Genomic DNA, 1139824 nt, shown 5'->3' on the forward strand with positions numbered 1-1139824 from the left:
GCTGGGTGACCGTGGGTAAGTCATTTAACTTCCTCTAGACCGTAAGCTTTCGTTGTGGGCGGGGAATGTGACTACCATTCTGTTCTATTGTACTCTCCCCAGGGCTCAGTACAGTGCTCCGCACACTGTGAGCGATGGCTAAATATGATTAACTGACTAAATTCTCTGTGCTCAATTTCCTCATCTGGAAAATGGGTATTAAATACCTTAGACCGGTAGCCCCATGGAAGATGGGGCCTGTGTCTGATCTGATTGCATTTCTTTATAGAAGCGATTAGCACAATGATGGACACATAATAAACGCTTAATGAACACCACAATTATTTTTACATTTCCCGTTCTAGGATTTTTTCCCAAATTTCAGAGAGCCCTCTGAGTGTTTCAGGGCATACCCCTTTGCAATCCCATCCTTTTTGAGAGATCTTTAAGATGTAGCATGGTCTGAAGGAGAGCATGGGCCTGAGAGTTAAAGGACCTGGGTCACGGTCCCCGCTTTCCCACTTGCCCGCTGTGAGACCTTGGACAAGTCACTTGATTTCTCCGTGCCTCAGTTTCCTTATCTGTAAAATGGGGACGCAACATAGTTTCTCTTTCCCACCTAGACCGCGAGCCCCTCATAGGGACGGGACTGTGTATGACCTGATTATCTTTTACCTAGCTCAGTGCTAGGCGCAGAGCACTTAAATACCACAATTATCATGATTTTGATTATTACGATGCCTGTTTACAAGAGTAGAGGTTCAGTCCGGCCTGAAGGCAGGGGAGCAGCATGGCTTGGGGGACAGAACACAGGCCCGGGAGTCAGAGGACCTGGGTTCTAATTCCTTCTCGGCAACATGCCTGCCTTGTCACCTTGGGAAAACCACTTCCTGATGTCTCAGTCGCCTCATCTGTAGAACGGAGAGTCAACAACTGTTCTCCTTCCTTTTTAGATTTTGGCTGTCTAGGGGATTCTCTGACCTGATCGTCTTGCATCTTCCCCAGAGCTTCGAACAGTCCTTGACACCTAGTAAGGGCTTAACAAATATCACAATTATTATTAGGTCTACAGAGTATGTATCATTCATTCAGTCATATTTATCAAGCTCTTACTGTGTGCAGAGCACTGTACTAAGCGCTTGAGAGAATACGATACCTCAATAAAGGGGCACTTTCCCTGCCCACAACGAGCTTACGGTCTAGAGATGAGCTTACGTCGTGGTCCTCTGATTGTATGTGGATGCCGTGCCAGCTGCATATAAAGAAACTCAACTTCCAAGATGAGCTGGTCTTGACTCGCAGAGGAAACTCTGCCCATCAGCCACCACTCCCTACAAGTGCCAGAAGAAGCACTTGTCTCATCTTATGTCGTTGAATCGTCTCCGACCCTTAGCGACTCCTCGGACACATCTCTCCCAGAACGCCCCACTCTCCATCGGCAATCATTCCGGTAGTGGATCCCTAGAATTTTCTCGGTAAAAATCCGGAAGTGGTTTACCACCGCCTTCTTCCGCGCAGTTAACTTGAGCCTCCGCCCTCGACTCTCTCCCTTGCTGCTGCTGCCCAGCACAGGGGAGTTTTGACTTGTGGCAGATTGCCCTCCACTCGCTAACCACTGGCCAAGCTAGGAATGAAATGGACAGGCCTCTGCTTGGCTCTCCCTGCCACAGCCGAGACTGGGAGAGGACTGGAAACTCTCCAGGTGCGATCCCGAGAAGGGAGAAGACACGCTAGTAGTAATTAATTTGCCTCTGACATAACCCTTTTACGAACACGTCGCAGAGTCCGTGAAGTTTTCTTCCACGGTGCTTAACAAATATCACAATTATTATTATTATTGTTAGGTGCACAGAGTCTTTACAAGCCCAGATAGTCTGCAATCCCTGTCTTTTTGGGGGGTTTTTCCTCCTTTCTTCTGAACCTAAAGGCTCAGTTCCATTCTCTGGCCTGGACTGTGTTAATTGTGCCCTGAACGTGTGTCCGTAACAAATCCCCCAGGCAGCCAATCTTCCAGATGTGTCTCCAGTCACCTTGTCTGGTCTCCAAGGTTAGCTCTCCCGTCCCCTCTTCATTCTACCTCCTGCAGAAGGGACCCAGGGCCAGATTTCATGGGAATCGTTCAGTTGCCCTCTATGGGCTCATTTCATCTTCCCTGCAAGATGATTCTTTCCAGCAGACTTGGGGCAGTGCAGTCTGTTTTATCGAGCTGCAAAACATTTGGGTGTTGCTTCATATTGGTGCGTGCTGCTTTACTGAAGGAGGCTGAGAAAGGAGCTCTCTCTTGGCTGCCTTTTTCAGTTCTGTGGGAGATTATTATCTGAACTAGTCACAATGGTAAACCTTAATTGGATTTATTTCCCCTCTACTAATAGTGATAGCAGTAATAGCCTTTATTGTTCATCTACTACTACTATTCATAATAATAATTATGGTATCTGTTAAGTGCTTACTGTGTGCCAGGCCCTCTACTAAGAGCTGGGGTGGATACAAGCAAATCAGGTTGGACATAGTCCCCGTCCCACATGGGGTTCACAGTCTTAATCCCTGATTTACAGATGAGGTAACTAAAGCATAGAGATGTTAAGCGATTTACCCAAGGTCACACAGCGGCCAAGTAGAAGAGCCGGGGCAGTGGGGGGAGGGCCTCCTTGCTCCCAGACCCGTGCTATATCCCCTAGGCCATGCTGCTTCTCCTGCTGCGTCTACTGTATGCGATGCCCGGAACTATCAATCAATTGTATTTATTGAGCACTTACTGAGTGCAGAGTACTGTACTAAGCGGTTGAACTAGGTGCTTGGGAAGTACAAAACAGGGAAGGGACACATTCCCTGTCCACAAGGAGCTTGCAGTCTAATGTAGGGGGAGACCGGCAGCAAAATATTTGAGAAGAGAGGAATTAATACACATTATTGAATGTTCATTTGAACGGCCGTGTATATAAGTGCTCTCCCCAAGTGCTTAGTACAGTGCTCTGCAGACAGTAAGTGCTCAATAAATACTATTGATTGATAAGTCCTGAGGATGAGTATAATTAAGTTCATAAGTGCTAGAGATAAATGATTAGTTTACTTTTTTAAAAAAATTATATTTGTTAAGCACTTACTATGTGCCAGACACTGTACACTGGGATCGATACAAGATAATCAGGTTGGACATAGTCCATGTGCCACACGGGGCTCACAGTCTTAATGCCCATTTCAGATGAGGAATCTGAGGCACAGAGAAGTGAAGTGATTTACCCAAGGTCACACAGCAGACAGGAGGAGAAGCTGGGATTAGAAGCCAGGTCCTCTGACTCCCAGACTGGTGCTCTTAGACAAAACTGCTTCTAATGGGAAGCCCCCATGGGGAATGGGGGAGAAAGTAGGGAGAATGAGCAAGGGTCTGATTGGAGTGGCGCTTGATCACCTGGCGATCCTCTTTCCTTCCAACCGTGAGGCCTTCCCTGTAGCAATATAATCTGAAAATAAGCAAAAAATGGGGGTGCCTTTCATTTTTATTGGATTCTTCTTTACTTTCTTATCCTCTTTTCTCCTTGGAGATAAATGTGATCGAAGTTTCCCATCGGAGCTGCTTGCCAAACAGATGGCTTCCGTCCCGGGGAAAACCTCGAGAAACTCCAGGGTTGCCGTGAGTTGAGAACGAAAGTCTCAAACTTAGGTGGGCAAAGCACTTTGGAGGCATCTTTCTTCTATTCCCAAGGGAAATAAGAAAGGGGGTCCTGGGAGAAATGCAAGGCTTTTACATTTCACCCCTGAAATTCACTGTAAGCATTTCCAGTTTTTGATTGATCTTGAGGAGATCATTGTAGGATCCCATCAGTTGGGAAACCTCATCGTACGGCAGAATTTACTGATTGATTTACAGGGATTTCTATGATCCCTTTCTTTTAAAAAGCCTTGGCGCTCAGCCTAAGAAAGCAAGGAACGTCTTGGAGAGTTTGAGCTTGGCTAGTTTCCTGCCAAATTCCTTTGAATAAGCCCCCCAATTTTTCATGATGCTTGGTAGCCCTGCTCACTACATTTGACCCAACTGTCTAAGACCTGGAAATTATTGTGCTTATGATAGTGTCAGACACCCAACAGGTAATGTGAAAAAGAAGAATTATGGTATTTGTAAAGCGCTTACCGTGTACCAAGCACTCATCTAAGCGCTGGGGTAGATACAAGGTAATCAGGTTGTCCCACGTGGGCCTCACAGCCATAATCCCCATTTTACAGCTGAGATAACTGAAGCCCGGAGAAGTGAATGCGACTTGCCTAAGGTCACACTGTGGACAAGTGGAGGAGCGGAATTAGAACCCGGGCCCTTCTGACTCTCAGGTCTGTGCTCTCTCCACTAGGCCGTGCTGCTTCTTCTGTTGATGACTTAGCTCCCCAATGAGCATGGACTCCGTGAGCTGTGGAGAGATATGTTTATTTCCTTTTAATGTTGTTCTGAGCTCAATTCACCCAGCCACACGCTAGTAAATAAATAAGGAAGCCGAACCTTGGGCCGAGGGGTGGAAATAGCGAGTTTTCCTTTTGTATTGCTGAGTAATAGCTCACAACTCTGTAGCTCACTAGGACGAGAGATGTGTGGCTGAAAAATATAAAAAAAAAAAGCCTAGCTATACACAGAGTGACGACTTTATCTTCCAGTGCCTTTCCACATTCCCCATTACAGGTCACGAGTTCTTAGAAGCTGCGTCCCAATCCAGGGAAGTGTAATCTACGTAATTGAATCGCTACGGAGGGGCATGTTTAAAGAGACCCCGATCCTATTCCAGATCAAATCTCTGTAGACTGATGTCCAGGAGCTAAGGGCTGGGGTTGGAGGAGATTATTGCACAGATATCATTCAAATTTTCCATCTCAGAGCCTGGCAGCAAAACACAAAAGGAAGAGAGAGAGCAAAGCTGTTCAGTCAAAGGAGAGAAAATACAACAACAACAATGATAATGATGTCTGTTAAGCAGTTACTATGTGTCAAGCACCGCTCTAAGCGGTAGATAGAAGGTCACCAGGATGGACACCATTTCTATCCCACATGGGGCTCACAGTCTTAATCCCCATTTTACAGATGAGGTAACTGAGGCCCGGAGAAATTAAGTGATTTGTCAAAGTTCACACAGCAGGTCTCTTTGGGTGTTCTACAGCTTGGGGATTTTACACCAAGAGGGCAGTTGAATCTTTCCCCTGACAATCCTCTCCCGACTGCCCCGAACGATGATGACGATGGTATTTGTTAAGGGACAGGGAATGTGTCCAACCTGATTATCTTGTATCTACCCCAGCGTTTAGTAGAGTGGCTGCCACATAGTAAGCGCTTAACGAAAACCATTAGAAAAAAGAAATTGACAGGAAATAGCCACGGCTGCAGCTGAGAACAGGTCTCCACTTGGCCTCACCTATTGAAGCAGCACGGGCTAGTGGAAAGAGCAGAGGCCTGGGAGTCAGAGAACTTGAGTTCTAATTCCAGCTCTGCCACTTGCCTGCTGTGTGATCTTGGGCGAGTCCTTTAACTTCTCTGTGCCTCAGTTCCCTCATCAGCAAAACGGGGATTTTGCAAACTGTTCTCCCTCCTCCTTAGATTGTGAGCCCTATCTGGGACCTGATGATCTGGTATCTACCCCTGTGCTAAGTACTCTGCTTGGCACATAGTTCTCTTCTTCAGATGCCATTGAGTCTTTTCAGACCCACAGCGACATCCTCTTCAGAACATCCCATCTTCTGTCATAAAGTCATTCCGCTAAGTGTATCCATAGAGTTTTCTTGGTAAAGATGCGAAAGTGGTTTACCATTACCTTCTTCCGCGCGGTAAAAACCTGAGTCTCTGCCGTTGTCTTTGATAGTGTGTTTCTATCACTCCATCATCCGCCTTTGACTCTTTCCCGGGCTGCCGCTGCCCAGCACAGGTGAATCGGCTCTGTCGGACGCTTCGGCTTAGACCTCGCCATTATAGGTTGCCCTAAATGGCGCGGCTCTAAGCTTCATCGGCATACGCAAACTCTCCTGCCACGATATGCCGTCGATTCATAGGAGAGTGGCACAGAGTTAGCGCTTAACAGATACCACGATTATTATTACCACAGTTATTAATTTCTCCAGCGTGACCCAGCAGGAGCTAGGACCACCGGGGGGAGAAGAGGATCAGGATCTGAGGGAACGGAGGCAAAACGGGGAAGCACTGGTTGGATTTTTGTGCATTTGGACTCGAGATGCAGCTTCCCCTCATTATTTTGAAGTCAAGACTTCTGGCACTCTTCCTCCCAAGACAGCAGTGCTGACGAACAGAGACTCACAATGCTTAATAATCCCATCCCTGAGAGAAGGGTCAGAGAGAGATGGACGCCTCGCTGGGAAAGAGGAGACATCAAGGGGGAGTAATAGGAGTCTTCACGGTTCTGAAAAAGGATCAATAAAGTCGACTGGGAGAGAAATTGTTCAAACGGATGAGGGACAGAGTCTGGAGAGAACGGAGGAGAGGACAAATAGGGCAATAGTTCCCAGGGGGAGAATAAAGAGCTGGAGGGAATACCTAGGAGTCATGGAGTCTGAGAAGGCTGACGGGTCTTTTAGAGAAGAGAGCAAGAGATGTGTTGTCGGTCCAAGGCCGGAGAGGGGTAGGGGGAGGCTCGGTGGGGTGAATTTAGGCCCAGATAAAGTGAGGATCTGGTCTCTCTGAAGGGAAACGGCTTGGCCTAGCGGAGGGAGCACGGGCCAGGGATTCAGAGGACCTGGGTTCCAATCCCGGCTCTGTCTCTTCTCTGCTGTGTGAGTGTGGGCGAGTCACTTTCACTTCTCTGGACCTCATTTACCCCATGTGTAAAATGGAGGGTTAGACTGTGAGTCCTATGTGGGGCGGGGACTGTGTCCCACCTGATTAGCTTGTATCTACACCTGCGTTTGGTACAGTGCCCGGCATGGAGTAAACACTTAACAAGTACCATAAAAAAAGGAATTAGGGGCTTCTTGAAGATATGGGATTCTGAATCAGGGCCAGATTATCTCCACCTAGCAGGCAAAATCCTGAGGCCCCAGGCTTTTAGTTGCAGAGCTTTCCCTCTCTAAACTGTAAACTTCTTGTGGGCCGGGCAGATAACTGTTGTATTACACTCTCCCAACTGCTGAGAACAGTGACTGAACACAGTATGTGTTCAATAAATGCTAATGATTGATTATTATATGATACTCTCCCAAGCATCTAGTACAGTAAGTGCTCAATAAATATGATTAATCAAATGATTGATTTCTGGGGATCAGGCATTTGGAACTTGATGAAATCTTGTGTGACCTCACAAGTAAGTGAGGCTGAAAATGGAAAGTTCATTTAGTGCATCTTATGCCAAAGGCAATCAGGCAAATCATTCGCTCCAGAGACTTTCCAGACAATAATAACAATTATTGTGCTACTTGTTAAGCACTTTCTATGTGCCAGGGACTGTATCAAGTGGATGAGGTAGATGCCAGTTAATCAGATTGGACCCAGTTCATGTCCCACAGCAGTCTTAATCCCCATTTTACAGATGAGGTGATGGAAGCCCAGAGAAGTGAAGTGACTTGCCCAAGGTCACACAGCAGACAAGTGGCAGAGCTGGAATTAGAACCCAGGTCCTTCTGACTCCCAGGCCCGGGCTCTATCCACTAGGCCGAGCACGTCCTGAGCGTGGAGTTTGTGGAAGAGAACAGTTCAGTAGAGTAGGTAGATACAATCCCTGCTTTCAAGGATCTTGGTGACTGCCAGGAGGGCTGGGAGCTTCCAGACTTCTTCCAAGCGTTTAGTACAGTGCTCGGCACATAGTAAGGGCTCAGCAAACACCACTGATTGATTCTTTCCATTGGTCCAGATCCACCTCGCCCCTGGCCCAGAGTTGGGGGACTCAGGCTCCAGGGGAGTGGGGGCCGGGAGACGCCTAGGTCCTTCCGTTCCAGACCCGGCCCCACGCCCTCATTGTTGGACATTAGGAGGAAGATTACGGACTGTCTGCTGTTGTTACCCGAAAGCTATCTTTAAGGAAGATGGATTTCTGATTGAAATCCGGTCAATTGCTCCAGAGTTGCATCCGACTCTGCGTGAGCGCATTTCTGGCGAAATTGCCCAGGTGGGAAGCGGGAAGGATCACCCCCCAGCCTCTCTCTCTCACTTCTCCTCTGCCTCCTCGCCCCTTGCCACCCTATCCTCCGGAGGGAAATGTGCAATTCATGCATTTGCTAATAATAATAACTGTGGTACTAGTTAAGTGCTTACTATGCACCAAGCACTGTTCTAAGCACTGGGGTAGATACAGGTTATTCAGTTTGGACACAGTCCCTGTCTCAAATGAGGCTCACACTCTAATCCCCATCTTACAGATAAGGTAACTGAGGCCCAGAGAAATGAAGTGAAGTCACACAGCAGATGAGTGGCGGAGCCAGGATTAGAACCCAGGTCCTTCTGACTCCCAGGCCCATGCTCTATCTACTAAGCCTTGCTTGTTCTCAGCTTGGATGGAACTCTGTGGACCTAAGTCTTGTGTCCCTCTCTCTCTCCCTCCCCTCCCACCCAAGGGATTCCCTTGCTGAGATGGAATGTGGGCAAGAAGGGAGAAGGGTGGGGGGGAGGGAGAAGGAGAAAGGGAACGTTTGAGTTGTCTGGAAAATCAGGACAAGATCCCAGAGAGGATATTTCCCAAGCCCCCCGCTTCCGGGCAGAAAGGCAGCTAAGGGAGGCCAAGTACTCAGAGGTTTCCCTTCAGCCCCCTCTCAACAGCCCAGGGAAATGTCTGCTTGGTTTGCTCTGACAGATATAGTTTAGTTCTCATTACTTGGCAATTGCACTTGGTAATATACACCGGCAAACGGGAGTTTGATAGGATTGTCAGTTGAAAAAGCCTCTGTGGCCAGACTCGTCCGTTCTCCGGGCTAGATGGGCAGCCTTGGAGTGTGGCCGGGGCTGGGGAGGAAACGGAAGGAGTCTGGCGGCCTGGTCCCCCTCCCCCGCCTTCATGGCTCAGTGAGGGAGTTCAGACAATCAGTCGGTAGTATTTACTGACCGTCTTCTATGTGCGGAGCCATCGGATCAATCGAACTGTGGTATTTGCTGAGCACTTACTACATTTGGTCCTGTCCTAACCGCTTGGGGGAGAACAATACAATAGAGTTGGTAGGCACGATTCCTGCCCTCAAGGAGTTTAGAGTCTAGGCGGTGAAGGAAGACAGAATATAAAGACAAATAGGAAGGAAAAAGAAGGGAAAAATGGTTTCAGGGATGACTAAATGCTTAAAGAGTAGAGGGCGTAAATCCCTTTATACAGAAGAGCTAGATTGTGAGTTGTGGGTCCCTTTATACAGAAGAGCTAGATTGTGAGTTGTGGGTTCATAGAGTGCAAAGATGATGCAGAACAAAACCTCTGAGGCGGTAGTTGGAAAGGTATGACTTGCGGGGGGGGGGGGGATAGGGAAGACTGCCTGGAGGAGGAAGATTTCAGAAGGGCTTTGAAAATCGAGAGAGCTGTGGTCTGGCAGATTTTAAAAGGGAGTACTCTGAAGGAAGAGGAGCGTGAGGAAGGGGTTAGAAGTGGAAGAGTCAAGAGTGAGGCCCAGTGAGACGGTGAGCTTGAAGGGAACGCAGAGTGTGAGCTGGGGTATAATGTGAGAAGGGAGCGGATAAGAGGGAGAAAGCTGAAGAGAGAAAGTAGATTAGAAGGAAAGCTGAGGAATAGGGAGTCTCTCCTTGATGCAGAGCGGGGGCTCAGCCACTGGAGGTTTTTGAGAAGTGGGGAAACTTGGCCAGGATGACATTTTTGAAAAATGACTGGAGAGGGGAGAGGTCAGAAGCTTGATTTCTCTGCTAAAGGTGTGTGTGTGTGCTTGTGAATTTGTGGTATAGGCGCAAGGCGCAATGTCTAATAAATGAAAATCGTGACCTTTAGTTGGTGCACCCCTTAAGGGACAGAGACTGTACCCGATCTGATGATCTTAGCCCACAGTGCCTAGCATGTAAAAAGCGCTTCCCATAACTATCTGCTGTTTTCTTACCATTCTCCAGAAACTGACAAAAAGATTTGTCTTTCCCTCCCCATTTAGATCAGGTCTACCCCAGTAAATTATCCAGATAATTCAGGGCAAAATCCAGGTAATTCAGAAGAATCTGAGGGGCAGATTGAAGATTACTAGTTCAAAAAGAAAGGACCCTGGACAATGCAGCCCTGCCGCTGTGACTGTGGGTGTAATTGGTCCCAGACTGGGACTGTGGGGGACAGGGAGGGAAAGCAGAAGCTTTTATCGTCTCGTAAAGAGTAAATATTTATTTATGTATTTAGTCCATCACTCAGGCAACAAGTCTTTATTGAGCACTCACAGCATGCACAGCACAGTGCTATTATTTATTATTTATTGCATTTATTTGCTTAATTTATTTGGGTGCCTGGCTCTTGCAATTGAGTTTTCTTCGCTTGCGCTACGGGTCTTTATATGAAAGCCTATAGCAGGAGTTTCCAAAGTTCTGGGTGGAGAGCCTCAAATTATTTTTTTATGTTCCTCCCCACCCCCATGCCATATAAATGTGCTCTGTTAAATCAAGTCTTTTTTCAGGGGGCAAATTTTGAATAGATATTGGTATTGATTCAAATTTATTTCAATTAAACTTGGAAACAAATAGAAATTTCAGATGGTGGACATACGTTTTCAAAACAAATTTTATAGCGAAGGATCATATCAAGAAACTATTTTTAAAAAGAGCAATCACAAGGAAAGTCAATATATAGACCCGAACTTAATCTTTTTTTCTAACGTATCTTACTTTGTAGAAAACAGGGGATTGGGAGATTTAGTCATCTTGTAACCGAACACATATCTCTTCTGCTTTTTGTGAGTCTTTCCTTCTTTCGTCAGGGAAGCTACTTGGGGAAAAACCCCTATTAGAGTGTAAGCTTTCTGTGGGCTATCATATCTACCAATTCTCATTGTATTGTCCTCTCCCAAGCACTCAGCACAGGGCTGTGCACACAGTAAGCGCTCAATAAATACCATTGATTGATGGATGGATGGATTTAGCCCTTTCCAAGCCTATTTTAATTGTTAGTTTTTCACTTCCTAACTAGCTCTAAGGCTCCCTTCCTGAACTAGAACTAGTGTGGTCACTGTTGTCATCAGGAAACAGGGGTTTTGACCTTTAAAGCTTCTTTCAATTCGTGGTGTCTATGACGCTCACTGTTTTTCTGGCCTCTAAATTCGCCGGTGAACATTAAAGATCAATCGGAATCAATCAGAAGCAGCATGGCCTAGTGGATAGAGCAAGGGCCTGGGTGTCAGAAGGACCTGGGTCCCAATCCCAGCTCCACCACTCATCCGCTGTGTGACTTTGGACAAGTCACTCCACTTCTCTGGGCCTCAGTTACCTCATCTGTAAAATGAGGATTAAGACGGTGAGCCCCGTGTGGAACAGGGTCTGTGCCCAACCCAATTTAATTGTGTCCAGCCCAGTGCTTAGTACAGCGCCTGGTACATAGTAAGCACTTAACAAACCCCACAGTTATTATCAATCAGCCCTCTGGATCTGAACAGATTACTCGAATGCCGGACAGATGGCGGTCCCAGGAGGTGATGGAGAACTCCCATCGGTGGCTTCACCTTACATGTTCTCAGAGCCGGATCCTCTGGCTGCCTGTCCCCCTCTCTCTGCCCCCTGAGGTGAGCCTCACCACAAGGGGTATCTAGCAAGGGAAGAGGAATCCTGGCTGTCAGGGAACCAGGGGTCTACCCCTGCCTAGTCTGGGGTCGGGGGGAGACTAATAATAACGTTGGTATTTGTTAAGCGCTCTTATGTGCAGATCACTGTTCTAAGCGCTGGGGTAGATACACGGTAATCAGGTTGTCTCACGTGAGGCTCACAGTTAATCCCCATTTTACAGATGAGGTAACGGAGGCACAGAGAAGTTAAGTGACTTCCCCATAGTCACACAGCTGACAAGTGGCAGAGTCGGGATTCGAACCCATGACCTCTGACTCCCAAGCCCAGGCTCTTTCCACTGAGCCAAGAAACTCGGAGCGGCGGGCCCCGACTCCCATCAGAAGCGGGATTCACCAAACTGTAGGACCCCACGCTAGGGAAGGGATTACTGCCACACTTCCAGAGTGTTTCTGGGAAATCCAGTCATGCCCATCTGCCTAAATCTGCAGTTTCTTATCCGAACATCATAATTATGGTACTTAAGCCCTTACTTTGCGTCAAGCACTGTACCAGGCAATGGGGTAGATGCAAGTTAATCGGGTTGGACACAGTCCCTGCCCCACATGGGGCTCACACTCTTTAATACCCATTTTGCAGAGGAGGTAACTGAGGCCGCGAAAAGTTACGTGACTCGCTCAGGATCACACAGCAGACATATGGAGGGTCGGGGATTAGAATCCAGGTCCTTCTGACTCCCGGGCCTTTGCTCTATCCACTAGGCCAAACCAGGGGGTCGTTCCCCGCCAAGGGCAGCACCTCACTGCTTCTGGCAGCGGCCGATCCGTTCATAGTTAGAGTTCTGCTCTCTGCCGGATTCGATCCACCCCTCCATCCATCTTCCCAAACCAGGCGGCCCGCCTCCCCGAAAGGGGCCAGATTTAGCACGCAGTTCCCTCCAATCAGCCAAAGACAGCGTGGCCAGCACGTTGCTTGGATCCTAAACAGCCCTCTCTATCCCCTGGAATCGAAACGTCTCTTCATCTCTTTGTTCTCTGGACAGCAGGCACAGCCTGTAGCATTCCGGCTTTATCACCGGCCGCAGATCATCGAGCTGGTTAGCGCTTCTCCCTTGCCCATTTTTTGCCCGGCCCCGCAGAGGAGTCCTGGGCCCTATTCCGGTTTCTCGGTTGCTCTTCGCAATAAGCTTTCTTTATTTTTTAATAGTTGTAAATCAGGCTTCTGATCCTGTGGTCCCTTTTCCATCTTCGGCTCTAATGCTTTATTATTCAGATTAATTTCGCGGCCATATGTTATGCAGATGATTAGGGTCCTCGGCGGCCCTCTTACTTCAGAGTGGAGTTGTCTCCGCGGAGGGGAAGGAAGGGGACTCCTGGGTTCTCGCCACCGCCTACTGCCGCTTTCTCTGGAACAGGGGGTCAAGGCCCATCTCTTCTCGGGGGCTTCTTGGACCCCCGCGACCTGGAGTGAGGGTCCCGCTGGGGCTTCGCTAGCCCGAATCCTGAAATTGATTACAACGGTCGGGCAGAAAGCGGAGGTCTGGAGCGTTTTACCAGTGGTTCTGTTAGCCTCCGGAGGAAGTCGGCAAGTGTTAAACTTCTCTTTCGAGTTGCTGTGGAATCATAATGCTTTGTGATGCCTTTCTTCTGGGCTCCAAGCACGCCGGGCGAAGTACTGTTATTATGTTTCCTCACTATCCGCCCGACACGGATGCTATAGTGGGCAATTAAATACATCATTCGACGAAACGTCTTCATTCCCACCCCGAGACATAATCACATTCATTTTCCCCATTTTTACACCCGGGAAGGTTTATAGGCCCATCCAATCTAAATAACACAGTCAATTAAGCGACAGCATTGGGCCATATCTCCGGTCAGAGTGCAGGCCGAGAGAGGTAAATGGAGATCAGACTAGAGCTGTTCACCCACGGATCGAGGCGCTCCGAAACCGTCCCTCCGAAGGAAGATGATTTGGGATCTTTTTTTTTACCTTAATGCTATTTGTTAAGCATTTTTTCCCGGTATTTGTTAAGCGCTTACTATGTGCCCGGTGCTGTACTAAGCGCTGGGGTAGATACAAGCTAATCAGACCGGTCACGGTTCATGGCCCACGAGGGGTTCGCTGTCTTAATCCCCATTTTACAGATGAGGTAACTGTGGTACAGAGAAGCGAAGTGACTTGTCCGAGGTCACACAACAGACGAGCGGCCGAGTCGGGATTAGAACCCAGGTCCTTCTGACTTCCAGGCCCGTGTTCTTTCCACTAGGCCGTGCTGCTTCTCCCTGACTTCTCCACCTCTGGGAACCTGGGGCCTCAGACTCATCCCTAAGCCAGGGGCCTTTATCCTGATTCTCTTTTAGCCTTCCTATTCAGTCGGTTCCTAATTCTGCTATTCTTTCTCTAGTGCATGTCCCTTCTCAATAATAATAGTAATAATAATAATAATTGTGAGGGTTTACTATGTGACAGGCACTGTTTCAAGCGCTGGGGTAGATGCATGTTAATCAGTAACTTCGGCGTGGGCAGGGAATGTGTCTACCAACTCTGTTGTACTGTACTCTCCCAAGCGCTTAGAACACTGCTTGGTGCAGAGTAAGTGCTCAATTCATTCAGTGGTATTTATGGAGGGCTTACTCTGTGCAGACCACTTTTCCAAGAGCTTGGGAGAATACAACAATAAGCAGACACGTTCCCAGCCCACAACGAGCTTACAGTCTAGAGGGAGAGACAGACATGATTAGAAATAAATTACGGATCTGTACATAAGTGCTGTAGGGCTGGGAGGGCTGGGAATGAATTAAGGGAAGAAGTCAGGGTGACGCAGAAGGGAGTGGGAGAATAAGAAAGGAGGGATTAGTCAGGGAAGGCCTCTTGGAGGAGATGGGCCTTCAATGAGGCTTTGAACGGGGCTGAGTGGGGGAGACTCATCATCTGTCGATTATGAGGTCATAATCGGGTGGAGGAGAGGCAGATGAGTGAGTGGATCTGTGCCTCTACGCAGCTGCTGTAAACTCTTCCTCTAGACTATAAGCTCATTGTGGGCAGGGACTGTGTCCATTATAGCAGCGTGGCTCAGTGGAAAGAGCACGGGCTTTGGAGTCAGGGCTCATGAGTTCGAATCCCAGCTCTGCCACTTGTCGGCTGTGTGACTGTGGGCAAGTCACTTAACTTCTCTGTGCCTCAGTTCCCTCATCTGTAAAATGGGGATTAAGACTGTGAGCCCCACGTGGGACAACCTGATTCCCCTATGTCTACCCCAGCGCTTAGAACAGTGCTCGGCACATAGTAAGCGCTTAACGAATACCAACATTATTGTTATTATTATTATATTACTATATCGCGCTTTCCCAAGAGCTTAGTACAGCGGTCTGCACACAGTAAGCACTCAGAAAATACCGTTGACTGACTGCAAAAAACCCGTCCGTTTAATGGGTTTAATGGTCTGTGTTTGGGGGCCAGGGAGGGGGGTGTCGGAGATGACCGGGTCATCCAGAGATGAGATGACAGCTTCCCCTCCCCGGCGCTCCTTCTTGAGTGGGCACCCTCAGGACAGGAAACAATTTAACTCCCTGGGCCATCGCGTGGCTGTAATTCACACGAGTGACACGTAAGGGCGATCTCTTCACACGGGACACGGCGGTTTATCAGCCGTGTCCGCAGCTGTGTCTCGGCCCTGCTGTTTCCCTGAAATGTCCTTTCTCGGGAGACGAGGCGCTGGGGCAGCCGGTGATACATTTCTCCTCATTAAAATGGCGACTCCCCTTTCGGTGATGAGTCTGGGGAGTAAAACATTTTAGCAACCCATTTACTTTTCATTTGCTCCTGCTTGCTCCTTGGCAGGTGAAAGTCTCTCTATTTAGTGCCCAGAGTAACTCCTTCTTTGCCTTTTACCTCCCTTATTTATATCTTTCACGGTCCAAGTCGGAGATCCAGAAGGAGATCGGAACCCACGGTGTGGACTTTGATGGTAATAATAACCGTGGCATTCGTTAAGCGCTGGCCAAAGCACTGGGGTAGATACAAGAACATCAGGTCCCGCATGGTGTTCACTAAGTTGGAGGGAAAACAGGGTGAGGGAACCGAGGCTCGGAGAAGTTAAATGACTTATCCAAGGTCACACGGTAAGCAAGTGGCAGAGCTGGGATTAGAACCCAGGTCCTCTGACTCCTAGGCCCGTGCTCTTTCCACTAGGCCACGTTGATTCGATAAACTGTGCCTTCTTCTAGACTGTAAGTTCATTATGGGCAGGGAACGTATCTGCTGATCCTGTTGTATTCTCCCAAGCGCTCAGTACAGTGCTCTGCATTCAATAAAGATCACCGATCGATTGATTCTTCAAGAGCAGACTTCTATGCTGGTGGTCGGAGAGGTTTGGTCTCGCTCTGAGCCCCGGGAGACAGGCTGCCTGGCCGGAACTTCCCTTTTTGAATGTGCTCCCCTCTCTTCCCCCCACCCCCCAGACTCCTACACTGAACTACACTGTAGAAGTCACACACATGCTTGAGGTTTTCAGCTTTTGGGAGAGCAAATGTGTCCGCTGAGAAAGGATAATGTTCCACCCAGAGATCCCTGTACGCACTACTGTCGGGATGAAATCCAAACGAAAGCTGGTGAAAGTCTCTTGAATGATAATGATCTTGCTGGAACTTATTTTGAGGAAATTCTTGGCGCCGCTCATGGTGGCCGGAGCTAGAGGATAGCCTGCTCCTAGAACTGTCAGATCACATGTCAGGGAGCTGGGCAGTCTGCCCCGTCCCCCCCGGAACTTTTCCCCACCTTGATGTCTTGCCCTTTTCCTGATGGTTTCCACCCTAGCTCAACTCCATGGAAAGCTTCCTTTTTTTTTTTTGGTATGGTATTTATTAAGCCGTTACTATCTGCCAGGCACTGTACCAAGTGCTGGGGTTGATATACGCTAATCAGGTTGGAAATAGTCCATGACGCACATGGAACTCACAGTATTCATCCCTATTTAGAGATGAGGTAACTGAGGCCCAGGGAAGGGAAGTGATTTGCCTAAGGTCACACAACAGACAAGTGGCAGAGCAGGAATTAGAACCCAGGTCCTCTGACTCCCAGGCCCTTGCTCTTTCCACTTGGTCATGCTACTTCTCACCTGTCTCCTACCTCTCCTCCTCCTTCTCTTTCTTCTCCACTTCCTCCTAGTCCTCTTCCTCCTCCTGTCTCCTCTCTTTACTCCTGTTCCTCCTCCTCCTCCTCCCCCTACCTCTCTTCCTTTCCTTCCTACTCCTCTTCCATCTTCTCTTTTCTATCTCATTTTCTTCTCCGCCTCATCACCCTCCCTGTGATGCTTTAAAGACTGGGAAATGAAATATGTACCTCGAATGGCTCCAGGAGGCCTCTGCCCCATGCATCCCCCTTTCGCTCTGTGCCGAGCCTGTGGCTCTGAGCATCTCAGGGTCCCTAAGTAGTCCAGGAGCCTCCTTTAATCACACTTTCCAGGAAAACATCTGCATTCAGGGGCCTCACCTGCTCTCCGGGCCTCACACCAGCTAATCTGACATTGTTTCTACTTGACTGGCTTCCCAAATCTTCTAATTTTTCATAATATCCCAGGGACATTTTTCTCTTTCGCATTTTCCAGCCAGATTCTGGCCCCAGGACTCCCGTGTCAATCTCTCTGTCTTGCCTCTCCTGAGCCTTTTGGCTTTCCGACACAGTTACTTTCCTCTCCCCCTCCCTCATTCAATCCTGAATCCCTCTCTCTCCCTTCCTCTGGATTTCTCTCTCTCTCTGCCTTCCTCCGGATCTCATTCTCTTTCTCTCCTCCCACCAAGTCTGCCACAAGACCTGAGTAGGCCCAGATTTCCATTACCATCTTTAATGGAATCGCAGTAATTGGAGATAGATAAGAGACCTTTCTGGTCATCTCACCCTCCTCCTTTGGTCTCCTGCCCGAATGTCCCAGATCTGGAAATTCTCCAGGGCTTAGCGCCATGCCGTTGACACCAATCTTCCTGGAAGAGGGGCAATCTCGGGGACGATCTCAGTTGAGCTCATCAGAGCTGCAGACTTGCTTACCCTTCATGAACTCTTGCCAGATCCTCTGAACCATCCTGGGCTCTCGGCCCGGGGCCTGACCCAGTCCGTCAGCTAAGAGCAGCAGGGCCGGAGAAAATGAGCTTGGGGCCGGGCTTCCCAAGATTTAATTAACTCATTCATTCAGTGGTATTTGTTAAGTCCTTACTATGTGCGGAGCACTGTACTAAGCACTTGGGAAAAAACAAGACAACAATAAACTGACAATCCCTGGTCACATTGAGCTCACAGTCTGGGGGCGGAGGGGAGACAGACATGAATACAAATAAAATAACTGATATATACATTTTTTTCATGGTCTTTATTAAGCACTTATTATATGCCGGGCATTGCACACTAAGTTCTGGGGTAGATTCAAGTTAATCAGGGTCTTAAAAGAACAGCTCATCACCACTCTACCCCTTTCTTACCACCGCCTCTGCCCCCCCGCCCGATCCTTCCCACCCCTTTTTATTTCCAGTTTCCACTCTTCACCCCACTCTTGCCCACTCCCTGTCTCAATTAATCCACCATCGAAGGTATTTACTGAGCGTTACTGTGTGCAGAGCACTGTGCAAAGCTCTGGGATAGATGAGCTTCAGCTTCATCTGTATAATGGGGAGAGAGAACGTGAGCCCCACGTGGTACAGGAAATGTGTCCAACTCAATTTGCTCATATCCACCCCAGTGCTTAGTACAGTGCCTGGCACATAGTAAACGTTCACAATCAAATATCACAATTATTATTTTTTATTATTAAATCATGTAGGCAGATCCCCATCTCCATCCTACTGAAGTTGGTTTGGCTTTGGATGGAGTTGCCTAATCCCATGTGGGTTTACAGCTCAGACGTCCACAACTCTTCTCGTAAACTCCCTCCGCTCCAACCCCTCTAGGCCAGGAGGGCTCGGGCTCCACTCTTCCCCACTGCCAGAGTGGGCCAGGCTACCAGCAGCCCCTCTGGACCCTCCCCAAAATAGTCCTCTATCTCTAGGGAAGGGGATGTGATATCTTCTTTTGGGCATTTCCTCCATCTCCTCAGTCCCCGGCCCAGACAGTTGTGGAATACAGCACTCAGGGTTGGGGGAGGGAGGAAAAGCCAGTGTGTGAAAGAGAGAGAGAGAGAGAAATAAATGAGAGAGTGAGAGAATGTGTGTGTGTGCTACATTTGCTCGTGCTTTGCAAGCATACGGCCTAAACAGGAAACGGAGGTGATGGGAGGGAGGAGGAGAGAAACTCAAAAACTGCGATCCTACGCTTGTGTGCGTGAAATTGCGCTGCATAAATACCCAGCTGCCTCCTTTCTCTCACCCAGACCAAAAAAAAAAAAAATTAATCCCCACCAGGAAAAGGCAGTGTTGGAGATGAGAAAGAGAGAGGTAACATGGTCTAGTGAAAAGGAGAGGGGCCTGTGGGGTGGTCAGAGGACCTGTGTTTTAATCCCGGCTCCACAATTTACCTGCTTTGTGATCTTGAGCGAGTTACTTAAATTCTCCGGCCCTTCATTTCCTCATCTGTAAAATGGAGGTTAAAAACCTGTTGTCCCTCTCCCTTAGACTGTGAGCTCCATGTGGGACAGGGACTGTGTCCGACCTGATTATCTTGTATCTACCTCAGCACCTTAGTAGAGTGTTTGGCACACAGTAAGTGTTTAACGAATACCACAATTCACATTATTATTCCTGAGTCATCTCAGGCAGGACCCAGAGACCTCTTCATTATGCAAAGATAACACACAGGTCCCAACTTTTGAAGAAGTCATCACGGCAGTTTAGAGCCATGAAACATGCCAAAGTGCCCAGAGATCTACAGGCTTGAAGAGACCTAGGGTGGCCAGCGGTCCAGTTTTAGAGTGGACGGTCGATTTGGCAGCTTGCCTGTCATCTGTCTTTTCAAACATGGATGCCTTTATGCTCGGTATTATTATTTTCAGCACCCAGCCGTCCTCCCCTCAGCTCTGGCTGCCGAGTTCCGCGACTCGGACACAGCACCGGTGTCCACAGGGACCTAGTAATCATTAATAATCCTGGTTTTTTTTTGAAGTGCTTACTGTATGCCAACCACCGTCCTAAGCACGGGGGTAGAAGCAAGATAATCAGGTTGGGCACACATGGGACTCACAGTCTTAATTCCCATTTTACAAATGAGGTAACTGAGGCACAGAAAAGTGAAGTGATTTGCCCAAGGTCACACAGCAGAAATGTGGTGGAGCCCAGATTAGAACCCACAAACTCTGACTTCCAGGTTCGGGTTCTTTCCACCAGGCCACGTTGCTTCTGAGAAGGCAACACAAAGGCCTCTGGAGAGAGTGGGTGAGACCCCTCTGAAGAAACATTCTAGGTGTGGGCTGATTTCTGGAAAACAGCAGGCCTGATGCCTTTTCACTTTGCGATGTGCCCAGCATGAAGAAGGCAACATCACCCACATCCATGTGACAACTATACTCGAGGACCATCTAGTGTGGGGGGGGGTCACCCTGCTTAACACCTCAGCCTTTCCTCAGGATGGAACATGGAGGAGAGGCCTCATAATCTTAAATAATAACAATACTACAATCATTATTATTATTAAGCACTTACTACATGCCAGGCTGTATACTAAAAAAAACCTCTGCCATCCCCCGGTCTATAAGGTTGTAATAAAAATAATAATAATCACGTTATTTGTTAAGCATTTACTATCAGACGCTGTACTCAGCATTGGGGTGGATACAGGCAAATTGGATTGGACACAGTCCCTACCCTACACTGGGCTCCCAGTCTCAATCCTCATTTTACAGGGGAGGGAACCGAGGTCCAGTGAAGTGACTTGCCCAGGGTCACCCAACAGACAAGGGGCAAACGGGATTAGAACCCAGAACTTTCTTACTCCCAGGCCTGTGCCCCACCCATTACGCCATGCTGCTCCTTGTTGGCAGGGGCCGTGTCTAGTCTGTCAATTGTATTTATTGAGTGCTTACTATGTGCAGAGCATTGTACTAAGCACTTGTGAGGGTTCAATATACTAATAATAATTATGGTACTTGTTAAGCGCTTACTATGTGCCAAGCGCTGTTCTAAACTAGGGGGAAGACATAAATTGATCAGGTTGGACACGATAAGCAGACACATTAACTGCCAATCTACCCACTCTGTTGTAACGAACTCTCCCGAGCGCTTAGCTAAGTGCTCTGCGCACAGTGAGCGTTCAATAAATGCTACTGATGGATTGATTGAGCCCTGTCTTCTAGAGGAAAGGTGATAGTTCGGACGGAGGCAACCGTCGATCATTCGCATTTATTGAGCCCTTACTGTGTGCAGAGCACTGTACTAAGCGCTTAGGAGAGTACAATATAACAGACTGTAGACATGTTCCCTGCCCACAAGGCATTTCATTACTTTCTATTTCTGGCAAGATCCTAGCCAGTGTCCTCCTGGACTGGCTATTGAAGAATGTCATTGACAAAGCACTTGCAGAATCACAGTGTAGCTTCATACCTCAGAGGGGCTCAGGAGACAGAATGTTTGCAGCGTGTCAGATGCGGAAGAGTGGGAAACATCACCAAGACTCAATACACTCCCACAGACCCAGAGAAAGCCTTGGATTCCTCTGCTAAAAAGGATAATATCTGACAGACAAGCACTCTCCCCAGCTTCGAAACTTCATTAAAAATCACATCTCCTTCAAGAGGCCTTCTCTAAACCCTCATTTCCTCCTCTCCCACATCTGTGTCACCTTCACACTTGAGTTTGCTCCCTTTTTTCACCCTCAGCCCCACAGCATTTATATACATGGTCGTGGGTTCTGATCCAGACTCTGCCACTTGTCAGCTGTTTGGCAAGTCACTTAACTTCTCTGTGCCTCGGTTCCCTTCTCTGTAAAATGGGATTATGACTGTGAGCCCCACGTGGGACAACGTGATTACCTTGTATCTCCCCCCAGCGCTGTGCTTGGCACATAGTAAGCACTTAACAAATACCATCATTATTATTATAATATCTGGAAGGTGTTTATTTGTATTAATGTCACAAACACACCCCACCTTCTAGACTGGACTGTAAAAACTGGAGTCCGGGATCAGAACCCAGGTACTTCTGACTCCCAGGCCCGTGCTCTATGCTCCAGACCACTCTGCTTCTCCCTCCTATTAGGCTGTGAACCCAATGTGGGACAGGACCTGTGTCTGATCTGCTTATATGGTCTCTTCCCCAGGACTTAGCCCAGTGCTTGGCACCTAGTAAGTGTTTAACAAATACAATTATCGTACGATATGGCAATCCCCTCTATTCAAGCAGCTGCTTTGAAATGAACTGAAATTGGGAAACCGAGAGCAAGGGGAGAAGAGGAAACATTTTAAGGATGGAGGCAAAATAAAGCCTCACATGATGTCGGCATCTCAGCTGAAAACTGGGAGTCAATTGTAGCAGATAAAACAGCAGGGCACACTCCGATCCGGAAAGGAACTGCACTTGGAAAGAACCAAGAGGCGAAGAGGAGGCAAATAGAAAAAAAAAAATCCCGAGTCCTGCAAAAAACAAAGAACTGTGTTCCTGTGAGTCCTTCTCTCTCACACACAAACACACATATGTGAGCTTTACTATTAGAAACGTCTATTAGTGTGGAGAATTATTTTTATTTTATAGCATTTGTTAAGTGCTTATGACGTGCCAGGAACTGTACTAAGTGCTGGGGTAGATAGAAGGTAATCAGGTTGGTTACAGCCCCTGTCCCTCTTGGGGCTCAAAGTCTCAATTCCCATTTTGCAGATGAGGTAACAGGCCCAGAGAAGTGAAGTGACTTTCCCAAGGTCACACAGTCCCTCTGACTTCCAGGCCTGGACTCTTTCTACTGGGCTTTTGGTATTTATTCCATTGTGCTTGTCTTAATCACTCTTTTTCTGCTTTTATAAATAAATACCATATATATATATATATATATCAGTGATTTTAAGTGTACTTGTCTTCCCTGAGACATTTTAAGCCCCTGGGACAGATGGGTCCATTTGATATGACTTGATTTCTGTAGCTCCTTTCCAGGGCTTGACGCAGGGTTCTGCCCCAGGAGTGGCTCAATAACTCCTATTGTAGCTGTTGCTGATAAGGTCAAGCATTTCTAAATGTGTCTTTTAAGTGTCTTATGGGATTGGGGTGAGGGTTGGGGGCTAAGTCTGGGGTTCTAAGGGACAGGAGTCGGGGGACTAGGGCAAGGGTCTGGGCTGGGGGCTAAGTTAGGAACAAGGGGCTGGTGGAGGGGGCAGGCATGGGAGGCTGCGTTAGGAGTCGGTGGCTGGAATACATTAATGTCCATCTCCCCTTCTAGACCGCAAGCTTGCTGTGGGTGGGGAATTTGTCCGTTCAGTGTTACACTGTATTCTCCCATGTGCTTAGTACAGTGCTCTGCACACTGTAAGCACTCAGTAAATACGATTAGATGAATACATGAACAAAAAGGGGAGGAGCCAAGGCTGGAGCAAGGGATGGGGATGGTTGATGAGTAGGGTAGGAGCGGAGGAGCTGGGGCAGGAAGTAGGGGGCCAGGGCGGGAGCTATCGTCCGTCACTGGTCTTTGGGTGGCCAGATGCGGCCTTCTCTCACCTCCCCTGCCCTTGCCTCTCCCTTCCCCTGGCACTGGGCAGGAAAGGCCGCAATCTAGGTACAGATAAGACCTAGGCCCCAACTCAGGGCTGGGAGGCGGTACGGAGGGGCGCCCGGCTCTCGGGCTTGTGACGGAGAGGAGTTGAAAGGGGTCTAGGTTTTGAAAGCCAAGTTGGCCCCCAAAGCAGCTCTTCCCAGCACACTTTTCAGGGAGAGGGATTGATTTTATTTTATGTTTTATTCCCTTCAGGAAGTCATCGATGCGAGATATGGTAATCCCACCCACGTGAAAAGACAGTTGGCGGCGACGCCATTTCACAGGAGCCAAGGAGCACGGGAGCCAACAGACCCCTGCCTCTTCCAGCCCCCCATCCCCACTACACACCCCATGGTAAGCACCGCCGTGTACCCATGGCATGTACAAATGCACACCCGTTTATGACTGCACACGTGGGTCACCCACACACGTGTCAGGAACCAGTCCCTGTGGGCAGGGAGTGTGTCTATTATATTGCACTCTCCCAAATGCTTAGTACAGTGCTTGGCACACAGTAAGTGATCAATAAATGTAACTAAATGAAAGAGTGAATGAGTCCCACAGCTGTACACACATGCACTGTGTTGGGGCAGCCAATTTCAAACCACACAAGCGTCCCGTGCATGCCAACCAGGTGGGTGTGTTTGTGTGTGTACATCTGTGCTTGCTTCTAAGCACCTGATCCCCTCCTCACCAGTATGCCCGGGATGTCTCCAGCCTCGGCAAACAGCAGCAACAGACTTTGCTCAAGAGTTCGGGGAAATGAAAGGGAGAAGGAGGATTGAGGGTGGGGTGGATCCAGATGGAGAGGAAAGGAAACCGAGCTATCTGTGCTCCTCCAGCTGCCGGCACCCACCTCTCCCAACCGCTCAGTTCAGGGTTCCGCACACAGTAAGCGCTGAATCGATACCATTGATTGAGTGAGCGAGGAAAGGAGCTCTGTCCAAACGGGGGTGTTTGCTAAGTGGGCATTATACGCCAAGCCCTGTAGTAGAGATGGAGGGGGATGCCAGAGTCATTCGTATTTATTGTATTTGCATTGTGTGCAGAGCGCTGTACTCAGGGCTTGGGAAAGTACATTATAACCTCAACAGTGACATTCCTTGCTCACGGGTTAATCAGAGCAGATCTACCTGGCTCCCTGTTTAGGTAGAAAGGGGAGTAAGTTAAGTTCCCATTTTGCAGAGGGGTAGACCAAAGCCCAGAGAGATTCAGTGACTTGCCTAAGGCCACCCAGCAGACAAGAAGATGAAAAGCGGCATGGCCTAATGGATAGAGCACGGGCCTGGAAGTCAGAAAGACCTGGCTTTTAATCCTGGCTTCTCTATTGATTCATTCATTCAGTCGTATTTATTGAGCACTTACTGTGTTCAAAGCACGGTACTCAACGTTTGGGGGAGTACAATACAACAGTAAACAGACACATTCCCTACCCACAAGCTCTATGGCCTCGGGCAAGTCATTTCCCTTTGCTGTGCCTCAGTTACCTCCTCTGTAAAATGGGGATTAAGACTGTGAGCCTTATGTGGGACGTGGACTATTTCCATACTGATTAGCTTGTATCTACCCCACTGCTTGCCCCAGTGCCTGGTACATAATGAGCATTTAACAAACACAATGACAATAATAATAACGACGATGATAAAGTGTCAGAGGCAAGATTGGAAACTGAGTCCTAAAACTGCCAGGCACTAGGTAACACTGCTTCTCAGTGAATGCTTCTCTCGCAACATTCCTCCCAGGTCACTCAAGGGTTAAAAACCACTTAACGTTGGTGCATAATAAAAGTAAATGTAAGGGGAAGAATAACCTAAGGATTTAATAATCTGCAAACGAAATTATCACCATTTTTTTTCCTAGCCAGTTGAATTTTCAGTGATTAAGAAAATACAATTTCCTGTAATTAAATCTTAACAAGAAATGTTATTAAAAACACTCTGTCCCAGCTCCTGTAATAATTGCATGCTCCCCAAGAACAGTAAACAGAATTAGACTCTGCAAAGTACACGCTAATCCGTGTGTCATTTTGATCAAATTTGGACTAATAACTTCTCTTCTTATTCCGAGAAGAACAGGGAGGGAAGCTGGGCCTGGCGTGCATGTGCGTGTGTGTGAATGTATGTGGGTGTGTATATGGGTGTGTGATGGGGGAGGGTGGTCGGGGGTGGGGGGCGTGACGACCATTTCAGGTTGGCAGGAGGGCAGAGCTGTTGAATTGAGGTTAGATGTCGAAGAGAACTTCCCGACTGATTAATGGAGCGAACCCTCCGAGTCTGTGAGCGGGCCAGAGGCAACCACGCGTCCTCTGCCTCTAGCCTGGAATGACCTCCCTCCTTAAATTCGGCATTGACTCCCCGCCCCTTCAGAGCACATCTCCCTCGAAGTGGCCTTCCCTTACTAAGCCCCCCTTTTCTCCCACTCCCTTCTGCATCACCCTGACTTGCTCCCTTTGATCCCCCCCCTTCCACCAACCCCATAGCACTTGGGTACTTACCTGTAATTGATTTATATTCTCTATCTCCCCCTGCTCTAGATTGTAAACTCACTGTGGGCAGGGAAGTGTCTGCTTACAGTTGTATTCTCTCCCAAGGGCTTAATTACGGTGCTCTGCACACAGTAAGCGCTGGATAAATATAATTGAATGAATGAATAACCGGAGGAGCAAATAATCATAAACATAACCTAACTAGGCTGGTGAGGTGACTTTCCCGAGGCAACACAGCAGGCAAGTGGCAGAGCTGGGATTAAAGCCCAGGTCCTCCGACTCGCAGCTTCCGTTCTTTCTACTAGGTTATCCTACTTCTCACCTTTAACGCCCCACCTCCCCGGCCTCCTTCAAAGCCATCCTTAAAGCTTGCCTCCTCCAGGAAGCTTTCCCTGTTAGCCTCACTAATCCCCGGAACGGATGCTTCTAGTTCAGAAAGATTACGTGTTGGGAGCCTGGAGGGTGAGGAGGGACAGCTTGCTTTTCCAAAATGATCGGAGCAGTGATGGGGGCAAGAGGGAAAGTGGGGAAACCCCTCCTGTTCAGCCTTGCTCATCTCAGTGAGAAACAGTGTGGCCTAGTGGATAGAGCAAGGGCCTGGAAGTCAGGAGGACCTGGGTTCTAATCCCCTCGCTGCAGCTGTGTGACCTTGGGCAATACTTTCACTTTTCTGTGCCTCAGTTGCCTCATCAAATGGGGATTAAGGCTGTGAGCCCTCTGTGGGACGTGGACTGCGTTTTACCTGAACTGGTAATCAACCCCAGGGCTTAGTACAGTGCCTGGCACATAGTAAGCGCTGAAACAAATACCATTAAAAAAAGCCCTCCCCCTCTCTGGCCAGATCACACCCTGGACTCAAGGCTCTGATGGCCACTGTTCAGTCCTTCTGGCTTGGCTCAGCCACAGACTCGGGCAGTGGGAAGGGGATGGGCTGGGGGGCAGGAGGGAGGGATTTGGGAGGAGAAGGGGGGGGTCTGTTTTCGGCGAGCCAGCCACCAGGCAAGATGGTGCCGGGGCGGTGCGCGGGCGGTGGGGGCTGAGAGGAGTTGGAAACGGAGGGGCCAGGGGAGGAGCATCTGGCTTCCTCCCCTCCCAGAGGCTGGGACCAGGCGCCAGGCTTGGTGGGGAATTGTAACCATGGCAGCAGTCCTTTCTGCATCTCAGAGTGGCTTGGGGACCTTGTTTTTCAATCCCTGCTTTATTTTTCCATGTGGTTCTTGGGGTGGAGGAGGGGACACGCTCACCCGCGTCCGCTTCTGGAATTAATTTTTGTGCATCTCCCCCAAATTAAATCCAAGATGGACCTCTAGCCTGTCAGCGCCTTGAGGGCAGGGATCGTTTCTACCAACTCTACTGTGTTGTCTGCTCGGGAGTCAGAAGGACTGGGTTCTAATCCTGGTTCTGCCACTTGTCTTCTGGGTGACCTTGGCTGAGTCACTTCATTTCTTTGGGCCTCCGTTCCCTTATCTGTAAAAGGGGGATTAAGACTGCGAGCCCCATCTGGGTCAGGGACTGTGTCCAACCTGATTTTCTTATATCCACCCCAGAGCTTAGGACAGCACCTGGCACGTAGTAAGCGCTTAACGAATACCGCAACAATTATGATTGTTCTCTCCCAAGAGCTTAAGTGCCGTGCACTCAGGGAGCACTCAATAAATACCACTGATGGATTGAGTTGAGGGGGGAGTGGGGATCTTTAGAACTTTGGCCATATCCTTGTCACTCCTAGAACTTAGAAGTTTATCCTAGGTCCATGAGGAACCCTGGTCTTGTAGGAAGCAGGAATAAACAAGAAAATATTTCCAAGCTCTCAGCAACCTTCCTGCCCCCACCCACGTGCTCAGCCAGAACAGGGGAAAGGGAGAGGTGTGAGCTCGGAGACGCTTGCTGGGAGTTAATCGAAACAGTTTAAGACAAGGAGCTACGATCCCTCATCAGCGTCCGAGGTCGGGGGAGGTGGGCGGCCCACTAGCCGCCTCCTGTTTGTTCGGACATGAGACGGTGGGAAGCGATATGGTTCTAAATGAGTTTCTCGACCATTTTCTCCATTGAGAATTCCCTCCTTTCCCACTGCGGGGGCCTTCCCATCTCCCACGGCTCCCACCAGGAAGGGGAGAGAAAGTGAAGCTCTCTGGTCCAGACAGCCCTCCCATTTTTTAAAATACAACTAGAGACCCACCGGGATTGGTATGGGTGTGTGTGTGTTTCAGCAATTTGCCCTAATTAGCAGTAATGATAAAGTATCATGGTATCTAAGCACTTACTATGTGCAAGACCCTGTATTAAGGGTTGGGGTAGATCCAAGATCATCAGATTGAACCCAGTCCCTGCCCCACAAGGAGCTCACAGTCTAAGGGGGAGAGGAAACAGGTATTTCATCCTCAGTTTAAAAATGAGAAGATGGAGGCACAGAGAAGTTAAGGGACTTGCCCAAGGTCCCAAGATGGGATTTAGAACCCAGGTCCTCTGACTCCCAGGACTCTTTCCATTAGGCCACACGGCTTCTAACCGTATGTTCTCTGCCTGGTTGTTCTGTGGGGGCTGGGTGGAGGGAAGAGAGAGAGAGAGAAATGTGTGTGTATTCTTTCCTCTTTTGGACTCTGAATCTCTCGTTGGCCAAGACGAGAAGGACCAGATTTTCATTTTGAGGGCGGGGATTTTGAGGAGGGAGGTGATAAGAATTGGAAAGGGTCAAGCTTCAAAGTGCCATCAGGCCAGAAGGCTGTCATTGTGGATGACTCGGCCCTGATTAGAAGCTCTCAGGTCTTGTGGGATGATGTGCTAGGGCTGTAGTGATGGTGGGTGGGGGACAATCACCCCCAAGGGGTGGACACTTAAGGCCAGGGCTGAGTCTCCTGCATCTGCCCCTCCTTGCTCTGACGGAATTGGACCAAGGGACCAGGCCCCGGGCTATGGATGGCAGGCTCTCCCAAAGGCTCTCTGCTCCTCTTGGGGAGATCGGAAATCACAAACACACACCCAAGAGGCTCACTTTGGTCCATCGAGACCCTAACCCTGAGGGTTTCCAGGCAAGGCTGAAAGGTCCCCCCGATGGTGGCTTTCTTTCCCATTGACTCTTTGAAGCCCATCCCCTCCCATTCCTCAAACTCCCTGCCTCCTTTTCACCTCCATGTCAACACCCTTCTTTGGGCCCAGGGCCCTTTACCACTTCTCTAGACTAAGCCTGCTTTGCACACAGTAAGTGCTCAATAAATACGATTGAATGAATGAAAGGTAACATCTCCCTCACCCCACCCAAGGTCTATCCCTGCTGATGCCCAGACCCTAATCCTGGCAGTGCCGAGCAACTCGCTCGGCTTTCCCCAGACTTAAGGATGGGTAACAGCCGAAACAATAAATAAGGAGATGATTTCACAATAAGCTTTTTTTTTTTTTGCTTTTATCACCTCCCAGCATGAAATAAGCTCTTCAACAATTAATTGACAAAGATGAACTGGAAGGGGGGTTGGCCACAGACAGAGCAGAAAAAATAATGGGAAAAGGAATTGCCCGGTAAGGAAGAGAGAAATGGGAAGACGGGATTTGAGCCCAGTGGCTCCATGGCAGTGGCTTAGATTTACACCGCTAATTCATTATTAATTGAGGAGCTAAATTGGATCTGATGAGAAGAAGAAATCAACCCTTAGACATCACTGAGCAAAGCAGCAGGGAGGGAGTGTGTGTGTGTCTGTGTGTGTGGAGGGATTAGGGAGGCATGGTAGGGAACTAGAAGAAATTTTTCTTCCAGTGGAAGAGAAAGGAGAAGTAAAAGATGAGGCCCAGTGAAATGATCACACATAATAGGCACTAACCAACACCACAATTGTTATTCTTCTCTTCCTTAGGGTTTGGGTGCTTTCCATAAAGTTTGCTGATTCACCCATCCCTCTTCCCACAAGCCTCATTCAATCCATGTTATTTATTAAAAATTTACTGTTGGGAAGCAGCATGGGGTAGTGGATTGCACACGGGCTCAGGAGTCAGAAGATAATGGGTTCTAATCCCGGCTCCACCACCTTTCTGCTGGGTAGCCTTGAGCAAGTTACTTTACTTCTCTATGCCTCAGTTCCCTCATCTGTAAAATGGGAATTGAGAATGTGAGCCCCACATGGGACAGGGACTCTGTCCAACCCATTTTGCTTGTATCCACTCCCCTGCTTAGTACAGTGCCTGACACATAGTAAGCACTTAAATAGCACAATTATTATTATTATTATCACTACTGGATGCAGAGTACTATTCTAAGCGCTCAGAAGAGTACAATGCAACAGACTCACTCTGGGAAAGGAAGCCAAGGCCACTGTTAGGGAGAAGCTTAAGGTTCTTTCCCTTTTAGCACAGCAGGTGGGACATTCTTCCTTGGCTTTGCAAAAAGAGGGAAAGGAGAGCTGAGATGGCAGGGGGCGAGGAGGAGGGAAGAGTCAGGGAGGAGGATGGGGAGAAGTAGGAGGGAAGAGGAGGAGGGGGGTTCTTACCAGCCCTGGCAACATGACTCCCTTCTGGCCCCAAGGGATTCTGGTCTGGCATCTCGCCACACACTGGTGGTAACAGCAGCTTTATGCCTCTAATTGTGCCTTTCTGCGGGGGCTTTCTCACTGATTTAATTTCTGCTAATTGATTTATTAGTGATCTGGGGTGGAGAAACAAGCAGCTGAGAAAGATCTAGGAACAGGCTGCTCTTTAGGTGCAGTGGGAATGGAGGGGGTGAGGGATGACCGGACCCAGTCGGTTGGGTCCTATCCTCCTGCGGTGATCCCCTTCCCCCTCCTCCACACACACACACACACACACCAAGGACTGAGGTGATGGGGGCTGGAGTAGAGGGATATACCTGGGGGCTTCTGAGCCTTGGGACTGGGTCTGGGTCTTTGACCTGTTCTGCCCACACCTAACCCCACTCCCCAGCTTTGTGGGCACCCTGGGATCAGTTGATCACCATCGATGGTATTTCTTGAGTGCTTACCATGGGCAGAGCACTGTACCGAGCGCTTAGGACAGTACGATATAACGGAGCCAGTCGACTCTGCCCATGATAAGTTTACAATCTTCTCTCTGATCCCCGTCACCTTCCCCTTAGCAGAGTGGGGAGTGGGAGAGCCCTACCTGGGGTCTTCCCAAGCTGGGCCAGCACAGCTAGACATAGAAAGGACTCAAGGAGTCTGGGTCGGTGCCTTGGACTTAAGGAGGATGGACCTGGGTTCTAATCCTGGCTCTACCACTTCACTTCTCTGGGGCTCAGTTACCTCTTCTGTATAATGTGAGCCCCATGTGAGTCGGGAACCGAGTCCAGTCTGATTAGCTTGTATGTATCTCAGTGCTTGACATATAGTAAGCGCTTAACAAATACCATTAAAAAATGCTGAAAAACAAATCCCATTAAAAAAGGTGGCTTAAGATTAGAACCAACATCTTTCTGACTCTCAGGCTCGTGCTCTAACCACTAGGCCGTAGTCCACTGCCTCATCCAGCCAGGGGTGCTTGGGAAACCTCTAAATTGACTCTTCCGTTCTAAAGATCGGGTTCCGCCAGGAAAATCCGGGAGATGAGAGTGTTGATGAAATTGCTTCAAGTGAATTGGCTTGGCGTTCACTTCCTCCAGAGAGCTCCGCAGCGAAGCCCTGGATAAGGAGGCCAGGAAATGGGTCCTGATAAGGGCCCATTTGTTAGCGAGGAAGGGACATTATCAGCAACATCCTCCATCTTACTCAACAATGGAGCAGGTGTGTGCGTGTGTGCACATCTGTGTACAGAAGTGTCTGGTGGTATGGGTACTTCTGCTTGTCTCAGCCCCTTTCCAGTGGGAAAAGCAGGGTGTCTTAGTGGTTAGAGCTCGGGCCTGGGAGTCAGAAGGACCTGGATGCTAATTCCAGCTCCTCCAATTTCTCTGCTGTGTGACCTTGGGCAAATCACTTCTTTTCTCTGGGCCTCGGTTCCCTCAGCTGTAAACCTGTGAGCCCCTTGTGGGACGGGGTTATGTCTAACCTGATTAACGGTGCTTGGCACGTAGTAAGCGCTTAACAAGTACCATAGTTATTACTATCCCTCAGAGGGCTCACATTTTAAACTGGGGAGATATAAAGAAATCAGATCCCCATAGGGGCTCACACTTCGCTCCTCTAGTGCTAACCTTCTCACTCTGCTTCTTTCTCACCTGTCTCATCTCTGACTCCTAGCACTTTCTCTAGCCTGGAACGCCCTCCCTCTTCTAATCCGATAGACAATTACTCTCCCCCATTCAAAGCTTTAATGAAAGCACATCTCCTCCAAGAGGCCTTCTCAGATTAAGCCCCACTTTTCCTCACCTCTCGCTCCCTTCTGAGTCACCCTGACCTGCTCCCTTTCCTCTTCCCCTCTCCCAGGCCCACAGCACTTATGTACATATCTGTCATTTTATTTATTTGTATTGATCTCTGCCTCCCCCACTCTAGACTGTGAGCCCGTTGTGGGCAGGGAACGTGACTGTTTATTGTTGTATGGTACTCTCCCAAGCGCTTAGTACAGTACTCTAAACTCGATAAGCACTCAATAAATACAGTTGAATGAATAGTAGAAGGAGAACAGGATCAGACTTGGAAAATCAGGCCTTGATATAAAGGGTTGGGGGTGGAGTCCCGCTCAATACATACTTATCGATTAACCCAGGATGACTGACTGCCCCCTCACACTCCATTTCCCTCCAGCCCCGATGTCTGCCTCTGTAATTACGTGGCCGGGCCTCTTCTTCCGCCCGCGCCCCTTGAGCTTTATGTCTGCTCCTCTGACTGTGATTCCGGCTCTGTCCTGCCATTCCCACCTGCCCGTCAGAGACCAGGGGTCCCTGGCTCCAGCCCCCAGCTAGCCCCCTCTCACCCCTGCCCGCTGTGCCCAGGACAGGGCTTTCCGCACACTGCACAGATCTGTGGCTGGCTGGGGGGTTGGGCAGGTTGGCGGGTGGTGAGGAGTTCGGAAAGCCGAACCGTGCCGTTTCCAAGCTCCAGGTAGTTATCGCTAATGTTCTCCGTGGGGCTTGGAGTCGGCTTGGAGTTTGGATGGACGATGGAGACAACACCGGGGCCTGATTGTTCGGGGGGAGGCCATGCCAGGAGCAGAGGCTGGGGGAGGGGGAAGCAGTCAGTATGCTGGGGGAAGGGAGAACCGGTGAAAAACCAGCGACTTAAAAATAATAATGATTGTGGTATTTCATTCATTCAAATTTACTGAGCGCTTACTGTGTGCAGAGCACCAAACTAAGCGCTTGGGAAAGTACAGTACATCACTAAACAGACACATTCCCTGACCACAACAAACTTAGCGTCTAGCGTGGGGAGACATGCATCAATACAAATAAATTACATATATGTAGGTAAGTCGTAAGTGCTGTGGGGCTGGGAAGGGAGAAGAGCAAAGGGAGGATTTATTAAGCACTTACTATTTGCCAGTCACTTACTAAGTGCTGGGGTAGTCGCAAGGTAATTTGGTTGGACACAGTTCTTGTCCCACTGGGGCTCACAGTCTCAATCCTCATTTTATAGATGAGATAACTGAGGCTCAGAGAAGTCAAGCAGCTTGTTCAAGGTCACACACGGAGTTGGAATTAAAACACAGGTCCTTCTGACTCCCAGGCCCGTGCTCTTTCCACTAGGCTACTCAGTCAGAGGTGGTACAAAAGTTCCCTACCCATGAAGAGCTTACAGTCTAGAGAGGGAGTGGATGGAGGAGATTGAGATAATAATGATAATAATAATGATGGTATTTGTTAAGCACTTACTATGTGCCAAACACCGTTCCAAGCGCTGGGGTAGATACAAGGTAATCAGGGTGTCCCATGTGGGGCTCACTGTCTTAATCCCCATTTTACAGATGAGGTAACGGAGACACAGAGAAGTTAAGTGACCTGTCCAAAGTCACACAGCTGATAAGTGTCAGAGCCGGGATTAGAACCCACGAGCTGGAGGACAAGCGAGTGGGGAGGGGGTGGTCTTCCCCCAGCCCCCAGGGGTTGACAGGGAAAACAGTTCGTTGTTGGGAAGATCTCCCCAGAAGCCCGATCTGGGCTCCATCGCTCCTGCCCTTGAGAGGAGCATGAGGAGAAAGTGAGCCAAGAAAGAAATGAGACTCAGCCAGACACACAACACAAAAGACACACAGGCTTATAACACACACACACACACACACTCACCCACCCTAAGCAACTACAAAGGTGACAGACAAAGGCATCATAGGGACCCAGCTGAAGCCAAATGTCAGGCAGCTTCGGGAAGCTGAACCGGTCCAGATGGTCTTTCACTGTGTCATCCAGCCCAGAGGCTCAGGTCTGGCTTGCCTGGCTGGCTCCGTGTCACAACAGAGACACTAACCACATTTCAAGGGTTGGGGTTATGCTCCCTCCCCCCTGCAGAAAGGCCTATCTCCATCTTCCAGGCAAGCAAGGCCAAAGGAGAAAAGATCCCCGGGTCTCGGAGTCAAGAGACCGGGTGCTAATCCCATCTCGGCCATTTAAATCAATCAGTCGTCTTTAGGGAGCGCTTACTGCTTGCAAGAGCACTGTCCTAGCGCTTGGGAGAGTACAGTATAGTGGGGTTGGTAGACACATTCCCTGCTCAGACGGTTGTCGGTCAGTCAGTCAGTCAACTGTACTTCTTGAGTGCTTACTGTGTGAAGAGCACCTGTCCTAAGCACTTGGGGGAGTACGATAGAATAATATAACATTTCCTGACCAAAATGAGCTTAAAACCTAGAAGGGGAGACAGACATAAATAAATTACAGATATGTACATAAGTGCTCTGGGGTTTGGAGGGGGGTTCATTTCCTCTTCATCCAAACTGCTACCATGTACCATGTACCATATAGGGTCCCAGGAGAAAACCTACAAGTAGGAAGTTTCAATCAAGACAATCTCCTCTGTCTCACCGCTGTCCTCTTACCCGCGTCCTGCCTCTGGCCTGGAACGCCCTCCCTCCTCATATCCAACAGACAATGACTGTCCCCCACTTCAAAGCCTTAGTGAGGGCACATCTCCTCCAAGAAGCCTTCCCTGACTAAGCCCTCCTTTCCTCTTCTCCCTCTTCCTTCTGCGTCACCCTGACTTGCTCCCTTCATTCAACTCCCCCTCCCAGCCTGACAGCACTGTCATTTATCTGTCATTTATGTATTTATTTAATGCCTAATGTCTCCTCCTCTAGACTATAAGGTCATTGTGGTCAGGGAATGTGTCTATTATATTGTACTCTCCCAAGTGCGTAATACAGTCTTCTGTACACAAGGGCTCAATAAATAGGATGGAATGAGTCAATGAATGAATGACTGACTAATGAGACTCGTTTTTCCCATTGCAATCGTCGCCTCTACCTTCTGCTGCCGGGGGTGGTGGGGGGTGGTGTGAGCCCCCCATGATGGAGCAGGAGAGCTAATTGGGGGGTGGTCTCTCAATGGTCCCTCCCCACCCACTTCACCTCCTCAAGCCCCAGTGCCACCCAGGGCAGAGCTGCCAGTGAGGTTGGTGCTTTCCCTGCGGTAAAACCAGGATGAGGACAGCAAAGCACCCCCAAACCAAGACTTTCAGTCACCCGGACCAGCCTGACCTGGAAGAACGGAGGCTGGCACCCGAGTCAGGGGTGGCTGGAGCTAGACTGGGCTATTTCTGAGCATTTTGACCTTAAAAAAGAATAACATGCAAATTAGATGCAAATCACCCTCTTTTATTATTTAGTCAAGAGCTCGGACGGCAATGGGATATTTTAGCCAAGAGCGCTAAGGTCTCCAACTTTATGGGAGGGAGAAGGGGGGCTGAGGGAGGAAAACGACTCTCTTGCCATCACTGGGGGGAGTCCATTGGCGGGGCCCGATGTTGGCTCCCGTCCGGCTGGAGATGTGGGGGTGGGTGGGCTGTGAGCAGACACAGAGGGGTGTAGGCCGTGGGCTGGGGGAAAAAAGCACTGAACAGACTGGCAGGTGGGAGGGATTATTATTGTCATTAGCAGTGTTGCTGGCAGAGATTTAGAGAGGAATCATTTCTCAATCAGGAGCTTTATTAGTTGACTTGGGTAGAACCTGGGGGAATCAGGCTGGGGTGGTGTTGGAGGGGGAAGCCGGGACCCCAGACCCTTCGGAAAAGACATCGACCACCCCGCCTACCCTCTCTCCCCATCCCCCCAACTTACCAGCTCCCAGGAGGCCCCCTTTTCAGCCGGGCCCATCTGCCCCTCCACATGGCGACTGACATGGGGGAACGCGGGGAGGGAGATAGTGAGGAGGAGCGTCAATTAAAACAGAGTCTCTCCCACAGTAATGGAACAGTAATTGAGTTAAATTGAAATGTAATTGGAAAGAGCCAATTGCAGAGAACAGGCTGAGGGAGTAGAGTTGGAAATGAATCAGGACAGTGGGGTTGGGACCCGGGGTGCTGGATTCTCTTGTCCCGGCTGGCTGCCCCTGAGGATTCTGGCAGTCCCCCGGGGTCCCACCCTACAACCTCCTTCCAATCCCCATTTCCTTCCCATTCCACGATCTTCAGCATTCATTCATTCATTCATTCAATAGTATTTATTGAGCGCTTACTATGTGCAGAGCACTGTCCTAAGCGCTTGGAATGTACAATTCGGCAACAGATAGAGACAATCCCTGCCCAGTCCCTCTAAAGGTCATCCCTCTGCCTCCAAACAACTTTCTCACGATCTATAATTCCACCATCCTACCTGTCCCAGAAGCTCACGGTCCCTGGACTCTTCTCTCCATCTTTAAGGTCTCACGTTGAGAATAATAATAAGAATTATGCTGTTTGTCAAGTGCTTACTTGGTGTCGGGCACTGTTTTAAGCTCTGGGAAGCAGCATGGCGTAGTGGCTAGGGCACGGGCCTGGGAGTCAGAAGGTCAAGGATTCTGGCTCCATCACATGTCTGCTGTGTGACCTTGGGCAGGTCACTTCACTTCTCAGGGCCTCGGTTCCCTCAGCTGTAAAATGGGGATGGAAACTATGAGCCCCACATGAGACGGGGATTGTGTCCAACCCGACTGGCTTGTAACCACCCTAGCACTTAGTACAGAGCTTGGCACATAGTAAGTGCTTAATAAATACCACCATTATTACTTTCAACCCACAGCCACGTCCGGCTGATTCTACTTGGATCCTCCCCTTACTCCCCACCCAAACTGCTACTATTCTGGCACAGACTCGGCTCCCATTACAACTAGACTGCATGGCTCCTGGTGGCCCTCTGCGTCAAACTAAATCTCACAGTCTGCTTTGTGGCTCCCTACTAGTTTGGCCCATCTCACCCGTCTGTTCTCCTCACCAGTCTCTCTGGTCCCATCTTGACTCTCCAGCCTCCAGCTCCTCGCTCCAGCGGCTCCCCCTGAAAACCCACTTGGCCTCTCCTGAAAACCCACCTCCTCCAACACGTCTTCCCTGATTTATTCCCAGCAACCTCCATCTCTGATTCCTTGTACTTTTCCAAGCTTTCAGTGCAGTGCTCTGTACATGGTACGCGCTCAATAAGTACCATGGATTGATCCCATGTCACAACAACCCGTCTGCCATCTCTAGTACTTTCGTACCTACGCCTATTCATTCCCAATCTATTCAATAGTACATTCAATTATTTGACTCTGCCACTCGTCTGCTGGGTAACCTGGGACAAATCACTTCACTTCTCTGTGCCTCAGTCCCTGTCCCACATAGGGCTCCCAGCCTTAATCCCCATTTCACAGTTGAGGGAACTGAGACAATGTGACTTGCCCAAGGTCACAGAGCAGACAAGCGGCGGAGCCGGCATTAGAACTCTTTCTCGCTCTTGGCTCCCCTGGCTACACTCAACCTCCTGTCTGACTGTGGCGGGTTTTCCTGACCGTTGGCTCGGACGGTGGTCTGGGCCGGGGGCCAGTTGGCTGTCCCCCGTCCCCTGGGAATCGATGGGGAGTTGGCCAGCAAAGCTTCTGGAAACCTGGATTATGGGGATTGGCTGGGAGAGCAGGACCCAGCATCAGTGGCTGAGGAAAGTGATAATGTTTCACTGATCCGAGCTGGGGCAGTTTTATGACAAGAGGTGCCTGAACTGGATGTAGGAGGGGAAATAGAAAAATAAGGGTAATTGGCATGTTTATGGATGATCTGCATATTTCTTTACTGCCAATCGACACAGAAGCAGGGCTCTCCTGAGAAGCAGAGCTCTCCTGATTCTGGGGTATTTGGAGTGAGACAAGGGAGCTGGAGATGCTAGAAAATATCATTAACAGCAGTATTCACTGAGTGCTTACTTTGTAAAGAGCACTGTCCTAAGCAGTTCGGAGAATAATAATAAAGATCACGGTACTTGGTAAGCACTTACTATGGGCCAAGCACTGTTCTAAGAACTGAGGTAGATCCAGATTTACAATACAACAGAGTTGGCAGATCAGTTCCCTGCCCAAAGTGAGCTTACAGTCTGGAAGAGACAATAACAGCAATAATAATAATAATAATTGTGGTATTTGTTCACTGCTCACTATGTGCCAAGCACTGGGCTAAGCTCTGGGGTAGGATTCAATCTAATCAGACCAGACACTCCTTCCTTCATCAATCCCCTCTATCCTTTTCTTCCCCTCCTCTAGACCGTAAGCTCATTCAGGCAGGGAATGTGTCTGTCTATTGTTTTATCGTATTCACCCAAGCAGTTAGTATAGTGCTTTACACACAGTAAGTACTCAATAAATAGGATTGAATGAATGAATGAATCCTGCCTCTTTTTGCCCCTCTCCTCCTTTCGCCCTGTCTCTCCATCTCCCTCGCCTGATTTGGTGGAAGACCAGTGCCCCCTCCTCACCCTGTAGATCCAGCAGCACCCCCTCCCACCTCCCATGCCCTGCAGAAAATCTTCCATCGTGGTGAGAGGTGGAGCCTGGGCAGAGACAGGGACCTGTTTGGGGTTTCTGATAAACACACTGGTGCAGGCAGCGTGAAATGAAGAAATATCGCTCCTGGTAAATATTTATTTTATATCAGAAATTAGCATACCAAATGTAATTAAAAACAACTTTATGTGTGGTTTCTCTCCCCCCACCCCACACCCCACACCCCTCTAGTCTGTCAAACGGCATCTCAGAATAACTAGTCATAAAGAATGTGTCCTAATTAGCAAGCATCTCAGCCGACTGTCGCCGTTTGATAATTACACTGGAATGAGGTTCTGAAATTGGCATTTTTTTTTCCGGTGGCATAAACTACTGGAGCTTGATTTAAGGTTCCCCCCACAGCCACTTCCTCTTTAGTTTGGTCCGAGCGTGTGGCAGGTGGTGTCACCTGCTGAGCTGGGCCAGAACACCTGGACCACACCATATCTAGGGGCCGATAGGAGAAGTTGGTCGGTCAGTCAGCAGGCCCCTGTACCACTCACAGCCCACATGGGGCTCACATTCTTAATCCCCATTTTACAGATGAAGTAACTGAGGCACAGAAAAGTGAAGAGACTCGCCTTAGGTCACACAGCAGACAAGTGGTGGACCGGGGATTAGAAGTCAGGTCCTTCCAGCTCTCAGGCCTGTGCTCTATCCACTAGGGCCATGTGGCTTCTCTAGTAGGGAGACACGTTACCTGCCCACAGGGAGCTTAAAGTCAAGGGGGAGGCAGACATTAAAATAAATTACAGATATGTACCTACGTAAGTGCTGTGGGGCTGAGGGCGGGATAAATAAAGGGTGCAGATCCAAGTGGAAAGGTGACAAAATAGGGAGTGGGAGAAGAGGAAATGAGGGCTTAGTCAAGGAAGACCTCTTGGAGGAGATGTGATTTTTAATAAAGTTTTGAGGGTGGAGAGAGAGATCGTCTGTCAGATATGAAAGGGGGAGGGAGTTCCAGGCCAAGGGCAGGACCATAAGGCAGGGACGTGTTTACTAATTCTACTGAACTCTCCCAAGTGTTGAGTACAGTCCCCTGCGCACAGAAGGTGCCTAGTACCTATTTCCCTATCCTTTAAAAGCAGCAGCACCAACAGGAGCAGGAGCATTTATTGACATCTACTGTAAAGAGAGCGCTATAGTAGGCATTTAAGAAGTAGAAGTAAAACTAACGAACTGTGGTATTTGTTAAGCGCTTACTATGAACCAAGTCATAGCAGCGTGGCTCCGAGCCTGGGCTTCGGAGTCAGAGGTCATGGGTTCGAATCCTGGCTCTGCCACTTGTCAGCTGTGGGACTGTGGGCAAGTCACTTCACTTCTCTGTGTCTCAGTTCCCTCATCTGTAAAAATGGGGATTAAGAGCCCCACGTGGAACAGGGACTGTGTCCAACCCAATTTTCTCATATCAACCCCAGTCCTTAGTACTGTGCTTCGCACATAGTAAGAGGTTATCAGATATCACGATTATTATTAATAGAATTTATGAGGTGCTTACTGTGTGCCAAGCACTGTACTAGCCCAGGGAGAAAATACACAGGTAGGAATTAAACACCGTCCCTGTCCCTTGTGGGGCTCACAGTCTAAGAGTATTGTACTAGGAAGAATGGGGAGAGGGGGAGAAGGAGGAAGAAGAGAAGGAGGAGGAGGAGGAAGAACCTCCGGCTTCCTGTCTGATTGTCTGTTGTTTGGCTCCATTCTCAGGAAGGCTGAGGGGAAAATTGCTCCCAGTAATTGGCTCTTCTCTCTAACGAGCCCGTGGTAATGATAATGAAGCCGTGTATTCAGAGTGCCTAGCCATCAGGGTGGGGGCTCCCCTGCCAGCTGCAGAGAAGACCACCCTTGCCAGACCTGCGTCAGAGGGCATGTGGGGAGAGCCTCGCGATGCCCACCCACTCTTTCTCTCAGTCACCTCCCAGGAGCCCCCAGGCAGGTTGGAGAGTCTTGGCCTCAGAAGACTCACCAGTGACTCACCTCGGTCTTCTCTCTTCAGCTCTGCCCCTGCTGCCTCTTCCCACGCTTTCTCTCTTGCTCCTTTCAGCCTCTACTCCAAGCCAGCTTGCCTCCTAGGCTCTCACCTGGGCCTCCTTTCCACCTCAGAGGCTTTCAGTGGATCACGGATCTGGGAGTCGGAGAACTGCGTTCTAATCCCGGTTCCTCCACTTGCCTGCCGGGTAACCATGGGCAAGCCATTTCACTTCTCTGGGCCTCAGTTCCCTCATCTGTAAAATGAGGATTTATACTGTGAGCCCCCTGTGGGACAGGGACTGTGCCCATCCTGAGTATGTTGTATCTACCCTAGCGCTTAGTATTGTGCCTGAAACATAGTAAGTGCTTAACAAATGTCATTAAAAAAAAACAATCAGCTGTGAGCCCTGTGTGGGAGAAGGATCTAGTCCAATCTGATTATTTTGTACCTGCCTTGGCACTTAGTACAGTATTTTACATATAGTAAGCATGTAGTGCTTGGATTGGAGCCCTTCAGGCAGTTGGTATTCATTCATTCATTCATTCATTCATTCATTCATTCATTCATTTACTGAGCGCTTACTTGCTCTACCCTCAGGCCTACAGCACCGTTCATGTTGTTTATCATTATGGGCAGGGAATGTGTCTGTTAATTTTGTTGCAATGTACTCTCCCAAGCGCTTAATATAGTGCTCTGTCCATAGTAAGCTCAGTAAATACCAGTGATGACTGATTGTTTAAAAGGGTGGTTTGAGTGCTTATGTATGTGTAGAACATGTAACAGATGGCAAACAGTTCTCTGCCCACAAGGACCTTACCGTCTACAGGGAAAGACAAGAATTAAAATAAATTATGGTTAAGCACATAAGTACTGTGGAGCTGAAGGAGACATTGAGGGCAGGAGAGAATTGAGAGAGGGTACGGGTAGAGTTTCAGCTTGTGAGGATTGGAAAGAGCAAGTTGGGAGTAGCAACCAATCAAATCAATCAAATATATTTATTGGGCACTTACGCTGTGCAGAGCACTGTACTAAGCACTTGGGAGAGTACAATATACCAGATGGGTAGACAAGTTCCCCATCCACAATGAGCTTGCAGCCCAGAGGGGGATACAGACATTAAAAAAAATAAAGAAATTACAGTTTATGTACATAAGTGCCTTGGGGTTGAGGGTGGAGGTGAATAAAGGGAGCAAATCCAAATGCGAGTGATGCAGAAGGGAGTGGGAGCAGAGGAAATCAGGGCTTAGTCGGGGAAGACTTCTTGGAGGAGATGGAATTTTAATAAGACCTTTAAGGCGGGGAGGATGATTGTCAGACCAGAAGGTAAAAAGCAGGCAAAGAGAGCCAGTTCATGAAATGGAGAAAGCTTAGATCCTGAATGAAGCCAATGGTCAGAGGATTCAGGGGGCTCACAATCAATCAGTCAATAATATTTATTGAGCACTTATTGTTATTATTAAGTGCTGTAGAGTCATTTCCGATTCATAGCGACTCCATGGATATACTTTCTCCAGAACGTCCTGTCCTCTGCCATAATGTGCCATAATCCGCAACCTTCCTAACAGTTCTTCCCTTATTGTCGTTATGGTATCTATCCATCTAGCTGCCGGTCTGCTTCTTCCACGTTTTCCCTGGACTTTTCTTAGCATTAGTGTCTTCTCCAGAGAATTAGTCTTCCTGATTATGTGTCCAAAATATGCTAATCTACGTCGAGTCATTTGGCCTTCCAAAGACCACTTTGGCTTAATTTGCTCTAAAATCCATTTGTTTGTCTTTCGGGCAGTCCATGGTATTTGCAAAAGGCTTCTCCAACACCACGTTTCAAAAGAATCGATGTTCTTTCTATCCTGTTTTTTCACCGTCCAGCTTTCAGATCCATACATTGTCACTGGAACCACCATAGAGTTGATGATTTGTATTTTTGTGGCAATAGTTAAATTGAGCACTTAGAGTGAGCCAAACACTGTACTGGATGCTTGGGGGAGAACAATACTATAGAGTTGGTAGACAAGATCCCTACCTTCAAGGAGCTTACAATCTCCCTGAGAGGAACAGGAACTGGGTCTGACCTGATTTTCTTGTCTCTACCCTGGAGCTTAGCATAGTGCTTAGCACATAGAGATCTTAACGGATACTGCCATTACTTTTGTAATATGCTAGTATATTACCATACAATAATATTAATATAATAATAATAATGATAATCAGAAGTCACAGTAAGCACAGTCAAATGAGAACACCCTGGCCTAGCAGATAGAGCACAGGTCAGGAATTCAGAAGGTCATGGGTTCTAATCCTAGCTCGGCCACTTCTCTGCTGCGTGACTTTGGGCAAATCACTTCACTTCCCCTGTGCCTCAGTTTCCTCTGTAAAATGGGGATTGAGACTGTGAACCCCACATGGGACAGGGACTGTGTCCAACTTGATTTACTTGTACCCACCCCAGCACTTTATACAGTGCCGGGCACATAGTAAGCATTTAAGAAATACCATCATTATTTTTAACACCACCTTGATCATGGCATGAGGGCTTCTGATTTTAGCCTCCCTCTGCCTCTCTGTCTGGGTCTTAGGTCCGATCTTGGAACAGCTACAGGAGGCAAGAAGCAGCTAAATGGGGATTCCCATCCTTCCAGCCAGGGGTTTTAAAATTGAAATGGAACCTAATTATCCCATAAGAATTCAGAGGGAGAGGGGTGAGCCTTGATTTGCATACTCTACTATCTTCATCATGTCACCTGCTTTGTTCGTAATTACCCTGACTCCCTTAGCGTAATTGCTGAGCTCTGGTTGCTCTCTAAATCTCTGTCAAGTCTCCTCGATAGATGGATTCTTCTCAGCTCCTGCACCTGGCAGCAGTCCTCTGGGGCCTGGGGTAGGGGGGTCAGGGGGCAAGGGAGGAGGACAATTAGCTGTCGGTCAGAAGACCCTCCCTCTCCATTTCTCTTGGTTCTATCTACTTGCAGGTTGGCGGGGAGTTTACGGAGGCAGGGGCAGAGACGTGGTTAACACCGAGGGGTGAATAATACAAGAGAAACAATGTGGCCTAGTGGAAATATGTCTGTTTGTTATTATACTGTTCTCTCCCGAGAACGTAGTAATAATAATGATAATTAATGATTATGGCATTTGTAAAGTGCTTACTATGTGCCAGGCACTGTACTAAGTGCTGGGGTGGATACAAGCAAATCCGTTTGGACACAATCCCTGCCTCACGTGGGCTCACAGTCTCAATCTCCATTTTACAGATGAGGTGACTGAGGCACAGAGAAGTGAAGGGACTTGCCCAAATTCACACGCAAGACAAGTGGCAAATCCAGGATTAGAACCCATGACCTTCTGACCCCCAGGCCCTGGCTCTATTTACTACACCACTGTAATCAGCCCAGCGCATAGTACAGTGTCTGTGAAGTGGTAAGCACTTAACAAATACCACAATTATTATTATTAGTAGTAGTAGTTCAGTGCCTGGCATATTGTAAACACTTAGCAAAAACAATTTAAGAAACAAAACCAAAAAATGGACAGTCTGGATCTGGAGGAAAGCCCAGTTCAGCTACTCTCAAAGCCTCTTCAGGTCAGAGAGGGTTTGTGTTAATCAGGAAATGGAATAGAAAATTCCTTCTTTCTCTACAGGGGGAGAGGAGAGGCAGGGAGCCTCAGCCTGAAATGTCTCTCTGATTCTTTGCTTTGTGTGTGCGTCAGTCAATCGTATTTATTGAGCACTTACTGTGTGCAGAGCACTGTACTAAGCACTTCGGAGAGTACAGTATACCAATAAGCAGACACATTCCCTGCCCACAACGAGCTTTCAGTCTACAGAATTAATAGAAATAAATAAAATTACAGGTATGTACATAAGTGCTGTGGGGCTAAGAGGGGGGTCGAATAAAGGGAGCAAGTCAGGGCAATGGAGAAGGGTGTGGGAGAAGAGGAAGGGACGGCTTAGTCAGGGAAGGCCCCTTGGAAGAGATGTGCCTTCAGTAAGACTTCGAAGGAGGCAGTGGGGAGAGTCATTTGAGGGATTTGAGGAGGGAGGGTGTTCGTTTTTCAGGGCAGCGACAGGACGTGGGCAAGAGGTCGGCAGCGAGATAGACAAGGTACAGTGAGAAGGTTGGTGTTAGAAGAGTGAAATGTGTGGGCCGGGTTGTAGTAGGAGAGTAAGAGTGTGTTTGTTTATGTGTGTGTGTGTGTTTGTGAGACCATTCTCCCTGCTCCCCCTTCCCTCCTCCTCTCCCTCTTTCCCCCCGACCAGATTCCCAGCCTGGGCATCCGGAAGGGGCTATGCGGCCCCAGTGGAGCACGGTAGGTTTGCTCTGCTGGCTGGGTTTCTCGCTGCACGACCCGCAGCTCCCAGGTTGGCAGTGCCAGGAGGGGTTTGCCTCTCCCTGCACTCCTCCCGGTCCGGACTTCATTTCGGTTGCTGCTGACACTTGGCTCGCTCCGTGGAGAGCTCCAGCTCCTTGGCAAGGAAACTGCCTGCCGGTGATTCTTCGGCAGGCTTCTGTGCTTTCCTCAGATACCTTTCTCTTCTCTTCTGTCCCCCTGTCTCCTCTGTCTTCCCTGCCTGCTCTCTGTCCCCTGTTTCATCGGCCCCCATCACCCCGAAACCCCCTATCCTCTGCCTCCTCTGTTTCCCCACTTGCCACGTCATCTTGCCTCCTCTGCTTCTTGTCTCCTCAGCCTCTTCTGCCTCCTCTGTCCTTCATCACCCCAGTCATCCCGTCTTCTCTACCTCCTATGCCTCCCCTGTCCCCCCACCCCTGTCACCCCGCCTCATCTGATGCCTCCGTCTCCTCAGTCCTCCCATTATCCGACTCCTCTGCCTCCATCTTCTCAGTCTCCTCTACTACACAGACTCCTCATTATCCTCGTCTCTTCAGCCTCCTCCGCTTTTCCATTTCCCTTGTCTCTTCTGCCAGTCTCCTCTGTGTTCTCTGCATACTGGGCCTTCTTCAGCCTCCTCTCTCTCTTCTGCTTCTCGGCCTCCTCTTTCCCCCTTCTCCCTCTCTGTCCTCTTCACACTCCTTTAAGTTTTCAAGGCTCTGCTAGAACCTGACAGATGTCTGAGCCTCTCAAGCCATAGACTTGCTCGAGGGCTGGGGGGATCTCTGGCTTTCTCCTAGCTCCTCCTCTCATCTGCCTCCCCCTTGCCAGATGGGGACAGTTAGTCGATCAGGCTGAACCTCGGCTGACTGTCTTTCCAACCAGGCAACCTCTGCCCGTTCCCTCTGGAAAACTCAAGAAACTCAAAAGTCATGGCAGCCTTCTGACCGATCCAAGACCCTGAGCGCCGGGCCGCCCAGGCAAGGGAATGGGAAAGAATAATGAGGTGGGAATTAAACACAGTCCCTATAGCTGGGACAGAGGCATAATAATCACAGGAAGAGCCTCAGTTGGATCCAGGGGGTCCCAGGGAGCCTTCACAGGGCTGGACACAAGACTTAGTGGTGGGAGTGGGAGAAGGTTTGAGCTGCTGTGTACAGGGTGGGTGGAGACAAGTGGGGAGGGGAGGAAAAAGCTGACAGCTCACCAAGCCTGGAAGACCTGGTAAGCCTGGAAAGCCTGGAAGAGAAAATTATTCCCAAACTTTCTTGGGAAGCAGGGAGGCCTCCTGGAAAGAGCTCAAGACCAGAAAGTGGGGAACCAGGATTAATCGATCAATCAATGGTATTTACTGAGCACTTATTGTATGAAGAACCCTGTACAAAGTGCTTGTACTTGCCTGTTTCCTCCTCTGTATAAACTCGCAATGAGCAGGGACCGTGTCTTGCTAATTCGGTTGTATTTTACTCTCCCAAGTGCTTGGTACAGTGCTCAATAAATACCAATGACTGATTGGGAGAGAACAACACAACGAGTTTGCAGGCAAGAGGAGGAGTTTACAGACCAGAGGGCTCTAATCCTGGCTCGGCCACCTGGCCTAGTAGAAAAAGTACAGGCCTGGGACTCAGAGGCCCTGGGTTCTAATCCTGACTCTTCCACTTGCCAGATGTATGTGACCTTGGGTTAGTAACAACTTCTTTGTGCCTCAGTTTTCTCGACATAAAATGGGGCTTGAATACCTGTTCTCCCTACTACTTAAACTGTGAGTCTCATGACTCCCATAAGAAGCAGCATGGCCTTGTGGATAGAGCACAGGCCTGGGAATCAGAAGGTCCTGGGCTTTAATCCTGACTCTGCCACTTGTCTGCTGCGGGACCATGGGCAAGTGACTTCACTTCTCTGAGCCTCAGTTCCCTCATATGTAATATGGGGATTAGGACTGTGAGCCCCATGTGGGACAAGGACTGTGTCCAACCTGATTCGCTTGTATCTACCCCAGCACTTAGAACAGGGCTTGACACATAGTAAGTGCTTAACAAATATCGTTATTATCATTATTATTATCATGCTGTGACAGGTACTCTGTCCAACCTCGTTAACTGGTATGTACCCCAGATTTTAGAACAGTGCTTGACACATAATAGGTTCTTAACAAATATAACAATAACAATAATAAAATCCTAAGAACTGTGTCTGACCTGATTCTCTTGTCTTTTACCCCAGCCCTTGTTACAGTGCTTGGCACACTGTTAAGACTTAACAAACACCACAACTACTAAGTGATTCGTGCTGGGCTGGAGCCTCCTGGCCTGGGCCTGGGACTGTGCCCTCTGAAGGGGGCCGGTCCCGCCTGAGGCTGCCCACAAATCTTTCCACCAACTCCCCGCAAACCTCCCCGCTGACCCCTGTTCCTTCAGCCACTGGCATTCTGGCAGTCTGCAGCCTGTGCCAGCAGGCACATTAGTTTGTCTCATTAATTGTCTCATTAGTAAAGTGGCTAATTGTGATGTATTTGGTCATTCATTGTTGCTGGCAGGGACCAGTGCAGGGGGCGGGGGAAGGGAGGGAGGAGGACGGGCTGGGGCCTCAGAGGAAAGCTGCTGGGAGAGAGAGGTGGGGTGCAGGATTGGGGCAGGGGAGGACTGCTGTATTGCCTACCAAAATTTCCCCTGTCCCTCCATATCTCAGCCATAAACTTGCTCCCTTTACTCCCCACCCCACAGCACTTATGTACATAGCTGTGATTTTACACTTGTCTGCTGGGTGACCTTGGGCAGGTCACTTTGCTTCTCTGGGCCTCTGTTACCTCATCTGTAAAATGGGGAATTGAGTCTGGGAGTCCCATGTGGGACAGGGAGTGTGTCCAACCCCATTTGCTTGTATCCATTCCAGCGCTCCGTACAGTGCCTGACACACAGTAAGTGCTTAACAAATACCACAATTATTATTACTATTTATATTAATACCTGCCTCCCCCTCTAAACTGTAAGCTCAATGTACGCAGGGAGTGTATCTGTTTATTGTTGTATCGTACTCTCCCAAGCACTTAGTACATTGCTGTGCACACAGTAAGTGCTCAATAAATCCAACTGACTGACTGGTGTCCTGGAAACAGAGGCAGGGATGGGGGAAATGACCAGACCATTCCCATGCTTCCTCTCTCCATGAAGTCCCAGGGGTCAGGGGAGCTGGGCCTGGAACAACAGAATTGGGGCGCTGCAGAGCTGGGTACAGCCGGCCTAGACTGGGAAGTGTGGGTTTCGGCCCTGCTCATCTCCATCACTCAGGCAGGGAGAGCGGGACGCATGGTGGGCAGAGGCCAGGGCCTGGGGACTGTCCCTCGACCAGGCCCACCTGGGGCTCTGAAGGAGAGGGGTTGTGTCCAGTGTTTGGGAAGAACTTAGCCTGCTTGGGGAAGGAGGGAGGACAAGAATCCCCTCAGAGTCTGAGTCCTGCTCCTTTTGGCCCTAACCTTGACCCTGGCCTTAGCCCTAGCCTTGACCCTGACCCTGGCCTTAGCCTTAACCATGGCCTTGGCCCTGGCAGGGAAGAATTACTGTGGCTTAGTCTGATATTGCTGGTAGCCTGTCTTTCCCAGAGGCTACAGGGACCACTCTTCAATGCCTTGAGATTCCCTCTCCTCCTTCTCCTTCTCTTTCTCCTCCTTCTCATCCTCCTCCTCATCCTCCTCCTCAGTTTTCTTTTCCATCTTCTCCTCCCTCCTCCCTGCTGGCTGAACTGGCCACCAAGCTGGGGAATTCAGTGCATTCGTTTTCTGTACTTAAAGTTTAATAACCACAAACCCTAATTAAAAGTACCTCCGAGGGACAAATGCTTCCATAATGAGGGGAGGCGGCTGGTGGTCTGGCCCAGGGCCCAGTGGAAGGAGGACAGCTGATGGGGGCGGGGAGAGGGAGGGGCCATCGTTGGCATCCTGGCCGGGGCTGAGACCCACCATGAGTGAGGACGGGGTATGCTGGAATGGAGGACCGAGGAATGCTGGAAGGACAGGGAGACGTGCCGGCTGGCCAGCGGCGGGAGGATGGGATCGGTGGCCATTCAGGAGTCTCCACCCACAGTCACTGGGCTTTTGTGATGAGGAGGGTTCCCCTCTGAGCTCCGTATCTTGGACAGGGAGGGGAGTTGGCCACGGTTAATCCTGGTCATCGTAGAAGAGGAAATCCTCAGGCCCGAGGGAAGGGGCTGAGGAAGCAGGTCTGCAGGGCCCCTTCTTGGGAGAGGCCCCTGCCCCCAACCTGGGCAGGGGAGCCAGATGAAGAATCAGTGTGGCCTAGTGGAAAGAGCATGATCCTGGGAATCGGAGGACCTGGGTTTTAATCCCAGCTCTGCCACCTGTCTGCTGTGTGACTTGGGGCAAATCACTTCACTTCTAGCACTTAGAACAGTGCTTGGAACATAGTAAGCACTTAACAAGTACCATAATCATTATTATTCTCCGGAGCTCATTTTCCAATACCTGTTCTCCTTCCCTCTTAGACTGTGAGCCACGTGAGGGACAGGAACTGGGTCTTTCTTAATTGTATTGTACTTTCTCCACTGCTTAGTACAGTGCTTAGCACATAAGAAATGCCCAACAAATAGAGCTATTATTATTATGCTCCTTTGTGTGTTGTCTGGTGCCTCATCCCCTTGGACTTCGTGTCATCTTGTCTATTCTTATCCTGTCCTGTTTCCCCAGGCTCTTGAGGGCAGAGAGATTGTGTCTTTTGCTCGGATCCACCCTAGCGCTTCGTACAGTGCCTGGCACATGTTGGGGGTTTAACAAATACCATAATTAATTATGATGGTGATTATTATCCGTCTTCATTTGTACTGAAGTCTGTCTCTCCCTCTCTAGACCGTGAGCTCACTGTGGGCAGGGAATGTCACTGTTACTGCATCTTACTTTCCCAAGTGCTTAGCACAGTGGTCTGCACACAGTAAGCCCTCAAAAATACAATTGAAAGAGTGAAAGGAGTCTGCAGTCAAGAGCTCAGGATAGGCAGGGGCCGGTGTGATGAGCTCAGAGATGTCGGGGTGTGGGAATGAGGTGCGATGCTACCCGAGAGGCCGATGGAGCCCAGAGAAATGGGCAGTTGCCTTGTTCCGAGTAATAAGATTAATAACTGCGGCAATTGGGAGAAGCTGGAGGACGTGGGCGAGACAGACGCCTCAACACCGCCATGGCCTGCCCTCTTCCCTCCTGTCCACTCACAGCTGGCATCACTGACCCCTCCGACCCACCCACACTCCTTCCGCCCCAGTGTAGCAGCCCCCCGGTCCGTCCACCGGCCCGGAGGACAGACGGCCAGACTCGGGGCTTATGGGAACACTGTAGCTTTTATTGGGACAAGGCAAACCGCGCTTTGCGACCAGAGTTACACTGACGGGGAGGGGAAGGACAGGGATGGAGGGGTGAGGGTTGGGAGATGGGGGAGAGGGACGGAGGGAGGGGACAGAAAGGCAGACAGGAACGTCAAGGGAATTGGGTGGGGAAAGCAGGGAGGAGATAGAAACTCCTAGAGGATGGGGATCGTGTCTACTAACTCTATGGCACTCTCCCAAGCGCCCAGTACAGTGTTCTGCCCGCAGTGGGCACTTAATAAATACTGTTGGTTGATAGATGAAGAGAGGGAAGACTGGGTCAGGGAGACAGACAAGAAGGGGGAGGAAAATGGACAGGGTGGGACTGGGAAAGAGGAATGGGGTGGAGGAAGAGGAAACGAGGATAGCCGCAAGAGAGGGGCAGGAGGGTGGAGAGAATGGAATGGGGACACAGGAACGTCAGGACAGGGGGCCTGGAATCTTAAAAAATGAACAAAAAAAAAAGCCCCAAAGGGGATCGGTCCCTTTGTGTTTGTGCTTTGCCTGGAGAGGGTTCTGGGCCACATTCACACAGTCGAGTTTTTGGGGGGTTGGAGGAGGGAGGCGGGGGGCTGGTTGAAGGGTGGGGTCCTGGAGTTGGGGGAGGGATGACCAGTGCTGCTCTGGAGGGCAATGAGGGAACTCCTGACTGGAGCGGTGGCTGGAGCAGAGGGGTTTGAGGGGGAGTCTCCAGCAGTGTCCCACCCCACTGCTAACCCACTAACTAGTCTCTAACCCACTGCTGTTCTTCTCAATTCCTAGCTCCAACTCACATCATCCTTTCTTCTTTTCCAGACACTTCCTTCCCAAGCTCTAGCTTCACCCATCTCCTTCTCCTGACATGATATAGGGGAGGGGACGAGCTTTCGGAGCAGTTCCGTTCTTCTTCCCTGCTCCCGTTCCTGCCCGCCCCCCCGGGCAGGGGTGAGGCTCCCTTCCTGAGGTCTGCTGGGATGCTACAGTCTGAGGCCCTAAGGCCCAGCTGCCTCAGGCCAGAGCGTTCTCGTCCCCGAAGGCCAATTCACGGACCGTCTCCTCCTCCCTGCCTCGGCCAGCTCCGGCTGCTCTGTCCTCGGACTGGGCCTTCAGGCCCTGGCTCCAACTGTTCCCCCCCATCAACCCCTGGCCCTCCCTGGTGTGGTTGCCTGAACTCAGAAGTCTCGGGTCCAGGAGGATGGATTCTGCCAGCACCCCGGCCCGGGGAGCCACGGCAGAAAGTGACATGGGGGAACTGGCTGCCCCGTGGAGGTGGGCAGGGCTTGAGGGCCAGAGCCAAGGGGCCTATAAGGAGAGGGGAGAGCGAGAAGTGGGTTGCTGGAAATCTTTGGGCCTTCCAGAGTCCTGGGGCTGAGGCTGAGCTGAGCAGAGGGGAGGGGTAGGCCCCTGAGGCCGGTGGGGGGATCCTCAGACACCCCACTTTAAGGCCATGTAAAGCCCAGCTCTGCCCGCCCTGAGTAGGGAGAACTTGTTTGGCTTCAACCTATTGAGTGGTGCTCCCCAGGACTTCTGTCACCTTGGCCAAGGTGGGGCATCCGGGGACCCCCCTTGAGGTGGCAGGCCTCGGACCAGGAGCTAGGAGGGTGTCCCGGGCATGGGGGACTGGAACAGCTCCTCCAGGACTCTCCAGGGTTCTCCCAGTTCCTCCGACCTCTCCTCCCCACCAACCCCGGGGAGCCTCGGATGGGGGAGGTGGGGGAGGGCAGGAGTTGTGGGGCATGCTTCATCAGGACCCCAGCGCTTCCCTTCTCTTGGGCACGATGTATACCCTGACAGGGAGTTATACCCCTACATACACACTCTCCCACACACAAGCAAAAACACCCACCCGCACATGCACACACACATTCGTAGAACACACGTGATCACGGGCAGAGATACACACACATGCTGACCTGTGCCTACCCACTTCAGGTGCACATTCAGAGACATACACAAATATGCGCGTACACACTGAAACACAGGACAGCTAAGACAGCAATCTGCGAGGCTCCAGTGATCCCCAGTGTGGAGGTATAGCCCCGCACTCACACAGACATGTAGATGCATACATGCGTGCCCATACATGCAGGTATCTTCCCTGTGCAATGCCATGCATTCAAATACGTGTATGTAGGTAAGTGTCCCTTCCCACTATGCCCAGTCACACACAGCACTCTCGGGACAGGCTGGGGGCCTTTTAGGTTGACCATTTGTCCTGGGTAACAGTCAACGTAAATTGTCACCCAAGTGAGCAGTGCTGCCCAGAATGGCCAGGGAATGAACAGGGTGAGGGCAGTGCCCATCAGAATGGCCAAGGTATGGGCAGTGCTCCTTGCAAGGGCCAGATTGCAAACAGTACTCCCTTGAATGGCCAGGGTGTGAGCAGTGTTCCCTGGAATAGCCAGGGTGTGGGCAGTACTCGCTGAAATAATCAGGGGGCCCAGAAAAAGGATCCCAACTATTTTCACGGTCCTGATGTGTCAGTCATGCTCCGGGATGAAGGTTCACCCAAGGGCAGCAGCGTCTTCGAACTGAAAAATCACCACCACCCAAACCACCATGAGCACCAAAATCATCACCACCGCCTCCAACCACCACCACCACCCCTATTGCTCCTGCTCCTCCTGCTAAAGCCCTGGGAATTGGCAGACGACTGCAGGGAAAACCCATCCCGTTCCAGTCCCAAGTTGAGCTCAAGTTCATTTGGAATAGTCATGTCCTGAAACCCTGGTCACAATCCTCACTTTCTCCAAACAAATTTTATGGACTCTCTCTCTCTTTCACACACACACCCAGCACCCAACACCCACTCCCCTCTGCCCTCCCACAGTGCCGGAGAGCTTCCATCCCCGGCTCATCTGCCCTGTCACCAACAATGTCTCCCAGCCGTCTTCCACCCTCTCCCCGCCAGACCCAACTGGTCAAGTTTCTCTCTTTCTCCCTTGGGTCTAGTTCCTGCAGTCCCAGCTCTGCCCTGCCTGGAGGGAGGGACGTCAACAGGGCCGAGTTGGGGTCCCAAGGCTGGGATGATTTGGGAGGTTGTGGATGGAATGACTTTGGCCGGGGTGTGGGCAGGAGTTGGGGGGAGGCAAAGCTTTCACCACCTGCAGGAGACAGCTGCCTCCGTCTTTCAGGGGCAGGGGAGAAGCAGCGTGGCCTAGTGGAACCACACGGGCCTGGGAATCAGAAGACCTGGGTTCTTATCCTGGCTCTGCCACTTGCCTGCTGTGTGACCTCGGGTAAGTCCCTTAACTTCTCTGTGCCTTAGTTTCCTCATCCGTAAAATGGGGTCTCAATACCTGTTCTCTCTCCTACTTAGGCTGTGAGCCCCACGGAGGAGAACTGCACCCGATCTGATGATCTTGCATCTACCTCAAGACCTGGCAATAGTAAACGCTTAACAAACACCACAGTCATTATTACTACTATTATTAGGAAGGGGTGGGGAGAGGAGTCCCTCTCGGAGGGCCTAGGGTCTGTGAATTGGTCAGGGGTTGGGTTTGGAGTAAGCCCGACACTTCTCTTTTCTGTGGGGGGTACATCTCACCGGCTCTCAATCATCCAGGGGCTAAGACAGTTGTGTATTTTCTTCCTTCTCCTTCCTCTCGCTTCCCTTTTCCAGACCATTTACTCGCTTAGCAACCCCTTGGAGGTGTGGGAGTTGAGGGGGAGAGAGAAGGAGAAACACAGACCTCCCGTCCCCATTAGCCCTTAGGAGCAGCGCTGGGAGAGGGCAGAGAGGAAGGGAGATGGGTGTACAGGCTCCGGGGGGTTGGGATTATCCAGGAATTCCAGTAGCCAGGGTCCCTCAACCCCGTGACGGGGAGATTGGGCGGAAGCAGCCAGGCTAACGAATGCAGTCTTCCGCCTTCCCTCCCCCGCCCCACCTCTCTGTGGGGAGGCCCCTTCCGCTGGGCACCCTGAAACTCGGCACACGCAAGGACGAGGATGGGGAGGGGGCTTCTTGGCAGAGGCTGGAGTGGGGCCATCTCTCCTGATGGGCCCCTAGGTCTGCTTGCGGGCCTCGGGCGGGAGAGGTGGGGCGGGCAGTCCGGTTGGGGGCCAATTCATGGGGGGACGATGACCCGGAGGCCCCCCCCCGACCACTGAATCCAGTCCCTCTGAGGTCTCTGCTTCTGCAGCCGTGGCCCGCGGGAGGCGGGAAGAACCGTGGCAGTGGGGCCGGGCCGGCCTCTCCACGGGAAAGAAGGTGCTGGCAGTTCGGATAGAAACTTGTGCTTTAATAGACGGTTGTGTGTGTGTGTGTGTGTGTGTGTGTGTGTGTTTGTGTGTGCGTGCGTGTGTGTATGCATGTGCATGTATGTGAGACAACGTCTCCGGCCAGCCGCTGATCCTGCAAGGCCTGACCACCTTCTTCTTCCTCCTTGTCGTCGTCCTCCTCTTCGGTCCGGCCACCAGTGGGCCCCTTCCCCGGCCACCCCGAGCTCCGGCCACCCCGCCCCCGCCCCTGGCCGGCCGCCCGGGCCCGCGGGCCTCGGCTCAGTCTTTGGTACGATGCGGACACTTTGGTGTGCCAGGCGGCGGCGGGGGGGCGGGAGCCGGGACGGGCGGCGGCGGCGGTCATCTCAGCAACGAGCAGAGGACGACGGCCAGCAGGCTGCCCAACCGGGGACCGGGTGGGCAGGACCCGGCCCTGCTGGGCGAGACCACCCCTGTGGGGAGCAGAGACTGGACGCTGGCCCCGGCCTCCTCTGGGCCACGGCCGGGGGCCACCAGGGAGGATGGACAGTCCCACTCCCTGCCTGCCCCTTCCCCCGAGGCCCCTCACTCTCCCTGATCCAGCTACCTGAAGTGGAACTGCAAGGAGGGAGTCCCCTGGGCAGGGGAATTGTTTATTGTTATATTGACCTCTGCCAAGTGTTTAGTTCAGTGCTCTGCACACAGAAAGAACTCACTAAATAGGATTGAATGAATGAACCCTGAATCCACCCCAGCCCCAAGGTCCTCGGCCAGCTAGGTGGAGGATAGCAGATCTGGGCGGAGTGGGACAGACACCAATCACCCCTGGGGTCTAGGCCTCGGTTTACCCACCCTTATACACCCTCTCTCCATCGGCCTTCTGGTTAGGCACGGTCACCCTTCCCGGAATCCGGGGCTGGGGCCAACGCTCTCCTCAGGCCCCACAGACACACACACACCCACACCCAGCTGGGGGCGACTGTGGGGAGCGGGAGGCTCTGATCTGGTCATCAAACCCGTACTCCCTTCCCCAGACACCGCCTCCCTCTCTCCCATCACCCACCCCCACGGGGAGGCTCACCCCCTCTTCCCCTGCCCTATCCTGCCCCGTACCTTTGTTTGGGTCAATCTGCTTCCTGGGACAGTCGCCCTTCTTCAGGGTGACGTCGTCAATGGCGATATCTCCCAGGTACCCGGAGCCGCGCACCCCCTCAAAGATAATCTGGGGTGAGGGAGAGAGTGGGGGTTGGGAGTGTGTGTTGGGGAGGGAGGGCAGCAGGATAGCCAGCCTTGAATCTGACTCTGGTATCATCCTGGCCCTAGTGCTTGGCCCACGATCCCTCTAGACTGTAAGTTCATTATGGGCAGGAAATGTGTCTGTTTATTGTCATACTGTACTCTCCCAAGCGCTCAGTACAGTGCTCTGCACACAGTAAGCGCTCGATAAATACGACTGAATGAATGAATTCATAGGCGCTTAATTAAGTGCCATCGTTAAAACTGAGGACCCACTCAGACGTTCCCTTCTTCCCTTCCCCCAGTGGTCTTAAATAAATCCTATATAATAATCATTTTGGTATTTGTTAAGCGCTCACTAGGTGCCATGCTCTGTATTAAGCGCTGAATGATCCCTCCCAACCACCAAGCCTCCCGTTTCAGAGAGACTCACAGAATTGCATCCTCCCAACCCTCCCAAGGAACCAAGCCCCCCTCATAGAGGAGCCCCCACCCCAATGCTCCACCCCTGGGCCTGAGCCTTCTGGTAGCCGGCCAGCCAGCCCTGAGCTCGGGCAGGGAGCAGAGGCTCCCTGGGTGCGTGTGAAAGGAGTCTGGCACCTTGTGGGCACAGAATGTGTCTGTTTATTGTTCTACCGTACTCTCCCAAGCACTCAGTACAGCGCTCGGCACCCGATAAGCACTCAATAAACTGCTCGGCACCCGATAAGCACTCAATAAATACGACTGACCGACCGTGCGCGTCCGCCAGTCTACTGCTGGGAACCCTGCCTTTGGGGCCCAAGTGTTTCTGAGTAATGGAGCCCAGGTTGCCACCATCCCAGAGATGCTGAAGAGCTAGGAGCGAGTCCCGTTCTCCCAGCCACGCCTGGGCCGCCCATCCTAGACCGGCTCCGATTCCACGGGGCCTCGGCTCACCTGGAAGGGGCCATTGGGGCTGATGGACACGTGGGCCTGCTGCCAGGAGTTGCCCTTGTTTCCGCTGAGCGACCAGGCGTGGGTCTCCAAGGGGCCCTTGTTCCGCGAACGGACCAGCAGGTTGAGCGAGCCTGGAAGCGTTGGGGGTGGGAGATGGCGGCTCGGGCTGGCGGGGTCCCAAGCTCTGCTCCTCTTCCCCTCCAGGTTCCTGGTTCCTACCCACCTGCCCCCACGGTCATCGCTGCCCCTCCCTTTCCGGTGGTCTCAGATCCCACCCCACCCTCACAGGGACTTGGACTCCGGTCCCGGGGGGGGGGTCTCAGCTTTGGCTCCTTTCCTTCCATCTAGTATCTCTGGCACCTACTACCCTTTCCATTGTCTCTGCTCCCAAAGCCAGTAATCCTTATCCCTCTTCTCCCAGGGTCCCTACCTCGCTCTCCCCACTCCCGGGCCTTTCCACCTTCAGGACTCCCTAGTTCTCCCTCTGCCCCTCTGTCCCCAGTGACCCTAATGTCTCTCTCTCCCCAGCAGCCCCCTCTGTTTGCAGAACCCCCTCTGCCTCTCTCCTCAGTGCCCTCTCCCTAATTCCCCTTCTGCCCCTCTGTCCTCAGTGCCTTCTGTCTCTCTTCCCAGTGTCCCCTCTGCCCCAGCACTCCCTCCGCCCATCTGTCCTTTGTCTCTCAGCATCCTGGGCCCCTGGCAGTACTGGCACCAGGCAGCTTGGGAGGTTGGGGCAGTGGCTGCCTGGGCTAGCAAGCATCTCTCTGGCAGCTCCTCTCTCACTCTCGGGAGCCACGGGCTCAGGCCCAGGCCCCGAGGGCAGGTAGGTCTGAAAGGCTGCTCCCGCTCTCCAACCGTGAGGAGAGGCTGCAGGGCTGGGGCAGCTGCCACAGCACGAGGCTGGCATTTGCCCGGCACTGCCCACAGACAGAGGGGCAGCAACCGGGCTGACAGATAGAGGCCTCTCGGGGCACTTGCGAAATGTTACTTGTCTGGACCAGGAAGGCAGCCGGTCCCAGAGGGAGGCGGGCAAAGGCACCCTTGAGGCTGGCACAGAGGGGTCTGGGGCTGCTGGACTAAGATCCGGTGGGGAGGGGCAGACCCAGCTGGAGGGTGGCAAGAGGGAAGGGAGAGCCGATGGGAGGGCGTTTCCCAGATGCTGGCACGGCCGGGCGTGAGCTTGGGTGAGCTCCCCTCACCCGTCCTCTCACCCGCCGGACCCCGGAACCAGGTAATAACAGCTTTGAAAAATGATTTCTTCAAGATGCTTCAGAGAACACTATCTCCCGGCAACAACTGCCGACTGGGAAAGGAAGGAGAGGAAGGAAGGAAGGGAGGGGAAGTTGAAGACTGTGAGCTCGTTTCGGGCAGGGAACGTGTCGCCAATTCTGTCGCACTGTACTCTCCCGAGCGCTCAGTGCAGCACTCCGAATGAAGTAAGCACTCAGTAAATACCGTCGATCGATCGATTAGCTAAGGCCAGTGGAGTCAGTCACTGGTATTTATTGAGCACTTACTGTGTGCAGAGCACCGCACTAAGCGCTGGGAGAGTAAAATATAACAATGCAACAGACATAGTCCCTGCCCACAAGGAGCTTAGAGTCTAGAGGGGAAGACAGACGTGAATATAAATAAATAAAATACAGATATGTACAAGGGATAAATAAAGGGAGCAAGTCAGGGTGATGCAGAGGGAGTGGGAGAAGGGGAAAGGAGGGATTGGTCAGGGAAGGAGGCCTGGGGAAGCCGAGGACTGGCCGAGACATGTCATCTTGGCTTGGAGTAGGGATGGAAGTGGGAAAGAGAATGACAGGGGTGGGAGAAGGGGGAGGGAGAGGGGGAGGGAGAGGGTCAGAGAGGATTAACGGGTAGGGAGTAAGAGAACATTCTGTTGTCATCCAGGACCAGGGCCCAGCCCCCCAGAGGAAGAACTAAGCTGGCCTTGCTGGCCGTATTTATTTTTTTTTAATGGTTCGTCTTAGGAGCTTACTAGTTCTAAGCACTGAGGTAGATACACGATAATCAGATTAGACACAGTCTCTGTCCCACATGGGGTTCACAGTCTTATGTAGGAGTGGGAACAGGTATTGAATCCCCATTTGGCAGTTGAAACTAAGGCCTGAGAAGTGAAGAGACTTGCCCAAAGTCACACAAGGCTGAGTCCGATTTGCTTGTATTCCCCCCTGCGCTTAGTACAGTTCCTGGCACCCAGGTCCTCTGGCTCCCAAGTCTGAGCTTTACCCATGATGTTCTTCCAGCCCTTCCGCCCTCGGAGAGACAGAGGCAGGTGGAAATGAGCCGGGGGTCCGACTGGGGGGTCCCACCGGCCCGGGGGCTCAACGGGGTCCCCGGTTGAAGCCGGCGGGTGCTTGGAGCCCCTCCATCCCCTGGGCCTTCTGCTCTGCCCCCCACGCTGCATCACCCCGACTTGTTGCCCCTAGGAGGCCCGCTCCCACTGCCCTGGCCCCAACTCACCAATGTGCTTGCCGTACATGTGGTAGAAGAAGGAGACGCAGTAGAATCTGGCGCTCACGTTGTAGACGGGGCTGACCAGGCGGGCCCGGTCTCCCAGCTCCCGTGGCCGTGAGGCCTCGATGAACATATAGTAGCCTGGGAGGGAGGTATGGCTCAGCCCGCTCTCCCCGCACCGTCCAGCCCCCCGCCGCCACCCCCCAGCGGCCCTCACCTTCCGGGGTGCCGCTGATATCCGTGGGGGGCCCCGTGTTGGGGGAGCGTTTGGGGTTCTGGGTCAGAGCGTTCTGCCGCGTCCAGTCGAAGTTGTCCCCCCGGTCCTGGGTGTAGCCGCAGATCTTGTCGTCCTCGAAGTGACAGGTGTTGTCTGGCGGGGCGAGCGTCGCGGGGGCGGGGAATCAGCACCCGGGCCTCCCCCCGACTCCCGTCGGCTCACGCCAACGCTCGGGCAGCCCTGCCCGGAGCCTGGAACCCTGGGCCCATGCCTGAGAGAAATCAGGCAGCGGGCCAGAGGGAAATCAGGCAGCGGGCCTGAGGAAACCCACTCGGCTCCGCCTCCCCCTCCTCTCCCATGGGTGACAGGTGTCCGGGGGGGGGGGGGGGTCCGAGGTGCAGACCGGCGGGCTGACGTGGGGAGGGGCTCTGGGGAACGAGGAGGAGCCCCTGGGGCGCCCACAGGAAGGCGGCTTCACCAGAGCGGCGGGGTCATCGGCTCCATCCTCCTGCCTCCGGCCGAGAAGGCCGAGATGCTCTGAAGCTGCCCCCTTGGCTCTGAGCGGAGAAGTTCCAGTAGGCCGAGGGGTGATGCGGGAAGATGCCTCCGCACGGATGGCACTCGGAGAGGGAAGGGTGGCACCGGCAGAGTCCGGTGGGTGGCAACATCAGGGACGGATGGGCGGACGGGCGGGAGTGGGCGAAGGGTCAGGGGAGGAGGGGGTCTGCGCCAGGGCCCCCGGCCCGTCGGGAGCTAGGGAGAAAGCCTCACCTGACAGGTTCGGAGAGTTGATTGCTGACAAAGGAAATGGAAATCCAGGGTCAGAGGTGGCCGTGCAGGAGGGAGGGGGACGAGGCTGGGGGAGGGGGATCAGGGAAGAGGCCATCCCCTGGGTAGCTCCGATGACCCTTTTAGAACCAAGTGGACCCCGCGGGGCCCGTAAGAGGGAGAGCGGGGGTGCCGGGAGCAGAGTCAGGGTTGGGGGGTTTCTCTGCATTTGCATGCAAAGTGAACGTCATGCAGATGAGATGCAACTAGTGCACAGATTAACAGCCAAGAGGTCCCTGAGGCTTTCCGGGCAGCTCCAGGGAGAGGCCTCCCCGGAGAGGACCCCGGAATCCCAGCAGGCTGAGCCGGGGTGGGAACGACCAGACCCTGGGAAAGAGGGGACCGGGCTCTGGGAGCACGGGCCCGTTGGGGTAAGCGCTTCCCCGGGACGCCCCCCTCTGCCCGCCCACCCGCCCCCTCGCGGGCCGGTCCACCTACGCTCCAGGTAGCGGATGATGCGGGCGGCCCCGTCCCCGGCCCCGAAGCTGGTGATGGGGGTGAGCCGCACTTCGTAGCTGTGGGGCACCTTGAGGCCGGCCAGCACGTACTCCAGCAGCAGCCCCTTCTCCACCCGCCGCACCGGGATGGGCCGCGTCACCGTGCTCCGCAGGTTCAGCTGCCGGCACACGGGGCCCCCCCCGTCCCCGTGACCCCTCAAACCCCAGCAACGGGACAGAGTCACCCCCCCCCCCCACCACCACCACCATGACCTCAATGGTCCCCTTTGGGCCTTCTCTTCCCCCACCCGCCCGGACCTCACCCCCACCCTGGAGTGTCCAGATGTCAGTGATCCTGCCCTCTCGGTTGCCATTTTCCAGCGACTGCGGCAGCTCCTCCACAGCATCCCACTTCGCCCCACGCCCAAAGCCTACCGCCGGCTCTTCCCCTTGCTGTAGTCCCACCCTCCCGGCACCCCCAGGAAGCCCCCAGGGTTCATTTCTTTGGCCACCTTCCTGGGTTGCTGCCAGCAGAGCCCCTTCTGTCCCGTCTCCAACCCCCGTACCCTAGGCCCCGTTTGGGGGCCTGACTGGAAACCACGAAAGGCCGACCGATCCTCGGCCGACCAGTTCCTCCCTCCTGTTTCTGCCCGGTGGATTCCAGGCCCGCCCCCCCCGTACACAGGCCTGGGGCTTGGGGGAGGGGAGTTGGGGCCCGGATCCCGCCCCACCGGGGTCCGTACCTGCCTGACGTCCAGCCGGTAGCTCAAGATGGGGTCCACGGCATCGGGCTCCTTCTGCGTCCACTGCAGCACGTACGAGTAGTTTTTGGAGAGCTTTTGGCTACGGGTGGGGTTGGGGGTGTCGTAGTAAAACTCCGGACTGTAGGCTTTAGCTAAGAGGGCGGGGGGAGGAGGCGAGGGGCCGGGAGGGGATGGGGGAGACAGAGAGGTGGGAGAGGTGGGGGCCATGGGAAAGGAAGAAAGAGAGGGGAGGAAGGGAGACAGAGGGGGAGAGGGGGAGCGAGTCGTGGGAGGGAGGAGGGAAGCGGGGAGGCGGGAGATGTCACAGGGGGCTCTGGGGCTGACTGATGGGTAACCTCTGGCCCCGGCCCCTCAGCCCCTCCACGGCGCCCAGGTCGGGGACCCAGGTGTCCTGAAGAGGGGATGGCAAGGGGGGAAGCTGCCCGTGAAATGTGGGTTTTCCTCACCCGTGGGTGGGGGGCACTAAGAGGGGGAAGGAGAGGAAGAAGGGTGGAGGAGGGGGTGGGCCCAGATGTCAGCCAGTCAGCAACGCCCAGGACCAGTCCCACCCTGGGCCCTCCCTGGGCCCCCGGGGGGAAAGATGTAACAGGCCCCCACCCAGGATGGCCGACTGGGGTCGGGGTTAGGGGGTGGAAGAGGGCTGGGGGTCCGGGAGATGGCCTGGCCAATCCCAAAAGGCCCAGGCTGCCCGAGGGCCTGAGCCGGCCAGGAGGGTCTCCAAGCTGAACGGGGTCAACGGGACACAGTGACACGGAGAGGGGAAAGAAAGAGAAAGAGAGGAGCAAGGGCACTGAGGGAAAAGGAGCAGGGATAAGAGCACTGTGGGGAGTGGAGCAGGAGCACTGCGGGGAGAGGAGCGGGAGCACTGCGGGGAGAGGGGTAGGGGCAGGATCACTCTGGGGAGAGGAGCAGGGGCTGAGGGCACTGGGGGAAGAGGGGTAGGGACGGAGGAATTGTGGGGAGAGGAGGACAGGCAGGAGCACTATGGAGAGAGGAGCAGGAGCACTGTGGAGAGAGGAGCAGGAGCACTATAGAGAGAGGAAGAGGGGCTGGGGGCAGTGGGAAGTAGGGGCCAGGAGCCCTGGGAAAAGAGGAGCAGTTTGGGTGGGAGGCAGGGAGCACGGGGCACTGACGGGGAGGAGCAAAGCCTGGGGGATTTCTGTGCATTCTGACAGGGGACGTGGACATCGCATGTAAATCTAGACGGTGAGCTCGTTTTGGGCCGGGAAGGTGTCTGTCTGTTGTTACGCCGTGCTCTCCCGAGCGCTTAGTACAGTGCTCTGCACACCGCAGACGCTCCATAGACGCGACTGAATGAAATGGGGATGTAGATCGAGGGGGCGCAGGCCTGGTTGTGGCACTGCGGCCCTGCCCGGAGGAGGGTGGGGATGGGGAGGAAGAGCGGGGGGAGGAAGGGTCGGAGGGGGGCCCTGGACGGGGGGCGCTCACCGGAGACCTGGAAGAGGCAGGCGGCCATGCCCACGTCGTTGGAGATGCTGCACTCGTAGCTGCCGCTGCTGTCGCGGGTGACGGCGTCCAGCCTGAGCTCGGAGAAGTCCTGGGCCTCGGGTGGAGGCCGGGCCAGCAGCCTCCCGTTGAAGCGCCATACGGCGGAGGCCAGGCGCAGGGGGCTGCCCTGGAGCAGGGAGCAGCGCAGCGCCACGGGCCGGCCCAGGCCCTGCCGCACGTCCTGGGAGCTCGGCTCCACCACCGGGGGGACTGGGGGGCCAGACACACGGCTGTCGGGAGGGGGACCGGCTGGCACCGAGGACCCCTGGGCTGGTCCCCCCACCCAGCGCCCCCCCGGACCCTCCCCCCCCCCCGGCCCGCACCTGTGTGCTCCGTCATTCGTTCCAACGTATCTATTGAGCGCTTACTGAGTGCCGAGCCCTGGGCTGAGCGCTTGGCAGAGAACAATAGAACAATATCGCAGACACGGCTCCGCCGCTCAGCTCCCGTGTGACCTTGGGCCAATCGATCGTATTTACCGACTGCTTACTGGGTGCAGAGCACTGGAGCGGCATTTGGCAGAGTAGGACGTAACGACCTAGACACATTCCCTGCCCATGTTGAGCCTACAGTCTAGAGGGGGAGAAATCAGTCAATTTGCTTGTCTGCCTCAGTTTCCTCAGCCGCAAAATGGGGATTCAATATCTGTTCTCCCTCCTACTTAGACCGTGAGCCCCTTGGGGAGTGGGCACAAGATCCGACCTAACTTGTATTTATCCCGGTGCTTAGAACGGTTCATGACACACGGCAAGCTACTATTAGATACTATTTAGAAAAGGAAAAAAAACTCTACAAAAAGGGAGAAGCAGCATGGCCTAGCTGAGAAGCAGCCCGGCCTAGGGGAAAGAGCACGGGGCCGGGAGTCAGAGGACCTGGGTTTTCGTCCCAGCTCTGCCTGATGTGTGACCTTGGGTAAGTCATTTTTTATTTTTCTATGCCGCGGTTCTCCTTTTCTTCCTCCTTACTTGGACTGTGAGCCCCATGTGGGACGGGGACTGTGTCCGACCTAATTAACTTGTATCTTTCCCAGCACTTCGAATAGAGTTTGACATAAGCGCTTAACAGATAGTATAAAAACAAAGAAAGGGTGTCAGCGCCTGCACACCTATCCCCCAGAGCCGAGCAACCAATCACAAATGTCTACTAAGCACCTACTCCGGGACTTGCACTGTGCTAAGTGCTTGGAAGACTGCAGTAGGAGGGGAAGGAGGAGGAAGGATCGGGAAAAGGAGGGCGAAGGGGGTAAGAGGAGGAGGGTGGGCGAAGAGGAGGGGATAAGGGGGGAGGGGAGGAGGAGGGTGAAAGAGAGGTGAAAGAGGAGGGAGGAGGAAGAAGAGGAAGTGAAGAAGGGGTGAAGGAGGAGGAGAAGGGGGAAGAAGAGAGGACGAAGGAGGAAAAGGAAGGGATGGAGGAGAGGGAGGAGGAGGCTGAAGGAGAGTGAAGGATGAAGGAGAAGGAGGAAGACGAGAAGGGTGAAGGAGGAAGAAGAAGGAGGAAAAGGAGGGGGTGAAGGAGGAGGAGGAGGAGGGAGAAGAGGAAGGTGAAGGAAGAGGAGGAGAAGGGAAGAGGCGGGAAGCTCCGAGGACTCACACTGCACATTGAGCTGGACCTGGGCTTCTCGAGGCCGGATGTTGAAGCCGTTGTAGCGAGCGGTCTGGCATCGGTAGGTGCCGCTCATGTCTCTGCTGACGCTGTCCAGCCGCAGCTTCCCGTCGGGGGTCTCCACCACGGCGGCCCCGGAGGGCAGGGCGGCCTCCTTGTCGGTTCGAGACCACAGCACCGGCGGCCGGGGCTTGCCCCTCACCTCGCACTGGAGCTCCGCCCGAGAACCCTCGCGCACCGTCACCACCGCCAGGCCCTTGGGCACGCTGATGGTCGGGGGCACTGTGGGCACACAGAGGCGAGGAGCCCCACCCCGGTCTGCTCTCCACGTCGGCCCTCGGCCCGGACTGCCTTGTCCACCACATCCCCCTGCCTTGTCCACCACACGCTCTACCTTCCCCAACCGAGCCTCGGCCACCGCACACCTTAACGCCAAGACCGCCGCCGCGTGCCAACGCAAGGCCGAGGCCTGCCGCACCCTCCCGGCCTCGATCGCCGCACATGGCACACCCCCCCAGCGTCCAGCACTGGACTGGCCAACTCCCCGGCCAGGCCCACCTGTCTCGGAGGAGATGTTGACCTCCACGCTGAGGTCGGGCACGGGCGCGCCTTGGAAGGAGGCCACGCACAGATAGGTGCCATAGTCACTGAAGCGCAGGTCGATGATCTCGAGGCTGCTGGTGACGGGCGGCAGCTCGGGGTCATTGCGGGTGACCAGCAGACGGTCCGTCACCCGGGCCGCCTTCCCGTTCTTGAACCACTGGTAGGACACCCGCTCCTGGGGCACCGCGTCCACGTGGCACGACAGCTTCAAGTCCTGGCCCAGCTGGATGCTCTCGCTCTCCTTGATCACGTCCGGGGTGATCTGGAAGGTGGCGTTCCTCAGGGCTGTGGAGACGGGCACCGGAGATCAGAGGGTTCGGGCCTGGGCGCCGACTCCCGGGCTCCACCCTGGGATCCCACTCTGGGAAGGTGACGCCCCTTCCCGGCTCTCCCTCAGTGGCCTAACTCAGGGTCCGGCATCACGTCTGGAGGTCCTAGGCCAAGTCTTCCACCTCTTTCTACATACGGAGCGGACTTGAGTCGTCGGCGTATAGAGAACGCCGCTCATTCGGAGATAGTTGCTCTCTCGGGGTCGGGGAGAAGAGAGGGACGGATTATTGCGGGGGTGCTGAGTAATAATAATCATCATGGTACTCGTTAAACGCTTACTGGGTGCCAAGCACGGTCCTAAGCGCTGGGGTAGATAGAATTTAATCGGGTTGGACACGGTTCCTCTCCCACGTGGGGCTCGCGGTCTTAACCCCCATCTTATAGATGAGAGAATCGAGGCACAGGAGAAGTGAAGTGACTTGCTCAAGGTCACCCGGCGGATAAATGGCAAAGCCAGGATTGGTGACCTTGGGCAAGTCATGTCGCTTCTCTGTACCTCAGTTCCCTCACCTGCAATTCCCTGTTCTCCTTCCTACACAGACTGTGGACCCCATGTTGGACTCGATGATCTCGTCTCTCTCCCAGCGCTCTGTAGATGGTCTGACACATAGTAAGCGCTTAACAAACACCACAGTCATTAGTAGGACGAACCCATAAAGCGAGGCTCCCCATAAGGCCGGGGGAACGTGGCATCCTTGGGGTTAGAGACAGCCAGACCTGGCCCAGGGCAGGGCTGACCAGCCCCTCCTCCCTGCGTCCTGACCCACGCCCCAGGCGGGGCCCCCGGACACGTACATCGCACCAGCAGGTTGACGGTCTTCTTGGCGGGGTTGCCCACGTTGTTGATGGCGGTGCAGTTGTAGTAGCCGGAGTCTCCGGGCCGCGCCCCGGGGATGCTCAGCGTCCCGCCCTGGTGCAGGATGCTGGGAGGCATTGGGCCCGGGGCGTGGGACCAGATCAGCTGGGGCACGGGGTCGCCCGCCGTCAGAGAGCAGACGATCGTCACGTTGTCCCCGGGGTTGACCACCAGGGTCTCGTTCACTGACAGCTTCAGGGCGGGCGGCGCTGTGGGAGGGGACGGGACGGAAGGGCCCGGAGTTCAGCGGGTTGTGGGGGGGGGGCGAGGAATGGGGGAAAAGCCACTTCCCTGAGGCACGGCACTGGGGCCAGGTGGCAGGGAGCACTGTGGGACCAGAGGAATCGGAGCTGGGAGCATTATGGGGAGAGGAGTAGAGGCATAGAGTACGGTGGTGAGGAGAGCAAGGGTAAAGAGCACTGAGGGGAGGAGCAGCGGTAGGGAACAGTGTGAGGAGAGGAGCAGAAGAAAGCACTGAAGAAAGAGCAGAAAGGGTACTGGGGGAGAAAAGCAGGACCAGGGAGCACTGTGGGGAGAAGAGCAAGGGCCCTAGGGTACTGAGGGGAGGATTCTTTCTGAGGAGAGGACAGCGGGATGGGGAGAAAGACAAGGGTCCCGAACCCTGAGGGAGGGCAGGGACTGAGGCAGATGTCCGAGCAGTTCCACTTTAAAGAAGCCTATAAATCTGATGTGAAATAACACACCCCACTGTGCTGGAAGATTTGGAGCCTCAGCTCTGCACCGTTTGGGAGCCATCTGCTGCTTTCTCCAGCCTGTCGGGGCTGGGATCTCCCCCTGCTCCTAGAGCTAGGGTCTCCCACTCCCCCAGGGCAAGGGTCTCCTGCTGTTCCCAGAGCTGAGGGCCCCTTGGCTCGGGAGAGCCTCTGATTTCCCAGGTCCTCCTCCCTAGCTCCCCTCTAGGCCTCATTCAGTCCCCTGCGGTTTGCCTGGACCCCAACTCCCAGCCGCCCTACTTCGGCGAGTCCTTCTAACTCAGGAGGCTGCTGCCTCTCTTCCTTCCTTTTTCCCTCCCTCTCCTGCCTTAGTCCTCCCTCCCCCGGACCCCTCAGTCCTGTCCCATCCCTCAGATTCACCCCCATTCCCTCAGCCCGACGCCTGTTCCTTCACTCCTGACAACCCCCACTTGCCCTCCTGATCCCTCAGCCCCACCTCCAGGCCCTCAGATCCACGCATAATTCCTCGGCCGCATCCCAACCTTCAGTGCTGCTCCCACACTGATCCCTCAATCCCACCCTCAAACCCTCAGATCCACCCCAATTCCCTCAGTCCCACCCCTGATCCTTTGATGCCGCCCCCCGCGTCCCTCAACCCCAACTCTAATCCCTCTGGCCCAAACCCCGATCCTTCAATTTTTGCCCCCACCTGATCCCTCGGCCCCTTCCTCCATCATCCCTCAGATCCATCCCCAATTCCTCAGTTCAACCTGTCCCCCCCGTGATCCTTCAATCCTGCTCCCCCCGTCCCCCTTCCCCGCCCCTGGATCCACCAGGCCCCCCCCTCAGCCCTAACCCCCTCGACGCACCGGTGGTGTTGGTGAGGCGGAAGGTGCTGGCGCGGTCGGGGATGCCGCAGACCTTGCGCACAGACACCTGGCAGGTGTAGCTGGCGTAGTCCTGGGGCCGCAGGTTCTTCAGCTTCAGCACCTTGGTCTCCCCCTGGGAGGGCACAGGCGGGGTCGGTTGACGGGACGTGGCCGGGGCCGAAGGGAGGGCAGCCGGACCCCGCCAGGGACCCAAGCCTGGGCGGAGGCTCGGAGGGGTAGGGAGGAGGTGGGGGGTCCCCGGTGGGAGTCCCCTGCCCGAAGCCTGGACCCCTGGCTGCTCCTGGTTGCCAGCCCCTGCCCTGGTAGGGGCTCTGTTAACCCAGGGAGGTTAAAGAACCCGGGACCTCCTGCCAAGCCCATGGAATCCTGCTGAGATCAGCCCACTGCCCTCTCTCTCTCCCCCCGGCATCAACTCTCTCCTCGGCACGCTGTCTCCTAGCCCAGGCCCTTCCACTCTGGCCTGGCTCGTCTCCTTCAATCCCCGCTCTCCCCGGCCCACCTCCAGTGGAAAGAACACGGGCTTGGGAGTCAGAGGTTCACGGGTTCGAATCCCAGCTCTGCCACTTGTCAGCCGTGTGACTGTGGGCAGGTCACTTAACTTCTCTGTGCCTCACTTTCCTCATCTTTAAAATGGGGATTAAATTTTAGAAGAGCAAGGGCCGTAGGGTACTGAGGGGAGGATTCTTTCTGAGGAGAGGACAACCTGAGTGAGCCTCACGCAGGACAACCTGATGACCCTGTATCTCCCCCAGCACTTACAACGGTACTCTGCACGTAGTAAGCACTTAACAAATACCAACATTATTATTATTACCGCCAGTCCTGGGCCCACGCTGGACCACCTCCCCGGAAAAGCCTCCCGGCTCCAGCCCACCCTTCTCTTCCCTTCTCCAGAGCAAAGCCCTCGCCTCCAAGAAGCTTACCCTGCTTCATCCCAGCCACTCTCCAACCAACCAGCATACGCTGTGTCCTACCGCTCCCCCACAGCTCACTCCTGTCCTTCCTAGGGACATTGGTTGTGCAGGCATGGGTGTGTATATGCATGTGTGTATGTGTACATGTGAGCGTGCATGTGTGGATGTTCCCTGGACGGGGCCCCCCGTTTGGCCTGTAACTGGGCTTCCCGGTTCCGGTCCCGGTCTGTCTCTGCGACGGCGGTGCCGGGGCCTCACCTGGGTGTAGAGGGGCTCGTAGATGTCGACGCCGTTATCCTGGCTGTGGGAGAGGGTCTCGGCCCCCCGTTTCCAGATGAAGCGAGCTGGGGGGTTGGAGTTGACGGTGCAGCGGAGGAAGACCGTCTTCTCCTGGTAGAAGCTGCCCCGCACATCGCTCACCGTCTGGTGCACCGTCAGCACCGGCTCGTCCAGGTCTGCAAGGCATCCGGGAGCTGGCGCCGGGCACCTCTATGGGCAACTCCAAGGGCACCTCCAGGGGCACCCGGGGAGTCTTGGGCCGGCTGGGACCCCTCCCCAAATGGGCTTTCCCCAGAATCACAGAGGCTTCCTCAGCCCCGGCGGAGAGAGAGGCTTCCTGGCTGGAGGCAGGGGGCTGAACTGGTTGACCTCTTGAGGATGTTGCAGCCTCCGGGCCTTGCCAAGTTTCCTGCCCCTCATCCCGTTGCCCCTCTTCCCAAGCCTGGATTCCCCACTTTCCCCGGGAGCTCCCCCGTAGGAGGGGGAGTTATCAAGTCCATAGACAGAGTAGCTGTGAGTCCAGTTAGCCCCTGACCGTCCCAGCCACCTCCCAAGCTCCTCTGGCCGCCCAGGCTCCCTGACCCCGGCGGGACTCTGCAGAGCTTTGAGGGCTCTTCCCTAGGGAAAAGAGGGCAACATCCGGGGGTCAGTACCCTGCGGGTGAACCTCAGCCCCCAACCCAGTGTCATGTAGGAATGCCCACCTACCCAGTGTAGCTCCATCCCGTCTACCTTGCCGCTGACCTCTCGCTCACGCCCTGCCTCTGGCTTGGAACGCCCTCTCTCCTCATATCTGACAGAAAATTACCTTCTTCACTTTCAAAGTCTTATGGAAGGCACATCTCCTCCAAGAGGCCTTTCCTGACTATGCCCTCGTCTCCTCTTCTCCCATTCCTTTCTGTATCACCCTGATTTGCTCCCTTTATTCCCCCCCACCTCAGCCCCACAGCACTTATGTACATATCCACTATTTCTTTATATTAATGTCTGTCTGCCCCTCTAGACCAAAAGCTTGTTATAGGCAGGGAATTTATCTGTTATATCGTCCTCTCTCAAGTGCTTAGTACAGTGCTCTGCACACAGTAAGCACTCAATAAATACGATTGATTGACTGATCGAATTCCCCCACTGACACCGGGGTGATCCCAGAGAGGAGATGGATGGTGGGAAATGGCTGACCACAGTGCCAGACCCTTCCAGGCACTGGACCAATATGCTGGGGGAGTGTGGCCTAGTGGAAAGAGCACAGGCCTGGAAGTCAGAGAACCTTGGTCCTAATCCCTGCTCTACCACTCCTCTGTTGAGTGACCTTGGGCAAATCACTTCACTGGGCCTCAGTTACCTTATCCGTAAAATGGGGATGAAGATGGGGAGCCGTATGTGGGACAGGGGCTGTGTCCAACCTGATTATCTTGTATCTACGCCAGTGCTTAGTACAGTTTCTGACACATAGTAAGTGTTTAACGAATAACACAATTATTATTATTACCAACAGGGTGAGATTAACCCAGGGATGGGGAAGCGTCTGCAGAGTCCCGGTGGGTCGGGGGGGCACGACAGAGGAGGGGGGTGCCCAGGGAGGCCACCATGACTTACACTGCACATCTACTCGGATGGACTTGATGGCGGGGACCCCGACCCCGTTCTCGGCTTTGCAGTAGTAACGGCCGCCCTGGGTGCGGGCCACGCGCTCGATGCGCAGGGTCTCGTTGAACACCGACGTCTCCTGGAACTTGTCCGAAGCACTGCCCGCTGTCTTGGTCCACCGCACCTGGGGGAGGGAGCGGGCAGGGCAGGGCCGGGGACAGGGCAAGGGCCGCAGAGGAACAGGCCCGGCGGGGCGGAGTCCACGGTCGACTGGGGCGGGATGGGAGCACCGGGGCAAGAGGGAAAAAGGAGGGAAGATCGGGGCCTAGTGGATAGAGCACGGGCCTGAGAGTCAGAAGGACCTGGGTTCTAATCCTAGCTCCGCCACTTGTCTGCTGTGTGGCCTTGAGCTAGTCACTTCACTTCTCTGGGCCTCAGTTACTTCCTCTGTAAAATGGAGAATAAGACTGTGAGCCCCATGTGGGACGGGCACTGTGCCCAACTTGATTATTTTGTATCTACCCCAGCACTTAGTACAGTGCCTGGAACGTAGTAAGCGCTTAACAAATACCATTAAAAATGGGACAGGGAAGGGAGCCGGCTGAGAATGAGCCCATGGGCAGGGAGAGCCCTGCGGGAGCTATTGGACATGGGTTCAGTTTGCAGTTGAAGGTCTACAAAAGACCTTCCTACCGTTATCACTGAGGGAGGGAGGCGAGCCTGCAGCGGGAGGGATTTAGATGTGATGTGGATGGCGCTGAATCAGTCAATCGATCAATAGCTCAGGCTGTAAGCTCGTTGTGGGCAGGGAATGTGTCTGTTTTATTGTCATATTGTACTTTTCCAAGGGCTAAGTCCAGTGCTCTGCATAAAGTAAGCGCTCAATAAATACGACGGAATGATCAGTTTGTAGTTGAAGGTCTCTGAAAGACCTTCATTACCGTTATCACTGAGGGCGGGAGGTGAGCCTGAAGCAGGAGGGATTTAGATGTGATGTGGATGGTGCTGAATCAGTCGATCCATCGATGATATTTATTGACTGCACTGACTAAGCTCATAGTACGACAGGGAATGTGTTTTCCAACTCTGTTGCACTTTACTCTCCCAAGTGCTTAGTACAGTAAGAGCTCAATAAATACCATTGAACTAGCACTGAACTAAGTGCTTGGGAGAGCCCCACACAACACATCAGAGTACTACCCCTGGCACTTGGCTGGTCCTCCCTCCCACCTCTCTCCTCAAGTCTCCCCCAGGGGCTATCCTGATAGATTGTCTCTTAGCATATAAGCTCAAGTGCCTTGTCGGTTGTAATTCTCCAAGAGCTCAGTACAGGACACCGCACTCTGTAAGTACTCAATAAATACTATTCTGTTTGCCACATTTCCTGTCCCCTGATGCCAACTTTGCCCAGCGCTGGCTGGTCCAGGCTCAGTTTCTGGAACCAGAACCCTCAGCCCTGGCAGGGAACTTGTCTACTAACTCTGTTATACTCTCCCAACCGCTTAGTACAGCGCTCTGCACACAGTAAGCGCTCAATAAATACTGGAAAGGAGTTGCAGAGGTCTTCCTGTCTTGTCCATCATTGCCTACCATCTTCCCCTAATGGAGCTCTGCCTCTCCTCTTCCTGAAATAATAATAATAGCGGTATTTGGTAAGTGCTGTGCTAAGTACTGGGGTAAATACAAGATAGGTCATGCACAAGCCCTGTCCCACAGTCTAAAGATGAGGGAGGAGAAATACTGAAGTCCCATTTTACATAAGAGAAAACTGAGGCCCAAAGGGGTTGAGTGACTTGCCCAAGATCCCACATTAGGTTTATGGCTGAGCTGGTATTAGAACCCAGGTCCTCTGATTCCCAGACCCGTGATCTTTTCTCTAGGCCACACCATGCTTCTTGTCTTCACAATTTTCCTCACCTCTAACTTGAATCCTTCCTGCTGCAGATTAAGTCCATTCTACTTTGTTCTTTTCCCCCTCCGTCCCAAAGGACACAGCTCCAGGGACTGACTTATTTTGATAGGCCCTTGCTCTTTTCCAAGTTGAGCAATACCTGCTTCTTAGACCCTTCTTTTCAGACCTCATTTCCCAAACTTTCTAGACCGGCCTAGTGGAAAGAGCATGGTTCCAGAAGTCAGAATCCTGGCTCTGCCTGCTGGATGACCTTGGGCAAGCCACTAAGCCTCTCTGGGCCCAAGACACCTAAGCTGTAAAATCAATCATTTAAAAAAATCAATTTATTGAGTGCTTACTGAGTACAGAGCACTGACCTAAGCTCTTGGGACAGTCAAGGCAGTAGATGTTATTCCTGCCCACAAGGAGCTTATAGGCTAAGGGTAAAATGGGAATGAAACATCTACTCTCCCTATCTCTTAAACCGTGAGACCAAAGGCTGTCTTGCCTAATTGATAATTACAGTATTTGTTCAGCACTTACTATGTGCCAAGCTCTGGACTGAACTCGGGTTTAGAGAGAAGAAAATCAGGACTCACATGGGACTTAGAGTCTAAGTAGGAGGGGGAACGGGTTATTGAAAATGGGTTATTGAATTCCCATTTGTTTTAAGAGTATTTGTTAAGCACTTACTATGTGCCAGACACTGTACTAATTCCTGGGGTAGATACAAGCTAATTATTATTATTATTATTGTTGTATTTGTTAAGCGCTTACTATGTGCCAACCACTGTTCTAAGTGGTGGGGTAGATACAAGGTAATCAGGTTGTCCCCCGTGGGGCTCCCAATCTTAATCTTCATTTTACAGATGTGGTAACAGAGGCCCAGAGAAGTTAAGTGGCTTGCCCAAGTCACACAGCAGACAAGTGAAGGAACCGGGATTAGAACCCACTTCCTCTGACTCCCAAACCCGGGCTTTTTCCTCTAAGCCACGCTGCTTCTCACCTGATTCACTTGTATCCACTCCAGTGCTCAGCACCTAGTAGGGACTTAATAAATGTCACTCTGGGAGATTTGGTTTAGTCCCATTCAAGAAGCAGGTAAAAAAAATCCATCCCAATCCTGAAGGCCTTCTTTGTGGGCAGAAATGTCAGACCAGAGTGGAAAACTAAAACAGCACTTCAATCGGTGGTATTAATTGAGCGCTTACTGTGGGTAGAGCACTGTACTAAATACTTGAGGGGACTATACAATAGAATTGGTAGACATGACCCCTACCCCCTGGGACCTTACAATCTTACAACACGCACAGGAATATTGCGAATTTTTACCCCAAAACAACCCTGGTCCAACAAGGAGACTCCCACACAGTTATTCAAAGCAAACTGGTGATGTTAATCTCGAGGTGCATGCCCATCTTGGGTGAGGGTTGTGGGGTTGACAGGGGTGGTCAGAAGCAGATATCTGGGAGTTCCCGGGAGGAGTTGCCGGGGCCATACCTGGGGCCGGGGGTGTCCCGTGACCAGGCACTGAAGGACCAGGGTGTCCCCCTCGCGGATGGTGTAGACACGCTCGCTGATGTTGTCCTCTTTGACCACACACGCCTGGCCGGCGTGGACAATCTGGGCCTGGGCCGGAGCTTGGGGGAGAGGCGGGAGAGAGAGAGCATGTCAGAGCAGGGGCAGCCGGTCTGGAGCCTACATCCCAACTCTCTGGGGAACGTGGTCACTCTCTATCCATTAGGCTACCATCCTGATCCTCGGCGCGACACGAGGCTCCTGGCTGCGTTTGCTCCGGCCACCCCTCCGAGGTCCCGGCTTCCAGAAGGGACGGAGGGAAGTCCACCCAGCCTTAGGTCCGGGCCCAGGCTGGCCTGAGGGGGTCCAGGAGGAGAAAGGAGAGGCAGGAGCTGGACCCGGCTGAGGTCTTGAGTCCGCTCTGCTTGCCTCTCGGGTTGACCGACTTCGCTGAGTATAAGGCTTAGTGCCCAGGCTGCTCCAGCAACTCTCCACAGATGATTAGTCAGCTTCCTCCCAATTCCCACTGACTCCAGATTCAGAGTGTCAGGGGCCTGTGGGCAGGGCCGGTGATGGACAGGCCTTGACCTCTTCCCTTCACCCCCTCCCCACTCCCTTTGGGGAGCCCGGAAGTGCTCTGAGGCCATACACGAGGCATAGCCAAGTAATTAGTACAGAGCTTTGCATAAAATAAGCATTCGATAAATACAAAATACTCAAATACAAATGAATGAATGAATATCTGCCCAGTGAAGCCTGTAGGTCTAGAAATCTCAGAAGTCCCCAGAGACAAGAGGGCTGCTCACTGAGGATTGCATGTGTGCATAGGCACAAACACACACATACACACAAATATTGGAAGTTTTATGACAGCATAGAAGGAACTGCAAGAGGTGGGAAAGGAATGGGGCTGAGATGAGAGCAATCGGGTGTGAGGCAACGCAGGAAAGTCCCAGAGAAGGAGTGAGGCAGAGGTGGAAGTGAGGATGGACAGATGGACAGGGAGTCCATGGCATGGAAGGGGCAGAGCTAAAGCAGATCAGTGACCAAACCAATCCTCCCCCATTCACCACCACCATCACCCTACTTCCCCTCCCTGGGACTCCAGGCTGTCTGCTCCAACTACCCCTGCATCACCTGCTCTCTGAGCACAGTCTGGTGGGACTTGAGGGGAGTTGGGGGAATCTGGAAGTCAAAACAGCAACCCCAACATGCCCAGGAAAGAGAGTGTAGAGAATGCAAGTAAGACGCAGCATGGTCTAGTGGATAGAGCATGGGCCTGGGAGTCAGAAGGACCTGGCTTCATTCACTCAGTCATATTTATTGAGTGCTTACTGTGTGCAGAGCACTGAACTAAGCACTTGAAAAGTACAGTTCAACAACAAAGACAGCCCCTACCCACACAGTAGTGGGGAGACAGACAACAATACAAGTAAACAGGCATCAATAACATCAGTATAAGTAAATAGAATTAGAGATATACATACACATCAGAACAAGTAAACAGGCATTAATATAAATAGAATTATAGATATGTATATATATATATATATACATATATACACAAGTGCTGTGGGATGGGCAAGAATAGAGCAAAGGGGGTGAGTTGGGGCACTGGGGAGGGGAGGGGGATCTGAGGAGAAGGGGGGTTTAGTTTGGGAGACTGATCCTGACTGCCACTTGTCTTTGTGGGACCATGGGCAAGTCACTTCACTTCTCTGTGCCTCAGCTCCCTCATCTGTAAAATGGTGATTAAGATTGTGAGCCTCATGTGAGACATGGACTGTGTCCAACATGATTAAATTGTATCTATGCCAGGGCTTAGTACAATACCTAGCACCAAGGAAGCGGTTAACAAATACATTTAAGAAAAAACAAACCTCCGGCCCAAACTCTTGTGTCTCCTGGACACCTTCATTCATTCAGAGGGTCACTCTTCTCCCTCTGATGCCTATTCTCAAATCAATCAAATACTACTGATTGATTGATTGCTTGCTTGCTGTCCCTTTTCAGCAGAGCTTAAGGGTTCCCCCATTCTACATTCCTCACCTCACTTTGTGCTGGCAGGACCTAGAAAACTGAGAAGCCCAATTCCTGGTTTGATTTCCCCCTCTGCCCCCACCCCAGGGTGGTAATCTGGCTCTTCTCTATCTCCATTTAGGCCCTCCCCTCCTCCTTTTATACCTCCAACCTATTCATCTGCTGGGCACTCCCTTGCAATCAATCAGTCAATCGATCAATTAAATAATCAACTTCTTCCCCTCTTTCAAAACCTCCCTAAAAAGCCATTTCCCCCAAATGCAGTTGCTAACTTCTCCACCTTGCTAGGCCTGCCATCCCATTAGCCAGGAATGTATTGTCTTCTTTCTTTATTCCCTGCTTTCTAGTGTTTCTATCTTCTCACCATTAATTCTGGTACAGCACATTATTTCACTTGTTTCAGGTGTGAGACAACTTCTAGATGGTCAGCTCACAGAGACAGGAACCAAGTTCATTTCTTCTGGAGAGAAACCTCCTCTCTACCTAGGCTCATCTCCTCAGGGAAGATGGATTTGCAATCGGTTAGTCCTTAGTCTCTAGCTTTGCAAATCACCCCAGAGGCTTAAGTGATCAGCTGATGCCCTGAAGCAAAACTATTTCGCTAACATCAATCCATCTTATTTATTAAACACTTACTGTGGGCAGAGCACTGTTCTATACGCTTGGGAGAGTACAGTATAACAACAGAACAGACACATTCCCTGCCCAAAATGAGCTTGTGTGCTCATGTGCCCACAACATCATTAGTACCTGAACCCTAACAAGGACCTGTATCACTGATGAGAAATCAATCAATCATATTAATTGAGGGCTTACTCAGTGAAGAACACTGTAATAAGTACTCGGGAGAATACAATATAACAGAGTTGGTAAACATATTCCCTGCTCATAAGTTCATTATTATTGCTGCCTTTATTCATCCTCCCACCCAGTTCCACAGCACTTATGTCCATATCTGTCATTTATTTATTTATATTGATGTCTATCTCTCCCTCTAGGTTGTAAGCTCACTGTGGGCAGGGAATGTACCTGCTTATTGGTGTATTGTACTCTCCCAAGCGCTTAGTATGGTGTGCAGAGCACAGTAAGTGCCTAATAAATGCTATTGAATGAATGAATGAATATAGTCTAGAGGGAGAAAAATTCCATAAAGTTCTAGAGAGGCACTGATCCCAAAAGCCGACAAGCTCAGTACTCTCCCAGGAACTTAGTACAATGCCCTGCACGCGGTAAGTGCTCAATAAATATGATTGATTGATTGAGTGAAGCAGGGACTTATCAAGACCTAGTGGATAGAACCCATGCCTGGGTGTCAGAAGGACCTGGGTTCTTATCCCGGCTCTGCCGATTGCTTGCTGTGTGACCTTGGGTGAGTTACTTCCCTTCTCGGTGCCTCAGTTTCCTCAACGGTAAAATGGGAATTAAATACCTGTCCTCTCTCCTTCTTAGACTGTGAGCCCCATGTGGGTCAGGGACAATGCCTAACCTGATTAACATCTACCTACCCCAGCACTTAGAACAGTGTTTGATCCATAGGAAACACTTCAATACTATAAAAAAAGGGCATGTGAATGATTTGGAATTGCTTTAAATACTATAAAAAAAGGCATGTGAATGACTTGGAATTGCTTTAAGGTATAGCACAGTACTGTGGTCTGACAATAAGTCTGAAGAAAATAGTAGTCGCATATCAGCTAACACCTGAGAAACTCTCCACACAACTCAGTATTTACCCTTTGTTGCTCTCTGCGGAAGAGACGATAAAGCTCCCTGTGGGAAGGGATCATGTCTACCAACTCTGTTGTATTCTCCCAAGCACCTTGGACAATGCTCGGCACCCAGTAAGCACTCATTAAATACGATCGACTGATGGATTTTCAGCCACATTCATTTGCACATGTAGACCTCACCATTGGCGAGTCAATTAACTTCTCTGTGTCTCAGTTTCCTCATCTGCAAAATAGGAATTCAATATCTGTTCTCCCTCCTTCTTCCACTGTGGGCCCTACGTGGGACCTGATTATCTTGTATCTACCCCAGTGCTCGGCACATAGAAGTGCTTAACAAATACCATAATTATTATCGTTATTCTCTCTCTCTCTCTCCTTCTCTCTCCTCCTTTCTTTCTCTCCTCCCGCTCTCTCAGGTTGCAGGCTCAGGTTGGGGATGATATTCTGTGAGGAAGCGAAAGGGACATGAGGAAAAAGGCATTCTCCCTGGGGCTGTGTGTGGGGATTGCTTTCCTTACCCACTTTGCCTCTCACAGCCTAGTGGGGAAGAGCAGAGGCCCGGGAGTCAGGACACCTGGGTTCTAATGCCGACTTGCCTGCTGAGTCACCTCGGACAAGTCACTTTACTTCTCTGGGCCTCAGTTTTCTCACCTGTAAAATCAATCTGGTACAATGTACTTATCTGCAATTTATTTATATCAAGGTCTGTTTCGCCTTCTAGACTGTAAACTCCTTGTAGGCAGGGGATGTGTCTGTTTAGTGTTATATTGTACTCTCCCAAGTGCTTAGTACAGTGCTCTGCACACAGTAAGCACTCTGGAAATAGGATTGTCTGACTGACTGACAAAAATGGGGATTAAATTCCTGTTCTCTCTCTCTCTCTCTCAGACTGTGATCCTCATGGGGGACAAGGACTGTGTTTTACCAGATTATTTTGTATCTACTACAGGGATTGACACATAGTAAGCACATAAAGACTACCCTAATTATTATTCAGCCTCAATAAACACTCAGGCAGGATGGAAACCAAAATCTTGGAAGAACCACAGACTGGAAATTCATGACTAATTGGGAGTTGGCTTTTAAGCCCTTCCCAGAGGTGAAAGAAAAGCCTGGGGCCTCCAAAATCTTCCCCTCACCCCCAAACACTCAGCCCAGCACCCCCAAGAGCAGAGCTGTCCTCCCTCAGGAGTCTAGGTCTAACCAACTCCTTATTTCCTCCAAAGCTACCTCCCCTCTGCTCCTGGATGCTCTTTATGTTTATTGATCCTTTTATGCATGTAATGTAAATGGACATTTAATAATTCAGTCTGCTTAACAGTGCTCAAATATTCACAGGCTTTGCTCGTTGTGGGCAGGGAATGTGTCTGTTATATTGTTATATTTTACTCTCCCACGAGCTTAGTACAGTGCTCTGCACACAGTAAGCACTCGTTAAATACGATTGATTGATTGGCTCTTTCCACTAGACCACGCTGCTTTTTCCTATTCAGGATACGGCAGGGCTCCGGTTTAGAAGGTGAGGACCTTCACTCTCTTTCTTTGCCTTCTAAATGCTCAAAAGGCTCTCTGCTGCCTCCATGGCCTCTCCCCTACTCCCCCACCAAGGCCCCAGGTAGGGTGCGAGGGCAGGAAGGAATTGGGGAAAGCGGCGGGGAAGACATCGTCAGTGGTGCAGAGGCAGGAAACTCACCCAGATGACCCAGCCTGGCCCTTTGCCCCGTCCCCGGATCAGAGTCTAACGTTCCTTGCTGGGCAACAGACAACGTCTGGGGAGGGGTCCTGACCCTGAACCTCTTGGAACCGATATGGGGACAAGCAAGGCTTTCCTCTAAACTTGCTGAAAACACTTACAAGAATTTGGCCTTTAAGGGATGAAGATGAAAACCCACTAATGGTGGAGGTGGCTGGGCCTAGGCCAGAAGCCAGGGCATAAGGGTAGCGGGGGTGACCAGAAGAAGACAAAATGCATTCCCTCTTGCTCTTATCCAACCTCCTTAACGAGCCTGGGAAGCAGCATGGCCTAGCGGAAAGAGCATGGGCCTGGGAGTCAGAGGACCTGAGTTCTAATCCCGGCTCCGCCACTTGCCTGCTGGGTGACCTTGGGCAGGTCACTTCACTTCTCTGGGCCTGTTACCTCATCTGGAAAATGGGGGTGAAGCCTGGGAGTTCCAAGTGGGTCAGGGACCTTGTCCAACCTGATTAGCTTGTATCTACCCCGGCACTTAGTACAGTGGTCGGCACATAGTAAGTATTTAACCAAAACTATTAAAACAAAAAGGTTTCATGTCACCTCCAAGGCTTTCCCTTGCAGGCAGTGTCTAGCTTCGATGGATGCCAGGCTAGATTCCCGCTCCCTCGTTCTGCCCTTCCTGCCCGTCTCCATCTTCTTTGCCCCGTTCTGCCCTTCCTGCCCCGTTCTCTGCCCTCTCTGCCCCATTCCACCCTCCCTACCCTACCCCCTCCCTTCATGACCTGCTCCACCCTCCCTGCCCCGCTCAGCCCCTGCTCCAGGAGGGCTCTTGGCTTGACTGGTTTAAAACCCCATAAACCTCGCCTGTGCTCCCGGAATTACAACTCTCCCCGGGCACCTCCGCTGCATTTGGAAGCACGGGCGGAGGTGGGGATAAACTCTGAGGTTTAAAAATTGAACGGTGTGGAGATTTAAGACCCTTGGCTCTACTCTCCCCTCCCTTTCTCATGGTGCGGTGGTCCCAGGCAGCCCCCCTCCCAGCAGTAAGCAGCGACTGCCGCGGGCTAGGCTCCAGTCTCTTTGTGACTTGGAGAAGGGCAACTGAGTCACTGGGAGATGAGCTGCCCCCCCAGCTACCCCTTCCCCTTTGTCCCCTCCCCACATCCAGACAGCTCTCCAGGTTATCCATTTCAAAAGCTGTGACACTCAGGACACTTTTTTCATTTGTTTGGCAAGTTTGAGCGTAATTCTCCCTCCATCGTTCTCCCCAAAGGGAAGCCAGCCCAGAACCTCCTAGAATCCTTCACTCTAATGACCCAGGTACCATCTTTGGGCCTACCGGGAGCCCAGCGACAGCCACGCCTATAAGGACATACCACAGGATGGAAGGGGGTGGGAGGCAGTGACAGCTATTTCCCTTGCTGAAGCCTTACAAAGTGTTCTGAGTCACTGCAGCTTTCTGCTCCAGGATCTGCCAGGGCCTAGTCGAGAGGAGAACACTCTGAGGGAATTCTCTCGGAGGCAGGAAAGAGGAAACTATTGCCTCCATGCCGGTGAGAACGCTGAGGACGGGGCAAGAGAACGAGTATCGCCTGCAGCATGAGGGATTTAAGTTAGTCATAAAAAGAACGGTAATGGAGGTCGGGGGGAGGCTACGGGTTTTGATGAGGAGGGGAAAAAGCTGCCCTGTCCCGAGGAAGGAGAAGGGCCAGGCTGGTCCCTGGGGGATTGCTTTGATCAATGAAAGGGTAATCTGGAGCTCTGCCTAGTGGCTACAGGACACACTGCCAACTGAACAGGGGTGAAGGACAGAAAAAAAAAATGACGGCACTTGTCAAGGGCTTATTATATGCCAAGCATTGTTCTAAGCGCTGGGGAGGATACAAGACGATCAGGGTGTCCCACGTGGGGCTCACAGTCTTAATCCCCATTTTACAGATGAGGTAACTGAGGCACAGAGAAGTTAAGTGACCTGCCTAAAGTCACACAGCTGACAAGTGGCGGATCCGGGATTTGAACCCATGGCCTCTGACTCCCAAGCCCAGGCTCTTTCCACTGAGCCACTCAGAAAGTAGAAAGGAGGGTGTCAATCAATCAGTAGTAATAATAATAACAATAGTACTAAGGGTATTTGCAAGCGTTTACTATGTGCCAAGCGCTGGGGTAAATGCAAGTTAATCAGAATGGACAAAGTCCCTGTCCCACATGGGGCTCACACTCCTGATCTCCATTTTTCAGATGAGGTAAGTGAGAAGTGAAGTGACTTGCGCAAGGTCACCCAGCAGACACGGGGTGGATCTGAGTTTAGAACTCAGGCTCGTGCTCTATCCATTAAGCTACGCTGCTTCTTGTATTTATTGAGCTCTTCCTGTGTGCAGAGCACTGTGCTAAGCGCTTGGGTGAGTACAGTGAGTGAATGAATGAACGCAATATAACAGAGTGAGTAGACACATTCCCTGCCCACAACGAGCTTACAGTCTAGAGGGGGATCTGTAGGGGACGGGGAGAGGTCGTGCGGAAGAGGTGACTGACAACCCTAGCCAACGGCTCCAGGATCCTCAGGGTTGTTCCGAAACAACCCCCAAGTGTGGACTCTCATCCCCACATCCGTCCCTTTTCCCTGCTCCTGTCCCGACCGCTCCCCCCGCCCCCTCCCTGCCTGGGCAGCAGCAGAACCAGAGGGGGGGCCTGGGGCCGGCGGCGGGTGGCAGGGTGCCTGGCCCAGCCCTCCCCCACTGCCCTCTCGGCATAAATCGGAGAACAAGTCTGAGGGAAAGCTCTGCTCGGTCTGAACAAATTGCTCTGGACTCCCCCCGTCTGAGGTCAGGGCCCCCAGTGGGAAATATTTTCACTCGCTGACTGCTAATAGACTCCGGGAGGAGCAGCCGGATCGATGGCAGAATGAGAAAATTAGCCAAAAGCAGAAACCCGGCTTCATCCCGCCTTGGCATTCGTGCCAGGGAGGGGCCCGGTCTCCTCCTCCCCCACTCCCCGTACCCTTTTTGCTCTCCCTCCTCCCCCACCTCTGGGCCTCTCTTGATGCATCCCCTACCCCTGAGGCTCTCCAGCACTGCCCTTCCCTCCCCTGCCCTCCCCTCAACTCCTTCACCCCGGGTCACCCTAGCCCAGAGATCCAGAAAGCAGCGTGGCCTAGTGAATAGAGCATGAGACCGGGAGTCAGAAGGACCTGGGTTCTAATCCTGACCTCGCCACTCCTCTGCTGTGCGACCTTGGCCAAGTCGCTTCGTTTCTCCTTACCTCGGTTCCCTCATCTGTAAAATGGGCACTGAGCCCGTGAGCCCCACGTGGGACAGGAACTGTGTTCAACCCGATTATCTTGTATCCACCCCAGTGCTTAGGACAAGGCCTGGAGCAGAGTAAGAGCTTAACAAATACTACGAAAAGAATCATCAGACTCACCAAGGCAGCCAGGGCACCCTGGATGACGGGTTTGCCACCCGCTGACGAGGGAGGGGAAGAGGGGCTGAGGTAGGTAGGGGGGGAGGGTCCTGAAGAGACGGTGTTAGTCAACACTCTGGCCGGCATGGAATTAGAGTAGAGGGAGCTGGGCCGGGCCCAAGGGGTTCCTGGAAGACCGAGGTGGTCAGGGGAGCGAGGGAGGCAGCTCCCTCGGTGGTCCTCTCATTCAGAGAGCCTCCATGGGGACCGAAAAGGCAGCGTGGCCTAGTGGGAAGGTCTGACTCCTAGATCGGGGCACCTGGGTTCAAGTCCCAGCTCTGTCACAGGCCTGCTGGATGCCCTTAGGCAATCACTTAACTTCTCTGCCTCAGTCTCCTCGCCTATCAAATGGGGACAAGATACCTGCTCTCCCCCTATCTTAGACCGTGAGCTCCCTGTGGGACAGGGCGGTGCATCATCTGATTATCTCGTTTCTGTTCCAGTGCTTAACACAATGCTTGGCCGAGAGTAAGGACTAAATAAATTCCATTATGATTAGCAGTAAAGCAGTAGCTCGGAAACCGGGCGATGCGACCCAAGGCTTTGGCCTGAGCCATGGGCCCATGTGGACAAACACGGGAGGACCAGCAAAGGTCCTCACACACACACACAAGCAGCAGCATGGCCTAGTGGCTTGAGCCTGAGGCTGGGAGTCAGAAGGACATGGGTTCTAATCCCACCTCCGCCACTTGTCTGCTGTGTGACCTGAGGCAAGTCACTTCCCTGCTCTGGGCCTCAGTTACCTCATCTCTAAAATGGGGATTAAGACTGGGAGCCCTATGGGGGCCACGGGCTGTGAACAACCTTTCATTCATTCAATAGTATTTATTGAGCGCTTACTATGTGCAGAGCACTGTACTAAGCGCTTGGAATGAACAAGTCGGCAACAGATAGAGACGGTCCCTGCCGTTTGACGGGCTTACGGTCTAATCGGGGGAGACGGACAGACGAGAACAATGGCGATAAATAGAGTCAAGAGTATCTGTCCCAGTGCTTAGTACAATGCCTGGCACACAGTAAGTGCTTAACAAATACCATTACAAAAAAACATGTAAATGCCCAGGTCCATGCCTTTGCACACACTGAAAGAGGCACACATATTCACAGAAGAAGCACACATCCAGAACACGAATCCTCACATATGAAAGGGGCAGATACTCCAACTCTCAGTGGAGACCTGATGCTGAGGATTTGGCATCCAAGAGGCCCCCTCGGTCTCTAGAGGACGGTACTTCAGAGACAGGGCCTGGTCACCCCAGAGACAGGAAGGAGAAGCCTTTGAAGGCCCCCATTAGCACTTCCAGTGGGGGCAGGGGAGGCGTTCAGTGGGAGGTTAGCTATAGAGGGACGGATGGGCAGCCTGACGCATCTCCTGACACTTCTGGCCTGGGAAGAGCGCAACCCTCTATGTGACCCTGGACAAGTCATTGCACTTCTCTGTGCTTCAGGGACCTCATCTGGAAAATGGAGATTGAGACTATAAACCCCACGTGGGAGAGAGGACTGTGTCCAACTCGATTTGCTTATATCCCTCCCAGCACTTAATACAGTGCCTGGCACATAGCAAGCACTTAACAAACACCATCATTGAGAAGTGACCAGAAATCGCTATCCCGAAAGAATGGCATCTTTACGGACGGGGATCCTGCTGTACGGACCCCATCTGTCCTCCCAGGTCGGCAGACGGACTTTTCTTTCTCCCCGGCATCTCCCTCCTCCGACCCTCGCTTGGGTTGCTCCAACAGCTCCCACGCAGGCCCGGGGAATTTAATTGGTTTCTATTGATCCTCCCGAGCCACTAACAAGCAGCAAAAGCCACCCCTCCCCGCGTAGTCTGGAGAGAGACGGGGCAAGGAAGGACGGACCCAGATGGGCCCGGCTCCCCCACGTCGGGGCTGGGAGAAAGGCCGAGAGCACTCGGGGAAGCAGAAGGAAGGGTCACCAGATGGACGGGAAACCCCAGAACCGACAGAGAAGGACTGTATCGGCAGCAGAGCATCCCAAATCCCGCTTCTCCTCAGCCTCTCTCCTGATGGCAAGAACAGGAGCTCCTGAAAGGGTCAGGTCACTGTAAGCTCCTTGAAGGCAGGGTACGTGCCTGCCGAATCTTGTATTATCCTCTCTCCCCAGCGCTTAGTACAGTCCTCCACATATAAGCACTCAATAGATACCACTGATGATAGCAGACTTGCAGATCTGGCAGCAACACCTGTGATGCAGAGTAGAGAGAGCCAGGGAAAAGAGGGTTTAATCGGAGAAGGCCTCTTGGGGGAGATGTGACCTTAATAATGCTTTGAAGGTGGGGAGCGTGGTGGTCTGGCGAATATGGAAGGGGAGGGAGTTCCAGGATTCGGAGGGATGTGGGAAAGGGATCGGCAGTGAGATAGACGATATCGGGGCCCAGCGGGTTAGCTGGCACTAGGGAAACAAAGTGGATGAACTGGGTTGTCTGCATATGGAGGCTCCTCCGGTCTTCTGATCTTCCTGGTCTCTCTTCCACAACCCCTCTCCCGTTCTGTCCCGTCTTTTCTAGAGAAGCAGCAGGGGCCTAGGTGGAAAGAGCGTGGGCCCAAGAGTCACGGGACCCGGGTTCTAATCCCAGCTCCGCCAATGGCCCAACCCTATGGTGCTGTTCTCTCCCCAGAGTTTAGAACCCTGTGGTGCTGTTCTCTCCCCAGTGCTTAGAGCGGTGCTCTACACACAGTAAGTGCTCAATAAACAGCACTAATCGATTGACCGCCCGCTGTGTGATCTGGGGCAAATCACTCAGCTTCTCCAGTCTTCAGTTTCTTCATCTGTAAAATGGGGATTCAATTCCTGTTCTCCTTCCTTCTTAGACTGGGAGTCCCAGGTGGGACAGGAACTTCAACTAATAAGCTAATTACCTTGTGTCTAACACGACGCTAAGTACAATGCTTGGTACATAGTCAAGGCAGAACTAATGCAATTATTATTATGAGGAGGTAGAGGGCAGAAATGCACACGGTATCCTAGGGGTGGGGTCACCACAGTTTTTTAATAGCAGCAAAATGATGTTGATGATCTCCTCCTTGATGATAGCCAGCATTCAATCATTCCATCGGTGGTATTTACTGAGCTCTTACTGCATGCAGAGCGCCGGACTAAGGTCTTGGGAGAGTACAATAAAAGAGAGCTGGTGGTGGACACGTTCCCTGCCCACAATGAGCAATGTCCACAGTCCAGAGGGAGCAGGCCTTATACCATGGAAAGGCCATTGTCTCTCATCCCCAGGAGGACCGCTCTTCGCCGGGGGCAGGGGTAGAGGGGTGGGTTGGAGGAAGCGAAGGGGTTGGGGAGGTGGAAGGAGGTGGGTGGTTCGCAACTCATCTCTCCTGGGACGGACTCCACCCCTCCAGTGTAGCCGAGGAGGTCAGGCAGAACCAATCAGGAATTTTTCCCACCTACCCCACTTTAAAGAAAGGTCCCAGGAGCCGGGAGCACTAGAGGGAAGAAGTAGCTGGGGGCGGGTATTTCTATTCACTTTAACATTAGCACATTATCATGCAAATGAGAGGCAAAATAACATGCAGATGAGCCCGTTTATTTTTAAGCCAACGATTCCGGCACTTTCTCTCTGCGCGTTCCGGTCCCTAATTCCCCAGGGACTCATCTGGGTTTGTTCGAATCGGGTCTCCTCGTTCCCAGCTGGACCCAGGTGAGGGTCAGTGAGAACCAGGCCGGAGAACAGCTTCTCTGGGCAGCTAGAGTCCGGCTAGAGCAGTTGAGGTCGGGGCTCCCCGGCGGCTGAGCCAAACCCTCCCACCGACCTCTCCAAAAATCCAGCCCGGAGGTGGTGTCGGCAAAGTCGGAAAACGACCAGAAAACCGGGATGGCTTTCTTCAGGGGACACGGACAATTTATCCAGCTTTCCGATTTAGCCAGAGAAGCGGGAGTCATGTAGCATGGGGTCTGGAGGATAGAAATTTAGGATGAGGAGAGAATAGCACCCCACTTCTCCCCACCACATACTCATCCTCATCTGGCCAACTCAATCCAACCCTCAAGAACAATGTGGAAGGTAATGCCCCAGAGGACAGAAAGTTAGTCAGCTGCAATCACTGAGCACTTAGTGTGTGCAGAACACTGTACTAAGAGGTTGGGAGAGTACAATATAACAGTATAACAGACATAATCCCTGTCCACAACAAGTTTAGAGTCTAAAGGGAGAGACCGACATTAATATAAATATAAATAAGGGAGACAGCTCTTCTAAACAGAACGGTAGTATTCGTTAAACAGAGATTATGTGCCAAACACTGTGCTAAGCCCTGGAAGAGATGCAAGATAGATCAGGCGCAGTCCCCGTCTCACATGGGGCTCGCAGCTTAAGTGGGAGGGAGGAAAGGCATTTAATCCACATTTTGCGTGACTTGTCCAAGATCATCCAGCAGGCATATGGCAGGACTGGGGTCTCCTGACTCCCAGGCCTAAGAACTGACAGAACTAATGCTCGTTCTATCGCCGAAGCTCCCTAGCAGAGAGCAGGTGAAAAAATAAGAGTCGCGCTGAATCGACATAAACGACAGAGTGTGCGCCGCTCCCCGGGATCATCGTCATCATCAACGGTATCTATCGAGCGCTTGCTGCATCTCCCACCTGCATCGGTCTCTCATTTCCTGGGCTAGCGGGGCTGTTTCCCCTCCCCAGTCCCGGCAACCTCATGTCCCCTCAGTCTCCACCAGGCCTCTGTTCTTCCCCCATTCTCCGCTCCTGCCCTGTCTGCTGGCACCACCCCACCACTTTCCTGCTGCTTCCAGCCTCCCCGTTAGGCAGGATTCAGGACCCTCTCTGAGCACTCAGTGCTCTGGGAGCATTAAACGCTCTGACCTGAGCAACAATGGAAAAAAGCCAAAGGGACAGGGGTCATGAGTCCCGGAGAGATGACAGATGGGAGGATGAGGCGGGCGGGTGATGACACTCTAATCAACCATCCATCAGTGGCATTTATTTAACACTTCCTTTGGGCAGAGCACAGCACTAAGCGCTGGGGAGAGTACAGTACAACTGAGTGGGTAGCCACGTTCCCTGTCCACAAGAAGCTTGCAGTCTAGAGGGGAGACAGACAATAAAATGAACTACAGATATGGACCTAAGTACCATGGGGCCGAGAGTGGGGTGAAAATCAAGGACTTAGAGCCTTTCACAACCTGGTAACTACATCCAAGACAGGGTGGGGTTTGAGGCAGAGGACGGGAATTCGAGAAGAACCAAGATTAAACTGCAGCAGCAGATCAGGTTAACCCTGGGCCTGGAGAGGCTGTGAGGCCCGCGCAGGGGTGACTGAGGGAGGCGGAGGCTTCTCCATCCCTTAGGATCTTTCCCCATGGACACTGTCCGGCTCTAATGGGGGCAGGCCTGGGAGTCCCCCGGGCCACGTATACGAGTGGCTCGCTCATCTCTGACACTCTGGCAGCTGAGCTGGGGGGCGGGGGGTCTTTGGGCCTTCAGGCTAGGGAGCAGTCCCATCCCGGACTGCTCTCTGTGGGGCTAAAAGTTGTCTTCCCCATCACCCACGGTGACCCCAGCCCTACCCAAGGAGTCAGCGTGGCTACCCGGCTCCCGGGTGGGGAGGAAGGAGGGACGCCTCCTCCACCCTCCTTCCCCTGGGACTTCCAGGGGTCACAGGAAGATCTGGAGCCCCTTCCCCAGCCCGAGCTGGTCCTGGGATCTTTTCCAGGAGCGTCGGGGTCATGGGAGGGTCTGGAGCCCCCCCCCTCCTTGGATCCTCCCGCCCCCTGCCCCCCGGGTCCGGGCTGGTCCTGGGGTCTCTGCTTAGTGGAAAGAGCCCGGGTTTAGGAATCAGAGAATGAGGGTTCTAATCCCGACTCCGTCACTTGTCTGCTGTGTGACTTTGGGTAAACCACTTAACTCCTCTGTGCCTCAGTTACCTCCTCTGTAAAATGGGGATGAAGACTGTGAGACCCACGTGGGACAACCTGATTATCTTGTATCTTCTCCAGCGCTTAGAACAGCGCTTGGCACTTGGTAAACCCTTAACAGATACCATTATTCTTCTTATTAGGATTATTTCTCGGGTCCTCCTGGACCATGGGAGAATCTGGAGCCCCTTCCCGGAGGGGCCCGCAGCCCCCCGCCCAACCCCCTGGTCCGGGCCGGTCGTGGGGTCTTCGCTTAGTAGAAAGAGCCCGGGCTTGGGAGTCAGAGGACGTGGGTTCTAATCCCGACTCCGCCACTTGTCTTCTGCGTGACCTTGGGTGTACCACTTAACTCCTCTGTGCCTGTTACCTCATCTGTAAAATGGGGATGAGGACTGTGAGCCTCGCGTGGGACAACCCGATGACCTTGTACCGTCTCCAGCGCTTAGAACAGCGCTTGGCACATAGTAAGCCCTTAACAGATGCCGTTATTCTTACGATGAGGACGATTCCCCGGGTCCTCCCGGATGACGGGAGGGTGTGGAGCCCCTTTCCCCGGTGGGCCCGCAGCCCCCCGCCCATCGTCCCCGGTCCGGGGGAAGGGGGAGGCGATTTGGTGGCCAAGGCCTCCCTCTGCTGGCCACAGCCGAAGCGGCGAGGGTCCGGACCCAGGGGTCCGAGGGTCGCCCACGACCCTGCTGCGGGGCCCGGGCCTGGGGCCAGGGGTCGGACCAGCCCAGAGAGGCCGCGGTTCCCGCCCAAGTCCCCCAGCGGGGCCGGTCAGGGGCTGGGCATCTCCACAGCCGGGCGGAGATCGGGCTGGGGGCTTCCCCGGAGCGACCCTCCGGCCCGTCCTCCCGACCCTTCTCCCCCGCTATCCATTCCCCGCATCGCTCCACTTGGGATGAAGGAAGTCTCGGCCCCGCAAACCGGAGGCGTCGGGACTTGAACCCAGGAGTCCGGGCCTTCCCCCCCAGGAGGCGTGGGCACCCAAGGGGACCTCAAAGCGCGCAGAGAGTGGATTTTGCTCGCCCGCTTCTCGGCTCCAAGTTCCCCGGGGAGGGGAAATTGTGGGTTCCCCCGCCCCCCCGCCCCATCCCCGACGCAGGTGATGGAGTAGGCCCGAGCACTGCGAGATAGGCCGGGGACCGGCCGACCCCCGGGAGGACCCCTCACCCCGCCCCCCACTCATTTAGGACGGCTTTCCCTGCCCACCGGCCCCCTCCCCAAACCCGGACACCTCGATAGTCCCACCAGCCATGTTGCTCTTGTCAAAATTATTCAACATCTGTCTTCGCGTTCCCTCCAAAATTAGCATAGGATAGTAGTTTCTGATGACACCTTTGGTGAAATATTTTGACTTCCACCAGTAAGTTGCAAACAACCTGTCATAAGGATAATGTCAATTTCCACCCCTGCATATTAAACAATCCGGGCTTTTGTTTTGTCTCGTCTTCGCCAGGCAGTTCCGCCCCCTCGGCCTCGGGGAAAGGAGGGGAGATGGGCAGGCGGGGGGTCGCGACCCCTGGGTCTTCCCGGCCGGGCTGGGAGGGAGCAAAGGAAGGAGGGGGCGCTTAGGACAGCCCCCCCCCCCCCACACACCCCCGGGGTCTTTTGGACGCCAGGCTGGGCGTCCCCTCTTCGTGCCAGGGCCCGAGGGCAGGCGGAGGTAGGCCTGAAGGTCTCCAAGGGGTAGGTGGGCATGGTTGATGGGCCCTGCTTCGTAGGCGCACATTCATTCATTCAATCGTATTGGTTGAGGGCTTACTGGGTGCAGAGCACTGAACTAAGCGCTTGGGACAGACAGGGGCCTGCTCTTGGGACAGTCTCACCCGATGGGGAGAAATTATTGGGGATCTGTGAAACGCTTACTGTGTACCAAGCATTGTTCTAAAGGCTGGGTGGATGCAAGATAATCAGGGCCGACACAGTCCCCGTCCCACATGGGGCTCACCGTCTTCATCCCCATTTTACAGATGAGGGAACTGAGGCGCAGAGAAGTTGAGGGACTTGTCCAAAGTCACGAAGAGGAAAAGTAGATCGTCTGACTTTTGGGCTCGGGTTCTACTCTACCCACTAAGCCACGATGCTTCTCTCGGTTCTGTCACTGGGCTGGGGGGAGGGGTCTCCTACCAGGTCTCCCTGGTGGGGGTGGCTCCTCAAGGCAGGAGGGGGGGGGATTCAGAGAGAGGGGGGCAGCGACCCTCTGACGGCCTGGTGAGGCTGCAGGGTCTCCCTGGGGGCGCCTGCCTAATACTATTAATATTTGTGAAGCGCTTACTATGTGCCAGGTACCGTACTAAGCGTTGGGGAGGATACGAGCAAATGGGGTTGGACACGGTCCCTGTCTCACGTCTCCCTCGCCCACTCCCACCAAGTCCAGCGGTCGCACGTCTTTCTCACAGGACCCTCCCCATCCCGGCCACCTTGGACGACCAGTTCTGCGGCCCAGACTTTATTTTCTCCTTCCCACCGGAATCTCCCGAGGTCGGGGCTTCTCTGGCTCACCCCGAGGTGGGAAAAACGTTGGTGAGTAAATAAGGGGTCTTCCCGACCGCCCCCCGATGCGGACCCCGGCTCTCCGGCCCAGAGTTCCGGTTAAGGCGCTTTGAGCTCCTCTCCACTTGTCTGCTGTGTGACCTTGGCCAAGTCACCTCACTTCTCTGGGCCTCGGTTCCCTCACCTGGAAACTGGGGCTCGAGGCCGTGAGTCCCACGTGGGACAGGGATTGTGTCCAACCCCATTTGTTTTTATCCATCCCAGCGTTTAGTACTGGTGCCTGGCACGTAGTAAACGCTTAACGAATACCATCATCATCATTATTAATAATAATACATCCTCCTGAAGGTGTTGTGGGTGGATGGGGAGGGAGAGGGGTTTCGGGGCCGGAATCGCATTCAAGCCCGGGATCTGGGGGTGGGGACTGGAGGGGATCGACCCCTCCCCCGTGCGTTCCGCAGAGCCCTGTCCAGGGAAGGGGGACCCAGGACCGGCCGGGGGACGAATCAGATTACTAATCATGGTATTTGCTAAGCGCTTACTATGTGCCAAGCCCATGTCTAAGCGCTGGGGGGGGGGGGAGATACAAGGTCATCAGGTCGCCCCACGTGGGGCTCACGGTCTTCACCCCCATTTTCCAGATGAGGTCACCGAGGCCCAGAGCAGGGGAGTGACTTGCCTCAAGTCACCCACCAGACAGGTGGCGGGATCGGAACCCACGTCCTCCGACTCCCCAGCCCGGGCTCTTGTCACCAAAGTCACGCGAAGCCCGAGGGGTTGGGGGGAGGAGAGGGTCTCCTTTCCCGCGCTCACCATACGAACAACGCTCCGTCTCCCCCGCAGCCCCGGCAGGGCCGGACGCCCACCCGCACCGCCCAGGCACCGTCGCATCATCCAAATCATCATCGTGGCATTCGTGAAGCGCCAAGCGCTGTCCTAAGTGCTGGGGCTAGATACGAGCTCATCGCCTTGTCCCACGTGGGGCTCGCAGCCTTCCTCCCCATTCCCCAGGTGAGGAAACCGAGGCCCGGGGAACTTGAGCCCCGTGTAATCGTTTTAATCAACGGAGTTGCTTTTAATTCATTCCACAATTGGTGCTGAATCCTACTTTCCAAGCTTTTGGTCCGGGGCCCCGCACAGAGTAAGCGCTCAATAAATAGGACTGGATGAGGGAACGAATGAATGGAGCGGCTTGCCCAAGGTCACGCACCAGAAGGTGGGGGGGCGGAGGTGGCATTAGAACCCACGTTGGCTGCCTCCCAAAGCCCGGGCTCTCGCCAACGAGCCACCCTGGCCACCCGGGAATGTGGTCGGGGATTCCCCCCCCGGACACACACCACACACACCACACACACACACACAAAGTCACCCCCTCCCCACCCACCCCCAACCCGGGTGGGCCACAGCAGAAGGACTCAGGCGGGTTTTCGGGCGATGGGCAGGGAGAGGGGAGTGGGGGAGACGACCCTCCTGCCCCTGTGGTGGACGACAAAGTGTGTGCGTGCGTGGACTGAGAACCGGTGTGTGTGTGTGTGTGTGTGTGTGGCGGGGGGCGAGGGCTGTGTGGGGAAGGAGGGCTGAAGGGTGGGGGGGTGGGGAGGGGGCGTCCGTCCATGGGCCCGTGTGCCCAGGGGGTGCAGGAGTGCGGGTGCCAAGGAAGAGCCGGAGCCCAGAGGGGCGAGGATGGGGTTTAGGGGTTAGTGGTGCATTTGAGTGGTCCGCTGTGTGTGTTTGTGTGTGTGTTTTGGGTGGGGGCCTCTGGCAGGGAGGCTGGTCCCCGCCGGGCACCGCTTCCTTCGCTTTTCGGGGTGCCCCGCGTCCCCGGGAAGGGGGTCCCTAAGCCCCCAGACACGGGGAAACCCAGGAGGGAAAAAAAAACACCCAAATTAGGAATTGCCCCGCAAGCCAGCCTTCTGCCTAAACCCAGCTACTAACCGGAGCGTTACAGCGGAGAGTGGGGAGGACTGGGTGGGCGAGAGTAGGTGGGCAGCGGGGAGACCGACTCTCTTCGACCTGGGGAGGCTGCCCCCCCGTGTCCCCGTGCCCCCCGTACCCCCCGTGCCACCGGGCGCGCTCCAAGGGCTTGGCAGCCCGGGGCCTCTCCGTCTGGATCCGGATGGAGGGGCGGGGGGCGAGGGGGCATCGGGAGCGAGGGGGCATCGGCCGGACGACCCGGGTCCCCCGGCAGGGCCGGGGGAGGGGGCAACGGCCCCGGCCGGCCCCCGGGGGCCCCGGAGATGCCCCTCCGGGCCGCCCACCGCCCCCTCGGCCGCCTGGCTCCCTGCGCCTTGGGCGCGCCCGGCCCCCCGCTTTGGGTGGCAAACTTTCCCGCGATGCCAGCCCCGGGGTGGGGGTCGGTGGGGGTGGGTGGGTCCGCGGGCGGGGGGCTTGGACCTTACCGTAGACTCCTTGGCCCCGTCCGTGCCCCGGCAGCAGTGCCAGGAGCAGAAGGCAGGTCACCTCCATCTTCAGGCTCGGGGCTTCATGCCCAAGGCGGTGGCGCAGCCGGAGGGGCGGCCGGGTGGCATCCAGGATGGGGGGGAGCGGATGGGGGGGGTCCTCGGGTCCCGCCGCTGCTCTCCGGGGGTCTCGGGGAGGGGGGTGGGTCCCGGCAAAGGCCCCTCCAGGAGCGCCGGGGGGTGGGGGCCACGGTCCTGCCCGGGCACGGGGTGGCGGGCGGAGAAAGGACCGGACGTCCCTTGGCACCGCAAGCCCGGGGGTCTCGGGGGCGTCGCTGGCTCCGGAAGGGGGTCTTCCAGAAGCTGAGGACCGGGGGCGGACGATGGGTGGCCCCCCTCCCCGAGGGGGACCCTGCCCCCGAAATGGGGAGGGGGTCCCTCCGGCCCTCAAAGAGCTGATCCGAGCCGGGCCTCCGCCTCGCACCCCCGGCGGGAGGGCATCCACGCCTCGGGGACAAAGTGGGGCGCGGCCGGCACGGGCACAGACCCCCTCCTCGGGCCCGGGGGCGCCCCCAGCCCGCTCAGACCCCCCTCTCCTGGAGGGGTTTGGATGGGGCGGGGGGGGCCCGGTGGGACCCCCCACCCCCGGCTCTCCAAACGCAACGTTCCCCGCAGCCGGAGGGAAAGTTGGAGACGCCTCTCCCGCCAAAAATAGAGGGGGAGGGGGCGGGGGGCCAACCCCCAAAGCCCCTCAGAGAAGTTGAGGATGGAAAAAACAACCGGATGCAAATCAGAGGGGACCCCCCCCCAGCCCCCTCCCCTAATTCCAGATGGACGCCAAGGCCGGGCGCCCTGCGCGCCTGGGTCCGCCGCCTTCTCCTCTTCTCCGGGCTCCTGCTCTCTCTCCGGGGGCGGCCCCTTCCTCCAAAAGTCGCCCGGTCCCCCGGGTCGCTAGCCACCGCCGGGGGAGGGGTCCCGGGGGGCGCTGCCCCTGCCGGCTTTGGGCGAGGAGCCCCGCGCCGCCCCGCGAGGCTTCAAGATGCTTGAAGATTTCCTCCCGCAACTTCAGCCTCGGCGCCCCTGCCTTTTTTTTTTCCTGGAGCTTTTCATTTTTTCCCCTCCCTCTCCCTTCTCCCTCTCTCCCTCTCTGTGTCGCTGGCTCGCCCCTTTGATTCCCCTCCAGTTAAAGGAAAAGGGGAAAAAAAAAAAGCAGGGAGCCAATTAAAAGGCGTCGAGCTCGCTCGGAGCCCGGCCTCCTGTCCAATTTCCTGGCGTCTCCCAGGACCAATTAGAAAAAAACACAAAACAGGGTCGGGGGAGCTGCTCAGCTTTTTCCCTTTTCTTTTTTCTTTCGCTTTCCTCCTCTTCTTCCTTTTTCTCCTTCCTCCTTTTCTCCCTTGGTCTTTTTTGCCTTCTTCTCGCCCTGTTCGGTCTCTGGTCCTGCCCGCTCTGGGCTCGGGGGGGGGTAGGAGGTGGGGGTGGGGAATGTCAGAAAACCATCAGGTAACCACCCGTCCATCCATCCATCCATCCATCCCTCCATCCGTCCATCCATCCCTCCATCCCTCCATCCGTCCATCCATCCATCCATCCATCCATCCATCCATCCATCCATCCATCCGTCCGTCCGTCCGTCCGTCCGTCCATTTGTCCATCTCTCCATCCCTCCCTCCTCGGGACAGAGGGGGAAAAGTGTGTCAGCTCCGGGCATGCGGGGGCCTTCCTATGTACTAAACGCTTATACACTCCTATTTTTTAAACAGTATTTGTTCAGCTCTTACTATATACTAAACGCTTATATACTCATGTTTTGTTTAAACAGGATTTGTTAAGCTCTTACTATGCACTAAACGCTTAAATGCTCCTATTTTTTAAACAGTACTTGTTCAGCTCTTACTACGTATTAAACGCTTATATGCTCCTTTTTTAAAAAAAGCAGTTTGCTCAGTGGAAAGAGCCCGGGCTTAGGAGTCAGAGGTCGTGGATTCTAATTCCAGCTCCGCCACCTGTCAGCTGTGTGACTTTGGGCCAGTCACTTGACTTCTTGGTGCCTCAGTTACCTCATCTTTAAAATGGGGATTAAGACTGTGAGCCCCCAAGTGGAACAACCTGATTACCCTGTATCTACCCCAGCGCTTAAAACAGTGCTCGGCACATAGTAAGCGCTTAACAAATACCAACATTATTATTATTATTGTTAAAACAGTAAGCGTTAAGTTCTTACTATGTACTAAACACTGGGGTAGATAATGATGGCATTTGTTAAGCGATTATTATGTGCCATGCACTGCTAGTTGGGTCGGACACAGTCACTGTCCCACGTGGGGCTCACGGTTTTTATCCCCTTTTTACAGGTGAGGCAAGTGAGGCCCAGAGAAGTGAAGTGACTTGCCCAAGGTCACACAGCAGATAATACGCCTATCCCGTCATCGACCCCTGGCCAACGTCCAACCGCTGTCCTGGAATGCCCTCCCTCCTCGCTTCCCCCAAACTAACTCTCTTCCCCTCTTCAAAGCTCTATTGAGAGCTCACCTCCTCCAACAGGCCTTCCCAGACTGAGCCCCCCTTTCCCTCTGCTCCCCCTCCCATCCACCTTCTGCTCTTCCCCCTTCCCCTCCCCTCAGCGCTGTGCTCATTTGTATATATTATTTGCTACCCTATTTATTTTGTTAATGAGGTGTACATCCCCTTGATTCTATTTATCTTGATGATGTTGTCTTGTTTTTGTTTTGTTCTGTTTCGCTTTGCTGTCCGTCTCCCCCGATTTAGACTGTGAGCCCGGCACTGGGCAGGGATTGTCTCTAACTGTTGCCGAATTGTCCATTCCAAGCGCTTAGTACAGTGCTCTGCACATAGTAAGCGCTCAATAAATACTATTGAATGAATGAATAATAATAATGGTACTTGTTAAGCAGTTACTACGTGCCAGGCACTGTACTGGGGTGGATACAAGCTAATCAGGCTGGACACAGTCACTTTCCCACATGGGGCTCACAGTCTTTATCCCCTTTTTACAAATGAGGTAAGTGAGGCACAGAGAAGTGAAATGACTTGTCCAGGATCACACAGTTATTGCTATTAACATATAATTATATATTATTATATTACATAATTACATTAATTATGGTACTTGTTAAGCACTTACTATGTCCCAAGCACTGTTCTAAGCACTGGGGTAGTTACAGTTCTAAGCACTGGGGTGGTTACAAGTTAATCAGGTTAGACCTAGTCGCCGTCCCCCCCAAGGGGCTCGCAGACCTAGTCGCTGTCCCCCAAGGGGCTCGCAGACTGAATCCCCATTTTACGGATGAGATAACTGAGGCCAGAGAAGTGAAGTGACTTACTCAAGGTCACACAGCAGACAAGTGGCAGAGCGGGAATTAGAATCCAGGTCTTTCTGATTTCCAGTCCAACCTGCTTCTCGTGGTGTTTATTGTTTTTCTTTTCTCCTCTGCATTTCTTAATTCCAGTCGGGGCCGTGCCACTCCCGAGGGCAGAACCTGGGGGGGTGAGTTTGGGGGTCGCCGCCCTCAACCACGGTGGATGTTTGCTATATCTGGTCAGTGGGCATCGCCCCACCCACCCTGCTGCCCACGGGTTTGCCTTCGTCTCCACACCTCCTACCTCATTTCTCCCTCCTTATCCCGCAGTGCGGCCCTGGCTGCCCACCACCCCAAGCCCCTCGCCGATGCAGCCTGAGGGAGGCAGGCCTCTCCGCGCTCTGCCCACGCCACTGCCCCCCACCAAGGGGCAGGGTCTGGGGAAGGGTACCTGGCTCCAACCCTGGAATATCCCGGCCCTGGATCCTCCTCAGTCCTGGGAAAACTTCCCCAGACCCACATCCCGCCTCATCCTTTCTCAGAGCCAAAGGTCACCCCCTCTATCCCTGCAATCCCCACCCAGCGGCCAGAGGAGGGGGGGGGGCATGCCCTACTTTTCAGTTTTGCCCCCCCCTTTTTACTTCTATTTCTTTTTTTAATGGTGGTATTTGTTAAACACTTACTATGTGCCAGGCACTGTACTAAGCGCTGGGGTAGATACAAACTGATCAGGTGGGGCACAGTCCCTGTCCCCATGGGGCTCACAGTTTTAATTTTCCAGATGAGGTAATGGAGGCATAGAGAGGTTAAGCGACTTGCCCAAGGTCACACAGCAGACAAGTAGCAGATTTAGAATTAGAACCCAGATCCTTCTGACTCCTAGGCTCTATCTATTTATATTAGTCCCCAATCCCCACACTCCCACCCCACCTTCTCTCACACACACAAAAACACACACACACACACACACACATACATATATACACCTTTCCTTATCAGTTTAATCTCTCTCACTCCACCTGGACCTGTTATTTATGTCTGCAGGAGGACAGAGCTTTTATTAGGGTCGTTTCTAGGGTCGCTGACAACAGGGCCTTCTCTGGCAGCTGCCTAACAAACAAAGAGATTAACACCCTTTCCTCTTTCCTGCCCACTGGACTGGCTTCCTCCTCTTGGGTCCCTGGCACGACCGGAGCAGTGCTGATGGCCGCCCTAAACTGGGCATTGTGGCCTCCCGGAAATGCCCCTGGCATCTCTCCAGGGGTCCATTTAGGGGAGGGGATTCCTCAAAGCCCAGATCTTTCTCTTTGCTTTTCCAACCCCTGACCAGAGGCCTTCCCTGACCAAGCCCTCCTTTCTTCTCCTCCCACTCTCTTCTGCCTCACCCTTGCACTTGGATTTGCAGCCTATAATACTGATGTTGATGGTATCTGTTAAGCCCTTACTATGTGACAGACTACTAAGCGCCGGGGTGGAAAAAAGCCTATTGATTGTTTTATTGTACTCTCCCAAGGGCTTAGTACAGTGCTCTGCATACCGTAAGTGCTCAGTAAGTACGATTCAATCGAAAGGAATGAATGGGTTGGAGCCGATCCCATCTGGCCCACACTCGTAATACCCATTTAACAAATGAGGCAACCGAGGCCTAGGGAAGTGAAGTGACTCACCTGAGGTCACACAGCAGACAGGCAGCAGAGCTGGGACTAGAACCCAGGTCCTTCTGCCTTCCAGGCCTGGGCTCTAGCCACTAAGTCACGCAGCTCCTCCTTGTTACTGAGCCATCTGGGGGGTCCTCGTCTTTTCACCTTCCCTTCAGCCTCCCATCCTCTCCTCCCCTTCTACCCTGTGTCTACTGTTTCCTTTGCTCCAGGCTCAGCACACTCCCCAGCTGTGGACGCTCTCAGCTGGTCTGGAAATCCCCAGGCAGCAGCCGCTCCGCTCTGCCACATCTCCTCCCCGCCGCGTTCTTTGATGCCGGCAGCCTGTGGCACTGCCCGGGGCCCAGACGGATGAGAATGAATCCCCCCAGAAAGGAAGACAGCAGCACCCACCCCTATCCAATGTAGACCTGCCCCCACCCCCCCGAAAATCATCCGGGGCCACTTCTGCCTCTGAGGCCGGGCTCTCCCTGCTCATCCGATCTCCATGAATGAGATGTTTAAGAAGCCAGCCTTTATCCGGAGTTTTTTCATCATCAAAAAGCACCTCCCTTTGGAATCAAAATACGAGACAGATAGGGGGAAGGCTGGAGGCTGGGTGTTGTGAGATGGGGTGATATAGGGAAGGGAAGAGGCAGAAGCACAGAGATATTCCAGGGACAACCAGAGTACATGGGGAAATTGTATTTGAAAATGATACAGTGGCAGGTATTGATTCACTGCCAGAGCTAGTCACTTTTCTGGACGGCTGGGAAGGAGTGGGAATGGGGGAGAGTTATGACCTGCTGAAAGACTGCTTTATTAATTCAGACTCTAACAAATAGCCAATTAATGGATCCGGCTGCTAATTAGTAAGCAGCGATTCCTATTATAAATTGTGTAGACAAAGAGAACAGCGATAACATATGCCCAGGACTGGTGACCTCAGTGTTTGACCGTGACCAGCTTCTGCCCCAGAGAAAAGTGGGGTCCGGCACCCTCAAAATCCAGCTCTGGCCTATCCCCTCCCTGCCAGAGGGAACACTTGAGGCTCTTCTCCCCGATGAGTGGAGAGGATCCTGATTTCACAGCCCTCTTCCTCTTCAGTCCGACTTTATCTCGAACCTCCAGGGATTCAGGCTGGGGGGAGATCAGACCACACTGGGGATCGATTCATTCCACTGACTGGGGCCTTCATCAGGACGGTTCACACCCGTAGAGATACACGGCTGCCTGGAGTGCTTTATCTCACCTTCCGGGCTGGTGGGGTGAATCGGGGAAAGCTTCCTGAAGGAGGTGGGCCTGAACCTGGAAATAATAATAATAATACTTACAGTATTTGTTAAGAACTTGCTATATGCCAAGCACTGTTCTAAGCGCTGGGGTAGATATGCGTGAATCAGGTTGGACACAGTCCCTGTCCTACAGGTGGCTCACACTCTTAATCCCCATTTTACAGTTACAGTACACTGAGGCCTTGCCGAGGGTCACAGAGCAGACAAGTGGCAGAGCTGGGACTAGAAGCCAGGTCCTTTTGAATCCCAGGGCCATGCTCTATCCACTAAGCCACACTGCTTCTATAAGGGTATAGCTTTCGAAAGGTAAAGGAGAAAAAGGTGGAGGCGGTCGGGAGTTAGGAAACTGGTGAAAGGGAAAGGGAGGTCCTGTATGTCTCCTAGAAGGGAGGAAAGGCAGCCAAGAGAGAGCATGTAATTTTTCTGGATGTTTATTTTCCAAGGCTATTTTTTTTTTAACTTTTTGGTAAATCTGTTAGAATCTAAACCATTCTGACTTCTGGCCAAACCTGCAAACTGTTTTCATTTTCTTTCCATGTGAATATGTCTTACAAAAAGCACCATGAGACCAGTTCGGGTACCAGAATAACCCATGCTGCTAGCTCAATTTTGGCTCACTAGAAGTTTGGCCAGCCGGCCTAATTTGCATTAGCTCCACCTTCAACATTCCAAGAGGAAGGAACCCGGGCCTGGGAGTCAGAAGACCTGGGTTCTAATCCCAGCTTTGCCAATTACAAGCCATGTGACCTTGGGCAAGTCACTTAACTTCTCTGTGTCTCCGTTGAAGTGGGGATTCAATACCTACCTGTTCTCCCTCCCACTTAAGGCTGTGAGCCCCACCCGGGATGGTGCCTGTGTCCGACCTAATTGACTTGTATCTAACCCAGTGCTTAGAACAGCGCTTGACACATAGTAAGCGCTTGACAAGTACCATAAAACAAACGAATAAACAAGAACTGGACCGGACTTCCTCTGGAGAGCTTCCTTGTCACTGCCCTGTTGGAAGACACCATTTTAGAGTGCAAGATCTTGACATCCTCCTCGCCAACCACCTCTGATGCCCACCCATTCCCTTCTTCCCCACAGTTTTCCCAAGCTCAGAGAATCTGAGGGTCTCCTGTTGATTTGGGTCACCATGCTCTGAGAAGGGTGTGAAATCAATCGATCATTCATATTGATTGAGCGCTTACTGAGTACAGAGCACTGTACTAAGCCCTTGGGAGAGTACAATACAACAATAAACAGACATACACCCTGCCCACGACAAACCCAGCTCCCAGGTAAATCCCACTTAGTTCCACTCACTCCTATCAGGGACCACAGACTTTTCTCTTTCAGCAAGGCGGATGTGGAGAGGAGAACGAACCAGGCCCAAATTTCATCATTACCATTCTCCTCCCTCACTCCTTCTCTCTGAGAGAGGGAAGAGGTGGAAGTATTGCTGTACTGGGTGTGAGGGCAGCTTCTAGAAGCTTCTCCGGCCTGTGGCTCTCCTGGCACCACAATGATTTTGGAAGAACCGTCTCCAGCAGGGAGCAGGTTGCTCAGAGCGGGCTCAGGACAGTCTAAAATTAGCGCCCAGGGAAGGCTTGTGATCCGTCCCCAGTCAGCTCCCGCTCTCGGAGATGGCTCTCGAGAACACAGGATGGAAATGGCCAAACACTTGTAAGGACACAAGCAGCAGAGAGATACTAGTGGATGGGAGCACGGGCTTGGGAATCAGGACCTGGATTCTAATCCCATCTCCATCTCTAGTGGGCTGTGTGAGTGTGGGCAAGTCACTACACTACTCTGGGTCTCAGTTACCTCATCTATAAAATGAATTATAGTAGTGGTAGAGTAGCCTAGGATACAGTAGCAGTAATTAGTGGCAGGAATTCTAGTAGTGGAATAATAATGATGGTATTTGTTAAGCGCTTACTAAGTGCCAAGCACTGTTCTAAGCGCTAGAGTAGATACAAGATCATCAGGTTGTCCCACGTGGGGCTCACAATCTTCATCCCCACTGGACAGATGAGGTAACCGATGCACCGAGAAGTGACTTGTCCAAAGTCACACAGCTGAGAAGTGGCGGAGGCAGGATTATAACCCACTACCTCTGACTCCCAAGCCCGGGCTCTTTCCACCAAGCCACGCTCCTAGTATTGGTACGGTGGCAGGAGTTATGGAAGTAGAATAGTGGCCTAGAGTATGGTAGTACTATCGTGGATGGTAATAGTGGTAGAGTGAGGTGAATTATATAGTGGTATAGTGGTCTACCATATAGTTGTGGTATAATGGCATGGTACAGGAGTGAAAGAGAGCAAAGGTGGAAACAGCAGCACAGCAGCAGCTGGGAGGAAGCCATGGTCACGATGCAGCCTTGCCCCCTGTTAATGGGTACCATACTCTATTGGCCTTTATTTTTATGATCACAATGTTGGTATTTAAGCACTTACTACATGTCAAGCACCGTTCTAAGCACTGGAGTAGATACAAGCTAATTAGGTTGAACATCTTCCCCATTATGGGGCTCACGGTCTTAATCCCCATTTTACAGATGAGGTAACTGAGGCAAAGAGGAATTCAGTGACCGGGCGCTTCAGGTGCCCATTGGCCTTTCCAGGAGTCTGACTTCCATCCCACCCACTGCAGTCTCGGTCAGAATCCTCTTTCCCACTCGCCCCGCGCCCGTCCCTGCCACACATGAGCTGGGCGGGCCACGGTGGGGAGACAGGTGCCTCGAGCACCGAGAGGCAATTTGGGAACCGTGGGTATTTTGTCTGTTTACTTGAAAGCACAAGAATTTGTCACTTGTGTGGGTAATTTGCTTCTAATTACGAGCTTACAATCTGCAGATAGGAAAATCAGAGCCAACGTGCGGTTCTAGAGGAAGAGGAAAATTACCCCAAGTACTGTATAATTATACACTTAGTGATCCCGATGCTCCCAGCCTCTCACTCTCCCACATTGGCCCGGGCACCGGCTCCGTGACCAGTTTGCCCACACATGTCCGTGGGGGCAGGAAGGAGGGAGGGGGCAGACGCAGTTGGACTCAGCAAGGCAGAGTTGGGTGCTTCCAGAAGTGGGCTAGGGAGCCAGGAATCAGTCAATCACTCAGTGGTATTTATTGAGCTCTTACTAGGTGCCGAGCACTGTACTAAGCGCTTGGGAGAGTACGATGTAACAGAATTAGCAGCTGCATTCCCTGTCCATGCAGGAAAATCATGGCCAGGGAGGTGGGGTTGTGGGTTGGGGTGGAACTGCTGGCCTCTAAGCTCTTTATGGGTAGGGACTGCATCTACCGACTCTGTTATTTTGTACTGTTCTGAGCTCTTAGTACAGTTTTCTGCACACAGAAGCTGCTAAATAAATACAATTGGTTAATGGAACCCGGAAATACAGAGCACAGATTCCTTAGGCTCCAAAGATCATATTGTTCATCCCTCTGCCTCCAAACAGGACTGCACCTAACGCAGCCTGGAAGGGTGAAGTGCTGCTTTTAATAATAATAATAATAATAATGATATTAATGATAATAATAGTAATAATGATGACATTTATTAAGTGCTTACTATGTGCCAAACATTGTTCTAAGCACCGGGAGAGACACAAGGTTATTGGGTTGTCCTACATGGGCCTCACAGTCTTCATCCCCATTTTACAGATGAGGTAATTAGAGAAGTTAAGTGACTTGCCCAAAGTCACCCAGCTGACAAGTGGTGGAGATGGGATTAGAACCCATGACCCCTGACTCCCAAGCCTGGGCTCTTTCCTCTAAGGCACACTGCTGCAGGAGAGAGTTGTGGGAGGGAAATTCCCCATCTTCCCTTGGTCATCACTCTCTTTTATAAAAACTAGAATTTGTAAAGTGCATTTCTATGTGCCAAGCCCTGTACTAAGTGCTGGGTTAGATACAAGATACCAGGTCAAATAGTCTCTGTCCCACATGGGGCTCACAGGTATTGTATTCTGTGAGGGGACTTGTCCAAGATCACACACAGCCGGCAAGTGGCAGAACGGGGAATAGAACCCAGGTCCTCTCACTCTCAGACTTGTGAACTCTCCACTGGGTCACAGTGTGTCTTCCAAAGCCTCACCCCTGTCACTGTCAGGATGCTCTAACCTCAGTCTTTCCTGCTCTAGCCTCACCCTCTTTCCTCTTGTTCTCCACTGGCATGCCTTAAGAACTCACAAGGTGACAAAGCACTGTACTAAATGCTGGGGTAGGGTCAAAGGCACATCAGATCAGACCCAGGCCCTTATCTTATCCCCATTTTACAGATGAGGAAATTGAAAGCACCGAGTGGTTAAGTTACTTTCCCAAGGTCAGTCAGTAGTATTTATTGCCTGCTTATTCTGTGCAGAGCACTGTACTAAGCACTTGGGAGAGTTCAATAGATTTAATAGATATGGCCCTTGCCCTCAAGAAGCTGACAATCTCTCAGAAGTCACATAACAGATCAGTGACTGAACTGGAGCTTGTTTTGATGTCTGTCTCCCCCCTTCTAGACTGTGAGCCTGTTGTGGGCAGGGATTGTCTCTATTTGTAGCTGAATTGCACTTTTCAAGCACTTAGTACAGTGCTCTGCACGCAGTAAGCGCTGTATAAATACGATTGAATGAATGAAAGAATGGAGCTAGAGCCCTGGCCTTTTATTCTCAATCAATCAACCAGTCAGTCAATGATATTTTATCCAGTGCTTACTGTGTGCAGATCATCCAACTAAGCATTTGGGACAATACAGTACAATAGACTGTGAGCTCGTTGTGAGCAGGAATGTGTCCGTTGGTTGTTATACTGTACTTTCCCAAGGGCTTAGTACAGTGCTTTGCACAAAGTAAGCGCTCAATATATATGATTGAATGAATGAATGGAGTTGGTCGACATGTTCCCTGCCCACAATCAATCAATCAGTGGTATTTATTGAGTCCTTACTATGTGCAGAGATTCTCTATCTGTTACCGATTTGTACAGTCCAAGCGCTTAGTACAGTGCTCTGCACATAGTAAGCGCTCAATAAATACTATTGAATAAATGAATGAATGCACAGCACTGTACTCTGTGCTTGGAAGAGTACAGTACAGCGGGATTAGCGGACACGTTCCCTGTCCATAATGAATTTACAGTCCGGAGGGGGAGGCTGACACTGATATGAATAAATAATCTATAAAATTGTATTCAAAGATACATACATAAGTGCTGTAGGATTGGTGTGAATATCAGATGTTCAGAGGTCACAGATTCAAGTATATTGATGACAAAGAAGGGAGAGCAAGCCCGGGAAAAGAGGGCTTAAATGGGGAAGGCCTCTTGGAGGAATTAAGGACCTAAGGGTCTAGAGGGGGGTAGCTCTTTCCACTAGGCCACCCCGCTACCTAAGACCTAAGGCTCTTTCTTTGGCCCCAGAACTCTCTTTGGACAGTTTTGGAGACTGAGAGAGTAAGTCAGATTACCTACGCCCCATCCTTGATTTCTCTGCCTTGGAGGAAGACAGGGAATGAGGCAGCAGACAATTTTCCACATAACCAGAGGGAAGCCAGGAAATTCCCCTTCTGGGCCAGCTTCCTCTGCCGTATCAGGGCCTGACAGAGCGCTGAGATAAACACCTAGTGGCACCCATACCAGTCTCTCACCCATTGCTCCTCCCTCCTGCATGTGTCTGGAGGCTCCTGATCTCAATCAATCAATCAGTCAATCATATTTATTGAGGGCTTAGTGTGTGCAGAGCCACTGTACTAAACACTTGGGAGAGTACAACAGAACAGAGTTTGTAGACACGTTCCTTGCCCACAACAAGTTTACAGTCTAGAGGGGGAGGCAGACATTAATAGAAATAAATAAATTATGGTTATGGTCATAAGTGCTGTGGGGCCGAGGGAGGGGTGAATAAAGGGAGCAAATCCAAGTGTGAGGGTGATGCAGAAGGAAGGGTGTGGGAGAAGAGTCACTATTATTTTTTATTATATTTATAACAAGATTATTATTAATAAGAGGAAGTGAGGGCTTAGTCAGGGAAGGCCTTTTGAAGGAGTAGTGCCTTCGATAAGTTCTTGAAGGTCTATGGCAGGGGGTCAACTCAGGAGCTGAAACACAAAGGATTTTGATTAGACCTAAGGAAGAACTAGGGTGCAGTGAGGAGGGGGTACAGATCACCAGGGTGTAACGGGTCTGTATCCCCTAAACACTTTGATGCTCACCTCACCTCAGCCCCTCACCACTTAAACTTTGTGGCTTTCCCCATCTGTCTTTTAATTTAATGTCTGAATGGCAAGGGGCAGGAGCACTGAGGGGAGAGGGACACATTTTGGGAGCGCATTGTGGAGCAGCAGGTGTTGAAAACATTGAGGGGAAAAAAGCAAGGACTGAGGACTCTGGGGATGAGAGTCTTTAGTGGATTTTGAGGACGATGAGCAATGATCTGGTGCTTAGAACAGTGCCCTGCACATAGCTAGTGCTCAATAAATACCACTGTTTGGTTGATGTAAATTAATGTGCGTGCCTCAAGAGTCCATCCTTTGGAAGGTCAAGCATGTGTGTTTTGTCAAAAGCCACATCTAGGGTACCACCACCATCTCCAGCCCGCCTGCCTGACACCCAGGGCTCTGACACTTCTTTGAGCCTCGGACTTCTCTCCTTGACCTTTTCCTTCTAATGAGAAAGCCCCATGATCCTCTTGCGCCCTAGGGGTGAGCTACCTCTCTGGCCAAACCTTTTCCCTTTCCCCTCACTTCCCCCTTCTGTTTGGTTTTATTTGTTCCCTAAATCATTTATGAATCACCATAAAAGTATTGGCTATACTATACTATATAACCCCCCCCCCCCGCCACCTCCCCCACCCCTGGCAGAAAATATTATTTAACTTAAAGGTGACAGTGATGTAATTTAGTCTTTGTCCTCCATTATTGATGAATTTTACCATGAAATATTCAGGATCCTGCTGGGTTCTGTCTCTTAGAGCTGGGCCAGTGATCATGTCACATCTTATTTGAGCCTCTGGTGAAGAGGGATTTATCAGGGAGCGTCACCGCCCCCAGCCCAGCCCCTCCTCACCAGTCCCCCTCGGCTTCCCCCCTCCCCCGGAGTCCCTTTCTCCAAACTGACTCCATTTCCTCAGCTCTTCTCGCTCTTGTCAGTGCCGCGGTGACACTGATGGAATGTCCACCGTCTAGGCTCTGGGAAAGCTAGGGACTCCCGCCCCTGTGGACATCTGGGGAGATTAAATGGCCGGGCCCTGCTTTGGGGATGACCTGACCCAGTTCCTGTCCAGCGTAGGATCCCCCTCCTTCTCACGCCAGTCACACACGCACACACACACACACACACACACACACACACACACACACACATACAAACACCCCTCCCTCTCGGGGTGCCCTCCTCTGACAGCTTACAGTGAAAGGGAGACAGATTGAAGAAATTTATTCAAAGTTAAAAAAGAGCAGTTAGCTGAATTCCTTTGAAGTCCAACTGTCTGTCCTTTGTCTCCCCCTACCCCACCGCACGCACTCCTTCTCCTCCTTCCATTGGTCCCGGCCTCTCCCTCTTCCTTCTCTGTCGACCTGGCACTTGGATTTGCACCCTTTATTCCCCCCCCCCCCAGCCCCTCCGTAATTTATTTTAATGTCTGTCTCCCCCTCTAGACTGCAGGCTCCTTGTGGGCGGAGAACGTGTCCACCAACTCTGCTATATTGTATTCTCCCAAATGCTTAGTACAGTGCTCTGCATAAAGTAAGTCTCAGTAAATATGATTGATTGATTGAATGGCCTTTCTTCCCTCTCTGACTTCAATATTAATAGAGGTATGTGCCAAGTATTATGCTAAGCACTGGGGCAGATGCCACATAAGCTAATGGGACACGATAACTGACCCACATGAAGTTTCCAGTCTAAGGGGGAAGTAGAATAGGTATGAAATTCCCATTTTAGAGGTGAGGAAACTGAGGCACAGAGAAATGAAATCACTCATCCAAGGTTACCCATCGGGCTAGTGGGAAAGCCATGATAAGAATCCGGTGTCCTGACTCCCGGGCCGGTGATTTTTCCACTACAACCTGTTGCTTTTTTTTTTACTACTATTACTACTGGAGATGATGATATTAGGAGGACTCTGAATGGCCATTTCACAAAGGAAAATTAGTCATCTCTGTTGTTCATCACTGTGGAGGGCAGAAAGGGAGCAATGGCTGCAGCAAGGGGGATTGCGGATGGATTCAAGAAAGATTCAAGAAATCCAACAGTGGTGGGAGACACTGAGGCAGGTAGCTGAGGGAGATGGTGAAGTTTCTTTCTGTTGGGCGCACCTAAATTATTGGCACTTGGGCAGGGGGATGGACAATATAACCTGGCTGACTCCTCCCTGATGGAAAGGCCCAGGATTTGAACTGGTGATCATGGATTGCATCAGGAAGGCGGGGGTGGACATTTGTTGGGGAGGGTTGAAGGTTATTGAGAGGCAAGACCAGACCCTCAAGGACCTCGAGATGAAGGTTCAGGTGCCCTGCCCCCCCGACCCCTAATAATAATAATAACTGTGGTATTTGTTAAGTGCTTACTATGTGCCATGCACTGTACTAAAGGTCACAGTGGGCAGGGAATGTGTATATTGTACTCTCCCAAGTGCCTACCTACACAGTGCTCTGCACACAGTAAACACTCAGTAAATACGATTGCCTGACTGACTAAGCACTGGGGTAGATAGGAGCAAATCGGTTTGGACACAGACCCTGTCCCACATGGGGCTCACAATCTTAATTCTCATTTTACAGATGAGGTAACTGAGGCACAGAGAAGTGAAGTGACTTGCCTGAGGTCACACGGCAGACAAGTGGCCAAGCTAGAATTGGAACCCAGGTCCTTCTGACTCCCAGACCCGTGCTCTATCCACTAGGCCATGCCGCTTCAGCTTCTATACCGAACTACAGATGAGGGAAAGGAGAGAGAATAGCAGAATTGGGAGAGAATCTTGGGTCCCCCTAGGTCCGCCGGCCCCAGGCCATTGCCCCCGGCCAAGCTGGTTTAGCCGTCAGCCCGTAGGTGAGGAGACGAGGCTCATTTCATTCCATCCGCCAGTGCCGGCGAGTAAATATTTCATATTCCCATTGAATATTTTGGGATGATTATGAATTCTTGATGTGATGAGAGCCTTGGTATGTATGAGATTCAGCCGGCAGCTAAAAGGGGAGGGAAGGGGAGGGAAGGCAAAGGCATCCAGGGACAGGAAATCAGGATCAGTTATATCACGTGCCGGGTAGCAGGAGCGGCCAGCTCGGACCACTCCAGCCCCAGGGGGACACCCCTCCTGCTCCCGCCACGTTTCTTACACACTCCACACACTCCACACTCGCTCCACATGCTCTCTGCCTGGACAGGTGAACTGGGTGAGTTTTCCCCAATGAGCTCAATGAGCTCAATGAGTTCCTCATTCATTCATTCAATAGTATTTATTGAACGCTTACTATATGCAGAGCACAGTCTTCCCCCCTGCCCTGGGGTAAAGTTTCTCCCCAGCCTGGTGAGCTTAGTGAGGTCTTCCCCAAAACATGATGAGCTGCATGAGGTCTCCCGCTGGCTTGATGAACTCTCCCCCGAAACCAGTGAGCTAAGCGAGGTCTCCCCGGGGCCGGGCACCTTAGCACACGATTGTGTGTTTATTTGTAATTCATTTTGTTCACTTGCACTAATCATTTTCAGCTCTTCTCTCACTCCAACTATTGGTTATCTGGGAGTTGGTATCTATTTTCTGCCTTTAATATCCTCTGTTTCATATCTGACAGTCCACTACTCTCTCCATCTTCTAAGCCCTTCCTAAAATCACATTGTCTCCAAGAGACCTTCTTTGACTGACTTCTCTCTTCCCCATTTTATTCTCCCTCCCCTCTGTATCCTTTATTTCTCTCGGAGCTGTATGCTTTAAACACTTTGATACTCACCCAACCTCCAACCCCACAGCATTATGTACACATCCTTACACTCTGCTGCCTCTCCTAGCTGTAATTTAATGTCCGTCTACCCGGCTCGACTGCCTTGTGGGTAGGGATCACGTCTATTACACTGTACTCCCCCAGGTGCTTAGTATAGTGCTTGGTACACATTAAATGCTCAATAAATTCCTTCAATTGACGGACTGATACCTTGCAATGGGGTGGAAAAGGCAGGAGAGGGACATAGAAGGGAGAGGTGAGGGTGAGAAGGGAGGACTGTGGATGGCGGAGGTGAGAGTTGGCTAGAGGTGACTATACGGCTGGAAGTGGCTGCATGGCTCTGGCCATCTCCTGCCAGACAGTCCTATGATGCGCCCGTAAGCCTCCCGGCAGTAGCTTCCTCCACTCCAGAGGGGTCTCATTCCAAGTTCTGGTACCAGGCCCCCAGAAGGAGAATGACCCTGCTGCTCAAATCCTTGTCCACCACCCTGCCCCACACCTACCTTCTCCTCTCCCTTCCCCTCCTTTTCTATCCCCTCCCCTCTGGATCTGGTCCTCCCTTCCCGGCCTCCCGCCACCTCCCCGGCCTGCCTGCCCCTGCCGCCCTGCTCTTCCCCCGGAAGGCCTGAGAGGAGGAGGGTCGGGGGAGGTAAACCCCATCTGCTGGAAGGATTGAGACTGAAGCTCCCCGCTGGGGGGGCCCGAGCAGGAGCCGGGGCCGGGGTCGTGTGACCATCTGTTCCCTGGCCACGAGAGTGTGGATGAGCCCCAAGCTGAGCATTTTCCCTTCTCTCTGCCAAGTACAGCTGGGCAGACTCAATGCCTGATGCCCGGGCACTGGGAGGTGAAGGGGGAATAGTCCCTAAATCCTCTCAGAGGACAAGGCTTCAGCCTGGTGGCATCTCCTGACATTCTTAGGGGGAGCCTGCCAGCATGGAGTCTCTCTCTAGCCTGGGGCACCTCTGAGAGAGTCTCCCATTCTCCCGGGCATGGCCTCAGTGCCTCGTGCCTATCCTCGGAATCCTGTCCCACCAGCTAAGGATGTGCCAGCCTCCCCTGGGCCCTGCCAAGACCGGCAACTTGTGGAGCCCAAAATAGACGGTCTAATTATTTTAAATTCACCCCACTGCCGCCCCCAGGAGGTGCTGATACCCAGCCTGCTTCTAGAAACTGATCCAGTGTCAGTCCTCTTCTGCTGCTTCATAATAATTATAATAATTGTAGTATTTGTTAAGTGCTTACTATGTGCCAGCTACTGTATGAAGCACTGGAGTGGAGGCAAAAAGATGGGGTTAACGGTTTTAATCCCAGTTTTCCAGATTGAGGTAACTGAGGCACAGAGAAGTGAAGTGACTTGCCCAAGGTCCAACAACAGACAAGTGGCAGACCCGGGTTTAGAACCCAGGTCCTCCTGACTCCCAGGCCCATGCTCTAGCCACTAGATCACGTGTCCTGTAGTCCATGACCACTAGAAGCAGAGATAAAGGAACAAAGTCACCAGCTTTTCCCAATTCCCATTTCTCCCAATTGGAGAAGCAGTGTAGCCTAATGGATAGAGCATGGGCCCGGGAGTCAGAGGACCTGTGTTCTAATCCTGACTCTGCCAATTGCTTGTTGTGTGATCTAGGGTGATTCACTTAACTTCTCTGCTTCAGTTCTCCAGTTCTTCCTCCTACTTAGACTGTGGCCCACGTGGGACAAGCCTGTATCTTTCCTGATTAACTCGTATCTACCCCAGAGCTTAGAACACTGCTTGGCACATACCAACTACCATGATTATTAATGCCATAATTATAGCTGTGCCAGACAGGGGACAAATAACCACCCTGGGTAGAGTTGATTTCCTTCTTGGCTACTGAAGCAGGCAGGGAAGGTGCCCAGCCCCAGGTGGACAGGCATAAGGAGGGAATCTCTGTGGAACACGCATCTGGGGGCTCAGGTGGAAGGTCTGAGGGAAGAGGGCCAGGATTTAGGGTGAGTGGCAGAGCCGGGGGTGACAGAGTTAGAGAGGATGGGACGGGGTAGGTCACCGGGGGAGGGAGAACTGACTTCTTAAGAGACGGCATGGGAAGGACAGCAGAAAAAGATCTGGGGGTCAAAGTGGACCACAAGCTTCCACGAGAGAGCAATAGAAAGCTCCGTGATGGGGGGAACGGGTGGATAGGCCAGTCCTCTTTCCAAGTCGGCATCGGCCTCCCCACTGCCCCAGGACCTAAAAATACTTGCTCACCTTCCCCAGGGTCTGTGCTATTTGACCAACTTTTCCTCATCTTCCCTGTTTGGAGGAGCGGAGTACAGAGCTGATTGCAGTCATTAGTTAATCAGTAACAGGCATAATTTCCCCCCTGATTAATGCGGGAATAATCACCCAAAAGGCAGGCAGTGGGGTTATCAGAGTCACTTTGAAAACAGTTTAGGAGCGATCAAGTCCCGCCTTTACTCCAGGTTAAAATTAGACAGGTCAGGTAAACCCCCTCTGCCGGTCCCTTCCTCCAGTCTCACCCCACTCTGGCCACCCCAAGAAGCTCCGAGTTCAGGTCTCAGTCTGGAGAGATTTCTCGATCTGCACCTGGACTGGAAATAGAAACTGGGCCGGGCTGGCCCAAGTGGACAACCAGTTTAGCGAAAAGAGTCCGGGCCTGCAAGTCAGAGGACCTGGTTTCTAATCCCGGCTCTGCTGTCTACTTGCTGTGAGACCTTGGGCAAGTCACTTCGCTTCTCTGAGCCTCAGTTTCCTCAACTGTGAAATGGGGATTCAATACCTATTTTCCCTTCTTCTTTGATCTTAAGCCCCACGGGTCTGACCTGATTAACTTGTATATATCCAGCTCTTAGAGCAGTGCTTGACACATAGTAAGCACTTAACAGATCCCTAAGAGGCAGAGGACCTCTAGGTGAAGTAGCGTATCTAGTGGAACCAGTAGGCCTGGGAGTCAGAAGGACCTGGGTTCTAATCTCAGCTCCACCACTTGTCTACTGTGAAACCATGGGCAAGTCAATTAGCTTCTCTGTGCCTCATTTACCTCATCTGGAAAATGGGGATTAAGACTGTGAGCTCCATGTAGGACAGGGACTGTGTCTAACCCAATTTATTTATCTGCACCTCAACGCTTAATACAGTGTCTGGCACACAGTAAGCGCTTAACAAATACCACAGTTAGTTTCATTATTAATTGCGTTTCTGAATTTGTCTTGTCCCCGGTCACCCCAGCCTTGGGAGAGGACAATACAACAGAGTTGGTAGACACGTTTCCTGCCTTCAAGGAGCTTACAATCTACAGGGACTCAGAAGGGAGGCCCTTGAGGGGGCAAAAATTTGGGGGTTGGGGAAGAGAGGAGAAGGGTGAGGGAGGAGAGGACAGCACTGACTCCCGCCCAAGTTCCCAAACATTTCCAGTTCATTCACATCCTACCTCTTGTTTCCAGCTTTTCCGGCTGTGCCGGAGGGCACGAAGAGAAAGGTAGCCTCTTACCCGCTCCCTTCCTGCCCCTTCCCCCAGGTCCTGGCTTGGTGGAAAGAACACTCTGGCCTCTGGGTCCACCCTGACTGTGGAACCTCCTCTTTTCCATCACGTCAAGAAACCGCAGCACCAGAGAACCATATCCGACAACCGTATCCTTACCCCATACCCATGATCCTCTCTGCCTTCTGACAGGCCTAGCCGCGGATGCCCCTCGTGTTCAGCGTTTTATTTCTGTCTGGATGGCCCGATGCAGCGGGGCCCCTTTTTGTTTATTCTGGGCCGTGAGCAGTGCTCCCTTTAATGAAGACAATGAAGAATTTGAAATAATAAGGAGGAAAACACACACACACTTACCCCTCCAGCCTGCAGTTGCCATGACGACCAGCCAAGGCCCTTGTGTTTTCGACGCTGCCGCGGATCCCATCTGCCTCCTCTCTCGTCGATGAATAAACCAGCAGTTCTGTGTTTTCGGGAGCCGGGCCAAGGAGAGGAGCCAGGGGAAGCTGCTGCCGGGTCATGATCAGGACAGAGTCAGTCGCCACTTTCACTCGGACTTCCGTGACTCTCCCTTCTCCTCCTCCATCCTCCTCACACTGACCTCCGCCATGTTTCTCGTCACTGGAATGAGTGGGCCTGGGAGTCAGAAGGACCTGGGTACTAATTCTGGTTTCGCTGCTTGTCGGCTGTGTGACCCTGGGCACGTCGCTTCACTTCTTCTGTGTCTCAGTTCCCTCACCTGTAAAATGGGGATTAAGAGTGGGAGCCCACGTGGGATGGGGATTGTGTCCAATATGATTAGCTGGATTCTACCTCAGTGCTCAGTACAGTGCTGGCACATAGTAAACACTTAACAAAAACCTTAAAAAAAACTAATTGCCAGCCGGGAGGGCTCCACATTTGGTGGTGGCCGGCCCACCCTGGGAATCATTCTCCATGGGGTGTAACCTTGGGCAAGTCACTTCATTTCTTTGGTCCTCAGTTACCTCATCTGTCAAATGGGGATTAAGACTGTGAGCCTCATGTGGGACAGGGACTGTGTTTAACCTGAGTCACTTGTATCTACCCCAGCACTTAGAACAGCGCTTGGCACACAGTAAGCGCTTACCAAGTACCATAATAATAATTATTATAACTGGGGATGGAGGAGGCTAGACCATGAAGCAGCAAGGCATAGTGGATAGAGCACGGGCCTGGGAGTCAGAAGGTCATGGGTTCTAATCCTGGCTCCGCCACCTGTCTGCTGTGGTCTTGCATGTCCTCGTATCCACTTCAGCCCTTAGTACAGTCCCTGGCAGATAGTAAGCGCTTAACAAATACCACAATTATTATTATGAAGTAGCCAGGGCCCCGGGGATGGGCAGACCACACGGTTTATCACCGGTAGTCCGGAGGAATGAGCCTGCAGAGGATCTGGACAGAGACTTATGGTTTACAGTGGAATATCCATCTCCCTGCCTTTGTTTTCAATGGTTATTTATTACTTTTGTCCCTCTCCAGTAGCAGGGCCATCGGTTACGGGAGATGTATGAGGAAGGCAATAAACTCGGAAGGCCAGGCAGAGCGGATACAGAGAGCCGTGGATTCTGTCGCTTTCTCCAGGGGAATGAAGATACCCCTTGTTGTGGAGGGGAGAGGGGAGGGAATGGCAGCAGCATCCGGGGAACCAGATTCCTAAAAGCAGGGAAAAGAAAAGAAGTTCTCGAGTGGGAAAGTGCCCCGCATTTGGAGAATACATGAGGGAGGGAGACGAGGGAGCAAGGTGGAGAATTTCCCCTCCTGTCTTCACTAAGGAGACAGAATGAAATCAATCTCTAGACTGTAAGTTCATTGCGGGCAGGGAACGTTGTTTTGCAGAGTTGTATCTTTGTACTAAACGATTGGGCGAGCATTCATTCATTCATTCAATTGTATTTACTGAGCATTTACTGTGTACAGAGCACTGTACTCAGCGCTTGGGAGAATACAATATAACAATAAACAGACACAATGAGCTTACAGTCTAGAGAACAATATAACAGACAGATAGAGTTTACAGTCTAGAGCCTACAATCTACAGTTTTCATCTGTATTCTGTATCATTTAGAATCTCCTCATCATCTTTGTTGAATTTAACTTATTCTTTTCTTCCCAAAACCCTATTGTCCTTCTGGTTGTTCTAGTCTTCTCAGCTGGTTGCAAATATTTCCAGCAGCATGGTCTAGTGGAAAGAGCATGGGCCTGGGAGTCAGGAGATCTGAGTTCTAATCTGCCGCTTGCCTGCTCTGTGGCCTTGGGCACGTCAATTATCTTCTCTGTGCCTGAGTTCTCCCATCTGTCAAATGGAGATGAAATACCTCTTGGACTATGAGCCCCATGTGAAACAGGGATTGGGTCCGACTTGATTATCTTGTATTTTACCTCCATGCTTAGTACATGTTTGGCACATAGAAAGCATTTCAATCAATCGATCAATTGTATTTATTGAGTGCTTACTGCGTGCAGGGCACTGTATCAAGCGTTTGGGAGAGTACGGCACAACGATAGACACATTCCCTGCTCACAACAAGCTTACAGTCTAGAGGGGCAGACAGACATTAACATATATAGGTAAATTATGGATATTTACATAAGTCCTGTGGGGCTTGGAGAGAGTTCATGGTGAATAAAGGGAGCAAGTCAGGGAGACGCAGGAGGGAATGGGAAAAGAAGAAATGAGGGCTTAGTCAGGGAAGGCCTTTTGGAGGAGATGTGCCATCAATAAGGCTTTGAAGGTGGGGAGAATAATTGTCTGTCAGTTATGAAGAGGGAGGGTGTTCCAGGCCAGAGGCAGGATGTCGGCAAGAGGTTGGCGGCGAGACAGAAGAGATGGAGGTACAGTGAGTTGGTTGGCATTAGAGGAGCCAAGTGTGCGTGCTAGGTTGTAGTAGAAGAGTAGAGAGAGCTGAGGTAGGAGTATGGTGATCAAATGCCTTAAAGCCAATGGTGAGGAGTTTCTGGTTGATGTGGACTTGGTTGGACAACCCTTGGAGGTTCTTGAGGAGTAGGAAAACATGGACTGTACATTTTTGTAGAAAATAATTATTATTAATGTTCCTTTAGCTCTGCTCCCTCTCTATTTAACCTCAAATCATCCTGGCACCACTTCCTGCTTTGTCCTCCTTGCATTTTTCACTGAATAACCTAATTTATCATCCTTTAATTTTAGCAACTAGGAGGCTGCTTGTCAAAAGCCCAGATTTTCTTCTTCTTCTCATCCTGTCTCTATGAAGTGTTTGACGGGTTTCGTTCCATATTTGTTGGACATCCAGTTCAGTCTCTCCTCTAAAATCATAACCCCAGCAGACAAGGAGAAGTTTGTGACAAGGTCCAATACAATCCTTTCCTGCACTTCTTGTTTTTACTAATAGTCTCTTACTTATTTTGGTCCCACTGGTCTGAAAAACATTCGACAGAAAGTATCTTGTGCTAGAAATGACACCTGGGAAGTCATAATCCAAAGCAAATGTTATTGACTTCAGTGCAATTTGATCTGACAGGCCTTTAAATAATATTCCATAACTTGCAAAAACAGTCCCAGTGGGAAGGGCTATGTTTGATGTCATTCATGTGCTCGTCAGGATTGCAAACACCAAAAATTTTTCTGGTCCAACATTGGTCTTCACTTATACTACTTTTGCTATTCTTTACATATTTCAGTTAACTGTAGATTTGTGGCCAGTATAAAACATCTCTAATGCTTCTTTTAAATATCCAAGTGACCCTCAGGTAGGTAATAGGCAACACTCTCTATTTTTCCCTCTCTATTTTAATGGTACTTGCTAAGCACTTACAATGTGTCAGGCACTGTATTAAGTGCTGGATTAGATACAAGCTAATTAAATTGGACCCAATCCATGTCCCACATGGGGCTCTATTTTACAGATCCCCATTTTACAGATGAAGTAACTGAGGCTAAAGAAGTGAAGTGATTTACCCAAGATCATGCAACAGACAAGTGTAAGCCCTGTGTGGGCAGGGGTTGTCTCTCTTTATTGCTGAATTGTTCTTTCCAAGCTCTCAGTTCAGTGGTCTGTACATAGTAAGTGCTCAATAAATATTATTGAATGAATGAATGAAATGGTGGATTCAAGATTAGAACCCAGGTCCTTCTGACTCCCAGGCCCAAGATCTATCTACTAGGATATGCTGTTCTCCTGTTACCTTTGAAAAGCACCAAACTTTATATTTAATCCAGGACTGAATTGCCAATAAGGAACAGAACATTTGTGACACATCCCAAATGCATGATTAGAATTTCATTCATCACTTTTTTCAGGATTTTAGAGTCTTTTCAGATTTTGCCTATCGTAGAAATTTGTCTTATGAATATATTTATATTTACTTGTGTGATATTCCAATAAGATTCCATATTTTTTCATCACATGTTCTAGAAAGTGGATCTGCAATAAGTGCTTTCCCTAGAGCAAAATGTGACTTTGTAGCATTTAACTCTAGTTTAAAAAAGCTTATTGTACAATACAAATAGTTTTCAAAACCTGTTACACCAACCTAGAGAACAGGACAGTGTGAAGAGCTTGTCTTCTAGACTGTAACCTCATTATGGGCAAGGAATGTGTCTATTTATTGTTATAATGTACTATCCCCAGGGCTTAGTCCAGTGTTCCACACACAGTAAGGGCTCAGTAAATGCAACTGAATGAAAGGAGCAGAGAGACTGTAAACCCCATGTGGAACAAGGACGGGGTCCTATCTGATAACCAAGAATAATCATAATCACAATCCTAATCCTAATAATCATAGTTCTTGTTAAGCTCCTACTTTGTGCCAAATGCTGGAGTTGATACAAGATCATTAGTCAAGCATGAGGGAGAATGGATATCTTATCCCCATTTTAGAGATGGGGAAACTGAGGCCCAGAGACGGCCACCCTGCAGGCAAGGGGTGGAAATAGGATTAGAACCCAGGTCTCCTGACTCCCAGCCCTATGCTGTTTCCACTCAGACCTGCTAGGCAAGTGCTTGATAAATGCCACAATTATTATTATCTACTGGAGTACCAGAAAGTTCAACCCATTAACCACCTCTCGCTTCCCTTTCTCCCAGCCCGGGCCTCTGGAGGCTGATTTGGTTGGGGCTACCAACACCCCCATCACTGGAGTGGTGAAAGAGGGAAGTCAGAAGGACCTGAGTTCTAACCCCGACTCTGCACTTGCCTGCTGAGTGACCTTGGGTGAGTCACTTCACTTCTCTATGTCCCAGTTCCCTCATCTGTAAAATGGGGATTAAAATTGTGACCCCCAGGTGGGATAGGGACTGCGTCCAACCCGATTTGCTTGTATTCACCCCAGCGCTCAGTATAGTGCCTGGCACATAGCAAGCACTTAACAATTACCACAATTCTTATGTACATATCTGCAAGTTACATATTATAAATTATGTATTTATATTAATGTCTGTCTTCCCCTCTGGACTGTAAGTTCATTGTGGGCAGGGAGCATGCCTACAAATTTTGTTGTTTGTACTCTCCCAAGTGCTTAGTACAGTGTTCTGCACTAGGTAGGTGTTCAATACATGCAACTGATTGATTGAAAGATGGGGAGATCACCTCAGGCCTTTGCCCTTCCAAGGACCTAGCATCTACAAGAAAGAACAGATTTATCTATTTATCGAGCACACACTGTGGCGCAGAGCACTGTACTAAGCGCTTGGGAGAGTACAAATAGAATTGGTAGACACCTTCCTTGCTTCCTCCATGCCTAAAATCAGCTGCAGACAAAATGATCTCTCATAACACATCAATCAATAGGATTTATTGAGCACCTACCTGCACAGAACACTGTTTTAAGCACTTGGGAGAGAACAGTGGAGTTAGCAGACAATCCCTGCCTTCTAGGAGTTCACAATCTATTCAATACGCTAGAATCTGAACAGTGCTTTGCACATAGTAAGCGTTTAACAAATACCATCATTATTATAATCTAAAACAAGCCAAACTTTTTCTCCTTATTATCACTACTAAGTGTTCCTATTCTGTGCATCTGTTTATTATTCCTCACATTTCTAGTTTGCTCAATTTCTCTAAATTTTCCCTCTAAAACCAATTGATTATTCCCTTCAGAACACATTACTGGAATGAAATCTTTCTTGAGCTCAATTTTATAACCAGCCCACAAACCTTCAAATATCTCTTGATAGCTATCTTCTACTTCTATCCAAGCTTCTTGGGGTGTTGAGCACTATTTTAATTAATCTAGGCACTAAATATGCTTGTAATTTCCAAATTACTATGGGATTCTCCTTAACCACAATAAACTGTACAGTTTCCTTCTTATTTTTAAATTGTACTGTTTCATTATAGGAACTCCTGGTTGGAATATCATTTCCAGTGTAAGAGCTGAAAAATACTGCTATGATTTAATTTTTATCTTGTTTTCAATCTGTTCTGGCTTGTATTTACTTGGGCACCCATGTCTAGCAAAAAAGAAATTCAACTTCAGTTTCATTTAGCATTAGTTTTTACTCTAATCTGGACTGTTTCCATTCATTTTGATATTTCCTATCAATATCCCTGTCGTTATAAAGCCATGGTTGTCTTCTTTCTTTTCCACTATAAATTGTTCAAGAGGTCTGCTCTATTATTAATCTTTTACCCATATTGTTTCTCTTCCCTTCTCCCCCTTTTTATTTTTGAACTGTGAGCCCGCCGAGAAAGAGGGACTAGCTGTGTGTGCTAATTTCCTACTGTGTATTCTTTCCCAGTGCGTAGTACAGTGTTCTGCACATGGCAAGCGCTTAATAAATGCCATTGCTATTTTGTTTCTTGTATTTTTTTAATATAAAATCTGTCTTTTAAACAGTTTTCCAAATAGAGGCCATCTTTGCAGCTGATGACTCTTCTCTCCCAGTCTTAATACTTAAAACTCACCTCCTCCAAGAGGCCTTCCCAGACTGAGCTCCTCTTCTCCCTCTACTCCCTCTACCACCCCCCCTTCACCTCTCTGCAGCTTAACCCTCTTTTCCCCCCATTTCCCTCTGCTCCTCCTCCTCTCCCTTCCCATCCCCTCAGCACTGTACTCGTCTGCTCAACTGTATATATCTTCGTTACCCTATTTATTTTGTTAATGAAATGTACATCGCCTCGATTCTATTTAGTCGCCATTGTTTTTACGAGATGTTCTTCCCCTCGACTCTATTTATCGCCATTGTTCTCGTCTGTCCGTCTCCCCCGATTAGACTGTAAGCCCGTCAAATGGCAGGGACTGTCTCTATCTGTTGCCGACTTGTTCATTCCAAGCGCTTAGTACAGTGCTCTGCACATGGTAAGTGCTCAATAAATACGATTGATTGACTTTTATCATTTAATGTTATTTCTATTCTCACAGGTGGGATTGCCAGGGGTTTTTTTTTAAATTGTGTCATCTAGTGACTGAATTACTAGGATGACATTGGATGTCTCATACACTCCCACTGATTTACATACAAAAAATTGAGTAGTGTAAGCTCCTTATGGGCAAGGGAACATGATGGGCAGAAACGCAGTTTGGCTTAATGGATGAAGCACAGGCCTGGGAGTCAGAAGGACCTGGGTTCTAATTCTGGATCCACCACTGGTCTGCTGTGTGACCTAGAGCAAGTCTCTTAAATTCTCTGTGCCTCAGTTACCTCAACTGTAAAATGGGGAATAAGACTGTGAGCCCCCTGTGGGACAGGGCCTGTGTCCAATCTGATTAGCTGATATCTGGGGTCAGTGCTTAGTATAGTTCCTGGCACAAAGTAATTGCTTAGCAAATACCATTAAAACAAACATTGATATAAATAAATTAAATTACAGATATGTACATAAGTGCTTCATAGACATGTCCCCTGCCCACAGTGAGTTTACAGCCTAGAAGGGAGGCAGAATTAATATAAATAAATTACTGATGTGTACGCAAGTGAAGTGGGGCTCAAGTAATTATTATTATTATTATAGCACTTTGTGTCAGGCACTGTACAAAGAACTGGGATAGATATGGACCTTGTCAGACTGTAACTTACTAAAACCTTCCAGTTACGCTTATCCGACCTGTACTACTTATTACCACACAGGGCTAACCTCAAAATAAAAACAAGCAGCTGAGGAATGTTCAGGGCTTAGCTGGGCCAGGACAAATTCTAAGAAACATAACAAAAATAGAAAATAGTGTGGTTGCCTCCCCCTGCCATTCCTGACATAAGGTCCTGCTTTATCACCTCATTGCAGCCCCAACTAGGCCACTCCTGGGCAGTTCTTGAGTAGTCCTTGGGTACTTGTTTCCACCAGCTCTAACAGGGTGGTTTCTGGCTCTTGGGTCAAGGAAGGCAGGCCTGTCCATTTTTTAAAAATGGTATTTGTTAAGCACAACAATGCATGACACACAGTAAGCGCTTAACAGATACAGCGTGGCTCAGTGGAAAGAGCACGGGCTTGGGAGTCACACGTCATGGGTTCTAATCCCGGTTCTGCCGCTTGTCAGCTGTGTGACTTTGGGCAAGTCACTTCATTTCTCTGTGCCTCAGTTACCTCATCTGTAAAATGGGGATGAAGACTGTGAGGCCCACGTGGGACAACCTGATCATCTTGTAGCTCTCCCAGCGCTTAGAACAGTGCTTTGCACATCGTAAGCGCTTAACAAATGCCATCATTATTATTATTATAAATACCATAATTATTATGTGCCAGGCACTTTTCTAAGCGCTAGAGCAGATTCATTCAATTGTTTTTATTGAGCGCTTACTGTGTGCAGAGCACTGTACTAAGCGCTTAGAAAGTACAATTCAGCAACCCGCCTCCTCTGCATCCTGCCACTCTTCATTTGGGCCACAGAAATGATCCCGGGGGCTTGGAGGGCTGACAGGAGCAGAGATATTCCCCAGATATTCCCTCCTCTCCCCTCATCCCACTCAACCCGGGATTTTTTGGTCGGAGAAGGAGAGGAGAGGGAGGAGGACATGGGGAGGGGCACTGGGAATGGAAAAATGAGGGAGTGGGGGAAGAAAGAGGGGTGAGAGGGAGAAAAAGAGGTAAAAAAGAGGAGAGAGAAGGGGGAAGGAGGAGGAAAGGGAAGGATGGAGGGAAGGAGGAAGGCACAATATTCATCTTTTCTACCATATTGTCTCCTCCTCCTCTCCTCTTCTTCCCCCTTCTCCCCTACTAGACTATCAACTGTATGTCCTCTCCCAATAAGTGCTCAATAAATACCAACTGCTCTCCTTTTTCACAGAAGACTGGAAGAAAGGAAACCGATTTAGGCTTCAATCAGGAGGAGGAATCTAAGTGAACTTAGGGAAGGATTTGGACGGTGAGAAGCTCGAGGCTCCAATAGAACTGGCTCCAATAGAGATGGTTGAATTTCCTCTTACGGAGCTCTGAAAAACCAGGAAAAAGTCCTGTGTATTGGGGTCTCTGAGGCCCCATCTCACAGGCAAGAGCATGGTCAAGGTACCTGCCACACTAAGCGTTTTGGGATTTTCTGATCTCCTAATTCTGAACCTATTCTGGGAGCTGAGATTGAGCAGATGGGGCTTTACACCACCTTTCTATCAAAGCTGCTTTTGGAGTCATAAATGGGTGAGAAAGAATGCATTTGTTGTATATGTAATTGGTAGTAACTGATGGTAATTTCTAGTAATTAAACACTAATGAATTAATTCAGTGAGTAATGTATTTATTTATGGTATTCCTGGTTGTTCCCTTATAAATATTTTTGTTACTTTTAAAAATAATTAAAATCCTCCATCTCACTTCCAGCTTTTCTTGAGTGTCATTCTTCACTCAAATTAGTGTGGGAAGGTGCTGTTCGATTTGGGATTGGGATTTAGGAATTAGCTAGCAACCTCTGTTCACCTCATTCCCTATGTTTTGGTGTTTTTTTAAAATTGGTATTTGTTAAGTGCTTACTACATGCCTATACTGTACAAGGTGCTGGGGTAGATACAAGCTAATCAGGTTGGACACAGTCCCTATTCCACATGGGGCTCCCGCTCTTAATCCCCATTTTATGGATGAAATAATAGGCCCTGAGGATTGAAGTGACTTGCCCAAAGACACACAGCAGACAGATGGATGAGCTGGGACTAGAACCCAGATTGTTTTGACTCCCAGGCCTGTGCTCTAACCACTAGACTATGCTGCTCCAAGCTGCTCTTCTGTTCCCACTTGGGAGTGAGGGGTCTCTCCCCTCACCCCCCCGACCCAGCACGAGGAACCCACCGCTATTTATGGCACCCTGTCGATATCACTGTAGACCAGGGAGCGCAGTGGGGGATCGATGAAGCCTGGGACCCCAACCCATCAGTCACTTAGTGGCAAACTCTGAACAGATTTTAATTGTGATCCTAGATTTAGTGCTCTTGCCACTAAGCCAAGCTGCTTCCATGTTTATGACCACTGCCTTGTCTGAGAAGCAGCGTGGCCTAGTGGATAGAGCATGGGCCTGGGAGTCAGAAGGTCACTTGTCTGCTGTGTGACTTTGGGCAAGTCGCTTCATTTCTCTGGGACTCAGTTCCCTCATATGCAAAATGGGGATTCAGACTGTGAGCCTGAGGTGGGACAGGGACTGTGTCCAACCCAATTTGCTTGTATTCCCATACAGTGCTTGGCACCCAGTAAGCATTTTACAAATACCACATATATATATATATATATAATAATAATAATGTTGGCATTTGTTAAGCGCTTACTATGTGCAGAGCACTGTTCTAAGCGCTGGGGTAGATACAGGGTCATCAGGTTGTCCCTCGTGAGGCTCACAGTCTTAATCCCCATTTTACAGATGAGGTAACTGAGGCACAGAGAAGTGAAGTGACTTGTCCACAGTCACACAGCTGACATGTGGCAGAGCTGGGATTTGAACCCATGATCTCTGACTCCTGAGCCCGTGCTCTTTCCACTGAACCATGCTGCTTCTCTCTCTCTCTATGTGTGTGTGTGTATGTGCTGTGGGATTGAGGGCAGGGTGAGTATTAAGTGCCCCAAGGGGGGAGATTCAAGTGCATGGCCAGAGTCCTTAGATGCTGAGCCCCAGGAGCCCTGATCTTTATACACCACAAACAGACAACACAACCCATACAGATACGCAATGCACACCTCCAAGAGCACCACACACTCAACTGTCCACGTGCAGTATCTGTCCACTTACAATCACCCCGGTAGAGGCCGCGGCCTCCCACGGCCTCTCCATCGCTGGCCTGCTGAGTGGGCTTACCCCACGGACCCTCTCCTCCTGTCCCCTCCTCTCCCGGGGGCTGGACCCCTACTCAGGCATAAGCCAGTCGGCAGAGTGCCTCTCGGCCATGCCCGGCTGAGCCCCGACGACATACCAATGGATTCATTCATTAAAGCGAACGTTGCGCGATGGAAAGCCAGCGGGGTCTGACCGGTCGGCGCGCTTACCACCGGCCTTCTGCTCGCCTGCTCCCCTTGGCAGGTGAGGACTTCATTCGTTGGAATCGCCATGGCCAGTGGGGAGAGAGAGAGAGGTGAGCCAGACAGGGCAGGGGCGAGTGGCCAGGGAATGCATCTGCTAGAATCTATCATAATCAGTCAGATGTATTTATTGAGCGCTGACTGAGGGCAGAGCACTGGACTGAACGCTTGGGAGAGGACAATGTAACAATAAACAGACACAGCCCCTGCCCACAATGAGTTTACAGTCTAGAACGCGAGACGGATGTGAACAAAAATAAATGTAAATACAGTGCTCTGCACACAGTAAGTGCTCAGTAATTGGAGGAAGGAATAGATTTGGGGCTGGTGGAGGGAGCGCCTTGGGAAAGAGGGTGGTGATGGGAGAGATGGGGATCTTGGGGAGGGGCAAGTGTGGGGAAGGTGGGGTCTGGGATTTTTTTTTTTTAAATGGTATTCATTAAGTGCTTGCCATGTGTTGGGCACTGTACTAAGCACTGGGGCAAATACACCATAAGCAGGTTGTCCCTGCCCCACATAGGGCTCACATTCTTAACCCCCATTTTACAGGTGAAGTAACTGAGGCACAGAGAAGTGAAGTGACTTGTCCAAGGTCACACAAGTGGGCAGGCAAGTGACTTGTCCAAGGCAGACAAGTGGGCCGGGTGAAGGGGAAGTGATGTTTAGAAAGAGGGAGGGCAGTCGGGGGTTGCGCATGGAACTAGAGAGGGCGGGGAAGCAGAGGAAAAGTTGTGAGGAGGGAACGTGACTACCAACTCTGTTGTGTTGTAGTGTTGTATTGTGTATTGTTGTATCACTGGGATTGGGCCTGCAGGAAATGTGTCTGTTTATTGTTATACTGTCCTCTCCCAAGCGCTTAGTACAGTGCTTTCCACACAGTAACCAGTGAGATCTACTGGTTCTCACTCCTGCTACAGTGTGACTGGTCAATCAGTGGTATTTACTGAGCGCAGAGCACTGTACTAAGTGCTTGAAGCCACACCCTCCAGTGGGGATGGAGTCCAGCAACCTTGACACTGAAGCCCTGAAGAGAAAAGACAGTTGTAAAGTCTCTCCTCCCCCTCCCAGCCCTCGACAAGTCTGCCAGGATGAGTAATCTCATTCCTTTCCTTCTGCTCTCAGTTCAATTTCCCCAACTTTTAATCATCTCTGTCATTATTTTCAGCTCCAGAACTCCTGCTCTCTTCACTCATTCCACTCCCTCCCACAACCCTGCTCTATGCTCCCCGCCCATGTCTCATGTCTCAGCCCCATCTCCACCTTTTACCCCAATTTACTTCAATCAGTCAATCAGTCATATCTATTCAGCGTTTATTGTGTACTAAGCTGTACTAAGCGCTTGGGAGAGGATAATAGGGCAATAAACCAACATATTCTTCCTCCTGGAGTCAGGGGACTGGATGAAATGCCCTCTGAAGGGTCCTTCCTGAGATTCTGGGAGAAAGTGGAGCCATATCCCTAAGCCATGTCCCGATTAGACTGTAAACCCGTCAAAGGGCAGGGACTGTCTCATCTGTTGCCAAATTGTCCATTCCAAGCACTTAGTACAGAGCTCTGCACATAGTAAGCGCTCAATAAATACTATTGAATGAATGAATGGGGGGGGGTCAATCAATCAATCGATCCTATTTATTAAGTGCTTACTATGTCCAGAGAACTGATATAAGCACTTTCATTCATTCAATCATATGTATTGAGCACTTACTGTGTGCAGAGCACTGTACTAAATGCTTGGAAAGTACAATTCAGCAACAGATAGAGACAATCCCTATCCAACAACAGGCTCACAGTCTAGAAGGGGGGAGACAGACAAAAACAAAACAAAACAAAGCAAGTAAACACTTGGGAGAGCACAATACAACAGAATCAGCAGGTACATTCCCTGCCCACAGTGAGTTTAGAGTCTAGAGGATCAGAAAATCTCTGAGAGAAGAACCAAGAAAAATTTGTTGAAACCCTCCCACCAGAGATGAGGAAAAAGTCACTCAAACCCTGGCCCTCCTCACCCAATTCCATCCTCTTGATCTGACTTCCTCTCTCCCTCTCTGCCTTTCCTGCTACTGGAAAAGCAGGGTAGCCTAATGGAAAGAGCACAGGACTCTGTCATCAGGAGACACAGTGTCTCATCCTCATTAAGCCACCTGTCGGCTGCGTGACCTCAGAAAAGTCACTTAGTGTCTCTGGGCCTCAGTTTCCTCATCTGCAAAATGGGGATTCAATTCTTGCTCTATCTTCCCCTTAGACTGTAACCTCCATGTGGGAGGAGGAACAGGCTCCAATCTAGTTGTACCATGCTGAGAAGCAGCATGGTTTAGTGTATAGAGAACGGGCCTGGAAGTCAGAAGGACTTCGGATCTAATGCCGGCTCCACCATGTACCTGCCGTGTGACTCTAAGTCACTTCACTTTTCTGGGCCTCAGTACCCTCATCTGTAAAATGGGGATTAAGATTGTGAGCCCCATGTGGGACGGGAACTGTGTCCAACCGGATTAACTTGTACCAACCCCAGTGCCTAGAACAGTGCTTGGCACATAGTAAGCACTTAGCAAATACCATCATTATCATCATCATCATTGTTATTATTACCACCAGTGCTTAGGATAATGCTTAACTCACAGTAAAAGCTCATCAGATACCAAAGTTATTAGAACTATTATGACCATCCTCTAGTGTTTGTCTCTGCCTTTCTGCTTCAAATCTGATCTCTATCTCCCTCTCTCAGTCTCCTCCCTGTTTCCTCTTCCTTCTGGACCGGACATTTTCTAGGCCAGCGGGGACAGCGGGGCTTGGGTCTCCCCTCCAACGAGCCGGGCATTTCTGCATTCACCCGGAGAAGCTGACAGCTGTCGGGAGGAGTGATCGCTGCGTGGCATCTGGGCAGGTGGGGGGAGTCAGCCTTACCCCGTGATGGATCGCTCTGCACTGGGGAAGGGACAGGCCTCGGGGGATCTTGGAAAACCAGAACCAAGCAGCTGCACACCGGGCTCCTCTCTCACCTAGGACCGGGGGAAGGCCACTAAGCCTGTCAGTCCCTTGTATTTATTGAGCGCTTACTGTGTGCGGAGCCCTGTACTCCGCACTTGGGAAAGGACAATACGACGATATAACAGACACATGCCCTGTCCACAATGAGCTTACAGTCTAAAGGACACGTTCACGGTCTAGAGGCACCAGGACATGCACACACATGAGCACATACATCCACATACACCAGTGGGCTCTCTCACAGGGAAAGGGAAACTCTCTGAAAGGCACTTCTGAATACCTAGAAGGTTAACTGCTTGTCAGCAGGGAATGCGTCCATTATATTGTTACAGTATACTCTCCCAAGCGCTTAGTACAGTGCTCTGCAGACAGTAAGCACTCAATAAGTACCATTGATTGATTGAATTAAAATAATAATTGGGGCATTTTTTAAGCACTTATTCCGTGCCAAGCACTGTACTAAGCACTGGGGTAGATACAAGATCATTAAGTACCATATGGGGCTCACAATCTAAGTAGGAAGGAGAACAGGTATTGAATCCCCATACTGCAGATGAGCAAACTGAGGCAGTGATTTGCCCAAGGTCACAGTACAGACAAGTGGGGGAGCCTGGATTTGAACCCAGGTCTTCTGATTCTAAGGTCAGGGTTGCTCAGGACCCAGAGAAGGAGCTGGGCAACCACGAGGGAGAAAGCCTGAGGTAATGGGTGTATGGATAGTTGGAGAGAAGTCTGGGTTCCACCCTGATTGTGTGTTTGTATGTGTGTGTGTGTTTTTCTCAAGGCATGTCCCCGCGGAAATCACTGATAGGAAGACCGGGGAGGAGTACAGGAGATTTGGGATGTGGATTCATTGTTATGGAATGCAGGGCAGAGACTGTACCTCCTTCCTCTGCCCACACTCCTCAGCATTCCCAGTTCTTGACTTTTTAAAAATGTACTTGTGAAGCGCTTATTCTGTGGCAAGCACTGTACTAAGTGCTGGGTGGATACAAGATAATCAGGTTGGGCACATGGAGCTCCCAGTCTTAGAAAGAGGGAGTAGGACTGAATTCCCATTTTACAGATGAGGAAACTGAGGTTTCGAGAAGTCAGGTGACTTGCCCAAGGTCACACAGCAGACAAGTTGGGAAGCTGGGATTAGAAGCTCAGGTCCTCTGACGCCAAGGGTCTTGCTCTTTCCACTAGGCCACACTGCTCAGTGGATTCTGATTAGACTGGGGGTGGACAGAGGTATTTTCTGTCCTTGGGATCCAGTGCTCTGCTTTGTTTCTTAGAGTACTGGGAATCCCAGCAAAGGGCTTGTGGTCCCTTTGCGGACCCCATCTTCTCTGAAAAAGTGACATTTCTGAGAAGGGGCTTTTCCCTGCACTTCAGCCTCCCGACTTCCCTGACACGGCCCAGGTTGTGGAGTCGCTAAAGAGAGGAGGGGGCTGCATCGCATACCTTCTTGGCCAGAGGCAGGGAGGGGAAGGAATGACCTCCTTGCCAGAAATTGCCTAATTTTGGCTTTCTAGCAATGAACTTCCTTAGGATGAAATCCAGCCTCCACCTCTGCCTTCTTCCTCCTTGTTTCTCCCCCCTATTTCCTCACTCCCGTGCCCCCTTTCTTTCCCCCGAGTTCCCCCACAACTCACTGCTGGCTCCCCCAACACTGAAGCTCCCCTCTCCTTCCCTCTCTCCTTGATTCCCTTCTTACCGCCTTGGTCTGCTCTTCTCCCCTCCTTTCCCATTTTTCCTTCCTCCAGGCCCCTCCTACCTTCTCTGTTTCTTTTTCCTCCTCCCCTACATTTCCCCTTTCTCTCTCTTCCCTCTTCCTTTCCCTCTTCTCCTTTCTTTCCTTCCTTCTCCCCCTCCACTCCCAGCCCCTCCTGCCCTGATTGGTGATTTCTATTTCGGGTGCTCATAAGGCCTGATTAATTTTCCCTTCAGGAAGGATAATTAGCTTTACTCCTGGGGTGAAGGGCTGGGGGCTTGGGGAGGGGGTCTGCCCAGGCCTAGGTGAGCTGGGAGGAAGCTGGGATATCTCAGCGTGGAGACTGCACTTAGCGTCCTCCGGGAATGACAATTTATTTCTTAGGGGTCCCAGTGTGTCACTGATGAAAGCACCAAAATGCAGTGAAAAAAACCTCTAAATCCTACTAACCTTTTCTTCCACTCCAGCCAGGGCAGGACGCCACACCTCTGTGGTTTTGGGAAAATTGTGGTGAGAGGACAGAATTCCTCACGGGCTCCCCCTCTTCATCTCTGGGACTTCAGGGAGGTCCTTGCGGGGGTGGTGTGGAGTGGTAGGTAATAATAATAACATAATAACAATAGTGATTTTTTTAAGTGCTTACTGTGTTCCAGGCAAATTGTGTTGGACGCAGTCCCTGTCCCACATGGAGCTCACAGTCTCGATCCCCATTTTACGGATGAGGTAACTGAGGCACAGAGAAGTGAAGTGACTTGCCCAAGATCCCTCAGCAGACAAGTGGCAGAACCTGCAACCTTCTGACTCCCAGGCTCTTGCTCTGGCTGATATGCCAGGTGCTCCCCCTCCCCCAGCAATCCGTGGGATGGTCCAAGCTCCGCCAGGGGTTTGGAGTTGGGGAAATTCCCCCCATTGACGCCCCCTTCAGTTGGGGTATTTGTGTGGGGCTCCAGGCTTCCGGGGGCCCAGTAAGGATGGCTCTGAATTAAACACACACACCCATGTACATGCACACTCACGAATGCGTGCATATACAAGCACACATATGTATATGCATGCACACATTCGAATCAGCAGGCCCTGGATTGTTGAAACCACAGAAAACTGGGGCTTTTAATATCATAACGAGCCCTTGTGCTTACCCGTGCTGCTATTTCATATTGTCATTCCAGCTCCCACCTCCCCCATCCCTCCCCCTCCCACCTCCGCGGCCCCTCCATTGGAGAGAATCTCGGTGTTCCGACCCTTTCCCGGGGAAGAAGCCTCCGGCTGAGTGTTGGTGATTCATCTCATAGCTGCTGGTCTGGGAACCCCTCCAGGGATGGACTCACATCTCTCTGCCTTTCTGTCTTTTTCTCTTTCCCTTCCTGTCTCTAGGTTTCCTTTCTCTCTGTTTCTGCCATTTATTTTGAATGGTGTTTGTTAAGCGCTTACTTTAGGTCAGGCACTGTACTAAGCGTTGGGTAAGATAATAAAAAATAAATTACGGTAGTTGTTACGCTCTATGGGCCAGGCACTGTCCTAAACGCTGGGGTGGAGACAAGCAAATCGGGTTGGACCCAATCCTTGTCCCGGAGGGTGCTCACAGTCTCAATCCCCATTTTCTAGATGAGGTAACTGAGATACAGAGAAATTAAGTGCCTCATCCAAGGTCACACAGCAGACGAGTAAGTGGCGGAGCCGGGAATAGAACCCATGACCTTCTAACTCCCGGGCCCGTGCTCTATCCACTACTCCATGCTGCTTCTCAGTCCTCACATTACAGATGAAGTAACTGAGACACAGAGAAATAAAGGGACTTGCCCAAGGTCACACAGTAGACAAGTGGCAGAGCCAGGATTAAACCCCATGACCTTCTGACTCCCAGGCCCGTGCTCGATCCACTACGCTGTGCTGCTTCTCAATCTTCATGTTACAGATGAAGTAACTGAGGCATGGAGAAGTAAAGTCACTTGTCCAGGGTCACACAGCAGACAAGTGGCAGATTAGGACCTAGGTCCTTCTGACTTCTAGGCCCGAGCTCTGTACTGTACTGAGCGCCTACAGAGTTGATAGACATGATCCCTGCCCACGAGGAGCTTACAGTCCTTACGTAGCACTATACGCACATATAACATGGTTTAATATTGTCACCCTCACACCTGATGGGGCTCCCAAACCTCGAGCCTTCCTCCAGGGAGATCCCTGACCCAGTCCTTGATCCAAAGCCACTCTGTTGCCCTCCCAGGCCCCTCACACAGGGGAGGCACATGCACACCTCTACCCTCTCTGCCTTTCTCTGCTGATAATACTAATAATAGATATGGATAGAGCACAGGCCTGGGAGTCAGAAGGTCATGGGTTCTAATCCCAGCTCCTCCATTTATCTGCTGTGAACTTGGTCAAGTCACTACACTTCTCCAGGACTCAGTTACTTCATCTGGATAGTGGGGATTGGGACTGTGAGCCCCACATGGGCCAGGCACTGTGTCTGACCAGATTGGTTTGATCTACCCCAGCACTTAGTACAATGCCTGTCACATAATAAGCACTTAAATACCATTATTATTATTATTATTCAACATATAATACATTACAATATGACACAATATTGTAATAGTAATTATTATAATAAAAATAATACCTGTAGTATTTATTCAGTGCTTACTTTCAGATCAGACCCAGTCTCTGCCCCACACATGTGCTCCCTCTTCTTTGCGTGGGCCTTACAGATTATTACTGTTGGAGCAAGGGCTGGGTCAGGAGTCTCCCTGAGGAAAGGCTCTGGGCTTGGTGGTCCTGCCACCCTCCCGTCCCAGCCCGTTCTCCCTCCCGTCTGGCTTTCTTGTTCTCTTGTTCTGACTCTCCCTCTTTCTCCCTCACACTCTCCGACTCCCACTTCCCTCAACCTTGCTCTTTCCCAGACATCCCTGAATGGGGAAAATTTTATCAGCCGGAGCTATAAATTAAGATGACAGCTCGCTGCCCGGCCGGACCCTCCCCTCCCCCTTCTCCCGCTCATTTCCTGTCCCTCCATCCCTCCCCATTGATCAAACCTGCGGCCGGTGGTTACGACAGGAGAGGGAACCCCATGGGGACTGGTGGGGGCGTGGTTCCCCGGCTACTTGAGCCGTGGAGCCTGGACAGGAACCCCCGGTGGGCATGGACATGGCCCTCACTCACAGGGTGCCTCCCCTGCAACCCAGAGTACGAGATGCTTCCTCTCCTCCCAGAAGCCTCAGAGGGCCTGGACACCACCCTGGCTCCATGCAGGAAACGTGCTTATTGTTGTATCGGACTCTCCCAAGCGCTTAGGACAGTATTCTGCACACAGTAAGCACTCAATAAATACGATCGACTGCCTGACCCACCTGCTCACCGTCCTCCTCCTCTCACTCTCCCAGGAGGAACAGCTCACTTTGGGGAGAAGCCTCAAGACCCTCCAGTGGCTGTCCACTCACCTCCACATCAAACAGAAACTCCACACCATTGGCTTTAAAGCCCTGTGTCGGGTTGGACACAGTTTCTGTCCCACATGGGGCTCAGAGTCTTCATCTCCACTTTAGAGATGAGGTTACTGAGGCCCAGAGAGGTGAAGACACTTGCCCAATGTCACAGAGCAGGCAAGCGGTGGGGCCGGAATTAGAACCCAGGTCCTCCTGACTCCCAGGCCCGTGCTCTATCCACTAGGTCATGCTCCTTCCTCCATCCCCTTGTTCCGAGTCCTATTCCCCAGACCTGTCTCGGGAACAGGACTGCCCTCATCTCTGCCTGGTGACTGTGAGGTCTGTTGGCACCAGAGTCGGGGGAGAGGGAGACTATGCTGAAGGCTAAATCGCTTTGTGGTTCGGCTGACCCAGAGGAAGCTCAGCCCCCGCTCCCCACCCCCTCCTCTGCACACACCTGATAGCCCCCGTGGGCAGCAGAAATAGCCATCTCCTCCTGCTTGGGCCTCAGGAGGCCGACCTGGGCCGGGCAGGGAAGGGGGGTTGTTGAAAGTGGATCTCCGGGCTGCCTGAAGGTCACAGAGAATGAGCCTCTGGGGGGAAAGGAGAGACAGCGAAAACTAAAGCTTTTCCAATGATGGGAGAGGGGTCTGGAGCCCAGGGGCTGGGGGGGGGCGGCGGGGGGAGTCAGGTTACAGCCCATTAAGCCCTGGTCTGACCTCCGATGTCAAAGACGGGGGGAGCGGCCTAGGGACATGCTGGTCCTGTCACCCTAAGACTGTGGCAATCATCCAGGAGTCCCAAGGCCAACGAGAGCCGGCCTCTCCTTCGGACATGGCGAGCGAATCAAGACCAGAGGGCCTCCCGACCCTTCCTCCCAGAGGCTTTCTCCATGCAGGTAGGGGAGGGGCGTCGGAAGCCGGAACACGTTCCCCCACTTTCCCCCACACACTCCGGACCGGGCAAGAAGGCATGGACGGATAGGACAGCTCCAGGGGTGATGTGGGGGTCCCCTTGGGAAATGCTTCATACGAAGGGTGGCAACGTTCAGGGCTCAGAGCCAGAGGGCCATGGCCTCCCCCTCCAAACTGTGAGCTCTTTCTGGGAGGGGGATGTATCCCTTTAATGTTAAATTGTAGTCTCCCAAGAGCTTGGTAGAGTGTTCTGCACATAGTAAGCACTCAATAAATATGATTGAATGAATGAATGAATGAAATTAGAGTAATCTGGGCTTCTCTGGCTCTCATCAGGGCAGAGGGGGCAACTGAGGAAAGCAGCAGGCAGTAGAGAGCAGTGCTGAATCAGGCCAGTCTGCTGGGTGGGAGGACAGGGAGGATGAGGAGGAAGAGGAGGGGGGTGACACCCCACTCCCCCCACCCAGAGTCCTGGACAGGGTTTCCCACCTCCTCTTTTGGGATCAGAAGCCCTGACTCAGCCCTGGCAGGGAGTAGAGGAGAAGATTAACCCCAAATGACTCCAGCCTCTTCAAGAGCCCTGAACCCAGAGGCTAATAATTAATTATAATTGTGGTATTTTTTAAGCACTTACTATGTGTCAGGCAATGTACTAAGCTCTGAAGTAGATACAAACTAACTGGTTTGGACACAATCCCTTGTCCCACATGGGGCTCTCAGTCTTAATCCCCATTCTACAGATGAGGGAACCGAGGCTCAGAGAAGTAAAGCAACTTGCCTAAGGTCACACAGCAGACAAAGGGTGGAGCCGGGATTAAAACCCAAGTCCTTCTGACTTCCAGGCACGTGCTCTATCCACTAGGCCATGCTGCCTAGGGGAGGGGAGAGGAGGAGGAGGAGGAGGAGGAGGAGGAGGAGGAGGAAGGAGGGCTCCCCTCCCCACCACCCCCCTAGTCTTCCTGCTCCCGAGCTAACCCGCACTGTAACCACCCTGCATTCCATCTGCTTTTGCTCCTGATCCTCCCGGCTCTGATTTTTCTGCACTAAATATTGGTTGCTTCGGATAATCTGCAAACTCACAGTCTGGCCATTAAGGATTCCCCAGTGACCAGACTAATTCAGACTAAATTACAGTCCTAGCCAAGGAGGAGAAAGAGGAGTTGGCGGAGTGGGGGCACTGGAAGGGGAAAGGGAAATGAGCACAGGGGAGACAGGGAGAAGGAGGTGGAGGGTGGGAATTGGGGTTGGGGAGAGGGAAGAAAAATGGAAGAGGAGGGGATGAGGAGGGAGAGGAGGAGAGGGAGAGAAGAGGAGGGGAAATGATGAATTCAGGGATTGGGCAGCAGCTGTCAGTTTTGTTTTCCCCCCTGGGCATCCCTGGGTCAGCACAGCAGGCCACTGCTGCCCCCCCCTCAAGAGCCTCTCGGCTCAGTTCTTTTCCTCATAGTCACAGTGCTCTCTGCTCCTCTCCCACAGTGCTCCTGCCCCTTCTCCTCTCCCCATAGTGCCTGCTTTGTCCCTGCCCCTTTTCAAAAATTGTTCCTGTCCTTGCTTCTTTCCCTTTAGGATTTGTGGCTGCACTTTCTGTTGTATTGTATGCTCCCGTGCGCTTAGTACGGTGCTCGGCACATAGTAAACACTCGATAAATACCATCGATTGATTGATTGGTACATCTCTCTTACTCTTCTCTCCACAGTGCTCCTACCTCTGCTCCTGTCCTCACAGTGCTCCTCTATGTGCTCCTAGTCTGCCAGATCAGTCGATCCACCATGGAGAAGTTCTCAACTGGGCGCTGTCTCCATCAATCAGTTGTATTAATTGAGCATATACTGCATGCAGAGCACTACACTAAGCATTTGGGAGAGTACAATATAGCGAAGTGGATAAACATGTTTCCTGCCAACAAGGAGCTTACAATCTAGAGGATTTCTTTAAACCCTCACACTTGACAGGGGAGAGAGGCTTCTCCCTCGATTTCCACCAGGCCCCAGACCTTTGTTGACCTCCCAGGGGATTCCATGGTTGGAGCCTCCGGTAGGCGAGGGGGAAGGGTGAGGAGAGGACAGGAAGCAGAAAAGACTACAATCTCTCAGGGACAGAGATGGGCTCAAAGGAGGTGTCTCTGAGGAGGCCATCACTCTCCCAGTTTCCCAACTGGTCCAGATAGGGAACAGAGGGCAGCCATTTGGAGAAATCTATCTTAATCCCCATTTTGCGGATGAGGTAACTGAGGCCCAGAGAAGTGACGTGATTTGCCCAAGGTCACGGAGTAGACAAGTGACAGAATCAGGACTAGAACCCAGGTCCTTCTGACTCCCAGGCCCGTGCTCTAGCCTCTAGGTCACGCCGCTCCTCTCCCCACCCACGGCAGCGTCTCACCAATCCCCGGCCTTCTGGCTCCCTGTGCCAGGCAACCCCAACAGTCAATCAGTACCTGTCAACACAGCAATTTCATCGACTTCAAGGCGGAGAGGGATGGGGTTACCATGACAACCCCAAGTTGCCGCTCTAGAGCAGATGCTGTCCTCGCCCAGGGAGCGTCCCACACGGGGATGTGACGTGGGAATTCCCAGTGCGGTCTGGATCTCACATACACACCTCCGCTCCCCAACAGTGGTCTCAGTCGTCTTTTCAACAGTCGGGGGGGGTGGACAAGGGAGGAGAGGGGAAACAAAGAAAGAAGGAGGGAGGGGAGGACTGGGCTGTGAGGCCTGGAGAGGCCAAATAGTGCACAGTCATTATTATTATCCTTTTTTATGGTATTTGTTAAGCACTTACTATAATAGAAATAACTGTGCATTTGTTAAGTGCTTACTATGTGTCAGGCTCCGCACTATGCACTGGGGAGGAATACAAGCAAATAGGGTTGGACGCAGTTCATGCCCCATGTGGGGCTCACAGTCTTAATCCCCATTTTACAGATGAGGGAACTGAGGCACAGAGAAATGAAGCGACTTGCCCAAGGCCACCCAGCAGAGAAGTGGCAGAGCCAACACTAGAACTCAAGTCTTTCTTTACTATTCTATTTAAGTGCTTACTACGTGCTAAGTACTGTTCTAAGCGCTGCATTATCTTTCAATCTCCAACCTCCAAGATGGCTTCAGGTTGGCTACAGGCTGCACACTCTTTCGTCCACTATCAATTAATAAATCAGTGGGTATCGATTGAGTGCTTACTGTGTGCAGAGCACAGTACTAAATCAGAGACACCCCTCCCCCAAGATAACAGTCAATCATATCATCCCATCCACCAAACCCAGCCCTGCTCTCTGGCTGAGGATGCAGAAGGCAGTTGGGGCTGACCACTAGAGGGCTCCCCTCTCCTAGGCAGGTAGGGGATGATGATAATAATAATGATGATAAAATAATAATAATTATGGCATTTGTTAAGCACTTACTATGTGCCAACCACTGGGGTAGATACAAGTTAATCATGTTGGACACCGTCTCTGTCCCCCAAGGGACTCACATTCTTAATCCCCATTTACTGATGAGGTTAACTGAGGCTCAGAGAAGTAAAGTGATTTGCCCAAGGCCACACAGCAGACATGTGGCGGAGGTGGGATTAGAACCCAGATCCTTCTGACTCCCAGACTCGTGCTCTACTCGTGCTACTTCTGGATGGGCAAAGGGGGATGGGAGGAGGAGGAGGGTGGGGAAGAAGGGGAGGAGGACCAGATGGGAGAAGGAGGAAGAGGGAAGGAGAAGGCAGAGGGGGGGAAAGGGAAGAAGTGGAGACCAGGGAGCCATGAAAGGAGTTCAGGAGGAAGGAGGAGAGAGTTGTGAGGTCAGATGCTTCTCACAGAAGCAGTGTGGCCTAGTGGATAGAGCAGGGGCCTGGGTGTCAGAAGGAACTGGGTTCTAATTCTGGCTCCACCACTTGTCACTGGGTGACCTTCGCTAAGTCACTTCACTTCTCCGCACCTGTTCCCTCATCTGTATAATGGGGATTAAGACTGTGAGCCCCATGTGGGACAGGGACTGTGTCCAAGTTAATTACTTTGTATCTAACCCAGCACTTAGTACAGTGCATGATACATAATAAGTGCTTAACAGATACCATTAAAAAAAAAAGATGGAGCTGGGAAGCAGCATGACCTAGTAGAAAGAGCACAGGCCTGGGACTCAGAGGACTTGGGTTCTAAATCTAGCTCTGCTACTTGCCTGTTGAGTAACCTTGGGCATGTCATTTAACTTCTCACATCCTTAGTTTCCTCATCTGTATAATGAAGATTAAATCCTAATCACTCCCATTTAGACTGAGTGTTTTCCGGGAGAGGGACTGTGTCCAATCTGATTTTGTATCTCTTTCAGTGCTTGGCACATAGTAAGCACTTAATACAATAATAACAGTCAAAGTAATAATAAGAAGAATGTAGGTGGTTTCAGCCTAAATCTGTATGCAAACCACCTCTTCTCAGGGGAAGAAACCCCTGAACACAGGGAATCTATTATTATCTTTGAATTCTCCCCCTTTCTCTCTTTCCTCTTCTCACTCTCCTCTTCATCCAGCTTCTTCCATAATTATAATAATCAACCTGCCAGAGACAATGGAAACCTCTTCCAACAGACAGTGAAGCAAAATGCCTGTTTTCTGGCCCTTCTGTCCTGGCCCATGGATGAGAATTTGGCATTATAGAGGAAATAATCCAATTCTAATGATACCGCCTTCCTCCCTCTCCCCGCTGTGGACTCAAGGGGGACTCCTTTTGTGTCTTCCTTTTTCCCAAATGGGCTGGACACTCCTAGATTCCAGCAGCAGGGAAAAAAAAGGGAAAGCCTTCGAGGAACAGGCGAGCTCCCCTGCGGCCTTAATTGATTTGGAATTAAATTTTAAAATGGGGAAATTCATTCATTCATTCAACCTTATTTATCGAGCGTTTACTGGGTGCAAAGCACTGCACTAAGTGCTTGGGGGAGTATAAAATAACAATAAGAAGACACACTCCCGGCCTACAAGGAGCTTACGCCACTCGGGGATGAACACAGTTTTCTGGAGGGAGGAGGAAAAGATGAAGCCAAACCCTGGGAACGCTGAGGAGAATCTCAGGGAGACGGGGATCTGTGTCGGGTTAGGGGTCTGAGGACCGAGAGGAAGAAGAGAGCACCCAATCCTCACCCCTCTTCACTCATGCCCGGCCCCTGCCCTTCGCTGAGACCCCCAGCCTGCCTCTTCTTCCCCTGGTGGTCCCGGTCTCGGTCCCTCTTCTGCCTCAGTTGGTCCCTGCAGTGCCTCCCACGTGAGGTAGACCAGCTTGAAAAGTAATTCTATCATACTTATTGAGTGCATACTCTGTGCAGAGCACTGTATGAAGCTCTTCGGAGAGTACAGTGTAACGGACAAATTCCCTGCCCCCGACGAGCTCACAGTCTACAAGCAGGAAAAGCTTCCTGCTTGAGCCAGCTTGGGCCCCAGAGGAGGTAGTAGCATGGCTAAGTGGATAAAGCATGGGCCTGGGAGCCAGAAGGTCATGGGTTCTAATTCAGCTCTGCCACTTGTCCGCTGCGTGACCTTGGGCAAGTCACTTTACGTCCCTGGGCCTAAGTTCCATCATCTATAAAGTGGGGATTGAGGCTGTGAGTGCCATGTGGGACAGGGACTGGATCCAACCTGATTTGCTTGTATTCACCCCAGCGTTTAGTACAGTGCTTAGCACATAGTAAGCGCTTAACAAATGCCACAATTATTATTATTATTTCTAAACAGAGCAGGGTTCCCTGAGACAATGGAACCAGCACTCTGTATACCCAAGGCCTGTGGCCAGGCTGAACCTTTTATAGGAGTGCAGGGCTGGAACTGGATGTCAGCAGGACCTGGGTTCTAATCCATGTTCCGCCACTGATCTTCTGTGACTTTGGGGAAGTCACTTTGCTTCTCTGGGCCTTAGTTACCTCATTTGTAAAATGGGGATTAAGACTGTGAGCCCTAAGTGGGACAGGGACTGTGTCCAACCTGATTAACTTGTATCTACTCCAGTGCTTAGAACAGTGCTTGGCACCTAGCAGGGCAGGGTGAGCTCTGCACACAGTAAGAGCTCAATAAATACTCTTGACTGATTGATTGGTTGATGGGCTGGTAGAGTTTCCTGGGCTATTCAGATTCTTCTTCTGGCTTTGCCTATAATTATTTCTTTCTGTCTCCCCCATTAAATCATAAGCCCCTTGAGGGAAGGAAACACGAGTTTTGTTACTCTACTCTTTCAAGAACTTAGTGCAGTGACTCACGGGCTTTAGGAAAGATTCATTCTGTGCGCTTATTGTGTGTAAAGCATGGTACTAAGTTTGAGAGAGTACAACAGAACAATAAACAGACACATTCCCTGAGCAATGAGCTTACAGTCTAGAGGGAGCCTCTTACCCAAAGTAGTCAGGACCACCTTCCTCATCCCACCTGAATGTCGTTGAGAGTTGGGGCAAAGACTTCACCCCCAGCCCCTAGAGCCCTCCTCATTCCCCCCAGACAAGGTTGGGGTCCCTCCCAGGGGCAGGAGTGACATTGGATGGGTAATTTCACTCCAGCCTCCCTCAATATCTGCCAGGCCGGACCCGTTAAAGGGGAAGCAGGGACGGGAACTGCATACTGCAGCATGCGCCTGCAGCTAATTTCAGGCCTGAGGAGTCTGCAAATCATATTAGGAATAAAAATGCATATGAAGCGGTATAAATATTACATTAGCGAAGGGTCATATTGATAGGAACAGCTCCTCCTCCCTCCCCACCTTCCCTTCTCCTCCCCAGGGCAGCAAAAGCCTCATGAATATTTAGCACTGGGGGGGGCAGGTGGGGGAATTGGAGGTGTGGGGGGAGCTTGATGGCTGTTGTCAGGAGTCTCTCTGTGGCTGTTTCTACAGTTGCTCCTCACAGCAGCCTGAGGCAGGGAGAGAAAGAGAGAGGATGAAGAGAGCAGGGGAGAGGGAAGGGAAGGGAAGAGAGGGAAGGAGGAGAGGAAGGAAAGGGAGAAGGGGATAAAGAAGGGAGAGGAGAGGGAAGGGGGGATGGAAGAAGAGGGAGGGAGGGAGAGGAGAGTACAGGGAAAAGGAGAGGAAGGGGGGAGCAAGGAAGAGGAGAGGAAGAGAGGGAAGGAGGAAAAAGGGAAGAGGAGGAAGTAAGGCAGAGGAGAAGGGGAGAAGAGGGAACAGAGGAGAGGAGAGAGAGGAAAAAGGGGCAAGGAGGGAGCAGGGAGAGGTGAGGGAGAGAGGGAGAGGAGGGACCTGGGAGAGGGAGGGAGGAAAAAGGGGAAAGGAGGATGCAGGGAAGAGGAGAGGAAGAGAGGGAGGGAGGAAGCAAAAGTTAAGTGACATGCCCAAGGTCACACAGCAGGCCAGGGGCAGAGAGGGGATTAGAATCCAGATCTCCAAACTCCTGGTCCTGTGGCCCTTCTACTAGGATATGCTGCTTCTGATCAGGGAGGCTGAGCACTTGATAATCACTCCCCACCTCAACCCCACAGCACTTAGGTACAGATCTGTTATTTATTTTAGTGTCTGTCTCCCCCTAAGCTTCTTGTGGGCAGGGAATGTGTCTACCAACTCTGTTATATTGTACTCTCCCAAGAGCTTAGAACAGTGCTCTGCCCAAAGTCAACACTCAGTAAATACTTTTGACTGATTGATTGGGAGATTAGGCAGCAGAAGCCGAGGTTGAAGAAAACCCTCCACCACTTGTCGGCTGTGTGAAGTTGGGCAAATCACTTAACTTCTTTGTGCCTCAGTTCCCTCATCTGTAAAATGGGGATGAAGACTCCGAGACCTCTGTGGGACAGGGACTGGGTCATTTATCCGGTTATCTTGTATCTAACCCAGTGCCTGGCACATAGTAAGTGTTTAACAAATACCACAGTACTGAAGATAAAATAGCAGCTATGAAGGTGTCCTATGCCCTGGCCCAGAGGGGCAGGGGACTGACCGGCTGAAAAATGGACTGGCCAGTAAAAGGAGGATTGAATGCCCTCCTGGCTGGACCGTGGGGTGGATTTTCTCTTGGAGTGGACACTCAGATTCCCAGGGGAGACCTCGGAGTGACCAATCTAAGCAGTAGGAGCCGCGGGGAACAAGCTCAAGGGGGAGAGAGAGGTGGGTTACCTGAGCCTGACCATGCTCACACATGCACACACACGCACACATAAACACACACCGCCCTCCCTTCTTCCCTCCGCCCACCCAGGTCAAGTGCTTTCCCAGAAGTCTCTGGCAGGGAAGTGACAGGCTCCTCAGAGCAGGAAGACGCCTCTCCAGGCCAGCCAATGGTGAGGAGGAAACAGAACTTAAAATCTCATTAGCTATTTGTTTAAGGCCTAATAGAGTTAGCGATTGTAAAACCCAACCATAATGCCTTGTTATGTGTCTACTAAATCGCATTAGCCGCCAGCAGCGGCCCCAGCTGCGTTCAGATCTCCCAGGGCTCAGGGCTGCCTTTCGTCTACCCAATCGGCCCCGGGCAGCCCAGGGCCACCCCAAGGCCCGTCTCTGCCTGCCCTGCAGGGCCACCCCAAGGCCCGTCTCTGCCTGCCCTGCAGGGCCACCCCAAGGCCCCTCTCTGCCTGCCTTGCAGGGCCACCTCAAGGCCCATCTCTGCCTGCCCTGCCTTGCCACCTCAGGCAGGTTAGAGAGCTCCAGGGCAGAGGCTTGAACTCTCCCCACCGACCCTCCCAATACCTCCTCCCTCCGGCCAGATCCACCAGTAGGGCCGGCAGAGAGAAGCACTATGACCTAGTGGAAGGAGTATGGGCCTGGGAGTTAGAAGGACCTGGGTTCTAATCCCTGCTCCGCTGCTTGTCAACTGTATGACCTTGGACAAGTCACTTTACTTCTCTGTCGCCTCATCTGCAAAATGGGGATTCAGTAACTGCTCTCCCTCCTACTTGGACTGTGAGCCCCATGTGGGACGTGGTCATCTCGTATCTAGCCCAGTGCTTAGGACAGGGCTTGACCCACTGTAAGAGCCTAACAGATACTACGGTTCTTATTGCTTTATTATTATTACTAGGGTCCAAGAAGGCATGGTGGGATGGAGTGGGAGGAGGCAAGGGGAAGAAGAAGGGCCAGAGGATAAATCAGAGTGAAGGCTCTACAATCAGGAGTTTGTATTCAATTGGAAGGGGATAAGGGAATCATTGGAGGGGTCTAGGAGAACCTCCAATTACCCTGAGTCTTTTTCCTCCAGGAAGCTTTCCCTGCTTCACACCAGCCAACTCACCAATCACCTAGCACCAACCATACAACTGATTGATTGATAGACTGGACCATGGCCCAGTCTCTCTCCCCTTCCCAAGAAATCAGGCCAGGGCAACGTGACCTAGTTGAAAGAGCGTGGGCCTGGCAGTCAGAGGACATGGGTTCTAATCCCAGTTCTGCCACTTGCCTGCTGTGGGACCTTGGGGAAGTCACTTAACGTCTTTACATCTCACTTCCCTCATCTGCAAAATGGGGATTCAATTCCTGTTCTCTCTCCTACTTAGACAGTGAGTCCCATGTGGGGCCTGATTATGTTTTATCTTGTCTTATGTCATCAAGTCGTCTCCGACCCATAGCGACACCATGGACACATCTTTTCCAGAACATCCCACCTCCATCTGCAATCATTCTGGTAGCATCTCCATAGAGTTTTCTTGGTAAAAATACATAAGTGGTTTACCATTGCCTCCTTCTATGCCGTAAACTTGAGTCTCCACCCTTGACCTTCTCCTCTGCCGCTGCTGCCCAGCACGGGGGATTTTTGACTTGGAGCACATTGTCTTCCACTCACTAGCCGCTGCCCAAGCTAGGAATGGAATGAGTAGACCTCTGCTTGACTCTCCCTCTTGTAGTCAAGATGGGTAGAGTCCTGAAAACTTTGCAGGTGTGACCCTGAGAGGATGTTTTAACTACCCCAGCACATAGTACCGTGTATGACACCTAGGAAGTGCTTAACAAATACCACAGTTATTGTTCTTAAGTCAGTCCAGCTCTGTGTCCTCACTTGGCAGACTCTTGGGGGATGTTCTAAGGTCAAGATGACAAGTTTCCTTACACCTACCTGCTGCCAAAGAGTTTTCCTTAAGTACACTGTAAGATTGGGATGTTTGTGTTCAACTGGTCGTATTAATTGAATACTTGTTTACTTGCCCAAGGGCATAAAGCAGACACGAGGCAGAGGCAGGATCAGAACCCCGGGTCTTTCTGACTCCCAGCCCCATGCTCTAACCACTAGACCCCAATGCTTCTCTTCCCTTCTGTGTGACTTTGGACAAGTCTCTTCACTTCTCTGGGCTTCAGTTACCTCATCTGTAAAATGGGAATTAAGATTTTGAGCCCCATGTGGGATGGTGGACTATGTCCAACTTGATCATCTTGAATCTATTCCACTGCTTACTACAGGGCCTGACACATAGTAAGCGCTTAACAAATACCATTAAAGAAATCAGCTCTGATGATAATGGTATTTGTTAAATGATTATTGTGCCAAGCACTGTTCTGAGCATTGGGGTACATTTGATATTATCAAGTTGGGCATAATCCCTGTCCCATATGGGGATCATGGTTAAGGTAAGCGTGGGAGAACTGGTACTGAAGCAGCATGGTGTAGTGGATAAAGCTCTGACCTGGGAGTCAGAAAGTCATGGGTTCTAATCCCCGTTCTGCCAGTTGTCTGCTTTGTGACCTTGGGCAAGTCACTTCACTTCTCTGGGTCTCATTTCTCTCATCAATAAAATGTGGATTGAGACCGTGAGCCCCATGTGTCCAACCTGATTTACTCATATCCACCCCAGCACTTAGTACAGGGCCTGGCACATAGTAAGTGCTTTACAAAACCCATCATCAGTACTATTATTATTACTCTATAGAGGAGGAAACTGAGGCACAGAGAAATTGAGTGGATTGCCCAAGGTCTCTCAGCAGGCCCCTGGCCGAATCACCATGTGAGACCTAATTAGCTAACCTGATTAGCTTGTATGTACCCAACACTTAGCACACAGTGAGTGCTTAACAAACAGCATAAAAAAGTACCATTAAAAAAAGAGTCTAGGTTTGGAGGATAAAAGCATTCTTTGCTAGCAATTCTATTTCTTTTACACCCGTGTTCTGCAGAAATGACACAATCTGGACTGAATGTTTTTATGACTTGATTGCCCATTTCCTGTTCTCGTCCTTTGGCCTTCAGGAAAAGGATTTTTTCCTTTTCTCCACTGATCTTCAAGTGTCCACTGATTCCCGAATGTCACCATGGTTTTGAGGAACGGTCCTGATAAACAGATTGATCCTAGTAGAAGATTAGAAGAAACCGGCTCATAAAATTCAAGCAATAAAGGCCTGGAGGAGTAGAGGGTGTCCAGAAGGCATGCCATTCCAATCATTGGTATTCACTGAGCGCTTTCCGTGTGCTGGCTACCGTACTAAACGCTTGGGGTAGTACAGTAGTGTCTGTAACAGGATCACTACCTTCAAGAAGTTTACAGTCCACTGGGGGAGATGGACAATAGACTGCAGACTTCAGCTTGTTGTGGGCAGGGAAAATGTCTACCGAATCTGTTATATTGTTCTCTCCCACGGCACAGAGTAAGCGCTCAATAAATTCGATTGACTGATTGACAATTAAATGCATGTAAGGGGAAGCAACAGAGAATGGGCAGAAATTATTCTCCCAGGTGCTTAGTACAGTGCTCTACACAATCTAAGATCTCAATAAATGCCACTGATTGGTTAATTGTACATAAGAACTGGGATCTAAGAGATCTTAACCTACTAAACAGAAGGAGCTGGTCCTAGGCGCTGAGCCCCCGATTTCAGGCTGGGTCGGGGTCTTGGAAGAGGGAGTGAGAAGTGAGAAGCTGAGGTCACACAGCAGGTGAGCATCAGAGCCGGGTTTAGAACCCAGGTCCACCGACTCCCAGTCCTGTGCTCTTTCTACTAGGCCATCCTGCTTCACAGAAACAATTTGCAGTATGGCCTAGCGGGAAGACCACAGTCAGAAGGAACTGCGTTCTAATCGACTTGATAAAGTGGTGACTGTCACAGAAAGCAGCCAGAGTGAAATGAGTATTTTCCAGAAAAGTGTGGACGATCCTATCAGTGGTATTAATTGAGTGCCTACTATGTTCAGAGCACTGTGCTTGGGAGAGGACAATACAAGAGAATTAGTAGATCACTGGTTTCCTTTGCCCCTTTGTCCTGGGGCAAGCACTGTCCCGCAGTGAGGGGTTGGAGTTCAGGCTGGGGATTGGTGGTCTGGCGTCTGCCTTCCCACGGGAAGAAAGAGCCTGGGGGTCTTCAGGAGATATTTAGCTTGTCCACTGTTAATTGATGGGGTTTCGTTACACTCTGAATGTTAACGAGCCCGTTAATGGCGAAATGAAGAGCTCTTCATCATGTGACGAAGGTGTATTTAATGGTGTTGAAAGGTTTCTCAGAGTAAATTTTCAAAGGCCCTAATAGTGTGATGAAGACTCCATTAGCAAACATATTAATTACCCTGAGAGCAGATTTCACCCTGCAAGCTTTGAATTCCCAGCTGCTGGGAATCCCCTGGAGCTTGACCGAGGTGAAGAGACCACCCCCGGAGGTTGACAAAGTAAGTGTGCTGTCCTGACCTGAGAGTCAGCGGACCTGAGTTCTAATCCTGGTGCCATCACTTGCCTGCTCTGTGACCTTGGGCAAGTTACTTCACTTCTCTGGGCCTCATTTCCCTCATCTGTAAAAAATGGCAATTAAACCGGTGAGCCCCATGTGGAACAGGGACTGTGCCCAACCTGATTAGCTTTTATCTTTAAAATGGAAATTCAATATGATAATAATCGTATTTGTTAAGCGCTTACTATGTGCCAGGCACTATTCTAAACGCTGGGGTAGATACAAGATAATCTGTTTGTTGAGTGCTTACTATGTGTCAAGCGCTGGGATAAATAGTAATAATGATGGTATTTGTTAAGCGCTTACTATGTGCCAAGCACTGTTCTAAGCACTGGGGTAGATACAAGGTTCTCAGGTTGTCCCACATGGAGCTCACAGTCTTAGTCCCCATTTTACAGATGAGGTAACCGAGGCAGAGAGAAGTTAGGTGATTTGCCCAAAGTCACACAGCTGACAGGTGGCGGAGCCGGGATTAGAACCCAAGACCTCTGACTCCCAAGCCCATGCTCTTTCCACTAAGCCATGCTGCTTCTCGAGGTCCCTGTCCCATATTTGATATTTCTTATGGTATTTGTTAAGCATTGACTATGTGCCAGGCACTATTCTAAGCAGTAGAGTAGATACAAGCTTATCAGGATGGACACAGTCCACATCCCACGTGGGGCTCACAATCAATCTCCATTTTGCAGATGAGGGAACCGAGGCCCAGAGAAATGAAGTGACCTGCCTAAGGTCACACAGAAGAAAAGTGGTAGAGTTGAGATTAGAACCCAGATCCTTCTGACTCCCAGGCCCATGTTCTCTCCACTAAGCCATATTGCTTCTCTTGGGACTCACAGGCTGTTTTCTCTCTTACTTAGATTGTGAGCCCCACTCACGATAGGGACCATGTCCAACTTGATTATCTTGTATCTACTTCAGGGTTTGCTACCTATTAAGTGCTTAGCAAAAATCATAATGATTACCCCATAATGAGTCCCTTTGAAAACCTCCAAACGTTTGTATTTATTGAGCACTTACTAAGCTCACTAAACTGTAACAACAAACCCTTCCCAAATCAAGCCCACCCTGTACCTTCTTCTGGTCTCCTACTTGACCGATTGATTGGAGGCACTGGAGGAGAGGACGGGGGTGAAAGGATTCTGGGGCATTTGGGTAGTCACTTGCAAAGTATATGTTAAAAAGGCAAATTGAAATTCAAAGGTATAAGGTTTGTACTGAGAAGGAAAGAAGGTGTGATATCAACAGCTTAGGCACTTTTTAGTAAGAGGAGGAGAAACCTCCACTTTGTGTTTATTATTATCTATAATTACAATACTACTACCAATAGTAGTAGTGAAGCAGCGTGGCTCAGTGGAAAGAGCACGGGCTTTGGAGTCAGAGGTCATGAGTTAGAATCCCAGCTCTGCCACTTGTCAGCTGTGTGACTGTGGGCAAGTCACTTAACCTCTCTGTGTCTCAGTTACCTCACCTGTAAAATGGGGATTAAGACTGTGAGCCCCACGTGGGACAACCTGATTCCCCTGTGTCTACCCCAGCGCTTAGAACAGTGCTCGGCACATAGTAAGCGCTTAACAAATACCAACATTATTATTATTATTACCAATAATGACATTTATTAAGCATTTACTATGTTCCAGGCACTGGGATAGATACAAGATAATTAGATTGGACACAGTCCCTGTCCCACACAGGGATCACAGTCTTCATCCCCATTTTACCGATGAGGTAACTGCAACACAGAGCAGTGAATAGACTTGCCCAAGGACCCACAGAAGACAAGTGGTGAAGCTGGAATTAGAACCCAGGTCCTCCTGACTCCCAGGCCCTGGCTCCTTCTGCTAGACAACACTCACGTTCTGCCCTGCTTATGTCCTTCCAACCTGGATTTTCCTCCCCCTTCATATAATAATAATAATGATAATAACAATAACATCACTTGTGATATTTGTTAAGTGCTTACTATGTGTCAAGCACTGTTCTTAACCCTGGAGTAGATAGAAGTTAATCAGGATGGATACAGTCCCTGTCCCACTCGGGGCTCACTGGCTAAGAGGGAGAACTGGGATTGAATCCCCATTTGATCGACTGAGGAGCCTCAAGCACAGAGAAATGAAGTGACTCGCCCAAGGTTACACAGCAGGCAAGTGGAGGAGGCGGGATTAGAACCCAGGTCCTCTGACTCTCAGGCTTGGGGTCTTCCTATTAGGCCACGCTACTCCTTCATATCTGACAGGCTACCACTCTCACCCTTTTGAAAACCCTACTAAAATCCCATCTCCTCCAGGAAGTCTTCCCTCACGACCCTCTCATCTCCCCGCCATATTCCCTCTCTCTTCTGCTACACCCACGCATTTGGTTCTGTACCCTTTTGACACTTTGATACTCACCACACCTTACATCCAGATCCTACTGCTCTGCTGCTTCCCTTACCTGTAATATGTTGAAACAGTGTTTGGCCCATAGTAAGCGCTTAACAAATGCCATCATTATTATTATTATTATTATATCTCTCCTGCAAGATTGGAAGCTCCTTGAGGAGAGGGATCATGTCTACCTATTTGATGGGGCTGAACTCTTCCAAGCTCTTAGTGCCGTGCTCTTCACCCAGTGAGCGCTCAATAAGATCGGGGTGATTGATTGATCAGATGGAGGGGAGAAGCAGCCATCCTTCTTCAAAGTCTTCCTTCCCCTCTCTTCACATCTCCCTCGCTCTTCCTTTCCTCTTTCTCTGTCCCCTCCTTCCTCTCCCTCCCCTCCTTCTCTCTCCACAATTGCACGTGGTCCCTTTTCCACCCGATATAAATAACAGAAATGAATTTGTCAGCCCGAGAGAAGGGTCCCAGCCGGCTCGGTGGCGAGGAGAGGAGGGAAAGCTGGTTGAAATAATTATTCTTGACTTAAGAAATCGTTCTTTTTATTTCTGAAGGCTAATGGAGTGAGAACGCGTCTTCCCGGACCTCTGCTAATGACGGCGCCAGGAATAATGAGCTGCGACCCTTCTGTTCCTGCCGTAATGACAGGGGGGAGATGCGGGAGGCCGGGGTTTGGGCTTCGCCAATCGCTCGTTCTTTATTTAACAGGCAAATGGAGCATTCAGACGAGCCGTGTGGGGTAATGGAGCCACAAATAGGGTTCCAGGGTAGGGATGTGTCAGGCAGGGCCCACCAGATTTGGGGCAGCCCCCACCTCCCAGTCCTCACTGGATCAGGCTCTCTTTGGCCTAGTGGACAGAGCGGCGGCCTGGGAGTTGGAAGGTCATGGGTTCTAATACCTGCTATACCACTGTGTGGCCTTGGACAAGTCAATTTACATCGCCATGCCTCAGTTCCCTCATCTGTAAAATGGGGATGAAGATTGTGAGCCCCATGTGGGACAGGGACTGAGTTCCAAACTGATTTGCTTGTATTGACCTCAGTGCTTAGTACAGAGCCTGGCACATAGTAAGCACTTAACAAATACCACAATTATTATTATTATTATTGTTTGGGGCCTGGTGAGCCCGGAGAAGCAGAGTTGTCTAATGGATAGAGCCCAAGCCTGCAAGTCTAAAGCCTTGTCTCCTGTGTGACCTTAGGCCAGTCGCTTCACTTCTCTGGGCCTCTGGGTCCCGTATCAGTGCGTGGTTCTTAGTAAGTGCTTAACAAGTGCCACATTTATTTTTTCAATGATTATCAAACCCTAGGAATCTAGGCTTCTGCTCTGGTCCTCGCCCTACCCCAATCCAGACCAGAATGGGCACAAGAGGCATAGCAACAGTCCGCCTCAAAGACACCAGCCCTGAAGACTGGGTTTGGGTTCTTGTTGGCCATTCCCCAGTTCCCACCCTGCTCTGCCTTGTTCACAGGAGCCTCGTGCGATTAGACTGTGAGCCCATCATTGGGCAGGGATTGTCTCTATCTGCTGCCGAATTGTACATTTCAAGCGCTTAGTACAGTGCTCTGTACATAGTAAGCGCTCAATAAATTCTATTTAATGAATGAATGACCAGCACCCCTCACCTCCTACCCTGAGACCAGAAGTTCACCCCCCTTCAGCCTCCCCTTCTCATTCCTCAGGCTCCTATTTCCCTCACTCAGACTGCTTGTTCTCCATTACCTTCTTTGGGGCAAAGGCAGCTCAGAGCGACGGTTTCTCTTCCAGAAATCTTAAAGGTGAACACATAGCTGTAATTTACTGATTTATATTAATGTCTATCTCCCCCTCTAGACTGTAAGCTCCTTGTGGCCAGGGAAGGTGTCTACCAACTTTGCTATACTGTGCCCAACCTGTTTAACCCCCGTGCTTAGAACGGTGCTAAGCAGCATGGTGTAGAGGATAGAGCAAGGGCCATTGGTCAGAAGGTCAGGGGTTCTAATCCCGGCTCCATCGCTTGTCTGCTGTGTGACCTCGAGCAAGTCACTTCACTTCTCTGGGCTTCAGTTCCCTCATCTGTAAAATGGGGATTAAGACTGTAAATCCCATGTGGGACATGGACTGCCCAGCCCGATTTCTTGTATTCACCCCAGTGCTTTGTACAGTGCCTGGCACATAGTAAGCGCTTAACAAATACCACAATAATTATTAAGTACCATTATTATTATTAATATTATTTCTCTCCCAAGTGCTTAGTACAGTGCTCTGCGCTCAATGAATACGATTGATTGATTCAACACTGCTCACCCAACCCAGGTGCACTTTATCCCCCTCCTCTCCCCACACATAGGGAGTTGCTTCTTCCACCTGGAGGTCTCCCCACCCCCAAGGGGGTGCCCGACCCCCAGAACTCACAGCGTGACACTGTAGCTTTGCATTTCTTCTCCCCGGATGAGGGAAGATCTCAGTCCTCTCTCTCCACCCAACCCACTCCGGTTGTCCAAGCCACAGCTCCAAGACGGCTCTCCGCCCAATCCTGGAAAAATCCCTGACCCCAGCAGCACCGGGAGAAACATCTTTCCCCTTCCCCTGGTGGCTCCTCAGGCTCCTTAGATGCCAAGCAGTGAGATCAATCCATCAACAGGTCTGGGGTGGAGGGGAAGGGGTGGCACTGCCTTACTATCATGGCCCTAGTATTCACTCTCCTTCCCCAGTCGAGTGGCTAAATAAAGCTTGACCGGCCAGCTGGCTGACTGACTGGTGGGCTGGCTGACTCTAAAATGTCCTCTTGGTCTTGTCTTCCATGCCTGGCTGCCAAGCACTTACCGCTACATGGGTGGCAAAGACCTGGGTTTCTGGGCCAGGCTTCGGGGGGCACAGGGATGGGCAGGAGAGGGCAGAGCTGTCAGAACAGATCGGCAGGAAGCAATGGGCAGTGAGAGGGAGGGAATCCCGGCTGGCAGGAAATGGGCACTACACCAATGAGCCAGGGAGGAAGAGGGAAGGGTGGCCCTCCTCTCATAGTCCTTTGGGACTCTGCTGGGTGAACTAAGACTGGATCACCGCCCTTCAGTCCTCGTGGAGTAAAATGGGGAAAAGAGGGATTGATAGAATCAGACAGTTTTTCCATCTTCTCCTTCCCTTTTTCTCTCCCATCTTCCCACCCCTCCCTTTCTTCCTCGCTCAGTAATAATCATGGCATTTGTTAAGCTCTTACTGTGTGCCAAGCACTGTATTAGGTGCTGGGGTAGATATAATTGGGTTCTTGCCCCACATAGGGCTCACAGTCTCAAACCGCCGAGCAGTGGTGTAGTGGGTAGGGCACGGGTAGTGGGGAGAGCATGGGCCTGGGAGTCAGAAGGTTCTAATCTGGGTTCTAACACTTGCCTGCTGTGTGACCCAGGGCATGTCACTTCACTTCTCTGTGCCCTTTACCTCATCTGTAAAATAGGGGTTGAGATTGTAAGCCCTATATGGGACAGGAACTATGTCCAATCTGATTGGTCTGCATCTACCCCAGGGCTTAGTACAGTGTCTGGCACATGGTAAGTGCTTAACAAATGCCATTGTTATTAGTAATAATAATAATAACAACTCAGAAGCAGGAACCACAGCTGAGGGTGGCTGGACTCTGGGAGGGAACAAAAAAAGTCCAGAAGGGAGTTCACTCCTGAATTGGAACCAGACCCAGGGGGCAGGCCAGTTGCAAATTGGACCGCCGGTCACCCCATACTCAACACTCACCCCAGGCCACCGGCTACCCACTGGGGAAGAAATCAAGGCTGCTGGGCTGATTTCCTCTGGTACCTACATGTCCATGGCCAGATTTTATTTAGGCCTACTGCCTGATTTCCATTAGGCCCCCTGCCTGATTTTCTTCAGGCCAGCTGCCCTGGATGCCAGCCCTGTGCTAATTAGCTTGGCTGTGTGCCCCTCTTTCTGAAATCACAGGGTTGCCTGAAGTGGTCAGTGGCCTGAGGTACTAACAAGAGCCCTGTGTTACCACAGGAAATCAATCAATCCATCAGTCAGTGGTATTCACTGGGTATTTACTATATGCAGAGCACTTTGCTAAACGCTTGGTAAAGCACAATACAAATTCATTCATTCAATCACATTTATTGAGTGCTTACTGTGTGCAGACCATCGTACTGAGTTGGTCGACTCGATCCCTGCCCACAAAGAGTTTATTATTATGGCATTTGTTAAGCACTTACTATGTGCCAGGCACTGTACTGAACACTGGGTTGGAATCAAGCAAATCAGGTTGGACACTGTACTTGTCCCACTTGGGGCTCACACTCTCAATCTCCATTTTACAGATGAGGTAACTGAGGCCCAGAGAAGGGAAGTGTCTTGCCCAAAGTCACATAACAAAGTGGTGGATCAGGATTAGAACTCATGCCCCGGTTGGATGTCAGATCAGTATGGCTGTGAAAGTGGTGAGATGGAGATTGGGGAAACTCCGTGCTTCGAGATCTTTAAGAATCAGTAGGCTCCTGCCCTAGGCTGGTGGGGGTGACCTGCTGAGAAGCTAGCCACCTGCTGCCCAAGAAAACTGGGATTTTTCTGATTCTAGTTTCTACCTAAAGAGTCTTCTCCTTTTCTCTGCCCCGCAGTCAACAGGAAGGTCAAGGTGAGGGGAGACAGGACACACAGAAGAGCACATTCCACGGTATCCCCGACAGAAATGAATGGCTTGTTGCCCAAGGTGAGAGATGGGAAGATATTTCTTCCACCCAGCAGGTAATCCGTGCATAGCAAGGCCTGCAACCGGAGGTCAGGAAGGGCCGATCCGTCTGATTTTTCACCGGGGCAGGAGGGGCTAGGGACCACCGATAATCATGCTCGTTAGCGATGGTCCCAACAGAGCGGATGAACCTTTGTCCAGAAGGCCACTTGCTGACCCCTGTGATGGTCAAGGGGAAAGCTCAGCCAGGGATTAATGACCAGAAGTGGAGATGCACACATGCCAGGTGGGTGAAAGAGGGGGGCTGAGACCCAGAACAGCGATATGTTCCAGAACACTGCAGGGGTAGCGAGACCAAGTGACTCCCCCAAACTTGAGTTTGTATGGCAAATCTAAGGAAGAGCAGGAATTCTGGTCTTGGCCGAAGCCTCCATGTCACCATTCATTCATTCATTCAACTGTAATTGTTGAACGCTTACTCTGTGCAGAGCACTGTTCTAAGCACTTGGGAGAGTACGATATAACAATTAACAAACACGTTCCCTGCCCACAATGAGCTGACAGTTTAGAAGGGGAGAACGGTAATAATATAAATAAATAAATTACAGATATGGACGTAAGTGCTGTGGGGCTGGGAGAGGGGATGAATAAAAGGAGCAAGTTGGGGTGACACAGAAGGCAGGGGGAGAAGGGGAAAGGAGGGCTTAGTCAGGGAAGGCCTCTTGGAGGAGATGGGCCTTCAATAAGGCTTTGAAGGGGGGAGAGAGTATTTTCTCTCAGCCTTGAGGAGGGAGGGTGTTCCAGGCCAGAGGCAAGATGTGGACAAGAGGTTGGTGGTGAGATAGATGCGCTCACTCTCTTATTTTTTAATGGTATTTGTTAAGCACTTACTATGTGCCAAACACTGTTCTAAACACTGGGGATAGATACAACCTAATTAGATTGGACACAGCCCCTGTCCTTCACAGTGCTCACAGTCTAAACAGGAAGGGAGAACAGAACTGAAGCACAGAGAAGTTGTGACTTGCCCAGCAGTTGATAGAGCTGGATTAGAACCCAATTCCTTTGACTCCCAGATACGTGTTCTTTCCACTAAGCCATGCTGCTTCTCCTTGTACGGGCTGAAGCCCCTCATGGGGAATGTGTGGGAAGGTCATGCTAGTTTGCCCTCCTTCCACAAATCTGTCAGACAATTACACTCCCCAACATCAAAGCCTTATTGAGGGCACATCTCCTCCAAGAGGCCTTCCCTGACTAAGCCCCCCTTTCCTCTTCTCCCACTCCCTTCTGCCTCACCCTGACTTGCTCCTTTTGTTCTCCCCCCCAGCCCCACAGCACTTATGTCCATATCTGTAATTTATTTATATTAATGTCTGTCTCCCCCTCTACACTGTAAGCTTGTCGTGGGCAAGGAATGTGTCTCTCCCAAGCGCTTAGCACTCTGCATGCAGTAAACACTCAATAAATATGATTGAATGGATGAATGAAAGGGAGGAGAGGAGCAGTTTGCTGCTTTTCTCTCCAACCCTGCCCGACTGGGTGTAGGACTGCCTTCTTGACTAGGTATAAACCTTCTTCTATAAACCTTTCATCATCCATTTACCATCAGTATATTTCGGTTGTGCCCTATGGACACATGGAGACAGAAGCTTGTTGAGGTACAGGCTGACCTAGCAGAGAACAGCAAGAGAAGGGGCAGATGGGAAATTTCTGTGGCAGAACAATATACAGCAGGGATCATCGGTCATTACTATTATTATTGTTATTACTGTTACTTAATTTACTATGTGCCAGGCACTGTACTAAGCATTAGGATGGACCTAAACTAATCAGGTTGAACACAGTCCCTGTCCCACGTGGGGCTCACAGTCTCAATCCCCATTTTGCAGATGAGGTCACTGAGGCACAAAGAAGTGAAGTGACTTGCCCAAAGTCACCCAGCAGACAATGATTGTACTTGTTAAGCTCTTACCAGGGGCCATGCACTGTACTAAGTGCCGTGATAAAAAAAAGATAATCAGAGACAGGTTCCCACAAGGAGACTCACAGTCTAAGTAGGAGGGAATAAGATTTGATCTCCATTTTACAGATGAGGGAACTGAAGCACAGACAAGTTAAGGGATATGCACAAGTTCAGAGAGCATTCAAATGGTGGAGCTAGGATTAGAACCCAGATCTTTTGACTCCTAGGCCCGGGCTCTTTCCCCTAGGCCTCGCTGCTCCCAACAGAGTCCCTGATGTGCCCTGAGTCTACTTGAGGTAAAGCCTCGTTCTGGTGCAGAGGGAAGGGATTTAGGAAGGAAAAGACACAGTCTCTACCCTTCAAGATTCAACAGTTTAATGGGTGAGACGGGGCAGTAAGGAGGAGTAGAGATAAAGTGTAAAGGCAGAGGCATAGATCAGAGTCACGCCAACACAAACGGCAGAGTGTGTGTAGGAGTGTGAGTGCATGAGGGATGAAAGTGTGCTTTGGGAGGTTGCCTGCTTTTTGTGTGAGATTGGAAAGACTGGAGGGAAGAGGGGTAGAGTTAATGGGAGAACATTTCCACGAGGAGGCGGCTGCCTTGTTTTCAGTCTGACCTAACAAATCTTCCTCATAACTCTCACCACCCTCCTCTTCTGCCCTCTTCCCCCTCTGCCGCCATTCCACAGGACTCGGCGACAGCTTCTCGTTTCTTTATGGTGTTTTCTCCAGGTCTCCGAGGGAGCAGTACAGTCCAGGGGATACGCTTACAAGCCTCTCACTTCACGTGTCCCCGATGCTTCTGTTTGACCCATATTCCTTGTTCCTGAAGCAGCCTCACTGTTCTCTTCAGGAATTTGCTTAGTTTACCAAAGGCCAAGGACAGAAGGACTAGGGAAGTGGAAGGTAGGAAATGTGTGTGTGTGTGTGTTTTCTGGATGGGTGTTTGGCTGAGGGGAGCGGCACAGGGGAAATGTAGGTCATGGTGACTGGTCATGGTGGCATGAATTTGCATTTTGCTGTCAAAACTCAAGCCCGAAGAGCCCAGAATGGGAAAGAGAAACAGGTTTGCTTAAGTTGGCAAGATGGGACAGTCATTCACTCATTCAAACCTATTTACTAAGCACCTACTGTGTGCAAAACACTGTACTAAGTGTTTGGGAGAGTACAATAAAACAACAAGCAGTCACTCCTTTTGGGATGCCACCCTGGAGGCTTAAGGCATGACCCTTTAAAGGTCCCTCTTGAAGCCAGAGTGGTGGGATAGTTGTTAACTGTGGCATTTGTTAAGTGTTCACTATGTGCCAAACACTGTTCTAAGCGCTGGGGTAGAGACAAGGTAGTTGGATCGGACACAGTCCCTGTTCCACATGGAACACACAGTCTTAATCCCTATTTTACAGATGTACCTGAGGCCCAGAAAAGTTAAGTGACTTGGTCAAGGCCACACAGCAGACATAAAGGCAGAACCAGGATTAGAACCCAAGCCCTCTGACTCCGGGCTCGGCCTCTTTCATCCCCATTTTACAGCCTTACTTGGTACGGGTTTGGAGATGAAAGGGAACAGGGCTGAAGAGAGGGGATAAAGAGAGGACAAGGAAAAGGAAAAACGGGAAAAAGGGTGAAATGGAAGCACAGAGAGCAAGAGAGACCTCTCCTCTTCCATTTGGTACCTCAGATCTGTAAAATGGAGATGAAATCCTACTCCCTCTTACTTAGACCCATGTAAGACAGCTATTGTATCCAATCTGATTGCCTTGTATCTTCCCCAGTGCTCAGTACATAGTCAAATGCTTAATAAATATCATAGTAGTCATATTTTCTGATTTGATCCACCTCACCCGAGTTGTGGTTAACCTGGCCTTTTTTGGCTGACATATTTTAAGAAATGTTAAAATACAGTTCAGGCACTTCCAGTTAGTTTTTTTTTCCCTATGTCCAATCAATCACTTCTTATTTCAATCGCCGTTTGATCTCTAATGAAGGAATCTGTTGGAATTTTGAAATGGAAACTTTGCCTGAAATTCAAATCAGTTGTAAAAGTTTCATTTCCTTCCTGGCATGTTACATTCTATTAGAATCTTTTCACCATCTCATAAATCTTTGGTAAGCAGTGGTCTCCGAGACTCTGGAGAACCAGGTTAGAGGTACTCTTCAAACTCTGCTTCAATGCTGTTTTTGGTTTCTTTACTGGTATTTGTTAAGTGCTTACTATGTGCCAAGCACTCTACTAAGCACTGGGATAGAAATGTTACTCAGGTTGGACATGGTCTGTGACCCATATGGGGGTCACAGTCTTAATCCCTATTTTACAGATAACTGAACGCACAGAGAGGTGAAGTGACTTACCCAAGGTCACACAGCAGGCAAGTAAAGGACCCAGGGTTAGAACCCAGGTCTTTCTCACCCCCAGGCCCTTCACTATTCACTAGGCCACGCTGCTTCTCTGTTTTTCTCTCTACCCTCTGCTCTCCAGGTGGGGAACTGTACTAGGCAATTCATTCACTCATTCTTTCAATCATATTTACTGAGTGCTTATGGGTGCAAAGCACTGTACTAAGCGCTTGGGAGAGTACAATACAGATACATTCCCTGCCCACAATGAGCTCACTTATGAATACAAAATAAAGTGATACATGCCCTACCCACAAGGAAGTTAACTGGGGAGACTAATGGAAAAATATTTCCAAAAGGATCAAAATAAATTGAGAACATACATCCGTGAGTGCTAAGGAAGGTGTAAATAATTTAATAAGTACTAAGGAAATCATGTCTGTTGTGTGGTTGTGCCTTCCCCAGGTCTTTTTCCATCACTATCGGAAGAGTAGATCTTGAAGAGGCTGATTTGTGGGAGAAGGGGTTTTCAGCTTTTTGTAGATAAGGCACTGTTTAGAGTAAGATCTTTATGGGCAGGGGATGTGTCTGTTTATTATTATATTGTACTCTCCCAAGCCCTTAGTAATGACTCTGCACACAGGAAGTGCTCAATAAATACGATTGAATGAATCCTCGAAGAAGACAAACAATGTCTTCAAACAGAAGCAGTATGGCCTAGTGAAAGAGCACAGGTCTGGGAGTTAGAGGACCTGGGTTCAAATTCCGGATCCGCCACTCGCCTGCTGTGTGACCTAGGTTGTCATTTCACTTCTCTGTGCTTCAGTTACCTCACCTATAAAATGGGGATTGAAGCCTGCTCCCTCTGATTTAGACTATGAGCCCCAAGTGGGACGGGGATCGTGTCCAACCTGATGATCTTATATCTATTCCAGTAAATACTACAGTGCTTAACACAGAGTAAGCGTTTAACAAATATCATTAAAGAAAAATATATAAAAAAGGGATTTTTCCAATTCCTACTTGGGTTTTCTCTCCTAGTGTTTAGTATAATGTTCTCCACCCAGTAAGCGCTTAATAAATTATATTACTATTATCTGGATTTGAGTGCCATTTCTGCCATTGGACTACTGTGTCACCTTGGACAAGACACTTGACCTCTGTGAGCCTCAGTGTTCTTTTCTGTAAAATGGGGGTAAAAAGATTGGTAATCCTGTATAGGGTAGGGACTGTGTCCATTCGCGTAAACTTGTATCTATCACAATGCTTAGAACATAGCAATAAATGTAATAATAATTAAAAGTAACTATGTTTATCAGTTCATCCACAAAAAGTAGCTGCATACTCAGCTATCCTCTGCACTTCTGACTAGACTCAGGATGTCACCTTAGTTGAGGTTTCTTTTTTTTTATGGTATTTGTAAAGTTCAGGGCACTGTTTTAAGCACTGGGGTAGACACAAATTAACCAGGTTGGACACAGTCCAGGTCCCACATGGGGCTCCCAGTCTTAATCTCCACTTTACAGACGAGAGAACTGAAGCACAGAGAAATGAAATGATTTGCCCCAAATCACTTAGCAGACGAGTGGCGGAGTGGGATTAGAACCCAGGTCCTTCTGACTTCCAGGCCTGTGCTCTAGCCACATTGCTACGCTAGTGGGTGGGATGGGTCATAAAGGGAGCTATGAATTAGTGAAGCAATATCTTCTCCAGCCCTGTTGAGGAATTTCACAGCCGCCCAAGGATCTTCTTTTAGACTTAGTCTATTTGCTCTGAGGAACAAGCAGACACCGGGATAAATCATGTTCAATCACAAGCAGCATTCTCTGTCAGTTTCAATAGCAGGGTGCTTTTAGCTGGTCCAGTTTCCTCCTCTCAGAGTCTGCAGCCCATGCTCAAAACTCACCTCTGCCTTCCCTCAGAGGGAAGCCAAGTTCTTGGAAACAAATCATCCCTTCATCGGATTGAACTATCCACCTGAGAGCCCTAAAGGGACTTGGATTCTCTGTTTTTTTATGGTATTTGTTAAGTGCTTACTTTGTGCCAGGCAATATACCAAGCGCTTGGGGTAGATCAATCAATCAATTGTATTTACTGAGCACTTATTATATGCAGAGCACTGTCCTAAGCCCTTGGGAGGTACGAGCTAATCAAGTAGGACACAATACGCATCCCACAGGAGCCGGACAGCTTTAATCCCCATTTTACAGGTGAGGTAACTGAGACACAGAGAAGTGAAGTCTCTTGCCCAAGGTCACAGAGCAGACAAGGAGAAACAGTGTGGTTCAGTGGTTAGAGTCCTGGCCTGGGAGTCAGCAGGATTTGGGTTCTAATCCCACTATGCCACAAGTCTATCGTGGGACCTTGGGAAAGTCACTTAATAAGGATCGAGGTGAGGGGTGGCCAGGCATTGCCTTGGAGGCCTTAGTGTCACTGTTTATGCAGCTTTGTGCAGGGCGAGCCAGCGATCCACAAAAGGAACTGAATCTAGGAATTTTCACAATGTGCTCCAAGGCTACAGCCTGGCCTAGTTCATTCAACTCATCATATTTATCGAGCACTTACTCTGGGTGGAGCATTGAATTAAGTGCTTGGGAAAGTATAATACAACAATAAACAGACATATTCCCTGCCCAAAGGAGCTTACAGTTTAGAGGGGCTTACATGGAAAGAACTTGGGCCTAGGAGCCAGAAGGACCTGGGTTCTGAGCCTGACTCCGCCACTTGTCTGCTGTGTGACCCTGGGCAAGTCACTTTCCTTCTCCGGGCCTCAGTTATCTCATCTCTAAAGTGGGGATTATTATGATTAATAATAATAGAAATAATAATGTTTGTGAAGCATTTACTATGTGCCAGGCACTGTACTAAGTCCTGGAGTGGATACAAGCCAAGTGGGTTGGACACAGTCCCTGTCCCACATGGGACTCACAGTCTCAATCCTCATTTTACAGATGAGGTATCTGAGGCCCAGAGAAGTGAAATGACTTGCCCAAGGTCACAAGTGGCAGAGCTAGGATTAGAACCCATGACCTTCTGACTCTCAGGCCCGTGCTGTATCCACTATGCCATGGGACAGGCACTCTGTCAACCCAATTTACTTGAATCTGCCCCCGTGCTTAGTACAGTGCTTGGCCCATTGAAAGTGCTTAACAAATGCCACGATTATTAATTATTATTATTAGCAGGAGGGAAGGAGGAGAGGAGAAGGGGTTCCTTTCTGCTCATGGAAGCTGGGTCCCCATCAGGGTTGGGAAATCCCTCTGGCATGGAGTTCTAGCCAACTTCCCTGGAGGAAGCTCTGAATCCTGGATCCTGACTGCTCAGGGAAGGGGAAGCAGTGTGGTCTAGTGGAAAGACCCCAGGCCTGGACTCTTTAGAGACCCTGAGTTCTAATTCCGGCTCTGCGACCTGCCTGTTAGGTGACCTTGGGCAAGTCGCTTCGCTTCTCTGTGCTTCGGTAACCTCATCTGTAAAATGGGCATTAATAATGTTGGCATTTGTTAAGCGCTTACTATGTGCAGAGCACTGTTCTAAGCACTGGGGTAGATACAGGGTAATCAGATTGTCCCACATGAGGCTCACAGTCTTCATCCCCATTTTACAGATGAGGTAACTGAGGCACAGAGAAGTTAAGTGATTTGCCCACAGTCACACAGCTGACAAGTGGCAGAGCAGGGCATTAAGACTGGTAGCCCCAACCTGAAGTGCTTGTATGTACTCCAGTGCTCGGTCCAGTGCCTGGCACATAATAACCACTTTACAAATACTGTTGTTGTTTTTCAAATCCTATTTTAAGGGGCTTCTCCTCCAAGGTGCTTGGCTTTTTCCTTCTTTTTCCTCCTCCCCTCCTCCAGTGACTCTTCCCCCAGCAGCCCTGAGTCTGCTTCAGCCCTGCCTGAGCCTGAGCTGGGACTTTTCCGGGGGGGGGGCGGGCAAAGCCGATGCCAAGACTTCTGATCGGACAGCAGACCTAGGTCCCCTTCCCCCCTCCACCTCCCCAGTCTGGCGCTTTCCCCAAGGGCAGCCAGGAGGAGGGCCAGCGAAGGGCCGGGGAGCCAGAGGGAGGGTGGTAACGACAGAGCGCCATGATCCTTTCAAGGTTAAAGGCCTGAAATGGCCTCATAGATCAGAGTAGGCAAAGCAGCAGGACAAATGAGGCCAAGCTGGGTCGTTAGTAGCCCCCAAGGGAGAGTTTGCCCGCCCCCTCTGCCCGGCCGCCCCCCTCCCCTCCTCCTCGCGCTCCCATTAGCCGGTCCCAGGGGCATCAGTGGCATCAGCCTGTTGGCTCTCTGCGGCCACTCTCCTGTCGCAGCTCTCGCTCTGCCTGTTTGCCTTTGATAAACGAGGGCCGGTTCTGGCAGCCGGGAAAGAGGAGAGAAAGAGAGGGAGAGAAGAGAGGAAGCTCGTGAAGGGAGCACAGGTCCCCGGGAGGAAGGAAGTGGGGAGATAGCCGGGGGCGGGAAGCCGGAGGATACTATTTCGGGGCCCTGGCCTGACCAATGCTCAGGGGAGCCATGTCCTGGCTGGGCTCCCTGGACCCCTTCCTCCTTCCGTTGGCCAAGGTGACCTTGGGACAAACCCGTGTCTCGGGCCCTGTTCCAAGGAGAAGGAGGACATAATAGGAAGAAGTCTGAGGTACTCTGGTCCTCGTTGGTGGCTGAGGCGGGAAGGCCGCCCTGAGGTGGCTGAAGTGCAGGAATCACTGTGCCCGTCACTGCTGTGTGGCCATCTTTGGGCCAGAGTTTTGCTGTTACAACCCCTGAAGATTGGTGACCTGAGGGTCTGGCAAAAGGGAGTCCTGGCCCAATTCTCAGGAAGGGGAGCTTAACAGTGATGTCACTAGGCTAGGGTCTAAGGATTTTTTTAAGGGTATTTAGTAGGCGCTTACTGTGTGTCAAACACTGTTCTGAGCTCTGGAATAGGTACAAGTTACTTAGATTGGGCACAGTCCCTATCCTTGTCACAGCCTAAATAGGAGGGAGAACAGGAGAACTGAGGCACTGAGAAGTTAAGGGAATTGCCCAAGGTCACACAGTAAGCAATTGGCAGAGCTGAGATTAGAACCCAGGTCCTCTGACTCCCAGGTCCAGGTTCTTTCCACTAGTCCATGCTGCTTCTCCTAGAACGGGCAGAGATGGAACCGTAATAGCCAGAATCCACTGCCTTCCCCTTCCCCTTCTCCTCTTCTTCTCCCCTCACTAGAAGGCAAATGCCCAGTGGCCTTGAGGGTTATTTCGACTGGCAACATCACCCGAGAATGCAGGGAAGAATGGAGAGGAAAGAAAAATCAAGTTTCTGAGCGAAGCTTTGGGCAGGAATGGAAACAGGTGGCTTTAGGGAGGCAGTGTGGCTTAGTGGAAAGAGCAACAGGATTGAGAATCAAGGAATCCGGGTTCTAGTCCTAGCTCCACATCTTGGTTGCTGGGTGATCTTGTGCAAGACACTTTATCGCTCTGTGCCTCAGTTTCCATATCTGTAAAATGGGGATTCAATGCTTGTTCTCCTATCCCTTAGTCTATAAACCTCATGTTGGGACTGAGACTGAGTCCCACCTGATTATCTTATATCTGCCCCAGCATTGGACACATAATAAGCTCCTGGTAGTCAGGAAATATATCTATCAATATTTCTATTAGGCCACACTGCTCTCCGTTGTAGACTTGGATAACCGGCCCCTAAAACCTGCTCTGCTTCTTCTCCAACCAAAGCCCACCCAGGCTGAAGCCCTGGTCAATAAAGACCAACTGAGCTGGAAAATAGCAGCAAGAAGAAGCCACAGAAGTAGTGTGGCCTAGTGGATAAAGCGTGGGCCTGGGACTCAGAAGGACCTGGGTGCTAATCTCCGCTCCTCCACTTGCCTGCTGTGTGTGACCTTGGACAAGTCACTTGGCTTTTCTGCGTCTCAGTTACCTTATCTACAAAATGGAGATTAAAACTGTGAGCCCCTGTGGGACAGGGACTGAGTCTACATAATTACCTTGCATCTACTCCAGCACTTAGTACAGTGCCTGGCACATAACAAGTGTTTAACAGATACCATTTAAAAAAATAAGGGAAGCAGGAGGGAGGAGGAGAAGTCATGAGGCCCTGAAGAATTTAGTCTTTTCTGATCCAGCCAGTGGGATGGGGCTTCGGCTGAGAGCACAGCTGAAATAATAATAATAATAATTATGGTCCTTTTTAAGCTCTTACTATGTGCCAAACACTGTTCTATGTGCTGGGGTACATTCAAGTTAATAAGGTCGGACGCAGTCTCTGTCCCCCATGGGGCTCACACTCTTATCTCCGTTTTACAAATGAGGTAACTGAGACCCAGAGAAGCTAAGTGATTTGCCCAAGGTCACAGAGCAGACATACGGAGGAGCAGGAATTAGAACCCAGGTCCTTCTGACTCCCAGGCCCATGTTCTATCCACTAAGCCACACCGTTTCTAAAGAAGATGGGTCAAAAGTGGGATACAAAGCCACGTCTCCACCTGGAGACCAGAAGACGCCTGGCTCTTCCCTCCTTAGGACAACTCCTTTTCCAACCACTGGGAAATCTGGACTCCAGTCTGCCCTCTCGGCACAGCCCCGCCATGGCCGCTCGGCACCAGCCCGGCGCTGGGAAGGAAGCATCCGCCACGGTCCATTGGAAAGGAGGAGCGCCCGTCCCCTCCGATGTCACTGCGTGTGATATATTCGGTGATTACGACTTTCTGATGTCAAATCTGTTCAGTCGTGTTGCAGCCACAATCCCATCTGGCTACCTTACCGCTACAGGCTCTCGTAATATCCTGGCTAGACTACTCTGTCAGCCTTCTCTCTGATCTCCCTTCCTCCTCTCTCTCCCCGCTCCAGTCTATTCTTCACTCCGCTGCCCGGCTCATCTTCCTGCAGAAACGCTCTGGGCATGTCACTCCCCTTCTTAAAAACCTCCAGTGGTTGCCTATCGACCTCCCCGCAAAACAAAAACTTCTCACTCTAGGCTTCGAGGCTCTCCATCACCTCTCCCCTTCCTACCTCTCCTCCCTTCTCTCTTTCTACCGCCCACCCCGCACGCTCCCCTCCTCCGCCGCCCACCTCCTCGCCGTCCCCCTTTCTCGCCTATCCCGACGACGACCCCCGGGCCACGTCCTCCCGCGGTCCTGGAACGCCCTCCCTCCTCATCTCCGCCAAACTCATTCTCTTCCCCTCTTCAAAACCCTACTTAAAGCTCTCCTCCTCCAAGAAGCCTTCCCAGACTGAGCTCCCCTTTTCCCTCTGCTCCCTCTACCCCCCCTTCACCTCTCCGCAGCTAAACTCTCTTCTCCCCCCTTTCCCTCTGCTCCTCCCCCTCTCCTGTCCCATCCCCTCATCACTGTACTCCTCCGCTCGACTGTATATATCTTCATTACCCAATTTATTTTGTTAATGAGATGTACATCACCCCGATTCTATTTATTTGCTATTGTTTTAATGAGATGTTCTTCCCTTAGATTCTATTTATTGCCATTGTTCTTGTCTGTCCGTCTCTCCCCATTAGACTGTAAGCCCGTCAAAGGGCAGGGACTGTATCTGTTACCAATTTGTACATTCCAAGCGCTTAGTACAGTGCTCTGCACATAGTAAGCGCTCAATAAATACTATTGAATCAATGAATGAATCTGGTTTGTGTATCTTGAACGAGTTGCTGAAGTGAAAAAGTCTTCATTCAGCGGATGCTGGTGAGGGTCTCGTGGGGGGTGGGTTTAGAGTCGTCGTGGAAAGCCCATCTGGCTGACTCTCCTGATCGTTCACTGCTGCTTCAGAGAAAAGTCAGTCAGTCAGTTAATCGTATTTATTGAGCGCCTACTGTGGGCAGAGCACTGTATTAAGCACTTGGGAAGGTACGACATGACAATATAAGAGACACATTCCCTGCCCACAATGAGCTTACAGTCTAGAGGGGGAGGCAGACATTAATATAAATAAATAAGTTACAGATATGGACATAAGTGGCCCCAACGTTCTCCCGGTCAGGTTCCCTCTGCTGTCACCCCATCCCTGCAAGGGAGGGAGGGAAGGAGGGAGGAGTGTCCCTGAGAAGCAGCATGAAGTAGTGGATAGAGCATGGGCCTGGAAGTCAGAGGGTCAGGGGTTCTAATCCCGGCTCGGCCGCTTGTCTGCTCTGTGACTTTGGGCAAGTCACTTCGCTTCTCTGTGCCTCAGTTATCTCATCTGTAAAATGAGGTTTGAGACCGTGAGCCCCGAGTGGGACAGGGACTGTGTCCAACCCAATTTGCTTGTATCCACCCCAACGCTTAGTACAGTGCCTGTCACAGACGAAGTGCTTAAAAAATATCATAACTATTATTACAGAGAGGAAAACTGAAGCTCGTGGAGCCAGTGTGACTTCGGTTCACAAAGATAAGAGGAGAGGGAGAGCAATGGTTCCCCTGGCTGCCAGTCAAAATCAATCAATCCATCCATCGATGAATGGAATTTATTGAGCTCTTACAGGGTGCAGAGCACTGTACTCTCGTGCAACACAGCAGAATTGGTAGAAACGTTCCCTGCCCGCAATGAGCTTGCAGTCTAGAATTAGAAAGATTCTATGGGAGATACGGGGCTTTTGCTCCACACGGAATTCATTCATCCATTCATTCAATTGCATTTATTGAGTGCTTACTATGTGCAGAGCACTGTACTGAGCCTTGGGAGAGTACAATACAACAAACAGACACATTCCCTGCCCACAACGAGCTTACAGTGTAGAGGGATCAACTTTTCATCCATTCAATCTTGACTGGAGGCCTGTATAAGAGAAATCTTAATCATGAAAAGAGGTGACGATCAGCAAGTGTAAAGTAATAATAATTTTAGTATTTGCTAAGCGCTTACTATGTGCCAGGCACTGTACTAAGCGCTGGGTGGATATAAGCAAATTGGGTTGGACACAGTCCCTACCCCATGTAGGGTTTACTGTCTCAATCTCCATTTTACAGATGAGGTAACTGAGGGACAGAGAAGTGAAGTGACTTGCCTAAGGACGTACAGCAGATAGGTGACAGAGCCAGGATTAGAACCCATGTCTTTCAGACTCCCGTGCTCTATCCACTATGCCATGCTGCTTCCTCGATGTCTGTGGACTGGATCTGGAGAGCAGCTGAGCTTTATTCCCGGCCTGGGTTCATTTGCCCCCTTTTGTCTGATATTAACTTGTGTAAATGTCCAAGCGGGTGTCTTTTGTGCACTAAACTCTGCCATTATTCATCAAGCCTTCTCATGCTGAGGGAGCTCAAAGTCAGTCCATCAGGACACTTTCAATCAACTTCCATTCAATTTATTCCATCTAAATGACTCTGAAATGTAAATAAAATTAAATTAACGGTACTGTATTTGTTTCCCGTTTGGGGCGTAATAGGGTTGAAGTAATGCAGACTGAAAAAATAAAAAAAAACACAGAGGAATCTTGAGCTAGAAAAAGAGTGCGGGGCTTGGCGGGCCTTCCCTCAGCTCTCTGCCCTGCCCGACCTGATCCTGGCAAGGGTCTCCTACTACAACCCAGTCCGCACACCTCCCTCCTCTAATGCCAACCACCATCTCGTCTTTCCCACCGCCGACCTCTCACCCACGTCCTGCTTCTGGCCTGGAACACCCTCCCTCCTCAGTCTGTCAGTCAGCTGTATTTATTGAGCGTTTACTGTGTGCAGAGCACTGTACTAAGTGCTTAGGACAACACAATACAAGAATATGACAGACATTCTCTGCCCAAAATGAGTTTACAGTCTAGAGGGACTAATTCTAATCCCCACATCCGACCGACAATGACTCTTCTCCGCTTCAAAGCCTTATCGAAGGCACATCTCCTCCAAGAGGCCTTCCTTGACTAAGCCCTGCTTTCCTCTTCTCCCACTCCCTTCTGCGTCACCCTGACTGGCTCCCTTTATTCATCTTCCCTCCCAGCCCCTCAGTGCTTTGTCTCTCTGGGTGTTTACGATCTGAAAATGAGATGGGGAAGTTTTCCATAACAGACACTGTGAGGAGGATGAAATCGAATACATACAAAACAATCACTCGATGGTAGTTAGCGACGGCTTATTGTGCGCACAGCGCTGTACTAAGTGCCTGGGGGGAGTACCATAGAGTTATTAGGTTTGATCTCTGCCCTCCAGAAGCTTTTAATCTTGTCTTATGCTACTGAGTCGTTTCAGACCCACAGTGACACCAGGGACACATCTCTCCCAGAACGCCCCGCTCTCCATCTGCAATCGTTCTGGTAGTGGATCCAGAGTTTTCTTGGTAAAAATATGGAAGTGGTTTACCATTGTCTCCTTCCGTGCAGTCAACCTGAGTCTCCACCCTCGACTCTCTCCCATGCCGATGCTGCCCAGCATAGGTGAGTTTTGACTTGTAGCAGATTGCTTTCCACTGGCTAGCCACTGCCCAAGCTAGGAATGGAATGGACAGGCCCCTGCTTGAATCTCCCTCCCGTAGCCGAGACTGGCAGGGGACTGGAAACTCTCCAGGTGCGACCCTGACAGTACTGGTTCTGTCAATTGCTTGGTGTGTGACCTGCAGCAAGTCACTTCACTTCTCTGGGCTTAGTTTCCTCACCAGTAAAATGGGGATTAATACTGTGAACCCCCCTGGGACATGGACTGTGGACACTCTGATTAACCTGTCTATATCCCAGTGCTTAGTACAGTGCCTGGCATGTAGTAAGCCCTTAACAAATACCTTTTAAAAAAAAGAAACCAGGCCCGGGAGTCAGAGGACCTGGGTTCTAATCCCAGCTCTGCCACTTACCCGCTGTGTGATCTTGGGCAAGTCACGTAACTTCTCTGTGCCTAGATTTCCTCATCCGTAAAATGGGGATGAAATAGCTGTTCTCCCTCCACATTAGACCGTGAGTCCCATGTGGGACAGGGATTGAGTCTGTGATCTGCTTATAGTGTATCTACCCGGGAGCTAAATGAATACAGGAGATCCTGAGGGAGACCAGAATATTTGGAGCAGAAGAAACTCAGAAGAGGACCACACTATGCCCTAGAGTAGTGAGGGTCTACCAAGCTTTTCAGTCCCCTGATGGGGTATTGTCAATCAGTCAGCCAAATTAATATAATTTAAATTCCTTGGGGTATAGTACCAGGGATATTGCAAAAAGAAAGACATATCTGCTTTTAAGGGTTATTGAAAAAATTGTCTGGCGAAAGCTTTCTCCCAGAATATCACTTATCAACATATGGGATATTGGTTATCGGAACCAATGAGTTTCTTTTTCTGCATATAGTTAGATGTCCACCAGCAGGTGATGGACACCACAGTTACAAATGAAGACAGTGATAACAATGAAAGCAATGATGATGATGATATCATTAAGCAAGACCTAGTGGTAAGACCCCGGGCCTGGGAGTCAGAGGACCTGGGTTCTAATCCCGGTTCCGACAATGCTTGCTGTGTGACCTTGGGCAGGTCACAACTTCTCTGTGCCTCAGTTCCCTCAGCGGTAAAATGGGAATTATATACCTGTTCTCCCTCCTATTTAGACTGTGTGCCCTATGTGGAACAGAGACTGTGTCTGACCTAATTAACTTGTACCTAACTCAATGCTGAGAACAGTGTTTGACACGTGCTTAGCAAATACCATTAAAAGAAACCAAGGGGAAATCCTATTCAAGAGGGGTTGAGGGGAAATAGAGGACTTGAGGGAGAAAAGACAGCATGGCTTAGTAGATAGAGCATGAGCCTGGGAACCAGAAGGACCTGGGTTCCAATCCTGGCTCTGCCACTTTTTTGCTGCGTGATTTTGGGTAAATCATTTAACTTCTCTGTGCCTCTGTAAAATGGGAATGGAGATAATAATAATAATGTTGATATTTGTTAAGTGCTTACTATGTGCACAGCACTGTTCTAAGCACTGGGGTGGATACAAGAAAATCAGGTTGCCCCACATGAGGCTCACAGTCTTAATCCCCATTTTACAGATGAGGGACCTGAGACACAGAGAAGTTAAGTGACTTGCCCACAGTCACACAGCTGACAAGTGGCGCAGCCGGGATTCGAACACATGGCCTCTGACTCCCAAACCCAGGCTCTTTCCACTGAGCGACGCTGCTTCGATTGTGAACCCCATCTGGGACCTAGGCTGTGTCCAACCCGATTAACTTGTTACCTATCCCAGAACTTAGTACAGTGCCTGGTACATGATAAATGCTTAACATAACTTTTTTTTTTAAAAAGAGGAAGTGATAAAGGAGAATGAAGGAAAAAAATTGGGGTAGAGAAGGGGAGAGGGAAGGATGAAACGGGATTAGGAACAAAAGAAAAAGAGAAGTTTAAAGGAGGAAGAAGACGATGGGTGTGGGAAGGAGGAACACGTTGAGAGGGTACTGCATCTTAGTTTTCTAGAGAAGTCCTGACTAGCTGGCGGAGACTTGTTTACTGAATATCGAGCAAATTGTCCATCACAATGGGGTCACTCAAATTAAAAAAAAAAATCAACTAGGTCTTCGTGTCTAATGTTGCAAAGCCTGCTGATGGGGAGGCAAAAGAGGGGTGCCAGTTTTGGGGGGGAAAGGCAAAGACGTCCCCAATCAACCCTCGTTCTGACCTACACCCTCGCTGGATTACAGACCTAATCAGGAAGCGTCCAGATCCAAGGGACTGCACAATGCATATTAAACAGACACAATCCTTGCTTTCTAGGAGTTTATAATTTAAAACCGTAATGGCATGGGACCCGCTTTTGCTCATAGAGGCGCTATCCTGCGAATTAGAAGGTAATTGAACAGATGGTGATTGCTATCCAGAGGTGCTGGTGGGGCTGAGAAATCCATTACACCAGTCCTTTCACACTGAGCAGACAGAATGACTGTCTTCTGGTTAGCGTCGGCAGGCGGCTGCCGTTTCTGACCTTGCTTCTTGGACTCTCCATCTGTCTAGCGTTTTGGCGTCCTTTCACCGCTCCACCCCACCCCTCAATTCCCAAGTCCTATGGCGGTTCTGGATCATTCTCTGGTGTTACGGTGTCTCAGAAGCTGTTGTCGACACTACTATCTTGAAACCTCTGTGGGCAGGGAACCTGTCCACCAACTCTGTTGTACAGTCCTCTCCCAAGCGCTTAGTACAGTGCACTGCACATAGTAAGAACTCCATAAATACCATGATTGATTGGTGATCCCTCACTATCTTTTCACCCTCGTATTTGCTCTGCCCTCCAAATCCTGCTGGTTCCTTCCTGGATCTGCCCTTTCCTTTCCACCCAAATGGCCACCACCCTGGTTCAAGCCCTTGCCATTTATCAGTGAGACTCCTCACTGATCTTCCCATTTCCACCCTCTCCCCTTGTCAGCCTATCAAACAATCAATAAATCATATTTATTGAATGCTTACTGTGGGCAGAGCACTGTACTAAGCGCTTAGGAAAGTACAATATAACAGTGTAACGGACATATTCCCTGCCCACAGTGAGCTTACAATCTAGAAGGGGGAGACAGGCATTATTACAAATAAATAAATTACAGATATTCATTCATTGTCATATTTCTTGAGAGTTTAGACTGAGCCCATCATTGGGCAGGGATTGCCCCTATCTGTTGCCAAATTGTACATTCCAAGCGCTTAGTACAGTGCTCTGCACATAGTAGGCGCTCAATAAATGCTATTGAATGAATTGAGTGTTTCCTATGCGAAGAGCACTGTACTAAGTACTTGGGAAAGCACAATAACAATAAACAGTGACATTCCCTGCCCATGATGAGCTCACAGTCTAGATGTGGACATAAGTGCTGTGGGGCTGGGAGGGGGGATGAATAAAGGGAGAAAGTCAGGGTGACACAAAAGGGAGTTGAAGAAAAGGAAAGAAAGGCTTAGTCAGTGAAGGCCTCTTGGCGGAAATGTGCCTTCAGTAAGGCTTTGAAGCCGGGGAGAGCGATTGTCTATTAAATATAAAGAGGAAGGGCATTCCAGGCCAGAGGCAGGATGTGGGCGAGCCAATATTCCACTCTTCTGTACCCTCCCAAGTGCTTGGTACAGTGCTTTGCACACAGTAAGTGCTCAATAAACACAACTGAATGAATGATTGAATCAATGCTAAGGTCATCTTTCTAAGACATCCTCCTCCTCACATCTCTTCCTCAAAAACCTCCAGAGACTATCAATCAGTGGTATTTATTGAGCGCTTACTGTGTGCACAGCACTGTACTCAGCGCTTGGGAGGGTATGATGCAAAAGAGTTGGCAGACACGTTCCCTGCCCAGAAGTGTAGAGCAGCCAGGGAGAAAGCATTTGTGGGAAGGAAAGGAATCTTGACCCCTATAGATCATCCAACCCACCAGGGAATTTTCTGGAAAGAAAAAAAAGACATAAAATTTGTCTGAACATTTTAATCTTTCATACCTAAGGATCATGCACATTACGCAGTATATCTCATACTGTAGTTTGAAACTTTTTATGTGATTTTTATAGCAATATGATTGCTACTGAAAATTAAATTAATTTTTTAATGTAGCTGTATTACTTTTTATAAAGGATTGCATACAACAATGACTACCTCTAGATCAGTAAGCTCCTTCTGGGCAGGGAATGTGTTTACCAACTCTGCTGTAGTTTACTCTCCCAAGTGTTGGATCCAGCAATCAATCAATTAGTCGATCAAACAATGGTATTTATTGATTACTCATTGTGTGCAGAGCCCTGTGTATTAGGCAAATGATAATAATAATAGTAGTATTTGTTAAGTGTTTACTATGTGCCAAGCACTGTTCTAAGTGCCGGGGTAGATACAAGTTAATCAGGTTGGACACAGTCCCTGTCCCACATGGGGCTCACAGTTTTAATCCCCATTTCACAGATGAGGTAACTGAGGCACCGAGAAGTTAAGTGGCTTGCCCAAGGTCACAAAGCAGACATGTGGTGCAGCCGGATTAGAACCCAGGTCCTTCTGACTCCCAGGCCTGTGTTCTATCCACTAAGCTATGTGACAGTAGAATTGGTAGACACAATTCTTGCCCACAAGGAGCTTATAGTCTACAGACTACATTTCTATATTCATGTTTCCTTATTTTTTTATTTATTTACTGATCTACCCAGGTTTATTATTTCTATTTATTCTCACACTCTTTGAACAGTTTTGTATTTGTCCATCTAGGCGACCTTGTCTTCCCCCATTAGACTGAAAGCTCCTGGAGGGCAGGGAATCATATCCACTTCCTCACATCTTCTATTTCTGAGGTCTGACTGCCAAGTATCTGCACTGCCAATCAATACCGCTGATACCGATCCTGGTAAACTCTCTCTGGGCCCCTCCTCCATGAGGCTGTGGAGATAATGGAGTAATTATAAACTAATCTTGATGACATTTTCTCAATCTGAAAATTTCCTCTTTTAATAAAAAAATCAAACAGATAGAGCTTGTGAGCCCCTTGTGGGACAGGGATCATGTCTGAATTTGCTGATGTCATAGACATCCCAGGGCTTTGTACAGAGAACAAAGCAATTGCTCGATAAATTAGTGGTAATAATAGTGGAATTTATTAAGCAAGATAATGGCTCTCCCCCACTTGAAAGCCTTGTTGAAGGCACATCTCCTCCAAGAAGTCTTCCCTGACTAAGCCCTCCTCTCCTCCTCTCCCGCTTCCTTCTGCGTCGCCCTGACTTGCTCCCTTCATTCATCCTCCCTCCCAGCCCCAGAGCTCATCTGTATATAACTGTAATTTATTTATTATTTTGTTTATTCATGCATATTAATGTCTGTCTCCCCCTCTAGGCAGTGAGCTCGTTGTGGGTAGGGAATGTGTCTGTTGAACTGTACTCTCCCAAGTGCTTAGTACTGCGCTTTGCACACTGTAAGCACTCAATAAATACGACCAAATGAATAGATACATTAAATGCTGCGGGAGAAACAAGACAATCAGGTTAAACACAGTAATAATAATAATTATAGAATTTGTTAAGCGCTTACCATGGGCCAAGCAATGTTCTAAGCGCTGGTCTGACATGGGATTCACAATCTAAACAGGAGGGAGAACAGATATTAAATCTCCATTGTACAGATGAGGAAACTGAGCCCCAGATAAGTTAAGTGACTGGCCCAGGGTTACACAGGAGGTAAGTGACGGAGCTGGCATTAGAACCCAGGTCGTCTGACTCCCAGGCCTGGGCTCTTTCTACTATTATTATTAATGAACAGAAGACTCAGTTATGGTCACGCTATTTACCCTGAAGCCTCTTGTCCCTTAAAATATGTCAGTTTTACTTGTTTCTCATCTTCAATATCAACAGGATTTATTGAGTAACTTCTGAGTGCAGAGGACTGTAATAATAATAATAATTATGGTATTTGTTAAGCGCTTACTATGTGCCAAGGACTGTTGGAAGCACTGAGCGCTATTCTAGGACTATGCTAAGCCTCAGTCTAGTACCCGTTGATGGGTAGGGATTGTCTCTATATGTTGCCGAATTTTACTTTCGAAGCGCATAGGACACTGCTCTGCACACAGCAAGGGCTCAATAAATACGATCGAATGAATGAATACATTTCATTGGCAATTGCAATCAATCGATCAATGGTATTTATTGAGCGCTTACTGTGTGCCAAGCATTGTACTAAGCACTTGGGGGAGTACAATACGACAGAATTGGTGGACCCGTTTATCGTCGCGCTGTACTTTCCCAAGCGCTTAGTACGGTGCTCTGCGCAGTAAGTGCTCAGTAAATACGACTGAGTGAATAAATGAACGAACCAAAGGCAGTTCACTGTTATGAGTGCTGGTTCTATTTTGGCTTGAGGAATTCCACAAAATGTCACATGGTACATTTATTCCCGTCCTGCGAATTGTTACAAATAACTAAGCACTCGTCGAAATAAATGGCAAGCTCATGCTTAATGATGTTGCTTCATAATTGCTTAATCATCGACATCATCAGCATCATCAAGTCACATTTCTGAAGCACCCTTGGAAGGATGGTCAATTAAATAGACATGACCCCATCCTTTAATCGGCCACCTGTTGAAATAGGTGACGTCGACATTAATATATAGGCGAGCATATTCAAAATTTCAACTGTGGCATGAAAATAATGCACAGGTGGAAATACGTGACTAGTTTAGTTCATCGCTAGAGAGGCGCAGTGGGGTGTGAGAAGCAGTGTGGCTCAGTGGAAAGAGACCGGGCTTGGGAGTCAGAGGTCATGGGTTCAAATCCCTGCTCTGCCACTTGTCAGCTGTGTGACTGTGGGCAAGTCACTTCACTTCTCTGGGCCTCAGTTACCTCATCTGTAAAAGGGGGATTAACTGTGAGCCCCATGGGGCTCACCTGATTACCCTGTATCTACCCCAGCACTTAGAACAGTACTCTGCACATAGGAAGCGCTTAACAAATACCAACATTACTAACATTATTATGGTCTCTTAAGTATGGGGTCTGTGTATGTGTGTGTGTGTGTCTGACCTGTGAGTTCATTGTGGGACGGGAATATGTTTGATGCTGCACTGTACTCTCCCAAGCACTTATTACAGTGCTTTGCACACAGTAAGCACTTAATAAATATGATTATTATTATTGTTAATGATAATTACTATTACAATAACAATTATTGTATTATATTGTAATAATAACAATAACAATTATTATTGTTGTTAATAATGATAACATGATGATCATTTCTGGAGATGGAGAGGAACCTGCTGTTTAGACCAGTAGAGATGGAGTGCTTCATGGGGAAAATGACATTTCATAAATGAATGAATCAATTGATCAAATACCATTGTTATTATTATTTATCGAACGCTTACAATGTGCAGAGCACTGGGCTAAGTAATAACAATAATGAATCGCGGTATTTGTTAAGGATTTACTAGGTGCCAGGCATCGTACTAAGGGCTGGGGTGGATTCAAGCAAATCAGATTGGACCCAGTCCCTGTCTCACATGGGGCTCACAGTCTCAATCCCCATTTTACAGATGAGGTCACTGAGGCCCAGAGAAGTGAAGTGATTTGCCCAAGGTCAGACAGCAGAGAAGCGGCAGAGCCGGAATTGGAACTCATGACCTGCTGACTCCCAGGCCCATGCTCTAGAAGCAGCGTGGCTCAGTGGAAAGAGCACGGGCTTTGGAGTCAGGCCTCATGAGTTCGAATCCCAGTCTGCCACTTGTCGGCTGTGTGACCGTGGGCAAGTCACTTAACTTCTCTGGGCCTCAGTTCCCTCATCTGTAAAATGGGGATTAAGATTGTGAGCCCCACGTGGGACAACCTGATTCCCCTATGTCTACCCCAGCGCTTAGAACAGTGCTCGGCACATAGTAAGCGCTTAACAAATACCAACATTATTATTACTATCCACTACACCATGCTGCTTCTCAAGGGGAGAGTACAGTATAACAGAGCTGATTGACATGTTCCCTGCCGTCAAATGGACACAGCCTAGAGGGGGAATTTATCTTTATACGATTCCCGCGATAGGAGCAACCTCCCTTGTCCTCCCGGGTGCTCCCTCGAACCCCGAACCGGAGCCTAGAGGATCCAGTGGTTTCTTTCTGCCATGACAAGCTTTGCCCAGAGGTGACATTTCCATTTGAAAAGAAAGCAAAAATCCCCTGAAGCCGCAATGAGGAAAACAACTTGAGATTCACAACCTGAAATTATGTTCTCACATCAGAAATGAACTCCGCAGGTGAGGGCCCTTCCTTCCGATGGGTCCTGCCAAGAAGACCATGGGAACGAAGCAGCTTCTTCAAATCATCTGATGCCTTTTCAAATACCCTTCTCTCTCAACCGTTCCTCTAATCTCCCCCATTTAATGAGAATGAGGCCGATAGAGGGTTGGTCTGAGGGTCTGGGTTATGAGGGGGTCACCCATCAGATCGGAGAAAGGATGCCACAAAAAGAAATAATAATGATGATGTTAATAATTATAACTGTGGTATTTGTTAAGCGCTTACTATGCACCCAGCACTGTACTAAGCCCTGGAATTGATACAAGATAATCGATTCAGAGGCAGTCCCTGTTCCACATGGGGCTCATAGTCTTAATCCTCATTTTACAGATGAGGTAACTGAGGCCCAAGGAAGTCCAGTGATTTGCCCAAGATCTGGGCCTGAAGCTTCCGCGGAAGCAGCACGGCCTAATGGAGGGAGCCCAGGCCTGGGCGCCAGGAGACCTGGGTTCTAATCCTGGCTGTGCCACTTGACTGTTCTGTGACCTTGGGCAAGTCAATCAGTCAGTTGTATTTATTGAGCATTTACTGTATGCAGAGCACTGCACTAAGCACTTGGGAGAGTGCGATATAACAGAGTTGGTAAACACATTCCCCAAATTTCTCTGTGACTCGGTTTCTTCATTTATAAAATGAAGATTATCCATCTGTTCTCCCTCCCCCTCGGGCTGTGAGCTCTACGTGGGACAGGCTCCGTTTCTAAACTGCATATACCGTCCCTGCCTCATTGTTTGGCGCACAATAAGTGCTTAACAAATATTAGTATCACTATTATCCTCTAAAGAAAGGACATGCTTTCTAAGTCTGTTAGTGGGAGTAATAAGAAGGAGATAGGGGAGATTCCCAGGACAAAGAGGACAGTAGATCTCTGATTTCTTGGGGTGATTTATTGAAGGGGAGACGGGGGGAAGGTCTCCAGAACTGAAGAGGAAGGATTGAAGACGTCTTTGGGTGGGGGTGGTTGGAGAGAGGGAGTCCATTAGTGGAGAAAAAAGACTATTCTAGGAGTGCAGGCCTTGATGTCTAGACACGATGGCCAGAATCAATCAGTGGTATTTACTGAGCGCTTGCAGTGTGAAGAGGAGTGTATTAAGCACGTGGGAGAGTTCAATAGAATTGATAGAAACGATCCCGCCCCTCAAGGAGCTTATAGAGAAGGAGACAGACCTACGGGCTTAGAGAAGCAGCACGTCCTAGCGGAAAGAGCACAGGCCTGGGAGTCAGAACACCTGGGTTCCAACCCTGGCTCTGCCCCTTGTCTGCTGGGTGACCTTTGGAAAGTCACTCAACTTCTCCGTGCCTCAGTTCCCTCATCAGCAAATGGGGATTCAATACTAGGTAGACCGTGAGCCCCATCTGGGACCTGATTATTTTGTATCTACCTCAGGACTTAGTACAGCGCTTGGCACATAATAGATATTGGCACATTTAACAGATATTCATTCACTCAATCGTATTTATTGAACGCTTACCGTGGGCAAAGCACTGCACTCACCCATGAGAAGCAGCATGGCGTGGCGGATAGAGCTCGGGTCTGGGAGTCAGAAGGTCACGGAGAAGCAGCGTGGCTTAGTCGCAAGAGCCCGGGCTTGGGAGTCAGAGGTCATGGGTTCGAATACCCATCTGCCGCCTGTCAGCTGTGTGACCTTTGGCAAGTCACTTAACTTCTCTGTGCCTCACTTACCACATTTGTAAAATGGGGATGAAGACTGTGAGCTCCACGTGGGACAACCTGATTACCTTGTATCTACCCCAGGGCTTAGAACAGCGCTTTGCACTTAGTAAGCGCTTAACAAATACCAACATTATTATTATTATTATTATTATTATTAATAATCCCGGCTCTGCCACTTGTCTGCTGGGTGACCTTGGGCAAGACCCTTCACTTCTCTGGGCCTCATCTGTAAAATGGAGATTTTGAGACTGTGAGCCCAAGTGGAACTGGGACTGTGTCCAACTGGGGCTTCTCTCCACCCCAGTGCTTGGTTCATAGCCTAGCCCATAGCAAGCAGTTAAAAAACACCACAATTAGTATTATTAATAAGTTCTTGGGAGAGCACCATGTAACACTAAACAGATACACTCCCATACTATTATTATTATATATCATATGGGGAAATGGAAGCAGTGTGACTCAGTGGAAGGAACCTGGGCTTGGGAGTAATAGGTCATGGGTTCAAATCCTGGCTCTGCCACTTGTCAGCTGTGTGACTGTGGGCAAGTTACTTCACTTCTCTGTGCCTCAGTGACCTCATCTGTCAAATGGGGATGAAGACTGTGAGCCCCACGTGGGACAACCTGATGACCCTGTATCCCCCCAGCGCTTAGAACAGTGCTCTGCACATAGTAAGGGCTGAACAAATACCAACATTATTATCATTAAGTGGATGGGCATAAAGCTCTATCTATAAAATGAGATGGGCATAAAGTTCTATCCATAAGATGAGATGGGCATAAAGTTCTATCCAAAAGATGAGATGGGCATAAAGATTTGTACATTCCAAGCGCTTAGTACAGTGCTCTGCACATAGTAAGCTCTCAATAAATACTATTGAAGGAATGAAGTTCTATCCATAAGATGAGATGGGCATAAAGATTTGTACATTCCAAGCGCTTAGTACAGTGCTCTGCACATAGTAAGCGCTCAATAAATACTATTGAATGAATGAAGTTCTATCCATAAGATGAGATGGGCATAAAGCTCTATCCATAAGATGAGATGGGCATAAAGTTTATCCATAAGATGAGATGGGCATAAAGTTCTATCCATAAGATGAGATGGGTATAAAGATTTGTACATTCCAAGCGCTTAGTACAGTGCTCTGCACATAGTAAGCGCTCAATAAATACTATTGAATGAAGTTCTATCCATAAGATGAGACGGGCATAAAGCTCTATCCATAAGATGAGGTGGGCATAAGGTTCTAACCATAAGATGAGATGGGCATAAAGTTCTATCCATAAGATGAGATGGGTATAAAGATTTGTACATTCCAAGTGCTTAGTACAGTGCTCTGCACATAGTAACCGCTCAATAAATACTATTGAATGAAGTTCTATCCATAAGATGAGATGGGCATAAGGTTCTATCCATAAAATGAGAAGGGCATAAAGTTCTATCCATAAGATGAGAAGGGCATAAAGTTCTATCCATAAAATGGGATGGGCATAAAGTTCTAGCCCTAAAATAAGATGAGCATAAAGTTCTATCCATAAGGTGAGAGTCCCAGGGGGATGTGGAGGTGGGCAGATCCCACGCAATTCCCGTGGCAATGGGAAGGGCCCATGGAAGTCCCTTGGGGCCCTCCTGCTTCCCCACTTCCGGGTTGGGAATACCATCCCCCCCCCCGCCCCCGAGGGAGGGTCACTGTCACGCACATGCGCAGTCGTCACCTCGGAACTAGGACTGGCCCAACTCACCCTAAACAACCAAGCTACTCGCCCCCCTCCCCTTCGGCTCTACCACCTCGCCGGAGGGGGGGGCCGCGATCTTCCCCTCCACCAAAGCCGTCCCTTTGGGTCCCAAAACAGCGCAGATCGGTTTGACGGGGATTTAAGAAGGCTTTGTGGTGCGACTTCGCGGGGAGGCGTCCCCCGCGGCGAAGCGGCCGAGGGAAAGGTCGTCCGGAGGCGGGGCCTCTCCCTCGGAGCCGAGGCGAATGGCGCGTCCCGCTCCCAGCTGATCGGCGGCGGGGGCCTCGGCGGCGGCTCTCCCTCGGGCCGATCCATTGTGACCGCCAGGGGAGGGGGGGGGCCCGGCGGCCATTGTCCCGTCATCGCCGCCTCGCCGGGAGGCCGAGGGGTCCGACGCCTCCGGGGAGACGAGCGGGGCCGGGCGGCGGCGGCGGCGGCCTGCGGGGCGCTGCCTTCCCTCCCTTCCCTCCCTCCCCGTCCTGCGGGCGTCGGACTCCCCCCCCGCCGGCGAGTGGTGCGTCCCGCCTCCAGCTGACCGGCCTGGAATCCCGGCTGGGAGCCCCGCACTCGCCCCCGCAGCCTCGCCACTCGCCCCCCGGGACTCGCCCCCCTCCCCCCGGCCGCGACCACCATGGGGGACGCCGGGAGCGAGCGCAGCAAAGCGCCCAGCCTGCCGCCCCGCTGCCCCTGCGGATTTTGGGGGTGAGTCCCCCGCCGGGTGGGGGAGGGGGCGAGGCCTGGGTGGCCCGGGGGGGGGCTAGCAGGGGGCGGGGGGACTAGCCCGGGGGGGGGGAGGGGCTTGCACGGGGGAGGGGAGCTTAGCCCGGGTGCAGCTGCACCTCGGGAGCCATGCAGGGCGAGGCTGGAGGCCTGCCTTTGCACGGTGGGGGATGGGGGGGCTCCCTGCCCCTCCCCCCCCAGCTAGGTGGCCACCGGGCTAACGACCAGCCTCCAAAATGGGGGTCCCCCTCCCCCCCATTACTCCCACCCCCCCCGGAGCCCATCCATCCATGCATTCACTCGTGCATCCCCCCCTCTTTAGGGCCTCCTTACTCCCCCCTCTTTATGGGCAGCCTAATGATGCCTCCTGGGGCGCCGCACACTGCGCTAAGCGCTAGGGTGGAGAGGATGGGGTCCAGGGGAGAAGCAGCGGGGCGACGAGGGTCGGGCCTGGGAAGCAGAAGGTCGGGGGAGGGGGGGGTCCGATCGCCGCTCGGCCACTTGCCTGCCGGGTGACCTTGGACCCGTCACTTCTCCGGGCCTCAGTCTCCCCGTCGGGGAAATGGGGGGTGAGGTCGGGAGCCCCACGTGGGGCGGGGACTGGCTCCAACCCCGTTGGCTTCTGTCCCCCCCAGCGCTTAGAACAGCGCTGGGCACCTAGTAAGCGCTGAACAGCTGCCATCCTGATCACAGGGCCTGGCACATAGGAAGCGCTCAGCAAATACCATAATTAGGATGATGATTACAACACGGCCTAGTGGCAAGAGGACGGGCCTGGGAGTCAGAGGTCGTGGGTTCTAATCGCAGCTCCGCCACTTAGCTGCCGCCTGACCTTGGGCCAGTCACTTCTCTGGGCCTCAGTGCCCTCGTCTGAAAAATGGGGATTGTGACAGTGAGCCCCACGTGGGACAGGGACCGTGTCACCTTGTTTCTATCCCAGCGCTTAGAACAGTGCTTGGCACATAGTAAGGGCTTAACAAATTCCACTATTATTACTAGCTAGTTGAGTTGGACACAGTCCCTATCTGTCCCTATCTATGCACTTGCTCAGGGTCACACAGCAAAGTGGCAGAGCTGGGATTAGAACCCTTGGCCCTCTGACTCCCAGGCCGAGACTGTTAAGTGCTTACTGTGTGCAGAGCACTGGACTAAGCGCTCGGGAAAGGACAAGACAACAATAGTGACCATCCCTGTCCACAACAGGCTCACACCCTAGAGGGGCCCGGGGGTGGATGGGGAGTTGGCATCACCCTGTCACAGATTGATTCAATTGTATCTATTGAGCGCTTCCTGGGTGCAGAGCACTGTGCTAAGCACTTGGAGTGGACAATACAACAATAAACCGCCACATTCACCACCCATAATGCTTATACAAGGGCTTAATATAGTGTTTGCACACAGTAAGCGCTCAATAAATTCAAATGAATATTGAGTTTATATGTCCACATCCCGCTGCCATGGGGGGCTTTTAGGGACCTGGGCAAGGGGCACTGATTGATTTGTAATTTTGTTTATTGGTATTGTCTGCCTCCCCCATTCTAGAATGTAAGCCTGTTGTGGGCAGGGATTGTGACTACTTATTGCTCTCTCCCAAGCGCTTAGCACAGTGCTCTGCCCGCAGTAAGCGATCATTAACCACAATCGAATGAATAATTGTATTGATTGAGCACTTGTTGGGTGCAGAGCAGTGTACTGAGAACTTGGGAGAGTTCACTACAACCAAGTGAATGTATTGATGGAGCGCTCACTGGGTACAGAGCACTGTACTGAGCGCTTGGGAGAGGACAATACAACAGACTGAGCAGACACGTTACCTGCCCACAAGGAGCTTACAGTCTGGAGGGGGAGACGGACATGAGTATAAATATAGAAAATACCGATATGGACATAAATGCTGTGGGGCTCTGACTGAAGCCTCCCCCCCATAGACTGTAATCTCTTGTGTTGTACTCTTCCAAGCGCTTAGTACAGTGCTCTGCACACAGTAAGTGCCCAATAAATATGATTGAATGATTAAAGGGTGCAAATCCAAGTGCCAGGGCAAAGCAGAAGGGAGTGGGAGAAGAGGAAATGACGGCTTAGCCGTGGGAGGCCTCTTTGGGTTTGCATTAGTAACAACAAATACAAATCCTTTCTCATCAAACATGTATCAGAACAGTAAAGAATGTTCTTCCAGGATGAGGTCAACCCGCACTCTTGGGTTTTGTGGGAAGAAAGAAGTGTTGGGCGGGTGAGGCGGGGTTTGGCTTTCCAGGCGGCTGATTGCCTCAGTTTCCCTATGTGTTGTGAGGACAGAGTTGGGGCAATGAAGGTGCTTTGGGGATTTAAAAAAAAGTTATTCACATTCACGATACATTTTGGAAACAGGAAGATTCCCATATTGTGCCTGGTGACAAAATGTTGGGTCAGAGCGGCAGACAGCCATGTTTTAGGTCAAGGGAAGAATCTTCCCCCTTCCTAAAGCCGGAAGAAAGAGTGTCAAGCGAGTTCCCTTTTCAATTCTGAATATCCTCCTAATTTTTCTGTTTGGTATGTAGTGGGTAGTTGCTGGTGGCTTAAGGGGTGTCAGTCGTATTTATTGAGCACTTTTAGGCGCATGGGAGAGTAAAGTATAACAATATAACAGACATATTCCTTGTCCACAACGAGCTTCCAGTCCAGAGGGGGAGACAGACCCTACTGGGCCACGTGGACAGGCTCGTAAAATCTTTTTCTGGAATATTCCAAGGAAATTCCTTGGGAAAGAAGCTTGTCTCTGCCACCTTACCTGAGTGGTATGGCCCTTGGTGTGAACAAGGCCGAAAGCTAAGGCTACCCTCTGGCTTGGATCGATGACCTTTGGGCATTTGAAATTCACTCTACACTCAACCCCACATTACTTATGTACATATCTTTAAATTATATATTCTAAATTATTTAATATTCATCTGTTTCCTCCTCTAGACTGGAACTCTTTTGTGTGGTACTCTCCTAAGTGCTTAGTACAGTGCTGTGCACAGAGTAAGCAGGTAATCAATACCATTGATGAGGAGGAGGACATTTTTGGAAATGGGATATGTGAAAAAATACATTTTTGTTGACAGGCTAAAGTTAAGGGTTGCTAAGAGGGTAGATGATGATCTCTCCCCCTCCAGACTGTAAGCCCATTATGGGCAGGGAATGAGTCTATTTTGTTATATTGTACCCTTCCAAGCACTTAATACAGTGTTCTGCCCACAGTAAGCATCAATAAATGCGATTGATTTTGCAAAACCTACTGGCTTTTTTCCATCCCCAAGAAATTTGGAGATCAGCCCCTTTATAGGAAATCTGAAAGTGGGCTAACGTTTCATTAAGGCGCTGAGAGAGTGAGACCGAGTTTTCCAAGTTTTTGCCGTTAGAGAGGAAGCGTAGTGCATTGTTTCTGACATCAGTCTTATGTTCTAGAAAAAAAATGTTTTCCCAAGTATCAAATTGTGGAGCATTGTTCCAGAGAGTGGGCTTAAAGAAAGTAGGCTGTGGGAACAAGTCAAGTAGTAAACACTTAGGTGACCTTGGTGTCATTATAATAATAATGGTATTTGTTAAACGCTTACTCTGTGCCAAGTACTGTTTTAAGCGCTGTGGTAGATTCAAGGTAATCAGGTTGTCCCATATGGGGCTCACAGTCTTAATCCCCATTTTACAGATGAGGTAACTGAGGCACGGAGAAGTTAAGTGACTTGCCCAAAGTCACAGAGCTGACAAGTGGCGGAGCCGGGATTGGAACCCATGATCTCTGAATCCCAAGCCCGTGCTCTTTCTGCAAAGCCACGACGCTTCTAAGGCTTGGAAGAGAGAACTAGGATTGACCCGTGGGGAGAAACTGCATTATATTATTATTATTATTATTATTGATAAAATATGAATGAATCCATCAATAGTATAAATTACACATTAATTATATATTTATGTTAATGTCGGTCTCCCCCTGTAGCCCATAAACTCATTGCGGGCAGGGGAATGTCTGCCAACTCTGTTGTGTTGTATTCCCCCAGGAGTTTAGGTGCTCTGCACCCTGTCGGCGTTCAGTAAATACCATTGACGATGATGGTATTTATTGAGCGCTTATGGGGGTGCAGAGCACTCTACTAAATGTTTGGGAGAGTACAGTTCAACGGGGTAAGTCTAGACGATCCATGCCCACGTGGAGCTTAGAGATTGGATGGGGAGGCTGACGTGGAAAATAAATTACAGATGGATATGTACATAAGTGCCGTGGGGCACTGAAAGTGATTAAGGGAGCAGCCCCAAGTGCCGAGGTGACCGGAAGGCAGGGCTTTGCCAGGGAAGTGAGGGTTTAGTTGGAGAAGGCCTCTTGGAGGAGGTGTGATTTTAAGAGGGCTTTGAAGATGGTGGGAAGAGGTAGTCAGAAATGAAGGGTTGGAGGTCCTGAGCCAGAAGGGGATGTGGGCAAGGGGTCAACAGGGACAAGGTTGATGATAGAGGAGTAAAGTGTGTGCCTTGGGTTGAGGTAGGAGATCAGGGAGGTAAGGAAGGAAGGGGAAGAGCAGATTGCCTGCCTTAAACTCAGTGGGAAGAAGTTTCTGTTTATACGGAGATGGATGGATAGCCATTGGAGGTCTCAGAGGACGGGGAGATGGTTGACTAAGCATTTTTGTAGAAAAATGATCTGTGCAGCAGACTGAAGAATGGACCGGAGATGGGAGAGACAGGAGGCTGGGAGGTCAGCGAGGAGACTGATGCATCGGTCAAGGTAGGATAGGATAAATGATTGGATCAGCACAGAAGCAGTTTGAATGGAGAGGAAAGAGCGGATTTGAGCAATGTGGTGAAGGTAGAGCCGACAAAATTTGGTGATCGATTGAACATATGGGTTGACGGAGAGAGATGAGTCGAGAATAATTCCAAGGTTGCGGGTTTGTGAGAGAGGATGGTGAGTGGTGTTTTCTGCAGTGATGGGAAAAGACAGGGAGGACAGGGTTTGGGTGGGAAGATGAGATGTTCTCTTTTGGACACTTGAAGTTTGAGGGGGAAATGAGACATCCAAGTAGAACTGTCCTGAAGATAGGATGAAATGTTAGACTGCCGGGGAGAGAGGTCAGGGCTGGAGTTCATCTGGGAATCATCTGGCTACAGATAGTAGTTGAAGTTGTGGGAGCAAATGAGATCTCCAAGGGAGTGGGTGTTGATGGAGGAAAAGAAAGGGATCCAGAACTGAGCCTAGAGGGACTCCCACAGTTAGAGGGTGAGAGGAAGAGGCTCTCCAAAGAAAGAGCCTGAGAAGGAGAGGCCGGAGAGATAGGAGGAGAACCAGGAGACAACTGTGTGTGGAGCCAAAGTTAGATAATGTTTCCAGGAGAAGGGGGTGGTCCACAGTGTCAGAGGCAGCTGAGAGGTCAAGGAGGATTAGGATGGAGTAGAGGCCATTGGGTTTGGCCAGAAGGCGGTCATTAGTGACCTTAAAGAGGGCCGTTTCTCTGGAGACAGCTGGTGTTAGCAACCCGCTTCTGTGGAGAAGAATGGTAGGAGGGAGATGGGGTTTGGTCTTTTTTTGGTCTTTTTTTTTTCCGATAGGGGTATGTGCTCATGTTTGAAAGCAGTAGAGAAGGAACTACTGGGGAGTGGGCACTTGAAGAGGGCAGTCAGAGATGGAAGAAGGGAGAGGACAAGAGTTTTAATGAAGTGTGAAGGGATGGGGTCAGAAGTGCGAGTGGAGGGAGTAGATTTTAGGAGGAGGTATATCTCTTCTCGCAGTGATAATTGCAGTATTTTTGTTTTATTTTTTAATGGCATCTGTTAAGCTCTTACTATGTGCCAGGCACTGAACTAAGCGCTGGGGTAGATACAAGATAATCAGATTGGACACAGTCTTTGTCCCACATGGGGCTCACAGTCTTAATCCCCAATTGACAGATGGGTAACTAAGGCCCAGTTACGTCACAATTGCTTACTATGTGTCATACACTTGTTGATGCAAGATAATTAGGTCATCTATAGGAAAGGAGATACTAGTTGGAAAGAATAGAAAAGTTCACAATGCCCTTGCCCTACCTGACCCGTAAAAAGGACTTTTATTTCTGATACAAAACTCTAGCAATTTTTGGGTAACCAGATTTGCTGACAAAGAGCAGTGCCCAGAGACACTGAAATGGCTTTCCTTAGAAAGAGCGTATCGTTGTCAAAGTCCTCTTTGAGGTGGGTGCTTAATGTAGAAATTGAGGAGGATGTTAATGGACATTCACCAACCTTTCCCAGCTTCCTCTGCTTCGGTTTCCAAGACAAAGGAAACTTCACAATTGAAGATGATCCATGATAGCATTTATCCCATTACTGAAGGCCAAGTTGACTCAAGTCCTGCACACCTATAAAATGGCCAGACTAAAATGGTTTAATCACCACATTTTTCTCAAGCTTTTTTAAAAATGGTATTTGTAAAGCGCTTACTACATGCCAGGTACTGTTCTAAGCACTGGAGTAGATACAAGGTAATCAGGTTGGACCCAGTCCATGTCCCACGTGGGGCTCACAGTCTTAATCCCCATTTTACAGATGAGGTAAATGAGGCACAGAGAAGTGAAGTGACTTGCCCAAGGTCACACAGCAGACAAGTCGTGGAGCTGGGACTAGAACCCAGGTCCTTCTGACTCCCAGTCCCGTGCTCCATCCACTAAGCCGAGCTCTTAAGCCTACTTCTGTTAAATAGTGGCTGGTAACTTTACTAAGGGTCATCTTCTATTTGAATTTTCATCTTTAGAAAGAAAGTTATTAGTGTTTGCCTTAATCCTGTGGAGCGCTTTCAAATAAACGCTTTTGGGCATTTAATGGTTCTCTGCCTCTCCTATCAGGAAAATGCAGGTGAAAGATTCTCTGCAACACTTTACTTTATGAATGCCTTGCTTTATAGTTTTGCCCCGAAGTGGGGGATCAACTTCACTTTCCCATCAGGGGACCCTCTGACTAGGTGCTAACTGTAGACCGTAAACTCGTTATGGGCAGGGAATGTGTCTGGTAATTTGGCGGTATTGTACCCCAAGTGCTTTGTACAGTGACTTGTACATAGGAAGCCCTCGATACCGTTTGATTAACACTTTGAGAACGAAGCAGGAATCCCCAAATCTCCAAATTTCTTATGGATTGAACTCGGAGTTCAATCCAAAATTCCAGGAAGTTAGTTTTGGCTTACTATGAAAGATGAAGTCCTTCTCTGTGACAGTGCTCTTGATTTGTTTCATCCTTTGTGGTAGAGCTGACTTATGTTGAATGTTTTTTGGCTTGTGTAAGCTGATGAGGAAGGAAATGCCAAATGGAGATTTCAATGCAAATGTTTTGAAAGCAAGATAGCTAATAGTCTCAATTTTACTCCCAATAAGAGTGAAATGTTATTGCAACGCATTTTTTTTTTTGGGGAATGTGAACTGTAACTTTCACAGAGGTTCCCATGAAGACTCCGTTGAGCGTTACGGCTTAGAAGACACTTTACCCATTCCCGAAAGGACCATGTGAATATAATTAAGTGAAATGGAGGCTTTGCTGACATTATGGGTTCGTTAAAAGTGGCCACATCTTAAATAGTTTGGACACCTTGGTTGAATTAGTGAATCTCATCTCCATGAATGGATTTTGGACAGCCGAATTGAAGGAAATAGACCTAGAGAAGGCCAGAAGGATAAAGATCAAAGGTGAAGAGGAACGAGGAACGGAATATAAAATGATAGAGCTTGGTAATGAGCAGGGTTCAGAATGTGGTTTTTGACCCTTCTCTCCCTCCCCCACCCCCCAAACCCAATACTTGATAATTATTCAGCTTTCAGAACTTCTGATTTAAACAGTTCAGACTTACAAAAAGTTTTTTTGGGGGGGGTTTGTTTTTTTTTTTGGCAGAAAGAAGCTTTTCCCTTACTGTACCAAGTTGAAATCCTCCTCACATTCTTTGCCTTGAACTAGTTTAAAATAATTAACAACAAACACAGAAACATGATAGAGTATGTCTAAATTGGTTCATAGTGAGGCTAGTGTATTCTGACTGCAATGCGCCTGTTGAGTTAAAAATGAGAGAGAAAATTCTTCAGTTCACTTGAATCACGTCCCAGACAAATAATTCAGGAGTGGATTTCTTTCAGAAGAGCAGGGATTTGAAAAGTAAGTTGTTCATGTCATATCAGTTATACTCCAGTTGAAGCACCTGGAGTCCCACCATAAACTCTTAGGTAGGAACAGTAGCAGTTCCTGGAAGCCGCAGAAAAGTGAAAGTCCCCTGAAACATTCCTCTAGACTGTGAGCTCATTGTGGGCAGGGAAAGTGTCTGTTTATTGTTGGGTTGTTTATCTGTTTATCTACCCCAGCGCTCAGTCCAGTGGTCTGCACACAGGCAGCGCTCAAATACAATTGAATGAATGATGGAATGAAACATTAAGAGCACTGAAGAATTTGGAAATTTGGTCCTGTACTCCTCGAACCCAAAGCGCTTAGAACCTTTTTTTCTGCTGCTTTTTCTGTAGGGAATTTATTTTAACGTCTGTAAAATGGAGACTTCATGCCTGTTTTCCATCCTGCTTAGATGGCGAACCCCATGTGGGTCAGGGACTGTTATAATGATGGCATTTGTCGAGTGCTTAACTATGTGCAAAGCACTGTTCTAAGTGCTGGAGTGGATACAGGGTAATCAGATTGGAGAGTGTCCCTGACCCACATGGAGCTCACGGTCTTAATCCCCATTTTACAATGAGATAACTGAGGCACAGAGAAATTAAGTGACTTGCCCAAAGCCAAGAACTGGGATTAGGTGAGGGCCCTTGTGACCATCCCAAAGACAAACCATCAGGATAGGTATTGCCCGCAGTAGAACGAGCAACCGAAATGTCAGTCAGTGAGTCAATCGTATATATTAAGTGCTTACTGTGTGCAGAGCACTATAGAGAAGCAGCATGGCTCAGTGGAAAGAGCCCGGGCTTGGGAGTCAGAGGTCATGAGTTCGAATCCCACCTCTGCCACTTGTCAGCTGTGTGACTGTGGGCAAGTCACTTCACTTCTCTGAGACTCAGTTCCCTCATCTGTAAAATGGGAATTAACTGTGAGCCTCACGTGGGACAACCTGATGACCCTGTATCTACCCCAGCGTTTAGAACAGTGCTCTGCACATAGCGCTTAACAAATACCAACATTATTATACCAACTGCTTGGGAGAGTACAATCTAACAGTAGAACAGATATATTCCCTGCCCACAGCAGCTCACAGTCTAGAGGGGAAGATGGACATGAATATGAATAAATCAATTAAGAGTATGGACAGAAGTGCTGTGGGGCTGGGTGGGGGGAGATGAATAAAGGGAGCAAGTCAGGGCGAGACAGAAGGGAGTGGGAGAAGAGGCAAGGTGGGATTAGTCAAGGCTTCTTGAAGGAGATGTGCTTTCAATAGGGCTCAGAAGGAGGGAAGAGTAAAATTGTCTATCGGCTATGAAGAGGGAGGACATTCCGTGCCTGAGGCAGGACCTGGGTGCGAGTAGTGAGGTGAGGTAGGAGGGGCAGGGTGATTGAGGGCTTTAAAGCCGATGGTGAGGAGTTTCTGTTTGACGCGGAGGTGGATGGGCAACCACTGGAGGTTTTTGAGGAGCTCGAGTGCTGTTGGGCTTTGGCGACAGAGACTCAGCAAAAGTCAGACTCACTCTGGGTGAGAGCAGGAGGAATTCCAGACCTTTAATCACATCTGCTCCCGGAGCTGGGCCAGATGCCATGCTAACGTAGGGAAATGTGTTTGGATTTAGGCTGGAAGAGCGAATGTCCTATTTGGGGCCATCCACATTCTCCGGGGCTGCCCTTTTTGGCTCCCGGCCTTGGAGGAGGAGTCAGGACCGATAGTTCTAGCAGTACTCCGAGATTCTCTCCCTCGCTCCAACCAGAACACTTTGGACTGTGCTTGTGGGTTCTTGCTAGGTTTAAATATGCCAGTCTCCATCATTATAAAGATAATAATAATAATAGAGATTTTTGTTAAGCGCAAACTATGTACCAGGTGCTGTACTAAGCACTAGGGTAGATGCAAGATAATTGCTTTGGACACAGTCCTTATCCCACATGGGGCTCACAGTTTTAATATCCATTTTCCAGATGAGGAAACTGGGACCCAGAGAAGTGAAGTGACTTGCCTAAGGTCAAACAGCTGACAAGTGGCAGAGCCGGGATTAGAAGCCAGGTCCTTCTGATTCCGAGGCCCATGCTTTATCGACTAGGTCACGCTGCTTCTCATAATTTTCTTCCATCCCCCCTCCCTGCCCCTTTGTAAACCAGATGCCTTTCCTACTTGAAACACTTGGAGTTTCAATTTCTTTCAAAGGCTTCTGGGTGCCATCATTCTCTCAGTCCTCAGCCTTGCTTTACACGGGTGTGCTGCCTCTGCATTCTCTCCCCACTAAATGATAAGGTCCCTGAGGATGGGGATTGAGTCTTCTCTTCTTTAACTCTCCAAGCTTCAAATCTTGTCTTCAGCAAACCTCAAAGGACACCGAAATTGTTCTTGGGAAAATCCGTGTTACTGACACTTGTTGAGATGATTTCGGGCCCAGATATGAACCAGCATGTTTTAAAACAAAACTAAACAAGTGGCCGCTTGGAAGCTTTACATTGAGGTGAAGAGGGGGTGTGTGTCTTTAAGCACTGGTCTCGTTAACATCATAATAATGATGGTACATGTTAATAATAATCATAATTGTGGTATTTGTTAAGTGTTTACTATGCTACAGGCACTGTACTAAGGACTGGGGGGGGGGGGGTAGCGGCGGAATATAACCAAGTCAAGTTGGACACAGTCCCTGTCCCACGTTGAGCTCACAGTCTTAATCCCCAGATGAGGTAACTGAGGCTCAGAGAAGTGAAGTGACTTGCCCAAGGTCACACAGCAGACAAGTGGCGGAGCTGAAGTTAGAACTCATGACCTCCTGACTCCCAGGCCTGGGCTCTATCCACTACACTATGAATCACTCAGTCGGAACTATATGGGGATGGGATCGTGGAATATGTGTCTGGAAATGGCATTGCTAGTGGAAAGTATTAACTGCCGTATTGGTCCTTGGTGCCGAATGGGATTAGAACTCATGACCTTCTGACTCCCAGACCCATGCTCTATCGACTAGGCCACGCTACTTCTCTAAGCGCTTCTGTTAGGTGCTTCCTATGTGCCAAGCACTAAATGCTGGGTTAGAGGCAAGTTAATCAGGTTGGACACAGTCCCTGACCCACATGGGGCTCACACTCTTATCCCCATTTTACAGATGAGGTAACTGAGGCATAGAGAAGTGTAGTCACACAGCAGACGTGGCGGAGCCGGGATTAGAACACAGGTCCTTCTGACTCCTAGGCCTCCGCTCCATGCTCTAAGCCACCCTGCTTAACATCAGATTGTTACTGTGAAATCAAATGAAGAGAAGCCAGTGGGTTTTTTAGGCTGTTCCCACAGGGATCTAGGAACCAACTTGTACAAACCTGGGGTTTTTTTATTTTTTTTAATGCGAAACTGTATGTTGCGCATGAACTGTACTTTATATACAATCTTCACAGTTGGATGGGGCTTGTTGCCTTTTTTTCCTTCCGTACCTACAACCTTACACGACTTGCTTCTGCCATTATTTCTGCTTGTCTTGTGGAGTTTTCTTCATAAATTTTCATGAACAGCCCACAGAAGATGTTCAGTTAGACATCAACTTGGGTGTATTTTATCCCTCGGGTTGATGATGAAGGGACCTAGCCATGTGCGAGGACCACATCCAGTAGTCAGTGGATTAACACATCTGTACCCAAAAGGGCATGGCACACCTGTTTGTGATGTTTTAAACTGCATTTTAGTTGAAAGAGTACTCTTTTTTTCCCCTTGTGTTCCTTTTGTGAAAGTTGGCTAATAATATAATAGTTGTGGTATTCATTAAGCGCTTACTATGTGCCAGACAGTATACTAAGCACTGGGGGGGATACAAGCAAATCGGGTTGGACACAGTCCCTGACCCAAGTGGGGCTCACCGTCTCAATCCCCATTTTCCAGATAAGGTAGCTGAGGCCCAGAGAAGTGAAGTGACTCACCCAAGGTCACACAGCAGACAAGTGGCGGAGCTGGGGTTAGAACCCATGACCTCATGACTCCCAGGCCCAGGCTCTGGCCACTACACTATGAACCACTCAGAACTATATTTGTAAGTTGGGATGGGATCGTGGAATATGTGTGTGGAAATGGCATTGTTAGTGAAAAGTATTAACCGTCGTCTTAGTTTTTGGGCTGAGTGATGTCATCAATCAATGGTATTTATTGAGCACTCACTATGGGCAGAGCACTGTACTCAGCACGTGGGAAAGTACGATATAATAGAGTTGATAGATGCATCGTACTAAAAACTAACTTTTAAATAGAAACAGTCCTTGCCTTCCAGGAGCTTCTTGTCTACCGGTAGACTCTTCCTGAGATTGTGAGCATTCATTCAGTCGTATTTATTGAGTGCTTACTATGTGCAGGACACTGTACTAAGCGCTCGGGAGAGTACATGCAACAATAAACAGACATATTCCCTGCCTATAATGAGCACCGTTGGATTGTGTGATACTTGAGGGCAGGGATCATGTCTACCAACTCTATTGTCCATGGTGCTTAATACAGTGCTGTTCACATAGTAAGCCCTCAAGAAATACCAGGGGTCGATTGCTTGGCCTGGGGTTAGGATGAAGTAGATGAATAGCTGGTCACACAGAGAAAGCCAGAGCTGACATCCAAGCAGTAGCAAGCCACACACCCGTAGCCATAAATGAAAGCTGTCTTCCTAATTGTCGATACAGCAGAAGAGATCATTTTATGCAAAAACATCATCAATATCTCTTAGTTTCGTTTGCCGATGGATCAATTACTTGTCTTTTGAACTTGATATCTTGAACAAAAATCTTTTATAGCTTCAGGCTTTGAAACAAAAAAGTGTTTGCGTGCATGAGAAAGAACTTGAAGCCAGATTTATTTCTGGTAATGGTTTGGGGAGGTTTGTTAGGAAAGCAAGGTGATGCCTTTTATTTAAAAAAATGGGCTGGGTCTTAATGTGGCTCACAAAAGGAGAAAGCATTAGGATTTTTGCTAATGGCAGTCATATTCAGTTTGTTATTGCCTTAAGACTCCTTTTTTTTAAAAGTAAGATTTTTCAGAGCAATAATATAATTAGGTGTTTCATCAGAATGGCTGTAAGGTTCAGTTTATTCATATTTACAGCTGAAGTATTGAGGAATTAAGAAGTTTTAGTGTTGCAGTCTGTCATTTTAACAACTGAACAGGCATTATTTCGTGTGAACTATGTGATCACGTTGAAAATTAGGACTATGGTCTGTACAGATGCACCACTAGAGTGTGATGTTCCTTAGTGTTGTGCTGTTGTTAGCCATTTCTCCCATAACATGGAAGTTGCGGTCTTGGAGAATCCTAAATTAAAGAACTCGTGTCCCAGGGCTCTAGGCTATGAGCTCGTTATGGGCAGGGAATTTGTTTATTGTTGTATTGCAGTCTCCCAAGCACTTAGTACAGTGCTTTGCATGCGGTAAGTGCTCAGTACATTTGATTGAGTGAATGAATGAACAGTGTTCTAGACTGTAAGCTTATTCTGGGCAGGGAACATGTCTACCAAATGTTACACTGTCTTCTCTTAAGTGCGTAGTACAGTACTCTGCACAGGATAAACCCTCAATAAATGTGCCATTGAGAGTACTCATGACTTGGCCAGCACCATGTCAGTCAGTTGTACTTATTGAGCACTTACTGTGTGCAGAGCACTGTACTAAGCACTTGGGAAAGTACAGTATAGCAGTATAACAGATATTCCCTGCCCACAACGAGCTGAACAGCCTAGAGAAAATGTATATCCACAGCCTTTTCTCCCGGTATTACAACACGTTTTGTGCACAAAGGCATGTTTTTGGAACAGCATTCCCCAATTCCACTTACATTTGCTATCCAGACTGTATAATAATCTTAATAATTGTGGTATTTGTTAAGGGTTTACTGGGGGGCAAGCACTGAACGAAGAGCTGGGATAGATATCACACACTCAGATCTCTCCATGTCTCCCTACTCCTCGAAAACCTCCTGTGGCTGTCCATCCACTTCCACATCAAACAGAAACTCCTTACCATCGGCTTTAAAGCCGTCAATCACCTTGTCCCCTCTTACCTCTCCTCGCTAATCTCCTCCTCCAGCCCAGCCCGCACACTCCGCTTCTCTAATGCCAGTTTTCTCACTGGGCCTCGATTTCGTCTGTCTCACCGCCACATCCTCGCCTAGCCTAGAACTCCCTCTCCCTCCATATATGCCAGACCTCTACTCTTCCCCCCCTTCAGAGCATTATGAAGGTCACACCTCCTCCACAAGGGCTTCTCTGATTTAAGCCCTCTTTTCCCCGGTTCGCTGTCCCTCCTGAGTCATCTCTCTACTCTCCCAAGTGCTTAGTACAGTGCTCTGAACATAGTAAATGCTCAATAAATACCATTAATTGATTGACATAGGAAGCGCTTATGATCATATGCTATGTATTTATACATAATAGAATAATGACAATATACATAATAGAATGAGACCGGAGTGTACTGTTGTGTTAGCAGTGCTTATTGAATATCAACTGCATGCAGAGATCTGTAACAAGCACCTGGGAACATATATAAGAAGTAAAAAAGACATGTTCCCTGCCCTCAAGCCGTTTACAGTACTAGGCAAGGAAGCAAAAGATATACATTGGCCTATATCACAATTAAAAGTGAGACAATAGAACAAGCCAATCTCTGGTGGCTGGTGTAGACTCTGGACTGAAATGGGCAGGGTACATGTCCCCTAATTCTGTTGGAGAGTACAGAGTACAGTGCTCTGCACCTATTAATCACTCTATAAATACCACTGATTGAGTGGATGGGACAGCTTCCATAGGCGAAAGGCAGAATTTCTAGGAGACATTATTTTATGAAAGGATTAAGTTTTAAGTTGTCAAAAAATAGCATTAGTGAAGTGGTAACTTGATATCGCTTCATTTCAGAACTCCCCCTCTGCCTTTTTTTTCTTTTAAACTTCCAAAGATCAAGAAATATTTTGACCCCCCTCCCTCCCGGCCCTGTTCTTTATGTAGCTGCTTCCCTTTGATTGTAAAAAGACCTATTAGGAAAATTGCAGGAGTTCTTGGAAAAAATTCTGCTTCAGATCAAGTGGTGGTTGTGGTTGTGGAAGCATTGGGAATCCATTCCTAGAGTCTTGGAAGAAATGGCAGGTTGTACATGGCTGGACAATACTCAATAACATTCAAACAAGGAAATGAGTTTCTCACCAGTGAACTGTCAATATGATTTGCTAACTAGCCCATTTGAACCCTTCATGTAGTTTTTGCTGGCTCGCGGCACTAGACCCGTACAAAGTAATTGAAGTCTGCCGACTGTGCCCTTGGAAGTATTAGCTACTTGTTTAATTTGAAGTTTGAATTTTTGCCGGCTAACTCTTCGGCTTCATAGACCGGGACAGACGGTGTGAATGGATTGAACGCTTTGCGCTTTTTTCTATCTGGAGGTGGAATCTCAACGTTGTCAAGGCTTCCCTTCTTCCCTCCCTTTCCCCCGACCCCACCAAATTTTTCAAGAAGCCAAACAGAAGCTGAGAGAGTCAGAAGGAGCAGCTTCTAATCCTGTCTCCGCCAATCGGGCAAGTCACTTCACTTCTCTAGGCCTCAGTCACCTCAACTGTTGAATGGGGAGCCCCGTGTGGGACAGGGACTGTGTCCAACCTGATTGATTTGGATTTACCCCAGAGCTTAGAATAGCGTTTGACACACAGGAAGTGCTTAACAAATACCATAAAAAGAAAAAAAATTAGGCTTCCCTCACCTTGTGTGCACCTGTGTTTTCAGAAAGTAGCCATATCTGGTGCCACTTTAGACAGGGTCAGTATTCCAAAAGTCAGGTGCCACCTCAGATTAGCTAGAATATAAATTGCATCCCTTATTTATATACTTAAGCTCGTCTTGGCTAGGGAACATCTGTCAACTCTGTTATTTTGTAGTCTAGTCTGTAAGATCCCTCTAGAATATAAGCTCGCTGTGGGCTGGGAATGTGGCTATCGTTATATTATACTCTCCCAAGTGTATATCCTACTTACACCATCCATTCTGCAAGTTTGCTTGGCGGGGGCGGGCAGGAGAATCCTGATATGGCAAAACGCACAGATCTTTATCCTAGTGCTTAGTTCAGTGCTGAACACACAGTCACCACTTAATAAATATGGTTGCTTCTATCCCGTCCTCAGAGCCTGCTCATACGTGGAGAGTATATCAAATGAGAACTGTAGAACAAGATATGTCCAAATTCATTTTGAGTGGAAGCAGCATGGCTCAGTGGAAGGAGCATGGGTCTGGGAGTCAGAGGACCTGGGTTCTAATGCTGACTTTGCTCCTTGCCAGCTGTGGGACCTTGGGCGCATCACCTTCTCCAGGCTTCAGTTTCCTCCTCCATAAGGTGGGAATTTATTGCCCATTCTCCCTCCTAGTTTGACTGTGAGCCCCCTGTGGACAGGGGTCGTGGTCCAACCCGATGACCGTGTAGCTATCGCGGTGCTTGTAACAGCCCTTGACACATAGTGCTTGACAAATACCAGAAAAAAATGCCAGTTTGTCTCAAAATAAGACAGGTGGCCATCTGTTGCAGGCTCCTAAAGCGGTAACTCTCTGAGTAGCCTCCCGGTATAGAAGAGGTGACTCAGAACTAGCCCAGATATCCATTTCCCCCACCTCCTCCTCCTGGGCAGAGATCGAGGGACCACCACCGGCCTGGTTCTCGTAACTGGACCCGGTTCCGGCACACAAACCTCTAACCGCTGACACGTCGCCCTAAAGGGACCGCGTTATTGAGCCAGGTAATTTGCAGTCTCCGGAGAGCACACAGGAGGGTGGATGCGAGCCACGCGAAGGGCCGGTTTAATTGCGTCATAGACCCGAGAGCCCCAAGAGGAGTTCTGTGGCACTCCTACAGAAGACGCCAGCACCCCTTTTCTACTCAGTCGCGTCCGACTCACCTCATCATTAGTGTGTGTGTGTGTTTGAGCCACCTGGGCGATACCAAAAAGATCTGTTGGGTGAAGAGGAAGTAGGCTTTGTCTCACCTGTAATTCAAGTGAGTCAACGCTAAGTCACCGCGTGACATGTGTTTGGACTTGGAAGGGCTTCTTTTAAAAGTAAAGCCTTCGCTGGAGAGAATTTTCTTCTTGCTTCCCTTAGTGGTTTTCCAGTAAAATGATCATGGCTTCTTGGTGTTTTTAGTTTGTCAGCCAGTCGTATTTATTGAGCGTTTATTGTGTGCCGAGCACTGTACTATGTGCTGGGAAGGCTTACAGTCTTAGTCCCCCCTTTACAGATGAGGGAATTAAGGTCCAGAGAAGTCAAGTGACTTGCCCCAGGTCACACAGCAGGCAAATGGCGGAGCCAGGTTAGAACTCAGGTCCTTCTGATTCCCATTTATCCTGCAGTCTAGCGTCTTGTGTCTTACATGGTACCTACGTTTGATGAGGAGAAGAGAGTGGAGACTAGGGTGAAGCTGCAGTAGTACTGTCCCAATTAGGGATTCCCCAAGTTTCATGTCCTTATTTGAATTATTACAATGTATTTAGGGCTTGCAACCCGCAGAACTCTGGAGTGATTTCCTAGAAATCAATGAAGACTCTGGCTCTGGCCCACCAGGCTAAGTCAGGGAAGACGGCCCATGTAGAAAAAATGAGAATCTAATCCGGGCCTCAGGAAAAACAGGCCACCGTCCAACTCTTCAAAAGTATAAACAGGAAATAATAATAGGAATCAGTGTTTGGAAGGGGCAGTGTCTTGGTACCTCAGTGCTTTGGGGGAAGCGGTCCTCAGCAAGAAACTGCCCCCATCTCCCCGATTCTGTGGTGATGGGAGGGGTTCTGCCCATCCTCTGCTTCTTGGGGGATGGAAGCTTTTTCTCTCACCCCACCCCAGTGGCTGCTTGGAGGAGGGGGTGCTGTCACCCTCTGAAAACCCCTGGAGCCCCATTGTTTGGGGGAACTCTGGTACTAGGGATTCTGGCGTAGTGGATAGGGCACAAACCTGGGAGTCAGAAGGTCAAGGGTTCTAATCCCGGCTCCATCACTTGTCTGTTGTGTGACCATGGGCAAGTTGCTTCACTTCTCTGTGCCTCACTTACCTCACCTGGAAAATGGGGATCAAGAGAGTGAGTCCCATGTGGGACAGGGATTATGTCCACCCCTATTTGCCTGTGTCCACTTCAGCGTTTAGTACAGTGCCTGGCACATAAGTGCTTAATAAATAACCACAATTATTACTATTTTTACTTTCCCCTTCCCAGGAGGGTCTCCTCTTCCCCACTGGCTGATGAGAAGTGGCTTAAGTGATGGGATTCTAGGGGTGCAAGGGTAAAATGGACCTCGTCTAAAGCAGCAAGGAATGTAAATAACTTGATATCTCTTCATGTTTCGCTTTTCAGATCTCTAACACCTGTAGGTATTTTCTTCTCCTTCAGTTCATTAAAGCACATTATTATATTTTTGAAAGTGCATTTGGTCTCCACTTCGGGAACCCCTTCTCTCAGCGGGTAGAGAGGAGGGAATATGGAGTAGCCAACCAAATTACCGATTCTAATTCCACGGGTGCTGTTGTAGTGTCATAAGCTCCTCTCTTTGCTCATTATTTTCTCAGAAATTTTCCTTCCAGGCGGAAATTTATCATGCCCAGGCTCAAAGGTAAACTTATTTATTTTTGCCGAGGTGTGTGGGGGGGAACTTGAACAAAATGTGTCTAGCTGTGGGTTTTTTGGGTTTTTGGGTGTTTTTTTTTGTTATGTGAACAGGGAAATGTTTTCTGCTGGCTAACAGTCAGAATTTGTTTTTTGCCCTTAGGTAGCAGAAGTAGCTTGCTCTTGAAGAATTCCAGCTTGGCACATGCCTTTTTTCTCCCTGAGAAATGTGATAGCTTGTTCAGGTTTTTAGAAAACAGCTTCGAAGCAATTTGATGTATTGTCTTAAGCATTGACTTGGGCATCAGGAGAGCCAAGTTCTGTTTCTGCTTCCTTCAGTAGCTTGCAGGGCCCCATCAGTTAATAAACTTGGAGATGTCTTTGTTTGAGAAGAAGCTGGCCTAGCAGATAGAGCCACGGGTCTGGGAATCAGAAGGACCAGCGTTCTAATCCCAGCTCTGCCACGTGTCTGCTGTGTGACCTTGGTCAAGTCACTTCACTTGTCTGGGCCTCAGTCACCTCATCTGTAAAATGAGAATGACTCCACATGGGTCAAGGACTGTGACCAACCTGATGATCATGTATCTACTTCAGTGCTTAGTTTAGTGCCTGAAAAAAAAAGTAAGTGCTCAATGAATGCCATTTAAAAAAATGTAGTTTACCACATTCCGGAGATGCAACCTTGGAGAAAAGCATTTCCTTCCGTATCTAACCCAGCCCTTAGAACAGTGCCTGGCATATAGTAAGTACTTAACAAATGCCATTCTCATTAGTACTGATATCTCATCATGCTGACTGAAAATTCCGCTCCAGGGTAATGAGACAACGGTGACCATGTGTTTTGTCCGTTGAGTGAGCAGATATAATAATAATTGTGGTATTTGTTAAGCACTTACCATGTGCCAGAAGTGAAGTGACTTGCCCAAGGTTACACAGCAGGCAGGTGGCGGAGCTGGGATTAGAACCCATGACCTTCTGACTCCCAGGCCTGTGCTCTATCCACTAAGCCTCTCTGCTTCTCACTCTGCCCCTCTTGCTTGCGGACTTCTTCTCCTCTGGCTATTTAGCATCCCAGACCTCCTTCCCAATAAGCGATCCACTCCTTTTTGTTTTGCCCCAACCAGGCGAGCCCGACGAACTCGTCGTATTCGACACTTGGAAAAGCAGTCTTTCTAATGGCTGATCCTGAGATTGGCTTTTGAAAAGCTATACTAATTGGCAGCTACTAGAAGCGGACAGATTTAGGCCAGGTAAAATCTGGAGGTGTCTGTCAGCCCACAGTAGAGTTACAATCACCCACTTTAGGCCCAAGGGAATTTTATTCTCATTTTCAACTTGAATAGGGAGGCCTCATTAGATCCTGGGAACAGCAGCACTGACAATGGGAAGATGCCTGGGATACTTCATCTGGGGGGGAGTATTCCTTTTGTCCCTCTAGCCTCTCAACAACTTTGCTATCCGCATGCATCGTTCCGACTGGTGAAAAATGCATCTGTTTCCCCTAGCTTTTTAATTGGGGAAGGTTAAAAAAAAAAAAAAAGGCTGGGCTTTAGCCGCCGTGTTATCGGCAAAACTCATTAGGAACCTCACAAACTGGCGAGGGAGCTGTTTGTGTTGAAAGTGACTGAATTAACAGAGGTAAGTAGGAAAAAAACGTCAGGCTGGTGGCGGTTGAGTTCTGTGCGTCCGAGGACAATTGCAGGCAGAGACGAGAGTCGTTGAGGAAAGCTGTCAGTTTTCAGACAGGAAAGGCAACATTTTGGTCTGTTGCCTCTAAAGCTGTGATTGGGTTTTGACAAGTGAAATCCTCCAACAGCAACTTTTCTTGAAAGGGGGGCTTTTACCTCCTAAAAAAAAAAGTAACAAAAAAAACTCAGATCCGAAGCTTGAAGACAAAAGACTGTTCTGAAGGTGGGTTTATTGGTAGCTTCATCAGGTGCAAGGAATTAAAGTAAACCCTGACTACAGATGTGATTAGCTCAATTACGGCTGCTAGTGGTGGCAGTATGTGAGTACTCAATCAATAGTATTGAGTACTTTCTGTGTGCAGAGCACTGTACTAAGAGGTTGGGAGAGCACAGTACAACAGAGGTGGTAGACACATTCTCCACCCACCATGAGCTAACAGTCTAGAGGGGGAGACAGGCATTCAAATACTTTACAGATTGGGGAAATGGGCGAGAATAAGAATCGATCAATCGCTCAATACTGTCCTAAGCACTTGATTCTTCAGTTTCACCGCTCTGAATTTTACTGTCCTACCACCCAGCAGATAATACTAGTAGGATTGAGGGAAAATATCACTCCTACCTTGTCATTCTGTTGTATTGTATTCTCCAAACCGCTCAGTGCAGCGCTCTGCACATAGTAATAATAATTCATAATTATGGTACTTGTTAAGTGCCTACTATGTGCCGAGCACTGTTCGGAGTGCCGCGTCCAAGTTAATCAGGGTGGACACAGTCCCTGTCCCACATGGGGCTCACATTCTTAATCTCCATTTTGCAGATGAAATAACTGAGGCCCAGAGAAGTGATTTGCCCAAGGTCACACAGAAGACCAGTTGCAGAGCTGGGATTAAAACCCAGGTCCTGCTGACTCCCAGACCTTGCTCTATCCCCTAGGCCACGCTTGTGGGCAAAAAATATTCACGTATGACTGTAAGTTTGTAGTCATGAAGTTTCTTTTCACTTTTTCCTAAACTAGGAAGAGTGATCTCTTTGGAAATGTGAATAATTCAGGATTCTCCATGATATCCCTCCTGAACTCTAGCTGCTCAATAACGGACAATAATTCTTCATCTATCCCTTTCCTCTCCTGCTCTGGGAATAGTCTCTCATACCTTAAAAGCAAGGCCTCATCTTCATCTCTTTTTCGTTCTCATTTCCCAGAAATTTACCTCTGTAAATTTCCTCCTGCTCTTTGACAAAGTTTCCCTCCTTCGCTTTCTCATCTGGCTCACCTCACTGCCAGCTTTCATTTCATTCATTCAGTCAGTTGTATTTACTGAGCGCTTACTGTTTGCGAAGGTCTTGGGAGAGTATAACAACAGACACATACATTCCCTGACCACAACGAGCTCAGAGTCTAGAGGGGGAGAGAGACCTTAATGTACATACATAAATAAATGAATAAATTTTTTGTACCTCCTTCTAACCAGCTTGATATGTAACCTCTTTTCCTCATTCAAATCCCACTCCAAACCCCACCTGTTCGGTGAAGCAAACATCTGCCAGTTTCCACTCTTCTCCTCAGTCTCCCCCGCTCTGCGTGTTTGTACCAGTTTCAAGTTTGACTCATCTTAACCTCTTCAGGACACAAACCCATCTCCACTTCATAGCGTGGTGTTCACTGCCTTGTGCCTTTGTGCTGTAAAAATGATGAATTTTTTTTCATACTGGCAGTTTTTGCCAAGATTTTAGGTTAGGTATTTATGTTTTGGTAATGAACTTCTTATTCTTATTATCAATAATAAGAATAAGGAAAAAAAGCTCTCCATCTTGACTGTGGGGGTTGGGAGGGGAACTTCCGTAGAGGTACATACAAATAAATAGAAAGCTTGCAAAATGAATTTTAAAAATAGTATTTAAGTGCTTAATATACATGTGCCAGGCTCTGTACTAAGTGCTGGTGTAGGTACAAGATACTCAGTTGGACACAGTCCCTGCCTCACATGGGACTCACAGTCTTAATCCCCATTTTACAGGTAAGGAAACTAAGGCAAATGGAAATGAAGTGACTTCTCAAGGTCACACAGCAGACAAGTGGCAGAACTGGGATAAGAACTATGGTTCTTCTAATTCCCAGGCCCTTGACGTAACCAATAGTCCACACTGCTTCTCATGCTTCTTAAGTTCACTTAGCTGATTTAGTTTTATGAGCTATCAGTCAATCATATTTGAGTGCTTACAGTGCTTATAGTATAGAACACTATACTAAGCGCTTGGGAATGTACATTGCAACAATATAACAGACACATTCCCTACCTTTAGCAAAAAAAATTGTGGGCACTGCTAATATGCTGAGGATATCGCTAAAAGAAAATATTCTGCGCCCATTCAGTTTTGCAATAAAATGGAATTTTCCTTACCTGTTTCGGCCAGGCTACTGGTAGGAAATCAGGGAATATTATTCCATCAGCAGACATCCACTTGGTTAGAACGTGGTGTTGGAAAAAGTGGGCACATGCAACAGTCAATCAGGGCCCACATCTTATGAGGTTCGACAAGAGCGTTACTTGGGAGAACTCTGTGGGTCTAGAAGACAAAATGCTTTAAAAATCCCTTTAAATAATTTCGGAGGTGCTTGCGAAATGCTTGGCAAGTCAGCTTGCACAGTTCGCAATCTCTCTCTCCTTTATTCCCTCCTCTATCGCTCCACGGGTCACCTTCCTGAAATATTGCTCAGCACGAATCTCTTCCCTCGCACCCTGTCCCACCTCAACAAACACCAATGTCTGTCCCTCCGCAGCAAACGATAAACCCCTCTTTTCTACGGACACTCTGCCACACTCCAGCTGTCTCCATGCATGAGGAATTTGAAGTCTTGGAGAAACAAAGACACACATTCCCCGTAGTCAGAGTTGCGTACCTTTCATCTATCCTGGCAGGCAGTACTACATCTTGTTCTGGGAGGAGAACGGTCTTCTAATAAGATGGAGATGGCACCCTCCAGATCCCGCGCCTCAAGTAAAGCACGTGTACGGTCCGAACGACCGGGAAGCCCTGCTCTGTATTTGGGTTTAGGTGTGGTTTTGGCTCTGAATTCTCAACTTTTTCCCTGCGCTACTTTTCATCTGGGGGAAAGTTGGTGTCTTTGCCTATCTCCTAAGGCTTCACTCAACCCACGAAGTTTGAACTTTCTTGCCATTCATATTTGAAAGTTCCGCTTCTGCTTTGCCTCGGCGATCGGACAGGTAACGAACTTGTGCTCCCTCTTTTGGCTGTCGCTTCAATTCGGTGGAGAGTGTTACGCGAAGATGAAGCGAGGAAAGGGCAGGAAGCGTGAGCCTCTCCCACTCGCTGACCGTGAAGGCATTTTGAATGGTTTGATTTCTCTTATTCGATAATTAGATGTTAGTGTTAAGTGCATTGAGTTCTTCAGATGAAAGAGGTGGTGTGAAGATACTGGGATTTCGGGGGAAGCAGTATGGCCTAGGGGAAAGAGCCCTGGGAGTCAGTGCACCTGGGTTCTAATCCCAGCTCTGCTCCTTGTCTGCTGTGTGACCCGGGGCCAGGCGCTTGACTTCTCTTGGCTTTAGTTTCAAAATGGGGATTCAATACCTGTTCTCTCTCCTGCTTGAATTGTGAGCTCCATATGGGACCTGATCATCGCATATCTACCCCAGTGCTTAGGACAGTGCCTGGCACACGATAAGCACTTAACACATGCCACGGTTATTATTTTGGGTGCTTCCCTGGAAGAGAGAGATGGACTTACATAAATAGTAAGCTCGTTGTGGGCAGAGAATGTGTCTACTAATTGTGTGATAGTGTACTTTTCTAAGCACTTAAAAGAGGGGACTGCGCACAGTAAGCATTCAGTAAATACCATTGCTGATCGCCTCTTGTTTGGGGGCTGCTTGACTTTGACCAAACATATTTTAAGGGAGAGTTAGGGGTCGAAGGATCTCTACCATGAAATCACCATTTAAAGATAGGAGTAACCCATTCTCTAAATTTGAATTTTTTCTGTTTGTTAATTAAAGCTCCAGGACACTTTCCATACCCGAGACATGCAAATCATGTAGCCATAGCATTTCACCCACCTAGAGCAGCTGTTTGATTTTCCAGGAATTCGAGGTAGTACAGGCCCGGAAGGGATCATATGTCTTGTTGCAATACTGTGAGAGAAATCTTTTATTAGGCATACTGGGGGTATGTTGACAGAATGGAGGAAGTAGGTAAAGATCATCATCACCTATTTATTGAGCACCCAGAGAGTTCAGCACTGTACAAGATGTCTGGGGTGTATCTTAGGTGTTCATTCATTCAATCATATTTATTGAGCACTTACTATGTGCGGAGCACTGTACTGTGCTTACATATTGTTCTAAGGGTATAATATAACAATAAACAGATACATTCTCTGCCCATAACAAGTGTTCTTGCCCTCGAGGAGTTTGGAATCTCATGGGGCAAGCAAAGCTACAGAACATAAAAACACCCCATTTGGCCTTATGTATGTGCTTATTTTTTGATATGTGTGTGTGTTTGTGTTTGTGTGTGTGTTTAGAGAGCCCAGGCCTGAGACTCTGGACCTGGGTTCTAATCTCAACTCCGTCCCTTGTCTGCTGTGTGACCTTGGCCAAGTCACTTGACTTCTCTGGTCCTCAGTTCCTTCATCTACAGAATAGGGTTTCAATACCTGCTCTCCCTCCTCCTTGGACCATGAGCCTCAGTGGGGGCTGATTATCTTATATCTACCCCAGACACATACACACACACACACACACACACACACACACTCTCTCTCTCTCTTCCCCCCCCCCCCCCCCCCCCTGCACTCCTCCTGCCAGTAGTGGGTCAAACCGGTTGTCGGTGCAGTCCAATAATCTGCCTCTAACAAAGGCAGCAAAATGCATGGAAGAACCGTGTGGTTGACTTAATGGACATTTTAATGAGAAGCAATGTGGCCAAGTAGAAAGAGCATGGGCCTGGGAGTCAGGGGATCTGGGGTTCTAATCCTGCCTCTGCTACTTTGCCTGTTGTGTGACGTTGGACAAGTCACTGAACTTTTTTGGGCCTCAGTTGCAAAATGGGGTTTCAGAACCCAAATCCCCTTCTCGCAGGGCCGTGGGTCTGTCTGACTTGATTGGCTCGTATCTGCCCCAGCGCTCAGTTAGGTGCTTGGCACATTGTAAGTGCTTAACAAATGCCACTAGTAATAATAATGATGATGATTATTGGGGATACTAACAACCCTAACTTTTCCCCCGACTATACTAGAGAAGTAGCATGGCATGGCAGATAGAGCAGAAGATCATGAATTCTAATCCCAGTTCTGCCACTTGTCTGTTGTGGGACATTGGGCAATTCACTTCACTTCCCTGGACCTCAGTTATCTCATTTGTAAAATGAGGATTGAGACTGTCAACCACACGTGAGACAGGGACTGTGCCCAACCTGATATACCTGTATCCACCCCAGCACTTAGTTCAGTGTCTAGTACATAGTACGCACCTAACAAATACCACTAGTATTATTATCTTTATTATTATTATAGCCACACTAACTTTCCCTCCAGTAACATCATGGCTCACTTGTCCAGAATCTTGAAAAACCCTTCTTCAACCAGCCGAGGTTTTTGGCCTACCCAGCTTCCTTTGCTAATGAATTGCGTGTTATTCCCACCTGCTGCGTGAAGAAGCACCCCCTTTTGTTTTGCCAGCAATACTTGTGGTTTGCCTGGCCCCGCAAATAGGGCACCTCTTAAATCCCGCCGGCGGCGTGCACAATGGATCCTTTTGTCAAAAAGTTTTTTTTTTGTGCTGGAACTTTGTAGCGCCGTGTCCCCTCTCCCCGGCTGCCGTGGCGGCTCTGGGTCCGGGGCAGCTGTCTTGGCAAGGTGGCCACAGCTGCTGCGGTTTCCATGGCTGAGGGTTGCTAGGGAAACGGCCACAGCTGACCCACTCACTGGTCCCTCTGGCTGGAGCGATGGTTGCTGATCACCCCCCAACAGTAGGTGCCAATTGCCAGATCTGGTTCCTGTCCCTCAGTGATATTTATTGAGGGCTTCCTCTGTGTACAACACTGTATTAAGCATTTGGGAGAGTTCAGTATAACAGTAAACCAGATACATTCCCTGCCCACAACAAGCTTACAGTCTCTTTGGCAATCATTCAATCAGTGGTATTGATTATTAGTATTATGGTATTTGGTAAGCGCTTACTGAGTGTCAAGCACTGTGCTAAGTGCTGGGGTAGGTTCAAATTAATCAGGCTGGAGACAGTCCTTGTCCCACATAGGGCTCACAGCTTAAGTTGGAGGGATAACAGGTACCAAATTCTCCATTTTTACCGATGAGGAAGCCGAGGCACTGGGAAGTGAAGTGACTTGCCATAGGTCACACAGCAGGCAACTGACAGAGCCAGGATTAGAACCCAGGCCCTCTGGCTCCCAGTTCATGCTGTTCCTTATGTGCAAAGCACTGTACTAAACACCTGAGAGAGTACAGTACGAGAGGGTTGGTAGACTCATTCCCTGCCCACAAGGAGTTTACCATCTAGAGGGGAAACAGACATATATATGTATATATATGTATTTGTGGGCTTTTGGCTGGTTTTTCATAAGGTATAACTTGAGGGAATTCTTTTGGAGAGCTAGGGAAAGCATGGACACTTAATTCATAAACTGTCCATTTACACTCCAGGAGAGGAGTTGGTCGAATTAACATATTTTGAGCTTGTGTGAAGTTCAATATATACCTGTTACTGTATTATCACCTGTAAATGACATTAAATCACCCCTCAGTACTTATATAGTCTTTTATTCTTTCCCCAATCCCTAACCAATAAGCGATATTTGATATAATTGATATTTATTGAGTGCTTACTGCATGCAGAACACTGTACTAAGCACTTAGGAGAGTACAGTACAGCAGAGTTGGTAGACATGTTCTCTTGTCTGCATTTTAGTAATAATAATGTTGGTATTTGTTAAGCGCTTACTATGTGCAGAGCACTGTTCGAAGCGCTGGAGTATGCAGGGTAATCAGGTTGTTCCACATGAGGCTCACAGTCTTAATCCCCATTTTACAGATGAGGTAACTGAGACACAGAGAAGTTATGTGACTTGCCCACAGTCACACAGCTGACAAGTGGCAGAGGTGGCATTCGAACCCATGACCTCTGACTCCCAAACCCGTGCTCTTTCCACTGAGCCACTCTGCTTCTCTAATATGTCTTCCCCTTAGCCTGTCAGCTCCTCGTGGGCAGGGTTCACGTCTACCAACTCTGTGGTACTTTACCAAGTGTTTAGTACAATGCTCTGCATGCAGTAAGTGCTCAACAAATACCTGTGATTGATGGCTATATAAGATACAACCTGAGGTTGACTGTCCAAATAATGGCTGGTCCTTTTCACTGAATTGAAACTTCCCATCCTGGCAAGGAAAAAGATTCTGGTGTCAAGAAAAAAATGGAAGGCTGAGTAGTTGGTAAGAGCTATGGATACCCTGCTTGGCATTTCTGTGAGGCAAGGGAGTTGAATGTGTCTACTGTTGTAAGCGCTTAGTCCAGTGCTCCACACACAACAAGCGCTGAATAAATACGATTGACTGACCTACCGAGACATTTGTTCCCAGCTTAGGAGTCAGGATAAAAAGTTGGAAAGAAGAGAAGGGTGCTTTGGGCAAGCAAGCCTAGTTTAGGTGATAGGGTGGGCATCTCAATTCCCATGCAGTCTTCTCCAGTATTTTCCTCTTTTGTTGATTTTGCACACGGGATTGCAAAAATCCGAATTTGTTTGAGCACTAAACCCTTAGCTTTTACATGACTCCCCCAAGCTAGACCCTTGCGTGCGACTCCTTTAGAAGATAAAGTTGGCAGACGGAAACCTGAATTATCCACTGTGAAGTGATCGCAAGGTACTCTCAAGGTATTTTTGACTAAGTATCCCTTTCCCGCGGTGTGTACCCGTCACTCTCTGACGGCTTCGCGGAGAGAGTGGGCATTTCAGATGGAAGGAAACCAGCACACAGAAGTGTTCTTGATGTTGTATTTTCCACTGACCTTTGAATTTTGTGAGGTACTAGAAGAAAATAGATCCTTGCTTTTATTTCAATCACTGTAAATGCCAGTGAGAGATACCTCCGTGGTCACTGACTTTCAACAGTAGTAAGGTCAGATAAGAAAGTCCCCTAAATCTTTTAGCACCCGGTGTGTAAAGGGCATTGTATTATCCATCAAACGTCAGGGATGGTGTAGCACTGACCCTGGGTGTCGATACAGTTGGAGATTCCATTCACGAAGCCGACGATTTTATTCAAACTCACCGATATTCCCGTGCTGAGCAAAAAATGACGACTCGGTGCAAATCGCTCACTTTTGGGGGCGTTCAAAAAGAAGCCAGAGGAGGCTAGATCTAGTATGCCATGGGTAGCTGGGAGGCGTTTTTGAAAAATGCCCCCACCAGTTTTTTCTTTACTTATTTTTTGCTGCAGCGTCGGTGATTTGAAAAGGCCGTGGGGCTTCTCTGGGTGCTTTGGAACGAACAGGTCGGGGTTCGTGGCTGTGATTTGAAAGCGGTTAGGGTTGCATTTCCGTTCCCCACACGCAAAACTCCCCCGAATCAGAGCCGCAAACACCCAGGCCATCACATGTCTCCGGCCTCTCTGAAATGGAACTGCTAGCCTGGTTGGCTCCTATGGTTTCAGCTCACAGCCGGGCAATCAAGCCACTGACAGATAGTGAATTAGAGCCACCAGTCCAAATGAGACCTAGAAATACCCTTGTATCCTCTGGTTTTTTAGACCATCGACTACTATTTGGGTGGAGGAAGGACGCAACTAATGAGATGAGGCTGTTTGGTTTTTTTTGGTCTGTTCCACTGAGGAATGTGAAATGGTTTTCGGACGGGCGGGGAGAGAAGAGGACGTTTTGCTCCCCTCTCCCCATGCACCCAAAATTGACTTCATTAGGTCTAGGCCCACTCTACCTCTGGACTGTAAGATCGTTGTGGAAAGAGAATGTGTCTGGTTATTGTTATTGTTATAGAATACTCTACCAAGTGCTTAGTACAGTGCCCTGTACTGTACAGAAAGTGCTCAATAAATATGATCGAATGTTATTTCTTCAGAAGGATTTACTAAAGATGATTTCAGCTATGATTTAGGAGACGCTGGGGTTTTCCGGGCATTAGTAAGCTCGCTGTGGGCAGGGAGCATGTCTTCTATTTATGGCATAATGTACTGTCCCAAGCGCTTAATACAGTGCTCTGCACAGAGTTACGTGCTCAGTAAATGCCACTGATTCATTAGTAACCAGCTAAAGCAGAAAAAGACCAGATTTTGGGAAAGGTGCCAGGCTTTCTAGGCGGGGTGTAGTTTTACTCCAACATCACTGCAGCCAAGTTTACTGCCTCTTTCCTTGTTTTGATGTCCGTCTCCTCTCTTCTAGACTGTAAACCTAGTGTGGACAGGGATTGTCTCTCTTTATTGATGAATAGTACTTTCCAAGCACTTAGTACTGTGCTCTGCACACAGTAAGTGCTCAATAAATATGACTGAATGAATGAGTGAATGAAAGTTTAAGCAGGTGGAACCCAGGCGATTTACTTTTTACCTGTAAAGCTGGCAATACTAACACCTGTAGTCAGCTGTGCAGTTGCCAAATGTCCCCACAAATAATAATAAAGGACAACAGGCAATTTAAAAGTAGCATTCGAAAGTCAGAGAATGTAATAATTACGGTACTTGTGAAGCACTTACTATGTGCCATGCACTGTTCTAAGAGCTGGGGTAGATACCAGTTAATCAGATTGGGCACAGCCGCTATCCCACATGGGTCTCACATTCTTATCCCCATTTTTATCCCCATTTTTTTTTACAGATGAGGAAATGGAGGGCCAGGGAAGTTAAAATAACTTGCCCAAGGTCACACAGCAGATGTGTGGCAGAGCCAGGATTAGAACCCAGTTCCTTCTGACTCCCAGGTCTGGGCTCTCTCCACTAAGCCACGCTGCTCTGTTTGTTGTTATATTTTACTCTCCCAAGTGCTTAATAGAGTGCTCTGCACACGGTAAGCGCTCAATAAATATGATTGAATGAATGAATGGATGAGTGGGAAGGGTCTTGCTGCTGTGGTGGTGAGCTTGTTTTGTTTAGATCTTGGGGCTCTGGTCAGAATGGAGAGGGGTTCATTTGCTAATGTCTCTCTTCCTCGTGACTGGAAATAGATTTGGGGGGCGGGGCGGGGAGAGAGAGAGAGAATGAGAATGAATGTGTGCACACCTGTGTGAGTGGTTCTTTATTGCCTCTCTCTTGACCATGAGCTCTTCGTGGACAGGAAATCACAAATATAGTGTATTTTTCCAAACAGTACAGTAAGCTTCCCACAATAAGCACGCAATCAGCACCATCAATGAGTCTCTCAAAGAAGGAACCTCTCCTTACTAGGTAATCCTTAGGTCCGTATATGCACACAACAAATATTGTTTGATGCTCATGCTGGAGCTGATGATCACCACAAAGTTACTTTTCTTTCCAAGGTAAAAAAAAAAAAACATTTTAAGACCTAAGGCTTGTAGAAATTGGTCCTCTGAAAATTTTTTTGTGTGTGTGTTTCTCATTGTTTTTCACCTGGCTCTGTCTCGCTGTAATCCAGCTACAAAGACTCTTTTGTTCACCTCTTTGATGCCTCTAGGAATGTATTTCCTCTAGTGCCACATCCATTTCGGACCCTAACCATTGGACATTCTTAGATAATGCGGGATGGAAATGTTGAAGAAACTCGAGTCAGTTTCATACAGGGTTCAGTGACTGTTCAGATTTTCTTCAGATTTTCTTTTCAGTCAAAAGGATTTTCAGAACAGAGAAATATGGAAAAGGGGTGGCAGTGTTTTCACTGATTGGGACAGGTCTCATCTGGGAATTTTTCTTTTTTGAGCAGTGGCCTGCTGCTATCTTTTCTGGTCTTACTGGAAAAAAAAATCCCTCAATATGCAGCTTTTATTTCTTCTTCTTCAGCTAAAGCCACCATAATCCAAATCTTCAGATCACCTAAACTCTTCTAGGACCATTGTTGATAGATTATTTCTCTGCTGTAGATAGGAAAACAAGTTTATTTCCAGATGTATAAATATTTTATTGGCATAAACGTCTTGACAAAAGATTGTGCCAAGCAGAGATAAGATGCAATATTACTCTTACATAGAAGTCTCAGGTTGGGAAATGAGGCTTAAGATTTCGGAGATGGCTCTATTCATTACAAAATGTATCGATATGTGTTGCGTTACCTCAGTTCTTTAGAGTTGCAGTGACACATCTCTTTGTCAACCTAACTTTTTTCATCGCGATTCACAGGACGTCATCGTCGTCATAATAGAATTAGTCTCCCATGTGTAGTTTTGCAATTTAGAAAGATTAACTTCCCCTTAGAGGTGATTCATTTTTACAGAAAACTGGGATAATTGTAAATGGCTGGACCTGCTCTTTGCCATGAAGCGTACCACATTAGTGATTTTCAGTACCGTACTAATCATGCCCTGTGCTCTTCGCAGTGTGGCTTAGTGACAAGAGCACAGGATTGGGAGTCAGAGGTCATGGGTCCTGATCCCAACCCCACCATTTATTAGCCATGTGACTATGGGCAAGTCACTTCACTTCTCTGTGCCTTAGTTACATCTGTAAAATGGGGATTAAGACTGTGAGCACCACGTGGGACAACCTGATTACCTTGTATCTATCCCAGTGCTTAGAACAAGGCTTGACACCATAGTAAGTGCTTAATAATAATAATAATGATGGTATTTGTTAAGCGCTTACTATGTGCAAAGCACAGTTCTAAGTGCTGAGGGAATATAAGGAGATCAAGTGGTCCCATGTGGGGCTCACGGTCTTAATCCCCATTTTACAGACGATGTAACTGAGGCACAGAGAAGTTAAGTGGCTTGCCCAGCATCACACAGCTGACAAGTGGTGGAGGCGGGATTAGAACACACAACCTCCGACTCCCAAGCCTGGGCTCTTTCCAGTGAGTCACGAGATCAAAGTCCTCGGTGCCTTTCGTATTTGATTTAAATATCATAAGCATTTAGAGATGTCAGGCTAATCTAGTCCTCCATTCGGAGAAGAAAAAGACCTATAAAACATTCACTAGCATGAACTTGGGCTTTTTCTCTCTAATCTGCCTTTTCTGAGAACATGGCAGGTTGAATGGACCGAATAGCTGTTAGAGGTTTTCATTTCAAAGCAGCAACACAACGGAAACCCTTCCATCGTGAGACTTGCTTTAACTCCGATAGAAAATTTCCAAACTGTATTCTCGTCTTCAGAAGCGAATGTTCCGTCCGCCGAATAGTTTTGAGCCGACACATGCCTTCCTTGCCTTAGCCTGTTGTGTCAGCGGGGATGTTGCGACGATTCTTTTTGAGGCGAAAACGACTTTGTTCTGGAACTGGAAAAGGAAAAAAATAAAAATGTCTAATCTCCCACTCGAGTTTTCTCTGACAGTGAGGTCATTTAGGGATTGGGATGACTTGCCAAGAGAGTTCACCAAGGATCCTGTTACTGAGGATTTTCAGGAGTCGACTAGCATGAAACCCTTGGAATCAGAAGATCAAGCCAGAAAAGGCCTCCCGGGTTTAGTGTTTCTGTCTGTACTAGTAGAGGATTGTCCCTTTTGACGGTAGGCTTTGAAAAACAGGTTAGCGAAAACACACATTTGTCTAGACCCTAGTCTCCAGTTAAGCCCTGTCTCTTTTTTTAAAAAAAAATTTCATGGAAGATATATTTAATAATAGGAAGTATAAAAGAATACTAAGGCTGTACAACTCCAGATCATAAATTACCTTTTTGGACACGCGAGTTCTGAGAAGTTCTTTGTTAGATCTCCTGCAATGAGGTAGCGTCTCATGAAAGATGAATAGCGTACAAGGGCGAGCTGGAGTTATGATGGGAAAATGGCCTTGTAGATTTAAGGGCTGGGTTGGTTGCACAGCCAGCCCGCTTAGGGGCATTATTAATGTGCCGGGCAAAGGTACCAGAGATACGGAGTTGATTTTTTTTTTTGCAATTTCTGAGGTCCTGTGGCTCAAGTCAGGACGAGGCGGGACGGAAGGAGATCGGTCCTTTCCTGGCAAAGTTTTCCGGGGCTTGGCTATTTCCCCAACCTCTAATCTCTTTTAAAGCCCGTCTCCCCTTGGAGACCGTAAGCTCTTTGTGGACAGGGATCCCGTCATTATTGTGCTTTCCCAAGTGCTTCATCCAGTGTTCTGCACACTGTCTGTGCTCCATAAATATCCTTGCTGGAGGCTGTAAGCTCCCTGAGGGCAGGGATCCCATCTGCCAACTCCAGTTGTGTCATACTTTCCCAAGTGCTGGATCTCTCGGGTCAAGTGGTCCTAAGGACTGGGGTGGATCCAAGCAAATTGGTTTGGACACAGTCTCTGAACCCACTTTGGGCTCACAGTCTCAGTCCCCATTTTCCAGATGAGGGAAGTGAGACCGTGAGAAGTGAAGTGACTTGCCCAAAGCTACACAGCAGACAAGTGGCAGAGCTGGGATTAGAACCATGACTTTCTGACTCCCGGGCCCGGGGTCTATCCACCATCCATGTGTATCATAAAGGTTTTAAGTGAAGAATCAAAAATCCATAGGTCACTCCCTCCATCCCGTGAGAAGCAGTGTTGCATAGTGGAAAGAGCCTGGACCTGGGTTCTAATACCGACTCATACTGGTTTGGCAGGGCTACCAGGGACCCTAGGTGGTACTCCCGAACTCTCCCCTGTAGACTAAATTCGCTGTGGGTGGGGAAAAGGTCTACCAGCTCTTATACGGCTACGTTGTACTTGCTCCCTTAGTTCTTCCCCGATCTGAGCCCACAGCACTTATGTACATTTTTGCAATTTATTTATTTGTAAATATTTTATTTATCTGTCTCCCCACTTCTAGACTGTAAGCTCATTGTGGACAGGGAATGTGTCTGCTTATTATTGTATTGTACTCTCCCAAGCGCTTAGAACAGTGCTCTGCCCACAGTAAGCGCTCAATACATGCATTGATTGAATAGGATGGATGTTTTCCCATGTGTTTAGTAAAGTGGCAATAATATTGGTATTTGTTAAGTGCTTACTTTGTGCCGAGCACTGTTCTAAGCGCTGGGGTAGACACAGGGGAATCAGGTTGTCCCACGTGGGGCTCACAGTCTTTATCCCTATTTTACAGATGAGGTAACTGATCTGCACACAGTACTCAATAAATACCATCGATCGACTGATGGATTGGATCTGTGCCCTCAAAGGAAGATGGGCACTCAGGCTTTCCCACCAGTTAGAACAGTGTTTGACACATAGTAAGCACTTAACAAACGCCACTATCATTATTATTATTTCCCAGCAACAGCAGCATCCCCATGAGGGGCAGCTGGCACTAACGAGACAGCGTCAATCCTTGAGTCATCCATCAGTGGTATTTATTGAGCACTTACTGTCTGCAGAGCACTGCACTACACGCTTAGGAGAGTACAGTATAGCCAACACATTCCCTGCACATTATTGGCTTACAGTCCAGAGCGGAAGACAGACATTAATAGAAATAAATTATGGCTATGTACATAAGTGCTGTGGGCGGAGGGAGGGGTGAATAAAGGGAGCAAATCAGGGTGACGCAGAAGGGGGTGGGAGAAGAATTAAAGGTGTAGTCAGGGAAGGCCTCTTGGAGGAGATGTGCCTTCAATAAGACCTTGAAGCGGGGGAGAGGCATTGTCGGTCGCATATGAGGTGGGAGGGCGTTCCAGGCCAGAGGCAGGACGTGGGCGAGAGTCGGCGGGGGCGAGATAGACGGGATCGAGGTACTGTGAGAAGGTTGGCATTAGAGGAGCAAAGTGTGTGGGCTGGGTTGTAGCAGGAGAGCGACGATGGAAGACTGTGTCCAACCCGTTTAGCTTCTACCTACTCCACAGTACAGTACCCGGCACTAAGGAAACATTTAACCAATACCATAAAAAAAAGAGGGGGCTGGAGAGGTGGTTTGACCGGAAATTGTGGCTCTACAAATCCATTCTTTGCTCTGTGGGGTGTTATTCATTCAGTGGTATTTATTGAGTGTTTACTGTGTGCAAAGCACTGTACTAAACACCGTGTATTAGGGTGGCTCCTGCTAATCCAACATTGGTGGTCCTAGGGTTTGCTCTAGGAATATGTCCGTTGTTGGGTAGGGAATGTGTCGGTTTACTGTTCTACTATACTCTCCCACATGCATCGTACAGCGTTTTGCACACAGTACACCTTCAATAAATACAAGAGAATGAATGAATGCATTCATTTGAGAGTGAAAAGGTGGCTATAGGAGGGTGATCTATGGGGGGAAAGGTCCTGGCTAGCACTTTCTCTCGGTAGAAGGAAAAGAAGAAAAACGGTGACATTTATCTTTAATTTCCCCAGAGTGATTTATAAAAATGTCAATTTGAGCAAATTATAATTTTGTTTGCTAATTAAATTTCAATATTTACGGTACTTTTAAATCACAATTGAATGTGCAATAAATTTGTCTCATTAGACTCTTCCTTTCATCAAGTTTTGGTGTAGCATTTTGCTTTTGCCACTGGTAGAAGATGGAGGAAAATTGCCGCTAATAATTAAGATTTATTCAGCAAATCCTCTAATACTTATCTTTGATTAATTTAGCACGCAGTGTTAGTTTTCAGTAATTTTCTTATTTTCCCACAAATGTATTCACCAGGACAAAGAGGAATTTGTAGAGGCTGTTTTTCACTAAATGCAGTCTTTTATCAACATTTCTTCGAGTGGGTACACTGTGCTGAATCATTATATTTTATCTAGTAAATGAACTCTCAAGGAATTTAGCTGCATTAAAGGAAAGCAAGAGTGTGTTCCTGTCTTGGAATTATCATTAAGTGTTTAGAAAAATACAAGCAAATATTGGAGCAGTTTATTTTTCGTAATCCAGACTATCAGCCCTTGGATATCGATCACACATGCAGTTATATTTGTTGAGAGTTTCTTGGGTGCAGAGCTCCGTACTGAGTATTTGGGGGAGCACAATTCCCTGCCCACCATGAGTTTACAGACTAGAGGATGATATTGTTAGAGTATCATTACTATGTACAATATTTGTTCTCCAGATGTTTTTCATATTTGCAAATATTTTCGTATGTCATACAGGGGAAGAGTAAAAGGACTCGTTGGGTATCACACTGTGTTTACGTGGAGAAGTTCATGTTCTGAGAGCACAGGGTGGGAAGAAGAATCAAACTGTCATTTCGGTTGCTTTGTTTTGCATAGAATGGTTTGGGGAAATTAGGGAATGTCCTTTGGAAAAAACACATCTCTCTAGAGGGGAACAGCAGTGTACAGGTATGCATGTTTGTGGTGTCTCGTCAGGAGTTTTCCTTCAGCGTGGAGGATCACAGGAATACAATGGAGAAATGGCTCTCTCAGGATGGTCTCCTCTGTGGTAATAATAATAATAGTCCTTAATGATGATATTTGTTAAGCGCTTACTATGTGCCAAGCACTCTTCTAAGCGCTGGGATAGATACAAGGTCATCAGGTTGTTCCACATGGGGCTCCCAGTCTTCATCCCCATTTTGCAGATGAGGTAACTGAGGCCCAGAGAAGTGAAGTGACTTGCCCAAAGTCACTCAGCTGACAAGTGGCCGGAGCCGGGATTGGAACTCACGACCTCTGACTCCCAAGCCCGTGTTCTTTCCACTAAGCCACACTTTAAGTGCTTACTATGTATCAAGCACTGTTCTAGGCACTGAGGCAGATAATAGTTAATCAGGTTGGACACAGATGGGGCTCACAGTCTGAGTAGAGGAAGTAGGATTTAATCCCCATTTTCCAGATGAGGGAAATGAGGCAGAGAGAATAATGATAATAATGATAACTGTGGTATTTCAGAACTTACTCTGTGCCAGTCACTGTACTAAGTGCTGGGGTAGATACAGAGTAATTGGGTTGGACCCAGTCCCTGTCCCACAGAGGGCTCCCAGTCTTCATCCCCATTTTCCAGATGAGGTATCTGAGGCACAGAGAAGTTAAGTGACTTACCTAAGGTCACATAGCAGACAAGTGGTGGAGCTGGAATTAGAACCCACGACCTCAGACTCCCAAGGCCGTGCTCTTGCCACTAGGCCATGCTTGCTTCTCTGTCCACCCTAGTGCTTTATTCAGGGCCTGGCACAAAGTAAATACTTAAATTATTTCATTATTATTATTATTATTGTTATCATCATCATTACGAAAAGCCTCATTCCCTGCCCACAAGGAGCTTATGCTCTGAAAGCATGTTTATTGTTGTAATGTATTGTCCCAAGCGCTTAGTACAGTGCTCTGCACACAGTAAGTGCTACGTCTGAATCGAATGAAGGGACGGGCCTCCAAAATGATTTACAATTGATGTGAGCAGTAGGAAGACAAAAACCTTCAGCTAGGAGGTAGAATGATTATGCTAGAATGAAATCGCAGACTAAATAACCGAATGTATAATTGAAATATTCATAGATACGCAGGTGTTCTACATATATGCAAAGTATTAAGGTTGAATATAATTATGTGCTGATGGTGCTGATGAGAGGGATAAATGCAGAAGAGTTGATGGAGTCTCCCTTGAGGAACGGCTAACGAGCCTCGGTCCTGATACCTCCGGACCAAGGCCCAGTAGAGAGGAAGGAATGAGAACGCCACTCACCCTCTCCCATCCCTGGCACTCACATTCTCCACGGGGCACTGAGTGCCCCAAGGGAGTAGACAGGCAGGGATGTGGCCGATAGCCAAGAGCAAGTGCGGCCTGGGAGTCAGTCGGACCTGGGTTCTAATCCCGGGTCTGCCGGGGGACCTTGAGCAAGTCGCTTCATGGCTCTGGGCCTCAGTTCCCTCATCTGGAACATGGGGATTAAGTCCGTGAGCCCCATGTGGAACAGGGACTGTATCCAACCAAGTGTTGTATCTACTCCAGCGCTTAGTACAGTGCCTGGCACATAGCGCTTAATGAAATACCATAATTATTATTATTGTTATTATTGTTAATAATCTCAGCTCGGCTGCATTTCTGCTTTATGATCTTGAGCATGTCACTTCATTTCTCTGAGCTTCATTTCCCTCATCAGTAAAATGGGGATTAAGGCTGTGAAGTCCATGTGGGACAGGGACTGTGTCTAACCTTATTAGGTTGCATCTACCCCAGCGCTTAGTAGTACAGTGCCCGGCACGGAATAAGCGCTTAACAAACACAACATGTGGTGGGGGACGTTGCAGGTCAAACAGGGTCTGATTCTGTAAATTCTGGAATGTGAGAGTTTTCTCTGAGCAGAGGAAAGGCATCCAGAGAGGAGTCAAAGATGGCTGCTCTACTGGCAAGCACTTTCTTCGTGTACCATTACACATTGTACAACGTGAATTCAACCAAACACACACTGCTCATGAATTCCCGCACACACCCACTCAATGGATGCTTACCCTACATAATAATAATAATTTGTTAAGCACTTGGGGTAGATACATGGTAATCAGTTTGTCTCACAAGGGGCTCAGTCTTAATCCCCATTTTACAGTTGAGGTAACTGAGGCACAGAGAACTCAAGTGATTTACCCAAGGTCACACAGCGGACAAGTGGCAGATCCGGGATCAGAACCCACATCCTCCGACTCCCAAGCCCGAGATCTTGCCACTAGGCCATGCTGCCTCTCTAAATACAAAGAGCAGCCTCGGTCAAAGATGGCTACTGTACTGACAAGCACTTTCCTTGTACAACATTACAACGTTGTAAACACTGGACATTGTACATCGTGAATTCAACCATATACACATTAGGTGCACTTCCCCTAAATACAAATAGCAGCCCCCAGTATGCAGTTAAAACCAAATTCCTCGTTATCTTTAGCCTCTTGGTAGTGAACTTTGGCAGTGCAGTTCTCAGAAATGGGAACAGTAATTCTGTCTTCTTTTATGACGCTGTCGGGAAGAATTATTACAAGTTGATAGCCGTGCCCCAGTTAGGACTCTTAGTTGCCATGTTAATCAGGTCAGACCAAAACTTAGCTCAGTGCTTGGTACACAGTAAGCACTTAACAATTACCAAAGTAATGATAATAATAATTATAATAATGATATTTAGAAAGGACGGTGAGGGAGGAAATGTTCAAGCCAAGGAGGATTTTGCCATAGTCTCAGGGTAGGAGAGCTCTAAATAATATCAGTTAAAATTGAAGAGGGCTAAAAGAAAAGTGTTTTCATGGAAGAGGGTCCTACAGTAATTTTCCTCAGTTCCCCCTCCCCTCCGCGTCGCCCCGACTCGCTCCCTTTGCTCTACCCCCCTGCCCCATAGCACTTGTGTATATAGCTATAATTCTGTTTATTTATACTGATGCCTGTTTACTTGTTTTGATGTGTACGGATCTATAATTCTATTTATATTGATGCGTGTTTACGTGTTTTGTTGTCTGTCTCCCCTCTTCTAGCCTGTAAGCCTGGTGTGGGCAGGGATTGTCTCTCTCTGTTGCCAAATTGTACTTTCCAAACAGGTAGTTGCAGTGCTCTGCACACAGTAAGCGCTCCATAAATGCGATTGAATGAATGAATGAATAATTGCCCGAGACCTCACTCATCAATCCCGTGAACATTCCACAGCTGTCTAAAAAGGGACATATTCTTTAATATCTTTCTCTGCAAGCTCTGGTCAGGTAGGGCCTGGAAGTCAGAGTACCCTTCTGCATCATAGTGACTCGCTTCATTTGTTCATCCCTCCTTCCCATCTCCACAGCACTTAGGTACAGTTCTGTCATTTATTTCTAGTAATATGTGTCTCTCCCCACCCCATCACCAGCCTGTAAGCTCGTTGTGGGCAGGGAAGCAGGGAATGCATCTGTTTATTATTGCATTGTACTCTCCCAAGCACTTAGTACTGTGCTCTGCACACACTAAGCGCTCAATAAATACAATCGAATGAATTTCCCCTTTCCTTCTTCCGTCTCTGATTTATCTCCCATTTGTCTCTCCCCACCCACCCCGCCCCAGGTCGTAAACTCCTTGAGGACAGGAATCATGTCTCCCTGTCTCATCCTACTTTCATTCAGTCGCATTTATTGAGCGCTTACTGTGTGCCAAGCACTGTACTAAGCTTAACTTTCCAAGGGCTCTGCACACGGCAAGGCAGTCAATACCACTGATTGATTGAATGGCATTTTAGAAGGATGATTCGGGTAGCTAAGCGTAGAATAGACCGAAATTAAATTAGAATAACACCAGAGCGATCGTGTTAGGCTGTGTTGATTGGGAAGTAACACGCTATAGCGTTTGAGGAAATAGTTTGAGCCCGTGGCAAAATTTATTACCAAGGGTTAATGTGCTGGGGATGGGGAAAGGGTTTTTTGAGTGAAAAATGGAAAAGTGAGCGACAGAAGGGTTTAGTGATGCTGATATGCCAAACGTGATTTGGAGAAGGATGTGAGCTAGAAGAGGAGCAGAGATGACTGAATTAGAAAACTGACTGAGCTGAGAAGCAGTGTGGCCTAGTGGAAAGAGCCCAGGAGGACCTGGGTTCTGATCCTGGATCCACCATATATCTGCGGGGTGACATTGGGCAAGTCATTCAGAGAAGCAGCATGACTTAGTGGAAAGAGCACGGGTTTGGGAGTCAAATCCGTGCTCCGCCACTTGTCAGCTGGGTAACTTTGGGCAAGGTAATTAATTTCTCTGTGCCTCAGTTACCTCCTCTGTAAAATGGGGATTCAGTACCTCTTCTCCCTCTGACTTAGACTGTGGGTCCCCGCTTGTCAGCTGTGTGACTTTGGGCAAGTCACTTAACTTGTCTGTGCCTCAGTTACCTCAACTGTAAAATGGGCATTAAGACTGTGAGCCCCATGTGGGACAACCTGATCACCTTTGTATCCTCCCCAGCACATAGTAAGCGCTTAACAAATGCCATTATTATGTGGAACCTGAGAATCTTGTATCTACCTCAGTGTTTACTTCAGTGCTTGGTACATAGTAAGGGCTTACCAAATACTGCAATTATTATTGCTCTGAGTAAAGTCATTTACCTTGCATCTTATGCCAGCACTTAGTACAGTGATTGACACAGAAGTAAATGCTTAACAAATACTACAATTGTAGTTAGTTATTATTATTTAAAACAAGCATTCTTTATCGTTGTGCCAGTCGCTAATCTGTTAGTATTTAATTGATAGAACTGATAGCAATTAAAGCATTTTAAGGAACTAGGAGAGAAACTATGGCAGTATGGTTAAAATATGGCACATTTTGGCTTTGCTTTTAAACGTCACTCTAAGTATAAACCTTGTTCCTAGATTTGAAAGCGGTGAAATTGCAGAGTAATGGAAGTAATTCTCCCAGACGAAGAGTACATCAGCTCTGCTTCTAAATTTAAGAGAAATGTGTGTATTGTTCTTGGCACATGTAAGAATTTGTATTAAATATGCAATCATCGTGGCTTTCCTCTTTAAAGGCATAAGTACTTTGTGTTCAACCAGAAGCTATGTTTTATATCGGGACTGTGTAAAAATAACATTTAAAAAATGTTGTAAACTAACTTGGAAGTTGAAGGAGAGTAGGGACTCAATCAGTGATTTCGGACTTTGGAAAGGAGTCTGCATACGATAAAGAAATCCCTTTAAAACCCACGCAGTCGTCGGAAAGATGACAGCGGTGACAGGTTTTCGATTTCAGGGCATTTTGACTATAAAATTACATCTCTCACGTTGTCATGCTAACATCGGACCCCATATTCTGTTGTGCAAGCTGGTTTATAAGGAAGTCGACTGTTTAACTAACAAGCTTTGCAAAAAAGTCAAGTTGTCTTTGTTTTGTCCTCTAATTGGCAAGGAGTAGATGTGCTCCTTGATGGGCTGTTTTTGTAGCGTGATCTTCAGATGTTTTAATGGAGCACCACAGGTTAGAAACAGGACCTTTTCCCCCCTCCGGTCGAACTGTCCATTTTGCTTTATGATTATATAGAGCATGTCTTTTATTGGACAGTCCCATGCATTTATTCTAAAAAATAAATGGCTTTTCCAAAATAGATTTGTGCCATTACTTGTTTCCTGAAGTGCATTTTTAGAGAGTTTTCATCCCGATACTTTTTTTCCACCCCTGGCTAACAAGGCCCGGGGTCAACACTGTAGACAAATGCCCCGTAGTGGATTTTCCACAAACATCTCTGAAAAGGTGAAACCGTTAAGTTGCCTGTCTTTCTTGTCTTTATGACACACCTGAATAAACCCTAGTGCAGTTGCCTTTTCCTTGATACCCTGCTCCTCTCTGATATCGGGTGAGATTTAAGCCTTTCCAAGTCATGCTTTGTTTCCAACTTTTTTGGGCCTGTCAAGCGAGAAGAAATGGATCCCCTTTTTCTACCTTACCGAGGTTACTTTGAAGGGAAACTTCTGCCTGTACGTCACATAGGCTCTTTTAGTGATTTTTTTTCTGGAGGAGATAAGTATCTCACCCTACTAGGAACCATCTAAGAAGGCACAATTTAAAAATCTGATCATCTTTCAGTGGCTTTTTTAACAGCTGTTTCCACATGTGATCACTCCCGTGCGAACTGTTTGGTTCCCTAGTGGAAGTACTTTAAAAACTTGTTAAATTTCTGGATTTAAGGAACGATAGCTGGGCCGTTGCTCGGTATTGAACACCCCTGGGTTAGTCGAGAAATGTCAGTCAGGAAGTTGTATTTATTGAGCACTTACTGTGAGCAGAGCACTGTGCTAAGTGCTTGGGAGAGCACAATATAACAGACACATTCCTTGTCCACAACAAGCCGATAGTCTAGAGGGGGAGACAGACATAGAAATGAAGGCAGCTGCTCCCTTTGACAACTACACAGAGTAGGTTCCTGTGCAGCCAGAAAAAACTGGTTTTGTTTTGTTGTCTGTCTCCCCCCTTCTAGATTGTGAGCCTGTTGTTGGGTAGGGATTGTCTCTATCTGTTGCCGAATTGTACTTTCCAAGCGCTTAGTATGGTGCTCTGCACACAGTAAGCTCTCAATAAATATGATTGAATGATTTATTGAATGAACCAAAGGACAGATTTGCATTGGACTGACAGGACTCATTAGTCTTGTGTTAAACATTGTCACCTCCACTCAAGTGATCCTGGCAAGGAGCCCATACTCAATATTCATTCAGTCATATTTATTGAGCACTTACTGTGTGCACGGCATTGTACTCAGCACTCGAGAGGTTTTTTGTTTTTTTTTTAGGTATTTGTTAAGCGCTTACTATGTGCCGAGCACTGTTCTAAGCACCGGGGTAGACACTGGAATCAGCTTGTCTCACGTGGGGCTCACAGTCTTAATCCCCATTTTACAGATGAGGTAACTGAGGCACTGAGAAGTTAAGTGACTTGCCCAAAGTCACACAGCTGACAAGTGGCCGAGCTGGGATTCGAACCCATGACCTCTGACTCCAAAGCCCGTGCTCTTTCCACTGAGCCACGCTGCTTCTCAAGGCTACTGTGCATTTGGGAAGCAGCGTGGCTTAGTGGATAGAGCATGGGCCTGGGAGTCAGAAGGAGCTGGCTCTGCCATTTGTCTCTTGTGTGACCTTGGGCAAGTCACTTCACTTCTCTGGGCCTCAGTGCTCTCTCCACTAGGACATACTGCAAGTCCATTGGGTATCTTATTGTGGTACCTGGATAATAAACTAGTTCTGCTTTTAACTTTATGGTACTTCTATGAAGCAGCATCGGCCTGGGATTCGGGGGACCTGGTTTCAAATGGCGGCTCTGCCACATGTCTGCTCTGGGACCTTGGGGAAGTTACTTCACTTCTCTGGGCCTCAGTTTTCTCATCTGCAAAATGGGGGTTAAAACTGTGAGCTTGTAATCTATCCCAGCACTTAATGCAGTGCCTGGCACATAGTAAGTGATTAAGAAATACCATTAAAAAAAACACAAAAAAAACTTGTATGAACTTCTGACATTTGGAGTTGATTCTCTTTATATCCCCACCCTTTGGCTTTTTAGCTTGTGCATACTTTGTTTTTCAAAATTTGGGCAGTTAACCTCCTGCTTAGTATTCTTAAAACTGCAAAAAACTTGTCTATTAAGATTTTTCTCAGTTGGATAGCTTTGTGTAGAAGGCATCTTGTTTTCGAGAAGACCCCAGGAGACCATAATCTTACAAGAGGGTTTGATCAGACTTCGCATTGTGCAAAAATTGCAATGTCAAATCCTTAAACTCAAATACCGGGAAATATTGAATAGCTGCAATTTTACTTACTTTTCCATGAACAGAGGTACAAGGTGGAGGATAACATTTTCCTTAAACTAGACAACAAAATAGCACCTCTAATGGAATAGGTAGCTTACTTGGAGATATCCATCCCTAAAGACAAACTAGTTAATGCTGACTCTGAGCATTTTGTGTAAACCAAAAGAAACAAAACCCAGAGACACAAAAGGGTCGGCAAGGTAGAAATTGAGGGGAAATGCGGTCCTGGAATTTGACTTCCATTAGTATCAATCGATCAATCGTATTTATTGAGCACTTACTGTGTGCAGACCGCTGTACTGAGTGCTTGGGAGACTACATTATGATGAATACCTACCCTTCCCACAACGAGCTTACAGTCTAGAGGGGGAGACAGACATTATAAATAAATAAATTATGGATATGTACATAAATACTGTAGGGGTTCGGCAGGGGAGTGGGAGGGTCATGAATAAAGGGGGCAAATCAGGGTGATACAGAAGGAAGTGGGAGAAAAGGAAATGAGGGCTTAGGGAAGGCCCCTTGGAGGAGATGTGCCTTCAATACGGCTTTGAAGGTAGGGAGAGTACTCATCTGTCAGACGTGAAGACAGAGGGTGTTGCAGGCCGGAGTCTGGTGTGTGGCGAGATAGATAAAATCGAAGTACAGTGAGTTGGTTGGCATTGTAGGAGCGAAGTATGCGGGCTGGGTCGTAGTAGGTGAGCGGCGAGGTCAGGTCGGAGGGGGCAAGGTGATCGACTGCTTTAAAGGCGACGGTGAGGAGTTTCTGTTTGATGCGGAGGTGAACTTGCCTCAGTATGCAAGTCATCTAACAGAATCCAAATGATCGAATAGTAGCAGTCCAAGTTCCCAGAGTAAATCATTTCCAGAACAGCACTGAGAAAAAGTGAATTCTGCCCGATTCCAGACTATTAATGAATGTGCTCCTACAGTGACGGAAGTTAGTGTTTTGGCTTCGCTCAAGACAGACTTGTCCTGTAAGGTTGAATGAAGAGGGCGTGAATATAGCCTCGTGGATAGCCGCTTTCCTATTCATCAGAAGCAGTGTAGCCTAGTGGATAGAGCACGGGTGTGGGAGTCAGAAGGACCTGGGTTCTAATCCTGTCTCTCTTTGTCTGCGGTGTGATTGAGGGGAAGTCATTTCACTTCCCTGGGCCTCAGTTCTCTCATCTGGAAAATGGGGATTAAGACAGTGAACGCTGTGTGGGATGTGGTCTGTGTCCAACCTGATTTATCTTGTGTCTGTTGCAGTTCTTAGTTCAGTAACTGGCACATAAGGAAGTGCTTAATAAGTGCCACATGATAATAATACTATGAGCCTAGTAGGCTACATAGCAGTGTGGTGTCAGAAGAAAGGGAGCATATGTACAGCAGAGTAGCAGATGAGTATAATGCTAGTTTGCTTAGCGCAGTGCTTTGCAAAAATAAAGGCCCTGCCTGTCTTACGGAACTGGGGTGCAAGACCGTGAGCCCCACGTGGGACAGGAACTGTGTCCAATCTAACTTGAACCTACCCCAGCACTTAGAACAGTGCTTGGCATATAGTACCGTAATTAGTATCATCGCATCGCATCCCCCTTTGACTCCCACAGACCACCAGGAATCCAAGTAGAAATGTTTCCAGCACAGACTGGGGGAATGTGAAAATCCAAAGAACTGCTAGCCAAGGGACTCGCTGTTTAGTTGTATTCAGAAAGCGAAAGGGGAGGAAATCAGTCCCTCCCCTCAGCTGCCAAATTAGCAACTGGGAGGTCTGGCCTAGGCTTCTGCCTAGCGGAGTGGGCTGGACTGGGCTGACTGAGTGAATCTGGTAAGTCTCCCTGTTTCAGATTCTCCCTCACTAAAACTCTGCATCAGATTCTTCCTCGGTAAAATGGAGCCCTTTGCCCAGCCCCTGAAGGTCCAAATGCCACCAAAAAAAATTTTCCAAAGTAATACCGTCTCCCCTTTTCTTCCTCCCTCCTGTCTGTAATCGATTTTCGTATCTACCCCCCTTCTGCTAGATTGTAAGCTCCTGGAGGGCTGGGATCAATACTCTCCCAAACACATAATAATAATAATAATAATAGTTGTGGTATTTAAGTGCTTACTATGTGCCAGGCACTGTTCTAAATGGGGTGGATACAAGCAAATCGCTGTGCACACAATGTAGACTGTAAGCTCCTTGTGGGTAGGGAATGTGTCTATTGTTATATTGTACTCTCAAGCACTTAATAAAGTACTCTGCACTGTTAAGTGCTCGGTAAATGCAAATGAATGAATGAAAAATGGGGTCTCGGTTAATCCTGCTTGATGAGTTTCTAATAGATTTAGCTCTCTTTTGCTCAGAGAGGATACAATTATGATTGGCAAGTCCAATAGATTAACAGATTAGAGGTCCAACTGGCTGTGTAACCTTGCCAAAGGCCTTGTACCTCTTTGTAAACATTTGTGCTCTAATAGAGTTAATTTAGATCACCTTCCTCACCGAAATGGTGGTAGGCTCATTGAAATTCCCTCTCACGAGACCAGCCAGGGTACAGGTCTTGGCGATTTGATTTTTTTTTTTAACTCAGAATATTGCTCTCATGATGGAGCTTATTAATCGCCGAGTCGAGCTGTATCGGTAGACTGATTAGCTCAAGAAGCAGGAGCCCCTATAAAATTGTGGCTTGGTCAGATCAGTTCCTTGGGTTACTTTTGTCAGGAAGACCAAGGCAAGAATTCCTTCTCTTTCATTCTAGCCTTAACCAACTATTAGGAAGAAGCTATTCTCAACTATTATACAGAAACAGCATAGCCTAGTGGGAAGAGCCTGGGCCTTGGAGTCCAAGGCCTGGGTTCTAATCCCCGTTCTGCTACTTCTCTGCAGTGTGACCATGGGCAAGTCACTCAATATCTCTAGGCCTCAGTTCTCTCATCTGTAAAATGGGGATTGTGACCGTGAGCCCCATGTGGGACAGGGACTGCATCCAAGCTGATGAGCTTGTATCTACCCCAGTGCTTAGTACAGTGTCCGGCACAAAGTAAGCACGTAACAAATACCATAAATAAGTGATAATAATCATCCCTACCGAACTCTTCTCAGGAAATGGCCGGAATGAAGCCCCAGAGCCGTTTTTGTTCCCCCCCCCCCTTACATAACATCTCCTGGCCTACTTTAGAGAAGAATCAACATCTACAGGCTCCAGTTTTGCCTTCCCGGAATGCCAGATTTTAGCTCAGAGCAAATTCTTCAGCTGAGCAATAAACCTTTGAAAATTGCTTTATAATGGAAATGCTGACAGACCATTAACCATAGTGGTGCAAATGCACAGTTTCAACATACGGATTGTTGTCCCAAGTTGCTAAATACAATAAACAATGTTGCACGGCGCCTATCTGGCATTGCCCTGTGTGTTATGTGTCACGATCCCTGGTTGTTAAAGGGACATCTCCGACATATCACCTCTGACGCACGGGAGAGGTGGCTTTTAATGCCTAGAGAGGGGCTCTTGTCCGTCCCGGACCCGATAGCCTGTTTTATATTCACCATCCAGAAAAAAGGCCAGAATAAATTTAACATGATGCATTTAATCACCATTCCAATTACAGTGTCACTGAAGCAGATCAATGTTTTCTTACGACCAATTCATTGGAACTCCGAAGTCATAAAGAATCATTATTAGGCCTATTGGAAAGCCTCAACCCAACAGGGCTCTAGACTCTGTGACTTTTCCAATTGCCCTGAAATAGTACAGGAGTGATGCCATGCTACCTAGACACATATTTCCCCATATACCGCGTCGGAACTTGGAGGATCTGACCTTCTCCTGACTAGGAGAATTTGGGATTTGAACAGCGGTCGTGAGATTCAAGGGAGGGGAATGGTCTGATGCCTTAATGGCAAAGCAGAATGAGGAGAAGGAAGGATAATGGGTAAGTTTAAGGTAGTGCCACCAGTTAAAATAATATTGATTGATAAGCTTTGGTGGTATAGTTCTAGAATTTTTCTATCCTAGAAGGACATGATTGTACTGGCCTAGGAATGTATAGCCTGGATCATTCGTACCACTGTTATTATTTATTTTAATGGTATTTGTGAAGCGCTTACTATGTTCCAGGCACTGTACTAAGACCTGGGGTAGGTACAAGCTAATCAGGTTAGGCACAATCCACGTCCCACAGAGGGCTCCCAGCCTTAATCCCCGTTGCACAGACGAGATAATCGAGGCCCAGTGAAGTGACTTGCCCAGCAGACAAGGGGGGGAGCAGGGATTAGAACCCAGGTCTTCTGACTCCCAGACCCGGACTCTATCCACTAGGCCACGCTGCTTCTCTGAATTCTATTAGATCGACTTGTCAGCTTGGGGGTACATATCGAGCGACACTCCGAAGGGATGGGTAGTACTTAATATTTTTGTCAGTGGCTTGAAAGGAATGGAGAAAATTGTCATTAAGTCTATGAATAACATTTAATTGGATAGAATTGCCGACTCCAAATTGGTTGGGTTTGCTAACACCCAGGAAGATAGAAACACAATCAGAAGTGACCAAGAAACTTAAGGAAACGGTGTTCCAAAACCAGGCTGACGTTGAGGAAGGGCCAGAGAAAGATGGAACGTGGCAGGACTGAAAGCAAACTCTCTGGTGGAGGATACAGGTGCTGGGCTGAGCCGGCAGAATATGGAAAGCATCTTCAGGGACTGTGTCTCCCAAGCACTTAGTACAGTGTTCTGCACCACAGCGCTCAATAAAGACCAGTGATGGATCGATCGATCTTCGCCCTTAACGTTCCAGTCCTGGGTTGTCCCTGGGTCCCTGCATTAAATCCAAACCTCAATTTCTGTATTGGTCCTGGCCTCAAAATAGTCCCCTAAGGGGTCTTTTGGATGAAGCCTAGTCTTTTAGGGTGCTTTTCGTGTCCTCCAGACCCACAACTCCAAATGGGCACCCATGAATGTGGATCAGAACCGAACTGACTCTTTGGGGGTCAGAGGGTGAATTCCATTCATTCAGTTGTATTTATTGAATACTTACTGTGTGCAGAGCACTGTACTAAGCGCTTAGCACTGTCATTCATCAATGTCAGGCCTTTGGTCAGTTTGACCATCTGACTTGAGTGGTTTAAATAATAATAATAGTAAGTGCTCAAGAAATTACCACAATTATTAAGTGCCAGCCACCGTACTAAGCCCTGGGGTGGATACAGGCAGATCAGGTCGATCGAGGTCCCTGTCTTACATGAGGCTCACAGTCTTAATCCCCATTTTACAGATCAAGTAAATGAGGCAGAGAGAATTGAAGTAACTTGCCCAAGGTCACACAGGAGACAAGTGGTGGAGTCGTGCTCTATCCACTAGGCCACGCTGCTTCTCTAAATGAACAGTGGGCTGAACTTTCCTGCTTCCTTTAGAGTTAGTCAGAGGGGGCCGAGGTTGGCTTTCCACTGGAATCCACAGGATGTTGTGCCTGAGATTTCTGATCCAGGAAATCAATCCTAATTCGATTCCAAAAGAGTTTGTGTTCCGGCTGAGAAATGGAGACCTATAATGGAAGAAAGACAAGGGCTGTTGGGAGATTAGCAAGTTAATTGGGTCTGACTTTGGTTCGGAGTGTCGTTTAAGCGCTTTTGCATAAAAAGAAGAGATACTTTCTTGTCTGCAGATCCTCCTCCGCGGGTCCCTTATTTGTTTGCTCCTCATCTGGACGTCGCAACTGGAAAAGACTCCTGGGAAATAACCATAAGAGCAGGAGCAGATGAAACTCCTTAAGTAGCCCATCTTCTCCGTGGTACTCTCCGAGCCCAAGCTGACCGAAGGGAATATTAGTCAGATTTGATTGTAAGGAAGCATCTGTCCTGAGAAGGGTGGTCATTTCTTGTTTCGGAGAAATGTCGTCGTGTGCAAAATTGGGCACGTGACCAGTAGATGTGGACTTTTTCATCTGACTCTCTGTGGGTACCATTTAGTCCTCTTCTTTCAAAGTTATATGACTCGGGCAAAATCAATAGCTATTCAGTCAAAATTCGACACGGGCGACTTTTATTATTTCGCTAAAAATTACCCATTTAAGATAAACCCCTCTCAGAGGCCCCCATCTTTAGAGAATCTCAAGGTATTTGATGTTCAAGCCCCATTTTTATTGTATTCACAACTGTTCTTTTAGAAAAAGGAATGAGCTATGTCCAGTGCTGAGAAACCAAAAAAAAAATAAAAGAAAAATTTTAACTGGAATGGCGTCTCACTGGAGCCGGTGGCCAGTGGGCTTTCTGGGGGTTGGGGGAGGAGGTGGTGTCGGGTGGGCTTTTGTTACGGGAGAAGGTGGCCACCGCCACGGTGGCAAATGGGGCTTGGGGGATGCAAGGGGAGTTGCAGAGTGGTCTGCCACCAGCCCAGAGCAACAGTTCTGGGATTTTTTTCTTGCTCTGGAGACGAGGCTGTGAGCTCGTTGTGGGCAGGAATGTGTCTGTTTTATATTGCACTCCCTCAAGCGCTTAGTACAGTTCTTTGCACAAAGTAAGTGCTCAGTAAATAATACGAATTAATAAAAGTTTGGAGCTTCCCGTCACTGTCTGTGTTTATAAAAGAGAAACTGAGGCACCAAATGGCCACCTGACTTGCATGGGGTCTAAAATGTGCCTGTGAATTCTGGTGTGGTCTAGTGGATAGAGCACGGGCCTGGGAGTCAGAAGGACCTGGGTTCTAATCCCTACTTGACCACTTGTCTGCTGTGTGATCTTGGGCAAGTCACTTAGCTTCTCTGTGCCTCTATCACCCTCTGTAAAATGGGGATGAAGACTATAAGCCCCATGTGGGACAGGGACTGATAAGCTTGAATCTACCTCAGGTCTTATAACAGTGTTTGACAGTCAGTAAGCACTTAACATTTATATATCATTATTGTTATCATCATCATCTCCATCTGTGGATAGAGAATGCCCAATATTTCTCCCTTTTTTCTAAGGAAAGTACAAGAGGAAATGACATTTTCCAGTGAGCGTTCTATTGGGCATAAGGATGAACTTTTTGGCTGATAGACTAGAACAAATCTCCTAGGGAGCTCTCCATCCCTGGAATTATTTTTTTCTTTCCAAAAAGAAAACACCATTTATTTTGGTTGGCTTTGGATGGATGCACCTGCCTCGAGATTTATAGAGCGTTGGTCTGATACCTCTTGACATTCCTTACGGCTCTGGGATTCTAGTTCTGGAAATCTTCCATCATCTTAACACCGCAGCGGCACTAGGTGTGATTTCGTAGGGGAGCAGTTCCTCTACCTGAAATTTGTTATGGTAATTTTGGTGGTGATGGTTTGCTGGGCTTGAAGTTGTTTCTGATTATGCAGAAATAAATGTAGCTGTGACCCCTCAGTCCTAAACCAAATGGCCAAGTCATAAGTGGAATCCAATAGCGTGCTTTTTTCTGGAGTGGGTGAGCTCCTTGCTTTAAATTCACAGCGAAAGGTAATAGTAATAATAACTGTGGTGTTGATTAAGCACCTACTATGTGCCAGGCACTGTACTAAGCGCTGGGGTGGATACAAGCAAATTGAATTGGACATAGTCCCTGTCCCATGTAGGGCTCACAGTCTCAATCCCCATTTTACAGGGGATTTTACACGTAACAGCTACCCATTTTATAAGGTAGCTGCGCACATATGTATAATGATAATAATGATATTTGTTAAACGCTTTCTGTGTGCCAAACACAGTTCTAAGCACTGGGGGGCGGGGGCGGGAAATACAAGGTAATCAGGTTGTCCCATGTGGTGCTCACAATCTTAATCCCCATTTTACAGATGAGTTCACTGAGCCCCAAAGAAGTTAAGTGACTTGCCCAAAGTCACACAGCTAAGTGGCAGAGTCGGGATTAGAACCCACAACCTCAGACTCCCAAGCCCATGCTCTTTCCAGTAAGCCACGCTGAGGAGGGGGGAGAATTGCCGTAGTCCCTTTGGATGCTTTGAGATAACTTGTTCTCTTCCCTTTAACCAGCCACACATCTACTGAAATGTTGCTCCTTCTTCCTTCTCACCTTCCTTGGGGATTTTCCAGCCACCTGAAAGTGGCTTGAGCTTTTCATTTCCTCAGTCAAACAGTGTGTGTCCTTGGTGGCTTGTGTAACCTCGGCCTGTAATTCCTCAACCTGAGTTTTTTTGCCCTCTGTCTCTCTTCAGGAATATGGCTTAATTTCCAACTAAGGAATCTCTAACTGTCTTACTCCAGGTTCTCTTTCCACCCGTCCTGAAATTCCATTTTGACCAATTTTTCCAGAAATAGAATCGTGAGCCTCAGTACGCCGCATGCTTATATTCTCTTAATAATGAGGCTTGAAGGAGGCACTCTCTTCCATCGCAAAATAGAAATTTAGCTCCAGTGTGTACAGTAATGCATTTTGAGTTTCTGGGTTAGATAGGCCCATTGCCTTCGCCACCAAAATCGTACGAAACGGACCTTTGAGTTTGGGATGATGTCCTTTATACCATCCTTGTCTGGGAGCCGGGGAAGACGCTTGCAACTGTGGAGAGAGAGTTTCCTGGGCAGCATGGCCTAGTGGCTAGAGCTCGGGCCTGGAAGGCAGGGGACCTGGGTTCTAATTCTGGCTCTGCCGCTTCCCTATTCTCCCTCCTTCCTTAGACTGTGAGCCACTTGTGGACATGATCATCTTGTATCTACCCCAGCCCTGGGAGTCAGAAGGTCATGGGTTCTACTCCGGGCTCTGCTGCTTGTCTGCTCTGTGACCTTGGGCATGTCATTTGATTTCTCTGGGCCTCCTCTGGAAAATGGGGATTGAGACTGTGAACCCCACATGGGACAGGGACTGGATCCAAGCTGATTTGCTTGTATCCACCCCAGTGCTTAATATAGTGCCTGGCACACAGTAAGTGCTTAGCAAATACCACAGTTTTATTATTATTATTATTATTACAGTGCTTGGCACATAGTGAGTGCTTAACTGATACCCAATCAGTATAAGAGGGCAGGGATAGTGTCCAGTCAATCAGTGGTATATATTGAGCACTTACTGTGTGCAGAGCACTGTCCCAAGTGCTTGGGAAAGCACCATACAACAGAGTGGGTAGAAGTGGTCTCTGTCCACAAGGAGCTTACAATTTATAGGAGGAGCAGACATGAAAAAAATACAGTTTACCAATCGTATTATCCTCTGCCGAGTGCATAGTACAGTGTTCTGCACAAAGTAAGTGCTCAATAAATAGCACTTTTAGATTGTAGGTACTCTTCTGCACTTGCCCATGAGCAATAAGAGTTATACGTTGCCTCTCGTCAGCTAGGAGCCTCCAGTAGAATAATCGGAGCCTTTGGTTGTATACTTGTTAGAATTTGCATATGTTGATTTCTTGATTTGCAGATATATGCGGCTTAAGTGTAAATGGAAATTTTGATAAATGCGATGAATTGGTGCCTAATTTGCATCTAGTGTCAATCTGCTTTCCCAGTCTCCTAAATAATTGAGAGATTGATTGTATATACAGTGTTTTAGCTTTCAGCAAGCGTTTAAATGAAGAACTCCAAGAAGTGATGTCTCTTCCTTTCCAAAAGCCAGTTGATTTATTTCTGTTGTGAATACAGGGATAGATCAGAGTTTCTCAAGGTGGGTTCTAATCCCGGCTCTGCCATTTGCCTTCTTGGCGACCTTGGGCAAGTCCTATAACTTTTCTGTGCCTCAGTTTTCTCATCTGTAAAATCCTCCTTCCTCCAACTTAAACTGTAAGACAGGGACTATGTCAACTCGATTATTTGGTACAAATCCCCAGTGTTTAGTTCAGTGCCTGGCACTGTACTAGACTGTCTTCTAGACTGTAAACTCGTGGACTGGGAATGTGTCTGTTTATTGTTGTAGTGTACTCTCCCAAGTGCTTAATACAGAGTTTTGCACACATTAAGCGCTCAATAAATATGAATGAATGGCAGGGAATCTGTCCGTTTAGTATTATATTGTACTCGCCCAAGTGCTTATATAGTGCTCTATATACAGTAAGTGCTCAATAAATGCAGTGGATTGACAGTGAATGTTTAGCAAGTACTAAAAAAAAAAAGGAAGAGCATCGTAGGGAATTGCCTGGGTGGAGTTCTAGGCCTCTGTTGAGTTATTTGGCGGTTACAATAATTACCTAAGAAAATTACCTCCTTAATTCTTCTTCCTTGTTCACCTCTCCCTCTCGTAAATGGTGGCTTAATTAATTATAGTATCTGTTAAGTGCTTACTGTGCACCAGGCACAACACTAAGCACTGGGGTGGTTGCACGTTTGTTCTTCACTACTGACCATTTACAAGAAACATCTACTTACTGAGTGTTGAGTTCTGTCAATCAATCAGTGGTATTTACTGATCAATCAATGGTGGTTTTTGAGGACTTAACTGCATGCAGAGCTTTGTACTGAGCACGTGGGAGAGTTCTATACAACAGAGTTGGTGGGCACGTTCTCTACCCACAATGAGCTTACAGTCTAGAGAGCTTGAGCTCTTACTCTAGACTCTAGACTGTAAACTCATTGTGGGCAGAGAACCTGTCTACCTATTCTTTTGTGCCGTCATCTCCCAAGTGCTTAGTACAGTGCTCTGTATGCAATAAGTGCTCAATACACTGATTGCTTGTTTGCAGAGCAGTATGCTAGAGCCCTTTCTGCATATCGCCCTTATCTCTTCATTTCTCCTGCCTCAATCAGTGGCATTTACTGAGCGTTTACCTAGAAGCCGCGTGGCCTAGTGGATAGAGCCCAGGACTGAGAGTTAGAAGGACCTGGTTCTAATCCCGCCTCTGTCACTTGTCTGCTGTGTAACCTTGGGCAAGTCCCTTCACTTCTCTGGGCCTCTGTTACCTCATCTGTTAAATGGGGATTGAGACTGTGAGCCCTATGGGGAACGGGGACTGTGTCCAACCTGATTACCTTGTATCTACCCTAGCGCTTTGTACAGTGCCTGTCACATAATAAGCACTTAAATACCACTATTATTATTGTTATTATTATTATTACTGTGTTCAGAGCACTATGCTTACTGAGACAATAGAATAGAGTTGGTAGACACCCTTCTCGTCCACAATAAGCTCCCCTAACGTAAAAGTCTCCTCTCCTGGACTAAGTAAAGGAAAGGTGTTCCTAGTCTTTTTCTTCTCCGTAGAGTCCTGAAAGTTTGGCAACAACTCGCTTTTGAGTCAAGGGCTAGGAACGAAGAGTTAAATGGAGGGGTGGGCTCCCATTGGCAGCCCCCCAGGAAATCAGGGGAAGATAAAACTTGGAGAACCTGCTGGTTTAGATAAAACTGAAGTATTTAAACCGATATTGGTTTTTCCAGGTGGGCCAGCGGCTAATAGCGATAGCAGGAAATTAGTTTCCTTTTTGAGATTTGTTATGGGACTCGGTTATATTTGCCTTGCAGAGAACATAGATTTGGACCCCTTTATCGACCCCTCCCTCAGGCCCACAACACTTATGTACCCATTCGTGATTTATCTCTCTATACTACTGGGTCTTCCCCGTTAGGCTTTAAGCTTGTTGTGGGCAAGGAATATGTCTACCAACTCTGAATTGTACTCTCCCAAGGGCTTAGTCCAGGGCTCCGCATGCTATAAGCGCTCAGTAGGCACCACTGATCGATTGATTAGTTGAAAAGACATCTGATTGCGTGCTGATTTTGTCCCTACTCTATTTCCCCCTCACTCCCCCCCCCCCTTTTTTTTTACACATGGAGATCACATATTTTTTCACTTTTATTCTGTTTCTCCACTAGTTGATTGGTGGGGTGTACAATTCAAGCCACCCTGTCGTACAGCATTGAGCTGTTAGTAATGAAGACAGAGGCAGGATGTGCAGAGAATCTGTCCTGCCTCCTGCTTCTGGCTACAGCCTAGGGTTTGAAAACAAATCTACCAGTATGAGATATATGTAGTAAGAAGAAGAATGATGGTATTTGTTAAGAGCTTACTAGGTGCCAGGCATTCTACTAAGCACTGGGGTGGATACAAGCAAATTGGGTTGGACACAGTCCCTGTCCCACGTGGGGCTCACAGTCTCAATCCCCATTTTACATATGAGGTAACTGAGGCACAGAGAAGTGAAATGACTTGCCCAAGTTTACACAGAAGATAAGTAGTGGAGCTGGGATTAGAACCCAGGTCCTTTTGGCTTCCAGGACTGGGTTCTGGCTTCCAGGACTGGCTTCCAGGACTCTATCCATTACATCATGCTGCTTCTGTGTGTATTGTATACACAGTAGCCTGCCACAGACTTCTACTCTGGATAATTGCTGAGACCTCATCGTATTTGCAGAGCACTGTACCAAGCACTTGGGAGAGTAACAATGCAACAGTATAAGCGACACATTCCCACAACGCTGGGTTAGATAATCAGGTTGGACACAGTTCCTGTCCCATGTGGGACTCTGTCTTCATCCCCATTTTACAGGTGACAGAATCGAGGCCCAGAGAAGTGAAGTGACTTGACAGTGTTGCCTTTTTTTGAAGCTGCCTCACTTTTCGTAATTTTAGAACTTTTCGGGGGGAGACACTCACGACAATCCAAATGGATTTTGTCTGCGTTTCTAAGAGATTGCCAGAGTAGAGCATTGTTGGGCCCTAGATATGTTCCAAATAGATGGTGAGCTCCTTGTGGGCAGGGTATGTGTCTACCAAAGCTGTGGTAGCCTACTCTCCCGAGCACTTAATACAATGTTCTGCACATGGTATAGCCTCAAAAATGCCATTGATTGACTGAGTGATACTCTTCCAGGTGCTTAAGACAGTCCTCTGCACACAGTAAGCACTCAATCAATACAATTGATTGATCCATACTCTCCCAAGCGCTTAGTCCAGTGCTCTGCACTCAGTAAGTGCTCAGTAAATATGATTGACAAGTTTTAATGGATTTCATTTTGCCAAAAATGTAGTTAAGCACTGTGGCCAATCCAACGTGACCAGCAGCAGCAGCAGACTATAATGTCTGATTTTAGGTTGAGAGAGAGTAGGGAATCCACCCAGAATCCGCCCCAAACACACACCTGGAGCTCCTTCACCAACTGATTAATCCGACCTTCAGAAGAACTAAAGGACTGCAGGCAATCCTGCCTAAAATAGCAATTCACCATCCTGAGAACTGCCTCCCCAGAGAGAAAACAGCAGGAAGTTGCTTCATGAGAGGGGAAGTTCTCAAGAACATTGGCTCCCCCCTCCCTTTGGTTCAATGTTTTGGTTTATTCTAGGCATCGGCAGTGGCGCTTTTATAGCAAATGACTCTGCAGGGGTTGTAATCAGTCATGCCTATGTTTTTCACCTTGGTTTAACCGAATCTTGATAGGGCCTAAAGAAAAGTGTTGTGAGCCCATCCCGTTTCTTCCAAAGGACTAATAAATGCTTTGACGTCACCTAACATTTTGGTCGTGGAGTGGATGCGATATGGGCAGCATGAAGCAGCATGGCGTTGTGGATAGAGTGTGGGCCTGGGAGTCAGAAGGTCATGGGTTCTAATTGTGTGACCTTGAGCAAGTCACTTCATTTCTCTGGGCCTCACTTACCTCATCTGCAAAATGGGGATTGAGTCCCTGTGGGACAAGGACTAATCTAACCTGATTTACTTGTATCCACCCCAGTGCTTAGTACAGTGCCTGGCACCTAGCATGCACTTAACAAATACCATTATTTTATTACTGAAAAACATGGTGAGAGATGAACTGGTCCCCACTGAACAGAAGGCCGATGAAGAAAGCAGTACATTATTTCCCAGCTGATTTGGGGAAATAGAAGCGTGAATTAACATCAGGTTTTCTCTTGGTACTTTATGTCTCATCTGCTGGACTTCAGGTCCCACTGGTCATTCTTGGTCACGAGTAAAATAAAATAAGTAGATTTTGACATTTGTTAAATGACTTACAATGTGCCAAGCCCCCTCTCAGGATCGCACCTGGAGAGTTTCCAGTACTCTACCGGTCTCGGCTATGGGAGGGAGAGTCAAGCAGAGGCATACCCATTCCATTCCTAGCTTGGCCGGTGGCTAACGAGTGGAAGGCAAAACTCCCCTGTGCTGGGCAGCAGCCACATGGGAGAGAGTCGAGGGTGGAAACTCAAATTGATTGCGCGGAAGAAGGCAATGGTAAACCACTTTCATATTTTGACCAAGAAAACTCTGTGGATACACTTCCAGACCGATTGCAGATGGAGGCAGGACATTCTGGGAGAGATGTGACCATGGAGTCACTGTGGGTCGGAAACGACTCAACAGCATAAGACAAGTGTATCGAGCACTAAGCGCTGAGGTAGATCCAATTTAATCAGGTTGGACAGAGTCCCTGTCCCACATCCAGCGATCCTAGTTAGTGAACGCTTACTGCGTGCACTTGGGCAAGTACAGTAGAACAGAGTTGTTAGCCACGTTCCCTCCCCACAGCGGGCTTACGGTCTAGACTGAGTCACGTGAGTCTCGCCGTCTAAGTAGAACTCGGAGTAAGAGTGGGAGAAACCAATCAATCAGTGGTATTTATTACATGCCGGCTGTGTGCAGAGCGATGTACGAAAGACTTGGGAAAGTACAATGTAATTGAGTGGAAAGATGCGATTCCTGCCTAGCCAGAGCTTACAGTCTTTGGGAGGACCAGAGGCTTCTTTGTAATATTAGCAGGGCTGGAATGGGATTCAGCGGTTGTTGAGATGCACATTAGCCAAAGACTTCTGAGCGAGGCCTGTTGTGTTAATTTCTGGGCAGGGAACATTTTGATCAACTCTGTCATATTGTTCTCTCCCACACCCTAAGTACAATGTTCTGCACCCAGTAAGTGCTCACTAAATACCACCGATTGATCTCTATAGACTCTTAGACCTTTGGAGTGGACACACATGACTATCTTCTGGACATCTATCTCACCATGAATTTAATAATGGAAAAAAAGAATGATTAATGCTAGATTTGGGTGTAGATGAAACCACTCCCACTCCTGAATACCTCAATCGATCAGTGGTATTTATTGAGTGCTTACTGTGTGCAGAGCCTTGTACTAAGCGCTTGGGAGAGAACAATATGGCAGAGTTGGCAGACACATTCCTTGCCCATAACTTGGGATTTGTGGTGGTCGTTGAGAATGAAATTCAGTTTAATCGAAACAAAGTTCATTCAATCGTATAAATCGAGAGCTTACCGTATGCAAAGCACTGTACTAAGCGCTGGGGAGAGTACACTGTAACAGTTGTATTCCTGCCCACAACGAGCTCACAGTGCAGTGTTTTAACTACAGTTCATCAAGAATGGTCGAGCAAATATGTTGGACCTCACACTTCTTAAGCTGTCCAGTACGGTGAAAAGAAGGATCCAGAAAATTCTGCCCGTACTTCACAACACCTCGTCTTTGTGTACCGATTAGATTGATATTGAAGTTTTAGCTTTCTTTTTTCTTTTTTTTTTCTCTGTCATCCCAGGTCCAGCAAGACTATGAATCTCTGTTCCAAATGCTTTGCTGGTAAGTGCAGTCAAAGGTTTTTTTGTTTTTTGTTAGACTATCTAAATCATATGGTTGACACGTCCTTGGGATTTTCTATGCATGGGGTACTTTTTTATTTAGCGTCTGGGTAACATCACCTTCTCCTCACTTGGACGCTTCATTTATTTTCTCAGGATTGTTGAAACGGTCTTCAGCGCGTGTAACCCAAAGAGCCTCTTGCGTAGTAGCCCCAATCTGATTTTCCGAGCAGAGTTGCCTACAGCGCCTTGAACTCACTGAACTCCAGTCTATGGATGTATTTTTCAGAGATGCCTCAATCTAGTTTGGATCCATTATTCTTTAAGGGCTAAAGGACTAAAGGGTTTAAGGGCTAAAAGATGTTGGCGCTTAAGAGAAAAATTTGGAAATTTCCAACCCTCACCCAGAACTTTTTTTAAGCTAAGTAGCCTTAAATGAAGAAACTCGGGAATCTCAAACCCAGGACCCATGACTCCATCAGACAATCTCTGCATCCACGATTCCTTTGGATTGAATGACCTTGGCAAAACGGGTGACAGAGTTTTGCCACAGGGCACCCTTCACAGTTCCCTCTTTTTCTCCTCATACCGTACCCAAATTGCATATTTGCCCACCTTAACCGTGATTTTAAATATTTAAAGTACCTGAATCAATTTAGCTAAACACAACAGCGGAAAGAAACCTCACCCTGTTAACTAACACAACTTTGGGCTATGACGTTTGGCGTTTTTAATTAGGAGGTCTTTGGTTATAGCGAAGCTACTTAAAGATATTGCTTGTTAAAGATATCTCCCTATGCTCCCTATACTCCTTTTCATTTCTTGATGCCATGAGGAAGATTTGTAAGCTCCGATTAGAGCCCTTCAGCAAAGTCTTTCGACTGGTCTCTCTCAAAGTACCAAGCGATTTACGTAGAGGGACATGGAAGTGCGGTGTATTCGGTATTTAATTTGGAAGGAAAGAGGTGCCAGTTTCTATCGGCTTTCATTATGCAGCGGCGTAATCGCCATTATTACGGAAGATGCTGCTGCCATCAGATGGCCTAATAAAATAGTATTGAATGAGTAGATGTTTACAAATAGAAAAATATCGATTTTATTCTTTCATAACAAAATTGGTTCCCAGATACCAAAGCTCAGCCTTTCCTCGAATTAAACGTGGCATCTTATGCTTATTTTTAAGGTAAGAAATAGGGTGGCCTAATGGATAGAGCCCAGGCCTGGGAGTCAGAAGGACCTGGGTCCTAATCCCTGTGTGACCTTGGACCAGTTGCTTTACTTCTCTGGGTGTCAGTGACCTCATCTGTAAAACGGGAATGAAGACCATGAACCCCATGTGGGACAGGGACTGTATCCAACCCAATGAGCGTATATTTACCCCAGTGCTTAGTACAGGGTCTGGCACATAGCACTTAAAATACCTTAAAAAAGGGGGTAAAACGCATGCATTATGTTTATCAGAACCTGATCGCTTAGTGTGCTGCCAGACAGGCAATTCCAGGTCACCATCTTCTGGATGTGCTTGGCAAACTGATGAGGCTATCTATCAGTCAATCAGTCGTGTTTATTGAGCGCGTACTGTGAGCCGAGTACCGTACTGAGCACTTGGGAGAGTACAATAGAACAAAGTTGGTAGATTTGTTCCCTGCTCACCACGAGCTTCTCTTCTTTAAATAAGCCTTGGATATCACAAACGGGTCTTATGTGAGAGCTCTGTCTCTATTTCTTCTACAGCCAAAGTAATAGTAGAGGAGGTTTTTTAATGTTATTTGTTAAGCGCTTACTATGTGCCAGGCACTGTACTAAGTGCCGGGATGGATACAGGCTAATGAGGTTGGACACGCGGGACTCCGACTTAATCCCCCTTTTACAGATGAGGGAACTTGAGGCCCGGAGAAGTAAAATGACTTCCCAGGGTAACACAGCAGACAAGTGGCGGAGATGGAAATAGAGCCCTGGGTCCTTCTAACTCCCAGACTAGCGTGGCTCAGTGGAAAGAGCCCGGGCTTCGGAGTCAGAGGTCATGAGTTCGACTCCCGGCTCTGCCTTTTGTCAGCTGTGTGACTCTGGGCATGTCACTTAACTTCTCTGTGCCTCAGTTCCCTCATCTGTAAAATGGGGATTAAAAGTGTGTGAGCCCCACGTGGGACAACCTGATTAACCTGTGCTCGGCAACCTAGTGAGTGCTTAACAAATACCAACATTATTATTACATTATTATTAGGCCACGCTGCTTCTTGCTGCCTCACACTTTATTTCCAAGGTAGGTGATGTAGAGACTCATTCTGAATTACATAGAAGACTTTTGCTTTCTGACGTCATGCCTTCACCTTCTTCCTGGTATTAGGAAGCTGTTCTGGTTTGCTACAGGACTATCGAACAGTATACCTCTCCGCAGCTAAAGCCTCATTTTCCCCTTTTCCCTCTGCTCCTCCACCTCTCCCTTCCCATCCCCACAGCACTGTACTCGTCCGCTCAACTGTATATATTTTCGTTACCCTATTTATTTTGTTAATGAATTGTACATCGCCTTGATTCTATTTAGTTGCCATTGTTTTTACGAGATGTTCTTCCCCTTGACGCTGTTTAGTGCCATTGTTCTCGTCTGTCCTTCTCCCCCGATTAGACTGTAAGCCCGTCAAACGGCAGGGACTGTCTCTATCTGTTGCCAACTTGTTCATCCCAAGCGCTTAGTACAGTGCTCTGCACATAGTAAGCGCTGAATGAATACTTACTGAATGCCAGATCTCATCCATAACTGAAGAACATTAAGTTGTACTTACGGCTCTATTAAGGACTTCCCCATTGCCTTGCATCGGGTTTTACTGGCACATCTAGCTCATTTTTAGGAAGAAAGAGCAGGAAAAGAACAATAGTAAACTAATGTAGTAAAGTTGGTGGATTTGAGTCAGTAGTAGGGGGAAAAAAATCAAGAATGACATCAAACTCTGAACTGGAAACATGAGTCATGGTATCGAAAGAGATTATTCTGGTCGAAACTCTAACAGTGTCAAACTGTAAAACCCAGTGTAAAATGGATGTTTAGATGGCAAGTTGTTTAAAACCTCATGCAAAATCACTGAACCAAATTGAATGGAAAGATAACCAAATTGTGATTTATATTTTCAGTTAATGCACAACCTTAAAAAGGGAAAATAAGAATGTATGCACAATACTTTTTATTAGAGATGGAACAAGCTTTTGGAGTAAGTGATTTCCTCCTTAAGCCTGAGAAATGGGAAGAAGGGAGGTTGGGAAGGGCTAGCGGGCTACTGAAAAAACAGATGGGAACAAAGAGGAAAGAGGAATGGATACGCCTGTCTCCATAACACATTGGTCTTAGTCAAGCATATTTTTTGTTTTCTTTCAAAAAAATAAAAGGGAAGAGAGATCAGATTAGCTGTGACCAATTCCATCCCACCTTCCCTATTTCCAGAAACCCTTAATGTTTCTGAGAGAGGAAGAGAAACATGTGCTAAGAGAATTGGGTGGTAGTGAAGATGAATACCAGTGAATCATGGTAGCCTCCCACCCTGTGGGAAAGGATGTGTGGGAAGGGAAGTGAGAAGCAGGGTGGCTTAGTGACTAGAGCACGGGCCTGGGACTCAGAGGTCCTGGGTTCTAATCCTGGCTCCACCACATGTCTGCTGTGTGTGTACCCTTGAGCAAGTCACTTTACTTCTCTGGGCCTCAGTTCCCTCCGCTCTAAAAATAGAGATTAAGCGTGTGAGCTCCTTGTGGGACGGGGACTATGTCCAACCTGATTAACTTGTATCTACCGTAGGGCTTAGAACAGTGCTTGACATATAGTAAGCGCTTAACAAGTTTATTATTATTAAGTGCCATCAAGTTATTTCCTATTCATAGCGACTCCATGGATATACTTTCTCCAGAACGTCCTGTCCTCTGCCATAATCCATAACCTTTCTAACGGTTCTTCCGTTATCGTTCTTATGGTCTATATCTAGTTGCCTGTCTGCTTGTTCCACGTTTTCCCTGGATTTTTCCTAGCATTAGTGTCTTCTCCAGAGAATTAGTCCTCCTGATTATGTGTTCAAAATATGCTAACAAGTACTATTATTATGATGATGATGTTGAAGATGATGTCCCCCTCAACAAGAAACAGAGCTGTGGTACCCAGGTTAGACACCTCCACCATGTAGCTTTGATTGACTGAAACCAGACTCCCTGTTCCCTGAATACCAGTCGAATCAATCAGTAGCATTTGAGCATTTACCATGGGCAGATCACTGTACTAAGCGCTTAGGAGAGTCCAATACGACGATATACGAGACACATTCCGTGCCCACAACGTGCTTAGAGTCTAGGGGGAGAGGGGATGGTGACAGCCATGGGCCAAGCTGCATTTTCCAGCCACGACTTCGGTATCTGTTTTTTTCCTAGTGCCGCTGTGAGTTTAGGACAGAGTCACATGAATTTAGTCCCTTACATTTGAGTCTCTCCCAGAGAGGCAGAGAGGCACCAAGCATAGTTTTGATGTTTCGAGAGTGTTATTCGATTGGCCGCCCTTAGCTTTATACGTCGTTTAGCTCTGCCAATGGGGCTGTCTTTTTCATTCATTCAGTTGTATTTATTGAGCGTTTACTGAGTGCAGAGCCCTGTACTAAGCGCTTGGGAGAGTACATACAACAATAAACAGACACATTCCCTTCCCCAAAGAGCAGTCTAGAAGAGCATGTGAGTAGTTTGACCTATTTTTTGGGAGCCCAGACTTGGCATTATGATTTTACTATTCTCAGGTGACATGGTGTTCTCTTTCAGGTTCCAACTATTGGAATCTTGGTTTTTTGTTTTCTTTTCAAGTACTTTAGTGAACTTGCCTCTGCCTGTCAGCTGCCAGTATTCCCTCCCTCTGCTTTGTTTTTTTCACTGCTTCCCATTTCTTGGGAGCTTGGAAAGATGGTCTTGCTAGCTCTTTGAGGATCAAGATTAGTCTGAATGAAGGTGAATGCTATCACGAGCAATCTAGGAATACACTTGGGGTAAGAATTTCCTCCCCATTTTGACGTTTGAGTTGAGGGAAAGTCATTTGATGTTGCTAATAACTACAAAAAAACTTTTTTGCACCTCTTGGGAGCAGAAAAATGTGAGAAATAGTTATTAAAATAATAAAAAAAGTACTCCTGGGGCATCAGGAAACTCTTAGAACATTGTTTTATTTCCTTGTTCTTAAAGCACAAGTCTTATTAAAAACAGAACATACATCCAAGATGAGCTGGGGCCTTTCTTATTATGTTATGTCATCTTTAAGTCTTTGAGAAGCTATTGTCCTCTCTTCAGAAATGTAAAATGTTGTATATTTGATAGTGATTTGCTAAAGCCATTTTCCCTTTGATTTCTAAGCAACTTTTGGTAACATAAAAGAAATGTTAAATTAATGCCCAACTGCGAGATTTTTATACCACATCAGGCTCTGAAAGAAATTTTTCCAACGGCTCACCGGCATCATGGCTTTTCTTTAAAACATACTTGTAGTAATCAATCTGTGGTATTTACTGAGCACTCACTGGGTGCAGACCACTGTACTGAGCACCTGGGAGGCTACAATACAGGAGAATTGGCAGTCACGTTCCCTGCCCACAACAGGTTTACAATCCCATTGCTAGAGCCCAGACCTGGTAGTCAGAAGATCATGGATTCCAATTCCGGCTCCACCCCTTGTCTGCTGTGTGACCATGGGCAAGTCACTTTACTTCTCTGGTCCTCAGTTACCTCATCTGTCAAATGGGGATTAAGACTGTGAGCCACTAGTGGGACAGTGACTGTGTTCAACCCGATTTGCCTGTATCCACCCCAGCACTTTGTACGGTGCCTGGCACATAGTAAGGCTTAACAAACATCACAATTGTTATTATTATTTTTTCCATCCAAGACTGTTAAACCGGTTTCAAATGCTGGCAGGTTGATTGTATTTTTAAGTGGTTACGTAGCTTAGATCATCAGCGAGCCCTGTTTATCCGTGGATATCTTTGCTTTTTCAAATAGCATTTTTCTTAAGTCGAATAGCTTACTTAATCATGTATAATGCACCATCGCGTCCCCTCCAATGTTTTAATTTAAACTTCAAAGGGACATAGGTCCTTTCTGGAGAGAACAGCATGAAGCAGGTAGGTAGCACAGCATCTATTGGAGGTTATATTGGGGTGTCCAAGGTAAGTGCCAAAGTAGAGGTGAACCTGGCGAAGAGCGAGTTTAGGGCTTTTCTTGTCTTATGCTGTCGACTTGTCTCTGACCCATAGTGACGCCATCGACACATCCCTCCTAGAATGCCCCATCCCCATCTGCAGTTGTTCTGGTAGTGGATAAATAGAGCTTTCTTGGTAAAAACATGGAAGCGGTTTACCATTGCCTTCTTCCACACAGTAAACTTGAGTCTCCGCCTTTGACTCTCTCCCATCCCACTGCTGCCCAGGACAGGTGAGTTTTGACTTGTAGCCGATTGCCTTCCACTCGCTGGCCACTGCCCAAGCTAGGGATGGAACGGGTAGGCCTCTGCTTGACTCTTCCTTCCATAGTCGAGGCTGGTAGAGTACTGGAAACTCTCCAGGTGTGATCCTGAATGGGTCTTTGCTCTTGTTTAATATCTGTTTTCTTCCAGGTAACGTATCCTACTTATAATTCCCAGCCCTGGTAGGTCAGAAATCTCCCCATTTCTCAAAAAGTCCAAGTGGAAAAAAAAGCCTTCCAAAAGAATGTGACTGTAAATGTATTAAGTTGCAGAGTTAGGAGAAGATTGGCTTCAGCCCCTTAATGAATGCTTAATTATCATTAAGCCGGCTGGCGAAGTGGCTAGGGCCCGGGCCTGGGAGTCAGAAGGTCATGGATTCTAATCCCCGGCTCCACTACTTGTCTGCTGTGTGACCTTGGGCAAGTCGCTTCACTTCTCTGGGCCTCAGTTAACCTCGTCTGTAAAGTGGAGATTGAGACGGCGAGTCCCATGTGGGACAGGCACTGTGTCCACCCTGATTCGTTTGTGTCCATCCCAGCGCTTAGTACAGTGCCTGGCACATAGTAAGCGTTTAACAGATACCGTCATTATTATAATCACCATCAAAAGCATGTGGTTGTGAGGATGGCTTTGATACTGGTGGACTGACTGAATTCCAGGGAGAAGCAGCATGGCTAGAGAAGCAGCGTGGCTCAGTGGAAAGAGCACGGGCTTAGGAGTCAGAGGTCATGGGTTCTAATCCTGGCTCCACCACTTGTCAGCTGTATGACTTTGGGCAAGTCACTTAACTCCTCGGTGCCTCAGTTCCCTCATCTGTAAAATGGCGATTAAGACTGTGAGCCTCACGAGGGACAACTGATTACCCGGTATCTACCCCAGCACTTAGAACAGTGCTCGGCACATAGTAAGCACTTAACAAATACCAACATTATTATTCCAGGACCTCATTAGGACCAATGCTAATTCTGTTGTATGGTATTCTCCCAAACACTTAGTACAGTGCTCTGCACAGAGTAAGCACTCCATAAATACCACAGATTGTTGTTTGCCATCCTGCCTCGCCATTTAATACATATGGAGGGCAGATAATTGTGGTAACTGTTAAGCACGGACCATGTGCCACACACTGGGGTCGTGACGGGGAAAGTAGCATGGCCCAGTGGATTGAGCACAGGCCTGGGTGTCAGAAGGATCTAGGTTCTGATCTTGGCTCTGCTATGTGACCTTGGGCAAGTCACTTCACTTCTCTGGGCCTCAGCTCCCTCATCTGTAAAATGGGGATTAAGAGGGTGAGCCCCACCGTTGCAATTGTAATAGGAAACAGAAGGGCTTGGAACCGGGAAGTAGCAAGGAAAACAAGCTTTCCCCTTCCTATTTTTCAAGGAAAACTCCTTCTGGACCTGTTCTTAGATGAACATTTAGCCCCAGTCTTTTCCCCAGTGAAATGATTGTAGCTCCACCCCCTTGAGACTTGGAGGCAAGATTGGGGGTGAAACTCAATATTTTCTCTGTCAGCCTTCCCCCTTAGAGAATATAACAAGGTCTGAGTCCTCAGATTTTTCCCCAGTCCTCTCTTTCTTGTTCCGATCAGGGAATGGTGAGGTAGAAGTTGCTTCCACAACCTTCCAGAGAAGCAGCAGGCTTATCTAGTTCTTTTTTAAAATTTGTTAAGCACGTACTATGTGATAGGCACTGTAATAAGCACTGGGGTAAATACAAGATAAGCGGGTGCCATTTATCGAAGTGATAATGATGATGATGATTGTTGCTTGTTAAGCGCTTACTATGTGCCAGGCACTTTACTAAGTGCTGGGGTAGGTACAAGGTAATCAAGTTGGACACAGTCCCTGTCCCACATGTGGCTCACGATCTTTAATCCTTATTTTACAGATGAGGGAACTGAGGCCCAGAGAAGTGAAGTATCTTGCCCAAGGTCCCAAGCAGACAAGTGGCAGAGCCGGGATTAGAACCCAGGTCCTTCTGACTCCCGGGCCTGTGCTCTAACCACTAGACCATGCTACAGTTAGTAGACACATTCCCTGGCCTAGCGGGGCAGACAGATGTGAACATAAATCATTTAGAATATATAATTTGTAGATATGCAGTGACAGTATCTCTGAAGTCCTTACTCTGTGCAGAGCACTGTATTAAGCGCTGAGAGAAAATCCACAGGTGGGAATTCAACACCGTCCCTCTCCCTCAGGGGGCTCATAAAAGCTGCGGGGTTGAGGGTGGGGCAAATCTCAGATATCTCAGATGCTCCTAAGTCCCCTGATCCAAGAGCAAGATTTCCCAGATTCCTCCTCCTGCAGCCTTGGGATCGCAGGGCCCATTACAACCATGGTGACGACAGTAGTTTCTCTCCCCTCGGGTTTCTCCTGCGAACGCTCATCTCCCGATGAGGACATCAGCTTCCTTAATTACCTGTCAGCTGTGCCCATCCTGCAAGCCTCAGGTAAAGCCGCAAGCAATGCCACAAAAGCATGCACAACTGCGCCCGCCTGCGCACTTACAAAGAGAGCTAAAAAAACCGTTCTGCTCTGGGCTGGTGAGGCTGCCAAAAAAAAAAAGAAAAAAGACAGGGAACCTGCTTGGTAGCAGGAGTGTTTCACTGTTTGGAGGAAACCTGATGCAGGCAAAACCCTTCAAAAGGGTTAAAAGCAGTGTGATCTAATGGATAGAGCTCAGGCCTCGGAATCCAGAAGGACCTGGGTTCTAATCCCGGCTACGCCGCTAGTCTGCTGGGTGACCTTGGGTGAATCTTTCACTTTTGTGGGCCTCAGTTCCCTCATCGGCAAAATGGGGATTCAGTACCCTCCTCCTACTTAGACTGTGAGCCCCATGTGGGACCGGACAACTTGTATCTAACCCAGCGCTTGGTACAGTGCTTGGCACCCAGTCAGAGCTTAACCCAATACCACAATCGTATAGGTCGTTCAGAGAAAATAGTGAGTCACGGGGGAGTAAATGCTCAAAAGCCCAGGAAGCAGGAGGATTGTCGGGTAAAAGGAAAACATAAAAATAAACAAAAGAACAGGAACAGGTTAGCAATCTGTTAGAGGGCTCGAAACCATGAGGGGAAAATTGTGGATGGCGCATTTGGTCGACTCACTTGAACAGTTCAACAGATCATAAATAGGTTTAAGGACTGTATCAGGAGCAGTGTGCTCGTGCAAAAAAGTAAAAGGATAAACTAAGGCTCTCAATCCCAAATCGAATAGAGGTGGGACGTGAGAGTATATAAAAAGCTAGGTACATTCCAGTCAAAATGGACTGGAATCCAAGAAAGAGACTTAAGAACTCAGTAAAATTAGTCAGTGCTGTCTCAGACTATTATTTCTGAGAATCCATGTAGACCAGAAGTCACTAAAACTTGGAAAAGATCAGGTAATCTAAGCAGCATGGATTAGTGGAAAGAGCACGGGCTTGGAAGTCAGAGGTCGAAGGTTTTAATCCCGGCTCCGCCACTTGTCGAAGTGTGTATTTTTGGGGCAATTCACTTAACTTCTCTGTGCCTCAGTTACCTCATCTGTAAAATGGAGATTAAGACTGTGAGCCCCACATGGACAACCTGATTACCTTGTATCAACCCCTGCGGTTAGAACAGTGCTTGGCACATAGTAAGCGCTTAAAAAATGCCATTATTATAGTTATAATAATCTAGAACTGGCTTCCTTTATTTCTTGCACTCCTCCCTCCACCTGCTGCCAGCCCCACAACCCTTATGTACATACCCACAATTTATTTATATTAATGTCTGTCTCTCCCTCTAGACTAAGCTCATTGTGGGCACAGAAGCTGTCTGTTATATTGTACTTTCTCAAGCTCTTAGTACTGTGCTCCACACACAGTAAGCACTCAATAAATATGATCGATTGTGCGTGTTAGGACACGTACCCAAGTAATGGGTTTGCAGCAATTTCAAAGCACAAGTTAATGTGGAACTTATCGGTTTGGTTTGTGAAAAGCAAATGAGACCAGACCAATTTAATTTCCTGTTGTGATAAACCTATAGGCCAGGTAGGCCCAGGGGGAAGCATTAGATGTCCCCATCATTTTTTGAAATGCCTTCTGTGTGAAAAGCCAAATGCTTAGGTACCGAGGATCTATAGAATAGGAGAAAAAGAAGGGCTCCCTGCCCTTAAAGAGCTTACAGTCAGAAGAAGAGTAACACAAGCAAGAACCAGTTATGTATATGGGCTTCTAATGTTGTTCACCTCCCTGATTTTTCCATTTTCACTGATTTATCGTTATCGACTTAAAACCGCACTCTGCCCTTTAGACTCTACTGAGCGCGTTGTGGGCAGGAAGCGGGTCTACCGATTCTGTTGAATTGTGCTCTCCCAAGCGCCTAGTACAGTGCTCTGCATGGAGTAAGCGCTCAGTAAATACCATTGCTGGATAGCGCCTTTGCTTTTTTCCTCACTTATTAATTTACAGGCAGAGGGAATTTCCTTTTTTTGGAATTTTGTTGCGCTGTGTTGCCGAACTCAGCCACGAGAGGGGGCGCCTGCGCTCTCTGTTTCTACTACTGCCACTAATAATAACTCTGGTACTTATTAAGCGCTTACTATGTGCCAAGCGCTCTGCTAAGCGCTGGGGTGGAAACAAGCAAATTGGGTTAGACATAGTCCCTGTCCCACGTGGGGCTCCCAGGCTTCATCCCCATTTTACAGACGAGAGAACTGAAGCCCTGATAAGTTAGAGCTGTAGCGTGGCTCAGTGGAAAGAGCACAGGCTTGGAAGTCAGAGGTCATGGGTTCTAATCCCGACTCTGCCGCTTGTCAGCTGGGTGACTTTGGGCAAGTCACTTCACTTCTCTGTGCCTCAGTTACCTCCTCTGTAAAATGGGGATTAAGACTGGGAGCCCCACGTGGGACAACCTGATCACCTTGTATTTCCCCCCCAGCACTTAGAACAGTCTTGGCACATAGTAAGCGCTTAACAAATGCCATCATTATTATTATTATTAACTTCTCTATGCCTCAGTGACCTCATCTGTAAAATGGGGTTAAGACTGCGAGCCCCACGGGGGACAAACTGATTTTCTTGTGTCTCCCCCAGCGCTTAGAACAGTGCTTGACACATAGTAAGCGCTTAACAAATGCTATTATTATTATTATTGCCTAAGGTCACACAGCAGACATGTGGCCGAGCAGGGATTAGAACCCATGACCTTCTGACTCCCAGACCAGTACTCTATCCACTGCACTTGGCTGCTTCCCATGTTAATGCTCTGTGGTGTCGTTCCCCAGCGTTATAACTGCCCCTGAAGTGCTCTATAGGGGATTGAATTCAGTGCTCATCTTTTCACTTCTTATCCTGTTTCCATGGAGCCAATTAAGGATGCTTATTGAGGTGATGCCTTTAATCGATCTACAGTTTAGTAAGACTTTCGATTTCATCTCCAGTGATTGGCTGATCGAGCTAGGAAAATCAGATCTTAACTATACTATCGGTATGTGAATCAGTAATGTTTCCTGAGCACCCATTTTGGGGGGTGGCATTTAAGTGCTCACTATGTGACAGGCACTGTACTAAGCACTGGGATAGATACAAGTTAAGCAGGTTGGACGCAGTTTCTGTCCTACATAGGGTTCCCGGGCTTTAATCCCCTTTTCCAGGTGAGGGAACTGAGGCCCAGAGAAGTGAAGTAACTTGGCCAAACTCACACAGCAGACAAGTGGCAGAGCCGGAATTAGAAGCCAGGTCCTTCTGACTCCCAGGCCCATGCTCTGTTTGGTAGGCCACACTGCTTCACCCATTAAAGGGCTAATGAGTAATCAATGATTAGTATGATTGATAATCAATCAGGCAGTGGTATTTACAAAGCACAGTCCAACAGAAGTTGGTAGACCCGTCCCTTGCCCACAACGAACCTACCATCTAGAGACAAGTTTACACTCTAAAAGTTTGGGAAAGAAGGCTCTTGTTTCCTACCCACAAGAAGCTTGCAGTCTAATGGATGTGACAGACATAAATTATTTACTGATAGTGAGGGAAAGGAAGAAATGGGGTATAACAAGACTGTAAGCTCATTATGGGCAGGCAACGTGCCTGCTAATTCTGCCGTATTGTATTCTTCCAAGAGCTTAGTACAGTACCCTGCACATAATAAGCCCTCAGTTGATACCACTGATTGACTGGGGAAGCAGCATGGCTTTGGATTGGAAAAGTATGGACTTTGGAGCCAGAAGACCTGATTTAAATCCCAGCTCCACCACTTGTCTGCCATGTCTCCTTGGATAAATCAGTTAACTTCTATGCCTTAGTTTCCTCACCTGCAAAATGGGGAATAAATCCTACTCTGTCTATCCTACTGAGAATCCCATGTGGGACAGGGGCTTTGTCTAACCTGATTATGTTGTTGAGCCCAGCACTTAGTAGAGTGTTTTGGCATCTCTAGACTGTAAGCTCACTATGAACAGGGAATGTCACTGTTATACTGTTATATTGCCCTTTCCCAAGCGCTTAGTGCCTGGCACGGGTCAAGGTGCGATGCTACTAAACTTTCCAGACTCTGCCGCAGCCTTTGGATACAGGACTTTGTATTTCTCTGTGTTTTTTGCAATTTAAAATATTCAATATAGTAAAATAATAGGCAAAGGTGTGAATCATTCTGTTAGTGCACATGGTAATTTAGGAATCTGGAGCCAAAATTTCATAGATTTCTTTTCAAACCTCCCATCCCCAATCCATTGATTCCCAATAGTTGTTATAGCACAATTTTCCCATAGCATGAGACTCTTCAAGAGCACAACATACTGACTGTCTCAGCTTGCACAAATACCTGGAATAGTCAATTCCATATAGTCACTGCCCACTGTAGGAAGAAATTTTCCTTTATTATTATATTAATTAGTTGTTATTAATAAGTGCTTGGCACATAGTAAGCACTTAAAAAAACATTATTGTTATTATTATTGTATTTGGCACTTCCAAATACAGCAATCAGCAGCAACCAGAACAATAAGCACCATTCCGGTCCAAAAGATAGTCCAAAAGTCCAGGCCAGAAGACAGAACATCAGTGACTAATGACTGATATCACTGTGGGGGAAACCGTGATGAAAAGCTAAAAATCTCCTCTCGTCATAGAGTTCTAACACTGCTTGAGTAGTTTTAAATTTGCCCATAAAACTCCCCCCTGTAAGTTTTACCCCTTCACTCTTCCTCCCATTACCCAGGAAGGAAGGACTGAGGCACTTGCGTTGAATTGAACGGGGCACTTCATCTTCACTGTCTAACAAAATCATCAGCCTTCCAGCTGCCAACCCATACACAAGGAGCTGGCTCGCATTCTCTGGCGGGAAGGGATTCAGAGTCGAATTTGCAGGACAAATTTTACAGAGATATTCTGTTCTCATTAAGGCATTTCATAGCCTGGAAATTGCTGGACACCTATCTATGCAAGCATTATTAATTGTATTTTCAAATGAAATAGGGGAGCGATCACTTTCCTCTTAATAGGTTTCAATGTCACTAGCTCAATCCAGGGCGGTTTTAATATCCAGGTGGTTTGGGTAGGCGCTTCCCCTCGGAATTGTTAACCTCTGAAGCCGCAGGGAATGCGGAAAACCAAACTGGACAGGGCTAGCAGCTTTATGAAAGCTGACCATCTTGCTCGTTTTTCTGATGCTCTCGCCACATCGCCAGACCTTTTCTAACCCGTGAATGTGTGCTTTTAGCTCACTAACCTTGCTGTCCGCGTCGCATGTCGAAACACCCGTTGCTAATTCGATTCCTTGTGTGTGGTTTCACCCGTGACATAAAAAAGGGTTTGAGAGGTGTGGCTTAATTGCAGCGATAGCACATCTCCTGCTTGAAGGCCAAAGTGAGTTGTACACAGAGAGAGTGCAACAACCTTCGGGTTACATTTGTTCCATGTTCTTAATTGCGGTTCCATTCTCTTAAACGTGTGTACATAACAGGGGTAGGAAAACAAAAATCTTCTTGTTCTCTCCATATTTACCAATTTGGTTGAGTTATGGAAAAGCCCGTACCCTGCTTTGTATATTTGCTCATTTGCAAACCTTAGATAGTTTATGGAGACACTAGTGATTTGTTCCCTAGCTTCCCCGCGGATTCCATTCCATATTACAATCTAATTCCGCGTCCGTGTCGCGCACTCCTGAGCCGTTAATTTGTACATTTCGATGCAGTTTGTTTCATCGTGTTTTTGTAATCCAAACTGAATGTAACGAGCTGTGTGCTTTGGGGACCTAGCTTTGCCTTGCCAATTAGAACAAAGTGGTTACTGAGAGAGAGTATGTTTTAAATAAAACATGGCATCTCTGAGTGGGACTGGTGGTCACTCGGGAATAAGAGATGTCTTAAATCTGGGTTGGGAAGAAGAAGCCACTATCCAAGATCACCTTCGCGGCCTAGCGGATAGAGGCCGGGCCTGGGAGTGAGAAGGACCAGGGTTCTAATCGCGGCTCCGGCATTTGCTGTGTGACCTTGGGCAAGGTGCTTCGCTTCTCTGGACCTCAGTTCCCTCATCTGTCAAATGGGGATTTAGACTGTGAGCCCCAGGTGGAGCAGGGACTGTGTCCAACTTGAGTAGCAGGAATCTACCCCAGTGCTTAGAACAATGACCTGGACGTAGTAAGTGCTTAACAAGTGCCATTAAAAAAGAGGGGATGGAGGTGGAGAAGCAACGTGTTCCTCCGTATTATGTCTGATCATACATCTTTCTCAGGCGAGGAGGCAAATTTAGGATTTATTAGTCCCTTTCACCTTTGAGGCCCAATGGAGCGTTCATAAAAGCCTTTGAAATTTCTGAGCATTGGAATGTAAGGCATGTATCAGTAATAATTATTATTGTGGTGCTTTTTAAGCACTTACTATGTGCCAAGCACTGTTCTAAGCGCTGAGGTAGATACAAGTGAATCAGGTTGGACACAGTGCCTGTCCCACATGGGGCTCACAATCGTAATCCCCATTTTACAGCTGAGATAGCTGAGACCCAGAAAAGTTATGTAACTTGCCCAACATCACACAGCAGAAATGTGGCAGGGCCGGAATTAGAACCCAGGTCCTTCTGACTCCCAGGCCCGTGCTGTAGCCACTGAACAATGCTGCTCCTCCGGAACCTGTTGTGGGCAGGGAATGTATCTGTTATATTGTTACATAGTCTCTCCCAAGCACTTAGTACAGTGCTCTGCCTCCAGAAAGTGCTCAATAAATACAATTCACTGCCTGACACACAATCCCCTGTTTAAAAAAAAAAAAAAAGAACAAAACAAGAAAAAAATATTTTTGTGGTGAGAAGATTGTTTTCCAGGTTACAATGTTTGGACTTAGGTTACGGTGTTCAGGAACCAATTGTGCCTAAGTCCAAGGACAGTCTGTATAAGCTGCTACTGATAGTAGTGATGCAATTTGAGCACTTATTTAATTCAGTACACTGTGTTAAATGCTTGGGCAGCATGTCTGTTTGTGCAATTAAATGCTTCTATGCTGTTTGATAATCACCCCACTAAAAGTATTAAATCCAGTCTTCCTATGTAACATGGCCTTTGGCAGAATGATCCAAATCAGTAACATGAGTCAATATATCAATCGATATATAACATATCAAGCTGTAGTATTTACTGAGCACTTCCTATGTGCAGAACAGTGTCGTAAGCATTTAGGAGCGCCAGCCGGGATAAAAGACACAATCCTATTTACCGCCATAGGGTTTACATCAGCACTTAGAACAGTGCTTTGCACATAGTAAGCGCTTAACAAATGCCATAATTATTAGTAAGGGAGATGTGCATAAGAGGCTTATGTTTCAGAAGGCAAAGAGCGCAGAGAGCTGGGTAGATGAATGATTAAATGAGGGTTGCTGGGGCCTAGAGATTGTAGAGTAAAATGTAGAACTTCCCGTGGTCCCTCGGAGCCAAATTAACAGCCTTTCAAATGGGAGACATGAGTTCTTTTATTTCAGACTCCTTACCCTTTTAGCGGCCCTCATTCCACATCTCACACCTTTCTGTTTTGTTTGTTTCTGTGGAGCACAGAAGTGGTCTCAGAGAAACACTTGCCTGCTGGCAGGAGAAGCCGTCAAAATACAGTTCCATACTCGGTAGAGAGCTAGGCCCAATCTCCTCCTGTTGTGACCAGCAATTGTGCCCTAAGAAAGAAATTTGTGCAGTTATCTTTCAGAGCTTAGTTTTATGTAAATTTCAAACTGGAAACTTTCTCTCCTTCTTTCTTTTTGTCTTTGGCCATCTTTCCCTTCCCTTCCCTCTGAATTTCGAGACTGAAACATCCCAGAATCTCAATAGCCCACAGCACATTTGTTTCCTTGTAAAGCTTTGCATGCTTATCTCCGGCCGAAGTTCTCCGTGAACTTGAAGTCACCAGTGAGGAATCCATTTTTCTCTTCTCTTCTGGTGAGGGTCAAGGGCTTAGGTTTTTGTCCTTTTACCTTTAGGGGCGATTTATTTTCTCGATCTTCCTTGGGAGGAGGCCAGCGGTGATGGTGTACTTGGGGGCAAATATCACGTTGAGAGTTATTTCCAGATTGAAGAATATCACCCATTTCTATTACTCCTGCTAGCTCCACTTGTGTTCCTCTTGTTTTACTGGAGTTTTTCCATCCTCAATAAACAAGCTCTTATTTAGCAGTGACAATGCTGTCTTGCCACGGGTGAAGAAGAGGAGGTTTGATCCTTGTGTAGACGATCCCCCTCTATTTCACTCTGACACATCCTCCGTATGCATCAGCGAAGCCCGTGTATCACTTAGAGGCCCTTGCACTTAGATGGGCATCGAACCCTCTTCAGCAACAATTTAAAGAAGTTTGGTTTGACAGTCTGGGCTACTTTATTCTTTTATTTTCATTTTTTACTGGATCTATTGCACAACTAGAGAAGAGACTAATGGCTATAAATCATCGCGGAAAACTGGGAGGCTTCTTGATCGTAACAGTTCAGTTGTAAACTTTGGACCTACTTTGTCAGCAGTATTTGGCTGTGAAAATCATCGCTCACGTTTAGATGCTGTTAATAATCAGAGTACTATGGGACAATAAGTCTTTTCTCCCTTTCAATCAGTCAATGGTATTTATTCAGCACTTACTATGTGCAGAGCACTGTACTAAGCGCTTGGGAGAGTGTAATGCAACAGAGTTAACATGCATTCGCTGTCTTTCTTTAAGTACCACCCTCCAGTTACATTGTCAGTTCTTTCCTAAGTATTCTGAGTAACACAGCTTGTTACTGAGTGCTTACTATGTGCAGAGCACTGTACTAAGCACTTGGTGCAGAGCACTGTACTAAGCACTTGGGAGAGTATAATGCAACAGAGGTAGCAGACACAATCCCTGCCTTTCTTTAAAGTACCACCCTCCAGTTGAGTCCTCAGTTATTTCCTAGGTATTCTGAATACCAAGGCTTGTTATGGAGTGCTTACTACTTGAAGAGCACTGTAGTAAGTGTTTGGGATCCATCAGTATTTATTGTGCGCTTACTGTGTACACAGCACTTTGCTAAGGGCTGGGGGTAGAGTACAAGGCAACAGATTTGGTAGATACGTTCCTTGCCTACAAAGAGCTTATAGGATAGAGAGGGAGTCAGACATTAATATCAATACAAAAATTAGGGATATGTATCTAAGCTCTGTAGGGCTGAGGGAGAGGTGGAAAAAGGATGGAAATCCAAGTGAAAGGAGGACACAGAAGGGAATGGGAGAAGAGGAAATGAGGGTTTATTCTGGGAAGGCCTCTTGAGGAGAAGTGCTTTTAGTAAGATTTTGAAGGTGCCATTTCCCTCATGTCCTTTTGAGTTAGACATTCGAACCAAACTTCTCAATTTGTACAGTGGAATTGCTTTTACATCCCAATATGGGTAAGTGAATGGCACTTTGCGTGTGAGAATGCAAAGATTGCTCCTTGGCTTTGCGACTGGGACTATTTTCAGCTCCTGACACTGTGGTAATAGCACGTTGTAGCTGGGATTTCGGTGGTCCTGGAGATTAAGGAGGCATTTGAAATAGGTGGAGTCTGTTTTAACTTTTTCAGATCTCTTCATCTACCCTACATGAAAAGACGTGGAGTAAATGAACTAGACTGTAAGATGGTTGTGGGCAGGGAATGTGTCTGTTATATTGTTGTATTGTACTCTTCCAAGTGCTTAGTACAGTGCTGTGCACACAGTAAGAGCTCAGTCAATACCATCAACTGACTATGGGAAATTCAAGACATAGCAATCCCTCTAAACTGTAAGCCTGTTATGGGCAGGGATTGTCTCTCTTTGTTGCTGTATAGTACTTTCCAAGGGCTTAGTACAGTGCTCTGCACACAGTAAGCGCTCAATAAATACGATTGACTCATTCCTCGTATTTATTGAGCGCTTACTGTGTACAGAGCACTGTACTAAGCACTTGGGAGAGTACAATATGAGTTGGTAGACATGTTCCCGGCCTACAGCCAGCTCACAGTCTAGAAACAGCCTGTTTATTTTCTTAACTGTAAGCTTTTGATGAAAAACATAAAGGTCAGACTTCATGTATTTGTTCCCGTCTGAGGCTTGTGTGGCAGAAGAGATGCCATTTTACTCTTGATGTAGAAGTTAGTATTAGGGGAACACCTGACATTTTGTACTTTTTGTCTTCTGCTTGGCTCCATTCCCTAAGTGGCAAAAGTGACACATTGTGCTTTTACAAAAGTTTTTTTTCTCTGGATGGTTGCAACACAGTGGGAAAGGATTCAGAATTGTTTGATGTAGGTGTTAAGTGCTTTTACTTTTCTCTTTCCCCTCTTCCACACAGGCAATAAGACACATTTTCCAGTTAGACTTAGATTGTGGCCCTTTATCCCCCTTGGCCAACGCCCCCACCTTGAACCCAAAAGAAATGAATCTTTTTGTCAAAAAGGATTAGTCGATGAAAAGAGTGTTTTGATTTTTATTTTTTACTCATTTATTCAACTTCTTCTTCCCTCTCAAGAATTCTAAGATGAGAGCAGTCAAAACGAAGAGTTTTCTTTTAAACTCTTTGGGTGTTTGATTTCCTACAGCATTACTAAAGAACAGGTTTCCCTTACTTAAGGAAATAGGGCAGTTTTGAAGAGCCTTGCAACCTTTTACTTTTAGCGTATGAAATCCAACTCTGGTATTGAGGCCACATATCACTCCCCCAATGTGCCCCAAAGCCCCTTTTTTTCTCTGTCCAACGCACCTTCCTTGGCACTATGGGGGTGAGGTGAGTTCTCAGTCCCATTTGACCTTTTGCAGGCAGCAAGCTGCTAACCTGCACTGAAAAGAGAAGCAAAAAACAAGGAATGAATCATCTTCTGAGAGGTAAACCAAAGGAAAGATAGGAAGTAATCCTTTATTTTGGGAGCATGAGGTAGGTGCTGTGCATAATTGACAAAAACTTGTCCTTCTTTTCAAAACAACAGGACTAAAATACTCATAGTTTTTCTCCTAACAATAATAGTAATAATGGTATTTAAGCATTTTGGATTGGTTGATTGACAGGGTATTATTATTATTATTATGGTCTTCCTTGACTAAGCCCTCATTTCTCTACTCTCTCCTGCTTCTGCGGTGCCTCTGTACACGTGTCCCTATCCTTTGCCCTTTCCCATAATGGACTGTAAGCGTCTTGTAGCCCGGGAATATGTCTACCCCACTCGTACTCTCCCAAGCGCTCAACACAGTGCCCTGCACTCTGAAAACGCTCGATAAATACCGGTGATTGATTTAAGCACTTGATATCCACCCCACCTCAATCCCTAGGTACATACCTGTAATGTATTTGCAAATCTGGCTCTCCATCCAGCTCCATGTGGGCGGAGAGTAGGTCTACCAACTCTGTTGTACTGTCCTCTTCCAAGCGCTCAGTGCAGTGCTTTACTCAAATTAAGCACTCAGTAAATGCCTATGATTTGATTAAGGAATCAAGGATCTGTGAGAAGCAGCATGGCGCAGTGGATAGAGGAGTCAGAAGGTGGTAATGGGTTCTAATCCCGACTCCACCACTTGTCTGCTGTGTGGCCTTGGGCAAGTCACTTCACTTCTCTGGGCCTCAGTTACCTCATCTGGAAAATGGGGATCGAGACAGTGATCCCCACATGGGACAGCCCGATTTGCTTGTATCCACCACAGCGCGTGGTACTGTGCCAGGCCCACAGTAAGCGCTTAACAAATGCCATAATTATAATAAGGATAATGTCAAGGGTGTGGGCTATGGAAATAGGGATCCGGATGGTGGTGATTTTAACTTGGAAGGCAAAGTCAGGTCGGGGGGTGATTCATTAAGGCTTTGGAGGAAAGAAGGGATGGAGCAATAGGAAGGTGAGACAGTTTTGAACGTTCTACTGTGGAGGAGCTAAGATTTCCTTTCCGGACTCAATCGGTGGTATTTGAGTACCTACTGTGTGCAGAGCACTACACTAGGTTTTGACCCGAGTTTATTATAGTCCATCCGAAAGGCCTAGTAAAAAGAGCGTGGATGTAGACACCTTGCGGCAGGATTCAAATCCCAGAAGCAGCCTGGCCTTGCGAAAAGAGCACGGTCCTGGGAGTCAGAGGTCCTGGGTTCCAATTCCTACTCTGCCAAATGCTTGCCTTGTGTCCATGGGAAGTCACTTAACTTTTCTGTGCCTCGGTTCTCCTGTTCTCCCTCCTACTTAGACTATGAACCTCATGCGGGACAGGGGCAGTGTGCAACCTAATGAACTTGTATCTACCCCAGTGCTCAGACCAGTATTTCACACATAGTGAGTGCTTAAAAAATACCATTAAAAAAGGAAAAAGAAGAAGCAGAAAGGAGTGTGAGTTCTGTGGAGGGGAAAAGATAGGAGCGGCGAGTTGGAAGTGGGAGAATTATGAGTGAGATAGTGAGGGTTGTCTCAGACGAGGAGGAGCTCGGTCTATAGGTGGTAAGCTCTTTGTGGGCAGGGAATGTTTCTACCAACTCTGCTCTGTTATACTACCCAAGCGCTTAATACAGTGCTCTGCACACAGTAAGGGTTCAATAAATACCACTGATTGATTGAGCTGGGAGCTAACCGGAGTGGGTAGGGAAGAGGGATGGCCTTGAAACCGTTCGTTTGAAGATTTTGTTTTGTGTGAGAAGAAGCGGCTGTTCCTGGAGGACTACCCTGAATTTGAATTTTCATAGGATGCTTTATGGTTGGCAGGGAAAAAAAAGAAATGGAAAATCTTCCATAAGGGTAAATTTACTGAATAGCAAGCGTGCTCTTTCTCTCTCTTTCTCTCTCATTTTTGCTTCAGATCATATCCAAGCTTTATCTGCCACGAGTGTGGCTCTTCTGTTGAAAGGATAAGATAAATGAGAACTTTTTTTCTCCCCCCCTTAAAGACTATAATGCACCAAGGATTAAGTGAATAAAAATGCAGTCCTAAGGCCCTGTCCCACAGGCTTTGGTTAAAAATGTCCACTGACTGAGTTCAGAGCGAGGATGACCTAGGGAAGAACTAAACTATGGAACTCTTCAGGTGCATGGGGTAGTTTTTTTATGGTATTTGTTTAACACTTACAATGCATCAGCCACTGTTGTAAACCCTGGGGTAGAGAAGTAGTGTTGCTTATTGGATAGAGCATGGACCTGGGAGTCAGAAGGAGCTGGGTTCTAGTCCCCGCTCCACCACATGTTTGTTATGTGACCTTGGGCAAGTCACTTTACTTCTCTGGGCCTCAGTTCCCTCATCTGTAAAATCGGGATTAAGAGTGTGAGCCCCATGTGGAACAGGACCTGTGTCCAACCTGATTAACTCGTATCTACCCCACCACTTAGCCCAGTTTTTGGCATATAGTAAGCACTTAACAAGTACCATAATAATTATTATTATTATAGAAACTCATCAGGGTAGACACAGTCCCTGTCCTACATGGGGCTCACAGTCTTAATCCCCATTTGACAGATGAGGTAACTGAGGCCCAGAGAAGTGAAGTGACTTATACAAGGTCACCCAGCAGATGAGTGGTGGAGGCGGGATTAGAAGCCGAGTCCTTTTGGCTCCCAGGCCCGGGCTCTAGCCACTGGCCACGCTGCTTCCCAAGGCCTGAACCTGACATCCTGGCTCACTCGCAGGATTCTCTTAAGCGCAAAGCTCTGTTTTAACACCACGATTTAAATCAGCATGACGCAATGGAGCCTGACCAAATCTAGTAGTCCATAAATCAAGCTTCAGCATAGCTCTGCAACATTAACGTGCACCAACAGAAAATGTTGTTTCCACATTAGCGGGGCCGTTTCCTTCCAGGGTGATGATGGTGTTCGGTAAACACATGCAGGTTGCCTCACCCAAAGGAAGAGGGTCAGTGTTAAGTATTCCTCAACCAGAATAGTTGGAAAATGCCAGGTAGTGATTTAGTCTAGGGATTCTCTACCCACCCTCACTGTGTGGATGCTGGAAGCAGCGCCCCGGCTCTTTGATTTCCTCATTGTTTTATAGGCCAGGATCAGCAGCTCCCATCTCTCCTACGGAGCGTTGGATGCTGAGCTGTGGCTTGGTTTCGGGACTGTCAGATGTCATCAATTCTAATGGATTTGATATATTGTGTGGGTGGGAATGAGGGAAACTTGACATAAATAGAAGCTTAAACTCCGAGTGTAACAAAAAGCAATCTTGTCATATTATGGAAATGCTTTGGTTGTCCCTGTTTTACATCACTCGGGCTAGTCTTGGGGAATTGAGGGCAGTGCCTGGACAGAAGACCTAATGTAAATATTGATGGAATTCCTAGGTGAGAGTGAATCGGGCACTGCCTCCGTTACAAGGGCTCTCTGAGAGGCCTCAGTGGATCCTGATTACTGTTAATGAATTGGAAGTTTCTTTAAAAAAAATGGTTTTTGTTCAGTGCTTACTCTGTGTCGGGCACTGTTCTAAGCGCTGGAATAGATAGAAGGAAATCACGTCCTACATGGGAGCTCACATTTTACATTTTACAGATGAAGTCACAGGTCCAGAGAAGTGAAGTGGCCTAATAAGAATAATAATTGTGGTATTTGTTAAGTGCTTACTATATGCCAGGCACTGTACTAAGCCCTGGGATGGATACAAGGCAGTCAAGTTGGACATGATCCCTGTCCCATGTGGGGGCTCACAGTCTCAATCCCTATTTTACAAATGAAGTAACTGAGGCCCAGAGAAGTGAAGCGACTTGCCCAAGGTCTCTCAGCAGACAAGTGGCAGAGTCAGAATTGGAACTAATGAGTTTCTGACTCCCGGGCCCGTGCTCTGTCCACTAGGCCACCACGCTGCTTCCCTGTGTTGATACATGATACCCCAGGCCTTTAGGCAGTGGGAAGAAAGATGTTAAGTAGTATTGGCTTGAAATTTTGTTTTCTTTTTCAAGTTAAACCGCTCACTCCTTTTTCACTTTCTTTGATATTCAAATCCTGGTGAGACTGAAGAAAGTGACTCTGGGCCCATCAGCCTTCCCTAGTATGGCTTCTACATTTTTCCTCCCCATTCTTTCCGACTTCCCCTTTCTTTCCCCTCTTCTTCATCCCCTCCTTTATCCTTTTCTTCTTTTCTTCCACCCTCCTCTTCCCCCTTCCCCACCTCCATCTATATTTCTGGTCATTTTAGCTGGGCACAGTAATCCCTTCCATCTCAATCTGCCCAAACCCCTTCCCTGGTAGTATGGCAAGATAGTCTATTTATTGTCACCTTCTTTCTAATATCAAGATCTCTCCATCTCCAACCATCAGGCACGAACTGTTCCTCTCGTTGGGCCCCTAAGGAAGAAGTTCGGAGCTCCATCTTTCGTCTCATTTTTACTCGTGTCTTTATATCCCAGTTATTAAAACCCCTCAGCTTTCCTCTTCCAATCCCATTCTTCAGAGCCTGCTCCGTTAGGCCTTCAAATTTCCGTCTGCTACCTTTGACTCCAGCTAGGGAGGGCACCCTTTAACTCCCCTAGCCACTGGGAAGTTTTTCCTCGGATGGGGCTGACTTCCTGTTTATTCTTCCCTGGCTGTTGCCACCCTCGCCAAAGGAAATTAGGAGATAGGCCAAAAAGGAGCAGAGTGACAATCCCATTTTTCAAACCATGGAGGGGCAAATCAAGGCCCAATAACTGAGGGATGGAGGGAATGAGTCTGCATAGTGTTAAAAAAAAAAAAAACCCAACTCACGAATGACGTAGATCTGTGCTGTGGGTCTTTTGTGATTTCTTTTGCATCCTTCCTTGTCCAAATCTAGTTGTTGCGAACAGACTGGTTTAATGGTGAGTCACTGTGGAATCCTTATCTTTTCACCGAGAACATTCCCTGCCAAGTTTCTAGACACTGACAAATGACCCACCCCAAATTTACCTCGGAGGGATAATTAAGTGTCTGCGATAATTTATTTTCACTTAATTATTTCTATAAACTAATAGGAATTAGTGAGATGGAGATCAATTGGATTATCAGGGCTGTTCCCAGGAGACAGAATTTCCCCCTGCAGGACTATTCTCTGGTGCTTTGTCCGAGCTAGTTTCAAATGCTTGGATTTCCCCCGTTTTCCCTGGGAAATGCCATGACCATTATTGAGCATTTACTGTATGCAGAGGACAGTAATGAGTGCTTGGGAAAATATAGTACAATAAAATGGGTAGACATGGTCGCTGCCCAGTGCTTAGAAGAGTGCTTGGTACATAGTAAGCACTTAACAAACACCATTATTATTATTATTATTATTACAGTTATTATAATTATTGTGTTATATGGTTCTAGTGTTCTGCAATTCTCCCCGTTAGTAACCTAAAAATTGTCATGGGTCAGTTCACCCGTTAGTCCCCCCAAGTTATAACCCAACCCAAAATGGGTCCTGTCTCCCTCTGATCCATCGATCAATTGTGTTTATTGAGCGCGTACTGTGTACAGAGCACTGGATTAAGTGCTTGGGAGAATACATTATATCCAAGTTGGTAGATATTTTCCCTGCCTATAATGAGCTTGCAGTCTAGAGGGCTTACTCTCTGATAATACTGAAGTAGTAATATTGTTTAACTTGTTCAGTGCTTTCCATTGATCTCTTCCTGTTGACCTTTTCCCAGCATTGGGCTTTTTTCTCTCTCTCTCTCTCTTTGTTTAATGGTATAATGTTAAACACTTAACAGGGTGCCAGGCACTGTTCTAAGCACCAGGATAGTTACAAGGTAATCGGGTTGGACTCAATCCCTGTCCCACATGGGGCTCATAGTCTTAATCCTCATTTTGCAGTTGAGGGAACTGAGGCCCAGAGAAGTGAAGTGATTTGCGCAAGGTCGCACCAACGGACAAGTGGCAGAGCTGGGATACGAACCCGGGGCCTTTGACTCCCAAGCCCAGGCTCTTTCCACCTGAGGTCGCTGCTTCTCTTTAGTTACTTTTATAGATTCTCAGCCCGCTTAGCGCATGTGCACTCAAATGCATTTTCAAAGTTATAAAGATGTGGCCCCTGTATTTCTGGGTCATGGAATAAGAACTGATTTGGTCCAAGGCTGCACTCATCAAGATAACATCTTCTCACCGACTTGTCAATTTAACTGCTTTCTGAGTCAGATGACTCAAATGTGGTTGGTTCCTGGGATCAAAGGTTTCAGGCACATTTCCTTCTGTGGTCATGATCTCCCACATCCATTATTTCCCCCCCTCTCTCTAACCCTCCCCCCAAAACACACGAGTTCCTCAAATGGATCTCAAACTTGTCTTTTGAGGCAGTGTATCTTCCTGCGAACCACTAGGTTAACACTGACTGGCTTCTCTGGTTTCAGTTTATCCCAGGCCCTTCACGTATTCCAGAATGAAAACTCCCTCTTTTCCAAATTCCAGGAGAAATGGAGGTGCCATTCCCATTCTCCCTTAGATTGCTGCAATCTGGGTCCCAGATGAAATTCCTGACAGGATGATTTTTACGATGTGTGTACGGGCTTGGCAGGAGGGAAAGGAAGGAAAACTGGTCAGAATAGAGATGCATGTTCTCTGCCTCTCTCCCTGTCTCTGCCTCTCTCCCCATCTCTACGTCTCTTCTTTTCTCTGCCTCTCCTTGTCTGTCTGCCTCCTTCCCAACCCTAAGAACATTCAGCTCATCCAGCCACCTCTCCAATTCCGGAATCCACATGTTCTTCCGGGAGCCGTCAGCAATAACTGAAAATTGTTCTCCAGAAAACCAACCCCGAAAGATGGTCAGCAGGAGTTGTGGCCCCCCTCTTAAGACAGTGCCTTGGTTTAAGACAACAGGTGAGGCTGCACAGGTAGCTTTGTATCCACAACGTATTCGAAACCTGAAATACCTAGATTTCCCCGAGGCAAAAAAGTGTCAAGGCTCACTGTTTCTTGGCATCTGTCGATTTAAAGATGAATTTTTTTTAGGCAGCTCAGGTGAGTACAGAGGCTCCATAACTGTAGCAGAAGTTACTGCAAATTATTTACAAGTACCAGGTCTCAAATTTTTTTTGTTTTTTTTTTCAAGTTCTTGTTAAGCGCTTACTATGTGCCAGGCACCATTGGAAAGTTGGGTTGGGTTTTTCTTTTTCCTTTCTTCTCCACCTTTCTACTTCCCTCCCACACTTTAAAAAAAAATGAGAGTGATGTCAGAGCGGTGCTTGGCTTTTTGACAAAGGAATCCTTTTTTAAGAAGAGGAGGAAGGCAGGCAGGTGCTAGACAGCTCGGTGGCCTGTCAGATGAAAACTGGGGTTAGCGTAACTAAGTGCAGTTTCACCAAAAGCTGTCAGTTGGGGACAAGTACTGTGAACTTACATGGTTTAAATGAAGATTCCTCTTAAGTGAAAACGGACCTTAATTATTGATATAATTTACCGATACTTGTAGTCATTGACTGACGAGGGAAGATTTGGTTAGAATGGGAAAATGGGGCAACCGTTGAAAGGAAACATTCATTTAGAAAAATCTTTGCATTTGTCTAGTTGTTTCAGTCAATCAGTGGTATTTTTCAGGCACGTATTGCATTCAGAGCACTGTACTAAGCGCTTACCACTTTACTGTTTCTGGCAATACGCATTGGGTTCTTTCAGAGTTTGTCAGACTTGTTGCTGGCAAACTGTTCTCTCTTCATCTCTCAGGCTCCTGTCAGTTAATCGGGTATTTCTGGAGGGCCCACTTTGGGTAAAGCACTGTACTAAGCGCTTGAGAGTGTACAAAGCACTAGAGATGGCCCCTGCCCACAAGGACCTTAGAGCCTAGAAAAGGAAACAGTTACTGAAATAGGTTTACAAGCTAATAATTTGGTAAAACTGTCATTTTCTTCTTTGTCACCCCCTCGTGTGGCGTAGTGGGTAGAGCACAGACCTGGGAGTCAGAATGTCATGGATTCTAATGGCGACTCTGCTGATGGTCTGCTGTGTGACCGTGGGCAACTCACTTCACTTCTCTGTGCCTCAGTTCCCTCATCTGTAAAATGGGGATTGAGATGGTGAGCCCCATGTGGGACAGGGACAGTGTCCAACCCGATTGGCTTGTATCCACCTCAGGGCTTAGTACAGTGCCTGGCATTTAGTAAATACTTAAAAAATACCACAGTTATTATTATTATTTTCAGGGTCTGAAGGAGTTTGTATGCCAGAGATATTGGTAGAACTTTGTGGTAGTTATGATACACCAGAAGCAAGGAAGGGTTTATGGGAAACAGAATCTTCCCTAGTTTCATTTGACTGCTAAGTGGCCTCTGGGAGAGAAGATAGTTGTATCAGCCCAAGCACTGTAGGTAGATAGGGCAGGCGTTGTCCCAAATGGGGCTTACAGTCTAAGGAGCAAGGGGAATAATCAAATCCTGTTTTGTAGATGAGGAAACTCAAGCACAGAGCAGTTAAGGGACCTGCTCAAGGCCACACAGCAGCCAAGTGGTGAGCCAAGACTAGAACCCAGGTCTCCAGATTCCCGGCTCAGTCCTCTTTCAATCGATCAATGATATTTATTGAGTGTTTACTATATGCAGAGCACTGTTCTAATCGCTTGGGAGAGTACGAGAGAATAAGACGACATGTTTCCTGCCCATAATGAGCTTACAGTCTAGAGGGGGAGACAGACATTAATATGAATAATGAATCATATTCTACTTGTGGGTAAAGATGAAGCGTTTTTCTGTCTTGGTCTTCCCCCTCCACCCCGCCCCACCAATCAGTCAATCAGTGATATGTACTGAGTGCTTACTGTGTTTTGGTAAACATGATCCATACCCACAAGGAGCTTATAGTGTAGAGGGGGAGATAGACATTCAAATAAATTACAGAAAGGGGAAATCGGGTAGGCCCAAAAGTGCTCTGGGGCTGGGTGAACATTAAGTGCTTAAGGTGTATGGGGCAAAGGAGAATAGGGGAAATGAGGGCTTAATCTGGGAAGGCCTCTTGGAGGAGGTGTGTGATTTTAGAAGGGCTTTGAAGGTGGGGAGAGAGGTCAGGGAGGAGTTCCAGGCCAGAAGGAGGACGTGGGCAAGGGGCTGGCGGCGAGGCAGAGGAGAGCGGGGGTCATTGCTGGCAGACTCTGAAACAGGACCCAGAATTAAATAGTTGGCAAGAATGAGCTCCCTTTCTGAAAAGAAGCCACTTCAACTAAGATGGAGGCATCTTGGAGCACCCCTGGAGAATCTTGTTCAGCCACTAACTAAAATGGCTTCCTTGTTGCTAAGGGCAGAATTCATTCAGTACTTTCAGAAGGCAGGAATCTAGAGAAAATCATTTTGACTCTCTCCCACAACAACTTCTGAGAAACTTCTGAAGTGTTCTCTTTGATTTGTACTTCCATGAAGCATTTTGCAATGCTTGAGGTGAAGGATGTTGATGGACATTATATTGTGTGGTAGATAAGTTAGTTCTATCACAGGGAGACAGTTTTAGTGACCTAAATGTCTGTTTGCTACCGTCTGTGGAAAAATCATCTCAAATCTTGGACTTGGAGGGTGCATGAGGTGAGTAGAAATCAATCCATCAACGGTATTTATTGGATATCTACTTGGTGTGGAGTACTGTATTAAGCGCGTGGGGGAGTACTATGTAGTAGTGTCGGTGGACACATTCCCTGCACACCAGAAGCTTACAGTCCACAGGGGGAGATGGGCTTAAAATAAATGATGGATATGCACAAAAGTGCTGTGGGGCTGAGGGTGGGGTGAATATCAAGGGCAGCATGGCTCAGTGGAAAGACCACGGTCTTGGGAGTCAGAGAACATGGGTTCTAAACCTGGCTCTGTCACTTGTCTGCTGTGTGACCTTGGGCAAGCCGCTTAACTTCTCTGTGCCTCAGTTACCTCGTGTAAAATGGGGATTAAGACTGTGAGCCCCATGTGGGACAATCTCATTAGCTTGTATCTACCCCAGCGCTTAGAACAGTGCTTGGAACATAGTAAGCGCTTAACAAATACCATTATTATTATTATCGTTAAATGGGGATTAAGACTGAGAGCCCCATTGTGGGACAGGGACTGTGTCCAACTTGATTAGCTGTGTCTACCCCACTCTTAAGAACAGTACGTGACAAGTGCTTAATAAATGCCATAAAAAATAAGAGTAAGCTGGCCTAATTCATGTAGATTTTATGACTAGCCCAGGTCTCCCTCCCACGTTGGAGGTTGAACAGTACTGCAGTTCTGTAGATCCTCATTTTTTTTTAGAAAAAGGTGTTTAAGTGCTTACTATGTGTCAAACAGTGTTCTAAGCACTAGGATAGGTACAAGCTAATTAGGTCCAACACAATCCCTGACACGCATGAGGCTCTCAGCCTAAGTAGGAGGCAGAACGGGTATCCCCATGTTACAGTTGATGGAACTGAGGCTCAGAGAAGTTAACTGAATGGCCCAAGGTCACACAGGAGGCAATTAGCAGAGCCAGAATTAGAACCCAGGTCCTCCTGACACCCAGGCCCGTGCTCTCTCCGCTAGGTTATGCTGCTTCCCCAGTTTTGTCTGAAGTACGATGATTTGTTGCCACTGTTCATTGTCAGTTGCCCAGATTCTCGGTTCCATTTTGTACTTTCTTATCACATACAGCCGTGTCTTGACCAAGCAAAGAGACTCCAAGCACAGTCTAAATTAATCCACCTCTGCAGGAAGATCAATCTGTTAGAAGGGCTCACTAACATATTTCATTAACTAAAAGCACTCTAATTTTAATGTTAAAACCTGGGGGAAATTTGAAGGACATAATTCCAGGGTGAGAAGTGCCTTTCCCGAGGGGACAGTAAAAACCGAAGGAGAAAAGATCGTTGTTAATGGATGTTAAGAAAGAACAGCGACTCGGGCAATACTCATCTGAGCTTGCCTTTTCTTCAACTTTTGTGGGCCAGTTGACGGGCTTCTTCTCGTCTTGGCCGGCCTGTCTTGGCACTTGGTTTGGGTCAAACCTCCCCAGCTTGGCTGCTCTTTATTCCCAGTCCTTCATCGAAAGAATTTCAAAGTGGAAGCAGGTTTCCTCCTAACCTGTTTTGTGAAATCGTACCCCGTGATTTCAGGCCAGCGTTCGCTTCCGGCTGAAAAGTACGCTGATTCCATTCTCCTTTCCCATGCTGCAGTTGAACGCAAGCTGGGAATTGATGAGCAGAGTTGTTCTCCCCACCGCGCCCCTGGTGCTGTGAAAACTTTTTTTACGGTATTTGTTGAGCACTTCAGTCGTATTTACTGAGCCCTTACTATGTGCAGAGCACTGTACTAAGCACTTGGAATGTACAATTCGGCAACAGATAGACAATCCCTGCCCAACAACGGGCTCACTTACTATATGTCAAGCACTGGTCTAAGAGCTGGGGTAGATACAACTTGATGGGAACAGATAAAGAACTAGTCCACATGGGGCTCACAGTCAAGTAGAGGGGAGAACAGGTATCAGATCCCCATTTTACAGATGAAGAAAATGAGGTGCAGAGAAACGATCTGCCCAAAGTCGCACAGTAGATAGTGGCAGAGCCGGGATTAGAACCCAGGTGCTTTATCCACAGGTCATGCTCCTCCTGTAAGTTGATCTCTGTTTGTGCAGTAAGGTATTAACAGCCTTTTGGATGTGCCCTGCCCTATTAGCAAGAATATACAGTGATTCAAAAATGAATTTGTCAAGAGTTTTATGGCTCCATGATCTATTGTACAATATTAATCCTGCCGCAGTGTTATTAAGTCATTTTTCATCTCCCCTCAAATTAATGTTGACGTTCTATTACTGGATTTGTTCTTGTCCCCCAGATTAAAACATAAAGGAAAAGAATTTTCCCTGCTAGAATATTAAAATTAATTGTAGGGTAAGCAGTACCTTGCTTGGTGAAGTAGAATCCTCATGGAGAGATTATAACACAGATTTATTTCTCGGCTTCTCGCTTGCTTTTGTGCATGAAGAAGCACCGTCAGAAGACGGTACCAAGGGCATCAAGAGAACAGAAAAAAGAAGGGCAAACCAAAAGCACCGGGCCAGGGTGTAATGAGTTCTTGGGGCCCATTTTTACTCATTTCAGGAGATGAGGTCGAAGTACAGAAAGAGGAGACCTATCCAGGAGATGCAGTTGTCTGTGTGCGTCCACTTCTTCTGTCTTCCTTCTTTCCTCCCCATCCTCCACCACATAGCGTACACTGGGCCATGAGTGGATGGTTAAGGCATTCTCTCAATCTCTGCTGTCTGGGCTGGAGCAAGAATGCCTTTAGGACAATGTGTCTGCTAATTCTGTTATTATAATATATTAAAGTGCTTACTATGTGTAAGGTGTAAGGTTATTGGGTCGGACACAGTCCCTGTCCCACATGGAGCTCCCAGTTTAGGTGGAAGGGAGCAGGATTTAACCCCCATTTTCCAGTTGAGGAACCCGAGGCCCGGAGAAGTGAAGGGACTTGCCCAAAGTCACGCCACAGAGAAGTGGCGGAGTCGGGATTAGAACACGGTTGCTAATATCTCTTGTATTGTTCTCTCCCAAATGCTTAGAACAGTGCTCTATACATAGTGCTCAATAGATGCCATTGATCAATTCATATGTAGCTAAATTGATAAAGTTCCCCACTCAGATCACTAGTACTCTCCTAAGTGCTTAGTACAGTGCTCTGCACATAGTGCATGCTCAATACAATGTCTTGTATCTACCCCAGTGCTTAGATCAGTGCCTGGCACATAGTAAGTGCTTAAACAAATACCATTATTATTATTAACTTAACTCCTTAACTTCTATTTTTAACCACTCAATCTCCAAGGGCTCCTTCCCCTCTGCCTTCAAACACGCCCACGTCTCCCCCATCCTAAAAAAACCCGCTCTTGACCCCACTTCCCCCTCCAGTTATCGTCCTATCTCCCTACTACCCTTCCTTTCCAAAATCTTAGAACGAGTCGTCTACAATCGATGCCTAGAATTCCTTAACTCCCATTCTCTCCTAGATCCCCTCCAATCTGGCTTCCATCCCCTCCACTCTACCGAGACTGCTCTCTCTAAGGTCACCCATGACCTCCTTCTTGCCAAATCCAATGGCTCCTACTCCATTCTGATCCTCCTTGACCTCTCTGCTGCCTTTGACACTGTCGACCATCCCCTCCTCCTCCGTACCTTATCTCACCTTGGCTTCACGGACTCTGTCCTCTCCTGGTTCTCCTCTTACCTCTCTGGCCGATCATTCTCGGTCTCCTACGCCGGAGCCTCCTCCCCCTCCCATCCTTTAACTGTTGGAGTTCCTCAAGGGTCAGTTCTTGGCCCTCTTCTGTTCTCCATTTACACTCACTCCCTCGGTGAACTCATTCGCTCTCACGGCTTTGACTACCATCTCTACGCAGATGACACGCAGATCTACATCTCCGCCCCTGTCCTCTCCCCCTCCCTTCGGGCTCGCATCTCCTCCTGCCTCCGGGACGTCTCCACCTGGATGTCTGCCCGCCACCTAAAACTCAACATGAGCAAGACTGAGCTCCTCATCTTCCCTCCCAAGCCCGGTCCGCTCCCAGACTTCTCCATCCCCGTGGATGGCACGACCATCCTTCCCGTCCCGCAGGCCCGCGATCTCGGTGTCATCCTTGACTCGTCCCTCTCGTTCACCCCACACATCCTATCCGTTACCAAGACCTGCCGGTTTCACCTCTACAATATCGCCAAGATCCGCCCTTTCCTCTCCACCCAAACGGCTACCTTACTATTACGGGCTCTCGTTATATCCCGGCTAGACTACTGTGTCAGCCTTCTCTCTGACCTCCCTTCCTCCTCTCTCGCCCCGCTCCGGTCTATTCTTCACTCCGCTGCCCGGCTCATCTTCCTGCAGAAACGATCTGGGCATGTCACTCCCCTTCTTAAACAACTCCAGTGGTTGCCTATCGACCTCCGCTCCAAACAAAAACTCCTCACTCTCGGCTTCGAGGCTCTCCATCACCTTGCCCCTTCCTACTTCTCCTCCCTTCTCTCTTTCTACCGCCCACCCCGCACGCTCCGCTCCTCCGCCGCCCACCTCCTCGCCGTCCCTCGGTCTCGCCTATCCCGCCGTCGACCCCTGGGTCACGTCCTCCCGCGGTCCTGGAACGCCCTCCCTCCTCACCTCCGCCAAACTGATTCTCTTTCCCTCTTCAAAACCTTACTTAAAAATCACCTCCTCCAAGAGGCCTTCCCAGACTGAGCTCCTCTTCCCCCTCTACTCCCTCTGCCATCCCCCCTTTACCTCTCCGCAGCTAAAGCCTCATTTTCCCCTTTTCCCTCTGCTCCTCCACCTCTCCCTTCCCATCCCCACAGCACTGTACCCGTCCGCTCAACTGTATATATTTTCGTTACCCTATTTATTTTATTAATGAATTGTACATCGCCTTGATTCTATTTAGTTGCCATCGGTTTTTACGAGATGTTCTTCCCCTTGACGCTGTTTAGTGCCATTGTTCTCGTCTGTCCGTCTCCCCCGATTAGACTGTAAGCCCGTCAAACGGCAGGGACTGTCTCTATCTGTTGCCGACTTGTTCATCCCAAGCGCTTAGTACAGTGCTCTGCACATAGTAAGCGCTCAATAAATACTATTGAATATTATTATTATCAGTAATAATAAATACCATTAATTGATTCTTCCTCAGGAGAAATGAGAAAATGTCAGAAAATCATGAAGGCAAAGGAGATAGGTCACCCCTATTTAATTTGCAGTTAGGACAACGTTCTTCTACCAAGACTTCTTAGGATCCACAGTTTTAAACATAAAAAGAATAGGTACAGAATAGGTCTTTTTAAAAAGAATAGCCTGTTCATGTGATCTGGAGGCTTTTTTGTTTTTTTTTTCTTGTTTTGTTTTGGACGAACGTCTCTGGGGGAAAACAGAAAAGGTCTGCCATGGGGAGACTAGGGGTTCGATAGTGTTCTGAGCTTGGTTACCTAGTGGAAGAGCCCCCCGCCCCTGGGTGGAGTAAGCTGATTTGCCATTCCAAACTCTTCTTCTCATCTCCCACTTAAGCGATACTGGGAAATGACTCCCTTCCCACTCTCCCACTCACACTGCGCAGTGCAGTACAATGTAGAAAACTGACTGACTTGGCAGTGTCCCACAGATTGACCCTCCCCCCTGCCCTTTTATTTTGAAGTTGCAGTGTTACATTCATTACATATTAAGTGTTCCTCTCCCAAGCTCTCAGTACAGTGCAGTGCTCAATAAATACCACTGATTGATTAATGTGGCAGAGGGCAAATGAGTTTCCAGGAGGGAAGGCGTGAGCAATTGGTAATAATAATAATGGTGTTTGTTAAGCGCTTACTGTATGCCAGTTACTGTACTGAGCACTGGGGGGGATACGAACAAATTGGGTTGGACACAGTCGCTATCCCTCATGGGGCTCACAGTCTCAACCCCCATTTTACAGATGATGTAACTGAGGCCCAGAGAAGTGAAGTAACTTGTCCAAGGTCATACAGCAGACAGCAGGTGGAGCCGGGATTAAAACCCACAACCATGACCATGGAAGAATGTGGGAACTGAAATTGCCCAACCGGAGGAGGTTCCGGCATCTAAAGTTGGAAGGGAAAAAGCAATTTTCCCTTCATCTGAAGTTAGGGAGGTGGCATTCCTCATCCCTTCCTCCCTCCTTGCCCCACCTTTATCCTAAATTCCTTATTTCCCGACGGCCTGATCGAGAGCACGGAAGCCCATTCCCAGGGCACGTCCCCATCGTGACCAGCCTCGGCCCCCTTTCTCACTTGGTAAATGAAAATATATTTATTTCTACCGTTTGGAGGCCCAAACGAATTCAATAGCTCTCTGAGTGAAGTGTTAATTGTGCCAATAAATAGTGGCCAACCTGAAGCCAAGTTCCCCTAGCAACGCTCTCTCTACCTGAAACCAACATCCTCACCCCATCGGGCTGGGCGATGAATGCCTGTCCGTGATAACTTTGGAAGCACATGGGATTTCTTTTCTGAATCACTGCGTGTGAACTTTAATGCCCCTTTCCTAGCAAAGCTTTAAATACGTCATTGCAATATGTATCTCCAGTTTGACCTTTATGGTTTCTTTCCCCTGCCAAACCACGGCTTTGCGAGGCCACCTTGCTACATCTCTCGCAACTTCTTTTTCTTGTCTCCTGTCCTAAAATGTCACCGCCCTGAGCCTTGTTTATTTTGTCTTTCTTTCTACTGAAACCTGGCTTCTTGTTTCCTTTCCTTTTCAAGCCCATTGACCTTAACAGATACCACAATTATTTTAGTAATAATAATTGTTATTTTTCAAGCATTTCATTTACTAGTCTTGTTCTTATTTCTATCTCTTCCCCATTGTTTTAACGGCACGTGTTAAGTGCTTACTATGTGCCAGACACTGCCTTAAGGACTAGGGTGGATACAAGTTAATCATGCCGGACACTGTCCCACATGGGGCTCTCCATCTGATTTCTTTTTTTCTTGTGGCAGAGTCAAGGTGGGGATGAGTGGTGTGTGGGTATATTGCCATTATGCAACTCTACAGATTCCAAGTGGGGGAATTGCGATACGATTTGGAAAAAAACTAAGGGACTGGCAATAGAAAGCTATTAAAAGTTCCCGTTCCTCACCCACGGACCACCCACCCATCCCCTTCCTCGACCCTGCAAAAAGGAAACTAGAAACCACATTACCCTCATTCACCATTCTTTCGCTACTTAACCTGTTTGAGATATTATAACTTTGTTTCCTAAACCGACATTTTCGATCACACTTCTCTTCCGAATCCTCCCCCCGTTCAAATTAGATGTGGTTGATGAGAATTTTTTTTCAGCCCACGCTGACTGATTTCTTTTCTTTAAATTGATCGGGGGTTTTCTTTTAACTGGCTTAATGGGTTTTTGGAACTGTTTTTTTTTTTTGTCTGAATTTTTAAACTCACTCACCCGTGAAGGTCTCCGTTCTGAATAAATATTTGTTTCGCCATCCTCTTATTACCTGCTTGGAGAAAGAAAATTAGAGTTCAGCATGTGAACTGTCGATCCTGGACCCACCTATGCCAGGATAATGGCAACGGGCGATAAATCCAAGTGGTGAATGTGTTTGAATGACATTTATTGTTTTTAGTGGTGCTTGTTAAGTGCTTACTGTGGGCCAGGCACTTTACTAAGCGCTGGGGTAAGTACAAGATAATCAGGTTAGTTCCAGTCCCTGTTCCACATGAGGCTTGCAAACTAAGTGGGAAGGAGGATGATTGAATCCCCATTTTACAGACGAGATAACTGAGGCCCAGAGCAATTCATTGGGGAGCATTGCTGCCCATTGGGAAAGCAAGGGCTTCATGCGCAGGGAAGTGGAATGAGGCTGGAAGCTACCAAGATCCCCACCACCCCGCCCCACATTATGACTTGCAGGCCTGCTCTTCCAGGAGTCTGAATTCTGTGCCGTAGGAATCATTGACCCATTAGTGGTATTTATTGTGTGCTTTTTAAAAAAATGATATTTGTTAAGCCCTTACTATGTGCCTGACACCGTACTAAGCACTGGGGTAGATACAAGCTAATCAGATTGGACATAGTCATCATCCCACATGGGCTCACAGTCTTAATTCCCATTTTCCCATTCCCAGAGAAGAGAAGTAAGTTGCCCAAGGTCACCCAGCAGACAAGTGGCAAAGCCGGGATTAGAATCCAGCTCCTTCTGACTCCCAGGCCCTTGCTCTAACCACTAGACCTTGCTGCTTCCCTGAACAGCAATCCAAAACACTGTAACTTAGTGATTGGGAGAGTACATTACAAGAGAATTAGCAGATGTCTTCCCTGCCCATAACGAGCTTACAGTTTAGAGCAGGAATCAGATGTTACTATCAGAAAATAATTTAGAATATAGAATTTACAGATAATGTACATAAGTACTGTGGGGTTGGGGCGAATATTAAATGTCCACAGGTCACGGATCCAAGTGAAGCAGCATATCCTGGTGGAAAGAGCATGGGTTTGGGAGAGGATTTGGGTTCTAATCCCGGGTCTGCCAGTTGTTTGCTGCATGACCTTGGGCAATTCACTTCGCTTCTCCATGCCTCAGTTCTCCTGTTCTTCCTGCTTCGTCTGTGAACCCCATAAGGGACAGGGACTGTGTTCAACCTAATTAACTTGTATCTGCCCTAGCCAGTGCTTAGTACAGTGTTTGACATCTAGTGAGCACTTAAATACCATTAAAAAAAAGTGCAAATAACGACTTGAAACCCGGAAACCAGACTCCAGGGACCGATTGGCCTGATAACGGTGCCAGCGCTAAGCACATAACAAATACCTTAATTAAAAAATCACCTCTGAAGACTCCATCTTGCTGTTTTGGCTCTGTGACTGGTGGTGTTTAAGCCAGAATGTCACTTCAGTTTTCAAACACAATCTTCCGTCTTTTTTTTTTTAATGTAAAATGACTTTGATGCTGTCCTTTTCTGCTCTTCAAAGGCAGAAGCTGTCAGTTGCAAATCACCGAAAGGGAGAGCAATTAGCAGCCTTGGATAGCTCGGAAGACCACATCAATTTAGGGGCTCCTCCGGCTGTGTAGACCGGATGAAAAATTCCCTGTTGTCCGGTTGAAGTTCAAGGAATTCACTGACAATAGCAATGAGATTCCTGAAGGACTGAGCAGAAACATTAACCCAATCTAAATTGATATATACAGAACCAAAAATATAACATTTTCATAAACACCACAGCCCAACTTCACTGCATGTGCTTTTCTTTTTAATGCCTCAAGCTTTAAACTTTACGTGGTGAAGTCATGATGTATTTTACTCACAAGAATGTCGAAACCCTCCTGTAAGTAGAAAATGACTACTTCCAACCTGATTATTCTGCGTCTACCTCAGGGCTTAGAACAGTGCTTGACACATAGTAAGTGCTCAGTAAATACCACTGCTATTTTCAACAAAGCAGGATTCGCTAGAGGCAAGCTTTCTTGGTTTATGCTGTCACTGGTGGTAGAATTTGATAGGCTGCCTTCAGTAGCTTTTGGGGACTTACTAGACATGGGAGGATTTTGCCAATCTAATAGCTGTTGGCCGGTTGATTCTGCAAACCCCCTGCAATGCGTTTGTTCACTTGTTTTCTGCCCAGAGAATGGGCCAAAGATTAACTAGAATAATAAGACATGAGGGGACATTATTATAGGTAGACCATTAGTATGAGAAGCAGCGTGGCTTAGTGGAAAGAACATGGGTCTGGGAGTCAGTCTAATCCTGTCTATGCCACTCGTCTGCTGTGTGACCTTGGGTGAGTCACTTCTCTGTGCCACATTTCCCTCATCTGTAAAAAAGGGGTCAAGTTTGTGGGCTTTATGTGAGACGGACTGTGTCCAACCCGATTATCTTTTATTTACCCTAGTGCTTAGTATAGTGTCTGGCATATAAGTGCTAATAAATACCACATTTTCTTTTTTTAAAGAAAAAAGAGCAAGGGCCTGGGAGCCAGAGGACTTGGGTTCGAATCCCAGCGCTGCCAAGTGCTTGCTGTGTGGTTTTGGGCAAGTCACTTGACTCAGTTTCCTCAACTCTAAAATGAGGATTCAAAGCGTGTTCTCCCACCTACTTAGACTGTGAGCCCCCTGTGGGACAGGGACTGTTTTCAACCAGATTAATTGTATCTACCCCAGCACTGAGAATAATGTGACATATATAGTAAATTCTTAAATACTATTAAAGAAAAAGAGATATAAACCAACAACTTGGATCCCAGACCAGAGTTCACAGAGGGGCTCCAGTATGGTACCAAAAAAACGAAGACGACAAAAATATTCCAGCGCCGTAGGTAACTCTCTTTCCAACTTGGGGTCCTGATATTTTTTATTTAAGCGGTATTTGTTAAGCATTTACTATGTGCCAGACATTCTACTAAGCTTTGGGGTAGATAAAAATCAGTCAGATTGGACACAGTCCCTGTCCCACGTGGGGAACACGGTCTAAATCCCCATTTTACAGATGAGGGAATTTAGGCACAGAGAATTGAAGTGACTTGCCCAAGATCACGCAGCAGACAAGCAGAATTGAGAACCCAGTTCCATCTGACTCCCAGGCCCGTATTCGATCCACTAGGCCACGTTGCTTCTTTCCAATTCTGGACTTTCCTTGATGGTAGTCTTCCTCCTGCCTGGTTCCTTCTGACCAAGTAATCAGTGGTGTTTATTGAACTCTCACTCTGTGCAGAGCACTCTCCTAAGCACTTGGGAGACGACGGTACAACAGATTTGGTGGACACGTTCTCTGCCCATAGGAGCTTACAATCTAGAGGGCCAGTTAAGTCAGAGCAAACAATCCTACCGGTAACCAGATGTCAGCAATGCGCTTGGTTCCACGCCATCTGAGGGAGTATCCACTCTTCAAAGAAAAAGATTCCCTCTTAAGCTCAGATGTTATGTTTTCTCTAGAAAGCTCCTCCCATCCCCGCCCCGGCAACGGCAACGGCAGGACTAATTATGGGCTGACATCTTAACGCCTTTTCACTGTTGTGACGGACACTTAGAGAGGTGTAGGGCGTTCATTTACCTTTTCAGGAGATTTTTATTTAGCAAGTGGCATGTGGTTGCCTGTTTGATATTAAGCCTGTGGTTTGTAACTCTTACCTCTTCTCCTTTCCATCAATTTAACACAGCCGCTCAATTACAAGTAAGCCCTCGTTTGTTTTGTTTTTTGGTTTTTTTTTTTAGATCTTTGCATCTAGAGACTGAAAGCCTGTTATGGGCAGGGAACGAGTCTGCTAAGTCTGTTGTATTGTGTTTTCCCAAGAGCTTAGTCCAGTGCTCTGGACATAGCGTGCAATAAATAACATTGATTTTTGGATTGATCTTTTCTGTCAGGATTTAAGATAAGACTGTAATAATAATAATAATTATGGTATTGTTAAGCTCCTTACTATGTGTCAGGCACCATATTAAGTGCTGGGGTGGAAAAATGCAAAAGGGGTTGGACCCAGTCCCTGTCCCACGCGGAGATCACAGTCTCAATCCCCATTTTACAGATGAGGTCACTGAGGCCCAGAGAAGTGAAGTGACTTGCCCAAGGTCACACAGCAGATAAATGATGGAGCCAGGATTAGAACCTATGACCTTCTGACTCCCAGGCCCGTGCTCTATCCATTAGGCTATGCTGTTGGAGCTAGGTCTCAGAAGATTACCATAAAGAGGGACTTGGAAAAAACAAAAACAACACAGACACACTAAAGAAAAACAAACCTTGTCAGAGGCAGTAGCGATTTAGAAGCAGAATGAGGATGGAAAAGAATCTGTTCAGAGTGTAAAGTCCTGGGAAATATCTCTGAGCTCAGTTTGGAAATGAATGGAATGAAAACAGTTATCTCCCTCTGTGCCAAGCATGTCCCTGCCGAACAGGCAAACTAATTCAGTCGTCTCTCTTCACCATTTTTCATCCTTTTTCATGTCCTTTCCTTCCTCTGGAATGCCCTTCTCCCTACACCCTGAGTCTGATTACCTTTCCTCCTCCAAGAGGAAATCTGCCTCCCAAGTGTTTAATACACACATGAAGCAACGCAGCTCAGTGGATAGAACTTGGGTCTGGGAGTCCAAAGGACCTGGGTTCTAATCCCGGTTCCGCCACGTTTCTCCTGTGTGACCTTGGGCAAATCACGTAACTTCTCTGGGCCTCAGTTACCTCGTCTGTAAAATGGGGATACAGAGTGTGAGCCACATATGGGTCATGGACTGTATCCAACCTGATTACTTTGTATCTACTCCAGTGCTTAGAACAGTGCCTGGCACATAGTAAGCACTTCACAAATGAATTTCTCTTCCTCTTAGTTTACCATGCCGATCTGCCACTACAGTCCAGTCATCACACTTTGCCCCACTAATGCCAACCGACTCTCTGTTCCTCGATCTCTTCTATCCTGCCTTATCCACATCCTCCCCCTAGCCTGGAACTCCCTTTCCTTCCATAAACGCCAGACCACCACTCTCCTCACCTTCAGAGCATTATTATTCATCCAGTCCATCATATTTATTGAGCGCTTGCTGTGTGCAAAGCACTGTACTACGTGCTTGGGAGAGTACACTATGACAACATTAAGGTCACATCTCCTCCAAGAGGCCTTCCTGGATGAAGCCCTCTTTTCTCCGTCTCGTACTCTCTTCTGCGTTGTCTACGCACTTGGACCCATGACCTCTAGGCATCTGATCCCCACAGCATTTATGTGTATATCTTCAAATTATGTAGTTTAAACTATTTGTATATATTAATGTCCATCTCCCCTTTAGACCCTAACCTCCTTGTGGGCAGGGAACGTCTACCAAGCACTTAGTACAGTGCTCTGCAAATAGAAAGTGCTCAATAAATACCATTTGTGATGATAAAATCCCATCTCCCCCGAGACATCGTCTTTATAAATCCTCATTTCCCCATCTACCCCCCCTCAACGTCAACTCTGCACTTGGCTATGGATCCTTCAAGCACTCTGATACTCAGCCCAGCCCTACAGCACTTATGTACATTTCTTTATTCTCTACTATTTCCCCTCTCCATAATTTATTTTAAAGTCGGTCTCCCCCCGCCGCCCCGTAGACTGTAAGATGCTTGTGGGCAGGGATCGCGCCTTCCAACTCTGGTATCGTGCTTTCCCATGCGCTTAGTACAGTGCTCTCCACACAGGAAGTGTTGATAAATATCGTCGGCTGAGTGGATCACTATTAAATCATCCCGAACTCTATCAGGAAACAAGCTGAAGTTTCTCCTAGGATCCCTCCAAGTCGGAACTAAAATAAGTCAGCTTTTGACTTCTAGTCCCGTTCTCGACCTTCTCACTCCAGTTTTTACTTCTTAACTTTTACATATGTCAGTAGAATTATTCATGAATGAAAGAATGATGGTCACTCCAAATTTCCTTCCAGTGCCCCTTGTGAAGTGCAGTTTGTTTCATGTTCAAGAAAGCAAAGTTCACCCAAAGGAGAACAGGTTGCTGGGGCAGTATGATTTAGAAATGTAAGGACACTTGTGTCTCCTTTGGCAAAGAGGCGAAAATTCCCGTTCCCTCCCAAGTGACCCCAAAGCCTTAGCAAGAACCCTCTCAAGCTCATCTTTATTCATCCGAGCTAATGAATCACAAACCCCCTTGACCTAGAGTAGGCTGGCACTGACCTCCAAGCTTAATATTATTCCTAGCACCGCCCCTCCCCACTGCTAGAAACACAGTTATTTCTAAAAGCGGCACATAATTCCATCGTCCACTGTCCGTTTCAACACATGTCCCAACTGTCCGAGAGTGACAAGGTGCCCCTGAAATTATGGTCAGGCCAAAGACCGGAAGGATTGATAGAAATCTGTCTTTCGAGGCAGTAAAGTGTTCTCTTATAAATAATTCCCATTCCGGTGTGTTCTCCTTTCTGCTATTTATTTTGTTTCCGGTATCTTTCCACTAATGCTGTGGGGTTATCACAGAACAACATGACACATTAGAATCCCACTCAGAGTTTGAGATCCCTTTGTAAGGGGGAGTGTAGAATTCCTGCTAACTCGGTCTTCAGGATGGATATTGAGCGTTTAATGCTTTTCAACCGTACCTTAATTATCCCCCATGGGGTAAGGGAAAATATCATCTTTCATCTGGGCGAACAAACCGGTGCAAAGAACCATTGACCTACACTATGCTAAGCAAAATCGTTCTCATAGCCTGGATTCAAGAATTCCTTCAGTTTATTTGTGTGTGTGTGTGTGTGAGAGAGAGAGAAAGCAAGACTGTTTTCCTTATATGCAGATATTAATGATGATACAGCAGCAGAGTTATTTGAAATTATCACACAATCTTTTCCCTTTTTTTTTTTTCCCATTTCCACATCTCCTCTCTGTACAGCTCACTTCCTTTGGTTTGTGCTCCTAAGCACCATTTTATTTCAATTGGAAAAACGCTTTAGAGTAGTTAAGAGTAACAAGCTCTGAATTACAGGGTTAGACTGTTAAGAATTCATTCAACTAGAATGAATGCTATTCCTAGAAAATGAATTTTCAAACACTGAAAAGTGATCAGAGTAATCAACCAATCATATTTATTGAAGGCTTACTGTTTGCATAGCATTGTACTGCGCGCTTGGGGGAATACAATATAACAAGGTGGGTAGATGCATTCCTTGCCCACAATGAGTTTACAGTCTAGAGGGGGAGACTGAATAAACGGTAGCTATGTACATTAAGACTTTGGATTGAGAATGGGGTGAATTTAAGAGGGTAAAAGTGATGAGGAGGAGAGTGGGAGAAGAGGAAATGAGGGCTTAGGGATGGCCTCTTGGAGGAGTTGTGCTTTTAATAATGCTTTGAAGGAGGGGAAAGTGATCATCTGTCGGATATGAAGAGGGAGGGTTGTTTCCAGGCCAGAGGCCGGACGTTGGCGAGAGTTCAGTGGAGTTCAGTAATAACCACCACAGTTTTGTGGAAACTGCAAAAAAAAAAAGCACTTCTCTGCTCATCTGGATTCTATTTTGATGGTGATGGATCTGGTGGATCAAGGGTAAGACTAACAAGGCTTTTATTATAGTGGATCAAAACTCACTTGGTAAGGCATTGCTGAAAGTATTGTTTTTACCGTGTTATTATTAGTTTTATTATTATTATGGTATTTGTAAAACTCTTAGTATGTACACAGCACTCCTGTAAGCACTGGGGTAGATACAAGTTATTCCGGCCGGACGCAGTCCCTACCGAACATGGGGCTCACAATCTAAGTAAATATCATTCAACTAAGCATCACTCTAGTTAGGCATTCAAAGTCAGTTGATCAATCAGTGGTATTTATTGAGCACTTACTGTGTGCAGAGCACTATACTAAGTGCTTGGGGGAGTACAAGGTAATAGAATAGGTAGGCACTATCCCTGCCCACCAAGAAGCTGACAGTTTAGAGGGCGAAACTAGTGCCACTTTTGATAATAATGATGATGGTACTTGTTAAGCTCTGACTTTGTGCTAAGCACTGTGTGATGGGGTCTTCAAGGCTTACTAAAACCAGTTAGGTGTAGGTCCTTAAACTTGGTAGGTAGTGCTAGAGAAACAGATATAGTCTTAATGGTTTAAAATGAGTATTAATCATCTGGAGAATTGAGGAGTGGAGGGAAAGGTAGAGGAAAAAAATGGGCTATGTTTTTCTTCTTTCTCTCCCAGGTAGTCAGTGGTATTTACTGAGCACTTACTATGTTCCGAGCACTGTACTGCACACTGGAGAGAGTACAATGCAACAATAAACAGACACATTCCCTGCCGCTCCTTCCCTTCTCTCCCCTTCCCGAATGGTCACAGAGAAGATCCTGTTTAGGCCCTTTAGACATATTAATGTTTAATTTAAACTACCGGGTGGTTAAAACCAAAAAATGGACATGGAGTGCAGATGGTGTGTAAAAATGAGTCAGTCTCCGACTGAATCCAAACAGAAGGGGCTTCCGATTTTTAAGACCATTTGTTCCTATGCTGCATTTTGTCATCCTCAAGGTAATGATCAAAGTTATATGTTTGCTTTTTGGGTTTTTTGGGTTTTTTGTCTTTTTGGAACGTCTGCCTCAGGAGTACAACGTCCTGAGTCAGAAAACAGGTTGTCGTAAACATTCAAGTTTTACTACATCCTTTAAAAAGAAGAAAGCAGATGCTTGTTGAGGTGCTATGGAAAGTGCTGAGAAGAGAAGTTCTCCCCTAAGTCCTGGAGGGGTTCTGTAAATTTCAGGACCTTTGGCCCTGCTTTCCCAGACTCAGATAATCCCAGAGAAGGTGGGTCAAAGGAAGCAGAGGGGCCCAATGGGTAGAGCCCGAGCCTGGGAGTCAGCAGGATCCGGATTCTAGTCCCAACTCCGCCACTTGTCTGTTGTGTGATTTTAGACAAGTCACTTCACTTCTCCAGGACTCAGTTTCCTCAGATGGAAAATGGGGAGTAAAACTGTGAGCCCCACATGGGACGTGGACTGTGTTCAACCTGGTTAGCTTGGATCTTCCCCAGAGCTTAGAACAGAGCCTGGCACATAGTAAGCACCTAACAAATACCATAATGAAAAAAGATTATGGCTGTCCGAAATGAACAGGGAATGCCCCCATTTATTTAGTAAACACTAGGCCCACCATCATCCTCTCATATTTGACTAATAAAGTAGCCCTTCACGAACTGGTGTAACTCCCAGGTTTGAGAAAGCTTAACATAGACTTAGCATCCGAACACTTTATTTCCTTCTAAAGGAACTCTTAAGTTGAACTATTTTGGGCTTTAGAGAAAGGTCATCTTCTCCTCTGTATTGTGTTGAGTGTGAAATTTACTTAGTATTTCCCAGGAAAAAAAAGGGGGTTTAATTGACCTGTAGGTAATGTTTAATAACTGAAAATGCAAGTCAAATCGACCAGCTTTTCCACGTCATCTTGGGTAGCTGTAATGGAATGTGAGAAGTTGAGAAATTTTGCACAAATTTTATTTCACACTAAATCTAATTGTTTTTTAATCTGAGGCATGAGACATCTGCCCAATTACAAGGCCACCCCTTCTCAATTAAACATGGATTTGATTTCCATTTAAAATCGCCGTTGCTTGGTTTTGTTCTCAGTGTGAAAGTACGATTGTCTGATAAACTCTTGCATCTCAGGCAAATCAGGACCTTGGTCCCCAACGATCTGTCTCACCGAAGTCAGATATTATTTCCTGAAGTCTACCCCGAAGTGGAAATCCACCAACCACCTTTGGAGGAATGGCTCATGGGATGTAGGAGGTCATGGGGCATAGGGGAAGCAGCATGGCCTAGTGGATAGAGCATGGGCCTGGGAGTCAGAAGGACCTGGGTTCTAATCCCGGCTCCGCCACGTCTGCTTTGTGACCTTGGGCAAATCACTTCACTTCTCTGGGCCTCAGTTCCCTCTATGGGAATTAAGATTGTGAGCCCCATGCTAAACAGGGACTATGTTCAACCTGACAACCTTTATCTATCCCAGTGCTTAGTACAGTGCCTGGCAGATAGTAAGCGCTTAACAAATGCCATTAAAAAAACCTTGTATCTATCCTTGACTTTGAACAATGCTTGGCATATAATAAGTGCTTAACAAGTACCACTATTTTTAATATTATTATATATTAAATGCTTAGTGTGTGCAGGACACTGTACTAAGCACTGGGAAAATACAACCCAACAATTTAACAGACACATTCCCTGCCCCAAAAGATCTATTTATAGTAACATCTGTCTCCCCCCGCCTCCCAGACTGTAAGCTCGGTGTGGACAGGGAACATGTCTACCAACTCTGTTGCATTGTACCTTCCCAAGCATTTAGTACAGTGCTCTGCCCACAGTAAACGCTTAATAAATAGCGCCGATGACGATAAGGTCTGTGATAAGGTCTCATGGCAGCTCCTTGCGCTTTTCCTGCATCTCGTGTACTGTAAAGATCTCGTGTCTTCTGTGTGATCTGGATAGCCATATTGTGATGCCAGAAGCATTCGTTAAATATTCTTCAGAAGCTGATCCAGGAATACTCCGGCTAAGATGTCGGCAATGGCGAGTCAAGGGATGCCTCTGTAATTGCTGCCATCTGATCTTTTCTTTCATTCATTCAGTCGTACTTATTGAGGGCTTACTGTGTGCAAAGCACTGTACTAAGCGCTTGGGAGAGGACAATATAACAAGGAATGGACACAAAGAGTCTGTGTTGTATTGCCCTTCGTATGTGCCAAGCACTCTAAGTCCTGGTGTAGACACAAGACTCACAGTCCAAGACAGAGAGGTGTTTTCTCCCCATTTTCTCCCCGTTTTACAGTTGTGGAAATGGAGGTACAGAAAAGTTAAGTGGCTTTCCCAAGATCACACAGCAGGCAAATAGAGTTAGAATTTGAACCCAGGTCCCTCTGACTTCCAGGCTTGGGCTCTACCCATTAGTCCACAGTGCTGCTCCCTTTGGTGTTCCAGGCGGCAGCCAAAATTAGGAGAAAGAAGAAAGGGTTGGTAGCTCTCTTTTCAATCGATCAATCGATCAGTGGTATTTATCGGGTGTACTAAGCGCTTAGGAATGCACAGTATGGATGTTAGACACCATGCCTGTCCTCCAGGAGCTTACACTTTAGTGGGAAGGGACAGACACTGAAATAAAATAAAGCAACTGAATCTAAGGCTATATACAAAAAGGCTGCCCAGATTTTCAGTGGCAAAATTTCCCTGAATTCTTTTCACTCTTTGTATCGTCCCCTCCACCCCCAATTCTTCAAATAGTGGGAGGTGTTTTTCTCACCTTTTTCCCATTAATAATCACCTCAAAACACTAATGAGTGTCTGGTGAATTTCAGCTTCCAGCTTGCAGCTGAAATCCCGCAAAATCATGTCCTGCTATTGTAGTGTTCTGCCAAAATTCCGTAATGTACAAGCACCGCACAGATTTCCTTTAAGAAGAATTTTTAAGAATTCTTTAAAGACTTTCCTGAAAGTTTCATATACGCCGATTAAGTCACTTCTTCACACTTGACCCTTAACTTCCAACCCATGGGGCTATAAGAAGCAGCACGGGCCTGGGAGTCAGAGGATGTGGGTTCTAATCCTGGCTCTGCCATCTGTCTGCTCTGTGACCTTAGGCAAGCCATTTCACTTCTCTGTGCCTCAGTTACCTCATCTATAAAATGGGAATGAAAACTGTGAGCCCCATGTGGGACAACCTGATTACCTTGTATCTACCCCAGCACTTAGAACAGTGCTTGGCCCATAGTAAGCACATAAATGCCATCATCATTATTATTATGTTTATTATTATTATGGGACCATCACTTGGGGTTCAATCCCGACAGCTTTCTGCAGGTTGAGGTTTTGGCAGATAGGATCACGTTTTATCCTGCTAATGGAGTAGGTAGTCTCTGGAGAAAACATAGGCCACCACTCTGTTGCTTCTTTAGTATTTCCATTTTATAACTGTGTGGGGTGGCCGCCACTGTTTTACCCATGAAAAGGAATACGAGAAAGATGTTTACTTTGCAAATTTCTGTCAGAAAACCAGCGAAAGGAGACCATGTTCTCTTCTTGGACCCCAAAGCCTCATTATCGGGCTTTAACCAGGATTTTCTCAGTTTATGGCTAAGCATCTTTTTGATCAGATTGATTCAGGTTTATTAGTTCAGTGGAGTATACCTTTTAGCTTTCATCTGCAGCTGTTCCATCTTTTCATGCCTTTGGTTGTGCTTGATTGGGAATGTGGGAATGACAGATCGTGAAAACCTCAAACTTCGTTTTATGTAGTTATTTTTTTGTGCGTGTGTGCTGAACTTTGAAATGATTTTGTCTGCAGACTCAAAAAGACAACTGGTGAATTTTTTAATTGCAAGGTCACATTTGAAGATAGAGCTCCCTTCAGGTTATGCTTTACATATCTAATAGTTTGTGATCATCTCAAACCCCGGAACGAGTTAGAGACTGGTAATTATTCCGAAAATTTGGCCAAGCTGTCAACACCCCAAAAGTCACCCGTGTACTTATTGAAATGTGAGAAGTGACTCAGATTATGTTTTGTCACATCATTGTAATTCTAGGGGGGAAAAGTTTTATACTCTGCCAATGTGTCATGTATTAAAAAGAACTCATTATATCCGTGCACCAAACCGCACATTCTTGAGGAAGACGACGGCGTCCATTGTCTGCTGGCCAGGCAAGTTGTAGAGAGTAGCTCTTAGGATTAGCACAGTGTCTAGCCCAGTGTTGGTTAGATGTTCTTAGTCATCCCTTGCTCACTGAGTGTTAGGAATTTTTAAACAAAAGGAGAGAAAAGAAGTACCGAAAAAAAATGTAGAACAGTTGGAAGAATAATTTATCTAAAGGTGACTGATCCTATATTTGGACCATGTCTTTTGACTCTCCAAATCTTTACTGATGAACTTAAACTCCAGTTCTTGACTGTCAAAATAAATAAATAAGAGACTTATTTAATAAAAAAAGGGGGGGCACTTGTTCAGGCCACTGATGCAGGGCAGTTAGATAATAGTGGCTGAATGAGGCTCCATATTGTGTAGTAAATTAACCAGCACTAATAAAAATGTCTTGCATGCATCTATCTTTACAAGTGCAAACCGATAAAAATTAAGTACTGGTAGAAGTCCTTTAAAATTCATGTTAGACATTAAAGTAATCTTTTTAAAGAAAATTTCTCCTTTCCCCCCCCCTCCCTCTTTTTGCTCTTACCACTGCACATCAGAACTGGATGAGTTTAGCCACAGTAAAGCTAAGTTTTTTGGAGCACAAGTTTTAGCAACTTCTACTTAATTATGATGTATATAGTAGGAAAAATTCTCCCATGTGACCTATAGCAGAAAATATATTTTCACATTCCTGAGTTTCTTGGTTAGTCTTCCATGTTGGTTTTTCTTGAAAATGTGCGTGATGGATAATAAATGCCATCATCAATCAATCAGTGGTATTTATTGAGTGCTTATTGTGTGCGAAGCACTGTACTAAATGCCTTGGAGAGGACAATGCTATAGAATTGGTAGATACAATTCTTTCTTTGCACACAGAAAGAGCTCAATAAATGCGACTGAGTGAATGGAAGGATCTTCATTTCGTAGAGATAATCCTTATTGTTACTCTCTCAGTCTCCTTTCCCCTGACTGGGATGGCAATGGGAGAGGAGGTTAGAGAGACAAGATCATCAGGTCAGATGGACTCTCTGTCCCCCATGTGTCTAACAGTTCAAGGAGGGAGAACAGACATGGAACTCCCCATTTTTCGGTTGAGGAAACCGAGGCCTGGAGAAGTCGAGTGACTTGCCCAATGTCACACAGCAGGCATGGGGAAGAGCCGGTTTTAGAACCCAGATCCTTTGACTCCCGGGCCCAGGCTCTTTCCACTGGGCTTTGCTGCTTACTACATGCGAGGCACTGTACTAAGCGCTGGGCTAAAGACAAAAAGTGATCTCTCGTCTCCCCATTCTCATTTCCCTCACCTTGTTCCTTGTTACTTTAGCGTTGGGATTAATACCCAAGTGCTTTTGTGTGGCACTTTTATACACATCTTTATATTCTGTTGCTTTCCCCTACCTGCATTTGATTTTAGGGTCAGCCAGTTGTATTTACTGAGCGCTTACTCTGTGCAGAGCACTGTACTAAGTGCTTGGGGAGCAGCATGGTGTAGAGAATAGAGCAAGGGCCTGAGAGTCAGAAGGTTCTAATCCCTGCTCTGCCACTTGTCTACTGTGTGACCTGGGGCAAGTTACTTCAGTTCTCTGAGCCTTAGTTACTTCATCTGTAAATTGGTGATTGAGGCTGTGAGCCCCACATGGGGGACAAAGGCTGTGTCCAAACTGGTTACCTTGTATCTACCCCAGGGTTTAGTACAGTGCCTGGCACAGAGTAAGCCCTTAATAGATACCAGAAAAAATATATATATATATAACAGATACATTCCCTGCCCACAATGAGCTTAAGGTTTGTCCATTCCACAAGGCTCAACTTCTTAATCCCCATTTTACAGATGAGGTAACTGAGGCATAGAGAAGTGAAGTGAGTTGCTCAAGCAGACGAGGAGTGGCGTTTAACAAAAACCATAAGAAAAGAACAAAGAACTTCAATTTGCTCACAGCTTTCATTGAACAAATCCATTAAAGACAAGGGATTAGAACCCATGTCCTTCCGACTCCCAGGCCCGTACTCTATCCACTAGGCCATGCTGCTCCTCAAGCGCTTACTACATAACAGGCACTCTTCTAAGGTCTGGGGTAGATCCAAGCTAATTAGGTTGAACACAGTCCATGTCCCACAATTAGGCTCCAAGTCTTAATCCCCGCTTTACAGATAAGCGAACCAAAGCCCAGAGAAGTGAAGCGACTTGCTTGAGGTCACCCAGCAGACAAGCGATAGAGCCGGAACTAGAACCCAGGTCCTTCCGACTCACAGGCCGGGGCCCTATCTGCTAGACCAAGCTGCTTCTCTTCTGTATTTGGTCCACGGGAAGATAGGGAAACAGCTGGCCAACATCTCTACTATAATGGTCTGTATTTGATAATCATTAAGTTTCCCTCAACACTCCAACCCGTTTTCAGGATGGGTGGTGAGATGGAGGTACTGCATTATAGCGCAGGCACAATCACCGCCTCTAGCCTCGGTGGAGCCGGCATAATTAAAAGTTTAGGAAATATAAACCCCTTGCCAGAATCTAGGGAAGGCATTAGAGTTGGAATTCTGTGCTGAGTTCCACCTGCAGACTTAATTATGAAAGATCACTGAGGTTAACTTTGCTGTTGTATTTTCCCTCATGGGTAACCTTATTTTTAAAAAGGAGAAAGCTTCGAAAAGCGGGTCAGTTGCCTGTAATGTTTCCGTGACTAAGAACCTTGTCTTTAATGGATTTGTTCAATGAAAGTTGTGAGTGAATTGAAGTTTTTGTTCTTTTCTTATGGTTTTTGTTAAGCCCTTACTATGTACCAGAAACTGTTTTAAGCGCTGGGGTTAGGTACGAGTTTATCAGGTTGGACGCAGTCCCTGTCCATATTGGGCTTAATCACCATTTTACAGATGAGGTCACTGAGGCCCAGTGAAGTGACTTGCCCAGGGTCACACAGTCACACAGCAGGCAAGTGGTAGAGGTGGGATTAGAACCCAGGTCCTTCTAACTGATCATTCAATCAGTGTTATTTCTCTAGGATGGTATTCAGGCTAGATTAGTCAGTTCATTCATTAGTCAGTTACACAGTAAACGCGAAGCACTGTGCTAAACACTTGTTTGGGTTTGGATGGCCTGGGCCCAGGCTAGTGTGTTTCTCTGCTTGTTGAATTGTACTTTCCAAGCACTTAGTACAGTGCTCTGCACACAGTAATCGCTCAATAAATACGATTGAATGAACGAATGCCTTTCCCACAGTACCGCTGTGGAATACTAATGCTGGCATTTCATATAGCACTTTGTCACCAGCATTTGGGGTATTTATTAAGCACCTGCTGGGGGCAAAACACTCTACCGAGCACTTGGAAAACTCAAGTCTGAGAATTAGATGTGGTTTCTGGCCCCAAGGAAGTTAACAATCTGAGTATCAAAGGGGATCAGGTCAAAGGAGACTGGTGAGTCACATAAGGAAATATGAAAGGAAAAAACCCCCATCAAAGCAGGCTATGTAGAGTTTATGTAGCCTCAATACCTCATTCCTGTCTCTACCATTCATTCAATTCATTCATTCAATCATATGTATTGAGCTCTGACTATGTGCAGAGCACTGTACTAAGCACTTGGAAAGTACAGTTCCAGCAATAAAGACAATCCCTGCCTACAATGGGCTTAGAGTCTAGAAGGGGGAAGACAGACATCAACAAGTGAAGAGGCATCAGTAGCATCAAAATAAATATAATTATAGATATGTAGGGGGATAAAGCAAAGGGAGTGAGTCAGGGTGATGGAGCTGAGGAAAAGAGGGGCTTCACCCCCCCCCCAATTTTTGAAGTCCTTTTACTTGAATAGAAATATTAAAAGCCTATTTCCATTGCTGTTTTATTTTTGTGACATTATATGAGAGCTCCTCATACATTTTTGCCAAATAGGGTGTGAAAGGTAATATTTTGAAAATTAAATGGGTCCACTTAAAATCAAATTCATATTCTTATCATTGATACATGGTTACTATTGATTGTGTGGTGGCATGCATTTTTTTATCGCTTTTATATATTTTTCATTACTTCCTAAGGAAAACTGTACTTCATTAAGTGTTCTCTCAGTGGCTCTGATCAGGAGCGCAGATTGGGATGTACTGTAAGTGTGCTAGTGAAAACACATGGAGTTAAGATGGTGCTCCAGGATTTAATCAGAATAAACACATTCTCACCCTATACCTATTGCTTTATGATGTGAAATAGCCTCATTTCCACCCTCCAAATAATCACTGGAATAATCTCTGAACTAGCCTGTCCCCCCCTCTAAACTGTAAGCTTGTTATGGACAGGGAACATGCCTGTCAACTCTGGTGTATTATACTCTCCCAAACATTTAGTACACTGCTCTGCACATAGTGAGCACCTAATGAACAACCATCGATGATGATGGTGGTACTAGAGGAAAAAAAAAGCTTGACAACTCATTTCTCATTCTGTTCCTGGCTTAAAGTTTTCCCCAACATTCTGCTGCAACATCCCTCCCTCCATCTCCCCCCAAAAAGTGATGCTGTTTTCCCCTAATTTTTCCTAGTTCCTATAGCATTTTCATCCTTTAATATTGATAAATGAAAGCAATACCTTTTCGTTGGGTGTTTGAAAATCTCAACACATCAGTTTTATTACCAGGCAGGTAGTCCTTTGTTTTAAAAAGCTAAAAAAAAAAAGATGTATTTTAAATAAAGCTATCGAGTTCTTTCATTCATATTCATGATCACATTTCATTTACTAGCTCAAAAATGGAATACTAAGTTCTTATTGACATTTTTCTCTGTGAACTCACTTCAGCTCTTGAAAAGCGGAATTGGCCGGGTTGCCAAACAACCGGAAGCGAAAGGCAAAAAAAAGCCCTAAAGTCTCCCGCGATCACAACGATAAAAGTAGAACTGGTCTCTCTGCTGCTCACAGTGAAACTGTGTTGAATAATGTAGGTAAATGTACTTTTTTTTCCTGTCAGGATCTTTCAAGGCTCGTCTTTTAAAGAGCTTGAATATTTTCAAGTTGAATATCCCGACAGCTTTTAAAGTCATCAGACCAGTGGGGCTTTCTGTTATTAATTGCGCAGTCTAGCCGTGACAGTCATCAAAATTTAGACTACAGATTGAACGAATCTAGGGAGACAGCATTTATAATAAGGACACGTTCCAGGGTATTGAAGAAATCGCGTTGGGTGATACCGGGCCATCTCTTTTTAACTTTAACAAACAAGTCTTTGACACAACTTTCTCCTCCCAGGCTCCAGGGCCAGACAATAACATTTGCTTTGCAAAACAGCAGTAACTGTTAGTCTGGGCGCCGAAGCAAGACGACGACATAGAATGGCATGTGAAATTAAAAAATGCCACCTTATTGAAGAGGAAATCAAGAGATGCGTCTCCCCATTTTTTTCCCCCCTTTTCCCCATTGCAAAGTCAGAGGCTCTCCAGATAGCCATGGGTCTCCTCACCAAATGAGTTTTGAATCTCCAAGTTAATTTTCTGCCACTATCACTTCAGGCTGATGACGGGGGTTGTTTGTGTATCCATTAAGCACACTGCCAGGACACATCTACTCCTTTCCACCTCTCCCATTAAGCAGCCTGTCAGCCACTTTACAGAGTTGGGCTCTCGCTCCGCATTAATTGTCGGAAGCCACTGGATGCAAAAGGAAAAAGTCACCAGGGAGCTTCCCAGAAAGAAAGGTCTTGGGATTTCTGAAGGTAAAGAGAAATAAGGTAGCCTTATGGGAGCTACTTCTGAGGAAGAAGGAAGGATACCGTGGCGAAAGAGGATAGCAGGGTTCTACATTCTTCTGTTCCTTGGGTATTTTTGTTGTTTTTTAAATGGTGTTAGTTAAGCGCTTACAGTGCGTCATTTTATTGTATTTCATTCAATCAATCATATCTAATTTAGTACACAGCACTGTACTAAGCACTCGAGAGAGTACAATACCACAATAAACAGACACATTCCCGGCCCACAGCAAGCTTACAGTCAAGCACTGGGGTAGGTACAGGTTAATCTAGACTGTAGGCTCATTGTGGGCAGGCATATGTCTACCAATGCTGTTGTATTGTACTCTCCGAAGCGCTTAATACAGTACTTCTGCACACTGTAAGCCCTCAATTAATACCACTGGTGATGAAGACAAATTAGGCTGGATACTTGCGGCTCATAGTCTTAAGTAAGAGTGAGAACAGGTATCGAATCTCAATTTTGCAGCTGAGGAAACCGAGGCCTCAAGAAGAAGTGTGACTTGCCCAAGGTCACACGGCAGGCAAGTGGCAGAGCCGGGATGAGAACCCAGGGCCTCTAGCTCCCAGACCTGGGCTTTATCCACTAGGTCATGCCGCTTCTGTTTCTCCTCAAGCTTACCCCTTCTGCGCTAACAGTCCGCAAATCCAAGCAAGAGAATATTGGAGGAGTCTGGGGTAAGATGCTCTCATTAAAGTTGTATATAGCACCCTGCTGAGTTGTACAATTGGTTTTGAAATGAAATCTGTTAGATTAGATCAAACATTATCCTAGCTGAGATAAGTAATGTGAGGAAGATTAATGATTTGTCTCTGAAAGTCACTGAACAATCCAAGTCTACCGCTGGGGGAAAGTGGAGATGGGTGGTGGCAGAGGTGGCCGTTTCCTGGCTTCCGATTTCCACCGGCAGTTCTTGGAGGAATCTGTTGGCCAGTTTTTAATTTCAAGGTGTCCTCATTTAAAGCTCAGTTACCAGGATTTTGAAAAACCATAAGGAAGGTCTGTGGAGAGATCGGGGGGGAAAAACTGTTCTTAGCTCCGTCTCATAGAAGCAGGGGGCCTAGTGGAAAGAGCACGGGCTTGGAAGTGAGAAGTCTTGGGTTCTAATCCTGGTTCCGCCACTTGTCCACTGTACGACTTTGGGCTAGTCACTTAACTTCTCTGTACCTCAGTTACCTCATCTGTAAAATGGGAATTAAGAATGTGAGCCTCACGTGGGACAACCTGATGACCTTGTATTTACCCCAGCACTTAGAACAGTGTAGACACATAGTAAGCGCTTAACAAATACCATCATTATTATTATTAGTGGGAAGAGCACGGATCCTGAGAGTCGGAGGACTTGGGTTCTAGTCCCGGCCCCGCCACTTGCCTGCTCTGTGACCCTGGATGAGTCACTTAACCTCTCTGGGTCTGTTTCCTCACCTGTAAATGGAGATTCCATTACCTGTTCTCTCTTCTTGTTAGGTTGTGAGCCCCCATCTGGGACAGGGACTGTGTCTGACCTAATTCACTTGTATCTACCCCAGCGCTTAGGACAGTGCTTGACACATAATAAACACTTAGATTTTATAAAAACAAAAAAGGAAAACAAATGCTGTTTGGGTCCTCTAATTTCAAAAGTAGTCACTGCAGAATCTAAACTGAACCCCTAAACTCTCCCACCTAGATAGAATAAGGGGGCCAATGAGAGGAGGAGTGCAGTTTTGGATTTGATCCCTCTGTTGATTTCTGTCCCTTGCGTATGTCCCGAGTTTTTTAGGACTTGCTAATTTTACTTCATTTCCTTTCCAATAGCCCCTAGGATTGTCTAAAGCAGGTATGCAGATCACTGTCTCTCTGCCTTCCATTTCACAGTCACTGAACAGGTTCTGATTTGAAGATTTCTAATGCCATTGCTCCTCCAACTTGTTTGGTGTTTTTCCTGCATATTTATAGAGATACTATTTATAAATGCAGTTATTTAAACCTAATCTCAGCAGCGAAGATAAGCCTTAGCTATCAGCTTTGTTGCTCCCTCGACTGAAAAGCCTGCAAAAACAGGCAGAAGAATTGCTGCCTTCTAAGCCTGAAGAAGCAGAGTGGCCCAGGGGAAGGAACACAGGCCTGGAAGGCAGAGGACCTGGGTTCTAAACCTGCTCTGTCACTTGTTTATTCATTCAGTCATATTTATTGAGCGCTCACTGTGTGCAGAGCACTGTACTAAGCACTTGGGAGGGTACAGTATTACAATTAGCAGTCACATGCCCTGCCCACATCCAGCTTTCAGTCTACTCGTCTGCTAGGTGACCTTGGGCAAGTCACTTAACTTTTCTGTGCCTGTTACCTCATCTGTAAAATGGGGATTAATGCTATGAGGCCCCGTGTGTGACATGGACTGTATCCAATCCTCGTCGTGGGCAGGAAATGTCATTGTTTATTGTTGTATCACACTTTCCCAAGCACTTAGTACAGTGCTCTGCACACAGTAAGCGCTCAGTATGTACAGATTAATGAATGGACCCTATTCTTGTGTGTGTACCCATAGCTTAATACGGTGCCTGGCACATAGTAGGTGCTTAACAAATGTCATTTCTTTTAAAAAAATGTTGACTTTAGAGTTGTCATTTCTTGGTTTCAGCGCAGCAATGGCTTTGTTATGATTGCTTTGGACACAGTCTGAATTTCAATTCACAAATGAGTAAAATCTTGTCCATGCAGACAGAGAAAAGGAACTGACTTTTCTGCAAGTAGAAACTAGAACCCTGGCTGCCTGTTTTGAATCCAGTAGCTTGTGGGGTCGGTATTGAAAGCCCACATGCAAAATTAACCCTCTGAAATGCAGGTGATCATGGCTGCGAGAAGCAGAGTGGCCTAGTGGATAGAGCATGGGCCTGGGAGTCAAAAGGACCTGGGTTCTAATCCCTGCTCTGCTACTTGTCTGCTGGGTGATCTTGAGCAAGTCACTTCACTTCTCTGTGCCTCAGTTCCCTCATCTGTAAAATGGGGATTAAGACTATGAGCCCTATATGGGACAGAGACTCTGTCCAACCTGATTAACTTGTATCTACCCAAGTGCTTAGTACAATACCTAGCAAACAGTAAGGGCTTAACAAATATCACAATTATTGTTATGATTATGACCTCCCAGGGTTGGATTACAAGACCTGTTGTTAGCATTTATCCAAGCAGGGCTTCACCAGAACCCCAGACAGATCAATCGCTGGTATTTATTGAGTGCTTCCTGTGTGCAGAACACTGTACTAAGCACTTGGGAGAGGACGGCAAAACAGAGTTGGTTATCACCTAGGTAGACATCTTCTCTTATTCCGGATTTTCAAGAAAGGAGGTGTCTAGAAGGGTGCATGTGTGTGTCTTGGTTGAGGGAATGTGGAATAATAATGATGGTATTTGTTAAGTGCTTACCATATGCCAAGCACTCTTCTAAGCTCTGGTGTGGATACAAGGTCATCAGGTTGTCCCATGTTGGGCTCACAGTTTTCATCCCCACTTTACAGTTGAGGTAACTGAGGCACAGAGATGTTAAGTGACTTACCTAAAGTCACACAGCTGACAAGTGGTGGAGCCGGGATTAGAACCCATGACCTCTGACTCCCAAGCCCCAGCTCTTTCCACTGAGCCATGCTGCTTCTGGAACATTATGTGTTATGGAACACATAAGCTAAGCGACATCAAGAAAGGAAGTGGGGAATAAGGGTGAGGTAAATCAATGATTTCTGGAGCACCCAGTCGTAGAACCAGTGAGGAAGGGATTTCAGTCATTTGCTCAGTGGTATCAATCAGTGAATCAAAATTGATTGAGCTCTGACTGTGTGCAGAGCACTGTACTGAGCACTTGGGAGAATGCAGTAGAACAGTCAGTAGCCACGTTCCCCGCCCACAATAGAGAGGGAGACAGACATTAATCTAAATAAATTAAATTACAAATATGGGCATAAGTGTTTGGGGATGTTTATAAGTGCTATGGGATGTTCATAAGTATTACGGGATGTACGTAAGTGCTGTGATATTTATTGAGCTCTCACTTGGTTGGCTTCGGAGACTGAATCTGACCTGATTATCTTAGCTACTCTAATCGACTGTTTGGTACATATTATTTTTTATCATTATGCAGGGTATCTTACTAAGCGCTTTGGAGAGTATAGTAGAATTGGTAGACCCGATTTAATTATAAGCAGCAGGTAGGATCTGGTTGAGGATGTATCTGTGGGAGAGCTATTTGGCAGAAGTAACCTCACTTCAATAAAATATACCTTTTTGTGGATGGCTAGTGGGCTCCCCTGCTCCCTGGCTCCCCCAAACACCTCCTAAACAAATGTATTTAATTTCAGAAAAAGAAATTGGAAAAAAAAGGATCATTTTAGGAAGACACTGAAAAAGTATAACTTTAATAAAAGCTAGTGACTTACCGGAAGCCTGGAGGCTATGAAACAAACATGTCCTAGAGGTCTTAGATAAAGTGTATAGCTTCAAACAGAAAAACCAGGTGAACAGAAATCCTGCCTAATTGGCCATCCAAGGGAAAAGGTAGATCCTTTTGAAACTGGGAGAGTTCACCGAGAGAAGAAGACCAAAAGGTCCATAAATAATAGCAAGTCTGGGGCAAAGAGCAAGTTGGCAAGATTGAAAATGAATGGAAATTGCACCTGGCAAAGGATGCCAAAATTCCTAACAGAAGATTCCTCTAGATTGTAAGCTCGTTGTTGGCAGGGAATGTGTCTACCAACCAAGCACTTCAAACAGTGCCCAACACACAGTAAATGCTCAATAAATAGGATTGATTCGTCCGGAAGGTAGCTGGGAAGATCCTGAGACCCTTTGGTGATCATGAGGTAAAAGACACTCAGGATGAATGGGAAATGAACCAAAAGCTTAATCCATTCTTTAGTTTGGTCTTTCCTGACGAAGATATTTGATTCTTTATACCCAGGTTGGATTTATAGATGTGTAGCAGAGGTCAGAGAGCCTAGATCTGACTGTGAGACTCCACTGTACATTTGAGATCAGACTGCAGGAAAATCACAGACAGCTGCCTAAAGTTGTTTGGAAAAGTGTTCTAGCCTGCCTCTCTGGCCCTAATGGTAAATTGGGATGCAAGTTACGAGTCTTATCAACATTTCTGAAGTTTTTAAGTGCTACTTCCAAACATTTAAATGCTAGATCTTTTCTACTGATTTGGTGTGCATTTTTCTCACAGTTAATTGGATTACTTTTATAAGGCAGTATAATAGTCTCTTTTTTTGTAGGAATTCACAAATTTTGAATTTGGGGGTTGGGAGTTATGAAAGGCAGCCTTTTATTTATTTTAGAGTTTGCGTGGACATGCGAAGCCATTTTTCCTAATTACTCTTGATGCTTTTACTCATTAAATGAAACTGACAGTTTGTTTTTATCCTCGGCAGAAGCTGAGACTCTTAATGGCTGAAATACCCAGGGTAATGAAGAAAAATGGTTTGCCAGAGCCAACCGGAGAAGTGCATCTTTTTTAATATTGTGTTGTAACTGGATATGACATGGTGGTCCAAGATACACCATAACGGGGCCCAGAAAATGATTCAGCAGCTCCAGCAGATCTCCCTGGGGGTAGTTTTTAGGAGATTGGAGCCCAAGGAGGAGAGCATTGCAGGAAGGAAGACTGAAGTATGCAGGGAGGGCAAGAGGGAGGTACTTGGGTTCGACCCAAGCCATTCCCACGCCATCTTGGGCAAGCAGATAGAGCCTTCAGAGTCTCCATAAGATTCCCCCACCTTCCCCTGCTCCTGCTAGTGGCCATCAATCAACCAGTGGTATTTACTGAGCACTTAATGTGTGCAGAAAAGTGTACTAAGCACTTGGGAGAGTACAATATAACAGGTAGACACTTAACCTGCCCACAAGGAGCTTAGAGGCTGGAAGGGGAGACAGACATTGATAAAAAAATAAATATGGGTAGGGTATGGGTAGGTCCATCAATTCTGTGGGACCGAGGGAAGGGTGAATAAAAGGTGCAAAGCCAAGTACAACGCATGGCTCGAGCAGGGACCGTGTGTGTGCAGAAAGGGACAGTGGAGTAGGTATGTGTGGTGTGGGTGGAGAGGGGATGTTGGGCGTGCCCAGTGCTCAAGAAAGGAATGGTGGAGAGGAAGATTGTGGTGAAGGAGGTGGTGGGTGGGATGGGGAGTGTTCTACAGTCTGTAATTTTGACTTACATGGAGCACCCGGCTATCGTGGGAGAGGGGGGATTGAGTGTGCAACGGATCCTAACTAATTGCATATAGGTCTTTGGGAAAACATACCCCAAATTTTGACCTCTTAGGGTACTGCCCCATTTTCTCTAGGCCATAAGCTCATTGTTGATATTACCGTTGTCGTGCTGTCTCACCCCTACGTTTGTGTTGTGACTAATGAGGAAGAGATCGATTGAAAATTTTGTTTTTTTGGGGGGATCTTTTTAATTCTACAAAAAAAAGCAAAACCTAGAAAATTATTGAATCATACCTCATTCTTGGTTAAATATCTCCCGTGTCAAAAGACAAAACCCCCGGCTCAGCCTCAGCTTTCTTTCCTCAGAGGCCAGGCCAATACACAATCGCGCAGAATCGGAGTTAGGTGCTGACAAATGCGCGGATTGTAACCGTCAGAGCTTCTCTCTCGGGGCAAGAAATCCTATTGGTACCACTGAGTTCCCTCCCGAAGGTGAAGGGCAGGCCTTTTACGATGCAGTATTTAGGTTTGGGGAATAGTGAAGGAATTTATCCTACAAAATAACCCACACCTTGAAAATAAACTGAAGTTTCACTCCAAAACTAAGCTTTTTAAAATTGCAAATTGTCCATAAAGCTGGAAGGACCAAACTGGGCATTCTATAATGATGCATCCTGGCTCTGTCATCTCTGGGTCTTAAGAGTGCCGATTACTCTCCTCCGAGGTGGCTGATGTCATTAGTATTTATTATTATTATTTTTATTAACATTTGTGCTCCAATGAGATCAGTGGGTTTTTTTGTGTTTTTTTTTATCTCTGACAGTTGCCCTCATGGTCCCTATGAAAGAAGGATTATGTTCCTCAGGCAATTATAAAATGATCCCTGTCCACCCTAGAATTTTTTTTACTAGTTTTCCCTTGCTCCTACTTACATTAAATAAAACCATGATTCCTAAGTGTAATAATTATGGCATTTGTTAAGCATTTACTAAGTGCCTCGCACCATACTAAGCACTAGGGTAAATACAAGGCAGTCAGTGTGTCCAACCTGGTTGAACAGGTTGGACACAGCCCCTGTCCCACATGGAGCTCACGATCTTAATCCCTATTTTCCAGATGAGGGAATTGACGCCTAGAGAAGTGAAGTGACTTGCCCAAGTTCACACAGCAGATATATCTGACTCCCAGGCCTGTGCTCTAGCCACTGGGTAGCCGGAGTTATTTTGCCCAGGCAAGATTTTAGCTTGAGGACTCACCCATGAGGGAAGAATTGATTTTCAAATTCCTTATTGGTTCAAAAGAAAGCCCTACTAAGACTCGTACTTTTTTTTACTTTTCTCCCTCTCTCTTTCCCTTCTTCTCCTTCCATTTTTCACTTTCTCCTTTATCTTCCCCTTCCCTCTCCCTCCTCTCTCACCTGTTGGTTGGCAAACATTTGGCAGACCTGTGGATGCCAGTGGCTGTAAGCCCATTGTGGGCAGGGAGTGTGACTGTTCATTGCTGTAGTGTACTCTCCCAAGTGCTTAGTACAGTGCTCTGCACACAGTAAGCGCTCAATAAATACAACTGAATGAATGAATTCCCAGGCAGAGAAAGGAGTGTTAATCAAGCCTCCTACTTTTCTTGGCACTACAAGGATCTGTTCCAGTTATGGCCTTTGAGAAGAACCGAGTCTTTAAATGTTAGCAGGAAAAGACCTCTCCAAATTTGCCTTTCATTCAAGAAGGCCACTAGGTCACATCTTGCTCTTCTAAAGACATGTCTTTATCCAGCCCCGTTTTCAAATAGATTCATATCTATCCATCTATATATTGTTTAGCTGCCTGAAGATTAAGTCCCTGAAATATTAATGAGTGCGCTAAGGCCAGAAAACCCGGCAGCGGGTGTAACTTACCCAGCTTTCAGCAGCAGGAAGAGAGTAGCTGGGAATCAAAGCCAAATTTGGAAGAAAAACCGTTCTTCACGGCTAGCTGCCTTGGTAGGTATAAAATATTAATATTTGTACAAAAGGCCGATGCTCTCAGCTGGAGCCTCTGAAACGAAAGCTGGATATCTTGCAGGGAGGTAGAGAGAGGAGGTGCTGACTTAGCAGAACAATTTCCCACACCAGTGAAAATAAATTCTTCGTAGAAGCACGACCCACTGAAGCCCAAAGCGGCGCCTTCGGTTCCCTTTCTCTTTCTCTGCTTCAATCCCTCTGCGATCTGTGGTTGTGTGACCCGCCGCCTTCTAACCCCTCACCTCCGGCTGAAGAAACTCTCTGAATTCTTTCCTTTCTGTAGTCATTAAGAAAAGAGCTAAACTCTTAGTCAATTTTTGGAAGACGCCACCCATTTTTCTTGTGCCCCCCCACCCCCAGTTTCTCCTCTCCTTCCTCCTGATTTTTGATCACCACCAATGGAATTTATCAATCCCCTAATCTGGGAAGAGCCTGGAAAGGCCTGATGATTTCTGGTTCTTCCCCAAGAACTGTCAATAATGTAGATTTTTCATTTTCTAGGGAGTTGATAGCATTCCCTCTTTGGCTTTCACTTGCCATTTAATAGAAGTATTAAGTCTCCCCCTCCTTCAAGTTCTCCTATTTTCTGTTGCAACCTTGGCCATAGATTTCTGGAGAAGCATTTAAAAAGTTGCCCTTATTATTTGTTTTTGTTGTGCGGTTCAATGAAGAGGACTTGTGTAAACATCGGCCCCAAATTATCACAATCAGACTCTCTTCTTGCTTTTGTGCAAGAAATGTTGTGCCTCTTGTTGAGATTTAGTTTTACAACCACCTACCTATTGTAACTACACTTTTAATAAGACCATTCTATATTTTGTAAGAAGAGGAAAGAAAAATTCAAAGCCTCTAGCCCATGTCTTCCAGTATTTTTTGCATGGAGATTATAGAACCTAGGTGTCCTGAATTGAAACTCTAAAAGTACCTCAAATTTTACTAAAATTCTGGGCAATGCAGCACCAATTTTCAAGAATATTCCTTCTTTCTCTCAGCCTCTTATTCCTACCCATGTCTACAGAGCACATTTTTAGGCAACCCATGATCCAAGTTTGGGAATAACCTTTGGTTGTGATATCCTCATTCTGAGTCCATTTTTTTTTTAAATGGTATTTGTTAAGCACTTACAATGTGCCAGGCACTGTACTAAGTGCTGGGTGGATAGAAGTTAATCAGGTTGGCGACGGTCCCTGTCCCATGGAGGGCTTGCAGTTTTAATCCCCATTTTACAAATGAGGGAGGTCCAGAGAAGCGAAGGGACTTGTCCAAGGTCCCTTTTGATCAGGACTGTATAGCAAAAAGGAATCTGCCCCGACCTCCTCATCTTGGCCACCAGAATGAGGTCAAAGCCACCCTGCCAGTTATTGAAATTCCAAGTTGTATTTTTTGGCTTTTGTCCCCCCTCGGCACTCATTTTTGGCTCCTCAAACAAATTGATTTGCATTATAGATCAGGCTGTTGCTGTGCTTTTTTGTTTTGTTTAAATGATAGGGAGTGGTGTTTTCTCTTCTGCCGATTGATGAGACTCCATTTCCTGCTTCTGAAAGATTAAGTGTTTTCTAGTGGGCCCTCTTTGAACAACCACATTTGCAAAGACAGCCCATGGACAAGGATTAATAATTGACCCGGCTAGTTAACCTTCCGTTGGCTTTGCAATGCAGACCGTGGGGGTGCCAACTGAGACTCATTTCTCTCTCCCCTCCGATCTGAACCGAGCAGTTTTATAGCCCCGATAAATCAGCAGAATGCAAATCTCCAAAGGGCGGAATACTTGAATTCTTCAGTTATAGCTACAGCTCCATCATCTCCCGATCTTTCTCCATCTCTGCAGTCTCAGTTTTCCTCTTGCCTTCAGGACATCTCTATTTGGATTCCTTCATTCAGTCGTATTCATCGAACAGTTACTTTGTACCTGGAGGTCTCACTGACATCTCAAACTGAACATGTCCAAAACAGAACTCCTCATCTTCCCACCCAAGCCTTGTTCTCTCCCGACTCTCCCATCACTGTAATAATAATGATTATGGTATTTGTTAAGAGCTAAAAACACAGCATGACTGAAGTCCGTCCTTTCCACTCCAACCAAACTGCTCCTGGGTTGATCTTATCCCACCTCAATTACTGCATCTGCCTCCTTGCCTCTTGTCTCGTGCCAATCCAGTCCATACTCGACTCTGTTGCCCAGATCATTTTTCTAAAAAAAAATTCAGTCCAGGTTTCTCCTGAAGAGCCTCCAATGGTTTCCCATCCACCTCTGCATCAAGCAGAAAATTATTTGCCCCTTCCTTACCTTGCCCATTTCCTCCTACAACCCAGAATGCTGGCTTTGATTCTCTAACACCAACCTGCTGACTGTTCTTCATTCTCCTCTATCGCCACCAACCCCTTGGGCACATCCTGCCTTGGCCTGGAACTCTCTCCTCCTTCATATTTGAACCCATAGCTGGTGAAGATAGAGGTTTATCTAAAGGCCGGTGTGGAAATGCTGAACTTGCTTCTTAACCTCTGCTCTTAAAAATGGATAGAAAAAGGGCCATCTTAGATTTCTTCTTCAAGGCACATTCATTAACCTGTTGCAAGTGGGAGGTTGTTTCGAATGCTGTTATCATAAGCCCTGCCGGATCCCTGCCGGATCTTCTGCTTCTGTGGATTAAGCTGGACAGACAGCAGTCCCGACTGTAGCCTGGAGCTCTCTTCAGATGATCCATTTGTGCTTCCGAAAATCCCGGAGGTTGAAGATCTCTTCCGATCAGATAGACGTGCTTTCGGATATGCGATTCCGCACAAAGAAGGAGCCTTTGAATCCAGGATTGGGCCTCTGGCTCAGACAAAACAAAGCCGGATTCAATCGGTGGTATTTATTCATCATCATCAGTGGTATTTATTAAGTGCTTACTGTGTGCAGAGCACTCTACTAAGCACTTGGGAGAGTGCAGTACAACAGACTTTCTCCCAGGCCTTTAGTACACAGTAAGCGTTCAGTAAATACCATTGGTTGATTGTATCTGAACCCATAACTTGTGCAGATAGAGGTTTCTAAAGGAAGGTGTGCAATTGCTGAACCTGGCTTTTTAGCCTCTGCTTCTAAATCCTACCCACAAGTTTACAGTCGAGGGCATTAATTTAAATTTGAGGGCTTGCTATTTGCAGAGCACTGTATTAAGAGCTTGGAAAAGTGCAGTACAATAGTGTTGGTAGACAGGATCCCTATCCACAAAGAACTTACAGTCTTAATGAGAAGAAGGACAATAAAATAAATAACAGCTGGACTCAGGATTGCCAATTCATCTTTGGGATGTTGCAGAATGGGGACCGATGAATCTTTGAGCATTTAAGCACTACCTCACCTTCTATCTACCACTCACACCCTTGTTACATGGTTTGGTTTTGTTTTTCCCTCTCACCTGCTTACTCTGAAATCACCTCCTGATAACTGAAAGAGCTAAATATTAAAATATAGGCAGAGCCTACTCCAGTACTTAGTATGTTGCCGAACGTACAGGAAGCAGTGTGGCGTAGTGGATAGATCACGGTCCTGGGAATCAGAAGGTAGTGGGTTCTGATCCTGGCTCTGCCACTTGTCTGCTGTAAGACCTTATGCAAGTCATTTCACTTCTCTGGGCCTTAGTTAGCTCATCTGTAAAGTAGGGATTGCGAGACTGTGAAGCTGTTGTTGGGAAGGGATTGTCTCTATTTGTTGCCCAATTGTACTCTCCAAGCTTTTAGTACAGTGCTCTGCACACAGTAAGCGCTCAGTAAATACGATTCAACAAATGAATGAATGACTGTGTCCAACTTGATTTACTTGTATACCCCCCCAGCGCTCAGTACAGTGCCTGGCACACAGTAAGCGCTTAACAAATACCATGATTATTGTTATTAAATACTAAAATTATTATTAATAATATGCATAGTAGTATTATTATCATTAGGAGTATTGAAAGTGGGGGAGATGGAGTTGGGAAGCTATGAAAAAGGAGGAACACAATAATGCAGGGCCTGCCTTAGTCAAACCTTTTACATTTGGTCTCTGAAAGTCTCTAGTTTTGTCAGCAAAATGTGTATGTATAAACCAAAGACAAGGACTTCCTGCCTCCCTTTTTTTTAATTATTTTTCTGGTTCTGACTCCAGACCCAGTGATAATCCAACTGTTTTAAGGGGAGAATTTAGTTTTCCTCTTTCTCAGTAAGTTTTGGATTTTTTTTCAAGTAACTTTTGTTAATAGTTTCTTACTTCTGGAAAGACGCTTTTCCGAATAAATCAATCATATTTCTAATGTTGGCTGGGCAAACCAGTTAGATTTCAGAGGCTAACTGGGCAACTGGCCAAAGTACAAAAGTGTCAAAGGGAACAGAATTTGGGCTGCATGTATACATTTATTTATGGCATTTGTTAAGCGCTTACTATATGCCAGACGCTAGGCGCTGGATGCTTTTTCAGGTGGCTGAACTTTCCATGATCTTAGTTCAGGTAGTGGACTTTGTGCTGTCTGAGACGACTTTCCCCAGATGGCTGGGGATGTGGGGATTCTAGATTTTTTGAGGATTTTCTAGATTTGCAGGTACTTGATAAATGATGGTAAGAAAGATGTTCCCCAATCCCCTCTCTTATGTCAGGAACGAATGGTTTCAGTGTGTCTCCATCCTCCATCAGCATGGCATAGTGGATAGAGCACGGGACTGGGAGTCAGAAAGTCATGGGTTCTAATTCCGCCCCCCCCACTTATCTGCTGTGTGACCTTGGGCAAATCACTTCACTTCTCTGGCCCTCAGTTACCTCATCTTTAAAATGGGGATTGAGACTGTAAGCCCCACATGGGACGGGGACTCTATCCAACTCGATGTGCGTGTATCCACTCCGGTCTTCTGTACAGTGCCTGACATATAGTAAGTGCTTAACAAATGCCACTATTATTATTATTATTACTCTGTCTTGTTGGGGTGGGGAGAGAGGGGTATCAGACACCCTCCTGGAGCTAGTTCGAAGGAGAGACCTGAAACCCAGCAACTCTCTTCATCGTGGAGAAACAAGGCTAACTGTAGCCTGGCCCCTCCCCAACATCGGGGCGTTGCGGAGATTGTTGCGGGTCTGATTGTTGCGGCGAAGCTGCGGTGGTTTTTGGGTTTTTCAGCCTCCTCCTCGGCGCTGCTTTTAGAAGTCCGTAAATCAGGCCAAACATCCAACCCATCAGGCCTGCAGCTAATGAGCTTGGGATGTTTTCCCTTAGAGGGTTAGCCGGATGGGGAAAGCAGGGATATAAAGCCACCCACTCACTGCAGTCAGACTGCTGGTCTCTCAAGATTGCAGTTGCTCTTCGATTGGAACCATTCTCCCGTCAATCGGAAACGTTGTCGAGGTGAAGAATGACAATCGCGACCCGGTTGTGCTCCAGCCAGCGGGTTTTCACATCCCTTGTGCGAGATGTCTCTGATCAGCGCAGATCGAGCATGGTTTAGCGGGTAGAGCGTGGGCCTCGGAATCAGAAGGGCCTGGGTTCTAATCCCCACTCCACCGCATGTCTGCTGTGTGACCCTGGGCAAGTCACTTTGATTGTCTGGGCCTCAGTTACCTCATCTGGGAAATGGGGATTAAGACATGAGCCCCATGTGGGACTGGGACTGTGTCTGATCTGCTTCTCTTGTGTCTACCCCAGTGCTTAGAACAGTGCTTGGCACATAGTAAGTGCTGAATAAGTACCATTATTATTATTATTATTTTTATGGATGCACAGCCAACTGTCGATGAGGATATTAGGAGAGGGGTTCAGTTGGTCATTTGGAAAGGCACAATGTCCTGAAGGGATGGGGCAGCGGACTCTGTTTCAGGTAGGGTCCCCTGGCAGCATGATGTAGTGGGTAGAGCATGGGCCCGGGAGTCAGAAGGTCATGGGTTCTAATCTTGGCTCCTCCACTTGTCTGTTGTCTGGCCTTGGACAAGTAACTGCACTTCTCTGGACTTCAGTTACCTCATCTGTGAAGTGGAGATTGAGGCTGTGAGCCCCATGCAGGTTAAGGACTGTCCAACCCCATTTGCTTATATCAACCCCCGCACTTAGTACAGTGTTAGGCACATAGTAAGCGCTTAACAAATACCACAATTAGTAGTATTATTATGCAGCTCTAAGGCTAGGAGCAAGAATCGGGTGCTCTCCCCCTCCATTCATTCTTTCACCTCCAAAAAGACAGAGGTGGAACCTGGGGTGTCCCTTTTGTAATGTGGGGAACTCAGCACAGCTGCTCAAATGAAAAAAGCTGGCCCCTTTCTGAAGGTCTGCCAGTGTTTGACTTGTTGGGGTCAATCCTCTGTACCTAAAGGAAAGCAAGGTTATAAAAGAATTAAGAAAAATGACAATGTACAGCTAAAATTGGAATAAATGATGCATCCGTATTGCTAGTGGAGCTATTGATTGCCTTCTGAAGTACCTTTTTTTTTTTTATTGATATAAGCCATGGAAACCTGATCTCTTCAGGTGACAGTATATGGCACGCAATCTGATAATGTCAATACAGTAAAACCTCTCTGTGTTATTAATAATAATGGTATATGTTAAGTGCTTACTGTGTGTCAAGCACTGTACTAAGCACTGGAGTAGATACAAGTAAATTAGTGGGGACACAGTCCCTGTTCTACATGGGGCTCCCAGTCTTAATCCCCACTTTTCAGATGAGGGAACGGAGGCACAGTGAAGCCAAGTCACCCAGCGGACAAGTGTTGGTATTTATTGGTATTTGTTAAGCGCTTACTATGTGCCGAGCACTGTTCTAAGCGCTGGGGTAGACATAGGGGAATCAGGTTGTCCCACGTTCGGCTCACAGTCTTAATCCCCATTTTACAGATGAGGGAACTGAGGCACAGAGAAGTTAAGTGACTTGCCCACAGTCACACAGCCGACAAGTGGCAGAGCTGGGAATCGAACTCATGAGCCCTGACTCCAAAGCCCGTGCTCTTTCCACTGAGCCACGCTGCTTCGTGGAGTCAGGATTAGAACCCAGGTCCTGCTGATTCCTAGGTCCTTGGTCTATCCACTAGGCCATACTGCTTCTCTAATGTTCTTGGTAAAACAGTTGTTCAAAGTGCTGTAGATTGCCAGGATCTGACATAAGCTATTGAAGCAACTTTTTGTCATAGGGGAGTTTTACCAACAGTTTTCTCTTTCATATAACAATGGACTAATATGTAACATTAATCTTAGTTGGTTCCTTCGTTACAGTACTTACTAGAGAAGCAGCATGGCGTAGTGGATAAAGCACAGGCCTGGGAGTCAGAAGGCCTTGGGTTCTAATCTCGGCTCTACCACTTCTCTGCCGTGTGACCAAGGGCAAGTCACTTCACTTCTCTGTGCCTCTGCTTACAGTCTAGAGCACTGAACTGAGCACTGTGCAGAGCACTGTACTAAGTGCTTGGGAGAGTATAGTGCAGCAGGGTTGAAGGAAGAGCACTCCCTTCTTCATCGCTGTGATTTGCTTCCTTTATTCAATGCTCCCCTATCCCACATCCCTTATGTACATATCCATTATTTATATTAATGTCTGTCTCCCCTTCTAGACTGTGAACTCATTGTGGGCAGGGAATGTGTTCACCAACTGTGTTATAATATACTCTTCCAAGCTTTTAACACGGTATTCTGCCTACATTAAACACCCAATAAATACCATTGATTGATTGATTGAAAGAGTAGCCGGAGTGAGGGCAAGGAAGGTTGACCTTTTAGCCAAGTGGGGGAATATTTGTAAAGCTTATGAAAATTCTAGACAAGCCTGGTTAAACTCCAAGTTGAATTCAGGCAGTGAGATCTTAAAAATTAAACTCGAGATGATCATTGAGGCCATTATGGTTGAATAGAAAATGACATTTCATTTGGGGCCACTTCCGTTCCTTATGCAAGACTATGAAAAGTTAAATGCTTCCATAGAATGATCACTTAAAGGGACTTTTTCTTCTTTTTTTTTAAAAAAAATTTAGATGCTTGTTACTGAATTGGTAGGGTCCCTAACGATTTTGCAGATGATATAATAATGTTAAATGAAAATTTCCTCGAAGTTCTCCCCTCTTGAAACCCAGCCCAATAGAGGGGTTCCCTCTGGTGGCTGGAATTGGTTAAAAGTGCATAATTCATCTTTGCCGGTCTTCATTATCCGGAAAATGTGAAGGATATGCCATTCTCCTTTCTCCACAAATTAAGTCGAAATGGTTCCTACAAAGAGTTGGCTTTTGAAACCCCTTTGCGGCAGTAGCTTGTTGATATGGTTAATGAAACGGGCATTCCCTGCATCCGTTCCCCCTCTGTCGCGTTGCAGTCTTGAAGACCAAGCTTCCGCCTGCTGTAGGCACATAGGAGTGATCTTTGGGCTGCTTTAACCAGGTAATTAGAACAGCGTGGATGTGACAGGCAGGAGTTTAGAGCTATAATTCAGCTCTGTCCGCGAGGATTATTCACCTCTCCATTTGCTCAGATTTCTCTATTTAGCCTGAATTTTACTTGCCGATCCACAGTTTCTTTTCAGTAGTAATGCCTATAATTGTCTGTACTCGATATGTGATTAACTACTGGGCCGCTAGTGGAGAAGCCTTCAGCTATTTATCTTTCATTTTTACTGAATGTCAGGAGGCAGGTAGGTTTTAATGCTTTCCTTAGAAGCTTTTCAGGTATGGTTCCATCAATCATGGAATGCCTGCAATAGCCTCTCGCGTGACATTCGTCTAAGGATGCTTTGCAAAACAATTAAAATGAATAGTGCCAGCTTTTTAGGTGGTAGAGTTAAATCCTTGCTGGAGATTATCCTTTCAAGTTCTATTTTAAAAGAGTTTTGGAATTTGCTCCGCTTCATCGTGCATGTCAAGGTTCTAGGAAGACTTTACAGTGATATCTTTTCTGGAAATATTTTTCTGTTTTCTATTTGGTACATCATAATTATTCTTCTCTCCTCTTTTTGCTCAGAATGTGACTTAATACAGGTGTCTAGGGCTAAACCAAGTGTTTTTTCTCGTTTCCGCTTTTGAAATCTCTCTCATAATATCATACGTTTGAGTCCTGCTTTCATGTGAAGTCAGCCGTGCCAGATCGTGGATCTGAACATTTATTTTTAATGGTGCGAACCGGTCGAAGGGTGCGTCTCTCTCCTTTCCTCCGTCTCTCTTCTGCCACATCTTTCATCCCCCACTTTTAGCACCTTGCTCAGAGGCGAGGGACGGGCGAGCTAAAAGCAGGAAGTTTGTGGAGAGGAACACAAAAAGGCGAGAGGGTTTCAGGTGGGATTGGGGCTCGTCCACTGGCTAGTTTGGCTAGTTGGGTTACTCGGGTATATTAGGATCTTTGACTGGGCTTCCTTCCCAGTGCCATTATCTGAACAGGACACCTGTCTTTGCAGACCAGCATCAGATTGAAAGTCCAATCAGCCAGTGCACGCTAAGGAACAGCTGCAGCAAAGCCAGCAGAGGGAGTACTGTAATCTGCTTTCCTTTAAAAAAACAAATATCGTCCACGTCCTCAACAGTAAAACATGTAGATTTTACTTATTCTTGATGTCAAAGCCCAACCACCTGCTCGATCAAGTTTGTAGTGTAAAAGGTATCACCCTATGTTGAAACCAGCCGTTTCAACGTCAATGCGGAATCCCCGAATGACTCCAGAAATCAGATGGGCAGGGCCATAGAGATTCCAGTTGGCTACCTCGACATCCAAGCTATCATCGGTATTTGTTGAGCGCTTAATGTAGGCAGGATACTGTACTAGTTGCTTGGGAGAGGACCAACAATGCAACGATATCAGGGTATTTCCCCAAACATTGGACTTTAGCATGGAAAAACTCCCAGTTCCAAACACTGGGTCCACCCTCTTAAACTGGGATGATGACGCAAGGTTCCTTGCATGGAAATTTGGGCCTTTCACACTTGCCAAAAGTAATGAAAGTAAGAAAAAGAGGTGTGGAACACCTCTGTTTTTACTGGTAGAAGGCTATGAAGAAGGAACAACCAGAACTATGGCAGTTGCTTCTATCAGTGGAACTGTATTACCAAATGAGGGCATCAGGTGGGAAATGCAGATCAATCACTCGCATTTATGGAGCACTTACTATGTGCAGAGCCCTGTACTAAGCGTTTGGGAGAGTACAGCATAACAGAGTTGGTAGACATGTTCCCTGCTCGCAACGAGCTTACAGTCTAGAAGAGGAGACAGACATTAAATAAATTACAGATTTGTACATAAGTGCTTTGGGGCTGAGGGAGGGGTGAAGAAAAGGAAACAAACCCAAGGTGTCCGGCGACGCAGAAGAGAGTGGGAGGAGAGAGAATGAGGGCTGAGGGAAATCAGCACCTTTTTTTTTCGGTATAATTTTGTATCACTCTGAAAATGTTTAAATGTGCAAACTGGTATTGTGATGAAAAATGGGCATTTGATATTTCTTGACATGTGCAGTGATGCTCAGTGATGTTCCAGGGCCTCCGTGCTTGTATTAGCTTCATTCATTCAGTTGTATGTATTGAGTGCTTCCTGGGTGCAGAGCACTGTACTAAGTGCTTGAAAGACACATTCCTTGCCCACAGGTCCCTGGACAAGGCAGGGCTTAACGATTTTGAGCCTTACCTCACCTGGCTCTGTCACAAAGACACATCTGTGCGATGAACCTCTTCTAAAAGGAGGGAATAGTCTTTATGATGGATGTTGTTGAACTGTTTAGTGCTATACCTCTAATTTACCACTAAACTATGCCCCTTTGCAGAAATGTAGGGTCGGTCTAAACCTGGTGGGATCTTTGTTCTCTTATGGGTGGGGAATGCGTCTGCTAATTCTTTCGCATTGTACTCTCCCAAGCGCTTAGAACAGTGCTCTACATATGGTAAGCGCTCAGTAAATACCAGTGAGTGATGGATTGCTACTTTGCTTGAGAAGAAGATGCATATTCAACTTGCAGGTCGGGGAAGGGAAACTTTGTTTGGAGGGGGAGTTTTTTGTTTTTTTTTTGGGTCCCGTAGGAGTTCTCAGAAAAGAATTCCTGTCTTAGGACATATGCTCAGAATATGCCAGTAGTCAGGATTGCTGAATGTGGGCTTGGAAGAATTGGCTGGCAGCTACCACCCAACAGCTGTTTAGAGGCAGACTCCTTGGACCAGCATTAATAATAATAATGATAATAATGATATTTGTTAAGTGCTTACTATGTACCCAGCACTGTTCGAAGCACTAAGGTAGATACAGGATAATCAGGTCAGACACAGTCCCTGTCCCACATGGGGCTCAGAGAAGTGAAGTGACTTGCCCAAGACCACACACCAGACGTGTGAGAGGGTCGGGGTTAGAACCCACGTCCTCTGACTTCCAGGCCCGGGCTCTTTTCACTAGGCCACGCCGGAGTGTTTTGCACAGAGCCTCAGGTTTGGCTGTAGAGATTCCTAGCTCTAGAGCTTTATACCAATAGTCATGAAGCACCAGGTAAAGTAGAACAGCAATCTCCTGGCACCCAATCCCCGGAGTAAATCAAGAGAGAGCTTCCAGGTGCCCTTTCTTCTGGAGAGAACTTTCCTCTTCTGAGCAAAGGCAGTGAGGCGGTTGCTCATCTTCAACCTTCCAAACCTATCCAGGCGCATTTGTGAGCATTTACCCTCCAGGGCATAACCCTAAGCCAAACTCCAGCCTGCCGATTCATGCATCTGCTTCCGTGGTGATGGACGGCAGTGAGAAGATAGAGCCTCTAAAGATATAAATAGACTGACCCCGGCACAGTCAATGTGTCTGACAAACTGTTGGAGTAGATTTCAAGGCACAAGTAGGCAGGAATGCTAAACCACGGGGGAAGAAATAATTAGACTAGATGGGCTTGGAAAGCTAAGCAGAATTGTTCTTGTCAATCAGTGGTATTTATCAGCGGTAGAAGCCGCATGGCATAGTGGATAGAGAACGGGACTAGGAGACAGAAGGTCATGGGTTCTAATTCCAGCTCTGCCACTTGTCTGCTGTATGACCTTGGGCATGCCATTTCACTTCCCTGGGCCTCAGTTCCCTCATCTTTAAAACAGAGATTGAGACCGTGAGCCCCACGTGGGACAGGGACTATGTCCAACCCAATTTGCCTGTATCCACCCCAGTGCTTAGTACAGTGCCTGGCATGAAGTAAGCGCTTAATAAATACCATAATTATTATTATTGAGCGCTTGCTGGATATAGAGCACTGTATTAAGTGCTTGGGAGAGTACAATACAGGATTCCTGTCCAATCTAAATGGGGAGACTGATATTAAATTACAGATGAGGAAAACCTCGGAGTGTAAAGGTACATAAAGAAATGCTTTGGGACTGGGGTGGGGCCAATATCAAAGTGAGAGAAGCAGCATGGCCTAGTGGATAAAGCATTGGCCTTGGAGTCAGAAGGCCCTGAGTTCTAATCCTGGCTCCGCCACTTGTCTGCTATGTGACCTAGGGCAAGTGACTTCACTTCTCTGTGCCTCAGTTTTCCCCTCTGAGAAAGGAGGATTAAGTCCGTGTGGGATATGGTCTGTGTCTAGCCTGATTAACTTGTATCTACCCCAGTGCTTAATAATAATGTTGGCATTTGTTAAGTGCTTACTATGTGCCGAGCACTGTTCTAAGCACTGGGGTAGACACAGGGGAATCAGGTTGTCCCACGTGGGGCTCACAGTCTTAATCCCCATTTTACAGATGAGGAAACTGAGGCACAGAGAAGTTAAGTGACTTGCCCACAGTCACACAGCTGACAAGTGGCCGAGCCGGGATTTGAACCCATGACCTATGACTCCAAAGCCCGTGCTCTTTCCACTGAGCCACGCTGCTTCTGCTTAATAGAGTACCTGGCACATGGTAAGCGCTTAACAAATACCATTTTTAAAAAAGTGCTTAAAGGGTGACATGGGACTGGACTGGTGAGAGAATCAAACTGCTTAAGACGTACAAACCCCAAGAGCATAGCGGCACAGAAGGGAAGGCGAGTAGGTGAAAAAAGAAGGGGACTAGTCAGGCAAGGCCTCATAGAAGAGATGCGTTTTAGGAGGATTTCAAAGATGGGGAGAGTAGTAGTCCATCAGATATGATATGAAGAGGAAGGTCGTAGGCAAGGGGTCGTCGGCAAGACAGACAAGACGGAGGTACAGTGGGCAGGCCGGATCGATCAACCAATAGTATTTATTGAGTGCTTACTTTGTCCAGAGCACTGTATTAAACACTTGGGAAAGTACAGTTCAGCAGTCTCGATAGATGTGATCTCTGCCCCCAAGGAGCATCAGATGATTCAAAAAGCAGCTAATGTGATAGGCGGCCCTGGGTTCTGGCCCTTCTCAAGTAAGTTTGGAGAAGTTTATTGTGATTCCATGACACGTTAGGATGTGTCAGATCTGAAAAGACTTGTCTGATTCTTTTCCTGACATCAACAGAGTAAAACAGTTGTGTCAGGTTGAATTGGGTTCTGTCAGTTCCACCCAGTTCCACGTGAAGATACCATAGCAACCTTAGAAGCTGATGTTAGAAGATTCTGGTCTTTTGGGAAATTCTTCTAACTCTTCAGGCTAAGGGCATCATTGAAAGTCCTCAAATCAGTCATACAGGAGTTGTTATGTATTGATGTTTGTACTAAAGGCTCACCTGTGGATGAAAAAAGGCAGATGATTTTGATCCACTTTTCAAAATCAGCAAAACACTATGGATTGAGTGTCCAAAGATCATGGTTATTTACCAGTCTGCACCTGACAAGCTTTGTGCACAACCAATGACCTAGGTGGCAAATCTTCCAAATGCTAAGGATAGACAGAGAGGTAGAAAAAGGAAATAAGAAGCCAGTGGCTCTAATCCCAGCTCTGCCACTTGTCTGCTGGGAGACCTTGGGCAAGTCACTTCACTTCTCCCTCAGTTCCCTCAAGCTGGAAAATGGGGATTAAACCCTACTCCCTCCTAGCTAGACTGTGAATCCGGTTTGGGGCAGGGGCTGGGTCCAGCCTCTTGACTTTGTATCTGCCCCATTGCTCAGTTAAGTGCCCGGCACAGAATAAGCACTTAATAAGTTCCATTTAAAAAAAAAAGGAATGGAGGAGGTGAGAAGAGGAAAAAGACTGCCCCTCACTCAAGATGTATCCAGGGTGGAGACTGGCTCTTTAGCTTTGACGTCCTCTTCTTTCTCCTGAAGAAACCTCACACTTGGCTATTCTCCAGAGACAACTTGAGACAACTCTCTAAGTACATTTTCCTTTTCCCTTTGCCAAAATAAGAGATCCATTTTGGTTCCCCAGGATCCTCTGAGTACCAAGCCGAGACTTTGTGCCGCGAATCCCTCCGCTGGCCACCGCAATTTATTTTTCATTGTATTTCATTTCATAGAAGGCTGAGCATTCAAGACCGGGGACATTTATATCTTCTGGGTGGATAATGACCCAGTCAAAATGCCAACAATCAGAACTTGAATTCATTTAATTACTGGTGATCACTCTTTGCTTAGGTAAAATCAAGTTTAAGCGTGACAAATATTTTACAGATAATATAAACCCAAAGCAATTATTCAAGCACGGATTCTAAGCAAATGTCTTGTATGCGATTAGGAAGCAGCGAGTTCTTTGCAGGCTTACCCTCAGTCTGCCTCTTTGCATGTAATCACTGCTCTCTCAGAGACGTGCTCAGAAAGACATTTGCTATCAAAATGCAGAGCGGGTGATTCTGATGATGGCCGGGAATGTCGAGACCAATACTCCGATTCCGATTCATGGGGTTTCATCCTCGGGATTTAACGAGAATACAGTTTTTACACCACCTGAGTCTAGTGAAAAGTTGATTTCGCATTGACCTTTTGGATTCATAAATATAGGTCAGTTTTTCTTTCTTGGTGGTTTTTTGACACTTTGATGCATGGGAGTATGGAAATTTTGTCCATGCATTAAATGTGGTCTTTTTTTCTCTTGTTAAACCACAGCAGAATTTGAAGGGTGCTTCTCAAGAATAACATGGATTAAAGTATTTTCTCTTCAAAACACAACTCCTGGCACAAGGGCATGTTAAACCTCTGATTATTTTTTATTAACATCGCCTTCCCATTTCAAGCAGTGAACCTTTGTAACAGCCAGGATTGCTTTGTTTCTGCCTTGCTTGACGTGGGTTTTTTGGTGTTTTTTTTTAAGCAACCAAGCCCGTTCATGTTACCCCTGTTAATTCAGCATTAGGACAGGCTAGCATAGGCTATTTTCCTAAAACATTTTTCCAGTTCTCCAAATATACAGTTGTCACTTTCTCAGTCGCATTTATTGAGCACCTACCAAGTACAGAGCTCTGTTCTAGATGCTTGGAAGACTACAATATAACAGAGTTGATGGATGTGTTCCCTCCCTACGATGAGCTTGCTGTCTAGAAGGGGAGACAGACATTAAAAGAAATTCCGATATGTGCATAAGTGCTGCAGGAGGGGGTGAATAAAGGGTAAAAATCCAAGTGCAAGGGTGACACAAAAGGGAGAGAAAGTAGCAGAAATGAGGTATCAGTCGAGTTTTGAAAAGGATTTACATTTAATCACATGTGGAAGAAAACACATGAACGTGAATAGCTCCTTGTTGCTCCCAGCTACTACTTTTATTAACGCGATTTGTGTTCTCTTTTCACGTTTCAACTGTACTGGAAGTCTTGGGTTGTCGGTGAATGCCAGAGACACTGTACAAGATGGAAACTTATTTTATGGAGTATTAGCATTCCTTTCAGGACAATCCTGTATTCTTTTGTGCTCTTCACGTCTCCCCACCTCACCGCCTGGCTGTACCCTCTGACAATCTTGCATTGTCCCCCGGGTCTGGAACTTCTCCTCCTCCTCCTTCTCCTCCCCCCGCCTCAGAACAACCACCAAAGCCTAACTCTCCCCACCTTTAAAGCCCTCCTGAAATCCCACTTCTCCAATACCCCGGTTCTTATCAACCTTTCACTTGCACTTAGGTATACACCTGTATCCCTCTTCAGCGCTTGTGTATTCATACTACTCCCTCTGCCATCCCCCCTTTACCTCTCCGCAGCTAAAGCCTCATTTTCCCCTTTTCCCTCTGCTCCTCCACCTCTCCCTTCCCATCCCCACAGCACTGTACTCGTCCGCTCAACTGTATATATTTTCGTTACCCTATTTATTTTGTTAATGAATTGTACATCGCCTTGATTCTATTTAGTCGCCATTGTTTTTACGAGATGTTCTTCCCCTTGACTCTGTTTATTGCCATTGTTCTTGTCTGTCCGTCTCCCCCGATTAGACTGTAAGCCCGTCAAACGGCAGGGACTGTCTCTATCTGTTGCCGACTTGTTCATCCCAAGCGCTTAGTACAGTGCTCTGCACATAGTAAGCGCTCAATAAATACTATTGAATGAATGAATGAAAGTTTTTTACATAGAAAAATGTCCAGCAAATGCCATTAAGAAAATGCAGGGCAAAGCAAATCTAAGACTAAGCTCTCTTCTTAGATGGTAAACTTGTTGGCTTTTAATCTCTCAGAGGACAGGAAGCATGACAATTTCACTTGTGCAGATAAGGATAGGGAGGACCAGGAGAGAGGGATTGTTTAATTAACGTTTTGGGATAATGGGTCTCAACCTTCTGTCATGTTGTTCGCTCCCAAGTGCTTAGTACAGTGCTCTGCATATGGTAAGTGCTCAATAAATAGTATTTACTGATGGATTGGTTAATCCTTGATCTCATCCAGTATGAGCCCCCTGACATCATTTATTTTGGCTCCTCTGGGTTCAGAGTCCCAGACTGGTGTGGCAATTGGAGGGAGTGGAATAGAGACAAAATCATCAGGTCAGACCCAGTTCTTGTCCCACATGGGGCTCACAGTCTAAGCAGGAGGGAAAACAGGCATTAAATCCCTATTTTTCAGCTGAGGGAACTGAGGCCCAGAGAATTTACATGACTTGCCCAAGGTCACACAATGGGCAAGTGGCCGAGCTGACATTAGAACCCAGGTCCTCTGACTCCTGAGCCCGTGCTCTTTCTATCAGGTCCCGCTGCTTCTCTTCTATCTATACACATATTCATATTCTATGTGTATTTCCTCCCTCCTGGCCCTGGGAAAGGAAAGATACTTAAAAACCAAGAAGAAGACTGGATTCAGCATGTTGGCCCATTAGCTCTTTATGGAAAGGCTCATGACTTTTTGATGTAGATATTTTAAAATGTGTGAACTTTAAATGAATCTTACTGACTAAAAATGAAGCAAATGTACCATTTTAATTGGAGCTGTAGAGGATGGACAAGAGAGTTTTTTTTTTAACGCATATTTTAAAACCACAATACTCTCCGTAGAAGTCCAAGAGAGAATGTCAAGGCAAAGAGCTTTGGAAACAGTGCTAACCAAAGAAAGCTAACTAAAAGTTTCACCTCTGCCCTTATCTCCCCCAACCCCCAACTCCTTTATTAAAAAATATTAGCTTTAGTGTACCTCATGACTGCAGTGCTCAGAATAAATGTGAGGTAATTAACCAACCCATCTGCCAGTATAGTAGTGTTCCTTCAGAGTTCTCAGTTATTACCAAAGAGTAGTAGTCTTGGTCATTTGTTTTTTCTGTTTCCTCCGTTTCCCAGAACCTACTTTGCTGCACAGTGTTCCCAAAATTCCAAAAAGGAGAGGGCAGAGCTAAAAAAGGAAATTTAGTGCTGTGTAGGACATCAAATTGACAGTGTTTTTCCTCTCAAGATGTAGGCCACACCCACATGTATATTTTGGTCTCCTTTTGAGGAAGATATTGCTGTCTTTTAATTTCCTAGTTGAAAGAAAATGACTAAACAAATAAGGTGTTGAAGTCCACCCTTGAAGTTGCACAGAGTGATGGGTATTAATTAGGGTGCAGCGCTTACCAAAAGCCTATGCCTGGTGGAGATTAAAGGCAATCAAATTAAAGATGGTCCCATTCCTCACCCAGGGCCCCCCGTCTAAGAGGTAGGGGGAAAAAAATGTAGCCTCCCCATTTTACAGATGAGGAAACTGAGGGGTGGAAAGATCAAGACTCATCCAGGCTCACCCAGCAGGACTGGGACAAGAGGTTGTAGAGAAGCAGCATGGCATAGTGGGTAGAGCACGGGCTTGGGAGTCAGAAGATCTTGAGTTCTTATCTCGGCTTCTCCACCTGTCTGCCACGTGAACTTAGGCAAGTCACTTTACTTCTCTGGGCCTCAGTTACCTCATCTGTAAAATGGGGATGGAGACTGTGAGCCCCACGTAGGCCAGGGACTGTGTCCATCCCGATTTGCTTGTACCCACCCCAGTGCTTAGTACAGTGCCTAGCACATGATAAGCGCTTAATAGATACTACAATTATTGTCATTATTATTACCATTGTTATTTTCTGATTTTCAAACACATAGTTTATCCACTAGGTGTGCTGATCTAGGCTTCTCAATGCTTTTCCAAAATTCCCTGGTGTGGGTGGAACCAAAATTCTCAGCCTCCAGCCTTGATGTCTCCAGGCCCTACTCCAATGCATAGGCCCAACAACCGATCCATCAGTCAAACCCTGAACCGAGCGGTCGGGAAATTACAATACCACAGAGTGCCCTGCCCACAAGGAGCTTCGAGTCTACGGGGGAGAGACGTCATTAAAATAAATTGGAGGAAGGGTAGCCAGGCACCAGAGCCAGAGTGGACACCCTTGGGGAGACCAGTTTAAGGGTTGGATAGCAACGGGGCTTGGTGGGTGAAGGAAGTGCTGCTTAGTGGCCTGCGCCTGCCACTGGTCGACTGTGTGACCTTGGGCAAGTCACTTCTCCGAGCCTCAGTTCCCTCATCTGGAAAATGGGGATGAAGACTGTGAGCCCCATGTTGGACCCAGTTCCTGTCCAAGGTCACCCAGTGCTCAGGCTATGCTGTTTCTACTGTTTAGAGTTGGCCAGTTGGGTTCCTCCTGGATCTTTAAAGTTATTCTTCCCCCAAATTCTTTGTCTCCTTCCTGTTTTGAAGACAGCTACTTTAATTGTTCACTCTGCTGTTGGATAAGATCCAAGTGCTGGCTAACCTCAGTGCTGTTCCTCTCACCAAGGGATCAGAGCCCCCATCCCACAGCCTTCCCCCCTTCAGACAAGCCAGATCGTTCTGGAAAAGAGTGAGAACGCAAGGCTGATTCATGTCGGTGGAAGCCTAAAAGAAAGTTGCGTCCATTTTTAAGCCACGTATCACTCTTAAGGTCACGGCTGTTAGTAAAACAAGGGTGGAATGCTTAATAGTTTTCGAGCTTGGAACTATCCTTGTGTTCAAGATTTATAGTTTCTGCTTTTGCTCCAGAGTGATTAGAGCCAAAAGAGCTAAAGAACAATTTGACTTTTTTGCCTCCGCATGTCAATTAGTGCTTCGGTGACCTACGGGGTAGCGTGTGAGTGTGGTAATGAAGTCTCACAAAAAAATTGGATATGACATTTGAGTACAAAATAACAGGGCCCTACTTAACATACGCCAGAATCTGATGGAAGTAGGCACTTTGTTTCGACCACTCTCTCCCCACTTTACAGTGACATTCTTCTTAGAAACCAGTTTTAGTGAGGTATCTTTCAACTGACCTTCTCAACTCTAGGTTCACAGATGATAAATGCAATTTAATCCCAATTTATTGGGGCCCACCCTACATTTTTCCAACCCCTGACACAGCGACGTGTGAGGTAGATGGCATTCTCCTTTTTTGTTTGTTTAAATGCAAACATTAAAGACTTTATTTTTAGCTCTACAGTTTGGCATGGTTGGTTTTGCAGCCGAGGGATCATCCTGCCCCTTTTATATTTTGATGGAAAGTTGAGATAACAGCTTTCTCAGCTTATCCCACAGGAATATATGAGCTCCTAAATGCCAGAGTGGCCATTTTCCCTTTCACATAGGCAACAGAGGATACCATTCTCCCTCTAGACTGAAAGCTCCTTTTGGGTGGGGAACTCTGTTGTAATTTCCTCTCCCTGGTGCTTTGTACAGTGCTCTGCACACAGTAAGCACTCAATAGATACCATCTATTGATTAATACGACCGGTGGGAGCGAGACAGGGAAAATAACACCGCACAAACCACTATCACTTGAATCAATTCCTTCGGGCAGGTCCTCTCCCATGAAATCCCAGGTTTTCAGTAGCTTTCAGCCATCGGACTGGTTTTGCAGCAGAGACCAGGGCTGCGGTGACTCTCATTTTTCGTTCTGAGAGGAAGATGGATGAAGCTTTACATGACTTAGGCAAATAAATGAACCTTTAAAAAAACAACCGGGCAGTGGTGTGCAGCCCTTCTTCTGGGCTAAACTTTTCCCTTGAGTGATGGTGTGGGTTATGCCCAGCCCACTGAAATGGTAAATAACTGTGGCGAAACTGGAGCTTTGAAGGTGGTTGTGTTGGGGGATAGTTTGCTTTTTGAATGTCGCGTTCAGAAATGTAAGAGAAAATTACTCTCACCCCTTTCTCAAATAGCTCTATTTAACTGGTGCCAAGATAACCAGGCAGGAGGTTTGTGTAAATGGTCATGGCCCCTTGGCAATGCCAACTGGATCTATATCCTGCGTCGTGGTCACTGTTTGCTAGATGGGATGTGGGCTGTGTCTACACATTATTATTCTTAAATACTATTCTTACTGCTAGTAATAATAATAGAGTTATTAAATACGATCCCTGACCACAAGGAGCCGAGAGCCTACAGGGGAAGAAATTGATGCGAAGCTGATTTTTTTTTTTTTAAGCACTCTTTGGAATTGATCAGGATGAAAGAGGAGAAGCAAAGAAAGAGTAAAGGAAGCCAAGGGTCATAGGCAACGCTAGAAATGGCAGAAAGTCCAAATTGAAAGCTTTGACCTCTAAGAGAGAAATGAGGAACAGACTTGAGGGGGAAAAGGAGAGCATCTCGTGCTTAGTTGAGCGCTCTGCCTACCCCTAAGCAGTCTGTGACCGTTTGGGGAATTGCAATTGGGCTGGACCAAAGGCATGTGAGAAAAGAGTTCAGATCACAAAGGCGCAGAAAAAAAGGAAGCGCTTCAAGGGACCAAATCTTCCAATCATCTTCTGTAAGCCGATAACAGCGGGGACCCTTACCTTTGGTGTGCAATAAAAAAAAAAAAGTGAAATTCCAGAAGCCATTGACTATCCCAGGAGATAGGCGCATAATTAATTTCTTTAGATTGTTTTTGGGAGCTCAAGAAGCTTTCCCAGCCCCAAAATATCCAGACTTCCTTCTGATCCATTTTTTTTATTTTTATTTTTACTGGTCTGCTGCCTAACTTTTTCTCAGACCAGCCTAATGACTATCGTGCCCAGGGCTTACTAATTCACCTGGTTGATGTTGGCTTCAACTATTGCTTTTTTTAAAACGGTATTTAAGTGCTTATTTTTGTGCCAGGCACTGTACTAGGCACTGGGGTAGATACAAGTTAATCAGGTTGGACACAGTACCTGCCCCACATAGGGTTCATAGTCTTAATCCCCATTTTACAGAGGAGTGAACTGAGGCACAGAGAAGTGAAGTGACTACCCCAAGGTCACACAGCAGGCAAGTGGTGAAGCCGGGATTAGAACCCAGGTCCTTCTGACTCCCAGGCCCGTGCTCTATCCACTAGGCCAAGCTGCTTCTCTACTTCAATTATCCCCTCAGTTATTTGAAAGCAGGGCGTTCAGATAGCATCTTTCTATAATAGCGATAGCATTTGTTTAGCACTTACTATGTGCCAAGCACTGTTCTAAGTGGGTGTTTTCCCCCCCTTTTTCTTAAATTTCAGGCATGCAATCATTTGGTGGTTAGTTATTTGCTATTAATGCTGACATGTTAATTTATGACCTGTAAATGAATGAGACTTGGGAGTATTACAGGGGAAAACTATATAGTCTGCACAATAAACCCACCGTGTGAAGCCAGCTTTCTCCCAAATAACTTTTGTGCTTGTTCACACATCTGAGCAGAAAGTGTGAAAACTCTAAAGACCATATAATTTCAGCGATTTCAATTTTAGTGATAGACCCAATTTTAAAATAAGCTTAGTTACTCACAGGACTTTGGGTGGGAGCCTAAAGCTTCCAATGTTCACTACTGTCCCAAACACTGGGAAGAGCCAAAGGATTAGTTCACGGACCAATCATTCGCTTGGGCCTGGGAGTCAGAGGCCCTGGGTTCTAATCCTGGCTTCGCCACTTGCCTGCTGTGTCCGTTGACTTCTCTGGGACTCAGTTCCCTCATCTACAAAATGGGGGTTCACGACCTAGTCTCCCTCTTCATAGACTGTGAGTCCCATGCTGGACCTGATGTAAGCTCATTGTGGGCAGGGAATTTTACTGCTTATTGTTGTATCATACTTTCCCAACTAATTAGTACAGTGCTCTGCACACAGTAATTGCTCAATAAATACAATTGAATGAATGAATGACATATCTACTGCAGTGCTTAGTATAGTGGGGATTAAGACTGTGAGCCTTGTATGGGACACGGACTATGTCCAACCTGACAAGCGCTTAGTATGGTGCCTGGCACATAGTGAGTGCTTAACAAATGCTGCTATTATTATTAGTATTATAATTTTTTTTCTTATTCCTGAGTTTACTCCAAAAGCTGAGAAGCAGATAGCTGAGATAGACGGCATTGATACCAGTTTCATTTTGAGCAGATGGAAGTAGCTTGAGATGCCATTTTGGTCTTGTGTTGACTGGTCACAAGTGATTTGTGATCAGAGAAAAAAGATATTATTTGGGCCAATAGTATTTTAATGTTGTCTACTTATGTTAAAAGTGCCTAATATTTTCATTCTGTGTAAATGCAGCCTATCTTCCCATACTGGGGTCAACAGGAGAGTATTTAGTCAATACCACTGAGAGAGCACTTTTTTATGGTATTGGTTAGGCGCTTACTATGTGTCAGGCATAGAGAAGCAAAGTGACTTACTTGCCCAAGGTCACACAGCAGACAAGTGGTGGAGCCGGGATTAGAACCCAGGTCCTTCTGACTCCCGGGCCTATAGCTACACTCCTACAGTCCTGTAAACTACACTCTACCCTGCTCCTAAATGTTTTCCTTTCCTAGCTGGTGTCGTAGATCAGTACTATCGAAAGTTTTCACAATCATTTCAGCCCCATTGGTTCTCTCTAACTCCTGTTTCGGTTTGTTATCGTTAAGGCCGTTAACCAAGGTTAACATCCGACCCGTCGGATTTTATTAAGATTTTAATCAGAAGGATAAAAGGCAAGTTTATGAATTGGCAAGATACCGCTAATGGCCTTGTTAGCAGCGGCGGTTAGAAGCTCGGTGTTTATGAACTTATCGCCGATTTTATAGGCGGAGAGGGTGGGCATCTCCTATGGAGAGTGCTGGCTTCTGTTGGGTGGGAAAAACAAGTTGGAGAATCAGGACAGCATAAGGTGACGTCCTTAAAAACAAATAGAGTGTAGGACGTGAGGACAAAGCATTTGGTGTTCATCCCACCCTCAGCCCCACAGTGCTTAATATATGTATCCAGAATTTATTTTATTAATGTAATGATAATTGTGGTATTTGTTAAGCTCTTACTAGGTGCCAGGCACCATTCTAAGCACTGGGGTAGACACAAGCAAATCAGTTTGGACACAGTCCCTGTCCCGCATTGGGCTCACAATCCTAATCCCCATTTTATTGATGAGGTAACTGAGATACAGACAAGTAAAGTGAGGATTAAAACTCTGTTCTCCCACTTACTTAGACTGCGAACCCTATGGGGGATAGGGACTTGGGTCTGACCTAATTAACCTATACCTATCCCAGTGCTTAGGGCGGTGTTTGACACCTAGTAAGCACTCAACAAATACCACAAAAACTAAGCAAATAAAATGTTCAGAATATGTAAACTGATGTGCCTATGCTCAAAACTGCTTCAAGGGGCTGAGAACGAATAGATGTTGAGGTGGAGGATGTAGTTGGGAAGACATAGGAACTAAGGATGCTTCCTGAAGGAGATGGGTTGATAGGAGTTTTGGGTTTTCAGGAAATGCTGGTTGAGCTAATTATGCCACAATTATGGGGTCTGTTCTTATAATCGTCATCCAGAGGAAGAGTCAACACTTGGGGCTCACAGACTTAATCCCCATTTTCCAGATGAGGTAACTGAGGCCCAGTGAAGTGACTTGCCCAAGGTCACACAGCAGACAAGTGGTGGAGATAGGATTAGAACCCAGGTCCTTCTGACTCCCAGGCCCATGCTTTATTCACTAAACCACACTGCTTCTCAACTTTCTTTCTTCACTTCCCTTGAATGCCCCAAACTCTCCCATTTGGGAATGTTCTTGGGAAGCAGTTGAGTTCTGCAGTGAACAAGTCTGAGAGTTTTTTAGGAAACACACACGCTCCGGTAGGCCACTGCATTACTGCGAGAATGACCGTAATGCCCTTGCTTTCGTAACTTCCCCCGAATGTCCCAAATTCTCCCATTTTGAAATAATAATAATAATGTTGGTATTTGTTAAGCGCTTACTATGTGCAGAGCACTGTTCTAAGCGCTGGGGTAAACACAGGGGAATCAGGTTGTCCCACGTGGGGCTCACAGTCTTAATCCCCATTTTACAGATGAGGGAACTGAGGCACAGAGAAGTTAAGTGACTTGCCCACAGTCACACAGCTGACAAGTGGCAGAGCTGGGATTCGAACTCATGAGCCCTGACTCCAAAGCCCGTGCTCTTTCCACTGCGCCACGCTGCTTCTCCTAATGCTCATGGGCAACACTTGAGTTCTGCGGTATACAAGTCTGAGAGGATTTTTTGGTTTCTTTTTTTTGGAAACCCACACCGTACACATTGGGATCAAATTGGGGTTAGACGTCACAGACACAAAAACCTGGCTTCCCTGAAGAAGACCATCAGATGTGACAGGCGGATATTGACCTTGGGGTCAAAGCCGAGGTAGAGCGCTGTTCTCCACTGGGGCTGGACCTGGAGGTCAAGGCCGAAAAGGGGCCTCTCCCACCTAGTAATACCTTCCCTAGCCTGGCAGGTACTTTTCCCTTTTGAGTGCTTGGTGTAATATTTATAAGCACCAAGATCGATTTGTCTTTTTCTTTTTTTTTTTTCTCCAGCACTGAAATGTTATCTGTTACCCCATTTTTTCCTTAGAGTTTCTTGCCAAGTCATGGTGTTTTCTTTAGGACCAGTCGATCAGCGAATCGTATTTATGGAAGCAGCGTGGCCTAGTGGAAAGAGTCTAGGCCTGGTAGTCAGGAGGACCTGGGTTCTAATCTTGATTCTGCCACGTGTCTGCTCGGTGACCCTGGGCAAGTAATTTCACTTCTCTGGGCCTCCGTTACCTCATCTGGAAATTGCAGATTAAGATTGTGAGCTCCACCTGGTACAGGGCCTATGTCTAATCCGACTACCTTGTATGTACCCCAGTCCTTAGAACTGCGCTTGGCACATAGAAAGCACTTAACAAATACTACAATTATTACTATTATTACTAAGTACCAAGTATTATTACTTAGTACTAAGCACTTGGGAGAGTACTGAAGTGCTGTAGTGCTCAAGTCTGCTCGAAGACCTCACTGGCAAGTGGAGGAGAGTGGAATAAAGGAAAAGATTTCCATCTCCCTCTGGTATTCCTGTGAAGAAAATTGTATTAAAAGGGCCACTACTAAGAAGCATAATTGTGGTATTTGTTAAACGCTTGCTATGTGTCATGCACTGTTCTAAGCACTGGGGTAGAAACAGGCCAAACAGGTCAGATGTGGTCCCTGGACCACATGGCGCTCACAGTCTGAGGAGGAGGGAGACCAGGCGTTGAATCAGATACAATATACCCAGCATTCAGGCAGTGCTCTGAATACCATGTGTAAGCTCGTCGTGGGCAAATAACGTGACTATCAACTCTTTTGCAGCGTATTCCTCCCAAGTGCTTGGTACAGTGCTCTGCACACAGTAAGAGCTCAATAAATTCCATTGATTGATGGATTGGAGCCCAGGTTCAGAGGGACTTAAAGGAGCTCAGCATCTCCGAAGCAATGAGACAACGGGGTCAGGGACCCTGCTAGAGAAATGTTTTCAGTTCATTCATTCAATCGTATTTATTGAGTGCTTACTGTGTGCAGAGCACTGTATTAAGCTCCCAAGAGAGTATAATATAGCAATAAACGGGCACATTCCCTGCCCACAACAAGCTTAGCCTTTTGCCAAATCTTCCATGTGCCATTGTTATGTGACACTGCAGGCCTGGTGTATGTCCAGCATGGCCTAGCGGAAACAGCACAGGCCTGGGAGTTGGGAGACCTGGGTTCTAATTGCGGTTCCACCACTGGTCGGCTGGGTGACCTTGGGCAAACCACTTAACTTCTTCGGGCCTGTTTTCTCATGGGTAAAATGGGGATTTGATACCTGTTCTCCCACCCTCTTAGTCTGTGGGACTTGGGCTGATCTGCTTCTGTTTTATCTACCCCAATGCTTAGTGCAGTGCTTGGCACACTGTGTTAAACCAGCTGCATAAGTATGATTACAGTCCATGCTTCTAGGTGAACAATATCCATAGAGGCTGTCACTGGAGAACAGTGGCCAGGAAAATCTGAATGGTTGGCAAGCCCTTGTCCCATCTGATTATCTTGTACTTACCTCAGCGCTTAGAACAGTGCCTGGAACAGAGTAAGCACTTAATAGATACCATTATTATGCCCAGGGCTGTTGGAATCTCTATTTCAAGAGGAAGTTTCTTTCTGGGTATCTCTCGAGCATCATCCTAGTGGATAGAGCAAGGGCCCGGGAGTCAGAGGAACCTGGGTTCTAATCCCAGCTCTGCCACTTGTCTGCTGTGACCTTGGGCAAGTCACTTCACTTCTCTGGACCTCAGTTCCCTCATCTGGAAAATGGGGATTAAAACTGTGAGCCTGACCTAATTAGCTTGCATCTGCCCCAACACTTAGAGCAGTGTTTGACACATAGTCAGTGCTTAACCAAATACCATTATTATTATTATTATCATCATCGTGACAGATATCCCTAATACCACTCTGTGTCCATTTCATGTCACAGCCAAGACAGGGAAACTGTTCTTGTCTATCTGCTTCAAAGTGTCCTCCTTTGATTTTCTTCAGCCTCTTCCATTATTTTTTTTTTAACCTCTCCAGATTTTCAAAAGAAACAACCAGATGACGACTCTACTCCCAGCACAAGTAACAGCCAATCAGACCTGTTTTCCGGAGAAACAAACAGTGACAACAGCAATACCTCTTTAACTACAGCGACTGTTAACTCCAACCAGCCCCAGCTTTCGACAGAATTGAATGTAACTTCACCAAGCAAAGAGGAATGTAAGTACGAAGGCTTGAGGGGGAAGAGAGCAAGCATAGGCCAAGCTTAGCACCATTGGCTTGGTGGACAGATGAAATAACAATAATACTGATGGTATTTTTTAAGCGCTTACTATGTGCCAGGCACTATAGGCACTTAACAGTTACCATTATTATTATGGTTATTTAGTGTTTCTCAATCAGTGGCATTTATTGAATGCTTACTGTATGCGGAGCTTTGGACTGAGCTCTTGGGTGAGGACAAAACAAAAGAATAAGTAATAGATGATCCCTGCCCACAAGCACCTTACAAGTGAAAGAGACAGGCATTAAAATAAAATACTGATGATATGTACATAAATGTCAATAGTAATAATAATAATTGTGGTATTTGTTAAGCACTTACGAAGCGCTTGGGTGGATACATGCAAAATGTGTTGGAGAGATCCCTGTCCCACGCGGGGCTCACAGTCTCAATCCCCATTTTACAGATGAGGTCACTGAGGCCCAGAGAAGTAAAGTGACTTGCCCAAGGTCATATAGACAAGTGGCGGAGACAGGATTAGAACTCATGACCTTCTGACTCCCAAGGGGCAGGGGGCAATGGGTGACTATCAAAGTGCTTGAGGGGTACAGACCTAAGTGTGTAGGCAATTCAGAAGTAAGGGCTTAGTCAGAAAAGGACTCTTGGGGGAGATGTGATTTTATCTGGGTGTTAAAGATGGGAGAAGTATAGTCTGTCGGATATGAGAGGGGAAAGGTTTTTAAGCCAGAGGGAGGATGTGGACGAGGGGTCGGCGACGAGAAAGACGAGATCGAGCTACAGTCAGAAGGTGGGTGTTAGAGGAGTGAAGTGTGTGGGGTGGGTTGTCGAAAATCAGTGAGATCAGGCGGTCAAAAGTCTTTCTTTGCCAGAAACCCTCATGTTCCAAATATGTCTCATTCCCTTCTTTCTTCTCTTTCTTTCCCTTCCAGAAAGATCATAGAGCATGTGATCTCGCTGTGGAAGGAATGAACCCCACAGTGCTCTGGGAAGGAAGGAAGTGGTGTCTCTTGCGTATGCGGGGAACTCTCTCATTCCATCTCACTCCCTGACAGAGATCAGTCCTTGCACCTTTGTGTCACTGTGCTGGGGCATATATATATATATATACACACATACACATATATACATACACATAAACATATATATATATATATATATATATATATATATATACTACTTTTATTTTCTTTCTCTCCTTCCCCAAAGAAGATACAGGGAGAGAGAGAGAAAGATACAGGGAGAGAGACACACACACACACAAGATTTTTCAGAACACTGAACTTCTTGCCCATGTCCCTGCCTCTCTCTTCCAAGAAAACTCATTTTCTGTTCCAGACCATTGAATGGCACTTCTATGGGGAAGTTTCCAGGGGGATTGAGGCTGCCCTGAGTTTCCTTACTGGGGGTAAATTAGGGGCATTTGTGCATCATTTCTCCCCACCTTCAAAGGCTTACTAAAATCCCACATCCTCTGGCCTTCCCCAGCTCAGCCCTCTTTTTCCCAACTCCCTCTCCCTTTTGCGTCACCCTGGCATTGGGATTTGTACGTTTTATTCACCCCACCCTCAACCCCAAAGCACTTATGTACAGATCTGTAGTTTCTATTAATGTCTCCCCCTCTAGACCTTAAGCTCCTCCTGTGCTGGGAACATGTCTACCAGCTCCATTGTATTAGCCTCTCCCAAGCGCTTAGTACAGTGCTCTACATACAGTAAGCACTCAGTAAGGACCACCAATTGATGATGTAGGGACACATCATACACCTGCTATCCTTTTCTCTTTCTGCCTCTTCTCCTCTGCTTCCCCTTCTCCCTACCCACCTCAAATACCCGCACCAAAACCAAACAAACAAGAAAACCAAAAAATCCTCCTGACATTCACACTTCTTGCTAGAAGAAAAGAGTTATTGGAAGCGTTCCTTAAAGAAAGGGAAAAGTGATTTTGGAACGCAGAGTTAAAATGTTAAAAGGGGCACGCTGATAGTGGTCTCAGAAATTAATGGGACTGGACAGAAATTATGTGAATTTTACATCCCATTTACCAAAATGGTTCTAAATGCCACTCGGATGTCAATGGAAGAGAAAAATCTTTTCTGGGATTAAGCCCAGAGTACCATTTGGATTAAAACCAGATTCCCCACCACTGACTAGGTCATCTATTAGATATTGCCTTAAAATATTTCCCCATAGAAGCAACTCAGGAACCAGCTCATTTTAGTTGCTCTTATTGAAAAACGCAATTTTCATTCTAGGATTGCCGTTGTTTCTTTAGCGTTTAGTTGCCGATAGAGGCCAGCCTTAGAAACTCTGGGGAAAAAGCTGGGTGCTTTTAGAACGTGAAGAGAGCCTGTTAATGGGACAGGACAAAAAACACTTCAGCCAGGGCTCAAAAAGCCATCCATAGTTGGAGCATGATCACTTGGATTTTTGTACCCTTTCTTCAGCCCTCCCTCAGCCCCGTGCCCTTAGCCGTCATTCTTTTCTTTCTATTAATACCACCTGTCTCCCCCTCCAGACTGTAAACTCGTTTTGGGCAGGAAACATGTCTACCCACTCGGTTGTAGAGTACTCTCCCAATTGCTTAGTACCAGTGCTCTGCACACAATAAGTGCTCAAGAAATGCCATTGATTAATTGATTGAATGCTGAGGCCAGGGAAAGAGAGATGAAGGGTGGGGGGTGTTTAGAGGACCACCCCCCACACTTCTTACCACCATCAAATAGCTATTCAGCGCTCCAATCGCCAAATCCCACATTTCCGAGGAATCTTTCCACTACCTTTCCAACCCTTCTCTTCAAACTACCAGGCAGGTTCAAACCGTTTCGAGCAGTACTAAGACTGAGGATGGAATAAACAAACCAAATCACCAGAAACAGTAATCTCCAGTAAAGGATTTCTGGAACATGATGAACTTTGACTAGTGGTCCTCCGTTTTGTTAGGTGACAGCCCATTCATTCATTCAGTCCTATTTATTAAGCACTTACTGTATGCAGAGCACTGTACTAAGCACTTAATACAATACAACAATAAACAATGACATTCCCTGCCCACAATGAACTCACAATCTAAAGGGAGGTCGGGGAGACAGACATCCAAACAAATAAATAATATTACAGATATATACATAAATGCTGTGCTGTAGGAGAGCAAAGGGAGCAAGTCAGGACGGTGCAGAAGGGAGTGCGAGATGAGGAAAAGTAGTTTGGGAAAGCCTCTTGGAGGAGTTGTGCCTTCAATAAGCCTTTGAAGAGGGGGAGGGTAATTGGTAGATTTGCAGAGGGAGGACTTTCCAGGCCAGAGGCAGAACGTGGGCCAGGACTTGGCAGCGAGAAGGTGAGATGGAGGCACAGTGAGAAGGTTAGCACCAGAGGAGTGAAGTATTCAAGCTGGGTTGTAGAAGGAGAGAAGAGAGAAGTAGGAGGGGGCAAGGTGATAGACTGCTTTAAAGCCAATGGTGAGTTTTTTGTTTGATACGGAAGTGGATGGGCAACCACTCTTCTTTGGTGTCGCCGTCCTGCCATTATTTGGCAGTCAGCTTTTCTTTGGTCTCATTGATGTTGCAAATTAGAACAATGTTTTCATGTGCATGCTTAAATTTCAAAAATATCAAAAATAAAATGTGCCCCCCCCCCAAACCAGCCTGCCATATAGTAGCGTTTGAATCAACTCCAAGAGACCAGATATTGGGGAGGAGAGGCTGGGCTTATCCAGGAGAGCAGTTGAAAATACTACCTATTAAAAAAATGCTTTACGACTTCCTGCTGGGATGGCTTTAAGTGAAATACGGCAGTGAGATTTATTTCCAGTGCTGCCTGTTTCTCTCCCCTTCTCTCTAATGAAGCTCAAAGCCTTGCGCCGTTTATCAGAGATAATTATACAACAGATGGAGCTGTTCTGATATAAAATAGTCTCAAAGTGGAAGCTCCTTTTCCATAATGAAGAATGCCCAAACTTTAAATGTCTCTTTTGATTTGAATTTAAAGGTGTGTTTTCTGGGCATTTATTTTGTCGCTGGTTCTGTAAAACATGCTGCCTTGGTTACAGCTGGTTTCCAAGAAGATGGATATTTTGCAGCAGAGTATGATGATGTACAGCTATGTGGCGAACTGACTAGAATGACCATAATTCACTGGGAATCAATGGATGGGATCATTAAGTTAATCCCTGTCAGGGTGGAAAGCCTGAAGTGTTTTCTTACAATAATTTTTCAAGCTGAAGTGTCCTTCCTTCCTTCCCCTCCCTTAATAATAATAATAATTGTGGTATTTGTTAAGAGCTTACTAAGTGCCAGGCACTGTACTAAGTGCTGGGTGGATCCAAGCAGATCAGGTTGAACAGAGTCCCTTTTCCCACGTGGGGCTCACCGTCTCAATCCCCACTTTACAGATGAGGTAACTGAGGCCCAGTGAAGTGACCGGCCCAGAGAAGTGAAGTGACCTGCCCAGGGTCACACAGCAGACACGTAGCGGAGCTGGGATTAGAACCCATGACTTTCCGACCCACAGGCCCTTGCTCTATCCACTGTGCTGTGCTCCTTCTCCAGACTAATGACAATTTATATGTATTTGCAATATCAAACTGGGGGCAGAGCATTATACTAAGCGCTTGGGAGAGAACAGTGCAACTGAGTATTGTCTACAGGAGCTTGCAGCCTCCAGGCATTGTTTCTTTAGTCCAGGCAGGGCTGTAATCGGAAAAGTTTGTGAAGAAATCCCTCCCTCCTCCTCATGGTACACTATTCTAGTTGTCCTTGCTCAGATGGTACTTTTCATCTTCAGGCTTCTTGACTCAACTGTTTCTAGATAGCCGTCGAAAACCACGGACACTCCTCTTACTCATCTTTTGGAGATGCAGGGGGAGCTTACGAGAAAAGCCCCAAAATGTGTGTTGAATAGAGTTGACCAAATTTGGCTCTCCGCGATTAGCAGTACACCAGACAGAGAGAGCCACCCACTTCATTACGCTGGGCAAGTGGACAAGAATAGAGATTTTCTTTATCTTTCTACCTGGGAACATCCTAGGCAAAGAGTAGACTAGGATATTTTTGACAGCAGGAAAATTGTTTGGTTTCCTGTTTTCCAGGGTGCCGAAGGAGGCTTGAAAATGTTGATGAAATCCCGAACACTTTCTTAGAGATGAAGTCATCCAAAAGCTGTTTAGTAGTAGTAGTAGTAATCCTATATTAATAATAATATATTAATAATAATGTATTTAAGCACTTGCTATGTGTCCAGCACTGTACTAAGTGCTGGGGTAGGTAGGTATGAGGTAGGGTGTAAGGAATGAGATAATCAGGTCTCACATGGAACTTACAGTCTGAAGAGGAGGGAGAACAAGTATTGAATCTCCATTTTGCAGATGAGGGAACTGAGGTATGGAGAAATGAAGTGACCTGCCCAGGTTCACACAGTGGACAAGTGGTAGACCAGGGATTTGAACCCAGTTCCTTCAATTCCCCAGGCATGTACTCTTTCCAATGAGCTGCACTGCTTCTCTGTGCCAAACTAAGGAAAGTTGTGCCCGTATCCTAACAGGAGGATATTTGAAAAGTTCGAATGCCCAATCAATCAATCAATCAATCAATCAATCAGTCAGTCATATTTATTGAGTGCTTACTCTGTGCACAGCACTGCACTAAGCTTTTGGGAGAGTACAATGTATCAAAGTAGACACATTCCCTTCCCCACAGTTCAGTGAGACCACTGAAGCAGGATGCTTTGAATTTTTTTTTTTGAACTGTTATTTTAAAATGAACGTATTGAATCAGGCGCCCTTTGTTTTGATGGCAAAGTAAAGATCACAGGAAACAATCATTCAAAGTGGCATTAATCTGAGACTTCCACCTAGTTTTCCTTTCATACAGTTGAAGTAAACACGGAGACACGTGGCTGGTTTAAGGCTAACTTCAAAGTTCAGTGTGACAGAGTAAAATACCAGGATGAAAAGATTTGTATTTTAGCTGGTCCATCAGTTCTGATACCTCAGGGATCCTTACTTTCCATGAAAATGGCTTTTATTTTGTGTGTCAACACCTTTCCTTCCCCTTACGACCTTGTAGGGGCAGAGATCGTAAAGGGAGTAAAGTCTTTAATCAGCCTGTCAATCCTTTTTATCAAGTGCTTGCTCTGTTCAGAGCACTGTAGTAAGCACTTAGGAGAGTACAGTCTAACAGATACATTCCCTGCCTATTCATTTAGTCATATTTATTGAGTGCTTACTGTGTGCAGAGCACTGAACTAAGCGCTTGGGAAAGTACAATACAACAATGAATAATAAGCTTACAGTCTAGAAGGGGAGACAGACCATGAATTCTTTCCAAGAAGCTGCATGGCATAGTGGATAGAGCACCAGCCTGGGAGTCAGAAGGTCATGGGTTCTAATTCCGCCTCCACCACTTGTCTGCTGCGTGATCTTGGGTAAGTCGCTTAACTTCTGTGCCTCAGTTACCTCGTCTGTATAATGAGGATTGACACTGAGTGTCCCACCTGGGAAAGAGACCGTATCCTATTCAATTTGCTTGTATCCAACTCAGCACTTAGTACAGTGCCGAGCACATAGTAAGTACTTAACAAGTACTGCAGTTATTGCTAGTAATTATTATTATTATTATGATCATTTTATTAATAAAAGACCCATGCCAGTTGATTTTTGCATCTGATAGTATGCTGATGTAACAATATACTTTTTGGGGGGCTTTTTTCCTTCCACTTACTGTTCCAGCTATTTTTAGGATCAGGGAGCTCCAGTGAAAAAGCATAAGCCAAATGTAGAATTCAAAGCATTCCCCAAGCCTCAAACTAGTTGACATTTTGAAGTGTTAGTGTCCCGTCAGCTAATTGTAGCAAGGTTCGCCATGGCCCGCAGCCAATGCGAGTCACCTTTGGACAAAGCGTCTGGGGGGGGGGGGGGGGGGGGGGGAGTTGCAGGACTCCAGTGTTCAGAACGGGTTATGAAAGACCTTTTGAAAAGGTGGTTGGGGCCTGAGTGGGAGATGGTGTTTTCCATTTCTGTCTTAGCATCAGGAAAAAGGAAGATTTCTGAGAGCCTTGTCAAGTGCCGAAGCGCACTCTGCCTCTCGCTGGGTCAGAAGATAAAAACTGAGCAGCTTCTGAAAGGTTTCCATTGATGGGAGACAGCGTGGCGTAGTGGAAGGAACAGGGGCCGGGGAGGCCGAGGGCCAGGGTTCTAATCTCAGCTCCACCACTTGCCTGCTGTGTGACCTTGGGCAAGTCACTTCAGTTCTTCCTTTCCTGGGGATCCAGTAGCTGTTCTCCCTCCTACTTAAGACTGTGGCAGGGGCTGTGTCCAACCTGATTAGCCCATATCTACCTCAGCGCCTGTCACAGAGTAAGCGCTTAATAAATACCATTAAAAAACTTTCACTGACCATTTCCCTGTCCCTGCTTTTTAACCCTGTGTTTTAATATGAAATAAGGAAATATAGATGGATTTCTTCCCCAGTTCCATTTTCAGTTTAGTAATCGTGTGTTAGGTGGCAAATATTGTACAAAGGATGCAATGGTCATTTTCTGTATTTTCAGTATGGCCCAGGTAGTTTCTCTTCATTTAATCATATTTATTGGGTGGTTGCTGTATGTAGAACACTGTACTAAGCACTTGGGAGAGGACAGTATAACAATGAAAAGACACGTTCCCTGCCCACAACGCGCTGACAGGCTAGAGGGAGAACCACGTAGGCAACCCATCCTGGGTCTGTGCCCAGTGTAGACCCATTTTGTGGTATTGGACTCTTCCAAATGCTTAGTACAGTGCTCTGCACCCAGAAAGCGCTCAATAAATACCATGGATTTATTGACTGTAGACCCGGTCATCCTAGCAAGCTAAGGACATCAGAACCGGGAGCCAGTTTAGATCTCAAAACTCTTCTGTGAGGTAACGAGAATATGGACATTCTTAAAATTCTGGGCAATTTATATCAAATTAATAACCTTTGCAAATGGTTTAATTTGGGGGAGCGGGGGAGAGAGGACCAGTTTGGTGTCTTGTGTTGGAGATGGAGACGGGGAATGAGGTATTATCTGCCCAGAATATTTTTTGGAGTTTTGGATTCCCCCTCGTTACATCTTTATGTATTTGAGCTTTTAATCGATGGTGCTTTTCAAACTCCATTATATAGACAGATTGGGTATGTCTTGTGTGATTAAAGTAACCCATGAATTGCATGTTTGGGGTGAAATTTTGAGGAGCTTTTCAGAAGAGCTAGTTCTGTTACTTCTGCAAGCTCCAGCGTATTCAGTGACATCCAATTATGGGTATGTTAATCCGTTAATGTTTGCAATTCATCAGCGGCTCCTAGACTTTTAAAGGAAGACATTTCTGATGCTGAGGGAGGAGCTAGATGCTTCCGGTGTACTTTCGAAAGATGCGTGATGTTTACCAAGAAACAGCGTGGCCTACTGGTCAGAGCTCGGGCCCGGCAGTCCGGGGATGTGGATTCGAATCCCGGCTCCACCACTCGTCTGCTGTGAGAACTTGACCAAGTCATTTCACTTCTCTGTGCATCTGTTCCCTCATTTGCCAAAGGGGATGCAACCCTTGTTCTCCCACCTTCTTAGGTTGTGAACCCCATGTGGGACCCTGGTGATCTTGTCTCTCCCCCCAGGTGCTTAGCGGAGTGCTTGGCACATTGTAAGCACTTTAAATTATATCCCAATCATTACTTTTGTTATTATTACAGTATGAGCCAATGCAGACCGGTCGGAGCCACGTAGATTTTGTAAGGATGCAGGTATCTGAACCTTCCTTAATCGGACCCCCCCAGAGCCTGCGAAGGAAAGCTAGATGTTGTACAATCGTTCTCCAAATTGACCTTGGGACCTAGACGGTTTTGGTGGGTTCAGGTTCGGCAGAGGTGAACCTCACCAGGAATTTGATGGAGGGGAATCAACGGCCTGCTTAAAAAGGGTTGATGCATTTCTAATTAGTCCACAGTGCCTGCATTTGGAAATTAATTAGCTACTGTTATGTAAATGCCATGTTAATTAAGGGAGACTAGCGAAGCGGAATAAATCTGCGGCAGCAATGGCTACTTTTGTGAGCGATTGTTTTGCGGAGCTACAATGGAAGATGGAGGGGGAAATGTTTGTTTGATTATCGAGCTACAGGCCAACTTTTAACTGAGTGAAGCTTGATAATCCATTTGTCCTAATTGATGATTTTAGTGCACTCTGGTACTGCAGCCTCAAAGAGCTACTGATATCAAGAGCCAAAAATAACCAGCCATTGCAGCTGCATTAATAAAAGTCGGCACGGGTAGAGGAGGGCTGTGTGCATTTTCAAGGTTAAAGTGCGTCCCTTTTTCTCGCTCTCCTTGAATTTCGAGGGCCTAATGTCAACACCAGATGAGATCCAGTTGCCCTTAGAGTCGGTCGTTGTCCTGCCGTCCTTCGAAAGCACCGGCCTCTAGCCTGTTGATTTGCCCAAATGAATGGGCATCTGGGCTTTTGAATGTGCACAGAATATCTCAAGGGTGTCGTGACTGAAAATTTCAGCCTGGGTTGGCCCCACATTTTCTCATTCTGCAGAAGGCTTGGGTTTCATTTTTCCTCTTTAGCCGGGCGCAGCGCAACAAGCAGATGCTGGCAGGGGACTCTGTATTTACCTTTTGCAAGGCTGAAATTAGTACTGTTTGTGCAGGAAAATGCTTTGCTCTATTATAAATGCCTGAAAAACATTTGTAAGAGAAGAGAAAAGAGAAGCAGCGTGGCCTAGTGGATAGAGCACGGGCCTGGGAGTCAGAAGGACCTGGGTTCTAATCCCGGCTCCACTGCTTGTTTGCTCTGTGACCTGGGGCACGTGGTATCACTTCTCTGTACCTCGGTGAGCTGGGATTAGAACCCAGGTCACTGACTCCCAGGCTCTTTCCGCTGGGCCACGCTGGGCTGCTTTGGAATGAAAATGGGGTTGCAGAGCGAGTAGACTATTAAAACGTTCCGGTTTTTTAGTTCAGTGCAATTATTTTCCTTGAACCGCACAATGTTTTGCCAAGTCTTGTTGAAGAGGAGACCTGAACCTTTCTCTCTACCCACGAGTTCTCTTTGATTTACACAGAGTCATTTTAACAGTCCCGATTTTTAATTGACGATGTAAAGACGGATAAAACCGTAATCCCTATTGATAGAAGACTGATTTGGGGGGTCCAAAATAACCACCCAATTAGAGCGAGAGCCACTGTTCCCAGGCCTTAGTCTACTTAGGTCAGTCTTCCTTCAGAGTTCTCCATTTTAAGTGTTGCCCAATTATCAAAAGCAGGGATATATCATTACTGCCAGTTACATTTGTTATCAATTTATCTTAGCTCAGCTATGGTTTTATTTGCCCTGTAATGCGGTGAATGCGCTGAATTGGGTTGTTAGTTTAACAAGATCTCTGGAGAGCTCTTTCATGATGATACACATTGAAATATGCTCGCTGGCCTCCAAGTGATTTGCATACCAGAAAATCCTACCAAAATCCGTCCCCTAAAGTAAAAATGAGTAAATAATGTACTTTGTCCAGCTGAAATCAAGAGCGTACACATTTGTATTTAGGAAAGGTCATGTAGCACTCTGGAAAATTGGGGCCTGGGGAGGAAGAAGAGAGGATTTTTTATTTTATTTTATTTTGTGGTTCTTAAGCGCTGTGTGCCGGGAACTGTACTAAGCGCTGGTGGAGATACATACCAATCAAGTTGAACACAGTCCTTGTCCCACCTAGGGCTTACGGTTTTTATCCCCATTTTACAGATGAGGTCAACTGTGGCCCAGAGAAGTGAAGTGACTTTCCCAAGGTCACACAGCAGGCAAGTAGCAGAGGCGGGATTAGAAACCAGATTCTCTGACTTCCAGGCCTGTGCTCTTTTCACTAGGCCACGCTGCTTCTCAGGAACTCGGATAACATTCATCTCTGGCAGATTTTCAGTTGGGCTCGGTGGGGAGGGTGCAGAGATTGTGCAGTGGGTTCAAATGCACTGCATCAGAGAGATTAGAACCAGGGTGTTGAGGTGGTCTTGAGGTTGTACCTGGCTCCTTTCCAGGCACTGGAGCAATATTCAGAATGGGGTTATTCAGACTTACATAACTTACTCTGTTGGGGAGTGCTGATGTATACAAGAGAAGCAGCATGGCGTAGTGGAAGAGCACGGGCCTGGGAGTCAGAAAGTCAAGGGTTCTAATCCCAGCTCCACCACTTGTCTGCTATGTGACCTCGGACAAGTCACTTCACTTCCCTGGGCCTCAGTTCCCTCATCTGTAAAATGGGGATTGAGACTGTGAGCCCCACAGGGGACAGGGACTATGTCCAGCCCAATCTGCAGTGCCCGGCACATAAGCGCTTAACAAATACTGTAATTGTTATAATTATTATAAGGGCTGCTGTGTTAATCCCTTCCAACACTAGCAGTCCACATTTCATTGGTCTGTTTAGTGGACTGACATATGTAGAGGCCCATTTTCAAGGATATAAAACAGACTAAGAACAGATTTGCAAGGATGTTTATGTTGTACTCTATAAAATCATTTGTACGTCTTTCTCCTCGTCTGTCCCGCTATTTTCTTTTCTTCTGCTTTGCCTATAGATTGTGAGCCCCGTTAGAGACAAGGGGCATGTCTAATTCCCCTCTGTGTATTCTCTCTAGACTGAAAGCTCATTATGGGCATTGTGTGTGTGTTATATTCTATTGTACTCTCCCAAGCACTTAGTACAGTGCTCTGCACATAGTAAGTGTTTAATCAATGAGATTGATTCTCTCAGCACTTAGCGCTGACAGGGAGATTATTACTACTTCCTCTTTTCTCCCCTTGTCCTTACTTTTCCTTAATACTTTCTTGCCATCACCCGGGCCTGCTGCTTTTGCTATCCAGGAGCTATCAAAAGGATGAATTTGTAATTTCTAACCAAAGAAAGACGAGACACTAAGTTAGAGCACAGTGGGGAAGGCGAAGCTCTCCTGGCCTTTTGGGGGAGGTGGTGGTGTTTCTTGGCTTCTTACTCCATTGTCTGGCTTGGGGCCCACCGGTGGGTAATGTAGCACCTCAGATCTTTATCAAATTACATATGGAAATGTATGTTTTTATGATACTCTGAGAAATAGCATGGCGCACTGTATAGAGCACTGGCCTGGGAGTCAGAAGGACCTGGGTTCTAATCCCGGCTCCGCCACCTGTCTGCTCTGTGGGCAAGCCACTTCACTTCTGCGCCTCAGTTCCTTCATCTATAAAATGGGGTTTATGACTGTGAGGCCCTATGCAGGTCGGAGACTGTGTCCAACCTGATTATCTTATATCTACCTCAGTGCTTAGAACTGTGCTGGCATATAGTAAGCGCTTAACAGATACCGTAATTATGACAGTGTTTTATACAGCATGGACCCACAAACAGTGCCAGTGGATGAAAAAGAGTGAACAAGCCCAATGGACTGTAAATTCCTCGAAGCAGATGTGGGGGCCTAGACCAATTTGGGTTATTTTTCTAAGAGTCTGGTTCGGTGCTTTGCAGCAGGTGGCTCAGGAAAGACTTTGAATATGAACCAAGATTAGGTTTTGTCAGCAGTGCCTTAGGTGACGAGAGAGAGGATTTTGTTGCAGCATTCATTCATGCGGTTGTATTTATTGAGCACCTACTGTGTGCAGAGCACTCGCCCGCAGCCAGAGAGCATTCCTGGGGGTAATTCTGCTGTGCTCTTTGTATTTTCAGGTGGGCCCTGCATGGATACAGCTCATGTCTCATTAACTACGCCAACCAAAAGATCCTGTGACTCAGGTAAGGCCTTCCCGCCATTTTTTTTTCTTGTCATTTTTGATTGGGAAGGGATTTTGCCTGTAGTCCCAGCTCGGCAGCTCACGCACGACAGAGGTGGAAGCGATAGTTTTGAGAGGCAGAGTGGTCTAGTGGATAGAGCACAGGCCTGGGCGTCAGAAGGACGGGGGTTCTAATACCAGCTCCGCCACTTGTCTGCTGTGTGACCTTGGGCATGTCACTTCACTTCTGTGCCTCAATTACTTCATCTGTAAAATGGGGATTAAGACTGTGAGCCCCATGTGGGACAATCTGATTACCTTATATCTACCCCAGCACTTAGAACGGTGTTTGGTACATAGTAAGCACTTAACAAATACCATCATTATTATTTTATTATTATTGCAAACGGGAGCCAGTAACGAGCAGTAGGCATACAAAGTGAATAAGGTTGAAAGAATGAGAAGGTGGCCAAGTGGAAAGAACACAGGTCTGGGAGTCAAGGACCTGGGTTCTAATCCAGGTTTTGTCAGTTGCCTGCTGAGTGACCTTGAGCAAGTTGCTTAACTTCTCTGTGCCCCAGTTCTTCTGTTCACCCTCCTACTTAAACTGTGTGCCCCACTGGGAAAGGGACTGTGTCTAACCTAATTCACTTGTACGTACCCAAGCTCTTAGAAAAGTGTTTGTCACATAGTAAGTGCTTGACAGATACCCTAAAAGACAATATTGAAAATTTAATAAAGGCAAATTGATTTCCTTTCCAGATGACCAAGTTTTTGGGTTTGAGAAACGTGGGCAGTGCAGAACCATTCCATACCTTGACATCCCTCTACCCCTTTTGCCCTGTACTTTGTATTTCATCTTTGTGTGCCAATTAACAGAGGCAAGGGAACACTTTATAGAAGCACTTGGTGCCTAGACTGTAAATGCACTGTGGGCAGGGAATGTGTCTCTTATATTGTTGTACTCTCCCAAGCGCTTAGTGCATTGCTCTGCACACAATCAATACAATTGACTGACTGTCTGACCAGAAAATGGTGGGCCCAAAATGGCTGAGGTGAGGTTAGGCCCCTTCAGCCCATCCCCTATCCCCGCTTCCTGGAGTGAGGGTTTTCTCTCTGTTGAGTTACAGTAAATCATTCCCAAAAAGGACTCGGTACAAGAGGGGTCGGGAGACAACCCCTAACAATTTTTATGCAGATGTTGCTTGGTGAATTTCATTCCAGGAAGAGCGTTCCGAAGAATTTGGGAGGTGCTAACCCCCACCCCTTAACTCCAACCCCAGTCCAGTGTCTCATTGTTGGCCCAGTTGAGATTGGTAGGCTTAATCTAGAAATTCACATTGGTTGGAGTTACTGGGTAGGACTTGAAGATCCAGCCAAGTGTACAACCCAACTTCGCCAGAAATACCACAAATCTCTGTGGGCCACCATTATAGAAAAGTCTAGAAATGTCACAGCTAAAGGAGTTTGCCTATCTTTTACTCATTCAGTCGAATTCATTGAGCGCTTTCTATGTGCAGAGCACTGCACTGAGCACTTGAGAGAGTACAATATGACAATAAACAGACACATTCCCTGCCCACAACGAGCGCACAGTCTAGAGGGAGAGACACACCAATCTAAATAAATAAATTACAGATAATGGACATAAATGCTGTGGGGCTGGGAGGTGGGATGAATAAAGGGAGCGAGTCAGGGCGATGCAGAAGGGAGTGGGAGAAGAGAAATGGGCGGAGGGGGCTTAGTCAAGGAAGGCCTCTTGGAGGAGATGCGCCTTCAGTAAGTCTTTGAAGCAGGGGAGAGAAATTGTTGGTTTTGAGAAGGGAGGAATTCCAGGCCAGAGGCAGGACGTAGGTGAGGGGTCAGCGACTGTATTTGAGTACCTATCTTGTGCAGAGCACTCTATTGAGCACTCAGGAGAATACAAGTGCCCTCAAGGAGCTTTCACTCCATTGGGAGAGACAGATAGACACAAAATGCTCTACAGTTGGGGAAAAAAATGATAGTTACAGCCAGCTGTGTCAGGAGAGTAGCAGATAGATCAGTGAATGAATAGTTGTATAAACAGGGTAAGTAAATCAAGGGCAAGTGTGGAGGCTGGATTAGAGCCCAGGTCCTCTGACTCCCAAGGCCCAGCTACCAGGATGCATATGGTAGGTAGTCTGAATCTTTCTCTTATGAATCTTGTCAGCCACTCCAGTGCTTAGTACAGTGCCTGACACATAGTAAGCACTTAACAAAAGCCATATTGATTTTTACCTCTCTTAAGGGGGTAGGCCAGGTTTTCAACCTCTAATTGGGGCGGCTGTTGTGTGAACTCACGCAAAACTTAATGATGTCATTTTGTATGGGGAAATGGTGATCGTAAATGATTCCCTCAAAGCCTGGAAGAGTTAATTCACCTCTAAAAAGCAATTCCTTGCTCACTGTAAGTAAAAGCTTGTTTGCATTTTGCTCAGGATGGAAATAATGTCTCTGGTAATATCTCTTAACATGGGTACTTGTTAATTGGTAATTGGTAACCTTAGTGACCGGGGGAAATACATAGAAAGCACCATTTTCATCGAAATCCTTTTGTGGGTCGTACTGACTAGGGATTGTAGTGTAAACTTCCTTTAGTCTTAGATGTTCTCTTCAGCTGTATTTTGGCATTTTATAATTTGAGGTAAACATGTTAGGGAGAGGAAAGTAATCCACTGAAATAATTAGCAGTATATACTGTACTCTGTTCCTTTCAATATCTAGGACAAAGAAGTAAAATTGGCCAGTTAGAGGTACTAAAAAAAAAAAGAAAAAAAAGCCCTTCCGGGTGTCAATTTGAATGTCTGAGATGAGGAAATCTGCCAATTTGAACATTGCTGTTTGTAGTTAGCATGTGAGAGTTAAAATATAACACCTCCAAATTACTAGATAGATAACACATTTCTTTCAAGAGTTCAACTTGTTTTTCAAACACTGCCTTGTTAATTCTGACAGCATCCCTGAAAGGACCAAGGATTATGTGGTCTAGGGGAGAAGGCATTCATTCACAGTGTTGGCCTCATCCCTCTGCCCACTACAAACTTCTCCATCTTCCCTCAAGTTGTCAGGTTCTGCACACTGTAAGCACTCAATCAATCAGTCATATTTATTGAGTATTTACTATATGCAGAGCACTGTACTAAGGACTTGGGAAAGTACAGTACAACAGAATTCACAGACACATTCCCTTCCCATAACGAGTTTATGGTCTAGAGGGGGAGACAGACATTGATGAATAAATTAGTAGTTTATACCATATAACTCATAAATAGGTACATAAGCGCCATGGGGTTGAGGGTGGGGCAGATATCAAATGTCCAAAAGTCGCAGATGGAAGTGAAAGATGACACAGAAGGGAGAGAGAACCGAGGGAAAGAGAGCTTAATCAGGGAAGGCCTCTGGAGGAGATGTGACTTTAGTAGAGCTTTGAAGGGTGGTGGTCTGGGGTATATGGAGGGGGAAGAAGTTCCAGGCTAAGGGGAGGATTTGGGAAAGGGGTCGGCAGCGAGATAGATGAGACTGGGACGCAGCAATTAAGCTGGCTCTAGTGGAGCTGAGTGCACAGTCTGGGCTGAAGTAGGAGATCAACGAGGTGAGGTAGGATGGGGCAAGCTGATTGAGTGCTTTAAATCCAGTGGTAAGGAGTTTCTGTTTGGAGGCAGATGGGCAGCCCTTGGAGGTTTTTGAGGAGCGGAAAGACGTGGACTGAACGTTTTTGTTGATAAATGACCCGTGCGGCGGAGTGAAGTTATGGATTGGAGCGGGGAGACAGGAGGCCGGGAGGTCAGCGAGGAAGCAGATGCAGTAGTCAAGGCGGGTTAGGATAAGTGCTTGGATCAGCATGATAGCAGTTTAGATGGAGAGGAAAGGACGGATTTTAACAATGTCGTGAAGGTATTACCGACAGGATTTGGTGACAGATTGAATATGTGGGTGGAATGAGAGAAAGGAGTCGAGGAGAACGCCAAGGTTCCGGACATGTGAGATAAATGTGATTGATTGATCGGTCGATCGATGGCCCCTGCTTTCCTCAAAGCTGAGTCGGGGCACACAGAACCCAAGAAGGGTAGCTCATGAAAGTTTACTGTGTAAGCAAAGAGCCCCTTAAGAGGTTTTGGTATTGGAGATACACCTCTGTCCGTTGGGGGAAATCTCCTAAGGTGACTTTGTAAGTAAGAGAAACTGTACATTTTGGATTCCACGGTGCCATTTTGAGTTTATCGTTCATTCATTCATTCAATTGTATTTTTTAAGCGCTTACTGTGTGCAGCGCACTGTACTGAGTGCTTGGAAAGTACAAGGTAGCAGTAGAGAGAGACAATCCCTGCCCAAATTTGGTCGAGAGAGCATTAAACAGCGATCTGGGGGAAAAGGCAGTTGGGGTGGAAATGGCTTCACTGCCATTGTACCCCTGGAAAGACTCCATGGCATAGTGGGTGGAGCACGCACCTGGGAGTCAGAAGGTTGTGGGTTATAATCCTGGCTCCATTGCTTGTCAACTGGGTGACCTTGGGGAAGTCATTTCACTTCTCTGTGCCTGTTACCTCATCTGTAAAATGGGGATTGAGACTGTGAGCCCCACATGGAACAGGGACTGTGTCCAACTCAATTGGCTTGTATCCACCCCAGCGGTTAGTACAGGGCCTGGCACGTAGTAAGTGCTTAACAAATACCATCATCATTATTATAATTATTATTATTAAAGGCTCAGCCTAGTGAGCTGTGTTACACCAATGCCCAGCTGGGCAAAATTCCTCTGGGTGCTCCCTCCCCTTTCCCCCCGCTCAAATCTGTTGCTCCACAAATGGAACGAGAGCGAGACTTTCCTAGGAAACCTAGCAGGAAAATTGCCCCGTGTCTCATCACTTTTCCCCCTAATACAAGGCTCCGTTCTCTTTCCATTTGCAATCCTCTGTATGCAGGCAATAGAGGTCTGATTTCCTGATCAAGCTAAAACGATCGGGGGAAAAAAAACCCCAGAAAACATGTGTTTGCAGATGGGGAATAAGATCAGCAAAATCCAGCTCCACTACATATGTTCTTCCTATTCTTACTTTCCTTGGGGCAGTAACTGTTGGCATATTTTAACTACACTTCACATTATGTTGAGTAGATAGTGCTGTCCCTGATAGACTTGAAAAATGATGGTGGAGAATGCTGGGTGGATATTAAAAATGTGTTTGGAAATAGCCAAACAGGAAGTCAGATGATTCTGGGAGCTGAAATAAGGGAACCGGCAGTATTGCCTGAGATTAAGGCAGATGGGAGTTGGCAAATGTCCCATTAAGCCAAGGCAGGTTTGGGGGTTGTTTTTTTTTTGGTTTTCAATTTCCAGCCTGTGCAGTGACTGCTAGGAATCAAGGGCATATTTTAGTCTCCCAAGCACTTAGTACAGTCCTCTGCATACAGTAAGTGCTCAATAAATACAATTGAATGAATGAATGAATGAAAAGGGCAGTGGTGTCTTTCTATTTACTTGTGTTTCCTCCTGTTTTTCCCTCAGACGCTATTATCTAAAACATAGGAGGAAAAAGTTTATTCTCTGGGGATCACCCATTTCCCTTTAAAATGGCAAATAATGAAATAGACCAGCGCAGCCTCATGTTCATTGTTTTCCCCTTTTTATCCCTCAAACTTCATTCATGATGTTCCTAATTCCCATAGCCGGCCTGTATGATTTCATCGTCTCTGTTTACAAAGATAAGTGGAGGGGAAAAAAACCCCTCTTCTCCTAGGAGTTGACAAGACTGATGTGCTAAACACTTTCCAGAATACCTTTTGGAGCCAGTTAAAGAGAAATGTTACAATGAGGTGTGAGTTATCCAGTGGTTTGTATAAGATCTTTTAAATTGATTTAGAAACTAAAGGAGGATGATGTTGAACCAGAGGTTGCCACGTAAATCTTTGAAGCACCCTCCGTTGCCTATTTCATCTTCTAGTGGAGTCAATATTCACACGGACATTACCACCAGCACTCTCATTCTTAGCTGATCCTCACTCCCAGGGCTTCAACCACCCACCTGTGTGCGGCTGACTCCCAAATCTACGTCAGGAGCCGTGACCCCTCTCCTTTGCTTGTTCCAGGCCATAGTTGTGCCCATCTTCGGAGCTGGTCTGAAATCATCTCCCTTCCAGAAGGCCGCCCCATTTAATCACTAAAGTGTCCCTCAAAATGCCCCATCAGCCCCCTTCCCAATCCTCCTTTGTACTCAGTTGATAGTCTGTTAATTTCTCCTATTTGTAATTTATTCATGGTCTGTCTTCCCCCCACTAGATTGTAATCTCCTTGAAGGCAGGGATCATATATACTAACTTTATTGGACTCTCTGGAGGTCTTTGTACAGGGCTCTACATGCAGTAAGCACTCAATAAACACCACTGATTGACAGAGAGTTAAATTCTGTGGGTACACACTGTTTTGACTGGTACTACATAAAGTAAGCAAGCCTTCCTCCTGTGAGTTTTCTAGGCTCTGCTCTGATGATCTTTAAAGAGGGAATGTTTTGCTGGGGGTTAAATGGTATTTTTTTTTCCCTTTCAAGTGGAATTTTTTCCCTCAGGTCTGCAGCATCAGCACTTGAGACAGAAAATTAGAAATTTGACCTATTTATGAAATATGCAAGTTCCCATCAGGAGAATATTAGGGAAGATATAAACCTCTCATTTTTTATTAGCATTTAATGTTTCCATTGAAGAAAGATCAAAACAATAAATCTGTCAGGAGGCGAATTTTTTAAAAATGTTTTACCTTATGCGCTTAACCTAGATCATGAAGAAAATCAAAAAGGCAAGAATGAAGAAAACAGTAGAGTGAGGGGAGATGGATGCATTTAAAATATGTGTCCAAGGCAGATATTTTGGTGTTTGAGAGACCTGGGAACTGATGGAATGAACCTCCTTTTTTAGGGGATGGTTTGTTTAGAGACTCGGTGGGAAGGAAAGGTTTTGTCACCCTACTCCCTTGCTCATTTTTCAAATTAATTTCACCCGCTCACCTGAACTGTCGCTAATTTGGCTAATATGAACTAGATCGTCATCATAGTGTGACTTGATGGGATGCGCTAAAATATAGATCTCATCATCTGTGTTTGAAACACTTCATCCATTTAGACGTTTCAGGGGAAGCCAGTGAAACATTCTTCTTTCAATTGCTCTGAGAAATGGGAGGACTTACTGAGCATCTTTCTGGCCAGAGTCGTTCTGTGGTACATGTAGATAGGGAGTTGAGTGTCCTGTTCTTGGAACCAAACACTCTGCCCTTCAATGGTAAAACAGCATGGCTTAGTGGAAAGAGTCCACGCTTGGGAGTCAGAGGACGTGGTTTCTAATCCCAGGTCCACTACTTGTCTGCTGTGTGACCTTGGATGAGTCACGTCACTTCTCTGTGCCTCAGTTCCCTCATCTGTAAAATGGGGATTAAGACTCTGAGCCCCATGTGGGTCAGGGACTGTGTCCAACCCAGTTATCTTGGATCTAAGTTAGCACTTAATATAGTGCCTGGCACCTAGTAAGCGCTTTACAAATGCCATTAAAAAAAAGTTCTGTGAAGGTGAGGCTTTTTCTAGGAAGACTTAGAGGTTCCTGTAAAAATGCAGGTCGATGGGTTTCTTGATCGCAGTATGGCTAAAATCTGCTTTTATGACCGTTTATTTTTTTCATCACTTCCATTGCTACTAAAAAGAAAAAGTCACAGTCGGCCATTAATTAGCTATTCTATTGCTCAGCAGCGGCAAAGCATCTGAGCTAACAGTATTAAAAAGGCTAGCCAGGGAATTCTGAAACTTCCTTTCCCTCAGACTTCTGAGAGCATCCAATAGTTCCTCAGATTGGCTTCGAAGATATTTTGTGGCATTCGACTGTTGGAGGGCACTGTGTTCGAAATGCAACCTCACCAAAAGGAGTTGGCCAAGAGGACAGCCCCAGGGCAGCGTTATAAATCACCCAGGCCTCTCAATGATAGTGCCTATTAAAGAGCCTATTTTTTTTTTATTTTTTAGACTCTACTCAGTTCCCAGCTGTACTAATAGAACAGCGCATCCAGCATGGCTGTAAATAAAAGTTATTACCTAATAGGTGGGCGCCGAAGTGGAACGGACGGGAGCTGAGGCGTGGAGGCCTTATTACTGCTCATCAGCAATTATAAACAGGATAAAGTATCTGGGGCTTGGGCTGATGCAGGGAGGGCTAATAGAGGCCAGGGAGTGACACCGTACCCTGATAGGATGATGTATGTTGATGGGTTTTTACCGCCTCATCTTGTGGCCTATTTCTGAGATGAGTTGTATTATCCCCTTTCCCGCGCTCGCATTTTCTTCTTTTTTCCCCTGGCTAGGCAGCCTTTCCTGCCATCAAATGGTCCAGTGTCTGTGACCCACACCTATGTGTGTTTCTTAAGGGGGCTCCCTCCCGAAGAAGCCTCCGGAAAATATCCCCGCCCCCCAGGTCCGATAATATCGATCCTGTTGTCGGCGTGGCCTGCCTCCCTCCCTCCCTTGTTCTAGATCACCCTTAGAGAAATGGTTGACTTTGTAAAATGGAGGCTTTCTGATGATCTGGCAACAGTGCTTAATGAAGGCCCTCTCTATAGAGTGCTCTGCACATACTAAGCGCTCAATAAATACTATTGAATGAATGAATGAATAAAGGACCCAGTATTAAACACTGTGGGGAGTGCCTGAAGAAATAAAAAGACCTAGCTCTTGAGCTTGAGGTATAAGGCGGGGATAGGACAGACTCAAAGTTGGACACATGGACATATCTGACAGAAACTTCCTAACAGATAACCGAGGCCCAGAGAAGTGAAGCGGGTCCGGTGTAACGAGGACACACAGACAAGTGGCAGAACGGGGATTAGAATGTAAGTCTTTCTGACTTCCAAACCGATGCTCTATCCACTAGACCCCGCTGCTTCAAGGAGGATTGACTAATTATATGACTCTCACAAGTTCTTGGTATAAATAATCCTAGGCACTTTGCTAGGAGTGCTTTCTCCTCAAAAGGAGAAGAAAGTCCGGGGTAGTGCCCAATATTGGTCACTGCTAGCCAGGCTCTCCCCCGCCAGATGTAGCTTTTAGTTGCTGACGTCTTTATCAGGCATCAGTATATTCACAACGAGAAGCAGCGTGGCCTAGCAGATAAAGCAAGGGCCTGGGCGTCAGAAGGACCTGGGTCCTAATCCTGGCTATGCCACTTGCCTGCTTTGAGTCCTAGGACAAGTCTCTGGACCTCAGTTACCTCATCTGTAAAATGGGGATTAAGACTGTGAGCCCCACATGGGAGAAGGGACTGTGTCCAACCTGATTACCTTGTATCTACCCCAGTTCTTAGAACAGTACCTGGCACATAGTAAGTACTTAACAAACACCTTTTAAAAATTTTTAAAAAAAATGCTTACAAAAGCAGACCTTCAAGTGCGACCAAAAAGCCTCTCTCCTGGATGAAATGTTTGAAATTCAGCAACTCGGATCACTGGGCAGATTTGAATTACTGTGCCAGCATAAAGGAAGAGTTTGGTGCTATGGCCATGCAAATGATAATTACCATGGCGTGAAAAACAGCAAATATGTCTTAGAAGAGCTCTTGAAGAGAATATAAACACCTGGTACTTAGGAAAACCGAAGAAAGAGCTCTGTGCATCTTTGATCATTCACCTGTTGGGAACCTCAGTAATTAGCCTTTATGATGGGTGAATCTGTGGGTAAAGTCACAAAGGAAATATACTTTCGAAAAGAGGTATACCAGCGGGTTGATCCTAGAGAAATTAGCGTGCATTAACCAATCCGATAGTTCAACTATTAGTTCCTCGTACTTTTAAACAATTGTACTCTTAGAAGAAATCACCAGGTCCCCTCTGGCTCTGGCCAAAATCGTCCCGTTCCCAAGGAACGGGTGTGGCAACTACAGGGTATCGAGCGTTAACCGAACTAAATATTGACAAAGTCGTGTCGATGACCAGGCCACCACATTGCTGGGAGATTTGATGAGGGTACTGAGGTTCAGAGAAGTTAACCAACTTGCCCAAGCAGGTTACCGCCTGTGCACGTGAATGCACTTAATACAATTGCAAAGTCCACACATGTGTAAACTCGGTCTGCTTATCCAGTCTTTGTTGATCACCCCAAATTTTCCTCCTTTAGACTCCTGTTCCATCTTTCTCCTCACATGTACTACCTAGCAAAGCTCTTTTGAGATCAGGTGGTGAGCTTGGCTTTGATACTCCTTGTGGGCAGGGAATGTGTCTGTTGTTGTATTCTCCCAAGTGCTTAGTACAGTTCTTTTGCACACAGTAAGTGCTCAATAAATATGATTGATCGAATGAATCAATAAGTGAATGAATGAAAGGGTGGCTCAAGTTGCTTAGCGTTGTCTCCAGTGGGCTGAGGATCTGTCTTTTGGATGGAAGCATAATTCTTTGGGGCCTTCCCCGACTGAGAGCTCATTTCCTCTTCTCTCACTTCCTTCTGCGACACCCTTGCCCTTGGATTTCACCCTTCATCCCCCACCCCCCGAATCCCCCAGCACTTACTTACATGTCCATAATTTATTTATAGTAATGTCTGGCTCCCCCACTATTAGTTTATTATTCAGTGGCATTTAATAAGTGCTTTCTACGTGCCAGGCACTGAGGTAGCTACAAGATAATCGAGTTACACACAGTCCACGTCCCACATGGGGTTCCCAGTCTTACTTCCCATTTTACAGATGAGGAAACTGAGGCACAGAGAAATGAAGTGACTTGCCCAAGGTCACACTGTAAGTTTGCTGTGGGCAGGGAACATGTCTACCAATTATCCCAAGTGGTTAAAACAGTGCAGTAAGCGTACAGTAAATATGATTTGGTGATTTCACTACCTATAGAATTCATAAACCACTCTGGTTTATAAAGTTCTAGTGGGACAGTAGTTGCATCTATGGAAAAATATATTTCTCTGTGAAAAAGGAAAAAACAACTCAGTTTTAGTGGGTTAATATTTTTTTTCACGGCTAAATCCGGTCACTTCACCCAGGTGAAGCAAGACGAGTGGACACTTTATCCAGTAAATTCACTTCTTTATGGCTAAGATCAGACAATTTAATCTTGGAAGCATTTTTATCATGGGGGATTCCATATTGTGATTAGTTATCCGAAAAAGCAAAGTTTCAGTTAACTAGCTTTATGCTACCAATATATAATTATTTGTAGAGCAAAACACACATTGCTTTAAAAGCTTCTTTGGCCCTGTGCTCCCTGCCGCTCTGAATTCTCTGTTTCATTACCAGTATCCGCCCACAGACTTTCAGAAAGCCATTCCCAAGTAGCAGAGCCACAGCTCAGAATTTTAAATAAACCACATCCCTATTAGTTCAGTGGGCAAGGAAATTAGTTTTATGCTGCGCATTTCCAATCTCCACCCTCCTATTGAAAATTATTTTAAGAAATTTTATATATATATATATATAGAGAGAGAGAGAGAGAGAGAAAGAATTGGAATAGCGAGGGGTTGTTTTTCTACAGAGTGGGTTAATTTGCCTTAGCTACCTTAGCAGGGGATAAATAGAGGATATAACAAAGAGGTCTTCAGGTTGTTAAATTGACATGGCCAGTGTCCAATTTGAGTGGGGCGGGCGGGGGGGGGGGGGTGCAAATCCCTCAGTATCACATCTTCTACTGTCATGGAAATGCTGCAGTTCAAGAGGAACTAGATTATGTATACAGGTCTAAATGATAGCACGTTGAGGCTGAAGAAAGTAGGCAAAGAACTGGCAGTACTTAAAAAGTGAAGACTTTAGCATGCTTCAGGACTTCTTTCCAGTTTAGTAATAATTCAGAGTTCTTGTTGAGAAGTGAACAGGACTATTTTTTTTTTTCGTGGTTTCTACATGATCAAGCTCTATCTAGATGATCCAGATTGTGTCTTTTAGAAGCCTGGACCTGTTCCTTCTGGAAAAGGAGGCGCCGAAATGTGCAAAATGAATTTTTCCTGGGGGTTTAGCCGTACTCCGTAGCGTGTCTCTGCCTCAAGCCGTGTTATGCTTTATGACCATCACCTGCAGAATGGACTCCTCTGTCTGACCTGAACATTGTTCCTTCTATTTACTCTGTAGACCGGCCACACACTAGACACCTTCTAGTCGGTCGGATTTGAGGTCCTACTGTGTGTGGAGCACCATACTGAGCGCTTGGGAGTGCTAATATTGTTACGGTATAACAATAAACAGACACATTCCCTCCCCACAGCGAGCTTACAGTCTTGAGGACCAGAGAGACAAAATGGCACTGGAGATTTCAGGTCATGAGTCACCCTCTACCTCTGAGCTATCCCCCAAGCTGAGTCAACTTTCTAATAGATACCCTGGCTATTCCCAGCTGAGATGCCTCGGTAATATGCAGTAGTCCATGAGTAAACAAGACCTTTTTGAATTCAATTTTTGGTCTCGTGAAGTTGAACTCAGTACCTCAATGACTAGACCCCCTCTACCCTGCTTTGTACCTCGTCTCATTTTTCCCTCCCACTGTCCCCTTCCCCCAGCCTTAGCACAGACTCCAAAGCAGACATCTCTGCTCTTGATTTTACAAATCATAAATCTATGAAATGGGCATATCTGTGTTTTCTCCATAAACTACTTCCAATCAATTGTATTTAGTGAGCGCTTATTGTGTGCATGGCATTGTACGAAGCACTTGGAAGAGTATACTGTAACCAAATCACAGAGTTGGTAGACTCCAAGGACAATTATGTGAACTGTTCCTAATCCTTATGGGTACAATCTTGAATAAAGTCAGCTTTCCTTTTCTAGGCCTGAGTTTATCTCATCTAGTTATTTCATCCAGACTTATACAGGCAGCCCCCCCCCCACCCTTAAAGTCCTTCATTAAATGCAGCCCCCACCCCTCCGTTTTTATCATTTGGTCAGTAACTTCTAGTTTAGTTTGGTCACCATCTCTCTTTCCATGCATTTCTGTATGCTAAATTTAAAGGGGCATTTCATCAAATATTTGTAGCATTAGGATAACCCAGTGAATGATGTGGTAAATTCTGTACATACGCTGAGTGAAAGCAGTGGTTAAAAACAAGGTCTATCTTGCATGGGAAGGAACTAAGTAAGAGACAGAAAGAGGAATGGAATTAAGTTGATGTTAAATCAGTAACAAAAATAGTTTAAAAACAAATCAGCCATGTAATTTTAGCATCTCCTCAGAAGTGCGTTAAAGCTGATTTTCAAAACTGAAAATGTAACAACCCAAACATAGTTTTTCCTTACGTTAGGGTGAGGTAGAATCCCACGAGGTGACAGTCTCTCGGCTGTGAGATTACCATCATTAGGGACTTGTCACCTGCTGAAAATAGTCATTATTGTTATCATCATCATCATTATTATTATTATTTTGCTGTTGTTGCGCACTAGTGGAGTTCTAAACATAGAAGGCCCGGCCCAAGGCTAAAGGCTTGCATTGTAGTTAGACAGACGAAGCAATTTGAAGATTAAAAAGCACGCACCAGGAGGTTGGTTACAGCTCGTCAGGGCTCCATGGCCTGTGAAGGAGTTTTTGTTTGTATATCGTCGTGTATGTTTTCAACCTGATTCCTCTACAAAGCAGATTTTAAAAAATGACTCTCGCTTCCTTTAACAATTTGGGAGACAACAGAATTATTTTCAGTCCAGTGCAGCAAAGGGGTAGAAGAATCAGAGGGCAGCACAAATAGACACAAATGTGTCTATTATTCTGTTATACCCTCCCAAGCGCTTAGTACAGGGCTCTGCATAGAGTAGGTGCTCAATAAATACTGTTGAATGAATTATTGAATAATAATAATTTTGGTATTTGTTAAGTGCTTACTATGTGCCAAGCACTGTTCTAAGCACTGGGGTAGATACAAGGTAATCAGGTTGTCCCACGTAGGGCTCACAGTCTTCATCCCCATTTTGCAGATGAGGTAACTGAGGCACAGAGAAGTTAAGTAACTTGCCTAAGGTCATACAGCTGACAAGTGGCAGAGCTGGGATTAGAACCCATGACCTCTAACTCCCAAGCCCGGGCTCTTTCCACTGAGCCACGCTGCTTCTCAAGGGTGACCCCTTGGATCATTCAGGTCCAAGAGAGTTATATGAGATAATTAAATAGCCAAGATGGGGTTTAGGGGCGAGTAATCTCGGCCTCCCGCCATTAGGTGTAACCGTCACAAATTTTAGGGTTCCATCTCGAAATCTGAAGGCCTCACAGTGCCTTCTGGAATCATCTAATAATTGTGGTATTTAAGTGCTTAATATATACCAGGCACTGTACTAAGCACTGGAGTGGATACAAGCAAGGACACAGTCCCTGTCCCACGTGGGGTTTACAGTCATAATCCCCATTTAACAGATGAGGTAACTGAGACACAGAGAAGTGAAGTGACATACCCAAGGCCACACAGCAGACAAGTGTACAGCCATGGAGAACCTGGTCATGATGATCATCATCCTCATCAAAAAAAAAACCCACCCAGAAACAATGGTTACTGAACTGCACCTCAGAGCATAGAACTGTCTAAGACTCACTGGGATTACCAAATAGAAAAGACAAGATTCTTCCTTATAATAATAATAATAATGTTGGTATTTGTTAAGCGCTTACTATGTGCCGAGCACTGTTCTAAGCGCTGGGGTAGACAGGGGAATCAGGTTGTCCCACGTGGGGCTCACAGTCTTCATCCCCATTTTACAGATGAGGGAACTGAGGCACAGAGAAGTTGTGACTTGCCCACAGTCACACAGCCGACAAGTGGCAGAGCTGGGATTCGAACTCATGAGCCCTGATTCTAGGGCCCGTGCTCTTTCCACTGAGCCACGCTGCTTCTCTATAATGTTGGTATTTGTTAAGCGCTTACTATGTGCAGAGCACTGTTCTAAGCGCTGGGGGAGACACGGGGGAATCAGGTTGTCCCACATGGGGCTCACAGTCTTAATCCCCATTTTACAGATGAGGTAACTGAGGATCTTAAAATCAAAATGAGACGCCCTAGCCCATCTGACAGAAAAACTGAATATGTTTGCTTTCAGCCACCTGCCGAGAGGCCTCAACCTTTCTCTCTCAATTATTTACATGTTAATTTTTATTTTCCTTCCCTCCTGTCTCCTTTCCTCCAGAGTCGATGTTGCAGTTGTTTACGGTAGATGTAAATTTCAGAAGGGACTGAGAAAAAAGTCAAAGAGATTATTCAGCGCTAACATTTTAGCCCTAGAAATAAATTCCCATCTCAATTTATGATTGGTTGATGAGGTGACTACTCCTTGTTCTGTGCGGGAAGAAGACAGTAGGGTAGGCAGGAATCCGAAGATCAGGGAGAAACAGTGAGACCTAGTGGAGAGAGCACAGACCTGGAAGTCAGAAAAACTAAAGCTCTAATCCCGGCTCTGCCAATCGCTTGCCGTGTGACCTTGGACAAGTTACTTAACTTTTCTGGACCTCAGTTTCCCCAACTGCAAAAGGGGATCTCTGTTCTCCCTCATACTTAGGCTGTGAGCCCTTTACGGGACAGGGACTGCATCCAACCTAATTAACTTGCACTTACCCCAGTGTTTAGAACAGTGTTGGATACATACATAGTAAGCGCCTAACAAAGCCATTTAAGAAAAAAGGGAAAACCAGGGTTTGGTAAGATTTTAGGTTTCTCCCCCTACCTGCCCCCTGCCGCCCACCCCCGTCTTGGGTTCCTACATTTTGATTTAGCTTCCTTTTTCTGTTTAACACTCCCCTTAACCAGTCTTTCTCATTCAGCACTATTATAATGTGGTGAACATAATATTTTAAAAAATCAATGCATTGTAATGTTGTCGAATGCTACACTACTCGAGCAGGTTGTAAAAGGGAAAGATTATCTATTGAAGATAATTCGTCAGGTGTAATGAAGAACTTAACCATCTTCACGGGAGACTAATGCACTTTAATCGGCCTAGAGTAGCTGCCCCAGAATATGCATGTCAAACTGTTATCTTGGATGGAAGGCTTCATGACATTTTCCCCTCCTTACAGCCACTATTATAGCCTTTTGGCAACTATTGATGTCCCTCCGACTTCGATTCTGAGGCCCCTTGGCACTGGGAATGTGTCCCACCTACACGGCTCAGTAGAAAGAGCACAGGCTTAGGAGTCAGAAGTCATGGGTTCTAATTCCAGCTCCGCCACCTGTCAGCTGTGTGACTTTAGGAAAGTCACTTAACATCTCTGAGCCTCAGGTACCTCATCTGTAAAATGGTGATTAAGACTGTGAGCCTCACGTGGGACAACCTGATTATCTTGTATCTACCCCAGCGCTTAGAACAGTGCTCAGCACATAGTAAGTGCTTAACAAATACCAACATTATTATTACTTTGTATCTACTCCAGCGCTTAGAACAGTGCTCAGCACATAGTAAGTGCTTAACAAATACCAACATTATTATTAACTTGTATTTACCCCAGCACTTAGGAACAGTGCTTGACACATACTAAGCGCTTAACAAATACAATCAGTTAGTTGAATTTATCGAGCACTTTCTGGGTGCAGAGCATCATAATAGTAATTATGGTATTTAAGCGCTTACTATGTGCCAAGCACCTTATGTCCTAAGTGCCGGGGTACATACAAGGCAATCAGGTTGGACACAGTCCCTGTCTGACGTGGGAATCACAGTTTTAGTCCCCCTTTTACAGATGAGGCAACTTTAGAAAAAGAACTTTAGCAACTTCCCCAAGGTCACACAGTAGACAAGGGGCAGAGCCGGGATTAGAACCCATGTCCTCTGACTCCCAAGCCCGTGCTCTTGCCACGAGGCCACGCTGCTTCTCAAAGCCCATGGGAGAGTACAGTATAACAGAGTTATTAGCCACGTTCCTTCCTCGCAAGGAGTTTACAAGACTCAGAGGGGAGACAGACAATAAAAGAAATTATGGGTATGTACATAAGTGCTTGGGGGCTGAGGATGGGGTGACTAAATGGTACAAATCCTAGGGCAAGGAGGAAACAGGGAGAGAGGGAAATGGGGCTTAGGGAACGTTTCTTGGAGGAGATGTGATTTTAAGAAGGCTTAAAGGTGGGGAGGGTGATGGTCTGTCATATGAAGAGGGAGGGTGTTCCAGGCCAGGATGTGGGCGAGGGGTCAACAGCGAGAGAGTCAAGATCAAGGTGTAGTAAGTAGGTTGGTGTTACTGCAGCCACGTGAGTCTGCTGGGTTGTAATTGGAAATCAGTGAGGCAAGATAAGAGGGAGCGAGGAGATTGGCTGCTTTCAAGCCATTAGCAAGGAGTTGCTCTTTGATGTGGGAGTGAATGGACAACCACTGGAGGTTCTTGAGAAATGGGGAAACATGGGCAGGACGTTTTCATAGAAAAATGATCCGGGCAGCAGAGCGAAGTCTGGGTTGGAATGGGGAGAGGCAGGAAGAAGGGAGGTCAGTGAGGAGGCTGATAAAATTGTCAAGTTGGGATAGAATAAGTGCTTGGATCCACAAAGTAGCAGTTGGATGGAGAGGAAAGGGTGGGTTTTAATGACTTTGTGAATGTAGAACTGACAGGATGTGGTAACAGATTGAGTATGTGGGTTGAATGAGAGGAATGAGTTGAGGATAATGCCAAGATTACGGGCCTGTGAGACAGGGAGAATAGCGGTGTCAACCACAGTGATGGGGAAGTCAAGGGGAGGACAGATTATGGGTAGAAAGATGAGGAATTTTGTTTTGGGCATGTTGCCTAATATTTAATACAACTAAAAGCAAGACACCGGAATCTCAAGGGGCAAGAGGGGAAAGAAAGAGCCGACTTGAGAACTGTATTTAGGAGCCTTGGAGAGAGATCTTTTGGCGGGGTACCCTTTTGGAGTAGGTCAGGGAGATTTTTACACCCTATTGCTGGGAGATAGTTCATCCTATTAAACACAAATACGCTCAAAAGCAAGCTGCTCCGTTAGAGCCCTGGGCTCCTTGAGATATTCTTTCAAAAAAAGGGGAATAAGATGAGAGCATCTCCCTCCACTTTAATAAGTTTTCCTCTTCTTCCTCAGTGTTTTACCCATCTGCTGTTAACCAAAATAAGCTTAATAAACTCACTTGCTTCTTTGATATTAGTATGCAGCCTCTGGGAAAGACCTATGTAAGATTGCAAATTCAAGGGAAAAAAATCCACTGGGATACTCCAACTCTTTTTCTCTGAAAGTTGCATTTTATATTAAGCACCAATACCAGGTTCTGACCAAGCTTTCTGTCACTCACGGGTTGCCCACACTTTCCGTATGCATTTTCTCAAATTAAATAGTCAATCATCAGAACTTGAGAACTTAGTGTGGGCAGAGCACTATATTGAGAGTCTGGTTCCCATCAAAGAATTTACAGTCTTGTGGGGAGACAGGCAGAACCAGAGAATATGCACAACAGTGGGAGTAATGGGGAAAGAGAACTAAAAATGAATAAGTAAATGGAATAAGTAGACATATATGGATAGGTGGCTAATGGGATGACCTTATTAAGGAGATAGGGAACTGCTTCCAGGAGGAGGTTTTTGTTTGTTTGTCTTTTTGAAGACATAGAATGTGGGGAAGAGTGTGATTTGGCAGATTTGAAACGGGGAGGAATTCCATGGAGGGAGAAGAGAGTCGAGAATGAGGTACAGCTATGAGGGGAACTTGGGTAGAGCGAAGAGTGCAAGCTGGGGTTCAGTGGGAGAAGAGAGTGGGGAGGTAAGAAAACAGCTTGTGGAGAATTTTGGAAGCAATGGTCTAGATTTCCTGTTGGTGGAAAGAGAAATTAGAAGCCATGGGAGGTTTTGAGGATGAAAGTGATACATTCTGAATGGCATTTTGGGGAAGATTATCTGCGTAGCTTTAGAGGATAGACTGAAAAGAGGAGAGATGGAACGGTAAGAGATGGGTAAGGAGGATGATCCATGGCCTTGATAATAATAATAATGTCATTTGTAAGGGCAGACAGAAAGGGACAGAGCCAAGGTAATATCGTAAGGTAAGGTAAGCCAAGGAGGACAGACTGGCAGGATTTAGAGGCAGAATGATTGAGAAAAGCGACTGTGAGCCCCATGTGGGACAAGGACCTGTGTCTAACCTGACTAGCTTTTATCTACCCCAGTGCTTAGAATAGTGCTTGGTGCATAGCAAGTGCTTAACAAATACCATAATTATTATTATTATTCCCCTTTCCCTAGATAGAATAAGGGAATGAAATATCTAATGTCTTCTGGTTGCCTTTGCCTGGCTGGCCAGATGACATGTCCTTTGTAAATGTTGTCTTCTGTACAATATACCTTCCCAATAGGTCTTCTGGTTGGGGCTTTTTTTTTTTTAAGGAATAAAAAGAATGTGTATCCAACCGTCCACACTTCTAACGAAAAGCATCTAAAACAATCCATATTGTGGGGGTGGGAAAAGCAGAAAAGAAAGAGTTGATTCAAGTGCTTCGTGCAGTGCTCTGTACAAAATAGGCACTCAGTACACATCACTGATGGAGACAGGTGATGATTGGGTGCACAAACCTGCAGCGGAGAACCCCCGGCGGGTATGCGGTAGAAGAGCAAGGACTAAGAAGTTAGGCTGAAGGGCAGGCGTGAAGTAAGGTCCTCGAGGATACACTACCATGGACGGCGAACCATCTGTTGCTCACCGTCCCCGGCACGCTGAAACATTATTTATTTATCGAATGCTGACCCCGCACTCTTCGCAGCACATATGAAGACACAATCGCTCCCCCAGGGGCTTAAATAAATCATATAGACAAAGCAATTTAGGAATAGTGCACTTGGTAAAAAGGTGATTATGTCTGCACTGTGAACTCCCCAGGCAGGGCTGGCGCCACAGTGGATGAGGAACAGCAGGGAAAGGGAAGAGGGGGCTTGCTTTCCCTCTTCCTGGCTCCCACCACCCCTCACCCCTATCACACACACACACACACACACACATTGTGAAAGGCATAGCGTGGGATGCTCTCCTGTCACTCCCTCATTCCCCCTGACCGACCTTCGACTTTCCCATGACCGTCCTCCTAGACCGTAAACTCGTTGTGGGCAGGGAATGTGTCCATTCATTGGTATATCGTATTCTCCCAATCGCCTAGTACAGTGCTCTGCCCACAGGAATCCCTCAATAAATACGATTGACTGACTGATAGACCGTCCGGGCAAGTCCTTCAGCGAAAAGGACTGCAGAAGTTGAGGTGATTTTCCAGAAACATGGTGGCAACACGGGCAGCAGAGAAGGCCACATTCAAACCACAGATTCCCAGGAGAATGGGACAGTGGGGAAGTTATTTGAGAAGCAGCGTGACCTAGTGGATAGAGCATGGGCCTGAGAGGAGGACCTGGGTTCTAATTCCGGCTCTCCCGCTTGTCTGCTGTGGGACCTTAGCCAAGTCACTTCTCTTCTCTGGGCCTCAGCGGCCTCTTTAAAATGGGGATTAAGACTGGGAGCCCCACGTGAGACATGGACTGTGTCCAAACTGATTATCCTGTATCTACTCCAGCATTTAATATGGTGTCTGGCCCATAGTAAGCTCTTAACAAATGCTATTAGAAAATAAAATTGACTTTGAGGGATGTAATGGGTGCAAAAAACCAAAAATTGGCTTTGAGGGATGAAATGGGAGCCAGACTTGGGTTAAGTATAGAACCACCGGGTTCCTCTCCATGTGCACCTACTCTCCTCCCTCTCCATTTTATGGAATTTGGTCAAGGGGACTAGAATCTGGAAAACTTCCTCCAGTTTTCTCTGTAGTCATGAGATCTGGACTCTCCCAGCCCCGGCATAATCCCCCCCCCCCCCCTTCTCTCTCTCACTCCTCATTCAGCTCCTGGACTATTCACCAAATAACAAGATAGAATCCCAAACACAGAAGTTCTGGAGCTCTTATCATCAGGTCCAAAAAATGCACCTAACCGTCCAAAAAAGAGAAAACCTAGAAAATAATTAAAAATAACTTATACACTTTTAAAGCTGAAACCTGCCTAACACACTGAAATCAGCCTGGCCTATAAAATAATTATCCAGGATGGCAATGCTGACAAATCAGGTCATCGTCGTAACATTGACCGCACGAAACACAGCATTTCACAGGGTGCAGACTAAGCTTCTCCCAGAAGGAACTTCACTTGTTCATTCATTGTCATATTTATTGGGCACTTACTGAGTGCAGATCACTGTACTGAGCATTTGGGAGAGTACAATAGAACAATAGCTCGTTGAGTATGAGTCACTGTAACAAAAAAAGTCGTCCTGTAGCAAATATTGAAATGTGTGCCTTTAGAGCTGTGTGTTTGACGTGGGGTGGAGGTGGGGGGCGGGACATAGGGAAGGGATTTGGTGTTTGACAAGTTTTAAAGTGACAAATTGGGAATGAGGCAAAGTATTTCCCTAAAGAATTCCACAATAAAATGCTGGGAGAGACTGAGAGAGACTCTTCCCCGCTCTACCGCACACACATACACACACAGAAAACCTAATACAGCAAGAGAATAGAGAGAGAGAATTCCAGTAAAACAAGATTTCTTGAAGTCTCCTTGATGAGTTCTAGAGTTATAAGCACAGTGCTTTTTGCGGACAGAGGTTTTCATCGTTTAAGCTCTTTCTCAAAAGGCCCGAGAAGCGGCGGCGGCGGCGATGTGTGACGGTTCATTAATTATTGCTCCTACTGATGTTTGCACAGGCAGTTCAGATCATAAATGTCAATCTGTCAGGAGACTGTGACGGGCTCTAAAAAACCTGATTGAGCGCCTCAAAAGCTGTCATTGAGCCCTAGATTAAACAGATGCATTTCTCTTTCATGGAAATCAGGAGAGAGGGAGGTGGCGGGGGGGTGGTATTCTTTCTTTTTTGCCACTTTGGTTCTCCCTTATTCTCTTTCTAAATTTAGAGTGTGGCCTCTGCAGAGGACTGACCACTCCTGTGAGGAGGCAGGGAAGCCCCGGTGATCGTTAGCAGGGCCATGGCTATGTACACTGTAAATTCGACATTGACAGGAGATTAAGAGAGATTAGAATTCAACTCTGACAGGTCTGACACAATTTATTTGGAAATTGTGGGGCGAGAACATGAGTAATGGAGACAAGAACATTGACAGTAAGGAATAAATGTGAATTTCTGCCAGAGATGAAACAGAATTTTTCAGGGAAGGAGCTGGGGGATGTTGGGTGGGGAGGTGTTATTGCCATTCAAATCTTTTCGGATTATGGGCTTTCTTTCCATTGGAAAACCACAATTAAGAGCCTGCTATTTCATCTAAAAATTGAAAATATAAGCAGTCGTGGCCGAGCAGTTAAGGCAATGGATTAGAAACCCGCTGGTCTGAATCCTCCCAACTGCGAGTCAATTTGTTCTCCTCTGAACTGGAAGCCCGTTATGGGTAGGGAATGGGTCCACTGACTGTTGTATTGTACTCTCCCAAGCGCTTAGTACAGTGCTCTACACAAAGTAAGCGCTCAATAAATACCATAGATTGATATGTATATGTATCATTCATATAAAGCAATTAAAATGGTAGTCTTCCCATGTCCCGTTACAGATTGAAAAGATGCCGCCTTTAAATTTTGATGCTGATGGGGTACGGTTTGGTTCATGAAGACTTGTCTTGGTCTCTTGATTGTCTTATTGCAGTGAACCATACCTTCTCCATATCAGGACTTCTGGGTCCAGTCAATCAATGGTATTTCTTGAGTGCTTACTGTGTGCGGAGCACCGTACAAAGTACTTGGGAGAGTACAATAGAACATAGTTGGTAGACATATCCCCCCACAGCCATGAGGCAGCATGGCCTAGTAGCAAGAGCACGGGGCTTAGGAGTCAGAGGATGTGCGTTCTAATCCCCGGCTCTGCCTCTTGTCCACTGTGTGTCCTTGGGTTAGTCACTTCACTTCTCTGGGCCTCAGGTGTTGAACCGCCTGCAATGAGGTTTTGTATTTAGGGCCGGACTGTGGTTTAGCATCCCTTCGACAGGTTCTCAGACTGCCAATTAGTACACCCCCGATCTTCTTTCTTAGAGAAGCAGCATGGCTTAGTGGCTAGAGCACAGGCCTGGGAGTCAGAAGGTCCTGGGTTCTAATCCCGGCTCCACCACGTCTGCTGTGTGACCTTAGGTGAGTCGCTTCACTTCTCGGTGCCTCAGTTGTGGGACAGGGACTGTTTCCAACCTAATTAACTTGTATCTATGCCAGCGCTTAGAGCAATGCTTGGCATATAGTAAGTGCTTAACAAATACCATAATTATTATTAATGATTATTCTGTCACCCACAGCAAGTAGGTAGGGGATTTTTCAGTTCTTCACCAGCTCCCTCTCCTCAGCCCTGACATATCAATATTGCAAGTTCAAGAGAGGCAAGTATATTGGAGTTCCACTCCGTTATTGAAATAATTGAGAAATGTACTGCCGGGCAATAGGAGAGAGGGATTGGTGCACTAAAAATGAAAGCTTGTTTCATCGTTCAGGCTGACACAAGGTGATGATTTCTAGAGTGTTCGCCATCTTTGGTCTTTTCTGTCTCTTTGGTTAGTTGCTTTCTAATTGGCATCACATTTCTCATTGACTACTGAATGATTTAATTCATTATTATGCAATTAGAAGCCCTACGCTGGACATCTGTTTCTTTTATTTAGGCAACCTACCCCATGGCACACAACTTCATTAACTAATTAGCAGAGGAGATGTAAATTCCTTGAGCAGACATGAGGATGATCTGGCATACCACTATTTATTTCATTAGCTTCTAATTAAGGCTCTTCAGCTGACTGGTAGAAAAGGGCTGACGAGCAGTTTGCTTCATGGAGAAGCTTCCAGTGTCCCCATTCAAAATGACAGGGTCCGGAGGGTGTGAAGGGACTTAGTTTACAAATAATCTTCATTTCTCATATTCATTTTAGAAGTATTGGATGGGTCATTTAAGAGTCACTCGCCGAAAAATCACAGCTGGGAGTTAAGACTAGCAGTTGGCAATTGCATTGAAAATCAGGGAATTCTATTGAGGCTGTGAGCTCAGCGTGGGTGGGGAATGTGTCTGTTGTTGGATCGTCCTCTCTCTAGCGCTGAGTACAGTGCTTTGCACTTGAACTGCAGGCTCAGCTGAAAGGCGAGCTGTGGCGATGCCACGTTGGGTTTTTTGTGTTTTCGAGCGGTGTCATCAGTGTCACTTGTCTCCGAGTTCAGAGTTCTTAAGTGACGAGACGGAATCACAAATACCAGGCTCTGGACAGTAAGCTAGCCTGTAGACTGTAAGCTCTAGACTCTCAGCTAACTGTGGACAGGGAACGCGTCTACCAACTCTCTTGAACCATATTCTTCCACATGCTTAGTACAGTGCTCTGCACCTAGTCAGCGCTCCATAAATACCGTTGATTGAGTGAAGACCCTGGAGCAATCTTAATCTACCAGCACTGAAGCAAATCGCAGCAGTCCAGCTTAGAGGGGATGGGACATTTGCTTAGAATGAGCGTCGGTGAAAAATCCAAATGGCATCTTTTGATGAGCTGAAATGGTCTGGGTAGAGGAGCGGGCGGAAGAAGTATTTAGAAGTTCTTTACAAATCTCTAGACTGTAATCTTCTCGTGGGCAGAGAATACGCCTACCAGCTCTGTCGTGGAGAAGCAGCATGGCGTAGTGGAGAGAGCATGGGCCTGGGAGTCAGAAGGTCATGGCTTCTAATGCCGGCTCTCCACCTGTCTGTTGCGTGACCTCGGGCGAGTCGTTTTACTTCTCTGTGCCTCGGTTACCTCATCTGTAAAGTGGGGATTGAGACTGTGAGCCCCCTTTGGGACAGGGACAGTGTCCAACCCGATTTGCTTGTATCCACCCCAGTGTTTAGTCCAGTGTCTGGTACATAGTGAGCGCTTAACAAATACCACAATTTTTATTACTCTCCCAAGGTCTTAGTACAGTTCTCTGCAGTCAGTCAGTTATTGAGCACTTACTGCGTGCAGAGCACTGTACTAATCGCTGAACACGCAGCACTCAATACACTCCATTGATTGATGTCCTGCTTCCTTTTATAATTTCTTAGAAAGTATATACGAATAAGGCTATTAATATAAGTTCCTCCATGCCTACTCTTTTATTTTTATGGGTACCCAAGAGAGTAATACTGTGTGTACGTATTGAATTTAGTTGATGTGGCTGCTTTGTAATCATTTACATTTATATTGCTGAGGAAGAGGGGGACAGCGCCCCGACTTTCATGCCACTGCCTCAGACGCCATAACTGCAGCAAGCCGGCCCTCCAGGCCGGGAAATCGCTATTCTACCGAGGCAGGAAATAGCCTGAATTCCCTTTCAATTGTTTTCATCAGAGGCCTTGCTTAGTTGGTTTGTACTGGGGGAGAAAAAAAAAATGTCATGTAGGACTGGAGGAACTAAATGGGATGAAAAATGAAGTTTGCCTTTGTGGAGCGTGGCATGGTGCCCTCTTTGTGTCAGCCAACACACAGGATGACCGGGACTGAGAGCTGTTACCCGCCTACGTTTACTGTTCCGTATGGATGGCCCGGGGGGAGCTTTATGGAAGCAGGGCAATTACTTGCTTTCTCAGAAGGAGGGTTGGAGAAAGGGGAGGCTAAATTGCCATAACTAAATAAAGGCACCCCCGTTAATGGGGTGTTAAGGGGCAGGGGAGATGGATGAAAGTGGGATGAAGGTCATCTGCCGGGCCGAAAACGAACCCCTGCGGTGCTCTGGAAGCTCCGCTACCAAATCGCTGCTCTTCTGGGGCCTTCATGCTCTTGCCTTTGGGTTATCCCTGTCATCATGTATGTGTGCCTTTCCCAACCCAAGAGGCCTTTCCCATCTAATAATAATGAAAATAATAATAATAATTGTGGTACTTGTTAAGCACTTACTATGTGCCAGGCACTGTACTAAGCACTGGGGTAGACACAAGTTAATCAGGGTGGACACAGTCCCTGTCTCACGTGGGGCTCCCTGTCTTAATCCCCATTTTGCAGAGAAGGTAACTGAGGGCCAGAGAAGGGAAGTGACATGCCCAAGACAAGTGGTGGAGCTGGGATTAGGACCCAGATCCTTCCGCCTTCCAGACCCATGCTGAATCCAGCCTACTGAATCACTTTCCCTACTCCCTTTCCTTTCACAAGCACTTAGTACAGTGCTCTACACACAGGAAGCGCTCAATAAATATAATTGAATGAATAGAGGGAAAAGCAGAGGAGAAGCGAAGTTAGAAAAGGTCGAGATATTGGACGGTACCGGAGTCCAGGTGGCACGAAGGGCATCCGACACACTGTTCCTCACGGAGGCTTTGGGGAGGGGGTCTCAGCTGGGCAGGCAGACCCCCTTAGCTAACCTCCCTCCTCAATGTGCCCTCTGACAGATTCTCAGTCTGAGAGCGAGGCTTCTCCGGTGAAACGGCCACGACTCCTGGACAATCCCCAGCTGCCCGAGGAAACCAGCCGGTCCAAACAGAAGAGCCGCCGCCGATGCTTCCAGTGCCAAACCAAACTGGAACTGGTACAGCAGGAACTGGGATCGTGTCGTTGTGGTGAGTTTGCCCCCCGTCTCTCCGCGGGAATAGCGAGGAAGAAAGGTCGGGAATTTTCAGCGGATTCTAGCCCGTCCTCAAGGACTCCTCTCGACCTTCCTGGGTGGACCAGATGAATAAGGCATCCACTCCCCGATGGTTCGATTCAAAGAGGGGGATTGAATTGAGTCCTCTCCCTCCTTCTGCCCCCTCAGGGGGAATTTCCAGTTGGCAACTTCAGGAACTAGAAAGAAGCAAACTCTTATCTCTAGGAAAAGCCCAATATGGTGACTTTTTTCCTCATGCTCATTTGAATTCTTCCTTCAGTCCCTCCTGAAGCCTATAATTTGAGCACACCCTCCATAGTATCGGAGGCCTTTTAATATCACAGTCCCGTGATGTTAAAAACCACATTCAAATTAGCCCAGGCCCGTAACTGAAGTCTGAAAGAAATCAGCCTGCAGGTAAGTACGGATTGGAAAAAGGGGAAAAAAAAAATCAATGTGACATGCATTACTTCGGGTTCCACATGCTTACTCCGTTAGATGCATCATGCCTGGATCAGGACTCAACAAATGTCTGCTTAGTTTACCCATCAAACAAAGCACTAGGCCCCCGCTTCCGCCCTTGTGTGCTTTTCAGTTTGTTTTTGTTTGCTTGATATTTCATCTCAATACCTCCCTTCCCTTCTACCCACTCCTCAACTGTGATTTTTTTTTTTTCCGTTCTTCGCCGAGAGCTCGGCAAGGGCCTTGTTTGAGCTCTGGTTCCAAGTGTCATTGGGGTCATGGGCTACCGAAAACTTTTCAGGGAGCAAAATGTCTTGAGGGACTGAATAATTTTCTTGACTTTGTGCACAAGGCTGCTTTACGAGGTCTCCCCGGGCCTTTCTTTATATACTGAAATTCTTCCCTTGGGATTCAAGTGTCTTGAAAGCAGCAGTGTCTGGCCTGTAAAAGCTTATCACCCCCCTCACTCCACCAAGCTGTCTTCCATGATTGTCATGTAGGCCTCTGGTGCTAACGTGGCCCATTCAGGCATAAGTCAAAGCAACTTGACTGCTCCCTTGAAAGCGCAGAGTAGATGTTAAGCGACCCCGTTTCTCCTGCAAAGCAGCTGCTAACATAGGGATCTGCAAAGCCACAGTAGAGCTCCTTTCTGAGTTCTTCTAGTCGGTACCTTTTTGCATATGGAGCACTGAATATAAATGGGAAATTGCCCTACCAAATCACTTTCAGATTCAAGTTGGAACAAAAACTCGCCAGTTCTTCTTAACTGTAATTTGAGGGAAACTAAAGGGAAGCAAACCTTCAGAGTAATTTAATGCCGTCTCCTGAAATTTCTGCTTCTGCAATCGTTTGTTTTTTTGAAAAAGCCTTATGCCATCCTAGAGCCGTTCCGAATGTCTTCCCTCCCTCCCTTCCCCATCCCAGGCATTCATCAGGAGGCAAGGTTCTGATAGCTGAGTCATTTTTAGGATGAATTTATTTTATCTCCTTAGGTTTCTATATTGGTTAAAATCAACAACATCTCTTTCCTCAGAAAACAGATCACTTTTTTAGCTAGCTCTCTACCACAGACTTCCCCAACCCACAATTTTATTTGGGGGTCACAGGCATCATCGGTCTCCGGTCCTCAACTAAGCAGTAGGTAGGGTTGAACACAAATGTACAAAGGAAAATGGAGTTGGTTTAGGGTTACGGCTGGGATACCTGTCTTTGTGGAACTTGTGCATTCTAAGAATCGGGCTTGGTTATGGAGCAGCTGTGTAAACCCGCTCTTGACCCCACTTCTCCCTCCAGTTATCGTCCTATCTCCCTACTACCCTTCCTTTCCAAAATCCTAGAACGAGTCGTCTACAATCGATGCCTAGAATTCCTTAACTCCCATTCTCTCCTAGACCCCCTCCGATCTGGCTTCCGTCCCCTCCACTCTACCGAGACCGCTCTCTCTAAGGTCACCCGTGACCTCCTTCTTGCCAAATCCAATGGCTCCTACTCCATTCTGATCCTCCTTGACCTCTCTGCTGCCTTTGACACTGTCGACCATCCCCTCCTCCTCCATACCTTATCTCACCTTGGCTTCACGGACTCTGTCCTCTCCTGGTTCTCCTCTTACCTCTCTGGCCGATCATTCTCGGTCTCCTTCGCCGGAGCCTCCTCCCCCTCCCATCCTTTAACTGTTGGAGTTCCTCAAGGGTCAGTTCTTGGCCCTCTTCTGTTCTCCATTTACACTCACTCCCTCGGTGAACTCATCCGCTCTCACGGCTTTGACTACCATCTCTACGCAGATGACACGCAGATCTACATCTCCGCCCCTGTCCTCTCCCCCTCCCTTCAGGCTCGCATCTCCTCCCGCCTCCGGGACGTCTCCACCTGGATGTCGGCCCGCCACCTAAAACTCAACATGAGCGAGACTGAGCTCCTCATCTTCCCTCCCAAACCCGGTCCTCTCCCAGACTTCTCTATCACCGTGGATGGCACGACCATCCTTCCCGTCTCTCGGGCCCGCAATCTCGGTGTCATCCTTGACTCGTCCCTCTTGTTCACCCCACACATCCTATCCGTTACCGAGACCTGCCGGTTTCACCTCTACAATATCGCCAAGATCCGCCCTTTCCTCTCCACCCAGACGGCTACCTTACTATTACGGGCTCTCATTATATCCCGGCTAGACTACTGTGTCGGCCTTCTCTTTGACCTCCCTTCCTCCTCTCTCGCCCCGCTCCGGTCTATTCTTCACTCCGCTGCCCGGCTCATCTTCCCGCAGAAACGATCTGGGCATGTCACTCCCCTTCTTAAACAACTCCAGTGGTTGCCTATCGACCTCCGCTCCAAACAAAAACTCCTCACTCTAGGCTTCAAGGCTCTCCATCACCTCGCCCCTTCCTACCTCTCCTCCCTTCTCTCTTTCTACCGCCCACCCCGCACGCTCCGCTCCTCTGCCGCCCACCTCCTCGCCGTCCCTCGGTCTCGCCTATCCCGCCGTCGACCCCCGGGTCGCGTCCTCCCGCGGTCCTGGAACGCCCTCCCTCCTCACCTCCGCCAAACTGATTCTCTTTCCCTCTTCAAAACCCTACTTAAAAATCACCTCCTCCAAGAGGCGTTCCCAGACTGAGCTCCTCTTCCCCCTCTACTCCCTCTGCCATCCCCCCTTTACCTCTCCGCAGCTAAAGCCTCATTTTCCCCTTTTCCCTCTGCTCCTCCACCTCTCCCTTCCCATCCCCACAGCACTGTACTCGTCCGCTCGACTGTATATATTTTCGTTACCCTATTTATTTTGTTAACGAATTGTACATCGCCTCGATTCTATTTAGTTGCCATTGTTTTTACGAGATGTTCTTCCCCTTGACGCTGTTTATTGCCATTGTTCTCGTCTGTCCGTCTCCCCCGATTAGACTGTAAGCCCGTCAAACGGCAGGGACCGTCTCTATCTGTTGCCGACTTGTTCATCCCAAGCGCTTAGTACAGTGCTCTGCACATAGTAAGCACTCAATAAATACTATTGAATGAATAAATGCTAAGGCAGGCAGACTCTGGGGTCCAGGGGGCAGACTAGCGGATTCAGTTGATTCCTTACTGCCCTTCTCTACCCCATGTCTCGAGATTAACAGAGTTCTGGATTTACATAAAATTGTCCAGAGTGGTCAATCTAGCATTCCGGTCCACGAAGTGTCCTGTCTTGCCTTGGGCCACAATTTAATACCTCCCACTGTTACCAAACAAATAGTGAGGATTCATCATTCAGCAGTGCTGTGATCCGTAGGTTTTGTAACAACTCTGTCCACTGTATCCGGGGGTTCTCATTTCCTGATGTTTCCAGCCCCCTTGTTTTTAATGGTATCGGTTAAGCGCTCACTATGTGCCAGGCCCTGTACTAAGCCCTGGTGTAGATATAAGCTAATCGGGTTGGACAGAGTCTCTGTCCCAAATAGGGGTCACAGTCTTAATATGGTGGAAGAAGGCTAGAAGTCCAGATTAGGTAAACACAGACTGTTGGTGGACATAGTACCTCAGCTGACTTGGGGTGCAGACTCTCCGCTAAGCCCTTCTCCCCATCATGCCTGCGCGGTTGAATTCCCAGAGCCCTCAGTTAGTCAATCATATGTATTGAGCACTTCATGTAGAGCACTGTATTGAGCGCTTGGAAGAGTACAATATAACAGTTGGTAGATACATTCCCTGCCCACAACAAGCTTACTCCTTAGAGGGGGAGACAGACATAATATAAATACATTTACATATATATATATATATATATATATATATGCATATTGGCTATGGGGCTAAGGGAGGGGTGAATAAGGGAAGCAAATCAGGGAGACGCAGATGGGAGTGGGAGAAGAGGAGATGAGGGGCTTAGTAAGGGAAGACCTCTCGGAGGAGATGTGCCTTCAATAAGGCTTAGGAGGTGGGGAGAGTCATTGTCTGTCGGATATGAGGAGGGAGGGCGTTCCAGGCCAGAGGCAGGATGTGGGCAAGAGGTCGGAGGCGAGATAGACGAGCTGGAGGTACAGTGAGTCGGTTGGCATTAGAGGAGTGAAGTGTTGGAGTAGGAGAGCGGGGAGGTAAGGTAGGAGTGGGAAAGGTGATTGAATGTTTTAAAGCCGATGGTAAGCTGTCATATTGAGATGTTAGCTGAACGTCCCCTTCCTAGATCCAGGTTTGTAAATGTCAGGAAATTCATTCATTCAATTGTATTTATTGAGCGCTTGCTGTGTGCAGAACACCACACTAAGTGTTTGGGAAAGCACAGTACAACAGTAAACGGTGACATTCCCTGCCCACAAGAAGTTCACAAGTCTCGAGTGGGGGAGACAAACGTTAATACAGATAAATAAAATGACAGATAAGTACATAAGTGCTTTGGGGCTGGGACAGAGGAAGAGCAAAGGGAGCAAGTCAGGGCGATGCAGAAGGGAGTGGGAGATGAGGAAAAGTGGGGTTTAGTCTAGGAAGGCCTCTTGGAGGAGAAGCCTCTAGTCCGTCCCGGTTGACTTTCTGCCAGAGCCCCCTTGAGAGCCATCTAAGAGCGTTGAACTATTGGAGAGCTGGCAGTTCTCTTCCCCAAAACTTTCCTCACCCCCTTCCCGCTTAGCTTCAGAGAAAGGTCGTGGCCACAGCAACCCCTTTGGAGATGACTGTCCTAGTCCATAATCCCAAACTCTGCGAACGTTTGGGCAAATTACTGTTCTTCCCACTCATCAAACGGGGACTTTCCAGGGAAAAAAGTAATCAGAGAGCCCGTTACACTGATGTTGTAGGCATTTTCCCGAGGCACATTTAACCTCCCCAGAAGGTTTTAGGGGTGAAGGGACACAATTTTCTACTGAGAGAAGCCCCAGTAAAGGTGATTTAAACTTGCACGGAATCCTTCTTCACACTAGAAGTATTCTTTCCTCTGTATTCTCCATCTTTTTTTTTTCCATTCCCCCTTCCACTCTGTACAGGTTATTAACTGCTGACAAGAAATTCACATCTCATAAATAATGCTTAAGAGCCATTGCTATATAAATTGAATGTGTTATGAATTGTGATGGCCTTTTTGTAGCATTCGATGCCTAGAGCAGGAAGAACAGAGGATGTCATTTTCATTAATTTCTAATGAGGTGCCAATTAAAGGCAGGGAAGATGTTCCAAAGGGAAGAGCGGCCAAGCTCCCCAGAATCCTCCAGCCTGGGGCCTGCCATCCGGGCACAGCCAGGCCCAACCCTCTTCGAAAATTCCATTAAATTACGATCTCGTCCACAGCGCACACAGACACATTCGGTTTCCCTTTGATCTTCAAAAGAGCAATTTGTAAGACGAGTTCTGAGCCTCCTCACACGGGGAACTGGGAGCGGTGATAGGAATTGCTAATTGCAAAGGCACTCCACGGGTTGGAACAAGGAGACTGAATTTGATGATGAGTTCTTCTCCTCTCTCTGAATTGACAGTGCCTCCCGTTTCCCCCGAAATCCGCCTGGATTTCGATTAGAACATGCCACCGTGATACCTGGCATTTTGAAGAGTTTTCAAAAAATGTATTTCTCATGATGGACAGTGTTATCTAACCAGCTAATTTGTTCCACGTTGGATTTATTAGGCAAATGAAGATTGACTGTGGGATCACATTTCATAGAAGGATCCCTTGGATTATGGTCTCTTGCAATTCTGGCCTCAATCCAAAGCCATCTAGGGCCAAGGGGGCCCAAGGGGGGGACATTAGTAGAACTCTTGAACCACCATGGAGACCTCGTTCACTAAGGCATGCCAGTCCAGGCTCTCTCACCCACAGTGAATGCTCCTGGAGAAAAACAAGGCTGTGTCACGATGCAATTTGATTCTTAGGAGTGTGATAAATATTGAGTTCCTTTAAGCAGGGCAGGGTTTATGTTATATTTTACTGGCAGAGCTCAGAGAGGTTAGAAAAACTTTGGCAGTTCCTCCATACTCAAATCTGGTGCACCAGAAGACTGAGTTTGAGGAACCTTTGGCTTACAAAGCAACATGACCTAGTGGAAAGAGCACGGGCCTGGGAGTCAGAGAACCTGGGTTATAACTGTGGTTCTGCCACCTGCCCGTTGTGTGACCTTGGGTGAATCACTTAACTTTTCAGTGCCTCAGGTTGTCATCTGCTAAATGGAGATGAAATCCTACCCCCTCTTACTTGGACTTTGAGCCCCATATGAGACGGGGACTATATCGGGCTTGATTATCTTGTATCGACCCCAGTGTTTAGTATAGTGCTTGGCACATAGAAAGCAATTAACAAATACCATTAACTCTTGTTGTGCAATAACAGAGAAAACCAACGACCGTCCTTATGGGCAGACAGTGGTATTTCCTCTAGACCTTAAGCCGTCATGGGCAGGGAATATCTGTTATACTCTTATATTGCACTTTCCCAAGTGCTTAATATGGTGCTCTGCACACAGTAAGCACTCAATAAATACTCACTACTCAATAAGTACAGTAAGTGCTCAATAAATTGATTGAATGACTGCAGCCACAATTTCACAACCAGTCGTGCCTTCTTTTTAAATGGACAGTTGTGTGTGTGTGGAAAGATCCTTGGCATCACTGCAGTTTCTACTGCTACTTAGAGTTGTTTTAATTGCATTCCCAGGATGGTGAACACAGGGGTCAAGTCTACATGAAGATAGAGGGTTTATAAGAGAGAAATTGTGTGTGGGAAATGGTGATTTTGTTCACTTTTCTGTAACAATAATAATTGTGGTATTTTTAAGTGCTTACTCTGTGGCTGACACTGTTCTAAGCGCTGGGGTTTATACAAACTAATCGGCTTGGACACTGTCCCACATAGGGCTCACAGTCTTAATCCCCACTTTTTACAGATTAGGGAACTGAGGCCCAGAGAAGTGAAGCGACTTGCCCGAGGTCACACAGCAGACAAATGGCAGAGCGGGGATTAGAAGCCAGGTCCTTCCGACTCCCAGGCCCGTGTTCTATCCACGCTGAACCCTCAGCAGCCAGCTAACCAGAGGAATCCAGTTCCATTTAGACAAAACACCCTTTAGGGTCGCTCAGGAACAGCAACACGACCGAGCTCGTTGTGGGAAGGGAATGTGTCTGTTTATTGTTGTAGCGCCGATCCCAAGCGCTTAGTGTAGTACTTTGCGCTCAGTAAATACGAATGGCCGAATGGTGGAATGAGCGAGCACTTCACGCTTTTCTGTTCGTCTGGGGTTCTGTCCCCTTACACAGCTGCAGACTTAGGTTGATATTGGGGCCGGGGGGAGGACTGAGGTGGCAGTAAGAGGCACCATGGGGCATCTTTCTGAGTCTAGACAGGCCGGTGGGGGTGGTAGTATGGGGGTGTCGGGCTTCTGGAACTCCTAGGCCTGTCAGGAGCTTCACTTCCAGTTTAGCATTTCCCAGGTAGTTGTCTGCTGTATGACCTTGGGCAAGTCACGACAAGCAGCATGGCCTAGTGTATAGAGCGCAGACCCTGGAATAAGAAAGACGTGGGTTCTAATCCCGGCTCCACACTTGTCTGCTGTGTGGCCTCGGGCAAGTCACTTCATTTCTCGCTGCCTCAGTTACCTCATCTGGAATATGGGGATTAACATTGTGACCCCATTTGGGACGGGACTGTGTCCAACCTGATTAGCTTCTATCTACCCCAGTGATTAGTTCCGTGCCGGGCATATAGTTAAGTGCTTAACAAATACCATTAAAAAAACAACCAAAAAAACCTTTTCCCTCAGCACCCAGAACTCCCCCACTAGTAACCCATTTTGGTCACCTCATCCAGGTATTTGTCCCCAAACTCTTCTGAAAAATTTTGACCTTGACAACTCCTTGTGTAACAAATTCTACCAAAGCTTGAAGATGCATCCAGAAATGATCAAAGATTTCCTCTCTCCCAGAACTGGAAAGTGTTTATTAAGACATACTTATTCGGGTCTTTGGGGCCCCAACAATTGATTCCCTTTTCTCTACCGTCACTCTTGAACGAGCCCATCTTGTGAACTTTCTCAATTATTCATTGTGTGTCGAATCCATTAAATTTCTCTCCATTTTCCCTCTATGTTCATGGTACCTTCATTCACGCCTGCATTACCAGAATGCAATCCTTCTTAAATTCCATTTTATAGCTAGTATCGCATCTTCCTTGGGCCTTCAGATATCTCTTGATACCTCTCTTCAAACTCGTACGTGATCTTCCTAGGGCGAGCGATTCACTTTCAATTTTTACCGAAGGGCCAAAACCTGTTTTCAATCTCTAGATTGCCACCGAATTCTCCGTGTGCCCTAGCCACATTTTTTTTACCATTTGAAGAAATCCGCTAGGGTTCCAGAATTGAAGTTTGGGCCCAATGCTACCCACCAGGTCAAGGTAGTCAGTCACCGTAACCAGGGAATGTAAGTGGAGAAGGAGAGGGAATTGGGGCATCCGACCAATCGTATTTACTGGGCGCTTACTATGTACAGAGCAATAAATCTGACCCCATCCCGGTCAACCGACTCCATCTGTATGGTCCTCTCCCAGGAGTACTCAGTAAGCCCTCGATAGATTCGATCGTTATTACTTGCTACTGTAGTGTGTCTCTCGCGTCTGAAAGGTAGAGAGGAGACGGGAGCTAGAAGAGGCTTGTGGTGAGTCAGCAGACCTTGAGATTTGCACAACTGGTGATTGTTACATGGAGTGACAGGAGACTTCTCAGTTTGGCAGGACAGTGTTACGTTCTCTCTGGGGAGAAAAGGGGAAAAAAAAGACCCTTCCTGTGTTTAAAAATTAAAGGACCAGACTTGCATTAACATTCTTCCCTGCAATTAGGCTGCTTAGCTTTGATATCCTGAACAATTGCAAATTGATTCATTCCCTGATGGTCGCTGGAGCCGCTGACCAAATACTTGAGCCTGTTTAGGCATTAAGCTGTTTCTTCATTAATGGCTGCACAAATCCTCTCAGATTTTAGCTTCCTGTTCTTTTTTTTTTTTTTTTTAACTCTCTTAAGCCCAAATTCCAGGGGTGGCATTTGACCGCCAGCCGGACCTTGGGACTTACTGGTCATCCAAGGGGAGGCATCAGCCGATCGATCAGTGGAATTTATTGAGTGCTTACTGTGTGCAGAGCACTGTACTGGGTGCTTGGGAGAGTATGCAACAGCAAGAGTTGGTCCCTGCCTACAAGGAGCCTCCAATCTCCAGTGTGATTTGTTATTTGATGACTTCCTTTGGAACTGGCTGATGACTCCTCACTCCCTGGTGCTTTAGATTCATTCATTCATTGTCGTATTTATTGAGCGTTTACTGTGTACTAAGCTATTGGGAGAGTACAATATATCAACAAACAGACACATTCCCTGCCCAGTGCAGCACTGACCACTTGACTTAATGGTTTAGGGACTTTTTTTTTAAATCTCTAGCACTTAGTCCAGAAACTGAGTCCACTGCCATTCTTCTCTTTAATATTTCTGTCCTTTCCCCCAACTTGAGCAGCAAGCTCCCTGTAGACATGTCAGGAGTGTCCTAGTCTGAATAATAATAACAACAGTAATAATAGTAGTGGAATTTAAGCACTTACTATGTGCCACTGTATTACGTGCTGGAGTAAGTGCTGGGGTAGATGCAGGTAGTTGGGTTGGACACAGTCCCTGTCCCTCCTTGGGCTCACAGACTTAACCCCCATTTTACAGATGAGGGAACTGAGGCCCAGAGAAGTAAAGCGACTTGGCCAAGGTCACACAGCAGACACGTGTGGCCCCCTCTTCTTATCAATCCGGCTGTTACCGCACCTGACCTGCATTTTCAGGCTCTTGGGTCTGCATTCTCACTTCACAATCCAGCCAAAAAGCATTTCTTTTTATTGAAATCCCACCTCCGGATACTCATGCCTCAGCATGTTAGGGGTAACCCCAGATGCAGGGGATGGCGGAGGGGGGTGTAAATAAAGTAAGAGTAAACTCAGAAACTCAAGCATTGGAGCCTCTTTGGGGTCCTGTTTTTTTCACTCCTCCCTCTTTGATTTGGTGGGAGTAGCGATCATTGTGGAACTGACATGTTTGGGACTTGGCGTTAGTGAACTTGTGGCTTTTATTCTCCGGTCTCCAATAGCATCTTTATGGAGCCAGTAGACTACTACTTTAGATAAACTAACCTCATCTTGGCAAAAATTAAAGGGTAAAATGTAGTCTGTTTACAGACTCTTTCTGAAACAAATCTTCGACTCTTTCTCCCCCTAACAGTTCGCAGCCTCGCTGTCTTCGGGAAAATACACATAAGACACTTTGAAACAATAGGTGTACGTGACTAAACTTGAAAACAGAAATTCTTTGCCTGAATTCTTAACCACCCATATCTGTGGATGGTCCCTAAGGGACAGAGAAGTTCCCGACTGGGGAATAACGACCCCTCCTTTCCTTCCCCTTCTCTCCTCCCTCTCCTCCTCCATGCCTGCCTCGGCTTTTGACATTTCAGAGCTTCCCAACCTCCCTTGCGTGTTCTGTATACGTTTGGACCTTGATTCCTTCCCCTCGCATGTCACCGAAGGGTTTTGATCCGTCTCCCGGTTGCACGAGTCTTCGTGCTGGGCTCCGTATGAGATGAAACAGTCGCGGTCCCTTCCCTCTAGGAGCGTAGAACGAGACATCCAAATTCTCTGAGAACACATTCAGAAATGATGTATTCACATTTCACTCAAGCAGCACCCGCGGGGGTTTTGCGTGCAGTGGAAAATGAAGACGAAACCTAGGACAAGCACATTCAGGAAGGGGGGAGGAACTGTGGTAAAGACCATAGGGAAGAGCGTCTGAGGGAAAGGAAAGATGGGCAAGCTGGAGGGAAGGGCTTAACGGGCATGAAGAGACTCAGCTCAGAGCCAAAATGGGGTGATAAGTTTGAGGGGCGCCTGGCTGATCTGATCTGGATTGATTGAGCGTCGGGGCAAGCAGCGGGGCAGGGCGGAGAAGAGATCTCCAAGATGGATTCTGAGGGAGAGAGACAAGTGTGACGTGAGCTGAAATGCAGAGGACGAGGGTTGCGGGTTCTGAGGGGTTACGGCGGTGGGGAAAACTCGAGTGTATTAAGGACAGGGAATGATATGGTCAAGAGAGCATGCGGTGAAACCGTCATTATCCTTCTCGCCTCCAAGCTCCTTGTGTCTGCCCACTCGAAAGTACTTCATTCGCCCGAGAGCTTGGCACCCAGCAAGCGCTCGATCAATAGCAGTGATTGATTGTCTGTACTAGCACTGTGCTAGGAATGTGGGAGCTTTTAATAGAAGTAGAAGCCCCGGTCCCCATGTGGGACAACCTGATTACCTTGCATCCACCCCAGCGCTTATTATGGTGCTTGGCACATAGTCAGCGCTTAACAATTTCCATCATCATCATCATCATCCCCACCCGTGGAGAAGTTGGGGTGTTCAGTGGGAACTCCCGAACACCCCCTTCCCTCTTCCATGGTCCCCAGTGGGTCTTTTCTCGGCACTCAGAAAACCACAAGGCTCAAACCCTGTCTCTACTCCATCCCCGTTTAGGCCACCCAGGCTATCCGTGAAGTCTTTTGAAACCGACACCAGGAGCCTGCTGCTTTGCTCAGTTTGGTTTTCCTGAGGGAGCCCCTCCGTGTTATTAAGTCACCCCTCTGCCACTTGTCTGCTGTGTGACCTTGATCAAGTCAGTTCACTTCTCTGGGCCTCAGTTACCTCATCTGGAAAATGGGGATTAAGAGTGTGAGTCCCATAGGAGTCGGGGACTGTGTCCAACCTGATTAGCTTGTATCTGCCCGGCATTTAGTATGGCACACAGTAACTGCTTAACAAATACCATTAAAAAAAATATTAAGATGTTGGGCTGATGGGCAAAGTGGCCGTGCAAATTCTTGATTCTTGGGGAGATGAGCCTCCCTCTAGCCCCTTGGGGTTTCTGGGTTGAAGTAAGATGAGCACGCCACTCTGTTCAGTCAGGGCTTTGGGAGCGATTTTCTCGGGTGCTGCCCAGTTTGAACGGATAATCCCTTAAAGGGCAAAGCAGTGTTGACTAGGAAGGCAAACACAGCAGAGAGGAAGTGAGAGAGAATAAGGTCTCCCTGGAGCAATTGGGTCTGGTCCATAATTTGGGGGATTTTGTGGGGAGGGTCCTGCAGACAGGACCCTGTGACCGGCAGGATGGAGGGGGCGGGGGAAGACTAGGACTAGGAATTAGGACACCCGCAGTCAGCTCTGGGCATAGCTCCCTGAAAGAAGGAGTGGGAAGGTTGTATTGTCCTCTCCCAAGGGCTGTTTTTCACACAGTAAGTGCTCATTAATTATGAATGAATTAATGAATGGGAGGGGTGGGGTTGGGGCAGACATATTCCTCTGGAATGAAAGCAGGGAAAGGCTAAGACATTGGGCAAGTCACTTTACTTCTCTGTGCCTCAGTTACCTCATCTGCAAAATGGGGATTGAGACTGGGAGCCCCCTATGGAACAGGGACTGCGTCCAACCCAGTTTGCTCGTGTCTGCCCCAGTGCTTACTACAGTGCGTGCCTGGCACATGGTACACGCTTAACAGATAACACAATTATTATCATTATTATTCTTCTGTGACATGACTTGCCAAGAGCTGTTTTCTCATGATTGTCAAGCATGTCTAGATAAAACAAAGCTGCATGAACACCAGCCACTCTGTCAATCCCAGAACCGACTTCTGCATCTGGGGCTGAAAGAGTTCCCCCGGGGTGATTCTTCGGACTGCAAACTGCATTTCACTCGATGAGCCGAACTCCCTCCGACCCAGGGCCCGTGTGTCCGGGGGTGCTTCCGTCCTTTGAGAGAGATGCGTGGCCCTCGAGAGAATCCAGTCAGTCATATTTATAGGGCATTTACTGTGTGCAGAGCACTGTGCCAGGCACTTGGGAGAGTACAGTAGAACAGAACAGACTTATTCCCTGCCCACGACGAGTTTACAGTCTAGAGTGTCAGCTGGGTTGGGGAGGAAAGCCTGCGTTGGCTGCTGGGGCAGAAGGAGGAGGAGTGGGTGGTCACCATAGTCCCTCTGCACCGCTGCAGTCTGGAAGGGGAACGATAAAGGCTGTCAGTGGCGGAGAGGAGTTGGATACTTTGAAAGTGACAGTGTGTACCTTACTGAATCGGCAGCTTCATTATGCCGGACTCTAACACAGTTTTATTCCCCCCCCACTGCTCCCCACGCTCTCAGAGTGGTTTTTGGGTAAACACCAAGGGAGTGCTTTGGAGCGCAGCAGTATCTGGGCCGCTAAAGGTGGTTTTTTCAAGTGCTTTTCCCTAGCCTGACATATCCCTGCTTTGTCTCTCCAGCTTTTGTTTCCGTTTGAACATGTATCTTATCTAACTGGCATTTTAATTGATTTGCGAAAGAAGCTGATGGCCCCCATTTTAGAATTGTCCCAAAATGATTTAATGGTTTTATTAGCGTTTGTATAGTATAATGGCCTTTTTGAAAATGCAAAATCTCCCTTTTTGGGAGGGGGATAAGGAGAGAGAAGGGGGGCGAGGGAGAGGAGGAGAGGGAGGAAGAGAGAGCTACAGGAAGAGAGGGAGAGAGGAAAAGAGCTAGAGGGAGAGAAACGAGAGGGGTGGAGAAGATGAGAACGAGAGGGAGAGAAAGAGATAGAGGGAGAGAGAACTAGAGGGAGAGAAACAAGATAAACAAGACAGAGGGAGAGGGGAAGAGAGCAAGAGGGAGAGAAGAAGTGATAGGAGGGAGGGAGAGCTGGAGAAAGCGAGGGAGAGAGTGAAAGAGAGACACGAGAGAGAGAGCAGGCGAGCATGGAGACAGATCATTTTTCCTCCCAAGGGCCTGACTTGAATGATCATAGGACCAATTCTAACCAGGAGCCACTTGCCCCCGGAGGGTCTCTGCCATCTGAATTCCTCTCACTCCCCGGTGTTCCCCACCCAGCAGAGCACAGCACGGGTCACATCTAGAGCTGCTCCGTCTCCTCTGCTCCGTTCTTTCCCAGGGCCGGGCCCGGCCCGATGAAATAAAATGCATTATGACCCTTTGATACATTCCTGTGCTACAAATCTGCCTTGGGCACTGGGTCAGTAGATGCAGGGTAATCCCGGGATTGCCTCTGGTGGGACTCTAAATGGCTAATGCTTTGCTGTAACCACCTGCTCTTCCCAATAGGCACTTAGAAGTGAGCGATGAGGTCATTTAGCTGTACTGAGCTTTAAGGAATCTCCATCTTTCTGGAAAGATCTGATGTATTTTTGCGGCTGAGATTTGATGATCACCGTGCTATTCAGGCTCCTAGAGTAGTGGCTTTGCATGTTTGTGGCTGGGGGGGGCCTTTTGAGGGATACCTTAATGGGGTGCCCAATTCAAACTTAAACTAGAGCTAAACGGGTTAAATTGCAGTTTCCCCAATATCGGAATTTTGTGTGCTATTTGTTTAGGCACAGAGGTCGGTATCAGGGGAAGCAGTGTGGCCTAGTAGAGAGAGCACAGCCCTGGGAGTCTGAAGGACCTGGGTTCTAATCCCAGCTCCGCCACTTGTCTGCTGTGCGATCTTGGGCAAGTCACTTCACTTCTCTGTGCTTCTGTACCCTCCTCTGTAAAATGGGCGTTAAGGCTGTAAGCCCCATGCAGGATAGGGACTGTGTCCAACGAGATCATCTTGTACCTCTCCCCGATGCTTAGAACTGGGCTTGACACATGCCATCTTTATCGCTGTTATTATTCAGCGGATATAAACCGACCGATCTCTCTAGTACCAGCTCACGCTGGAGCTTATTGTTTCTACATCCCGTACCATGTGTGAGTATGTGTAGATCCATCGTGTCCCCCCCCCCACATGTTTGCTTGAGTGTCGCACGCGCATCTAGTCGGGAGTGAATCTGCAGAAGCGGCCGCTTACGTCCGAGGATCTCTTTCCGTGGGGCTGGCTGCCGGTATCCTTGTCGGTATCTTTAAGTTCTCCCCGAATCTTTTTCAACTGGAAATTCAAATGAGCCAGAAAGAGTTAAACGTGTCTTGCAAGTGAGGAGAAGCAATGTGGTCTAGTGGTTAGAGCACGGGCCTGGGAATCAGAAGGAACTGGGTTCTAATGCCGGCTTTGCCACTTGACTGCTGTGTGACTTTGGACGAGTTACTTCTCTACTCTGGGCCTCAGGTCCCTCATCTGTAAAACAGGGTTTATGACTGTGAGCCTTATGTAGGACAGGGCCCGAGTCCTCCCCAATTATCTCGTATCCACCCCACACTTAGTACAGTGCCTGGCATATAGTAAGTGCTTAACAAGTAGCACAATTATCATTATCAGGTGACCTGCCCATTCCTCTAGAGCAGGATGGAGCTCTGAAAACAACTTTATTCCCCCGCTCCTCACAGCACTCGTATCCATATCCATAATGTATTTAATTTACCTCTGTCTCCTATTTAATTTACCTATGTCTCCTCCTCTTCCCCAAATGTGCAGGGAAACTAACGTTTCCTGAAGCAAAGTCCAAAGCGTCAGGAGTCGCAGCCTGGCCTTGCCCCACAAACCTGCTCTGAAATCAATGCCAGCAAGCAGCCATTTCAGAGGAGCTGCATAAAAAATGGCAAGGGTTCAGACAAGGAACGAGTCTGCTGATTCTGTTATATTGGCCTCTCCCAAGTCCTTAGTATAAGGTCCTATATACCACTGATGGACTGATTGATGTCTGCTGGCCATTTCAGCCAAATTTCCGACTTCCCCCAGGAAAGTCCACTTGCATTTGCAGTGCCATTCGCACCCCTGCCCCAGGGCCATTTCCTCTAGGGGCACCTTGTTTTGAGCTGTTGGACAGCATGCCCGGACGTTGCTTGCAAATGATGCTGGAGCCTGGATCGAGCCATCCAGACCTCGGGCACCTGGCCAAGACTGGCTTCTCTCTGCCGGAGAAACTGCCAGCAGCCCCAGAAGCCAAGGGGTCCCCCATTTACCTAGATATAGCATCCTCTCCCACTCCAGGCTAGAACCCCGGTTTGACCCAGGATTCCCTGCTAGTACAGGGTGTCTTTTTTTTTTTTTTGGCATTTCTTAAGTGCTTACTATGTGCCATGCACTGTATTAAGCGCTGGTGTAGATACGATCTAATCAAGTTGGACACTGTCCCTGTCCCACACGGGGCTCCCAATCTTAATCTCTATTTAACAGATGAGGAAACTGAGGCCCAGAGAGGTGAAGTGACTCACCCAAGGTCACACAGGAGACAAGTGGCAGAGCTGGGATCAGAACCCAAGTTCTTCTGCCTCCCAGGCTGTGCTCTACCTATCCACTAGGCCACGCTGCTTTCCACTGCCCTGGTGGGATCCAAAAGAGTGAGAGGGCTTCCTGACCTTCCATCTTTAGGGAAAACCACTGGAGTTCTGGGAAGTAGGTCCCACAGGCATCCGGGACCGATATTCCCTAATCACTGGCCGAAGCCCCCTTCTCTGATGCCCTCGGTAGAGCCCACTCTGGGCATTGCTGAGCAGTTTTGGAGGCCCCATTTGTAGGCTCCCAACCTGCCCTCATCTTGGCCAACCGGGAAACGCCGTTACAGGTTGTGTCGCAGTCCTGCAAGGTGCTGGGTTTTGTGTGTGTTTGCCCAAATGCTGGTGTTTTGTGAGGCGCAGTAAAGTGTGTGAGCGTAGAGGGAGTGATGTTTACGTAGTTAAATCCTCTGTTGGTGGAGGTGAGGGTGAATGGGACTCGAACAGGAAGCGCTGTTAAGAGTTTTAAGCATTTGAGACGCTTGCTTGGAAAATTATAGGTCAAGTCAGATGTTTCCTTAGCTCCCTCCCGCCTCCCCCGGCAAAAAATGAGTATTTTTAAAAGCACATTAGTTGTCAGTCATGGTGGGACGAGCCAGCGTGCAGTTTGCTGCTGGTTTAATTTCAGGGCGGTTCTGGAACATGACCTCCCCACATCGGAGCTGGGCGGCGTGCCCAGGTGCCTCACCTGAAGGTGGGGCCGGTTCTTGGAGGGGTGAAGGCCTCTGCACACCCCCAATCTCTAAGCGAGGCTGCGTTCTTCATGCCTCTCTCCTCCTGCTGGCTTTCGCCGTTCAAACCCAGGGTTGGCATTTCTCTTCCTCCTGACTCTCCATTAAGTCTTAATCATGACCTCCCCGCTTCCTCATTAGCCTATGCTCTTTTCCGTCTGCAGTGGGTATATGCGGTTCACTTGGGCCGGGGGACTCATTTCTGAAATCTGAACTCTTTTGTTTCAACCTAGGAAATCTTTTCCCAGATGAGGGGATGCAGGGGAGAGTCTCCCTCTCCCTCCCCCCGCTGGTGGGCTGGGCACAGGGACCCTGGAGGGCCTTTGTCAACGAGCCCCCACCCTCAGGGGGGTTTCTGGGGGATAGATCTCATGGTGCCGTACGGTCTGACCCGGGCTTCTCTGGACATCTTCCTGAAGCGTCCATTCCTCCTTTTGAGCAGGATACCCCACCCTGCCACTCGCAGGGATGCATTAGTAGGCAGGTCACCTCTCCCTCCCCGGCTCCGAGCGACGTCCGCCGAGCGTCCTTGGCCAGAGTCGCTTTTCCGCCCGCCCTCTACATTGAGCTACCCGGTCGGGAATCGCCGGTGTTCCCCTTCAGAAAACCATTAGCGTCTAGAGCTAATTAGGTTCACATTAGCCTACAGGAAACATGGGGCTGACCCCGAAAGAATTCAGGCCGTGAATTCTGGAGGCACCAGGGCGAGGGGATCAGAGACTGCAGACGGAGATTCGTCCGCTCTCGGCTGCGTGCCCAAGGGAAGAATACTAACGGTACCGTTAGCAAATTTAAGTGCATCCTGCGTGCCGGGCCCCGTACCAACCCCTGGGCTAGTCGAAAGATTATCTATCGGTCCTCGGTGGGCAAGAGGCCCGCGGTCCAAGAGGGAAGGTGAGCGGTTATTTTATCCCCATTTTACAGATGAGGAAACCGAGGCCACCCAAGCAGGCAGGAGGCCGAGCCGGGGCTAGAGCTCAGCTATTCGAGCCCTGGGCCCTCTCCCCTCGGCCACGCTGCCTCCCGAGACGAAGAGCCAGAGGTGACGTTGGTGCGGGTGGAGGAGGAGGGGCAGGAGGCGGTAGAATGTTTAGAGGTGAGTGGAAAAGTGTTAGGGACTTTGACTTACCCACCATTTCCCTAGACCGAAAGTTTGACTCTGGGGCGTTTATCGAGGAAGTTAACATTCATCAATTTAGCATTCTTCTGAGCCCTCGCCGCCGCCACCTCCTCCCTCCCGTCCCTCTCCGCAGAACCGTACTGTTTGTTCTTAGTGATGAATGGCTTGTGAGGAATCATGTGGACCCCGCTAGCCACGATGGCAGCCGATAATCACATTTATCACCGCGCGGGGGAACACAAACTTCTCCAGAAGTCTCAGCTCCTTTTATTCCACTCTCGGCTTACCAAGAGCCATCGGAAGTTCAAACCCCTTGGGCGTCTTTGGACTCAGATCGGAGGGCACCCAGGCGGGGAAGGAATGATTTCGATCCGAGAAAACCGTCCGAACAGGAGAGGCGTAGACGGGCTGGGTGCCCTGGGCGTGTAGGTTGGGTGGGTACATCTCCCGTGGAAATGCATTTAGCTGTTGGCTGCAGAGGGAATAGAAAACCTAGTCAGCATCTGGGACAAGTTCCAAGGTGTAGCTTCCTTCCATTGAATGATCCTGACAGAAAAGGGAATTGAGCTTAATTTATGCCATCTAATAACCCCAGTGCAATGACTTCAAGTTAAGAACCTTCCAAAACTTATTCCAGAGTTTTCCCTAGTGGATTACGATACTGGGTTTTTTGTTTTTTGTTTTTTAATTGAGGTTGATGCTTTATCCCCAGATTTGGTGATTATTTTAGCATTTTGCTTCTTTTTAGAAATCAGAATGCCCAAGTGTCAAGAAATGCCCAAGTGTCAAGAAGCAGCGTGGCTCAGTGGAAAGAGCACGGGCTTTGGAGTCAGAGGTCATGGGTTCGAATTCCTGCTCGGCCACATGTCAGCTGTGTGACTTTGGGCGAGTCACTTAACTTCTCGGTGCCTCGGTTACCTCATCTGTAAAATGGGGATTAAGACTGTGAGCCCCACGTGGGACAACCTGATTCCCCTGTGTCTACCCCAGCGCTTAGAACAGTGCTCGGCACATAGTAAGCATTTAACAAAACAAATACCAACATTATTAAATGGGAGATGGGGGCCTGGTTTAAAGTACCTAGAGTTTAAGGAATCCTGCCTGGAGACAGCTCTTAGGACGAGGGGGGAGGATGCCTGCTGCAGTGAGGAGAGACATTGCTCTTGCACTCAGTCAGGTCCTCCCTGGGGTCCCCTACCTCCAGTTGCATGTCCAGGCCCTTCAGGAGTAGTTTTGGCGGTAGGCTGCTGGTGTTTGAGGTCCCAGTGAGTGTGCAAGGGATTTTGGGGGGGTTGGGGGGAAGCATGCGTGTGTGCAGAGGGATTCCTTTGAGTAGTGCCCCAAGAGAACGCCAGGAGCAGTCGTTCCCCTGGCCGGAAATGTCAGGGGGAGGCCTGGAGCAGCCTGAACCTGGCACCGACTCAGCTGGCCCATTCCAGGGCCCGGCTCCGGCTCCGACTCCATCCTACTTTTGGAGCCCAGAATCTGGGTTGGGATCCCGGAGCGGCCGGCCGTCGGGAACCCGTGGAATTTGTCACGGCGGAAAGGTGGGCAATCGGAAAATAGCCATCCCCTCAAGGAGGGTCTGAATAAATTCACAGGCAAGTCTCCCTTAATGGGGAAAGGGTGGATGTCAGATGGAGCCGAGTGGGTGAATGTCAGGCGGGCAACCCCTTGGCACGACTGTTCTTCCCGGCATCGAGGTTAATTGGACGTGGGGCTGGCTCAGATGGGCCCGGTCTACATTCTTAAGTGTGGATGGATGCTGGGGAGGTGGAGGGGAAGCCGGGGGCGTGGCCTGCCTCTGTCCACCTGATCGCGATTGCACTAACCCAAAAGGGTTTAATTCTAAGTGGCTTCGTTCTGTGCTGCTTTAGTTGGAACTCTTCTGTTTGTCTGGGACGGTGAGCCCTCATTTGCTCTCTCAGCCAAGGAAAGGGTAGGTGGTCGTGTCTGTTATCCCTCCCTGCACCCCAGATTTTGCAGGCCAGCAGGCTGGAAGCGTAGCCAACCTCGGGACCTGTTCGGGTGGCAGCGGGTCCAAGGGTTCCTCCGCCACGTCGGCTCCCGGGGCCAAACCCTCAGAGTCACATTTCTTCTTCCTCTCAGCTAAAGATGATTTTTGCTTGTTAGCAGTGTGCGTATCGAGGCGGCCTGCGTCTCGGCTGTGAGATCCTCTAGGAGAACGTCAACCGGCATCCAATATCTTCGAGTAATGGACTTATCAGTAAATATACCACACGAGCTCATTAATCTCAACTTTGCTTTTGGTCCAAGTGGGAGTTCCTGCTCCTCGAGGGACCGAAACTCCATCTCCGTTCCTTTCCTTAAAACCGATCCCAATTTCGAGTCAAACGTATTGCCCTTCCCTCCCGGCGCGCACAGTTAATACATCTTTTGGCAACACTGATGGGCCGGGCTCCGAACCAGGAACTCGCTTTCGCTCCCTCGCACTTCTCCAACTCACAGGTCTCCGTCTCCTAGGACTGGGGACCGAGCGGGGCCGCTCCAGGCGGAAGGCCCAGCTGCAGTCGGAAAATCCCCCAAGCAGATCTCGGCTCCAGCCGGTGCCGCCTTAACCCTCTCCTCCCCGGCAAGGGCCGAAGAGAACCTTGAGTGTTGAGAAGGGTGCTGCCACCCCCCTCGCATCATCCTTCTGGGGCCCTTCCCAGCGCCTGCCTCTCCGTGACTTAAGGGAGGGCGGTTCGGTTTTCCACCGCCACGCTGGACTTGCCCCTCCATTCGCTTGTGGTCTAGGAGCCTCCAGGCTCCCGGTTCGGGCAGGGAAAGAGGAAACCCATCGACGAAAGAAGGTAGGGATGCCAGAGCGATCGGCTTGCTCAAAAATTTACCATTTTAGGGCACCCTTCCGAACTGAATGTGGCCTCTTGGCTACCGCTTCCCTAGCTCGAGGTGAGCGTTTCAGGGAGCGGAAGCTCACGAACGACCCCAGGGCAATTCAAGCTGTCGGTTCCCCTCTCCCCTCCTTACTTTCTAGGAGCTCCACGAGGTGCGTGAAATGACCCAGGCATCAGGTTAAAGGAGAAGAAAGAAAAAGGTCTGGGCACGATCTCGGTTCTTAGTACCACTTACCACATCTCCCACTTGAGGAGGGAGCGTAGGCCTGCCTCTGTCGTCGTCGTCCTCCTCCTCCCCCTTCCTTCAGCAGGGCTCGCAAGGCAGGATTGGTCCGGCAGACCACGGTGTGGTGCACGCCCCATTTCCCTCTCCCTGCCGACAGCCTCCTCAGCTGCATCCTCCAGTTCTCCGCTGAAGTTGGAGACCCTCCCTTCTCCTGCCACGGCACCCTGGGCAGGAGAAGGGTCTTGGGGTGTTTTAGAAGAGGCTGCGGCGGCAGGAGCCGCTCTCTTTCCTCTCCCCCGCCTTAGGTGCCGGCAGCCATTCCGTCCTCCGACGCGCCGTTCTGAGACGTGGATTCGCCTCTACTGCCGAACCCTCCGAGGGGAAGGCAGAGAACTGTTGGCTGAGCCTCTCCGGCCCCCTTCTGGGACCACCAAGAATGGGACATTGGGCCTCGGTCCCCTGCCTGCCTGCCCGCCCGGGACTCCCCGGGCCGGGGTCCGGGCAGGTGGTCGGCCCAGAGCAGTCCTGTGGTTCGCTGCCAGGCCGAGGGCAGGGCGGTCAACCAGAGCTGAGGGCCGCAGGGATCAGGACTCTCTGGCTAGTGTGAAAAGCCCTTCTCTCGGTGGTTTGAGATGGGGATCCCCAACCGCATTTGGATCCAGCTTCCTCGTGGGCGAGGGAGAGAGGGGGATGGGGGAGTGCCCTGCTCCGGGCGGAGCCGGGATTCAGGGTGGAAAGCGTGGTTAACCCCTGCCCTCGTCTGTGTCCTCCGCAGGCTACGTGTTCTGTATGTTACACCGCCTTCCCGAGCAGCACGACTGCACGTTCGACCACATGGGCCGCGGGCGAGAGGAAGCCATCATGAAAATGGTGAAACTGGACCGAAAAGTGGGGCGATCCTGCCAGCGCATCGGGGAGGGCTGTTCCTGAGTTGCCAGACCCGCGCCACCCAATGCTCTTCTTAGTTCACTAATGTTAGCCTTATTTAGGACAAAGTCAGCCAGACACCTTGTACTGGGCAAGTTTCAGACTACAGCCAATCAGCTTCCTTTCGTTAGCCAACCGACCTGGTACTGTAGTTTAGGGGTTGATGATGGTGGTTGGAATTGATTTCTGGCTGGTTACTAAGGTGCCTGCTAGCCACTGTATGAAATTAAAACGTGAAGAATAATTTTTTTTTTTTGAGCATGGCTAGTGGATTTAAAGCAAATGAAAACAAACAAAACAAAAAAAACCAAGCAAACAAAATCCAAAGGCTTCTCTCACTGCTGGAGTCAAACTTAAAAAAAAGCCTTAAGTGGGAAAGGTCCCAGAAGGAGACTGTGAGTAAACAGAGGAGCAGAAGGCGGTGTTTAAAGTTCCCGGCACCCACCCGACCCAACCGGCACCTCTGTTTAACGTGCAGCCTTTCACCTCTTCACACACCCCCAGTTCCGAAGACGTGAAACCCCCACTTGACCCCCGCCGGCCGGCCGTGGCTCCCCGGGAGCTCGCGGGCCGCTCTCGGGGTCTTTCCGGGGAGCCTAGCGGGGCGAGAGGGGTCTGGGGCGGGATGTGGTTGGGGGGGAGGGTGGGGGAACGGGAGAGATTCTTATGAAAACTTTTTTATCGACTCGCTCCGGAAAAGCTGTTTCGTCATCGAGAAGACCATAACGTAACCTCGCTTCCAAAATCGGCTCCTCCCCGACCCCGAGCGCGCAAAAGGACACCGTGTTTCTCCCCCGGACCCGCGGCGCCCCTCGCCAGCCGAGGGCCCTCAGCAGTCGTCACCGGCGGCGGACCACTGACCAGGCTCAGCGGAAACCCGATTGGCTCTCGTTTGCCATTTGCTAAGTGCAGGTATCTGATCACTCATCGAATAAGGCTAATTCACAGCACAGTAGCCACGGCTGGCTTCTTCGAACCGGACTCTCTCTAGCTAGGCTTATATATTGGGGGTTGGGAGGGGCGGGAGGGGAGGGGAGGGAAGAAATCGACATAGCAAACGGAGGTCAGTGACAGTATTGGGGAATAAGCAGGAAAGCCACCACCGCCTCCTCCCCTGGGACCGGGCCCTCTTCCCCCTCCCAAATGTTGAGATAATCAGATGAGCTTTCCGCCTCGTGTCTAAGCAGCCTCGGCCTTGGTCTGGCGGAAAACCGCCGGCCCGGTCTAGTGCAAAGAAGGCGTAGGAAGTGACAGCGAAGCGGATGGCCGGGGGCCGCACTGGAACGGTTCAGTGTAACCGGGCGGTCCGGTCGCACTCCCCGAGCTGCGTGGATGACGCTCATCTACACAGGGTTCAGACCCGCCTCCAGCTGGCAGAGCCCCGGCCCGTCCCCTCTGGGGCAGGGGGTGCTAACAATCAGGTTTTTGGAGCGGGGGTCGACGGGAAGCCCGGTGCGCCCCGGACTTGGAATTCGGGGCAGAGCTAAGAAATCTCAGAATCCCTCCAGCGTACCAGGTGGGAGAGGCAGAGGACGCCCGTGGGGCCGGCTCACCCCGAGCCACCCGGCTCTCTGGAGGATGCGGGGTGGGGGGAGGGAGGTTTGACGGGGCCAGCGCCACGCAACCGCACAACCGGCGCTGCCTGCGCTTAAACACGCTCCATCCTGAGAAGGGAAAAGGAGAAACCGTGTTTCTCGACGCAGGTGGAATCGGCTCCATTTCCTGCCTTAACGCTCGTTTCCAGGAGAAGGTCCCGTTCCCTGCCAGAGGAGAGGGAAAAACGGGATGTTTGGCAGTTTTAACCCGCGGGCTGTGGCTGGGGACGGTCCCAGAGTAGGGCTGGGCAGTGTTTGGGAGCAGGAGTCTGAACTCCACGAGACATCGGGGGACTTGAGGGGCTCCTCTGCCCAGCCCCCTTTCCTAGTCAGAGGTGCACAGGTGGCTGCACGCTGCTGTTGAGGGAAGAGACAGAGAGAGAGAGACAGAACGAGAGAGAACACGAGCCAGTTCGAGTGGCTGACGGACAATGTTCACAAAGTTGAGGGGAAAAGAGTTGTTCCCCTGCCGTATCTGTTCTGTGAAGTTTGTTAAACTTAAAAGAAAGCTTAAGTTCTTGTATCTTAAAAAAATTCTTATTTAACCCCTTTGTGTTCTAGATTTACTTACACATGTAGCCTAGAGCTCAGTTTTAGTTTAACATGGTGAAATTATTAAAAGAATCTTGTAACTTTATTCTTTTTTTCCTCCTGCTGAAAAACCACCACCACCACCCATTAAACCAATCAGACAAAAGTTTGAATTCCTCTCTGTCCCGCCCCCGGCAGGAGCTAGTGGGGGCTGGGGGAGGAGTGGGTAGAGCCTACCTGTCCGGTGCCAGTTCCACAGATCCCAAAGCCCGAGAACGCACACTCACCCGCTTCCTGAAGACGGCGCCTTTAGGTAACGATTTTCTCCTAGGAACGACGTTATAAATGGGGGTGGGTGAGGCGGGGGGGATCGGTTGGGTTCCCCTCCAGGCCTCCAAATTCCCAGAACAGCACCAACGAATCTCCTACGGTGGCAGAGCGAGGGCGGCGGCCCGTGAAGAGGAGAGGGGCTCACGTTTCGAACCTAACTGCAAATGAGCTGGGTTGAGGACTGTCTGAAGCGGACAGAGATCGGTCTCCTCTCACGGCTCACCTGCGCCCGAGTTTGCAGAGTTTTACAGTAGATCTTTTCTGATCTCTCCAACCGTGTCTTCGCCCTCTCTCCCCCTGTGCAGATGGAGAAAGGCCCACACAGCTTGGGCGGTGACAAGGTGGGGCTAGAAGCCGGCACCCACTCCGCTGCCCTCAGCCTCTTCCTGGTCCTGCTAAGACCGGTCAGCCCACCCGCTCTGTTGCCGCTTTGGTCTCCTTGGGCCTCCCGGCCTCCAACCCTGGAGTTCACCTCTGTCCCCCTGAGGACGATGGCCTCCTGCAGGGAGAGAAAACTTTCTGGGGACGCGTCCCTGCCTGGTTCCACAGGGAGCCGGCCCTCCTCTCCGCTGGCCCCAGATTCCCAGGAGGAAGCAGCTGAAAAGGAAGTGGTTCACGGGAGAGGTAGAGAGGGACGGGGGCCGCCGCTCCAGCCCGGCCCCAGGGGAAAAGCCGCAGGCGGGACCGGAGGGGGCCGGGGGGAAGCCCCACGCCCCGATCATGTCAACCCCTTCCTTTGCAAGAGCTCACCACCAGGCTCTTCTGGTGGTGGGTGAGAGGCTCCAAAGGTCGCACCTGCTGGCACGCCCCCTCCTCCACCAACCTGAACCCATGGGGAACCTGCCCCGAGGCTACTTACTTAGCCCACCCTCAGGTGTTTTGCCACCGCCGTCGGCAGCTGCTCCCATTCCTTTCTCGCTGCAGGTATCCAGGGGGAGGGTTACAGGTCTCTCCCCAGAAACCCCGCCCGGCTGGGAGGGACTGGCAGTCAGTCGAGGTTTTGAACCTCTCTCGGCCGTTGCTGCTCTTGCCTACCCTCTGCCTCCCCAGCCAGGTGCACGTGATGCCACGGGGCGATGCCAGTTGGCAGCGGGCCGGGCCTCGCCGCCACCCCTGCTCGGGATACACGTTCGGCCGTCACTCAGTGGTGAATTGCTGGAATGACTCCTGCTCCTCTGGTGGAGACGCTAGCGAGATCACCCTGGCCACGGGGAACAAGTCTTTAGAGCATTTCCAGCTTTTACTTCCCTCCCTGGAGCCGAGTCGACGTGCCCAGCGCGTGGTGGGGAGGGTAAGGAGCACGGGGGTCCTCGGCAGGGCGACATCACCCAAGTCCATTCCCGAGTCCAAATTGCTCCTTGGCCATCTGACTAACCAGACTACGGGGTAAGACCTTTAGGCTGCTTTCTTTGCTCCTACTATTCCTTCAGCTTCCAAGATCGCCCACTCCCCTCTTATGAACCCTGTCCCTTCCCGCTTTAAAAACTCTCAAGTCCCCCTCCCCATCATCTCCGAAATCCTTTCCGGATGAATCCTACTTGATCCTGCTGTCCTTCCCTCTCAGCGGACTGGCACTTGGCTCGTTTCATGTCTCAACTTGTCCTTTTCCCTGCTGCTCCTGCTTTCCGGCCTAGGCACGTGGTCCCTCCACCCTGAGGTCTGCCCTCGGAGGGCTCGGGGGCAGGGGCGACCTGCAGAATGGGTCTTTGCAGAAAACAGGGCCCTCTGCCCTGGGCCGGGTGGACCCATGAACCTGAGCAGCAGGTGAGCCTACTGGCAGGGTGCCCAGAGCCCAGGCTACCCTTGACTCATCTCTCCTTTTAGCCTGTAAGTTCCCTGTGGGCAGAGACCTCCTCTAACCAATCCTATTATATTGTACTTTCCCTCCGCTTAATACAGTGCTCTGCAAACAGATACCACTGATTGATTAATTCCACATATTCAATCTGCCAACAATTCCAATGAGCCCTACCTTCTCTGTATCTCTAGAATCAATGCGGTCCTCTCCGTCCGAGCACTTTCAGCCCTCCTTGACAACCGCATCAGCCTCCCCGCTGACTTCCGAGCTTCCAGCCTCTTCCCTCTCCAGTCCATTCTTCCTTCTGCTCCCTGGATCATTTTTTTCCTCCAACAAAAAACATCTCTCCATTCCTCAAAAACCTCCACTGGTTGCCCATTCATCTCTGCAACCAACAGAATTCCTTACCATCGGCTTTAGGGCACTCAGTCAGCTCTTCCCCCTCTTCCCCAACCTTCCCTTCTTCCACGACAACCCAGCCGGCTCTCTTCTCTCCTGTACCACCACCCTACTTTCCAGGCCTGGATCTCACCTCTCTTGCTATTGACCCCTCGCTCATGGCCACCCACGCCTGCACCTCCCCCTACATATTCAACAGCCCACCACTCTCCCACACTAAAATATCTTTATACTCATATATCTTCATAGTCATTTGTTTCCCCTATGTGTCATTTATTTTCCAGTCAGTTTCCCTAGATTGCAAGCTCCTGAAGGCAGGAATCGGGCCTGCCAACTCTTCTGGAGTATTCTGTTCCCAGCACTTAATACAGTGCTCTTGAGGGAATGTGTCTACCAACTCTGTTATATTGAAGCGCTCAGTTCAGTGCTCTACACACAGTAAGTGCTCAATAAACTGGATTGATTCACACAATCAGGACTCAATTCCAGTGACTGACTGTGGGAAGGAGCAGAACTGACCACTACAATGGTGGAGGGAGGGAATCTCTGTCTCTGTCTCTCTTCCCAACCCCCGCAAGCAGCCAGTAAATTCACCTCCCCGATGGCAGAATTCCGATTCAAGCTATAAGTCTAAGGCAATCACAGCGCCGAGTTGGGTAGGGACTGTCTCTATCTGTTGCCGAATTGTACTTTCCAAGAAGTACAGAGAAGCAGCGTGGCTCAGTGGAAAGAGCACGGGCTTTGGAGTCAGGGCTCATGAGTTCGAATCCCAGCTCTGCCACTTGTCGGCTGTGTGACTGTGGGCGAGTCACTTAATTTCTCTGTGCCTCACCTCATCTGTAAAATGGGGATTAAGACTGTGAGCCCCACGTGGGACAACCTGATTCCCCTATGTCTACCCCAGCGCTTAGAACAGTGCTCGGCACATAGTAAGCGCTTAACAAATGCCAACATTATTACTTTCCAAGCGCTTACTACAGTGCTCTGCACACAGTAAGTGCTCAATAAATACTATTGAATGAATCAGATCAGACCAGGTTTGGGAGCCTGCCCAGTGGTTCACAGACCCAGACCAGGCTCAATCACTCACTGGCACTTACTGTGTTCCTCCTGTGCGCAGGGCACTGCACTAAGCACTCAGGAGAGTACAACAGAGTTAGTAGGCAGGATTCCTGCCCTCAAGGAGCTTACGGTCTACTGGGGAGACAGTTACTAAAATAAGGGAGAAGTTCGGGGGGGAAACGGCGGGTGTTCTTAACTCTATGTCAGGGTTAGTCATTCAGTCAATTGCGCTGCATCAGCCTCCTCGATGACCTCCCCGCCTCCAGTCCATACTTTGCTCTGCTGCCCGGATCATTTTTCAACAAAAACATTCAGTTCACATCGCCCCACTCCTCAAGAACCTCCAGTGGTTGCCCTTCCACCACCTCCGCATCAAACAGAAATGCCTCATGTTTGGATTAAGTTACTCCACTTGCTATCCCCCTCCCACATCACAGAGGTAACGCTGATAAATTTAAAAAAAAAAAAAAAAACCCCAGTCAACACGCTTCGCTTCTCCAACACCAACCTATTCACTGTACCTCGATCTCATCTATCTCCCTGCCAACTCCTTGTGCAAGTCTGTCCCCTGGCCCGGAACTTCTTCCCCTTTCATATCTGACAGTCCAACTCTCCCCCTCTTCAAAGCCCTCCTAAAAATCACATCTTGAAGAGGCCTTCCCTGACTCTACCTTCCTTTCTCCTGTTTGCTCCTCCCTTCTGCACTGCCTTTGCACTTGGATCTGTACCCCTTAAGGTCTCGATATTGGCCACACCACACGTAGGTACTTATGCTTCCACTCTCCCATTTCCCCTCCCTGGAGATTCTTCTAATGTCTGTCTCCCCTTCTAGACGGTCACCTCTCTGTGGGCAGGGAACGTGCATACCGACTGTGCTGTATTGTACCCTCCCCGGCACCTAGTGCGGTGCCAGGCACACACTCAATAAATACCACTGACTGATGATTACCTTTTTGGCTTGGGCACAACAGCCTTCTGACTTGGAGCAACTACTCGGGATGTGAAGCTAGAGGCCCCGTTGACTACAGCTGTTTACCAGTCATTACTTGGCGCTGAACTGCAACTCCCAGTTGCCCCTGGAGCCACCGAAGGGCCTAGTAGTATTCCCTGGAAGTGAGCCTGGACCCTCTGCTCTTTCGGCCCAGACCTACCTTTGGTAATAGCGCAGCCACACTCCGGAGCTAGAGCTGAGGGGCAGCCTCGGGCCCTGGATGTCCAGCCCGTGTAGGTTTCTCCCAGACAGCTCGGTCTCGGTCTGTCAGTCTCTCCCTCTCCCTCCTTCCCCAACCTGACGGATTCAACAGGAAGAGCACAGAAGAGAGGCCTATGAGGTACTGAGCTGGGGGGGCGGGAGGGCTGAGGGAAAGAGAGGGTGTGGCGGTTGAGGTGAATGAGAGGGAGAAGGGTTGAAGGGAGTGAGGATGGGGAGCTGAGGGGAGTTAGAGGAAGAGGGGCCGAGGGGGTCCTACACTTTGAGCGTGTAGTGGGCAGAAAATGTGACTGTTTATTATTGTACTGTACTCTCCTTGCTATAAATACCATATGGCTTAAGCTCCTTGTGGTCAAGGAACATGTCTACCAACTCTGTTGTATTGTCCTCTCAAGCATTTAGTGGAATGCTCTGCACACAGTAAGCACGTGATAAATACTATCGACGATGCCACCATAATCGAACAGTCCCAGCAAAGAGGGACTCCAGGAGGCTGATCTCACCTAAACCAGCCCTATCAGCTCACTGTTCTCCAAGTCACCTTCTCCACTTCCCCTTTCAGTTCCTTCCACCTCATTCTCAGGAAGTTCTTCTTTACGCCTAGCCTAAAGCCTTCCTGCTGCAGCTCCAGGCCAATTCCTGGGCGCTGTCAATCACCAGATCACAAGAAGCAATGCCGCCTGGGCCAGAAGAGCAGCCAAGTTGGCCAAGTCCCGACAAAAATACAAGGGGCAACTTTATGCATACCCCAGCCCAAGAGGAAGAGAGAAGTAACATTCCTAGTGGATACAGCACGGGCCTGAGAGTCAGATGAACCTGGGTTCTAAGTACTAGCTCTGCCTCGTGTTGGCTGGGTGACCTCGGGCAAGTCACTTCACTTCTCTAGACCTGAGTTACCTCATCTATAAGATCTATAAGACTGTGAGCCTCACACGGGATAACTGCGTCCAACCGGATAACCTTTTATCTACCCAGAACTTAATACAGTGCCTGACACATAGTAAGTGCTTAACGAATACCATTTGAAAGCAAAGCAAAACAACGGAAAGTTTTGGGGGTGGTTGGGGGTGGCAGAGGCAAACTCCAGGTGGTTTCAAAGGCCAACAGGCTCAGCTCATTTGCCCCCCCAAAATCCATTAAAACCGCTGTGAATCTGAGCTAGACGCACAACACTTTCCGACGCTGCCATCGCGATCTGCCCGAGACGTGCGACGTCCGGCTGTGCCGACTGCCCAACCCCCCATTGCAAAGGCCTGGTTGGGGTCGGGGGAGGCGGTGGAGATGGCAGAGCCCAAAGAGATTCGGTCCAACGTCTCTGCCTTGTGGGGCTCTGGCCTGACCGATGAGCTTGGAAAACCCCATTATTAGTTTGATGGACAGGATTGATTTTTTTAATGTGCATGACAGAAACTTATTTCCCAAGTAAGAAATGTGCTCAGCTCCCACAGCCTGGCTGCTCCATCGATATTCACGGCAGGAAGTGAGACTGGCCACGCGACCCAAGCCAGAGGACTTTCTCCTCCCTCACCAGACCAAGGAGCAAAACCAGGCCCCGGAGTCAGTCAGTCAGATAGTCATATTTACTGAGCATTTAGTTTGTGCAGAGCACTATACTAAGCGCTTGGGAGAATACATTATAACATTAAACAGGCTCAGCCTTGGGGGAGACAAACCGGTAGACCCTTTTGCAATACTATTACTAGTACTTGTGGTAATCGCTGAGCACTGTTCTTAATGCTGGGGTAGATACCAGATAATGAGGTTGGACTCAGTCTCGATCCCACACTGGGCTCACAATCTAGGAGGGAAGGAAAACAGGTGTCGGATCAACATTCTACAGATGAGGACAGCGAGGCACAGAGCAGTTAAGTGACTTGCCCAGGGTCACGCAGAAAGAAAATGATGGAACCCGGGTCTTTTTTTTTTTTTTATGGTGTTTGTTAAGCACTTACTACGTCCAGTACTAAGTGCCGGGGTAGATACAAGCTAATCAAGTCGGACACCGTCCCTGTTCCACATGGTGCTCAAAGCCTTAATCCCCACTTTACTGATACGGTAAATGAGACACTCCTAAGTTAAACTGACTGTCCCAAGGTCACCCAGTAGGCAAGTGGCAGAGCAGGAGTTAAAACCCAGGTCCCCTGATTTCCAGACCCACGATCTGTAGCCAGCATCTGCCACCTCTCCGAGAGGCCGCCCGGTAGGAGTAGAGCTTGGCTGATTCTCAGGCCCTGGGCACCTCCTCTTGGCTGTGGAGAAAGCTCCATCCCTCACCGTGCTGGGAAAACGGCAGCAGCCGGGGCTGGTAGGGATTGGGGCTGGGGAAGGTGCTGCAGAGGGCAGCGCCAAAGGTCCCTTTCTCCCCACCTCTCGGCTCTCTGCCAAGAGTCCCCAGCTCGCCTGGGTGGCGAAGCTGCGGAGCAAAAAGCCAACCCATTCAGCTCAGCGCAGCAAACTCAGCGGGGCCCGCGCGGAGCCCTCTGAGGCCGGTAATGGCTGGGAAATGTTTTGGAAAATAAACTTTTTAATTAAATCGGGACACTATTCCTGAACGTGCCTCCGTCAGCAGGCTCGCTGGCGAGAAGGGGGACCCGTGGGAAGCAGCTGGAGGGATCGGCTGTCAGCTCAACTCTGCTCTGCTTCAACGGTGACCACTAACTCCGGGCCACTCCCTGGCTTGAGCTGGGCAGGATGGCGCCACCGGACACAAATAGTAGCCAAGTGGTTCAGAAGCCAAAGGCTCTGGGTCTAAGACAGTGTTGCCTTCACATAGCAGCGTGGCCTAGTGGACAGGGCACGGGCCTGGGAGTCAGAAGGTTCAGGACAGGGACTGTGCCCAACCCGATTTGCCCGTATCCACGCCAGCGCTTAGTACGGGGCTTGCCACGCAGTAAGCACTTATCAAATGTCATCATCACCTTCATCATGTTGCCCCCATTTTAAAGTCCTTTCCTAAATCCATCAGCCTACACACACACACACACACACACACACACACACACACACACAAAGATACACGGGCTCACAACAGTTTGTGTGTGTATGCACCCATGGGGACCCTTAATTAGATTTTGGGGGTGGGGTGGAGGGGGTAGGGACTGTGAGAGATGGGCTGGAGACAGGGGGACTGGGATTGGCTCCCAGCAGCCTGAGCAGCCGGGGTCACTGCCATTAGCAACTGCTAATCCCCTATCAATTAGCAAGCACTAATAGCTATTAGCTAGGGCCAACGGGGCTCTCAGCAGGTTGAAGGGGCTAGAGGCGATCAGCATGTTGATAGGGCTCTCTCTAAGGCAGCAGCTCTGGGGGGCTTCCCACCCTCGGCAATCCTCCACCCCCATCTCTCTCCTGGAAGACCTAGGGGTTCTCTCCCCTTCCCGTCTTGCGGAAGCTGAGCCAGGGACTCCCAAGCCGGACAGGCCAAGACTGCGGCTTCTGTGCTCTGTTTTTGGCCACGGGTAAGGAGAGTGGGGGGAAGTCTACAGGTGAGAAGTGGGAGTGACTGGGAGTCCCACAGCACTGCGGCCTAACAGATAGAGCAGGGGCCTGGGAATCAGAAGGACCTGGCTTCTAATCCCGGCTCTGCCACTTGCCTGCTGTGTGATCTCGGACAAATCACTACACTTTTTTATGCCTCAGTTCCCTCATCTGTAAAATGGGGATTAAGAACGTGAGCCCCATGTGGGACAGGGACTGTGTCCAACCAGACTAACTTGTATCTACTCTGGTACTTAATACAGTTCTTGGAGTATAATAAGCACAAGTCCCATAATTATTATTCTTATTATTACCTTGGGCAAGTCACTTCACTTCTCTACACCTCAGCTCCCTCATCTGTAAAATGGGGATTAAAAATGTGAGCCTCACGTGCGACGGGGACTGTGTCTGACCCCATTTGCTTGCATTCACCCCGGCGCTTAGTACAGTACCTGGCCCACAGTAAGCGCTTAACAAATACCACAATCATCAGTATTATTTAGGGGAGTAATTGAGAAGCAGCGTGGCCCAGTGGAAAGAGCACAGGTTTTGGAGTCAGAGGTCATAGGTTCGAATCCTGACTTGTCAGCTGTGTGACTTTGGGCAAGTCACTTAATTTCTCGGTGCCTCAGTTACCTCATCTGTAAAATGGGGATTAAGACTGTGAGCCCCACGTGGGACAACCTGATTCCCGTGTCTACCCCAGCACTTAGAACAGTGCTCGGCACATAGTAAGTTCTTAACAAATACCAACGTTATTATTATTATTATAAGGGAGGGGGGCTCTCTCTCTCTCTGGTTGCTCTTGAGCCATGGGGCGCAAGGCGGGGCACAGCAGCAGGTGCAGCATCGTGGGGTGTTGGCAGAGGGTTCTGTTTGGCCCAGGAGCCCCTGGACTCATCCGGCCCAAGGCCCGGGAGGGGAAGGGCGGGGTACAGATCGCCTCCGTTGCCAGCTCCTGCTGGACAGGACCAGCTTGGCAGAGGGGGTACCCTTTTTAGCTGCCTGATTAGCCATTAAAATGACATCCGGGGACGTGTCTCACATGTTTAGATGATTCAACGGTTCGAAAACAAGACATTTCTCAGACCCGGAGACTGACATCAATTATGTTAACACATCTCGGCAACGCAATGATAGTTTAACGGCGAGTTCGGTGATAAAATGCCTCATTAAACTTAATGGACTTAGAAAGCTGTTGCCAGGGCCCGGGCCACCACCGCCGCCGCTGTGGCCGCGAGGCTGGCCGGGCCTCTCCCTTCGGCTGGGGGTCCCGAAACAGGCTTCCGCCCCCGCGAGGCAAGCGATCAATGCTGAGTGCTTACTGCCTTCAGAGCACTGTACGACAACTACTACTAATAATAATTATGGTATTTGTTAAGCCCTTACTATATGCCAAGCACTGCTCTAAGCCCTGGGGCAGATACAAACTAATCAGGTTGGACGCAGTCCCTGTCCCACATGACAGAAATATGGGAGAATCCCTGCCAAAAGCCACATACTTAGTTGAGTTATTAAGAGGCAGCACGGCTTAGTGGAAAAAGCACGGGCCTGCAAGTCAGAGGACCTGGGTTCTAATCCCGGCTCCTCCAACTGCCTATGTGACCTTGGGCAAGTCATTTCACATCTCTGGGACTCAGTTTTCTCATCTATAAAATTGGGATTCAATACCTGTCTTCCCTTGTGCACAGGGAATGCATCTGTTATAATGTACTCTCCTGAGGGCTTCGTACAGTGCACACAGTAAGCATTCAATAAATAGGAAATGGATGCCGGGAGGCAGAGGGGACCGGCCACCCGGGAAGTTCCCGATGGGGCGCGCTGAGCCGCAAGGGGGTTCCCGCAGGGCGCTGAGGCCCACGGGGTCACTTGGTCGGGCCGACGCTCGGCCAGCGAATTCGACAATGTGATCAAAACAAATTAACTTGGGAAAAACTCCCACTGCCTTTCCGCAGGGGGACCGCAGCTTACCAGGCATGGAGTCGCAAAAGCCATCCTCAGCACATTAGGGAGGACCCGCCGCCAGACTCTGTCCTCTTTCTTTTCTTAAAAATGCAGTTAGATGAGCTTTTAGGAGCTTCGGGGGGGTTTTCTGTGGGTTTCTTGCAAGGCAGAGGATTCACCTCCGGATTACTATTTGGAGAAAGCACTGAACAAAAGAGTAAGCATAAAAGAGCCTCCCTTCGGGTCTACAAGCGCACTCATGTGGATCTTACAGAGGGGCGCTGATTTTCAGGGTTTTTAAAGACACGCAGCACTTTCATTCATGCTTAAGTTCCATTTTCAAAGTCAAAAACATGGCTGAGAAAGAAGCCCACAAGACGCAGGTGTTTTTACACTGATGTGGTGAAGGGTCTCCTTGGGTGGCTTCTGAGGTGCTTTTTCAGATTCTGGAAGAGAAAAAGCAACTGCCCGAAACTACATCAGACACTGGTAAGATGTGCATACAAGCACACATGGATGCGTAAAAACAAACACATCCACCCCCTCTCACCTCCTAGATGGTAAGCTCCTCGAAGGCAGGGATCAGGACCGTCAACTCTATTGTCTGTCACTCTCCCGAGTGCTCAGTACAGTGCTCTGCATGCACAGCAGGTGCTCAGTAAATACGATAAACTGATCAGACCCAGTGCATCAAGGATGGCTATAGATGATACCATCCTTCCACAACGGGTACAAAACCGCCTCCCCTATTTTGAGGAGGAACTGGTGTGGCTGGCCAGACCGAAAGGGGTCAGGTCCGCCATTCCGCCAAGCCCAGAGAACGCTGAAGGCTGGGGGGAATCCTGCCGGCCACTACAGGGGGCACTTGGGGAAGAAACAGACCCAGACTGGATGAGGCTGTGGCACCATGCTCTTGGGATTCTGAGACCCACAGGCCGGTGATTCTTGCAAAATCACTGAATTTCAGCTCTCGTTCGGGTGAGAAAAGGCATAACAATGGTGAAGTAGCGCCCCAAGGAGAGTCCAGGAACCTTGAGCCGAGTGTGGGAGGGATGAAGGAGTTTAGGATCACGGGTTGGTGAACTGTGAGCGGGGAGTCAGCTTCAAACGGACAATCCGGGAAGGGGTGGGGGCAGTGTGGCAAGGGGAAATGAGGGATATTATGGGACAGCTAGGGATAGGACAGAGGGAGTGGCGTGGGGTGGGGGGGAACGACAGGAACTGGTTCCCCATGAAATCAAATGCCTCCCTTACTTCCTCAAGGGCTAGGTCACAGAAACTTGTCCAATTGCTATGTTCCTCCTGTAACTTCTCAAGTTTTGCCCTGCATCTATCTACTCCTTGCACTGGGCTAGAACATTAGCATCCCCACATGCCATCCTTTCTTAGTAAAAGGGTAAACACTGGTTTATCAGACAGTATTTCTCTGCAGCCAACACGCTGAGCGGCTTCCCGGAGAACTCTCATCTGTTTCTGACCGGGAGAGAAATTAGAAATCGAGACGCAGGGTGGGCTTTTGGGCCATGCTTTTCCAGGTTCGGAAACTCTACATCCTTCCCCCACCCCCCTGCTCCAAACCACCATTCTGTCATTAAAGGAGAACAGAAAGGGAAGCCCATCCAACTCCCCCCACCATATCCTGCTCAGGCTCCTCAAATTCTCCACAAGGCTGACCACCCTCCCAGGGATTTTCCATAATGCACTGCTGGACAATTTTGAATCTTCCTGCCAGGGAGAGTTCTGGAGAGTAATTTGGTGCTCAGGAAATCAAGACTGACAAAAGTCTACATGTCAAATTCAGCTGTCTCCAAGCCAGGGGTGAAGTGGCCCGGAGAAAAGCTGATGGAAAACCCAAGCTGAAGGGATAGGGAGGAGGCATGTTATGGGGCAAACCCTGAGCCCACCTCTGGGGAAGATGCTTCGTTTGTCAGGGGACTCATTCCGTGGCAGCCTCCAGGGTCTCTGCCACTTGCCCCGTTAGGGAAGAGGCCAGAGTGCCACTGCAATCTGTCTTTCCAGGAGCAAAGAGGGGGGCAGAGCCACCTTCCGTTGGTTGGAACGCAAACTACTCCCGGGGCTCAAGGACCCACAGGTTGGTGATTTCGCTTAAAAATCAGGGACTTTCAGCTCTCGCTCGGGGATGGGAGGAGAGCAGCGAATGCTTCAAGTGGCAGCAGCCACTCCTGCACTGGGCAGAATGGGTTTCGATGTTTGCCCCAGGAGGGAAATGGAGCTTTAAGATCACTGTCTGCCAAAAAAAAAAAAAAAGGGGGTGGATGAGCTTCCAATTCTGATCCCACCGCTATTGACTGGAGAGGAGCTCACATTGTCTGTAGCTTAGAAAAACTAGCTGCCACATGGAGCAATCCAATAATCAACACCCCTCGCATTACCGCTTATTCTCTGCAGACAACCCGGGCACATATAATATCGTTTGTCGACTAGGCGAGACTAAAGTTATGATTTTATCCATCTCCAGGAAAAAAAAAAGCGGAAAAAGTGCTGTTTCATTTCCTTGAATGACTCCCAAAACTCTTCAACCTTTCCTCCTCACAAGAAGGACCTTAGTGCAAACAGGAGTTCTGAGGAAACCCTCTAATTTATTATAATTATAATAATACTAAAAAAACCTTGGTAAAGATCCATGAACTGCATTTTAATTCCTAGTGCCACTAATGAGCATTGAACTCCAGCTGGAGTTGTTGTCAGGATAAACATGCAAAATCGATTTCTGCACCAGCCGAAGAAATAAACGGATCTCCGAGGGCACCAGACTGCGTCGGGAAACCGGTCTCCTACCCAATGGGAAAGGTGATTTCCTCCCTCCCCATCTCCTGCTTCTTTCCCATCGGTTTTGGATTAACTTGTCTCGTTATAATTCAGATTGCACATGTTGTCTTTGCAGACGGTAAGGCTGAAATAAGCAAAAGAAAACCCTGCAGAAGAGAAAATCCTGGAAGGAGACAGATTTAATTTCCTTTTTCTCTTTTTCAACACGTTTTGATCGTCAAAAGTGTACCTTCTTAATTGCATTCTGAAATGGGGAACACTTGGTTTCTATATTACCAAATTTCCCCGTGCAGAAAAACCTGACTCGCTCACCGTGGATAGTATTCTAGTATCTTTCTCCCAAAAGGAAGAATAAATGGTCAAACTTTTGCAGTCTTCCAAATTAAAAAAAAAAGAAAGCCAAAGCCGATCTCTCCATCTTTAATTTGACTTTTCCTACAGTAGCCTGATAATCAGATGACCCCAGAGCGATTTTGGCCCGATTCATAAACTCATTTTTGCTGATGAATGTTTAAATGCACACAGCACCCACTTCCGTGAAAATAATTCTTTTTCCCCCCCGAGTTCTTAAGAATAAAATACTTTTAATGTATTGGTCAGAAACAGCCACTCATTTCATAGGATCAAAATGCTATGACTTGGAAAGTAGACCCAGCCGACCTTCACCCGGTTCGGTCAGCTGGTCGGTTCCGAGATGGGCCAGGGAGGAGGAAAAGAAAATCAAAGAAAAGGACAGAGGCCCCAATTTCAACCAGACCATTGAACAATCCCTGGCCTTGACCACGCACGCGAATTTGCCCGGAATAACATCCAACGACCCTAGTCTTTGGGCGAGGTGGCCCTTCTGCGTTTCCTAGGGCCTTTTCGCCACCTACTTTCCCGATTAGAGCACCTGCCCAGACCAACGGCCTACGGCCACTGCTACAACCACCTTCTTCGGTGGACACGCTACAACTGCCCTCAATCCCCAGCCGCCTCGCAAAGATTTCTCTTCCTTCTCCCAAGGAAAACAGTCAGAATGAAGGGCAGGCGACGGGGAGAACATACATCTTTTCTGACTCCCATTATATGTTTTCTCTGCCGAAGGAGGGCCTCCATCAATAAACCATGTCATCGCCACAAGCGGGAAACATTTACCCTAAGTGAAACCGTTATAAATAATTTTGGGTGCTGCATCTTTCTGCCTCATCATCAGCCCATTAGTGGGAAGGGACGGTGCTCTTGGTGGAGGAGCACATGATGGAAGAATCATCGATGCTGGAGATGAGAAACACCCGAGAGGTCACCCGCTCCATTTCCTCGCCGGGCAAACATCGCTCCCTCTGATGGACCTCCTGCTCGGTCCAGTTCAGCGCCTGGTAGACCAGACAGTTCGCTGGTCTACCCCTTCCCTCGACAGACTGCACCCCCCTCAAACCGAACCCTCTCAATGTGCTGGTCTCCAACCCTGCTTGCTGATTCTATGCCAAAGTCTCTCTCTCTCCCCTCCCTTTTCGGTACTCCTTTCGGATTTTTTCCAGGTTTCTTTCCCCTATTAGTCAACGCTTAGCCCAGCAGCGTATGTAGCTCCTCTGGTCTTTCTTCCCAAATGAATCCTTCCCTTCTTTTCATCTTTCCAGTTGCTCCTCTCTTCCCTGCTTCCATTTATCTACGTCCTTCTGGCCTTGAAGAAGGAAAAAAGCCTCCAGTTCAGGGGGTTTCACGCCTTTGGGTGAGACAGAGTCCCGCTCACCATACTACAGCAAAACAGGCCTCTAGCCTGCTCCTTCAAATATTCCTCCGTCCCTACCGCCCCGACACAAAGGGGAAACTGCTTTCTGGCTCCCTGTCTCAAGAACCTGGTCCTCACCCAGGTTCCATCACTAGCATCATTTCAAGCCCCTCATAGACTAAATAGGTTTTCCTCCAGTTCTACATCATTTCCTGCTCCCTTCTACTCAAACAGCAGTGAAGTGGGACCACCCCAGGCTTCCCTCCCAAAGGATTTCAGAAGAGAGCAAAAGGGAAACCGTACTTAGAGCTCTCCAAGTACTCATACACAAGTCAGCTGGGTTTATGCGACAGGTCATGGAAAAGGAAGCAGCGTGGCTCAGTGGAAAGGGCTTAGGCTTCAGAGTCAGAGGTCACGGGTTCGACTCCCAGGCTCTGCCAGCTGTCAGCTGTGTGACTGTGGGCAAGTCACTTAACTTCTCTGTGCCTCAGTTACCTCATCTGTAAAATGGGGATTAACGTGAGCCTCACGTGGGACAACCTGATTACCCTGTATCTACCCCAGCGCTTAGAACAGTGCTGTGCACATAGTAAGCGCTTAATACCAACATAATAATATGGAGCATTTCTAAGAAGTATTTTACTTCCCTTGTAAAAATGTGAGGACTCAGCTTTTCCTTAATTTTCTCTTTAGTGGAGGGACATCATGTACCTTTTAATCTAAGGGTGAGATCAGTGAAATTGGGGGGGGGGGGGAGTGGTGTATTCCTTGGGAAAGGAGGGTGTGTGTGTGTACACATACACACACACACTTAGGGGCAGAAGAGATGCCCCCAGTAAGGTTTGAGAGTTAGGGCACTCCACCCCTCCAAACCCGCTCTTTGCAACTCACCATCTACCCATTTCAGACTTTTCAGGGCTCCGATACTCTCCCATCCAAACCGGGTGGAAATGGGCAAGTCACACATTGACTTCCAGAAGGTGCCGTGAGAAGTCTGGCGAGGGTGGTGTTCTCTGGGCAGCTGGTATTATCATTCTGCTTCTAGAGCTCACCTGTTCATTCCTCAGACTTTCCCTAGCAGAGCAGATGGATTGTCAAAGCTCCCTCAGGTTGGCCTTGGCTCCTCTTTCCCTAGGCCTGTTGGGAGTCAAAAGAAGGGTGGTGAAGAGGGAGGTGAAAACCAAGTGCTTTGTCCCCCTGGAGCTGAGCGGGGCAAAGGCCTACCAACTTATCAAAGAGCTGGAGTAGTCTGCCCTGAGTGACCTTCGCCTCCCAGATGGGGCCACCCGGTCGGGACGTGCCGCCTCCCGGCCTCACCGGGGGAGGGCACCTCAATTTCCAAACAGACGCCTCAGCCGCACATTCGAAAGGACTAACCTGGTTTCGTATCCTGATAGGGGGGCTTGATTGTAGGACGCCTGGAGAACTGCTGAGTGTACAGGAATCCTTCATGTTAATTGGCAAGCGAGGTTACCTGCTGAGGCAGGTAAGGGTTGCCACGCTCCTGTATGGCAGAAGGCCACTACCTACTACTGAGAGGGGCAGACAAGAGAATCTGTTAAAGAGCATCGAACGGGCTCCGTGTCGCACCCTCACAGCTTCCCTGAACATCACCTGACTCGACTACCGGCAAAGGGGTGACGAAGGCAGAGACACCCCCTCCCCCCCGCCCCCCCACCCCGGAAGCTGGGACCGGGAGGAGTGACTTGGACCCAAAAGACTCTCCACTCTTCGGTTCCTACAGGCGCTATTAATTAACGGATGAAACAGCTGAGAGGCAACAGAAGAGGGGTAATCTTTTTCCCTTCTCCCTGCTCAGCAATCATGTTATATCTATTCCGGATTTCTGCATATCTGCTCTCAGCTAACCTTTGTTCAAACAGAAGGAAAACCTTTTTGGCTTAATCACGCAGTCTGATGCTACCTCGTGAGCTATTTCAATATTGATATATCACTCTGCTCTAAGTTAAACCGGAAGAAAGGCATAATTAGTATTAACTAAATATGACCTCCTGGCTCTTCCTATAGGCAAATATGCTTTTAAGACGACAAAAAAAACCACCCCAAACCCACAAAATCCAGTCTGTCTCTATACTGTCCTCTACCTGGATTGAAACATTTGTATCTTCTCCCCAAGTGACCTTCTTCAGAAGCCTTTCCTTGGAATGTTTCGTAATAAGTGTCCAAAGCACAGCTTATCCTTCCCATCCTGGCAAAAGCAGTACATTGTGGAGCCTTTAGTGAGGGGCACTCCGACTGGAGAGAGAGCTGATTGTAACAATAGGAAAACTCTTGAGATAGGCGAAAAAGCAGACAATAATCTGATCAAGTTACAAAGGGTAGTTAACACTGGAATGGAAATTACTAAGCAAGAGATAAAAACAGACCCCCATCAGGCTAACATAGTCAAATGAGATCATTTCTATGAAGATGAGAAGAAAGGTTTCTTCAACCAGCTTTTTTTTTTTTTTTAAACCCCCATAGGGTATTGTAGTTGACAAAAAAAATCCCAAAAACCTCCCAACACCCACGACCCTGATTGCAAATTCCCCCGTTTTGTATTTCTGTAACTCATCAGCGGCGGCAGGGCTGTAATTCTGCTTTGCTAAACAAAAGGAGGAGAGTTGCTAACTTACAGTAATTCCTGTGGAAATTTCAGCCAAACCAGAGTGAGTGTGTTTGTATGTATGATTAGAGTGAGGATGTGAGAGAGGGAGAGACAGACATACATACATAACCATTAAATTAGCAGGTGCTGTTACTCTTTACTTGACAATCTTCCAAGTCGAAAACCATTCTCCTGCTTTGGATGCATTTCAGGAATGACAGTTTAATAACTCAGCAATTCAAGTGATTATTAACTACAGTGCCCGCAGATTGATTTCCTTATTGTGTTTTCTCAAAGACTCCTCAAAGGATTTTCGTTGTTGGGCCAGGTGCTGTAGAGAGCTGTTCGTGAACTCAGAGTACAAGATGGACAAGATACCCCCACCCTCTCCCAAGAGATCTCTTCCTTCTCTACTCCAAATCTCACCGTTCATGATCGGGGAAGAGATTTTAGGGTTGAAATGGATTTTAAAAATGAGTTGCCATCTGAGCTTTACAAAGGGATCTGAAATGCCTATAATTCACTAAATTGAGGATACACTAAAAAAAAAAATAATTTAGTTGCTAAGGCAATGTGTCCTGTAAAAATCCACTCCCTCCATAAGCCCATTTCCTGAAGGATGTCTCGGGGAACTGAATACTTAATGTACTCTCTTTCCATTCTTAGTGTTCCTATGCCATTTCTGAATTCCAACATGGGCCCGTCTTATTATTTCCTTCCGCTCCCTTTGCCTTGCTTAGATTAGAGAGGTAGGGTGGTAACGGTGAACTTGATGAAGATTGAAGACCCCATTTTCTCTCCCCGGAGACCAGCCTGGTTCAAACAAATTGAGGTGAGTTGAAGCAGCCCCCTTTCTGTCCTCTGAAGACGCCCGTTCCATTTCGGTGCTCAAAGCCGGGCCTGGTCCCTTCGGAATTGGCGGGGCGGGAGACGGTGAGCGATTCACGGCCCGAGACGGGTCAGGGTTTTCTGGTGTTGCCTGGGCCGTGACGGAGGTCTTCTCCTTCCTTTACTGGTGCTGGATGTGGGATCGTGAAGAGGAGCCAGGGAGGGAGTGGAGAGAGCTGGCGCTTGAGGCTTGGGGCAGGAAGGGGACTAACTGCTGCTGGTGGCCTGCAGGGCTCTGTTCTGGGGGGGCTGCTTCTTCTCGGTTCTCCTCCTTTGGCGGGCAGCTCGGTCCTGGACACTCAAAGTGCACACAGTGGAACACCTGCGGAGCGCGGGGATGGGGAGAAAGAGAGAGATGGACAGAGAGAGAGAGAGAGAGAGGAGGGTGGAAAGACACATCAGTTAGCAGCCAAAGCAGTTTGAACTCCTAGGGCAGGACCATCGTGATCCAGCTTTGGGGATCACAGGAAGCAGCGTGGGCCTAGTGGATAGAGCCTGGGCCTGGGCTTCAGAAGGACCTGGGTTCTAATCCAAGCTACGCCACTTGTCTCCTGTGTGACCTTGGGCAAGTCACTTCACTTCTCTGGGCCTCAGTGCCCTCATCCATCAGTTGGGGATTAAGACTGTGAGCCCCATGTGGGCCAGGGATTGGGTCCAACTTGATTATCTAGTGTCTACCCCAGCGCTTAGAACAGTGACTGGCACATAGTAGGTGCTTAACAAATACCACTAAAAAAATAAAGAGAAAACAGCACCAGGTCTGCACACACTACCCAACAACGTAAGTAAATTTTTTTTTTTTACACGCACAAAGTGATATGCTCTGATGATCCCACATTAGAGCCGTAATGCACACTCGACAGGTAAATTTCACTGCCCAGAACTGTGGAAATTACCACGAAAACAGATCTCGCCACAGCCCCGACCCTTAAAGAGCTTATCCTTTAAAGCCACAGACAAAGAAAAAAAATTCTAGCCTGGAAAGCGGGGATTTCTCTCTACTCACTCTTGCCAATGTCCTTGGTTTTTCCTGGATATTTTGGCACTGAAAGAGACCGAGTCACAGTGTTCGGAGTCCCTAATGGCCTCTACAAAACCCTTAGCATATTCCTTCGCCCTCCATCCTCTTCCCTCTTGTGAAATCGAACTTCTTCCTTCCTGAAGCCAGGCTGCCCAATGCCCCTTTTTGAAGTGAAGTGACCAAAAGGAATGAGAGGCAGATTGGGTCCAGATACACTATTGATTCATGCAAACCATTATCGCCGCTTCTGCATGATTTTCTCTTCCCCGTTTTTGTGACTGTGTATCCCATTAGCCCTTTTGACTGCCACTGCACACAAAGCGACCATCTTCACTCAACAGTCTTCAATAGCCCCTGGATGTTTTCCCTGAGCAGAGACTAATTTAGAATATAGTCGTGTACATGAATTCAACAGCTTTATTCGCAATCTCTGCCTTTGTTTGGCTGCCTTTTATTAGGATTTTGCCTTTCCTCTCAGTGCCATAATTCCTTCCATTTTTCTGGGGGGGAAGGGGGGCCTGGTTTGTTATTTTCTCTCCATTTCTCAATGTGATGTATACGATGCTTTGGTGCTTCCTCGGTAATCAGACTTATCTGTCCCCTGCCTTTCAATAAAGGGATCCCTCAAATGCTAATTATCTGTTATGTCGGTAGCTTTTTAAAAGCAGAAATCATTGCCATTTTTTTTTCCAAGTAAACTGGGGAGTCTTCCATGAACTGCACCAAAATTTGGGAAAATACGGTAAGTGTTGATCAATGACTCTATCTCGCTTTCCTGGTTTCTGCTGAGTAATTTTCCCCTACTGCTTTTGTGCCAACCAATACAAATCAGATTTCTCACCCTAACGTCCTACTTGCATTTACTCTCTGACATATCTTTCTAGAATAGATACCCATCATTCCCTGATATCTGTTCATAAATCAGACAGGCAGGCCTGGCCTCTAAATTATGATAGCTTTCATTCTCCCCGTTTTTTTTCCCTACGTCTAGAAGGATGCCAAACACCCACTGAATAAATGGGTCCTGCTGCTGCTGCTGATCGATCGATGGTATTTACTGAGCGCTCACTGTGTGCAGAGCAATGTACTTGGGAGACTGTAATACAACAGAGTTGGTAGGCACGTGCTCCACCCCCACAATGACGTGTGGCTTCAGTTTTACCTCAGAAACTGAAATCCTAGAGCTGATGGGTTTTTCAGAAGGGCCTAAATTCTCCTTCTTTCTGAGACTATGTTATGGCTACAATAATAGGCATTTCCAGAATAAAGCCTCTGTTCCACAAACAAACATTTGCTTCCGCATCTCCTCTGAATGCTTATTTTTCCCCAATAAACATTTTCAGTCTACTGCCTAAATAAATCTTGCAGCTAAAAATCAATGTTTATTTTAGGGTTTCTTGGATGCCCAAATATTTGGCAGATGTTTTCCTCCACTGTTACCAATGAGTACGTGCTGTTGGTGGAATAGGATAACACGAATACAGATAATGATAAATAATCAGAATAATAACAATAATAATAATTTGTTAACTCTGCTAAGCACTGTGCTAACAGCTACGGTAGAAACAAGACAATCAGACCAGACACATTCCCTTTCCCACAAGGGTTCATACTCTAAGTGGGTGGGAGAACAGGTACTGGAATCCCCATTTTACAGATGAAGAAACTCAAACATAGAGAAGTGAAGGGACTTTTCCCAAGTCACACAACAGGCAAGTGGCAGAGGCGGGATTAGAACCCCAGTCCCCTGACTACCAATCTTATGGTCTACTCAGTAGACCACGCTACTTCTGAGCCTGGGGATTTCTTTACTAGGCATTTCCCGCTGAGTCTTTATAACTTGTGATAACTGTAAAAATATGACCGCGTGAAAAGACACTTCCATCTGAAAATGCCTCCTCCTATCTATCATGCTCAAACCGGACCGAAACACACACCACATAGCAAAAGTAGACTGCCAAATGTTTCAAGGCCCCATTGAGGATGGCACTATATTCTGCCCAAGGCCAGCATGCCCTGTCCTTCACGGCTACGTTACTGATAGGGTATTTTCTTGGTCTGTCTTTCAAAATACAACAGCCAAAAGAGAGATGACATCCTCCCACTGTGCAGTTGACTTAATAGCAGCCACACTACTCTTCCTTCCAGATAGGCACAAGAGAAATGGGCAGCCTTTGGGTTTCATAATAATGACAACAAAAATAATTGTGGCATTTATGAAACGCTTGCTATATGCCAGGCACTGTACTAAGCGCTTAGGTGGATAAGAACAAATCGGGTTGGACACAGTCCCTGTCCCACATGGGGCTCCCAGTCTCATTTCCCATTTTACAGATGAGGTCACTGAGGCCCAGAGAAGTGAAGTGACTTGCCCAAGGTCACACATTAGCGAAGTGGCAGAGCCAGGTCCTTCTGACTCCCAGGCCTGTGCTCTATCCACTAGGCTCCCACTGTTTCACCCTGACTCCTCCTTCCCTTGTCTCTGCTACACCCAATGCCTTGGACTTGGTTCCACCCTGAACAGCGGGGCAGTACCTGCATATAAGGCACACTTTACATTTGCGTTGCCGGGAGCAGCAGCTTCACTTCCAATTCAATTCCAAATGCTCGTTCCAGCAGCGGGAACGCCTTGGGAGTTTGCTGACCTGGGTCGGGAAACTTGCCAGCTCGCAGCTCAGGACTATTTCCCCTGGGCTTCCCTCCTTACGTTTTGGGTGACTCTTTTCCTCAGGCCGGTTTAGTGCTAGGAAAAGCAGAGTCCTGCGCTCACCCAAGAATGAGTGAGTGAAAGTGAGAGAGTGTGTGGGTGCGTGTGCGCCTGTGTTAATGTACTCAGTGTTATGCCCCCGTCCTCTTTTGCAACCCCATCCAAGTGTTCATTTTCCAATAAAGGTTCTCATCCTGTTCATATATAGAGCTGCTGAGGGTGAAGAAGCTTATAAAAATAATTCCCTTTAGAAAATAATTGCGTGTTAAGTAGGTGCTTCTCTCTCTCTCTCTCTCTCTCTCTTTCTCACACAGTCCTGAGCGTTGCCTGTCTGAAGTTGCCCCTTGAGACTGAACTAAGGGGCCTGGTGTCCCAAAAGTCCTGGTGACTAGAAGCGCTTCCTCGGCCTCGGCGGTGTCTGCCAGGGGCCGGCTTTGCGGCACCCAGAGCGGCTGGAGACGGAACTGGGGTTACGAGACTAGGAAACAATCACCTCCCACACTAGGGATGATTATTTATTTTTAAAAAAGGCCGTTTCCCCGTTTTCACCACAGCAACCTGTTTCCATGGGAACCGGGACGGAGCCGGGAGCCTGCAGCCTGTGACAACCCTGTCAGAAGTCCAGTAAATAATTTCTGCTGGGGCTGCCAGCTGAGGCACGCGTGGTCCTGGGAGAGGGCTGGGAGGGGGCGGGGGCGGCATTTCAAGCAGCGACTGTTGACTTTTCCATCCTATTGGTGTGCCGGTTGTCGGGGGCTGCGTAATAGAGGTTCCTGCAGCCAGTATTGGCTGGTTAGCTTTATGAGTCTTGCTCCTGTCATGACTACGGACTCAGCCCTGGACTCCTTTTCCTATTCTCATGGTGCCCAGGTGCTTTTCAACTGACGCCCATCGCATCTTCTTCTCACACTAGTGAGAAGCAGTGTGGCCTAGTGGATAGAGCCCGGGCCTCTGAGTCAGAAAGATCTGGGTTCTAATCCCGTCTTCACCGCTTGTCTGCTGGGTGACCTTGGACAACTTACTTGTGCCTCAGTTCCCTCAGCTGTAAAATGGAGAATAAAGGCTGAGCCCCATGAGGGATAGAGATTGTGTCCAACCCGATAATATTGTATCTGCCCCAGTTTTTATTTCAAAATTCAGGAAATTGAGATAATGACAGCATTTCTTAAAGCACTTACTAGGTACAAAATGGCAACAACAAAGTTCACTGTGGGCAGGGACTGTCACTGTCTATGGTTGTACTGTACTTTCCCAAGCTCTTAGTACAGTGCTCGGCACACGGTAAGCGGTCAGTAAATACGACAATGTATCAACGAATGAACGACGACAAGAGTTGGTATACACATTTTCTACCCACACGAAGATTACAGTCTAGAGGAGGAGCTCAAAACCAAGCACTCCCCATTTACAGAAGCGAACCTCGAGTTCTCAATCAGACAGAGAGCAGTTAAGCTATTAACATTCAACTCTCACTCCATTTTGGCTTGAATATAGATATGCTAAATCTGCCATATGATGAGTTATCAAAACCCACCCGATAGCACAAATTCTAAACGGCCCACAGAACCCTGCCTAGATTTTGTAATTCACTCCTCCCCCTCCTCCATCCCCGCCTCCTGCTCGCTCTGCCCCCGGCCCTAGAGAACAAAATCTCTCCCCGCGGCAGCAACACTCAAACACATGGGTTCCCACAGATTCGAACAGAAAGGTCACGGAAATGAGAGGCCGCTTTCCTTTTCATCAGACCCACTCACTTCCCGGTCCCCTTTAGGCCCCGGGTACGGCTGCGTTCGATCAATGCAGAGGGCATCCAATTAGGAGCAGATAGGAGATTGACAAGAGAAGTTTGTGAGAGGAATAGAAAACGAGAACAATGCACCGAAGCCGAAAATTCTCCAGGCTACCCCAGAGAAACGGACGGACTGACGGGTACCCGCGGACCTGTTGATCAGGTCAGCGCTCCGGACCGGCAGAGGCCGGAGGGAAAGAGGAGGAAAGGAGCCGGTCTTCCTTCTGAGCGCCACAGAGGCCCCCGTGATAAACAAAGCTAAGTGACCAGGGTTTTGCTAAGTTGGAACCGAGACTCCGGTAAAGAGATCGAGGGAACACCCAGGGAGGTCGGCTTTTCTGGTAGCGGGCACAGGGGTGCCCGATTCTAAAACAATAGAGGGAAAGGGAAAATGGGAGGTTGAGAGTGCTAGGAAGCAGACTGACATGTGCCTGCCACCTAGCGATATGTGCGCTTACAGTGAACCACACAGAGTTCGTGTGGGGGAAGAAGCAGCTAAATAATTCCTGGGTAGAGAAGAGACAGCCCTGCAATATAGGAGCAGTGTGCCTAGTGGAAAGAGCACAGGCCTGGGGGTCAGAACACCTGAGTTGCAATCCTGGCTCCTCCACCTCTGTGCTGTGTGACCTTGGGCAAATCACTTTGCTTCTCTGTATCTCGTTTGCCTTTTTTGTTTTTATAGTGTTGGTTAAGTACTTAATAAGTATCAGGCGCCATACTAAGCCCTGGGGTAGATACCAAGGAAATCAGGTTGGACAAAGTCCGCGTCCCACATGGGGCTCACAGTGTTAATCCTCATTTTACAGATGAGGTAACTGAGGCCCAGAGAAGGGAAGTGACTTGCCCAAGGCTCCACAGCAGACAAGTGGCGGAGCTGGGATGAGAACCCAGGTCCTCATCTGTAAAATGGGGATTCAATCCCTGTTCTCCCTCCTACTTAGACTGTGAGCTCCATGTGGGACAGGGCCTGTGTCCGACATGATTAACTTGTATCTGGCCCAGTGCTCACTCTGATATTTGAGACTTAGTAAGCACTTGAAGAAATACTATAATTACTATTATTGTGATCAGACGTGAGGAAAATTACAAACCCGAACTGAGGAGAGAATGGGAGAGGTGAGTGTCGGAAGGACTGAAAGGAAATAAAACACAATGACGGAGAGGAAAATTTTACCCTAAGTAAAGATGAATGCTAAGAACGGGATTAAGAACACAAGGAACAGGAGGTCACTGAAAGAAAGAATCCGGGCTTTAAAGAGAAGTATTAGGGGAACGTATTAACTGAAGATGAAAACATTTCTAAGAAACTAAGCATTCCTGGGCTCAGGTCTCACAAGAGGGGATGAGAGACAGATGCCAGAAGCAGACATACACTTCCCAGAGGAGAGGGATGAAACCGAGATCAGGCCGAAACAGGTGATGGTGAAACCTGAACCCCTACAGACTGACAAGGCGTCAGTCGCTTCAGTTCTGGCTGGGGAATCTGAGGAAATTAATATTCAGCAGGTTGATTTCCACCCTTTTTGTGAAGGAAAGACACCGACAGGCTAGGGAAAAGCAAAAGTGGAAGCCTGCAATTAAGCAGGAATAGCAATCCGTTTCTGCTTTTGAGGCTCCTCACTGAGGCCCCTAGTAGCCGGCTGGTTGAAGTCTGGCTTTGTGAAGGTCACAGAAAAGTTTCACCCTGATGCATTTGCATATTCTTTGGCTGATCTTTGGTTTTTTCCATCCTAATTGAGCTCCCTGGACAGCTATTGGACTTGGGCCCCTTCCGCTCACAGGGCAGGGCACTTCCCACACTGGGAAGAAGCAAAATGGCTGCCAAGCTCACGGGCACCTCTTAAACTCACTCTTCTTCCAGGCTGGAACGAGTGACGAGTTGAGGCCTCAAGGGTGGGCAGAGGGCTAGATGGGGGTTCAACTACCCAACTCATTCACACGGGATGATGTTTAACCTCTAAAATGTGTATTACTACTACTATATTTGTTAAGTGCTTATTATGTGCCAGTCCCGGCCCTAAGCACTGGGGTAGATACAGGTTAATCAGGTGGGATACAGGCCCCGCCCCACACCGGGCTCACACTCTAAGGAGGAGGGAGTAGGATTTAATCCCCGTTTTACAAATGAGGTAAATGAGGCACAGAGCAGTTAAGTGACTTGTCCCAGGTCAAGCAGCTGGCATGTGGCAGAGCTGGGATTAGAACTCAGGTCCTCGGATTCCCAGGCCCGTGCTCTTTCCACTCGGCCAGGCTGATTCTCTATTAGTACTTTATCTTGAATTTGGAGATTGCTATTTTTGGAAATGTTCAAGTGCTTTCACATCAGGTACCTTCTAGCCATGCATTAAGATTTAGGAGTCTCGGCTTTTAAGCTATCACCATTTTCATAGGGGTTTAAAGTGATACCTTGTTGCGGTTTCTAGTGCAAAGGGCTGGCTAAAATGTGCCCAATAATAATAATGTTGGTATTTGTTAAGCGCTTACTATGTGCCGAGCACTGTTCTAAGCGCTGGGGTAGACACAGGGGAATCAGGATGTCCCACGTGGGGCTCACAGTCTTAATCCCCATTTTACAGATGAGGTAACTGAGGCACAGAGAAGTTAAGTGACTTGCCCACAGTCACACAGCTGACAAGTGGCAGAGCTGGGATTCGAACTCATGCCCTCTGACTCCAAAGCCCGTGCTCCTTCCACTGAGCCACGCTGCTTCTAGCCACAGTGAAATCTAGCCTAGATATAATCCGGTAGGGAGGCAGTGTGACCTAGTGGAGAAAGTAGGGTCTGGAACTCAGGAGACCCGGGATCAACTTCTGCCATTAGCTGGCCATGTGACCTTGGGCAAGTCAGATAATTTCTCTGGGCCTCAGTTTCCTCATCTGTAAAATGGGGATAAAACAGCTATATACCCTCTCCCACACCGTTTGGGACAGGGACTGCGTTCAATCCGACTGTCCTGCTTCCACCCCAGAACTTAACACAATGCTTGGCACATCTGAGTAGCTGCTTAATCAAGATTACCATTATTACTAAGCTATGACAGTTTCCGTCACCGTCACTGCACGAAAACCAAGGAGGGGCTGTGCTAAGAATATAGAAAAGTCTCGGAATTATTTTTTCTTCATCCTCATCAGCATGACTATTAAAACATTATAAAAGCACGGGGAGGCGAAGAATATGAAAATCTGAAACCTAGGCTTTCCTTGGCCTCAATATGGCCACAGTCCACTTTTCCTGAACCTGCCAAGATAGTTGAGAAACAGCCACAGAACTGTTAAAGCTAAGATTACCATTTTGAATAATAATAATAATAATTATGGTATTTTCTAAGCACTTACTAGCTACCAGGAACAGTGCTAAGAGGTGGGGTGGATACAAGCAGAGCGGGGAGGACACAGTCCTTGTCCCACATGGGGCTCACTGTCTTAATCCCCATTTTACAGATAAAGGAATTGAGAGATAGGGAAGTGAAGTGGCTTGCCCAAGCTGTGGGGCCAGGATGAGAACTCTGGTCCTTCTGACTCCCAGGCCCACGCTCTATCCACGCTCCTTCTCTCAGCTCGCCAAAACGTCCAGACATCTTCAAACAACTTTATAGCCCACCAGAGGCTCCAGCTTGATGATGCTAAGCATTATTTCTTCTTTGCTTTGATATCCTTCCTATCTGATCTGAGTAAACCGGCACTCATGTTCTTTTAATCCAAAGGGAGAACTCAGAGATGGATACGATGTAAACACGGCCAGCACGGAACGAACACACCTCCGCTGTCTAAGAGCATCGCTCCGATATCGACCCGCTCTGTTGTCTAAAAGCAAAGTGGCTTTTCCTTTCCCCTCTACGTCCCCCTGTCAGCTCCACCTGTCTGGAGAGGATCCGACCCAGACTCAGGTAAGTGGAGGTGGAATTCCCTTCCTGGAGGTTGCTGGATTTGACACCGCTCTCTGCCTCTTCGCCGGAAGCCTGGAGGCCTGAGGGCAAAAACTTCCTGCCTCTGTTTTTGTGTATTTATAATTACAATTGAAGTAATGGGCGATGTTCCTTATGATGTCTTTGCAATTACACTGTTTCGCGGACCCACGCCCCTCCCTCTGTAAAGCTTGTTATGGGCAGGGAACGTGTCTGCTAATTCTGTCTTATTGTACTCTCCAAAGCGCTTAGTTCACTGCTCTGCACATAGTAAGTGCTCAATAAATATCACTGATTATCGTTATTATTACTGTTATATTAAAGTGTTACCATGTCACAGTTTCTGGTGCAGAGGGCTGGCTAAAACAGGTCCAAGCCACACTGAAACCCAGCCTAATAATAATAATAATAATGTTCGTATTTGTTAAGCGCTTACTACGTGCAGAGCACTGTTCTAAGCGCTGGGGTAGACACAGGGGAATCAGGTTGTCCCACGTGGGGCTCACAGTCTTAATCCCCATTTTGCAGATGAGGTGACTGAGGCACAGAGAAGTTAAGTGACTTGCCCAGAGTCACACAGCTGACAAGTGGCAGAGCTGGGATTCGAACCTATGACCTCTGACTCCAAAGCCCGTGCTCTTCCCACTGAGCCACGTTTCCTAGATTTAATCCGATAGGGAGGCAGTGAGACCTAGTGGAAACGGCACGAGTCTGGAACTCAGGAGACCCGGAATCAACTTCTGACTTTGCCATTAGCATTAATAAATATTACCCTAATGATAATTATAATAACTGTGCCATTTGTTAAGCACTTACTATGTGCCAGGCACTGCACTAAGCGTTGGGGTGGATACAGGCAAATCAGGTTGGACACAGTCCCTGTCTCACGTGGGCCTGATTGATTTGGTACACTGCAGGTAATACTCACTTCAACCCCAGCCCCAAGTATCAGTTATAGTATAGTTCTAATCAATCGGTGCTATTTACTGAGTGCTTACTGTGTGCAGAGCACAGTACTGAACACTTGGGAGAGTAGGATGTAACAAGGTTGGGAGACACGCTCCCTGCCCGGATCTTATGAGATCTCTCTCTTCCGGGGATCGTTGAGGGGTTTGCTGCAGGGACCGCAAAGACGTCATTCAATTCAATCGTGTTTACTGAGCGCTTACTGTGTGCAAAGCACTGGACTGCACTGGAGGATCTCTTAGTGCCCTCGCCTTGTCCTGCATTCTATCAAGAAAAGCAGCGTGGCCTAAGGGATAGAGCACTGGAGCCTGGGAGGCAGAAGGTCCCGGGTTCTAATGCCGGATCTGCCACCAGTCTGCTTTGGGACCTTGGGCAAGTCACTTAGCTTCTCTGTGCCTCAATTCCCTCATCTGGAAAATGGGGATTAAGACTGTGAGCCGCAAGTGGGACAGGGACTGTGTCCAACCCAATCTGCTTGTAATAATAATAATAATGTTGGTATTTGTTAAGCACTTACTATGTGCAGAGCACTGTTCTAGCGCTGGGGTAGATACAGGGTAATCAGGTTGTCCCACGTGAGGCTCACGGTCTTAATCCCCATTTTACAGATGAGGTAACAGGCACAGAGAAGTTAAGTGAGCTGCCGACAGCCACACAGCTGACAAGCGGCGGAGCCGGCATCAGAACCCACGACCTCTGACTCCCAAGCCCGGGCTCTTTGTACCCACCCCAGCGCTTAATACAGTGCCTGGAACATAGTGAGCACTTCACAAACACCCCGATGATTACTGTGAAGAGCAAGAGAAGATTCAGCGAAGGGGTGCCGAGTTCAGCTCCCAGTGAAAAGCCAGGGTGTCTCCAAGGTGAAAACCAAGGGCTGACTTTATCCTGAGCTGAGCCCCTGGAACAACAGGCCCCTAGTCAACGGGAGGGTCCTCCTGTTTCACTCCGAAATAATCGCCCCTACGGACCAGCTCAGTGATTCCTAAGAGGAGACTCCTACCTCGTTTGCAGTATTGTGTGTTCCGACTATTCGGATGAAGGATGCTGGTTGCCGGTCGAAAGCTATCTCTTGCCAAGATCTGCAAAAGAGAGAAGAGGAACGAGCCACATTAACGCGCATCACCACCGGCTGCCGAGTGATGTAACAAGGACCCACGGAGGTGGCGGCGTGGGAGATGATTCCCAGCCCGGACACAGCTGGGAAGCTGCCACGCAGCCGTCATGCCAGGGCCTAGAAGAGGAGGGCATCTCCAGGGAGACGCACTCAGCTCCTGGGGGACGTTCCAGGGCGACGTCGAGTCTGTGAAAACAATTCCAAGTCATTCAAGGATCCGCTGCCCAAGCGCGCCCAAAGCCAGGAAGACAGCAAGCGCTCCAATGTGCGGCGAAAAGCAGACGACTCCCCACGCTGTTGATTCCTTTTGGCCTCGTGTCGAGCTTCTCTTTAAAACTACTCTGTTCGGAGTCGTGTGGCACTCTAAAATGAGAGGATTTTACACTGTTTCCTATCAAAAACATGAAGAATTTACAATTACTGCAATCCCTCCTTCGCTAAAGTGCTGAAAACGCCAGCTGCTGAGAGACCGCTTCCTGCAAGCTGTCTCTGCTCACAGAAATGCTAAAAAGGAAAACCAAAAACAGACTGATTTATGGGGATTTTCCCATTTCAGATGTTCAGCTCCTCTCTCATTACACACTCCTCATTTGAATTAATTCCTTGTTGCCCAGACCTTGTTTCCACTGGAGACCACTGCCAATTTGGTATTTTTTTTTAATGGAACTTGTTAAGCACTTACTACGTGCCACGAACTGTTCTAAGTGTTGGGGTCGATATAAAGTAATCAGGTAGGACTCAGTCTTAATCCCCATTTTACAGATGAGGTAACGGAGGCCCAGAGAAGTGAAGTGACTTGGCCAAGGTCACACAACAGACAGGTGGTGGAGCCGGAATTAGAACCCAGGCCCTTCTGACTGTGACAGCCAAAACCACCCACCTTAGTCAGGTCTCCAGTGGACACTGACTGAACGCCTAGTGCCTGACTGCAGGGGTCAGGTGACAGAAAGTACCAGAAATTACCACTAAGGAAATAAAAATAATAATAAAAATAACTACTGTGGTATCTGTTAGGCGCTTACTATGTGCCAGGCACTGTACTAAGCACTGGGGTGGATATGAGCAAATCGGGTTGGACAAAGTCCCTGTCACACATGGGGCTCACGGTCTTAATCCCCATTTTACAGTGATGAAATCTATGAACTCTGGCTTCCTCCCCTGAGGGAAGAGTAGAATCTTCTGCCATGATTTGGGCTCCCTGGCAGCCCTAGAGCTGTAAATGATAATAACTATGACCCTTATTAAGCTCAAACTGTGTGTCAAGAGCTGGGGCATATATAACATTATATAGCCTATATAGACCACAGTCCTCTAGAGCCTAAGGTCATTAGGGGCGGGGAATGTGACTTCTAAGCCTGTTGTACCCTACTCTCCCGAGCGCTTAGTATGGTTCTCTGCACATAGTAAGTGCTCAATAAATGCCACCGATCGATTGGTTATCCAACAGGATGCAGTCCCAGTCCCATCGTCTACCTTCTCCCCATTTCACAGTTGAGAAAAGTGAGGTCCAGAGAGGTTAGGTGTTTTGCTCAATGTTACTCAATAGGCCAGTGGCAGAGCTGGGACTAGAACCCATGTTTCCTGACTCCCAGGCCTACTATGGTCTCTCCTCTAGGCTACGCTGTCACTCCTCGGAAATTAGACACCCGATATCCTACATCTTCTTTGTAAAAATCAGTGGGGGAAAATATGCCGATCAGAATTACGGTGAACAAACAAGGTCTTCTAGCTTTTTAACTGTCTTATCACTTTAGAGGTACTATGATATGAAGATACATTTTCAATAGGCCCAGAAAAGAAAAAGAAGTCATTTTTTTAAATGGGGTTGGGGGTTCTTATCCCATTTAAGAATGTCCCCCGAGAAAGGGGACTAGTGGCAACAGCACAGACCTGGGAGTCAGATGACCGGGGTTCTAATCCTGGCTCTGCCATTTGCAGGCTGTGTGACCTTGGGCAAGTCACGTAACTTCTCTAGGCCTCAGTTTCATCATCTGTAAAATGGGGGTGAAATACCCGTTTTCCCTCTTAGGATGCGAGCTCCAAGAGGAACAGTGACTGAGTATGATTTATCATGTATTTATGCCAGTGCTTAGTACAGAGCTTGGCACAGTGTGAACGCTTGACAAATTTACCTTTTTGTCACAGTACTTGTTAAGCACTTAGCTTACTATATGCTAGGCACTGTACTAAATGCTGATGCAGATCAAAGATAATCAGGTTGGACAGAGTCCCTGTCCCACATGGGGCTCACAGTCTAAGTCAGAGGGAGGGGTACTTAATCCTCAGTTTACTGATGAGGATACTGAGGCACAGAGAAGTTAAGTGGCTTGCCCAAGGTCACAGAGCAGAAAAGTAGTGGAGCTGGGATTAGAGCCCAGTTCCTTTGACTCCTGGGACCTTGCTTTTTTCCACCAGGCCATGCTGCTTCACTATTATCATCATCATTATTATTATTATTATTATCATTATTCTTACTGTTCTTCTTACTTCCTCACTTCCTAGATGGCCTTGGAGATCCTCATTACGATCCTGGGAGAAAGTAGGCATTGGCACATAAAGGGGTCTTGGCAATACTGACTGCCAGCCCAGCCTGTCCAATTTTGCTCTTCCAATTCCCCAAACAACCCAGACCAGGGGACCGCGCGACACACGGAGGCTTCAGCATCGTCTCTCTCCTCTTAGGTTGACGAAATCGCTGTTTAAAGTGTGTGGGAATGAGTGGGAAAGCACATTCCGTCAGTAATACAATCAGAAGATCTCAATTTAATACCAATCTTCTATTACACCGCATTAATACCTACTCACGTTAGAGTTCATTTTCAGGAACGCAGCCTCAAAGTTGAATGTACGAATCCACTTGCAGCAAAGCAACACTAATACCGAAGTATATGGGGAAAGAAGTGGTGCTTCCAGTTCAAAGAACCGCTACAAACCACTGGGTCTCTTGAGCCTCTTTTTCAACTATTTTGACTGGTGCTCAAGGGGTGATAAGGTAGAAGAAGCAGCGTGGCTTAGTGGGAAGAACACGGGCTTGGGAGTCAGAGGACATGGGTTCTAATCCCGGCTCTGCCACTTGTCTGCTGTGTGAACTTGAGCAAGCCACTTCACTTCTCTGTGCCTCATTTACCTCATCTGTAAAATGAGGATTAAGACTGGGAGCCCCACGTTGGACAACCTGATTACCTTGTATCTACCCCAGCACTTAGACCAGTGCTTGGCACATAATAAGCGCTTAACAAAAACCATAGATTAACAACTTATTTGCATCTCAGTTCCCTCATCTGTAAAATGGGGATGAAGACTGTGAGCCTCATTTGGGACATGGACTGTGTCCAACCTGATTAGCTTGTATCTATCCCAGTGCTTAGAATAATGCTTGGCACACAGTAAGCCATTAAACACCTCAATTATTATTATTAGACAAACCACATCCCCAGGTACATTTCTAACCCCTAGGCTGCTTGAGCCAAGGCCCGGTATTAGAAAACGCCTTCATCTCGTCTATCACCGTATCCTATAGCATATTCTGATGTTCTTTCCTGACAGAACATTAGGTTGTGTTCACCGAGAATTGTGACGACCTCCTCTCCAACCCAGTCTTTCGGGTTTCAATGGGGCAAAAGTGTCGCATCTGTTCAGCGCTTACTATGTTCCAGCCACTGTTCTAAGCCCTGGGGTAAATACAGGCTAATCAGGTTGGATTCAGTCCATGTCCCACATAGGGCTCACAGTCTTAATCCCCATTTTACAGATGAAATAACTGAGTCCCAGAGAAGTGAATAGTCTTGCCCAAGATCACAGAGCGGACAAGTGGCGGAGCCTGAATCAGAAGCCGGGTCCGTCTGATTCCCAGGCCTGGTTCTATCCGTTAGGCCATTCTACTTCCTCCCTACTCTCCTTCCTTCCATGTCTCTCCCCTCTACACAGTGACCCCCACCCCTGCATTCCCAAGGGAAACCTAAAGTCAAACACTGGCAGGGATCTTTTGGGTCACGACCGCCCCCTCCCCCATCCAAAAGATAGGGAAAAACCTTATTTAAGTAGCTGTCAAAAACACCCCTGATATAACTGAGACCAGGGGCTGGAGGAATTAACAGCCTTCCGACCATCCTGATTGTGTTAACTCTCTGTACTGATGCTCTGTGGGCATTTCTCACTAGTGCTAATGCACAGCTCACAAATGCTAATGAAAAATGGCTTGGGCTCCACAGGGAGCACAAATAAACCAGCCAAGGGAGGAGAGGTGGCAGTCTTCCACCCCTCCTGGCGACGAAGGTGCCCACTGAAATGGCTCCACTTGCCCCTAGCGAGAGAGGCTCCGGGAAGTTTATTACTACGAGGGGCCCATCTACTAGGTAAGGACAGCACAGAGAGAAATCTTCAGAGTTCCCGATGGAGAAGAAGAGGCCAGTCCCTTGTGGGAATCCCTTTGGGATAAAGGGGAAGACCTCCACGTGGTGCAGGTTGGAGCCCTGAGAAGGTCCCCCAAAAGAAAGGCTGTCAGCTGTAATATAGCCTGAGGTCAGTGAAGGCGGCATTCTTTTCTACGGCGCATGGCGCTGAGGCGGGACAAATCTCAGAAACCTTGAACAAAGGGAAAGTCCGCCCCGGGAGATTCCCTCTGATAACACTTTATAATAATAGAAATGACAACTGTGGTGTCTGTTAAGTGCTTACAAGGAGCCAGGCACTGTGCTAAGCCCTGGGATGGATACAAGCCAATAGGGTTAGACAGAACCCCTGTCCCACATGGGTTTCACAGTCTTAATCCCCATTTTATAGATGAGGGAACAGAGAAGTGAAGTGACTTGATCCTCACAGTGACCCCACAGCTGGGCTCATCCCTCGCAGCTGCGGACTCTTACTGTCTGCCACGCCGATAAGATTGGACAAGGACAGCATTCATCTCCTCGGTCATATCGAGAGATGATCTATGGACCGAGGAGAAAGAGAGGGTTCTTTTTTCCTGGTGAGGAGGGGAAAAGGTAGCCGCTCCTGTTGGTGTGTTCAACGCTTGGTCCGGGATGCCCTTTACAGTGCAGTCTTTTATAATAATTATAATTACGGTACTTGTTGAGAGCTTCCTGTGTGCCGAGCGCTGTTCTAAGGGCGGGGGTAGATACAAGTTACAGTCCCTGTCCCACATGGGGCTCACACTCTTAGTGGAAAGAGTCTGGGCTTGGGAGTCAGAGGTCGTGGGTTCTAATCCCAGCTCCTCCACTTGTCTGTGGTGTGACTTTGGGCAAGTCGCTTAACTTCTCTGTGCTTCCGTTACCTCATCTGTAAAATGGGGATTGAGACTGTGAGGCCCATGTGGGACAACCCGCTTACCTTGGATCCTTGTATCCCCATTTTATAGATGAGGTAACTGAGACCCAGAGAAGTGAAGGGACTTGCCCAAGATCACAGAGCAAACCTGTGGGAGCCAGAATTAGAACCTAGGTTCCCAGGTCCGAGCTCTATCCACTAAGCCACGATGCTTCTTTCCCTTTCTTCCTGGCATACTTCCTGTTCGACAGACATGGTATCGCACTCCCTGAGCCCAGACTAGCAGGGAAGATGGATGGGGGGACTGTAGTGAGCACGCCTGAGTCCAATCAACCATGTGATTTGGCCAGCTCGCTCTCTCATTTCTTGAGGTGGCAGGGAGAAGCTCCCCCTCCTCTCTGTGCTTCCTTTGCTCCAGGGACAAGATGAGTGGAGCGGGCTGAGCCAGGAATCAGGACAGGGGCCCTGAGATCTGGTTGTCTTGCCCGGTAAACGAGACTTTCCTTGCTTCCACAGGGATCATCAAGCTGCTCGAGTCGGTACTGGGGGATATATTCGGGCTGGAAACTCAAAGCCCGAGACTGTAGGGACGAAAAGGGCCAAACCGCAAGCCAGGGGATGCCTGGTGCCTTAAATTGAGTTCATGTCACAGATCATTCACGTTTCTGGTTTAGATTCAAAGTCAATCAATCAATGGCCTTTATACAGTGCTTACTGTGCACTGTACTAAGCGCTTGGGAAAGTTACAAGACAACAGAGTTGGTGGACACATTTCCTGTCCACAACGAGCTTACAGTCTAGAGTCTATTGTTCTTAAATAGGCTTGCCTTAATCCTTTTCCTACTCCCATTTAGGAATGTTTAGGAATGACCATTCCAGGGGTGAAGTGACGGAAGGGAGGATTTTCCAGTCTTGTCCCGACTTTCACCCTGGTGAATCTTCTGGTCTGGGTAGGGTGAGATGGTCCTCCGCCTACCAGTTTGCGGGAAGGATACGCCGAGCCCATATTCCGCATTGGAATGAGACGCAAAGCCTTTTTCCCCCCTCTACTTCATATATGTCATTGTCATTATGTGTTCATCTCACTGGAATCTGCGTTCCTGCTTTTCCCCGAGACCCAACCTCGTCTTTCTCCACTTTGTCGTGGAGTTATGGCATCTTGGAAACTCGCCGACATAGCTGGACGATGAGGTTCGGATTGGCTGGTCCATCTGAGCTGGCACCGGTCCCTGCTGTACAAACCACTAGCTCTCGCTACCCAGCTGCGGTGCGGTTGGATGCCGGCCAGGAACCCTCCCCTTGGGGTAGTCCAGCTGAAAGGGACGGGGCCTCAATGCACAGCCCGTCGAAATCCCCGGGCTTTGCCGCTTTGGCGGTGGAAAGATATTAGCCTGGTTACCACCCTAGCTACGGGGGCGGTGGGGAGGAGGGTTTGTTTAATGGTATCTGTTAATACGCTTACTGTCTGCCAGGTACTGTATTAAGCTCGGGGGTGGATACAAGCAAATGGGGTTGGACACAGTCCCTGTCCCACGTGGGGCTCACAGTCTCAATCGCCATTTTACCGATGAGGGAACTGAGGCCCAGAGAAGTGTCTTGCCCAGGGTCACCCAGGAGACAAATGGTGGAGCCGGGATTAGAACCCATGACCTTCTGACTCCCAAGCCCGTGCTCTATCCACTACGCCACGCTGCTTCTACTTAATACTTCACATCTCTCGGCCATCCCTCTTTCCCGCCCCCCTTCCCACCCTCCACTCCTTCGGCTTGACTCCCCCAAGGAGACGCGGTAATTGATGATTAGCATTCCGTAGCTACTCCTGCATCCTGCACGCCCGTCATATTTAATTACATTTTAACTATATTCGTCTTCGATAATAGCACGAACATAATTTAGATAATTATCTCTCGCTCTCTTAGTCTCTAACTCTGTCTGTCTCACTTAGGGCGCCTTGCAACAAAAAATCGCTCTCCCCGCTCAAACACATAAACAGACTCTCGGGCCAAGTGCTTTCGTCTCTCCGACGGCAACAGCTGTCGCTCCAAAACCCAAATGGCTCTGAGCAACAATTCAGAAAAAAAGGAAAAGAATTCTCCATGCGGGTCCCTTTTTAAAATTTATATTTATATTATGGTGCGTGTGTGTGTGTGTGTATATACACACATTCCTGTCCTGGGAGTAGGTTGAGAGGCAGGGGAGGATAGTCAAATTATAGCCTACACCATAAAACTTTCTCTCTGGCCTGGCATTTTACCTTTCACAGGGTTTAATGGGTTTCCTCACAAATTTCAACTATGTTGAAGCACTTCTAAATGTCTGATAAGTCTTCTGAAGAGATGTGTTCTTTCCAAACCATTCAGCGCTTGGATCTTATAATTAATGACCTTTCCCCTCACCTGTTAAGGGCTTCTTCCAGAAGAACATCAGATAAGAGAGCGAGTGCTTTCTTCTTCTCCGAGTTTCTAAGGGAGAGGGTTGCTCTTGCCTATTCCTATGGAGAGACAGGACTAGGGGCCAGAGACCTCAAAACGGCCCTTTCAGGCACAAACCAGCAATCGAGGGAGAGTCCATTAAGCCATTAAACCCTGCTGCCATTTTAAGGTCAGCTTATATACACACACACACACATATATATATATATATATGTCTGAGTGTGTGAGAATCAATTGCACTTATGGAGCGCTTATTGTGTGCAGAGCACTGTACTAAGTGCTGTGTGTGTGTGTGTGTGTTCATGGCATTTCTTAAGCACGTTCTATGGACCAGGCACTGTACGAGGCGCTGGAGTAGACACGAGCTAATCAGGATGGAACAGTCCTGGTCCCATGTGGGGCTCACAGTCTTAATCCTTATTTTGTATATGCGATAACTGAGGCCCAGAGAAGTGAAATGACTTGCCCACCGTCACCCAGCAGACAAGGAGTGGATCTGGGATTCGAACCCAGACCTTTATGACACCCAGGCCCGGGCTCTATCTACTAGGCCACGCTGCTTCTCCTGTGGTTGCAAGTTGGGATTCTTTAGGATGGTCTAGAAAAGTAGTTCATCCTTAGCTGAACCTACCTAGCTCACGGTGGTACGCAGTGGTCTTGGACTTGGGAGACTTTCCTGGGGGATTAAACTCTCTCCCCCATCCTCCCCGGAAGCCCCTGCACCCCTAGCTAGGAGAGATCTATCCAGGGCCTCCCGGCCTGGGAGCCAGAGTTCACAGCTGATCAGATGTGCATTTTTACAGTAACCAACCCTGCAAATGATCAATATTCTACCTGCCCTCAGGGAGCGGCTGAAGAATCGACAGCTGCTAGAGATGCCCACCAAATCCTGCCAACTGAAAATTCCATCTGGCAAGGAGCAAAGGTATTTATTAATTCCCTACCAACATACCACAGGAAATGATGCTAGGGTAGGTAGCGGCACCAGTCCTCTTTTTTTTTTACGGTATTTCATTCAATTCATTCAGTCGTCTTTATGGAGCACTGTGTGCTTGGGAGAGTCCAATATAACACTAAACAGAAAAATTCCCTGCCCACAATGATTGTTCAGTGCTGTGTCCCATAATTTAGCACCGTTCTAAGTGCTGGGATAGATATACGATAATCAGGTTGGACACAGTTAATGTCCCACATGAGGATCACAGTTTTAATCCCCATTTTACAGATGAGGTAACAAGCCCAGAAGTGAAGTGACTTGACCAAGGTCACAGAGCAGACAAGTGGTGGAGGGAGGATTAGAACCTAAGTCCTCCTGACTCCCTCTTGCAGTTAAATGTCCTACTCTAACTGACCTAAGGGAGTGGCATTCTTCTGAGGACTTCAGATTATCCATATTATCCTTTGAGACTCATCACACACCCTAAGATAATGAGGCTCCACCATGTTCAGAAGCCACAGTAAATCTGACAAATGAGCACATTTTCTCCTAATATTACGACCACTGCCCAATTCTCATTGAGAACTCAAGTTCTGTATTTCTGATATTCCCTTTTTGACTAAGTAGAAATAACTTTTTTTAGTTGGGAGAAGGAGATTCCAATCGTGCTGAGGTGAGGATTTTACTCAATTTTAATCCCTCTCCATCGGAGAACCTGAAAGAGAGAACTGCAACACTGTTGCTCCAGGCTCTGCCGGCTGCCACATTTGAAAGCAGCGTGGCCTAGTGGGTAGAGCCTGGGCGTCAGAAGGACCTGGGTTCTAATCCCGTCCCCGCCACTTGTCCGCTGCATGACCTTGAGCAAGTCACTTCATTTTTCTATGCTGAGTTCCTTCATCTTTAAAATGGGGATTAAGACCGTGAGCCCCGTGTGGGACAGGGACTGTGTCTAAATCTGATTAGTCTGCATCTACCCCAGTGCTTCTTAGGGTGTCTGGCACATGGTAAGCACTTAACAGATATCATTAAAAAAAAAAAAGCGACAGCTGGGGCTGAGATGAGGACAGAAGGCAGCATCAGATTCTGGGGATGTAGAACCCTGCCGACAACCCTACCGGTAACCGCTGTCTGCAATCCCATCTCGATTTCTCCCTTGGGAATGAACGAACATGGACTCGATCCCCGGGTGTGATGGCCGGAACTAAGCAGGAACCCCTTTTCAGACGATGGGAATTGGGCAGTTTTCTCTATTTTAACAATACCAAAGGGACGTCAATGGCACTGGGGGATCGATATCTGCAAAACAGCAGAAGAGAGGACAAAGCTGTTTCTCCTGTCAGCCGGGCCAAAAATCCATCTACAAAACCCAAGCCCCGTCCAGGAAAACTTCCTCCAGGCCCAGTTCCACCGTCCAGAACATAAGCAAGGCTAAATGGAGTCCTGTCACACGGTAAGGCCCGAGCCCCAAGAGAAACGGCATCCTCCAGGTCAGTCGGGAGTAGCGGTTTACAGGTGACAGAGGAGGAAATTGGGGGCATTTGTGAAAGGATATCAGAAACTCTAAAGACCCGACATGTTTTCTTGGCAAAGAAAGACACTGCTGTCAGCACTCGCTTCCTCCCTCTGCCCAGAGCTACTTAATGAACTGAAATCCCTAAAAACGGTTTCATAGTAAAAAGGTTGACATACCCTTCATGCCAGCCTAATGATCAGCAGTTTCTTAGGTTGCATTACCAGCCAAACCCAAAACAACTTTAAAAAAAAAATTCCACACTAAGGCTCAAGATCGTGAGTGAGGAGCAAACTGTACTGAAGCTGCCTTGGCAGGCAATGATTGTTCGAGGAAGTTTTCTCTGTGTATAAAGAAAAGCAGTGTGGCCAAGTGGATACAGCACAGGCCTGGGAGTCAGAAGAACCTGGGTTCGAATTTCAGCTACGCCACTTGTCTGTGGTGTGACCTTGGGCAAGTTACTTCGTTTCTCCGTGCCTCAGTTATCTGTAAAATGGGGATTGGGACGGTGAGCCCCATGTGGGACCTGGACTGCCTCCAACGTGATTAACTTGTATCTACCCCAGAGCTTAGTATAGTGCCTGGCACAGAGGAGTTCTTAATGAATACCATTAAAAAATATAAGGATGATTAAAAAAAAAACTTTTAAAAGTGAAAATACTTTCTAGATAAGAAATTTAATTTTGATGGCTTGCATCCTCTAACGAGCATGAAGCGCTCACTACAGTGTTCTGCACACAGTAAGCACTCAGTCCTTACGAAGGATTGATTAAAGCATCATTCTCCCCGTTGCCCAAGTTGTACATTGAACTTATGTAGAAACACAATAACTTTTATAAACACTAGGGAGCATTTCCTTCACTGCAGCAATTATTTTGGACAAATCAGACACTTCCTTATGATGGTTCTCAGATTATAATTTTTTTAATGCTTCTAGAGTCATGAGAATCCTGGTTATTTCTTCAATACCTAGGTAGAATGCCCGAAAACCTGATTTCAATCGACTCCCAGTTTTCCACCCTGGCAGTCCTTGGACTTGAGGTTTTTGAAAATGGAAGGGAGATGTCAGGGAATCCAATTGCATTCGCCAAGGTTAAAAGTTTTCCTTGACACATGGAAATCTCCAGCGATGAAATACCGTAAGGCTTTTATAAAGCTAAATCAGCTTATTTTTCCTGCATTATTTCCAAGGGGAGAAAACCGACCAGTAAACTCTTTTTGATTCCATTGACAGGCTTTTAAATCTGATAGATCAGCTATTAATCTCTGAAAGCCTGCAGTGAATACATGTAATAAATTTGTCATCCTTTTATGAATAAGCTCTTGGTCCTGAGGGCTGCAGGTCTGACAATTCCCCCTTCCGATATTATTCCTCTACCGCTTGTATTTCGGGGCAGGTCAGTCAGATGCTGTTGGTGTTTCTGGAGATATGAGCGTAAAGGGGCATTAGGAGCGGAGTAGGAATCAAAAGAGGTGCCGATGCACGTGTCTAAATCCAACGCTGGTCCAGGTTGGCAAATGTTAATTCAGTGTTGGGGAAAGCACTGCAAGACAGCCTCCATCAACCTCTCAATTCCGGAAGAGTTCCTCCCCCGTCCCATCTTCCCTGTCCTCCTCGTCCTTGGAGTTGCCAAAGACGACCTCTTCAGTGGCATTAGCCTGTGGGCCAAAGAACCTGGATTCTAATCTCAGATCCACCACGTGCCTGCGGGGTGACCTTGGGCAAGTCCTTCACTTCTCTGTGACTGAATTCCCTCATCTGCAAAATGGGGACTCAGCTGTTGGACTAGGAGCCCTAGGTGGGATCTGATGATCTTGGGTCTACCCCAGCCCTTAGTACAGTGCCTGGCACTTAGCACTTAACAAATACCACAATTATTATCATTATTATTACCATTAGTACCAGTTCATTTTCAAGAGTTCATTAGCTTTCCATCAAAAGCATTCCAAATAGTTGTCTGTGATCCCTTCTGGCAAATTATTTGGTCGATATTTTTGAAAAGTTCAACTGATTTTCTTAATGTCGTGCAGCAGACAGTAGATTTTGTTGAAATGACTCAATGCCTAAATTTCCCTTATTGCGGTGGTCAATCCACTAATACAGGAGCAGCGAGATCTAGTGGAAAGAGCCAGGCCCTGGGAGGCAGATGACTGGGTTCTAATCCTGGCTCTGCCACATGTCTGCTGTGTAACCTCGGGCAAGTCACCTCACTTCCTCTGTGCTTCAATACCTGGTCTCCCCCTACAAAGACTGCGAGCTCCAGATGGGACCCGACGAGCTCGCATTTAGGCCAACGCTTAGTATAGTGCGTGGCACCTAGTAAGCGCTTAATAGACGGCACAATTATTATTATCAGTAGTGGTAACCTGAGGCTTCCCACACGATACTGGAAGGACGGATTACGCCGTGCTCTTTACAAAATAGTTTGCCATGGGGATTAGTAGGATGGGAATTTCGCTCGCATCCCTCGGTAATCTTTCATCCAAGCCAGCTCCGTTCCCTCTGGTCGCGTCCCTCAGAGATCCGTTTAAATACCAATTCTAGTCTGGGTTGGTAGTATTTCCACCTTCATCTCTATTGCTCCGGAGAAGATGCCTAGGGGTGTTTCATCCTTCGATCTAAACCCATGCCGTTTTACCATCTCTACAGGACCATTTTTGCTGGTGGGGGGACAATTTTAAGTATTGGAAACGCATTAAATCGGATAATGGCCATTATCGACTCAGTCCGAAACCCACGGATCTTACCTCACTAACTGACGGCGTTCAAGCCCTGACTTGTTTGCGAATTGCCATTTGTTTCAAGTCATTAGAATTAAACGATGGGTCGGCAGCGGGGCTCTGATTATTGGTGTTCCAGCAGGCCGGGATCGCATTACCGCATTAATATCGATACCGGCCGGGACGTAGCTCACGGTGACCTGATGAGAGTCCCGATCTGATTGTGGGCTTCTGCAGGAGGAATGACTGGCTGAATTTTAGCAGGGTGAATTACGAGAAGGCGCTCACTGCATCCCTAAGGCAGGGGCGGGAGCATTTCAGGAACTGGAGGTTATGTTCCAAAGTCAAAGAGGGTAAATGGCTGAGGCCGGGATTAGAACCCAGGTTCCCTGCTCTTTCCACTAGGCCACACTGATTCCTAGCAGGGATTAAATGCCTGTTCTCCCTCGATTAAGACTGTGAGCTCCATGGGGGACGGGGACCGTGTCCGACCTGATGAATGTGCACCTACCCCAGCGCTTAGAATAGTGTTGGACACTTTGTAAGTACTTAACAAATTCGAGACAAAAAAAGGAAAAAGGATGCATCTCTGGATTTTACAGGGAGGGGTTGTTTGGACCCAGAGATGGCCCCGTGTTCTACATTCAGAATAAGTAAGAGAAGAAGGGATTGAAAAGTAAAGAGTTTTTTTGACAGGAGAATGAACTCTGCAATAAACGAGAGGTCAGTCAGTCAATCGTATTTACTGAGCACTTTCTGTGGGCCGAACACTGTACTGAGCGCTTGGGAGAGTACACCCAGATACATTCCCTGCCCACAACGAGCTTACAGTCTTAATCGGTCCCTAGAACCCAGGAGGGTGCAGGTGAAAAAACAGCCAGGCGGACCAACCCGCCAACTTAAATTTCCCTTCCTTCAAAATACCTCAAACGAAAGATTGATTAACAACAAGAATGCGAAATGAAAAATGCCAAAGGGAAGCATTCGGCCTCACATGACATCTTTCCTTAGTGGCGCCCTCTCCAGAATATCAAAGACTCTGAACGGAATCCCTCAAGAGAAGGCAATTAGGCCCTCTTTGGCTAATTTATTTTTAATACGGTGAATCGGATTCATGAGTTGCGGCGGCTGTCCGTGTTTAAAATCCTCTGACAGACAACACAGGGAATTAATTTATTAGAAATGAAGGTAATAAAAAAGCAGCCCACTTCTCCTAACCCCTAGTGAGGTGGGGTTGGCTCTCTTACCATCGTGGTTCGTACCCAGGCGAATCAGAACAGCTTGCGTGCCCTGTGGGGTGAAAAGGGGATCTTGTGGGGGAACAGAGACGGCTTTGAACCCCGCTTCTTCGGGGGCCTACTTCTACACGAGCCATGGAAGAGTGTTCTGAATTCCGCTGACTTCCTGCCTCTTAAAATGGCCCCTTCCGAATGAAGGCTGACGCTCGGCTTTCTGCGATTTAAGCGGCTTTAGCAGGAAGAAAAGCTCCTTACAAGTGAAAAGTGACTTCCCTTCAAATATCTCTGCGAAGAAAGCTATGTAACCCTGAAAACATTTTCCCAAGGATTTGAGGCTCTCCCTTTCGAAGTGATTTGAAAGCAAATACCCACACATACACCTGTCGACGAGGGATCTTTTACTCAACTCGTATAATGCGTGATTCACTGCCGAAGGAAGAGTTGATGATGCATATTTATGACATGGAAAAGTCTGACTTTAAAAAGTGATTTAATGACGTCTATACTTATTCTCTGACATCTTTATAAAGCTGTTAGTGTAAAAATATATATTCTCTCTGTTTAAGAATTCTCTCTCCTTTGGCGACTGTCAGGAAGGATGATGGCCATAAATTCTAAAAATGCGGCAAAAAGAGTGACACTCGTCTTTAATTAAGCCACACAAATGTATCGACGGGCGCGATCACCCAGTTCTTTTGATCTGGGCTACGCAATTAAAGTAAGCAAAACAGGCCACTTCCCTAGCCTTTTGGGCTCGCCCTAAAACACTTGGAATTGTTAATGTCCCCACAAACAGGCCATGGAAGACACTCTCAAGGTCATACATATGCAGAGAGGCGGTAAATAAACAAGGAACTGATTGGAATTTAGAGCTTCTTTTCTTCCTACCTTAACCCTGGTTTATGAGCGAATCTAGATGATTTAACCTTTCAGCCAATTAGAACAGAAGGTTTGATTGGCAGCAAATGAATAAATAACATTTTAGTGCCGGAGATAGAATCATCCTCTCCTATTAATCAGGCCCTGTGGCCGGGAGCGTGGGGTGGCGTGATATTTATCACGCCGGTCCGTTACATTCCCTTGAGGTGTCATTTCATGGCCTACCAGTAAAAACTTCACATTTACAGCAACTGGCCCCTCTATTACTGTCGATAACATCTAATTGATATGTCAAACCTCCGAGGAATGCGGTAAATTCTAGCACCGCCTCCCAGAAGGGAAATAAGCTGGCAAAAAGGTACAGCAGCATCTGCCTTTCTGTAATAACATGGACGACTTGGAGACCCTTCCCACCCCGCGGAGGCGCCGGATTGAGCCGGGCGGAAAAACACGAGTGGGTGGCCGAGAGGGGGCTGGCTAGTGGCCATTCACGCTACGAACCACTTCGGCCGCCTTCGCGCGGCCTAGGCTCGGGATCCTCACTGTTACAGTCGGGAGGCAATTTAGAGACGAGCGAGAATAAGGAGGATGGTAAAAATCATGGCACCTTTGTAGGTGATAGACCGTGCCTTTCGTACATATCCTTTTGCTTCCCCTCCTAAGAGGAGGAGGAGGAAGAGGAGGAGAAAAAGAGCAGGAATTATTATGCCTTTGAAAGATACAGAAAGGAGCCCACAGAAGAGGGGGGGATTTGCAGCTAGCTGATGTTCTAATACCCTAGGTTACACTGCACTTCTTCAAGGCAAGATGACAAAAACGGGTTGCGTGACAAAATTCTGAAGAAAAAATTAAAACGCTAAAAATGAAATTCTTCCTACAGAGAAATATACTTGATGGCCATCTGGAGAAGATTGATCAGCCTCCTCCAAGGGTCACAAAATACACGGTTACATGGTTTAAGCAGCACTCAGGATGCACCAGAGCCAGGCCCTTTCGTTGTACCTCAAGATGATGCTAACTGACAGTGGAATTTCATCTAATGAAGGTGAGCGTCTCTGGGAAAAATGTCTAGAATATGCCTACTTTACTTTGGAGCCCACACTGCGGAAGAGGCTACGGATCCTACGGCAATAAATAGGTAGTATTTATTAGGCACTTACTCTTTGCAGGGTATTGTATTGAGCGCTTGAGGGATTACGGAAGAGTACAACAGTCCAACACGTATTAACTACAAGTTCCCATATCTAGAAACCTCCATCCTAAAAGGGTAACGTCATTCATTCAACCGCACTGAGGGCTTACTGTGTGCGAAGTACTGTACTAAGCGCTTGGGAGAGTCCCACAGAGCAGCGTGGCCTAGTGAGAACATGGGCCTGGGAGTCAGAAGGACCTGGGTTTTAATACTGGCTCCGCCACTTGTCTGCTGTGTGTAGCTTGGGCAAGTCACTTCACTTCTCTGTGCCTCGTCGGTAAAATGGGGATTAAGACTGTGAGCCCCATGTGGGACATGGATTGTGTCCAACCTGATTAGCCTGTATCTACCCCAGAACTTAGTAAGCACTTAACAAATACCATTTAAAAAAACAAAAGCAAAGCCCTGGACATGTACCACAAAAGTAGATACAAATCTCTATTTATTTCATCTTCCCCTCATACCTTTCCATCGGTGACATTTACTGAGTGCTTATGGTGGGCAGAATACTATGTGCCAAGCATTGTACTAGGCACGGGGAACATATAAGATCATCAGGTCCCATATGGGGCTCAGAGTCTAAGTAAGAGGGTGAACATGTACTGATTCCCCATTTGGCAGATGATGGAACTGAGGCCCGGAAAAATTAAGTGACCTGCCCAAGGTCACATAGCAAATCAATGATGCAGTTGAGGATTAGAACCCAGGTCCTGACCCCCGAGGTCCATGCTCTTTCCAGTAGGCCACACTGCTCCAAGGCCGAACCCAGTACCAGCAAGCGCACCATCGAGGCAGGATCTTTTCAATCTATCGACGGTATTTATGGAGCATTTCTTGTGTGCCAAGAACTGTACTAAGCATTTGGGTACAGTATTACAGAGTTGGTAGACATGTCCCCTGCCCATGGCAAGATTAGTCTAGAGGACGAGCGTACAGTCTGGACAACTTTCCCGTCTTTAATTCTCATGATATCCTCTTATGCCGCGTTAAGTAAAACTTCCCTGACAACCCACCGGCGGCTTCGTACCGTCTTTATTTTACAGTGTACGTGCTCACCAGGTGCTGTTTACACTGCTGAGAAAACACGGCTTGGTCATTCACGATGAAACTGTAATTTCAAGGTTATAATGAAATGAGATCCTGCATGCTTGCAATCTAATTAGGCTAAATCCTTAAGAACAGGGCAAATGTCGCATTTAACCTCTGAGGGGCTTCAGCTCGCTGGAGTTCAACGTGGATCTCTTGAAAAGGAGGCAGTTGCTAATAGTACGAGAGCGAGACTCTTTAATGCCCCTTTCCTTCTGTCCCCTTGGAAGTTCGGGATGTGCTAGGACTGTCAGCTTGGACCCCCCCCACACTCAGACCTGGAAGTCAGGGGACCTGGGTTCTAATTCCAGCTCTGTCAAATGTTTGCTGTGTGACCTTGGGCAAGTCGCTTCACTTGCCTCTGCCTCAGTTCTCCTGCTCTCCCTCTCAGACTGTGAGCCTCATGTGGGACAGGGATTGTGCTCAACCAAATTCACGGGTACCTACCCCAGTGCTTAGAACACTGTTTGACACATAGTAAGTGCTAAATACCCCTTACACACACACGTACACGAAAGAGGTCATCTTTCCTGGAAACCGTGGTGGCGGCTGAGGAGGGAGAGAGAAGGAAGAAAGGACAGAAGTGCGTGTGTGCGTGCGGGCAAAGAATAGGCCATCACTGTCTCTCTTATTCCCGGAAACGTGGCTCCCTCCTGGCTACAGCTGGTCCAGGGCTGAAGGCTACGTCTGGGCCAAATCAGGCCAAGCCCTGGATTATTGTTTTACGCTGGATTCTTTCACTTCTCTGACTCTTCGCTTCCTCTTGCTCCCTCTTGCTCAGACTTTCTCCATTCCTGTCAGGCTACCCAGCCCCCTCCTTGCTTCTGCTCTTTGAGAAGCTGGGGGTGGAGGGGGGAGAAAATGGGAGGAGTGATGGGGAGAAGGAAGTGGAAAAGGGCAAGTGTTGCCGTTCCCACTTTCAAAGACGGTAAGAGAGACTCCGCCTTGGGGACCGGACAGGGCAGTGCTATCAATGGGACTGTGCAGATTGAAAATATACGGTTGTGGCTTTGGGGCAGGTCTCTAGTAATTACAGAACAAAAAGCCGTAAGAGGAAAAACCTTGAGAACAGGAGGTGACCCCAAGATTTCTGATCCCAGCAAAGGGAATATTAAAAAGGGCTAAAAATCAGAAACGTGACCCCAAAAAACCCCCCTGAAATCGAATGCAAAGACAACCCAGAAAACCTTCTACACGGGAGGCTTCTTGAAATCTTTTCTGACACCACGGGGATCCAATTAGCCACGGACGGCCAAGAATATTACAATTACAGTTGGATGGGAAAAACCCTGCAATGGCAAGAACGCACGCAACTCGAGCAAGCCAGAGAAAATTCAGGCCCTAAACCTTCAGTTTCACTATGGGGAGAGTTTAGTCAGACGGACCTGGGTTCTCATCCCGGCCCTGCCACTTTTCTGCTGTGGGTGACCTTGGGCAAGTCACTTCACTTCTCTGTGCCTCAGTTATCTCCTCTGTTTATCGTATTTATTGAATGCTTACTGTGTGCAGAGCTCTGTACTAAGTGCTTGGGAGAAACAATATTGTTGTACTCTCGTTGTGGGCAGGGAATGTGTCTGTTGTTATATTGTCGTCTTCCAAGTATTTAGTACAGTGCTCTGCACACAAAAGTGCTTAATAAATAAGGTTGACAATACAACAGACTCGGCAGACATGAGCTTAAAGTCTGGGAGGGAGACAGGTATTAATATAAATACAAATAAATTATGGACGTAGACGAAGGACTGTGGGGCTGAGGTAGGGGTGATCAAAAGGAGCACGTCCAAGTGCTCGTGAAAATCCAAGCGAGACTCATTCATTCGCTCGTATTTGAGTGCTTCCTCTGTGCACAACACTGTACTAAGCACTTGGGAGAGTACAATGTAACCACCAACAGAAACATTCCCTGCCCTCAACGAGCTTACAGTTCCTCCTGAGGTTTCAGTCAGTCAGTTCCAAACCCACAGAATGCACTTGTTCTCCCTACCAACTACTTCAAGATGTGCAGCCCCGGGCCCAGAGGGACCAAGGAGAGAGAATGTGATTGTCTCGGTTCAAACTATCACCCCGGCCACCAAAGTCACTCAAGAGCCTGCCCCGCCGGAGGCGTGCCATACCATTCTCCCTGGTGCCTGAGGGATGCTCAGCCTGAATAGCAAGAAGCAGCCCTGGATTTTCACGGCCAAAGCGTGCCGGCGCGCAAGAGCTGCGCTTTCCACCGACCCTCACCATCATCGATTAGCTGGGGCGTCACTTCTGAATCGAAGGACGACGCGGCCGACTGAAAGGAAAACTTGAATGCTATTTCTCCGGGAGACGCAGGGGGCCGTCAGAAAGGGACATCTCTGCTCTTCGAGGTCTGACAATATCCCGTGATCCTGATTCTCTTCATGAGCGATGATTTTTCTGGGCATTATTTTCATTCCCCGGCTGCAGTCTCTGATATTTCTACTGTCAGCGGCACACCGTATGGGAATGCCTTCCCTTCTCTACTACGCACCGTGTACCCTAGCTTCAAATTCCTCCGCCAAATAAGTCTTGAAGGCCTAAATTATGGCTCTGTCGGGAATATCCGCAAATCAAATCGAAAAAATAAATCGCAGGCTAAAATCGGCTTGAACATGACTCTGCCCATTCATGCCAATAAGTCTCGTTTGTCCTCCTGTGGCTCTGGCATTCACAAGGTCAGAAGGACTTAACAAGCCTTAGCTACCTCAAGGCCAATCCCAGAGGCTTGAGCGAGCAAAGGGTCAATAGCACTTTCCGAATTCTCAGAGTTTGTCACCTACTGGACTCTTCCTGGGCTCGAAATGAGAGAGAGAAGGAAGTTTATCCACAGGCTCGGTTTTACGTGCCACGCACGTTAATCGGGTGGGATGGTTAGGGGCTCCTATAAAATCTGGTAGGCTGGCGGGTCGCTTCATCTGAACCTCTCCCAAGTACTGACTGACTCGGGCAAGTCACTTCACTGCTCTGGGCCTCAGTTACCCCAGCTGTAAAATGGGGATTAAGACCGTGAGCCCCATGTGGGACAGGGACTGTGTCCAACCTGATTAACGTGCATCTACCCCAGCACTTAGATCAGCGACTGGCACATAGTAAGTGCCTAACAAGTAACATTATTATTCTTATAACCATACAGGCATACGTACAAATGGCCTGATCCTCCTACACTCTTAGCTTGTAGTAGGCAGGGAACTTGTCTACCAACTCTGTTCTACTGTACTCTCCCAAGTGCTTAGAACAGTGCTCTGCACACAGCAATCACTCGATGAATACCACCGGTGATGATGATGATGACATTCTGTACCCAAGACAGCAGCATGGCAGCCACTGCAAGCAGATTCCTGGCTCCCTGGGTATTTCAAGGTTCAGGGGAAGGGGAAGTCGGGGGTTTTCCAAATTCTACACCACCCCACTGACCTTCCATGCTTCTCCCGGCCTCCTCTCTAGCCCACCTAAACGCCAGAGATCTTTACTTAATCATTATTGTGGCTGCAGGTGCTAATCTCAAAGAACCATCAAGAGGCCCCCGGCACCCTCATTGTCTGCTGGGTGACCCTGGGCAAGTCATTTCACTTCTTTGGGCCCTCAATTACCTCATCTGTAAAATGGGGATTGAAACTGTGGGGCAGAGACTGTGGCCAATCCAATTCGCTTAATATCCACCCAAGTGCTTAGCACCGTGCCTCGCATATAGTAAGCGCTTTACAAGTACCATATATGTGCATATCCCTTTTCATCGCTACATACACGACGCTGCCCTCACAGTCATGCCCAGGTGAGGAAGTCTTAAACTACTGAGAGAAACCAGATTGACCTGGTACTTTAGCTTCAGACTGGAAGCTGTCACACGGTACTCTACCTCTGCACTTCACAATGCTATGAATGTTTTTGCTTAACTTAGCCTCTGGCTACGGCTACACATTAGATCCATTGTCTACTGTCTTTTTTTTTTTTTAAATGGCATTTGTTAAGTGCTTACTATGTGCCAGGCACTATTCTAAGCACTGGGGTAGATACGAGCTAATCAGCTTGGACAAAGTCCATGTCCCACAAGGGGCTCGCGGTCTTAATCCCCATTTGACAGATGAGAGAACGGAGGCCCAGAGACGTGAAGTGGCCTACCTGAGGTCACACAGCAAAGAAATGACGGAGCCGGGACGAAAACCCAAGTCATTCTGACACTTAGGCCGGGCTCCGTCCACTAGGCCAGCTGCTTTCAGCAGTCTGAAGCGAGGCAACGTCATTACACGCCGCGTGTAGGTTTTCTGCGTGCTCATTACAAGAGTGCAATCCTCGGTTCTCACTGCTCCTGAGAGGGCATATCATCCTAAAGGCTCTTCTCTAAATTGACACCATCAGAGTTTACACTGCAGCAAAGAAAAGTGGTGATCAAAAAGAGGATAAAAATTTCAAGGATTTCAAAACAAAGGAGTTTCTCAGTCAACACAGGCCACCAAATCCTTTAACAGGTTTCCGAGGCCTCTGGCCCCGGTACGGCAGTGGATTTCTTAGGCAATATTATTAACAACAGTGGTAATGATCGTGGTATTTGATAAGGGCTTTCTATGTGTCAAGCACTCTACTAAATGCTGGGAAAGATGCAAGATCATCACGTCCCCCATGAGGCTCACAGTGTTAAGTTGGCGGGAGAAGAGGTACTGAATCCCCATAACCGAGGCACAGAGAAGTGAAGCGACTTGCCCACCGTCGCACAGCAGACAAGTGATGGAGCTGGGATTAGAACCCAGGTTCTCTCACTGCCAGGCTTGTGCTCTTTCCATTAGGCCACGCTGCTTCAATCTTAGCCTCCGAACGCACTTTCTTTACTCGCCCCAGGATTTCTGGGCCCATGCTTGGCATAAATGCTGACTGCCAAGGCGGGAAGCTGCCAGGGCGATGAAATAGAGATCGAGAAAGAAACGATACAATTACAGAGGCGACAGGGACATTAATAGACAAACATGTGTCTGAAGAATTCCACAGGGCAACTCAAAGTCAGCGGCAGACTGGAGACAGTTCAGACTGCAGCATTTTGGCATTTAGGGAGTCTGCGTACACACGCAGACTCACATTGCTAGAGAAGCACGAACAAAACCCACTGTTAGGACTAGATACCAACCAGATCTACCCTCCAGTCCCATTCCCGACTTTCTAAGATGGCAGAGCTGAACACAGGACCCTAAAAAACCCAGATCCTCATAACCACGATGCCCTATTGTTCTTGCACTTCTCATCGCTCTCGTCTCCTGTATTTATCCACTTACATCATTCCTCACGTATCGGTTGCCAGCCCCTTCTGCGCCTTACGCACTGAACGTGAGCCCCTTGGGGACCTGGGAGCAAAGCTCATTGGTGGCCTTTTTCCCCCCTGCAGCGCTCAGCACAGTGCTTTGCATGCAGTAGGCCAAGTACTTCAGTGTTAGAACTTCTAGGTGGAGGAAGGGAGAGGATCTGAGGGGACGATACAAAGAATTTATCGGATTATTTTCCAACATTCCCTAAGCAGTAATAAGACACTATTTAATATACATGCAACATCTTAGTGAGTGCTGACGCTGAAAATAAAAGAGAAAAAGAGCTCCGCCACCAATGACCTGGCACACGGCTAACGCGGGGTCTTCCTTACCATGTTGCAGTGAGTGGGACCCCCTGCGTCAGGAAGACCAATTAAGAGCTAATGGCTGCCTTAGTTTATTTTCTCCTGAACGCATGACCTCGTGCCGACTCAAGGTGACAGAAGACACCCAGATGATTCTCAGTCACCAGCTGGCACTCGCTGGAACGGCCCCATGACCGTTTCTCTGAAAAATCCGGTTCTAAACTTTCGCAGTGCCTTTCTCAGGCACTCCCCTTATTCTGTTGTGGGAGAGAACAATTTTTTTGGGGTGGTGGTGGTATTTGTTAAACACTTACTATGTGCCTGGCACTGTAACAATAATAATAATTATCGTGGTATTTGTTAACTGCACTAAACGCTGGAGCAGATACAAGGTAATCCCCGTCCCACAGAGGGTTCAGAGTCTTCCTCCCCATGTTACAGATGAGGGAAACAAGGTCCAGAGAAGTAAAGTGACTTCCCCAAGGTCACACAGCAGACAAGTGATGGAGGCAGGACTAGAACCCAGGTCCTTCTGACTCCCAGGCCTGGGCTCTATTCTCTTGACAATGCTGTTTCCTTGAACTTAAATATTTGCTCATTCTCAGGGCAAAAGGGAAGACGCAGAATTGAACTCTAGTTCTGCTCTGGATCTACCTCCTCTCACACGAGCGGAGCACAAGCTTGCTTATTTGACTGTGTTCCTGATTCCCTGGTCCCGCAAACTTAAAAATGTCAACAGTACCCTTAAATGACAGAGTAGTGAGGCGTACTTTTCCTTCTCGTACAAGTGAAGTTACTAAATGTAAATGTGATTTTTCCAATCAGTTCTCACACCCCTTACTGGAAGGAATTAGGGGTGAAAAAGCAACAAAGGCATTTTACAGGTAAGGGGCTAATTATTTTAATGGATATAGGTACATCCATGTTAAACATAAAGAAGCTAAAGGATTTTAAAATGCCTGGGAGGAATAATATATATTGGTTGTTTTTTATCATGGAGAGGCAACCAGGCATGAGGTGAGAGCTCTGTCACTCAAGAGAATGGAACATTTCCTTTCCCTGTCATGCTCGAATATTTCCTTTTTTTTTCGCTTTTTCTCAATGGGGATGGCTCTCTATTGCAGATCTGTAGTGACAATCTGACGTGAGACAACCCTTCTAGAAGCTCACATCTCTATTGGATGGGGATGTGCTCTTTCCTCCTAAGACTGTGAGCCCCCATGTAGGACTTGATTGTCTTCTCTCCACCCCCTCGCTAAGTTCAGCGCTTGGCACAGAGTACCCTCTCTCCGAGAAGCTCACGTCTCTTCTGAATGGGGATTCAATGCCTGTACTCTCTCCTCAGGCTCTGAGCTCCATGCAGACTTTTCATTCAGTCATTTGATTTACTGAGTGCTTACTGTGTGCAAAGTCACTGAATTAAGCGCTTGGGAGAGTACGATATGACAACAGACACATTCCCTGCCCACAGCGAGCTCAGTCTAGAGGGACCTCCTTGACTTGTACTTACCCCAGTGTTTAAGTACAATGCTTGGCACAAAGTATGCGCTTCATAAAATCCACCATATTACCTTTATCAGAACCCAGGAGAGTCTCCCTGAGCAGAGCCTGCTCTAAGTACACTCCAAGAGCAGAATCCACGCTAGGTTTTAGGGAATATGTCTTCCAACTCTTGTACTGTACTCTCCCAAGCGCTTAGTACAGTGCTAGGCGCACGGTAAGCGTTCGTGCATCGGAGAAAGAGCGAGGCTTGGTGGCAAGAGCACGGGCTTGGGAGTCGGAGGACGTGGGTTCTGATCCCGGCTCTGCCACTTGTCTGCTGGGTGACCTAGGGCAAGCCACTCCTCTGTGCCTCGGTTACCTCATCTGTAAAATGAGGCCTAAGACTGGGAGCCCCATGTGGGACAACATGCATCTACCCCACGCTTAGAACAGTGTATGGCATATAGTAAGCACTGAACAAATACCACCATCCTCATCAGTAAATTCCCACTGATGATTGGCTTTCAGTAATGCCCCAGGATCCTGAAGGCTGCCTATTCCAATAGAGGGTCTCTTCAGTATGGGCTTTGTTTCTGGACAGGGCAACTTGGCGTCCGCCTCCCACCTCAGCCGGAGGGCTCAGGGGTTGGGAGGGAGCTGCGGAGATGGTGGAGATTAGCGATTAGCACTCCGCTCCTCTAACGCCAACCTACTCACTGTACCTCGATCTCGTCTATGTGGCCGCCAGCTTCACGTCCAGGTCCTGCCTCTGATCAGGAACGCTCTCCCTCCTCCTACCCAACACACGACGATTCTCCACACCTTCTAAGCCTTATCCAAAGCCCACCTCTTCCTAAAGGCTTTCCCTGACTACGCCCTCATTTCCTCTTCTCCCACTGCCTTCTGCATCACCCTGATTTGCTCCTTTCATTCGCTCCTCCGTCAGCCGCACAGCACTTATATCTATATCCAAAATTTAATTATTTATATGAACATGTGTCTCCCCCCGTTAGACCATCACCTCGCTGTAGGCGGGGATTGTGTCTACCAATCCTCTTCTACTGTGCTCTCGCAAGAGCTTTTTGCAGTGCTCTGCAGAGAGTAGGTGCTCAGTCAATCAAAGTTATTTATTGAGTGCTACTATGTGCAGAGCACTGTGACAATGGCTTGGAAGAATACAGTATAATAAGTACAACTGATTGATCCAGGACTACTTGGTGGGGGAACACTGAGTTGCAGTGGGTGCTTGGAAAATCTCAAGCCTCGGGAAGAATTTACAGAAGGGGGAAACCACTTGAAAAAGCCAATCTCTCTTCCCTGCTCCAAGAGGGGCTCAGAGGGTCAGTGCGGAAGGGAGAAAGGGGCCCTGGGCGTAGGATCCTGTCCGAATGGTTCTGCTTCTCCGGACCAGGCTATCGCCCTTCCAAAACGGAGCACCCTCCCTTTTCTTCACGACAGTCCTGCTCGTTTGGAATACTTAGGAGCTTTGGTTCCCTGAAGCGAGTCACTATCTCTTCCCACACCAGCCTGTCTGCTCCAGGGGCTACTTCCACTATATCTCCTAGCCCTTGCCTGCCTGTCCCGAAGCTACTTCTGCAATGAGTCCTGAATAATCAGAATTGAAGGTCACCGTTCTACTCCCTTCCTCCCTCCCACCCCTCTTCTTTTCTGCAGACACAACTAACAACTTCCACTCCTCGAAGGTGTCGTGCATAAAATAATTATGTCCTGTAATTCATTTTCATGTAATTTCATGTAATGCATTTTTAGTGGCCAGAAGGACCTGGGTTCTAATCCCAGCTCCGCCACTTGTCTGCTGTATGGCCTTGGGCAAATCGCTTCACTTCTCTGTGCCTCAGTGAACTCCTCTGTAAAATAGGGATTAAGACTGTGAACCCCATCTGGGACAGGGGCTGCGTCCACCTAATAACCGCGTATCTACCCCACTGCTTGGAACAGTGCTTGGCACAAAGTAAGGGCTTAACACCGTTAATATTATTATTTACAGCTACATATGTGTGCTGACTGACATGTCCAGATTTCTGGAGGCCAGTGGTCTCTCCCTTTCTCGGCTTTCCCCTACAGAGTCCTGCACAGGGCTCAAGAATCCATCCAGAGCATTTACTGAGCATCTACTGTACGCAGAGTACTGTACTAAGCACTTGGAAGACGGCTCTCAATCAATCCCGACGACTGACTCTGTCTGAAATGACAAACGCCCAGAGAGCTGGAATTATGACTCTGTTAATTTTGTCACAGTAATGATCATATTAATGACGGTGGTATCTGTGAAGCGCTTCCCACGTGCCGGGCACTACAGAGCCAAGCATGGTGTCATGCGGTGATAGGGGCTGAAATATGATTCTCGGTCATGATGATGAGGGAAAAAAATAGTAATAACTAAATTCACAGTTCAGCCGATAACCCAATTCCTACAGAGTATCGTCAATGAGGAAAGCGCTTGGCCAATTTTGTTATCTAATTTAATCGTTCCCTAAATGTTTTCATCAATACACTTCCTGAACATCCCGGGGAGCTAAAACTGAGGCGACACCATCTTTGAACTCAAAGGACAGCTACGTAAATACACAAGTATACACACCCCACAGACACCCCATTTCCCCTTCCTCCAAAGAAGCTGAGGTCCCCAGATGTGAAATGACTAACCCATCATCACCCTGGGAGACAAACCCAGTTGTTCTATACCCAGGCTGGTGCTCTCAATAATACACCCTGCTGCTCCTTTTCATCCATTTGTTAATAACGGTGAACGCTTAGAAAAAACACCAACTGTTGGGGGGAAAGACAACATGGCTTCTGTAAAAAGAAATGTCTCATTAACTTGCTGGATTTCGTAGAAAAAGCCAACAAGCAAGCGGAGAGCAAACGCTTCCACAAACAGAAATCAGGGGACTGAAGGCAGTGTTCTGTCATGGATAGCCAACTGGCTAAAAGAGAGGGAACTGGAAAGTGATTGGTCACTTTTTAGGATGAAGAAGTGAAAACAGTGGGATCATCCAAGGATCCCCGTGGTAGGAATGGCTTTGTTTAACATCTTCCGGAATTACCTGGAAGAGAAAATGTGCTGGGAAATTTCCAAATTTGGAGATGATACTAAGTTCTCTCTCTCTTTTTTTCAAACGGCATTTATTATGCACTTACACGAGCCAGGCACTGTACTGAGTGCTGGAGGAGATACAAGTCACTTCACCTCTCTTTGCCTCAGTTCTCTCATCTATAAAATGGTGATCGAGACTATGAGCACTGTACTAAGTGCTTGGGATGGTGCAATATAACAGATACATTCCCTGCCCATAACGAGCTCACGGTCTAGAGGACTGTGATGGGCAGGGAAAGTGTCCGCTCTTTCTCTGTACTGTCCTCTCCCAAATGCTTAACGCAGTGCTCTGCACAGAGCAACCACTCACTAAATACCACTAATTCTTTTCTTTGCACATATTGGGAAGAAATTGAGGAAAGAAAAATGAGACAGACATCCACTAATGAGAGATCAATATTTGCCATCGCTAATAAGGATGAAATACCTCTCAGCGTTGCAACCGGAGAGTTTCCAGTCCTCTACCAGTCTCGGCTATGAGAGGGAGAGTGAAGCAGAGGCCCGTCCATTCCATTCCTAGCTTGGGCAGTGGCTAGCGAGCGGAAGGCAATCTGCTACAAGTCAAAACTCACCTGCACTGGACAGCTGTGGCACGCGAGAGAGTCGAGGGCCGGGACTCAAGTTTACTGCGCAGGAGGAGGTTTACTGCGTAAACCACTTCTGCATTTTTACCAAGAAAACTCTACGGATCCACTACCAGAACGATTGCAGATGGATGTGGGGCATTTTGGGAGAGATGTGTCCATGGCGTCGCTGTGGGTCGGGCACGACTGGACAGCATAAGACAAGAACAACAATAAGGATGAAAAGACCTTACGTTCTTTTTGATGGCTCATATCAGGTTAAATTGCGATGCCATCACCTGGGGAACAGAGTAGGGGATAATGTTGAATTCCCAAAACTAGGGTGGAGAAATTATCGTTGCACGCTGGTAGGCAGACAGGCAGTACTAGTCATATTTAAGCACCCACTGCGTGTAAAGTACTGAGCTATACAAGAGACAAGGGCAACGATGGCGTTGATTAGTTAATATTTATTGACCTCCCGCTGCGTACAGTATTGATGAAAATAGGCCGCAGGGAGTTACACTGAAATAAGGAGCAGGTGAGGCAGCGAAGCAGCGTGGCCTAGTGGGTAGAGCACGGGCCTGGGAGTCAGAAGGACCTGGGTTCTAATTCTGGCCCCGGCACTTGTCTGTTGTGTGTGGGCTTGGGCAAGTCACTTCACTTTTCCGTCCCTCGGTTCCTTCGTCTATCAAATGGGGATTAAGACTGTGTGGGATAGGGACTGCCTTCGACCTGATTAGCTTTATCTACTCCAGCACTTAATACAGTGCCTGGCACATAGTAAGCGCTTATCAAATACCATAATACAAAAAGCAAACCAACGAGAAGAGGGGGATCCTGCCTTCAAGACGGAGCAAAAAACATAAGAACCAAAACATATGAAAGTACGCAATACACCTACGTACACCCAATCAATCATAGCTATACCCAAGTGCCAATCTGAGGGATGGGATTGAAAAATTGGAGTCAGATTCGCCAGTCTGGGAAGTGCCAGGTAACAAAATGTTTTCATTGCTCATTTCTGTGCCTATTGCTTCATATTGGAATATAAATTTATCTTGTGTATGAAAAACTGCACACCCCAAGCTTTCCATTTCTAATTCAACTAGTTGCTTGATTTACTCATGAAAATATTTTTCATTTGGGTAAGCAGGTGCACGAGAAATTTGTTGTAGAAAATAATTTACAAAATATGTAATATAAAATTGTCTAGCTGCCTTCCAATAAGATAAATATTTGAAAAAGTCAATTCTCCAGGGCGCCTCCAAAGAAATATCACTTGCCCAAAACGACTGCCCCCACTTGAGCACAAAGAAACCTAGAGATAAAACACTGGGAGGCACAGTGGCCTAGTGGAAAGAGCACAGGCCTGGGAGTTAGCGGCCCTGGGTTCTAATCCGGTTCTGCCGCTTGTCAGCTGAGTGATCTTGGACAAGTCACTTAACTTTAGTGTTGCTCAGTTTTCATCTGCAAAATGGAGATTCGATACCTTTTTTTTCCCCTCAAATGGCATTTGTTAAGCGCTTACCACGTGCCAGGCTTCTCCAATGGCGCGGCGTGTGGCGGCGGGGGACGCAGCTATCCATCGGTTGCATTTAGTGAGCACTTACTATGTGCTAAACACCCGCGCCTTGCCCTATAATCGTGCCTCACCCCGGGCCGGCTGGAATCTATACACGGGGAAGCTTTTCTAACGAAACTGGGAATGCTACGGCAGGAAGCAGCAGCAGGGCCCGCTTCTGGTCTCGTAATTGCTTTTGTAACGCTACGTGCTTGGCCTCCAAGATACCTGATACCGAAGGCCTGGACACTTTTTCTTTCAAACGATTCCCACAGCTAAGGGAGCAGACAACGATTATTGAGCCCAAGCGAAAGATTCCACCTGGTTTTACAGCAGGGGGTTAGGGCGAAATGCAGGCTGCCTCTCCTCGTCTCTTCAGCCCAACACCATCTTTAGTACTTATGTATTTTCTCCCCATCCTCGGCACTCTGAAACACGTTCATTTAAATGTGAATATGTAGTGCACATTTAATTTGGGCTTACCATATGTTGTATTGTGCTCTCCCAGGCGCTTAGTATAGTGTTCTCCACACAGATGTTCACTAAATAGCACTGACTGAATGATTCAATTAGTCCAGTGATTTCATCGATCGTATTTATTGAGCGCTTACTATGTGCCGGGCACTGAACTAAGCACTTGGGGAGCAGAATATAACGGAATTGGGCGACATGTTCCCTGTCCACTAGGAGTTCACAATCTAGAGGAGGAGACAGACACCAATACAAATTCCGGCTATGTACATAAGGGCTATGAGGCTGAGGGAGGGGTGAAAAAAGGGAGCAAATCCAAGTGAACAAGTTTTCACATGTGTTTTGGACCCCCCTCTGATGGAATTAGGGGACATTTTTCCAATAACCCTTGCCATCTGGATTCAGCATGATGCAATGTTGGGAGAATCGGTTCTGTGAATGTGCACAACCATCTGATAATTTACGTAGGGTTCGGCAACTTTCAATACCTTAGACCCCCTCAAGGCCATCCACTCCCCTATATGCTCTCCTTTATCGGAGAGCAGACCGTGTACCTTGTCTAATTAGCAGTATAATAATAAGAAGAAGTAGAAAAAGAAGTGAGGCCTAGTGGAAAGAACTCAGGCCAAGGAGTCGGAGGCCCTGAGCTCTAATTCCAACTCTGGCGCTTGTCCGATGCGTGATCTGGGCAAATTTCATTCATTCATTCAATAGTATTTATTGAGCGCTTACTATGTGCAGAGCACTGTACTAAGCGCTTGGAATGAACAAGTCGGCAACAGATAGAGACAGTCCCTGCCGTTTGACGGGCCTACGGTCTAATCGGGGGAGACGGACAGACGAGAACAATGGCAATAAATAGAGTCGAGGGGAAGAACATCTCGTAAAAACAATACGACAAAACAAACGACTTCACTTCTCTGTGGCTCAGTTTCCTCATCTGTAACATGGGGATTCAATACCTCAGCACTGCGCTCATTTGTATATATTAGTTATTACCCTATTTATTTTGTTAATGAGGTGTACATCCCCTTGATGCTATTTATCGTGATAATGTTGTCTTGTTTTGTTTCGTTCTGTTTTGCTCTGGCGTCTGTCTCCCCCTATTAGACTGTGAGCCCGTCATTGGGCAGGGAGTGTCTCTATCTGTTGCCGAATGACGTTCCAAGCGCTTAGTACAGTGCTCTGCACATAGTGAGTGCTCAATAAATACTATTGAATGAATGAATACCTGTTCTCCCTTCTACTTAGTCTAGGAACACCATATAGGACAGAGACTTTGTCCAACTGGATTATCTTGTCTCTACCCCAGTGCTCAGTAAAGGACTTGGCACTCAGCACTTAATACTATAATTCTTACTAATAATAATGACAATAATAGTGGTATTTCAGGGTTTACTAGTCCCAAGCATGATTTTAAGCACTGGGGTAGATAAGGGATAGTCCAATCACTGCCAGTCTGCTTTAAATCATCATATCTAGACTAAGCTCGTTGTGGGCAGGAAACATGTCTACCAACTCTGTTATACTGTATTAGTCCAAGCCGTTAGTTCAGTGCTCTGCACACAAAGTTCTCAATAAATATGACTGATTGATTATCCTAAGGCCTGGGAAGTTAGAAAGGCTCAAGGGGGAAATTTTGCCAGGAATTTTAAATATATTCAGATTCTATAGCTTTCTTTTTTTGTGTGCTTTATTTCAGACATCCCTGAAATTAAAAATATATATATATACATTGACCCAGGAAGAAAGAAGTATCAACGTCTGTGACATCACTTAAAACAACTTGCAAAAATTCCTCCCTCACAACAGCTCACAGGACAAATAAACAGGGAGGGCTGTGAGAGGAAACTTCCTTCTCAGGTGCACAACACGGAAGAGAAAAAAACAGAGGCTTTCATTCCTGCCTTGGTTAGAAAAGCAACCAGTCACTAGTATTTACTGAGCACTGACTGCATGAGGAGCACTGTACTAACAGCTTAGGAGAGTACAAGACTACAAACCTGGTAGACGTGTTGCCTGCCCACAACGAACAAAATAAGTTTACGAGATGTTCTTCCCCTTGACTCTATTTATTGCCATTGTTCTCGTCTGTCCGTCTCCCCCGACTAGACCGTAAGCCCGTCAAACGGCAGGGACTGTCTCTATCTGTTGCCGACTTGTTCATTCCAAGCGCTTAGTACAGTGCTCTGCACATAGTAAGCGCTCAATAAATACCATTGAATGAATGAATGAAGTCCATAGTTGGGGGAAGTCTGCATAGACACTTCCTACGTTATTGTGCTGGGTTCTAATTCTGACTCTGCCGCTTATCTGCAGAGTGACCGTGGCCAAGTCATTTTCATTAGCCTCATCTGCAAAATGGGGATTCACTGACTACCGGTCCGCTCTCCTACTTAGACTGTGAACCCCATGTGGGACTCACATGCTTATCCCGTACCTACCCCAAGGCTTAGTACAGTGGCTGGGACAAAATGAACATTTAAATACCACCAATATTATTATGATTATGCTCTAATTATGTGGCCCATGAAGTTGCAGACACTGCTAACAGGGTTTTGCAACTCAACAGTGACTCCAACCCCTACTGGCTTGCCATTTCTACCCCCTTTCCCTGGCACGAGTACACTCACTCGCCGCGCTAGCTCAAGAACTAGTGCCAAGTGTAAAAATAAGGGAGCCGCCAGGAATTGGAAAAGGAGGGAGGTGGGAGGGGATGCTGCTTGAACACTGTGGAAAGAAAAACCTGAGGAGGTTGCAACAGAAGCAATGTGACCTAGCGGATAGAGCCCAGGCCTGGAAGTCAGAAGGACCTGGGTTTTAATCCCGGCTCCACCACCTGTCTGCTGGATGACCCTGGTCAAGTCACTTCACTGGGCCTCAGTTCCCTCAACCATAAAATGGGGATTAAGAGTGTGAGCCCCATGTGGGACAGGGACTGTGTCCAAGCTGACTAGCTTGCATCTAGCCCAGAGCTTAGTACAGTCCCTGGCACATGGAAAGCGTTTAACAAATACAATTTTAAAAAAAAAAAGTAAAAGATCCAGAGGTACTACAGGGCCCGATTTAAAGGAGTTACAAAAAACCCTATTACAATTTTAAAGTCTAGATGAGTATGCTGTGTTTAAGCCGCTTAAAACATCTTGGTCTTATACATTTTCTCATTAAGTGATTTAGATAGACCACAATGGAAAGCAATAGCACAGTTACCATATCAGCGTTATGAATTAGTTATAACATGGTGGGTCTCTGCCAGGAACACTGTTTCAAGTAGTTGACACTATCGAGTGGAAATCTTGTCATGAATCCTTCCGTGATATTTCAAAGAGAACCAACTGCAAGCATTTTATATTCTTTGTTTACCGGTTTTAAGCAGTGCAAATCGGTCTCCCTGATGAGAGTCAGAAAAACGAGTGACGTTTCACAGTTCAGATTTTAGAAAGCTAAAAGTTGAAGTGAATCAAGCTTTACAAAGCTTTGATTTTCCACAACCTTCTTGAACTTTCTCTGAAGCGACCAAAGTCACAGGCTATTTCAATTGCTTTTGAACCGTCTTCCTCTTAACTCCTTCTTTCCTATTTAAAGTTACTGGCAGAACATGATTTTTTGATAAACAATTATGAAGTACTAACAATATGCCAAACACTGGATTCCATTCACGATAATCAAATCAGACACAGTCTGCTAACTGCATCATCACAGAGTTAGGGTAATGAATCTCTTCTGGCTTTGATAGAGGTTTTGTGTTTCAATATTTTACATTGGATTTCTTTTTATAGTCTGGGATCCAAACTTTAATGGTAATGCGATGTTATGCTTGGAATTACCTTTAACAAAGATTAAACACTAGTCTAGTGCTATTTAACATTATAATACAGAGTAAATAAAGGAATTTCACGTGATTTTTCTAGAGATCCTAGAACGGACCCTATCTTATAACATGTAAGTCCAGAGGAAAAAGCAGCTCACCATCCTGAAGAATGGTTTAGTGGACAAAGCTCGGGTCTGGGAGACAGAAGGGTTCTAATCTCGGCTCCGCCACAGGTCTGCTGTGTGATCTTAAGCGTTTCATAAATACGATTGAATAAATATGACTCAATGACCTCAGGCGAGTCACTTAACTTCTCTGGGCCTCAGTTCCCTCACCTGTTCAATGGGGATTAAGAGTGTGAGCCTCATGTGGGACAGAGACTGTGTCCAACCTGATTAGCTTGTATCTAGCCCAGTGCTTAGACTAGTGCCTGGCACATAGCAAGGGGTTAACAAATACCACAATTATTATTATTAACCAGCCATTCCTGACACAGCCTCAATTCAGGGAAGTTACCTGGCTGTGTCACAAATACCTCAGTCAAGGGAAAGACCTGTACAAGTATAATTAGAATACTCTCTTATATAACATGTGCCACTATAGCTCTTTCTCACGCTTTGCTCCTCTAATGCCAGCATACTCGCTGTGCCCTGATCTCGTCTCTCTCGCCTCTGATGCCTTCCCCACATCCTTCTCCACTCCCTCCTCTGAATAGATGCCATATCATCACTCTCACCACCCTCAAAGCATTACTGGGTCGCATCTCCTCCAAGAGGCCGGCCGACCCTCCCTTCTGCACTTCGATCTGTGACCTTTGGACATTTGATATGCACCCCAGCCCCGCAGCACTTACGTATATATCTTCAAATGATATATTTTAAATTACTTATTTAATCATATTAATGTGGGTCTCCTCCTCAAGACTGTAAGCTAGTTATGGGCAGGGAAACGTGTCTAATTTCTGTGTATTATACTCTCCCAAGTGCTTAGTACAGTGCTCTGCACATAATACGAGTCCTGGCTCTGCAACTTGTCAGCTGTGTGACTATGGGCAAGTCACTTCACTTCTCTGGGCTTCAGTTCCCTAATCTGTAAAATGGGGATTAAGACTGTGAGCCTCACGTGGGACAACCTGATGACCCTGTATCTCCCCCAGCGCTTAGAATAGTGCTCTGCACATAGTAAGCGCTTAACAAATACCAACATTATTATTATTATTATAATAAAAACTCAATATCATTGACTGATCGACGTGCCAATCCGTGGGAATGAAGGGGGCCAAGGCAGCTGATCAAACAATCAATGATACTGATCGAACACTCACCGTGTGCTTAGCAGTGTACTAAGAGCTTGGGAGAGTACAATACAGAGTTGGTAGACACATTGCCTGCCCACAACAAGCTAACAGGATAGAGGGGGAGAGAGTCATTAATACAAATACATTAAAGATATACACAAAAGTGGTTTAGGGCTGAGGGAGGGGTGAATCGAGGGAGCAAATCAGAGCGATGCAGAAGGGAGTGGGAGAAGAGGAAATGAAGGCCTTTTGGAGGAAAGGTGCCTTCGATACGGCTTTGAAGGCGGGGAGAGTACTCGTCTGTCGGATACAAAGAGGGAGAGCATTCCCAGCCAGAGGCAGGATGTGGGCAAGAGGTCGGCGGCGAGATAGACGAGATGGAGGCACAGTGAGAAGGTTAACGTTAGAAGAGCAGAGTGCGTGGGCTGGCTTGTAGTACGAGAGTAGCGAGGTGAGGTAGGAGGGGGGTGAGCTGACTGAGGGCTTTAAAGCCAGCGGTGAGGTGTTTCTGTTTGATGCGGAGGTGGATGGGCAACCACCGGAGGTTTTTGAGGAGAGGGGAATCGTGGACTGAATGTTTTTGTAGAAAAGTGATCCGGGCAGCAGTGTGAAATAGGGGCTGGAGTGCCGCCCAAGAGACCGGCAAGGAGGGGACAAGGTGGCACCGCCTTTGGGCCTCATGCCTGTGAGAACAGTGGCAGGCAGATGGCAAGGAGCTTGGGGCCTGTGGGCTTTAAGGCCATGGGCTGAGGACCCCTGCCTTATTCACTGAGAGACCCTTCCCCCAGGGTGGGCAGCCAGATGGACCCTCTTCTCCAGGGCTTCAGAGCCAAGTGAGGGTGACAGAACTAGGGTCTCATCAATGAGTACCTCAGCCCCCTGCTCCCTTCCACTGCATTGTACTCGGCCAGGCACTAGCGTGCAGTGCTTTGCCTATAGTAAATCCTCAATAAATACCAATGATTGATTTTGCCTCTCTCCTGCCTCTTTTTCCCCCTGCTTCAAATCCCTCCCCCTAGCTCTGTTCTCCACTGTCTTTGTACCCTGTCCTCTCAAAGCCCAACCCGATTCTCCACCCCTCATTCCCCCCAAAATCTGCCCCCACTTTCAAAGTGAAAAGTTGCCTCTCCCTGCTAGGTAAAGATCCAAGGATCTCATTAACAGAGTGCTCGGTACAATGCTCAATACAGACAGGAAGCATTCGGTAAATACCACTGATAGATTGATTTTTCCCCAGAAGGATCACGCTACTTTAAGGGAATTAAAAAGCAGATTTTGAAGCAGAATTGGGTATATCAGATCTCTGACAGATTATAATGAACAATATTCACTGGACCTGTGATTTGGGTTAAATATTCTGCCAAATGTTAGAAAACAATCCTCTTCCCTTTGAACGCAACCGGGCACCCAGACCACATGTGAAAAGCAAGTGATGTGATAGCATATATGCTTCCAAGAATCCAATTTCTTTTGATTATCAGGATGAGTACGATCTTTGAATTGATCAAAGGACTTAAAAAAAACCCCTAGTCACCCATTAAGGAAACTTCCTATATTGGCTCTAGATCGTAAACTCCTCCTCTAGATTGTAAACACTTTGTGGGCAGGGAACGTGTCTACCAACTCTGTTGGATTGTACTCTCCCAAGCATACGGTGCTCGGCATACAGCGAGGTCTTGATAAATACCACCGATTGACTCTACTAAGACTCAACATAAAGTCTCATTAAATGCCACACTAGTTAGTTCCTAGGAAGCCTTTAGTTTTCAGAATTCGCCGAGCGGAGGCATAACGATGAGGTATTAAAATGGCCCTTCCTTTCTTTCTTACATCAGTGCTGGCAACATAGAGCAGTCACTCTGCCAAGAATGATAAAATGTTCACTCTCAAGAGCCGGCGGGGGTCCTGGCTTAGATTTGCTGGACATATCTTTGCTGGAATCCGAATTTTGTCCGGAGAGGCCCCCGACACCTGTTAACGTACGCCAAACTCAAGCAGCCCTTCCAGATCAACCGAAACGTCTTTCTTGAGGTAATGCTTTTAGAAAAGTCACAGGACTCCAAGTGCCAAGGAAGAAATCTGCATGACAGCCAACCTGGAGACAGATAAACGAGACTAACGGCCGGTAATGAAAGTAACAGGGCATCCCATCACCGTGATTTACACGACTTCCAAGGTATCACAAAATCAACACCGATGGCGGCGGCTGGCCTTGCTCAACCTCAATAGGGATGGATGAGTGGTTACAAAGACGAATATATAAATGAATGAATAGGTAATGCGGGGCAGGCACCGAGAGCGAGTGAGTTCGGTCTAAAAGGAAAACACCTAGAATTTGGTATATAACAAAGGCTGCATTTTACGCGGTACCAAACCCTCTGGGACTGCAGGTAGGAGAATGAGACACAAATGGGGGGGGGGGGGGAACCTATGCTTTTCTGTTCTTGACATTTCTTCAAATTCAACCCTAATCCAAGCAATAGCCCTGGAAAGGCAGAGTGGCCCTAGGGGAAAGAGGCTTGGCCCGAGAGTCAGAGGATCTGGGTTCCGATCGCAGCTCTGCCACTTGTCTGCTGTGTAACCTCGGGCAAGTCGCTCTGTGACTCAGGTACCTCATCTGTAAAATGGGGATTAAGACGGTGAGCCTCATGGGGGACAGGGACTGTGTCTGACCTAATTATCTGTCTCTACCCCAGTGCTCAATACAGTGCCTAACAAATACCATGAAATGGAAAATAAAACCTCTCCCGAGCCTTGCAGTATCACAGACCACAGTCTCCTTGGCCATCCAAAGATGCCCAATCTTTCCCTTCACAGACGGATACTTGAAAAACTATCTTGGGCCGGGAATTTTATGCAATACCTTGAGATTTGGCAGTTGTAGCATTAAACTACTGGGCTGGGTTTCAAATTTTTATTCCCATGAGGAAAAGCACAGCCAGAAAGAAAGCTGAAGAGGGGACAAGAACATATAATGCCATTTTATTAACCCCGGGCCCCTTTCAAACGTTTGATTTGACTTTGGTATTTTAACCCAAGTTTCAATTCTTAAACGCTTTGGCCACGCTTCAAATCTGCCCCTCTTTCTTGCAAAATATTTCTTTGAAAATTCACCATCCTGTTGGCAAAACATTTTGTGCCACCACTAAAAGCAAGTAGAAACCTCCCATTAAAACGGATAAGTGGAAAATTACTGCTTATTACATAGTATTACCCACTTTACAGAAACTGCCAGTGGTCACTACAAACAGAACACCGCACTTATATAATCAGATAGGGCGGCCACAGCCTCCCCACGGGAGTGGAACAAAACATATTTAATTCTCTCCCGCTCATCCGGTGAGGTTGCTGTTCCGCTCACGAAGGCGATGGAGAAACTGATTTGCTGCAGGGCTGTCGTCTCGATGAGCCGCACCGAAGTTTAAGTGGGCCCTAGGATATTCCCAAAGTTGGCTCTTTGAAGGGTCGGTTGCCCTGAAAAGGTCTAAAGCGGGCCAGCCGAAAGATAGCTCCATTCATGTTACTACACCATATCTTTGAGAGGTTCCTAAATTCTTACGCCTAATCAAACTGTAACACTTCCTTAGTAGCTTGGGAAGGACACGGCTCCTTTTAAAACAGGTGCACCTGGGTTCGCGTATTAGACTGTAAGTTCCTGGAGGGCAGGGAAAATGTCTTCTGCTGCTATATGTCCCAAGTAGCTCTACGGTACTCTGCACACAGGTGCTCAATAAATACTAATGATACTGATGATGAAAAGATGAGCAAGAGTTCACTGAGAGGCTGATATCGGGAATCATAATCGGGACTGTGGGCAAGAGGAAGATCCAAGCCAACAATCTGGGTGTTAGCGGCGTATCTTACACGCTTCCTCAAAAGGAGAGTTTAACCATCGCTACTTTGTTGAAGCTCTGGGGAATAATGGTCTTGTTTTATACTTTTATGATTTATAGTCTTCCACTGCTCTTGTTTTATACCTTCCTTTGATTAACATTCTGAATTGGTGAAAGGGTGGCCTGGGACTCAGGAGTCCTAGATTCAAGTCCTGGCTCCTCTGCTTGCCTGCTGTGTGACTCTGGGCAAGTCATTTAACTTCCCTCTTCCACGCCTCTAAAATGATTAAAATCCCCATTTTGCCTTTTTTACCCTGGGAACCCTGGGTGAGATGGGGACGACGATTACATTGAATCTATGGGCTTAACGTTACCATCTTCCACCATTAACACCAAACCATACGATACGCAGGTGACGCCAGAATGAGTAGCTAATTCTACTTGCAAATCCACACTGTTTGTAACCCTTCCTAGATGACTGTTTAAAATTCATTAGGCACTGGCAAAAATGTAATCAATGCAGAGGACATATGCAAGACATGATCCCTATTCTCTTGGAGCAGTACAAAGATGGCACTTGGGGTTTTCAGTTAATCTGTTATAAAGCCTCAAACCATATAACCTCTCTGATGAGAGACTACTGCTATGAGACCTTTAATGCAGCATTTTTTTTTCTTGTTATTTCAAATCTGTAATTTTAACATTCCATTAGCATAGTTTGGGAATTTAATTATTTTTAATTGAGATAAATGAATTCAAATGCTCCCGAAAAAAATCAAAATAGAAATGAGATGTCATGTACCCCCTGCGCTGGGCATACCTTGGAGAAAAGAATATAAATTTTTAAACTCCGGCAGTCAATGTTTCTATTAAGGCCATAGATCTGCTGAAGAGATTCTCTGGAGGACTCAGCAATTCACCAGAGGACTTGGGAGGAAAAAAAGAATATGTCCAAGTAATACCAAACCAGTTCCCACTGCCCCAGAAAGTACACTTTAATACCACATCCCCTTCGATCTTCTCTTCCTACCATAACCCAAGAAGGGCCATTTTTCAGAAAGAAAGGGGAGTTAAGCCATTGATGGCTGAGGTAGGTTATGGAATTTCCTTCCCTGAGGCTTTAAAAAATAAGGAGAGATTCTGATCTAGCTGGGTTGGTTGAAAGGCGGTCCTGTCTTGAGGCAGGGGAAAGAACCCAATGACCTTCCAGGGTTGCTTCCATCTTAAGGAATCTAAGCCTCAGGAAACAATCACTCGGTGGATGATTATTTTTGAAGCTTTTTGCTTTTTTGCTTTGTCCCCCAGGGAACGTGTCCAATTTGCATTTGATTCTGAAACACGAGCCAGTGTTTTTTTGTTTTGTTTTATAACGTACCAAGCACTTGTACTAAGCATCGGGGTAGACACTAGTTAGTCAGGTTGGACACAGGCCCTGTCCCACATGCGACTCACAGCGTCAGTCCCCGTTTGACAGATGAGGTCACTGGGGCCCAGAGAAGTGAAGCGACTTGTCCAAGGTCAACCAGCAGGCAAGCGGCAGAGCCGGGATTAGAATTCAGGTCCTTCTGACTCCCAGCTCACAGTCGGTGGGGAGGACAGCATGCAGATGCCTGCCACCGAGGACACTTTGTCACCCCTGATTATCACCATGGTTTCACGTTCAATGGGGTGCCATTTTGAGCTTTTCCAGCCTTCAGACCTGGACCCCAAAGCCTACCTGCCATTTTGCCATCCTGGGGAAACCCTTGGGAGAGTCTAGAGTCGGCACTGACCAACCACTAAGTAGGGGAAGCAGAGCAGATACCGCCCCCCCCCCCCCCGCGACTCCCCACCCCCAGCACCAGCAGAACCTGTTGTTAGGGTGACTTGGGCGAATCAAAACACACCCAAGCACACAAAAGCCTCGGCCCCATGGTCGAAAATCCACATCTGCCAAGGCGGCCCGTGGCCAATCCTGGAAAATTATAAACTAAAAGAGTCAGTAGCCAAATCCCCGTCTTGTTAGGGTTGAAAACAAGACTGTTTCTGTTTCCACCATTTGAAATACGTAGATTTAATTTGTTTTCCTTTCATTGGGAGCTGATTCTGCTAATATATGAAAATCCCTCTCTTCAGTACAGGCTTACTGTGTTATTTCTGAGAACCCAGGTGATTGCACGAAGCTGGGTCAAGAGTGATAATTGTGGAAGCCAAAAAACCCAAATACACTCTCTATAACATCTGGTATATATGAATGCCTTTCCAAATTAACACCGTTCTGGAACTCACCCAAGAAAAGACAATAATCAGAGTTTAATGGTAGAGGTCAGGTCACAACTTAGAATGCTACGGTGAAATCAACTAGGATATTTTTTTTTCCCCAGAGACAAAGAACATAATACTTGACCTGTTAGGGGAAAGGGGGGTGGGGAGAAAGAGAGAGAGGGGTGGGAGGGGAGAGGGAGGAAGAGAGCGTGAGGGAAATGGAGAGGGGGAGAGAAAGAGAGAGAGAGAGAGATGGGGAAGAAGACAGAGAGAAAAAGGCAGGCCATTTCATTTGATCCAAAATAATCATAAAAAGTGTGGTATCTGTTGAGCGCTTACTACGCGCCAGACACAGCAAATCGGGTTGGACGCAGTCCCCGTCCCATGGCGTGCTCACAATCTCAATCCCCATTTTACAGATAAGGTAACTGAGGCACAGAGAAGTGAAGTGATTTGCCCAAGGTCACACAGCAGACAAGTGGCAGAGCCGGGATTAGAAGCCAGGAGCTGTTGACGCCCGGGCGCGTGCTCTATCCGCTGTGCCATGCTGCTTCCCACAGTTTATCAACCGGGGACTCCCCAGTATGAATGCGACTCACCCTCGGAGGCAGGTGCAGTGAGGCACCCCTAAAAACAGAAGCAGTGAGATTACATGCGCTATGACAACTGGGCACCCAGTGGTACGTCTGCACGTCTCTCCGCCCCTCTAGACTGTAAGCTTCTTATGGGCGGGAAATGTGGCTACCCACCCTTTCATGTCTGTACTCTCCCAAGTCCTCGGTAGGGTGCTCGGCACACAGTAAGCGCTCAACAAATACCACCGAGTGACTGATTCATAAACGCGGTCCTGAACATCCAAGCGGGAAAGCAAGTCGATTACGAGGCGCCGCTCCAAAAGGCCAGACTGAAAAGCCATCGCCGCTAGACCCCAGGCATCCCGGATCTCTTGCAGTTAAGTCCACCGGTCCTCAGTTTCTTCGTATGGGCATCCCGGCACACAGGTGAAATGCAGAAGGCGCCATCTGCTCAGATGGCCGTAGATTCATGACACCAACTGACTGCCCTGCCACACTCACCTCATGGCCTTCAGCACAGTGCGGTGGAGGGGCCAGTCAACCCATCAGTCGTATTTGTTGAGCACTTGTGTGCAGAGCACTGCCCTGAGCGGTTGGGGGAGGACAACAGAACAGAGCTGGTAGAGGTGTTCCCTGCCCATAATGAGCTTACGGACTGAGTGCTTCAGTCCTATAACCACTTACGCTACATTACGGGAAGCAGCGTGGCTCAGTGGACAGAGCCTGGGCTTCGGAGTCGGAGGTCATGAGTTCGACTCCCGGCTCTGTCGCTCGTCAGCTGTGTGACCGTGGGCGAGTCACTTCACTTCTCTGTGCCTCAGTTACCTCATCTGTCAAATGGGGATTAACTGTGAGCCTCACGTGGGACGACCCGATGACCCTGTATCTCCCCCCAGCGCTTAGAACGGTGCTCTGCACATAGTAAGCGCTTAACAGATACCAACATTATTATTATTACTATGCTCAGATAAAGGAGTTGGCCTAATTAACATAGTTTAAACTTGCACAAAATTGTAAGTAGGCTGGTTATTGCACTAACACCTGTAAATGATGTGAAATCACCCCATAGGAATTTGCCTTATCTCTCATCTATTTTAATGTCCGTCTCCCCCTGCAAACCAGAAGCTCCTTATGACGGGGGACCGAGGCTACCTACGCTATTGCGTTGTCTTCTCCCAAAAGCTTAATACAGCGCTCTGCACATAGTAAGCGCTCAACAAATACCATAGATCGACTGATATTCATTTCAACCACGTGAGACTTGAATGGCGGCAGAAAAATTGGATGACGACCATGCAAAATACACATTTTATCAATCCCTTTGACAAATGGGCTGTGACTCGATAGCTTCCTCGATTGAATTGATGTTTTCCCTCCCGCAGCAGACGGCTAAATGGTCAATCTCCCTAGGCCGGGCCCTGACGTTCTAGAGGTTGCAACCCAGAGTGGATTCTAATTTCCTGAAATCAACCTCGACTCCAACTGCTCTGTTTTAATAGGACTAAGAGTTGTAGCAGAAATACAGACAGGTGAATGTGTTGGTAAAACCCAAAGGTGGCCACAAACCAAAGAATCAGAATGAGCCAAGGATGGGGATAGGCTTTCCTATCCTAGAGAAGCAGCGTGGCTCAGTGGAAAGAGCCCGGGCTGGGGAGTCAGAAGTCATGGGTTCGAATTCTGGCTCTGCCGCTTGTCAGCTGTGTGACTGGGGGCAAGTCACTTCACTTCTCTGTGCCTCAGTTACCTCATCTGTAAAATGGGGATTAAAACTGTGAGCCTCACGTGGGGCAACCTGATCATCCTGAATCTCCCCCAGCGCTTAGAACAGTGCTCTGCACAGAGTAAGCGCTTAACAAATACGAACATTATTATTATCCCTTGAACCCAACAGATTACAGTCTTTACTTAAAGGAGATAAGCATTGCTTATACAAAGCCTTGAACCCAAGAGATTGCCCTGAAGAATATTCACTCCTGGCTCTGGTGCACAACCCCCAATTCTGGGTCCCCCCCATCGAGGGCATTTATTGAGTCCTTACTCTGTGCAGAGCACTGTACTAAGTGTTTGGACGACTCCAGTATAATCAAATAATCAATTTTATTTAATGAATGCTTCCTGTGGGCATAGCACTGTATTTGGTGCTTGGGAGAGTTCAACATAACCAATCGATCAACAGTATTTATTGTTCCTTAATACGTGCAGAGCACTCTACAAAGTACTTGGGGAAGTTCAATATAATCAATCAATGGCATTTACTGAGCGCTTGCTAAGTGCACAGCACAGTACTAAGTGTCTTGGAAAAGTTCAACACGATCAATGGCATTTATTGAGCACTCAGTATGTATGGAACACTGTACTAAGCCCTTGGGAGAGTTCAATAAAATCAATCAGTGGTATTTATTGAGCACTCACTACTGTACTAAGCATTTTGAAAAGCTCAATATAGTAAATCACGGGTATTTATTGAGCACTTTCTATGCGCAGAGCACTGTGCTATGCACTTGGGAGAGTTCACTCTAACAGGGTTGGTAGCCACGTTCTCTGCCCTCAGGGAGTTTCCAATCTAGAGGGGGGCTGTACCATCAGTGGGAGGTGAGAGGGTTACCCCCACCCTCTATTTTTTGGTACTTGTTAAGCACTTACTATGTGCCAGGCACTATTCCAAGCGCTGGGGTAGATACAAGCAATCAGGCTGGACACAATCCCTGACCCACACGGGACCCAAAGTCTTAATCCCTGTTTTACGGAAGATGGAACTGAGGCACAGACAAATGAAGCGACTTGCCCAACGTCACACAGCAGGCACACAGCACTTCTGTTCTGCACACGGTAAGCACTCAAGGAATACGACTGAATGAAAGTGGCCCAACGGGGATTAAAACCCAGGTGCCCATGCACCCTTAGGTGAAGTTCACAGTCTTGAAGGAGCAACCACGAAGGTTTAGGAAACGAATGCATTCTTCTGGCCCTGCTGCACAAAGTTCTGGAATGTGCATCCCAATTCCCCACCCAACTCCAAGGGGACGCGGATTTCGCTCCACCTGACGGCCCTCCCTCGATGGCAGATGCCCCTGGGATGGAGAAACATGCTCTCCAGTCTGGCGGAGAGGGGATACGCTTTATTTTCAAGCACCCGGACTAGCTGTCCCCCTTGTATTTTTCTCTGAAAAGTAGCCAAGGAAATCGGAACACATTAACCTGACAAACTGGGGATTTTAAATCAAATCTATTGCCAAAAAGAAGGGGCCCAGCTGGCAAACTGTTTTAAGCATTCGGCCGCTACAGAAAGGAGAGACTTGCTCTCCAGAAAGGTGTTTAAAAATCAAGGTAGATGGCTTACAGCCATAATCCTCCCTGGGCCTCTTTCAAAGAGCTAAATTGTTACTGTAGGACCCAAACTATGAACTGAAGAGGAAAACTACAGACACGGAGAGGAAAGGGAGCAAGATATCTTCTTCAACGATACGAATGAAATCTGTGGAAACAGCTTAGAGGCCAACCGGGATCACTGCATTCTCTTTCAGAAGTAGGTAGCGCCAAGACTGCTTTAGATGACTATTGGAACCAGCAAGCACTCAGGATAGGAGGGAAAGGCCCAGGCCTGGGAGTCAGAGGACTTGGATTCTAATCCTGCCTCCACCACTTGTCTGCTGGGTGACCTTAGGCAAGACACTTCACTTCTCTGTGCCTCAGTGACCTCATTTATAGAATGGGCCTAATGAGCTTCACGGGAGACATGGACTGTGTCCAACCCATCAGTCCAACTCCAGTGCTTAGTACAGTGCCTGGCACATAGTGAGCACTTAACAAATACCACTGAGACCCCCAAAACCTTAGAATGAGGGATTTGAATGGAAGAGCACAAGAGGCAGTTTAAGCTCTGTGTTCAAACTGCACTGCCACGTAGAGAGAATTAATTTGGTTGCCGTTTCGATGGGCTCTGAATTGAGAGGATGGAGAAAGTCGGTAGTTACCGCGCTGAGACACAGCGTGGCTTAGTGGAAAGAGCCCGAGCTTGGGAGTCAGAGAACGTGGGTTCTAATACCAGCTCTGTCACTTGCCTCTTCTGTGACCTTGGGCAAGCCCCTTAACTTCTCTGTGCCTCAGTTACCTCATCTGTAAAATAGGGATTAAGACTGTGAGCCCCACGTGGGACAACCTGATTACCTTATATCTACCCCAGTGCTTAGAACGGTGCTTTGTACATAGTGACCGCTTAACATACACCAAAATTATTACCGGTAGAATTATTATTACCTCACACAAAGGGGGCAAACGCCCTCTGAAAAGCCCTGAGTCTGATGAATCCCTGGGAAAACTTACATTCGAATCAATCCACTGTGTATTTACTGAGTGCTTATTGTATGCCAAGCGCTGTATTAAGTGCTTGGGAAGAGTACAGTAGGACAGAGTTGGCAGACACATTCCCTGCCCACAATGAGCTCACCGTCCAGAGGGGTGAGAGACAGACGTCAATTCGAATAAATAAATGACGGATATGTACCTAAGTGCTGTGGGGCTGAGAGAGGGGTGAATAAAGGGAGCAAATCAGGGCAATGCAGAAGGGAATGGGAGAAGAGGAAATGAGGGCTTAGGCAGGCAGGCCTCTTGGAGGAGAAGTGCCTTCAATAAGGCTTTGAAGGTGGGGAGATATGAAGAGGGAGGGCATTCCAGGGCAGAGGCACGACGCGGGTGAGAGGTAGGCGGCTAGACAGACGAGATCGAGGTACAATGAGGATTCCCATAAATCATACATCTGTTCCCACCCAGTAGGAAGACTAACAGTCAGATTTCCCTTGGGAAAGTTGCAAGGTTTGAGAAGGAACAAGTCGGGATTTCTATGCCAGCTATTCCACAGATATGTCTCTCGGAAGCCAATCAACGTCTGACGGTTCTACCTATTCCAAAAGTAACTATCGCCAACAGGGAGGTCTGCCTATTATTGGACTTTGGTCTTCGGCTGAACGCTTGACTTTTCATCAGCAAAATCTTCTGAAAGTTCATGTCTCTTTTACTGTTTAAGTTCTAAAACCGGCAAACATCACAAATGTTTGCCCTTTTTAAAAAAAAGACTTTTTTTTATTACTGTCATAATACACGGAAAAAAAAAAAAATGAAATTGAGCCAGAGACGGGAAAAACAGAGCCTCTATCCGGCATTTTTTAAAAAATGACAATTACACAACTAGAGCCCATTAATTGGCTCCCATTTTCAGAGGACAGAAAGCACTCTCTGGGAACATAACAAAACAGCCCTCTGCCCCTGTCTGTGGCACTTTCCAAGTGAAGGAAAGGCAAGGAGACATAGGATACTCTGGTAATACTGGCTCAGAAGAGAGAATGATTAATTCATACAACAAACTCTCTTAAAATGCCATGACACTAATCCAAAAAAAAAGTTCATAATTTAAAAGAATGACCAACGTAGTTAAAGTGTGGATGTTAGGGGAGCCTGTTCCCTTAGAACACAGTCTCTCACCTTGAGTAATGTCACATGGGAAATTAGCGACTTCACAATCACACTCATGGACACCATATAATGTTACAAGTACAAGGTTTTAACTTCACCGAGCATCAAAACAGCTCAAGAAAAGGAGCCGGGAAGGAAAAAAGAAAGCATTTCAACCTCATCACTAAGACTAGTAGAGAAACCAGAAAATTGCAGGCAGGGTAAATTGTTTCGGTTTAAACGTTCACTTTTTCAACCTTGCTGCCCTCTGCGATATAGTTCGCTAAGGCTGTAACTCTCCACCTTTAATTTATCCTGCTGTCCTCAGCCACGGCGGCACCTGAAATAGGAAACGTGATGCCTTGGTCTCGGATTCCAAATGGGAGATTGTAGAACAGCATCCCGGGGCAGAATTTTTAACTCTGAATCATGCTAAATTCTATTTTATCGAGGGTTTCGATCCAACAACCCTCAGCTGAGCTGGATGTTTTACTTGCGATCCAGCAGAAAGGGGGGAAAGGGACCGTTTGGCCTTTCAAGGTTTTGGCTGACAAGTAAAGCTGGCCCAAGCGAAAGCCAAAACCACCACTTTCCCCTTTCCTGTTCCAGGGGTGGTTTATCTTTTTAAACTTCGGATGCTGCTCGAGTTGTACAATGGCGTGTAGAGTGACCCAAGCCACACACGCACTCAAAACAAAAAAGCTCAGAACCTCTGAAGGTCGGAAGGTCGAGTCTTCAGATGCGAGAAAAACCTCAGGGGATAATTGAGGGATGGTTCTGATGCAAAGAGGCACCGGCTAATGAGTTAAGAGCACGACACCGCTTCGCTTGGTGACCTGAAGGCATGTTTGGGGCTTTTTCACCGAAGCAACTAAGCACATCACCAGCTGACCTGATCCGGCAATGCAGTGCTCCTGCAAGGTAGTTGGGATAAAACACCCTGCAAGGACTGAGAGAATCTTTCAGAACTCATCTTTCCCCCCCCCCCCCGTGCCCCGTCCTCACCCGTTCTTACCACCGTAGACAACACCACTATCATCCCTGTCTCCCGAGCCCCACAACCTTGGCATTAACCTCGATCCATCTCTCTCACGCAGCCCACATATTCAGTCACCAAATCCTGTCGGTTCTATAACGTTGGCATTTTGTTAAGCGCTTACTCTGTGCAGAGCACTGTTCTAAGCGCTGGGGTAGATACAGGGTCATCTTCCCAGCACTGCTAAAATCTGCTTTTTCCTCTCCATCCAAACTGCAACCAGGCTGACACAAGCACCTATCCTACCCTGCCTTAACTACCACCTTAGCCTCCTCGCTGACCTCTCTGCCTCCTGTCCTTCCCACTCCGGTTCTTACTTCATCCGACTGCCCGGATGCTTTCTGTAAAAAAAAAAATGTTCAGTCCACATCCCCCTTCTCCTCAAGAACCTCCGTCGAACCATCGGCTTTGAAGCCCTCAATGGGCTTGCGCCCTCCTCACTGATTTTCTACTCCAACCCAGCCCGCTTCACTCCTCTGCCGCCAATCTACTCACTGGACCTCCATCTCATCTATCTCGTCACTGACTTCACATCCTGCCTCTGGCCTGGAACGCCCCCCCCTCTTCCTATCCGGCAGGCCGTCACTCTTCCCGCCTTCAGAGCCCTATTAAAAGCACAACTCCTTCGAGAGGCCTTCTCCGATTAACCCATCATTTCCCTTTCTTCCTTCTCCATCACCTATGCACTTGGAGCTGTACCCTTTAAGCACCTGGTATTCATCCCACTTCAGTGCAGCATTTATGTACACATCCATAATTCATCTGGATATCTGTCTCCCCGTCCAGACCGAAAGATCCTTGTGGGCAGAGAATGGGTCGCCCAACTATGTCGCACTGTACTCTCCCGAACACTTAGTATAGTGCTCTGCACACAGTAAACACTCAATGAATACCACTGATCGACTCGATTGATCAGGTTCTTCCCCCAGGCTTCGCCCCTCAGCACAAAAATACAAACTTACGTAATCTTTAAACTCTGCTGCTTCCTTGACCAGTACTTTTAGTGTTCCTAATTAGATTTTAAGCTCCTTTGGGGCAGGAACTGGCTCTCCTACATCTGCCGTCTTCTCCCAAGCGCTCAGTTCAGTGCTCTGCACCCAGGAGGCTCTCAATAAGCACGGCTTAGTGGATAGAGCCCGGGCCTGGGAGTCAGAAGAACCTGGGTCGAAAACCAGGCTACGCCGCTTGTCTGCTGTGTGACCTTGGGCAAGTCACTTCACTTCTCTGGACCTCAGTTAGCTCGTCTGGAAAATGGGGATTAAAAGTGTTCGCCTGTGTCCAACCTGAGTAGACTGTATCTACCCCAGCACTTAGAGCAGTGCTTGATACATAGTGTTTATTAAATACCAAGGATTGATTGATTCCACTGCCTTAGTTTTGATTAGAACAGAGATCTAATCAAGATCCAGCCCTTAGTATGTGCTTAACAAATACCATAATATTATTATATTAATATATCTTTGAGTAAACTCAGTCATTCCACCCTGCGGGTTTTAACTATGCACTTTGAACTGGACACTGTTAATTAGCATTTCCTCTTAGGGAATTGGACAACATGCTTCCAACACAGCTTAATTAATTAATGTTGGTATTCGTTAAGCGCTTACTATGTGCAGAGCACTGATCTAAGCGCTGGGGTAGACACAGGGGAATCAGGCTGTCCCACGTGGGGCTCACAGTCTTAATCCCCATTTTACAGATGAGGTGACTGAGGCACAGAGAAGTTAAGTGACTTGCCCACGGTCACACAGCTGACAAGTGGCAGAGCTGGGATTCGAACCCATGACCTCTGACTCCAAAGCCCGTGCTCTTTCCACTGAGCCACGCTGCTTCTCCGGCCAGAACACCCACTAAGGCATGCTTACTACGATGACCTCCCCTTAAAGAGTAGAAGAGAACTGCGCGTGATATGATTAGTTTGAGCTTCGCGGGAATCCAGAGAGCAGTGAAATGGTCTTGGGGTTGGAAAACAGTACAATCAGAGGAGTTTAAAGGAAATGGGATTATTTCACTTGAAGAAGGGAAGGCTGAGAGGAGATTTCATTTAATAACGGTTTTCTAGTGTGGGAAGGGTTACTGGACAGAGAATGGGGACCATTCTCCTGAGGACAGAATAAGAGGAAATTGGCTTAAACTCTACAGCACATAGGATTTAAGTTGGATATAAAGAACCTTTTGCCTGTGAGGTAGAAAAGATTATTATAGAAGTTATTGAACCTCTGTCCCTACGGGCCTTGGAGAATGGACTAGACACCCAGCTACCCTGGACGGTTTTGGTGCGGAACTACCGAAGGGTGCGGGGAAGATTAGATAGCATCTTGAGATCCCTTTTAGATCAGGGATTCTCTACGCAGCACGCTTCAAACAATGCTATTTCTTCTACTGTACATCGCACTTGTACTGAACTCTTCCAAGAGCTTAGTACAGTGCTCTGCACAGAGTAAGCGCTCAATAAATGCCACCGACTGACTGGGATTTCAGGTGTGGCCAAAGATGACAAAGGAACTGGGAAATAGGAAAATCACTCGATTCCCTAAGGATCTAAAGCTAAAAAGAAGCAGGGCAAGGAATGTCCGAGACACGTACGGTTTAGCATCCACTCGTAACGCTGAGACTTTGCCCCTGCCTCTTTGTGTTCAGTTCATTCATTCATTCTTTCATTCAATCATATTTATTGAGCGCCTACTACCAATAATAATAAATATGGCATGTGTTAAGCGCTTACTATGTGCCAGGCACTGTACTAAGCACTGGGGTGGATGCAAGCAAATAGGGTTGGCCAGAGTCTCTGTCCCACGTGGGGCTCACAGTCTCAATCCCCATTTTCATTCATTCAATAGTATTTATTGAGCGCTTACTATGTGCACAGCACTGTACTAAGCACTTGGGATGAACAGGTCGGCAACAGATAGAGACAGTCCCTGCCGTTTGACGGGCTTACAGTCTAATCGGGGGAGACGGACAGACAAGAACAATGGCACTAAACAGCGTCAAGGGGAAGAACATCTCGTAAAAACAATGGCAACTAAATAGAATCAAGGCGATGTACAATTCATTAACAAATGAGGTGACTGAGGCATAGAGAAAGAAAGTGACTTGCCCAAGGTCAAACAACAGACAAGTGTTGGAACCGGGATTAGAAGCCATGACCTCTTGACTCCCAGGTCCATGCAGACTGTGAGCCCTATTTAGGACAGGGACTATTCCAACCTGATAATCTTGGATCTAACCCAGTGCTTAGTATAGTTCCTGGCATCTAGTAAGTGCTTAACAAATACCTTAAAAACATAGAAAAGATGGAGGAATTGACGGACTGCCTTGAAGGCGATGGTGAGGAGCTTCTCCTTGACTCAATACAATGTAATTCGACCTCTCCAGGCCTGCTCTGGATCATCTGAGCAGTTGTAGGTCTCTCCCTCCTCCATAGAATGGGAGCCCCATGGGGAACGGGGACCGTGTGTGACCTAGTTCTATCTTTGCAACATCAATAAAATCTGCCCTTTCCTTGCCAACCAGACTGCTATTACTTAAGGACTTATCGTAACCCGCTTCAACTACTGAATCAGCCCGTCCGCTGACCTCTCCGTGTCTTGTTTTTCCCCACTCCAGTCCATGCTTCACTCTGCTGCACGGATCATTTTTCAAAATAAAAATAAAATTCAGTTCACATCTCCCCACCTCGAAAACCTCCAATAGCTGCCATCCACCTCTGCATCAAATGAACTCTTCAGCATTGGGTTTAAAGCACTCAATCAGCTCGCCCCCTCCTACCTCACCTCAATTTCCTAATACCACTCAACCTGGATGCTTTGCTCCTCCAATGCCAACCTACTCGCTGGCCCTCAGTGTTGTCTATCTCTCCGCTGACTCCTTGTACGCATCCTCCCTCTAGCCTGGAACTTCCATCTGCTTCGTATCCAGACGTTCACTCTCCCCACCTTCAAAGCCTTAATAAAACCACACCTCCTCCCAGAAGCCTTCCCCAACTCCCTCTTCCTTCTGCATCATCCTTGCGCTTGGATCTGTATCCCTTAAGCACTTGACACTTACCCCAGAGCACTTATATCCATATCTATAACTTATTTTAATGCCTCCCCCTAGAGACTGTATGCTCCTGGTGGGCAAGGAACATATCTACCAACACTACTGTGCTGCACTCTCCCAAGTGCTTAGTGCAGTGTTCTGCCCGCAGTAAATGCTCAATAAACACCACTGATCGAACCCAGCACTTAGTACTAGTCACACAGTAAGTGCTTAACAAATGCCACGATTATCAATTATTTATCGTCTATGATTTCTCACTAACGAGGGAAACAAGAGGCTTGAGGAAGTCGGGATATGGCTATAATCGCAATATCCACAACCGCTACATCCCAGCGACTCTTAGGGGGTTAAAACCCCATTGCCTCTATGCTACTTCTTTTGTTCTTCTAATACATTATTTATTTATTAATTTGTAAGGCACTTACTGCGATGGCATCGAACTGCTGAAGTACAAAAATTAAAAAACACATAAATTATTCAAAGCCAACAACCGCGAGAGGCAAAAGAGAAGGAGAAAGGAGGACCATGGCAATGAAAGCTGGGCTTCCGCCAGTTAATGTCGTAAAGGAACAGGTTGCCCAGTTAAGGAAAGGAAATCAAACTACTTATCCAAAGACTGAACCATACTGAACCACTCTGACTGGGTCTCAATTTTGCAGTTAGCCCAAGCCACCGGTAAGTGCATTAACTATCCTCTCCCCAAACTATCCTCTCCCTTATCCCTCTCTAGACTGTAAGCTCACTCTGGGCAGGGAATGTGCCCGCCAACTCGGCTGTATTGTACTCTCCCCAAGGCTTAGTACAGTGCTCTGCACACAATACAAGATCAATATTCACTTCATTCTTTCAACCTTATGTATGGAGAGCTTCCTGGGTGCAGACCACTGTACTAAGCGCTTGGGAGAGTACAATGTAACAATAGACACATTCTCTGTCCACCCAAGTTTACAGTCTAGAGACAAGCTTATGGTTTAGAGGGGGATAAGGGATAATTACTATTCATTTGTTGATCAAAGATATTCATTGAGATGAGTGGTTTGGAGGAGTGTTGGCTGATGGGAAGGATAATCATGGGTTTCAAGCAAACAAGTTTTTTGTTTGTTTTTGAGTGTATTTGTTAAGCATTTACTATATGTTCTAAGCGCTGGGGTAGATGCAAGGTAGTCCCGTTGGACAGAGTCCATGCCCCACACGGGGCTTACATCTTAACCCCCATTTTACAGATGAGGTGTAGAAAAGTGAAGTGACTTGCCCCAGGTCACCCAGCAAACGAGTGGCAGAGCTGGGATTAGAACCCAGGTCCTCCTGACTCCCAGGCCCAAGCTCTATCCACTAAGCCAAGTTCGTACAGGGATGACCCTTTGCTGAGGAAAATCCAGTTTTCTCAGGGAGACTCAAGAGCCAATAGAGAAATAAGGTCCAACGTCCAGGAACACTCCTACAAACCTCCAGGTCCACCGTAACGCGAGTGCTGATGTTACACGCCCTGAGTGGACTGCCCCCGAACAAGCGTGTCGAACTCGTTCCCCCACCCGGGCGATAGATACGCTTCTCCACGTATACATGGAGTTCATTTTAAAAAATATGCAAGTGATTCTAAAATTATCTGGAAATCATCAGCAACCTAAGGCATTACCAAAAAGAGCAAAAACATTAGACTGACGACTAGAACTATTTTGCCTTCGTTTCCCGCCCAGTCGATGTTAATGGGTGGTGCTTCTGTTAAGTGGGGGTGAAGAGGAGCCAAGAAGAAAAAGAGAGTAGGAAATGTGCGGTTCACTACTATTTATTCAGCGCATTCGGAGTGCGGAACACTGAACTAAGCGAGAGAGGGAAGGAAAGAGAGGGATGGAAAGACAGAAGGTGGGAGATGACAAAAAGGGCGTAGACTTCAAGACGCAGAGAACCAGAGAGACGTGTACAGATGGTAAGGCAGAGATTCAGTGAGAGTTAGACATAGAGTTCAGAGCGAAATACGTAATTGGTGAGGGATTCATCTTGGTAACTCCCTGAACAAGAAACACATGCTTAATGGGCAGGCGGAGGACGACAAATAAGTTAGGATGGAGTCTTTCTCTAGCCGTGAGTTTACTGTGCAGATGAGCACTTACTTTAAAGCATCAAATCCAAACTCTCAAACCACCTGCCATTGATTAAAGCCTGATGTACCTGTGGAAGTCAATTCTCTCCCCCCCTCAACTAAGGAGGAGAGAACAACAGACAAGGCTTCTGAATTCCCACAAGAGACACCCCAAATTTTCCTCTGGGATGATTCGATGGATGAAAGGAAACTTACTTGCAGGCCACTTTGGTTCTGTCCGCCACCATGGTCCACTGCTGCTGATTGGTGGAAACCTCGATATAGTAGCTGTAGCTCCGCTCATCGCAGTCCCAAAGGAGTAACCTGCACGGATAAGATGGCAGGAGAATCGATCGATCAATCAAGGGCATTTTGGGGGACACTTTCTAAGTGCAGAGCACTGTATTAAGTGCTTCAGAAATCATCTGAGTTCAGGCAGGGTCAAGGAGAAAACGATTAAGGCGGGTAATTCATGATGTACCTGGTTGTCTCTCTGGTGGGTGTCAATATCTCCGGAAAAGCCGTGTGCCCTAGTGGATACAGCACAGGCCTGGGAGTCAGAAGGAACTGGGTTCTAATCCCGGCTCTGCCGCTTGTCTGCTGTGTGATCTTGGGTAAGTCACTAGACTTCTCTGGGTTTCAGTTTCCTCAACTTTTCCCCAAGAGTAAAATCAGATTAAATACTGTTCTCCCTCCCTCTTACACTGACAGTCCCATGTGGGACAGGGACTGTGTCCAACCTGATCATCTTGTATCATAGTAATAATCAGAGTATTTGTTAAGTACTTACTATATGCCAGGCACTGTACTAAGCGTTGGGGTGGATACAAGCAAATCAAGTCGGACACAGTCCCTGTCCCATGTGGGGCTCATAGTCTCAATCCCCATTTTTACAGATGAGGTAAGTGAGGCACAGAGAGGAGAAGTGACTTGCCCAAGGGCACACAGCAGACAAGTGGTGGAGCCGGCATTAGAGCCCAAGACTTTCTGGGCTCTTTCCATTAGTCCACGCTGCTTGTATCTACCACAGTGCTTAGCAGACAGCAGCAATTACTTTCACGATAATTACTGTCCAAATACCCAAATCTGGCCTGGGGTAGTGGCGGTTCTTAATGGGTTTGGTTTCTTAAAAAATCATTTACACAGATCCGGCCCTATTCGGTTCGCCGATTGGTCTACATTCCGGAATGCATATTTACGCCTACGATGTTGACCCAGGCTAAGACAAACATCTCTCTGGTTGGTTCGACTTTAAACTTAAACCCTACAGAAAAAAACAGTTCATTCCTTTCCTACTGAGATGTATTCTGTTCCATTACTATGTATCTGGAAAAAAAAAAAAAAACCACATCCCAAAACCCAAACCAGCCCATTTCCCTCCATTCCTTTCCCTGCCTAAATCGTCATTTTCCTCATCTACTACTCCTGAAATGATTTGCAAGTATTTCTGTCTTAATTGAGGCAGGGGTGTTCGGTCAGATGGTAATTCCAGGACTTCGCCTGATCTTAAATGGGCAGGTCAGGCCTCCAGAATAAATGCCAAAGAGGAATTCCTTCCACACCAACGCGAATGCTAATCCGAACACGGCCGCAAACGGGGGAACACAGGAGCTGGCCGGTCAAGACCGAGGTCTAGATGAGGTTTGCACCGGGCAGGTGCCACAACCCACCCTGCCTAATGATTGCTGCGTGCAAAGTATGGCCGCCTAAAAGCTGCTTCCCTTCCAATTTCTCTCCTCGTTGTGGAGTTTTCTTGAACGGCGGGGAACAGTCGGGGGTTTTTTAAATTGATTAGCAGATGTGATTTTGCTTACATCTAACAGAAATGCTCTGGCTGGCTGCATACCATTGATTTAACAGGGGTTCAGTTTTCAGCAACTAATTGCTCGCCTTGCTGTTGTTTTTGATACAAAATTCAATAGCAAATATGTTTTCCAAACTTTTGTTTTGGGCTGCTGGAGTCAGAAGTGGCTGGAAGCAAACCCAGTGGACTGAATTTTGCCTTCCTTAAAATAATTGCTCTCTCATCAGTCTGTGAAGAAAGTTTCTAAATTGTCACATTCTAATTGGAAAGTCTGCATTATGCATGCGATGACAAACTACGTTGTGCTGAACGGGAATTTTTTTTTTTAATTTTTTTTAATTCCTGACTCCCATTATTAAGGGATTAATTCCGTGCCAGATTTGAAGCAAAAACGGCTGGCGTCCCCGGCTTATTCACCAACCGGGCGCCTTGTCGTCTAGAGGAGAATAACCGTTTCGTTCTGCTTCTGTCACGAACCTCTGCTGGAGATCGGGAGCTAAGGCGAAGGTGGCTTGGGTTGATTTCCAGGCAAAAACCTTTTATCTGCTATCGAGACTGCCGACAGTTCACTCCAAACCACTGGAAAAACTCCACCCTCAGAGAGCCGCCACCACCAAAGTGGTTTCCATTGAAGAATTTCGGCGTCCTTTGGAAACAATTAGCTCAATTTGCTCCCACGTGTATGAGAGATGGCAAATATTATTCCGCTTCGCAAATGAAAGAAATGAGGTTAACGGGGTCTACTTGGACGTGAATGAGATCTAAGGCTGAGAGACTCGTGTGGGACAGGGACCGTGTCTGACCTGATTATCACGAGTGTTGACCTCACGGTTCAGAACAGCGCTCGATAAGTAACGGTGCTTAATAATGATAATAATAATAAAAATAATAGCCATTATGAATCACTTCCTATCTGCCCTGCACTGTTTTAAGCACTGGGGTAGATCCAAGCTAATCAGGTTGGGTACAGTCCCCGTCCCACGTGGGGCTCACTGTCTTAATCCCCATTTTACAGAGGAGGGAACTGAGGCCCAGAGAACTTCAGTGATTTGTCCAAGGCCCCGCTGTAGACCGCGTGACAGAGCCAAAACTCGAACCCAGGTCTCTTGAACTCCCAGGCCCACGCTCTTTCCATTATACCATGTTCTCTCTCTCTAGCAAATATTTGTTAAGCACTTACTATGTGTCAAGCAATGTTCTACACATTGGACTACCTGATTACCCTGTATCTACCCCAGCGCTTAGAGCAGTGCTCTGCACAAAGTAAGCACTTAACAAATACCAACATTATTATTATTATTACTCTCCCAAGTGCTCAGTACAGTGCTCTGCACAGAGTAAGCGCGCAATAAATAGCATTGGTTAATTGACTGATCGGGATAACAGCAGTATCTCCGGTCCTTCCACCCCGAGCAAGGAGCTGGGAGCTCAACAGTGTTGGGGGAAGAATATTTTCCCTTCAGACGTCTCTCCTGCTGTGGCTATCGTCCCAAGAAAAGTATGGTCATATGCGTAAATGTCTGAATCCTTGAGAATGCGCAGAGGTAGCTGGGAAGTGCCTAACTGCTGAGGTGGTGGAATAACATCTAGAGAAGCAACGTGGCTTAGTGGAAAGAGCAGGGGCTTGGGAATCAGAGGTCGTGGGTTCTAATAACAGCTTCGCCACTTAGCTGTGTACTCTGGGCAAGTCACTTCACTTGTCTGTGCCTCAGTTCCCTCATTTGTAAAATGAGACTGAGCCCCACATGGGACAACCTGATTACCCTCTATCTACCCCAGTGCTTGGCACATAGTAAGCACTTAACAAATGCCATCATCATTATCATTATTATCTAAACTGCAAGTTCATTGTAGGCAGGGAGCGCATCAAATGACTATGTTGCATTGTACTCTCCCAAAAGCTCAGTACAGTGCTCTGCATATAGTAAAGTGCTCAATAACTACCCCTGTCTGATTGACTGTACCAGTACCTGCCATTTAATCAATCCCAGATCTGGTTCATCATCTGCCTTTGTTGCACTGTTCCGGGCTCTAATCTGCAACGCCTTGGGCTTCCAGACAACATCTGTAAAAGTTCTTGGCATTGCTCGGACATTCCTAATCCTTTTTCCCATCCTAATCAGACTTTTCAACCACACTTCAAAAAGTGTACCCTTTTTTCATCTTCTGCTCTCATTTACTCTAACTCCTCCATCTGTTCTTTTATCCTAGTTACTTGTTCCTTTTCCAGCATTACTGACTCTAGTATTCATTCCAAGAAACTCCCAGGCCCTTGAAGATGTTCTCCATTCAATCTATTAAACTATTTTATGCCCTTCAATTCCTCCGAAAATATTTTTTTCCACTAAAGATCTCTATTGCTGGAAGGGAAAACAACCAAAAAAACCCCCAAAAGCTTTCTCATCAAGGAATTTAAACTACGATTTAACCGACTACATTTAGATGACGTGTAAGTCTGAGTTATCTGTCCTTAAATTGTAATGCTCTGTACGACTATCTGCTGCTACTCAGAGAAAGAACAAAGCAATAATGGTAATGATAATGATAAGACTAATTCCTAACAAAGTGAGAATCCTAGCTACGATGAGCACTTTAATACAACATAGCGTGCATCAACATATCTAATTGTGAGTTCAGTCTTTTGAAGATGAGGGAAAAAAGGGAGCAAGCGCTTGTGTACATTTTTTTTTCAGAGATTGAAAAAAGTTGCTAATTGTAGATTTTCAATGGAAATCTTTTGATCACTGGGAGGCAGTGAGGCTGCCCTGATTCGGGTCTTCAAAGCTCAGCTCTGTCATTTTAATTCAAACATTTCCAGAAGAACATCACTAGACTTTCACTTTTCCAACGGCTAAACACAAGTAATTAAACAAAACTGGGCCGGTTTCAAGGCTACCGGCAAAATGGACAGTTGTCACTTTTATCCAGAGCTACCTGATGTTGTTGTTCTTGCCGGCCCTGGAGCCGCCTTAAATTAACTCTGCCAAAAGGGAGCGATCCCTTTAGTCAGGACAACTTGCCTTGCCTCCGTCTAAAACGTGAATGAAGACTGAGGTTACAGCTCATCGAAATTCCCGGAGGACGCGAAAAAGCTTCCTTCCCCCTTCCCCATTTGTTCAGCTGAAGGATTGTCAGCCCTGAGAAAAACACTCCCTCTTTGGAATTCATCCTGCCTCTTTAGACCCAGCCAACCCGGGGACCTACATGAATATTTACTAGTGCACGCTGAGCAATGGGGGCCTCTTTCCATGCCCTGCACACTCACCCTTCCACGTGGATTCCAGGCATGCTACCAGGGTAAACTCCGGGAGGGGAAAGATGATTTTGCTGAGCTAGATGTCGTATGGTGAGGAGGAGGCTATCTGAGCGCAGAAGGCAGAGATGAAAGAAAGCACAAGGACCCAGATCTCAGACACTGCTCGGGCCCGGCTTTCTAAATTGGACTAAAATGCCCAATTAGGTGTCGCTAAATCTGGATCGTTAGTGAATGAGGATATGTCCGGGGCTACTTTGGTTATCTAGGTCAACCCGATCTCATCGGCTCCCATACGCCTGCGCCACACCCCAGTAGGCTGGAAGCCGGACGCGGGCTGGGACAGTTCTAGATAACCTACAGTTCTAGGTAGCCTTCCTTCCTGGCTCACAAACCCGTATAACCTTGGCGTTCTCCTCGACTCCTCTCTCTCATTCAACCCACACATTTCATCTGTCACCAAATCCTGGCGGTTCCACTTTCACGACATTGCTAAAATCCACCCTCTCCTCTCCGGCCCAACTGCTACTCCGCCGATCCCAGCCCTTATCCTATCCCGCCTTGATTACTGGATGAGCCTCCTGCCTGACCTCCTTGCCTCCCGTCTCTTCCCACTCCAAGCTATACTTCACTCTGCCGCCTGGATCAGTTTTCTACAAAAACATTCAGTCCGTTTTATCCCCCTCTGTCCCGGGGTTGCCCGTCCACCTCTGCGTCGAACGGAAGCACCTTATATGGGCTTTAAAGCCCTCAATCCACTTGCCCTCTCCTCTCCTACTACAACCCAGTCCTCACCATGCTCCTCTAATGCCTACCTACTCACTGTACCTCATCTCCTCTACCTCGACGCTCACCTCTCATCCACTGCCGCTGGCCTGAAACACCTCCCCTCTTCATATCCGACAATTACTCCCTTCACCTTCGGAGCCTTCCTGAAGGCATATTTCCAAGTGGGCTTCCCTAAGCCCTCACTTCCCCCCATGACCTTCTGCATCACCCTTACTCCCTTTATTCACCTCTCCTTCAGCCCCACAGTAATTACGTGCACATCCATAATGTAATTTACTCATATTAACGTCTGTCTGCCCCTCGATACCGTAGGCTAGTTGCGGACAGGGAACGTATCTGCCAACCCTGTTAAATTGTACTCTCCCAAGTGTTTAATACTGTGCTCTGCACAGAGTAACTGCTAAATGAATACGTTCGATTAACTGATTGAACTTGCCACATTTCAAGGGCTTCATGGATCCCTGCTAATCAATAATTACAATGCTCCCCCTTGAAGTTTAGGTAGTGAAGCCCCGTCCCTTGGCAAGAGCTATAGGGCACCACGAAGCTAATCCGATTTTACGGATAAAGAGCAAGTAAGTAGATTAGCGAACTGCACTCTTGTCGTGTCATGTCATCTGCCACTTGCCTGCCCGGTGCCTCAGTCTCCCCATTGGTAAAATGGGGATTAAATACCCGTTTTCTTTCTCACCTTGTTCACCCCCCTCCCACCCTACAGCACTTATGTACTTATCTGTCTTTTATAAATAGTAATGTCCGTCTCCCACTCTAGACTGTAAACTCGTTGTGGGCAGGGAATGCGTCTGTTTATTGTTACACTGTACTCTCCCAAGCGCTTAGTATAGTGCTCAATAAGCTCAGTAAGCGCTCAATAAATACAATTTGACTGACTGGCTCATTCTTAGGCTGTCAACTCCATGGGAGACAGGGACTGTGTCCACTCTGATTAACTTTCTGGCACATGGTAAGTGCTTAATAAACACCACAGTTATTACAATTCTGAATTCTAGGAATGCACTTGGATCATTCACTTTCAAGCTTCCTGAGGGAAAGAGCCATGTCCTTTTCTTCTAGTGTACTCCCCCAAGTGCTTAGTATACTATTCTGCATACAATCGCTGCTTAATAAATCTTGACAATTACTGAACTGACTGAATGGATCTCTGGGCTCAGGCCCAGGAATAAGGAGCTGTGGGCGGAAACAACTGTGACATTCCAGATATTTCGACTCTTGGGAGGAGGTGGAGCAACCAGGCCTGCCTCGCTAGCCCCCAGAGTTTTTTTCAGTGATCCCAGGGCCCCCCCATTTGACATTCTAACAGCTGCCGGAGAAACCCCATGGCCCCCAGAACCATCTAGGAAGCTCAGAAACAAGCTGAACTATCTCTGAGCACCTGGCGCACATGAATAATATTTACTGAGCACTTACCGTGCGCAGAGCACTGAACTAAGTGCTTGTACAATATCAGTACTGAGTAGTAAGAGCAATATAACAGAGTGGGTAGACACGTTCCCTGCCCGCAACGAGTTTACAGTCTAGAAGGATAAGCCTACTTTCTAAATTTCAGAGGGTGCAGGGGATTGCCCATGGATTTTTTTGGCGGGTGCGGGGGGGAGGGAGGAGGTATTTGTTAAGTGCTTACTACTTGCCGGACAATGTACTAAACACTGGGGTAGAAACAACATAATCAGGCTGGACACGGTCTACGTCCCGCATGGGGCTCACAGTCTTAATCCCCATTTTACAGGTGAGGCAACTGAGGCCCTGAGAAGTGACTGGCCCAAGGTCACACACAGCAGACAAGTGGCAGAGCTGGGATTAGAACCCAGGTCGATCTGACTCTCAAGCCCATGCTCTTTCCACTGGACCACACTCCTCTATCTGTGGCAGTTCATTCAATAGTATTTATTGAGCGCTTACTATGTGCAGAGCACTGTACTAAGCACTTGGAATATACAATTTGGCAACAGACAGAGACAATCCCTGCCCAATGACGGGCTTACAGTCTAATCGGGGGAGATGGACGGACAAAAACAAATCACATTGGATCAGAGAAGCAGCGTGGCTTAGTGGAAAGAGCGCGGGCTTGGGAGTCAGAAGTCGTGAGTTCTAATCCAAGCTCTGCCACTTAGCTGTGTGAGTTTGGGCAAGTCACTACACTTCTCTGTGCCTCAGTTACCGCATCTGTCAAATGGGGATTAAGCCTGTGAGCCCCACGTGGGACAACCTCATTACCTTGTATCTACCTCAGTGCTTAGAAAAGTGCTTGGCACATAATAAGTGCTTAACAAATACCATCATTATTATTACCGGATCTAGCCCAGCGTTAAGCAGAGAGCTTGGCACAAAGGAAGCACTTGAAACCCCAATTATTATTATGGGGACAATCCTGTTGACCTTCCTCCTTTTCCGGAGATTAAATGAATTTTCCTTATTCCGCATCTGACACAAATACACTGTCAGTGTACAGTGCCTAGATAGAGCCCCAAAGCTACATTAGACAGAAACCACTTGTCTGTGAGACACACTCTTCTTTTGTGGACCATGGGGGAACCTAGAGCATTTACAACTAAAGAGCCCAAACTGTTGTGAAATGCACTCAAGGATACGCCCTCTACACTGAGTTCCAGCCACACGCCGACTTTGTCGCAGTTGCTCTTTCTTTGCTCTTTGTAATAGCTTTGTTCATTTACTGGACTGAGAATACTTGAGGGCAATCTACCAGTTAAAACGACAGAAACGGCAGCCCACTGATTAAATGGATCACTCTTCCTTAGTCCTTATGAGAAAACCAAACACTTGGAAGTTTCTTCAGAGGGCTAGCGGAGGAGGATGCAGTGGGTGAACAATTTCCGGTCTGAGTACAGAACAAGAAAGAGAAAGATAAAACTGAGCCTTTGGCCCTCTATCTTCAGTCACTCCTACAAGCTGCCTTACATCGCCTGCTCGCTAAGAGTGAGTTTCCGAGATGAGGTTTAAAACTATAATTTTGGAAGAAGTCCCCTTTCTGGTTGAACTTCCAAACAAGATGATGCCAGAATCTCAAGCAAAAAGGTCACGTGGCTGGGCTAATATCTGTAAACAAACAAGAATTTTTCCATTAAAGCCTCCTGCTACATTTTATGACGACTGGGCGTCAGATTCCCCAATCATTCAAGGGAGATAAATTGATGAGATGTGCAGTAAATCACACATCCACAAAACACAAATTTTCAGGCACTTAACCTTTTCTGCTTTTCCAATGCGGAGTGGAATTCCACCAACCCTTCTGTATTTTGAACACACAATTTAGTTGCCATAGCAATATTTTCTAATCTTGAAATACTTCTATAATTGAATCATCTGAGGTATCAGTTCCCTACAAAACACTTCTCTCCTATTTTAAGGCTTCAGAATTACTGGCCAAATAGTGCTTTTACCCTTCAAAATATGCTGAAACAATGAATCGCTGATAAGATTTTTCATTCAAGATGCTGCTGGAGACTTGGAGCGCTATGATCTGCGGTTGATACGGAGAGAATGTGGGACTGATAGCCTCAGAGATAAATTACACCTGGTTAATGAAATAATAGAACAGTCTTTGGTTTGGGATTCTGAGGAATGATTCATCTGCCTGATACTTGGTACATTTTGTAATGCGTCCCTCTTTCGGCTGCAATTTCTATTAAAATCACGGGCCATCTTAATCTAAATTACTGGAACCATATCTATCCAGATGTTTGTGACAGTCAAACTGGAAGTCCCACGGGAAATGCGAAATGAACTTCCTCCACTTTTTGGATCGAGCCGAATACCGGCCATTTAACTCTCCCCATCCGGGCCTCCAAACCCATTCCTTCTCATCATGTAAAATCACTCACATCCACTTCTCTCCCCCTCTGTGTCAGTCATCTTTGACCACTCTTTTTCGAATGGCTCCCTCCCCTCTACCCTTTTTTTTTTCTGTATTTGTTAAGTGTTAACAAATACCAGGCACTGTACTAAGCGCTGGGTATTTAGTAAAGTGCTTACTAAGTACCAGGCACTGTACTAAGCGCTGGGACAGATACAAGTTAATCAGCCTGGACACAGTCCATGTCCCCCATGGAACTCAGTCTCACAGACACACTCGCATCTCTCTTATCCTAACTAAAACCTTCTCTGGATCCAACTTTGCTTTCCGGCTATCTCCTCATTTTCCTCCTTCCTATTCTTGGGAAGATGGGAACCACCACGGGCTAATGGATAGAGCACGGGCCTGGGAGTCAGAAGGTCAGGGGTTCTAATCCCAGCACCGCCACTTGTCTGCTGGGTGACCTTGGGCAAGTCACTTCTCTTCTCTGGGCCTCAGTGATCGCATCTTTAGAATGGAGATTGTCACTGTCAGCCCCACATGGGGCGGGGACGGTGTCCAAACCAATTTACTTGTGCTGCAGTGCTGTGCTTAGTACAGTGCCTGGGCTAAATACAGTACTTAAATATCGTAATTATCATTATTATTGTTGCCCGAGCTCCTCAAATGGGTATTACACACCTGTGGCTTCCACATCCCCTCCTGCAACTCTCTTCATGACCCACTACAATCCACAGTTGCTCGCTCGGAACTAACTAATGGGTTCCACAGTATCCTTGACCTCTTGGCTGTTTTGGACCCAGTGGCCCACTCCTGAAAACACTCTCTAACCGGTTTTCCTGACAGAGGTCTTCCCTGGTTCTCTCACTCTTACCTCTCTGGGTGATTCTTCTCAGGCTCTCTTCGCTTCCCAACCTCTCACTGTCGGTGTCCCTCAGGACCCCCTTCTCTTCTCAATAGACGTTCACTCTCATGGCTTCAACTACTGTCTCGATCAATCGATCAGTGGTATTTACTGAGCTTTTCTGCGGGCGAGCACTGTACGGTAAAACAGAGTTGGCAAACCCGTTCCCTGCCTACAGTGAGTTTAGCATCTAGAGGGATGATTCCCAAATCTATCTCGCTACCCCCAATCTTTTACAGTCACAAGGGCTGGGGGTAATAGAGAGAAAGGAAACGCTCAGCTACACCGAACTCTTGTTAGCAGCAAACTGTTTCAGCATCCTCCACCAGTCCCCTCTCCTTTACCATTCTCAACTCTAAACCAAAACTTTCACTAGAGCTGTGAGAGTGGAGCCAAATGTATTCCACTGACTCTCTCCGTTAGAACGGTGAAACAGCAAACTGGGGATCGATCGGTCAAGTGGAGAAGGAGAAACGGCACGAGTCCCGGATTCACAAATCCACTAAAATCGGAAGCTGCAAGTCTGAGGGTGCCCTTGCGAGAGAAGCTCTTGTACACTTTGTCCATTAAATATTAATTAATTATGGTATTTAAGCGCTTACTATGTGCAGAGCATTGTTCTAAGCGCTGGGGTAGATACAGGATAATCAGATTGTCCCACGTGGGGCTCACATTTTTTAATCCCCATTTTTACAGATGAGGTAACTGCGGCCCAGAGAGGTTAAGTGACTTGCCCAAGGTCACACAGCAGACAAGGGGCGGAGTCGGGATCAGAACCCACGACCTCTGACTCCCAAGCCCGGGCTCTTTCCACTAAGCCAAGCTGCTTCTAAATATGGTAGATGATCCTTCCTGGTCCTTTCCAATTCAGGTGAGCATTGCTCAGACTCCACTGGTTCACAGGAGAAAGGTCCATCCTACTCAATCAACCAACTGTACTGAGCGCTTACTGTGTGCCAAACAATGTACTAAACGCTTGGAAGAATACAATATAACAATATTCCCTTCCCACATTGAGCCTACAGTCTAGAGGGGGAGGCGGACATCAATATGAATGAATAAATTACGGGCAGGACATAAATGCTGTGGGGCTGAGGGGTGAATACAGGGAGTAAGTCAGGGTGACGCCAAAGGGAGTGGGAGAAGAGGAAATGAGGGCTTAATCACGAAGGTCTCTTGGAGGGGATGTGCCTTCAGTAAGGCTTTGAAGGGGGAAGAGTAATCGTCTGTCAGATACGAAGAGGGAGGGTGTTTCGGGTCAGAGGCAGGACATGGGCGAGAGGTCAGTGGCGAGATGGATTAGATCGAGGTAAAGTGAGTAGGTTGGCATTAGAGGAGCAAAGTGTGCGGGCCGGGTCGTAGTAGGAGAGCAGTGAGGTGAAGAGCAAGGGGGCAAGGTGATTGCTTGCTTTAAAGCTGATGGTGAGGAGTTTTCTGTTTGATGCGGAGGTGGATGGGCAGGACATGCCCCAGCAGGACCTAACTTTGCACTGTTGTGCAATTTTGGAGATGTAAAAGTCGCCGTATATCATAAGCACGAGACCTGAACTCACTTGCAGCGTGGCCATTCTGGGCCAAATTAACTTTCATAAATGGCACAAGTTTTTCCCTTTCGCAAAGTTAAAAGGACTCTAACCCCAAGGACCAAAAGGGTTCCGAATAAACCGAAAACATACACTCTGCAGCAAATTCCGTTGCTACTGTTCACGTAACAGTTTTCTCAGAAACTCAAAATGCTTTAAAATCATTAACTCCTTAACCCTCATAATGCCCCCTGAGAGAGAGATGGTTTACTTGGCTGCTTGAGATCTTCACGTTTCTAGCTTTGGAGGGCCTACTCATTCACAATTAGGTTTATAGTCAACATTGTGCTTATTTTACTCACAGCACTGCACATATCAATTACAGGACCATCCTTTTCAAGCTATTACCAAAATAGCTACCATAACTGACTATTTTACAATTAGGAGTGCAAGCAATATATTAGCTGAAAAAAGCCTCGCTTATAGGAGTGCTTAATGCAGAACATATCTGATTTCTGGCACGGACCTGAAACATTGAAAAAGATATCGTGATTAGCCAGAGGAACGATAATACGTCTCCTTTCAAGCGTCGGGAGTAGTCTCAACTGAAAAAAAAAAAATCGGCTACATCTCTTCTGCATCTTCTTGGATTGTTGGGACACAGCTGACTTTGGTTACCGAAGATCCAAGAGCTTTTAAAACTACCTGAAAATGATGTAACACATTTGGGAAGCAGCACGGCCTAACAGGATAAAGCACGGGCCTGGGAGCCAGAGGACCTGAGTCCTAATCCCGGCTCTGCCACCTGCCTGCTGGGTGACCTTGGGCAAGTCGCTTAACCCCTCTGTGCCTCAGTTTGTAAAGTGGGGACTAAGACTGTGAACCCCACGTGCGACATGGACTGGACCCAATCTGATCAGCTTGAATCTACTCCAACCAATGCTAAGAACAGGGCTTGACACAAAGTAAACACTTAACACGTAGCATATATATATAAAAAGGTAATGACTTCTCAATCACTTAGCTTTAAGATAGATTCCCATAATTTATTTTCCTTTCTCCTAAGGAAAACATCAGACATTTGGTAGAGCATTGGAAACCAGCTTAGAAGAGTGCTTGGCTCCTTGTAAGCACTTAACAAATACCATCCTTATTATATGCAAAACCATTACTGCCAAGATGTGGATTGAAATTCTCCTTCCTGTGGAAGAATAATAGTCTTGGGGAAAACCAAGAGGAGCGATAGTTGTGTGTGCATTCTATTCTGTTGAGGCCTCTAGGCTGTAAGCTGACTGTGGGCAGGGAATGAGTTACCAATTCTGTTAAACCGCACTCCGCCAAGTGCTTAGTACAGCGCTCTGCACACAGTAAGCACTCAAAAAATAAGACTGACTGCGTGGCATAATCGTCCCCTGCACCACGTGAAAATGGACGATGAACCCCATCTCAGGCCAAGGATCCCGAAAGTCGGGTTAAAGCAGAGAAAAGAATCGGGGTCCAGGCAGCTGTCACGATCAGAGCTGGAGGCTATTTCTGAGGCACCCTCACTGACAATTCCCTCAAATGGCAAAGACAGCTATTTTAATGGTGGCAGTAAGCTGGAAATTGAGGGGTCGGGGAAGAGGGGAGGGAGGGAAGAGGAGAGAGAGAGAGAACGAACAAACACTAAGGCGTATAAAGGATCTAGAGAAGAGGGAAATGAGAGGCTTCCAGGAGCTGGATCACAGTTCCCTGCCAGAATATGTTGGTATGGTAACAATAAGGCTGCTGTTAGGCCTAGGGAATACTTGCTAATATTGGGATTCAGATGTTGTCAAGGAGTATTCTCTGCAAAGTTACCTAACGACTGAAATCGGGTATGTACAAGGATTTCTCAGCAGGGCAGAACCAATTTTTTTGAAAGAAAAATTCCGATTCCCCAGTAATTTCGGAAAAAAAGCGCAAAGGACCGAGTTACCCTAATTCCGGACTGAAACTTCATTCTGACATTCACCACCTAAAAGGAAACTTATTTTAGAATCTAATTCGGCAGCCAGCTGGCCCCCAAAAAGAAAAAAAAAATACACTCCTCATTTCTAGTAACCTCCAGGCTGACAGAGTGAAAAGGCTTGAGTCTCTTCAGATCTTTCTGCTTACTGCACACAGTAAGCGCTCAACAAATACAACTGAATGAATCTTTCTCCCAGGTGTTGCTTCTGTATCACTGGGACTTCTTCAGGGTACGGTGACTGGGAAATTAAGTCAGTGATGCCAAGCAATAAAGCCGAAGGTCAAATGTCACCAATTAACCACCCATTATTGGCTATGAACAGGTGGGACTGATCCAATTTGTGATCAATAAATGTCTTTCTGGGCACATGAATCAACGCTAACCAGAACCCCTGGTTTTTGACGTGGTGCTTGTCCATTGGAAGTCTGCCTTGCTCTCTTAATCATGTAACAGAAGAAGCAAATTCAGTTCCTGACAGCATAATGCCAGCTTCCCAGAGACGTGTCCGTTTGTTCTCTGTGGTAGTTACGGGGAGCTTCGGCTGTTTGGATTTTGTTTTTTAAGCTCTAGACATAATAGTTTGGTTTAAAGAAGTTGAAAGTTTCAAATTGGACAAAGATCAATGGTATTCACTGAGCGCGTACTGGGTGCACAGCACTGTACTAACCGCTTCAGAGAACACAAAAGAGTTTACAGATGTTATTCTGCTTTCAAGTAAGGTTGGCATAGTGGTGGTCAGAGAGAAGATTCCAAAAACCAAGGGCCTAATTAGGAAAGACGCAAAAAGGCCTTGTGTTGCATTTTTCAACGCTTTGTCAATTAAATCCCAATCCTACTTTTTTTTCCCCCTCTCGGGCCCAATTCGAATCGCTAGTATTGCTGCCTGATAAGGTAGTTCCTAACAGATCTTCGTCAAAGCAAGCCTGCTTGGTAACCCAATGAAACTCTCCCCAGATCCAGGCACCGTCACAGAGGCGACCTAGATCCCTTCGGGAGTTCTGACTATATCTTTCACCCCGTCTACCAACGTGAGATCGCAAGGCGTGCCATTACTGGATCGGACCGATGATCCCTTACGATACTGTGTTCGCTAAGCCTCTGCCCTTCCGTACTGAACTTCTGGGTCTCTCTTCACCCCGAAACGGGTCTATTCTCATCCTTTACGTGACCCTGCTCTCTACCTACTGCAGAGAGTTTCTCCTCCAACAACTTCCCGTTTCATCTGACGAACCATCTCCCTCACCTCCTTTCGGACCTTCCCACGCTTCCTTTTTGGAAGTAGATCCTGATTAGGACGGAGGTAGAAAGCGAGACATTTGACCTTAGTGGTCTCAAATTCAGATTCTCTATCGTGCAGTGCAATGTTGCCACCTACTGGGTTTGCTGCTAAATCCACATTTTAAACATGGCGGTGAAGAATCCCCCACCGGTCGGTTATTTCTATCCATTCAATCGTATTTCTTGGGTATTTACTGAAACATTCACGGCAAGTCTCCGTCTTCCGCTGCCCGGATTTAAAACGGGCACGGGTTTTTGCACTGACAACACGTCTACCAACGCTGTTATATAGTGCTCTGCACATAGTCGGCGCTCAATTAATACAACTGATTGATATTTTAGGCCCATGTTACCGTTATACCTCTATTAAGTAAAACGGTACAATCCCCTGGGCAGTGTACAAACAACCTGAGGGCAAAGTCAGAAGTCTAAATTCCAGGGAAAATCAAAGCTGGTAAAATGGTAGGAAAGACGGAAGCAAAGATGGGATTCTAAAACAGTACCTTTCATAGAGTGTGCTTCAAAGTGGGAGAAATAAAGAGGGGAAAGAAGGGAGAACAAAGAACGGAGGAGCAAGATGGGCCTGGGCAGAGCAAGGAAAAAGTGAGAAAGAGGCAGAACAGGGAAGAAAGGAAGAACAGAGTGTCAAATGGCAGGGACAGAAATGGCAGGGGGAGTGAGGGGAGAGGGTGTCCACATCAAATTCTCTGAACATGCTGTTTGATTTCTTTTAGATCCCGGCAATTTGGGCACGTGTTGTACAGAATGGCTTAATTAAGAGAGGATCTGGGCTCTAATCCCAGTTTTGCCACTTGTCTGCTGTGTGAACTTGGGTGAGTCACTTATATTTTCTGGGCCTCAGTTACCTCACATCTCTAGAATGGTGATTAAGACTGTGAGCCTCAGAATAATAATAATAATGGTAACTATTATTATTATGGTATTTAGGTGCCTACTAGGTGCCAGGCACTGAACTAAGAGCTGGGGTGGATACAAGTAAATCGGGTTGGACACAGTCCCCGTCCCATGTGGGGCTCACGGTCTTGATCCCCATTTTCCAGATGAGGTAACCGAGGCCTAGAGAGTGAAGTGACTTCCCCAAGATAACACAGCAGACAAGTGGTGGAGCCAGGATTAGAACTCATGACCTCCTGACTCCCAGGCCTGCGCTCTATCCACTGCGTCCCGCTGCTGCTTCAATGTGGGATGGGGGACTGTGACCAATCTGATAAGCTTGTATCTATCCCAGCGCTTAGTACAGTGCCTGGCACAAAGCAAGCGCTTAACCATATATCACACCTTTCACCCGTAGCCTCCTAACCTGCAACCTTCACCGATTACTATCTTCCAATCAATAGCATTTACTGAGCGTTTACTGTGTTCAGAGCGCCGTTCTAAGCCGACTGGGTGAGTACAATGCAACAGAGTTGTAGCCACGTTCCCTGCCCACCACGAGCTTACAGTCTAGAGGGGAAGAGAGATATTGATAGAAATAAATCATTTATGGGTGTGGACATAGGTGCTGTGGGGCTGAGGGTGGGGCGGATACCAAACGCACCAGGTTTTGCATACCTTTTACATACGGATTTTACGTTCCTTTTACTTCTTCCCGAACCCCACCGCGGCCCACTCTTCTTCCCTCTCTAAGCCCTGTTGGCCACCTACTTTGTCGGTTCACCGGAAGGCAACAGGTGTGACTTTTCCCCAGCTCCCTCTACACCCGCTGCCCAACTCCCCTTTTTCCTAGTGGACTCCCCGGGAGGCCCGCTGCCCGTTCTGCCTGATCGACCCCCTCTAGCTGGGCTTGCCGAATAAACTCATCGGTGAACAATTTATTTATTAGACCTGCCCCAGGTCACAAAGCAGACGGGTGGCAGAGTTGGGTTTAGAAGCCAGGTCCTCTGGCTCCCAGACCCGGGCTCTATCCACTAGGCCTCGCTGCTTCCTCCACACAAGGAAGAGTTGTAGAAAAACACAAAATGTGGTCCCTACTCTTGAGGAGCTGAGAGTGTAATGGGGGAAAGAGAGGAAGACACCATCATGTAGGCAGAGACGCATGAAAAACAAATTAGATTTCATGCAAGTTAGAAACTTGGGGCATGGAAATGACACTCCAGAACATCGATGAGAGAAATATGTAAACATTTTGAAGACTTTACGCAACTGAGCGTTGACAATTACTAGAATATGGCATCAAGTGCTCTGATGAAATGGCCCGATGTATTGAGTCCTAAAATGTAAAATGAAGAGTTATGGTGTCAAAGAACGGGGGGCACTTCCTCCTAGCCCCCGTAAGAAAGTCGCTGCTTTAAGAAAGAGCTGAATCCAGCAATTACACAAGGAAGCCGATGGAGAACCAGAGAACAACAACAGTCCTCACGCTTCGCTCCTCTAACGCCAACCTATTCACTGTACCTCAATCTTGTTTATCTTGCTGCCGACCCCTTACCCATGTCGTCCTCCCGACCCGGAATTCCCTCCCCCTCCACAAATGACAGAACACCTCTCTGGCTTAAAATCCATCTCTTCCAAAAGACCTTCCCCAACTGAGCCTTCATTTCCTCTAATCCCTCTCCCGTCTACGTCACCCACGCCCTTGGATCTGTACCCTTTAAGCACTTGCTATTCACCCCACACTCAGCCCACAACCCTTATTTATACATCTGAAATTTATTTACATCAGTGTCCGTCTCCCAGTCTAAACTGCAAAGCTCCTTGGGGGCATGGAACATGTTCACCAACTCTGGTGTGCTGTACTCTCCCAAGCACGTAGTACAGTGAGCACTTACTGCAAACAGTAAAGCGCCCCATGAATACCACCGAATGATATACCGAGTCCGATCTAATTGAGTAAATTCGATATGAGCCGATGGACTATATACAGGCATGGCCTAGTGAACAGAGCCCGGGCCTGGGAGCCAGACGGCGTGGATTCTAATTCCAGATCTGCTGCTTGCCTGCTGGGTGACCTTGGCCAAGTCATTTCAATTCTCTGGGCCTCAGCTATCTCAACTATAAAATGGGGATGACGACTATGAGCCCTATGTGGGACAAGGACTGTGACCAATCTGATTAGCTTGTATCTATCCCAGCGCTTAGCAGAGTGCCTCGCACTCGAGGGCGTGGGTTCAAATCTCGGCTCCGCCACCTGTCCGCTGTGTGATCTCGGGCAAGCCACTTAACTTCTCTATGCCTTAGTAACTTCATCTGTGAAATGAGGATTAAGACTGTGAGCCCCATGTGGGACAAGCTGATTATCTTGTATCTACCGCAGCGCCTAGAACAACATAGTAAGTGCTTAACAAATACCATTATTATTATTATTATTAGCACGTTATTATTATATAGTGAGCACTTAACAAATAACAAAAAAAGCCCCAAAGCAAACCAAAAACTCCAATCGCTTCCCAGTAAAAACCTACCAATACGGTGCTTACATATTTGGGTAGGTCAGATACGGTCATATCCGCGGCCTCGAAATGTCAGAGAGCCCGATTTCCGCCGGTTTCTAAGAGCAAAGGGGCCTGGGTTCCTTACCGTATCGAGCCGATCATGTATGGCTGGGCCAGCTGCACCACGATGGCGCCGCTTCCCAGCTGGTGGCAGGTGTAGCCAGAATCCCAATCGTAGTTCTTCGTGTCTCCATTCAGCAAGGCATTGCGGCTCCGGCTGACGCCTTCGATCACGCTGGCACAGTCGGCGATCGTCGCGACGTTTTCCGTTGGAACTGTGGATTGCCAGACAAAAGTTCAGTGTGAGGACCAAGTGAGCCGGCTAGAGTGCCACCTTCTACGCCCAAGACTACCTCTCTCTCCGGTCAAAGGGGAAACGCACTTTTGACGTTTCCCATTTCAGATCCCCAGACCAATCCTCAGCGATGAAGCGGCGTGGCCTAGTGGAAAGAGCACGGGCTTGGGAGTCGGAGGACCTGGGCCCTAGTCCTGGCTCCGCCACTTGTCTGCTGTGTGACCTTGGGCAAATCACTTCACTGGGCCTCAATTACCTCTCCTGTAAAATGGGGATTAAGACTGCGAGCCCCATGTGGGATAGGGACTGTGTCCACCCTGATTATCTTGTATTTACTCCAACGCTTAACGAATACCACAATTATTATTATTATTATTATTAATACTCAACATCCCACCTCATATACATCCTTAGCTGCTTTGTTCTTTCCCACTGGAAAGATCATCGGCACCTCTGCTCGAGAGCCCATCACCGAAGAATAAATTAAAACATCTGCGAGGAAATCTAACTAACTGAATACGGTAAAATGCTCGAGGGGAACAAACACCTCTTGGGGCAGATGTGGGAAGGGAACTGTTTGGAAATAATCCGTAAACTTTAAATGAAGTGTTCAGAGACTGCAGATAATGGACTAAAACTAGCTGCAGAGAGTGTAGAAAGGGAAATTATTCCCACAAGGTGTATCTATCTGGATAGAACAGCAGTCATTATAACTGTGGTACTCGTTAAACGCTTAGTACGGGTCAAGCTCTGAACTAAGCAATGGGGTAGATTAAACCTAATCAGCACAGTCCAAGTCCCACATGGGGCTCTCACAGTCTAAATCTCTATTTCACATGTAATCTCTCTGTGGGCAGGGAATGTGTCTGTTATATTGTTGTGTTGTACTCTCCCCAGCGCTCAGTACAGTGCCCAGCCCACAATAAGCGCTCAATAAATACGACTGATGATTGATTCATGTGACTGAGGAACAGAGAAGTGAACTGCTCTAAGACACACACCGGAAATAGGACCCAGGTCCCTTGGATTCCCAGGCTATCCACTCTATCCACCAGGCACGCTGCTTCTCAATTTAATTCCTCTGCTCCCTCCTTCTTACACCGTGAACCCGAGGTGGGACCTGATTATTTTCTATCTTTCCCGGCGCTGACTACAGTGCTTGACACATAGTAAGCACTTAAATTCCACAATTATTATTGTTGCTATTCTGTCCAGACACACGCACGTTCCCTAATTCCTCGGCGGGATTCTCTACGAAACCCATAGAGAAAGAAAAAGCAACTCAAAAACACACCGTGTGGAAGGACTGAGTGTACTTTCGATGGAGGCTTTAGTGTAGTTGGAGAGATATGGCCAGGTCATAACACTTCCTCTCCTCGTACAATGTTCAGAACTCGACGTTCAAGAATTCACAGAGAGCTAGTGAGGAGCCGAAGAGATCTTCCACACAACTCCTATTCAGTAAGTCACCTAAGACCAACACCAGAAAAACCTACCCTGGAAAGGTCTCAAACTATGAGAAAGCACAGATCTTTAGGAAGTGCCCTTGTCCTCAAAATACCAGTGTCAAATATGAATATATCCTGTGCCTCTTTTCTCTTTCCACCCCCACATTTCTTTCTCCTCTCCTACAGTCCAAAGAGAATCCTTCTTCAACGACACTCAAAAGGACGTTCAAGTAATTGAAAAGTTTCTGTGGACTGGAAGGGAAGCAGCGGTCTCGCTGAAGCCGCTTTTTGAATCCGGACGGCTCGGTCCGTAGAAGAGGCTAGAAATGAAGTCTGCATTTGACCGGGCCATTCAAGTCCATCTTTACACCATAAATACGATTCTGGTTCTCTTTCCAAACTCCCTTTCCCTCTAAGAAAATGAACCTGACTAATAATTGCTCAGCAACCTGTTTTGCTGTCTAATGAATGCCATCCTGTGGTCCTCTTGTGGTGGGGAAATTAGAGAGTGAGCCTAATTGCAACACACAGAAGGTACCATACTGTCTTTCCTCCCTAGGGGACTCTGCCACTCCCCATTTTGAATGTTCATTATCGCATCTCATACCCGTCTGATAAATTTATTAAAAACACCATCTGGATGGGACATCGCGTTGCGCGCTCTTTCCCGTGCTCTGGTTCTCCTCCCTTCTCCCTTTGGAATTTCTGCCTCAATTTGTGTCACTTTGTTTACAGAAACGTTCTGCCAAAAACAACAGTCTTGATTCTGTCTCTATCTTGGTTTCTTTTGCCATTCTTCAGCAAGGCGCCTACTATAATAGCCTAGGCCGCGAGTGAAAAGCAAGGGAGAATTGCCTCGGCAGAAATTACTTTTTCCCCCTCCACGCACATAGCAATTTTGCTCAGACAAATTTAATTTGCTATTTCAGAATGTAAAAGATGCATGTTAAAGTGTGTACATTCTGCAAGTGCATGAATCCAAGAGCGATTCGGGGATTGGCTAACTGCAGAAAAAGTGACTGGAAACTATTTTACTGCTCTCCGCTCTAATGCGGTACTGGGGGTGGTCAACAGCTTGCCAGTAAATTTAATTCTCGGGCAATAAATTTTTTAAAAGGCAGTATTACTTCACTAGGACATGACCTGAGGGGCCACCTGTACCAGCCATATTTAAAGATAAGACTGACATGTTATTTAACTGTCTTCAGAGATCACCTTTAAGAGAAGGTGGAATAAAAAAAAATCCCACTCCAAGCAGATTTAAGAAAAAAAAAAAGGAAATAACACTTAGCTCTTACAGAGGACTATCATCTTAAAGCACTTTTACAAAGATGAACTGTGCATTTTTGCTCTCTAGAAAATTTCTGTGACTATTTCCACTGGAAAATGGTTTGAAAATAGGACAGTGGCTTCTACAGAAACAGGTCTGTACGGGAGGGTGAGGATAGTGCTTACTGCCCAAATTTCCCCCCTTAGGTACAAGCTGAAAGTTTGAAATTCCATGAGAGTTTAATAACTTGCTGGAAAGTGCTTCACCAGGTACGGACACACAGGGCTCTTGAAACTTGTTAGTAGAGTCAATAACTGACTAGAGCCCTATTACAATCCTATTTCCTCCAAGTGGAGCCACTGACACTCATTATTTCTCGGCAGTTGTAAAAAGATAACGCTAGATTAAACTATAGAACTCCCCCCACCGCCCCCCCAACCCCTTCCTCCACACAAAACCCTTCCGTTCCCTCAGCGAAAAAGGATTAGGTTCCAGTTGGAAGATTCATTCATTTGATCGCATCTGTTGAGGGTTTACTGCAGGCAGGACACTGTACTAAGTGCTCGGAAGAGTACGATATAACACTAAACAGACATATTCGCTGCCCACAACGAGCTTAAAATCTCAAGGTCGGGGGGAGACAGTCTCCAATACAAATAAATATATGACAGATATGGACCGGGAAGGGAGAAGAAAAAGGGAGCAAGTCAGGGTCACGCAGAAGGGAGTGGGAAAAGGAGGGGCTTAGTCTGGGAAGGCCTCTTGGAGGAGATGCACCTTCAGTAAGGCTTTGAGGGGGGGGGGGATAGTAACTGTCCGTCGGATTTGAGGAGGGAGGGCGTTCCAGGCCACAGGAAGGACGTGGGCAAGGGGTTGGCAGCGAGATAGACGAGATCGAGGTACGGGTGAGCAGCAGTTTGTCATGGGCTTAGTAAAGTGTTTGGCAGATAGGATGGGCTTAGCAAAAATTGATATCATTATTATTATCAACAACAACAGAGTTAGAACTGGAGGATGCCCCAGCAGGATTGGCTATTGACGAGGGCCCAGAGCTCTTTTGTTTCGTGGCCGCGGTCCCTGAAACCTAGGTCTTTTTTTGTTCGTTTTATGGTGGTTGTTGGCACTTATTATGTGCCAAGCACTGGACCACGTAAGAGCCGGGACAGAAGGAGATAATCAGGTTGGGCATGGTCCCTGTCCCACACGGAGCTCACAGTCTAATTAGGAGGGAGTACGATGCTCTGTACACAGTAAGCGCTCAATAAATATGAATGAATGAATTTAACTCCCATTTTCCAGACGAAGGAACTACAGTACGGACAAGTGAAGTGACCTCCCCAAGGGGCCACAGCATATAGGCAGCAGAGCTAGGATTAGAAGCCCGGTCCTCTGACTCCCAATCCCGTGCTCTTTCCACTAGGCCATGCTACTTCTCAGAGAAGATCCTAATGACTAGAACAAGTGTACCTCTCTCAACAACAGTGTACGATTTTCAGAAGTTTCAACATTCAGAAATTCAATGCCTCAGAACTGAGTCCCAGGGCCATTACTGTGTGGGAGTAGCACTAGTTCAGTGTGCGACACGGTGGTTTTTAACCTCAAAACGTGGTTATATTCGCTTGTATTTCATAATAGTACCCATTCAGATTTGAGCTGCTATTCAACTTCTACATCCTGCACGCTACGGGATGGTTTTTCCTCTCTGTAGAGATTCATTTCGACTATTAATCTAACTTGGGGGTGTTCGTACTACTGTTTTTCTAGGGAAATGAGTGGCAACCCATCATTTAGAAAGCCACATAAATCAAGACTGTTCTTTAGCTCTGCATATCCCCTCTGCTCCTATCCAATACTCTCGTCCTAAGTGGTGGGCTAGAACTAACTCCCCTACCCTTCAATACTTGTTTTGGCTGGTGAGGTGTCTAAATAGCTGCTAGGATACTGTTCAACTATATGAACTAATATCACAGTCCATAGCTAGTTTTAGATTTTGGGGTTTAAAATACGTAATTCAGGAGCTCTGGGGTTTTAGTCTATTTTTTAATTTGGGAAGATTGGGTTTGAATCTGGTGAAACGATTCACCATCAAAAGCACTTGCCCGGCATGTGTTTATTCCGTAATATTACTCCTTTATGGCACTTGCAAATGAAGCCAACGGCTTAAACAAACGCACGACCTGGCTGCGGGAGACCAAAGGACCTGGGTTCTAATTCCGGCTCTGCCACTTGTCTGCTGGGTGACCCTGGGCAATTCGCTTCACTTCTCTGGGCCTCAGTTACTTCATCTGTAAAACGGGGATTGAGACTGTGAGCTCCACGTGAGACGTGGACTGTGTCCAGCCTGATTAGCTGGTATCTACCCTAGCACTTCATACAGTGCCTGACACATAGTAAGCACTTAACAAATACCATTATTATTATTATTATTATTGTTACAAAGCCATTTTTTTCCCATGCCACGAATGATGAATGTATGGCATTTATTAAGTGCTTACTATGTGCCGAGCACAGGACTAAATGTTTGGGAAAGTATACCAGCATTATTATTATTATAATACAACAGAGCTGATAAACACAGTCCCTGCACACACCGGGGGGGGGGGGCACGGGACACATACATAATAATAATAAATAATTATGGCACTTAACGGCTTCCTAGTTGCCAGGCGCTGTACTAAGCACTGGGGTAGATAAAAGATAATCAGATTGGACAAGGCCCCTTTTCTCATGGGGCTCGTAATCTGAGTAGGAAGAAGTTGGATTTAATTCCCAGTTTACAGATGAGGAAGCCGAGGGTCACAAAAGTTAAGTGACTTGCCCGAGGTCATATGGCAGGCAAGTGGTGAAAATACATGAAAAAAATAAAATAAATTACTGATAAGGGAAACAATGCAGTATAAGGATGGATACATAAGTGCTGTGGGGCCGGAGTGAGGATCAAAGTGCTTAACTATATGGTGTTTGTTCCTTCCTGCTATTTTTAGTGAGCTCACTAAAACAATTTTGCATTCCCGCCTCAAAGCCATCGCCACAACTTGGGGAATATAGTTTTTTTAACTACAACAGCAAAGACAGCAAAGGATGCATGAAAGTTGTTAAAGGCACAATGAAAAACTGTGGTGATTTCATTTTGTCAGGGTTGTTTTTTTTTCAATGTATTCTTGTAATAAAGCTATACTTTTTCTTCTTTTTTTTTTTTAACCGTAGAAGTTTTGAGTTGAGGGACTAACCCCACCATCAGATTCTCAAAGACACAAAATCGCATTGATTTTGAGATGGTACACGATATCCCTTAAGTCTTGAGGAATCACACAACATTCCATAACAGAGGCATCGATCATTCCAAAACGCAAATTTCCTTTGAAAGCAGTATTTGGAAATCCATTCTTCCCAGGAATCAATCATTGGTAGTTACTCAGCATTTACCATGTGCAGAACACTTGCTGCGTCCTTCCTATTTAGACCGTGAGCGCCACATGGGACGGGGACTTTGCCAGACCTACTCGTACCTACCCCAGCGCTTAGAACAGTGTTGGACATGTAGTAAATGCTTAACAAATTCCACTAAAAAAATTAAAAAGGCACTGTACTGTTTGCAGTTCTATCAACAAATAGACAGCACTGATTTGCTCCCTATATTTACCACACCTGCTCCTCCGGCCCACAGCATCTACAAACATATCTTTAGTTTATTTCTATTAATGCCTATCTCTTCCTCTAAATTGGAAGCTTGTTGGTGGGAGGGAACGAGCCTCCCAACTCTGTTGCACTGGACTCTCCCAAGAGCTTAGTAAAGTGCTCAGCTCACAGAAAGCGCTCGATAAATACGACTGAATGAATGAATGAACTGGCTGGGCTCGTACTTCCAGAGCTCAGCCACCATCAGAACGAAGGTTCAGTGAAACACATATTCTTCTCCCGAAGGCCAAAGTTAATCCAAGTTTGGATAGTAGAAAGTAGGATATATATGACAACAGACTGAAAGGAGTTGGGCAAAAGCACCTTGCTCAACAATACTCTGAGTTCTGTCGTTCAGTGTCTGGGTGACGGACTTTGGTTAGAACATTGCTAAAGAAGGCGACGTCAGGCATTCGAAAATGGGAGTGCCTGGAGGTGGTGTGTTGAACTGTTGGAAGAAATGGGGAGGCGGCGAGGCCTAGTGGAAAGAGAGTCAGACTGAAGTCAGAGGACCTGGGTTCTAATCCTGACTCTGCCATTTGCCTGCTGTGTGACCTTGGGCAAGTCACTTCACTTCTCTGGGCTTCAGTTCTCTCATCTGTCAAACGGAGATTAAATCTTCCCTCCTACTTCACCTCTAGAAGGTGAGGTCATTGTGGGCAGGGAATGTGTCTGTGATATTGTTTTACTGCACTCTCCCAAGCACTTAGAACAGTGCTCTGCACATAGTAAGCACTCAATAAATACGACTGACAGTCCCAGGTGGACAGGGGCTGTGTCCAACTTGATTATCTTGTAACTACTCCAGCACTCGGAACAGGGCTTGACACATAGTAAGCATTTACAAAAACCATAACAAAAAATAATTGAGTACATGCACTAGGTCAGGCAAAAATACTACATCTATGCAATCATTTTAAACTTCAAGCGTTCTCCTTAACATGGAAACTTATAAAAGCACAACTGCATTTTGGGAGGACGAGGAGGCCCTGAAAATTACACAGGGAAGCCTTTTACCACTAGTGTAATTTACTATACAATATAGTTATTGCTTTCTGTTCTTCAGGGTATATGCGTTCAGGCAGCACTATAGTAATAAGTAACAGCATTTGCTGAGGATCCACGGGTGTAATGCACTGTACTAATCCCTTGGAAGTCTGAACAAATCACATATTCCAGGCTTACAAGAAGCTTACATTCTAATGGGGAGGGGACCCGACAAAAAAGCATCAAAATAAATACCTGAATGAACAATTATATATACACGTAGGTGCTAAGGATGTGCATAAATAAATGAATGCCTAAGTGCTAGAGATGGTTGATTTAGATTTATGTGATTTGGGGTGTGGGAATTAATTAGAGAAGGCTTGCTGCAGGGACAGGGGTTTCAGGAGGCTTTTGAATAGCGGGAGGGTTGTGGTCTATTGGATTTGGGAAAAGAAGGGGTTCCAAGCTGAAGGAATAATGTGGGTGACAGGGCAGAAGTGGGAGGTCAAGTAGGTAGACTTGGAAATCCATCAATCAGTCGTATTTATTGAGCACTTCCTGCGTTCAGAGCACTGGACTACGAGGTGGGAAGGTTGAAAAGTAGCAAGTTGAGAGAGCAGATTGACATGTTGAGTGGTATTTACTGAGTGCTTACTGCGGGCGTAGCACTGCAGTAAGGGCTTGGGAGTGTACAATAAAGCAAGAGTTGGTAGACACATTCCCTGCCCACAGTGAGCTTACACTATAGAGATCCAAGTAGAGGTGTCCTGGAGGCAAGATTCCAGTTTCGATGCCAAGGAAGGTCCAGAGAGGTGGATTTGGGAGGCACCCTCAGAGAGCTGGGAGCGGAAAGCATGCGAGTGGATCAGTTCTTTGAGAAGGGTGGGGGCAGAACCGACCCATGAGGTTCATCCGCAGTAAAAGGACGAAAGGTGGAAGAAGAGCCGGCGAAAGAAATTGAGATGGAGCGGCCAGAGAGCGGCCAGAGAGACGAGAGGAGACCTAGGTTAGTATCGGGTCAGCAAAACCGAGGTCTGATAGCGTTCCGGGGAGGAGGAAGTGGGCCACAATGCTGAAGGACACAGCGGAGCGCACGAGATGCGGTATGAGGCGGGCACGTTGGTGATTTTGGAGAGTGTAGTCAAGGCGTCAAATGCCTGATCCTGTGGGTCGAGAAAGGAGATGTAGCCGTCCTGGTCGATGATAATAATTAGGGTAATAATAATGGTGATTCTTAAGTGTTTACTATATGCCCGGCACTGTACTAAGTGCTGGGGTAGATACGAGTCAATCAGGTTGAACGCAGTCCCTGTCCCACGTGGGACTCGCACTTAAACCCCCCATTTAAAGATGAGGGAACTGAGGGACCGAGAAGTGAAGTGACACGCCCAAGGCCACCCAGCAGACAAGTGGCGGAGCCGGCGTTAGAACTAAGGTCCTGCCGACTCCCAGCCCCGGGTTCTATCCATTGGGCCACCACCTACTCCAGCATTTAGAACAATGCTCGGAACCAAGTAAGTGCTGAAACGAATGCCGTGAACAATGCCGTGGCGAGGGAGCGAAGGCAGCGGGTAAAAATGAGCCATCCCTGAAATTGGGATAGCAACCGGAGAAAAAAGATGAAGCGATAACTGGAAGGGGCTGTGGGATGAAGATGGAGCTTTTTCAACCTGGGGGAGCTTTGAGCACGTCTGAAGAACCCGTCGGACGGTTGGGTTGACGACAGCGGTTTCCAAGGGGAGACTAATCGGGGCAGATGTTTTTTTGGGGGGAGAGGGTGAGCGGTGGAAGGGGGAGAAGGGTTGGATTTAAGGCATAGTAGGGAGAGACCTTCTCTTGCAAAATAAGGAAAGAAGAGGTAGTACAGCGGTGAGGAGATGGAGACGTCCTGGGCAGTTTGCACCCGATGGCTTTGGTTTTGCCATCGACGAGGCGGGTAAGGTCTTCAGGGGTCAGGGAGGGTAGTGATAGAGGTGGGAGCCTTGGGGACTCGAGGAGGGAGGTAAAAGCTTGGAAGAGTTGTAGACCCGGGGTTCGACGAGAGAGGGAGAGGAGCGCTGTCGGTCGGAAGAGACTAGTTCGTGAGGATGTCAGCTCGTCCCTAGACCGTAAGCTCGTTACGGGCTGGGAACCCGCCCGCCAGTTTTGCTGGGTCGTACTCTCCCAAGCGTTCAGTAAGGTGTAAATGCTCGAATGCCCGCAGAGAGAGCTGAGCGATAGCAAGACGGGGTAAAGCTGGGATGTCAGACGTCGGCTCGGTGCCCGGATTTCTGTCAGGCGTGTTCAGCTGCGCGGAAGCACGGCCGTCCCTCGAATTCAAAGATTTTATTCCTCACGTGCAAGCGTCGTCATCGGCGGGGGCGGGAGCTAACGAGGCTGCTGATCGACAACTCATAGTCCCAGCGGTATTCTTTAGATATTTTAAAGTGGGTGTTTGGACAAAGAAAATCGGCATTCTGTTAAAAATAATATAAAACCTGCCCTTTAAGAAAATGTCCGTTATTGCCGAAACCTCACTCTCCCCAGGTTGGGTCAAGCCCCTGAAGTCTATTTAGTAACCTTAAGAAAAATCCCTTCTCAGGCCTCCGACTGAGAACCCCGGGGCTTAAAATACCGGCGGGGAGTCTGGGGACCCGGTTTCTTCTCTCAGCTCCTAGCGGCCACTTGATCGTCCACAGTTTATTTAACGTACCACCTGTCAAGCACTTGCTATCAGCCTAGCGCTGTACCGAGCGCCGGGGTAGATACAAGATAATCAGGTGCCTGTCCCACCCGGGGCCGGAGATACGGTGCTAGAACCCCCTTTTAGAGAGGGGGAAACTGAGGCACTGAGAAGTCAGCCCAAAGATGCACAGCGGGCTAGCACCGGAGGCGGGATTTGAATTTGGGCCCTCTGACTCCTGGGTCCGGGCTCTTTCCTCTAGGCCACGCTTCTCTGGCTTCCTTTATTCTCAGTCCATCCTCACCTCCTTAGATTGTAGGAATGCCAGGAAAAGGAATGAGGCGTGATGCTCCTGAAAGTGGTGTGAGCCCTCTGGAGGAAGTCCCCACTGAAATTCAAGATCTCTCTAGAATTATTATTCAAAACAGAAGCCGGGCCTATCGGTTCCTCCGTACTGTGCCGACTCCGGGGGAGGCGCAGTGGCAAGAGCACGAGCGTGGAAGTCAGGGGACATGGATTCGAATCCCGACTCCGCCACTCGTCTGCGGTGTGACCTTAGGCGAGTCACTTCACTGCGCCTCAGTTAACTCATCTGTAAAATGGGAATTAGGACTATGAGCCCCAAGTGATTACCTTGTATCTACCCAGTTCTTAGAACAATGCTTGGCACATAGTAAGCGCTTAACATTATAATTATTTATTTCTTACAATTATCATCATCGGCTCTTGGGCCCTCTCGTGACTCTGCGGAAAAGGCAACTTTCTTTGCCAACTGTGAAGACTAGACTGTGAGCTCGCTGTGGTCAGGGAATGTGTCCGTTGTTGTAGGGTACTCTCCCAAGCGCTCAGCACAGTGCTTTGCACAGAGTAAAGCACTCAGTAAATACGACTGAATGAATGAATGGAGCGGGGAGGAGGAAGAACCAATAACATTTCCACTGACCCGCGCAGAACTATTAACACCCGCTAGCGTCACATACAGCCGGCTGTCTACGGAAGAGAGAAAGCAGTTCCGCGGGGTCGATATCTGCTGGGCGCAGCAATTTCAGACCCACCGGCCGAATCGGAGTGAGATCGTTCGAGTCATTACGCTGAGGGAGACTCACTGCACTGCTTATTCATTCATTCAGTCGTATTTATTGAGCGCTTACCGTGCTTATACGGTAGCCAGGGAGTTCCTTCGTTAAACAAAAGGGCCGCCCGCCTCTCCAAATGGTAATCGCTCGGAGAGCGGCTGGGAGAGAAGCATCTTTAGCTACGGCATGATCCGGAGGAGTATGCAGAGAGGAAAATCACAGTCACATTGCAAGAATTTCCAAATCTGCGGTGTAAAGGGGAGTGGGGAAAAGAGAAATGGACCTTGCGGCTGCTCGGTTCTGTGAGGAAGCGAGTCCCAGGGGCACTGGGATTGTCTTCACACGTTCGTAATTTCCTCAGGGTGTGCTTACCGCAAAGCCGGCAGATGTTGCTGGGAAAAGCTATACAAGGCTGAAGAAAGGCTAACCTTTCCAAAAAGGGATGGAGGGAGGTTGGGGAGAGAGTAATATCAGCACATCCTCTCGGTGAAAAGATGACATTCAAGTGGACAGCAAACCACCCTGGTAGTTCTGGGCCTTTGAAGAGCTGCCTGATAACACAGCGGAATCCAAAGCCCGAGCAGAAATTGTATTTCCTCGTTTCTCCTCTCCTTTGTGTAGCAAAGATTTCTTTTAAAGCCGACAGCCCCGAAGACAAATAAATGATTTTGTATTAATTTTTTAAAAATAACAACGATTCCCCCCAGAGGCTCTGACCGTTCGTCGTGATTCATGAGATCCGCACGGCGTTCCCCAGAGGAGAACCAAGGACGCTCCATTTTTTTTATATCCTCTCTTAATCTTTACCCGATTTTTACTCTTTCTTCTTTAACGTACTATGTAGAAGCGGGGAGGAAGAAAAAAAAGCCGCCACCTAGCCTGGGGTCGACGGAGATAAACACATCACTGGAAGAAGGTTCTTCAAATCGCCTGCCAATGATTTCAACCGGGGGCCTCCCGGCAGGCGGAGAGATTACACGGCCCCTTCTGCTTGCGGGGTCCTTGACATTTCCTAAAGAGAGACATCCGATCGTGCCAAATTACAGGGAGGATTCTAGAACGCTGACTGTTGGGCCCTGCAGCTGGGCAAACTCCCAGTGCTCCTGGGCACAAGGAAGAGGAAGTCAGGTGCCAAGATCTAAAAAAATGAAAACAGTAATTTCCCGAGAGCATCCTTCCTACCCCCGTCACCCCCATTTCTACCCCGTGGCGGGAACGCTTGCTAAGTGGGGGAAACCGAGGGCGGACAAGACCTCATTCCAACATCTAGTTACTTTGCCTTCACCCTCAGATGAAAATGGGCAGGTTTCCATTTGCTGCGACCCTTTTCTTCTGGTTTAAAGGGTAAAAGTCACCTTTGAAAATGTGCATGCTCCAGCTGTTCATTACTATGGCCATTAATCTCCCCCGCTTCCCACCGCAATGTCCTAGTTCCACCAAATATTTGTGTCACCTCTGGTTAAGAGATGACTCGCCTAATATCTTCCTCTGTGTCGGGTAGTTTGTTAAACCTTCCCATTTCAAGATTAATGGTGATGTGCCATAAGGAAAATTACACCTCCCAAACAAAAACATGCATTTAGGGAACAATTTTACATGATCACATTCATTTATATCAATTATCTTGTTTATCATGACAATGAACCGCAAATTGCTACTAAACCAGCGAGCGGTATTCTAGCAGGGATAATTAGGTCAGACCTTTCCAGAGGTCGCCTAGTCATTTACTAGCCCGATTTTGGGGTGTCGCTTCTGTGTCTGTTTTACAGCTCTTCATCCTGACTTCCAAATGTCATAACTGGCAGTTAGTTATCTCCCATGTAAGATGCCACACAGGTAAAACGCTGTGATATAAAATTGTTAACACCCGATCTAGTGCCAGAAATCACGCCTTCTAAGCTTTTATTGCTTGTTTGCTGGGCTTCTTATCGCAACTTAACTGCCATTATGCAGACTTCACGCCAGGTAGTTATACGTCTGACAAATGATCTTCCTTGTACGAACTGCCTCCCGAAACAATTAAAAAATAATCCAATAGAGAGATTATTTTTAAAATGGCCCCGGTTAGCACCTAGGAGCGATGACTAAACAACTGTGCGCCAACTGACCTGATTTCCTGCTTGTCCTCAGGCGGAGATTTTACATGATTTGTTTCTTGGGTCCTGCCGCCATCTCCTTTCGGTGACAGTAAATGAGTTTGAACAACATAGAGAGTGTCTAGGTCCCAGGTTTTTTAGGGCTCGAAGGGAGATTTCTGGAACTTTAATTTGCCTTCTCTAGCTCACATGCCCTATCCTAAGCATCTGCCCGATCAGTCGTATTTACTGAGCACTTACTCCGTGCAGAGCACTGTATTAAGCACTCGGGAGGGTATAATACAGCAGAATCAGCAGACTCATTCCCTGCCCATAATAATAATAATAATGTTGGTATTTGTTAAGCGCTTCCTATGTGCACAGCACTGTTCTAAGCGCTGGGGTGGATACAGGGTAATCAAGTTGCCCCACGTGAGGCTCATAGTCTTAATCCCCATTTTAAAGATGAGGTAACTGAGGCACAGAGAAGTTAAGTGACTTGCCCGCAGTCACCCAGCTGACAAGTGGCATAGCCGGGATTCGAACCCATGAGCTTATAGTTTAGAGAGGGAGCCAAAGGCAAAGACATTCAAGAGCAACCCCAGACATGTATTCCCATGAAAACCCAACTCCAGGGAAAAGGGAGTTGCAGAAAAGATAACTGGATATTAATAATGTTTGCTTTTTTTTTTGGTTTTAAAAAAAAGCACTTAGTATGTACCAGGGCACTGTTCCGAGAGCTGGGGTAGATACGAGTAAATCGGGTTGGACAGAATTCCTCCCGGACATAGGGCTCAGCCTTAAGCCCCCTTTTACAGATGACCGAACTGAGGCTCAGAGAAGTGAAATTACTTGCCCAAGGTCACACCTCAGACAAGTGGAAGAGCCAGGATAAAAGGTATGTTTCCTCCTCAGGGCAGGCTGATACAGAAGGAGGGGAAAGAGAAGGCAAGGATCAAAAGAGTAAGGGAAAAGCTCAGATTGTTTTTTATATATATATAATTCTTGGAAGTTCTCCACTACAGGGAAACCCACTGAAGTCACCAGGTCACCGCTAGAGACAAAAATATAGCTCAAAGCCTAAATTCCCTGGGTCCCTGTCTCGATCAGTACCGGAGCAGACTGCTTAAGTGCTCTGAAAATGGGCACGATTTCCCTCTTTCTGCTCCTCGCGGATGAGTGGGTGTCCTGGAAAGCGGGGAGTGAGCTGAGAGCCCTGTTCGGGATAACGTCAGCGGGCAGTTTGCTTCGGGGTCTGGATGGCTTCTGGATCCAGCTAGGCCTGGCGGTTGACACTGCATCAAGGACAGACCCCTTCCGACTGATACTCCGCTCTGCCGCCCGGATCAGGTAGGGGTAGGCAGGGTCTGGTGGATAGAGCGGGGGCCTGGGAGTCAGAAGGTTATGAATTCTAATCCCGGCTCTGTCTGCCGTGTGACCTTGGTCAAGTCATTTCACTTACCCGTGCCTCAGTCGCCTCATCTGTAAAATGGGGATGAAGACTGTGAGCGCTTTGTGGGACGGGGACTGTATCCAACCCAATTATCTCCTATCCACCCCGTGCTTAGAACAATGCCTGGCACACAGTAAGACCTTAACAAATACCATAATTATTACTAGTATCATCATCATCTTCCTGAAGCTTCTCACTTGGCCCACAGCTCTCCTCTCCTCGAAACCCTCTGCTGATTTCCTGTCTCACGCCACAGCCAACACATCCATCTGCTCTCTCCGCCGGCTTTTCTCCATCACGCTCTCTTTACTCCTTTCAACTCCCTTCTTCCCCAAGTCCAACAAAGCCCAGCCCCACATTTTACACCCTCCTGAAATTCTACCCCTCCCGACAGGGCATCCCCAACCGACTGTTCGGACCGGATCGGGATGGTACAGACACCCAGGCTATCTTGAGGGCTTGTGAACTTATACACAGAGTGCTGGGAATGGATAAATTTATTCCACTGTACAATCATTTACCTTGAATATTATCTATAAATTTTTTTTTGCCCAACTCCCCCATTAGAATGTCAGCTCTCTCTGAGCAGGAAACATGCCCTTGCAGGAAACATGTCATGCGCTTACTCTATGTTCTAAGCGCTCGGGTAGACGTGACTTCATTAGTTTGAATACAGTCCCCGTCTCATATGAGGCTCGCAGTAGGAAGGAGAAGAGGTATTTAATCCCCATTTTATAGTTCAGAAAACTGAGGCACACAGAAGTGACTTGCCCAAGGTCAAACAAAAACTGTGGGCAGAGTCGGGATTAGAACCCAGGTTCTCTGACTCTCAGGCCCGCGCTCTCTCCGCCAGGCCGTGCCGAGTCCCTTGCACTTTCCGAGCACTTAATTCACCGCGTTGCATCAAGTGGGCACTCGAAAAATACTAACTGGACTACGGCCCAAACCGGGGGCTGATCTTAAGGTTCGCTAGTCCTTGGCACCTGCTTTATCGGCCGCTTGGTGGTCGGCTAACAGGCCTGTGCCAGTTGGGATCTACTCAGTCGTATTTACTGAGCGCTCACTCTACGCAGGGCACTGTACTAAGCGCTTGGGAGAGTACAGAATTACAATACAGTACAATTTAAGTGAGGGTACAGGCAGTCGTATGATGGTGAAAGTCCATCCAATCAATCAATGGTATCTATTTACATCGTAGCAATGTGCCCCACAGCCAGCTCTGAGCTAGATTTCTCCTGCAGATGGGGTCGAGCTGCCGGATGCCAAATCCACACACAAGTAGCCGTCGCCTCTGTCCCCTTGACCCCACGGGTATTTGTACCCTGCTCCTCTTGATTACCTCAAGGGTGGATGCTTAATTTGCTCTAGGCCCTGGGCATGGACTAATATGCCTGACTTATCTACCAAAAAAAATCAAAAAAAAAAAAAATCACCGCAGGGCCCGTAGCTAATGCAGACCTTTATTACTCTGGGATACAGTGAGGGGTACGAACGCTAAAGTAGCAAATTAAAATCTTCACCACCCTATTAGCTTTAGTGTGTGCACCCAACTCGGTAAGAAGATTTTATCGTAAGGCACCTTCAATTTATATAGCGTGATTCCATCGACGGCTAAGGTGAAGGCAAAAGGCAGCCAAGGTATGCGGGAACAGAGCCGCTGTGCAGGTCCGCTCTAAAGCCGAGAGAACTTCTGCTCTTGCTAAGCTGGTTTTCGCAGAATTAACTTTCCCATCTGATCCTCATGATAATTAACAATATAACAGCCACAATAATGGTATCTGTTAAGCACCTATTACCCCGGCTCCTCCGCTTGTGGCCTTGGGCAAATAATCATAATGCTGGTATTTGTTAAGCGTTCTAAGCGCTGGGGGAGATACAGGGTCATCAGGTGGTCCCACACGAGGCTCACAGCAAATCACTTAACTTCTCTTGGCCTCAATTCCCAGACCTGTAAAATGGGGATCAAGATTGGGAGCCCCATGGGGGACAGGGGCTGTGTCTAACCCGAATGCCTGTATTCACTTAGAACAGCGCCTGGCACCTAGTAAATGCTTAACAAATACCACAGTTATTATTATTATGTGCCAAGCACTGTTCTACACACTGGGGTAAATACAAGTTAATCAGGTTGGACATAAACCCTAGCCAATATGGAGCTCGCGGTCTAAGTACAAAAGAGGGCAGATATTGAGTCCCGAATTTTCGGGTGAGGAAGCTGAGGCCCAGAGAAATGGAGTGACTTGCCCAAGGTCACGCGGCAGACAGGCAGAGCCTCGATTAGAAGCCAGGTCCTCTGATTCCCAGACCCGTGCTTCTTCTGCTAGGCCACGCTGCTGATCTCCCGGCTCCCTCTCCGAGAAGGCGGATGTGGCAGATGTTGCCGGATCATCTGACTCCGAGAGAGACTGGCGTTTTCTGCTAGTTTGGAAATACGCCGGTTCAAAGATTTTAACGTCTGAGTGATTTCTAAATCAGCTGACTTTATCCCTTTCTCCCCGGAAAACAGGGCATCCCGGGAGCGGAGCTTCAAAAATGTCTATTCCTTCCAGTGAAATTTCAATAGCTCATCCTAGCGGCATGCCTACCAAACATTTACCGGGATTTCCACACTGGACACAGGCACCCACTTGGTAGCCATCCCCGTCGGCCAGCTGGAGCTTGCTGTGGGCAGGAAATGCGTCTGTTTATTGTTATACTCTATTCTCCCAAGCGCTCGGTACAGTGTTCTGCACACAGTAACTGCTCAATAGGTGTGACGGAATGAACGAATCACTCTCTTCTTAAATACCAAAGCTCTGTCGTCTGCTCTTTCTCAGGCAAAGGCCCCTAGCAATGGTATTTACGGAGGGCTTACTTTCATTCATTCATTCATTCATCCATTCATTCGTATTTATTGAGCGCTTACTATGTCCAGAGCACCGTACTAAGCGCTCGGAATGAACAAGTCGGCAACAGATAGAGACGGTCCCCGCCGTCTGACCGGCTGACGGTCTAATCGGGGGAGACGGGCAGACGAGAACGACGGCGATAAACAGAGTGGAGGGGAAGGACATCTCGTAAAAACAATGGCAACTAAACAGAATCACGGTGATGTACATCTCATTAAACAAAATAAACAAAATAAATAGGGTGATGAAGATATAGACAGTCGAGCGGCCGAGTACAGCGCCGAGGGGGTGGGACGGGAGAGGGGGAGGAGGAGAGGGAAAGGGGGAGAGGAGGGTTCAGCTGCGGAGAGGTGAAGGGGGGGTAGAGGGAGCAGAGGGAGAAGGGGAGCTCAGTCTGGGAAGGCCTCTCGGAGGAGGTGAGTTTTAAGTAGGGATTTGAAGAGGGGAAGAGCATTACTGTGTGCGACGCACTGTACTAAGCGCTTGGGAGAATACGGTGCAAGAGAAATCAGCCAACGCACTCCCTGCCCGCAACGAAGCAGAGAAGCAGCCGTAGAGCAACGGCGTGGCTCAGTGGAAAGAGCCCGGGCTTGGGAGCCAGAGGTCACGGGTTCGAATCCCGGCTCTACCACCTGTCAGCTGCGTGACCGTGAGCAAGTAAGTCACTTAACGTCTCTGTGCCTCAGTTACCTCATCTGGAAAATGGGGGTTCACTGTGAGCCTCACGTGGGACGATGTGATGACTCTGTATCTCCCCCAGCGCTTAGAACAGTGCTCGGCACACAGTAAGCGCTTAACAAATACCAACATTATTATTGTTATTATTAATGAGCTTCGTGTCTAGAGGGGGAGACAGCCGTTAATAAGAGTTCCGCCCTCCTCTTCTCTCCACAGTACGCCTAGTCTGCAAGCTCATTGTGGGCAGGGAATGTCGGTTGATTGTTATCCTGTACTCGTCCACACCCTTAGTCCAGTGTTACGCACAAAGTAAGTGCTCAATAAACACCTCTCCCTTCTTGCTACCTTTGGACTGCACTCTCCCAAGTGCTTAGTACAGGGAGCTCGATAAATACGACGGAATGAATCAACGCTAGGGCAGAGGGGAGGGGGAAATCACAGACACACACACGACGCCTCCTCCTCTCCCCGCTTTTCTGTGCTCCGGCAGATTCTCAAGGCATCATGTCGCTCCGAGAAACTGCTCATGCGGAGAAGCCCTCTCCGGCACCCACTAGGTGCTGCGAGCTCTAGGTTGGAAGTAAATACCGTCGACTGACAAGGCGGCAGAGGAGAGCTACACCGGATAGCACCCTCCAACTGTGTGACCTGGGGCAAGTCATTTCACTTCGCCGCGCCTCAGTTCCTTCGTCTGCAAATGAGGACTAAGGCTGTGAGGCTCATGTGGGTCAGGGACTGTTTTCCAACCTGATAAGCTGTATCTACCCTAGAGCTTAATACAAAAACAAACAAAAAGAAGTCCTCACTTCCGTGATCCAGACGGGGCATCTGCTTATATATATATATATATATTTTTAAAGGAACCTGCCAGGTCTCTAAGCCAGGCCCCAAAATACAAGAGCGTCAGCTAAACTAAGAGGAATGATCAGCTTACTTTTAGAAGGCCGGTTTAAGTATTTTGTCATCTTTCACAGTTTCACAAGTCCTACATTCCTCTTTAGAACTTAGGCTCCATGACAATAGACAGGGCCCATATTTTGTATCTTCTTGGATCCTGTATCTTCAGTTTCCAGCCCAGTGCTCTGTTCTGTATAAGTGCTAAATAAATACTCATAACACACGATACTGCGGTACATTTTTAGCTCGGTACCGTCTTGGCTCATGGAAAACAAACTTAGTCACTCCCCATCACGCGAAGGATAGGAATCGATAGTTCTCATCCTTCGAGAGCACTATTCTGGTTTTATGGTAAGATTAACACTAGGAATATTGTTATTTCCAAGCTTTATTCATCTTCGGGAGTACCGACTCCAATCCTCTCTCCCTTTTTTTTTTGTAAAGGAAACTAGTTAATGCGGCTATGAAAGAAACAGACCCACCTTACAGTGTTAACAAAAGTCAATAAATCCAAAGAGACCTTTCCACCCGGACGGATGCTTTTTAATCGGGAACCGAATGAAATACAACTACTCGGTTAAACCCCTACCAAGCCAGGTGGAAAGAAGAGGATAACAAAGACGGGTCACCGAGGGGATTTCATACACTGCCTATCCAGACAAGCTTCCAATTTCAACCTCGCTCTCCGATCCCTGAAAATCAACGTAATTAAGCCTCCGTAAACCAATGCGAAATGGTTGACTACACTGGATACGTATGTCAACTGGTGAAGCCTGAGACACTGTGATGAGTCTGGGGGATTTCTACTGTTTTGGCATTATAATTAGTTCAGTGGGTGCGCATATTTGGGTGAAACTCTCACTAGTCGGGGCGGGTAATCTGCCAGCTTTGGGCCAGATGGCAGAACTCTAGACCGTAAGCTCATTTTGGCCAGGGAATGTGACTGTTTATTGTTGTATTGTACTCTTCCAAGAGCTTAGTTGAGTGCTCTGCACGCAGTAACTCAATAAACACGACTGAATGAATGAACTGAAATGATGATATCAATTATCCTTACCTTATCCTGCCCTTACTACTGGATCGGCCTCCCTGCTGACCTCCCCGCCTTCCATCTCTCCCCAGTCCAGTTCACACTTCACTCTGCTGCCCGGATCACTTTTTCTAAAAGTCAGACAGACCTGGGTTCTAATCTCGGCTCCGCCGCTTGTCTGCTGTGTGACCTTTGGGCAAGTCACTTCACTTCTCCGGGCCTTAGTTACCTCATCTGGAAAATGGAATTTGAGACCGTGAGCCCCATTTGGGACAGGGACGACTATGTCCAACCTGATCAGCTTGCATCTACCCCACGCTTAGAATAGTGATCGACACACGGTATGTGCTTTCACAGTTTAGTGGATACAGCACGAGCCTGGGAGTCAGAAGGACCTGCGTTCTAACCCCAGCCCTGCCATTTGAGTACTGCGTGACCTTAGTCAAGTCACTTCACTGTCTCTGTGCCGCTGTTATCTCACCTGTAAAATGGGGATTAAGATCATAAACCCCATGCGGGACGGAGACTGTGTCCAACCTGCTTAGCTTGCAATTATCCCAGCACTTAGAACAGTGCTTGACGCACAGCGAGTAATTAACAGATACTATTATAATTATTATCATTATTACCCACCTTGATTGGGACATTGCTTCCTCTGAACCCAAATGTAAACTCACCGAGGACAACGACCCTATCTCTAAGCTAGAAAGACTTTCTTTTCCGCCTCTAAAGCGCCCAGGTCCAAGGCAGGTGCTCTGTGGATAGTTAAGAATATTAATTAAATCCAGAGCTGTTTAAAGGCTCACTTAGGAGGTCTCTGCCCAATTACTAGGTAACAAGGAACTAGAAAAAAAAATGCCATCAACATAATTGGTACCTATTGGCAGTTTCGGTAATAACATCACAATCTTAATAGCCCGTGGCCAATGAGTTTCACTTCCCCCCTTGGAAATGGTAACAAGAGAGCAGGGTAAAAATACCCAGACTGTGAAGGGAGTTGGTCCCAACAGACCAACTAGAACATTCTTTTCCATTTAAGGAGCATCCGCAGGGCATCTGGTTTAAAGTATGACGCAGCGCGGCTTGGTGGATAGAATCTGGGACTGGGATTCAGAAGGACCTGGGTTCTAATCTCGGCTCCGCCACGTGTCTGCTGGGTGACTTGGGGCAAGTCACTTCACTTCTCTGGACCTCGGTTACCTCAGCTGGAAAACGGGGATTAAGAGCGGGAGCCCCACGTGGCACAGGGACTGTGTCCAATCCGATCAACTTGTACCTACCCCAGGGCTCGGAACAGTGCTTGGCACACAGTACGCGCTTAAAAAGGACTTTGATTAGTATGACTGCCCTGCAGAGGGAGGAGAAGATCCAGGAGACACGGTCTCTGCTTCTGGAGGGCTCCCTTTTCTTAATGGGATTTGTTGAGCGCTTACTATGTGCCAGGCACTGCACTGAGTGCTGGGGTAGACAGAAGCTCATGACGTTGGGCTCAATCCTTGCCCCACATGGGGCTCAGAGTCATAATCTCCATTTTCTCCACGAGGAAGGAGACGCCCAGAGAAGTGACGTGATTTGCCCCAGGTCACACAGCAGACGGTGGCACAGCCGGGAAAAGGAGTCAGGTCCTTCTGACTCCCAGGCCGGGGCTGTATCCGCCACTCCTCGGTGCGTCTCTAATCCACACTGCTTCTCTGAGGGTTTACACTGAGTAGGGGGAAAAGAGAGACCAGAGCCACGTTAAAAGGGTATCGCGACTCGTCATCAAGCCTTGATTTATTCATCTCTTCCCTGATAAGAGAGAAAAATCTGACATTCCTCTTGCCTACCGTGAGAAGGCTTCTTGGCAGGGATGAACCCAAAGACGGTCCTTTGATTAATGGGAGAAGAGCAGCTGGCAGCTGGGATTAAAGAAGGGGAAAAAGAGGAGGCCGCCGCGGAGGGACGACCGTGGGAGCCGGAGAGCCGGATGAACTAGCAGAGAGGATCAAACGGTCAGGAGGGCGGCTGGAGATGAAGGGTCCGGGACGGGAAGCGGGGAAGCCGTGCGGGATTTTGAAGGCCCAGAGTCAGCCCTCTGAACTGAATCGTTCCCACTCGAGAACGCTGGACGTGCCTCGGTCCGGGCCCGAAGACCTCGCGACGCGGAACCGAATGCGGGATCGAGTCCAGCGGTGGCGGTCTGCACGGAGGAGGGCGCCCTCTCTGTTCCCTGCCGGCTGTGCTCCTGCTGGGACAGTGGCAGTGCCAAGCGAGTTGGCGAGCAGGTGTCGCCCGCTATGATCCGCCCAGACGACGAACCCACAGGGGCCCGTGGGAGACACGTGGGCTCCGGGTGCCGTTCCCGACAGACGTAACCCCTCTAGGCTGTCAGCTCGGAGTGGGCGGGGAGCTTGTCCACCGACTCTGCTATATCGAACCCTCCCAAGCGCTTGGTACAGTGTTCCGCACACGGTAAGCGCTCCATGAATACCGTCGATCGACTGAGCGCTCCTTTTGCGGCATTCAAGGCAGACTGAAAGGAAAGAGGCTGCAGAGGAGAGAGAGAAGCAGGTGAGGCAGGCATTCCGCCTGAGAAGAAGAGTCTGAAAGGGGGAAGTGGGAGGACGTTCATCGACTCAAAGGCCGTCAGCGGAGCGGATAGAGCCCGGGCCTGGGAGTCGGGAGGGCATGGGTTCTAATCCAGGCTCTGCCACTTGTCTGCTGGGCGACCTTGGGCATGTCACGTCACGTCTCCGGGCCTCGGTAACCTCGTCTGGAAAGTGGGGATTGAGACCGTGAGCCCCCGTACGGTTGGACTCTGTCCAACCCAATCTGCTGGTACCCACCCAAGTCAGAGCTAGAGCCGTGATTCCGTAAGGCCGGAGACTTTAAGCTCAATGTGGGCAGGGACCGTGTCTTTTGACTCCATCAAACTGTACTCTCCCAAGCGCTTAGCACTATGCTCTGCACACATTCATTCATTCAGTCGTATTTACTGAGCATTTACCGTGTGCAGAGCAATACACCACAACAGACAACGACCTTACAGTAGACGCTTAATAAAGACCGTTGATGAGGATGACGATGTTGACGATGAGAAAGCATCGTCTTAGTAGTCTAAGCGGGAGGCTGGTGGCAGAAGCAATAAGAGGAACAATAATGATATTTGTTATGCGCTTACTATGTGCCAAGCACTGCTCTAAGCACTGAGCACTGTTCTAAGCTCTGCACGAAGCCCGGGGGCGGATACAGGCACATCAGATCCAGTCCCTGTCCCGCGAGGGACTCCCAGTCTCACTCCCCATTTTCCAGATGAGGGACCTGAGGCCCAGAGAAGTGAAGGGACTTGCCCGGGGCCGCACGGCAGACAGGTGGCAGAGCCGGGATTAGAGCCCAGGACCTTCTGACTCCCAGACCCGTGCTCTAGCCACTACGCCCTGCGGCTTCCCATTGCCAAAGTCGGGCCGGTCCTCATCTCGTTGCGGCGCACCTGCCGGCGAGTAGTCGCTGCGTTTACGCGGATCTGCCCCATCGCTCCCCTTTCGCTGAGGAATGACGACGGGCAGATGATGCAGTGTCGTGGGTGGGGAAAGCTTCCGGCGTCCCCAGAAGGGACCGGAATTACCGGCGTTTCAGTAAAAAATCAGAAACCCGTCCCGGGTTTCTAAGGCTTTCCTCGGCCCATCTTCCTGTCTCGTCTTATTGGCTTTCCAGTAATATTGATTCGTTCAATTTGACTAAATAAGCAATCCACGGGTTGAAAGCCTCCCTACCACTACTTCACAGCTTTCTTCTTCCGCCTGTTAAAAATTCTCCACGTCCGACATGTTCGAAGGATTTACGTCCCCTTAATAAGCTCAATTTCCATTCTCTCTGGCTCATCTCGAAAGGGGGATGGAAAAAGAAAAAAACCTCAAGTCAGAGGAATCACTTTCATCTCTCCTACAGCATGGAGAGGAATACGATACGCTGAGTTACGGGGAGGGAGATTCGCCACGCATCTTGTCTCTATGTAAAATACTCTGACCTCCCAAGAGACCTCTGTCTGGAGACCTTTCTATCTCCAAGAGCAGTGGAGCTGGATGAAAGGGGAGACTGAAGACGGCCCAATCTAGGTAGCCGTTGAAAGAAAACGCTTTATTGGGCACCGAGGATCAGGTATGGAAAAGATGCACCGTTGTACAAATTCAGACCATCAAAAAAAACCCCCACTCCAAACAAACCATCTCTAAACTCAAGCATACTAAGAAATGCAACAACAGTAATACCAGGTATGGGCTCAGCGGTTATCTTTAAAAAGCGAAGTGTGTTTTATGAGTTTAAAAAAACCCCATCTAATTAATCCTAGGACTTCCTGGGTTGGGAGGTAATTCTGTGAGGCGGGAGGTACCTCAGAATTAAGAGAACTAATGAGCAGCTACAAATCACCCCCGGCTCTCTTGTTTCTAGCCATTCTCAAGTTGTTTTCCTTTACTCTGCAAATCTCAGATTCAGGCATTTTTCAAGACCCGAGAAGGAAAAGGGAGGGGCTATCAAGTTTTACTTTGAACGAGTTAGAAACTCCTGCCTCCTAATGAAATCAGGACAAGAGGGAGAGAAGGATACTGGAAGGAGGTCTGTAGTGAAATCACATTCCTAGGATCTAGTCCTAAAGAAGTTTCAAAGAGGCAAAAAAAAAAAAAAAATGGGTGTCCGAGACCAACCGAGAAGGGAAAAACCACCCCCATTTTCTGGAAATATAAAGGAGAGAAATCGACTGCAAGATCCCAAGATTGCAAACCACCTGGGCAGTGAATAGCGTGGGCATGCGCTTTTTCTGCCCAGTGTCTAAAAACGTTTTCTTTGCTAACTAGCATCAGTTTTACCCAAATACAGCACAATAGCAAACGAGTGCTTTTTTAGCAGAATGGAAGAACAATACAAATTTGGAATTGGGAGTGAATCAATGTGAAATACACAGCTGAGCGTCAAGTGCATTCTGACCCAGGCCCGCGGTCTCCCTTTACGGATTTGGAAAAGACGAACCATTAAGCAACAAGACGGAGATTCCCTCTAATTTTAACTAGCAGTAAATATGGAATAGATTTCAACTTTAAGAGCCTCCCTCATCCATCATTAATACTCCCCACAGAGCAAATTCACATGAAACCCTAAAGAAATCATTTTAACTCTACCCGAGGTTTAAATTATATTACCAAAATTACAGGCCCTAAATTTACCGAGGGTAATAATCCTTATTACTCAAAACAAAAATAACGATAACGTGCTGTTGCGGCAAGCCATATGACAACCAAATGGACCACGTTTTTCTTAAAGATATCTACTTGATGTCTGAGAACTCTCTCGGGCCGGATCGAGAGGGGGAAAGGATGAGTTGTGGGTAATTCCTTCAAATATCTGAGGGTGAAATATCTGAAAACTCCACACAGGTGCATAAAAAGAAGGACTTACCCATCAGGCCTTTCTCCAGAGTGAAGGTTTTGTTTGTAAACATGCATTCGAAGGCAACGATATGGAAGACCTTGTTTACGGTATTGTGAGTCCCGACTATTCGGATATACCTGAGGAAACAAATGGTGAGAGGTTCCGTTGAGGACACTGAGCATCAATCGAAAGATGATTAAACACAAGACCAATGCTAAACATTTTCTGCCGAGAGATTACATCTCAGGGGAGAAGGTTTTATTTTTTTCGTTTTTAAAAAAGAAGATAAGAATGACGACAACACAACCAAAGGTTATCCCCCGAGCGTGGAACGTGGGTTGCCTAAAAATGTGCTCTGTGGGATTAGAGGCTGGGAGAAAGAAGAAATATTTTGAGAAGCAGCACGGCTCAGTGGATAGAACACAGGCCTGTGAGGCAGAAGGACCTGGGTTCTAATCCTGCCTCCGCCACTTGTCTGCCGTGTGACCTTGGGCAAGTCACTTAACTTCTCTGTGCCTCAGTCACCTCATCTGTAAAATGAGGATTAAGACTGGTGAACCCAATGTGAGAAATGGACTGCATCCATACTGATAACCAAGAATCTACCCCAGCACTTGGAACAGTGCTTGATACCCAGTAAGAGATGTGGGCAAGGCACTTAACTTCTCTGTGCCTCAGTTACCTCATCTGTAAAATGGGGTTTAACTGTGAGCCTCACGTGGGACAAACTGATTATCCTGTATCTACCCCAGTGCTCAGAACAGTGCTCTCCACAGAGTAAGCGCTTAACAAATGCCAACATAAAAACATACACCATTATTATTATTATTATTATGAGCTTAACTCCAGGCTCTACATTTGTTCCTGAGTGTGGAACTCACCCATCAATGGTACTTACTGAGGGCTTACTGTGCGCGAGGCACTGTACTAAGAACTTAACCCCAACAGAGCTTCCAATTGCTGTCATACCTAATTTAGTAAAGTACTTACCGTGGGCTACGTGCTGGGGTTGGACACAATCCCCGATCCACCCGGGGCTTACAAACCAAGACGACAGGTGAGTAGACTGCTAAGCCCCACTGTACAGATGAGAAACTGAGGCCCAAAAGGGATAAAAATTGATTCGCCCAGCTCTTTCCGTGCTCTTTCCCCTAGCCCAGGATGCTAATTAAAACATAGTCACTTTTCTTGGAATTATGTGGAGCGTGAATGTGACACCTTCAAAGTGAATAAATCAAGGCACAGTGGACGGAGCACGGGCCTGGGAGTCGGACCGTCATGGGCTCTAATCCTGACTTTACCACTTGTCTGCTCTGTGACCTCGGGAAAGATATTTCACATCTCTGTGCCTCAGTTCCCTCATCTGTAAAATGGGGATTGAGACAGTGAGCCTCACGTGGGACAGGCACTGTATCCAACTTGACTGTATCCACCCTGGTACTTACTACAGTGTCTGGTACATAGTGAGCACTTAACAAAAACCACAGTTACTATTCTTACTATTATTAATCTTGAAAAGCAAATCAGTTGCAGTCTGGCTCAACCCCTGAAACTCAGTACAACTGCGGATCCGTAAGAATTACTCTCTCTCTCTCTCTCTCTCTCTCTCCCTCCACACTCCCAAGATAAATTTTACCGAGTGGAGAAAAATTCAATGAATCAATGTTGCTTTCTGTAGAGAAAAAAAAAATGACCCACCACCAAAAAAATGTATTTTAATTATCCTCCCATTTTCCTGTTAATAAGCTGATTCTTCATACGCACATAAAAGCCCGGCTTCTTTGCTGGCCAGCCTCTACCTGACCAGGGAAAGCTTTCGGAACGGTTTTAAACCCCGCAATCCCAAATCTCATCTCTCGGCCACCGGCTTCTCCGGCCGCTGCCCTGCGCTGATGTCTGAACTCTGCTGCGGAATTCAACGGAGGAGCTCTTGAACACAGTGGCCTCTTCCCCGTCTGCGCTACTTTGGAAGTCTCACCTGCCGCTAACAAGTTTTCAACCTTAAGTCAGCTAGCTCCCTTCACTTGGCAAAGGGATTCACAGGTTAGTAAATGGACAAATCCTCTGGCAAGAGAACTGGAAATTCTCCTATGGTGTTCAACACCCACACCGTCCCAACGGAAGTCACCGCCATCTGGGATGAATGCCTTGGACATGTGAGGAAGAGAATAACTGTGGCATTTGTTAGGCGCTTACTACGTACCGGGCACTGTACTAAGCGCCGAGCTATTCCCTCATGTTACGAGGGATCGGATTTCAATTCACACAGAGCAGACTGTGCTTTCTCGGCCGTGACCCACCTCCGTTGAATATATCGAGTCTTGTCTTATTGTACTCTCTCCCACGTGCTTAGCGCAGTGCTCTGCACAAAGTAAGCGCTCCATAAATAACATCGCTTGATCGTGTAAGATATTGTTTCATCATTAGATATGATTTGTTCTTTTATCCCCACATTCGCGGCATGCTACCTACAAAATGTAAATACTGATTAAAAAAAACCCTGGTAACTTAGAAGACTTACTTTGCATTTTATACTGTCAGCTATTTTTCCTCCTGCTTGCTTCTAGCCTAAAGTTTGTGCAATTCCCCACACACCTGATATAAGCCATCTGCTCCTCTCCCTACGATGATGAATCAGAGCAGGCTGCTGGAAGTGAGAATGCATGCGGTGGTGATGGTCTGGGATTTTTTTCAAGCCCATTTTGGATGTGGAGAGGTGTGTGTGTTGGGGGAGGGCTGTCAGCCTCTCTCTTCAACCAAGATGTAAGGTAATGGGGGAAGGCTATTCTGTTGAAGGGCTCGGGTCTGAGCTTCCCTGGAATCCGACACCATCCCCTGGCCCAGTTTCTGGAAGAGAAGGAAGGCTAAACTTGGCAACCGGGACGGATCCCAATTTTAGACACCTCCCCATTTCCCTCCTGACACTGGGGCTGCCGGCCTCAGCCTCGCCTGTCGTTCAGCTTCGGTGGAAATCCATTCAAAGCACTTTCTTGCCACCCAACTATCTACGGTATCACGGGCCCACTCAACTCAGTTTCAGTCATTGCTGAGTTGGAGTTAGATAACGCAAGAGGGTATCTGCAAATCCTTTCCATAAAAAATGAAAAAAAAAGTACAAGGGTAAAGCAAGCATTTTTTTTTTCCCACCTGGAGAGAAAGACATTTTATTTTGGCGCAGATACCAGAAATGGAAAATTTCCCTCCGAAGAGGAGTTTCCAGGGCCGCTGTAAACAAGGGGTTAGATTGTAAACCCCCACGATCGTGTCTGTGATAGGAAGCCAAGTAATATAGACAGTCTGTAAAGCGCTCGGAGATGCATCTAGATAAAAGTTGCCGTATAAATGTAGATTCTATCATCTCGACCGCGGAATCCCGAGGTCAAGTTAGCAACTGGCTACTGGACTTGGCATCCTCTTGATTAGCCTGTTAATTACCATGGGTATAACAGTCTAAATATTCCTCCTGCACAATATTATCTCAGTTCCTACAAGAGGAAACTATAACATAAAATACCGTTCTTAGATTTCTCACCCAAGTGAACTTTCCCCACATTTGTTTACAAAGTCAAGATACTAAAGGAGGATGGAGCTTTTATCTTATTCAGAGGTACGGCAGTGAATAGCCTATCACTTAAAAACAAAATTTGTCAAGCACTTACCATGTGCCAGACACGCTAATCAGGTCAGATGTGGTCCGTTTCCCACATGGGGAACACACTCTTCAACCCCATTTTACAGATGAGGTCACCGAGGCACAGAATTTAAGTGACCTGCTCGAAGTCACACAGCAGACAAACGTCAGAGCTGGGATTAGAACCCAGGTCCTTCCGACTCCCCGGCCCATGGCTCTACCCTCCAGGTCATGCTGCTTTTCAGTTAGATTGGCTCCCCCTAACAAGAGGGAACTACTCGTGGGGTACCTGGGTGGCGTTCCCAGGAGTCTAAGTGGAAACGAACACGGGGTTGGGAGTCACAGGACCCTGGTTCAAATCCCGCCTCTCCGCTGTGAGACCCTGGGCATACGATTCACCGGGTCTCAGTTTCCTCGTCTGTAAATATCGGTACCAGATTCCTCCTGCTTCGACTGGGACGGGGACGGTGTCTGACCTGATCAGCTCGTATCTACCCCGGCACTTAGTTCAGGGCCTGGCTCATTTTAAAGCACGTAACGGGAACCTTTTTTCCCCCAACAAAAAGTGCTGAACAAATACCACGATGATTATCTTCAGCCCACTCCATCCGCACCAGAATGACGGCAGCTGCCGTGATAGCGTCAGGCAGGAACAGAAAGAGGCTGGAGCCATGGCCGGAGAAGGGTAGCATTAGCAGGAAACAGGAGTAGCAGGAGTACGGTGCCTGGCATATAATAAGCGCTTGTCAAATACCATTAAAAAAGAAACAAAACGGAAAAAAACCCTCCTCTCCTCTTCCACCCGGGCCGGAGGACCACACGGTGAAGCCACCCTGAGAACCAGAGTTCTGTTTCAACCCTCCAAAATCGAGGCTAGGCCTCGAACCCCTTAACTCGAAACAAGAGGCCTGCTCGCTTTAGTCACGTCGCGCAGAAAAGAGGCTGGTTCTAGGTCATGACACAAAAACAATGGCGGCAGATACTGTATTTTCCTTGACAGAATTGTTTTGGAATAAAAGCGGAAGATCACAGTTTTATTTGCCTTTTCTTCCCCCCTTCCAATGTCATTTCTCAAATGCACAGCAGGCTCAGATTTAAACTGATAATAAGGGCATTGCACACAACTGACTTTCTCAATTCCAGAGAGGGACGCTGCTGGAAAAATAGAACATCTTCTTTGTTCTCTCTCAGGTCCTTTCTAGCAGTTCAGCCAGTTGGAAGATAATTAAAACTTAAACAGCGCTGAGGAAAGCAGCTAGGCAACAGATTGACCAGTCCTGATGAAGCCGAATCCTGCGGGCATGAGCCCAAACATCACGGTTTGCTTCCAGCCTTCTTTCTCTCCCTCCCACACTTGGCTGCATGTGTTCTGCTCTCCCAGAAAGATGGCACCCACACGAGGAGAGTTTCTTTCTAGAAAAACGTGGCCTCAGAAGAAAGATGACAGCGGGGCGTTACCAAATCCAAAGGGAAACGGTTGATCCACTCTGTCGGCAAACTGAACTGAACATTCCAAATTTCCGCTACGCTTTCTGAGAAGCAGTGCGGCCTAATGGCTAGAGCACGGGCCTGGGAGTCACAGTGTCGTGGCTTCTAATCCCAGCCCCGCCACTTTTCATTCAATAGTATTTTATTGAATGAATTTATGTGCGGAGCACTGTACTAAGTGCTCGGAATGTACTGTGTGACCCTGGGCAAGTCACTTTACTTCTCTGTGCCTCAGTTACCTCACCTCTCAAAAGGGGATTGAGACTGGTAGCCCCACGTGGGAAAGCGACTGTATCCAACCTGAATTGCTTGTATACACCCTTGATACCTACTAAATTCTTAACAAATACCATAAAAAAAAATTGCATTTACTGAGTGCTTATTAGGTGCAGAACACAGTAATAATACACAATATAATATAACAACAACACAGTAAGCGCTTACTATGTGGAGAGCCCTGTTCTAAGCGCTGGGGTAGATTCAGGGTAATCAGGTTGTCCCCCGTGAGGCTCACAGTTAATCCCCATTTTACCGATGAGGTAACTGAGGCACTAAGCCTTCACTTCTTCGCCCACTCCCTTCTCCGTCACCCTGGCACTTGGATTTGCACCCTTTATTCAGCCCTCCCTTAGCTCCACAGTACTTGTGTACATTTCCATAACATTGCATTTATTTTAATGTCTCTCTCCCCCTCTCAACTGTAAGCTCCCGGTGGGTGGCTTCTGCTGTTTTGTATTGCATGAGCATACTTGGGAATTATGCAGTAAAGAATGGCCGCGGTCTCCGGCAACACAATATATATTCTGCGGTGATCCGCAGATGAGTCAAATGAGACCAGTTTACCCAGGCACTTCTGCCAACTTGACCTTAGTATAAGAGATTCTGAGCTGACAACCTGAAACCCAGAGACATGGCATAGCCTTTCGGCTGTGGAGAGGTACAAAATCTAAGACCCAATTAAACAGGTTACATGGAGTCCAGAGAGAAAGTGTCTTAAGCTTCACCTAGGGTGCCTTCTCCTATCATTTCCTTCTAATCTCGTTTTCCTTTCGACTCGGTGTTTGCTTTTTTCCGGTGGCCATTTGCATGGGGTTACAGGGAGTGAAAGAGGGAGGGAGGCTGAATATTTAAAGTAAAAAAATGAATACTGTGGTCTGGAAAGAAAAAAGGAATAAACTAATTCCCTCTTCGGTCTCCATTACGTACTAATGTGAACAAATCCCCATGTGGGAACGATGTTAACCAATTTTACTGCTCAATAAAACACTGGAAAATAACAACAAAGAATATTTTAAGAACGAAACTAAATTGTTAAAAAGTTCAATATTTGCATTCTTTTATTAGCTTTCCCCCCGTCCAAGATATTCTGAGAAACCACTTCATTTTCAAAATGGCTGCATTATTTTCCCCTTTTAATTCGATAGGCTGCATATTTCCGAGGAATGTAAGTCTCACGAGGCTTTGTACTAAAGAAAAGAAATAAGTGTCAGCTTCCTCTCCGAATCCTGAAGTCCTCGTCATCTTTGACCTTTAAACACCGGTATTCCTCCCTTCAAATGACACCGGTTTAAGCAAGTTCCCTCTTCATTTTGAAGTATATAATATTCCTTGGTACACTTTCGATCGCAATAACTTTGGAGAAGAGGCAGGCCCTAGTTGGTATAGACTCCCTGGACCCCAAAGCAGAGCGGAAGGAGAAGCAGGGTGGCCTAGTGGAAAGTAAACGGTGGGTCAGGGGACCTGGGTTCTAACCCTGGATCTGCCACTTGTCTGCTGGGTGACCTTGGGCAAGTCACGACTTCTCTGTTCCTCAGTTACCTCATCTGTAAAACAGGGATAAAGTCTGTCAGCCGCCAAACTGATTTCCTCGTACCTAGCCCAGCGTTCAGGACAGTGCCTGGCAAATAGGATGCATTGAACAAATACCATTTAAAAAAAAAAATGGTTTTAGGGTCAAAGGGGGATGCCTCATTTCAGTTTCAGGGGTGTTTCGAAATGTCCCCTTCCTCGAAGAAACTCGGGCTTGCGTCACCGTACCGCTGGACACCGTAACGTCTGGCGGATTCGGCAAATCGCATCGCAGTTATTCATTGCTCTTCTTGGGGATGGGACTCCGAGCCGGTCATTTTATGGGATCAGCAATCCATCAGTGGTATTAATCGAGGCCCTCCTGTGTGCGGAACACTGGACTAAGGGCTGCGTCATCCAGAACTTCAGTAGACAGGTTTCCTGCCCACAACGAGCTTACCGTCGAGACGGGAAGACACCAACAGATCACTCTGGCAGCCCGCGGGAGAAGAAGACAACATTCTAGCTGCATTCTCCACAAGTCCGCACCTCCGCCCACACCTCCCTCTCGACCGTAAGCTTCTTGTAGACAGAGAACATCTGCTAACTCTGTTGTACTTTAGTCTTCCGTGCACTCAGTACAGTGCTCTGACAACAGTAAGCGCTCAATAAATACCAGTGATTGATCGGATGAGTAACCCCGTCTGCCCTGGCACAGACTCACGGAGCGTCGGGCGTCACTTCAACTAATCAACGGGACAGTCGGTCCGGCGATAAAAAAAGACCCAAACAAAAATGTCTAAACTGACACAAATTTGGGCAATTCAAAGAGTAATCGCACTAAGGAAATGATTTATTCAAATCCCATAATTACTACGTGGCTGCAGAATGAAAAAAAGAAGTGAATAAGCAATTCATTCCCATTAAGCAAAACAACAACTGGTTCCTCTAGCTACTCGGGAGCAGATGTCCAGCCTGAACAGGTGGCTTTGTTTATTTGCAATCCGAGGAAATCAATCCATGGTATTTACTGAGCGCTTACTGGGGACAGCGCGCTGAACTAAACTCTTGCAAGTGGACAATACAACGGAGGTGGTTTCCTGCTCACCAGGAGCTGAAGCTCCGCTGCTGCTCTTCGACCTCTCCCTACGAGAGTACCGCCTTGTCAGGTGCTGTACTGAGCGCTTGGAAGAGGATAATATAACGAAGGTTGGTCCCTGCCCACCCGGAGTTCAGCTCCGCTGCTTCTCTGCATTCTCTCCCTACAACTGTGCTGCTTTGTCAAGCGCTGTACTGAGCGTTTAGAAGAGGACAAGAGAACGAAGGCGGTGCCTCGCTCAGCAGGAGCTTAAGCTCCATTCCTTCTCTTCATTCTCTCCCTACAACAGTACCGCCCCGTCACGCAGGTCGACTGCCTGGAACCCTCCGGAGGCCGTGCCGGTTTACCGGTGATTTTCTTTGCACACCGCTGCGGTGCTCTCTCCCGCTGCCGCGCTCTCCGCTGACAGACGGATTACACACCGGCTGCTGTAGATTCGGCCGGGGGTACCGACGGGCCCCCGAAGTCCGTGGCTGTGCCCGAGCGGGGCGAGGGCAGGTTTGTGCCGTGGCATGAGAGAGTACGGCCCATCTAGCCTAAAAATGGGAGGAGGAGGAAAGACACGAGGCCTCTCCTTGGTACGTCTGGGCGGAGGGCTGAGCTCTAAATTAAAGGAGTTGCGAGCCACTTACAAGAAAAAGGAGCGAAGATGCTACGTGAACGGTCTATTCCATTTACTTGAACTGCCTATCCCGGTGCGAGGAGGAAAATATTTTGTGTACTGTTTACAAAGTGGGTCCGGACTGACTGGATCCGAGGATGCAAAAACAAAAGGGGGGCGGGGCGGGCATCTCAAACCGACTCCGGGCTCTTCGTTCAGCAAGGAGCGGGTTCCGGAAGCCCAGAGCCACCGGCCGTCGACAGCGCCGGTTTCTGGGAACTATTTAAAAGGCAGCGCCGTTCACATTCCGACCGTTTCCCATCCTTATCTTCCAGGGCCCGCTCTTCAACTGATATCGTGTACCGTCTCAGAGACAAGGCCGCGAAAAGGCCGCTCTGGGTTGAAATCTCAGTGGGATGGGAAACGCCGTCATTCATAGCTCTCCGGGCGTCCTCTTTCGACGCCCTTGTCGGCGATTCGATCCTTCCTGCCCACACAGCTGAATCCACACGCTCACGGCTGGAAAAGAAATGACTTGCCGAAACATCAGCGACGTATGCTGAGGCGGCGGGTCATTCGCTACTGAAAGCTGCTGAACACCCCTCCTCCCTCCGGCTCCAAAGGACAAAAGTGATAGCCAACCCTCAGTACTCAAGGGCCTGATGAGCTCATTTATACACTGAGCCCTTTGAGTCTCCTTCGTTCACTCGTTCCATCAGGTTTATGAAGTGCTCACTGTGTGCCGAGCACTGTACTAAGTGCTTGGGAAAGTTCACTACAACAATAAACGGTGACAGGCCCCGCACATTCATTCATTCGATCGCATTCAGTGAGCGCTTACGGTGTGCGAAGTACTGTACTAAGTGCCTGGGAGAGTACAATGTAACAACAGACACATTCCCGCCCACAACAAGCTCACATTCTAGAGGCAGGAGGAGACACATATCAATACAAATTGCTTTTGGGCCAATTCACTACTCACTAGCCCCTCTTACAAGTACTTCCTGTGGAACAAAAATCAGTCCTCAGGTTTGAGATTAAAAAATTAATAGCTCAACCAGCTTTGTCTTCTTTAATGTTATTTGTTAAGCACTATGGGCCACACGCTGTACTAAGTTCTGGGGCAGACACAAGATCATCAGGTGGAACACAGCCTCTGCCCCACACTGGGCGCCCAGTCTAAAAAGAAAGGAGTAGCGTGTAATCCCCATTTAACAGATGAGGAAACTGAGCCACAGAAGTTAAACGACTCGCCCAAGGTCACGGGGCTGGCAAGCGGCAAGGCCAGGTGCAGAACCCAGGTCCTCTGACTCCCGGGCCCATGATCTTTCCACTAAGCTATAAAATTAGTCCATTTGAAGGTAAATTGCCCCAAGAACCACTGAAATAGTATCAACCAATCAATGGAATTTACTCAGAACATACAATGCGCAGAACACTGTACTAAGCGCTTGGGAGAGTATAACATAACAGCATCGGTAGATACGTGGAACGATGCCAGAGACATGAGACATCCCCGAAGATTTGGATCAGAACAGAGAGCAAAATACAAAACAAAATATTCCCACCCATGGGGGCTTTAAGCCTTATTGCTCACATTTGGAGTGGGGCAAAGGCAGAGAACAAAATGGAAAAGTTCTGGTACGAAGTCACAACCTAAAAATAATCCGTTTTTATTCTTTCTATGAGGAACCCAAACTCTACTTCCAAAAATGAGAGAAAAAGATGTTCCCAAAGGTGCTTTGCAGCACGATTACCTCCTACATCTTCTAACTGTGGAACGCCACAGTTATTTTCCTATGAAATACATAAAACCAGCAACTGTCTGGTCAGACTTTACAGTTCACCACTACTTTTTTTTTTGTTTTTTAGAAAAAACCCTCTCATTCTGTCTTTTTCATGTCATGGACATATTGTCACCTGACAATTTATACTACTTATGGTATCGTGTAAACGGGAGAAGGTAACAATATCGAGAGAAAAATCCAGAAGTTAGTATCACGGTAAAGGCCAAGGGCAGCAAAGCCAGCAAGATCTAGTGAAAAGAGCACGGGCCTAGATTCAGAGGCCTGGGTTCTAATCCTGTCTCCTCCACTTCTCGGCAGTGTGACCTCGGGCAAGTCGCTTCACTTCTCGGTGGCTCAGTTCCCTCATCTCTAAAACGGGATTAAATCCTCCTCCCTCCAACTTAAACCCACGGGGGGGCAGGAACTGGGGCCAACCTGATTATCTTTTTTCTACCCCAAGGCGTAGTACAGTGCCTGGCATATTGTAATTGCTTAACAAAATGAGACAGCTGGAATCTGTCATAAATAATAACAAATTAGAGCCTGTTCAAACATGAGCTTGTGTAAGGAAAAGTGTGGTCTCCCCTGACTCCGGGATATATGTCTATCTCTGGGATACCAGATGTGCTCAGGATAGCTGATGGGATGTCACGACCAGGGATAGCCACCTCAGAGAGATGGCTTTTTAGGAGAGCTGTGAATAGTCAATCAATCGTATTTATGGAATGCTTCCTGTTGGCAGAGCACTGTACTAACCACTTGGGAGAGTACAGTATAACAAACACATTCCTGTCCACAGTGAATTCACAGTTCACGGGGAGACAGACATTAATATAAGTAAATCACAGATATGTACAGAAGCGCTGTGGGGTTGGGAGGAGGAGGGAGGAGTAAAGGGAGCGAGTCACGGAGACACGGAAGGGAGTTTAAGAAAAAAGAGGGCTGAGTCAGGGCAAGTCTCTTGGAGATGAGTCTTCAGTAAGGCTTTGAAAAGGGAATGGATGGGAGTCGGGTGCACACAGTAAGCGCTCAGTAAATACGACTGAATGAATGAATGAATGAATGAATGAGAGTGGAGGGACTTCCACACTGCAGACCCTCATTTCCTCTTCTCCCACTCTCTTGCGCTGCTCTGACTCGACTCTGCACCCTTTCTTCATTCCTCCCTCAGCCCCACGGCGTATAACGTCTTTTCTCGTCTTAATGCTGTCGAGTCGTCTCTGGCCCACAGAGACTCCACGGACCCACCTCTCCCAAAATGCCCCACCTCCATCTGTGATCGTTCTGGTAGCCTAGACTTTTTGAGGTAAAAATACTGAAGTGTTTACCATCGCCTCCTTCCATACGGTCAACTTGAGCCTCCACCCTCGACTCTCTCCTGTGCTGCTGTTGCCCAGCACAGCTGAGTTTTGACTTGAAGCAGGTTGCCTTCCACTCGCTAACCAACTGCCCAAACTAGGGATGAGATGGGTATGCCCCTGCTAGACTCTTCCTCCCATAACCGCGACCGGTAGAATCCTGGAAACGCTCCAGGAAAGAGATGCAAGGAATGTACGTGGCCGTAATTTATTGATTTCTAGACTGTGAGCCCACTGTTCGGTAGGGATTGCCTCTGTCTGGTGTCGAATTGTACTTTCCAAGCGCTTAGTACAGTGTTCCGTACACAGAAGGCGCTCAATCAATACGACTGAATGAATGAATGAATGTATGATTTCTATTAAAGGTCTGTCTTTCTCCCCCTCCAGACTGTAAACTCATTGTGTACAGGGAACGTGTCAACCAACTCTGTTATACCGTACTCTCCCGAGAGCTTAGTACAGTGCTCTGCACACTGTAAGTGCTCAATAAATACGATAAATTGATTGAAGGCTGCCCCGAATGGGCCACGTCGCCTGACAGAGTCTCCTATTTTGCCCTGTCTGAGGTCCCTTATTAAAACATACCCCAAACCCCGAAACGTACAACGACCCTTTCAAAAATACGCAATCTCCCGTTATGCCATCAGCAGCCCGGGCACCCTTGATGAATACCGTGGGCGAATGAGGACGTCGCGAGAATGGAGATTAAATCGGGCAGGATGTGATCAGAGACGTAGAAAGGAAGAAGAATTTAAAATGGTCGGAGAGGTCTGTAAGAAGAACGGGGAGAAAGAAAGGAAGCGCTGAATCTGAGGTGCGGGTTGGGAAAGGTAATCTCGGCACGAGTTCTATTAAAGTGTGGGAGCAACCTCCAGAGAACGAAGATAGTCATTTTTAATGTCCTCTTAACCAGATGCTCGGGATGCTGTATGCAGCAGTTAAAATCCCCTGAGAAACGTCTCTACTCCACCGGGAAACAGGACTTCCTTGCGCAGGCAGGCATGGGGTTAATGCCATTTTTTAAATATACTTACGTGTCTGTCTTCCCCTCTAGACTGTGAGCTCGTTGTGGGCAGGGAATGTGTCTTTCGTATTTTACGTGGGGTTTCCGTTTGCCAGTGGAGAATGGAGTCCTAGAATCGGGGGCTGAAGTGACTTTAGGCTGCTCACTCTGGTCAATTCCTCTAGCTCCAGGGCAAGGCCGCGCATTCAGATCTCAGACACCTTTTTCCTACACAACCGACTTTCCTTCAGTTCCCATCCGAGCCTGCCAACGGATGTGCCAGCCCAAAACCATCACGCGACAAAAGACCAAAGGCAGAGACCACTTTAAATTTCAGCCCCCAAAGTGCTTTCTTGTACTTACTCCTCCGACTTGACTACTACTACTACTAATAATGTTGGTATTTGTTAAGCGCTTACTATGTGCCGAGCACTGTTTTAAGCGCTGGGGTAGACACAGGGGAATCAGGTTGTCCCACGTGGGGCTCACAGTCTTAATCCCCATTTTACAGATGAGGGAACTGAGGCACGGAGAAGTCAAGTGACTCGCCCACAGTCACACAGCCGACAAGTGGCAGAGCTGGGATTCGAACTCATGAGCCCTGACTCCAAAGCCCGTGCTCTTTCCACTGAGCCACGCTGCTTCTCCACAGCGTGGAGAAGCACAGTTAATAATAACTGTGGGATGTGTTAAGCGTTTACTATGTGTCGGGCACATGGGGTCCCACATGGGGCTCCCACTCTTAATTCCCATTTTCCAGATGAGCTCACTGAGGTCACACGGCAGACGAGCGGCAGAGCCGGGATTAGAACCCATGACCTCCTGACTCTGGAGTCCGTGCTCTATCCTCCAGGTCACACTGCTTCTCTACTGTTCTCTAACGCTGTTATACATCCAGTCGTTATTTTTGAAGAGACCCAGGCCTAGATTGAAATATATTAGTAGGATGTGTAGTTTTCTACGTAAGTTCCTTCAGGCTAAATTAAGTTTTCGCCTATTAAGCTGAAATGACTAGGTCTCTTTCCTTTAAACATTTTTGATTAATCATTCAACATTAACATTCAAGTTGTTTACCCTGAGATGCGCAGCAGTGGTCCTTAGTTGACCTGAGCAGATAAAGCAATACTGCTCAAAAATTAACTCTGTCGTAGAGAAGAGGCCCTCGGTTCCAGCAGATGAAGCATGGGAACCGGGAACCGTGACTCCTAATCACAGTTCTGCCACTGATGCATCATATAACCTCGGGCGAGGCACTTAGTCTCTCGTTTCTCCCCCCACCGAGAAAATGGGGACGATCACTAAACCGCGCGAGCGGTGAACGAAAACCGAGAGAACTGAGTTGATGAGCACAATTAGGATCCCGTTGATCGAGCGACGAGGAGGGCTTCCCTTCTCCTAGACTTATCAATGGGCCCTCCGAGAGCTATTAGACACAAAAATGTATTTTACTGAATGGAAGGTAGCGTAATCCTCGACCTCTGACATCCGCCAATTGAAAAATATGAATGCCGGTAACGCAGTTTAAGGTTTACGACAACTTGTTAGCCCTGTCTCCTAGATGGATCGCGTCAGAGCACCTCGCAACCGTTTCATCGATACCTGCTCGTCCCGCTCCTTAGACCGGGAGCCCCACCCGGGGCAGGAACTGTGTCCGACCTGATCATCTCGTACGTACCCCAGCGCTTAACACAGTGCTTGGCACACAGTTAGGGTTTAACAAACACCATTAGAGGAGGTCCAGTGTTCGGTCATCAAAAGGGGCAACAAGAGGCATGGAGAAACCGGGGTATCGTCATCCTCCTTACCATCCATCCTGATGTTTAGGCATATACAATGTAACATGTCTGACTTTCCCTCAAGTAATCTATTATGCACGGCTTGAACATGACTCCAATCTTCGCATTGGTACTTTCGATACAGGAAAGAGCACGGGTCTGGGAGCCGGAGGACCTGGGTTCTGATTCCCGCTCCGCCACTTGTCGGCTGTGTGACCTTAGGCAAGTCACTTGATTTCTCTGGGCCTCAGTTATCTCATCTGGAAAACGGGGATTGAGACTTTGAGCCCCATGTGGGACAGGGACTGTGTCCAACCCAATTTGCTTGTATCCACCCAGGGCTTAGTACAAGTGCCTGGCACATAGTAAGCACTTTACACATACCACAATTATCATTATTATTAATATGTGGGAAAGGGACTATGTCCGACCTGATTATCATGCCACGATATTTTATTGTGAGGAGGCCTTGACATTTTGTCTTCCGTTTCTTTCCTAACGGTCAGCCTTTTGGCCTGCTACGGTACAATAAACCGAGGACTTCAAAGCACAGTCGGAAATCCTGAGTGATAGCTCACAGCCCATCTTCAAATAGTTGTAATTTTGATTATTTCCCCCCTCGGTCCTGTACCTCGCACTTTCTCTCGCTGAAGTTCATCTGCTATTTTTCAGCCCCCGCACTCAAGTTTTATGAGAGATCCCTACAGTTTATCACCCTCGGTGTGGCATTTAAACACATGGAAGAGCTAAGTGGCATCCGTAAGCTTTGAGATTTCACGGCACCTTCTTCTCCCAGATCCTTTATGAAGGTGTTCAAATAAGACAGCTTCGAGCACTGATCCCTGGGGGGTCCATTAATTTATACTTCTCCATCCTGAAAAGTGGCTCCTCGGCCCCGCCCTTTGCTTCCTTACACGTCAGACGGTTTTCTATCCAACCTCCAGTCCCAGGATTACTCATTTTTTAAAAAAAATCCTTTGGCATAGAACACTGCCAAAGGCCTTTTGAACATCTGAACATATGATGTTCTCAATCCCCACACTTCTTGACATCTTCAGAGAACTGAAAGGGTTTGCTGATTCTAAACTTGATTTTAGAACCTGAGAGCACAATAAAATATCGTGGCATGATAATCAGGTCGGACATAGTCCCTTTCCCACATAATAATAATAATAATAATAATAATAATGATAATTGTGGTATGTGTAAAGTGCTTACTATGTGCCAGGCACTGATTCTAAACTTGAAGTTTGCTCGGTTTACAAGTGAGTCTCACTCCCCCAAAATTTGTAGAATGGCCTCTGGAGCACTTTTTACAGATGAGGATTACAACGGCGAAAGAACAAGAAGAACACTGGCCATTTGCAAACAAAGGTTCTTCATGCTCACCAAGAATTCAGCAATTTACCTTTCGAGTTCCACGAGAATTATTATTTCTTAATGGTACTGGTTCAGTGCTTACTCAGGGCCAGGCACTTTCTGCGAGCTGGGGTAAAGACAAGATAATCTGGTTGGACTCAATCCACATGCGGCTCACAGTTTAAACAGCAGGGAGGATTATTTAATCCCCATTTTACGCATGAGGAGATAGGCCCACAATCAACCAATTATATTGACTGAGCACTTAGTGCATCGAGAACACTGCACTAAAGCACAGAACTAACTTGTATGTCTGAAATAATACAGTGGTGGATACAAAGATTCTTAATGCCTGCTACGTGAGGCTGCGGGTGGGGGAGACATCTGATTTTACTCCAGACATTCTGGTCTTCAACTGGCCTGTTCCCTGTCTAATACACAGTACCGGACACTGATAAGTCCGTTATTTAGTTTGTAATTTTCAGCTCCGAGCCTCTTTCGGCTGTACCTCCCGCCCCTGTGTTCCATCGTTCTTCGGTTGCCGCACCGGGCTCCACGAGGGGCTGGGAGGGGAACACAAAGGCCTCGGACTCAGTACGTACGATTGTGTGTTGGGCGGAGAGGTTAAAAACCACCCCCTCCAGCCCTGCCAACGCTGTGGGCAAACGCTCTCAGACAATTTTCGCAAACTGGCGCTTGGGGCATCACTTTATGCTGCCTGCCTGGCTGGGATATCCCGTGGGTCCCCGAGTTCAGAATACGAGAGGGTTGCCAGTTCCCACCCAAATTCTATCCTTATCTAGCTACGGAAATGGCCCAAATCCATAGGATCCTGAAGCTGATAAATGGGGTCAGGGAGATAAATTATGGCCGTGTCAGCCTTATCTCAAATAGAAGCACATGTAAGGGGTTGATAACTTGATTTCCGAATAAAGATGGATAGAGAAAACTTAGCTCAGAATTACACCACACAACTCTGGATCTCTAAAAATAAGCTTTACAGTGGAAATTTTTTTGCCCCAAAGTTCCTGGACAGTTATCAATCGGCGTTCAATATTGCAACAACAAAAAAACCCCACACCCACTTTCAAGATTGAGATTCCATTTCGATTTATAAATTTACCTCACTTCTCCATACTGCTCTCTTTCATTCGACTTCAGAAAAATAACAGCCCTCCTAACCCCTGGAATTTGCCAAGATGAGATGTCTAGCTATCTCTGCCCTCATTGTTTAAAGACAGATGAATGAACTGCAAGTTAAACATGAGTCAGACGCACTCTCTCTGTCATCTACCCCAAGAAGACAGTCCTGTTTTTCATTTTTAAAATATGTTTTGCCGAGATACAGTTGCACTTTTAGCAAGAGTGCGAGTAATGTTATAAAGCACCTCCCATCTTGTCATTCAAGTGAAATCCTTTCCTATTTACTGCTGGATTCCGACAGCGACAGGAAGCCGCTTCATCCCCGGTACGGAGGTGCCGACAGAGAAAGGTTCAATTCTAGAAGGATGTCAAGTAAATAATACTATATCCTTCATCCTGGGTTAGAACCTGAGCAAACATGAAACAACAACCTACCGTCCAGAAGGAAATGCCAATTCAAGGTGGAGTCCAAGACTGAAAAATCCAACAGAATTATTCAAAATCTAGCACTAGAAAGTAGAGGAGCAGTGTGGCACTGTGAATTGAGCTTGGGTCTGGGCGTCAGACCGTGTGTGACCTTGGGCAGGTCCCTTCATTTCTCTGCGCTTCAAAACGTCATCCGTAAAATGGGGATTAAGACCGTAGACTCCATGTGGGACAGGGTCTGCGTCCAACCTGATAAACTTGTATCTACAAAACTCACCTGTGCTGGCAGCAGCGGCACGGGAGAGAGTGGAGGGCAGAGACTGGTTTACTGCGTGGGAGGAGGCGACGGTAAAGCGCTTCCGTATTTTGACCAAGAAAACTCTAGAGAGACACTACCAGAACGACTGCAGATGGAAGTGGGGCGTACTGGGAGAGATGTGGCTATGGTGTCGCCATGGGTCGGACACGACTAGACGGCATAAAACCACCACCGCCCCGGTGTTTAGTACAATGCCTAACAAATACCGTAATAATTACAATCATCATCCTAACTTTCCCATCTCAGTCAACGGCACCACTGTCCTCCGCAGCCCAGAAGTCCGTAAGAAGTCCTGATTCTCCCCCTCAGTCTACTGCCAAATCCCACCAGTTCTTCCGACGCAACGACTCCCGCCTTCACCCCTTCTTCTCCACCCAAACAACTGTCACGTTGGAAGAGCCCGGGCTTGGGAGTCAGAGGTCAACTGTGAGCCCCACGTGGGACGACCTGATACCCCTATGTCTACCCCAGCGCTTAGAACAGTGCTCTGCACATAGTAAGCGCTTAACAAACACCGACGTTATTATGGGTTCGAATCCTAACTCTGCCACTTGTCAGCTGTGTGACTGTGGGCAAGTCACTTAACTACTCTGTGCCTCAGTTCCCTCATCCGGAAAATGGGGATTAACTGTGAGTCTCACGTGGGACAACCTGATTATCCTGTGTCTACCCCAGCGCTTAGAACGGTGCTCTGCACATAGTAAGCGCTTAACAGATACCAACATTATTATTATTATTATTATTACAATTCATTCAATTCATTCAATAGTATTTATTGAGCGCTTATTAAGTGCAGAGCACTGTACTAAGCGCTTGCAATGGACAAGCTCTGAATACCTCACAACCGGACAACTGTAACCATCCCTTTAGTAGTCTCCCTGCTTCCAGGCTCTCTCCCCTCAAATGTACACTACAGCGGCTGCTTGGATCATGTTCCCTCAACTCTGTCTGTAAATACAGAAGAGTATTTACAGTGAACTCTGCGTGGGCAAGGGAAGGTGCGCACATACCGACTATACAAAAGATGTCAAAATGACAGGTGAATATTCTCGGAATGTTCCGACCGCTTAATTCTGAGGAAGATGATCCCGGGAGAGGGGGACCAAAAAAAAAAGCAATGATTTTATTCGATGATCGTGCCTTTATATAGACCAAGGATCCTCCCTTTCTCAATTATACGGAGAATTAGGAAGAACGATCTCAACGCCGCAGAATATGTTTGAGTTGTACCTCCGCTCTAAGAATCTATCTGACCTCCTCTTAAGGATCGTGTATTATGGGTAGTCACCCCAAATCATCTTTGCCTGATATTTTAATCCTATCCTAGGCAGTAGCATTGAATTTTTCTTTTTAATTGTTCTCTTGATCTCCTTGAAACTAAATGCCCCCCACCGAGAAATATTGTAAAAATATATGCTAAAGGTTTCTAAAAACAGTGATCACAGAAAAATGACTTCTGACTTAATGAACCACAGTGCCCCGAAACCTGCTGATTAAGCTCTTCCTCTCTCTCCAAAACTTGCTGCTCTCAGCTCTGGCTTTACAACTGACCGATAACTTTTTCTCAGAAAGAAATCCCAGAAAGACTTTAAAATGGAGTAAACCTCATCATCTTTTTTCATGAACAATTTTGAAGAGAAAGAAAAGGATATAAAGATAATTCCGATAAGCCGTGGGGAGAGGGTCTGTGCGTGTGAGAGAGTGTGAGAGAGAGAGAGAGAGGCGGGTAGCCTTTTGAGAAATCAGGTACTGGACTGATGATGCATATTTATCGAGACACTGTCGACGGGGAACTCAAAGCATTTTAGAGACTCACCACTGGTCGCTCCTCTGTCCTGGAACCCCTACCTCTTCATATCTGACAGATGAGCACTCTCCCCCTCTTTAAAGCCTTACCGAAGGCACATCTTCTCCAAGAGGCCTTCCCCTGACCAAACCCTCATTTCCTCTTCTCTCGCTCCCTTCTGCGTCACCCCTGCACTTAGATTTGCTCCCTTTTTTCATCTCTCCCGCATCCCCACAGCACTTACGTTCACATCCGTAATTCATTTATTTCTACTGTCTGTCTGTCTCCCGCTCCAGACCGCAAGCTCGCTGGGGGCAGGGATCGGTGTCTCCCACCTCTGTTACACTGTACTCTCGCAAGCGCTTAGTACAGTGGTCTGCATTTAGGACGCGCTCAATAAATACCAACGATGGGTAACAGGTCCCCGGGGAGCCTGTCCTGTGCTTCGCTTTCATTTTGTAATTCTCCAAACCACCTAGTTCGGGGTCCTCCATCCGGAGCGGCGCTAAACCGAGTCTGCGGACATTACTGACGCCCTTTCTCTCACATTCCGGCTCCGTCCCGCAGCTGAGCGTGAATCAGCTACTGAGTGGAGGAGGAAGGGGAAGGTGACAATATAGCTGTCAGCAACAATGCCGTCTGGCCTATTGATCGTGCCATTAATGTCACGGGAGGTGCGGGCAATTGCATTCTTAGCCCAGTGATGAACGGGACTCGAGTCTCCGGACTGTGCCGAGTCCGGCTGTCCACCCTTTCTCGCCCAATATGGTCGACATGTTCTTTAGAAACAGGAAGCCAGCCTCATCGCTTTTCATTCGTTCTATTCGTATTTACTGAGCACTGTGTGCGAAGCACTGAACGAAGTGCTAAGCGCTAAGCCAAGCCTAAGCACCCCCTCTCCTCATCTCCCACTCCCTTCTGCATCCCCCCGACTTGCTCCCTCTTCTCCCCCCCGCCCCCCAGCCGCCCAGCGCTTATGTACGTACCCGTCATTTATTTATCTGGATTTATGCCTGTGTCCCCGCCTCCAGACTGTAAGCTCGTTGTGGGCAAGGAACGCGTGTTTGTTGTTGTACTGTACTCTCCCCAAGCGCTTAGTACGGTGCTCTGCACGCAGTAAGCGCTCAATAAATACAACTGACTGAATGGAATGTATTAAGCTCTGCCAAATCTGCCCCCTTTCTAACGAGAAGCCGACCACTCTTCGATCCTCCCACCCTGCAGACTGAAAATGAATTTTCTTTCTGAACTCCAATGCCCTATGAATTAAAGCAGCTACTAATCAGCACTGGGAAAACACCCATTTCCCTTCTGCGGTCATTACTGCGGGATTATTCCCGGGAATCAATAGGAACTCACTAACCTACATGACTCTCCGGGACTTTCCACCTCCAATCTGCTCCAGAACATATTGCTAATTACCGAGGATCCACGAGCAGTGACGCACAGGTGGCAGAAGGCACAGATTATTTACAGGGCGATTCATCAGAGATGGACGTCGCAATCAGATCCAATCTCGTAAACGTCATAGGACCTGTTATTTTTAAATCAAATTGGATCTTATGGGAAATAATAAAGATGCAACAGTAGCACGATTAATTTACACTAAAGGTACAACTGCATCTGATGGCAAGAGGGCAGAATTTGGCTCTTCGAAGTAAGGAGCCCGGCAAACCGGAGGTCCTAGGGAATTTCATGTGCTCAAATGCGTGTGGCTTGAACCTCGTCGCTGGCTCGAGTGCTCTTCCAGCTCCTTTATTCGGAGGGATGAGACTCCTTCGGACCACAAAGTCCTGCTTTTATCTCTAAGGGCATTGGTGGACACTCATTCCTTTCAGCTGAAAGCCTTTTTTTCTTTCCTTTGGCGCTGTGATCCATCTTATCTCTACCACGTTTATCATCCACGGCTCCTAACGGGCTTTTGCTGACTCTATCAGCGGTCAGCAGAAAACCCAAGTGGATGAGTCGCTCGACAATCCCTCCGCCCTTGTTTTAATGGATCGGACTGGCATTCGTTACTATGAGGCGATCCTCAGGCCTACAACCGGCGACCGCTCTGCCCAGAGAGGACCTTTTCCCTTAGAAGAGTTTCACTACTGGTGACTTCAGAGTAAGGACGGCTGTACAACTCCCGGTGGCTGTTGACGGCGAATGACGAGTCATTTTTTAAAAAAACAGACGGTATTTGTTAAGCGCTTTCTACGTGCCAGGCCCTCTTCTAAGCACCGAGCTGGATATGAGCTGATCAGGTTGGACACAGTCCACGTCGCACTTCCGGGCTCCCGGTCTTCATCCCCATTTTATAAATGAGGTAAGTGAGGCAGAGAGAAGTGAAGTGTCTCGCTAAAATTCCGTGTTTCCTTGATACCCAGATATTTCCCAGCCTCATTAAGGAAGCCTGGCCAGTAATGATAATAATGTCGGTATTTGTTAAGCGCTTTCTACGTTCTAAGCGCTGGGGGAGATACAGGGTGATCAGGTCGTCCCACGTGAGGCTCACAGTTAATCCCCATTTTACGGATGAGGTAACTGAGGCACAGAGGAGTTGAGTGACTTGCCCACAGTCACACCGCTGACAGGTGGCGGAGCCGGGATTCGAACCCGGGCTCTTTCCACTGAGCCACGCCGCTTCTCTAGCAGTAATAGCAATAATAACAATAATAATGTTGGCATTTGTTAAGCACTTACTATGTGCAGAGCACTGTTCTAAGCGCTGGGGGAGATACAGGGTCATCAGGTTGCCCCACGTGAGGCTCACAATCTCAATCCCCATTTTACAGATGAGGGAACTGAGGTACAGAGAAGTTAAGTGACCTGCCCACAGTCACACAGCTGACAAGTGGCAGAGCCGGGGTTCGAACCCATGACCTCAGACTCCCATGTCCGGACTCTTTCCACTGAGCCACGCTGTTTCAGGGTTTTTTTGGGGGAGGGGTGGGGTAGGGTTTAATGGTATTTGCTAAGTGCTTACTATGTGTAAAGCTCTATTCTAGAGGCTGGGGTAGATACAAGTCTATCAGGTTGGACACAGTCCCTGTCCCACGTGGGGCTCACAGCCTAACTGGGAGGGAGGAGGATTTAATTCCCATTTTACAGAGGTAACTGAAGCTCAGAGAAATTGTGTAAATTGAAGATGCTCAGGGATGACAATTTTCTCCGAGGTGTAGCTGTCTGAACGTACCTATGCACCTGAGAAGTAGCGTGACCTAGTGGCTAGAACACGGGCCTGGGAGTCGGAGGACGGGGGTTCTAAACTCGGCTCCTTGGGCAAGTCACCTCACTTCTCTGGGCCTCAGTTCCCTCATCTGTAAAATGGGGATTAAGACTGTGAGCCCCATGTGGGACACGGACTGCGTCGACCCTGCTCGGCTTACATCTACTCCAGTGCTTAGTACAGTGCCCGGCACACAGTAAGGGCTTACCGAATACCACTGAAACAACAAAAACCAAACCCATGCCAGACATTTCCTGATTTATACGGACCTTTTGTTCCCTAAAAGCAATACCCTTCCACTACCCACACTATGAAAACCATCCATTTTTCAACTTTTTCATCTGTGTGCCCTGCACACCAACAACTGAAAACAAAAACCAAAAAACGTGGTAAGCTCATTTTAGATAAAAAGGCAAAATTATCCAGTTCCTCTCAAAATACGCACTTGAAATGGCAGTGACGGAGGTTGATTTTCATTAAAATCTCTGAGCTTTCTCCTCTGGTCATTCGTGTCTCGTCAGTAGTAGTGATAATACACTTATCGAACGGCTGACAGAACACCACACTAAGCGTCGGTTGTTATCACTGAGTCAGAATCGTACACGGATCTGGGACCCGGGTCGAGGAGAACGACACCAGAGGATCACCCCAGTTAATCAAACCGTAATCGCAGTGGAATCAAGGGACATTTAACATTAATGTCACTTTACGGGACTCTCTGTACCCGTCAAAAAAACAACGCCGTTATGAATTTCATCCAAAATGCATCTAGGGTGATCCATCATCTGGTGTTCAGACAGGACGGCGTGGCTTTCAGCGGTCCTGCCCGCTGCCTGGGGTGGATACGGTACCAGGTGCCTTCGCGACCAACATTTGTATTTTCGTTTCAGAGCCTCCCTCCTCCCTGGCTCCTGCTAAATTCCGTGACTTTGAGGAGGCCTCTGTATTCACCCAGTCAATTAACGGCATTTACTGAGCGCCTGCTGCGCGCACAGCACTCTACTAGGCACTTGGGAAGAGACTAACGTAACAGAGTTGGTTGACAGATTCCCCACCCAAACCTCGGAAAGAAACACGATGCCTCTCGGGGAAGGGTGGAGGGCCCACGCCTCCTACTCCTTCAGAGAAATGGCTCCGGTGCTTAGTACAGTGCCTGGCACATAATAAGAGCCTAATAAATACCATTAAAACAATACATATCAGTGGTTGCCCATCCACCTCTGCAAACAAAAGCTCCACACCATTGGCTTTAAAATACTTCACCACCCTGCTCTCTCCCACCTCACCATGCTATTCTCTTTCTACCACTCAGCCCGCACACTTTGTTCCTCTAATGCTCACCTTCTCACTGTGCCCCGATCTCGCCTGTCTCGCCGCCGACCCCTTGCCCACTTGCTGCCTCTGGCCTGCTCTCCCTCTTCAAATCCGACGATTAATCTTACCCGCTGCAAAGCCTTGTTGAAGGTCCATCTCCTCCAAGAGGCCTGCCCAGACTACACCACCCCTTCCTCTTTTCCCACTCCCCTCTACATCGCCCTGACTTCCTCCCTTTGCTCTTCACCCCCCCATCCCCACAGCCCTTGTGTATATATCTGTAATTTATTTTTTCTTGATGCCTGTCTCCCCTCCTCTAGATTGTGAGCTCACTGTGGGCAGGGGATGTGTCCGTTTTTGGATGCACTGTACTCTCAAGTACTTAGTACAGGCCTCTGCATGCAGTACGCGCTCAAATACGAGTGATTGAATGGAATGAGTAACCATAAAAGGACAAAAGAAGTGGTTTAGAGACCCAGAGAGGCAGAAACTCGAGCGGTAGGTTGAACTGTTGAGAGGCAAGCATGCAAAACGAGAACACAGGCCTTGGGAAGACCACGGCACCACGAAGGTGAGACCCAAAGAGCGGCAGGTAGGGTGGAGAGCGAATGCGGTAATGCAGCAAGGGGCAATCTTACATGCGCCCAACTGGAAGCGTTCCTCGATCCGAAGTGTTTAGGAGCTCTAACGTGAATGACGTTTGGCAGTGCTGCCGGTATGTTCCTTCAATCACTCATTCAGTCATATTTCTTGAGCACTTACTGTGAGCAGGACACTGTACTAAGCACTTGGGAGAGGACGATAGAAAAAACAGTCACATTCCCTGCCCACAAAGAGCTTACGGTCCAGAGAGAGAGACATTAATATGAATAAATAAATTACAGATATTTACAGAAGAGCTGTGGGGCTGGGAGCGGGGATAAATAAAAAGTCAGGGTGACAAAGAAGAGAGTGGGAGAACGGGAAAGGAGGGCTAAGTCAGGGAAGGCCTCTCGGAGGAGGGGCGCCTTCAATGAGGCTTTGAAAGGGAGGGAGAATAATTGTCTCTCGGATATGAGGAGGGAGGGTGTTCCAGGCCAGAGGCAGGATGTGGGTGTTTGTCGAAAGACTTTACAGAAGACAGGAATAATCTTCGGAGCCCCCAATGTCCGGATCTCTACTGGCATCTCTGCACGCTGCCAAGAGATTATAGATCCATTAAGGTATAGGATGCCGTATCTGAAGACAGCTGGACGGTTATCATGTTCCACCACGCTGGAACCAAACATATTCACTTCTGGAATAGCTGAGTATTTCTTAGCCATTTTAAACCATTTATTCCCTCAATCAAAACCACGTAAAAACACTGACTTCCACCTTTCCGAAGACAATTAACCTTGGCACGCAGAGACCACGGGAAGCCTCAGACCGCCAACGGAGGAAACGAATGGCGTCCCGGCAACGCGAGAGACCTATCGGCCCTCAGGACGGAGACCTTCCCCTCCTCGCTCTCCCTTCTCCCGGCTGGCACTCCCTACGCTCTCGGATCCGTGACCTTCGGACGTTCGATATTCGCCCCGCCCCTAGAGCGCTTATGCATCTTCAAATTATATATAACATTTATTCAGATCAGTGTCTGCCTTCCCCTCTAGACCGTAAGCTAGTTATGGGCGGAGATAGGGCCTGCCAACTCTGTTGGGTTGTACTCTCCCAAGTGCTCAGCAGAGTGCCTCTGCACAGAGTCAGCACTCGATAGATACCATCGATCGCCTTCCAGACTGTGAGCCCGCCGTTGGGTAGGGATCGTCTCTGTTGCCGAACTGTACTTTCCAAGCGCTCAGTACAGTGCTCTGCGCACAGTAAGCGCTCGATAAATACGACTGAACGATTAGGCTCGACTGGGCTGAGGGTCCCTTTCTCCTTCCACCCTCTGGTCGGCATCCTCCTCGGCCACGGCTTTCTATTCAGGGCTTCTTACAGAGAGAGAGAGCCGTTGTACAGCCTGAAAGCAGTTCAGCAAAGAGCAAGGCGGACGATGAAAGGCCTCTGGAGGTTGATTTAAGCGGAAAGATTAAAAGATTTAAATATGTACGGTTTAGCTGAGGGAGGGCTAAACAGGCTCCCGCTTCCTATAAATAATATCTGAAGGGTATTCCAAGGAGGAAGAGGCATTGTTTACCAGGGCAGGGGCCTCTGAGTGAAGAGAAAAAAGCCAGTGTGAAATTAAGAGAAGAGAAATCTATGCTAAATATGAGAACCACCTGCCCAATATGGACACCTATTAAGTGGTGGAACGGTCCCCCAAGCAGAGTAGAAGAAACGGAGTTTGTGGATGTAAATGAACAGGATACATGCGGGCGTGTACACGGCTAGACAGTGAGACACAATGAGAGTGCTAATAAAATTATTCCGAATCTAGAAGCAGTGGCTGAATTAACTCCCTTGTGAAAGTGTCATCATTAACTACTAAAAAAAACCCTCCTACTCCCCTGCAATCCATATCCAATTTTAGTACAACTGTGGACAAAGAAAACTGGAGATAAGCTGATGTATTCTGATATCATCCATTCTATCTTAGCATTTCTTCTCCGGATACTCAATAGCGCCGTATGGTTATCATCTTATATCTGTCCTTCGTCGAGTGGTTATAATCATAAAAAGCTCTCCCATATCCCAGATAGAATGGATAATTAGAATTACAGTGACTGCCTTCGTGCATCGTATCTGCTTTGTGCACGTTATTCCACTCAAAGCTCGACTCCGGTCCTGGGCCTTGCTCTCCAGTTCAAAGCTTGGGTTCTGCGGACACGACCCCCATTATTATATCACGTCTGTTTACTTAAATCTGCTGTATTTTTTTTTTTTTAAAATAACCATCGTGTTCTGTCCTACAGGCACAGATTCGAAATTCGAATTTGCTCCCGGTTCATTTCAGCATGCAAATAAGTGCACTGCGATCTTTCAATGTCTCGTTTCCCCTGGGACACGGACTGTCCCTGACCTGAATCTAGCCCAGCGCTTGGTGCTGTGCTTGGCAAACGGGAAGCCCTCCGCAAATACGGAACCGTGTACACCGTCAGCTCGTTGTGGGCAGGGAACGCGTCTACCGACTCTGTTGCGCCGTACTCTCCCAAAGTGCTTGGTACAATGCTCTGCTCCTAGTAAACGCTCAGACTCTCAGTACTCAAAAACCGCTGACTGGAATGCCCTCCCTCCTCACATCCGCCAAACTGGCTCTCTTCCCCTCTTCGAAGCCCTACTGAGAGCTCACCTCCTCCAGGAGGCCTTCCCAGACTGAGCCCCCCTTTTCCTCTGCTCCTCCCCTCCTCACCGCCCCTACTCCCTCCCTCTGTACTACCCCCTTCCCTGCCCCGCAGCACTTGTGTATATCTGTACATATTAATTACTCTATTTTATTACTGATGTGTATATTTCTATAATTCTATTCAGCAATTTTGATCCTATTGATGCCTACTTGTTTTGTTGTCTCGCTCCTCCCTACTAGACTGTGAGCCCGTTGTTGCGTAGGATCATCTCTATCTGCTGCCGAATTGTACTTTCCAAGCACTCAGTCCATTGCTCTGCACACAGTAGGCGCTCAATAAATACGACAATGAACGAATGACGACGAAGACGGGGCTATTATTCGGACGCGACTATTCGTCACCGTTTAATGCGGTCTTCCCAGGAGTAACAGATAGATTACAAGTAGGTTATCGAAACGCCGACTGCCTTTTCCACGCCCAAAGATTATCTGCGGCTTTGTGAGAGATCGGTCATTAGGCCCACCCGGTATTATTCGCTATCGCTGGGGCTCCGGGAGTCAACCCCGGCTCTCGCGTCTCTTCCCTGTTAGGGACAGGGACTTGGAAGGGGTAGGGACAGGCGAAAACAGTACCCGACCGTCGTCCCATATGACGAGAGACCCAAATGGATCCGGTACAGCTCCAACCCATCATCGGGGGCTAATTCAGGAGAATTTCAATGAAAGCCCATGGGGGCGGGTGCTGGAGTTTTTGGATCGCTTTTCTTAGTTGATATCTAGGCTAAATGTGCCAAATTACAGCTACCCTCTTTTTAACTCTCACCTTAAAAGTTTCTTTTTTCGTTGAGGCTGGCGATTGATTCTCTCTCTACGGCAGCCTTGTGATACTGTAAATTAGGCTATATAAAAATAAAACACACTGCATTATGTAAAGTTTTATTGCTACTCTGCTGCACCATCAAGCCTGCTTGACTCTAGGTTTAATTTGTAGAGCTTTAGGACTCACTGAGTAATTGCACCTTATGAAGAGTTCAATAAAATGGTATTAAAAAAGACAAGGACTTCTGTCAGAAGTAAATCCTCTTTTATCTTTCCTCTGAGCCTGTGTGTTTCCCCAAATGTTTTTTTGGTGATGGTTTGGGTTTTTTTTTCCTTTTTGTTTAGGGTGGGGGTTGGGAGCGAGTGTGTGTGTGTGTGTGTGTGTGTGTGTGTGTGTTGGGGGGGGTGAAGATATGCAAATGGAAGCTTGTTATGGAAAAGTCTGGGACAGAGGGAAAACAACAGTTTGATCAGCTAACATTTTCTCTCTTGAACCCAAATGAAAGGATTGCCCCTAAGTGTGTTCTACAAAAATATTTCCTTAGTGCCCGCTAAATGGCTAACAAAAACATGTAGTCACAGAGTTTTCAGACTCCGAAATGACGGCACGACGATTCGATTAGGGTCAGTCGGATCGCTCCTGCGTAGTCTGACATTTCAGTAGGAGAGAATACTGAATATGATTGACGTGCCACTTTTGCTTCGTGGGGAATTCTTACCCTTCCATTTGAAAGGCTTATGGAGACAGTTCTGATCAACGGCAAGCCCAAGTATTCAATCTTACTCACGAGGACTTGGGCCAAGGGAAAATCAACTACCGAGTTGGTGTAATAATAGTAACAATCCCCAAGGTCTTCTGATAAAGCCACTTGCAATACAGGAGAAGAGTACAGAACCTAAACACACAATGATAACTTAACAAATCTAACTCCTGGACCTACATCTCGCCAGGAGAATCGTAGGCACGTGCCCCATTTCAACTCTCATATTTATCCGAGCAAGTTTTATATATTAGCTGATTGGATAAAAGCAGAAGTGTTGCCCCAAGGATATTCCGATCTGCTTCATTTGCCATAGGCACAGTTTCTTTGTGGGTATAAAAGGATCATAGGGTGGGGAGGTCAATGGGGAGAACGCGAAGGAGCGAGGGAGGGACGGAAGGGAAGAGGCGGAAGGGAGAGAAGGAGGGAGGGTAGGAATGAAATAAGGAGGGAGGAAAGGGGAGGAAAGGAAGTAAAGAAAGGAAAGAAGGAAGGGCAGGAAAGAAGGAAAGAAAAGAAGGAGGGAAGGAAAAGAAGAAGGGAATGAGGGAAAGAAAGGAAAGAAGGAGAAGGGAGAGAAGGAAGGCGAGTAAAGAAGGGAAGGAAAGAAGGAGGGATGGAAAAGACGGAGGGAAGGAAAGAAAAGAAGGTGGAAGGTAGAAGGGAGGGAAGGAGGAAAGAAGGAACGAGAGAAGCAGTAAGAGATTGGTTTGGGGCAGGTACTCCTGGGGTTTTGGAAGTGCCTTCTAAAAGAAGCTCCAGAAGGAGGAAGGGGGAAGTCAAACCAACGATCATTCACTTGAGAAGGGGAAGAGCAAGAAACCAGTCACAAAAGCCCCCAGCTCTTCAGCTAAATCAAAGACAGGCAAAACCCCCAAAAATCAAGGCCAGGCAACCAGTTCAACAATGGCAGGGGAAGTTCTAAAATGACCACATTTGATTAGACAGCATATAATCTGGGAACATACGTAATAAGCCAGAATGGCAGGGACTTCGTATCCACATGTGTCATATAGGAAGCCGGTACTGGATCGAGGCTCCCAAAGGAATGAATAATGCCACGGTGACATATAAATCTTAATACTCTTTTGGAGGAGATTACACTCACCTCAGCGTACCCTGATTCGGACGATCTCTCCTTCAACCAGACAAGCCAGTGGGAGGTGGAGGATCTTGGAGAGAGACACGAGAGGTTCTGTCCTCCTCTGTGTGTTTCCTCCTGCTAAATAGGGAAATACGGCCCCTCAAGGGCAGGTTGGAAGAAAACCTTTTCATAGTGGGTCATTCATTTATTCCACCTGTGCCCAGGAGAGGAGTCGCCCAATTTAGGAGTTATTCTACTCAAACCCTGGGAAATGGATTTGTCAAGTACAGAGCCAGGTAGAAAGAATGTGGGAAAGACTACCTAAAGATCAGCCTCGGTGAAGAGAACCCGAAAACCAACAAAGAGAAAGCAATGCGCTAGTTCATTAGCAGCCCACATTTCCCCAGACCAGGTGCTATCATTCTGGTTTTCGGGCAGTCAACTGTATGCATTGAGCGCTTACTGTCTGCCGAGCACCGTACCAAGCGCTCGGGAGAGCACCACACACTGATGTAATGGTCCTATCTCACCTCTTATAGCCTTCCGAATCGGAGACCAAAGGACTTTTTCTCGAGTGAGATGTGATCTTCAAGTAAAAAATTAAAGAAGAGTATTTTCTTCGCTCAAGTGAAATCTCATCCCCCGACCCGGGAGACACTGATCAGCGTACTTGGACTTAAAGGTTCAGATGTGTGTTTGTTAAAATAAAATCCTATTTAGCGGCACTGCCTCGGGACTAAAAGTCTCCTTCCACCATCCCTTTGATTTTACATCTTCGGGAGACACCGAGAGCCTCAGAAGTCAGTCAGTCGTATTTTACTGAGCCCTTACTGTGTGCAAAGCACTATACTAACCGCTTGGGCGAGTACAATGTAACAACAGACAGACACGTTCCCTGCCCACAGTGCGCTTACAATCTACAGGGGGAGTTTATGCAGAGGGGGAAAAAATGCACAGGACTTCACGTCTCAGTTTCTTCATCAGAGGGGATCAAATAACCGTTCTTCCTCCCCCTCAGACTGTGAGCCCGATGAGGGACAGGGACTGTGTCCGACATGATAATCCTGTATCTACCCCAGCGCTTAGTACAGTGCTTGGCGCACAGTAAGTGCTTAACAAATGCGACAATTATGAATACGTGAAGGCAGAAAAATCCGCATTGGTCCTTCACAAGTCAAGTGTAGAGGAAAACCACTGCACCACAAAACCTCTAGTTCAGGTATATTTAGAACCTTTTTTTTTTTTTTTTTAACAGAAACACCTACTTTGCCTCTACACTTTAACCTTGAAATGACTCCCTTTCTCATAAATAGTAATACAAATGTCCGAGACACATTTAAAATACAACTTAAAGTTAAACCTTCGAGACTTCTGAAATATTAAAATGTCATCAGAAAAGATACATTTTTAAAGGAGTTACATAAATTGTGTTTTATGATGCATTGTCCTGTCCTTTCCCAAGATGAAATTCCAGCATTGTGCTGAAGCACAAGCTTTACACTTTTGATATGCCATCTTAAACAGAGGCTGAAACTGATAAACCATTACGTTGGAGAAGTGAGCGATCCGCTCAGTCTTTCCAAAGCCCTCGAGGCCCAGTGGAAAGCGCCCGGGCTTGGGAGTCCGAGGTCATGTGTTCGAATCCTGGCTCTGCCACTCAGCTGTGTGACTGTGGGCAAGTCACTTAACTTCTCTGTGCTTCAGTTACCTCATCTGTAAAATGGGGATTAAGACCGTGAGCCCCACGAGGGGCAGCCTAATTACCTTGTATCTACCCAGTGCTTAGAACAGTGCTTGGCACATAGTAAGCTCTTAACAAATACCAACATTATTATTCTTATTTCCACTTTTCCCTCTTCCTTCTGTCTCGCTCAGCCCCACATCAATGATGTACATATCCACGATTTATTTACTTCTATTAACGTCTGTCTCCCCCTCCGGACTGTAAGCTCTTTGAGGCAGGGAATGTATAAGATATTGTTGTGTTCTACTCTCCCAAGCGCTCAGTAGAGTACCCTGTACTCAGTAAGCGTTCAATAAATACCTCTGCCCGATCGATTACTCTGTAGTCACAGCCAGAGCACTGTTGGTGAAGTGTTTTCAGTCAGGGGCCTCAACACTGTCTAGTTGACAAGACGTTGCGTTTTAAATTTGAAATGGGTTGATTAATCCCGGTGAAGAATCTCATGACGCATTTTTGCTTCTTTTCAGCATGTTTTAAAAGAGATACGATAATCTATAAACCCCGGCCCTCTCTATCTTCGCGAGGCTGGGCGAGTTTTATTTTCTTGAGCACAATATGCTATGTCTGCACCTCTGTCTGCCAGAAAAATCCGCACAGGGTTCGGTTTACGCCATTGCTTGATAGGCTACAATAAATTGTTAATGATACATTACTGCGCCACATGGCAAATGTAATTCACTATTCTTAGTGGACAACAAATGGAAGCAGAAAATGTCAAATCTCACTTCTCTCGCATGCACGCGCAATCAGGTAATAGCTGACTATGGATTAGAGGTGAGGTCACAGCCTCCACTGAGGTTCCTGGGGAACATGTTGCATTTTGGATATTTCTACCATTCAAATTCACACCCCCACACACACTCCCCCCCACACAACTGGCCACTACAGCTTCAAAAAGGCAAAAACAATACCACAGATCAAACAGACTAACACCGCGGGATAGCAAGCTGGTCAAACAAGGCATTAAAAACTTTATATTTGTTTTTTCCCGAGAATTGGGCACTATAAATATTAAACGACACCCAAACCATACATATTATAGGCTATATTTTCTCTCTGAGTTCTGGTGACTCAAGCTTTGTGTTCTTGATTTATGCCGTCAGGAAAACCTTCAATAAAAATGCAGCTCTATATCATACAGCTGGGAATAGATTTCCCCCCCCCCCCCACGGAAATACCTACAGAAAATCCTATACAGGTAATGGTGAGATATAAGACTATATAGACACCGACGGTATAATCGTAAACCGCTCGAGCTTCCCTATGATGGAACGATGAAGTTTTAATAGTATCTGCAGTCAGTACAGTCCCGTTTCTCAAAACGTTCTTGTCCTACACTGATCCCTTTTGATTTTATTTTTTATAATGGTATTTGTTAAGTGCTTACTGTGAGCCAGGCGCCGTACTCAGAGCATTAGCCTGGGAGTCAGAAGGAAGAGGGTTCTAATCCTGGCTCCGCCTCACGCTGCTTGGAGAAGCAGCGTGGCTCAGCGCAAAGAGCCCGGGCTTGGGAGTCAGAGGTCATGGGTTCTAATCCCGGCTCCGCCGCTTGTCAGCTGGGTGACTTTGGGCAAGTCACTTGACTTCTCTGGGCCTCATTTCCCTCATCTGTAAAAATGGGAGTGAAGACTGTGAGCCCCACGTGGGACAACCTGATCACCTTTGCACACAGTAGGCGCTTAACAAATGCCACCATTATTATTGTCTGCCGCGTGATCTTGGGCGAGTCGCTTCACTTCTCTGTGTCTCAGTTACTCCATCCGTAAAACGGGGTTTAAGACGGTGAGCCCCATGTGGGATACGGACTGTAACCAACCGGATTAGCCGGTATCTCACCCAGTGCTTAACCAATACCATTAAGAAAGCTGCTGGGGTAGATACAGGTTAATCAGGGAGGACACAGTCCAAGTGTTAACCCCCATTTTGCAGATGAGGTAACTGAGGCAGAGGGAAGCTGACTTGCCCAGAGTAACTCGGCAGGCAAACGGAGGAGCCGGGATTTAGAACCCAGATCCTTCTGACTCCCAGGCCTGTGTTCTATCCACTAGGCCACACTGCTTCTGCCTCAAAAGGGTGCCCGGTTATTCTGAGTCAAGTGACCAAAGACTGCAGCCTTTGGAAAGGGACCCCAGTTGTCTCTAGACTCTCAGCTTGTTATGGGCAGGGAACGTGTCTGCTAATTCTGCGGTACTGTACTCTCCCGAGGGCTCAGTACAAAGCTCTGCACACCATAAGGACTCAAATGCCACCGACGGACTGATTACATAAATCTATCTATAGTGAAAACTCTTTTATTAATATATAGATTCATTTAGGATTCTTTCCCGTCAGTCTTCTGGATAAGCGCAATGTCTCAGAGCAGCGCGCTTTCAATGTCTCCACACAGGCCTGGTTGAAAGCTGGCAAGGGGATTGCCAGGAAGGAAAGGAAGAAACAAAGACAGAAGCAAAAAATCGTAGGACCAAATAAGCAGAGACGCTGGCTGCCTACCTTCCTTAGAAATCATTGAGGCGCTACGGGAGGACCGTGTCTTCAATTTGTTGTGCTGCAAAGCTATACCCCGCTGGGGGCTGGGGCTACGCTTTTTACATGCGATTTGCACGTGGGGCTCCCAGTCTTAATCCCCATTTTCCAGAGGAGATAAATGAGGCCCAGAAGTTAAGTGACTTGCCCAAGGTCCACACAAAAACAGGTCCCATTTACACGTCACTGATCTTCCAATTCTCTAGACTGGAAACTCACTGTGGGCGGGGAATGTGTCCGTTTACTGTTGTACTAATGCTCCGCACCAAGTAAGCGCTCAATAAATACGACTGAATGAACGAACCCTCGCCCCAGGGCAGGCCACGTGAGAATAGTCTTCAACCAATTCATGCTTCTTCTCTATCTCCGTTACCAACGTGGCTCTTACTCCACTTAAAATCTTTTTGTCTCCCTTCCATTTTCTAATCTTCCCAGTGCCGAATGAAATTGCCTTGGTAATGCCAAAACAATGTCCGGTCTTAATAGGTCAGCATTGATCACTCTAAACCAATTGGTTCCTTCATTAGGGGGAAAATGAAGCCTGGAGAAAAGGCAGAGAGCGCTAACGCGGGCGGTGGGATTTCAGCTCCTCGTACGGTGCTTCTCTCATTAAGTAGCAGCTGATCGATCGGCAACTTGCTCAAAATCTACAAAACCTATTCATCACTTTCGACGGAGACCTGTTTTAAAAGGCCGCTCGAGTCGACGGACGTTCTGTGGGGCGGCTCCACAGTCTCCCGTTCCTGACAGATCTCTCCGGAGATCGCATGCAGAAAAAAAAGAAAGAAGGCGACGTTCCCGAGTGAGGGTAAGACTTTTAAACCAGAATGAACGGCCGGACCGCGCCGAGGTATACGGCTCGTGGGCAAGGGTTCAACTCGGAGGGGATCTCCTCGGCGGTGGCTTGGCTCGGGGGCGACCGGCGGACTCAGCTCTGGCTGTGAATAGCGGGAATGAACCGTGGATGGGGCTGGAAGAAAGGAACGTGTCCGATACTGCCGCTCGTACCTTCCAAACGCATAGCACAGTGCCCTTCGCACAGTGCGCGCTCAATAAATACAACTGGTAGACTGAAAGGGGTATTTATTGGGTGCTTACTATGTGCACGGCACTGCATAAAGCTAACCAACCTCTCAGTCTCTTTCCTGGGCTCCTCTAATGCCTCCCAATCCCTAACTGTGGGAGCCCCTCAAGGTTCAGGTCTATCGAACCCCTTCTGTTTTCCATCTACACCCACTCCCTCGGAAAACACAGCAAGACGCCGTGGCTAACAACGTGCTCGAAGATGACCGAAGTTTCATCCCAAGCACAGAGGCAGGATACCGATCTGTGACAGCACCAATAGTGATCCGTCCTTCTCTGCATCAAGCCGAAACTCACGACCATTGGCTTTAAAGCATTCCGTCAGCACTCTCGCTTCTTCTTATAAACTCTCTCTGCCCTCTAGGCCTCACCTTGCAATCCTCGTTCTGGGCGCCTCGTACCCATCTTCCCTGCCACTAACCTCACGCTCCCGCCCTTTCCCTTGCCTGAAACTCCCTCCCCACTCATCTTTCAAATTAAACAGACTGTAGTAGCGCGGCTTAGTGAAAAGGGCACGGGCCTGGGAGTCAGAGGACGTGGGTTCTAATCCCGGCTCTGCCACCTGTCTGCTGCGGGACCTTGGCCAAGTCACTTCACGTCTCTGTGCCTCAGCTACCTCATCTGTAAAATGGGGATTAAGACTGGGAGCCCCACGTGGGACCACCCGATTTGCTCGTATCCTCCCCGGCGCTTAGCACAGTGCCAAGCCCGGGCAAATACCATCATTACTATTGTTATTATTAGCACTCACCCATTTTCAAAGCTCTTCTGAAATCACATCTCCTCTAGGAGGCCTTCCCCGATTAATCGGTAATCTCCCCAGGTTACATCCCTCCAACTGCCACGTTAGCAGTACTTCGGCGAAAGAGCAGTAATGAAGCATGTTGGCCCTTGTAAATAACGTTAGGTGCATTAGTCCAAAAAATGGATGGAAACAATGTAATTGCATTAAAAAGCAGTGATGAAAAACATAATATGTGCGGTTACACGTCTGGCAGGCGAAGCGAACAGGTACCGACGATGAAAGATTTTTTTAATTCAATTTTTTTTATGTCTGCATAGGTAAGCCCTTAATACTCCTTAAAGTGTCCGTTTTTACCCTTTAATCGGGGAAAAAAGGCTTCTTGGACTAACCAACAAGTGATCTCTCATTTTCTGTTGTAGGGTAGGGGCTGTGGGGTGACAGAGTGAAGAGAGTCCATCTGTGGGCAGGAAACATGCTCATCAGACAGAGCGCTTAGTACAGTGCTCCGCACGCAGTACGCCACTCAATACACACTCTTGATCGACTGACTAAATACCACTGATGATGATGATCAGTCAGCCAATCGTATATTCGTGTATTTACTGTGTGCAGAGCACTCTACTAAGCGGTTGGATACGTAACAGACCCATTCTCCACCCACAACGAGTTTACGGGTCTAGAGGAGGAGACAAACATTAGTATAAATGAAATTATTTCATTTATGCATTCGTTCAATCGCATTTATTGAGCGCCACGTGCAGAGCACTGTACTAAGTGCTTGGGAAGTACAGTTCAGCAACAAATAAAGGCAATCCCTGCCCACAACAGGCTCACAGTCTATTTATTTAGACACCAAGCTCCCTTCCCATCCTGGGTTCTCAAGCTCAGTGGGGGATCAACAGACAGGACCAAAGGAGTGGAAAACAAAGTAAACAAATTAGACAATGAAGAGAGCAGATAATAACAATGTACCGCAGTAGTTCTTGGAGGCAGAAAATCCCTAACACTCCTGCTGCTCTAAGCACAGTCTAAGCTAAAAAAGGATCAGCATTATTTAATATTAGATCATACTGTATTTCTGTCAAAATTCTCTGGGGAAGGAGGAGGAGGAGGAAGGAGAAAGCGATATGAAGGAAAGCAGCAGCGTGGCCTAGCGGAAAGAGCGCGGGCCTGGGAGTCAGGGGACCTGGGTTCTAATCCCAGTTCCACCACTTGTCTGCTGCGTGACCTCGGGCAAGTTGCTTCTGCTTCTCTTGGCCCCAGTTCCCTCTTCCGCAAAACGGGGATTAAGGCTGTGAGCCCTACGTGGGACATGGACTGTGTCCGACCTGATTAACCTGTATCTACCCCAGCGCTTAGAACAGTGCCTGGCAAACAATAAACCCTTAACAAATCCCCTTTGTAACTGAAAAACCAAAAAAGGAAGGAGGGAATATTTAAGCTGAAGGCCAGCTAAGTGGAAGAAGTCAGGAGACTCAGCTCTACCACTGGTCTCCTGTGTGATCTTTAACAAGTCTCTTAACCTGTCTGGGCCTCAGTTACCTCATCTGTAAAATGGAATAAGACAGATTCGGTGGGAGAGGGACTGCGTCTGACCTGATCAAACTCTATCTCCCCAATGTGTAGAACAAGACAAATGCATAAATGCTCTAAATGATTAAGCCACGGTAACTTTGCAGCTTTATCTTCACGCGAGAGAGCACTGTAAGTTAATTTCAGCATAACAATAAAATTGTGTTTTAAAGAAAAGAGTGTTATACTGGGAAAGTTTTTATTCCTAGCTGTTAGATGGTTTCTGCTTGCCTATCTCCCCCGTGAGACTGTAAAATCTGGGGACACGGTCTTTTACCTCCGCTCTACTCTCCCAAAAGCTTAGTACTGTGGTCAGCACCCTGTAGGTGCTCAATAAATACCACTGATTGATTGCATTCTAAGACAGCTGCACCTTCATATTAGGGCATCCAGCCAATTTATTTGAACATCAACAAGAAAAAAGAAATCCAGAGACACAGTGGTAGCTCAATTTTCCTCTTAATTTCAATCCCTGAAAAGGAGAAACAACTGCTTTCAACTTTTAGATCAGCAAGCCATTCTTGTGTTAACAAACATCGAGCTCTAAAATAAACTCTTCGGAGAGCTGACAATTGGAAAGCTCACGACAAGAAAAAAGCTATTTACATCCACTCCTCAAAACTTGGCATTTTCTAAAAACTTACCATTGGTTTGATTTCTATGGGGTACTCAACCTCAGGAGGACAGTAAGAATCAAATCTGGACACTAGACCTCAAATTATCATTTTTTTCCTGCCATTTGGCAATACCATTCTGAGAGCTAAAATGATTTGTCTGTTTCAGAAGCAGCAGGACCTAGTGGAGACAGCACAGGATGAACAGTCAGGAGATCCAGGTTCTAAACCCGGGTCTGCCTCTTGACTTTAGACAAATCATATTACCTCAGTTTCCTCACCTGTAGGATTGTGGATTAATTTTTTTTCTTTATGGTATTTTTTTAAGCGCTTACTGCGTTCCGGGCACTGGGGTAGATACAAGCTAATCAAGGTGGACACAGTCCACGATCCGCGTGGGGCTCACATTATTAATCCCCATCTTATAGAAGACCTAACTGGGCACGGAAGTTAAATGACTTGCCCAAGGTCACACAGCAGATGAGTGGCAGAGCCGGGATTAGAACCAACGTCCTTCTGATTCCCAGGCCCGTGCTCTTTCCACTTGACCATGCTGCTTCTCATATCTTCCATCACCCTCCACTTTTAGCCCTGTACGGGATGAGAAATGTGTCTTATCTAACTGCACTGTATCTGCCCCAGTGCTTGGCACACAGTAAGCATTTAAGCACCACAATTATAAGAATTATCATCAGTGTTATTCCACTAATCCCCAGCCCTGATTCTTGCTCCTTTTAACCCTCGGTATTTACCCTGAAACTTTAGTTCGCGGGAAATCTTCCCTAAATGGCAATAGCAAGGGGAGACAAGGTTGATGAAATACCTTTAAGGATTATCATCTGATTTCCTTTATGGCTTGGCCAATCAAGCCGACGGTCCTCTGTAACATTTGTTTGACTGTCTATTATGCCTTTCAGTCTTTTTCACTGGAACACTTTTAATATTCAAGAAATTCATTCCGAAATGGCAATGACAATAAAATTCTGAGTCATAATGGGCATACATTTACTCAACTCCCAATTATCAAGAAACTGGTTATCAAGTTGAAGGATTATCCTGCTCCTCTGCTTCTCCACAGCTCCTTCTGCTGCAAACCATCAGTCAAGCAGCAGTTTTTACTGAGCACCTACTGTGTGCAGGGCAATGTGCGGGGCTTGGGAGGATATAAAGGAGTAAATCAACACGATCCTTGCCTTCGAGGACCTTATCATCTAATGGGGGAAGGCAGACACAAAATGAATTTCAGCTAAGGCAATAGCAAAGATCCATTTTAAACATGGGCTAAAGCAGATCTACTATAGCGAACAAGGGAAAGGAAAGGAAACACATATCAGTTCATTTTTGCTCCTCCTAAAATGAGCGGTTTTGTTAGGAGGTTTATGGAAAGAGAAGGCTGAAATTAATGGTTAAAATTGACTTTTGGATTATGTGACGATTTTGGCTACCACTGCTCGCCCTGTTTCCCAACACCACTGAGACTACAGTACACAATGCACACCTTTCTTCCAAAACAAATATTATTTAATAACAGGATCTTAGTTAGAGCAGGACAGGGAGTTGAATTCCCATTTTATAAACGGGGAAGAAAGGCACATAGATGTGACATGATTTGGGTCACAGAGCTCCTCTCTCTCAATTGTCACACTTCACCCCTTAGCTCAGAAATATTCCTCCAAAATGCAAATAAGTTGACAAAACCAAAAGACACCGAGTTTGTTAAAAAAAAAAAAAAATATATAATACTCAGAATAGTTAGGAGTCTTTCGTCACAGAAGTAATATAATGAATCTTAACCTGCAAAAGGAAATAAACTACTCAGCTCAGACCAAATGTACTTGTGAACAAGGAGTAAACTAAATCCACCACAAAAATATCCCACTGACTTCTTAATCTTTATAGGTTTTCTCTTTGCTCATGGCTTCTACTACCTAACTTTAGATCATTTATGTGCAATGTCTTACTAGAAATACGATTGATACTTTGTTCTTTTAAAAGTTTCAATCGATAGATTAACCTACTGCAGCATGTTATTTGAATTTCTCTTACTTTAAGCCATGTAGTCTGAAATCGTGAAATGTTAACATTACTAGATGCTCTGACCAAATGCCGTGTGAGGGAAAAATGATCAACAAGACATTACATTTTCATAACGTGGGAAAAACAGGAAATAAGAATGAGTCACCTGATTCTACAGTCATTTTTGTCTTCTGGGGTCTACTATGAGTTGGGCAAGCTCAGCAGGAATCCTGAAAAATGGCTTGCTACCCTTTGCGGCAAAGTTCAGAGTGACTTTTTTTTTAATGGTATCTGTTAAGCTCTTACTATGTGCCAGGCACTGTACTAAGCACTGGGGTAGATACAAGGTAATTGGGCTGGACATAATACCCGTCCCATATTGGACACGCAGTCTTAATCCCCATTTTACAGACGAGGTAACCGAGGTCCAGAGAGGTGAAGTGACTTGCCCAAGGTCCCACAGCAGACAAATGGCAGAGGCAGAATTGGAACCCAGGTCCTTCTGACTGCTAGACCCCTGCTCTATCTACTAGGCCACGCTGCTTCCGAGGCAACCGCTTTCCGGGTCACGGGATCTCTCATTCATCCCGCACGTTCGTTCTGTCCCCAAATCTTGTCGGTTGACCACACCTGACCGCTGCATCAGCCTCCTCAGTACCCTCTCTTCTGTTCTCTCTTCTCTCCAGTCCCTACTTCACTCTGCTGCCCAGATCATTTAAAAAAAAAAAAAAGAAAAAGAAAACTCAGTTCACGTCTCCCCATTACTCAAAAAACTCCAAGGGTTGCCCATCCATCTCCGCATCAAGAAGAAACTCCTTAACGTCGGCTTCACGGCCCTCATTCGGCTCACTCATCTCTTAATACAATCCGGCGCTCGCTCACCGCTCTTCTGATGCCTCATTTCGTCTTTCTCGTCGCCAAACCCTTGCCCATGTCCTCCCTCTGGCCTGGCTCACCAACCTTTTTTCATCTCTAGGCCTTCCCTGACTAAACCCCCACTTTCCTCTTCTCCCACTCTCTTGCCCCGCCTTGCTCCCTTGGTTCTTCCCCACCTCCCGGCCCCACAGAATTTATAAAAATATCTGTCATTTATTTATTTCTATCAATGTCCATCTCCCCCCGTTTAGACTGTAAGCTCATTGTGGGCAGGGAATGTGTCTGTTTACTGTTGTACTGTACTCTCCCAAGCACTTAGTACAGTTCTCTGCGCACGGTAAGCACTCAATAAATATGACAATGAACAAATTTCTATGCATTTCTATATGAAATTTCCATATGAACCATTCCAGATTTGGGGTGTCTAAACAGCTTTTATCAAACTGCAGGGAAGAAGATTTTGTAACCTACTTTCACAACCAGTTAAAGTTATTTTACAAAAAGTTAAGCTAATATGATCCAAGTTTATTTCCTCTCACTCTATTCTATTCTCAGTGGTGATAGAGAATAGATTCTCTTCATTCCTATGCAATTGTCTTGTGATTTATTTTTTTTTTTTTTTTACTTTTCAAACTAGAAGACCCAGTTCTGCAAATAGTGTACATAAATTTAGAGGTGACTGACAAAGATGGGCTAGTTTAGGGCCTCATTATGAAGAGATCCCAAGGAAAGAGCGCAGTCATTTAGCATCAGCACATCACCTAAGACAAAAGGGGAAGAGTGGCCAGTGGAGAAGCGCAGGGTGCTGTATCCTTAGGCAAGCGAGACAATGGCAAGCCCGAGTCTCTGAGCACACATCCTGAGAGTCAGATTGGCAATAAGGCAAGAATCGAGTGTACTGAATATCATGCTTCCAAAAATACACCTGAAAACAAATAAAGATGCCAGAGCTCAAACAAGTAAAATCGTTTTTAGTCCCTGCTAGAAGATAAGGAAAGAAGCAGAGAGCTGTTTCATTCTGGGCTTATTTCCACACTGGCTCCAGGAAAGAAAGAGGGAGATTAAAAAAGGGGGGGCTTTTCCAAGCTTCAGGTACGTTCTACTGAGCTTTAGCTTTTGCTGAGCTCCAGACCGGGCTCCCTTTAAATTACGTGTCTGTTCTTTTGCTTGCAGTTTGCAATTTCGTCTTGCATTTTAAACCCGATCCTGGATGGCGGGAATTTGTAACTGTTCTCGTCACGCCATCATCGGCTTCAAGGCTCTTCGATCGATCGATCGATCAATCAATAGTATTTACTGGGCTTTTACTCGATCGTTCAGTCGTTCAGTTCAGTTTCTCCACTCCTCAAAAACCTCCGATGATGGTGGTTGGGTGACCAAACAGAAACTTTAAAGCCCTCAAGCACCTTGGATCCTCCTACCTCACCTCCCTGCTTTTCTACCACAACCCAGCAACACGCCGTGCTCCTCTAATGCCGAACTACTCACCGTACCCCGATCTCATCTATCTCGCCACCCACCTCTCGCCCGCATCCTGCCTCTAGAAGAGGTAACTGAGGCACAGAGAGGCGACGTGACTTGCACAAGGTCATCCAGCAGACGTGCGGTGGGGTCGGAATCAGAACCCAGGTCCTTCCAGCTCAATATCACTATCGCTACTAAATCCACACCATAAGGTCCCAATGGGAAACAAAGCAACTAGGTCAGGAATACAGGAGTACAGACTAAAAGTGCCTCGGCTGGTGGGACTTTCAAACATTTAAAAAATCCATGACAATGACCAAGAATTGTGGCCTAATGGAAAGAGCACGGGCCTGGCTTTCCCGGCTCTGCCAACTGCTTGTTGTGAAATGGAGAGTCAGTGCCCGGTCTCTCTCCTACTAAGAATGTGAGCTCCAAATGGGACGGGGACTGTGTCCAATCTGATTAACCTGTATCTAACCCAGAGCTTAGAACGGTGTTTGAAACAAAGGAAGCACTTAAATACAACAATCATAACAGTAAGAATAATAAGTGGCCCACACCTTAGATTTTCCACAGCGCTTACTTCTCTTATTTGTAACGCAGCTTGATGTCTCTCTCCCCCATCGGACTCGAAACTCCTTGGGGACAGGTATCGTGCCTACCAACGATATTACCCTCCCAAGTGCTTATTACAGGGCACTGAACGAAGAGCCCAATAAATGCAACTGATTGACAGAGCCAAGAGTTGAACCGGACACTGCAGTGGATGCCAGAGCTGCATTTCCTTCCCACCAACTCCCGACTCAGGCCTGGGAAGTCCCACCACGGACGGGCCTAAGCTGAGCGTAGCCGTCACAGTCTGGCTCACCACCTCTGCGACTCCGCTAGACGACCAAACCGCGCCAGCTCCGGGCCGCTCGGATGTTGGCAACCGTGATTAGAAAATGAACCCATTCGAAGAGGCATTGCGCCGCTTTGCCGGTTCCTGGTCCCCTGCCATGGAGAACAGCGATTCCTGTCAGTCACTAAGAGGAAGGCCAGCCTCTAGAAAAGCCAATTTAACCAGGGCCAAAATGTTTCAAGCCTGAAAAATCCACTGAAAATTCAGAAGCCTGATCGCGCTACCGACAGAGATGTAACGAGAGATCTACGACTAAACTCATATCAATCGTTTTACGGGCTCTGCTGTAAGAGGAGCAAAACACTGTTTCTGCTTTGTTCCCGGCAGCGGCGGTGATACCGCGCACTGTGACTGCCTCTTAAAACTCCTTACCAAGAATTTTTCGACAGCCTCCAAAAAGAACTCTCCAAGGGAAACAGAGCAGTGTCGCCCAATGGAGAGAACTGGAGGTCTCAGAGTCGGAAGGACTTGAGTTCCGATCCGGGCTCCGCTACTCGTCTGCTGTGGGACCTCGGGCAAGTCACTGAACTTCTCTGGGCCTCGGGGACCTCATCTGTAAAATGGGGAGTAAGGGTGTGAGCTTCACGTGGGACAGGGACCGGGTCCAACCTGATTAGCTTGTATCAACCCCGGTACAACGCCTGGCCCGTGGTAAGCATTTACCAAATATCATTTTAAAAAAACCAAACAGGTAATTTACATTCTCCACTGCAGAAAAGAAGGAAACAGAGGGTAATGAGAAGTCTTGTGATTAATCGTAATCTCTGTCATCCTTAATTCGATTCCGAAAATGGCTAACGATCTTACGGCTGGAGAAATATAGCATCTCGAATACCGTCACATACGATGTTTACTCGAGAAATGATTGAATTAAACTGCATTCAGGCAGCTGAAGGCTCCTTTCAGGGAGGGCTCGGTGGGGAGGTTTATCGGCCGGTAGTGAGATCCGAACCCTCTCGGCATCGCGCCCGGGGAGTTCGCAGTCCCCTACCAGACTCGGCTACGGGAAAGAGAGTCGAGCTACAAGCCAAAATTCACCTGTGCCGGGCAGCAGCGGCATGGGAGACAGTCAAGGGCAGACTCAAGTTAGACCGCGCGGAAGAAGGCAACGGTACACCTCTTCTGCATTTTTACCAAAAAGACCTCTGTGGATCCACTACCAGAGCGATCGCAGAGGGAGGCGGGGCGTTCTGGGAGGGACGTGTCCGTGGAATCGCTATGGGTCGGAGACGACAGCAAATGACAAGTGAGATCTGAGGAGTCCAGGGGCAGCTCATGGTAGGACAGCAATGGCCGAGGACATCCCCTCTCTCTCCCCATTTTCATACCCTTATTAAAATCACCTCTCTTCCAAGGGGATTTCCCTCGCTGAATTCTCTTTTTCCCTCGTTCCTCCTTCCTTTTAAGTTGCCCTTGCACGGAATAATAACAATGGTATTTAAGTGCTGGGTTAGATACAAGTTACTCAAGCTGGACATAGTCTCTGTCCCACATGGGGCTCACAGTCTCAATCCCCATTTTACAGGTGAGGCAACTGAGGCAAGAGAGAAGAGCAATAATAATAATAATAATAATAATGTTGGTATTTGTTAAGCGCTTACTACGTGCCGAGCACTGTTCTAAGCGCTGGGGTAGACACAGGGGAATCAGGTCGTCCCACGCGGGGCTCACAGTCTTCATCCCCATTTTACAGATGAGGTAATTGAGGCACCGAGAAGTGAAGTGACTCGCCCACAGTCACACAGCTGGCAAGTGGCCGAGCCGGGATTCGAACCCATGACCTCTGACTCCAAAGCCCGTGCTCTTTCCACTGAGCCACGCTGCTTCTCGATAACTGTGGTAGCTGTTAAGCACTTATGTGCCAAGCACTGTTCTAAGTACTGGGCTAGACACAGTCCTTGACCCTCGAGGGGCTTAAAGTCTTGATCCCTGTTTCGCAGATGCTGTAGCTGAGGCACAGAGAATAATAATAATAATAATAATAATAACAACGATGATATTCGTTAAGCACTTACTATGTGCCGAAAGCTGTTCTAAGCGCTGGGATAGAAACAAGGTTATCAGGTTGTCCCGGGTGGGGCTCACAGTCTTAATCCCCATTTTCCAGAGGAGGTAACTGAGGCACGGAGAAGCGAAGTGGCCTGCCCAAAGTCACACAGCAGACAAGTGGCGGAGCCGGGATTCGAACCCTCGGCCTCAGACTCCCAAGCCCGTGCTCTTTCCACTAAGCCACACTGCTTCTCTAAGTAGAGTGACTTCCCAAGGTCACATGGCAGGCAAGTGGCAGAGCCGGGATTAGAACCCAGGTCTTTTCTAACTCCCAGGCTCACGTTCTACCTTCTAGGCCCGCTGCTTCTAAAGAGAGAGTAGTACTTTCTAGGGCTTTGAAGGTCACCCACAGACTGCTGCTCAGTTCACCCCAGCTTGAAGAGGAAGGAACCTAGGTGGGGAGAAGCCATCTCGTCACAGAATTATCATCTCTTCTTTTCCACTAGTGTTAATTTTTATTTCGATTTCACTCAACGGTATAAGTGTGAGAGTCATCTCTCGTCTCTGTCTATGCTCCTCGTTATTTCATAAGCCTGGCATCTTGAGAACTGTGAAAAACATGAAACCTTTCCCACAACTTTTCCACTGCAATTATCTTTAATTTGATATGCGGTTTATAACTGTCTTGCTTTATAATGTTTTCCTGGAGGATTCCAGGGTTTCTGCAGTTTGTCGGTTTTGCTGCTGAGGATGACGACGCAAGAAAATCTAATTGAAGGAAAAGGCCACACCCATCCACGCTACGGACCACCTGCCTACGGCTGGTGGGAGGTGAAGGGAGCGTGACTACCCACTCTACTGTATTGCACTCTCCTAAGCGCTCAGTCCACTGTTCTGCACACAGTGGGCACTCAATAAACACCCGTGTTCACTGACTGACTGATGGAGGGTGCCCTTCTCAGGGCTGCACCTGGAGAGTTTCCGGTCCTCTACCGGCCTCGACTAGGGGAGGGACAGTCGGGCGGAGGCCTACCCGATGGAAGACAATCGGCTAGAAGTCAAAACTCAGAACTGTACTCTTTACCCTATTTATTTTGTTAATGAAATGTACGTCGCCTTCATTCTCTTTATTTGCTACTGTTTTAATGAGATGTTCATCCCCTCGATTCTATTTATTGCTATTGTTCTTGTCTGTCCGTCTCCCCCGATCAGACTGTCAGCCCGTCAGAGGGCAGGGCCTTTCTCTGTTACCGATTTGTACATTCCAAGCGCTTAGTACAGTGCTCTGTACATAGTAAGCGCTCAATAAATACTACTGAATGAATGAAATGAATGAACTCACCCGTGCTGGACGGCAGCGGCAGGGGAGGGAGTCGAGGGTGGAGACTCGTGCTTATTGCGCGGAAGGAGGCAGTGGTAAACCACTTCCGTATTCTGATCGGGAAAACTTCAAGGACGCCCTTCCAAAACGACCGCGGATGGAACCGAGGTGTTGTGGGAGAGATGGGTCCTTGGCGTTGCTGTGGGTCGGACACGACTCGATGGCATAAGACGAGACGGAGGGTGGAAATCCTGTCCTCCGGGGCTAGCTACGGGGGAGAGATCTAGTATAACGAGGATTCTTGCTTTCACCGCCTGGGGTTTCATTCCCGATCTTGCCTCCGACAACCTCACAGAGTGCGGCCTGCGGGGGATCCCTCGAATCCACAGGAGAAGGGCAGGACGGGGAGGAGATCGCGTTTCCAAAGGTTGGCTGAAACTTCATCTTTTTGGCCGGCAAATAGGGGGGCGGGGGCCGGTGGCAGGGTGCAGGGTCAGGAAGTAGCCCACAGTGGCAGGAGGCAGGGGCATTCATTCATTCAGTCGTATTTACCGAGCGCTTACCGTATGCAGAACACTTTACTGAGCGCTTACGGAGAGTACAATACAACAACAAAACACATCCCCTGCCCACAATACAGCTTACAGTCTAGAAGAGGAGGAGGCAGGGCAAAAATAATAATAATAGTTATGGCATCCGTGCCAGTCCCCATTTTCCAGGTGAGGGAACTGAGGCCCAGAGAAGTCAAATGACTCGCCCAAGGTCACACAGCAGACAAATGGAGAAGCCGGCATTAGAACCCATGAAATTCTGACCGCCGGGCCCGCGCGTACAGGGCAGGAGGCGGGGGGTGGGGCAGAACCCAAAGCCTGGACCAGTTTTGTTCGCTCTAGCTGAACTCGACTTTCCCAGCTGAAGTTGGCACCTACGAGGAAAACGGATGCCTGGCTGAGTTAATCCCTCATGACAGGATAACGACGGAATGAGTTTCTTGTTCAAAAACGAGCCCTGGAAGACTATCTGAATATGGGTCGTAATCCTCCCTTGATGAGACATGATCGGTTATGACCCTCCCGTTACCGTACACTCGCACGTACCCTTGAGCCCCGGAAAGGAACGGCTTGATTACGGAGCGGAAAACGTACAACTTAAAAGCCGGGAAATGGAACTAGTTCTGAGGAAGCGGTGGGTGAATCGGTAGGATGCCGTAGGTGAGAAGCGACGTGCTCTGAACGGAAGGGTTTCAGGCCAATAAGCTCGGCTGGCTGACGGATCGACTGAGTGGTGCCATTCGGGAATGTGGGTATAGGGTCCAGGAAGAACAGGGATGCTACAGAGGAGATTCCCCGGCTCCATTTCCAATTCAGAACCCCCCCCTCCGGCCTCACGAAGTCAAATTCCCACCCGCGCACCCGAGCAAATTCCCTGAGCCTGGTTAGAATTCTCTCTGCCACCTTTCTGACGCAAACTCACCCTCCACCAAAATCAGACTTTTCTCCTACATTAAGGTCACAATAAAGAAATACACCAAGAGCGGTCAGAACTTGGGGTTTCCGGGTTAGCGACTCTTCAACGAACCGGTGGGAGGAATCGAATAATAATAATAAACCAAGCTCGGTAGAAACCGGTTCCCGATGTTATTCAATATCCTGTAAGAGATCCGCCCTGCCGCTCATTAAACAACCCGTGGAATATGGTCCGTCAGTTACAGGAGCGGAATTTGGGTCGGTCTATACAGCAGTTTGTTATGGTTCACCTGTCAATAAGAGGATGAGACAGATAGGATTTGGCTCAAGGGACTTCTCAATCAAAAGCTCTAACAAGCAGCCAACGACCACACCGAACGGGTCCAGGTGGGGCTGGGGGAAAAAAACCTTAAATATAAGTCGTATTCGGAAATGCTGACAGAAAGCCCGGTGGTATCTCTATCTCTCCAGGGGGAGAGAAACGAGAGGAGCGACAGCCAGGAATCGGTTAGCCCGGTGCTGAGGGAGAGTAGATGGAATAATTCAAGGCTGGCTTCCGGTGCAGATGACGGACAGTCAGACTGAACTCTGACACGGCGGCGGTCCGATGGACGGGCGTCTATTCGGAGGAATCGGAAAGACAGAATAAAGGACCACGATAGATGGGACTGACTCGGGAAAAAAAGAGCAACATTCTGTCCTCCTTAGGGACCCATCATTTCTGCTGACAGTATCTCGGTCAGAGGAGCGGCGGGGAACACGTCTGCTTATTCTCTTGTACTCTCCCAACTGCTTCGGAGAGTGCTCTGCACATACAAAGCACTCGATAAATACCACTGATTTGGTGGGCTGCTAATTCTGAGTGTGAAATTTGGAAACGCGCACAAAACTCTTCCGGGGAATCCAGGCTCTAGACCGGAAGCTCCTTGTGGGCGGAGAACGTGGATTGCATTCTACTGCACCTTTTTAAGATATCTGTTAAGTGTTTACTATGTGCCAGGCACACGGTACGAAGTACTGGGGTACATATAAAGTAATCAGGTTGAATACAGTCCAGTCCCACACGGAGCTCACAGTTTTAATCCCCATTTTCCAGATGAGGGAACTGAGTCCCAGAGAATAATAATCACCGTGGTACATGTTAAACGCTTCCTATGTGCCAATCACTGTTCTAAACGCTGGGGTAGATACAAGTTAATCAGATGGACAAAGTTCCTGTCCCACATGGGGCTCACAGTCTTAATCCCCCCGTTTTCCAGATGAAGGAACCGAGGCCCACAGAAGTGAATTGCCCCAGGTCACAAGGCAGACAAATGGTGGAGCGGGGATTAGAACCCAGGTCCTCCTGACTCCCAGGCCGTGCTCTATCCACTAGGATCCGCTGCTTCTCTAAGCAGCGCGCTCGCTATACTCGGTACTCTCCCAAACGATTGTACCGTATTCTCCCAAGCGCCTAGTTCAGTGCTTGGCACCCGGTAAGCACTCGATACCCGGGAGTCACAAGGACCTGGGGGTTCTAGTCCCGGCTCCACCACGTGTTTCCTGTGCGACCTTGGGCAAATGGCTTCCCTTCTCTGAGCCCCACTTCCCTCATTCGTAAAATGGGGATGAAGACTGCGTGGTACAGGGACTGCGTCCATCCTGATTAACTTGCATCTGTTCCAGCGCTTAGAGCAGTGCTTGGCAAAAAGTCAGAGCTGAACAAGCACCATAATTATGATTATCATCATCACCTCTGATTGAAGTCAGGAGAAGCCAACGGTCTGAAAAGTGATCTGTTTAATGCCCGCTATGCAACGGATCTCCTCCCCACTCGGCGTCATTCACAGCGACGAGAGCCGTTTCTCCAGAGCACTTGGCCGCTTACTCTGGAAATGTCGTCTAAGCCCGGGGCCAGTGTAAGATTGTCCTTCTCAAAACCGAGAAACGGGTAATGATGCTTTTTAAGCAAACCGAGGGCCAAGTTCTGCTACCTCCTCCCTCAGAGGCTCCTCGTTGTTCTCTGCAAGGGTTTTCCTGAGGGCCGTATCCAGAGAGACTGCAATCTGACTTTTCTCACAAAGATGGAACATAGAGTTTGGGGTTTAATTATGCTCTGCAGAAACAGGCTCCATTTGGGGGGCTCCACGTTTAATATGCGGTAAAGATCCAGCTCGCCAGAAAATTTATTTCAGGTGAGGAGCCTCCGGCATTCTGACACCCAAGATGTAACCTGCGCTGATTGCAACAGAATGAAAACTCTGAAGGGATATTGCTAGCCTGCTTTCCTAGACCAGGAATCCATAAGAATAGAAGAAGCACTGAAAGGGAGATGCCGTTCTAGAGGGCCGGACTGCTGAAATCCCAGTTATTCGCACAGAGAGGCTCGGGGACCGAGGGGCAAGGGAATCGCCCGCAAGTTAAAACGAGGACGCGGGATTCCAGAAGGGCTCGCGTCCCTCCGTCTCGATTGGGACCGGGCTGCCTGGAAGCATAAAGTAAAAAAGCCCGTGACCTTCTCAGACCCCTCTCGGCAATCGGGGAGAAGCCGCGGGATGGAGCGGATCGAGCGCCGGCCTGGGACTCGGAAGGTTCTAATCCCAGCTCTGCCACTCGTCTGCTGTGTGACCTCGGGCAACTCACCTCGCTTCTCTGGGCCTCAGTGACCTCATCTGTAAAATGGGGATTGAGACCGTGAGCCTCACGTGGGACAGGACTGTGTCCAACCCCATTTGCTTGTGTCCACCCCAGTGCTTAGTACAGTGCCGGGCCACAGTGTAAGCTCTCAACATATACCACAGTTACTATCATCATTATTATTATTACCTGATTCGAGCCTCTAAAACCACTTGTCAGTCACCCAATCGTATTTATTAAGCGCTTAACATGGGCAGTCCACTGAACTAAGCATTTGGGAGAGGACACTAGAACAGTGTAACAGACGCATTCGCTGCACACAACGGGCTTACCACTGGAATTTGTCCGTGTGCTGTTATTAATGGACTGCAAATTCGGAGGCAGTATAAGTAATGGGAGTGTGACAAAGAAGGCCTTCGCCGGACTAAATTCCCGCGAGGGTCACGGAAAAGAATGGATACTTCTTGATAAAACGAATCGAGAGATAGAGTTGACGACACCACCATCCTCCCCATCTCTCAAGCCCGAAGCCATGGCATTTTTCTCAATTCCTCTTTTTTTTGCAATCCCCACACGCAGTCTGTCACCAGATCTTCCCCCATCACATCTCTCCAGGATTCACCGATTCCTTCCCGTCACAACTGCCAAATCGCTGGTCAGAGTGCCTGTCACAACCCAACTTGAATTGCTGCATCTCTTCTTCGCAGACCTCCCTGCCTCCAGCCTCTCCCCTTCGTACTTGGCTCTGCTGCCCGGATCATCCTTTTTGAAAGGGCGCTCTGTTCCCATCTCCTCACTCCTCTAAAACCTCCAAGGGTTGCCCATTCTCCTCCTTTTCAAAGAGCTTCAAGGCGCTCCCTCGACCAGCTTTCTCTCTCCTACTAATTCTTGCTCTGCTCTTGCTGATTCCGAGTCCACACGCTTCATTCCTCGCAAGTCTCGTTCTAGACTGTCTTGCCACCAACCTCTTCTTCATGCTCTTCCTCCTGCCTGGAGGCCCCTTCCCTTTTATATCCGATAACCATTCTTTTATGGTATTTACGTGCCTACCGTGTGCCAAGACTCTGTACTAAGCGCAGAGGCAGATACAAGCTAATCAGGTTGGACACAGTCCTACAAGGAGCTCAGTCTCAATCTCCAGTTTACAGAGGTTGGAACTGAGGCACGGAGAAATCAAGTGACTGGCTCCCGGCCACACAGAGAGAGACAAGCGGCAGCGCCAGGAATAGATTCCATGTCCTTTGACCCTCGGGCCCGTGTTTTAACCACTGGGCCATTCTGATCCTCCCCATCTCAAGGACTTTCCGAGACCACAACTTCTCCGGAAGGCATTCGATCGATCGATCGATCATATTTATTGAGCTCTTATTGTGTGCAGAGCATAAGGCTAGAGAGAGTACACCGTAACGGAGTTGGTAGACGCATCCTCTACCCATAACAAGCTTACAGTCTAGAGGGGGAGACAGACATTGATATAAATAATATTCTGGATATGTGCCCAAGTGCTGCTGAGGAGCTGAGTGAGGGAGGGGTGATAAAAGGGAGCAAATCCAAGTGCATTCCCAAATTAATCTCTCATCTCCTCCAGCGATCCACCCCTGCTTCACCGCTTCCGAATCCCCTAAATATTTGGGCATTCACATTCCCCTGCTGTATATATTCTATTAATAATTATAATGTTGGTATTTGTTAAGCACTTATGTGCAGAGCACTGTTCTAAGCGCTGGAGTAGATACAAGGTAATCAGGTTGTCCCTTGTGAGGCTCACGGTCTTAATCCCCATTTTACAGATGAGGTCACTGAGGCCCAGAGAAGCTAAGTGACTTGCCCACAGTCACACAGCTGACAAGCGGCAGAGCCGGGATTCAAACCCATGACCTCTGACTCCCAAGCCCGGGCTCTTTCCACGGAGCTATGTTGCTTCTCTGTTCTTTTGGTTCTGTCTGCCTATAATTTCTTTTAGTGCCTGTCTCCCCGGCTAGATCGTAAGCGGCTTCGCCACTTGTCAGCTGTGTGACTTTGGGCAAGTCATTTAACTTCTCTGGGCCTCAGTTCCCTCACCTGTAAACTGGGGATGAAGACCGTGAGCCCCACGTGGGACAACCTGATAACCTTGAATCTATCCCAGCTCTTCGAAAAGTGCTCAGCACCTAGTAAGGCTTAACAAATACCATCATTATCATTATTTTGGTGTCTCCTAACTCTGTTTACTCTCCTGACTGCTTAGTACAGGGTTCTGCGTAAGGAAAGCGGCCAATGAATACTACCGATTCACTGGGGTCCTGCAGTCAAGCGTTACGTACAGTGCTCTCCACAGAATAAGCATTCGATAAATGGAAAAGAACCTATCTGTTAACTCCATTGTACGATACTCTGCATATAGGAGCATTCAATAAATGCCACTGGATCGATAAATACCACTGACTGGACCATCTGGTCAGACATTTACACAGTGGACTTTTAGGTTCAAAGTTGTAGAGTACCCTGCGCAGAGTAAGCGCTCGATAAATACCACTGGATTGCTAGATAAATAACACTGATTGATCGATCTAGTAAGACCTTTACATAGCTGACTTTGGCGTCCCGAAGATAACTCTGTCGTCTAGTACTCTGCATAAAGTACTCAATAGATATCAACAGATTGATAGATAAATATCACTGTTTGATGGATCTAGTCAAACCTTTACATAGCTGATTTTTGGGGTTCAAAGATACCGCTGGTCTTTTTTAGCAGTAGGCACCGGTACGGTGAAAGGATCAATGCGCGACTGACCCTCCGCTCCGTCTCACCTGCGTGCGAACGCTGCCCTCGGTTGTATCTTTGCGATTGTTACCCAGGCTGCCCGCTACCATTTACATTTCTCTCTCTCGGTGTCGATCAATCTTCCCGAAGCCTCCGCTCCGAGACGACGACCTCTTTTCGGATTGCTGGAAGCCAGGCTGACCCGCTGTCTATCTGCTGCTCGTATATCCCCACTGTTTACTGATCTGCCGCGTCGTCTGAGGTTTGGCTTCCTGGTCTTTTCAAAGAATTGTTTCCTTCTGTCTTTTCCGTGCCATTTCCGCTCCCAATACAGCAGCTATCTGGGGATCCTTCTGTCACCTATTCTCCTCTCGTGTCTGGCCCGGTGAAGGTACGAAGTCATGAGCGTGTTTTTTTTAAGGTATCCGGTGAGCGCTCACTATGTGCCGGGCACCGTTCTAAGCACTGAGTAGATACAGAGGAATCAGGTTGGACGCAGTACAGGTCCTACGTGGGCCGAGAGTCACCTGTATTTCTTTTCTGCCGACGGTCTGGCTTCATTTCTCCCCCTCCACTCACAGTCTCTCATACAGCACTTACGTACCTCCTCTCTTGCTCCTATCTGTAATTTAGTTTAGTATCTGTCTTCCTGGCTAGATTTTAAACTCCTTGAGGCCAGAGGAGGGAACTGAGGCCCAGAGAAGTAGATTGACTTGCCCAAGATCACACAGCTGACACGTGGCAGATGCGAATTAGAACCCAGGTCCTTCTGACTCCCAGGCCCGTGCTCTAACCACTGAGCACGCTGCTTCACGTCAATACAGAGCCTGAAGAAACCAGTGCTTTTCGCTCACAGATGAAAGCCAAGAGGTCTCATCTGTCTGGGCTGAACTGGCCTGTCCTTCGTAAGACAACCACAGACCATTTCCTGACTGCAAATTTATGCAAAGTAAGAGATTAGGCAGAGTTTTACATCGGCCCAGGTTTCACGTCTCATTATCCCATACGGACTACTGATAGAGTTTAGTATTAGAATTCGCAAAGAGATCGAAAATGGAAAGCCCTTCGTGCAGAATGCATTGTACTCCTTCAGCTATTATGGGTTTCATTACGGATTTCCGTTATGAGGCTCCCCCCATTCCCATTTTATTTTCAAAATGCAATTCGTACTTTAAAAGTGGTGCGGGGGTAACCTTTGCACGTGCGTGGATTCAGATGGAACTCCTCTCCCGATCTCCTGCACTGTGCCGTTCGACAGTCTGTTACATTTTTTATACGGTTCGGCCACGATTTACAGTAGACGGCCATAAGGCATTGGAGAAAGCAAAAGCGGCAGTGAAAACTCGGCAAAGTCAATGTCTAAATTGCTATTAAAACCTTTATTTCTATCATTTGCGAGTGACAGGCTCGCTGGCAAACGGCATCACTCGGATGAGTCTGATGGCATGGAAATTTCGAAGACAGAACAAGAGGGAAAACCGTGGGACAGAAGTACGGCCTAGGGGAAGAACCTTTATTTTCACAAAAGGAAAGCAAAACGCTGCCATCGCCCATTCAGTTTTGCTCTTCAGAGAGGTGCTCAACTCTGCAGATTATCAGCTTAGAATCCCAGGTCCTTCTGACTCCCAGGCCCGGGCTCTATCCACCGGGCCATGCCGCTTCTCAGTACAGTGCTCTGCACATAGTAAGCGCTCAGTAAGCGTGATTAAATCGACTTCAGGCCATCTCCAATCTCTCCTACTTCTAGGAGTTTTAGCCACGTCACAGAGGTTAGTTACCCCTGCCTTCTCGGACAGTTTCACCTCTGAGCCTCGCTGAGCCCCACTTTAACAGAAAATGGGAGGAGCGCAGCCAGTCTGTCAACATAAACTTACGAAGATATCTTTAAATTATACATCATTATGATCTGTACGAGGTCTTTCTCAACATTTCTTTTTCAAGTTAAAAAAATGACAACACACCACCGTTTTTCTTTTTCAGATGAATGTTTTCCCTTGTATGGGCTTAGAGCTGGCCGTCTTGATTCACATTCTAAATGTACGGTCACAGGTTAGACTTGACCTTTTTTCTAGGAGAGGAAATGAAGTCTGTAGACAAGTTGCTCAGAATGATGAGCAAGAGAATTCTCAAAAAGATACAAAAGTGATAAAGGATACGCTTCTGCAACTGCCCCCCACCTCCCCTCCGGCACAACTGTTTACCACCCCCCCAACTTTTTTATATTTGTTAAGCGCTTACTATGTGCCAGCCACGGCACTAAGCTTTGAGGTAGATAGAAATCAATCAGGATGGACTCTGTCCCTGTCCCACACAGGGCTCACGGTCTTAATCCCCATTTTCCAGATGAGGGAACTGAGGCCCAGAGCAGTCGAGTGACTTGCCCAGAGTCACCCAGCAGACAAGTGGTGGAGGTGGGATGAGAATTCAGCATTTCCTTCTGAGTCCCAGGCCCGGGCTCGCTCCACTGGGTCACGCTGCTTCTCAAGGGAGTGCCCTTTGCTCATTACTCTCGCCCCGCGCCATCGTGCAATATCATTTCCTCCGTCTGGAATGCTCTTCTCCTCACCCTTAACCCAAGGCAGCCTTCCCCTTCTTCAGCAGTCTTCTAAAAACCCATCTTCTGCCCTCGGCCTTCCCAAATTAAACCCTCAAGATCCCGCTCCTCCATTTGCTCTCAGTCCACCCGCACCCCCTAGACTGTAAGTTTGTTGAGAGTAGAGAATGTGTCTGTTTACTGCCGTACTTTACCCTTCCAAGGGCTTAGTAAGCACTCAATAAATATGATCGAATGAACTTAATTAGGCCACTGAAAATCTTTTGTATTTCCTTTATTTGGGTATTAGCGCTTTCCAGCTAACTCCCTGTTCCTGTTTTGGTGCACAGGGAAGCAGCATGGCTTAGTGGATAGAACATGGGCCCGGGAGTCTGAGGGTCACGGGTTCTAATCCCAGCTCCACCACCTGTCGGCTGTGTGACCCCGGGCAAGTCGCTTACTATTCATTCATTCAATAGTATCTATTGAGCGCTTACTATGTGCAGAGCACTGTACTAAGCGCTTGGGATGAACAAGTTGGCAACGGATAGAGACAGTCCCTGCCGTTTGACGGGCTTACGGTCTAATCGGGGTAATAATAATAAAAGTATTCGTTAAGCGCTTAACTATGTGCCAGGCACTTTACTAAGCACTGGGGTGGATACAAGCAGATACAAGCACTTCACTGCTCTGTGCCTCAGTTACCTCATCTGTAAAAATGGCTATTGAGATTATGAGCCCTATGCGGGACAGGGACTGTGTCCAACCCGATCTGCTTGTATCCAGCCCAGTGCTCAGAAAAGTGCCTGGCACGTAAAAAGCAGTTAATGAATACCATGATTATTATTATTATTATTACACACAAAAGCGAGGGGAATATGTCCCGCTCTTATCCCAGACCCTAAAATAGTACCCAGAAAACCGTAGGTGCTGGAGAAATACTGATCATCACGAGAGTGCCAGATTATCATCATCATCATTTGCCAAGGGTGGAGAGGAGCTATGTTGGCGCTCCCAATTCTTGGTCACGGATTCCATTATCACGTCCACAGATCTCCTAGAGAAAGTGGCAGGACCTCAGCGAGCGTCTCTCTGATGAGCAACCAGCTCCCGGGAGGAGGGGAGGTTCCACAATGGCCCAACAAGCCACAGATATCGGAACCCTTCTGCAGGAAGGAAGGGCGCTGCTAGCTCTCCCCTCTTCGGGGACTCTCCGAACTATTCCCTCTTTCGTTACTTTCGGGCCCTAGTGCGCTGCTTCCCTAGGAAGCCACGACGAGCCAGATGATGGAGCTAAACCGCAAGAAGATCGCTTAGATGAAAATCATCAAAATTAGAAGCGGGCTTCCCAGGATCCCGGCAAATGTGGATCTTAGTCTGTCACTGGGACTGCCATCTAGGCCTCCTTGTCATTTGATTTCAAGCAACCAAATCGGAGAAGGTCTTATGCAAATTTCTAGAAAAGAGCCGGAGACCGACCCGTCGACTCTACCCGAGATTCCTCCGCTTTCTGCAGTGGTTTCGTTTTACGGAGGAAACGGAAGACGATAGAATGCAGCAAAAGCCAGGTGGGGATTAACTCCCATCCCAAGGGGAACTCTGAGAGGCAATCTTTACAAGATGAATGGACTTACCTCATATTTCACGTTACGTCCTCTTCCTAAGAAGGAAGGTCTGCCTGAACATTTCTACAGCCACATTTAAAAAAAAAAAAATCTAGCAAATATAAATGACTTCTTTTCCCCCTCATCATCGGTATTTTCCGAGCGCTTACTGGGAAAAGACCACTGTCCAAGGAGTTTAGGAGCACACGATAAATGTCAAGGGCGCAGGTTCTGCCCTTGATGGAGAAGACAGGCAGACACAGACTTCGTATATAACATGGGGACGAGAGGCTACAGTTACGACACAGATAAACAGAGGTGACCACAAAGCCACACAAAAATGAATCACTAAGTGGAAGACACTGATATTCACATGGATACTGAGATTAACCGACAGGGTGACATGATTAACCGGGAATACCTCAGAGAGAGGCAGTCGACATCTTTCACGGAACAAAATAACACACGCGCCCGCCTCGGACGCAACAGTGCAATCGGAGAGAACGGGAGCCGGTGTTGACATCCGTAAAAATGCGTCCTTCTGATTTTCTAAAACTATTTCAGCTTGGGTTTGCATTTGCTTCATCTTAAAACTAAGACCGTCGCTACTGGTGGCCTCAGACTACAACTGAGCGCTAATAAAACCTGCCTTCCTTCTTCCCAGGAGGTTGACAACACATTCAGGTTCGGTGCTGGGGTGGTGAAATCGTTCTCTAAATTTTCTACTGCTCGGGGAAAATAAAGCATGTTTTTCCCCCTTCGAAAAAAATTTTACTACTGTAATAGAAGAACAAGGGGCCACTCCAAATTAACGGGCAAACTGGCAATAAATACAAGGAAATGCTTACTTACAGGAAATCTGTCCGGTCTGCGAATTCACCTAAAAAGTTAAATGCTGTGGCTGGGATTTGAGAAGGGCTTGGAGAAGTTAGTGCCTGAAAAATCTTTTGGAGTGCGGGGACAAAACTAAAATAATTAAAATCCTTTCCATGGGTGGTAATAATGATACCTTGGTTTTGTAGAGCACTAATTTCCCAAAATAAACTCACATCATCATCACGTGACCGCTTATAGATGTACTCTCTCCAACGCTTAGTACGGCGCTCTGTACACAGTAAGCACTCAATAGATACATCTGAATGAATCATCAGCAGCGTTATTTACCGAGAGCTGACTATATGCAGATAGCCCTGTACTCGGCATGTGGCGGAATGCAATATATAACAGAGTTGGGAGACACATTCCCTGACCACCCAGAGCTTACATTCTTATGCAGCTCCCAGAGAAATAAAAGGGCAGGACCCCCTGGGATCTAAATTGCTTTGGAAGGATTGGCATAGGAGGGTGCTTCTTCCTCTCTCCAGAAACCCGAATCCAACAGGGCAGACAACACGGAGGGCCTTCTTGAGCCGGAGAAACGAGAAGCGGCACGGCCCGATGGGCGGAACGAGAAGGGCCTGAGAGTCGGAAGGTCATGGACTCTAATCCCGGCTCCACCACTTGTCTCCTGGGTGGCCCCGGGCAAGTGACTTCCCTGGGCTTCGGTTCCCTCATCTGGAAACGGGGATTAATGACTGTGAGCCCCACGTGGGACTTGGACTGTGTCCACCCCGATTAGCTTGTATCTACTTTGCCGATGAATCGCTCTCTCTTTGCTCAGGGTGAATGCGCACAGAACTTGCCATAAAGGCTAGTATTTATTCAACAGATAGTCCCCAGTCTGCTGCTCGGAGATATTGCACAGAAAACCTTAACTATTAAAATATATCTCGTGTTTAGTTTTGTAACCTCCCTCCAAATATTTACCTTTGGCCGAAACCACACATAAGAAACCTCAAACCAAGATTCACAGGGTCACAGTACATTCCAAGCGCTCAGTACAGTGCTCTGCACAGTAAGCGCTCAATAAATACTATTAAATGAATGAACCATTTGACAGGGTGACACTGGGCTGATTCTTGAAAGCCCAATAAATCAGCTCAAAGAGTTGACGTTTAAAGCAGTGTGGCTTAGTAAAGAGCCCGGGCCCGGGAGTCAGAGATCGTGGGTTCTGATCCCGGCTCCGCTACCTGTCACCTGTTTGACTTTGGGCAAGTCACTTAACGTCTCTGTGCCTCAGTTACCTCATGTGAAAAACGGGGATTAAGACTGTGAGCCCCAGATGGGACAAACTGAATATCACGTATCTACCCCAGCGCTCAGAACAGTGCTTGGCACATCATAAGTGCTTAACAAATATCATTGTTAATAATAATAATAATCAATCGGCGGCTTTTATTGAGTGCTTACCGTGGGAGACGATAACACGACAGAGCCAGCGGACAAGTTCCCTGACCACGAGGAGCTTAAAGTCTAGATCTGGAGACTGACGCTAATAGAAATGATGGACACGTACGTAAGTGCCGCGGGGCAGAGGGCGAAGTGGATACCGAATAGCCAGAGGGAACATATCCAAGTGAAAAGACGACGCAGAACGGAGAAGGAGCCAGGGAAAAGCGGGCTTAATCGGGGAAGGCCGCTTGGAGGAGATGGGACCTTGATAAGGCTTTGAAGGTGGAGTGGTCTGGTGAATATGGATGAAAGGGAGGGAGTTTAACTAGTGAATCTTCAACCACACCACACACTAGTAGATGCCACATATAACAACAACAATAATAATAATAATAATGGTATTAAAGCGCTTACTCTGCGCCAAGCACTGTTCTAAGCACCGGGGTAGGTACAAGGTAATCCAGTTGTCCCACGTGGGGCTCACAGTCTTTATCCCCATTTTACAGATGAGGTAGCTGAGGCACAGAGAGGTGAAGTGGCTCGCCCAAGGTCACTTAGCAGGCAAGTGGTGGAGTCGGGATTAGAAGTCATGACCTCTGACTCCCAAGCCCAGGCTCTTGCCACTAAGCCTCACTGCTTCTCTCTTCTCATATACTACAATGAGCTAAGATCTGGGAAGTTTTTGGAACGTCTTGACGGGGACAGATGAAGATTTGGAAAATCACTCGTCTCCTCATCAGGTCCCACCCTTAGCTTCCCGTCCTCCTAAATTTCAAAAGAGCATTTATTTGTTTGTATCCACCCCAGCGCTCAGTACAGTATCTGACACAAAGTGCTTAATAAATACCTTATTATTGATTATCATTCTCTGAGGTCCATTAACCCACCAGATATGATTATTACATCTGAGCCATTTACATTTGATTTTACAATCAATCACTCATTTTCGCTTTGAAATACATCACCCGCTCTTTGTAATCACGGCTTCGCCCTTTCGAAAAAATGCTCCCACTTAGCGTTTATTACGATGCGAACTATGATTTCGGGACTTAGAACCCCCGAATCATCCACGATCGTATTTTGTCCAACAAAAGTAATTTAGTCAAGGGAAAGTATTTGTACATCAGAATTTCTCATTGTACCAAAGTTTCTCGTTGGCAGGAAATGCTTCTTAAGGCAAGAAAAAAAAAAAAAAAAGAAAAAAGAAAAAAGAAAAGGAAATTAATAAACCATTCTTATAGACCAAAATATGTAACCTCAAACTGATGAGTTCCAAAAGGAATGAGCTGAGAGGGGGAATTTAGTGACAAGGGTAAACTTCAACTCCAAATTAAAGACATAAATATGTTTTGTTGCCAGTAATTTTTAAGGCTGCTGCAGACCATGAGGTTTACAGTTGTTACATGCGCTTTGTACTGCCTTCTAGGAGAACAGAGAAATAACAACAGGGACGGGAAAAATGTCCAAGCAGAGAAGCTGGCTGTGAAATGCAATCCAATTTAAACAGGAATCATTCCCCAATGCATATCTGCAGACGACTCCTCACGCCGAGGACACGGGGGAGACCAAAACGGTGACCTAAGTTTTTCCATTTGGACAAAGAATCCTATCATCTTTAAATCCGAGGGAGACTCGGGCTCTCCTACCTGCTTTCACGAGCTACCCTTTCTGGGCATGGGATCCCATCTTCTCTCGGTAAAAAACCAAAAAACACTCTTCTCCCCTTGCTGGCCACCATTTTCAACCGCCCACTCTCTGATGGCCTCATCCCCTCGGCCTTCCACCCATCATTCGTATTTATTCAGCGCTTACTATGTGCAGAGCACTGTACTAAGCGCTTTAAACGTGATCACCTCCTCCTGCTACTGAAAACCCCCACCAAAAAACAGCCTCTCTCTGCCCACCACCAGCTCACTCATAGTCACCTCATCGAAAAACAGTCACCTCATCTGTAAAATGGGAATCGAGACCGTGAGCCCCGTGGGGGACAGGGGTTGTCTCCAAATTGATTTGTTTGTATCCCCCCACCCCGAGCGCTTACCGTCGTTATCATCGGCTCTCCCCCAACTCATCCCCCTATTCTGGTCTCACTGCCATTTTGTTGTGCCTGCTGTAGTGCCTGCCCTTCTAGACTGTACGTTCTTTACGGGCAGGGAACGTGTCAGTGCATTCTGCTGTACTGGGCTCACCCCAGCGCTTAGTACAGTGCTCTGCACACAGTAAGAGCTCAATAAGTACGACTGGATGAATGAAAAGGGGGATACTTCCCGTGAACGCCTCCTGCTTTCCAAGATGGTGGCTATTTTTAATTTTTAAAAAAGCACTAAACCCTGGGGGTAGATACAAGCTAATCAGGATGGACACAGCCTACGTTCCACACGGAGCTCACGGTCTTCAAACCCATTTTACGGATGGAGGTGAGGAGGCGTAGAGAAGTTTAGCGACTTGCCGAAGGTCGCGTGGCAGCTGGGATTAGAAGCCGGATCCTTCGGACTCCCAGGCCCGTGCTCTATCCACTGGGCCGCACTGCTCCTCTACGCAGAGCCTTGAAAAGTCAGCCACAAGTAACTCAACGCACTGGCAAAGCTCTTCATCTGCAGGATCGTCTCTAGGTGGAGTAATAATAATGTTGGCATTTGTTGAGCGCTTACTACGTGCAGAGCACTGTTCGAAGCGCTGGGGTAGACACAGGGGAATCAGGTGGTCCCACGTGGGGCTCACAGTCTTAATCCCCATTTTACAGATGAGGTGACTGAGGCACAGAGAAGTGAAGTGACTCGCCCACGGTCACACAGCTGACAAGTGGCCGAGCCGGGATTCAAACCCATGACCTCTGACTCCAAAGCCCGTGCTCTTTCCACGGAGCCACACTGCTTCTCTAAAGGAGTACAAGCAAGAACTCCTCGAATCAGTATTTTTCATCAACAACCAAAACCAAAGCAAAGGTGCACACACACACTTTTCAAAAATAAATCTCCTCTGCCTGGAGGATATCGAACATTAGTAATTTCTAGTCCATTTAATAAATATTTCTCAGGAAGCAAAAAACGTGATCATGGAGAATATAATGACTAACTGCTTTGGGAAAATATATTTGCTTTTTCAATTCTCTATAAACCAGTTAGAAATACAGAGATTACCCAGAACGATAGCAGCTTCCCTGAGCATTTTATAAGATTTCATTTTATTTTTGTAGAAGAGTATGTATTGTATGGAGATTTCCTGCAATGGCCTCTGAGAATTTCATAAATTCCACTCTGCAGAGACGTTACCTTCCTAGTCTACCTACCACCCTCCTGCTCCTATCCCCCTTTGTCACTCCCTCAGAGGTATCTGTTAAGTGCTTACTGTGTGCCAGGCACTGTACTGAGCACCGGGGTAGATACAAAGTAATAAATTGGAGACAATCCCTGTCCCGCCTGGGGTTCACAGTCTTAATCTCCAATTTTACAGATGAGGTAACTGAGGCACCGAGAAGGGGAACACAGCAGTTAAGTGGTGGAACCAGGATCAGAACCCAGGACCGCCTAACTCCCGGGCCCCTGCCCTCTCCAGTAGGCCACACTGTCTCTCTCTCTATTAACTACACACTGCACTGCAATACCCGCATCTCCAAAGGTGGAACGCTGCATATAAATGAAACACTTTTTGCACACGCCGCACATAAACGACGCATTTTAGTTCAGTACACCTGCAATACTTTTAGATGAACGGCGCCTACGATGTTATTAGGAAGAAATTTCTGAAAATTAGTAGACGCGATAGGAATTCACGTGCCAGAAAAGCCAGCGTGACACACGAGAAGCTGGAAATGTTTCAATCCCGTTTCACGGAGCGCCGAGCTGCCGGTCCGATGACGTCTGCCTGGGTTTTATTATTGGCAGTGAGGAGTCGGACACCAACACTGGAAATGTTCTTACATCCCACACGGCCAGCTTCGTCCTCCCTCAACGTTTTTCAAGTCACCGCAAACCCACTGGAAGATTTCGTCTCAGTCATACGTGAACTATCCCTTAAGCTGTGGAGTTTAAAAGAGGAAACAGAACCGACGTACGTCAGGGCACCGGAGACGGGGATTGAGTCTTCTTCTTCAGAAGTGAGATCCTTGAAAATAACAATAATAATTGTAACGGCATTTGTTAAGCGCTTACTAGGTGCCAAGAGCCGCTTCTAAGTGCTGGGGTAGATACAGGCTTATCAGGTTAGACGGTCCATGTCCCACATGAGGCTCAGGGCCCGGCTCTGCCACTTGTCAGCTGTGTGACTGTGGGCGAGTCACTTCCCTTCTCTGTGCCTCAGTTCCCTCATCTGTAAAATGGGCATGAAGACTGTGAGCCCCACGTGGGACAACCTGATTCCCCTGTGCCTAGCCCAGCGCTTAGAACAGTGCTCTGCACATAGGAAGCGCTTAACAAATACCAACATTATTATTAATCCCCACACACCTCCTCCAAGAGGCCTTCCCAGACTAAGCTCCTCCTTTCCTCTTCTCCCATTCCCCTCTATGCCATCCTTACTCCCTCCCTTCGTTCTCCCCGTCCCCTCTACAGTTATGTCCATATCTGTAATTCGCTGATTTATATCAATTGTCTGTCACCCCCTGTAGACTGTAAGCTCGTCGTGGGCAAGGAGCGAGTCGGTTTACTGCCGAATTGCATCCCCCCAAGTGCTTAGTCCGGTGCTCTGCACACAGTAAGCGCTCAAAAAATACGACCGAATAAATGAACTTTACAGATGAGGTCACTGAGGCCCAGAGAAGGGAAGTGACTTGCCCAGGGTCACACCGCGGACATGTGGCGGAGCCGGGATTAGAACCCAGACCCTCCGGCCTCACGGGCCCCGGCTCTATCCACTAGGCCGCTACGCTTCTCTACACTTAAAAAGAGACTTCAAAGGTGGTGACGCGTTCGAATTTCTACTGCTTTCCGGAGGACGTTCCGGCCCCCACGATCCCAAGGCTGCATCTGGAAAGAGCGACGCCTTCTTACTGCTCCGGTCATATCGTAACCAAGTCCGCTCGTAGTTTCCCAAAGCAGGAAATATCTCCCAATATTTCTTCGAAGAAATCAGCTTCAATTTCAACTGCGGTGTGGGTACCACCGAGCCTTTCAAAACGTATTTAAAATCTAGCATTGCAGGCACAACGCTCTGCCTCAGTCCCAGGAAGTAATTGACAGTATTTGGATGTTCCCAGAATTGATTATTCTGTCATCGTTCTCTCCCCAAATGCACCCGGCCAGATGCAGAGGCAGGGTGCCAACTTCCATCTAACTCCCGACAGGAAGCCAGGGGAGTGCCCAGATTGCAGTTTCTTCAGCTACAGAAGATGTGACTTTGGTGGTTTTATACTCTGATTCCTTTATATTCCTCTTTTAGAAATAAAAAAAAAAAAACGGTACTTGTTAAGCGGTCACTACGCGCCAGGCACCGTTCTAAGCGCGGGGACAGATACGCAATCATCACTTTGGACACAGTCCACGTCCCACGTGGGGCTCACAGAGGCATGGGGTAGGGGGTAGAACGCGGGCCTGCGAGTCAGAGGTCGTGAGTTCTAATCCGGGCCCCGCCACTTGTCTGCCGTGTGACCTCGGCCACGGCACTTCACTTCTCCGAGCCTCAGTTCCCTCATCTGTAAAATGGGGATTGAGACTCGGAGCCAGCCCCAAGTGGGAAAGGGACTGTGTCCCACCCGATCTGCTTGCATACACCCTATAGTGGCAGGCACAAATTAGGGCCTAACAAATACCACAATTATTATTATTATTATTATCAATCCCCATTTTACAGAAATCCAGTGACTTGTCCCAGGTCACGCAGCAGGCAAGTGGCGGAGCCGGAATTAGAACCCGGCTCCTTCCGATTCCCAGCCCCGGGCTCTATCCACTTAACCACGCCGCTTCTCCCTATATCAACACTTAGAAAGGAGGTAGGCACTTACAGCTCTCGAAATGAATGACCACACAAACGGTTCTGCCCGAAATTATGGAAACCTCACCGCTCCCTCCACCGAAAGACTAAGAACACAATACCCGTGTTTCCTGTTGCCCAGGAGACGCAGAAATGTGCAGATGCTTGGTTTGGGGAGTGAGCGATCCTTAGAATCAGGGAGGCTTTAATAAACATTACAGAGAATGACGGACAGGAGTGAGACTACCGAGGAAGCCAGGGTCCTGTTCAAACTCTAAGTCCCGAGCCAAGCTCTCCCCCGGTTCTATATCTGATCGCAGGGTCGGATGAAGACCCCGGAGCTCAACAATTTTAGGGGCTGCTACTAACGCTGCACCCCCTTCTTCTCTCACCACCCCGAAACCGCAACGAGAGCGTCTCCGCCGCCGTCCTCTCTCCGCTCCCGAGCATCCCATCGCTTCGGTCTCTGCCGGATTCTCGCCCCCGCTAGGGAACGAGGGCGGGAACGGAGGCCTCAACCCCAAGGAACGGGCCGGGCATCAGAAGCTTTCCCGCTCTGTTTCTCTTTTTTTACGGCATTTGTTCGGCGCTTAGGACGTCCCGGGCACTTTACGAAGCGCTGGGGTAGTTATGAGTTAATCAGGGTGGACGCGGCCCCACATTGGGCTCACAGTTTTAATCCCCGTGTTACAGATGAGGTCCCTGAGGCCCAGAGCAGTGAAGTGACCCGTTCACGGTCACACAGCGGACGGGTGACGGAGTCGGGATTGGCACCCGGGTCTTTCTGACTTCCAGGCCGCTGCTCAATCCCACAGGGCCATGGAGCTCCTCATGCCTGGCAAGCCGATCTAATCGGCAGTCCACCCACTCGTCCGGTCGTATCTATTGAGGGTTTGACTGTGTGCGGAGCACTGAACTAAGCACTTGGGAGAGTAGAAGAGAACAATAAACCGCCCCAGAACTGCCCCCTCCCGGGAGAGACTCCCCTCCTCCCGACGCAGAGACGAACTCTTCCCCACCGGTCCCTGGAATCCAACTGAATCCAGCTCCTTCCGGTCGGTTTGAAACCCCCCAGTTGATGAATCGTTTGAATTCTGCTTTGCTCCGCCACTGTCCACATCCTGGCATTTCGTGTCACGCCCCTGTCTTCTACCAAATAAATTCTCATTTCTGCCAGGGAAAGGGCACTGAAAAAATTCTTTCAAGCGAAAACACAAACAACAAAGGCTACGTTTCACCGGGGCAAACTCGAACCATTTCCTCCTTGCATTTAAAAAAAGATAATAAGTGTCAAGTCAGTTATTACTGCACATGACAACTTTGGAAAAGAGACAAGCATATTCTGTTCTACTCACCATGGGCACATGGGAAAAGAGCAAACGCTTTTTCTAACAGATTTCACCGCGGTGACACCAATATGGCAGGTAACGATATGAAAATCTTATTATTGCGCCGTCGTTTTCAATCAAGTTCTTATAGAAAGTTAATTGATTTTAAGATACGGTACAATGGAGAGCAGAACTATCAGAGAGCAATCAAAACTGATGGAATCGTGTGAGAGCTTACTGCGTGCAGAACACTGCCCTAAGCACTTGGGAGAGTACAATACGTTGGAGTCGACAGACTCGACTGTTAGATTCTATTACTATTGCATGTTGTTGTGTATTGAGCTATTATCATATCACACTCCCCAGTTAGCCTTGCACACAGTAAGCGCTCAATAAATACGACCGAATGAATGAATGAATACGACCGACTCCCTCCTCGGGGGTTTACAGCCTAGAAGAGGAGACAGATGTTTCAAAGAAATTGTGCGCACCAATCCGTCCGTGGAATCTGAGTGCTTACTGTGCGCAGAGCACCGTACTGGGCGCGTGGGAGAGCACGACGTAACACAGCCGGGAGACACATTCCTTGCCCACAAGGAGCTTGCAGTCTAGAGCGGGGAGCCCAGTCTTAACCCCCGTTTTACCGCTGACTTAACCGAGGCTCAGAGAAGTTAAGTGACTCACCCAAAGTCACCCAGCAGACAAGCAGCAGGGCTGAAATTAGAACTCAGGTCCTTCAGACTCTCAAGCTCGGGCTCTATGTACTTAGGTCACGCGGCTTCAAGAAGGACACCCTACAGCCCCATTCCATATAATGATATTATTAACAGTAGTAACAGCGAGAAGCAGCGTGGCTCAGTGGAAAGAGCCCGGGCTTGGGAGTCAGAGGTCACGGGTTCGAATCCCAGGCCCCGCCACTCGTCAGCTGTGTGACTGTGGGCAAGTCGCTTAACTTCTCTGTGCCTCAGTGACCTCATCTGTAAAATGGGGATTAAGTCTGTGAGCCTCACTTGGGACAACCTGATTACCCTGTACCTACCCCGGCGCTTAGAACAGTGCTCTGCATATAGTAAGCGCTTAGCAAATACCAACATTATTATTATTAAAAACAATAGTATCTATGTGCTCACTATGTGCCAGTAACTAACTGTACTGAGCCCCGGGGAAGGTCCACGCAAATCGAGTGGGACACAGTTCCTGTCCCACAGTCTCGATCTCCATTTTACAGATGAGGTAACCGAGGCACAGAGAAATGACTTGCCCAAAGTCACACAGCCGGAATTAGAACCCGTGACCCCCTGACTCCCGGATCCACGCTCTATCCACTAAGCCGTGCCGCTTCCCCATCAGAGCCCACGCTTCCGTACTTCTCGCCGAGAGAAAGCTGAAAATTACCTGTGGCGGTACGCGACAGCCCAAAGGAGAGGGAATGAGCCTGAGAGTCCAGAGCAATCGTGAGAAGAACGGCAGTGACCTCAGGTCACCCTTAGAGGAGTTATAAACTACTAAAACCTCCTTAGTCTTAGAGTTCTTCGCAGCATCTCTCGTTTGGCAATACCGAATGTAGAGCTGGGTAGAATTTCCAGTGCAGCCCAAACATCTGTAGCGACCATGGAACATTAATTTCGGCGCCCGCATTCCGATTGTGCGCTCACCACCATCCTCTTTGCCAGGGGCAGCTTTAAACCGAGTATAATGCTTCATCTGAGACACGTTGAATAATGTTGAGGGGAGGCAAACTGTTTTGTTTGGATGCAGTATTTCCCATCTGTGTGAAGTTTAGAGCAAACCTATGCCACCTCTTAGACTGTGAGCCCCGTGTGGGAGAGGACACTGTTTCGGATCCCATCAGCTTATAACTATCCCAGCGTCATCCCGGGAAATATTTAATAAAAACCCGAAAAAGCCTCCGTTTTCAAAGCTGCTCCTCTAGTCCTCTAGACTGTAAGCTCAGGAAAGAAGACCACCTCAGTCCTGGAGTCTCTGGATAGATCACCTCAGTCCTGAAGTCTCAGGGTAGAGGATCAACACAGTCCTGGAGTCTGAGGGTAAAATATCACCTCGGTCCTGAAGTCTCAGGGTAGAGGATCACCTCGGAGCTGCAGCGTGGCTCACTGGAAAGAGCCGGAGCTTTGGAGTCAGAGGTCATGGGTTCGAACCCCGGCTCTGCCACCTGTCAGCTGTGTGCCTTTGGGCGAGTCACTTCACTTCTCGGTGCCTCAGTTCCCTCATCTGTAAAATGGGGATGAAGACTGTGAGCCCCACGTGGGACGACCTGATTCCCCTGTGTCTACCCCAGCGCTGAGAACAGTGCCCGGCACACGGTAAGCGCTTAACCAATACCAACGTTATTATTATTACTATTATTAAGTCTTAAGGTAGATCGCCTCGGCCCTGAAGTCTTAGGGTAAAATATCACCTCGGTCCTGAAGTCTCAGGGTAGAGGATCACGACGGTCTGAAGTGTCGGAATAGATTATCAGCCAGCATTCCCATCAGGATGCCCCAGCACCGTCTTCGAGGCCTTGGTACCTAGAGGGGGCTCACCTTTTACCACGTCTCACCTACTCTCGGCACGGCATCTTCCGCTAGCCTCCCTCCCATTCATTCAATCGTATTTATTGCGCGCTTACTGGGTGCGAGCACGTCCCCTCCCCTTTACCACCTCCCATCTTCCTCAAATCAATCTGCTACTCCCTCCACTCACCTCTTTTCCCATTCACGACTTCGACGGTGCAGGAACACCCATCCTTTCCCAACAATCCCCTCGTTTCCCTCAGTCCAAAAGCTTCCCGAGAGCCCATTTGACACAGACGATATTACTACTACTACTACTAATACAAGTAACGACACATGTGCCGAGCCCTATCGTAAGTGCTGGGATTCCTACAAGTCAATCAAGTGAGGCACAGTCCCTGTCCCAGATGGGGCTCACAGTCTACGCGGGAAGGAACAGGATGTAATCTCCATTTTACAGAGGAGAGAAATGAGGCACAGAGAAGAGAAGCGACTGGCCCAAGGTCACCCAGGAAGCAGCTGGCAGAGCCGAGAGTAGAACCCAGGTCCTCCGACTCCCAACCCCGTGCTCTTGCCATTGGGCCATGCTGCTCCTCTATTACTTTTTGCTGACGCCCATCACACCGGCTAAACATGGGAGGATCGTTACGTGCGCTTGGCGTGGTTGACGCAGTCAGCTCCGCGTCAACCTTTTCGGCCAAGCTCCCGTTCGTGGGGAAACTTGATCGCCGGGCTCATCGCCGTCCAATACAAATATATTTACGTGTCTCTCTCTCTCACACACACACACACATCTCTCTTACGATGAGTCCCAGCCTCCCTAATGTTCGAGAATGTCTCTGAGAAGCCCAGGTCCACAGACCACATCCTGTTTTGCCATTAGCTTCCACTCATTATTAGAGATTTATGCCAATCGCCTCCGCCCTTCACGGTTTTCTCCTATTCTCCACGTGGAGACGCATTCTGACTGCCGAACAGCCCCCGGGGGTGTTACAGCGGAGGGGGCAGAGAGGAGCCCTGGCGGGGGAGTGGGAGGGCAGGATGAGAACATACAGACGTGAGATCTTCAAGCCGTTCCTTCCCCTCTGAGCCACGCTGCCTCCAACCAGCTCAAACGGCACCAACAGGTTGAAGAGCTGTGGTTTGTGAAGCCGCCCTCTGGGTTTTCGATTTGTTTGAGTGCTTAGCACCTGAGCCCCAGTGAACGGTTTAGTGGGTGCCAGGCGGTGTGGCTCAGAGGCTTAAGTAACAGCTGGCAAATCTCCGACTGGAAGTTCTGATCCTGCCCCGGGGTCTCAGTGCTCCGCTCCATGGGGGAATTCTCCCGGAGCTACGATCAAACTACTGAGGGACAGGGAAGGAATAATCCCAGAGGACATTCCTACCCCACCGCCGCTCCCTACCCCGGAGCAAAATTCTATACTGATGAACTTAAAATATGTAGATTGCATTCAATCCCCAAATTAGAAGTCATGTTATAAGTAAGTTCTGAATATTGAGTTGCCATATAATGCGAGATGACTGGATTTATTTAACTGCATTTTAACCCGTGGGTCTCTTTCCCAATATACGCTCGTTGACTTTGCCTTTACGGAGCAGAAAGAACACAGGTCTGGGAGTCAGGGGATCTGGGTTCTAATCCGGGCCCGCTTCGTGACCTTGGGGTGGTCGCTTGGCTTCTCTGGGCTTGGCTTTCCTCATTTGTAAAATAGGGACTAAATACCCATTCTCCCTCCTCGTTAGACCCTGAGCCCCATGTGAGACAGATGAGAGTCTGACCTATTTACTGTGTCTAACCCAAGACAATACACAACAGAGTTAAACACAGTGACTGTCCAAAAAGAGCTTACAGTCTAGAGGGGGCTTAAAAGATTAAAGGGGAAACGATTCAAAATACGAAGCATTGACTGAAAAGGAATGCCAGCCTGAAGGAGTGAGTCCTGGCATCCCCGTGATCTGATGAATCTAAGATCCCTTCAGATATGAGAATTCAGGGCCAGATATGAAGAACAATCAGAAATTTCCCTATAATCCTTTTTTCCCCCCTTTCATTTCTTGTGGTAACACGAACCATGAGAAACCTGAACAAAACAATGTATTTTTGGGTACTAATATCCAAGTTATCTGCAGTCGTTCTGTAGGATGAGTATTTGATCTGCAGCCGGAAAAATCCGTCTTTGCCTTCTGGGGAAGAAAAATCAAGTTTCCAACTATCGCCAGGCATGACAACCCAATTTGCTGATCCAATAAAGACCGGGATGCAGTATGGCCGGTGAAAAACCTCATCCTCTGGCTTTGAAAGAATACTCCGCTCTAGGTTTTCAATGGGTCACTCCCGGGGGGGGGGGGGGGCCTTTATCGGGGTGGACCACGGGAGCGCGGGGGCCACCGGATGAAAAATGAGGATGGTCTCCAGGGATCGATGTCATCGATGGGACCTACACAAGTCTCTCGGGATAAGTGGGAATTTGGGAATAGGGAAAGCAGCAGGACGACTTACATCCTGCCGCAGTATAAAGGAAGCCGACGGAAAGACGATACGGCAAAGAAACCGCATTCTGAATTTTACGATCTCTCTTCTCTGGGATATGTGGGGCATGGAAGCTTATGGAAATTTGTTTCAGTTCAATCTCACAGGTGGTCATTATTTCCACCTCAGTTTAAAAAGACCACCTCTCTTTCATTCTGGCCTCAGCCCTCTGCCGTCGGGTACGGACTGCACGGGGATCGGCGGTATTTATTGAGTGTTTACTGGGTGCAGACCACTGTACTGAACGCTTGGGAAAGTACTGTAAGCTTGTTGTGGGCAGGGAAAATGTCTGTTATATTGTACTCTTCTAAGCAGTCGGTACAGCGCTCTGCACGCAGTCCAAGAATGGATGGAGAAATGCAACTATTAGAGAGTTGGCAGACGGGTTCAAATCTTTGGCCTTCCCAACCTAAGAATTCTGCCTGCCATCAAGATCTCCAAGGTCTGGTCCCTGCTGGGATAGAGGTGGATGACTCAAAGAGCGCCGCTTCTCTAAAAATTGAGAAGTTTGGGAACTGTTTCTGTCACCTAGCCTGGGGATGAAGTTGGGACAACGGAGAAGGGACAGAGGCATCAAGAGGCTATTGTGGTGTATTATGTCTGGGAGTGGCGTCAAAGAGCATGGGCCTGGGGGCGCTCGGAAGCCCTGGGTTCTAATCCTGGTTTAGCTGCTCTCCAGCTGTGTGACCTCAGGCAAGTTGCTTCGCTGGGTCTCCGTTTCCTCATCAGTAAAATGGGGACTGAATCCTCCTTAGACTGCGAACTCCATGTGGGACGGGGACCGGGTCCAAAATGAAGATCGTATATCTACTCCAAGACTTAGTGGAGTGCTGATCATATAATAAGCGCTTCGCAAATACCATCGTCATTACTAGCATCATTATTGACGTACAACTGCAATCTGTTCATTAGAGTCAGGGGCGGACTTCAATTTAACTCTTTACAGGTAACCCCGTGCCTAGTCCTATTTGCTATTTGTGCCGTTAGATGCCCAGTAAATGGGCAGAATGAACATTTTAAAGATGTTTTCTGCTAAGTCTGAATCTGCCAAAACCAGTTTTCCAGTATAGGAAAACAAGTTCACCCCAAACTACCGATTACCAAATAAATTATGCAACAATCACAGCCTCACTGCACCGATTAAAATTCACGTTCACTTGTCAGTCGAACACATTTGAAAATGAGCTGAATAAAATGCAGAAGTGAGTGGAGAGTGCAATCTGGAGCCATTTTACTGCTCTGAGTCCACAAGTACAGTAAGGTGGTGTGACTTGGGGGCCAAGACCCTCGTAGTATTCAATTTATTGCTGAGCAGAGAATGTGTCCGCTCTGTGACCTTGTGAGAGTCACTTCACTTCTGTGGGCCTCGGTTTCCGCATCTGCAAAATGGGGATTAAGATTGTGAGCCTTATGTGGGACAGGGACTGTGTCCACCCTGATTAGTTTGCATCTACCCCTTCAGTGTGTGAACACTGCTTCACACATATTAAGCACTTAACAGATGATGATGATGATGATGATGATTTCTGGCAGGATTGGCAGAAAGGAATGAGACCCAGCTGCGCTGGTGACTGCAGAGAAGAGGTGGCCCCAGTCAAGTGGGACCCCCTTGGTCCCTTTTTGCGTCTCTCCAACTCCTTCTCTGTCCTTCCTGGTTCCCCTTTTCTCCCATTTTCCTCTTTGTTCCTTAAGTCCCCAACCCCCTCTCCTCTTTCTCTGAACATGTCTTTCGCTCTTTCTCTGGTTTTCTTTCTGTCTCTTCTGTCCCAATCTTTGACACCCCACCCCTCACGCTTTCCCCACCCCATCCTCTCGGACCACCCAAAAGGCACGACCACCTTCTCTCGAACCGAGCAGCCTGCCTGCTTGCACCCTTCACGGTTCTGCCATCAACCCCGCCTGCCATCTCAGACTCTGCCTTCCCAGCTGAAAAGTATTTTTAGGGAAGAGTCGTTCCATCCTCCAGAACATTTTTAAAATTGCTTGGCCTTTACGTTATGACCTTTCATTCATTCATTCAATCGTACTTATTAAGTGCTTACCGGGTGCAGAGCACTGTACTAAGCGATTGGGTAAGTACAGTACGACAATAAACAGTGACATTCCCTGCCCACAAATAGCTGTTTTTTTGCGGGGGGGGGGGTTTGGAAGGGGGGGCAGAGGCAGACATCAAATCTATAAAATTTCAGACCTTTCTAAGGCACAGTCACAGAACTGCACCCGGTTTTCCAAGGCTGGAAAGGCTAGAGTTCAATGGAGTGATGATACTAGGCTCTCCTCGCCCACTTCCTCCGAGAACCAGAACTGGACCGCCCTCCTTAGCAGCCGCCATAGAGTGAACTGACGATTGGAGGAAAAGGATGATCACGATTCCAAGTTCTCTTTCCTGAGCTGTGATTGATAACTCAGAGTCTACCATCATGTAGTCAAAGTTTTGATTATTTTCCCCTAGATACATTACCTTACACTTGCTCTCACTGAAGCTCACCTGCCACTCTGCCCATTTACCCAGTTTTACGAGGATTTTCCTGCCATTTATCTCCAGCTGCACGATATTTCCACACACCTCCCCTACCCCCCCAACACCAAGAAGAAGGGCTTAGTGTCTCTGGTGAATCTAAGTGGCTTCACTGGCCCAGGCCCTCTTCCAAGTCTTTTATGAAAAGTCTCTTATGAAAACCGACCCTCGGACATCTCCCTCATCAGGCCCTTGCTGACCAAGTTATATGAGCTGTTTTTGAACGGTAGTGAGGAGAGAGAGGAGGACGGCAAAGAACCAGAAGCATGGCCCAGGATGAAGACCCCAGGAGAACCAGGTTCTAATCCCGGCTCCTCCATCTGCCTGCTGGGTGACCTTGGATATTTCAGGTAACTTCTCTGAGCCTCAGCTTCCTCGTCTGTAAAACGGCCATCAGAGACCTCCTTTTTTCTCTCGCCCCCAAGTTAGACCCAAGAACCCCAAATGGAAAGATCACAGCCCTGGAAGTCGGAGACCCTGGGTTCTAACCGCGGCTCTGCCACGTGTCTGTTGCGTGACCTCGGGCAAGTCAGTTAACTCCTCTGCGCCTCACATTCCTTCTGTAAAATGGGGATGAAATCATCCTCCCTCCTACTTAGGCCGTGAGCCCCACATGGGACAGGGACTGGGTCCACCCTGATCAGCTTGTATCTACCCGAGCCTCAGTACAGTGCCTGGCGCATAGGAAGCATTTTACAAGTACCCCACGATTATTATTACTACTATGAAAGGCAAGGAAATGAATGCTGCAGACATCTGGGTGCACTGGGGAGGATAAAGTTGGCAGTTTCACTCAAGGGGCCAAGACAGAGTGAATGCAGGCTTTTTTGAAGAGGAGGAAAATCTGGTTGAAAGAAAAAGAGGATATAAGGAGAAAACCCAGCAGACAGGAAAACATGTTTTGGAAATCGGGCAGAAGGACGACAGAGTTCATGAGAAAGCGTATCCTTTTCACCTTGTGAGGCACTTGTAACACTAAACATTTCTGCACTCTTAGTAAGTGGTTTTAACGACACAAGCTCCTTGGAAGATATCCTTTTTGTCCCCACTATAGGGACGAGGTGATCCTCTTCTCTTGCCCTGTGCAAAAGAACATCTGGTATAGGGCGACACACGTGTGTTTTATAATTATTTATTAGTTAGTATTTATTTACCTTCCACTTAATAAGCAATTGCTTCGTTCCTACAAAATATCAAGTGATAACACCTGTTCATTTTCCTCATTTTGTTACTTCCTAGGTGGCTGTTTATCCTATATCATCTCGGCTCTGATTAAAACATAAAATATCTTCAGGACAGGTTAGGTCCCAACTGATGGGCTTAATTTAATCTTATCAGTCAAACACTGGTCACACTGCACCTCTTAAGGAGAACTGCCTTATCTTATTATCTCGCACGCCAAAAATGCATCGAAAAGGTTTTATACCCCAATGACAGAAGAGAGTAAAAGCAAGTAAATTCAAGTGGGGGGTGGGGGAGAGAGACAAGAGACATATCAGGGATCCTCCCAAACCAACCACAATAGGTGTAATAGAGAAGTTGCTGAAGGTTCGCTCCACACTGGACAATGTATGGCGCGATTCAGACTTATCCTTTCTTCTCTCTTCTACTTCTCCCCAGCCCTGTTTTCTAATTTAAGGCCTAGGAAAACAGAAGGATCACACTGCTCTCCTCCCGATAGCCGAGGAAATAAGGAAGGAAGGAACTCTCCTTGTAACACAACAAAAATTTTGGATTGATGTTATTATTGCTAGGGGATTTGTGAAGCGCATACTGTGTATCAAGCACTCTTCTAAGAGCTGGGGTAGGAACAGGTTTATCAGGTGGGACAGAGTCCCTGCCCTACATGGAGCTCACAGTCTAAGTGGGAGAAGGAAATGGTATTGACTGTTCAAAGTTGAGGCAACTGAGGCACAGCGAATTAAGTGAATTACCCAAGGTCACACAGCAAGCCTTGGCGGGGCCAGGATTAGAACCCAGGCTGTCTGACTCCCAGACCCGTGCTCCTTCCACTAAACCGTACTTCCACCTTTCCCTTTTTTTTTTTTTTTAATTTTCATGGTATTTAAACGCTATGTGCTAGACACTAGTCTTAGGGCTGGGGTAAATACGAGGTGATCAGGCTGGACCGAGTCCCTGTCCCAATTGGGGTTCACAGTCTTAATCCCCATTTTGCGGATGAGGGAACTGAGGCCCAGAGGAGTGATTTCCCCAAGGTCACAGAGCAGACAAGTGGCAGAGCCGGGACTAGAACCCAGGTCCTTCTATCTAGGGATCGCAAGCGACTTCACATGCCCAAATTCGTTATTTTTCCCACTGAATCTGACAACCGAGGGAAGGACCACCATTTCCCCCATTTCCTAGAAGGGAAAATTTGAGGCAAAAAAAAAAATCATTTATCCAGAAACCCAGAGTAAATCTTTGGCTCAGATGAAGAAGTCCACTGTGGCGTTGCTCATCTACCTTCAAGGGCACAAACTGCCTCCCAAAGGTGACCCTTCGGTGGCCTGAACAGCTCTACTCAAGGATTGGGGGTCAGAGGATGTGGGTTCTAATTCTTCCCATTCTCCTGATCCTGAGGGGGAGCTGAAGACAGTCCTATGGATTTGAGAGGCACTCGATAAGTACGACCGGCTGATCGACAGGGGGTCCCGAAGGATCGCCCCCATGAAACCACAATCTCCTCGACCGTGAGGATTTCGTTTTTCGCTTCTTTTCTATGCTTCCTGGACACCGAGTACAGCGATCGGCACATAGATGGCCTTCGACCATGAGGTTCAGAGTTATCATCGACAGCAACGATGTTGTCTAGACGACCGAGGGGAAATAGGCGAAACACCAGCAAAATGATTTCTCCCCTGCAGATTTAAACCAGGCTTCCAAGATCACACGTATTTCAGAGAATAGAGCGTCAGTAGCCTTAAGGCCCATCCTACTGTGAAAACGTTGTGTTTCGGGCCAGGGTACGAGAGACAGTCCAACAGTGCCCGTTTTACTCCCAACTAAATGGCAACTGCTAAATCCCAGCATTTCCCTATACGGTATTTGAAGAGTAAAATCCACACTACCATCACTGTGACTTCAATTCCAAAATACCTCTGTTGTGTCTTAAATGACTTCGCAAATCACAAATTTTAAAATCCTGAAAGGACAGTCAACGGACCAAAAGGCGACTGGTATTCTATTCACCGACGTAGAAACGAGGGGAGAAAAATATCTCCTGCTCAGCTAAATGCCAGGATGGAACTGTTCAATGAGGAAACCTGCTCTGAATGCTCAGAACTGCGAACTGTAATAGCCCCGGCATCACAAACTGACACATTAAACAGTTTTACCTGGTCTGACTTGCGCTCATATCCTTTTCAGGCCTACAATCTGACTTTTGAAAACCGGAGATCGGGGATCAGTATCTTGTGTCATTCACAAACAATAAGGGCGTCCTCTGACAGTAATACTGAGTTTACACGTCTGCTTTCGGGAAAAGGAATTCGAGAGGCGAGGGCTGGTTATGTCAACGCTCCCTTCCTTTTTATGCATGTACAGAAATTCCGCGAATTCGAACGATGTTGCTTTCCCTTTGGAATAGCGGAAAAGAGAAGGGAAAAAACCCAAAACATTTAGCAAGTTCCCATTGTACTTAGTTTGCAGAGACAAGTTTCAGTCAGCAGTTAATCCGTTTTGCTGCCATCGCTAGCTGTCAGTATGGCAAAACCAAATTAACTACAAAAATAGCAAGGAAGGAGGGAATGATGTGCCGAGGGCAACAAGAGGCGCTGAAGGGAGATTTGTTCAACCAGAAAAAGCTCATTAAAAATCCTCAGAAACATGTTTATCTTTACTCTTTGGGCCAGAGGAAAACCTCTCTAGAGTCTGATCGTGAAACAAAAACAGTGAAATTAGTTCTAGTGTTTCTAACTTTAATTAGCCGCGTTAATTAATGGATAGAAACACTGTTAACAGTATATTATTTTCATCTAGTTAAATAAAGGATTACACGCATTTGAGCAAATTACACAGCATTAAACATTTAAATAACTGGCAATGAAGCTATTACTGTCATTCAAACAACTTTCCCCGGTTAAGGGCTGACTGTTAAGTATGAACTGATTTGGCGCTAGCAGAAAATAAATCCTTTATTTTTTAGGCAGGACGAATAAAAGGAATTCGATTACTTTGGCCTGGAAAAGAGGGAGTTTTGCTGTCACACAGCACACTCCAGTGGATAAAGGTTCACGATGCACCTTCCAAAGTGGTGAGATGGAATTCCCGCACTGAATTCAATTCTTTTAAGGCATCCGTAAGCTACATTTTTCTCATCTCAGAGTCCGGTAAAGAACATTAGCCACCCTTTACTTGTATAACGGCTCCCGAACCACATATTTTCCACATCGGAATTTCTTTTTCACGGTTAAAACTTGCAACCCGAGACTCTTGCTTTCTGAAGTGATTACAATTTTTGAGGGCTTCTCTTCTAAAACGGTATCAGACAGGGGGGATAAAAATGATTTTCATACTAATATCTTCTCTCTCCGATCCATTAGAAGAAAAGCAGCGAGGCCTAATGGAAAGCGCACAATTGTATTTATTAAGCACTTACTGTGTGCAGAGCACTGTACTAAGCAATGGGAAGAGAACAACAATAAAAGGACACATTAACTGCCCAAGAATTTACCTTCCAGTGGGGGAGAGAGACAGTGACATAAATCAATCAATCACGGATGGATACATAAGTGCTGTGGGGCTGGAGGGGGGAAATGAATAAAGTGAGCAAGTCAGGGTGACGCAGAAAGGAGTGGGAGAAGAGTAAGTCAGAAGACCTGACTGGGACACATGTCTGCTGTGTGATCTTGGGCAAGTCACTTAACTCCTCTGTGGCTCAGTTACCTAAATCTGCAAGATGGGGATTAAGACCGTGAGCCCCAGGTGGGACACGGACTGTGTCCGACCCAATTATTCTGTAGTTAGCCCTACGCTTAGCTCAGTGCCTGGCACATAGTAAGTGCTGAACAAGTACCATTAAAAAAAAAAAAATACGGGACCATTAAATTTCCTCCAAGACCACCATGAGGATGTGCAATGAGATTACTGAAATCATAGGCTGCAAACTCACTGTGGGCAGGTGATGTGCCTGCCAACTCTGCTGTACCGCACACCCCCAAACGCTCAGTACAGTGCTGCTCTGCACACGGTAAGCACACAAAATCGACCGAACCAATACCATATCGCTTTGCCTAGAAAGCCATATTATGAGCCCCCAACTGCATGACCCAGTGAGATAAAAACGATCTCTTCCAGAATCTGTTAACACTCCTGGCATTTCATGAGTCAGTGTGTGCACAGAGTTTCACCCAGTGGAGTCGATCACATGAATAAATCTCCAAATACTGCACTAAGACATGCACGGTTAAAAGTATCTGTGGGCCAAAAAAAAGGGTGGCCAGGTTTTTTGCACTTCAATCTATAACTACCCTGTTGCTTGAAATGGTATTGATTTCACATTTGAAAAGGGAACCAATCACAATTCTATTTATAGAATAAGAAAAAAAATTAGCTATAAAGAAGCTAATTCCCACACTGTTAGCTTTTAGTTCGGTTATGAAGCCCCCTCAACACAGATGGCCAGTCAGGAGACGCCGAACCAATTACATTCAGGGAGCAACCGAGGAGCCTGGCATTAAGGGAGGTTTTGGGGGTTTTTTCCCCCCGGAGAAGCAGCGTTATCGGGAAACTTGGGTCTCTAAGACCCAACTTAATCCAGATGAGTCACTAGCTCGGGCAAGTCTCCTTCCCATGGCTTCCTCATCTGTTCCTCAACAGAAAACTGTAACTGTAAAAAAAAAAAAGAAAAAGAAAAAAAAAAGAAAAATGGAAACCCTTAACTCCCAAGGATACGTGTCAATAGGAAAATGTGTTTTGTTTGAAGAAATGGCAAAGAAAATATACCCACGCACAGCATTATGATTATTATCCGACTGGAATATCAATTTATACGGAGCCCTAAGACACTTTCCGCTCCCGAACTCAACAATCTGCCAATTGCAAAGAGCCCGTTCTCCACCACAGCTAATGGAAATCTGCTAGAGACTCGCAGTCCCTAAGGGATCCCTCCCTCTAGTTCCTCTCCCCGGAAAACCGCAAGTGGCAAAACATTAGGGATCGAAAGACGGGAAGAATGGAAAAAACAGGTAACTCTAAAGGGAAGCAAAATTACAATGCCCATTTATGGGTATTAATTATACTCTGCCAAATACAGTGTTCGGCGCAGAATAAGCACTTGATAAATGTCAATGAAGATGAGGAGGCAATAACGAGACTTTCCTTCTGGGCAGGGAATGGGCCTACCAACTCCGTCACACTGCACTCTCCCGAGCGCTCAGTACAGTGCTCAGCATAGAGTAAGAGCTCAAAAACTACGACCGACTGATTGACTGGCTGATAACGGACTATTATCACGTTACTGGCCGGGGCTCTTGTCAAGCTACCGGTGGGGTCACCTATCAGCAAGCCATCGTGCCTTCGAAAATTAGCGAATGCTGTGAACTTCATGACCCCCTCCTGAAAGTGTTCCCGTGCTCCGGAAAACAAGTCTTTCCCGAAGAGGAGGTCTGCACAGAGGACAAGTTGGTTAAGCGTGGCTTAGTGAGAAGCAGTGTGGCTTAGAGGCAAGAGCAGGGGCTTGGGAGTCAGGATAATAATGTTGGTATCTGTTACGCGCTTACTATGTGCAGAGCCCTGTTCTAAGCGCTGGGATAGATACAGGGTAAACGGGTTGTCCCAAATGAGGCTCACAATCTTAATCCCCATTTTACAGATGAGGGAGCTGAGGCACAGGAGTTAAGTGACTTGCCTACGGTCACACAGCGGACAAGTGGCAGAGCCGGGATTCGAACCCATGACCTCGGACTCCCAAGCCCGGGCTCTTTCCACTGAGTAACGTGGGTTCTAATCCCGGCTCCACCGCCGATCTGTCGTGTGACCTCGGGCAAGCAACTTAACTTCTCTGTGCCTCCGTTACCTCATCCGTACAATGGGGATAAAGACTGTGAGCCTCACGTGGGACAACTCAGTTACCCTGTATCTCCCTAGCGCTTAGAACAGTGCTTGGCACATAGTAAGCACTTAACAAATACCATAATTATTATTATGAGGATAACGGCCACGAGTTCAACGTTGGCGGGGAACGTCTACCACCTCTGTTGGACTGTCCACTCCCAAGCGTTTAGTACAGGGCCCTGAACACAGTAAGCGCTCCATCCCGATTTGCTTGAATCCACCCCAGTGCTTAGATCGGTACCTGGCACACTGTAAATTCTTAACAAATACCACTGTCATTATTATCATTATTATTAGTAGTAAAGAAAACCGCAAGTGCATTAACCCCAGCCTTGAAACAATCTTAGAAAAAGGCCCAACGGCCAGTTGAGAAAAGGCCAGGACCCGCCCCTTCTCAGCACGTGACGTCACAAGTTCAAAATGGAAGGCGACAGACACAAAGGAGGGCCATTTTTTTGGATACGACAGAGAAGAAAAGCCGAGGGAAAGGGTTCTTTTCTGTTGATGCATCATGAATATTCACACGGTTTATTAAAGGATCATCCTTTTAAGAGCCAGTCTGTTGGAAATAAAACCACATCTGTACTGACTAGAACAAAAGACTATTTCTAAAACTGTACAAGTGGAGTCTTCTTCATTGCTTCCATATGTAACCGTTTCTTCGATAAAGCAATTCCTGGACGTTTTAATGGAAGAATACAATAGTCTAGGTGCCGTCAAATCTCCTTTCTCCCATATACAGGATTAAAGAATGACTCCTGTAGCACCACTTCACTGGATTTACACTCTTCGGTATGCTATTCATGTATTTAATTAATTTATAAATAAAAGACTACTACTATTTACTTCTTAAGTACACTCTCAATTGTCCAGCACTTCTTTATTCCCCCCACCCCTAGACCGTAAGCTTGTTGTGGGCAGAGAACGTGACTATCAACTCAGTTATACCGCACCCTCCCAAGTGCAGAGTCCAGTGCTCTGCACCTAGTAAGTGCTCACTGAGTATCACGGAGGGATTGCGTTAGATTTTCGCTCATCAAGCTGAAGAAAGACGTCACAAAAACAGAGTCCTTAAAAAGCGGGGGGGTTGAATCTGTACGTGCTCGATTCCGAAGAGCCGCACGAGAGAAGGTTTCCGGTTTCCGTTCCAAACACAGTGATGCAGTAAGACCGGAAAGGGGCCATTATGAACCAGTTCAACGAGCCCTCTGGTTGAGCAACTAAACCGGGAAGAGAACTCAGGATGGAGCTGTTGGTGAAGTTACAAGCCGGGAAGCATTTTTCACACTTTAATTAAACAAGCCTTGGCCGGTACCAAGTTGCAGGCCCTCTGCTCAAAGCTGCAACGGAAAGAAATATTTTAATAGGTGGAAATTGGCCAAGTGCGCTGGAAATGGCTTAAGATGGAGGTTTTGTTCAGAGTGGGCTAATCGTCATGGTTTCGCCTGTATTCCGGTATTTTTACTCAAACGAGCGGCCAAAAATCGTCCGTGTAACTAACACCTGACCGTGCTCAAATCACTGTGGAACTTTCATTTCTTCACAATTAGAGCGCTCTAGACTGTAAACTCGTTATGGGCGGGGAATGGATCTGCTAATTCTCTTCTACTGTACTCTCCCAAGTGCTTAGTACAGTGCTCTGCGGAGTAAGCGCTCAATAAACACCGCTGATTGACTCAGAGTCGATTTCCTTCATGAACCTAGCACTTTAGGGGAGGCTGCATTCTGTACCCACAGCAAATTTCACACGAGCCAGTCGACGCGGAGAATTCCCGATTTTGGTGTAGCAATCCTGAAATCTTGGCTCCGCCTGGTGGGTAGCCCAGCCAGCCACACCTCTTAGGGTGCCTCTCATTCAGAACGAGAAGCTGCTTTGAAAAGAAAATCCAGCTCCATTCCGGAACTCTGACAGTAGAGGGTTTGTATTGCGCTTGGATTGGGATTGAGACGCGTAGTAATGAGCTTTGTCACTTTGACACTGGGTACCGACAGTTCTTGGAACTGGTGATTTTTCAGATGCTAACGCAGGAGAGTTTACCATAAAAAAAAGCCGGGCCCCTCGGGATTCTTCTTCCCCATCCCGAATTCATATTGAAAATGAACCCCTGGGAGCTTCTCATTATTTCAGGGTCTGATCTGCGTCCTAGGGTCTATAGGAAATGGACAAATTCCATAACCGTTATGAGTCACCCAAGGAGGGAGAGGATTTTAATGCTACATAATGCCAAACACATCCAAATCAATATGAGTTCTAAAAAGAAATATATATGTCTCTCACACACACAAACACACACACTCCCCAATCCCCCCCCACCCCTGCCCAATCCCAAGGAGTGTGAACGAGAATGCCCAGATGAGCAACCAGGCATTTTTGGATTCTAAACCATGGCTGTCAGCAACAGCCAAGGGCTTATTTTTCCTATTTGGTCCTCTGCCGACTCTTTTTCGTTAGCTTTCTAATTTTCTTTCATTTTGTTAAGTGCACATTATTCGGACATGGGGTTAAGTGAGGAAAAAACACCGGGGGGGGGGGTATCTCACCAAGAGAAGCACTTTCGCTTCCCCCACAACACTTCAAATCGCTCTACTAGTCTCGGTGCTCGACGGCGGCATCCCCGAAGAGGCGACTCCCGAAGCCTCTGCTCGGGAGCGCTCGGCCTCACGTCACGCCAGCTTGCCTTATTGGGAAAATGCCTCCGTGGTTACTAACCCGGCTACGACTCGACCCGGCGTGTAAGTCGGCCCCCATCTTGAGAACTTTATCGACAGAAGCTAATTAAAAGGAGAACTCTCAGTTGGGGGAAACGAGAGGCTCCGATCCACGTACGGAATAGGGTGGGGAAACTCTGATTTGATTTGCTCGTTTCAGGCGATATATTGTCTATCACCTCGATTCTCATTTTTTTTTGGTCTGTAGTAAGTAAAATAAAGAATCCCAGGCAGCGCACTTCACAAACAGTAATGAATCTCTGGCGACTCCTTTATTCACACTACAATAGGCCCCGTATTACCGTGCTGCGGAAAAACAAAGCAACACCGTAGATTATTTTCCTTGCCTGCGAGATACGCTCACTTGATATAAACAAGAACTTCAAAGAGCAGTGTGCCATGTTTCAGAAGTGTGAATAAAGGGAATATTTTGTTGACACCTCGTTTCTGCTCTTAAAACAAACAAGGATACTACACGTCAACTCTCGGAACGCCTAAATAACGGTCCCGTATTCTTGTCTGAGAGAGCTCTGCTGAACGGTGAAGGAGTTTTACCCTGAACCTGAAGCCGAAGGGATCTCTCAATCTGCTATACTCATTTCAGATCAAAAGTCAAGCGCTATAAACACGGCTACTTTTATTCTCTCACCCTATCCTCCTTTCCATATGACACTGCAGTAGGTGGAATTCAGCAGAAAACAGAAAGGTGTCAAAGACACAGAGAGAGATAGAAACCCTTTCCCGAGCCCTTAATGAGGTCTCCTGAGCCAAAGGCAAACCAATAACAAATTGTACTCTCACCACATTGGGGTGGGGGGAAGAAAGGAAAGAGAGAGAGGAGAGAGCCTGCGCGTGTCATCGGAAATTAATTGAACTTAGCCATGCCAAGAAAACTCTGGTAATAAACCCTCCCCATCTAAATTAAGGTTTTTATACCATGGAAAAAAAATCAAAATTTATGGCAGTAATTTCATCTGGGTTTTTCAAGAAGTGCTCACTGATTTTCTTGTACTCAGTAGAAAAATCCCCAAGGAGCAATGCAGACTGCAATAAGGCAGACTTCTAAAAAGATACCATTTAATTTCTCACTCCTCCCGTTGCACTATTACCACATTTCTACTTTTCTTTAACTCAGTGTTGACCCTCACGGTAAAACTCCCTTCTGTCGGCACGCAATGCTCTCTTAATTCTGCGAGCGCTTTCCTATCGCTCTCTGGATTCACGATACTCGAGTGAAGATATAGGATACACACACATATACAGGCAATTCTCCATGTCTATGGTCTTTTCATCATCCTAACAGAAGAAAGTATCAGGATGACACCAAAGATATGACCGTCATGGCATTTATTAAGCGCTTACCTATAGGCCGAAGCACTGCTCTAAGGGCTGGGGTATTTGGGTCACAGAAAGTCCCGCATGGGGTTCAAAGATTAAGTAGGAGGGACTGAACTGCCCTTTTACAGATGAGGAGACTGAAGCCCAGAGAAGTTAAGGAACTCGCCCAAGGTCATAATCGGTGGAGGTAGGATTGGAACCCGGACCTTCCGGCTTCCAGGCCCGGGCTCTTTCCACTAGGTCACGCTTGTTCCTCGATCTTGAACGACATACGCAAGGACTGATGAACATCTTCTGATAAAGCGCAGTACATGATATCAACATCTCTCTTCTAGACCCTAAGATCCTCCCTCTAGGTAATATAGTACCTGGCGCGTAGTAAACGATTAACAAATACCATTATTATTATTATTACTAGTAGTAGGGCGCTCCTCTTGGGCAGGAAGCCGTCCAACAACTCTGTGGCATTGTATTCTCCCAAGCGCTTAGCCTGCACATAGTGAGGGCTCGGGAAATTCGAGGATAGGAACGGAGAATCCAAGAAGCAAGCCTACAGGGATAAAGTGGGGACCCCTGACCAGAAAGATGACCCTTGAGCCCCAATATCATGCCGGATGACCTTGGATGATGATGAAGGTGACCTTGGAGAAGACTGCTCAAAATGCCCAAAGTAGGAGTCGGGGGGGGACGTGAAATCCGACCAGCCTCCCCCCGCGTGTAACCCCCGGACCTCAAGAGATGCATCAGAATCCGCGAGACCCATCCTGGGAAGAGAACTGGGAGGAGCAGGAGACGTTGGGAGTGGCAGAAAGCCCCCGTGGATGATTTTTGCTCTGCTCTGATGCTTTTTTCTTGGTTTTTATGGTTTTAAGCACCTACCGTACCTCGACACTGCGCCGTTCTAAGCGCTGGAGTAGGTACAAGTTAATCGGGGCAGACACAGTACTTGACCCACATGGGGCTCACAGTCTAAGTAGGAGGGAGAACACTTACTGAATCCTCTTACTGGAGTTGAGGAAGCAGGCACAGAAGTTAAGAGACCTGCCCAAGGTCGCACAAGCAAGTGACAGAGCCCGGTTAGAACCCGAGGTTCTCTGACTCACCGGCCCGTGCTTCACCCCCTAGGCCACCCTGCTTCCCTAATGGGAACCACCAGACGGGAGATCTGTATCTCGGAAACTCCAATGCTCTGGACCTCCCGGCCTGTTGGTTCATTCATTCAGTCGTATTTACCGAGCGCTTACGGCGTGCACAGCACTGTACTAAACGCCTGGGAGAGTACGAGACAACAATAAACGGACACGTTCCCCGTCCACAGCGAGATTCAACCCCTAGGTACCTAAGCAGGGATGTTAGGGCTGGTTATGGCTCCTGTAGTCTCCGCTTGCAGGGCTCCAGAGAGTGGTACATGACCGACAGAGGGCAGTTGTCGCTAAGAGAATAATGATAACGATAATAACGGTACTCCTCCCCGTCCCGCACAGGGCTCTCAGTCTTAACCACCATTTACCAGATGAGGCAGCTGAGGCCCAGAGAAGTCAAGTGACATGAAGTGACTTGCCCAAGGCCACCCAGCAGACGAGCGGCGGAGCCGCGATTAGAGCCCAGGACCTTCCGACTCCCAGGCCCGTACTCTATCCACCACGCCAAGCCGCTTCTCCGTGAGAAGCTTCTTTAAGCGAAAAGCAGCCACACGGGATGGAAGGACGGATGCCGTATTAAAGCAAAATATCACGAGTGCTCCTCTCAAGGTGACTGCGCCGCCAAATCCCAACTACGCACTATGCCTCTTTTTCTCTCTTGCCACGGACCTCTTCTCGTGCCTTCCCTCCTGCCTGAAGCTCTGTCCCATTTCACATGTGACAGCACACTGCTCTCCCCACCCCTCCGCCATTTTCCAATCCCTTCTGAGATCACATCTCCTCCGGGAGGCCTTCTCCGCCTAATCTCTCATCTCGCGGATAGACTAGCCATTTGGCACAGCGCTTTGGGCCACCTAAGCAAATGGAGACTCAACTTCCCACCCTCACCCTCCGCAAGTCCCATTAATTCATTCATTCAACGGTATTTATTGAGCACTTGCTGTGCGCAAAGCACTGTACCAAGTGCCCGGGAGAGTACAATTAAACAATAAACAGACACATTCCCTGGCCACGAGAAACACTTACGTATTCCTATTTAAACACCGGCATTTCCCCCTATCTGCGACTTATTTTCACGTCTTTTTCCCCTCATTCACCTGTAAGGTCCTTGAGAGCAGGGATCCCGTCTACCAACTTTACGGTACCGACCATCATGGTACTTCTTAAGCGCTTACTATGTGCCAGGCACTGTTCTAAGCACGAGAGCAGATACAAGTTAATCAAGTTGGACACGATCCCTGTCCCACATTAGGCTCACACACTGCTAATTGCCATTTTTTATAGCTGAGGTGCCGGAGGAACAGAGAAGTCAAGTGACTTGTCCAAGGTCACACGGCAGACAAGTGGGGGAGCCGGGATCAGAACCCTTGACCCACTGACGTCCAGGCCCATGCTCTATCCGCTACACCGTGTTGCTTCTCCTAAGGACTCTCCCAAGTGTTTGGAGTGTTTATGCTCTGCACCACGTAATCACTCGGTAATTACTGCCGATTGCCCGATTTTTATCGTCTACCCCCCCCCCCCCCACTAGACTCTAGACTCCCCGAGAGCAGGGACTGTGTCCAATACTACTGTGCTCAGCAAGAGAACTCAATAATTGCCTGATTGAGAGTGGAGCAGATGACAACAGGAAATAAACCAAGGGCCACAGTAGCAATGGGAATAAAAAAGGGCAGGAAATTTACCTAAAAAACCCAACTTCACCCCTCGTGTGCAGGACAGCAGGGCGAACTATCGATACCGGAAGTTTTCGCCAACACCCCAGTTCCGCTGCCCCCTCTACAATTTCCATGTAGTAGCGTTGGCTTTCGTTTTGTCGTCTCTCTGAAACTTCTGGGCTCTCACTGGGCTTCAAGATGTTCTATGTGAGCGCGGGACTATGGACGCGAAGCTGTGAGGCTGACCTCTCGGCAGAAGGGGGATGTTAAGCAGAGGAAACGACGGCTCGTGACATCTGTTTTCCTCTCCGAACTGATGGGTGGTGGCCACGTGGGAAGCAGGGGGAGGAGGGCACCGAGCAGATACATCACAAGAACAGCTGTCACGAGCGGCGGGCCGTCACCAACCGAACCCCAAAGAGGAGAGGGAGGCCGGCCGAACGTGCGGACGTGACGACTCCGGACGAGGAGTCTGCGGGCGGAAGGGGATCCGGAGGAGCCGAGCTGCTCGCGTCCGGCCCCTCTTCGGGGGCCTACGGTGGTTCCCCGCGGCTAGTCGGATGGGTGACGGCCGGTCGGGATGGCCGCCCTTCCCCCTTCGCCCAAAAACCCCACTAGACCCCGCCTTCAAAGGCCTCCGTCCTCGCCTTTCCCACCGGGCCTTCTCCGTGCGAGCCCGCCGGACCCCGTGTACTTCATTCGCTCTAGCCGGTCCCGGCACCTGTCACCTTCCGGAAATCTGCACCGTTGGTTGCCATGGCTCGCACTTCGTCCGTTCGTTCAATCGTGTTTATTGATGCCTGCTGTCTTGGGTGCGGGGAACAATATAATAAAGGTAAAAGATACGGACCCTACTCTCATTGAGCTCGCTACTTAATGGGAGACACGGACCGATCGATAAGCATTATTTACGTTATCTCGCTTGCGGTCTTTACCTGTACGCTCCGTGCTTTTGTTAATTCTACTCTCCCGTTATTTTTCAAGCTCCTTAAGGGAAGGAACGGGGTCTAATTTGCCCGTTCGATATTCCCCAGAGTGCCCGGTACAGCATTCTGTGCACGGTAGGCTTTCAATTAATATTTCTGAATGACTGAGTTACCCTGTCCCATCCTCCTACCTTCAGGCACAACCCTACTTAAATCACGCCGGAAACACGACGCATCGCCTTTGGAGCACCGGCTACGTCTCGGTGAAATAATAATGATGGTATTTGTTAAGCACTCACTGTGTGCCAAGCACCGTTCTAAGTGCTGAAATGTCCCAGATCCTTCCGGGTGCCTTTCCGATTTACAGATGACTCAGCCTTATCTTCTTCCCCGGACAAGACTCGGGCAGTAGATGATGAGCAAGGTCAACAACTTGGGCAGGTGTCAAACCTGCGTTCTCCATAAAGTTTATCTGAAAACGAAGACTCGTAATACCCAAATCGCTGAAGAACGAGGATCCTCTTCCAACTCAAAAGGCCCCGCCCCTAGAAGCAAGACCAAGCCGCAACCTGGAGTAGCTCTAGAATCACACGCCGTCCGCTCTCCTGAACAGAGAGGCTTTCGCTCTGACACTGGCAAGTGAACGGGTGGGTAGAGCAGCGTGGCTTAGCGGAAAGAACCCGGGCTTGGGAGGCAGAGGTCGTGGGTTCTAATCCCGACGCCACCACTTGTCAGCTGTGTGATTTGGGCGCGTCACTTAACTCCTCTGGGCCTCAATTACCACATCTGTAAAATGGGAATTAAGACTGTGAGCCCCACGTGGGACAACCTCATTATCCCGTATCTACCCCAGCGCTTAGAACAGTGCTCGGCCCACAGTAAGCGCTTATCAAAGACCATCGTGACAGGGCTTCTGATAAAGGAAAAGACGAAGATGCAAAGAGAAACGCAGATGTTAACTCCGTCACCAACCTTAAAGGGACAACCGGTTACGGCCAAAAGCTAAAAGTAACCGTCGACCCCTTCGGCATAATTTACGGCGGGGGTTGTTTGCCCCCCGCGTTTGACCTCTGATTATCCTTCAACGCCGCCATCACGCGTAAATGTCTGGCCCAAGTGTGAAATGCAGCTACGAAGAACCTACCGTTTATATTTTATGATTTTAATTCAACTTTTCATATAATTTTAGTAGCGCTACTTATGTAGATGTAATTTAATTTAAAAAGCTAAAAGGAACCCGGGAAATATATTTAGGCCAGTTGTGTCGGAAAAAGGGAAGGAAAAAGTAATTTTCCAGTTTTACAGATGCTTCCCGAATTCTGTCTGAAGGATTAATCTGCAGTTACTCAGCTGAAGAATATTACTTCTATTCCATAGACTTTGTATATGAACTATTAAATCCATTAGATCGATAGTAATTCCTCCCACCTACTCTTAAGGAACAGATTTAACGAGTGCATCATTTTCTTACTGAAGAATTTTTTTTAAGGGAACAAAGTACTATCTAAACATATTCAACACTTCCTCTTACATCATGACAACCGCACATATACGGCGCCTCTGGCAGGGGCGATGAGGCACAGAACGCCGTGTGGTAAATAAGAAATTGCAAATTTGCTTAAAAAAAACAGAACACCTTTACACAATTGAAGCTCAGAACCGGTCTCACCTTCGAATGCTACGACTGGGTTCTGGGGAAGGAATACGCGCCCAATTATAAACAGTCACAGAGGGGAATCCCTCAGGGAAAAAAAAAAAATCAAGTGCATTTTCCAGGATCTGGGAGATTACAACGATCAAACAATCCTATCTGCTGAACGCTTACTGTGTGCAGGGCACTGTGCTAAGCACTTGGGAGAGTACAACAGAACAGTATAGCAGACACAGCCCCTGCCCATGATGAGTTTATAGTCTAGAGGAGCCAGACATTAAGATAAATAAATTATGAATATGTACATAAGTGCCGTGGGGCTGGAAGCGGTGGGGGTGGAATAAAGGGGGCAAGTCAGGGCGACGCAGAAGGGAGTGGAAAAAGAGGGAAGGAGGGATTAGTCAGGGAAAGCCTCCTGGAGGACGTGGGTTTTCAATACGGCTTGGAAGGTGGGGAGAGTGATCGTCTGTCGGACGGAGGGCGTTCCAGGTCAGAGGCAAGATGTGGGCGAGAGGTCGGCGGCGAGATCGAGGTACAACAAGTAGGTTGGCATTAGAGGAGCGAAAATGGAGGGTGGGTGAAACACCTCTAAATCATTCGTCTGGCCTGTCTTCTCCTGAGAAGTGAATGGTGTGAATGGATTTGTCTTGTAACTCTCTGGACTGCACCACCCTCCAGGGCTGGGGCTGGACATTTAGCGGTCAACAGTTTCGACTCAGGCAGAACGTGTGATGCTGAGGCCATCCGGTCCTTGCCGTGTTTTCCACGCAAAAGGCGAGGAATAAATGATCCATCGGACACGCCTACAAGCCCCGACAGCTTTTAAATATGGGGAAATGTGGGGATAAACTTATGGCTCTCCTTCAAATAAAGGCTTCGACGGGAAGCGGCGTGGCCGAGTGGATAGAGCAGGGGCCTGGGAGTCGGAAGGACCTGGGTTCTGACTGCGGTCCCCACGATCGTTTGCTGTGTGACCTTGGGCAAGTCGCTTAACTGCTTTCTGTCTCAGTTACCGCATCTGTAAAGCGGGGATTAAAACCGTGAACCCTATGTCAGACACGGGCCGCGTTCAACCTGATTAGCTGGTATCTACCCCAGGACTTGGTACAGCACCTGGCACACAGTAAGCGCTTAACAGATAACATATAAAAGAAAGCGTAACTGGGATATTCATTTTGGCTCTTTTCCTAACATGTGGGATTAAATACGCTCCATAGACCGGTGAAATTCAAGATAGTAAAATTATACGTACTCAGTATCAAATAATTAACCAAGGGAAACTGCCATCGCACTTCCGTTCTTAATTTGCTCTTATGATTCTACTTTATACCTAGGACATATGTAACGAATAAGACACTTCTCCTTAATTGAGCTTTGAAAACGGTCATTTGCCCCAGAGAGTAATACTTGCTGCCAACTGAACAGATAAGAATGCCGGCTCCATTGATTTTTCGCTTGGCAGGCCACTTTATAGAAAGTCAGACTACTCCTTTTTTTTCCAGGCTGATAAATTAGACCAAGGACATCCCAACAGTCAAAGGAAATCAAGGAGCAGAAGAGTTAAGAGTTAAACAAGCCCCCAAATAGATTCCATTGTTTTTTAAACACCAAAACGCCTAATGCCGTAAATTCCAGGAGGCCAGTGAGAAGATCAATGGAATCCAACTGGAAACTGGTGGTGGAAACTCCAAGCTTCACATGCTCTTGGCGGTCAGACTCCCATACGTTTTCTGTCCATAGGGTAACTGCCTACCACGTACCCATCGGAAGGAGTATTTTAGGTCCTCTGTTGAGGAAAAGTAGGCAATTCTAAGTTCGCCACGGGATTCTCAAACTCTTCCTGCTTCAGTTCTTATCTATTCAGTGCTTACTGTGTGCTGAATACTGTACTGAGGGATGCTACGACATCACAGGCTCGGGAGACACGCTCCCTGCCCACGACAAGCTGAGAGTCTACAGGGGGAGACAGACGTTAACATAAATATTTCAGAAAAGCAGTTGCCTCCGTTTCTTTGGAGTCTCATCTCGCTCATCATATTTAGCACCTCGGGCATTCACATAACCACTGTATTTGTGATTACGATACGCACTTAGGATCTACAGCCTCTTGCAGATGAAGCAAAAAGAAAGGGTAACTTAAATGGATCCATTCTCCACGCACACGGGGACATCCCGGCCTCCGTTCCATCACTGTCCTCTTAAGTGCTCAACAAGTACGACCGACTGATTGACTGATCGTTCTGTCTTATCCTGCTGCCACTGTGTCATTCTCACTCTCTCCTTTTCCTCAGCGATGGCAAGAGGGTCTCAAGGAAATGGAGAGAGTCGACACGTGTGGTTTACCCTCCTTCCTGAGCTGTTTCTTCTCCAAAGCTACGCGGCACGAGCCACGTTGTGACTCACAGAATGCCCCATCTACCCAGCAGCATCCTCTGTTACGACGGCCGCTGACGAGACTGCTCATTAATACCAATAATCATTACGGTACTTGTTATTTGCTATGTGCCAAGCACTGTTCTAACTGCTGGGAGAGCTACTAGGTAATGAGCTTGGACACAGTCCCCGTCCCACGTGGGGCTCACACTCTTAATCCCCATTTTACAGATGAGGGATCCGAGGAACAGAGAAGTGTGTCGGTTCCCTCGTCACGAGCGACGCCTCTAGCAGGTCGGCCCCATGCAACGGGAATGCAGGGTTCTCTTCTTTTTCTACGGTATTTGTTAAGCGCCTACTCTGTGCTAACTGTTCGAAGCGCTGGGGTAGATACAAGCGAATCAGGTTGGTCACAGTCCACGTTCCACATGGGGGCTCAGGCTCTTATTCCTCATCTTACAGGTGAGGGACCAGAGGCAGAGAGTAGTGACGTGACTTGCCCAAGGCCACACGGCAGGCGAGTGGCAGAGTTGGGATTACAACCCAGGTCCCTCCTCACTCCCAGGCCCGGGCTCGATCTACCGGGCCACGCTGCTTCGCAAAAGATCGGGGATCACAAGCGTTCGGAAGTTTCCTAACGTCTCTGCAATATAATACTCGTTCAATCATTCGATCGTATTTATTGAGCGCAGAGCACCGTGCTAAGCGCTTGGAACGTACAATGCAACAGACCACTAAAAAAGCCAACAGAGTCTACAACTAGGATATATTCCTAGGAGCGCAACGTGCCGGAGTTGGGAAGTGACTTTCTGCTACCCTCCGCTCTACTCAGCGTGGCTCAGTGGAAAGAGCCTGGGCTCGGGAGACAGAGGTCACGGGTTCGAATTCAGACTCTGCCACTTGTCAGCTGTGGGACCGTGGGCAAGTCACTTCACTTCTCCGTGCCGCAGTTCCCTCATCTGTAAAATGGGGATGAAGACTGTGAACCTCACATGGGACAACCTGATTACCCTGTATCTACCCCAGCGCTTAGACCGGTTGTCTCCATCTGTTGCCCATTTGTACATTCCAAGCGCTTAGTACAGTGCTCTGCACATAGTAAGCGCTCAATAAACACTACTGAGGGAACAGTGCTCGGCACATAGTAAGTGCTTAACAAATACCGACATTAAATTAAATTACTCAGACCCATATCACAATTCTCTGCCTTCTTTTGGCCACCATAGGTTTAAAAGGCTGCGGAGAAACTGGAGAAGATTCACAAGAGAGCATTTAAAAAAAGACTGAAAGGATGAAAAATAGAACCTAACCTGGGGGCGGGAAGTACCCCACGCAATCCCCCAAACCAAACATTTGGATGACCCTCTGCCGGCCCGTCTCCTCAAAATCCACTTCTGGTGGAACTCTTTCTCGTTCTCCCCAGAAATGATAGATTCACGGACTTCTGGCAACTTAGTGCTCGACTACTTTTTCTCTCGCATCTTCCTATTTATTTCACCAGCGTACTTTAAGACTAGGTAAGGGTGCCTGGCATACTGTTGGCATTTAATAAGTGCTAAGTAATAACACAAATCTTAAGGGCACTACAATTCAAAATAAAATATACCACAGCGGGGTCCGTTTTGTGGATTATGGTAGTAATCCATAAGCTATATTTTTGATGAACAGGTTGGCAATGCAGTAAACTTTACTGCATTACAGATACATTGACTTACAGCATATTATACACTTTCGAATCCCAAAACCATAAAGTATTTATTTTTTATTTAAGATTTATAAAAGATACGTTCATCTCAAGTTGCCTTTGGGCACAAAAGCAGATACAAAACGCTAACAGAACGAAAAGCCCGATGTAGTTCGGGTTTTGTTGTTTTTTAATAAATATGTTTATAAAAACTGTACATCTTGTTTTTCAAGGCCAACAGAAAAGGGCTCTACTGGACCAGGCGGGTAAAGGAGTCAAAAAAAAGGGGGGTCACGGAAAACACCTTCAAATCCCTGGAGACAAAATCCTTGAAGATCAGCAAGAAGGTTCAACGTCAGAGATCTTTAAATCAATTGATGGCATTTACTGGACATTTACCGCGTGCAGGGCACCGTACTCATTCATTTAGATGTATTTATTGAACACAGTGTGTGCAGAGCCCTGTACTAAGTACTTGGGAGAGTACAACAGAACACTATAACAGGCACATTCCCTGCCCACAACGAGCTCACAGTCTAGAGGGGGAGACGGACTTTAATGTAAGTAAATAAATTATGCATTTGGACATAAATGCTGTGGGGTTGGGAAGGGGGATGAATAAAGGGAGCGAGTCAGGGTGACGCAGACGAGGTGGGAGAAGGGGAAAAGAGGGCTCAGCCGGGGAAGGCCTTTTGGAGGAGATGGGCCTTCCATAAGGCTTTGAAGGGAGAGTCACTGTCTGTCAGATATGAAGAGGGAGGGCTTTCCAGAGGTGGTGGGTTCTAATCCCAGCTCTGCCACTTGTCAGCTGTGTGACTTTGGGCAAGTCACTTAGTTTCTCCGGGCCTCAGTTACCTCATCTGTAAGATGGGGTTTGACACTGTGAGCCCCACTTGGGACAACTTGATTATCTTGTGTCTAACCCGGCCCTTAGAACGGTGTCTGGCACACAGTAAGCGCTTAACAAATACCATCATTATTATTACTATCAGTATTTCCAGGCCAGAGGCAGGAAGTGGGCCGGAGGTCGGCGGCGGGATACTAAGAGCTTGGGAGACTACAAAACAATGGAGTTGGTAAAACATCCAAAAACCAAATTCCGTCGGACTCCATCCAGTCACGCGACAGGCTCGGGAGCCAACTGCCAAATACCAGCAGAGTTGGCTTCTCCGTGCCAACATCCTCCAAATACGTTTCCCCGCCCCTCGCCGTCATTCCAGGTTGGCGCATTTAAACCAGTACCTTTCCTTATGTGCTCCGAATGGGGACCTCGATTGACTGGGAAAGCCAAGAATGCGCCCTTGCTGGTATAATTATCGCAGTTGGAAACGGGGTGAGAGCTAGAGGAGAGCCACCAGTGTAAAGACATTTTTTTGTAAATCCCACTGGACGCTTGTGGGATAAGGCCCTGAGAGTGTAATGTACGGGTTTTTTTCTCGTTGTTCACCATCTTCAACCTGCTTTCCGGGTGCGTGCCTACTGGGATTGGGGCGAGCCGTTATGAGCTATTCGTAACCCCTGAGGCGGGCTCCAGGTGGTGAGGAAACTTGCAGGGGGTGGGGGGACGGGTGACCAGGTGTCGGAAGCCGGCCCTGTATTTAACTGAACGTGTGCATTGCATAAACACATTTAGAGAGTTGCTTGAAAAAAAGGGAGTGTAATTATTACTGGAATACCATGGGGGGGACATAATTGCTACCAATACAGAGGAATCCAATAAGGATGGAAATTTTTAATAGGAGCAATTGCCACCGAAAGACGGGGGATATTTAGGATGACCCATTTTGACCGTTATGCACACGCACAGCTCGGAAATGGCCATTCGGCGCAAGGCTGAGCTTCTATCCCATTGGACTCGAAAAGCCCCACAGGCTCTTTCTTTTTACTCTAAAAGCCTGGAAGTTTTCCGAGTGCTGCTATTCTGGGCTATATTTTTTAAGAGATAATCTTTTTCAAACTCCCTGGGCCTTTTGTGAAGCGATAAATGTTTAACGCCAATGAGGTTGGTCCACCCGGTTCCAGAGAGGACCAATGGAATCTGGGAAGCTGAGGAAAGGTTCCCTATTATAAAAAATCCTTCAACGGTTTAAGGAATCTGGGGGGGGGGGGGGATCCTTCTAGCGATAAACTGCAATCTCACTGACAAATTCCACACTTTTGCATGTAAATGACACAAAAATGATCGTTACACCCCCCCCCCCCCCCCATTTGTGATTGTCGCTTAGTTTTCTGCGATTCGGAGGATATTTTCGCGCTTCTAATCCGCAGTACACAACCCCCTAGAATCGGATCAGAAACATTTACAGTTTTTAGTTTCATCTTGGAGCGATACAATTATTTCAATTTCATCCATTTTCATTCCACCAAAAGGGTAGAGATCCGCCAAGCTGAAACAATCCGTTTCCCTCTCATTTACACACTTATCTGTGAAGGCAGCATGAAATACAGCAGAGGAACCATCACTCTTCGCAGCCTGTTACGTATGCTTGGTAATTTACTGGAAATTGAAATCATCAGTAATCATTTCTTCCCGTTCTTTGGTCGGATAACGTCTTTTTTCAGAGGTATCTATTTGGGTTTTTACCCATGAGCTTTCTGAAAGTCATAGTTTTGTCTTCTCTTAAAATGTGCCTTCTAGGTTCAATACTGTGAAACTCAACATTTCTAGGTGAAACCCTGTGAATATACAGTTACAGCCAAAGCAAAACTCTCAGAATTCAGACTTTGGATGAGTTCAATTCAGAACTATTTTTTCTCTCTAGAGAGAGATTCATAAAAGGAGAGATGAAGTCCAGACTGTACATCAAAGGGGGAAATTGCACAATAAAGGATCTTACTCAAAGCAGGCAAAAGTCACTCAACAGGAAGACGCAGACTTCCCAACAGAGAGTCAAAGTTGGGGAAGGGTCACCGTCAACAAATTCAAACCAGAAGTACAATCTACCTTTACATTACTATAACCCGACACGGAGAAGAACGGTTTGAAATACTCTCTCTCTCTTCAAAGAGGAGGGTTTTCAAAATGAGCGATAAATTCATCTGGAAATAGATGTGACTGGACAAAAGTCATGACCAAAGTGGCTCCAGTAAAAATCCCTAACAGCAAGGAAGGGTCTTCGACTGGGAACAATACAACCCATGACTAAAAAGAACCCGGTAAACGTCCTGGGTGGACCATCTCTTCCCAGATGTCTCCGGATCACGATGTTGTCCCTAGAATCTTCTCCCTTTAACAAAAAGTGAAGGTTATCTTCTCCGCCAAAACTCTGCAAGTTTTCTAGATGTAATCTAATACACCTTTTAGAATCTAATTGCAGATTCGCAGCCAAGGAAATGCGAGTGACACATCATAAACCTGTGAAGAGCAATTCAGTGTCCCTCCAAGAGTTACTGAAATCGGAAAGGCAATCCTCAGACTAAGATCATCCAAACCAAAAATGAGAGCGGGAGCGATTCACAGCGTGAGAATGTGCCACCGAATGAGACGTCAATCTTCCAGAGGGACATCTGAATAACTCATTCTATCTGTGACCGTGACCTTGAAGAGGATCGGTGACGCCTCCAATTCCGAACCGACACTTCACAGTACCCAGACGGAGAATAAATGTGGGGCTTCTTTTCGCCCGTGTTTACCTGCTTTTTTACGTATTAAAACTACAACAACAACAAAATCCACACACAACCTCATCTTCTCACCCAAACCCTGTCCTCCCCGAGATTCACCCGTCCCTTTGGACGTCACCACCATCCTCCTTGTCCCAAGTCTATAAGCTTCACGTTATCTTCGATCAATCAATCCATCAATGGCATTAATTGAGCGCTTGGGAGCAGAGCACTGTACTGAGCACTTGGGAGAGTACAATATGACAGATTTAGCAGACACGTTCTCTGCTCGTAACGAGCTTACAGTCTAGAGGGGAAGAGAGACATTAATATGAATGAATAGTTTATAATGCAATTTAAAGATACGTACATAAATCACTGTGGGGTTTGGGGTGGAGTCGGCTCATCTCTCATTCAACCCATATATTTAATCCGTCATGAAAGCTGGCCCGCATCCTCCCTCTGGCCCGGAGCTCCCTCCCCCTTCATATCTGACGGACCGCCATTCTCCCTACCTTCAAAGCCCTCCTAAAATCACATCTCCACCAAGAGGCTTTCCCTAAGCCCTCATTTCCTCTACTGCTCTGATCTGCATCACCTAGGCAACCTGGATCTGGATCCCTTAAGCGCTTGATATTCACCCCACACCCAGAGTCACAACACTTGTTTGCATACCTTTATACTCTCCCATTTCTCCTATCTGTAATTTATTTCAATGCCTGTGTCCCCCTCTAGCTCCATGCGGGCGGGGAATGTGCCTACCAAATCTATTGCGTCGTACTCTTCCGAGTGCTCAGCAGACTGGGTTATACACAGTAAATGCTCAGTAAATACCGTCGACTGACCGAGTGATTACGTAAACTGACATTTACTGGCTGTAAATCCCTTAGCTTATTATTTTTTTGTCCAACACAATTACATTTTTTCTTTAATTTTTGATGCTCAATTGGGTTGCAAGTTTTCAGTTATTCAAAAATGATAGCCTGCACCTGCAGAAAACTACCAAGTTTTTTTTTAGCAAATTTGTTAGCACACACAAAGAAATGTTGGGATAAAAAAGACAATCTGCATTAATTTCCCTTTTCTTGCCTTGGGTAACGCAAACTGGCAAATTGCCTCAACATATGCGAAAGAATTTGCTCTTTTATATTCCATTGAGATTATTCCTAGATTTGACAAATGTTCTCGTTCCATCCCCAACTGAAGAAAATTTCATTTTATGTTGAATTTGCCACAACTACATTCGCGCACGCTGCTTCCGTTTAACTTAGCTAAAACCACCAAGGTTTAGGATTCGCTTGATCTGAGACTGAACCGTATAATCGCAACAGATATGACTGTTTTCTCACTCGTTGATGCAACACAACGATGGACACGAGGAGTCTCTCACCCACGTTCAAAGCCAAAGCGATACACAATACTGAGCTCCGCTTCCCAAAATACAAATATCGCAAAGGCGGAATCCGCTTTCACTCCGCACTTCCTGTTCTGCAAGAATATCGTGCCTCTAGAAAGGCACGTGCAGAGGCCAAATGACAAACACTGAATCTCTGCTTTTGCATCGGGGGAACACTGCTGTTAACAGCCATCTGTTTTCTGGCCAATTCTTTTCAGCCAAAGAAAACCCATGACGCCACAAAAGAAACCTCAAACTTGTTATTTTCGGTTTTTCTAAACCACATCATAACCCAAGCCTCTGCAGAGAAGACACTGAATTCACCCAGAAGAAGTCTCTCGAGACCGGATCCATTCAAAATCGCCTTAAATGGAGCAGCCCACCAGCTCCTAAACTTTATTTAACCTCCCTGGGGGCCCACAGAGTAAAGCTAGGGTGAAAGCCCCGGTTCATGTGATTAAACCCGATAATGTTGGGGGAAAGAAGCATTTCTCAACTCCTGAGAGGAGTAACCCACCGAGGCACATACTTCATCAAATCAGTCAGTCAATCGTATTTATTGAGCGCTTACTGTGCGCAGAGCAGTCGGTCAGTCAATTGTATTTACTGAGCGCTCACCGGGTGCGGTGTTCTGCACTAAGCGCGTGGGAGAGTACAGTTTCAAAATATAACACATTCCCTGCGTGAAAGCTTACGAGGCGTCCCACGCCCTGCCCCCCCAACGAGGATGGTTTCCGACCACTGAGGTGATCTTTGATTATCCCTGCCTTCCGGTGATTCGGTTTTATCGCACCGCAGGGTAAATTGGAAAGATCGTGACCTTAGGACTTTTTAAAAGAAATCCACAACATCCACGCTTTTTATTTACGCTCTCCGGATGGGAGGGAATGCCAGCAAGGATTGAACACCAAAAGAGGGCAGTGAAGCAAACACCAAGACTCAGTGACGTCGACTGCTCCTTTTAATACGTACCGGTTTCGACAACATATATTCTTAAATATATCCAATCACTGAAATGCTACCTGGGGTTTAAACCTTTTGGGATTCCTTTCATTTCGTCACCTAGGGAGCAATGACTTCTTCCCTAGAAACTGGCTAACTCTGGGTGGGGTAGCGAAGCAGCGCGGCCTAATGACAAGAGCCCGGGCTTGGGAGTCGGAGCACGTGGGTTCTAATCCCGCCTCCGCCATCTGTCGGCTGGGTGACTTTGGGCAAGTCGCTTCACTTCTCTGTGCCTCAGTTACCTCATCTGGAAAATGGGGATGAAGACCGTGAGCCCCACATGGGACAACCTGATCAACCTCGTATCTACCCCAGCGCTTACAAGAGTGCTTGGCACGTGGTAAACGCTTAACGTGTATTTCACTGATTCTGTGCTTAGTTTTTATTAATTTAAAATGGCCTCTCGACGATTACCCCCCAACACCAAGGAAAATCCCCCGACAGTCGACACCCTATTACTAATAAAGAGAGAGAGAGGGGACGGTGAAACGGACCACGTTCCCGTGGTGAGTTGCGCCCCCGACTTCTTCATCTTAGATAACAAATGGGATTCAGGTGTGTAAATTGGCGTCTCAATCATCATCGACCTTATGCTGCCCCGCCGCGATCGGCCTCCTATAAAAGTTACGCGATTTACCGTAAGAGGAAGAGTTGAAAGACGTCCACGGTGCTGGGGTGTCGGTGGAAAGCAATTTCACAACTATTACTAGGTTCGCACCATGCCCGGCGCGGAGTTCCCATGCTTTCCACATGGTACCGCGACACCAAACGAGGGACCCACTGCAAGCCGCACAATGCCAATTCGACACCTCTGAGATGGAAGAACTGCTTTTGACTTTTCCCAGGGAATACATTTTTTTTTTTTTTTTTTTTAATTCCAGCTCCAGGAAAGCAAGCCTCAACTTGCCCGCTGCTGCTTGTCGACAGTCCCACGCAATTCAGATGAAATGTGAATGCAAAAGCAGTAGTAACGAGTTATATTATGGCGTAGTTGATAGAGCCCGGGCCTGGGAATCAGAAGGTCACGGGTTCTAAGTCCGGCTCCGCTACGTGTCGGCTGTGTGACCTCGAGGAAGCCACTTCACTTCTCTGGGCCTCAGTTCCCTCATAATAATAATAATTATGTTGGTATGTGTTAAGCGCTTACTATATGCAGAGCACTGTTCTAAGCGCTGGGGGAGATACAGGGTCGTCGGGTCGTCCCACGTGAGGCTCACAGTTAATCCCCATTTTACAGATGAGGTCACTGGGGCACAGTGAAGTGACCTGCCCACAGTCACACAGCTGACGGGTGGCAGAGCCGGGAGTCGAACCCATGACCTCTGACTCCGAAGCCCGGGCTCCTTCCGCTGAGCCACGCTGCTTCCCCATCTGTAAAATGGGGATTGAGACTGAGAGCCCCACGTGGGAGAGGGGCTGTGTCAACCCTATCTGCTTGTACGCTCTCCAACGCTTAGTACAGTGCCTGGCACATAGTAAGCGCTTAACAAATACCACAATTATTATTATTATATTAAAAGAAGATCATTACTGCAAACACTGGCCGTGTCCCTTAAAGACGCTCTTCTGCTCTAGGCAAAATTTAGAGCACTCAAATATTCACAAAATGATCTCCTACTACCCTCCGAGTCATCAGCCACCTTCGCCCAAGTGGCGCTGAGTACAGTGGCTGGCACACGGTAAGCGTCGAGATATCATAACGAATCATCCGAAGTGGCTGAAACAGCGGCAACTCTGGGACGAGGCTTCGGCTTTGTGTTTCCTCCCAATTCTACAGGCCTCTACGTGGCAAGGAAAGACGTTCAAAAGCAGACTGCCACAGCAGAATTAATGTCGGGGGCCTTCTGAAAGCAATCTCCCTGCACAATCGACTCCAGCCAGCAAGGGAAAGGAAACTATTCTTCTTACCTCCTCGAGGCTCGCCAAGCCCACAGATAGGCCAAATTATGCTCACCGAGAGCTACAGCTGCAATTTTCCGACTATCGGGAGGTTCCCGATCAACCCCGAGGCTGTGCTCCCGCATGGAAAAATGCTTTTTTCTCCTCCACCCTCGCTTCATCAACCAACCGGGGGCGTCTGTTCAGTGCTTATTCATTCAAGAGTATTTGCTGAGCGCTTACTAGGTGCAGGGCACTGTACTAAGCGCTTGGAATGTACAATTCGGCAACGGATAGAGACAGTCCCCGCCCGGTGACGGGCTTACAGTCTGTGCAGAGTGCTGTACTAAGTGCTCGAGAGCGGGAGTGGTCTCAGTACCCACTCTCAAGGAGCTTACACCCGAAAATGAGTACTTGCGGGACGCTCTGGGAAAAGACACATATCCCTGGGCTTCAGAGATGACGACCGCACGCTGACAGTGTTACGGCCAAAACGCTCGAGTGTGATGGTAAGGTCTAACATGGTACAGTGATTCTCAATCTTTTGTCACCTGGCAAACCTGTCTGGCCTCCCATCAACAGAAAACAAGCCCAATCTGTACACCGCTCTCATCTTCTTGCCTTCTAATTCGTTGGGGCCCGGAAAGAGACGACGGTGCTTACCAGCAAAGAGCAGAAGATTCTTGTACCTGGGCTCCATTCTCAGGAAGGAAGCTACAATAATAATAATAGCGATGGCACTTGTTAACCGCTTACTATGTGCCAAGCACCATTCTAAGTGCTGGGGGGGATACAAGTTAATCGAGTTGTCCCACGTGGGGCTCACAGTCTTCATCCCCATTTTACAGATGAGGTAACTGAAGCACAGAGAAGTTAAGGGACTTGCCCGAAGTCACACGCCCGGCCGGTGGCGGAGCCGGGATTAGAACCCATGACCTCTGACCCCCAAGCCCGGGCTTTTTCCACCGAGCCAATACCTACCGATTATATAAACCAGAACTACGCTGCACGGCCCAAAATCCGAACCGCTTCTTCTCCAACAGCACATCCACAACCCATTTCAATTCTGAAAGGGTTTTCACCCCACACACTGATATGACAGAAACCTTATCCAAGTAACGTAGTTACCACGTGGAGCACACTAAGCCAATGTGTTCGTTCACGGTACCTTAGACTCTCCCCTGGATCCTTCTGATTTCATCGATCATACGCAGTGTGTTGGTACTGGCCTTAAAGACTGGAGGCAGTGTGGCCCAGTAGTCCACACTGGGGCCTGGGAGTCAAGAGGGCCTGGATTCCAATCCCGGCTCTACCTCTTGTTTGCTGTGTGACCTCGGGCAAGTAACGTCACTTGCGGGGCCTCGGTTACCTCGTCTATAAAATGGGGATGAATACAGTGAGGCCCCCGTGGGACGTGGACGGTGTCCAATTTATTACCCTGTAACTCCCCCAGCATTTAGTACGGTGCTTGGGGCACAGTAGGTGCTTAAAAAAACATAAAAAGGGGTGGGGGGGCTTGACTAATAATAATAATAATGTTGGTACTTGTTAAGCGCTTACTATGTGCAGAGCACTGTTCTAAGCGCTGGGGGAGATACAGGGTAATCCGGCTGTCCCACGGGAGGCTCACAATCTTAATCCCCATTTTACCGATGAGGTTACTGAGGCACAGAGAAGTCAAGCGACCTGCCCACAGTCACACAGCTGACAAGTGGCAGCGCTGGGATTGGAACCCATGACCTCCGACTCCTAAGCCCGGGCTCTTGCCACTGAGCCCCGCTGAGTCCAATCTCAAATCGAACTCCTTTTAAGGCAAACAGTGAAGCTGTAACAGGGTACAAGAAACACAAGTGTCCTTCTGCCCATTTAAAGCCACAGAGGTGAGGGGGAAATTGGGCATTAAAAGGTACAGTTAATGTTCTCGATATCCACCGCAACAATTCCATCCTAGACCGAGGTAGAGAGGGTAGCCAGTCCGTCTCCGAAAGGAACAGCTTAAAATGCAAAAGAATAGGCTTTAGATCGAGACTGAAAACGCCTCTCTAGTTTGCTCCTCGTGGAGAGGGAACTTATATACCACCTCCCTGGTACTGCGCTATCCCAAAGCCCTCAGCACAATCGTCCGCACACAGTGAGTGCTCAATAAATACCACTTATTGATCGGCTGGGAAGACCTGTCCGATTATAAGTCCTGCGAAAAGCAAGCCAACAATTAAACGAGAAGCAGGGCGGCCCAGTGGAGAGAACACGGGCCCGGGAGTCCGAGAACCAGGAACCTAATCCCGACTCCTCCCCGTGTCTTCTCCGTGACCTTGGGCAAGTCACTTCATTGCTCTGGGTCTCAGTTTCTTTATACTGAGACCGAGTATACTTAGATACATAAGTATATATATATCTTATATACTTATATCTTATAACTTAGATGAATGCTAAGTGGGGATTAAGACTGTGAGCCCCATGTGAGACTAGGGCCTGTGTCTACCTCAATCATCTTGTACCTATCCCAGCGCTTAGTACAGTGCACGGCACGCAGTAAGCACTAAACAAATACCGCGATTATTATTAAGGGGGGCGGTTGTACAATTCCTCCTCAGGAGATTTAAGAATAAAACCGAGAACCGACTTCTGGTGGTAGGGTGGGGGCACTTCCGTCAAGAGTTAAGGTGAGGGTCTAACTGATCTCTTGAGATCCCTTCCAGACCTAAGGTCCCACGACGGGCAGAATCAATACGTCCCAATCATCTCTGATGCCTGCAGTTTGATTTTTCGACAGTATCAATTGATGGAATATTTCTTTCTTATGCTTCCTTCTAGACTGAAAGCTCAATGTGGGCGGGGAACAGGTCTACCAACCCTGTTATACTGTACTCTCCCATGCACTTAGCACCGTGTTCTGCACACAGTAAGCACTCAAGGAATATCACTGATTGATTGCTCTGAATTCTTCAAAAAGAGCTGCATCGAAAAGTGGCTGCTCACTGAAGGAAAAAAACAAAACACCGCTGCGCTTTACAGCTCACCGGTACGAGAACGCCACGCATCAACCTGAAACTCTGTCCCTGGGCGTCAAATCAAAAATAAGTTGTTCTTTTTAAAACACAGGATGGGCTCCGACCTTCCTCCGCGAAGAACGATGTTTAAACACAATGGTTGCTGACAGCTGTTGGGTGCAGATTTGAAAGCACAAAAATAAATCAGTATCATTGTGTTCTTTTCTCTTGTGTACAGATATCTAAATGGGCAAATTAACCAGAAATGGGGCCTCGTTATCTGTTTCACAGTCCGAGTGGTGATTTTAAGTGCGATTCGGCAGGCTTCAAAGATACACACGTAGATACATCTCCAGTGAGCTCATATATCCCAACAAACCATGCCCCTCATCTGTTATGGAAGAAAAGGCATCCTTGCTCTCAAACGACAACAATATACGGGACAGGGATGGTGAACACCGATCAACAGACCGAAGAGAAGTGGAATGGGCCTACAACCCACCCCTCAAAAAAAATCGCTTTTTCGCTTTAGAAAAAATATCAGCTTCGTACGGTTGCTTATTTCCAGTCACACGATTACAACGGGAAGTGCTAAAAGGGGCTTTCAAAAAAATAAAAAAGAAGAAGAAAAAGAAAAACGAGAAAGAAGTCGAAACGTCTTCTAGCCTAGACTCTCTTTTATAGTCTTGGGCAAGAGATAAGAGCAACTTTGAAAGCCAGAGCGCGCTGTAGCTTTATCAGTATCTAATGTGTAAATTAGCTCTTTCTGTAACTGGAGGTTTAGCTTTCAAAATACATAATTACTGATCATTTTGCTCTGCACATTTTCTTTTGCAGGGTGAAATGAACTAAAACAGCTGTTACAGTCTAATGGCTTCAGGGTGTGCGCAGAATTTCCATGACTATTAGAAACCGAACCCTTCACTTCCTACCCTGCCAAACGGAGTCACATGTACAGATGACCTTGTATCGTTCGGAAGAATAGCGATCGGCTCATGAAATTACCATCTGAAACACAATGAAAGAGGACGGAGACAAGAAATGATCGTACCCCACAAAGTAGGTCAGACTCGAGACTCGAACTCCTCCTCTCCCCTCCCTTCCTATCACTCTGGCACCTGACTGGAAGAGGTCCCTACGTTCACGACAGCACGGCTTCCCGCGGGGATCCGACTCTCATTTCCATTCCCGAAGATTCATTTTTGGAGGGGCAAGTGCGCCCTGGCACTCGGCCCAGAAGTCCTGGCAGCTGACACACAATCTGGTTTCACTTCTGGCCTCTCTCTCCCCCCTGGGCCACTCTTGTGTCAACAGAGCGCTCCCTTAACCCAGGGAATTTGTATTTCCTAGAACGGTCGCGGAGCAGGGCTCTCTGATTACTGTATTAATAATGAGCTTGAATGTTCACAGCATTCTGTTTCAAGCAAGCTTCCTGGAGAAAGAAGGATTAGAAAATCATTTTTTTGCCCGCGGTGCCGCTCTTTTTCATCCCGAGAGGCCTGGCATCGCCTTGGAAACTTTGCGGAACTAATGAGCTGTTCTCCAGATGTATCTGTCCGGGGCCGCCGAGATGTTCGCCGCGGGACACCGATGACCTCCCCGTTGCCGAGCCTGGGTTCCACTTCTCTCTGACCTCCCGGCTGCCTTCGAACCCGTGGATCGCTCCTTCCGCCCAGAGAGTTCCTTACGGGCAGGCGACGTGACTGCTAATTCTGCCGTGCTCTCCCGAGTGCTCAGTGCAGTGCTCCACACAGTAAGCACTCAGCAAGCACTGACTGACTGCAAAACACTCTGATCTTCCTCTCACCCACTGGCTGGCAATCTCATAATGACGACGGTATCCGCTGAGCGCTCATTATGTCCCGGGCGCTGGACTAAGCACTGGGGTGGTTATGAGCAAATGGGGTTGGACGCAGTCCCTGTCACAGGTGGGCTTCACAGTCTCGCTGTAGTCTTAGGAAGCTCTTTTCCGGAGGATCTCCATTCTTCTCATTCTACAATCCCAATCCCTTTCTCGGGGGATTTATCCACTCGCAAAGCCTTCGTATCACCTCTGGGCAGATGTCTCACCAGACTACCCCTCTGATCTCCATTCAGAAGCGGCAAGGTCTAGTGGATAAGCAGGGCCCTGGCAGTCAGAAGGAGCCGGCTCTAACCCCGGCTCTGCCACCTGTCTGCTGTGTGACCTCGGGCAAGTTGCTTCGCTTCTCTGGGCCTCGGTTCCCTCATCTGTAAAACGGGAATAAAGACCGTGAGCCCCACGTGGGCCAGGGACCGTGTTCAACCTGATTAGCTTGTACGTACCCCAGTGCCCGGCACCTAAAAGAAATACCATTTTTTAAAAATAACTAAAAAAGAAGTACCTTTCCTACATCAAAGCTATCGGCTGTTTGCTTGCAAGGAGTACGTGATGCGGTCCGTTTGGAATATTGAACGTGCCCTGGGAGGTAGGATGAATAAAGGATTTGTGGGCATGGTGCTCAGAAGGGAAGTGAGTCTAAAGTACATATTCATGACGGAAGCATCCACTAAGCATCCAATAATCGAGGGATCCTCGACCAGCTAATGATCTAAAACCGCTTTCTTCAGATCGATGAGTGCTGGCACAAAAATTAGAAGGCGGCACTGGCTAAAAACAGCTTCCTGTCTCTGACCAAAAAGACCCTTTATCTAAGGAGGGTGGATCCGAAAGCTCTTTGCTTAAGAAAACCCGCGCCGCCTTCCATTAACTTAATTTACTAGGCCTCTCTAAGAGCTTCCGAATCTTCAGCGAACTAAAAAATGGTTGCCACAATCTCAAAACCGCTCCAAGTGGGCCGTTCGATCCGGAGGAGGGCGGACAGCCAAGTGACCGGAGGCCTGAACTTTTGTTCCGTTACTTGAACAACGTGGGTATGATTGAAGCGGGAGGCCTGGTTAGGAGGGAGTGGGGAGCTCCGCGGAATGGGTCGGGTAGGTTAACTTGGGGCAGACCGTTGGCTTTGGGGAAATCTCGGTGCCCGATTCAATAAACGAAAGGGTGACATCACTTATAAGGAGAAACTAATGCTATCTGATCTTAACTCAGGATATGATTGCTTTGGGGATCTCAGGGTACCGTTAACTAAACGAAACACACATGCCCCGGCAGAGAGAGCAACAAATAAAGCCCGGGCAGCAATAGCGAAGCATGTCACGATTGCTTCTGCAATAACATTTCCTGTAGAAAAGGGCATATTTGAAGAAACAGGTTTATTTATACTCTTAACCCTTCTCCTAAACGGAAAAGGACAGATCCAAAAAACCAAAGCGATATCGATTAAGACCACGACCGAAAACCACCTGGCATCCCAGATAACTAAGATGCAGAGAAACAACGCGGCCTAACGGTTGGAGCACGGGCCTGGGCGTCAGAAGGCCCTGGTTTCTAATCCCGGGTCCGCCCACCTGTCTGCCGGGTGGCCTTGGGCAAGTTCCTGAAATTCTCCACGCTTCACCTACCTCATCTGTAAAATGGGGGTTAATTCTGAGCACCATGTGGGCCTACAATCAACCAGATTAGCTTGTATCTACCCCAGCGCTCGGCAGAGTGCCTGGTGCATAGTAAGCGGTTAACAGATACCATTGAAAGGGAAGTTCTACGACATCAAAATCTCAAATGACTCCCAAAACACGACGGGGAGATAGCATGTTCTGACTTACTGGGCAGACAGGGCAAGTACAAAACACCTGAGCTGAGAAAGCAGCCCGTGGTCTGAAGAGATTCTCTGCAGAAAAGAATTACTGGGAAGCTGGTAACGGGGAGAAGCTGCAGGAAACTCTTTCAGGAAATGAAGCCAGAAGATCAGTGTGCCCCACGTGGGCCTGGGACTGTGCCTAATCTGACCGTATCGTACCCCGGGGCTTAGTACGGCGCTTCGCGCAGAGCGAACGATTAACCGACAGCACAATTACCACTATTGAGAAACTAAGAGGCGAGTTCATCGCACCAAGCAACGCTCTACACCGTCTTCCAAGGCCGACTGTGGCTTCTGAAGTTATTCTTAAATAAAGGCCCACTATATTTCATACTGGAAGCACCGAGTGTGGAGATGAAATATATTCTCCAAAACATCTCTGGAAAACGCATTCTTCGGTTTGTCAAGTTCACTGTTGGGCACGCTGTACGCTTCTCGGAAAATTTAAATTCATTCGATACTATTTATTGAGCGCTTTCTATGTGCAGAGCGCTGTACTAAGCGCTTGGAATGTACAGATCGGCCACAGATAGAGACTGTCCCTGCCCGCTGACGGGCTTACAGTCTAATCGGGGGAGACGGACAAAGACAATAGCACTGAATAGAATCAAGGGGATGTACATCTCATTAAAATGGCAATAAACAGAATCAAGGTGACGTACATCTCATTAACAAAATAAATAGGGTAATAAAAATATATACAAATGAGCGGACGAGCACAGTGCTGAGGGGAGGGGGAGAGCGGGAGGAGCAGAGGGAAAGGGGGGGGGGGGAAGGGGGCTTAGCTGAGGGGAGGTGAAGGGTGGGGGGGTAGAGAGGCAGCAGAGGGAGCAGAGGGAAAAGGGGAAGCTCAGTCTGGGAAGGCCTCTTCGTCGCCGAATCGTACATTCCAAGGTGAGGTCTAAATGAACCTCTTAAAACTAAAACGAGAGAGGAGGGAGGATTGGGAGAGGCCTGGACAATAATAAGAAAAGAGAGAGAGCGAAGCAAAATCTCGACACAAATTACTTTCACAGACTGGTCCTTCCGAATGCGTTTCCGGGGTGGGCTTTTGGTTGTTTTAAACACACCTTCATGAACAAAGATCTCTACGTGTGGCAATCGGTCGGAACACCAATCTGAAGGATATTTGAGAGAAGTCGACTAGCCGAGGGAGCTGAACGGATATGTCCCACTTACCGCGGAAGAGGAGTTCGGATCTGACCTCCCTTAATAAATTACCCAGATGCACTGTGCCTGATGAGCAAGTCCTGCCCACCCGCCTCATCAGCCATCTGTTCCTCACCCCCATGCACACCGTTCGCTCAGGGAGGCTGTGATGAGCTGAGGGCTCCCCCACACCCGCTAATTCTTCAAACATCATCGGGAGCCCACTTGGCCCCAGGAAGCTCATTACTTAGTTTGTTCTGGGAGGTTTTTTCCTTCGGATAAACGGGCTGCTTGCTTTTCCCCAGACACCCCCTTCCATCTGAATCCCCATCTGGCCTTCCTTCCGTTCACTTTCTCACGCTCCCACTCTCCCTACGGATCCTTAACGGGCACGGCACTTTAGAAACGGTTAGACGTAGAATTCGAGAGGTCCTCGAGCTCTTCCGGCGGAAAGGCGGCGTGCGGACTTCAGAGACGGGCATCTGCCTCGTTTCTCCCCTCGGTTCGTACGGAGGCGCGGCCGTGAGAAGCAGCGCGGTTTCTGCGGGTAGAGCCCGGTCCCGGGCGTCGGGAGGACGTGGGTTCTCATCCCGGCTCGACCGCGTGCCTGCCGCGGAGAAGCAGTGTGGCTCGGTGGAGAGAGCACGGGCTTTGGAGTCAGAGGTCATGGGTTCGAATCCCGGCTCTGCCACTTGGCAGCTGTGTGACTGTGGGCAAGTCACTTCGCTTCTCTGTGCCTCAGTGACCTCATCTGGAAAATGGGGATGAAGACTGTGAGCCCCACGTGGGACAACCCGATTCCCGTGTCTACCCCGGCGCTTAGAACAGTGCTCTGCACATAGTAAGCGCTTAACAGATACCAACATTATTATTATTATTACCTTGGGCGAGTCACTTTGTTTCTCCGAGCCGCAGTTCCCTCATCTGGAAAATGGGGATTAAGAGCGTGAGCCCCATTTCAGACAGGGACTGCATCCAACGCGATCAACTTGTATCTACCCCGGTGCTTAGAACGGTGCACGGCACAGAGGAAGCGCTTAACAAGTCCCATTATCATCACAGTTGTTATTCGTGTCGTCATAGGCAGAGACGCTCAGCAGTGACGATTCTGCTAAAGTTGCCCAACTCTTAACGGCTAAGGCTACGCTGGAGATGCTTTTTCCTGCTCGATGCCCCCACTGTCTCAGTGGGTACCCACCTGTCAGAGATAACGGAGCGTGAACGGCACGGCACGTATCACCGGAGGGTTCCCGGTCCCACGGCCGGAACACGGCTCCTCCGTCACCTATGACGCGAGATCATCATCGTCACCACGAGGGCCATTTCTAGCTCTTTTATTTGAGTAGGGCGCGCTCTTCCATTGAGGTTCTACCGGTGGAAGATTTCCAACAGCGCAACTGATTTCACAGATACCGTTTCACCAGCCTAAGGGTTGTGATTGAATATGGTAAAGCCGCAATCTAATATTCCGTTTGGCTAAAAGAGAAACGAACGTTATAATTTAGTGACACCATGTGGCTACATTTTGTTTCGCATTCTGGTAAGACGCTGCTCTTCGGTTTAATAGCTGTCTGCTGTTAAAATTGAACTGTTAAAAAAAAAAAATTAGGTTTTGGGGTCTTTTTTGGGCAAGTTGTGAACTAAAAGATTTACTAAAAAAAAAAAAAAAGACGCTATCTATATTCCAACACACATCCGAAGACGTCAAAATGCGAGTCCTCGGACTGCGTTAGAAAGTGACGGGGAAGCAAATCTTACCGGTGATTCTTAAAAACAAGTACAGATATTACCGTAAAATGGGGATTAAGATTGTGATAATATATAATGCAAATTGTAAAAATGCTCCTTGAGACATGAAAGCAGAAGTACAATGTCTGAGAGAACGATGGCAGAGACGCCAATTATTTCGGCAGAAGAAACCTGTTTTTCAAACTGATAGATCTACAGACCCGCAAGTAGGGACTAAATCAGTGCAAATAGGTGAAATTTACTAGGTGCTGTGTGAAGCGCGCCGTACTACGCGCTTGGGAGAGTACAGTACTACTGAGTCGGAAGACACGTCCCCTGCCCACAACGAGCTTACAGTCTACGGGCGGATACAGACCATAATATGGACAAATCACGTAACCGAGGCACAGAGAAGTGATCCGCCCACGGTCACGGAGCAGACAGGTGGCGGAGCGGTCGGCATTAGAACCCAGGTCCTTCTATCCACTAGGCCAAGCCGCCTCTCCACAACATTCATTCATTCATTCGACAGTATTTATCGAGCGCTCACTACGTGCAGAGCACTGTACTAAGCGCTTGGAATGGACAATTGGGCAGCAGATAGAGACGATCCCTGCCCACTGCCGGGCTTACACAACATCACTTCGAGGCTCTGGTGGAAAAACTACCTAAAGCCAATCATCCTGCCTAACAGTCCGTCAGCGGCGATGTCCCGTGAAGACGTGCTTGCCAAAGCGAAACGTCTTCAAGGGAACATAGGTTGGAGTGATGACATTCACTGAGCACCTGCTAAGTACACTGCACTACGTGTTGGGGAAATAGAAAACAAATTTGAAAAATAAATGGTGGTATTTGGTAAGGTAGTCCCGGATGGGGCTCACTCTTTTAATCCCCATTTTCCAGATGAGGTAACTGAGGCACAGAGAAGTTAAGAAAAGAAACACGGACGTACCCCACCCTCAAGCAGCTTACGCTCTCAATGGGAGACACCGGAATTAGTAGAACACTAACCCGCTTCCCACCTTCCTGTTGAGTTGGACGCCGTCGGCTACTTCATCTTCCTAGAATCACTCCGTGGCCTTAGTTGAGGAGGGGGTGGGTCAGGGGAGGAGGGAAACTGTCCTCTTATTCTGTGGTTCTCTTCCCATCTCCCTCCCTTAACTTCCCATCGGCCAATCCCGCTCCGGTGTGAGGAAACTTTGGGTTCCAGAGTTGGCCCACCTCCCCCTCCTAATGTATTTCTCCGTCCCCCACTAGCGTACAATGTTTTTCTTGGTCCCGATCTTCCCCGCCACTAAAATCTGCCAGACGCTGCGCTTATAGAAAACCGAACAGCTTCCCTTCCATTCCAAATTAGATCCCGATGCAAGTCCCGCCCACCAGAATTAGACATTTCAGTTCTTGTTTTCCTTGTTTTTCATCTGCGAAAAGCTAACGCTCTAGCCAATGCAAATGACATTTTCCTTTCTCCTCGAATCCCCCTTAGTCGCTCCCGGGCTATCCCTAGGCAGTTTCGGTGAGCAGTCTTCGCTCGACGTCTTGCCTCTTTCATTTTAATCCATTCAAAAGCCCTCTGACAAAAGAGACGCTGCAAAACCAGAGCCACTCTAGTCCCTCACTGAGGAAACCAAATTGATTTTCCTCACTCCCGCGCCAGAAGATCTCTGAGGCCAGTCACGATAAAAGACGTGTACAAAGCGTCGTTGAATATTTCGGACACAAAAATGGCATCAAAATTGCCACCGAGTGAGGCTCTTCTCTTATCATCTTGGTGTGAAAGTGAGAACACGTGACCGCCCTCCCCCCCCCCTCCGCAAAGTCCTCTGTTTTGCCAACACCTTGAAACCACGGCTCATGCTCAATCCCTCTTCAGAAAATCCCCTGTGCCCCGTCAGCGTCAAGCCTCGTGTTGGCCTTCGATCGATACTCAAACTGGATTTTAGGGGCAGACATTGCACGCAGTCCTCTTTGAAGGGCTAAATACCTTCACGACAATCTTTTTCTAGCTCCGGGGGGCTGAAGAAGTCAGAGGAACGAGGCTAGGAAGAGCGCTTGGGGGGGGGGGGGGGGGGGCCCACCCGGAAAATGGAAAAAAGGCTAAAAAAGCTTCAGGCGAGGCAGTGAGTAAGGAAAGGAGACCCAAGGGGGATTTCCCAATTCAAGGAGAGAGGGGACTACCACCGGTCGACCGTGCCCACGATGACGAGCTATCGGTGCTAGAACCCAGGTGTGAGGGTGTGTGTGAGAGTGTGCGTGTGTGTACCACCGGTCTCCCCGGCCTTCAGTGGCAAGGGGGGCTGAGGTAAGAGCATCAGTGCTCGGACCCTGGCGTGAGGCCGTGCGTTCTCTTCCCCGTCCAACACCTGAGCACCAAGCACGCAATTGGCGACCGGAGTCAACCGGGGAGAAACCGGAAGGACGTTATGAAATCGGCCATTGTGAAGCAAGTTTGGGGTGTCAAAACGAATAGTATCAGGGCCACGAATACGAGCATCCTTCCTGAGGGTCTGTGACGGTGAATCGACCCCTAACAGGAGCTCCTCTTAGGAGTCCGGAGAGGGCCGAAACCTTGCCTGTGCTCCGGGAAAGGGCCCAAATGCTCTTGATGGCATACGCTGCATCACCACTTTTCTCTCCCCTTCTTTCTCAGCTAACCAGATTTACCCGAGTGCAGCCTACTTAGGAGGACTCTGCTGTCCTTTAGGATGCTCACGGGACAGCCCTTCTGCCGTCACGGCCTTTGGAGTTACACGTCGGCGGCCAGTGAGCGGTAACCCTTTTTCAAGCCAGCAAGCGGAGCAGGACGCAACAATTATCCTTATTTCTGCAGCTCTGCAGGCGGGAAATAGATTTCCGCATCACCCGCCGATTCTGACCCTTCTGGTAGCTGGACGGCTTCCTCTTACTGAGGGTGAAAGCTCAGGTCCGCTTAACTCCTAAAAATTATTGAAAATTCGATACGTTCACACACTTTTATACTGCCCAGATACGAAGCGACATACACCTATGCACACTCACCTGCAGACGCGGGCAGGAAAATACAGTTTCTGCCAGGAGCGACACAGGTATTTTGAGTGGTCGATCACTCTGATCCAATCCAGCTCATCCATTGACACCTCGATGTAATAGGAATAAGACCTTTGGATTGGGGGAAAAAAGAAAAATGGGAAGGAAACAACCATCAGAAAAATCCAAAACCAAACTATGCCAATTAAAGTTTAGCTGTGACTTCCACATTGTGAGCTTGATGTGGGGAGGGCATGGGTCTGCTTATTGTTATTTTGTACTCTCCCAAGCACTTAGAACACTGCTCTGCACACAGTAAGCCCTCAAAATACGACTGAACGCATGAAGCCCCAGTTGGTTTCCACACTTCCAACTCCACTCTGAAACGGACTTTTCATCGCTTGCGTTTGGAAGATTGATACGGCAGTGTAAAACGGAAGGTGCCAGCTCCAGGCCGAGAGAGCCTCTTTCCACGGGAGGTACAGAGTCACCCGGGAGACCGTGAACTCGCTGAGGACAGGGATCGTGCCTTTAGCCTTGCTCTCTCCGAAGTGTTTAGAACAGTGCTCTGCGCACGGTGAGCTCTTAGTAATCACCGCTAGCCGCCCGATGGAAATTCCTGCCCGTATTTATTTCTATGAATGTCTGCCTCCCTCTCTAAACTGAAAGCCCAACATAAGAGAGTTGGTAGACACGTTCCCTGTCCGCAACGTGCTTACAGTCTACAATGCTAAGATTTCCTCCCCCATAAACGACGGCAGGTGGCCAAACCCAAACCCTCGGCGGCAGGGAGGGGAACGCGGACCGGCCCACGGTCGTTCGGCTTCGAGTCCACCCCACGGCGATCGCGTACCGGCTATCGCGATCCCACAGGAGAATCCGGATGTGATTGACGATGGACGGCTGGCCGAGCTTAATCTCGATGCCCGAGCGGCAGTCGTCGTCGATCGGGTGCCTCGAAAAGCCGTGGTCCAAATCGTAATTCTGCGTGTCCCCGTCCAACAGGGCCGATTTCAGTTCCCCTTTCACCACCTGGGCGCCGTACTTCATAGTGGCGATGTTCTCTTCGGGTACTACGGGGCAAGAGAGGAAAAACAGGCGACGTGGAAGATTCCTCGTTAATTTGCCTTCTTCTGACAAAGCTTAGAACATCTTTTTGTTTTAAAAAAAAAACAAGAAGGAATTCGGGGTAGGGCTGACTGGAATATCAGTCTTTGAGGAGGATCGGGTGAGTGTTTGCATTAGAAAACACGCAGGAAATAACGTATGTAACCGAAATAGGAAATCGGGTCGAGTCGCCGATCATTAAGCCAACAAAAAGAGCACACACACAAATAATGGCTCTGCTTTTATTTTAAAACTAACGACGCCGCTCTCACCAAGAAGCAGCGTGGCCTGGTGGCTAGAGCCCGGGCCTGGAACTCAGAAGGGCCAGGATTCTAATCCCAGCTCTGCCACTCGTCTGCTGCGTGAGCTGGGGCAAGTCACTTCACTGGGCCTCCGTTACCTCATCCGTAAAATGGGGATTAAGACTGTGAGTCCCACGTGGGACGTGGATTGGGACCAACCTCGTGAGCCTGTATCTACCCCAGCGCTTAGTACAGTGACTGGCACATAGCAAGCGCTAAACAAATACCCTTGAAAAATAAAGTTCAGTAAAGTAGGGATCAGTCCGGCTAATCCTACTGTAATAATGACGACGATGATGGTATTTGTTAAGCGCTTACTGTGTGCCAAGCACTGTTCTAAGCGCTGGGGCAGATACAAGGTAAGCAGGTTGTCCCATGTGGGGCTGACAGTCTTCATCCCCAAACTGTACTTTCCTCAGCTTCTGGTCCAGGCTTGCTCTCCCTTCTGCGTCGTCTCTGCGACCTTTGGATATTTGATACTCGCTTCCACCCTCAACCCCACAGCCCTCATATACCTATCTTTAAATCTTGAATTACAAGTTACTTATTTATACGAAGGCCTGTCGCCCCCTCTCCACTCTAAACTCGTTGCGGGCAGAGAATACGTCTGCTAACTGTTGCACGGTGCCCTTCCAAGCCCGGCACGTGGCAAGCACTTAATAAATATCACTGACTAAGGAAGCAGCAGAGCTTAGTGATTAGGGAAGCAGCGTGGCTCAGTGGAAAGAGCCCGGGCTCGGGAGTCAGAGGTCAAGGGTTCGCATCCCGGCTCCGCCACTTGGCAGCTGTGTGACTGTGGGCAAGTCACTTCGCTTCTCTGCGCCTCAGTCACCTCCTCTGTAAAATGGCGAAGAAGACTGTGAGTCTCGCGTGGGACAACCTCATCACCCCGTATCTCCCCCAGCGCTTAGAACGGTGCTCTGCACATAGCAAGCGCTTAACGGACCCCGACATTATCATTATTGGTGGACAGAGCACAGGCCTGGGAGTCAGAAGGACCTGGATCCCAATCCCGGCTCCGCCGCTTGTCGGCCGTGTGACCTCGGGCAAGTCACTTCGGTTCTCGGGGCCTCAGCTTCCTCGTCTGTAAAATGGGGATGAAGACTGTGAGCCCCACGTTGGGCAATCCGATAAGCTGGGATCTACCCCAGCGCTTAGAAGAGTGCCCGGCACACAGAAATCGCTTACCAAATACCCTTAAGAAAAATCGATTCCTGGGCTCTGAACAGAACAGGAGCTCAACAAATACCACTGAATGACTGAGCGGGGGCAAGAGCGCCACGGGCGCAGTTTCGTGAAGGGAACACGAAGGCGGCGGGGGTGGCGAAAGACGTGAACGGAGCCTCTCCTGAAAGGGACGGATACTCACTGAGCATGCCCCTGTAATTCAGCTCCATGTCGCGACTTTCGGAGCGAACTTTAATGGCGTCCAGGATGGCGTCAGGAGACAGCAACCCAGAAGGCCGCACGACGTTCAGGAGCTCGGTTAAGCTCATGAGGGGCAAACGGACCGCCTGCATGATTTCGGCGTGGTTTTCCTTTGGATTGTGCTTACACCAGTTCATCAAAGCCTGGAATATATCCTTCTCGGGAGCGGCGAATGAATCCCTTAATACGATATTCAGAAGAGCCGCCTAAGGAGGCAAAGAAGAAAAGAAAAGAGAAACTCCGGTTAAATGAAGCCAAACGACGAGGGACTTCAACCGACAGAGTACGACATATCGTTCGGTGAAAGCGTTCTGGGGCGTCCTCCTCCTCCTTTCCTCCCACCTGCTTTATTCTTTTTTTTAACGGTATCTGTTAAGCACTTACTACGTGCCACGCACCGTAGATAAGCGCCGGGGAAGATATGAGATAATCAGGTTGGACGCAGTCCCTGGCCCACATAGGGCTCCCAGATTTGATCCCCATTTTACAGATGAGGGAACTGAGGTTCCGAGGAAGTGAAGTGACTTGTCTAAGGTCACACAGCGGACGAGTGGCGGAGCCGGGATTAGAGATCGGGTCCTCTGCCTCCCAAGCCCTTGCTCCTTCCACTAGGCCACGCTGTTTCACACCATCTCATGCCCCCGACCTCCTGCCCTCCTTGTTCCGCCCGCTTCTGGCACCTCGCGAGTTTCTCTCCAGAGACAGCAGGCAGCATATTCTCCACGATAAAAGAAGAGTGAACTATGTGAAGTGGACGTGAGACGCAGTCACGGGTTCTGTCAAGCGTGAAGAATTTCTTGGCTGGCCGAGTGACAATAATCCTGGGACAGCCAAACCGAGGAAAGGTACGGAGCCTCCCCTCGCTGGATGTATTTTTTTTTTTTTTTTTTAAAGATCAGAGAATCTTTGATCCTGGAAGGGATAAGTCATTCACCTGCCCAGAGGTGGGGGGGGGGCGGGGGGGGGGCTGGTTCCGATGACCTTTAGTGGTCCCTTCCACCAAGGCCTAGAGCAAAGAGCACGAGCCTGGGAGTCAGGAAGACCTAGGTTACAATCCTGGCTCTGCCAATTGCCGGCCGGGTGACCTGGGGCAAGTCACTTCCCTTCTCTGTGCTTCAGTTGCCTCAACCGTAAAATGGGGATACCTGTTCTCCCTCCTACTCAGACTGTGAGCCACACGGGGGAAGGGACTGTGTCTGGCCTCATTAACGTATACCTACCCCAAAGATTAGAACAGCGTTAGACACAGGGTAAGTGCTTAATAAATACCATTACTAAAAATAAACTATGGTATGATTCTGGCCCTTTTCTATTTAACTTCTTTTTCTCGCCCGGAGGCCACTTATCCAACTTAGCCCACTGAGCCGCTCTGCTTCGCAAGTGGTAGATACGTTCCCCGCCCACAGCGAGCTAACAGTCTAGAGGGGCAGAAAGACATAAGAATAAATTACAGCTACGAAGGAAGGGGGGTGGGGCTGAAAGAGGAGTGAATATCAAGTGGGGTCCGGCTCTAAGTGCAAAAATAACCTCATCGTCAGCAGTGAGAAGCAGCCTGGCCTAGAGGATTGGGAGACAGAAGGACCCGGGTTCTAATCCCAGCTCCATCGCTGGTCTCCAGTGTGACCTCGGGCAAGTCATTTCACTTCTCCCCACCGCGGATCCCTCATCTGGAAAATGGGGTCCACACCTGAGACCTGGACGGTACCCAACCTCATTAGCTTCTATCTACCCCAGCACTTAGAACAGTGCCTGGCACACAGTAAGCGCTCAATAAGTACCGTTTTAAAAAAAAAAAACCCACCCCCAAGCCAGGGCTCACCTTAGAGAGGCCCAGGAAACCGTCGCTCGAGAGCACCTCCTGGGCATTTCGATCCATGAACATGCAGCACATGCAGGTCAGCTTCGGAAGGGAATAGAGGCTGGCGACGTCAAAAGTCATGCACACGTTCTGGATGTTGAGGATGGTGCAGAGGTACTCGGAGGTAGAGTCCTCCAGCTCCGGGAAGCCGTACTTGTGCGCCAGGCTGAGGAAATCCAGCAGCACTTCCTCCTTCTCGTCCGTCAGGGTCGCTCGCCCCGTGTAGATGTACTTCAGCAGCATCGTGAAGGCTTCGGCCGTGGTGTCCCGGAGCGGGATTTCTGCTTCCGGCCGAGACTCTCGCATGCCGCCGTAGAGTAACGCTCTGGACACGGGGAAGACCACCGGGCTCCAGTTACTCCCAGGGCGAGAGGGGATTTCCTGCTGCCTTTTCAAAAGGTTGCCCACCTCCCACCCGCGCCAAGGCACACGGATCCCGGCGAAGAGTCCGGGTGAGGGCAATATCGCAATCGCAACAGCTCAACTCCAAAGACCCTAGAGCGAGGAGCGGGAAACCTGACACGGCCCAGAAGAACTTAGCCCGACCCGTGTCCTGCTCCCAGCGGAAGGTTTTTGGGGGGGTTTTTATGGTATCCGTTAAGCACCTGCTTCGGTCCGGGCACGGTACCAAGCACCGGGGCAGATACGAGCCTTCGTTCCGTATTCGGCGACTGACTCTAATGGATGAAACGCCTAGTACAGTCCTCCACACATAGTAACCCCTTAATAAACACCACTGATTGAAGGGGAGATCAAGGAATTGGAGGCAGGGGAGTTGGGAGCATGATATAATTGGGAAGTTACCTTGGGAGAAGAGGAGAGTGTGTGCTGGAGTGTAATGAAATGGACACAAAGAGCAGATGGGTTAAAGACTATACAAAATACCCTTCTGGGTCACGGGTCAAGTGTCCGCCCGGGGCCAGCGTCCGGGGCAGCGGTGACAGGCCACCTGGAAAGGGAGACGGTGAGATGGACGTCTTCCTTGACATTCCCCAGCTTAGAACAGTGCTTGGCGCATAGTAAGCACTTAAATGCCAATTATTATTATTATTATTATTATTACCGGAGTATTTACTAAATTACTCCATTGCCTCACTTACCTCCTGTGGAAAATGAGGATTAACACCGTGAGCCCCACTTAGGACACGGACCGTGTTCAACCCGATTAGCTTGTTATCTACCCCAGCGCTCGGTAATAACAACGATGGCATTTGTTAAGCCAAAGGTTAATCAGGTTGTCCCACGTGGGGCTCGCCAGTCTCAGCCCCCATTTTACAGCTGAGGTAACTTAGGCGCAGAGCAAGTAAGCGATCTGCCCAGAGTCACACAGCTGATAAGTGGCGGGGCCGGGATTAGAACCCACGACCCGTGACTCTCAAGCCTGTACTCTTTCCACTAAGCCATGCTGCTTTTCATGCCGGGCACAGAGTGCTTAAATACCACCAGAAAAAATATTTGCCATCTAACAATCCATTACGGACCTTTTGTGCACAAATCCTTCCAAACTTCTTTTGAACCTGTTGTCACATTCTGTCCCTGTAACATCCTGGGTAACAAATTCCACACACTTAGCCACCCATTGGATAAAGAAAAGTTCCCCTTGCTTTTTGTTTGTTTTTTGTTTGTTTGTTTTTTTTAACAAACTTGCCAACATTGAGCATCAAAACATTCCCCTTTAAAACGTTGTCACCGACTTGGGGAACAACAATTCAAGGACCCCAAATTATCGGCTTTTTCGCTCCCCCCTCAAATAATGTTCTCATTAAGGTGAACTAGAAGGCTTTAGAAGGTTGTTTGAATTATTTCTCTTCTAAAACAACAGTAAGAAGTTAGTGGATGCAACAAACTTCCAGATTTGTCACATAGGGCAATCAATCAAAGGCATCTATTGAGCGCTTCTTGCGTGCCAAGCACTGCGCTAAGCACTTTGGAGAGTACAACACAGTAGGTAGACACGATTCCTGCCCTCAAGGAATTTATAATCCGGATCCCCCGGGAGATCTTAATTGCTAAATATTAAAGAATGTCCTCAAAAATCAGCCCAGCGGCTCAAACTGGCACGACAGGGACTGTGTCCGTTTATTGTTGTATTGTACTCTCCCCAGTGCTTAGTATAATGCTCCGCACACCTCGCGAGCTCGATAAATACAAATGAACGGAAGCGTCTATTTCCTACTCTTAACGGCGTTCTAATGCCTCATCCCGATGGCTATATTTGGGACTCTTGGAAAGTTTTCCTAAACACTGGGGGAGCTGGATCTTGAGAATGGGAAGCGATTAAAAGCACATCTTGTCAAAAAAAAAAAAAAAATGAAATCTTTCACGAGGCAGTTTAAACAATCCTCAGTACATAGTGAGACATTGACTGAAAAGTGAGAGATTGCTGGGATATTACTGACTCACAGCCAATACTGACTTTATAAAGTAGGTTGAGATTGCCACCGGGGGACATCCGAAATCTTCTTTCAGCGAGCATTATCTTATTATTTAGATCATCTGCTTCCCAAGACAGTCCCAGAACCTCTCTGGCCCCTCTTTATCTCTGATGAAAAACAAAATAATTTATCACCAAGGGCAAATCATCATTAAATCAATATCCCCTGGGATACACCCTTCTAACTAGTATTAATCTGTCAAAAGGGTAGAGTAATTACAGGGAAACTTAATATCTGTGAACTAGAGACGTTAAGCATTTATAAACCAACAGCAGGTAAAGAAAAGGATTTTTAATGCTGATTATACGTGAACGTATATATTTTTATCTATCCACCTACTTGCCCTGGCTTGCGGTTTAACCGAGAACAAGGCTTTAAACCTTCCTAGAGTTCTAACTTTTCTTTTCTCTTTAGCAGCGTGGCCTAGTGGAAACAGGTCGGACCTGGGAGGCAGAAGGACCTGGATTCCGATCCCAGCTCCGTCACTCGTCTGCCGTGTGACCCTGGGCAGGGCACTTAGCTTGCGTGTGCTTCGGTCACCTCGTCCGTAAAATGGGGATTAAGACCGAGAGCCGCACCTGGGACACGGATTGCGTCCAACCCGATTCGCTTGTATCTACCCCAATGCTCAGTACAGTGCCTGCCCCATAGTAAGCACTAAAATACCATAAAAACACCCCCAACGCCACCCCTTTCTGGCACGAAATTACACAACTGCACTCTGTAGTTTACAGAAGAGTCAGTGCGACGTCACTCCTGACAACACTTGGAATTGCCCTGCCTCCAAACATCCTTCCAGTGGTTAGTACAGTGCCTGGCACAATAGTAAGCGCCTAACAAATACCATAATTATTCTTCTTATTCCAAACTATCTCCCCGTGCTACTGGCTGCACTGAAATCCTTCTCTCTGGGTCTCCTGAATCAGCTTTCTCCTAAAACACTCTTTTTTTGATGAGCTTACACCACTCCCTTGAAAAACCCGGCGATTTAAAATCGTAACCCCATTTTCCGTTCCCACTCGTCTCGTCTGGAAGGGCTCTAAACTAACTGCCAGAACAGGGCATCAACCTGGAAAAACGGCACAAGGTGCCGAACTGCAGAAATGGCAGAGATGGCCAAGCCGCCGAAATGAGGTATGTACCGGTGCCTAGTGTTTAGAACAAAAACTCCTCGCCACTGGCTTGAAAGCCCTCCATCACTTTGCCCGCTCCCACCTCACCCGGCCACCCTCCTACCACGACCCGGCCGGCCCACTTCGCTCCTCTAACGTCATCCTTCTCCCTGTACCTCGCCGCCGGCCTGGAACGCCCTCCGTCATCGTGTCGGATGACGACTCTCCCCCTCTTCAAAGCCTTATTTCAGGCCCATCTCCTCCAAGAGGCCTTCCCAGACTCAGCCCCACTTTTCCTCTTCTCTCACCTCCCTTCTGTGTCACCGTGACTATTATTTATCTCCCTTCCCAAGCTCTTCAGCACTGATGGACATATCTGCAAATTTATCTCCATTAATGTCTGTCTCCCTCTAGACCGTAAGCTCGTCGCGGGCAGGGAACGTGCCAACCAACTGTACCGTACTCTTTCCCAAGGACCTAGTACGGCGCTTCGTACCCGGTACGCGCGCCGTAAATACGACCGACTGACTAAAACAGAGCCCGATACGTCGGAGAGGCTGACACCTCCGCAGATGCGGAAACTTGCGGCGTCTCTGGGGTGCCCCGAGCTAAAGAAACGGGGAAATGCCCCCGTTGCGAAAAACGCCCGACAGACCCGCAAAAGGTCTTCCATCACTCACCGGAAATACTGGCACCTGGCAGCTAGGATGACCCTGTGGGCCGGGAAGCGTTTCTTGTCCACGATGAAAGTGACATCGCCGTATTCCTCCCCATTCATAAGGGCGCCGACATTTTCCGACAGAATGTGCACGTGATCTATTTCGCCCACTGCGGCGTAAGGGCGGAGTGGGTGGCTGTTACTCATCTTGGAAGGCAGATGGTGCTGATGGATCTGTTTTAGAAGGCGAGGGAAAGAGTCAGAAGCCAGGTTTCCCTTCGAAAGAACTAAAAGGTTATTTCCCCCCCCCCCAAACACAGAGAATCGTCGACGTGCCGAATCCCCCTACCGTAGCCAGTAAGCCCCTTGGGGCAGAGACCGCTGTCTACCATTCCCCAGCGCTTGGTGAAGTGCTTCGCCCAGAGTAAACGCTCAATCCATCGTATTTATAGAGCGCTTACTGTGGGCAGAGCACTGCACTGAGGGTTTGGGAGAGGACGACGCGGGGGACACGTCCCCCGCCCACGGTGAGCCTACAGTCTAGAGGGGGAGACGGACGTTAATACGACTAAACGAGTTACGGATACGGACGCGAGTGCTGAGGGTGGGGCCGAAGAAAGGGCGCAGATCCAAGCACGAGGGCGTGGGAGAAGAGGAAATGAGAGTTTAGTCTGGGAAGGCCTCCTGGGGGAGATGCGCTTCTAATTAGGCTTTGAAGGTGGGGAGGGTAATCGTCTGTCGGATATGAAGAGGGAGGGCCTTCGGGGCCAGAGGCAGGACGAGAGGCCGGCAGTGAGCCGGACAAGCTCAAGGTACAAGAGAGCGCTCAGTGAATACCACTGGATGTTCCAGTTGCTCAGCTCGCTTCAAAATGGCGATTACGTTTTGGAGAACTCTCCTCCACAAGTACTGTTTGAGGACCTCGGGGTCTGCGGTTCTCCCTAACCGCCCTATCACGCTCTTCTCCAAACGGAGACCACTATTCAGGAACACCGTCACCAACTATCGTTACGGGATCTGTTGAGCGCTTACTCTGTGTCACCCACTGTCCGTCTCCCCCGATAAGACCGTAAGCCGGTCAAAGGGCAGGGACTGTGTCTATCTGTTACCGATTTGCCCATTCCAAACGCCTGGTACAGTGCTCTGCACATAGTGAGCGCTCAACAAATACTATCGAATGAATGGATGAACGGGGGTAGATAAAAGTTAATCAAGTCAGACACAGTCCCCGTCCCACATGGGGCTCCCAGTCCAAGCGGGAGGGAGAACGGGGATTGACTCTCCATTTTACAGAGGAGGCCGCTGAGGCGGGGAGAAGTGAAGTGACTCGCCCAAGGTCACACACAGCAGGCCCCCGGCGGACCCGGGATTAGAACCCGGATCTTCTCCCAGGCCCCTGCTCTTTCCACTAGGCCGCGGCCGCTCCTTCCCGTCAGCTAGACTGTAGGCTCCCTTTCAATAATAATAAGAATAACGTCGGTATTGGTTAAGCGTTTACTACGTGCAGAGCACTGTTCTAAGCGCTGGGGTAGGCACAAGGGAATCAGGTCGTCCCACGTGGGGCTCCCTGTCTTAATCCCCATTTTACAGATGAGGTAACTGAGGCACAGAGAAGTGAAGTGACTTGCCCAAAGTCACACAGCTGAGTGGCAGAGCCGGGATTCGAACCCATGAACTCTGACTCCAAAGCCCGGGCTCTTTCCACTGAGCCACGCTGCTTTTTCAACTGTAAGCTCGTTGAGGGCAGGGAACACGTCTACCAACTCGGGAAAACTGTTCCCTCCCAAGCGCTTAATAGAGTGCTCTGTACACTGTGAAGCAGGCGTGGCTCAGAGGAAGGAGCCCGGGCTTGGGAGTCAGATGTCACGGGTTCGAATCCCGGCTCTGCCACTCGGCAGCTGTGTGACCGTGGGCGAGTCACTTCGCTTCTCTGGGCCTCAGTTACCTCATCGGTAAAATGGGGATGAAAACCGTGAGCCTCACGTGGGACAAGCTGATGACCCTGTATCTACCCCGGCGCTTAGAACAGTGCTCTGCACAGAGTAAGCGCTTAACAAATACCAACATTATTATTATTATTTTACACAGTAAATGCTCAACAAATACCACAGCCCGAACTAGAAGGTCAGTAATATATATACTTCTCCAAAGATTGACGTCAAGGGCACTTACTGCTCGACAACAGAGGGACCTTTCTTTCACACCCATCCTAATTAACTTCATTAAGGCCTAGCCGCTCCCCAGTGGATATGACACTCAGGGAAGCAACTAACCTTGAATTAACAACAGGAAATGGATAGATATTACACCTCCGATTACGTCAGGCCCATCAGCACAATACAGCGCTACGAGCTCTTTAAACCTATCGCCTCTGAGGATGAAAAAATCCCACGCGAGCGCTGACAAAAGTTTTCGGCCAGGCTCTTCGAAGCCGACGAAAGGTCGACTCCAAGAGCGGCTGGAAGACGCAACTGTCATTCCGGCCCGAGAGGCAGGTTGAACGTCTTTCGGAAGCAGACGAGTTGTATCGTCTCCTTCGGGGTGGTTTTTTTTTTTTTTTGTTTCCATCCGGTTTCGGGAAATGCCCTTAAAATAAAACTGCAAGTGGCACTTGCACCCACACGCGGAGAGAACCTCTCCGAAAAAGATCACCGTTTCGCAGTGGACTCCGAAGGCGGGAGTAAAACGAGGAGAAACCCATTTATAAACCCGACCGTTTCCACCGACGGCCGGGATTTCATCGTAGGCTCATAATCCCAAGTAACGGCGTGGTCTCCCCGACTCGGCTTTAAAAGTGGCATTTATTACGGGTTTAGCGTGTGCTGAACATCGGGGCAAACGCAAACCTACGTGACCAGGCGCACAGAGAGATTTCGATACGGGGCTCACAGTCTACCAGGGGAGGAAGGCCGGATGACTAGTCTTCGTTAAGGAGAAACCGAAGTCCCGAGAGGTTAGGTTTTTGGGGTTTTTTGTTTCGTGTCTGTTGAGCGCTTACTCTGCCTCAAACACTGTTTTAAACGCTGAGGTCGAGACAAGTCAATTAGGTGGGACACAGTCCCTTTCCCACATGGGGCTCACAGTCTAGGGAGGAGGGAGAACAGGTATCGAATCCCCATTTCTCAGCTGAGCAAAGTGAGGCACAGAGAAGTGGAGAGACTTGCCCAAAGCCACACAGCAAGCAGTCGGCCGAGCCGGGATTAGAACCCGGCTCCTTCGAGTCCGAGGCCCGGGCTCTTTCAACTAGACCACTCTGCTCGCTCGAGGTCACATGGCGGCCAAATGGCAGATCTGGGACTAAAACCCGGGCCCCGTAAGCACGCTGTGGGCAGGAAATGTGCCTATTTTCTCATACGGTACTCTTCCGAGTGCTCGGTACAGTGCTCTGCACACTAAGTGCTCAATAAATAGGACTGGCTGACCGACCCGGACCCATACTCCTTCTGCTAGTTAACTGACGATGGCCTGGTTAAGCGCTTACCCTGTTCCAAGCACTGTCCGAAGCACTGGCGCGGATACAAGCTAATCGGGTCGGACGCAAGCCCCGTCCCGCATGGGGCTCACACTCTAAATCCCCATTTTACAGGTGAAGTATCCGAGGCCCAGAGAAGCGAAGCGCCTCGCCCAAGCTCACACAGCAGATACGTGGCGAAGCCGGGATCAGAACCCAGGTCCTCCCGACTCCCAGGTCAGCGCTCTATCCACCGAACCGCGCCGCTTCGTAACGGCTGCCGGGCCCCTCAAGGAGGGAAGGCTCCCTTGACCCTTGCGGGCGGGAAAAGGAAGGGGCCAGAGCGGCTAGTAGAAGGGCAATGTGGCCACTGACCTCCCCTTTGCCGAGCCAACATCTCCCCCACGGGCCTCACCTTCTGAAACGGCCAAAAGAAGGGACCGCCACGGCTTTCGTATCTTTATTCTCCGCGGCGCCTTCTCGGAGGGAAAGTTCAAGACGCTGACTAATTGTCCCTTGATTTTTCTATTAATCTGCTGTAAAATATACCTGACGGATGTGGGATTTAACAGGCGCAGAAAAGACACTCCGTGATTCTTCCATTAAGTAATGCCATAAATCCCCCGGCCGACGCTAAGGACACCTCCCAGTCATCTCGCCACAGTCTCTTCATCTTCGCCTTTCAGGTCATTCCGTTCTATTTTGGGAAATTTACATTTTAATTAAACTTTGGTCAAGTGGCGAGATAACGAGCTAACTGCCAGGTACGGAAAATAGCTATTTAAGATGAGACGGATATACGGTCTGGATTCCGGAGCAACCGGACTGGGCCTTTTGGTGCCGAAGCTTAACGTCCCTCCCACCCGGGAAAGATGAGGGACAGGTTTTCAAATTACGCCGCCGGGGTGGTCTTGAATCAACTCCGAATCTGACCGCACGTTTACGGGGAAGACGGCTATCCGTGATCGGTCACGGAAATGATTTCAAATTTCAATTTCTCAATCGTTAATCTAAGACAACAGCGCGGATCGGCCCAAGAGTCCGTCCTTGCCCAGTTGGGGCGACCGAAACGGGGAGGGCAGAATTCCCGTTATTTCGGGGGAGCGGAGGAGGAATGCGGGAAAGACCCAGATTCCAGCCCCACATCAGCCACGAGGCCGCTTAACCACTATGACCTCATTAATAATAATGAGAACGAAATACTGCTCTCCTTCTTAAACTGGATCTGTACACTGCGTAACCACCCATCAATCAGTTGTACGTATCGAGTGCTTACCGTGGTGCAGGGCACTGTACTAAGCGCTTGGGAGACTACAACAGAACAGAGTTGGTAGACGGGTTCCCTGCCCACAACGAGTAATGATACCGTTGGTATTTGTTAAGCGCTTACTGTGTGCCGGGCACTGTTCTAAGCGCCGGGGTAGACAGGGTAATCCGGTTGTCCCACTTGAGGCTCACGGCTTGAATCCCCATTTTACAGATGAGGTAACTGAGAAGTGAAGTGACTTGCCCACGGTCACACAGCTGCCACTGGACAGAGCCGGGATTCGAACCCGTGACCTCCGACTCCCAAGCCCGTGCTCTTTGCACTGAGCCACGCTGCTTCCGGAGTGTTTGGCAAAACGCTCGGCACTTAGTAAGCGCTTAAGATGAGTAAGTAACTCTCCCCGCTCCTTCCCTCTCCCTTTCCTCATTCATTCAACGGTATCTGTTGAGCGCTCCCTGGGGGCAGAGCGCTGTACGAAGCGCCTGGGAGGGAACAACGTAAAAGAGTTGGTAGGCACGTTCCCAAAAATGATCTTAGGCGATTGGGTGTGTTCTCGGAGTGTTTCCATTCAGTCAATCGTATTTATTGAGCGCTTACTGCGTGCAGATCACTGTACCGAGTGCCTGGGAGAGTTCGATACCACAACAGACGGACAGATTCCCTGTCCACAACGAGCTAACGTTCTCGAGGGGAGAAAGCAATACAAATAAATAAATCTCAGATAAGGACAGAAGCGCTCGACCAACCTCCCAGGCTCCTGGACTCGTACCGAGAGGGAGGAGAAACTCCAACCGAACTTGGCCTTCCCAACGGGGTCTGGGCACGCAAGCCTATGAGAAGCGCGGCCTCGTGGATAGAGCACGGGCCTGGGAGGCCGAAGGACCCGGGTTCTAATCCCGCCTCTGCCGAATGCTTTGCTCTGTGACCTTGGGGGAATCACTTCACTTCTCTGTACCTCAGTTCCCTCATCTGCGAAATGGGAATTACGGATGTGACCCCCGTGTGGGTCAGGGACTGCGTCCAAGCCGATTTAGTCCAGTGCTTAGTAGTGCCTGGCACATAGTAAGTGCTTAATAAGTACAATTATTATTACGCACAAGCCCCCCCCCCCACAAAAATGACTACCCAAATGCCTCATTTTCAAATAATTTCACCACTGAAACGGGCATCTGAATGATAAAACCTTTAAAACACGTTGGGGAAAAAGGAAATGGTAAAATAATAAAATCTGGCCACTGAGAAAAGTGCATTTATCCACTAGGATAAATTCCTCTAATCAGCAAGAATTTAAATCCCCGAGGTTTTCTGGTGGTTTGCCATTTGTTCTTGGCCTTTTCTTTTAAAAATCTCACTCATCTGGAAATAGTCGACGATTAAGACAGATAACAGTGATCGGAGGAAGAGTACAGATTACCTCCACAGATAAAAACTGATGATCAACTTTGCTTCCAAGGACATGAGGATCATTATATGAGACAGGCAAAGTCAGTAACGTAAGATGCTAATGTACATTTAAAAACTGCACCTAACTTGGGCTGCCTGCAATAATCTGTCTTCTAGAGCCCCATTTAATAATAATAATTACTATTATTATTATTATTATTATTATGGCACTTGTTAAGCACTAAGTGCCAAGCACTGTCAGGTCCCTGTCCCACAGTCCTATTCTCCATTTTACAGATAAGGTAACGGAGGCCCAGGGAAGTGAAATGACTTGCCCAAGGCCTCACAGTAGACATGAGGCAGGATTTGAACCCAGGTGCTTCCGACTCCCAAGCCCGTGCTCTATCCACTAATCAAGCTGCTTCTGGTCACGCAAAGTCAGCTTTTAGTTTACATTTCTTCGAGCCGATGAACCCTTGTGAATTCGAGATAGATTTTTTTTTTTTCTCAGAATAAAACAAAGGATCCGGGGGGTTCCTCAAGCTTAGCAAACCTGAGGAGTATCAACGAACCCACAGTATTTATTGAGCACTGACTGAGTGTAAAACACTGTACTAAGTGCTTGGGAGAGTACGAGAAAAAAAACAGAGTCAGAGAGTACACATTTCTCGATCTCCAGAGCATAGAACCCGGTTAATCTTATTATTAATAATAATTATGGTATTTGTTAAGTGCTTACTATCTGCCAAGCACTGTTCTAAGCGCTAGGGTTGATACAAGGCAATCAGGTTGGACACAATCCTTGTCCCACACGGGGCTCACGGCCTCAATCCTCATTTTACAGATGAGGTACCTGAGGCACAGAGAAGTTACGTGACTTGCCCAAGGCCACACAGCACAACGGTGGCGGAGCCGGGATTAGAACCCACCACTTCCGACTCCCAAGCCCGTGCTCTCGCCGCTAGGCCACGCCGCTTTTCTCAAGCTGTTCATTCGCTTCGGCTTCTTCATTCGCGCTGTTGCTTTGAGGAAGGAGGAAAGAAATAGAGGGCAGGCAAAAAGGCAGGCAAAAAACCGTCGGTCTGCTTTTTTTTGAAAGATGGAACGCAGATTCTTCGGTTTCCAGTGTCAGCTTCAAGACTTGATGTGGAAGATTATTTCCCATTTTGTTCCAAATGTCGGAGCTATGTTTTCCTTGATCTGATTAGTTCTTACCGAACCAACGGGCTTCTGTAACGAGGAGACACATGGTGGGTGTTCTTTCTTCCCCCCCTTAAGTGAGTTCCACTGGATGAAATCATATTTCTGAAGGTTTGATAGAGTAGTCCCACCCTAATCCGTCTGTTCCATCAAAAATCATCAGAATCGTCCATTATCATTTGCAACAAACAAATTTCAGTGGCCTAACAAACTGCATCATTTAAGTCCAGATCGTTTCGCGAGGAGAGAAAAGCCAAGTTAATTGAAATAGTTATTCACCTAAAAAAAGTCATCGGGTCTCAGCAAGCAGGTCTTAGTTTTCAGCGTCGGGTGCCCGAACCGGGGCACGGCGACCCCTGCATTCAATCAATCAATCAGTCAGTGGTGCCGGGTGCGGAGCACTGTGCTAAGTGCTTGGGAGAGCACCTGGTAGACCCGCTCCCTGCCCGCCAGAAGCTCTGCACTGCTACCTGTGAGCTGTGGAAGAGGGCCGCTTGTACTGTCCTAAGCGCTTAGTACAGCGGTCTCCATACAGTAAGGGCCGAATGGTACTTATCGAGTGCTCACTGTGTGCGGAGCACTGAACTAAGCGCTTGGGTGAGTACAACACAGCAGTATAACGGAGCCGGGAGGCACCTTCCCTGCCCACGGCGAGGTTACGTTCGCTCTCAATCACCTCGCCTAGCGGTGAAAGCAGAGGCCTGGGAGTCGGAAGGACCCGGGTTCTAACCCCGGCTCTGCCGCTCGCCTGCTGCGTGGCCTCGGGCGAGTGACTTCGCTTCTCTGGGCCTCAGACATCTCATCTGTAAAATGGGGATTAAGACCGTGAGCCCCATGTGGGACGGGGACCGTGTCCAACCAGAACACCCTGTACCTACCCCAGTGCTTAGTGAAGTGCCTGGCACATAGTTGGCGCTTAACAAATACCGTTAAAAAAAAATGGTTCGGCCAGTGGGCTATTGGATCCCAACATTTTAAGGGTCACAGAACATTAAAACCAGCCCTTCTCCGCAAGGGTCCATTCATCCTGGTGAGTTCTTCGGGTTTTAGGCCACAAGCATTCTCAGAGAGCCAGAAGGGGAGATGCCAGTAAGTCCTTGAAAGATTTACAGAAGTCCCCCGGGAACCCGTCTCGGCCCGGGGCACATTTCCCGACTGAAAAGTCTTTATGGGGAAAGGGACCTTCTGCTGTTTAATTGCTGAATGCAAATCATCTTTCTCTTGAGGGAAGAGACGTGGCATTTTACAAGCATATGGTTTAGTAATTTCTCTCTACTCACAACCCATGTGGCGGGTGTCGTCTCAAATGCTATTTCTTACGTTAATTTCACTGGGAAAGATGAGTGATGCCCTGTCTACATCTTCTAGAGGGAAAAATCCCTATGCGAATGTGATATCGAGAGAGGGAGAGAGACGCGCGCACACAAATTCTACCTTCCCCAGAGGAAGAATGCCTTCTTTGGCCTTGATCACGTCCGGAGTAAATAACTACACGGAGAACACAATCTACTCCCGTCATCTACAAGTCGGAACAAGCAGGTGCGGATCGACCACGCCGGCTAACGTTGTCACCTTGGTTTCGCTAGCCTGCCCGTCCGATTACAGAGTGGGTCGTAGGAGTTATATTGCTTTTCGCTTGCGGTCGACTTCTTCGGTACGGGACGGCTCGGTGGGCAGAGAATTCCGCCTCCCGGGCCCCAGTTCCTTCTGGCGGCAAGATCCCTCGGCTGAGCACAGTATCCAACAGCCAGTGGTATTTACTGAGCGCCTACGGTGCGCGGAGCACCGTCCGCAGCGACTGCGGCCTGCCTTCCCGCCACTCGGGACCTCTGCTCCCGGCAAGCTCCCCGCCACAGGCTCTCAGTCGGTCAGTCACATTTAGTGGAGCGCTTACTGGGTGCAGGGCGCCCTACTAAGCGCATGGTAGAGAAGCAGCGTGGCTCAGTGGAAAGAGCCCGGGCTTGGGAGTCAGAGGTCCTGGGTTCTAATCCCGGCTCTGCCGCCTGTCAGCCGTGTGACCTTACTCAACTTCTCTGCGCCTCGGTTATCTCATCTGTTAAATGGGGATGAAGACCGTGAACCCCACGTGGGACAACCTCGTTTCCTTGTATCTACCCCTGCGCCTAGAACAGTGCTTGGCACAAAGTGAGCGCTTAACAAATACCAACTTTATTATTATTTTTTCAATATAACAATAAAACAGACGCATTTCCCGCCCCAAAACGATCTTACAGTCTAGAGGCCATCCTCCCGCCACGCTGCCTCCCCGGGAATGGGCATCGATTTTCCCCCGCGCCATCGAGGAGACTCCGCCCGCCTCGCCCATCCGCCACCGTCGTGGGAAAGGGAAAAACATCCGCCGCGCGGGGCCTTCTCCAAACCCCGGGAAGACCGACGGCGGCTGCGGCGGTCCCTGGGGCCACGGCCGGGCCCTGAGCCACCAACAGCCTGACATTCTTCTCCTCGAGCCACGCCATCCCCCCGATTTTGTTCTTATCGTAGGTATTACCGTTTCATTATTCCTGACGTGTCTGCCTCCGGGCCCTTCTCCCCGCTTTGACCGTGAGCCCCCGAGGGACGGGGACCGTGTCTAATTCCCGCCTGTGGATTCTCTCTACGCGCAGCGACCGCCTGAAGTACCGCTCCTTTACTAAGAAAGCTGAGGTGACTGCAGTTAACGAACAGGGCGGGGGTTTTCCACTATCTGTAGCTTTCATTTATCCCGTCCCGTCCTCGCCCTCCACCGCCGAGGACGACGGAGAATCGGCTCGACGAGCGCTTCGCCCGAAAGTCCGACTGACCTTACGTGACCCCTTCTTAACCCGGCTCGCTCTCACCTTCGGCGGTTCCTCTTTACCGCTAGCACGCCACTGGCTCCGTCGAGGGAGCCAGGCGGGCAGGGCGCACGCTCGGTGGTTGTCCTAACTGGACGGGAAGCTCTCCTGGGGCCATGGGTTCCCCTTGGCCAGTGAAGAGATGTGGCGTCCCCACAGTCAGCATGCCCTCGCCCCCTCCCACCCCACCTCGCCACTCTGCAACGAAACACACTTCTCTCGCGCGTAGAGAAGCGCAGCCCGCACGCTTCTCTCCTCTGACGCCGACCGACTCACCGTGCCTCCATCTCGTCCGTCTCGCCGCCGACCTCCCGCCCTCGCCCCGCCTCCGGCCCGGAACACCCTCCCTCCTCGTACGACTCTCCCGCCTTCAGAGCCTCGCTGACGGCACATCTCACCCGAGAGGCCTTCCCTGACTAAGCCCTCCTCTCTTCCTCTCCCACTCCCTTCGATCACCTCCCCACCCCGAGCCCCGGCCGCACGGGACTTGCGTCCCTATCTGTAATGTATTTATTTATATTAACGTCTCCCCTTCTCGACCGTAAACTCACTGTGGGCGGGGGACGCGTCTGTCGACCGCTGTCCTCTCCCGAACGTTTAGCTCGGGGCTCGGCACCCGGCGCTCGATAAATACGACCGAACGAACGACTTTACCGAGCGCTGTACGGAGAGCTCGGGAGGGCACGATACCACGGTCGCCAGGCACGTTCGCGACGGACACGCCCGCGGCGATCGAACGCTAACCCTGGGTGGGGTCTGGGCCTCCCGGACTGCGTCGGCAATTACAGCGTGACACGTCTCCATATTTTGCGCCCGGGATCGCTCGGAACCGGGAGCGCGCGCGGGTGTCCGTCCGAGAGGATGGGTGTGTTTGGCTTCGGGTGTTGGTGGATGTACCGGTTGGGTGAATTCTACTTCCTGTCTCACGTCTCCCGGTTCCAACCTTGCCCATCCGGCCTCTGTCTCCCCACACCTCAAACTCGCCTCTCCACGTGATAAAAAGCGACGGTAGATTTCGGGAAAAAAATCTCATCGGAACGCTATCCCCCGTGGGTCTCGGGGAAGAGTACGCAACGGCCCGATGGCGGACCAATGATCATACATTCCATAGTGAAAAGGAAGAGATTAGACAAATCTCTATGAAAATTTCCCTCGCTCCTGAAGTGGTCAAAAACAAACTCCGAAATCGAGGGTGTTGTTTTTTTATTTAAGTCGGCGCTCTGGCTTTACGTTTCCCAATTTTCGTGAGACACGGCCGATATAAGGACTCGGATAAACTGCCACAGAGTACGCACGACGCAACATCTTTAGAGCGTCCGTCGCACGAAATCCAATCCCTACGTCTCAAGTCTGTATTGCGCGAGTTCGCGATAGCTCTGCGATGACCAAATTAAATTGTTTCAACTGATGAATCTGCGATTTTCGCGGGAGTTCACGCTGTTTAAAAAAAAAAAATAAAAAAAAAAGCCCTTATTAGGAAAATTACCATGATTCAGCCGAGGCCAAGGAAACTGCAGAACTAGCAGTTACCGATGGAGAACTCAAATGGTTCCTCCGGTGTTTAGAAGAGCGCTTGGCACATAGGAAGCGCTTAGCAAATGCCATCATTATTAATAATGCCCCCAATAGTCAGCATAATAACCATTTCGACCTATCTTGGCATGACAGGCACGCATCTCCTTCCAAGATCTTAACCCTGCTATACCCTTCCTATATTTTCCAATTCCATATCACTGTGATGGTAGGGAAAGGACGGTGAAAAAAAAAATAAGCAAAGGGGCAGGGTGCTGAGAGAATCGACCGATTCTCCCCGTCACTCCCTGGGAGTCGGTCATCCTTCGGCCCCCCCCGCCCCCCGGCCCCTCGGCATCGTAACTGACGACTTCTCAACTCTGACCCGCACGCCGAACCCTTCCCCTCCCGTCCGACAGCACTTGCGACTTTACCTTTCATTCACTCATTCATTCAACCGTGTTTATCGAGCACTCGCCGTGTGCAGAGCACTGTACTAAGCGCTTGGAAAGTAGAAACCTTACAGGCGCCTGCGCTGGAACGTGGGACGCAAATTAGACAAAGTCACTGCGTTTAAAAACTCCCGTCGGTTCGGCCTCTGAGACGTCACTGAAGTCGGGCCCCTCCTCTTCATTCATTCAAGCTTATTTATTCTGCGCTTACTGTGTGTTGAGCACTGTACTAAGCGCTTGGAAAGTACAATTCGGCAACAGAGAGAGACAATCTCTATTCATTCAATAGTATTTATTTATTGATAGATAAATCCCTACCCAACGACGGGCTCACAGTCTAGAAATTCTTCATCCAAACCTCTGCCTCGCTTTGATCGCTGCATCGGCCTCCTTGCCGGGCTCCCTGCCTCCTGTCTCTCCATTCATTCGTACCGACCGAGCGCCTACGGTGCGCAAAGCGCTGTACCCCACTCCACATTATACTTGCAGCATGGCTCAGTGGCAAGAGCCCGGGCTTCGGAGTCAGAGGTCATGGGTTCGAATCCCGGCTCTGCCCCTTGGCAGCTGTGTGACTGTGGGCGAGTCACTTGACTTCTCTGTGCCTCAGCCACCTCATCTGTAAAATGGGGATTAGGACTGTGAGCCCCACGCGGGACAACCCGATTCCCCCGTCTACCCCAGCGCTTAGAACGGTGCTCTGCACGTAGTAAGCGCTCGACAAATGCCAACATCATCATTACCGTCATCGGCTCTGCCGCCCAGATCCTTCTTCTCCAAAACCGCTCGGTCCCCGTTCTCCCACTCCTCGAGAACCCCCGAGGGTTGCCCACCATTCTCCGTACCCGACGGAGGTCTCGCGCCGTCGGCTTTAAAAGTACTCCATCACCTCGCCCCGTCCCAACTCACCTCGCCGCTCTCCCACTGCCCCCCGGCCCCCCACATTCACGCCGCTGACCCCGATCCACTCGCTCTTCCTCCATCTCATTTATCTCGCCGCCAAACCTCGCCCTTCCTCTGGCCCGGAACGCCCTCCCTCTTCACATCCGACAGACAGTGACTCTCCCCACCTTCAAAGCCTTATTAGAAGCCCATCTCCTCCGAGAGGCCCTCCCCGACTAAGTCCTCCTTTCCTCTTCTCCCACTCCCTTCTGCCTCACCCTCGCCCTGGGATCTCCTCCCTGTATTCACCACCTCCTCCCCAGCCCCACGGCTCTTACGTACTGATCCGTAAATTTATTTCTTTCTATTACCGTCTCCTCCTCTAGACCGCAAACTCGTTGCGAGCGGGGAACGTGCTTATCAATTCTGTTTCACTGCCCTCGCCCAAGCGCTTGGTACGGTGTTCTGCACTCAGTGAGCGCTCAAATATCACCGACCGACTGACCTCAAAATAAATCGCAGCTGGATAGGTACGGAAGTGCTCTGGGGTTGGGGGAGGTGTGACTGTCGTAGCGTTGAAAGGGAACAAAACCCAACCGCGTAGGCCACGCGGAAGGGAGGGCGAATAGGGGAGGGGAGGGTTCACTGGATATCTTCCGAGCGTGAAGCGCTGTGCTAAACACTTGGAAGAGCACAACGGAACAAGACACGTCCAGCCCCGGCCCTCGCAGAGCTTACAATATAACAGAGGAGAGAAACCTATAAAGGTTAGGACAGAGGTTCACGCTGGGTTTGAAAACTCCACAGCGCCGAGCACAACGTTCCTCACACGAGAGGCACACGATAGATAATGACTGACGATCGATCGCCGGCCCCACACAGTAGACATTAATGACTGATAATCAATCAGTGGTCCCTTCCGTGCACCGCACTAAGCGTACGGGAGAGTACAGTACGACGGAGTTGGCAGACACGCTCCCTGCCCGCCGTGAGCTGGAAGTCTAGAGGGGGAAATCAAATTTACAGATTCATTTTCTGCCGCTCAGACGACAAAAATACAACCTCCGCTTACTCATCCACCGCTTCCTCTTCGGACGCCCTACTGCCAGCTCCGTACTTCCTTCTAATGGTTCTCTCCCTCGCTGACTTACAGACCCACCCCCACGACCCCTTTCCCGAGTCCTCGCCCACCCTGGAACTCCCTCCCCCTCCGTCGACGCCAGACCACCACTCCCTGCCCCTTCGAAGCATCGTTACGGTCACAACTCCTCCGAGAGGCCTTCCCCGATTAATCCCTTCTTTCTCCCCGGCTCCCTCTCCCTCCCGCCTCGCCCTTGCACGTACATCTGCGACCTTTGGATAGCTGGTATTCGCCCCACCCCTAACTACGGCACTCGGGTACATTCCTTTCAATTACACGTCATGAATTACTTATTCGTATAAAGAAATGCGCGCAGAGCACTGTACTGAGCGCGTGGGAGAGGACGATCTAACACAGTCGGTACACACGTTCCCTGCCCATAACAGGCTTATAGTCCAGAGGGGGAGAAACAAGCTTTAATATAAATAAGTCAATTACAGATATGTTCCTGAACACCGAGGGGCTGAGGGAGGAGTCGACAGAGAGGAACAAATAATGCTTACAATAATAATAATAATGGTATTCGTTAAGCACTGACTATGTGCCAAGCACTGTACTGAGCACTGGGACGGATCCAAGCAAATCAGGTCGGACAGACTCCCTGTCCTACATGGGGCTTATCCAGTCTTAATCCCCATTTTACAGATGAGGGAACTAAGGCCCAGTAAAGTGACTGGCCCAAGGTCATCCGGCAGACAGGCGGCAGAGCCGGGATTGGAACCCAGGTCCTTCCGTCTCCCGGGCCGATGCTCTATCCTCTAGGCCACTCTGCTTTTCTAGTGCAAGGGTGATGCAGAAGGGAGTGGGAGAAGAGGAAATGGGGGCTTAGTCAGGGAAGGCCTCTTGGGGGAGATGATAATAATAATGATGATGTTGGTATTGGTTAAGCGCTTACTACGTGCAGAGCACTGTTCTAAGCGCTGGGGTAGTTACCGGGTAATCCGGTTGTCCCACGTGAGGCTCACAGATGTGATCCCCGTCCTCTCGCCCCCTTGCCCTGACCCCGAGGAGAGGTCTCAATCAGCTTCTTGCGGACCAGGAGGCGTGGAGCAGGTCTCCACGGAGAGCACCGCCGGCTCCTCTGGCTTGGGAGCGAGGGGCTCGCCTTTCCTCCGGGAGGCTGCCGAAAGGAGGAGACAGACACCAAAATAAGTCACGGATATGGACGTAAACCCCTCGATCGTATTTACCGAGCGCTTTCTGCGTGCAGAGCACTGTAATGAGCGTTTGGGAGAGTACAAAAAGGACAGAGTTGGTAGACAAGTTCCTTGTCCACAGCGAGCTCACGGTCTAGAGGGGAAGGCGGACGTTCGGGTAAATAAATAACGCACGGGCTCTTCTGCCGGTACCGTAGATCCTCGATAAATTCCATTCCTGCTAAGCAAAACAGGCGACCTCAATCTCATCTCATGGTGAGGATAGAGCCCGGGGCTGGGAGTCAGAAGGACCTGGGTTCTAATCCCGGCTCCGCTCCTTGTCTGCTGTGTGACCCCGGCCGAGTCACCTCACTTCTCTGGGCCTCAGTTCCCTCATCTGGAAAATGGGCATTTAGGACTGTGAACCTCATGCGGGACAGGGACCGGGTCCAACGGGATTAGCTTCTATCTACCCCCACAGCCTGGCACATAGTAAGCGCTTAAATACCGCAATCATCATCATCATCAACAGGGTCATTTGACAGTCCTCGCCTCTGGAGTTCAAGCGGCGCAGCTCAGGGCCGCGACGCTCCACCCGAATGGCTACGGACCGGAAGAGATGTCCGGCGACGTTTTCACGAGCACAGAAAGCTATCGTCTCTCAGTGACGAGGGGAAGTGGTGCGGCCTAGTGGAAGGAGCACGGGCCCGCGAGTCAGAGGACCTGGATTCTAATCCCGACTCCGCCGCTTGCCTGCCGTGCGACCTTGGACAAGTCGCTTAAGTTCTCTGGGCCTCAGTCTCCTCCAGTGGGGGATTCGAAACCTGTCTCCCTCCTGCTCAGACCGTGAGCCCCACGCGGGACGAGGACCGTGTGTGACCTAATTTACCTATGTGTCTGACTCACAGAAAGCGCTTAAATACCATAAAAAAGATGAAGATGATGGCATTTGTTAAGCGCTTGCTATGTGTCAAGCACCGGGGTAGATAGGAGGTAATCAGGCTGTCCCACATGGGGCTGACAGCCTTAATCCCCATTTTACAGACGAGGTAACAGGCGCAGAGAGGTGAAGTGATTTGCCCAAAGTCACACGGCTGCTAAGTGGCGGAGCCGGGATTAGAACCCACGACCTCCGACTCCCAGGCCCGGGCTCTTTCCACTAAGCCATGCTGCTCCCACAGCACACACGCGCGGGTGAATCCCCGCAGCTTCGTGAAGGACACCTATATTCAACGTATAAGGAAGAAAATTACCGAGAGCCTGAAGGCGAGAAATACTCTGCGGAATCTCAGATTCTTGTACGCGCGCTCCCAAACCCAAAAGTCCAACAGACTTCCCTAACCCGGCAACTGGCAAAAAACCACCTGTTCAGTTGCATCGTCCAACTTTTGACTCGGTCTTTCCTCGACCGACAAGCTACGCCGGTCTACCTCTCCAGCGGTCCTAAAATCCGGCCGCCTCTACGTTCGGAGTGGTCTCGTTCCACCGCTTCCGCAAACCCCGTCGGCCCACAGAAGCCGGGCCGACGGTAGATATTCAGGCGCTCACGCAAACACAACACAGACGCCACGAGGACGGGTGACACCAGAACTCCGGGCGGGCAACGAGAAACCTGGTTTAATTTGGGACCGAAGTCCCTCTCTGGTCAGAAAATCCAAACCACGCAAGTTAAGCTTGTTTCTTTTCAACTAATAAGTAGCATTTACTCTCTTTGCATCTTTCACCGCCTCGAGGGGGGAAAAAAAGGTGTCAGAAGCACTCAGGCCTCTGACTTTTGTCCTAGATGTTCACAGGAAACTGGCTTCTACGAAATAAAAAAACCAAGCTGCTTGTTGCGAGCAGGGAACGTGGCTATCGATTTGGTTAAACTGTACTCTCCCTTCATTCGGGACTCGGCATGCGATAAGCAGGACTTGGGTTCTAATCCCCGCTCTGCCGCACGTCTGCTGTGGGACCTTGAGCAGGTCACTTCACTTCTCCGCGCCTTGGTTTCCTCATCTGAAAAATGGGGATTAAGACTTGGAGCCCCATATGGGACAGGGATTAACTGGTAAATACCCCAGTGCCTGGCACATAGTAAGCGCTTAACAAATCCCTTCTCTTGTATCTACTGCAGTGCTTAGGAGAGTGCCTGGCTCATAATAAGTGCTTACCAAATACCATTAAAAAAAAAGTAAGCAGTCAATAAATACGATGCGTTGATTCAACGGGGCTATGGTCAGGGACAAGCCCAGAGCCCCAAACACGTGACAGCACACCAAAGGACGGGCAGAGTCAAAATTCAAGTTGATTACGGGCAGTCCTCTCTAGACTCGTTGCGGGCAGAACGTGTCCGCTGTTGAACTGTACTCTTCCAGGTGTCGACCACAGTGCTTTGCACACCGTAAGCGCTCGATAGGACGAATGTACGAAGGGAACGTGTCTGCTAATTCTGTCACATCGCCCTCTCCGAGCGCCTGGGACGAATTCAATAGATACCGCTGATTGACGGCACACAGTCTGGGAAGACACAAACCCCAAGCAACAGGTCACAGGTGCCACCGATCTGGAACAATTCCACAGTCTGTGAAGACACAACCTCAAAGAGCTGACAGGTGCCACTGATTCTGACTGATCGCACAGTCCGGGGAAAACACAACTCCAAACAGGTCACAGGCGTCCCTGATTTGACACTGATCTGTGTAGACACAACCCCGATCAACAGGGCTGGGGGGAGGGGGGTCCCCCGCAGCTCCCCTTAGAACCGCGGGTGTATCTGAGACGAACGAATGAAACCCCCGTGGTTATGAGTGAATTTCCAGCTGATCATCCAACACCGACAGCCCCCCCCCCCAATCAATCATTTCTATTTGTGTCCATCTCCCCAGCTAGACTGTCCACTCGAGGCACGTGTCCGCTATCGTACTGTACCCTAAGTGATAATGTCGGTATTTGTTCAGCGCTCACTACGTGCAGAGCACTGTTCTAAGCGCTGGGGGAGATCCAGGGCCATCAGGTCGGCCCACGTGAGGCTCACGGTTAATCCCCTATTTTACAGATGAGGGAACCGAGGTCCCAGAGAAGCGAAGTGACTCGCCCACAGTCACCCAGCTGCCAAGTGGCAGAGCCGGGATTCGAACCCATGAACTCTGACGCCCAAGCCCGGGCTCCTTCCACTGAGCCAGGCTGCTTCTCCTAAGGGTTTGGGAGACCGCCCCGCACAGAGTAAGAGCTCAGTACCGTACTCTCCTAAGCGTTTAGTATGGTGATCTGCACCTAGTAAGCACTCACGAAATACCCCTGACTGCACAGTCTGTGTAGACAACACATTCCAAGCGCTTACTACAGTGCTCCGCACATAGTAAGCACTCAATAAATACTACTGAATGAGTGAATTAATTATTGGCAGGCCCCAAGGCAGGCTGGAGGCTGCAGCTGCCCCTGGAGATCGTCCTGTGAAACGTGGGCGTGTTTGAGGTTTGAGCCAGCCTGGGGGCCGCTGATTAGGAACTGATTTCCAGTCCCAAACCGAAGCCCGAGTCGCGTTATAAATCATTTACTTTGGTGTCCATCTCCCCCTCCAGACTATAAGCTCATTACGGGCAGGGAACGTGTCCTCTCCCAGGCGTTCAGTACGGTGCTCTGCGCACAGTAAGCGCTCGGTAAATACCACCGACGGACCGTACAGTCCGTAGACACCACCCCAATCAACGGGCCCCAGGTATCACTGGCTTGGGAGTCAGAAGGTCATGGCTTCTAATCCCGGCTCTGCCACTTGTCTGCTGGGACCTTGGGCGAGTCACTTCACTTCTCGGTGCCTCAGTGACCTCATCTGTAAAACGGGGATTAACCGTGAGCCTCATGCGGGACAACCTGATTCCCCTGTATCTCCCCCAGCGCTTAGAACAGCGTTCTGCACATAGTAAGCGCTTAACAAATACCAACATTATCATTCTCTGGGCCTCTGTTACCTCATCCGGAAAGTGGGGACTGAGACCCCGAGCCCCACGTGGGACAGGGACGGCGTCCAACCCGATTTGCTTGTATCCGCCCCGGTGCTTCTCACAACGCCCGGCACGTAGTAAGCACTTAACAAATACCACAGTTATTATTACTGCTTGACAGACCGCACGCAGCCTGGGTAGGCCCCGTCCCCAACCCCTCATCAACCGGTCCCGGGCCTGGTCGAGACGGTCCTGCCGACGACGGGGGTCTCTGGGCCGGCCCTGGGGATACGGATTTCCATCCAGCTGATCATCCAATGCCGAAAACCCACCTCCGGGTCAGGTTATAAATCATTTATTCATTCATTCGATAGTATTTAGTGAGCGCTTACTGTGTGCGGAGCACCGTACTGAGCGCTTGGGATGGACAATTCGGCAACGGACAGAGACGATCCCTGCCCAGTGACGGGATCGTTTACATTAATATCTGTCTCCCCCTTTAGACCGTACGCTCGTCATTCGTTCACTCGATAGTATTTACTGAGCGCTTACTATGTGCAGAGCACTGTACCAAGCGCTTGGAAAGTACAAACCGGTAACGGATAGAGACAGTCCCTGCCCTCTGACGGGTTTACGGTCTGATCGGGGGAGACGGACGGACAGACAGAACAATGGCAGTAAATAGAATCGAGGGGATGAACATCTCATTAAAGCCACAGCAGATAAATGCTATCGTTTACGGGCAGGGCACATGTCCGCTAACTCTGTTGTAGGGTCCTCTCCCAAGCGATCAGTACAGCGCTCCGCACACTGTAAGCACTCAATAAACAGCACCGAACGAGGGCACACACGCCGAGCCGACCCAGTCCCAATCGACCGGTCGCAAGTACCCCCGGTTGAAGGGGGGCACGCGATCCGCGCGGACGCCGCCTTGATCTACGGTTCCCGGGAGAGACCGTCCTTCCAACGGCGGGGGGGCCCGGGGAGGCCCGGGGGCCGCCGATTAGGAGCCCATTTTCAGCCAAAGCCCCCCTGCCAAGTCCCGTTAGGAATCGTTCGTTTCTACCGCCGTCCGTCTCCCCCGCCGGCCCGGAAGCTCGTAACGGGCCGCGCGCGTGTCCGCTAACTGCGGTTTTTTTCCTCCCCCGGGCCTTCGGGACGGTATAGTAAGCGCTCCGCAAATACCTCCGATGGGCCGACCGCGCACGGTCTGCGTAGACGCCATCCAGATGAACGGGTCCCGGGTACCACCGACGACTGACCGCACGCGGACCGGGTCGACGGGACCCGAACCAACAGGCCCCAGGTACCGGCGATCCAAGGCCCGCGGGCAGACGCAACCCAGATAAACCGGCCCCAGATCCAAGCCGGGCACGCAGCCTGGGCAGACACGACCCAGATGAACAGATCCCGGGGACCGCTGGCTGTTTTGCACAGACTATGCGCTGAACTCCCCCCAGCCAAACAGGTCCCGGGGCGAGGCCGCATCTCCCGACAAACCGTGGGCGGGTCCGAGCCTGGGGGCCGCCGATTAGGAAAGGATTTCCAGCTGATACGATAATTATGCCCTTTCCACGCCCCCCCCCAAGTCTCCCTGCCAAGTCCCGTTACAAATCACTGATTTCTAATAGCGTCCCTCTCCCTCTCTAGACGGAAGCAGCGTGGCTCAGTGGAAAGAGCCCGGGCTCGGGAGTCAGAGGTCATGAGTTCGAACCCCCGGCTCTGCCCCTTGTCAGCTGTGGGACTGTGGGCGAGTCACTTCACTTCTCTGTGCCTCAGTTCCCTCATCTGTAAAACGGGGATTAACCGCGAGCCTCACGTGGGACAACGTGATGACCCTGTATCTCCCCCAGCGCTTACAACAGTGCTCCGCACACAGTAAGCGCTTAACAAATACCGACATTATTATTATTACGGTGACATCTCCTAAGCGCTCACCACGTGCCGGCACCAGGGAACCTGTCGGCTAACCGTCGCCCGGGTTCTCATCCCGAGTCCGCCGCTCGTCCGCTGGGGGACGTTGGGCAAGTCCCTTCACTTCTCTGGGCCTCGGTTCCCTCCTCTGCAAGATGGGGACAGAGACCGTGATCCCCGGGGGGGGGGGGACGGGGACCGTTTCCACCCCTCAGATCCCCCAATGACTCCTCCTCCCCTTCAGGGCCTTACCGGAGGCCCGCCTCCTCCGAGAGGCCTTCCCAGGCTAAGCCCCGCTTTTCCTCATCTCCCACTCCCTTCTACGTCACCCTGACTTGCTCCCTTTGCTCTTCCCCCTCCTCCCCGCCCCGCAGCACTTAGGTATAGATCTGTCATTTCACTGATTTCTATCGATGTCTGTCTCCCCCCTCTAGTCTGAGCTCCATGTGGGTAGAGGTCGTCACTCTTTATTGCCACACCGTACCTCCCCGGGGAGCTCAGTACAGTGCTCGGCCCCCAGTGAGCGCTGGGTACGATCGAATGAACGAACCTGATCATCTTGCATTCACCCCAGCGCTCGGGTACGGCGCCTGGCAACGGAGTAAGCGCTTAACACGCAGCACCCGTGACCATTAGTGCGGTGTCCTCCGCGAAGCTCGTTGTGGGGACTGTCGCTCTTTATAATTATAATAACAATGCTGGTATTTGTTGGGCGCTTACTATGTGCACGGCACTGTTCTAAGCGCTGGGGGAGATGCGGGGGAATCAGGTTGACCCACATGAGGCTCACGGTTAATCCCCATTTTAATAATAATGTTGGTATCTGTTGAGCGCTTACTATGTGCCGAGCACCGTTCTAAGCGCCGGGGTAGACACGGGGGAATCGGGTTGCCCCACGTGGGGCTCACGGTCTTAATCCCCGGCACAGAGAAGCGGCTCGCCCACGGTCACGGAGCTGCCGAGGGGCAGAGCCGGGACCCGAACCCACGACCTCTGACTCCCAAGCCCGTGCCCTTTCCGCTGAGCCGCGCTGCTTCTCCACAATGAGGTAACCGAGGCCCAGAGAAGCGACTCGCCCACGGTCACCCAGCTGCCGGGCGGCAGAGCCGGCATCCGAACCCATGACCTCTGACTCCCAAGCCCGGGCTCTTACCACCGAGCCACGCCGCTTCTCTTCATCTTTAACTTAACCTTCTCTTTATCACTGGGACTTTCCCAGGCGCTCGGTACAGGGCTCTGCACCCAGTAAGCGCCCAATACGACTGAATGAACGAACCTGATCATCTCGCATTCACACGGCGCCTGGCCCGTAGTAAACGCTGAACGGATGCCACACGTTATTAGTGCAGTGTCCTGGTCGTGGGCAGGGAGTCACTCTTTACTACTGCGCCTGACCTGCCCGAGCGCTTAGTACAGTGCTCTGCACCCGAGAAGCACTCAACAGGATTAAATGAACCCGATTATCCTGCAGCCGCCCCAACGCTGGGTCCGGCACCTGGCACGCGCCTGACGCAGCACACGTGACCGTTAGCGTTATTAGCGCGGTGTCCTCTGCGAAGCTCGTTGTGGGCAGGGAGCCCCACTCTCCGTTACGGTGTCTGACTTTCCCAAGCGCTCGGTACGGCGCTCTGCACCCAGGAAGCGCTCAACAGGACCGAATGAACGGGTCTGTCTTGCATCCAGCACTCGGCACAGAGTAGGCGCTTGACGCACGGCACACGTGATTGTTCCCGTTATCAGCGCGGTGGCCTCCGCGAAACTCGGTGTGGGCAGGGACTGTCGCTCCCTGTTACTGTGTCTGACTTTCCCAAGCGCTTAGTACAGCGCTCTCTTCACTGCCGTATTGGACTCTCCCAAGCGCTTAGTACAGTGCTCTTTACTGCCGTACTGGACTCTCCCAAGCGCTTAGTACAGGGCTCTCTTCACTGCTGTATTGCACTTTCCCAAGCGCTTAGTACAGGGCTCTCTTTACTGCCGTACTGGACTCTCCCAAGCGCTTAGTACAGGGCTCTCTTCACTGCTGTATTGCACTTTCCCAAGCGCTTAGTACAGGGCTCTCTTTACTGCCGTACTGGACTCTCCCAAGCGCTTAGTACAGGGCTCTCTTCACTGCTGTATTGCACTTTCTCAAGCGCTTAGTACAGGGCTCTCTTCACTGCTGTACTGGACTCTCCCAAGCGCTTAGTACAGTGCTCTCTTTACTGCCGTACTGGACTCTCCCAAGCGCTTAGTACAGTGCTCTGCACCCAGGAAGCGCTCAACAGGACCGAATGAATGGACCTGACTGTCTTGCGTCCAGCAGCTGGCAAGGAGGCGGCGTAGCTCAATGGCAAAAGCCCAGGCTTGGGAGTCAGAGGTCACGGGTTCGAATCCCCGCTCTGCCACCTGTCAGCTGTGTGACTCTGGGCAAGTCGCTTCCCTCCTCTGGGCCTCGGTGACCTCATCTGTCAAATGGGGGTGAAGACTGTGAGCCTCACCTGGGACCACCCGATGACCCTGCATCTCCCCCAGCGCTTAGGACAGTGCTCTGCACATAAGCGCTTAACAGATACCGACATTACTATTAAGTGCATTTTTTTATGGTGTCGGTAAAGTGCTTACCTACATGCCAGGGACTGTACTAAGCCCTAGAGTCTGCGCCTCGGTGACCTCATCTGTCAAATGGGGGTGAAGACTGTGAGCCTCACCTGGGACCACCCGATGACCCCGCATCTCCCCCATAGCTTAGGACAGTGCTCTGCACAGAGTAAGCGCTTAACAGACATTATTATTAATTGCATTTTTTTATGGTATCTGTAAAGTGCTTACTACGTGCCAGGGACTGTACTAAGCCCTAGAGTCTGGGCCTCGGTGACCTCATCTGTCAAATGGGGATGAAGACTGGGAGCCTCACCTGGGACCACCCGATGACCCTGCATCTCCCCCAGCGCTTAGGACAGTGCTCTGCACAGAGTAAACGCTTAACAGATACCGACATCGTTATTAACCCCCAGCAGGCGCGCTGGTGAGGGCCGCCAAGCGCTTAGCAGAGAGTGAGAGCGCGATAGATCCCATCGACGGGTGGGCGGGGCGAGGGGCGCCCCCGCGCGGCGGTCGGGGGCGCTGCACTTCCGGCGGCGGCGGCCCCCGAGAGGCTCCCCCCGCCCCGCCCCCACCCGGCGCCCCGCATCCCTCCGCATCGGCCCCGCCTCGGCCCCCGCGGCCGCCGCCGGGCCCCGGCCGGGCTCAGCGGGCCGCCCCGGGCTCGGATGGCCCGGACTGGCCGCTCCCAGCCCCGCTTACCCCGGCCCGGGCCGCCGCCGCCCCCCTCGCCTCCTCCTCCTCCTCCTCGTCCTCCTCCTCCTCCGCGGCGTCGTCGTCGTCGTCGGGGCTCGGCCGCGCGGCCGCGCGCACGCACGCCATCGGGGCCCGGCCGCGCGCGCGCGCGCGTTCTTACGCCCTGGCGTCACTTAGCAACGGGCCGCGCGGGGCGGGCTCGAGGGCGGGGCGGACGCTCCTCCCCTCTTCCCCCGCCCCCCCCGCCTCCCCCTTCCCAGTCCCGCGCCCCCGCGCAGGCGCGGAGCGGCTCGGCTCGGGAGGAGCCGAGACCCCGCCCCTCTACGTCACCCTTCCGTCACTATGGCCCCGCCCGGATAGCAACTCACGCCTTCATTCATTCATTCATCTTTTATTCATTCATTCATCATTGATTCATTCATTGATTCATCTATTCATTCATTCATCATTCGCTTATTCATTCATCATTCATTTATTCCCCTTTCCCCTATTCATTCATTAATCTATTCATTCTTCACTCATTCAGCTATTCATCATTCATCTATTCATTCTTCATTCATTCATTCTTCATTCATTCATCGTTCACCTATTCATTCATTCATCATTCATCAATTTGTCATTTGTTTATCATTCATTATTCATTTATTCATTATTCATCTATTCGTTCATTCGTCCTTCATTTATTCATTCATTTTTCATTCATCAATTCATTCATTTATTCATCATTTATCCATCCATATTCATTCATTTGTATTTATCGAGCGCTTACTGCTACTACTAATAATGATGTTGGTATTTTTTAAGCGCTTCCTATGTGCAGAGCACTGTTCTAAGCGCTGCGGTAGATACAGGGTCATCAGGTGGTCCCATGTGAGGCTCACAGTCTTCATCCCCATTTTACAGATGAGGGAACTGAGGCACAGAGAAGTGAAAAGACTTGCCCACAGTCACACAGCTGACAAGGGGCAGAGTTTAGTACAATGCTCCGCACATAGGAAGAACTCAGTAAATCCCATTGATCGATTTTCCACCCTGGTAACCATGACCCCTCACGATTCTGCCGTCCCTGCAATCAAGCAGGTCAGCGCCGACCGTGAATCCCAGATGACTAAGGAATGACATTTTCTTATTAAAGATTTTATTTCCTATGAAATGTAATGCCTTTTGAGCTCCTGCCCTCTCTAAAGAGTTATTTCAGTCCTAAACGCTCTTTGAAATTCTCATCATCTTAAGCCGCTAATAGCACCTAATCAAAATACATTTATCACTGGAGAAATAAAACTGGTTCTTTTAGGCGGTTGATTTTCAAATATATGTAGTCCCTTCAATAGGTTTCACTGATATTTAAAAGAATCATACTGAGGTGTTAACCTTAAAGTCACTAGTAATAGAATCCAGTTGAAGAAAAAAAACCTATTTGATTACAGTGTTCTATGTTCAACTAAGCCCTGCTGTAGGGCTTTTTTTAAATGGTATTTGGCAAAAAGTAAATATTTAACAAATACCATTATTATTAGGATTATGAAGGTAGGTAGATACGAGATCATCAGATTGGATAATTGACCCAGACATATAAATAGTATTGCATACCCCCACCCCTCACAAGACCCCCAAACTAAGAGGGAGAGATTAGGGATGTTTATCCCCATTTTACCGATGAGGTATCTGAGGCAAAAGAAGTTAAATGACTCATCCAGGGTCACGCAGAAGGCAACTGCCAGTGTATATTTGCAGCGGGGCTCAGTGGAAAGAGCACGGGCTTTGGAGTCAGGGCTCATGAGTTCGAATCCCAGCTCTGCCACTTGTCGGCTGTGTGACTGTGGGCAAGTCACTTCACTTCTCTGTGCCTCAGTTCCCTCATCTGTAAAATGGGGATGAAGACTGTGAGCCCCACGTGGGACAACCTGATTCCCCCGTGTCTACCCCAGCGCTGAGAACAGTGCTCGGCACATAGTAAGCGCTTAACAAATATCAACATTATTATTATTATTATATTTATTGCTTTATTGATTTTATTAATGATGCACATTTACTTATGGTTCTATTTATCTATTTTGATGGTAGTGATGCCTGTCTACTTGTTTTGCTCTCTGTCTCCCCCTCTCTCGACTGTGATCCCGTTGTTGGGTAGGGATTGTCTCCATCTGTGGCTGGATTGTACTTCCCAAGCGTTTAGTACAGTGCTCTGCACACGGTAAGTGCTCAATAAATATGAATGAATAAATTAATGAATTCCGGTCTCCCAGGCCTGTGCTCTTTCCCCTAGGCCATGCCGCTCCTCCCTATATCTTTTCCTCAGGGGACTTTTCATTCATTCAATAGTATTTATTGAGCACTTACTATGTGCAGAGCACTGTACTAAACGCTTGGAATGTACAAACCGGTAACAGATAGAGACAGTCCCTGCCCTATGCCGGGCTGACAGTCTAATCGGGGGAGACGGGCAGACAAGAACAATGGCAGTAAATAGAATCAAGGGGAAGAACATCTCATTAAAACAATAGCAAATAAATAGAATCAAGGAGGGACTTCAAAGAGGGACTTCTCCCTCTCTTACAGAATCAGAGGGGAAGAGGGAGGTGGATGGCTCCTTGCAGCTTTCACACTATCCTACTCCCTCCATTCTTGTTTTTTTCTTTTAAAAAAATGGCAAAGTGCTTATTCTGTGCCGGAAACAGTACTAAGTGCCAGGGTAGATACAAGCTAATGAGGTTGGACACAGTCCAGGTCCCACATGGGGCTCGGTTTTTAACCCCATCCAGTTCCGACATGGGGCTCCCAGTTTTAACCCCCATTTTACAACTGAGGCAATTGAGCCCCACTGAGAGCTCACCTCCTCCAGGAGGCCTTCCCACACTGAGCCCTTTTCCTCTGAATGAATGAATGAGGCACAGAGAGGCGAAGGGATTTGCCTAAGATCTCAAAGGAGACGAGTGGCAGAGCTGGGATTGAAATCCAGGTCATTTGACTGCCAGGTCCCTGCTCTTCCCATTAGACTACGCTGCTTCCTCTGAAGCCCATATCCTCCATCTCTACAATCTGCTCTAATTTAGGAATTCACCACTCATCCCGAATGGGAAAGAAGACTAGAAAAGATCTCCCTGAAAATCACCCACCTCACGCAGACACAGCTATTTTTTTTTTCCTTACCGGAGGTTGAGAAGTGAAAAAGCTTTGATGTCTAAAGGGAGAACATTTCCTGCTTGGCCTTTAAGCCCAGTCCTTTCATCTGCTGAGGTGATGGGATTTTGATAGCATTGTGGTTCTCTCATTAAATGAACTGGGAGGTGTCTGTTCCCCCAAATCCACTGCAGTTTGTCTCAGCTGTGACTCAAATAGCCTCCCTGTTCTTGGAGAGGGCCAGGGTTCAAAGGCGAAGGAAATAAACCCCAGTTGAAAATCTGCGGCTACAGGGCCCCTGGAAGCCACAGACTAATAAGAATAATAATGTTGGTATTTGTTAAGCGCTTACTATGTGCCGAGCACTGTTCTAAGCACTGGGGTAGATGCAGGGTAATCGGGTTGTCCCACGTGAGGCTCACAATCTTCATCCCCATTTTACAGATGAGGTACTGAGGCACAGAGAAGTGAAGTGACTTGCCCACAGTCACACAGCTGACAAGTAGCAGAGCCGGGATTCAAACCCATGACCTCTGACTCCCAAGCCCGGGCGCTTTCCACTGAGCCAATAGTCAAGTGACATTGGAGGCCCCTGGATTTATTCACTATAAACCCTCACCAAGCAGGTTTATTTCAGCAGATTTTTTCTTGTTTGGGGTTTATTAAATGGAATTTTAAGCACTTATTATATGCCAGGCACTGTACTAAACACTAGGATAGATATAAGCTAATCAGTTGGACACAGTCCATTTCCCACAGGGGGCTCATAGTATTAATCCTCATTCTACAGATGAGTGAGGCACAGAGAAGTGAAACGACTTGCCCAAGGTCACACAGCAGAGCTGGAATTAGAGCCCCAGTCCTTCTGACTCCCAGATGCACCATCTCACCTCCTCTGTGCCTGTTCCCTCATCTGAAAAATAGGGACTCAACACTTGTTCTCCTGCCCGCTTAGACTGTGAACCCCATGTTGGATGTGATTATCTTATATCTACCTTAGTGCTTAGTACAGTGCTTGGCACATAGTAAATGCTTCATAAATACCACTATTATTAACACTAACAGAAGAAAACCCTCAGCATTTGCCTCCAAATGGAGTCTTGACTTGCCACTATTTAGATTTTTATCATTCAGTTCCTTTGATTTTCTCCTGTCTCCATTTTTTGCCAATTTGCTATTTACCATATTCACTATAAGGTGAGGGAGGGGAACAGAGGAAAACTGTGATGAACTTGAATATTGCAACTTTAGTATGGAATTTGTTGACAGAGTTCAAATTTGGCTTAAGCCAGGTTTCCACATTATTTATGGATTGAACCTTTTATCGTAAATTATACGGATAAATGAGTTAAATATGCACATTAGAGGAGAAAGCAGAAACAATATTTTTCATATTTGAGATATCTCTTCTTTGGAATTGGCAACTTTCTTAACAGATTACAACACACTAGCATTTTTCTTTTGTTTGAAGTAACCATCAATGTCAAAAATGAACCAGAAATGGCACCTCGGCTCGGATAGCCCTGCCTGGAGACCTATCTTCCCGAGACAGTGGAATTGGATGGCATAAAAATGGCTTTATCCCCCTCAAACACGGTGTATTATTTAAGAGGCAAAATCAGGAAAGAGAAGGCATTGGGAGTGGAAACATTTCCAACTATGTTTGAGGTGATGGATATCCCTCTACCGCTCAATGCATTTTGCCAATAGCTAAGAAAACCTAGAATTTGTCATTAGGATTGAATTTATAACCTTACAGCAGGGGTCGGCCATCTTTTGGGGCAGGATCGCCAAAATGATGCCTCAGTAGTTGGGGTGCAAAGAGCCAGTTGTACAATTTAAACACACATGGAAATAGTTGACTTCACCGCAGATCTGGGTTAAAATGGATTTCCACTTTTCAGGGGATGGTTTAAATACTACTTCTCACTCCCACAGAGTCCAATCAGCGATGCCTGGGCCAGATTAACACGTTCTCTGGCATTGAACGCCCTCCCTCCTTATATCCAACAATGACTCTCCTCACCTTCAAAAGCCTTATCGGAGGCCCATCTCCTCCAAGAGGCCTTCCCTGACTAAGCCCTCCTTTCCCCTTCTCCCACTCCCATCTGCGTCACCCTCTCTCCCTTTATTCATCTCCCCCTCCCAGCCCCGCAGCACTTACGTCCATATCTGTAATTATTTATATTCATGTTTGTCTCCCCTTCCAGACTATAAGCTCACTGTGCGCAGGGAATGTGTCTGTTTATTGTTACACCGTACTCTCCCAAGTGCTTAGTACAGTGCTGTGCACCCAGTAAGCGTTCAATAAATACATAACTGTTTTCCAGGGCCCCCAAGTGACATTGTTAGATCACAAAGTGCATGGAGTAACGTGATCACATAGTGGCTTTAAGGCACTTAATCAGCTCGCCCCCTCCTACCTCACCTTTCTACTCTCCTCCAACCCGGCCCGCACACTTCGTTCCTCTAATGCCAACCTTCTCGATCTCGTCTATCTCGCCCCCGCCGACCTCTCGCCCACATCCTGCCTCTGGCCTGGAACGCCCTCCCTTCTCATATCACACAGATAATTGCTCTCCTCCACTTCAAAACCTTATTAAAGGCACACCTCCTCCAAGAAGCCTGCCCTGATTAAGCCCTCCTCTCCTCCCACTCCCTTGTGCGCCCCTCTTACTTGCTCCTTCCTCCATCCTCCTTCCCATCCCCACAGCCCATATGTATGTATCTGTAATATATTTATCTATTTATATTAGTATCTGCCTCCCCCTCTAGGCTGTGAGCTCGTTGTGGGCAGGAATGTGTTGTTGTATTGTACTCTCCCAAGAGCTTAAATTCAGCGCTTAATAAATACGATGGAAGGAATGAATGAACGGGGAACTATCAGGGAGGAGAAAGTGCACAGATGGCTGGCACAAGCAAGAAATTAGTCTCTTCCCCCCTTCCCTTCACCCCAAAATGGTGAGCGGGCAGCATCCCCAGGCCTGGGTCCTGGCAACAGCAGCAGGTGCAGACCCTCTTTACTCTTCCCCCACTGGGCTACAGGGAGATTTCCAGGGACAAGAGGATCCCGCTCTCCCATCTAAACTCGAAGCTTCTTGCCTACCAAATCTCCAAAGCGCTTAGTACAGTGACCTGCACACGGTAAGCACTCAATAAATACAATCCCAGACCAAGACCCGGCCAGTGACAAGAGAGAAAGTAGAGGGGAGCCTGCGTGAAAGGTCCTTAAGACCTGCTCCTGCCCACAGCCTCCCACCTGATTCCTTTTTTTTCTTTCCCAAAATATCTGTTAAGCACTTACTATGTGCCAGGCGTTCGTAGTAAGCTTTGGGGTAGATACAAGCTAATCAGGTTGGACACAGTCCATATCCCACATGGGGCTCACAGTCTTAATCTCTGCCTTATAGATGAGTCACAGAGGGGAAAAAAGAAAATTAATGGTGCTTGTTTCGTGCTTACTATGTGCCAGACGGTGTCCAACCCAATTATCTTGTATCCACTCCTGTACTTAGTACGGTACAAGATAATTGGGCTGGACACGGCCGCGTTCTACCTAGGACTCACAGACTGAATCCCCATTTTGCAGATGAGGGAACTGAGGCCCAACAAGTGAAACGACTCGCCCAAGGTCATACGGCAGACAAGTGGCAAAGTCAGGATTAGAACCTAGGTCTTTCTGACTTCCGGGTTTGTGCTCTGACCACTAGACAACGCAGCTTCTTGCTCCAGATATCTACCCCGCTCCGAGGGAGCCTCTGGGTGTTGCCGACTCCCCCGGCCTCCCTCCCTCCCCGTCCTTGACGGAGGCCCAGTGAAGCCCAAACCACCCTCACTGTCTTTTGGTTAGGTTTTGGGCGGGGGCCTCTCCTTTAATCGCTGTCTTTTTAGTTAGCCCTGAGTGTTGTGGAGTTAGGGCTGGGGGCCTCTCTTTTAATCCAAATCCCCGAGAGGGGGCTGCTTCACATCTCCAGCCCTACTCCCCTCCCCAGCTCAGAGGCACATTCGGTTCCAAGAAGAGCCAGGTATGGCAACCTACAGCTCAGGAACCCCAACAGTCTCCCTTCCTCTAGCTATAAACAAATAAGAAATCAAAACCATATTATTGAAAGACTATATAAAAAAAATCAAGAACGGAGAGAAGCTGCGTGGCTTAGAGGAAGGAGCCCGGGCTTGGGAGTCGGGGGTTGTGGGTTCTAAACCCGGCTCCGTCACTTATCAGCTGTGTGACTTTGGGCAAGTCATTTAACTTCTCTGTGCTTCAGTCCCCTCATCCGTCAAATGGGGATGAAGACCGTGAGCCCCACGTGGGACAACCTGATTACCTTGTATCTACCCCGGTGCTCATAGCCATCATAACAAAACTATCAGTCCTGTGTACCCATTTCTCCCAGAGCAAGTGTTCTCCCTACACACCCTGGGCGGAACACGGCACGGGAATTAGGGAACCTTCTTCCGTCACCGCACTTCTCTTCGAGTTCTCTTTGAAATGATTTTGCATTTCGAGTTGCTCCGGTTTGAGATCACTCACGTTTATTCCCCACAAACCAAAATGACAAATCGACTCTAGTAATGCATCCAATAAATTGCCTTCAAGGACTCTATTACATTTGACAAACTGTCTAAATGTAACTGAACTTCAAATAGAATTTCTACTAATATTTAGGATTATAATGGTGATCAAGATCACTCTGTTAGAAAAAAAATCAAGTTGACAGTTGAGAATTGGAATTCAATGCTACTGACTGAGGGTGACCGATTCTCCGTATGTATTCCTAAAACCACTTTTTTCAAACTTTTCTCTAGTTTGCCTCTGCTCTTAATTCTTGCACATCATTGCTCATGGCTGCTGGCTGACCAAAAAATAAAAAATTCCACTTCCCTCAAGGCAGATTTCTTTCCATGAGGCTTCCGGAAGAGGTATTCACAAGTACTCTGTAACGTGTATATCAGTCACTTGTCAAAAATATTTTTAAACTGTAACAGGATCTCAATGCCTCTGCCAGAATAAGTATGTTAAAATTGTGCCTCAATACAGCTAGGTTTTCAGAATGGTCTTCATTTCCTTCTCTTAAAATAGTGTCCAATTAACATTAGAAGTTTTAGAAGAAAAGATGGCATTATCATCATTACTATTGTTAATAATATCTCCAGCAGTCTTATAGCTGCTCCTGCAGGCATTTTCGTTTTAGTACAACTCATCATCACCTGCTCGACCTTTAAAAATGTGGTGTTGTTTTTTCTGAAGTCACCCAGTTTCCAAGTATGCACTTTCCCTTGTCCCCTAATAGTTATTTCTGAGTGTTCCGGGAAAGAATAAAAGCCTGTTAATGAAAGGTTCAGAGGCAGGACATAAAAAAGAAATGGTCTCTTTGAGGAACAAGATTCAAAAGAAATCAATCTTGGAGTGGAAAGGGGACTAATTACTACCTACAGTGCTGTGCTCAATCACGACCATTGATTGATAAAAGGAAAAGCAGCTTAACTACGCAGTAATGGCTATATCCTCGAAAAGCCAGCCTCCCTTTCGGGGTAGTGAGAAGCACCACTTACGATGACCTCTGTGGACTCATCTGTTAGCTCGCGGTGGGTGGGGAACGTGTCTACAGACTGTTAGATTGGACTCTCCCAAGCGCTTAGTACAGGCTTTGCACACAGAAAGCACTCAATACATACCACTGATTGACTGATGAACTAGGCTCACTTAGAATGAGAGAAGCAGTAGGTGGAAAAATCAGTAAATTAGCCAGGCGGGGTTCCAAGAGGGTAGCCGAATTCACTTTGGGTAAACTTCATGACTGTATGAGACCTATTTCCCCCAATTGTGTAAATTCACGTAATATTCCATCTCTGAGCCTCACAAAACTTAAGTCAGGGTGATCATGGAGTTAGGATTCAGAATTTCGATCCAGTAGCCATCGGGATCCTGAATAAATGCCAGGCCTTTCATTTTTCCTGAAAAAGGAAAACAAAAGGATTGGAGAAGAAAATAAAAAATTATAGTGACGTTGATGGACTCAACTTGCAATATCAAAGTACACGTGCGTGCTTCTACTTCAAATTTAACCTCCCTTATAATTGGATCTGAATTTGCCGATATTTAAATCTGAATTATCTGGAGAAGAGGCTGAGTTGGAACAATTTCCTGAAAATAAACTGACGATGGATTAGCAGCATCTGTGGCTAAACTCTGATTAAGGCCCGTAACTGGCTCCACGAATGGAGAGTTAAACAAAAGAGCCCCAAATGAAGGAGGAGAGTTGCCCGAAGGAGATAACGCCAAGATCCACAGAATGGATTAAAGCAACAGAAACACATCATCAGGCACATCAGTTATATAATCCAAGAGCATTGTAAATAACTGCAGATGATGAATTATTTTACGTTAGTTTTTTTAAAAGGGGGTGCTTATGTAAATATCACATTATTATAGTGTCTTTCTCTCTCCTGCTGCTTACCTCTTGCCTCCAGCCTCCCTCTCCAGGGTCTAGAACTCTCTCCTCCTGAATATGTGATGGATGTGAGCTCTCATCATCATCACAGCTCGCCTGGGATGACGCCTCCAGGAAGTCTTCCTCAAGTATCATCTAACCTTCCCATCCCGTACCCTCTAAACCTGCCAGCGTGACCCTTTAGCACCACCTAAGCCCGTAAATTTATCACAGTCCCCGTAACACTTACAGACATTATAATCATTATTATTATCAGTATGGCATTCCTTAAGCGTTTCCTGTGTGTCAAGCACTGGGGTAGATACAAATTAATCAGATCGGACACGATCCAAGTAGGAGGGAGAACAAAGAATGAATCCCTACTTTCCGACGAGGAGACGGACACAGAAGTGATGGGATTTGCTCACATAACAGGCAACTGGCAGAGGCGGGATTAGAACCCAGGTCTACTAGGCTTTCGTTCTCTTCTGGCCTCTATTAGCCCCCCCATTTCTAACGCGTTTTCGTGTCTGCCTCCCCAGAAAGTTTGTGAGCTTCTTAAGGGCAGAAATCAGGTCGCCTTATTCTTTTATACTCTCCCCAGTGCCTGGTATAGTGATCTGCCCACAGTAGGTCCTCGAGCGCTATTGATGATGCTTATTTTTCACGTGCTCTTCAGCCAAAAGTCACTTTCTACCAGCAGACTAGAGATCTGCCATTGCAGTTCTTAATACTAAATAAATCTGCCATTATCTAAGTCAAGTGACCTTTAATCTTTCCAATCAAGCCGTTCAACACACTTCACAGGTCTAGGGGGAGGAGAAATTTGCACTTTACCCTGCATGTTCAGGGCAGTAAAATTCAACCAACATCAGATGAAAAGAGGGAAAAAAAACAAACCAGGCACAGTGAAAGGGAGGGGGGATGAATAAAAGGGAATCGAAAGGAATCAAGAACAGAAGAGGAAGGGACAAGGGCAAAGAGGGAAAGACTGTGAAAAACACTCAAGTGCGGCGGGAAAGGGACAAGGAAATACAGAGAGGCTAAAGGGGACAAAGCGGTAGAGACACAGAAGAAAACCAACAGAGGGGAAAATAGACTGTAACCTCGCTGTGGGCAGGGAAGGTGTCTACCAACCCTGTTAATGCTGTACTCTCCCAAGAGCTTAGTACAGTGCTCTGCACACAGCGAGCGCTCAGTAAATACCATCGATAAGAGGACAGAGGTAGAGAAACAGGTAAGCGAAGAGGAAAGAAGTACATATGACAACAGAAAAGGCAGGACAGGGAGAGAAACAGTGTGGCTCAGTGGGAAGAGCCCTGGCTTGGGAGTCTGAGGTCATGGGTTCGAATCCCGGCTCTGCCACTTGGCAGCGGTGTGGCCGTGGGCAAGTCGCTTCACTTCTCTGTGCCTCAGTTACCTCATCTGTAAAATGGGGATGAACTGTGAGCCTCACGTGGGCAACCTGATGACCCTGTATCTACCCCAGCGCTTAGAACAGTGCTCTGCACATGGTAAGCGCTTAAATACCAACATTATTATTATAATGATTGGAAAAGAGGAAATGAAGAGAGACGTAGAGAAGGCGCAGGAAAAGTGCAGGGCTCTGCCACTTGTCTGCTGTGTGACCCTGGGCAAGTCACTTCACTTCTCTGTGCCTCAATTACCTCATTTGCAAAATGGGGTTTTAAGACTGTGATGCCCAAGGGGGACATAGATTGTGTTCCAGTTTATCACCTGGCATCACCCCCAGCGGTTAGTACAGTGCCTGGAACATAGCAAATGCTTAACATATACCACAAAAACAAACAAAACCCTCCCCCACAAACAATGCTAATGAATCAGGATCATGGATAAGATTACCGGAGCGTCTGGACAAAAACAGTAACAGAGAGAAAAGACAAACCATCATCTGGTTTCTTCACAAATTTTACTCCAAGGTCCTCAAATCTTTTGCAAGCACTTTGTACGTCAGGAACAGCAATCCCAATGTGACCTACATAACCAGAAAAACAGAGCAATGTATATTTAATCTTGCTACGCTCAAACATTTAGATCACGGTTTTCAAAAGAGCTCATTAATTTGATAGTCTCAAAACTCTGCCAACCCCAACTGCGGACATTCAGATATAACATTTCGAGACTCGAAAACAGTACGTCACCAACGTGTTCACTTAGCCCAGTTTTACATGGAAATAGGCTTTCAGGTATTTTTTAAAATACAAAAACCGTGAAACAATAAAAAAGATTTTGTATAACTAGAACAGGCATCCACTTGCACAGACATGTCAACATACCAAATCCTCGAGGGTCGGAGTTACTGTTGTGGTAAGCCTGATTTTCGTCTTTTTCGGTGCCCCAGTTACTGCAAAAGGAGGGAAACACTTGAGTTTTCTGAGGAGTAAAACGCGCTAAAACCCAGAGAGGAAAAAAAGGCAGCATTTTGGAATCTTTCTCAACTCTTTCATTCATTTGTATTTATCGAGTGCTTACTATGTGCAGAGCACTGTACCAAACGCTCGGGAAGTACAATTTGGCAACAGACAGAGATGATCCCTGCCAAAAAATGGGCTCACAGCCTGGGGGGGGGGACGGGACGGGACGGGACAGACAACAAAACAAAAGAAGTAGACAGGCATCACTACCATCAAAATAGAGACATAGAACCATAGGTAAATGCGCATCATTAATAAAATAAATAGAGCAATAAATATGTACAAATATACAGAAGTGCCGTGGGGCGGGGAAGGGGGTAGAGCAGAGGGAGGGAGTCGGGGCGATGGGGAGGGGAGGAGGAGCAGAGGAAAAGGGAGGGCTCAGTCTGGGAAGGCCTCCTGGAGGAGGTGAGCTCTCAGTAGGGCTTTGAACTGCTGATAATTTAAGTGCATGTCTAAAACCCCTGGTTCACTAATGGCAATTATTCAACTTTCTTTCCAACCTCCATCAATTCTAGCACACGCATAAGCGAGATCGACTCTAGAAGATGCTTAAGTGAGACTGGGGAAGGCCGATGGCCCAAAGGCAGGGGAGAAGGTGTCAAGGAGAAAGACAGAGGACATTTCAAAAGAGCTTACGAAGGGGATATTGTACAAAAGGGCCTTCAGGTCGCTGTTCGGTTCCTTTCGGTGCCTGGACAAAATGGAATAAGGGCTTGCATTTCGGTGCGATTCACTCGTAATAGGAAACTCAATCTCCTGGGGAAGAGTTGTGAGAGACGGGAACTCGTGACTGAGGAAAGATCAATCGGCGGTATTTTTTGAGTGCTTACTGTGTGAGCGCTGGCGAGAGTCGAAGAAGGTAAGCAGAGAAAACTTTTCTGATGTGAAAAAGGGCTTTCTGGAATGGATTAGGTTCTCGTTAGGGGCCGGGAACACGTCTTTTAATTCTCTTGCACTAAACTCTTCCAAGTCCTTAGTACCGGGCTCCGCACATAGCGTGGTTTAGAGGACGGAGCACGGGCCTGCCCGCTGAGATCTCATGGTTTAGAGGCAATATCTACATCTTTCCATAATTGATGAATTTCACAGTTAGTGTTACGAGGTCAAAATGAAGCATTTCTCCACTTAAGTAGGAGAGAAGTACCAGAGAGAAAATGCCAACTATTAAAAAAGTCAAAACGCATACTCACTGGGTTAACTCAAGCGTTGCTTTCCTGGAAAAAGTCCATGCCGTTCGCTCATTTTTGTCTTTGGGGATCTCGTTTTTATCCTCAAATGCCAGAAAATAAAGCGAAAACTTCATAGTGGGAAAATCAAATTTCTGGAGAAGTCTAAAATAAAAGCATAATTGTCAGGATGAATCGGTATTTACGCTCAACGCTTCAAAATTCCTAAGACCAGGTCATTTTTGCACAGGTGCTTCCGAAAGAAAACTAAATCCTCTTATTTTACGAGATGCACGGAGAAATGATTACACAAGAAACATGGAGAAGTGAAATTCCAGGGAAAAGTGCATATCTGGTTAATAATTCAGTGAAATAAAATCCCAAATATTTGAAATCTAAACCTGAATTTTTTAAATCCCAAAATCGCCCCACCAATTTCAAAACGGAAAAATCAGCAATATAAATACCCGCCAGTACTTTATCGGCAATAAAGGGAACGTCACATGGATCGAGTGAATAGATTTAAACTAAAACTTTCCATTAACACGAGTGCCTTGATATCCGGTATTCAGAGATGCAGTGGCTCCAATTTTGGAGACACCAAGGAATCCGGATACCTCAGAAGTGTTCTTTCCCGTACTCACTTTTTGCGGATGGACTAGAAAGTATGTTTCGATCTGGCTGTTGACCATTAATTCCCGATAGCCCCGGCGTTTATCCTCCCCGCCCCAACACCCCGACATGCCTGATCTTGCCTCTTCAGTCACATGAGCAATTACTAACCGCTGCTCTGAAAGGACTGATTAATTGCTAGGGAGCCAGGTTAACGAAAAGCTACTTAAAATCTGCGTCTGCGAAAAACAGCAAGAAAGTGACCCATTGAGTGTTCACTAACGTCATTCCGAGAACTCTCGTGTAGAAATCCAGCGATTTCTTCGGATCCTTTATTCTTAACATTGTCTGCTGCAAGAGGAAATCCTTCAGAAACACACAAAAACAAAAGTCGTTTAGATTTGCACCTTCCCTTTTGCAGAACAGCACAACAGTGGCGATTTCTGCAATTAGAGAACTGAACTAAGCGCTTGGGGGAGTTCGACGGAAGAGGGTCGGTTATCCACCTCTACCACCCGTAATGATAACGTCGGTATTTGCTAAGCGCTTACTAGGTGCAGAGCACTGTTCTAAGCGCTGGGGGAGATACGGGGTCATCAGGCTGTCCCTCGTGAGGCTCCCAGTCTTCATCCCCATTTGACGGATGAGGTCACTGAGGCCCCGAAGTGACTTGCCCACAGTCACCCATTATAATAATAAATGTTGGTATTTGTTGAGAAGCAGCATGGCTCAGTGGCAAGAGCCCGGGCTTGGGAGTCCGAGGTCACGGGTTCGAATCCCGGCTCCGCCACTTGTCAGTTGTGTGACTGTGGGCAAGTCACTTCGCTTCTCTGGGCCTCAGTTACCTCATCTGTCAAATGGGGATGAAGACTGTGAGCCCCACGTGGGACAACCTGATGACCCTGTATCTACCCCGGCGCTTAGCACAGTGCTCTGCACATGGTAAGCGCTTAACAAATACCAACCATGAAGCAGCGTGGCTCAGTGGAAAGAGCACGGGCTTGGGAGTCAGAGGTCATGGGTTCGAACCCCGGCCCTGCCACTTGTCAGTTGTGTGACTTTGGGCCGGTCACTTCACTTCTCGGTGCCTCAGTTCCCTCATCTGGAAAATGGGGATGAAGACTGGGAGCCCCACGTGGGACCACCTGATTCCCCTTAGCACAGGGCTCTGCACACCGTAAGCGCTTAACAAATACCAACATTATTATTAAGCGCTTACGGTGTGCAGAGCCCTGTGCTAAGCGCTGGGGGAGATGCAGGGTCATCGGGTGGTCCCAGGTGAGGCTCCCAGTCTTCATCCCCATTTGACAGATGAGGTCACTGAGGCCCAGAAGTGACCTGCCCACAGTCACCCCTAATAATAATGAATGTTGGTATTTGTTAAGCGCTTACTGTGTGCAGAGCACTGTTGTAAGCGCTGGGGGAGATGCAGGTGACTTGCCCACAATCACCCGGCTGGCAAGGGGCAGGGGCGGGATTCGAACCCATGACCTCGGACTCCCGGGCTTGTTCCACGGCGCCACGCCAATGATGATCAGTATTAAAGTGATGACGATTATTAACGGGGGCCTCCGTCCGTACCTTGGTGCTGGGGTCGGGGTCGGAGCAGAGGGCGAAGGCGGCGGCGTCGGAGAGGCCCCGCACCTCCCCGTCCCGCTCCTGCCGGGGCAGGTCCTGCGGAGCCGCCGCCGTCGCCATGACTGAGCACGCCTCGGCCCGCTCCGAGGCCGAAGGCCGCAACGCGCAGGCGCGCTGCCCCCGCCCCGCCCCCTCGGGGAGTCTCGGCCAATGGCAGGCGAGGGATGGCTCCCAGGCCCCGCCCCTTGCGCGCCTGCCAGCCAATCGCGGGCCGGAGAAGCGTCCCGGGCCCCGCCCCCGTCAGAGCTCGGAGAGGGGCGGGGCGCTCTCCCCCGAGGCCCCGCCCTTTTTGCGCCTCGTAGCCAATCGCGGACGAGGGAGGTGTCCCAGGCCCCGCCCCCAACAGGCCCCTGGGGGGACGCTCTTCAGCCATGCCCCGCCCCTTTCATGCCGCCTAGCCAATCGCAGGCCAGAGAAGCGCCCCAGGTCCCGCCCCCAGCAGGCCCCATTGGGGGCGATCTCCACCGATGCCCCGCCTCTTTTGTGCCGCGTAGCCAATCGCGGGCGAGAGAAGCGTCCCAGGCCCCGCCCCCAGCACGCCTCATAAGGGGGAAAAAAAACTCCGGCGATGCCCCGCCCCTTTTCTGCCGCGTAGCCAATCGCGGGCGAGAGAGCGACGCAGGCCCCGCCCCCAGCAGCTTCGGTAGAGGGGCGGGGGCGCGCTCATCGATGCCCCGCCCCCTTTGTGACTTCTAGCCAATCGCGGGCGAGAGAAACGTTCCAGGCCCCGCCCCCATCAGCTATTGGAGGTGCGGGGCGCTCCCCCGAGGCCCCGCCCCTTTCGTGCCGCGTAGCCAATCGCGGGCGAGAGAAGCGCCCCAGGCCCCGCCCCCAACAGCTGAAGCCGTTTTAAGGAACCCCGCCCCCCAGCGGCTGAGGCCGTTTTTAGGCCCCTCCCCCGGGGGTCGGTCGGTGCGGACCCTCTGTAGCTTGGAGCGATTCAAACTCAACTTTTAGGGCAGAAGCGCATTAAATGAGAAAATAAGCTTCCCCCCCCCCCCCCCCCCATATTCCTGCGCGCTCTTCTGCTTCAAGTCACACAGCAGGTAAGTGGTGGAGTAAGGGTTGCATTAAATGCCATCGATTGGATGGATTGGAACCCAGGTCCTCTGACTCCCAGGCTCACGCCTTCTTATTAGTAATAATAATTCTAGTATTCGTTAAGCGCTTCCTGTGGGCCAAGCACTGTGCTGAGCGCTGGGGTAGATAGAGGGCAATCGGGCTGCCCCACGTGGGGTTCACCAATCTTAGTCACAGTCGCAACTGTAAAATGGGCACGAAGACAGTGAGCCCCACGTGGGACAACCCGATGACCTCAGTATGCTTCCCAGCGCTCAGCACGGTGCTTGGCCCATAGGAAGCGCTTAAATGCCATTATTATTGGGTACAGAGAAGTGGAATGACCCGTCCAAGGTCAACAGTTCTGATTGTTAATGGCCCCACTGTCCTCTCCCAAGCGTTGAGCACGTAGTAAGCGCCCAATGAAGGCCAGTGGTTGAGGCTGCTGGGAGAGAGGGCCGTGGGACGGAGCGCCACGCGGAGGTTCGGGTGAGGGGGCGGGGCCGTGGGTGGTGGGCGGGCGAAGGGTGGGGAGGGGCGCAGGACGCGTGCTGATTGGCGGAGAGAGGGGTGGGGCGCGTGCTGATTGGCGGAGAAAAGTGTGGGACGCGTGCTGATTGGCGGAGAGAGGGGTGGGGCGCGTGCTGATTGGCGGAGAGGGAGCGTGGCGAAGGGTGGGGCGCGTGCTGATTGGTAGAGAGAGGGCGTGGCGAAAGGGGGGGCGAGGTGTGGGGCGCCTGCTGATGGGCGGAGAAAGGTGTGGGGCGCGTGCTGATTGGCGGAGAGAGAGGGCGTGGCGAAAGGTGGGGCGCGGTGTGGGGCGCCTGCTGATTGGCGGCGAGAGGGTTGGGGCGCGTGCCGATTGGCTGACCGAGGGGGGCGTGGTGATGGGATGGGGCGCGTGCTGATTGGCGGAGAAAGGTGTGGGGTGCGTGCTGATTGGCGGCGAGAGGGAGCGTGGCGGCCCCGCCCCAACGGTCGACGGTCCGCGTGCCAGGCTCGTTACCAGCCCGACTTCGCCCCTCCGAGGACACAACGCTTCCCGACAAAGTAGGAGGTGATGGGGGGGGGGGGGGACACACCACCACAATCATCATCATAATAATTATTATCATATAATTATAATATCACGATTACATTATATGGTATTACATATACAATGTTACAGTATATAGTGTATGCATATCATTATATATGAAAATATGATATAATGTTTACTATCATTATCGTTTGTGATTATATTCATAATTATTTAATATCATACTGATATTATATTACTGGTATTCGTTAAGCGCTTACTGTGTGCCAGACACTGCTGTGAGCGCTGGGGTGGAGAAGCGGCGTGGGGCCGTGGAAAGGGCCCGGCCTGGGGAGTCAGAGGTCGTGGGTTCTAATCCCGCCTCCGCCACTTGCCGGCCGGGTGACCGGGGACCAGTCACTTCACTTCTCTGGGCCTCATTCATTCATTCATTCATTCAATAGTATTTACTGAGCGCTTACTATGTGCAGAGCACTGTACTAAGCGCTTGGGATGAACAAGTCGGCAACAGATAGAGACGGTCCCTGCCGTTCGAGGGGCTCACGGTCTCGTCGGGGGAGACGGACAGACGAGGACGATGGCGATAAATAGAGTCGAGGGGAAGAACGTCTCGTAAAAACCGATGGCCACGAAATAGAATCGAGGCGATGTACAATTCATTAACAAAATAAATAGGGTCATGGAAATATATACAGTTGAGTTGAGTTGAGCTGAGTGACCTCATCTATAAAATGGGGGTGAAAACCTGATCACCTCGTATCCCCCAGTGCTTAGAACAGTGCTTTGCGCGTAATAAGCGCTTAACGAATACCACAATTTATTTAATTTAGATTGGAGGCACCCGGCTCACTGGAAAGAGCCCGGGCTTGGAAGTCAGAGGTCGTGGGTTCGACTTCCGGCTCTGCCACTCGTCAGCTGGGTGACTGTGGGCGAGTCACTTCACTTCTCTGGGCCTCAGTTCCCTCATCTTTAAAATGGGGATTAACCGTAAGCCTCACGTGGGACGACCTGATGACCCTGGATCTCCCCCAGCGCTTAGAACGGCGCTCGGCGCGTAGTGAGCGCTTAACAGATACCGACGTTAATCATTAATCACTAAATGCTTGGAAAGTACAGTTCGGCAACAGACGGAGACAATCCCTGCCCGACGACGGGCTCACGGTCTAGAAGGGGGAGACGGACCACAGAACATGTAGTCAGGCATCAGTACCGTCAAAAGAGATAAATACAATCGTAGATATATATACACATGATTAATAAAATAGAGTAATAGATAATATATACGAATATACTCCGAGTAAGCGCTGGGGTAGACACAAGCTAATCAGGTTGGACAGAGTCCCCGTCCCAAATGGGACTCACGGCGTTAATCCCCATTTTACAGATGAAGGGATCGAGGCCCAGAGAAGTGAAGCGACTCTTCCGAGGTCACACCGGAGACGGGTGGCGGGGCCGGGATTCGAACCCAGGTCCTCCGACTCCCTTCGTGCAGAGGGGAGGCCCTCGATAAATACCTCTTCTCCCTCGGGGCTCTGCACAGGGGAAATAGTGTAGCTTAGTGGATAGAGCAGGGGCCCGAAAGCCAGAGGGACCTGGGTTCTGATCCCCGCTCCTCAACTTGTCTCCGTAGCACAGCGCTCCACACACAGTAAGCACCCAATATATAATGATAACGTTGGTGTCCGTTAAGCGCTTACTACGTGCAAAGCACTAAGCGCTGGGGGATACGAGGTGATCAGGCTGTCCCACGTGGGGCTCACGGTTTTCATCCCCCTTTCACAGATGAGGTCACCGAGGCACAGGGAAGTGAAGCGACTTGCCCGAAGTCACCCAGCTGACAAGCGGCGGGGCCGGGACTCGAACCCATGACCTCTGACTCCCAAGCCCGGGCTCTTTCCACCGAGCCACGCCATGCCAATGATTGACTCTTGGGAGCTTCTTCGCGGCCCTTCGGGACAGAAGCCGCACCCCCTAGCTTTAATTATATTGTACCCTCCCGAGCGCTTAGTACGGGGCTCTGCACCCAGTAAGCTCTCAATAAATACGATTGTTATTATCATTTAGCGTGGAAAATGTGGCGTGGCCTAGAGGATGGAGCACGGATCTAGGAATCGGAAGGACCTGGCTTCTCATTCCGCCTCCGCCGCTTGTCTGCCGTGTGACCTTGGGCAGGTCACTTAACCTCCGTGTACCTCAGTGACTTCATCTGTAAAATGGGAATTAAGGCCGTGAGCCCTGTGGGGGCCATCGACTGTGTCCAACCTCGTTAGCTTGTATCCTTCTCAGGGCTCAATCGAGTGCCCGGCACACAGTAAATGCGTGTGGTATTTGTTAATGATGTTGGTATTTGTTCAGCGCTCACTGTGTGCCGAGCACCGTTCTAAGCGCTGGGGGAGATACAGAGTAATCAGGTTGTCCCACGTGAGGCTCGCAGTCTTCATCCCCATTCTACAGATGAGGCACAGAGAAGAAGAATAATAATAACGATGGTATTTGTTAAGCGCTTACTGTGTGCCGAGCACCGTTCTAAGCGCTGGGGGAGATGCAGGGTGATCGGGTCGTCCCGCGGGAGGCTCACGGTTAATCCCCATTTTGCAGATGAGGGGACTGAGGCACAGGAGAAGTGAAGTGACTTGCCCACGGTCACACAGCTGACAAGTTAAACACTGTGTGCCTGGCACTGTACTAAACGCAGAGGTGGATACAAGCGGAGTTGGACACAGCCCCTCTCCCAGCGGGGCTCCCAGTCCCAATCCCCGTTTTACGGTCGGGGTAACCGAGGCCCAGAGAAGCGCGGTGACTTGCCTGAGGTCACCCGGCAGACGAGTGGCCGAGCCGGATTAGAACCCGTGACCGCCTGACCGCCGCCAGGTCAGGCCTCGTCTCCGCTACGCTATACGGTAGGTGCGTTAAAGCGATTCCCGAATGGACGTTTCACCAGCCGTTTCGCAACCGCAGGCGGGAGATTTAAGGCCCTCCGCAAGCGGAGGGCGGAAAGATGAGCACCGAGGAGGATCCCGGTGTCCCGCCGCCCCCAGAGGATGCTCCTCCGGAAGATGCCCCTGCCCCTCCTCCGGAAGACGCTCCGCCCCCGCCCGCGGAGGATGCTCCGCCGCCTCCTCCAGAAGACGCTCCCGCCCCTCCCTCGGAGGACGCCGGGCCTACCGCTCCCGAAGCTGCGGCCCCGGCCCCCCCCGAGGAACCTGGCCCCGTTCCTCGAGAAGATATGTTCCCCCTCCTTCCGGAGAACGAAATTTTAGAAACGGGCCGGGTTCGGCAGAAGACCTCCCTCCGGACCCCGCCGTCGGGCTCGGCTCTAGACAGCGGGCCGGTGACGTACACCCGAAGGATGTCCAAGTTTCGCCGGAGCACAAGTGGCGTCCAGGCGTTACAGGAAACGCTGAAAGAGAAACAGGTTGGCGGGGGGGATGAATCCGGGTATCCAGAGAGGGGCCTAAATGGGGGTCTCAGAACGGAAGTACCCAGGGCGTCGGGCAGGAGGAGGGGGGCAGCAGCAGGGGCAGCAGAGACTCCCCCGCTTCCCGGCTCGGCAGGCCGGGGGGCATCGCCCTCGACGATGTCCTCACGGCTCTCTGTCCGGGGCGGGCGGCCGTAACCAGTCCACCTCACCCCTTGGAGCCCGGGAAGGGCGACACGATACCGTCGGGCATCTCGTATGGGGTCAGTGAAACGGCACGGAGGAGAAGCGCGAGAGCCCCGTCGCTTTCGTGTAATTGTAAGACCGATGAGCATCAGCGTGTTAAATAGGAAGGATCGACTTATCGATCAGCGGAGCGCTTAGGGAAGGTAGCACGCTATGAACGGTGCTTAGAACAGTGCTCTGCACACAGTAAGCACTTATTATTATCATTACGAACACCCAGAGCGCAAGACTCTTGGGAGAGTCCAGTATAACGGAGTCGGTGGACGCGTTTCCCCGTCCTCAGAGAGCTTACGGTCTTTATCGGTTTAAATGGAAATTTGGGGGCAGATGATTTTACCCGCTTGAAAACCCCTAACCCCGTTGTTGTTGTTGTTGTTGTTGTTTTATTATTTTAGGCACGATACAGAGAAGCGAGGGAAGGTCGCAAAATGAAAATCGAAGCCGCATATAAACACGTGTTCGACATTCTCGGAGAAAAACTCGGTGTGGATTCGGGAACCGTCGAGGAGATGATTTTGGATTGCCCTTCGGTCAGTTTGGTTTCATGCGGTTGTACCTACTTGTACTAGAAAAAATTCAGGGGCGGGGGCTGGGTGTGGTGGGGAGAGACGGAAGGGAGATGCGGGGAAATGGGGAAAAAGTTTAAGAAGTTATGGCGGAGGGGGTTTATCGATCGGATCCGTAAATGATGATCGACTGAGTGCTCCCCGTGTGCCGAGGACCGTGCTGAGCACCCCGGAAAATATTGTAAAATCGAGCTCTTAATGAAAGCCATCAATGGGTCGAGTGAAAGACACGGAGGAACCTCCGGTCTAGTGGGAGACGGACGTTAAAATAAATTACAGGTAGGGGAAGCGGCAGAGCCGAAGGACGGTATTCGTGAGTGCTGTGGAGATGGAGTGAGTATCGGAAGCAGCGGGAAGGGTCGAGTAGAGGCAGGTTTACCCATCATTAGCCAGAGATGCCCTGTGGAGATCCATCGGTGGTATTTATTGAGCGCTTACTGTGTGCAGAGCATTGGGTGCTCGGGAGAGCACGATACAGCAGAGTTGGTAGACACGTTCTCTGCCCACAGTGAGCTTCCAATATAGAGGGGATGGTGTGCCGGTTGGATTTCCGGGGTTAAGGAGTCAGCCCTGCCTTACTGCGGATGGTGGCAGATATTCAGGTGGGCTCACGCCTGTTCCCCCGAGGCCTGGCTTCAGGGCCTTGGCAGCTGCCCCCGTTGCCCTCGGAGCCACCAGGCGCCTGCGTGAGGAGCAAATCCATCAGTCCCGTGACTGCTGGTCCTACTTCAGCCCCGCTCCGGCCGCGGTGAGATGCATGGTACAGGAGGGCCTTGCTGCCTCCCTGCAATCCATCCCCTTGCCCCCTCCTACCTCACCTCGCTGCTTTCCTACTTCAACCCAGCCCGCGCGCTTTGCTCCTCTAATACCAACCTTATCGCCGTACCTCCATCTCGTCTGTCTCGCGGCCGACCTCTCGCCCCCATCCCGCCTCGGGCCTGGAACGCCCTGCTCTTCCGATCCGACAGTCATTCTCCCCCTTTTCAAAGACTCGTTTGAAGGCACATCTGTCTCCTCCAAGAGGCCTTCCCTGATTAGGCTTTTATTTTCTCCTCTCCCACTCCTTTCTGCCTCACCCTGACTTCCTCCCTTTATTTATCCCCCCGCCAACCCCGTGTCATTTGTGTATATATCCGTAATTTATTTACATTAATGTCTGTCTCCCCTTCTAGACTGTAAACTCACTTTGGGCCGGGAATGTGTCTGTTTATCATTACATTGTTCTCTCCCGAGCGCTTAGTTCAGCGCTCTGCACACGGAAAGCACTCAAGAGATACCACTGCGTGAATGAATGAAGGGAGCATAGAGCTGGGTGGTTTGGCGAAGGCATTTCTCTACCACCTTCCAAGAGTCGCCACGGGGGGAGTGGGGTGTGAAGGGGAAAACCTTTATCACCTTTCTTCTTTTTCTTTAATTTTTTTAACGGTATTTGTCACACTCTGGACCAGACACCGTTCTGAGCTCTGGGTTTGATACCAGCTAATCAGGTCGGACACAGTCCCCTTCCCTCGTGGTCGTCAGCCCCGTTTTATAGATGAGGTCACTGAGGCCCGGAGAGGTGAAGTGACTTGCCCAGGGTCACCCAGCAGACAAGTGACAGAGCTGGGCTTAGAACCCAGGTCCTTCTTACCTCCAGACTCGTACCCTATCCACTGGGCCAGGCTACTTTCCTCACAGTACGGATTTGAGACGGAGAGAGGTAATCCCCCTCGTCGTTCCGAACTTTTCTAAAGGTGGAATTGAGGGGGTCCCAGTGACGAGCAGACCAATCTGCCATGGCCCCACCTAAGCGCCGGATGCATTTTTGGGGCAACTGGCACAAGAAGCATCAGGATTGGCAAATGTGCAGTTGGGAAAGAACGATCTATTCACATTAATGTCCGTCTCACCCTTCGGATTATCAATTTGTTGTGGGCAGGGCACTCTCTTGTAGTCTACTCTCGCAAGCACTTAGTACAGTGCTCTGCACCGAGTATGTGCTCAATAAATACCATCGATGACAATGACTATTGGTTGGGGATTGTTTTTTAAAGCACGCCTTCATACAGAAGATATTTCAGTGGCAATAAAATTGAAAGCCAAAGAGATACAGGTGGGGGAAAATCAAAGCAAGAAGCTAGTAATCAGTGGTGTCTGTCGCACTTACTGTGTGAAGAGGTCTAAACTAAGCCCTTGAGAGAATATAATACAACAAGAGTTGGGAGATAAGTTCCCTGCCCACAAGGGGCTTAGTATAATATAATATTAACGTAATATAATATGAATGCAATAATAAGGAGTCATGTGAGTTTTCAGAGTCTTAGAGCAGGTTGAAAGCACAGCCCAAAGTAGAATCCAGATCCCTAGATTAAAGTTGATTCCCTGAATGTAGTGTTCTCTAATACACTTTTCTCTTCGATTTAATAGCTGGATGCCTTAGTTGATTTCTTTGCCAAAGATGGTAGCAAAACTCTGAAATTTTTCTATCAAGAAGGTGATATACCCGGAGTAGGTAAGGAGTCTCATAATAATGTATTATGTTTAAATTTTGCACCTAAAGTCAAAATTAGTATTTTCCCGAACTCCTAGGGAACAGGAAGTTTTCCCTGTTTCGCTTCGGTCACCCGAATTCCTGAAGACGGCCTTACTAAATTTTTACCATAGAAACGAAACGTACGTATGGAGAACTTATATTTTCAGCTCAAAGGATATTTAAGCCTTGTCCTTTTTCCCCGAAAGCACTCAGTAACCGTAGAGTGACTTACTGGCGCCGTGGCACTTTTGAAAGGTTTGGCTGTTGCCCCGTTGAAGGCAGGACACTTTGTGTGTGAAACTGTGTTCAGATGGAGGAACTGCTTATCGGTCAAAAACAGGATGATTTGCTTTCTAAAGCAAAGGAGTCCGTTTTTGTCTGCTTTCTGGCCATTGTCGGGTGGATAAGGATAGTCAATCCACTGATCGTATTTACTGAACGCTTACTGGGTGCAGAGCGCTGTACTAAGCTCTCGGGAGAGTACGGTGTACGTAACAGAGTTGGTAGACACATTCTACCAACTGCCTAGCCTGAAACCTTGTGGCATTTTGTTTCTTTGCTTAGGCCTCCCCTCCCTCCACCACCTGCCCTTTTACTCGGCTGATAAGGTTCTTATGTGGCTGTTGACCTGAAGAAGCAGATGGAAATCCATCTGGCTTTTTGAGTAGATAGTATGTAGTAGAGAAGTGTTACAGCCTAGTGAGAAACAGCATGGCCTAGTGGAGTGAGCACGGGCCTAGAAGTCGGAAGGACTTGGCTTCTGATCCCGGTTCCGCCACTTGACTGCCGTGTGACCTTGGGCAAGTCGCTTCACTTCTCTGAGCCTCAGTTCCCTCATCTGTAAAATGGGGGTTGAGGCTGTGAGCCCCGTGCGGGACGGGGACTGTGTCCGACCGATCTGCTTGGCTCCACCCGAGCGCATAGAACGGTGCCTGGCCCGTAGTAAGCACTTAACTACAATTATTACCGTTATTATTATTAATATTATTAATAAAAATCTGGTGAGCACCGACCTTACGTTGGCTGAAAATAGCAGCGGGTGAATCCCCAAAGAGCTAATAATAATAATGTTGATGTGTGTTAAGCGCTTACTGTGTGCAGAGCACTGTTCTAAGCGCCGGGGTAGATACAGGGTGATCAGGTTGTCCCACGTGAGGCTCACGGTTAATCCCCGTTTTACAGATGAGGTAACTGAGGCACAGAGAAGCGAAGTGACTCGCCCACAGTCACACAGCTGCCATGTGGCAGAGCTGGGATTCGAACCCATGACCTCTGACTCCCAAGCCCGGGCTCTTTCCACTAAGCCACGCCGCTTCTCTAAAAAGCCAAGACATCGTAAGAAAATCTGAGGAAAAGCGTGAATCCATTAAGACAGTGTCTGACGGAACCGGTCGCAAGTGCCGGAAAACATTCGATCGTATTTATTGAGCGCTTACCGTGCGCAGAGCACTGTATCAAGCTCTTGGGGACTGCCGGGTAACACTGTAGCAGAGCTAGTAGACACAGTCCCTGCTGGTAATGAGTTTACAGTCCAGCGGGGAGACAGGAATATGAATACGTAAATTGTGGGTAGAAAAATGGGAGAGGGAGTCGGGGGAAAGGGGACTTAATCGGAGAAGGCCTCTTGGGAGAGATGTGACCTTTAATGAGGCTTTGAAGATGGGGAGCGTCGTGGTGTGGAATTTATGGAAGGGGAAGGAATTCCAGGCTAGAGGTAGGATGTGGGTGAGGGGTTTGGCGGCAAGAGAGACAAAACTGAGGTGCAGTGAGTGCGTTGGCGTGAGAGGAGCGAAGCGTAAAGGCCGGGAGTGTAGCGGGAGAGGAGGGAGGTGAGTTAGGAGGGGGCAAGGTGTTCGAGGGCTTTAAAGCCGTTGGTGAGGAGCCTCTGTCCGACGTGGAGGTGGACGGGCAACCGCTGGGAGGTTCTCGAGGAGCGGGGCGACACGGACCGAACGCCTCCGTAGAAAAACGACGCGGGCCGCGGACTGAGGGATGGTCTGAACCGCTGTGACGGCTGGGAAGGCGGGAACCGTCGTCTGTGGAAACGCTGACAACTGCTAGTGAACCGTGGTGCCTGTAAAATCTCAGCTGGGACTCGTCTTTAGCGCATTCAGTCGGTCACCCGGTGTCGTATGTGAATTTTATTTTCAGAATGTGGTCGGATAATTGCGGGAGCAAAAGGATCCAAAATTATGAGGCTCTTTGTAGAAACGGCACCAGAAGGCGTCAAAGGACTGTGTTTGTTCTTCGTTCGCTGTCGGAACGATATTTCTATAAATCTCAAAAACGTTCACGAGGTAGGTTTCCTCGATATGTTTTCTAACGATAAATTTGAAATATTTGCCGTCCACTTTTCCTTCCTCTGCACTCCCTTGCTGTAGCTCTTCCGGTAGCCCTGAAGTGGATTTCAAACGTTTTCTTGCTCATGCTCAGAGTATGATGTAAAATGGACTATTTAAAACTCAGACTACTGGTTCATTAATAATAATAATAATGGTAATTACGGTACTTGTTAAGCGCTCACGATGTGCCAAGCACTGTTCAGAGTGCTGGGGTAGATACAAGTGAATCAGGTTGGACCCTGGGACTCACCGTCTTAACCCCCATTTTACAGATGAGGTAACTGAGGCACAGAGAAGTCAAGTGACATGCGCAAGGACACACGGGGGACCCGTGGAAGATCCGGGATTAGAAAACTCAGGTCCTTCTGACCCCCAGGCCCGTGTTGATTATAATGCTTCGGAATTGTAGACGTTTGAGATACATTTTTTCAGTAGATATCACGCGCTGGATTTAATTCCCAAATGGCTAAGACTCACTAGGGAAAAGCTCTTCCTGAGATGAGCAGAGACATTTGGGAAGGCAGCGCGTCTGCTAGTAGAGGTGACTCATTGGCCAAAACTCAAAGATGTGATCTTGTTGGAAGGAGGCGGGAGAGTTGAAGGCAGAGTACAGATACACTATCGTAGGAGGGTCTGAGCTGGGATGTAGCAGGTGGAAGAAAAGAACCAATCAGTCGTATTTATTGAGGGCTTATGATGTGCAGAGCACTGTATTAAGTGCTTGGGAGAATACAATACAACAATTAGCAGACACGTTCCATGCCTGTATCGAGCTCACAGTCTTGAGGCGGAGCTATTAATATTAATGGCAAGATAAGGAGACAGCTGGTGAAGAACCTAGAATCTAATCAATCAGTGGTACTTAATGATAATAATGATAATGTTGGTATTTGTTAAGCGCTTACTGTGTGCAGAGCACCGTTCTAAGCGCTGGGTCAGATGCAGGGTAATCAGGTTGTCCCACGTGAAGCTCACAGGCTTCATCCCCGTTTTACAGATGAGGTAACTGAGGCCCAGAGAAGTTAAGTGACTTGCCCACAGTCACACAGCTGACGAGCACTTACTACGTGCAGAACGTTGTACTAAGCGCTTGTGAGAGGACAGTACAACAGAATCAGCGGATACGTTCCCTGTCCGTAACGAGTTTAAAGTCTAGAGGTGTAATGGTCTGGAGTTTTACGGTGGACGCAGGGAGAGATGGGTAGCCATTTTGGGCCCTTGAGGAGGGAAGTAATGTGCTGGGAATGGGATTTTAGGAAGGTGATCGGAGCAGCAGAGCATGAACTGGGAGGAAAAGGGGAGAGGCAGGGAGGCACGTAGAGGGCTAGTACAGATGGGAGGCGTCCAGGGCTTGAATCCACTGGAGCTGAAAGAATGGAGAGGAAGGCGCAGATCCTGGAAATTGTGTGGAGGAGAAAGCTGGCAGGATTTGGAGACATAATAAGTCTTCAGTCGGATGCTTTCTCAGGACTTTACCTGAGCAGAGCAGCGTACTAAGCACTGGGAGACTGCAGTGCAACAGAGAAGGTAGCCGGGTTCCCTGCCCACGGAAGGCTCACAGTCTAGAGAGGGAGGTGACATTAAACTACATTACGGATATGGACGTAAGTGCTGTTGGGCTGAGAATGAGGTTAATAGGTCCAGATCCGGGGCTTAATAGGTCCAGATTCGAGTACATAGATGATGCGGCCCTGGAGTTCCATTATCCCCAGGAGGAGGATTGATATCCAGCATTAAAATAGCATTTTCTAGTAAAATGATCCGAGGCGTAAGAGAAAGTACGGACCTTTGCTGAAAGAGCAGGCGTGTGGTGGATTTAGGTGTAGCCGTTTACGATCTAGGTTTCCTCGTTTATGAGTCCGCTACCATTTTCCTCATTACCGTGGATTATAAACATTCTCCTGGGCATTGTACCGATAAAATTTCACCAGTCTATTTGAAAATATTTTTCTTTGGATGCAATTTGTTAGCCTACCTAATAATATTGCCATATTACTTTCACAGGAAATACTATTTACTGTCCTAGATGCCTCTGATGGGCTTTTACGTGGAATAAGAAATATGTTGGCCAACATCTTTCTACCGGCGATCCTTGCGACAAATAACTGGGGTGCTTTAAACCAATCCAAACAGGGAGAAGTTGAGAAACGTATTTTCACTGAGACCATTAACAGATATCTTTCATTTTTAGACGGTAAGAACCGGATCAAAGTTCGTAGTGAGTTTGTAGTAAGTTACACCTTAAAAGCACTCGAAAAGGAAATGCTTTTTTGTCACGAACGTCTTAAAACGGGACATTTTCCTCTTCTGCCAAGACCGATGGCGTATCTTTGACGTCTGAAAACGGTAATATTTTTAAATGCCGTGACAGGGTTCAACTGGTGCATCCCAGTAGTTTGGATTAGGGCTCTTAACTGATCGTCCGGAATCGATTCGTCGTTAGCTCATTAAAGAGTGTCAGCTATGTATTGATGACATTTATTAACCAAAGCCAATGCTAACTTCGGTTCCGCAGCGATGAGTCGATGCTTATCAAATCGTGTGGTGGCACCTAAATCGATCACGTGCCAACTTTCTTTTACTTTCAGGGGCTAGAATAAGTATCGAGGGAACAGTCGAGCTGAAGAAGATAGACCATGTTGACCTTTCCAAGTTCCAGTCCTTCGAAGAAGTGACGGCAGCTGCCACAAATCCGGATACCGTTCGACAGTTAGAAGAAGTTCTCATGATCTGGTATAAGCAGATTGAGCAGGCAAGTTGAGGCTCGGAAGATGGGAAGAGCTGCGGTGTGACTGCTCTTTCGGGGAAGAGTGTGGGCGAGGGGGCAGAAGCTGCCAATCGAACCCAAGAGGATTTTCCTCTTGATGACAATCGATTCTCTATTTGGCTGGATAAACCCACAGCTGAAAATTCAGAGGGAAAGGAAATCTAAAACGGAAAGCCTTGTTCTGGCCCTGGACGGTTCATCGCTTGGCGATAGTCGACCCTCTACTTGTCTCTGCAAGCCAGGAGCGGGATGTACGGAGGTGTGCCGATCAATCGGCGGTATTTATTGAGCGCTTACGGTGCTTGCGGTCCAGAGGGGGAGGAAGGCATTAACGGGAATACGTAAATTAGAGATCTGTACATACGTTCTGTGGGGTTGAGCGTGGGGTGGATAAAGGCTACGGATCCAAGTGGAAAGAAAAAGGGGTAGGGGAGGTGAGGGCTTAGTTGGGGAAGGCCCCGTGGAGGAGATGTGATTTTAATTAGGCTTGGAAGACGGGGAGAGTGGCCATCTGCCTAATGTGGAGCGGGAGGGAGTTCCAGTCTAAAGGGAGGATGTGGGAAAGGGATCGGCGGTGAGACAGACAACTAGTTCATTCACTCATTCAATGTGTACAGAGCACTGTGCAGAGCGCTTGGGACAGTGCAATACAACAATAAATAGACACAGTCCCTGCCCACGGTGAATTTACAATCTAGAGGCAGGGAGGCAGACATCAATATAAAGAAATAAACTACAGCTATGTACGTTAAGTGCTGTGGGGCTGGAATAACTAATGCTGAAACAAGTTACACGATGCAACTTTTGCCCAACGATTTAATATGCAAAAAGTAAGAATATATCGTTATAACATCTTAGGGCGTGAAGGCTATCGGCGGATGGAATCTCTAAGTGGACTCTTTACGCTGGTCGCAAATCCCGACGACTACTGTTTCGAGTATTTCATTTTTTTTAATACTCCTGAGACTGCAGTGCCTAGTAAGAGGTGATAAGTCTCTGCCCTATATAGGCACAGTGAATCGGAGAATAGGGGTAATGACCCTATGCAAAGAATTTGTGAACCTTTGGAGAAAACTGTATTTTGAGAGGCCTAAATGATATTCGTTTGCAGTTTGCATATATCACATTTATGAGATTAATGCTCAGTTACTTTATTCTGACAATTTGGATATGGCCTCTATTCCAATGGCATTTAAAACCAAATGGCTTTTTAGGTCCTCTCTTCCGTTAGCGTGACGAAACACCTGATAGGCAATTTTCGGTTATAGTGTGCTATAGAAAATCTCCTAATTAAAAAAATGTGCATTTCTATGAAATTATTATTATATTGACTACAGGTTCTGATTGAGAGTGAACAGATGAGGAAAGAAGCAGATGATTCAGGACCCCTGACTGAGTTGGAACACTGGAAGCATATGTCTGCTAAATTTAACTTTATTATTGAGCAGATCAAAGGACCAAGTTGCAAGGCGGTCTTGAATGTCCTAAGCGTTGCACGCTCCAAGCTTTTAAAGGTCACTGGTTCTCTTTTACTTCTGCGGCACTGTTTGCAAACGGGACGAAGAGATGAAAAATCTTTTCTGCTTTGAAAACGCCTCCGGAGAATTCCTTTATAGCATTCCATTTGCAGAGTCAATCGGTGGCGCTCACTCAGGGCCTTGTGTGCGGAGAGCACTGTACTAAGCGCTTGGGAGAATTCCCTAAAATTACTAGACATGACCTTTGCCCTCAAGGATTTGCCCTATTATCATTTAGTTGTCGGGGGGAGAAGGATACTAGATTAATTTACAGAATTACAGGTCAGAAAAAGTGGAGTATAAAGATATATGCCCAAGTGCTACAGAGTTACCAAATTACAGGTAGAAGAAAGCAGTGGAGGATAAGAAGCTCAGTGAAAAGAGTCCGGGCTCGGGAGTCAGAGGTCCTGGGTTCTAATCCCAGCTCCGCCACTTGTCTGCTGTGTGACCTTGAGCAAGTCACTTCACTTCTCTGTGCCTCAGTTCCCTCATCTGTAAAAAGGGGATGAAGACTGTGAGCCCCATATGGGACAACCTGATTATCTTGCATCTACCCCAGCGCTTAGAACAGTGCTTGGCACATAGTGAGTGCTTAACAAATGCCGTTATTATTATTATATGCACATAAAGGCTACATGGGGGAAGTGCCTTCTAGACTGTAAGCTCATTGTGGGCAGGGAACGTGTCTACCAACTCTTTTTGTATCGTATTCATTCAGTCGTTTTTATTGAATGCTTCCTGTCTGCAGAGCCCTGTACTAAGCACCACAGCAAGCTTTAATACTCTCTCAAGAGCTTAGTACAGTGCCCTGCACACAGTAATCGCTCAGAAAATGCCGTTGATTGATTGACTGATGAATGTACTTGGGTAACAAAACCGCTGAAGAAGCACTCGATGGGAATATAGAATGGATTAGTGGATTAGCCATTAGCCATTAGAAATCAGTTAGACGAGACGTAATTTTGGAAAGGTTCGGAAGGTGGTGGAAAGTGCCGTTGGTCAGACGGTATAGTGGATAGAGCACGGGCCTGGGAGTCAGAAGGTCAGGGGTTCTAATTCCTGCCACTTGTCTGCCGTGTGACCTTGGGCAAGTCACTTCACTTCTCTGGGCCCGTTACCTCATGTGTAAACTGAGGATTGAGACTGAGAGTCCCACAGGGGACAGGCACTTGTATCCACCCCGGTGCTTAATACGGTGCCTGGAACATAGCACTTAACAAATACCATTATTATTATTACTGCCATTAATAGTGAGGGAGTTCAGGGCGGAACAGCGTGAGCAAGAGGTTGACGGTAGGAGAGATGAGAACAAGGTCCAGTTTTGGCTAAGGCCACGGTCCCCATTGAGGATTTGAAAGCACATCAAAAATGCAGTTCCTCTTTTCTGTTGCCTGCCCAGAAACCTGCCGTTTTTTCCTTAAGATTTTTAGATGGTGTCGAAATTAACTGTTTTCTGAATCAGGGTTGGTTGGTATTAGATTCTCAACCAGGGAAATAAAAACCTCCTCGAATATAGTGACCAGACATCTTGCATTAGACAGGGCGGTCACACAATTGTAGCCACCATCTTGCCCCCAGCTTCGGGTCCCAGCAGATCTGACTTTTAGCTGGGCTGGTCGCGATGGCAACGGGGGCTGCTGGGGCAGAGAGCCCAGTTTTTGCAGCAGCTGACGGCCAGAATAATAATAAAAATAATGGTATCTGTAAAGTGCTTACTGTGTGTCAAGCTCTGTTCTAAGCGCTGCGGTAGCTACAGTGTAAGGTTGGGACACAGGCTCCGTCTCACCGTCTTAGTCCCCTTTTTAGAGATGAGGTAACTGAGGCCCAGGGAAGTGAAGTGACTTGCCCACAGTCACACAACAGACAAGTGGCAGAGCCAGGTTTAGAACCCAGGTCCTTCTGACTCCCAGGCCCAGTTCTGCACGGGCTTTGCTCTCCTGATTTTTCTAATCCAGTTCAGGTCATGCTCCTGTGAAACCCTCCTAGGAGGTATGAAAAAAAGAGGAAAGCAAGCTATTTTTCCACCTTGTCATCTTTATGAGGGATTTAGATTCAGGGATTCACAAAGTGTGGCTAACCGTGAGTCACTTTCAAGAGGTCCAGGGGTTCAAAACCTTCTCACCCCTCTATAATCAGGCATATTGCAGTCCTCAGTGACGGTACCTGTACTCTGATATTCATGAGTCATTTCATTCTACCGGATTTTCTCCTTAGAATTGGCGTGAATTGGATTCCAGAATCACAGATACGGCAAATGAGTCAAAAGATAACGTTAGGTATCTGTATACGCTGGAGAAAGTATGTCAACCTCTCTATCACCATGACTTAGTAAGTACGCCTTCTTTGCGAATCCAGCTTGAAGTTCAGATCTTAAAAATAGAATGATTTTTTTTAGAAGCGGTAAGAGATAGGCGACTGAACTCCCTACCTCTCCTTCCAGCCAGGTGTGGAAGAATTCTCTGTCTTCCACTCCCCTTTCCATTGAGCCCAACTCCCTCACCCCACGGATTTCTCTGTCGGCCTCCGACCTGGCCCCGGTATTGCAGGGGACTGTTGGGGGGAAATCCAGCACCTAGTCGACTTCAGCCACCTGAAATCCAGCCTTGCTTGCTAAAATTGTGCCGGATGATCTAGTGGGCAAAGCATGGAACCGACTGCCGTTGGACCTTTCTCAGTTTCTCTCTCTCAGCCTCCGTTTCCTCACCTGTAAAATGGGGCTAAGGTAGCTACTCTCCCCAGCCTCTTAGTGAATCAGGGACTGCATCAGTATCTGATATCTGTCTGTATCCCAGTACTTGGCACATTGTTTTAGCACACGGGAAGCATTTCATGAATGCATCCTGAGAAATAATTAATGACTCCGCCACCTCATGCACAATGACACACCAATTATTTCTCCTGTCTGCTGGATCCTAATTCAAGCTGCTCTATCTGTTGGCTCTCGTATGTTGCAACTTATTTTAATTCCAAAGAGACGGTCCTAAAGTTTTAAGGTTTAGAGTTTACGGCTAGCGTTCTCTGCGTCGCTTCTTAAGATTTAGTAAATTACTCCTAATTCTGTTTCCTAAAGGTGAGTCAGGTAATCGCTTCCGCTTCGCACACCCACCTTTCCGAGAAGAGATAATATATTCTTTTATTTTCTTTTTGTCGCATTACTGTTCGTTTGAAAAAGAAGTGTCGGTAGAGGTGCAGCTGGAAAAAGTACAGAAGATAATACTGCCCTCTGCTGTGGATCGAACATTTTATATTCGGTATTGTTGTACTCTGTAGTTCAGGATTCTGCAGTGTTTTTAGCTTGCCATGTCGGGAAGGTGGTGCAGGGAAAAGAACGTTGCATCAGGGTGAAGCAGCCTGGCATAGTAGGTAGAGCACAGGCCTGGGAGTCCAAAGGCATTTTAGAAACGTACGAGTGAGGCCCAGAGAAGTGAAGTGACTTCCCCAGATCCACACAGCAGAAAAGTGGCAACGCCGGGATTAGAAACCAGGTCCTTGTGACTCCCAGGCCTGTGCTCTATCCATTAGGCCACGCTGCTTCTCAGTAGGCCGCGCTGCTCTCGGCATGCCCGAGGGTAGCGTGGCTCAGTGGAAAGAGCACGGGCTTTGGAGTCAGAGGTCATGAGTTCGCATCCCAGCTCTGCCACTTGTCAGCTGTGTGACTGTGGGCGAGTCACTTCACTTCTCTGTGCCTCAGTTCCCTCATCTGTAAAATGGGGATTAAGACCGTGAGCCCCACGTGGGACGACCCGATTCCCCTGCGTCTACCCCAGCGCTTAGAACGGCGCTCGGCACATGGTAAGCGCTTAACAAATACCGACATTATTATTATTATTATTATTCTCTGGTTTGGAGAGGGCGGCTCAACCCCTCCAGAGCGGATCCTGGGGCAAGCCGATCAGTCAGCCGTATTTATTGATCGCTTATTGTGTGCGGAGCGCTGTACTAAGCGCTTGGGAGAGTCCAGTGTAACAGAGTTGGCTACCCTGTGAATGCAGGCACTTATCTTCTCCCACTTTGATTACTCCAACAGCCTCGTTGCTGACCTCCCAGCCTCCTGTCTCTCCCCACTCCAGTCCACTCTTTACTCTGCCGCCCGGATCGCTTTTCTACAGAAATGTTCCATCCCTGTTTCCCCACTCCTCCAGAACCCCCAGTGATTGCCCATCTACCTCCACATCTCACGGAAACTCCTTCCCATCAGCTTGGAAGCCCTCCATCACCTCGCCCCCCTCCTACTTGACCTCGCTACTCTCCTGTTACAACCCAGCCCACACACTTCGCTTCTCTAATGCCAACCTACTCACTGTACCTCGATCTCATCTGTCTTCCTGCTGACTTCTCTTCGACATCCTGCCTCTGGCCTGGGCCGCCCTCCCTCTTCATTAAAAGGAATCATGTAATGATAGTATTCTGAGGATACAATGAATATAAATTTGGGCAAGGACATTCTGCATGCTTTTTTTTAAAGTCTGACCCTACGTCGGAATGTTTGTCGTAGGTTATGTAAGTGAACCAAAAATCCTTGTTACAGACATTTTCAGAACCTGGCTTCTCTTGTAAATACTTTGGAATTCGAGATTTGCCGAAAGTTGGAATAAATTTACACTCCTTGAAGAAATATAATGCATTTAAGTAACTATTCTGTGACTGAGAAAACACCGAGTATATGTAATGTCTTTTAAATGCCTCGATTTTAGGTTTCCATGGCTCATGGAATTCAAAATTTGATTAATGCTATAAAAATGATTCATAGTGTGTCAAGGTATTACAATACTTCAGAAAGAATGACTTCACTGTTCATAAAGGTAAGCGTACGACGGAGAAATATGTATACGTGCAACCAGTAAGAAAATTAAGTACGCTTCTTTCCCTATATTGGTGTTTTTCAAAAATCAGTCAATGGTATTTACTGAGCACTTAACGTGTGCAGAGCACTGTAGTAAGTGCTGAGGAGGGTTTGATAGAACAGAGTTGGTAGACCCGATGCCTCCCCACCAGGAGTTTACAGTCTAATGGGGGAGACAGACATTAAAACAAATAACAGGGAAATGGCAGAATATAGTACTATATATGTTCGTGCCGTGGGGCTGGGAGTGGGGTGAATAACGGGTGCTTAAGGAGCACAGATCCGAGTGCGTAGGAGATGCGGAAAAGAGGACAAATAGAAGAAACGATACAGCTTTCTCCACTCACTTTTTGAATTCCCACGATTTATTTGACTATTAGACTCTCATTTGACGAGATTAGAATGCACCTTCTTAAATGGGATTTGTAGAGTTTGTTTTACCCAGGGATTTTAAATTCTCTAACACCCAACCTTAGGAAAAAGACAGAACATCCCTGAAATTTCCATTTTCGGGTGGAAATTGAGGATTGACCCGGAGGGTCACCCCACTGGGATAATATTTTGATTTGCGGTTCTTGATTATACATTTTAGGTTACAAATCAGATGGTGACGGCGTGCAAAGCCTATATCACAGATGGAGGGTTAAGTCACGTTTGGGATCAGGAAACGCCATTGGTGATACAGAAAATTAAGGTTTGTGGGAGATTTCATTCTTCTCGTACTGGGGGTGGTCTGCTAAGGTAGGATTCCACCCTGGGTTTCTTAAGAGATAGCGGAGTCTATTAATCTCGGATATTTAGTGAGCACTTACTCTGTGCAGAACACTGCACTGAGCCCTCGGGAGAGTACAGTACAGTTAGTCGGTAGACACGATCCCTGCCCACAAGGATTTTACAATCTATATTAACGTCTGTCTCCCCCCTACGCTGTAAATCACTCGTAGGCAGGGAGTGTGTTCACCCGCTCTGCTGTGTCGTACTCTTCCAAGCACTTAGTACATTGCTCTGCACATAGCACTCAGAAAATATCCTCGATGACGATGACAGGCGGTAAACCCGGCCAATCCCTTTCGCGTCACCCTGACCCGCCCCCCTCCCAGCCCCACAGCGCTTACTTCCATTATCTCCAGTTTATTGCTATTAATATCTGTCCCCCCTTTAGATCTGTAAGCTCGATGGGGGCAGGGAACATGTCCGTTCATTGTTCTCTCTTACTGTCCCAAGCGCTTACTGCAGTGCTCTGAACACAGTACGCTCAATCAACACCACTGAGTGAATAAATAAATGAACGAATGACAGGGTGGGACTCGAGTCCAGTATAAGGGAATCCCATGAATGAGGATGATGAAGAAGAGAAACTCTGGAAGGGGTGTTCTGGAGCAGCAAGGGCACTGTGCATGATCATCGGGGTTGCTCCCACGCAAAGGACGGGCAGGGGCAGCCCCCCTAACCTTTGGGGCCGAGCTAGGGATGGGGGGGCTGTGCCATTCCACCTCCCAGCCCCAGCTCTCTGTCCGCCCCCGTAGCTTCACCTTTACTCTTTTGTGAGCACTAAACGACGTAAGTAACGAGAAAGCATTTTGGAAACGTAAGAGTGCGATTCAAATGCAGATATTATTCTCATTTTTAGGGCCCTGAGGCTTCTACTCTCCTTACTGAAAGACACATAGAACTCGGAAGACTCATTAGAATCATTAGTACGGTGCCTGGCACGTAGTAAATACGTCAGAAATACCACTAAAAAAGACCACAGACAAAAAAAGATAGGGTTGGATTCTGGTAAATATTTACAAGCTACCATCGGACGTGATCGGAGAGTACTTCCTTCAGTCTTTCTGGGAGAAGTGAAGATGTTTGTTTGGGTCTGCCTCACCGCTCTTCAGCCATAGTAACTGTGGTATTTGTTAAGCGCTTACTGTATGTCGGATGCCATATTAAGCTCTTGAGTGGATACAAGATAATCGGGTCGGACACAATCCCTGCCCCACACAGGGCTCCCTGTCTCAATCCCCATTTTACAGATGAGGTAACTGAGGCACAGAGAAGTGAAATGACTTGCTCAAGGTCACACAGCAGACTAGTGGCAAAGTCAGGATTAGAACCCAGGTCCTTCTGACTCCCTGGCCCGTACTCTAACCACTTGGCCACGTTGCTTCCCAGTGACAAAATTGGGATGACCTAGACATCTGATGGGTAACTGAACAAAGCCTGCCACCTTCGTTGCATTTATCTAATTTTCTGAAGTGTTTTTTTCTTGCAGGACTGCATTTTCCTATTTAGAGAATATCAGAATTCTTTTCATAAAACGAGGAAACAGATTTTGGAAGCTCTGGGGGAGAAAACATTTGAGGTCTCAGAGATGTACATATTTGGGAAATTTGAAGCTTTCTGTAAAAGGCTAGAAAAGGTAAGACGCCAGCGGTGGACGGTTGCAATCGGGGCTCCTGGAAATGCCATTTCTCATCTGGGCTTCCCCATAGCTTCCTTTGGGCAATCCACACAGAGGCATTTTCTCCAGCATCTAGTTGATCGACCAATCAGTGGTATTTATTGAACTCTTACTCTATGCAGAGCACTGCACTAAGTTGATATCTGTCTCCCCCTCTAGAGTGGAAGCTCACTCTGGTCGGGGAATACATCTGTTATATTGTTACAGTGTACTCTCCCAAACCCTTAGTACAGTGCTCTGCACCCAGTAAGTGCTCAGTAAATACAATTGACCAACTGACTGACCAAGCGCTTGGGAGAGTACAAAGTAACAGAGTTGGTAGACACTTTCCAAAATGGTTAAATAGCTATGAAGTGGCGTGCCTATAATGTGGGGAGAATGGCTGCTCTAATACCTACATTATAGAACCTTCTTCTGTGAGCCCTTCCACCAAAGGGGGCCCCCGTGGGTGATGATCAAAATGATAATGCTAATAATAGTGGTGTCTGTTAGACGCTTACAATGTGTCAAGCACTATACTAAGCGCTGGGGTAGATACGAGGTAGTCCATTCGCACACATTCCCCATCCCGGGTGGAGCTCACAGTAGAATCAATCAATCAGCCGTATTTATTCATTCATTCATTCAATAGTATTTATTGAGCGCTTACTATGTGCAGAGCACTGTACTAAGCGCTTGGGATGAACAAGTCGGCAACAGATAGAGACAGTCCCTGCCGTTTGACGGGCTTACGGTCTAATCGGGGGAGACGGACAGACAAGAACAATGGCACTAAACAGCGTCAAGGGGAAGAACATCTCATAAAAACCGATGGCAACTAAATAGAATCAAGGCGATGTACAATTCATTAACAAAATAAATAGGGTAACGAAAATATATACAGTTGAGCGGACGAGTACAGTGCTGTGGGGATGGGAAGGGAGAGGTGGAGGAGCAGAGGGAAAAGGGGAAAATGAGGCTTTAGCTGCGGAGAGGTGAAGGGGGGATGGCAGAGGGAGTAGAGGGGGAAGAGGAGCTCAGTCTGGGAAGGCCTCTTGGAGGAGGTGATTTTTAAGTAAGGTTTTGAAGAGGGAAAGAGAATCAGTTTGGCGGAGGTGAGGAGGGAGGGCGTTCCGGGACCGCGGGAGGACGTGACCCAGGGGTCGACGGCGGGATAGGCGAGACCGAGGGACAGCGAGGAGGTGGGCGGCGGAGGAGCGGAGCGTGCGGGGTGGGCGGTAGAAAGAGAGAAGGGAGGAGAGGTAGGAAGGGGCAAGGTGATGGAGAGCCTTGAAGCCTAGAGTGAGGAGTTTTTGTTTGGAGCGGAGGTCGATAGGCAACCACTGGAGTTGTTTAAGAAGGGGAGTGACCTGCCCGGATCGTTTCTGCAGGAAGATGAGCCGGGCAGCGGAGTGAAGAATAGACCGGAGCGGGGCGAGAGAGGAGGAAGGGAGGTCAGAGAGAAGGCTGACACAGTAGTCTAGCCGGGATATAACGAGAGCCCGTAATAGTAAGGTAGCCGTCTGGGTGGAGAGGAAAGGGCGGATCTTGGCGATATCGTAGAGGTGAAACCGGCAGGTCTTGGTAACGGATAGGATGTGTGGGGTGAACGAGAGGGACGAGTCAAGGATGACACCGAGATATTTATTGAGCGCTTACTGGGCACAGAGCACTGTGCTGTCGAATCCCCTTTTTACAGATGAGGAAAGTGAGGCCAAAAGAATTTCAAAGACACGCGGCAGAGCCGGGATTAGAAACCAGATCCTCCGACTCCCAGGCCTGCGCTCTTTCCACTAGGCCAGGCTGTTTCAGGTCCTTTCTGGGTTTGGACTCTCTGCCTGAGTTCCTCCCCGGTAGGAAGGCCTGTCTTGAGGTATAGAAAGTCTTTCGGGCCGCAAGGGTACCGTTTTTTAATACAGCAAAAGTCCAGGGAGGGTGGGAATCAAACGTGGTTAATCCCTGATTTTAGGGAAATTGGGTGGGCAATTGGGAATGAAGAGCTGCGAATGGGGAAATCAGGCAAGGACTGTACTGAGCGCTCGGGAAGAGTACGGTACGATAGAGTTGGTAGAGACGATCCCTGCCCCTGAGGTTACAGTCTCGGTGGGGAGACAGACGACAAATTGAATTCGTGACGGGGAGAGGCAGGAGAGCAGTGAGAGCACACAAATGGTGGCTTTAGTCTCCCCTGCGACGAAGCTGCCGTTCTTCTATTATAAAAGATGAAAGAGCAAGTGAAACCGGCAGTTTGAGTCACGTTCCTCTGTCAAAATGATTGGGTGGGACATGCATCAACCCATTTTGGAGAGAGAGCTGATTTTGTTGTCTGGCAAGGGTCAGTGGAAAGCCGATAGAGGTAAATGAATTCTTAATATAGTCTTAGAGTGCCAGATGGTCCCCAGGGCCCGAATCTCCTCGGGTGATAAGTTAGGTGTTTCGCGAAGCGTATCGAGTCTTTAAAGCCTTAAAGGTACATTCTTACGAGAAACGACACTCTAAGGACCCCGAGTTTAGAATGCAGTATAAGAGATTGAGAGTAGGCTCTAGAAAGCCTGGGTTCTAATCCCGGCTCTGCCGCCTGTCTGCTGTGTGACCTTGGGCAAATCACTTCGCTTCTCTGGGCCTCCAGTATCTCATCTGTAAAATGGGGATCGGGACTGCGAGCCCTCAAGTGGGACATGGGCTGGGTCCAAACTGCTTAACTTGTATCCACCCCAACGCTTAGTGTACAGCTCGTTGTGGGCAGGGATTGGGTCTGTCATATTGTTATATCTTACTCTCCCAAGTGCTTAGTACAGTGCTCTACACACAGTAAGCACTCAATAAATATGGTTATTTGATCGCCTGTCACATAGTAAGCGCTTTACGGACACAGAGCGGATTGGAACAGGTTTAGATTGTGGAGTCTTCCTCTTGTAGAGGACCCGTCCATCTGATTACCAAATTGGTTTGGGTCATTTAAGCTCCCACTACTTCAAGCCAGGACTCTGGATATTCCAGTTTTATGATTCTCTAAGGAGTTCATTTTAGTCTCTCAGTACGGCTAATGAATAATTCAAACGTTCAATTGTTTTTAACTAGAAACTCTTGTTACGAACCAGGTTCGCGTCTCTTAGAGAAGCAGCGTGGCTCAGTGGAAAGAGCACGGGCTTGGGAGTCAGAGGTCATGGGTTCGAATTCCGGCTCCACTACTTGTCAGCTGTGTGACCGTGGGCAAGTCACTTAACTTCTCTGGGCCTCGATGACCCCATCTGCAAAATGGGGATTGAGACTGTGAGCCTCACGAGGGACAACCTGATTACCCTGTATCTACCCCAGCGCTTAGAACAGTGTTCTGCATATAGTAAGCACTTAACAAATACCGACATGATTATTATTATTCTCTCTTCTGACTGAAACGTATTTTTCTTTTAATTACAGATTACAGAAATGATTACTATAGTCCAAACATTTTCTGCCTTGAATCATTCTACTATTGAAGGTATAGACATCATGGCAATAAAATTTAAAAACATCTACCAAGGTATTAAGAAAAAGCAATATGACATTCTGGACCCTCGGAAGACTGAATTTGAAACGGACTTCCTGGACTTCATGACGAAAGTCAGCGGTTTAGAGGCAAGTAATAGTCCTGTTAACTTAATCATGGTGAGTTTTTCAGCATTTAAAACTACTGGGATTTGATGAGAAAGAACTATAATTATGCTTCCACTTTGAGCATGGAGTCAGAGTAGTTTGGAGTGTAGGTTCTATGGTTCTAACAGTCTACTAAAATTTTCAGTGGCCCACAGACGTCTACACGACCTCTTCCTGCACTTACCGGTGAGTGAACAATTCATTTGACGGTAGGGATGGTCCGGCCTGCGAGACCTGAGTACTAGGGCAGTGGATCATGTTCACAACCCGCGATAATTTGTAGCGTACGTATGAGTGTACCATTCGTTAGCTTATGATAAGCTGGACTGGTTTGATGAGAATCAGGATCAGATGCTCTGTTCTTTTTCTTCTGTTGCTTTTTTTCTTGAATTTTTCCCTTTGCTACCTTGTAGACTTCCTCCCTTAGTGATGATGATGATGATAATAATAATTACGGTATTTGTTAAGCACTTACTATGTGCCAAGCATTTTTCCAAGAGCTGGGGTAGATAAAGATAATCAGTTTGGACACAGTCCCTGCCCTGCATGGGGTTCACAATCTAGGTAGGAGGGATTGGAATTTGATGCTCATTTTAGAGAAGAGGAAGCTAAGGCACAGAGAAGTAAAGTGACTTGCCCAGGGGCACACAGCAGACAAGTGGCAGAGACGGGGTTAGAAGCCAGGTCTTCTGACTCCCAGGCCCGTGCTCTTTCCACTGGGCCATGCTGCTTCTCCCTTGTACCGCCTTTTCATTCCTGTTGGTTCCATTTTCTGACTCCTGTCAACTTTTTTTTCCCTCTCCCTTATGAGGGCTTCTATTCTCCCTCCTCCCTTTCTTTCATAAAGCTGCTCTTACCTGAGACTTCAGTGTTTGCGGAGTGCCACGGGTCCACTGAGTCTTCTCAGCAGGGCGAAGAACAAAATCCTTTTCTACCAGAAGCAGCAGCAGCCACCTTCTAGCTGTGGATGCCTGATGGTGCCAGTGCTTTACAACTGGGGTGTCCCATGAAAGGCGTTTCAGGATTTTTTTTTCTTTTTCTAAGGGTATTTATGAAGCACTCACTATGTGCCTGGCACTGTACTAAGCTCTGGGGTAGATACAAGCTAATCAGGTTGGACACAGTCCATGTCCCAAATGGGGCTCACGGTCTTAATCCCTAGTTTAAGATGAGGTGGCTGAGGCCCAGAGACATGAAGTGACTTGCCCCACCTCACCCAGCAGACAAATGGCAGAGCCAGGATTAGAACTCGGGTCCTCTTGACTCCCAGGCCTGGACTTTATCCACTAGGTCACACTGGGCTCCATAAGATTGTCTCCCTACCTGAGAAATTCAGAAATCACCCCGAATACTTTCCCATCAAATACCATCTTCGTCATCATCATCATCAGTGACGGGCACGCTCTCCACCCCTGAGGAGTTTTCAAACTAACGAGGGAGACAAACAGACGCAAGACACTGGAAGGGCTACGTAGTTAAGCTGAAATAAGTTTTCCAAGACGCCTTTGTTTTCCGCTAACCGTTGGTCATCACAAATGGAATTTCTGGTGATATATGTTGAATTTGACTTCGAAACATTCCTTTTCATCTCAGGTGCAGCTGCAAGCATTTATGAGCGGTAGTTTTGGAAAAATCTTGTCTTCTCAGAATGCCCTTCAGCTTCTCCAGAGGTACTAGTATTTTAAAATTATGCTGCGGTGAAATCATCTCGTATCCAAAAATTCAATTTGAGAGAAGCGGCGTGGCTTAGTGGAAAGAGCCCGGGTTTGGCAATCAGAGGACGTGGGTTCTAATCCTGGTTCCGCCACTCGTCTGCTGTGTGACCCTGCGCAAGCCACTCTGTGCCTCAGGGACCTCATCTGTAAAATGGGGATTAAAACTCTGAGCCCCACGTGAGATAACCTGATTACCTTGTATCTACCCCAGCGCTTAGAACAGTGCTTGTCACATAATAAGTGCTTCACAAACACCACAGTTGTTATTATTATTATTTTCCCATACTCTTTAGCCATGGTATTCTTTACTGCAAAAATTCCCAAAACTTCTGAAACCAATTGTAGGGAACCAGTGTATCCAAAGAAAAAGGCAACATATCATGAACTCTTTCTTGAAACAATTTAAAGTAGAGCGGGTGTACCTTTTCAGAAGGAAGAACACCCATGAAGTTGTCACCTTCACTATAGTTCTCCAATCAATAAGTCAATCAGCAATATTTATTGAGCGCTTTCTGTGTGCAGAGCACTGTACTAAGCATTTGGGAAACTTCACTGGAACAGAGTTGGTAGACATGTTCCCTGCTCACAAGGAGAAGCAGCGTTGGCCTCATGAAAAGAGCAGGGACCTGGGAGTCAGAGGACCCTGGGTTCTAATCCCACCTCTGCCACATGCCTGCTGTGTGACTTCGGGCAAGTCCCTGAACTTCTCTGAGCCGGGTTACCTCTTCTGTAAATTGGGGGTTAAAGCTGTGAGCCCCAAGTGGGACAGGGACGGTGTCCAACCTGATGACCTCATTAACGGAGGTAACAGAGTCACAGAGAAGTGAATAGACTTGTCCTAGATCACACAGCACAGACAAGTGTCGGAGTCAGGATTAGGACCTGGGTCCTTCTGACTCCCAGGCCCATGCTTGATCCACTAGGCTATGCAGTTTCTCCTTTTCTTTCCACCATAAAATTCTCGGCATCGCCCTTTTCCCAAGGCTGAGGCTCTCCGGTGAAATCGGTAGGCTCTGATGCCTCTTCCTCAAGGACAGCGTGCAGATCAGTGAGTTGGGTTTGAAAGCAAGTCAAACTCGCAGTGGGATGCAATTTTAATTACCAGATACTAGCAGCAAACCCCTTCCTTGTCATCCCACCTTTACTTCCGACACACGATTTGTGCCTCACGTTTCACATTTACCTCGTGTGGTTTGGAGCAACACATCCCTAAGCGATTCCAGGAAAATTCCTTGCTTATTGACAGGATCTACGAATCAATCGTCCGGCGTGTGAACTGGTAATTTGCTCAAAGTAAAATAGCTTTAGCAGAGGCAATAATCCTGCAATAATCTTAGGAGGCATCTCTTCCTGTTTCCTGATCTATCATCAGCTTTTGTTGTCAGAATGCTCTGATTGGAGCATTTTCTCCTGTTCTTTTTCTTCACCCTCCTCCTTCTTCCTTTCCTTTTTCTCCTCCTTCTCCCCCTTTTCTGTGGTCTTTATGCTCACTGTGGGCAAATCTCTGTACTAAGTTCTTACAGTACCAGAAATGGGTGTCTGAGAAACTGATGCCTTTGCCAAGGTTCTTTCAGGGAACTTCAGTGAAAGACATGGGCCCTGTCCCCATGGGGCCTGCAGTCTGATAGAGGAGAAAGGCAAACACGAAATACTATCGAGAGATCAGGGGGAAGAAGCAAAGGTACCGATGTGTTAGTCAATGTATGGAAAAACAGATAATCAAGTACGGTTCAGTAAAAAGTAGATCGCGTGGACTGCCATATCTCTAAATGCTATTGTTTTTCAAAATAAAAAGCAATCCTCGAGTCAGACTCGACTTCTGCACTGCGTTTTTTTCTCCAACCCATGCTTTGCACAGAACATTTTGACTTAACTACCAATTCAGCCACCCTGACGATTCTCAAGTTTTTAATTGATTGAATTACCATTAATTTTAGATTTCGGAAGCTGAATATTCCATGTCTTGAATTAGAAATAGTGCATACAATTCAGCAAATTCTTCAGTTTTATATATCAGAACTTGAAGCTACAAAAAAGGTAAATACATTTGAAGTTGGAAATCTTAGTATGTGAAAAACGACCTCTTAGTAACGTTCTTCTCTTAGACTGATAGACTGTGTGCATTTTTTGGAGGTTTTTTTTTTTTTGAAGACTCCTTCAGTGTCTATTTTCAAGTAATTTCAATTTACCCTGATTTACCCTTTGGCTTTGGGATGGTGCAAGCAGATCTGCGGAAGGAAGAAAAGCATTTTTCTGCCCAGTTGTGATTTCCCTGCTTAGAATGAGAGAGTCACCCTCTGGACCTGGTGGCCTCTCTGTTACGGTGCAGATTTCCTACACAGATTCGATAGCAGTGAAGGGAATATTTCATACTATGAACTTTTGGCTGTCAACTGGTGGATGTGAAGGAGTGAGTTCAAGGCAAGAGGAGGGGCATGAACAAGGGACTGGAACTGGAAGAGATGCAGTGAGGTTGAGAAGAATGAAGAGTGCGAGCTGGGGTGCAGTGGGCAAAGAGCGTGGATAAGTAGGGACGGAGAGCCGATGGTCTTAAAGCCAGTTGTCAGGAATGTCTGTGTGATCTGGAGCTTGTTTGAATCCTCCTGACCTGGACATCAACAACAGAGACAGTGGCTATTTCCAGTGGTGCCCAATTGGCACTGACAGCTTTAGAAAATCTGAGGAAATCCCCAATGGAGGCTACAGGTCGATTCATTTGAACGATGTGCTGTGATGCCGTTCTTAACGTATGACTTCCTGTAAACTCCACCTCTCACCCTTTGTGTTGGGATAACATTTTTAAAAATGATTTTGGGATAACATTTTAAAAACTTCATACAAATTCCATTTGCCACTTAGTTACCAAGATATTTACAGAACCGCTGTCTCCGTTGACTTAAGTAATTTTTCTCAGTCGTTGGAAGTACACAACATAGCTTTTATTGGCAGAGTGTTGATCGAAATGTAGGCATGGAGTCGTTCGTTGTGTTAACTTTCGTATTTTGACACCGTTTTCCATGTAGCTTTATCACGCTCAAAAAGATAAGCCTCCACTTGCTCGGAACATGCCACCTGTAGCCGGAAAGATATTGTGGGTGAGGCAACTCTTCAGACGGATAAGCGAGCCAATCAATTATTTCTTTGTAAGATGATTTAATTTTTTTTACTATTCTATCATCTAGAGAAATGAGTTCAATTGATTAAAATACGTTTTTAGAGCAGAGTACTCACACTCATGATATTCGCTCCAGTTCTCTGTGGTACTGGTTTCCAATGAAAGGGACCAAAGAAAATCCCGACTACAGCAGACGGCGCTTGAGATCCTTTGAGCCGTATGCTCTCGTATGTCGCTACCTGCTAGTTAGGTAGATGTGTGAGCTCACCTGGGTTATCACTGCTTGACAGAGTCATTAAAAATAGCCATTTTTTGAAGCAGCTTGATTTGCAGTCCAACCGAGAGACCAGGCAGGTGAAAAGAAGTTGGTTTACTCTGAGCCAGGAATTACTTTTGAGAGCTGATGAGATACCGATGTTTGTTGCAAATATGCGTATAGTTTTTCACTCCTCTCCTCTGCCCAAGTCCTCTGATCCAAATAGTTTCTCTCCCTTAGCTTCCCTCTGTTTTCTCTCCCTATACGACATAAGAATAATGGGATCCTTAAGCATTTACTCTGTGCCAAGCCCTGTACTAAATGCTGGGGTAGATACAGGATAATCAGGCTGGACACAATCCCTGTCCCACATGGGGCTCACGGTCTTAATCCCCATTTTATAGACGAGGTGACAGTCCCAGAGAAGTTCAGTGACTTGTCCAAGGTCTCACACCAGACAAAGGGTGGGGGTGGAATTAGAACCCAGGTTCTCTGACTCCCAGGGCCGTGTACCTTCTACTTGCTCACTGTGGGCAGGAAATGTATCCGTTTTATTGTTTTACTGTGCTTTCCCAAGCACTCAGTGTGAGAAAGGGGTCAGTGGCGAGGTAGATGAGATCGGTGTGCAGTGCGTAAACCGAAGTTAAAGGCATGAAGTGGAGGAGCTGGGGTTTAGTAGCAGATTAGAGAGGTGAGGTAGGATGGGGCAAGCCGATTGAGTGCTTTAAAGCTCACGATAAGGACTTGCTATTTGATACGCAAGTAGAAAAAGAGGAGAAAGGCAGAGGGAGAAGGAAAGGGGAGGAGAGAAGGTAGTAAAAGAAAAATAAGAAAAGGAGAGTGAAGGGAAAGAGGAGAAGAAACTGCCCCCTTCAGTGAGGTGTGAGGCCTTCTTTAGATCTTGAGTGAATGCAGCGGGGGGCGGGGAGAGAAATCATGGGGGTTTGGCAGGCTTGTGTTCCACGAGTAGGGAATAGGGAAGAACATTGGCTACTTGCGACTCTCTCCGATTTGGTTTCACACAACGTGAAACGTCTTGGGTTTATGAGAAGCGGGTTGACCCAAATTTTCATTATCAAATGCATCCATTAAGCCACACCATCTGAAAAGACTCTACCAGATCATGAGGAAGAGGTGATGTTTGGGAAGAGACGTAGTGCTACAACCAAAGTTCATTACTGGATTTAACTCTTTTTGTAGGCATTTGGGGAGGGGGGCTCCTATTTGGTGGTGCTACTGAAGTTTCGTAATTTTGAGGTATGAAACTTAAAAAACTGCATCTTAGAAAAGAAAGTTAAGAACAGATGTTTCTTTTCATAGAAAAATTCGGATATCTTGACCAGCCCAGAGGGGAAAGCGGTGATACGTTCATATAACAGAATTTCTTATATATTGGTGGAATTCGAGGTTCTGTATCACACGGCATGGGTCAAAGAGATTTCGCAGCTACAATTTGGTGAGTAGTTCAATATACAAGTAGTCTAACTAGGCTGTAATATTTTTATGACAGTAATTATTGATAATTTTAGTTCTGTTTGTACTTTAGAAATCAGTTAACTAACAGGCATCGAACTTATTTCAAACAATAGATTTTGTTTTGTATTTTGAAGACACAGAAGTGAAAAAATCCTAGCCTTTCTTATTACTAAAAGACAGTATGAGATCTTAAGTATTCCTCGTCGGCCAATTCAGTTGTATTGTACTCTCCCAAGCGCTCAGTACAGTGCTGTGAACATAATAAGTGCTCAGTAAATACCATTGATTGCTTTGTACTGTCTTTTATATTCCGTATATTTTTGGCGACCATCAACCTTTAATGTAATCTTAAGAATCAAAACAATTTAAGGCTTTCAGGTTTGGTCCCTCATTACTGCTTGATTGTTTGAAAGGATGTCGGTTCAGAATGGGGAATGTAGAAACCACGTCCAATTTGGAAGAGGTTTCTTTTCCATCAGTCAACCAGTCGATGACGTTTATTCAATCAGCGGGATCGGAGTGCCCGCTCTGTGCAGAGCCCAGTCGAGGTCGAAGACCGTGCCCTTGCTCCTAACCCTAAAGATTAATTCAATCGTATTTATTGAGCGCTTACTGTGTGCAGAGCACTGTACTAAGTGTTTGGGAAAGTACAATGCAACAATCAACAGTGATATTCCCTGCCCACAACAAGGTTGCAGTCCAGGTTGAGGGTTACAGAAAAGCCTGAAATTCCATCTGCAGGAGAACGTGCTAACTTTCAGGATTCCCTCCAGACTGGAAGTAGGTGGCACATGGCTTCAGAAAATATTCTCATCACCTTGGGGAATCCTATTAGCTTTGGCATGCATCAGACTGACCTCAGGCAGATTCAGGCCCCAGATAGATTTTTTCATCCTCTTTTTTCTTTTCCTGAAAAATGCATGTTTATTCCACTCAGTTCCATTGTGAGGACAATGCTTGCAAAATCAGAGACACTCAGAATTCCTAACTTTTCACTGGGACCTAGTCTGAGAAAAGACCTCGTAAAAGGAATCTGAGCAAGGTACTAAATGGTGCCTAAGCTCCCGACCACAAATTCTCCCCCTCATCCGAGGCAGTCAAGTGTGAATGAATATTTAAAGGTCATCATCATCATCAGTGGTATTTATTGAACACTTAACTGTGTGCGGTGCTTAACTAAGCACTTGAGAGAGCACAGTAAACCAAGTTGGTAGTCACGTTCCCTGCCCAAATCGAGTTTCAGGGGAAGGTCCGGTGGGAAATTATCAGTGACGTTTATTGAGTGCTTACTACGTGCAGAGCACTGTACCAGCCGCTTGAGCGGCTGTTGTGTTTTGTGGTGTCTAGGGCATTTGTCGTGTTTTGAATAAAGGTTTATTGCCGAAGATAACGATGACCGAGAATTTATTTCCAGCTTTACAAGCTACACTGCTGGTACGGCGTCCAGAAAGCGGGAAGTTGCTGGTGAATTTCGATCGCAAGATTTTAGAAGTCGTTCGAGAAACAAAATGTATGCTGAAGATGAACCTGCAGGTTCCAGAGACAGCGATACGACTGCTAAAAATAGAAAGCAAGTTGAAATCCGACAAGCTGTGTTTAGAGGTAAGGTGGGAAGGGATTATTATTGCCAATCGTTTTTAAAGGAAATATGTTATTTTCCTCAGTGCGAAACAGAGATGGTGGAATATACTTTTAGAAATCACTCAAGATTTCTGTGTAGACAGGCTTCGCGGTGAATAAAGCAGTTCCTCGTGGCTGAACCCTCATGTCTCCTGAGAAAGCAAACACTTCCCTCATAGGTCCTTCCAACAGCCCCCTTTTTGGACAGAAGAAGAGAATCTTCCAGATTCCCTGCCCAGAGTGAGCTTACGGTCTGTGTAGGGGGAGGAGACAGACATTTGATAGAAATTAATTAATAAATTAATCTGCCTTGAGCCTTCCTACCAACCTCTCTCTCAGCAAACGTCCCATGTCTAGGCAAAATCCTGGATTTTTCAGAGAAGTAACCCTAATTTGAGTCCCTCTAACCCAACAACTCTAAAGATATTCAGATTCTTACTTGGAAATATTGGGTGACTTCTAGCGAGCCAGCAGTATGACAGTGGGCTCGTTCATTCGATGCCAATGAGAAATGAACTCTAAAGCACTTTTTAAATAGCTGAAACTGAAGTAAAGTGCCTTCATAGGGACGTTTCCTTTCCCTTCCAACTCCTACCAGGGCATTCTGCAATGTTATGAAGACCTATGTCAGGAAGTGCCTTCAGTGTTTGTGAATTTGATGACACCCAAAATGAAGAAGGTTAGTATTGCCAACAGTACATTTTAATTTCCATTTTAGACAGCTTTGTATTGCTATAAATCAAGGTGATATCCTTCCTCCTACTTAAACTGTGAGCCCGGTGTGGGACAGGGATTGGGTCCTACCTGATTAACCTGTGTCTACCCCAGAGCTTGGCACGTAGTAATCACTGAACAAACAACCAAATAATCAATCGGAGCCTCTGGGTTCTAATGCTTGCTCTCCACTTTTCTGCTGCGTGACTTTAATGACACGCCACTTAACTTCTCTGTGCCTCAGTTTCCTCATCTGTAAAATGGGGGGTAACTGTTCTTCCCTCCAGCTCATCGTGGGTGGGGGCATGTCTACCAACTCTTTTAAATTATACTTTCCCGAGTGTTTAGTACAAGACTCTGTACACAGTCAGCACTCGATACATAGGATTAATTGATTGATTTCTCCTACTTAGGCAGTGAGCCCCCTATAGGATAAGGACTGTGATATAATTGTCTTGTGCCTAACTCAGTGCTTAGTACAGTGCTTAGAAAGTGCTTAAGACCACAATTATTGCGATTGTTATTATTATTTTTAATGTTAATAATCGTACCCACAAGAAAACTCAATGGCCTGTATTCAGGTAAAGCGATGAGTTATGATTCATCTTTTTACAGGAGATGAAAACGAGATTTTTCTATGATTGCAAAAACATCTGCCTTTTGTTCAATGTATTTGAAATTATTTTAGGTAGAAGCCGTGCTGAAGCAAGGATTAACAATCCTAACGTGGTCGTCTCTAACATTAGACAGCTTCTTTCAAGAAGCAAATGCTGTCATGAATATGTTCAACCAGCTTTTAAAAAAGGTAGGTCAGATAATCCGAACCGTACACTTCAAAAGGAGGTTAATTTTTTAGTTGTATTTGAGAATTCCCTTTTGCCGGTTAGAAGAACCTGACTTCCATCCATAAGCAAGACCGTAAAGTTAAAAATCTTTGTTAATTATTTTAAGAATGTAGAGTAGTTCTGCATAGATAGCACTTTGTGAAGGAAAGGATATTTTAATGAATTACTTTTCGTTTTTCATTTTTTAGGTTAATGATCTTTGTGAGATGCATATTGATGCAGTTCTCAAGGAAATGGCCAACACTGCATTAATTTCCCTCCCAGAATACGGCGCCGCAAAAGTGGAAGACATGTTAACCCTCAATGAGGTATTTATCCTGGTTACAACTGAGTTGCTATCATATAAAGAGACTTCGGTGATGTAAAATACACACCAGACTCTTCTGTTCTCCAGTATTCTCACAGCTTTGTGTGTCACATTATTGTTTTTTCTTCAAAATGGTATTTGTTAAGCCCTTAGAATGTGTCGAGCACTATTTTGAGCACTGTTTTAAGCACTGGGGTGGGTGCAGTTTAATCGCGTCGGACACAGTCCCTATGGGGCTCACGGTCTAAGTATTGAATCCCCATTTGACAGTCGAGGAAACTGGGTCACAGAGAAGTTAGGTGACTTACCTAAGATCCCACAGCAGGCGGGTGGCAAAGCCAGGGCGAGAACTCAGCTCCTCCGATTCCTAGACCCATCGTGCTCTGTCCACTAGGCCACATTGTTTCCGGTGTATGTTTCACCGTAGCTTTACAGTCTTGGATTTTCCCCTTCCCGTTTCCATTTGTTCCACTTTAGCTCCCTATTCTGCCATTCTGTATTCCGCCAATTGCTTGCGGTGTGACCTTGGGCAAGCCACCTAACTTCTCTGTGCCTCACTTTCATCAACTGTAACATGGGGATACCTGGTATCCTTCCTTCTTAATCTGTGAGCCTCCTGTGGGACAGGCACTGTGTTCCACCTAATTAACTTGTACCTAACCCAATGCTTAGAACTGTGTTTGACTCCTAGTAAGATGTTCAGTAAGTACCACTGTTGTGAAAGAATGCCAATGACAGGTAAAGCGTGAAGAAAATAATTAAAATGATTTGAATTTTTTTAAGAATGCAGAACTATCATCCTAATGGAAATTCATCCCAAGGCGAATAACTGGAAAAAAAAAAGATAATTCCTTCATTTGTTTAACAGACCTACACTAAAGAACGGGCTGAAGAAATGAACCACAAAAGTAGTCACGTAGAAGAAGCCGTCATGGAACTTCTATCAATATTTGAAACAATATATGAAGTTAAGGATTCTAAGAAGGCAGCAAAACAAGCAGCAGGTCATTGATTACCCTAACTGGAAACTTCTGGAGAGGGGTTTGCAGTTTCTTATTTAATGCAAAAGAATGGATGTTAAGTCATCAGTGGGGTTTTTATTTTTAGAAGGCAAGCGTGTAGCTTTTGGAGGTATCCAAGAGAGTGGAGAAGAGAGTGGGACAGCCCCCCTAAGCGATCCTGAAGATAACGACAAGGAAGATGAATTTAAAAAGGTAATTATTGTTTAACAAATGGACATCCATTCATTCAGTCATATTTATTGAGTGCTTACTGTGTGCAGAACACTGTACTAAGCACTTGGAAAGTACAGTTCAGCAATAGAGACAATCCTTGCCCACAACGGGCTTCCAGTCTAGAAGGGGGAAGACAGACATCAAAGCAAGTAAACAGGCATCAATAGCATCAATGTAAATAAATAGAATTATAGATATAGACATCAGAACACGTAAACAGGCATTAATATAAATAAATAGAATTATAGCTATATACAGATATACACAATGCTGTGGGGCCGAGAGGGGGAAAGAGCAAAGGGAGCAAGTCGGGGTGACGGGGAGGGAAAGAGGAGCTGAGGGAAAGGGGGGCTTACGCTGGGAAAATTCACCTTCTCCTATTCTTTGACTAGTTGGTGTGGTTATGTTGGTTCTCCTTGTCTGTTTTTCTTATTTCCTTTTTTCCCCTCTCTTTGCCTCTTAGGTTCGTTCTTCTTTCCCTGACTTGCTGAACTAGCCCTTTGCCCTTCTTGTTCCCCTCCCCATCTTCCTTTCTTTCTCCTTCTCTGTTCCATTGGGCATCTGTGCTCTTTTGCCCTCCTCTATTATTTTTTCCCCTCTGTTTTTCTGTTGCCTTTTCAATAGCCATTTAATGTTAAAATATTTCCATTCTGGGCCTCAATTTCACAATGCTATATGAATTCCCTAAAAGCTTTGTCTTTGGATATAATTTTAATTTTTAATTTTAAAGTTTTTCTCTTTTAAAAGATCATCTTTATTGCCTATGTTAATACCTTTCTTTTTTATTTCCCTTTTCTTTTTGGCCCTTCTTTGCCCTGGGTTTTATTTTGAGGGACCCGATCGGCAAGCAGAAAGCATTAGGAGTTGTAGAAGAATAGATGAGGATAAGAAAACAAGGGTTAGAGTGACTGGTAGAAAGACAAAATAGAAAAAAAAAACAGGTAGAGACGAGGAGGAAGAGAGCAGCTTCTGTCTGAGTAGGTGAAAATGGGTTTTTACAGCGTCTTCAGTGTTTTTTAACAGTGTGCGCTAATCTTTCTTGTTTCAGGAATGTAAAGAGATCTATGCATATTTCAGTCATCAATTACTAGACAGCCTTCAGAAAGCTTCCCGGTTATCTCTGGATACTCTTAAAAGAAGAATATTTGTCTCAAGGTACGATGAGAGTGTCACCGTCCAGCTCAATCAGTAATCCTAAGTGCCGTGATAAGTTCTAAGAAAATCAGCTCGGTAAACTGTAAATCCGATTTCCCTCCTCTCAGAGGGCGGGTGGGCTTGTACAGTTGTCTTATCTGTCCAGGAGAGAAGTGGAAATGATTTGTCCAGACTGTAAGCTCGCTGGGGGCGGGCAGTGTGTCTACCAACCCTGTTGGATTGTAATAATACTAGTGATAATGATGGTCTTTGTTAAGCGCTTACTACGGGCCAAGCACGGTGACCCTCCCAAGCGCTTGGTAAAGTGCTGTGCACGCAGTAAGCGCTCAGTAAATACCATTGATGATGGTGACTCGTCTTCATGCACAGGTTTCACAGAACTACCCATGGCTCCTGTGGGTAACCCTTAGTCACACAGACTAAAATGGATGCATGGACAGACACAGGAATGGAGAGAACTTGGAGAGTTTACAGATTGCAAAACTATTTGAGGGTAGGAACCCCATCTCCCACGTCCCTTGTACTGCACTCTCCCAAGTGGTTAGTACAGTGCCCGCAGCCCGGCCTTGTGGGTAGACTGGGAGTCAAGTCATGGCTTCTAATCCCGGCTCTGCCACTTGTCCGCTGTGTGACCTGGGGCAAGCCTCTTCACTTCTCTGTGCCTCAGTTCCCTCAACTGTAAAAATGGGGATGAAGACTATGAGCCCCTTGTGGGACAGGGACTGTGTCCACCCCGATTTGCTTTTATTTACCCCCATTGCTTAGTACAGTGCCAGGCACATAGTAAGCACTTAACAAGAACTGTAATAATATTATCATCTCAGAGCACGGGACTAAGCACTGGGGCGAGTACAACATAACTGTAAGCCCGTCAGTGGGCAGGGACTGTCTCTATCTGTTGCCGATTTGTCCATTCCAAGCGCTTAGTACAGTGCTCTGCACATAGTAAGCGCTCAATAAATACCATTGAATTGAATGAATGGTAGATGTGTTCCCTGCCCGCAAGGAGCTTACAGGCTAGAGGGGGAGACGGACATTAACGTAAATAAATAAATTCCAGCTGTGTGCATAAGTACTTTGGTGTTGAGAGAGGGGTGAGTAAAGGGAGCAAATCCATCCGCGCAGGCGACTCTGAATTTCTTCTTCATGTTGGAATAGCTTTAAGAATTTTCAAAGCTGTATTCCTGAAGAGAAAGGAATCACAATAACTCAAGGTAAGGAATTTAAATTTTATAATCGTTTTTGGTAAAGTTTATCAGCTCTCTTTCTGTATTTTCTGCAGCTCCTATGGGCAGAAGGCGAACGGAGGGGTCTTTCCTTTTATAAAAACCGAAGTTCATCTTGCAATTCCCTCTGTGGTGAGCTATTTCGAAATTCAATTTACTAAGATTCTGTTTGGATAATAGGTGTAAAAACACTATCCCTAGGATTGTAAGTTCGGTATCAAAGGAGAGTGAATTTGAATGGTAATTGTACCTCAACTTCACTTCAGCAGAGGATTCAACATCAAATAAAATTACAGGGCAGTCATATTCATTTATTCTTCAACAAATCAATATATATATATATAAGATATATCTTGGGAAGCAGTGTGGCTTAGTGGATAGAACATGGGCTTGGGAGTCAGGAGGACCTGGGTTCTAATCCTGCCTCCACCATGTGTCTGCTGCGTGACCTTGGGCATGTCACTTTTCACTTCTCTGAGCCTCAACTCCCTCATCTCTAAAACGGGGATTAAGAGCGTGAGCCCGATGTGGGACAGTGACTGTTTTCTCCCCCTGCGCTTAATACCGTGCATGTCACACAGTAAGCGCTTAACAAATCCCACAGTCATTAATAATCCCTGAATGGCACAGAGGGAGAAGCAGTGTGGCCTAGTAGGTAGAACGAGTAAGTGCTGTGGGGCTGGGATGAGTACCGGTGTGCTTAAAAGGTAAACGGCCCAGCGCCCAGCCCCTGTCGAGCCCGGGCCCGGGAGTCCGAAGGACCCGGCTTCTCACCCCGGCTCCACCGCTCATCCGCCGCGTGACCTGGGTCAAGTCACCTCACTTCTCTGGGCCTCAACGAGCCGCTCCGAAAGGCCTTTCGGATAATCCTCTCACCTGGGTTTCCCCCCCCCCCCCACCCACAGATCATAGTTCCTAGTTTGGATGACATCCAACAAGCCATCAATCGCTTGATCCAGTTGATCCTGGAAGTAAGTAGAGGAGTAGCCCACTGGGGACAGCGTAAGATCCGGCGTCCCAAAACACCGATGTCCGACCCGGCCCACGCCATCTTTGCGCCACACCTCTCCGGTTCAGCGAAGTCGGGGAAGAAGGACGAAAGTAAGAATCGTTTTTGTTTTTTTCTTTAATCTTTATTGGGATCGTAGAAGCCCGGTTCTGGAAGTATCCCCTCTCTCCAGGCAGAACAGTGAATAAAATTGTGCTTTTAAAGGCATATGTATTATAAAGTTAAGGTTATATAATAATAATAATTATTATTATGGTATTTAAGTCCTTAACTGTATATGTCTGGCACTGTACTAAGCCCTGGGGTGGATACAAGCAAATCAGGTTGGACACAGTCCCTGTCACACACAGGGCTCACAGTCGCAATCCTCATTTTTCAGAGGAGGGAACTGAGGCCCAGAGAAGTGAAGTGACTTGCCCGAGGTCACACAGCAGACTAGTGGCAGAGCCGGGATTAGAACCCTTGACCTTCAGACTCCCAGGGCTGGGCTCTATCCACTACACCAAACAGATTTAAAGATAATGGGGATTCATTACCTGTTGTCCCTCCTACTTAGACTGTGAGTCGCATATGGGATCTGATGATCTTATATCTACCCCAGCGTTTCGTACGGTGCTCGGTATGCACTAAGTGCTTAATAGTTACCACAGTTATTATTATTCACTCAATCAATCGTATTTATTGAGCACTTAGCGTGTGCAGAGCACTGTTCTAAGCACTTGGAAGAGTACAATATAACAATGTAACAGAGTTGGTAGACACCCTCCCTGCCCACACCAAGTTTCAAGTCTAGAGGGGGAGATAGACATTAATGGAAATAAACGAATTACGAACAGGTACCTAAGTGCTTTGGGGGTGAAGGAGGGGCAAATAAAGGGAGCAAATCCAAGTTCAAGGGTGATGCAGAAGGGAGTGAGAGAAGGGGAAATGAGGATTTAATCAGGGAAGGCCTCTTGGAGGAGATGTGCTTCAAAAAGTCTCAGAAGCTTATTGTTGGAAGCGTATCATTTCGCTAATGTTTCGTTTAGAAGCTGAGAACAGGGACTGGAAAGCAGTCATCATCAGACCTATCCACTTTTATCTCCGGAGCTGCAAACGCTGAAATCTGTTAAACTCTAATCCTAGACTTCACCGGGTTGGGGAAGTAGCGTCAAAAGATCGTAGATACTGCCGATGAAAGGTTTCACTACCCTAGTCTTACATTCCTGAAATGTGATAATCCGCCTGTTCCTGTGAAGTAGCAACTTGTGCTCTTCAAATGAAATGTTTTAAAGGGAATCATCTTGGATCCAGATCCCTCTCCCTCCATCGTAGTAAGGTGTGCTCTCAGGTCAGGGCATTAACTCCTTCAGGCCACAGGGATTCTATCTGGGGCACAGTATTCATTCATTCAGTAGTATTTATTGAGCGCTTACTATGTGCAGAGCGCTGTACTAAGCGCTTGGAATGTACAAACCGGCAACAGATGGACAGTCCCCGTCCTCCGACGGGCTTACAGTCTAATCAGGGGAGTCAGGCAGACAAGAACAATGGCAATAAATAGAGTCAAGGGGAAGAACATCTCATAAAAACAGTGACAAATAGAATCAGGGTGATGTACATCTCATTAAACAAAATAAAATAAATAGGGTGATGAAGATATATACACAGCGTAATCAGTGGTATTTATTGAGTGCTTACTGGGTGCAGAACAGTCTACTAAGCACTTGGGAGAGTCCGATACGATAGTAATTCTAATTGTGGTATTTGTTAAGCGCTTACCGTGTGCCAAGCGCTGTACTAAGTTCGGGGCACATACGGGCAAATCGGGTTGGACACGGTCCCGTCCCAAATAGAGCTCAAGTCTCAATCCCCGTTTTACAGATGAGGTAACTGAGGCACAGAGAAGTAAAGTGATTTACCCCAGGTCACACAGCACACGTGGCGGAGTTGGGATTAGAACCTATGACCCTCTGCCTCCCGCCCCATGCTCTCTCCGCTACGTCCGAGCCGACACTTTCCCTGCCCGTTACAAGCTTGCAGTCTAGAGGAGATAGGGGAAGGGAATCAAATATTGCCTAGAATAGAGGCTTAAGATCTCCAGCAATCTTCTTTTCAGAGATCTCTTCTACATCGATTCATCGTCCTATTTATTGAGCATTTACTGTGTGCAGAACGCTGTACTACGCGGTCGGAACATTAAAGGGGTACGTTCCCTGCCCACCACGAGCTTAGTCAGAGAGAATCCAAAAGGCAGTTAAATATTTTTTTGGTAGTCTGCTTTGAGGGCTGCTTGGCCCTGGTGTTTCAGAGCCGCAGGATACCTAGAGGTCTGGGAGAACGAGTACGGGTCTACGCACGCTTTATTTGCTACCGTGGAACGATTGAGGCACTAGAAGAGATTGAGCTCAATGTGTTGTAAGGAAACAGAGGATTTATTTTTCCTATTTGGAGGTAGAGTGCGTAAAACCACAGAAGTTGAAGAATTCAAATGTAAAACTGAATGCCAATATTTGAAATCTTAAATGACAGTTTAAAATTTTTAAATGCGGCTAAAACACGATTTCATAATTACGCGTTGGTCTAATTTACGTGTCCTCCAGAAACAGCCGAGGAAGTCATTCCTGCAAGAAAACTGAGGAATTTTTATCCCGGGGTAGCAGAGCACAAAGATATTTCGAAGTCGGTCTTATTGTTGTCCTCTTCGGTAAACTCTCTAAGGAAGTCAACCGGTGAAGCCCTGCAGGAGTTTCTGAAATATAAGGTTCTCTGGACGGAGGATCGGGAGGTTAAAGTTCAGGTATTTTCTGTTTGATCAGAGCGTGTTGATTTTCCGGGGCTTTGGGATTTTGGGTTGTAATTACAGGTTTATTGGTGGGGAATTGAGAAGCGGGGTGACTTAGCGGAAGGAGCCCAGACCTGGGAATCAGAGACACTGGGTTTTAATCCCGGATCTGCCACTGGCCTGCTGTGCGACCTTGGGCGAGTCGCATCCCTTCAGGGCGCCTCCATCTCCTCATCTGTAAAATGGGGGTTAAATTCCTGTCCCGTCCCGTCCCCAGGCTGTGAGCCCCATGCGGGACAGGGGCCGTGTCTGGCCTGATTAACTTGTATCTACCTCACTCTTCGTGCGGTGCTTGGCACATAGTAAGCGCTTAAATACCGTAATTATCATTATTAATATTAGAGGGGGAGGAAAAACCAACAGCTTCATTTGACAATCTACACAGTCATCCTCTGAATCCCTGGGAGTTGAAAGCACCTTGAAATCTTTGGGTGGTTTTTCTCTTTACCCATTTATGGAGTAGACCATTGGGTTGAGTATTTCTGCTGAGCGTGACTGGGATAGGAGATGCGCTTAGGGTATTGGTGAGCCAGGATTTGGCCAGCTTTCAGGGCGTATGGCTACCCCTGAGGGCTTCTCAGAGTTTAGGCTACTCTAAGATGATTTGTGTGGTTGAGGCAGACGTGAAGAGGCGTGATCCATCCTAAAACAGTGTCACCGCGAACCGTACTTTCCCAGCTTGTCCAGCTCGTTTTAAGAAAGGGCAACAAAATCTGACAGAGGCGTACCTCCCCTTGATGTATTGCTTCTCGCTCACCTACCGGGCCTGCCGCGACCCATAAAAATAGGCTCAAGACAATTGGGAACAGTCTCTGGGCAAGAGTGTTGAAGTGGGAAGGAAAAGCTAGACGAGTGAGCTCAGGAAAGGTGTTTTTGCCACTTTGAGGAGGGATTAAAGAAAGGCAGTCATCCCAATAGTCCCTTGGGCAACACGAAGAGGTAATTTTTTGGCCAAGTACCTTCTCAGGTCTTAAGATGGCTGATGTAGAATTTTCAGGGTCACCCTTCTTTTCTTAAAAATGGACCAAACTTCTGCCCCTTTCGAACCCTCAGGAACGTTCCCTATCCTTGTGGGAACTGAAAATCAGTCGCTAGAAATGTCAGTAATAGAGAAGCAGCATGGCCTAGTGGATAGAGCACAGGCCTGGGAGTCAGAAGGTCATGGGTTCCAATTCCGGCGCCGCCACTTGTCTGCTGGGTGACCCTGGGCAAGTCACTTCGCATCTCTGTGCCTGTTACCTCATCTGGAAAATGGGAATTAAGACTGTTAACCCCATGTAGGACAGGGACTGTGTCAACCCCGATTTACTTGTATCCACCCCGAAGCTTAGACATGTGCCTGGCAACTGGTAAGCGCATAACAAATAGCACAGTTATCTTTTTTATTATTACCACCCCATTCTCCTAAACTGTGATGGTTTTGTTTTTACGTTCTCTGAGGAGGATTGCTCATGTCAAAGAACTCACCCCGTTTCCAGTGCCATAAGCATCAATCAATCAATTGTATTTATTGAGCTCTTACTGTGTGCAAAGCACTGTACTAAGCTCTTGGGAGAGTCCAGTATTACAACAAACAGTCACATTCCTGCCCACAACGAACTCACGGGCTAGAGCGGGAGACAGACGTTAATATAAATAAATGAACAGATAAATAAGCAACTGCCCATACCTCTTCCTTGCAATGTTTTGTGGTGCTCTAATTCTGCTGGCACATTCCGTCGGAAACAAACGACTTGAGCGGATATGACATCGGTAAGCATTGAGGAGGTTTGTAGCATTTTAGCAGTTTGTTCCAAAATACATAAAAATTAAAGAAAATACTCACCTGCTTAAACCACGTACAGCAATTTTTGGCGAGCAATCCGTCTCTGACTGAAATTAGAGCAGAAATCCTCTACTATGCTACTTTGGAACAAGAGATTGAGGAGTTGAAACTAATTATTCCTGTTGGAGCCCTTGAACTACATACAGGTATTTTATTTTTCTTCCTCTATTTCATTATTGCAGAAAGAGCAAAATCTTCAGGCCAAAGGGGATAATCAGCAGAAAGATGGATGATAATGATTTTTTTTAAAATTCAGTTTCATTATTGTATGTCCCAGTTATTCATACTGAATACATAGGATGAACAAAGTGACATTTGGATCAACTAATAGTCTTTCTTGAACACTTCCTGTGTTCCAAGGGCTCTACTAAGTGCTTGGTAGTATACATATAGAATTAGTAGATATGATTCCCGCCCTTGAAGAGCTTACTGTTTAGTCGGGGAGAAAGACACTGACATGAATTTCAGGGAAGGGGAAGCAGAAGAATTTGAAGTTCTGTTACATAAGTCATACTGGGAGAAGGGGAGGTTTAGGTTTCCAAGGGCTTTGATCCTATGGAAATGCTTAATAATATTGGTATTTGTTAAATGCTTACTATGTGCCGAGCACTGTTCTAAGCGCTGGGGTAGATCCAGGGTCATCAGGTTGTCCCACGGGAGGGTCACAGTCTTAATCCCCATTTTACGGATGAGGTCAGTGAGGCACAGAGAAATAAAGTGATTGATTTGCCCACAGTCACCCAGCCGCCAAGCGGCAGAGCCGGGATTTGAACCCTGTGCCCCACCTGACTGTCTTGTATCTACCCCAGTGCTTAGCGCAGTGCTTGACACGTAGTAAGTGCTTAACAAGTACAATTCACAGATCACTAATTAATGATAGTATTTGTTAAGCCCTGGGGCAGATCCAAGCTAAGCAGGTTGGACACAGTCCCTGTCCCACGTGGAGGCTTAATCCCCATTTTACAGACAAGGGAACTGAGGTACAGAGAAGTGAAGTGATTTGCCCAAAGTCACGCAGCAGACGAGGGGTGGAGGAGGGATTAGAACCCAGGGTCTTCTGACTCCCAGGCCCGTGCTCTAGCCACTAGGCCGTGCTGCTTCTAAATGACTTAATGCACCCCTTACCTTCCCACATGAACCACTACGGAGAATCTGAGAGTAAAGGAAGAAAATACTATTGGCCACCAGTTACTAATGAAATTTATAAAGTGCTCACCGCAGGCAGAGCCCCATGATAACCCCGGGTCCACGTCCTACCGCTATCCTGGAATGCCCTCCCTCCTCACGTCCGCCAAACTAACTCTCTTCCCCTCTTCAAAGCCCTACTGAGAGCTCACCTCCTCCAGGAGGCCTGCCCAGATTGAGCCTCCTCTTTCCCTCTGCCCCCCTTCCCCTCCCCTCAGATCTGTGCTCATTTGTATATATTATTACCCTATTTATTTTGTTAATAAGGTGTATCTCTCCTTGATTCTGTTTATCTTGATGATGTCTTGCTTTTGTTTGGCTTTGCTGTCCGTCTCCCCCGGTTAGAGTGTGAGCCCGTCTTTGGGCAGGGATTGTGTATTCATTCAATAGTATTTATTGAGCGCTTACTATGTGCAGAGCACTCTCCTAAGCGCTTGGAATGTACAATTCGGCAACAATTGTACATTCCAAGCGCTTAGTACAGTGCTCTGCACATAGTAAGCGCTCAATAAATACTATTGAATGAATGAATGATAAGCGTTTGTTCCGACACAGGTGGGGATTAGACACGATCTCTGTACCTCAGGGGGCTCAAAGTCTAAGAAAATTCTGTTGACCTTCGGTAGCAATAGTATTTATTAAAATTTACCATGTGCAGAGCACTGTGTTAAGTGCTTATTCCCACACGGGTAGGGACTTAGACACTGTACCTCATCTGTAAAATGGGGATTAACTGTGAGCCTCACGTGGGACAACCTGATGACCCTGTGTCTACCCCAGCGCTTAGAACAGTGCTCTGCTTAACAAATACCAACATTGTTGTTATTATTACCTTGTACCTTGGAGGTGAGAGGACGGGGGGTCGCAATCTAAGACAATACTCTCGGCCATAAGGGTAGTCTACAAAATCGGAAGTTACCACCATCCTGCTTCCCACTTGAACTTCTTTTGCACGTATTTTTCTTTGCTCCTCACCAGGTCCAATGAAATTGGCTCTGTCAATCGAAGCGAAGGCATGGAAGATGTTACTCTGTCGCTATTTGAACGAGGAATACAAAAAGAAGATGATGGACATGATAACATTTATCAATGAATATTTAAAAAAGCTGTCTCGTCCTCTCCGGGATCTAGATGATGTCAGATTTGCGATGGAAGCTCTGTCAGTCATACGGGATAACGAAATACAAATGGATATGACTTTGGGGCCTATTGAGGTAAGAAACTCTTAACTGCTTAACAAGCAGCGTGGCTCAGTGGAAAGAGCACGGGCTTGGGAGTCAGAGGTCATGAGTTCGAATCCCGGCTCTGCTACTTGTCAGCTGGGTGACTGTGGGTAAGTCACTTCACTTCTCTGTGCCTCAGTTCCCTCATCTGTAAAATGGGGATTACCTGTGAGCCTCACGTGGACAACCTGATGACCCTGTATCTCCCCCAGCCCTTAGAACAGTGCTCGGCACATAGTAAGCGCTTAACAAATACCAACAGTATTATTATTATTATCTTTTCTGCCTTCACATAATATCCATTAAGAAATGGAGCTGCCTTTTGGAAGATATCAGCCAAATAAGAGGAATGGGGTTAAAATATTTCTTTGCCGGAAAGGGAGAGTCAGTTGTTAGATGCAAATAAGAGAAGCAGCATGGCCTAGTGGTTAGGTCACGGGCCTGGGAGTCAGAAGGACTTTGGGGCTAATCCCAGGTCTGCCAATTGCTTGCTGTGTGACCTTGGGTGAGTCACTTCACTTCTCTGTGCCTGTTACCTCATCTGTAAAATGAGGATTAAGACGGTGAACCGACCTGGACTGTGCCCAACCTGATTAGCTTGTGTCTATCCCAGTGCTTAGTACGGTGTCCAGGATGTAGTAAGTGCTTAATAATAATGTTGATATTTGTTAAGTGCTTACTATGTGCAGAGCACTGTTCTAAGCGCTGGGGTAGATACAGGGTGATCAGGTTGTCCCACATGAGTCTCACAGTCTTTATCCCCATTTTACAGATGAGGGCACTGAGGCACAGAGATGTTAAGTGACTTGTCCACAGTCACACCGCTGCCAAGTGGCAGAGTGGGGATTCAAACCTATGACCTCTGTCTCCCAAGCCCGTGCTCTTTCCACTGTGCTATGCTGCTGCTTATCAGTACCATAAAAGTAAAACAAATAAACCCCAACAATTGAGAGTAAAATAACACATCTGATAAGTGGTGTTTGTATTCTTTGTCTATTTGACAAGAGGATGTCTTTTTCTCTCTTTGTTTTAGGAAGCCTATACTATTTTAAGCAGATTCGAAGTTGATGTAACCAAGGAGGAGTCAGAAGGAGTTGACACCCTGAGGTATTCTTTTAACAAACTACAAAGCAAAGCTGTGAGTATTTTCTTTGTTGTTTCTATGATAAAAACCCTTTGGCTCGGTATTTGTCAATACCAAATTCATTAAGTCAATGTTAATATACTCTTATTATATGTATACTTTGATATGTGCTTTTCGGGACTCCGTTCAATTTAAAGTAGACCTTCCCTTTGATTTGCGAAAGGCAGACCAACAGCATGGCGTAGTGGAAAGAGCAAGGGCCTGCAAGGCAGAAGATCGTGGGTTCTAATGCTGGCTCTGCCACATGTCTGCCACATGTGTGACCTTGGGCAGGTCACTTCACTTCTCTGTGCCTCAGTTGCCTCATCTGTAAAATGGGGATTAAGAGCGGGAGCCCTGTGTGGGAAAGGGACTGTGTCCAACCCGATTATCTTGTATCTACCCCAGCGCTTAGAACAGCGCCTGGAACGTAGTAAGCGCTTAACAAATACTATCATTATAATTACTATTGCGTAAGGAAATAAAGGAACACCACATTTCAGAGAGCAAGGGCTATCGAATGCTCTTGTCCTAGGACAAAACATTTCCATTTTGTACACTTTCCTGTGACTTAAATGCTTCCCTGCCCCATATAAATCTTCTCCGGATATACAGGAAGAAAAGCACTGATTCCCTACCTTGTGTCCCCTTGGAAGAGTTCAGTATCCGTAAGAGGCAAGGAGCTCCCAGTCTAATGGGGAAGCGGGCATAAAATACCTTATGGATAAGAAATGTTTAAATAATAACGAACATACATTGGTACGAAAGCGAGTCAGGATTTACTTATTAATGCATTCGATATTCCGGTGACTAAATTGTTACCCCCACGAGGATTATTACCACTAATGATAAAAACAGGATATTACTACTTTGCTTTTTACCTTTAAGGCTATTTTGAGTATCGATGATATCCTCTAGACTGTAAACTTGTCACGAGCAAGGGACTGTGTCTGCCAAATCTGTTGTATTCTCTTAAGTGCTTAGTACAGTGCTCCGCAAGTGGTAAGCGCCCAATAGATACCACTGATGATAACAACAGTGTCTGTCAGGTTCTTTCAACGTGGAAAAAAACCCCAATACTCTCTCCAAACCTTAATTTTTTTTCAGGTTATGAATGATCTCTGCTTATATTTCTCTTCCCATTGTGTATCTCCTGATCATTTCGTGATCTCTTAGTGCCTCCACCCTTGTGTGGGCTAGGAAAGGGTTGGGAAGCCCAGAAGTTAGAATCAATCGATGGTATTGATTGTACTGAGCACTTGGGAGAGGTCAAGACAACAGAGTTGGTACACAGCAAGGGGGAGACAAACATTAAATAGATATAAATATATACAAATATAGAAATAAATATATCCAAATATTCCTTGTGAGTAGCTCTCGGAAACCCCCCAGAGCTGGGGCTCAAGAGAGCCGAGTTCTAATCCTGACTCCGCCTCTTGCCTGTTGTGTCACCTTGGCCAAATCACTTAAATTCTGTGCCTTCGTTTCCTTATCTGTAGAGTGGGGAATAAATGACTAATCTCCCACCGCCCCCTTAGACTGTGGGTGGGATTACGGGTCAGGGATTGGGTTCAAGTTCATTATAGGTTATTTAACCCCAGCGCTTAGCACAATGCTTGGCACAGTGTTTAACAAGTGTGGTATTTTTATTGATGGAAAAGGTTGAAACTAATAGCTAGCCCAACCATCGAGTTCGATTGCTGTCATTTATGCATGAAATTGGTCAGTAACAAATTGGTAATTCATCTGCATATTTTGCGATCTTATATCCGTTTTATAACGAATAGCGGCTCTTGGTTTCCATTTTAGTATACTGCCCAAGATGAACTAGTTCAAGTTCAGCCCAAATTTAAAAGCAGTCTTCTAGAGTCCGTCGAAATATTTCGCGAGGATGTCTCCAACTTTGCAGAGTCGTATGAGACGGTAATTAGTAGAATGTTTTGCAAGTATTTTTTTTCATTATCTGCATGGCCGGCCTGTGATATTAAACATGCACGTTTTTGAAAAAAAAGTGGTGCAATTTGCAGTTTTCAGGGGTTATTACTTTTTCTCCCAAAACCATCTGCAGAGTTAAAGTGTAGTAGAGGGCGATCTCCACTCCTTTAAAGGTCCCAGGAGCAAAAACCTGATTGTAACCAGGCCCAAGTCTCTCCAGCTAGAGAAAAAGATTAATAGATGAGTTAAAAGAGCAAGGGGTGGAAACACAAAAAGGAAAACAAGGATTAAAAATGAAAGGGCAAGGAACAAAATGAAGAATATATGTATATATATGTCTCTCTCTCTCCCTCTCTCTCTCTCCCTCTCTCTCTCTCTCTCTATATATATATATGCTGCCTGACTGATTGGACAGTGCCAGGAAATATGTTGGGATATAGTCTGGGCCCATCCTTTTGCACCAATCAGCTTCATCCGCTTCCCCCGGTGTAAGGTGATACCATATCAGAATTCCATTTTAGCCGGGGTGGTCAGCCCCATATGAAAGGGGAAAAGGGTGATATTCTGAAAGCCCGGGGGCCCTTTCCTTAAGTACATAAGCCATGACCTTCCTCCCACCTTCCCCGCCGCCCCCCCTGAAATTCCAGCTGCAAAGAGGCATTATCCAGCTAAGAGGGAACGGGTAGGGTTAGCTCTTTTTGATGTTAATGGAAGCCCCATATATAAGCGTTCTTGGCATTCAAATATGGAAGGGTGAGTTTTAGGCCCTTATATTTTCAAAAATAAAAATAGAGATCTCAGTATTGCTTAACTTAGAACACAGAGTAAGTGCTTAATGAACATCAGAATAATAATAATGACTTTATTCAAGAAATTATGTGGTAGAAAAATGAGCATATGAATAAAATAGACACTGAACCTTTTTTTTTAACCTTAGGAAGGACCCATGGTTCCAAATATAGCACCCCAAGAAGCCAGCAATAGACTACAGATATTTCAGGTAAAGCTAATTTGATGATTAAATTGAAAGTCTTTAAAAAAAATTTTAGAAAAAACGGCACCATTATTCTGGTTCTCTCTGTATGGAGTTTGCCGCAAAAATGTAAGTTTAACATTAAATTGCTCTTACATTCAGTGAGAGCTTTTGAGCCTCTTAATTCTTCTAAGCTGTTACTTTTTTCTCACCCCAAGCTTAGTAGAGTTTTACTGTAGCTTGGCTTTAGCTGCTATGCCATCACTCCGTGGGCTAGGTAGATTTTTTCAAAAAAACTCCCTGTAGAAGTTGCTATTTTTGGCCCAACTGGGCCTAGATGTCCTTAGCATTAAGCCACCACCCTCGCATTCGTAGGTTAAGGCCGGTATTTCTGGAGCCACATAGTGCTAGTCTCCTCTCCAAGACCATCCCGGAAAGACCGCTGCCAGCGCTTCCATCACACTGACCACACTTCAGACCTTCCTGCCTCTAAGGGTGCCTTTCAGGCTCTTCATCGGTGAATCTGTGGTATTTATTGAACGCTGAGTGCTCTGCGCACAGTAGGCTTTCGATAAACACCACAGATTCACTGATGAAGAGCCTGAAAGGCAAGTCTACTGAGCATTTGGGAGAACCCAATTTCACAGAGTTGGTAGACAAGGGTTCCCTGTCCACAGTGTGCTTACAGGTTCCTTACTGCCAAGGAGGCCGGGAGTTCTAGCACGTAGACTGGCAGCGGGATGAGGAGGGTACAGTGTAGAACCCCCGAACTCCAAGAGCAGCCGTGGATTAGGAGAGCTCTCCGGCCATATAGCACACGCAGGGATCCGATACCACGGCTAAAGTAGCCTGTCTGCATCCCCTCTGCCGAACTGTTTTCAGCTCTTCCGGGCCAAATCCCTCAAAAGCATAAGAGATTTGATTCCCCCTAAACTTCAGTGAGTCAGATAGGATCCAGGATGACCTCATGAAACCATTTTCAGGTTCTTGAAGACACTTCCGGACCTGTGCAGATGGTTTCGAGATAAGCCAAGCTCATTTAGTTTTTAGACTATGAGCTCGTGGTGGGCAGGGAATGTTTCTGTTTCTGTTATATTGTACTCTCCCAAGCACTTAGTACAGTGCTTGGCACACAGAAAGAGCTCAATAAATAGGATTGAATGAATAAAAAATCGTGAGCTCCACGAGGAAAAGGGACTGTTTAATTCTTACCTTGCTCCTAGCTCTCAATATGGCATTCCACCCATAGAAAGCGCTATGACTGAATATATTCAAACCAACAGACATGTGAAATATAGTAAGAGTAGGATTCAAATAAGAGGCAGAGTGGTCTAGTGGATAGAGCACAAGCCTGGGAGTCAGAAGGATGTGGGTTCTAATCCTGGTTATGTCTCTTATCCGCTGTGTGACCATGGGCAAGTCATTTCACTTCTCTGTGCCTCAGCTACCTCATCTGTAAAATGGGGAATAAGACTATGAGCCCCACATAGGACACGGACTGTATCCAACCTGATTAGTTTGTGCCTGTGTGTCTGTATCCCCTAAATCAGAAGGTATTTTTCACTAGGTTTCTGACAAAGCTGAATTATATAAAATTATTCCAACAATTAAAGTTGATCATTGCATTAGAGTAATTCCCTCATGATATAGGAGTTTTCACGTAGAATTGATCATTAAACTTTTGGGTTTTCATTTTAGGCCAATTTTGATGATTTATGGAGGAAATTTGTTACCTATTCTTCTGGAGAACAACTCTTTGGCTTACCTGTCACTGACTATGAGGTTTTGCATAAAACCAGGTAAATTCTGAAAATGCTTGCTCAGTTTCCATAGCAAATAGAACATAATAGTGTTAATATGAATTTCAGATCATCCTCTGAAAGAAATATGGATATGCTCAGTTCTGCCATAACATGCATATAGGATAGAGCACCGTTAAGGAATTAGGGACCTTTCTTCTGACAACACACTTCTATGTGGATAGAAGAAGCGGTAGCTTTGGTCAAGACACGTCCTGTCAGTCAGTGGGATTTATTGAGTGCTTAATATGTGCAGAGCACTGTACTAAACACTTGGGAGAGGAGAGTATAAAAGAATGGGTAGATACATTCCCTGCCCACCAAGATTTTATTCATTCACTTGTATTTATTGAGCACTTACAGTCTAGAGATACACACACACACACACACACACACACACATAGAGTTGTGTGTGTATACATATAGGTATGTATATATAGTCATAGTTTTACATAACCTGAGTTTTCCTTAACATGGATTTTTCCAGAATGAAACCCATGCATTATAAGAGGACTGAGTATATATGATCTCTCTCTTCCTACATTCAGACTAAAGCTAAAATGCCCGTGGAAGAAAACCAGCCCTGGAGTTGAGCTGTCCTAATCCACTAGCAGTTTTCAGGGCTGATGTTTGAGAGACTGAAGCAAAATGATCCTAAGAAAAATTAAAGCTTTCAGTCTTTCAGGCAACAACGTATGGCCCCTTTAATAAAATCAGAATGGGCCGAGCAGAAATGACAGGAACGAAAGACAGAAAGGTAGAGTGACACATCCCCAGAGGCCGAGACAGACACGCTCAGAGAGACGGAGACAGAAAGACAGAGATAGAAAGATTCCGTCAACTGGGTGTTTTTAATTTCTCTGAAAAGAGTTTCTGCTTGGAGCTCAATTTCCTTCTCCTGCTTCAGAGGGGACCCCAGACAATAGTGGAACAGAGTGGAGCAAAAGACACTAAAGTTGCTGGACTAGCTCACTACTAATCATAAAAAAACCAAAGGGGGAGAGAAGCAGTGTGGCCTAGTGGAAAGAGCACGGGCCTGGGAGTCAGAGGACCTGGTTCTAATGCCAGCTCAGCCCTTGTGTCGGCTGCGTGACTCGGGGGAAGTCAATTCACTTTTTTGGGACTCAGTTACCTCATCTGTAAAAGGGGGATTCAACCCTACTCCCTCTTTCCTAGACTGTGAGCCTCATGTGAGATAGGGATTGTGCCCAATCTGATGAACTTCTATCCACCCCAGACAGTCAGACAGTCAGTCAATCACATTTATTGAGTGCTTGCGGTTTTCAGAGCACTGCACCAAGTATTTGGGAGAGCACAATTATGCTATTGATGCCTGTCTGCTTGTTTTGTTTTGTTGTCTGACTCCCCCTTCTAGACTGTGAGCCCGCTGTTGGGTGGGGACTGTATCTGTTGCCGAATTGTACTTTCCAACCGCTTAGTACGGTGCTTTGCACACAGTAAGCGCTCAATAAATACGATTGAATGAACCCAATATAGTAATATAATAGACATATTCCCTGTCCACGATGAGCTTACCCCCCAGCGCTTAGAACGGTGTGTGGCACAGAGTAGTTGCTTAACAAGTACAGTTATTAATTATTGTTGTTGTTAGTGGGCAGAAATGGGTCCAGAATGAGGAAGGGAGTTTTGGAGATAGAGATGGATGAGGAGATGTTAAGAACTGTCACTGCAGGATATAACCCAGAGTGAGACCATAGATTATCAGGCAAAGGTAGGAGGAACGGTAAAGATTTTCCTATATCCTCCCTCTTCCCGGGAACAGAAGTGCTCTTAGAACCCTCGGACATTTAATGCCAGTAGAGCGGTCTCCTCTCTAGGGACTAGTGGATCGTATGGTCAATAATCCACCAGTCAGTGGTGTTTATTGAGTACATTCTGCGTGAAGGGTACTGAACTGAGAGCTTGGGAAGGCACAGTATAAAAGTCAGTAGACAAGTTCCCTGCCCACATAAGCTTACAGGCTAACGAGGGTCACTAGGCATCACTGAGCACGGAGCTGAAATCCTCCAGACCAGCTGGATCCCAAACACGGCGAGAGTTAGGATTACCAGGACAAATTTCTAAGACCTCTTGAAATTTTGGTTTCAGGAAGGAACTAGGATTGCTACAAAAGCTCTATGGATTATATGATACCGTAATGAGTAATATCAGTGGTTATTATGAGATACTCTGGGGAGATGTAGATATTGAAAAGATTAATGCCGAACTTCAGGAATTTCAAAATCGGTGAGTGTTCTAAAATACATTTTCTATTTAGCATTTATATAGTCCCTGACATTTTAGAGGCTCCACAATATCCAATTCAAATGAGTATTGAATGGTTGCTAGCTCTGGAATTGCTTTTTTCTGTTATTTTCACTTTCCCCTTCTCTATTTTCTCCATCTCCCCGCTTTCCCTTTCCCCTCTGCCTCCTTGGTACCCTGCCTCTCTGCCTCTTTAGTCCCTTCCCCAAACCCTACAATAATAATAATAATAATAATAATGGTATTTGTTAAGTGCTATGTGCCAGGCACTGTACTAAGTGCTGGGATAGATACAAGATCATCAGGTTGAACAGAGCCCACGTCCCAAAGAGGGCTCCAAATCAGAGTTGGAAGACATGTTCCTTGCCCACAGGGAGCTTACAGTCCAGCTGGGGAGAGAGGCATTAAAATAAATGTCTACTGAGGGAGGGTATAAATCCTTAAATGTTTAAAGGGTTTAGATCCAAATTCATTGGTGATGCAGAAGGGAGAGGGAGTTGGAGAAATGAAGGCTTAGTCGGGAAAGACCTCTTGGAGGAGATGGGATTTTAATATCACGGCATAGTGGATCGAGCACGGGCCTGGGAGTCAGAAGGTCATGGGTTCTAATCCTGGCTCCACCACTTGTCTACTGTGTGACCTTGGACAAATCACTTTATTTCTCTGGGCCTCAATCACCTCAGCTGTAAAATGGGGATTGAGAGTGTGAGCCCCAAGTGGGACAGGGACCGTCCAACCTGATTTGCTTGTATCCACTCCAGCACTTCGTACACTGCCCGACACATAGTAAGCCCTTAACAAATCCCACAGTTATTGTTATTGTAATTATCATTAATATGGCTTTGAAGGTGGGGAGAGCGATGGTCTATCAGCTATGAAGGGGGCGAGGGAGCTCCAGGCCAGAGGCAGACGTAGGCAAGGAGTCAGCGGAGAGATAGATGAGGCCGAGGCAGAGTGAGTAGGTGGACGATAGTGCGGGACCCTCGCAGGAAATCAGCGAGATAAGATAGGGCTCCAGCAGTCCTGTTCGGTGAAAGCGTAACGGAGTGAAGCCATTTTTTTCAAGTAAAAAGACTAACTTTCCTCTTCCTAAAGGTGCCGCAAGCTTCCAAAGGGACTCAAAGATTGGCAGGCCTTTCTGGATCTTAAGAAAAGGATAGATGACTTCAGTGAATCCTGTCCCTTATTAGAAATGATGACTAACAGAGCAATGAAGCAGAGGCACTGGGATCGTATCGCAGAAGTGACGGGAACCCAGTTTGATGTGGAGTCTGATTCTTTTTGTCTGCGAAATATTATGGAGGCACCCCTCCTTAAAAATAAGGATGATATTGAGGTTAGAGGTGGCTGTTAGACTCACGTTTTCCTTCTCTATAGTATTCTCTTTTGATATTTGTGTTGTTAAAACTTCCCAAGACGTTCGTTTGCATGTAGAAAGACCTCCCTCCAACCCGATTTACTTGTATCGACCCTAGTGCTTAGTACGGTGCCTGGCACATAATAATCACTTTAGAAATACCACAGTAGTTATTATTATTATCATTATTATAATATAGGAGGAGGTCAACATTCTATCAAGAACATAATGCGTGTGCCTAGAAGAGCCCCCGCCCAAACCACGTCACGGTGGCCCGGTTGCTTCGAGCAAAGACCTGGCATCACGAGGCATCATCATCAATTAACCGTGGTATTTTTTGAGTGCTTACTATGTACCAAGCACTGTATTAAGCACTTGGACATCTAGAAAAGTTTCGTCTAGAGGCTCATTGGATTCTGGCATTCTGTTCTGTGTATACCGATGGGTGAGTGTTTTAGGTGTGTGCGGGTGCGGTTGTCAGGGCGGTATAATCTCCTCACAGGCAACTACTCCAGTGCAAAAATATTTCTTCCCAGCTTCGTTCAAACAATCAGTCCATCAGTAAAAATAATTCTGGTATTGAAGCACTTACCATATGCCAGGCGCTGTTCTAAGCGCGGGGTGGATGCAAGCCAATCTGGTTGGATACAGACCCTGTCCCACATAGGGCTCACAGTTTCAATCCCCATTTTCCAGATGGGGTAACGAAGGCATAGACAAGTTAAGTGACTGGCCCAAAGTCGCACAGCAGACAAGTGGTGGAGCCGGGATTAGAACCCGTGGCCTTCTGACTCTAGGCCCATGTTCTATCCCCTAGGCCCTGCTGCTTCTGTGCTTCTCAGTCAGTCGGTCATATTTATTGAGCACTTACTGCATGCAGAGCACTGTACTAAGCACTCGTGAGAGCACGTTATAACAGTATAGAAGAGTCAGTCGACTTAGACGCTTGGGAGAGTACAATTCAACAGACTTGGGACCTTGTTAGGGAACAAGAGATAAGCTGAGAAGAAAGTGGTGGGCTTGGGCTGAGAGAGAGAGAGAGATGGATAACCCATCACCTGGATCAGTCGGGAAGTGAAGGAGACGCAGGAGAGAATAGAGGAGACTGGGAAGTGATCGAGAAGGCCACGCAGAGGGATAGCCAGAAGAAGAAAAGCGAGACGTAGGAGCAGAGAGCCAGATGTCTGGCTAGCAGCTCCCCAGTGCTTAGCAGAGCGCTCTGCAAATAGTAAGCGCTCAAAAAATACCAACGACTGATTGTTCGAAGAGGAGAATGTGCCGCCAAACCGCCAAACCGAAGTCAATCTTTTCTTCGCTTTCCCTTTTTTTGTTGCCGCCTGAGGTATCTGGCTGTCCCTTGTTGTCCACTTACCCTTCTGTAGAGAGTTGAGTGCTCTTGTCAGTCAATCAATCCATCCATCAGTGACATTTACTGAGATCTTTCTGTGCGCAGAGCACCCGAGTAAATGCTTGGGAGAATGTATCTACTTGTTCTAAAACAATCTCTGACCTCAAGGAGCCGAAAGAAATGGGATCAGCGAGAAGATCCTAGTTCTCTGCCCAGCACATTAATGCAGTGCTCTGCACATAGTAAGCGCTCAATAAATACGATCGATTGTTATCGAGAGTACGTGCTGAGGTTCATAAAAGTGTCCTTTCCACTCCTAGTTAAGATTCAAAACCAGACTTCTTTAAAGAAAATATGGGTGCCCAGGATCGGTAATTAAAGTTTCATCAGGGAGCATTTTCGTGGGCTACGTGAAGACCCTCTCATCCGAAGAAGGATTGTCAAAAAAAATTCTTTGCTTGGCAGGACATCTGCATCTCTGCCATCAAGGAAAAGGATATCGAAGCTAAACTGACTCAGGTAACAGAAAGCTGGACTAATCAGAGTCTGAGCTTCTCCTCATTTAAGGGAAGAGGAGAGCTTCTGCTCAAGGGAACGGAGTCAGCAGAAATCATTACGTTGATGGAGGACAGCTTAATGGTCCTGGGCTCCTTACTTACCAACAGGTAAATCTTACGCGTTTGTCTCTTCTCATTATATATTTATTGATATCAAGTGACCGTTAGGAACCCGATATTACAATTTCAGCAGAAATCTTAGGCCTCCACCTCCCTCCTTTCTGTCTCCCATTCCATTCTACACCTAATCACCTGATCTCATAATTCGCCCCTCCAGCCAAAATGTTAATAGAATCCGACCAAGAGGGAGCCAGATTGGGAAGGGCGTATCGCTCGTGGGCCTCGTATCGACAGAAAGCAAATTGCTAATTGCCAATTTACTCCAGATATGATATTGAGCAGTGCACAGCAGAAAGCAACTAAGTAACCCAATGAGCCTCTTGGGTAAGCAGGCTGAATTTAAGACTGAATTCAGGGAAGTTTTGATCAGTCTCAGAGGACACAGAAGTCAGTGAGGAATAGCCCATCTGTTTAAAGGGCCCGGACTAGAAAAAACAAGGCCAACCCCACTGCCAGAACCATATTTTCTCACAGGATCTTTTCACTCACTCACCGACAGAGAGATTTCACTGTGATGGCACCTTAAGTGAGAAGGGCAAGAGGTGTAGGACAAATATGTAATAATAATAATTGAGGTTATTAGTTTAAAAGTTTACTGTGTGCCAAGCGCTATACTAAGCACTGGGGTAGGTACAGGTTGATCAGATTGGATACAGTCCCTATCGCACACAGGGCTCACAGTCTTAATCCCCATTTTACCGATGAGGGAACTGAGGCACAGAGAAATGAAGTGACTTGCCCCCAAGGTGACACAGCAACTTGTGAGCGCGTCCCTCTAGACCGTTAGCTCGATGGGAGCACGGAACGTGTCAACCAACTCTGTTGTATCGAACTCTCCCAAGCGCTTAGCACACAGTTGGGGCTCAGTGAATACCATCGATCGATTCTTAAGAGTATCCGTGGAGTGACTAGTCTGGGCAGAGCAGCGTTTTAGACTCGGTGAAGAATTACAAAAATCGAGACTCTTCCCTTCAAAAGCTCACTATTGAGGGGGGAGAGACAAGAGAACCGAGCAGTCCGTTGGGTGAGAAGCCTTGAGGCCATGATGGAGAGGAGTTAGATGCAAGTAGCAATAGGGAATTATTGAAGGCTTGAGGGGTAAGCGATTAGGGAGTAGGGTGGAAATCTTGGGGGGAGAGTGGCACGATCAGGTCGATGCTACAGAAAATTTCCTTCACTAAGAAACAAGAATCAAAATAATTTTACTTCATAATTAAGAAGCCCTCCCTAAGACCCCTCCTTTTAATAATGATGGTATTTGTAAAGCGCTTACTATTTGCCAAACGTTTATGTTTTACCTTGGAGGGTACTCTCCCAAGCGCTTAGTAAAGTGCTCTGCACGCGGTGAGCACTCAGTTAATACGATTCGCTGACTGACCTCACTTCCCCTACTGCCTCTCCCTACTGCACTTTACTCTTTATTCACCCCGCCTTCAGCCCCACAGCACTTACACACTTTATGTATACATAGGGATCATTTATTTTAATGTCTGGATCCCCCTCTAGACTAAGCTCCTTTTGGCCAGGGCACATGTGTCTTCCAATTCTGTCATATTTACTCTCCCAAGTGTTTAGGACAGCGCACTCCACAGTAAGTCCTCCGTGAATACAGTTGATGGATTGATTTTTCGAAGTCAGAATAGTAACTGTTTTGAAAGGCATCAGCCTTTTAGCATTATGAGCGTCGCCATGCCCTATTTTAAAGAAAAACGGGAAGGCATTTTTCCTCTCTCGCTATTTTTTTTTTTTAATTTCTCTTGCCTCCAAATCTTTCATCGAACTCTGCCCGGTCCACTTCTGCTTCTAGATACAATGCTCCGTTTAAAAAGAATATTCAGAATTGGATCCTCAAGCTGTCCTCCTCGTCAGATATCATTGAAGAGTGGCTGGTAGTACAGAACCTCTGGGTCTATCTCGAAGCTGTCTTTGTCGGTGGAGATATCGCAAAGCAGTTACCCCAGGTGAGCGGATACGTCTTCTGCGAAAGCAGGCGGGAGCGTCTCTGTAAATGGTTTGGCAAGGACCTGGGCGGTAACACGTTTCTTACAGTTTTAAACAGCTCCCACCCGAAGGCTTCGGTAGTACATCCAGTGTCTCAAAATCAACACCGTTCGGTCAGTCGGTCGATCAGTTTTATTTATTGAGCGCTTTCTGTGAGCAGAACACCGTACTAAGTGCCGGGGAGAGTACGGTACATAACATAACACAATATAACACTATAACACGTTATGACACTAGATCGGCTAGAGCGTGGGCCTGGAAGCCAGAAGGACCCAGATCCTAATTCTGACTCTGGCACCTGTCTGCTGTGTGACCCTGAACAGGTCACTTTATTTTCCTGTGCCTTAGTTCCCTGATCTGTAAACTGGGGATTGAGACTGTGAGCCCCACGTGGGACTGGGGCTGTGTCCAACCTGATGGTCTCGTTATCTATCCTAGTGCTTAATACGGTGCCTGGCACGCAGTAAGCGCCTAAGGAATGCCATCGAGAGAGAGAGGAGAGGCGCTACAAAGATGTGGCTGACAAGGGGACGGGGTAACTAATAGTCCCTTTGATAGAGCAGTGTTTTCAACAGGCTCTGCTTGTTTTCAGGAAGCCAAACGCTTCCAGAACATCGACAAGTCTTGGATCAAAATCATGCAGCGGGCGCACGAGAACCCCAACGTCATCAACTGCTGCGTGGGAGATGAAACGATGGGACAGCTGCTGCCTCATTTACACGAGCAGTTGGAAGTGTGTCAGAAGTCGCTTACGGGGTAGGAGCAAAACTGTCAAAATAGCGGATTATCTGTGTTTCCGCCCGTCTCGGTCATTTGAACGTATTTCCGGTTGGTAAATCCTCTTCCCCCTCCACCCCCGGGGCCCGGAATTGGCGTAGGACGGGCACGGGGACCTGCGGATTGGACTCGCATCTTCATTTTTTCATATCTTCTGTAAGAACTGTGCTTTCGCCCCCATTTTCGACTAGGGTTGCCATCTGAGAAGGTCGGCGCAAAGCCCGTTAGTATCCAACAGACCGTTATTTTCCCCACCTTCAAAGGCTTTTTGAAGGCACATCTCCAAGAGGCCTTCTCCGACCAAACCCTCTTTTCCTCTTCTCCCACTCCTTGCCCTTGGATTTGATCCCCTCCCTCAGCCCCACAGCACTTATGTACACATCCCCAGTAAAAGCCTCTGGAAGGAGGGGGGAATCTACGTCAAACGAAGATATTTCCCGAGCTCTTACCCTGCGCACAGCACTTTACTAAGCACCTGGGAACTTACCATCACTCGGTTCTATGACTCAAACTATCTGTGAAACCAAGCAACGTTTTGGTGGCCTTAACAAAGAGCTTGTGAACCTGTGTTCCAAAAGAAATAAAAAACACATAAAAGAGGGACGGAACTATTCCGTCGTCGTCCGCGAGCAGCACGTTGGAACTAAAACACACTTACTGATGGAAATCTTGCTTAATTTTTAAGCTATCTGGAAAAGAAGCGGCTCCTATTTCCCAGATTCTTTTTTGTATCTGATCCTGTACTCCTGGAAATTCTTGGGCAAGCAAGTGATTCCCATACTATACAGGTCAGTTTTTTCATCGCTTTCTCCGTGATGTTTTGTCCCATCCAGTATATCTACTCAAAAAATAGGTAATAGAAGTTAATAAAAGTTAACATTTTGAAAACTGAGAAAAGGAAAGGAAGAGTTAGGGAACATTTGATCCTCACAAAAGTAGGTTATATGTATCTTATGGTCTATTTGGGGGCAGGTAGTTTCTGTGCAGGAAGACCCAGCACGGCCTAGTGAATAGAACACGGGCCTGGATGTCAGAAGGACCAGGGTTCTAATCCCGGCTCCGCCGCTAGTCTGCTGGGTGGCCTCGAGCAAGTCACTTCACTTCTCTGGGCCTCAGTTACCTCATCTGTCAAATGGGGATTAAGACTGCGAGCTCCTTGTGGGACAGGGACTGTGCCCAACCCGATTAGCTTGTATATACCCCAGCGCTTAGTAAAGTGCCTGGCACATAGTAAGTGCTTAAATGCCACAATTATTGTTATCATTATTATTAAGTGGGGTAAGGAACCAGACCCTTGAGTATCAGCAGGCTTGCAGCCTGGTTCCCTGGCTTTTCAGGCCTGCCACGGGGAGACTGTCAACCTCAGCCCTTCCAATTAAAGGGAGCGGCAGGGCCTACTGGATAGCACTTAGTACAGTGCGCGGCACTTAGTAAAGGCTTAACAAATGCCCTTTATGATGACGATAATCATTATAGAGCTCGGACCTGGGAGTCAGAAGGACCTGCCTCCTAATCCCGCCTCTGTGTGACCTCGGGCAAATCGCTTGGCTTCTCTGGGTCTCAGTTGCCTCATCTTTAAAATAAGGATTAAGGCAGTGAGCCCCATATGGCTCAGGGACTGTGTTCAACTTGATCAGCTTGTATCTGTCCCACCACTTAGTACAGTGCCTGACATATAGTAAGCGCTTGACAAATCCCATTAAAAAAAAATGCAGTGGAGTCACCAGTGAGAAATTGGGGCTCTCTGTGGCAACTCCAAGTTTTTTTTTTATGGTATGTGTTAAGCACTTATGTGTCAAACACTCTTCTGAACACTGGGGCAGAAACAAGTTAATTAGGCCAGACACAGTCCCTGTCACGCGTAGGGCTCGGTGTCTAAATAAGAGGGAGAAAAGATAGATATTCAAGGTATTTAATCCCCACCTTACGGTTGGGGAAACTGATGATGATGATGATGATGGCATTTGTTAAGCGCTTACTATGTGCCAAGCACTGTTCTAAGCGTTGGAGGGGATACAAGGTAATCAGGTTGTCCCCCATGGGGCTCACAGTCTTAATCCCCATTTCACAGATGAGGTAACTGAGGCCCAGAGAAGTGAAGTGACTTGCCCAAGGCCACACAGCTGACAAGTGTCGGAGCCGGCGATAGAACCCGTGACCTCTGATTCCCCAGCCCGGGCTCTTTCCACTGAGCCACGCTGCTTCTCGGGCCCAAAGAACTGGGTCCCAAGAAGTGAAGCGACTTGCCCAAGGTCACCCAGCAAGAAGTTGGTAGAGCTGGGATTAGAACTCAGGTCCTCTGACTCCCAAGAACAGGAACTGTGTCCAACCCGATTTGCTCTTATCCATCCCAGCGCTCAGTGAAGTCCCTAGCACATAGTAAGCGCTTAACAGATACCATTATCATTATCATTAGGCCACACCGTGACCTGATTCTTTTATACGTATAAGGAATTTTTTATGTATCTGCAGAAGTGTATTTATGAGTGCGTGTCCAGAATGCAAAATAACCATGTGATTGTAGAAGCGGAGATGGGCTTATGCAGTTTTTTAGTAGAGCTGATGTTGAGGGCGGGGTGATTTTCTTATTTGTCATATTTTCTTATATTCTCATACTGGTATTTTGTCTCGTAGCCGCACCTACCTGCAATTTCTGACAACATAAACTCAGTAGAGTTTCACCCGAAGGATTACGATCGGATGATGTCTGTTATATCAAGAGAAGGAGAAAAAATTCCTGTAATTTGAATTATTTGCAATTTTACTGTTAAATTTGCAGATTTTAATGTTGGCGGTAGAGAAGTCACATTCTGGCAGCAGAGATGAGACAAAGCTAGAAAAGATTCTCATTGGATATTTTATCAAAATGAGTTAATTTACCTTCTGGGTCAGCCACCTCTCTGTGAGCTGCTAGTTGAGCTAGCGTGTGATCTCGTTAATCAGTTCACTGCACGCTCACTATGTGCAGAGCACTGTTCTAAGCGGTTGGGAGAATACAACATACCAGAATTAGCAGACGTATTCTCTGTCCGTAATGACCTTAGAGTCGAGAGGGATGAGCTTGCAAAACTGACGAAGACTTGTTCCCAGTTTTTTGTAACGTGAATTCGCGATTTTATTTCAGTTGGATTCCGCGGTGATGGCTAAAGGACCAGTAGAGATTTGGCTTCTGGATCTTTTAAAGATGCAGATGTCTTCCTTGCACTGCATAATCCGGGCGGCGTTTTACCAGATCAGCGATGCAAGTTTCCAACTGTTGGCTTTTCTTTCTCATTTTCCAGCCCAGGTAAGACCCTCCGACGATATTTCAACTGGAGAAAAATGGACTTTCGGGAAGAAAAATGTGTTTGTTTTTTTTTATCTTGTAGGTCGACAGTTGAGCCGCTGTACCTCTTAAAAGGCAGTTGTAACGACAGTAGAGATTACTTGTCGGCTCTGTGCAAAGCACTATCGGTCAAGGGGATTTATTGAGCGCTTACTGCGTGCAGAGCACTGAACTGAGCGCTCGGGCGAGTCCCATATAATAGATTTGGAAGATAGCTTCTCTGCCCACAGCAAGCTCACAGTCTAGAGGGTTGTCCTGAACGCTAGAAAAAAGTCTGGGGTTGAGAACCGGGCATAGGCCCCAGGCCCTCCGGGGACCAACAACCTAAGAGTAAATTTGCGAATCTGAATTTTCCTGTTGGATTTTTATAGGTAGGGCTGCTGGGAATACAGATGCTGTGGACACATGATTCCGAAGAGGCCTTGCATAACGCAAAGGATGACAGGAAAATTATGCAGATAACCAATCAGAAATTTCTGGATCTTTTAAACGTCCTCATTAGTCAGACGACGCACGACCTCTCCCAGTTTGACAGAGTGAAATTTGAGACCCTAATCACCATCCACGTGCATCAGAGGGATATTTTTGATGACCTGGTAAAGTCTACTTGAATTCATCGTGATATTTATTAAGCGGTCTGTATGGTCAGATCCAACGCGGTTCTCACAATCTCATAATCTCAGACAGGAGAGTTAATATTCTCCCGCCATTTTACAGATGAAGAGGCTGAGCCCCAGCGATGTGAACGAAGGCGTGGACGTTACCGTACCGGTTACACATTAGCTTTGGTGCCCATTCCTCTCTCTCCTCCTCATTTTTCTTCTCTCTCTCTAATGCCCACAGTCACAGATACATTTCTCCGTCATCGTCTTCATCATCAACGGTATTTATCGAGCGCTCAGTGCGTGCAGGGCACTGTAGTAAGCATCCGGACGAGTACAGCGCAACAGAGTCGGTAGTCACGTTCCCAGCTCGCAGTGAGCTTACAGTCTAGAGCTTACATCGTCATCATCACCAGTTGGTATTTATCGAGCACTTACTGTGTTCAGAACACTGTACTAAGTGTTGGGGCAAGTACAATAATAGTTGGTTGACACATTCCCCTTTTCTCACTACGCATTTTGACTGCAACTCTTAGGGAATTAGAAATCATTTCTCTCACTGTACATACCTTTTTGGACACAGAGTGCCATAGGCGCTTAGTACAGTGCTCTGCACACAGTAAGCGCTCAATAAATACAAATGAATGGATGAATGTCAGAAGAAATCGTGCACGTGCATGTCTGCATTCGTATACGATGTCAAACGCGAGTATTCCAGTGTGACTTTTTCTTAACGGGCTCGCAAGGGTATACCTCCTACTCGATTGAAGAACGGTGTGGGTTTTGCTTTCTTGAATAGCGCGATTAAATCCCATTTCATTTTAGCTCTGAGAGATTTTCAAGTGTACTAGAGAAAGGTGCCTTTTGACGGGATAGGTTGGGAAGGATAACACTTGGAAAATTCAGTGTTTACATTTGTGCTCATAAAAACATCTCATTAAGATACTTTGTCAGTGGTGCGTATTTTCATCGAAATTAAATCCCGTAACTATTTTGGATTTTTTTTTTTTATGGTATTGGTTCAACCTGTTTGCTTTGTGTGTTGTGTTTCCCCTTCTCTCTGTCTGTCGAATCCATGTTCTAAACCACCAACGAAGAATAGCTCTTACTAAGTAGGGGAGGCTAAAGATAATGTTATTTAATTTAATCGATCGTACTCATTGATTAAATAAATTTAATTAAGCCGAGTCACGTATATCGTCCGTTGGATAACAGATGAATTCAAATAAGCATTTCAACCAGGAAAGTAGAGACGGTGTTTCACATTTTAAATGTTATTCAGATAGTATTGGTTAAATTAGATTCAGTCTTAATGCTACCAGTTGCCACTAGGTTTCTGTATTCTGCAGTGCAGTTATGCATTATGAATCTGTATTACGTGATACTGAATACAGGCGAGGTAACTCTCGGTGTTTTTTTTTTTTTTTAAGGTAAAAATGCATATCAAATCGATAACTGATTTTGAATGGCTAAAGCAGAGCAGGTTTTATTTTAAAGAAGATGTGGACCAAACGTTAGTGTCTATTACAGATGTCGATTTTATTTACCAAAATGAATTTTTGGGATGTACCGATCGCTTGGTCATTACGCCACTAACAGACAGGTGAGGAGCGTATTTTTCATTATTCCACTCTGCGGTTATTTAAAATATGAGGGTTTTTTTTTTAAATGAATTCCTCAACTTAATTTGAGAAGCACCGTGTCCTAATGGAAAGAGCACGGGCCTGGGAGTCAAAAGACCTGGGTTCTAATCCTGCTCTGCCAATTGCTTACCGTGTGTCCTTGGCCAAGTCGTTTCACTTCTCTGGGCCTCAGTTTCCCCAAATGTAAAGTGGGGATTATTCACGCGGTCCCTCAGTCGCATCGATTGAGCGCTTACTGTGTGCAGAGCACTGTCCTAAGCGCTTGGAAAGTACAATTCGGTAATTTTACAGTTAAAATCCTCCTAATTAAACTGTGAGCTCAACGTGTGAAAGGGGCAGTGTCTCACCCGAATGACGTCGAGCGCTTAGTACGGTGCTCTGCACCCGGTGAGTGCTTAATAAATACAATTGAACTTGCATCTACCCCAGCACTTAGGGGCTTGACAGAGACTTAACAAACACTACAGCGCCTAGCACATAGCGCTTAACAAATGCCACATTTATTATTGTTATTATGATTATAATCATAAGTAGAAAAGTAATTGTAGTAAGCCTGTGAGAACTGGAAAAAATGCAAATGTTTACTTAGCCCCAAAGAAAAACTTTACTGAGAAGCATCAAAAAAAAAAAAAAGGAATCCCTCAGAAGTCATCATCAATGGTATTCACTGAGCGCTTACTATGCGGCGAGCACTGTACTGAGCACCTGGGAGGGGACAGTAGAGAGTTAGAGTTGGCAAACCCGATCCATGCGCACAGCGAGCTTAGACTCTAGAGACACCTGTGTTTTAGACCGTGGTGTTATCCCAGGGAAGCCTAGGGCAGGGGATTTAGTCAGCTGACTGTAGACGTGAAGCTTCTCGAAGGCAGGGATCTCGTCTACCGTCTCACGTCCCCCCCTCCGAGCGATAAACTTGGCACGGGAAGGGGACGTGTCTGCTAATTCTCTTGTGTCGTCCTCTCCCAAGTGCCGAGTACAGTGCTCTGCACATGGTAAGCGCTCGATAGATACCACCGATTACTCTCCCGAGCGTTTAGCAGAGTGCTCCGCAGACAGAGAGCTCTCAATAAATACCCCTTATTGACCGATAGATGAGCTCCCCAGAACAGTGAGTTTAGAGCGAAAAGAGAAATGTCCGGAGTTAAGGGATGAGAGGCGGACGTAACCGAGGAGGGGGCAGTTAGGAAGGAGAGGTGGGTTAGTCACAACTGGTATTTGTTAAGCGCTTACTATGGGCCAGGCGCTGTACTAAGCGCCGGGGCGGATACAGGCAAATCGGGTTGGACCCGGTCCCTGCCCCTCGTGGGGCTCGCCGTCTCAGTCCCCATTGTACAGATGAGGTAACCGAGGCACCGAGAAGTGAAGCGACCTGCCAGGGTCCCAGAGGAGACAGATGGTGGAGCTGGGATTAGAACCTGTGACCTTCCGACTCCCAGGCCCGGGCTCTGTCCACCCCGCCATGTCAAACCGAGCCCTGATAGTGTTGCAGAAAGGAGGTCCGCTGTATCAGAGACAGCTGAGATAGCAAAGAGGATTAGGACAGAATGGAATCTTTTAGACTTCCCTTAGGCCGGAAGCTTGTTGAGGACAGGGAACGTAATAATAATGTTCGTATTTGTTAAGCGATGACAACCTCATTCCCCTGTATCTACTCCAGCGCTTAGAACAGTGCTCTGCACATAGTAAGTGCTTAACAAATACCGACATTATCATTATTATTATCACAGAGTCATCAGGTTGTCCCTTGTGAGGCTCACAGTTAATCCCCATTTTACAGATGAGGTAACTGAGGCACAGAGAAGTTAAGTAACTTGTCACACAGCCGACAAGTGGCAGAGCGGGGATTCGAACCCATTTCCTCTGACTCCCAAGCCCGGGCTCTTTCCACTGAGCCACGCTGCTTCTCTACCAGCTATTATACTGTAGGCCTCCGAGCGATTAGTACAGTGCCCCGCACACAGTAAGCGCTCAGTAAATACCAGCGATTGCTTTTTTTAAAATGGTATTTGTTCGGCCCGTTCCCTTCGTTCGTTGTGTTTTCCCTCCTCTCCTTGTCTACTGAATCCGTGTGCTAAACTTCCAGCCGAGACTAGCCGTTGCTAAGTAAGGGAGGCTAGAGGTAATGTTATTTAATTCAGTCAGTCGTATTCATTGATCAAATCAATTTAATTAAGCTCGCACACATCGTTCCCGAGATAACGGACGATTTCAAATAAGCATATCAACAAAAGTAGAGACGGTATTTCAAATTTTAAATGTCGTTCAGATGGCACTGGTTAAATGAGATATAGTTTTAACGCTACCAATTGCCAGTAGGTTTTTGGATTCTGCAGGGCAGTGTTTCATGATGAATCCGTTACGTGTGATATTTGAAACACAGAGGATCACACAGTGAGCGCTCAGTAAATACCAGCGATCGATTGATTTACTGCCTGGTGGCGTTCAGAGGGCAGAAACCTCAATATAATGGGTTTAGAAGAGAGTTAGTGGAGCAGTAATGAAGACAGCAGGGATGGAAAGACCTCTTCCAGGAGTTGAACTAGGCGTGGGAGCTCGGAAGTTGGGAGATGGCTGGAAGGGGACTCAAAAAATAGAGGTGATGATAGTAGTGATTGTATCTGTTGAACTTTTCCTGCCTCCCTAGTACTAGACAGTAAGCACCGGGGTAGATAGAAGATAATCAGGTGGGACACAGTCCCCGCCCATCGTGGGGTTCGCCGTCTAATTGGAACGGGGAACAGGTGATGGATCCTCATTTGGCAGCTGAGGAAACTGAGGCCCGGAGAAGTTAAATGACTCGCCCGGGGTCACACAGCAGGTAAGTGGCGTGGACGGGATCAGAGCCCAGGTCCCACTGACTCCCAGGCCCTCGCTGCCCCTCTGGTCCAGGGAAGACTCTGGTGGCGCCGTCTGTACGATACATTCACAAGGCCACTTTATATTTCGGAATGAACTATCTTGCAGGTGCTATATTACCCTAGCTCAAGCGTTGGGAATGAACATGGGAGGAGCTCCCGCGGGACCGGCCGGAACTGGGAAAACCGAAACCACCAAAGACATGGGAAAGGCACTGGGAAAATACGTGGTCGTGTTTAACTGCTCGGATCAGATGGATTTCAGAGGCCTGGGCAGGATTTTCAAAGGCAGGTGTTAATTACGTCCCATCTCCTCCAAGAGGCTTTCCCCGATTCTCTTTTCCCCGACTCCCTCTCCTTTCCGCGGCGTAATAATTAATGATGATAATAACTATGGTAACTTGTTAAGCGCTTACTATGTGCCAAACGCTCTTCGAGGGAGTAGATAGAAGTTGATCACGTTGGACACAGTCCCTGTCCCACGTGAGGGCTCCCGGTCTTAATCCCCATTTTGCAGATGAGGTCGCTGAGGCCCCGAGAGATGAAGTGACTTGCACGGTGTCATATAGCGGACAGGTGGCGGAGCTGGGATGAGAGCTCAGGTCCTCCTGACTCGCAGGCCCATGTTCTCTTCACGAAGCAGCGTGGCTCATTGGAAAGAGCCCGGCCTTGAGAGTCGTAGGTCATGGGTTTGAATCCTGGCTCCGCCACTTGGCAGCTGTGTGACTGTGGGCCAGTCACTTCGCTTCTCTGGGCCTCAGTGACCTCATCTGTAAAATGGGGATTAACTGGGAGCCTCACATGGGACAACCTGATGACCCTGTATCTCCCCCAGCGCTTAGAACAGTGCTCTGCACATAGTAAGCGCTTAACAAATACCGACATTATCATTATTATTAGGCCACCTGCTTCTCTGTGCCCCTTTGGCATTTGCTCCTCCCTCCCTTCTGCATCACCTTGACTCGCTCCCTTTGCTCTCCCCCCCAGCCCCCTCCGCCCCACCGCACTTATGTATATACGTATACGTCTACAATTTTATTTATTTCCATTGACGCCTGTTGTTTTGATGTCTGTCTCCCCACCTCTAGAATGTAAGCCCGATGCGGTCAGGGATCATCTGTCTTCATTGCTGTATTGTACCTCCCGATCGCTTAGTACCGTGCTCTCCACCCGGTACGCGCTCAATAAATACGATTGAATTTGCTATTCACCCCACCCGCGGCTCCACAGCGCCTAGATCCTTAATTTAGTTACAGTAATGGCGACGGTAAACCACTTCCGTATTCTGACCGAGAAAACTCAATGGGTACACGTACCGGGGTGGCCCCAGACGACAAAGGTGGGACGCTGTGGGCAGAGTGTGTCCGTGGAGTCCCTATGGATCGGACAGGATTTGACGGCACTTGAAGGCGAATGTCTAGACTGGAAGGCGATTGTGAGCGGCAGGGAACGGGTCTACCAACTCTGCTGTCTCGCCCTCTCCCAAGCGCTCAGTACGATGCTCTGCACATAGCAAGTGCTCAAGAAATACCACTGATCCATTATGGGGGGGCAAAAAGGAATTGCTTGGGCTTGATTCTTTTCCACGTAGTCTGGGAGTCTGTGTTTTCTCGAAACTGTTTTCTCATCTCAGTGAGTAAAAGCGTCTACGTGGGAGTGTATTTATAACTGTCCTTCCCACTCAAAAATGAGTGCTATCGCTGGCGTAGCTAAACAGATTTAGAGCGCTGCAGAGAAGACTCGGATGTGAGCCCCGAGGGGTTTTCCGTTCAGCGTGCACAGATCGTCTGTCATCCGGCGAGAACTGTTTACCGTTTAGGCAGGACTGCTGCCGTTGGACGGGGCCGTGGATGACGCGCCGTACCTCCCACGGGGTCGTGGCAGAGAAGCAGCATGGCCTAGTGGCCAGAGCCCAGGCCTGGGAGGCAGAGGACGTGGGTTCTAATTCTGACTCTCCCAGTTGCCGGCTGTGTGACCTCGGGCAGGTCACTCGGTGTCTCGGTTCTTCTGTTCTCCCTCCTACGTAGACTCTGAGCCCCGTGTGGGACAGGGACTGTGCCAAACTTAATTAACTTCTGACTCCCCCAGCGCTTAGAACGGTGTTTCGCACATAGTAAGCACATTAACAAATCCCCTAAAAAAGACGACCGCATCAACTGGGCATCACGTGGTGTGATTAGGTACGAACGAAACTGTTTCAGCAAATAACTGGGTGACCGGGGAGTTAATTTACTCTCAATAAGGTCATTTGTCGATATGTTTTGTGTTCAACTTCCGATCACTCCAAAGTAACATTTGAAAGTTGTTTTTTCCCACGTTAGGTCTGGCACAGTCAGGTTCCTGGGGTTGTTTCGATGAATTCAACAGAATCGAGTTGCCCGTTTTGTCAGTGGCAGCCCAACAAATCTACATCGTCCTGACGGCGAGGAAAGAAAGGAAGAAGCAGTTCATTTTCTCAGACGGCGATTGTGTCGACTTAAATCCCGAGTTTGGAATTTTCCTGACGATGGTGAGACGTTAGGGTTCGAGAGTCATTTGATGCGCCGAGGGAAGCCGTGACTTCTGGTAGGGTAACGGGAAAGCTGAAGAGTTCACGGTCCCGGTTTCCCCTTCCGGGACTTGCTGCGTCCTCCTCCTCCCATTGCTCTTTTCACGCTTCTGTCACATCAACCGGTGCACTTGCGTGATTGTGTTCTTTCTGCCTCCCCTGACAAGACGCCAAGCTCTTTGAGAAGTCCTTAGCCAATCAGTGGAATTTTGTGGACACAGAGCACCGAACGGATCGCTTGGGAAAAGGCCCTAGCTAAAATTCAAGATCCCTTTCCCTGCAGGAGGGTGCAATTATTAATAATAATAATAATAATAATGTTGGTATTTAAGTGCTTACTATGTGCACAGCACTATTCTAAGCTGGGGTAGATACAAGGTAATCAGGTTGTCCCACGTGAGGCTCACAGTCTTAATCCCCATTTTACAGTTGAGGGAACTGAGGCACAGAGAAGTGAAGTGACTTGCCCACAGTCACAAAGCTGACAGGTGGCAGAGCCGGGATTCAAACCCATGACCTCGGACTCCCAAGCCCGGGCTCTTTCCTCTGAGCCATCAAAAGAGTGGGCTGAAAGACCAAAAAAAAAAAAAAAAAAGATTTGCAAATAATGGGAGTAGGGGGAAGAACGAGGATAAAATAGTAGTGCAAATGGGACCAAATAACAGAATGAATAATTATATGTCCAATTGAATCCGTGTATATTATTTTCAAGTGCCGCCGAGTCGCTTCCGATTCATAACGACTCCGTGGATATACTTTTTCCAGAGTCTCGTCCTCTGCCACGTCCGCAACCTTTCTGACGGTTCGTCCGTTATCGTCGTTATGGTCTCTATCCGTCTAGCTGCCGGCCTGCCTCTTCCACGTTTTCCCTGGACATTTTTCCTCCGGAGAATTAGTCCTCCCGATGATTGTCCAAAATACGTTAATCTAAGTGGAGTCATTTGGCCTTCCAAAGACCACTCTGGCTTAATTTGCTCGCAAATCTAATTGTTTGTTTTTCGGGCAGTCCGTGGTATTCTCAAAAGCCTTCTCCAACGTCACATTTCAAAAGAATCTTAGAGCTCTTTTATATCTCTGTCAGGTCAGGGGGTTTTCCTCAATATGGTGGCCAACCTTTGCTTGGTCAAAAATAAAATGTTCCTGTTGACCTTCCCACATGATCCGGTAATTCCCAACCCTCCCTTCCCCCCCTTCCCACCATGTTCACCCCTTGGTACCCTCTCACCCTCTTTAAGCTTTCCCTCCCTTGTACCTCCAATCACAGTTTTTCAGATGGTTTCCTCATTTTGCATGTGATCCCTCCCCCGGTCTCCAGCTCCTGCCCTAAATGAAGCCCAGTGTTCCGGGCTGTACAGGGTGAAAATTTAGAAACAGCCGAAGTTGGAACCGGGATGACCAAATCCCCGAATCTGTGGCTTCTCCCCATGATGCCCTCTTCCCTGGCAGTTAAGACATCTTGCTGCGTGGTTCTCTCCTAATCCCTTAGAACAGTGTTCAGCACAGAGTAGAGACTTAAAAAGGACATCAGCTGGCTAAAGCGAGGAGCAGATCGAGGACAAAGTGCAGCCCGCCTATTTGTCAGTCTGGCCGGGCCATTCCATGTCGCCTGAGGCCTTGAGGCTGAGAAGCAGCATGGTTTAGTGGATAGAGCACGGACCTGCAAGTCAGAAGGACCTGGATTCTAATCCCAGCTCTGCCCCTTGTCTGCTGGGTGACTTTGGGCAAGTCACTTCACTGCTCTGTGCCTCGGTTACCTCCTCTGGAAAATGGGGATTAAGACCCCGAGCCCCGCGTGTAGGACATGGACTGTGTCCAGCCTGATGATCTTGTATCTACCCCAAAGACCATAAAGCACTTAACACGATAAGAAAAAATAGAACTCCTGGGATCCTTTTAAAACAACCTGTGAAACTGAATTAAAGATGAAAACTGTAGTAAATTTCAGCTGACTGTTTTGGAAAATGTGTTACGTGTAACATTGTTTTGTTGAAAATAATCTATATTTTCATCTGTAGAATCCCGGGTATGCCGGGCGACAGGAACTTCCTGAAAACTTAAAAATTCAGTTTAGGACGGTTGCTATGATGGTTCCAGATAGACAGGTACTCATCCATATTTAAAAGTTCAAGACAATTCGGTATTGATGTGCTCTCCTCTTATTTGAAAGGAGGTGACGGAAATTTAAATGATTTCATTTTCAGATCATTATGAGAGTCAAACTTGCTAGTTGTGGATTTCTTGACAATGTCATCCTGGCCCAGAAATTCTACGTCCTGTATAAACTTTGTGAGGAACAACTTACTAAACAGGTAATAGTCCTCAAAGAAATGAATTTGGGATTGGTGAATTTTGTTTACCGTGGTACTTCTCTTCATTCATTAATGGGGATTCTTTTTCTTCCCTATCTCTGGGTGACGCTTCGAGGGCTTCCCGTTTCCCGTAGCTATCATCGGAATGGCGGCTGGGTCAAAAGCAACTGGAGGGGGGATGGGCAGAGCTGGAGAGTTGGTGCAAGTAGCTCAGTAAGAAATCACAAGAAAATACAGGCCCAGCATCACAGGCAGGAGCAGCGTGGCTTAGCGGAAAGAACCCGGGCGTAGTAGTCAAGAGGATTTAGGTTCTAATCCCAGCTCCGCCGCTTGTCGTCTGTGCGACCTTGGGCCGGTCACTTCACTTCTCTGTGCCTCAGTTACCTTGTCTGGGAAATGGGGATTAAGACTGTGAGCCCCATGTGGGAGATAAGGGACAGTGTCCAGCCTGATGATCTTGTATCTACCTCAGTGCTTAGTACGGTGCCTGGCATATAGTAAGCTCTTAAATACTCCTTAAAAAGCATGGTTGGGTGCAGAATGGCACTCGGAAAGTGGCCGATGGCATTAGATCACAGGACGGGATTCCGTACCTCCGAACCCATGTCCGTCCTGAAAAAAGAAAGTCTCGTCTGTAATTTGCCCCGCCTGACCTGGGATTGAGAAGCAGGAGGGGAACTGTGCCGACATACAGGTTGACACTCTCGCACCGGCAGACGTACAGGAAAAGAGAAAAACTTTTCCAAGAAGCTTCCGGGGGCGACAGGTAAGGAAAGAAGGAGGAGCGGTCGAAAGCAGGATGGGGAAGAGGCCGGAAGATTCCAAAATATGGGTGGGAGACTGAGAAGTAGGCAGGGTCTGACAGTCGTGAGGGTTTCCGCTGCAAGAGATCGGCAGGAGAAAAGAGGAGAGGGATGGAAGGCCTGGGAGGAAAAGCAGTGCATGGGGAACTTTTGTCAGGTGGCGGGGTAAGGGAGAGAGGGCTGTCCTCCGTGTAATGGGGAATGAGGGGGATGAGGAGGTTTCGGGGTGTGAGGTGATAAAAAAAAAAAAAAAAATAGGAGCAGGGAGCATGGGGATTGGGCAAGTCACTTGTCAGCGGTATTCACTGACCGCTTACTGTGTGCAGACTGTAAACTTGCTGTGTGTGCGCAGGGAATGTGTCACCTGATTATTGTACTCTCCCAAGCGCTTAACACGGTGCTCTACGTACAGTAAATGAATGATCGAGCACTTGGACAAGGGCAGTACAACAGAGTTGGTGGCACGTTCCCTTCAGTCGCCTCAATCCTCTACTTGGGCTCTCTAGACAGGACGTCTCATCTCCGATCTGCGATTAAACACACATCTCCCACCCTACGAAACCCAACACCTCCCACTTCAGCACTTCCTTCTCACCTAAGCACTTTGGTATTGGTATTTGAGCACTCCTTGGGTGCAGAGCACGGCACTAAGTGCTTGGGAGAGGACAGTGCAACAGAGTTGATAGCCATGTTTTCAAGGAGTTTCCAGTCTAGAGGGGGAAAAGGATTTTGCCATTACGTGGGTAGCCAGGAGAGAAACAGAAAGGAGGAAAGCAGGAGAGGAGGAGGTGGGAGCTTAAGGCAGAAGAGATGTGTCACCTAGGATATCACGAATCCAGCGAGGTCTCTTGGCGACCATCCGGAAGGCCATCCTCCGTCTCCTTCGCCTCTTGTGCGCGGAGCTGTCGGACTCCGGAACGGGGAGACATTCCACTCGTGACGTTTCCGCTTCTCCCCTCCTTTCAGGTGCACTACGATTTCGGCCTGAGGAACATCCTTTCGGTACTGAGGACTCTTGGAGCTCAAAAAAGAGCCAGGCCAGAAGACAGTGAATTAAGTACCGTCATGAGGGGGCTGAGGGATATGAACCTCTCTAAACTGGTGAGGATTTCCGTACTTTGGGCCCCATCACCCCCTCTCGTCCAGCCCAACGTCGCAGCCTTCTGTAGGTGAATTCTGCACGTCCCAAGGCCTGGGACGTACGGGGCTTGGGTGGGAATTTGAGTTTGGACACCTTTAGATTTGAGGGGAGGGCAGAGGTGCCCAGGCACGGTCGAGAGCACCTGGGTTTGGGATTTTTATTTGAAAATAAAACCAGTGCTGCTTTTCCCGGGGTGACCGTTACGAACGACTGTTGCAAATCACACAAGAACCAGAAGATAAGAGAAGTTAGAGAGTTACACGGAACCCCTCTGTGAAGGTGCTTGGAAACTTGAGCATCTTGAAATGATAGAGCTGCAAGAAATATCTGATGCTGTTTAAAGTGGAATAAATAAGGACTGACGATTTTAACCACCTTTTAATTGACCGTGCCAATTTGAGTGAATACTTAATTTGGGGAGGAAAGACGCACAGACTGTAAGTTCATTATGGGCAAGAAACGCGTCTGCTGTCTCCGATGCATTGTACTCTCCGTGTACGGTAAGCGCTCGATAAATACCCACTGACCAATTCTTTTGTACCCTCACGAACGCTCCGTACAGTCCCCTGCACGTAATGAGCGCTCAACAGATGCCATTGGTCGACTGACGGTTAATCTTCCCAACTAAATGAGTACGTGACGACTTCGTATTTTAAACGGTCACGCCTTCGAATGTCTATTTACGGCTTTTCAGGTGGACGAAGACGAGCCCCTTTTTCTCAGTCTGATCAACGACCTGTTTCCAGGGTTACAGCTGGACAGCAGTACTTACTTCGAACTGCAGGCCGCAGTCGCCAATCAGGTGGAGGAAGAAGGACTGATTAACCATCCTCCCTGGAATCTAAAACTCGTACAGGTATAGATTTGTGAGTCGGTGAAAGGTGTGGAGATGGGTGTGTTTCTAAAACGGCTCGTTGACGGCCTAGACGCGATCGTTCCGCCTTCTCTATTTTCGAAGCAAGTAGCCGTGCCCCTGCGAAGGGAAGCCTCCCGCTTGTTGGATTAACAGAGAAGGTATAGACATTTTTAAAGAATCAAGTCATTTTAATAAGGAGGTGGAACTTAATCTTGATTCCCTGCGGAAAACAGCAATACGCCGATTCAGCCAAAGCTATATTAATTTCGGATATCATGAAGTTTGCAAACCAAATGCCAAATTCCAGGATGAGAAAATCCTAAATTTTAGACTACCTCCTCCAATTACACACCTTTAATAATAATAACAATAATGGTACCTTAATATGTGCCAAGCACTGTCCTAAGCTTTGGGAAAGATACGAGTCCATCATTTCGGACCCAGTCCCTGTCCCACGTGGGGCTGTCTCTTAATCCCCATTTTACTGATGGGGTAATCGAGGCCCAGAGAAATGAACTGACTGGTCAGGATTAGAACCCAGGTCTTTCTGACTCCCAGGCCCGTGCTCTATCCACTAAGCCAGTTTGGTCTCTTTGAATACGAAAGCTCCCTGCACTTTGCCAGCTCTTTTTGTCCCTACTTCAAATTTATAGGAAGTGGAACTTCCCAGAACAGTAATTAGTGGAAGAAATGAACAGCAGCCTCACAGCCCAGGTCTAAGACTGCTTATCTACACTTTCAGTGGAGCTTTTTCAAGTTGAGAAAAGCATGCTTTCCCTCTAAGAGTGCCAATAAAGAAGCAGCAAGGCCTAATGGATAAACCTCGGGCCTGGGAGCCAGAAGCCCCGGATTCTAATCCCAGCTCCACCACTTGCCTTCTGTGTGACGTCGGGCAAGTCACTTCACTTCACTTCTCTGTGCCTCAGTTTCCTCGACTGCAAAACGGGGATTCCGTACCCGCTCTCCCCTCCTGCTTAGACCGTGAGCCCCACGTGGGACAGGGACCACGTCCGACCTGATTAACTTGCGTCTCCCCCAGCGCTCAGAACAGCGCTTGACAGATGTCATTCATTCATTCAGTAGTATTTATTGAGCGCTTACTATGTGCAGAGCACTGTACTAAGCGCTTGGAATGTACAAATCGGTAACACATAGAGACGGTCCCTGCCCTCTGACGGGCTTACAGTCTAGTCGGGGGAGACGGACAGACGAGAACAATAACGATAAATAGAATCAAGGGGATGAACATCTCATTAAAACAATAGCAGATAAGTAGAATCAAGGCGACGTACATTTCACTGACAAAATAAATAGGGTCCTTTTCGTCAAGCGCACGTGTTTAACAAACGGAATCTGTCCATCCAGCTATACGAGACATCCCTCGTACGGCACGGATTGATGACCCTTGGGCCCAGCGGGTCCGGAAAAACGTCCGTCATCACAATTTTAATGAGGGCACTGACGGAGTGTGGCCGCCCTCACCGAGAGATGCGCATGAACCCCAAAGCTATCACCGCCCCTCAGATGTTTGGCAAACTGGATACGGCAACCAACGACTGGACGGACGGGATTTTTTCCACGCTGTGGAGAAAAACGCTGAAGGCCAAGAAGGGTGAGGGATCGGGTTTTTGGGACGGCTGGGAGCCGGCGTGGGCCCACGAGACTCGCGGGGTCTGCCGGCTCTCCTCGAGTGGTCTCCCGGGGCCCCAGGAGCACGCGCACACCAGTCGGCCGTATTTATTGAGCGCTCACTGTGTGCCGAGCACTGTACTAAACGCCTGGGAGACTACAATGCAATAGAGTTGGTAGACACTTTCCCTGCCCGCCACGGGCTTAGAGTGTAGCGATTCTAAGGGATTGGGTGACTTTAATAATAATAATAATAATGATAATTACGGTATTTGTTAAGCGCTTACTATGTGCCAGGCACTCTTCTAAGCGCTGGGGTAGATACAAGATAATCGGGTTACCGTACTTTATTATACGAGGCAAAAGTCCCGGTTGTAATATAGGCAATGCAGACTCTATTCATATTAATGTCAGTCTCCCCTTCTAGACTGTGAGCTCGTCGCGGGCGGGAACGGGTCCGTTTGTTGTGATATTGTCCTCTCCCAAGCGCTTAGTACAGTGCTTCGCACAGAGTAGGCGCTCGATAAATACGACTGAATGAAAGAATGAATGAACATTGAATTTCCTGCTTTACCCTCTTCGTAGGTGAAAATATCTTCCTCATTTTGGATGGTCCCGTAGACGCCATCTGGATTGAAAACCTGAATTCAGTGTTGGATGACAACAAGACCCTCACTTTAGCTAACGGTGATCGGATTCCCATGTCCCCAACCTGTAAGCTTCTGTTCGAGGTCCACAACATTGAAAACGCTTCCCCCGCCACTGTTTCCAGGATGGGGATGGTCTACATTAGCAGCTCCGCTCTCAGCTGGAAGCCGATATTGCAGGTGCGGACCCGGCCAAAATGCTAACGCCTTTTCCGGTTTTTGTTTCAACCTTTCTACGTCCACCGATCGGAGTTTACCGAGCACTTTCTGTGTGCAGAGCACCGGACTGAGGGCTTCTTTCTAATGCCGTCGAGTCGTTGCCGATTCTTAGCGGCTCTGTGGACACGTTATCCGTAGAGTTTTCTCGGTAAAAAAAATAAAATGCAGAAGTGGTTTACCATTGCCTTCCTCCTCGTAGTCAAAACTCAAGTCTCTGCCATTGTCTGTGATCAACATTTTGATCACTTGACTTTGACTTTTTCCCCGGCCGCTGCCGCCCGGCACTGGGGAATCGATTTTGACGCTTCAGCTGAGGCCTTTCCATTATGGGTGAACTTGAGGGCATAAATAAATAATTTATGGCTAGTACGTAAGTGCTGTGCGGGTTGAGGGAGGTGTGAATGAAGGTGCGTATCCAGTTGAGGAGAATGCTAAGGTTGCGGGCTTGTCTGGTGTCTGTTACAGGCATGGCTAAAGAAGCGTACTCCCCAGGAATCCGTGATATTACAAGGACTTTATGACAGTGTCTTTGAAGCGGCATATACATACGTGAAACTAAACCTTGCTCCCAAAATGCAACTCTTAGAGTGTAATTACATCGTGCAGGTAGGATGAAACTGAACCTTGCTCCCAAAATGCAACTCTCAGAGTGTAATTACATGCAGGTAGGACAGTAGTTTGCTTTTTTATTTGTGGCATCTGTTAAGCGATGACTATGTGCCAAGGCACCGTACCACACGCGGGGGTGAATGCAAACTAATCAGGTTGGACTTAGTCCACCAAATTGCCTGTGGGATGGAGCCACGTTCTCACAGATCATAACCAGGCCGTTTGGCAGGGCACACTCCTTTTCTTTCGTTTGCATCTCCTTTTCGATCCGTCACCTGTGTTCGCCAAGAATCATTCCTCCTCCCCTTTGCCGAATGCCAAGTTGATCTGGCTGCTGATGTTTCTCCGTTTTGGTTTTGTGGCCTTTGTTAAGCACAGACAATAATGACGATGTTCGTGGTATCTGTTAAGCGCTTACCGTGTGCCAGGCACTGTACTGAGCACTGGGGTAGATACGAGCGAATCGGGTTGGACGCAGTCACAAATCTAAGGCTCTCAGGCTCAAGGAACGTTGAGCATCAACTAGCTGCTCAGGAGAAACAGAACTTGGTTGGGTATTTAATAGCATATCGACGCCATGGTCTGCCAGAGAGGTTCCAGATATAATGGATTCTGTTGACCCGATTTTCTCAGCAAATACGATAGTCTGAGGAACTCGGGAGAATGTTACAACCTTTTTTAGAAATATTTTTGATCTCCTCCCCCATACACCCGCACTTAAAGCGGTGAAGTTGTAGTGGTGTCTGTTTTGCCCTTCCTTTATGGTCAGCTTCACTATTTTCTTTTTTTTCTTTTCCCAGACTCTCAATCTGCTGGAAGGCTTAATTCCCTCTAAAGAAGATGGTGGTGTTTCTTCTAACGAGCACCTTCATAAATTATTTGTCTTCAGCCTGATGTGGAGCTTAGGTGCCCTGCTGGAGCTGGAGAGCCGAGAAAAACTTGAAGCCTTTTTAAGGAGCCATGAGAGCAGATTGGTTTTGCCGGAGATCCCGGAGGGCAGTAATCAAACCATGTATGAGTTTTATGTCACAGAATATGGTAAGAGGCAAATAATCGCTCTGTCTTGATTTAGGCAGTAGCATTTTGCGGGGGCCTGAAAAATCCTAATCCCCAAACCAAATGTACAGACTACTTTGGATTACAGTGAAGCACCCGTCATTCATTCATTCGATCATATTTTTTGAGCGCTTACTGTGGCCAGAGCACTGTACTAAGCACTTAGCACCGTACTGAGCGTTCTACTCCTCGGTCAGACACTCTGTCTGTTCAGGTTTGGAGAAAACTGCCAAAACATAATAAGCAGAAGTGCAAACTCGACCGTCTTCTGTCACTGCCAGCAGGGTGTAGCGGACAGACCCGGGCCTTGGAGTCAGAAGGCCGTGGGTCCTGATCCCGGCTCCGCCCCTCGTCTGCTGTGTGACCTTGGGCGAGTCCCTTCACATCTCTGGGGCTCAGTTCCCTCATCTGAAAAATGGGGATTGCCCCACGTGGGACAGGGACTGTGTCCAACCCGATTTGCTTGTCTCCACCCCAGCGCTCAATACAGTGTCTGGCGCGAAACAAATGCCGCAGTTATTAGTGCCCTCAGCTCATCTCGTCCCAACCTGTTCTGCTGCTGCATTAAACGCTTCTTCCTATTCCTCGTACATTGCCCTGCTGCAGCTTAGCATAATTCTGCTCCTGTTCTAGTCCTCTGAATAATTAATAGTGATAACTGTAAAAGCCTTACTGTCTGCCAAGCACTGTCACTAAGCCTCTGGGGCAGGTACCAGATGATGAGTCAGATCGGACACAGTCCCTGTCCTCCTTGGGGCTCCTTGTCTGAGCAGGAGGGAGAAAAAGGATTGGATCCCCATTTTACAGATGAAGAAACTAAGAAAAAGAGAAGTTGAATGATTTTCCCATGGTCATGCAGCAGGCGTGTGGCAGACCTAGGATTAGAACTCAGATCTTCTGACTCCCAGGGCTGTGTTCTTGCCACTAGGTCACACTGCTTCTCACTCGGCCGTGCTGTTTCTGGCCCAGGCTTCTCCCTGCTGATGCAGGCTCCTCTCTTCTGTTTCTTCCAATGGTTTAGAGCAGGGTAATAGTTGTTATTATTATGGTATTTGTGAAGCACTTACTATGTGCCAGGCACCGTACCTAAGCACTGGGGTGGGACACAGTCCCTGTCCCACGTGAGTCTCACAGTCTTAATCCCCATTTTACAGATGAGGTCACTGAGGCCCAGAGAAGTGAAGTGACTTGCCCCAGGTCACGCAGCAGACGAGAGGCTGAGCCGGGATTAGAACCCATGACCTTCAAATGCAAATAATTTGCCTGCCTCATATCGTTTCTGTGAGATGTCCTTAAATGAATCCCGATAATATTTTCAGTGACAAAGCTAGGAAAGTATAGTTTTAACCATCCTACTTTTAGCAAGGTGCAGTGTGGCTCAAATGTCTCACAAAAGCTAATTCATCACCACTGGCTGTGTCAGGCTGGAGAGATGTATTTTTATTTTTCAGGTTACTCGCTAAGGTCCAGTTATGTTCCAGGTACCTTACTAAGCATTGGTGTAGGTACAAGTTGATCAGGTTGGACACAGTCTCTGTCCCAAAAAGACCCCACAGTCTTATTCCCCATTTTACGGATGAGGTCATTTAGACACGGAGAAGTTAAGTGACTTGTCCAAGGTCACACAGCTGACAAGTGGTGAAGCTGGGATGAGAACCCGGGCCCTCGGACTCCCAGGCCCAGGCTTCATCCACTAGGCCGTGCTGCTGCCCGTGTAATATGTGGCATTTTTCTCTAATGGCTCCGGTATACATGTGTATATATATATTTATATACATATATATTGATGAAGAAATCAAGACCATGCTAATCAGATTTATGGAAATACTAAATTAGGATGCTCTTGAGTGCTGTTAAAACTCAGCAGTATAGATAATTCAGCTGTGTAAACTGAGTTTTGTTTTGCTTTCAAATGGTACTTGTTAAGCTCTGACTATGTGTCCGACATTGTCCCAAGCAGTGGGGTAGATTCAGGTTAATCAGATCTGAGACCGTCTCTGCCCCATGTGGTTGTTACAATTGAAGACTAGATTCTCTTTACCAACATATTGATGATAATAGAAAATACATGTTACACATGTCTAAATATGTATAATTTTATACTTCTAACAGGCGACTGGGATCACTGGAATAAAAAACTACAGCCGTATGTCTATCCCACGGATACTATTCCAGAATATGCATCTATTCTGGTTCCAAATGTCGACAACGTAAGAACTAACTTTCTGATCGACACGATCGCAAAGCAACACAAAGTAAGTGCTCAGGCATTGGTCAGTGACTTGCAAAAACCGTCGAGCACATATTACAGTAGGCTACGGGAGACCGTGGTGTAGAATGATCTGGTAGCGTGTGATCTTGAAATACCCTCACTGGCATTTATCCTTCTCGAATAACACAGGTCTTCCCTGGTTTAGGAGGCTCATCGATATCTAGAAAAGCACCCCGGGAAGTAGGGGTGGTTTACTGCGCAGAGACCTTTCCTCTAAAGAGTATAATAATGATAATAATTGGGGAATTTGTTAAGCGCTTAGTATGTGCCAGGTACTGTGGTAAGCGCCGGGGGGGGGGGTACAGGCGAGACGGGTTGGACACAGTCCCACATGGGGCTCGCAATCTTAACCTTCGTTGTATAGCTCAGGCAACTGAGGCCCAGTGAAGTGAAGTGTCCAAGGTCACATAGCAGACAAGTGGCAGAGCCGGGGTTCGAACCTAGGTCCTTCTAACTCCCAGGCCCGGGCTCTATCCACTAGGCAGCAAGATTCTGCTTCTCGGGTTCTAGTCCCGGCTCCGCCACTTCTCAGCTGTGTGACCTTGAACAAGTCCCTGCATTCTTCTGGGGCTCATTTGTCACCTGTCAAATGGGGAAGAAGACTGTGAGCTCCATGCGTGACGTGGATTCTGTCCAACCTGATTAATTTGCGGAGGTGGATGGGCAACCACTGGAGCCCACTTTCCCCTCTCTTCACCTCCCTTCTGCCTCACCTTGCCTTACTCCCTTTATTCGTCCTCCCTCCCAGCCCCACGGCACTTATGTACACATCTGTCATTTATTTATTTCTGTTAACGTCTGTCTCCCCTTCTGTAAGCTCACCGTGGGCGGGGAATTCATATTGTTATACTCACCTAAGCGCTAATACAGTGCTCCGCACGATAAGAGCTCAATCAATACAACTCATAGATTGATATGAAAATTAAGCTACATAAGGAACAGCCCCTGGGAATCAGGGATTTGGATGCCAAAGTTTGTGAGATTTCATTGACTTTTGTGATTCGTTTTTAAATTATGACTAATTCCAGGGGGTACTGTACCGTGCACCTGGAAGATTACAATACAATAGAGTTGGTAGACACGTTCCCTGCCCACAGTGAGCTTACAGTCTGGAGAGGAGACAGACGTGAATAAAAATAAATGCCTTGCGGTTACGTTCGTAAGTGCTGGAGTCTGAGGGACGGGTGAATTTCCTCAGATGCCGTGTCGCACCCGACCTATAACGGCTCTGTGGACAGATCCTCTCCGGGGCGTCCCATCTTCTACCGTAAAGTCATTCCGGCATGTGCATCTGTAGAGTTTTCTTGGTAAAGATACGGAAGTGGTTTACCATCACCTTCTTCCACGCTGTAAAAACTTGAATCGCTGCCGTTGCCTTTGATCACCGTTTTGGTCACTCGATCGTCCGCCTTGGACTTTTTCCCGGGCTGCCGCTGCCCAGCACAGGCGAATCGGCTTTGTCTGACACTTCGGCGTAGACCTTGCCATTAAAAGTCACCCTATATGGCGTCAACTTCATCAGGGTACGCAAACTCTCCAGCCACGATAAGGCGTCGATTCATAGGTGAATAAAACACGCGAATCCTTAGGTAATATAAGTATATACAAGATACTGCTCTATTATAAAGATTCGGCAGTTACATTTTAATGGCATTGAATATTTACATTTTTAAAATTATATCTGACTAGAGAAATGCCAATATACCTATCTTGGGTATTCTTAAAGCAACTTCTATTGAGCCCTATTGGAAATATCACATGACACTAGACTCTATGCATATTTTATTAGAAATCCACAGATCCAAAAAGCCCAGCAACTAGTAGATGTTTTAACTTGAATCGTTAAGTAGAATGTTAATTCACCACAGTGCCGAATTGTTAAACATTAATTGCTTTGGAATGGGCAAAAATGATTAAAGGCTTGGGAAATTTCCCGTCTGTGGAAACGAACCGAAGAAGCAATAAATGCAGTGACAGGAAAACCATTAAGTAACCATTGCTCAGTTTAGTTTCCTTTAAGAGGGGGCAGGAGGGGACGAATTTAAAATGCAGCATGAAATATTTAGGCTAGAGCTTACGAAGAACTTTTTTTTCTGTAAAGTTTTGGTTGCAGTGGGATGTTCTAATTGAGGTTGTGGAATTTCTGACCATAGAGATCATTTAGAAAAAGAAGGGCTGGTATTCTGTGGAGATGATTGGAGGGTAATGTCTTGAAGTGGAAAGCTGGATTCTCCAGCCCCTTTTTTGAGTTCATTGCCTGTAATTCTGTGATTATAGGCAGTTTTGCTCACAGGAGAACAGGGAACAGCGAAAACTGTAATGATTAAAGGATATATGAAAAAATACAATCCAGAAGTCCATTTATCAAAATCTCTGAATTTTTCATCTGCCACAGAACCAGTTATGTTTCAGGTAAAATCCACAGTTGTATATACTTTCAAATGTTAGTCGTTTATATTTAAAACATGTTTCAAACTACTAATCGTACAAGTGAAATGGGAATTTCAGAAGGGGTTTCCATATTTTTTATGCCTCAGATTTCTTCACGTTCACTTAAAAGAAGTAAGGGGTCTGAGATCCTGTAGAAAATGGTTGACATTATAGTCATTTGTCCTTAAAATTTCCTACTATTTATTTCATCTTAAGGATTGGCATTGTGATCATTTGGTCTTAAAATTGTTTAGTCTCTATTTTAATTTCTTCAAAGATAAAATATGTTATGAAATGGCATGCTTATCTTTCTTAGTAATATCTTAAATCCACTGTAAGCTCCTTGAAGTCAGGAATCATGGCTGTGACCATTTGGACCCTCAATACACCGCAAGTGAGTGATTCCCAAAATATTAAGCTAAGCATTTCCCTTTTTCTTTTTCAGAGGACAGTTGAAAGCTACGTGGACAAACGGATGGGAAGCACATACGGCCCCCCGGGGGGGAGAAAAATGACTGTGTTTATCGACGACATTAACATGCCGATAATTAATGAATGGGGAGATCAGGTATAATGGAGATGTTACATTCGGCGTGCGTGACACGGACAACAGAGGGTGAGATGAAAAAAAGGGAGAAGATAGGCTCAGAAGCCTTATGGGGGTTCTTCAAACAAACACTCCCCCTACATCTTCACCCCATCTGCACACAGATTTTTATCTCCCACGTACAGAAAACCCTGACGTGTAGAAACAGGAGAACCGGGCTGAAACAGAGACGTGAAAGCGGAGACCTCACGGCACCAAGAAACGTACAGGCATATGCGCAGCAGGCAGGCAGAATCGTAGTCGTGTCGGACTAGAAGAGGATAGTGACACACAGAGAGAGAAAACACCCGGCAAAGGAAAAGATGATGATGAATGGGGAGAAAGAATGAAAAATGCGTTGTCTAGCTAATGGGGGCAAAGATCGGTATTTAATATTCGGACATCGACTATTCATTTTCACAAACATTAATAGAACTGGGACTTGGGAGCAGTTTTTTGTGTGCAGTAGTCTTATCGATACAAGTGCAGTGCCCTATAAATGGATAAAGTCCTTGAGTAATTAAAAAGCCTATTTTGTAATCATTTTCAGGTGACTAATGAGATTGTGCGGCAGATGATGGAAATGGAAGGAATGTACAGCTTGGATAAACCCGGAGACTTCACTACAATTGTTGATGTGCAGATAATAGCAGCTATGATACACCCCGGAGGTGGTAGAAATGATATTCCACAACGTCTGAAGAGGCAGTTTACTGTGTTTAATTGCACATTGCCATCCAACGCCTCCATAGACAAAATTTTTGGTATTAATGCTTTCTTTCGAATGGGCAATTGTCTGTTATTATAGTATTTATCATTTCTATAGTACACTTCTGTGCTGTAAAAATCATAAACTATGTTATGCTTTCCTCTCAAAGAGTTACAGTAGAAGATGAAAAAAGAAAGTAATATGCAGTCTCCCCCCCCCCCATATTCATTTTTATGAAATGTGAGGGGAAAGGTACTGTGTATGACCCATCAATTCTACTCCTGTTGCCCGTGGTGGTCAAGGATGCGTTGTTCCCCACGTCAGTCAGTCGTATTTATTGAGCGCTTACTGTGGGCAGAACACTGTACTGAGCACTTGAGAGCATCAAGATAGCGATATAGCAGGCGCATTCCCTGCCCGCAACAAGCTTTAAGTCTAGAGGGTGTGGGTGTGACTGAAGTGATCAATGAATGTCCGGCAGTACATTCAATCCCTCAGTGAATTTGGGGCCATTCTCTGCCCCTTCGCCTCTAGACTCTAAACTCCTTGTGGGCAGGGAACTTTGCTAATTCTGTTGTACTGTACTTTCCCAAACACTTACTACAGTGTTCTGCCCATAGTAAGTGCTCAAATACCACTGATTGACTGAAGATTTTCACAAATCTCTGCTGACACATTTCAATCAATCAAGTGTATTTATTGAGGGCTTACTGTGCGCAGAACACAGTACTAAGCACTTGGGAAAGTACAATACAACAGAATTAGCAGACACATTCCCTGGCCATAATGAGTTTACAGTCTAGACGGAAAGGCAGACATTAATATGACTAAATAGGTCATTTATAATAGACAAAGATCTGTACATTTCAGTTTTGATCTAAAATTTATCATCAGTCAATCCATGGTATTTATTGAGCACTTGCTGTGTGGAGAGTATTGTGCTAAACATTTGAGAACGTTCAGTACAATAGAATTGGTCGAAACGATCCCTGCTCTCAAGGAACTCACAGCCTAGAGGGCCACGGAGCATGATTCCTGACTTTTTGAGAGTTTGCTTATTTAAGAAATTCACACAGGAGTGGATCTGACTCTGTTCGGGGGGTCTCTGGTTTTATTGTTCTTTCCCAAGCTCTCAGTAAGTTAGAAGGAAAGACACTTTCAAAATGAAGTGAATTCCATAATGCAATAGAGGTAGTTGGAAAAAATTGTTGAAGCCCCATCTTTCAAAAAGTATAGATTTTTTAAATTCAGGAGCCTGAAGCTGGAGAACTGTGTTCATATTTGAAGAATGGAGCCATATCAATTGCTCTTTCATTCTCTTTTTTATCCCTCCTGCTTTCATTTTTGCTCACTTTAATTCCTTTCTCCCTCCTTTCCCAGAAGCTCTGGCAACAGACTGGCAAATGCTGAGAGGAATTCTGCCCCTTCTCCCCAAATTCCAGACCTCGGTTGTCCTTGGGGTGAGGGAACATGTCTTCCAATCAGCGCTCAATGAATACCACCGACGGATTGATTGTCCTGCTTAGCATGTTAGTCAGAGATGAGTGGAAGAAGTGGCTTCTGAAATGGCTGATCACGGGACCTATAGTAGCTGCGTTTACATTTAGATTGATTTGTCCCTAAGGGAAAAATGGGTTCTGAATGATCTGTATATAAAGTTCTTTTTTCACTCTTATCTGTTCTCAGGATTGATCGGGTGTGGATATTTTGATCCTCATAGAAACTTCAAGCCTGAAGTATGTGATGTGATCATAAAATTAGTCTCAGCGGGCAGAATCCTGTGGCAGTGGACTAAGGTAGATTACGGGTTTGGATATATCCAAAAATTTCAGAGATCGGTAATTATGCCAGCGATATCTGTTAAGCGCTTAGTATGGGTCAAGCGTCGTTCTAAGCTTTGGGATAGATCCAAGCACTTAGTACAGTGCTCTGCACACAGTAAGCGCTCAATAAATACGACTGAATGAATGAATTCCTGTCCCACGTGGGACTCATACTCTAAGTAGGAGGGAGAACAGACATTAAATCCCCCCTTTATAGATGAGGAAGCTGAGGCACAGAGCAGTGAAGAGACTTGTCCCACGTCTGACAGCAGGCAGCTGGAGGAACAGAATTAGAAACCGGGTCCTCTTTTGACTCCAGGCCCTGACTCCTTCCACTAGGCCATGCTGCTCCTTTAATAAGTTTGAGACTTTCACTCTGGTCTTGTTTGTGTAAAATGTCCAGGAAGAATTTGAGTTGGGTATTTTCTCTAGTGTCTCTGTTAATTGGGTAAATGAATTTTCAGCTTTCCTTTAAACTCCGAGCCTTTCCAGTTGGTGCTCTGACTGTGTTCATCTCCATAGGGTCATCCCGGGGGGTTACGACCCTTTCTTTTACAACTCACTATTGCCATTATTACATTATTCTAGAAAAGCAGCCCCGCCTTGTAGATAGGACACAGATCTGGGAGTCAGAAGGTGGTGGGTTCTGATCCTCGCTCTGTCGCTTGTCTGCCGTGTGACCCTGGGGAAGTCACTTCACTTCTCTGGGCCTCAGTTCCCTCATCTGGAAAATGGGAATTAAGACTTCAAGCCCCATGTGGGACGTGGACTCTGTCCAACCCTGTGTCTACCCCAGCGCTATTTGGGCTCTGTGCTTGGCACAAAGCAAGCGCTTAAATGCCATAAAAAAAATAACCAGACTGTGGATCAGGGATTCTTGATTCAGTCACCAGTTCCCCCACCAGCTTTTACCACATCACTTAATTTCTGTGCACGTGTTTCCCCATCTGTAAAACTACGAATCCGAGCGTGCACCTGCCTACCTCACAATGGAGTTGAAAGGATTAATGCAATAATCACAGTAAAGCACTGCCAGCCCAGTGGAAGATAGGTGCTCTGTTATTAGACCATATTTTCTCCTCATTGCATTATACTGATTTGCGCTCGGTAGCTTTCAAGGGAGTCCTGAATCAGTGTGACAAGAGTGCGGTCCAGGAACGGAAAATCTGGCTCTTGTTATAAGAGCGTACACCCATCGATTTATATCGCAGCTCACACTTCAAGGGTGCACAAAGTGTAATAGAAATGTATAAAATTCTAGTGTTGTGCAAATTTTGTCTGGGCTTCATCTAATAATAATAATAATGTTGGTATCTGTTAAGCGCTTACTATGTGCCGAGCACTGTTCTAAGCGCTGGGGTAGACATAGGGGAATCAGGTTGTCCCACGTGGGGCTCACAGTCTTAATCCCCATTTTACAGATGAGGGAACTGAGGCCCAGAGAAGTTAAGTGACTTGCCCACAGTCACACAGCCGACAAGTGGCAGAGCTGGGATTCGAACTCATGAGCCCTGACTCCAAAGCCCGTGCTCTTTCCACTGAGCCACGCTGCTTCTCCTATAATTCACTGTTTCTCTCCAAACTGCTATTGATCACCACCATCTTATTCAGCCATTCCCTTGTATGCATGTATATATATGTGTATGGAAGCAGCGTGGTTTAGTGGAAAAAGCATGGACCTGGGAGTCAGAGGACACGGGTTCTAAAACCGGCTCTGCCACGTGCCTATGTGACCTTGGACATGTCGCTTCATTTCTCTGTGCCTCAGTTCCCTCATCTGTAACGTGGGGATTAAGACTGTGAGCCCCATGTGAGACAGGGACAGTGTCCAACCTGATTACCTTGTATCTACCCCAGTGCTTGGCACATAGTAAACCCTTAACAAATACCACAATGATTATCATTATTATATATAGATGTCTATGTATGTGTTTGTAGATATATATATGTAATATAAATATATGTATGTACATACTGCTCTCTCTCTCTATATATTGAGAGAGAGAGAGAACTGTACATAAAATTACAAGTTCCCAGAATATTTCCACTCATATGATGAGTTGTTAGGGGCCAGGTCATCTCACATTAGAACTAAATTCTGGGAGTGAAAGGATGGTCGGGTCCCACTTTGAATCCGGGAGTGAATCTGGAACGCCCTAAAACCCTCTCCAGGGACCGAAACAAGATCCAACTGTTCCCGTTGGCCCCTGAAGTCTCATTCGCTGAGTGAGGAGGTGCTCTTTTTAGCTGGCGGTCCTGCCTAGGATCTGGGACCGCAAGGGGCAGAGAAGGTGTGTGCAGCTTGTTTTCTGGCCCGGGAGAAGGGCCCAGACAGTTCTCGGAATCCATAATTCACAGATTTCACAGACTATGAACTCGTTATGGTTATAGGCAGGGAACGTCTCTGCTAATTCTGTTGTTTTGAACTCTCCCGAGTGGTTAGTGCAGAACCCTGTACACATTAAGCGCTTAATTAGTACCACTGATCGATTGATATGGGTCAGAGATAATGGCACAGGATTAAGAAGCTGGGGCTTGGGGAGGTACCATCAGGTGAGGAAAGTGTTTTTAGACATTTTAAAAAAATTCTTTCTAAATTCGAATTTCCCTGCTCCTAGTAGCAAAAATGGTTATGGTACTTCTTAAGTACTTATTATGTGCCTGTTCTAAGCACTCGGGCAGATACAAGTTAATCAGATTGGACACAGTCCCTGTCCCACAAGGGGTTCACACTCTTAATCCCCATTTTATAGATGAGGCAACTGAGGCAAAGAGAAGTTAAGTGATTTGTCCAAGGTCACACAGCAGACAAGTGTTGGAGTAAGGATTAGAACCCAGGTCCTAAACACTTCTGGGCTGATTCTCTCCGCCTTCCTCTTGTGCTACCCCCAAGATTAAGAGATAAGCATTATTTGTTAAAATACATTTGGAAAAAAGTATAAAAATAAATGAGACATTTTACCTAGAAAAAGATATAGAAGAGAAAATGTAATCCTATTTCTTTATAGTTCCAAACATTATTTTCATTCCAGTCGCGTAGTTATTGGTTTTGTACAGTGATTATATTTTTTTACTTTAGGTAAAGATGCTGCCGACTCCCTCTAAATTTCATTATATCTTCAATCTCCGAGATCTTTCCAGAATTTGGCAAGGAATGTTAACTATAAAAGCAGAAGAATGCAATTCGGTTTCTACTCTCCTTTCACTTTTCAAACATGAGTGTAACAGAGTAATTGCTGACAGGTATTTTATGGTTCATATTAAGTGCTTTATATGCAATATTTTGATTTTACTAGGCTAATATGTACATTGATAAATGTAATAAAAGTATAATAACTTTTTCATGATTTGGAGCTTGACGTTGCATCGACATTCTCATAAGATTCCATAAAGATATTTTGTCTCTCTTGGTTTTCAATTTTATTATTTATGGTAATAATGCTAATAATGGTAATAACTGTAGTATTTGTAAGCACCAAGCACTATGCTAAGCGATGAGGTAGTTAGATGATCATCAGGTCAGATGCCATATGGCCCCTGTTTCAAATAGGGTGCCCATTCTAAGCAAAACAGGCATCTCACTATTTTATAGATGAGGAAACTGAGAAGTTATAGAGAAGTTAAGTGACTCGCCCAAGGTCACACAATCCCAGTCCTGTTCCCTTTCCACTTGGCCTTGCTTTTGTGCTACCTGACGATAGAATTCAGTGACAGCTTTCAGTTGATCTGGACAGCTCAGGATTCCCTCAGCTCTGACTTCCCACAGATAGTCACGCGTGCTCCTTAAACAGTCCTGTGTATCGCGACTATCAGTCGGTGGTATTAACTGAGCGTTCAGAGGGTGCAGAGCACTGTAGTAAGCACTCGGGAGAATACAGGGCATCAGAGTCGGTGGACACGTCCCCTGTCTACGACGAGCTTACAGTCTAGAGCATCTGTGAGAATCCCTTTGGTTTGGCATTGCTGATGCATTAGTTGTGACTGCATGGACCAAACCCAATGGGACTTGGAAAAATTCCACATGATTCTGTGTTTTAATGGGGCTACTGACATACGACGCTTTTCTGAGCTAATTGAGATCCCCGAAGGACACGAGTATCTCTGCCTCGGACCAGATGCTCCCTCGGTGGCTTCTCCACGCTTAATTATGGTCCTGCAGCTACTAAATTCCACCTAGTAGGCCTGAAGGTGTGAGGTTTGGCTATGCAAATAGGGTCCTGTAAGCTCATGGTGGGCAAGGAACGGGTCCACAAACTCTGTTGCATCATACGCTCCCAAGTTCTACGTTCAGTGCTCCGCGCAGAGTAAGCACTCAAATACCATTGATTGGATGATTGAAATGCACCAGTGAGATGGGGAGGGGACCAAGGAGATAATGACAAAAGTCATGGGTAGAGAAACAGGCTAGGTAGGGGGCAGGGGAGGGAAGAAAGGAGGAAAAGTGAAGAGATGGAGAGGGGAGGAGAAAAATAGAGAGGGGAGTGGAAATGGGATTTAAGTAAGATTTCATTTACCTTTGTTACGAAACACTTCCTTTCTTTGCATCTTTTTTCGGTTCATCTTCTCTTGTAGGTTTATTTGCCAAGAAGATGAAAATTGGTTTAATGTTAATATTACCCGGGCAGTGGCTGAACATATTGACCCTGCTCTGGTTCCAGAACTTCATCCTGAACCGTATTTTGTAGATTTTTTACGTGATATGCCTGAACCAACTGGCGAGGAACCTGAAGATTATGTGTTTGAAACGCCCAAAGTCTATGAAATGGTATTTCTTCTCAGCTTTTCATCCATTCGTGTATTATTTCCATTACGCTTGTGATAAATCTGCCAGGCCAGGATAAATGCAGTATTCTTGCAAAGTAGGACAGTAGAATCTAATTTTAAGAAGTTTTTTTAGGACAAGACTCTTGGTGTGCACCTCCCCCCATCCACCAAATTTCCTTATTGAAGATATTTGTTTCATTTATTATATTTGTATTTCATAAATGTGTATTTAGAGCTTCTATTTAGTGATGCAAAGCAGTGAAAAAGGTGTTTCTCCCAAACTGTACAGGGAGCTTTTTTGATTCATAATTTAGGTCTTTTAGGATTTAATAATTGTGGTATTTGTTAAGTGCTTACTATTTGTCAAGTACTGTACTAAGCTCTGGGGTAGATACAGGATAATCAGGTCCCATAATGGGGCTCGCAGAGTAAATAGCATGTCCTAGTTAACTGAGCATAGGCCTGGGAGGCAGAAGAACCTGAGTTCTAATCCTGGCTCGGCCACTTGTCTGCCGAGTGGCCTTGGACGAGTCGCTTCACTTCCCTGGGCCTCAGTTACTTCGTCTGTACAATGGAGATTAAGGCTGTGAGCCCAGTGTGGGATGTGGATTGTATCCAACCTGATTTCTTGGTATTTACCCCGGCTTTTAGAACCGTGCACATAATAAGCACTAAACAAATACCATAAAAAGTAGGAGGCAGAACAGGTATCGAGCGCCCATTTTTCAGATGAGGAAACTGAGGCTCAGAGACGTTAAGCGATTTGCCCAAGGTTACGCAGCAGGTAAGTGACGGAGCCAGGATGAGAAACCAGGGCCTCTGCTTCCCGGGCCCGTCCTCTTTCCACTAGGCCGTGCTGCTTCCATGCTTGGGTTATTTGTAATGGTTAGAACCTAATTTGGGGTTTTTGTTCTTTCAGGTGCCATCTTATGAGTTACTGTCGGAAAAACTACAGATGTATCAGAGGCAGTTCAATGAATTTATTAGAGGAACATCTCTGGATCTGGTCTTTTTTAAAGATGCAATGACTCATCTTGTTAAGGTTCTGCTAGTACTTATTCACTGATATGTTTCCCAAAAAGTGTCAAGACTACCTAAATTTCATACTTAGATATACGAAGTTGGAATCAGCATGGCTGATGGATCGGATTTAATATTAATAATTTAATAGCTTTCAGTTCCAATTGGGTGGAAGCCGGAAATGGAGACGAAGCATTTTAGTCGGGTTTTAAAATCCGGTTGGAACTTGGACAAGTTTGTGCCAACGTAGTCTATTTGTAGATTCCTCCCACGTTCTTTTTTTCCTCTTTAACCCCACCCCCTCCTGCTCTTCTCTAACCCAGATTTCACGAATAATTCGGACCTCGTGCGGAAATGCCCTGCTGGTAGGTGTTGGTGGTTCAGGAAAGCAGAGTCTCTCCCGTTTGGCTTCCTTCATAGCTGGTTACCAGATATTTCAAATCACTCTAACAAGGTATGAAACGCAACTGCCTTGATAGGTTCCTCAAAAAAACTCTTCGTGTGAAGTTCAGATTACTTCAGAAATGATCATTTCCAGTTTTCCAGTGGATACTTAACCTATCCCTCACACCGCCGCGTCGTCTTATCGTTGCATTCGCATAATGTTATTGAAGAATGTCCCCCTTTTTTATGTGGGCAGGGGGGCTTTATAATGTGAAGAGCACATCAAAGTTTCCTTATTATTATTGGTAATAATGATGATAATAATTGCGGTATTTGTTAAGCACTTACTAAAGTGCCAAGCCCTGGCCTAAGCAGTGGGCTAGATATAAGGTAATCAAGTCCCACGTGGGGCTCACAGTCTAAGTACTGAATCCCCATTTTTCAGATGAGGGAATTGAGGCACAGAGAAGTGAGGCGCCTTACCCAAGGTCACACAGCAGACAAGTGGAGGACTTGGGATTAGAACCCAAGGCCTCTGACTCCCTGGCCCATGCTCTCAGCGTTGCCTAGTGGGCTCTGCCAGTGTAGTGGTGTGACATCACGAGCTGAAATATAATTGCTTCGGGTGCCATTAAGGTCTTTGCCGCCCACATTTGCCACCATTTTTTGAGTAACCGCTCAGTGCCATATACTGTACTAAGCACTTAGGAAATGCTACACAAAAAATGATACATCCTTCCCCTTCAAGGATCTTACAGTCTAGACACTAGCCTCGCTGTGGGCGAGGAACACGTCTACCCACTCTGTTGTATTGTACTCTCCCAAGCGCTTAGGACGGTGCTCTGTGTACAGTAGGCACTCAGTAAATACCACTGAATGATCTCCTGGAAAGTATGCTTCATTGCCCAACTGGAATATGAAATTCTTCCCACAGCACAATTGTGTTCTGGGGATGAGATAGAACACAAGTCGGCACGATGTATGGAGAAAAAGGCCACATTTCATCCCTCCAGCAGCTGTCCTCCTACATCCAAGAGAGAATCCCATTTTTTCTGGCTGTCTACCATTTAGGGCTCCGTGAAATGGCTATGAGAATCATATATCTTCCAAAATAGATTAATAGTATGTTTTGGAATAAATTACGACTGCTTAGAGATAGTTTAATGCCTCTCTTTTTATTCCTCTAGGTCTTATAACGTAGTTAATCTTACAGATGACTTAAAAACATTGTACCGAATTGCTGGAGCCGAAGGAAAAGGCATCACCTTTGTCTTTACTGATAATGAAATCAAAGATGAGGCCTTTCTAGAATATCTTAACAACTTGCTCTCTTCAGGAGAGGTAATGCTTTAGAGTAGATGGCAATATTCTTTATCTGTTGATGATGATGATGGTATTTAAGAGCTTACTGTGTGCCAAGCACAGTTCTAAACACTGGGGATGATAAAAGTAATCAGGTTGTCCCACGTGGGGCTCACAGTCTTAATCCCCATTTTACAGATGAGGTAACTGAGGCCTAGAGAAGTTAAGTGACTTGTCCAAAGTCACACAGCTGATAAGAGCTGGGATTAGAACCCATGACCTCTGACTGCCAACCCAGTTTCTTTGCACTGAGCCACACTGCTTCTCTAATCCAAATACAGTCATCATCATCTGATAGTTATGGTATTTATTAAGCCCTTACCATGTGCCAAGATCTATGCTAGGGGAGGTAAAAAATGATGATGTTGATGATGAATAGACAATTGTTGTTTTTATTATGGTATTTGTTAAGAGCTTACTATGTTTCAACTACTGTTCTAAGTGCTGGGGTACATACAAGTTAATTAGGTTGGACGCAGTCCCTGTCCCACGTGGGGCTCACTGTCTAAGTAGGAGGATCATTGTAGTCTACAGTGTACTCATACCATGGTGATTGAGAACACGTTTAAATTCTTTTCAAAAACATTTGAAAGAAAAATACAGCAACTAGCTAGAGAAGTTCTTATTGCTCTTGATTTTGGAATTTTGAAGGATCGTAGTGAGTTTATATAACATACCCGCACCGTGCCCGTTGTGGGCAGGGATTGTTTCTCTTTATTGCTGAATTGTACTTTCCAGGCACTCAGTACAGTGTTCTGCACACAGTAAGCGCTCAATAAATACAGTTGAAAGAATGAACGTGCTTTTATTAAGCATTTTGGATAGAGTACCATCAGGGAACTAGGACATTTTCTTATTTTAAAGTATTTTAAGGTATCCGTTAAGTGTTTACTATATGTCAAGAACAGTTCTAAGCACTGGGAGAGATACAAGTTAATCAGGCAGGACACCCAGGACACCCAGTCAGACAGGAGGGAGAATAAGTATTGATCCATTTATAACCCAAGTGACCCCAGCAGAGTGCTAGTGTCGTGCTGTGGCTCTGTAACCCAGAAGGCAAGTTGCCTTGGTAGCCCCATACAAAGCTCTCCTCCTTCTAGAAAAATTTCCCTCTCAACTGTCTTCAACAGTACGTTTTCCCCTGCTTGAAAGTTGTTCTGCAGGCTCACTGGTAGCAAGCTCCCTGGTTCTGCCAGTATTCACTACCGGGTGTTGGCTCTGCCGAGGATCACCGAAAGGTCCAGTGCTGGATGAAGCAGCGTGGCCTAGTGGATAGAGCACGGGGCTGGGAGTCAGAGGACCTGACTCCTAATCCCGGCTCTGCCACTCGGCTGCCACTGTGAGGAAGGGGCAACTTCAGAAAGTTAGTGGCAAGATTTAGTGACACTTTGGACATGGAAAACTCTGCAAATGTTATTTTATCTTCCTGTCTGCTTGCATCAAAGATCTCTAATTTATTTGCTCGGGATGAGTTGGACGAGATCACCCAAGGATTGATATCGGTGATGAAAAGGGAGATGCCTCGCCACCCTCCCACGTTCGATAATCTTTATGAGTATTTCTTATCTCGAGCCAAGAAGAACTTACACGTCGTCCTCTGCTTTTCTCCAGTGAGTTGTTCTCCCTTAAAAGGGGATTTTTCACAAGTGTGGCAGGTGACTATGTAAGGCTTTACTTGAAATGTTGAAAGGCAGTGGGTGAGACCAGGCCTGGGCTTCCAGGCCTGGGCTCTGTATGTAGGCAAGTGCTGTAGGGTTGGGGCCGAGGTGACTATCAAATGTCCAGAGGTCACAGATCCAAAGGGCATAGACGAGAGGATCACAGAACAAGAGCATCTGAGGCCTAGGACCCAGCTGAGGACCAGGCGTTGTGTTGTGGTGGGCCAGCTGATCAGCCTGAAGTGGCCTGAGGGGAGGTCTGAAGAAAACAGCCACCGCTGTTTCCATGAGTTTTTCTTTAACTCTCCGGAATGCCATTCAGCTATCAGACTCGTGTATTCTAACAGTTGAAAGGTCTAGTCAGATTCAGAGTCTGTGATTTTAAAAGAACTGGAGCTCAATTTCCAACGTCGTCCAGGGAACTGCAAATGGGAAGATGGGAGCTGAGGCAATCCCTCTTTCCTGCTTTTATTTCTAGATCAAACACTCTTATTTTACGGTGTACTTTTGACATCGAGTAAGGTGGTCATTTTAAACAACTCACATATCCTCAAACTATCTTCCCGGAAGACCGACGCGTTTCTCCTCCCATGTTTCTAACAGGTTGGCGAGAAGTTCCGTGCCCGTTCTTTGAAATTTCCTGGCCTCATATCAGGGTGCACAATGGATTGGTTCAGCCGTTGGCCTAGGGAGGCCCTGATCGCTGTGGCCTCCCATTTCCTTTCAGAATACAACATTGCCTGCTCTCATGAAATCAAAATTCAAGTCGTAGAGACCATGGGCTTATTTCATGACATTGTTTCGGAGAGCTGCGAAAATTATTTTCAGAGGTAATATTTGATGCCAAGGTTACAGTAACATGAAAATATACTGCCATTCGTAAGAGAAAATTTACATGATAATGACTATTCAAATTGTTATTCTCATGTTATACTGACATGTCACTGTATTTTTATGGTATTTATCTGCTTACATGTGTCAGACACCATATTAAGCGCTGAGGTAGTTGCAAGATTCACTCAATCGTATTTATTGAGCACTTACTGTGTGCAAAGCAGTGTACTAAGTGCTTGGGAGTGTAAATTATAGCAATAAACAGACACATTATCGGCCCACAACGAGCTTACAGTCTAGATAACCGATAGGATATAGTCCTACTTAGGGCTCACAGTCGTAATCCCCATTTTACAGATGTGGTAACTGAGATAAAGAGAAATAAAGTGACTTACCCAAGGTAACACTGCAGACAAGTGGCAGAGCCAGATCTGGAACCCAGGGCCTCTAACTCCCAGGCCCAGGCTCTTTCCACTCAGTCGTGCTGCATCTCTTCAAACTTTAAATAGAAATACAGTAAAAACATATAAAATGAAATGGGAGCAAGTTTTAAAATGTAACTGCAATCCACAGTCAAATATACATTTCCTATCCGGCCACATACGATTGATGAATCATTACGTTTAATTTGAAGGGGGTTTTGTCCCCACAGATTCCCAAATTAATCACATTGAACTATTTGAGATTAAATTTTAATTAGTACAAGTATATTCTTTAGTTTGATTACACTTCTTAATCAAAATAAAGAATATACTTGTACTAGTTGAGCACTTTCCTAAATTATTTTATTCTTTTTACTTCTCATTGAGTGATGTGGTTCGGGTGTGAGCCTGCCTTCTTATATCATTAGCCCCAATTTTGATTCCAGAGAGGTAAGTGGATTAAATCTTCATAGATGGTTATGGCTCACGTTCAACGAAGACACTGATAGGGATGGAAAGTGTACAAGAAATTAAACATTTATTGCGAGCTTTGCGCTGAATAAGTGAGATTATCAGAACGGAGAATCGCAGAACTGCTGCTTCTAGGCTTACACTTGTACACGAACCATTCAACTGTCATATCTGGGGTAGCAGGAGTGAGGAGAAGCAGAGTGGCTAGTATATAGAGCACGGGCCTGGGAGTCAGAAGGACCTGGGTTCTAATCCCGGCTCCGCCACTTGTCCGCTGTGTGACCTTTGGCAAGTCACTTCTTCTCTGGGCCTCAGGTTACCTCATCTGTAAAATGGGGATTAAGATTATGAGCCAAGTGTGGAACATGAACTGTGTCCTAAAATGATTATCCTATATCTATCCCAGCACTTAGAACGGTGCCTGGCAGAGTAAACGATCAACAGATGCCATTAAGAAAAAAAAGGTTTATTATCAACAGTATCATTCTCATCCAAGATGATCTATCCGGTGAAGGATGCTGTTTTTTAACTGCATCTCTCCTGGACCTGAAATTCTCCATTGGAGTTTTTATTAGGATTAGTTTTAATCTCCCCGTGAAAAGTGCAGATATCCCAAATGTTGGTGGGAATGACCCACCAAAATGGTAAGGGGAGGAAGAGCATACTTATAGAAATAATGGCATGTGTTTTTCTTCTCAGGTATCGGCGAAGAGCGCATGTAACTCCCAAGTCTTACCTCTCATTCATAAATGGTTATAAAAACGTTTATAGTGAAAAGTTGAAGTACATTAACGAACAAGCCGAGAGAATGAACATAGGTAAGAGGAATCGCATCCATTCTCTATTAGCTTTATTCGGGTCACTTTGAACCCTATTTCCCCTTGCACTGGGTGGATGGGGGTGCTGAGGGGGGCAGGATAACTTGAAATTTGGGGGGGCTTGTCCTTTATAGGGGAGGAAAAGGGAGGGAGGAAGGAAGGAGGTTCACATTTACCAAATATGCTGTAGATAGATTCTGGGGGCAAGATTCGTTAGCCTGAAGGAAAATATAGTCTCCTATGGACTGTAAGCTTCCCTCTGGACTGTAAACTCATTACAGGCAGGGATTGTGTCTACAGCTTAGTTATATTGTATTCTCCCAAAAGCTTAGTACAGTGTACTGCCCACAGTAAGCGCTCAGTGAATACAATTGATTGATTGACTTCTGGCAAAAGCCAGGTACTATGGGTTCCATAATTTGCTCATTTCCCACCTCACTTGACCTCCCCGGGGGTCCTTAAGATCCCTTTATTCCCAAACCCAGAATTGGGCCTTCTTTTCCAATCAATCACTCAGTGGTATTTATTGAGTGCTCTCTGTGAGCAGAGTGCCCAGGAAGAGTACAGTACAATAGAGTTGGTAGGCACATTCCTTGCCCTTAAGGAACTTTGGCTTTGACTACCATCTCTACGCAGATGACACGCAGATCTACATCTCCGCCCCCGTCCTCTCCCCCTCCCTTCAGGCTCGCATCTCCTCCCGCCTCCGGGACGTCTCCACCTGGATGTCGGCCTGCCACCTAAAACTCAACGTGAGCGAGACTGAGCTCCTCATCTTCCCTCCCAAACCCGGTCCTCTCCCGGACTTCTCTATCACCGTCGATGGCACGACCATCCTTCCCGTCTCTCGGGCCCGCGATCTCGGTGTCGTCCTCGACTCGTCTCTCTCATTCACCCCACGCATCCTATCCGTTACCGAGACCTGCCGGTTTCACCTCTACGATATCGCCAAGATCCGCCCTTTCCTCTCCACCCAGACGGCTACCTTACCGTTACAGGCTCTCGTTATATCCCGGCTAGACTACCGCGTCGGCCTTCTCTCCGACCTCCCTTCCTCCTCTCTCGCCCCGCTCCGGTCTATTCTTCACTCCGCCGCCCGGCTCATCTTCCCGCAGAAACGATCTGGGCGTGTCACTCCCCTTCTTAAACAACTCCAGTGGTTGCCTATCGACCTCCACTCCAAACAAAAACTCCTCACTCTAGGCTTCGAGGCTCTCCATCACCTTGCCCCTTCCTACCTCTCCTCCCTTCTCTCTTTCCACCACCCACCCCGCACGCTCCGCTCCTCCGCCGCCCACCTCCTCGCCCTCCCTCGGTCTCGCCCGTCCCGCTGTCGACCCCCGGGCCGCATCCTCCGCGGTCCCGGAACGCCCTCCCTCCTCACCTCCGCCAAACTGATTCTCTTTCCCTCTTCAAAACCCTACTTAAAACTCACCTCCTCCAAGAGGCCTTCCCAGACTGAGCTCCTCTTCTCCCTCTATTCCCTCTGCCACCCCCCCTTTACCTCTCCACAGCTAAACCCTCTTTTTCCCCTTTTCCCTCTGCTCCTCCACCTCTCCCTTCCCATCCCCACAGCACTGTACTCGTCTGCTCAACTGTATATATTTTCGTTACCCTATTTATTTTGTTAATGAATTGTACATTGCCTCGATTCTATTTAGTTGCCATTGTTTTTACGAGATGTTCTTCCCCTCGACTCTATTTATCGCCATCGTTCTCGTCTGTCCGTCTCCCCCAGTGAGACCGTAAGCCCGTCAAACGGCAGGGACTGTCTCTATCTGTTGCCGACTTGTTCATCCCAAGCGCTTAGTACAGTGCTCTGCACATAGTAAGCACTCAATAAATACTATTGAATGAATGAATGAATGAACTTTGAGTCCAGAGGACACAGTTGATTGGTTTCCTGGACTTGGTACTCAGTGAAGGTGCAAATGAAGTGGAGGTAGAAACAGAAGACCTTAGGGTGTGCTCGGAGAAACTCGATTCAGAGGAACCCAAGTGAGAACATATTCGACAAAGTGTACTTGTTCTCTTTCTGTCTCGGACGCCTGGTTTAGGGAGATGGGAAAATGATGACTGCCCAGTAGCAACGGGCTGCCTTTTTTTACAGTTGTGGTGTTGGTATGACTATTAGCATTCTTTTGGATTGACAAGTTTACAAAGTATAGTCTATTTGCCTTCCCGCTCAACCCTTTCATGGCATGGAACTCTCTCATGGTCTTTCATTAGTCTTTTCAGCCATATACAAGCAACAGAACAATTACTGTCAGCACAAAAATCTCTAAATAAGAATAAAAATGAGTAGCCTGGAAACTAACCAGATGATTTTATCTTGCTTAGGTCTCAACAAGCTAATGGAGGCAAGCGAATCTGTGAATAAGCTCTCACAAGAGCTCGCTGTAAAGGAGAAGGAATTAGCAGTGGCTTCTGTAAAGGCAGATCAAGTAAGTAAACTGAGGTGAATGGTTTTATATTAACTTAATTTAGTAAGAATGTGAGTCCCATGTCCAATCATGTCTTCTGTGGGGCGTCAGACAGCGTCCCATCTGATTAACTTGTATCTGCCCCAGTGCTGAGAACAATTCTTGACGCGGAGTAAGCGCTTAAACAAATGCAGTAGTAATGATAAGAGCTGTCAAAAGTAAAATGAGGACGGAGAAGGACGGATCTGTAAAAATAACCAGAATATTGTAATACCCATGAACAGTGTACATAGCTCTGCCGATACTATTTCTGGTAAGGATGTGTTCACCTAGGTCACTTTCTCCCTTTTCTTCCAGTTTATAACCAGGGCCCCCTTTTCAAAAATCATAGTAGCGTCAACTGCTGTCTTGCCAGTTGTGGAGGGATCGGGTCTCTCCCCCATTTCTTCCCTCTCCATCCCCATCAAACAGCATGGCCTAGTGGAAGGATCACGGGCCTGGAAGTCAGAGGACGTGGGTTCCAACCCTGACTCTGCCACCTTTCTGCTTGGTGACCTTGAGCAAGTCACTTAACTTCTCTGGGCCTCAGTTTCCTCATCTGTAAAATGGGGATCAAGACTGCGATCCCCATGTGGGACAGGAACTGGGTCCAACCTGATTACCTTGTATCTACCCCAGCGCTTAGAACAATGCTTGGCATGTTAGTAAAAGGCTTAACAGAAACCGCAATTATCATTATTACATGACCGAGCACCCCCAGCCTCCTAAATACCACAAGTTGTTTCAGCTACCTTCTCCAAAAGCAGCAGTCTATTCTGAACTATGTTGTCTCTGAGGCTTCCGAGATAGGCTATTCGTTTGAGTATAGAGAGTTTGCAAACATCAGGTATTTATTTCAGAGCCACAGTTGTGCTTGCAATAACCTCGATGGTGTTTTGGGAAAGGAGGTTGACAAGAGTGGGAGAAGACTTGGAAGAATTTGTAATGATAATATCTGTGGCATTAAGCACTCACTCTTTGCCACGGATTGTACTGAGCGCTGGGGCAGATACAAGATAATCAGGTTGGAAATGGTCCCTATCCCACAGGGGGCTCACAGTCTAAGTAGGAGGGAGAATGGGGATTGAATCCCCATTTTAAAGATGAAGGAAACTGAGGCAGCGAGAAGTGAAGTGATTCGACCAAGGTCACTCGGCAGGCAAGTGGCGGAACGATCTGGAGAAGTTTATCGTTTATGGTTATTGTCAGTAACACACAGAAGTCCCTAGTGGGATTCTGCCTTATTGCAGAGAAGGAAATTGAATGCGATTCCTCAAAAGGTAGCCTCAAAGATTTTCTACAACGGAAATTCTCTCTGGAGCTTTGATTTCATTAGAGCACTTGGCAGTTCCTGGCAGCCCAGTAACGCTGAGCAGCTAATGCAAAGGTATCCAGTGGCAATAGACTTAAGATAATTAAATCCAAACTTTGCTTGGCCTGAGAGCAGGAACTTGGAAGTATGAGGATTAAAGAGCACTCATCAACCCAATTACCAGAACCCAGTTCCTCCCAGAGGGACCTAGACTCATCAGGGAGTCTGGACCTATTAGTGCCATATTTAGAAACCTCTCCTTCTATTTAGTCGCAAGTTCTCCACTCAATCACCAAATATTCACACACCTAAATTGGGCCAACAACTGCAGAGACCCATTTTCTCCAGGTTCTTCTCCTTCAACTCCCTTCTTGACTTCTCAGCCTATTTTCCTGGCTTCGGTTTCCACAATTTAACAAAACTACACTCAGCTCTTCAAGATTCTCCTCAGAGTGAATCTGAAGAGCTCTTCTCATTTTGTATCATCCTTGGAATCTCAATTCTCTTCTAGCACATTTGTCTTTGAAAAGTTTTGTAATCTCAGCTGTGAGACACACTCTTTTCTCAGTCCTTCTTGTCTTTTTGTGAAATTCCTTCTGGGTCTCCTTAGATGTCCTCTACTCCTACCTCCCGTTCCTAAGTGTCAGCATCGCCCAGATTTGTGATGGAGGTTCTCTACTCTTTCATTTTTTCCTTTTGCCCTTTCCTTGTGGATTATTATCCATTCTGTACTGCGGACAAGCGGCGTGGCCTAGTGGAAAAAGTTCGGGCCTGGGAGTCAGAGGGCCTGGGTTCTAATGCCGGTCCTGTCACGTGTCCGCAGCATGATCTTGGACAAGTCACTTTTCTATGCCTCTGTAATCCCATTTATAAAATGGGGATTAAATCTTGCTCCCTCCTCCTTAAACTGTGAACCCCATGTGGGACTTTAACTTGTATCTACCCCAGCACTTAGAACAGTGCTTGGCGCATGTCAAGTGCTGAACCAAGTACATTAAAATAAGCGAATGAACCGCATTGGGTATGTGAACAATTTTCTCATTTCTTCTCTTGAGCTTTCACTGTTTGTTTACCCTATGTGCCGTTGATAGGTGCTAGCAGAAGTTACCGTAAGTGCCCAGGCTTCAGCCAAAGTGAAAAATGAAGTTCAGGAGGTAAAGGATAGAGCCCAAAAAATTGTAGATGAAATCGATTGCGAAAAAGTAATAGCCGAGTCCAAACTAGAGGCAGCAAAGCCAGCGTTAGAGGAAGCAGAAGCCGCGTTAAATGTAAGCATGTACACTTTAATCAATTCTCGGAAAGACATATTAACGGGGCATTTATCATATTGAAAATTTTCCCTTGCGAGGTAACTATGGCGCTCAGGAAACCAAAGTGGATTCTTAGCGTGATTTACAATTTCAGACATTCCAATTACATGGTTTCCATTTATTTAATTATCTCAATGCCAAATAACTAAACTTTGGAAAGTCTCGACTTCCACGGTCATAAATCTGCATTGTATGAGAGCAGAACAAATAGAATGAATTATGGCCTTCATCAAGGAATCATTTCCTGTCGGTGAGGGTTGTTTTACCTCGAAGCGGGCTACCAGAGGAAATCTCATTTTCTAGAAGACTGTGAGCTAGTTAAGGGGCGGTCCCGCCTGAAGCTAGCAGGCTCAACTAGATAATCCTTCCAAATCCCTCTGAACCTTGTAATTCGATCATTTCACCTTAGAAAGTAGTTGAAATGGTTATAAGGTATTTGATCTTTTCTAACTCCATTTACAGACCATCAAACCCGTGGATATTGCCACGGTGAGGAAACTGGCCAAGCCCCCTCATCTCATTATGAGAATCATGGATTGCTGCCTGTTACTCTTCCAAAAGAAAATAGACCCTGTCACGATGGATCCGGAAAAGCCCTGCTGCAAACCATCATGGGGAGAGTCCCTGAAAGTACGTCAGCTTTAAACTCAAAGGTCACCCGCCCGCAGCCCCAAGTCACCTATCCGTAATTGATTTTAAAGCCTGCTTCTCCCTCTAGACCATAAGCCCCAGAGCACTTATGGCCATAGCTGTCATTTATATTAATGCGTATCTCTCCCTCTACACCGTAAGGCCTTTGTGGGCAGGGAATGTGCCTGTTATACTGTTGTGTTCTCCCATGCACAGTGCTCTGCATACAGTGATGCTCAAATGTGACTGATTGATAAGCTCCTTGTGGGCAGGAAACGGTTCAACCAACTCTGTTGGATCGTACTCTCCCAAGTGCGTATTTCAGTGTGCTGCAACACTGCAAGTGCTCAATAAATACCAATCAGAAGTAGAGTGGCAAAGTGTGGAAAGAGCACAGGACCTGGGTTCTAATCCCCGCTCCACCCCTTGTCTGCTGGGTGACATTGGGCGAGTCACTTCACTTTTTGGGGCCTCGGTTCCCTCATCTGTAAAATGGGGAGTAAGACTGTGAGCCCCATATGAGACAGGAACTGTGTCTAAACTGGTGAGCTTAGATCTACACTGAATTTTCCCAGCAGATGTGCAGGTCGCTCGCTCATGAATAAAAATTTCACTCTTAATAGCCTCATCTTCAAACTGAACGGCAGGTATATATTTGGAGGCAAAGCACGGTCACTTTTATTATGCTTCAAGATTGCTCATTGAGGAGTGTGCACTAAAGATTTGAAAGTAGGGAAATTTGATTTTTCCAAGTAATGTCATTTTTCTTTGCAGTTGATGAGTGCCTCGGGATTCCTACAAAACCTCCAGCAATTCCCAAAAGATAGTATTAATGAAGAAACAGTAGAGTTACTGCAGCCATATTTTTTGATGGATGACTATACTTTCGAGAATGGCAAAAAGGTCTGCGGGAATGTTGCTGGACTATTGTCTTGGACACTTGCGATGGCCACGTTTTATGGAATCAATCGGGAAGTGTTGCCGCTTAAGGTAAGAGACCGTGTATACCTCATTAAATTGATATTCTTAATCTCATAAGAATAAGCGGGAATGTGAAAATCCGCATAATACATTCTGCATTTTTTTCTGCACACTCCTGGATGCGTTGACGCCTTATATTTCCCCTTGCACTGCATTTTGCAAAATAGCTCTGACTTCGAGAAGGGATCCACATTTGGATAGAGACAAACTGTCAAAGAAGATGATCGGCTCACTGCTTGACAGATGAGGAAATTCTCAACTTTCGCTCGGACCGTTTAAGAAGTTAGGGGGGTTTTAGAAACAGAATGACTAGCAGCCTAATTTTATAATCCTCTACTGCACAAAGATTGGTAGAATTTTAAAAGCTTGGGGGAGAGCTCCCTGCAGTTCTTCAGAGTACAGCGGAAGAAAAAGATGGGACTTACCGCAAGGTTTTAGGAAAAAAAGATTTTCAGAATTTTCTAAAGGATCTCAAAAAAAGCCTGCTTCATCATTCGTGTCTTATTTACCTCTGTACTAAGTTCATTTTGCCTACATTTCTGCGAGGCGCCCTTAATTTTGGTAGCAGTTCTTATTGCTCCTAATTTTCACGCTTGCCAATTTCACTGTTGCAATCAGTTTGTAAGGTTGAAACATACAGGGGCGAGAAATGCTAGCCCAGAATTTCTTCTTGTGGCCTCTGCCTACACCAACCTAGATTCCAGTCCGTCTCCTGAATGTTTTAGATTGTGAGTCTCCCAAGGGACAGGGACCGTGTTCAATTCCTACCTCTTCCAGCACTTAGTACAGTGCTCTGCACACAGCTAAGGCTTAATAAATAGTGTTGCTACTACCATTGAACGTTATACTACTGAAATTCTGGAGGTAACTGGTTTGGAGACCACCATCCAGTCATGGGAATGGAGTCTTTTCCTTCAAAGCGCTTCCAGTGTCTAACATCGGGGGAAGCCATTTGACTGGGAATTTCACCTGGCAGTATCCCCTCCCCAAAGTAGGCCATATAAATAGCCACGTACATCTAGATTTTTATTCCTCTTTTCAAAGTATATGCATTGCATCATCAATCCCAGGAGATGTCCAGTGTGCTGTAGATTTTCAACTAGTAAATTGTGTTAAACATGGAGTGCGCTTAACTCTGTTCCAAGCATCTCTTTATGGTATTTGTTAAGCGCTCACTATGTGCCAGGCACCGGAGCGGACACAGGCTAATCACGTTTGATACAGTCCGTGTCCCACGTGGGGCTCAGAAGTCTTAATCCCCATTTTACCGATGAGGGAACTGAGGCCCAGAGAAGTGACTTGCCAAGGTCACACAGCAGACAAGCGGCAGAGCCGGAATTAGAACTCAGCTCCTCCTGACTCCCGGGCCCGTGCTTTATCCGCTAGGCCACGCTGCTTCTAAAGCATTGTACTAAGCACTGGGGTCAGTGTAAGACAATCAGTTTTGACATGGTCTAGTGAACGGTGCTGAAATGAAACCAAAAAATTTGCCAACCCGCACCTCCCTGCCTCCCTCTCTCACTCCTGCCTCTCCCACTGTCACCCAGAGTTGAGTGGGTGTTTGGGGGGCGATGGGGGGGTGGCCACTATCCGGTCGAAGTCTTCAGGATGGAATAAAATGGGAGAGGTTGAGCCACAACCAAAGAGACAGCAGGGTACCGGGCAGGATCGGGCGATCTTTCATTCAGCATGGCAGCACGGTGGATAGAACACGGGCCTGGGAGGCAGAAGGTTGTGGGTTCTAATCTCGGCTCCCCCACTCCTCTACTGCATACCCCTTCCTACCTCTCCTCCCTTCTCTCTTTCTACCGCCCACCCCGCACGCTCCGCTCCTCCGCCGCGCACCTCCTCACCATCCCTCGGTCTCGCCTATCCCGCCGTCGACCCCCGGGCCACGTCCTCCCGCGGTCCCGGAACGCCCTCCCTCCTCACCTCCGCCAAACTGATTCTCTTCCCCTCTTCGAAACCCTACTTAAAACTCACCTCCTCCGAGAGGCCTTCCCAGACTGAGCTCCTCTTCTCCCTCTACTCCCTCTACCACCCCACCTTCGCCTCTCCACAGCTTAACCCTCTTTTCCCCCCATTTCCCTCTGCTCCTCCCCCCTCCCTTCCCATCCCCTCGGCACTGTACTCGTCCGCTCAACTGCATATATTTTCATTACCCTATTTATTTTGTTAATGAAATGTACATCGCCTCGATTCTATTTAGTCGCCATCGTTTTTACGAGACGTTCTTCCCCTCGACTCTATTTATCGCCATCGTTCTCGTCTGTCCGTCTCCCCCGATTAGACCGTAAGCCCGTCGAACGGCAGGGACCGTCTCTATCTGTTGCCGACTTGTTCATCCCAAGCGCTTAGTACAGTGCTCTGCACATAGTAAGCGCTCAATAAATACTATTGAATGAATAACCCTGGGCAAGTCGCTTCCCATCTTTGGACCTCCCTGACCTCATCTGGAAAAGGGCCACCTGATGTTCTCTGCACAGCATGATGAACCTCGTTTTCCTTCCTCAAAAGAAAGCTGAAGACCCACCCCCAAAGCATTTTCTTTCAACCTGCCTCCACATGGAGAAACAAGAGCACAAAAGAGATGGAAAACAAACATTGTTGCATTATGTAGCATTTTTAGCGTTGTTTAATAATAACGATGGTATTTGTTAAGCACTTACTATGTGCCAAGTACTGCTCTAAACACTGAGGTGGATGCAAGCAAATTAGATTGGACTCAATCCCTGTTCCGCATGGGGCTCACAGTTTTAACCCCCATTTTACAGATGAGGTCACTTGAGGTTCAGAGAAGTGAAGTGGCTTGCCCACGGGCACACAGCAGACAAGTGGTGGAGCCGGGATTAGAACCCCTGACCTTCTGCCTCCCAGGCCCCTGCCCGATCCACCTCGCCATGCTGCATTCAGTTCCTTTGGCAGCCATTGTGACCATGGCACAGCTTCCCTTCCAGACGCGACTAGGTCTCGAGCTACTTTCAGCCGCTGATTGACTGATTGATTGATTCATCTGGAAGCCTGGACTCTACCACTTCTCAGCTTTGTGACTGTGGGCAAGTCACTTAACTTCTCTATGCCTCAGTCATCTCATCTGTAAAATGGGGATTAGGACTGAGCCTCATGTGGGACAACCTGATTACCCTGCAGCTACCCCAGCACTTAGAACAGTGCTCTGCACATAGTAAGCAATTAACAAACACCAACATTGTTGTTATTATTATTATTAATCCCTGCTCCTCCACTTGTCTGCTGTGTGACCTTGGGCAAGTCACATCACTCTTCTGTGCCTCAGTTCCCTCATCTGTTAAATGGGGATTAGGACTGTGAGCCCCATGTGGGACAGGACTGTGTCCAACCTGATTATTTTGTGTCAATTCCAGCGCTTAGTACAAGTGGCTGGCACCATTGTAAGTGCTTAACAAATCCCATTTTTTAAGAAGAAAACTCATTTCTTTTATCAAACAATCAGCTGTATTTATTGAGCACTTGGGTACAGGGCGCTGTACTAAGCACTAGGGAGAGAACACTTTAACAGAGTTGGTAGAGACATTCCTTGCCCACAAGGAGCTTTCTCATGGTCAGCTTTATGTTGCGTTTTCAAGGGTACAGAATGGGAAAAAACAATATGGTGCTTGGTACTGATGGCAAAATGAAAAACAAAGTTTACCAAATTGTTTTGAAATTTGAAAAACAGAAAGTTCGTTATCGTATTCGTTCATAGCATTTGCAAGGTTTCTACGTACGCACTTTAGGCAACCTCCAAAATCAATTTAATTTTCCCGGGCAATGTCAGGTAAGGTGGCTAATGTTACCGTGGATAGTCATTCAATAGGTTATTTTCATAGCCCTATCGACTGCCAGTTTAACGACAGCTGAATGTTTAATGAAGGTACTATAATTCTATCCCATTACCAACTTCCTATTCCCAATTCCAAGGTCAACTTGGCCAAGCAACAAGGACGTTTGGCAGTAGCGAATGCCGAGCTAGACAAGGCCCAGGCACTGTTGGATGAAAAACAAGCTGAGCTGGACAAAGTGCAAGCAAAGTTTGACGCGGCAATGACGGAGAAAATGGTGAGAGAAATTTTGCATGAATATGAAATGGACAGGAGGGCCTTTAAATTGAGAAGCCCTTTCAGCTCGGTTTCAGGAGCCCAGGCTGGGCAGTCAGAGGGACCCGGGTTCTAATTCCAGCTCCACTACGTGTCTGCTGTGTGACCTGAGGCAAGTCACTTGACTTCTCTGGGCCTCGGTTTCCTCATCTGTGAAATGGGGAGTAAGACTGTGAACCCCACGTGGGACAGGGACCGTGTCCAACCCGATTACCTTATATCGACCCCGGTGCTTCGTACGGTGCGCTTAATAAATACCATAAAAAACCCCCCCAAAACCCGAAACCTTGCTGCCATTAGCGGATGGCGGATAAACCAGAGGTCAACCGTGGCCAGTTGCCGTTTGAGCCAACTGTTGTAAGGTAAAGCTGTCGTGAGGCGGTTGAAAAAAACTGACAGGAAAATCAACCAGTTCCCACCCACCAGCTGAGAACTCTTGGTCGTTCACGGGGACTGGGAAGGTTCCAAAAATGATTCTTTAGCAAGGGCTTCTATCTTTGTTTCTGTCTTTTTTTTCCATATATTAATTACAGCAATATCCATAGTAATCTTTCTTCACTTCAGAGGATACCAAGGGGTAACCCAGGTGGAGGAGAGAACTTGGAGTCCCAAGCCTTGTTGCATTGCTGACCCAGAAGTGAACTTGATGTAGTGCCAAATCAATCAATCCACAATAATAATAATAATAGTATTTATTAAGCACTTACTCTGTGCCAGGCATTGTGCCAGGCATTGTGCCAAGCACTGGTGGGGGGTGGGGGGTACTAGTAAATAAGGTTGGACACAGTCTGTGTCCCTACGTAGGGCTCACAGTCTTAATCCCCATTTTACAGTTGAGGTAACTGAGGCACAGAGAAGTGAAGTTACTTGCCCAAGATCACACAGCAGACAAGTGGCCATGCTGGGATTAGAACCCATGACCCTCTGATTCCCAGGCCCGTGCTTTATCCACTGCACCGTGCTACTTCTACTAATCTCTAACAATTATGTGGGACATCAAAGAATCTCATTTCCTCAAATATCGGGGCGGGGCAGTTTTGTGACGGAGACAGCGGTGGGACTAAACATGATACAAGGACGAAGCCCTCATGAAAATCATAACGGGGGCCCCACTTTTTGTTACTCTTCTACAATTGGATGCCAACCTTGCACCATTCCCCCAAAATGTAATAATATAAGAAATGTCAGACCAATGGGCCCTCCAGCACGGGGATTGGGATGGTCAGATTTGAAAGCGCATTGAGCCGTTCTTCATTTGGATTTTAGGACTTGCTGAATGATGCGGACGTGTGCCGGAGGAAGATGCAGGCGGCTTCCACTCTTATAGATGGACTGAGTGGAGAGAAAGTCCGGTGGACTCAGCAAAGTAAAGAATTCAGAGCTCAGATTAATAGGTAGGTCGGCGTCAGACAGTTTGCCACCTCTGAGGCCAGGAAGAATATTTTCTTGATACAGCTTTTATTCCATTTAAGCTATCATGTAATATTTTCTGAATTTGAGCCTCTTTTCACTAACATTATGGCTACGTGAAGCAGGGGCCAGTGGAATAAAAATGGCATAGGCCCAGATCTGGCCCATCTCTTCGTGGACAAATCATCTGTGGCTTTGTTGTAGGCCAGCGGAGAAGTTGTAATGGTCTAAATTGTCTCAGAATAGGAATGTGGCATCAATCGATGGTATTTATCGAGCTTTGACTTATCAGTTCCCTCCCTTTAATTTTGGGACCAGTATAATAATAATTATGGTATTTTTTAAACACTATGTGTCGAGCACTGTACTAAGCACTGGGGTGGATACAAGCAAATCGGGTTGGACACAATCTCTGTCCCACGTGGGGCTCACAGTCTCAATCCCCATTTTGCAGATGAGGTAACTGAGGCCCAGAGAATTCAAGTGACTTGCCCAAGGTCACACAACAGACAAGTGGCGGAGCCGGGATGAGAACCCATGACCTCCTGACTCCCAGGCCCATACTCTATGCACTACGCATTGCTGCTTCTCTTATAATACCACTTGAAGTCCTAGGGAGACAGTACTATTTTCCATCTTTCTTTCTAACTGTTCTTCATATTGAAAAATGACACTTCTGATGGTGATTTCTTTCCCGAGATTCCCCCGTGAAGGAGCAACATTCCCTACACCACAGAAGTAAAAACTGTTTTCCCCGTGGCAACTGTTCGTTGTATTATCCTGATATCTTTTTTTATCCTGCCTTTCAAATTTTTAATCTGCCTGGTAAATGATCTTCCCATTTCCTATACCCGCTGCTCGCCAAACTGATGATCCTCTAGTGTTTTTGTAAATAATCTATCACACCTGGGTTGAAAACAAAATACTTTTGGGTGGGTTTTCTAAATAGCATGCTTTGCTGAGAGCAATGAAGAAAAGGAATTAGGAAATGGCAGAAATGGAAAATTGGGGCGTTTTCACTTTGTGGCTTTTGACAAATACGTTAGCACCTATGCGATATTTCATCTGCCACCGTGCCGGGAGATGTAATTGGTGTGGCAAAGCAATCATCGAACCGGTCACGTTCCATCTCTCGCCCGTGCCAATCCTTTGTCTTAGTGCCCCATGCCGTCGCTAAAACAGCTTCCCCCGCCCTCTCTCAGCACCCTCTGCCACCAGAATCTAGGTGTAATTACCAGGTGCTGTGAAAGGATGTGTGAACCAGGGAGTTAGAGCTGCAGTTCTTAATTCAGAATCCTAATAATGATGGTAGTGGTGTTGGTTAAGCGCTTGCTGTGCGTCAAAAGCACCGTACTAAATGTTGGGGCAGGTATGAGATATTCAGGTCAGATGCAGTCTCTGTCCTACATGGAGAGGGACAAAATAAGAGGGAGAACAGGTGTTGTTTAATCCCCATTTGACAGATGAGCCGACGGAAGCCCAAAGAGGACAAGTGGCTTGTCTAAAATCCCGCAGCAAGAAAGCGGTGGAGTCAGGATTAGAATCCAGATCCTCTGACTGCCAGGACCATACTCTTTAATGATAATAATGATGATCATTCTAATTACAATGGTGGGATTTGTTAAGCGCTTACTTTGTTAAGCTCTAGTAAGCTTGGCACATAGTAAGCGCTTAACGAATACCATCATTATTAATATTATTATTATTATACTAAGCACTGGGGTCGATGCAGGATAATCAGCTCAGACAAAGTCCCGGTTCCACATAGAATTCAAAATCTTAGGGGAATGGAGAAAAGACCTTTCATTCCCATTTTACAGATGAGGAAACTGAGGGGTAGAGAAGTTCAGTTACTTGCCCAAGGTCACCCAGCAGACAAGTGGCGGAACTAAGATTAGAACCAGGTCCCTTGTGTCCCCAGCCCATGCTCTTTCTTTTACTTATGCATCTTCCTGCAAAGCCTTAATATAAATAATTGTGGTATTTGTTAAGTGCTTACTATGTGCCAGGCACTGTTCTAAGCGCTGAGATGGATGTTATATAGTCTTATATTCATCCTGCAACTCTTCATTTATTTAGTGTTGTGATGCTATGCTTCGAAGTACTCTAATCAAGAGTAAACAGCGATTTAGTGATATTTAATGTAACAGCAAATAGCACATGAAGGAATGTGATATTTTTCCAGAGTGTCTGGTTCAGATGCCAATTGATAACCCGAAAGTCTGTGGTAAAACGTATCCTCCAAACAGCCATTCATGATACAGCCACATTGTCAACTAATATAATCCTGACGTGTCGGTGTTATGCCAATATTGGGTTCAGTTATAAAAACATCCCTGCTCCCTGTCTCCGCATGACTGGATTTAAGGGTGTCCACACATTCGATCCAAACCCTAGCATTATGTCTGAACACTCAACTCCCTGTGGGAAAGGATCGTGTCTACCACCCGTACTGTTATTGTTCTTTCCCAAGTGCTTAATACAGTGCTCTGCACACGGTAAGTGCTCAGGAAATACCGTCGATGGATGATTGATTGGGTATAATAGGTTATTTTCTCAATTGAGTTTGTAACCATTTAGTAGCGTGCCTCACTATCCCTAGTAGTATTGTCAACAGTGGCAGAAAAACTCCTCAATCAATCAATCAATCAGTGGTATTTATTGAACACTTACTATGTGCACAGTACTGAGTGCTTGGGAGAGTAACAGCACAAGAGAATTAGCGGATACATTCCCTGCCCATAATGAACTGACAGACTCAAGGGAAGCTAATATATTTTTCAATGGTATTTATTAAGGGCTTACTGTGTGCCAGGCACCTAACTGAGCACCGGTTAGATCCGAGCTACTCAGGTTGGACATATTCCCTGTGTCCCACCTGGGTTCTCGCAGTCTTCATCCCCTTTTTACAGATGAGGGAACCGAGGCCCGGAGCAGTGAAGTGCCTTGCCCAGAGTCACCCAGCAGACGAGTGGTAGAGCCGGGATTAGAACCCATTCCGGTGTTACCCCTTCTGCAGTTGGCCGCAACTATTGGTAGCAAGTGACTTCCTCGACAGCTTTTTAGCCAAAGCTTTCATCAGTAGAAGCGTATCTGGGATTCCAGTTGCGTGGCCTGTCGGTGACCGTACAACCCTGTGTGGCCAATGGCCCTTCTTCAAGACATGGGCGTCATCAACGGTTTCTGCCGCTTTTTCACTGTCGGTCTTGTAAATGCCCCCTCCTCCTTCCTAGCGTTGTTGAAATTATAATTTCCCCCACCCCCAAACAGACCCGATTCATATACTTTGGATGGAACAGAATAATAATGAGGATAAGAATAATAATCATTGTGGTATTTAAGTGCTTACTATTTACCAAGCACTTGTATGGGTTGGATACTGGCAAATCGAGTTGGACACATTCCCTGTCCCACGTGGGGCTCACAGTCTCAATCCCCATTTTGCAGATGAGGTACCTAAGGTACCCATAGAAGTAAAATGACTTGCCCAAGGCCACAGAGCAGTCAAGGGGCAGAGTGGGATTGGAACCCAAGACCTTCTGACTCCTAGGCCCAAGCTCTATCCACTCTGCCATGCTGCTTCTCGTGGCATTCCTTAGTATTCAAAAGCTACTGAATGTCACGAACCACCTTAGAACACACTGAAAGTGATGCGTACATCAGATATGCCCACGAGAACCTTTCTCCATTATAAACCCAACATTATGTTTGTACCGTTTTTCTTTTTTCCTTAGACTTGTGGGCGATGTCTTGTTGTCTACCGGTTTCCTGTCCTACTGTGGTCCTTTTAATCAAATCTTTAGAAATCTGTTGCTAAAAGAACTCTGGGAAGTAGAGATGAAAGTGCGGAAAATTCCCTTCACCGAAAACCTCAACCTGATTTCAATGTTGGTGGATCCCCCAACAGTAAGTTTTGCAGGCTTCTCTTACTTTTAAATTTCATTTAACCGTGTTTTAATCTGTAAAGGTGCTAGAGGGTTTTATTAAGGCAGGAAGAACCTGACCTGGAAAGATGAATTTAGGAAGTAGCTTCCTTATGCGGAGCGCTGAAAAAGGACAGGGCTCTTCAGGCTGGAGGATCGAAAGAAGAGAACAGGGTGAACTTGAAATGGTCGTTTCCCAAATTGCCTACCGTCAGGACTAGGGGCCATCCATGGACGGTCGAAGATAGATTCCGAACAAACAAAAGCAAACACTGTGTCGCAGCGGAGAGTGGTCACGAGGAATTCCTTGCAGTTGTTGAAGTTGAGCAATCCATCAGTTGAATTTATTGAGTGCTTTACCGAGTGCAGAGTCTAAAGGCTCATAAAAAGGCTAGCTGAACTCTTGGACATTTGAGACAAAAAGTGAAGTCCTCTCCCGAGCGCTTAGTACAGTCCTCTGCACACAGTAAGCACTCAATAAATACTATCGTTTGATTAATCTGTGTCCTTGTTTTGGGGTGACAAAGAGGGGAGCCATCACACTCTTCTCCCAAGCGGTTTAATCGGTCGGTACAATAGAGTTGATTGAGACCATCCCTGCCCACCAGGAGCTTAGATTCTTTCAATCGTACTTATTAAGCACTCACTGTGTGCAGAGCACTGCACTTTGACAGCCTCCTTTAAATTCTCCAGGAGCCTTTGACACTACTGTGGACAGACATGATTGGGAAGAATGGACTGTTGGACTAGATTTAGTATGTCATTGTTTACGTTCTCATGCTTAGTTATTTTACTTTTCAGTTCGGATTTGACATGGATACTTGAAAGAAGGACAGTTAAAAACAGTTCGGTGGGAAATAAACATGGTACTGCTGTTTAAAAAAAAATGAACTCGCTGCTGAGTTTCTATTTACTTCTTCTGCTTTGATTATTTTCTAAATCCTGTACACACTTTCTTTTGCAAAAAAAATCTCCAGTTGTGATCTTATTAAAAGTCGCATTTCTTTTTGTGACAGTATTGTAAGGTCACCAACATCGCGTCTAGCTCTAGAACTGTGAGTTAAATTTTCTGTTTGGGGTTTTTTATGTTTTTAGATCGGAGAGTGGGGATTACAGGGATTGCCAGGAGATGACCTCTCGATTCAAAACGGTATCATCGTGACTAAGGCAACGAGGTACCCGCTTTTGATAGATCCTCAAACTCAAGGGAAAACTTGGATTAAATCGAAAGAAAAAGAAAATGACCTGCAGGTAAATCCCATTTAGGATATATCAGGAGGAATCTTCACTTTTTCGGGAACTCAGATAAAAATCTTCCCCATCCGGCCCATAGTGTGTCAAAAACGGTTATGAAAATGCAGTAGCCACGTTAATCAAGTGGAAAAAAAGACATGGTAAATCATTTTAATTGAATGAGTGTTTTTTTTAGATATGTGCATGACCTTGTTGTATTCAAAGATGACACCACCGGGAGTGGTTAAATTGATCCACTGCTGCAGGAGTGACAGGAAAAGGTGATGGGTGTGGCCTAGTGGAAAAAGCCTGGGCCTGGGAGTCAGAGGACCTGGGTTCTAATACCCGGCTCCGCCACTTGCCTGCTGTTACGACCGTAGGCAAGTCACTCCCTTCTCGGTCCCTCAGTTTCCTCATCTGTAAAACGAGATTTCAATACCTCTGTCTTATTGAAACTGTAAGCCCCTTATGGGACAGGGCCTGCGTATGACCCGATGGTCTGGTAACTACCCCAGCATTTAGAACACTGCTTGACACAGAATGAGTGCATAACAAATACCATAATTATTATTATTATTATCTGGGACCATTGCAAACAGAAAGACTTTTTGAAGGGCTTGGTGTTATTTTCGGTTATGCTTATGTGTCTCCCAGTCCTTTCAAAGCTTCTACTCAAAGGGAGCAGCGACTCCTTTCTTGTCAGTCGGTCGGTCAGCTGTATTTATTGAGCACTTAGTATGTGCAGAGCACTGTACTAAGCGCTTGGGAGAGTACTATTTAGCAATATCAGAGACACATTTCCTGCCTATAACAAGCTTACAGCCTAGAGGGGCAGAGGAATCTGGAGAACAGTCAAGGAACAGTCTTGAGTGCGGCATGCAGGTCTGGCCTCTCCTTAGCAGCATGGTTTAGTGGAAAGAGCCCAGGCCTGGGAGTCAGAGGCTCTGGGTTCTAATTCCCCCTCTGCCACTTACCTGCTGTGTGATCTTGGGTCAATCACATCACTCTTCTTCACCTCAGTGACCTCACCTGTCAAATGGGGATTAAGATTGTGAGTCGCACATCCCAATTCTGTATAGGCTCCAAGGATTTGCAACAAAACTTAATGATACCATACAGACCGATGCCGGGGGGGCGGGGATTTTTCCCTGCCTCAAGGTGGCCTAAGGGACCCAGACCCGGAAATGAATTCGGATAATTCAATTACCGGGAGTATCTCCGTATCTGAGCTTGCCTCTGTTCCAGGCGTATTGGATAATGGAGTTTTCATTGTACTGAGATAAAACAAACTTAATCTAATGAGATTAGACTTGTAAAAGCTTTGTGCTCTTCGGAAAAAGACGCTATGCAAAGCCTTATGCGATGCTATTATTATATATCTCTGTTTCCGTTCTGTGATGAATCGAACGAATACGATCACTCTAAGGTTCGAAAGGTTCATTTCTTGTATGAGTGCTATGATGTGAAATTAAAATGGAAATTGCAAAGTGATAAAATACATAGCATTTTGGGATGCACTTTTCGTGGTGTTACAGCCTCGCCTTTAAAGTGTTCTTTGCAGGATACGGAATAATCAAGGGTTATTCTGTGAGCTTGCCTTTATCCTCCAAGTTGTCGTCTCCCCTCATAGTTGTGAAAATGCATATCGAATGGCTTTATTTAAAAGCTATAGGCACGGGGAAATTTGTCTTAAATTGTTCATTCATTCACTCATTCAGTCCTATTTACTGAGCTCTTTCTGTGTGCCGAGCACTGAATAAGCACTTGGAGTACAGTATAATAAAAAGCAGACGCGTTCCCTCCCCTGCTCTGTATGTTGCAGCGAAGATAATACACCTCAGACTATAAGCCCCATGAGGAGTAGCAACTCCCAGTATTAAACTCTGGAGTACAGGCAAAATAATCAGATAGGACACAGTCCCTGCCCCATTGCGTCCTACCCGATTATCTTGTCTCGACCCCAGTGCCATCTAGCAAACGCTTAATACCATATTATTACTACTACGCCTTAGGGTAGGTTGATTGGTGGTTAACCAAGGGCTGGGGAGAGAGCTAGGTTGGGAGAGCATTAGGGAAGAGTGACAGGTAATCAGGGAAAAGGCCCAGCAAAGGAGAACTGAAGGGGCATTTAGGAGCCCATGGATAATAATCATAATGGTATTTGTTAAGTGCTTACTATGTGTCAAGGGCTGTTTTAAGCACTGGGGTTGATACAAGGTAATCAGCTTGAACCCAATCCCTGTCCCACATGGGGCTCACAATCTCAATCTCCATTTTACAGATGAGGGAACTGAGGCCCAGAGAAGTGAAATGATTTGCCCAGTGTCACAGAGGAGACAAGTGGCAGAGCTGGGATTAGAACCCATGACCTCCTGACTTCCAGGCCCGTGCCCTAGCCACTATGCCATGCTGCTCCTCTCTGGATCATCTCTCACTAGTCTCCCTTTCTCTCAATCCGTCCAGCACGTTTATTGAGCTCTTGCCGTGTGCAGAGCACTGTACTGAGCACCTGTGAGGAGATGTGACCTTGATGAGCCTTTAAAGGTGAGGAGAATGGTGGCCTCGTAATATGGAGGAGAAAGAGTTCCGGGCCAGAGGGAGAACGTGGGAAAGGGATCGGCGGTGAGATAGATGAGATGGCATACACTTTTACCTTGAGCAGGTGGTTCAGCTTTGATTGCACTAAACCGTGCTTTTATAAGGCTTCGGCAAATGCCGCCATGAAGTGCAGAATATCACTACGCTACAAATCACGGGCATCTGTCATGAACTGAGGCCACATATATGCATGAGAATTGACCTTTTCCCCTGGGGATTGATCTTTATGGGGAGAAATGTCAAGTTATCCTTCCCTGGATGAATAGCAAGGGGACTTTTCCACAGAGTTACAAATTCACCTTGTCCTAGATCTACCTTTCTTCGATCTCCTACTGAGTTTCTTTCTCATCCTTCCTTGGTGAGCAAAATGTGTGTAAATTATTTTCACCCCAGATTTATTTCCTAACGGATCCTTTGATTTTATGGAAAATGGGGCAGAGTTCATATTTGTTTCATAATAATGGATCATCTATTTTCAGGTGACGTCTCTGAACCATAAATATTTCCGCACACACTTGGAGGATTGCCTCTCCCTGGGACGACCCCTTCTCATCGAGGATATATGGGAAGAGCTGGATCCAGCTCTTGATAATGTACTGGAAAAGAATTTCATTAAATCAGGCACCACTTTCAAGGTTAGTTGCTTGTAAAAGAGCAATGGTGACATCTACTTTTCCTGCAGAGAATAGCAACAGAATCCCTTTGTTCAATGTTGCGAAAGCGTTGAGGCAGGGCACGATTTTTCGAATGATGCTTTGGGATTGGATTTACATTGTCCCTTTTTTTGGTTTGTTTTTATGAGACTATTATAATGAGTTCAAAAGGCAATTTATGACCCCCGGAACTGTGCTGTTGGGCTACCTCATTGATCCAACTGATAGGCTGCTAAATATGGATGATCAAATAGAAGAAAAATAAAGAAATTCTGAGACTCTTGGGCCAGTTCTGGTAGTTCTTAAGAGGACTAAGAAGCAAGGGGAAGAAGCATGTTATGCTATTATGACTCCCACCCGCCAAGTCCCATCTTTCACTCAAGCGAGAGGCAGTGTCGTCTAGTGGGTTGCGCACGGACCTGGTAGGCAGAGGACCTTGGTTTTAATTCTGGATCTGCCACATACCTGCTGGGTGACTGCAGGCAAGTCACTTAACTTCTCTGAGCCTCAGCTCCCTCATCTGCAAAATGGGGATTGAATCCCTCTTCTCCATCCTATTTCGACTGTGCGCCTCATGTGAAGCCTGATTGTAATAATACTAATGATAACTGTGGTATTTGTTAAGCACTTACTATGTGCCAGGCACTGAACTAAGCCCCGGGGTAGATACAGAGTAATCAGGTGGGACCCAGTCCCTGCTATACATAGGGCTTCCAGTCTCAATCCCCATTTTGCCTAGCAACTCTTAAGAAGATAGGCTTGAGCCTTGTTAATAAAAAAATAGACCTATCTCATCCACCCCGTCCCCTTCAGATTTCTTCTTTTAAGGAAGCAGGATCTCATTTCAATCTATAGGCATTGATTTGTTCTTTTTCCTCTCTTCATTAACTTTCAATTTAACTGTGTCGTACTCTGCTGGAATCTGTAGAATATTGGATGACGGTGCCGGTCCAAGTTGTCAGTGATAACACAGATTGTTTTTCATAAAAGAATTTCAGTGCATTTTTGTGGGACGGGGGCTGTGTCTAAGCTGATTAACTTATCTCTAGCCCTGCGCTTAGAACAGTGCTTGACACATAGTAAGCTCGTAGCACATACATTATCATCAACCCCTTCTCCTGCTGGGCTTCTGTCAGTAACGCATTCTGAGTAGGTGCCTTTCTAGGCTCTTTAAAAACCTCCTCAGACATAAATTATACAACTTCCCTCAAGAACAATTTCAGTGTTGAGTGTCTTTGGTTTTAAGGAAGAACATGTGAGCAATCTAAATTCCCCATGCTGCCTTTTAAGACCTTTTCTGTTGTATATGTCATACAGGTGAAAGTTGGTGATAAGGAAGTAGACATCATGGATTCGTTTAAACTTTACATCACCACCAAGCTACCAAACCCTGCTTTCACACCTGAGATTAATGCGAAAACATCAGTCATTGATTTTACTGTTACAATGAAAGGACTTGAGAATCAGTTACTGAGAAGAGTAATTCTGACAGAGAAGCAGGTAATCAATCTATCAAGATGAGTTAAAAAAGATTGCTGTTCTTCATAAAATGCTTGGCTTTTTGTAGTTTTTTTGTTGTTTTTAACAGAATGTATTGTCTTGAAATTCACACCGTGGGTGTTATGGGAGTTGTGTAACTCACTTTAGTTAGCGAAATCACAGTCCAGGAAAGACATCTAGGTTTGGTGGTGTCAATAGCTATCTTTTTTTTTTTTTTTTTTGGTCTTTTCCCGGCCTCCCTTATCTTGCCCCTGAGTTGTTTTATTGGTGTAAGGACCTACGTTTCTTCCAAGTTGATGCTGTGTTCTGGTCATATGGAAAGAGCACTTGACTGGGAGTCAGGAACCTTGGGTTCTATTCCAGGTTCTGCCAAATCTGCCTGCAGTGCGATCTTGTCCAAGTCATTTAACTTTTCTCTGCCTAAGTTTCCTCATCTGTAAAGGGGCAAAAAAGTTCCTGTTCTCGCTCCCCCTTAGGATGTGAAACTCATGCGTGACATAGACGGTGTCTAATCTGCATTGGATTGTATCCACCCTAACATTTAGCACGGTGCATGGCACATAGGAAGCCCTTGACATGCCATTTTTATTACTTTATTACCATCATTACTCATCAGGACTGAGGCCGATGTGGAATCTACTTCTGGGAGAAAGACAAGTTGTTTTATTCATTAGCCACATGCAAGGTATAGTCAGCTACGGGGCTAGTTTACTCAGGATCTGATTACCCTCTGGTGTCAAGTGTGTGTCAAGCGTCTGGTTCCTTTGGAAGCCAAATAGCATCAAGCACCTTCCCTCTAACACGGATCCTAGTCAGAACCCGATGGTTGCCCTTTGGTCTCATTCATTCATTCACTTCAATCGTATTTATTGAGCGCTTACTGTGTGCAAAGCACCTTACTAAGGACTTGTTGTCACAGGGTCTTTGGTGCAGTGCTCTGCACACAGGAAGCACTCGATAAATGCCACTGATTGATTGATTAATCATGGCATTTAATTTTCAGAACATATAACTAATTCCTCCCGACATACTCCAGAAAAATTTGTCAAAATATGGAAGTTACTGTCCTCTCTTGGTTCTCCTTCTATCTCTCTGGCCACTCATTCTCGGTCTCTTTCACGGACTCCTCCTCTGCCTCCCACCCCCTAACTGGAGGGGTCCCTCGAGGTTCAGTTTTGGGTCCCCTTTTATTCTCCATGTACATCCATTCCTTGGAGAACTCATTCGCTCTCATGACTTCAACTATCACCTCTCTGTGGATGACACCCAAATCTCCATCTCCAGTCCTGATCTCTCTCCTTCTCTGCAGTCTCGTATTTCCGCCTACCTTCACGAAATACCTACTTAGCGGTCCTGCCGTCACCTTGAACTTATCATGTCTAAAACAGAGCTCCTTATCTTCCCACCCGAACGCTGTCCTCCCCTTGACCTTTCCATCACCGTAGATGGCACCACCATCCTTCCTGTCTCACAAGCCCATAATCTTGGCGTCATCCTTGACTCCTCTCTCTCATTCAACCCACATATTCAATCTATCACTAAATCCTGTCAGTTCAACCTTCACAACATCACTAAAATCCACCCTTTTCTCTCCATCTAAACTGTTATCACTTTAATCCAAGCATTTATCCTAAGCCGCCTTGGTTACTGTATCAGTCCCCTTGCCGACCTTCCTGCTTCCTCTCTCTCCCCAGTCCAGTCCATACTTCGTTCTGCTGCCTGGATCATTTTTCTACATAAACTTCCACTTCACGTCTCCCCACTCCTCAAGAACCTCCAGTGGTTGCCCATCCACCTCTGCATCAAACAGAAACTCCTTACCATCAACTTTAAAGCAGTCAGTCACCTCGCCCCCTCCTACCTCACCTCACTACTGTCCTACTGTAATCGAGCCCGCACACTTCTCGTCTAATGCCAGACTACTCACTGCTCCTTGATCTCATCTATCTCCCTGCCGACCTCTCACCCGTCTTGCCTCTACCCTGGAATGCCCTTCCTTTTCTTATCTAACAGACGATCACTCTCCCCGACTTCAAAGCCTTATCAAAGACACATCTCCTCTAAGAGGCCTTCCCTGACTAAGCCCTCATTTCCTCTTTTCCCACACCCTACTGTGTCACCCTGACTTGTTCCCTTTACTCACTATTTGCCCCCCCCATCACAGCCCGGCAGCACTTATGTACATATCCGTAATTTCTCGATTTGTATTAATATCTATCTCCCCCTCTAGACTATAAGCTTCTTGTGGGCAGTGAATGTCTGATATACTGTTGTGTTGTACTCTCCCAAGTGCTTAATACAGTGCTTTGCACACAGTAGGCACTCAATATATATGATTGATCGATTGAAGTCATTGAACCAGTTGAAATAAGAAAAGAACTCTAAGAAAAGTATACAGTTTATTCCCCAAATAGAAAATGATCTTAATGTTTTGATAGAAAAATAACTTAGTCAATTTAAATATATACATATATATATATATATATATAAATTGCATTTTCAGCAGTGGCTAATGCACTCTTGATGATTAATAATAGGAACTAGAAGCAGAGCGAATTAAACTTATGGAAGATGTTACTTTTAATAAACGGAAGATGAAGGAACTGGAAGATAACCTTCTCTATAAACTGAGTGCAACAAAAGGTATGGTTTACTAGAATATAATAATCCAGAGAACTAAGAGCGGCCTCACTGGTCTGCCTGATAGAATGGATGGGCTTAGTTGGAAAACAAAACACTTGTGGAATTTGATCCTAATGTAGGGGAATGAAGTAAGAAGCAGCGAGGCCCAGCGAGCATGGGAGTCAGAGGACCTGGGTTCAAATCCCAGCTCCACCACTTGTCTGCTGCCTGACTTCTCTAAGCCTCAGCTAACCTCAGCAGTAAAATAGGGATTAAGACTGTGAGTCCCATGTGGAGCATGGACTGTGTCCAACCAAATTAGCTTGTGTCTACCCCGGTGCTTAATATGGTGCCTGGCACATAGTAATTGCTTAAATGCCATTAAAAAAAAAAGGCCAATTGAAAGGTGAGTCATCGCACTGGTTTTTGCATAGTTTAATCATTTGTGAAAGTCAATGCCACGGGTTCAGATTAGGTTCATGTCAACCTACTGTGGCTCAATCAGCCCAGCTCTTTGCAGGAGGATGGGGGAAGAAATTATTGCCGTGACAGAGTGGACTAGCTCCACGAGACTAAGTTTTGTGCTCGTACGAATGGTTGGGAGTTGGGTACGGCTGCGTGGCAGTTTGCCCAGTCAGCAATTTTTCCAGCCGAACCTCAACTCTGGTCAGCCCTCCATTAGCCTTCCGGAAGTACCAGGGGATCGGGTGGCTACAAAGAATATCCGAGTTGGGTAGAGGGAGGGCTTCCATTTTGATCATCGTTCTGAGGATGCTGTGAGGTTTCATCCACATAAACACTACAGCCGGAGTGAGTTGTTGATGCGTATCTGATGTCATTCATCATTCCATTATGTACTGTTAAAAATCAACTATTAACTTAGTCATTCAACGTAAAAAAAACACAAAACCCAACAAGTTAACTCTGCCTTTCGCACTTCCAGCTACAGGAAGCTGAAAGCGTAGCAGTGCTATCAAGTAGAGAGGGTGAAATTTGGTTGGAAAGAACCCCGGGAGGGCCAGGCAGGAGTAGAGTCAAGCAAATACAGAAAAAGGAGTGGGATCCAGGAACAAGCTCAGATGGAATAAATCAGCCTGCCTTGCCCCAGAAAGCCAAGCAAATTAAAATTGCATGTCTACCTTAACTATTTAAGGTCAAATCACCTGAAAAAATATTTCTTTTCCTAATAAGGGGGATGAAAACAGTTGCTGGGGGAAAAATGTGTTAATTGACGAGGAGGATGGCAGATTTAAGTTTTAGAAGATCTCACTATTTCAGACATCTGGGATGGCAGTAGCGTTGATCCTTTCCTCCCCACCCCGCCAAAGTTTTTTTATTATTTTGTGGTATTTGTTAAGCACTTACGAAGTGTCAAACACTGTTCTAAGTGCTGAAGTTGGTACAAGTTAATTAGGTCGAACACAGTCCCTGACCCGCGTAGGGCACACAGTCCAAGTAAGAGGGGGAACAGGAGGACTGAGGCATAGAAAAGTGAAGCGACTTGCCCAAGGTCCCTCAGCAAGCAATTGGCAGAGCCAAGATTAGAACCCAGGTCCTTCTAACTCCCAGCCCCGTTCTCTCTCCACTAGGCCACACCGCTTCCATGGAAACTAGCCTTGTAGCCCAGCGGAGGAAAAAATGAAACCAACTGTGAAAGAATCTAAGGGGGGGAAATGAATAGTTTGACTTCACTGCAGTGCCTGAGTGGAGCATCTCACTTTCTGGTCATTTTCACTCTGATACTCGCGTTTTTCCTGCTCGCAACTTTAGGCTCCTTGGTAGACGACGAATCCCTCATCGGCGTCCTACGGACAACTAAGCAAACGGCGGCCGAAGTAAGCGAGAAACTGCACGTGGCCGCGGAAACGGAGATCAAGATTAATACCGCCCAGGAAGAGTTCCGACCCGCTGCTACGCGAGGAAGCATCCTGTACTTCCTTATCACAGAGATGAGCATGGTCAATATCATGTATCAGACTTCCCTGGCTCAATTCTTGAAGTTATTCGATCAGTCCATGGCCAGGTGGGAACTGGTTTTGTTTGTTTGTTTGTTTTTCCAATCCTGAAAAATGTTGCCGCATGCTTGTTTTGCCTTTGCACCTTTTCTTACCAATTGCTTTTCATTTCTCTGCCTCTTTAAAACGTTTTAGATCTGAGAAGTCGCCCCTGCCTCAGAAAAGAATCACAAATATTATTGATTTTCTGACGTTTGAAGTTTTTGTCTACTCCGTCAGGGGTCTCTATGAAAACCACAAGTTCCTTTTCGTCCTACTTTTGACCTTAAAGATTGATCTTCAGAGAGGACAAGTTAAACACAAAGAATTTCAGGCACTTATTAAAGGTAAAATATTCAAAATACAAACGTCACCTTTAAACATTTTTTATTTTGGTTGTCATTGTTCTGCTGAGCTATTTTTTAAATCACAGTATATTTAATCTATATTCTTTTTTTCTAAGCTCATGAAATCTATTTTTTTAAAGGCTTTGCCCTTACCGGTAGAAACCATTTATTCCTTTAGACTGTAAGCTTATTGCAGGCAGGGAACATGTCTACGACCTCATGTATCATACTCTCCCAAGCGCTTAATACAGTGCTCCGCAAATAGTAAGCTCTCAGTAAATACGATTGGTTGATTGATTTCCTCTCGATGCCGTTTAGTTAAAGCCCAGTTAAGAACTGTGTGACGTGCTCTCGTACTTTGTCACGGATGTACAGATGCACGAACTCTCTGAGCGGTAGTACAGACAGATTTTCAGCCTTGAAAATAGCTACCCAATCACCAAAGGCACATGGCAATTTCTTCTTGGGGAATAAAGCAGGTTGCTCAAGAAGTAAGATGTGTTTACTAAGGAAGGACTCAAAGCGGGCTAGAAAGTCAGACTGCAATCAGTCAGTCGTATTTATTGAGCGCTTACTGTGTGCGCTTGGGAGGGTACAACAATAAAGACCCACATTCCCTGCCCACAATGAGCTTACAGTCTAAAGCTTTGTGGACCCTTAGTTGGGAATTAAACTCAGTGCCTTACTTTTACCTTATTTGTCCATCTTCCCAAAGGGCATACTATTTTTCTGGATTCACTTTACTGCTTTCCAACCAAAAAATGGTATTTGTTAAGCCCTTACCGTGTGTCATCACTGTACTAAGCACTGGGGGTGCTACAAGCTAATCAGGTAGGGCACAGTCCATGTCCCACATAGAGCTCACAGACTTAATCCCCATTCTCCAGGTGAGGTGACTGAGGTGTAGAGAAATGAAACGATTTGCCCAAGGTCACACAGAAGACACGTTACCCCTACTTATATCACCATGATTCCCCTGTTGGGCAGAGACGGTGTCCGATCTGTTGCATCGTACTCTTCCAAGTGCTCAATAGAGTGCTGTGCTCATAATAAACACTCAATAAATGCCACTGATTATTCTGTATCTACCTCAGTGTTTAGCACAGAATGTGGCGCCTAGCAGGGGCTTAGTAAATACCATTATTATTATCATTAACTTTACAATTATTCTTCAATATAGTATTCTGTGCCCCTTGGTTATTGGTTCAACTTGAAGACAAATAGGTTTTTGGAGAATGATTGTCAGTCAATTATGTTTGGTTTTGGTTGAATGAACCAGAGACTGAAAAGAGGGCTGGTGAGTGGGACTGCTACCGAGAAGCGGCATGGCCTAGTGGAAAGAGCACGGGCCCGAAACTCAGAGGACCTGGGTTCTAGTCCCAGATCTGCCACTTGTCTGCTGCGTGAAATTGGGCCATTCAGTTCATTTGTCAGGGCCCCATTTCCTGCCTCTGAACTATGGGACTTCAATACCTGTTTTCCCTCCTACTTAGACTGTGAGCCCCTTGAGGGATCTGATTATCTTGTATCCACCCCAGGGCATAGCACAGTGTTTGACACATGGTAACCACCTAACAGACACCACAGTTATTATTATTATTATTCTCTACAGGTGGAGCCGCGCTGGATCTGAAAGCCTGTCCTCCCAAACCATTTCGATGGATTCTTGACATGACTTGGCTGAACCTGGTGGAACTTAGCAAACTACCACAATTTGCTGAAATTATGAATCAGGTAAAGGACTGGTTAAAAAAAATCACGGGCTTGCAAACGGAAATGGAATTGATTGTTTGACTCTATCCTTCTTATGGCATTAGGTTTGAGGGCAGATTCTTTTATAAGGCATTAACTTTCCCACATTTTGGAAGGTATTAAGTTCAGCTACTTGGGATTGCATGGGGTAAAAATGATATAAAACACACGCCGATCGGCGAATGTCAGAAACGTTCTAGTTTCGATCGGTTGATCGGTGGTATTTATTGAGCGCTTTCTGTGTGCCGAACACTGTAGTGAGAGTTTAGGCTGGCTTGTTGTGCCGCCCTTCCTTACCCCACCCCTGCCCCTTCATCCCCCTCTCTTCCCTTGGTTTTTCCTTCTGTATGTTCTCCTCCTCCTTCTCTTTCTCCTTGTCCTTCTCATGCTCTTCCTCCTCCTCCTGTTCCTCCTCATTGTCCTCTTTCTCCTCGTCCTCCTTTTCCTCCTCATTCTTCTCCTCCTCCTGCTCTTCTTCCTTCTCCTCATGCCCTTCCTCCTGCTCATCCTCCTCCTCCTGCTCCTCCTCCTCATTCTCCTTCTCCTCCTCCTCGTTTTCCTCCCTTCCCCCACTCTCTCCTCCCCTCCCTTTTCTCTTCTTCCCTCACTGGGAGCAATAGCTGTGGCCCCGAAGCAGCCGTGCAGCGCAGTGGCATCATCACACTGGACTGTGTATTGGACTGATGCAGTGAAGCCACATTTCACTTGGAGGCCCCCTTAAAAAAGAGTAGCTCTGGGACCCCTTGGGGAGATATTCACCTGGCCCAGAAACCACAAAACAGGCAGAGCTCCCGGCGCAAGATATTTAAAACTGGGGCACGAAACATTTCTAACCATTTAGATTCACTAGGAAGCTACATTAATGTGTGTTGAAACCGTAAGATTTCAAGATCAGTGCTGTTTGCGCACCAACTGCTGAGAGGTTTTGTTTCGTTTGGTGGTCGACTCCTGATCTAATTAATCCATCTCCTTGCCTCCTCCTCTTCAGTGGAAGCTCCCCAAACCTTTCTTGGGTTCCTGACCCAGTGCCTACCTTCTTTATGCCTAACTTAAACCTCTTTCAGGAAGCTCTTTTCTTCTTTTTCGGATCCGAGTGGAAATGAAGAACAATTTGTTAGTTTTTTTTCTTTTTCTTTTTCTCATATCCTTTCAAAAATTTGATAATGAATTAGGTCTCCCTGCGTTTCCTTCTCCAGGCTAAATAATCCTAGCTCCTCATCCTATTTTCCAGCTCATTAGTCATTTTCTTGCTCAGAGTGAAGATGAGGAAAGATGAGGCACCTATAACACCTTTATTTATTTTCTTGCCAGAACATGCTCAACTGGTCATTGTGATTTAATAGTTGACTCAACCGTCGCTAGAAAATAATTACACATTCAAGAAACGGTTCTTTTGTAACTCCAATGTCTATTTTTGATGGACTGTGTGTAATTTCCCAGGTCTGATAATCCTCTCCTTCTCCTGCTGCTGGTTGTGACTAAAAAGCAGTGAAGTAGAATGAACGTTGGTACCATTCCTGCTATAAATTGCCTGCTGCACCTCCAGTAAGCTTGTGTTGCACCGATACATCAATCAGTGCTATTTATAGAATGCTTACCGTGTGCAAAGTATATACTAAGCGCTTGGGAGAGCACGATTACACTTTGTGCTTTTTAGATTTTCTCCTTGTATGTTAATTTATCAGTGCTATTAAATTGTATTCCTTTGAGGAAAGGGACACCAAGAAGAGTATTTCACGCACAATCGTTCCACCAGATTAGCATATTTTGGACACATCATCAGGAGGACTAATTCTCTGGAGAAGACACTAATGCTAGGAGAAGTCCAGGGAAAACATGAAAGAGGCAGACCAGCAGGTAGATGAACAGAGAACCTAATGAGAACAGAAGAACCGGTAGAAAGGATGTGTATTATGGCAGAGGACAGGACGTTCTGGAGAAGGTATATCCATGCGGTCGCGACGAATCAAAAGCGACTCGATGGCACTCAATAATACTAAACCCACCATTGATGATTTATTCATTCACTTTCCCAGATGCAGGGGACTTAGACTATAAGCTTGTTTTGGGCGCGGGACATGTCTACCATCTCTGTTATATTGTACTCTTGCAAGCCCTTAATACAGTGCTCTGTGTATAGTCAGTGCTCAATAAATACTATTGATTGATTGACCGACCAGAGGCCTCCATGTGCCGTCTGCCCTGGGTCTTTCCTTTCTAGATGACTTGCTGCCATGACTTTCCCTGCTGTTATCCCAGTTATCCCTTAGAGACCTATGTACATCAGGAAAGCCATAAAAATAGGACATCAGGCCAGATAAGAGGCAGGAGGCTAAGGTCATATGATCTCTTGAAGTACTTTCAAGCTCCATGTCTGTGATTCTTGCTCTCATTTCCAGTATTTCATTCGGCGAACTGTGTTCTCTTTTCATAATGGGAAAGGAGTCTTTCATTTTCATTTAATTGTGGGAACGGCCTTGGAAAAAGTCCACAACATCTACACCGAGAGGCATCAGCTGTTAGGTAGAATATTGGAAAGTGCATTTGAATGCTCCCCTATTGGTACTGTTTATCCAATGTGGTATTACAGCGTCTCTTGCTTTCAAGATCAACAGCATTACTATTTTTTTTTTTTACAATTTCCCGTCACCCCAAGAGGGGTGGGCAGACCCCCAAAAAGGAGCTGGGACCAGAAGGTGGGAGGGAGAAGGGAGAGGTTAGAGAGAGATGGGGAGGAATGAGAGCGGTGAGAGAGGGAGAGGAGAGGTGGAAAGTATGAATGGGGAAGGGAAAAAGAGGAGAGAGGAGGGTAGAGAAGACGGGATCAGGGAGGGAGAGATGGAGGAAAAGTGGAGGGGAGAAAGGTAAAGGAAAAGGGGAGGGGAGAGAAAGAGTAGTTCATTCATTCAGACGTGTTTACTGAGAGCTTACTGTGTGCAGAGCACTTGGGAGAGTACAGTACAACAATAAACAGACACATTCCCTGCTGGAAGAAAAGTTGCCATCACCCCTCACTATCACCCAATCCCACAAGGAATTCCTCCAGACCAGTGTTGGGAATTTTCCTCACATTTTCCTCAAGTCTCCATCGATGGAGGAAGGGTATTCGATATTCTCCCCACCCCAATATTTATTCCACTAGATTGTAAGCTTGTTGTGGGCAGGGAACATGACTACCAACTCTGTTATACTGTACTCTCCCAAGCACTTAGTACAGTGCTCTATACATAGTAAGCGCTCAATAAACATGATTGCTTGATCTTATCAATCAATGGTTGGTTACAGTCCCCGTTCCACGTGGGGCTCACAGTCTTAATCGCCATTTTACAGATGAGGGAACTGAGGCACAGAGAAGTCAAGTGACTTGCTCGAGGCGATAATAATAACGGTGGTATTTGTTAAGCACTTACTATGTGTAGAGCACTGTTCTAAGCGCTGGGGGAGATACAGGGTAATCAGGTTGTCCCACGTGAGGCTCACAGTTAATCCCCACTTTACAGCTGAGGTAACTGAGGCAGAGAGAAGTGAAGTGACTTGCCCACAGTCACCCAGCTGACAAGTGGCAGAGCTGGGATTCGAACCCATGACCTCTGACTCGCAAGCCCGGGCCCTTTCCACTGAGCCACACTGCTTCTCTGATGGAGCCGGGATTAGAACCCAGGTCTTCGGACTCCCGGGCCCATGCTTTTTCCAATAGGTTGTGCTGCTTCTTTAACCACCTTCCACCTTCAAAGATTGTGAGCCCCTCAGGGGACTGGGTCTTTGTCTAATTCCCACTTGTAAACTCTTTCCCAGCAGTTCTTACAGTGTTCTGTGCATGGTAAGCATGTAAGTAAGTAATGATTACTATTGCTATTACTATACATATATATATATATATAAAAATATGTAAACTTCTTTAATCTCTTAAAACTATTTGTCCTTGCAAATTGAAACATACAAATTTTCCAAACAATCACTGATTCTCTCTCTTCTAAGACAGATGCCAGCTAGGCTTTAATTGAATGGATTGGTTTAAATCGATTTATCTTTTATTCCAATAGAAACTAAAATCAATATAGCAACACGCCACGAAAGAAAGGCAAACAGACTTGAAAAATTAGATTCTGTCAAACATGAAATCTATAGAAAGTAGTTTGCATACATATTTATCCATGTTGGTGTGCTCACTTATTTGGACTTTTACCCAGAAGGATACAGCTCTGAATTTTTCTAAAGATGTCTTTAAACGTCGATACCTAACTCAGTGTATGCCTCCTCTTATCGTTACTGTATAAATGAAGGATATCATTTCCTTTATATCTCCGCGGGCATTTACTTATTTGATCTGCTTCTTTCAGATCGCTCGTAACGAGAAAGGGTGGAAAAGCTGGTTTGATAAAGATTCCCCCGAGGAGGAAGTCATCCCCGACGGCTACAATGACTCACTGGACACTTGCCGTAAACTCTTGCTTATTAGGTAAGACTCGCCGCAGATTTTGAAGCGTCATTCGCTCCTTCAGTAAATCATGCTACTCACTGCATTAGGTGGTGGCCTGATTCTCTTATGGTTATTATAGGCAACGGATGTGGAGGTGGAATGCAGTTATAGGTAGCAATTATTCAGTTCTTTTACAACCAATAAACATAAAGAGGAATATATTTTAACAATGGATCAGTAATAGAGCCCTTGGTGAGAATTTATGCTCTTTCGTCACTAATCCATTTCTTCTTATTTCTTTCCAAATATATGCCTGGCAGAATTGAAATCGGATTCGATTTTTGAAAGTGAAATGGAGCATTTGGAGATCGAGGAGGGGAGAATGTGCCAATAAAAATCCACTGGTCAAAAGTCTCCTTTCATGGTTATATTTAGGCCTGCTTCCCTTAAGCAAGGCGGAGAGAAACAACATGGCGTAATGGAAAGAGCATGGGCCCGGGAGTCAGAGAACCTGGGTTCTAATCCCGGCTCTGCGACTTGCCTGTTGGATGGCCTCCGGCAGGCCGCTTAACTGCTCTGTGCCTCAGTTACCTCATCTGTAAAATGAGGATTGAGACTGTGAGAGCCATGTGAGACGTGGGCTATGTCCAACCCGATTAGCTTGTATCTTCCCCAGTATATTGCCTTCTGGCACATAATAAGTGCCCAACAGATGCCATTAAAAAAAAAAGAGAGAGTGGCTGCAATTTTATTAAAAAAAAAAAAGGTAAAATGCATGGATTCCAGATTAGAGTTAAATTTAAAACCCAAGATTGTTTCCAAGTCCTTTATAACTTTTTTTTAAGTGGGCTATCAATACCCCCCTTCAGTGCCTAGAACAACAACGTCATCTAGTCAGTCAGTCAAATTTATTGAGCGCTTACTGTGTGCCGAGCACTGTACTAAGCGCTTGGGAGAGTACGATATAACAGATATACTCCCTGCCCACAACAAGCAGATGGAGTAACTGATCGACTATGGCCCTTCCTCAGCACTTGTTTGGTCACAGGCACTGTACTAAGGGCTGGAATAGATATGAATTGAACCATTCCGACATGGTTCCTGACCCACCAGGGGCTCTCAAACTAAGTGAGTGAGAACAGACCCAGCAAAAACTGGAGAGTTACGAACAATGGGAGCAATCAAAACAGTGTACCTTGTTCATTCATTCGATTGTATTAATTGAGCACTTAGTGCATGCAAAGCACTGTATCCATTCATTTCATTCCATCGTATTTATTGAGGCTGACTATGGGCAGAGCTGTGTCCTAAGTGCTTGGGAGAGAACAGTATAACAGTAAACAGATTCATTCCTGCCCACAAGGAACTAACAGTCTAGAGGGGGAGACAGACATTAATATTAATAAATAGATAAATAAGTCTATCAAAGCACTTAATACCACAGTTATTATTATTACCCACATAAAATCATTTTCCTGGGGTTCAATCGTATTTATTCAATCGTATTTAGGGAGAGCTTGCTGTGTGTTATATTGTACTTGGGAGAGGACAGTATAACAACAAACAGGCACATTCCCTGCCCACAGTGAGCTCACAGTCTAGAGGGGGAGACAGACATTAATATAAATAAATTACCAATATATGCAGATAGTATGCAGATAGTACAGAATACTGCACTAAGTGCTTGGGATAGGAGGGAAAATCATTTTTCCATCCCTTGCCCTGTCTGCACCCAGACCATTTTAACACTCAGAGTAAAATTATCCTGAAAGGGTTGAGAATTTAAAGGAAAAAAAAGGAGGGGGGGATTTAAATTTCCTTTCTGTTTTATTTCTAGATCTTGGTGTCCAGATCGTACTGTCTTCCAAGCAAGGAAATACATCGCTGATTCTCTGGAAGAGAGATATACAGAACCGGTTATCTTAAACTTAGAGAAAACGTGGGAAGAAAGTGAATCTCGAACCCCTCTCATATGCTTCCTATCTATGGGTTCTGACCCCACCATTCAGATCGATGCCCTGGCGAAAAAGCTTAAACTGGGTATGAGGTTGAATCCCTGTACCTTGGAACGTTTGACTCCCAAATCTGCTTGCCCCGTTGGCTAATTAATGCCTAAGAAATTCCTCGTATAGTCAGAGAAATCAATAATAAATGTAGGTCCCGATTCTCTTCCCATTTGGAAGAGGGGTAGTGCGTTGGTAGAGGCAGACGGTAAGGAAGAATATGGATGCATTTTTCCCCACGTGCCTTCGAAGGTGCCCGGAAGTTGCCCTCGCGCCATGGCTCGATGCAGAATTTTTAGCCAGTAGTGCGGGGCTTGGGTTTACTCTGTTCAACCGAGCCTGGAGAAAGAACTCCGACCCAAGTCCAGCTAGATTGGAACCGACAGCATAGTTGTCTTACCGGGCTCAGAGGGAACCGTTGACTAATCTGGAGAGGATTGATTTCCGAGCCCGGGAAAAGATTAGCGCTGTTGAGCCTCCACCTGCTGTCGTATTCAGTCCTAGGGACCGTTTGAACTGTACCATTAGGCGTGTGTTTGGAGATAATGAAGATGGTAACGGAGCTAGATTTGCACCTGTGATGCAGACTCCTCTTTCCCTCCCTCCTCCTGCTGGTTTTCCTGTAGTTGTTGCTCACCTGGGGGCCAGTGGAAGTGTTGAGGAGAAAGCCCAAGTCAATTGCCATTTTCGCCACCCCTCCAGCACAGCTTTGAGAACAAGAAAAGAACCTTTCCCTCAGCTGGCATCCAGTTGCCGGTCCCTGCCTGAAAATTAGATATCTTTGTGTGGATGCCGTCGCTTTGATTTTTCCTCGGCGGGGAGAGACACGTTCCCTCGGTGCCACAGTTCGGCAACCTAGGGAGATGGGTAGCTCGTTGTCGGGTGGAAATTTTAAATCTAAAAGTTCAATTGATTTTCCGTGAGAGCTCAAGTTTTGTCATTTATTTAAAATCTACTCCAGGGGAATAACGTGCTCTAGCGGGCGCAAGGTCTAACTTCCCGACTGGATTCTGGATCAGTTAAACAGATTGTTTCACGCCGCCTGCTCAGTACGTAGTGGCAGACTTGAAAAGTTTTATTTTTAGGCCCTATTTTCGATAAAGGGCTTGCCATCTCAACACTACCTTCTCAATGTTGGCCCTGCCAGTTTGGCTAGGGATTGACTGGCCCCAACAATAAACCACTCATCTGTGCCAACCAAGCCTGCGAGTAAGTTCTCTCCATCCTCCCCACTATCTAGGTCGCAATGGGTGCAAAACGAAAAGTGGGCAGCTACAGTCCTGCAATCCTCCCGGGGAAGGAAGATGATGATGATACTTGTGAATCGCTTTCCTAGGTGTCAAGCACCGTTCTAAGCCCTGGGGTAGATACAAGTTAATCAGGTTGAACACAGTTCCTGTCCCACGTGGGGCTCTCGCTCTTAATCCCCATTTTACAGTTGAGGCCCACAGAAGTGAAGTGAATTGCTCAAGGTCACACAGCAGACAAGTGGAGGAGCCAGGATTTGAACCCAGGTCCTTCTGACTCCCAGGCCCGTGCTCTATCCACTAGGCCACGCTGCTAAATTGAATGAGAAAGCATCAGGGAGTTGGATACATGGGGAACATCCTCCTGATAATGATTAATGGTCCACACGCCCGTATTATTTAATGACCAGCTTTTGTCTTGTGTTGCAGAATGCAGGACTATCTCAATGGGTCAGGGACAAGAAGTGCACGCCCGCAAGCTCATCCAGATGTCCATGCAGCAGGTATCGGCCGCGTCCTTCTCTCTCTCCGTCCCCTATTCTCCTCTCTCGGATTTTGCTGGAATCTATCTGTCGTACCCTCATTCTTGACTCTAACCGTGGAGGAAAAGAAAGGACCGGGGAGAATTGGAACTTGCTCACAACCCTGACCACCGCAGTGCTGAGATATGGGGTACTAAAGTTAGAGTTTTGCAGTACTATATCTAAACAGCTAGATCTGATCGGTATTTTTTTAATGGTATTTGTTAAGCACTTCCCTTGTACCTAGGCAGTGTACTATGCGCTTGTTAGATAGAAGTTAAGTAAGGTCGGATACAGTCCATGTCCCACTTGGAACTCACAGTCTTAGTCCCCATTTTACAGATGAAGAAACTGAGGCATAGAGAAGCAAAGTGACTTGAAGATCACAGAGCAGGCAAGTGGTGGAGCAGGATTGCCACCCTGGTCCTTCTGACTCTCAGGGCCTTGCTCGTTCCACTGGGCCATGCAGTTTCCCTATTTTTTGCTGATGTCTGTGGCTAGATCCACATTAACAAGGATGGATTGTAGAGCCGAGACCACCTCTTTTGCCTCAACGAGCTAGATATTTCAGGCACAAATAAGTTTGGGGTTTTTTTAGCTTGAATTGTGTAGATGATTAGTTTCCACTGCAACGGGCTAGTGTAGACCTAGTATAAATGACATTTGATCTGTGAAATCCTATGCATTAGAGGTTCTGAGAAACGCAGTTTGGGGATTTTTCTGATTTAGGGTGTGTCTGGTTAAGTGACCATTACTGTCACTTTTAGTGGTAATTTAGGGTCAGGTTTCCCACATGGTTCAATCATCTGACTCGATCAAATCAATCAAAGCAGTCAAAACTCTCTCGGTGTATACCGTAAATTCTGGTCTCAGGGCAGAGAATGGCTGGGTTTGCAGCTCTGCCTTCTGATTCCCAGAGTGGAGCACTGGGATTGAACGCTCCTGAGATTTCACTTTTCAGCCTGACCAGAGAGTAGTTAGAGAACGATGGATCAGAACTGTTAAACTTGGTTTTTTTTTTTTCCTTAACTGCAGGGTGGGGTTTTTTGCATTTAATGATGACTTCATTTCACTTAAACAAATTCTAGAAAGTTAACTTCCAAAATTGATATTGATTTTTTTTTATTTCCATGAGCTGAATGGAATGTCTTGAAAATGCATCGCACGGCACATAATAAATACACAGGGCATTAATTCTCTAGACAAGCTCCGTACATATCAATTGAAAATGCACCAAGAAATGGCACTCTTTACAAAAATAAAATAAACCTCGAGGTTTATGTGTTACATTTTCATCTGATAATAACAATTACAGCCCCAGTGCCACATAGTCCTTGGGAATGAATGACTAGTTGAGGTTAATGGGCTAAGGCTTTGTTTTGGACCATCAACTTCTCCCAGCTGGTCATTAATCCCCAGAAATGCCCAGAGCCTCAATCTTTATTGCTTAATTAACTTCAACAAATATCGCATATAAACTACCTCTGTATATGCAGTCTATTCCCGTGAATGAAAAGGTTCGCTGGATTGAGATGCTTGAACCTTAGTTCAATGACTCCCTCCAATTCCAGTGATAGTCCTTTTATATCAATTCTTTAAATACAGTTGCTTCTTCAACTTCTTATTTTTGTCAGTCAATCTGTATAAAGCACCTAAATGGAGGTCTCAGCGTTTTGTGCCTCACTTCAGTGCCAAAAAACCCACACCCTCCTCCAGAAGTCTTCCACAGTGGGATCCCAGCACTCCAGTTCTTACCACTTACCTATTTGTATTCATCCTCAGCACACGTTCATGTGTATTTCATGATTCATTTATTGAATCTGATGCTTCATCCATACATATTCACACTACAGCCCATCCATTGCATCTCCCCGATTTGTAAGCTTCTTGAGGGCCTGGTACTAATGTTTTGCTTCATCTGTGATAATAATGATGATGACTGTGTTATTTATTAAGCGCTTACTCTGTACCAGGCACTATGCTAAGCGCTGGGGTAGATACAAGCTAATTGGGTTGGACACAGTCCCTGTCCCACATACGGCTCGCTGTCTTCATCCCCATTTTACAGACTAGGCAGCTCAGTCAGGGAGATGTTAAGTGATTTGCCCACAACACACTCTTAATTGTGAGACAGGTCGCACAGCAAAGTCGCAGAGCTGGGATTAGAACCCAGGTCCTTTGACTCCCAGACCCGTGCTCTTTCCCCTAGGCCACTCTGTGCTAAGTCCAGTGATCTGCATGCAGCAGTCACTCAATAAATACCATTGATTGACAAAGCGAGCAATTGACACATTTCTCAACACAAGAGCCGTGAACATTATAGCTGTACTGAGTTCATGTCATAAAGGAAGCAAAGTACTTCTAAAGAGTACCCCATCATTTGGTCTGGAATATTTTCTCCCTTTATATGGTTTGCCTATTGTTGTGGTTCTCAAACTTTGACGTTTTTGCGACAAAATAAAGCCCCGTTCGATCTCGGTGCTATTAAGGAGAGGATCCGCAAAAATCTTGGCTTGATTTTGGGCCACCGGAGGAGGAGTTAGCAGGGGAGGATAGACCAAGGTGAAAATGATCCTAATGGAGAGTGTGGTAGTATTTATTGAGCTGCTGTTGTGGGCAGAGCACTGTAAAAAATAATGCTACTTGTTAAGCGCCTAGTATGTGTCAAGCACTGTTCTGAACACTGGGGTAGATACAAGCTAATCAGGTTGGACACCATTCGTACCCCACATGGGGCACACAGTCTTAATCCCCATTTTACACATGAGGGAACTGAGACCCAGAGAAGTGAAGTGACTTGGCCAAGGTCACACAACAGACAAGTGGCAGAGCCGGGATTAGAACCCAGGTCCTTCTGACTCCTGGGCCATGCTCTAGCCACTAGATCAAGCTGTTCCATTGCACCAACCACTTGAAAGAGTATACCAGTAACAAAAGTAAACATCCGCCCTCAGGAGATTTATTATCTATTGGGAGAGGCAGTAGGCATAAATTACTTACAAATAGAAGGAACAGGATGGGAAAAAAAAAAAGAACGCCATGGGGAGCAGTTTGAGTATGTCAGGATGAAATAACTGAAATAACCAGGTTAGGAGGACATAAGTGCTGAGGTTCGATGTTATATGCTATGGGTCAAGCTGATACAGTGTGAGTTGTTGGAAATTGACTTCTTGGTGGAGATAGGAGTATAGGAGGGCTCCAGAACTGGGAAAACTATTGTCCGGCCAATTTATTGTCCTCTCCCAAGTGCTTTGTACAGTGTTCTGCACAGAGTGGGCGCCCGATATATATGATTGAAAGGAGAGGGAGTTCCAGGCAAAGGGAACAGGTTGGAGGCGAGAGAGTTGAGGGAGAGGTGTAGTTATAATAATAATAAAAATGTTGATATTTGTTAAGTGCTTACTATGTGCCGAGCACTGTTCTAAGCACTGGGGTAGACACAGGGGAATCAGGTTGTCCCACGTGGGGCTCACAGTCTTCATCCCCATTTTACAGACGAGGGAACTGAGGCCCAGAGAAGTTAAGTGTCTTGCCCACAGTCACACAGCTGGCAAGTGGCAGAACTGGGATTCGAACTCATGAGCCCTGACTCCAAAGCCCGTGCTCTTTCCACTGAGCCACGCTAGTTAGATGCCGAAATGTACGGCTCGGAAAAGAGGAGAGAAGTGAAGATACTAATGTTGGCCAGAGCCTCTCCCGAGTGATTGCTTGGTGCTCTCTTGTGGTTTCGGGACAGTTTACTGGCCTTGGTTCTTGTCCCCATGTCAAGAGTGGGCCCAACTCGAGCCGGACCTGGCCCTGGGAAAGGAGAGTGGGAGAGAGGGGAACTGGAATCCCGTTTCTCTGGCATTTCCTGCTCTGCAGTCATTGCCTAGTATTTGCCTAGTAAATATGAACCCCGTGTATTTGCAGTAAATTGCCAGGTGTGCGTGGAAGGGATTGTCCTGTGCACATCAGAGGAACAGTTATTTATGTAACAAATTGCAGAAAGTATTAATGGAGGTCAGCATCATCATTATCAACCTCAGCAGTACCCAGCGCTTAGAACAGTGCCTGGCTCGGAGCAAGCGCTGAACAAATACCATCATTATGTGAACGGTATCAGAATCAATGATTGACTATCGAAGGCAACATTTTTCTCTAGAAACGCAATCCGTCCATCAGTGGCATTTATTGAGTGTTTACTATGTGTAGAACGCAGCACTAAGCACTTGGGAGAGTACAATACAACAGAGTTTTTTGTTTGCTTTTATGGTATTGCTTAAGTGCTTACTATGTGCCGGGGACCGTTCAAAGAGCCGCGGTAGATAAAAGCTAATCCGGTTGGACACAGCCCCTGTCCCACTTGGGGCTCACGGTCTTAATCCCCATTTTACAGATGAGGTCACTGAGGCACAGAGGAGTGAAGCGACTAGCCCAAGGTCCCACGGCAGACAGGTGGCAGAGCTGGGATTAGAACCCAGGGCCTTTTGACTTCCAGGCTTGCACCCCACCCACAACGAGCCTACAGTCTAGGGCAAGACAGCCAAAGTGGGATGTGGGCCATTTTATCCAGATCGAAGTCTGGCCCAAAGCAGCATCGATTTTCCTCTGCTTGGCCTGAGCCAGGACTCAGGGTCAAACGGATAATAATAATAATAATATTGGTATTTGTTAAGCGCTTACTATGTGCAGAGCACTGTTCTAAGCATTGGGGTAGATACAGGGTAATCAGGTTGTCCCACGTGAGGCTCACAGTCTTAATCCCCATTTTCCAGATGAGGTCACTGAAGCACAGAGAAGTTAAGTGACTTGCCCACAGTCACACAGCTGGCAAGTGGCAGAGCGGGGATTCGAACCCATGACCTCTGCCAAGCCCGGGCTCTTTCCACTGAGCCACGCTGCTTCTCTAAAAGTTCAAGAGTCAGACGGCGCCTAACGATCAAAGTTCCTGAGTTTAGGCTGCATCTGGTCCATGGTCATTAACACCTGCCTTCCTCTCCCCGTGGGTTTTACTCTTTCCTGGGTTTTTTGGGGGTTTTTTGCTATGACAGAGTCATCTGATTTTAAGTTTCTGTGTCTGGCTAGATTATTTTAACAGTAAAACCCCTGGAACTAAGAAGTACTTATTCATACCATTAGATGGCACTCATATTATCTTTATCGCTCTTGCGTTTTAATGTTAGTTCATCTTTCTGAAAAACATTTCACACCTATTTTCCCTCAGTTTCAAATTTTCAATAGCTAAGGACAGTATTTTATAAAATCATAAAATCCTTAAATTTTAAAATCTCTGCTTATCCAGACTGACTACTACGACCGGGCAACGAAAGGCATACTTGGGTGTTCGTGAGGGTGCATCCTGTGATTAGAAAAAATAGCTTGTAGCCTGTCAGAACTGAGTAATAAATAATTTTCGGATACAGGGTGGCTGGGTGTTGCTTCAAAATTGTCATCTTGGTCTGGATTTCATGGATGAATTGCTGGAGACGATTCTTGCCACCGAAGTTTGTGATGAATCTTTCCGAGTCTGGATAACAACTGAGGCGCATGAAAAATTTCCAATCACACTGTTACAGGTTAGTCACAGTTTGTCAGATGTCTTCTCAGTGGCATAACTGCAAGTGAAAATAAAATAATCCAGGATATTGAAAATTTGAAAGTCAATATTGCCCTTCCTTGTGTTCTGCACACAGAAAATGCTCAGTAAATAGCATTAATCCGAAAGCCCGTATCGCCTGTCACCGTGCTCTGCGCACAATAAACGCTCAATAAATAGCATTAATCTGAAAGTCCACGTTGCCTTTCACTGTCCTCCGCACACAGTAAATCCTCAATAAATTGCATGATTCGAATGATTGATTTTAATGAAATCTGCCCGGCCAAACTTTATGCAATCTTCAAGTAATCATTCAATCCATCAATCGGTGTGGTACTTATCGAGTACTTATTATGTACAGAGCACTGTACTAAGTGCTTGGGAGAGTACAATACAACAGAATTAATGGACTTCATACCCTGCCCATAAGAAGCTTAGAGTCTACAGAAATAAAAAAAAATATGAATTATCTGCAGACCTAGAGGTCTGAGGGAAGAAGTCTTTCCATTCTGAGAAGCAGCATGGTGTAGTGGATCGAGCACGAGCCTGAGAATCAGAAGGTCATGGGTTCTATTGCCGACTCCACCCTTTGCTATGTGACCTTGGACAAGTCACTTCACTTCTCTCTGCCTGTGACCTCATCTGTAAAACGGGGATTGAGACTGTGAGCTCCATGTGGGACAGAGACTGGGTCCAACCTGATAACGCTCAGTACAATGCTTTGCACACGGTAAGCATTGGATAAATAATAATGTTGGTATTTGTTAAGCGCTTACTATGTGCAGAGCACTGTTCTAAGCGCTGGGGTAGATACAGGGTACTCAGGTTGTCCCACGTGAGGCTCACAGTTAATCCTCATTTTATTCATTCATTCATTCATTCAATAGTATTTATTGAGTGCTTTATGGGCAGGGTATGAAGTCCATTAATTCTGTTGTATTGTACTCTCCCAAGCACTTAGTACAGTGCTCTGTACATAATAAGTACTCGATAAGTACCACACCGATTGATGGATTGAATGATTACTTGAAGATTGCATAAAGTTTGGCCGGGCAGATTTCATTAAAATCAATCATTCGAATCATGCAATTTATTGAGGATTTACTGTGTGCGGAGCCCAAGGTCACACAGCAGACAAGTGGCAGAGTTAAATATTGGTTAAAAAATAGTACTAATACCTTGGTTTTATTTCTACGACAGACTTCGATCAAGTTCACAAATGAGCCACCCCAAGGTGTTCGGGCAGGGCTGAAAAGAACATTTGCCGGAATTAATCAAGACCTCCTGGATATAAGCAATTTGCCCATGTGGAAGCCTATGCTTTATACGGTAGCTTTCTTACACTCCACCGTACAGGTACGTTGAGTAGTTTTGCATTTTGGGTAAAACATATTACTGGTTCCAAAATGGTTTCAAAATAGATATGATCTTTCTTGTTACATGAACTTTATGTCAGTGTTTAGCTGCAGTTTTAGGCTGTAGGTTGGGCTTATTTGCTTAATCTTGGTACTTTTTAGTTAATCATATCTATTAAGGGCTTACTGTGTGCAGAGCACTGTACTAAGTGCTTGGGGAGAGTATCACGCAACAGTAAACAAGACACATTCCCTGCCCACAATGAGCTTACAGTCTAAAGGATGTTCAGTCTATAGGCTGGTCATTCATTTAATGACTAAATGATGTAGCAGTTATCAAATAACTAGCCCACAGTGCTAGTTTGAATTTTATCTCAAATGCAAGAATGCACTATGAATTGATCTGAAGTGTTTCTCTAACTCACATAACACAGAGCCAACTTTGATAAAAACAGGCAAGGGGCAGGGAACGAGCCTCCCGACTCTGTTGTATCGTACTCTCCCAAGCGCTTAGTACAGTGCTCTGCCCACAGTAAGCTCTCCGTAAATACGACTGATAGATGGATTGAAGGGAATCTTACCTGTGTTTACTTGGCAAAGAAGAATGTCTCTCTCACTTTCTCTGGAGGACAGATCTCTCCATACTCTTCCAAGCGCTTAGTAGATGCTCTGTCCATAATAAGCTCTCGATGAATATGACTGACTGATAGATGGATTGAAGGGAATCTTGCCTGTATTTACTCTGGGAAGAAGAATGTCTCTCTCACTTTCTCTGGAGGACAGACCTCTCCAGCAACCACCATCTGCCACAGAGTTAAATTTTCACAAGTCGGGCACCAGGCATTTCTAATGATTCTGTAGGCGCTAAGAGACAACTGCAGGGTTTCATTAGGGTGGCTGCTCAGGTAGATCTTTGAGATCCAGAGAGAAACGATGGCCGGTGTTAGGGGAAAATTTAGGAGATTGGGAGATAGACTTTTAGCCAGACCATCCCAGTCCTTGAGCCCCATGGGGTCTGATTATTCATTCAATCGTATTTGTTGAGCACATACTGTGTACAGCACTGTACCAAGCACTTGGGAGAGTCCAAGATGACAGTAAACAGACACATTTTCTGCTCACAACGAGCTTACATTTTAGTGGATCCTGTGGAATCGGGCCAGGCTGACCCGGAGCCACCCGTACTTTGGCAAGTTCTGTCTTCCAGCTGCCTAAGTCCCATTCATTCATTCAAGCATATTTATTGAGTGCTTACTATATGCAGAGCAGTGTACTAAGCGCTTGGAGTATACAGTTCGGCAACAGATAGAGACAATCTCTGCCCAATAACGGGTTCGCAGCCTAAACAGGGGGTCCCAGAATGCCTACCAAAGAGGAGTCCTAAAATAGCCACCCTAAGCAGAACTCGACAGGGAGGGCTTTGTCCATGTGGGGTTCCAGAGGGAGTAATTGTGACCTGCCTAAAACCAGTAGGAAAAAAGTCTCCGGAAAAAAATATCTTGCCTCTGATTGTTTTCCTCCTCAAGTTCCCCAATCCCCCATTATGCCTAGGGGATTTATTATTGGATTGGTTGCAATCAAATTTATCGCTCCATCTTAATTTACAAACAGTATATTTCAGCACTATCGATGAATCACCGATTTTTCTTGTACTTATTGGGATATATATCTTTAATGAATGAACAGGGCAACACCTAGGCTCTAAAGCGTACAGTAAGTGTTGTGGGGGAAAAGCCTCATCAGTAGCTATTAAACCCTGTGTCTACGCAGGCCAAGAGAATTAGAAAATTGATGATTATTTTGTGAATTAAATCAACGACGGCAGTTCATCTAGGTAATTCAGGCTAATGATTCTTCAATGGCAAGTTGTTTTGCCGGGATCATCGATCATTCGTTCATATTTATGGAACGTCAGCTGTGTGCAGAGCACAGTGCTGTGTACGTGGCAGAGTACAGTAGGGATGGGGAGACATGAGTCTTGCCCTCAAGGAGTTTACTGTCTGGCAAGGGAGACTGTTTTCCCAATCATTTGCTTGCATGGATGCATCTGAAGAAAAACACTTAATGTTAGGCCGAAAATGATATTAGTGAATTAACAGTATTTCTTCCTCCGAGTCAGTATGGAACAATGTGAGTCATACCTTGAATCTTATTTCTCTGAAAAATGATAGAGTTACAGTCCTAAATTCTGATAATGAACATAATTTTGGGATATTTCTCATTTGCTTTTAGCAAGTTGTCCTGAAGTTCTAGCCAACTTACAGCATGGAAATTATTTTTATTTGCTTAAAATTTTCCTGCATTTTCTCCTAATGATTTTATTATTTATTTCCTCTGATTAATTGCTATGTAGAGTGATCCAATTAGTAACTTTTTGGAGTGAGTATGGAAGACCTCCTGTAGGGGCAAGTGAGGAAATTATTCCATTTGTATAACTGGTATCTTGGATTCCAACTTTTCATTTTGAATGTGGGGGCTTTCAAAGGCAGGATTTCCCAAGTCAGAGTATACATATATAAATATATATATATATTATGTATATGTGTGTGTGTATGTGAGAGAGAGAGAGAGTTAGTTTAGAGAGATGGGATGATAATGCAAGTGTAACTGGGCCAAGGACTCCACTGGGGAGCCAAACCCAGAATAAGTCCTACTGAGGTGACTTGGTAGCTGCTTGAGGGTAAGGGAAAATGTCTACCCATGTCTATCAGTCAGTTGATTATATTTATTGAGTGCTTACTGTGCGCAGAGCACTCTACCAAGCGCTTGGAAAAGTACAATATAACAGATACATTCTATGCTCACAACGAGTTTACAGTGTAGAGTGGGAGACAGATGTTACTATGAGTAAATAAATGACCGACATGGACATAAATGCTGTGGGGCTGGAAGGAGGGGATGAATAAAAGGAGCAAGTCAGGCTGACGCAGAAGGGGGTGGAAGAAAAGGAAAAGAGAGCTTAGTCAGGGAAGGCTTCTTGGAGGAGATGTGCCTTCAATCAAGTTGGACACACTCCACATGGGGTTCATAATCTTAATCCCCATTTTATAGCTGAGGTAACCAAGGTCCAGAGAAGTGAAGTGGCTTGCCTGAGGTCACAGAGCAGACAAGTGGTGAAGGCAGGATTAGAACCCAGGTCCTTCTGACTTCCAGACCTGTGCTCTATCCATTAGGCCGTGCTGCTTCTCTTGATTGATTTTCTGATTGATTATCCATCAGCCCGGTGAAAATCACCTGGAAGAGAAATTCACTAGGTGGAAGCCCCAGTAAGCTGCTGGTAGCTGAGGTGACCTGAGCCGTCTCCTTGAACTAGCAATCTCAGAGGCCCTCTTGTCACCCTTTTGAGAAGGGGAAAAAAAATCGTCCAACACTGAGTAGTAGAGTAGCAGTAACTTACCTGAATTGTGACAAGGCAAAACCTACTACTTTCCCTCAGGGTTCAGAGGTGTGTCTCTGGAGTGAAAATAATCGCCTTGTTACATCACCATCACCCCGTTGGGATTGGGTTGAGGAATGTTTTTGAGGGACGATGTATATAAAGATCTATGCACCACTGGTATTATTGTAGTGTATATTTTGGTGTATTATTAATGAAAAATACCAAAAATATCAAGCAAACTTTCAGGGACCTACCAAGGTGGTTTCAAGACTATCCATAGTTCAGAAACGGCTTTGCCTTATTTTTTTTTCTGAAAAACATCAGAGTTGCGCCACAGTCGGAGAGATGTTTTTCATTCCAACAAATCAAATTGGAGGTAAGAGTCCATTATTCAGATAATTCATCTCAAAAGCCCTACCACTGAAGAAAAAGTGGGCGTTTATCATCTGAATTATTTGTCTATGTCGATTGAATTCAGCCCAACAATTACTCATACCTGTAGATTCTTAAAAACAAAAATGAGAAATGCATTTTTCAGAAACCGAAAATAAGCAATTAACCTAGAAGTATAATTTTGGAAAAGAAAACCCAACAAAGTTGCCAGTCTTTGTTTCTAGATGAATACAATTGATTTAAAAAGTGAAAACTTTCAGTGAAGACTGGTAAGGAATGTAATTGTGAAACAAATACTGACCCTTGGGGATGATTTTCAAAGATCCCACTTAAGGATGATCTGAATTTAACTGCACAGTACCCTAACAATGAAAATGTTTTCAAAGGATCAATTTAGGCAACCATTATATTTGGAAAGAAGGGATTTGGTCCTTATTCATCCATCTACTTGAATATTCAGCTTTAAAACAGGGTCAACTGATGCAAGAAAAGCCACTATCAGATTTTCCTTAAAAACAAAAAACAAAACAAAGCCTTTCATTTCTATCTCTGAGCGTTCGGCACCCCTTTTCATCCCGTCAGTCATGTAATCAAATTCAAGAAGATGAAAAGGCAGGTGGAATGGTTATTAACTCCTCCCCAACTGCAGATTGTCAGCTTAGTTTGAGGTAAGCTCTAGTAGCTCTCTCCTAGCCTGAAAACTGTTTTATTATTTTTTTGTTTTAATGGTATTTGTTAAGTGCTTACTCTGTGCCAGACACTCTGCTAAGCAGTGAGGTAGATACAAGCCAGTCAGATTGGACACAGTCCACCTCCCACATGGGGTTTACCATCTTAATCCCCATTTTACAGTGAGGTAGCTGAGGCCCAGAGAAGCAAAGTGACTTCCTCCAGGTCATGCAACAGAGAAGTGGGGGAGCGGGGATTAGAACCCAAGTCCTTCTTCCTCCCAGGCCCATGCTCTATCCACTAGGCCCCACTGCTTCTAATAATGCTCCTGTTAGCTTGTGAACAGCAATGTGGGAATTTGGGCGAGGTATGTCTCCATTACTGCAGAGAAACACCAGGAGAAGTTGTTCACCTTCCAAAATATTCCACAGTTGGGTTTAACTTGGTGGGCTCATTCCAGATTGGATTGAATTCTTTTTCTTTTTTTCCTCTGGGCTTGCTTATTTTAGTATAATTTAACAGTTTCCCATTGCCTCATCCATCACTAACGTCAGAGCCGTCAAAAGCATAATTTTACTGAAACTGAAATAGTGATGGCTTTAGATGGAAATATATATTCGCTCCAAAACATAAATATTTTATTCAGAGAAATTGTAAACTCAAGGGCAGGAGTCATTTCTTTGTTCTTCCTCTGTAATCCTGCTCACCGCCTAGTACAGTGCTCAACACAAGCTAACAATAATTATAGTATTTGTTAGTGCTTATTATGTGCCAAGCACTGTACTAACCGCTGGGGAAGATACAAGATAATCAGGTTCCACATGGGTCTTACAGTCCAAGTAGGAGGGAGAACTGGTGTTGAATCCCCAATTTGCAGGTGAGGTAACTGAGGCACAGAAAAGTTAAGTGACTTGTCCGAAGTACCTGGATTAGAACCCAGGTCCTCTGACTCTCAGGCCCGTGCTATTTCCGCTAGGTTGTGCTGCTTCTAAAGTAGACCTTCAAAAACAATGCTGATGGAGGGGTGGTGATGAGTGTGTGTGAGCGTGTATATGTGTATTTAACTTGAAGGTTACTGGGGTAGCTAGAATGCCTAGAGATTAGCCTCCTAACTGTAATCACCCCCCCAAATTATTCCAGAAACCCTCTGCATTGATGTTATTTTCAGTACTTACTGTGCGTAGTGTTCTGTCATTAAGGGGAGGTCTTGTGTCTCTGAACTTTATCTTGTGAAACATATTTTGAATAGCAAGAATAATGACAGTATTTGTTAAGTGCTTACTACGTGCCAGGCCCTGTACTAAGCGCTAGGGTGGATACAAGCAAATCGGATTGGACAAAGTCCCTGTCCCACGAGGGGCTCACAGTCTCGATGTTTAATCATGCTTATATGTGTGTGGCCTTTCTTCATCCATTAGATTATGAATTTTTCAAGAGGAAGGATTGGTTCTTGTGTTTTTTCTGAATTCTCTAAAGCAGCCTCTGCATAATCAGCAAGTACTGTTAGCCGTTGAATGGACTAAACTTCCCTTGATGTGCATTGGACATTTGTATTTTAAAAGAATATTCCTGGAAGGTTGATTTTTTTTTTCTTAAAACATTAATTCCTTGGCCTCTGTGTCTTACTTACAATAGGAAAAGTGGTTCCAATGGTAATTCTATTAAAAGAGGCAATTATATCGAATGAGCCAATGCTTTACTAAAAGAGAGAAGCAACCGGTTCTGCTCTTCGGGTTTAAAAGGAAAATACATAACAACCAGAGGGAAATGGACAGAGACAGAAGCAGAGTGGTAGAGTGGGGGAAGAAAAGAATTAGAGGGGAGAGAACAAGAAGAGGCTAAAGACAGGGAGTCAGGAGGTAGAGCGACCATCAAACGTGTGCAAACAAAGCCAGTAAGCGCTTAATAAATAGGTTTGAATGAATGAATGAAAGCCACCCACACCCAGACCCACCAATATCACAAGCGCATTCACCCAGCAGCTGATCTTGTCACCACGATGACACCAGCGGCTGTGATCCCGGTCAGCCCTATCGGCCGTGGCTGAATCCTGAAATTTCCGACCCCAAAGCACCCAGGCCAGATGTCTCCCACACGCTTTCTACTCTCCCAAGCGTGTAGGTCAGTGCTTTGCACACGGTAAGCGTTCAATAAGTACAGTTGAATCGAACGTAGGAACGAACATCTAGGAATTTGTGATCGATTGTTTTTCCTCTCTGTGTCGGCCCGTGGCCATCCCCCTCTATCTCTCTCCTCTTCACGGTCCGCCTCAGTCTCTTCCTCGATCACTCAGTATTATATGCGGAGCAGAGCACACTGTTAGATACTCGGCAGGGTACAATAAAAGTAAAAGGCGTAGCCCCTACACTCAGGGAACTTACAGTCGAATCAGGGAGGCAGGCAGACGTAAATTATGTGCATTGACTGGGGGCAGGGGGAAAAATATAGCTACTACAGTGGAAATGGTTAAAACACGGAAACTAAGTGAAAGAATAGAGGATGCAAATCAGTATATGTGCTAGGAGTGGTTGTTGAGATGAGATACATGGGGGGAGTGTGAATTGGGAAATGGGTTCCTTCTCCCTCCTCTCCAGCCCCGTTCCCCCGCTCACAGAAATATTTGTGATCAGACTCTCCCTATAGCAGAATAGAAGGTTTGGCAGAGGGAGAGAATCAGGCTGATTGAAAAGGTTAAAAGTCGCGTAACTAAACATCATTTTATGACACCGCAGTTCTTTTCAACCCAAGACCATTTATTCTGCTTCAACAGTTGGTAATAAATTTGGACTGTTTGGATGAGAACCGCTGCACATTTTTAATCATTAAGATGACAAACGATATGCATGGAGGTTTCTTAAGATGGTAGCGATTTCTTTTCACATCCTCTCTGACCCTGACCATTCCCGAGACTCTAACTTCACCACAAACATTGAAACCCACAGCAAGTCAAATAAAAGAAATCGCCCTGACTGTTTTTCAATGTTATCTTTAAGGAACGGCGCAAGTTTGGTCCCTTAGGGTGGAATATTCCGTATGAGTTCAATTCTGCAGATTTTACAGCCAGTGTTCAGTTTATACAAAATCACCTAGATGAATGTGACATCAAGAAAGTGAGTAGCCTATCCTGTCCTAACTTATTGTCCTTCCTTATCTAAAGCGTTCCATTCGGCACTGCCATTATTCTGGGTAGAGTTAGCCCTGAGATGCTAATAATAATAGTTATAATAATAATGGTATTTGTTAAGCATTTACTGTGAGCCAAGCACTAGGTACTGGGGTAGATACAAGATAATCAGGTTGGATAAGGTTCCGGCCCCCCAGAGGGCTCCCAGTCTAAAAGGGAGGGAGAACAGGTATTTTATCCCCATTTTACCGAAGAGAAGATGAGGCTCCGAGGGGTTAAGCGACTTACCCAAGGTCACACGGCAGGCGGAGGTGGGATTAGAACCCAGGGCCCCTGACTCCCAAGTCCATGCTCTTTCCATTAAAGGCCATTCTGCATCTTTGGTCTCTACTGTCCTCAGAGTAATATTTTTTTTTCTCTTCAAGGACTTGACCAATAACTTATCCTCAGTTCTTTTCTTCCATTTGGAAAATGAGGGTCTTTTGTGAACTCCTCACGAGGAGAATTACGCTTCACAGAGCACCTTTCTGATTTTCTATTGTGTTTCACATTTTCTTTCTTGCCTCATTCCCTCTTCTTTTTTTTTCCTTTGGAATTGAATACATTCCGTTGAGTAAAAGCCTCCATTTTAGGCTTTCCTAGAATAAGGGGCAGAGGGCAAATGAGGAAGTATCTGACCTTGGAGGTAAAGAGTTCTCCATGAACAAAGAAGCTGCAGTGAGTGTGAATGGAAAGGAAACATCCTCTAATCCGAAGGAGATCGGACTCGATTTGGGGAGACTGATCTTTTTTTTTTTTTTAAAAAAAAAGGTATTTGTTAAGTGTTTACGATGTGTCAAGCACTGTTCTAAGTGCCTGAGTAGATACAAGTTAATCAGGCCGGATACAGTCCCTTTCCCACTGGGGCTGACATTCTTAGTAGGAGGGAGAACAGGTATTGAATCTCCCTTTTGCAGGTGAGGAAACTGAGGCCCAGAGAAGTTAAGCAACTGGTCCAAAATCACTTAGGAGGCAAGTGTCAGAGCTGGGATTAGAAACCAGGTCCTCTGGCTCCCAGGTCTGTGTTTTACCCCCGAGGCCACCCTGCTTGCCCTCCATGGCTTTATTTACCAGTGAATAAATGGAGATCAAGAATAAGTACTTAATACAGGGCTCAGCACACCATAAATGCTAAATAAATACCATGATCATGGCCTCAAAGGATTAGTTTCCCTTTGTTTAGCTCAAAGGGTGTGCATTTATAATCCACCTTTATTCTGAGGTGACACTTTGAGTTCCAACCAATTTATTCCCCTGGGGAGGAAAGAATTTCTCACTGTAGAGAGAAATGGTAATGTTTCAATAGTATTTATTGAGCACTTACAGTGTGTAGAGCACTGTACTAAGCGCTTGGGGGAATACACTATAACAGAGTTGGTAGATATGTGCCCTGACCCCAGTGAGTTTACAGTATAGGGAACCAAACAAACCCAGTGTATCCTTTCTCCGGTCATCATTTAAAGGAACTTTCCAAAGTTCAGCTTTTCCCCCACCGGAGAAGAACTAAAGCAAGGTGTGAGAACAGGGCCCTTTTTTTTGGTATTTGTTAAGCACTTACTATGTGCCAGGCACCGTACTAAGTGCTGGGGCAGATACAAGCTAGTCAGGTTGGGCACAGTCCATATCCCACATGGAACTCACAGTCTTAATCCCTGTTTTATAGATGAGGTAAGCGAGGCACAGAGAAGTGTCTTGCTCAAGGTCACACAGCAGACAAGTGACAAAACTTGAATGCAAAGACAGTTTTTCCCTGGGCCTCAAAAGCTGAAATAGTCTCATTGTTGGCCCATTTGTGGCTTTTCCTTCCTTTCTCCCAAATCTTCGGAATTCATCATATCTAAATTAAAACAGGTCACGATATACCTCTCTTTAATTTAGGGTGTGTCGTGGAGTACAGTGCGTTACATGATCGGTGAAGTTCAGTATGGCGGCAGAGTCACGGATGATTTTGATAAGCGTCTACTCAATTGTTTTGCTAGGGTAAGTCCTTTTTTTTAAAAAAAACAAATTGGGATTGGTAGGGGGCCGGGGGAGGGATATCTCCCTAGTGTAAACCGGAATGATTTTTTTTGGAAACTTCCCTTCTGCTTTCTTTTGTAATAAAGCTCTCAAGCAACTTTAACTGTCAGTCAATTGTAGTTACTAAGCGCTAACTGTTTGCAGAGCACTGTACTACGTACTAGTACTGATCAGGCTGAACACAGTCCCTGTCCCACATAGAGCTCCCAGTCTTAGTTCCCATTTTACAGATGAGGCCCAGTGAAGTGACTTGCCCAAGGTCATGCAGCAGACAGATGGGGAGCCAGGATTAGAACCCAGGTCCTTCTGACTCCCAGGCCCGTGCTCTAGCCATTAGGCCACACTGCTTCTCACTTTGTCCCCATGCTGTTCCCTCATCTGAACATCCGGTGGGTGGGCAGGCTTGCTCACTCACAGTTAAACTGGAACGGGAGAAAAACATTTAGAGGCTCTTGAATATACATGCCTTTGGTTGAGAACAGAATGAATAGAGCATTATTCGAATTGTTTGACATTTTATCTACAGAGAACTATGTTTGGAAGCCCCACTTGTCATTAGGCTTTCAATATCAATCTCTGCTGTAAAGGTTTTGTTACCACCGGGGAAGCTCTGAAATTTGCACTCTTAAGGGTCTCCAAAGGGGGCTGGGAGTCCATCCATCTGCTTGTGGGAAAGGAGTTTACAGTGTTTGGAAGCCTCCTAGAATCAGGGGCTGGAGGTAGGGTTCAGAGCTTCCTTCAGACATTGCTGTAAAGTCTTTGTTGTAAATGTCACTAACAAAGTAGGAGATAATAGTTGAAGCTGTTTGATATCTAGAATGTCCTCTAGACTGTAAGTTCTCTGTGGGCTGGGAACATGTCTACCATCTCTGTTGTATTGTACCCTCCCACACGCTTAGTGTGGTGTTCTGCATACAGCGTGCAAAAATACAGCCGATCGGTCCTCTCCTGCAAACCTTGGATCCCCACTACACTTTCCAGAACCTTGTGTGTAATTAGGCGATTCGCCCCCGACTCTGAGATATTCAGCCTACTTTACTAAATAGCAGCTCCCAACCCATGACAGATACGAAAGCTTTTCTCTCACAATAGTCTTGACTAAACCTGTGTAAACACTCTTTTAAAATAGTCATAGAGAAAAAAACTCTTAATAATGATAGTGTGGATTTAATTTTAAAACTTTTCCTCACATTGATATAGGTGTGGTTCAGTGAAAAGATGTTTGAGCCGGCATTCTGTTTTTATACTGGATATAAAATCCCAGTGTGCAAAACTCTGGATCAGTATTTTGAGTTCATACAATCACTCCCTTCTCTGGATAACCCCCAAGTCTTCGGGCTTCATCCTAATGCCGATATCACGTAAGTATGTTTAAGTAAAGGGAAGCAACGTGACACAGTGGTTAAAGCCCGGGCCTGGGAGGACCTGGGTTCTGATCCTGGCTCCGCCAGTTATCTGCTATGTGACCTTGGGCAAATCCTTGAACTCCTTTAGCTCAGTTACTTTATCTTTAAAATGGGGATTAAGGCTGGGAGCCCCCACATGGGTCATGGGCAGTGTCCAACCCAGTTATCTCGTATCTACCCCGGCACTTGACACATAGTAAGCGCTTAACAAATACCCCCAAAAAAAGTTAAAAAGTAATGTTTCTTGGAAATTCTGGAGGAAATAAGTTTTCAATCTCAAAGTGGCAGAGACTGAATTTGGCATTTTTTCCCCTTAATGCACCCTTTCCCTTGGTTTTAGAGAGGGCATCAGGGCCATTTCCAAGCACATAACTCTGATGAGGCGCTGTCTGCCTTGCCAGCCTACCTCCTCTACGTAATCGAGACACTCCCTTCACGCCATTAAATTGTGACTTTGCGTATTGACTGCAGCTCCCTTATAGAGTTGAGTACTGACCAATCAGTACTTTTTCAGTCCCCCTAGACTGTAAGTTAACTGTGGGCAGGAAATGAGTCTACCAACCGTTGAGTACGGTGCTCTGCACACAGTAAACGCTCAAGAAATACCGTTGATTTGTTGCTCGTTGTGGGATGGGACCGAATCTACCAATTCTGTTATATTGTATTCTTCTAAGCACTCGGTACAGTGTTCTGCACACAGTAGATAATAAAAATCACAGATTGATTGATGGTAATGATCTCTTGAACCACATGCCCTGCACTGGTCTCCCCGCTTCTCATGTCTTTCTTCCAACCCCCGGGAAACTCCAGTTTTCAGTAAAGACTAAAAAGACCTGTAGAGTCAGTTGGGGGGGAAGAGTTACCTCAACTGCTTATATCCCTCCAAAATCGAGTTTTTTTGACCATATCAGAACACAGTTGCGAGGGTCTGATCACCCCTCCAGGGTGGAAGGATGAGGGGGAAAAAGGTTGAGCAACAGGGGAAAAAAAACAAATGCAGTCACTTTTTTAAACAAGTCAAGTTTTTGTCCGAATACTACGGTACCATAAAGACAGGAATCATAAAAACGTAGGGTATACTCACATTTTATTATCTAGATTTATAAGGTACCAAGGCGAGGGCAAATTCAGCTGTCTGAGTTGGTGACAGCTATTTATTTCCATTGTGGTTTTTTTTTCCATTAATGCTCATGCATGTCTTCATTTAGTAAATTCACCAAGGGTTTTATTTTGATGTTTATATTAGTTTCTGGTATTAAACTACTTTATATTGGTTTGATTTACACTCATGGACATTTCAAGAACAAAGGTATGTTTGATTTTGTCTGTGATCATTCAGTTGTATTTATAGAGCACTTACTGTGTGCAGAGCACTGTACTGAGGGCTTGGAAGAGGACAATATAGCTTATATGATTTCTTTTTTAATAATAATGATATAAAATGTTCACTATGGTCCAAAGCACTGTGTGTTATGCTGAGGTAGATAGATGTAAAACAATCAGATCAGACACAGTGCTTGACCCCTATGGAACTCAGGAGCTAAACAATGGTGATGATCTTGGCTCTGAGGTGACCTGCGTTGCAATTATTAATTCATAGGTCGTTCTTCATTTTCTGCTCTCCTACGTATTCATTGCCTATAGATGTTAGGTGCAGCAGTTATCTATGTCTGTAACTGTTATCACAGTCTTAAACTGTGAGGGTCCCAAGCCCCCCCGCAAGCTCCCAATCTGTGCATTCTCTCCCAGCACTTCATAGGCAGTGCTCCAGGTTCTAATCCCAGCTCTGCCTCTTGCCTGCTTGTGTGACCTCGGGGAAATCACTTCACTTCTTTGAGCCTTGGTTCCCTCTTCTGTAAAATGGGGATTTAAGATGTGGGAGAGGGACTGCGTCTGACCTGATTAGCTTGTGTCTACCACAGTGCTTAGTACAGTGCCTGGTTCTTAATAAGCGCTTAACAAATATCCTAAAAAAGTAAGTGCTTAATAATGACTATTACTACTTTGCAGCCAAATGGGCTGGTTAGTCTAGCCCCTTGATAAGAAACTACCCCAGATCAATGTCTTTAGAACCCAAGCAGAACGATCAAGGTGTTAAACTGCCAAAAAGAATTTTTTCCTTTGGAAGGCACTAGACCCTCATGAAGTTTGTTTTTCAGTCACTGAGCACCGTAGCTTCTGCTATCAAGGTAGCACTCTGAGGTTTTTTTTTTTTTTTTAAATGGCATTTATTGAGCATTTTCTATGTATGGGGCACTGTATTGAGCACTGGGGAAGTTACAGTACAGCAAGAATTGGAGGTGTGATCTCTACCCACAAGGAGCTTGGAGTGTGGAGTCTCCGAGTATCCCAGAATAGCTATCTGCCCAATCAGCTTAAGTTTAGAAAATGGGGCTATATACAGCCCCCGAATGCTTAGGTTCAGTGTTTTAGGCCAAAAAAAGTGTGACTTGAACTCATAGGTTTATGTATTTTTGATTGCTGTTGATCAAAATGAACAACACCCCATATCTGTATTTTGGGGGGCATTCTACTTTTCAGATGACTCCAGAACAAATGGTGATCACCCATCTGGTTAAGGGAAGTTGTCGCTCAGTAGTAGCATTCCCAAGTTTCTTTGCATAGCTTCTGAACTTATTAACTTAATGAGCTTATTAATTAGAGAGCAGCGTGGCCCAGTTGAAAGTGCACAGGTCCAGGAGTAAGAGGACCTGGGTTCTAATTCCGGCTCCGCCCCTTTTCACCAGTGTGACCTTGGACAGATCGCTTCACATCTCTGGGCCTCAGGTCCCCCGCTTCTGCAAAATGGGTCTCTCAACTGTTCTCCCTCCTATTTAGACTGTGAGCCCCATTTGGGGACTTGATCATCTTGAATCTGCCCCAAATTAGTGCAGTGCTTGGCACATAGTAAGTGTTTAACAACTACCCCAATTCCCATTCTTATCTGGGAATGAAAGAACGGAGACAGGGAATAGGTATACCGCAGGGGTGTGGATAAAAATGACTTTGAAGGGAGGAGGTGTTGCTTATGTGGAACTTAATGGGGCCTAGTGACTCGGTGATAGATGCATAGTGTAGTGTAAGGTTAATGAAAGGCATGTGAAGGGCAAAAAGGACCATTATCATTCTTCAGTTTCCTGAGAACTTTCACTGTACAAGACAGCTTATTCAATGCCTGGAACCCAGAGTCTTCCTTCCTTCCTCCCAACTTTGTGGAGGTCGTGGCTAAGTTCCCCGCCCTTACCAAACTTACAGTCTAGAGGATAAAACTACCGACGGATTGATTAAAAAAATTAAATAAAAATCTTGCAATGCCAGTAAGCACATATGTCTTGTAACAAAAGCATTTTCTTTTTAAGAGCAGAACATTTGGGGGCATCATTTCATTGCTCTGATTCTCTGTAGGAAGAAATGAATAATTGAATAGAACAATGACTCTCAGGAAAACTTCCTAATAAAGTGGTCCATTGAAATGAAGATTGAGGGTTATTGCATTTTTTAAAACAGTTGCCAATAAAAATCGGAATATGGAGTAAAATCTCAAAGTAATCTAACTCAGAGGAGGGCTGAGAGAACCCTCTAAGAGTAACCTCCTCTCAATTTTCAAACAGCATTTACAGTTCCATGGAAATAGAAACATTTAATCTTTGGAGCCAATGCTTTTGGCTAGTTTGTAGCCAAAAACTAGCTTTTAGTTTGACCAACTAGAAATTTAGCACTTTCCTGAGAGGGAATGGGTCTACCGACTGCTGTACTCTTCCAAACTCTTAGCACAGTGCTCTGCCCACGTTAAGCATTCAGTAAATACCGTGGATGATGATGATGGAGGTGTTGATGATTTGAGCCTCCAGCTGGAGGATAAAGAAAATAAACCTATGAGGAAAGATGAAAGGAATTGATATTATTTAACTGTGAAGCAACATGACCTAGTGGTTAAAGCACGAGGCTGGGAGTGAGAAGACCTCGGTCCTACTCTCGGCTCTGCCACTTGTCTGCTGTGTGACCATGGACAAGTCACCTCTCTGTGCTTCAGTTCCCTCATCTGCACAAGAGGGGATTCAGTATCTGTTCTCCCTCCTACTTAGACTATGGCACTTGATTATCTTGTCTCTACCCCAGTGCTGGGCACATAGTAAGTGCTTAACAAATTCCACAATTATTATCATCATTATCATTATTATTAACACTAATAAATCAGTCATATTTGCTGAATGCTTACTGTGTGCAGAGCAGTGTGAAAGTGCATAGGAGAGTACATTATAACAGAGTTGGTAGACTTGTTCCCTTTCCACAGTGAGATTACCTTGTAGACAGATCATTGTTCTTCTTATTAGCTTTATCCTGAGAAACAACCTAATACCAGACCCCCCCAAAATAAAGACGAGTTATCCTAAAAGTTGCCTGTTCATCTTCACCAGAGCTATTCCTGGAGGAAATGAAACTCACACTGCAGGATTTGGAGTTTAAATTAAATCTGAGGAAAAACTTCCTGAGAAAGTTTTATTCTCAGAGACTGCACAGAGCAATCAGTCAATCAGTGGTATTTGTTGAGCGCTTAAATACACTATAACAGAGATGGTAGATATGTACCTGTCTGCAATGAGCTTACGGTCTAGAGCGGGAGGCAGACATGAGTAAAAATAAATAAATTCAGGCAATGAGCGCCGTGGGGCTGAGGGAAAGGGGAATAGAGGGAGCAAATCCAAGTCCCAGGGCGACGCAGACGTGAGTGGGATACATTTGTGGAGACTTCAGTTCCTGAGCTGAACAGCACCTTTAAGCACCCAGCCAAACCCCTTGCGTTGTTTTTAGCCAGGGCACGTAGGCCTGCCCAAGAACTCTATACCTAGAAGAGGCCTAGACCAACTGGTCCTGCCCAAGACAGGAAATGGCCCAGCCAGGCCTCAAAGATTAAGCCAACCCACTCCCAGACTCCTTGGGCCTGCGTGCTGCTCTGGGAAGAACATCTATGTTGATAAACTTATATTTGATGGCTTTCTCCAATCCATGGTGGATTTTAATGTCTGTCTCCCCCACTAGATTGTAAGATCCTTGAGAGTAGTCTCAATCAAGCAACCAGTCATATTTATTGAGCTCTTACTGTGGGCAGGACACGTACTAAGTGCTTGGGAGGGTTCAACACAGTAATATTACAGTCACAACGAGTTTACTGCTGTCAATGAGGTTATTACTCTGTTGTGCTCTCCCGAGTGCTTATTACAGTGCCCTGAACAGGACAGTTGATCAAGAAATGCCATCGATTGACTGAACGAGAGCAGCGTGGCCTTGTGGATAGAGCAGTGTTCCGGGAGTCTGGAGGACCTGAGTTCTAATCCCTGCTTCCCCATTTATCTGCTGTGTGAGCTGGGAAAGTCACTCCATTTCTCTGGGCCTCAGTTCCCTCATCCAGAAAATGGGGATTAAGATCTGAAAAATGGGGATTAATACCATGAACCCTGTGTGGGTCAGGGACCGTGTCCAACCCAATTATCTTGTATGTACCCCAGGACTTAGCCTACCACATAGTAAGTGCTTAACAAATACCATAAAAAATTTTTTTCAGAAAAGCTTGATGGAGCTGAGACCTCCCAATGAGTAGCAAGCAAGATGGGAAAAGGCAGAAAACTGTTCTCCCCTTTTCCTCTCACGTGAATAGGTGTAGGAATTCCCTGGAGAGAATCAAATTCAGTAGGATTTGTTGGACGGAATTAGATTCATCTGGGAGCCCTTAGCTGAGTTGACTTTTCTCTTTCTGGGATCAGTCAGTGCTATTTATTGAGCACTTACTGTGTGCTAAACAAATCTTGTTTATCTCTCTACCAACCTCTCACCCACATCCTGTCTCTCTCCTGAAACACCCTCCCTCTTCACAGAGACAATCACTCTCCCCACCTTCAAAACCTCATTGAAAGCACATCTCCTCCAAGAGGCCTTCCCCGACTAAGCCTTCCTTTCCTCCTCTCTGTGTCATCTTTTGCTCTTGATTTGTACCCTTTATTCACCCACTCTCAGTTCCTCAGCACTTATGTACATATTGGAAATTTACATTAATATCTTTCTTCCCCTTTAGACTCTAAGGTCATTGTGAGCCTGGAACAGTGTCTACCACTTCTGTTATCTTGTACTCTCCCAAGTGCTTAGTACAGTGCACACAAAGTGCTCAATAAATTCCACTGATCGATTGTAGAGCACTGTACTAATCCCTTGGTAGGGTACAATACAAGCGAGATGGTAGACACGTTTTCTGCCCACAATGAATTTACAGTTTAGAGGGAGAGCTGATAGTCTAGAGGAGGATTTAGATATGGTTCTACACTCTGGAGATTGGATTTTTGTAATGTTCTTAGACTTTATTCTTCTATCTCTAATCTATTTTAATATATGTCTCCCTCTGTAGATTATAAGCTGTCTGCGAGGAAGGATCCCATCTAACAAATGTGTTGTACTTTCCCAAACTTTACTTAGTCAGTGACCTGCACACACGAAGTGCTCAATAAATACCATCGATTGATTGACTGATTGGACCAGAAATCCTCTGGAAGTCTCTCCGGCTCTAAAATCTTATATAATAAATGATCCCTCTTTAATATGGGAAATTCTTAAGGCCGTAAATTTCAGAGCCACCATTCAACTCTGTGCGTGTTTCTTCTCCTGACTTGTGAATCTTTTGATATTCCTGTCAGATATCAAAGTAACACCGCTTCTGAGGTTCTTGAAACTATCACCAATATTCAACCGAAGGAAAGTGGAGGAGGACCAGGAGAAACCCGAGAAGCTATTGTTTACCGATTAGCTGAAGATATGCTCAGCAAACTGCCTCCTGATTACATCCCCCACGAGGTAAGCTATGAATCTCTGCAAGCTTTCCTCAAGAAGCAGCCCAGCCTAGTGGAAAGAGCCTGCGCCTGGATGTCAGAGGACCCGGGTTCTAATCCCAGTTCCGCCCCTCATCTGCTATGTGACACTGGGCAAGTCACTTTGCTTCTCAGGGCCTCAGTTACCTCATCTAAAAGATGGGGTGAAGACTGCGAGCCCTTTGTGGGACGGGGACCGTGGCCGACTGATTAGCTTATAGTAAGCCAGTGCTTGCCACATTCTTGATGTGGTTCCCCATTTTCAGTCTTTAACCGTGCCCGCCCAGAGCCTGGTCACGGGCATGGGCCAGGGTTTTGGAGCTTATGATGGGCAGCTTCAGCTTGCCTGGGAGTCAGAGGACCTGAGTTCTCAGCCCGGCCCTTCTGTTTATCTGCCGCGTGACCCTGGGCAAATCAGTTCCCTTCTCTATACCTCAGTTCCCTCCTCTGCAAAATGGGGATTCCATACCTGTCTTCCCTCCTTCTTACATTGTGAGCGCCTTGTCGGACTTGCTTTTCTTCTATCTACCCCAGCACTTAGAACAGTACTTGGGACATAGTAAGCGCTTAACAAATACCACAGTTATCATTGTTATCATTACTACTAATAATTTATTTTTATAGTGAATGAATTTCTATCTGCACATGGATTGCAGTTCTCTTGTCTCCCCTTGAAAATTCTTAAGGTCCTCAGCGCAAGGATAGTATATATTTATTTTATGTCCATTCATTCAGTCATATGTATTGAGCACTTAGTATGTGCAGGGCACTGAACTAAGCGCTTGGGAAAGTACAATACCAATTCTGTCATATTGTACTCTCCCAAGAACTTAGTACAGTGCTCTGCACACAGAAAGGGCTTAATAAATACAATTGATTGATGGATAGATTACCCACAAAAACCAGGAAGCTCTTGAACAGCTCAGAGCTCCACTCTAGGGTTTAGCTGGGGTGGTCTTGCTGCTGCTTGAGGGCAAAATGCTTGCCACTTTCTCTGCTCTTTATAGCTCTCTCCTCCCTCCTCACCTCCACGAGATGCTCTTGTGACTGCCCAAGCAGAGGGAATGAGGAAGGCTAAGCCAGAGAACTAGAGTAATGAGACAGGGCAAGCGGAGTGGAGAGGGCAGAGGAAGGGAGAGCCAAGCCCTGCTCCGAGAAAGGCACCTTGCGATCCAAGCCAGTGCTCACGGACTGCAGCCACTTCATACTGTCATTGGGTCCGGTCCCCCGACCTTCTCGAGAGCAGTAACGGAAGGGGATTTACACCCTCTCGCCTCCTCCCTCCCCCCTCGGAGCGGCATCATGCAGGAAAGGTGGCTTTCACCACAGCTCCAGGGAGAATCCACCAGTGATGCCTAAGATGCTTCTGTCATTAACCTCAAACATTCCCCTCAGCACTTATCGGTACAGTGTACGCATAGTAAGTGTCTGAAAATCAATCCATCATACCTATTGAGCGCTTACTGTCAGTCAGTCATATCTATTGAGCACAAAGTGTGTAAAGCACCGTACTAAGCACGTGGGAGAGTACATGTAACAGAGTTGGTAGACACACTCCCTGCCCACAAGGAGCTGACTGCCTAGAGAAGGAGACATAATTGCTCAATAAATCCTACTGAATGAATGAATGATATAAATAAATAGATTACGGATTTGTACATAAGTTCTGGTGGCTGGGAGAGAGGTGAATAAAGGGAGCAAAGCCAAGTGCAGAGACGACGCAGAAGAGAGTATAAGAAAAGGAAATAAGGGCTTAGTTGGGAAGACCTCTTGGCAGAGATGTGCCTTCAGTAAGTCTTTGAAGATGGGGAGAGAAAAGTCAGTGTCCTTGAGCGAACGGGCTTTATTTACACCACTGAACGAAGAGGCCCCATTTAGTTTCAGGGCTTTCCATCTGTAGCTGCTTTTGTGGTTTCCTTGGACCCAACTATTCTTTTTTGGCAGGGTTTGAGGGAAAAAGAGCAAAAAGAGGCAATGAAATGGTTTCTGTGTAGTTTTGAGAGGAAAAAGAAGGCACCACCTTTAAGTGTGGTATATATTTGCTATTTAGAAAACTTCAGCATTAAAGCCTGAGCATTTTTTTTAACACCAATGGCAATTATAGAAAAATTTCAGTGTACACAAGAATTTCATCTGAGTCCAGTGACAAATATTCAGGGAAATGCCTGAATTAAAATACTGGCCAGATCCCCATGCTCTGAAAGGCATAATAATAATAATAATAATGGCATTTTTAAGAGAGTACTATGTGCCAAGCTCTGTTCTAAGCACTGGAGTAGGTGCAAGGTAATCAGGTTGGACAAAGTCCCTATCCTACATGGGGCTCACAGTCTTAATCCACATTTTATAGATGAGGGAACTGAGGTTCAGAGAAGTGAAGTGACTTGCCCAAGGTCACACAACAGACAAGTGGGAGAGTCAGGATTAGAACCCAGGTCCTCTGACTCCCAGGCCTGGGCTCTTCTGCTGTCCTGGCCATTGCCCAGACCAAATGGAAGAGATTCTGCCTTGGGCTAGAATCTGGAACTAAAGCAGGAAGCAGTGAACATTGATTAAAGGGCTGGAAAATAGGAAATCATAGAATATCAGCACCAATCTTCAAGAACTTAGGAGAGGAGGAGGGGCATGGCTATCTGTTTCTGTATCTTTACTAATGACAGGGAAGAATAAGAAGAAATGGGTTTAAATAATAGTGGTAGACATGAGGGAAAAAATTGACAATCTCTAAGCTCTTTAAAAAGAACTCTTAAATACAAGAAGAGAAACTATATCAGGGATTTCCAATAGAAATCTCCAAATGGCCCCTTCCAAGCGTATGAAATAGTCAAGAAAACTAAAAAGCCAATTGGATTACAATTCACACCCAAGTAGCTTATGACTACACAAGCGTGCACTATAATTTCAGACTATTTTTCTATATAAAATCATATGGTTACTGTCACTATTATTGCTACCCATAAGGTTGTTGCTCCTTGATTTTTCTGTTTTGGATTCCTTCTTACCCACCTGCCACGATTGACCAAATTGCCCTGTGCAGGAATGGTTTAACAGTGGGGACGGGGAACCACACAGACCATGGAGAATAGTGAAAGAAAACAAGCAGGACCACCAGAAATCTTAGCCCAACCATTAAAATCTCCCGGGGTAGAATTTAAAGAATGCTAAACTACTGATCTCTGATCTCTCCGGTCTCTTCTAGGATTTTTTAAGTTTCTCCTCGCATACCAAAATCTCTTCTGTCTTGTCTGGGAAATAGCCAGCAGAGAGCTCCAGGTCTAATTCTAAGACTTTTTTTTTTAACTTTCTCCCCACATACCAAAATCTCCTCTGTCTTTTCTGGGAAATAGCCAGCAGAGAGCTCAAGACTGTTGACCTTCAGGGCATGGTCTGCTGCCAGCATTTGCACTCAGACATTTCTTTGAATATCTGTCAGTGTAGCTGAAATTCTTTTATTTATTGAATTTTTTTCTATAATTGTTGGACTTTAATGCTCATGTATCTAAAGGCTTTTATGGTGAGCTCTTCAATATCTCCAGTGACTAATGCCCCAAAGGAATAGATGCTAGTTGCCTAGTGGTTTTGCTTCAAAGATAAGCATTTTAATTGATCAGAACAGAAATTGCTCCACTTTATGCCACCCAGCTGAGGTCAGATATGTTCATAAATACATTTGGGAAGCTAATTGTCATCTATTCTAAGAAGTTAAGATTCAGCAAACATTTGCACATAACCTTCTGATTAACCTGTTCTGTGAGAATAATGCGAACAAGAATCAAAACTTTTGTTCTTGGAAATGTTACAGTGCAAAGAACCAACTGACAGTAAAAAGTTCCCCATTTGGGAGAGAAGGTACAGTCCCTCATTTCGGGTTTCAAAAAACACATTTCCATTTAACAACTGAGCTCAATCAGGAGAGAGAGGAATCAACCGTTATCAGAATAATAGTGTTCGTTTGCGGGACCCAGATTATTTGGGCAATGTCACAGATGAAAGAATGGAAAGCCTGGGGTGCTGTCTGAAATGTGAAGTAAGAAGAGTCTACCGGGTGGAGCTGTAGGGGAAGGAAGACGTATGAGAAGTGAGATGCAGCGTGGCCTAGTGAAGAGAACCATAGTTTGGAGTCCGAGGACCTGGGTTCTAATTCTGACTCTACCACTTTCCTGCTGCGTGACCCTGGGCAAGTCACTCAACTTCTCTGTGACCCTGTTTTATCTTCTGTAAAATTAGGGATGAAATCCCTGCTTTCCCTCCCCACTTAGACTGTGGGACCAGGGACTGTGTCTGTCTCTTGCTCGGTACTTTGCTTGGAACATAGTAAGCACTTAACAACTACCACGACCATAACCGTTAAGGGTGAGAAAGCATATGAACATCTTTATTGAAGAAAGAGAAATTAAGGATGGAAAAAGTCTGAATCGATGAAAGTAGCAGAATAGCATCTGTGCCCTGTATTTTTAGGTAAAAGCTCGGTTAGTGAAGATGGGACCTCTGAATTCCATGAACATATTTCTTCGCCAAGAAATTGACCGAATGCAAAGGGTCATTACAATACTTCGAAGCAGCCTGAGTGATCTTAAATTAGCCATCGAAGGAACTATTATCATGAGTGAGGTGAGCCTTCGATAACCAAAATTCTCCCTCGCACGACACGGGGTTTTCGTCAGACTCAACGTTTTGTGGTTTTAACTTCTTCAGAATTTGAGAGATGCCCTGGACAATATGTACGATGCCCGAATACCTCAGCTGTGGAAAAGAGTCTCCTGGGATTCTTCGACACTTGGATTCTGGTTTACTGAGCTTTTGGAAAGAAACACCCAGTTCTCTACCTGGATATTTGAAGGGAGGCCAAATGTGTTTTGGATGACTGGTTTCTTCAATCCCCAAGGTATGTTCCACAAGGAATGGTCATCCGTAAGAGGTATTTTAAACTATATTAATATCTGTGAAGTAATGTCAAGTTCTTGTAATGCTGCAGTTAAAAATGGATGAAAGTATAGTTCGCTCTGTCCTAGCAAGGGGTTCCGCTGCCCGTCTTAGTCCTCGGACCATGTCCGTTGCTACACACGTGTGCTACACTGTTTCTTCCAACCCCAGATTGCCCAATATTCATTCATTCATTCATTAAATCGCATTAATTGCACATGACAGGAACAGTGTTCCCTAATCGCCCCCATCAATGTTTTCACCAAAACACTCAGTCAAACCAAATGTATAATTATGCACTTTCATATACCTTTTTAATTTATACTTATATTTCTATGCCTTTTATAATATGCATTTATGGACCTTCCGATGAAAATCCCCACAAATTAAAGCGTTGAAGCCATGTAATCATAATTTTCACACGGTAATTTCCCCTCCTCATTTAAACATTCCTATTTGAAAGAAAAGTTTCCTAGTTTCCTAAACACAATCTGATAGGAAATTCAATTTCTTATTCAAAGCTACTCCTGCTGACAGTTTTGCCACCCATGGGTAGATCTATGATGGAAGACTAGAATTTCCTTTTTCACACCGTTTACAAGTGTAGCCTCCCCTCCACCATAGCCTGCCCTCTGCTGTAGTTTTCAGACGTCAAGAAGGGTGGAAACTAAAAATCGCTTTACTCTATCAGACGGTACCATCATCATCAATCCAGAAAGCAGTTGTATATCATTATTGCAAAAAAGCTGTCACCCAATGGGACTCTACTCCTGCTCTGATCCTTTTATCTTGTCTTCTCTACCTCAAGTCCCCTACTTGCTGCCTGAAATTATCAAATGCTTACATACAGCCTGGGCTCTCGATGTTCCATTGGAGTTTGTCTTTGAAGGCAGAGCAATCTTCAGAATGTCTTGCTCCCCTCTGCCCCCCACCCCATCCACCCACATAATACTAGTAGTTATAATAGTTGTAGTAGGAGTTTGTTGGGCACCTGTAGGATGCAAGCCCCTTAATTGTTTGGACGTGGTCTTAGTGGATAGAACAGAGACCTGGGAGTCAGAAAGACCTGGGTTCTAATCTGCCACTTGTCTGCCCTGTGACCTTGGACAAGTCACTTCACTTCTCTGGACCTCAGTTCCCTCGCCTGTAAAATGGGGATTAAGACTGGGAGCCACTTGGGGCTATGTCCAACCCGATTTGCTTATATCCACCCCGGTGCTTTGTACAGTGCCCGGCACATAATAAGCGCTTAACAAATACCACGATCGTTATTATTATTACAGAAGCAGCAAGCTACACAATGCTGGTCCACAAGATGCTTACTCTCTAAAGGGCAGCCAAGCACCAGCTAATGACAGAGTAAAATCAAAATAAACCATTGAAAGTACATTTGAATAAATGACAATGCCTAAGTGTTGAGGATAGGTACGAAAGAGTATAGGCACGTTAGAGATGGCTGGAGGTTGCGTATGCCTTGAGAGCTGATGGGGAGGTAGGCCTTGGGGATGGGGAGGACCGTGGTCTGTCGGATTTGAGGAGGGAGGGAGTTCCAAGGTCGGGTAATAGCGGGAGCAGGGTTGGGCCTGATGCAGTGGGCCTTGAGGAGCCATGAGAGGATTTTGAGGATCAGAGAGATGTATCTTGAGCCGTGCTTCAGGAAGACAAATCGGTGCAGCGATGTGTGGTATAGAGTGAAGCTGAGATACCACTAGACTGTAAGCTGCTCACCAGATTGTAAGCTCCTAGAGCTCTGCTGTGGGTGCCATCTTCAATGTGCCAAACGGCAGCCACGTTGGGAGGGTTCAGGAAGCAAACTCATCCCAACCTTTCACCACCGAGGCGGTCACTTACTTTGCCGGTCATCTGAAGCCACCTCCGCCCGCCTCCCCACCATCCGGTCACAAATCCCATCATCTAGGCCACCGATAATCGAGGCGTAAAATTCCAGGAAGGAGTGGGGATCCTGGGGAAGCACAGAGTAAAATCTAGAAGCACAAAAGAGCAGAAAGCACTATTGAGCGGCAGGAGGGCCCGCTCTCAGTTGGAGAGAGCCCCCTTTTGGAAAGTGACGGGGCTTTTACATTCATAATATGGGGTGATTTTTCATCCGTGTCTGAGGGTTCAGTCCTCTGGGTAGCAGTCAAAATTTTTGATCAGATTTTATAGGCTAAAATGTTTGGCTGCCGTTCGGGGATCTATTACATTTCGTAGCTCTGCACTGCATGCCATTTTGGCTCAGCTTCACCCACTCCTCCGATTGCTAACCGCCCAAGCAGCCAGTATCCTCATTTTATTTCCCAGTCGTCGTCGCCAAGGCCTCCTAACTTAAACTGTGCTTCTCCGGGCCCTAGGCTTCTCCATCCACTTTGCCCACGGTTCCCCCGTTTCATTCATCGTTCCAAAAGTGGTTTGGATATTCTGGAGCCCAGGCGAGTGAAGCCGAGGTGGGATTTGTGCCAGGAGGTGGACTGCCCTCCGGGGCATCATTATTGATGTTCATGTCTGCCATCTGATGTTAAGTATGACTCATAGGTGCTGCTAATGAAACGGAGCCACAGGCTGGATGTGATGTCTGTAGCAGGTCCAGCCCGGAGACTTCTACAGACAGCTGCAGGTTAAACAGTGGCGGAGCCGGGATTAGAACCCATGAGCTTTCTGACTCCCGGAACTCCAGAGGGATTTTGCCAGATAAAATCCCTAACAAGAGTCAGCAGCAGCCTTGTCCATGGCCAAAAGCGTGCTCGCTTAACTCAGATGACTTATTAACAATAATAATAATAATATTAAGGGTATTAAGTGCTTACAATGTGCCAGGCACTGTACTAAGTGCCGGGGTGGATTCAAGCAAATCGGGTTGGACACAGTCCCTGTCCCACAGGGGGCTCCCAGTCTCGATCCCCATTTTACAGATGAGGGAACTGAGAGTGAAGTGACTTGCCCAAGGTCTCACAGCAGACAAGTGGCGGAGCCAGGATCAGAACCCATGACTCCCAGGCCCGTGCTCTCTCCACTGGGTCATGCTGCTTCTCACTGAAACTTTCCGAATCCTGCCTCTTTCAGGATTCCTTACGGCAATGAGACAGGAAGTGACACGAGCCCATAAAGGCTGGGCCCTGGATTCGGTGACTATCCACAACGAAGTGTTGAAGCAGACCAAGGAAGAGATCTCGTCGGCCCCCGCGGTAGGTATAGGGTGGGGCGTCGTTTGTGAATACCGCCGAGCCCCATTCCGAAGCCTAGACTTCTCTCTCCAGAGACTCCGTGAAATTGGGAGTCAGGAAAACCTCTCCGTGAATATTCCTTCACCTACAACAGTGCTGCCCCTTCCTTACGTAGGAAGGATTAGAGGTGGTAACTCCTTCTTTAGTCGTGCCCGCTTCAGGGTAGGCCAGGCTGTGCCTTACTCTAATGCCCGTAGCACAGGAGAAGGGGCGGTTCTCCTCACCCTCAGACGTGGGCCCATCCCCTGTGGCAGCCTGCCCACCCTTCCGCATAGCAAGGGAAGAATCAGCCCCATCATTTCTCAAATGAGCTCTGCCTCCGGGTTGTTTATAATCAATCAATGGTATTTATTGAGCGCTTACTAGCAATCGATGATATTTATTGAGCGCTTACTATGTGCAGGCCACTAAGCGCTTGGGAGAGTACAATACAACAGAATTAGCGGGCACGTTCCCTGCCCGTTATGAGCTTACAGTCTAGAGAGATCTATAGATCATAACAATCAATCATGTTTATTGAGCACTTACGGTGTGCAGAGCACTGTCCTAAGCGCCTGGGAGAGTACAGTAGAAGAACGTAAGAGATGCATTCCCTGCCCACGTGAGTTTGTGTTTTCTGAGGTCTGAGGGCTCCTGAGCTGTAGTAGTCACTCAGTCCATCCGTCGTATTTACCGAGCGCTTACTGTGGGCAGAGCAGCGTACTAAGTGCTTGGGAGAGTACCACGTAGCACTAAACAGACCCGTTCCCGGCCAACAAGGAGCTTACCGTCTAGAGGGGGAGACGGACATTAATATAAATAAATAAATTGCAGATACGGCCGTAAGTGCCGCGGAGCTGGGACGGGGGGATGAATAAAGGGAGCCAGTCAGGGAGAAGCCGAAGGGGGTGAGAGAAGAGGAAAGGAGGACTTCGTCAGGGAAGGCTTCTGGGAGGAGACAGACCTTCAGTAAGGCTTTGAAGGTGAGAAGACTCATGGTAGTAATGGAGTAATGAGAATCGTACTCTCCCAGACTCTAAGTACAGTGCTTTGCACACAGTAAGCGCTCAATAGATACGTTTGAATGAATGAATAGTAGGTGCTCATTTCCCATTGCTTAATCGTTTTAAAATAATCTCTGTCTCCTATGTCTTTGTCGTCCCAGGAAGGGGTGTACATTTATGGGCTGTATTTGGATGGAGCAGCCTGGGACCGACGTAATAGTAAACTCAGCGAATCCACCCCCAAGGTTCTCTTCACCCAGCTCCCCGTGCTTCACATCTATGCTATCAATTCTACCGCTCCCAAAGATCCCAGGCTGTACGTGTGCCCTGTCTACAAGAAACCGAGGAGGACCGACCTAACTTTCGTCACGGTGGTGTATTTGAGAACGGTCCTGACCCCAGATCACTGGATCCTCAGGGGCGTAGCCCTCCTGTGCGACATCAAGTAAAGCCCGTCCGAAACGGGACGAGAACGTGACCGACTCCTGATGCAGTTGCCCCTCACGCCCACCTCCACGATAGGATGCCTTACTGGTTAAACTGTGTTTTCCCACACCAATACATTTTTATTTTGAGATATGGCCAATTTGTGTGTGTTACGGACGGGAGGAGGAAGCTCCTCCTTACGATCGCCTAATTGTATTATCGAATATAGACTAAGATGGGCCTTCTCTCTGATGCTCATTTCTTCAGTGTCCAAATCCAAACGACAAATTCTAACTCTGACCCTTTTGTTCTCAGAACTCCCGGGAAGTTAGTAGAAGCTGAATCGGTTGACCCCCAAATTCTAGGAAGTTTAAATTTCAAAAATGAAAAACTAAGAAGTTTTTTGTTTGTTTCTAAAAGGATTAGGCCTTGGGCGGGCTTTTTCCAAAATAAAACCAACCAGTAGTCACGTCACCAATTTTGACCTCTGTGTTGATATTTTATTAGACCTTCACATGGGATGGGCACTGGCAGAGGAGATCACTTTTCCAAAAGAAAATTTCATTTTCTGCTCTGATTCTCACACTTCATCATGCACTTTCCCAAACTTCCTTGGACGGGGTCATACTGACATGGTCATGGTTAGAGAACAGCATGGCGTAGTGGTTAGAGCCTGGGCCTTGGAGTCAGAAGGTCATGGGTTCTCATCCCAGCTCCTTGTCTGCTGCGTGACTTTGGGCAAGTCGTTTCACTTCTCTGGGCCTCAGATCCCTAAAATGGGGGTTGAGACCATGCGCCCCACATGGGACGGGGACTGTGTCCACCCCGATTTGCTTGTATCCACCCCAGCGCTTAGTACAGTGCCTGGCACATAGTAAACACTTAACAAATGCCATCGTTATTATTAGTAGAGCCATCTGGGCAACTCTCATCTTTTTCCGTATCAGTTTCTCAGTATTTACTGTGTCTACCCTACACAGAATGCTTAACTAGGCACCAGGGAAACATACCACTGATGTTAAAGATGCATCCCTCCTCTGCCCGAGCTTACAGTCCAATGCCAGAGGCGGGAGACATTTAGAAACATTACAGGTCAATAACGAGAGAATACGTGCAAGCGAAACAAGTGAATAAGCCAACTAGAAATACAAAGATTGTGCCTCATCCCTTAGTGGCCGATGCTAAGGCGTGAATAGGTTGGGAGGCGGAGCAGCCCAGTGGAGACATTCAATTGACAGATAAACATTTCAGAGAATAAGAAGTTAATCGGAGAAGACTTCCCGGAGACGATGTGGTTTCGAGAACGGTATTGAATATGGGGAGAGGGGGAAGGAAAGGTGTGAGAGAAAAGCGTGGTCGTTATCCGATGAGGTACAGTGAGCAGGTTGGTGGCAGAGGAGTGTAGTGTCCAAGCTGGACGACGGTGGGAGAGGAGCAAGGGTAAGTATGGGGGAGAGACCTAGTTGAGTGCCTTAAAGCCTATCATGTGAGGTGTTTCCGTTGAATGCAGAGTTGGATAGGCGCTGATCCCAAACGGCGTGACAAATTTTAGTGTTTTTCTGATTTCCCTTTAGTCGGATTAATTGGGGAAAAGAGCACATTGTTGAAAAAACATACTGGCATAGGACTTTTTTAAAAAAAAATGTGTTCTCTCCGGGGTGGACTTGGCTGCTGTATATGCAGAGCGTTGTATTTGGTGTGGGCAGGATGGGGGTGGCTTTGGTGGAGGAAATGGGGGAGTCGGTGGGGGGTCACACACTGGAAAAGACCACTAGATGTCTCTTCCATTCTTGAGCAAGTAACCCCCACTGAAACCAACTGCGTGAGGTGGCATTTGCAATCACCAAGTTTTCTAAACTTTCACTTGCCCCCACTCCTTTCAGAGAAGCAGCATGGCCTAGTGGCAAGAACAGGGACTTGGGAGTCAGAGGAGGTGAGTTCTCTTGTCTGCTGTGTGACCTTGGGTAAGTCACTTCAGTTCTACGGACCTAACTCCCTCATCTGTAAAATGGGGATGAAGACTATGAGGCCCATGTGGGACAGGGACTGTGCCCAACCTGATGACCTGTATCTACTCCAGCACATAGAAGAGTGCTTGGCACATGATAAGCGCTTAACAAATGCCATAGTTATTTATTATTATCATTATTATTGTGCCACTGACGACCACCACAAAGGAGATGTGTGATGACACATGTCTTATGCTAGGCACGGAGCATAGAAAAATGACATTATAGGCTCTATATTGCAGGACACCTGAGGCCACCAAATCGGTCAATCAAATCAGTGGTATTTATTGAATGCTTACTGTGTGCAGAACACTGTATTAAATGATTGGGAAAGTACAACACAATAGATTTGGTAGATACTACCCCTGCCTACAAGGAACTTCCTGTCCACCGGGGGAGAGAGGAATTAAAGTAGAGACGGGGGAAATAAAAGAGTAAAAGGATATGTAATAATAATTTTGATGATACTTTTTAAGTGCTTACTGTGTGCCAAGCACTATTCTAAGTTCTGGGGTAGACACAAGTTAATCAGGTCGGACATAGTCCTACATGGGGCTCACACTCTTAATCCCCATTTTCCTTAGTACACACACTGCACACAGTAAGCGCTCAATAAATACAATTGAATGAATTTTCCAGATGAGGGAACTGAGGCCCAGAGAAGTGAAGTGACTTGCCCAAGGTCACACAGCAGACAAGTGGCGGAACCGGGATTAGAACCCAGGTCCTTCTGATTCCCAGGCCTGGGTTCTATCCACTAGATGACGGTGCATACTAGTTTTGTGGGTCTGAGATGTGTCAGAGCGCTTACCTCAAGTGTTTCCCTGAGGAGGGACATCTAACCCCCGCACTAGCCCTAGAGGCAGTATGTTGTCCTCCCAGGTCCCCATGGAGACGGGAACCGATGTCCGAGCCGTGGGACTTGGCGGCAGGAGATGAAACGAAGGGTGACTAGGAGCTGAATGCAGCAATCCCAGACATAAGGGGGCCTGGTGCTCTATCTGTCCCGGGCGAGGGATAGATCTACTAAAAACTGGACATTTGAACTTCCTAACTGGAACCCTGGGAAAATCCCAGTGGTCTCATCTGGACCACATCTGACTCCGAAAAATTCCAAGCGTGCTGGCAGCCGACAACTGGCAGCGTGGTCTAGTGGCTAGAGCCTGGTCCTGGGAGTCAGAAGGACCTGGGTTCTAATCCCTGCTCCATCATTTGCTGTGTGTCCTTGGGCAAGCCACTTCATTTCACTGGGCCTCAGTTTCCTCATCTGTAAAATGGGGATTAAGACTCCGGGACAGGTACCGTGTCCAACCCGATTAGCTTGTTCTACTCCAGTGCTCAGTACGGTGCCTGGCTCATAGTAAGCGCATAACAAATACCATTGAAAAACTGGGAGAAAGAGGAACTTCTGCTCAGGCTTTCTTGAACCCCCGCCTCCATTCTCAGAGATCATTCAGACCAGAATTCCCTGGTAACGAATTTGGAGCCAGTTCGGCCCTGAGGCCGCAATATTCATGCAAGGGAGGAGAAAGGGAATGTACAATGGTTGATTCATGATGGAGTCATGTGCAAGAGATGTGTCTTGTATGGAGGAAACTCTCATAAGTTTAATGATTTAGCCAGGAGAAGGCAAGAGATGGAGTGAATATGCTCTACCCTAGATGATTAAAACCTCATGTGATTTTCCAGGTCAGCTAAAGCCCTGGAATGGCTGTAGATTCTTTTCCATTAAGTTCGTTTTTTCTAGTCGTTCTCGGTCCGGTGATAGACGGTAGTCTCAGTTTCGGTCCCAATGTACATTTTACAGTTTTCTGAAAATCTATGAGTTTCCCAAAACATACCCCTTCTCTCTCCCTGTTGCTGTTTTATTCATCGCCCAATTTGCCAGGCTTGAGAAATGGAGGCTTTGTGTGACCACGACAAAACTAAGCAAATCAGACTGGCAGGTAGAGAAATAAAGAACAGTGATGCATTCTCCTCTCTAGAAACCCTTCAAGCCTCGCCTTACTGCAGGTTAAGAAATGAACTTCCTTTAAGGGAAAAAAAAAATACCGGCTTGAATAAATGTGCCCAGAGGAAATGGTGCCTCACCGACATCCAATCAGGAAAAAAAATCAAAATCGACCCATGCAACTTCCGTAGTGTTAGAATTTCTTTACCTGAATCCTTAATTCAGAGGCATCTAGGCATTTTTTAATTCAAATGATTGTATTTTCTGCACACAGTATTTGTCGTCCTAACCCAGAATTCCTAAGAGTCATATAAGATAATACTTTTATGTCCCAGCCGTGTCTGGAATAACTTGATAAAATTCGGTGCCAATATGAATCGGCACGCAATTGGCAGCTCACGATACCGTGCGGATGTAATGCCGACCTAAACACAAGGTCAGTACACTGCTGAGTGGGACAAAGAGGAGCTAAGCAATTAAAGCACTTTACAATGACCGGATTTATTGAGCCTGTGAAAGCCACATAGTAAGCACTTAACATACACCGTAATTATTACTGTGATGACGATCTCTTTCCGAGGCTCGGTTGGTCGCCGGTGGGCTGCCTCACACGTCACGTTTGTCCTAGATGTTCCGGGTTCTGAACCCGATCCCTCTAGACCCTAAGCTAGCTGTGGGAAGGGAACGTATCTACCAATTCCGTTGTATTGTACTCTCCCGAGAGCTTAGTACAGTGCTCTGCACACAGCAAGCGCTCAGTAAATACCACTGATTGGATTGGGAATCCTTGGATTTGGTGCCCAGATCTACCTACGATCCAGAAAGCTCTTTTCACATATTCGTGCTTCATTCGTTCATTCGATCGTATTTATTGAGCGCTTACTGTGTGCAGAGCAGTGTACCAAGTGCTTCCTTTTAACACTTCTCCCCTCAATGGGATGTCTTTTGCAGGAAACAGGTGGCTGGAAGCTGGGCCGGCTTCAAACACCTCACCACCCTGAGACGGAGGGAAAAATTTGCTGCCCTTCTTGTTCTGTATTATGTCACTGATTATGCAGTGCACACCCACGGCATTCTGAATGATGCCGTGGTGCACTTCGTGTGCATGCAGCGTGATGGAATGATAGCTTACAGAAGCACGATCCAACTCTTGGACCTAGAGCTTTCTGGGAGGGACCACTGATTCCACCCCAACGTGCTCCAAAGCCGCCGTGTTACTTTAATAATAATAATGATGATGATGATGGTGACGATTGTTCTTGTTAAGTGCTTACTAGGTGTCAAACACTGCTCTAAGCACTGGGGTAGATACAAGCTCGTCAGGTCAGACACAGTCCCTGTCCTACACGGGGCTCGCAGTCTTAATCTCCATTTTACAGATGAGGTAACTGACTCCCAGGGAAGTGAAATGACTTGCCCAAGGTCATGCAGCAGACAAGAGGGATTAGAACCCAGGTCCTTCTGACTCCCAGGCCCGGGCTTAGCCCTAGGCCACACTGCTTCGAAGTCCCTGTTCACCCAGACCCTGACCTCCCACCCATCGTGGTTCCCTCCTCCCCAGGCAGATCCCACCACTCTCCCCAACTTCCGTCCTTCCCCTACCAAAATGGCACACCCGGAACTAATTGAATTCCCATTTCAAAGTAGGGAGGGCACTTCTCCAAGAGGCCTTCCCTGACGAAGCTCTCATTTTCTCTTCACTCACTCATTCGGGTATATTTATTGAGCATTTACGGTATGCAAGGCACTGTACTAAGCACTTGGGAGAGTGGGATATAACAATAAGCAGACACATTCCCTGCCCACAACGAGCTTACTGTCTAGAGGGGGAGACGGACATTAACATGAATAAATAAATTACCGCCAAGTTCTCTCCTCCCACTCCCTTCTGGGTCACCCCAACTTGCTCTCTTTTTTCACCCTTACCCCAAGCCCCACAACACTTACGCACATATCCGTAATTTCTTTCTTTCTAGTAATGTCTGTCTACCACACTAGACTGCAAGCGCGCTGTGGGCAGGGAATATGTCTGCCAACTCTGCTATATTGTAATATTGCACTCACCCAAGTGCTTAGTACAGTGCTCTGCACATAGTAAGCGCTTCAATAAATACCATTAATTGATCGATTGGTTCACTCACACACCATATGAAGCCAGTGCCGTCCGGAGCCCCTTGGGACCTCGTTAATTAGTGCTTCTGTGTCCCCGGAGAATCAACCCTTTCCCAGCTGATCATCAACAAGATAGCAGATAATTCCTCGGTTCTAGAGGTCAGCTTCTTTTGAGCTCACAGTTTAATTCTGATATTTTTTGAGCAAACCTCTTTAATCATTTCTAGTAATCTAATATAAGTGGTAGAGGAAAACTTAGTCACACAGAGAAAACGTTCATGGCGATTTGAACACTGTTAAGGCCTTATTTAGATGAACTTATTGAGAATCTCGGTAAAGAATCGTTTTCTCCTTAGGCTACGGGCCCTTATATTGTGTAAATTAACCCAAGATATGGCACTGTACTGGATTTGATTTTAAATTTATATTCAGTAATATCTTCTATCCCACGAGAAATTACAGGCTTTACTAACTGTTTAGCTCCGTCTTGTTTGGGGCGGATGCGGTTATAATCATCTCTATGGTGAAACATAGATACGATTCACTGCAGCGTGAGGGAAAAGAGAGCGATATCGCTGATTGAATCCTGATGGGGAAATTTAGGAGGTTAGATTCGAACTGATTATATCACAGGGATAACACCATTAAAACCTCATGGAAAGAGCCAGGAGATAACGTTATTTCACGATCGAGATGACCACGGTAGTAATGAAGTGCTCCTCAATCATGTCAGATCTCCCTGTTACGGGTCATTACGGGTACAGAAAGAGAACCGCTGCCTCTTAAATACGATTGAGAAGCAGCGTGGCCTAGCGAAAGAGAGAAAAAAAGAGGCAGGAGGGCATGGAATTAAGCTGCAGCGGAAAGGATTCGGGTTAGACATGAGAAAAATTGGGAAGGCTGAAAGTGCTCCAGTCACTGGGGAGTAGTGTGGCCTAGTGGAACGAGCAGGGACCTGGGTTCCAATTCCGACTCTCTGCTCGTGTGACCTTGAGCAGGTCATTTAACTGCTCTGGGTCTCAGTTCCCTCATCAGAAAATGTTCTCCCTCCCCCTTAAACTGTGAGCCCCATGTGGGACGGGGACTGCATCCGATCAAATCGAATCTAGCCCAGTGCTTAGCACGATATATGGCACATAGTAGACGCTTAGCAAATACTGCAGCTATTGCTATTATTATTATTATTGTTACATATCCTTATAGTCGCTTGATTCTTGATTCTCCTAACTGTAATTTATTTTTAACATCTATCTGCCCCACTGTCGTTAGCTCATGGAAGGCAGAGATCACGTCTACTTACTCTACTTTACTCTCCCAAGCGCTTAGCACAGTGCTCTGCACACAGGAAGCGCTCAATAAATGACCTTTGATTGATCGATCGATTGTCCTTTGGTGGCCACAGAGTTTGGTGACTCAAGTCTCGGCAATCACAGTGCTCAAAATTGTTGATCGTCCCACCCTTCCTATCGATCTATCGGTGGTATTTATTGAGCACTTACTCTATGCGGTGCACTGTACTGAGCACTTGGGAGAGTACAATTCCACAGATTTAGCAGGCAAGTTTCCTGCCCACGACGAGCTTACAGTGTCATTACAGTAGGATAAATCAGAGTTATTAGAAATATTAAAGTCCCAGAGTTAGGCTCAGAATGATAGCTACGGGAATATTTTCTCCGACTTGCCGAAGACGACATCTGTAAAGACTGCAACGCCAACCGGAGATTCATTCAGACCCGCTGCTAACCACAATTTAGAATCCTTAGTTTCAGGTTTTGCCTTGGCCTCATTTTCATGGGGAGAAACAGAATGAAAATACTAAGATTATTCAGAGCGACAGGATAACCACTCTCCTCTGATCACGCACCTCTTGTCGGCCAGCAGAGTAGCTGGAGAAATTCCTCTTCAGATCAGTCACCTTCCCTGATTTTGGTATGGTGGCCATGATCTTTTACCCTTTATGCAAGATCGCGAAGGTTTTTATATTAAAAGAGCCGTGCCCGGTAGTTACGGATTTCTCAAATTCCTATGTATGAAAGAGTAGAATGCAAAAAGTATTCCTGTAGCCTTTAGGTAGATTTTCCTATGTGGCTGAGGGAACATATGTCCAGAGGATGTTTAAGAAACATGTGGCCTAGTGAAAAGAGCACATGCCTGCGAATCAGAAGACCTGGGTCCTAATTCTGCCCCTGCCATAGGGGTCTGATGGGTGCCCTTGGGCAAGTCGCTTCACATTTCTGTGCCGCTCCGCAAAATGGGGATTTGGTATCTATCCTTGCTTCTACTTAGACTGTGAATGCCATGTGGGACCTGATTATCCTGTATCTATCTCCGTGTTTAGCATATAGTAAGGGCTTAACAAATACCACAGCGATTATTATTATTATCATTATTTTATCCCAAGATGTGTCACAAGCAGTGTAACCAATAACTTTTTTAAAAACCTCAACAGGCCTTAATCTTGGCCATTCCCCCACTGTGCTACATTGTAGGGGTTTCGTTCTTGACGAATCTCACGTTAATAGAACCTCCATTAATAGGAGGTATTCCTTGACAGACACACCACATGTCTACTTACAACCATTTCTTCCAACACCGGACCACATTGTTTTCAGATAGAACATGCGTCGATGGGCAGGCAGTTCTCTAATTCCCCAACAGCGTTCTTTCTAAAATGTCTCAAGCTTATGAGATTACAGTCTGGCAGGGTGGGGGGAGGCAGAAATTAATATAAATGAAAATTATGGATCTGGACATAAGTGCTTTGGGCCTGAGGGAAGGGTGATTAAAGGGTGTACTTTAGACTTTGACACTGGACTGTAGGCTCATCCTCTAACCATTCATTCTTTTAATCATATTTACTGAGTGCTTACTGGGTGCAAAGCACTGTTCTAAGCGCTTGGGAGAGTACAATGCCACAACAAACATGTTCCCTGCCCACAGCGAGCCCACACTCTCAGACTGGAAGTTCCTTGTGGGCCGGGAACGTGTCTGCCAACTGTGTTATATCGTACTCTCCCAAACGCTTCGTCCCGTGCTCTGCCCACAGTAAGTGCTCGATAAATACCACTGAGTGATTGCTGTGTGACCTTGGGCCAGTCATTTATCTTCTCTGTGCCTCAGTTACCTCACCTGTAAAATGGGAATTCAATCCTACTCCCGCCTACTGAGACTGTGAGCCCCTCGTGGGCAGGGACTGGGTCCAACCTGATGATCTTGTCTCTACCCCACCACTCTGAACGGTGCTTGGCACATAGTAAGAGCTTAACAAGTACCATAATTAGTCATTTGAAAGAATCGAGCCTGGATAGGTGGAATGCTGAATTGCTATGGGATGAACTCACAATGCTTTATAAGAAACACAGTGGTCAGGTTGCTTAAGATACAATCTGCTTTGTATTTTCAAAAGTAGATTGCTCGGAAGTACTGTGTTCTTGCAATTTTTTTAATGGTATTTGTTAAGCACTTACTATGAGCCACGAACTGTACTGAGCGCTGGGCTAGGTACGAGCTAATCAGGTTAGATACAGTCCAGGTCCCACCTGGGGCTCATGGCCTTAATCCCCATTTTATAGATGAGGAAACTGAACCGTGGAGAAATGAAGTGACTTGCCCAAGGTCACACAGCAGACAAGTGGCGGAGTCAAGATTAGAATCCAGGTCCTGTGACTCCCAGGCCCGTGCTCTTTCCTCTAGACCACACCGCTTCTCAATTTTTATTTCTTTCGACTGTCTCAAGTAATGACGGGCCTGATGCCTCTTAATCGAACCGCTCGTTGATGAATTATCAATGAAAGCATCTCATTTTGTGAAATTCCCAGTGAAGCTGTACAAGCTTTGTGGAACTAGGAAAAGAAAGCAGGATTTCCGATCCCCGAGACACAGGACGTGTTCAGCGGGATGCCGATCTGACAAATGGAGAGAAACTGTTTTAATGATCTGAAGCACGGAACGAACTTTGGAACCATCACGGTGGTGACCACAAGCGTGCGGTGGAAAAAATAAGTGTGAGTATTGCTCTGAAAGAAATTGCTTTTTATCAACATGCCACCCCAGTATCCCATTACCTCTCCATCGGGCCCATGATGTAGTCCCAGCCCAGCCAATTGAAATCAGGAGGCGCTCTCCCGACTTCATCATCATCATCATCATCATCATGGTATTTGTTAAGCGCTTATTACGTGTCAAGCTCTGTTCTAAGCGCTGGGGTAGATACGAGGTCATCAGGTTGTCCCACGTGGGGCTCACAGTCTTAATCCCCATTTTACAGATGGGGTAAGTGAGGCACAGAGAAGTGAAGTGACTCACCCAAAGTTAAACAGCAGATAAGTGTCAGAGCTGGGTCCTTCCGACTCCCAGGCCTGGGCTCTATCCACTAGACCACGCTGCTTCTCAAATGTTACTTCTTCCCCTCGTTTCTCAAATGCTCAGACCTGGAAGCTGGCAGCAGCTCAGTCGTTGACTCATTCATCCTCCATGCTCTTTTCAGATTATTACTCTGCAGTTTGGTCCTGTCGCCGTCAGCCACGGAACGCACACTCTAGGGCTCTCGCACAGAACTAATTACAGAGGAGGTTGATTAAGATTAGAGGATCGAGTTTTAACCTTTAGGATGACACGGCACGAAGGGCTTTTGCTCCCGAAAGAAACCCACCTGGAGTTTGGCATTTCGTTCTCTGGCATATTCGGTTAACCAAATTCTCGAGGGGGCGGACGGGGGAGCTCTTTAACGTCCTTAAATTCGGAAAAGTTGTCGTCGTAAAGAGAAGGAAAACTCTCCTGGATCCAGCACTGATTTCCGGGTCGGGAAGTCCAGGGTGACAGTCCTCTTAAATTTCTCCAGTGACGCCACAAATTTTAGAGGCCAGCTCCACTCAGGGAAATTGACCTCTTCCTAAAGAAAGGGACTTGTGGTCAGTGTTGCTATACTTTTGCCTACGTTTTGGCTAGAATACGACAGCAGACTTAAGAAACATTATCCATAGTGATAACGGAGAAGCTCAGTGTACAGAGGCCGGGCCCGGGAGTCAGAAGGCCATGGGTTCTAATCCCAGCTCTGCCACATATCTGCTGTGTGTGACCTTGGGCAAGTTCATTCATTCATTGATTCGATCGTACTTATTGATCACTTGCTGTGTGCAGAGCACTATACTAAGCGCTTGGAAAGTCCGATTCAGTAATAGAGAGAGACAATCCCAAGTCACTTCTCTGGGCCTCAGTTACCTCATCTGTAAAATGGGGATTAAGAGTGTGAACCCTATGTGGGGCTGGGACTGTGTCCAACCTGCTAACTTGAATCTACCCCAGTGCTTAGAACAGTGCTTGGCATATAGCGAGGACCTAATAGATATCATTATTATTCTTAATAGGGATTTGAGGGTGTGTGCCGAATGCGTCAGAGGCACACACCATCAGCCTTCTTCAGGCTCATCGTGAGCCCGTGGCAAGTGGTCCATGAGCTTCTGTTGCTCTTATTACATCGGTGCCCTCTCGTAGGTGTAGTCGACGGCTAAGTGCGGCTCGCTTCGGGGTGATTCGGTGACTTTCAATGGTGCTTAGAGCCTGTTGAGTTAGAAGAGCTTTCTGGAGGAATAGGAAACGGTGAAGTCTCAAGGAGGCTGAGTACAACGGCTCGAATACGACTGGTCTGTTATTTGATGGGTATAGTGTAAATCTAATTATAAATATAATAGAGATATACATATATTCTAAATATACTATAATGTATTTATAAACAGAAAGTGAATATATTTATAAATCACACATATAATATATAAGATGAATCATGTAAATTCATTCAATCATATTTATGGAGCGCTTACTGTGTGCAGAGCCTTGTACTAAGCGCTTAGAAGAGTACGATACAACAGAGTTGGTAGAAACATTCCCTGCCCTCAAGAAGCTAAACGTTTAGAGGGAAGAAGTTAAAGTTCTGCTCACCCTCAACGCAGTTGCTCGGGGTGAGACAGGTGAAAACACACAGTTACGATAGGGTGAGGTGAACTTGGGAAACCAAAGGCAAGGGAGACAGAGGAAACGTTTTAAGGATTCAGTCAAACAAATCCTCAGACCCCTCTGTATTCCAGCCAAAAAATGGGAGTCCGTTGCCAGAGAGGGTAGCATGGTGCCCTTCAGTCAAGACGAGAGCGGCTCTTTTCAAGCGGAAGCTTCATGAGGATCGCACGACGAGGAGGCAGAGGTGGAAACAGCGGCAGGCACCGTACGCATGTTCTCACAACAAAAGATGGTCAGTCGCTATTTGGCCGCTGAGCAGTCAGGGCTGTGAGTCCTACTTCTGACTTCATACCAAATGCTTTCCGAAAAAAGCTAATTTGACCCCTCCTCGCAATTAATGATTGGTATTTATTGGAGAAGCAGCGTGGCTCAGTGGAAAGAGCACGGGCTTTGGAGTCAGGGCTCATGAGTTCGAATCCCAGCTCTGCCACTTATCGGCTGTGTGACTGTGGGCGAGTCACTTAACTTCTCTGTGCCTCAGTTCCCTCATCTGTAAAATGGGGATTAAGACTGTGAGCCCCACGTGGGACAATCTGATTCCCCTATGTCTACCCCAGCGCTTAGAACAGTGCTCGGCACATAGTAAGCGCTTAACAAATACCAACATTATTATTAGTAGTATTGAGCTTTTACTATGTGCAGAGTACAATACCATGGGGTTGGATGGCCTCCGCCCACAACAAGCTTACAGTCTAGAAGGGGAGATAGGCATTAATATAAATAAATGATTTATAATATTTTAGTATATGTACGTAAGTGCTGTGTGGTTGAGGGTGGAGTGATCATCAGATGCCCAAATCCCCCTTTACATCTCCCTTCAGCCCCAGGAAAATGTAAGTTAGACTGTTACTTCCGAGCTCAATGACAGCATCCCCTAAGATCTGGGATAATCAATTAATTCATGACATTTATTGAGCACTTACTATGAGCACTGTACTAAGCACTTATTCTGATTATTATGGTCTTTCTTAAGTGCTTACTATATGCCAAACACTATACTAAGTGCTGGGGTAAATATAAGACAATCAGGTCCCGCATAGGGCTCAGAGTCTAAGTAGGAGGGAGAACAGGTATTGGCTCCTTACTTTGCAGATGAGGAAACCGAGGCACAGAGAAGCCCAAGGTCAAACAACAGGTAAGTGTTATTTGTTAAGCTCTTACTATGTGCCGAGCACTGTTCTAAGCACTGGGGTAGACACAGGGGAATCAGGTTGTCCCACGTGGGGCTCACGGTCTCAATCCCCATTTTACAGATGAGGGAACTGAGGCACCGAGAAGTTAAGTGACTTGCCCAAAGTCACACAGCTGACAAGTGGCAGAGCCGGGATTCAAACCCATGACCTCTTACTCCAAAGCCCGTGCTCTTTCCACTGAGCCGCGCCGCTTCAGAGCCAGGGTGAGACTCCCGGGCTGATGCTGTTTCCGCTAGGCCACGCTGAACTTGGGGAAGCTTAATAGACTGTATAGATGTGATCCCTGCCCTCAAAGACCATATAATCCAGAGGGGAAGACATATTCAAGTAAATTTCAGGTAGGGGATACATATATATATGGAGGTAGTTTGCTGAAGAGTGGGTACACTGAACTAAAACACTTAAAAAAAAAAATCTTTCGAACCCATTGCAGAGAAATAAATACCAGCATCTAGTTTTGACAGTGAAATGAAACTGGATTCTTGGAGTCAACTACCAATTTTCATATGACCTATTACAAGTAATATAATGAGTAATTCTCAAAACATTGAAATGTTCTGGGGGAACATCTGATTCAACAGCAGTTCTCTACAGAAGTTATTGTTGCATTATTAAAACTCATTCCTTCTTCCAAAAATAGGAAAAGGCAGATATCACAATGGCTTTTGTACCTTCAGGGACAATGGTATTATTTTCTTTTATGGAATATGGAATGTGACATCTTGGAATGCTGTGGGGGATTTTATAAGCCATTTTTATTGAATAGGTGTCCTTGGGGTACATTAAAATTATTTTAGCATTAGACGAGTAATATACCGATAAGCTCCATTGCCGTATGCAACCAACACTGTTTGGTTCAGCAGGGTTTGATGAAGCAGTGTGGCCTAGTGGAAAGAGTCAGAGGCTGGGAGTCAGAGGACCTGGGTTCTAAATCTGGCTCTGCCACTTGCCAGCTGGGAGGCCTTGGGCAAGTTGTTTAACAGATTGGACACGGTTCCTGTCCCTTGTAAGGCTCATGGTCCAAAGGGAAAGGAAAACTGATATTACTGTCCATTTTACAGATAAGGCAACTGAAACCCACCGAAGTGAAGTAAGTTGCCCACGGTCACGTAGTAGACGTGTGACAGCACAGCAGCACACAGCAGATCCTTGTATTTTGAGGATCCCCAGAATTTATATACATATCTTTAAATCCCGTCTCTTCTCCTTACCTATAATTTATTTTGGAGTCTATCTCTCTGGACAAGTTGCCTGTGGGCAGATATCACACCTGCCAACTCAGTTGAGAAGTAGCGTGGTCTAGTGGATAGAGCACGGGCCTGGAAGTTAGAAGGACCTGAGTTCTAATTCTGGCTCTGCCGCGTGTCTGCTGTGTAACCTTTGGGAAGTCATTTAATTTCTCTGTGCCTTAGTTCCCTCGTCTATAAAATGGGGATTAAAAGTGTGAGCCCCATGTCCAACCTGATTAGCTTGTATCTATCCCAGCCCTTAGTACAGGGCCTGGACCAAGAAAGTGCTTAACAAATGCCATTATATATATATATATATATATATATATATATATAGTACTCTCCCAAGCAATTAATACAATGCTGTGCACACAGTAAGTGCTCAAAATTAATTAATTAATTCAATCATATTTCTTGAGCACTTACTGTGTACAGAGCACTGTACTAAGCCCTTGGAAAGTACCATTTGGCAACAGAGACAGTCCCCACCCAATAATGGGCTCACAGTCTAGAAGGGGGGAGGTCGACAACAAAACAAAACAAAACAAATAGACAGGCATCAAAATAGTATTGATCGATTAGAAAGAAAAGAAAGCTTTACCCCCGTCTTTGAATAATATGGCTTTTCATATAGAAGGTGGTTCCTTGAAGAAACCGAACTGAAATCACTAGTGACAAATTTAAGGAAAAATTTGAATGACACTCCCCTAACTGTAAAGGCTCTTTTTTTCAGGATCTATCAGAATATATATGAAATCATGTTCTATTTCAGGGGAATCATTTCATACTGTCAAAACTAGCCCAAACACCAACCATTTTTCAAGATAAGATACAGCGAGTTGGTGGAGAGCCTAGATCGACCGAAGGCTCAATCCATCACGTACTGAGAGTTTGCTGTGTGCAGAGCACTGTACTAAGCTTTTGGGAGAGTACGGTAGTAGACCCGATCCCCACCCTCAAGGAGCTCACAAATATTGAGCGGTTTGGGGAGCTCCAAAGAGCTATTGGACAGGGCCAGCCTGCTTTCCTCTTGCCTCGCAGTGTTCTTGCAAGCAGAAAGTGTTTAATAAAAACTATTACTACTATTTCTTCTTCTGAGCACCTTAAATGAGCCTATCCATTCCCCATTAACGGGGGTAGGTTCTAGCTCACTGGTTTTCCTGCAGAAAGACAGCTTTAGATTCTCTCATTTTAAATCTCTGTTTCTATGGGCTACAAATTGATTACATTTAAATATGCTTATGCATTAAGACCATAAACAACCCACAGACCCTCATTATCCATGATATGATTTGGAAACGAGTCTGTGTATCAATTTGCATATTTTCAGCTAAAAACGTACGCACACAAGCCCACGGATCCTCGAAGGAACTGATCTTTCTGCTCAAAAGCCTGTTATAAAGAAGTAAATAGAAAGTTTTACTGCTTTAAAATCAAAAGATGCAAATATAGCGTACAATTGCTAATCTCTGAAATCAGACTGTTCACTCCATAGGTTAATAAAAAAAGGAACCAATAGAACCCTCTCAGTTTGCCTCCCAACAGTCTCAGTGTTAGAATCTTCGGGTATTTTTTAGACGCTTACTCTGTGCCTGGCACTTGACTAAGCACTGGGGTAGACACAAGGCAATCAGTTCGGATGCACATTGAGCTCACAGTCTAATTCCCATTTTACACATGAAGAATGGTAGGCAAAGAGAGGTTAGGTGACTTGTCCAAAGTCACACAGTTTACAAGTGGCAGATTAGAATTTAGGTCCTCTGACTCCCAGGCTCATGCTCTTTCCACTAGGCCGCACTGCTTCTCATCCAGGACACTCTAGCTTGTCCCTGCTTCGGCCTCCACCGTGATGAGCTCCACAGAACGAGGAGCAGAGCTGTTTGTTTCCTGGTTTTGTATTTATGTTATCACGTAGTTCGATTGCTGCCTGGGGCCCTCCTGATTACTCCTTCTTCCAGGAAATTTTGGAGAGCCTCGGGCAGAAAGTAATAATAATAGTAATGATAATAATTACGGCATGAAGCACTTCCTGTGTGCCAGGAACTGTACTAAGCACTGGGGTGGATCCAAGCAAAAAGGTTGAGTCCCTGTCCCACATGGGGCTCGCAGTCTCAATCCCCATTTGACAGATGAGGTAACCGAGGCACAGAGAATTGAAGTGACTTGCCCAAGGTCATGCAGCAGACAAGTGGAGGAGCTGGGACTCATGACCTCATGTCTCCCAGGGCCGTGCTCTATCCGCTACGCCGTGCTACTTCTCACTACACCATGCTGCTTCTCAGTACAGATTAGGTGTGACATTGCTATAGCTATTCATTCATTTCACCAAACTAAGGGGTCAAATGAAAGAGCGGTAAATCAAATCTAGTTTAGGGATGAATGTAAACAATTGTGGCATTTTTGTTCAGCCCTTACTCTGTGCCAAACACTCTGTTAAGTGCTGGGGTAAGATACCAGGTAATCAGGTCGGAAACAGTCCATGCCCCACAAGCGCACTGATGAGGACAGGCCCATAACCTCATCATCAATGGATTTATTGAGCATTTATTGTGTGCAGCACTTCACTAAGCACTTGAGAGAGGACAATACAATTGAGTTGGTAGACACGTTCCCTGCCCACAACGAGTTTATAATCTCGAGGGGGAGGGGGACACCAAAATGCACACAACGTGGTGTGTGTTGCTTTGGGAAGCAAGGGTAAACTGTGAGCCCGTTGTTGGGTAGGGATTGTCTCTATCTGTTGTCGAATTGTACTTTCCGAGCCTTAGTACAGTGCTCTGCGCTCAATAAGCGCTCAATAAATACGATTGAATGAATGAATGACCATCCCTGCGAACCCTAATTCTGCTTCTGAGACATGAAACTCGGAAGTAGAAGCCAAAGCAGAGGATGGCTAGGCACTTAGAATAAAAATACCATTCATAAAAGCCTCCGGGGGGCTGTGACTCTTCCAGACTGAGGACAGAGCCGCTGAAAAACCAGACTGTCTACAATAAAACTAGATGAATGGCCACTCTAATTAATGCACTCCCCAGATCCCCAGAATGGACTCAAACAACATAAATATATTATAGAATGGTGATTAAGAAACCACAATAAATAGAGGTCAGCTCACAAGCTAAATATTTTAAATTGGGTGGTTTTATGTTTAGCCTGCCAGCCTGTTATTAGGCAGAAAATGTCTCTACCTGTTGCCTAATTGTACGTTCTAAGCACTCGGTACAGTGCTCTGCACATAGTAAGCGCTCAATAAATACAATTGAATGAATGTGTACATAGGTAAATAGGTATCAATAGTAAAAGAATTTGAATTAGAGTTGTGTACCTTTGCAAACATGTAAATTTCAGAGGGTTATTTTTTGCACCCTAGCCAGCAAAAAGACAAGGAATCTGATGTTATCCATTCTAAATAGATCTGCCATTTTCTAATGCTAAATGGAAGTGGGATTTAAGCACTCTAGTCAAGTGAATGAAAATCCTTCATTATCAGGAGTCAGAAGGACCTGGGTTCTAAATCTAAGTCTGCAGTGTGACCTTGGGCAAGTCACTGAATTCCTCTGGAACTCAGTTACCTCATTTGTAAAATGGGGATTAAGACTTGAGTCCCCTATGGGACATGGGTTCTGTCCAACCTGATTAGCTTACCCCAACATTTAGTACGGTGCCTGGCACGTAGAAGGTGCTTTACAAACACCTTAAAAAAATTAACAAATGAAAGAGGGAGAGGGAAGGAAGTGGGTAAGGCCAGTTAGGCAGTGCCGTATTATTTTAATGAGAGAACAAGCTCAGTAAACACAGTCATTAAAATTCAGTAGCGCTATCATGGAGGAACACTAAAAAGTATAATGTTGTAAGAGGGGTGGTAACCTATGAAGGGATATTAGCTGGTCTCCCTAACCACTGTTGTAGATTTTTTTTTTAATCTGGGGAGCTCTTTAAGAAATAAAGAAGATCTCACTCCGATGGACCTGGCTTTAGGCCTAGCTAGAAGCAGAAGGGAGAACCAGGTACCCAGACAAGATTCCTTTCGGCCTAGGACTTTAGGCTACTGTGACACTTGTAATTGAAACCAAAAGCTAATTTTCACCTCGAATAGGTTTCGTTCATTCTCAGAGAGAAATCTGCCTGTGACAGAGTTTCAGTGTTGCCAGAACCCCAGGACAGTCCTCCTCCACCTGAGAAAATGCCAAGAGTGACGTTCAAAATCCTCTTGACCCAGGGAGAGCCAAACGGGGATGTAATTGGAGGGCCGAAGCCTCTGAGAGGAGTTAGCTTGGGTCCGCTTGTTTGGAGCAGTCGACTTCTCAGAGTCTCTGAGTTGACTTCTTGTTTAATTTCAGTCTCGGTGGGACACTGGGTTTCTCGTGATCCTTGATGAGCCGAGAGCCCCATTTACAAGGAGAAGGCCTGCAGACGACCTTTCTTTTTCATCTGTTTTCCAAACGTGTGAACCATCTCCTGTTCTCCTTGCCTCTGGGAAGGCTTTCGGCTTCATGGAACCTGTACAGTCAATCCATCGATGGTATTGATCGAGCGCTTACCGCGTGCGGAGCACTGTACTAAATGTCTGGGAGAGTAAATACAATGGAGTTGGTAGACAGGTTCCCTGTACACAAGAGGCTGAGTCTAGAAAGGGAGACAGACATTAAAATAAATTACAGATTTGTATATGAAAGTTATGGGCCAGAGGGTGAGGAGAATATCAAGTGCGTAAAGGAAATTGATCCAAGTGTCTAGGTGATGGAGAAGGAGAAGGGAGTAGGGGAAATTAGGGCTTAGCCGGGGAAGGCCTCTCGGTGGAGACGTGATTTTAATCAGGCTAGGAAGGTGGGGAGAGCCGGGGTCTGTCGAATATGAAGGGGGAAGGAGTTCCAGGCCAGAAGCAGGATGTGGGTGACTGGCTAGTACTTCCCGGTTCTCACCAGCACCAACTTTTCCCTCTCTCCCGAAACAGGCGAAGGCAAACTGAGCCTGTCCCATTCCTGGACATGGAAGAACATTTAGTAACCTGGGTAATCAGTGCAGAGAGCCTAAAACTAACTAGGAGAAGTGTGGCCTAACGGAAAGAGCTCGGGCCTGGGAGTCAAAGTACCCGGGTTCTAGCCCCGGCTCCTCCACTTGTCTGCTGTGTAACTTTGGGCGAGTCACCTCACTTCCCTGGGCCTCAGTTCCCTCATCTGGAAAATGGGGATGAGGACTGTGAACCTCATGTGGGACAGGGGCCGTGTCCAGCCTGATTTACTCATATCCACCCCAGCGCTTAATACAGAGCCCGCACCTAGTAAGTGCTTAACAAAGATGACTATTGTTATTATTATGAGAAGTGGGGAACAGAATCCTAACTAGCCTCTCTCCTGGCAGCTTTGAGGAATCGTGGCTCGAAATGGTGGTGGGACATTTTGCCGATAGAAGACGCCACGCCAGTGCCCACTGGTCCTCCCCGTTCCGGCTCACTCCGGCTGAAGACGGAGTAAATCATCTTGGGATGACTGCTGGGACCTGGAGCTGTGCCCAAATGGCTGGTAAACAAGTGTTGGGCCAGTGGTGAGCAGACACTGCAGACGACTCCTTCAAGGAAGGGGCCGGGCCTGGCGCCCTCCGGGAGACAGAGGTGAGGATTGGGCTTGGGATATCACCTCTCGATCTTGCCCATGGAAAAGCTGCTTGAAATGATGGTTGGAGAACTTTCCTGAGTTTTCCTTGAGAAGGGCACTTTCCCTTCTCACCTGGGCATCTGGGTGAGAAGCAGCGTGGCTTAGTGGATAGAGCACGGGCCTAGGAGTCAGAAGGACCTGGGTTCTAATCCCAGTTTCGCCACATGTCTACGTTATGACCTTGCGTAAGTAACCTAACTTCTCTGGGCCTCAGCTCCCTCATCTGTAAAATGGTGATGAAGACTGGGAGCCCTATTTGGGACAAGGACTGTGTCCAACCTTAACTTGGGTCTATCCAGTGCTAAGAACAGTTCTTGGCACATAGTAAGCGCTTAACAAGTACCATAATTATTATTATCTGACTAGAGTTCCTGGGGGCAAGTTGACACTCCAGAAAGCCTTCCCAAAGTAACCACTCGCCCCAATTCTGGCATCCCAGGGACCCCTTCAACGCTTACCTATGCACTTTCTCTAAGTTAAATAATCACAGGATTTGTAAAGTGCAATGTGTCAACCGCTGGGGTAGATACAAGATAATCAGATTGGACACAGACCCTGTCCCATAAGGGGCTGAAAGGCTAAGGAGGAGAGAGCACAGGTATTTAATCTCCATTTTACAGATGAGGTACCTGAGGCACAGAGAACAACTGTAGTATAACTGTGGTATTTGTTAAGCACTTACTCTGTGCCAAGGACTGTTCTAAGCCCTGGGGTGGATACAAGCGAATGGGGGAAGACCCGGTCCCTATCCTACAAGGGGTTCACAGTTTGAATCTCCATTTTACAGGAGGGAACTGAAGCACAGAGAAGTTAAGTGACTTGCCCAAGGTCAAGCAGCAGGTAAATGGCAGAGCTGGAATTAGAACCCAGGCCCTCTGATTCCCAGGCCCGGGCTCTTTCCACTAGGCCACGCTGCTTCTTCCTAACTGGTAATTCCATGCCTATCTGTGGCTACCAGTTGAATATGTATTATTTTTGGAGAAGATAAAGCTCCTCTTTTATACTTTACGAGGACTGGGGATTCTTGCAAATGGTGAAGGGTAAATTCAAAAAATAGAGACTAACCAGAATACAATTAATTATAAATAGCCGCATCCTGCCACGCAATTTCACTCCTTAGTAGCTTTCTTTTATTCATTCATTCCATTTGCTTTTCTACGGATCTTCCTTCCACTTATCCACTAATTTTTCTCTGTCTGCCTCCCTCTTTAAATCCCCTGAAGGCAGGGATCAGGTTTTCAACCACCGTGGTTCTCTCCCACGTGCCATCCCCGTGACCTGCACATGCTCAGTGATGGACTGACTTTTGGAAAAAACAAACTTGGATGGGGAAGGTAGCTGCCCTGGGCTTGGAGGAAATCCCTCCGCCGCCTGGTGACAGTCACATGACCATAAAACTCGATGTGGGCAGGGAATGTGTCTGTTTACTGTTCTATCGTATTCTCCCAAGTGCTTAGTACAGTGATCTGCCCACAGTAAGTCCTCAATAAATGACTGAATGAAGGAATGATTGAATGAGTTAGTTGTTAGAATGGAAAGTACAGAGTTCTCAGACCACCAGAACCCTTCGGGGACCAACCGGCCCATTCTCCCCTTCATCCAATCAGTGGTTTGTATTGAGCCCTCCAATGTGCAGAGCTTGGGAGAGTACGAGAAAATTTGCAGCCACGTTCACGGCCCACAGTGAGCTTACAAGTCCGGCTTTGCCTAAATGTTCCCATTCTTAAAGTTCTTCTTATGGAAGGAGATCCCAGAGCTTCTCTCAGTCATCTGTTCTAGTCCTTCCACCTGACAGCTGGAAAATTCTTCCCTCTGTCTGGCCCAAATCCTTCCTGCTGCTGTTTTAGCCTATTTCCTCTTGGCCCCTTTCCCATTGAAAATGGAGACAGCTGGTGACCACGATTGGCACTCTCTTCACTCTTTCCCTCTCTTTCCCCACTCCTTCCCTCCTTCTCCTGCTCTCCCTTTTCCTTTCCCCCCTCCTTCTCTCCCTCTCCCTCTGTCCCTCTTCCTTCCTCTCCCTCTCTCCCTCCACCTACATAGACTCCTCAGGCCCCTGGGGAAAGAGAAATCAGCCACCTGCTGGGTCCTTTCAGGGGAAAACCTTCATCAGGAAGCCATCAAGGGAGGCTGGAAGAAACAAAAATAATTAAGCCAGTGGAAATGGGTTTGGTTTTTTTTGAGGAAAGGCGAATGGAATTAAGGCTGTTTAGCCTGGGAAAGAGGAGGCTGGAAGGAGACAAAATAAACTGTCCTTAAGTAGATGAAGGGGTTTTGGGTGGGGGGGGTATTTTCCATTTCAACAGGAGACTGAAGAGAGGAACTAAGTTTAATCTGCAGCAGGAGGGAGTTCAGTTAGACATAAAGAATTCCAGACTGTGATAAGCATGGGAGCAAGCATTCAGTTATTCATTCATTCATTCAATTGTATTTATTGAGCACTTAACTGTGTGCAGTGCACTGTACTAAGTACTTGGGAGAGTACAATAAAACAGTCAAACAGATACATTCCCACCTCTTCCTCCCCACCACAAAGAAACCACTTGTCACTTTTCTCCAGGCTCCAGATGAGGTAAAATCCGAGGACTCCAAATAGAGAGAGAGTCTGCCCCTTTCTACATTCTATGCATTCCACCTGGAGAGCTTATTCATTCATTCAATGGTGTTTATTAAGCACTTACTGTGTGCTGACCACTGTACTAAGCGCTTGGGAAAGAACAGTGACAATCTTGAGAAGCTCACAACAAGCTCACAGTCTAGAAAAGCGACATGGCTTAGTGGAAAGAGCCCGGGCTTGGGAGTCAGAGGACGTAGGTTCTAATCCCTGCTCCCGCCACTTGTCTGCTGTGTGACCTTGGGTAAGTCACTTAACTTCCCTGTGCCTCAGTTACCTCACCTATAAAATGGGAATTAAGACTGTGAGCCCCACGTGGGACAACCTGATTACCTTGCATCTACCCCAGCGCTTAGAACAATGCTTGACACATAGTAAGCGCTTAACAAATACCACAAATACCATCATTATTATTAAGATTATTTCCCATCTTTTAGCTTCTTCTGTATCCACCACAGAACTTTCCCTCCAATCCCCAGGAACTCAGCTTTTTGAAACCGGTCAGGGTGGAACCTTGTCAGAGGCCTTTGAAAATCTAAATATATTACTCCTACCGGTTCCCCTTTATCCACATGCTTATTGACCCCTTCAAAGAACTCCAGTAGATTAATGAGGCATGATTTCCCCTTTCAGAAAAGCAGGAAACTATGTTATCTCTATAATCATAATAGTACTTTAGGTGCTTACTCTGCCCCAAGCACAATGCTAAGCACTGGGGTAGATACAAGATGATCAGGTTGGATGCAGTCCCTGTCCCACATGGGACTCACAGCCCAAGGGGGAGGGAGAACAGGTATTTCATCCCCAATTTACAGGTGAGGTACCTGAGGCGCAGAGGAAGTGAAATGACTTGCTCAAGGTCACACAGCAGGCAAGTATCCGAGCCAGGATTAGAACCCAGTTCCTCCGGCTCCCCGGCCCGGGCTCTTTCCACTAAGTCACACTGCTTTTTGAACCTCTCAGCTTTGGAGACTGAATCTCTTTCATACATTCCATCAGTTGATTTACGAGATGAGGATGAAGCCCTGGGTGGGAAGGTTACAGCATTCGGGGAGTTGAGAGTGTTAACCTGGAGAAGTCAGCTTTCTATTTCTCATTTTCTAAAGGTATTTGTTAAATGTTTACTATGTGACGACAAGCACTTTTCTAAGCGCTGGGATAGATGCAAAGTAATCAGGTTGGACACAGTCCCTGTCCCACATGGGGCTCACAGTCTTAATCCCCATTTTACAGGTGAGGGAACTGAGGCCCAGGGAAGTGATTTGCCCAGGGTCACACAGCCGACAAGTGGCAAAGACTTTCCCTGCGGGTGATAGGGTTGGAGTTGAGGGAAGAAAGGAGTGTTTCTCCCTTCCCTGAAACACTTGTCCCCTCATCTTAGCCAAACCACAGGACTTCCCCTCCTGCTAAACGCTTCTAAAAGCACACTTACACCAAAAGACAAGTACAGGCAGCTGAGCTCTAGACTCTAAGCACACTGTGGGTAAGGAATATGTCTGTTATATTGTGATGTGCTCTGTCAAGCACTTAGAGCAGTGCTCGGCTCACAGTAAGCGTTCAATAAATACGATGGACCGACTGAGCCAATCTGACCCCCAGCAACTCTGCTGCCGTGTTGTTCGGCAGCGAGAATCAGTCGAGGGTGTCGTTTGAGCGCCGATAGCGGTTGGAGCTCTGTACTAAGCGCTTAAGAGACTACAGTACAATACAGTAGGTAGGCCCCCTCAGGGAGCTTACAGTGTAGCCCGAGAAGTCGCCCACTCACTGCAAGGGGGCAGCTGGAATCGTCAGAGCCCCAGCAGGAGGTGGAAGGGAATCCTAAAGCCTGAATCAAGCAAAAGTATTTACTGAGCGCTTGCTGTGTGCAGAGCACTGTACTAAGCGCTTGGGAGAGTACAACAGAACAAAGTTGGTAGACAGAGTCCCTGCCCACGAGAAGCTTACAAGTCTAGAGGAATCAAGCAATCAATAATATTCATTGAGCGCAGACTGTGTGCAGAGCACTGTACTAAGTGCTTGCAAGTGTACAAAGCAACAACAAATGGAAACATTCCCTGCTCACAGTCTTGTGGGGGAGACAGACATTAATATACATAACTAAGTGAATAAATAAATTACAATTTACAAATTACAATCTAATCGCATTCTCTCCTGCTTAGACTGTGAGCCCCATGTAGGATAGGGACTGTGTCTGAACTGATTATCTTGTATCTATCCCGTGCTTAGTAGACTGCTTGGTGCTTAGTAAGCACTTAACAAATATCATAATTATTATTAAATTCACCAGCAAAAACAAATATAATAATAATAATGGTATTTGTTAAGTGCTTACTGAGCACCAGGCAGTCTACTGAGCCCTGGGTTAGGTACAGGGTAGACGCAGTCCCTGGCCCACAAAGGGCTCAAAATCTCAATTCCCATTTTACAGATGAGGTCACTGAGACAGAGAGAAGTAACTTTGCCCGAGGCAGACAAGTGACAGATCTGGGATTAAATCCTAGGTCCTCTGAGTCCAAGTTCCTCTGACTCGTTTCTAGATCAGTCTGGGAACTCTTTCCCAAGGTTCCCCCAAAATTGGAAAAGGTGCCCCCCCCAATCTCCCCATCCTTCCCACCCCCCATCCTTTCCCCTACCCCCAGGCTGTTCACACCGATCAATCAATCAATCAATCATATGTATTGAGCCTTTATTGTGTGCGAAGCGCTGTACTAAGTGGTTGGGAGAGTACAGTATCTTCTCTGAGAGGGTGGGTTACCGAAGGGAATAATTCAGGACCAAAGATTCACCCTTACTGTGTGCGAAGCGCTGTACTGAGTGCTTGGGAGCGTACAGTATCTTCTCTGGAAGGGTGGGTTACAGAAGGGAAGATATCAGGACCAAAGAGTCACCCTCACTGTGTGCGAAGCGCTGTACTGAGTGCTTGGGAGAGTACACTCTCTCCTCTGGAGGGGTGGGTTACAGAAGGGAAGATTTTAGGACCAAAGAGTCACCCTCACTGTGTGCGAAGCGCTGTACTGAGTGCTTGGGAGAGTACAATCTTTCTCTGGAGGGGCGGGTTACAGAAGGGAAGATTGTAGGACCAAAGAGTCACCCTTACTGTGTGCGAAGCGCTGTACTGAGTGCTTGGGAGAGTACAGTCTTTCTCTGGAGGGGCGGGTCACAGAAGGGAAGATATCAGGACCAAAGATTCCTCCTTCAGCCTCTGCCTCACTGCTCATCACCAAAACTCCAAAACCCCGCGGCTCTCAATTACCGGTGGCCGCTGCATCTGGCGAGGGTTACGTGTCCGCTTGCGGACGCTGTCCCCTTCATCCCCCACTGTCTCCCCCCAAGCGCTCAGCGCAGTGCTCTGCACACAGTCGGCGCTCACTAAATACGGCTGAATGAATGAGTGGATCTGGAGCAAGGTCAGCTGGAGGAGGGAGGGGGAAATGAGGGGCAACGTTGAGATTTTTCTTTGTATCGTCCCACTCCTGGTGGTTTTTGGTGATTGAGGCTGTCCCTGGACGCCCCCCAGCCCCCTGCCCTGCCATCAGGGAAAGCAGTGTCCCCCGGGGCGGGGGAGAGAGAGAGAGAGAGGGGAGACACTTGCTGTCCTGGGACCGGCCAGAAGTGACCAGAGAAAGGACCAGATGCACTAACCGTCAGCCTGGAGGGAAACCCGGGACAGACGGACAGTCCCTGCGGACTGGAAGAGAGGTGGAGAGACGTGCCCCAGGGCGGACAGGGAGGGACAGGCGGCAGGGTGGGGGGCAGGTGGGAGGGGCCTTTCTCGTCCCCCAGGGGGTGGTCCCTGCACCCCCACACCCCATTTTCCACGAGAGCTTCATTCCATCGTATTTGTTGAGCGCATACTACGTGCGGAGCACCGTACTGAGCGCTTGACCTGGGGCCCCGGGGGGACGGGCCGACAGGGGTGGGTTGGGGTGGGGGGCGGGAGAACGGTCCTTTCCCACTAGAGGAGGGGCTGCAGGCCGGCCGGAGGGGGCCCGGCTCCCACTGCCGAGTTGGGGCACCTGCCTGGGTGAAGTGGGCGAGGGCTGAGCCGAGGGGCAGGGGAGGAGGGGTCCTCGGGGGGGGGGAGGGGGAGAGGCGGGGGAGCCCCCGGGCCCGCCCCCAGGCCCGCCCCCAGGCCCCGCCCCCGCCGCTGGGATGGACTGGGCTAAACTGAGCTGGGCTGGGCTGGACAGTGCTTGGACTGTGCCGGGCTGAGCTAAACTGGGCTGCGCTGGGCTGAACTGGGCTGTGCTGGGCTGTGCTGGTCTGGGCTGAGCTGGGCTGGGCTGGGCTGGGCTGGACTGGGCTGAGCTGGGCTGAACTGGGCTGGGCTGGTCTGGGCTGTGCTGGGCTGTGCTGCGCCGGTCTGGGCTGTGCTGGTCTGGGCTGAGCTGGGCTGGGCTGGGCTGGGCTGGACTGGGCTGAGCTGGGCTGAACTGGGCTGGGCTGGACTGGGCTGGTCTGGGCTGTGCTGGGCTGAACTGGGCTGTGCTGCGCTGGTCTGGGCTGTGGCTCTGCGGTCCCGGGCGAGCGGCTCCGCAGGTGGTGAGCGTATATGGCTCCCGGGATCGCCCTCCCGTCCTGACCGGCTCGGCCATGCCCCTGCCCCCGCAGCCCCTCCTCTTCCTCCTCCTCCTCCTCCTCCTGCTCCTCCTCGGGACCCTGGGCAGGGCCGGACCCAGATCCCAGGTGAGTGGTCCGGGGCCGGGACCCCCGGAGGGGCGGGATGGGCTGGACGGGAGAGGGGGGCAGGGGCGTGGAAGAAGGGGCGGGAACCTGTCGGGGAGTAGGGAAGGGGAGCGTACTACAGTGCCCGGCACATGGAAAGCGCTTAAATGCCATAAATATCACCATTATCGTTATAGGGGCAGGATGGAGGGGAGGGGAGAGGGGGACAGGGGCACGGAAGAAGGGGCGGGAGAGGGAAAGGGGCAGAAACGTGTCAGTGGGTAGGGAAGAGGGGCGCCCTACAGCACCTCCCACATTGTAAGTGCTTAACGAATGCTATTACTATTATTAGTGGGGCAGGAGGGGGTGAGGGGAGAGGGGACGGGGCACTGAAGAAGGAGCAGGAGGCGGGAAGGGGCAGAGAAGTGTCAGGGGGTGGGAAAGAGGGGCGTAGTACGGTGCCTGGCACAGAGTGAACGCTTAACGAATGCCTTTCTTCTTCTTATTATTGTAGGGGCAGGAGGGGAAAGACAGAGAACCCTGGGGTCCGGTTGGGGCGGGAAGGGGGTGTGCGCCATCCCAGCCGGTGGGTCCTCTTCTCCTTCGCTCTGGGGCAGATCCTTGGTCCCGCCATCTCCCCTCCCAGGGCTCCAGGCTCTCCAGGCCCCCAGGGGCGTGTTGGCTTTGAGGGGCGACTCCCTCATTCTCTCTCTGGCCCGGATCGGGGGGGCCACTAGGCCCGTCAGTCTCTTCTCCTTCCTTGCCTCGCCCCAGCCCCCCCCCGATCCCCTCTCTCTCCGGACCTCCGAGCTGAGCCCCTTCCCTCCACCCTCTCCCAGGTGTCTCGTCATCCCTCATTCATTCATTCAATCATATTTATTGAGCACTTATTGTGTGCAGAGCACCGTACTAAGCGCTTGGGAAAGTCCAATACAGCAATAAAGAGAGACGGTCCCCGCCCGCAACCAGCTCACAGTCTAGAGGAGGGGAGGTAGACATCAATGCAAGTAACCAGGTATCAAGACATCAGTGCAAGTAAACAGGCATCAGTATAAATAAATAAAATGACAAATATATATATATAAAATGCGTATATATATATATGTGCTGCCTACCGGTGACCTCCACTGAGGGAAGCGCCGGGGTAGTTCTAAGGTAATCACGTTGTCCCAGGTGAGGCTCCCAGTCTCAATCCCCATTTGACAGATGAGCTAACTGAGGCACAGAGAAGTGAAGTGACTCGCCCAAGATCGTCACACAGCTGACAAGGGGCAAAGCAGAATTAGAACCCATGTCCTCTGGCTCCCAAACCCGGGCTGCTAAACCATGCTGCTTCTCTGGTTCCAAAACCCTGGAGCCCGGATCAGTGTGGAACGAGGGAGGGAACTTTCTCTCAGCTTCTGTCCTCTTTCAAGAGTGGACAGAGCACGGGCTGGAAGTCAGAAGGTCATGGGTTCTCACCCCCGGCTCTGCCATTTGTCTGTCGTGTGGCCTTGGGTAAGTCACTTCACTTCTCGGGGCCTCAGTTACCTCATCTATAAAACGGGGATTGAGACTGGGAGCCCGACGTGGGGCAGGGATTGTCTCCAACCCGATTTGCCCGTATCCACCCCAGGGCTTAGTTCAGTGCTTGGCACAGAGTAAGCACTTAAACGCCACAGTGATTATCTTCTTTCAAGTTGCATCTTTGAAATTTCAGAGAGCTCCCCTCTCCTGGTCAGAGAGCCTTCTCTACTGTTCCCATCCCCATCAGCAGGGAGAAACATAGCTTCTGTGGTGTTTTAATTTCCCCAAATACTTTTATTTCAGTGATTTGGCTTGTCCAGCTTCCCCTATTAATCTCTCACCTCCCCACGTCTACCCTCCACACTTGCCAACTGCCTCTTCAGCTCCTCTGTGACACCTAAGCACGTAACTTATCGTTTGTTAACTCCTCATTTCTTCTGTCATTTATCTTTCTCCCTCAGCTAGAGGGTAAGCTCTTTGTGGGCAGGGATCACGTTCGCTAATTCTACCGGGCTCTTCTGAGTGTTTTGCATAGCGCTCTACGCACATAGGTGTGAAATAAATGCTATCGATTAAGAATGATAAATATGTCTCCATGTTCTTTAGAGGGGGAAACAGACTCAGAGAAAAGTCCGAGTGGAAAAAGCACAGAACTGGGAGATAGGAGACCTGGCTAATCCCAGCTCCACCCCCTGGCATCTGTGGGACCTTGGCAGAATCACCGTTCTGTGCCTCAGTTTCCTCATCCATAAAATGGAGATGAAATAGCTGTTCTTCTTCCCCCTTGTTCAGTCGTATTTATTAAATGCTTACTGTGGTCAGAGCACTGTACTAAGCGTTTGGGAGAGTATGCCGCAACAATAAACAGACGCATTCCCTGCCCAGCCTTAGACTGTGAGCTCCGTGTGGGACAATGACATCTGCCTGACCTGATTGTCTTTTTGTATCCACCTCAGCCAACTATTAGCATAGGTTTGACATAAAGTTAGCGCTTGACAAATACCGTACCAGTATTATTATTATTATAGACCAAGGGACTTGCCCAAATCATACTGCAGGCCAGGGAGGAGGGGGGGACTAAAACCCCAACCTAATTAGTGCTCCTTCTGGTACATCCTGTGGTCTTCATCCAGGGCCAGGGGAAGCTGGGTGCCCTCACCCCAAACCAGAGTTCACCCCCTCCCCCTTGATACTCCTGGGCTATTTTTAGCTCAGAAGTAACCACAGCACAGGTAAAAAAGGAAACGCGTTACGGGAGAGGAGTGGGAGAGGTAGAGTATCGTTGACTCTAGTGGTCCCCTTAACTCCCCTAGGGGGGCAGATTGGGCCCTAGAGCATCCTTGAATCCCCAGTGTTTTGATTTGGGTGGTTCACTCCCCCCACCACACCCCAACATTATGGCAATCATCTTGCAACAAACTTTCTTTGCCTCTGGACTATACTACTAATGAACCTCCTCACTTGTCTCCATGCTTCCAACCTTTTCATTCTAAGTTAGTCAGTCATGGTATCTATCCAGAGCTGGCAGTGGAGGTCGCAACAGCGGCAGGAGCACAATCCACTTCTGTACCTGCTCCTACCACTTCCTCTCCTCAAATTCTCTCTTTGACCCTTTCCAGTCTGGCTTCTGCCCCCTTCAATCCACGGAAACTTCCCTCTCAAAGGTCACCAGTGATCTTCCTGCCAAATCCAACGGCCTCTACTCCATCCTAATCCTCCTCTATCTCTAGGCTGCCTCTGCCACTGTGGACCACCCCCTTGTCCTGGAAACATCATCCGACCTTGGCTTTCCGAACACTGTCCTCTCCCGGCTCTCCTCTTATCTCTCTGGCTGCTCTTTCTTGCCGGTTCCTCCTCTGCATCCCACCCTCTAACCGTGGAGGTCCCTCAAGACTCAGTTTTGGGGCCCCTTCTATTCTCCATCTATACCCAAGCACAGTGTTTTGAATACAGTAAGTACTCAATAAATACAACTGAACGAGTGAATTCGCTCCTTCAGCTTCAGCAACCATCTCTATGCAGATAATTCCCAAGCCTATGTCTCCACCCTGACCACTCTCCTTCACAATTCCTCCTGCCTTTATGACATCTCCATTTAGATGTCCTGCCGACACCTCCAACTTAACAGATCTAAAACAGAACTCCTTATCTTCCCACCCAAACCCTGTCCTCCCCAAGACTTTCCCATCACTGTAGACAATACCACGATCCTCCCGATCTCACAAGTTTTAGGATTAGAAGCTCATCTCTCTCATTCAACCCACGTATTCAATCTGTCACCAAATCCTGTCGGTTTCAACCTTCACAACGTCACTAAAATCCACCCTTTTCTCCCAATCTGAACTGCTACTAGCTGATTCCAAGTACTTATCCTATAATCCATCAGCCTTCTCACTGACCTCCCTGCCTCCTGTCTCTCCCCACTACAGTCCTTACATCACTCTGCTGACTGGATTGTTTTTCCCAAAAAACATTCACTTCACGTCTCCCTCTCCTCAAAAACCTCCAGTGGTAACCCATCCTCCTCCGCATCAGACAGAAACGCCTTACCATCGGCTTTAAAGTGCTCAGTCGGCTCGCCCCCTCCTATCTCTCCTTGCTGATTTTCTACTGTCATTCGGCCCACACGTCTCGCTCCTCCAACGCCAACTTGCTCACTGTACCTTAATCTCATCTATCTCGCAGTCAGCTTGCCCACTTCCTCCCTCTGGTCTGGAACTCCCTCCTTCAAATTCAACAGACCTCCACTCTCCCCACCTTCAAAGTCTTTGAAAAGCACATCTCCTCCCAGAGGCCTTCCCCGACTAAACCCTCATCTCCCCTATTCCCTCTCCCCCTCTATGTCACCTGTGCACTTGAATTCACCTCTTTACTTGGATCTGTACCCTTTAAGCACTTGATATTCACCCCCACCCTCAGCCCCACAGCACTTACGTACATATCCGTAATTTGTTTTGCCTTGTCTCCCCCTCTAGACTATTAGCTCCTGGTGGACAGAGGATATGTCTACCAACTGTGTTCCATTGTACTCTCCCAAGCTCTTAGTACAGTGCTCTGCACATAATAGGTGCTCGGTAAATACCATTGAGTGACTGATTGTTTGAGTTCCTCCCCTCCCACTTTAGCTCCTGGTCTGCCTTCTCTCCTAGATGGTGTCTTGGGGACTGGACTGGGCTGTAACTGGGCTGTGGGCATGGAATGTGTCTGTTTATTGTTATAGTGTACTCTCCCACAGTAAGGGCTCAATTAATAAAATTGAATGAATGAATGAATGACAAGGGGAGGGGTGCACCAAGCTCACGAGACCCTGTACTTCCAGCTCAGTGACTCTCCCTCAGCCTTTCTGGAACATATTCTTCCCCGAGTGGGATGGGCTTGGGCAAAGTTTTGGGGAGCTAATGGATTGGAGGAAGGAATGGCTCGATGATGATTGTATTACAAGCTTACCATATGCCAAGCCCTATGCTAAGCACTGGGGTAGATACAAGATAATCAGCTCATTCATAACAATCGACTGCATTTATTGAGCACTTAGTCTGTGCCAAGCACTCTACTAAGCGTTACAATATAACAGACACATTCCCCGCCCACAACGAGCTTACAGTTAATATAAACAAATGATAGTTATGCACCTAAAAGCTGTGCGGCTTGGAGGAGGGGATGAATAAAGGGAGAAAGTCAGGAAGATGCAGAAGGGAAAGGGAGAAGAGGAAAGGAGGGTGTAGAAGGTTCATGGTCCCTGTTGTACATGAGGATCACTGTCAAAGAGGGAGGGAGAATAGGCATCTTGTTCCCGTTTTACAGATGAGGAAACTGAGGCACAGAGAACTTAACTGACTTGCCCAAGGTCATACAGGGAAGCAGAACGGCCTAGTAGAAAGGGCACAGGCCTAAGAGTCGGAGGACCTGGGTTCTAATCCTGACTCTGCCACTTGTCTGCTGGGTGACCGTAGGCAAGTCACTTTACTCCCACATGCTTCAGTTTCCTCGTCTGTAAAACGGGGATTCCTACTTAGCTGCATATGGACGGGGATTGTGTCCATCCTAATTAGCTTGTATCTGCCCCTGTGCTTAGTACAGTGCTTGGCACAAAGTAAGCACTGAACAAGTACCACTAAAACAAAAAATGCTGTAGAGCTAAGGCTAGAACACAGGTCTGACTCCTACTCCCGTTCTTTTTCCATTAGGCCACACTGCCCTGCTATTCATCCAGGGAGTGGGGTCCTGACTGGGTCTCGCTGACTGTCAGGACTTTAATCGGGACCTACTGAGCCTAATCCACCAGTCAATCAATGGTATTTATTGAGCTCTTTCTGTGTGCAGTGCACTGTACTAAGCGCATGCCAGAGAACAATACAGTGGCGCTGGTAGACACATTCCAGTGCTTAGAACGGTGCTTGGCACATAGTAAGCGCTCAATAAATACCATCATTATTATTATTCCCTGCCCAAAGGAGCTTACAGTCTGCAGAAGGAGATCAACATTCTAATGTCACAGATAGAGGAAATGCAGAGTGTAAGGCTAGAGATAGATGAGAAGTGGCTAGAGGCCGGGAGTCAGAAGGACCTGAGTTCTAATGCGTCTGTTATATTGCTATACTGTACTCTCCCAAGCAGTTAGTACAGTGCTCTGCACACGGTAAGCAGCATGGCGTATTAGAGAAGCAGCCTAGAGTATTGGATAGAGCACGGGCCTAGGAGTCAGAAGGACCTGGGTTCTAATCTTGGCTCTGCCGCTTGTCTGCTGTGTGACCTTGGGCAAGTCATTTAACTTCTCGGTGCCACAGTTACCTCATCTGTAAAATGGAGATTTAGACGATGAGCCCCATGTGGGACATGGGCTGCATCCAGCCTGATAATCTTGTATCTACCCCAGTGCTTAGTCCAGTGCCTGGAACATAGTAAGTGCTTAATAAATACCATAAAAAAACTATATAAGTACTCTGAGTTTGGGGTGGGCTATCGAAAAGCATAGGGTGTCCAGAGCCAAGTGCATAGACAACACCGAAAGGAGGGCAGGTAGGGTGGGGAAATGAGGGCTTAGTCAGGGAAGGCCTCTTGGAGGAGAAGTGATTTTAGGAGAGCTTTGGCAGCGGTAGAGTGGGGGTCTATTGGTTAGGAAGGGGGAGGGAGTTCCACCCCAGAGGGATGGGGGCAAGGGGCCGGTGGCGAGACCGACGAGATCGAGGTTCAGTGAATAGGTTGGAATTCGTGGAGCGAAGAGTGTGAGTTGGGTTGTAGCAGGGGAGCAGTGGGGAAAGGTAAGAGGAGATGAAGTGATTGAGCGCCTTAATGCCAACGATAAAGATTTCCATTTGATAGGGTGGTGGGTGGGCAACCACCCGAGGTTTGGGAGGAGTGGGATGGCAGAGATTTGGTTTCAGCCATGTCATCTGTTTGCTTGTCTCCCGAGGAGGACCATGGAGGTCAGAGAGGGGCTGGGGAAGCTCATTACGATCCTAAGAGACTGAAAATCCAACAACTGAGGCAGCCCTGGCTTCCCACCAAATGAGGAAGGGTGTTGGCTGCGGTTGCCCAGAGGTCAGAGATGTTGCCAGTCGGTCTCTTGTAAGAAGCCCCTCGCCCGACCCCCAGCCCAGCGCCAATACCTCTATTGCTCACGTCTGGATTTGACTTTGGCAGCGTTCCTGCGAGCTCACAGGAGCGCCCGCAATCATACACGCGTGCCCACACGCACGCGCAGAGTCGTGACCCCTACGTGCCCCCGCTAGTCCCCCCCCCACAGAGCCCCTCCGCCTCTTGCCACTGATGGCAGCCCAAGTCCACGGCCCCCGTGAGTCACCGGGCAAGAGCGGGCTCCTGGCAGTGATCGGTGCAGCCTCGGCCTAATGAAGTTACGTCCCTGACCTCATAACCGTCAACCCTTTCCTCCGGGAAACCGGCCCCCCTGGGCCCAGTGCTGGGCCCGACAGAGAGGAGGAGGCGAAAACTAGTAAAATGCCCGCTCTCATTTGCCCTCCCCCGGGCTCTGTCGCTGCCCAGTTGGGCTTCATCCATCATCTCTGCCTGCTGGGTCTGTGCCCTGGCACCGGGGAGCCTCGGGGTCCCGCCATGTCACTTCCGCTCCGGCCCCGTGGAGATCGGCCTGGGCCGCCCGGGGTCTGGGGCTCACTTCTCCTGGGGGAGGCAGACAATCAGACCTCAGCCTGAGAGCCAGGGCTGAGGACACTTTGTCAGAGAGGCTGGAGATCGGTCCTACGGGGAAAGGCCAGAGGAGACAGAATTGTTTAGCCTGGGAAGGCCTTTAAAGCCTTATTTCAATTCATTCGTATTCATTGAGCGCTTACTGTGTGCAGAGCACTGTACTAAGTGCTTGGAAAGTACAATACAGCAATAAAGAGAGACGATCCTTGCCCACATCGGGCTTATTAAAGACACATCTTCTCCAAGAGGCCTTCCCTGACTAAACCCTCTTTTCCTTTTCTCCCACTCCCTTCTGCATCACCCTGACTTGTTCCCTTTATTCATTCTCCCTCCCAGCCCCACACCACTTGCGTCCATAGCAGCATGACATAATGAATAGATCACAGGCCTGGGAGCCAGAAGGTCATGGGTTCTAATCCCAGATCTTGCCTGCAGTGTGATCATGGGGAAGTCACTTCGCTTCTCTGGCTCTCAGTTACCTCATCTGGAAAATGGGGATCGAGACTGTGAGCCCCACGAGGGACAAGGACTGTGTCTAACCTAATTTGCTTGTATCCGATCCAGCCCTTAGTACCGTGACTGGTGCATAATAAGAGCTTAACAAATGCCATACTTATTATTATTTTTTATTATTATATTTATCCTGGTGCTTTCCCCCTGCATATCCACCCCACTGCTTCCCTTCTTCTCTCTACATTTTCCCCGTTGCCTTCAATCCCCTCGTTTCTTCACCCTGGGTTCCAGTCTGATGTCAGAGGGGTTCGGTCCGAGTGGCTTCTTCCGGTTTGCCTCAGCCTCTGGGGCAGTCCCCCGGGCATCATTGAGAGTTCTCCCCTCTCCAATCAATCAATTGTATTTACTGAGTGTTTCCTGTGTGCAGAGCACTGTGCTAAGTGTCTGGGAGAGTACAATATTACAGAGCCGTTAGACACGTTCCCTGCCCCACGACGAGCTGCACCCTTCCCGTCTGTGACCTTGCTCTATGCCCTCTCCCGTCTGCCTGCGGGAGCGATGTCTGAACCTGGGGTCTGGCACTGGGAATGGTGGGAAAGCGCAGGAGGTTGGGAGGGGAAGGGGCCTCTTGTCCTGGGGCCGAGGGCCCTCCTCTGCCGCGGGGCTTTTCATGGGTAGAGAAGTCCTTATCCCCACTAAAATGAGTCAGGTATCGATTTTTAAATGATCTGACTCAAGCCCTCAGTCCTGAGAGGGCCGGCCAAGAATAGCTCTTCCCCTGTGGAGAGGTTGGCCAAGGCCCAGGGACAAGGCCTCTTCCTTGGGCAGCAGTAGCTAGTTAGAAAGGATGTAGAGAGGGGGATGGAGGGAGAGGGTCTCTGCCCCTCGGAGGTGAGAAGTGGCGGGGAGAGGCTCGGGACCTATGGCCTGAGCTAAGGAAACTTGGCTCTGAGTGCGACTTGGTTTTTTATCCATTCGTTCATTCAATCGTATTTATTGAGCGCTGACTGTGTGCAGAGCGCTGCAGTAAAGACACATTCCCTGCCCACAAAGAACTCTGACAATTACTCTCCCCTCCTCAAAGCCTTATTGCAGGTATATCTCCTCCAAGAAGGCTTCCCTGATTAATCCCTCTTCTCCCACTCCCTTCTGCATCCCCCTGACTTGCTCCCTTTATTTATCCCCCCTCCCAGCCCCATCACACTTATGTACACATCTCTCATTTTCTTTATTTTAATGTCGGTACCCACCTCTAGACTCTGAGTTCCTTGTGGTCAGGAAATGGGCCTGTTGTATTGTTACAGCGCGCTCTCCCAAGGTGCTTAGTACAGTGCCCTGCACACAGTAAGCACTCAATAAATATGATTGATTGACTGACTTATCCGACTCCCGCTCCAAGCCATCTCACGGAGGAGGGAAGTGGTTAAAGCTAGCAAGATATGTACTCAGAGCCCCAGGGAGAGGTAGGGGTGGGTGGCAAAGGGTTACTCTCCCTGTGCTGCACACTGGGTATGAGTGACTTGGAAACCTGAGATCAGAAAGCCTGCAGGGGTCATGGAGACCGACTCCCCGCCTCCACGAAAGAGTTCCAAGCTGGTAGTCTAGGAAATGTGGGAGTTGGCGGGGAGCATCTCGGAGGGGTCCGGCCCAGGGGTCCCGGTGTCACCAGTCGTTGGCATGGGAACCCACCGTCTGTGCCCATCCCTCAGCACCAAGTGGGCAGTTGTTAAATGCTGACACTGTTACTGCTGGGAAGAAGTGTTGCCTAGTGAGAGGACCACGAGCCTGAGGACTTGGGTTCTAATCTCAACTCTGACATTTGTCTGCATTATGACTCCGGACAAGTCACTACACTTCTCTGTCCCTCAATTCCCTCATCTGCAAAATGGGAATTCGATACCTGTTCTCCCTCCTACTTAGTCCGTGAGCTTCATGTGGGACAGGGACTGTGTCCAACCTGATTAGCTTGTGTCTGCCCCAGCACTTTGTACGGTGCTTGGCATATAGGAAGCACTTTACAAATACTATTATGATTATTATCATGGTTATTATTATTATACCAGTGCTCAAATGGGAGTACTCCCTTTATTCAGCCCTCTTTCAGCCCCGCAGCACTAAAGTACATAGTTGTAACTTTATTTGTATTAATGTCTGTCTCTCCCTCTAGTCTGTAAGCTCGTTGTGAGCAGGGAATGTGTCCGTGATATTGTGATTTTGTAGTCTCCCAAGCACTCAGTACAGTGCTCTGCACGTAGGAAGCGCTCAATAAATACGATTGACTGGCTGGGATTGGGACAGGTTCCAGCAGACATTGGGGTGGCACTCTAGGTTTCTGATCCCCTTGGGCAGAGCCGTAGAGAGGGAGAAAGGAGAGGAAGGGGAGAGGAGCAGGGAGAAAGGAGGAGAGAGGCCACAGCATCTACCTGAATCATTCATTCATTTATTGGATCGTATTTATTGAGCATTTCCTGTGTGCAAAGCACTGTACTAAGCACTTGGGAGAGTACACTATAACAACAAACAGATACATTCCCTGCCCACAACTAGCTTGCATCAACTCCCAGTTCCGAGAGGACGTTGGTGACTGGGTGGAGGGGAGCGGGGCCAGTGGGCAGTGGGGGCGTCAAGTGACCTGTTGTGCTCTCGGTGATCACGGGACCTCGTCCGCTCTTTTCCCAGGGGCCGCCAGTGTCCCTGTCCGCGACGCTGCACAAGTGGAGGGAATACCGGCAGCAGTGTCTGAGGCTCCTGTGGGAGACGCCTTCACCGGCCGCAGGTCAGTGGGCTCATAATCATGAGAAGCAGCGTGGCCTGGTGGATAGAGCACGGGCCTGGCAGTCAGAAGGCCGTGGGTTCTAATCCTAGCTCTGCCACTTGTCAGCTGTGTGATCTGGGGCAAGTCACTTTACTCCTCCGTACCTCAGTTACCTCATCTGGAAAATAGGGATTGAGACTGTGAGCCCCACGTGGGACAGGGCCCGTGTCCAACCCAATTTAATTGTATCCGCTTCTTAGTACAGTGCCTGGCACATAGTAAGCACTTAACAAATACCGTAATTATTATTATTATGGTCCCAGAAGGGGTCAGATTAGAACCCACGTCTCTCGACTGCCAGACTCGGATCTGACTCCACTTCAGATCCCCATCTGAGACCGAGGGCTCTGGCTGCTGTCCTTGTTCAGAAGGCTGAGGGCAGGAAGCTTAGCCCCTAGCTTCTCCCCCCTCCCCTACCCACGGTAGCAATCCTGGGGAGGTGGAGGACACCCTCCCCCCCACATCATTGCCTTCCACCCAAGGAGTTGTAGGCCATAGATCTCTAAATTGTAAGCTCAACCTCTAGTCTGTTAGCTTATCGTGAGTAGGGAACGTGCCTACCCACTCTGTTGTATTCTACTCTCCTCCCAAGTGCTCAGTACAGTGCTCTGCACCCAGTAAACATTCAAAAACCATTTGATTCAGTTGGTGCCTCCACCTGACTCCTCCTCCCTTTCTCCCCTTTCCTCAGCCAACTCTCAATGGTCCCAAGCTGGCATCTGGGTTGTCCCTGTGGCCTACGGAGCGGCCCTTGGAGAGGCCGGATCTGTAAGCCGTGCAGGCATTTGTGCAGTGCTGGGTTAGAGGCTGAAGGCATCCCGGCCAGGCCTCTGCTCCGGCTCTGACTCCGGCCCCCGCTCCGACCCTGGCTCCGGCCCCGGCTCCCATTCCGGTCCCGGCCCATCCCCACTCCCAATGTCGTGGCCTCAACCGGGTGGCTTCCATCAAGGGCGATGACCGGGTGGCTTCCATCAAGGGCGATGTTCTCTGCCGATAGTGACGGGGGCCGTTTGCCCCCATCCCTCTGTTGGCCGTGCAGAACGGGGCCCAGGCTGGGCCGGGCCTCTCTGCTTCTTGGATCTGGAGCCAAAACTTGGACATGTGGGCAGGCTGGGATGGGAGGGCGGGGTGTCCTGGAGCCGGGCTGTGACTGCCAACTCTCCCACCGGAGTGGAAGAGGCTATAGAGGGAGGGGTCCGACAGACAGAGACGGTCTATCGCACCTTGAGAAGGAAAAGAAGGAGAAAAAGGAGGAGTTACTGAGGGGAACAACGGGAGAAAAGGAAGCAGCATGTCCTAGTGGGTGGAGCAAGGGCCTGGGAGTCAGAAAGACTTGGGTTCTAATCCTGGATCCACCACTTGTCTGCTGTGTGAGCTTGGCAAATAACTTAACCTCTCTGTGCCTCATTTCCCTCATCGGTAAAATGGGGATTAAGACTATGTGAGACAGGGACCTCAGCGCTTAGAACAGTCCCTGGCACATAGTAAGCGCTTAACAAATACCACAATTATTCTTATTATTACTCTCCCAAGCGCTCAGTACAGTGCTCTGCTCACAGGAAGCACTCAATAAATGCCATTGATGATGAGTCCTTTGGAGAGCTGGGGTGAGTGGAGCCAGGGAGTGTTTCGCTTCTTGGAGGAGGTGGGGCTTTGGAAGCTTTCGAAGGAGCAGGAAAACCTTTGTGAACATTTCCTTTGGTCTTCTAGAATTCTCTAGCGAGGGTATGAATCAGCCCCCGATCCCTTGGGAGCAAAGGACAAGTGGGAACTGCTTGTTCAGTGGCTCATCTGTGGTTCCAGCTTAGAGCTCAGAACTCTAGGCATTGTGCCCCCTGCCCCACAGACTCCTCGGAGGAGGGAGAGACGGGGGACCCCCCCTGCCCAACTCCCCCAGCCTGACTCGTCTTCTCCTCCTCTCTCCCCAGGAGTCACCGTTTGCAACCGAACGTTTGACGACTACGCCTGTTGGCCAGATGGAGTCCCGGGGACCTTTGTCAATGTTACCTGCCCCTGGTATCTGCCCTGGGCAAGCAGGGGTAAGAGAACGGCTCCCTGGGCCTCCGTCGCTGTCTGTCCTTGTCTCTGTATGCAGTTTCCTTCTCCGGGAGTTTTGGTTCCCCGGGGGTGTTCCTAGCCGCCCACCCCATCCCTCTTCCCCTGGACCTGGGCTTCGGCTTTCACAGCCCTGCCCCGAGGCTCGGGACTCTCTCCTGGCTTGGCCGGACTTCCCAAATTGCAAACCTGTGGTCCTCCCCGGCCCGACGGCTAGCTCGTTGCCCTCAAGAGGGCAGAGGATTCATCCACACTTTAAAGAGGCAACTCGAATAACTGCTTATAAACCATTCCTCCCGTCCTGCATCCCCACCCTTAAGGGATTCGCCGGGAGATCAGGGTGGGATGGGGAAGAGGGGCGTCTGCCCCTCTCCTCTCCCCTCTCCTCCAGGCACCCTGGCTTTTCCCATTTTCCTGAGGCGTCTCCATCTCGAGGGCCTGCTACCTGGTGGATAGGGGGAGAGATGGATGTCAGAGGCAAGAAGATCATTAAGGTTCCAGGCTTTCTCCCACACCCTGGAGGGGAGTGCTCATTGTGGGCGGGGAATGAGTCTGCTTATTGTTCTTTCCCAAGCTCTTAGTACTGTGCTCTGCACCCAGTAAGTGCTCAGTAAATTCGATCGAATGATTGAACGAGAGGCGGCACGCTCAACCCGGCCAGCGAATGGAATCGGAAGATACTGCAAGTGCAGGGCAGGTCTGAAATAAAGTGTGAGCCCCACTTGGGACAATCTGATTACCCTGTATCTACTCCAGCGCTTAGAACAGTGCTTGGCACATAGTAAGCCCATAACGAATACCCCCTCCCCCCCCCCCAAAAATGACCCGGGTAACTAGCAATTAGCCATGCAGACCCTCAGGGTGGCAGGAGGGAGGGAGGAGAGAAGTGCAAAGGAAAAGCCCAGGACCTCTGCTGCTATCTCCGATGTAGATAATTATATTAATAATGATGGTGTTTGATAAGTGCTTTCTATGTGGCAAACAATGTTCTAAACACTGGGGTAGATACTAGCTATATAGGTTGGACGCAGTCTCTGTTCCAAATAGGGCTCACAGTCTTAATCCTCATTTTCTAGATGAAGGAACTGAGGCCCAGAGAAGTGAAGGGACTTGCCTAAGGTCACACAGCAGACAAGTGGCAGGTTCAGGATTAGAAACCAGGTCCTTCTGAGTCCCAGGCCCGTTCTCTATCCACTAATTAATTAACTGTGATATTTGTTAAGCACTTACTGTGTGCCAGGCATTGTACTAAGAGCTAGGGCGGATACAAGCAAATTGGATTGGACATAGTCCCTGTCCTACATGGAGATCACAGTCTCAATCCCCATTTTACAGATGAAGTAACTGAGGCACAGAGAAGTGAAACAGGCAAGTGGCAGAGCCGGGATTAGAACCCAGGTCCTTCTGACTCCCAGGCCCGGGTTCTAGCCACTAGACCACGCTGCTTCTTTTCCCCGGCTCTGCTCCTGTCGTGCCCGCAGCCTGGGGTTCCTAAGCTTGTCCTTTGCAGTTCTGTCCGCTCTTCTTCCTGGCACGGCCGCTCTGCAATCCCTCCCCACTGAGGGGGCTCCGTGGGCCTGTCGCTCTGGGGGTCTGCCGGGCTAATTGTCAGTCGCTCGGGTCATTTCCGGCCTGGCGGCCTCCTCCCCTCCCTGAGGTCGCATCTCTGGCCACCCCGGCAGCTGCGGCTTCTTCCGATTCCATTGGCTCGCCGCCGGACCGAATGGGCGGCCTTCCCCTGTGGGGCAAGTGAGAGAGCCTGGAGCCTCAATGGGTCTTCCTGCCTCTGGCTTCAGCTAATGTACAGAATGAGGGGTGACTTGGGGCTCATCGTGGAACTAGGATTTGGGCTCTCAGCAACAGCAGCAGAAGCCTTGCCCCGCTGGGACGGAGGGGCCAGGGTTTTTTTTTGTTGTTGTTGTTTTCATTTAATGGTCTTTGTTAAGCACTTACTGTGTGCAAGGTACTGTACTAAGCAATGGGATAGATACAGGCAAATCAGGTTGGAGACAGTCCTTGTCTCCACTGGGGCTCAGAGCCTTGATCCCCATTTTACAGAGGAGAGAACTGAGGCACAGAAAAGTGAAGTGACTTTCCCTGAGAAGCAGCATTTCCGAATGGATAGAGCGTGGGCCCCAGAGACAAGGGGACCTGGGTTCTAATACCGACCCCACCAACTGACTGCTGTGTGACCTTGGGCAAAGTCACTTCACTTCTCTGGGCCTCAGTTACCTCATCTGTAAAATGGGGATCAAGACTGTGAACCTTATGTAGGAAAGGGACTGTGTCCAACCCGATTAGCTTGTATTTACCCCAGACCTTAATAAAGTACGTGGCAGATAGTAAACACTTAACAAATACCATTAAAAAAAAGTGATGAGCAGGTGAGTGCAGCACAGACTGGAGTCCAGATTACTGGTGAACACATCATCGTCCTCTTCGATCCCTGGCTTGCAACCTGGAGTCTCCTTAGGCTTGATTCTTCCTTAACAAAATGTCCCCGATCCTCTTCTTCCTCCCCTTCCCTAGAATCACCGTAAGAGCACAAACCCTGCTTTCTCTGCCGCCAACCTTTCCCCTTTCCAGTCTGTCCTGCACTCAGCTACTCATCATTCCCCACCAGAAAGCCTCCCACGCCCTTGTCCTCTCCCATCGCCTCGCATGTAAAACAAATGATTTTCACCACGGCTGTCAAGGTCCTACTTGCATTGGCTCCCTCTTGGCTAGCTTCCCTCTGCTCTGGCTAACCCGGCTAACACACATCTCCAAACTCCAACCCACCTGCTCCTGCTAATCCTCAATCCAAATCCTCCCCTCTTTCCTAAAATAGTTAACTCCCTCTTCCCTCCCTCCTCACCTCCTTCTGCCTCCCGTCCCCACTCTCCTTTCCCATCCCCATCTCCCACCCTCATCCCCGCCCCAGCGAGGAGTGATTCACCGGACACGCAGTAATTTGCGGCATTAAATGCTGGCTTGGTAATTCATCCTAAAGGACAATGACATGACTAATCTCGGCCCGTTTCTGACGTCCAGCTGGAGTAACACATAGAGACCATTTTTTTTCCAAGAGAGAAAGCGTTTAATTTTGTTTTTATTTCCAACATAAGCGATCTAGCTAATGAAATATTCCTATGGCTCCTGGCATGCAAGATCGTATTTTGTTTTCTGTGGGAGGGGGAGGTTAGCCAACCCCGGGACCGCATTTGATTTACTAGCTCATCCCCAACTAAGATAAACGAGGCTATCAACACCAGCGCTCTTCACTGGCCTTTCCCTCTGGCCTCTGATTAGTGTCCGGGGACTACGGGAATGGACAGGAATGGCTGGGAAGCAGTCCGGCTTTTAATATTTAATGCTAATAAAGGATAATTGACAGAGAATTCAAGCACCCAGGTCTCATTTAGCTCCAGCGGGTGAGAGATTGTCTCAGGCTCCACGTCTGATGCACCAACTGAACCATATCCACCTTCCCACTGCCCGGTCCTGCAGTGCTAGCCAAAGGGGCCCCAAGCTAGTCGAGGCAAATTAGCGCTAATATAAATATTTTCTGAGGACATGTGGTCATAAATATGTATAGAGATAGACGGTTTTGTTTCCAGAGGGAGTTTTGTATCTGCTGGCAAATCTTTTCCAGTGAGTTGGGTGCTGCTTGAGGGTTTGAGTTACCTGCTGGACTAAGTTCTGTTTCCATCCAATTTTTACTTCTCCTACAGCCTGTGGAGGACAGCGCAGGTATCCGGGGGGAGGTGAGCCATTTGGGACATGTTAAATACCTCTATAACTCTGAAGGGTTAGTCCAAGGAAACTGGGGACCGCCAAGGACAAGATGAGAGGAAGTGGCAGAGGCTTTGGGCCAGAAATCAATCAATCAATCAATGGTATTTATGGTGCTCTTACTGTGTGCAGAGCACTGTATTAATCACTTGGGAGAATACAGTCCGACAGGGTTGGTAGACACGTTCCCTGCCCATAACAAGCTTCCAGTCTAGAGGGGGAGACAGATGTTAATATAAATAAATTGTGTGTATGTACATTGAGTGCCATGGGGCTGAGGGTGGGGTGAATAGTAAGGGCCCAAAGAAAGGAGGAAGAACTTGACATTTTTAATCCCTGGAACTTTTTACGTGAGGGAGCCTGAGGGATGTCCTTCCTCATAATAATAATAATAGTTACGGTTTTTATGAAGCACTTACTATGTGCCCAGCACAGTACTACGTTCTGGGGTAGATACAAGATATTCAGGTTGGATGCATTCCCTATGCCACATGAGGCTCGAACTCTAACTGGACAGGGGAGGAGATCATGCTCTCTAGAGCCATTTAGCCAGTTTACCCACGGTCTCCTCTCCTCCCACTTTGCGGGCTCTGCCCAGTTTTGGATAATACTCTATGAAGGTGATTCTCCCTGGAGACCCAGCTCAGTTGCCAGGGGCCTAAGGCAGGGGCCAGTTATTCCAGATATTTAACTCCCTCCTCAAACCCCCGTCCCTCCACGTCCCTCAGCCCTTGCTCTGAATGATGATTCTTGATTCAAAAAATTGACACTGTCAAGTGTGAACTCCCTAAAATCTCCCCTGCCCCTCCCCAATCCCTCCCTGTTTCTGCCCCTTCTTCAACTCTTCCACCTTTCCCAGCAGTATCTCTAGAGGAGATAAGAATAATAATAATAACGGTATTTGTTAAGCATTCACTCCGTGCCAGGCAGTGTACTAAGCGCTGGGTTGGATACAAGCAAATCGAGTTGGACACAGTCCTTGTCCTGCATCAGGTTCACAGTCTTATTCCCCATTTTACAGATAAGGAAACTGAGGCCCAGTGAAGTGACTCGCCTAAGGTCACACAGCAGACAAGTGGTGGATCCGGGATTAGAACCCATGGCCTTTTGACTCCCCGGGCTGTGGTTTATCCACTACGCCCTGTTCTCCTCCCTCCTCAAAATCCACCCCTGAGTCCCAGCCTCCTCCTGCTCCCCAGCTCTCCAGCCCAGAGGACCCCGTGGAGGGAGCTTCGGGGAGCACCAGAGGAGTCATGAGAGTCCCTCTAAAGAGGAGAGACCCTTCTGACCCACCAGCACCACCCCCATCAGCTCGGGGAGATCAGCTGCTGGCAGAGGTCACGCACACTGCGTCCCCAGTCCCTCCTGGGGGATATTGGTCAGAGAGAGAGTCTGGGAAGGCCGCCCGCTCAATGAGGGACTCAGTATGGGCAGAAGCAGGCCGATGGGCCCAGGCGCCCCGGCTCTGGGGTCGGAGGGAGAGACACGGAGCCTTGGAAGAGCGTGGACTGCGTGCCCAGACCATAGACACGCTCTGTCACGGCGGCGGCCCAGGGGCTGGGGGCCTGAAAGGTCCCCCCGGAGCAGCCAGGAGGCTTGTGCGCTAGTGACAGGGAAGCTAATTTGTCTTCTTCTCGCTAACGGAGACCTGAAGGCACCGCGGCTGCCTCTTACAAACCGAGAGGGATGGGGGGCTACCACCGCTTCATCACTAGCTCGGTCGGTCAGTGACATTTACTGAGCACTTACGGTGTGCAGAGCACTGAACTAAGCGCTTGGGAGAGGACAGTAGAGGTGGGGACCTAATGAGGAAGGAGCAGGAAACCCTCCCTGGGGGATGTGGGGCAGAGGGATGAGGAGTTCCTGATTTTTCATTCTGATTACAGCCTGACTGTTAGCTTTGGAGCCCAAGAAGTGTATCCGGGCTGAGGTAGAGGAGTCTGGGCTTCTTGGGTAAAAATCCCCCTGAAAACCGAGTCCCGGGACCCCAGACTCAAACCCCTAGAAACCGCCCTGGGGTGCACTCATAGTAATAATTACTGTGGTATTTGTTAAGTGCTTACTGTTTGTTATGTGCCAGGCACTGTTCTAAGCACTGGGGCAGATTCCAGCAAATCAGGTTGGACACAGTCCCTGTCCGGCGTGGGGCTCACAACCTTAATCTCCATTTTACAGATGAGGGAACTGAGGCACAGAGAAGTGAAGCGACTTGCCCAAGGCCAGGCAGCAGGCAAAAGGCGGAGCCGGGATTAGTGCCCGTGACCTTCTGACTCCCAGGCCCCGTCTCTATCCACTACACCGTGCGGCCCCTCGCCTCTGCCAGGATGGGCTGGCAGGCTGGGGGGCTGGGTGGGTGCCGGTGTCTCTGTCAACTAAGGGTCCGGAAGTGGGAAACGAGCGGAGGGTAGGAGTTCCATGGAAAGAGCTGGCTCCTGGCAGGCCAAGAAGCGGTGTTCGAGGGGAAGGAGAAGCAGCGCGGCTTAGCGGCTAAAGCCTGGGCCCGGGAGGCAGAAGTAACTGGCTTCTAATACCAGCTCCGCCACTTGTCTGCTGTGTGACCTTGGCCAAGTGCATGGTGGAGTGGATCGAGCGCGGGCCTCGGAGTCAGAAGGTCATAGGTTCCAATCCGGGCTCTGCCACTCGTCTGCTCTGTGACTTTGGGCAAGTCCCTTCTCTTCTCTCTGCCTCAGTTACTTCATCTATCAAATGGGGATTAAGACTGTGAGCCCCTTGTGGGACAGGGACTGTGTGCCACCCGATTTGCTTTTATCCACCCCAGCGCTTAGTACAAGTGCCTGGCACACAGTAAGCGCTTCACAAATACCACAATTATTATTATTAGTAGTAGTAAGCGCTCAATAAATACCACTGACTCCTCTGAAAACCCCGTGGGAGCATCGGAGCCGCTCCCCGCTGTCGGGGATGGGATGAAGGGTTGCAGGGAGGGATCACAGGCTTCATGGCTCGGACCCCGGGTTGCCTGGAAAAGGCTTGGGGGGCTGGGAGGCTGGGGATCCGTCGTGGAGGTGGTGTTTGGCTCGCTCCTTCCCCTCCGGGTCTCTCCGGATGGCCGCGTCACCGCTCTGGTCTCTCAGTCTCCCACGGACAGGTTTACCGCTTCTGCACTCTCGAGGGCACGTGGCTGCAGGAGAAGAACGCCACCCTGACCTGGAGGAACCTGACTGAGTGTGAGGACGCCGAAAAGGGGCAATGGGTGAGGGCCAGGGGAAGCCAAGGGGTAAGGAAGGGGCTGACGTCGGTGGGGAGACAGGGGCTCGGGGAGAGAGAGAAGACAGAGGCGGCCCAGCCGGGGAGGGGTGCTGGTAGAGTGGACCGGGTGCTCCTGATCTGGCAGGGACTTTGGGAAGGTCTCATCCATTCCCCTGCCTCTGGTCAGGTCCACATCAACATCAAGCAAGGGCCTGGGAGCCAAAAGGTCCTGGGTTCTTATCCCACTCTTCCACTTAACTATGTGACTTTGGGGAAGTCACTTCACTTCTTTGGGCCTCAGTTACCTCATCTGAAAAATGGGGATTAAGACTGTGAATACCATGTGGGACAGGTGCTGTGTCCCACCTGATTTGCTCATATCCACCCCAGCACTTAGTACCATGCCTGGCGTTTAGTACAGTGCCTGGCACACGCTAAGCGCTTTAACGAATCTCTCAGTTATTATTATTATTATCCCTCTGTCCCCCCAATCCTGTCCAGGGAGGCCCAGAGAGTCACACTAACACCGAGGATAATTCTGAAGTATGGAGCCGAAGGGTGGGGCCTTTGAGAGGAGCATGGATTTTCCCTTCCCTGGATCCTAATGGGTCGGACCTCGTCCGAGAGCGGACCCTTTCCTATTATCCATGGCTGGAGCGCAGACTCCCTGAGCCATCTCTCCCACCGAGATCATCTCTTCCAATGCGGTGCTTGCAGGCAGGATGACCAAACGTGTGATGTTCTCTCCCCCAACAGCCCTGCCCCTCTGGGCCAGGGCCTCTGACTGTGGGGCATGGATGAGTGCCAGGAAGGTGACCAGGAACTCCAGGTTCTCTCGGTGCTTTGTCAACGCCGAATGGGAGGGGAAGTCGGTCCCAGAGGATGGAGGGGTACTGGCGGGGGCGGGGGGAAATGGAGGACGGAGGAGCTGGGAAATGAGATGACCGGAGATTTACGGAGCCGGCAGGCTGCTGGCACCGCTTCACCCTGACAACGGAAAGAGGGGCCCAGGACCCGGAGAGAGGAGGGGGGTTGACCAGTTCTCCATCCCTCCCCTCTGCAGAGTCCCCCCGAGGAGCAGTTTCTGTTTCTCTCCATCATCTACACGGTGGGCTACGCCCTCTCCTTCTCCGCCCTGATCGTCGCCACTGCCATCCTCCTCCAGTTTAGGTGAGTGAGGGGAAAGGGGATATCTCGTTTTGCTCTCTGCGTCCATCCCTAGCCACTGCCCAGACGGGGACAATGATGAGTTCTATCTGAGGCAGGAGAAGCAGTGTGGCCTTGTGGATAGAGCACGGGACTGAGTCCTAATCCCTACTCCACTCTTTGCTCACTGCGTGACCTTGGGGAAATCATTTTCTGTCTCTAAACCTATTTCCTCATCTATACAATGGGTTCAATCCATCAGTCAGTGGTATTTACTGAGCTCTCAGTGTTCATTCGATCGTATTTATTGAGCGCTTACTGTGTACTAAGCACTGTACTAAGCGTTTGGGTAAGTATAATACCACAGAATTAGCAGAAACACTCCCTGCCTATTTCGAGATAACAGTCTAGAGGGGGAGAGAGACAATAATATGAATAAATAATTCACAATATATAATTTAAAACAATGTACATAAGTGCTGTGGGGTTGGGGGTGGGGCAAATATCAAATGTCCAAAGTCACAGGTCAAAGTGCATAGACGAAAGAGTGAACTGGGGAAAAGAAGGCTTTATTGAAGAACGCCTCTTGGGGAAGGTGTGACCGTAATAAAGTACTGTACCCCTTCCTGCCTAAGACTGTGAACCCCACGAGGGACAGAGAATGTCTGTCCTGATTATTTAAGCCCCAGTACTTAGAAGAGCGCTTGGCACAAAGTAAGCACTTAACAAATACTAATATTATTAGTAGGAGTAGTAGGATTGTTATATTGAAAAGCTAGTCCAGGCAGGGGTGGGAGGAGAGAATGATGGAGGAGCTGAAGTTGAACCACAAACCTGTCCTCCTGGAAAATGCAGGTGTCTCCACTTCTCCATCATGTCCACGTCCCTTTGGACTTCCGTGGACTCTAATGCTGGAACCCAGAGAGAAATTCCTGGGTAAAGAAGTGGGAAATTCTGGACACTGTGAGGGCCAAGTGAACCTGGTTTGAGAACGGGAACATGAGGCAGGCAGGGTAATGATTTCCATTGCAGAGTTCAATAACACTGAGTAAACCAATACTTAATAAACGCTATGATCATTATGTTTTAATCACTGAGGTAGAAACTAGGTTAGGCTATCAGGCACAGTCCTGATAGGGAATTTAATCTCCATGAGGAAACTAGAAATCAGAGTGCTTAAGTGACTTCCCCAAGTTCTCACAGCAGGCCAACGGCAGAGCTGGGATTAGGTCCCGGGTCTCCTGACTCACCGTCTTGAATTCTACCCACCGGGCCACACTGCCTTCCCAGTGGTGACATTAGCCCTGCCAGGGTAATGTGAATGCCGACAGCTCTACACCTCCAGAACATGGAGGAAGCTAGTCACCGCCTACATCTTTTAGCTCAGCTAGACATTGTCTTCGTTGTCCTTACAGGGAATAAAATAAACGAAACCACATAATAGAGGAAAATCTCCATTAGGGTGGATGCTGCACTTACACGGCAAGAACGTTCGTTGGTCTGTCAGGGAAAACACTCGGACGTGTCAGACTAATCAGTAATCTGCCTGGCCACTCTCCCAGGTGAAAGGGCCGGAGAGAGAACTGACCCGAGATAACTTTGGGGAGGAAAGCTAGAAGCACCAGGAAGAGACGAGGCATACGCAGCCAGAAGTCAGCCCCTTTATTCACCCCCCGTCCCAGCCCCACAGCGCTCGTATCCATAACTGTGATGGATTTATTTCTAATTCTATTCACGTCTATCTTCCCCTATATCTGTAAGCTCCCCGTGAGCAGGGAATGTGTCTGTTTTATTGTTATATTCTGCCAAGTGCTTAGTACAGTGCTCTGCACCCAGTAAGCACTCAATAAATGCAGCAGACTGATTTTTCATTGAGTTCAGCTGACCCTACAGCCAAATGATAATGATGATGATGATGACGATGATGGCATTTGTTAAGCGCTTACTATGTGCCGGGCACTACTTAAGCGCTGGGGTAGGTACAAGCTTATCAGGTTGACCCATGTGGGGTTTACAGTCTTAATCCCCATTTTACAGATGAGGGAACTGAGTGACTTGCCCAAAGTCACACAGCCGACGAGTGGCGGAGCCGGGATTAGAACCCAAGTCCTCTGACCCCCAAGCCCGTGCTCTTCCCACTAAGCCTCGCGGCTTCTCCGTCCCTCGAACCCACTCCCCCACCCCCCACCATCACTGCCTCTATTCATGGCAGCCTCGATGTGGTTCAGACTACCCCCGTGTCCAGGATGGAACAATCCCCCGCTATCCGGTTAGGCCACAGTGCTATTCAATCCAGACGACTGACTTTCCAACTGAATTTCACTCTTCCAGACACCTGCACTGCACCCGGAACTATATCCACCTGAATCTCTTCACCTCCTTCATCCTCCGGGCCCTGTCTGTCTTCATCAAGGACACCGTGCTCAAGTGGATGTACAACACAGCTACCCAGCAGCACCAGTGGGAGGGCTTCCTTGCCTACCAGGTAGGGATGAGGCAAGAGACCCGGGTTCTAATCCCAGCTCAGCCATTTGTCTGCTGGGTGACCTTGGGCAAGTCATTTCTCTGTGCCTCAGTTACCTTATCTATAAAATGGGGATTAAATCCTCCTCCCTCTGATTAAGGGTCTGTACTCTCCCCTTCTTTAAAGCCTTATTGAAGGCACATTTCCTCCAAGAAGCCCTCCCTGACTAAGCCCTCCTTTCCTCTTCTCCCATTCCCTTCTTTGTCACCCTGACTTGCACCCTTTATTCATCTCCCTTCCCATCCCCACAGAACTAATATCCATATCTGTCATTTATCTGTTTATATTAATGTCTGTCTCCCCCTCTAGACTGTAAACTTGTTGAAGGAAGGGCTTCAACACAGAACAATCCCAACAATCCCAGCTCTGCCACTTGTCAGCTGTGTGACTGTGGGCAAGTCACTTAACTTCTCTGTGCCTCAGTTACCTCATCTGTAAAATGGGAATTAACTGTGAGCCTCATGTGGGACAACCTGATTACCCTGTATCTATCCCAGCGCTTAGAACAGTGCTCTGCACATAGTAAGTGCTCAACAAATGCCAACATTATTATCGTATTGTATGTACTCTCCCATGCACTTGCTCTGCATACGGTAAGTGCTCAATAAGTACAAGAGCACGGGCTTGGAAGTCAGTGGTCGTGGGTTCTAATCCCGGCTCTGCCACTTGTCAGAGGTGTGACTGTGGGCAAGTCACTTAGCTTCTCTGTGCCTCAGTTACCTCATCGTACAATGGGGACTAAGACTGTGAGCCCCCCGTGGGATAACCCTGATTACCTTGTATCTACCCCAGTGCTTAGAACAGTGCTTGGCACATAGTAAGCGCTTAACAAATGCCATCATTACTATTATTACGATTAACTGGCTGGCTGGCTGACTGACAATCTTATATCTAACCCCCGCTTAAAACTGCGCCTGATGCTTCATAAGTACTGACGCTTAATAAGTACGACGTACAGTTCCCCCTTCTACCTAATGAAAAGAGGTTTTCTGGAAAGTTGGGGTAGACGCTGGATAATTGGAAGAGGGATCCTGGGGAGGGAGGGGGAAGAAAAGAGGCTGAGATGGGACAGATGGGGAGGAAGAACCGGTGCGTCGGGTGGCTCTGGGTCAGGGAGGCCCAGTAAGGCCCGCTGGATTGGAGCAAGCAAACCACTGACCAGGCCCTGCTTTCCCAGGAATCTCTGGGCTGCCGCTTGGTCTTCCTGATGATGCAGTACTGTGTGGCCGCCAACTACTACTGGCTCCTGGTGGAAGGGGTGTACCTGTACACGCTGCTTGTGCTCTCCGTCTTTTCCGAGCAAAGGATCTTCCGGATTTATCTGTGCATTGGCTGGGGTAAGGTGGGAGTCGGAGGGCTTTTTTTTCCTATGGTATTTGTTAAGTGCTTACTACGTGTCAAACACTGTTCTAAATGCTGAGGGAGATACATGTAAATTAGGTTGGACACAGTTCACGGGACATAGGGCTCACAGCTCTAGTAAGGTGGGAGAACAGAACTGAAGCGCCGAGAAGTGAAGTGACTTGGCCGAGGTCACACGGCACGCAAGTGGCAGAGCCGGGATTAGAACCCAAATCCTCTGACTCCCGGGCCTGGGTTCTTCCCATTAGGCCACGCTGCTTTGGAGGGGAAGAGGGCCGAGGGAGGGTGTCGGTTCAATCCCGTGAGGTCACGCTTTCCATCATCCCTGCTGATACTGAGGTTCCAGACTTGTCACTCTGCTCCCAGTCTTCCCTCTGCATCCGAAGGCCTCAGTGCTGCTTCTTCCCTCTATGGTACCCAGTATGTGGGAGGCTTTAGCCAAGGTTGGGGTGGCCCAGGACCCCCAAGGAGACCACCTTCCCAGCTGGGCTGTGGGGGCTTCAGAGGCAGGGGGAACACCTAAGGCGGGAAACACAACAGTTCATTAGAGACTGTAATCTCATTGTGGCCAGCGAATGTGTCTGTTTATTGTTGTACTGTAATAATAATGTTGGTATTTGTTAAGCGCTTACTATGTGCAGAGCACTGTTCTAAGCACTGGGGTAGATACAGGGTAATCAGGTTGTCCCACACGAGGCTCACAGTCTTAATCCCCATTTTACAGATGAGGTAACTGAGGCACAGAGAAGTTAAGTGACTTGCCCACAGTCACACAGCTGGCAAGCGGCGGAGCTGGGATTCGAACCCATGACTTTTGACTCCTAAACCCAGGCTCTTTCCACTGAGCCACTCCTAAGTGCCTAGTATAGTGCTCCGCACACAGTAAGCGCTCAATAATTACAATCCAACAAGAGCTGTGTCCCATCTGCTTGTATCGTGTCTACCTTGGTGTTTACTACAGTGTTTGGCACAGAGTAAGCGCTTCACCCATCCCACCTTTGCTATGATTACCGATACCAACTTTGGCAGCGTTGGGAGAATGTGCGCTGAGTCGAGCTTACCGGTCTTCTCTGGGTGGCCGTGGGGACACGGTCGAGCAGGATAAAGGAACCCGGATTCGAGTGGAGCCCAGCTGGGAATGTTTTAGCCAAAAAAGTTTGCTGAGGACTGTGGCGCTGTCTTTTTTGCTGAAACATTTCTGGTTGTGCCTCCGCCTCTCAGCGAGCGAAGCTCACTCTGCAGAGGAGACCAGCGCTAAGGGCCGTCTGGACCGGGCTACTGATGCCGGACTGGCCTTCTTGAAGATGCATTCCCGGGACAGCTGGACGGTTCTTCCCGGACGCTCGTCTGTCTCTTCTCCGGGCACGTCCCTTGCCTCCTCCTAGCCCACATGGATTCTATTGAACTGGCTGAGTGGAAGGGTGGAGTGTCTGTGTTTTAGGCTAGGAAACCCAGGCCAGGCCAGGCCCATGAGAGCTTGCGTCCACCATGGGTTGGCACACCGAGTGTGTCCGGTAGCTTCCGCTTAGTCAATGATGGCGCAGCGGGGTGGCAACCGGTGGCTGAGGCTCTCGGGATCTGTCATTTCAGAGCCCTCCCTGCTGCCCATGCTGTGTCCGTTTTGTTCCTCGGGGATCCCTCGGTCGGACAGGGCTGTGTTTGAGGTAGGGAGGACCAGATGAAGTCACAAGTGATTCCTGAATCTCTCCCTCTGCCCTGCCCACCCTCTCTTCATACTAATAATACTAATGATGATGGTATTGTTAAGCACTTACTATGCGTCAAGCACTCTTCTGAGTGCTGGGGTAGATACAAGCTAATCAGGTTGGACACAGTCCCTGTCCCACATGGGGCTCACGGTCTTCATCGCCATTTTACAGATGAGATAACTGAGGTCCAGAGAAGTGAAGTGACTTGCCCCAGGTCACACAGCAGACAAGTATTCATTCATTCATTCAATAGTATTTATTGAGCGCTTACTATGTGCAGAGCACTGTACTAAGCGCTTGGCATGAACAAGTCGGCAACAGATAGAGACAGTCCCTGCCGTTTGACGGGCTTACGGTCTAATCGGGGGAGACGGACAGACGAGAACGATGGCGATAAACAGAGTCGAGGGGAAGAACATCTTGTAAAAACAATGGCAACTAAATAGAATCAAGGCGAAGTACATTTCATTAACAAAATAAATAGGGTAATGAATAAATAAAGTAGCAGAGCTGGGATTAGAACCTAGGTCCTTCTGACTCCGAGGCCCATCTTCTATCCACTAGACCATTCTGCTTTCCCTCCTTCCTATAGAAACCCATAGAATAATATCAATCAGTCAGTAGCATTTATCAAATGCTATGTGCAGAAAACTGTACTAAATGCTTGGGAGGGTGCAATACTACCGAGTTGATAGACACATTCTCTGCCCAACTGAGCTTGCAGTCTAGAGGGAGAGATAGACATTAATAGAAATAAATAAGTTACAGATAGGTACATTAAGTGCTGTGGGGCTGAGGGTGGAGTAGAGACCCAAAGGGGGTAGTCAATTAGTCAAATGTATTTATTGAACTCTTACTATGTGCTGAGCTCTGTACTAAGTGCTTGGGAGACTACAGTATGACAATAAACAGACATATTCCATGCCCCAAATAACAGTTTTATACAATGGAGTGGATACGAATTCTTCAAGTTGGTCATCCCCCTAGGGCAGAGAAGCAGTGTGGATAGAGCATGGCCTAGAAATCAGGAGATCTTGGGTTCTAATGCCGGCTCTGCCACTTGTCTACTTACTGTGTGACCTTGGGCAAGTCATTTCACTTCTCCGTGCCTCAGTTACCTCGTCTGTAAATTGGGGATTAAGACAGTTGAGCCCCATGTGGGACGTGGACTGTGTCCATCCCGATTTGCTTGTATCCACCCCAACACTTAGTACAAGGCCTGGCATATAGTAAGCACCTAACAAATACCACAATTATTATTATTATTAGGCAGTGGTAGGGAAGGAAATCGACTTCTGCTCCTCCTGAGAAATGGAAAATGGGCCTTCAGGCTTGGTTTCTATAGACCTACCAGGACAGCGTGTTGTTTTTCTACCACTCCGTCCATCTGCCCCAGGCTGATTCGAGCCATCTTTCTGGCTCGGAGCCAAAGGCGATCCGTCAGGGAACACAGCTCCTGGGGAGTCTGGGAGTGATAAGGTACAGAAGCGGCCAGCAATGGGTCACGGGGACGTCTCCTTAATTTAGGTTCTTCTCCAGGCTGAGTTCATCAGCTATTTTCTAACTGGAAAAAAAGATAAACCCGGCGGGGGTGGGCCGCCTTAATGCTCTCCGCGGGCATCTCTAAAATTGCGGGAAGGTCTTATTGGAGAGATGTTGCCAAATAAAGGCGGAGGGTTCTGGCACGGTGGCGGGTTGGCTGGATGGCCTGCCCTGTGTGAGGCGGCCGCTAATGTCTGTCTGAGAGGCGGCTGGCGTTGGAACCCGGGACACTGTTGTGTCAGGATTGAGGGCTTCACGCTGTCTTTAGAGCTTCGGAAATGATAGACCCCCAGGCTGAGAAACCAGAAGGCACGTTCCCTGTCTCCAGGCAAACCTAGATGGACTAGGGGAGGCCAGCCTGCCCACTTTGCAAACTTTCCAGAGAAGGGAAGGCCATATTCTCCTTCACGCTCCTGTTCCGGGAAGCGAGGCCTCAGCTTCCGGAAGTTCTTCCTGCTGGCTGAACTCCACCTCATCGTCGGTGTTCCCAGCCTTGATTTAGCGCCTTTCTGCCCCGCACAGGGCAAGAGAAAGAGGAATTCAGGGGTCAGAACACACGTAGCGGTCCCAGTCCGACCTACACAACACCCAACTGAGTGTGTGGTTGCGGGTCTTAGGGGACTGGGACTCAGTCAGGGATTGGGACTCTCAGGATCCTCTGTTGACAGCACCCAGGGGCTTCAGCAAGGCCCTCACTGGGGGCAGTGGGGTAGGGCAGGGAAGGGGAGGGTAGCCACGACCCCTCCCCTTGGGGAGCTGAGAGTCTGGTCGAGACAGAGCCCAAAGCGTTCGGTCTAGGCGACTCCAAATAGAATAGAGATGCTGGAGAGTGTAAAGGGGAAGGTGCGGTGAAGAGATGGGGTGTGGGAGGAGACACAGAACCAAAGAACGGTTTCCCCAGAGACCAAGAGCTCAGGGAGAAGGGCTCGGAGAGCTGGGAGGGGTGTACTTATCCAGGATGGGGGTGTCTGGGAGGGGGAGGACTGGCTGGGGAGAGCAGAGATTTTGCCCCCATGGTCTGAAAAAGAAGGTGGTGAAGCAGAGGGGGTCCGGGGTGGCCTGCCGAACTGCTACGACACAGGTACTGAGGCCTGATCCCCCCCAACCCCTTTGCTCCTTCTCCTCCTTTCTCCACCCACTTGCAGGCTCCGCCGCCTGAGGCCTGCCTGCAGACCTCTGTATTTCCTCTAGACTGTAAACTCGTGGGCAGGGAATGTGTCTGTTGGGAAGCCGCAGGGCATAGTGGATAGAGCACGGGCCTGGGAGTCAGGTCACGGGTTCTAATCCCGGCTCCGCCACTTGTCTGCCATGTGACTTCGGGCAAGTCACTTCACTTCTCTGGGCTTCAGTTCCTTCATCTGTAAAATGAGGATTGAGACTGTGAGCACAATATGGGGCAGGGACTGTGTCCAACTCGATTTGCTTGTGTCCACCTCAGTACTTAGCACAATGCCTGGTACATAGTCAGCGCTTAACAGTTACCACAAATATTATCGTTATACTCTCCCCAGTGCTTAGTACAGTGCTCTGCACACAGTAAGTGCTCAATAAATACGGCTGTCTCCCCTCAGCCTCCGCCTCCCTGAGCTTCAGAGTCCTCTAATCTCTCTGCCTCCCTTGACTCATCTCTGGGTCTCTCTCGGGGCCCCTCTCCGAAGTGGAGCGGGCCCAAGTCTGGGCTCCACGGGCAGAACTACAGGGTTGGGGAGATGGGTTGGCCCTTCCCGATGCACCTTGCAGGCCCCTGTGGCCCCGGTGGGGTGATTCAGCCACAGCAGGGGAGCTCACCCGCTGCCCACCCATTGCCACTCTCTGTTTCACGTTTGTTTCAGAGATGGAGCTCACTCTCAGACACACACATGCACAAGGCCGCCTCCCGCCACCCTCAAACATAAGCCCAGCCTCCATATTTGTAACGCTAGAAATACACACTCCTATCAGTGCACCCTCTCCAAACACCCCTGCCCCACTGGAAGAAAGAGAGTTCGGTGATAGGGAGCATGTATATTTTTATGGTATTTGTTAAGTGCTTACTATACACAAACCCTATTCTAAGGGCTGGGGTAGATATAACATGAGTCCCTGTCCCACAGGGACTCATAGAGCACTCACAGCCTTAATTCTCATTTTACAGATGAGGTAAATGAGACACAGAGAAGTGAAATGTCTTGCCCAAGATCACACAGCGAGCGAGTGCTGGAGCTGGGATTAGAACCCAGGTCCTTCTGACTTCCAGACCCGTGCTCTGTCCACTAGGCCATGCTGCGTCCAAGCTATGTGGACCTCAACCTCATATTCCCCTTTAGCCACAGTCATCTACCCATCCTGGCCTGAGGTGACAGGATTTGGGGGTTGGCATAACCTTCCAGGGATATTTGTGCTGCAATTGAAAATCCTCTCTGGCCCCCCTCCTCTTTCCTCCTGCCCGTCCCACCCCACCCCTCCCAGGCCCCTTAGTGAGCAGGGCAAAGGCCTGCTTCACCCTCCCTCCTGTCCTGGTTCAGTCCCTCAGCAACTCAGGCCTCTCTTCCCCACAAGGCCACTGGGCCCAGTTCCTTCCTGTCGGTCTAAGGCTGGGGCCAGAGGCCGTCAGCTTCGGGCATCGGACCTAGCCCACAGAAGGGCAGCTTGGGTGAGTGAGTCTGTGACGACCTGGAATACCCTCCCTCCTCAAAACCAACAGGCAATGACTCTCTCCCCCGCTTCAAAGCCTTATTAAAGGCACATCTCCTCCAAAAGACCTTCACCAAGCCCTCTTTTCCTCTTCCACTCCCTCTCAGTCACCCTTAATTGCTCCCTTTATTCATCCCCCTCCCAGCCACAAAGCACTTACATACATAGCTGTCATTTATTTATTTCTATTAATGTCTGTCTCCCCCTCTAGACTGTAAGCTTGTTGTGGGCAGGGAATGTGCCTGTTATATTGTTCTCTCCCAAGTGCTTAGAACACTGTTCTGTGCAGAGAAAGAGCTCAATAAATATGATTGGCTGCCTGACTGATAGCCATGGTGATGGCAACATCTGATTCTCTGTCCTCTCTCCGAAGGTGTGCCCATGATGTTTGTCATTCCTTGGGGAATAGTCAAGTACCTCTATGAAGATGAAGGGTAGGCGTGCCTTTCTTCCTTCCTCGGGCAGGGTCGGGGCCTGGCTTGGGCAAGAGCCTTGTCAGAGGGGAATCGGGAGCGATGGGGGTGAGTGGGAAGGTCGTTGGGGTGAGGGGTGAGGAGCTGGAGAGATGGGAATGGAGGGATGTGAAGAGGCAAAGCCTGAGTTAACTGAGCATTTAGGTGAAGAAAATGGGGTTGAGGAGGTGGGAAGGATGTGGGAAATAGAAATCGAATAGGGGAGCAGGTTGGGAGGAAGCTGAGGGAAGACACATCAGTCAGTCAAACTTATTTATCGAGGCTTAATGTGTGCAGAGTACTGTACTAAGCTCTTGGGGGAGTCCAATATAGCAGTCACATTCCCTGCCCACGATGAGCAGACACAAGGCTGGGAATTTGGCTGTTGGTGTCCAGGGCTTTCCTCCCCCCACCCCGCTGAGCAGCCCCACCGTGGTGGGAAGAACTTGTGGACCAGGGGAAGGGGGTTTTTTCTGGGCCTGGGATTGGGTTCATCACCCCCGATTCTCGTGTCTCCTCAGCTGCTGGACCAGGAACACAAACATGAACTACTGGCTGATCGTCCGGCTCCCCATCCTCATCTCCATAGGGGTGAGGGGCGGCGGGGGAGGCTGAGGGTGGGGAAAGGAGTGGGGACCAAACAGAGCTCAGAAACCTGGCTCAGGAGAGTGGCTTGGAAGTTGCTTGGGCCATGCACGGTTAAGGAAGTGTCCCTGCCAACCCAGTGGCAGGGACTCTGGGTGGGAAGGCGCAGCAACCCTGCAACTCCTTCCTGCCACTTCCCTGCCCTTCCTGAAGCCCCTTTGCCCTCCTCAAGGCCCCAGGATATCATTTGTTTCCCAACCTTCCCTTGGACGATTTTCACAGGCTGCCTCCCAAAGTACAGCCGGAAACACTGAAGCTCGGAAAGGCCAAGACCCCAGCCACATCTGGTCTCAGTTGGGGACAAAAATGTCCTCATGCTACCGGACTCTCCCCACCCTCTCTCCCTACTCCCTTCCACCCCCACTCCGATTCCGAGCCCGGTAGTTGGGGCAACATTCTGGCTTAGTTGTGGTGGGCTGGGCCTGCTCTGGTCAGCACGGGAGGGAAGGTCTGCGGAGTCATCCTGGATATTGCCTATGGGGGCTGTTTCTTGGTGCAACGGGATCGGGGGGAGGGGTCCCTGTGTCCCTACACCCCCCAGGAGCGCAGTAATTGCTCTTCCCCCTTCCTCTCTCTGCCAGGTGAACTTCCTCATTTTCATCCGCGTCATCTGCATCATCATTTCCAAGCTGCAGGCAAACCTGATGTGTAAAGCTGATACCAAATGCAGGCAAGTGGCTTTTAGTTGTGGAATATCATCAGTCCTCAAGGAGTCTACCCCGTGGGAGACAGACAACGTCTAGGTCATTCATTCATTCATTCAATCGTATTTATTGAGGGCTTACTTTGTTGAGAGAACTGTACTAAGCGCTCGGGAGAGTACAGTGTAACAATAAACAGACACATTCCCTGCTCACAATGAGCTTACAGTCTAGAGGGGTAATGGAAATCCACAGATAAACTGATAAACCAAAAGCCCCATAGCAGCATAGACCACAAATGACGTCTGTGACACCCCCAGGAGCTGACTTCCTGAAAAGGTGCCTCTGAACCCACTGTTATCTTCTTCGCTGACTTCGACATCTGATTCCTCAAAGACTCTATCTCCCCTCTCCCCACTTGGCCCACTGTGTGGGGTTTTCAATCGACAGTATTTATTGAGTGCTCACCGTGTGCAGAGTTCTGCACTAGGCATCTGGGAGAGTACTATCCAGTGTTTATCCACAATCTCTGCCCTTGAAGAGTTCACAATCTAGAGCTGAAAGGGAGGCACTGGATCCTGAATCTCCCCTTACCCCTGGGGTGACCAGTTGGTACAGGAGCTGCATTTAAGGTCCAGATTCCCCACCCACCCCTGCCTTCCTTTGGCTCCCACTTGGTACCCCCTCTGCCTTTTCAGACTGGCCAAATCCACCCTGACCCTCATCCCACTGCTGGGGACGCATGAGGTCATCTTCGCCTTCGTGGTGGATGAGCACGCCCGGGGGACCCTGCGCTACGTCAAGCTGTTTGCTGAACTCTCCATCACCTCCTTCCAGGTAGGAGGCAGGGAATGGGAGAGGCAAGAGGAACTAGGGAGGACCGGGAATTACAGGGGATAAAGGTGGGGAGGTCTCGTGGCTAATAACTATGGGAGCCTACAATAATATTTGTGTTTTGGGGGTTTTTTTTTAATGGTCTTTGTTAAGCGCTTCCTTTGTGTCGAGCACTGTTCTAAGCGCGTGGGTAGATACGAATTACTCAGACACAGTCCTGTGCCACATGGGACTCACAGTCTAAGTAGGAAGGAGAATAGGGATTGATTCACCATCTTGAATTGAGGAAGCTGAGGCACAGAGAAGCTAAGTGATTTGCCCAAGGTTACCCAGCAGACAAGTAGTAGAGCTGGGATTAGAACCCAGGTCCTCTGGCTCCCAGACTCATGCTTTATCCATTAGGCCATGCTGCTTCCCTACGTGCTTACTCTGGGCCAAGCACTGGACTAAGCGCTGGGGGTGATACAAGATAAGTGGGTCAGACACAGTCCCTGTCTCACACAGAGCTCACATTCCATAAGGATGCACTCCTAAGAGGGAGGGAGAACAGGTCCTGAATCTCTACAGATGAGGAAATTGTGACCTAGAGAAGGTAAATGACTTGCCCAAGCCCACACAGAAGGCAAGTGGCAGAGCTAAGAAGGGTTGGAAAAAAAAATCATGAGTGAGCTGTTGCCTTATTAAAGGGAATCTCTGGAATTTGTAGGGGAAAGCTGGGGATGAGAAAAGGCTTAAGGAGGATAAGCTGGATCAACACGAGGTCCAAGGAGATTTTTGAGAGGCAAATGTTTGGGATTTTTGAAGGTCATTCTCTAAGGCTGTGGGTGGTTGTCAGGGAGAGAAACTACCTCCTGGCGCCTTCGAGCGGCCTGTGGCCGTGGTCAGATTTGGGTAACTGTTGTCGTGTGGGCCTACCTGTCTACTTGTCTTGTCACAGCTAACACCCTTATGCCCTCCTGGGATTTTGAAACCTGCCCCGTCCACCTGGACCTCACCCCTCCCCCGACCCCTGGCCCCTGACCCCCGTGCCTCCATGGGGAGCTTCCGGGGCTTCCCCTAAGGGGCAGGGCTGCCCCCCCAGGGGTGATTGGTTGCTTGGAGAGCTCATCAGTTGGATTTGGATTTCAGGGGCTGATGGTTGCCATCCTCTACTGCTTCATCAACAACGAGGTAAGAGGCAGGCCCCCGGGGGCTGGAGGGGGACGGATGGATGGCACACAGGAAGAGGGGGACGAGGCAGAGGAGGTGGAGGGGCTGATGGTGTAAGCGTTGAGGGGCAGCGGGCAATTTCTCAGACCAGTCCACGGCACCCAGAACGATGGGTCCGGCTTTATTTTGATTTCCATGTGTATCCTTTGAGGGCAGTGAGCAGAACCAGGAGCACTTTGGGGGGAGGTACGAACTTCAAAAATGATTCCCCCTTCCCTCAGCCCCAAAGCACTTATGTTCATATCCATAATTTATTTATATCAATAACTGCCACCCCCTCTAGACTGTAAACTCACTGTGGGCAGGAAATGTTTCTACCAACTCTGATATTTTGTACTCTTACTACAGTGCTCTGCACACAGTAAGCGCTCAATAAATACGATCGATTGAGCCCCCAAACCTCAGTACAAAGATCACTGCTCCCCAAATGAAATCTCTGCATGTGTTCATGTGTTTGTTGTGGGCAGGGAATGTGTCTGTTTATTGTTATATCGTACTTTCCCAACTGTCAGTATAGTGTTTTGTGCATAGTAAGTGCTCAATAAATACGATTGAATGAATTAATGAATGCTTCCCCTCACTACTTCCTTCCCTTCCCCATACACTGAATTCTCCTTGAAGAGGTAATAATAATAATAATAATGTTGGTATTTGTTAAGCACTTACTATGAGCCGAGCACTGTTCTAAGCGCTGGGGTAGACATAGGGGAATCAGGTTGTCCCACGTGGGGCTCACAGTCTTCATCCCCATTTTACAGATGAGGGAACTGAGGCACAGAGAAGTTAAGTGACTTGCCCACGGCTTCGCCACCCCAGAAAGGGCACGTTAATTCACAGCCTTTCCGTGGTGAATAAGAATAATCAATCGATCAACCAATCCTATTTACTGAGTACTTATTGTGGGTTGCTTATTGAACTAAGCTCTTGGGAAAGTTTAGTATAACAGAGTTGGTAGACACCGATTAGACTGTGAGCCCGTCACTGGGCAGGGATTGTCTCTATCTGTTGCCGAATTGTACATTCCAAGCGCTTAGTACATAGTAAGCACATAGTAAGCGCTCAATAAATACTATTGAATGAATGAATGAACGTTCTCTACCCACAATTAGCTTACAGTTTAGAGCGGGATACAGACATTAATATGAATAAATAAATTATGGATATGCTCATAGTGATGTGGGGCTGATTAAATAATAATGGTGGTATTTGTTAAGCGCTTACTATGTGCAGAGCACTGTTCTAAGCGCTGGGGTAGATACAGGGTCATCAGGTTGTCCCACGTGAGGCTCACAGTTAATCCCCATTTTACAGATGAGGTTACTGAGGCACAGAGAAGTTAAGTGACTTGCCCACAGTCCCACAGCTGACAAGTGGCAGAGTCGGGATTCGAACCCATGACCTCTGACTCCCAAGCCCGGGCTCTTTCCACTGAGCCACGCTGCTTAAAAGGTGCAAATTCAAGGGCAAGGGTGATGCAGAAGATAGTGGGAGAAGAGAAAGTGAGGTCTTAGTCGGGGAAGGCCTCCTGGAGGAGATGTGCTCTCATTAAGGCTTTGAGGTGGAGAAAGTAATTGTCTGTTGGATATGAAGAGGGAGGGAGTTTCCGGGCCGGGGGCGGGATGTGGGCGAGGGGTCAGAGGCGAGATAGACAAGATGGAGGTACAGGAGTAGGTTGGCATTAGAGGCATGAAGTGAGCAGGCTGAACTGTAGTAGGAAATCAGGGAGGGAGGGTGGTCTGGGGGGGGGGCAAGGTGATTGAACGTTTTAAGGCCAATGGTGAGGAGTCTCTGTTGTGGAGGTGGTTGGGGAACCACTAGAGGTTCTTGAGAAGTGGGGAAACATGGACCGACTGATTTTGTAGAGCAGTGATCCGAGCGGCGGAGTGAAGAATGAGCTGGAGTGAGGAGAGACAGGAGGTAGGGAAATCAGCAAGGAGGCTGATGCAGTAATCAAGGCCGGTTAAGATAATAAAGGTGGTACGTGTTAAGGGCTTACTGTGTGCTGACCACTGACCTACGCACTGGGGTGGATTCCAAATGTGCTGAGCGGACTCAGTCCCCACCCCACACAGGGGCTCTCAGTCTAAAGGGGAGGAAGAACAGGTAATTAATCACTATTTCATAGCCGAGGAAACCGAGGCCCAGGGTCCCACAGCAACTAAATAGCGGAGCTGGGACTAGAATCCTGGTCTCCTGACTCCCGAGCTCATGATCTTTCTATTAGGCCACACTGCTTCTCGCTTGGGTCTTTCTTTGGGTCTTGGGTCTTTGGAGGCGACTCTTCCCCTCCAAACTGGCTTTGAGGCAGGCAGTCGTGCAATGTCGCTGTGCTCCAAACCCGGCCCGGCTGTAGGTTGGGGGGGGGGGGCAGAAAGTCACACATTCGGAGAGTGGAGGGGAGGCTGCATTTCTCACACCTGTGCTCAACTCTCACAGAGCTAGGAAAAGGGTATATGCTACCCTGCCGTGAGCTGACCCAGAGAAAGTGAATGACGGTCCGCCTCCTCCCTTAGGAAGGAAGATGCCGCTTGATTTGCAGCCTGTTCTGGCGGGGAGCGTGAGTTACCAGAGAGCCAGGGGCATCGGGGATATTGCACCCGGGGGTTCTGGCTTGGCCGAGGGGGAAGTCAGCCCTTCTGGAGGTTGGTGTCCTGTAAGGTGTCCTTTCCCTATGTCCTGTAAGTGAGTCTGCCCATTCCAAGGATGGGGAGGACTGGATGGTTGCCTTGGCACCCTGGGGAGCCGCCTGGCTTCTTCCCTCTAGCTCTAGGTCAGCCACACTGGCACAGTTGCCCCCCAGAAGAGAGCACAGCGAGTAATAATAACGTTGGTATTTGTTAAGCGCTTACTATGTGCAGAGCACTGTTCTAAGCTCTGGGGTAGATAGAGGGTAATCAGGTTGTCACACGTGAGGCTCACAGTTAATCCCCATTTTACAGATGAGGTAACTGAGGCACAGAGAAGTTAAGTGACTTGCCCACAGTCACACAGCTGACAAGTGGCAGAGCCGGCATTCGAACCCATGACCTCTGACTCCCAAGCACTGAGCTCCTTTGGCTGGATAGAGAAGCAGCGTGGCCTAGTGGAAAGAACCTGGGCCTGTAATTTATCATTTATAAACTATCTAATAATACTGTAATATATGTACATATCTGTAATTTACTTCTGTTAATGCCTGTCTTCCCCTCTAGGTTGTAAACTCCTGGTGGGCAGAGAGTATGTCTGTTCATTATTATATTGTATTCTCCCAAGTGCTTAATACAGCAAACCCTCAATAAATACAATTGACTGAGAGTCAGAGGACCTGGATTTTAATCCCAGCTCTGCCACTGTGTGATCTTGGGCGAGTCACTTTGATTTCTTCATCTGTCAAATGGAGATTAAATCCTATTCCCTCCTACCTAGACTTTGTGGGACAGTGAATGTGCCCAACCCATCTTGTATCTTAGTGTAGTGCTTGGCACAGGGTAACAGATTAACAAGTACCATTATTATTATTACTATTATTATTCAGGCATCAGACTATCAGCTGTGCGACTATGGGCAAGCCACTTAACTTCTCTGTGCCTCAGTTACCTCATCTGTAAAATGGGGATTAAGACTGTGAGCCCCACGTGGGACAACTTGAATACCTTTTATCTACCCCAGGGTTTAGAACAGTGCTTGACACATAGTAAGCGCTTAACAAATATTTTTATCAAGTGTCTTACGTAGGGTCACACAGCAGACAAGTGGCGGAGCCGGGATAAAGTGAGAAGGAATGGGATGGGAAACCCGGGTGGGGTGGGGGATTATTTTGTGGGAATAGGGTGTAATAGAGAGAAAGTCCCGAGCTGTAGCAGCGGATCTGTCGATCCAGTGTGCCGTGGCAAATTCCTCTGGTAAGGGGCGATTCAACCGCTCCCAGCTGTGGGAGAAATCCACAAATTCTGAGCTGCCATTAGGGGAGTCGTTAAAGGGCCTGTCCGGAGGCAATGGGCGAACGGCGCTATCAAGTCCTTAGTTGTTGATGGGTGATTGTTGACACGTTGTTACCTCTTTAGTGAGTCACAGTTCTTCTTCTTTGATGATGATGATGATGGTGTTAAGCGGTTACTATGTGCCGTGCACTCTTCTAAGCGCTGAGGGGGATACAAGGTGATGAGGTTGTCCCCCCTGGGACTGGCAGTCTTAATCCACATTTTACAGATGGGGTCCCTGAGGGCCAGAGAAGTGATTCATTCATTCAATAGTTTTTATTGAGCGCTTACTATGTGCAGAGCACTGTCCTAAGCGCTGGGAATGTACAATTCGGCAACGGATAGAGATGTGACTTACCCAAAGTCACACAGCTGAGGTGGGGGGCTGGGCCCCGGTGGGCAGAGGGATGAGGGGGTGGGGCATTGGTAGAAGAATGATCCGGGCGGCAGAGTGAAGGATGGACTGGAGTGGGGAGAGAGAGGAGGCAGGGAGGTCATTCAGTCAGTCAGTAGTATTTATTGAGCGCTTACTATGTGCAGAGCACTGTACTAAGCGCTTGGAATGGACAATTCGGCAACAGATAGAGACAATCCCTGCCCAATGACGGGCTCACAGGTCAGCCAGGAGGCTGATCGAGTCATCCAGGCGGGACAGGATGAGCGATCGGTTGAACGCCTTAGCAGTTTAGATGGAGAAGAAAGGACTCGTTTTAGCGACATCGTGAAGGTAATCATTCGATCGCATTTATTGATGATGATGATGATGGCATTTGTTAAGCGCTTACTATGTGCCAAGCACTGTTCTAAGCACTGGGCTTACTGGATGCGGAGCACTGTCCTAAGCGCTTGGGAGTGACAGTACACCAATCTAATCCCGGCTCTTCCGCTCGTCGGCTGTGTGGCCTTGGGCAAGCCGATTCATTTCTCTGGGCCTCAGTGACCTCATCTGCCAAATGGGGGTGAAAGCTGGGAGCCCTTTGCGGGACAGAGACTGTATCCAACCTGATTGGCTTGTACCCACCCCGGCGCTTAGTACAGTGCTTGACACATAGTAAGCGCTTAACAAATACCAGAATTATTATTATTATTAACAGTAAAGAGTCGCGTTTCCTGCCAACAACGAGAAAACTGGTTTGCTCTGAAAAGGCTCCTTGGGGGCTAGGACTTTCCCGTCTGCACTTTGCCCTTCCCCACTCGCCCGTGGGCTGGTCTGACTCTTCCATCAGTGATGGCTCGGTTCCCCGGCACGGATTTAATCAATCGATGATATTTATTGAGCGCTTGCGGTGTGTAGAGCATGGCACTAAACGCTTGGGAGGGTACAACAGAGTATTCCCTGCCCACAAGGAGATCTAATGTAACCTTTGCTTCTTTTTTGATGGTGTTGGTTAAGCTCTTACTATGTGGCAAACGCTGTTCTAAACGCTGGGAGAGATACAGGTTAATTAGGTTGTCCCGCATGGGGATTACGGTAATAATAATGGTATTTGTTGAGCGTTTACTATATGCACTGTTCTAAGCGCTGGGGCTTAGAACAAGGTAATCAGGTTGCCCGACGTGGGGCTTGCAATCTTAATCCCCATTTTGCAGATAACTGAGGCACAGAGAAGTGAAGTGACTTGCCCGAGGTGACAGGGCAGACAGGATTAGAACCCACGTCCTCTGCCTTCCAAGCCCATGCTCTTTCTACTAAGCCGCGTTGCTTCTCCATGCTGCTTTTACACGGTCTTTTCAAGACCTTCAGTCCGGCCCATCCATAGGACTTCTGTCCTGTCATCCATTCGATCGTATTTATTGAGCGCTTAGTGTGTGCAGGACACTGTACTAAGCGCCTGGGAGAGGACAATAGAACAATAAACAGACACGTTCCCTGCCCACAGTGAATTTAGACTCGGCGGCGGTGTGTCTGCCTTCTTCCAGATGGATGGGGGGGGGCTCAGACCGGGACGGGGGCTGCAGCTGGATGGAGAGGCCATGCTGGAGGTTAGGAGAAAAATAAGCGCTTTCCCTCTCCCAGTTCCCCCTTCTCTCTCTCTAATATAATAAAAAGCACCGTGATGGATTGAAAAAAGGTATTAAGTTGCATCACCGAGTTCAGAGCTGGGGAGAGACTGCTTGGTCCACCTGGCTCATCCCTCTCGAGGAGACAAAGAGACGGGAAACATAAACCATGTTTATTGGGGTATTCGTGTAAAAGCCCGAAGGCCTTGACTGTGTCGTTGAGTAACCCCTTCCCCTGCACCCCCCCCCCCCAACCACCTTGGCCCAGTCTCCCCCAGTAATCTGATAACAGGGACCATTTGGAGGTCAGTGATTTTGCGTGTGATTGTTCTGTCTCCTTGAGCGTGGTCTAGTGGCTAGAAAACGGCCCTGGGAGTCGGAAGGTCATGGGTTCTAATCCTGATTCCCTCACTTGTCTGCTGTGGGACCTCGGACCAGTCATTTTACTTATCTGGGCCTCAGTTATTTCATCTGTTAAATGGGGATGAAGACTGTGGCGCAAGTCCCTTTGCTTTTCTGGGCCTCGGTTACCCCATCCGTAAAATGGGGATTGACTGGGAGAGAGCTCCAATTTAGACTTACCCCTAAACGTTTAGGACAGTGCTTGGCCCATAGTAAGCACTGAGCAAGTACCATCATTATTATGAATCCAATGTAGTTACGGTTATTATACCATCATCATCATTATTATTGTCACTGGGAGCTCGATGTGGGACAGGAACCCTGCTTGTATTCCACTCCTTCCCCCCCAGCGCTTAGTACAGTGCTTGCCACCTAGTAAGCGCCCCATAAATAGCACCGTTATTATTATGATCGTTTCCCTGCGCTTCTCCTGAAAGGTCCAGGCTGAATTTCGGAAGAGCTGGGCGCGCTGGAGGCTGGAGCGTTCGTCCATCGAGAGGGACAGCAGCATGAAACCCACCCAGTGTCCAGCCGGCAGCCTAAGCAGCGCAGGTAGCGTCTACGCGGCCACTTGCCAGGCCTCCTGCAGCTAAGACTGCCCATCATCCCTCTCGCCGGGTCGGAGGAAAAGCAATTTAACCGGATTATCTCACTGGGAGGGGTAAATTATCACCTGCTTTGCAGAGGAGGAGTTGGATTTTCTGCCCGTAAAGGCACAAGGCCTCCAGGTGTCCACAGACAGACCAGCAAATCAACACAGGTGGCAAACGCGAGGTCAATGGCTTATTAGTTGGGTGGGAGGGGAGAAGTCCCGGCTCGGGGAGTCATTGATGAAAACTGCCCCGGGGGGTGCAGACGATATCTTTGTTCTAACTCTTCCAGGCCACTGGCGTTTGCCCACTTACAAGAGACCTTAAACGGCCTCATTTTTTTCCAACCCCAGCCATCGCAGTGCATTTCCGGGCCCACCTCCTTGGCTGGCATCCTATCATTATTATTAATCGTATTTATTGAGCACTTACTGTGTGCAAAGCACTGTATTAAGTGCTTGGGAGAGTACACTATGACATCAAAAACATTCCCTACCCCCCCCAACGAGCTCACAGTCTAGAGGGGAAGATAGACATTAATAGAAATAGATAAATACTAAAAGGGGGATCCCTCTCTGAGGCTGGGGAGATGGTAGAGGCCAATTACCAGTTACCAATTCTGGACCAAAAGCACTGGTTGATGTTGGCGTGAAGGTCACTTTTCTTGCTCTGTAGATTCCACGCTCTGCCTGCGAACCATCCTCAGTTTCTAGCAGGCCTGATGGCGATGCCCTCTGATGGGGCTGGTGCCCGGAGGGAAACCGGGGGTCCCCCAGTCAAGGCTGCTGCTGTTCAAGTGCTCCCCTCTCTTGCTCCATAAGCAATCCCTTGGGTCAGCTCTTAAAGGAAGCAAGCTTGGCTGGGGCCTACTTCACCACAAAAGCTGCAGATGCTTTCCTTATTCAGGCATCCTCTTCTCCACCTCCCTGGCTGGTGATTCTTTTCCCTCTCCGCATATCTACCTTCCATCATCTTTCCATTTGTTCTGGGAAGAGTCACCCCCCTTCTACCCCCGCCCCCAAAAAAGGGCAGGGAGAGATAGAGGAATGTTGTCCCTTCTGACAGTGGGTCCAAACCACCCCTGGGCATGGAGCAGGTGGCCACTTGCATTTCTTTGCAAACCCCACCACTGGGAACTTTCTTTTCCCTCCCAGCTTTAATATTAATAAGAATGATGATGCTTGTTAGGTGCTTACTCTGTGCCAAGCACTGTTCTAAGCGCTGGGGGAGATACAAGGTAATCAGGTGATCTCACGTGGGGCTCACCATCCTAATTCTCATTTTACAGAGGAGGTAACAGGCACAGAGAAGTTAAGTGACTTCCCCAAAGTCACACAGCTGACAAGTGGCAGAGTCGGGATTAGGACCCACGACTTCTGACTCCCAAGCTAAACTACGCTGCTTTTGCCCTGTTACGGTGAATATTCTACATTCATTCATTCAATCGTATTTATTAAGCACATACCGTGTGCAGAGTACTGTACTAAGCACTTGGGAAAGTACAAGACCACAATAAAGAGTGACCCTGTCCACAACGGGGTCGCAGTTGGGGGATGGGGGCGGGCAGATTACAGATATACAAATAAATTGCTATGGGACTGGGAGAAGGGGAAAGAGTAAAGGGATTAAGTCAGGGCGATGCAGAAGGGAGTGGGAGATGAGAAAAACTATGTGCGTCTTCTCCTCCTCCTACCTGAAAGGGAAAGTAATGGCCTCTGATATCTTCCGTTTGGGGAGTGGGGAAACGTTGGGTTATTTGCTTGTGTTTTATGCTTATTAGCTTTTGCCCTGCTCCTAATTTGGAAAAATCAGGCCAGTGGCCACACTGCTGCGACTCTCCTGTAGAAGAAAAGCTCCAAGCAGCAGCCTCGATTAACCGATTCTAGGAGCAAGAAGCTTTCGGAACAGAAGATAACTTTGGCCAATGCCAGGGGAGAGCACTCTTGAGGACTCAATCTCCCCCTTCACTTCTTTCCAAACCCCTTCTCCGCTGGCTCCTCAGGGACCCCTGATTTATGGAGGAAATTATGGGGCCCTACAAATACATCCAGCAGAAACTTTCTTACCGTTCAGCTTCAGAGAAGCGGGGCGTCTTTGCTGATAGGGAATGTAAACGGTTTTGTCTTAGGCTCAGTTTGTTTCCAAGAGCAGATGAAAGCAATCCCACTGCTGATGACAAATGTGGAGTCGAGCCTGTGCGAGTCTTTCAGTTTGGGAGGAAAAAACAAAACAAAAATCAGCCTCTTGAGGTGCGTGACTACATTGTTATGAAGGTAGGCGGGGACACAGGAACTGTGAGAATTTAGACCATGGCGGGGGTGTCAGAAGCAGATAGTTGAGCCTGTACATAATATGTCTCTCCCTGGGGGCGGTGTCTGCTCTGCTAGATGAAAAGAACACCCCCCAAAACACAAACAAAAAACCCCAGCTTGCACTGGCTCCTCCATTTTATGCTGTGAAAAAGGATGATTTCTTCTTTATGGCCAGTTACCTATCTGATGCCAGATGCCAGTAAAGGAATGATTAACAACGTAATAATAATAATAATGGCATTTGTTTAGCGGCTTACTATGTGCCAGGCACGATACTAAGCGCTGGGGTGGATTCAAGCAACTCAGGTTGGACACCGTCCCTGTCCGATGTGGGGCTCCCAGTTTCATTCCCCATTTTACAGATGAGGTAACTGAGGCTCAGTGAAGTGAGGTGACTTGCCTAAGGTCACACAGCAGACAAGTGGCGGAGCTAGGATTAAAAATGTCTGCCCAACGCTCATACTATTAATACTCATTTGAGTGACAGGGTACTAGGCCAAGCTGAACTCTGTAAACTCCTCCCCATTTCCCCCTTGCTAGTCGAATCCAAGGCAGGCTGAAATCCTCCAGGCCCCTCGGTTTCTCTTTAAATACCTGGTATCACAAGCCTTAAACTTAGAAAATCTTTTCCTGTTTGTCTCTGTCTTTTGTGCTCGTATTGTTGAGTGTTGAAGCCTTGTCCCTGTGTTTTCTGTTAAGATCTATTCTGCAATAACCCTGTTAGAGTGTGAACTGGGGATTATCCTGTAGATAGATACGCAGACCGTCAACATCTCTGATATCAGAACCCTGGATAGTAGCCGGGGTCCTAAAATCACTTTACATTACCCAAAAAAGTGGGTAATCAGTCGATCGTATTTGAGTGCTTACTGTGTGCAGAGCACTGAACTAAGTGTTTGGTGCCATACAATAAAAAAGACACATTCTCTGCCCACGACGAGTTCGCAGTCTAGAAGGGGAGATCGACATTAATATAAACAATCATCTTTCAATCGTGTTTTTTGAGCATTTACTATGTGCAGAGCACTGTACTAAGCGCTTGGGAGAGTACAACGGACCTAGCCCTGAAATCTGCTATACCTTTTCTTAAAAGGACCTTCCTCTGTCTATATCTTACATATTTCAAGTATCGCCTAAAGTGCTTCATTGAGATTGTCCAACCTGAGGGCAAAGATGATGGAATTTCCCAACAGACTGGCTATAAAGACTTTGGAACTGAGACTTGGCAACTAGGAATTGACAATGGGCTAGGGCCACTCGTGTCCTCTTTGGGAGCGGGTGCTACCCAACAGACAATTACCCGTTCCAAGCCTTCTGAAGGCACAGTTCCTCCAAGAGGCCTTCCCTGACTAAACCTCCTTTCTTCTTCTCCCACTCCCTTTTTCGTCACCCTGACTTGCTCCCTTTATTCATCTCCCCTTACATCTATAATTTATGTTCATGTCTGCCTCCATCTCCAGATTGAAGCATGTGTGGGCAGGGAATGTCTATTGTATTGTATTCTCCCGAGCATTTAGTACAGTGCTCTGCACACAGTCAGCATTCAATAAAGACTACTAACAAGGGGCAAGCAAGTAGCACAGTGCACGACCACGAGAGAGTTTTACCCACTCACACACAGAATGACATCAGCCTGATCCCGAAGACTATTAGCTGAAGGCCAGTGTTCAAGCTCAATACAAGAGGGCGAGCAGATGAAAAATTAAAAGAAGCTACTGACAGGGAAAAGTTAGCGATTTTTTTGGGGGGGTGTGGCTGAGAACTTCAATTAGTGTTTTGAACAAAAAGCGGCAAAGTGAGAGTTTGGCATATGATGAAGTCTGAACTCACCAATCCCGATTCTGGAGCTGCAGTTTTCCCCTTTCTCTCTGGTTTTCTGTGGGAGTGTTTGGATGAAGTCAGATGCAGAAACACAAATAAGCGAAAGGGCATGCAAAAAGGGCACCAACAGATTTGTTACTATCTCCCACTCTGATGTTTGGGATCCCAGATAATCCGGGTAGGCTTGGTAAAGTTCATTCACAGAGTATGTATATATGTATATGTAAGCACATTACCGGCAGAGAACATGCTGCTAATTCTGTTGCACTGTCCTGTCCCAAGCGTTTAGTACAGTGCTTTACACATAGTAAGCGCTCAGTAGATGTCATTCATTGATTGATTGACTGATATATCAATACCCACAAAGGAAAATGCTTACTCACCTCTGTCTCTGGATCTGTCTCCGATTCTCTTGAAATGAGCAAATCCAAATTTCAGCAGGCAGGTCCTAAATATCAGCATGTGAAAGGGAAGGTTTGGAAGAGTGATTTTTCCCATTGGGAAGGGTGGGGAGGGAAAGGGAAAAGCTAGGGATAATAGATGGGTCGCCATTAGGGTGAAGATCGAGGAGAGTAAATGTTAGAAACAGGAGTTAGGTAGTCTTTTTTTTCTCATATGCAATTACACATTATTAGTGTTAATAGCTTTTCTGCACCAGGGACGTAAGCCCCTTCTAATCTATCTTCCACATGGGACAAACCCAGAGACAACTGTTTTCCTCTAAAGGGTGAGCCACAGCAGAAGATTTTGAACAATCTCACAAAATCCAGAGATCCTGGGACGGCCCAATCAAGAGGGGATTTATTTAGGACAGAGAACGGTGGGTGTTTGCCTCCTTGCGCTCCCCATGCTTTCATACTGTCCTCTCCCAAATGCTTAGGGCAGTGTTCCACACACATATTAGACGCTCAATAAATACCACTGGTTTACTGGTTAAGGCTCTCCCCATTATAACCCCTGCTGTGCACACTAAAGTAAAATACATTATAAGGGTATATTTTTTTTCTCTAAATTACTTCTACCCTTATAACGCTTGTTTCTCACTTTTGTGAAGAACCGCTATAAAGACTCTAAATAAAATATCTCAGTTTCTTCTCCTGACGATTCTGAGTGAGAATGATGCTAAGTATTTGTCATAAACCAAATTAGCCTGGCCATAATCTCGCTCTCATTTTCTCTTTTTCTAACTCCTCGGTGGATGGAAGAAAGGAGCGTTCACTCCTTTTTAGCAATCCGGGACTGTTCAAATCATTTCCACAAATCAAGGGCATCCCTCTGCAGTTCAAACTATTTCCGTGCATGTCAACGTGACCGGGACAACATTGCCTCTTGGATAGAATTCAGAAAGGATCATGCAGGAAGCCTAAACTGCTTTCACGGCCTGCTCCCTAAGGACCAGCTTTGATCCCAGTCGTTTTGGGATGATCCATGCTTTATCCGCCCATATCAGTTTCCCCTACCTCTGCCTGCTTCTCCAGAGTGTGCCTTGTTGAAAAGTGATTTCACCCCTAATTTAGTGGGGAGAGGTCACAGCAGAGAAAACACATAGATATTTCGAGGAGAGGAGAAGTCTCTCAACACTCTGCTAATAGCCTTCCTGGCATGGTGGGCCACTCAATCCTCCCAATATTTGACACAACATCAGTAATTAGTCAACCCCGAGGAATCTTGCATGACTAATTATGGCTGTGACAAAGAAGTTGAGGGAAAAAAACACAGAAAAGAAAAAAAAAGACTGTGCACTGCTAGTGAACCATCTCCTTCCAAGTTTTAAGAGTAAAATAGACAGTTACTTACGTGCAGAAAGTCGGTGCTCTTGGACAGTGTGAGCCAGCAATCTAATGTTAATGTTTGTATTTGTTAAGTGCTTACTATGTGCCGAGCACTGTTCTAAGCGCTGGGGTAGACATAGGGGAATCAGGTTGTCCCACGTGGGGCTCACAGTCTTAATCCCCATTTTACAGATGAGGGAACTGAGGCACGGAGAAGTTAAGTGACTTGCCCACAGTCACAGAGCCGACAAGTGGCAGAGCTGGGATTCGAACTCATGAGCCCTGACTCCAAAGCCCGAGCTCTTTCCACTGAGCCACGCTGCTTCTCCAAAACTATTGATCTGCAATCGATCAATAGTTTTTATTGTTTACTATGTGCAGAGCGCTATACTAAGCACTTGGGAGAGTACAATACGACCAAATTAGCGGACACATTCCCTGCCAGTAATGGGCTTATCGTCTAGAGGAGGGGTAACCAAGGAGACATGGCACATTCCAAGGGTCAAAAAACAGGCAGGTCCAAAGAGGTCCTTTAAAATTAATTCATTCAATTGTATTTATTAAGCACTTACTGGGTGCAGAGCACTGTACTGAGTGCTTGGGAAAGTGCAATACAACAATAAAGAGTGACAATCCCTGCCCACAGCGAGGTCACAGTCCAGAGGCGGGGAGACAGGCATCAACACAAATAAACAGTGGTCAATGAATTGTACTTTCCAAGTGCTTAGTACAGTGCTCTGCACACAGTAAGCGCTCAATAAATGATTTGTAAATATAAAAATGGCAACAGCAAACACCTGTCACATTTTCGGGCCATCTACTTGTAGTGTACCATGCAGCCGATGTGCTTTTCTTCTATGGTTCTGGTTTGTTTCAGAGGATTAGAAGTTGGTCTCTCCATCCGCATTAAAACAGACCAGCTCACCAGGGCATTTGTGGAGAAAGCTATGTTTCTGTCTTTGCTGTTACAAAGATTATTTGGGCTTTGTGAACTTTTTTTTTTAAAAAAAAAAACCAACAACTTGTGTGATTTAAATGTGATTTCTTGTCGTGTAATTCCACAAAGAAATATGCCAGTCGATCTTACCTGGAAAATGTACATACTGTATACCTTGTACAGATATGAGGGGGCCCGGTACTTTTGATTTTTGCCTTGTTCAACAATTAAAAGCCTGCCACTAATGTGCATTACTTTTTTTTTTCCTTCTCAATGAGATACTGTGATGTCAACTTAGGTGACTCATTGTGCAGAGGGAAAACACACAAAAGATGTGGTTTTCATCCCAAGGAAAAAAAGAATTTTGCTTATTACTCATATAGTGCTTTTCATCTCCAGAGCACTTAACAAGAACTAATTTATCCTCTGCAGGTCATTTCTAGAGTGGCTGGAATGTCATTTAATTAGAGATGTTAGAGAGTGGACAGGGTTTGTACAATGACTGCCTATCAAATGGATGTGGTTTCTAATTCCATTGATGCAACTGATCTCCTTCTATCCAAACACATTCAATCATAAAATCTCATTTTTTGAAAAGTGACAGACCTAGGGCTCTCGTTTGGGAATCAGCTGTAAAAAATTGGGATTCTGTTTTGAGAGCCATCCTCATAGAGATGAACTCTTCCTATTTAAATAATCATTTTCTTGTGGGGTTTACAGCTCGTTTTGTTCCCTATGGCAATTCCACACTAATTTCAGTCTTATCTTACTGTGAATTCCGTTGTGAAGATGAATTCACTTACTGGCATAGCTTCTTATAAACTTTTATAAACTTTTTCACAAGTTTATAGTCAGGTTTGGAGAAGCAGGGTGGTCTAGTGGATAGAGCATGGGCCTGGGGGTCAGAGGAACCTGAGTTCTAACCTCAGCTCCACCGCTTATCTGCTATGTGATCTTGGGCAAGTCACTTTGCATCCTCTGAGCCTCAGTTACTTCATCTGTAAAATGGGGATTAAGACTGTGAACTCCACGTGGGACAAGGACTGTGTCCAATCTGATTAGTTTGTATCTACCCTAGCACCTAGGTTCAGTGCCTGCCACATAATAAGCACTAAAATACCTTGATTATTACTATTATTATTGTTATTATCATCCTCTAATAATAACAATAATAATAATGGTTTTGTTAAGCGCTTCCTATGTGCCAAGCATTGTTCTATGCGCTAGGGGTGCAAGGTTATCAGGTTGTCCCACGTGGGGCTCACAGTCTTAATCCCCATTTTACAGATGAGGTACCGGAAGCATAGAGAAGTTAAATGACTTGCCCAAAGTCACACAGCTGACAAGTGGCAGAGCTGGGATTAGAACCCAGGTCCTCTGACTCCCAAGACCCTGCTCTTTCCTGGCTACTGGAAGTTTTTGATATGAAGACTAATTTCACCTTTGTTATTCTATGTGTTAAGCTCTTACTATGTGCCAGGTACTGAACTAAGCTCTGCGGTAAGAACAAGACAGGCTGGACACAGTCCCTGTCTCTCACAGGGCTCACAGACAATCCCCATTTTACAGATGAGGTAACTGAGGCAGAGCAGTTAAGTGACTGGTCACACAGCAGATACGTGGCAGAGCCGGGATTAGAACCCAGGTCCTTCTGACTCCCAGGCCCGTGCTCTATCCACTAGACCACAGTATTTGGGGGAAGAGGAGAAAATCTACTGACGTAGCAATGCAAATCTAACCTTCTAGTTTCTTTTAGATTGTCATGGGGTCTGGGTGTTGGCTATTAATATGCAGGACCTCTGTTTCACACTCAACCAGCTTCAAGCTCGCTAACATTTACCTGTATTACAAACCCGAAGGAAAAAAAAAAAAATCTATAGGTGAGAATTTAAAGCACTCAGGAGATCTGTGCCCTAGAACTGCTGTGGGGATTAAGGTGGACTAGGAAGAATGTCTGATTTCTCGCTGTCCAGAGTGGAAGAGCAATAATCAGGTCAGTGAATAAGGGTAGGCAGTTATGGCCCCTGGACCCCAGACATGTTAGGTATCTAAAGGTAAATGAGGATGATGAAATGGGATTTGAAAGTATGACTCTGTACATTTTGTAACTAAAGCACAATAAGAACATTATCTTACCTTTTATAGTGTGGTACTCAGCAACCTGCACTTTTTTACACTGAGCTATAAAAAGGAAAGAAATGACCTTTTCCGCCTTTTCATTTGTTCTGCTGAAAGCTCCCGAGTGTTCAAAGCTTACCTGGAAAACTGCATTTAGCTTATCAAGAAAGCACCATTATTCAGAGAATAATAGATAAAGATAATAACGATATCTATCCCTCCTAAATCACATCTAGTGCTCCTAAAAATCATACCTCCACCGAAAGGCTTTCTCTAAGCCCTCATTTTCCTTACTTGCCCTGCCTCCTGTCTCCCCTCTGCACTTGCAACTGTACCTCTTAAGCTCCTTTTTTTTTTCTTTTTTAAAAATGGCATTTGTTAAGCATTTACTATGTACCAGGCACTTCTAAACTCTGGGGTAGATATAAATTAATCAGGTTGGGCACGATCCATGTCCCACGTGGGGCTCACAGTCTCAATCCCCATTTTACAGATGAGGGAACTGATGCAGAGAAAGTGAAGTGATTTGCCCAAGGTCACACAGCAGCCAAGCGGCGGAGCCGGGATTAGAATCCAGGTCCTTCTGATTTACAGGCCTGTGCACTTGATATTTTCATCCCAACCCCACAGCATCTGTGTACATACCTTATGTCTCATGTCCCTACCTGTAATTTGTACATATCTGTAATTTATTTATATGCCTGTCTCCCACTCCGACACTAAGGGAGTCTGCTTGTTATTATACTGTATTCTCCTAAGCACTTAATACAGTGCTCTGCACACAGTAAGCACTCGATAAATACAACTGAATGAATGGTTTATTTTAATGCCTGTATTCCCCTTTGTCAGCTCCTTGAGAGGAGGGATTGCGTCTACCAATTTTACTGTACTGTTTGCCCCCAAGCACTTAGTAAATGCTCAATAAAGACCATTATATATAAGAGATATAATAGCAAGAAAGGCCAACATGTCCTTCGGGGGATATAGACAGAGTGTAGTGCTAATGGGGCATGAAGCGTCCCACCCAAGTGAAAGTCTCCAAAGCCCTAGGATTGCCCCACCTTAAATATGAACGGCCATAGACGTGAATCCAGAATCTTGAACTGCAGTATTATCATCAGGGTCATCTCAATTACGTGTTTAACAGCAAATGCCGAGAAGGAATGTAGCTTAGTGGAAAGATCCCAGGCCGGAAAGCACAGTCCAGGCCCAGAACGTGCTGAAAATAAGACCAAAGAACCCAAGCCATGCCGTGACTGAGCCGGCCCAGTGGCTACCCAATCCAGGATCCTGGTCCGGCAACAACACTAAGGGCCCTGTATTTACAAGGATCATTTCACTGTGAAGTTAATAGTCTTTAAATGCCTCTTTTCCCCCTCACCCCCCACCCCCCAGATCAGATTAACCTCCCTTCCTTCCCCAAAGATCCAGGTACTTGATTTAATGAAGTCCTCTTGTGAAATTGCCACACCGTTATCACACATCATCACATCTAATAAGGCTCTGTTCCATTCACTGGGGCAGATACAAGCAAATCAGGTTGGACAAAGTCCCTATCCCACATGGGGCTCATGATGTGAATCCTCATTTTGACAGATGAGGTCACTGAGGCCCAGAGAAGTGACTTACCCAAGGTCACACAGCAGGCATTTGGTGGAGTTGGGATTGGAACCCAGGTCCTTCTGACTCCCAGACCTGGACTCCATCCACTGAGCCACGCTGAGGGAAGCGCCCTCCTCCCTCTCTGGCCAGGCCCTCCAGGGGTAGACAGGGACATACCTCTCTCCCAGGGGCTACAGAGGTGACTTGTAGTGAGTCCTGCTCTTCTCAGTTTGCAGCAGGACACGGTCCCCCCGCAACCCCACGGCCAGGGACGGGTTTTGATCGGTCTGGGTGGATGAGGAAATCTTCCCGGACCCGATTGGTGGGTGCCTGAGACCTGCTACTCCCCATGACTGCTTCTCCCCTTCTATCCGGGCTTCAAACGGACAATAGTGGGTTACCCAAAAAGCTGTAGTCTGGAGAGCAGAAACTGGAAAACGGAAACAAAAACAGAGGAAATGTTTGGAGGATAGAGTAAAATAGCCTTAGTCAGTCAGTCGATTGGATTTATTGAGCACTTACGGTGTGTAGACTACTTGAGAGAGTACAGTACAGTGATAAACAGACTCTTTCCCTGCCCACAACGAGCTTACAGTCCAGAGAACTCAGGCAACGCCGCATCTCAGCGGAAATCCAGTAGCCAGTTGCCACAGACAGGCCCGCGTAATGCGCTACAATCAAACGGAAGCTCTGTCGGGATTGTGAGACAAGAACACAGAAAGTGATCACTCGCCAGGAGTTGCAAACAACAAAAAACAACAGCCAGGGAAAGTCTTTATAGGGGCACTTTCGGATTGGGATTGTGGCTCCCTTCTTTAGGTGTGCACACACACAGAAAACACACATACACACACTGTTCACAATCAATAATAGTACTTGTTAAGCAACTACTACTAGTCAAGCACTGCATAATACAAGTTTTTCAGGTTGGCCACAGTCCCTGTCCCACATGGGGCTCACAGTCTAAATAGGAGGGAGAAGAGGTACTGAATCCCCATTTTTCAGCTTGGGAAACTGAGGCACAGAGAAGTTAAGTGACTTGCCTGTGGTCTCCCTCCTATTTAGACCGTGACTTCTAGCCTGGATTGGGACTAGGACTAAGCCCTTAAAACCGTGCTCGGGGATCCTGGGAATGAGGCAGAGCAGAAAACAACAGGGCCTCTCCCAGCTCAGCCGTATTGATCCAGGCTAATTTTCCAGTCAAGACCTTTAGGAGGAATCATCTGCAGTTCATTTTAATGTCTCTCTTCCCCCACAGGCTGTAAACTCCGCATGCAGGAAGCCCTCGATTAATAGCACTAATTGCCTGATAGACAGTCTAATCGAACTAGGGTTATCACACCTAGAGAAGAGAAAGCTGGGTGGGCAGTGACCAAAATGATTTCCAAGTCTCTGAAAAACCCTCGCACCGACAAATCTTCAGGGTGAGCCTCTCTGTTGCAATGTGGGTAAAATATATTTGTTGGCCCTTACTATGTGCCAGGCACTGTTCTAAGCACTGGGGTGCAAACAAGCGAATTGGGGTGGACCCAATCCCTGCCCCGCACGGGGCTCATAGTCTCAATCCCCATTTTACAGATGAGGGAACTGAGGCTCAGAGAAGTGAAGTGACTTACCCAAGGACACACCGCAGACGAGTGATGGAGCTGGAATTAGAACCCATGATCTGATGCCCAGGATCTATCCACTACGCCATGCTGCTTCAAAGGGCAAGCTGATTACTTCCCACTTTCCATGGGGTTCCTTATCATAATGGCACTTGCTAAGCGCTTACTATGTGCCGAGCACTGTCCTAAGCATTGGGTAGATACAAGGTCATCAGGTTGTCCCACGTGGGGCTCACAGTCTTAATCCCCATTTTCCAGATGAGGTAACTGAGGCCCAGAGAAGTGAAGTGACTTACCCAGAGTCACACGGCTGACAAGTGGCGGAGGCGGGATTAGAACCTTATCCTGGGTGTCAACTCTCACACGGAAGGGAATCAACCCCTTTTCTGAAGGCAGCTGATAGAAGCCATCAGTGGAAACAGCTTTCTAGATTCCAGGGACTCAGGTCGCAACCCTATGGAAATTTCTAAGAGGGAGAACGGCTGCCCAAATTTAAGTAATCCCGACTCCGTCCTCGGGTTTAATGGCCTGATAAATACAGCACAATACAAACTGTCCTCTTCCTCTCTCCTCTCCTGCCCATGTATTTGATTTGCTCAGTCCCTTTTCCTGACAGTTAACGGCCTCCCCGACAATGCGGTGTCTGGGAAGGAGCGAGCAATGAGCAGAAAAGCACAGCCCTGACAAAACCCTATTAAAACCAGCCGAACAGCGATCTCGGCTTTCACCCCTTACAACTGGCTACGTTCTGGGAGGAACGGGGCCCCGGGGTAACTGACAATTTTAGTCGCCCGTTTGCTTTCTAGAAGGAATTCTATTAATACCTTGAATGTATTCCACTTTTTCCAAAAGAGTGACCTCTGAGAAGGCCATAATATTGTCCCCATTTACGACTGGGGAATAATAATAGTAATCGAGGTATTTAAGCCCTCATTATGTGCCAGGCACTGTACTAAAGCGCTGGGGTGGATACAAGCAAATTGGGTTGGACACAGTCCCTGTCCCAGAGAGGGCTCAGTGACTTTATCCCCATTTTACAGAAGAGGGAACTGAGGCCCCAAGAAAGAGAGTGACTTGCCTCGGGTCTCACAGCAGACAAACCGGGTTCTTCAGATTCCCAGGCCTGTGGCTCTATCCACTAGGAAAAAGAGATTGTGGTGAATCGGGACTTGAACCCAGGCTCCCTGAATCCCAGCCAATTGCTCTAACCAAACCCTCAGACTATGTGAGTGAGCAGACGGTCTGAAATGCTGTTTCCATTAAAGACTGGGATCTCTCCTCCATTCGCACCCCACAGAGTTGGTTTTTGGAGAAATAAGCTTGCATAAAATCTCCCGACGTACCATCCAAGGGTCGAGTGGCCTGCTGACTCCTGGTGACAAGAACTGGTTACCCAGAGAAGCAATGTGGCCTAGTGGATAGAGTAGGGGCCTGGGAGTCAAAAAGACATGGGTTCTAATCCTGACTCCACCACTCGTCTGCTCTGTGAGTTGGGCAAGTCACTTCATTTCTCTGGGCCTCAGTTACCTCGCTGTAAAATGGGGATTAAGATGGTAAATCCCACATGGGACGTGGACTGTGTCCAATCTCATTACCTTGTATGTACCCCAGTGTTTAGTACAGTGCCTGGCACAAAGTAAGCGCTTAACAAACACCATAAGAAAAAAAACCAAAACAAGTCGCCACATGGATGTGGAGAAAATCAGACTGATTGGAACTCTGATTGAAACAGGTTGAGTTACCTTGGGGTGTCTGGATTGAAGCCCTCCCCTAAATCCCCACTTTCCTCTGGTCCCACTCCCTTCTGCGTCGCCCCGACTTGCTCCCTCTGTTCTTCCCCCCTCCCAGCCCCACAGCACTTTTCTGTAATATTTTTTTTTAATATTAATGTCTGTCTCCTTACGTCTAGACTGTTAACTCGTTGTGGGCAGGGAATGTGTCTGCTTATTGTTGTACTGTACTCTCCCGAGCGCTTAGTACAGTGAAAGAGTAAGCACTCAATAAATACGACTGACCGACTTCTTTACGTGCTCGTGTCCATGAAGTTCTTTGCGGGCAGAGAACGTGTCTATTAGCTCTGTTGTACTCTCCCAAAGCACTCAGTACAGTGCTCTGCACACAGTAAGCACTTAATAAATACAACTGATTCCCCGCCCCCATCTTTATTCTTAGCTTGTCTTGATGCCTGCTCTGCAGGGAACGCCCCAGGGGTGAGGCTACCAAAAGGAGCTAGTGGGAGTCCGCTGAAAGCCTTGGGCCCAGTCGCCACTCCTTAAAGTAGCCCTGCAGCCACTCTCCGTAGCCCTGGAGGAGACTATTCCACTTCCTTGCCTCCTCTGACCGTGCGGGATTCTCCTGCTTCCACGTGGAATTCTCCTGCTTCCTAAGGTCCCTTGAAGACGGGTGGCAGAGAGGAGAGAGTGGGGGGACTATAGACAAACTGCTTTGCACACAGTACGTGCTCAATAAAAACGACTGAATGAATGAACCTCCCCCGACTCCAGTCAGGGAGGCAGAGTATTTTCCGCATTCCTCATAAAGGCCGACAAGGTTGGCTTCTCCTTTAACACTTTAAAGGGATAGAAACGAGTTAAGAAAATTGAAAAATCACCATTTCGACTCTTCTACGTTTGGGAGAGGTTAAAGATATTCGGTTCGATTTATTATAGGCTTTGACGTTTCCAAGAGGCGGCACTTTAACAATCCTAACAACGCTAACTTTCAACAGACCGTCCCATCTGACGACTTCCGTTTTCTCCTTCTCAAAGTTGACTTCCTCACATATGAAAATGAACGGGTCTCCATCCCCCAAGATACAACTCGGTACTCGGTTGCACCCATTGTGCTATAATGCCTTCTCACGGCTTTTAGGAAAATTGCAAGCCAGTCTTAAGATGGAATTGTAAGTGCGGTGCGAAATGCCGCAGCGGGCCAGGAATAGAAAAGTTAGGAAACCCAGAAGGCACATATCACATAATGGAGATGAAAAGACAACGCTCTTTCCCCCCGCCCCGCCCAACATCCAAGGGTATAAAGTGGCGTCCCCATCGCTTCCGCCCGTCAAATCGCGTCCGGACCCAGAGATCGGGCAACGGGTGTCCAAAGGATGAGGAGGAAATGCTACCTCCCGGCCAGGGGCTGGTTCAATAACTGCCGCTCCAGCTGTTCCGCCGTCAGGGTGCCTTGGATGGCTTCGCAGCCGGGATTGAACACGGAATAGGCACTCCACTCTCCTTCCTTCTTCTCCCCCGGGCCCCGGGTCCCTACGTAGATCCAGTAAAACAGGGACAGGACGAAATAAGGCAGGCCGAATTCCAGTTCCACGAACAGTCCGAGTAAGACCAACCACAGGAGCACCTTCAAGAGAGTGAGAACGTACGGGGGGCACCGAGACCACGGAGCTGGAGAAGAGCCGGCCGGAGCTGGGGCCTCTGCTGAGCTTCTGGGAGTTTGAGCTGCTTCCTGGAAAAGGTAACCCAAAAGAAAGAAGAATAGAGGGTAATGAAGCTGAGAAAAATCGAAACGGATCTAAAAAGGTGGGTAGTCCTGCACCTGGAAAACTCCCGGGCTCCTTGGTTTCTATTTCCTTGCTCGAGTTGAAAAAATTATCACCCTGGAGGAGCTAATGGGCTCGCCACTAACTGAATCAAAACGGATCGGCGCGTTAGGGAGCTGAGACTCGATGAAATCCCTACGGAAGGCAGACGGCTCGTCTATCTCCGGAGAGATGCCGCAGATTATTTTGTTGATTAACGGGAGTTCACTGGGGCCCCACGCAAAAAGCTCAAAGCCTGGAAAATGAATTTACTGGCGCACGTAGCTGAAATGTTAGAGGATGGGGTAGGGGAGGAACCTAAGAAAGGAAAACAAAAAAACCCACTCACTCACGAAAAAGCACCTCTGACATATAAGTAAAATGTTTTCATTTCTTGACGACTGCTGGAATGGAAAAAAGAAACCTTAAAAGACCATCGGCAACTGGTGCATTAATGTTAACTGAAGCATAAATGCCTTTTAATCTTACTGAAAAAGTCTTTTTTTCCACTCCTCCATCTTATCCAGAGATTCCCACATCTTCACCTTACTGTTGGATTAGAGAAACAAAGTCACATGTTTTTTCACCTCTACAGTCACGTTTCTACAGCTCTTTTTCAGAGAGAAACACTATTTTCTTGGTCTCATAGCCCCAGCCCCAGCTAAGCGATATCTGACCAAAGCGAAACCACAAGACCACGTTTACATGAACAACAAACTGCCGAGCGGCTATTCCAAAACTTGAAGGAAAAGAACTCATGACAAGGAGGAGCGCTTTGTGGAAATAACTGGGTTGAAATCAACTCAAATTAGAAACAAGTATAAGAGAAAAGGCTCCGAGTAAACTCAGATACCATTCCTGAAAAAGGAACTCAGAGGCGGACTGGTTTATGAAAACACAAACATTGATGATAATTTCAAAAACCAAAAAAACAAATTTGAGTCACTTCTGCCACGCTGTCAGTAATACTGGAAGCTTTTGCTGAGCTCAGCCTCGATCAGTCAATCACTGGTATTTATTGAGCACTTGGTATTCATTCAATAGTATTTATTCTGTGCACAGCACTGTGCTAAGCACTTAGGAGGATATACTGCAACAGTTAGACACGTTGCCTGCCCCTAATGAGCTCACAGTCTAGAGGGTTTCATCAGTCCGACTCTTCCATGCCCTCATAATCCTCTGGAAATAAGACATAAAGTGAAGGAACTGATTGTGCCATTATGACTTTATAGCACCAAGTAGAAAATGGCTTATGAAATGGTACGAATTGTTGGAGCACAAAGAATTTACAATAAATATAACTAAAACGGAAAAAAAAAGATCCGGAAGAATACGCATTCTCAGGCAAGCTGCTGGACGGGAACTTTCCGCACAGCAAATCCGCTTGGCTCTCAGAGTCGTATTTGCCAATGCCAAAACCAATGATGTTTTTTCTCAGTGTCAAAATCCTCACTTAAACTTCGGGGTGAATACAAAGTATGATACTCAAGAAGAGGGAAGCAGCGTGGCTCAGTGGAAAGAGCCTGGGCTTCGGAGTCAGAGGTCACGGGTTCGACACCCGGTTCTGCCACCTGTCAGCAGTGTGACTGTGGGCGAGTCACTTCACTTCTCTGGGCCTCAGTTCCCTCATCTGTAAAATGGGGATTAACCGTGAGCCTCACGTGGGACGACCTGATTAGCCTGGATCTCCCCCAGCGCTCAGAACAGTGCTCTGCACAGAGTAAGCGCTTAACAAATACCAACATTATTAGTAAGCCCTTAACAGGAACTGTATACTTCCTCAGTACCTCAAAGAAAAAAAGTGTTTTTGAGACGTCATAAAAATGAACGCAATATCCCTTTTAGAGCACTTGACTTTCTCTCCCTCCCCGGCCATACTCCAATTCTGAATCGCAGAGGTCTATTCGTGTATTTCAACCTTAATATGCAACAACCCCCGATACGTTAGTCCACTAAGAGCTACAGGCCATCGTGCGGCGGGAATGAAAGGCCTCAGACAACGCCAAGAGAGACCAATATTCATGTGAACCCACGGGCTTGAACTTGATAGTCAACAGCTACCCAACTAACCTGACGCGTTACTTCCTCTTGAAATAAAGAATCCTAGTTTCCGCGGCACAACCCCAGTGGCATGAGTTGGTTTAAAAGCGGCCCCTCTGGAAGGTAAACGTGAACCGCATCTGCTGGCCACCTCTGGGGCTCGCAGGGGGTCCCGTGGCTAAAATGTTTTGGACGCGCTGCCAACGTTTACGCGAACGGTTTCAACAGCGCGGCACAGCCGTGCCGGTGGCTACATCTGACCGGGTAAATACGAGCCAAAGGAGACTCGGTAACAGATTCCAGTTTCGGGGGAGAAACAGATAGCTGGAGTTCACGGTAATTTGGCAAGCTGGAGAGTCTTTTTGTTTCTGCTTGTTTTAAAATGGTATTTAAGCGCTTACCGCGTGCCAGGCACCGTGTTAAGCAAATACAGCTGGGGTAGATACAAGCTGATCAGGTTGGACAGGGTCCATGTATAGGTGTATATCTGTATATATTACTCTATCATATTAATAATGTGTGCATATCTATGATACTAATTATCTATTTCGATGGTATCGATGCCTGTCTACTTGTTCCGTTTTGCTGTCTCCCCGTTTTGGACCGTGAGCCTGTTGTCGGGCAGGGATCGTCTCTATCTGTTGCCGACTTGTTCATCCCAAGCGCTTAGTACAGTGCTCTGCACATAGTAAGCGCTCAATAAATACTATTGAATGAATGAATGTTGCCGAATTGTACATTCCAAGCGCTTAGCACAGTGCTCCGCACATAGTCAGCGCTCAATAAATACAATTGAAAGAATGACCCACATGGGGCTCAGAGTTTTAATCCTTATTTTACAGATGAAGTAACTGAGGCCCAGGGAAGCGTCTTGTGTTAGACAGCAGATGAGGGGCCAAGCCAGGATTAGAACCCGGGTCTTTCGGATTCCCAGGCCTGGGCTTCATCCACTAGCCCACGCTGTTTCTCTTCCTTCAAAAGTCTCGACTGTCAAAAAAATATCACCCACTTACGAGGGCTTGACAAAACAACTTGATTTCCAAGCTCTTCCAGGCTCTCTGCTCTGAAATTCAGTACCAACATTTGTATGTGAAGGGAAAGCAGCAGACGTCAACCGGATTTGAGTCCTAGTCTCACTGCAGGAAGGACCCTAATGTGGGAAGCAGCGCGGCTCGGTGGGAAGAGCCCGGGCTTGGGAGTCGGAGGTCACGGGTTCGAATCCCGGCTCTGCCGCTTGGCAGCTGTGGGACTGTGGGCGAGTCACTTCTCTGGGCCTCAGTTCCCTCATCTGTAAAACGGGGATGAAGACTGTGAGCCTCACGTGGGACGACCCGATGACCCTCGATCTCCCCCAGCTCTTAGAACGGTGCTCTGCACATAGTAAGCGCTTAACAAATACCAACATTATTATTATGGAATTGTACACTCCAAGCGCTTAGCACAGTGCTCTGCCCATAGTAAGTGCTTAACACATACCAACATTATTATTGAATTGTACATTGCAAGCGCTTAGTACAGTGCTCTGCACAGAGTAAGTGCTTAACACATACCAACATTATTATTATTATTGAATTGTACATTGCAAGCGCTTAGAACCGTGTTCTGCACATAGTAAGCGCTTAACAGATACCAACATCATTATTATTGAATTGTACACTCCAAGCGCTTAGTACTGCTTAACACACTTACACACCAACATTATTATTATTATTATTATTGCATTGTACACTCCAAGTGCTTAGGACAGTGCTCTGCACATAGTAAGCGCTTAACACGTACCAACATTATTATTACTGAATTGTACATTGCAAGCGCTTAGTCCAGTACGGTGCACATAGTAAGCGCTTAACAAACACCAACATTATCATTATTGAAGTGTACATTCCAAGTGCTTAATACAGTGCTGTGCACATTGTAAGCGCTTAACAAATACCAACATTATTATTGAATTGTGCACTCCAAGCGCTTAGTGCAGTGCTCTGCACATAATAAGCGCTTAACACATACCAACATTATTATTATTGAATTGTATATTGCAAGCGCTTAGTCTGTACTATGTGTACTGTGCACCTAGTAAACACTGCAAGCGCTTAGTACAGTGCTCTGCACAGAGTAAGCGCTTAACACACACCAACATTATTATTACTGAATTGTACACTCCAAGCGCTTAGTGCAGTGCTCTGCACACAGTAAGCACTTAACACACACCAACATTATTGCTATTGAATTGTACACTGCAAGCGCTTAGTACAGTGCTCCGCAAAGAGTAAGCGCTTAACCCATACCAACATTATTATTATTGAATTGTACAATTCAAGCGCTTAGTGCAGTGCTCAGCACATAATAAGCGCTTAACACACACCAACATTATTATTATTGAATTGTACACTGCAAGCGTTTAGTACAGTGCTCCGCACAGAGTAAGCGCTTAACACACCAACATTATGATTGACTTGAACACTCCAAGCGCTTAGTGTAGTGCTCTGCACATAGTAAGCGCTTAACACACACCAACATTATTGAATTGTACACTGCAAGCGCTTAGTACAGTGCGGTGCACATAGTAAGCGCTTAACCCATACCAACATTATTATTACTATTGAATTGTTCACTCCAAGCGCTTAGTGCAGTGCTCTGCACATAATAAGCGCTTAACACACACCAACATTATCATCATTATTGAACTGTACATTGCAAGCGCTTAGTTACAGTCCTGTGCACCTAGTAAACATTGCAAGCGCTCAGTACAGTACTCTGCACAGAGTAAGCGCCTCACACACACACATTATCGAATCGTACACTGCCAGCGCTTAGTACGGTGCTCTGCACATAATAAGCGCTTCGCCCCCACCGACATTATTATTATGATTGAATTGTACATTGCAAGCGCTTAGTACAGTACTGTGCACCTAGTAAACATTGCAAGCGCTCAGTACAGTGCTCTGCACAGCGTAAGCGCTTCACACACACCAACATTATTATCCAATCGTACCCTGCCAGCGCTTAGTCAAGCAGCGTGGCTCAGTGGAAAGAGCACGGGCTTTGGAGTCAGGGCTCATGAGTTCGAATCCCGGCTCTGCCACTGGTCGGCTGTGTGACTGTGGGCAAGTCACTTGACTTCTCTGTGCCTCAGTTCCCTCATCTGGAAAATGGGGATGAAGACGGGGAGCCCCACGTGGGACCACCTGATTCCCCTGGGTCTCCCCCAGCGCTGAGAACAGTGCTCGGCACCGAGTAAGCGCTTAACCAATACCGACATTATTATCGAGGGGTAGTACACTGCAAGCGCTTAGCGCCGTGCTCCACCGATCCTAGTGGATTTCATTCATTCAGTAGTATTTATTGAGCGCTTCCTCTGCGCGGAGCACTGTACTAAGCGCTCGGAATGAACACGTCGAAGGAGGGGGCGTCGGGCCGGTCCTCACCTTCCCGGGGGCGTGAGGGCGCGCGGGGGGGGAGGCCGAGGAGGAGGCCGAGGAGGAGGCCGAGGAGGAGGAGGAGGAGGCCGAGGCCGAGGCCGCCGCCCCCTCCCCCGGCCGCCGGGAGGCCCGGAAGGCCCGGAAGGCCGCCAGCCTCCGCTCCATGGCGCTCCCCGCCGCCCTCCTGCGCATGCTCGGGCGGGGGGAGGGGGCGGGGGGGGGCGTGGCCCCGGCTCCGCGTCCCGGATTGGGCGGGAGCCGGTTGGGGGCGTGGCCCGGGGGGGGGGCAGGTCGGGGGCGCGGCCGGGCCCGGATTGGCCGAGAGCCGGGCGGGGGCGTGGCCTGGGTCAGATGGGGGGCGTGGCCCGCGTGGAGATTTCGTCCCACGTGAGAAAGGCCGGTCCCGTCATTCATTCATGCATTCATTCATTCATTCATCCATGCATCCATCCACTCACTCATTCCTTCACTCATTCACTCATCCATTCACTCACTCACTCATTCATTCACTCACTCACCCATTCATTCCTTCAGTCATTCCTTCCCTCATTCCTTCATTCTCCACTCATTCCTTCCTTCCTTCACTCATTCATGTTCTCATTCACTCATTCCTTCATTCCTTCACTCACTCACTCATTCATTCACTCACTCGCTCATTCAGTCATTCCCTCACTCATTCCTTCACTCATTCATTCACTCACTCTTTCCTTCACTCATTCATTCACTCATTCCTTCACTCTTTCCTTCACTCATTCATTCACTCACTCACTCATTCACTCTTTCCTTCACTCATTCATTCACTTATTCATTAATTCACTCGGTCATTCGTTCCTTCACTCATTCATTCACTCATTCATTAATTCACTCGTCCATTCGTTCCTTCACTCATTCATTCACTCCATTCATTCACTCAATCATATTTAATAATAACGATGGCATTGGTTAAGCACTAACTATGCACAAAACACTGTTCTAAGCCCTGGATGCAAGGCGATCAGGTGGTCCCACTTGGGGCTCACAGGCTTCATCCTCATTTTACCGTTGAAGTAACTGAGGCCCGGAGAAGTGAAGTGACTTGCCCAAAGTCACCCAGCTGACAGGTGGCGGAGCCAGGATTAGAACCCATGACCTCTGACTCCCCAGCCCGGGCTCTTTCCACTGACACACGCTGATTTATTGAACCCTTACTGTGTGCAGAGCACTGTACTCGTCATTTTTTAGTGAGCGCTAACTGTGGGCGGAGCACTGTCCTAAGCTTGTGACAAACAGCAGCATGGGGTAGTGGCTAGAGCCACGGGCCTGGGAGTCAGAAGGTCATGGGTTCTAATCCTAACTCTGCCACTTAATAATAATATTGTCGGTATTTCTTAAGTGCTTACTATGTGCCAAGCACTGTTCTAAGCTCTGGGGTAATAATAATAATAATAATATTGGTATTTGTTAGGCGCTTACTATGTGCAGAGCACTGTTCTAAGCACTCTAGATACAGGGTCATCAGGTTGTCCCTCGTGAGGCTCACAGTCTTCATCCCCATTTTACAGATGAGGTCACTGAGGCCCAGAGAAGAAAGGTGACTTGCCCAAAGGCACCCAGCTGACAAGTGGCAGAGACGGGATTAGAACCCACAACCTCTGGCTCCCAAGCCTGGGCTCTTTCCACTAAGCCATGCTGCCGGGCTCTGTGACCTTGGGCAAGTCGCTTCACTTCTCTGGGCCTCAGTGACCTCATCTGTAAAATGGGGATTGAGACTACGAATCCCACGTGGCAGAGGCACTGCGTCCAACCCGATTGGCTTGTATCCACCCCAGTGCTTAGTACAGTGCCTGGCACCGCGTAGTAAGCGCGTAGTACGTGGCTCTGCGACTTGTCAGCTGTGTGACTGTGGGCAAGTCACTTAACTTCTCTGGGCCTCAGTGACCTCATCTGTAAAATGGGGATTAATAATAATGTTGGTATTTGTTAAGCGCTTACTATGTGCACAGCACTGTTCTAAGCGCTGGGGTACACTCAGGGGAATCAGGTTGTCCCACGTGGGGCTCACAGTCTTCATCCCCATTTTACAGATGAGGTAACTGAGGCCCAGAGAAGTGAAGCGACTTGCCCACAGTCACACAGCTGACAAGGGCCAGAGCTGGGATTCGAACTCATGACTCCGACTCCAAAGCCCAGGCTCTTTCCATAGAGCCACGCTGCCTCACGAGGGACAACCTGATGACCCTCTATCTACCCCAGTGCTTAGAACAGTGCTCTGCACATAGTAAGCGCCTAACAAATACCAACCTTATTATTATCATTCCCCCAGCGCTTAGAACAGTGCTTGGCACATAGTAAGCACTTAAGAAATACCGACAATATTATTATTAAGTGGCAGAGTCACTTAACTGGGACAACCTGATTACCCTGTATCTCCCCCAGCGCTTAGAACAGTGCTCTGCACATAGTAAGCGCTTAACAAATACCAACATAATCATTATTATTATTAACAAATACCACAATAATGTTCATTCATCCATTCAATCATATTTATTGAGCTCCTCCCGTGTGCAGAGCACCGTACTAAGCGCTTGGAAAGTCCACCTCGGCGACAGAGAGAGACAATCCCTGCCCACAATGGGCTCACAGTCTAGAAGGGGGGAGACAGACATCAAAACGGATATCATTATTATTAGACTGCGAGACCCATGTGGGACCTCATTATCTCACATTTAGCCCAGTGTTTAGAGCAGTGCTTGGCACATAGTAAAATGATGATGATGATTATTATCTACCCTGGTTTTTTTTTAATCTCATGGATATCTGGCGCCTTTTTCTCTGTCACCGACTGCTGCAAACCAGGCGGGGTCTGCCTGTTGCCATGGTTTCCCACCAGGCCACAGTCCCGACGCAGTGTTTAACTCCATTCGTCTTCGGGGATGCTCAGTTTTGCATCGACTATTTGGGGACCCTGCTGCCATCCATTCTCCGCCGCCCTCAGCCCGTGTACTTGCTCACTGAATTCGGGTCACCCTGAGCTCGGCGTCCCCGAGAAATGAAAGTCTCGCAGTGAAAAGACTCTCAGCCAAGGTCCCTTCGAAAGTGGGCCTGGGGAAGAGGTGGTGTACACTTAGAATGCGAATAAATGAGCAATGGGAGTTGCGTGGCTCAGTGGAAAGAGGCCGCTTGTCAGCTGTGTGACATTGGGCAAGTCACTTCACTTCTCTGTGCCTCAGTGACCTCATCTGTAAAGTGGGGATTAAGACTGTGAGCCTCACATGGGACAACCTATTACCCTGTATCTCCCCCAGCGCTAAGAACAGTGCTCTGCACATAGTTAGCGCTGAACAAATACCAACATTATTCTTAGAGAAGCAGCGTGGCTCAGCGGAAAGAGGCCGGGCTTGGGAGCCACAGGTCATGGGTTCGAATCCCGCCTCTGCCACTTGTCAGCTGTGTGACTGTGGGCAAGTCACTTCATTTCTCTGTGCCTCAGTTCCCTCATCTGTAAAATGGGGGTTAACTGTGAGCCTGATGTGGGACAACCTGATTACCCCGTATCTACCCCAGCGCTTAGAACAGTGCTCTGCACATAGTAAGCGCTTAACAAATACCAACCTTATTATTGTTTGGTTTCGGTCCTATTTAGCTTCAGAACTAGGGAGAGGAGGGAGGGAGGAGGGAAGGGGAGAGGTGAAGGAGTGGGGGCGTGTGTGTCCTGTGAAATCCTAGGGAGAGATGGGCTCTTTAACTTCAGACATGGATACACGCAGCGTGAGGTGAATTTTAGATTTTGTGTCATCTTCTGCTGCAGAGCGAAGTCTCCCAGGGCAGCAACCAAGCCCAACCCTGGCTTTTCTTTGCCAAAGCTTTCCCAGGGGCCGCTCGTGAGGAGGAATGGATCTCTCTTTGAACTCCATATCAGCGTCAACAGGATCCTCTGGGGCCCCAAAGGAGAGCTATTATAGCCGGAACCCCCACAAGGAAGGTGCCGCATGGGTTAGGCTATTGTTTATGCCAGGTCACTGCTGTGACTCATTCACCTGCCCAGCATAATCTTGGCATTTCTGGGCAGTGTGAGTGAGAGGGAGGGTAGTTCTCTCCCAGGGAGGCGCCTTCTGCACTTCCCCCACTGCTTCGAAGGCCGTCTTAGAGGAGCAGCTTGGTTCAGTGGAAAGAGCCCGGGCTTGGGAGTCAGAGGTCGTGGGTTCTAATCCCCCCTCCGCCACTTGGCAGCTGTGTGACTTCGGGGAAGTCACTTCACTTCTCGGTGCCTCAGTTACCTCATCTGTAAAATGGGGATTAGGTCTGTGAGCCCCACGTGGGACAAACTGATTACCCTGTATCTACTCCAGCGCTTAGAATAGTGCTCTGCACATATTAAGTGCTTAACAAATACCAACATTATTATTATTTTATTTTTTTTAATGGTATTTGTTGAGTGCTTACTATGTGCCAAGCGTTGTCCTGAAGTAGATTCAAGGTAATCAGGTTGGACACAGTCTGTGTCACACATGGGGGATCCCCGTCTTAAACCCTGTTTTACAGATAAGGTGACTGCGAAACAGGTAAGTGAAGTGATTTGCCCAAGGTCAACAGCAGACAAGTGGAGGATCCAGGATTAGAAGCCAGGTCCTAGGACTCCCAGGCCCCTGTTCTTTCCCCTAGGCCACGCTGCTTCCGCTAACCAGAGCACCGGCGTCTTTTTTTCATTTCCTAAAACCTCATTTCCCGTGGAAAGAGGCTATTTAAATCAGAAGAGGGCAATGGTTCTGGCACTGAAGGCCAATTTCGGTTTGGCCATAGTTCATGAGGATCACATTCATCCCAATGAAGAGCAGGAGGGGAAGACTAAGGAGCAGGAAACCACAGGGCTTCTGTCCAGTATGATGGCTCCTGGCTGCTGAGGATAATAATTATTATTATCATTATGGAATTTGTTAGGTGCTTACTATGTGTCAAGTACTGCTCTAAGTACTGGGGTGGATACAAGATAATCAGGTTGGACACAGTCCCTGTCCCACGTTGGGCTCACGGTCTTAATCCTCATTTTACCAGTGAGGTAACTGATGTTCAGAGAAGTGAAGTGAGTTGCCCCACGTCGCAAACCGTATTTTCAGGGAGTGAGAAAAAGGGCCTGAAGAGCAGGTGAACTTTGAGAGTAAGAGAAAATCGTATTTGTCGTAACGATTTGCCTGGTCCTCTCCAGGGGACTAGATAACCTTTAGAAGACTTTTAGCCTGAGGTTATATAGTTATCTTTCATATTATTAGATGTCACTGATGGTGAAATTTCCCTATGAGAGAGAGAGAGTGTGTGACTATAAAGGCCAATGCGAGACACACAAAAAATCTGGGTCCAGATTAGCTTGTATCTAAACTGTAAACTGGCATCTAGACTGTAAACTCGTTGTGGGCAGGGAATGTGTCTGTTTATTGTTAGTTTGGACTCTCCCAAGAGCTTATTAGGGTGCTCTGCACACAGTAAGTGCTCAGTGAATACGATTGAATGAATGAATAAAAGTTTCGGATGTCTTCAGTGCCTGGCGCCGTTTTCTCTTTTGTTACTTTTCATGTCTCCTTCTTTTAGAAGTTTTTGCCCAAAAGGAGTCGCTCCTTTCATGATTGTCGTGCATTATGCAGCTCTATCCTCTGCAACTGACTCCCGGTTTTCAAAGGGGATTCAGCATTGTTTGAGACTATATTTGATCCTCTGCCCTCTTGGCTCTCGGTTTCGCAGTGGCAGGACATCATACGGCCGCTGTTTAGTTCTCATTCCTTCATTCGATTGTATTTATTGAGCGCTACTTTGTGCAGAGCACTGTACTGAGCACTTGGGATAGTATTGCACAATAAAGAGACAAATTCCCTGCCCACGGTGAACTTACAGTCTATACTGTTGCTCACTCTCTCCCCACGTCCAGACCAGTATAGCTATGATGGTGAGCATAGCTTCAGGGCTAAGGGTCTGAGTTCATTCCCGAACTTCCTTTTTTGTGATCCTGCCTTGCAATTTGATTTTTTTTCCTAAAAGGTATTTGTTAAGTGCTTATTATGTGCCAGGCACTCTACTAGATGCCCGGGTAGGTACAAGATAATCACCTTGGACACATGTGGGGCTCACAGTCTTAATCCCCATTTGACAGATGAGGTAATTGAGGCCCAGCGAAGGGACTTGCCCCAGGTCACACAGCAGACAAGTGGCAGAGCCCGGATTAGTACCCAGGTCTTCTGACTCCCAGACCCGAGCTCTTGTCTCTAGGCCTCCCTGATTCTCTTAGACAGTGTGATGAGGAAGGAAGGACACTGAACAAGGGTGGCCCTGAACAAGCCGCTAGAATCAATTCCTGGAAGTCAGGAGGACCTGGGTTCTAATCCTGACTCTGCCACTTGCCTGTCGTGTGACCTTGGGCAAATCGCTTCACTTCTCTTTGCCTCAGTTGCCTCATCAGCGATGTGGCGACTAAGACTCTGCGCCCCATGTGGGACACAGACTGTGTCCAACCTGAATAGCTGGTATCTACTCCAGTGCTTAGAACAGTGCCTGGTACATAGCAAGTGCTTAATAAATACCATTAAAAAAAAATTCTCTACGCAGGTTTTCCTGTTAGGAAACCAAGGTTCACTGGCCAGTCCTAACCAGAAACTCCATCAATCCGCTTGAGGATTCTATGATCCACTTATAATCATAGATAGTCAATCATATTTATTGAGCACATACTGTGTCCAGAGCACTGTACTAAGTGCGTGGGAGAGTACAGTATAACAATACAACAGGCACAGTCAGAAGCACCCGGATTCCAAACCCGACTCTGCCACTTGTCTGTTGTGGAAGGCCACTGAAGTTCTCTGTGCCTCCGTTACCTCATCTGTAAAGTGGGAATTAAGACTGCGAACCTCATGTGGGACACGGACTGTGTCCAAACTGAATTAGCTTGTATCAACCCCAGGATTTAGCAGTGCCTGGCACATAGTAATGATGCGTATACATATCTATATTTCTTTTTATTTGTAAAGATGCTACTGATGCCTGTTTACTTATTCTGATGTCTGGTTTTCCCTCCACCCCCAAACTGTGAGCCCGTTATGGGCAGGGATTGTCTCTGTTTGTTGATGAGTTGTACTTCCCAAGCACTTAGTTCAGTGTTTTCCCTTTTCCCCCCACCTTTCCCTCTGCTCCTCCCCCTCTCCTTTCCCCTCCCCTCAGCACTGTGCTCATCTGCTCATTTGCATATATTTTCATTACCCTATTTATTTTGTTAATGAGATGTACATCCGCTTGTTTTTATTTATTGCTATTGTTTTTGTCTGTCTCCCCCAATTAGACCGTAAGCCCGTCAATGGGCAGGGATTGCCTCTATCTGTTGCCGAATTGTACATTCCAAGCGCTTAGTACAGTGCTCTGCACATGGTAATCGCTCAATAAATACTATTGAATGAATGCTCTGCGCACAGTAAGCACTCAATAAATGCGATTGAATGAATAGTAAGAACTTAGTATTTATTTATTTACCATTACCCTATTTATTTTGTTAATGAGATGTACATCACCTTGATTCTATTTATTTGCTATTGTTTTAATGAGATGTTCATCCCCTTGATTCTATTTATTGCTATTGTTCTTGTCTGTCCGTCTCCCCCGATTAGACCGTAAGCCCGTCAAAGGGCAGGGACTGTCTCTATCTGTTACCGATTTGTACATTCCAAGCGCTTAGTACAGTGATCTGCACATAGTAAGCCTCAATAAATACTATTGAATGAATAGATGAACTTGATAAATGCTATAAAAAGTGTAAGAGGCCTTTCATTTGGTTCATTATTCCGGCGGGCTAAATATCGATAACATTAGCTCATCGGGCAATCAGAATCCTTTTGGAATCTATTCCTGCCGGCCTGCCATTTATAATTCACCTTAGAAACTTGGAAAGAAAAACCAGTCATCACGTCCATCCTCGGTGGGTGGGAGTGGGGGGCTGGTTTCCGTCCTCTTCAATTAACAAGTCAATCCGCCGGCAGAGACGAGGGGAGAAGCCTCTGGACACCTCAACCCTCTCTCCATTAGGAGCTAATGGAGGGCAAGGCCCTGGAAAAGATTACCCAAACATCTGACAGCACTCTCATCGGCTTTAACCTCCCCTCTCGGAGCCTTTTAGAAGAGCCGCTAATGAGCGGTGGAATTAGCTGAAGAGTTTCTCTGAGGAAAGCAGGGAGCCCAAACCTGGAGCTAGTAATTGGAAAATAAAGGGGGAGTGGGAAGGTGGATGAGAGAGGGAAGATGTGAAGTTAGTAAAGGGCAAATTAAATCACCCCCCCCTCCTCCCCTTTATTTGTTTCCTCACTGCCTAGCTGGAGGTGGGAGGTCAGCTAATTTCTGGCCTTTGAACCCTAAAGATTCACACTTAGGAAACACATAAAGTCTCTCATGAGGGAATTAGCTAACCTCCTTTGGGCAAGGTGCCAACAGCCACAGGCAGTAATAATAATGATGGTATTTAATAATGATGGTATTTGTTCAGCGTTTACTATGGGCCAAGCACTGTCCTAAGCCTGGGGTGGATACAAGGTTATCAGGTTGTCCCGCTTGGGGCTCCAAGTCTCAGTCCCCATTTTACAGATGAGGTAACTGAGGCACAGAGAAGTGAAGCCACTTGCCCAAGGTCACACCACAGATAGGTGGCAGAGGTAGGATTAGAACCCAGATCCTTCTGACTCCCAGGCCCGTGCTCTAGCCACTAAGGCATGCTGCTTCTCCTGGGTTTCTTGAGGACAGCGACAGCAACTAGATCAACTTTCTCTGGCCTGAAACCCCTTCCCTCCTCATACTCGACAGACCATCACTCTCCCCACCTTCAAAGCTTTATTTAAAGCACGTCTCCTCCAAGAGACCTTCCCTGATGGAGCCTTCATTTCTTCTTCTCCCACTCCCTTCTGTGTCACCCTTGCGATTGGATTTGCACTCTTTATTCACTCCTCCTGCAGCACTTACCTACATAAACATAATTTATTTATATTAATGCCTGTATCCCCCTCTTGACTATAAATTCTCTGTGGTCAGGGACTATGTCTACCAGCTCTATTATATTGTAACTGTCCCAGCTCTTAGTACAGTGCTTGGCACACAGTAAACCCTTAATAAAATCGATTGATTACTGTACCTTCCCAAGGGCTTAGTGACTTCCCCATTCTACCCTCTGATCGGTCAAAAATTTCTGTGTTAATGCAGTCAAAGTCATCGCTCAGAGAGATGAGGTGCTACAAACATGTTTGGTGGGTATGGGGGTGGGGTGTCGGGGGCATAATCAAAATGAACATCTCATAAATTAGAAGGACCTGGGTTCTAATCCCACCTTTGGCACATGTCTGACGTGTGGCCTTGTGCAATTCACTTCTCTGGGCCTCAGTTACCTCATCTGTAAAATGGGGATTAAGACTTTGAGCCCCTTGGGGGACAGGGACTATGTCCAACCTGATTAGCTTGTATCTATTCCAATGCTTATTAACAGGGCTTGGAACAAATGAGGAACTGAACAAATACCATCATCACTGTGATTATTATTAATACACACTTTTCCCTCTCACAATGCATTCGAGCGGGGGGGTTTCCACTGGCTTAGTGCGGTGTCTTGGCACGGTGAGTGGAGTGAGGAGGACACTTAAGGACATGGTTAATGAGCTGGTTTTACTAGGTGGATGTAATTCTGTTCCGTGAGGTCTCCATGGCCCAAGGAAAGCTAAGAATAGAGGCCTTTGCTACCTGGCTCCATTCTTCTTCTCCTGAATGATCCAATTCATTACCTCAGTCCTCTGCTTCCTTCTGGTCATGGGGGAACAACCTGTGTTCTTAGCTTTTCCTTCCATTGTAAAGGCCTGGTGTTTCTTGTTTTTCATTTGCAGAGCAATTTTGTGCCTCTGGGTTCTTTCAGATTATCAGCAAACCCTTGGAATTCTGCCACGTTCACCCGCAAAGTTTAAAAAATCGCCTGCAAGTTTTCCGTGCTTACCTAAGCCAAAATCCAGCCAATACGCATCAAAACCAAGTAGTACAAAAAAATTGTCCTGCAGATCTTTTATTCTACGGATGAGGCGTCCATGGACCTTTTCTACCTTTGCCAATTCTCCACCCCCCCTCTTCTTTTGCTTTTCACTCCATCACTCGGCTAAAAGAACGCAAGCCTCTCTCTGTATCAAAAACACTCAAGATTCTCCCAGACAAAGACTCCAGAACAAACAAACAAAAAAATGAAAATAAAGAGGCAGATTGATTACATTTGTTTTGAATCTGCTATATTGTAAACTCCCGGAGGGCAGAGATTGTTTCTACTTTCTCTGTTCTCTCAAGTGCTTAGTATAGAGCTCTGCTCCTGATGATGATAATGGTATTTGTTAAGCACCTACTTTGTGCCAAGCACTATTCTAAGTACTGGGTAGATACAAGGTCATCAGGTTGTCCCAAGTGGGGCTCACTATCTTAATTCCCATTTTCCAGAGGAGGTAACTGAGGCACAGAGAAGTCAAGTACCTTGCCCAAAGTCACACAGCTGACAAGGGGTGGAGGTGGGATTAGAACCCACGACCTCTGACTCCCAAGCCCTATGCTCTTTCCACTAAACCATATCACTGATTGAATCTCCTGCCTGCTTTCTTTTAGGCTTGATTGAATCTTTCAGGTTCTAGCCAGTTAGTCAATCATATTTATTGAGTGCTTACTGTGTGCAGAGCACTGAGCTCTTGGGAGAGTACAATACAACAGTATAACAGCTACATTCGCCGTCCACAACGAACTTAGTTTTGCTCATGTCCATCCCGCGTTAAAATTGTCTAGGGCAGTTCAGTACAGCACCATATTATAGCCTCCTCCGCGTTATATCCACTCTCCATTCTCTTCTTCCTCCTAGCCGTAATTTCTCTTGTGTCCATCTCTCCTGCTATATGGTAAGAACCCTGGCAGCAGGATTCTCCCTCGTGCTTACTACAGCTCTGCATACAATAGGAGCTCAATAGATACTATTGGCAGATTGATTGATCGACATCCTAAAAGTGGGTCAATATCTCACTTACCTCTACTCCGGATAATCTTTCTGGAGTCTCATTTTGAGAACCTCTGCTTTGCAGGAGCCAAAGCTTCTTCCACATCACTTTAGAGCCCCTCTGGACCCATAAATACCAATTTGGGCTAATTATGTACACCCCGGACAGTTGGATATACAATAAATGATTAACACATTTGGCTAATTCTCTTGAATGCAGTTCCCCTAATTTATTGAAGGGAACTTTCTTACTCGATGACTCAAAGATTTCCTATCTGTGCTCATCTCCAGACGCTGACTCACTCAGGACAGCGGAATAACAAATGATTGTTAATATAATGATCCGACTCTATTAGTTCAATGGAGCTGAATGAAGGACAATTTTTTTTTTTAATGTTGTTGACCAGCAGGAGAGAGGGTTGGCAAGACAACGGTCTTGGAAGAATTGCTGATGTGTAATCCTTCAGGTTATTTTGTGTTCCGGTAATCTAAAGTGACTAAATATGTGTAAATGAGAATGTTTACAGCTGCCCACTTAGATGAATTTCAGCCCCCAAAATTCTATTATCTGGATAACACGGAAATGGAATTATTTAGAACACGATCACCACTGAATCAATCAGAAAGCGAATCCCCCAAGCCCTCAAGGATTTTAATAATGCCGAGTTTTTGAAACGATTGTCTTTCACAGAAGAATTTCTCCTCTCCCACAGCAAATTGAACTGTTCTGAAATGAGCCAATAGAGAAGACTCTCCTTTTCAACTACTTGGATTGATGCGGAAGTAGTTTGAGCTCTTGAGAAGAAATCAATCAGTTCAGTCAATCTACGGCATTTGTTGAGTGAATACTGTGTGCAGAGCATTGCAATAAGCACTTGGGAGAGTATAATACCACAGAGCTGATAGACATGCTCCCTGCCTGCAAGAAGCTTACAGTCTAGAGGGGGAGACAGACATTACTATGAATAAAGGTGTCTATAAAGCTAAGTTTTGATTACGTGTCTTGTAATTCAGCTTTAGTTGTGTCCTCCCAAGTTCCTCCTACCAAAATCTGAATTTAGAGCGTCACTATCAATGTTCTGTGTCCAACCCGGTTAACTTGTTTCTACCCCAACCCTTAGTACTGTGGCTGGAACGTAGTAAGCGCTCAACACAGATCATAAAAAAATGCTGTTTTCATGCGAGACGCTCAGCAGCCCGAAGCTTTCAGGGACGCTCCCTCTCTGTGTGTTCCTTGTAGACAGGGAACGTGCCTACCAAGTCTTATATCGTACTCTCCTAAGCGCTTAGTTGAGTGCTCTGCACACAGTAAACACTCAGTAAATACCACTGACTGACTGATTCTCTGATTCATGTGAGATAGCTTGTCAGGTCCCTGAGGAAGGAGCAATAGAGAGAGGCGCAGAAGTGAAGTCATCCAAGGCAACAACATTTGTTAAGCGACCCAGTAGACAAGGGCTCCATACAAGGCTCCCGCTCTTTCAGAATTGATGTTTGAAATCAGCCTTGCAAATTAGCCTTGACCCACAAGCCAAGAGCTTCAGTGGAATTAGTCGGGGCCTAGAAGAATCAGGCTGCAGGCATTCAATAAAAATGACAAATACAACCTGCTGTCCTGGTGGTTTTTTTCTTTATGGTATTTGTTAAGTATGGAGAAGCAGCGTGGCCTAGTAGAAAAAGTACGGGCCTGGGAGTCAGAGGACCTGGGTTCTAATTTTGGCTTCACCCCTTATCTGCTCTGTGACTTTGACCTAGTCACTTCACTTCTCTGTATCTCAGTTACCTAATCTGTAAAATGAGGATTAAGACCGTGAGACCTACTTGGGACAGGGACTGTGTCCAACCCAATTATCCGGTATCTACCCCAGTGCTTAGTACAGTGCTTGATACATAGTAAACACTTAACAAATGCCATTCGGGAAAAAAAAAAGCACTTCCTATGTGTCAAGCATGTGTCAAGTCGAAAAGTCCTTGTCCCACAGGAGGCTCACAGTCTAAATAGAAGGGAGAGCAGGTATTGAATCCCTGAAACTGGGGCCCAGAGAAGTGAAGTGATTTGCCCAAAGCTGCACAGCTGGCAAGTGGCAGAGCTGGGATTAGAACCCAGGTCCTCTGGCTCCCAAGTCCATCCAGTGCTTAAAACAGTGCCTCAGTACTTAGAACAGTGCCTGACACATAGTAAGCACTTAACATATCCACTATTTGTTACTATTATTAGTAATTATTATTATTTATCCACTAGGGCACTCTGCTTCCCTTTTTCAGGAGAAGGGATCAGCACTCTTCGGGGGGCAGCAGAGCCGTATAAAATGAAACTTTTGAGCAGCTGGTCCACAAAGAGCCAATCGTACAATTTCAACATACATTGACATCCTTCATTGTGGGAGTGATTATGAAATAATAAAAATAATAAACAAAAGTTAATATTGGATTTATGGGGGATGAGAGAGAGAGAGAGAAAACTTACTTCTGGTTCTTTCAGTTTGGAAGGGGGGAAGCGTGGGTGCCAAGGTTGCAAAGTAGCATGCTGGCTGGGGTCTCCATCTTATGTATTCCCTCCTCCTTCTCCTCCTCTTCTTCTTTCCCTTCTTCGCCTCCTCCCCCTCCTCTCCCTTTTTCCTCTTTCCCCTCCTCCTCCACTTCCCCCTCCTCCTTCTCCTCCCTCTCCCGTTCATTTATTCAACTGTATTTATTGGGCTCTTACTGCTTGCAAAACACTGTACAAAGTGCTTGGAAGAGTACAATGTAACAATATACAGACACATTTCCTGCCTACAACAAGCTTACAGTCTAGAGACTGTATTTGACAGTGCCTTATCAAATTCTTTCCTTTCCCTCCCCTATACCTCTTCTCCTGCTCTTCCTCTGCCTCCTCCTCCCCCTCCCCCTTCCTCTCTTCCTCCCCATCCTCCTCCACCTCCTCTTTCTTCCACATAGTGGATGTGAAATAAATACTATTTATTCAACAACGGTTAAAGCTTTTTTTAATGGTATTTGTTATTCTAAGCGCTGGGAGAGATACAAGATAGTCAGGTCCCACATGGGCTTCACAGTCTAAATAGGAAGGGGAACAGGTATTGAATTCCCATTTGCAGATGGGGGACTTGAGATGCAGAATAGTTCATTCGATCACATTTATTGAGCATTTACTGAGTGCAAAGCATTGGACTAAGTGCTTGGGAGAGTCCAGTAGAAAAACAGACATATTCCCTGCCCAGAACGAGCTCGAAGAAGCAGCTTGCCCACAGTCAAGCAGCAGATAGGTGATGGAGCTGGGATTAGAACCCAGGTCCTCTGACTCCCAGGACCCTGCTCTCTTCAATAGGCCACACTGCTTGTTCGAGTGAAGAAGGGAAAGGGCTGGTGGTGATTTTTCACCTTTTCCTCAAGACTGTTCTGGAAGGGAGACAACCCCAGTCAACAAAAGAAACAGGAAATGAGAGGAGTCAATGATTGCAGGGGGGTGTCCTGGGGGAAGAATCCGGGCCCTTTCCTGGACTCTAATTGTGGCTCTGACAGTTGCTCATTGTGTGACCTTGGTCAAGTCATTTAACTTCTCTGTGACTCAGTTACCTAATCTGTAAAATGGGGATTAAGACTGTAAACCCCAAGTGAGACAGGAATGGTGTCCCACCTGATTAACTTGGATCTACCCCAGTGCTTAGTACAGTGCTTAACAAATTTTAAGCACTTAAATACCATTTAAACATAATGGAAGGAAAATGAAAGATTCAGACTGGCTGGAAGAGGTCTTTTCTCCAGAGAGATTTCATCCTCCTCTTCCTGATTTCATCCTCCTCCTCCTCCTTCTGCTCCTCCATCTCCTCTTTCTTCTCCTCCTCTTCCTCCCCCTTCTCCTCCTCCTCCTTATCATCATCATCACCATCATCATCATCATCATCATTATCATCATCATCTCAATCACCATCATCACCATTATCACCAAGAGGAATTATTGAATGCTAACTGGGGAATTCTGAAGAAAAAATGAAGGCAAGCCCTTGCCCCAAGGTATTTCCAATAAATTCAGAATCAGTTGCTCAGGGGGAAGATGAGGACAGTCCATTTCCAATTAGAAAGACACTGGGAGAAAACTTTTTCTTAACAGATTCCTTTCTTTTTCAGTGCAGAAAGGCAATATTTTGGATCTCTCTGGCAGGCACCATTTCTCAACTTTACGCCTTGTGAGTCTCAGGCAATCTCTGAGTGGAGCAGGAATAAGTGTCCAACGTACTTATGAAATGTCACCAGTTGAAGATGGTTGATTGGTTCATCAGCACTTCCCCTTAGAGCAATTTTCCTACAATGAGCGCTGACATTCACAGTTACAAGAAGTGCAAGAAAATATATTTCTTGCCTGTTCCCTTCAAAGATGCACGTCATCTCTCTTTGGCTTCAACAGAGAAGCGGCGTGCCCTAATGGATAGAGTACCGGCCTGGGAGTTAGTAGGACCTGGGTTTATTGAGCGCTTACTACGTGCAGAGCACTGTATAAAGTGCTGGGGAGAGCACAAACTAAGCACTTAACATGCTTGGAAGAGCCCGTCAGAGGGCAGGGATTGTCTCTATCTGTTACCGATTTGTACATTCCAAGTGCTGAGTACAGTGCTCTGCACATAGTAAGCGCTCAATAAATACTATTGAATGAATGAATTAGTAGACACACTTCTTGCCCTCAAGGGGCTTAGAGTTTGTCAGGGGGTGGTGCGACCAAGGGTCTCAACGATCATTAGTTTGATTCTGAGAGTCAGGCATGACCACACCTATTCTGAAGACTAGCCACCTGGAATAATAATAATAATAATAATAATAATAATGACAATAATTGTGTTTGTTAAGTGCTTACTATATGCCAGACCCAATATTCAGCACCGGTATGGTACCAGCAAATCAGGTTGGACACAGTCCCTGCCCCACGTGGGGCTCACAATCTTCACCCCCATTTTAAAGATGAGGTAACTGAGGCACACAGCAGCTAAGTGACCTGCCCAAGATCACACAGCGAGTAGACGGCAGAGCTTGGATTAGAACTCAAGTCCTCGGACTCCAAGCCCGTGCTCTTTTCACTAAGCCACACTCCTCTTCTGGAAGTCGAAATAAGATTCAGTGAGCGAGTCAGTGACGTGCTGAGAACAGAATCTGTGTTTTCTCTCTCCTCATTCCCTGGTCTCAGTGCTAATCCTTAGGCCTCATCTGGAAAATTAGTCTGTTACCTAGAAAGCCACCTGGTTCCTTTCAAAATTGCACCATCTAAACTTTTAAAACAGAAGCAACAGCCACGGCAACAACAAAACACCAACCAAGCCTTGACGAAAATAAAACAAAATGAAATAGAGCCCAATTAGTTTGCTCAAGAAAAAAAAAAAATAAAGCACAGGAGAAAAACTAAATGTTCATTATGTTGACAGTATTGCCAAGCAGCCAGAGGGCCCTAGCAATTATATTATGGGAAAATAGATAAGCTGGTGGGGTGGCCAGATAAAGATATAATCACTGAGATAAAAGAGAAGTTTCTCCAAATGGAATAAATAACGAAATCATTTATCAGGTTTGTTGAATTGTAGAGACACCTGATCTGAAGAGGAGTAAGAAGAGCATTTCTATTTTAATAGGGGGGAGGATCTCATCCGTGTTTGAACTTGCTCTCTGGCTCCTCTGCCTGTGGCATAATCTCTCTCTCTTTTAATGATATGTGTTAAGCACTTACTTGGTGCCACACACTGTACTAAGGTCTGGGATAGATACAACTGATCAAGTTAGACGCGGTCTATGTCGCACTTGGGCTCTCAGTCTTAATCTCCATTTTTCGATGAGGTAACTGAGGCCCAGAGAAGTAAGCGACTTGCCCAGAGTCACACAGCAGAGAAGAGGCAGAGCTGGGATTAGAACCCCCATCCTTCTAACTCGGTGCTGCTTCCACATTTGGGAGGGAGGAATGAGGTTGCTGGAATCTTGGAGGGTTGAAAACATTTTAGAAGCTCTGTACATTTTCCCTGAAACCGAGAGGGTCCTCCTGCATTAGTCTCCTCACTGACATCCTGGCCTTTAGGATCTCTCCTCTCTAGATCACATTTTACTCCGCTGCCCAGATCATTCTTCTAAAATGTGTCTCCCGACTCCTCAGAAACCTCCAGTGTTCCCCATTTCTCTCTGAATGAAGCAGAAATTCCTACCCGTGGGCTTTAAGGAACTCGATCGCTTACTTCCTCCTACCGCGCACTCTCTTGTCCCACTGCACTCCAGCTCACCCCTCTATTCCTCCCAACCCCAACGACTCACTGAGTCTCATCCTCACCTATCCTGCTATCAAACTCCTGTTGTGACCAGCCCCCTATTTGATAGACCCCAGCTCTCTCTATCTCCAAAACCCTTTCAAAATCACATTTCCTCCAGGAAGTCTTCCCCGATTAATCTCTGATCTCCCCAGTTCAGTCTTTTCTTGCCATTTAAGCATTATGCCCTCACAAATCCCGTAGCATTTATGGGAGTAATTTATTTACTTAAGTAATGTAATTTAAATGTCTGACTAAGCTCTCATCTCCAATAATAATAATAATACTTGTGGCATTTGTTAAGTGCTTACTATGTACCAGGCACTGGAGCAGCTATAAGATAATTGGATTGGACACAGTCTCTTTCCCTCATAGGGCTCGCAATCATAATACTCTCCCTTCTGCACTGATCTTGCATTTGGACCTGTGCCCTTTCAGCACATGATATTCATTCATTCAATCATATTTCCTGAGCGCTTACTGTGTGCAGAGCACGGGACTAAGCGCTTGGGAGGTACATTTCGGCACCAAAGAGAGACAGTCCCTGCCCACCACTGGCTCACAGACCAGAAGTGGGGGAGATAGACATCAAATATTCACCTCACCCTGATCCCCGCTGAAACACATAGCTGTAAATGGTCGATTTATTTCCTCTCTAGACAGTGAGCTTCTTGTGGACAGGGAATACGTCTACCAACTCTGCCGTAGCACTCTCTCCCAAGGGCTCAATAATAATGTTGGTATTTGTTAAGCGCTTACTATGTGCCGAGCACTGTTCTAAGCGCTGGGGTAGACACAGGGGAATCAGGTTGTCCCCACGTGGGGCTCACAGTCTTAATCCCCATTTTACAGATGAGGTAACTGAGGCACCGAGAAGCGAAGTGACTCGCCCAAAGTCACCCAGCTGACGAATGGCCGAGCCGGGATTTGAACCCATGACCTCTGACTCCAAAGCCCTGGCTCTTTCCACTGAGCCACGCTCAATAAAATATCTGGGCACAGTAAGTGCTCAAGAAGCACCATGGATTTATTGATTGACTGAGCTTGGTTGTGGGCAGGGGACGTATCGATCGACTCTGCTATAATGGACTCTCCAAAGCGCTTATTTCAGTGCTCTGTACACAGTAAGCGCCCGATAAATATGATTGATTGATTGTGTGAATCTTTGGCAACGGATAAGGTAGAAAAATATTCCCACCAGATGGCAGCAGCAGCCTATGATATAGTTTTAAAGCCTCAAAGCTCCTGACCCCCCTCCTCACTAAGAAACACAGCTGACGTAGGACAGAGATGGGAATCTGGAGCCCAGTCAGTCAGTCCATCAGTCAGTCACTCAGTCCATCAGTAGTTCTTCCCGGAAACCTGAGAAGCAGCGTGGCTTCGTGGGTAGAGTACAGGCCTGGGAGTCAGAAGGACCTGGGTCGTAATCCTGACTTCACCACTTGCCGGCTGCGTGACCCTGGGCAAGTCCCTTCGCTTCTCCGGGCCTCGGTTACCTCATCTGTAAAATGGGGATGAAGAGTCTGAACCCCATGTTGGAAGGTGCCAAGCACTGTTATAAGCTCTGGGGTAGATAATAGTTAATCAGGTTGGACACAGTCCCTGTCCCAGTTGAGGATTAAGATTATAAACTCCATGTGGGACAGACAATGTCCAACCTGATTACCTTGTCTACTCCAGTACTTAGTACCGTGGCTGGCACATAGTGAGTGCTTACCAGATACCATAAACCCATTATTATTATTATCAATAATACAATATTAAATACAATAATAATAAGACAACGACAAAGAAGAGGAGGAGGAAGGGGAGGGGCAAAGGGTTTGCCAGAAGCAGAGGGATTCAGGAATCCCAAGGTCAGCTGTCAGTCCCGCACTGGAGGGGACTCTAACCTCCTGACAAGGCCCCAGAGACATCTGGGAAGATTGGGACACGAGAAGAGCAGCAAGACATAGCAACTTTCCGGGAATCGCCTGAGACGCCCGCTGGAGACCAGCAGCTTCACATGCATCTGCGAGAGGGGACCATGCTGTCTGAAACACAAATATCATCACCAGATTTTCTTCCCAGCCTGTTAGTGGCTCCAAGTTCGTGCTGCTTAAAACCTGTCCCTTCTGAGTTCCTGCATTTGGAGTGGAAAACCGCGACTCTAGCGGCCGGAAGAGTAGCAGGCCTCAGTGTCAGCCCGGCAGGTCTGAGCTCACACCCCCTGAAAACCCGCTTGCCCTTCCTCTTCCAGGCAGAAGCAGGAAGTCAGGGGATCAGGTAGCGGCCTCTTTCTCCCCCTCATCGGGCTCAGACTCTCAAGTCAGTTGGAACTGTCAGGATCTCCGTCTCTCCCCTCTCCCTTTCCCCCATTCTCTTCCCCCATCCGCCCCAACGTACATTCATTCATTCAATCGTATTTATTCAGCGCTTACTGTGTGCAGAGCACTGAACTAAGCACTTGGAAAGTACAATTCAGCAACCAGGAGAGACAATCCCTGCCCACAGTGGGCTCACAGTCTATAAGGGGGGAGACAGACATCAAAACAAGTAAACAGGCATCAATAGCATCAATATAAATAGAATTAGAGATACATATACACATCAGAACATATGTACATATGTACACAAGTGCTATGCGGCGGGTAGAGGGGTAGAGCAAAGGGAGCGAGTCAGGGCAAGGTGGGGGCAGGGAAGGAACTGAGGAAAAGGGGGCTTAGTCTGGGAAGGCCTCCTGGAGGAGTTGAGCTTTCAGTAGGGCTTTGAAGGGGGGAAGTGTGATTGTTTGGTGGATTTGAGGAGGTAGGGAGTTCCGGGCCAGAGGTAGGACGTGGACCAGGGGTTGACGGTGGAACAGGAGAGAATGAGGCCCAGAGAGGAGGTTAGCGGAGGCAGAGGAGCGGACTGTGCGGGCCGGGCTGTAGAAGGAGAGAAGGGAGGTGAGGTAGGAGGGGGCAAGGTGATGGAGAGCTTTGAAGCCAATAATGAAGAGTTTTTGCTTGATATGGAGGTTGATAGAAAACCACTGGAGATTTTTGAGGAGGGGAGTGACATGCCCAGAATGTTTCAGCCCTGTCCCAAGCCCACACCTACAGTCAGGGTGGAGAGTGAACAGCGATGGTGGGAATGCCAACATATCTACCATGTTACGGGCGATTAATTCACAGCCCTCCTGAAGTTCCTGCCCCGGCTTGGAGTCACTGTCAAAATCCTGTCCGGCCCCAGCGAGGCTGACAAAACCCAGCCCGGACCTGGGGACACTGCTGAAACTTTGCTTGGACCTGGGGATTCTGATGAAACCACCGCCGAAACTGCTGAAACCCTTCCTAGATGTGGGCTGGCCTGGGGACACTGTCGAAACCCTGCTCAGATGCGGGGTCACTGCTGAAAGTCTGCCTAGTTCAGGGACACCGCCAAAACTCTGCCCGGACTGGGGACATTGCTGAAACCTTGCGGCTCTAGGAACTGCCAAAATCCTACCGGGTCCTAGGACCTCATCATGCAGGCACATTGTCATTTAGCTCAAGGCTCAGCAGGCAGGTTTGTTTCCTTTGGGTCTCCGAGCCACCTGGCTTTCCCCACTTTGCCATCCTAAGGGAGAAGCCTCTGTCTCCTTCCCCACCTCAGCCTGTGTCATTTGGAAATCGGATCCAGTGGCCGAAGCCAAAAATAAACACCCAGAGACCAACAGGACTGAAACGGTCCTTGGTTGGGAAAGGGGAAGAGGAGATAGAGATGCTCATTATTATTATTCTAATTATTGTATTTGTTAAACGCTTACTATCTGCCAGGCACTGGGGTGGTTACAAGCAAATCGGGTGGGACACAGTCCCTGTCCCACGTGGGGCTCACAGTCTCAATCCCCCTTTTACACATGAGATAACTGAGGTACAGAGAAGTTAAGTGACTTGCCCAATGACACATAGCAAACAAGTGGTGTGTTAAGCATTTGTTAAGTGCCAAGCCCTGTCCTAAGCACCGGAGTAGATACAAGACAATCAGGTTGTACATAATCTTTGACCCACATAGAGTTCAGAGTCTCAGTAGGAGAGGGAACAGATACTGAATAACCATTTTACAGATGAGGAAACAGAAATTGCTTCCCCAAGATCACACAACAAGCAGGTGGAGGAGCCAGAATTAAAACCCAGATCCACTTAGATGGTGATAGATTTTGAGCCTTTTCAGAGACATGCTGTGTGCCTAATTGCTAGGTCTGTGCTCGCTCCCGTTCGTTATTATTTATTACAGTCCAGAGCACTGTGCTAAAGGCTGGCAGAGAATACCCAGTCTCCCTCCCATCTTGAAAAGGATGTGATTTGTCTAGAAGATGACTTCAATTCACTCTCACTAAGTAGAATCGGAGCGCTTGGAATGAAAGGGACCTCACGAGGTTGGATTTAATCCCGCCCCCTTCTTCCAGACAAGATGACCGCCTGACCCGAGCACCAGGCAGGCATTATGGAGATGCCCCTCAGACCAGCTCTCTGCCTCCCTCTCTTCCCTGTGGAGAAATTCTGGATCTGCCCTCAATCCCTCCCGCTGCCGCACAAGCACATTTCCTCTTGAATATATACATTGTCTGGTGAGAGCGAGCTGATCGTGGGAAACGTCTTGGACTTCTCCGGACAAGTCCAAATGGAAAATGCACATTTATCTGACAACAGTCCATCAGCTCAGCTTCGCATCCCGTGCCGGGTGCCCCAATGGACAGAGCCAGAGGTGGAGCAAGCCAAGCGCTAAAATCCGTCAGATCTGCGGCTCTCTGACTGCAGCCCCCAGAGAGGGGGGGTCCCAAAGACAAAACGATTTCTTTTCCTCTTTTTTGACCTCGGTCTGATTCTGACTGGTGATCCCCCTCTTCGTGGGGGTTGGGGGGAAAGCAATGGGAGTTGTGAAGGGCTTACTATGTGCCAAGCACTTTGGTGGTTACAAGCAAATGGGGTTGGACACAGTCCCTGTCCCACATGGACTCACAGTTTCCATCCCCCTTTTACAGATAACTGAGGCTCAGAGAAGTGAAGTGCCTTGCCCAAGGTCACACAGCGGGCACGTGGTGAAGTAAGGATTAGAACCCATAACCTTCTGCCTCCAAGGTCTGTCTTCTATCCGCTAGGCCATACTGCTTCTCTCTCTCCACCGACCCTGGATTTCTCCACCCGCTGCACCCGCTGGTCCCGGGTTCGCCATCAGGAGCTTAAATTACTCGGTTATTAAAAGTTAAGTTGCTCAGACTCGGATAAACAAAATCGCTCTATATTTAGCAGAGGCAGCTCGTGTCTCTAGGACAAGACGGGCAGAGAACGGAGCAGAAAAATTTAACCGGGGACCTCCTCTTCTCCACCGGCAATGAAGCGGGGCTCCCAGTTTCTCCTGGACGTTTGTGGAGAACGTACATCCTGGACTGCAAGCTTGTTGAGGGCAGGGAATGAGCTCGTTGTATTACTATATTAGACTCTCCCAAGTGTTTAGTGCAGGGATCTGCACACAGTAAGTGCTCAGTAAATATGACTGACTGACTGACATCCTACTAAAGTGTCCTCTCATCGGGTTTTCGACTGTCCTCTGTCTGATTCCTCTATCTGATATCCTTAGGACATGGGATGTCCTTCTTTCTGGTATCTTCATCTTTAGCACCCGGCCTCTTTTCAACCTCAGCTCTTGTCACCGAGTTCTGTGACTCAGAAGCAGCGCCTTTGCTCGTGGTAGTAGCCATGGAAGTGTTATTTATTGAGCGCCCGCTGGTTATACTCAATCATTTGTATTTATTGAATGCTTACTATGGGCTGAGCACTGTACTAAGTGTTTGGGAGAGAACAATACATCAGAATTAGCGGACATTCCCTGCCCATAATGAGTTTACAGTCTAGATGGGGACCCAGACATTAATATAAATAAAACTATTATAATATATAATTTAAAGATAGGTACCCAAGTGCTGTGGGGCTTGGGGTGGGGTGAATATCAAATGCACTACACTGCTTGGGAAAATACAACAGAGAAGCAGCACGGCCCAGCGGATAGAGCGTGGGCCTGGGAGTCAGAAGGACCTGGGTTCTAATCCCTGCTCAACCACATGCCTGCTGAGTGACCTTGGGCAAGTGACTTCACTTCTCTGGACTTCAGTTGCCTCAAATGGAAAATGGGGATTAAGACTGTGAGCCCCGTGTGGGACAGAGACTGTGTCCGACCTGATTTGAGCCCCTTGTGGGACAGAGACTGTGTCCCACCTGATTAGCCTTTTATTCATCTATTCGCATTTATTGAGCGCTTACTGTGTGCAGAGCACTGTACCAAGCACTTGGAATGTACAATTCGGCAACAGATGGAGACAATTCCTGCCCAACAACGGGCTCACAGTCTAAAACAATAGGCTCAGTGCTTACTGCAGTGCCTGTAACATATTAAGCACTTAAAAAAACATTAAAAAACCCCGACCTACACATCCCCTGAAAAAACAGACAGAAGAGACCTGTTCCTTAACAAGTTGTGAGCTCCACATGGGACAGAGATTTTTCCAACCTGATTACCTTGTATCTACAACAGGGTTTAGTACACTGCTTGACCCATTAGTAAGCACTTAACAAATACCATAAAAAAACCCAAAAGCAAACTTGGAGTTTATAATCTAGTAGTGAAGATAGGCATAAAAGCATTTACAAATAAAGTGAAATGAATAAATAACAGGATACAGACATGAAAAAACATATACATGCAAGTGCTGATGACGGGGGTGGGTAGAAAGGGATGGTGAGTTAATAGGGCTTGGGGAGTTAATCGTGGAAAGGAGATGGGATTTAGGGAGGAGGTGGGATTTTAGGAAGGTTTTGAACTCTGAAAGGACTGTGTTCTGTCAGATTTGCAGAAGAGGGAGTTTCAGGTTGAAATGAAATATCAAGGGAAAGAGGGGGCTGGGGAGGAAGAGTGGAGAGTGAGTTAATGCTAGGAGGAGGGATTTGGGAGGAACTAAGAGGGGAACCAGAAGAGCAGTTGGTGAAGAGAGTGGTTATGTTAGATGGAGACAGCGGCAGCCCAGAAGTCAGTGGTGAAGAGCTTTAACTCCATTCTGAGGGAAATGGGAAGCTCTTCACCTGTATTTCCAATTCTCCCACTCGCTCCCTTTATTCATTTCCCCTCCCAACCCCACAGCACTTGTATTAGTATCTGTTGGTTTGCTTATTTATGTATGTGTGTATGTATGTATGAATGTATTTATTTTCATGTCTGTCTCCCCCCAGGTGGTAAACTGTTGTTCATTTATTTATTTATGTTAATGTCTGTCTCCCCCTCTAGACTGTAAGCTGTAATTTATTTTATTTATTTATGTTAGTGTTTGTCTCCCCTTCTAGACTGTAAGCTCCTTGTGGGCAGGGAATGTGTCTGTTGACTATTATACTGTACTCTCCCAAGCGCTGAGTACAGGGCTTTGCACACAGTAAACACTCAATAAATGCAACTGAATGAATGAACTGATCCTCACCCTTAGCTCTCTTGCTCTTAGCTTTCTCCTTGCTCACACTGTTTACCCACCCTGGAACTCCTCACCTCATCAAATCCAACAGACTAGAGCTCTCTCCACCTTCAAAGCCCTCCTAAAATCCCACTTTCCGCACCAAAGTCTTCTTCGATTAACTCCCAACTCCATCAGCCCAAGTCCCCAAAATTCCGCCTCACCCACCTGCCTGCTGTGAGACCTTGGGCAACTCACTTAACTTCTCTATGCCCCAGTTATCTCATCTGTATAATGGGGATTAAGACTGTGAGCCCCATGTGGGACCTGAACTGTGTCCAACCTGATTACTTTGTATATACCCCTGCGCTTAGAACAGTGCCTGGCACATACTAAAACACTTAAAAAATACCATTAAAAAAAAAAAAAGAAATCTAAGCTCAGGAAACATGTACCAAGTTTACGGTACACCTTCCCAAGTGCTTAATACAATGAACAGTACCCAGTGAGTGTCCAATAAAATCTTTTTCTCTATAATCTTGCCAATGCTTGTAAAATCCCCTAGGAAGGAGGGAGCAGCAAACAACCTTTACCCAGCCAGCAGCAGCTGATTCTAACAAAATGAACAGGTCCACACGGAGCTAGACCTATTCTTTTATATAAATTATCGCTAGGAAAATTCCCTCTTTGGAGCAGAATCTGATCAGGACAATCCTAATTCTAAATACCAAAGTGTCGTTAGGCCCAGACAGACGGGGCCAGGAAAGGACAGTTATTTTATTATCTCTCATGCGCCAGGTATTGTATTAAGGATTAGAGAAGCAGTGTGGCCTAGTACATAGAAAACAGGCCTTGGAGTCCAAAGGACCTGGGTTCTAATCCCCGCTCTGCCACTTGTCTGCTGTGTGACCTTGGATAAGGCACTTAACTTCTTTGAGCCTCAGTGATCTCATCTGTAAAATGGGGATTACGACTGCGAGCCCCATAGACTGTGTTCAACCTGATTACTTTGAATCTAACCCTGGACTTAGAACAGCGCCTAGCTCATAGTAAGCACTTAACAAATACCATGCCTTCTCGTTATCTTCCCAGTCTACGAGAAGATATCAATGGGAATGGAACCTTCGAGAAAAATTCCTGCCTCCGTTGCTCAGCACAGTGTTTTTTATTCCTCCCAGGCTGAATTTGGGCTAAAAATTCTAGTAGCAAATCCCCTTTTGTCTGCTGACCAACCAGGGAAATTCCTCTATAAGGCTCTATTAGATAGTAGGCTCTTGCTAGATTGTAAGCTCCTTTAGGGCAGGGGTCAGGTCTATTTACTCGATTGTACTCTCCCAAGTGCTTAGCACAGTGTTCCGTACATAGCAAACACTCAATAAATGCCATCAGTTGGCTCACTGTCTGATTAGGAGAGCCAAAATTTATAACCATGGTATCATGACTCTTTTTAACACTTTGATCCTTCAGGCCGCCCATGTTGCAGCTGGGGTAACCGAAGCCTACAGTGGGTAAGTGACTTACCCAAGGTCACCCAACAGATTCAGGCCCCTGACTCCTAGCTCTGCATCGTCTCCTCTAAGAGGCCCCGTTTGCCTCTCTACATGGACCATTCTGAAAATGTTCTTCAAACTGATGTTAGGTTTGCCTCAAGCAGACTCATCCAAGGTATAATTTTTGTTGGTCTAATTTCTTTCCAGACACACATCATCAGGGTGGGGGCTCTTGGAGGCCTCAGCAGACTGGGTGAATTGGTAGAATTCTTCCTCTCTGCTCAATGCTTTGTTCTGGAGGGAAATGGGCAGGCTGGTGTTGACAAAGGGATAGAGCAGATGGGAAACAGACATCAATGGGCATGGGGTTTCTGTCTGAGGAAATCAGAGTCCGTCAGTCAATCGTATTTATTGAGCGCTTACTGTGTGCAGAGCCCTGTACTAAGCTCTTGGGAGAGTACCGTAGAACAATATAACAGACACATTCCCCGTCCACAACATGCTTGCAGTCTAGAGGAGACGGACATTAATATCAATAAATAAATGACAGATCTGTACATTAGTGCTGTGGGGCTAGGAGGGAGGATGAATTCAGAGCGATGCAGAAGGGAGTGGGAGAAGAGGAAAGGAGGGCTTAGTCAGGGAAGGCCATTTGGAGGAGACGTGCCTTCAGTAAGACTTTGAAGCAGGGAAGAGTAATTGTCGGATTCGAGGAGGGAGGGCAGTCCAGGCCGGAAGCGGGATGTGGGCGAGAGGCCGGCAGCGAGATAGACGAGATCGAGGTACAGTGAGAAGGTTAGCATTAGAGGAGAGGGTGTGCGGGCTGGGTTGTAGTTGGAGAGCAGCGAGTCGGGGATGACCTTTCCCCCTGGTCAGCTGGGGCCGGCCCAGGGAAAGCTTGTCTTCGTGGCTGGAATGTCCAGAACTCGGGCCAAGATCAGCGTTGCATATTCTGGTGGCCCCAGGCCCGGGTCTAGAGCTGAGCCAACCCATCATCTTTTCCACAACCTTCACGCTGGCCTCGGGTGGGCCCAGATAGACCAGGGGTCCCAGGGCCAGACCAGTGGCTGGGGGAAGGCTGAGGGGATGGGAGGGAGATGGGACCAGCTGGGAACACTCGGTAACGCGAGCGAGGGTTGTCGAGAGGGGAGGGAGAAGAGAGGCTAATCAGGGAAGGCTTCCAGGAAGAGATATGATTGTAATAGGACTCCGAAGATGGGGAGAGGGGCCGTCTGTCAGCTGCGAAGGAGGAGTTCCAGGCCCTCTGTAAGCTAATTTTTCAGAGATTCACTGACGGTTCTTAGGCAGAGTCCAAGAGGGAAAAATATTTCATGGCTTCCAAAAGAGAGGCCCAAGTCGAGCTGTTAGAATGCCTGCATCAGGGAGGAGCCCTATCTAAGAACTGGATTAGCTCTGTAGTTAAACGGTGTTATTTTGGGTTCTTAAATTGGTCATGTATTCTCCTTCCTATCTCGCTCTTAGTGTTCTAGGTATCTGTCTACCTCCACTTAGATTGTGGAAAAGATTCTCTGAATCGGATTACTTATCCCAGCTTCTCTCCCAGGACAACCCAGCCCACGCACTTCGCTCCCCCAACACCAACGTACTGTGCTAGTTCTCAGTTCTCTCGCTGTCAAACACTTGCTCACCTTCTCCTTCTGGCCTGGAACTCCCTCCATCTTTATCTCCAACGGACCCCCACTCTCTCCGTCTTCAAAGCCCTACTAAAATCGTATCTTCTCCAGGAAGCATTTCCTGACTAGTCATATAGCTCCCGACCTTGTTCTCCACCTTACTGGGTCACCTATCCAGTTGAGTCTGCCCCTTAAGCCTTTACCTACCCACCCCACCCTCCAACCCCACCACACTTAGAAACAGTGTGGCTTAATGGAAAGAACACAGGCCTGGGAGTCTAATCTCTCTCCTCCACTTGTCTGCCGCGTGATCTTTGGCAAGTCACTTCACTTTTCGGTGACTCAGTTACCTCATCTGCAAAATAGGCCTTCAATGCCTGTTATTCCTCCTACTTGGACTGTGAGCCCCACCTGATGATCTGATATCAACCACAGTGCTTGGCACATAGTAAGTGCATAACAAATATAATAATAATGATAACAATAAACGTGGTATTTGTTAAGTCCTTACAATGCGCCACGCATTGTTCTAAGTACTGGGGTAGAAACAAGAAAATCGAGCTGGACACAGCCCCTGTCCCTCATAGGGCTCACTGTCTTAATCCCCATTTTACAGGTAAGGGAACTGAGCCACAAAGAAGCGACCTGTCCAAGGTCACACAGCAGACAAGCGGCAGAGTCAGGATTAGAACCCAGGTCCTTCTGACTCCCAGGCCCGTGCTCTAGCCACGGGGCCGTGCTGCTTCTTGTTTTGTCTTATGCCATCAATTCATGTCCTACTCATAGCTATACCATGGACACATCTCTCCCAGAACGCCCCACTTCCATCAGCGATCGTGCTGGTGGCGTATCTATAGAGTTTTCTTGGTAAAAATCCAGAAATGGTTTACCATTGCCTCCTTCTGCGCAGTAAACTTGAGTCTCCGCCCTCGACTCTCTCCTGTGCCGCTGCTGTCCGGTGCAGGTGAGTTTTGACTCGTAGAACAGTGCTCTGCACATAGTAAGCGTTTAACAAATACCAACATTATTATTATTATTATTAATTGTTAACTCCTTCCAGCAACTGGGGCATCAGCTTTCAGCTGCCTTAGCATACACAACAACCCCTGGAATCCGAACGAAATACAGCACAGGAAAGGTTTCGTATTAGACTTTAGGCTCTTTGTGGGCGGGGAATGTGTCTGATATATTGTAATAATAATAATGTTGGTATTTGCTAAGTGCTTACTATGTGCAGAGCACTGTTCTAAGCTCTGTGGTAGACAGAAGGGAATCAGGTTGTCCCACGTGGGGCTCACAGTCTTAATTCCCATTTTACAGATGAGGTAACTGAGGCACAGAGAAGTGAAGTGACTTGCCCACAGCCACACAGCTGACAAGTGGCGGAGCCGGGATTCGAACCCCTGACCTCGGACTCCAAAGCCCGTGCTCTTTCCACTGAGCCACGCTGCTTCTCTCTCCCATGCTGCTTGTACTCTCAAGTGCTTAGTACAATGCTCTGCACACAATAAAGTGCTCAAAAAATACAACTGACTGGCTGACTGTAGGGGAGGGAGGCCCGGATTTGAGATGTGAGGCCGGAAGAACTGTGTTTTGCTTGTGCATTTCTTTTTGGGATTTGGGAGGTTTGGTGTTTAATCACCTGGGAAAGAGAGATTGAGCCCTCAAAGGATTCCCCAAGGGCTTGTGTGAAAGAAGACCCAAGGGCACCAGGAACTTTAAATCAATTGTCCCTAAAACAATTATCCTCTGTGGAACCGACTCTCCTTCCTGCTGGCTACCAAGAGGAACAAATGCCAAGTTATTAGCCAGACAGGTAGTGGCAAGGTAAGATTATTCTTTTCCCTGCTGCAGAGAGCCTGTCTGCCTCTGCAATTATTCATTCAATAGTATCTATTGAGCGCTCACTATGTACAGAGCACTGTATTAAGCGCTTGGAATGTACGATTACTCCTCGTTCAATCAATGACTCTTAACTGAGATGCAGGGTGGCTTAGTGGATAGATTACAGGCCTGGGAGTCGGTAGGAACTGGGTTCTAATCCTGGCTGCGCCACATGTCTGCCGTGTGACCGTAGGCAAGTCACCTCGCTTCTCTGGGCCTCAGTTATCTCAGCTGTTGAAGGGGGATTAAGAGTGTCAGGCCCATGTGGGACAGGGACTGTGTCCAATCCGATTATTGTGTATCTATCCCAGTGCTTAGAACAGTCCTTGGCTCATAGTAAGCGCCATAGTAAGGGGGAAGAGAAGGAGGGAGAGAAGGATGGGGAAGAGAAGGAGAAAAGAGGAAGAAGTGTAGGAGGAAGAGGAGAAAGGGAAGAGAAGGAGGAAGAGAAGGACAAGAAGAAAAAGGAGGAGGAATTGAAGAAGAGAAGAAAAAGGAGAAATTAAAGAATCATTAGAAGGAAAAGAATAATAGTAATAATTATGGAACTTGTTAAGCACTTACTATGTTCCAGTCACTGTACTAAGTGCTGGGTTGGATACAAGCTAATTGTGTTGGACACAGCCGCTGTCCTACATGGGACTTACAGTCCCAATCACCATTTGGTAACCGAGGCACAGAGAAGTGATGTGACTTGCCTAAATTCACAAGGCAGACAAATGGAGGAGCTGGGATTAGAACCCATGACCTTCTGACTCCCAGGCCTGTGCTCTATCCACTAGACCATGCTGCTTCTCAGTGTGGAGAAGGAGGGATTGGTAGAGGATAGCCAGAGAAGTAGTAGAAATTGGGGTGGGAAGTCAGTCAATCATATTTATTGAGCACTTACTGGGTGCAGGGCACTGTACTAAGCACTCGGAAGAGTACGGTATAACAACAAACACATTCCCTGCTCACTACGAGCTTACAGTCTAGAGCGGGAGGTGGACATTCCCAGAAATAAATACATGACAGATATGTAAATAAGTCCTGTGGGGTTGGGCTGGGGGGTGAATAAAGGGAGCAGAAGGGAGTGGGAAAAGAGGAAAGGAGGGCTTAGTCAGGGAAGGCCTCTCGGAGAGGTGCCTTCAAAAAGGCTCTGAAGCGGGGGGAGAGGAATTGTTGGATATGAGGAGGGAAGGCGCTCCAAGGCGGAGGCAGGGCAGGGCAGGGTAGCTTGTGAATGTTGTTCTGAGCCTCAGTTTGCTCTTCTCGAGAATGGGCATGATGCAATGGGTGTCACTGGAGAACGGTTATCCCAGAGGCAGTTTGCCAAGTCTTCCACCCAAACGTCTCATTTAGCATCACCTGCCCCTCCCTCTCCCCCGCGCCATGACCAATTCCACCTTCCCTAGTGTGAACAGGGGCTCGTGTAAGGTGTCAGGGGGTTATTTCTGGGCTGCCAGTTCCGGCTGGGAGTCTGAATCACCTACTCGGGAAGTCTCGGCGTAACTGGGAAGGGGGAAGCCTGCTCTGGCCAGGGGAAGAGGTGGGGGCGACCGACCCAAGGTCACCATTGTTCTCCCCAAATGCCCTTACGATTTAAGGCCGGGGAGGGGTGGCATGGGCCGGGAAGGAGGGTGATAGGAAAGGGAGGGGTGGGTGATGCAATCTCACATTTCCTCCTGCTCTCAGGATCTCTCCACCTGGCCTTCCGCTGGGACCTTAGGCTCGACAGGTCCAAAACTGAACTCATCTCACCCTCCCGGATCCTCTCCTCCACCTAACTTTCCCAACACAGTTGACCAATATCACCATACCTCCCGGCCTTGGAAGCCGGCAACCTTGACATTTTCCTTGACTCCTCCCTCTCTTTCAGCTCTGGAATTTCAGTCTGTCCCTAAATCCCGTTGGCTTTTCCTCTACAACGTTTCCTGTTCCCACCCCTTCCACCCCAACCTTCCTTGGCCATCCTGGACCAGGCCTTTCTGGTATCCCAGCTTGACTACTCCCACCTCAGCCTCTTCCCTGGTCTTCCTGCCTCCAACCTCCGCCATTCCAGGTTCTTCACTACCTGGATCAATCAATCAATCAATCACACTTATCGAGCTTTTACTGTGTGGAGAGCACTGTACTAAGCGTTTGGGAGAGTACAATATAACCATTGGCAGACACTACCTCTGCCCACAGTGAACTACGACTCCGGGACCATTTTTCTAGAAGCAGCGTGACTCGGTGGAAAGAGCCCGAGCTTGGGAGTCAGAGGTCGTGGGTTCTAAAACCGGCTCCGCCGCTAGTCGGCTGTGTGGCCTTGGGCAAGTCACTTCACTTCTCTGGACCTCAGTTACCTTATCTGGAAAATGGAGAGTGAGACCGTGAGCCCCACGTGGGACAAGCCGATTACCTTGTATCTACCGCAGCGCTTAGAACAGTGCTTGGCACACAGTAAGTGCTTAACAAATGCCATCAATTATTATTTTTAGATATTGCTCTATGTATGTCTCTCCTCCAAAACCTCCAGCAGTTACTCATTCCTCTTGCATCAACCAGTAGCTCCTGACACAGACTTCAAGATGCGTGATTGTTTTTCTCCTTCTTCCTTACCCCTTTCCTCGCAATTTCACTCTCACTCCTGCCAAGATAACCTACTCTGCCGCACTCATAACTCCATCAATCCATGGAACGTATTTACTGACTGCTTACTGCGTGCAAAGCACTGTACTAAGCACTCGGAAGAGAGTACAGTGTAACAGAGTTGGTAGACATCTTCTCAGAGTTGGTACAAATAAGGAGCTTATAGTCTAGAGAAGCAGCGTGGCTCAGTGGAACGAACGCGGGCTTGGTAGTCAGAGGTCACGGGTTCGAATCCCGGCTCTGCCACTTGTCAGCTGTGTGACTGTGGGCAAGCCACTTCACTTCTCTGGGCCTCGGTTACCTCATCTGTAAAATGGGGATGAAGACTGTGAGCCTCACGTGGGACAACCTGACTACCCTGTATCTACCCCAGCACTTAGAACAGTGCTCCGTACATAGTAAGCGATTAACGAATACCAACATTATTATTATTAGAAAGGGGGGCAAACGTTAACAGAAATGAATAATTCTAAGTGCGTAAGTGCTGCGGGGCCGAGGGTGGGGTGAATAAAGGAAGCAAATCTAAATGCAAGGACGACATGGAAGAGTGTGGGAGGGGGGAAAATGAAGGCTTAGTCGGGGAAGGCCTCTAGGAGATGTACTTTTAGTAAGGCTTTTCTCTCCCGCTTTGACCCTTCTTCACATCTTCCTCCAGCTTAAATCTTCCATGTTCACATCTAGGAGATGTACTTTTAGTAAGGCTTTTCTCTCCCGCTTTGACCCTTCTTCACATCTTCCTCCAGCTTAAATCTTCCATGTTCACATCTTCCCTCCAGCTTAAATCTGCCACCTCTCAGCTCTCCCCATCCTCGAAGCCCTTCTGAAATCTCGTCTCCTTCAGGAGACCTTCCTCGATTAACATTTCATCCCCTGGGGTCATATCCCTCTCTCAGCACCTCCGTGCCAGCCACACACCTTATTTTTTTTTTTTTTACCAAATTACTCAGAATTGCACCTTCAAAAACAATTAAGAAAGAAATATAGCTTCATAGTGTATTCATTATATTGAGTCAGAGGTTCCACCCTAAAGCGGTTGAATTTACCTCATTGAAAATGAAACAGGCAAGTGGACGAGGTGACCCCTCCCTCCTCGCCTCTGGCTCCTCAAACTTCCTTGCCCTTCGTCCCACATCACGGCGTTTTAAAGCTATTTCCCTGGTTGCTTCAGTGTCAACCCCACTATATGTGCCCCAAGAGCTAATTATAATAATTTTGCTATTTGTTAAGCGCTTACTATGTTCGAGGCACTGTACTAAGCACTGGGGTGGATACAAGCAAATCGGGTTGGACAAAGTCCCCGTCCCACATGGGGCTCACAGTTTCAATCCCATTTTACAGATGAGCTGAGGCACAGAGACATAAAGTTCATTCAACCGTATTTATTGAGTGCTTACTCTGTGCAGAACACTGTACTCTTGGGAAGTACCATACGGCAATAGAGACAATCGCTAAAATTATTTTGCCCAAGGTCACACAGCAGACAAGTGGTGGAGCCGGGATCAGAACCCATGACCTTCTGTCTCCCAGGCCCGTGCTCGATCCACTAAACCACACTGTCCTTCTCCTAGAGGGCTCTGTACTAAACAGCTGAAACAAGATATAAACTTACACATGGTCATCAACTGTAAGCTCCTTTTGGGCAAGGAACATATCTCCAAACTCCGCTGCATTGTCTTCTCCCAAGTGCTTAGTACAGTGCTAGGCACACACCAAGCGCTCAAATACCATCGATTGATCGATGCCACCCTATCCATGCTACCTAAAATGCTCATAAGTCAAGAACCATCTACAAATACCAGCTTTGCCTTTCTACGGGTATTTATTCCTCTAAACTCTAAGCTCTCTGGGGATGGGGAATGTGTCTGCTAACTGTTGTATTCCTCCAAGTGCTTAGTACAGTGCTCTGCACACATAGTAAGCACTCAAATGCCATTGATCATTTATGTGAATCCACTCTGTAATGCCAGCCCTCCCATTCTGACCTCCAGCCCCAAATCTTTCCTCCCTTCTCCTTCCCAGGCCCAGGGCCTGTAGCCAGTGGACAGAAGGGGCCATGTTCTGGGTTTAGCAGTCTCTTGGGGGACTCTCCTCCGGCCAACGGAGGGGCCCAGTGAAGCCACAGGGAACGCCCGGGCTACGGGGGATTGGCGGTGGCGTGGTTTGGAGCTCTGTGAAGAAAGGGGCGAGGTAAACTTGGAGAAGTCATCTATCATATTTTTAGCCTAGCCTGTTCTGCCCCAGCTGGGAAGGTGGCTAATTTCTGGTAGCAATGTAAGCTCCTGGAGGAGAGGGTTCGTGTCTGCCTACTATTCTCTCCTAAGCGCTTAGTAAACTGCCCGGCACATAGTAAGCTCTCAATAAATCCCATCGATTGATCTTACAAATGAAATGAAGGTCAGCAGAACTGGCTGCCGAGATAGATCCAGAGAAACAAGAGGCGCTAATCAAACTTTTGTAGCTTCCGATAGGCCACGCTTTGGCGGCAACTTGGTCAGAAGATAATAGCGATAACAATTATTGGTCACCTCGGCACACAGTAAGCACTTTACAAATACCGCAAGCTTGGCACACAGCGTTTGACACTGTATCAAGCGTTAGGGTGCAAGACGCAAGATCATCAGGTTGGACACAGTCCCTTTTCCGCACGGGGCTCGCAGTCTAACTAGAAGGGGGAACTGGTATTGAATCTCCATTTTACAGATCAGAAAACTGAGGCTCAGAAGTTACATTATGTAAGGTTAAGATCCTTCTAGCTGAGGGCTCTCCGAGGGGGCCGGAGGAAGCAACATGGTCCAGTAGGAAAAGCACGGGTCTGGGAGTTCTAAGCCCAGCTCTGCCACTAGTTTGCTGTGTGACCTTGGGCAAGTCACTTCTCTGTGCCCCAGTTATCTCGTCTGTAAAATGGGGATGAAGACTGTGAGCTCCATGTGGGACAGGACGGTGCCCAACCCAATTTGCTCGTATCTACTCCAGCACTTAGAACAGTGCCTGGCACATAGTAAGAGTTTAACAAATAACAAATACCACAATTATTAAAAAGGGAACAGCAACCCTAAAAGTCCTGGGGGCCATCCCCTTCACACCATCACCAAAAAAAAAAATCCTGTCATGGAAGTACCCGACAGCAATAGCTGATCAGACTTGAGAGTCATTTTAAAACCAAAAAACCTAGAGTGAGGCTCTTCTCCGTCCACAGACCCGAGCAACACCAGACCAGCTGTTGCGTTTTCTTTTTTATTGTAAAACATCAAAATAAATTACACTTTACAGGAAGCTTTCCGATATTTACATACAGTGATTCCAGTGACAATCAGCGACGAGAGGAATGTTGCATTCACAGGATAAAGGCCAACTCGCCAGTACAAATCGTGGAAATGTAAGGACTCGGATTCCCCTCCTTGGCTCAGAACAAGAGGACGAGGTGGGCTGAGCGTGGACCCCTTTCCCGTGGCTCCAGGATCCCCTCAGCCCCACCACGTCAGAGAGGCAGGCCCCACGGCCCCCTCTGCTCGACCTCTTCCCTCCAGTTTCTCCAGTTTCTCCAGGTTTTGGAACTAAACTTTGGATGTGATCGCTTCCTCTCCTCAGATACCATCCAGTGGCCCCGCCACGGATTCCATCCCCGGGTCAAGCAGCTTCGTACCAATGCCCACAATTCATTCCAGACAGGATCGAGTGGAGTTAAAAAATATATATATATAATAAAAAAAATACAGACAAAAAGAGAAAAACAGGAGAGTTGGAACAGACGACAGCGGCACGGGGATGATTCTTCCCATTCCGATGAAGGTTCGCGATTGCTCTTCACATAGAGCGAACCCAGATTCTGCAAGTGTGCACACATACACGTGTGCGTAGATAGATGTGCATGTGGGTTTGTGACCTGGAGTCAGGTGTCCCAATTGGGTCACAGGGTCACAGGCCTGAGCTGGACTTCCTTGATCCAGGGAACCCTCAGGGAAGGAACCTTGAACAGCAGCAACAGGCAAGTAAGCTCCTTCCCCAGGTAGCAGAATCTGTTTTACCTTTCAACCCCCTTAACAGCAGCCAGCCACAGTCCGTTCGTAAACCTGCAAATCTCTCCCAAACTAGAAACTCAAAAAACAATAAAGCCCGAAGAGGAGCAGAATCCCTCCCGTGAAATCTTATCCCTCCTCCCCCAGTCTCCCAACACAAACAGTTTCCCATTCCAGTCATCTCCCCGAAAACAGCAGCTGGGGCCGCAATCTCGGCCGCCTCCTGTTCACCCTGCCGCCTTCCCGCTCGGCGGGCCGTGTCTCCGAGGCACAAATACTCGTGAAGTATTTCTGGCCACGATCTCAGAAATCAGGAGCGAAGGCCGACCTCAGCTTCCGGCCCAGCCCCCGGCGGTGGCCGCTTTGGTCACCGTGGTCAGGCCGACCTGTGTCAGGAGGGCCCACAGTCTCTACTGTCCACTACAAGCCACAGCCCCTCCGCTTGAAGGTCTGGGAATCAAACTGGGATAAACAGACGGCCACGGGGAGAGGGTCGGCCTCGGGGAGAGGGAACAAATTCCCCAACTCGGCACTGCTCGGATGAGTGCCCCAGTCAGCTCTGACCACGGTCGAGGGGTCTGGATTCGGTCAGGTGCTCGCTAGGGGCACGGCTGGGGTTGCGGCCCACAGCTGGAGGCCGGAGTGTTTTCCTTATTAAAGTGTTGGATTGGGCAGTCCTCTTCCAGCTCCTGCCCAGAAGTGAGATCCTGGTCACTGCGGACACTCAAGAGACACTGAAAAACACAAGAGCCTTCCCCGAGAAGCGGAACTGGGAGTAAGATACCTATCTCCGAACCAGGATTCCCTCCTGGGGTGCCCGGCTCGGCCCCCCCGGCGAACTGGGAGTAAGATACCTCTCTCCGAACCAGGATTCCCTCCTGGGGTGCCCGGCTCGGCTCTCCCGGCCCCCTCCCCAAGTACTGGGGTGCTCTGCCTACATCATGAGGTAAAAGCAGCAACGGCACGGTGAACGTGTCCGCTCCCGCTCCGCCTGAGGCCGGTTCAACTGGCTCTGGCCAATGAGGCCCCCAACGGCCTGGAGCAGGGGGCAATCTCCCTCGGCCTTTCAGGGTCTGGCTGCATCCCTCCCCGTCTTGGGTTCCCTCAGTCTTCCCCCCCCGTGGGTTTTTACGACCAATCGACTGTACTAAGCACTTGGGAGAACGCACTATAACAAGAGTTTCCAGAACCACACTGGTCTTGGGGGCCGGCCCGGAGGCAGAAAGACTTCCAGGTGGGCTGCCGCTAGAGGGGAGATCTTTGGGTCTGTGCTTTCCTGTGCTTTTCAAACCAGTGAGAGCTGGCCACGTCGTATCAGGCAGGACACGGAAACCATGAGGAGCAGGTTTGGCCGTCCAGGGGGCTCTGGGAAGGTAGTTGCTCCTGACCCCTTGCCCCATCCCGTGGGACACATCTCCTCTTCCGCCTTCCCGGTCATCCCCTCTTGAGGGAAGGGATGCTATCACCTGCTCACCCATCCACAGTCACTTTCGAGAAGAAAAGGGCTGGACAGAGGGGGTTTGGGATTCTAATCCAGCACCCAGGAAATGCCCGTGGGGTGTCACCAGGCTAGAGAGTGACAGGCCAGAATTCTCCCCTAGTGGAGTTGGGGTGGGGCGATTTCTTGTGAGGGCAATGGCCATCCTACTCTTGGCTGGCTACCATTTCCCCCTCCCACTCCCAAACCAGGAAACACCCCTGGAATCCCAGAATGCCCCAGTGGTTGTTCAACCACAGTCTGGGTCGGCAGATTGGCGACCTTCTCAGGGGAGGAACCATTCCTTAAAATGGGGAAGGGGAGAAGGGAGCCTGGAGCCAATGGTTGGCCCTCCCCCAACTTGCCCCTCCATAGGAGTTCTGACCTGTGGCCTCGCCCCCAGAAGTGGGAAGCTCCCTCCCCGGAATCAGGAGGGGGGTGAGAGAGGGGAAGATTTTCTAGCCCGAATCCGACAGCAAGCCACAGGTCCAGTGTATTCCTTAGAGCTGTCCCTCTTCTTCCCCATCTGTCGCCCCTCCTGAATTAGAAGTGAAAAGAATTGGTCGAAAAGAATCGAATCCTTAGGTTCGAAACGTCAGTTCCATCCGGTCATTCGACAGTCATTCCCGGGGAGCCGCAGAGATGTGCTCGGAACGGAGGGGGGTGGGGGTCGGGTTTCGGCCTTCTCTCTCCCGGTTTCTCCCAGTCCTCAGACCGTCCTTCCTGGAGTTGACGGCTTTCCCGGGATGTGCCGGGGCCGGGAGGGAGGGGCTGGGAAGCCTCACGTGCCCTTGGGGATGTTGGCTTTGTTGTAATCGTTCAAAAGCTGCTCGTAAGGCACGGACACCTCCGACTCGTTGCTGGTGAAAGTCGACTCGTCGGACGAAGGGGCCTCGACCAGGTTCTGAGGCGTCGCGGGCTCCTCGGCCAGGTTGTCGTCCAGAGAGGACTTGGACGTCTCCTCGTCGGAGAGCCCGTCCTCGTTGACGAAGTTGATGTTGGCGTTCTCGAAGATCAGGGGGCGCGAGTCGCGGGCGTCCCAGGCCTCACCCTCCTCCTCGCTGATCCGGTCCAACTGATTGATGATCACGGTTTCCTCCCCGGTCCGGCCGGGGGACTGGGGTCGGCTCACGTGCCCTTTGCTCCTGAGGGCCTGCGCGACCTCTTCGCAGCTCATCCGGCTCTTGGTGTAGTGCACCAGCGGCGCCCGTTCCGGGCCCGGGGGGCCCGACCCGGCCGCCTCTGGCCCCGTCCCGGCCTCCTTCTCCCCTCCGGTCTTCAGGGCCTTCTTGCCGATCTGCTTGATGAGGTCGTTGTAGGTCTCCTCCTTCTTGGAGAGGAAGCTGAAGATGTTGACGTCCTTGGGGTTGCCCATCTGGAGAGCCTTCTTGGAGTGGGGCGAGCTCTCGAAGGACTCTTTCCTCCGCCGCCGCCGTTTCTTGATGGCCTTGTGCACTTCCACGAACATGCTCACTTTCCAGTTCACGAACAGGCTCAGCCAGGCCAACCCCAAGTAGATCCACAGCTCCACGAAGTAACGGTACAGGGCGTGATAGTTGGCATCAGGATTCACTCCTAGAAGAGACACGGAGGCAGAGATTAACCAGCGTGGCCTAGTGGATAGAACCCGGGCCCGGGAGTCAGAAGGACCTGGGTTCTAATCCCGGCTCCGCCACTTGTCTGCTGTGTGTGTCGCTTCTCTGGCCTCAGTCTCCTCATCTGTAAAATGGAGGTTGAGAGAGGGAGCCCTATGTAGGACAGGGACAATGTCCAATTCTATTATTACATTTCTACCTTGGTGCTTAGTACAGCGCCTGGCACATAGTAAGTGCTTAACAAAATCACTATTATTACGGCAAACTGAGGCACAGCGAAGTTATGCGACTTGCCCGAGGTCATGATAAAAATTATGGTACTTGTTAGGAGCTTACTACGTTCCAGGTACTTTCTAAGCACTGGGGTGGATACAAGCAAATCGGGTTGGATCCAGTCCCTGCCCCACATGGCTCACAATCTCAATCTCCATTTTACCGATGAGGCAACTGAGGCACAGAGAAGTGAAGTGACCGGCCCAAGGCCACATAGCAGACACGTGGCAGAGCCGGGATTAGACCCCTCGACCTTCTGACTCCCGGGCCCGGGGTCTATCCGTTATACCGTGCATTAGGTTGAGGTTATGAATCTCACAAGACGACACAGGGCGCTGAGTCAGTCAGATCCCAAACCATCCGAGGCCAATGGGAGCCTGAACCGGATGCTTTGAGATCGAATTTGTTGTGGGCAGGGAATGTGTCCACTGTTATACTGTCCTCTCCCAAGTGCTTAGGGCAGTGCTCTGCACACAGTAAGTGCTCAGTAAATACGATCCACTGACTGACAGAAAGGGGAAGACATTGAGGAACATTCTAGAGGGGAAGGTAGGGCAGACTGATCAGGGCAGATTCAGTTCGACCTACAGCCCCGTTGAAGAGGCAGAGATCAGGACAGATGTGGAAAAGACACAGGGATCATTGATTTTTTTCCCTCCTTCATTCTTCTTCTTCCCAGGTCTGTTCACCTTTGCCTGGTAGGGCAGTTCTACTCTGGGTTCTAATCTAGGCTCCGGCCCTTGTCTGCTGTGTGACTTTGGGCAGCTCACGTCACTTCTCTGTGCCTCAGTTTCCTCATCTGTAAAATGGGGATTGAGGCCGTGAGCCCCATGTGGGATAGGGACCGTGTCCAATTTTTTTGTATCCACCCCAGCGTTTGAACAGTGCCTGGCACACAGTAAGTGCTTAACAAATGGAATTGTTATAATTATTATTAGGGAGTATGGCTGGCAGAGCACTCTCCTGAAGTTACCGGGGACCGAGGTGTTCCCGAGCATTAAGTCCGGAATAACTGCTCTGAAACCGTTAGTAGAATGGCAACGATTTGTTTTTAAAACTAGCTACGTGTCCAGGCTACGGCGGTGACGTCCCCCAGCTTTGATAATCGGACTCGCATACTCGCTCATCCCCGGTCTCTGACAAGATTTGTAGCTCTTTGGCCCGTTCGTTCTTTAGAGCCAATTCCCTCCCAGTCCGCATTTCTCCCGCATTCCCCAATCTCTGGCTCCCGTCCCCCCAGTACTCGACCGTCGGGACCTTCTGCTCCTCGTGATGCCAAGAAACCGGAACTTTTTTAAAGCAGATGACGTGAGTCTCAAACGTTATCTCCCAGACGGTCCATCTCTGGTCACTGAGGCCCCTAAAGCCAACTCACTACAAAATGGCTTTTCCGTTTGACATCTGGGTTCTATCTACTTTATTTATTCCATGTATAGGTGGTCACCCTGACCACCCCCTCGCTCCCTCCATGGAGACCGACAGTACCTCAGGGTTTTTGTTTTTGTTGCTGGTACCCCCGTGGATCATTTCATAAGAGAAGCAACGTGGCTCAGTGGAAAGAGCCCGGGCTTGGGAGTCAGAGGTCATGGGTTCGAATCCCAGCTCCGCCACTTGTCAGCTGTGTGACTGTGGGCAAGTCACTTCATTTCTCTGTGCCTCAGTTACCTCATCCGTAAAACGGGGATTAAAACTGTGAGCCCCACGTGGGACAACGTGATCACCCTGTATTTACCCTAGCGCTTAGAACAGTACTCTGCACCTAGTAAGCGCTCAACAAATGCCAACATTATTATTATTTCAATTAATCAATCACATTTATTAAGCGCTTACTGTGTGCAGAACACTGTACTAAGCGCTTGGTGGAGTACAATATAGCAGTAACCGACACGTTGAGCTTACAGTCTAGAGGAGGAGACAGACGTTAATATAAATAAATTACGGATACGGACATAAATGCTGCAGGGTTGTGGGGGGGAGGGGATGAATGAAGGGAAGAAGTCAGGGTGACGGAGAAGGGAATGGAAGAAAAGGAAAGAGGGGTTTAGGCAAGGAAGGTCTCTTCGAAGAGATGTGCTTTCAATAAGGGTTTGAAGCTGGGGGTGGTGGGGGAGTAACTGTCAGATAGGAAGAAGTTGGGGGGGTTCCAGGTTAGGCGGAGAGATAGATGCGATCGAGGTACATTGAGTAGGTTATCGTCAGAGGAGCCAAGTGTGTGCGGGCTGGCTTGTAGTAGCGGGAAGGGGGCAAGGCGATTGAGTGCTTTAAAGTATTTATACATTCCCCTTCCTCCTGGAACTCGACCAGGGACTTCATCAGTGCTGCTGAGTGGTGGTTACCCGGGGATCTGGGTGATCAAAGCCACGCCGAGAAGCAGCGTGGCCCAGTGGACAGAAAACGGGCCCGGGAGTCAGAAGAACCCGGGTTCTAATCCCGCCGCCGCCGCCACTTGTCTGCTCCGTGACCATCGGCAAGCCACTTCATCTCTCTGTGCCTCGGTTCCCTCATCTTTAAAATGAGGATCAAGACCGTGAGCCCCTGCGGGACGTGGTGCTGTGTCCGACCGGATTAGCTCGTGTCGACCTCAGCGCTTAGTACAGTGCCTGGCACTTAGGGAGCACTTAAATATCAGCACACACGCACACCAAAAAAGACGAAACCGAAGAAGAAAACAAACACACTCCCAAGGAAGCAGAGTTCCCCTCCCCAGCCTCCTGATTGAGCAAGTAGAGGAAGAGTGAAAGGGAGAGACGGAGAGAAGAGAGAGTGAGCAAACTCGCTAGATTCCAGGACCCAGAGCACTTAAGCAGGGGTCAGGAGTAGAGCCCGGGGCCAAGAGGTGTGTCTGGAATCTCGTATCGAGGAGGCCGCGATGTTGGGACGGGGCTGGCACCGGGGTATGGAGGAAATTCCGCAAGCGGCCAAGCGGCTGAGCGAGGCCCCGTTTATCAACTGATCTCCCCGGGGACCCGACCCCGACCCCGGCCTCCGCCACCCAGGGGGTGGGCCGGGGCCCGGGGTTGACGGCGCCGGCTCCGCTGGGGCTGGGCGGGGGTGAGTCAGCGGCAGGGATGGAATCGGAACCCGGCTCAACCCCGGAGCCCCTCCCGCTTCCCGGCAGCCGGGGCCCGCGACCCAGGATTGGGAAACGGCACGGGAGTTTCGCGGGCGGGAGCGACTCAGAGGTCACGGGGGTTCGGAGCTAACCCCACCTGGATCCGGTCACGCCATGCCTCCACCACCCTCCCCCCGGCTTCATCTGTACTTCCGTCAGGTGGGCCCTTGGTTGGGAGGGGGCCTCCCACCCTTCCCGGTGACTCGGCCGAGCTGTGCCTCCAGGTTCGGCCCTGCCCGCTGGAAAGTCCCGAGCCCCAGAGGGTCTCCCTTGCCCGGCCGGAAGGAGGGGGGACTTGGGATCACTCACCAGCCACGAAATCCCCAAAGCCGATGGTGGAGATGGTGATGAAGGAGTAGTAGAGGCCCTCGATGTAGTCCCAGCCCTCCGTCACCATGAACACGAAGGGCGGGATGACCAAGTGGACCAGGACCCCCCAGACGATGAAGATGGCCGTGCACGTGATCTGGGCCTTTCTCTGTACAGGGGACACGGACAGGCGACGAGGTTAGGAATGAGCAGCTTCCGCCGGGGGCCGGGAGGGTTTCCCATCTTCCCTCAGGAAGAGCGGTGGCTTGAACAGAGCGGGATGCGGCCTACCGGGGAGGGAGAGGTCTGTCACCGAATCCCCAAGTCGAGTGGCTCAGGGTGGGTCCCTCCCACGGGGGAAGCGAGGATTTGTTTCTGGTCGCCTAGGCTCAGCGTTTCCCTGACTGACGACTTCCCTCTGCCCCGTATAAGGGCTCTATTCAGGTCCTCCTGAGGAAGAGATGACCACAGGGAAGCCAGATCCTCCTGCCCCGAGGCCTTGGGGGAGGGGTGTAGATGGGCCTGGTCCCTCCGCATCTGAGGTGGCCCATTATCTGGCTTTTTGGACCGGCCTGGCAGCCTTAGGCTGACCTGAGGACAGGGTTGCTGTCACTTTTCCCGTCCCCTCATCTTGATGCCACACTTGATGGCCTCACCCATCCTGGTCTCCCCCAGGCGGCCCGGAGGAAGCCACCCGACCAGCTGCCGCTCCCGCCCACCGCCTCGGTCCCGCTGGGTGCTGGGATCGTCTTCGCCATCCCCTTCTCCCTCTCCCTTCCCCGGTCCCCACTCCCTAATGGATAGAGCACAGGTCTGGGATTCAGAAGGACTGGGTTCTAATCCTGGTTCTGCCACTTGTCTTTGGATGACCTTGGGCAAGTCACTTCACTTCTCTGGGCCTCAGTTACCTCATCTGTAAAATGGGGATGAAGACTTGAGCCCAGTGAGAGAAAGGGACTGCGTCCAACCTGATTAGCTCGCATCTATCCCAGGGCTTAGTCCGGTGCCTGACACGTAGTAAGCACTTAAATACCACAGTTATTATTTTTCCTCCCGCTCTCCTCTCTCTTCAAAGCCCCAACCCCAATACCAATCGGGGTACTTTCTGAGCACCAAGCTCCGCAGTAAGGGCTCAGTGCTCTGTCAGCATCCTGCCAGGTTCATCCAATGGTCTCAAACTAAACCAAGTAGCTCCATGTGGACCGTGCCCTGTCAAAAGGCACGGAGAAAGACTCCCTTATTCCTGGCAAAACCCGGACGGAACATTGACCGAGAGCTCAACAGGAACACCCGGCAAAAACCGGGAGTGTACAAAAGAGCACAGTGAATAGGCATCTACAACTGGGAGGCTCTGTTCAGATTTTTGGAAGACAGTGATGACATACGAAAAGGAAACAAAGCCAGCTTTAATAGTGATAATAACTGTGGTATTTGTTAAGTGCTTACTATGAGCCAGGCACTGTCCTAAGCACCAGGGAAGATAATAATGATGGTATTTGTTAAGCGCCTACTATGTAACGAGCACTTTCAGCGCCGGATAAAAGTTAATCGTCCTCATTAGTATAGTGGTGGTCATCTCCACCTCTTATGTGAGGGACAGGGGTTTGATTCCCCGACGGGGGTGTGTGGGATTTCCTCCTCTGGATTGTAAGCTCGTCGTGGGCAGGAATGTGTCTGTTTGTTATATTGGACTCTCCCCAACCGCTTAATACGGTGCTGTGCACACAATAAGCCCTCAATAAATATGTTCAATAGATACTTTTGAATTAATGAATGAATTGGATTGGACACAGTCCCTGTCCCCCATGGGGCTCACAGTCTCAATCCCCATTTTCCAGATGAGGAAACTGAGGCCCAGAGAAGCGAAGGGACCTGCCCGAGGTCATACAGCAGTCGAGTGGCGGATCCGGGATTAGAACTCATGACCTTCTGACTCCCAGGCCTGGATTCTATCCCCTACGGCATGCTGCTTCTGCTTGAAGACCCCCTCCCCCTTACACCCCTCCACCCAGTCGGCTTTGGCTCCTACCAAGCTCACGCCTCTCTTGGTCAGAAACTGGCCCAGCCTCTTGGCCCGGCCCCCGAAGAACTTCCCCAGGGCGCTGATCCACGTTAGGCAGAGGGGAACCCCGAAAAGTCCGTAGAAGATGCAGAAGAGCCGCCCGGCGGGGGTTTTGGGAGAGACGTTCCCATAGCCTGAGGAAAGAGAGGAGAAAGAATCGATCAGGTGGGAGAGACGGTGGCAGTGCTGTCGGGTGGCTGGTCTTCCGTTAAAGAGGAAGAGGGGGTGTGAGGAGAGGTGGAGGGGAGGAGGGACGGGAGGAGCGGTGAGGTCACCACCCGAGCGCGTGGGAAAGCTGGGGTTTGGCTTCGTGAGTTGTCCTTGGCCTCCATCCCTGCTGCCTTTTCACTGACTCCAACACCCCACAGCTCATCCAGAATCAAACCGGCCAGAAGAAAAGCACCATCTGAATATGGGAGGGGTGAGGGGATGGGGAAGAGATGGAGGGAGCAAGGGATTCTGGGCCCGGCTGCTGTTCTAGACTCTCCCTATCCATCAGTGGGGTGTACTGAGTGTTTATCGGATACAAGGGAGGGAGGGAGGTCGGAAGGGCGGGACAGAGGGTCTCAGGCACACGACACCCACCGATGGTCGTGATGACCGTGGCGGCAAAGATGACGGCATTGGGCCAGTTCCAGTTGTTGAAAGTTTGGTTCCCCGTGATGGCAACGCCTTGTCCATCTGCATCAGACACCACCTGCGTGGGGAGAGAGACCAGACCGGTGTTTAATCGTGGGCGACTAGCCCGGTAGAGAACCCCCCTCCGTCCACCGGCTCCCAGGAGATCAGAGCCCTACCCCCTTGCTGGGAAGTCTCCAAAATATCCCCCATTCAATAAGCCGGTGCTCTCAGGGGTCAGTTTACCACACCTCCCGTGGCAATGGATTTTGGTAATCCCCTTCAGCTGCTCCACACCTGTCTCACATCAGATCAATTGTGGCCTCTCCCAGATTGACACCAATAACAGTGAGATCATGGAATCCTAATCCCCTTCCCTCCCCCCCCACCTCCGTTCATTTACTCATTCATTCAATCGTATTTATTGAGCGCTTTCTTTGTGCAGAGCACTGTCCTAAGCACTTGAAAGTACAATTCAGCAACAAATAGAGACAATCTCTGCCAAACCCCATGCAGGTGTGGTGATAGGTCAGCCCAGAAGGATGCAGGGAGGGGCAGGGTCTCTTCTAGGCTGGGGGTATCTTAAAGATCTTCAGGGCAGCAGACACCCCCTGCTTCTCATACCCAGCCCACTCCTCCCCCCTGCCATCACTCATTTACCTAACCCTATTGGTGGAAGTCCTTTCTAATACGTAAGCTCAATTTTTCTGCTGCTCCATCCCTTTTGCTGTTTAAGGCAGAAATGTAATAATAATTGTGATACATGTTAAGCACTTACTATTGCCAAGCACTGTTCTAAGCACTGGGGTAGATTCAAGTTATTCAGGTTGGATACAGTCCCTGTCCCACATAGGGTTCATGTTCTTAATCCCCATTTTACAGATGAGGTAACTGAGCCCCAGAGAAGTGAGATGACTTGCCCAAGGACACTCAGCAGACATGTGGCGGAGCCAGGATTAGAACCCGTCGCCTTCCGACTCCTAGGCTTGTGCTCTATCTACTAAGCCACGTTGCTTCTCCTAACCATGGTACCACTGTAACTATTGAATCCCCTCAGTTTTCTTTCCAGGCTGAATCATCTTAGTACCTTTAACCTTCTCCTACAGCCCTGGTCCCCAGACCTCCCCTCCCCACACCGATCCCGAACTCTTGTCAGAGACGGAGCCGATTAACATTCAGATACCATCTAACGTCTTCATTCAGCTACTTCTCTCAGGGGTCCTGTCTTCCCGGACTATCCCCAATCCCCGAACTGGGACCCAGAGCTCTAGCTGGTCTCTGGTGTGGTATTGATAACGGCGGGTCCGTATCCTACGCGAGACCCAGCTGCAACAAGTCTATCACGTGCCCAGGTAGGTGTCTATCTACTTCTATCTGCCAGGTTCACGGCAAGGATTCTGGTGCATTATAACAGTAGTAATAATAATAATAATAATGAAGCACTTGCTCTGTACCAAGCATTGGGGTAGATACAAGATAACTAGGTCCCACAGGGGGCTCCCAGTCTAAGTAGGAGGGAGAACAGGTATTGAATCCACCTTTTACAGATGAGGGAACCGAGGTTCAGAAGTTAAGTGACTTGTCCAAGGTCACACAGCAGGTAAGCGGCGGAGTCGAGATGAGAACTCAGGTCCTCCGACTCCCAGGCCTGGGCTCTATCCACTAGGCCACACCGTTTCCCAAAGGAAGCACAGAAACACCCCACTCGCCAGCAGCAGGCTTTTCCTGTGGTACCTTCCCCGTCATGCTCTGGTTTATGCGCCAATGGCACACTCCTTCTCAGCAATGACACTTCACTATTGACGCTTTCACCTTCTCAGTGGCCCCCCTTCCTCATCTGTACAATGGGGATTCGATACCTGTTCTCCCTCCTACTAAGACTGTGAACCCCATGTTGGGATAGGAAGTATGCCTGACTTGAAGATCTTGTAACCACCCCAGAGCTTTGTAGGTTTTGGCAATACTAAGTGCTTTAACAAATGCTATGACTATCATTACTGTCCTGACAGTTTTCCAGGGATGTGGATCACCCTGTCAGTTAAACATCTCCTGCTCCCTTTAACCATTTTGAGTTCAAGGGTACCGAAGAGAAAAAACAGCCTGGCCAGGCCTGGTACACTGCCTGCTTCTTCATGGTCACTCTGCAGATGGCCTTCATTCATTCATCCATTATTTATTTATTCATTTAAAGCACTGGGCTTTATCGAGTGCTTCCTGTGTGCAGAGCAGTGTGCTAAGCACTTGGGAAAGTACAATATACCAATAAACAGACACATTCCCTGACCACAAGACATAGGCCACAGCTCCTGGGTTGGAAGATGGGGCAGCATGGCCTAGTGTCAAGAGCACGGGTTCCGGTGTCAGAGGAAGTGGGCTCTAGACCCGGCTCTGCCATTTGTCTGGTGTTTGGCCTTGGGTAAGTCGCTTCGTTTCTCTCCCCCTCGGTTCCCTCATCTGTAAAATGGGGAGTGTGAGTCCCTTGTGGGACGGGGACGGCGTCCAACCTGATTCCCTTGTATCTATCCCAGTGCTTAGAGAAGTGCTCGGCACATAGGAAGTGCTTAACAAATACCATTATCATTATTATTATTATTAATAAGGTGGTGGAATGGGCGGTAAGTTCGGGCCTGTGACCACTCTGGCAGGCTCGCAGTGGTGGGTCTGGCTTATTCCCAGACCACGCAAGCGGCTCTGGTTGATAACTCATCTCCCTCCCAAAGTGCCTTCTCCCCAACTCCAGCGAGCAGTTATCTGTTCAAGCCACACTCCCTATTCTCCCGGTTATCTGTTTGCTTGGGGTCCGGCTTCACGGGACTCTTCCTCAAAACCAGGCCCAAGGGGCAGGCTTAGCCATGGCGGGAGGCCCAGGAGATAAGAGGGGCCCTTGGAAGCAGGGGCTCTTCTCAGATGTTTTCTGCACCCAGACTGAGGTCACAGCTGCTGCGGGGTGGAGTTTATTTATTTTTGGGCGTTTGTTAGGCGCTTACTATGTGCCAGGCACTATACTAGTGTGACTGAGGGCAAGTCACTTCACTTCTCTGTGCCTCAGTTCCCTCATCTGTAAAAGGGGGATGAAGACTGTGAGCCTCACGTGGGACGACCTCATTCCCCTGTATCTACCCCAGCGCTTCAAACAGTGCTCTGCACGTAGTAAGCGCTTAACAAATACCAACATTATTACTTTACTAAGGGCTGGGGTAGATACGAGCTCATCAGATTGGACACAGTCCACGTCCTAAATGGGGTCACAGTATTAAGCACCATTTTGCAGATGAGGTAACTGAGGTACAGAAGTCAGCTGCAATTGAAGTGAGTTGAAGTTGTGCAACTTCAACTCCTGCTCCTTGCTCTGTCCACACCGATGGATGGTATTTGTTTAGCACTTACTATGTTTCAGGCACTGTATTAAGCACAAAAGGGAATTGGGTTGGACACAATCCCTGTGCCAGGTAGAACTCATAGTCTTAATCCCCATTTTACAGATGAGGTAACTGAGGCACAGAGATGTTAAGTGACTTGCCCCAGGTCACTCAGCAGGCAGGTGGCAGAGCAGGGATTCGAATGCAGGTCTTCTGACTCCCAGGCCCGTGCTCTGTCCACTAGGTTGGTTTAGAGGGGAGATTTTCAGTCTTCTGGGAGGACCTGCCTCAAGTTTGAGGATCTGTCACCAGAGGAAAGACGGAGGCCAGGACCGGCAACACTCTGGCACATCAGAGGGTCCAAGGACTTGTTCTCAGCCTGAGACTGGAGACCCTCGTTGTGGGACCCTTATTCATTTATTTATATTAATGTCTGTCTCCCCCTCTAGACTGTAAGTTCGTTGAGGGCAGGGAATGTGTCTGTTTATTGTTCTATGATACTCTCAAGAGGTTAGTACAGCGCTTTGCACACAGTAAGCGCTCAAAAAAATGACTGAATGAATGGGACCTGGGCCTCTCTGCTCTAGGCCTCTGCCCGGATGCTGTCGTAGCTACCTTGCACTTTTCCAATCCAACAAAGCAGTGGTATTTACTGAGCACCTATTGAGCACGTGAAAAAGTTCACCAGAAGAAAACAGATGGCATTCCTACCCTTTAGGGGCTTGTAATCAAGTAGAGAGAAAACAGGCAGGCTTGAATGATTTATAAACTCTGGGAGCAGCTGGGAGACCAAGGGTAAAACCGACAGTAGCCCGAAAGTCTGCCAGGATGAAATAGCTGAATCAATCAGTGGAATTTACTGAGCTCTGACTATGTCCGGAGCAGGCAAGTGGGGGGACGGGGATTAGAACTCAGCTCCTCCGACTCCCAGACCCGTGCGCTTTCCACTGGGCCACTTAATGCTGCTTCTCATTTCCCCAGCTCCATCACTTGCCTGCTGTGAGACCTCGGGCTTAACTTCATTTATGCCTCATTTCCTCATCGGCAAAATGGTGATTCAAAACCTGATCTTCCTCCTACTTAGGGACCGTAAGCCCCGTGCAGGGCAGGGACCGTGTCCGACCCGATTAACTTGTATCGACCCTGCTCTTAACGCCTCAATTATTGAGGCCGTTGGAGAGTTGAGGGGTCCGGCGGTTTTCCAGTCTGCTCTGGAGCTCGAAGCCAGTCATCGCCACCACACCGTGTAGGCTAACGAAACCCGCTGGGATTGGAAAAGAGGGATGGAAAGGGAAAGCTGAGGTGCGGTGGAGACAGACGGCCTACAGTTCACACCCTCTCCGTACATCAGCAGGGTTCATTCCTGACCAGGCTTTCTCGGTTAGGGAAACAACCATTCAGAGGGGAGCCATGTCTCTCCCGCCTGCGACGATCTTTAACTTGGCTCCCGGGCCAACAGTCAATATTTTCATGCTCTCGGCTGGCTGGGACAGGGGATCCTTCAAACACGGCTCCGTTTCAGTCTTCCCAAGAAGCAGTGTGGTCTAAAAGATAGAGCATGGCCATGGGAGTCAAAAGGACCCGGGCTCTAATCATGACTCTGCCATGAGTCTGCTATGTGATGTCGGGCAAGTCGCTTCGCTTCTCTGTGCCTCAGTCACTTCATCTGTAAAGTAGATTTAAGACCCGAGCCCCTTGTGGACCTCACGCTCGATGTGGGAAGGAAATGTGTCTTGTTTATTGTTATTTTGTGTCCCCCCAAGCATTTAGTACAGTAAGCGCTCAACAAATACGATTGAATGAACGAAAAACACGGACTGCGTCCGACCTGACTAGCTTTTATCTACCCCAGAGCTTTGTACAGAGCCTGGCACATAGTAAGCACTTAACAAATACCACAAAAACAAACAAATAAAGAAACTTTAATGGGGTCAACGGAGCTAAGTGCAAGATGACCAGATGGGCAAGTGGACACAGCTGGGCCCTCTTGTTGCTGGAGGAGAAGGAAGGGACAGAGGCCCCTTCGCCCAGAAATCAAAAACCAGACAGTTCACTCAGAACACGGAGATGCAGTCGGAATGCTAACCCAGCCAATAAAACCCTGATCTAACTGCCACAGTCTGGATCCTCATGGTGAGGACAGGCTAAATCTACCTATCGGCCTAGAAAGTCCCTCTCGCTTTCTGTATTTATCTTCTTCAGTAATAATAATGCTAATAATAATGGTATTTGTTAAGCACTTACTACATGCCGGCACACTGTACTAAGCACTGGGGTGGATTCAAGCAAATCGAGTTGGACACAGTCCCTCTCTCATGGGGGGCTCACAGTCTCGATCCCCATTTTACAGATGAGGTAACTGAGGCAAGCGATGTGACTTGCCCAAGGTCACACAGCAGGCAAGTGGCAGAGTCAGTAACAGGGTGGCCCTTGGGCTCCTCTCTGGAGAACACTCCCTGGTGTTAACAATAAAAATAATAATAGAAACAATTGTAATATTTATTAAGCATGTGCTAAGCACTTGGAAGATCACGATATTCATATTAGGTATACTCCCTTTCCCACTTGGGAGGGAGAAAAGATTTTGAAACTCCACTTTCTCCCCGGTTAGACTGTAAGCTCCCTATGGGACAGGGACTGTGCCCAGGAACTGTTATATTGTCAACAGGACTTGGGTTCTAATACCAGTTCTGCCAAAGGCTTGCTGTGTGACCTTGGGAGAGTCACTTAAACTCTCTGGGCTTCAGTCCTCCTGTTCTTTCTCCTACTTAAACTGTGAGCCCTATTTGGGACAGAGACTGTATCCAACCTAATTCACACGAATCTCCCCCAGAGCTTAGAATAGCGTTGGTCACATAGTAAGCATTAAACAAATACCATTAAAAAAAAAAAGGGGTGGAACCATCATTACCCAGGTCTTTCTGACTCCCAGGCCGGAGCTCTATCCCCAGGCCACTCTGCTTCTCAAGCGCTTGAGAGAGTACAATATAACAGAGTGGGTAGATACATTCCCTACCCATGAATTTATTCTGGTCCACAATCCAGAATCTGGAGGGAAGAGCACCCGTCATTTCCCAACGACTTCTTTTCTCCCTCTAAAACCCTTCAACATTTGAATGGCCCCTCACGGGCCTCTCTTCTGGGCCACTTTGTTGATGAAGCCCAGTGCTTGCATGGAATTTACACACCTTAGCCAGATTTGGGCGGGGTACCCCTCTCCTGTTGTTTTTTGAATTTTTTAAAATCGATTCTCCAAGATCTCCCCTCTGCTATTTACCCAATTTCTTATCGCCCGTCCTTCCACTCCATCAACCCTTCCCGTTTTATCAACTCTCTCGGTATGTACTTTGTATACAAAGAGGCCCCCCACAAACAGCACTGTGGGGGTTCTCTCAGTCCTGGTACTGTTAAAACCCAAGTCCCTTAACTTTGGTGCACGGAGGGGTGGCCTCGTGCCCCTAGTGAAGAAACCGAAGTTTTATCTGCTCCATCCATCTTCCAGCAGTTTGTGTTTTAACCGAATCCAGCAGCAACAGAGCGAAGAGAGGGAGACAGTGAGTCCCAGGCGAGATCTGGGCAATCTTCGGGGCCTAGTGTCTTTGATTTCACCACAAACTATTCCAGCAGAGGAAAGGAGATCAAATCAACAATTCCTATCATTTCACTGGCATGGCTAGATCCAGGAGGCTTGCCAAAGCTAACAGCATCAAGACTCTCCGGACAGAATGGGCTCCACCCGTGATGGAGGAAGGGTGGGAGGGCAGAGTCTAGAACGGTGGCCTGCACCTAATGAGGACGCTCGGGAAAATGGCCTCCCGACTCGTCCGAAGCCCCCCGCCTCTCCTGAGGGAATTCCCAGTGATGACAATCCCTCCCCACCCCCTCGACACACACGTGACGGAAAGGAAACCGAATGGGTCCAAGATAGGAAGCCCGACTCTGGAGGGTTCTCCTTTCTGGCCCTTGAGTTGGGTTCTCAACTACATAAAGCATCACCCTACATCCTGGTACTCTGCTGGGGGGAGAAGCCAACACCCTCCCATCTTCAGAATGGAGGGAAAATGGAGAGTCCTGTATGGAGCTGAAAACCACTTAATGAACAAACTCCAGGGTTCATCCCCTTCCCATTCCCGCTCTACCTTCCTTATAAACAAAAGCTCTCAGCACTAGACTTGAGTAATTCATTCATTCATCTTATTTATTAAGCACTTACTATGTGCAGAGCACTGTATTAAGCACTTGGAAAGTAATCCGTCTTTAGTTAATCACGATAATAATCACAGGTTTTGTTTAAGTGCATATTATGTACCAAGTACTGTATCAAGCACTGGTTAGATATAAGATAATCAGGTTGGACATGGTCCCTTTCCTTCAGGGGGTTCACGGTCTAAAGTGGGAACAGGTTTTGAATCTCCATTTTACAGATAAGCGAGGCCCGGAGAAGTGAAGTGATTTACCCACGGTCACATAGCGGAAAAGCGGCGGAGCCGGGATTAGAAACCAGGTCCTCTGACTCCCGGGTCCGTGCTGTTTCCACTAGGCCACGTAGACGATACCTGACCGCAAAGTTGGCTCGCTCTCCCTCTTTCTCTCTGCCATGTTATTGCCCTCACCATCCTGAATCCCTTCTCCACATCGTCCTCGTGGCTGCTTCTAACCACTCCCGAGCACAACTGTCCGGGTCACGGCCTCTCTCTGGCCAACTTACACAGGTCAAGGGAGCAGGGGAGAAGTTGGAGAGCAGAGGTGGGCCCGGCAATTGTTTTCGCGAAATGCTGACTCGTTGCCCCAACTTGACCTTCCCCTGGGTGTGGCTTGGACGGTCTGAGGCAGAATGGTGTAATAATAATGATGGTGGACAAATGTGTGAAGCAGGGTGGTTTAGTGGGAAAAGCGCGGCATGGGGAGTCAGAGGTCGTGGGTCCTAATCCCAGCTCCGCCACTTGTCAGCTGTGTGACTTTGGGCAAGTCACTTAACTTTTCTGTGCCTCAGTTACCTCATCTGTAAAATGGGGATTAAGAATGTGAGCCCCACGTGGGACAAACTGATTACTTTGTACAGTGCTTAGAATAGTTCTTGGCACAGAATAAGTGTTTAACAAATACCATTATTATTATTCTTATTATTACGTGGCAGAGCCGGGATTAGAACCCAAATGCTCTGACTCCCGAGCCCCTGCTCTTTCCACTGAGCCACGCTGCTTCTCTGTAGTGGATATAGCATGGGCCTGGGAGTCAGAAGGTCATGGGTTATAATTCTGGCTCTGCCACTCATCTGCTGGGTGACTGTGGGCAAGTTACTTCACTTCTCTGGACTCAGTTACCTCATCTTTAAAATTGGGGATTTTAAAGATCACGATCACTGTGAGCCCCACATGGGTCAGGGACAGTGTCCACCTGAATTTGATTGTATCCACCCCAGCATTTAGTACACATCCCGGCACATAATACGCACTAACAAATAACCATCATCGTCATCATTATTATTATCTGCTTCTGTTAAGTGACAGTCTCAGGTAAACAGCATGGATTAGTGGATAGAGCATGGACCTGGGAGTCAGAAGGACTTGGATTCTAATCTCAGCTCCACCACATTTCTGCTGTATGACCTCGGCCAAGTCACTTAACTTCCCTGGGCTTCAATTTCCTCATCTGTAAAATGGGGATTAAGACTGTGAGTCCCATGTGGGACAGGGACTATGTCCAACCTGATTTGCTTGTATCCTCCCCAGAGCTTGGAACAGTGCTTGGAACATAGTAAGCACTTAACAAGCACCATAATTATTATTCAGTACCGCTGACCTGTTCTTGGCCACCACATCGTCCCCCACTCTCCCTGCACGCAGTTAAATTCATGTATAACATAAACTCTTTGTGGGCAGGGTCTCATCCATCAATTTTTTTGTAATGTACTCTTCCAAGAGCTTTGTACAGTGCTCTGCACATGGCAAGCACATAGTAAATAAACGCTGACGGAAAATTGGGCTACAACTTCTCTCCACGCCGGTCCTGTCAAAAAAAGGGATGATTTTCCTTTCCTCATCTTCTTCCTGGTGCTCCCCGGGATTATGGGAGAGGTGAGGCTGGGACCTCCCCGGACGAACCTGACTCTGGAAAGATTTTCCTCTAGCATTCTGAAGCTCACCATCGCCTGCGTCTGCTCTCTGGTTCCACGAGAACCAGCGGGCCCTTTTCTTCTTTTGTGTTAACCTGGGTCCTTAGGGCCAAGTGTTTTATTGTGCTTCTCTCATGGTCCCCGGGGCTGACCCTTGGAATGGTTCGGTGAGCTGAGCCGCTGGCCAAAGAGGAAGCTGTATGGGACAAGTGATACGGCCCAGGGCCAACGGACCCCAACCAACAGCCTTCATTACGTCTCCGTTATTTTTTAATGCCCTCGGTATCATTTTTGTGCATGTTTACTTTTTTTTTTTAAAGTACTGAAAAAGGAAACATCATAATACTCTGAAACCAGAGCCACCAAAATGTGAATTTGCAGACATGAGAACTCAAGGTTCCTTCTCTCCCCTTCCTCTCCCCACAACCGGGGAGGCCCAAATTAAGTTCCCAGAAAAGGTCTCCTCTTTTCTCCCTGACTCTCCCCTCCTCCTCCTACTATTTCCCTAATAATAATAATGACTGTGGTATCTGTTAAGCGCTTACTACGTGCCAGGTACTATACTAAGTGCTGGAGGAGATGCAAGGTAATGGAGTTGGACTCCGGGACACAGGGCTCACAGTCTTAATCCCCACTTTCCAGATGAAGTAGGTGAGGCCCTGGAGTGACTTGCCCAAGGTCACGCAGCAGACAAGTGGCGGAGCCAGGATTAGAACCCGCGTCCTTCTGACTCCCAGGCCCGTGCCCTGTCCACTTCTCCTTAGTAATGGAATGTCAGGGGAAGCTCGTGCTCAGTCTCTCTCCTCTCCCATTTTCCCATCCTGGCCGTGTGTCCCGATTATGTGCTTCTCCCTTGTTTCCCCGGCCCGCCCCGTTCTCAGCTGCTTGATCCAGGCCTGAGAGGGAGCATCCATTCATTGATTCAGTTGCATTTATTGAGTGCTTACTGTGTCCAGGGCACTGTATTAAGCGCTTGGGAGAGTACGCTATAACAAAAAACAGACACATTCCCTGCCCACGATGAGCAGAGTTCTGGCCTAGTGCCAAGTCCGTGAGCCTTTGCAAGACTCCCGGGAGTCATCTGTCCGGGATCCAGAGCCCTGTTGTCAGCCCCCGATAGGTCCTCTCTCCGACCCAGCTCTGCTCGCTCAGCAGCAATGTCAGGAGCCGGGAAGATGGATGCGTCAGGTTCACCGGGATAAGCACAATGCCAGATCCCAAAACTTTTCAGCAGAAACCCCTGGATTTCCTCCTTCACACGCCCGCGAACCACTGTCCGACCTTTGATCCGGCAAAGAAAAACAAGGCAGGTGACCCCCCCGCTATTGTTCCCGGCCCGGGAGGTAACCCTCCCCCTTACCCCCACCGCCCCGGCAGCCCGTGAGAGCGGCAGCCGGGGACCCGACCCGCATGGGGACGTTGGCTGGGCTCTCGGTAAATAAATAAATAAGTCGGAGGCACTTGGGAACCCAGGGTTCAGGATGTGAAGTCAGCGGGGTTCCCATCCACCTGCTCGGGGGCTGCGGCGTCAGGGGCTGAGCAAACGGGAAACTGTCACATGTTTCGACAGAGCAGCCCGGTGAGCCTGTCTCGCGGAGCGGAGCTGGTGTCTTTTTAAAATCACATCTCCCCAGAGAAGACTTTCCCAATTAAGCCATTCTTTTCCCCTCCACCCTCTCCCTCCGCAACACTTATGCACTTGGATCTGGGCCCTTTAGGCACTTGATATTTACTCTACCCTCAGCCCCACAGCACTTACCTTTCCTGCCTTAAGTCATCACACTCCCGGGGTTTAAATCTTCCCCAAGCCACAGCACCTTGACCCCAAATCCCTTCAGCCTGCTGGGAACAAAAGCACAGCCCACACAGAACCCAGAAGGCAGGGGGAGACAAGGACAGGTGATTTCCTTCTCTCACTTCTCCTCGCACTGTGGAGGAGAGAGCAAGGGTCTGGGAATCAAGAGACCCAGGTTCTGATCCGGACTCCGCCACTTTTTAAAAATGGTATTTGTCAAGTGCTTACTTTGTCCTAGGCATTGTTCTAAGCACTGCAGTAGATACAAGCTAATCGGGTTGGACACAGTCCCCGTCCCATATAGGGCTCACAGTCTTAATCCCCATTTTACAGATTGGGGGAAATGAGGTCCAGAGAAGTGCAGTGATCCGTCCAAGATCACACAGCAACAAGTGGCGGAGGCAGGATTAGAACCCAGGTCCTTCTGACTCTCAGGCCAATGCTCTATCCACTAGGCCTTGCTGCTTCATACCTGCCTGCTGTGTGACCTTGGGCAAGTCACAGCTTCTCTGTACTTCATTTCCTTCATCCCTTAAATGGGGATTAAAGCTGTGAGCCCCAGGTGTCCAACCTGATTAGCTTGTATCCATCCCAGTGCTTAGTATAGTGCCTGGCACAGAGTAAGCAATTAAGAAATACAATAAATAAAATAATTTACAAGAGCATTGTGCTAAAATGCTAGAAATTTCTCTATTAGTCAGTCAATTGCATTTACTGAGCTCTCACTGTGTGCAGAGCACTGCACTAAGCACTTGGGAGAGTACGATATAACAATATAACACATTCCCTGCCCACAGTGAGTTTACAGTCTAGAGGCAGACATTAATAGAAATGAATTATTTACAAATATGTACATAAATGCTGCGAGGCAGGGAAGAGGGGGATAAAGGGAGCAAGTCAAGGTGACGCAGAAGGGAGAGGGAGAAGAGGAAAGGAAGGCTCCCCACACCCAAGAAGTTCAGACCAGTGAGGCCGCTGAAACCCCAACATAATCTGGAATGAATTTGGGTAATAATGTTGGTATTTGCTAAGTGCTTACTATGTACAAAGCACTGTTCTAAGCGCTGGGGAGATACAAGGTGATCAGGCTGTCCCACGTGGGGCTCAGTCTTAATCCCCATTTTACAGGTGAGGTAACTGAGGCACAGAGAAGTTAAGTGACTTGTCCAAAGTCACACAACTGACAGGCGGCAGAGCTGGGATTAGAACCCATGACCTCTGACTCCCAAGCCCGGGCTCTTTCCACTGAGACACAACAGAATCTATGTGACACAACAGAATCTCTCACACACAAGGACACCCCTTCTGGGGGAAAGTTTCGGGCCTATAGGATGATTCAGGTTCTCGAGAAGTTTGTTTTTACTTCCCCTTAGTTTCTGACCGATAAAGGCAGGTATTTTTAGGTCAGCGGTAACAATTCATCCTTGAAAGTTGCAACTTGGGGACTTAAGAACTTATCAACTGGTTTTTAATCATCAGACTAGGTTAAACTGTAAACCCCTCCACTGATAAACACAGGCTGAACATTAGGGGGAGGGGCACCTGGATTTTTTTCTTTCCTTTAAAAGTTTTTAGTCTTCTGGAGATTTAATAATAATGTTGGTATTTGTTAAGCTATTACTATGTGCAGAGCACTGTTCTAAGTGCTGGGGTAGATACAGGGTCATCAGGTCATCCCACGTGAGGCTCACAGTCTTAATCCTCATTTTACAGATGAGGGAACTGAGGCACAGAGAAGCGAAGTGACTGGCCCACAGTCACACAGCTGACAAGTGGCAGAGGCGGGATTCAAACCCATGACCTCTAACTCCCAAGCCCGGGCTCTTTCCACTGAGCCATGCTGCTTCTCATATTGGTAACTACAGTGTTTTTGTTTATAAAAATCCCAGTGCTACAGTGCTACAATTTGAAAGCTTTTTCACATTTAAGTTAGGGGCAGAGGGGGCAGAGGGGAGGAATCTTTTCCTATTAAAGATCTCGAGGGAGATTCCACAATTTCTCCATCCAATGATACCCACGATCGAGAGGCCCATTTTTACATCTAACTCCAATCCTTCGCAGGGCTATTCCGGTCTGGTTCCTCCCGCTTGCTTCTCAGTAGGGCGGGAGGACAGTGGAACAATTTTCCTCTCACTTCCAGTCACAGTGCTCTGCCTTCAGTGTGACTTGCCCAAGGTCACACAGCAGAGAAGGGGCAGAGCTGGGACTAGAACCCAGGTCCTTCTGACTCCCAGGCCCGAGCTCTATCCACTAGACCCAACTGCTTCTCGGTTAGTGGACAGCTTTTATCGAATCGGTGGTATTTACTGAGTGCCTACATTGTGCGGAGGACTGTACTAAGTGCCTGGGAGAGTGCAATACATTAGAGATGGGAATGCTCTCGGGGAGTTTTTGATCTAGTGGATTTTCAACCTAGCATTTATGGAGCATCCAGTGACAGGAGGGAGTTGGGAGAGAGGACGGAACAAGACAACTCGAGGAGCGGATCATCTTCATAAACCAATATTCACAAGGAGCTTATGACAAATATTGAGAAACAAAAGTGAGATTCAAGCACAAACACAAGTAAGCAATCCAAGATCACAGGTGGCGGAGACATTTTACATTTAGAACAGAACCAGGCAAGGGGTGTTGGGGCAGAGCTGAAGCAGCTTGACCTTAATTTATATTAATGTCTGTCACCCCGCTCTAGACTGTAACCTCGTTGTGGGCAGGGAATGTGGTTATTGTTATGTTGTACTTTTCCAAGAGCTTACTACAGTGCTTTGCACACAGTAAGTGCTCAATAAATACGACTGATTGACTAATGGAAAGAGCCCAGGCTTGGGAATAGTGGATCTGGGTTTGCAGGGAATGCCTGCTGTGTGACTTTGAGCAGTCACTTAATCTCCTCTGGGCCTTGATTTCTTCCTCTGAAAATTGGTGATTCACTCTGTTTTCTTTCCTACTTAGCCTGTGAAGCCCATGTGAGGCAGGAACGGGGCCTGACCTATCACGAATCTACCCTAGCTGCCCTTGACACCTAGTAAGCGCCCAACACTTATCACAAGTATTATTATTATTCTTATTATGAAGCCACTAAAAGTAAGAGGCTCCCCCTGCATCTCCCAGGCAAATACAAGGAGCAGAGCAGGGCTCAAAGACCTTGGGGTGGTGTCCCCCCAGGAGCGGACAATCTCTCAGTTTCCAAGGGAGACATCAGGGGCTCCCTCTCCCCACAAAGTAATTCATCAGAGTCCACAGTGGGGACATCCTGCTGGGACAGGAAGGGGAGAGAGTCTGGAACACAGGGGCAGGAGAGGAGGAAGTTTCCTTCCCGGGTGAGTCCCTCTTACCAGGAATTTCAGTCCTCGCTCCCCTCCTCAAAGGAATAAAGGGAGGGAGAGGGTTAGGGTTAGGGTTAGGGGATAGTTGCTTTCTGAGAGGAAGCTATCAGGTTCTGGGCTTACTACACGGAAAACTCTGGCCAGTCAAATTCCAATCTGAGCGACTGCCAGGGGCTGGGTGAACTCCTGAGGGGACGGGGTTTTCTTTCTCTTCCCCCCCTCCCGCCCTCCCTGAGACTACTGTGCCCTGGCACGGAAAGCAAGAACGGGGGGACTTACAGGAAATGGAAAACGTCCTGGGAAAATATTCTGATGGAGAGAGAATCTCCCTTCTCAGGGGAACCAATCTAACTGCTAATGGGAGAGAGGGAGAGAGAACAGGCAAGGGCAAACATGCAGGAGCAAACACGCAAGCCAACACACCAGCAAACACGCGAGCACTGGGGAAGGAGAGGGGACGAAGAGGAGGAATTGAAATACAGCAGCTTCTCCGGAGTAGCACGGGTCTGTAGGTTTTACCCCGACAATCGTATTTTGTTGAGCGCTTACTATGTGCAGAACAGTGTACTAAGCACCTGAAAGAGTACAATGTAACAGTAGAACAGACTCATTCCCTGCTCACGACAAGCACCTTAAGTGAGGATCCCTTGGTCTGGGTTCACTGGACCAGGGCAAGGCGGGGAAGAGACCTAAATAGCAGCTGCTCCCACCAATAAGGATAATGGAATTTGTTAAGCACTTACGATGTGCCAAACACTGTTCTAAGCTCTGGGGAAGATACAAGTTAATCAGGTTTGACCCAGCCCCTGTTCCACATGAGGCTCACAGTCTTAATCCCCATTTTACAGATGAGGGAACTGAGGCACAGAGAAGCGAAGAGACTGGACCGAGGTCACCAGCAGACACATGGCAGAGCCGGGAATAGAACGCAGGTCCTTCTGACTCCCGGGGCCGTGCTCTAACCATTAGACCACGTTGCCTCTGTAGATCCCTAGACCGAGGGTTGGCAATCTAGGGATCAGCATATGTTTCTGGCTCTTCCGGGAACTGAACGCGACTCTAGACCCAGGAGACTGAGGGGCTTAAAACTACGGCCCAGGGTCTCGGGCAAGATGGGGGTCGCTAACGAAGAACTCATCTGTTAACTCATTCTGGGCGGGGAAGATGTCTCAACTCTGTATTGTACTCTCCCAAGCACTTAGTACAGTGCTCTGCACACAGTACTCAGTACATATCAAGTACTATTGTTCTTGTCTGTCCGTCTCCGCCGATTAGACTGTAAGCCCGTCAAAGGGCAGGGACTGTCTCTATCTGTTATCGATTTGTACATTCCAAGCGCTTAGTACAGTGCTCTGCACATAGTAAGTGCTCAATAAATACTATTGAATGAAAAAAATACTACTATTGAATGAATATCATTGATTGAGTGACTGGTTTCCTAGTGTCTATTTTCTTATGGTGCAGTGTTTGAGTATTTCCAACTTGCCTTATGTCTGTCACCTTTATTTTTAGATCGTGAGGTCTCTGTCAGTAAGGGATGGTGACTGAATCACTCTTGGACATCCCCCCTCATGCTTAATTCAATCCTCTTCAACAATAGTAAATATTATGGAATGAATGAAGAGAGGGCAAAAAAGGAAAGTGGGAAGAAGTGGAAGTGCAAATGAGTTTTCACACATGAGCTAGAGGATTCCCACACAGACTCATTTTACTTCCTACTACAGCCAGGATGTTAAGGGGAAAAAATAATTTCTATGTGATATAGACTGTGTATATAATATATATATACACATATATAGAGCTAGAGGCTTCCCAAACAGATTCATTTTACTTCCTACTACAGCTAGGATGTTAAGGAGAAAAAATAATTTCTATGTGATATAGAATATATATATAATACATATACACATATATAATCCCTATGTAGAGCATCTGTAATTAGGGCTGTTCAAGCTACAACGTCAGGCTACCAAGCAGCTATTGCTCAGTTTAAATAATAATAAAATAATAATTATTATTATTATAATGGTATTTATTAAGCACTTACTATGTGCTAGGAATTGTACTAAGCACTGGTCACACAGCAGTCAAGCTGTGGAGCTGGGATTAGAAATCAGGTCCTTCTGACTCCCAGGCCGGGGCTTTATCCACAAGGCCTGGCTGCTTCTGCTGCCTTGCCCTCAGTTAGCATGATGCCCATAATTTAGCGTCCTTTGTATGCCAAGGGACACAGTTGATTGTGAAATTCACCTCTGAATGTGGCAGAAAAGGTCGGTATAGAACCACAGTCCTGGCCTCATTGTGCACACCATGAGAGTGACCCTTGTGGTGCGGTCACACGTGAAGTTCACAGGGTCTGTCACTTTTCTCTTTTGATTCCTTGTCACTTGATAATTTTATCAAGTCTGTAGGACCCTGCCCTAGGTGGAGTCCAAACTGCCCAGGGATCTGTTCCCAAAGAGGGCAGGGAAAGTCTCCCCCCCCAGTCTCCAACTTTAGGCGAGGGGTGGGGAGAGGGGGGAAACCAGGAGAGTACAAGGAAGGTGTCTTCAACCTTCAAAAGCAGGAGTTCCTCAATACTTGCTCTCCTCATCACACTCACCCACCCTAAGCACGGTGTCCTTGGGCAGGATGAGCCAGCAAGGAGCTTGGAATTAATCCTTCTGACAGCTTTCCAGGGAAAAGTGGCCCCAAGCTAGGAGAATTCCCCTCCCATATTGAAGGCGTCACAGACAAAGAGCTGGGCTTTTAAGGGCTAAGGAAGAGCAACTTCTTGGGAGCAAATTTTCTGAGAGTCTTTATTTAAAAGCAGTAGGCAGGAGCGAGAACGATTCCTCAAGTTAATCAACGGCATTTATTGAGTGCTTATTATATGCAGAGCACTATCCTACGATGAACAAGTTTGAGGCTTTGTTCTGTCCACCCATTTCAGAATTTAGTAGGATCTCAAATCTGTCTTCCCAGTCAATCGGGAGTGTTTATTGAGTGCTTACTCTGTGCAGAGGACTGGGCTAAGTGCTTGGGAAAATATAATAAGCAGACACAATGTGTGTCCAAGAAGTTCAGTCTGGGGAGGGTGGGGCGGGGGGAAGAGATGGGAGAAGAGGCATTAAAATTGATTTAATATCAATTACAGCTAGAGCAACCAAGTATAAAGATATGTTTGCATGTGTTGGAGGGGTTGGGGGTTGAATACCAAAGTATCTAGGTGGGGCAGTCATAAGGGCATAGTTGCAGTAGATGTGGATGAAATAAGGCAAGGAGATGAGGGATTAGTCAGGGAAGGCTTCCTGGAGGAGCTTTGAAAGCAGGGCTTTGAAGCTGGAGAGAATAGCGACCTTCTCAAGTCAATCCACTTTCCTAAACACTGACTCTTTTTCCTCAGTAATGTCTTTCCCTATTTCCATGCTGTCAGGAGTAATAATGTTGGTATTTGTTAAGCGCTTACTATGTGCCGAGCACTGTTCTGAGCACTGGGGTAGACACAGGGGAATCAGGATGTCCCACGTGGGGCTCACAGTCTTAATCCCCATTTTACAGATGAGGGAACTGAGGCACAGAGAAGTGAAGTGACTTGCCCACAGTCACACAGCTGACAAGTGGCAGAGCTGGGATTCAAACTCATGACCTCTGACTCCAAACCCGGAAGGCAGAAGGACCTGGGTTCTAATCCAGGTTCCGCCACTCGCCTGCTGTGTGATCTTAGGCAAGTCACGTCGCTTCCCTGGACCTCGGCTCCCTCACTTGTAAAATGGGGAATAAGACCGTGAGTCCCCTGTGGGACGTGAGTCCCCTGTTAACCTTGTATCTACCTCAGTGCTTAGTACACTGCCTGGGACATAGTAAGCACTTATTAAATATGGTAAAACTAAAAAAAGTCCCAGCAGCATTCCAAGGGATTCCAGGTGTGGGTGTAGCATGTATTTATAGAACTGCAAAACTGGGCTTTCTGTTTTGTTTTCAATACCCTTTCTGTCCAGAATTTTATTGGCCTTTTTTGCTGCCTACGCTTTCAGAAGAGTCATTCCAAGATCACTTTTCTGATGGGTGACCTCAATTTGCCTAACTGTAAAGTGGCTGGGGGAGGGGAGGGAGGTAGAAAATAATAATAATATTGTTGGTACTTGTTAAGCGCTTACGATGTGCCAAGCACTGTTCTAAGCGCTGGGGGAGATACTGGGTCATCAGGTGGCCCTACTTGGGGCTCACAGTCTTCATCCCCATTTTCCAGAGGAGGTCACTGAGGCACCGAGAAGTCAAGTGACTCGCCCACAGTCACCCAGCTGACAGGTGGTGGAGCCGGGATAAGAACCCACGACCTCTGACTCCTAAGCCCGGGCTCTTTCCACTGAGCCACGGGAGGAGCTCCTCCCTTCAAAGACACAATGAGACCACATCGGCGAAAATGCTTAGGAATATACAAATACGCTTTAATAGTACATTATTCTTTTCTTACAGGGAGGAAAGGTTTTCAGGGTATCTCTCCAGTATGGCTAACCAGGGACATTTATTCTCTTTCAATACGATGCAGAAATATTAGGGTCTGGGCAACGAGCTCAATTTTATTCAAAGCCTCGAAAACCATAAAGAGGCTAGTTGCTGCTCTAACTCTATTCCTTTCTCCTAAACTCTTAGTACACTGTTCTGCCCACAGGACGCCCTCAGTCAAGAGGAGGTATTTATTAGAGCGCTTACTTTTTTCAGACCACCGTTGGAGAGTAGACACGATCCCAGGAGCTTTCAGTACAGTAGTCTAATAAATCAGTCATATTTATTTAGCACTTGCTCTGTGCAGAACACTGTACTAAATGCTTGGGAGAGTACGTTATAAATGCCATTGCTTGATTGATTTAGTTGCAGGTGGGCCCCATCCAGAAAGTCAGAGCACGACCCTAATGGGAGGTGCCATAGAGGAGAGAATCCACCTCCCTGCCCCCTAAGACTTGCCAGACTTTTTCACCCCTGAGCTAGAGGCATGGGAGCCAGGAGAGCCCAAGGCCCGGCCGTGTGAACAGAACTGGCAGTCAGAAGGACCTGGATTCTAGTCCTGGCTTCACCACTTGTCTGCTGTGTGACCTTGGGCAAGCCACTTTACTTCTCTGGGCCTCAGTTACCTCATCTAGAAAATGGGGATGAAGACTAGAAACCGCACTGTGGGACAAGGGGTCTGTCAAATTAGCTGTATTTACTCCAGTGTTTAGTTCAGTGCTTGGCACAAAGTAAGGGCTTAAATATCAGAAAAAAAATTAAAGAAAAACACGTACCATCCCTACCCCATGTAGCCATCCCACTATAAGAATAAAGATATGGGGACTGAGGCTCCTCTTTTTCCACTCTCCATCCACTTATCCCTTCTCTGGACAAGCAAACCGAAATCTTAAATACATGTGCCTAGAGATAACTTGAGGCTTGACCTGCTATCCATCACGCTAAGCTTTTTGAGTAGCCCCATCAACATCACTCACCAGCCACTCCACCCCAGATGACAGATCAAGTGCAGCAAGGTCCTGCAGTCCAAGAGATGATAATAATAATAGTATTGGTTAAGCACTTACTATGTGCCAAGCACTGTTTTAAGTGGTGGGGTAGATACAAGTTAATCAGTGATGTGGGGCTCACAGTCTTAATCTTCATTTTACAGATGAGGTAACTGAGGCATGGAGAAGTTAAGTGGCTTGCCCAAGGTCACACAGCAGACAAGTGGCCGAGCAGGGATTAGAACCCACGTCCTCTGACTCCCAAGCCTGTGCTCTTTCCACTAAACCACACTGCTTCTCCGAGATCCAGTAACACAGAAGCAACACGGGGCCACGTAGAGTGCAAGCTCTTTGTGGGCAAGGATTGTGTCTACCACAGAAGCAGTGAGACCTAGCGGATAGAGCACGGGCCTCGGAGTCGGGAGGATCTGGGTTCTAATCCCGGCTCTGACACTTGACTGCTGTGTGACCTCGAGACAGGTCACTTCACTGTTCTGCGCCTCAGTTACCTCATCTATAAAATGGGGAGTAAGACTGCTAGTCCCAGGTGGGCCACGGACTATGTCAAATCTGATTATCTTATATCTACCCCAGCGCTCAGTACAGTGCCTGGTACACAGTAAGGACTAAGTGCCATTATTATTACCAACTCTAGTGCTCTGCACACCATAAATGCTATTTTTTTAAAATGGTATTTATGTGCTACGCACTGTAATAAACCCTGGATTAGATACAAACTAGCCAGGTTGGACACAGTCCAAATCCCAGCTCTGCCACTTACCTGCTGTGTGACCTGGGGCAAGATGAGGCAACCGTGTCTCAGTTACCTCGTCTGTAAAATGGGGATTAAGAGTCTATGCCCTATGTGGGAGGTGAACTCTGTCAAACCTGATTACGTCGTATCTACCCCAGTGCTTAGTAGAGTGCCTGACGCGTAGTAAGCACTTAAATACCATAAAAAAGGGGTCTAAGATGGAGCGTTTTAAATTTCTTTTATCTTTTATACCACATCAGTGGTATTTACTGAGCACTTCCTCTGTGCAGAATACTGTTCTAAGTGCTTGAGAGTGTACAAGATAACACACTTGGTTGACCCGTTTCCTGCCCACAACGAGTTTATAGTCTAGAGGCACTATACTGCACTACCATGCGCTACCTTCCTCGTTGGTCCAGTGGACACTGAGGCGGCGAATCTTCTCCCCATTTTACAGGTATATAAATCAAGGCCCGGAAGTCAAAGGGGAGCTGGACTGGACTCCTCTGAGTCCCCTCTCCCTTCAAGAATGATGAATCTTCTCCCTGTTTAAATCAGAACCTGCATGGCTCACAAGGCCCTGCAGATTTTACCACTCTCAAAGAAGCTAAGGTGCTGTTAAATCTAACTTGTAACAAGTCCAAACATCTATTGAGTGTGTGCAGAGCTCTGTACTAAATGCTTGGGAAAGTGTAATACCCCAGAATTCTCGGCCCCAAAGGAGTTTACAGTCTAGAGGGGAAGGCACGCATTACTATAAATAAATTAGGGATATGTACGAAAGTGCTGTGGGGATGAGGGAGGGGAGAATATCAAGTATTAGGAAGGTACAGACCCAAGCGTTTGGGCGTTGTAGAAGGGAGAGGGAGTTGGGGAAAAGAGGGCTCAATCGAGGAAGGCCTCCTGGATGTGTGACTTTAATAACAAAGTCCGTTGTTCGTTCAGCTACCCCCTCCACCACCGTGCCCATGTGTGTACACACACATACCCCCACACCTCTCCTCCCTAATAATGGTGGAATTTGTTCGTAACTTAACCTCAAGCGCTGGGGGAGGTTACGATCCAATCGGATGACATTCAGGCCCTGTCCCACGTGAGGCTCTCGGTTTCAGAGGAAAGGAGAGCTGGATATTTAGCCCCCTTTGTACCAGAAGCAACCACGGGTTCAGTGCTAGTACTAGAACACTGGTACCTTGTCGGGAGACCAGAACCACTGACACACCTCTTGGCTTTTGACACCAGCTACTGCACAGTTTGGGTGGTGTTGAGGTGGCGGGTGGAGAAGGAAACCACTTTTTCCACCAGGCTCTTTTGGGTCCATTTCCCCCCGCCCCCGCATAACCCAGGCAGCAACTACAGATGCCATTCCCACTTGGGCAATTATCTAAGACGCGTCAAGCCCTGCCCCAGGCCAACATTTTCTTGGTTCCACTGGATGTCCATCTGATTCTTTTCCCGCTCCCGGACCTGGGAAGTTCACTGGTGTGAATGCGAGACACTCAGCTTGGTTAGAGAGCTGTAACCAGCTGACGTCAGGGCCTCGGAAGCCTTGGACCTGACAAACAATCCACTTGCCTCCTTGAGGACTTTATCAGATTCCAAATCAATGTACACGTCTCATTTCCTCTAAACTGTAAACTCACTGTGGGCAGGGAACACGTCTACCAACTCTGTCTTATTGTACTCTCCCAAGCACTTAATACAGTGCTCTGCACCCACTAAGTGTTCAATAATACGACTGATTGATTAAAAGCTCCTCTCGTCATTCATGTAAGCTCTCTGTGGGCAGGGACCGTGCCTGCTAATCAATAAGAATTAAGGTGCTTGTTAAGCGCTTAGTATGTTCCGTGCACTGTTCTAAGTGCTGAGGTAGCTACAAATTAACCAGGTTGGACACAGTCCCTGTCCCACATGGGGCTCACAGTCTCAATCCCCATTTTACAGATGAGGTAACTGAGGCCCAGAAGCGAAGTGGGTCACACAGCAGACAGGTGGCGGAGCTAGGATTAGAACCCAAGTCCTTCTGACTTTCAGGCCCATGTTCTAGCCACTAAGCCATGTTGCTTCTCTTCTATTGTACTCTCCCAAACACTTAGGTACAGTGCTCTGCACACAGTAAGTGCTCAGTAAAAACGACTGATTCACTGGGCCTCAATTTCCTCATTTGTAAAGTAGGGATTAGTTATCCATTCTCCCAGCCCATTAGACCAGGGGGACAGGACAGGGACCGTGTCCTATCTGATTATATTGATCTACTCCAGAGCTTAATACATAGTAAGTGCTTAAAATACTATCACAATTATTGTTATTATCCCAGGCTTAAGGACCGAGGGTGGAGAGTTACACAACCCGGCCAGCTGGCCGCCGGGGGAGGGACCATGGGAAGAACCAAACTTCATCACCTGCCATCTTCAGTGTTGTCCTCTGAGGACAGAAGATGATAATAATAATAATGCTTGTGGTATTTGTTGAGCGCTTACTATGTGCCAAGCACGGCTCTAAGAGCTGGGGAAGATACAAGGTAATTAGGCTGGACACAGTTCCTGTCCCACATGGGGCTCACAGTCTTAATCCCCATTTTACAGATGAGGTAACTGAAGCCCAGAAGCCAAGTGACTTGCCTAAAGTCACAAAACTGACACGTGATGGAGCCGGGATTAGAACCCACGTCCTCTGACTCCCGGGCCCGTGTTCTTTCCGCTAGGCCACTCTGGAGGATGCTTCTGGAAGGACTGAGCCCCGGAGAGAATGTAGTCACAGTGCCCAGTTGTTCAGCTCAAGAGCAGAGAGCTATGCAGAATGTGACTTTGGCACCATGTTCAGATAATAACAATAATAATAATAATAGTTGCAGTATTTGTTAAGCACTTACTATGTGCCAGATACTGAATTAAGCGCTAGGGTGGATGCAAGCAAATTGGGCCAGACACAGTTCCCATCCCACAAGGGGCTCACAGTCTTAATCCCCATTTTACAGATGAAGTAACTGAAGCCTAAAAGTGAAGTGACCTACCCAAGGTCACATAGCAGAAAAGCGCCAGAGCCGAGATTAGAACCCAGGTCTTTCCGGCTCCAAAGCCCGTGCTCTATCCACTGAGCCACATTCACTGACGGCAGGTGCCGTACCCCATCCTCAATGGGCTGAGGGACCGGGACAGAAACGGCAGAGACCGGAGCCGAGGCCCGGCCAGGCCCCGACAGTAATCTTGGGCTGTCAGCCTCCCGCACTCACAGTGGAGTCGGGGCAGCCTCCCAAGAAGAGGGGAAGAGGCCGATTTCCAAAGATAACACGTGCAGGATGCGCCCCGGGAGCAGGGAGGCGAGGGTTTTATTTGAACAGGAGTGCTGAGAAAGACCCGGGTGGAGCCGGCAGAAGGAATTTCCTTTGGGAGACTGGCAGACACAGTCTGGCTCTCCCCACTGCTGACCAGTGGCTCGATAATTCATAGCCGTGACATTATCCCGGCTCTGCCACGTGTCTGCTGGGTGACCCAGGGCAAGTCATTTAACGGTGCCTCAGTTCCCATCTGTTAAATGGGGATTAAATCCCACCCTCTCCTAAATAGACTACGAGCCCCAGGTGGGATAGGGACTGGGTCCAACCTGATTATCCCGTATCTGCCCCAGTGATTAGGACAGTGCTCGGTACATAGTAAGCACTTGACAAGTACGATAATTGCGAATAATTATTACTTGTTAAGCCCTTACCATGAACCAAACACTACTAAGGACTGGGGTAGGTACAAGATAATCAAGTCAGACATACCGCCTGTCCCGCATTCTAAGTAGGAGGGAGGACAAGGCACTGAATCTCTTTATTTGCAGATGTGGACCTCGGTGTATGTGGACTTAACTTCTCTAGCCTAAGTGACTTGCCCAGGGTCACACAACAGACACGTGGCAGAGCTGAGATTAGAACCCAGGCCCCTTGACTCACAAGCCTGTGTTCTTTCCACTAGGCTACAGAACAGCAGGGAGTTTCATTGCTCTCCTGTGATATTCTCTGGTATAATCCTTCCTCATAGCACTAAATTGCTGTTTGACTTTTCAAATCATCTAAGCGGGTAAGAAAAGAGGCCCGCACCAAAGACAAGAGAACGTTCTGCAAGATTAATCAGGGGTAAAAGTGAGTCCCCTCCCGGCAAAGACGCCAGAGGCAGAGCCTAGTGGAAAAAGCCTGGAGCCCGGCTCCACCCTCGTCTCCTGGGTGACCTTTGGCAAGTCACTTAACTTCTCGCTACCCCAGTTATTCATCTGTAAAATCTTATTCCTTCCAATTTAGACTGTGGGCTCCATGTGGGACAGGGACTGTAACCCACCTGGTTATCTTGTATCCACCCAGGTGCCGAGTTAAACCGGCGCTTACCAAGTATCATTTTAAAAAAAAACGAGAGGAACGTGCCGTAAGACGTATCAGCGACAATAAGCTAGTCTGATGTGGCTGAAAGCTGACCTTGGGCAGAGAGAGACACGGGCTCAGTGAACCCCCCAGGCCTTGTCAGGTGACAATCTTGGGCAAACAAACGTTCAAAAGCCGCGTTGTTTGGCTGCTTGGCGTTTCCAACAAGTTCATCGGCACCGAGGAGCTCGGCCCATAAGCGTTTTCACCGAAACGTTCAACCGGCAATTAGCAACCGTTTCTCGGCAGACATTCCTGCGCTCAAGGGGGTGGAAATTAGTTAACCTACGTGGTTTGGGGCAAGCAGTCTGGTCTTGCCAGCTTGGCCCAGTGAGTCGTGGGGAAACCGTAACTAAGCTTCCACCCAGAAAACAGAACCCTGCCCTGCGTAGAGCTCCGGGTGCCCGCTGGCTCCTATGATGTAACTTGGCCCATTCCGAAGTTTACAACCGAATGAATGGCTTTGCGGACAGGGAAACTTGAGATAGAGAGGTTGGGTGATATACCCAAGGTCAGGTGCATATACCCAAGGTCAGGTGTCCCCCGTGGGATGGGGACTTTGGACTGTTTATCTTGTATCTACCTCAGTGCTTAGTATGATGCTTGATGATGATAATGGTATTTAAGAGCTTACCATGTGTTCCAGCGTTGGGATAGATATTAATTAAATGGGTTGGACACAGTCCCTGTCCCACATGGGGTTCACGTTCTTAGGAGGAGGGAGAACAGGTAATGAATGAAGCCCCCTTTTACAGTTGAGGAAACTGAGGCACGGAGAAGGGACACAGCAGGCAAATGGTAGAGCCAGCATTAGGATCCAGCTCCTCTGATTCTCGGGTCTGTCGTCTCTCACTAGACTATGCTGCTTCTCATAACAGATGACGCTTGGTACATAGTAAGCATTAAACAAACCTCACAGTTATCATCATTTAGGGGCAGAGATGGACCGGATCCAAGCCTGACGGCTGCCATTGAACTCTCAAAAGCAACAGAGTTCCTGCTAAAGATCTGAGAAACAGTGTGGTCTAGTGGAGAAAACATGGCCCCGGGAGCCAAAAAGACCTGGATTCTAATCCCTGATCTCTAACTTTGCTATGTGGCCTCGGGCAGGTCACTTCACTTCCCTGTGCCTCAGTCACCTCGTCTGTAAAATGGGGATTAAGACAAAGCCCCACGTAGGACAGGGACCGGGTCCAACCTGATTAGCTTGTGTACAGTGCCTGGAGAGCATAGGTGCTTAATACCCTCCCCCCTCACCCCACCAAAAAGGAATCTGTCAAGAGCTGGGAATTGGTGCCCCATGAGAGAGGTGAGGATGTGGCCCAGGCCAAGAAAAAGGGTAAGTCAGAACTCTCAGTGCTTACTATGTACCAAGCATCAGCTGTTACGAGAAGCAGCATAGTCTAGTGGAGAGATCACAGACCTAGGAATCCGAGGAGCTGGGTTCTAATGCTGGCTCTGCCACTTGCTGTGTCACCTCTCCGTGCCTCAGTTTCCTCACCTGTAAAAGGGGGATTCAATACCTGTTCTTCCTCCTAAGACCGAGAGTCCATGTAGGACAGAGACCCATTTAATCTGTATCTACCCCAAAGTTTAGAACTCTAAACCGCTTTTCTGACCTCCCGTGGGGCACTGAAGGAGGCTCTTACGTTTCAGAGCTCTCCACAAAACTCCCCAAAGCCTCCACTGGAGGTTCTCTGGAAGGGTCAAAACTGCTCTCTTGGGTTTCTTAGCCCCCATCTCACTTTCCCATCCTTTCTCTCCTCTGCCCCTGCCAGAACTGATGCAGGGATCACCCCCAACTCTACCCCCACCCCCTGAATAGGTGGAGAAAATGACGTGCCCAAGATTCCGCAGTAGGACGAAGGCGGGGCTGAACTCTTCCTCGTCTACTCTGCTAGACCCTGCTTCACCCAAGAATATCCTCACTGGAGGGCAGCTTGTGCCGGAGAAACTGACCCAGTCGCGCTCTGGAGGAAGGATTCCGGAACCAGCAGATCCCAGCTGCGACTCTAGCCGGGGCGATACCTGTACGGATGCCGTCTGCTGCAAAGCAGTGTTCCCCCAACACTCACAACACCCCGCTTCTCCTTTTCTGCGGGGGGACATTTGCATGGGGCAGCCAGATGGCCCTGTCGGACTTGGGCAAAACCCACAAACCGCAGCCCTGTACACCAGCAGGGTTTGTACAACTCTTTTACTGGATGATGCAATTTGAGCCGCACCTGGTTCGGAAGGTTCTACCCACTCCCTTGCCTTCTTTCTCCCTAGGAACTGCACACACCCTAACTCCTCCACAGGGCCCGACCTCTGAATATTTCTGATCAGAAATAATAAATAGTGGGATTCGTTCAAGGCTTACTATGAGCCAAGCGCCATACTAAGCCACTGAGGTAGACATAAGTTCAGGAAGGACACAGTCCCTGTACTACACGGGGCTCCCGGTGTATATGGGAGGGAGAAAAGGTATCAAGTCCCCATTTTACAGATGAGAAAACTGAGACCCAGAGAAGCAGCACGCCCAAAGTCACACAGCAGGCTAGCGGCGGAGCCAGGATTAGAACCCAGGTCCTCCAATTCCCACTGCCCCACAGGCGTGCCTCACTTTCGTCTCCCAAGACAGAAAAAACTCATCAGTTTCCAAAATCTAAACCATTTCCAGAGGCTCCTGGGGGCCCAGAATGTTGTGGAAAAAGCCAACCCCCACCAAGGGTTACTTGACATCTATTTCTAGTGGGGCTGCGGTTTGGAGGAGCGATACAGCTTCAGTCTTCAGGATGCCAATTTATATCAAGGGGTTCTGCTCACCAGGGCTCCGACTGGAAATCCCCTGCCAGGATAGGGCAGCGACTCTTTCAGATAAGGGAGTGGAAAGTCCATCAGACCGACCAACTGGAGTGAGAGAGAAGGGAGTTCAGTTTTACTATACCGCTCTCTCGAGCATCAAGTTGGTGCGCTTCTAGGCAGGGCTGGGATTAGAACCCAGGACCTTCTGACTCCCAGGCCCGTGCTCTATCCACCAAGCCACACTATTTTACTCTCCTAAGTGCTTAGAACAGCGCTCTGCACATAATAAGTGCTCCATAAATATGACTGAATGAATGCAGTGGGCAACAGACAGTTCCTGGAGGCGGGGAGCTGATCCTCTGGCCTTGCCCCCTTTCCTCGCTAGCTTCTGCCCCATTTGCCGGCTAAACTAATAATAATAATGGTGTCTGCTGAGCTCTTGCCTTGTGTCAAGCACTGTACCGAGTGCTGAGGTAGATACAAGATAATCAGGTTCCACATGGGGCTCAAAGTTTAAGTAGGAGGGAGAACAAATACCGAATTCCCATTCGTGAGCCAAAGACAAGTTAGTGACTGCCCTAGGTCACACGGCAGACAAATGCCAGAGTGGGGGGTAGAACCCACGTCTTGTCTGACACCCAGGTGAACTGGGAGGATGGCTCAGACACAACATGGAGAATTTAGGAGATTGAACGTGACCGCATTTGGCTTCTTCAGGCGGTCATCTAAGAGTGTCCTTACAAAAGTTTCCTTACAAAAGCCTTTGCCTCTCCAGTTATCCACGCGAGCTTCGGTTGGGACCTCCGGTATTCCGTCGGACTGCGCCCCAGGCTGGGGGAGTGTGAAGGGCAGAGGGGTCCCGGGGACCCCCCGGGGGGCTGAGGCAGGGGAAAGAAAGCCAGGGGGAGGCGGAACCAAGAAGGGGCTCAGTCACAACGGACGCCCATTGGCCTCATGGCCGTGGGAGGGGGCTGAACAGCAAAGGGAGAAGTGGGAGTAGGAAAGAGAAGTGGCATCCCTAGCCAAATAACACCCTGGTAAACTGCCTGATCTGTGGGTGTCTGATCTGACTGCCTTAGTGCCGAGAGCCTTATCCCCCAACCGCACTCCAGTTGGTGGTTGGAAGCCCTTCTGCTTCTTCCTCCGGTGTGTTCTGACCGCCCCACTCACCCTGCTCAAAATAAAACTCTCCAAAAGGGGAAGCCATCACTCAGTTTTACTTCCCCTCTGCGCTAAGGAGCCATCTCCCGTCCACTGCAGAACTACCGGTCCCCAGGGCGTGCCCGGCCCAATCTGAGAGGCAGAGGAGCCATGGCGGGGGATCCTGACCTTCCATCTGGGACCCAAAAATCCCTACTGAGGGGTCGGAGGTCTAGAAGCAGAACCGACAGGAGGAATTCATTCGTTAATTCAATTTCATTTATTAAATAAAATAAATACTGTGTGCAGGGCACTGTACTGAGCGTGCCTGGGAAGCAACAATACAACAACAGTGACAACCCCTGTCCACAATGAACTCACAGTCTAGAGGGAGGGAGGGAGACATCAATACAAATAAATAAAATTACAGATATAGACTGAAGTTCTGTGGGGCTGGAGGTGGGGGGAAAAGAGCGAAGGGAACAAGTCTGGGTGATGCAGAAGGGAGGGGGAGTTGAGGACAAGTGGGGCTTAGTCTGGGAAGGCCTCCTGGAGGAGATGGGCCTTCAATAAGGCTTTGAAATGGGGGAGAGAAATTGTCCCTTGGATCTGAGGAGGGAGGGCATTGCAGGCCAGAGGCAAGATGTGGGGCGGGGCTCGGTGGTGAGACAGGCAACATCGACGGGTGACATCTCATCTAGGAGGGAGTCAGAGAGAATGAGGATCCAGCTTTCTGGAATTTCCAAACAGTTAATGGAGAACGGTATGTGGAAAGCAGCAACAGGCAGCTCACCATTTCTGGTCTCCTCTGGGCCTGGGGTTCCGAGGGCAGAGAGCAGAGGGCAAAGCCAGGTTACCAGCTTTACCATTAGGGTGGCTTCGGTCAAAAAGCATTTTCCCTACGCCTTCCCAAATGCAAGCAGCTGTGTTTGCTCCAAACCACAAGAAGCAGCATGGTCTAGTGGAAAGAGCCCGTGCCCGCGAGCCAGAGACCCTGTGTTCTAATCCCCGCTCTGCCAAACTGTTTGCTGGGTGACTTGGGGCAAGTCACTTAACTTCTTTGTGCCCCAGTTTTCCTGCTCTCCCTATTTAGACTGTGAGGTCCATGTCTAATTAACTCGGGTCTACCTCAGCGTTTAGAACAGTGTTCAACACATAGTAAGCACTTACATACCAGAAAAAACAACAGCGACAACAAAAAAGAGACCAGACTCCCAGAAGTCAGTGTGAGCTGAGACTTAGTTGATTATGGGTCACCTTCACCTAAACTGTACACTGCAGGAGGATAAACTCTGGACTAAGTTCATTGTGGGCAGGGAAATGTGTCTGTTATATTGTTATACTGTACTCTCTCTTAGTACAAGCTCAAAAAATGCCACCGATCGACCGACCCTGCTGCCCGGCACTCGCAAAGATCACTGAGTGGAGGCAGGCTAATCAGCCACACTTCCAAGCAGTCTAATCAGGAGGGCTGCCAGGAATTCTATCAGGCAGGGAAAGGCCTAGATTTTCCGTTTGTAGGAGAGGGTGGCTTCGTTCCTGGAGGCTTCCAGATCACCTCGTGGAGGTAGAAGTGGCTCTCCAGATCACTTTCCCGTCCCTGTTCCCTCATGGAAGGCTGTAAGGCCTCAGAGAGCAGAGGCGCTGAGCCATGTGGGATTGGAGCTTCATGTCACCCAAAGGGCTCCATCCAAACCTACCCATGCTTAGACCAGAAACCATCCTTTCCACACCAGCCCAGCTACCCAGACGTAGCCGGAGAAGCAGCGTGGTCTACCTGAAATCATATCAATATTTGTTTGCTTGCAGGGCACTGAACTAAGCATTTGGGATGTACAATGTAACGGAACTGGTAGCCACTTTCCCTGCCCATAAGGAGCTTAGTCTACAGGGAGAGAAAGACATTAATATAAATTAAGATATGTATATAAGTGCTGTGGGTGAATAAAAGGTGAAAAGAGCATGGACCTGGGAGTCAAGGACCTGGATTCTAATCCTGGCTCTGCCACTTGTCTGCTGGGCAAACCACTTAACTTCCCTATCTGTAAAAGGGGGATTAAGACCACGGGGCATGTGTGTTGTCTACCCCAGTGTTTAATACGGTACTTGGCACATAGTAAGCCCTTAAATAAAATTAAGGAAAAAAAAAAGGGAAGACAGAAAAGCAGGGGACTACTCCGTCTCCTCATCCACAGGATATGCCCCACTGCTCCTAGCAAATGTATTTTAACAGCCTAGGCAAAGCAGTCGCTTCCTAGTGCTCAGAGAGGAGAGCATCCAGACCAAACTATCAGCCACTCACCAGATTAGGTAGACGGAAACATGAAAAAACCCCACAACTTCTCTAAAGAGATAGGGCTCCTGATATTTCCCGGACGTGTTCGGCAGAGAGGAGCCGTCACTCCCAAAGGAACCTGAGCCGGGGCCGAGTTACAGCCAACGTTGGGAGAGAAGGAAGGCGGCTGACTGAGGTCACAGGATTCCTCTGGCAAGGGAGGGAAGGGTTAAACCAGCCCCAGGGTGAGGCCTGGACCAGACACATCAGTCAAGCTGAGGCCCAGGGAGAGGAAGACACAGTAAAGCCTCTGTTTGCAGTCGAATTTGGTTCCTGGACACTTCTGCCACTGGGAAAGTGCCTTGGGAGGGAAATGTTAATGGGAAACTTTACAACCCAGGAACCGTGCAGAGGGTTTGAGTCTAAGCTGCAATGAAGCCTGATCTGGTGGCCGTCCAGTCGACCAGGTCGGGATGTGGAAGACACCCCTTACCCTGCACCAAGACCAGCTTTAAGGCCTCAGAGAAGGCTCTTTCTGGGAAGGAATTTCGTGCGAACTCTCCCTCGGGCATCCTCCAAGGTCAAGCTCCAGGACGGAAGGACTGTGAGGCAGCATCGTTGCACAGGACAGCAGCAGTCCCCAATCAATCGGGGGACTTACTGCGTGCTTAGAGTGCACAGAGCACTGTGCTAAGTGCTGGGGAGAGGACACTGCAATAGTTAGTAGACAGAAGCCTCTTTACGGCTAGTAGCTTCCATCCCCAGGTCACAAAAAGGAATAACAGCAGGCTAAATTAATCAGAGTCCATCCCGTCTTTAGACTTTTCCATCAGCAGGCCTATTAATACTACTATCAATATTAAGTTGTATTAGTTAAGCACTTATTATGTGCCAAGAATTCTACTAGGTGCTGGAGCAGATACAAGATAACCACACCAGGCAGCCCCTGCCTCATTCAGGGCTCGCTGTAATCAATCGACGGTATTCTTTGAGAGCTTAGAGTGTGCAGAGCGACCTGTACTAAGCGACCGGGAGAAGGCACCGTAACGAGAGTTGGTAGACGTGTTCCCTGCTCCCAAGAAGCTTACAGTCTAGAGGGAAAGAGGAGGGAGAACAGCCAGCTAATCCCCATTTTACAGAGGAGGAAACTGAGGCCTAGAGAAGTCACTCACAAGGAGTCTCATTTTTTTCCCTGTTGCAGCAGCTGACCTTGGCTATTTGCAGTGAGGAGGAAGGGCAGGAGAGAAAGCCTGTCCACGGACTTCAAAAGAGAAATAAAATATTTTTTTGAGGTTCCACTTTGAAGATTTTGCTTCTTTCAAACCCTCTCCCCCGACCCCTTTACATTACATTTACATTTATTTAATCTATCAACAGTATTTTGAGAGTGATCAGATAGTCATTTAGAAAAATAATCCTCTTTGGTAAATAAAACCCATCATCCTGTTTTCAAACCGAGAACCAACAAAGTTCATCCCATAAACTGGGCTCCTGGCATGAGAGTTTTTTGGACTTTGGTGTTAGATTCCAATGACCATCTGTCAGGGACAAATCAGCTAATTTTCACCCCTGGATTTCTACAGCTACTTTCTCAGGAGTGAACCAACCTCCACAGATCTCATTATCACCACCGCAACCATCCAAAGCAGGGAAAAAGACGGAGGAGAGGGAAACAACCTCCCTTTCACAAAGGGGGGGGGAGACAAGGCAGGGCAGTGGTCTCCTACAAAGATTGGGCCTCAAGCCCAGGTCTTCTGAAATCCAAGTCCCTTGCTATCAGCGAGGCCTCTTTCGCTAACAGAAATGATGAACACCAGTTGTAACCCCTTCCTGCTGATTCTTAAAAGGTTTTGCTAACTTCTGTGAATAGCAAAGGCGATCAGTCAGTTGTTTGTGGTTTAATAAAATAAAAATTGCAACACACTGCAGTCTGAATGGGCGGGAGATAACCTGGCGTCTCAACAACCAGTGGAGAGGGGGTGGTGCTATTTTGCCGCCTTTGAAAAACCAGAAAAAAAATGAGATCGGAAAAGTGACAACCAATATCCTAAACCTTTCCTTCTCCTGGGGAAATGTTTCTGACCCTGCCTCCCGGAGGACGACGTCTGAGAGGAAAAACAGCAAGGGGTTCAAAGGTTGCGGTTCCCAGACTTGAAAGCTGTTTCATCTAGAGTATGAAAGTAGTCAGAGAGGCCAGGAATCACTAGGCAGCTCTGGTCTCTACTCCCGCAAAGGAAGGGGAGCCCACAGGGATTTTCCCAGAAGTCCTCCTTCCTCTTCACACCACCCCCTGCCCCAACAGGACCACTACCAACACACACAAACACACAAACACAAACACATAAACAGACGCACACATATCTACAGCAAGCATGTGCGCGAATTCATTTCTGCTTCAAGCAGGAAGTGGCCCCATAAAGTGGGTGGGAAAGCACAAACACACACACACACACATCTATCTACACACATGCGAGCGCGCAGGCAAATTGGTTTCTGCTCGAGCAGGAAGTGGTCCCGTAGAGTGGGCAGGAAAGCAGGGGGCAAAATCTTGAAGGCTGAAGCACCTTCTAATGGAAAGACCCTGCATCTGGAAGCTGTTCTAGACACCCCCCACCGTCCTTCATCACTCTACGATGACCAGATGTGTGATCTCGGCTTGCCTCTTACCCTCTCTACGACTCAGTTTCCCCAGCTCTAAAACGGCCAGATGGGAAAGACTCGTGAAATTACTGGCGTCAAAGGACCTTGGGAGACAAACTAATAAACCTCCGTTCTGATTATAAGGATGCAGGTCCACGTGGTAGCCCACTCTGCCACTCTTCTTCCCTCTCCCAGGGAGGAGAAGCACCACACCAGCTCTCACCAGCCCCACCCCCATAACAGGAAAAGGAAGTGGCAAGAACAGGAGCTCTGCAATTTGACTTTCCATTTTCCTGTCTTTCCCCCTTTACCAGTACCAGTGCTGCAGCAGCTCTCTCCTCCCTCGGGCACTTTCTCCCAGCATCCAACCTGTCCTCCCCCTCCCCATCCCATCCCACCCCCACCAAGGACCGGCTCTGGGCCAAGAAGATGTCGCCCGTGCCGGTCACGGCCTGAGAAAGGGGGCCGTGGCCTTCTCCCAAGTGACGTCCAGCGGACTCCCTGCGGGGGCTTCCCACATTCTTATCGATAATCTCCTCAAGGGAAGATGATTTGACAAATGTTATGTGCAAAATTAAACCTCCTGGCATTCACTCAGGGCCACTGAAGCATGGAAACGCGAAGGCGGAAGATTTTTGTTTCATTCAAGTATTGTACTGTAAATAAAACACGGAACACTGAAAGAGCTAAGAATCAAATGCATTCTACCCTGTGGGAGCTGCGTTCATTCATTCTCTCTCTCTTTCTCTCTCGCTCTCTCTCTCTCACACACACACACACATACACACTCTGTCTACACACACACACACACACACACTGTCTCTTCCTCTCTTTCTCTCCAGTTGGTTCCATGAGACAACTCAATGCTCACTTTACTCTTTGCATTCAAAGCAGTGTACCACCAGCGGGCCCCCTGTGCTCAGGCCTTTGGACACCCTGAGGTGGGAGAAAAAATGGCTGCCCACTCCCTAGGTCACAGGCACCAGACGAAGGACACTGGGTACATGAGACTGGACCCAGAACATGTCATAATGACATCACATGAAACTGTAGAAGTCCAGTCACTTCTGCTAGCACACACAACATTGCTCTGGGGGTGATGACGGGTGTGTGAGGGGGAGATCTGCTAAACTGGAAGCTCCGCGAGGACAAGCACTGTGACTACTGATTCCACTGTACTCTCCCCTGTGCCTTGCCCCCAGTAAGTGCTCCATAAATACAGCTAATTCCTGATCACCCGCCTCATTCAAGAGCCTCTCTTTTCCACCCAGGTCACCAGAAACACATCTGATTTAAGCCAAGGCCTAGTGACAGGGGTGGAAGTGGAGAAAGGCTAGGCGTGCTCGAATTTGCAACACAGTGGCCCCAATGCCACACATCCCAGGATGGCTGCCTCTCACCACCGTCTGATGCCATCCTGTGGCCTCTTCAGATTAATCAATCCATCAGTGGTCTTTAGCGAGTGCTTAGTGCTCGCAATAATGAAAACAGCACGGGCCTGGGAGTCAGAGGTCATGAGTTCTAATCCAAGCTCCGCCGCTTGTCTGCCGTGTGACCTTGGGCAAATCACTTCTCTGTGCCTCAGTCACCTCATCTGTAAAATGGGGATTGAGACTGTGAGCCCCATTGAGGTACAGGGACTGGGTCCAACTTGATTTGCTCGTACCCGCCCGAGCGCTTAGTAGAGTGCCTGGCACGTTATTATTATTAAAGGCTCGGAAGAGTACAATAAAGTTGGTAGAGACTAAGTTCCCAATTTTATTGACTGGAAGCTCCAAAATCCTATTTTCCATTTTCACAGTCCTTTCCACCACCACAACTGACAGCTTTATTAACCAAAGTGGCAGGTTTTGAATAAATATTGTTATAGGTTCTCACACCTATTTCAATTTGCCTGGGAAACATAAATCTAATTTATCTTAATTGTCTGCGGTGACTAGCTAATTTCTTCCAGGCAGCCTAACCACACTAGAAATATTCTCCTAAATCTGGCCATGGCCCAGAGCTTAGCAAAGAAAGGGCCTCTTGACAGGATCAAGGGTTTCTGGGAACGTCACGCATGTCTACCAACTCTGTTACATTGTACACTCCCAAGTGCTTAGTTCAGGGTTCTGCAATCAACGTATTTATTGAGCGCTTACTGTGCGCAGAGCACTGCACCAAGCTTTTGGAGAGTACAATACAGCAGTTGATAGACATGCTCCCTGGACACAGAAAGCACTCAGATATGATTGACTGACTGATTCTTCTAGACACATAAGGGAAAACCTCACCTTTCTCTCCTTCTCTGAACCTCACATCCTCTGTTTTGCCTGGAGATCACAATTTCTGGCTCTTTTTTTTTAAAAAAAAAATGGTATTTGTTTATTGTTCGGGAATAGATGAACAGTTTATCTGGGTGGACAGTCCTTGTCCCATATGGAGCTCAAAGTCTGAAGCGGGAGAACAGGTCCTAACTCCCCATTTTACAGATGAGGAAACCGAGGCACAAAAGTCCAAGTCCAAGGTCACTCAGCAAGCAACTGGCAGAGCCAAGATTGGAGCCCAGATCCTCTGACTCCCAGCCCAGGCTCTTTCCACTAGGCTACGTTGTTTCTATGGTCAGTTGACTTTATCCCACATTAGGGAAACTAACCTGGTCCTCAAATCTAACTTCTTCATTCATTCATTCATTCATTCATTCATTCATTCATTCAATAGCATTTATTGAGCGCTTACTATGTGCAGAGCACTGTACCAAGCGCTTGGAACGTACAAATCGGTAACAGATAGAGACAGTCCCTACCCTAACTTCTTGCTGGGGTACACTTTTAAAGACTAGACACTGTCACTTTCCCTCAAGGAACTTCTAGTGCGCAGCAACTTTCAGCAAGAGGACATGAGAATAAAGATGAGAAGTCACTTCTTCCGGTGGGGAGAGAAAAAGAAATCCTCATCATTGTCCTACTCTATGCTTTACATAAAATAAGCCCGGTGTGGACAGGGATTGTCTCTCTGTATTGCTGAATTGTACTTTCCAAGTGTTTAGTACAGTGCTCTGCACACAGTAAGCACTCAATAAATATGACTGAATGAAAAGGCACACTATGTGATTTTTCAAGGCTTTAACGGTCCCTTTAAAAAAAATAGGCTGGTAACCATTGCGAGCAGGGAACGAGTCTGCTCTCTTGTATAGTACTCTCCCAAGCGCTTAGGACAGTGCCGTGCACACAGAAAGCGCTCGATAAATATCTTCGATTGATTGAAGAGCTCCAGGAGGCTTGGGGTTAAAGGAGAAGGAGTTTTTAAAGCTCACCACCTCACGCCTACATCGAGGCTAGGAGTTAAGTTCAGAAAGGTGGATTATTAGCTGGGTCACTCGTCGAATCCAGTTCATAGCAGGATTTTTTCTTAAAAGGTTTTATTTAGCTTGGAGTGGAAAGGGCAACAATGGGAAAGGAGGGGGTGGAGGGTCAACCTTGTGTGGCCACGTCCATAATGTTCTTCAATCAGTTTTGTTCAAAGCATTGGACGCCAGCCCAAATTCTTTAAAGTCACCTGGCTACTTTAAAAAGATCTGGTGCTGTTTACAATCCCACAAGATCTCGGAATAAAAAGGCGTTTTATTTGCTCATACACCTCAAGGAAACCGGTAATTGCCCCAGCTGCCTCTCTCTCTCTCTCGCTCCATGTTTGGAAAATGACTTTTCCGACATTCATCCTTGAATTCTTTCCTTCCTTCCCCTATTGAAACTCAGTAGCTAGAGAAAAGGAAACTTAGGACTCTATAATTCCTCTCTCTCTCCTCTGCCCCCAGAAGAAAGCTTTTGTTTTGTTTGTTACAAAGCTCGTTCTCTGGGGGAATTGTTTCCTCAAGGGAAATCATAAGGTGACGCATCTGGTCAGCTTCAGAAAGACCATATTTTCCAACAGAAATTCTCCAATCGTCCCCCACAGCCAACACCGGCTGCCTTCCCCCCCCCCCCCCCCCCCCCCCCCCCCCCGATGCGACCGCTTTCTGGTTCTTCACAACTATTTCCTCCATCACCTTAGGCATTTATGAGAAACCCCCTCTCCCTTCCTACCCCTATTTCTAGCCCACAGTGTCCCCTTTTCCCCCCAAATTCTGTGTAGCAGAAGTTTAGGGAGATTGCAGGACAGGTGCCTATAACTTGTAAAACTTCTGTGCCTTGGTCCATAGAGTGGGACAGCTGGATTATTATTATTATTATTATTGTTATAAATAGCTCACTGATTTCTTACTACAACCCAGCCTGCATAAACTGCTGCTCTAATGCCCACCTACTCATCGGACCTTAGTCTCATCTCATCAGGGAGGCAACACGGCTAGGGAAGCAGCGTGGCTCAGTGGAAAGAGCACGAGCTTGGGAGTCCCGGCTCCGCCACCGGCCAGCTGTGTGACGTTGGTCAAGTCACCTAACTTGTCTGTGCCTCAGTTGCCTCATCTGTAAAATGGGGATTAAGACTGTGAGCCCCACATGGGACAACCTGACTACCTTGTGTCTCCCCCATTGCTTAGAACAGTGCTTGGCACATAGTAAGTGTTTAACAAATACCGTCATCATTATTATGACCATCTCACTGCCGACCTCTCGCCCACATCCTCCTTCTGGACTGGAACTCCCTCCACCTCATATCTGACAGACCACCGCTCTCCCACCTTCAGAACCTTATTAAAAGCCCATCTCCTCCAAGAGGCCTTCCCTGACTAAGCCTTCATTCCTTCTCCCTTCTGCCTCACTTCTGCAATTGGATCTGTACCCTTTTATCACTGTACCCCACCCTCAGTCCCACAGCACTTATGTACAAATCATTATTTACTTTAATGTGCGTCTCCCATAGGCTGTAAGCTCCTTGTGTGAAGGGAACCTGTCTGCCAACTGTTACATTGTAGCCTTTCAAGCAAATGAACTGCCTACAGTAAGCCCCCAGTAGATACCATTGATTAAGCACTTACTATATAATAATAATATTGTTGGTATTTGTTAAGCGCTTACTATAATAATAATAATAATGTTGGTATTTGTTAAGCGCTTACCATGTGCAGAGCACTCTTCTAAGCACTGGGGTAGATAGAAGGTAATCAGGTTGTCCCATGTAGGGCTCACGGTCTTCACCCCCATTTTACAGATGAGGTAACTGAGGCACAGAGAAGTTAAGGGACTTGAGCCAAGTCACATAACTGACAAGCGGCGGAGCCGGGATTAGAACTCGTGATCTCTGACTCGCAAGCCCGGGCTCTTTCCGCTGAGCTACGCTGCTTCTCATATGCCAAGCACTGTACTAAGCTCTGAGAGAGATACCAGATAATCAGATCGGGCAGATCCCACATGGGGCTCACAGTCTAAAGGGGAGGGAGAACAGGTATTAAATTCTCATTTGACAGTCTAGGAAACCGAAGCCCAGAGGTTACACGACTTGTGCAGGGTCACACGGATGAGCATGAGTCCCTCAGAATTCTTTACCCCTACCTGCAATATATTTTCATGTCCATCTGCCCCTGCAGACTGAATGTATCTTGTGGGTAGAGATCACGCCTACCGGTTCGGTTGCATTATACTTGCCCAAGCACCGAGAGAGGACTGTGAGCTCGTTGAGGGCGGGAATGTGTCTGTTGTTATTTTGTATTCTCCCAAGCACTCAGTACAGTGCTTTGCATGCAGTAAGTGCTCAATAAATATGATTGATTGAATGAATGAATGATGACTGAATCTTGGTCTTGTTCAACCTCTGTCCCCTTTACCACCAGGATCCTGGAGTCCTTGAACCACCTCAGATCCCTATCATGGGGTCTCAGTCCAGGACCCTGACCACCCTGGATTCACAGAGGCACCTATGATCGTAAGAGAGTCTCCCAAGCCCATCCCCGAATCCACTCCAGGGCTTGTGGGTGTTCACGTAGCAATAATAATTATGGTATTTGTTAAGTGCTTACTACGTGCTAGGCACTGTGCTGGGGTGGATACAAGGAAATCGGATTGGACCCAGCCCCTGTCCCACGTGGGGCTCAAATCTCAATCCCCATTTTACAGATGAGGTAACGGGGACAGTGAAGTGACGTGCCCAAGGTCACACAGCAGACAAGTGGCAAAGGTGGGCTTAGAACCCCTGACCTTCTGATTCCCAGGCCCGTGCTCTATCCACTATGCCATGTTCCTGTTGAGACCTTCACCTCTAAAACCGGAGATCTTTAGGCTTGTACTCTCTCGAGTGCTCGGTATTCTGCATACGGTAAGAGCAGCATGGCCTAGTGGATAAAGCATGGGCCTGGGAGTCAGAAGGACCTGGGTTCTAATTCCGACTCCGCCACTTATCTGCTGTGTGACCTTGGGCAAGTCACTTCCTGTTCTGAGCCTCAGTTAGTTGATCTGTAAAATGGGGGTTAAGACTGTTAACCCCATGTGGGACAGGGACTGTGTCCAACCTGATTAGCTTGTACCTACCCCAGCATTTAGTGCAGTGCCTGGCACAGAGTAAATGCTTAACAAATACCATAAAAAAAGCACTCAAATATCTTTGACTGATTGCTTTCCCTTCCCGAAACATGTCCAGGCAGGCCATCGCTGTCCACCATCAACATTATTATGTTTATAAGAACAAACACAAGCAGACTTCTCACAGGTCCATCTTTAAAATGCCCCATTTTCGTGGCGTTTTAAGGAGCGGGCGTAAATACGATTCATTTCAAGCTCATTAAAGAAAACCCCTCATTAATGCTTTTCACTGTAAAGAAAGCTGTGGTCAGTGAGTTCCTAAACCGAGCTCAGTTCCAGGATGCCAAAGTTTCAGCTCAACCAGTGGTATTTACTGGGCACTTTCTGTGAGCGGAGCACGGTACGAAGAGCTCAGGAGAGTAGAGTTGGTAGATTTTTTTAATGGCGTTTAAGTGCTTACTATGTGCCAGGCACTCTACTGAGTGCTGGGGTAGATACAAGTCGATCACGTTGGACACGGTCCCCGTCCCACATAGGGCTGACAGTCTCAATCCCCATTTTATAGATGAAGTAACGGAGGCACAGAGAAGTTAGGTGACTTAGCTAAGGTCTCGCAGCAGACAGGTGGCAGACATGATCTCTGCCATCGAGTAGCTTACCAACCAATTGTCCTCTAAGGTTCCTTGAGATCCTCTCAGAAACAAAAAACAACGGGCTGTAATTCCCTTTCTTCCCAAACGCTTTTTCGGCCTTGTCTTATTTTCACCGGGACAACCGTCCCGTTGAGGCTGAGACGGGCAGAAATCATTCGGCCCCGTTTTCGGAAGGAATTGGGGTTCGCCGACTTGCTCGGAATCCCACAAGCAGGGAGGTAACGGAACTGGATCCCCACCTCAAGCCTCTGAACTCCCAGCCCGATGGTGTCCTCACTCGGCCGTGCGGCCTACCTTCCCTCCCTCTGCCTCCTCGGCAGGAAGAACCGCACAAAGTCGAGAACGTGTGAGAGTCATCACCAACTACCCACACAACCCCTCTCCAGCTGTCATCCCGTACTGCTATTTCTGTAGTACCCTCCCAAGTGCTTAATACAGCGCTCTGCCCATAGTAAGCTCTCATCGATTGATCTCGACCACGGTCAGGGTCAGCTCAGCCGGCAGTTGCACGCATTTTTGCTCTCCACAGCCAAGGATGCCTTCTGCTCCGTTCCTGTTTATTGCCTCACGTGGAGCCCTTGAACTGTGACACCTCTCGCCCCCATTCCATACCCTGGCTCTGTCCCTGTTACACCCACTGCACAAGGTCGCCACATTATCAGACACCCCCAGATATCCGGGAACGGATCCTCCCCACCCTTTCCACTCGCTACACTCAATAATCCCTTTCCCTCTCTCTGAATGGGGTTCAGGGAAACTCCCAAACACATCCATTCTTCTCCTCACTCTCTCCACCTCGCAGTCGTTTTTATACACTCAGTAATCCCTTTCCCTGCACTGGGTTCAGGGAGACTCCCGAACACATCCACGCTGCCCTTCGATAGGTCGATCAAGTGAAATTTTTTAATTCTGTGGATCAATCAGCGGGCCACAAGCTCCAGTACAACCCAATTCGCGCCAACGGAATTAGCAGACTGGTTTACCATTATTAACCTCCCTCACCGACAAAAAAAGGAAAGCCATAAACTTAGACATCAAAAGGATACGCCGAAAGTCACTAAATGATCCATTTATAAGGGGGTCAGCTGGGTGTGGTGATGGTAAAGGAGGAGGAGGAGGAGGAATCTACCCGGTAGCTCCTTGTGGGCAGGATACCGGCCTATCAATTCTGTCGTACTTTCCCAAATGCTAATGACAGCGCCCTGCACTCGGTAACGACTCAAGAAATACCACCGATTTTACCGATGGAAGAGAAGCTTTGGGGGGAAATGTGATTTCTACCAGCACCCACAGGTCGAGAAAGTATGCAAGGCTGGAATGGAACAAATCTGTCAGCAACACGCAGGTCGGGGAGGTTCAGGGTGGGCCTCCCCCCCGCAAAATGAGGTCACCAGGGATCGGCCGGTCACAGGGGGAGATAAGAAGCCCTCCACAGGTCGAGCAAGCTGCCCCTCGGGCACAGGAAAAAGCAGATTAGGGCTATCCCGGGTCAGAATAGAAATGCAGACGACCCCGCACACGGAGAATAGAAATGCAGACTCTCCAGTAGGCCAAGCCCTCCTCCAAAGTTTTATCCGAAACCAATGGGTGGGTATTTCCTTACAGGCAGGGAACCAACTCTATTGTATTGCATCTCCCAAGCGCTTAGTACAGTGCTCTGCGCACAATAAGGGCTCCATCAACGCCATCGACCGACTGGGGGGCGGGGTGTAGCTCCCCAGGGCACAGGGAGGGAGCCCGCATAAGAAGGGACGGGGGAATGGGCGGGCCACCCCTTCCACCTCACCGGGGTTTGAGAAAATTCGGGGACCCGCGCACAAACACGCACCCTAAACAAAGAAAAAGGAGCCGCAGGCAGAGACGGCTTGGACTTCACGTTTTGTCCCCATTTCTCAAGCAGGCTGGGAAGTTATTAGGTCAGACCCGTCTCTGAGCACACGCATCGGATCTGGCGATCCAAACAAGGAGGCGGCGTTCGGTCGGGAGGGTGGGCGAGAGGGCACTAAGATCCGGGCCCGGGGACTGGGGGGATGGACGGCGGCGGACCCAGGCCCGGATCGGAGGATCCTGCGGCCCGGATCTGGGAATTCTGCGGACCCGGGTCCAGGTCTAGGATTTCTGCGGGCCCGGGTCCGGATCTGGGAATTCTGCGGACCCAAGTCCAGGTCTAGGATGTCTGCGGACCCAGGTCCGGATCTGGGACTTCTGAGGACCCAGGTCCGGATCTGGGACTCCTGAGGACCCAGGCCCGGATCTGGGAATTCTGCGGACCCGGGTCCAGGTCTAGGATTTCTGCGGGCCCGGGTCCGGATCTGGGAATTCTGCGGACCCAAGTCCAGGTCTAGGATGTCTGCGGACCCAGGTCCGGATCTGGGACTTCTGAGGACCCAGGTCCGGATCTGGGACTCCTGAGGACCCGGGTCCGGATCTGGGACTCCTGAGGACCCGGGTCCGGATCTGGGACTCCTGAGGACCCAGGTCCGGATCTGAGACTCCTGAGGACCCAGGCCCGGATCTGGGAATTCTGCACACCCGGGTCCAGGTCTGGGACTTCTGCGGACCCAGGTCCGGATCTGGGAATTCCGCGCACCCAGATCCAGGTCTAGGATGTCTGCGGACCCAGGTCCGGATCTGGGAATTCTGCGGACCCAAGTCCGGGTCTAGGACGTCTGCGGACCCAGGCCCGGATCTGGGAATTCCGCGCACCCAGGTCCGGATCTGGGACTTGTGCGGACCCAGCTCCGGGTCTTCTGGACCCAGGCCCGGATCTGGGACTTCTGCGGACCCAAGTTCAGATCTAGGACTTCTCCGGACGTAGTCTGGGACCCCGAGAATAGCCAGAACCGATGACTCAAGAGGTCTCCCGGTCGCGACCGGGGCCCCGGCGGTAGGATGGGCCCCACCTCCGCGGGCGCGGGGCCTCAGTTTACCTGCAGGATCTTGTCCAGCCCGTCGGTGCCCAGGCAGGGGAACTCCTTGAGGAGCATTTTCTTCTTGCTGATGTAGTTGTCCTTGGCCTCCTTCCAGTAGGGCTCCTCCAGGACCTCGAAGATCGCCGCCCCGATGGACAGGTAGAAGATGATGGCCGAGGTCAGCAGGGGGCCGCGGTCCACCATGGCGACCGGGGGGAGGGGGGGGGGGGCTAACGTGGCAGTCGCCCGGGGGGCGACCCCGGGCCCGCCTCTGGCGACAGCTGTTTGAATTTGGAGCTCCGCATGCGCAGTGTCCCCTCGGCCTGCCTTTGGGGAGGGGGGGAACTTTGAGGGGGGGGAGGCGGGATGGTCCTGGGGGGGGGGGGGGCCGAGCTGCCCCTGCCCCGGAGCTGCAGGGGTGCAGGAGGGAAGGCGAGACGCACGTGGTCCGGGAGGCCCGGACCCTCCGCACCGCCCCAAGCCCGCCGCCTCTTTAACTGGCCCGGCCGCGCCGCGCAACCCCGGCCCGCTGGGGAGGGGCTTGGCCGGAGGGGGTGGGGAGGGCAGAAGGGGGGGAGGGGGGCCACCCGCGGCCCCTCCTCCCACCCTCCCCGGACGCCGCCCGGCCCGGAGGGGGAAGGGAGAAAGCCACTGCACCCGTGCTAACGACGAATTCAGGCCACTCGAAGGGTCATAGAGGTGGGATGTGTTAAGCGCCTACCGTGTGCGGCGCTGGGCTTCCTCACTCGGTGCCAGCCGCTGCCCGGATCGTCATCATCGTCACGGATAATAATAATAGAGGTGGTGTTTGTTAAGCGCCTACTAGGTGCAGGCGCTGTCCTGAGCGCTGGGCTACATCATCGTCGCGGTAATAGTAAAGGTGGTATTCGTTAAGCGCTTCCTTCCTACTGCGTGCCGGGCGCTGTCCTAAGCGCTGGGATAAATCATCAGGATGAAAATAATAATAATGGTGGGATGTGTTAAGCGCCTACTATGTACAGCGCCGGACCTGCTTACTACGTGCCAGGCGCCGTCCTAAGCGCCGGGGTCTACTTGTCTTGTTGCCTTTCTACTTGATTTGTTTTGCTGTCCGGTCTCCCCCTTTCTAGACTGTGAGCCCGTCGTTGGGCAGGGATCGCCTCTATCTGTTGCCCAGTTGTGCATTCCAAGCGCTCAGTACAGTGCTCTGCACACAGTAAGCCCTCAATAAATATGATCGAATGAATGATAATAATAATGATGACGGTATTTGTTAAGCGCTCACTATGTGTCAAGCACAGTTCCAAGCGCTGTACTTGCTTACGACGTGCCAGGTGCTATCCTAAGCGCTGGGGTAAATCGTCATCATAATAATAATGGTATTATTTGTTAAGCGCTTACTATGTGCCGAGCACTGCTCTAAGCGCTGGGGTAGATACGGGGTCATCGGGTTGTCCCACGTGGGGCTCGCAGGCTTCATCCCCATTTTACGGATGAGGTCACTGAGGCACAGAGAGGTTAAGTGACTTGCCCAGAGTCACACGGAGGACGAGTGGCGGAGCCGGGATTAGAACCCAAGTCCTCCCAAGCCCGTGTTTTTTCCGCTAAGCCACGCTGCTTTTCTAATGATGATGTTAAGCGCTTACTATGTGCCAAGCACTGTTTGAAGAGCTGGGCTCAATGAGCCCTATCGATGCCCGTCTACTTGTTTTGTTTTGTTGTTTGTCTCCGTCCTTTCAGACGGTGAGCCCGTTGTTGGGTAGAGATCGTCTCTGCTGCCGAATTGTACTTTCCGAGCGCTTAGTGCAGTGGTGATAATAATGGTATTTGTTAAGCGCTTACTGTGTGCCAACACCGTCTGCACACAGTAAGCGCTCAGTAAATACGCTTCAATGATTGCATGAATGAATGAATGCCCGGCGCTGTCCTAAGGGCGGGGGTAAATAATAATAATGATGGTATATGTTAAGCGCTTACTGTGTGCCAAGCCCTATTCCAAGAGCTGGACTTGTTAAGCCCTATGTGCCAGGCTCTATCCTGAGCGTGGGGATAAAAAATAATAACGATGATGATGGTATTTGTTAAGCACCTACTATATGCCAGGCACTGGCTTAACAAATGCCACAGTCATTATTATTATCGATAAAAAAGAGGGAGAGGAGGAAGGAGACAAACCTATCCCCTCAAGACCAGCCGAGGGCAGGGTCAAAAAAAGTGAGAATGAGCACAGAGGATTAACCCGTCCACCCGATTAATTAATAACATTATTCCTTACTCCGCTGCAGTCCCCCAAGTGCTCAGTACCGTGCTCGGCCTTGAGTAGATGCTCAGTAAATACCGTTAACTGACTGATTGATTTTAGACCACCTGCCTGCTAGTTAAGACGAGGACAAAGCCAACATTCCAGGCGAGGGTGTCCAGTGGGAAAAGCCGCAACTGAGTCGGTCGCTCCATCGTATTTGTTGAGTGCTTACTGTGTGCAGAGCGCTATACTCAGCACTTGAGAGAGTACAATAAAATAATATAACAGACGCATTCCCTGCCCGCGACCGAGCGACAGGAGAAGCGGAAGTTCGAGGGTTTCTAACCAGTCAACAGACCAAGCAGGCTAACTTCGCCTAAGCGCGTTCGTGCAGTGGGATTAATATATATTTAATTTCTAAAACTGTCCCTGGTTAAAAGCGGACTTCACCTGGGAAGGGGTGAGCTATATTTCTTTCTAAGAGCTGCCCTCCTCATCGCAGATAACAGACTCTCCTACCAGAAGTGGACTTAACAGATGGGCTTTATCAATCCATCGATCCATCAATGGTATTTATTGATTTAGGGCTTTATCTTGGCCCATGGCTCTAGTCTCCAGGCACTGTACCTGGGTTTGTGTCTTTCTACCTCCCCTGCTCCCTCTAGAAACATAGTTTGCTTATCACTTGACCTTTTATTTAATGGTATTTGTTAATCGCTTATTTTGGGCCCAAGCAATGGGGAAGATACAAGCTAATCAGGTTGGACACGAGCCATGTCCCACGTAGAGCTCACAGCCTTAATCCCCATTTTACAGATGAGGTAACTGAGGCCCAGAGAAGTGAAGTGACTCACACAGAGGCCCGTGGCGGAGCCGGGATTAGAACCCAGATCGTTCCGATCCCCAGCCCTGCGCTCTATCCACTAGACCATGCTGTTTGCCGATCCCCACGTTTGACCGAGCTCCTCAAGCTTTACGTCTGCCTCTTGAAAACTTATTTTTCTCTTGCCCGATTCCACTCACCGCATGGACGGCACTTGAGTCCCTCTGCTGTCAGCAACCTGGTCAGCAAGGAAATGTCCTCAAGTGGGGCAGATCCTCGATTCCTCTCCCCCCGACCCCTGCTTCGCCCATCCTCCCACCCGACTACCGGACTAAACCCTCCGCTCCTTCGACTCTGACGCCGACAAAGCTGGCATCCGTTTGAGAGAGATTCTGAACACCCTCTGGTGTGAATAGCAGTTCATCCCAGCAGGAGCGGGAGAGTCTGCAAGTTCCTTTTTGTTTGGGAATTCCTCCTCGATTCTTCTCTCTGTTTCCCTTTCATCCCCGGCAGAATAAACCACGAAAAGGATTTTTCACGCTGCAGTTGAACGGAAGGTGTTGAGAATCTTTCCCTCCACCGATCTGGACGGTTCGGCTTTTCTTTTAAGCTGCTGGAATCTCTGCCTCTCTGAGACTATGTGTTATGTGAAAGAATGTGTGCATTTCAGTGTCTCTCTCTTTCTCTCTCTCTGTCCAGATTTAAAGTGCCTCTTCTCCCCCCCTCCCCAAATTATCCCTTCTATATTGGCCGCAGCCCCGCTTCAAGTCTCTACCCACGCCTGGTGAATAAACAGTGCGCTTATTGTCCGCCTCCATTACCCATCACATGGGTGGTCAGAGCTCTTATTCACTGAGGTTTATTTTTGTTGCCGTTGTTTTTGTGGCATTTGTTAAGCATTTACTAAGTGCCAGACACTGCACTAGGCGCTAGGATAGATACAAGATAATCAGGTTGGACGCGGTCCACGTTCCCCACCGGGCTCCCGGTCTCCCGGTCTCCCGGTCTTAAAATGGGGATTCAGTGAAATGTGAAATGTGAATTTAAGTGAAAGCGGAGAGAAGTGAAATGACTTGCCTGAGGTCACACAGGAGAGAAGCGGTGGAGGCAGCGTTAGAACCCACCTCCTCCTGACTCCCAGGCCCACGCTCTATCCTTTGACGGAACGGGAGTGCGGTGGTCGGCCAGAGGTGAAGTGAGAGGAGGTTTGAGGAATGACAGAGGGTGTGAGCAAAAGGACTGAGTCTTCAAAGACAACAGCCAGGCCCAGCGAGGAGGTAAGCTCGCGAGAAGGAAGAATACAGCTGGGTTGTCGTGGGAGAAGAGAGTTGAGGGAGGAGGGAGAGAGCTGATTGTAAGGAGATAGAGCACCACCCTGGGAATCAGAAGGACCTGGGTTCTAATCCCAGCTCTGCCACTCGTCTGCTGGGTGACCTTGGGCAAACCACTTAACTTCTCCCTGCCTCAGTACCCTCGTGGATCGAGACTATGAGCCCCACGTGGGCCGGGGACCGGGACCAACCCAATTACCTTGTATCTACCCCAGCACTTAGTTCGGTGCCCGGCACACGGTAAGCGCTTAACAGATACCACTATCGCTGTTATTATTATGATGTCAGGTGAGGAATTTCTGCTCGATGTGGGAGTGGACCACCTTTGGAGGTTTTCAAAGAGTGGGGAGATGTTTGCAGAATGACGTTTTGGAAAATGTTCGGGACAGCGGAGTGGAAGATGGGATGAAGAGAGATGAGGCTGGTGTCCTGGTCAAGTGGAGATATGAAAAGTTCCTGAATCCAAATGGTGGCCATTTGGATGGAGGAGAAGAGACGGATTCTGGGAGGCGTTGCGGAGGAAGGACTGACTGGATTTGATGTCAGACTGGATATGTGCCACACATTGTTCTAAGCGCTGGGTTAGATGCGAGTTGGTCAGGTTGGACACATGGGGCTCACAATCTTAATCCCCATTTTACAGATGAGATAACTGAGGTACAGAGAATTGAAGGGACTTGCCCAAAGTCACACATCAGACGAGTGGCGGCCGGAATCGGAACCCAGGTCCCTCTGACTCCCAAGCCCGGGCTCTATCCATTAGGCCACGCTGCTTCTCCTTTTGGGTAGGAAATGTATCTACCAAATCTGTTATATTGTACTCTCCCAACCACTTTTTGGTATAGTGCTCGGGACAGCGTAAGGGCTCAGTAAAAATGACCGATTGATTAACTGATTGAATCCAAGAGACGGGAACAGTCTACGGTGTCAAAAGGCAGCTGAGAGATTGCAGACAACTAGGACAGAGTAGAATCCATTAGATCTGGAAAGGTGGAAATCATTGGCAGCCTTGGAGTTAACGGTCTCAGTAGAGTGAAGGGTGAGAGAGATTGTAGAGGGTCAAGATATAAGTTAAAAGAGAGAAAGCGGAGACCGCAGGTGTATACAATCTGTTTACGGAATTTGGACAGAAATGGGAAGAGGGAGATGAGGTGATGTCTGTATTTATTTATATCCGTCATTTAATAATAATAAAAATAATAATCATTATGGTATTTGTTAAGCACTTACTATGTATCGACTACTGTTCTAAGCGCTGGGAAAGCTAATTGGTTTGGATCCAGTCCCTGTCACGGTGCTCACGGTCTTAATCCCCATTTTACAGATGGGGTAACTGAGACACAGAGAAGTGAAGTTACTTGCCTAAGGCCACACAGCAGACAAGTGATGGCGCCACCATTATAACCCGGGGCCTTCTGACTCCCAGGCCCATGTTCTAGCCACTAGGCCATGTTATATATCTGTAAATATATTAATGTCTATCTCCCTCATTAGACTCGTGGGAAGGGAATGTGTCTGTTTATTGTTATACTGTACTCCCCCAAGTGCTTTGCACACAGTAAACGTTCAATAAATACAGTTAAATGAATGAATTGATGGTGAAGTGGGGTTCCTTTTTTTAGGATAAGGGAGATGTAGGGGGAAGGGGCCATCGGAAAATGAGAGTTGAAGATGGTGATGAGAGGGAAGAAGAGTGGGAGCAAGTACTTTTAAGAAGATGAGATGGAATGGAGTCAGAGACACACGTGGAGCAGATTAGGCAATCGAGAGAGATCTCTCGAGAGATGTCTGAAGATGAGAGAGTGGGAAGGAGCTAGGGGAGCAAGGAGGAGATTTGGAAGGTTCTCACCCTCTAGCCAGTGATCTCCTTGTGGACGGAGAGTAAGTCAACCGACTCTACCGCTCTATTTTCTCCCAAGTGTCCAGTACAGCGCTTGGTAACAGCAGATGCCCAGTCAATTTGATCGATTGTTCTCATCCCCAGTGGTTTCAGTTTGTGATGAAAATAGCTGGCATCGGTCAATAGGGACAGGAGAGGGAGAGAGGTGGAAGCAGTGGGGTTTTAACCGGGGTTGGGGGGGGGGGGGCGGTTAAAGGTCTGGATTCATTGCTGGGGAAGAGAGCAAGGGAGTGGATGTATTGTTGCTGAACGGGAGAGAGGGCAGAGTTACAGCACCTGAGGGTTTTGAAATAAGTGTAAGCTGTTAATGGGCAAAGATTGTGCCTACCAACTCTATCGTATTGTACTCTCTCAAAGTACTTAGTACACACTTAATTAATATCATTGATGGATTGATGGATTGAAGTGTATTAACTGCTAACACATTAATACAATCACTTATAATAATGTTGGTATTTGCTGAGCGCTTACTCTGTGCAGAGCACCGTTCTAAGCGCTGGGGTAGATACAGGGTCATCAGGTTGTCCCACGTGAGGCTCACAATCTTCGTCCCCTTTTTACAGATGGGGTAACTGAGGCACAGAGAAGTGAACCGACTTACCCACAGTCACACAGCTGACTAGTGGCAGAGCCGGGATTCGAACCCATGACCTCCCAAGCCCGGGCTCTTTCCGTTGAGCCACGCTGCTTCTCTTAACCTATCCCATCTCGATTTACTGTACCAGAGTCCTCAGTGACCTCCCAGCCTCCTGTCCCTCCCCATTCCAGTCCATACTTCATTCTGCTGCCTGGATTATTTTTTTACAGAAATGTTCAGGAAACATTGTGCTTCTCCAGAAACTCCATTGGTGCCCATCCATCTCCGGATCAAACAAAAACTCCCCACCATTGGTTTCAAAGCGCCACATCACCTTTCCCCCTCCTACCTCACCTCTCTCTCACTACAACCCAGCCTGAACACTTTGCTCATCTACTGCCAACCTTCTCACTGTTCCATGAGCCCATCTATCTCGCCACCAGCCCCTCACCCACATCCTGCCACTGGTCTGGAACACCCTCCCTCCTCAAATCTGACAGACAATTGCCCTCCCTGCCTTCTAAGCCTTATTGAAGGCACCTCTCCTCCAAAAGGCCTTCCCTAAGCCCTCCTTTCTTCTTCTCCCACTCCCTGCTGCATCACCCTGACTTCCTCCCTTTATTCAATCGCCCCACAGCACTTATATCCACATCTGTGATATATTTATTTATTTATATTAATGTCTGGCTCCCCCTCTAGACTGTAAGCTCGTTGTGGGTAGGAATGTGTCCGCTTATTGTTGTACTGTACTCTCCCAAGCGCTTAGCACTGTGCTCTGCACACAGTAAGTGCTCAATAAAATATGATTGAATGAATGCATGAAAGGAAGTGGGCCTGGAGCCTGAATCTCCACCCACAGTGCTCAGCGGAGGAGAGGTTCTTGGTGGTAACTTCCCTGTAATCATTCACGAAAGTCTAGGGAAGAAGAGGGAGTCATTAGATCTTTGACGGATGGAAGGGAGTCTGGGAAGGGAGTGGGTGAGGAATTGCAAGGGAGTAGGCTCAGGATGAGGTAAGTGGGCCTCACTCCCCTGACACAAGAAGACAGAAACATCCATCTTTAGACTTTCCCTTGAGTTTGAAGCTGGGGTATTTGCTATGCCAGAGGGAGTGTTCTCAAAAAGCCATCATCCACATCCCGTTTCTCCCTGATAATCTGTCTCCCAGCTTCAGTGGAGGTTTGGCAGCATTTTGGAGAGGAGCTGTACCATAGAGAAATTGGATTGATTGTGCTGATAAAGAGAAGCTTGGTGGGAAACTTCATAGCTGTTTACAAGTACTGAACTCAGTCTCAAATGATGAAGCACAGCTAGACTCTGCTGGGGTCCTCTAGACTGTAAGCTCGTTGTGCGATTTTGTACTTCCCCCCAGCTCTCAGTATGGCGCTCTGTACACGGTAAGCACTCAATAAATAGGAATGAAAGAAGGAATGAATGTGTCTTCCAGCCTGCCATGCGACAGTCAGAAAAGGGATTTCAAAGAGAAATGAAACATCCCAACAAAGGACAGTCTTTACACAAGCCCTGTGAGGAAGGGAATGCCCGCTGACCATTGGACTTTTTGGCCACGCTCACATAAGGAAATCTAATTCACCAACAGTAGTTATGTCTAGAAACAAGGACTCCAACCCGATGTGTTTCTGGGTCCGGGAAACCAGCTAGCATCTCCATCGCGAAACCGATAAACCTGGGTTCTAATTCCGGCTCCCCCTCTTGCCTGTTGAGTGGCCCGTTGGGTAAGTCGCTTAGCTTCTCTCGGCCTTAGTTTCTGCCACCGTGAAAAGGGGATTCGGTGCCGGTTCTTCCTCCTACTTAGACAGTGAGCCTCACGTGGGACGGGGACTGGGTCCAACCAGATTCACTTGTAACTATCCCAGCGTTTGGGGCGGGGCTTGACACGTAGTTTAAATACTTAACAAATACCAGAGTAATAGAGGGCCTAGAACTTGATGGTCCTGGTAGCACTGGTCATTGGAACTAGGATGGACAGGAAAAATGGCAAACGAATGGCAAGCCAAAAATACTTAGAGAAGTCGTGTGGCCTAGTGGATAGAGCGTGGACCTGGGAGTCAGAAGGTCCCGGGTTCTATTACTGACTCGGCCACTTGTTTTCTGTTTGGCCCTGGGCAAGTCACTTACCTTCTCTGTGCTTCAGTTACCTCATCTGTAAAATGGGGACTGGGCCCAATCTGATTAGCTTGTATCTATCCCAGTGCTCAGGACAGTGTCTGGCACAAAATAAGTGCTTAAGAAATATCAAAAAATACTGGGCACCTCCAAAAATTGGATTTGTTTTTCTCCTTTATGACAGGGTGGGGAAGGGGAGGGTGGAGAAAAGGTTTCCTCAGTGCCTCAGGAACTATGTTCAAAGAGGTGTGGCCTAATAGAGAGAGCGCGGACCTGGACGCCAAAAAGACCTGGGTTCCAATCCCGGCTCTGCCTATTTCTTGCTGTTTGACCTCGGACAAATCACTTAACTTCTGTGCCTCATTTTCCTCACCTGTAAAATAGGGATTTCGATCCAACCTTCTACTTTGACAGTGAGTCCCATGTGGGATAGGGACTGCGTCTGACCTAATTAACTTGCACCTTCCTCCAGCGCTTAGAAAAGTGTTTGGCACATAGGAAGTGCTTAACAAATACCATTAAAAAAGATCTCAGAGCCACCTTTTGCCGACCTACTGCTGGGATATCTTTGTAGGGGATTGTAGGTACTTTGGGGAAAGGGTATTTTCAAGTCTGTTTTCAGGGACAGACACACATGCCCTTGGTTGATCTTTAATGCCACTTGGGTGTTTTCTGTGATATGGAGAGATCTATCCACGTAGTCGTCCTTTGTATTCATGGTTGAGCTTCGGAGTGGATGATATTGGCTGGGGCCGTGAGGAATCAGCAGGTTTTTCCACAGTGGGCCTACGTGCCCTTTGCTTTGCTGATTCAGCCTCTAGTTGTAAGACTTCAGTGAATCTATGCTTCAGCCTCTGTCTTCTCGGAGTTAATCAACACCTTCACTCAAACTACACATCCACCTTCCCAACCACTTCCATGCCAGTGGCCGGCTAGCCACTGGTATCTACTAGCCATCTACAGCTTGGCCCTTTGGCTTCAAGTAAATAATAATAACAATAATGTTTGTTAAGTGCTTATTATGTGTCAAGCACTGTTCTAAGCACTGGGGTAGATACAAACTAATCAGTTTAGACAGTCCTTTTCCCACATGGGAGAAGCGAAGTGACTTGCTCAAGATCACTCAGCAGACAAGTGGCAGAGCTGGAATTAGAACCCAGGTCCTTCTGACTCCCAGGCCCGAGCTCTATCCACTAGGCCATAACTGACCTGTAAGGCTGTTCACTTCACACCGAGATACTTACGAGATACTACGGTTGGTCAGTGGTCACGGCTGTGGTCATGGTGACAGGGAACAGCTACTCTGGGACGGAAGTTCAGAGCCAAGGGAAGGGTCGGACCAGGGTCCGCAGGGGTTCCTGATGCCCGGAGAATCGTCTCTGCCGGACACCGAAGCAGAAAATGGCCAAGTGGCAGGGTGGCGGTCCAAGAGCCGGAGGGCCCAGGTTCCTGTCCGAGCTGTGCCGTTAACCCGGCGTGATGCTGTGGGTGAGTCATTTAACTTCTCTGTTTCTCAGTTTCCTCATCTGTAAAACGGGGATCGAAATGCCTGCCTTCTCTACCTACCTCACAGGGTTGGTGCATGGGCCGAAATGAACTGCTTAACGTGGGAGAACTTTGGCAAGAAAATTGCTATAGAAAACCAAGGAAACAGAAGACTGCCGTCCTGATCCTCACAACACGGAACGCTGCAGTGGACTGTGGTCACCCGGGGTCCGTGGAATGGAACGGTGAGGAACACTCCCCCACCCCCCACGCACGACCGTTACTTATTTTAGTATTCTGAATTTCACTATTTAATTTTTAATTTGCTCCCCGCAATTTATGGCTTTTCCAAATTCCTCCTCTTTGTTGCGGTGCCTCTGTCTTCCTCCTTTCGAGACTGTGAACTCCCTGTAGAATAAAGTCTGGGTCTGATTATCTTTTATTCACCCCACCCCCTAACCTAGTGCTCTTTTAGAAGGAAGCCCTTAATAGATGTCATAACTTACTGACTAACTCTATCGAGGTTCGATCTAGTTAGAGGTTGGGTGTTCTATCAGTTGAAAAGAGCTGGATAGTGGAGGGTATTAAGAAATCCGTTGAAGATTACAAGGACAGAAACAAAGGCACATTTATAAACCCTCTCTTCCGCCTGGCAACAGACCCACCTTCACCCAAGAAAGGGTTGGACTTTGCGACGAGATTGTTTGCCAAACCAGAGCCAAGATGTGCTCCGATTACACTAAGTTGTCCGGCACCCGCACCGGGATAGACCAGTCTAAGTCAGCCCAGCTGCACGCAAGCCACGCATCCAGTAGCCGTCGGCCCGGCCGCGGTCAGAGCTGCCGCTTTAGAGGCCGTGAAGAGGCCGGATGTGACCCCGAGAGCCGTGTCGTGACTAGATGATGAGCTGGAGTCAGCATGACCATGTCAGCGGGCACAGTGACAGAAACCTCCCTCGGTGACACAGAGACCTCACCTGCAGCTGCCCGCACAAGGGAGACCGACGACTGGGATAGTGAGAGGCCGTGGTTTAAGAATAATAATAATGTTGGCATTTGGTAAGCGCTTACTATGTGCCGAGCACTGTTCTAAGCGCTGGGGTAGACACAGGGGAATCAGGTTGTCCCACGTGGGGCTCACAGTCTTAATCCCCATTTTACAGATGAGGTAACTGAGGCACCGAGAAGTTAAGTGACTTGCCCAAAGTCACTTAACTTTCTTCTGGGTAATTCTAGCCCTGGCTACGCTGGGCTGCTCAACCAACGCTATTCATCGAGTACTTACTCTTCAGTCAATCGATCATATTCATTGAGTACTTACTATGTGCAGAGCACTGTACTAAGCCCTGGGGAGAGTACAATACGACGATGAACAGACACATGGCTTTCTCACAGCGAGCTTATAGTCTAGAGGGGGAGACAGACATTTATATAAATAAACAAATCACACATAAGTGCTGTGGGACTGGGAGGGGGGATGAATAAAGGGAGCAAGTCAAGGCGGCGCAGAAAGGAATGGGAGAAGGGAAAAGGAGGGCTTAGAGGGGAAGGCCTGCTCCTCTCCCTCAGGGGAGCGAGGGCCACTGTCAAGCTATATCACCTCCGCGCCAAGCCCCACAGCACTTATGTCCATATCTGTAATTTATTTATTTCTATTAATGTCTGTGTCCCCTCTAGACTGTATGCTCGTTGTGGGAAGGAATGTGTCTGTTATATTGTTGTTCGTGCTCTCCCAAGCGCTTAGTACAGTGCCCTGAACACAGTAAGCGCTGACCGACTGAGGTGGCAGGAGGGAAACGGCCTGGCCTGAAATTTAACTGATTTGGCCTCACCCTTAGACCGTGAGCTTCGTTGGAGACAGGAACCGCGTCTGATCTGATGGAATTGTATTTCCCCCTGACACATACCTCCGTGCATATAGAAGCCATTCGGTCGGTCAGTTGTATTTATTGAACGCTTACTGTGTGCAGAGCACTGTTCTAAGAGTTTGGGAGAGAACAACATAGATACTTTCCCTGCCCGCACCGATTTGCAGGCTAGAAGGGGAGACAGACATTAATACAAGTACATAAATTACTGATATGTACGTAGATACTGTGGGGCTGGGAAGGGAGTGGGACAAGGGGAAAGGAGGGCTTAATCAGGGAAGACCGCTTGGAGGAGGTGGGCCTTCAATAAGGCTTTGAAGTGGGGGAGGGTAATTGCCTGCGGGATATGAGGAGGGAGAGCGCGGCAGGCCGGAGGCAGGACGTGGGCGAGAGATTGGCCGTGCACTTAGCAAATGCCACAGATATTATTGTTATTATTATTATTATTACTAACTCAGTGTCGCACTAGGGAAAAGGGAAGGGACCGTCAAAGACCCTAACAAATGCCACAGTTATTATTATTATGACTGTACTTGATACAGATAAATATCAGCTGCTGCCTCTAAGCCATCTTCCTTGTGTCTTTTGCCTGAAGAGAACACAGTATCAGAGGGCTTATGAATTGACCCTACCACCCAAAGGAACTTAATAACCGTCATCCTCTCCCCTGTCCCCTGTCCCCTGCCTCGATTTCCTCATCTGCAAAATGGGGAGAGCTTACTCGCTTTCCATGCCTCTTTGTGAGCCTCCCGGGCTTCGACTAACCTGATTATTTTGCATCTGCCGACTAAGGGCTAACTGTGTGCTAAACGCTCAGGTAGTTACGAATTAATCACATCTGCCACAGACCCCTGAGGATTTTCTTTGTCCTCCCTCCACCCTTAGCCCAGAGTAAGCACTTAATCAATACCATCCCATGCTCGGTGGAAGAAGAGCAGGAAGGAGGAATGACGCTTGTCCTCCAGGTTTTCCAGAGAACGAGAGGCACGGCTCCTCCAGTTATTATTTTTATTACATCAGCGCCCTTCGCGTTCAAAGACGAAGCCACCGCTGAGGATGAATCACTTTGGGCGTGTGTGTGTGTGTGTCTGTGTGTGTAGTGTGTCTGAGGGAATTGATACATGACCACCGACTCCTCCCTCCCACATGCTGTGGAATCAGTGAGCAACCTTCACCCTCCCAACCCAGAGGATGACCCACTGCCCCTCCCCACCCCATCTTGAGACTCCACTCCCATCCTACCTTTCCCATCCTGTCTGCTCGCGGGATTTTGTGTGCGTGGCGCACTGTGCTCCGGGGCGGCTGCCAAGCGGCTGTCTAGAGCAGCAGTGTGGGCTAGTGGATAATAATAATGATGGTATTTGTTAAGCGCTTACTGTGTGTCACTATGTTACTTCTAGACTGTGAAAGTCAAAGACGCTAACAAATGCCGCAATTATTATCATTATGACTGCCCTTGATACAGGTAAATAGCAGCTGCCGCCTCTAAGCCATCTTCCTTAGGTCTTTTGCCTGAAGAGAATCCAGTATCGGAGGGCTTATGAGTCGACCGTGCCACCCGAAGGAACTTAATAACCGTCTACCCTGTCCCCTGCCTCAGTTTCCTCATCTGCAGAATGGGGAGAGCTTACTTCCAGATTGTGAGCCCCTTGTTGGGTAGGGATCGTCTCTGTTGCCGAATTGCATGTTCCAAGTGCTTAGTACAGTGCTCTGCACACAGTAAGGGCTCAATAAATGCGATCGAATGAATGAATGAATGTCAAGTGCTGTTCGAAGCGCTGGGGAAGATACAAGCGGATCAGTTTGGACACAGTCCCTGTCCCACTCTGCGCACAGTAACTGCTCAATAAATACAATCGAATAAATGAATGCACGACAGCGGCAGAAGCAGCAACAGAACCAACAGCAACGGTTTTGTTGTTCTCTCCCAAGCGCTTAGTACGGTGCTCTCCCAAGTGTTCAATAAATACCATTGATCGATGGACTGACTGAACAGCGGACGCAGCCAAGCGGTAACAGAAGCCCCAGCAGAAATAGCAGTTAGAGCAGCAGGAATCAGAGCAGAAGCAGAAGGTCTTCACGAATTTCAGTTCACTGGGAAGGCTGCTGTGATTGTTGGACTCCGGACAGGACAGGCGGGTGAAGATCTTCACGACGACTCCTTCAACTGCAGTGTTCTATTGCTCTTAATAACAACAACAACAATTATCATAATAATAATAACAGCTGTGCCTTTTGGTAAGCTCTTATTATGTGCCAGTCTATGGGGTAAATACAGGATAACCTCAGACCCAGTCCCCGTCCCACTTAGGGCTCACTGTCTGAGGGTATTTCATCCCTGTTTTACAGATGAGAAAACTAAATCAGAAAGGTCAAGTGACTGGTCCAAGGTCACAGAGCAAGGCCGGTGGCGGAGGCGGGCTCAGAACCCAAGTCTGCTGATTCCCAGCCCTGTCCCCTTTCCACTAGACCATGCTGCTTCTCGCTCTTCGTGAGGAATGATCATTCCTAGATAAAATGACTAGAGTAATAATAATAGTCCTCAATTTGGCCGAGGGCTTACATATGGCCGATAGAGCAGCATAGCTCTGTTTGGAAAACTTAAGAAAGGTCAAAATATCCCTAGAACGTATGCGATAACGAACAATAAAGTTACATGGGTCTAACAGAAGTCACTGTGGAGATTGAAATACAGCAAAGGGAAGCCAATGACCTACTGGGTTTGCCGGTAGAATTAGGAAAACTGTTAAACATTTAAGGAACAGGGAATTCACTCCACCTTGACCTCAATATCAAAGGCAGCTGTTTTGGATGCCCATCACCAAGCCGGGAGAGATTTATCTTCACAATAAGTGATTATGTCAGACTTGGCTAACACCTGTATTGTTCTAAAGACCAGATCGATCTGAGAAATAAAAATCTGACAGTGATAATGATAAAGTGCCCAAAGTTCTGGGAGAGAGTAAAACTTGCCCTTCCTGTTGGCAGTCGGGCTGGGTGCAGGTGGGTGTCCTGGATCTCGATGGGGCAATTGGTTCGCTGCCCTTTGGGATCCAGCCAAGGCATGTGGTTCCCGACCGACAGGAGCAGGCAGGTAAGACTTGAGTGGCAGGTGGATCGGGCTTGAATGACCGATGGATAGGGCTTGAGTGACAGGTGGGAGAAGAGTTGCAGTCTGCCTGCATTTTCAATATTGAGGCTCCTGGAGCGTATACCGCCGGGACTATCCCGGGCTCTCTAGCCCTAGAGCCTTCCGGCTAGACAACTCTTGTTCCTTTTCATTCAGAGGGTGAGTAAGAGGTAAGAAAGGGAGGGATTAGTAGAGGGAGGAACAGAGGAGTAAAGAAGGAGCGTAGCCTAAAGGAATGAGCATGGGCTTGGGAGTCAAATCTTCCTCTAGACTGAAGCTTCCTCTAGGCTGTAAGATCGTAGTGAGCAGGGAACGTGTCTCTCAACTCTGCTACACTGCACTCTCCCAAATACTTACTATAGTGCTCTGCAAATAGTAAATGCTCACTAAATACCATTGATTGATTGATTGAAAAGGTATTTATTGAGTGCTTCCGTGAGGAGAGTACTGGGAGAAGATAATGCAATAGGAGTGGTAGACAGAATTCCTCTATAGACTTCAAAGAGCTTGCAGTCTAGAGGGGGAGAAAGACATTAATATAAATAAGTACAGATATTAATACATTACAGATATAAATAAAACAGAGATATAGTAAAATAATTATAAAATACAGATAGGTAGGATGCTCCTCCCATTCTACACTAAGTATGAGAAAATGTCTCTGGGTTTTGGCCTCTTTAGGCAGTGTGGTAAGCTGCGTTGCCTAGTGAGTAGAGCACGGGCCTGGAGTCAGAGGACCTGGGTTCTAATCTCAGCTTCTCCCTTGCCTGCTGGCTGACCTTGGCAAGTCACTTAACTCCTCTGTACCTTAGTTACCTCATCTGTAAAATTGGGGATTAAATATTCTTTCCTCCCATTCAGACTGTGAGCCCCTTGTGGGACAGGGAATGTGTCCAACCTGATTATCCTGTATCCACCCAGTTCTTAGTGCAGTGCCTGGCATATAGTGAACACTCACCAAGTACCACAGAAAGAGAAATGATAAAATATTCTAATTAGCTAGGAAGTACCCTGGAAACTGACAGCAGCTCGCCGGATGGTTCTGAGGCCCATCTAACTCTTGTTCAATCAGCTACTGGAAAAACAACTGACAAGGAGTTTTTGTTTTGACTGGACGGTCTCATGGTAGTAGTAATAACGATGGCATTTGTTAAGCGCTTACTGTGTGCCAAACACTGTTCGAGGCGCTGGAGTAGATACAAGGTGATCAGGTTGTCCCACATGGCGCTCACAGTCTTAATCCCTATTTTACAGATGAGATAACTGAGGCACAGAGAAGTGGCTTGCCCAAAGTCACACAGCAGACAAGTGGCAGATTCGGGATTAAAACCCATGACCTCTGACTCCCAAGCCTGTGCTCTTTCCACTAGGTCGCGTTGCTTCTCTCCAGGTGAGACACCAGAGCCATAAATAAGAGAGGAACAGCTCAATTCAGTTCATCAAGATTTACCATCTGCCTCTCCTCTGCCCAGCAGTTACCACCGGATCAGAGCTGGCATTGCCCGATGCCGGGATGCGATTTTTTTACGCAGCCATTCGAGAAGCGCTTAGTACGGTGCTCCGCACGCACTAAGCATTCAATAAATACTACTGAAGACGAAGAAGCAACAGCGAAGCTAAGACCCAGCTAGGAGGGCTCTGGTTTTGAGGACAGAATAGATTAATCTGTAATAGGAAGGAGTTTGAATGCCTGAATAAACTGCCTCCTTAATCCGAATGGATTTAGCAGCGCAATTCTTGCGATCTGAATTATTTTATTTGTTGTCACATCACCTGTGGAAATCTAGCTTATCCTTGGACTCATCTTCAATTTCACTCTCCTCTGCCCACTACCAGCATTTGTCAGTAGACCTCTCCAGCTCTCCCCTCCAGACTCTGAGCTCATTGTAGGCGGGGATTGTCACTGTTTATTGTTGCACTGTTCTTTCCCAAGCGCTTAGTACAGCGCTCTGCACCCAGTAAATGCTTAATACGATTGAATGAATAAATGAATATTAACTGTGGTATTTGTTGTGGGCAGGGAATGTGTCTGTGATATTCTTGTATTGTACTCTCATAGTACAGTGCTCTGCACACAGTAAACGCTCAATCAATACGATTGATGGATCGATTACTTTGTGCCAAGGACTGATGTAGATACACTGAAGTCAAATGAGACATGCTACCTGTCCTTCATGGGGCCCAATCTAAGGAGGAGGGAGGACAGGTATTGAATCGCTATTTTAACCACGAAGAGAACGAAGCACAAAGAAGTGAAGGTCACACAGCAGGCTCGTGGCGGCAGAAATGGGATTAGAACCCAGGTCCTCTGACTCCCAGGCTAGCGATCTTTCCACTAGCCCACACTGCTTCTCTTAGAATCAGCGTGGATTTCCACCTCAAAAAGCTAACCCTGGCTGGCTCATTTTTAGGTTTAGCGAAGTTATGGGTTAGGGTCTCCCTGCACAGATCTATGTACTGAATGAGCTTGATCAATCCATATTTATTGAATGCCTACTGTGAGCAGAGCGCTCCGTTGAACACGACAGAATTAGTAGGCGTGATCCCTGCCCTCCAGAAATTTCAATCTACTAGGGGAGACAGACATTAAAATTTATCACAGGAAGGAGAAGCAGCGGAGTATAAGGTACTTAATGATAATAAAGTTACTTGTTAAGTGCTTACTCTGTGCCAAGCACTGGAGTAGATCCAAGCGCTTAGTACAGCGCTCTGTACATAGTGAGTGCTCAATAAATACGATTGAATGAATACAAGTCAATCAGGTTGGATGCAGTTCCTGTCCCATAAGGGGCTCACACCCTTAACCTTTCTCTCATCTGCAAAATGGGGATTAAGACTGTGAGCCCTAAAAAAGATAGGGACTGTGTCCATCCCGATTATCTTGTATATACCCTAGCGCTTAGAAGAGTGCCTGGCACATAGTAAGTGCTTAACAAAAACCATAAAATAATAATAATTATTAATATTAACTCCCATTTTTACAGCTGAGGAAAATGAGGCACAGAGAAGTTTAGTGACTTGCCCGAGGTCACCCGGCAGACGAGTGGAAGGGCGGGGATTAGAACCCAGGTCCTTCTGACTCCACGGCCCCTGCTCTATCCACTAGGCCATGCTGCTTCTCAAGTGCAGAGGTGGAGGATGGAAAGAGGATGGAGAGGTGAGCCTACAAACGTTTAGGTGTTGTTGAAGTGGCGCTTGCCAGAATTTTGAAAGGGGAAATCAAAGATTAATCAGAGAAAGAGTCCTGGAGGAGATCAATCGTTCAGTGCTATTTACTGAGCACTTACTGTGCACATAGCACTGCGCTAAACTCTTGGGAGAGGTTGATAGAAGAGGAAGACATGAGCTCTAATAATAATGAAAACTGTGGTATTTGTTAAACACTTACTAAATACCAAGCCGTCTACTAAGCGCTGGGGTAGATGCAAAGTAATCAGGTTGGACACCGTTCGTGCGCCACAGCAGCCGAATCCCCATTTTACAGAGGAGGAAACTGAGACACAGAGAAATTAAGTGACTTGCCCAAGGTCATACAGCGGGCAAGTAGCAGAGCTGGGGTTAGAACCCAGGTCTTCTGACTCCCAGACCCATACGTTCTTTCCACCAGGCCATGCTGGTTCTTTAGGATGCAGTCCCCAAGGACTTTACAAACTAGCGGGGTGTGTTTTCACAAGAGCTGCTCCTGTCTGAGTCTGGGATTCTCTCCAAACACTGGGGCGTTCCGGGCTTGGCATTTCTGGGGTGCCTCTATCACGCAGAGGGTGACCTCAGTCTTTAGTGCTGGTGATAGATCCATGTTTGGTACAGTGCTCTGCACACAGTAAGCGCTCAGTAAATATGATCGAATGAATGAATCTGTGGAGTTAAAGTCTGCAGCCTCCATACAAGGCTGGAAATTCCCTCCCCGGTCGTCTCAGTTTGGGCCTTTCCTTGGTTTCTAGTTTAAAGATTGACCGCCACACCTCCGCCTCCTGTTACCCATCACGTTCTCTCCAACGTGACGTGTTTTCGAGGGGATCTGAGGTCGGGACAGAAGCAGGGTGGCCCTACGGATAGAGCAGAGGGCTGGCAGAAGGACTTGGCTACTAATCCCGGCTCAACCAATTGCTTCCTGTGAGACCTCGGACAAGTCACTTAACTTCTCTGGGCCTCAGTTTCCTCAGCTGGAAAAAATGCCCCGTGTGGGACAGGGATTAATTCCGACCTAATTAACCTGCACCTACCAGGGCTTAGAACAGTGTTTGACATATAGTAAGAGCTGAACAAGTACCACGAAAAAAAAATGACAATTATGGGTCTAGAAAATGGTGGTAGGCAGAAAAATGGACTTATGACAGCTAAATGGCAGAGCCAGGATTAGAATTCATGACCTTCTGACGCCCATTCCGTGTGCTCTATCCACTACTCCATACTGTTTTTCTAAGAATGGCTTTGCTCCTGATCTCTGTGAGCCCCAAGTGGGACAGGGACTGTGTCCAGCCTGATTTGCCTGTATCCACCCCAGCGCTTAGCACAGTGGCCGGCACACAGTAAGCACTTAACAAATACCATTACGATGATGATGATGCCACCGAGCACGAGATACTATCCACGGGTGCAGGTTTGGCTGGCGTGTTGCAGGGACTCATGTCCTGTAGCAGCCCGGTCTCCAACGTGCACTCATTCTGTTGCATTTGGTATTTCAATCCAATTCAGTCGTATTTATTGAGCGCATACTGTGTGCTGAGCACTGTACTAAGCTCTTGGAAAGTACAATTCGGCAGCAGAGAGAGACAATCCCTACCCAACTGAACACTGGGCTCATATTCTAGAAGGGGGAGACAGACTAGAAAAGAAGACCAGTGGACAGGCATCAGTAGCAACAAAATAGATAAATAGAATTACAGATTTGTCCGGGCTGCTACTGTTTTCGTTCCTGGTTCTTGTTCCCACAACCTCTGCTCTTCAAGAGCCTCCCATTTTTCTCACGGGCTGGGGGGTCTGCCCCTGGTTCTGCTGTAAATTCTTTCAGGGCAGGGATCGGGCAGCGTGGCCTAGTGGATAGAGCACGGGCCTGGGAGTCAGAGCACCTGGGTTCTAATCCTGGCTCCGCCACTCACCTGCTGTGCGACCTGGGGCAAGTCACTTCATTTCGCCCTGCCTCGGTTTCCTCAACTGCAAAATGAGGATTAAGACTGTGAGGCCCCATGTGGGATAGGGAGGGCGTCCGACCCAATTATCTTGGTTCTACCGCAGCACTTAGTACAGTGTCTGGCACATGGTGCTTAACGAACACCACAATTATTGTTAACTCTATTTGGCTCTCCCAAACGCTTGTTACAGTGTTCTACACAGAGTACGCACTCAATAAATACGACTGATCGATTAATTGATTGCTCTCCAAAGGACCAGATATAAAAGGGAATAAGATACCTCTTCCTCAGAATGATTCACTGTAAAGAGCCCACGCCTGGGAATCAGGGGAAGTGAGTTATAATCTCCGTCCAGTCACTTGTCTGTTGTATGATCTTGGACAAAGTCATTTCTCTGGGCCTCAATTTCCTCATTTCCTCATCTGCACAACGGGGATTAAATACCTGTTCTTCCTCCAGTTTAGGCTGGGAGCCCCATGTGGGGAAGGACTTGTGTCTGATCTGATTATTTTATATCTTATTACAGTGCTTAGCACATAGTAAGCGTTTAGCAAAATCACAATTGTTTGCACAGTTCTTCCATTTTTATCCTGTTCGCTACTGTCTGAGAGCCACTCTAGTCCCCTCTCCTTATCTATTTGTGCCTCTGAAGGCTGAGGGGAAACTGAGTAGAGGCCTTTGGTTTTCTGACAGGTTTTTATGAGGACAGCTTTCTCCAAGTGTATAGAGGCCCTAACGGGAGGGAAAAGGCTTAGATTGCAGGAGGATAAAGTTGAGTTAGACTTAGGGAAAGACTTCCTGGATGACAAGGTGGTAAAATACTGAAAAAGGCAGCTGGAGGAGACAGCGCTTAGTCTCCACCTTTGGCAATCTTTTAAAAATGAGCAGGCAGAGGTCTGCGCTGAGTGCTTTGGGCTATGCATTCATTCATTAGTATTTATTGAGCACTTACTATGCGCAGAGCATTGTACTAAGCGCTTGGAATGTACAATTAGGCAACAGAGACGATCCCTGCCCATTGACGGGCTTGGCCTAGTGGATAGAGCACGGACCTGGAGTTCTAATCCTGGCTCTGCCGCTTGTCTGTTGCGTAGCCTTGGACAAGTCACTTCACTTCCCAGGGCCTCAGATACCTCATCTGTAAAATGGGGATTAAGACCGTGCCCCGTGCGCTTGGGAGAGTAGAATATAACAATATAATAGAGTTGGTAGACATGTTCCCTGCCCTCCATGAGCAGAATAACACATTAGTAAAATGATCCAGGAAGCAGACAAGTGGGGACTGGAGAGGGGAGACCCCAGAGGCGGGGAGAAACAGCGTGGCCTAGCCGAAAGAGCAAGGGCCCGGGAATCAGAAGGTCTGAGTTCTAATCCCACCTCCACCACCAGTCTGTTGTTTGACCTGGGACAAGCCACTTCACTTCTCTGTGCCTCAGTTACCTCATCTGGAAAATAGGGATTGATCGTGAGCCCCATGTGGGACATGGACTGTGTCCAATCAGTTTAGTTTGTAACTACCCCAGGGCTTAATATGGTGCCCCTGGCACATAGTAAGCGCTTAATGAATACCATTAAAATAAAAGTTGAGAAGGCCTCAGTGGGCTCCTGCTGGGTCTTCCTCGGGTCAGCTGGAGCAAGGATCGGGTGGAATCTCGAGCCGGTCAAGCGCTCTCCGATGGGAAAAGGGCCGGCTGGGGCCGCTCTGTGGAACCTAGGGTGGAAGGCAGAGGTTAGCGTGCGAGAGTCTTGTCCCTGGGCAAATATTCTCAAGGTGCTTCCTCCCCACGTGTTCTTGTTTGTGCTCTTCCTGGCCCTGAGTCACCGTCCAGCAATGTGAGCGCCTAGATTTTCATCTGCCTTCTCTCCTCTCCACGTCCCTTTCCTTTCTCTACGTCCCATCTGATCCTCTCCTGATGGACTCTCACCTCCTCGTCCCCGGCCCAGGCCTCGCTCCTGCCCCTGCCCCGGAGGGAAGAGTTGGAGAGACGCCGCAGTGTGGGGCTTGGGAGAGCTTTTGATCTTTATCCCGATCTGGATGAATTCCAGCCAAGAACCTCTCTGTCGGGCAGTTCCCGTTTGGGCCTCTCGATCTTTGGCTGCCAGGCCGGGAAGATTCTGTTCTATTGTACTCTCCCAAGTGCTTAATATGGTGCTCTGCACATAGTAAGCACTCAGTAAATACCTTTGATTGACTGTAAGACAGGATGGGAAGCCAGTTCCTTGAAGCCACTAGATTAGATTGTGTCTACCGACACTCGCATTGTTCTCTCCCAAGTGCTTTTGCAGTGTTATGGACACTATTGAGTGCTCGATAAAGTAAGCACTCGGTAAGTACCACTGATTTTGTTTAATGGCATTTATTAAGTGCTTATTCTGTGCCAGGCACGGTTCTAAGCACTAAGCACAAGTTAATCAGGCCGGACACAGTCCACGTTCCACATGGCGCTCGCAGTCTTAAGCCCTATTTTACAGATGAGGCAACTGAGGCAGAGAGAAGTGAAGTGACTCACCCCAGGTCACACAGCAGACAGTGGTGGAGCCGGGAATAGAAGCCAGGTCCTACTGACTCCCAGGCCCGTGCTCTAACCACTAGACCACGGTGCTTCTGGATAGATCAAGTTGCAGCACTCTTGTCCTAGGTGGATACAAGTCATCGATTGAATTTTAGCTTAGATTTGTGGAGTTGGAACTTTTGGAATTTCCAAAGGCCCAGACTTCCCATGCTATCCAGAGGACTAGGTGGTCCCCGGGGGTGTCCCACCCTGTCTATTTGCCTGTACCAGCACCCCCTCCCCCCTTTTGAATACTGGACATGTCTACCAGCTCTATGTCGTACTCTCCCAAATGCTTAGTACGGTGCTCTGCGCACAGAAAATACTCAATAAATACCATCAATTGATCGATTGATTGTACCGGCTTGAAATCAAGGGCTATGCGCCTGGACCTCTGAAGCACTTGTAGACTCTCACCTCCAAATACTGTTTAGATGACATATTTATTACTTTTGTATTTTCACTGTTTTATATCAACGTGCTTTAGTGATGTTTTCATGACATAATTGGAGAAGCAGCCTGGCCTAGAGGATAGAACGTGGACATGGGAGTCAGAAAGACCTGGGTTCTAATCCCGGCTCTGCCACTTGTATGCTGTGTGACCCTGGATAAGTCGCTTCACTTTTCTGGGCCTCGGTTCCCTCATCTGTAAAGCGGGGATTAAGACTGTGAGCCCCATGGAGGGCAAGGACCGTGTCCAACCTGACTAGCTTGGATCTACCCCAGCTCTTAGTACAAAGCCTGGCACGCAGTAGGTGCTTAACAAATACCACAGTTATTATTATCCCGTTCTAGGTGAGTTTTTCAGAGCCTTGACGTAGAGGCTTCTCCCATTCCCCAGATCCCCTGGACGGGAGCAGGAGAAAAACGGCCAACTAGCAGGGGCGGAGGTTGGCGTGTCCGTCCCGGCCTTCGGGAAGTCCGGCTAAGCTGGTGGAGCCAGGCTGTTCGGTGTTTGCGTAGCATCCCCGTTCCCCTGGGAACTCCGAAGATGCTGTAACTCCTTCTCTCACTGATGATGAAATCCATCCACCTCTTGGGGTGGCCACAGCTGCGTGAAGTCCCCCTCCTCCCCAACTCCTTCCCACAACTTTGGGGACTGGAGGTGAGAGAGGGAGGGAGAGAACTCTGTGTTCTTCTGACGCCAGGAAACACCTAAACCCCGGAGACTCCATCCAAGATCCACCCTCCGCCTCAGGGGATGGAGAGGGAAGGGCTTCAGTTCCCCAAGACTCTCTACCTGGGGCCTCCTCTCCCTCCCCAAATCAGCAGCGGACCCCCCTTCCCTCCCCCACCAGGCAGAGGCAGCGGGGTCCCAAGGCGGACGAGGCCGTTGACTCTCCTGCAGCCCAAGAATTGTGTTCCAACCTGTCCCGCAGAAGGAGCAAGAGCAAAAGTAGGAGGACGAGAAGGAGGAGGAGGAGGAGATGTTTGGGATGTTTGGAGCCTGACAGCTCCTCTATGATCAGGGAGGCTCCCCTCTCCACCAAGAAGACTTGGCAAGCTCCGGGATTCTTTCGGTCCCGCTTGGCTCTGCTCTGAGGCGCTCGCACCGTGCATTACCCCGGCTCCACAGGTCACTCCGAGGCTCCGGCTTCTTTCCGCTCCCCGCTCCCCGATCCAATCTGATCCCCTCCCTACCTCGGGCCCCTGCCGGATGGAGTCCAAGCCGGGGTCTGAAAGCTCGTGGCATAGTGGATAGAGCCCGGGCCCGGGACTCAGAAGGCCATGGTTGCTAATTCCGTCTCCTCCACTTGTCTGCCGTGTGACCTTGGGCAAGTCGCTTCACTTCTCTGTTCCCTCATCTGTAAAATGGGGATTCAAACTGGAGGCCCCTCATGAGACTGTGTCTAACCTAATTTGCTTGTATCCACTCTAGCACTTAGTACAGTGACTGGAACATAGTAAGCACTTAATAGATACCGTAATTATTATTATCAAATCGGGACTTCCGGCCCAAGCCTAAGGGTCTCTTCACTCCAAGCCTGCTCACGGCTCCTGGCCTCCTCTCATCCAGCGAGGCTTAGCGGAAAGAACGCGGGCTTGGGAGTCGGAGGTCGTGGGTTCCGATTCCGGCTCTGCTACTCTTCAGCTGTGTGACTTTGGGCAAGTCACTTAACTTCTCTATTCCTCAGTTACCTCATCTGTAGAATAGAGATTATGACTGTGAGCCTCACATGGGACGAACTGATCAACTTGTATCTATTCCAGCGCTTAGAACAGTGCTTTGCATAGTAAGTGCTTAACACACACCATAATAATAATTATTATTATTTCTGTACCTTCCCCCCGCCACTCCCGACCCTTTCCCACACTTTGACCTGTCCACATCCTTCTCACTGTTTTATATCTGTAATTTACTTCTATTAATGTCTGTTTCCCTCTGTAGACGGTAAGCTCGTTGTGGGCAGGGGATGTTTATTGTTATATTGAACTCTTCCAAGCACTTAGTACAGTGCTCTGAACACAGTAAGTGCTCTGAACACAGTAAGCGCTCAATAAATACAGTTCAATGAATGAATATTGCTCTTGATCAAAGGATCCTACTCTCCTGACTCCTTTCCCAGCTCCAGTCAAGCCAAACCCGCTCCCTCCATTTCTCCCTCCTTTCCAATTAGTGTTCTATTCATTCATTCAATCGTAATTACTGAACACCTACTATGTGCAGAGCACTGTACAAAGAGCGTAGGAGAGCACAATATAGCCTACCCACCCTGTGCTCATTCATTCAATCATATTTATTGAGCTCTTACTGTGTGCACAGCACTGTACTAAGCGCTTGGGAAAGCACAGTACAGCAATAAAGAGAGACAATCCCTGCTCACAGCGACTCACAGTCTAGAGGGGGGAGGCAGACATCATTACAGGTAAATAGACATCAATATAAATAAATAAAGTTACAGATATACACCTAAGTGCCTTGGGGCGCGCAGAGGGGGGAAGAGCAAAGGGAGCAGGTCAGGATGACGTGGAAGGGAGCGGAAGATAGGGCGAAGAGGGGCTTAGTCTGGGAAGGCGTCTTGGAGGAGATGTGCCTTCAGTAAGGCTTAGAAGGTAGGTAGAGGAATTGTCTGGAGGATTTGAGGAGGGAGGGATTGTACATCGCCTTGATTCTATTTAGTTGCCATTGTTTTTACGAGATGTTCTTCCCCTTGACGCTGTTTAGTGCCATTGTTCTTGTCTGTCCGTCTCCCCCGATTAGACCGTAAGCCCGTCAGACGGCAGGGACTGTCTCTATCTGTTGCCGACTTGTTCATCCCAAGCGCTTAGTACAGTGCTCTGCACATAGTAAGCGCTCAATAAATACTATTGAATGAATGAATGAATGAACTCCAGGGCGGAGGTATGACATGGGCCGGGGGTAGGTGGTGAGACAGGCGAGATAGAGGCACATTGAGGTTAGTACCTCCCTTCCCCGCCCCCTCTTCAGGTCCACCTTTCCTTCACTGTTGCTTTGGCTGTAACAGTCTTAGTGTCCCCCAACTCTGATTTCTCGGATAATCATTGACCGGAGTCAAAGTCAGAAGGGAGATGGCTAGGAGGTCAGACCTGCTACATCCTTCCACCCTGCTACATCCTTCCTCTTATCCCCGTTTTTACGGATGGGGAAACTGAGGCCTAGAGAAGTTAAGCCTCTCGACCGAGGTCTTTTGGCAGGTAGAGGGCAGGGCCGGGGATTAAAATAATCATAACCGCTATATTTGTTCACCATTTACTATGTTTCAAACGCTGTACTAAGCAGTGGGTAGATACAAAACGTTCTGTAAAATGGGGATGAAGACTGTGAGCCCCATGTGGGAGATGGGACTGTGTCCAACCTGCTTAACTTGTATCTCTCCCAGCACTTAGAAGAGTGCTTGGCACATAGTAAGAGCTTAACAAGTACTATAATAATAATGGCAATTATTATAATTATGGGACGTAGAGATCATCCCCATCAGAGCATCTGCCCTCTTCACCCAGGGAAGGAACTTCCCGCCCCTAAGACTCGAGCCTGGGGAGGCCGACGCATATCCGAGCTGAGCCGAGACTGCTGTCGACCGGACGGTCGGCCGGTCAGCCCGTCAAAGAGAGAGTCTCAGCTTGTGTTTTGATCTGCCTCTAGGTTCAGCACGTACCTGAGACGTATCTTCTGGGAGGGGCTGGAATGTGAGTCTAGGGGATTTCCTGGATGACACTTGGACCGCCGGCTCTCCTCCGATTCCCACCGACAGCGATTCCGATCGGAATGTCCTCCGGAGGAAAAGCGGAGTCCTGGGAGACAGGATTCCTGGCCCACAGACACGGGGCCCCCACCACCTAGTGCACTTCAAAAAGCAGGCTGGGTCCTCGTGTGTGGCGTGGCGTTGAAAGAAGAAAATACGAGCTGAGAACAAATGGAGGAAATGAGCCCGAAATGGCAGGGAAGAGGATATGACGGGGATAGGGGAGCTCAGGAATGTGGGGTGTGTAGGGGGCTGGGAGCGGGATCCAGGGTGAGAAGGAGAGGGGAGGTAAACAAGGCCGGTGCCAGAGACGGAAGCCCCGGGATGCTCTAGCTGGAAGCCGATGTGGACAGCTCCTTCGGGGAGGACTGGGGAAGCTGGCAAGTGGCCCACGGACCGAACCCGGCGAGAGCCTCCTAAGTGGCCACCGGCTCAGTAGCCAGGGTCCAGGCAGCTGGAGGACACAGGGAAGACTCTGGCACACCTCGGGGGCAGCGATGCAGCTGACTCCCGCCGCCCACCACCACCAATACTGCTAAAAGCCTGGTTGGATCTCATAATAATAATAATTGTGGTATTTGTTAAGTGTTTACTATGTACCAGGCACTGTACCAAGCCCTGGGGTGGATAGGAGCAAATTGGGTTGGATACAGTCCCTGTCCCATGTGGGGCTCACAGTCTCAATTCCCATTTTACAGATGAGGGAACTGAGGCCCAGAGACGTGACTAGCTCAAGTTCACACAGAAGCCAGTATTAGAACTCATGACCTTCTGACTCCCAGGACCGTGCTCTATCCACTTAGTGCCTTACAGCCCTGACTGACAAGAAGTTCCTTCTGGTGCCTCATCGTGTTCCTTCGTGCCGCAGTGTCAACAAGGCTTGCATTCTTGTTCTGTCCTGAGTGGAGGTGGAGAGGACAATCGGTCTCTGTCCCCCGTGTAATGGCCCTCCAGAGACTTGCAGGCCATTTTTCAGTTTGCCCTCAGCCTTCTGTTCTCTAAACTGAGTAATCGGACTTGTTAAAAAAATAATATTTGATAAACGCTTACCATGTGCCAGGCACTATAGTAAGCACGGGGGTAGATGGAAGCTAATCGGGTTGGACAGAGTTTTTGCCCCGTGGGGACTCACGAGTCTTAATTTCAATTTTACATTTGAGTTAACTGAGGTGTTGAGAAGTGAAGTGACTTGCCCAAGGACACAAAGCAGAGAAGGGGGCAGAGATGAGATTAGAACCCAGGTCCTTCTGACTCCCGGGCCTGTGTTCTATCCACTCGGCCACGTTGCTTCTCAGCCTGACTGGGGAATTGTCATTTCTCTCCACTGCTTGGGGAAAATCCTTCCCTGGATCTTCCCCAAATCCCTTTTCCTCTATTTATCTGAATGGCTATTTCCCAAAGGAATGGAATGTAGTTCCCTAGATTTTTTTTAATGGAAAAAGAGCGATTTTAGCTGCTCTGAGCCAAGAGAGAGAATGGCAATGGATTTTAATAACCAAATCTGGAACAGCTCAGTGGGGTCAGAGAGACCGGAATCTTCTCTGCCCATCTTTTGAAACAGGAGAGGTCCTGAGAAGCAGCATGGCCTAGTGGAAAGAGCATGGGGCCGGGAGTCAGAGGACCTGGGTTCTATTCCTGGCTCTTCCAAGTGCTTGCTGTGTGAACTTGGGCAAGTCCCTTAACTTTTCGGTGTCTCAGTTTCCTCCCCTGTAAAATGGAGATTAAATCCTATTCCCTCCTACGTAGACTGAGTCCCATCTGGGACAGGGACCGTCCAACCTGGTACGTTTTTATCTACCTTAGGGCTTAGAAAACAGCTTGACACATAATAATAATAATAATGTTGGTATTTGTTAAGCGCTTACTATGTGCCGAGCACTGTTCTAAGCGCTGGGCTAGACACAGGGGAATCAGGTCGTCCCACGTGGGGCTCACAGTCTTGATCCCCATTTTACAGATGAGGGAACTGAGGCACAGAGAAGTGAAGTGACTCGCCCACAGTCACACAGCCGACAAGTGGCAGAGCTGGGATTCGAACTCATGAGCCCTGACTCCAAAGCCCGTGCTCTTTCCACTGAGCCACGCTGCTTCTCATAGTAAGTGCTTAACAAATCCATATAATAAAACAAACCTCCCCAGCTGGATCTGGAAGGGAGGAGGATGTATCAGTGGACTGGGCAAAATACTGCCAATTTCTCCCCCTCTGTCACCTTTCTCACATTAATACAGAAACCCGATAAGCTTGTATCTACCCCAGCATTGAGCACAGAGCTTACAGTAAGGACTTAATGAATATTACTATTATTATCACTGTTATTGATAAAGCAGTAGGAGGGCCACTCCCTGGGACTGGCTAGAGTTTGACTCCAGGTCTTTATTTTGAAAAATGGTATTTGTTAAGCACCTACTATGTGTCAGGCACTGTATTAAGGCCTGGGGTAGATACAAGCTAATCAGTTGGACACAGTCTCTGACCCACAGTCTTAATCCCCCTTTAACAGATGGGGTAACTGAGGCACAGAGAAATGAACTGACTAGCCCAAGGTCACACAGCCAGCAGGCTACTTCAACGTTAAGCCCCATGGGGTTTATTACCTTGGGCAGGTCAGTGCCCAGTCATACAAGTCTCTGTCTGACCTGATTAACTTGTATTTATCCCAGAGCTAAGAACGGGGCTTGACGCATCGTAAATGCTTAACTAGTGCCATAATTAATTAATTCGCCTCACTGGGAAGCAACGTAGCCTAGTGGAAAGAGCAAGAGTTAGCAAGTCAAGAAGCTTGGATTCTAGTCCTGGCTCTGCCAGTTTCACGCGAGGCAAGTCACTACTTCTCTGCACCTCAGTTTCCTCATCTGTAAAACCTGTTTTCTCTCCCCCTGTGACTGTGAGCCCCATGTGGGAAATATTCTGTTAGATCTGATTGTCTTTTACCTACCCTTACACTTGGCATGGTGCTTGGCAATTATTAATCAGGCGGAGAGGAGAGCAGTAGTCTCTGCTGCTGTCTGGATGGGGAATCAGTGAAAGGAGCAGGAGCCCAGAGGAGGGGACAGGTGAAAGCTTGGGCAGGACCAACTTCAGTGAAGTAAACTATCACCTCATGAAGCAGAGGCAGAGGCGTGCCTCTTGGCCTTCCCCAGATGGCCATAGCACAAGCCACCGCCCGCTCGGATCGTACACCTGCCCATCGGCCACATTCGTTTCCATTTTCAGGATTCCTCTCTTCCTCATTATCCCTCCTGCTATCCCCTAAAATCAAAAGATTTCTACCCCAAGGTACAGTTTTAGAATCTTCTTATTTAATTAGCCAGTTGGCCCAACACGGTCTCCTCCCGTTCCTTTTTCAGCACCCCCTTCTCCATCAGAGAGCGGAGAAATGCAAAATGGCCACCACACACGTGCAGTGTCATTGAGTGCCCGGAGGGTGGTGAAGTAGCGGAAATTGCAGGTCAACTCCACCGTCACCCTTTCCGTTCTAATGTTGTACATGTGAGGAGGCTATGTTGGAAGTATTTCAGGTGATATTTTCATAAGGTCTCAAGCGACGGCCGTGTTGGGAGAATCAGGAGGCAGGCCTTTGCCATCCGAAGTAGCAGTGGTTCAAGATATGTCTTAGGGAGGGTGGGGAGGGACTCACCCCGGGGACGGGGGCTGATTAATTCACGAAAACCCGTGCATTAATCCAGCCCCGGGTTCAATCTGAACTGGACTCGGAATTTTCAACTCATTCGGGACTTTGGTAGGATTCTTGTCATTCACCCCAACTTCCATCCCAGACAGTGAGGGCCAGAGCTATGGGGGCACAACTGCCATCCTCCCATTGCCATATCATTAGGTTACTCCTTGACAGCCCTTCCCCTCCCCTCTGACCCTCTCCCTTCGTCTCCCACGGCCACTTCACCCTCACATCTCTGAGGACTTTGTCTCTTCTAGGGGTAGTGAAATATTCAGGAGTACCTTGAGGGCCTCTGCCTCAGATTTGCATGTAATTTGCAATTTTCATGTTCAAATTTCCATGTGGGGTGGGAAAATTCAGAAATAGAAGAAGGAAGTGGGCATCCTTCTGCCCCCGAGATGGCTGCACTATGTAGGAAGAACCTGCTCCCATGAGACAGATTCACAGGGTAGGCCATGAACAGGACCGGATCGTGTCCACTAATTTTGCTTTATCGTCCTCTCCCAAGCTTTTACTACAGTGGTCTGCACGGAATAAGTGCTCAATAAATACCAGTGAATGACTGGATCGCGGTCCCAGGAAATCCTCACCCCGTGATATCTCTAGGTTTTCTGACCCTGGCTCCTTCCCTGTTGGAAGAATCATAATGATAACTGCGGTATTTATTAAACACCGGGCATCAAACAATGAACTAAGCGGCGGGGTAGATAAAAGACAATCGGGTCGGACACCATCCGTGTCCCACGCAGGACTCCCAGTCTAAGGGAGGGGGGAAAGGACATTTAATCCCCATTTTATGGAGAAGGAAGATCAGTGGGGTTTGGTTAGGCAGGTCATACTAGGAGGGAGAAGTTGAACGTCTTGTGTTTATTGAGCTTTCAGAGGCCAAAGCCCTGTACGGTATATCCAGTTCTTCTAGAATGAGAGGGTGACATTCTTGAGAAGCCTCGCAAATAAGGAACGCTCGAGCAGTCATACCTGTCTATCCAATACCACATATGTCCGAACTTTAGAGGAGCAGCTTGGCGTAGTGGATAGAGGACGGGCTTGGGAGTCAGCAGGTCATGAGTTCTAATCCCGGCTCCGCCACTCGTCTGCTGTGTGGCCCTGGGCAAGCTACTTTACTTCTATGGGCCTCGTCTGTAAAATGGGGATGAAGACTGTGAGCCCTATGTGGGAGAGGGACTGTTTCCAACCCGATTTGCTTGTATCCACCCCAGCGCTTAGTACAGTGCCTGGCGCAGAGCAAGCACTTAAAGAATCCCATTATTATTATGTCTGAAATGTATGTATTTATATTATCTGTCTCCTGCTCTAGACTGTAAACTCGCTGTGGGCAGGGAACACATTTACCAACTCCGCCGTACTCTCCCAAGCGCTTAGTATGGTGTTCCCAATGCAGTAAGTGCTCAGTAAATACCACTGATTGATGTGCATATGTGTATGTGGGGAGTTTCTTCAATAAAGCCAAAGTAAGCTCAGTTGTCAGAAGAGTTTGGCCCAATTCCCTAATTGTATGTTTGGCAATTAGCATGCATTATGGCCAAATAGTTATATTTTCCCTCCCCCTAATCTATTTTAATGTCCACCTCCCCCTGTAGATTGTAAACTCTTTGTGGGCAGGGATCGCAGCGTGGCCTACTGGATAGAGCATGGGCTGGGGAGTCAGAAGGACCTGGGCTCTAATTCCACTCATCCGCTGTGTGACCTTGGACGAGTCACTTACCCTCTCTGTGCCTCACTTCCCTCATCTGTAAAATGGGGATTAAGACTGTGACCCCCATGCGGAATAGGGACTGTGTCCAACCTGATTAGCTTGTATCTATCCCGGGGTTTAGTACAGTGCCTGACACATAATGTGCAATTAACCAACACCATTAAAAAGAAGAGAGAAGAGGTGGGCTTGGGTGCGAGAGAGGGTGGAGGGAGCAAAATGCTAGAGTTAGTTTGGGGATTTTCATCTGATGGGATCCTGTGTTTTGGTCCGGAGTCATTGTGGTGGTGGGAGCGTGTAAGGGTTGTAGGGCGGAGGTTGTTAGGATCCTGGGGACACGAAGTCTGGCCAAGAGAGTGAGGCAGGATGTAGGTTGTAGGCATGTCCTCATGGGACCCATGGGAGGCAATGTGGCCTAGCGGAAAGAGCTCGGGCCTGGGAGTCAGAGGCCTGGGTTCTAATTTCGGCTCCTCCTCTTGCCTGGTGGGTGACTTGGGGCAAAATTCTTAACTTCTCTGTGCCTCAGTTTCCTCATCTGTAAAATGGGGATTCAATACCTGGCTCCCTCCCACTTGGACTGTGAGCCCCTTGTGGGAAGGGGACCGTGTCTGACCAGATAACCTTGGATCTACCCCAACGCTTAGAATAGTACTTGATACATAGTAAGTGCATAACAAAGAGAACAGGAACAAACAGGAACAATTCAAAATATATAAAATACTTCTGGGGGAAAAAAGTGATCTAAATATGGCAATTATACTCTTCTCTCATCTTCAAACCCCCTCCCCATGCAAATCCACTGAACCACATTCTCATATCTCTGCCATCGTTTAGCACAGTGCTTGACAAATGTCGTCGTCATTATTTCCTTCCCACCAACAAAATCCTCCTTTTCTCTACTAATCCCTCCTCCCCAGTTCAGTTTTCTGTCCATCCGCTTTTAATATTTATTGGATTTCTGTGCATTTAGACTGTGAGCTCCTCGTGGGCAGAGAATGTGGCTACCAACTCTGTTACATTGTACCCTCCCCAGGGCCCACCACAGTGCTCTGCACAACAAGCCCTCAATAAATACGACTGATTCATTGATTGATAGATCGACTCATCGATTTCACTTTTTCGTTCATTCATCTCTCGTTTACTTTGGTTTTTACCAGTTATATTTCAGTTTTCCTCTTTTTTTCCTCATCCTCTCTCTACAGCTAGATCGTAAGCTTCCCAAGGATAGTTAAAGGCTTGGTTTAGTTTATTGTCGGCTTCTAAGATACCCTAGGCAGCTAGCTCTCAGTCGATACTGATAAGTGACCATCTCAGTAGCCTTTGAGACCTTTAAGACTATCGTGTTACACTAGTATAGTATGGTATAGTGTTAGTTCTATAGACTGTAAGGACTTTGATATTCATTCTGGCCTCATAGCACCCCATCTTTATATTCTGCCATTTCCCTCAATTGTAATCTGTTTCAACATTTGTCTCCCCAGCTATACTGTCAGCTCCTTGTGAGCAGTAGGAGCTCAATAAATATCACTGATTAATTGACTGACTGTAGAAGTCTGGTAGAGGAGAAGTCCAGAACTGAAAGAACGTATTTTGTGCTTTGATTTTATTTTATGCTCCTTTAACCTTTGTAAACGGGTTGTGGGCAGGGATCGTCTCTCTTTACTGCTGAACTGTACTTTCCAAGAGCTTAGTACAGTGCTCTGCTCACAGTAAGCGCTCAATAAATATGACTGAGTGAATGAATGAACCTTAGACTGAGGTGTCTTATCTGCTCAAAGCTTATTAAATGCTGGTTACTGTGAGTCATTTTGCTTAATGCTGGAACCTAGATTGGAAAAAAAAATGGAATAAAATGAAAAATCTGGTGAGCCTGGGGTTTTTGCTTGTTTGCTTGTTGTCTTTAATGGTACTGGTTAAATACTTACTATGTGCCAGGCACTGTATTAATCAGTCTCTGTCCCACTTAAGGTTCACAGTCTTAATCCCCAATTGACAGATGAGGTAACTGGGGCCCGGAAAATGAAATGACTTGCCTAAGGTCACACAACAGGTGGGTGATGGAGTTGGGATCAGAACCCTGACCCCTGACTCCAAAGCCCCTGCTCTTTTCACTAGGCCGTACTGTTCCTGTTCTGGGCACTCCCACTTTTATTTGAGTTACCGAGAGAAAGGACAGAAGGGCACATCTCCTCCAAGAGGCCTTCCCTGACTCAACCCTCCTTTCCTTTTCTCCCACTCCCTTCTGCATCACCCTGACTTGCTCCCTTTATTCATCCCTCCTCTCAGCCCCACAGCATTTATGTACGTATCCGTAATGCATTTATATTATTGTAAGCTCCTGTGGGCAGGGAATGTGTCAGCTTATTGTCGTATTGTACTGTCCCAAGCGCTTAGTACGGTGCTCTACGCAGCAGATGCTCAATAAATACGATTGACTGACTGAAACCTCTTAAAAATAGTTCTTGTATTAATCTATCCGTAAATCAGGGCTACGCCTACTGCTTCCACTGCTGAATCAGAGGGCGAAGATCCAAGAGACGGGGGTGCTGGCAGTGCTTATCAAGTGGTCCATCTAGTCTGTGAGATCCTTGTGGGCAAGGATCCAGTCCACAAGCTCTATCGGATTGTGCTCTCCCGAGCACTTAGCACAGTGCCCTGCACACTGGAATGCCCTCGACTGATCGACTGATCTAGGGGTCCACAGGCGGGAAAAAACGCCTCGAAGGGTGTTACGGGCTGAGGGCCAAAGGATTAGGAAACTTCAAAATTTGGGTTGGGCCAGGTCCCGGCAACTTGGTAAATCCCTTAGGGGATTTTACCCAGGGGTTTCCTAAGCACAAACAACCACATGGTTCAGCAAATATTTGTAGAGGAGCAGAGTGGCGAAATGGATAGAGCGTGGGTCTGGGAGTCAGAGGGACCCGGGTTCTAATTCCGGATCTGCCTCTTGTCTGCTGTGTGATCTTGGGCAAGCCACTTCAGTTTTCTGGGCCTCACTTACCTTATCTGGAAAATGGGGTTTAAGGCTGTGAATGTGGGACAGGGATTGTGTCCATCATGATTACCTTGTCTCCACCCCAGGGTTTAGTAGAGTGTCTGGCTCCAAGTAAGTGCACAACAAATACTGTAATTATTATTATTAGACAACAACTCAGACTCCCCAAACACATCCAGCTAACCATCCCTACTCTCCTTCATTTGGAAGTTTGGTAAATACTTGAGGTATTTGTCAAAAGCTATGTCCCAAGCCCCGTCCTAAGCGCTGGTATAATCAACAGAAGCAGATCTAACACAGTCTATGTCCTACATGGGACTCACAACCTAAGAGAGAGGGAGAACAGGTATCTTATCCCTATTTTTAAGGATGAGGAACCTGAGGCCTGAGAAGTGAAGTGACTCACCCAAGATCACACAGCATGCAAGCGGCAAAACTGGGATTAGAACCCAGCTCTTCTGGTTCTATGTTCTAGTGATGGGATCACTGCTTTTCTTTTCATTGTCTTTTTTACTACCGCAACCTGAGTTCTTTCGGTGTGGCCTAATTTCCCTCATGCCCTCAGTGATTTGCCCAGGTGATGAAATTCCATCGTTAGTTCCATGTCAACTCACATTCTCTGCTGACCGCCTGCTTAATCTTTCTTCCAATTCACTCAGGCATTTTAGGAAATCCACAGGTTCAGCACATACTACTGGGAGATAATTAACCAACCTTAATGAACTTTGATTCATCTCTGGAATTTGAACGATGAATCACAGAAACTTCTGGAAGGATTTTATTTCTCTGAATGCCTTGATTGGGTTACCTTTTGGGGCGGGGAAGGAGGTGGGCAAGGTGTGACATGTCTCTCTGAACATTCTGGGGCAATAAAGAGAGACATTTGCCCCAAACCAGATTTTTGGCTACTTCTCCTAGTAGCCTGGGCCTGGGAGTCAGAGGATTTGGGGTCCAATCCGGGCTCCTCCATTTGTCTGCTCTGGGAATATAGGCAAGTCATTTACTTCACCTTATCTGTAAAGTGGGGGTTAAATGCTACTCCTTTCTTGTTGAGCGTTTACTATATGCCAAGGACTGTACTGAACTCTAGGGTTTGATTCAATCGCTGCCCCATACGGAGCTCACAGACTAAGTGGGAGGTCTGGACAGGCTGGGACTCTATCAGGATCTGTGGCTTTATCAAGAGCAGGGTTGGCAGTAGGATTCGATTTGGAGCCAGGAGCAGTGAATTCAGATTATGAAATAAAGTACGTTCTATGTATCAAGTACTGTACTAAGCACCGAGGCAGATAGAAGATAATCAGGTCTGACACAATCCCTGCCCCACACTGGGCGCACACCTAGGAATATACAATGGGGAGGGAAAATAGGTATTTAATCCCCATTATACAGAGGAGGAAACTGAGGACACAGAGAAATTCAGTGACTTGCCCAAGTTCACACAGGATTAGAATCCAGGTCCTCTGACTCCCTGGCCTGTGTGCTTTTCACTCTCACTGTACTAGATGCTACATAAATGAGTACATGAATGTGTACGCACACACAGACACACTCCCCCACGTAATCACATTAAAAGGATACTTGTTTCGATTCCCTGTTGCCTTCTCTCGCTCCCAGCCTTTGAGCAAGGAGCTGGACCTTCTTACTCCTTCTCCCAGCCTGTCTTATGGCTATGGGCAATCCTCAGAACTTCTGCCTCCGTTTCCCCATTTTCTAAATGGGATTGCTCCATCTTAGCCTGTCTCCTGTGGTGCGGCTATTTCAAATAACGAAGCATTTATTAAATGCCTACTGTTTGCCGGGCGCTTTACTAAGTTAGCATTCAATACCGATTGATTAAAGAGGACAACGCGACTTCTCCCCTCGAGAAGTTTTCACTCAAACGGCAGGGTGACAAACTTTAAAATAAATTACAGATAGGAGGAAGAAATAGAGATAGTACCTAGCTGGCCTTTCTTTTGTGGACTCCAAGAACCCAGAAAAAAGTGGCAAGATGCCATAAGTATCATAGAGTAAGTGAAGTAAGTGTTTTATGTCCTAAAAGAAATCGGGCAGCGGAAAGGGGGAAATGAGCAAATCCCCAGAAGAAGTACCCAATAAATAGTATCATTGGATTGAAGGGCAATCTGCAAATGGGAGCTGGGCTTGTGGGGCCTCCTAATAATAATAATAATTGTTTAGCACTCACTATGTGCCAAGCACAGGAGTAGATAGAAGTTAATCAGATTGGGCACAGTCCCTGTTCCATGTGGGGCTCACACTGTGAATGCCCATTTTATGGATGAGGTGATTGAGGCCCAGGGAAGTGAAGTGACTTGCCAAGGCCACACAGTAGACACGAGGCAGAGCTGGGATTAGAACTCAGACCCTTCGGGCCCGTATTCTACCCAGTAAGCCAGGCTGCTCCCGTCACCCCGTGGCCCACTCCCTGCCCCCGCAGCGGTCAAGTGGGCCAAAGCCAGCCGGGCAATGTCAGAGAAACAAAATCAGTGAGCGCAGCGTGAGAAAGTTGGGGAGAGGGAACCCCAGCCTGCCCCACAGGTCACCCTGAGAACTCGGGGAACAAGGACGAGCAGGTCCACGCGGTGACTCCACCGTGGCTCAGAGCCCGGATCTGACAGGGACATGAACAAGACCACCACCGCCGGAAGATCGTGCCTCAGTTCTACTTAGAGTATGAGCCTCACGTGGGACAGGGACAGTATCCAACCTGGCTAACTTGGGTCTATCCCAGTGCTTAGAGCGGTGTTTGACTAGTAGTAAGTGCTTAAAAAAAGACCATTAAAAAAGAAAGAAAAGAAGCAGAAAGGAGTGTGAGTTCCACGGAGGGGAAAAGATAGGAGGGGGGAGTTGGAAATGGGAGAATTATGAGTGAGGTAATGATAATAACTGTGGTATCTGTTAAACTCTTCCTGTGTGCCAGACATTGTTCTAAGAGCTGGGGTAGGCAGAAGCCAGTCGTATCGGACACAGTCCCTGTCCCACCTGGGGCTTGCAGTCTTAAACCCCATTTTACAGGTGAGGTAACTGTGGCCCAGAGAAGTGAAGCGAGTGAGGATTGCCTCAGAAGAGGACCTGGGGCTTGCAGTCTGAAGTCCCATTTTACAGTTGAGGTAACTGTGGCCCAGAGAAGTGAAGTGAGTAAGGATTTCCTCAGAAGAGGAAGAGCTCCGACTGCAGACTGTAAGCTCTTGGCGAGCAGAGAATGTGTCTACCAACTCTGTTCTGTTATGTTGTACTCGCTTGAGTACTTAGTGCTCTTCACACAGTAAGCGCTCAATAAATACCCCTGACTGACTGACCACCCCCCCGTACCAGATGGGCCAGGCCCTGCCCCTCGACCTGGACCCTGCTGGCTGGGCGACAACAGTCCGGTTTGCGGGCAGAGGGAGAGGTGCCGCTGCCAGCACTGAGGGAAGGGCTGAGGGCAAAGTTGAGGAAGCTTAACACCAGGGCAACAACCTGACAACATCTAAGCAAGTTCTCCCAGTCTCCCCTCCTTCCAGGGAGAGGAAATAGCCCTGGGTTACGGCATTGGGCCCGGTCGGTTTTGGATAAGGGAGGGCAGGAGGAGCCCAGTTTAGAGGAAGCCCTCCCGGCTAATACAACTCCACTGAGCCCTTCCCTTCATCCTCTCCTTCTCCTCCTCCTCTCCTTCTCCACCCAGGGAAAAGCCACAGAGCCTGATTTGACTTTCTCTCCCGCTGCTGTTGCTGTAATGAAATGGCCAAGGGGCAGGAAGGAGGGGAGGAGGAAGAAGAGAAAGCCTGATTCCAGGGAAACAGGTTTGCCCATCATCCACGGGGATGAGTGAACTCTGGGAAGCTGAAATGCACCCAGATTTTGCCACGTCGATGCGAGGGCTCGTAATCGGTTGACCCGGCAAGCACAGACTCATTTACCCGTGTTTTGGGATTGTTGGCTGACGGGGAAGCAGGGAGGCTCGGAAAGTTATCCGAGGAGGGACTGCGGGAAGGGAAGATGGAGTGAGGGGAGACAATGTAGAGGATAAAGGCAGGTTTGAATTTGGGTTGAGTTGCGGGGAAGGAGAGATGGTGAGAGAGAGGTGTGCGTACCCATAATTTAATCAATTGGCTCATCAGTCAACAGATCAGTCAGAAGTTCTTGGCCCTCTTCTGTTCTCCATTTACACTCACTCCCTCGGTGAACTCATCCGCTCTCACGGCTTCGACTACCATCTCTACGCAGATGACACGCAGATCTACATCTCCGCCCCGTCCTCTCCCCCTCCCTTCGGGCTCGCATCTCCTCCCGCCTCCGGGACGTCTCCACCTGGATGTCGGCCCGCCACCTAAAACTCAACGTAAGCAAGACCGAGCTCCTCATCTTCCCTCCCAAACCCGGTCCTCTCCCGGACTTCTCCATCACCGTGGATGGCACGACCATCCGTCCCGTCCCGCAGGCCCGCGATCTCGGTGTCATCCTTGACTCGTCCCTCTCGTTCACCCCACACATCCTATCCGTTACCGAGACCTGCCGGTTTCACCTCTACGATATCGCCAAGATCCACCCTTTCCTCTCCACCCAGACGGCTACCTTACTATTACGGGCTCTCGTTATATCCCGGCTAGACTACTGTGTCAGCCTTCTCTCTGACCTCCCTTCCTCCTCTCTCGCCCGCTCCGGTCTATTCTTCACTCCGCCGCCCGGCTCATCTTCCTGCAGAAACGATCTGGGCGTGTCACTCCCCTTCTTAAACAACTCCAGTGGTTGCCTATCGACCTCCGCTGCAAACAAAAACTCCTCACTCTAGGCTTCGAGGCTCTCCGTCACCTCGCCCCTTCCTACCTCTCCTCCCTTCTCTCTTTCCACCGCCCACCCCGCACGCTCCGCTCCTCCGCCGCCCACCTCCTCGCCGTCCCTCGGTCTCGCCTATCCCGCCGTCGACCCCCGGGTCGCGTCCTCCCGCGGTCCCGGAACGCCCTCCCTCCTCACCTCCGCCAAACCGATTCTCTTTCCCTCTTCAAAACCCTACTTAAAAATCACCTCCTCCAAGAGGCCTTCCCAGACTGAGCTCCTCGTCCCCCTCTACTCCCTCTACCATCCCCCCTTCACCTCTCCGCAGCTAAAGCCTCATTTTCCCCTTTTCCCTCTGCTCCTCCACCTCTCCCTTCCCATCCCCACAGCACTGTACTCGTCCGCTCGACTGTATATATTTTCGTTACCCTATTTATTTTGTTAATGAATTGTACATCGCCTCGATTCTATTTAGTTGCCATCGGTTTTTACGAGATGTTCTTCCCCTTGACGCTGTTTAGTGCCATCGTTCTCGTCTGTCCGTCTCCCCCGATCAGACCGTAAGCCCGTCAAACGGCAGGGACCGTCTCTATCTGTTGCCGACTTGTTCATCCCAAGCGCTTAGTACAGTGCTCTGCACATAGTAAGTGCTCAATAAATACTATTGAATGAATGAATTTATAGACCACTTACTGTGTGCAGAGCACTGTACTAAGCACTTGGGAGAGTTAATTCATTCATTGTGGTTTTTGTTACTTGCCTATTATGTGCCAGGTACTGTACTAAGCACCGGGTGGATACAAGAAAATAGGGTTGGACACAGTCCCTGTCCCACTTGAGGCTCACAGTCTTAATCCCCATTTTACAGATGAGGTAACTGAGGCCAAGAGAAGTGAAGTGACTTGCCCAAGGTCACAGAACAGGATCTGTACATAAATACAACTCAAGGGGATTGGAATGGGAGGGTGAGGCCAGGCAAGGCTCCACTTGTCTACTGTGTGACCTTGGGCAAGTCACTTGGCTTCTCTGCGTCTCAGTTCCATCATCTATAAAATGGGGATTAAGACTGTCAGCCCCAAGTGGGACAGGGACTGTGTCCAACCCTATTTTCTTGTATCCACCCCGGTGCTTAGTACAGTACCTGGCACATAATAGGTACTTTATAGGGTACTTTATAGGGACTTTCTCCAACCTGATTATCTTATATCTACCCCAGCTCTCAGAACAGTGCTTGACACATGATAAGGGCTTGACGAATGCTATTATGATGATGATGATGATGAAGCAGTGACCTTCCATGGGAAAGAGTGATGGAACCAGGGGGAATCCGGATATTTTCCTTTCTCTCCTTGTTGAATCCTGCCCTTTGACCTGGCTTTCCACGGCTGCCTTGGAGCTTCTGTGTTGGCGGTGGCCCCCGTCCCTCCCCCTTCCCCACCCCCTTCTCTCCTCAGTCACCGACCCCAGGCTTTGAGGGTGACATTTTCCCTTGCTGGATATGAGCCAAAGGTGCCGCTGGCTACCAAGGGTCCCCCCCGGCCTGGAGCTGTGTAACTGAGCAGCAGCTGAGTTTTCCTGAGAGTCATCTTCCCAGAAACACCCCAAGCAGCTAAGTCCTTTCCCGCCAAGCTTCCAGTTAGCTAGTCCCTTTGGAGCAGAGAAGAAACAAAAGGAAGAGAAGAGGACGGGGAGGAAGAGAAGCAGCGTGGCCTAGTGGAAATAATAATAAATAATCGTGGTCTGTGTACTAAGTGCCAGGCACTGTTCTAAGCGTTGCGGTAGATACAACCCAGACCGGAGATCTTCCCACTAGGCCAAGTGGCCCTGTCTGAATTGGGAAATATTGGGGTGAAATGTGAAGCTGTCTGGATCGGGGAGCTCTGGGTTGAGTAAAAGGACCTTCACGATCTCAGGCCTCTGTTCTCTCTTGCTGGAGTCTTTATGGGCAGATTGTCTGAGGTGCCAGCTAACCACCAGACAGAGCACGGACGATTTCTCAAATTAAACCTGGTTGCAAAAATGCTGTTTTGACTGGTGTCTTGTGGGGTTTTTTTCTGTGAACTGCACATATGGTGTGCCATAGTCCCTCAAGAACCTTATACCCTGCAGGCTTTCTCATTACTATTTTTTAATGATTGTTTTTACTTGTTCCAGGCACTCTTCTAAGTGCTGGGGTGTAGACACAAGCTAGTTAGGTTGGTCACAGTCCCTGTCCCACATGGGGCTCACAGTCTTAATCCCCATTTTACAGATGGCCCAGAGAAATGAAGTGACTTGCCTAAGGTCACACAGCTGACAAGTGGCAGAGGTGGGATTAGAACTCAGGTCCTTCTGCCACCCAGGTCCATGCTTTAACCACTCTGCCTTGCTGTTTGCCCAATACTCATGGCGGGATCATCCCTCAGACTCCACAGACCCAGGTCTCCACTGAAGGGCTGCTTAACTGACAGTCTGGTCTGTTACTCAAGGCACCAACAGGGCTCTGCCCACAATAAGAGCTCAATAAATACGATCGGATGACTGAAGCATTTACTGAGCTCCCAGCATGGCACAAGCTGTTACCAAGTGCCTGATGTTGAGGTTAGGTCGCAACCCCTAGACTTGAACCCTGCCCTCAGGGCACCCCCAATCTGATCGGTGTTGGAAGCAGGCGGGCAGGGAAATAGGACTCACCCAGAAACTTCGTAGGTCCATAGAGATAGCAGAATCCACAAGAATGAGTTGAGAGTGGGAAGAGTTAGGGTAGCAGGGATTATTAGATGATAATAATAATAATTACGGCACGTGTCAAGTGCTTATTAAGTGCCAAGAACTGTGATAGATACAGGCTAATCAGGTGGGCTACAGTCCCTGCTCACAGGTAGTTATTATTAAGCAGCAGCGTGTCCCAGTGGATATACCACTGGCCTGCGAGTCAGAGGACGTGAGTTCTAATCCCCGCTCCACCACTTGTCTGCTGTGTGACCTTGGGCAAATCACAACTCTTTGTGCCTCAGTTACTTCATCTGTAAAGTGGGGATCAATACAGTGAGTCCCCTTTGGGATAGGGACTGCGTCTGACCAGATCAGCTCGTGTCTACCCCAGCTCTGAGAAACAGTGGCTGGCACATAGTAAATGCTTAACAAATACCGTAAGAAGAAATTCATAATAATAACAATGTGTCAAATGCTTACTCCATGCATTTGGGTAGAAGCAAAATAATCAGGACCTGGGCTTCGTGGGGCTCGCAGTCTAAATAGAAGGGAGAACAGGTATTGACACCCTATTTTAAAGATGAGAAAACTGAGGCACAAAGATGTGGAGTGACTTGCCCCAGGTCACACAGCAGGCAAATGGCAGAACCATGATTAGAAACCAGGTGTCTTAATTCCCAGTCCTGAGCTCTTTCTACTAGGTCAAGCTGCTCCCAGGAAAACTCCTAGGGGACAGGAATCATGCCTACTTTATTATAAATTCCAAAGGGCTTAGAGCAGTGCTGTATTGTGTCCTATCCCTCTAGACTGTAAACTCACTGTGGGCGGCGAATGTGTCTGTTTATTGTTATGTCGTACTCTCCCAAGCGCTTAGTCCAGTGCTCTGCACACGGTAAGCGCTCAATAAATACTCTTCCCAGTAAAAGTCCGTCTCTAGACCGTAAGCCTTTCGTCTCTAGACTGTAAACCCGTTGTGGGCTGGGATCGTCTCTCTCTTTTGCTGTGTTGTACTTTCCAAGTGCTTAATGCAGTGCTCTGCACACAGTAAGCGCTCAAGAAATACGATTAAATGAAATACGACTGAACGAATGGAGTGAATGAATAAAGCTGAGCCCTCTGGACCAGGAGGGCTGTGAACTGGATCCGGGATCAGCCAGCATTCTCAGAGAGTCTCAGAGCAGTTTGGTGGAGTGCGGGAGGAGGGAGTTGGGGGAAGACAACTTTCCAAGCGCTTAGGACAGTGCTCTGCCCACAGTAAACACTCAATAAATACGATTGAATGAATGAATGAAAAGACAAGGCGGTACTTCCCGTTTTTCTTGCCGCAATCTGGAAAACGAAGCAGCCCTCCTTCCCTCCCTCCCTCCCTCCCTCCAGCGGCCCTGGGGAATGCAAAGTATGGTCAGATAACCCCGAAATATGTGGACAATTTACAGCCTCTAGCTTCCCATCAACTGACTCTGCTCCATTCTTCTTTGCCCTCCTTCCTGACTGTCCAGGTTTGGTTTTCCAGTTTGGGTCAGCAACCTGAGGGCTACGTGACCTGGAGGGGTCGGGGGGAGAGGGAAAGGGATGCCACTGTTCTAGTTTGGTTTCTTCCTATCTGTGGCATTTTGTCAAGTGGTTACTATGTGCCAAGCGCTGGAATAAGCCCTGGGGCAGATACGAGTCACCAGGTCCCAAATGGGACTCCCAGACTAAGTAGGAGAGAGTAGGATTTAATCCTCACTTTGCTGGTGAGGGAACTGAGGCACAGAAGTGAAGTGACTTGCCCCAGGTCACACAGCAGGCAAGGGGCAGAGCTGGGATTAGAACCTGGGGTCTCAAACTCCCAGGTCTGTGCACTTTCCACTAGGCCACACTGCTTTTCTTGGTTGGGAGGTGCTCCCCGGGACTCTATTTTCTCTTCTGTAAAATGCAAGGAGTCAAAATCCCACTCTAGATTATCAGCTCCTTGATGACCGGGTTCCACTGAAGGATGAGAAATTAAGTGACATGCCTGAGATTAATCAATCAACGATATTTATTGAGCACTTCCTGTGTGTAGAGCTCTGTACTAAATGCTTGGGAGAGTATAATATAACAGACAAGCTAGATTATCAGCTCCTTGATGACCAAGTTCCACTGAAGCATGAGAAATTAAGCGACGTGCCTGAGATTAATCAGTCAACGTTATTCACTGAGCGCTTACTCTGTGTAGAGCTCTGTACTAAATGCTTGGCAGAGTGTAATACAACAGACAAGCCTGTCCACGATGAGCTTAAAATCTAGATCTGAGTTCCAATAGCAGAGAAGTGGCGGAGCCAGGATTAGAAGCCAGGCCTCCTAGCCCTGTGCTCTATCCATGTTGTCCACTAACAGTTCGATTAGGTCAGGAATCCTGTCTCCGGTTGCTTTCGAACAGCGCTCCGTACAGTGCTCATAGAAAATGCTCAGCAAACACCGCGGATCGAATGGCCTGCAGTTGCCGGATTGGCTATGGATCGGGTTTAAAAGCATAGCTGTGAACATGCCGATCAAGAGGTCTCATACTGCGGTGAGGATCACGATGATGATGACGTTGATAATGATAATAATACTTTACTGTAAGCTTGTTATGGGCAGTCAATCAATTGTACTTATTGAGCGCTTACTGTACGCGGGGCTCTGTGCTAAGCACTTGGAAGAGTTCAATATAATGATAAATATTCCCTGCCCACAATGAGCTTAGAGTCTAGAGGGGGAGACTGACGTTAATATAAATAAATAAATGACTGTTATGAACATAAGTGTTGAGGGCTGGGGGCCGGGGGGTGGTCGATGAATGGAGGGAGCAAGTCAGGGAGATGCAGAAGGGAGAGGGAGAAGAGGAAAGGAGGGCTCAAACAGGGAAGGCCTCTTGGTGGAGAGGTGCCTTAAATAATAATGATAATGTTGGTATTTGTTAAGCACTTACTACGTGCAGAGCACTGTTCTAAGCACTGGGGTAGGTACAAGGTAAACGGGTTGCCCCACACGAGGCTCACAGTCTTCATCCCCATTTTATAGATGAGGGAACTGAGGCACAGAGAAGTGAAGTTGCCCACAGTCACACAGCTGACAAGTGGCAGAGCTGGGATTCGAACCCATGACCTCTGGCTCCCAAGCCCAGGCTCCTTCCACTGAGCCACGCTGCTTCTCAGCGCTGCTTCTTAAATAAGGCTTTCAATGGGAGGAGAGTCATCGTCAGATTCGAGGAGGGAGGGCGTTCCAGGCCAGAGGCAGAGGCAGATAGGCGATATGGAGGTACAGTGAGAAGGTGGGCGCTAGAGGAGCAAAGTGTGGGGGCTGGATTGTAGTGGGAGAGTAACGAGATGAGGTAGGAAGGGGCGAGGTGACCCAGTGCTTTAAATCATAATAATAATGTTGGAATTTGTTAAGCGCTTACTACGTGCAGAGCACTGTTCTAAGCGCTGGGATAGACACAGGGGAATCAGGTTGTCCCACGTGGGGCTCACAGTCTTCATCCCCATTTTACAGATGAGGGAACTGAGGCCCAGAGAAGTGAAGTGACTTGCCCACAGTCAGCTGACAAGTGACAGAGCCGGGATCCGAACCCATGACCTCTGACTCCAAAGCCCAGGCTCTTTCCCCTGAGCCTTTAAAGCCAGGGGTGAGGAGTTTCTGGTTGATGCTGAGGTGGATGGGCAACCACTGGAGGTTCTTGAGGAGAGGGGAAACGCTGAAGAGGTGTCGACATCACCCCGACAGTGGCCTCAGTGCTCGGGCCCTGTGCCGAACAGCGGGTCTCGGGACTCACGGTAATGACCCAAGGCCCTACTTTCAAGTTGCACTTGTCATCCCTCCACCCCTGGGTTTTTAGGATAAGTAGTTCTACAGCTCCAAACTCCTCCTTGGACTCCACACACTACCCCACCCCGACTACTTCCTCCTTCCTAGCCCTGCCCTGTGACTAAGGCGCTAGATGGCTGCTGGAGGAAGGGGAGCAGAAGAGGAAGAAGGAGGAGGAGGAGGAGGAGGAGGAGGAGGGTAGAAAGAGGAACGGGGAGGGAGATGTGATGTGTTCACTTATTTTGAGCTTTCCTGGAGAATGGGGAGATGGAGGAAGGCTTCTCGGTGGTTCCCTCTGATTCAGTCGCCGACTCCTGACGCTACGTCGGAGTCCCCGTCCCTGGTTCCGGGTGGGTTTTGGGTTCATTCATTCATTCAATCATTTTTATTGAGCGCTTACTGTGTGCAGAGGAACGTACTAAGTGCTCGGAGAGTGCAGTACAGCGATAAAGAGAGACGATCCCCGCCCACAACGGGCATACCGGCTAGAGGGTTGGCTTGAGCCAAACCTGAATGGTGTGGCCTAGCGGAAAGAGCGTGGGCCTGGTAGTCGGGAGACCTGGGCAAGTCACTTAGCTTCTCAGGGCCTTGGTTTCTGCCTCTGAAAAATGGCAATTCTGTTCTCCCTCCGACTTAAACTGAGCCTTTTTGGGACAGGGGCTGTGTTTGATTTGATTATCCTGTTTTGGCCCCAGTACTCATCACAGTGCTGGGCCCGGAGGAAAATGATTCCACCCCTTACTCTGCTAGGGTGGGGCCTGGGAACCCAGGGAGGAAGAATGTGCTCACATTCTCTATAGATCTCTGGTAGGAGCGGGGTGGGGGGAAGGAGAGGGCCCATCTGGTTCCTTCCTTCCCTCGGAGAAGCAGAATGGCCTTACTGGAGAGACCACGGGCCTGGGAGTCGGAAGGATCTGGGTTCTAATTCGGACTCTGCCCCTCGTCTGCCGTGTGACCTTGGAAAAGTCACTTCACTTCACTGTGCCTTGGTTACTTCATCTATAAAATGAGGATTAACGATTGTGAACTCCACATGGGACACGGACTGGGTCCAAACTGACTAGCTTGTATCTATCCCGGAGCTTAGAACACTGCTTGTCATATAGTGAGCACTTAACACATACCATCATTATTAAAGGCCAGACTACTCCTGCCTCCCCTACTCCAGCGCTTAGTACAGTGCCTGGCAAATAGAACTTCTTCGTTTAAAGCACTTAACAAATAACAAGCATCCTCCGGCTCCAGCCCCCACCTTCTCCTGGAGCTCTTTCTTCCTTGATTCATTCAATCGTATTTGTTAAGTTCTTGCTGTGTGCAGAGCACTGTACTAAGCTCTTGGGACAGAACAATACACTGCCCGGGGCTGGCCTACAGCACAGATCTCTCCATCCCTGCTTTTGGAATCGGCAGTGGGGCCGGAGCCGGGATGGAGCCCAATCAGAGAAGCCTAAGCTGGAAGGGACCTCCAGGAGAAGTCATTAGCATTATTTATAAGAAAAATAATAACCATAACAATGAAAACAACAACTATAATATTAACTTTTGCTCCCCAATCCTCCTATCCTGGCGGGTTCCCAGAGATAAAGTGTGCGGGATTACTCAGCTGTCTTCCCTGAGAAGATGTTTACAACTCCATAAAGCTAATTGGAGGTTGGTAAATCTGTTTACTAGAGGTTCTTGATTGCCCAGCCGAGATTGCAACCCATCCTAGCCCATGCGGGTCAGCAGCGGGGAATGCTGGCAAGGGGGGAAGGAGGAACCAGAAGATGAACCTGCGTTATGACGGGGGGCGGTGGGAGAAGCCAGCTCAGAGAGAAGCTCTATGGTGAGAGGGGGAAATCCTTTGGCCTGAGAAGACGGGAAGGCAAAGTGGTATATTCACAATATTTTTTTTAAATGGCATTTTTTAAGTCTTCACCTTGTGCCAGGCATTATACTAAAGGCTGGGGTAGATATAAGCTGATCACCTGGGATGCAGTCCATGACCTTCATGAGGTGCCGAATCTTAATCCCCGTTTTACAGATGAGATAACTGAGGGACAGAGAAGGTAAGCGACTTGCTCGAGGTCACACGGCAGACAAGTGGCAGAGCCGGATTTAGAACCCAGGTCCTTCTGACTCCCCGAGTGTGAGCCTGTTGTTGGGTAGGGATTGTCTCTATTTGTTGCTGAACTGTACTTTCCAACCACTTACTCCAGTGCTTGGCACACAGTAAGATCTCAATAAATACAGTCGAATGAATGAATGACCTGGGCTCTAACCACTAGACCACAATGCTTCTTACCGCAGAATTGCAGGGTAGATCAGAGGTCATGTCGGCCTCCCCCCGTCTTCTCGCCAGACTACACCCTAACCCCCCTAGCCTGGCCAGGGTCTAGCCACTTCTGAAGATCTCCAAGGATCTTTGTACCCATTCCAGGATCTAAACATCCTTTTCTGCCCCTTCTCCTTCTCTCTGCTGCCTATTATACTGTATTATCCCAAGCGCTTAGTACAGAGCTCTGAACACAGTAAACACTCAACAATTACAGCTGTTGGGCTGACTGTTTCCTCAATTATAAGCAGCATGGTTCAGTGGAAAGAGCTTGGGTCTGGGAGTCAGAAGGACCTGGGTTCTAATCCTGACTCTGCCATTGGTCTGCTATGTGAATTTGGGCAAGTCACTTAACTTCCCTGTACCTCAGTTACCTCATCTGTAAAAACAGGGATTGAGACTGTGAGCCCCACAAGGAACAGGGACTGTGTTCAACCTGCTACAGTGCCTGGACTGTAGTAAGTGCTTAACAAATACCATTAAAAAATCCAATCCTCTGAGGAGAGGCAGTTCAGACAAAATTAGCTGTGCTGTGTCCGGACAGCCAAATTGACTAATATATCCAGAACCAGAAATTACTGATATGTCAAATGTTTTTATAAATCAATCAATAAATCTATCAGTGGCCTCTATTGAGTGATTACTGTGTGCAGAACACTGTACTAAGTGCTCGTGAGAGTACCATGATTAGTAGATAGGGAATGTGTCTGCTATATTGTTATATTCCATGGTGCCAAGCATTTAGCGCAGTGCTCTGCACTCAGTCAGCACTCAATAAATATGACTGACTGACTGGCTAGACACAATTTCTGCCCTCGAGCAGCTTACAAGTCAGTAGATTCCCTTCTCTCTCCCCTCTCCAGCAACAACAGCACTATCTCAGCCTGGAGTTGGATCTAGGCAGCAGGAAGAATGGGAAGGAGGCCAAAGTGGGCTTGAGGTGATGGTGGGACTGGAGGGGCTCTCCAAATAGCCCAGGGGATAGCGTGGCCCTTCCCCACGGACTCCCCGTGCTCCTTGAGCTGCGAAGCCCGGAGCTGGCACCAACCTGCATCCGGTGTCGGCCCTGGGCTGAGAGGATCAGGAAGTTGACCACTGACTCCAGGAAAACATTGATCAAAGCCCTCCTCTTCTCCTCCTCCTCTCCTCTTCTTCTCCTCCTCTCAGGATATGTTGATGAGGCTATTTTCTCCCTCTGTCACTATTCTTCTCTTCACCTCCCCCGAACCCACCCAGCCACTCTCCATCTCTCTCTCCCGCTGTCTCTCTGCCTCGCTCTCTTCCTCTGTCTCTCTCTCTCCCTCTAACTCTCACTTCCCCTGTCTGTCTGTCTCTCTCCCTCTGGCTGCCTTCCCCCCCCCCCCTCTGTCTCTCTCTCCATCTGACTCTCCCTCTGTCTCTCTTCCTCTGGCTCTCTCTCCCACTGTCTCTCTCCCTCTAACTCTCCTTCTGGCCGCCTTTCTCCCCGTCTCTCCCCTGACTCTCTTTCCCTGCTCCACCCCCACCCCCCATCTTTCCCTCCCTCTATCTCTGAAAGCAATTGGTCATTTCTCTTCCTTTGGGGAAGGGGTCCTCTCTTTTTGTCTTTCGTTAAAGCCACAGCAGGATTCCCTACCTCCCTACCTCCTCCAGGCCCAGATGACTGACAGGTTTGGCAGCCACTGAGGCAGAGGCTCGCCAAACTCAAGTCTGGGGGTCACAATGGATGTAGTGACCTCCAGGAGACATAGACCAGCTGTCTCCTCCATTCTTCCCTCCCTTCCCGCCTGGGCTTGGCTTCCCTGGGGGCTTCTGGGCTTGATTCAGAACTCTGAGCTCCTGGGGTTGGGTAGCCACTAGACAGCTAGCCAATCCATCGCCAGTCGATCAACCAATCAGTGGTGTTTATTGGGTGCTTATTATGTGCAGGTGCTTGGGAGAGGACAGTGATACTAATTATGGTATTTGATGCACACTTACTATGTGAGAAGCCCCATTCTACACGCTGGGGTAGATACAAGATAATGGGATTGGACACAGTCCCTATCCCACATAGGGTTCATTGTCTCAATCCCCATTTTGCTGACGAGGGAACTGAGGCCCAGAGAAGTGAAGTGACTTGCTCAAAATCACACAGCAGGCAAGGGGCAGAGCCGAGATTAGGAGCCAAGTTTTTTGACTACCAAACCCGGGCTCTATCCTTTCCTCTACCCAGCCAGGCGTGTCCATAGTGTGCAACAATGCCTCTTTCCCAGGGCCACTGGACCATCTCTCCCCATCACCCGTCACCCAGACAGGTCCTGAGCCTCCCTCCCCTATTCTCCAACGTGGACCCAAGCCACCTTCCCTGTTAGGCCTTATTCCTTGCTTCGCATTAACCGCACCCCTTCTTCCCTCCATTTTCCCCGTCTCTGTCACCCCCATTGCCAGACGTGGAATTCACCAAAGTTGGTGCCACATATCCTCCACGGCCGAACAGTGGGTACAGCTGGTCTTCCTCCCATTTATCCATCAACAGTTTTTATTTATTGAGCCCCTGGGAGCAGAGCACTCTTCTAATCAGTGCATTTGTTAAGCACTTACAGCCAAGCACTGTTCTAAGCACCGGAATAGATAGGAGGTTGCAATTTAACGGTTGGTTCACTTGCTATCTGTTCCCAGAGCTGGGATTTCTCTGTATGCAAGCTCGCTGTGGGCAGGGAATGTGTCTATTTATTGTTACGGCGCAGTGCACACTGTAAGCGCTGAATAAATGGTGGAATCAATGAATAAAGACAAAGCTGCACTTTGAGCTCCACCGGAGTTCACCCACCCCCTGTCCTTACCTCTCCACGCAGGGTTGTTTGGGCCAGAACAATTGTTTTCCAATTGTTTTCACCGGCCCCTCCTGCAACGACTGATCAATCATCGTCGTCTCTCCGGGGCACACCCTCCTGACCTCTGACCGGGGATCACCAATCGCTCGCTTGGTGAAGCGGTTTCTGCCCTCCACACCTCCCATCCCCCCGAACCCCGCCGCTAGAACCTGAACCACTGACTGATGGGAAGGAAGGAGGCAGCAAGTTAGAACTTGAACCCTGATTCAAGCTGTTTGGGTTTCTGGCCCTGACTCAAACGGGGGTGCGTGGCGGGGCAGGGGATCGGATGTCCACATATTGTCGGTGAACCCAGGCTGGGTCAAATATCTCTTACTCCCTTTTCTCTTCCCCTCTGCCTCTGGTCCTTCAGACAAACCTTTGCTCCTGCCTGTCTCTTCCCTTCCTAAGCCCCAAACGATCTTCCCTTCCTAATGACATCTCTCGCCCTTCTTTCCTTTACAATGAACTAATCCCCTTCTCCAGCCCCAACCAACCAACCAGCAATTGTATTTATTGAATGCTTGCTGTGTGCAGAGCACTGTACAGAGCGCTTTGGAGAGGGCAGTATAGTAGAGGGGGCAGACAAAGTTCCCTGCCCCCAATGAGTTTACATTCTAGAGGGAGTGCTAGTCCAGACATAACCAAATCGCCAAAGGAGTGGTGTGGTCTGGTGGAAAGAGCACGGGTCTGAGAGTCGGAGGACCTGGGTTCTAATCCCGGCTCGGCCACTTGTCGGCTCTGTGACCTTGGGCAAGTCACTTAAGTTCTCTATGACTCGATTTCTCATCCGTGAGATGGTGATTAAGACTGTGAGCCTCCGGTGGGACCTGGACTGTGTCCAACCTGATTATCGTGTATCTGCCCCAGCACTTAGTACAAAGCCTGGCATGTAGTAAACACTTAACGAATACCATTAAAAATAAAATATCTGGAGAGGGAATATGAGACCACAGCCTAGGCCCCAATACCAGAACTAGTTCTGATGCAAATGCTAATTTTGTTATTTATAGCTAGTGCCGTATTAATGTTGACGCTATAAATGATTTTACAAAATGACTTTTAAAATCCAGAGAGATTTCACATCGGGGATGTCATCTGTCTTTACCCCATCTTTCCGAGATGAGATGTGAGGAGGCACAGCGAGAGTGGCCCGCTTTAAAATCATACGGCAGATGATTAGCTGGGCCAAGACTAGAATCCAGGTCTCCTGACACCTACCTCCACAGCCTTTCCATTGGAACTCCAGCTTTCGATAACCTGGCTTCTAGAGAGAGTCTGGATAAATGAAATCGACAGATAATCCAAAAACCTTATTGCAGTCCTTCGCTTCCTCTTCCAGATCTCTTTCCCCTTCTTTCCCTCTCCAGGTTTTCCCTTGGCAACCTGCTGCTGATGAAGAAAATGACCCGTAAGGAGGAAAGCAGGGCGAGGAGAAGCAAAGGAATATAGGCAATCCACACTCCGGACATTTGTCCTGGCCGAATGGGATTCGATCTGTTCCCGGATGTGTCTGTTGGCATCATGTTTGTCTGTTGAAACTTGGAACTCCTGAAGCGTAGGGACCATGTAGGTCAACCTGTTCCCTTCCGCGTCACGTGAACAGCTAGAGAAGAGAGGGAGGTTGAAAGGAGAATGAATGAACTGGATTTCTGACTCCCCAGGAGTCCAGCCCTGGAATTAGTGGCTAAGGGAGGATGAGGAAACTTTGTCCCTGAAGATGAAAAACAATGGATGCCCCCTCGTTTTGAATCGTCATCGTCGGTCTCCCCGAATCAATCAATCAATTGATAAATCGTAGTATTTGTCGTATGCAGAACGCTATCCTAAACACTTGGGAGAGTACAACTCAGTAGAATTGGTAGACAGAATCCCTGCCCCCAAGGAGCTTGCAATCTAGCGAAGTCAGGAATTCCCCGAAGGCAGGAGATTGGATGAAATGACCTGGTGGGGGTCCTTCAATCCCTATTCCTTTTTGAAGGTGGAACAGATCACACCGTCCCTGAAAATGGCAGCTAGGATCAGGTTCTGGCTCTACCTTATGCCTTAAAAAAATCACCTTCTGTTCCATCTTTAACAACAGAAAAGCAGCGAGGCCTAATGGATAGAGCACAGGTCTGGGAGTCAAACAGGACCTGGGTTCTAATACTGGCTCTGCCGCTTGCCTGCCGTGTCACCTTGAGCAAGTCACTTGACGGCTTTGTGCCTCAGTTACCTCGTCTGTAAAATGGCGATCCAGACTGTGAACCCCATGTGGGACGTGGAATGGGTCCAACCTGATTAGCTTGAATATACTCCAGTGCTTTGTACAGCTCCTGGGATATTAGTAAGGGCTTAACAAATATCATAAAAATATTGTGGACTTGGTCACCAATAAGGTTTAGACTTCAGGACAAAAGTCTGCGCAGAGGAATTGATTATAGTGCTAGTGGCTTGCCCGCTCTTGTTCTAGACTGTAAGCTCACAGTATGTCTATTGTTATAGCGTATTCTCCCAAGCACTTAGTACAGTATTCTGCACACAGTAAGCGTTCAATAAATACAATTGAATGAACGAATGAATTGCCTCTGCCAGACATGTCCCTACTGGGGCACACAGAAGGCAAATAGCGAATAGGCGGGCAAGGGATTTTTTGCCCACACTCGCCAGGCTGAACGAGGACTAGAGTCCAGGCCTCCTGACTTTCTGAGCAGGACTCTTTCCCCTGGGTCAACAGAGAGAATGGAGAGAGTGGGGATAGAGGACGGAGGGCGGGAGTTGGGGAGGGGTCTCTGGATTATCCCCCGCCCCCGTGAGAGGGAACCCGGCAGAGAGACCTCCCCCTCCAAATGACTGTAAGCTCCTGTGGTCAGGGAACGTATGTTTGTTGTGATATCGTACTCTCCCAAACGCTTAGTACAGTGCTCTGCACCCAGTAAACGCTCAATAAATACGACTGAATGAACAAATGAATGAGGGTCAAGCCAGGTGAGTCCTGCTTGCCTCTCCGTCGACTCGATCGACTTTATCTTCCTCTTCCCACTTGCTCAACACCTCTCCTCTCTGCCGGGGGAGGCCTCGGTCTCCGGCTTCTGTGAGGCTCCGTGGGAGACACTGGTGCCGGGCGGCTCGGTCAGCCCCGGCTCGCCCCTCCTCGGGCCCCGCCTTCCACCACAGGTCAGGCAGGAAGCCCCCGAGCTGTCCAGCAGGTGAATGCAGAGATTGATGACCAAGGACAGCCAGGACATGCCGAAGAGGATCCAGAGAGACACCACGTTCTTATACCAGACGGGGTATTCTCGCTCCGGGTTCATCCCTGCAAGAAGAGAAAGCCCAGGAAGTCAGGACTGCTGCCCCTTCTGACCTCTGACTCAGAAGGGAGGGCTTCTGGGGGAACCGTCTCCCTGACTTAAAGAGAAGGAGGCTTAGGGGCTTCCCTGTGGGCTAGAAGGGGGTCTCGTCCCCAGGTGAGGGTCATAGGCCGGAAGCGCTCCCGGGCGCTATTCTGGAGCGGTATCACAGCTCACGGTACCTGCTGCCAACCTGGCAGGGGAAAGCTCAGTCAATAAATCAATCAATCGTATTCACTGAGCGTTTACTTTGCGCAGAGCACTGTACTAAGGGCTTGGGAGAGTACAATGTAACAGAATGGATGGACACGTTCCCTGGGTCCAGATGGGGGAGACGGACGTTAAGATAAATAAAGATATGAACTTCAGTGCCGTGGGGCTGCGGGAGGGGTGAATAAAGGGAGCGATTCAGGGTGACGCGGAAGGGAGTGGGAGGAGAGGAAAGGAGGGCTTAGTCGAGGAAGGCCTCTTGGAGGAGATGGGCCTTTAATAAGAATTTGAAGATGAGGAGAACGACTGTCTGTCGGATAGGAAGAGGGAGGGCGTTTCAGGTCAGAGGCAGGATGTGGGTGTGAGGACGGTGGCGAGATGGACGAGATGGAGGTACAGTGAGTAGGTGGGTATTAGGGAAGCCAAGTTCACGGGCAGGATTATAGTAGGAGAGAAATGAGGTGAAGTAAGAGGGGCAAGGTGATGGAGGGCTTTATGAGGACCCTCCTGGCCTGGAGCAGCAGCTCAGGAAACTCCCGGGCTGCCCTTACGACTACCTCGCCTACCTACCCATCACAGTGTTCACTGTAAGCAGTATGGCCTAATGGGTGGAGCGTGGACCTTGGCATCAGGACCCTGGGTCTAGTCCCAGCTCAGCCATCATCTGTCCGCTGTGTCACCTGGGGCAAGTCAGTTCTCTTCTCCGTGCCTCCGTTCCCTCATTCGTAAATGGGGATTCAAAGCCCGTTCACTCTTTTGCTTAGACTATGAGCCTCTCGTGGGACTGGAGTTGGGTTTGACTGATCTTGTATCTACCTCAGAGTTTATTACACATTTGGCAAATGGTAAGTACTTAATAAATATAATAAATTGATGATAATAAAATAAAACCACTGGGGTGTTGATTCATCTGGATCCTGTTTCCCCCTTAGATGATAAACTCTGAGGACAGGGATGGTGATTTTGACTTCTTTTTTTTTTACCTCAGTGCTCTGCAGATACATAGATGGTGCTTGATAAACACTGTTCTCCCTCGTGCTGATGCTGAGTTGTGTCATTTTCGGTGCGTGCTCACCCGAGACTTTCACCAGTCTTGTTGGCCATTGTTAGATTAGCTCTCTATCTGCCTGGTGCTGCTGTCTTGTCCAAAATAGGCCCAGTGCTACTTGGTAGGGACAATAACCCCGAGCTATTTACAAAACAACCTACACTCATCACTTACCCAAACGCGTCCCTTTCTATCTTCCTTTTTAATGGTATTGGTTAAGTTCACCTCTCGGGGACGCACCTGGAGAGTTTCCAGTCCTTTACCAGTCTCGACCAAGGGAGGGAGAGTCAAGCAGAGGCCTACTCATTCCATTCCCAGCTCGGGCAGTGGCTGGCCAGCGGAAAGAAATCTGCTGCAAGCCAAAACTCACCCGTGCTAGGCGGCGGTGGCATGGAAGAGAGTCGAGGGCGGAGACTCGAGTTTACTGTGCTGAAGGAGGCGGTGGTAAACCACTTCTGTATTTTTACCAAGAAAACTCTATGGAGACACAACCAGAACGATTGCGGATAGAGAGTGGGGTGTTCTGGGAGAGATGTGTCCATGGCGTCGCTATGGGTCGGAGATGACTCGACAGCATAAGACCAGACAATTTGTTAAGTGCTTACTATGTGCCGGGCGCTGTACTAAGTGCGGGGAGAGATACAAGATCATCAGGTTGGATCCAGTCCACGTCCCACGTGGGACTTACAGTCTTAATCCCCATTTTACAGATGAGGGAACGGAGGCCCAGGCAAGTGAAATGGCTTGCCCACGGTCAACGCGGAGGACAAGGGGCAGAGCCGGGATTAGAACCCAGGTTTCTCGGAAGTGTGCTGGAGTAGATGTCAGAGAAAATCTTCTAAGAGGGTGGTGTGAGTTGGCGGGGCGGCAAGCAAGATGACAGCACTAAAAAAATGGTGGGGTTCCCCAGTCTCTTGCCTTTGACAAAAAGCAGGAGGGCTGAGAGAAGCAATGTGGCCTAGTGGAAAGAGCCTGGCCCCGAGAGTCAGAGGACCTGGGTTCAAATCCCCTCTCCGTCACCTGTACGCTCCGTGACCTCGGACAGGTCACTTCACTTCTCTGGGTCTCAGTTACCTCATCCGTAAAATAGACATTAAGTCAGCGAGCCCCATGAGGTACGTGGCCTGTGTCCAATCTGATGATCTTGTATTTACCCCAGAGCTTAGTATAGTGCCTCCTACATAGTAAGTGGAGTCAAAAGGACCTGGGTTCTAATTCTGGCTCTGCCACTTGTCTGCTGTGCGACCTTGGGCAAGTCACTGCACTTCCTCTGTATCTCGGTTGCCTCAGCTGTAAAATGGGGGACTTTAAGTCCCCTGTGGGACAGGGACGGTTTCCAACCTGTCTGGCTTATATCTACCCCAGCGCTTAGTACAGTACCTGGCATATAGTAAGTGCTTACCAAATACCGTTAAAACACCCACAACAAAAAGCTTAAAAAATACCATAAAAAAAGAGAGGGAGAGCAAGATGCCAATCATTTTGAAGATTTTTCTACTGTTGGATACCCAGAAGGTGTCTCAGACTCACTCATCCTCAAGCCAACACCACTGAACTGCCCTTCCACGATGGGTTTCGGACCCCAGTTGATCTCAGCGCCGTCTCGGAGAGGGGACGGTGGTGATCAAGGCAGTAACTCCAAAGGCACCTGGGAGCCTTTAGTCTGGGCAAAAACCAAAGGGAACACATCCCCTGCGGCCCAAATCCGATCTGTCCTCTTTGAAACCCAGAGCGGTTTTCTGGGCCGGGGATGGGATTAGGGGTTATTAGTTTACGGTCTCCGGCCCTGAGCCCCAAACAGAATCACAGCTTCCACCGGGAGACCACCGGGGACCGCTCCCAGGCTCAGCACAGCTTGGGTCTTGCGCTCTCTCCGGAGCGCGGGGGTGGAGGGACGGTACCTTTCTTCCCTTTTATTTTATTTTTCAGCAGAAATCACAAGTGGCAGGCAGCTGGTTTGGGGCCCCGCCGGCCTGAAAATGCAATTGAAAGTCGCAGAGGTGGGTGGGGTAAGACAACAGGGGCTGACTTTGCCCCCCAGACCGGCCTTGGCCTCTAGTGGGATAGGAGCCTCGGGTGCCCGGGTAAATAACTGTGGTATTTGTTTACTCTGTGCCAGGCACTGTACTAAGCGCTGGGGTGGATACAAGCAAATCGGGTTGGTCACAGTCCTCGTCCCATGTGGGGCTCACAGTCTCATTCCCCATTTTACAGATGAGGCAACTGAGGTCCCAGAGGCGTGAAGTGATTTGCCCAAGGTCACACAGCAGACAAGTGGTGGAGCTGGGATTAGAACCCACAACCATCTGACGCCCAGGCCCGGGCTCTAGCCACTACGCCATGAAGGGGCTTAGGGGCTCACCGGGAAGAGGGAGATGAATGGGGATTCAGCTTCTTTCTGGTCAGTGCCTCAGTTTCTCCTTCTGGAAAATGGGGAGAATCATTCTGACTCGTCAAGAAAACATGGTGAAAAACAAGTCTTTGAAGGATGGGAATGGCCACAACTGTCTTTATCTCCTGTCTGTTTTCTGTCTTTCTCAGGGTTCTGGTCCGGTGGACAGAGCACAGGCCCGGGAGTCAGAAGGACCTGGATTCTAATTCTCGCTCTGCCACTTGTCTGCTCTGTGACCTTGGACAAATCACTTAACTTCTCTGTATTTCAGTTTCCTCTTCTGAAAATGGAATTAAGACTGTGAGCCCCATGTGGGACAGGGTCTGTGTCCGATCTGAATAGCTCATATCCACCTCAGAGCTTAGTACAGTGCCTGGCACATAGGAAGCGCTTAACAAATACCATGAAAAAATGGTGAGGTAAAGTGCCCGACACATATTCTGAGTCCTTCCCTCCCTCTTCCAAGCTTCCTTGTGGCCCTTTGACATCCATTCTCCACACAACACGAGCCTGTGTGTCAGAAGGCTTGAGTTCTAATCCTGGCTGCACCACTTGCCTGTTGTGTGACCTAGGACAAGTCATTTACCTTCTCAGTCTTCTCCTCCGTAATTGGGGATGCAATACCTGATCTCCCTCCCACCTGAGACCGTGAGCCCCATGTGGAACAGGCACATAGGTTATCTTGTATCTACCCCTGGTCCTTAGTCCGTACTAAGCACGTAGCAAGTGCTTAACCAAAAAAACTCATTATTACCTGAGGTGACGGAAGATAAATCCCATTATCCTTTACTCAGCTGTGAGCTGTCACTCCTTCCATCGGCCTCCCAGGCAGCGACCTTTACCACAGTCCAGGAGTTTGTTCTGTCCCTTCTCTCCCTCCCCCCAAGGCATGGAGACCCTAGAGGGGGTTGTGAAAGCCCCTGGGGATGACAGATGGGCTTCTGGACCCCACGTCCTGCATGCAATGCCCTCCTGCTCCACATTTAACAGACAATTACTCTTCCCTCCTTCCAAGCCTTACTGAATGCACATCTCCTCCAAGAAGCCTTCCCTGACTAAGCCCTCCTTTCCTCTTCTCCCTTTCCCTTCTGCATCACCTTGACTAGCTCCCTTCATTCGTCACCCCCTCCCACCCCCACGGCACTTACATACATATCCGTAATTTATTCATTTATATTAATGTCTGTCTGCTCCCCTGGACTGTGAGCTCACTGGGGGCAGGGAGTGAATCTGTTTCTTATTACACTGCTCTCTCCCATATAGTACACGGCTCTGCACACAGTAAGCAGTCAGTAAACACAGTTGATCGATTAGGCTACAGGGTTAGGCAGTCAGTCAATCGGTCGTATTTATTGAATGCTTACTGTGTGCAAAACACTGTACTAAGCACTTGGGAGAGTACACTCTAACAATAAACAGACCCATTCGCTGCCCCCAGTGAGCTTACAGTCAAACCTCGAGACACCTAGGCTCTCCGCTCCACTTCTTCTGAGGCCAAAGCCAGAACAAAACAGATGAAAACGAAACACGGGAAATCACGGGAGCAGGTGAGGGAGGGCGGTTGTGAAATCTCCTCTGGAGACCTGCGAGGTTAGGACAGGTTGGCTGAGCATGAGGGCAGGAGCATCGCGGAGGCCCTTCCTCCCACCGACGCCCGCTCTCTGGAGTTGGCGGCTGCTTCTTCCCCGGCCCTCACCTCTCCGTCACTCACCAACGATGTAGTCGCCGAAGCCGATGGTGCTCAGGGTGATGAAGGAGTAGTAAAACCCCTCCTCGAAGCTCCAGCCTTCGACGTGACAGAAGAGCAGAGGGGGCAGCAGGAAGAAGAACAGAAAACCGCTCAGCAGGGCGCAGGACTGAGCCAGGCGCTTGGTCAATCTTGGGTCCTGGAAAGAGGAAACGGTGAGGGGGGGAGGCTTGGCATCATGCTCGTGTGTGTGTGTGTGTGTGTGTGTGTGTGATGGTGGAGGGGGGGTGTTTTAGAGTGTATACCGCAAGGGTGTGTGGGTGTACGGTCAGGATAAGTGTTGGAGTATGGACAGGGTGTTTGTCCAGGCGGGTGTGCGTAAGGGGTTGGGCAACCACACACACCATCCCTACGCACACCTGGGTTTGGGTGTGTGTAGGGATGGTGTGTGAGGTTGGGAGGTCTGGGTGAGTGTGCGGACAGAGTATGCATCAGAGCGATACGTACGGGGGTGGGAGTGAGCAGGGGGTGTGGACGAGGTGGGTGTCAGGGTGTGTTTCGGGGCGCGGACAGGGTGTGCGTTCGGGTGCGTGGGTTTGGGGTAGTCCGTGCGAGTGTGTGGGCACAGTGTGCCCCTGAGCGGTATGTGCGTGTGGGTGCGAGTGAGCGGGGTATGTGGAGGGGATGGAGGTCAGGGTGTGTTCTGGGGCCCGGACAGGGTGTGTGTCTGGGTGTGTGTGGTTGTGGGGAGTCTGTGTGAGCGTGTGTCTGTGAGTCAGAGTGCTGTGTGTGCGGGCGGCGTGTGTGGACGGGGCGGGTATGGAGGTGTTTTGGGGTGTGGACAGGATGTGTGTGTGGGGGTGAGGATGGGCAGGTACCTTATAACGGGTCCCCGCCCCACCTTGCTCCATTCCCAGCTCCGGCAAATTAGATGAATTTCATGGTTCTTCATTAACTAACCGAACTGACTGATGAAACAAATGGAGAGGCAGATGGCTGGCAGGTGTCCTCTGTCCTGCCCCTCCGGGAGGAGTGAGGCGGCACTGCGGGGAGGGGTGGAGGAGGCCCCCAGCCACGAACCCGCCCCCCCTGCCCCGCCACCCGAGCCGAGGGCCTGCACTGGACCAGAAAGCCGGCCTGAACGGCTTCAACGCCTAATGTGCCGGGGTGGGAAGGATGCTGAGGGGGCTCGCTGCAGGCCAAACTGGGAATCTCTGAGGTCAAGCAAGCAGGAGGAAGATCGGGTGTGGCCGGAAGGGGTTCTGGGAGCCACCGGCCGGTGTGGTGGGGGGAAAGAGCGCAGAGCCTCTTCGACCCTTCTGAGAATAAATGCCCCGGGGGCTCTTTGAGACCTGGAGTTTGGCCCGGACTGGAGAGAAGGGCCAGTCTGCCCGGAAGCAGAGGAATAGCTGAAATGGTCTTATTTGAGCTCCAACAGCCCGAGGCTCCCCGACTGCCCATTTCCTCTCGCCAAAATGCAACTGCAGAGGGACACAGAGGGGCCGATTGAGATTCTACCGTGCAGAGCTACAATGAAATTAGACAATTTCCTGGACTCGGTCCGGGCCCCCGAAGGTGGAGAGGGACAGGGTGGGCCTCTTTCTTTAACTCTCTCTCTCCCAGAAGACTGGTCTGCCTACTCCCCTGCCCCAGCCTGCCGATTCCGCTACTTCATTCGATCATTCGATTGTATTTACTGAGCGCTAACTGGGTGCGGGGCACTGTACTAAGCGCTTGGGAGAGTACGTACAACAGAAGACACATTTCCTGTCCAGTGGTTATCGGCCCCTGTTTTTACGGGTACTGAATATGCCAGGGGAGGTTGGGGAGGATGGAAAAATTGATCTGATGGGGTAATTTCTTGGCAACTTTGGCATCCGATCTGCTGCTCCACCCCGAAGAGGAGCTATCCGGGTGGTCCGAGGCAAGATAATAATAATAATGTCGGTATTTAAGCGCTTACTCTGTGCAGAGCACTGTTCTAAGCGCTGGGAGAGATACAGGGTAATCGGGTAGTCCCACAGGAGGCTCACAGTTAATCCCCATTTTACAGATGAGGGAACTGAGGCACAGAGAAGTGAAATGACTTGCCCACAGTCACACAGCTGCCAAGTGGCAGAGCCGGGATTCAAAGGCATGACCTCTGACTCCCAAGCCCGCGCTCTTTTCACTGAGCCACGCTGCTTCTCTTGGGGTGGTGGGGTGTGAGGACTGGGGTGGGGACTGGGGTGGGGACTGGGGTGGACTCTTAAACCTTGGGGAGAGCACGGAGGGTTGGAAAAGCGTGGCCCTGAAGGGCTGGAAAGAGGCAGAGCTGGAAACTTGTAGTGGGCAGGGAATGTGTCTGTACTCTCCCAAGCGCTTAGTACTGTACACAGAAAGTGCTCAGTAAGTTTGGAGTCAGAGGTCATGAGTTCGAATCCCAGCTCTTCCACTTGTCAGCTGTGTGACTGTGGGCAAGTCACTTAACTTCTCTGGGCCTCAGTTACCTCATCTGTAAAATGGGGATTAAGACTGTGAGCCCCATGTGGGACAACCTGATTCCCCCATGTCTCCCCCAGAGCTTAGAACGGTGCTCTGCACATAGTAAGCGCTTAACAAATACCGACATTATTATTATTACCACTGAACTAAATATGATTGAATTGAAACTGCTGCTTCTCCCTGATGTGGGCGAGGATGATCTAAGGTCTGGGAAAGGCAGGGAGAGGGCAGTGAAGTGGCACTGACTAGGAGAAAGAGCATGAGATTGGAAGTCAGAGGACCTGAGTTCTAATCCAGACTACCTGACTATTCTCTGCGACCTTGAGCAAGACACTTCATTTCTCTGGGCCTTAGTTCCCTCATTTGTAAAACGGGAAATAAACAACTGTTCTCCCTCCCCGCTGAGACTGTGAGCCCCGTGCGGGACAGGGAATGTTTGACTTTATTAACTTTTATCTGCCCCTAGTGATGATTGAGGCATTTGTTAAACTCTTACTCTGTGCCAGGTGTCGTACTAAGCGCTGGGGTGGATACAAGCAAGTTGGGTTGGACACGGTACCCGTCCCACCTGGGCCTCACGGTCTTAATTACCATTTTACAGCTGAGTAACTGAGGCACAGAGAAGTGAAGTGACTCACCCCAGGTCACACAGCAGACGAGTGGAGGGGCTGGGATTAGAACCCAGGTCCTTCTGATTCTCAGGCCTGGGTTTTATCCACTAGGTCACACTGCTTTGTACGTTGCTTAGCACCCAGGAAGCGTTTGACCAGTACCTCCGGTAGTATTGTTAGAACTTGGGGTTTCACTTGGTATTCCAGGTTTCCCCAGGCAGATGGGGGTCCTGGTCAGTTGGGTGGAGTTGGTGCCGAGACCCCCAGCTCTAGAAGCAGCTGTCGGTACCACCCTTGTTCTCCAGGGTGGGGAGTCTGTCCGCCTCCCCCCGCCCCGCTTTTTCTTTTTCTTAAATACTATCTGTTAAGCGCTTAATACTATTTTCCAGGCACTGTTCTAACCTCTGGGGCAGATACCACTTAATCAGGTTGGGCGCATTCCACGGTCCACATGGGCTCCCAGTCTTAATCCCCATTTCACAGATGAGATAACTGAAGCCCAGAGAAGTGAAGCGATTCATCCAAGGTCCCACAGCGGATAATAAAAATGGTACTTGTTAAGCACTTACTATGTGCCAAGCCCAGTTCTAAGCGTTGGAGCAGTGGCAGGTTAATCAGGTCCACATGGGACTCAGAGTCTTAAACCCCATTTTAAAGATGAGGGAACTGAGGCATAGAGAAGTGAAGCGACTTGTCCAAGGTCCCGCAACAGACAAGTGGCAGGGCCGGGATTAGACCAGGTCCTTTTTATCGTCGGGCCTGTGCTCTGTCCACCGGGCCGCACTGCTCCCTGGGGATCAGCAGACCCCCGTCCCCTCCCCCAACTTCCTCTCCCCTCCCCCTGCTCACCTGGCCCAGCCTCCAGCGGTTGTTGAGGATGCGGGCAGACTGGTGCACCCAGGCTAGCATGAGCCAGCCCAAGCGGTTGAGCAGGATCAGGTGCAGGGGGATGCCCAGGAAGGCGAAGAAGATGCAGAAGAGGCGGGTGTTGGCCGTGTTGGGGCTCAGATTCCCGTAACCTGGACAAAGAGGAGGGATGGGGAGGGCGGGGGGAGAGGGGGCAGGGCAGGATCCAGGCATTCAGGAGCCTGAGAACCTCCATTCATTCATTCAATACTATTTATTGAGCGCTTACTCCAATCAATAAAGCAATCAGTGATATTTATCGAGCGCTTACTACGTGCAGAACACTACACTGAGCACTTAGGAAAGTACAACAGAATCAGCAGACATTTCCCCCGCTCCTAATGAGCTTACAGTCCAGAGAGGGAGTCATCAGTCGTATTTATTGAGTGCTTACTGTGTGCAGAGCGCTGCGCTAAGTGCCCGGGAGAGGACACTGAAACAATGGACACATTCCTTGCCCACAGCGAGCTCACAGTCTAGAGGTCTGCCCGCAGCTGGGTACCCAAGGGAAAGCCAAAAGGCTCGGGAAAGGAAGCCTGCCTCCGGAAGGAACATCAACCACACAAGCATAAGTTAATCAGAACAACGCAGCTGCTCTCCACCTCGTCTGAGGAACGTAAAAGGGCAAGTGCACTCGGACTGCAGCAGGTGGGATTGAGGTTAGACATCAGAAAGGACTTCCTGATGGTGAGGTTGACAGGCACTGCGACAGGTGACCACGGGAAACAAGGGCACGGTCAAGGAGGGGTAGTCACGGTATTTATTAAGCGAGGCGGAGAGCACTGGACTAAGCACTGGGAAAGAATACAACTCACTCTGTTCCTCTAACGCTAGCCTTCTCACCGTATCTCCATCTCGTCTATCTCGCTGCTGACCTCTCGACCACATCCTCCCTCTGGCCTGGAATGTCCTCCCTCCTCATGATGATAATAATGTTGGTATTTGTTAAGAGCTTACTATGTGCAGGGTACTGTTCTAAGCGCTGGAGTAGACACAGGGTAATCAGGTGGTCCCACGTGAGGCTCACAGTTAATCCCCATTTTACGGATGAGGTGACTGAGGCACAGAGAAGTTAAGTGACTCGCCCACAGTCACACAGCTGACAAGTGGCAGAGCCGGGGGTCGAACTCATGACCTCTGACTCCGAAGCCCAGGCTCGTTCCACCGAGCCGTGCTGCTTCATATTAGACAGTTTCTCTCCCCCACTTCAAAGTCTTATTGAAGGCCCATCTCCTCCAAGAAGTCTTCCCCGACTAAGCCCTTCTCTCTTCTTCTCCCACTCCTTTCTGCGCCGCTCTTGCTTCTTCATTCATCTTCCTTCCCATCCCCACAGCATGTGTATAGATATATATATCTGTAATTTATTTATCTATTTATTAATATTAATGTCTTTCTCCCCCTCTAGACTGTGAGCTCACTGTGGGCGGGGAATGTGTCTGTTGCTGTATCGTACTGTCCCAAGCGCTCAGTACAGTGCCCTGCACACGATAAGCGTTCCATAAATATGACTCAGTAAATGAATGAATAGACGGATGGGAACTGGGAGACGGCCCAGAGAGGCCAAGGCTTTTAAAATGAGCACTTGAACAGGGTGACGGGAAGGGCAGACGAATTTCATCAATCGCTTCCTGCGACCTCTGCCCTTTCCGTGCTTTGGAAGTTGTTGGTTCAGGTTCCTGCCATCTCATGTTGAGTATCATCTCCCCCCTCATCGTTTTCCTCCTCTTTCTTCCTTAGGCACAACTTTTCCCCACTGTTTGTTTGGTCATCTCTACCAGGGCCCTTCAGGCCACTCCGGGTCTCAATTCCATCCTGCCCTGCTCTAATGTGGAAGGACACAAGCAAGGCACCCACTTGCGTTGGTGTGTTGTGTTGCACTCTCCCAAGCGCTTAGTACAATGCCCTGCACATAGTAAGCACCCAATAAACATGACCGATTCCAGCTGTGACGGTCACTGTAGCTGCCGCTGTCACTGTCGGACTCGAGTCACGAGGAATCCGATAATCTGGCCCTCTCTACTGCTTTTTGGTTTGGAGGTGGTGTTTGATTCTTTTCCTTTACTTTTATGTGGTTTTAGTGCTTTTTATGTTTCATCTCTCCTACCGTATCTGTCTCCCAGTCCCATCTCCCTTCTTTACCCTGAGATTACAGGTCTCTTAAGGGCCAGGGATCTGTCTAACTCTGAGTCAGCACCCAGGATGCGGCTTTGTAGACAATAGATGCCTAATAAATGCTATCGCTGCCTCCGCTGCTCTTGATTCTAACCCCGTCCCCTCCCCCAATTATTATTTTTATTGTTATTATATTTGTTAAGCACTAACCAAATGTCAAAGCGCTGGGTAGAAACAAGTTGATCAGATTGGACACAGTCCCTGTCCCACACTGGGCTCCCAGTCTTAGTAATTTGAAAGACCACAGCTTTCCCCAACTTCAAAGCCCCCCTAAAACTCCAACAAGTCTTCCCAGATAAATTCCCAGGATCGCAAGTCACATAAACCCACTAACCATCCTTAGCACTCACGTTTATTTATAGACCTCTTTGGTGCATTTTTTTAATCATGTTTATGTTCATTCAAATGTTCATTCATACGTTCATTCAAATATTCATTTTGATTACTCTTTGGATAAATATTTGCAAAAAAAATTACGTCTGTCTTCCCCAGTAAAGAGTAGGGGCCTCATGAGCAGGGAACTCACTGTGGACAGGGAATGTGTCTGTTTATTCTTGTATTCTAGTCTCCCAAGTGCTTGGTACAGTGTTCTGAACACTGTAAGAGCTCGATAAATACAACTGGACGAATGAATGACCATGTCCCTTGTTTGTTTTGAATTTCCCAAGCTCCTAGTACAATGACGAGCATGATGACAATAATGATAGTACTTGTTGAGCACTTACTAAGTGCCAGGCACTGTAATAAGTGCTAAGAAAGATACAAGGTAATCAGATTAGACACAGTCCCTGTCCCGCATGGGTCTCAAAGCCTAAGGGGAAGGGAGAATGGACATTAAATCCAGCGCTTAGAACAGTGTTTGGCACATAGTAAGCACTTGACAAATACCATCATTATTATTTTACAGAAGAGGAATTTGAGACACAGAGAAGTGAAGTGACATGCTCAAGGTCACATAGCAGATGAGTGGCAGAGTCAGGATTAGAACCCAGGTCCTCCGACTCCCAGACGCGCTGCTTCCTGCTACTACAGTGACCCTCTCCCAACGGTCAGTTCACCAGGGGCTAGTCTGTTCTTTAAAATCTCCCTTCAATCATGTCTCTAGTGCCTGAAGGGTGATAAAACCACCCCCTCACCAGGCACAGGAAAAGTTACAATAAAATAGGGAACTCTTCAGAGGTGGACTGACTCTCCGGCTCTCTAGCGGCTGAAATCTTTCTTCTCTGATGTCGCTCCCTCCTTGCCCTCTGGAGAGACAAAGTCCAAATGGTCAGTGATCTGGGAGAAAATGATTTTCCTGGTTTGTCTCGAACACATCGTCCTCCAACTTCTCTGGGTGTTCCCGTCCCCTGTCATCCTGGGGTTTGGTGGACAACAATTACTCACCCCTGGCTTCCAAGCTTAATGGAAGGCCCATCTCCTCCAAGAGGCCTTCCCTGATTAAGTCCTCCTTTCCTCTTCCCTCACTCCCTCTTATGTCGCCCTGACTTGCTTCCTTAATTCATCCGCCACCCCCAGCCCTCAGCACTTATGTCCATATCTGTCATTTATTTATATTAATGTCTGTCTCCCCGTCTAGACTGTAAACTAGTTGTGAGCAGGGAATGTGTCAGTTATAGTGTACTCTCCTAAGTGCTTAGTACAGTGCTCTGCCCACAGTAAGCACTTAATATGTACGACTGACTGAATGACTCCCAAGCACTTAGTAGAGTGCTCTGCACGTAGCAGATGCTCAGTAGATACTATTACCTCATCTGAAATAAGGGGATTAAGACTGTGAGCCCCACTTGGGACAGAGACTGTGTCCAAACTGACTTGCTTGTAACCACCCCAGCGCTTAGGACAGTGCCTGGCACATAGTAAGCGCTTAATTGGCACGGCATAGTGTATAGAGCACAGGACTGGGAGTACGAAGGTCATGGGTTCTACTTCCAGCTCTGCCACTTGTCTGCTGGGTGGCCTTGGGCAAGCTAGTTCACTTCTCTGTGTCTCGGTTACTTCATCTATAAAATGGGGATGATGATAATAATGATAATAATGTTGGTATTTGTTAAGCACATACTATGTGCAGAGCACCGTTCTAAGCGCTGGGGGAGATACAGGGTGATCAGGTTGTGCCTCGTGAGGCTCACAGTTAATCCCCATTTTACAGATGAGGTAACTGAGGCACCGAGAAGTCAAGTGACTTGCCCACAGTCCCACAGCTGACAAGCGGCAGAGGCGGCATTCGAACCCACAACCTCTGCCTCCCAAGCCCGGGCTCTTTCCACTGAACCACGCTGCTTCTATCTGATTTGCTTCTATCCACCCCAGCGCTGAGTACAGTGCCTGGGCTCACGGTAAGCAATTAACAGATACCCTGCTTATTATTAATTAAATATCACAATCATTATTAGTCAGGGCTTAACAAATACCACGAAAAAGGAGACTTGGTGGGAGTGGAGGGACGAACGGTCCCGTGCTACCATCTGGCGGTCTCCAGGAGCTAGGGCAGGGATCGGAGCCACACTTCTAGGGGATCTGGGGAGAATCCACTGTCTCCCCTCCTTTCTGGGGTCCCGGACAACCTTGGAGTAGCCCCACTTTCACCCTGGGCTAAAAGTTCTGCTTCCCTTCCCCTCTCTTCTCTCCCCATCCTCTCCCACCAAACACAATCCCCATCTCAAGCTCTCCCAGAGGCCTCTGCTTCAACAGAACATTCCCCTCTCCCCTGGTTCCAAAACTCGTCCCTGGGGCTCCCCACAACCCAAGGGGTGGGAAGGGCGAGATTCTTTCTGAGGCCAGAGCCAGAGAGAAGCCGGAGAGGGTTGAGGAAAGGCTCTTTTACGGAATCCTTCCTGACACATCAATCAATCGGTGGCATTTATTGAACATCTACGGTTCATTAATTCATTCATTTATGGAGCACTTACAGCGTGCGGAGCACTGTACTAAGAGCTTGGAAGAGTGTGATGTAACAGTACACGGACACATTCCCCGCCCACAGCAAGGTTACGGTCTAGACGGGCTGACAGACGTTAATATAAATAAATTGCATTTACGGACATTAGTGCTGTGGGCCCGGGAGGGGTGAAAGAGTCAGCCTGATATCTAGATTTTCTCCAGCAGCACTCTACAGTTTGTGCATAAGAGAGAAGGAGGCGGACTGAGGAGGTGATCCAGGGCTGGGGGTCAGTGGTACGAGATCGACAGAGGGATAGGGGAGCGGGCGAGTGGAGTTCAGCAGAGAGGGTGGTGTCGAGAGCGTCAATTTGGCCATCAAGGGAAGGTAGTTCGGGGATGGAGGCTAAGTGGGTCATGATGATTCGAGAAAACTGGAAGGGGTCAGCACGTCAGTGGTCTCTGTGGGGGAAGAGCACAGATTTGCAAGGAGGAGGTGTGTGGGAGAGGAGGTAAGTGAGGAGGTTGTGGTCGGATAGAGGGGCTTCAGAGTGGGTGGGGGTAGAGATTGTACAGTGGCTAGAGACGACGAGATCGAGTCTGTGTCCGGTTTGGTGAGTGGGTGAGGTGGGGTGGAGCTGAGGAGTAACAGAAAGCAGGTAGCGGAAGGGTCGACAGGAACGTCCGTGGGGATATCGAGGTCCCCAACCATCAATTTAGGGACGGAGAAAGAGAGGAGGAACGAAGGAAAGGGATCAAAATGGTTAACAACGTTGGAGGTGGGGCCTGGGGAGCCGTAGATGACCATTACTAGAATCTGGAGGGGGTGGAAGAGGTGGATATTATGGGCTTCAAAGAGAAAGAAAAGAAGAGGAAGGGGAGGTGGGATGGTGTGAGCGAGGCACTGGGGCACGAGAAGGAAGCCAACACCTTTCCCATTGAGTCTGGAGGAGTGGGGGTCTCTATCTGTTGCCAAATCGTACATTCCAAGCGCTTAGTACAGTGCTCTGCCCATAGTAAGCGCTCAATAAATACTACTGAATGAATGAAGATACGTCCCCCTCTGGAGAGAGCAGCAGGAGAGACCGTGACCTCTGGAGAAAGCCAGATGTCAGGGAGTAGTAATTGAGTCAGGAGCAGGTCAAGGATGAAGGGGAGCTTCCCCCTGATGGAGCTGGGGTAACTCAGGTAACTCGGGGGGGGGTGGTCTGGGGGACAAAGGGTGACTCTGGGTCAGGAGAGAGGGGTGGGGATGGTGCAAGGGGTGGGGAAGAGGAGGACCGGGATGGGCTCACTGGACCAAGGGGATTGAAGGGTCATGGTGGGGTCAGTAAAGTTAAAACCTTGGTAGGTGAGGTGATCTACAGTAATAACTGCATCATCTGGCGATACCCTGAGGAGATGGTTGAATCGTATGAAGGTCCTTGGGACCTTGAGAGCGAGGAGACCACTGTTTAAGAGAAAACAGGGGCTGGGTTGGTGTGAAAGCAGGAGGAAAACAAGGGCTGGGTTGGTTTGATGGTAAGCAGCGGTTGATATGTAAAAATGTTAAAATCTGGGGTTTGCTCATACCCCCACATGATAGGGGAGAGAGAGAGAGCTGATGGTGCTGATCAAACGCTGTGTCAAAACATCAGAAGACTGGTTTCCAAAGGGTCTTGACCACTTCCAACCGCTGATAGAATCCTGACGCAGTTAACTTTAGCTTAAGGATCAAATGAGGAAGCAGTGTGGCCTAGTGGATAAAGCATGGGCCTGGAAGTCAGAAGGACCTGGATCCTAGTCCCAGCTCTGCCACTCGTCTGCTGCGTGACTTTGGTCAAGTTGCTTAACTTCTCTGGGCCTCGGTTACCTCATCCGTAAAACGGGGATTAAGCCTGCGAGCCCCCATGTGGGACAGGGACTGTGATCAACTTGTCTATTGTGTCTCCCAGAGCTGGTACCTGGCACAACATAGAAAGTGTTTTAACAAATACCATAAAAATAATTACAAGAGACTGTGTATAAAAACTAGAACTGTCAAAAGGCTTAATCCACCCAACTCTGTTATTTGGGTGATTAATAAAGGAATAAATCGGAAGTGTATATCACCAACTATTTTGTAGAAATTCAGGGGTGGAGCTACAGTAGAAACAATCGGGACACACCTCACGATCAGGGAATTTCTGCCTACCTTCTGAAGGACCTTGGGGGGATGGTTCTTCCCCCTTCCTGTCTGAATTACCCTAAATCCAGTGGGTTAACAGGAAATGAGACTATGCACAGAACACACCAGTCAAGAGACAACACTTATTTAGCACAATGATTAAATTCCTGAGCTGTATCTTTGGCTATGGAATGGAAACAATGTTTTGGGGGAAAGTCAGAATAAATTTAGACTTGAAACCTGAGGGAGAGGACATTTATCATACAGGACCAGAAAATATCTCCCTGCTCGGCACCACACAGTCCTCCACTCTGCTCTTATAATAATAATGTTGGTATTTGTTAAGCGCTACGTACAGGGTACTGTTCTAAGCGCTGGGGTAGATACAGGGTAATCAGGTTGTCCCACGTGAGACTCACCGTTGAGCCCCATTTTACAGATGAGGGAACTGAGGCACAGAGAAGTGAAGTGACTCGCCCACAGTCACACAGCTGACAAGTGGCAGAGCCGGCATTCGAACCCATGAACTCTGACTCCCAAGCCCGGGCTCTTTCCACTGAGCCACGCTTCCTTCTCTCCTCCTTTCCTCCCCTCCTTTTTTCTTCTCTCTTTTTCCTGCTTTCCTTTATGAAATTCTTCTAGAGGAACAGCATGTCCTAGTGGAAAGAGCCCAGGGATGGGAGTCAAAGGACCTGCTTTCTAATCCTGGCTCTGTTACATGCCTGTTGTGTGACCTTGGACAAGTCACTTCATTTCTCTGGGCTTCAGTTCCCTCATCCGTAAAATGGCGATTAAAACTGAGAGTCCTGTGTGGGACAGGGACTGTGTCCAACTCAATTACCTAGTATTTAGCTCAGGGCTTAGTACAGTAGCATGGCGTAGTGGTTAGAGCCCGGGAGTCAGAAGGTCAGGGGTTCTAATCCCGGCTTGGCCACTTGTCTGCTGCGTGACCATAGGCAAGTCCCTTCACTTCTCTGGGCCTCACATACCTCATCTGTAAAATGGGAATTGAGACTGAGAGCCCCACATGGGACAGGGACTGTACAGTGCCTGGCACACCACAACTAATATTTATTAGCAGATACTGTTATTATTATTACCGATGGTGGTGATGGTGGAGACGGAGAAGAAGAAGGAGCCGACCAGTTCCCAGCGTCCCATGTTGGTTTTGTTGCCTTGCAGGATGACGCCGCTCTTGTAAGCCCGGACGATGCCCTGCGGGAACAGAGCGTAGCCCGCTTAGAGATGCTCAGGGCATCTGGGTGCCAGCCGGACTGGGTCACCCTGATCGCTCCTGCCAATGGCCACCGGCTCCTCGGTCCTGTATGCTCCCGAGCGCTGAGATGGTCACCGTTTGTCCCCATGCAGTGGGAAGACAGAGGATGCTCTGTTGAGCTTGGCTTGGGGTGGCCTCAAACTGCATCGTTCCAACAAAAGAGCCTCAATTCCCTGAGAAAGTCAGTCAGGTGTATTTACTGAGCGCTTACTATGTGCAGTTTAGGACAGTGCCTGGCGCACAGTAAGCGCTGACCAAATACCATTAAAAAAAACAAAACACAGAATTTGTCTAGGACTAGTGCGGTCTTGGAAAAGTATGGAGCTTAATGGGAATTCAACACTGACCTTTCCCCAGTTGCTGACATACACCCCACACCTCAGACACTGAGTCGCGGTCATCTCTTTCTATAATCGGGACACTCCACTTGCACTAATACCAATACGTAATTATAATAATAATCACGGTACTCGTTGAGCACTTACTACGTGTCAAGCAGGGGTAGATACAAGTTAATCAGGTTGGACACAGTCCCTGTCCCACACGGGGCTCACATGCTAAATCCCCATTTTCCAGATGAGGTAACTGAGGCCCAGAGAAGTGAAGTGACTTGCTCGAGGTCACACAGCAGACGAGCGGCGGAGCCGGGATTAGAACCCAGGTCCTTCTGACTCCTAGGTCCATGCTCTATCCACTACACCACAGTGCGACTCCAAATAGACTCCGCACACATAAATACTACCCCAACAAGAAGAGTGACATCTGTTAAGCGCTTACTATGTGTCACATGCTGTGGTAGACACAAGGCAGTCAGGTGGGACACAGTCCCTGATCCACGGGGGGCTCAGGGGAAGGGAAAACAGGTACTGAACCCCCATTTTACACTGCAGGATGAGGGAACAAAAACATAGAGAAGTTAAGTGACTTGTTCACGGTCACCCAGTAAGCAAGTGGCGAAGCTGTGAATAGAACCCAGGACTCCTGCTGCTCTTTCCACTAGGCAAGCTGCTTCTCAGGGGTCTCCCAGACACACACAGACATTATCGTCATAATAGCTGCATTATATATGTTAAGAAAGTATTGTGGACCAGACACTGTGCTAAATCCTGTGCTAGATAACAAGAAAATCAATCTCTCTGTCCCGCAGCAGGCTCACCGTGCACATGCTCCTCCAGGTCACTTGCATTTTTTTTAAAAAATGATATTTTTTTAAGTGCCTCCTATTCTCCCCCCACCCCCAGATTCCCCTCTGCACCTTGCCCTGGGCCCTCCTGACCCCCCCCTCTGCCCATTGCCCCCCCCCAGGCTGCCCCTTCCCCTTTCCTGACCTTGATGAGTTTGTCCAGGGCTGCGGGATCCAGACAGGTGTGGTTGCGCAGAAGGGCCCAGCGGTCCAGCTGCAGCCTCTGTCCGGCCTGGCGCTCGGCGCCGCCCTCCAGGGCCCAGAACACGGCCGTGCCCAGCGCCAGGTAGCCCAGGTAGCCCAGCAGCAGCAGCGTCGTCGTCGTCATCGTCCCGGGCACCGGGCACCCTCCGTCTCGCCGCCGGCACATAGCGCGGTCCGTAGAGGCCCGTCCGATACCGGCCGTCCGGGGTCGAGGATTAGGAGACGGGGGGACCGGTGCCGGGACACAGAGGCTAACCCAGGGTGGAGGTGGCATCTGCCAATTGGAGGCTTTGTCTGAAACACAGGGCCTCACTGGGCTGTGCCCCCGAACTGTGCGGGACCTCCTCCCACCCCTGGCCCTGCCCTCCGCCTACACAGCCAGAGTTCTGACTTTGATTGCTCCCAGCCCAGGGGAGGAGGAGAAGGAGGAAAATAAGGAAGGGAAAGAAGGATGAAGAGGGGAGGGGAGGAAAAGGAGGGGGGTGTGAGGAGGAGAAGGAGGAGGAGGAGGAAGGAGGATTTGGAGGAGGAGGAGAACATGGGGAGGAGAAGGAAGGAATGAGGAGGAGGAGAAGAGAAGGTGGAGGGGGAAGGAGGATGTGGAGGAGGAGGATGAGGGGAAGAGTGAGGGGGGAAAGAGGAGGAGATGGGGAGAGGGAAAGGAGATGATGATGGGCAGAGGGAAAGGAGATGATGGGCAGAGGGAAAGAAGAAGGGGAGAAGGCTGGAAGAGACGTAGATGGGGAGAGAAGGAATTGGAGGACGGGGCTCAGGAGCAGAAAAACTGGGGCTGGGAGAATCCGGGTGCATTTTAATGTTACCTGAACAACATGCAAATAACAGGCACCTGTGCCAACTGGCACATGTGATTTTCAAACCAGCTGTTGAGGAGCTTTTGATAACAAAGTAGGCTCTTTCTCTGGGAGGTTATTAGCCCATTTTGGGAGCCCAAAAGCCTGAGGAAGCTGACTTTGCAGGGCCCTGGGCTGCCCACGCTGGACTCAGAGAGATTTAAGGGTCTGAGGGCTGGTCCTAGTGGGACTGGTGACCGGCTGGATCCGGCTGGGACCCTGAAAATGTCCTAGGGGTGTCAGGTGGGCAGTTTGGGCAGTTCTTCTGGGTGGCCAGGTGGGCATTCAGGTAGACTGACTTCAACCCCTAGAACTTTGTAACTGTTTGGTGAAACAACTGGCTCCTTGTTCTACTTCCCGGGTGAATAATCCTGAATCCATGGCAAAGGGAACCGTCAGAAAGGGAATGAGTTTTGGTGTCAGGAAACCAGGCCTCTAAATCCCAGTTCCTCCCCTTGCCTGCTATGTGTTCTTGGGCAAGTCACTTAACATCTCTGTGGCTCATTTTCCCCGCATATAAAATGGAGATAAAATATCTGTCCTCTCTCCCTTTTAGGCTGTGAAGGCCCGTGTGGTACAGGGACTTGATTGTATCCATTCCAGCAGTTAGTACGGTGCCTGGCACATAGTAAATTCTTAACAGATACCACTATCATTATTATTATTATTATTAGTGGTTTTTATACAACGTGTAGGAGAGCAGGAAGTCAAAACTGAGAGGGCCAAGGCAACCGAGAAAGCCTCCTCAGTCCATGGGCCGGAACAGCCCTGTTCCCTCTCCTCCCCCGTGTCTGTTTCCAAGAGTCCGGGGCTAATTTCGGCCTTGGGAACGTCCCAGTGGGAACATCTGGGCCCTGGGTGGCTGCTCTGACCCCCGTCTCCCTGGGTTTGCCAAGCGAAAACCTTGTTGCCTGCTGCTGCTGCTTTGGCTGCTGTCCGGGACCCGCTGTTCTCTGTGGACCACCCCCTCCGCCTCGGGCCTGCTCTTCTCTGTAGACCACCCGCTCTGCCTCCGACCTGCTCTTCTCTGTGAACCACCCCTTCCCCAGAGGCTTGCTCTTTTCTGCCGCCCACCCCCCCGACACCGGACCTGCTGCTCTCTGTGTTGCCCCACTTACCTGGGCCTGCTGTTTTCTGTGCCCCCCGCCACCCTGAACCACCTGGGCCTGCTGTTCTCTGTGGGAGCCATTCCCCTCGCCATCACTCTTCTGACCTGGGTCTGGGTCTCTTGAGTATTTGTGATAGCTCATTTATTAGAACAGCAGAGTGAAAATCGCAGCAATTCAGTGAATGAAGGAAATTTAAACTGGTGTGGCGACAATGCTCCGGAGACATTGGAGTGCAGAGCCCTGCCCAGTCAATCGATTAATGGTATTTATTGAGCGCTTCCTGCGTGCAGAGCGCATGGAGAGTACAGTGCAATACAGTCGGTAGATGGTTTCCGGCCCCTAGGAGCTTACAGGGGAGACAGACATTCAAATAAATTGCAGACGGGGTTGGGAGGGGGAGAGGCAGAGAAGAAGGATACGGACTTTTGTGTGGTGCTGTGGGGTTGGGGGTGGGGTGAATACACACGTGCTCAGCCGGTGGAGATTCAAGTGCGTAGGTGACGTAGAAGGGAGGGAGAATAGGATGGGGAGATGAGAGGTTAATCAGGGAAGGCTTTCTGGAGGAGATAAGATTTTAGTAGGGCTTTGGGGGAGTCTGTTTTCTCTTCCCTCCCTTCCCTTCCCCACCCCCGGTGGCATTCACACGGCAGACCAGAACCAGCTGCTCCCGACAGCTGAAACTCGGCCAAATTCCCGAACGGGTCGCGTGTCCGGAGGGCTCTGGCCCTGTGGTGGGATCGGCTCAGTCTCCTTGGAGTTACTCATGGAAACATCTCCCCAGGGAGCCTGGCGGTCCCGGAGGGCCCGACCGCACTGCCTCAGACTCCTGGGAACCGCCGGCCCTGGCCCCGGCTCCTGGCTCCTGGCTCGGCCCACCGGCTCAGCTCGGAATCCAGCTCCGGAAGGAGGGCCGAGTCTCCAAGGCCCTCCGTAGGCCAGTTTGCCTGTCCGTCCGTCTGTCCATCCGGGGTGCCCCTCTCACGTCCCCCACCGGTCCTGAGCTTGGAGTTCGCCTTGGGATGGAGGGAGGTGGGGAAGGAGAAAGGAAGGAGAAGAGGGAGGAAGAGAGGGGTAGCATAGTCTAGTGAATAGTCCACGGGTCTGGGAGTTAGAAGGACCTGGGTTCTAATTCCGTCTCCATCACTTTGTTGTGTGACCTTGGGCGAGTCGTTTCACCTCCTCTGTGCTTCAGTTACCTCATCTGTAAACTGGGGATTAAGACTGTAAGACTGTTAGACATGGACTGTGCCCAACCTGATTATATTTACCCCCAGTTCTTAGAACAGTGCCTGGCAGATAGTAAGTACTTAACAAATACCATAAAAAAAAGAGGGAGGGAGGGAGGGAGGGAGAGAAGGAAGAAGGGAGGAAAGGAAAGAAAGAAGGAGGAAGGGAGAGGGAAGAAGGGAGGAAGGGAGAGGGGAAAGAAGGAAGGAAGGAGGGCGGGAGGGAGAAAAAGAGGCCCAGCCCAATCTTGTCCTCTGCCATGCTCAGCTCCCGCCGGGAGACTGATGCGCAATTGAGAAGCAGCACGGCCTACTGCACCGGCCTGGGAGTCGGAAGATCGTGGGTCCTAATCCCGGCTCCGCCACTTGTCTGCTGTGGGACCTCGGGCAAGTCGCTTCACTTCCCTGCGTCTCAGTTACCTCTTCTCGAAAATGGGGATTGAGATCGTGAGCCCTTCACTGGACAGGGACTGTGTCCAACTCGATTTGCTTGTGTCCACCCAGCACTTAGTACAGTGCGTGGAACGTAAATACCATTTTTATTATTATTCTCCTGCTCTCAGACCCCGGGTGACCTCTTCCCTAGCTTCATCTCTCCCCATTATAGAGGGTGGGGGGGATGGGACAGGAATGGGGGCGGTGGGAAAACTGGTCAGTTCTAGAACCTATCCTCCCTCCCCTCCCACTACCACCCAGCCTCCACACTTGGCTCCTCCAACCACCCCGCTACTCACTGTGCCTCCATCTTGCACCTCTCACAGTCGATTGCTCTCACACTCCTTCCCTCCTGGAACTCCCTCCCCTCCTCACATCCACTGGAGCGCCGCTCTCTCCATCTTCAAAGCTCCTCTGAAATCACACCTCTTCCAGGAAGCCTTCCCTGACTAATCTCTCATCTCCCACCCTATTTCCCTCCTTCGGCCATTTTGACACTCTGCATCACCTATGCAGTCGAGTGCTAACTCCTTTAGCATTTTAGTGTCACCTGCTTCCTTCCTGTCCTAGCTCTAACACCTTTCAACTCTTCTATTATTCTTCCCCCGACTCATATTTTAGCGTGTCTCCCCCACTGTAAGCTCCCTGAGGGAGCTATTGTCCTCTTCCAAGAGCATAATTCTGCCCAGAGTAAGCGCTTGGTAAATATTATGGATTAGCCCACTGGCTCCAAAGGGGCCCCGTGGGGCAGGGTAGGGAACATAGGTTTTGGCAGCACTTCGGGGGCAGGATTCGGTATCCAGCTTCTACTCTCCAGCTGCTCCTCCCTGCCACCCAGGGCATCACTCACCCACCCGCTGCAAGTCCGAGCGAGGTGAAAGACGTCGAAAAGCGCTGGTAATAACGGGTGCGGTGGCACTGCCGACCCCGGGATCCTCATTCGGTCCCGCTCTGCAGGTCCGTTTCTCCTGGCAGAAATGGTACTGACCTCCTCGAGTCTCCTGTCCACTCTCTCGACCCCCTAGACTGTAAGCTCACTGTGGGCAGGGAATGTGTCTGTTATATTGTACTCTCCCCAGCACTTAGTACCGTGCTTAGTCCAGCACTTGAGAAGCAGCGTGCCGTAGCGGATAGAGCCCAGGGCTGGGAGTGGGAAGGCCATGCGTTCTAACCCCGGTTCCGTCCCTCGTCTGCTGTGTGACCTTGGGCAAATCGCTTCACTTCTCGGCGCCTCAGTTACCTCATCTGTAAAATGGGGACTGAGACTGTGAGCCCCATCTGGGACAGGGACTGTGTCCAACCAGATTGGCTTGTATCTACGCCAGTGCTTAGTCTAGTGCCTGACACACAGTAAGTGCTAAACCAAATAATAATTATTATTATTCAGTGCTCTGCACATAGTAAGTGCTCATTAAATATGATCGACTGACCAACTGACTGCCTCCTATCCCACTCTCCCTCCTCTGGGGTTCTGGGCTCAGAGACTCACCCCACCCCTCCCGGATCTGTCCTGAGGTTCCCCCAGATCCAGCATCCCACGCCCTCCCCCCTCCACCCCAAAGACGGGGACGAGGCAGTGAGGCAGGGTTTGTTTCTGGCTTCTGTCCTCAGAGAATCAGAGGATCAGCAGGACAAGCTCCCTCCCGCTTCCCAGTTTTATTACCCAGGAATTCACAAGTGGTGACCCCAAAGGAGGCAGAGAGCTGGCACAGGGAAGAACAGTCCCGGAGACCGGAAAGAACTGTGAGCGATAAACACTGTGGTCTGGTGGATGGAGCACAGGCCTGGGAGTCAGAAGGACCTGGGTTCTAAACCTGGCTCTGCCACTTGTCGTGAGGAAGTCACTTCACTACTCTGTGTCTCAGTTCCCTCATCTGTAAAATGGGGATGAAGACTGTGAGCCTTACGTGGACAGGGACTGTGTCCAACCTGATTATTTTGTATCTACCCCACTGCCTGGAATACAGTAAGCGCTTAACAAATACCAAAATAATAAAAAAAATCCATCTCCTAGCCTCCAGGCAGAATCACATGGACACCAACCCAAACGTGCTTTCTCAGCATGGCTTAGTGGAAAGCGAACAGGCTTGGGAGTCATAGGCCCTGGGTTCTAATCCCAGCTCCACCACTTATCAGCTGTGTGACTTTGGACAAGTCACTTAACTTCTCTGTGCCTCAGTTACCTCGTCTGCAAAGTAGGGATTAAGACTGTAAGCCCCATGTGGGACAACCTGATTACCTTGTATCTTACCCCAGCGCTTAGAACAGTGCTTGGCACATAGTAAGCACTTAACCAACACTAGCATTGTTATTATTAGTATTCGATTCCACAGTCGCCCCTCAGAATCACTCACGGGAGAGTCGTAACTTGTTGTTGTCTAACTGCAATCCCCCTTCCTATGACTTCAGTCTGTTTCCCGGGGAAGGTCCTCAGGATAGAAGGGGCACAGCTTATCCTTGTGAGCTCCACATAAAACAGGGACTGTGTCCAACCCGATTTGCTCGTATCCACCCTACCACTTCGTACAGTGCCCGGCACATAATAAGTGCCTAACGAACACCATAATTATTATTTCTCTATAGAACAGCTATCCCCGTATCAGGTCTGCCACTTGGCCGGCCCCTCGCCCCGTGCCTCGGCCTGCCCTCATCATGTCCCTTGGCCTGCCCTCGGCTTACCCTCACCCTGCCTCTCAGCCTGCCCTTGGCCTACTCTCGGCCTGCCCCTCGGCCTGCTCTACCTCAGGCGGCTCTCTAGCCCACTTCCCGAGATGGCTTCCCTCTCCAGAAGCACGTTGTTTACAAAGTCTCTTCCCCTATCCTGCATTGAGAGATAGTCTGCCTCAGGAGCTCGTGCTGGGAGTGAGGCCCGAAAGGGCGGGAGTCCCTGGGAAGCCTTTGGGGGTCCGGCGTCAGGGCTCGGAAGCTAGAGGAGGGGGGCCGGACCGGGTGACTTCCCGAGATTCCTTCGGCTTCGGTATCCCGTGGCGCTGTTCCGCCGCGTCGGCTGGAGACGGGACGTGTCCTGTGGAGACCGGGTGGGTAACGGGACCTGGGAGCCGCCCTCCTCTCCTGGAAGTCTCCACCCCCCACCGAGTCGAGGCTGGAGTCTCAGAACTTATCTGGCAGCCTCCGGGGTAGGGTCAGTGAGTGATGGGCTCGGGACGAGGCACGGGGTAGTCTGAGGACAACTATTCCCCCTAGATTGTAAGCTCCTTGAGGGCGGGGATCACATCAACCAATTGTATTGTTCTCTCCCATGTGCTCAGCCCACAGTGAGCCCTCAATAAATACCACTGATTGACATCGCTGTGCCGCGGTTGCTTTGCTCTCCCTGGTTTTCTTGGTGGGAAGGGGAGTCCAGAGGGTTAAGGGGATGGCAGGGGTGGGGAGGGGCCTGGAAACTCTTAGAAGCTCCTAAGGTCCCGGTCTCCAACTCAAGCCAGTCTGGAGCTGATGGGGGCAGGTGGGCTCTCCCTCCTCCGCCGGTATCCTGAGGCTCTGGGGTCCTGGGGTCATTCCCTCATCTCAGGGCGCGGGTCACGGGTGGGTGGGTACGGACCGGTGAACCAGAAAGAGGCCAGTTCTCTCTCTGCAAGCAGGCCGAGTTCTGACGCAGGAGGCTTTGGGTGGCCCAGTACGGGTCAGACCGATGGTCCCCGGGCCCGGGATCCTCTCCAACGGCAGCGACAGGAGGCTCAGAGGGACCGTGGGGCGGCGAACATCCTTCCTCAAGAGGGTCAACAGTTCAGCTATCGGCCACCGCCCCGTCCCCTAACCCTCGGGCCGGGAGTCGGCCCGGACAGAGCCCCGGGAGCCCAAGAGTGGCTCCACAAGGAGTTGTGGATTCTGGGTAAGAGTCCCGCGGATGCTACCCCCTTCCCACTCCTGCTCCCACCTGACAGGTCGGTCTGGAGCCTGGCCGTCCGTCCGTCCGTGGCGTGGAGCTGGCTGCTGGACTTTCCCTGCCAGTCTCGGGGTTCTGCCTTCTTTGAAGCTGGAAATGTTTCCCTTGCTCTGAAAATAGCTCTGAACTTGGGAGAGTGGCCCTGCTGTGTGAGGTACAGCGTTTTGCCTGGGGGCCCCCGGGGGAGGCGGTGGTGCTTGCAGGGAGGGGATACTGGGAAGAGGGAGCAAGGATGGAGGAAAAAAGGAGGGAAGGAGGTGGGAGGAAGGGAAAGAAGAAAGAGGGGGAAAGAAGAAGAGAAGGGAGGACCAGGAAGGAGGGAGGAAGTGGAGGGAAGGATGGAGAGAGGAAGGAAGGAAAGAAGGATGGAAGGATGAAAGGAAGGATGGGAGGGAGGGAAGGAGGGCGAGAGGGAGGGAGGGAGGAAAGGAGGAAGGGGAGGAAGGGGAGGAAGGGAAGGAGGGAGCGAGGATAAAGGAAAGGAGGGAGGGAGGACAGGGAGAGAAGGAAAGAAGGGAAGGAAGGAGGGGAGCGAGGGAAGGAAGGAGGGAAGGAAGGGTAGGAAGAAGGGCAGGAAGGACAGAGGGAAGGAAGGGAGAAGAAGGGAGTGAGGCACCAGGGCTAGGGGTGGCTGTGTCAGGGCGGCCCCCTCAGGGACACACACGGATTTTGTTGCGACCGGGCTGCTCCTGGCGCTTTCTGAGGGCCTCCTCGACCTGCTCAGGGGGCCCGCGCTCGGCGCCGTCCAGGTGAAGCTGCAGGAACTTCTCCACCAGGCTGGAGGCCAAGTTGAAGACGAGGGCGAGCCAGGCCAGGCCACAGATGATCCAGACGGCGGCCAGGCTCCGGTACACGGAGATGTAGTGCTTGTTGGGGTCGGTGCCTGTAGGCAGGGAGACCCCCCCGTTAGACGGAGATCCCCGAGACCCTCCCCGGCCCCTAAAGAGAGACCCCCGTTAGACCCCGGCTTATTCCAGCACCACGACAGGACTCTCATCTCAGCCTCTCCTCTGAGGCCCTAAGTTCCCCTGACTCTAGAGGGATTTTGTGTGTGTGTAGTGTGTGTGTATTGTCCTGGTAGACTGAAAGCTAACTGTAGGCAGGGAATGTGTCTGCTATATTGTTATAGTGTACTCTCCCAAGTGCTTAGTACAGTGCTCTGCACACAGTAAGCGCTCATCAAATACGACTGACCGATTGACTGACTGACTAGTTGGTGTGTGTGGGGGGGGGGGGGTTCCTCCCAACTGCTAGCGGAAGCAGAGGCGAAAAGCCCCTCATCTGTAAAAGTGGGGTTAAGTTACCTGTTTTTCCCCCAACTTGTACTGTGAGCTCTGTGTGGCTTAGACACAGCGTCAGGCCTGTTTCTCTTGTCTCATTGCTTAGCTCAGTGCTTGGCACACAGTGAGTGGTGAACGAATAGCACCGTGATTAAGCCACTGTCTTCCTCCTCCACCCAGAGTGGGGATCTTAGCGGATCCCCTGGAAACTAGGGCAGGGACCAAGGGGGCTCGAAATGGAAGCCCTGTTTGGGAATTCCGGACCATGCTCGGTCCCGTGCAGAGGAGTGGATTCTAGAGCTAGTGGCTGGGCCGGTGCCATCCGCTCCCTCTCTCGTTCCTGCCAGTGGAGTGCGATGGACGTCTGCGGGCCCCCCCCCGCCTCAATTCTCCACCATGCTCAGCCCCCCCAACCAGTGGAGGGACAAGGTGTCGGCGGGATCCGAGCGAAGGAATTCTGGGGTTCAGCGGGAGCCGAAGTGGGGGCGGTCCTATTCTGGGGTGGGGCGAGGGGCGGTGGGTTCCGTCCCCCCCACCCTTCCCCTCCACCTCTCCGTTACCTACGACGTAATCCCCGAAGCCGATGGTGCTGAGGGTGATGAAGGCAAAGTAGAAACCTTCGCCGAAGCTCCACCCTTCCACGGAGCTGAAAATCATGGGGGGGAAGACGAGGAAGAGGAGGGTCCCGGCCGCCAGGAAGACCAGCAGGGCCAGAGTCCGCAGGACCTGGGGGAGGGGACGGCAGCCGGGCTCAGCACCCGGGAATGGTCGGGGGACTCCCGGACACGTCCGGCCCCACTGGGGCCACCCCTCGCCACGGTGCCGTGGCCCGTCTCCGCACTCGTCCCTCACTTCTTCTTCCTGTCTCCTTCTCTGCGCCCGGGTGGCCCATCTCCCTGATGGGAATGGAAATTGGATGGCCCACAGTGGGGCCCTGAGGGTGGTCTCTCCCCCATCTTCAGGTGGGGCAGGGCGGGGAGGGAGACGAGGAGGAAGCAGGCTCAGAGAGGCAGGGCGGTGAGGTGGGGGAGGGTCCCGGGGGGGCACGTGAGCCGGTTGGGGGGAAACGTCCATACCCGAGAGCGTCCCGTCTGGTGTCCCCAGGTGTCCAGCAGAGCCAGGTGGGCGCTGAGGCCTTTTCCCAGGTGGTTGAGGAAGGTCAGATTGAGCGGCACGCCAAACAGTGCGTAGAAGATGCAGAACACCTGGCCCGCCCCTGTGCTGGGGGCCAGGTTCCCATAGCCTGCAGCGGGCGGGAGTGTGGGGAGAGCTGGCTCAGACTGGGCCTGGGGCGGACCAGCCGGTGAGGCCCGTCAAACCGGCCCCGTGGAGGAAAGGATCGTGCCCCGACGGAGCGGGTCGTGAACGGGGGTGGGCATCGGGAAGGCTCCGGCCGCGGGCCCTCATGCCTCAGTGAGCGCTCAGTAAGCGCTCCATAAATACGACTGGATGAACGAACGCCTCCCAAACGGAGAGTACGAAACACAAGTCCAGATTATCCACTAGTTGGTTGGCCCGGGGCCTACACATAGCAAGCTGCGGGTAGGGGGGCAGGCTGGGGACCAATGGATAACAGGCTGTGGGTAGGGCGGCCGGTCGACGGCCGACAGATAGGCTGCGGGGAAGCAAAGGATTTAATAAGACTGGGCAACGAGCCCCTCGGTCTGGGCCTGCCCCAGGATCTCGCCGCTCCGAGCGAGGGAAAGACGGCGGGTCCCGTGTGCCCCGCTGGATCGGGCACCAGGTCAGAGCTAGGGTGACAGAGGCCGCCCCGCAGTGTAAGTTCCGGTGCCAGAGCAATCGGGGCTCCCTCCTGCAGCGGAAGCTCCGGTGCTGGGGTAATTGAGGGCCACCCTGCAGTGGACACTCCAGTGTCCGGTGTCCACGCGGGGCCCCGGAGTTGATGGGCACGCCGAGGCCTCAGAGGCTGACCCATGAGCTGCTGCGGGTGAGCCCCCAGGTCCGGAGCACGCTCGGAGGCTGCCAGCTTGGGCGAATATCTGTTATATTGTATTTTCTCAAGCTTTAGTACGGTGCTCTGGACACAGTAAGTGCTCAGTAAATGCAAACTGACTGACTGACTGTTCTGGAAATATCTGAGGTGTCAAACCTGCCCTCTCCCATCTTGGGCGGGGCATCAAGACCAGCTCTAGGAGGGGGTCACCGTCCCTGGAACTGAGATGGTGGTGAAAGAAGCCACGACCCGTCCCAAAACCTTTGGGCGTATAGGCAGGGTGGGCAGCTGTAGCTGGCTCTCCTTGCCCCTTGGACGGGATGGGAGTCTGTCTGAGCCCCATGTGGGGCAGGGACTGTGTTCAGTGTACCTACTCCAGCACTTAGTGCTCGGCACATCGTAAGCGCTAAACAGATACCATTATTATTAGGAAAAGGAATGTCAGGTTGCAGATCAACTGGCGGTTTATCCCCGGCCTGGGCCCGGCGGATGGGACTCCGGCCTGTTCTCCACAGCGGCCGGTTGGGGTTAGGCCAGACACTGACAGCCCCGGGGAATACCACCCAAGGAGACCTAGTTCACATGTCACTACTGGAAAGGCAACGCGGCCTCGGTGATAGAACCCAGGCCTGGGAGGCAGAAGGACCTGGGTTCTAATTCTGGCTCCGCCACTTTTCTCCCGTATGACCTCGGGCGGGACTCTTCATTTCTCTAGACCTGTCACCTCATGTGGAAAATGGGGATTTATACTGTGAGCCCCATGTGGGACAGGGACTGTGTCCAACCCTGTATCTACCCTAGCGCTTAGAACAGTGCTCGACACAGGGTGGGCACTAAACGAATGCCATCGTCAACATCAACGCATGTCACAATTATAATTACTCCGGTCATGTAGAGGGCGTCCCGAGCCCCGTTTGGCGGGAGGACGCCGAGCCCGCCTGAGCCCCCCCCCCGGGAGGAGCCCCTTACACCCCGCTCTCTCCAGAGCCGTTGCGCTCCCTTCCCGTGTTCCCATCAGCACAGGTGCCGCGTGCGAACCGTGGAACTCGGCGGCGGGAGCCGCGCTACGTAGGGAGATTGGGGGCTAAGAACGGCAGACATAAAGATGGCTGGTGCCAGGCCAGTATTGGGTCAGTACGGGACAGACGTAGGCCAGCTGGAAGCCAGACAACCGGGCAACGGCAGCAGGAGCGGCTCTCGCCTGACCCACTGTGGGGCCAAGGTGACCCGGGGCTGGTGGGCCCTGATAATGATCACGGATGTGGTGTTTGATAAACTCTTACTGTGTACCAGACACTCTTCTAAACGCTGGGGTAGATACAAGCCAACGGGGTTGGACACAGTCCCTGTCCCACATGGGGCTCACAGTCTCAATCCCTATTTTACAAGATGAGGGAACCGAGGCCCAGAGAAGTGAAGTAACTTGCCTAAGGTCACACCGCAGACGAGCGGCGGAGGCGGGATTAGAACCGTTGACCTTCGGACTCCCAGGTCTGTGCGCTGTCCGCTACGCCATGCCGCTCTGATCTACTGTGCCATGGTGGGACCGCCTGTCCCAGCACCAAGGCCGGCCAGGGCCTTCCTGCGGCCTGCGCTGGCTCCCCGGCCCGCTGGGGGCTTAGAGCGTGTCCCGAGCACTTAGTACAGTGCTCTGAGCGCAGTAAGCGCCCAGTGAAACGACTGAATGAATGAATGCGCGCTCTCTACCTCCCGGCCCCTCGATCATTCCTTCCCTTTGAAAGTTCCTCCCCAGATCCCTCGTTGCTGGTCCCCCCCGTGACTCATGTACAGAAGCAGCGCGGCTCAGCGGAAAGAGCCCGGGCTTGGGAGTCGGAGGTCACGAGTTCAAATCTTGGCTCCGCCACTTGTCAGCTGTGTGACTTTGGGCAAGTCGCTTAGCTTCTCCGGGCCGCAGCTACCTCATCTGTCAGATGGAGATTAAGACCGTGAGCCCCGCATGGGACGACCTGATCAACCCCAGCGCTTAGAACGGTACTTGGCACATAGTAAGCGCTCAACGAATGCCACGATTATTATTATAGTTAATAGGGCACCGCCACCCGCTGCCCCTCGGGGGGCTTCCCTCCGAGCCCCCCCCCCCCCCCCCCGGCCCGTTCCCGGCCTTACCGATGGTGGTGACCACGGTCCCGGCGAAGAAGAAGGAGTTGCTGAAGTCCCAGTTGCTGGGGTTCGTAGAGTTGCCCTTGGGGTTCACACCCTTCACCCACGCTTCCATGATGACCTGGGCCGGAGGCGGAGCAGAGCCAGGCTGAGGCCGAGGCCCGCGGCGGGGCCGGGGGCGGCCAGTGAGGCGTGGGGGGCGAGTGGGGCGTAGGCAGGACAGGAGTCAATCCGTCCATTGGAGTTACCGAGAGCTTACCGCGTGCAGAGCACTGTGCTAAGCACTTGGGAGAGGACCATTTAACAACAGACCCTCCCCCTGCCCACAACAAGCTTACAGTCTAGCGGGGGAGACAGACGCTAATATAAATCAATGACAGAGGTATAAATAAGTACTGTGGGGCTGGGAAGGGGGGGATGAATAAAGGGAGTGAGTCAGGGCGCCGCAGAAGGGAGGGGGAGAAGAAGAAGTGGGAGGGCGTAGTCAGGGAAGGCTTCCTGGAGGAGATGTGCCCTCAGGAAGGCTTTGAAAAGGGGGAGAGTGATTGTCTGTGGGGTACGAGGAGGGAGGGATTGTGGCACGGGGACGGCGCGGGGAGGGAAACAGGGCGTGGAGGCCGAGGCGGGAATCATTCAGGGAAAGAAGCAGGAGGGTTGGGGGATTGCTGGGGCCAGAAAGTACTGGCTGAAAGGTCTGAGAGAAAAGAGGGATTTAGGTGGACATTGGGTGAAACTTCCCCACAGTGCGACGGACAGTGGGAGATGAGACTCTTCTGACCAAAAGAGCGGAATTCTGATAGCTCTTTAATAATACTAATAATAAAAATAGCACTTGCTAAGCGCTTACTGCGTAGCTCAGTGGAAAGAGCACGGTCTTAGGAGTCAAAAGACATGGGTTCTACTCCGGGCTCCGCCACCTGTCAGCTGTGTGACCATGGGCAAGTCACTTAACTTCTCGGTGCCTCAGTTGCCTCGGCTGTAAAATGGGGATTAGGATTGTGAGCCCCACGAGGGACAACCCGATTACCCTGCGTCTCCCCCAGCGCTTAGAACGGTGCTCGGCACATAGTAAGCGCTTAACAAATACCAACATTATGCCGGGCCCCGTACTGGGCCCTGGGGTAGATACCAGCACAGCAGGTGGGACGCAGTCCGTGTCTCACGTGGGGCTCCCGGTCTCTGTCCCCATTTTACAGATGAGGTAACCGAGGCCCTAAGAAGTGAAGTGACTTGCCCAAGGTCACGCAGCATGGCATAATGGATAGAGCATGGGCCTGCGAGTCAGGTCATGGGTTCTAATCCTGGCTCCATCACTTGTCTGCCGTGTGACCTTAGGCAAGCCACTTCACTTCTCTGGGCCTCAGTTACCTCATCTGTAAAATGGGGAAGCAGATCGTGATCACCGTGGGAGACAGGGACTCTGTCCAACCCAATTTGCTTGTAGCCATTCCAGCGCTCAGTATAGTGCCTGGCACATAGTAAGTGCTTAACAAATACTGTAATTATTATTATTATGAAATGGTGGAGCAGAATTAGAACCCATGACCTTCTGACTCCCAGGCCCGTGCCCTACCCACTAGGCCATGCTGCTTCCATTTAAGGCCCGGAGGGACAGGGCTCCACTGCTGTTGAGACCGTGGGGAGGGGTCGCCCCTCGGACCCCAGGGATGTTATTCGCCCCACGCTCAGCACTTATTTACATGTCTATAAATTATATGTTACAAATTATTTCTGTCAATCTTACTAATTATTCCTATTAACGTCTGTCCCCCCGCTAGACTGTCAGCTCACCGAGGGCAGGGAACATGCCTCCAACTCTGCTGTATTCTCCCAAGCGCTTAGGCCAGTGCTCTGCACGCAATAAGCGCTCGATAAATACCACTGATTGATTGACTGGCTGATGTCCAAGGCTCGTAAGAGAGGATCGAGCCGGGAGACAGGGTTGTTCTCTGCCGCCGTCTGACGGCGGCTTGGAAGAGCAGCCTGCAGGCGATGGGTGGAAAAATAAAAATCGTGGTATTGGATAATAATCATAATCGTAATGATGATACAGGTATCTGTTAAGCACTTACTCTGTGCCAGGCACTGTACTATAAGCGCTGGGGTGGATACAAACAAATCGGGATGGACAGAATCCCTGTCCCATGTGGGGCTCACAGTCTCAATCCGCTTTTTACAGATGAGGTAGACGCAGAGAAGTTACACAGAGGAGTTATACGACTCGCTTAGAGTCACACAGCAAGAGCTTACTGTGTCCCAGGCACTGTACTAAGCGCTGGGGTAGATATAAGATCATCGGGTTGGACACGGTCCCTGTCCCTCACAGGGCTCCCGGTCTTCGTGCCCATTTTACAGATGAAGTAACTGAGGCCCAGAGAAGTGAATAGACTTGCCCAAGGTCACCCCCAGCAGACAAGTGGTGGGGCCAGGATTAGAACCCAGGTCCTCTGACTCCCAGACCTGTGCTCCGTCTATTAGGCCACACTGCTTCGGTCGGCTGCCTGTCCATCAGTTGCCATCTCAGCCTTGCTGCCATCCTGCCCTGCAATCCTCAATCCGAGTGGAGGATAACGCCAAGGTTATGGGCTCTGAGGCAGGGAAGGTGGTTGGGCGGTGGTGCTGTCTACAGGGATGGGAACGTCGGGGGGGGGATGAGCGGCTCTGGGCGCGGCTTGGTAATCTCAGACAGTGAGATAGTGCTGACTTATCCCAGCTCTCCCTTGATAAATGGACCGACGGCCATCCTGTTGATTTTAGTGCCACTGACCACCCATCTTTAAAGGATTCGCGCAGCTCCTTCACGGAACCATCTGAACTGATGTTGACTTGGGTGCCGCTGGCCACCAATTTTAACGGATTCGCGTTGCTCCTTCACGGAGCCACCTGGACCACTGTCGACTTTGGTGTCACCGTATTAGTCTGGAGCTGAGAAGGCAGAATACGGCGTGGCCCTGGCATTTGGATCCGCACCCTTCATCCTAAATGTTCTCAGTGTTCCGCCCGCTGTAAGCACTCAATAGACACCAATGAATGATCGATTGAGTCCTGGGTGTAAAACCCGCTTTGCAGTGGGCATCTACATCCCTGTGGCCCTCTGGGCCCCAGTGGGTTCACAACTGGCAGAGAACGGAGGGCGAGAATGGCCCGGAGCAAGCCACTGGGACTAGGAACAAATCCTCCGCTCAGGATCTCGGGACTGAAGGTCATCCATTTCTCCAGACGGGACACATCGTCGCTACTTATCGAAAGCCTGCCAGGTGCTGAGCGTTGCACTAAGCCCTCTGGAGAGTGGACAGAGCCCAGGCCTGGGAGTCAGAAGGACCTGGGTTCTAATTCTGGCTCTGCCACGCGGTCTGGGCAAGTCACTTCGTTTGTCTGCACCTCAGTTAAATAGGGATTAAGGCTCTGAGTCCCCTGTGGGACATGGACCGAGTCCAAGCCGATTAGCTTGTATCTACCCCAGCACTTAGAACAGTGCTTTGCACATAGTAATTGCTTAACAAATACCATTCTTCTTCTTCTTCTTCTTCTTCTTCTTCTAAGGACCATCCTGGGAGTCCCCCGGTCCCCCTAGCCAGAGGCGACCGTCCACCACTGCTGGGAGCGAGTTGACGGACACTCCCTTTACTTACTTTACGGTCCCTGTTGAGCTCTTACTGTGTGTAAAACACTGTTCTAAGCTCTGTGGTTGGTACAGGTCAATTAGGCCAGACACAGTCCCTGTCCCGCATGGGGCTTACAGTCTGCAGTAGGAGGGAGAACAAGGATTTAATCCCCATTTTACAATTGAGGAAACTGTGGCACAGAGACTGAAGTGACTTTTCCCAGGTCACACAACGAGCAACTGGCAGAGCCGAGATTAGAATCCTGGACCTCTGACTCCGAGGCCCGTGCTCTTTCCACTAGGCCACACTGCTTCTCTTCACGGTGCAGGTCCCCCTCCCTCCCCCACCTTCCCTCCCCCGCATCAGCCGGGAACCACTCCTTCCTTTGGGCATGGTGTTCCGGCTCATGACAAGCTCTCGCTCAGACCTCAGGAGACCTCTAGACCGAAAGCTCATTACGGGCAGGGAACATGTCTGCTAATTCTGGTGTATTGTGCTAATTCTGGGTAGACCGTCACGGCCAGGCTGCTGGTCCATTCCCCACTTCCCCGGCCGTCCCTATCCGCCCTCCCCCCCCCCCCCCGCCCCAAACCCCCTACCTCACCTGCACGAACTGCTCCAGGGCCTGCCGATCCAGGCACGTGTAATTCTCCAGGAACTGGAGCTTCTCTATCTGGAACTGGACTCGGGATTGGGCCTCGGCCTGTTTCTCCAGCAGCTGGAAGACGGTGGCCCCCAGGAGCAGGTAGCCGAGGTAGCCCAGAGCCAGGGGCAGAGTCCAGCTGATCCTCCACTGGCCCAGCACAAAGTCAGGCATCGTGCTCCCGCTCCTCTGGCTTCTCCGGCTCCTCCCGCTCTTCGCTTTCCTGCTGCTCCAGTGGCAGGGGAAGGAGCGGTTGTCCCCACTGAGCGCTCACCCGTTTAATGTCCTTCCAGGGAAGGGCACCGGCCCCTGGCGGGCGGGGGCTGGGGCGTCCCTGGCTTCCCTGGCCCGGAGGGACGGGCGGGAGACACTGTTTGAACAACGCTGGACTCATCTTGCTACGCTAAGTGCCTCCAAGGCAAACAAGTCCGGGTCCCCTCTCGGGGTTTTATTGGAGCGAAATACAAGTCCAGGCTCCTCGAGCAGAGCCCTCCTGAGGTCAGTTCGTCCAGACCCCTGCCCAGAGAGCAACTGGACTTAATCGGGTCATGCCGCAGGGCCCCCATTTTTGGGACGCGGCATGTAAAAGTGGATAGGGCACGGGCCCGTAGATGCTGTACTGCTGGGGTAGATACGAGCAAATCAGGTTGGACACAGTCCGTGTCCCAAGAGGGGTTCATATGCTTAATCCCTATTTTGCAGATGAAGTAACTGAGGCCCAAAGAAGTGAAATGACTTGCCTAAGGTCACCCAGCAGGTCACTGGCGGAGGCGGGATTAGAAACCAGGTCCTTCGACACGCAGGCTCGTGCTGTCTCTACTAGGCTACTAATGTTCGATCCACTAGGCAGCGCTTCTCTCCCCTGGTTGGGATCCAGGAGGCTGCTGCTTTATCCCGGCCCCAGGCATCCACCTCTGCCTTTCCTCTTCCTTCTCGGGACGTCTCCGGTTTCATCTGCCATATGTTCACTTGCTTCCCACGGGCCTGTCCTGGTCGCGGGATCAGTGATTCCAGGCCCGCCTCCCTCTCCTCGCCGGTCCAGATCCCAGTGCTGGCCTAGGCCCTTGGGGCTTCCTAATTCCTGGTCTTCTCCCATTCCAGCCCCCCTCCTCCCCTGTACACAACTGCATTCCTTCTCTTTCAAATCCAACTTTTCCCACACGAACCCCACGGACCCTAGCCACGCTGCTTTCTCCGATCCCTTCGACATCTCTCTGTCTTCACTGGGAGAGCTCCCTGTGCCCGAATCACTTTTTTTAATCATATGCTTTACTATGTGCTAGGAATTGAACTTAGCACCGGAGTAGATACAAGCTACGAGACACAGTCCACGTACCCCATGGGACTCGCGATCTTAATCCTCATTTTATAGAGGAGGTAACTGAGGCACAGAGAAATTAGGTGACTTGCCCAAGGTCACACAGAAGTAGACAAGTGGCAGAGCCAGGATTAGAACCCAGATCCTTCAGATTCCCAGGCCCTAGGCCATGCTTATATACCTATTCCATTTTTTGTCTGTCCGCCATTTCCACTATTTGTCTCTCTGACTCTGTCTGCGTCCCCCGCAACTGCACTGAGATCTCCCAAGGCTGCTTGCCTTAGCGGCATTCAGTACGAGCCTCGGTTCCCAAGGCGTTTACATCCGACTAAGTCCCCCGTGGGAATTCAATGCCCGTTCTTCCTCCTGGGATCTAATCCCTGCTGTGCCCCGTGCTTGCTGTATGACCTTGAGCAAGTCACTTCCACTTCTCTGGGCCTCAGTTACCCCCTCTGTAAAATGGGGATTAAGACCGTGAGCCCCACGTGGGACAGGGACTGAATCCAATCTGATTAGCTCGTATCCACCCCAGCGCTTACTACAGTGCCTGGCACACAGTAAGCACTTAAATACCCCATTTATAATTATAATTAGACTGAGCCCCATGTGGGACAGAGACTATGCCTGACCTGATGAACTTGCATCTACCCCAGCGCTTAGTATAGTGCTTGGCCCAGAGTCAGCACTTAACAAATTCCACGATTTTTATCAGCACCGTGCCACAGCAGCATAGCCCAGCGGGCAGTGGCCTTGGTAGTCACCGTGGTCTCTGGTGCCCAGGTTGGTCAACTCTTTTTCAGGATTTGGGTTGGGCCTTATCGGCCCCTGCCCATCAGCGTATCTGCCTGATTGACAGATGGCTTTGGGGGGTTTCTGAGCCCGAGCCCTTCCCCAGAGCATGCCCCAGGCCGCTCGCGGCTGGTCAGAGAGTGGGCTACCAGGACCCGCGTCAGACCCCAGGGCTGGCTGAAAGGCATGCACAAGAACGGATTCCCACTGACAAACTACAACTCGACCTTTCATACTGGGGGTTTTCAGTCTGCCTGTACCGAATTGCTGGCTAACGAGGTGGGATTAATTGAAAGGTTTTTGCAGTTGGTAAAACACTTTCAAACCTGCCGTTCAGTTTGTGCCCGGAAGAAGTGGCCAGTGAGACCTGAGGCCTTGACAGGGCAGGAGTGTCAGAGGGGAAGAAACATCTCTCAGACAGGCTCAGTTACCTGAGTGACATAGATCCTTTCTCTCTCTCTCCCTCCATCCCTCCCATTCATTCATTCAATCGTATTTGTTCGACACTTACTGGGTGCAGAGCACTGCACTAAGCGCTTGGGAGAGTACGATATGACAATAAACAGTGGCAATCCCTGCCCACAACGACCTAACAGTCCAGAGGTACCTCCCGCACTCTTTCTGCCTCCCTCTTGATCTCCTTCTTTCCTTCTTTCCATCCCTCTTGCTCTTTTTCCCTCCCTTCTTCTATCCCTCTTTCCCTTCCTCAATCCCTCCCTTCAGCCTCCCAGGTCTGGCTGAGAAGCAGCATGGTCTAGTGGCTAGAGCACGGGCCTGGGCATCGGAAGGACCTAAATTTTCTAATCCCAGATCCATCACCTGTCTCCTATGCAACCTCGGGCAAGTCACTTCACTTCTGGGTGACTCAGTTACCTCATCTGTAAAATGAGGATTAAGATTGTGAGCCTTATGTAGGACATGGAATGTGTCCAACCTAATGAGCTTGTATCTACCCCAACACTTAGTGTAGTAATGAAGATGACTCGTTGGCCCCTTCAGGAGCTGGGATGACTCAAACAGCAGCTTCCCTTCTAATCGTGGCATTCGTTAAGCACTTACCATGTGCCCGGCACCATACTGGGGTAGATAACAGATCATCAGATTAGACATAGTTCACGGTCCACACGGGGCTCACGGTTTTAATCCAATTTTTACATATGAGGTCACAGACACAGGGAAGTGAATAATAATAATTTTGGTATTCGTTAAGCACTTATTATGTTCCAGGCACTATTCTAAGTGCTGGGGTGGATACGAGCAAATCGGGTGGGACACATTCTCCATCCTACATGGGGCTCAGTCTTAATTCCCATTTTGCGGGTGAGGAAACTGAGGTACAGAGATGTGCAAAGAAGATGAGTGGCGAAGCATGGATTAGTACCCATGTCCTTCGATTTCCAGGCCCAGGTTCTTTCCACTGGGCCATGCTAGTTCTCTACTTCCCATGATCCTCTGTGAGAGAAGAAGGAAATCCTCCTGATGCTCAGTGTGAAAGGGGATAAAGATTAAAAAATGTCCAGTGATTGGAGGTGAGGATGAGGAGGACTCAGGGAAGCATAGAACACCCACCCTGTCAAGGATGGTTTCTTGTTCTTACTGTCAGTTAAAGCTTTCCAGTTTGAACTGCCATATTTTTCTGTGGGTTTGTCTCCCCTTTCAAAGTAGGGGGCAGGGACTGGTCTAAGCCATTTTTCTGCCATTTCCACAGGTTTCCATCAGAGCCCAGAACAAAGTGGGTCCTGAGATGATAATGGATGATAGCAGTGATAATGATACGGTAGATTATCTGTCCTTTCTTCGCTAACGAGATGGGAGTTCCCTCAGGGAAGGGGGTCCATGCCACTTCTCAATACTGGATCGTATGTGCCTCGTTCAGGGCTTAGAGGCCATGAAACTTGCTGAGTGAGGTTTAGGAGAAAGGAGATAAGGATCTGGGTTCGTTTTGAATAGCAGTAACAATAATTTTTTTAAGCACTTACTATGTTCCAAGAACTGTGGTAAGCACCAGGATGGGAACAAGATAAGCAGGACTGAGACAGTTCCTATCCCACACAGGGCTCATGGTCAAAGGAAGGGGGAGAGCAGGGACTCTAATTCCCATTTTGCAGAAGAAAATGAGGCCCAGAGAAGTGAAGTGACTTGCCCAAGATCACCCAGCAGGCAGGTGGCAGAGCGGGAATTAGAACCTAGGTCCTCTGACTCCAAGCCGTGGGCTCTTTCGGCTAGGCCACGCTGCTTTCCTTCAGTATTTCCACCGAAGTTCTGGTGTCGAGAAGCAGCATCGCCTAGTGAATAGAGAAGGGGCCTGAAAGTCCGAAGGACCTGGGTTCTAATCCCAGCTCCTCCACTTATCTGTTTCTCTGTGCTTCAGTGACCTCATCTGTGAATTTGGGATTAAGACTGCGAACCCCATGTGGGATGTGGACTGTGTCCAATCTCTTTACCTTATCCCTACCCCTGCGTTTACTAAAGTGTCTGGCACATAGTAAGTGCTCAACAAATACCATTAAAAAAAAATTAAAAAAAAAATTGGTCTCTGGGTTTCAGATCTAGTGGAATGGCCTGTGGAGTGGGAGAAAGACAACTGATGGAAATCTCTAAGGGTCTGTCAAGGCTCAGAGAGTTCTCCCCACTCTGAAACTTTCTGAGTTCTGCTCAACCCACCCGAGACCTTCCAGTGATGGAGAGTCACCAGCAGCCCGGCCGGCAGGGCGATTTACAATCTGCTTTTACGGGCTGAATTATCGGCCGTAATGGCCCGAGTCAGCGGGGCTTCCCAAGAGCGGGAGCCAAAATCAATTAATGGAAAATAGTCTGAAGTCAGCCATGCGGAGAGGTCCGCCTGACATCTGGGAGGTGATAAGCAATGTTCTGAGGCTGAATTAATCAGCGGGTTTGAGGAAAAAGAGGAAAAACAAAACTCCCAAATCGATTGAGTGTACGATGGAGAAAATGCAGAGTAAATACAGCAGGGTCAGAGGGGGCCCCTTCCATCTGAGTGACTCCCGAGATAAGGAAAAGTACAAAACCACTATCCCTCCAACGTTCCACGTTGGTATGCTCCCAAGGCACTGATCCGGCACACATATCCATACAAATGATCAAATCGGCAGCCATGGAGAAAGACGAGTGTGGTCTATTTTGGGTGACCACTGGGCTTCCCCAGCTGTGGGGAGAGCCACGTGAAGAGAATCCCCATCTCGGGGGAGACCGGCCTGAAGAGAGAATCCGTGGCTTGGGGGAGACCTACCTGAAGAGACTCCCTGTCCCCGGGGGGGAGAGTCGTCTGAAGAGAATCCCCGGCTCGTGGGAGAGCCACCTGAAGAAAATCCTTGGCTCTGGGGAGGCCTACCTGAAGAGACTTCCCGGCTCTGGGGAGACACTCTTGAAGAGTATCCCTGGCTCGAGGGAGAGTCACCTGAAGAGAATCTCCGGCTAGGGGAAGAGTCACCTGAAGAGAATCCTTGGCTTTGGGGAGACCTACCTGAGGAGATTCCCAGCTCTGGGGAGACCCGCTCGAAGAGAATCCCAGGCTTGGGGGAGAGCCTCCTAAAGAGCATCTTTGACTCAGGGGAGAGCTGCCTGAAGAGGATCCCTGGCTCAGTGGAGAGCCACCCTGGCTTGGGGAAGAGCTTCCTGAAGAGAATCCCTGGCTTGGAGGAGAGCCTGCTGAAGAGAAGTGAGACACGGGTAGACTCAACAGGCAGAGGAAGGTTGCTGGAGTGAGGAAGGCTGGGGACGGGGAAGGAATCTGGTTTCTCAGGTGGGACTCACACTCGGGGGCGGCTGCAGATCTCCTTCTGTCTTCGTTTAGGAATCAGCCTTCTCCATCCAAGAACTGTGGGATCTGGTGGGCATCGGGAAGCAGGGGAGGGCAGCTAGAACAGGTCGCTAATGTGTCTGGCAAGTCTGAGTTCCAGTAGGTG

General features: G+C 48.1%; 10 protein-coding genes, 5 long non-coding RNA genes and 1 other non-coding gene across 23 annotated transcripts; 5 read left to right on the top strand and 11 right to left on the bottom strand.

Moving 5' to 3' along the window:
• Nucleotides 1-54468: 54468 nt before the first annotated feature.
• Nucleotides 54469-93813, bottom strand: MDGA1 (MAM domain containing glycosylphosphatidylinositol anchor 1). 3 transcript variants are annotated; one of them, XM_029046871.1, is made up of 17 exons: nucleotides 93687-93813; nucleotides 73952-74091; nucleotides 70570-70744; nucleotides 68954-69150; nucleotides 67761-67893; nucleotides 66157-66426; nucleotides 64987-65316; nucleotides 64417-64710; nucleotides 62767-63036; nucleotides 61297-61448; nucleotides 60555-60732; nucleotides 60060-60083; nucleotides 59289-59441; nucleotides 59078-59212; nucleotides 56603-56733; nucleotides 55562-55670; nucleotides 54469-54921 (listed from the first exon to the last, which is right to left on the bottom strand). In XM_029046871.1, exons 1-17 carry the CDS (start codon nucleotides 93751-93753, stop codon nucleotides 54830-54832), a joined length of 2850 nt encoding a protein of 949 aa, XP_028902704.1. In that variant the 5' UTR covers nucleotides 93754-93813; the 3' UTR covers nucleotides 54469-54829. The 3 variants fall into 3 exon arrangements, with proteins under 3 accessions (XP_028902704.1, XP_028902706.1, XP_039770784.1); XM_029046873.1 differs by lacking the exon at nucleotides 54469-54921 and having other exon boundaries at nucleotides 55577-55670; nucleotides 61297-61396; nucleotides 62767-63056; XM_039914850.1 differs by lacking the exons at nucleotides 54469-54921; nucleotides 55562-55670; nucleotides 56603-56733 and adding an exon at nucleotides 58788-58870 and having other exon boundaries at nucleotides 61297-61396; nucleotides 62767-63056.
• A 5520-nt stretch (nucleotides 93814-99333) lies between these two features.
• On the bottom strand, nucleotides 99334-113983 carry LOC114805721. The gene is made up of 2 exons (XR_003753749.1): nucleotides 113660-113983; nucleotides 99334-99951 (listed from the first exon to the last, which is right to left on the bottom strand). It is a non-coding gene; the product is annotated as an uncharacterized LOC114805721 (long non-coding RNA).
• Nucleotides 113984-180338: 66355 nt separating this feature from the next.
• Nucleotides 180339-395043, top strand: ZFAND3 (zinc finger AN1-type containing 3). Its single transcript, XM_029047294.2, has 6 exons — nucleotides 180339-180466; nucleotides 240501-240541; nucleotides 330844-331026; nucleotides 343745-343810; nucleotides 370110-370277; nucleotides 392660-395043. The coding sequence occupies exons 1-6, from the start codon at nucleotides 180396-180398 to the stop codon at nucleotides 392812-392814; spliced, it is 684 nt and encodes a 227-aa protein (XP_028903127.1). The 5' UTR covers nucleotides 180339-180395; the 3' UTR covers nucleotides 392815-395043.
• LOC120639005 lies at nucleotides 389048-392665 on the bottom strand. Its single transcript, XR_005661088.1, has 2 exons — nucleotides 391894-392665; nucleotides 389048-389272 (listed from the first exon to the last, which is right to left on the bottom strand). It is a non-coding gene; the product is annotated as an uncharacterized LOC120639005 (long non-coding RNA).
• Nucleotides 395044-412398: 17355 nt separating the features above from the next.
• On the bottom strand, nucleotides 412399-672931 carry BTBD9 (BTB domain containing 9). Of its 3 annotated transcripts, none has more exons than XM_029047292.2 (11): nucleotides 672910-672931; nucleotides 648558-648769; nucleotides 644292-644655; nucleotides 642414-642678; nucleotides 640489-640708; nucleotides 639648-639767; nucleotides 523782-523891; nucleotides 498000-498189; nucleotides 479306-479413; nucleotides 424545-424623; nucleotides 412399-413476 (listed from the first exon to the last, which is right to left on the bottom strand). In XM_029047292.2, the coding sequence occupies exons 2-11, from the start codon at nucleotides 648740-648742 to the stop codon at nucleotides 413276-413278; spliced, it is 1842 nt and encodes a 613-aa protein (XP_028903125.1). In that variant the 5' UTR covers nucleotides 648743-648769; nucleotides 672910-672931; the 3' UTR covers nucleotides 412399-413275. The 3 variants fall into 3 exon arrangements, with proteins under 3 accessions (XP_028903125.1, XP_028903124.1, XP_028903126.1); XM_029047291.2 differs by lacking the exon at nucleotides 672910-672931 and adding an exon at nucleotides 652536-652749; XM_029047293.2 differs by lacking the exon at nucleotides 672910-672931 and adding an exon at nucleotides 652402-652422.
• On the top strand, nucleotides 452548-452685 carry LOC114805790. Its single transcript, XR_003753813.1, has one exon. It is a non-coding gene; the product is annotated as a small nucleolar RNA SNORA7 (small nucleolar RNA).
• Nucleotides 672932-680534: 7603 nt separating the features above from the next.
• On the bottom strand, nucleotides 680535-688390 carry GLO1 (glyoxalase I). Its single transcript, XM_001507579.6, has 6 exons — nucleotides 688252-688390; nucleotides 686954-687036; nucleotides 686083-686223; nucleotides 684752-684819; nucleotides 684361-684450; nucleotides 680535-681978 (listed from the first exon to the last, which is right to left on the bottom strand). The coding sequence occupies exons 1-6, from the start codon at nucleotides 688366-688368 to the stop codon at nucleotides 681890-681892; spliced, it is 588 nt and encodes a 195-aa protein (XP_001507629.1). The 5' UTR covers nucleotides 688369-688390; the 3' UTR covers nucleotides 680535-681889.
• Nucleotides 688391-693370: 4980 nt separating this feature from the next.
• Nucleotides 693371-862341, top strand: DNAH8 (dynein axonemal heavy chain 8). 3 transcript variants are annotated; one of them, XM_029047258.2, is made up of 92 exons: nucleotides 693371-693821; nucleotides 694466-694600; nucleotides 697043-697127; nucleotides 699300-699445; nucleotides 701495-701684; nucleotides 702079-702242; nucleotides 703595-703771; nucleotides 705989-706102; nucleotides 708469-708576; nucleotides 709210-709311; nucleotides 710878-711024; nucleotides 714466-714663; nucleotides 716275-716351; nucleotides 718334-718433; nucleotides 719420-719539; nucleotides 721088-721223; nucleotides 722658-722845; nucleotides 723462-723542; nucleotides 724266-724382; nucleotides 724611-724730; nucleotides 725598-725733; nucleotides 725837-725943; nucleotides 727013-727119; nucleotides 728402-728477; nucleotides 729251-729446; nucleotides 731937-732133; nucleotides 734023-734149; nucleotides 736167-736402; nucleotides 737445-737549; nucleotides 739344-739457; nucleotides 740407-740469; nucleotides 742141-742241; nucleotides 744351-744488; nucleotides 745602-745842; nucleotides 747677-747876; nucleotides 749696-749849; nucleotides 750482-750645; nucleotides 751352-751454; nucleotides 753301-753405; nucleotides 753791-753952; nucleotides 754363-754587; nucleotides 756024-756196; nucleotides 759201-759379; nucleotides 761413-761600; nucleotides 763655-763741; nucleotides 763841-763948; nucleotides 765718-765852; nucleotides 766587-766748; nucleotides 768114-768360; nucleotides 768963-769204; nucleotides 769709-769849; nucleotides 770653-770890; nucleotides 773021-773163; nucleotides 775458-775592; nucleotides 776056-776178; nucleotides 776747-776960; nucleotides 778592-778701; nucleotides 781808-781971; nucleotides 783301-783493; nucleotides 784412-784534; nucleotides 784836-784966; nucleotides 786084-786237; nucleotides 787704-787868; nucleotides 788520-788746; nucleotides 790343-790461; nucleotides 792802-792905; nucleotides 795327-795503; nucleotides 796008-796175; nucleotides 796950-797165; nucleotides 801096-801233; nucleotides 802538-802665; nucleotides 806416-806587; nucleotides 807700-807855; nucleotides 810915-811070; nucleotides 812406-812588; nucleotides 815126-815231; nucleotides 816981-817233; nucleotides 817361-817551; nucleotides 819164-819285; nucleotides 823644-823762; nucleotides 825561-825763; nucleotides 827403-827476; nucleotides 832900-833052; nucleotides 834273-834428; nucleotides 841862-841978; nucleotides 843910-844011; nucleotides 845251-845411; nucleotides 852140-852296; nucleotides 856769-856921; nucleotides 857006-857195; nucleotides 860294-860415; nucleotides 861599-862341. In XM_029047258.2, the coding sequence occupies exons 1-92, from the start codon at nucleotides 693405-693407 to the stop codon at nucleotides 861884-861886; spliced, it is 14145 nt and encodes a 4714-aa protein (XP_028903091.1). In that variant the 5' UTR covers nucleotides 693371-693404; the 3' UTR covers nucleotides 861887-862341. The 3 variants fall into 3 exon arrangements, with proteins under 3 accessions (XP_028903091.1, XP_028903093.1, XP_028903092.1); XM_029047260.2 differs by lacking the exon at nucleotides 795327-795503; XM_029047259.2 differs by lacking the exon at nucleotides 775458-775592.
• A 26889-nt stretch (nucleotides 862342-889230) lies between these two features.
• GLP1R (glucagon like peptide 1 receptor) lies at nucleotides 889231-931111 on the top strand. Its single transcript, XM_039914860.1, has 14 exons — nucleotides 889231-889323; nucleotides 900106-900202; nucleotides 901952-901966; nucleotides 902170-902280; nucleotides 909166-909284; nucleotides 910344-910450; nucleotides 912758-912911; nucleotides 914128-914287; nucleotides 920610-920670; nucleotides 921210-921279; nucleotides 921915-922003; nucleotides 922673-922811; nucleotides 923937-923978; nucleotides 930817-931111. The coding sequence occupies exons 1-14, from the start codon at nucleotides 889231-889233 to the stop codon at nucleotides 930970-930972; spliced, it is 1413 nt and encodes a 470-aa protein (XP_039770794.1). The 3' UTR covers nucleotides 930973-931111.
• A 1537-nt stretch (nucleotides 931112-932648) lies between these two features.
• On the bottom strand, nucleotides 932649-937008 carry LOC120638998. Its single transcript, XR_005661079.1, has 3 exons — nucleotides 935486-937008; nucleotides 935112-935157; nucleotides 932649-933172 (listed from the first exon to the last, which is right to left on the bottom strand). It is a non-coding gene; the product is annotated as an uncharacterized LOC120638998 (long non-coding RNA).
• An 8755-nt stretch (nucleotides 937009-945763) lies between these two features.
• Nucleotides 945764-962906, bottom strand: SAYSD1 (SAYSVFN motif domain containing 1). Its single transcript, XM_039914861.1, has 3 exons — nucleotides 962867-962906; nucleotides 952139-952212; nucleotides 945764-946600 (listed from the first exon to the last, which is right to left on the bottom strand). Exons 1-3 carry the CDS (start codon nucleotides 962904-962906, stop codon nucleotides 946259-946261), a joined length of 456 nt encoding a protein of 151 aa, XP_039770795.1. The 3' UTR covers nucleotides 945764-946258.
• Nucleotides 962907-987674: 24768 nt separating this feature from the next.
• Nucleotides 987675-1042338, bottom strand: KCNK5 (potassium two pore domain channel subfamily K member 5). The gene is made up of 5 exons (XM_029047005.2): nucleotides 1042006-1042338; nucleotides 997889-998000; nucleotides 997271-997437; nucleotides 995242-995410; nucleotides 987675-991527 (listed from the first exon to the last, which is right to left on the bottom strand). Exons 1-5 carry the CDS (start codon nucleotides 1042189-1042191, stop codon nucleotides 990734-990736), a joined length of 1428 nt encoding a protein of 475 aa, XP_028902838.1. The 5' UTR covers nucleotides 1042192-1042338; the 3' UTR covers nucleotides 987675-990733.
• Nucleotides 1042339-1052097: 9759 nt separating this feature from the next.
• Nucleotides 1052098-1059371, top strand: LOC103170445. The gene is made up of 3 exons (XR_486170.2): nucleotides 1052098-1052453; nucleotides 1052539-1052695; nucleotides 1058818-1059371. It is a non-coding gene; the product is annotated as an uncharacterized LOC103170445 (long non-coding RNA).
• Nucleotides 1056121-1092570, bottom strand: LOC120639000. 2 transcript variants are annotated; one of them, XR_005661081.1, is made up of 4 exons: nucleotides 1092347-1092570; nucleotides 1069250-1069497; nucleotides 1064149-1064290; nucleotides 1056121-1056502 (listed from the first exon to the last, which is right to left on the bottom strand). It is a non-coding gene; the product is annotated as an uncharacterized LOC120639000 (long non-coding RNA). The 2 variants fall into 2 exon arrangements; XR_005661082.1 differs by lacking the exon at nucleotides 1056121-1056502 and adding an exon at nucleotides 1057820-1057961.
• Nucleotides 1092571-1097038: 4468 nt separating this feature from the next.
• KCNK17 (potassium two pore domain channel subfamily K member 17) lies at nucleotides 1097039-1117038 on the bottom strand. Its single transcript, XM_029047611.2, has 5 exons — nucleotides 1116602-1117038; nucleotides 1115098-1115212; nucleotides 1106743-1106912; nucleotides 1102823-1102997; nucleotides 1097039-1097427 (listed from the first exon to the last, which is right to left on the bottom strand). Exons 1-5 carry the CDS (start codon nucleotides 1116932-1116934, stop codon nucleotides 1097159-1097161), a joined length of 1062 nt encoding a protein of 353 aa, XP_028903444.1. The 5' UTR covers nucleotides 1116935-1117038; the 3' UTR covers nucleotides 1097039-1097158.
• Nucleotides 1117039-1123193: 6155 nt separating this feature from the next.
• On the bottom strand, nucleotides 1123194-1133965 carry KCNK16 (potassium two pore domain channel subfamily K member 16). The gene is made up of 6 exons (XM_001507123.2): nucleotides 1133753-1133965; nucleotides 1129550-1129664; nucleotides 1126545-1126711; nucleotides 1126029-1126194; nucleotides 1124853-1125071; nucleotides 1123194-1123306 (listed from the first exon to the last, which is right to left on the bottom strand). Exons 1-6 carry the CDS (start codon nucleotides 1133963-1133965, stop codon nucleotides 1123194-1123196), a joined length of 993 nt encoding a protein of 330 aa, XP_001507173.2.
• Between the last annotated feature and the right edge of the window lie 5859 nt (nucleotides 1133966-1139824).

This window comes from Ornithorhynchus anatinus, chromosome 19 (genome assembly GCF_004115215.2).
Source record: "Ornithorhynchus anatinus isolate Pmale09 chromosome 19, mOrnAna1.pri.v4, whole genome shotgun sequence".
NCBI classification, from domain to species: Eukaryota; Metazoa; Chordata; class Mammalia; order Monotremata; family Ornithorhynchidae; genus Ornithorhynchus; species Ornithorhynchus anatinus.

Coding starts and splice junctions, on each gene's coding strand:
- KCNK17 (XM_029047611.2), bottom strand. CDS start 1,116,934: ATGCCACCTCCACCCTGGGTTAGCCTCTGTGTCCCGGCACCGGTCCCC. Junction 1,106,913..1,115,097: donor CTCCACCATCACCACCATCG/GTAATAATAATA, acceptor CTCTTTGTCCAG/GTTACGGGAATCTGAGCCCC. Junction 1,097,428..1,102,822: donor CTTCGGCGACTACATCGTTG/GTGAGTGACGGA, acceptor CTCTTCTTGCAG/GGATGAACCCGGAGCGAGAA.
- GLO1 (XM_001507579.6), bottom strand. CDS start 688,368: ATGGCGACGGCGGCGGCTCCGCAGGACCTGCCCCGGCAGGAGCGGGAC. Junction 686,224..686,953: donor ACGAGAGTTCTCGGAATGAC/GTTAGTGAACAC, acceptor CTTTTATTTTAG/ACTTCTCCAGAAATTTGATT. Junction 681,979..684,360: donor TGTGAAGAAACCAGATGATG/GTTTGTCTTTTC, acceptor TTCCTTTTTCAG/GAAAAATGAAAGGCCTGGCA.
- ZFAND3 (XM_029047294.2), top strand. CDS start 180,396: ATGGGGGACGCCGGGAGCGAGCGCAGCAAAGCGCCCAGCCTGCCGCCC. Junction 180,467..240,500: donor TGCCCCTGCGGATTTTGGGG/GTGAGTCCCCCG, acceptor CTGTCATCCCAG/GTCCAGCAAGACTATGAATC. Junction 370,278..392,659: donor ACTGGGATCGTGTCGTTGTG/GTGAGTTTGCCC, acceptor TGTCCTCCGCAG/GCTACGTGTTCTGTATGTTA.
- DNAH8 (XM_029047258.2), top strand. CDS start 693,405: ATGAGCACCGAGGAGGATCCCGGTGTCCCGCCGCCCCCAGAGGATGCT. Junction 745,843..747,676: donor AAAATAAGGATGATATTGAG/GTTAGAGGTGGC, acceptor TTTGCTTGGCAG/GACATCTGCATCTCTGCCAT. Junction 857,196..860,293: donor TGGTTTCTTCAATCCCCAAG/GTATGTTCCACA, acceptor TGCCTCTTTCAG/GATTCCTTACGGCAATGAGA.
- SAYSD1 (XM_039914861.1), bottom strand. CDS start 962,906: ATGGACATGAGCAAAACTAAGTTCGTTGTGGACGGCGAAT. Junction 952,213..962,866: donor GTTCGTTGTGGACGGCGAAT/GTAGCTGTTATA, acceptor CCTCGGCCTCCT/CCTCCTCCTCCTCGGCCTCC. Junction 946,601..952,138: donor GCCCTCACGCCCCCGGGAAG/GTGAGGACCGGC, acceptor TACCTTTTCCAG/GAAGCAGCTCAAACTCCCAG.
- KCNK16 (XM_001507123.2), bottom strand. CDS start 1,133,965: ATGCCTGACTTTGTGCTGGGCCAGTGGAGGATCAGCTGGACTCTGCCC. Junction 1,125,072..1,126,028: donor CTTCGGGGATTACGTCGTAG/GTAACGGAGAGG, acceptor CCCTGCCTACAG/GCACCGACCCCAACAAGCAC. Junction 1,123,307..1,124,852: donor GCCCGGTCGCAACAAAATCC/GTGTGTGTCCCT, acceptor CGGTCTCCACAG/GACACGTCCCGTCTCCAGCC.
- MDGA1 (XM_029046871.1), bottom strand. CDS start 93,753: ATGGAGGTGACCTGCCTTCTGCTCCTGGCACTGCTGCCGGGGCACGGA. Junction 69,151..70,569: donor CATCCGAGTAGATGTGCAGT/GTAAGTCATGGT, acceptor GATGCCTTGCAG/ACCTGGACGAGCCGGTGCTG. Junction 60,084..60,554: donor CATCATCCGCTACCTGGAGC/GTAGGTGGACCG, acceptor TTCCTTTGTCAG/CAATCAACTCTCCGAACCTG.
- GLP1R (XM_039914860.1), top strand. CDS start 889,231: ATGCCCCTGCCCCCGCAGCCCCTCCTCTTCCTCCTCCTCCTCCTCCTC. Junction 921,280..921,914: donor CCATCCTCATCTCCATAGGG/GTGAGGGGCGGC, acceptor TCTCTCTGCCAG/GTGAACTTCCTCATTTTCAT. Junction 922,812..923,936: donor TCTCCATCACCTCCTTCCAG/GTAGGAGGCAGG, acceptor TTTGGATTTCAG/GGGCTGATGGTTGCCATCCT.
- BTBD9 (XM_029047291.2), bottom strand. CDS start 652,589: ATGGAAGAATCACGGAGTGTCTTTTCTGCGCCTGTTAAATCCCACATC. Junction 498,190..523,781: donor TCTGGAGAAAGGCCTGATGG/GTAAGTCCTTCT, acceptor GGCAATCCACAG/TTCCAACGGAAAACGTCGCG. Junction 424,624..479,305: donor AGAACCAAAGTGGCCTGCAA/GTAAGTTTCCTT, acceptor TCTCTTTTGCAG/ATCTTGGCAAGAGATAGCTT.
- KCNK5 (XM_029047005.2), bottom strand. CDS start 1,042,191: ATGGTGGACCGCGGCCCCCTGCTGACCTCGGCCATCATCTTCTACCTG. Junction 995,411..997,270: donor CCAAGAGAGGCGTGAGCTTG/GTAGGAGCCAAA, acceptor TCCCCTGTACAG/AGAAAGGCCCAGATCACGTG. Junction 991,528..995,241: donor CTTTGGGGATTTCGTGGCTG/GTGAGTGATCCC, acceptor TGTCTCTTCTAG/GAGTGAATCCTGATGCCAAC.